The sequence below is a fragment of the Homo sapiens genome, chromosome 14, assembly GCF_000001405.40.
Source record: "Homo sapiens chromosome 14, GRCh38.p14 Primary Assembly".
NCBI classification, from domain to species: domain Eukaryota; kingdom Metazoa; phylum Chordata; class Mammalia; order Primates; family Hominidae; genus Homo; species Homo sapiens.
Window position 1 is genome coordinate 32,851,866 of NC_000014.9, and position 1,060,061 is coordinate 33,911,926.

Sequence of the window (1,060,061 nt, forward strand, 5' to 3'; positions counted from 1 at the left end):
TGGTATCTCATTGTGGTTTTGATTTGCATTTCTTTGATGGCCAGTGATGATGAGCATTTTTTCATGTGTTTTTTGGATGCATAAATGTCTTCTTTTGAGAAGTGTCTGTTCATATCCATTGCCCACTTTTTGATGGGGTTGTTTGTTTTTTTCTTGTAAATTTGTTTGAGTTCATTGGTGATTCTGGATATTAGCCCTTTGTCAGATGAGTAGGTTGCAAAAATTTTCTCCCACTCTGTAGGTTGCCTGTTCACTCTGATGGTAGTTTCTTTTGCTGTGCAGAAGCTCTTTACTTTAATTAGATCCCATTTGTCAATTTTGGCTTTTGTTGCCATTGCTTTTGGTGTTTTAGACATGAAGTCCTTGCCCATGCCTATGTCCTGAATGGTATTTCCTAGGTTTTCTTCTAGGGCTTTTATGGTTTTAGGTCTAACATTTAAGTCTTTAATCCATCTTGAATTAATTTTCGTATAAGGTGTAAGGAAGGGATCCAGTTTCAGCTTTCTACCTATGGCTAGCCAGTTTCCCCAGCACCATTTATTAAATAGGGAATCCTTTCCCCATTGCTTGTTTTTGTCTGGTTTGTCAAAGATCAGATAGTTGTAGATATGCGGCATTATTTCTGAGGCCTCTGTTCTGTTCCATTGATCTATATCTCTGTTTTGGTACCAGTACCATGCTGTTTTGGTTACTGTAGCCTTGTAGTATAGTCTGAAGTCAGGTAACGTGATGCCTCCAGCTTTGTTCTTTTGGCTTAGGATTGACTTGGCGATGCGGGCTCTTTTTTTGGTTCCACATGAACTTTAAAGTAGTTTTTTCCAATTCTGTGAAGAAAGTCATTGGTAGCTTGATGGGGATGACATTGAATCTATAAATTACCTTGAGCAGTATGGCCATTTTCACGATATTGATTCTTCCTACCCATGAGCATGGAATGTTCTTCCATTTGTTTGTATCCTCTTTTATTTCACTGAGCAGTGGTTTGTAGTTCTCCTTGAAGAGGTCCTTCACATCCCTTGTAAGCTGTATTCCTAGGTATTTTATTCTTTTTGAAGCATTTGTGAATGGGAGTTCACTCACGATTTGGCTGTCTGTTTGTCTGTTATTGGTGAATAGGAATGCTTGTGATTTTTGCAGATTGATTTTTTATTCTGAGACTTTGCTGAAGTTGCTTATCAGCTTAAGGAGATTTGGGGCTGAGACAATGGGGTTTTCTAGATATACAATCATGTCATCTGCAAACAGGACCAATTTGACTTCCTCTTTTCCTAATTGAATGCCCTTTATTTCCTTCTCCTACCTGATTTCCCTGGCCAGAACTTCCAACACTATGTTGGATAGGAGTGGTGAGAGATGGCATCCCTGTCTTGTGCCAGTTTTCAAAAGGAATGCTTCCAGTTGTTGTCCATTCGGTATGATATTGGCTGTGGGTTTGTCATAGATAGCTCTTATTATTTTGAGATACGTCCCATCAATACCTAATTTATTGAGAGTTTTTAGCATGAAGGGATTTTGAATTTTGTCAAAGACATTTTCTGCATCTATTGAGATAATCATGTGGTTTTTGTCATTGGTTCTGTTTATACGCTGGATTACATTTATTGATTTGCGTATGTTGAACCAGCCTTGCATCCCAGGGATGAAGCCCACTTGATCATGGTGGATAAGCTTTTTGATGTGCTGCTGGTTTTGGTTTGCCAGTATTTTATTGAGGATTTTTGCATTGACGTTCATCAGGGATATTGGTCTAAAATTCTCTTTTTTGGTTGTCTCTGCCCGGCTTTGGTATCAGGATGATGCTGGCCTCATAAAATGAGTTAGGGAGGATTCCCTCTTTTTCTATTGATTGGAATAGTTTCAGAAGGAATGGTACCAGCTCCTCCTTGTACCTCTGGTAGAATTCGGCTGTGAATCCATCTGGTCCTGGACTTTTTTTGGTTGGTAAGCTGTTAATTATTGCCTCAATTTCAGAGCCTGTTATTGGTTTATTCAGGGATTCAACTTCTTCCTGGTTTAGCCTTGGGAGGGTGTATGTGTCAAGGAATTCATCCATTTCTTCTAGATTTTCTAGTTTATTTGCATAGAGGTGTTTATAGTATTCTCTGATGGTAGTTTGTATTTCTGTGGGATTGGTGGTGACATCCCCTTTGTCATTTTTTATTGGGTCTCTTTGATTCTTCTCTCTTTTCTTCTTTATTAGTCCTGCTAGCAGTCTATCAATTTTGTTGATCTTTTCAAAAAACCAGCTCCTGCATTCATTGATTTTTTGAAGGGTTTTTTGTGTCTCTATTTCCTTCAGTTTTGCTCTGATCTTAGTTATTTCTTGCTTTCTGCTAGCTTTTGAATATGTTTGCTCTTTCTTCTCTAGTTCTTTTAATTGCGATGTTAGGGTGTCAATTTTGGATCTTTCCTGCTTTCTCTTGTGGGCATTTAGTGCTATAAATTTCCCTCTACATACTGCTTTGAATGTGTCCCAGAGATTCTGGTATGTTGTGTCTTTGTTCTTGTTGGTTTCAAAGAACATCTTTATTTCTGCCTTCATTTCGTTATGTACCCAGTAGTCATTCAGGAGCAGGTTGTTCAGTTTCCATGTAGTTGAGTGGTTTTGAGTGAGTTTCTTAATCCTGAGTTCTAGTTTGATTGCACTGTGGTCTGAGAGACAGTTTGTTATAATTTCTGTTCTTTTACATTTGCTGAGGAGTGCTTTACTTCCAACTATGTGGTCAATTTTGGAATAGGTGTGGTGTGGTGCTGAAAAGAATGTATATTCTGTTGGTTTGGGGTGGAGAGTTCTGTAGATGTCTATTAGGTCCTCTTGGTGCAGAGCTGAGTTCAATTCCTGGATAACCTTGTTAACTTTCTCTCTCGTTGATCTGTCTAATGTTGACAGTGGGGTGTTAAAGTCTCCCATTATTATTGTGTGGGAGTCTAAGTCTCTTTGTAGGTCACTCAGGACTTGCTTTATGAATCTGGGTGCTCCTTTATTGGGTGCATATATATTTAGGATAGTTAGTTCTTCTTGTCAAATTGATCCCTTTACCATTATGTAATGGCCTTCTTTGTCTCTTTTGATCTTTGTTGGTTTAAAATCTGTTTTATCCGAGACTAGGATTGCAACCCCTGCTTTTTTTTTGTTTTCCATTTGCTTGGTAGATCTTCCTCCATCCCTTTATTTTGAGCCTATGTGTGTCTCTGCACGTGAGATGGGTTTCCTGAATACAGCACACTGATGGGTCTTGACTCTTTATCCAATTTGCCAGTCTGTGCCTTGTACTTGGAGCATTTAGCCCATTTACATTTAAGGTTAATATTGTTATGTGTGAATTTGATCCGTCATTATGATGTTAGCTGGTTATTTTGCTTGTTAGTTGATGCGTTTTCTTCCTAGCCTCGATGGTCTTTACCATTTGGCATGTTTTTGCAGTGGCTGGTACCAATTGTTCCTTTCCATGTTTAGTGCTTCCTTTAGGAGCTCTTTTCGGGCAGGCCTGGTGGTGACAAAATCTCTCAGCATTTGCTTGTCTGTAAAGTATTTTATTTTTCCTTCACTTATGAAGCTTAGTTTGGCTGGATATGAAATTCTGAGTTGAAAATTCTTTTCTTTAAGAGTGTTGAATATTGGCCCCCAATCTCTTCCGGCTTGTAGAGTTTCTGCTGAGAGATCAGCTGTTAGTCTGATGGGCTTCCCTTTGTGGGTAACCTGACCTTTCTCTCTGGCTGCCCTTAACATTTTGTCCTTCATTTCAACTTTGGTGAATCTGACAATTATGTGTCTTGGAGTTGCTCTTCTCGAGGAGTATCTTTGTGGCGTTATCTGTATTTCCTGAATGTGAATGTTGGCCTGCCTTGCTAGATTGGGGAAGTTCTCCTGGATAATATCCTGCAGTGTGTTTTCCAATTTGGTTGCATTCTCCCCGTCACTTTCAGGTACACCAATCAGACGTAGATTTTGTCTTTTCACATAGTCCCATATTTCTTGGAGGCTTTGTTTGTTTCTTTTTATTCTTTTTTGTCTAAACTTCTCTTCATGCTTCATTTCATTCATTTAGTCTTCCATCGCTGATACCCTTTCTTCCAGTTGATTGCATTGGTTACTGAGGCTTGTGCATTCGTCACGTAGTTCTCATGCCATGGTTTTCAGCTCCATCAGGTCCTTTAAGGACTTCTCTGCATTGGTTATTCTAGTTATCCATTCGTCTAATTTTTTTTCAAAGTTTTAACTTCTTTGCCATTGGTTCAAACTTCCTCCTTTAGCTCGGAGTAGTTTGATCTTCTGAAGCCTTCGTCTCTCATCTCGTCAAAGTCATTCTCCATCCAGCTTTGTTCCGTTGCTGGTGAGGAGCTGCGTTCCTTTGGAGGAGGAGAGGCGCTCTGATTTTTAGAGCTTCCGGTTTTTCTGCTCTGTTTTCGCCCCATCTTTGTGGTTTTATCTACCTTTGGTCTTTGATGATGGTGATGTACAGATGGGTTTTTGGTGTGGATGTCCTTTCTGTTTGTTAGTTTTCCTTCTAACCATCAGGACCCTAAGCTGCAGGTCTGTTGGAGTTTGCTGGAGGTCCACTCCAGACCCTGTTTGCCTGGGTATCAGCAGTGGTGGCTGCAGAACAGCGGATATTGGTGAACCGCAAATGCTGCTGCCTGATCGTTCCTCTGGAAGTTTTGTCTCAGAGGAGTACCCGGCCATGTGAGGTGTCATTCTGCCCCTACCTGGGGGGTGCCTCCAAGTTAGGCTACTCAGGGGTCACGGACCCACTTGAGGAGGCAGTCTGCCCATTCTCAGATCCCAAGCTGTGTGCTGGGAGAACCACTACTCTCTTCGAAGCTGTCAGACAGGGACATTTAAGTCTGCAGAGGTTACTGCTGTCTTTTTGTTTGTCTGTGCCCTGTCCCCAGAGGTGGAGCCTACAGAGACAGGCAGGCTTCCTTGAGCTGTGGTGGGCTCCACCCAGTTCGAGCTTCCCGGCTGCTTTGTTTACCTAAGCAAGCCTGGGCAATGGCAGGCGCCCCTCCCCCAGCTTCGCTGCCACCTTGCAGTTTGATCTCAGACTGCTGTGCTAGCAATGAGTGAGGCTCTGTGGGTGTAGGACCCTCCGAGCCAGGTGTGGGATATAATCTCCTGGTGTGCCGTTTGTTGAGCCCATTGGAAAAGCGCAGTATTAGGGTGGGAGTGACCCGATTTTCCAGGTGCCATCTGTCACCCCTATCTTTGACTGGGAAAGGGAATTCCCTGACCCCTTGCACTTCCTGGGTGAGGTGATGCCTCGCCCTGCTTTGGCTCATGCACGGTGTACTGCACCCACTGTCCTGCCCCCACTGTCTGGCATTCCCCAGTGAGATGAACCTGGTACGTCAGTTGGAAATGCAGAAATCACCTGTCTTCTGGTCGCTCACGCTGGGAGCTGTAGACTGGAGCTGTTCCTATTCGGCCATCTTGGCTCCACCCGTCAATTCTGTTTTAAAGGTGATATGTATCTTCACATTTGATCAATTATCTCCCCAAGAGAACCAAGCAAAAACTTCAAAAAAGTTGATGCTTCTCAAAATATGCTTTTAAACATATTATCCGAATCCATTATACTTATAGTGCTTCTAACAAAATTTCATTTATTAAGCACCTAGTTACACAGCACTACTATATGTCCAAATATTCTTCAAGGTACTTTATAAATGTAAACTCAGGGTGTGGTGTGGTGGCTCATGCCTGTAATCCCTCACTTGGGAAGCTGAGGTGGGTGGATGTCCTGAGGTCAGGAGTTTGAGACCAACCTGGCCAACGTGGTGAAACCCCATCTCTACTAAAAATACAAAACTTAGCTGGGAGTGGTGGCGGGTGCCTGTAGTCCCAGCTACTCAGGAGGCTGAGGCGGAAGAATTGCTTAAACCCAGGAGGTGGAGGTTGCAGTGAGCCAAGATTGCGCCACTGCACTCCAGCCTGGGCGACAAGAGCAAAACTCTGTCTCAAAAAACAAAAAACAAAACAAAACATATAAATTCATATAGGCCTATGAATTAGATACCACTTTAAAAATGGAGCAACTGATGTACAGAGAAGTTGGGAGTTTGCGCAAGTTCCCAGAAATAGTGTGGAGTGAGAACTGGGATCTGAACTTGCACCAGAAACCAAGTGTGTAACCACTATCCAATCCTCTACTGCTTGCTGAGCAAAGCATTATTTAAAGAAGGTATGATGACCATTTTAATTCTATGAGTAGTTTAAAACCATAAAGTGTATATTTGTTGATATGTAGGGGTAGATAGATAGATGCATACAGATACACATTTGAAAATTTTAAATAAAACAAAAAAATCCCTGTTATCAAGAGATGGCTTTATAGAAATGTAAGCCAAGAAACCTACGATCAAACACACATACAAACCTCAAATTTCAAAACTTCCAGAGGAGTAACATAAATAGAAATGTCACACTTCCCCTAGTGTGGTATACATGTTTTCAAATGGATCTGAAATTTGGTGTCTTGACCTTAACCCCAAGCAGCAGAGCTACGTCAGGACAGAGCGTCCTGCAAATATCCTGGACTTTCTACACTCAAGGAAAACTGAGGGGCCTTGAAAATATTTCAGCCTTGAGCCCATGCAAGTATCAGTGCTGCCTCTTTTTCATCATTGAAGAGGATGTTATTCAGCTATGACATATCTGTCATTTTTTAATTGAAACTGCATAAATACATCACTATTATTTTATATTCTCAAATGTTGGCCATTGCATCTCTCATAAAATGCTGTTCAATTCAATTTAAACAAGAAATTTTTATCACATGACACCCTCCCCCTAGGTAATTTTAAATAATGTAATTTGGAAGATATTTGGGAGTTCCTTTACATCTAATTTTCCTTTAAAGAAGCCTGGGACATTTTGACCTTTGTTGAAATCAGCATAGATTTCAACTGGGGAAAGGAAAGAAAGAATGTTCCTTCCTACAGTTTACATGTATTGTGTGCTGTTGCACCTAAAATAAGACACTAACAGTCAGGTATCAAGAGGAATTTTAAAAGATACCACATATACATATAGGCATTGCTCAGGCAAACAGTAAAACCTATAGGCCACACTGCTAAAAGGAGGATAAACTTGGTGCATTTTGGACACACACAGCAACCACAATGAAGAAAAGAGCTCTGGGCATTGGAGTCACAGAGGCTTGGTTGGAATCCCAGCTCTGCCACTTGCTGTCTGTATGTCTTTAGGCAAATTACTTAGTCCTTCAGAGCCTCAGATCCCTCAATTATATAATGAAGATGCAAATAATTTACAAGATCACTTTGTATATGAGAGGTAAGGCCTTCAGTAGCCCAGTTCCTAGCATTTCGTAGGTATAGATATAAAAATGGCGTTCTTCTTTATTATGAAGATGTATGTTCTTATTTACAATTTTGATATGGGACATTAACAAAGAGAAAAAGGAAGTGCTGTGGCATCATCAGAATGGCAAAAAGAAGTCTCTGGCTCCCTTCTAGTGCTCAAAACCTGAATGCTATGCTTTGTTGTGAAGTGTCTCATATTAGGCGACCAACACATGGTAGTCCAATACACTCTACGCAATAACGCGGGGCCAAATTGTTTACTCTATCACTCTGGTTCACTGTGAGACATTTTATTTAAAAAAACCCATACAGTTGCAATTATGAGATAGGTTTCCATGATAGAGACAAACTTACCCAAGATAGGATTATCTTGCCCAGGCTTAGAGCCGTACGAAGTATACTATAGACAGCATGTAGAGTCTAGGTACACTTTCCCAGATGTAGCAAACTGTGATAAATTATATCTCGACAAATAAACCACTCTTATTCAAAGCAAGTTTGGAAACAATATTTCAGGAGTCTAACCCTTCTTTAATCATATACTTTGATGGAAGAATGTTCTTATGCACATAGCTCAGCTCAATTCCTTCCAGAAGGACTGACATCTTAAACTGCACTAAACAATGAATCACCTTGTCAAATAAAGTGCAAAATGGAAAACCTGTTACCAAACTCATCTGATATAATGACATTTACAACAACATGTTTGAGGTGATAAACCGACAATAATAATTATATTTCCTTTAGACTTTGATTGTACTTTGAAAGTTTGATGCAATCATACTTTCTTCCTTCAAGAGAATTTTACACCCCGACATTTAATTTCTGAAACTTCAAACCTTCTATGAACATGCAAATCACAGTTGGCATTAAAAGAAGCACTCTCTGCTCCCTTTCAGGAGTCTGCAATAATGATGACGATGATGATGAAAACAATAGCTAAGTATAGGAGACTTTTCCTGTAATTCAAGGTTGATGGAAGCATTTCAGTTCAGAAATGACAAATAGAGCACTTTTCTCCCCCTAACAAGATTTTGCTGGTAGACTCTCTTGAGGAGAATAAAAGTAGACTCAAGGTCACATGAAATGCTAGGTTACAGGTACAGGCTAGAGCTGTTGCACATAGTAGGCACTTAATTATTACTAAATGAATAGGCATTTTCTATATAATATTGTGAGCATTCAGAAGATTGGGTCCCTTCTCCTAGAGGGGTTTTAATTATCTTCACAGAACATGCTGGAAATTCTCCCTCAGGTTATAAAGCTGAGTTACTGGACCTCACAGATATTCCTGGCTCCCTCTGTGGCTCTGTCATCCTGCTTGAAGACCAGGCCCCCTCTACAGGGTCCTGGGCAAATACCTCGCTTCCCTCTGGGGTGGCCAAGCCTTGGATCCTCTCTGTGATGGTTAATATTAGGTGTCAACTTGATTGGATTATAGGATCCCTAGATGGCTGGTAAAATATTGTTTCTGGGTGTGTCTGTAGAGGTGTTGCCAGAAGAGAGTAACATTTGAGTTAGTGGACTGGGAGAGGAAGACCTACCCTCAATCTGGGTGGGCACCATCCAATCGGCTGCCAGCGTGGCTAGAACAAAGGAAGATCTACCCTCAGTCTGGGTGGGCACCATCCAATCAGCTGCCAGCGTGGCTAGAACAAAGGAAGATCTACCCTCAATCTGGGTGGGCACCATCCAATCAGCTGCCAGCGTGGCTAGAACAAAGGAAGACCTACCCTCAATCTGGGTGGGCACCATCCAATCAGCTGCCAGCGTGGCTAGAACAAAGCAGGCAGAAGAAGGTGGAATAAGCTAGCTTGCTGAGTCTTCCGGCTTTCATTTTTCTCCTGTGCTGGATGCTTCCTGCTTTTGAACATCAGGTTCCAGGTTCTTTGGCCTTTGGGCTCTTGGACTTATGCCAGTGGTTTGCCAGGGGCTCTCAGGCCTCGGCCACGGACTGAAGGCTGCACTGTGAGCTTCCACTTTTGAGGCTTTTGGACTCGGACTGAGCCACTACTGGCTTCCTTGCTCCTCAGGTTGCAGATGGCGTATCATGGGGCTTCACCTTGTGATTGTGAGTCAATTCTCGTTAATAACCTCCCTTTCATATATACATATATCCTATTAGTTCTTTCCCTCTGGAGAACCCTGACTGATACACTCTCCTACAGTCCTAAACTCTCACTGCTACAGCAGCTGTGTTCAAACACCTGTGGGTTCAGGACCACTAGCATTCTCCATCTATTTTGCTATTTGTCAGTAGCTCTGGCTGAAAGTTCACTAGGGGTAAACATTAAAACTTTCAATTAAAATGGGCTTGGAGATACTATTTGCAGGTACCAATTATCCACACTTTATCTGCCCAAGAACTACCCAGAGAATCAAGCATGGGGCTACAGTCTCTTCCCAGAATATTTATAATTATGAAAGTCTATTTATGACCCAAAAGTTCAGAGATTAAGGCACAACATAAAAACTGAGTAACATGTAGAAATAGGACTTTTATTTCTAGATATAACTGAAGATCCAACTGTTTCAGGTGCTCTATTGAACATAAAAAATTGTGTATTTTGTATTGTTTAGGAAATTGTAATTTTACATAAAGTGGAGGACGTGCTGTATACACATTTCTTTTTAAATTTACTTTTAAGATTTTAGGTTCAGGGGTACATGTCCAGGTTGTTATGTAGGTAAATTGCATGTCATGGGGGTTCGGTGTACAGATTATTTTGTCACTCAGTTAATAAGCACAGTACCTGATAGGTGGTTTTCGGTTCTCAGCCTCCTCTCACCCTCCACCCTCAAGTAGGCCCTGGTGTCTGTTGTTCTCTTCTTTGGGTCCTTGTACTCAGTGTTTAGCTCCCACTTATCAGTGAAAACATGCAGTATTTGGTTTTCTGGTCTTGTGTTAGTCTGCTTAGGATAATGGCCTCCAGCTTCATCCATGTTGCTGCAAAGGACATGATGTTGGGCCGGGCACTCATGCCTGTAATCCCAGCATTTTGGGAGGCCAAGGCAGATGGATCATGAGGTCAGGAGTTCATAACCAGCCTGGCCCACATGGTGAAACCCCATCTCTACTAAAAATACAAAAATTAGCTGGGTGTGGTGGCGGGCACCTGTAATCCCAGCTACTTAGGAGGCTGAGGCTGGAGAATCGCTTTAACCCAGAGGGCGGAGATTGCAGTGAACTGAGATCATGCCACTGCACTTCCAGGCTGGGCAACAGAGCGAGAGACTCCATCTCAAAAAAAAAAAAAAAAGATTTTGTTCTTTTTTATGGCTGTGTAGTATTCTGTGGTGTATATGTACCACATTTTTAAAATCCAGTCTACTGTTGAAGGGCATTTAGGTTGATTCCATGTCTTTGCTATTGTGAATAGTGCTGCAATGAATATAAACATGCATTGTCTTTATGGTAGAACCCTTTATATTCCTCTGGGCATATATTCAATAATGGGATTGCTGGGTTGAATGGTAATTCTAAATTCTTTGAGAAATGTCCAAACTGCTTTCCACAATGGCTGAACTAATTTACATTCTCACCAGCAGTGTATTAGCATTCCCTTTTCTCTACAAGCTCACCAGCATCTGTCATTTTTTTTACTGTTTATTTATTTATATATTTTTGAGACAGAGTCTTGCTCTGTTGCCCAGGCTGGAGTGCAGTGGAGTGATGTTGGCTCACTGCAACCTCTGCGTCCCAGGTTCAAGCTATTCTTCTGCCTCAGCCTCCTGAGTAGCTGAGATTACAGGTGCCCACCACTATGCCCGGCTAATTTTTTGTATTTTTAGTAGAGACGGGGTTTCACCATGTTGGCCAGGCTGTTCTCAAACTCCTGACCTTGTGATTCTCCTGCCTCAGCCTCCCAAAGTGCTGGGATTACAGGCGTGAGCCACCGCACCCAGCTTCTTGACTTTTTAATAATAGCCATTCTGACTGGTGTGCGATGGCATCTCTTTGTGGTTTTGAGTTGTGTTTTTCTAATGATTAGTGTTATTGAGCATTTATTGATATGCTTGTTGGCAATGTGTATTTTTTTTTTTTCTGAAATGTGTCTGTTCATGTCCTTTGCCCACTTTCTAATGGGGTTGTTTGGGATTTGTTTGTAAATTTAAGTTCTCTCTAGATTTGGGATGTTAGACCTTTGTCAAATGCATAGTTTGCAAATATTTTCTCCCATACTTTAGGTTGTCTGTTTACTTTGTTGATAGTTTCTTTTGCTGTACAGGAGCTTCTTAGTTTAATTAGGTCCCATTGTCCAATTTTTATTTTTGTTGCAATTGTTTTTGGTGTTTTCATAATGAAATCTTTGCCAAGTCCTATGTCCAGAATGGCATTTCTTAGATCATCTTCCAGGGTTTTTAGTTTTAGGTTTTACATGTAAATCTTCAGTTCATCTTGAATTGATTTTTGTATATGGTGAAAGGAAGGGGTCCAGTTTCAAACTTCTGTATATGGCTAGCCAGTTATCCCAACACCATTTACTGAATAGGAAATCCTTTCTCCATTGCTTGTTTTTGTCAATTTTGTTGAAGATCAGATGGTTGTAGGTGTGAGGTATTGTTTCTGGGCTCTCTATTATGTTCCCTTGTTCTATGTGTCTGTTTTTGTACCAGTACCATACTGTTTTGGTTACTGCCTGTAGTATAGTTTGAAGTCAGGTAATGTGATGTCTCCAGCATTGTTCTTTTTTCTTAGGATAGCCTTGGCTATTCGGGCTCTTTTTTTATTCCACATGAATTTTAAAATAGTTTTTCTCTACTTCTGTGAAGAATGTCATTTGTAGTTTGATAGGAATAGCATTGAATCTGTAAACTTCTTTGGGCAGGATGGCCATTTTAACAATATTGATTCTTCCTATACATGAGCATGGAATGTTTTTCTATTTCTGTCATCACTGATTTCTTTGAGCAGTGTTTTGTAATTCTCATTGTAGAGTTCTTTCACCTCCTTTGTTAGCTGTGTTCCTAGGATTTTGTATTCTGAAACCTTGCTGAATTTGCTTACCAGATCAAGGAGATTTTGGCCAGAGACTATTGGGTTTTCTAGGTATAGAACCATATCAACTGCAAACAGGGATAGCTGCACTTCCTCACTTCCTATTTAGATGTGTTTTATTTCTTTTTCTTACCTGATTTCTCCAGCTAGGAATTCCAGTACTATGTTGAATAGGACTGGTGAGAGAGCATCCTTGTCTTGTTCTGGTTTTCAAGGGGGATGCTTCCAGCGTTTGCCTATTCAGTATGATGTTGGCTGTGGGATTTTCATAGTTAGCTTTTATTATTTTGAGATATGTTCCTTCAGTGCCTAGTTTGTTGAGGGTTTTTAACAAGTGGATTGAATAGATGTTTAATTTTATCATAATCCTTTTCTGCATCTATTGAGACAATCATGTGTTTTTTGTTTTTAGTTCAGTTTATGTGGTGAATTACATTTATTGATTTGTGAATGCTGAACCAAACTTGCATACTAGGAATAAAGCCTACTAGATTGTGGTGGATTAAGTTTTTGATGTGCTGCTGGATTTGGTTTGCTAGTGTTTTGTCAACTATTTCTGCATCTGTGTTCATTAAGGATATTGGCCTGACATTTTCTTTTTCTTTTGTTGTGTCTCTGGGAGGTTTTGGTATTAGGATGACGATGGCCTCAAAGAATGACTTAGGGAAGAATCCCCCACTCCTCTTTTTTTGGTATAGTTTCAGTAGAAATGGTACCGTTTCTTCTTTAAATATCTGGTAGAATTCAGCTGTGAATCCATCTAATCCTGGGCTTTTTCTGGTTTTTATTACTGATTCAGTTTTGGAACTTGTTAATGGTCTGTTCAGGGATTCAGTCTCTTCCTGGTTCAATCATAGGAGCTTGTATGTTTTTAATCCATTTCTTCTAGGTTTTCTAGCTTGTATGCATAGAAGTGTTCATAATAGGCTCTTAGAGTTTTTTGTATTTCTGTGGGGTCGGTGGTAATGGCCCCTTTGTCATTTCTGATTGTGTTTGTTTGAATCTTACTCTCTTTTTTCTTTATTAGTCTAGCTAGTGGTCAACCTATCTTATTAATTCTTTCAAAGAATCAGCTCCTGGACTCATTGGTCTTCCGTATGGTTTTTCACATTTTAATTTCCTTCAGTTCAGCTCTGATTTGGGTCATTTCTTGCCTTCTGCTAGCCTTGGGGTTGATTTGCTCTTGTTTCTCTAGTTCCTCTAATTGTAATGTTTGGCTGTTAACTTGAGATCTTTCTAATTTTTTGATGTTGGCGTTTAGTGCTGTAAACTTCCTGATTAACACTGCTTTGGCTGTGTCCCAGAGATTCTTGTATGTTGTACCTTTTTTCTCATTAGTATCAAAGAATTTCTTGATTTCTGACTTCATATCATTATTTACCCAGAAGTTATTCAGGGACAGGTTGTTTAATTTCCATTAAATTGTATGGTTTTGAGTGATTTTCTTAGCCTTGATTACTATTTTTTTTGCAATGTGATTTGAGAGGATGGTTCGTACGATTTTGTTTGTTTTTTAATTTGCTGAGAATTGTTTTAGGCCTCAAAGTTCTTCAGCTGTGGGTATGATCTTCCTTCAGTCTTTTAGGTTGCTATCTTGGAAGAGGCTCCTTAAATTACTGTCTCTGTGCCCATGTTTCTTTTGTTGGGTATTCCAGTCCACAGAGCTCCCTTAGGCAGGGGCCACCATTGGCAGAGAAGTTGTATCCTTGCCAGGTTGGCCCTAATCTGCTGTCCCTGTGCTTCCTGGAAAAACACAAGGTTGTGCCTGCCCCCAGAATTCGAGCAGCAGTGGAACTGCTGGGTTGGAAGCTCTAGTGGGTGTGGCTTGTCTGGCTACAAGAAGCAGGGGTGGGTGGAGTTGTCCGCCCTGCTCTCTGGGTGTTTCCAGGGCAAGAGGAGGCTGTCCCCCTCAGCAAATTCAGGCAGAAGTAGGACTGCTGGGACAAAAGCTCTAGCAGGCGTGGCTCACCTCGCTACCAGCAGAGAGGGTGGGTGGGGACACCTGCCCTGCCGTCTGGGTGTTTCCCAGGACAACAGAAGGCTGTACCCTCCAGCTGAGTTCCCACAGAAGCAGGGCCACTGGGCCAGAAGCTCTAGCAGGCATTGCTCACTGGCTATCAGGGGCAGGGATGGGTGGGGTCATCTGCCCTGGCATGTGGGTGCTTTCTGGGACAACAGAGGTTGTGTCCACTGTCCACTGCCTGAATTCACACAGAAGTGGGACTGCTGGGCCGGAAGCTCTAGCAGGTGTTGTCCACCAGGTTCCCTGTGGCAGGGTTGGATGGAGGGTCATGCACCCTGCCATCCAGGTGTTTTCTGGGACAACAGGAGGCTGTGCCCTCTAGCAGAGTTCACACAGAAGTGGGGCCACTAGACCAGAAGCTCTAGCAGGCATGGACTGCCTGGCTACCGGTAGCAGGGGTGGGTGGAGTAGCTGGCCATGTTTAGGCGACATGGGACTGCTGGGCCAGAATCTCACATCAAGCCCTATCCAGCAAGGGGCAGGATGGAACAATCTTACTGCTTCTAGGCACCAGGACTGTGGCCTCTATTGGTGCTATGGAATGGGCGCTGGTCTACTCTGGAGCCCAAGGCTAGTAGAGTTCCTCTTAGTTGACCCTGCAAAACTGCTGGGTGGCTCTCTGCTTCAGTCTAGAAGTGCAGTGGGTGGTGGAGGGCGTTCAGAGGGATTCTCCCATTCCCCGTGTTGCACATGTCCCCATGGGGAGCATGAATTCCCCTGAGGGCTCTCACTCACTGACTCTCTCCTGTATTGGAGAGGTTTTCTTGGCTCTGCACTGAGCCCAGATGAGCTGGTGCCCAGCTTTGTTTCTCTCTGCTCTCTGTGTCCCCTCGCTGCCTTGATGGATCCCCAGGTGTTTCTCAGATGAACGGCCTGCAGGGTCAGTGTTCACTAGTGCTGTGTTTCCTCTCCCTGAGAGCTGCACACAGGAGTTGCTTCTAGTCTGCCATCTTGGCTCTGCCCCTCCACATTTTGTTCTCTGATTCCTTAGATCTTACATGGCCTCCTGCAATAGAGATAATAAACTATAATATTCTAGACCTAAATTATGAACATGTTTACTAAGTTACTTGTTTGAAATACTTTGCCCACAGCTGCATCAACTGTTAGAATACAACTTCCTAGTGGTCTGTATCTCAGCCTTCTGATGCCTTCCAAAGTAGCAGCAACCAATAAATAAATTGGTGCTAAAATTGAAATACATGTAAATATTTAAATAAAAATACCGTGGTTTTTTAAAATATAAAAACGTCTTTTGACACAGTTTTTCAAAAGGCAAGGAGATTTCCAGAGCAGTTTGACTGATGTCAGACTTAGACATCATAATTCCACAGTTTATATTTGTTAAACGAATAAATGAGGAAAGACAGGGAGATGTTCAATATATGGAAGGGAAGAGACAGTTTCACAATACAGAACTGTAGGGAAGATGGTGGTATTGATAAACGAGCAAATCAGAGTGCAATGAGAATTTAGGCCATGGTACAGGCAGCCACAATGACAGCTATGATCACTTAGTACATCGCAGGTACTTCATATGTACTATCTCTAATACATGTACAATCTCTAATGCTTACCTTACAAGATGTTTATTTAGTACATGTACAATTTCTAACACTCACCTTTCAAGATGTTTATTAAACCCACTCCACAGATTAGGACAAGCAACTTTCCTGAGGTCAAACAGCAATGATGGGGATAAGCCAATATTTGAAGTCAGGCCCATCTCTTCTAAAGCCTGTTATTTTCCATCTACCCTGCACTGCCCTGCTTGCCACCTGACATGCGTAGAAGCAACGAGAGTAGGGAGCATGGAGGAGTGGGAAGAGGATATCAGGTTTACAGCTTTTCAGGATCATTGCAGGCAATGAAGATTTGATGTAGTGACGCCATTTGGGAGAAGATAGTGTGATTTTGTTGATTCGAAGAATGAAACTTCTCTACTTATGTGTGCATATGACTCTAGCAAATTTTTTAAAATTTCTTTTGACCCAAAGTGTAGAATAACACTTGCCCATTCTTTGTAAACAATAAGAGATGATTGGTGGCTACATGCTGGAATGGTTATCTTCCTTCTGCACTACACATCATTATTTGTAAAATCATTGAAAGGGGAAAAATGATAAAGACTCCATATTGTGTAAGATAGTGCTGCATTCAGATAGCTTTGTCCCTTTCTCCAGAAATCAGGCAAGAAAACATGGCTAATTGGAGGGCCAGCAGGCCCATGAAGCCCGCATAATGAATTTCAGGGACAAGGACACATCAGGTTTCACATTCTAGTAAATGGCTTGAGTAGCAGGGAGCCCATGATGTTGTCTCCCTATGTGTGGTGTCCACAGGAACAAGAGCTGTGTGGAGCCTGCCAACATCACACACACGCAGTCTGGGCTAATGTCTGTATTAATTTAACGTTTTGCTGGAATTGCTGTTTAATTTTTTTCCTTTAAATGAGTCACTGCTTTACAAAATGGAAAATCCATAAAATGTAACAAGGACTCTATGACAATTAGTGCCGTATGCCCTTTTTTAATCCTTCTCTGGAAACGGAATTTTTCATGGTTCAGATACTGTTCCAATAATTAATTTGAAAATCTGCCATATTTTTCTGAATTGGTGTTCTTCATTTTTCTCCAGGGAACAAGGTGAGGAACTGCAAACCACTTACCTTTATAGCAACCTGGTGAAAACCACAAGTTAGGATAGCAATGGCAATGTACTACTTCTGCTCTCTCTCTAGGCTAGTGAGGCTCAACAAGCTGTCACTCAGCAGCCTCTGCCTTCATAGTTCTGTCACTGAGAAGAGAATGTGAGCCTCAAACGTCAGTAGTGTGGGCAGATTTGGGAAAATTATATCCAGAATTCTCACAGGTACCTCTCAATTACACAGCTACTAATTTAATCTATCAAAGTTGAAGCTCAGCTCAATTCACTAATTTGACAAGAATTTGGGGGGCACCTATGTGTAAGGCTGGATGCTATTTAATACTATTGTATCTTACTGAAGATACACAAGTTTCTCAAGCCAGAACCCTGGAAGTCACCCTGATTAATAATATTCCCTCATCTTCCAACAGGACTTCCTTTAGCTAGTCCTGTTGATTCTATAGGCAAACCAAATCTGTTATTTTCCCCATTTCTTTTGCAAAAGTCCAAGTCACCATCATTTCTTGCCTGTACTACAGTTGTATTTATCTGTTGATCCATCTGCCCATCTACTCAGCAAACATCGATAGGACAGCCACAGTGTGCCAGATACTTTTCTGGGCTTGAGAGTCATGCTATTGAACAAGACAGACGGAGTCCTTATTCCCATGGAACAACATTCTAAACAAAGAATACAGAACATTTTAAAAACATGGAAAACCCAGTTAGTGATGAGTACAGTAATGATAATAAAGCGGCAGTAGGTAGAGAGGCATCACATTTTTGTCTGGGTCTTCACATTGTGTTGTCTTTGACCTCAGCCTTTGGAAAGGCCAAATAGCTGAAGACCTACTTCGAGGTCATTTTTGGCATCCCCAAACTTGTCAGTAGTTGCTGATTGGGTGATCATGCAGATTTTCAGCATTGCTAACCTCAGTAACAACATCAGTGAGAGAATAAGGTCTATCATTAGAACGTTGTTAGTATTTGAATATTCATTTTATTTTTTTTTATTTTTATTTGTACAAATGTATGGGTACATGGGAAATGTTGTTACATGTCTACAATGGGCAGTGGTCAAGTCAGGGTATTTTGGGAGTCCAACACCCAACTGCAATACATTTTTGTTAAGTATAGTCGCCTTACTCTGCTAACAAATATTGCATTTATTCTTCCTATCATACTGTATGTTTGTACCCTTTAACCCACTTATTTTCATCCTCCTCTCTGACCCCCACTCACTCTTCCCAGTTTCTGTTATCTATCTTTCCACTCTCTATCTCCATGTGATCAAATTTTATAGCTCCCACATGTAAGTGAGAACATGAGATATTTGTCTTTTTGTGCCTGGCATGTATACTACATTTTCTTTCTCTATTCATCTGTTAGTGAATACTTAGGTTGATTCCATATCTTTGCTGTTGTGGATAGAGCTGCAGTAAATATGCAAGTTCAGGTGTCCCTTTGATAAATTTACTTTCCTGTGCATAAATACCCAGGAGTGGGACTCCTGGACTGAATAGTAATTCTATTTTTACTTTTTATCTTTTTTAGAGACAGGATCTTGCTCTGTCACCAGGCTAGAATACGATGGTGTAATCATAACTCACTGTAACCTCAACCTCCTGGACTCAAGCTATCCTCCTGCCTCCCAGGTAGTTAGGACTACAGGCATGAGCCACCATCCTTGGCTAATTTTTTATAGAGATGGAGTATTGCCATGTTGCCCAGGCTGGTCTTCAGTTCCTGGCCTCATGTGATCCTCCTGCCTTGGCTTCCCAAAGCACTGGGATTACAGGTGTGAGCCACTGCACCTGGCCTATTTTTAGTTTTGTGGTTGAATCTTTTGCAGTTTTTATAGATATAAGATCATAGCCTCAGCAGAGAGGGACAATTTGACTTTCTCTCTTCCAATTTGGATGCCTTTTTTCTTTTGCCCAATTGCTCTGGCTAGGACTCCTGGTACTATGTTGAATAGGAGTGGTGAAAGTAGTCATCTTTGTTTTGTTTCAGTTCTTAGAGGAAAGGCTTTTAACTATTCCACATTCAGTGTTATATTAGCTGTGGGTTTGTCATATATGGCCTTTATTATTCTGAGATATGTTCCTTCTATGCCTACTTTTTTGAGAGTTTTTATGTTGAAGGAATGTTGAATTTTGTCAAATGCTTTTTCTGCATCCATTGAGACTATTCTATATACGGTTTTTGTCCTTCATTCTGTTGATGTGGTGTGTCCTGTTTATTGACTTGTGTATGTTGAACCATCCTTGCATCTCTGGAATAAAACTCACTTGATTGTGTTGTGTTATGTTTCGGATGTGCTGTTGGATTTGATTTGCTAGTATTTTGTTAAAGATTTTTGTGTCTATGTTCATCAAGTATACTGGCCTGTAGTTTTCTTTTTGTTGTTGTTGTTGTGTCCTTGTATGACTTTGGTATTAGGGTAATGCTGGCTTCATTTGTTATTAGTTATTCTTTATACCTTTGGTAGAATTTAGCTGCGAATCCATCTGGTCCTGGGCTTTCCTTTGTCGGAAAACTTTGTATTACTGGTTCAATCTTGCTACTTGTTATAGGTCTGTTAAGGTTTTCTATTTCTTCCTGATTCAACCTTAGTAGGCTGTACAAACGTAGTAGTTTGTATGTTTCCAGGAATTTATCCATTTCCTCTAGGTTTTTCCAGTTTCTCAGCATATAGTTGTTCATAACGTCTGTGATGATCTTTTGTATTTAAAATTTATTTTTTATTTTTTTATTTCAATAGGTTTTTGGGGAACAGGTGGTGTTTGGTTACATGAATAAGTTCTTTAGTGGTGATTTCTGAGACTTTGGTGCACCCAAGCGGTATACACTGTACCCAATGTGTGGTTTTTTAATCCCTCACCACCCGTCACCCTTTCCCGAGTGCCCAAAGTCCAATGTTTCGTTCTTCTGCCTTAGTGTCCTCATAGCTTAGCTCCTACATATGAGTGAGAACATATGATGCTTGGTTTTCCATTCCTGAGTTACTTCACTTAGAATAATCATCTCCAATTCCATCCAGGTTGCTGTGAATGCCATTATTTTGTTCCTTTTTATGGCTGAATAGTATTCCATTATATATATATATATATATATACCACATTTTGGTTATCCACTCATTGATTGATGGGCATTTGGGCTGGTTCCATATTTTTGCAATTGAAAATTGTGCTGCTATAAACATGTGTGTGTAAGTATCTTTTTTGTATAATGACTTATCTGCCTCAGCATAGATACCTAGTAGTGAGATTGCTGGATCAAATGGTAGATCTACTTTTAGTTCTTTAAGGAATCTCCACACTGTTTTCCATAGTGGTTGTACTAGTTCACGTTCCCACTAACAGTGTAAAAGTGTTCCCTTTTTACCACTTCCATGCCAACATCTATGATTTTTTTGATTATGACCATTCTTGCGGAGTGAAGTGGTATTGCATTGTGGCCTTGATTTGCATTTCCCTGATAATTAATGATGTTGAGCATTTTTCCATATGCTTGTTGGCTATTTGTGTATCTTCTTTTGAGAATTGCCTATTCATGTTTTTAGCCCACTTTTTGATGAGATTGTTTGTTTTTTTTCTTGCTGATTTTTTTAGTTCTTTGTAGATTCTGGATGTTAGTCCTTTGTCCGGTGTATAGATGTGAAGATTTTCTCCCACTCTGTGGGTTGTCTGTTAACTCTGCTGATTATTTATTTTGCTGTGCAGAAGCTTTTCAGTTTAATCAAGTCCCATCTATTTTCTTTGTTTTTGTTGCATTTGCTTTTCGGTTCTTGGTCATGAAGTCTTTGCCTAAGCCAATGTCTAGAAGGTTTTTTCTGATGTTATCTTCTAGAATCTTTATGGTTTCAGGTCTTAGATTTAAGTCATTAATCCATCTTGAATTGATTTTTGTATTTGGTGAGAGATAAGGATCCAGTTTCATTCTTCTACATGTGGGTTGCCAATTATCCCAGCACCATTTGTTGAATAAGGTATCCTTTCCCCACTTTATGTTTTTGTTTACTTTGTTGAAGACCAGTTGGCTGTAAGTATTCAGCTTTATTTCTGGGTTCTCTATTCTGTTTCGTTGGTCTGTGTGCCTATTTTTCTATCAGTACCATGCTGTTTTGATGACTATGGCCTTATAGTATAGTTTGAAGTCGGGTAATGTGATCCCTCCAGATTTGTTCTTTTTGCTTAGTCTTAGTTGGCTATTTGGGCTCTTTTTTGGTTCCATATGATTTTTTTCATAAAAGCATTGATTTTTTTTTTTTTAGTTCTGTGATGAATGATGGTAGTATTTTGATGGGAATTGCATTGAATTTGTAGACTGCTTTTGGCAGCATGGTCATTTTTACAATATTGATTCTACCCATCCATGAACATGGGATGTGTTTCCATTTGTCTGTGTTGTCTATGATTTCTTTCAGCAGTGTTTTGTAGCTTTCCTTGTACAGGTCTTTCACATCCTTGGTTAGGTATATTCCTAAGTCTTTTATTTTATTTTTTGCAACTATTTTGAAAGGGGTTGAATTCTTGATTTGATTCTCAGCATGGTTGCTAGCAAGATGACTCTCAGCTTGGTGTGTAGCAGAGCTACGGATTTGTGTACATGAATTTTGTATCCTGAAACTTTGCTAAATTCATTTACCAGTTCTAGGAGCTTTTTAGATGAGTCTTTAGGATTTTCTAGGTATACAATCATATCATCAGCACAGTGACAGTTTGACTTCCTCTTTACTGATTGGGATGCCCTTTATTTCTTTCTCTTGTCTGATTGCTCTGGTCAGGACTTTCAGTACTATGTTGAATAGAAGTGGTGAAAGTGGGCATTCTTGTCTTGTTCCAGTTCTCAGGGGGAATGATTTCAACTTTTACTCATTCAGTATAGTATTGGCTGTGGGTTTTTCATAGATGGCTTTTATTACCTTAAGGTATATCGCTTCTATGCTGATTTTGCTGAGGGTTTTAATCATAAAGGGATGCTGGATTTTGTCAAATGCTTTTCTGCATATATTGAGATGATCATGTGATTTTTGTTTTTAATTCTGTTTAGGTGGTGTATCACATTTATTGACTTACATATATTAAACCATCCCTGCATCACTGGTATGAAACCTACTTGATCATGGTGGATTATCTGTTTGATATGTTGTTGGATTCGGTTAGCTAGTATTTTGTTGAGGATTTTTGCATCTATGTTCATCAGGGATATTGGTCCCAAGTTTTCTTTTTTTGTTATGTCTTTCCCTGATTTTGGTATTAGGGTGATACTGGCTTCATAGAATGATTTAGGGAGGATTCTTTCTTTCTGTATAGTTTGGAATAGTGTCAATAGGATTGGTACCAATTCTTCTTTGAATGTCTCATAGAATTCAGCTGTGAATCCATCTGGTCCTGGACTTTTTTTTGTTGGCAATTTTTTTTTATTACCATTTCAATCTCGTTGCTTGTTATTAGTCTGTTCAGAGATTCTATATCTTCCTGGTTTAATCTGGGAGGGTTGTATATTTCCAGGTATTTATCCATCATCTTCATGTTTTCTAGTTTATGTGCATAAAGGTGTTCATAGTAGCCTTGAATGATCTTTTGTATTTCTGTGGTATCAGTTCTCATATCACACATTTTGTTTCTAATTGAGCTTATTTGGACCTTCTGTGTGCTTTTCTTAGTTAATTGCACTAATAGCCTATCAATTTCATTTATCTTTTCAAAGAACCAGCTTTTTGTTTCATTTACATTTTGTATTTTTTGGTTTTTTAAAATTTCATTTAGTTCTGCACTGATCTTCATTATTTCTTTTCTTCTGCTGGGTTTGGGTTTGGATTGTTCTTGTTTTTCCCATTTCATGAGGTGTGACCTTAGATTGTCTATTTGTGCTCTTTCACACTTTTTGATGTAGGCATTTAATGCTATGAAATTTCCTCTTAACACCACTTTTGCTGTATTTCAGAGGTTTTGATACATTGGGCCACCATTATAGTTCAGTTCAAAGAATTTTTAAATTTCCATCTTGATTTCTTTGTTGACCCAACAATCATTCAGGAGCAAGTTACTTAACTTCCATGCATTTGCATGGTTTTGAGTGTTCCTTTTGGAGTTGATTTCCAATTTTGTTCCACTGTGGTCTGAAAGAGTATTTGATATACTTGATATAATTTCAATTTTCCTAAATTTACTGAGGCTTGTTTTGTGGCTGATCATATGGTCTATATTGGAGAATATTCCATGTGCTGATGAATAGAATGTATATTCTGCAGTTGTTGGGTAGAATGTTCTGTAAATATCTATTAAGTCCATTTGTTCTAGGGTATAGTTTCAGTCCAGTGTTTCTTTGTTGACTTTCTGTCTTGATGATGTATCTAGTACTGTCAGTGTAGTATTAAAGTCCCCCACTATTATTGTGTTGCCATCTATCTCATTTCTTAGGTCTACTAGTAATTGTTTTATAAATTTGGGAGCACCAGTGTTAGGTGCGTATATATTTAGAATTGTGATATTTTCCTAGTTGACTAGTCCTTTTATCATTACATAATGTCCTTCTTTGTCTTTTTTAACTTCTGTTGCTCCAAAGTTTGTTTTGTCTTATATAAGAATAGCTACTCCTGCTCACTTTTGGTGTCCATTTGCATGCAATATCTTTTCCTACCCCTTTTTACCTTAAGTTTATGTGAGTCCTTTTGTGTTAAGTAAGTCTCCTGAAGACAGCAGAAACTTGGTTGGTGAATTCTTATACATTTGGCCATTCTGTATCTTTTAAGTAGAGCATTTAGGCCATTTACATTCAATGTTAGTATTGAGATGTGAGGTACTATTCTACTGATTGTGCTATTTGTTGCCCGAATATGTTTTTTTTTCTTTGTGTTATTTTATATAGGTCCTGTAAGATTTATGCTTTAAGGAGGTCCTATTTGGGTGTATTTTGTGGATGTGTTTCAAGATTTAGAGCTCCTTTTAGCAGTTCTTGTAGTGCTGGCTTGGTAGTGGTGAATTCTCTCAGCATTTGTTTGTTTGGAAATAATCATATCTTTCCTTCATTTATAAAGCTTAGTTTCACTGGATACAAAATTCTTGGCTGATAATTGTTGTGTTTAAGGAGGCTAAAAATAGAACCCCAATCCATTCTAGCTTGTAGAGTTTCTGCCAAGTAATCTGCTGTTAATCTGATAGGCTCTCCTTTAAAAGTTACCTGATGCTTTTGCCTCACAGCTCTCAAGATTCTTTCCTTTGTCTTGACTTTAGATAACCTGATGACTACGTGCTTAGGTGATGATCATTTTGCAATGAATTTCCCAGATGTTCTATGAGCTTGTTGTATGTGGATGTCTAGATCTCTAGCAAGGCTGGGGAAGTTTTCCTTGATTATTCCCTCAAATATGTTTTCTAAACTTTTAGATGTCTAAACTTTAGATGAGGAAGAAGAGTCTTCCTCAGGGACACCAATTATTCTTACGTTTGGATGTTTAACATCATCCCAAACTTCTTGGAGGCTTTGTTCATTTGTTCATTTTTTTAAATTCTTGTTTCTTTGTCTTTGGTGGATTGGGTTAATTCAAAAGCCTGTCTTCAAGCTCTGAGGTTCTTTCGTCTGCTGTTAAATTCTATTGCTGAGAATTTCCAGTGCATTTTGCGTTTCTCTAAGTGTGTCCCTGATTTCCAGAAGTTGTGATTGTTTTTTATTTATGCTATCTATTTCACTGAAGAATTTTCCTTTCATATCGTCTATCATGTTTTTGATTTATCTAACTTGGGCTTCACCTTTCTCTGGTGCCTCCTTGAGTAGCTTAATAATCAATCTTCTAAATTATTTTTCTGGCAATTCAGAGATTTTGTCTTGGTTTGGATCCATTGCTGATGAGCTGTTATGATCTTTCAGGGGTGTTAAAGAATCTTGTTTTGTCATATTACCAGCATTGTTTTTCTGGTTCCTTCTCATGTTGGTAGACTATGTCAGAGGGAAGATCTGGGACTCAAGAACTGCTGTTCAGAGGTTTTTGTCCCAAAGGGTGCTCCCTTGGTGTGGTATTCTCCCATTTCCCCTAGGAATGGGCTTCCTGAGAGCTGAACTGTAGTGATTATTTTTGCTTTTCTGGGTCTAGCCACCCAGTGGAGCTACCAGTTCCAGGCTGGTACTGGGGAGTGTCTACAAAGAGTCTTGTGATGTGATCCATCTTCAGGTCTTGAAGCTGTGGATACCAGCACCTGCTCCAGTGGAGGTAGCAGGGGAGTGAAGTGGACTCTGTGAGGGTCCTTGGTTGTGTTTTCGTTTAGTGCACTGGTTTTGTGTTGGTTGGCCTCCAGCCAGGAGGTGGTGCTTTCAAGAGTGCATCAGCTGTAGTCCTATAGGGAAGATGCAAACTTGCCCTTGGGACACCTGGTTAAGTATTCAGGTTTCTCAGGCAGTGGGCCAGGCCATAGAGCTCCCATAGAGCTCCTAAGAGATTATGACCTTTGTCCTCCACTACCAGGGCAGATAGAGAAAGACCACCAGGATGGGGCAGGGATATGGATGTCTGAGCTCAGCCTCTCCTTGGGCAGGGCTTGCTGTGGCTGCTGTGGGGGATGGGGGTGTGGTTCCCAGTCCAGTGGAGTTATATTCCCAGGGGGATCATGGCTACCTTTGCTGAGTCATACAGGTCACCAGGGAAGTGGGGGAAAGCTGGCAGTCACAGGCCTCACTCTGCTCCCACACAGCCCACAGTCCTAAAGACTGGTCTCAGTCCCATCGTGCCCCCTCCAACAGCACAGAGTCTATTTCCAGGAAGCTGGTGACCAGGACTGAGAACTTGGCCCAGATCACAAGCCTCCCCATTGAGAAAACAAGCAGACTCACTTTCAGCATCTCAGGGAGCAGGCAGCGGTGATCCATTTCCTTCAAAGGGTCTGTGGATTCTCTTCGCTTTCCTGGTATATTCCTGCAGTAGTTGTGGGAACAAAAGTTTACCATGTGATTCTCCACCTGGTGCTCTGTCCGTCCAAGCAGGAGCTGCAAGCTAATCCTGCCTCCTATCCACCATCTTCCTCAGTCACCTGATCTTTTGTATTTCTGTGGTATCAGTTGTAAGTCTCCTTTTTCATTTCTGATTTTGCTTATTTGGGTCTTCTCTCTTCTTGGTTAGTCTAGCTAGCAGATTATCAATTTTGTTTATCTTTTCAAAAAAACAACTTTTCATTTAGTTGATCTTTTGTATTATTTATTATTTATTTAGTCTCTATTTCATTCAGTTCTACTCTGATCTTTATTATTTCTTTTCATCTGCTAATTTGGAGTTTGGTTTGTTCTTGGTTTTCTAGTTCCTTAAGGTGCATTGTAGATCATTAATTTGTAATTCTTTTATTAATTTGTAATTCTTTTTTTTTTTTTCTGAGATGGAGTCTCACTCTGCTGCCCAGGCTGGAGTACAGTGGCGCTATCTTGGCTCACTGCAACCTCTGCCTCCTGGGTTCAAGCGATTCTCCTGCCTCAGATTCCCAAGTAGCTGGGATTACAGGTGCCCGCCACCACACATGGCTAATTTTTGTATTTTTAGTAGAGACAGGGCTTCACCATGTTGGCCAGTCTGGTCTTGAATTCCTGACTTCAGGTGACCCACCCAGCCTCAGCCTCCCAAATTGCTGGGATTACAGGCATGACCCATCATGCCCGGCCGTGTAATCTTTCTTTTTGATGTAGGCATTTATTGCTGTAAACTTTCCTCTTAGCATGGCTTTTGCTGTATCCCACAGGTTTTGGTATTTTGTTTCCATTTTTATTTGTTTTTCAAGGAATTTTTAAATTTCTTTCTTAATTTTTTTGTTGACCCAATGGTCAATTGGGTGTATGTTGTTCAATTTCCATGTATTTATATAGTTTTCAGAGTTTTTCTTTATATTGATTTCTAGTTTTATTCCATTGTGGTCTGAGATGGTACTTGATATAATTTCAATTTTTAAAAATTTGTTGAGAATTGTTTTGTGGCCTAACATATGGTCTATCCTGAAGAATGTTCTATGTGCTAATGGAAAGAATGTATATTCTGCAGTTATTGGATAGAATGTTCTGTAAATGTTTCTTGGGTTCATTTGGTCTAAAGTCCAATTTAAATCTAATGTTTCTTTGTTGATTTTCTGCCTAGATAATCTGTCTAATGTTGAAAGTAGATTGTTGAATATGTGCTTCCTCACTATTATTGTATTGCAATCTAGCTCTCTCTTTTGATCTAGTAATATTTGCTTTATGAATCTGAGTGCTCCAGAGTTGGCCCTACCCAACATACTCTATAGTCACACCTCCCAGAGAGGCAGGTGAAAAGACTCCTCTTCCCCTCTTGCCCTCCTGCACCACCTTCCTGACTCCCAGGCCCCATTCATTTGGTGTTCAGAGTTCCACAGAATGTTCTTTTTCCTTTGTCAATTGCATGCTGCCACTCCTCTGCTTAGCATCCTTCCAGGGTTTCCCACAGCATTCAGAGTAGTGCCCAAACTCGTAGCCAAGCTTCCAAGACAATGAAGACCTGGTCCCTGCAGATTTCTCTAGGCAAATCTCAGGACTGTATCCCCTTCACTTATTAATTTCCAGCCCCTCCTCTCTGCACATTCACATGCCATGCTCTTAGTTCAATCTGCCTTATGGCCCATAGCATTCCTTTTACTGGGCTGCACTTCCCTTCTGCTCTTTGCATGTTGTCCAAATCCTCATTTCTCAGGCCTCAGCCTTACCTTTTAAAGCCCTTCTCTAACAACAACTACAAAATGGTGTTTCTATCCCTTAACCTTATGCTAATATCCCCTTCAGCTATTTTGCCCTTTGAATTTCTTTTCTTGTTTGTTGACTGTCTTCCCCACTGGACTGAAAGCTACTTAAAGCCTGGAGCCATGTTGGTTTTCTTTACTGTTGTCACTTCAGCACCTGGAATGATGCCTGGCAATGGAAGGCATTCAATAAATATCCATTGAATAGACAAGAGAAAAAGAAAAAGAAAAAGAAAAACAACAGCAGTCCTTCAAGCTACAACTCAGTAGGGAAAATAATAAATAAATAAATAAATAAATAAATAAATAAACCTAGTAACACATTAAATGAATAGTTTCCATGTACTGACTAGTTAGTATATACCACACACATAGTGTGCCCAACATTTTATTTTATTGCCCACAATTCTATAAGCAAGATATTACTCTCCCTGTATATTTTTCTTTCCCTTTCTCCCTCCCTTTACTTTCTTTCTTCCTTCTTTCCTTCTTTTCTTTCTTTCTCTTTCTTTCTTTCTTTCCTTCCTTCTCTTCTCTTCTTCTTTCTTTTCTTTCTTTCCTTTTCTTCTTTCTTTCTTAATTTCTTTCTCCTTTCTTTCTTTCTTCCTTCCTCCCTTTCTTTACTGCTTGCCTTCTTTCTTTCTTTCTTTCTTTCTTTCTTTCTTTCTTTCTTTCTTTCTTTCTTTCTTCTCTCTCTCTCTCTCTCTCTCTTCTTTTCACAAGATTTCACTCTGTCACCCAGGCTGGAGTACAGTGGCACAATTATGATCATGGCTCACTGTAGCCATGACTTCCCAAGCTCAAGCAATCCCCCGACTTCAGCCTCCAGAGTAGCTAGGACTATAGGCATACACCACCATGCCCAGCTAATTTAAAAAAAAAAAAAGTTTCCCAAAGTGCTAGGATTACAGGCATGAGCCACAGTGTCTGGCCAATATTTTTCAAACTAACTAAGATAAAGAAAACATGGTACTTATATACAATGGAGTACTATTCAGCCATAAAAAAGAATGAGATTCTGTCCTTTGCAACATGGATGGAACTGGTCATCATTATGTTAAGTGAAATATGCCAGGCACAGAAGGAAAAACATCACATTTTCTCACTTATTTGTGGGTTCTAAAAATCAAAAACAATTGAACTCATGGAGATAGAAAATAGAACAATGGTTACCAGAGGCTGTGAAAAATAGTGGGGGAGTGGAGGGAAGGTAGGAATGATTAATGCATACAAAACATACATAGTTAGAAGAATGAATAACAGCTAGTATTTGCTAGCACAACAGAGGGACTATAGGCAATAATAATTTAATTGTACATTTACAATAACTGAAAGAGTATAATTAATATAATTGTTTGAAACACAAAGGATAAATGATTGAGGGGATAGATACACAATTTTCCATGCTGATTATTACATATTGCATGCCTGTATCCAAATATCTCAGGTACCCCATAAATATATATATCTACTAGGTACCCACAAAAACTTAAAAAAACAACTATGAAATGATAAATGATAAATGATTGAGGGGATAGATACACAATTTTCCATGCTGATTATTATATATTGCATGACTGTATCCAAATGTCTCAGGTACCCCATAAATATATATACCTACTATGTACCCACAAAACCTTAAAAAACAAACAACTAAGAAACCAGAAGCTCAGACAAAAAAAAGTACCTTGGCCAAAGTCATAGTCGGTAAGTGGTAGAACCAGGTGTTGGTTGTAGAAGGGTTTGAATACCATACTGAGAATGAAGACTTTATTTAATTGACATCTAGGAAGCACTGAGGGTGTTTTGAGCAAGGTAAAATAATTCTTAAAATATCTGATTAGTAGGAGTATTCATGCCCTGAATTATAATAGCCAATTGGTAGTTTCACCTTTGAAACCTAAATGGAGCTGATATTCAATTTCTCTCTCAGGCTTTGCCCAAGGACTCAATTTCTGATTCTACTCCCTCAATTAAAGAGAATTGGGTTAACTTTTTGAATGTAAAATTCTCCTCTGACACACAAATAATCACAAGGACAATTAAAGTGATAAAATGTCAGGTTAAATGGGAAAGAAAGTCAAACATAATTTCTTCTGAGTGTTTATAATTATTTTGTGGCATAAAATTGTGTTCTGTGCAAAAATTCAGAAACTTTAATTTTTAAGAGAGAAAAATAGCATAATCACTATACTCCCTTCCTAAATGTGTTTTTAACATAACACATTATAATTTATGCCACATTTTTAATATGAAATAATTTTAATGTGTCTGGCCTGGTTCAGTCCTGTTAAACAACAAAAAAGACTGCAAAATGTATTTCCCCATGTGGCTAGATACATTCTAACGTCGTGAAGAAACACATTATGTATATATGTTTTTCTATATTCTCAATTATAGATAGAAATCCAGGCACAAAGAGATGTATCTTTGGGCAACACGATAATTTGTGAAAAGGCTACACAGTTAAACAAGCATTTTCCAAGATTTGAAAAACTAATGAGGGAGTGTGAAAGCACAAAGAAATTAAATTGTAAGCTGTAAGGACTGACTTGAAAATATTAAAGAGAGGTATAATTCACATATAGTTGTGTGACTCTTTTTCCTTAAAAATCCATTTTGATCATTTTCTTATGTCATTAAATATTATTCATGCTGTACAATAAATATATAATACTTCAACATGGGGCTATGCCATTATTGCTTTAACAAAGCTTTCTTTTATATAGCAAAACTCCTTTTCAACTTTTATTTTTTGCTTTTTCAGTTTCAATAATGTAAAAAAAATTCCACTGGGATGAAAAAATATTTTTTATTAATCAGCTTTATTTAGCTATAACTTGCTTATGATATAATACACACTTTTTAAGTTTTATTTCAAGGAGTTTGAATTATATATATACCCATGCAACCATGATTATAGTTAGAACTCAGAGTACTCCAATCAGACAAGTGTCCCTTAGTGTCCCCCACTTCCCTGGCCTAGGGAACCATTGATCTGTCACTAAATGACCTATGCCTATTCTAGAATTTCCTGTCAGTGAAATCACACAGTGTATATGCTTTTGGGTTTGGCTTTTCTCATTCAGAATAATGACTTTGCTATCCATCCATGTTGTTATTGTAACAAGTTCATTGTTGCTGAGTGGCAGATTCACAATTTGTTTATTCTTTCTCCCTTTGGAATATTTGTGTTGCTTTAGGTTTGGGTTGTTTTGAATAAAGCCACTATGAACATTCGCTTACAGGTTTTCATGTGAGACTTTCATTTCTCCAGGGCAAACATCTAGGAGTAGGATTTCCTAGTGATATGGTAAGTGGATGCTTGATATTATCAGAAACTGCCACACTGTTTTTCCAAAGTGGTAACCCACTGAATGTGCTGCCCAACGGTGTATGAGAGTTCCACTTGCTTCAAATCCTTGACAACACTTGGTACGGCCAATCTTTTTTTTTTTTTTTTTTAAGACAGAGTCTCGTTCTGTTGCCCAGGCTGAAGTGCAGTGGCATGATCTCACTGCAACCTCCACCTACCAGGTTCAAGCAATCCTCCTGCCTCAGCCTCCTGAGTAGTTGGGATTACAGGCAGGTGCCACCACACCCGGCTAATTTTTGCATTTTTAGTAGAGGCGGGGTTTCGCCATGTTGGTCAGGCTGGTCTCAAACTCCAGACCTGAAATGATCCACCCACCTCAGCCTCCCAAAGTGCTGGGTTTACAGGCATGAGCCACTGCACCCAGCCTGGTATGGCCAATCTTTTGAATATTAGCCATATTAATGGGTTTGCAGTGCTGACTCACTGTGGTTTTAATTTGCATTTCCTGAATGGCAGCTGATGCAGAGCCCTCTCAGATGCTTTCTTGCCATTTCTACATCTTTGGGGGAAGTGTCTCCTCCAATCTTTTGCCTATTTTTTAAATGGATTGTTTGTCCTCTTGAGTTTTGGGACTTTTTTATATATTCTGGATATAAGTACTTTTGTTAGATATATGTAATGCAAATATTTTTTCCCATTTTGTGGCTTGTCCTTTTGTCCTGTGCTTTTTGTGTTCTACCCAAGAAATTGTCTTACCACCAGAATTTCAATAAACTTTGCTAATTTACCAAGTGAAAATGAATAATATATATTGCAAGTATTAAAATATATTCAGCCTCTGTTACTTTCTGGAGCTGTTGTGAGAATTGAATCGAATATACAAATCGAATATATTTACAGTGTACAGCATGACGTTTTGACATAGGTGTGCAATAATGCCTTCTTATCCATAGTTTTGCTTTCATGATTTCAGTTACCTGTGGTCAACTGGGTCAAAAAATATTTTGCAGAAAATTCCAGAAATTCATAACTTTTACATTGCATTGTTCTGATGAGCGTGAAGAATCTCAAGCTGTCCTGACCCATACTGTCCAGGACATGAATCATTTTCTTGTCAAGTATCTCCACACTGTATACCTAGGTCACAACACCCATTAGTCAACTGCATCGTCTGCTCCTGACATACAGCGTCGGCATCATCATAGCTTGATGATCCAGGATCACCTGAAGCAGCTGACTATCCTGGCATATTGTCAGAGGTCTGTAGTAGCCCTAACACTACATCCTAGGCCTATGCCATTCACCTCACTTCATCTCATCACGTAGGCATTTTATCATCTCACGTCATCACAAGAAAGGTGAGTACAGTACAATAAAATATTTTGAGAGAGACCACATTCATATAACTTTACAGTATTTTTGCAATTTAAAAAATTGTTCTTGGTGGTGCATGCCTATAGTCTTAGTTACTTGGGAGGCTGACGTGGGCGAATCACTTGAACTCAGGGGTTCAAGGTTACAGTGATCACACCACTGTACTTCTGCCTGTGCCACACAGCAAGACCCTGTCTCAAAAAAAAAAATTGTTCTTTGGGAAGACTGCTGTACACTGTGAAATGATTAAATCAAGCTAATTCATATGTCAATGACCTCACATACTTATCATTTTTTTGTGCTGAGAACATGTAAGATCTATTCTCTTAGCAATTTTCAAGTATACAATCTATTATTATTAACTATAGCCATCACACACTGTAAAACAGATCTCTAGAAACTCTTCAAGCTGTCTAACTGAAATTTTGTATCCTTTGATCAACATTTCCTCAGTCCCCTTTCCCTCACTCTTCTCACTTGCAACTTCCATTCTAATCTCTGCTTCTATGGGTTCAATGCTTCTATATATAAGCAACATAATGCAGTAGTTGTCTTTCTGTGGCTGACTTATTTCACTTAGCATAACGTCCTCTAGGTTCATCTATGTTGTCGCATGACAGGACTTCCTTCTTTTTAAAGGCTGAATAGTTTTCCACTGTATGCATATATATCACATATTCTTTCTTCATTCGTCCCTCAGTGCACACTTAGGCTTAATCTATATCTTGGCTATTATGAATAAAACTGCACTGAGCATTGGTGTGCAGATATCTCTTTGATGTACTGATTTTATTTCCTTTGGATATATACTCAGTAGTGAAATTGTTGGATCATATAGTAGTTTTATTTTTAACTTTTCAAGGAATTTCCATACTATTTTCCATAATGGCTGTACTGATTTACAGTCACATTAACAGTGTGCAAGGGTTCCCTTTTCTCCACGTCTTTGACACTTGTTAGCTTCTGTCTTTTTTATAGTATCTATTCTAATAGGTATGAGGTTATATCTTTCTGTGCCCTTACCACATGTATTGTTTGCAAATATTTTCTCTCATTCCATAGGTTGCCTCTTCATTCTGTTGTTTCCTTTGCTGTGCAAGAGCTTTTTAGTTTGATGTAATCCCATTTGCCTGTTACTGCTTTTGTTGTCTGTGCTTTTTGGGACATCCAAAAAATCATTAACCAGACCAATGTCAAGTAGCTTTTTCCCTAGGTTTTCTTCTTGTAGTTTTACAGTTTCAGATCTTATGTTTACATCTTTAATATATTTTGCCTTGATTTTTGTACATAGTTTAAGATAAGAGTCTAGTTTTATTCTTCTGTATGTGGATATCCAGATTTCCCAGCGACATTTATTGAAGAGACTGTCCTTTCCCTATTGTGTGTTCTTGGCACCCTTATTGGAGATCAATTACACTAAATGTGTAGAGATTTATTTGTGAGCTCTCAGTTCTGTTCCACTGGTCTATATGTGTGTTTTCATGCCAGCACCATGCTGTTTTGATTACTAGAGCTTTGCAGTATATTTTGAAATATGGTAGTGTGATGCTTTCAGCTTTGTTCTTTTGTTGCTCAAGATTGCTTTGGCTATTCGGGTCTTTTGTGATTTCGTATGAATGTTATTATAGTATTGTTTTTCCTATTACCATAAAAAATGCCATTGGAATTTTGGTAGGGATTGCATTGAATCTGTAGATTAATTTGGGTAGTATGGGCAATACTACTCCCCAAGTTAACATTAACATTTAACAATTTAATTCTTCCAACTCACGAACACAGAATGTCTTTCCATTTATTTGTGTCTTTTTCAATTTCTTTTTTGTAAATTTCTTTATACAGAATATTTTAAGAACTTTATAATCAGAAAACAAACCTTTATTTTCCCATTTTTATTGCCAAATTGTTGTCCCACTAATTGCTTTGTTTTTTTTTTCACCCCTGTCACCTAGACTGAAGTGGAATGACACAATCTTGGCTCACTGCAACCTCTGCCTCCTGGGCTCAAGTAATTGCTTTTTATCTCTTCATTTTTTCATTATATTTTCTCGTGATTCCAGCCCCGACTCTAGGAACTGGTTTTCATGTTTAAAAGTCCTGCCTCATCCAGAATCTGTTCTAAATATAAGCATTTAATATACAATAAGACAGATACCACAGAATCATGAGGAAATGAAATCAATAAATTATTTTGGGACCACTTATTAGCTATTTTTAAAATTTAGAACCTCATTTCACATCCCAATTCAAAATAAATTTTAGGTGAATTGAAAATCCAAATCTAACAGTGAGGAAAAATAAAATAAATAGGAGCATGGTGTCCCTTATTTGCCACATTCTATTGGTTAAAAGCAAGTCATGGGTCCCACCCATGCTTAAGGTAATGGGTTTGTAAGAGGATGTGGCTCATGAGAGTCACCTTAGTGTGTGTCCAGCAGGTTGATTGATGCCTGCAACAACACAGATGACGCTCGAAATCATTATACTGAGCAGAAAAAAAGAAACAGATAAAAGAGAGCATTTACTTTTATTCTATTTACATATAAACACAACTGTAAATAGTGTTATCCCATTGGCAGGTGTGATCTATCCCCTTCCCTCAAATCTGAGTGGGCTTATAAAAAAGTGAAAAGGTCAGAAGTGAGGCTATGTGACTTCGGAGGCTAGGTCATCAAAGGGCATACAGTTTCTTTCTTGGTCTCTGGAAAGCGTGCACTTGGAGCCCTGAGTCGCCATTTAAATAATCCAACACTAATGAGGCTGTCATGCTGTGAGGATACCCAAACCACATGGAGAGGTGATATGTAGGTGATCTAGTAAACAGCCCCAGCCAAGTCAGCCATTGAGTCAGCTGAAATCAGGCACCAGACATGTGAATAAAGAAAGTTCCAGATAACTTCAGCCCTCAGCCACTGCACTCACTACAGCCATCTGAGTCTTTCCAAATGAGGCCCTAGACACTGTGGAGCAGAAACAAGACATTCTTCATTGTGCCCCTGTTCAAACTCCTGACTTGAATCTGTGAACAAAATAAAATGGTTGTCTTTTGTCACTAAGTTTGGGGAAGTTTGTTAGGCAGTAAAAAATAACTAGAATACCACCCTACTTCAAACCATCATCAGCTCTAACTTGGACTACAGCAATAGCCTTCTTTCTGATGTCCTACCTTCCTCTGCTGATCTGTCTCTTCTCCCTTCTAATAATCCTCCATACGAGAATAAAATTGGAGCACTTCCTACTATGATACTATTGTAATAACACTTTACAGTTTATCATAAGCTATAAATCTATAGTTGTAAAAATATTAAACTATACAAAATTTAAATATAGCAATAAACGTTGAGTGACATAGCCAATGTAATCAATCAATGAATATCTTAATGGGCCAACTACAGGAAAAAAAAAAAAAGCCCACAAAGTGGAATTAAAACTGTGAGCTCCAGAGGTCTAAGGCATGTTAACAGGCAGAGAGATACTAGGAGATGAGATGAGACAAATAGAAAATAAATAGCAAAATGATAAATCTAAAACCAATAATGTCAATTATCACATCAATAATCACATTAAATATAAATGGTCTAAACAACCAATTAGAGGGCAGCAAATTTTAGATTGGATGAAAAAGAAAGACCAAACTAGTTGATGTCTATAAGAAACTCACTTTAAATATTGAAAAAAAAGATGGACCAAAACTAAAAAGATGGAAAAAAACAAATACTATGAAAAGGCTAAACAAATCTGTAATTTGTTAATATTGAATAAGTGGATTTCAGAATAATAAATATTATCAGGAATAAGTGGGGGTATTTTATAATGATAAATATTTGAGTTGGTAATAAATGAGTTTCAAGCACATGAAGCAAAAAAAAAAATATATGGACTGAAAAGTAAAATAAAAAAGTCCACAATTAGAGTTGGAGACTTTAAACATTCTCTTACAATATTTGATAAAATAAGCAGATAAAAATCAAAAGGATACAGAAGATTTGAACAATACTATCACCAACTTGATGTAATAAATTGATAGAACATTTTGTCCAGTAATAGCAGAATGCACAATCTTTTCAAGTACATATGAAACATTCACCAAAATAGAATATATTCTGGGCCATAAACCAGTTTTAATAATTTAAGATATTTTAAATAATAAAAACTATGCCTTATAATGGCTATAGAATTAAAGTTAACAAAAAGACGTATAGAGAATTCCCAAATATTTGTAATTGAACAATTCTACATAGCCCATGAGTTGAATTACAAAGCTGAAGGGAAATTAGAAAATACTTTTAATTGAATGAAAAGGAAAAGACAACATATCAAAATTTGTCAGATGCCATTAAATCAATGAGGGGAGGAACATTTATAAATTTAAATACTAATATTAGGAAAGAAGAAGGGATTCACGAGGATAATCTAAATTTCCCCCTTAAGAAACTAAGAAAGGAAGAACATATTAACTTAAAGTAAGCAGAAGAAAAGATACAATAGAAAACAATACTCCACATAATAGAAAACAAAATAATAAAAATATTAATTGAATCATAAGTTGGTCCTTTGGAAAAAAATTAAAGTGATAAACTGCTAGTAAAAATATCAAGAAAAAAGAAACATAAATTACCCACAAAAAGAATGAAAATGGAAATATTGGCTGGGCATGGTGGCTCAGGCTTGTAATCCCAGCACTTTAGGAGGCTCATATAGGTGGATCGCTTGAGCCTGAGTTTGAGATCAGCCTGGACAACATGGCAAGACCCTGTCTCTACAAGAAAACCCAAAAATTAGCTGGGCCCACCTGTAGCCCCAGCTACTAAAGAGGCTGAGGTTGGAGAATCACCTCAGCCTGGGAGGTCGAGGCTGCAGTGAGCTGTGACCATGCCACTGCACTCCAGCTTAGGTGACAGAGTGAGACCTTATGAGGTTTTAAAAAAAAAAAAGAAAGAAAAGAAAAGAAAAAAGAAAATATCACTACACATACTACTTTAAAATATAATAAAGGAATAGTATAAGTAGCTTTATGCCAATAAAGCTCAGATGAAAACATAGATGAAATAGATACATTTCTTGAAAGACACAAATGCTCAAAACTCACTGAAGAAAAAATAGATGACCTGTATATAAGAAAGAAATAATACCAATATACACCTATTCTTTCAGAAGATATAAGAGTAAGAAAACTCTCCCACACATCTTATGAGGTCATCATTACCCTCATATCAAAACCACACAAAGATATTATAATAAAGTTCTTGGTCAATATTCCTCATGAATGTAAACAAAAAAAAATTCTTAACAAAATTGTAGCAGTCAAATTCAGCAATATATGAAAAGGATAATATAAAATGACTAAGTGAAGTATCTTGGGAATTCAAAGCTTAGTTTAATATTTGAAAATAAATTAAGATGATTCAACAAATTAATAGAATAAATTGTATGACCATTCTAATAGACACAGAGAAAGCATGTGACAACATTCAACTTCCATTTGTGTTAAAAACTCTCGGCAAGCTATGAATATAAGGGAACTTCCTTAATCTGACAAAGGGCAAAGACCTACAATTCCAGTCACTTCTTTTCAGTATTGTACTGGAGGTCTTGGCCAATACAATAAGGTGAGAAATAAAATGGCACACGGATTAGAAAAGAAATATAAAACTGTCAACAAATCTGCAAAAAAGCTACTTGAACAAATTTAGCAAGGCTGTAGGATAAATATATAAAAATCAATTGCATTTCTACATACCAGCAACAAATGATTAGAAATTAAAACTGAAAAATACCACTTACAATAGCATCATAAAATAAAATATTTAGGTATAAATTCGACAAATGTGAGTACAAGAATTGTACATTTAGAACATTAAAAAATTGCTGAATTTTTAAAACGACCTAAGTAAACGGAGATATTTACTATGTTAATGGATCAGAAGATTCAACATTGGCAAGGCATTTGTTCCCCGCAAGTTTACTCTATAATATAATCCCAATAAAACATAATTTCAATAAAAATACCATTGGGATTTTCTTTCAGAAATTGACAAGCTGATTCTATATAGATTTGATAAAAACCTAGAACAAGTAAAACAATATTGATAAAGAACAAAGTTGAATTTTTACTGACTTCAAGACTTATTATTAAGCTACACTAATCAAGATAGTGTCACACTGTTGTAAAGATAGAAAAATAGATCAGTGGAATAGAGTTCCATAGACTCTCCTTGCACATTTACCATCCCTGCAAATTTCTTTCCTAGTATTTTTCTTTACAGAACAATTATTTTATTTCCAGTCTGTCTTTCTCACTGTGCTATAAGCTGTAACCAGGGTCTATCTTGCACACTGGTCTGTTCCCAGGCTCTAGCATGATGACGGTCATGTATTTGGTGCTTACTGTATATGGCTCAATGTGATATAAAGGTTGTGAATCTACAACCACAACTTTAGTATATAAGGCATGTCACATATCTTCATTTTCTTTAAATCAAGTTAAACGGAACCTTAAATCCACACCCTCACTATCTCACTATCACTGTATTTCTCACATGGATAGTGAGAAATAGAATGTTAATCAACATTGGTTGTTCATGGGGGGGGTGAGGGGGTGGATTCTGGGAAGGTATCCTTACCAACTGTTAACCATCTCTTAAATTCTTCAGCTGTGGGACCCCCAAAACACCACTGTAACATCATTTTACTCTCCCATGAGGTCTTCTACCTGCTCCGACCCCAGCTGACCCTAATCTTTGCAGGCACTGCCGTTTCCTCCTTTATACTCTAGGATAAAATAATAAAATAATTTCTTTAAAAAAACATGAGGAGCAGTTTTTGTTTGTTTGTTTGTTTGTTATTGAGACAGGGGAGACAGAGTCCTGCTCTGTCACCCTGGCTGGAGTGCAGTGGCATGATCATGGCTCACTGTAGACTTTTGCCCCTGGGCTCAAGAAATCCCTTCTGCCTCACCCTCCCAAGTAGCTGGGACCACAGGTGCCCGCCACCACAACCAGTTAACGATTTTGTATTTTTTTGTAGAAACAAGGTCTTAATATGTTGCCCAGGCTGGTCTTGAACTCCTGGGCTCAAGAGATTCTCCTGCCTCGGCCTCCCAAAGTGTTGGGATTACAGGCATGAGCCACCGAGCCTGGCCAGAAGAGCATTTACTTCAAGCAACTTTGACACAAGAAGTTACCTGCTAGTGGAGGTTAGGAATTTAAAAATACAGGAGGAAAAGGCCAGGCACGGTGGCTCATGCCTGTAATCCCAGCACTTTGGGAGGCCAAGGCAGGAGGAACACCTGAGGCCAGGAGTTCTACTAAAAATACACACACACAAAAAAATTAGCCAGGTGTGGTGGAGGGCGCCTGTAATCCCAGCTACTCAAGAGGCTGAGGCAGGAGAATCACTTGAACCTGGGAGGTGGAGGTTAGTGAATCAAGATCCCACCATCGCACTCCAGCCTGGGCAACAAGAGTGAAACTCCATCTCAAGAGACAAAAAAAATACAGGAGGAAAAACACAAAATAATATCTCAATAAACTATTCTTCCATAGGGAAAAAAGAAATGAGCACATGAATGAATGAGTGTATGTATCCAGGTCACTAAAACTAGTGATTTTCTCATTATTATAGCCATTTGCTGTCTCAGCCACCATCATATTTGCATATTCATTGTTTACATTCTCTTTCAAAGGCTTCTCCTTGCTCTTAGCATAAAGACCAAAAACTTTGATGAGGCGCTCAAGATTTTACACGGTCTAACCCCAAGCTTTTTGTTTGCCACTCTCCCTCTAACTCTAAGGCAGCAGTTCTGAATTTTGGCTATGCATTGGATTCAGCTGGGAACTTTTAAAACAATACCAGAGTCATGCCTCATCCCCTAATGATTATACCTAAATCTCAGGGGATGGGGCCCAGGTGTCTGCGTTTTTTTAAAAACTCCCAAGTGCAGCCAGGGTTGGGAATTACTGCTTCAAAGTCTCCAGCTACACTGGTCTTGTTTCTACTTACTTCGAAGTAGAATGATTCTTCCCAATTTTTGAAACTAGGTCAGTCAACTTCATTTCTTTTCCAGCTTTTTCCATCATTAATGACTGATCAGTAATCTTCATACCTCAACCCAACTCTCCTTCTCATGGAAGTCTTCCTGTAACCACCAAACCAGGTCAGATCCCCTGTTCTTTGCTCTCATCACACCTAACGCATTTTCCCCAGAGCATGTACCATGGTGTGTAATTATTTATCTTCTATGATTTTTTATTAACATCTCTCTCCCATGTTAGATCGTCAATCCCACGAAGGCAGTGAGTATTGGGGCGTTTGTTCATAATTATATCCAGAGCTTAGGGCATAATAGGAGAACAACAAAATTTTGCACAATGAACACAAATGAAAAAATCAAGGTGTGAATATGAATTCATACATTCAGAGGAATGTATGAACATACTGGGAGTATGTGATCAAGTATATACTACATAATAAAGATGAGAAATGATATTCTGTTTTTTTGGGTGAAGTTTGAAAGACCTTGAAAATACTTTCACAGATGGTAAATTGACAAGCTTAGTTGTCAAATATTTTCTTGCTTCTAACATCTATACCCAACAACTTTAGTGAATAATTTCAGAATTTATGAGAAATATTTAATATTTTAATTATTTTAGTTTAATTTTCCAACTTGAATGAAGAAAACTTAGTCTTGTGAAAAGAGAGAAAGAAAACCTTGGCATGTGACTGAATGAAGAAACAAATAACTTTCAAAGACTTACAAACTACAGTATTTGTACCTGGGTGCAAAAGTCATCCCCACAAGCACCAAAAACACGTCAAAACAAAATTAGAGTTTCCTCTTCAGGAATTTCTTAGGGGATAGAAACAGAAATTCTGGCATGTATAACATAGCATTTTGATCATTTATTTACTGAAAAAAAAAAATATCAGTTCAGATGTGCTGCGGGTTTTCAGTGAGGTCCGACTTAATCTGACGTATTTCTTTTAGAATTTAATAGACTTGTCAAAAAATCCTTTATTAAGAAAGATAGAATTTTCCTTCAATATGTTTTCTTTTTTCTTTAAGGTGTGTCGGTATTAAAGGACTATAGTTCATAAATCAAACTCTAAGTATGAAAAATATTTAGCACTATTTCTCAACAACTTGCAGGATAAGAAACTGCCCAGATGATAAAATTATAATTTAGAGATTGAGTCATTATTTAGCTCTTAGGGTGTTTTTTCAATAATTAATCATTTAATTGCCTTCCTATGTGACTTTCCTAATTGTAATGCCTGTGGTAGTTATATTAGAATATGTAAGATACCATTTGGTTTATTTTAAAGATCATGGCTGGGTGTCTCTGCTCTGTTCTTTGCAGGGACTAGTATATATGTATTTCACCATGGCACATTTAAGGATAAGCGATATTTGTTAAATCCTTAAACAGCTGTTTCTAATGTTCTGCCCTGTGCATTGTGTTGATTAGCGGCACGTGGCATGGCGATCACACATGGTTCAGAAGAGAGGCTTTCAGAGGCCCTCACCAAGTTCCCCAACACTCGCCTCAATCACAGATGCTCGCCGACAACGTTTCTTCAGCTGTTCTGATAGCTTCTTTCCCCCTCAGTTGACCATTGAAATGGCTGATCTGTTTGCATTGATAGGGGTCATTTAAACAACAGTTATGAGACAAACATTATTGAGTAGCTATTGTGTGTCCGACACTGCATGGAGCCCTGGAAAAGCAAAGGTAATGCATTCAATGTTTTCAGCAAGGAAAAATAATTCTTTGATCACTTAATTGTTGGGGGTTTTGTTGTCAAGGAGTTCATCTTTACCCACATGGCACCTTTGTAGTAGAAGAAAGATAACATTCGTTGGCCATTTATTAAGTGCCAGGTTTTTTTTTCCTTAACAAATCCAATTCTATGCCTCAAAGCACCGCTCTGGGATGAGAATTTTTTAAGCTTCATTTTGCAGATGGGAAAACTGGGGCTCTGAAAGGTTAAGTCACTTGCCTGTGAGTGAGTGGCAGAACTTCACCAAGCTACCTAGGAACAAGTCCCTGGATACTAAGAACTCAGAACAAATGGCAGAAAATGAGTCCACATATCCCTTGCTGAAGAATTGCTCCCTTAGAGGGTCAAAGCAAAATATCACGAATATTAGAGCAAGCAAATTTTGTGACATCAGAGCATAGGGAGAAATAGATGCTTGTGCAAATAGGAGAGGGGTAAAAAAATCCCTTATTAAAAACCTCAAAAACGCAATCACCCTTTCCAAGTGCCAGGCATTAGTAATTTGCTCACCACCCTTCCCTGCAGGCCTGTATGTTTTAACACAACCAATTCTTTTGTATTGCAGGCATGACACCCATTTTTCTGCTACTCGGACAGAGTCACTTAACAATGATACGATGCAAATATTTGTCCCCGGGTGCTAGGCACACTGTATTTCAATCTGAGATCCGTGAGGAGCAGCTTATGAGCCACTTCTAATGGCATTGAGCATCTTCCTCCAATCTACATTCACATCAGTTCCATTTTCAAATGAGTCAAATGGGAAGCTGAAGTTAGCCAGTCAGAGCTTAACACCTCTGATTTATGGTCAGAAGTATCTTAATAGGATCATTCATTTTCCTTTGCTCGTTCAGAACATCTGATGTTACAAGTTCCTGGAAATGTTCGTGTATCCTCTGGTTCTGCAAAAATATAATCTTTATCTCCAAAAGTGACCTTCAAATGAGCAGGAAATGAAAGCCGGCCGCTCTTTCTCAGTCACCTTGCCTTGCTTTATTGATGTGTCATAATGGAAATCTTGAGAGCCAGGAATCTCAGAATTATTATGATATTTTAATCTTTTTAGGTTAAGTGTAAATGTGAAGGTGTAGGGCAAAAAGCATTAGTTTAGGCTTGGCTTTATGAAGTATTTCTTTCTCGCCCTTTTTCTCCTTGTTCAGTTGTTTTAGAGAGTACGTCTCACACGCAAATCCTCAGTTTCTGGGCTTTCATGAACTTGGTCTTCACTTCTTATACCTTCCTCAGTGGCTTGATTTATGAAATTGGTTGGAACAACTTTAAGCACCCCCTTACCTCTCACCCTTTATTCCCCTTCTCCTTTCCTCACCTCAGCACCTCAGCACTAGATCCTTTGTTTCTACTACATATTTAAAAAATATTGCCAAACAAACAAATCTAACTGCACTCTGGTTATTTGTCTCCATTCTCACAGGAAATTTGTGTATTTAAACACCTGCTTTGTTCAGTGTGAGACTGCACATGTCAGGATACAGAGGGCTCCAGGCCCCAAATACTCCAGTTTTCTAAGTAGCTTAGTGTTGATCATGATCTTGCACAAAAGCTATGGTCTTGCTATTATTCTACTTCTTGATGATGAGCTTCCAATCTCAAACCATCAGAGTGATCTTTTTACAACATGCATCTCTAGAATTGGTACTCTAACATGTTCTTTGGTTGAGATGAACCCTTAGTAATGGTTCTGACTTGCTTTACCTAGGGTAATAATTTATCCTCCTGAGGCAGAAATAATTGCTAACTACTCGAATCTAAATGAATCTCAAAGACAATAAAAATTAGGACAAAGTAGTGAATTTATAGAGATGTTCTAGTAAATATAAAAATAATCTTTCTCACATCATGATTTCTTAGCCACAAGATCACCCCAAAATAATTAGTTTTAACTGTGCACTGAGCTTGTCTGAGACAACCAGATTTTTTTTTTTTTTTTTGGTCTCCTATTACCTAATATGTTCTTTAGGAAAGAAAAACTGTCTTGGCTTTTTTAAATTGCTAAATTAATAAATTCTCACTGTAAAAAAAATCAATACAGTAATACACAAAATAAAAAATAAAGACTGCTTACCAATGTCACACTCCATAGATAACCACTTAAAAATTTAATTTCTATCTTTCCAGGTCCTATATAGAAAAGTAGATATATAGGTATAATATTCAGTTACATTTAATAAATATATAATGAACGAATATTTCTATCCTAATATTTGTAATATTTCATTGGCTTTATAGTTTGCATCCTTTTTCTGAAGGCTGTATACTGTGGCAATAACACCAGAAGGACTACCCTGGAATTGGGGGGGCTGACAGCTGTCCAATTGGCCTGTACCGAATGGATTGAGCATCCGACACATTACATTTGAAGGCCTCAAGGAGATATTTTATTATCAGATTTAACAGACCACATACTCTTTCCTTTAGGGAGGTCATAAAATTCCCAGATTATGGGAGCAGATCTTGTGCTCAATTTTCAGTTCTCTGTCTTAAGCTTGAATTCTTTTTTACTGTACTAAGATCTGTCAATGGAACTTTGGTTAAGTTCCCTCCTGTGGCCAAAGACTTCTTTCCTACATATTTGTTTTTATAATAATGTGGTTGTTTTTAAAAAGATGGACTTCCCACCTAAAATAATACAATAAGGGTCATTTTTTTGTTGCTGAAAATATCTATCTGAGCTAATGAGATTGTTAATATAAACTGATGAAGCCAAAATGTTTGTGATAGTTCAATAATAATCATAAACCCAATGGGAAGTTTCCTCGGGGTAGAAAAGTACCTCTCGTAATAGATAATGAACTGTAAAGAGGAGAAGAGCCTGGTTCTGTCTCCTTTTTGTTGACAAAAAAGGGAGGGAGATGACATCTTTATATGTTAATTTGGCATAAAAGTCAAGTCCAGGTAGTGAAGGCGAATCCTAAGTCTTCCGTTTCAAAAACATTTTACAAACTAAAAGACACGTCAGCAGGAAAGACTGTTTGGGGCTTTATTTTCTACTGGTAGCCAGTTTTGGTTAGGTGTTCTGTTCCACAAAGTAGGATTTCAAAATCTCTGTTCCTCTGGGCATACAACTGTCCTAGTCCAGCTACTTTTGGTCAGCTCCTTTCTGTGGTTAGAAACTTTCAGTTCAAAACAGTCACACCACAGCTTTTTTTATTGTCCTCTTTTTCCATTTTATTTCTACTGACTATAATCTTAAGGCATTAGACTCCGTTGCTTGCCTTCCCGTTGTTAATGTCCACTAGAATCGGTCAAGTTTCTCACTTTCCCATAAATAGGGACATAACAGGAATCTGGTTTAGTTTCGCTTTCTCTTTTCTCCTCTCTTCAGAATCAGAGTCAATAGTCAGCAGTTTGCACTAACATAAATCTTGTTATTGTTTATACCAACTCCCCCTTTCTAATGCTATTAGAACCACGGTGGACATAGACCCCAGAGATTTGCTCATCTTAAAGCTCTAAAACTGCACCACTTTTATGACAACAGTAAAACCTTGAGCTGTCACTTCACCCCTACGACTGTTATTCACCGTGATTACTGGCATTTCTTTCTTGCTCATTCCCTCCTGCTCCCATCCCCCATTTGATTGTCTGAAAAAAAATGTTTGGAACAAATAAGGTAACAGAGGAATGACTAGCAATTCTTAGTCGAGCTTTGTAAAACTCCAGGGCTTCCTGTATGGAATCTCTGTTCTGTTTGTGATATATCCATGTACACTTCCCCCTTCCGGAAAACTCATCCCATTATTCTGGTGGGTTTTAATGTGGCTCTGGAAGTGAGAGGGATAAAGAAAAGCATGGCCGCCTTCTTCCTAATGATGAAATGGCTGTGTCCGGCCAGGAGATTGCACTAACTGCATGACAATTTGACCTCACAGACCTAGGTTCAAGGCTGACCACCACTGCCGCCAGGTTATAAGTTTCGGTCAAGATAGTAGCTTCTCTGTCCTTCAGTTCTTCACTGAAAAAAAAGTCAGGTCTACCTCACGGAGCTGCGTTGAGGAGCAAATGAAATAATGTATGTAGAAGTGCATCATAGGCTTGTGAGAACAGAGTAAATCTCCAAAATTAATAAGCTTATTGATTAAAAGAAAGGAGGGAAAATGCTTTGGATATTCAAAAGAACTAGAACTCACCTGCTCAGGCATTTAAAAGTTACAGTCAAATGGTCCTGTGGTCTTTGAATTTAAAGACTGATCTTTTAGAGCATACCTCTAAAAAATTGGAACTACTTATTATTTATTTTTAATTTTCAGTTTTCACTGTGTTGTAGAGTACGAAGGTGGTGTTATCCTCATTTTAGAAATGAGAAAAATGGTATAAAAATATGTAATTTGCCTCGGGACCCATATCAAAAGCTTTCTGACTTGACAGCCAAGATATTTGTCGCACAGCCTCCGGAGAAAGGGGAGGATTTATGTGGGAAGTCCATCCTGAGAAAGGTTACATTTCCTCTAATGTATGTTCATTTTGCATGAACACTTTGCTCTATCCCGGAAGTGTATTAATGGTGTCTTAAATTTTTTCTGTTGTTTCTCTATTAAAATAAATCTGTTTTTAAAATGTTCAGTGTAAAAATACATCGAGAAGCAGCATTCATAAACAGAGAAAATAGAGCAGAGAAACTTCCTAAGTGCCAAAGTCAGCCACACACCTTCAGATTGAAGCTCCCTTTTCCATTTCCTTTTTCTTCTCTACAAGTACAAGATGTGCAAAACATGAAGTTTAAAATGATGTTTATCTGAACACTGGGATGGTGACAGTAGTGTTAGAACTGATTCTTTCCATTGAGTCATAGAAGAACTCCGTTAAAATCTACTGTCCTGCCTACCCAAAAGGATTTTTTTTTTAATGTTCACATTTAAAATTTCACTTGGAGCAATGCTTTGGCTCATTTTTTTAAACAAGTAAGTCTATATATAAACAAAATAACAATCTGCAGGATGAATGAGGTGAATAATCTGTAGACTAGACATGTCTGCGAATTTCTCCTCATTTTGGTCTCTGAAACTGTTGCAGAAATTACTCAGCCTAACTTCAGTTTCAGCCTAACTTCTGTTTCTCAACCAAACTGAAAAATGATTGACCTCAGAAGAATAATCCTGGATACTTCTGATTTACAAGTGGGCCACTTCCGAGAGTCAGTATATATGTAAGGTGTCTGAAATGTAGTATTTACTCTTTCCCTGACAGTGTTTTTAGGAATGCGGCTCAGTTCCCCAACTGGTCTGCAAAAACTTCACTGACAGTGAATCAGGAGATCTAATTTTTTTTATTTAAAAATTTTTGTGGGTACGTGGTTGATGTACACCTTTAGGAGCTCTAATAATATTCCAAGAGCCACAAGCACTCCAGCATCTCACACATCTCTCTGCCTCAGTGGCATCAGCTTTAAAGGGAACAGACTCAGAGGACAACAACTCCTTCACAGAGCAGGTGGATCAATATTTTCGAGGTCCAGTGACTCTGTTATTATGTTTGTTAGATAAAGTATTCCTCTGAATGGGTCACTTTCCATTATGACTAAGAAATGAAGAAATGGTGCCCAGGAACCAGGGGTTTGGGGTTTGCTTCCTCTGATAACTTTTTCTGCATGTAAATTGTTAAGTATTTATTTCTTGGAGAATCACTGTTGGGATGCCTAATCACCATGATCACAGGGCACGGGGATACATGTGAATATGTTGGAAGATGGATTTGCACAAAAGAAGAGTTTCTGAGATTTAGTCTCTCATGAGCAGTTCTCATTTTCAAAACAGAAATAATGTCCTAGGACTTTAAAATGGCCTTTATTGGGCTGTTTGTAAGCCAAATCACCTAAAAATCCCTCAAGTTTGACTTGGGAAACAAACTTTAATCTTTTATTTTGGATTGAGAAAAAATATATCATTTAGTGTCTTATAGAAACTTCTTTGCATTTAAATAAAGGAAAACATATTCACAATTTAACTTAGACGTTATGAAGATTTACTTTCAGCAGATGGTTCCTAAAAGAGGATGAATTAAAATTTACTGGTCTCCAAATGGATATGTAAAGTTAAACACTGGTTTTACATAACCTTTTAGTTAAAAAGTAAAACTTGAAGGTTTAGTCCAAATATCTGAATGGAAATAAAGCCTTACACTCAAACCCAACACCCTCTCTTTATCAAGGACCACGGATATGGTGTAAAGTCCTTAAACCAAAAAGGAAATTGATCCCTATGGCAAAAACAGCAGAATAAGTGAATCCTATTATTAGATGATTATCCTATGCAAGATTTGGAATATATGCCATTATATTTACATTATCGTTCCTTTTAGCCTGCCAGCATGCCCGAGCTGGCTTCCTGTCAGTCTCGGGGATGACTTCCTAGGGGCTGGGGGAGGTGGGGCACATGGCCACGTATGAAGTAGTCTTATCCCAACATTCGGATCTTTGTGTTTCAGAGTATTAACCAGATTACAGGTCATAATCTGTAAAAGCTCCCCTGCTAGTGCCCTGTTTGACTTCTTTCCAGATGAAATCTCTTCAAACAAATCCTGGATCACAATGATACCCTGTTTTGTGCTTGAAGCCAAAGAGAAAAAAAAAATATGTGCATATAGAACGACAAGTATCCGCCAAGGGTAAAGAGCTAGATTGATGAGGTTCTGCATCATCTCTGGAAAAAAAATTGTTCCTGTAAAAGAAGCCAATTGCAACATTTAGGATGAAGTAATTCATCTGGTGATTCTTCTTCCGTTTGAACTTTTCATTTCCTTGGGCTTTTTTAATGGATGCCCAGTTTGAATGTGTCTAGATAAGGACATGACTTATTTATTGGCACTAAGAGCTTTTTATAAATTGAATATGATTTATGGATTTTTAATATTCCCTCTAATTGTTTCTTTACATGAGTTACCACTTTTTTTAAGAGCCAAATTTCATTTGCTTTATGACAGCACATGAGTGAATAAGAAAATTTGGGTTTAAATAAAAAGTTATCCCACTTGGCAACCCAAATCTATTGTCTAACTCATAAAACACTACTGATGGGGATACCCTATTATTTTTAAGGGGTTCATGAAATGGACAGAATTCAACTGTCCTCGTTCTCTGCATGCAGACAGGATATTTATGGGAAAGTATCTAAAAAAAATAGCTTCCATTCTCATTGGAGAGGTCTGGGGTAAAGCTGCTGTAATCAAGCTTGCTTGTTAAATGCCCTCAATTTTTCAGAAGCAATTTTCTGTATCTTTTACTAAGTTTTTTTTTTTTTTCCCAGAGATATACTTTGTAACTCAATCAATGTTTACTAGCATTCTTTCGCGGCTTGGAACTTGCTTCTAACATCATTTAGTAGCTTGTAACTTGCTTCTAGATCAAATAATCTGTTAACATCATTAGAATAATTCCAAGGAGACTAGCCTGCAAAAGAGGCCATTGGTCTCTAGACGAATGTCCTTTAGACTGGAAAGTATTCTCTTCCTTCCCAGTACATCCCTTAGCTGAACACCACACATGCCCACACCGGGATGCCAGTCTGCATGTTATCGTCGTCTACTTCAACCCTTCCTGGTCCATACCTCCTATGTTACTACGTTCCTATCAGTAAGCAAATTCCAAAGATCTTAATCACCTTCAGGTAGAGCTTTGGGCTTCCTCTAGCTCTGATCAGTGTGGCACTGAAGCCAACAAGCAACATAAGACAAAGCAAAGTGAAGAAGCTGCCACCCCAGGAGAAGAGTTTCCCCTTCTTCTCCATTAAGTTGCCAAGGTGTTTCCTTTGCTGGGACCTGCCCAAATCTCCAGGCCCTAGACCATTTCCCCAAACTACAGCCCATGCCTCTGCAGACTGTTCCTTGTGTCCTACTCTGTTCTCTGGCCAGGTACGGTGGGAGGCCAAGGCGGGTAAATCACGAGGTCAGGAGTTTAAGATCAGCCTGATGAAACCCCGTCTCTACTAAAAACTACAAAAATTTGCCAGGCATGGTGGCAGGCTCCTGTAATCCCAGCAACTCTGGAGGCTGAGGTGGGAGAATTGCTTGAACCCAGGTGGCGGAGGCTGCAGTGAGCCGCGAGAATCGCTTGAACCAGGGTGGTGGAGGTTGCAGCGAGCCGAGATGGCACTACTGCACTCCAGCCTGGGTGACAGAGTGAGACTCTGTCTCCAAAAAAAAAAAAGTCTTTTCTTACTCCATCTAAATTTCACTTTTTATTAATACTTTTCATGAAGTGTGATTTACACATATAATACAATTCACTCACTCGAGGTATATAATTTAATACATTTTCATAATTATATGTAGTCATGAAACCACCTCCCCAATCAAGAGATGGAACAATCCCATTCCTTTAAAATGTTCCCTTGTGCCTCTTTATGGTGGATGCCTTCTCCTGACTCCCAGATCCAAGTAACCAGTGACCTGCTTTCTCTCACTGTAATTTTGACCTTCCCAGAATTTCATATAGGACTCATACTTTATGTACTCTATTGTGTTTGGATTATTTTACTTAGCCTGCTTTTTTTAGATTCATCAGTATAGTTGTTTCTCTTGTTTTTTGCTCAGTATATATCACAATATATTTATCTATTGACTCGCTGACAAGAGTCATGTTGATTTTGCTCCACATATTCCATTTCCTCCGACACTGGTTTGAAAGTGAATTCCTTGAGTTTCAAAATGTCTGATCCCAAAACTGAGCTAATTAAACACATCTGTATTGAAATGTAACAGAAAACATCCAGAGAAGCGGAAGGATCCATGGGGTCCTCAAAAAGGAAGGATATTTTCTTGTACTGATGCTCTTTGGGAGATTAATTATTCACGTGTGGGAAATTCATGCCACATTGGAGAGGTGTAGTTTATTCAACATTGGAAAGAACAAAGGCACAGCATGGTCGTTTGTCTCCTCTGCGGTCTCCCTTGATTCTGGTATCTTTTAAAGGTAAACTTAATTTTTCCCTCCTACCTTATCTGCCAGCGTTCCTGAGCCTTGTATCTAGTAGAAGTCTGTTTCTCCTAACGGCCACTTAGATTACAGGTAAAATGTAGTCAGGAATTTCTGCAGTTATTTAAATATGTAAGTCCCACTACAGTTCCTTCACATACGCCCTTGAGTGTTTAGTTTGTTTTCTATCTACCTCAATGCTGACATTTAAAAATCTGATGATCAATTATTTGAAAAGAATTCTTGTTTGAACTTACAGGTCACTTTGTTTAAAAAAAAACTACTCGATCTGAGTTGCTATAGTCATGACGTCTGCAGTGGTTTTCAAGTTGTAGTATGCATAAAATCACCAGAAGTAGCTTGTCAAATGTGAGGGCCCTGAGCCTCACCTTTACAGATTCTGATGAGATATAAGGGTTATAGCATAAGAATATGCATTTTGTAAGCACCACAGGTAATCCGAAGTGACTGATATATAGTTTTCACATTAAGAAGCCCTCAAATGCTAAAGATTTGATACAAAACGCTGGTAAAACTTATTATTTGGCCAGCTACATACATTAGTAAGGACTTTTTCACTTGAAAGTGACAGGTATCCAAATCAAACTGGTTTAAACAAAAACGGACATATATTGACTCATATAACTGGAAAGTATGGGGGTAGAACTGGCTTCAATAAAATATAACCATCTGCTAGCTTTTGGAGGATGTCATCAGGTCTTGATTTCTCTGTCCATCTTCTGGATTTGTTTTCCTCTATGTTGCTTCTTTTAGGCAGACTCCAAGAGGTGGCAAGACAGCCACCAGTGGTTCTATGTTTTTATAACATCTTCTCAGGACTTCATTGGAAAGACAACACTCCTACTACTGAGTTCCCATTGGACTAAATTGTATCACACCCCAATCCCAAAGACAATTTCCACGGCCAGTGGGTAGAATGCTCTGAATGGCCAGGCCAGAGTCAAACTCCTCCTCCTCCAGCCCCCAGATGAGTGAGTATGTATGTAAGTGTGTGTGAGCATATGTTTGTGTGGTTTGGGAGGTGTGGGGAATGGATGGTTCCAATGAATTGGAACACATCCCATGAATTGACTATGGAGTAGGGGTGATTCCACCCTCCTAACAAAAAAGTCAATATGTTGGCCATGGAAAACAGCCCAAGTCTACTACATTACACATTTCACATAAATAAATGTTAGTAAATTACTGTTTCCCTCCAACTAGCTATTCATGGACAATCTTAGATTTCTACCTCCTAGTGACAGAGCAGTAAAGTAACTTGTTCTATATATGGCTTAGGCATACATGCTTAATAAATACATTTTAATCTTGATAATTAGCATTGTTATGACCAAGTAGCTTTTGGAGAGCTTAGCTATTCAAGAATGGATGGAGGACCCCAAACAAAACTGTTTCTGAGAATTAGAGCCTGTTGGATGGTTAGGATTACATTTTGTTGACTTGCGCTTTGAAATTCATGACTTAAACTGACACCACTAGCTGTGATGATGGAGTGATGAATTATCTTTAAGAAAAAAATATCTGCTAAAACCTCATCAATGAGAGGTAAGAGATAAAGGAGGAGGAATTAAAAAAAAATGAATAGCAGAAATAATTGATAGAACCCAAGTAAAGGAGATGACGTCTAAAAGCTGTGTGTACTAATTAAGCCATGACTATGAAAGTGAGATGATTCTGTGTACATAAATGTGGGCAGGTAAGAGGAGGGGGTGATGGAAATGAGAAATCAAAACCTTGCTTTCCATTAGAAAGACCAGACCTGGTATTCCTATAGGCACGAGACCTACAAATGTAAATCGGTTTTATCAGTAACATTACCGTGTGGAATAACTTCATAAAGTCTCATCTAGGAAGACGTTTAACCAATTTATGCTGCAAGTTGTGAAAATTTGTGTGAAAAATCAGACCTTGGCTGTGACCTTGAAGAGTAGGATATAAATAACTCCTACAAGCTTAGCGTTCCAATAATGGAACACTAAACATAAATGGCTTAAGGCTAGGGTGAGCAGTACAGGAGAAAAAAACCTAAACAGTTGTGTTAAAGACTGGCAGGAGATAGAGAGCTAATGACTCTTGATGTCAGTTTTCTATTATTCCAAACCAAATGTGTCTCCTTTGTGAATTATTTCTAAGCAATGACAATTCAAGGTTCGGTTGAATATTGAACATGTGGGGCCCTCTTCCAGGCCTGCAGGCTGATATAGGTTTCACAGGACCAGTGTATATATATGGCTTGTGACTCAGCAGATTCAGGAAGTAGTAACAGACAGTTTTTTGCTTATAACTCATTACCAATGCCTCTGATGACCTAAAATTTTAAACCAAAATGTCTAAAAGTGACGATCTTCAGCTCAGAATAAATAGGACTCAAAATAACTTGATTTCTTGGTTCAAAATTTGAAAGTTCAAGATATATGGTTAAAATTTGGTGGTGATATTCAAAAAAATTTTCCCAGGGGAATGTATTATTCTGTCAGGATTGCATGTGTTTAAAAAATACACAGTATTTTTAAAAATTGTATAATTATATATAAATGTATATTTAAAAAGTTTCCCCAGTGGATACTACATGGTATTATTGTGGATACTTATGTTTTGTTTCTTGGTACTTTTTCTTAGATGAATTGACCATGTATCCCATTTGGAAAAAGCAAGTTCAGTAAAACTATAGTAAATTAGACACCAAGAAAAAGACAAAAGACACGAATGTGACTCTAAGTGATGTTAAGGTCTAGATACAGGATGACATCAGCATGTTGGCAAGAAAGGGAGATACGCAGCAAGGCGAGACTGTCTGATGTCCTGCCTGGGGTGGAACAAATGAAGGCAAATACAAAGCTACAGCAATAAATACAACTGTCTAAAACGTGCCCATCATGGTTATTAGTACATTTATTTTCTGATGCAGAGGGGCCTATTTAATATACACAATTCATATTTCACCTTTCTCTTTTTCCTCTTACGCTTTCGTCTGTGTCAGCCCTGCTCTTGCTCTGACCTTCCACCCATTCCAGGAGGATTCATCTGACACTTGTGTTCTGTAAAAACCTCCTCTCTTTCAGGGCTCCTTTCTCCTCTACTTAACTGAAAGTTAGCTTTTACTTGACCATGAAACCTTCCTTATTACTCGCTCAATGGCTTCATTTACAGATAATGGGTTTTGGGTTTCTCCAAGATAGCAGGTCTGCAACAAGGGCTTGCATTCTGATAGGATATTTTAGGAAGCAATCCAGAGCACAGGGTGGGGAATTGGAATAGTGACTCAGGTAGGAGGGAAAGCCAATACAAAGATGTGTTATCAAACTGATCACTGTGATGGACAGCTGAAGTGCAATCCATCTAGGATGCTCTGAGGAACCTTAAAGAAACCATCTCCATTGTTTGCCTAAGGGATGGAAGAGGGGAGTGCTTATCCACCAGCTAAGTGTTGGTCAAGTGTTGTTCCAATCAGTCTTAACTCCTGGTTTTTAGATCACCCATAAGTGAGTGCCACATCAGTGCATCAACAGAAAAGCTCTGGAACAGAAGACAAGAGCTGAGTGGTGTAGTTGAGCTGAGATGCTGTCTGCTTACACTTATTTGAAGCTGGTTGCTGCAGCAATTCCTGCAGTAAGCAGTGGCTCGAGAGGATATGAAGAGAGGCACATGAAGTGTCCTATACAAAAGGCAACTGATCCCCTGTAACAATTGTTACCCAGTCAACAATCGTCTTCTGGAATCCATGACAGCTCCCTAAACCACTCTCTCCCTCACCTCAGCTTCCAAGATGCTGCTCCAACTTCCTCAATTATGGTGGCACTAAAGCCTCCACCTTTCTCTATAACCTGGGCTCTGTCACTATTTTTTATGGCTTCAGTACACACAGTGATGACCATGTAACTCACTGGCATCACAATTTCTCATCTTCTTAGTCATCTACCAACTTCAGTGACTCTCGGCACAGCCATACCTGTGGTAACAGAATCACCCAGGGCTTCTGTACTTATGAAGCTTGAACACAGGAATTTATTCTTTTTTTTTTTTTTTTTTTTTTGAGAAGGAGTCTTGCCCTGTCGCCCAGGCTGGAGTGCAGTGGCGTGATCTTGGCTCACTGCAAGCTCCACCTCCCAGGTTCACGCCATTCTCCTGCCTCAGCCTCCCGAGTAGCTGGGACTACAGGCTCCCGCCACCACGCCTGGCTAATTTTTTGTATTTTTAATAGATACGGGGTTTCACCGTGTTAGCCAGGATGGTCTCAATCTCCTGACCTCATGATCTGCCCGCCTCGGCCTCCCAAAGTGCTGGGATTAAAGGCGTGAGCCACTGCGCCCGGCCCCGAACACAGGAATTTATAGTGATTATTTTGGTACACAACATTTTCCTTCCTTGTCCCCTCTACTCTTCTCCTTGTTCTGTTGTGCCCTCTGGTGCTTCCCTTCTTCCCAGCCCACGTCCTAGCAACTCTGTTTTGATTTGCTTTCATACCTAGCTTGGACTTCTTGAAATGAACAACCATGTCAATAATATATAGATATTACCTTAAAATCCTACACCACTTTTTCCTACTGTCTGCACTCTTAGTTCTGTGTCCTTGGTTATTATCAAGATGCTGGGGGAAATTCTCAAAACCATGATACCACACTCAGCTACAAATTCACACTCTTTCATCTCTGCTTACACACCAATCTTATTTATGTGTTTTTGAATCCCTGTACTAGTGGATTCCTTGCTTGCCTTTTCTGCATTCCCTAAACTTCAACCCGTAATCTTATGTACTCATTCTCAGTAGAAGCCCTTTATTTCTACTTCACTGAAAAAAAAAGCAACATTATGACATAAGCCACCTCAACTTCTCTTATTTTCATCTCAAACTTTGTAGCCTTACCCAGACTCTCTTTGCGTCTGTCTCTGAGGGAAAATGAGCTTATTTCTCGTGGGGCAAATTCTAACCTTCAAGGCTGTGATATCAAATGAAATGCAACAGGTCTAATATGAGCTTGTTATTCAACTATCTCTGTCGGCACGTTCACAGTCCTCTACGCTTTAAATGGCATTTCTCTTGGATGTGTCACCATCACGCTACACCAATCCATGGCCCCCCACAACGCATCCGTGTATGGAAACAAATCATATTTTCCCTTCTGTGCCCTCCTGGAGGAGTCCTTTCATGCCCACCTGAATCAGAGCCCTGGCCTCCTTGCTGGTCTTCGAGATGCCGTCACATTCATTACCTCATATCATGTCTTTCATCAATCACTATGGCAGTGTTCAAGGATGCAACCTTATATAGTGTTCAGGACCTCTGTAATCCAGCTCCCCACACACCACATGCGCCTTGCACGTCTCCATCGAGTAGGAGGAGTATGTTTCTTAGCACATGCTGTATCCATTACTTGGAACATTTCCGCCCTTCCTTTGGATCATCCACATTCTACTCATTCTCCACAAATTACATCAGTTTGTGTTCATCCTTCCCTTCTCCACATGTAGATCATATATGTAGTCTGGAGTATATTAGACTATGCACTATTTTTATGATTCATTAATTCTTTGTTTTTGTGGCTTCTCTTTAATGAGGGAGTCTGCTCCTTAGGAGCAGAGACTTATCTTATGTATCTTTTATAGTCCCTACAATGGTGGCCACTTATTAAGCACTTACTATGAATATCCTTTGACTTCATTTCAATGAGTCAGAGCTTTCTGTTTGAAAGAGGAACCTACACATGTGCAGCTGAATCTCAAATAGTATAAACCAGCACTTTGGAATTCATAATTGGAATGAATTGGCATGATGAAGATTATCTTCTTATTTTTCACTGAATGTTGGTTGTGAATGACCGAGCTTGTGTGAGTCTTGGACCGTGGGGCTCATTCCTAAATTTACAGTCCCAGCTAAGCACAGTGCCTAAGTGTTCATTCAAAACTATGTCGATGATAAAATATCACAAATATAGCCTGTGTCTACACATCATAAATGCTCGAATTAAAACATGACAATATAACTATCTAAAAACATAAGATCTGACTTTTTAAAAAGTTTATAGAGCTGTTTGACAGCAATAATTTTGAAATTTGATTTAAATATTTGGATTTTTTATTAACAAGATAAAACAAGAATTTTACGGCTCGTATGCTTATGGATGTTTAAGAGTCATAAAAGCAGAAATAATTTAAGCAAACAACACTGCAAGTCTCTTTGCTTTTAAAAAGAAATTTGAGAGCCAGGTGTAGTGGCTTGCACCTGTAATCCCATCTACCCCAGAGGATGAGGTAGGAGGGTTACCTGTGTCCAGGACTTCAAGGCTGCAGTGAGCTATGATCAGGCCGCTGAACTCCAGCCTCAGTGACAGAGAAAGACCCCATCTCAAAAAATAAAATGAAACAAATACAATGGAATTTGATAAACATTGATCTAGTCTAACCTCTAGCCCCATGCAGGACTCTTCTGTAACATCCACATCGTATTCCTCAACAATACTGCCCTCCATGACAGGAAGCTCAGCTCCTCTCAAAGGCACCAACTGTGTTTGGAGTCTGATTCCATTTTTTCAGGGAAATTGAATTTTATAGGAATCACACAAATTTAAATGCCTAGAGACCAGGCACACACGAATTTAAATGCCTAGAGAAATGATGAAAGCAGGCCAGTGTAATACAGTAGGGAGTGGTGGGGGCTGTGGGGACCCATGGGTGCAGGCCTGGCCTCGGGAGAGTGGGTGCTATTCTACCCCAGGGGCATGCTCCCAGGGGAATCAGGGACCCATGTCACCAGCACTTCTGTGACTCAAGAGAAGCTGAAAATCCAATGTTTATGTGAAATCTTGGGATTTTTCAATGTGAGCAACTAATTAAAAGGTTAAATAAGATACTACGCGGAGGGTGGTAAATGAAACACATCTATGGACTAAATCTGTTGTGTGGCCCTTTAGTTTTTATAACTAAGGATTTTAAATCCTGTCTTACAAACTCACCTCTGGAAAAAAATATACTAAACTCAATAAAAAATGTTAAATATCTAGGGCTATTTTTCTCTATACTTACCCCAGTCTTTTAATATTCCTTGAGTCTTTTGAAGCCTAATACAGTTAGGTTAAAAAATCAGTTACACATATCAATATTGAGAGACTCATGGTTTAACAGTTTCCTTAGCGCAAAGGATCAATTTCTTTTATGAGGCCGGCCGCGGTGGCTCACGCCTGTAATTCTAGCACTTGGGAGGCCGAGGCAGGCAGATTGCTTGAGCTCAGGAATTCAAGACCAGCCTGGCCAACATGGGGAAACCCCGTCTCTACTAAAAATACAGAAAATTAGCCAGGCATGTGGCACGCACCTGTAGTCACAGCTACTCTGGAGGCTAAGGCAGGAGAATCGCTTGAACCTGGGAGATGGAGGTTGCAGTGAACTGAGATAGCACCACTGCATGCACTCCAACGTGGGAGACAGAGCAAGACTCTGTCTCAAAAAAAAAAAAAAAAGAAAAAAATTCTGTTATGATTGTTTTGCTTACTTTTGGTCCTTTGTTAAATTTTCATGTGGCAACCATACCTAGTATTCTCTAGTCCTCCGAGTTTTACATCATAAGCAAATTTGATAATCATGGTGTCTATGCCCTCATTTAGATCATGGATTAAAACTTAGCTAAGCTTTCCTAGACCAAGATAATCGATTTATGGTAGGCCACTTGTCCTACCATCCTGACCCCCAACCAGTTGGCATCCATCCCTGAGTCCATGATCTTTAAATCTTTGGAAAAAATTATTCAATCTGCTGAAATCATTATATTAACATCCAACCTATATTTCTCTTTCTTGATAAGAAGATATCAAGGCTGAGTTTGTTAGTCTGCTAAAATAAAAATACATCGTCTAAATTATTGTCCTCATTTACCAAGTTGTTTCCATTTAAAATGGAGCTGAGGTCAGTGCTACTGGGTTGCAGAATTCGGGGGCTTTGTTCTTCTTGTCTTTTGCTCAAAAGGCAACCGCTAAGCATAACTCACATACATGGAATACAATATGGCTGGTTCCCCTGGAGCTGTGTAGCCCTGCGGCCTGAATGAGGTTAATTTGACGATAATATTCTCGAAGCTTCTCTGCGTCTCTGCTAGCTCCTGGCGATTATGTTCATAGGCCAGACTTCAACACAAAACAAAAAAATCACTGACTAACAATTTGGTGGCATCAGATGTCAGACATACCTCAGAATGATTTCCTTTGATAAATACTTTGGTAACATTTGAAGTTATAGAAGTTAACTGTAATCTGGTTATAGAATCAATTTTTAATCTTAGTAAATGCTATGTTACCCTAGAGAAAATCTAAATATTGGTGGTTTTCCATATATATTATTCACTTACACTTAATCAACATATCTACTGTAGTCAAGATGATCTTTTAGAGCAGGGGTTGGTAAACACTCTTGTAAAGGGCCAGATAGTAAATAGTTTAGGCTTTGCAGGCCTCCTATGGCCTGTCACACCTTCTTTTTACTCTTTCTAGCAGTTATAAATGTTTTGATAGCTTGTAGTCTTATAAACAGTAAGTATCATCTCACTGTCTTATGTTTTCTTCTCGGCTTTTGACACTATGGGCATACACTGTCCTAAGTAGTTTTTAGGTATCAACTCATCAAATCCTCACAATAACTCAAGGAATAGGTACCCCTATTGTCTCCATTTTTTAGACTGGAAAACTAAAGCATAGTATGGTTTTGGGGTGAGGGGTTCAGTAACTTGCCCAAGTTTAGGTGATGATTTTGCTCTTGCAAAGAATTTCTTCATATTGTATCTTATATACATTAGAGGGTGTAAATAAATGCAAAATAGTTACAAAGAATTGTTGTTTATTTCTATAAAAGGTAAAGTAGCCTCTGCCTTTGACTTTTTTTCTTTATACCACAGAATACAACTGTGGAAGTGTGTTTTCACTATATTTTGGAAGGATAAACTGGTATGAAAATATTTTAAATAGCATGCCAAAAATGTCTTCACTGTGCCCAAAATGGACAGAGTCCAAATGTTAGTTTAAATTTCATATTATCTACCCATCTTCCCAGAAGAATGTGAAAGATGTTATTGTTTAAGTCACGTAGTCTTTCTGAATAATCTTTTCTTTGTAAACAGTTGGCAATCCCAACTCTGGATTTTTCCATTTAATGTTCAAGGGAAGCTCATTTTTAAGATCGTTTTTAATCAGCATATCTGTCATCTTCTTTTTTAACCTTGACTTTGCCATTATTTTCTGGTACTGGTGGTTATTTGACTTGAAACTTTAAACTGCTGATCACTTTCCTCTTTAACACTGCCGTTTCCTATTTAGTAAGACTTGCATTTCCTCCACATTTTCTCTAACACTGAAAATGAATGGTTGTTTCTAAAAGTTGTAATTTTTACATTAACATTTTTTCTTCTCTGAATTAGTGTTCTTCTGTCAGACAATGGTAGGGAGCTGATGAAGGGTGTTATTTATGTGGGGAAATACAAAAATTAAAAAAAGAGAAAATAACATAATAAGTTTTGTTGTGAAACAAAGGCTTGAAACAAAAATACCTCATAAGGACTCTAACCATGGGGTGAATAAAGAGAAGGAGAAGGGGAAGAAGAGACTGTGTGGGAAGAAGCAGGGATAACACTAGAGATGTCCTCACCAAGTCAGAAGTTAGAGGACAGTCAGAAGCAGGAGACCAAAGGGTTTCTTCAAATTTAAATAGAAAGCCATATCCAGGTACCTGTAAATCCAATTGCTAAAAATGCCTCCAGGCCAGTCCACTGACCCATGAACACGAGGACAGCTTGATAACAGAATGTTTCATACAGAATGTGTGTATGATACGCATTCGAGAGGAAGACCCGCGGCCAGCAGGAGATGACCATATTAAAACTTCTTTTAAGCAAACAGGTATTCACATTTCTTAATCTTTCTTGTGTTAGTTTTCCTTTCTGTGGGCTATTGTGCAAATACCTCTGTCACCCCTAATTGTCCACTTTTTTTTATATATATTGCATTTAAATTATTTGTCTCCTACAAGAAACTTAAAATTATTCTTTTTCAAGAGGGTTCCCCTTACCTAGAGATGATTTTTAAATATAAAGCAGCATAATGAAAGAAATCACGTGGGATTTCAAACCTAGAATCGTTTTTTATTTTAATGTGGACAAAGAAAATGGGCTAAAGAATTAGAAGATTTAGGTACTATTAAATTCAATCCATGAATCTTAATTCACCTATCAAATGTTAAGCATTCTTTCAAGTTTGAAAATAAGTTTCCAATCTTGGTTCGTTAATTTTACACAAACTAAAATTAAAATAAAACATGTTAAATACCTCAAGAAAATTCAGTTAAAAACCTGGAGTTTTTTTTTATATCATCACAGAAATGCAATATATGAAATTAAAAAAAAACCACTTCTGTCCCTAGTTTTCATGGCTTTAAACCTCTGACAGTGTTAAACTTTTAAAAACTATCTAATTTTAAGTATTGGTTTTCCTGACTTGATATTTTAATCTGTAAAACTGCATGTTATTTTTGGCATGGTAATCTAATCAATAGGACAACTTTTGCCAGGTTACAATAATTAGAAAGCATCATTTACAGTAGAATCAACATTAATTTTCTACAATGTAAATTGAATGTATGAAAATAAAATATGGTGTACAAGGAGGATCAGAGCATGGGGTGTATTTATTTATAAGGTGCTTTCAAATCAACTCTTAAGAATGATTTAATTGCCAATTCATTCAAGAACCTAGTTGGTTATGGTTTTAATGTTTTGATGTTCAGGGACAGATTTTTCCTAGCCCCTGAGCTGGTATATATTAAGCAAGTTTCACATGGAAAGGCTCTAAGCAGAGCGTTTTCACATGGTTCACTGCAAACATTGTACGGTGTCCAGTTCAGCACTTGTCCACTAGGAAGCATTGCCAGTCACAACCAGTGAGAAAAAACCTGCATGCTTTTCCACACTGCAACAAACCATTGATTGTACAGAAAGTACTGTCCTAATCGGAAAGGCATGCTGACCTAATCTGAAATGTAGATGGATGCCTGGAAGGTAAATACATAGATATATCTAAAAACATTGACTCATACAGAATGTTACTTATGTGTTAGACACTGGGAAGATTTTTTAAAACCTTTTATTGAAATATCATGTACACGCAAAAAAACTAGGTATAGAGCTCCATGAATTTTTACAAATTATACTTGTAAAATCAGCACCCAAATCAAGAAACAGAATATTATCAGCACCCCTGAAGCTATTCATTCTTCCACCTTGAAAGTAACCCATTCCTGTCCCCTAACAGCATAATGTAATCTTGCCTGTTTTGAAACTATTTCTGTAAATTGAAACGTTACGTATGTACTATTTTGTGCGACTTCTTTCGTTGTTGAGATTTAGCCATATTGTATGGAGTTGTGTTCCTTTTCTTTCTCATTCTATCATGAATATACTCTGATTGATTTTTCCATTCTACTCTTGATGGGCTTTTGGGAAATTTCCAGTTGGGGGCTTGCATACTGTGGCCATGAACATTCTTGTGCATGACTTTCAGTTAACAGATGTATGTGAGATAAAATCCACATTCCATGATCTGGCATTCAAGTCTTTAAAGTATGACTCCTGCTAAGCTTGCAAACCTGAGTCTAATTTCCTGTTGCTTGCTTTGCTCTGTTGCTTCACCTCTGCGGCCCACCACAACCCCGTCTGCTCTCATCGTGCTCCATTCCCTGCATGAGACAGACACGCGTGCTCCCACTCACCTACTAGAAACTACTGATCTAGAATGCCCTTTGCTTCCACGCCTGTGAAATTGCGACTGATTTTCTCCTCCATGAAGGCTGCTTCTTTCCTCCCTTCCATTTGCCCAAGTCACATTCACCTTCTCATCTGTTTTCACATCAATCATCACTAAGTTCTGGGGCCACCTGGCTACATGGTCCCCTAGATGTTAGTTTATGTGTCTAGCCTCCCTGCTTCTTCAAGGTCCTCAGGGGTGAGTGAGGATCGAGTCCGTTCATATCTTCAATGTTGGACATAGATGCCCAGTGAATATTTATTGAATGTATAAAAGAATTTATTATAGCCGAGGAGGCAAAAACAGGCTTTCTTCATAGTGGAATATGAAGATATTACTTTTCTCATTTCTTATTAATATGATCAAGTTTTGTTTCTTTGCTTATCAGTATTTTTTAACTAGGTGTTTGCAATGATAGTACTTCTGTATATACTTTAAAGTGCCATCTCTTTGCAATTATGATGTCCATGAATATGAAGATTTGCTGGGATACAGTGAGACTGAACAATAGGCTTTGAATAAAGGATTATAGACAAAATTCCTGAAATCAAATTTATTTTAAAACATAGAAGCACAGAGAGTTCCAAATGGAGTGTGCATCAAGATGTGCACTCTCTTCATTGCCACTCTTCAGCCTTTGCCTGCTCCTATTTCCATTCTGCAGTGTGTAAAACTGATGCGCTAAGCTAATTATGCAGGAGTGAGGTGTGATTGATCATAGTGTTTGTTGCTTTTGGAGAAGTCTGGAAAATACCCTCAAAATCTGGTATATTAAAAAAAATTCATGTACATTTTAAAATTAGAAATAACGTTAAAAATATAATGCCTGGGCCGGGTGTGGTGGCTCACACCTGTAATCCCAGCACTTGGGGAGGCTGACGCAGGCGGATCACAAGGTCAGGAGTTCGAGACCACCTGACCAATATGGTGAAACCCTGTCTCTGCTAAAAATACAAAAATTTGCCAGGTGTGGTGGCACGCGCCTGTAATCCCAGCTACTTGGGAGACTGAGGCAGGAGAATCGCTTGAACTTGGGAGGTGGAGGTTGCAGTGAGCCAAGATCTCACCACCAACCGCACTCCAGCCTGGGCAACAGAGGGAGACTCCATCTCAAAACAAAATTATATATATATGTACACACACACACACACACACACACACACACACACACACACACATATATATAAAGCCTGGGTAAAACAAATGAAAACCTACAAATAAATCTTCTCTGAAATATAAAGCCCCAAATGATTCATAAGCCCTTTTATAGAAAATAAAAAAAAATTGTAAAGGTATCAATTACTCATAAACGTATAAATTCGTCACCTTTTCCTTAAGGTATTTTATGTGGACACAGTCATCATTCAAAAATTTAGCTTTTAATTTAACCTTTAAAATCTAGGAAGGCTGATTTTTTTTAAATGCTGTTATAAGAATACATTATAAAAACAAGATAGTGGCACTATTAAGACAGAAAAGCCTCCCTGAAGTGCTTGCAATAATTAAGAAAATAACAATGCACTAGAAAAACTTAATTTTAATTTTCCAAACAGTTTTACTCTTACAACATTCCAGATTTTATCAATAAGTTCTAAAGAACAGAAATGTGCTGAACAAAGGGAAGAAACACTTTCAGACAAGTTGCAAAAAGAAAATAAGGATTAAACACTTTTCACACTTTGTTCAAAAGTGTGTATTTTGATTTTGTTCTTACTTAAATAATGCTAAATTATAGTATGAAGCCTACATTAGTAACTATTCTTCAATAGCCACATTATCCAGGATTACTGGCATTAATACTAAATTAGCATTAGCTGGCTGCTATTGTTTATAATTTTTTTTCCACTTTTTGTGAGTTCCGTGAATCTAAACATTGTGTGATCTCCCTCTTTCTCTCAAGGGACATAATGTTTTACAGTGAAAATAACTGCAACCCAGAAACCTGCAGACTTAAAATCAAAATGTGATTTGCTACCAAGTGGCTTTGTGACCTTAGACAAGTCATTCAGTTTTCACTGACTCTTGTTTAAAGGGATTGGGCTGGACCTAGGGCTGTGTGAGGTCTTTTCCAACTCTAATATGAAATGACTCTTTTCTGGACCCGTGTTAAAGAGGATTATGCCTTATAACATACCACTATTCCAGACTCAGCCCTTTCTCTAACAGTTTTGACTTAAGAATCTTCTAGTTGAAAGTAAACCCATCTCAAACAGCTTTAAGCTAAAGAAACACTTTATTGGCTCACATAACTGAAAAGTCCTGGAGTAGATCTAGATTTTTGAAGTCTGGAGGGATCAAAGGGCTCCAAATGTGTCTTCAAAATCCAGGTCCTCAAGTTCTTCTCCTCCACGCTGCTTTCCTTTCACTTGGCTTCATTCTCAGGCAGGTCCTCTCCATGTGGTGTTCTCTTGTAACTCTAGGCTTGCCTCATCTTTTTTTTTTTTTGAAATGGAGTCTTGTGCTGTCACCCAGGCTGGACTGCAGTGATACAGTCTCAGTTCACTGCTACCTCCACCTCCCAGCTTCAGGCGATTCTCCTGCCTCAGTCTCCCTAGTAACTGGGACTACAGGCACCCACCATCACACATGGATAAATTTTGTATTTTTAGTGGAAATGGGGTTTCACCATGTTGGCCAGGCTGTTCTCGAACTCCTGACCTTTAGCGATCCACCACATCAGCCTCCCAAAGTGCTGGGATTATAGGCGTGAGCCACCAAGCCCAAGCCCATTACTGTTTTTTGAAGTGAGAAATAAACATTTGTTCATTAAACAACCGTGGCAGCTATGGAAGTGTGACACTCAGATTGCAATTGGCTAATCTCCATCTGCAGTGACTTCAGGATCCACCACAGCACCCTAGCTCAGACCACACTCTTCCTGCACAGCCCCATCCTCACGACTGAGCATGGCAGGGTTCTAGGGCCTGATATTTCTGCCCAATGCTGTGCTCCTCTATGGGCAATCTTTGATTGGAAACTTCCCATTGGGTTGGCCAAGAATTGGTTAGGTCTGCATGGCAGTCTGAGGCTCTCCAATTTGCTTCCTCCCATTTTCTCACACACTTTCAGAGTACATCTAAAAGTCTGAAAGCTTTCCCTGTCTAATCCCACTTTCTTGCCCTGTATCTTTCACAAGTGTTACCTCCCAGTTAACGTCGTGCATTCCTGGCTCTGTCTCAGCATTTACCTCCTGGGTGACCTATACTGGTGGTAAGATGGGCTTTCAGGCTGGGTCATTTGGCACTCATCTAGCAATGAGGACCCCATTGTGGGTGGTAAACAGAGCACACATAGTTCCTGGCACGAGGTGCTGACCCCACTGCTCAAACCTTCACAGGCAGTGACCTAGGACAATGTTGCAGTGGAAGGGAACATCGTGCTTGCTATAATGATTCAGGACTTTGAAAAAGGCTGAGTAGGAGATGAGAGGGGAATAATGCATACAAGGGGAATAATGCATACAAGGACAATAAAGTTGGTTTGCTGTTATTAGATCGAATTGAAACCCTGCAGAAGAATAATGAAAAGCTAAGGGCAGTTAACAAACTGAAAACTCAGTGAGAGGTCCCGGAGGCCTCTTTGGCAGCTTAAAAAGCAGCCTTTACCTTCAGAAAAACCTGAAAACCAACCTCAGGGCTTGGAATCCCTGAGCTTCAGAGATGATGAGATGCTTAGTAGAGGCAGGACTAATAATCGAGCACCAGTTGGGAATATGAGAAAGCTTGAATATTGGATAGGGACATCTGAGTTGATATCCTTAAAGAGTTTGGTTTCCCAGATTCCTCAGAGCCTGTGTGGGGAACCCATTCATCCCTGTTAAGAGCTAGAGCTCTCTGCATGTGAGGAAACACTGGGAGGGCTTTCTTCCCAGCAAGGCATCCGGGGTGTTCACTCAGGGTTTATCTGCACTTCTGGCTGCATGTTGATACCTAGGATTGAGTTCAGCATAACCCACATCTGCGCTGGCCTGATTACAGAGACAGCAACTGTGTCCAAAAGTTGCTACAAAAATTAGTCAGCATCTACCAGCAGAAGCTGGGAAAGTACTCCTGGGATTGGATTTTGAGGTTGCTTGACAAAGGAGACCAGAACATAAGATTGGATGAAAGAGAGTTTATCGACTTAGGGGCACTCTCTTGGAATATAGGATTTCACCCTGGCAAGGACCTCAGGTACGTGATATATAGCCTTTGATTTAGCAAATATGCTGCTTTTGATTCTCATCAAGAAAGGGGAACAGAAAAAGTCCACATCTATATGGTATGGAGAGCAGAATGCATTCACAGTTTTGCCCCAGGGCTATGTTAACTCTGCCATAACATAGTCCTAAGTGATATGAACCATCTGAAGAGGCCTCAGAATATCATGTTTACCCATTGCATTGATGATATTATGCTGATCAGACAGACAAATTGAGTAAGGCACATGTACTACAGAGGGAAGGAAATAAACCCTTTGAGGATTCAGGGGCCTGTCACATGGGTAAAGTTTTTACGGGCCCAGCAGTCAGAGACATGCTGAGACGTTCCCTCTAAAGTAAAAAACAAATAAACATACAAAAAACAAATTGTGGCATCTTGTATACCCTACAGGAAAGAAAGGAGCACAGTGTCTGGTAAGCTGCTTTGGGTTCTGTAGACAACACATTCCGTACCTAGAAATACTCCCTCAGCTGAAATATCAGGCGACGGGTATCAGATGCACACTTCATGTCCAAGCAGCCCCGCTGCTCAGACCACATGATCAGGCAGACCCTATGATTTTGTTTAGTGATGGGAAAGGATACATTGGCTTTTAGGGAAAAGCCCAGTTGGAGAATCTCAATGCAGATCCCTGGGATTTTGAAACAAATCCAAGTCATCTGCAAAAGAGAAATACACACTTTTTCAAAAACCATCAAAACCAATAGAGATGATAAGGGAGAAGGAGGAGAATGGAGTGGAGAAGGGAAGTGAATATCAGTTGCAAGAAGGACTGCCTTCGGAAGAACAACCCTTGGGAAGCCTGCAGGGCTGCCCCCTGAATATTTATGGAGAAGTAGATCCAAATGGCACAGGAATGGCCTGTGGCCGCCAGGGAGGTGTGCTAGATGCCATCTCTCCTTAAGAAAGAACCTGCTACTCAGCTGTGAGGAGTACAGAGGGTTGACAGCTTTCTGAAGCAGTATCTTTGGAGTATGTTACAACTTTTGAACCAAGGCCACACTCTTCCCTGATGGTCCTCAAACAATGACTGTACATGATGAGGGTGCCAGGGCCAGCCACTTCTGCCAGGCGTGGGGGAGTTCCTTTAATATGCTATGTAACTCCCTACTTTTCCAGCGTCTGAGTCTCTTTGCTCAATTCTGTATCCTCCCCACTTGCCTTTCATAAATCTCAGCTCTATGTCTGGTCTAAAAAGCCTTCTCCCCAAATCCTCTTGCACTCCTGACTCCTGAACAGACTGGGGTGATAAGTTAACCTCCAGGAGCCCTTTCTTTACTATTTTTCACATTTGTAAGAAAATAAAATGTAATCATTTTTGCTGTCTTCCAGTTACATCATGCAACAGGTCTCTTTCAGGACAGTTTCTAATTACATGGTGAGAAGGGCGTCCACTCCATGGAAGGGCAAGTATTCATGTGAGAATTATGGCCTCTTTTAATGGTAAGCATAGTTTTGCATCCTTAACTCCTGTTTCCTACATCATTCTGGAGTTAAAGTCTCAAAATATTACTTGAATTATTTGTTAGTCTCTTCCTCTGTCTCAACAGTACCTTTGTAAGAACTTTAAAGTCATTTTCTTTCACTGGTATTTAACGAATGCTGATTTTAAGGGGGATCTAGTTTCTTTTTTTTCTCATCCTCTTATTTTTTCTTCCGCTGGTATTAGTCTTTTCCGTTGCTTTTATTAAGCTATCTTTGAGTTCAGAAGGCTGAGAGATTATTTTCTTTTTTAAAGAAAGCTTGCCTACCAGCCAGTTTTATATTTTTCCCCAAGAACTCAACAGTCTAATCTTTTTCCCATTTAAAATGAGAATGAGTTTAGCAAGAAATTGACTTGATGTTAGGACAGGAGCTCCGGGAAGCTCTAATCTCAGTGACAGCCTTAACAAACCAATCCCGCTCTCTGGCCTCGTACATATTGAACAGGACCTGTTCTTTCTGGCCCTCCAGGTAGGAAAGTAAGCCTCTAAAGTAAACTGGCGAGGGCTCTCTATTCACTCTTTTGGTTTGTTCTTCTGTACTTTCAGGATCTTGGGTCTTTGCAATATATTCCCTACCCTTTTAGAAGCAGAAGAATGTAAAACAGGAAGTGGACTTTGGTTGCTTTTGAAATGTTTGCTCTAGTTTTACTATTAGGGCAGCTCTCAAACCAGTGACATTTAGAAATTTCTTGAAATTCGAGTCTTTAAAGAAATATTTTGTTTTTGTTTTCTCTTTCCACAGGAAAAAAACTAATGACGTACATTTTGTGGGCTAGGGAGAGGGAGTCTTGCCTCAGAGAAAATAGTATTATAATGATCTGTAACATTGCTTATTGGTTGTATCAGTAAGTATCCATGCCAGTGACCCTCAGACTTTGGAGTACATCATAATCACCTGGAGAACATCTTAAAATACAGATTTCTGACCCCACTCTCAGCATGTTTTATTCAATAGGGGAAGGCCGAGGATTTGCATTTCTAACGAGTTCCCAGGTGATGATAATGCTGGTCCTGGGACCACTCTTTGAGAACCACTGATCTATGCCATTGCTGTCAGAACCCAGTAGGAGAAAAAAAAAAAAAGCTCAAATTTCTACGAGCATTGTTCATTGAACTAGGGGGTTATGACTGTTTTATATCATAACTGAATTAACTTAATAGGGAAAGTTATAAACTCTGATTTTAGAATAAATAATTATTGAGATAAAATCATCATTTATCTTCTCAGTCTGGTGGGTGACATTGCGCTCCTTTGTTTCTTACAAAAATGTATATGTGGTCAATTATTTGTAAAACAAAAACTGGAAACTAAAAAGTATAAGCTATGTTGAACACTCTTCGGTTGTCTCAAATACTTATTGGAATCAATAGTAGATTATGAAGTTTTTTTCTGTGAAAGTAAGGATTAATAAGATGCACTTTATAGGATTGTTACGAAGGTTAAAACAAAAAGTATATACAGAATGCCTAATAGTGTCTGACAGTATCAGATAATCAAGAAAATTAATGTTTTATTTTCATTCCTTTAACCATTTCAACACCATTAATTCTTTTTTTTTTTTTTTAACACAGAGTCTCACTCTGTTGCCCAGACTGGAGTGCAGTGGCCTGGGCTTGGCTCACTGCAACCTCCGCCTTCTGGGTTCAAGCCATCCTCTTGCCTCCGCCTCCCGGGTAGCTGGAATTATAGGCACGTACCACCATGCCTAGCTAATTTTGTGTTTTATTTTATTTTATTTATTTATTTTCTTGAGACAGAGTTTCGTTCTTGTTGCCCAGGCTGGAGTGCAATGGCAACATCTCGGCTCACTGCAACCTCTGCCTCCCAGTTCAAGCGATTCTCCTGCCTCAGCCTCCTGACTAGCTGGGACTGCAGGCACATGCAACCATGCCCAGTTAATTTTTGCATTTTTAGTAGAGATGGGGTTTCACCATGTTGGCCAGGCTGGTCTTGAACTCCTGACCTCAGGTGATCCACCCACCTCGGCCTCCCAAAGTGCTGGGATTACAGGTGTGAGCTACTGTGCCTGGCCCCATTAAATTCTTTATGATGATATTTTTAAAAAATATATTTGGTACTGAAAAGTGAGAGAAATAGGAGAGGGGAAGTTACAAATTTTATTAAATGTTAGATTATGTTTCATTATACATTGCAATAATTGGAATTGGGGATTTTTTTAAAAATTTTATTTTTTACAAAAAAAATTAGATAATAGAAACAAAGCCTTCAATACAGACTAGGCATGCTAGTTTAGACTACTATTAAAAATTCAATTTTTTTTATTGACTCTATAGCCAAATCCATGTAATACTACCAATAATAACTTTTCCATGGAAGTACGTTTGCATGTCAGAGACTGTGCTAAACACTTCATATTGCTTACCTTGTTTCATCTTTATAATAACCCTGTGAGGTATCTTTTCTGACTTTTACACATACTTGTTCATTGGTATCTCCTCTTACCTCTAGTGAAAGCTTTGATGACGAACAGGGGCTTCGTTTTATACCCTACTGTAGCCCTGCTGCTTAAAAGAATACTTGGCGGCCAGGTGCGGTGGCTCAAGCCTGTAATCCCAACACTTTGGGAGGCGGAGGCGGGCGGATCACGAGGTCAAGAGATCGAGACGACCATCCTGGCCAACATGGTGAAACCCCGTCTCTACTAAAAATACAAAGATTAGCCAGGCATGGTGGTGTGCACCTGTAATCCCAGCTACTCTGAAGACTGAGGCAGGAGAACCACCTGAACCAGGGAGGCTGAGGTTGCAGTGAGCTGAGATCGCACCACTGCACTCCAGCCTGGGCAATAGAGCGAGACTCCATCCCGAAACAAAACAAAACAAAACAAAACAAAACAACGACAACAAAAAACTTGGCATATGGTAGGTGCTTAAGGAGAGTTTGTCAAAATAAATTCATGCATCAATGAAAGGAAGTATGGAAGTTAAGCAATTTGCCGCAAGACCCTGGCCAATATTAAAATCCAGGAACTCTCACTCAAGTTTTCCCCGTCCTGACCCTTCACATGCCCTGCAGAAGATGAACTTTTCTCAACTATTTAAAAAATATCTGAGGCATTTGTATTACTTTCTTTGCAGCTTTCAAATGCTAAGAATAGTGTATGTAATATCAAAATGTTCTTTGAAAGAAACCTGTAGTTTAGGTAAAAGTTCAAAATAAACTCAGGGTGAAGGTAAGAGCATCTTTTATAGAGAAGACTGGAGGAAACAAGTTACTCTGAGGCCTGTCTTTGTGTAAAACGGTACTGAAGATGGCATGACATCTGGTATCACCAACAGGGGGTTCTCTCTTTCCCAAACTGTTAAATGCCTGCAGTCTCTCCTTCAATGAAGGGTGTGGTTGATTTCTCTAAATCCCACAGAGTATAAACATGGTGATGGAATAAACTTGATCCTTGTTATCCCTCCCTCATATTATGAATATAGGCTAAAGGAACAATAGATGACCACAGTATTATTGATGTGCACATTTCCCTGAATTTAAGTTCTAAATCATAAATTAAATGAAAATCATACCTCATAATACAAAGTTTCTTTTTATACTAGAATTCTTAGAAATTTGTCATCTTCTTCCTTTTAACAAAAGGAAAAATGTCACCACATTTTACTCCTATCTCTTCCCCTTTGGCTGCATTGAAAATCAGAAACATCTTTATCTGCTTCACTGGTGAATACTTTCAAATTTGGTTATTTCAAATAAACACTGTTGAACTTAATCCTCATAAGCTTTAGTGAAGAGTTACTTCTAATATTTTCATTTCATATAAAGTGGATTTCTATTTGTCTCTTAATTTTAAGTGGATTTTTGAATTGAACTGTCTCATTCTACAATAATAGAACTCTTGATTTTTATCTGGCCACATCACTCTGTATACGGACTTCATTTCCTAGCTTATTCCAGCCATTTGTGGCCATGTGACTAGATTTTGCCCAATGAGATGAGAGAGCAGTACATGTCATGCCCGAAACGTGTTCTGAAGGGCAGTGTACATGCCCTTCTCTCCCTCCCTCCTGGTACTTCTGTCCTGCAATATGGATGTGGTAGCTGATCGTCTTGGACTGTGTGGATTAGCCGAACACCCCTGACATGGTGGAACAACAAGAGAAAAGAAACCTGGGCTCCTGAACCATCTACTTTTAAATGCTAACATGAGAGAGGAACAAACTTCTGTCTTATATAAGCAACTATTAATTTGGGTTTGTGTTACACAAAGCTAAGGTAGCTTCATCTACAGTATATTTTCCTTCTATATTGTTTAATATATCTTTTTAGAAAAAAGTAAAAAAATAAGGAAATCATAATAAGCCAAGATCTTTAGCAACAATGAAATCTCCAAGTGAAGATACTTTATATCACTTTTCAAGATCAAACAAAATAAGATTGCTGGGCATGGTGGCTCATGCCTGTAATCCCAGCACTTTGGGAGGCTGAGGCGGGTGGATCACCTGAGGTTAGGAGTTCAATAACAGCCTGGCCAACATGGTGAAACTCTGCCTCTACTAAAAATACAAAAATTAGCTGGCCGTTTTTGCATGTGCCTGCAATCCCGGCTACTTGGGAGGCTGAGGCGAGAAAATCGCTTGAACCTGGGATTGGCGGTTGCAGTGAGCCAAGATCACGATACTGCACTGTGGCCTGGGTGACAGAGCGAGACTCCCATCTCAAAAAAAAAAAAAAAAAATTGACAAAACTTTGGTTTCGATGTTTTCCCTCGGATATAGTAAGTTGTAATTCTCAGTGAATCCTCTTCAAGTTTATAGTTTTTGTTGGCCATAACCACACAAGTAACTTTGTAGGAGGGATCATTCAGTCAAAATAAATAGAATTAAAAGTTTTGTTAGTGTATTAGCTTTGTGCAAAGGTACACAGATAAAATTTCTATACATATCCTTTCTTGATCCTTCCAGGCACAGAGACTGAAAAGCTGTCTGTATAAATAAACAAAAAAGCATATTCTTCTAGAACTTTCCATTATGTATATGTCTGACAGGGTATAATTTTGGGGCAAGATTATATTCATTTCTATGTTAGCTGATTAATTCTTCAGTTGTTTATCACCTGTTTGAAATATATCCTTGATTTGATTATGAGTCACTGATAATAGATAGTGACCTAACTTCAAAAGGTTGTCTTACCCTATTTGGTCTGTACCCTGAGCAGCTGTCCAGGGTACTTAAATAAAATTAATTATTGGAATACTTAAGTTACAGATCTTTTTCCTTATACTTTTGAGTAAGTGAAGATGCTTTGCACAATAATTCAGTTTGTTTTTCCATTTTGAACAAGAACCTGAGATCCTCCTGCCTTAGAATAGTGATAAACATAAAGAAATTATTTGTGGTTGCCTGTGGAAACCATGTTAGAAAGATCACACGCTTTGAAAACAGTGTTATGATGTGTTGTTTATGATATAGAGATGATTTGGTTAAAGATTATGTCTATATAAGTTATAAATTTAGAGGAAATGGACCCCCTCTGACCCTCAGTGCAAAAATTTCTCTTCTAAATACCTAGAAGGTAGTCTTCTTGTCTGCTAAAATATGTGCCAGGTAAGGGATGCTCAGCTCTTTCAGAGGTGGCCCTATTCACATTCTGAATGATGGAAAACTTCTTTCCGATATGTAACTTAATCTAGATCCTTATATATTTCATCTTTCCAGCCTTCTGGAATATCATTCTCACTTATGCATTCTCATACCTTTCTCAGAGAATAGAGAAAAAATGAAGTTCCTGACCTGAGATCTTCAACATTAAGTAATTGAGTTCCTTTGATCAAAACAGTACCCACTTCCTGGATGATAATAATAGTATAAAGGAACAAAGTACCTATTTCAGGTTCTAGATAAAATTGAAATTAAAGAAAATGTGGTATATATACACAATGGAGTGCTATTCATCCATAGAAAGGAATGAGAGCCTGTCATTTGCAATAACATGGATGGAACTTGAGGCCATTATGTTAAGTGAAATAAGTCAGGCACAGAAAGACAAAGTTGGCATATTCTCATTTATTTGTGGGAGCTGAAAAAATTAAAACAATTGAACTCATGGAGATAGGGAGTAGAATGATGCTTACCAAAGGCTGGGAAGGGCAGTGGGGTAAGGGGGAAGTGGGAATGGTTAGTGAGTACAAATATACAGTTAGATAGAATGAATAAGACCTAGTTTTTGATAGTACAACAGAGTGATTATAGTCAACAATAATTTATTGGACATTTAAAAATAACTAAAAGACTATGACTGGATTGTTTGTAACACAAAGAAAGAATAAATGCTTGAGGTGATGGATACCCCATTTACCCTGATGTGATTATTATGCATTGTATGCCTGTATCAAAATATCTCACGTAACCCATAAATAGATACACCGACTATACCCGCAGAAATAAAAACTAGGAGAGGAAAAGAAATTCTAAGTACAACATTGATAATAACCCATTCATAATTATTTGATAGTAATGTAATATAGAATTGTAAAGTACATTTTCACTCTTTTAAAAATTACAGCAAAGAGAATTTTAATTTTTTAATTTATTAGTAATAACAACTTGAGAATTGCATAGTATTAAGGCATCATTTCTTGGAGTGTGGGCTGAGGACCCTTTTGGGGTGCCTATGAGGACAAAACTATTTTACAGTAAAACTAAGACATTATTTTCCCTTTTCACCATAGACAAAAATTTAGCCAGCTGTGGTGGTGTATGCCTGTAGTCCCAGCTAATCAGGAGGCTGAGATGAGAGGATTGCTTGAGCCCAGGAGTTCCAGGCTATGGTGAGCTATGATTTTGCCACTGCAGTCCAGCCTGGGTGGCAGAGTGAGACCCTGTCTCGAAAAAAAATCACGCATGAACAAAAAAATCTATAGGTCAATGGATTTTAATGGCTACGGTTATGAATATCTTATTACTATTATTTCAGATCCCACATTATGACTAACTTTTAAGAAACTACTACTTGTTGAGTTTTGGTGTAATAGCAAAGAATACCCATAATTATATGAAAAAGCAATGATATTTGAACTTAACTCTTTTCTAACTCCATATACGTGTGAGGCTGGATTTTCTTCATGCACAATCAAAACAACATAGCATTATAAGAGATTTAATACAGAAGAGATATCTGTCTTCTACTAAGACAGATATTAAAGAGAACCAATAATATAAAACAGTATCACAGTTCTATTTTTTGTTTGGGGATAAAATAATTAATTTTTTATAAAAAAGTTATGCTGTGTAATGAGTTTATCATTGTTATTTTAAAATGAAATAATAAGTTTATAGGTTTTAAATTTGAACACAGTAAATATTCATAGATGTGATATATATAATCCAAATCTCTTTCAGTGGCTCAAAAATATTAAAGGGGACTTGAGACAAAAATGTTTGTGAATCATTGCACTATGTAATACTTTAGTGAAAGATTTCAATTATCCTTACCCTCATTGATTCAAAAAGATTTGGAATAAAATCCAAATATTCTTATTTCCAATAATAACCAATATAGAATCTGATATCCAAATTGTATTTACACTTTGTGAAGCTATTTTATTTTATGCCTCTACACTTCTTGTATATGATTGATGCCAGAAGATTACTAACCTTTATGTAAAGCAAAACTTCAAGCCTCTAGAAAAGTGCTCCTGACTTCATGGAACACTTGCAAGACTTTTACATGGCATCCTTCTTGACTTTGATGAAAAAGTTAGTCACTCATAATTTCAGTTATATTGTTGTAAGTTTAGAAGAAATAACTGTTTATACTTGTCAACCTTCATAAAGAGAACACGTAAATATTTTATAACTTGTCTGAGTAATCACCAAGAACTTTTCCATCACCACGAAAAAAAACTTGGAAGAGAACTTAGACATTGGTCTTCTGGGAATGATTACCTTACATTGAGTAATTAACATGTGTTAGGCACTGTACTAAGTACTTTACATATACTTTATATCAATTAATGCCTACAATAATCCTTTAAGATCTATATTATTAGTTTCTTTCTTTCTTTTTCTTTTCTTTTTTTTTTTTTTTTTTTTGAGATGGAGCCTCACTCTGTTACCCAGCCTAGAGTGCAGTGGTGTGGTCTTGGCTCACTGCGACCTCCGCCTCCCCGGTTCAAGGGATTCTCCTGCCTCAGTCTCCTGACTAGCGGGATTACAGGCACCTGCCACCACACCCAGCTAATTTTTTTAGTAAAGATGGGGTTTCACCATGTTGGCGAGGCTGGTCTCGAACTCCTGACCTCAGGTGATCCACGCGCCTCAGCTTCCCAAAGTGCTGGGATTACAGGCATGAGCCACCGTGCCCGGCCTATACTAGTTTTACAAATAAAGGAACTGAGGCTTGGAGAAAGTAAACAAATTGGTTGAAGTCACTTAGCTTGTAAATGGTAGAATCACCTTCAACTCAGAGAACATAATTCACACCCTGTGTCTTGACCATGTTTGATTACTCTTCTCATCTGGCTTGGCTCCCAATCCCCATGCCAGTTTTGTGCATTTTACATAAATCTATTGTTGCCCTTATGATATTTTGTTGCAATTTATTTGTTTACTATCTACCTCTTCTAATAAACTATTGACTCACTAAAGGAGGAAAGTGTGTCTGGATTCCCACCACACAGGACACATCTATTCTTGCTGGATCGAATTAATACCAGGTTGCGGACGCAAAGAGAGCTTAAATAATATGCCTTTGACTGCTCAGTCAGTGTGTGTAGCAAAGTTGGGATCTTCTGTCATAAACACTCTAGGTCAGTGGTTCTCAAATGTGCGCCTGGGCCAACTGCATCAGCGTCACCTAGGAACTTGTTAGAAATGCAAATTATTGGTCTCACTCCAGATTTACAGAATAAGATTTTGTAGAGGTAAGCCCCAGAAGCTTGTGTTTAAAAAAACCCGTCTTGTAATTCTGATGCACCCTAAAGTCTGAGAATCATCTCTCTAGGGTGAAGGAACATAACAGTTTAATAAAAACAGAAAGGTTTACTCAGCATGCAGCTTAATAAATCCATTTGTTTGATCTGCTGTATTATTAGGCTTATGCAATATTCTATTTTATTGAAAATGAAAAATTCATCTCAGAACTCTAATGTTTTTATTTTGAAAAAAATTCAATCCAAAGCAATTAGCTATCCCGTTAGTCAATCAGGCATTGAATTAATAATTTTATAATCAATAAGAAAATTCAGTGAAGAGTCCAATGGCTACATGGGTATGCCTACTAGGAAGAACCAAGTGAAGTAGAAACTCAAGTTCCAGTTAGCACTGTGTATAATTTCCAGTGAAACAAAAACTAGCCATGATCCGCAGATCTGTGCTGCAGGTACCAAGTTATGTCTTAGTAGTTCCATCGAAGTTCTAATTACGCTGACAGTAATAGAAGCAGCAAACTACTAGAACCAACATTTAGGACCCTTATATTCACAGGAAAACACCAAATCAGTTCTCTAGAAATTAGAAATATTTCAATCTCAACATCAAATCCACTATCATGAGAAAATAAGCAAAAGAAACTTAAAAGATTGTTGTTTAAAGACAAATTTGTCTTTTAAATATGTTAAGAGTAGTTATTTTGCCTTTAAATCAAAGTTCATTTATAGTTATATTGATTTGCACATGCTTTAGAATTATGTGTGCCACAACGTGTAAATATTTTAACTAAAATCCTCATATGGATTTCTGAAACCCTTCCCCACTAATTTTTCTAAACAATGTCTCCTCCCCTACTGCCTGCTACTGAGTTTAAAAGCTAAAAGACTCTTCTAACTATACCTCTTCTTTTTCTAGCTATATATTTATAAAGTCCTCTGAGAATTAGTTTAGCATAATAGCTTGAGATATTTCAGTTTGATATATGTAGTACTAATATGAAAAAATCCTCAGAACTCTTTTTATATATTATATATGGATGTACATATATAATAAAAATTTATTAGCCATTATCTCTTAATTCCTCAGTTTCTCTTCTGGAATACCAAGAATGATTATATTGCTAAGTTTATGGTTGTTTTCCTCCCCTGACATTATTGTTTTGTTTTTGAATGTACTAAGGACATATTAATAGCATGGCAAATTTAGCAGTAAGAGCTAGAATTCCATTTGGATTGAGGAGCAAAGATGGAAAATTGGTTAAATTAAAGATTTAAGCCCTCTACAGAATGTAAAAATCTTCTTCCCAAGATACGATGGAGGTACTGTGTAATACTAGTTCATGGCTTCTCCCGTAATAAAGACTCAACTCTCAGGTTGTTGGAAATTATGAGAGTTTCTTTATAGAAAAAAAACAAAAACAAAAAACCCTTTTTGCAGCATAATCACTTCAGTAAAAACATCTAACATTTCAGAGAAAAGCATTTTTTACTTTATCATTACCTATAGTATTTTTATTCTACTTATGTTGTTTTGCTTTACCTTTTCCTGATCTCTGTATGTATTTTTTTCTTCTTAAATATCTGACCAAATTGAAGCAAAAATTAGATATATTCAGGTTTTGTAGCCTTCTCTCTCCTACCTGTCATTGGCACCTTCTGACAGAAAATAGTGAAAATTCAAAGTCAAACAATTTAAGTACATGGAAATGAATTTTTCAGAGACTAGATATTAGTATTGTATGAGTAAAAGGCACAGTTGTACACTGACAAGGATAAAGATATAAATATGTAACTGTGTATCTATATATCATATGCATGTATTTGGGGTTAAAACATCAAATAATCCTTTTCCAAGTCTCTACACGCACTGAAATTTATATGTTGCAGGGGTATAAAATGAGAGAGTATACAGTTTAGTGCTAACTGGAGTCCTTTTGGTTGGGTGAATGCCAAAGCAACTTTCAAAATATTTCAAAACAGCTGCCAGCATGTAAAGATTTTAACTGAAGGAGCAGAGTAATGAAATCTGAATTACTAATGAGAGAATAAACTTATATTTTGCTTAAGGTCCTTAATGAACATGGAGATAAGCAGATCCAATAAGGAATTCGTCTCTCATGCATGCAAACCGACCTTCTGAAACTACACATGTAAGGATAAAATACTGAAACAGACTTAACATTGCGTTGTAAGGTAACCTACTATGCAAATCTTCTTTGAGTATTTTGTGTATTCCTGTTTTAGAAAACAAAGTTTCTGGAGGGCAGGAGCCATATTAATTCTCGTAAAGATGGGTAATTGAAAGCTTGGAACTTTGAAGTTGAATGTGCTCATTAAACTATTTTAATAACAAAGTATAATTGAAAAGGCTTCAGCTTATGTAGTTTTAAATGTCCAACAACAAATCTCACATTTTCTTTCCATTGGGGCAATTTTGCCCTTTGGGCTTCCAAGAAAAAATTGCCCTCCAAAAGTGATGGGAATCAGGCTGATACATTTTCAAGCCAACGATTTTGTAAAATAAGTAGTGAATAAAATGTAATTGCTGGCCTCTTCTAGTCATAGAATTGGTATTGAAACAAAGAAGAGCAATAATATTCTTTGTAAATATAACTCATTGTTGACTGTGCAGAAAGACTTTAAAAGGGAAACTAATCTTCTAAAAGTTCTGCACTTTTGGCCACAGACGGCTTTTCCCTCCTTTGACTCACTTGGCACATTGAGGCTGCCTCTGGATGCACAGGATCAAGGTGGAGTATTGCATTACATTCCTGGAGTACACATGGATCCAGGAGCCACTTGCTGGAAGCCTCCATCAACTGGTTGGCCTAGACTTCTGTGGCAGGCACAGCACCACCCCACAGTGGGGCAACAATTAAAACAAAAGCTATTTTATAGAAAGGCACCGCCTGCATTGGGGTTCATTTTTAGCCTCATTCATGAGTCATTTACATACTAGACTTCCTTTGGCCTACAATACCGCCGGCCTTGACCAATGCAGTCAGAGAAAGAAACTTTTCCCAACCCCTAAAACATTCCTGACCTCTCTCGAATTGACATAAACTCCCATTTCTCGCCCTGAGAAAGCCTGCGGAGAGCCAAGGAGTGATATTTGTGATCTTTTCAGAGCAAGAGAGGTAGGGAGGAGAGCGCGCTGAGATCCAAGTCAACCTGCGACGCCCAGCGCTGTGTGCTCCGCGTGGGATGAGGACCCACTTCTGTGATCAAATCTTTCCCACCAGCCTGGCCTTCGCCCCCACGCCCACAATCCCGGCCCAAAGACCTTGCGTTTGGCCTCTGCACAATAAGTATCTCCGAAATGAATGCCGTTAAGCTAGAAAATGATCTCTTCTCGGGAAGGAGGGAGTCAGGACCTCGGTTAGGTCTTCAACAAACTCGTGGGATCCCTCACACAAGGCACAGATGCTCATTACGATTCTTTTTACGTGCAACACGTGGGGGACGAAGCAGTTTCATATCTCCTGGTATTATCTGCCGTCCAAAGCATTTTCTTTGAAAGGAAAATGGAAACGCAGCTGCGCCGTGGGCCCGGCCAGCGAGAGCTGGGGCTCCCTCCCTCTGTTTCCCAGCGGCTGCCGGGTGCAGGAGGCGCCTCCGGAAACTGACTTGGGTTAGGGGAGTTCAGAGGTTGCCCCAGCAGGCGCGGGACGCCGCCAGGGCGAAGGCTCGTCTTTGTGCGGGTTGGCTGTTTCCCGAGAGCCATCAGGGTGGGAGGGGACGCCCGGGTCTGCGGCAAGGGCAGGCGTCTGGCCCCTACACCGTGTGCGGGGACGCTAGGCTGGGCGGCCTGTGTCACTCTTGGCCTTGGCAACTTCTGGCCAATCCGCCCTGCCCCTCTGGGTCCCGGCGGGCCGGCTGCGCCCTAGGCTCAAAGGGTTAAGCAGGTGCCTCTCCGGGCGAGGCGCTATTGGCCGAGGGCTGGGGCGGCGCGGCCGCGGTCACCACGCTTCGCCGATCCCAACTTGGGTTCCTGCGGAAGGCAAGGCGGCCACTCGTCCCCTGGCTGCGGCTGCGGGGCCCAGGCCTTGGCGCGCAGGGAGTGGGAAGGAGAAAAGGACGAGAAGGGGCAAGCACCAGCCGCACCAGCAAAGGGGGCGAGGGTGGCGCGCGCAAGATGAGGGGAGCTGAAGCCCTGCATCCCGAAGGAGGCTGCGCCCACCGCCCGCAACTCCACTCCAGGCTCGCCAGCCGGAAGAAAGAGGAGGAAGTGGGACAACGGGGGTCCTGGGCAGGGGTAGGGGAAACGATCAACTCCCACTGCCCCCACCCACTAGTCGAGTTGGAATGCAAGTCGTCACTTAAAAAGGCTCACCCAAACCGCAGGCATACCTCCTCACCCCTTAAAGAAACATTGATGTAATAGTGTGGAGAAGTAACTGAGAGACGCGAGGAAATAAATGCACGTGTTTTCTCTTTTTGTTTCCCTGGTGGTTGGAATTTGCAGAGTTCGTCTCAGTGGTGGCTGCTAATTTATTCGTTTCATCGGTCGAAAGGGGCGTATAGAGGTGGGTCAGCGGGGCACAACCGGATCCCTCTAACCGGACCTCACCTCACAAGTTTGTCCTGGACCAACCCGCCCGCCCACCAGCAGAGGGAAGGGCCCATTCTTATAAGGAGAACAAACTCTCCATTGCACAAAAGCGGCTTCTTTTTTTCTCTCCGTCTTTGCACACCATCCCTCCTCGATAAGTATCAAGTTCTCGAGGAGCCCAACTTGCGCTTGGCAGCCCTCGCGCTGCCTGATGTGCATAAGACGGGCAGAGAGGGGTTCCGGCCAGGAAGGGAGGCTCTACGTCCCCATTCCTGCACACGCGGGCTGGCTTCCAGGTTGCTGGAAGCCGCGGGAGGCGCGAGCTTGCCTGGATGGTGGTTATTTCTCTAGAGAAAGGAGGAGAGAGAGAGCGCGCCTGAGTCTTGCACTTTGGGTCGGAAGTGCGCGGCGTGTGTGTGTGTGTGTGTGTGTGTGTGTGTAGAGGGGGGCGGGAAAGAAACGCACCCTCCGCTGCCGGTCATTCCCTTGCACCGGCCAAGTCCTCGCCAAGCCTCCCGGTGCATCCTTCCTCCGCCACCCCCTCCCCTTCTTCCCTCAGCTGGGCTCGCGCGGCGCAGCCGGAGCAGCCAGTGAGAGCAACATCCTGGAAAGAGGGGGGAGCACCGCCGCCCCCCAAAAGGGAAAAAAGGCCCCACCCTGACACGTTTTGCTGTTTGCAAGTCCCTCGCACGCCCCCCGCACCTCCTCCTCGCGCTTGCGGCCCCCCCCACCCCCAGCCCGCTGCGCGCACATCAAAGCTCCTCTCCGCCGCGCACAGTGGCCGCGGCTCACTAATGGGATTGCAGGCTGGTGCCTGGCTCCGCTGCTGCCGCCGCCGCTGCTCGCGCTGCTGCTGCTGCCGCCGCCCGAGCCCGAGCCCGAGCCCCCGCCAGCCAGAGCCCAGAGCCGCCGCGCCCGGGGGCCGAAGCCGCGGCGATGATCCGAATCTTTCCGGATTTCAGCGTGCAGGTGACGGCCGCGGCGGCCGGCGGGGCGGCCGCGGGGGTGCCGGCCGGCGCGGGCATGGGGAGGGCCGGCGCCGCGGCCAACGGCACCCCGCAGAACGTCCAGGGCATCACCTCCTACCAGCAGCGGTGAGTAGTCCCGCCTGGGCTGGGATAGTGCCCCCGCCCCGGGGTGCTGGGGTGGGACTCACTTTGCCTCCTGTTTTGTGTCTTACAACACACATGCACATTGCCAGGGCTCACTTTGCCTGCCCCTCGTTCTACAGATGAGGAAGAAAAACACACTTCACTTTGGTGGATTGAAAAGCACTCCAGTGCGCTGGCGAAGTGAAATCATCCTTTGCCCTTTGCCTGGCCCCAAATCCAGAGCTTCAGCCCCGAGTAGCGGAGGAGTTGCAGCGAAGTCTGAGACGCCGCACAAGGTGCTTTTGCAAAGTTTAGGATCCTCATCCCTTTCCAGTGGAATTTTCTCAATGCCTCAGCCGGATGCGGACCCGCGCATACGGACAGCTAGGGGGGCAATTGATCACTGGAGGCTGATTGATCATTTGTTTCCAAACAGAATAGGAACGATTTTCATGTGTAGCTGTAAACTTGCAATTCTACATAATAGTGTTATCATGTCACCTGTTACTACAGGGAAATACAGCATGAAATCCGAGTCTCTTCGGCGCTGTTAAGTATTCATCTTAAACGCATTATAATGCAAATGCATAAGATTCAGGGATACAAGTTAGGAAGCAAATTTTACAAAGTCAGGCTAGGTGGTGAGAAGGAAGTTTTAAAGTATTATTTGTAGTTCTCTTAAACGTATTTATAGATTTTTCTTAAAAATTACGTATTTGACATTGAAATAGTAATTTGATTCAATAAGGAAAGAAAGGGAAAGCAATTTACCACTACCAACAGCTTTAGAACCCTGAAGTTTTTCCTGAAGGACAACTTTTGATGTTCCAAGATTTTACTGAAAATGTAATCCACGAAAATGCGCTGAGAAAAACTAACAATGTACTATGAAAGGTAAACTCCCCATTTGTGGGGCTTGGTTTTATAAAAGATGGAAGAAAAAAGAACACATGAAAGTGTGAAATTAAATATTTGTGTTTCCCAGATTGCACATGATTAAACATCTGAGAGATTTGCCAATGGCATTTAACTTAAAATATACACAATGCATAATTCAAATAACAGTTCCTATTTTTACCTTGTATTTCAAACTTCATTGATTTGAGAACCTTTGATTTGAACCAACAGTATTTAAACTGAAAAGGTTAAGATAATCTATCACTGCCATATTTTGTGCCTTCCAAGCAATGGCCCAGTGACCAGAGCAGATTTTGCATAACACACTGAGTGTTTTCCAAGTTGATGTCCAGTATTCCAAATATTCTGTAGAAGACTTCATTATATGCTCTGTGTACTGTCTGAAGTTTTTTTTTTTTTTTAAAGAGTTTGGAAAATAACTCAAAAAGGGGCTATTCCTTGTCAAAGGGATTTTTGATTTAAATTATTTTAGTCTTGTTTTACTTCAGTGATTACAGGAATCTTTAATACAAAAGATCTGGGACTCTTTCAAACATGAAAGACTAGAAAAGAATTAGATTTTTCCTTTTCATGGTTCAGGTATGTTTTTTTGGTCACTTATACAACATTTAAATGACAATAGTATCTGGCGGTCACTTTAACTAGGAAGTGCAGGCAATGGTCACAATAGTATGGTCTGTGAAGTAGGGAGTCAAGGGTCAGAAATGTCAGATGGCCTTTGGAAGATTTCAGGGACCTCCGGGAACTTGAGCTAACTTATACCATATAAATTGGGCATAAAAGGGTGGGGGATTAGGAATTTTCTGCCATCAGGTTTGCTCTGAGTGTTGTTATCCTTTACCATAAAGATCACCTCAGAGAGAATTTTCCCTCAAGGCAGGAGCACCAGGGGCAGTCCCCTACAGTCTGCCACCTCAGCACTGAGAGCTGCACTGGTGCTTTCCACTTTCAACTTTGAATTTGGGCACCTTATGAAGTCTCTGAATCCCACTGCAGTTCTAAAGACTAAGGCTTTTTTTTTTTTTTTTCTAGCATCTCTAAACTTTAGCCTTTGGGGTGTATTATTCCCTCCTTCGATTTTTATGTTATATTGGCAGAAGAGAAGATGATAGCTGTGAAAAATGTAGCCTTCTTTGATTTTGTTACTAAGACATGATGACACCTGTTACTGTCTTTTAGTCAAAATAGGGGGAGGGGGGCAGAGAGTGAGCCGTGTAGGTCAAGGTCATTGGCAGGTGTTGGAGGTAGGGTCTGAGTCAGGAGTCCCCTGTCCTCTGGCACCTCAACAGGATTGTGGGGTTCTGAAGGACAGACTTAGTTTCCGCTTGGATTTGTTTCCATCTGGATTTGTTTGTTAAGTGAATGGTGACATATCATTTTACCAAAAAATTATTTTTAAGTACTTTTGAGGAGTCCGCCGCGGGAGTGACAGGAGTGGGGGGTTTTTCAAGCAAAGAGTGGCCTCTTGGGAGACTACAAGCTTCTCTCATTTGTCATCTTCGGGCAGAAACCCCCTAGACTGGGTGTCCTGGAGCCAAAACTTTGAACTGGCAACTTTTTCCCTTCTCTGCCAGCCCATGTATATCTTGTCCATAACACTCTCCACTCCAGTTCATTTCTCATTCTCTCCTACCTGTAGAGTGTACTCCAAAGAGAACTTAAACACCATCATGCAGATTAAACACCTCTACCACGAAAAACATTTATGTGTTCCTTTGGAAGTTTCCAACTCCCAGCCCTACTTTACTGGAGTCGTAGAGACCGAATGGAGGACCCCTTTTCAGGTCTTTATTTTTTTCTTAAGCTTAAAGTCAAATGCAGAACCTCACACAGGACTGATGTTTTCCATCAGGCGCTTTCATTCATTCAAAGTGGAAATGCTTTGGGAGTCCTTTCTACTTGCCTGGTTGACACATGACTGACCCAAGTCTCTGCGTAAAAAGCTGTCCACACGCTTCTGATTGGTTTAGTGGAGAAAACGCTCTGACCAGGGTCTACCCAGGTAACAGGATTCTAGCCCGGGCCCTGCACTGAGTAGCCAGCCTTTCTCTAGGCCTTGCTGAACTGTCAAACCGGGGTGCGGCTGGGCTAGATCCCAGAGGGTGGCAGTCCGGTCCCAAGTCCCGGGACCCGAGTCGGGAGGGGCTTCTGTATGTGAGTTTAAACGCGCGGGGATTCACCTGTGAACCCTGGGGTCTGCACTCCTGTACGTCCGTGACTGATGCAGATGCTCCGGCTTTGGGAACGCTGCTGAGAGCGCCAGAGCCACAAGGTGCTTGTGCTGCTGCTGCACCGCCCACGGGGCTCTTGGGCCCATCTGCTTGGGCCAGCGCACCCCCCATCCGTATTGATTTCCGCTGCCCCCAAGGAGCTCCCGGGACTGTGTCCTGCCCCAGCTCGCTCCTGTGGCCTCCCAGTTCCTTTTTCTGTTTCTTTCTTTCCTCCTGGCTGCAATACTCCAGAGAAGGGAAGTGTTTGAAACTGCAACTGAGTGGCGTTGTTGCGCCGGCAGCCGAGCCTCCCAGTCCCCCAACGAGAAAGAGAGAGAGAGAGAGAGAGAGAGAAATTGAGAGAGAGAGAGAGAGAGAGAGAGAGAGAGAGAGAGAAGGGGGGGGAGGTGTGTGTCTGCGTACGAGAGAGCGCTCTGGAGCAAAGCAGCTGGAAAATGCCCAGAAATACTTTCACAGCGGTCAAGCTGGAACCCCCCGCGTGTCCTCCCCCTTCCCGCTCCTCCCGGCCTAGACCCCGCGCCCCCCGCAGGGAGGGTGTGCGCCCCACCTGCCACCGGGCTGCTCCGGGTGGTAGAAAGGGGTGACGGGGGACGGGGGCGGGGGCGGGTGGCGGCGCGGGGGTGAGAACCCGGAGGCGGCGGGGCCCTGGGCCGGGCTGCCCGCGGGACCGCGCGGCCGCCTCCCCCCGCCGCCGCCGCCGCCTCCCCCTCCTCCTCCTCCGCCGCCGCCGCCGGTCGCCTGTCTCCGCGCCGGGCATGCCTCGGGAGCCGGGGCGGCCCGGGCCGCGGGCGCTCTGCGGCGCATGGACGGCGGCGGCGCCGGGCGAGCAGCGGGAGGAGAAGGCGCAGGCGGCGGCGGAAGCGGCGACCCACGGCTGGGAGCACCGGCGGCGCGAGGGGACGGCCGGCCGCCCGCGAGGCTCCGGCCCCACTACTTTTCCGTAGCCTCCCCACCTCAGCAGCACGGCCGCCGCCGCCGCCGCCGCCGCCGCCACGGCCACGGCCACGGCCCCGGCCCCGGCCACCGCCCGCCGGGCAGCCCAGAGCGCCGCGCACGGCCGCACTCTCCCGCCACCCCACGCACACGCACACCCCCGCCCGCCCACGCCCCCCACCCGGGAGGGGGGAGAGAGGCAAAAAGTAAGAGAGGAAAAAAAATAGCAGGAAGATGGCGCCCACCAAGCCCAGCTTTCAGCAGGATCCTTCCAGGCGAGAACGGTAACACTTTTCTGTTTATTGAACCTGCCGCCGGGCCGCTGCTCCCGCCGCCGCCGCCTCCGCCGCCGAGGGCCCCTCTCCGCAGCCCGCCCGCCTCCTGGGCCGCGAGCCCGCGGGGACCTCGTCTGGGCGCAGCGCTCGCCCGGGGCCCCGCGCATTGTCCCCGCGGCGGCTGCGGCAGCGAGAGGCTCTGGCGGCGGCCGGGCTCTCTGAGCAGTCGCACCTCCTCGGCTCGGCGAATAGAGTGACTCACTGACAAAAAAAAAAAAAAAAAGAAGAAAGAAACAGAAAAGAGAAAAAGAAAAAGAAACAAACAGATGCGAAGGCGCTGCCGTGTGACGGGAGCAGCAGCGAGGGTGGGGGGCCGGGGATCCCCGGGGCCGCCGCAGGTCCCCTAGCAGCTGCTCTCGAGGAAGGGAATGAGGCTGGGGAGGGGGAGGGAAGGCGGCGAGCAGGGGGAGGAGGCGAGGAGCAGGAGGAGGAGGCCGGGGGCGGGGAGCGCGGAGCTCGCGCCAGGCCCGGAATGTGTCGCGGAGGGGCCGGCTCCGTCTCCGCGCGAGCAGCTAGGCCGGGCCGAGCCCAGAGGAGCGCGGCCGCCGCCTCCCTGCCTCCCGGGCTGCGCCCTCCGCTCGGCAACTTGTGGGTCTCCCGCTCTGCCCTCCGCTCTCATCTTCCCCTCCTCTCCATACCCCTCCCAAAGGAAAAAGAAAAATAAAGAAGAAAACCCTCAAATCCAAATAAGCAAACAAACAGCGAGATCCAAAATGTGTCAGCAGTTGGAGCATCTATGCCCCGTTAGTTACTGTTTGGGGATCTGTGTTTTAAAAAGTTCCTGGTGAGAATTGCATATCCAAGCAAGGGGCTCAGTCGAGCATGTCTATTTGAAGTTAGTTAAACTAGTACAGCCACAGGGAAAGGGAGTTTGTGTTCAAAATACCCGTAACTGTTCTACGTGAGTAGCATTGATAGATTTTCAGAGTAACTCAGCACCCCCTCCCCATCACCACCAACGTGGTTTTCCCTCCTGCTGTCCACCCAGCCTACTTTCTTTGGAATCCTATTTACTATTAATTGGCAACGTTAATGACATTAATTGCATATAGCATATTGGTTTGAGCAAAGTGGATATCTCTTTCTGTCTCCGAAGAGGAAAGGCGCAGTAGGAAGTATGAAACGTCACCCACTGATTCATGAGGAAAACAAATACAGTAAGATATATGCACCCCCACCCGCAGCAGGCGCGTTGATTTTCCTCACAGGCTTAAGTGAACTTGAAAAGAAGACAAAGGATGTGCTTAGTTGCAAGATTTAATTATTATAACATAGTTTTATTTTTGATGCAACATAATATTTAACCTATAGCTTACATCAGAAGACGATAAGGGGATATTCAGACATCCATTCATTTAAAAGGCTTCTATTGTACTGTTGCTTATTTCTTTCATACGATAGGGAAGGCACAATTGTCAGGATTAAGGAAATACTTTTGTTAAGTAGATACATAATTGACTAATTCTGAACTCTAGATGATTCTGTAAACATCATATATCAGAGAGTAAATCATACATAATCCAGTTTTTAAAGATGTTAAATGTGTATAGCATTAACTATTGCTCCCAAACTGTAGAAAATCTGACAACTCATACAGCTAAAATGAGTATTTACTTCTTAAGAAGTATCAGTGTTTCATGAAGAATTCACACTTTACTCTTGTAGTAGAAAAAATAATTTCTCAGAGCATTGTGCAAGGATTTTAAAAATTATTTTTTATCTAACATGAAGATGAATACTTTTTGAAATCTGAGGTTTATAATTGGTTTTCTTCCCCCTCCCCTCCCCTCCCCTTCCCTCCTCCCTCCCTCCCTTCCCCTCCTCCCTCCTTTCCCCTCCTCCCTCCTTCCCCTCCCCTCCTCCCTCCCTCCCTCCCTCCCTCCCTCCCTCCCTCCTTCCTTCCTTCCTTCCTTCCTTCCTTCCTTCCTTCCTTCTTCCCAGTTCTGTTGTTAATAAATATGTTTACTGGGATGGCCCCAGTAATCTCTCTAGCAAAGGCCTATTCGTGTGCCATTTTAGGAATTTCTCTGAGATAAGAATCTCGGAGATAGAATTAATTTCTAGGGGAAACTTCATAGCCTGTGCATGAGTGCGTTCTTTATCACCTGTCTCCATTTGGCATTCGAAGAAGGTAAATCAAAGTGTGCGATTTGTTATTCTGCTCCACTTGAGAGCTGAACTAAATAACACTTGGTCTGAAATTCTGATTGAAGTTGTAGGAGGATATACTGTATTTAATTTAATGCCCTTTAATAGCATCTTCTTGTTCAGCTTGGATGCTGTCATTTTAAAGGTTGGATCTGAGAAGGTTTAACCTGTATGGAGAAGGAGGAGTAATAACAGCGGGGTGGGGGCAGGAGCACTGTGGAAGATAGGAAGGAAGGAGTTATAAACTAAACCTTTCAAAAGGCAACAACCGCAAACTTGGTCCCTTATCCAAACAGTTGTTTTATGCCCCAAGGGTTCACTTTGTTGTCAGGGTTTTAAATGCTCTTAACACTTTAAGTGTAAACATTACACATGTAAGTTGATTTGGCTTTGTAATGAGAAATGGGAAATCAGATGATTTGTTTAGGAGGGGGCTGTTTTTCATACTTGCTTCAAGTAAGTGAGTAATTCCACCTTTATTTGCACATTGTGCCTAGAACTTGTTGGTTAACAAGTATTTCCTTGTAGCAGTTGAACACAAATATGTTTATAAAAGATGACTTTCTGTGGATATGTTTTAAATGGTATCCTCCTATTTATTTAAAAAAATGTTTTCAAAATCATTGATTTCACAGAGGCATTTATGGACAGTTTATTCTTTACTGCTTTTCAAATATATTAGTAATCTGAAACTTACAGAGAAAAATATATCTTTTGAATTGTCTCATTTATTTATGAAATGTCTAACCTGTGTATAGTAATACAGTACCAAAGTCATTTCCTTATAGTAATGTTTATAATGTAAATTTCAGAAAAATAAGCTCGTTCTTGATAATGTCTTTGGTTACTATTTAGTGCTCCTTACATTTCTCTGAATTACATATACAGAAAGTGTCTCTTTAGAGCCTGAAAGAACAAGTTGAAAACCTTGTGTACATAAACTTGTTTGATTTTCTTTAAACGCCAATAGACTGCAAATTATATAGCACTACCACAAAGTTTTTCTACTATGTGGATGTATAACCAAAAAAATTAGACAGAGAGAAGTGTCAAGCATGTGATATGCCCATGCTGATTTGCAAAGCGTATCCCAGTAGCACAAGGCTTTTGGTTTAAAAAGTAAAGGTGGTGGAGACTGGTTTTTGGAGGTATTTCTATCTACAGTATAAGCTTAAATAGGGGTGATAAATGATTATATGCATTGTCTAACACTTGCTTATATATATAAATAGCTCCACAAGATTGCTTAAATGATAATCGAAAATATGAAATAGGATGGCCTTCATATCACAAGGCCAAGGGTCTACAAATGGAAAAACTGAAATAATGAAATATTTCCAAGGCAACAGACTGTCAACAAGAACTGTAATGCATGGGCATATCATGATCCACCAGAGAGGATATTAGATCGTATAGCTCCAGAGCCAGGAGTTATAATGACCTTTATTATGTAAGACCCTCCCTCATTACAACATCTTTTCAGATTTCCAATTTCTGATTTATGAATTGAAAGACATATAACTACTCCACATGTGCAATATGCCAATCACTAGATTTGATTCCTTACAGTGAGCAAATGAGCAAACTTGAATTCAACATTATTCGATACTTTTTTTTTTTTAAAGTTACATGAGGTGTTTTCACCTAGTAGTGTTATTAGTAAGGTTTTGGTTTCTGTGTCTTTATATAGTCTTAAAAATATGGCTAAAAGTGATGTGTAATTAATATCTCAGCAATCAATTGGTAAGACTTATACTGTACTTCAAATATAATCCAGAAATTGGAGCAGTTTGATAATTTTAGTCATATGAATTTTGATCTTCCCCTGTAATTCTTCTACCCAATGGCTGGCCCTATACTATAATATAGCTATTTTATGAGAAGGCCAGAATACTTATGAACCACCTTACTCCTCTTCCCTGCCCCAGATCCTGGTCTGGGATTCAGTGCTATGTTACAATTGTGTCTGTTTGAAGTAGGACCTGCTGCTAGGATCCCCTGCTCTGTGGTGAGGTTTTCTATGGCTTCTGTAAAGCAACACTTTTGGGGAAGCATTATTTATTTTCTTAAGCAGTAGGTCTTCATATTTGGGGATTTCTTTTTTGTTTCTTTATTTCTTTTCTTTTTCTTTTTTTTTTTTTTTTTAGACAGAGTCTTGCTCTGTTGCCCAGGCATGCTGGAGTGCAGTGGCACAATCTCAGCTCACTGCAACCTCTGCCTTCAAATGATTCTCCTGTCTCAGCCTTCCAAATAGCTGGGACTACAGGCACATGCCAATACGCCCAGCTAATTTTTGTATTTTTAGTAGAGATAGGGGTTTCACCATGTTGGCCAGGCTGGTCTCAAACTCCTGACCTCAGGTGATCTGCCTGCCTCAGCCTCCCAAAGTGCTGGGATTACAGGCGTGAGCCACTGTGCCTGGCCTTTATTTGGGGATATTTATGGAGAATATATTACAAAAGTTTCAAAATCCTTTTAATGCTTTCCTCTACTAACTTCCTTAAGTGCTTTACTATTAATAATGACCCTAATGTAACCTTAATCTGTTTTTGTTTTTCTACAATTCTAGTAAACCTATGTCTTATGCAAAATGTCACTAAATTTAAAGAAAATTAACACTCATGAAAGCAGAGGTAGCTCCTGCCACCTCCATGCTATGTTTACACAGTCACTTTTTCTGCGTATAACATTTAATCATTCTAATTGATTTTTTAAAGTTCTGCATTGTATTTGGGCTACAGTCTAACTTCAGGTGTTTTATAGACGTGTCTTTAATTGCTTAGGATGAATAAGGCTGAAACTTAGTAAATAAGTTAGTATGTTAAATTTTACTTGATTAAATATTATTCTTTAAATTTTAAATGCTATCAAAATTGCACATAATGGAATATGTGAAACTTTAAATATATCTATGATTAGTAAGAACTAGAATTTATCAGAAAATCCAATTGTTTGCATTCGGTGATGTTAGTATTTTCCCAGTAAATAGTGGCCTTTTTTCCCCCCTCATTGGTCAGTGTAATAAACCAACTGTAACTGAATGGTATTTTTACTGCGCTGAGCCTCATTAGTGTGAATAGGATGTTTGCACTATTAAGTTTGATAGAATAGTTAGAAGAATGTGTAGTAATATTAGTAATACTACAATGCATAAACAGGACATGGCTTAGTAAGAATAAAGTAACTGCTACTGTATCTGAAATGACTAGGGCAGTGACAACATTAAACAATAGTTGAAGTTTTCTGTATACATTTGTAAAACATCACGTCTTGGTGAATTAATTGAAATACTGTGGTCTTGTATGTGAAATCAGGGGAAGCAAGATGAAGATCTTATGTTACTATGGCCCACAGTTCTCCTGGCCCTAGACTGTAATGATTGACTGGTTCTTTCATTCAGCTTCATTTATTGAACCTCTACCATGGACCGTGGTTATGCGTGCCAGGTACAGTACTAAATATATACCTTGTAAGAGCAGTTGCTTTGGTTGTAGGCTTGCCCTTCTATTGGTTATACAAAATATTATAGAGAGCCAGAAGATACCCTTTTCTAAAAGAGTAAGAAGTAATGAATTCATAGAAATATAAGGCTTTCTTTTTTCACTTCTGTTAGCTTAGTGTTCTGTGAGGATAGTTATTCAACTTGTAAAATATTGTAATTAGTGACTACAAAGTGATTAGAGGCTCCTGGAGGACAGAGAGAGAAAAGATACTGTATAAATTGAAGTGAAATTGTAGTAAATTTTATAAAAGTTATTTTGATGGGATTTAAAAATAAAAATAGGTTATATACGATGATGATTATATAATAATATAAACATTGGACACTGCCATGTTTCAGACACTATATTACATGCTTCACAATAATTTTCTCTTTAGTTTCCCCACTGACCTATGAGGGAAGTGCTAATATCCCCATTTATGCATGAGAAAATAGAGGTTTAGCATTCCCAAGGAAGGTGATAGAGACTGAATTCAGGTTTGTCTCTCAGGTGAACTTAGGCAGTACAGTCTTTGTAGAAATGTACCTTAACACCAGTGTGGAAGGGCCTGCGTTTTCAGACTTTCCAAACTCAGAGATTTCCGAGCCAATATCAGAGAGTTCCAATGGCAGAAAGACCAGTTCACTATGGGTAGTGAACGATAGCCCTCTGTTTTGGTCCTTCATCAGATGTTTGGAGAAATACAGTGTTTATGAAATTAGAGAAAGAATCAATATTGAAAGCATCGTTACCTCACCCTTTACTATCCCAGTAGTTTTGTGGGCAAGCTCCATAACTATACATACTTCAGGGCAGATTTGTAGCTGAGTGGTGCCAGAAGAATCAGTTTGCCACGTACATCTGCCTCTTTGGTCACAGCATATGAAGTTCTCAAGGCCCTCTTCTGCTCATATAATTCATGGCTCAGAGTGTGCCACAAGTTTCTCTAAAGATTATAGTTGAAGCATTTTTATTTTGTGATAGTTTTGCCACTGGTTGTGTAAAAACTGTCTCATAAGGCTTTCTGAATAACTCATTTTAGTACCTAACTGTATTTCTGGACATTGTCTTTTGAAATTTGTAAGGATTTGTACAAGTTGGCCTCCTGCCAAATTATCTGGCATTATAATAATGGCAGCAAGCATTTATATAGCATCGTGTGCTAATAAACAGGTACTCTTCTGAGAGCTTTACATGCATTCACTCATTTAATTAAAAACATGACATGTTAAAATGGGCCACAATAAATACATAAATGGTAAGTTATTTACTCCCCCATCCCCCCAACACACACACACGCGCACACACACACACACACACACACACACACACACACACAGAGTCATCTTCAAGAAGGGAAAGTTAGCCTTTGGTAACTTTTTTTCCTCTATGCCAGGAACCCTAGGGTTGGTCTGATACATAACAGTTCTTTAACAAAAGCTGTACTTTAGGAAACTTTGTAGCGTGTGATGTGGGTGTTCATTGCAGAATATATGCAAGATCTCAGTAGCAGACAAACATGCCACATTTATCTTTACGTTTTTGGATGTAATATTGTCAACTAAATAGCTTCTTTAAAAATAATAGGTATAATAGAAATTTCGGGCTTAAAAGGACTAGATAAGAAGTGCTTGAGTATTTGTGATTGCAAGATAATTCGCTTGTGTATTGGATTCATTTTTTACATTCAGCAAATATCTTGTTTATGAAAGGATAAGTTGCCTTTTAAGTTGCAAAGGACTTAAAATTTAAAGGGATATTTTACTGAAATATTGAAGATAAAAAACAAAAGTCAATAGGAAGTATAAGTGAAAAATAGACTACAAAATTTTTAACCACCATCAGATCATCTTAAAAGAGATTACATCTGATTACATTATTATATTATCATCAGTATGCTAATGCAGAATTAAAGGGCTGTGAGTTGGGTACCTAGTGTAAAACATTAAACTTACAAATCTTAATTGCATATTTTGGAAAGTAGTGTCCCACAGCATTTTAAGACCACTTTATAAACTTATAGGTCATTTCAATAATATTTCATTATATCTGATGAACTAGGGCATTTTCATTTGTAAGATTTATAAAAATAATTTTCTTATAAAGAAAAATTAATATTGGATTAAGGGTCAATATAAGTGTGAATATAGCTATAATTAACACTCTCTTCCCCAAATCTCTGATTTTTCCTTTCTGCTACAGTAACACTGCGGAAAAGGATGCTAGCTCTAAACTTCATTCAGAAGCACTTTAGCTCAGAAAGATGGCAGTATTTCAATGGTGGCAAGTGGAATGATTGAAATTGTTTGCAGAACTTCTCTCTCTGGTCCTAGAAAATGGAGACATGAATGAATATGGATATTTTATTAACTAGTATGTATTGTGCTGATGGAAGGGGCATTTTCCCTTTACAAATATAATTTATTCATCAGAATCCACTTCTAAAAACATATATATTCTATTCAGGTATATGAATTTTTTTAATTATACAAGATTTTTGTATATAGTGTACACAGCATATATATGTCACATGATACACACATATATATACACTGTTTACAACATAAATTATATATAAAATATGTATGAGATATACCATGTTTGTGTATGTCTATCTAAAATGGAAAAAAGTTACAAAGATATCTTGAACATTATAAATGTCTTACTTTAGATTGAGTTAAATTTAAATGTATGCAGTGGATTGGTGACTTTTTGTTTTCCTAATGCTGTAAGGCAAAGTAGGCTCATCATTTTTTTTTGCACATTTTTATTGTTCTGTGTAAATGTAATTTGTTAATCCTGTGAAATTTGTCATAGATAAATTTGCTTGGATTATCTTGTCACCACCGTATCTGCATTCTTTTGTTCATTGCTTATTCATAATTTAACAGTCTGGCAGTGAGCCTTTTTGGGATGCTCACAAGAGATATATGACCTCTTCCAGCTGCTACTATAACCTGCAGAATGCACAGCAAGACATTAGAAACGTGAGGATTCCTCTACTGATTAAAGTGCTCTTCATTTAAACAGTCTGTTCATAAGAATCTCAGGAATCTCTTGCTACCAGCAGTTTTTAGTTTTTTCTTCCTAACAAAATTAGTTTTAACAATTGAATCTTCATTTGCTATGAATTTTTCAGATTATCCAAAGGAAGTTAATTTCTTGAATGCTGTTTCTTCTTTATACATAAATACTTAAAAAATTTATATTTTGGGGATGTCAAAGTTGTCCAAAAATGGTTTTATTGGGCAGTGAAGAATGTAGAGTAGATATATTGCATCCTAATCTTAGAAGAAATGGTTGGTTTAATCCTGTTTGAATCTAAGAACTTTACAGTTTATATTCAAAACACTCCATATTATGTAGTATGTAGCAGACATTAAAAATAAAATGTTACTTGAAGTATAACCCCATCTTTAGGTTTTCATTATTCTGAATTAGTTTAGCATATGAATTTATTCTTTTCTCTCTCTTTGCTTCTCTCTTTCTGTCTCTGGAAATCAGCAGCCATCAGTTTACGAGCAATGGTTAGTTTTTGCCTCTCTCCTGTGCAGGCATATGATTATGGTTCAAAATAATTCATCGCTAATCCATGCAGTATTGGTTCATCTCCATCACTCTGTTCTGTGATTAGAGCCTCAGGCCTGCTGCCTTGCTTTCTGCCCTGATTTTCTTTAACTGCAACCTTTGTTTTAATATAGTTCTGTAGTCACCACTCTCCTACCAGCCCCTCTCCATTCCTCATATATATCGATTGCGGTAGATTAATATTTATTTGAAGCCATTTTTCCAGACTTTGAGAAAAATGTATTCATTTCTTACTGTGACCCTTCATCTAAAGGGAGCGGGGAGAGGGAAAATGTAGGGCTCAGGTATGCAACTCTTAGACAATAAAATTATTGTGTTTCCCGTTTTAATTCTTCGCTATGGTCAGCGTATTTTACTTTTTACAGAAATCAGGAACTTTAGTTTCTTTGAAAAAATTTTATACAGGGTAAGGCACAATGTTAACAGTTTAACTCTGTGTGTTTGTAACAGTTCTAGAATGGCTTTCTGTATTTTCTAAGTACATGCTACAGCCAATGCAATCACCATAATATACATTGATCAGCTTGCATTGAATATTTCCAGACAGGGACACTAAGCTATCATTTTCCTTAGCATCAAAATTTGCCACTTTTACCAGAAGGTCATCTAACAGATTTTTAAAAGACTTTGTTTCAGATCTCGGTAGTCCTGTGTTCCTTTTAATAATTACTTTAGTCTCATTGTAGCTGTGTGTTTGAAAGTGTAGGTCAATGAGGATGATTGCATTCAGAATTTCATGATCTGTGTAGTGGAACAAATTGAAAGCAAAGCCTGTATCAATCACTGTGAAGGGAGGGTTAATTGTTACCGCTTCTCAAGCCTCTGGACAGATAAACCAGTAATGAAATACTTATTGCTCTGATATGTGAATGCTAAAGGATGAAACAATGGAAACAGAAGCCGTCTTCAGAGATAACCAAATAAGCAAAGAGAAAAGAATGAACTAGATGAAAGTATGGAACTGTGTACTGCATTAACTCTCTTAAAGTAATATTATTTTTAGTCTCCTACCCATCTTTTACTGGCAGGTTAGGGCAGTATCATATATCAGGTTGATAAAGCCAAATAAGAATATAAATGGAAACCATTTTTTTCTGTTAAAAAGAAAAAAGAAAAAAGGAAAAAGTCCAGCCCTATGCTTTATATGAACTCTGTATATTTTATAAAAATAATTATTTCATATTACTAATTATATCACTGTTTAAGGTATTCTTTTTAAAAAAATTAGTTATGCTACATGTATTAAATTTTTATATGCATAGATGTCTTACATTCTAGAATGTTTTAAAGGATTGTTTTCTTTGAAGAGATTTTGGAATTTTTGGTTTATTATACACCAAAGTATAGAGGAAATAGTGTAATACATAAAGAAATAGTAAAATAAGAATTAGTGTGGCAAAGAAATCATGAGATTAAATACATTTAACTATTTCTTCCATATGAACTTAACATTTAAACATCCGTTAGTTACTTATATGTTGAAATATATGCAAAAATATTTAGCCAAATTGAAGTCTTAGGTCCATGACAATCATCTCAACACAGTGGGTAGTTCTGAAAATTAATGAGAATGATAATACTGTAAAGACTGTTCCAGAGTTTGCCCAAATTCATTATCTAAGACTCTTGTTAAGAACATCTCAAAGAATTTTAACCAGGAAAATATATTAATGGTTCAAAAGCATTTTCAAAGCCCTGAATTACAAAAGTATAATGGAATTATATATGCAAGAGTTATAGTTAGCAGCACAGATAACAGAAGCATTATAAAGGCATATTTTTCCATAACCTATACTGCTCTTGCATGTGGTTTCATCCATAGGGTTTAATTTCATACATGCATATATTATTGCTGTTAGGATGAGAAAGATCAGGATCATTTAAAAAATAAAACATAGGGAAGCTTATAACTATAAAAAGTTAGGTATATCTACATTTCAGCATCCATTTCAGATGTGATACAACTACTAGCAAGGTACAACAATCTTAACAAAAAGAAATAATCTTCCCACATCTTTGTATTTACCTCAGAATGTTAAGAATTTCCTGAGGCCTTAATCTGTGCCGTATTGATGTGGCTGCATAGCAACTGAAACAAATGATTGAGACATAGCCCTTTTTACGATAGTGACACCATCCTCTAGCTAATGTGGTTTTGTGTATTTTAAAAGATAGCTGTAATAGTATTGCCATAACATTGCTGAATCAGGATTTTTAAACTGCCAGTGAAATACACTAGGACAGAAGTTAGTAGAGAGCTCTCAAAGTCAAGATGCACCAAAAGGTGTCAATCTTTGTGTACAACAATGGGCAGGCAAAAAGCAAGAGTTCCATTACTCAGTAATAAATGTGTACTTAAGACAGAAGCCCGTGGATATCGAGATTGTCAGGGCAATACATTATGAATTACCACTGGTTACTTGCTGCTTGGGAACTAGTGCAGCAGCATGGAATGGCATAAATCCTGGTCACCAGTGTCAGTCTTCCATTATCTTTGTAGGAAGTTGTATTCTACCTAGGTTCTTTAACCTTTCAGAGCCTCAGTTTCTTTATTTTCATACTGAGTTGCTAATACCTACTTCCAGCTGCAAAAATCTATGATTATGTGATTTGAATTATGTGGATATATAATATAAAATAATGAGATGAGGTATTATAAATGGCAGATTGTTTTTCCAATGGCATTAACATTTACAAATATTCCATATTTATAAAATGATTAAATAAATTTTTTATGTCAAATATGGTGCTTGTTATATAGATTTCAGTCCATAAAATATAGGATGTTAAATATTTTTCTTCATGAAAACATCTTTGAAAGGAAACATCTTATTTCAAGAGTGTCCAGAGGACTTTGCAATGGAAGCAATAGGATGCCTTAAGTTAAATTTTAAAGTGACATATGATGCTAAGACTCAATGTAACACTAAAGAAAAATACTAAAATGTTTGGAGATAAGTACATTTGTTTCTTAAATTCAATTGAGACAGTAGAAGAACTCTGGAAATATTGGAAAACTAGATGATATACAATGAAGAAGGAAGTTAACAATGTAATATTTGATGGATAGGCAACTGCTTAAGGGAATAACTAATCTCTGAAGATTTTGTGTGTTCCTAAAACATTTATAGAGGAATAAATTTCTGTAGTGAGATAGTTACCCAAACTACAACAGTTATTTATTTCTTTTTAACCTTGTTTTTAAAAAGCACTTTCTCCTAATTCTTCTCCTTTACTTGTAAAGGTGAACTGATTTGGGGTTTGTAGTGCAGACAGATTTGAAGATTTACGAGTGGATAAGATTTCTTACATCTAGTAAATTAATGACTTTTAAAATAGAGGTATCACTTATTTATGGTTTCTGGAAAATTCCCAATTAATGATACTTAATAGGTATTGCATGTATATTTTTGTAAGATGATTAACTTTTTTGCTTAATTTCTATATGTGTGTGTAGATTATACATATATTCTATGTATCATATGTAGATTAAGAGTATTTCATCCCTATAACTATGTAGTTATAGCTCTTGTCAGTAATAATTGAATATACCGCTGATAAAATATTGTTCCCCAAAGAAATACTCAGTTCTACAAAAGGTAATTTTCTATTTTTCCATTATGAAGACACTTAGGAAAATGTTTTAAAATGTTATAATGTGTACTAGACTTCCGTAACTCCTTTTTCCCCCTCATCACTCATCAAAACTCTGTTTTCCTGAAGCTAATTTTGGCTAGGTACTAGAAGATGATCTGATTAGAATAATTCAGAGTTAGGGGTGAACTTTATTTGAATTTTTAAAATGAGCCTATCAAAACAAACATGTTTTCAATTAATAGAACATGAAAAACCTTTAGTGTGCCCTTGCTTGTCTCCCATACCACGCATATAGATACATTAGTCAACACTTTGAAGTACCTCCCCTGGAAACAATGTCTCATAGTGACATTGTTTTAGAAAAAAAAAATTTAATTTTATCACAACATTGAGTATAAAAATGGGTAAATGTCATGAATTGGGTTAAATACCTGTGTTGTACATATTTTCATTGCTAACCATATTTTTCTGTCTAGTTAAAAGTCACTAACTGTGGTAAAAATCTACCACCAATGAAGAAATTTAGAATTGAGTGATACGTAGTGTCAACCAAAATTGGAAATACCTGTGGCTCATGCTTGTAATCCCAGCACTGTAATCACAGCCTAGGCAGGAGAATGACTTGAGCCCAGGATTTTGAGACCAGCCTGGGCAACATGGTGAGACCATGTTTCTACAAAAAAATAACATTAGCCAGGCTTAATGGTGCACACCTGTAATCCCAGCTACTTGGGAGGCTGAGGGAGGAGGATTGCTTGAGCCCAGGAGTTTGAGGCTGAAGTGAGTTATGTTCATACCATTGCACTCCAGCCTGGGCAACAGAGTGAGACCCTGTCTCAAAACAAATCATCAAACAAAAAGCAAACAACAACAAAAAACCCCAAACAACAACCAAAAAAAAAGAAAAAAAAAAAAACAGAGTTGGAAATATCTACTCAGTGTTGAAATAGAATTTAAATTTGGGATTTATAGATGGCTATAGTATTTTTTTGTAGAAAGGCCTCCACAGCAAGTATTTAGACTTGGGTTGAACCAAACCACGTTAGACTTCACAAGATCTGGACCCTTTCCCCCTCCTGCAACTGTTTTCATTTACTAAGTGTTGTTTCAAGGATAAACACCAAGCTGTATCCTGCTGCTATTCACTTGTAAGCAGCATCTATTTCATACGAGGTCACAAAGACTTTCAGTAGGCCCTGACTGAGTGAGGCGTCTTCTGTCCTGTGGTCCATCAGTGTTGTAGCAGTCAGTGAATGGGCTTCAGGAAATCCAATAATCTACTGAAACAGCATCTTCATACCATTTTATCAGTTATTCGAGGGGGTCTGTTTTCCCTAAAGATCTATGTCAAGAATTGTGAAGGATCTTAGATTTTACTCTGCTTGCAAGCCATGGCCTGCCACACTTTAATGAATGCCGGGTCGGAGATGAAGGACAGTTTATTACTCACAGCATTAACAGTAGTCAGAATATTAGTGTGTAAGGTAATTATCTGAGCCCCAGTTCCCACAGGGTGATAAAAAGAGGGTCAAATGATACCTGCACACACAGTAGTGCAGTAGGTTGTGTTACAAGAGGACCCTTGAGTTTAGGGAACTTGAATCTTTTAAAACAGGCAGTAAACATGTCTTCCTTTTACTCTGGAGGAAGACACTGTGTCTTCCAAGACTGTTCTCTGTACAGCCTTAATTAGGCCTTAACAAAGGACAGTTAATAGTACTTTGTCTGCAAGATGTGCAGAAATGTGAGAGACATAGAGACTTGTCTCTCAACAATCTGAAGCACTAAAATGGGGATTATTATAGAAGGATGAGAGGACCTAGTGGTGGCATAGTCCTGTAGTTGAGAGCTGCCTTGAGCTTAATGCAACACAAAGTCAACAATTTGGAGAGAAAATGATGAAGGTTCCAAATATGTAATCTTCCCCAAATTTCTTAAGCATTAATCATGTGATGGAGTACACCAGGTTTGTTTCGGTTTAGCTGATTCAGTAGTGGATGGGTCCTAATGATGTTAATGTATTCCTGTTCTCATGTCTTCTATTTATCACTGTTGGTGTTTGTCCTCTTTTGTAAGCATGCTCGCTTCCTGGTTTGTTCTATTTACCCATAAACTTTAACTTGTTTAAAGTTCACTTTTTCATCTTTACATTAGATCGCTTAAATTTCTCCATAACCCAATAAGATAGGTTCTGTAATATTTCTCTTTTATAGATGAGGTCATAGCTAGTAAAGTTTTGAAATTGGATTTAAGCCTCAGTCTGGACTGATGGGATGACATTCTTTTACCATGTTAGCTACCTTCTGACTCTTGTAAAGTTGTTTTCTAGTTCATTCTTTCTTCTGGGGCCCCTCCATTTCCCCACATAACTATTCTGCATCATACTGTTTTTCTCTTCCCTATACCCTTCTCCTAATCCCAGTATGAGTCTAGCTGACCCTATAGCTCTCCTCTTCTATCTTGCCTTTTAATACCTCCCATAGACATTGTCGGTATTAAGCATTTTTGCACTCTCAAATTGTACTAAATCATCACCTTACTTATCTTCTGATTCCATAGTAACTGTCCTGTAAAGCTAATGATTGCAATTATAACATAAATAGGTTGACCAAAAGTTTGATCATGCCTAGCATAATGGTGAGGTGTTACATTAAAAGATGGTTATGAGGAGATTACAATCTTGCTTAGCAAGTTGTAAACTGTAGTTCTATTTCCTGCATAATTTATACCATCTTTTCGATTGTGAATAGACATGCATTTTGTAAATTATGGTGGCATGGGCATTCTTATGGTCATAATATATTCCTACCTTTTGCATGGAGTCACACTTTTGTATGTACCATAAGTTGTTATTGTAGCTCACTTAAAAGGCTTGGTCAAAAGAACCTGTGGCTTCTGGTCAACTCAGATTCAATTTTAAAATTAAGCATTCACCTGCAATCAATGTCCAATGATTTGGCATTTTGCTTTTTCCCTTTCTAGTCTTCTAGCTCAAGGTCTATCTCAATAGGATATAACAATATATATAATTTAATGCAAATTAATTATCGAAGTGTACTCTAGTAAGTAGTGAGATCACACAGACCAAAATATACTTTGTTGGATACATTGCAGTCTTTCTCTGCAATGGGACTACTTATGTAACTTACATAAACGTCAGTCCAATATGTTTGGAGATCATGCTAAGACATCAAGCTCTAAGATGCTCATGAAGAGGAGACAAGATAACATGGAAATTATCTGTCTTTTGAGAAGCTGATCATAGTTCACTATCAGAATCTATTGCGAAAACTCAAGATATCCATAACCAATATTGAGGACCATTAACCAAAATGATGGATGATGAAGAAATAAAATATAGTCTTCTTCTGTACCTGTCTTTTTACATAAATTGTGACCTTTCTAGAAGGGAACAAATTGGTCTCCATTTTGCACCCCCAGTGCTGAAACACCTTCTTGGAACAGAGTTAGAAAATGAAGGAATAAATGAATTCCAGTTCTAATTCTGCCTATTGATATTTACATTTCATCCCAGGAATTTCCCATTTCTGTCAAAAATCTACAAGCACGCATAACATACCCCATGATCTCAGATGTAAAAAAGAAATTAATAGAGAAATATAAGCATTTTTCAATATGTATTTTTAACTAATGCTTAGTAATTCCTAGTGTATTTTGGGTTTCAAAATTGAATTGTTTATATCCTATGTTGTGGGGTCCCTGAAGATTATACCCCTGTAACTCTACAGATAATAGTTTTAGATTCAAGATGTGTCACAGCTCTCTATTAAGCAAGGAGTAAAGAAAATCAGTTACAACCAAATATACCATTGATGGTTTTTTTTTAACTTTCAAATGATACCACCAAATAGATGAATTCTGGAACAATGAATGATTTCAAATTAGAATCATATTAAAACCATTTTATAGTCAATTATAATTCCATAAAATTTGAATTGCATTAATTCTGTATTTCACAAAATTGTACCAATAATAATTTAAGTTGATTAGGCCAAAATTGAAAAATTCGATCATGTAAAATAGAACAGGTTACAAAGAGGGCTGACAGTTTTTCTAGGGATTTCTCCTCTGTTGGCACAATTCAGTTATCACATGGCCTTGTGTATATAGTACCTATAACACAAATCTTTGCACTGAAAATATCATGCAAGGTTACATGAAATAACCACAATTAATTTAGCTCCTCACCATGATTGATTGATAGTGGTGAACATTGTTATTTCATACAAACCAGTAGTGAGCTAAACCTTGATAAACTTGCTTGAACTTAACACATTAAAAGAAATGAAATCATTAACAGCTCCAGGGAAAGAGTGGATCAGTAGTTCAAATATACTTATTCCTTTCTGTCTTTACTCTGGACATAGCTTACTTTCTCCAAAGTTTATAATCTGTTGACACTGAATTTTGTCTTTAATGCATATTAGCCTTATTCAGACATATTGACATATGTCTTGAATACATGTTGGAATAAAATTTAAATACCAGTTTATTAATGCACAGGTAAGGAAACACATCCACTTTTCCAAAACCCAAATCACTTTTGATATGTTTATGTATATACCTAAGTATGTCTGAAAACACATCTAAAATATGCCCCCTCTACACACTGTGAAACTTTGGACAGAGATCTGCTCTATAACACAGTTAGAAATTCTATTCAGTGTTAATATTGAAAACTCAATCTATTGGCCAAAACCTTTCTATTTTTCCAGTGAGAGCACTGAGTTCCACAAACCAATATAACCATGAATGGCTATTTGGTGTGGCGCCTTAGCATGATGATGATTTTAGTTAATTTGTCCAAATTAATTCTGGCTTCCCAGGTCCAGATGAAACTGGTCTTCTATGTTCAGTGTCTGCGTGGGAAGATTGATCTTTTTTCTGAAAAACATATGCCATCTCTATACTATGCTCTTCTTCCCAGAAAAAGCTATGTAAATATATATGTTTTACAGTTTTAAAAATAAGATTTTAATAATTACTGGTTATTTCACTGTTATTATATATTAAACATAGTGATAAGCTCTTTATTAACTTTTTAAACATTTGAATTTGTTAATTTGTAACTTATCTTTGATATCTTTTAAGTGTGGGTTATTATAAGTATTCATTTTCATTTTTTTTTTTTTTTTGGAAATGGAGTCTCGCTCTGTGGCGCAGGCTGGAGTGCAGTGGTGCGATCTCGGCTCACTGCAAGCTCCGCCTCCTGGGTTCACGCCATTCTCCTGCCTCAGCCTCCCGAGTAGCTGGGTCTACAGGTGCCCACCACCACGCCCGGCTAATTTTTTTGTATTTTTAGTATAGACGGGGTTTCACTGTGTTAGCCAGGATGGTCTTGATCTCCTGACCTGGTGATCCGCCTGCCTCGGCCTCCCAAAGTGCTGGGATTACAGGCTTGAGCCACCGCACCCGGCCTAAGTATTCATTTTCTATTCCAGCATTCTATTTTGCATTTGCCTATTCTCTTAACAATTTAGAAAGCTAAAAATTTTCAGTTTTGTTTAACAGAGTTACTCCCTTATCCTTTGGACTGACTTCTGTCTCTTAGTGTGGGGACTGTGCACTTCTTAATCCTGAATTTGGTGGTAAAATCACAGTAAGCATTATGGGCTTACAGAAGTTCTCATTATCTCTGAGATTTTTAGGATGGGACATTTTGTAGCATAAGTGTAGAAAAACTAGCTTTGGAATTATTGCAGTTACATTCACTGTCCACCGCTCCAACTCAGTACAGAAAAGCTCCAGTTTAGCTTTTACATTATAACCACTCTTTGCTGTACTCCTTTAACTCAGACTCACCCAGCATTTCCTTAAATATACTTCATCAGTTCCCCTCAAAGTTGGGCCTTTCCATTTTTAATTGCCACCTAAAGATTTATTTCTCTTTTTATAAAAGCCTGTGACCCCTATGGTCCACCTTGGTTTTTTTCATCTTATATATTATTTAAAATGAAAGTTCTCTTCCCCCAAATAACTGAATGCTTCCAGAAGGGTTAATAACCCCCACCCACCAACCCCATGAACCTACCATTATCTTCAGTCTTTCCTTAACCAACTACATTCAGCTTCCTTGTATACCTCCAAACCTGAGGTCATCTGCTGCCAATAGACACTTTGAGTTGTTATCTTCCATAATCTCTTGGCAGCATTTGACGCTGCTGATCACTCCTTTCTTTTTGAGATACTCTGATCCCTGGACTTCCATGATGCCATGCTTTTCTGGTATTCCTCCCAGTTATCAGTTTGGTTTCCAGAGTTCTGTCTGGGTTTTCTACTCGTCTCATTCTGCACTCCCTCCAGGACCCTGGCATTCATTCTCATGGCTTCATAAAAAAGACTGAAGATGCTGACAACACCAGTTTCTCATTTGCCATCAAGATCTCTCTCCTTGTCTCTAAACCCGTATATACAGCTGTGTATTGTCCATGGCCATTCATACTTCCCATGGATACCTCAAACTCAATGGAACCCAAAACTGAATTATACAATATTTAGCACATAGTACATGCTCAGTATATTATACATGAAATGAGTGAGTGGGTAAATAAATACATGGGCAGGAAACACACTAAACTTTAGAAAATGAAGTAGCCCCAGAACAGGCTCATAACAAAATGGTGATGGTGGTAGTATTATTTTGCTCTGCCAAACTATAACATGTAAGTCAGGAGTGTCCAATCTTTTGGCTTCCCTGGGCCACATTGAAAGAAGAATTGTCTTGGGCCACACATAAAATACACTAATAATAACGATAGCTGATGAGCTAATAAACATGGCAAAAAAAATCTCATAAAGCTTTAAGAAAGTTTAAGAATTTGTGTTGGGCCCTGGGTTGGACAAGCTTGATGTAAGTCTTGTTTGCTTTGACCAGTGAAATTTGTCCTTTTTAATCTCTCTTTGACCTCCTGGTTTTTAGACACACTATTTGCTTATTTTGACTGATTTTTGAACTTCTTTATTTCTGCCTCGGTGTTCTTGCTCTGAAACCTTTGCTTTGCTTCTTTTGCCCCAGAAACCACAAAACCTTTAATGCCACACTTGGCCTGGTTGTTACTAGGGGCTGCCTGGTATTTAATACAGTTGTGAGGGTGTGTGTGTGCACATGTATGCATCTGTGTGTTCACACTTCAACTGTAGTTCAAGTAAAGATTCCAAACCTAAGTAATGACCTTGAGTCTAATGTTATTAAAGTTATAAAATTGAAATAAGCTAAGCCTTCAGAAAACTATGTTTACATTTACGTGAGTAAATATTTCATATACTTTGATTTTATTTTATTTTTGCCAGTTTAAAACTTCTTTTCTTTCATGAAACCTTCTGCAGCCTGCATGAATTGTGTTCCAGTTTCTCATAGACAGAGACTTAATTACGACTATGATGTAAAGGAGTGAGCACTTTCACGTAGCTGCATGAATATACACATAGTGCTGGTTTTAGAAGCGTCGGGCATACTTCATTTCCTCAGTAACAGCATCACTACTTTGTGTCGAGATTCCCGAGTATTTTTGGGTTTATTGAGAGGAAAACTCTATTTGCTGAATTTATCAAGTAGCAAGCATTCATGTAGTGATGGTATCTATGTTCTTTCTATGCCCACCTATACCCACAAAGAGGGGATATGCTGACTGAAGTCAGGTAGCTTATGTCAACTGGCATAAACATTCTATGAATGCTACGTAAGAGACACGTGATATCTAATGATGTTTTATGTGAGTTTCAATTTTTTTTTTTTTTTTTTTTGGTGAGTAATGAGTACTTAATTGTTGAATTAGGCAGATCTGTAGTTCTTCCTGTCCTTCCCAGTATGTATTAGGGAACTTTGGAAGAGAAGTGTAATATATTGGTTATATGATAGTAATAAAACATGTGGAACAACTTTAAAAGAGAGATCACCCGAGAGGGTTTACTTACTTTTATGTTTTCTTTGTATTTATGTAGTTTTTTTTTCCATTGACTTAAATATTCTTTACATATTCCTTACACTGATTACCAAAGTTATGTAATGAGTTCTGGAGAGAAGCAGGAAAAATAATATTTATTAGAGTAGCCATGGAGAAGCCATGTCTTATGTTTGTATCCTTGAACATTTCTTGGAACAGCAGGAGAAAAGTAAAAATAAAATCAGATTTTAATATAAAAAGAGTCATTTTTGAATACAAATGGAAGCTAAAAAGACATACCTCTTCCAGCGCTTAATGGTGGTTGGCTGAGAGAGCGTCTCTGACAAATTACCAAGAACACCACAGTGGAATGTCAAATTGTAGACCATTTTTTAAAGGGAAGGGTGAGCAGCTATTTCATGCACTATTACAGCTTTCATTAATTCAGAAGTAATAAAAATGGATTTTCTTCATTACTCTACCAATTAGTCAAATGCAGTCGTCCATTTATTTGTTTTTTAAAACATTATTTGGATTTCTTACTATAGAATGAAATCATTTCATGGCCATGAATTTTATTCATAGTGCATATATACTTATGTGCTTGATGTGGAATTAGAAAAAAGGAAAGAACTTACATAAAACCTAGCAGTGATCATTTAAGAAATAGTAGCAGATGAAAACCTGCAATAAGACAGCTTTATTCATTCATAAGAACCCTGACAGCAGCGTTTTGTGTTTGGGTTAGTTTTGTTTTCCTCAGCACATGTGTTTAAACATGTTCACTAACCTCTGGAAGTATTTAGAGAAATGTTTGTGCAGCTTAATTCTCCATGTAAGTGATAATTTCATGGCAGCTCTTGAAATAAACATTTTTGTTTTTGAAAATATTTTGTGACTATTTCTATTACAGAAACAAATGTTTAAAACTCAAAGTGATATTTGACCAGTAATTTGAAACCTAATTACAATTCTCTGAAAAAAAATGTGAATTCGGCTGGGTGTGGTGGCTCACGCCTGTAATCCCAGCACTTTGGGAGGCCGAGGTGGGCGGATCACGAGGTCAGGAGGTCGAGACCATCCTGGCCAACATGGTGAAACCTTGTCTCCACTAAAATACAAAAAATTAGCCGGGTGTGGTGGCGCGTGCCTGTAGTCCCAGCTGTTCGAAAGGCTGAGGCAGGGAATTGCTTGAACCAGGGAGGTGGAGGTTGCAGTGAGCTGAGATTGCACCACAGCACTCCAGCCTGGTGACAGAGCAAGACTTCATCTCAAAAAAAAAAAAAAAAGAAAAAAAAAATTGAATTCATATCGGATTGTAGTACTGCCACCTTATATTGGTCCTGCTGTTTTCACACTGAATCTCAGTAACGTGTTGTGATAAATTGCTCCATATCTCCAATTGAGGATGCCTCTTCATCATCAATAGTGTGCATATCATGTGATATCCTACAGGGACACACCTTCCATCATCATCATGATCATTGTCATCATCCTCATTCTCATCATCCTTGTCACCATGAATGCAACATTTCTTGAACTTTGTCTCAGTCACCATGCTGAGAGCTTTACATACATTATCTCATTTAATTCCCCCAATAACCCTCTGAGGAAGATATATCCCCATTTTATAGATGAGGAACTAAGTCTTTTAGAAGCTATGAACTTTGCTACTCAGTCACCATCTCATTTAGATTCTTTTTAGGAAGCTAAATTTTAGTGGTAAATAAAACATAAAAGAGTGAATACAGTGGCTTGGAAGTTCAAATACAGAATAGAATATTGATATTCTGTTGCCTAAGTGTAATACAAATTAACACAAGTTAGTTATTTACTCTAAGTAAATAATTAAACACAAATATAAAACTCCTCAAATAATGTTCATTTGCAGCTTTGGGGTCAAAACAGGTGATAAGAAAAAAAAGGAACCTGAATTAACAAATATTTTGGTACAATGTTGTGTTGCTTTTTGATGTTAGTAAGAAACTGTTTCTATGTGGATTTAGGGTCTTTCTGTAATAAAGGGAAGGAGAGGACATGTGGGTGATATTTTGAAGAATTTCTGCCTGTAGAGGAGGATGCCAAAAAGTGAGTTGGTTTATTAATATTGGTTTAAATTGAAAAACGTAAGACTAGATTTTTTGTTATTAAAACGAATTTTGAAACTATTAACCACTACTGATTTATTTCAAACTGCAAGTAATAACATTGGCATAAAGCTGGAACAAGACAAACCACTTAATAAGCCATTAATAAATGATTAAAATGTCTTAATAAGAAGATACTGTGTTTATAAATGGTAGCGTATTAAATGCAAGTATTAACAGATAGATTACTAACAACTGTGAAATCTAAGAAAATGCTAAAATTTCAGAGTTTATACCACAAATCTTTGGGGGGTAGCTTTTCTTTCTTTCTTTCTTTTTTCTTTTCTTTTTTTTTTTTTTTTTTTTGAGACTGGGTCTCGCTCTGTCACCCAGGCTGGAGTGCAGTGGTGCGATCTTGGCTCACCACCTCCCGGGTTCAAGCAATTTTCCTGCCTTAGCCTCCTGAGTAGCTGGGATTACAGGCATGCACCATCATGCCTGGCTAATTTTTGTATTTTTAGTAGAGACGGGGTTTCACCATGTTGGTCAGGCTGTTCTTGAACTCCTGACCTCAAGTGATCTGCTCGCCTTGGCCTCCCAAAGTGCTGAGATTACAGGTGTGAGCTACCACACCTGGCCAGGGGTAGTTTTTCTTTCTTTTTTTTTTTTTTTAAAGAGGTGGGGTCTCACTATATTGCCCATGCTGGCCTTGGTCTCCTGGGTTCAAGTGATCCTTTTGCCTCAGCTGCCTAACCACAATTTTAAAGTGCACATTTCCTTCTAATTCAAGATCCCTTCATCTCCTTTCTTTTGGAAAGTCATCTATCATTTAAATGGCTGCTATCCAGTGGCTTTTCTCATAGTGGTGATTGCTGACGATTCTGAAGAAAGTGTAAAATAATTTAACGATAAAAACTATATCTTCTGAGGCTAAATAACTTGCTCCAAAAAGGAAGGCAGTTCTGAATGCAAATAAATAATGGCAAAATAAGGTTTTTTTCTGTGTTTGCTGTAATAGGCCCCATATTAGCTATCTTTCAGATTTTAAATACAGAGTAACATTTGATAAGAGGAGCTTTGCCAAGTGGAAAGAAACAGCAGATAAGGACATTAAATTGAAATAATGAGCTGCTAAAAAAGATAATGGATCAGGCTGTTCCAAAGCAAATCATGGGGGAAAAAAGAAGGGAAAAACTTTGAAACTGGGTTCTCCAGCTTTTTCAGACAGGTTATCCTTTTACCTCAGCAAAGTGCTGGCTGTGAGGGGAGGGAATGGAGTGGGTATTCCCTGTATAATTGATGCCGAGGAGGGTAGATCGCAATCCCTGCACGTACTTACTGACGTGGTGGTCCACAGCTTCCACCCAGTTTGTCCCCTTCTTCCCCTGGACAAATAATCCAAGAGACAGAGGCAGTCATTAGTGCCATGATCGACTTTGAAGTTAGACAGAATTGGACTCCCCATTTTAATGTTTAAATTAATTTTACATTTAAAATTAATTTTTAGTATTCAACTAGAACTTAGTAGATGATTCAATTAGGTAATGCATTGGAAAATGCTTTATAGATTCTAAAGTTCTCTGTAAGTAGCAAGTAATATGATAATTGCATGGCATGAATGATCCTGATCCTCAGTATTAGGACTTTTATTATTGTTACAGGATAAAGAAAAATACACTGAGAAGCCATGATTTGGGAGGTCTGAGACACCATTAATTAATGGAAGATTCAGTTTTTCGCTATCCTTCCTTGGTATACCTTAAAATCATATTCAAAGAATAAGTATTTTGCCCTTACTAAAATGCAAAATCCAAAGTGATCACATTTACAAAAAATGCTGATCAGAATATAGACAAAATGACCGATAATATCCAAAACAATATTATCCCCAACTGGGAAAGTTTCTTCAGCGCTTTTGTTCTACATTTTGCTGCACTAAAAAAAAAAAAAAAAAAAAAAAAAGAGAACATTAATTAATTTAGTATTTGCTATATGCATGCTATACTCTGTGCTAAGAGTGTTTTTTGTATTCTTCATTTCTTATTCAACTCTATGGGGTAGGTGTTATAGCCACTTTATAAATGAGGATGTGAGGAACAGAGAGGTTAAGTAAATTACCAAGGTCATATAACTAGCAAATTTGATAGCCAGGATTGCAGTCTATGTCTCCTGAATTCCAGATCCCACATTCCTATCCAGTACACCATATTTATGCAAACTGTGCGGAACTCTCAACCTCCTGATTACTTAAGTTAAAAAAGTCCAGTGGTTACATATATGCATACAATGTGATATAAATAGAGAAAGAAATATATTAATGAAGATGTTTAAAATTCTATATGAGTAGAAAAAATTCTGAAGATTTAATAGATACATCTGTTGTAAATAGGCAGCCCATATATTCTGCCAGAGAAAGGTTATACATTTTAAAATGTGTAATTAGAGAAGCCTAAAACAATGGCAGTTTGAGGCCGGGTGCAGTGTGGCTCACGCCTGTAATCCTAGCACTTTGGGAGGCCAAGGCAGGAGGATTGCCTGAAGCTGGGTTCAAGACCAGCTTGGGCAACATAGCAAGACCCCTGTCTCTACAAAAAAAAAAAAGAAGAAGATTAGCTCGGTGTGGTGGTGCTAAGCAACTAGGGAGGCTGAGGTGGGAGGATCTCTTGAGCCCAGGAGTTGGAGGCTGCAGTGAGCTATGATCACACCACTGCACTCTGGCCTGGGTGACAGAGCAAGACCCTGTCTCTGAAACACAAAAAGAAAGAAATGGTAGCAAAACAAAGTATTGAACTATGAAAAATAGAAAACCTGAGCAGACCAATAACAAGTAACAAGATTGAATCAGTACTAAAAGTCTCCCAGCAAAGAAAAGCTCAGGACTTGATGGATTCACTGCTGAATTCTACCAAACATTTAAAGAAAAACTAATACCAATTCTTATCAAACTATTCAAAAAAATTGAAGTAGAGGGAGTTGATCCAAATTCATTCTAAAAGGCTAACATTACCCTGATACCAAAACCAAAGACACAACAAAAAGCAAAAAGGCCAGTGTCACAAATTAACATACATGCAAAAATCTTTTAACAAAATACTAGCAAACTAAATTCAACAGCACATCTAAAAGTTCATTCGTAGTGATCAAGTGGGATTCATCCTTGAGATGCAAGAATGGTTCCACATATACAATTCAATAAATTTGACACATAACATTAACAGAATGAAGGCCAAAAACCATCTGATCATCTCAATAGATGAAGAAAAATCATTTGACAAAATTCAATGTTTCTTTATTATAAAAACCCTAAACAAATCAGGTATAAAAAGAATGTATCTCAACACAATAAGGACCAGAAATGACATACCCACAGCTAACATCGTACTGAATGGGGAAAAATTGAAACCTTTCTCTCTAAAAATCTGGAACAAGGCAAGGATGCCCACTTTCACCACTTCTATTTGACATGGTACTGAAATCCTAGCCAGAGCAATTAGAGAAGAGAAAGAAATACAGGGCATCCAAATTGGAAAGAATGAAGTCAGATTGTTCTTGTTTGCAGATGACATGATCTTGTATATAGAAAACTCTACAGACGCCATTTAAAAATAGCTGTTGGGACTAAAAAACAAATTTAGTAAAATTGCAGGATATAAAATCAATATACAAAAAATTAGTGGTGGTTCTATAGACCAAGTGCAAACTATCTGAAAAAGAAAGAAATCAATCACGTTTACAATAGATAAAAAAAATCTAGGAATAAATATAACTAAGGAAGTGAAAGACTTCTACCATGAAAACTATAAAACATTGATGAAATAAATTGAAGAGGACACTAACAAATGGAAAGATATCTCATGTTAATGGATTGGAAGAATTAATATTATTAAAATGGCCATACTACTCAAAGCAATCTACAGAATCAGTGCAATACCTATAGAAATACCAATGAGATTCTTTATAGAAATAGAAAAAGCAATCCTAAAATTTGCAAGGAACCACATAAAGTCCCTGAATAGCTAAAGAATCTTGAGAAAAAAGAACAAAGCTGCAGGCATTATACTACCTAACTTTAAAATATACTACAAAAGAGTAGTAACCAAACACTGTGGTAACTGCATGAAAACAGACACATAGACCAATGAAAGAGAATAGAGAAGCTAGAAATGAATCCATGCTTTTATAACCAACTGATTTTTGACAAAGATGTCAAGAATACACATTAGGAAAAGGACAATCTCTTCAGGAAATGGTACTAGGAAAACTGGATATCTACATGTGGAAGAATAAAACTAGACGGTTCTCTCTCACCACTTACAAAAATTAACTCAAAATGGATTAAAGACTTACACGTAAGAACCCAAATTATGAAACCCCGTCTCTACTAAAAATACAAAAAATTAGCCGGGCGCGGTGGCGGGCGCCTGTAGTCCCAGCTACTGGGGAGGCTGAGGCAGGAGAATGGCGTGAACCCGGGAAGCGGAGCTTGCAGTGAGCAGAGATTGCGCCACTGCAGTCCGCAGTCCGGCCTGGGCGACAGAGCGAGACTCCGTCTCAAAAAAAAAAAAAAAAAAAAAAAGAACCCAAATTATGAAACTGCTATGAGAAAGCGTAGGGGAAACACTTCATGACATTGGCCTGAACAAGGATTTTTTTGAATAAGACCTCAAAAAGCACAGGCAACAAAAGCAAAAATAGACAAATGGGATTACATTAAACTAAAAAGCTTCTGCACAGTGAAGGAAACAATCGACAGAGTGAAGAGACAACCTACAAAATGGGAGAAGATATTCACTACTATGCATCTGACAAAGGGCTAATATCCAGAAGATACAGTTGAACCTTGAAAAACATGGATTTGAACTGCACAGGCCCACTTACATGAGGATTTACTACCACCCCTGAGACAGCAAGACCAACCCCTCCTCTTTCTCTTCCTCCTCAGCCTACTCAATGAAAAGATGATAATGACCTTTATCATGATCCACTTCCACTTAATGAATAGTAAATATATTTTCTTGTTCTTAGGATATTCTTAATAATGTTTTCTCTTGCTTACTTTATTATAAGAATATATAATGCAACATATAATTTACAAAGTATGTGGAAATCAACTGTTTATGTTATTGGCAAGGCTTCTCATCAACTTGGGCTATTAGTAGTTAAGTCTTTGGAGAGTCAGAAGTTATACACAGATTTTCAACTTTGTCGGGGGTTGGTGCCCCCAACCCCAGCATTGTTCAAGGTTCAACTGTATAAAGAACTCAACTCAATAGAAAAAAAATCTGATTAAAGAATGGGCAAGACATCTGAATAGCTATTTCCTAAAAGAAGACATACAAATGGCTAACAGGTACATGAATAAATGTTCGATGTCACTAATCATCAGGGAAATGCACATCAAAACCATAATGAGTCATCATCTTAGCCTGGTTTTAATGGCTATTATCAAAAAGACAAAAAATAACAAATACTGGCAAGGATGTAGAGAAAGGGGAGCTCTTATACACTGTTGGTGGGAACAGTACAGCCATTATGGACAACAGCATGTGGGGGGGGGTCCTAAAAAATAAAAAACGGTAGTATCATATGATCCAACAATTCTAGTTCTGGATATATATCAAAAGTAAATGAAATTAATATGTTGAGGAGATATCATTGTGTATCATTGCAATAGTATTACATTGTGAGAGTGTGTGTGTGTGTCATTTGTGACAACATGGATGAACCTAAAGGACATTATATTATGCAAAGTAAGCTAAGCACAGAGAGACAAATACTGCATTTCTCACTAGTGTGGAATCTAAGAAAGTTGACCTCATAAAAGTAGAGAGTAGAATAGTGGTTACCAGAGACAGGGAGACTAGAGGGGCAGGGGATGGGGAGAGGTTGGTCAGGGGTGCAGAGTGAGAGTTAGGAGGAATAAGTTCTGGTGTTCTGTTGCACAGTAGGATGACTACAGTCAATAATAATGTATTTTGTTCTTCAAAATAGCTAGAAGAGAGGATTTTGGATGTTCTCACCACAAAGAAATAACAAGTGTTTGAGGTCATGGATATGCTAATTACCCTGACTTTATCATTAACTAATGTGTGTATATATTGGAAATCACACTATACCTTATAAATATCTATTATTATGTGTCAATTAAAAATAAAACATTAAAAAACTTCCTAATGTACCTGTCATATAATGTAAATGTATATAAAATGTTTTGATTTGAACTATTAGTATTAAAATTCTGAAGGTGATATAGGTTGGTGTCTTATGTCGAAATTTAACTATATCAATGAATTCATCAGTTTTGTACTTGGAATATAATTATGAATTACTTGTTTTCTAAATCCAGTAATAAAGTTTAATAATAGTACATTTCCACACTTTAAATCATATTACTTTGCATAACTAATATGCTTGTGCAACAACATTTATTATCTAACACAATCTCTGAGGGGCAGGAATCTTGGAGTGCTTGCCTGGGTGGTTCTGGTTCAAAGTCTGTCATGAGGTTGGAGTCAAACGCTGGGGCCAGGGAAGCCACTACTTTCTTTCTTTTTTTTTTTTTAAACTTATTTTGAGCTCTGGGGTACCTGTGCAGGGTGTGCAGGTTTGTTACATAGGTAAATGTGCGCCATGGTGGTTTGCTGCACAGATCAACCCATCACCTAGGTATTAAGCCCAGCATCCACTAGCTATTCTTCCTGATGCTCTCCCTCTTCGTTGACAGGCCTCAGTGTGTGTTGTACCCTCCATGTGTCCATGTGTTCTCAGTGTTCAGCTTCCACTTAAAAGTGAGAACATGCAGTGTTTGTTTTTTTGTTCCTGCGTTAGTTTGCTGAGGATAACAAAAGCCACTGCTTTCTAAAATGGCTCAACACATGTGGTTGTGGACAGGCCTTAGTTCCTTGTGGCTGTCCTGGTAGTCTCAGTCCCTCACCTCCTAGGCCACACCAGAGGCTGCCTGAGTGTCCTCAGAATGGCAGTTTACTCACATCAGAGTACAGTGGTGAGAGAGAGAAAACCCAAACCAGAAGCTGTAGTCTCTTAGAACCTAACCTTAAAAATGTCAGACCACATTCTGTTGGACTTAGAAACCAACCCTGGTGCGGTGTGGGTGGGGAGTGGGGAGTACATGAGGGTGCCAAGTACTAGGAGGTGTGGATTATTGCAAACTGTCCTAGGGACTGATTGTCACAAGAAGTATTTCATTAGGAAAAAATGTACTAATAATATGCCAAAGTTTTCATGAGGAAATACTGCCCATATTGTGACATAAATATTGCATTTTATATAAAAAGGTCTGGACCAAATCCTCTTTCTGCATTGCACATGGATAGGATTGGTGATTTTGTTAGATTGAGTTTGTAGGTTTAGATGGCATTTAGTATATCAGACTGAAAAACAGTTCTTAGGATAGAAGAACTAGAAGTACTAGATTAGAATGTCCACTGTGCCACTTCTGAATCTCAGCTTTCTTATCTGTAAAATAAGACTAACGTCAGCCTTGTAGACTTTGTAAAAATCCTGGCCTGCTAATGGAAAGTAAATGATAGGTCGTGGAATTAGTTCATGAATAGTAGACAAATAAATGTTTACTTCTCAGAAACACTTTTTTAAAAAGGTACACTAAAAATAATTTTTAGTACTCTGCTATAATTCAGAAAAGAATGTCACATAGGATTGCCTTTTCTAACTTAATAAGTGAAAAGAAAACCACATTACTAATTACTGAAAACAATATGAAGCTAATGAGAAGAGCAAAGACTCGCTAGCTTCCAGGTTGAATATGGAACTAAAAACTTTTTAAAGGGCATTTGCAATAGTAGGGGCTAAAATTCTAAAACACATTGAGATATCTGGATATTAAGGAAAATGATTTTATAAACCTCTAGAGCAAATTTCAAAACGTAGGATAAAAGGAATCAAATGTATTAATGGAAAAGCAACTGAACTTAATTTCGATTCTTTTCTATCATTTTTTCCTAGGCTAGAGATAGACTAAATTCATATCTGAAAATTCTCAATTTTTGAGAAAAGACAAAATGTTTGTCGTTACAGTTTTGTTGTTGCTGCCCTTAGTTGCTTTCATTACCCTCAAATTCTGTAACTTGATTAATTTTCCAACTCAGAGACCTAACATAATATGTCCCTTTTGATTCTTGCACAGTTCCATGGTTTTCTCTTACCTTTCTCAAAGAAGTGGCTTTCCTTCTACTTTTTATTGCTAATTAAAAAATACATTCAGAAAAATTCACACAACACACAAATATAGTTTAAAAGTAATTATTAAAAATAATTACCCTACTGTATTCATTTCTTGGGGATGTTGTAATGAAGTGCTGCAAACTGGGTGGCTTAAACAGTGCAGCCTTACGTCTTTTCATTCTGGAGGCTAGAATTCTGAGATCAAGGTGTCGGGATCATTAATCCCTTCTGAATGCTGTAAGGGGGAAACTGTTCCATGCCTCCCTCTTACCTTCTTCTGGAGGTTTGCTGGCAATCTCTAGCACTCCTTGGCTTCTTGATGCCTCATCCCAATATCTGCCTTCATCTTCACATGGTGTTTTTCCTGTGTGTGTGTGTCTGTAACACATTTTTCATTTGTGTAAGAACACTGGCCATACTGGAATAGAACCCACCTTAATGACCTTCTTTTAACGGCATTTGCAAAACCCCTATTTCTAAGTAGGGACTGGGGGTTAGAACTTCAACATACCTTTTTTGGGAGAGCACAGTCCAACCCATGACACCTACCCAGGGTGTTATTACCATTTCAGAAATGACCACCTGGAAGTATGGCACTCTCTCTTCTCTGTGGCAATTAAGATTGGACTTTAGTGAAAATGATTTCTGTGTCTTTCTTTTTTCTTTTTTTTTTTTTTGAGACAGGGTCTTGCTGTGTCGCCCATGCTGGAGGGCAGTGGCATAATCTCGGCTCACTGCAACCTCTGCCTCCCAGGTTCAGGCAATTCTCCTGCCTCAGCCTCTGGAGTAGCTGGGATTACAGGCATGCGCCACCATGCCTGGCTAATTTTTGTATTTTTAGTAGAGATGGGGTTTCACCATGTTAGCCAGGCTGGTCTCGAATTCCTGACCTCAAGTGATCCACCTGCCTTGGCCTCCCAAAGTGCTGGGATTACAGGTGTGAGCCACCACGCCTGGCCTGTGTTTTTCTTTATAGTCTTACTACCTGTGCATCATCTCTAAAATAAAGATAGTTTTTAAGGCATCTTTTAATGAAATGGATAAGCTTTGAAAAGCAGGACTGTAAATTATAAGTCATTTATAATGTTATCTTCAATTCCCTGAGACAACCTTTATTAAAAATGCCTACTTTCATAAGTGAAAATAAATAACTTTAAAATAATACTGATAGCTTTCAGCAGGCATAATAGTAGAAGTGATGTTTTGTGAGCTCCATTTTGGATCACATTTTAATTTTTTTATGCTTAGATACTACCTCCTCAGTTGAGGACTAATATCCATATATAGTATACTTTTCCAGAATGTGTTTTATTTCTGCAATGTATTCATATTGTAACAAAATCCATAATCATGGTCTCCAAACGGTTTATTACTAAGAGCTCAAATTAGCATGTTCCTTCTACATCCATTTTGAAATATTTTAATCTGGTAAACAGCATTTATTAAGATAGGTTAAAGTCTTGTCATTCTTTATTGAGAAGTGACAGATATCTATTAAATCAGTGGGACTCTTTTTTTTTTTTTTTTTTTTTGAGATGGAGTCTCACTCTTCGACCAGGCAGGAGTGCAGTGGCGCAATCTTGGCTCACTGCAAGCTCCACCTCCTGGGTTCACGCCATTCTCTTGCCTCAGCCTCCCGAGTAGCTGGGACTACAGGCGCTCGCCACCACGCCTGGCTAATTCTTTGTATTTTTAGTGGAGACAGAGTTTCACCATGTTAGCCAGGATGGGCTCAATCTCCTGACCTCATGATCTGCCCACCTCAGCCTCCCAAAGTGCTGGGATTACAGGCGTGAGCCACCGCGCCTGGCCATCAGTGGGACTCTTGATCAGCCTGAGTTATCCTGTGTAGTAAAACATTGCCGGTACAATACTCATTAAAAGCAAAGAAACTTGATGTTTTAGTGACCCTGTTAAGCCTTATTAAGGAATGAATGTAAGATTTAGTTTAAAAAATATTGAAAATAATTCATGTCTGTTCTATTTTTGAAGATTCATAAAATCAAGTTTGCTCAATATAAAATACACACACATGCACATGCACACACAACTTTTGCCAAATTCTGCAGCATAAAAGACTAGTTAAACTAAATTCCTTGAAATCACATTTTTGTTTTAATTAAAGTCTTCAGTGCTGTAAGTACAGATGGTTGCCAAATTTAAAATGACCCATGCTGAATCCAGCAGGTTGCCCCTGCTCACCCATTGCTCTCCCTCTTATTAAAATCTTTGCTTTGTCTGCTGTGGAACCTACTGTAGGAGGGGGGAAAAGAGAAACACTTTGTCACAGAGTAGATCCTTCATATTTCTTTGTTGAACAAAATACATTTTGTTAGAAGAGTCATCAAGAACCGGGAGTTCAGGAACTGGAAATGGATAGAAGTGATAGAAGGATTGGAATAGGATAGTTTACCCTCAGATTCCATTCATTTCAGGATTACTCACAAAAAAGCACCCTCTCTCACACACACAATGGACAACCGCTACTGTACCTGAAATACTCAGCTCATTTTAATGGTTAGCACATATGCTGTTTTTACAAGGTAGATACTGCTGGAAGGCATTCTTGCAGATTAGTTTGGTCACATTGCCTTCTTTCTTATATCTGAGGTAAAGAGAGTTTTGCATTGACTGTTAGGGTGGGGAAAATGATTTTGGTGGTGGTGGGGCTTTGTCATCTAGAGAATGGGAATGGTGATTAAGATTTGAATAAAGGCACTTTCAGCTTAGTATCTAAGAAAGAGAAGACTCTACATAAAAGAGACATTCTAAGCACACATTCATCTGTTTGGAGATTTTGCCTTGAGCTAACACCAAGCCCAAACAAGGAGTGGGGTAGTATGGGGTTTTTGTCTCTTATTAATTTTTTTAAAATTTCCTTTTCACTGACTTAGTCTTTATTCTGGGAATACATGGTCCATTATTCTGCCATGTTAAGGTTAAACAGGCATCTGGGGCTGATCAGACACCTAACTACAATCTAAAAAGTCATTTGTTTGAAAACAGTGTTCCAAGTTTCATCTAAAAATGTACTTTCAGAATTTTGTTAGTAAGTTTGGAATTGCTTGTAAATGCAATTCTGTTTATAGTTCTATGAGTATATTTTGATTTTTTTTTTTTTTTTTTTTAAGACAGAGTTTTGCTCTGTTGCCCAGGGTGGAATGCAATGATGCTATCTTGGCTCACTGCAACCTCCCCTTCCCGAGTTCAAACAGTTCTCCAGCCTCAGCCTCCTGAGTAGCTGGGATTACAGGTGCATGCTACCACGCCCGGATAATTTTTTGTATTTTTAATAGAGATGGGGTTTAGCCATGTTGGCCAGGCTGGTCTCAAACTCCTGAGCTCAAGTGATCTGCCTGCCACGGCCTCCCAGAGTGCTGGGATTACAGGTGTAAGCCACCATGCCTGGCCATATTTTGAATTTTGAATGTCATTTCTATCACAAGGAAGCCTAGTTTAAGTAACTATTTCAAGGGCTGACATCTGAAATAGGCCATAAGGCATAACTTTAGTGAATATATTTTCATTTTCTGTATAAAACTATATTTTCTAGAAACGATTTGAAGTCAAGAACTGTATTAAATGGATTTCTGTTCCTTTGATATATAGGATATTGCCTTGCACACAGTAAGTGGTCAGTTAATAATGAGGAATTAGTACATGAATGGCTCTACAGAGTGTAGAAAGAGAACCTTCCAGAGGTCATTTACATGAGGAGAACTGTGAGTTTGATTACTGTCATCTAAGTGACAAAAGAAGTTATTCTTTATTATCAATTCATTCATAAATATTTAGTTGAACACTTAAGATTGCTAGTCACTGTGCTGAGTGCTCTGTGAGGAAGGAAGATGAATGAAACAGAAACTCCATCCTCAAGGAGTTTGCTTTCCATTGGAAAAATGGTGATAATAATAACACACAAAAACATGAAGATGGCCACAGCTAAGTTACAGATAATGCTTTTGTAGTTCAGCAGAGTGTAAGGATAGTTGAGGTGTTTGGTGATATCTGAATTTGAATTTGGAAATGTGATGAAGGAAAAGAAGGTATGTACCAGCAAGGGCTGCTTTCCACTGCAGATAATCAGAAAAATTGGCCAGTAGTAGCTTAAACAAAGATTAGTTATTTTTTTTTCAAATAATTAGAAGTATAGAGGTGGGTGACTGTTGACATTGGTTTAACAACCAAACAAAGACAGAGCTAATGTCTCTGTTGGTTCTCTTAGTCTCTTTCACATGGATACCTCAGCTCTATCATGTCTGCTCTCAAGGCAGGAAGGGTGAGGGTACCTGGAGGTCCAGCCACTTTCTTACTTTTTATCAGAAAAGCAAAGTCTTTCTCAGAAGCCCCAAGCTGACTTCTCTTTACATCTCATTGGTCAGAACAGAGCCACATGCCTACCTTTAATTATCATGGTAGCATCCAGACTATACTAGAAAGGTCTAAAAATATCAGTATCAAACAAAAACAAATCACAAGCAGAAAAGAACAAATGAAAGGTTTTTCTTTATTGTTACTACTGAGAATAAATATAGAGTATCTGATTAATAAAGTAGTCTGTCAGAATTTAGTGGGTAATCAATCATGATCTTTAGATTTGTCTATATTAGTGGATGCTATTAGTTGAATAGTTTTACAGAGTACCATACTAGTGAAAGTGTGACATAAAAGTCTACAACAAGCACTTGAATGATTAAAGACTCCTTTAATCATAGAGATGGATATCTGAATAGAGAACCTGTCACTTACAGATCAAGTCTTTTAATACTACCAGCACAGAGAACTTGCATTAACAGTTGGCTGATTTCTTGTCTCCATTTGAGAAAGTATGGTTGTTTTTTTTCTTTGTCTGCCCTTCTATTCCTTCCCTCCCTCCCTCCCTGCCTCCGTCACTCCCTGCCTCCTTCCCTTTTTAGACTGAGTCTCACTCTATTGCCCAGGCTGGAGTGCACTGGCACCATTATAGCTCACTGTAGCCTTGAACTTCTGGACTCAAGCAGTCCTCCTGCCTCAGCCTCCTGAATAGCATGAGCCATCACAGATGTGAACTACTGTGCCTGACTCCTTTCAGTTTCTAGAAGGGACTTGTTTCTGTTATTCCTTTCAAATGGTCATTGTCACCTTTGTTGATGTTGCCAACAAAGGAGATTTATAAGGAAACATCTTTGCTATCTTTAAATCATTAGACCAGTGTGATTGAGCAAAAGTTGCTCACAGTTTTTTTAATTAATCTTACATCAGTTTTGAATACATGTTTTAGTAGAGGAATATGAAGTGCTTTATAGTCCAACAGATCATGAAGGATTGATAGCTCTGGTAGTTAATAAAACAAAACAAAACAACAGCAACAAACAGCTCTGCATGTTTTACAGCATTTCTACCTCTTAAAGGTAATTTTCTTCCTTGGTAATTTGTGATTGTTGGTGGTGAGGGGCGTGTGTGTGTGTGTGTGTGTGTGTGTGTGTGTGTGTGAGAGAGAGAGAGTTTGCAGACACGCATGCATTTTACCTGAACCACCCTAACCTTAGACTTTTTCTTCCTCTGGCCTCCTTGGGGACCACAACTATGACAGAGCAAAGACAATCAGCTCCTTGTGATTGTTATACATCAGTGGCTTTTAAACATGAGTGTGTGTGAAAATCCTTCAGGGAGCTTGATAAACATGAAGTCTTACAGGCCTGCTGATTTATTAAGTCGGGCAAGAGTGGAGATTGGGAATCTAAAGGTACTCCAAACAATTCTGTTGCAGGTGACCCCTGGACTCCACTTTAAGAAGCACTCCTGCAGCCAGTGAGCGAGGTGGTGGGGACAGTTAGGAAGACGGCTCTCGCACTAGGCCTCAGTGTGTCTCACCTCCTCTGGTCTCTGAAATCTGAGGTCTCTGAAGTGCGTTGTGAATACTCCAGGTGGTTTGTAGGGAGACTCATTTTGATTCAGAAAGGAAATAATGAAACTTCTGTTTATATTTATTTTTGACTTTGCCATGTAAAATTTATTTTTTATTTGTGTTTTGTCACACACATGCTGTATCAGTACAGTTTTATATATTCGTACTTTAGAAATGGAGTGGTACACATGTATTAGAGGCCTGTTCTAGAAAATGTCTTACTGATAGCGGTGCATGATCAAAGAAGTTTGGAGGACGCTGCTTTAAACGATTTACAAGGCCAAAATCCATATCTCTTTCCAGCTGTCTGCAAGAGTTTATTGTTCCTTAGTTGTTTTTCATTTAGGTATCAACATTAGCCAGTGCTTCTTTTACTACTGTATGCATACACACAGAGCACAGCAAAAGATTGAGGACAAAAAGAGTTTGCAATTAAAGGCAAGTAGAAGTATCTGTGTGCTAAGGTTAGTTATCTGACTTAACACCTTTATTTGAACAAACTCCTACTGAGAAATCAGAAGAATCAAGGTAACTTCAGTCTCTCAGGTTCTGGCCCTCGCTTCAGCTGTGAATAGACTTACCTTCTAGTAACGGTGACTCAGTGGCCCAAAAGTGGATATAAATAAATGTGGATTTTCTAGAGAGTTTACTCATTCTCTGTCTTTAAAACTTGATTTAATAAACCCTTCTGTTCACACAGGACCCTTTCCTATAAAGTATTATCTGGTCAAGGTAACACACACACACACACACACATACACACACACGTTTTTAACGGCATAACATTATTTTTAAAAGATACTTTTAGATTGCAACAACTAAAAACACTGATTTGTCACTATAATTATGAATATAGTCCCATAGGTAAACTTTCATTTTCCGTATTTTGGAGCTGGCATCAAGACTTTGCCTACTCATATTTTTTATTATTTAAAATAGTCTATAGGATCCAAAGATGCCATGTCTTTTTATCTAGGTTCTTCTAGTCAGTATTTCTGGACATAAGGCCGTTATTACCTTTCTACGAGTTTTGTCTCTGACACGCACACACACACACACACACACACACCCCTAATCTATTTATTTAATGGAATTGTAAATAAAGGAGAAAAAGCACATGTGCAATTTCTGGTTTAAGGCTGGGCATAGTGGCTCACCCTTATAATCCCAGCACTTTGAGGGGCTGAGGTGGGTGGATTTCTTGAGCCCAGGAGTTTGAGATCAATCTGGGCAACATAGAAAGACCGTGTCTCTACTGAAAACAAAAAAATTAACTGGGCATGGTGGTGTGCATCTATAGTCCCAGCTGTTCAGGAGGTGGAGGCGGGAGGATCACTTGAGCCCAGGAGGTTGAGGCTGCAGTGAACCGTGATTGCACCACTGCGCTCCAGCCTGGGTGACAGCAAGACACTGTCTCTAAGTAAATAAATAAATTTCTCATTTGAAAAACTTCAGCAGTTTCTCTCAATATTGTTAATATTTTAGTAGCCACATAGCACAAGCAGTGTCTGAAGATCTGAAATCTATTTTGGTTTCTTATTTTAAAAATCATCTTTTAATGCTATTTATTACTGATATTTATCAGCATTATTGTTGCATAGGTCTGGGTAATTTGAAGAGGACCGGCAAAGTTGGACTTAAAATGATAATAAATATAGCTACTACTAATAATATTGATTGAGCCTACATGTGCGTGACACTGTGCAAGCCAGTTTATTATCTCATTTAATCCTTGCAATAACCCTGTGAGGCAAGTGCTCTCATTATTATTTCACTTTACAAATGAGGAAGTGAAGATGTGGGGGGGTGAGAAAACTTGCCTTCAGTCACTCAGCTAGTAAGCTGGAGAAGAGGCAGGACTCCAAATATCAAGGGTCTAGTTTTTAGCTATGTGTATGTATTCTGCTTCTTAGTATCTGCCTTTCTGCTGTGACTGGAGGGTTGGCTCATTTGTAAGATTGGGAGTTGGGATGGGGACAGACCTCTTTGGGGAAAACAAACACAGCCTACCCTACCCCAAAGGAGAAGCCCAAACACAACTGGGAGAAGGGCCATCCACATACAACTCAGAGAGCATCATTTCACTTGTATTTTGCGTGAATAGAGTCCTCCAGAGTTCTGCAAAATGGTAGTACTGGCTGGGAACTTCTGTCTTGAGCACAGCAAGCTGGAAGGGGTTATGGGGTTTGTGTATTTATAAATATTAGCAGTTTTTTTTTTGTGGATTGGGGAGCTAGGAAGCTAGGTGGAAGGAGGGCCATCTAGACTCTTTGGAGGAAACTGGGTCTCTGTCACTTGTGGGGCTCACTAGGTGTCTAGGTTCCATTCTCTCCAAAACGTTTTATTTTCACTGAGGAAACTGTTTTCAGTCCTTTGATCCAAGATTATTAGTATTTCTGCATCTCAGTTTACTCCTTTCAGAAATGGAAATGATCATTGCTTTGTGTATTAGAGAAACACTGAATGGATTGGCGAGAAAGGTCTTCAAGTGGTTGGTTGCTCTCTCCCTTATGACAGTGTCAGATAATGACTACTTGCAGTTTCAGGCTGATATTTTCCTTCGTCTCTAAGGTGACACCCTTTGAAGATGTCTTAGGTGTGATGTTTTTAGAGTCGAGAGGTCAGGAATCTCATCTGTCTGCTTGTGTTTGTATCTCCCATATCTGGGACATCGTAAGGGCTCAAAAAATAACTGTTGAGTAATTTAAAGTTGCTCAACCATTGTGAGCCTCAGTTTTCCTTATCTATAAAATGGGGATAATAGTGTGAATCTCATAGTATTCTTAAGAGGATTAAATTGTATAACATGTTAAAGAGCTTAGTGCAGTACCTGCCACACTGGAGGTATACAAGAAATGCTTTATTTTAATAGTTATTATTCTGATTATTGTGTTTTATCTTTAAAAGATAACTCTTGACTCTGCTGCTTAAAACCTCTATGCCTTCAAACAAATTGAGCTCTCTGGGTCTTATTATATAAAATAGGGCTATTACTACTACCTACTTCACTGATTGCTGTAAAATTTAAATAAGATTTAGAATTTACAGTTACTTAGTGTGTATTCTATGCACCACTGAATTAGACACACTATCTCATTTAATAATTGGAAAAAATCCTTTGTGGTAGGTAGCAGTATTCTCATTTTACAATTTCAAACACCAGGTCTCGGGGAATGAAGGTATCAGTGTAAGGTCACATCGGTAGTAATAGCAAGTGTCTGTCTGAAGCCACTGTTCTGTACTTTACAAACTCTAAGTCCATTTAAAAGGGCCATACACATATGTGGGCCATGATTGTAGCATCTCTTTCTTTGGGCCTGAGGGCTGCAATATAGTAGAGTCCTTATTTGCCCTGTTGAGGGATTTAAATGCATCATATTACAATGAATATTTAAAGAAAGAACATTTTCCCAAACTTCTCTTTGGTTTTGAAATTTTCACTTTTTTTCTTGTAATGATCAGTCTAAAAATACTGAATTCTGTATTTCCAAGATCACAAAGGAGTAAAACCACTTGGCCAAAGTTTGAAATTAGGTTATTTTTGTGTTACATTGCCCATTTTGTGGGTCTTGAAGTGGTTATTAAGTAAAATCAGCTACAAAACTGGGAGGTCACTTAGTTTTAGGATTATGTCAATTGACTTGTCAAAAACTTTTGTTGCGAAGAAAAGAAATGACATTATTATGAATTCTAAAGCAGCTAGATAGACTTCCTATGAGTGTTAAAATTTTGCCAGAGAATCATGATTTTGAACATATCACATATCCAGACCGGGGAGCTAAAACTAACTAGTACATTTCCTCTTGTGTGTCTTAATTAAAAACTAATGTAAGAAACAAGAAGAATTGGTTCCTACCTTGAAATGTTGTTTCCCAGACAGATCTTTCCTTCCTGGAAGTCATTCCAAAGTTGTTTGGGGTGTCAGGTTCAGAGGTAATTGAATTTTTCTGTCTAGTGAAAAGAGGTGGCTCTCTTATTTTGGTCGGTTGTTCCCAGGGTTTTGAGCTTTGAAAAGGTTTGACTTAGAAACCATGAGGTACTAACGCACTACATTTTTGAATTACTATTGATTGACATGTCTCTGTTCAATGTAAACAGCTTAAACAGAGAGTGCAGTTATAGAAATGGAATTTGCATGAGAACCTTCTCCTGTATGATGTAATGATTGTTTCATATTAATCAAAATAACAAAAGGGGATATTAATTTTTTTGTAATGAGCTGTAAATTAGAATATTGAATTTGGAATAATTAAATTATACTTTACTTATGTTTTTCTTCTTGGACGCTACCATTTTAAAAAACATACAGTTCATGTGAAAGTCTGAATAAAATTCATGGAGTAGCATCAAGGACCTCTGAGTCCAGGAAACTGAGTTTGGCAGTACTAATTTGTATTAAAGTTGTTGTTGCATGACAGCCGGAAGAAGATTTAATGCTTGCCACCTGAATCAAGTCACGGAACATTGGTTTCTATAACTGCCATGAATTTGAATCGAGGCCAGTATCTCTAAATTTGAAATAAACTGATACTCTGTCTTGAAAGATGATACAGGCCACTTATGTTGTATAAGGTATTTAGAAAAGAGTATTTCAGTTTAATTTTTTAGCTATATATACACCCACACACGCATACACACACACATACACACACACACATATATCTTTCAAATTGTTAGACTCCTCAGCACTGTGACCTCCAGTGGTTCTTGCTGTTAGAGGCTCACACAGAAGAACTCGGAAATGCCTGCAGCCATTTATTATCCACTTTCAGCCAGGAGTTAGCAGTGAGTTTGCACCTGGTTCCAGGTTTGGCATTTCTCCTCATACCATGGAGGAGCTGCTCACTTCATCAGAAAGTCATTATCCCTCTTGGATGTCACTATGGTTCAAAGTATTACAGTATTGCTTTAGGAATTTAGATTTTAACCCAGCCACCAGATGCAAAATCCATTCACATGCCTAGCACAATAAAAATGATGATGATGACAATAATTCATATTTTGCATTTGCAAAAACATCTTTCATCTGAAGGGCTTTTGTAAATGGAACATGCATCTTGAGACTACTTTATAGACAGTGATCTTTGAGTCCAATATAGAAATGAAATGAATCTACCTCTGGAGTAAAATATGGTAGCCATTTAATTATTTTTTAACAAGCTACGTATTAAGCACAGTTGTATCTTTATGCAATAAATGTTTTGCTGAGGAACTTTATCAATTATATTTCACATTAAAATGTTCAGACTTTATTTTTATTCTTACTAAAAAATAACATGTTCTTTTGATTAGAAAAATACTCAGAAAGTTGACTATTTAAAAATAAATCTCTGTTGAGTCTTTTTGTCAAGCCGAAAAAGATTCCTTAATGTATCACATAGATGTGTCTCGAGTTTTCTTACGGCAGCACAAGTCCTGCTTCATCTTGGGGTGGTGTGGAGCGGGGGGTGAGAGGAACTCCAACAGCATACTATCTTGATGGACAGAACCAATGCACACTCAACTCTTAATTGCACAAATGGAAATAATCCAGGCCGTTTTCTTTTCCCTTTAGGCTTCCTTGCTAGATGATCTCATCCACTCTTAGGGTGTCAAATAGCAGCTCTGCTGATGGCCCATTCCTTTTCATCTCTTCTTCCCATTTCTTGCCTTATTTTCTGCTTAATCTTTCAAACTGTCTGATGAACTCCTCTCTCAAGATATCTTACCAGGAACTCTGTCTTAGTTTTATGTTGCTATAGCAGAATACCACAGACTGGGTAATCTATAAAGAAGAGAAATTTAATTCTCATACTCCTGGAGTCTGGAAAGTCCAATATCAAGGTGCTGGCATTTCATGAGGGACTTCTTTACGGCGTGATTTCATGATAGAAGATGGAAGGGCAAGAGAGCTTGAGAGAAGAAGAGATCAAACTTGCAGTTTCATACCCTTTAATAATCAGCATTAATCCATTCTTGAAGATGGAGCCCTGATGGCCTAAACACCTCCTATTAGGCCCCACCTCCCAACACTGTTGTACTGGGGATTAAGTTTCCAACACATGCATTTTGTGAAACATGTTCAAACCATAGCATTTTCAAATTCCAAAATAAGATATCCCTTACAATAGTATCTTACCAAACACAGTGGCTCATGCCTGTAATCCCAGCACTTAGGGAGGCAGAGGCAGGAGGATTGCTTGAGCCCAGGAGTTTGAGACCAACCTGGGCAACATAGTGAGATCTCATCTCTACGAAAAGAAAAAAAAAATCTCTATCTGCACTACTTAAATGACTGACCTTTTAGTCCATGCTCTTACTTCTGTTATAAATGTTCAAGACTTGAGACAACTTCTTCCTTCTCAAATTCAATTAGTTCCTAAATTCAATACACTTATCTTCAGCATGGTCCCTTGCATCTGTCCACTGCATTATATGAACCAGTCAATAGGCATTTTATTGCTAACTGTAGGATAAAGGAACAGAAGGAAGGTAAAACCCGTATCACTCAATTTCCCCGGTTGCTAATATCACTCAGATGGTGGAGGCGGAGTTAAAACTATTGGCCAAAATAAAGCTGTAGGTAACTTGCAGTTTTGCTTATTGTTCTGTAATGATAGGAATAATTTAAAAGTTTGAGGCTACAGCAGAAATGAAGTGTGTCTGATTTGGCCAGTTGTAACAGTTTATAGCATGGCATGCAATTATAAGTTATCTTAAGTGAAGATGAAAGGAAAAAAAAGTTTGTTAGGTATAATTAGAGAAGAAAAACCTATTTCAATACTAAAAACTGTAGATGTTTGAGTAGCATATTGCCATCATACAAAGGTATCAAGGGGTATTTTCACCGCCTTCAACTAGTAATAATAATGAATATATGCCCCATTAAAGACTATTTTAAAAAAATCTTCAAGTTCTGTCTTTATTAGAGTATTTTGTAGGGTTTACATCCCTGAAAAATATGTCCTTGTGAAATTTTGTATTTTTCTTTAGACTATAAAAATTCTCCCACTTCTTACTTCACCAAATTGTGTATGTGTGCATGCATATGTATATGCATGCTTTATATTGATGGAATGATTTAGTACATTAAATAACCTGTTTACATTCCCACTATTCAGGGCAGGGCACTCACTTGTATTAAATTATTTATTTTTGAGATAAACACTTTCATCTGTCATTGTAGGTTTCCACTCATTTTTGTTCCTCTAACAATAATATTAAGTGCAAAATTTCCCTTTATAGATGAAAAAATAATATACACCAGTATTCATTCTAAAAGTTTTTGCCAAACAGTATAAATTTAAATCTTTGGCTGAAACTGTGTGATTTGTGTGGTTTCCCTTCCGTGTCAATAATGGCTATATATTAGTGATGCTGCACTATATTCATGCAATTTATAACACATATTTAATGAAATAGAATTATTATTATTATTATATATTTTTTAAATGGAGTCTTGCTCTTTCACCCAGGCTGTAGTGCAGTGGCATGATCTTGGCTCATTGCAACTTCCACCTCCCAGATTCAAGCAATTCTCCTGCCTCAACCTCCTGAGTAGCTGGGACTACAGGCATGTGCCACCAAGCCTGACTAATTTTTGTGTGTTTAGTAGAGATGGGGTTTTGCCATGTTGGCCAGGCTGGTCTCGAACTCCTGACCTCGAGTGATCTGCCCACCTTGGCCTCCCAAAGTGCTGGGATTACAGGTGTGAGGCACTGCACCCGGCCAAATAGAATTATTAAGTATTGTACAGAAAAACTTATTTAGAAGAGAAGTCATTTAATACAGTGTGGTAAAGTGAAGTTTAACTGACTAGATTCAGTATATGTAACACATTATATGGTTTCCCATGTTGTGAAAGAGAGTTGCCAATCTTTAGATGCAACCCTGACCTGTTATAGTGCCTCAATCTTATTTTGTTTGGTTTTAATCCCTGCTGTATCTTAGAATTTTGTATGGAGTTAGAAGCAGAGCAAGGGTTTTTTCTCCAGCTGTTCTTCAAGGATCTTCCACTTAGATTGGAGCAATGTGCTTATATAAATCTTGCCACATTTTTAGTGCTTCTGTAAGGTGAAAATGCTCAAATAGGGTTACGTAAATACAAACTTACTTTGGGAAAAAAAGTAAGAGGGAAAGAGATGAACTGTAACAGAGATCTGGTTTTTCATCAACATTTTGTTTTATGAGTCTTTGGAGATGTGGCTAAGTTGAGTAACTAAATACTTATGCTTCAGTTCTCTATAAGCCTTTCTTGTGCTGTATTTTGAATGGAAATAATTTTAAAGCAGTTTTTTCTTTGGTATTCACAAAATTCTTTCCAACAACATTATCAGTGAATTGGATGACATTGAGATAGCAGGAATACTATTGTGTTTGTATGTGTTTTTTAGAGATGGAAACTCCTTAAAAAAACACAGTGGAACCGAAATAATGTCTTTATTGTTCATTCTTAACAGAAGCTCCATTTTCTTTTGTAGGGTGGAAATGGTTGACTTTAATTATCCTTAGTCATGTGAATATTCTGTGAATTTTTGCCCTGTCTTCTAAAAGAGTTTGTGGGGGAATGGCCACCAAGTCTACAGCTCCAGTGTAGTCATTCCTGTGTTCTAAAAGCTCAGTATTTGATTTAATTGCTAAGGACAATTGCATCAGTGGGGATTTTTCTGACTTGATATCTATGTTGCAAACTAATTAAGTCCTGGGTATAATGTGCATAAAAATATACATAATTTGAGAGCCAAATTATATGTATTCTTTCATACTGGGAGTTCTTTAAATTGTGGTAATGATTATTTGTTGATATTCATGGGGGCCATATGATATGGACATCAGAACATTGTCTCAGCTTGATGTGCTTATAGTCAGATAACAAGGAATTCATATATATTGATACAGAAAATGGTAAACAAAGAAAGTAATCCTACCAATGGGCTTGGTGACTGTGGTCTTTATGTATGCTGGTGTCTCATTTTTAATTTAGGTAGGGCTCGTGTGTGTTGAAGGAGAGAGGTGCAGCTACACAATTTAGAGGCTATGGAACATTTTTGAAAAGTCAGAAATCTATAGTACACAAAAATTTTAATTATCCAAATAACACAGGGAGGGGACCTTTGGTTATTAAAATACTCAGCCTTGTTGTTAGGCTATTCTCTTGCAAATGGGAACTTTTAGTGTTTCAAGAATTAATATTTCTGCTTGTTTTCTGTAAATAATTTATCTAATGCCAAAAATACATGTCTAGTAAAGAAATTTAGCTCCTTTTGGAATTTTCAGTGCAGACTTACTAGGGAAGATTTTTCTTAATGTATGCCAGCTAGGTATTATGTTTAAAAAACAAAACAAAACACAAAAATCAACAAACTCATAAGAAAAGATACACCATGGAAGGGAAAAGAAAGCAGAAAAAAAGATTTCAGGCCTGTAGGAGTGCAAAGAGTTGATTTCTGTATTTAACAAGGATGTTTAGGATTCACATTCTCAACATGGATGGCAGCAGCCTGATTCTCCATAATGCAAGGAAATAGCTTAGAAGAAGCTATAAAGTTCTGTCATGTCATGGCTTGGTGAGCGAGGATGGATTTACACGATCAAGGATATAAATGGCTTTGAGTGAGTCGTTAGTCATAAGGTCCACGATTCTTCATAATTGACATGGCTTCCCCGTGTCATTCAGACAGACAGCAGTAAGGACATGGGGCTGCAGCCATTGTCACTACAGCCCTGAGAGTCCACATGGGCGCCGCTGTGAGGATTCTGAACTCTCCGTGCAGGAGAACACTGTGTGCCTCTTGAACCGTCTGTGTGCAGCTGTGGTTTTGGATGTGTTGCATCATTTTAGAAATCATGGCTGGGGCTCTAGCTTTAAGTTTCTCACTCTGATTTGTATGATTTAGAGGAGAGAATATGAAAACTGGTTCCATTTCCCTCCAAGTGTGACCTGTGTTCACACTTTAGCTTGTGTTTTGAGAACAGGGTGGGAATGTTCTCATGTCATTCATTATGATTCAGCGTATTTTAATGAGGAGAAAGGGAAGTATAGTCTCTTTAATTTAAAATATTTTGGATAGTCTACTGGGTGCCTTCCTTCCAAGGAACCATGGACATTTTGACACATTCTGAAAGAGTTGGACACAGCTGATTTCCTTTGACTATCAGGAAAAGTATGGAGAAGGAGAAAGGGAAACCTCTGTGTGCATGGGTTTTTGTGTGTTGATGTCAGTGGGGAGGGTGAGGTTTTGATTCCATTACTATATGTCAAGTATGTTTTAAAATGTGACCTAAATCTAAAGGCAATGCTAACTCCAATCAAAGACTTTTCTATTAAAATTTAAAGTTATTTTCGGTGTCTCATTCTACATTTTTAATAGTGGCATAATTGTAAAAATTATTTTGAAGGTTAGTGGTAGTAGTTAAAAAAGTTAGCAGTTCCACTGCATAACATTTAGTTAACAGCAGCGTTGTAGCTTTGATTGAGCTGGGCTGTGGGAATGCAGGTCTTTAGCTAAGGATGGATATGATTTTACTTTATTTTTTTTAAGGTGGAGAAATGAATGAGGCATGCATTCATGTTTTTCACCTAGGCCAAATGGAAGACTTTTCAGTGATGTAACCCATTAGGCTGGAGAAGCTTTTCTGTGGCGCTGCCCCGCGGTGCTGAGAATAAGTTATGAATGCTGCACTGTTTTCAGTGCAGAGGGCTTTGCCGGGAAGAGAGCGGTGTGCCTGGGCCCCAGCTATTGAGAAGATGCCAGTCAGGGATGAAAACGTCTTTCATGAAACTATAGCTAACTTCCCTGTGACACATTACCATAGAGCAGAGAGTATTTTTAAACCAATAGTGTGAAAATAAGCACAATACCTTATAAAAGTCGGAAGGCTTTATTTTAAAGTATGCACATTGAGTGACTAAAAATACACAAGTTTGTGTCAGAATTTTTTTTTTTTTTTTTTAGTGAATTGGTCTTAGCAATTTCCCTTCTCTCCCTCTCTCTCCCTGTTCACAGCTCTGATTTCTTTTGCCTTTTGGTTACAACTACAAAAGATGTCTTCTGAGACAAATGCTGGTCCATGACATCAGGATGAAGGAATGCTCAGCCCAGTCCTGCATGTTTGAAAGCATCAGCTGCTTGAAAAAAATGTTACATTTTCCAGGATGGATTAAAAAATTAAGGATGATCCCTGAAAGCAGTTAGTTTCAGACCTTTACACAAGTTTTCTTATTTTTTATTTCCAGTGATTAGAAAGATACCAACATTGGAATTGGATTTTGAAAATTAGTAATATAGCATTTTTCTTGAAATAGAAAATGTGCTGTGGTCTTTATAAAACAAATGATAATAATTGATGACAGTAACAACAATTGGACAGCATACAATTATATATTCTATAAAAATTACAAACTTAAAAGTGTAAATTTTAAAGACCAAATCTTTGCTTTTATTTTAGACAGTATAATTTTATGAATTTACAAGACTTACATTAAATTATTGTATGTAAAAAATACTTTAAATTTCTTTTTACTCTTCTTAGCTATTACCATGACTTAATTTGGAGCATTTCCATGAAATTTCTTATACTTGGATTAAGTACATACTAATTAAAATAACAACTAAACATTCTGTCATGTTTCAACATATGAAAGAGGCATGCTGCTTTTATTTCCTTTTTAACTATTGGTATCCTTATAAAGTTAATTATTGTTATTAATTTCCCCTCCTGATTCTACATCAATAGGAGAAAATGGAAGTTCTAGAAAACATTTTAACAATAACAATTTCAATAAAATATATCAAAATGCCAATATGTAAAATATTCAAATAAGATTTAAGAAAACATTGATTTGGTGATTTGTTGCCTATATATTTAAGAATCATAATGTCTGAGTATGGCAATTCTCCATTAAATTATGGTTTAAAGTCTTAATCATGATATAATAGATGGTAATCTTGTAACTGAAAAAATGATTATTTTTGCCCTCTAAGACTGTGTTTTTTGTATGTCCACAGCAGACTTATGTCAAAGGAAAAGGACAGTTTTCTTTAATCTTTTATCTTCTCAGTAAAACTAAATTATAAAAAGTAATTCCTTTGGTATACGATAGTAGTTTAGAAACAGACACATCCTATACATTAAAATGAAAACATTTTCTCCATTAAAATGAAAATTTAAAAAAAGATTGATTAAAATGTAATAATGAATAGGAAACCGATTAATCTAAAAACATGTTTAGGATTCAAGCTTTCAACTGGTCTGTTGTTATATGAGAGAAAAGAGAAAATCTTGTATTTATACAATACCTTTTTTTATGAGGACCCTGGAGGTTGAATCTGGTTTTATAACACCAATGGGGTGTGTCATCTTTGAGTCTCACTAGCCACAGTGGCAACTAAGTAGACTGGACACATGTTCTTTTGTCCTCACAGTCATACACTGATGTCACTTGACTAATGTTCTCCAAAACTTCTCTAGGGCTTACTTAATCTCTCCAATACTTAATTTATACCCCTTAAGAAGACCTTCCAATTTATACTTTTCTCTAAATTTATTTATTCTATATCTCCAATTATGTAACCCATGGCACAACTTCTGTAGAATCTTCCCTATCATCTAGTCACTCAGTGCGTATTTATTGAGTACCACTATACCACAGCCACTAAGCAGGGTGGTGGAGATCACAGATGAGCTAGACATGGTATCTGCCATCTAGGATCTCCCAGTCTGAGTGTGGGGAGGAACAGGAATGGAGGCAGAAATATGTGCAAAGCAACAGTTGCAACTAGTGTGATGAATGCTGTGGAAGAGGTAGGTAGAGGATATTCTGGTGGCATAGAGCTGGGCTACCAGTTGCACTGTGGAGGCTCAGGAGTGGATGTCAAGAGCAAGGAACCCTTTAAGTCTTGAAGAATGAGGAAGAACTAAGCAGGTAGATAAAGTGGAGAAGGACATTCCAGGCACAGAGGCAGAAATACCATAGGGAAATCTATACAGGCTGTTGTGACTGGACAGAGGTAGTCCTATACAGGAAATGAGGTTGAAAAGCTATATTTTGAGAAGTTATTAAAAGTTTGTGGCCGGGCACGGTGGCTCACGCCTGTAATCCCAGCACTTTGGGAGGCCGAGGCGGGCGGATCACGAGGTCAGGAGATCGAGACCATCCTGGCTAACACGGTGAAACCCCGTCTCTACTAAAAATACAAAAAATTAGCCGGGCGAGGTGGCGGGCGCCTGTAGTCCCAGCTACGCGGCAGGCTGAGGCAGGAGAATGGCGTGAACCCCAGGGGGCGGAGCCTGCAGTGAGCCGAGAGCCCGCCACTGCACTCCAGCCTGGGCGACAGCGAGACTCGGTCTCAAACAACAACAACAACAACAACAACAACAAAACAAAACAAAAAAAACCTTGTATTCTATGCAATGAATTTTGACCATTATTTTCTACTTCCTATCACAATACCTGTGAATTGAATTAAGCTGAAACAAATACAAAGATCAGCTTGGGAGTGAGCTAGTTAGATTTGAATTTCAGAAAGATGACTCTGGTAGTGATGTGGAGGAGAGAGGAAGGAGGTGAGATTCACGGAAGGAGATATCAGTGTGAAGCTCTTGCAGTTATTCCAGGCAAGACTTGGTGCCCCCATTGAAAGCAGTGTGAATAGGGGTGGACTTGATAAATTATAGGAGGCAAATCTACACAAACTAATTAGTGAATGGATATGAGGGGTGAGGATAAAGGAGGGAGTCACGATAAGCAAAGGTTGGGTTCTACTCAGTACACTGTGTTTCTATTCCCTGAAACAGGGAATGTAGGAAAAGGAGCAAATATGTGCCAGAAGATCATGAGTCCTATTTTGGATGCTTTGAGACCAATGTCTTCCATGAAAACGTGAAATGGCAGAAACCCAGATATTTGCAGACTAATCCAGAATATGAAAATAATGGAATGTATTTGATAAGCAAGTGCTTATTGAATGATTGAATGTGTGTGATTAGCCTTCAATTCATTACATTTTAAATGACTATTATTGACTTGCTATGATTATTTTAAAATCATACAGCACAACAGGAAGCATTCTAATTATTATAAAAGTGAAAAGATAAGTGGCACAAACAACTCTTTTTGTGGCTTTAAATTTTCCAGATAGGTTGATGTGACTATACATAACTCTATACTTAAAGTTGATTAATCTAGATGCTACCATTATTCCTCCTTCCCTCATTGCCCATTTTTTTGAATGTTTTAGTAATAATGGAAGGCTACCAGTGGGCAAATCCAGTAGGTAGAGGAATAACTGGAAGAGAAATGACCAATCAAAAACTTGAAAACTAGGAGTAAGTACAGATTTTAAAAAGTCAGGCCAGGTACGGTAGTTCACACCTATAATCCAAGCACTTTGGGAGGCTAAGGCAGGAGCATTGCTTGAGTTCAGGAGTTTGAGACTAGCCTGGGCAACAGAGTGAGACTCTGTGTCTACAAAAAAATTTAAAAAATAATCAGGCATGGTAGCGCACGCCGGTAGTCCCAGCTACTTGGGAGGCTGAAGTGGGAGGATCACTTGATCCCAGGAGGTTGAGGCTGCAGTGAGCTATGATCATGCCACTGCACTCCAGCTTGGGTAACAGAGATGCCATCTCAAAAACAAAAACAAAAACAAAAAAAAACAAGCCACTGATTGGAGGATTAATCCATTTGTCAAAGTTTGTTCTTGGTGAAGTGTATTACTGGAGGCTTATCAGGATCAATGAGATAGATACAGGATAGTTATATACAGTCCTGGGCTCAAGTGACCCTCCTGCTTCAGCCTTCCAAGTAGCTGGGACTACAGACAAGTGTTACCATGCCTGATTAATTTTTTAATTTTTTTTTTTGTAGACACGGGGTCTCACTATGTTGCCCAGGCTAGTCTCAAACTCCTGCTTTATGTTCTTGATGGTTCCCCAGAAAGCCTTTCTAGGTGTTGGGGCTATAATTTCAGCAGAATCAAGTCCCATGTAAAATGTAATCTGGACATGAAGGGTAATGTCCCCTAAGACTACCTTAGAAGTCTTCACTCTGGAGAATGAAGATTCTCAAGGGATACCTGGCCCTTTGGTAAAACGCAGCATTGATGTCTTTAGCTTTCTGTCCATTGGCCATAGTTTGCCCAATAACACTAGTGGCCTTTGTCATTGAAGCTGTACAAGGTAGTGGTCTCCTGGATCTCTCATTTATATCCTTGTAATGGCAGTGGAGATAAAATGTAGGTAGAATTCTTCCCCCTGGCTCTCCAAAACAATACAAATAACACATGTAATTCATTTAATGACTAGATAACAATGAATATCAGTGACAGTTATTTTACTGTCCGTCTCTTAATTTGCATCATTTAGATCATAACCCATGATTAGTTTAAAGCGATTTGGATTATAAATGCTATCCCATACTTTCAACATTTGAAAATATCATTCAGGGTTGGTTAAAAAAATATGATTGCACCTCCCTTTGGGCCTCACAGTAAGGCATTCGTTGCCTTGGTAATTTGACTGTGTCTGGTGTAGGGTCTGTCACTCAGCTTTGCCAACTCAGAAGTCTGATGTTGTCAGCACTCAGAGGGCAGATCCGTCTCTCTCGGGTGAACTCACATTAACTACATTCATGAGGCTAATAAAACCAGAATGCCAAATTATTCGCTTACCATTAGAAATACAATCACACAGATGGAATGCTTGTCTTAGCAAGACTCAAACATTCTTTTTCAAAATGAAGAGCCAGATTACACTTAGAAGGGGCCCAGTGAGCCTGGAGTCAGAATGGGGGAGTTGGAGGAATCAAACTGTGATGGCCTGATGCTGCCATCTGCACATGGACTGGTCAGTAAACTGGACTCCTAAAAGTCTGTTAACCAAAGCTGCTCCTCCATGGAGAATGGTAGGGAAGGGCACATCCCACATTTGTGTCTGTTGCTCTCATTTTCTAGGTGGTACCTGTGGTTAATGAATATGTTTTCTACCATATTATTTCTTTAGGTCATTAGGTAGTAAATTTTGATGGTTTGGAAGCCATTCTGTTTTCTTAAGATGACTTTGCCTATTTCTGTTCCGATATGTTCTAGTTATGGTAGAAATTTCATAGGTATTTAATTTCCAGGTATTTGGGGTAGGCACTGCCTAGCACCCAGGTACAGGTAGTGTCTAGACCTGAGGTAGTGGGGCATGAGCAACTAAGGCTGATTCTCTGCTTGTCCCTGGCCTAGAAACCACACTTGTCCTAGAGCCTGGCATAAGGCTGAATGACAGGTAAGTTGCTGTAGTTATTGATGTTTTGGAAGTGTAGGAGAAAGTAAGTAATCAGGGAGTATAGTGACCATATTTTCTGAGGTAAAAAGACACAAGCTAGCTTATATCTTCATGTGAAGATACTAAATATTACCCTTATTGAAAACATTATAGGAAACATACATAAACTCATGATTAAATTTAGAATGGAGAGAATTGAGTCAAAGATGACTCCAAAGTTTTACGTAACAAGAAGAATGGTAATATGAATAGTCAAAATAGGAAGACCGTGATATGGAGCTGGTTTGGCAAGGAAAATTATGGTCTCTCGGCAGGGTGTGGTGGCTCACGCTTGTAATCCCAGCACTTTGGGAGGCCAAGGCAGGTGAATCACCTGAGGTCAGAAGTTCAAGACCAGACTGGCCAACATGGTGAAACCCTGTCTCTACTAAAAATACAAAAAATTAGCTGGGTGTGGTCTCAGGCACCTGTTGCTACTTGGGAGGCTGAGGCAGGAGAATATCTTGAACCCGGGCAGTGGAGGTTGCAGTGAGCCTAGATTGTACCATTGCACTCCACCTGGGCAACAAGAGTGAAACTTCGTCTCAAAAAAAAAAAAAAAAGGGAAAATGGTGGTCTCTTGAGACTATGCTGCATTTGATTGATGTTGCTGTTAAAGTAAAAATGTCCATGGGCCCTTAAAGCAAGAACGGGAGCTGTGTGAGGACAGGGATAAATATGTAGGTTTGGGACTGACCACTTTTAGAGGTTTGGGAGTAGGAAGAACAGGAGACTCCAGGAAGGAAATATGAAATAAACTTTTAAGGAGGCAGTTGAAAGCAGGGGCAGGAAATCCTAAGAGGTGAGACATTCGAGAGGGAAATATAATCAAATACAATCAAATTCCTTCCTTTGTGTAGGGACAGAAGATCTAAGGTGGTGAGAAATTGAGGAGAAAATTATAAGCAAATGCGCAAAGTGAAAAGAAGATTTTAGACCTAGAAATGACCACTGAATTTGATGACAGTGTCATATATGGCAAAAGATTCATTTATTAATATTAACCATTTTGTATTTTTATATTCAAATAACTAAGGGTTGTTTTCCATTTGTCAGGCAGAAGTGCTGGGCTTTACTGACAGATTATGGTTTTTATTTCCCACAGTAAATTAAGCATTCTTTCCAATGAATTTTTATGGAAATTGATTTTAATTTTGAATGAAGGTGAAGTTAGTTTAAGAAAATGGAAAAAAAATAAGATATTGTTACCTTTTAAAAGACCGATATATCTTCATGGTTCTGTAGATATAGTCAAATTTTGATCAATAAAATGGTAGCATGAAAATCTTTCCAGGTCTTTTTGGCACTCTCACATGCTCAGTTTAATAAAGCACTTTTGTTTACATAAACAGGATCTTAGCTTATCTAGCCTGGAAGGAATTTGAAGAGGAGGATTTTTAAGTCAAATTAATTACCTTCTGCCCCAGGGAAAGGGAACCAATAAATATGCAGAGATATCATCCTTTGAGTTTTGTAGGTTAAAAGGTGATAGAGCAGCTGGTGTTTTCTGGGGGAGCTGGAGGAAGGGGGTATAGATGATGGACTGTGATAGGAAGTTATTTGTTACTTTGTTTGAAATACTATATTATAAATTCCATGAATACTTTAAATGTGCAAGTGTGCTTAATGTACACTATTGAGAACAAAATGTAAATGGTTTGGGCATTCTATGGTACTTCACTGTTCTGTTACAGTGAATACTTGCCAACTGACTTCCTGTATATTAAATTAATATCCTGTTAACAAAAATTATGACAAGTGAATACTACTTATACTTCTGTCATTTCAGCAAAAGACAGAAATAATATATCAAAATGAAAATAACATACTGAACTTTTGTAAATTTTAGATTAGAGCCCCAAATTTTTTTTTCATGATGGATGTTAATTTAAATGAATAAAAATGATTTTATGTAAAGAGAAGCTAATCTTTGATGCAGGTTGCAAGATAACTGCTTGCTACTGGGAACTTAAATTAAAAAAAAAAATTGGATAGGCTCGCCATTCTAGTTTTTTGTTTGTTTGTTTGTTTTTGTTTTTTTTTTTTTGAGACAGAGTCTCACTCCATTGCTTAGGCTGTAGTGCAGTGGCATGATCTCAGCTCACTGTAACCTCCACCTCCCAGGTTCAAGCAATTCTCCTGCCTTGGCCTCCCAAGTAGCTGGGATTACAGGCATGTGCCACCATACTCAGCTAATTTTTGTATTTTCAGTAGAGATGGGATTTCGCCATGTTGGCCAGGCTGGTCTCGAACTCCTGACCTCAGGTGATCCACCCGCCTTGGCCTTCCAAAGTGCTGGGATTACAGGCATGAGCCACTGCACCCAGCCCATTCTAGTATTTCTATTTTAAATATTTAAGCACTTTGAGTTCCTTGAATCAAGATTCTGTCTTTGGAGCAATTGTTATTTCACTAAAGAAACAAGTGGCTCTCGGGAAATGTTATAAAGAAGACAGGAAAGAAAGAGGACTGTTTTAGTAGGAAACTGAAGCTGGGCAGCTCAGCACAGAAAAAGGAATATGGGCTCAAACCCTCATCCGTTGACCAGAATTCTTGATGACCCATTGGACATCTTTAGTGGATAATTCAGCTCTTCCAAATCAGCCCATCCAACTCCCTCCCTTCAGTAGGGATTTATCCTTCTTGTTCTGTAACCTAGTTAATGGTCAAACCATCCATCCAGTTACTTAAGCCAGAAGCCTGGGAATCGTGTTTGGCTCTTCCTTACATGGTATTTCTGCCTCCTATTTGCCCCATCATTGTGCCTACTTCTCTGATTCCCACCATGGTAGTCCTGGCTGAGGCCCTCTCATCTTTCTTCCAGATAACCAGAACAGCTTCTTAACTGCCTTGTTCATTCCATGGGATGGCCTCTTTAAAAGCTTCCACTGGTGGAAATGTGATATGGTTTGGTTCTGTGTCCCCACCCAAATCTCATCTTGTAAGTCTCACAATTCCCATGTATTGTGGGAGATGATTTAAACATGGGGGCAGGTCTTTGCCATGCTGTTCTTGTGATAGCAAATGAGTCTCACAGGATCTGATGGTTTTAAAAGTGGGAGTTTCTCTGTACAGGCTTTCTCTTTTCCTGCTGCCATCCATGTAAGATGTGACTTGCTCCTCCTTGCCTTCTATCATGATTGTGAGGCTTCTCCAGCCATGTGGAACTGTGAGTTCTCCATTAAACCTCTTTCCTTTGTAAATTGTCCAGTCGGGTATATCTTTATCAGCAGTGTGAAAATGGACTAATACAGTAAATTGGTACCAGTAGAGTGGGGTGTTGCTGAAAAGATACCTGAAATTGTGGAAGTGACTTTGGAGCTGGGTAACAGGCAGAACAATTTGGAGGGCTCAGAAGAAGACAGGAAAATGTGGGAAAGTTTGGAACTTCCTAGAGACTTGTTAAATGGCTTTGATCAAAAGCCTGATAGCAATATGTACAATTAAGGTCCAGGCTGAGGTGGTCTCAAATGGAGATGAGGAACTTTTTGGGAACTGGAGCAAAGGTGACTCTTGTTATGTTTTAGCAAAGAGACTGGTGGCATTTTGCCCCTGCCCTAGAGGTTTGTAATTTGAACTTGAAGGAGATGATTTAGGGTATCTAGCAGAAGAAATTTCTAAGCAGAAAGCATTCAATAGGTGACTTGGGTGCTTTTAAATGCATTCAGTTTTATAAGGAAAAAAGAGTATAAAAGTTCAGAAAATTTGCAACTGGATAATGTGATAGAAGAGAAAATCCCATTTTCTGAGGAGAAATTCAAGCTGGCTGCAGAAATTTGCATAAATAACGAGGAACAAAATGTTAATCCCAAGACAATGGGGAAAATGTATCTAGGGCATGTCAGAACCCTTCACAGCAGCCCATCCCATCACAGGCCCAGAGGCCTAGGAGGAAAAACTGGTTTTGTGAGCCGGGCCCCGGGTCCCTGTGCTGTGTGCAGCCTTGGGATGTGGTGCCCTGTATCCCAGCCACTCCCACAGTGGCTGAAAGGGGCCAGTGTAGAGCTCAGGCCATGGCTTCAGAGGGTGCAAGCCTCAAGCCTTGGCAGCTTGCATGTGGTGTTGAGCCTGCCAGTCCACAGAAGTCAAGAATTGAGGTTTGGGAATCTCCATCTAGATTTCAGAGGATATATGGAAATGCCTTGAAGTCCAGGCAGAAGTTTGCTGCAGGGGCAGAGTTCTCATGGAGAACCTCTGCTAGGGCAGTGGGTATGGGAAATGTGGGGTCGGGGCTCCCACACAGAGTTGATACTAGGGCACTGCCTAATGGAGCTTTGAGGAGAGGGCCACCATCCTCCAGACGCCGGAATGGTAGATCCACCAACAGCTTGCACCGTGTATCGGGAAAAGCCACAGACACTCAATGCCAGCCCATGAAAGCAGCTAGGAGGGAGGCTGTACCCTGCAAAGCAACAGGGGTGGAGTTGCCCAAGACCATGGGAACCCACCTCATGCATTAGCATGACCTGGATGTGAGACATGGAGTCAAAGGAGATCATTTTGGAGCTGTTAGATTTGACTGCCCTGCTGGATTTCAGACGTGCATGGGGCCTGTAGCCCCTTTGTTTTGGCCAATTTCTCCCATTTGGAATAGCTGTATTTACCTAGTGCCTGTACCTCCATTGTTTCTAGGAAGTAACTAACTTGCTTTTGATTTTACAGGCTTGTAGGTGGAATGGGCTTGCCTTGTCTCAGATGAGACTTTGGACTGTGGACTTTTGAGTTAATGCTGAAATGAGTTGAGACTTTGGGGGACTATTGGGAAGGCATGATTGGTTTTGAAATGTGAAGATAGGAGATTTGGGAGGGACCGGGGTGAAATGATATGGTTTCGTCCTGTGTCCCTCACCCAAGTCTCATGTTGCAAGTCCCACAATTCCCACGTATTGTTAGAGGTGATTGAATAATGGGGGTGGGTCTTTCCTGTGCTGTTCTTGGGATAGTGAATGGGTCTCATGAGATCTGATGGTTTTAAAAACGGGAGTTTCTCTGCACAAGCTCTCTCTTTTCCTGCTGCCATCCATGTAAGATGTGACTGGCGGCTGGGCGCAGTGGCTCACGCCTGTAATCCCAGCACTTTGGGAGGCCGAGTTGGGTGGATCACGAGGTCAGGAGATGGAGACCATCCTGGCTAACACGGTGAAACCCCGTCTCTACTAAAAAAAAAAAAAAAAAAAGATGTGACTTGCTCCTCCTTGCCTTCCACCATGATTGTGAGGCTTCCCTGGCCACGTGGAACTGTGAGTTCTCCATTAAACCTCTTTCCTTTGTAAATTCCCTAGTCTCGCGTATGTCTTTATCAGCAGCATGAAAGCAAACTAGTTCAAAATGTAAAGTAGTTCAGCCACTATGGAAAACAGTTCTGTGGTTTGTCAAAAAGTTAAACATAGAATTACCTTCGTACCCAGAAATTCCACTTCTTGGTATATACCCGAAATATTTGAAAATGGGTACTCAAATAAGAACATGCTCATGCATGTTCATAGCAGCACTGTTTACAATAGCCACAAGGCAAAAACAGCCCAAATGCTCATCAACAGATGATTAGAAAAAGAAATTGTGTTATAAATGTACACTGGAATATTATTCAGCAATAAAAAGGTATGAAGTACTGATACATGTACCAGTGTGGATGAACCTCGAAACCACGCTAAGTGAAAGAAGCCAGAAACAAAAGGTCACATATGCTATGATTTCATTTATATGAAATATTCAGAATAGGTAAATCTATACAGACAGAACACATATTGGTGGTTACCAGGTGATGGGAGAAGCAGGAAATGGGAGCAAGTGCTTAATGGGTATGGGGTTTTTTTTTGGGGTGATGAAACTATTTTGGAATTAGATAGAGGTAGTGGTTTCACATCTCTTTCAGTAAATGCCACTGAATTGTTCACTTTAAAATGATTAATGTTGTATCATGTGAATTTCACTTCAATTAAAACAATTCAACAAACTTTCACTGGCTCCCCCTTGTGTACAGAATGAGGCTCCAGTTTCCCCAGCTTCCTATAGGAGACCTTCACAATCCACCTGCAACCTAATTTCCCATTTCCTGTCCTGCTTTTCCTTCCCCTGTAGTTTCCTCTCACCCATAGGGGAATAGTTGCTGTTGCCAAAACACTTTGTTATTGTTGTTGTTTAATCCTTCTCTACTTGGGCTGATGTTCTTCTTCCTGTCTTCTTTCTTGGTGAAGAACAGTAGTGCTGGCTCCTCTATGAAGTGCATGCCCCTGCCTTGCCCCTCCCCAGGCAGTAGCATTCTTTCTTGGCCTCCTCCCGTTGCTCACCCTTGCTCTGGAGGCCTCCTCAAAGCCCCTTCGCACTGTGCTGAGGGTTGTGGTGGCCCTGCCTCTTCCCATCATCACACTGTGTGCTTCATCAGGGCTGGAACCACATCATATTCATGTTTCTATTCCTCATGCCCAGTACATGCCAGGGAACATAGTGGGTACTCAAAATTTGCTTTTAAACAGTCATTTAGTTTTTTGAATAGCAATTTTTGCTTCTTTAATTTCAGCTGTTGATTGTGGTAAAAAAATTCAGTTGAACTTCTTTTCTATATCTTGATTTACAGTAGGAGTACTGTGAGGAATTAGATGGGTATTATTATAAATGTTATATTCCGGCCGGGTGCGGTGGCTCATGCCTGTAATCCCAGCCCTTTGGGAGGCCAAGGTGGGCAGATCACAAGGTCAGGAGATTGAGACCATCCTGGCTAACACGGTGAAACCCCATCTCTACTAAAAATACAAAAAATTGGCTAGGCGTGGTGGCAGGTGCCTGTAGTCCCAGCTACTCGGGAGGCTGAGGCAGGAGAATGGTGTGAACCCGGGAGGCAGAGCTTGCAGTGAGCAGAGATCACACCACTGCACTCCAGCCTGGGTGACAGTATGAGATTCTATCTCAAAAAAAAAAAATAAAAGTTATATTCCTTGTCTAACACAGTTGCATTTTCTAAATGATTACCCAGTCTGTATTCCCCCACTGAAGTGTTTTTATTTTTAGTAATTACATGTATATTTTTCTAATTATTTCCTTTAATATTTTGGAGGAAAATAATTTCAACATAAGCTTCTTACCTTTAGTAAAGATGCTCCAAAAATTATATATAGCCCGGGGAAAAATCTGTTAGTGATGTATTTTCTTAGACCCAGTTATACTTACTCTTACATGTTTTTTTCCCCCTTAAGATTGTTTAACTTGGGTTTCTGTTGCTTGTAATAAAAAATATCCTGAATATTATAACTTAGGATGTACAAGTGTTGCATAGACTCTGGAGATATGAAAAGGAAAAAGATTCAGTCCTTGTCTCCAAGGTATTTGTGGTGAGTTGTGATGAAGTGGACAGAAAGGCTCACAATTGCCACATAGTATGATAATGCTACAATTGACATTTATACAAAATGACCTAGTACACAAAGGAGAGAACCCTTCACTCTGCTGGGGGAATAGAGAATGGTAGCACCATGCCATATGGAGTTGAGTTTCTAAGAAGGAGTTGCTGGCAACAGGATTTAATGGTGCCTGGAGAGTGTCAACAGCCTCTTAAATAAAATGTTTTATTTTTATTTTTATTTTTATTTTGCCAGTTGTTGCCCAGGTCACATAAGTGTAAACTAATTTTGATCAGTTTGAACTTGCTTGCTACCAAGTCTAGTAGAGACCTGTTTTAATGACTATTGCCAAAATGTGATTTACTAGAAAGTATTTCAGGCTCAAATGCCGACTAAGTGTGGCAGGTTGTTTAGCCACTGTGTTTCTCCATACTGCATTATATTTGATGGCCAAAATTAACTCTGTGGGTCAGCTCACTCCCTGATGTGCTGGATAAACCAGGGTGCCACTGCAAGACTCTGCATGTATTTATGTTATAGACACAGATTTTGTGAGTTGTTATGTATCTGGTGCAAGTATATGAGTAGAAGTTTGAACTTCAATTAGTTGGGTTTATGAAGCACTGACAGCGTAGGGCAATATATGAGGCATGTAGGAAATTACAAAGGAAATAGGAAACACAATCTTTGTTCATATTGAGTTTATAATCTAATGGAACAAATATAAATGGAGATACATGATAACAGATAAAATAAACATAAAAACATAGTCATAACCAGTTACAGATGGATAGAGATATTTGCACAAGTGCTATGGAGTTGGGAAAATTATTGCAAGGACTATTGTCAGCTGGGGTAAGTCAGAAACTGTTTTAATACAGGATGTAAAACTTATGCAAAAATATTAAGGCCAGGAAGGACAAGGATTAGTGTGGGGGAAATCATTTTAGGAAGTAAGAATGAAATGAAAATACAGAGGGAGCAGGCAGGCTATTGTAGATGACAATAACGTTAGCTGGAAAAGCTGAGTATTTTTAGGACATACGTTTCTTTTGGAAAAGCAGCTATACTAGAGTAGGCTAACTGCTGTAACAATCAGTGCCAAGTATCGGTGACTTAATAAAATCAAAGGTTACTTTTTTACATCGGATCCAATGGGAATCTTTGTGTGTGTGTGTCTCCATTCTACGCAGTTATTCAGGGATGCAGGTTTGTAATAGCTACATTCTAGGTTCTAGGAGTCTTCCTGTAGGTTCTAAGAACCTCTTTCATTCAGCTGGTGAAATGGACAGAAAATGGAGGATAATCTGTGGGAGGTATATATGGGGCCAGCTTGGAAGTAACTCTACCCACATTCTACTGACCAGAACTCAGTCTTGTGTCCCCACCTCCATGCAAGAGCCTGGGAAAGGTAATGTAGGTGGGTGCCTCTGAGGAAAAAGGCATGGGCTTTGGGGGACACATCATCTCTTGCCTTCACTTTTTTGCTAGTATCTTATGAATCTAGAGCACGTCCTTCTTTTTCACCTGAAATTTAGGTGATTTGAGTCTCCAATTTTCCTATGGAGCTTACGTGCCCTGCCGTCACCTCACACTCACCACTCTCTCCTTTCCTAGCTTCATTATTCATTATTTTTTATCAACAGTCTCTTCATTCTTGTATTACCTTAGCACGTACCTTGCAGTTATGGTTAGCAGTGTTCCTTCAGGATGCCTCTTCAGCCTGTTCTTTCTTTTCTTCTTCCATCTGCACACACTCTTGATAGTGACCTTATCTCCTAATGATGGCATTGGTATAGTAAGTCCCTACCTAGAACTCCACCCCGAATATTGCTGCTACATAAATAATCATTTTCTTCTTGCTCCATTCTCATTTAGTAATCTCTTTTCCTCCCTTTTGTGTGAGAATGAATTCCAGATTCCTCAGCCTGTACCTAAAGAATCACTGTTCCCTAGCCTCACCTCCTTCCTACCCTCATTTCTGACAGCTAATCACAGGAAGGCTCTACTCCAGGCAGACTGGTCACAGCAGTCTCTGAATTCAAAGGATGCTAATTCTGACCCTGGAGAATGTATTATTTTGTACATTTCTGGAGCAAGTCTCAGCTCATGTCATGTATAACTCATGAAACCTCACACACAAACACATTGTCTCCCAGTAATACTTCACTTGTGTGTTTCATTCACTTCTCTGGGTGCTTAGACTTATCTAGCCTCGTTCTGCTATAAAAATGTTTGTGTGCATGTTTTGTTTCTTCATGTCGATAGTTAAGATCCATAAGAGCAGGGACTATGTCATATATCTCATAATTTCCCACAGAGCCTAGCATGTAACTAGGCACACAATGATTACTCAACAAATACTTGCTGAATAAATGTATTGGATGGAGATGAAGACACTTAGGTGTAGAGATTTGGATAGGTGTTTTCATTTGATTCAAGAGGCAATTGGGAGCCATTGATGGCTTTTGAGAACAGGAATAAAAAATTATTCAGGGAAGGGAATTCTTATGGTTGTTTGTAGGATCCTGTCAAGTTGCAAATAGACAAATACATGTTAGAGATGGAGTCAAAGCAAGGAGCCTGCTTTTTTCAGACAGCGAAGTGGCCCTGTGCCCTACAGAATTAGAGAAGGTGGAAGTCTGAGGCCAGAGATTTCTGATAGGCTTTTGAGTTGTGAAACGTAGGATATAGAAGTAAATGATAGGACTTACTGATACCTGGAGACAAAGAAATAGGTGGCTTCCACAAATTCTGATAAATGTAGTATTGATGGTAGCAAATTGGGAATGAATGATGATTTGAATGACTGTAATGTGTTGATTTAATAGATGTTCAGGTTTAGGATGAAACAGGATTTCAGATGCAGATGTACTACAGACATTGGGAGGTTGGTATGTTTGTAAGAGCTCTGATTGCAGAGTTAGGAGACCAGTGATCTAATCCCAACTTTGTTGTTGTTGGGGTTTGTGACCTTGGGCAAGTCATTCACACTCTCTGTATATTATTGTGTGAGTTAGGCTAGAGCATCTTCATGGGGCAGATCATTGAGAGTCTCCCTGTATAGGCAAGCATCATAGCAACTTGAGAGTTTTAATACAAATGATGATTTCATTCGTAATTTTTGTTTCTTTTTTTTTTTTCGCAGAATTGAGGACAAACATTTCCTTACCTTTCTTGCTATAATTATATTTCAGTGTTAGCCCTTTTTAATCCCTTTCACCCTTTAACTGCATCCAAAAAATAAATACTTATCAGTTACTGAGATAATGGAATGGAAGCTCAATTATGCTAAAAACTAATGGTTAACACTAACACATAGTAACAGCTTCTTTTGCAGTATTTATTCTCTTGTTGATAAAAAAAAAAATAAGCCCAACGACCCACTGCTGCAGAAAGAATTTAGCTACAAGTTTATCAATTTAAGCAGGCCAACTGCACAACTAAATGCATGTGAAACTTAACAAATCCCTTGGGAAAGCTGACTGTAAGAATTTTCTAGTCTGTGTTGAGTTACTGAGGTGCGACATGGTGGATTGGACTTAATGCGCTAGGCAAGCACAATCAAATAGAGACAGTTTAAGATTTTTTTCTGTGTCCATGAAGGGATCTCTGGTAGGTGTCTAAATGAAGCATTCAGAAAGGACTATAACACCATCATGAGTTATCTTCCCTGAATATTTTGGAAGGTTATTTTGGTTTAGAAGAAATCCAAGTAAGATTTTCACAGTGGAAGCTTTGCAACAGTTGAATGATTTAAGATTATTATGTGATTCATAGGAATAGGGGAAAATACAAAGCATTGTCCCTTACATTTTAATTTTAATTTTCAAGGGAGAAATTCAAGAATAGTGTGTGTGATTTCCTGGACTTACTTCGGGTTAAGGCAGTTTGATATTCTAGTCTTTTAAAGTTGAGCATCAAAACTGGTTTTAAGACCACACTTACCCTGGAATTTCAGAAGAGTTTGACATAAGAAAGGTATTGTAGTAAAGTGGTTGAGTGGGTACGGTCTGGAGTCTCATTACACTGATTTGAATCCTGGTCATAGCACCTATTAACATGTGACTTAGGGCAAATTAGTTAACCACAGTTTTCTAATCTGTAAAATGGGAGTTATGCAATCATTATTAGGGGTGTGTAAAGATTAAATGAATTATTAATAGTGTGAAGCATTTAGAACAGACATGTAGAAAACACTCAAATATTAGCTATGCAACAACTCTAATAATAATTTTTAGTACAGTGTGTGTTGCTTAATCACGGGGATACATTTTAAGAAATACATCATTAGGCTCCTTTGTCATTGTGCAAACGTCATAGAGTACATTTACACAAACCTAGATGATATAGCCTGCTACACACTAGGATATATGGTATAGCCTATTTCTCAAAGCCTACAACACTGTACAGCATGTTATTGTACTGAATATTGTAGGCAGTTGTAACACAATGATAAGTATTTGTGTATCTAAACATAGAAAAGGTCCAGTAAAAATACAGAAAAAAGAAGAGAAATGGTACTCCTGTATAGGGCACTTACTGTGAATGGAGCTTGCAGGACTAGAAGTTGCCCCAGGTGAGTCAGTGAGTGAGTGGTGAGTGAATGTGAAGGCCTAGGGCATTATTGTACATTACTCCAGACTTTATAAACACACTGTTCACTTAGGCTACACTAAATTTATTTTAAAAATATTTTTCTTCAATAATAACCTTAGCTTACTATAACTATTTTACTTTATAAACTTTTGATTTTTAAAAACTTTTTGACTCTTTTGTAATCACAGCTTAAAACATAAATACATTGTACAGGTATACAAAAATACATTTTTCTTTATCTGTATTCCATAAGCTTTTTTCTATTGTAAAAAGTTTTCCTTTTTTTTTTTTTTTTTTTAGTTTTAAAACTCTTTTACTAAAAACTAAGACACAAACCTTCACATTAACGTAGGACTATACGGTATCAAGGTCACTAATACCACTGTCTTCCACCTTCACATCTTGTCCCACTGGAAGGTCTTCAGGGGTAATAACATGCTTGGAGCCGTCATCTCCTATGATAGCAATGTCTTCTTTTGGATACCTCCTGAAGAATCTGCCTGAGGCTGTTTTATAGTTAACTTTTTTTTGTAAGTAGACGGAGTACACTCTAAAATAATTATGAGAAATATAGTATAAGAAATGCCTAAACCAGTAACTTAGTCATTTATTATCATTCTCAAATATTATGTACTATGCATATATCAAATACTGTGTGGGCCAAGGGTTGGACAAGCTTGCTTTACACCATCATCACCACAAACATGTGAGTAACATGTTGCGATGATAGCTACAATGTCAGTAGGTGATAGGAATTTTTTTCAGCTCTATTATAATCTTAGGGTACCACTTACATATATGTGTTCTGCCTTTGACTGAAAATGTCAGTGGCACATGACTATATTGTTATTCTGTGATCACTTAGTGAATCTGTATACTTTGTTGGGAGCACAAGTCCCATCACGTCACAGTTTTTCAGCTGCCCAGTACTCAGCTGATAACAATTAATCTGAGAGGTGGGCTTGAGAGTTGGGTCCCCAGCCCCTGAGATAGCTGGAACCCCAAGCGGACGACATTTTCCACCTAGGGAAGGCATCCTTCTAGAGGAAACTCACTCTGAAATAATCTGTGCTGGAAAATAGAGGAAACCCTTTAGTTTAGAGTCAGACTGGGGTCGAAGGGGGGAGTTGTTCCAAATTTATAGGCAGTGGAAGTCTCAAAGTTGTTAAAGCAACTGCTCCTTGGACGTTACTTGGTGGTTGGGTCCTAAGGATTCAGATAGCTTTCCTCATTTTTTTAAATGTCGGCTTTCATGATAGCACTTGTGAGTCTTCAATCTCACTTTAGACCTTTGAACAAGGATATTCTTTTCAGTTTTTCCTATAACCTGTCCTCTTGATACTGACCTGTGTCCTTATGATTATGACAACGGTCCTTCCACGGAAACTCTGCCCCTAACACTTAACCCTCAACAGCCAAACTTGGAAGCATGTAACTCCCTCCCCATGAGCCAGCTGGCTGACCAGAAGGCGGGGAGCCATTGACATTGACCTCAGCCTCCTCCCCTGACTCGGCACATTGACCACTTCCTTCATCTCCTCTTGCTCTCTGGATCTCTGGAGCCTACTTGTCTCTGGCTCTATTGATTTTTCCAACTCAGTGCTTCCCTGCTTCTCCCTTCAGAACATTCCTAATCAGGACTCTCAAAGAAAAGATAAAGAGGAGGCACTAGAGGAGGCAAAGCTGAAGGGAGAAAGGCTGGGCCTAGAGAGAGTGATCACATAATTTGTGGTTGTGCCTGGGACATTTTGAGGGGAAAGTGGGGGCTGTTCATAATAACACTAGGACAACCTGGTGTAAAGCTGGCTGTCCTGGGCAAACTGGATCCTGCATCCACCCTGGACTTAAGACTTCGGTAGAGAAAAGGATTTATTTTTCCACCCCTCTTCCATATTCTTTCCACACAACAACAGCGCTACCAACAAATTATCGTGCTAATTTTTTGGTGAGTAATTGGCAGGGGGAGGGGTAACCATGGGTTACCACAGCCTGGTCTTCTAAGAGACTAAGCAATCTGGTTACTAAACACATCTAAAAAGTTTAGAAAGTCTGCCAACTGTCAATCAGCAAATAATTGATCAGTGATTATTATTACCATTATTTTTGGCCAAATGCAATGGGTGGACTCATTTCTCTATTCTTTCTCTCACTAGGGGAGAACAAAATAGGATTTTATTGCTTTATATAACTGTTGGGACCCTCTTTATACCTTCCATAACGTTTCATAATGAGAAATGTTGAAAAAACATTTATGTCGGGCAATGACTGGAAGCATTCTTCCTTTTTCCTACAAGCATAACACAACCTGGCAAGCCAAGTTTAAAATAATCAGAACATTTATAATTCTAATAGGAGCAAATTCATCTATGCATGTTTTGGGTCTCCTTGTGTTATTTTAAATAAGTGGTAGAATCTATTAGTAATTAATTTTGTAAACACTAGTTTATTGTACATGAGCATAGAGTAAGCTTGAATTATGACTTTTTTTGTTATCCATTAGCACCTATTTTCCAACTTTAACGTAGATGTCACAGTCAGTGGCAATATTTGATAATAGAGCTTGTCAGTGAATGTTATAATTTTAAGTGTTAATTTAAATAAATGAGGTTCCTATTATAAGTACCCCTTTCTAAGTGTGGATTGTAGGAGCCACAGAATGTGAGGACTGGGAGGGGTCTTAGTAGCGCCCGGCGCAAGCATCCTGGATGCCACAAGGTGCAGGGAAGCCTAGAAGCACGAGTCACTTGGCTTAACTCACTCGTTGCCTAATTCTGTATTTTTGTTCCATATCTCAAATATTACGAAATACTACTAGGCTATAGGAGGTACATCATTTTCTAAAAAATTGTATATATATGTTTTCAAAATGGTGACCTAAATCAGCAGTCAGACTGAGGGATAACTTCCTATTTTAAAGGGAAATCTCTAATTTAATTAAATTACTAAATATTTTGAAAAGTTATGAAGGATCCAAAGCAGATTTGGCTTTATGCTGCATAGTTTCAGTTGTGGAATTCAAAAGAGATATTGTTTTGTTCTGCAGATGTGGAATTTTTGTTTGGTTTTTAGAAGCAAGTGCTACTACATGCTTTACACTTAAAATATAAAGATACTGACCCTTTAACTTATACTTTGTATAAACAAAAGAAAAATTTCAGAGGAAGAATGTTTCATGTTCTAGCATAGGGGTTGGTAAAGTATTAATATTTTGGAAAGGGGACAGATAGTAAATATTTCTGGCTTTGAGGGCCATATGGTCTCTGTCACAACCATTCAGCTCTGAGTAGTCAAAGACAATATGTAAAAGAATGAGTGTGGCTGTGTTCCAATAAAACTTTATTTCCAAAAACAGGCAATGAGTGAGATTAGCCTGTTGGCCAAGGTTGCCAACTCCGGTTCTAGTGTGAGGATAGAGCTCTAAATTCAATATTAACTTAGAGGAAAGCCATAGTTTAAATTTATTCCAGTTAAAGAAGAAAGAAAAAAATATCCTGTATCATATTGTTTACCAAGGAATTGTATGTAATTAGGATGTATACTTAATTAAAATAATTCCTAATAAAATGCTAAGAATGATAGAGAAACACCAGCAGAGATTATTACTGCAACATTATTTATAAAAGCAAGAAAGAGAAACAGCCTAAATGTTCATTGATGGAGAACTGGTTAAATAAATTGTGGAAATCTGCACGGTTAAAAAAAATGAACTACATGTATTATTTTACTGACAAGGAAATTTATCCCCAGCACTATTTCTTGAGGGATAAAAAAGCAAGTTATAGAGTAACATATACAATACAACACTGTTTATGCTAAACAAAAAAGTCACAGAAGAATACAGTATATTTTCTGTAGGTAAAAATATATATTTGTGAATTTATATAAAGAAGCTATAGGGGAGTGCATACCAACTTGATAACAGTGATTATCTCTGAGCAGAGACTGGTCATAGGAGTGTTAGTCAAAGGTCAAAGAGAATGTGAAATCACGAAATTTAAAAAGACCCTAGAGAATGACGTACACAAAAGCTAGACAGACATTTACATTCTGAAGAGTATAAAGAATGAGGACTTATAATTTTTAAGTTTAAGGTTGTAGCACATGGAAGTTATAGTCTTTGTAATTTTGAGGGTTTTATAGGAAATATAAGAAATGAACGTTAGGTAAGAATTCTACCTCCCATAGAATGGGCATGCGATTTATTTATTGCGTAGGCCTTGGATGTACAGAAAATCTTTGAACATTATGAAATTTGAGAAACTCAATAACTTAGCAAAGGTAATAGACTGACCACTGTGGTCAGCAATTTATGAGCCGTATGTCAGTGTTATGGTCAGTCTGGCCTTAGGAATTTATACCTGTGCTTGTGTCACATTTTGATAGGGAAGCTTATTTTGCAACATGCTACCTTCTCAAGTGAAATCTGTGAGGATCTGATGCCAGTGTACCTTAATTTAGCATCATATTGTTTTAAAATGTGACTGTTATAGACTAGCATAGTATGTGAGTCCAGACCCAGACTGGATAACAACGTAAAAATAATCTTGTTTATAGGTGGAGAAGAGGCTCTATTTTCAATCTAGCAAGTATTTCTTGAGGGCCGACTATGGGCTCCTCACTGTATTAGAAAAGTAAATGCTAATAAAAGAAATGTGAATGACAGCTTCTTTCCTGAAAGAGCAAGCCACCTCACTGGGGAATAAGAAGAAATTAAATAAAACCAAAAGACATCATAGTTTTAGACACCAATGCAAGCATCCAGTAGTATGGAAAGCAGATTAGGGGACCAGTGTGGGCTCTAACAGTTGAGGGTCAGCTTCTTGAGAGAATTGTGTCTTGATTTGGGCCTCAATGCAAAGTTTGGATTGATATGGGAAGATGGAAAGGCTGATTTCAGGAGGGAAAGTGATTGCAAGCAATGATGGTGAGGCAGAGAGCATCTTTAGGCATCTATTTGGAAGAAGAGCCTAATGTAGTAATGATGACGGTGGCAACAATAATGACATTAACACTGGTGCTGGTGTAATGGAAGCATGAGCAGTAGCATAAATAGTGGTAGTAGTAATACTAGAGTCTTGTTTTTTCACCAAGAGTTTTATGCCAGGCAAGATGCTAAGTGTTTCACACCCTTATCTTTTCTGTCTCACTAAGTCCAAGGCCATAGTACCACTTTTTCTTCATTATAAAGGTGAGGAACCTAGGTTTAGAGAGATCACATAACTGGCCAAGAACATGTGGCTGGTGAGTGCCAAAGCAGGTATGTAAACACTTTCTGTCTAACTCCAGAGCCCCAAACCTCCAACACCAAGCAGGCGCAGACAAGACCAACCATAGTCTAGTGCTGGTTCTGACACTAAGGAACCCCTTGCCTCATTTTCCTTCACCATAAAATAAAGGCACTGGACAGTGTAATCTTCAAGATTCATTGCATTCGTTCCACGATTCAGTTACTTCCACAGAGAACAGGGCTAATAATTGTACTGTGTGGATTGGATGAGACAATGAGATAATGCATGGAACAGTGTCAGGCAAACAGTAGACATTCAATAAAATTTTAGAGTCTAGTAAATAAAATGTTATCATCTCATCATCAAACAGCCAGTTTAATTAATTGCCTCAACATTTATTCTACTGGCTACACCCTAAACTCTGGATGAAGGAGATGTTGTATAGTTAGCATGAACCTCTCTGTTTACATCCAGGGTGGAGAACGTCCCTACAGATGTGGGTCATAACCAGGGGGATAGGTTGTGAGAGATCCTCTTTTTCATTGAAATGTAACTGCATACCTATTATATTTGGCAGTAGCATTCTAAAAGTACCAACAAATACAGTTTCAATAGTCAAAGTGAGAAGTGGACAAGCCAGTTCTCCTTCACACTAACTTTGAGCCAATCTATGTAAGAAGGTACATACTTACAAATACAATAAGCTGTCACTTAATGTCATTGATAAGTTCTTGGAAGCTGTAAGCAAAATGATATATAATGATAACAATTTTACCATAGGCTAATTGATATAAAATTGGCATAAATAAGAATTAAGTTCCTATGAGATATTTCTGGTTGCAAAAACATCACCAAGCTTCTAAATAAAGACTGCAGACTCTTCTAATATTAAACATTGAAGTAGGCTGGGCATAGTGGCTCACGCCTGTAATTTCAGTGCTTTGGCAGGCCAAGGAGAGATAATCACTTGGGGTCAGGAGTTTCAAGACCAGCCTGGGCAAAAATAAATAAATAAATAAATAACTGGGAGTAGTGGCATGCACCTGTAGTCCCAGCTACTTGGGAGGCTGAAGCGGGGGGATCGCTTGTGTCCAGGAGTTTGAGGCTGCAGTGAGCTAGGATTATGCCACTGTACTCCAGCCTGGGTGAGTGACAGAGCCAGAACCTGTCTCAAAAAAAAAAAAAAAAAGAAAAGAAAAACATTGACATAAATGTGAGCTCTAAATACATTTAAGAAAGACTAATAATTATTTTTGAAACTTTTGTTGAATTTGTGAGTAATGGCAGTTACTGTGGTGTTGGGTTAAATCGAGGAATAGATGTTTGCAAAAGTGAAACTTGTAAGAGGCACTTTCAACCATCATGCAGTTCAAAAACAATAACTGATGTGGTGGCACACTGAGCACTTTTGTACTGCATCATTTTTCACCATGCATTTGTATGATTATTGTATACTTTTAAATTTTTATTTGACAATAATTTGTATCCATTCATTTTCCAACCCGCTTATTCAAATTCAGGGTTATGAGTGGCCAGAGCCTATCCTGGCAGCTCCACTCAGGGTGCAATGTGGGGACCAGCCCTGGAGAGGACATCATCCCATCACAGGGCACATTCACACACCCACACTCACTCAGACTGAGACGATGTAGACATGCCAGCAGGTCACTTAATGTGCACAGCCTTGGGATATGGAAGGAAATCAGAGAACCTGGAGAAAACCCACAGAGACTTGTGGAGAACATTGAAAACTCCACACAGACAGTGGCCCTGGCTAGAAATCAGTTTTTTTTTTTCCTCATCAATGTTATAAGGAAATGAGGTTGAACAAAATGACATTGTTGGAGGACCTGCTGTAATTCATAAGAAATCAGCAATTTCTAAAGCAGAGTCCTTCATTTCCTGCTTGTTTTTCCATTGTCTTTAGTCTTTATGTGCTACTTACACTTCGAAAATAATTTAATTATAAACCAGATATGCTTTTTCCTTCCCTTCCTTGTTTTTGCTTTTAGTGCCTTTTTCTCCACTTTGGTGTTGCTTCTAATTGCAGGCTGTGAGAATTGAGATGGGCTGCCCAAGGTGTACTCTTGGTTTGTGGCAGACATGAATAAAAAATTCAGGTTTCGAAAGGCCAGGGTTCATGTGCTTTTTTTTATACCTCACAAAGACTTTTTTCTTTTCTTTCTTTTTTCTTCTTCTTCCTTTCCCCCCTTAGCAATAGACCTGTTTCTCCATATAAAATCGTACACAGGAGCCCAGCATGTACAACAGATGGAAGTGGTGCTGCTCAGGTTGAGTAAGGCCTGGGGCTGTGCCTGCCTTCCCTTCCTCTCTCCAGCTTGTGTCCTCCCTCCAGCATCCAGGCCTCTGCACAGAACAATTAAAAACAGCCTTGCCCTATCCCTTATAATTTCACTAATGATACAGGAGCACTGTGAGTTTTATCACACTTGTTACAGGTTTTAACTTTTTTTCTCTTCTCAAGTGGTAGGGGTGTAGAGTGGAAGAGAATTGAGACCCCTACTTGCACAAAACAAAGTTTTTAGTTGCTATCTACTTCAAATATTCAATTTCTAATATTGGCTGATTATTGCAATGAAGGCATGTATTGGTGGATGTAACCAAAGTTTAAAAGAACTAATAACTTGCTAAATAGCGGGAACCATGTTTTTTGTTTTCTGTCTTTTAACTTAGAGTTTCACTTTTCAGCTTTAGACCCTATGAGAATCTTCAAATTAAATGGTGTCAGGAAAAGTATATAATGTTTTCAGCCTCAAAGTCATATCTTTTTTTTTTTTTTTAGATGGAGTCTCGCTCTCTCGCCTGGGCTGGAGTACAGTGGCGCGATCTCGGCTCACTGCAACCTCCGCCTCCCGGGTTCAAGCGATTCTCCTGCCTCAGCCTCCCAAGTAGCTGGGATTACAGGCGCCCGCCACCACACATGGCTAATTTTTTGTATTTTTAGTAGAGACGGAGTTTCACTGTGTTCCCCAGGCTGGTCTCGAACTACTGAGCTCAGGCAATCCACCCGCTTCTGCCTCCCAAAGTGCTAGGATTACAGGCGTGAGCCACAGCGCCCGGCCCAAAGTCGTATCTTTTGATTAACATGTTTATATATAAACAGTGGCAAAGCATGAAAGAGAATTCACTGTCCAGATTTGTTGATTAGTATCATGAGTAGTGGAATCTGAGCGTTCTTGGGGACTGAGAAAGCAGTGGGAATAGATGGGTTTTCTGACTGAAAATGTTCCATACCCTTGTGTGAGAGCAAATCCAAACAGTCTTCTCCACTGGACCTTTGTCTGCTTGCTAATGAGATATACTGATTAAATGAGTAAAATAAGTCAGAAAAAGTATTGTATTCTTCACTCAGTTTCTCCATACCCAAAGAATACATGCAGATCAGAGTAGATGGTTTCATCATACAACAAATGAGAATGTTGGCTGTTATTTCATAAATACATGGATCTCTTTATCCCTAGAGGTTGTCTTGTCTATTTCTCCAGTTATTAAAAAGGTTTACAGCAGATTCTCTTATAAAGGTTTTAAAATGATCCAGACTTAGCATTTCTATTAAAAGAAAAAGTCTGAAATGGAATTTGGAATCATGTGTTTTGGCTCATTTTAATTAGTTTAAGATAATGAGTTTAAAGGAAAATTTACATTTTGGATAGTTTTACTATCTCCCTTTTTTGATTTTAAATGTAGTACATACTTATTGTATGCCACACAGTGTACAGAAATGTAAAGACAAAAACCTGTGACCTCACTTCACAGAAATATAACCATTTAAAAAAATTTGGTGATAATCTTGTAAACTTTTTATACATCTATACATTTAAAATATATTTTACTGTACACACTGATCTTACTATGCTTTTAAAAAGATTAATAATGTATTTTAGAAATCTTTACATCAACATTTTCTATAGTTGCACATGATTTAACTGCACATTATTTTATGTAAGCAGTTCCTTATTAATGGATGTTTAATCTGATTTCAGTATTTTGTTTTTATAAACAATGCTGTGGATATCTTTCTGCATTTGGGTATGTGTCAGTTACTAGATTTGTTAGGGTAAATTTAGACAGGTGGAATATGCATTTAAATTTGGATAAATATTGTCAAACCGCTCTCCAGAATTTTTGTCATTTTCTTTTCATGTCAGTAACAACATGGAAATGTCACAATAAAATAAGCTGAAAAAAGAAATAAAACTATTTCCACTTTTCTATATATGTCCAAGTGAACAACAAAAATAATTTAGTCTAAAACATCTTCAGTGCAGGATCAGTAGAGTTGACCTTACTCCTTACTTCCCATAAGGTATTACTCAAATCAGAAAAGCATATTTAAAAAATTATTCTCATAATCTCTTTAGAATAGGCAAAGAAAAAAATGTTAATTTTTAGCTAATATTAAAATGTTATGCTGTCACATTATTTGGGGAGGATGCTAAGATGCATTTTTATGGCAGAGACACAGATAAGGAAGGGAATTGTTTATTTATCGAGAATATTTGTTCAAAGATTCTATTTCATAATATGCTTTTAGTATGAAAAACATATAAATAATTGTGGAGAAATATAAATTTGTTTTTTGTTCCTGCTAAAGTTGTAGAGATACATTTCTAATTAGTATCCTCAATATAAAATAAGCTACTCAAATGTCACAATTGTAATAAAATATTATACCATTCATTTGAACTAATTCTTCAGACAATGATCACATCCTTTTATGAAAATCATTATTAATATAGTCTTTGAAATGTGATGTATGACATATCTTAAATGACTAAATGACACATAATGAAAACTTAGGATATTAAAATAACAAGTCATATTTATTCTTTTTAGTAAATAAATTTGTTGAACTGTGGAAAGAGAAGGTTTGCTTGTTTTAGGTACCTGGGTAATAATATTACTTCTTAGATTATTTTTTGATGAGGGAAAAATGAATGGAATAAACATTCCAAGAAGAAAAGAACACCAGCGGGAAATTATAAACCAACATCAAGAGGTTGGTGAACATAGGAACTTGATTCCACATGGAAAGAGAAGAGGTACCTCTGCCTCACCAGAGCTGCACAGCAGGTGAGGGAGACTCCCTTGGAGCATGAGGCCGGGCCTTCGGAGGAAGCACTGCTCTGTGCTGTGCCCAGCAGTAAGGAGTATTCACAGGTGCTGAGTTGTAGAGGACTCTTACTCGGTACACTCCAGATACTGGCAGTAGTCTCTCTTGGGAGGTGGCAGGAGGCTGTATGTAGATCAGAAATGGCTTTATGAAAGATAGACCACATTCTTGGAGTGAGAATATGAGAATTAATGACTGGTCTGTTAAATCTCTTTGAAGCCAGGGGGTGCTACCAGTTCTGCTGATCAATGTATTTAGGAGTGAGATGGTTACAAAGGCCTGAGAATGTATCTCTAAAGTTCTGGATTCTAACTTACAAGGTTTGAGACAAACTGTCTTCATCTGTTTTTCAAGCTTTCAGGACTGGGAAGAATGACCTTCATGGGTGGCTTGTTGTTAGGACCAAGAGGGCTTTAAATTGAAATTTGGGGCTAGTAAAGAGAAGAAAATAAAAATAAGCAAAACATAAAATTAATATCTGACTAACAAAAAGGAAGGGTGAATGAAGGTCCTGAAAATTCTCTGGAAACCATAGTAATAATGGGGATGGAATTAATACTGTCAGATATCTGTATGCTGAGTATAAAGTAGAGGTTTTAAGCAGAAAACTAAATTACAGCATAAGGAGTGTGAGCCAATCTTGTCCCAAGGATTAAGGAGAAGAACTTACAATGTAAGGACTAACCTTTCTCTTTGCAAGAAGCAGATTAAAAAAATGCAGAGGACCCACTATGTATTATATAGATGCACATGCAGTACTCACACATATATACACACACAGAATATATATGCATACACAGGCAAGTGTGTGTATTCACATACACACCCCTACATATTCTCAAGAAGGAAATACACTAAAATGCTAAAGAAATTACCTACGGGCAGTAAAATTGTGGGTAATTGTTTCTCTGCTTCTTTGTATTTTTAAATGTTTCAACAGTAAACATCTATTACTTTGACAATATAAATAGTATTTAAGTAATATTTTTAAATCCCAGAACTATCAAAACATATTTGAGTAGAAAGCACTTGGGTATGGATAAAATAATTGAAAAGAGTAGTTTTTGGCTACTTTTTGAAATGAATAATGTTTTAATTGTTGGGATTGTAAAACTATCAGTCGTGTAGGTATAGTAATGTCAGGGAATTTCATCTCTACTGATTGTCTCCTAAAATCTGAAAAATTGATGCTTTGCCCTAAAAAACAATCTCTCAAATGATTGAGGAAACGATGGAATAATTGAATACCCTCAACTTAATTCTAAATTAAGGGAGAATTTGTTGGTCAAGTGAAGACTGTGTATAGCTAGACCTGTAACTGAGAATTTAGGCAGCAGATTTTTAAACAATCCAAATAAAAAAAATTTTTGCCCCGCTTAATACAGAGCCAGTGTCTCTGTAGCACTTGGCCCATGGTAGATAATCTAAAAATGTGATATGTGAAATTCCATGACTTAAGACTGTAAAAGACTGCGTGGTATTTAGTGGACATAGCAATATTCATGGAATGAATGAATGAATGAATGAATGAAAAGGTGATTGAGTGATGGCCTGTGGATATGGGAGGCTCTAATAATAAAATTCTGACAATAACTGATACCCAAAGAAAAAGAGAGTGGTTGTCTAAGCATCACACACCAGTTTTCAGAGTACACATGTAAAATATAGAACCATGAAAAAAGATTTAAAGTTGTGTATGGAAACAGAAAAAAAGGAAAAAAAAAAAAAAAAACGACCTAACCCATTGCTTAATTGGCACCTTCTCTGTGGGATCCTGTAGCAGTTTTTTTGCTCTCCTATGTGTTCATTTCTCTTTTATAAAATACTTAACCATTTATTTCTCTGTAACTCCCCTTGCGGCCTTCTGCCCCACCTCCTTCCTAATTTTTAAGCATACTGTGTCATCTTTGTGTTCCTTTCATTCTCATAAAAAATATTTGCACATTCCAGGCGTTTCATAAATATTTGCTGATTTGCATTGTTTGGAACAGATGGTATAATGTTAAAAGATGACTACAGAGAAAGAAACACTACTAAATTCTATTTAATTTCTGTTTTCTCTGTGAATGATAATGGTTTTTCAAATTAGAAAGGGCAGCACAAGCATAACTAAAAGAACCTGAAAACCTCAAGTAAGTGTAGAGATTCTAAATGAGCCCCTAACTGCCTTCAATCGCTACAAATTCATCTCATGGCACTAAAGGAATTTTCAGCTGGGACTTTGGAATCACTCTTGGAAAACTTTGGAAAATCCAGGAAAGAGGAGAGATGAGCCAATTTCTTGATATTTTGCAACAAATGGATGCCTAAAATTAGACGTGTTCTGTGATGGGAACTACCAAATGGATGAATTGACAGCTCTTGAGAAGACAGTAGTCATTAGATGCCAGCCAGGATGCCAGGCTAACCTCATTTCCTTTTTTAAAAAAAATGATTACTGAACCTAGAGTAGAAAAATTCCCAGGGCATAGTGTATCTCAGTTTATGCAAGTCACCTGAGAAGTGATAAATTATATTATGGTTGTGGGCATTTTGTGGATACATGTATTGTATGGTGAGGGATTTATGGGTTTTGGAGCAAATGATCTCCCAGAGATAAATTAATCGAATAGAAGTCTGGTCTTTAAAGAGATGCTGCTTTAATATGGTTCTGTTCAACAGTTAATCAGAGTCCCATTTATTCATGTTTTACAAGTCAGAAAATTAAAGAGGACTGGTCATTGATGGTGTGGGGGTTAAGGGTGGTCTAAACTTAAAGCCTGGCCCTGTCATTAGCTGAGTGACCGTGAGCAAATTACTGAACATCTCTGTGCCTTAGTTTTCTCATTTATGAAATATTCCCTAAATGGTAGCTAGTGCTTATTTAGAATTTACTGCACTAAGTGTTTTATATGTGAAAAAAACTAAGCCTTAGAGAGATTAAATAGCATCAAGTGGACAGAAATAGATTTCACTAGGATTAATAATGGGCAAAGAAAATGAAATCTAGGAGCAATACATGTAAAGTTCATAACATTTGTACTTTTATTAAATCATTTCCATAAAATTGATCTAAATGTTTTAGTTGACTGTGAGATGAATATGATTCATTGTCATGTCGTGGCTTTAAAAATTAGAAACAGAAAAAACAGCAAACAAAAAAAAAGAAACTGGTCCCATTACTCTTGAATAATTTGGCCACATCTAGAATATGTATCTTTTTCTTTTTCTCCAGCAATTTGTTAAGAGGGACAGATTGTGGAGGTGGACACAAAGGCACAAACGGACTAGCTGGAAGAACTAGAGTTAATAAGTTTGGAAAAGTGGAAACTTTGAAGGAAGCACGAATGCTGTCTTAAAACATTTGAAGGGTGTCATTTGGAAGAGGGATCGATTTATCTTGTGATGCTCCAGTGGCAGAATGGGCTCCAGGGGTAGAAGTGATGGGAAGTCCAATTTGACCTTTACATTTTTGCTGACCTTCAGAACCATTTAAAGTGGGATGGTCTTTTCAGGATGATAAACATCATCTTCTCCAAGTCATGGCAGAGGCAGGACTTTCTGAGAGATACAATAGAGGAAATTCCCAAGTTGGATGGGGGTAAATGAACTCTCATTTCTCTTCTAAATCTAAAAATTTATCATTCTGTGAGAGACTGAATCTTTGAAAAGAATGCATTTTCTAATGATGAGTGTTACTGGTTAAAGGCACCTACTCTTCTTTAACTTTATGAATTTACTTGAATTTTTTAGAACATAAACAAGTTGAAAGTATAAGAAATATATTTTTCATTTTCAAAAATGATGACTATTTCAGTGTTATTGGGAAAACCATAATTTTAGTTAGTAAAATTTAAAGCACTGAATTCATTAGGTTACAAGAAAGGCAATTTCTTCTTCACAATTAATTGTAAGACATTTCTTCCCTTATTGAAGGGAAATCATCGTGTTTAAAGAGCATTTATGTTGAGTTAAGAAGGTGACATTTCTTTGACGTTTGTATGCACATAAAGGTAACTTGTAGAGAGATCTAAGAACACAGGGAGTGCAAATTTATAAAAAAAAAAACCTTTCACATGAAAAGCTACTTGATATGTATCAAATATACTCTTGGACTTCATAAGGTTATTCATTTTAGAACTTGGGTTTTCTTTCTTTCTTTTTAATCTCTTAAGATTACTGGCTACAGTATTATCTTGCCCAGATTCATAACATTCTGTTAGAATTTTGCTGAATAAAAATGAGTATGATTTTAGTAAGGAAGTGTGTTTGATTCGTACCTCGCCTCCCCACCCAGGTGTCAGGCCAGCCCAAGCTGTTTAGCACAATGAAAGTTCTTGTTTGACCATAACTGCACATCTCACTCCACAGGCAATCAGCATTTTAATTAGTGATTCAAAGGAAAGTCATTGTCCTCTAGTTGCTTTATCATAATTGCCAAATAATTTTCCATTGAATAAATAAATAATGTAAAGGAGAAACCTCCCCTCATAATGCTGTCATTAAGGCTTCATTTTTTTACCCGCTCATTTGTATTTGTATTAACACACAGCCCACTTGAAAGGGAGTAATTATAATGGCTTTCTGACAGTAGCCTATGGCTTTAAAAAAAACCGGGGATGGTTTCCTTTTCTATCACCACTTTGCACTGCATGGCTTATTTTAAGGTTTAGATAAAGGAAGCTCTTGGTGGCTGGTGTCTCTTCAAAGGTGTGTGAAAGTGAATGATTGATTTGCTGTGTGCATCATTGGAACTAGGTAACTTGCATTATGACTCTGATGTACTGTGTAATTGATGCAAGTCCTTTCATAGCATTCTGAGATTGAAATCAATATTCGTTTGGAGTGCAACAACTGTAATAAACTACACTCCTTTTGTAAGCAGTGGTCTAAGGCTTTGTAAAGGATCAGTTAGAAGGGACAGATTAACATTTTGGTCGGGCCGGGATCTATTTGAATAGATATGGAGAATGCCTTCTAAACAACCCCATTTAAAATAGCTGGTTTCATGAAATTAACTTTTTGATTTTGCCATATAGAAACTTCTTTTGCTTTGCCTTTATATGAGTCTCTTTTCCATCCGATTACAAACCTGGGCCCAATGGAGAAGAACAATAATTATTTTCATGAATAAGTTGATTTTCATGAAAACCACCACAAATATTTATATACCTTGACAGAAATGTCTTGTCAGTATTATATTTTTCAAAATATTGATGATTGGCAATTGGAATTTGCATTCTTTATTTAAAAATGGGTATGTCTTGACAATATCTAGTACAGAGTAAAACTTCAGATACCAAAGAGATGCCTTCTGAAGAACAAAGAAATCAGTATCAATTAATTCTTACAACCAGATAGTGTATTTATCATCATAAATATTCCCATACGAGAACTGGCAGTGTAGAGGCCAAGAGGGCTGGTTCTGGGGTCAGACAAATCTGAGTTCAAATCCTGGCTCCACTGCTAGCCAGCTGTATCACCATGGAAAAGTGATGTAAACTTTAGCCCCAGTTTACTCATCTGCAAAATGCAAATGTTAACGGTAAGTACCCAGAGTAATGCAGGGAAAATCCAGTGAAATAATTAGCATGAAAACATTGAACACATTGCTTGGCACATTTTAAGCACTCGATAAATGGTGGTGAATCATAAAGACAATATGTCATGCCCATTTTTTGGATCAGAGTTCCTTTCTCTCCACCCCATTTCTACAGCCCTCAAAGTGCCTCTCAGAATCTCATTGCTTGGACAGCAAGGATCTCAGTGGCTATTTTGCTTCCCAGCTCGCCTGCTTCTGCCACACCAATCTTTAAAAAATATTGGTCTGCCTAAAGCTGTTCATCAGTGATTCCTTTCACCACATCAAGTCCAACGTTTTTGTTTCTTTTTTTTTTTGAGATGGAATTTTGCTCTTGTGGCCCAGGCTGGAGTGCGGTGGCGTGATCTCGGATCACTGCAACCCCCGCCTCCCGGGTTCAAGCGATTCTCCTGCCTCAGTCTCCTGAGTAGCTGGGATTACAGGTGCGTGCCACCACGCCCAGGTAATTTTTTGTATTTTTAGTAGAGATGGGGCTTCATCATGTTGCCCAGGCTGGTCTTAAAACTCCTGACCGCAGGTGATCCACCTGCCTCAGCCTCCCAAAGTTCAGGGCATTACAGGCGTGAGCCACTGCACCCGGCCAGGTCCGACATTTTTATGTTCAACTCTATTCTTTTGTACCCACTGCCTCCAATTTGTTGATAAGTGGCTTGAAGGGTTATCGTGAGAAGTAGAGGATGTTGCTTATGGAAAGTGCCTTGCAGAGGGCCTGGTACTGGATCATCATCATAATCATCATCAGCAGCAGCAGCGTGAAAATCAAAGCCAGTGCTTCAATGCGTACAAAGATTAGGCAATGTTCTAGGTGTTTTCCCTGAATTAAGAACTATTATCCCCATTTTACAGAAGAGGAAATTGAGACACAGAGGGCAGTTGGTACATAGAAGTTGTTCAGTAAGTGGGAGTTATTTTTACTATTACCTTCACCTGAGTCCCTGAGTAGTTTCCTTGTTTTCTCCAAATGTGTATATTTCTTGCACATTAGGAGTCACAAATTATGGCCCAAGGGTCAAAACCAGCCTACAGACACATTTGGTTTGGGCTGTACATGGTTTTAGTAACCAGAGATTTTCACATAAAAATGCCCTTCACATGTGTGCACCCACCCCCTTGCCCCTCTAAACTTCCTAAATCCCACCTATTTTTCAAAGCAAAGATCAAGTGCCTTCCCACTGAAGTCATCCCTAATTATTTGCACCCTAATATTCCTTTCTCTTCTGAGCCCCTCAGCACTTTTGGTCTTTTTATATATTTAATTTAACATTAACTTAGGTAATAAATAAAATATTTTGTGTTGTCGACTGTAACATGCTTTCACCAATTAGGTTCTCATAGCAAGGGCCAATATAATAATTGCAGGAGTGGTAATAGAACAATAACTGTTACCATTGATGACGAACACGTATTTTATACATGTAAAGGCTATCCCATAAAACTACATGTCAAGGTAGGTATTATCATCCCCATTGCACTGATGAGGAAACTAAATGGAGACTTGCAGAGGTTAGGTGGTGTGGCTGAAGTCGCAGGCTGGACATTCCAACCTGCATCTGTCAGATCCCAAACCCTGTACTTTTCCCACCTTATTCACCAGGCTGCATCTCTGTAGCCTCCTGCTCACCTACTGCATGTTGAACCATGTCAGAGGAATCGTGATTGGCCTTTAAAAGGTATATTTACCTTTGTTTACAAAATAGAAGGCATAAACTTTCTGTCAATGGGAAAATAATGAAGACAGAGATTACGAGTCAATATGAAATAACTTGAAAAATACATTGGAGCATATGCCTTGATTTTTGAAGAAAAAGTCTATATAAGCTGCTTAAATATTACCCTGCAGGGCATTTCCATTAAAGTTGTTAGAAATTATACATTCTTGGAGTTTAAAAAATATTACTTTTGGCTGGGCGCGGTGGCTCACGCCTGTAATCCCAGCACTTTGGGAGGCTGAGGCGGGCGGATCACGAGGTCAGGAGATCGAGACCATCCTGGCTAACACGGTGAAACTCCGTCTCTACTAAAAAATACAAAAAAGTAGCTGGGCGTGGTGGCGGGAGCCTGTAGTCCTAGCTGCTCTGGAGGCTGAGGCAGGAGAATGGCGTGAACCCGGGAGGCGGAGCCTGCAGTGAGCCGAGATCGCGCCACCGCACTCCAGCCTGGGCGACAGAGCGAGACTCCGTCCCAAAAAAAAAAAAAAAAAAAAAAAAGTTACTTTTGTGTAAGAAAACCCAACTCATTGTTTATTTAGTGCCTGTTTAAAAACTTTACAATGCTCTCCTTCCCCTAATTCATTGTAAATATTTAAAAGGATAAATAATATATTTTACTATTATTAACATTCATCAAAATCATGACAGCTTTTTATTTGCCAGTGTCATGTTTGTAAGTTTTTGTTCTGTGGTTGCTTTACAGTGAGTTGCTGTGCTTTAGTCAAAAGTTGAGGCATGTGACTTTGCCTTTCTGAGTGCAGACAGAATCTACTCCCCTTAAATTTTTAATCTAAAACTGTTAACAGTTTTACAAAAAGAAGCAATTCTACCTGAGAGCTGCCCTCAAAGACATCTGTACTCTTCTAAGCCGACATAACAAAAATAGTGGCAAACACAAATTTAAAAAAAAAAGAAAAGAGGCCACACTAAAACCTTTCTCAGTCATGTCTTCTGGGCTGTCACCATCAAATATGGCTACCAGTTATGATCACATTTCACATCTCTGACACAAACGGTTTGACAAGAAGCAATCTGAAGGCTTTCAGAAAGAAATCTGTCTGCAGTATTTTTTGTGTGATATAAATATTACAAGGTCAAATTCATTTTTTTCTAGTGAGACAAAATGTTAACCTTACACTTGGATTCAATGCTGACCCATGACATCACTTTTGGAATGAATATTTTTTTTCATTGGAAGGTGTGACCTAATCTCCATATTTCTTCTATGTATCTTATTTCCTAATTTGACTTTGAGTCAGAATCACCTTTTTTCATACATGTGTTGATGCTTTCTGCTGCTGGAAATAGATCTGTAGGCTGTTAACAATTATTGTCATTCTAATACATTCTAAAAATGCATTATAAAGGTGGATTGATTCTGTAGTTTTATAATAACCTGAATGTAGCATTGGTAAAATAGATGGGAAGAGTATTCAGAATACATCCTTTTCATATTAGACATTAAAATCCTTTAGTAGTTTTGAGGTTTTAGGAAACATCTTTTCCTGCTCTTGGTATAAAATAATGATAGAGCTTTTGTCTTGAATATTCTTTTGTGTTTTTTAATATTGTATTACAATTGAGAGCCTAGATTTGTTTGCTTATTGTGCATGTATTTACAGACCATGCAAAAATCCATCATCCGTAGCCTGGCCTTATTATCCAGTGGGTCTCACATAGGCATACATTTAGATCAACTCAGCAAATACTTATTGAACATTTACTGTATGTCGACCACTAATGTAGGGGTGCAAAGATGAAAAAAGATACTGATGTGGCCCTTAGATGTTCATAGTATGGATAAATTGAAGGAAAACCAGACACTTTAGTTTGTTTTTGGCAGAAGAGTAACTTGGTAGGTCTTTTGGACAGAACAAGAGCAATACACATTCAAGTAATATATGTATATGTGTGTGTATATATATGTGTATATATATGTGTGTGTGTGTATATGTGTGTGTGTGTGTGTGTGTGTGTGTGTATGTATATTCCCCCCACCAAGATGGAGTCTTGCTCTGTCACCCAGGCTGGAGTACAGTGGCATGATCTCGGCTCACTGAAACCTCCACCTCCTGGGTTCAAGCAATTCTCCTGCCTCAGCCTGCAGAGTAGCTGGGATTACAGGCGCCCACCACCACACCCGGCTAATTTTTGTATTTTTAGTAGAGAAGGGGTTTTTCCATGCTGGCCAAGCTGGTCTCGAACTACTGACCTCATGATCCGCCTGCCTCGGCCTCCCAAAGTGCTGGGATTACAGGCGTGAGCCACCGCGCCTGGCCTCCCAAGTAATATATTTAAATCATCACATGTCTCCATGTCTCTAGTGGCTACCATATTGAGGAGCATGGGTCTGTAAAATAAGAAGACCTTTGATTAATTGAAAATCATGTTCTTGAGTACTGTGGGGTTGAGGGAAATGCTTACCGTATAATGTTAAGTGAAAACATTTATTTACAAAACATTGTTCACAATTTGTATCTTAGTTGAAAATTACATATATATCAATACACACACCTAAGACTATAGAAATACACCAATGAAAATGTTCACATAGGCTAATTCTGAATGTTGGGATTATGGATAATTTTTATTTTGTTTATGTGTATCTGTAGTTTTCAAACTCTTCATAATGAACACGTATTACTTTTGTAATCAGAAAACACCAAACATGCAGAAAATGGATCTTTTCAATATTGTAGACCACAATACCCATGTAATGTTTTTAAAATCTAAGTTATAAATCAGGTATAGTTTTGCCATTAAAATACATCCTATAGCTATGCTTTCTAAACTATTCTTAACATATTTGTGCATATCTAAATTGTTAGGGTGCTCTTGAAATGAGCCTCCAAGTCCTCTAATAAAAGTAACGTATGTGTCTTCATAGATTTTAAAATAAGAAGTTTATAAAAAAAGAGGGAGAGGACAGAGGAGGCTGCTACTGCACAGGTACAGTGATCACTGAGATTTTAGAAAGTAGAAGGCAGCTGGCTTAAACGGTTTTGAGCAAGCTTTTGGATCAGACAAATCTAGGTTTGGGTCTTGGCTTTGCTACTGACTGGTTGTAAGACCTTGGGTAAGGCACTCTAAGTTTCTGAGTCTTGTGTCTTAATCTTAAAAATGGGAATATCAGGATATGCCTTGCTGGCTTGTTGCCAGAATTGAATATATAATACACATAACACACCAAGCATGAAGCACACAGTAGGTATCAGTATTAGTTCTTTCTGCCTAACCTGACCTACTCCCAATCATAGATATAGTTCAGGTGTTAACTTGCTGGTATCCTCTACAAGAGAGGTTGGTTAGAGCAAGTCTGCCAGGCTAGGAAATATCAGGGAGATCTTAATAAGTTTCTGATATGGTTTGGCTCTGTGTCCCCACCCAAATCTCATGTTGAATTGTAATTCTTAATGTTGGGGGAGGGATCTGGTGGGAGGTGATTGGATCATGGGGGTAGATTTCCCCCTTACTGTTCTCACGATCCCGAGTAAATTCTCACGAGATCTGATGGTTTAAGAGTGTGTGGCACTTCCCCCTTCATTCTTTCTCTCTCCTGCTAGCCATATGAAGAAGTGCTTGCTTCCCCTTTGCTTTCTGCCATGATTGTAAGTTTCCTGAGGCCTCCCCAGAAGCAGAAGTCTGTATAGTTCACAGAACTGTGAGCCAACTAAACTCCTTTTCTTTATAAATTACCCAGTCTCAGATATGCTTTTATAGCAGTGTGAGAATGAACTAATACAGTTGCCAAGTAGGTTCCATAGGGAATTGTCAAAATATTGAAAAAGAGATATTTGTAATTTGATTATTTAAAATAAGATGTTTTAATTTCATCTTCTTCATTGAGGCCTTCACCGCCAATAGCAGCCTCTTCTCTTGTCTACTACTACAAAAGGAACAAAATTCCAGGTTGATTTTAGGTAAATCAATAAGAGGCATATGTCAAATTCAAATCATTATTTACATAAGATGACCATTATTCCATGCAAAAACATAGCGTGTCCTCCCATAGCTAGTCTTCTGGCTGGCCCCAATTCAACTGTCAGGTCCCAGCCTAGATGCCACTTTCTGGGACATCTCAGATACCTCAAGTTTGGTTTGACCTTTCTGTGTACCTCTTATCTTGCTCACTTGCAATTGTATGTTAATCAACTGTTCTTCACTAAATGTAAACCTTCTTAGGGCAGGGAATCTGTATGGTTCCTCCTTGTATCTGCAGTCTTTGCCATAGTTTCTGGTCCAGTAGCTATTCAGTTAACTTCGGTTCATGTGAATGGTTTGGGAAGAAGTCACTCATGTTAACGGAGTCTACACAGCAACAACAATGTGCTAAGTGATTTTCCTTTTTTTTTTTTTGTTCCTCTCTGTTCACTGTGTTCTTCTTGCTGGTTTCTCATATTTTATGGAGAGCTAAGGAGGAATCAAGATCTATAATCTTTCCTGTCTGATTTTACTTCTTCCTAACAGTGAATTTACTGTCCTTTTTACTCTTCCTTCCAATTCATTCACTCCTACTGTACAATCTGTCTCTTAGCTGTAGTATACTCATTCATCAGAAAGCTAGTTTAAATATATTGTTAGTCTTTTGTATGCCTTTTTATTGCTTTTGTTAATTAACATTTCATGTAAATAACAACAGATTTGGTTTCTTGAATTCAGAGCTTGAGTTCCTCATCCTTCCCCCCTACACCCCTTTCCCTTTTTTCCCCCTGTTACATTGAAGCTATTCATTTTATTATGGAGTTTAGCAAGGCTTAATCCTCTGTAGCTAAATTCCAGGGACTCTCTAGGATCTGCCAGCTCAGGGAAAGGGGTGGTGTTAGATGTGATGTGCTTCATGCCCTTCCTTCCTGCCTGGTAAGTGTATCATTTTCTCCAGTTGACCCAGTGAAGGGAGGTTACCAAAACGCTTCTAATTCCTAGGTCAGATCATAGCCTCTAGCCTGGACCACCAGCGTTGGCAGGGAATTGGGCCACTGCCAGACACTTGGAGTTAGGCACAAGGGCCCTATTTTTCTGGGGCTGAATTGAGTAGTCTTCCTGCTCCCTCCTCTTCTAGGAGTTTACATAGATGGAAAATAAGTTTTCTCTTTTGGCAAAATAGCAAGGCAGTTCAGAGAAAGACGTGCTTGGGCTCTGAGTCAGGAGGAATACGAATCGTTGGAAAAGCTGGAAAAGGCCTGATTTTCCAGCCTTTTCTTTCTAAAGCTTTTATTCTCTCTCTCAATATATATTGGTATAATGAGTTTGTTAGAAAGGAATTCCATTTTTTAAAGGTTCATTTACTTAAACTACTTACTCAGATTAGGTTAAGTTGGTATTTCTGTCTCTCTTTCTTTCCCTCTGTCTTGAATTTTCTTGTAGCCCAGCTTCCACTTAATTTTGGCAGCTTGGAGATCCCATTTTATTTTATGAATGCTCATTGACGAGAGGTAATATAATTGCCCCCACCCTTCAAACCATCTGCATTTGTTTTCTGTATCATATGATTTAGTGCTTGGCTATAAACAGCTGTATTATAGATTCCTTTCCCTTCTATGCTACCCTTTAATAAGTGAATTTACAAGGGGCAGTAGATCTCCCAGAAGCAATATACATATTTTTAACAGTATGTGGGGAGGCTGAACTAACTTGTACTGAGAGTAATAGGCTGGATATCATGGAAATGGGAATTGGCACTAATAGCTGCTCTCAGATAAAACTTTTCCTGTGCCTTCTTTTGTATATCACATGATACTATGTCCAATGTACAGTCAAACTTAAAATAGAAAAAAAATCAAATACATGGTAGTGAGTTTTCAAACTCATATAACCTGGGCTACTTTCACTTAACACATAGTTACTCATAAAATGTCACTTTTTTATGAATTCAAGAAGTTTTTTGGGGGTAAACTTAGTGCCTCATGCCTTGGGCCATCATGTAGGTTACACTCTAGTCTCTGTAGTGAATCTTAGTTACTCTCTGACTTTGGAACACTTGGTCTTTGCCTCCACGTGTGAAATACATTTATAGCTTATAAACAATAGCTTTCCCTTTAAAAATAACATGTGGATTTGAAAAAACATTGAGATCTTTTCTGTATTTCTGCCTCAGTGTCATTCATTGACATTTTACTGTGTCATTTCTGTGTTGTGTTTTGTGACTAAACCCCAGCTATTCCCTATTTTTAAACTGATAGATGGGTTTTGATAATTCTGCTTTACAAGGGAAAAGCTTGAACAATAGTGGGAATGATAAAAAATAACAAGTGAGTGAATGCCACCACAAAATAAACACAAAACTTTGTGCTATAGACATTATTCTCCTGCTACTATTTTTCTTTTCATGCTGGAGTTTCACTGTTAGACAATTTTGTCATTTTGGGATATATTTGGACTCTGTGGAATTTATATTTATATAATTCCCATCTGAACCTAGTATCTATGGCAGTTAGCATAGGCAGATATATCAGTAGGTAGAATAGTCATGTATACCTGGCCTGGAGTAGTTGTGTACAGGTACAGTGGGAACACCAAGAAATGAAGAAATACACTTACTGGGAAAATTGAAGAAAACATTACAGAGGAGATGATGAGGGAGACTTTTTTTGAGGTGATGGAGGAGATACATACATACATATATGTATATATTTTTTAGATTTTGTTTCATTTAAGTTCCAGTATATGTGTAGGATGCGCAGGTTTGTTACATAGGTAAAAGTGTATCATGGTAGTTTGCTGCACCTGTCAATCCATCATCTAAGTGTTAAGCCCAGTGTGCATTAGCTATTTTTCCTGATGCTCTCCTTCCCCCCCGCCCCTGATGGGGGAGGTATTTTGAAGACAGCTTAGGAGTTTGATTAGGTGGAAGTGATCAGAAGTGGTTTAGTCAGAGGGTGTAAGAGGAGCAAAGGCAGAGTAGAGGAAAGGCCTGGAGTGGGGGAAGAACAGGGGACTGTGTGATGCAGCTAGACAGAAGGGAACATAGGAGTGAGGCGGGTAGGGATACATTTTTCACAGCACCACTGGAAAGACTGGCATGCCAGGTGAAGTGACGGACGCTTTCTCCTCTATGCAGTGGGGAGCATTGACAGTTTAAGTGGGGAAGAGGATAGAGTCAGTTTCTTAGAATAATATCAATTTTAATATTTAAAAATGGATCAAAAAGTGAAGAGAATCTTTTAAAGTAAAAAATGAAGGGAGACTTTGATCAAAAGTGAAGGGGATCATCTAATAATCTGGAGAAGACTACTTGTAGCATAGGTTTCAGTTTCTTAGGAGAGCTCTTGAATCTCCAAAAATCAGCCCAGTATTTCCATTAATAGTTCTCTTTTATTAAAGAGACTTATATTCTGAAGGGGCTTAAAAATATGATGTATTATTCATTATTTATCACACTCTATAAAATATGAGTTGGAATGTTAGCATTTCTAGTCTTTTGCTCAGACTCTCCAACACTGTGGCACATGGTCCTGGAAGGAACTGAGGACCACCAAACCTGGTGATCAAATGGAGTTGGGTCTTTTCATTTCTGCAATTAAGACAGCCCATTCCAAATTGTGAGGGAGTATTACTGGCATAACAGTGGTGTGAAAATACTGAATGCCAAAACCAAAATGAGAAGAACTGAGTGCTGCCCATTAAGAAAAAGCATCCCAGATGATTAATTATGTTGACAGACTACATCCTTAAAATATTTGCCCTCCAAATGGATTATGCCAATTTATACATTGTGTACTTGTTGATATTGTTGGTTTAATAGTGGCAGAATTACAACTTTGAATCAGACTTCCCCAATTAAACTGTTGATTCAAGTGGTCTTAACTGTCTCAGTGAGTTGTACCTCCCTTTGGCAATGCTTAATAAATGCAAATCTAAAATGCTGGCATTGTAGCTTTAAAAATATGCATATTGTCTGGCTGTTGAGGAAAGTAAAAAGTAAACCTGAACATTTGGATTTCAACCATTGAAGCAAAGACAGAAAGATGATTGAATTCAGTCTTAAATTTTATAGAACTAAATTTAATGGTGAGCACAATCGCGCTTGGTGGTGATTGTTTTCAGTCCTGCTTTATTAAGTTATGTAATGGCAGGAGTTCAAACTCAGTGATTGCCGAAATGGTAAATTTAAGGAGTATTTGAGATTGCCTGCCAATATGCAAGTGTAAGGGTTTCAAAGTGCAGAAAATATTATTTCCACCTTCCTATTTCTGTAGCTTAGAATTCTTATTCAAATAGTTTTTAGGGATTATATTTAATACACTGCTTTAAAAATGTTTAAAAATCTCATTTTATTCCCCAAAGATTTGTTTTTTGCTGTTGCGATTAGATGATGACAGCTAGCTGGCTTTTAAAATTGATCAGGAAGTATTCTGGCAGTCATTCAGTGTTGTAATAGCACTTTAATGGATATGAGCTATTCACCCAGATCAGACTCAATGTCAAAACAGGCGAAAATACAGCTGTCACTCTGGACAACAAGATACTCATATGCAAGCAGCTGCTTAATACACTGTAGAAAGGCAGCCTTTTAGTAATATGTAAAAGGTGTGTCAATGCCAGTGTATGAGTATACTGTAAAGTCGGTGTATGCCATTTAGAATGGAGGACGAGGACATGCATGTATTTTGTCTGTACATATACACAAGTGCATTCTGTGAAAATAACCTACGTATGCACTAGAGACAAGCAGGAGAGCCTTATTTCTTCTTTGTTTTAATAGACATTTTTTTGTGTTTAATACATGCAAACACATGCACACCCCCACACACACTTGTTTGACTGTGTTGGTGGAAGCCTGGTGTTAATGAAGTCAAGGTTCTTTATTCAATCTCCGTATGAGGCCAGTTAACCCCGTTCTGAACTGAACTCAAATGCTGAGCCCTCTCTCCAGATAGTCAACTTATACATGCAGGCATTGATTTTAAGGAGAGCCAAAATTGAGGAAAGCACAATCAGGACAATTACTGATAAAATTACTCACAGCATTTCAGCAGCAGACTGGTGTTATTTCCATTATTACCTGAAGGACAGTACCTTGCTATGATAATACCAGTAACTTCTCATGTTCTGTCACTAAACATCTTGAAACAACTTCATGGATATTAATTTATTTGATTCTCGAGTTAGTTATATGAAATGTATAGCAAAAGGAAGTTTATTATCCAGTTTTATGATGAGGGAACTGAACGGTTAAGTGGATGCCAATGTCATATGCCTAGTTATGGCTACAGCTTAGATGTCCAGACTCCAAGTTCAGTTCTCTTTTTATGACGCATGGCACCTTCCTACATTTGTAGTTGTTAACTCACTATGTGCTTTTCTGTTTGTTTGTTTTTTTAGAGACAGGGTTTCACTATATTACCCAGGCTGGAGTGCAGTGGTGTGATCATGGTTCACGGTAGCTTCCACCTCCCAGGCCCAAGTGATCATTCCACTTCAGCCTACTGAATAGCTGGGACCACACGTGTGCACCACACCTGGCTAATTTTTTATTTTTTGTAGAGATGGGGCCTCACAGTGTTGCCCAAGCTGGTCTCAAACTCTTGGGTTCCCGAAGTTCCCAAAGTTAATCCCCCTGCCTTGGCTTCCCAAAATGCTGGGATTACAGGTATGAGCCACTGTACTTGGCCCTTGCCATGTGTTTTGTGAACATCTATTGCATGCTCCAGATTGTTCTAGGTAGGGTAAATGATACAAAGTGATTAAAACAAAGATTTTGATCTCACAGAGCGGAATGTAATAGACATATAATTTGCTGCATATAAGTAGACACAATTCTAAGCCAAATAAATGCCAGCATAGAAAGGGAAATCAGATGCTGTGACAGTATGGAAGGAAAGCCCATGTGAAGACTCATCTTAGATGACTGTCGGCACCCTTTGAAGGAGACTATGATAAAGTCTAGATTCTGTCAACTGAACAGGAAGTTGAGAATAAGGACAAAAATTTGTTTAGGTGAATAGTGACTGCTCATGGTGACCAGAATGCAAGATAAATGTAGGAGGATTGTACATGATGCGGCTGAAGATTGCCAGACTGAACATTTGACTTAGTTCTGCAGACAAAAGGGAAATCATGGGAAGGTTCTGAGCAAGGCAATGACAGATTGGAACTGGGTTTTAGAAAGATTAATTTATCAGTGGTGCATAGGAGAGATAGAAATGGAGAGAGTAGGTACATGAGAAGACCAATTAGAAGGTAGTTACAACATTCAAGGCAAAAGGAAATGAAGGCTTCCAGGAGGATGCCAGCATGCCTAAGGGTTATTTCTTTATGGAGCTTTTGAGTGCATTAGAACACCACAGCACATGTGATTAGTGACCATAACTTGACTTCTAACTGCTAGCATTCTTGCTCCAAGGCTTTCTCTGACTGCTGAAGTCCTGGCCAGGGAATTAACACAGTCTGCATGGACTGACAGAGATGGTATGTAAGTACACCAGTTTCTCCACTCTATGGATGCGCTAATCCTTATATGCGGTTTACACGGACTCCCAGAGTTCCTTGGCAGGATTGAGCTCCAGTGGTCCACAGTGGTAGCACTGACTGCATATTCTTACAGGCTGCCTTGTCTTCCCTGTGACACTTCTCCACACCCTTCCAGTGCTTCTGTTATTTCCAAACAAATTATTTGTACTTAAATCTTGAGCTCATGGACTGCTTCTGGGAGATCTTAAACAACGATAAATGCGAAGTCCCAATTTGATCTTGTGAGCTTGTATTATATATAGGGGTTTTCTGAGTCAGAATTTTTACTGGCACCACATTCAAACTTTGGTTCAGACTGGAAATTACAATTTGTTTCATTCTTGGTCCCCAAACAGTTTCAGCTTGCCTATAGTCTCTAGATATCCAAGGCAGACTGTCAAATCAAATAATAACTCTAAGAGGTGATTTGGCCCAATCTCTTTATGTTGACAAAGAAATGTAGATTTCAAAACATTTTGAAAAGTAGAAACAAAATTAAATTTTTAATTGTAATATATTAATATCATAATTTCACTTAAATATATAGGCCTATTTGGGCCAGGTGTGGGTGACTCACATCTGTTATCCCAGAACTTTGGAAGGCCGAGGCAGGTGGATCACTTGACGTCAGGAGTTCGAGAACAGCCTGGCCAACATGGTGAAACCTTGTCTCTACTAAAAATACAAAAATTAGCCAGGGGTGGTGGTGGGTGCCTGTAATCCCAGCTACTCAGGATGCTGAGGCATGAGAATTGCTTGAACCTGGGAGGTGGATGTTGCAGTGAGCCGGGATTGCGCCACTGCACTCCAGCCTGGGCAACAGAGTGAGACCCTAACTCAAATATATATATATATTTATATGCCTGTTTGTACATGTGTATATACTACATATTGTCTTTGTCTTCATTAAATCTGTGAACCAGTTAATGTCTATCACCTATTAGAAAATCAGTAGATCATGCCCCCAGTGTCACATATATTCTCTGCCCAATGGTTCATTTGCTTAACTGATGACCACTCTCTCTAAGAGCTGTCATACATCACATAATAATGATACCTTCCATATTTGCATTCCACAGCTATATCAGTTACCTCTCATCACTTTCTAACATTGGCCAAGTGTCAAGCTCTGCTTATGTCTACTCCTATTGTTGGTATATTGACATTCCTTTAGTGTGTTAAGAACATGCAGTAAATTGTTAAATTAAGAACAAGATTGTTATTATAGGCACAATTATCCACTGGCCTTTAGCCTTTGAAGCTTATGCATAATACACAACTACATTTATTTAATAATGTTTAGAGGTGTTATTTGAAAACACAATATCAAAAACAATTTATTATAAATTGAAGTGATGACAAATTTAAATCAGATAATCAGTAATTCTGAGGATAAATAAATGTAATGGCTTTTAATCACTGCATTTTTATGTTTACTTAATGGAGATTTTTCTTCTAATTTGAATAAAGTGTTATTTTTATATGGGGTTAATGGTTATTTCTTATTTGCTTTTTTTCACTTTAAAGATATACTACAGAATTTAGATTTGAAAATATTATGTATTATTACATGAAATCAGAAGCTAAATTACAATATGTTTCTAAAGTAGGATTAATAGTTTAAATTTATAAAAACATTTTGTCTTAAAATATTTCCAAAAAGATTATGTAACATTATAAATGAAACCTTGAGTCTTCATGCTCATTCTATTACAATGTGATAAATATTATTTATACTTGTTGGTATAAATAAACCAACTTGGTACACTCAGCTAAAACATAAGAAGAAAGATGATCTGAGTTATATAAGGAAATATTCTTCAAAGTTAGAATTTTAATATGTAAAACTATATATTAATAGAGTTAATATATACCATATATTAATACATATTTATTAATATATAGCTGTTGCTTTAGGTATTTAAAATGAAAGTGTATTTACATTTATATAGTCTACATAATAGAAAATAGAATATATTTTAGTAAAGTAAAATGCACTATTGGGCTTGGTATGGATATTTTGAAGGAAAGTGTTTGTCAACCCTAAAATAATTGTATTCAACTTAGTAACCCCAGATAGTCCTTTCCTGGAACAGTTACAGATTATAGTACTCTCAGAGAGCACCTAACGCAGTGATCTCATTTCATAAATGAGAAAACTGGGGCAAGGAGAGGATAATGACTCAACCAAGGAGGCCATAGGACCAATGATAGCCCACCTTGGGACACTTTACTCCTTGTCTTTGAACATAGCAATTCTGGTTCTTTGGAAAAGTTGTGTTAAGACAACTTATTATTTTCTTTTAAGATCATCTGTCAGTTTATAAGAAGTCAATTTCATAGAAAAAATATCACATTGCTTGATATGTGTAACCAATGCCAATCACATACATCTGATACATTTCTTTCACTTAATGACTGATCAGTTATTTTGATATTTTGCAGACATCTAATGAAAGGGCATCATTTAAAAAGTTAGTCTTATTTTCTGAATGTATTTAGTGAATTTTGCATATAAATTAAGCTTAGCAAATGATCTCTTTAATGCATACATAATATTCACTAAATGGGCAAGCAAAAATCAAGGGCCTTTTAGAGGACATTTTCTAAATTGACAGTGATCTCTTTGATTTGTTTTTATGTGTGTTATTATTACCTAGAAGCAGATTTTTTTTTATTTTGATGGGGCTAGGACTTGCCTTTGGAGGATAGTAGCCTCACTCCCTGAGATGGAAACAGTTGCTGGTGTTTTTTGACATTTCAGATATTTTCATGCTGTATTAGAGCTTAACCTTGGCTGTGCACACGTCTGATCTCCCCAACTAAATTGTAAGCTCAGTCTTACACATCTTCAAATCCCCAAAGTTCCAGCAGAGTGCCTCATAGTTGTTCTTCAGTAAATACTTGTTGTTTATTTCAGAACTAGTTTTAATCTTGTTTTGCAATTCAGGGCTTTGAAAACTATAACAGACATTAGGCAGAAACTTGAAATGCTTTTTATCACTTGGCACAGCATTTTCCAATTACTTTGCAAAAGGGATTGCCAAGGGATATTTTGGAACTGTCTAGTCTACAAATGTGGCTTTAAGGATAAACAGACTTTCCATTGACATGAGTTCTTCTCTTTGTACCATTTGTGTTTTGCCCTCCTTAGCAGCATCTTTACACTCTGGGCTTTGGGTACGGGGGACGCCTTTACAATATGGAAGTTGCCGGTGCTCTTTGGTCATTTCCTAGTGGATGTGTGGCTTTCATAGAATTGTCACATGGGAGGCCAGTTTCTTTGGTCTCAGAGAACAGAAATAGGATGACAAAAACAAAAGCATCTTGTGCTTTCGTAACTTATTTTGAAACTGCCCTAGAAGCCACATCCTTTACAATCTAGGTACAACCTACAGCCTTTTGGTGGGACTTCCCTGATGTTTGAGCTGAAAGATCCTTGTGTTATGCCACAGCCATATTCTTCATCTTATTCCAAGTCTCCTTCTAAGGCAAAGAGCTCTGGAAAGCAGAAGGGTCAGAATTCTGGGTTAGGGGTGGGGGCTGGTGGGTACTGTAATCCTTGTTTCTAGCAGTTGCCTCAGTAGGGTAGGAAGCCCAAGGGGCTGTGAGTTCTGGGCTAGTTTCCAGAAGAGGGAGAGTTGTATTATTAAAGTATATAATAACTGCTGGCAGCTTGATAAGAACAAGGTGCTTGCAGAGAACAGTGATTAAGGTGATAGAGGAGGCCCACCAATAAGGAACAAGGAATGATAGCACTGTTTGGAGCCCTGTAGGGTTGCTACTGTAAAGGCCTTGGACCAAAAAGAGGGAAATGGACACCTAAAGATAGTAGAAAGAAAAAAGCTGAAGAAGGCAGTACAGAAAGCAAAATTCCTGGACTCCATAATTTTTCCAAGGCCAGAATAAAGCACAGTATAGCATTTATTATTGTGGGAAGTAATACCTGAAACAGAGATTTTCTTAAAGGTAATTTGAAGATTAGTTTTGTGAAATACAGCTCTCTGTCTAGTAAGTTTATATCTAAAATTAGTCGTCATATAGTATGGAAGGAAATGACTTCGTCTACTTCTAGGTTAAAAACAGTTAAAAAAAAATCAGACCTTTACTGATAAACTATAAAAGACTTTTTGAAGGATGCTGAAAAAAATGATGTTTTCAGGTACCTGAGTTGAACAAATTACATTGGCATATACTACTGACTTGTTCTGTTTCAGACCCATCCCATCAAGGGGCTACCTGCACACAGATCTAGGTATCTTACTTAAGGTATCATAATTATTGTTGCAGAAAAGCTACAGCCATCTTATGAACTGTGGATGCAGTTGAAAGCTAGAATTCTGACTTATCATCCTCTTATTAGTTTTGTAGATTTTTGTTTGGAAATTGAACCACTGTGATTTTGCATAGAATGTGTTTAGATACCATCACTCTTGATTGAAAGCTCATACTGTCGCTTGTGTAGAGTAGGGGAAATATAAAAACAAAAGCCAAGAATTAATATCTCAGGAATGAATATAAGAACTAGCTACTTTAATTAGGTTTTAAAAAATGTTAATATATTTGTGAGTTCTAATCCATATTAGAGCATCATTAATCCTTTCTGCATTCATATTGTGTATTAAGATAGGTGGTTGGGACTTTGCCAAACTTCTCGAAATTATTATACTAGCCAACATATTTGTTGGAGAAATGAATCCTACTGTATATATTAAAGATTCTTGGCTGAGCATGGTGGCTCATGTCTGTCATCTCAGCAATTTGGGAGGCAAGGGCAGGAGGATAGTTTGAGCCCATGAGTTTGAGACCAGCCTGGACAACATAGTGAGACCCCATCTCAGCAAAAAAAAAAAAAGAAAAAAGAAAAAAAGAAAAAATTAGGTTGGTGTGGTGTTGCACACCTGTGGTCTCAGCTGCTAAAGAGGCTGAGGTAGGAAGATTGCTTGAGCCCAGGAGGTTGAGGCTGCAGTGAGCTGTGATCTTGCCACTGCACTCTAGTCTGGGCAACGGAGGCAGACCCTGTCTCGAAAAAGAAGAAAAAAGATTCTCAAATAAATACATTTCCAATAACAAATGTTTTCATGAAAAGCCAAGGGAAATTGGATTGATGCTTTAGATCATTTGAAAGAATTGGTGAAATATCAGCCAAATTTTGTAAATAATTTAAGAGGACATTTCTATGTGACTCATCTCAGTTGTTTTACTCTATTAAATTGATGTTCTTCCCAATAACTGATTGGATTGATTACCCTTATAGATTTCTGTGGATGCTTAGACTTTTCTTTGATACTTTGGATTCAAAATCAGAGGCATCGGGTCTATAGAAGCACCATGTCACTTGATTTCCATCTAACTTCCCCCTGCCTGTGTGTAGATTCTTATTTGTCAGCTTCAGTTGTGGAGGAAAGATCTATTTCCTCTTTTCTGTTTGAACATTTTTCCCTATCTGAGCTTTTTAAGTTTTCCTTTGTAGGATAAAAAGAAAATGTGCTAATTCCCTCTCCATTTTTCCCCCTAGGGATGAAGGCTTGGGAATAAATGAAATGATTTTTAAAAATCTATCAAGATGTATGCTTTAATTTCCATCTCTTTATTTCCATGGCAGATAGCTAACTGATCCTTACTTACAAAATAGCAAAGGAGAGGTATACAGGAAGAAGGGGAATGAAAAGGTCTACCTGGATGCCTAGGATCAGGTTAATACAAATAATGATTAGGTGGAGAAATAATTTTAAGAGAATGTTCCTGTGCTATTTCTAATATAATCTTGGTTTTCTGAAAAACAAACAAACAAAAAAACAAATATTTCTAAAAAGTCAGGAAAAACCAGTGTTTCAGAAATAATGTTAAAGTATCTGTCTATTTATACATCTACATCTATATATACACACATATATACACATATATATATATAAAATGATATAATGTGTAGTGAAATTAGCTTTTTAAAGGGATGTCATTATTATTAAAAAGCAAATTGTTTTCCATGATAGTTGGATAGCATTTGGGGTTAGCTGTAGTATATGTTGGGTACGCACACTGGAAAATGGGAGGACAGAGAACAAGGCTGCTGTGTTTGCCAGTTGTTTAGATTATATAAACATCCAATCAGATATTTTATATTCCTAAGCCCACCCAACTGATCTAAGTTTTGAAGGTAGAAAAATGCTAAAAGGCATAGTCAAGGCAGTATACAAGGTCATTGTTGTAAATTAATGGCATTTATTGGGAACAAACATTAGAGTTCATCAGTTATCTTAGGACAGCTTGAACCAGGATGAAGTTTGGTATGAAATGATTCTCTGATCCTATTGAGTATGAGTGGCTTTTCAGAGATGAGGAAGAAAAGACTATGTGCAGTGTGGGAAGACAAAATGACATATTTGGATGTCATCAGTATCCCATGTGTGACATCAAAGATTTACCCATGAAGCCACGACCAAGAATTCTTTTTTGAGAGGTTTATTTCTGTTACTTAACTTCTTTCATTGAGTGATCTATAGCATCATTCTGGCTTTGTAAATGATGCTCATTCTGAGGTTATTCTGCAGTTTGTCACTTGCATACATTTTATGCTTTTACATTCATGACTGCTTTTATTGCATTTTAATAAGTGGAGGAAAAGAACTTCCTACAACATAGTTACATTTTTTTAAAGATACATTCTTGCTACCAATAGAGGCCTAATTTCCATTATATTCACTCTGCTACAGAAATACTTAATGCCAGGAAAGGAGATATTTACTGGAATCCACAAGTCCAGAATTCATCATGATTCAGTGTGAAATCCACTGCCCTTTGCTCCCCACCCCCTCTTGGACTGGAATGAAATGTGCCTTAAACTGAAGTGAAATACATCACATGCAGCAACAGTGGGCCCTCGCTTTGCCTCTATTCCTGGTGTGAAATCGATACACTATCTTTCCTCCTGACCTGTTTCGTGACCTCCATTGCAACTTTCATGCTGAACAGCAATTGCTTTGAACAGTCTGGGTCTGCCACAGCTCACAAATGATTCTCAGCTTCTGTCTAAAACTGGTGCTGATAACAAAGGCTTGATTTTAAATAATGCAGTTGTAGTCGTCTTCTAATTATGAATTACATGAAAGTGCAAGCTCCTCTATTATTAAACACTTTCAATAGCAGGCATGGTACATGTGCAGACTGCACACAGGGGCCTGGGGTCTGGGAATCAGGCCTTTAAATTAATCTGGCTAACTTTAGATTGATAGAGAAGGGGAAAGAGACACAAGGTATATTTGTATGTTTCAGTCATTTCCTTGATAGAATTCTGTTTGGTGATCTATTTAATTATTTTTTTCCATGTAAGGCTCTACTTTTTCCTTATGGAAATATTTTTGAATACCAGATTACAAGGCCTCCCTCAAGAAAAGGCTGTTTGACAAATATTTTCTTTTTTTCTTTTTTTTTACTCCAGTGAATTTTATTAATGGGATTCCAGGGTTAGGCTGTTAGGATTGTGACTGACTAGAAGTGGCAGTAACCTGCAGGGGTATTCCCCTTTTGATCACTCTGTAACTGAATCGGGGGAAACAGAAGTATCTTAGGATGTCATTTTAGCTGTTTTCAAGAGGCTATTGAATGGAGGAATTTATTATTTCAAGGAAATAATAGGCATTTTTAAGTATACTAAGAAAACAACTGTATACTTAGCTGACTTGCTTTACTTGTTTTTGCCAGACTAGAAATCAAAAAGAGAACTGAAGTGCTGGGTAGGAGTGGAAGTTTTCCAAAAACATCTTGATATGAAATGAGGATCACCACAGATATTGGGGTACTTTATATAATAATTGTGTATAAAATGAGTCATTCTTACATGCATTTGGTTAGCACTATTGAAAATGGACTTTGCATAACCACAAAATAGTCTACAGAATGGCAATTGCATCAGCAATGATACTTTAATACCCGCCCCCCACAGATCTACATACCAGGAGGCACTAATACACATATGACTTTGTTTATTACTTCATTTCATGAGTTGAGTGGAATCATGGAGGGAAGCAATGTTAAAGCCCCAAGGTTGTGTTCTTAACCCACCCACCTCTAACAGGTATGTGGCTTTATACCTAAGTCTTCTAACCTGTCACTTTGCTTTTCTTACATGCAAAATGTGGTTAGTGAATGACATTTAACATCTTTTTCCCTTTGCAGACTTAGGTAATTAAAACACTAATAATAACCCTTCACATTTGCATAGAACTTGCATTTCACAGTGATGTTTTTCCCCCAAGCACCCGAACTTCTCAATGACCCTGTCAGACAGATGGCTTGTTACTGTTCCCAATTTCTTGAACAGGAAACCACAACACAGAGTAGTTAAGTGAGTTTGTCAAGGCTGCACTGTACTACGTGGCAGAACTAAAACTAAAACTGAGTCTACTGACTGCTGGTCCAGAGCTTATTGGTGTGGAAGTAGGAGGTGAGGATCATTATTAGTATTGGAACTTAAAGGCAGGAATTAGCTATAATAGACTCCATTTCAAATTGTTGAAATCAAGTAATATATTTAAAATTTAATACATATTAATGGCCTCTAGTGATTTGTTCACTGTCCTGTATATCTAATGAAAATAAGGTGCTATCTCAGGACAGCTTCAGGTCAGTTAGTTATGAAATGTTTATAAGTACATGAACATATTTACTTCCCTGTACCAGTAGGAAATGAAAAGAGATATTTATGAAGGTAATAACACACAGTCAAAGCATGACCAAGAGTTTACTAAGACCAAGAAATTTTGCGATGATGACAATTTCTTCAACAGATATAATTTGAATTAGCAAATTGAAAGTTCTCAACAACCTGTCATATTCTTTTTCCAATTACATACCATTTTCTTCTTGTGGGTACACATAAAAAGTGTTTCTCAAAGTGTAAATTAAAAATGGTGAGGTACCTGTGACCATATATTAGCCAAAAAGAAGGAAATACTGTTACCGAAACACTAGGGGTTTGGTCTAGGTCCCTTTGCTTGCTTGCCACATAGGAAACCAATCACTGAGACAAGTATTGCCAGGGAAGAAGGCTTTAATTGGGTGCTGCAGCTGAGGAGATGAGAGATCAGCCTCAAATCTGTCTCCTCAACACACTAAACTTACAGGTTTATATAGCAGGGAGGAAATGTAACCATGTTTTGGAAAACAGGAATTAGGGATGGGTAAGGAAGAGGAGTTGGTCAACAGGGAGCAGGTGGTTAGTTAGGCAGTCATGACGGGTGAGGAGTCTGGTGTCTCACTGTCCAGATGTGGTGATCTGGTGAGTTTCAGTTCCTTGATACCATCTTGGGAAGCATGAGAGTTGGTTTCCTGAGAAAGGAACTCAGATAAGACAAATATAACTTTCTCAAGTTTTAAGACTGGGAGGGTTAACTTCTATGTTTATTAAAAAGAAACCATAAATATCAGTTCTATGGGGCAATTGGGCCGGTTTCAGTACCAGATAGAACATGAACAATTATATATGTCCACATCCTTTACAGGTAAAACTGTGGGCACTGAGTCCTGGAAAAATTTTGACTTCCCATTATTCCTCCATGCAGCACAATTCCTGTTTTACTAAGGCTTCCTCAGTGCACCTCTGGGGATATTCCAACTAGATGGTTTCCTAAGTTATTAGAAATCACATATGGAAAGGAAAAGAGAGTGGTGGTGAAATGGATGTTTGTTTCCTGGGTGTTGAATCCTCTATTTAGAAGCACCTGTGGATGTATAGATATGTTTCATAATGGGAAAGACGAATATGTTCAACAAGGACTTGCCCACCCACCAGGTATATAAGGAATTTTCATGTCATTTTGTGAAATTTTATTAAGATAGAACTATCTATTCAAATTGATGTAGAAAGCTCTGCCAAAATAAAACCTTTGCCAAAATATCAATGCAATTGAGGCACATTTCTTGCTCTCTACCCCATTCTATTTAATTATGTCCATTATTGTCTTAATTCTTCAACAGGCCACTTCACACAACCATTGTGAACCTGGCCTCAGCATTAATATTATCCTTGATCACACTTTAGCATTTCAATTTTAAAGTTCCAATTTGAAAGCCTGCTATTTCTGTTAAAAGTTTTTCCATGAAAAGAGTAAATCTTGGCTACAATTCAACGGTAATTCAGCTTAACCAAGTTAAGAAAAGCCTTTTATTCACAGTGTTTATTTAGAGACAGTTAAGTACAGAAATGTGGGTTCTAGAGACAGAAAAATACAAACTTTTATAGAGAGCCATTTTTTTCCTTTAAAGAAGACAGTGCTAATAAATCTTGTTGAATCAAGACCTTGAAAGAAACTGAAAATATGTACAGATCTCAAATATACCCAGGAAAAGTACTTTATATTATCTTGCTGCTGCTGCTTCATAATGTAGTTTTAGTTGAATGTAATCTCCTCCACTCAAATTTATTTTTGAGAAATTGCCACACTGAAAGTTAAAACCATTTTTGTCATTCAAAAGAAGTAGAAGATCAATACTGAAGCTCTCCTATTTGTTGGTACAGTCTACTTTAATGTTAAAAGATTTATGATAAGAACACATTTCTAAATACATATTACATACCAGTGGTACAGTCAAACCTCAAAATAAAACATTGTTTTTTAGGAGAAGGAGGTGGTCTATTTATTATTGAAATGCTATACTAAACGATAATTCAGTGATACTTTATTCCAATTAAATTCTCCTTAGTAGTAATCCTTTTTTATGATAAGCAAAACTGAATAATACAAGGTATGTTCCCTCCAATGAATTGTTGTGTAACAAGACTTGATGGTAATTCTACCTTTTCCAAAATCTGATATCAGGCAATTTATCTTCTAAATAATACTCCTGAGTACCAAAGCTGAAATGTTTTGGCTTCAACCCAAATGAAACTTGAGGAAGCAGATTCTCCAGAGCATTTGCCTAACTCTGTAAATTTAATTGTTATAATGAATAGAATACATGTGTCAAGACTACTTGTGGTTCTACCTGTTTACCTTTCTTCCTAAGACAGAAAGAACATGACAAAGGCTGTTAACTCTTACTGCAGTTTGAGGTGGGAACAAAGACTTACACAGCACAGGATTGTTAAATATGAACTAATTTTAAAGGCCCAATTCCAGTTAATAATCAGAGCAGTTCAGATTTAAAAATGTATTGTTAGTCCACAATAGACTGATGGAAGTTAAAAAAAAAAAACAACTTCCCAAATATTTGTCTGTAAGACACAAAATCTTCAGATGAAAATATTTGCATATCCAAAGGAATATCATCCAGTACTCTACTTCATAGTAGTTACATTGCCTCAAGTACAATTTCCTTTCTTTCACACATCTGCAAACATGATATATTTCTTACATTTGACTCTTATGTAATATTTGTTCATAGAGTGAAATCCAGTGTAGTACTTGGATCAAACCAATGTTAGTATCACTTGCATTCATGCCAGAGGTCAGATAGAGGTAAAGCTATTACTTTTTTGTCAATGATGTTAAAAACTGAAAAGATGATTTATTGTGGAGGAGGCCAACGTTAACTATAACCCATTGCCATGAATAGTCATATTAATTTTCATAACCAAAATGATCAACATTAAATAACAACTGTTGCTGATTGGGGGTAATTTATTGAATGTCATTTTTGTCATTTCTTTTCCTCCACTCAGTTGTAGTTAGTTCTCAGTCTTCATTACTGTGATACATTTGAACCACGGTTTTTAGATGAGGGCAACCATTGTATTTTGCTCATACTTCTATTAGACACAAAGGCCATGCCTCTTGAAAAACCTGAACATTTTTTTTTCTAATGGTTAACATTGCATGATTAGTGTGGAGTGTGAGCTGATGGATGTGTATAGCAACAATTCTTATTTATTTTCAGACAATTTAGGGAAGTCTGTGTAGTTTCCAACTTGATTTATTCACTTAGGATTTATTAAGCCACAAACTTGTGCCAGGCTTTGTGCAAGACATAGGATATGATGAATTTCTGCCTTCAGAATTCTAAGAGTGAGTTAGTTTGTTTTTTTTTTTTTTGGCGGGGAGGGCAGAAGAGTAAACCCATTGAAATGACCTGTGATGAGTGTTGTGATCGAGATGAGAACAGTGGGCTCTGGGAACTCAGAAGAAGGGTACATGCGCCTTGGGAATCTCAAAAGGAGTTGGATATGTGTGTATTAGTTAGGAAGCTAACAGGTTGTAGCAAAGTGACTATAAAATACAGTAGCCACAGGAAGTTTGGAGTTTCTCTTTCATTTATCAGCCTCAGGTGAGTGGCCCAGTTGAAGGTGGCTCTGTTCCACAGGTTCCTTCAGTTTCCAGAGCCCTTCTCTTCTATTGCTCTAACATCAGCATTTTTCTTGTCTGCATGGAGAAAGCTGAACCATAGTTACTTTGACACAGCTTGAGGGAAGGAAGAGCTATGAGGGAGCCCATACCCAGTACATTAAGGCCCAACCTGGAAGTGCTGCTCATCACTTCTCTCCCCTTGCATTGGTGAGAATATAGTCATGTGGCCTGTAGTCATAGCTGCAAGGGAGGCTGGGTATCTAATTACAACTCTATTACTATTGCCATCAGTAGACAGAGGCCAGATCACCAAGGATCCCAGATGTCATCCTGAACTAGGAAAAGGAGTTGGAAAGTTGCCTATTTTCCATCTGTATCTTTATTTCTGAGATTTGCTGGAGAAATCTTAGTATTTGTTTCCTCCTCCCCACCTTTCAAATCTTAAACTCTAAGTTGTGACCTGCTATGAAGTGTTATCCTTCCGATTAGTCTTTCTAGAGGGCTTTACATTTTGTATTTTGTTTTTGTTCACTATCATATATTGATTTAATTCATTTAGTAAGTGACCAGAAGCCTCTTAATCAAGTCAGATAGTAAACGAGTATTCCTGCTAATGGTAGCAAGTATGCCATTACTTCAGGTTGTATTGACATCTTGCATTGATGAGGCTGGTCCATTTTACTCTCAGGTTTTAATTTTCATTTTAGTCAGGAATGTTGTTAAGCTTAGTTCAACTGGCAAGAGGGCTGCGAAGACTTTTATGATCAGTTCTAATTTGAGTTGATGGTATTTTTTTCAGCTAAAAATAGTATGGGGTAAAGGCTTAACAAAGATCCTCTGATTAGTTCTTAAGGCTATGTTGGAAATGGTTAGAGTAATAGCTTTATAGGGAAGGTACATTTATTTTCAGAACCTTTAAATTAAACGAGAAGGAAACCAGGCTGAGTTGACTCTTCTGAGCCTATTCTGAGGTGGTTTTAGATATAGAGGATCTGGACCATATGGAGACCAACACAGACCTACTTCCTGTACACGTCACTGACCTTGTTAGTTTTATGACAGTTTTTAGAAAAGCAGAACCTCGACTAGAGTTCACACTTTTTAACAACAGAACAAAACAACAAGAAGATTTATTAGGGAAAAAATTGGTGGTGGATGAAAGATAACACTCTTGTTTCTGATGCAGGTCAAGTAAAAGTCACGAGCTTGGTAAATCCTGAAAGGTATATGTGGGTCTGCCAGGGAAGTACAAGTGAGGACCATTGTAGGAGAGAAAATGGCATGTTCAAAGGCTTATAAGCACGTAGAGTGTGAGGCTGCGAGTGGTGTGGGTTAGTGATGAGCAAAGGGTAGGTATGAAAAAATGGTGATGTGTGAAGCTGCAGAGGTAGGCAGGAGCCTTGCATGCCAAGCTGTGGTTCTGGAAGAATCCTCAGGGCAGTGGTCTCACCAAACTTGCATTTAGAAAGCCCATTTCTGACAGAGGTGTGACTGATGGAGTGAAGGAAGGTGAGTTTAAATCAGGAGAAGTTGGAGGAGGATACTGCAGTGATCCAGAAGAGGTAACCTACCTGAACTAAGAATAGGGCACTGTGAATAAGAAGTGACTTTGCCAAGATGTAGGAGACAAGTGCAGAAGGGCTTGGTGACTGCTTGCAAGTGGAAGGTGATGGAAGGGAAGAATCAAGGGCCAGTTCTATATGTGCTATCTGGAAGAAGGTGTGGGGCTGATCTCCAAGGTACTTCCAGCAGGGTATATAAGAACCAGTTAAGAGCCGGGAGCAGTGGCTCACGCCTGTAATACCAACACTTTGAGAGGCCGAGGCAGGTGGATGACCTGAGTTCAGGAGTTCAAGACCAGCCTGGCCAACATGGTGAAACCCCGTCTCTACTAAAAATACAAAAATTAGCCAGGCATGGTGGCACATGGCTGTGATCTCAGCTACTAGAGGCTGAGGCAGGAGAATCACTTGAACCTGGGAGGCGGAGGTTGCAGTGAGCCGAGATTGCACCACTGCACTACAGCCTGGGTGACAGAGTGAGACTCCATCTTAAAAAATAAAAAAAGAACCAGTTAGGGAGGCAAGGTGATGGGTTCTTTAAAAAGATCAAGTGGGAATATACAGGCCTTGGGTTTGGAACTAAGATGAGAGCTGACTATACAGAATTGGGAGTCGTTGGCATATAAGGTAAAATTTGAAGCCGAAAGGTTGAAATTAGCCTGAGAAAGGGTATTGTGATTGCTAAAATAATTCTTAAGCTACTTATATACATATTATCTTTCTATTGATACTTTAATAGTATTAATAAGCCAACCAATTTTATTGTCTAAAATATTTCTTCAAGCATATGCAAGGTTAATCAGCAATTAGGTAAAGTTGGTTAGGAAGAAGATAATTAATATGTGATACCCACCCAGCTGAAACCCAAATCCCCATTGTGCATGCTGCCATCCTTTCCTCCTCAGGACAGGAGCTGTAAAGAGATCAGATGGTACCCAGAGGCCCTGATATCAGGGGATAGAATATGGATGTATCTTAACTTATGCAATTGGACCTGTTTAATGATTTGTACCGGTTTCTAATGAGCCTTGGACACATGTTCATTCACAAAGTAAGGTGAAAAGCAGACAGTAAAACATTGGTAGATAGGAACCTAAGTCTCTGACCATTTCAAGACAGATCCTGAAGAATGTAGACAAGCCTAGTAGATGGTCATCAGGAAAACCTCCAATATAAATGCTGAGCTTTCTTAAGCATATAGTAAAGTTTTTTGGTTTTGTGGAATGCTTTTTGGTAGTTTACACAAATGTGAAGGGTGCTGTCCTGGAACTCTTACAGTGTATGGTCTATATCCAGCTCGGTCACTACTTTTCTGGTTGCAATCTGCATGCCTCTCCACCTTCCTGAGTCAGTTTTCTCAGTGGAAGGACAAGTTTGTGCTAGGTGTTTCTTCCATTGTAACTCTGAAAGCTATCCATCTGAGATTTGCTGTATAGGATACTCTTTTAATGAACAAAAAAGGTTTATGAAATCTGAATAATTTAGGGATAATTATTTGCATTGCAGGTGGATTTCTCTTAAAGCAGAATTTGCTGGTAGGAATAATAGTGCTTTTCAGAGATTTGACTTGCTTAGAGAAGGAATTTTTGAACTTGGGGTCAGAAGAGCTGATCTGTAAACTAGGCTCTACTCATTTATCAGTTGTGTGACTTAAATGCTCTAAGTCTTAGTTTCCTCATTTAAAAGTAAAATATTAATAAAATGCATGGCTACTGTGCAGATCATTTTGAAGGTGGTCAGGTATTACAGAAATGTAAGTTATTCTTGCCCAGAGAAGACTGGTCATCCTAACCTAACATGTATACACATAATACTTTAGTGCTGGGGCCTACTTTCTGAAAATGGCCTCCTAGAGGATCAGCATTGTAGGGATCCACTTACTACGGTGTAGCCCTTAAGGACAAAGGGTGGGCATTTTACACTGGAAATTACTTTTCCTTTCCTTTCAGTTCCCTGAAGTCAGGCTGCGCCTTCAGATGTAGCTTTTTCCCCAGGCATTGTTCCTGCAGTTGTTGGTTCAGCCTCCTGAGCTGCTTTGACTTTGGGAGGACTCCCACCAATCCCCATTTGCCTGCTGTTCTCTACACACCCTTTCACCACCATTAACAGGACAGTGCCTCAAACCATGTAGAACTTGCATTTTAATGTCTTTTGTTTCTTTGTGTAGTTCCAGGTATGGTACTGGCATAATTTCATCAACCACTTCCCAGAACCCCAAAATAATGACAAAATAGAGGTCACAGTGGTAAATAGCCCATTTTGCTGAGCACAGTCATCTCAAAATGAGACCAAGAACACTCTGGCTGAGAGGTTTGACAATATGGTGTTCTAACACTTACTGGATGAAAGTTCCAAGTATAGTCTAGTACGCTTGCTGCCATTTGCTAAGAGGGTGCACAGCATTCAGCATGAAGGAAGATGATGTGTGTACACGTATTTAGGAAGAGAAGCTTTCGATGGAGGGATTTCAGCTCCTTTCAAGACACTGATCTTCTTTTACAGGACCTACAAAATGTAGATCAAAGCCAGTCTTGGGGCCACCCTTCTGTGATTAGGAGCTTTCTATATCTACTGAAGTTATAATTTCTGAGTCTAGTAGTGTCTGTAGGTTTCATGAATATAGAGCTATAGAGTGTAGCCAGCACACTTTGATATACCTGCACAATGAATAACAAAGATAATTTTCAGTAAATGTTTATTGAGTGAGTGAATTCATAGTTATAATGGATACAACCCTTTATGTTGTTCCAGATACTGTGGTAAGTGTTTTACATCACCATCTCTAACCCATGTGAAATAACATTTATTGTTGTCATTATAGATTCAGAGAGCCAATGCTCCCTATCCGATGTCTATATTAGTCCATTTTCATGCTGCTGATAAAGACATACCTGAGACTGGGCAATTTACAAAGGAAGGAGGTTTAATGGAGAACTCACAGTTCCACATGGCTGGGGAAGCCTCACAATCATGGGGGAAGACAAGGAGGAGCAAGTCACATCTTACGTGGATGGCGGCAGGCAAAGACGAGGGCTTATGCAGAGAAATTCCCATTTTAAAACCATGAGATCTTGTGAAATCCATTCACAAGAAACAGCACAGGAAAGACCTGCCCCCATGATTCAGTCATCTCCCACTGGGTCCCTCCCACAACACATGGGAATTATAGGAGCTACAAGATGAGATTTGGGTGGGGACACAGAGCCAAACAATATCAATGTCATATAGCTAGTAGCGGCAGAGCTCCAAGTTTGCATTCACATCTGGTTCCAAAGCTTGGGCTCCTAAGCATTACTTGGACATGTCTCCCAACAGATGGACAAATGCTGGGACCCTCAGACATCAGGGAGGTAAGAAGACAGAGGAATAGAAAGCAGGACCCATCTAATTACTTCCCTTTTGTCTGATTCACTGGAGGATAATTGCACTAGGTTCAAATACTTTCCAAGTTGCCCTCTTAGTTTTTTTGCTGCTTTTACCTTAAGGTTTCTTATCATGTAAAGCTTAGTAGCTTTCCAGAATTAGCAGAAACTGCAGGAATATTTTGGTTAGCGCTGAGGGAGTTCTGTAGGTATGTTACAATCTAGGGGGGAAAGTCTAATTGGAATCAGACTCCTAGGTCACGTTAAAAGTCAAAGTCAACTCTTCCAATCATCAATTTGGTGCTTGGGCCCTGTGTTTCAGAACCTGGTCAAGTGGGTGTTCACACTGATTCAAAACACTACCATTGACAAGAACTCACTCATTTCACTCCTAACTAGATTTGGCCAGTTGGGTTTTTTTGTTTTTTGTTTTAAGCTGGAATCTATTTTCTTATGTCTTCAACCCATTGGACCCAAGTCCTCTCTGTGGACTCATAACAAATAGGAATCATCTCCAAGCCAACATTTTAGATGTTTGAGGCCCAGCAGTCTTCCCTAGGTCTTCTCTCTGGAGGATCTAGTTCCTTCAATGGGTCATCACCTCCCCTGGCTCCTTGTCCCTCACTGTGATATGGCTGTCTCCGAATTCTGCTCCATCTTATCTGCATACCTTCTAAAGGGGAGGGCCTAGAACTTAACACATTATTGCTAATGACAGAAAAATTCATTTATGAAGCAAATTTATTCTGATAAATGTTATATTAATTTAATTGCCATTAGAGATGATAGATTATCATGAAACAGAAGTCTATCAAGAACATAGCCTATCTACAAGAAGAATGAAAGCATCACAGTGAAAGTCTTAAAAGATCACAGTGCAAAACACATTTCGAATGAAATCTCTTGTTCCCTGTTTTCAGCCTATAGTTTATAAAAATATTTGACCCTACAATGGGTTTGCTAACTTTGGCATGTAGGAGGATAATTACTGTTATTAAAAGCTAATGTACTGTGTTCTAAGTGCAAGTTCTGGGCTAAGCACTTTACACAATTATCTCTTTGGGCCATCCTCAGCAGGTAGTGAAGTAGATCTTTTTATTGTTCCCATTTTTCACATGAGGAAGCTGAGGTTAAAAGAGACTAAAGAAGGCCGGGCGCGGTGGCTCACGCCTGTAATCCCAGCACTTTGGGAGGCCGAGGCGGGTGGATCACGAGGTCAGGAGATCGAGACCATCCTGGCTAACAAGGTGAAACCCCGTCTCTACTAAAAATACAAAAAATTAGCCGGGCGCGGTGGCGGGCGCCTGTAGTCCCAGCTACTCGGGAGGCTGAGGCAGGAGAATGGCGTGAACCCAGGAAGCGGAGCTTGCAGTGAGCCGAGATTGCGCCATTGCAGTCCGCAGTCCGGCCTGGGCAACAGAGCGAGACTCCGTCTCAAAAAAAAAAAAAAAAAGAGAGACTAAAGAACTTCCCCACTACCACCTACTAAGTGGCAGACCTGAGATCCATCAGTCTCAAAAACTCTGATTATAGAGCTTGTACTCTTACTTGCAATGCCATCTGGTGTAACATAGTAGTATACTCATGTTGTTTTTCTGAAAAACTACCTTTCTATTTTGAACACACCACAGACCCTGTTTCGTTGCATTTGTAGCTATGAATGTCCACATCAGAACTTTACAGGGCAAAAAATTTTGTTTTGTGTGATTGATGCAGCTTTCAAATTCCATAAACACAGGAAACATGAAAATACTAGTCACTGTCATTCAGGGAGCCCTTGACCCTGGCTATCAGAAAACAGAGAACGGATACCTTGGTGAAGAAACTGTGTTTTCAAACCCTCAAAGAGGTGAAAACTAAAAGTTATACGTGAAATGGTTATTTAGAATACCAATTTAGGGGTACAAATAAAGAATTACATTTTTTTGTGTGTGAGATGGAGTCTTGCTCTGTTGCCCAGCCTGGAGTGCAGTGGTGCGAGCTTGACTCACTGCAACCTCCACCTCCCGGGTTCAAGCGATTCTCCTGCCTCAGCCTTCTGAGTAGCTGGGACTACAGGCACATGCCACCATGCCTGGCTAATTTTTTGTATTTTTAGTAGAGTCAGAGTTTCACCGTGTTAGCCAGGATGATCTTGATCTCCTGACCTCATGATCCACCCACCTTGGCTTCCCAAAGTGCTGGGATTACAGGTGTGAGCCACCGTGCCTGGCCATGAATTACATTTTAACCTGAATTCAGTAAGATAGTTCAAAATTATAAGTAGGTTTTGAATTTCTCATCTAATAGCCATAAAATTTGCAGTTCAGACACCTGTATAAGAAAGTACCATCCCCAAGAGTGGCAAAGGATCCCTGTTGTCCTCAGAAATGTCTTTAAAGGATGGCTTTGTAAATTTTAAATATTTCTAAGCATGGGATTAAAAACAGCAGTGCAATCCTTAGGCTGTCAGTTGTTCTCTGGTAGCTTATCTTCCCTGATACATATTAAATAACTACCCTACCACCCCCAAAAACTACTCTGACCAATCAGGAACAGAGCTATGTGCATTATAATGGGGTTGCTGGGGGATATGAGAGAAACTGCCCAAGTCCAAAGGTAAATATTAGATATACTCATCCTATTGTCTTAAAACAATACATTAAGAAAAAACCCTACATATTAATTCAAGAGAATGGCCAGCGCTTATGCTTAATAACTAGAAAATAAAACCCTTTAAAAACGTTGCAAAATATGATGTGTTGGGTTTGTCCCTCACTACCAGGTGGAACTCAGCTTAGATAATGTATTTCATCCTTGCTCTTGTTTCTAATAATACTGCCAGCAAGGGGAGCCAGTACTGGCCACATTTGCTCCAGGAAATAATCCCCTTTGCTACTACGGTGGCAATACCTAGGCACAAGAGGGTGAGTCCATGGCAATTTCTTACTTCTGGTTTTCTGTCTATAATTTTGAATTTCTTTGCTTTTGTGATTTTCAAGCCTGCCATTTATATTACTTGAACTTTTTTTTTTAAGGAGGTTTAATATCTTACTTATCACTGAAAACCAGGGTCCAGTTAGTTAAGGTTTCAGTTGAACGTGAAATGTGACTTCCTAAGCTTGTCATGCATCAAACTGTTATGGCTGGCAATTGTTTAAAAAAAATTCATTTTGTTATGAACTAGCCTGTTTTCAACTGGGCTGTTCAGAGATGGATTGCTTTCTGGAGTTTTTGACAGGTGTAATTGTTAAGGCGTCATCTGTTCTTGTTTGCACAAAATACATTTTAGCCAACTGTAGGACTTGCCCGCTAATCTTTCTCACATCATTCCATTCTTTGCTTGCCACTAGACAAATCCCCTGTTATTTGACCAGATGGTGGAAAATCCATTCTCATGATAAGTTGCTTCTAGTTTGCATTTAGATTACCTGCAAAAATGGAACAATTTACTACTCTGCCTCTAACCATCTCTTTCCTCCTTTTTCCCTTAGTTTGACTTCTTGTAACTAATTATTTAAATTCTGCCCTGAGTTAAAATTAGTCATAGCTTACATGTTTCACATGTATGTAAATGCACTTAAGTCCTACCTCAAGCTGTATGATGAGTCCATCTAGACAGAAGTGACAGGAAGGGAAGGGAATGTGGATTGTTTGATAGGCAGAAGCCACAGTTTATAATAGTTTCACGATTGAAAGGCATATTTGAACTTTTTCCTGGCAGTGTTTAACCTTTAAAAACAAAATCAGGTGGAGAGAATGAACTCAGTAGCTTTTTGATGATAACATATTGTAGCAAGAAAGGTAAAACACAAAGTGTTAAGTAAATGATGGTTTGGGGATTTGATTCCTATAGATGTCTTATCTGTAATTTTTTAAACCTGACAGTTTCCTCTATGGTACACAAGATGTAAATGAAAATTACATCATAACATTTTCTGTCACGAACAAAAGAGTGGTAGTCCTTCTTTTCCCCCCTTCCTCTCTACCCAAAACCTTTTCTGGGTAAGTTTATTTTCAAAATTATTGAGAGCCAGGTAACATTGACTATTCTTTAACTGCTTCAAATTGTTCATAGTCAAATACTTCTCAGTACTTTAATTTTTAATTTAGAGCAAAATATAAGAAATCAATTTTAAAGCATAAAATGACACTGAACAGAGATATAGAGTATTTCAGTGTGATCTTAGGTCAAACCAATTCTTTTAAAAAATCTGTAACATATCATCTGCTGTCACTGGGGCTATCACATGCTCAAAACAACTTCTCAGGATTTGTTTTTGCAAACTTAATGGCCAAAATTAATTTGTCAGGTGGGCCTATTATTGAATCTTTTAAACCTGGGCTTCATTTCAAGCTTTTTTATATCTCTTGCTTTCTTGTAACAGTTTTACAATAAAATGCCACATGGGTTAATGTAAACTTTTGAAATTCCACTGATAGTTAATGAGTATGTTTAGGTTAGAAGTTGAATACAATAATCAACATGGGGCTTAAAAATCACTTAAACAAGGGGTAAATGGTTAATTATAAATAGAACTGTTGGCCTACAGAATTTAATGAGAGATTTGAGTATACATATACTTTATATATAAACTATGTATACTTTATATAGTTTGAATATAACACAGAGAATGTGTTTAAATAAAATCTTATTAATGCAGCTAAATAAAGTTCAAAAGTAGAACTTAAATTATTTGAAAGTATTGTCACTTAATATGTTGGGCTTTATGAAATATTAAGTAAACTTAAAAAATTAGAAACATAGAAATTAGAAAAAACTTATCTGAGTTTTTTTTTTTTTTTTGAGACGGTGTCTTGCTCTGTCACCCAGGCTGGAGTGCAGTGGCAGGATCTCAGCTCATTGCAAACTCTGCCTCCCAGATTCACACCATTCTCCTGCCTCAGCCTCCCAAGTAGCTGGGACTACAGGCGCCGACCACCACGCCCGGCTAATTTTTTGTATTTTTAGTAGAGATGGGGTTTCACCGTGTTAGCCAGGATGGTCTTGATCTCCTGACCTCGTGATCCGCCTGCCTCGGCCTCCCAAAGTGCTGTGATTACAGGCGTGAGCCACCGCACCTGGCCTTATCTGAGTTTTTATAAAGTAGCATGATCCATCACATGTTTTTAATTAATAATTAAGAAGATATTAAGTATCTACTGGCTTAGGGATTAGACATTATACTTTTCTAATATGCTGGTATTAGAGCGAAAGGATTGGTACTCGTACTGATATTGTGTATTGATTAAATGACATTACTTTCCTCTAAATTATGAAATGATAGATTCTTTAAATACTTTTTTCCCTGAATGAAGGGATTTTCAATAGAAGGAAATGGCCAGAAAACATCTCAGCATTTTTATGTCTATATAATGCAAGGAGTCTCAGATGAATTTATATGCTTAAGTAACACAGATGAAAATTGTGTAAGCTTTTTCCCCTTTTTGCCTTAACTGCCAAGAAACCTGGAGCCACTGTAATCAGTTCATCTCAGGTGCCTGTTAACATCTAACCCGTGTTCCCGACGGCCTTGCTTGTGTTTTCATCCCTAATTGGGTTTAGTTCTGTAAGCTGAATCGCATTCCTTTATAAGTCCATAGCAAACTCTATATAAATTGAATAGAGCTGAAAAATATATTAACTCGACCAAGGTTTTATAGCTAATTTACAGTTGCCTACAATAGTAATGCATGATTGAACTAATGACAGTCCTATAACAAAAACACTAATGACATTTGTTTTTAACATTTCCTTTAGAATATAATCATGGGAATTGAAGAGTGAGTTAAGGTTTAGACCTATGTCTCTTTTCTTCCACTTTTATGACTCTGAGATTTAAAAAAAAAAACAAAACAAAACTGTCCTGATAAAGAACTGAAAAAGTTGCTTTTCTCTGACTGCAGTTTTCTAAAAGTGGAAGTTAATGTTCTAAAATGTATGTACACATTGCAATTGTGTGTAGAGCTCAAAAGCGTAAAAAGCAAAATATATTGAATTTCAACATACTTGTTATCCTGCATTCCAGTTGACTGTAGAGAATCTCTAGTCATGTCTATCTGTTTTTGATGCCTCTACAGAATAACTGCCCAGCATCCTCTGCCCAACCAATCAGAATGTAGGAAAATCTACAGATATGACGGAATCTACTGTGAATCTACCTACCAGAAGTATGTTGAAATCTTTGTGAGTCTTCCTTCTGGCTCGTACATCAGTGCTTGTGGTTGCCAGCTATTCAAAAATATCCTTGTATTGAAACCTTCTTTTTATCTAATTTAGTGGGGGAGAAAAAAAAACAAAAAAACAAACCAACAAACCAAACCAAATAAAAACAACCAAAACAATTTGCCTCTGAGATCAAGACAGAAAAAAAATGTTTATTTTTTTGAAATTGTGGTCTAAAAGTTTTTTTTAACGACTGTATTAAAGCTCTTAGGTAAGCTTCTTTATATTGCAATAAACAAGTACTTATATGCAAGAAAATCTCGGCAAAATACATTGCACAGGTGCTACGCATCTTAGGGATTTGAAAGGTGTGTTATGTATAAATTAGCTGTCACTTTTTTTCAATCCTGTAATGGAATGATGAGTTGTAATTTGCATAATCCTTTAAGAAGTCAAATTATACTGTCATGTAGCAGACTTAACATGCTAGCTAAGATTTCAGAGCTTTGCAGCTAATTACTATGTACCTTACAGGACAGTTAAATTGAAGTTGAGTCCTCTGTCTTTGCTGCCATTTGCTTTGTCCATTACTTAACAGAATCTGCACTTTGGGTAACGAGGTGTTGTTACTATCACTGAAGTAAACACTCTGCTCTGGGAGGAAATGGCATTTTAATATATCATAGTTGGACTTGTATTGCTTTTGCTGTGAAGAAAGTTTTCTTCAAAAACAGTAATCCAATTGGAATCTTCCCCAAAAAAGATGAAATTTATGCTTTCCATAAAAGTTATGAAATATTGATTGAAGCAACATTAACCTTTAATTAAATTCTCCTATGGAAAATGGAAAGTAATGTAAACATAATTCCACTGAAGGCATTATGTTTTCTGGATATACTTTGCAAATATACTTTGTTGTGTTTTTGTCTTCACACTCTTAACTTCTTTTGTAGTAGTGTGACTATTGAACAATACCATTTTTTTCCTTAAAAAATCCTTTGTGAATGCAAGCTGGTGAGTCCTACTTTCATTTACTCCTCCAACTGGTTGTAGAGCACTTTCTTTCATGGTTTCCATTTTTAAAAAATCAGAAATTCTGGTGGCTGTGAAGGCTGCTCTCTGAAATAGACACAAAGTGGATACTGGATGGAGCTGGGACTGTTCCCTACCTAGCATGGTTTAGGTGACTGTATCACTGTATCTTTACTATATACATGTAGTTATCTCTGGCTTTATTTATTGATATTTCACTGTCTAGATAGTGTTACTAGTTTTATCCGAACTGGTATAATTATAATGCAGAATTGTTACTGATCATCATTTTAAAAAATTCTTTGTTATCTGTGAGTCATTTATTGTGGCTCTTGGTGGCCAGGTTTCTGTAATTTGTTAGTGATTTGTGGATTTGTTGTATACTTTGAAAAATCCTTTTGTTGTATAAGAAGAGGGTCCTTTAAGGACCAAATTAAAGCAGGATTTGATTACTGACCATTCAAATAAGTGCATATCAACAATCAACTGTTGTTTATTTTTAATTAAGTCAGTTTCACGTGTCTGAAATTACTGTTGGCTTAGAGGCTGAGATTTGTCAATTAGGAGCCCGGATGGGGCCACCAGGAATTTGGCGCATAGTAAGGCTTCCCTGCTAGCTGTAGGAATCATCTCAAGGGCTTGCTTTTTAAAGAATTGGTGTTATTTGTAGTCAAGGTAGACACAGTAGGCAGCACAGCTGTGACTGCCAGGGAAAGTCACTATGGGGATATTCATAACAAGGAAATATTGGCAAATAAATGATGAAGAAGGGGAGGAAATCCCCAAGATGTTGAATTGGAGTACTGTCACTGAGATGATTAATGGTGTTGTGTATTTTAGTGAAGATGCTTATCTGAATTGTCTTGAAACTATAGTGTACATTTAATAGCACCTATAAAAAAGCATGTGGTACACAAGCACACTGAAGAGAAAAGGCCGGGTATTCCGATTTTATCTTCCTATTTTCTCCAATTAAGTTTTTGGCTTCTGTTTATTAGAAAGCTGGTGTTAATATATATTATATAAGGAGTATGTTTATTCTATATATTTATTACTCATCAGCATTTATATAGCTACTTTCCCTAGAAGATTGAAATGTATTGTAAAAAAAAAAAACATGGATAGTATTGTAAAAAACATGGGTAGTTTTTCCACACTCTTGTTGGGTGAATATTATCAAGAGTAGGGAGATGTAGGCAAACAGTCAGGGTCACAGGGCTGCAGTGAGTAAAGGGCTACACTTTTATCAATGATGGAGTCAGTACAATTTTAAAAACATTTCTACATCAATTTCTGGTGAAGGGGTAACTGTTTTGGAAGATCCTCTAGCTTTCAGTGTCAAACCATAAATTTCCTGATTCTGTGGTGTGAATTATCACTTGCCTGGAGGGATTGTTATCCATGAAAGCAGGTGCATCTTTGGGCAAGTTACTTAATCTCCTTGGGCCTCAGTAATTACTAGTAGATATAGGAATAGATACAGACAAATGACATATCATCCAATCTTCAATGAGCTTATAGTCTATTACAGCGACGTTTTTCTAACTCTTGGTTACTATTCAAACAGTTGGATATGTATCCAATTTAGTGGATCAAGATCCTAATTTTAAAAATGAAATGGAAGAGAACAGAAAATTTTATTGTATTGCATTTCAGTAAGAATGTGTCTTATTTTGTGAGGCTCCCTTTTTAGTTTCATATTTGTGTATGTGTACATATAACTGCACATATGTGTTTACTGGGTAGATCATGAGGTAATATGTGTTTCTACTGTGTTTCATATCCAAAAAGAATGGAAGCCACTGTGATAGAGTTGAGTAGGTAAATGTATAAACAGAATAATATATAGGTGTTGTCACTTTGTGTTCAGGGTACACTGGATTATAAAGAAAGAAATGGTCAGTCTTATGAAAAGGGTTCAGGAATGAAGAGGCTACGCTGTTTGGTCTCTCATATTCAGGGATGTGCTAGAGCCAACTTGGATGGGTTTGTGAGAGTCAATTGTATGCACCTCTTTCTCACTTTGTTAGTTCTGGCCTCACGTTAGTAACTTGAAGTTGCAGAAAGTACTTGCACCATGGAAATTGGAAAATATTGCAATTCTGGTGCTCTCTAAGCCCCAAGTGATTGTTATACATGTACCAGCATGTCATTGCTCATATTTGTTCCAACTATAATTCTATGGTTTTATAATTATTTTGAATTACATATTTAAAGACATTATTTTCTATGTTGCATTTAGATTTTATTGGTAATTATTTAAATGATTAGACAATTGTTTCAATAATGAAAGTTTAAAACAAGCAGGAATATAAAACCTGTGATTATTTTAAAACGTCTATAATTAGTTCCAAATAATAGTAATAGTTACTCTAACTTCTGTTAAATGCTTATTATACTTTCAATTTAAAATTTCAAGTTTAATTGGTAAGATCAGGTTCTTTGGTAAAGGGTAGGTATATAGTGTTTTAAAAAATACACCTCATATTGTAAATATTTTACAAATTGTATCATTTTAAGTTAGGCAGTTATTTTGCTAAGTATTACAAATTTTGGGCCTCAGACCCCTCCTTTCCTTTTTAGTGGTCTTTTACAGTTTACAATAATGTCTGTGTTTTCGCAAACACATCTGTAAAGTAGTGGATTTCATCAGAAGATGCAAAAGTTCTTTTCAAATTAAAACAGTTGTCAATCTTATAAAAATATTTTCAAATACAAAAGTAAAAGTAGCATAGTCTAAAATAGGAGAAAAGACACCCCTTCCATACTAACTATAACTTTGAACTTTATTGTTTTTTATTTAGAGACAGGGTCTTGCTCTGTTGCCTAGGCAGTGGTGCAATCATAGCTCACTGCAGCCTCGAACTCCTGGGCTCAAGCTCCCAAGTAGCTAAGACTACAGGTGCATGCCCCCATGTCTGGCTTTTTTGTTTTGTTTTTAGTAGAGGACAAGGTCTTACTCTGTTACCCAGGCTGGTCTCGAACTCCTGGGCTCAAGCCATCCTCCCACCTCAGCCTCTAAAAGTACTGGATTCCTGGCCTGAACTTGAAAGAAAATATTGGGTAAGTCAGAGGAAATAAAATATTCATAGACATGAGATGGAATAGTAGTAGTAAGTTCAAAGGAAATCACCTATATTAAGAAGAATATGAGATAGTGAGGAAAGATAAGTAGGAAAGAGTCAACTGAGCTAGGTGTTTGTAGCTTCAAAACTTAAGTTGCAATTCAGCCATATAGTTGGACACTGCCATAGAGGGATTTGAGGAAGAGTGGGGTGTCTTTAAAGCCAAGAACAATCCGTTCACCCGTATTTAGAAAAGATGGAGTGAGTCTGAGATGGCAGTTTCAATTACTAACGTTTATTGAGCACATGCTATGCCATTGTAATAGGCATGGCAGTACCTATTTTAAACAACGAGGTTTAATCCAGGATTCCTAGACTCCAAGTGTAACCAAGATTGAGAAGCCCTGATTGAGAAGGTGTTTGTAATGGATTTAGACAGTTGTCATTGAAAGCAGAAGAGGCCATTGGCAAAATTGTAAAGTTTGTCTTTGTTTAGCTGTCTTTTCCATCCTTTGGAACCCCATCCTTTTCCAAGCCCCTTTTTCTCCTTTGTGAAATTCATTCCACCTGGATGCCTGGTTAGTGTTTCAAACCTGTGCCTCATCGGCACAGAGTTGTGATTGTCTATAGCCCTCATTGCAGATCAGGTGTTGTTAGCTGATGGTGTTACTGTTCTCAGGACGATTTGCCTTTTCATAAGCAACTCCAGGTGAACAAATTCAAGAAAATGGGTAGTTTTTTCCAACAGAATAATTTCAGACACCATGACAGGGCTTGGATAAATTCATATGGGGCTAGAGGAAAGTTTCTTTCTTCCTGAAAATACAAATCCAGAATGTGGGTACTCTACTCAGTATATAGTGTTAAGGCTGGCCTTGGCCAAGAAGCGTGGATTTGGATTCACAACCAAAAGAGGGAAGGAATTAACAAGTTCCAGGGAAGAGAAGAGGAGAATGAGTGAAGAAGGAGGGAACGTGCCAGTCTTTATCAGCTCTTTTGTACAAGACAGAGTGCTAACCACTTTCATGTGTTATCCCAATTAAGGCGAACAAGACAGGCGCCTTGTCAGGGATTCTGCTGGGGGGAGGATGGTCACCTATGCTGAAGAAAAGGGAAAGGTCACGGAGGCTCCAGCAGCAGGAGTGAATTCTTTTGCTGGTTGTTTAACCTGATTGACTGATTGCTATTATACAGTCATCTTCCCCTCACCTGCACAATAGAACAACTTATGCCAGTTGTGTTAGGATCAGTAAATAACAAAGGATTGAGAAAAGAGTTAGAAATATAAAATGACCTTCATAAAGAGCTCTAATGCTAAACATGTTAAACAGACATTGAACTTTGTAGCAAGAACTGCTTCAAGCCTTTCGATATCCAAATGAATTCTAATTTCCACATCATGCCTTTCAGACTTCAGCATGGTTTCTGGTGGTTTCTCCCAGTTAATTTTAGCATCACACGAATGCTTTTGCCTATAAATGACTTGAAGTAGCATATGTTGGTAATGTGGATGGCATGAAAGTGTATTATTTAGGGGTTATTCTAGACTAGCCTAGAAGTGAGTGAATTTATTCATTCATTTAACAAATATATTTTAATCATCACCCACGGGTCAGGTGCTTTTCTACACGAACTGTTCTACACTAACTGACTTATTCAGAGGTGACTAAGAAAACCTCTGCTCTCTAGAAGCCTAGAAGACTGAGATATCAATAAGTAATTGACATTCTGCCTGGAGCGGTGCCTCAGGAGAAATAAGTGTCAACTATGGAAGCAGCACCACAGAGGGGCCATTTTTAATAGTGCAGGGAGCCCAAGGTCTTCATGGTGGAGGAGGAGCTATCTGAGCTTGGGAGGGAACCCGAGGTAATGGTTTGGGCTAAAAGGCATTTCTGGTGTGGCAAATTGCAAAGGACACAGGCAGAAGTGGAGGGCTGGGGAACGGTGACAGGAGGTGAGGCTGGAGAGGAAGGGAGAGCAGAGGCCTCAGATCCCAGAGGACTGCCATCCTGGGAGAGCCCTGGCAGGAGTTTTCAGGAGTGTGACAGAGACTGCATCTTCGAGAAGAATTACCCTGGAGGTGGATTAGGCCTGAGGCTGCTGTGGGAGTGTTCCATAGCTTCCTCTCCTCTTCTTTGTTTCACAACTCTTGTAACTTGCTTTGCAAGAAGGAATGTGATCTCATTGTTCAATTCCCACCTATGAAAAAAAAAAGAAAAAAAAAAAGAAGGAATGTGAAATTGTGGTGTTTGTTAGTTTAAAGTTGTTTTTTATTGATAAATATCTTGAAGGACTCTCCCAATGTGAAATCCGGTTCAGGATCTGTCTGCAAACTCATTGCTTTTCCTGGCTTGAGGTGCCCACCTCTGCCTTTCTCCTCACAGACCACTTGTAATTCAAGATAAACGAATGCCAGAGAGTAAAAATGGATAGGCGCAGGCAGCATGATTTAGAATGAAAGAATATTAATTGGTTTCACCGGAGTGTATATTTTCATTATGAGAGAAGTGACTACCTAGATTTTAAAAAATAATTGGTTGGTGACACACCTGCAGTGTGCATGTGACCTCTAGAAACTTGAGAACGAAAGTAAAGGTCAAGATGAGAGGTGTAGCACCACAACGAGCCTTTTGTAGGCACGCTGTTGAACAGCGGCGTTCAAAAATCGCTAACAGGTGGTTTCAGAAAGTCAGTGATACTAATGTGCTTGTGTCCAGACTTTAGAAATACTACAGCAAACTTAAACTGTGGTTTCAGTAAATTCTCCTTACCTTATGAACAGCTTCTTCTGTGTATTGAGTTTACAAATGTGTCTTTAGTGAATCTTTGGACTTAGTTTATGCATTAGAGTATAATCATTATGCTTTGTTCTTTGACTATGAGCAAGCTATTTTAAACAATTAAGTCCATGCAGTAATGTTTAGTCATTGCTAGCGGTGGTTAAATCTCTTGGAAATGGATCTGGCTTTGATCCTAGCCCCACAATTATCTGTTACATGTGGGACAGTGACTAAGTTGCTTAACTTTAAGCTTCTGTTTGCTTATCTCTAAAAGTAGGGGCAAAACAATACCTCAGAGGTTGTTTTGAGGATGAATGTGATGATTAGGATGGTGATAATAATGAACATTACTGATCTTTTACCAGATGCCAACGTCAGGCACTGGGCTAATGGCTTAACATACATTTAAAAAAATCCTTACAATAAACTTATGCCTTAGGTATGATTATTACCACATTTTACAGATAAGGTAACAGAAGCTTACAGAGCTGACAGAACTAACTCAAGGTTAAGAAGGCAGGATGTGGTGGAATTAAGATTAGTATCAGCAAATTATGATCCACTAGCCACATCTACCCCCAACCCCCCAGTTTTTGTAAAGTTTTATTGGAACAAGGCCATACCCATTCATTTGTGGTGGAATTAGGATTAGTATCACTGAATTAGGGCCCATTAGCCAAATCTACCCCATCCCCCTCCATTTTTGTAAATACAATTTTATTGGAAAATATCCATAACCATTTAGGTATTATCTGTGACTCCGTTCCTGCTATAAGAGCATAGTTGATAGTAGTGACAGAGACCATATGGCCCACAAAGCTGCAAATATTTACAATCTGGCCATTTATAGAAGTTTGCTGACCTCCGCATTAGACCTCAGGCTATCTGACTTCAGAACCTAAGGTCTAAACCATAAAAACACTAATCATGGTGCTTGGCATATAGTAAACATACACTAAATGAGTACTACCTTGTTGCTCATCTAACTTACTATAGAACTGTTAACCTCGCAGAATTAGTATCTGCAAAATGGAAATAATAAGCATTCAACCGCCAGCAAGAAAAGTCATAATGACTATGGAGATGTTGAAGAACTTAAAGTTCCAAAAGGAACACACGCTGAATTATGTGTTATAGTTGTTGTTTATTACTATGCTTTATGTAATATAAATGAGAAATTCCATTTTCACACCAAAGTACAGTATTGCCTTAAAGGAGATCATTGTGAATTTTAGTGACTATTCAGGATATCTATTAAAAGAAATTAATTTCATACATGAGAAAATTTTATAATTTTAGGAAATTTAAAAAGTATAATTTTCCTTATGAAAAATACATATTATCAAAAAAACTTACAGTATTATGATCTGTATTATTTAAAAAGTATATAAGCAGTATCTTTACAATAAGAAAAATATGCAGCAAGACATCTCTTTTAATGAGAAGATAAACAATTAATATACCTCCCTTAATTGTCCTACCAGCAACAAAGGAACGAAATTATGGTTTCCACTTTACCCTACTCATAACTTTTATTTCCATATGTTTTTCTGTTGATTTAGGGAATTCCCTGTCCTCTGCTCTGTAAATGGCCTTGGATTTGTGTTACCTTGGAGCTCACAGAGCAGGCTTTGGTGGGCCTTCAACTTGTGTTGAGGGAATATTCTTGGAATTTCTTTCACCAGGCCCAATGTCATGTTTCTGGGTTGGTGAGTGGTGGGCGGGGAGGGGGAGTAGTCGTAGATTAGTTACCTCATGACGTTTATCCTCTTCCCTTGCAAAAGCTCTTTTTGAATAGAGATGCAGTACATTTTCATTCTGGAACACTTAGAAAACACAGGTAAGCATAAAGAAAGAACATCAATGTTTTTGTAATTGTCCTACCCACAGATCACCACTGTTAACAATTTGGTGGCTATCCTTGTAGTCTTCTATACAATGGTGTGTGTTTCTATGAATAACACTTTTTATAGATGTATATCCATGTATATAGGTATTTTCTTGTGAATCCATACACACCTGACTCGGCTGGGAAATGTCTGGGACGAGGTGTTCTAATTTGTATATGAGCAGCTTATTTGGGGGAAGCTGGAAGCTACATGGTCAGTTTCCATAGAGAAACTGTTCCACAGAGATTTCCTTTTTGATGTGACACTTATATTTTTCCTGGTGTTGAAATTCAGGATTTTTAGCACTTTTGTTTTCAAAAGAATTTGTTTGAATTTAAATTCAAGCGAGAACTAGTGATATACTCATTAGTGATAGGATTTTCAGCAGACAAATCTTTCCGTACCACCTTAATATTTATTTTTATCTAGACATAGTACACATTTAAATGTGGAAATAGTTTTGCAGTTATAGAACGAAGCTAGTGGTGAGAAAGGTGTGGTGAGAAGGGTATGGTGGGTTAAAGAAACATACGGCTTTTTTAGGTCAGATACATCCATGTATGAAAAGTTAAACGATTAGATGGAGTTTTCTGGTTGCTTTCCAAACTCATCCTGTCACATATTATGTCTGCTGCATTATCCTCTAGGTTGCTTAAAAATAATTTTATTTACTGTGTTTAGTATTGAGATGTTTAGGTCCAGTTCTTAAAGCAGAGAGAGGGCTGGGTCCTTCGAGGATTTTGGTTTAGTGACCAGCATGCAACGGAAGCATTGTTGGGTTATTTTTTCATTGGCAAATTTGAGACGTTGTGATTCGTATATCAATTTGAGAATTCTTTGGAATTGGGTGCTTGGGATTTATGTGGTTAAATAGACTATCACCACATCTTATTTAAATCCTAATTTCCCTGTCCCTCCCTCAAGCCAGTTATAAAGGATCTCTGGGCCTTGCTCTTTGCTTGTTCTCATGTGTTACCAATGAGAAGAGGCCTATTTCTCTTACTAGCAATTCCCATTACTTGCATTTCAACCATCATAAGCTTTCATAACAGCATCATTTTCCTGACTATTGCCTGTCAGGGGTGCTTACAGTGAATCACAGCCAACTGCATGCCTTGGCCTTGACACTGGAAGGTATACAGTCTTTTTGATGATTCTTCTCTTTGCTTCCTCTCTTCAACTCCACTTGAAAAACTGTTTTAGGAGTAAAATTGAATGAGCATGGCTTGGTTGGGCACAAAGCATCCTGTCCTGTGTGCTTGAGGCACCATCTGGATGTCTTGGTGAAGAATATATTTTATGTAGTTGTAGGGGAGATCCTTGTTCACTTCCAGGGGAAGCAGCATGCTTTTCCAGAGACTCCCTTAACTGCCTGATGGCTCACAAGCAGAAAATGAGAAGCAGCAGCTCGGCTTCTCATCCCCTGGAGAAATTCATCAGGTGTTCTAAGTCTTGAATTGCTATCAGTGAAAACAATGGTATTCATGGCACCACCCTTTTAAAAGGAGAGGTTTGGAGAAACATCCAGCGGAGATGAGGATGGAAGGTCGAGGGCATTCCTGAACTCTTGTAAAATTCATGGTCAATACATTCATCTGATAGCAAGATTGTTTACCCTCTGTTCTGAATGCTGCTTGCCCAGAGGTAGTAACAATTTATATGATGCTTGTAGGAATAAAGAATGTTGTGTTTTTTATTTTTTAATTTATCATGGTACTTGGGAAATGCCTCAGGGAAGAGAAGACTAGAAAACTAAAATTATGGGCCAGCAGATTTTAAGTAGAGTATGTTTTTACAAGAGTCTGGTGGCAAGTTTGGTTCACTTGTACCACAAATACCTTTATTGGGTCTGTTCAGGAGAAATTTGCAGGACATAAATGTTTGCTGTGGTACAGAGTGTCCTGAGAATGCAAGACTCTGAAACAGAGACAGGAGAATGACTATAGCCACATTTATTCTGCCGTCAAAAGGAAACATTCTTTGATGCCAGGGCCTTTTATTGTGAGGCTAAGTTGATCCTTCTGGGACAACAGAAGCATTAACTCATGACGGTGAAGTTACCTTTCAGGGGCCCCATTCCTACTTCTGTGTTGGCTGGTTTTCTATGTGCAATAATGCATAGACTGCATAGGCTGCAGTAATTGATACGGCTGAAATCCGGAGAAAAGGAAAGAACATGCTCCAAATATGGGGTGCTGTGGTCTTCAAGCATTATTGTAATTGACCCAAGCAACCATGTTTGAAATAGACAATATTATTCTGAGTTTGCACTCGAGACAGTGGAAGCTCAGAGAGGTCAGGCACATTGCTCAGTTCACACAGCTAATGAGGTGCAATCTGGTAACTAACTATTGGAGACCCTCTCCGGTCTGTGTGGCCCAGCACTTCTTCCCTTTTCAACTGGATGACAGGGTCCCTTGGAGCAGGATGACACTTTACCTTAGAAAAACATCCATCCTCTATTTGAGGATGGTCTGTTGAAATCTATTTCTGCAAAAGAAGAAGACCCTAAGGAACTTGAAGCCATGCCCATAGAAAAATTGAGGTTTGCCATATTTGAACATCAGTCATTTAAAGAACACACAACCAGTGTCCTGTGAGTGTAAAGCTGTGTACTCTCCAGCATGGGACAATTAGGTCTCCCCCTTGGGGATTTCATCTGTCCTTACACTGTGGTTATCACATAGAAATGGATGAATGTCAACTTTTAATCTTAAGCCCTCTTTCCAAACTCTAGTTTTCTATTTTCAAACTACTTGACCTTTGCATTGTTTCACCTCACAACAATCTCCACATGTAATGACCAACAAGCTTGTAAGCACTCCCATGAGCATTCCCAATTAATCCTCAAAGCAACCTAGTGAACTGTGTTTTGTCTGTTTTACATGGAGAAAAACAAAAACAAGCCCTTGTATTACAGAGGTTAAGTGATTCCAAGTATTTCACACAGCTCGGGTGTAACATGGCTGGCCCACAGATTAAGACCTCTTTCATCTCCCAGTTTAGGGCCTTCTCCAGGACAGTGCCACCATTACTCCAAAATAGAACTTGGGGTCTTCCCCAGAAAGATCCTCTCCTACCTTGCACTTCTTTTGCTTTATCTTCATTTATATAGTAATTCAGTCTCATTCTTGACATTATCTTTTATTCTGCCTCTCTCTTGTCTCAAATATTCTTTTAGTAGCATATTTTCTTTTAAAACTTCCCTTCTTTTCACATCCCCTTAATTCAAGCTATTATTTCAGCCTAGATTGTTGCAGTCTCCTAACTAGTGTTCTTATCTCCTATCTTACTCAGTTTGGTTCAGATAAATACTTGAGTCCTGCTCTATGCAAAGCACCATGCTAGGGAATGCAAAGATTTTCCTTTCTGGGCTGCTTCATAAATAGTTACCAGATTGAAATACTGTTTCTAACATATTTTCCTGCTCAAAATCACTGACTGCTCCATCTCACGTCAAGCTGTCTGTAATCTTAGCTTAGTGTTTAAAACTTACCAGTGTAGCTCCATTCTGCCTTTCAGCCTCCCTATAACACCAGACATTTCTTAGCGCGAGTTCTGTGCTCTGTCCATGAAACATTTCCATTCATTCTTGTTAGGCACAACACATGCACTAAGTCCCTGCCTTTGCTTGCTCCTTTGTAAAGTCTTTCTAACCTTGTTTTATCCACAGTGGTTTCTCTCTTCTCTTAACACATTAATTGAGTACCTTCTATAACCAGGAACTATTGATTGGTATATATCAGTGGACAAAGGCCATAATCTTTGTTCTCAAAGTTGGATGATTCTCAAAGTTGGATGGCATTAGAAACAGCCACTAAACAGCAGATGTTAAAAATGAAGGAAATCATATAGTCTGTTACATGGCAGTCAGTGCAGTGGAACAAAAATACAGAAGGTTAAGAAGGATTTAGGAGTCCTGGGGTAGAAGTGAGTCATTGTGGTTATAATAGATGGTGACCATTAAAAGAAAGATGACATTTGAGCAATGACTGTAAGGAAGTGAGGGAGTTAGGCATTCACATAGCCAGGCGAAAACATTCCAGGTAGAATGGACAACCACTACAAAGGCGCTGAAGGGTTCCTAATGTGTTCAAAGCACACCAGGGAGGCCAGTGTGGTGGGGGCTGAATGAGCAAGGAGGACAGTGGCAGGAGACAGGTCAGGGAGGCAACAGCACACGGGATGCTGGCGGGCCAGGGAGGGACTTCGGCTTTTGTTCCACTCGAAACAGAGTCTTGGGAGGATTATGAATTGAGGAGAAATGAGACCTAACTGATTTTAGTATCAGTCTAGTTACTGGCTGAGCATATGCTTCAGGGGGCTGAGGGTGGAAGCAGGGGACTTAGCTCAGAGGCTATCAGCATAATCAAGGTGTGATTTGTACCAAGACGAAGTGGATAAAGAAGAGAGAGAGAAGTCGATATTGAATCCAAGATTAAATACTAATGTATCATTGACTTTGTATTCCATGTGGTGGCACTCAATCACATGTATGCAAATAAGTACCTTTCCCTCGTAAACTTAGAGATGAAGCATGACAAAAACTTATAAAAGTTAAATGGTAAGAGGCTATGTGTATGTACGGATAATATCTTCTCAATAACATTGCAAGTTCCTTAGAGATATTTATTCATTTATTCAGTCCACAAACTTTTAAAAAGGTACTCGTTAAAGGCCAATGATTGCCTTGCATTTGAGCAGTGCGGAATGCAATAGGAGAATGTCAGTGTGGTGGGTAAGTGTGCAGGCTATGATGGAGACGGATGTATTCAAACCCTAGTTCCATTACTTATTTGCTGGGTGATCTTGAACAAGTTACTTAAGCTGCCTGTTTCCCACCTTTCTCATTTGCGAAATGCTGATGATAGTATCTCATAGGATTTTCTCTTAGGATTTTCCATAGGGATTAAATGAACTAATACATGTAAAATGCTTAGAAAAATGCTTCCCCTGGAAGTGCATACTAAGTACTCAACTACTAACTCAAAAAAGTTAGTGCTGTGGAAAAAATAGCTAAAAGAGGATTTAACATTTAGAGTGACTTTTCACCCCTGTAACTACCCATGTTCAAAACCTGTCAAGTTACCTGGTTAATGAATGTGAATAATAAGGTCTCATAGTAAGCCTTGTTCTCTAGTTGATAGTTTAAAAATGACAGAGAATTGCATTGTGATTAGTCTGATTACGTGCCTCTTTTTGAAGGTGGACATGGAAGCTGGTCAGTAACCCTTCTGGGCACATTTTGATTGACAGACTGGCAAACAGCATTTAAATCTCTAACACATAAAAAAGATCAATGTTTTCTTATTATTTTTTAGCTTAAAATGTTGAATGTGTATTAAAATGAGAAAAATAATTTTCAGGATAGATATGACTCCTAGTACATAAAAGCAAGGAGATCACATCAAGGAGGGAATATTATTTTTTTGACCAAATACAGGAAATTACTCCTCCTTGTTTATATTATATTTATAAAATTCTCCTCCATGTTTATATTTTGCTACCTAATATCTCCTTTCTTTTTTTTTCTTTCATGTAGTTGTTGTTTTTTTCATCCCTCTTATTATCAGCAACTATATGGCCTCCAAATCCAGGAAAGAGCAGTGCATTGCTACTGTGGAACTCATGCGGACATCTTTAGTGTCAGAGGTAGTTTGAAGAGCAGCTTAATTCTGCTTTCATTGTGCCTGGTACTTCTGTGAGGCACTCAGGTTCTGTCTGAGCTCAGTATTACTGATCCCATCCTATACGTCCTAGATGGCAGTGCAGACAGTGGCTGTCAATGAGTAACAGGTAAATATTGAACAGGGAAGCCCTTTTGATTAACTTTGTGGATCATTGTTTGAAAGTAGCGTACAGTCAGAACAGCACCATCACTCATGATCATAGCACATGGCGTAGGGGTCAGAGCACCAAGCTGCTGGTTTGAAAGCTGAGATTGCATTCTTTGTTCTACACATGGGCCTGTATTCATGTACTGCTGGACTAGTTACAACTATCCAGTGAACAAAATGCTGACTGTTTAGCACAATATTCATGCAAAATATTTAAGATGGTAAGGCACAAAGAATGCTTGAGGGACTTTGTGCGACATAGGTATAAATATGTTAAAGCGTGTTTATAATTGCTTTTTGAAGGGTTTAACACTGGGTGCTTTTACCTTTTTATCCAGGTTCAGAAACCTTTTTCTAATAAGGAACTTAGAGATGTGTGGCAGGTTGAGGATAAATTTTTGCTCTTATTAGTATGTACTGAAAATAAGTAATTTTAGCCTCTATCAGTTTTCCTAGGTTTGTTCTACGCTACCTATGGGTACAACTTACCCCCATGACACATTTACCCAGGAGGTTGGTCCATACCTGATTTGTCAAGTGATTCATTGAACCTCATGATAAGTTAATGGTTTATCATCATTAGGAACAATACTATTATCATCATGATTAATATTTTTGAGCAACCATCAAATAATATGCATGGAACTTGTTAAAAGGCATAAATGAGGTTGCATGGAAAAGAACAGCTTTCTGTTCTCAAATATTTCTAAATAACACTTACATGGTCATAAAAAGGCACAGATAAAACATGATTACGCTGCTTATGCATTTCTAGGAGAAACTTAATTCAGTAGTCAAGTAGGCAATTCCAAAACGTTTTCATAAGCCAAAGATTTTAAGTAAATCTTTTAATTGAGACTTTTAATCATACCGAGCTATAGAAATAATATTCAGATAATTATGTTCAATAATTAAGATCATCAAAACAACTAATCATTAAGATTATTAAAACAAAGCTAATCTACATCCTTCCTACCCATATTCTAGAGCAGTGGGTAAAAAGGTAAGCATTTTATGGCACTTTAAATATATAATTGCAACATTTACTGTTTAGCATATACGAACCACAAAAGTGACAAAATCTATATCCAGTGTGCTGGATAAGGTCTTAATTTTATGTATCACTTAAGTGTTAAATTTATACAACCTAGTCAAAGTGGTAACAGCCCCACAATAAAGAATAATAATTTTATTCTGGAAAATTATTCAAATGAAAAAATACAAAGTAGTCATGCTAGTTAGAGCTGTAAATGACATGTTTCCATCAAATTTCTGAAGAAGAGATTCTGTGTTTTTTTTCTTTTCTTTCTTTTTTTGAGATGGAGTCTTGCTCCGTCACCCAGGCTAGAGGGCATTGGTGCAACCTCAGCTCACTGCAATCTCCGCCTCCCAGGTTCAAGCAATTCTCTTGACTCAGCCTCCCCAGTAGCTGAGATTACAGATGTGCACCACCACGCCCAGCTAATTTTTGTACTTTTAGTAGAGATGGGGTTTCACCAAGTTGGACAGTCTGGTCTCAAACTCCTGATCTCAGGTGATCCGCCTGCCTCGGTCTCCTAAAGTGCTGGGATTACAGGCGTGAGCCACTGCGCCTGGCCAGATTCTGTGTTTTTAAAAGTGTCAACTTTGCTTTTAAATAACGGTGGCAAATAGCAATATTCTTTCTTTTAATAATATTCTAGACTAATTTATGGGAACCACACTTCCTTTGGAAAAGGACGTGATTTAAAATTTCATTTAGAAAACAACTTCAGTTGTTCTAGTATTATCACAGAGCAGTGTATTAGAAATCACTGTATTATATTTTGAAATTTAGATCAACCTATAATATGAACACGAAAAACATAAACATGAAAATGTAATTTAACAAAGGTGAATTTTTCTTTACGATAGAAATACACTGAAAGCTTTTGCCAGTTAAAGAACAGCGTGGGCTACTGTCCTTGCCTCTTTCCCTAGGGAACCCAGGATCTAATCTGGATTAGATTCCAAATGAACATGTGTTAGGTGGTCCCATCATAACCCTGAATGGATATTTTGCTACACCACAAAACTAGAACATAATTTGACATAAATCTTTGTTTAGAAGCGAAATAGCAGGGGATGCTGTGGGTCAGGGTGGAACTGGCAGGGCTGCGTGGGAACCTGCCCACATAGCCTGGTGTCTAGCAGAGCTGGCACTTTTAGGCCTTTGGTTTCCTTGAAATTATAGGTAATGAATTTAACATCTAGTCTCTCTTTCTCTGGGACAGTAACCTTGGTACATAGTGTTCTTTCATGTCGACTTGTGACCCATATTTTTGGTATTTCATTTATAAGAAAAATATACATATATATAATTTTTAAAGTTGCCTAATAATTGCCACAACTTAAAAAAAATTTTTTTACTTTATTATGTTTGTACCCTAACAGAAAATAGAATGGGTTAGGCAAGCATTATTTAAATGATGGTGATGCCATCACTGCTGGGTTTTAATATTCCATTTTAATCACTGGGCAAATTGGTCGTGTTTTATTTGGGGAAAATGGAATATGTTGAGGGAGGATGTGGTCATTTTGAAAGTCATTTGGTTTAGTTCAGGAACAAACACTCATTTATCAAGGAAATATTTATTGTCTCCTTTTGGGAAAGTGTAGGCATCCTCAGTCTCAAAGAAGTTGCATGCCAGTGGGGCAATGAGGCATATAATTTATTGATTTAATAAATATTTAGTGAATGCCTACTAAGTTCCAGTTCCTATAGCATAGAGTTTATATTAAATTGAGGGGAGCAGACATTATGCAGATACATGTGGAGTTAAAAAGGTAGAACTCTATAGTATACAGTAAATTAAATCAGGGCAAGGAGATAGAGGGTGGCAAGTGCTTTTTATACAAGATGGGACAGGTGAAGTGCCTTAAGAAGTGCCTAAGTTTTTCAGTTCTGTACAAGTCCAGAGAGCAAACTTATTTGTGGCTGTCGAGAATTGAGGGTCTCTTCTTGGAAAGTTGGAACTTAAAGCTGGCCCGTGAATGAACAAGGTAATGAACAAGCCACGTCTGTACATGACAAACAAAAGATGGAAACAATTTCTATTCAGGATTGACTAGAAAGGGTTTAGGCATACGGAGTCTTGAAGAAGAAAAGAGGAATTTGATTTCGACATTTTATTTAGTTTCAATATACTGAAGTATTTGGGCCAAAGAATAATGGAATGTGTGGGATTTTTGTAACCTCTGTGTTTGCATGGAGTGGATGAGAGAGAGAGGCCAGCTTACAGGCTTTTGTGATAATCATAAAGTGAGGAGACTATATAAATTTTTTATCTGCACAGGCATAGATTGTTTCGTGTTTTATTTTTAAGGGCTGTTGTGTGAACATGGGGTGGGGTAGAGGCATCATGTCATCTCCTGACTTGTGAAAGTGATTTGCTGACTGGAAAGTTTGAGGACCACTGTTCTAGTCCCAGTATGCTGGCTGTGGTTTATGTGATTACCTACATGCTTCAACAGGATTCAATCAGGAAATACTTTTTAAAATTATATTTATTGATAGAGCACCAAGAAGAACTTATGAGATAGTGAACATTGTTGGGCTGGAATAGGCAGCCAGAAATGTTTCTGCAGATGGATTATTATAAGAAATGGCCAACATTTAATTCATATCCTACTATATAGGAAACAAATACATGTTAATGTTATAGGATAGGTATATATAACATAAGCTAGTGATATCAAACAGATGAATTTAAAGTTTGTATTTGTTAGTGAATGCTGCCTGTGCATTAAGGTACCAATCAGACATGACACATGCATGTTGTGGGTGATGGTGCAGGGATAACACATTCTTTCTTTCTTTTTTTGAGACGGAGTCTTGCTCTGTCACCCAGGCTGGAGGGCAGTGGCATGATCTCGGCTCACTACAACCTCCGCCTCCCAGGTTCAAGCGATTCTCCTGCCTCAGCCTCTTGAGTAGCTGGGATTACAGGTGCATGCCACCATGCCCAGCTAATTTTTGTATTTTTAGTAGAGATGGGATTTCACCATGTTGGCCAGGCTGATGTGGAACTCCCTATCTCAGGTGATCTGCCCACCTTCGCCTCCCAGTGTTCTGGGATTACAGGTGTGAGCCACGCGCTCGGCCAACACTTTCTTTCTTAAAGGCAGATCCCATCGCTACATGGGAATAGCTACGTAAATGTGTTTGCTAAAAGCAGAACCAACTTCTGTGATTAGTATGCATTTTCTGCTAGTTACCATATTGAGAAGAGGTGTTTCATAACATTTTTCTGAACTGTTCATTATGAACTACAAGATTCACACTCTTATTAACCTGATTTCTACCTCCATTAGATGATACAGAGGAAGAAAAATAAATCCTATTTTAGTCATCATTTCCTTAGAACTTGTAATTGAAATACTATATTTTCTGCTTCAGTATATAAGCTCTTCTTGAAAGGTGTTCCATTGTATAGAAAGTAGATTTTTATCTTTTAAATCATAAGAGTATGTTGAATATTGTAACACCAGAATCTCAGCATCAACCCAGTTTTTGTAGGAATTCTGACTTAAACAATTTAAGGTCTTACAAGTGAGGTTCACACTTACTATACTTATTGTTACAAATAATGTTTGATTTCTTAAAAATATCTTGGTTAACAGGATTTTCTTAGGGTCCCTCTATATTTTTCGTCATGTTAGGTGACTATAAATAATATGAGCATGAGTATCCTGAAATGTAAGCGGATTCTATTATTAGCAATGTGTTAAGTATCTTAGCTTGCATCATTTAAAAACGTTTCAGTTATTTTTGCAATTTATATTTTATTTTTCATTTCACATCTATTGTACCATTAAAGTTCTTCATGATGTTTGTTTATAAAGTAAGTCCTACATATGCTGCGTTTTCTCTCTTATATTAACTGATAAAGCTGATATTACCAAAGCATAACTAGTACTTGATTCTCTTGAGATTAGCAGTGTTGTTGGCCTGGCTGGCAGTTATCTGCAAGTTGCTAGAACACATTTTATAGCAGCTTCTATTAGTCAACAGAAACGCTTAGAAAACTGCCTCCTGTATGCTTCGTATTAGGCCATTGAGCTGGCAAAAGAGGGAGAACTTAAAATTGTAATTTAACTTCTTTAAAATATTTGTTTAGGGAGATAGTCATATAATGAATTTTCATAAATAATGTTAAAATTTAGGAAATCTTCAGTAAACTGTATTTTCTGAGTCCATAAGAATATGTAGTTTAAGTTCTAACATTTTAAGATTTGGTTTCATATTTTGTTCATTGGTAGGATTGGAGATTGGATTATATTAAAAAATTAAACTGTTTTTAGATCATTCTCAATTCTATGTGTCTGTTTTTATAACAATTAGAATTGGCCTTTAAAATTCTTACCCACTGATATCATAATACAATTTTTGTAAATAATATGTATTTTTGCATTTTCCATCATTATTTATCACCAGGCTTGAAGTAGTATTAAGAAAAAAACCCATCTTGTATTTCTATCTTGACCTTTCCCTCAGCCCTCTCACAAAACCTGAAAACACGGGTCTTTATTTTTTATGCTCAAATTTATAATAAACAAAGGTTGATAAGGAAAAACAAGACCTCACACCCCAAAGAAAAAGGACAGGAGGGTCGTGGAATTGCTTAGCGTGTTGCATGGGAAATTCTGTGTAAGGAAGTAAAGAGCTTTTTGCTGAAAAGCCACCTAGAGCCCTTGGGCAGGGGCATTTTATTTTCCCATAGATACCATGTTACCAATTACATAAAGAAGAGTATAGACTTCTTGTTAGTTGATAAATAGAGATTGCAATCATTTATTAGGTTATTTTATGGTATTTGTTAACGATATTTACCTTCCTAAATTGATTCAGCATAATCCTTAGAACAGCTTTCCTTCATTTCTGGAAGACATATAGATAATGTGGTACTTATATGAAAGCTTACATGTCACTGAAAAACTGTGATTTTTGCCTTAGCTCAACGGAGCAGCAAGATTATATTAACATAGACTTTGGGCCATTTGAGTTCCCATAGGGTATAGAGTGTAGCTGATATGACATGACTTGCCTCCAACAGTTGTTTTAACAAGATATCCTTCATATACAGTATATTGAGCTGAAAGGCATAACTGAGTAATGTTAGCAAGAAACACTGTTGGCAAAATGCTTGACTTTCATCTTTATCTGATTAATCCAAAGCAATGTGTTAGTACAAAAAAGTATTTTCAGCTGAATATATATGACAGAATATTTATTTCTTTTTAATGTCTATAACTTTACAAGAACTATTTTTGGTGTGTGATATTTTTATTCTACAAAAAGTTTTTCTATATCCATTACAAAGGGCAAGTAGAAAAATATCCAGGACTTTGTGAGGCTTGATGAGGCTTATTCATTTGTATAAAGATTTGTTGAGCACCTACCAGGTACCAGGCAACATCCTAGGCATCGTGGGGATACAACAGTGGGTGAAACGGGCAAAGGTATGGGCCCTTGTGGTGTTTACTGTCCTGTGGAGGTAGCAGGCACTAAACAAATAGGTCAATTATAGAATACCTAAAAAGGTGATAAGTACTACAGAGATAACAATAAACAGGAAAGTGGGCTAGGAAGACCTAGAGGTGGGGTCAGGTTTGCAATTCAAAATGGGGTGGTCAGAAGAGGTCTTGCTGAAAGGGTGACAATGAGCATAGTTGTGAAGGAGATGTGGGAGTGAGCTATGTGGATACCTTGATTTCCTTTTGGAAATTATTAGTTCCTGTCAGCTGACTGTATTGCCAGTGCTTGCTCTCTCCAGGAATGCTCTTTCCTGTTTCCTGTGTTTAAATTTTCTCTGTAATGCCTTATATTCTATTTTATATTCTACTTTGTTGGAGGAGGAATGTATTTGACAGAGCAGTGAGCTCATTGGATGAAAGGTTCTGTGAATTTCTTTTAACAAAGCATAAAATCAAGCTTCCATAAATACTCCAAATTGCACCGTATCAAGAATTTGTTTTTTGTAAATGTTTGAAAGTGTAAAAGAAAGCTTTTGCACTCTAAAAATGGTATTTTTACTAATTTACTAATTAACACTTTTCTTCTGCTTAGCACTTTCAAGACTTGATTTAATTACAGTTTCTAGTACCTTAAATAGTGTTTTAAAGTGAGTCAGTGTTGCTTTGCTCAAAACATTGCAGTAAGGGTTTTTTTTTTTTTTTGCCCCTTTTGGCTTCAATTTATATGAAATAGATTTTTTATTTTCCCTGCCAGAATTCTCATTGAAAATACATATATGACCGGGTGCAGTGGCTCACGCCTGTAATCCTCGCATTTTGGGAAGCTGATTGCCTGAGCTCAGGAGTTCGAGACCAGCCTGGGCAACATGGTGAAACCCCGTCTCTACTAAAAATACGAAAAATTAGTTGGGCGTGGTGGCGCATGCCTATAGTCCCAGCTACTCCAGAGGCTGAGGCAGGAGAATCGCCTGAACCCGGGAAGTGGAGGCTGCAGTAAGCTGAGATCGCGCCACTGCACTCCAGCCTGGGCAACAGAGCAAGACTGTTTCCAAAAAAAATAAATAAATAAACAAACATAAAAATAAAAAAAAGAAAAAGAAAATACATATAGTTCTATTACTTGCCTGACGGAACTGCGGACAATCAGGGATATATTAGATGGGTATTTGTTTCACAGACCCAATGATAGAGTTAATTGAACACATTTTCCTTCGTAATACCCAAGTATTTCTGGTTTGATTCTGGGCTTAGAAATAAAATGGAAGAAGCTCCAATTCTCTTCTTTATTCTGGGTTTGGAGAATGCATTTAAATTGGCTTCCAAAATATTGAGAAGATTCCTCCCCTGGAGAGGTGCCTACATCACCATCTATGGTAATGTCAGAGCAATGAATCAATTAGATTTGTTTGGTAATGTATACATTAATGTCTTACAAAAACAAAACCAAAAAAAAAAAAACAAACAAAAAAACCCACATGTGAACCACAGATTTCCAAAAACAGTAGAAAGTCAGGTATCAGTTAAGAAAGAGATTGAAGAGTTAGATTTTTAAGTAGAGCATTTTTCTCTTAGAATGAAATAACCTTAGAGTAACACAATTGATGTAATATTAAGTCTATTCATATTTAAGATTGGGTAGAAGAAATTCTTGGAGAGCAAACTATTCTCAGTATTGCTTCCTTCCTGGCAGAATTCACATAGAAATAGGGGTAGAGAGTTTCTTGCTGACACAGGTGTGCAGTTTCACATTTCTTATGTTGCTTAAACCAGTAAAGTTTTAGAAAATGAAATTATTTTAGAATAAGAATTTATTTTACAGAGTTAAATAGATTTAATATCAGAAAATAATTGAGAATCACTAATATTTTCAGTGAATTATATGACATATCTGGAATTACATTCCCCAAAGTAAATGCATAACTGCTGTTTTGCTGGTAATAGTTGACTTCCCTGAGTCTCAAACCCCAATTTGCCTGTGCTAATAATTGTGCATGCATGTTCAGACAAATCATACTCAGAGATGCTTCAGATGGCTTTCTTCTGTGTCCATTTTGGGGTTATTTTCAGTACCATTTTTCATTGAAGGGAGAAATAGCTGTTTATACAGAAGATGCCTTCCTTTTATTACCATCTTTCCTCCTCCATGTAGAACTCTTTCTCTCTCTCTGTCTTCCATACAGATACCTCATGTATACATATATTTTCAAGGTTCACTTGATTTGTACTTTTTCTTTTTCCTTTTTTTTTTTGAGACAGAGTCTTGCTCTGTCGCCCAGGCTGGAGTGCAGTGGCATGATCTCGGCTCACTGCAACCTCCGCCTCCCGAGTTCAAGCGATTCTCCTGCCTCAGCCTCCCGAGTAGCTGGGATCACAGGTGCACGCCAGCACGCCCAGCTAATTTTGTATTTTTAGTAGAGATGGGGTTTCACCATGTTGGCCAGGCTGGTCTTGAACTCCTAACCTCCAGTAATTCACCCGCCTCGGCCTCCCAAAGTGCTGGGATTATAGGCATGAGCCAGGCCTTTTTTTTTTTTTTTTTTTTTTTTGACAATTTCGCTCTGTCATGCAGGCTGGAGTGCAGTGGTGCCATCTCGGCTAACTGCATCCTCTGCTTCCCAGGTTCAAGTGATTCTCCTGCCTCAGGCTCCTGAGTAGCTGGGATTACAGGTGTGTACCACCACGCCTAGCTAATTTTTGTATTTTTATTAGAAACGGGGTTTCACCATGTTGGCCAGGCTGGTCTCAAATTCCTGACCTCCAGTGATCTGCCCCCCTCAGCCTCCCCAAGGTGCTGGGATTACAGGCATGAGCTATCGCGCCCAGTTGAATTGTACTTTTTCTTTCAAATGTTCAGGCACTGAATTTTTCCTGTGTGCATAGTACTGTTGGGCAATAAAGGTTTATAAAAATTTAAAAATATGTTTCTCACCCATAAGAAAGTTACATATAGTGTTGCTGAGGAGACAAGGTACAATATCAGCACTTTTGAATGGACATATAGTCCAATCTGATTTTTATTTTATTTTTTAATTTTTTTGGGACGGAGTCTCACTCTTATCACCCAGGCTGGAGTGCAGTGGAGTGATCTCAGCTCACTGCAATCTCTGCCTCCGGGGTTCACACCATTCTCCTGCCTCAGCCTCCCGAGTAGCTGGGACTACAGGCGCCCGCCACCACGCCTGGCTAATTTTTGTATTTTTAGTAGAGACGGGGTTTCATCGTGTTAGCCAGGATGGTCTCAATCTCCTGACCTCGTGATCCGCCTACCTCGGCCTCCCAAAGTGCTGGGATTACAGGCGTGAGCCACCGCGCCCGGCCCCAGTCTGATTTTTTTAGGGGAATAAAGTAAGACCCAAATATGTAAAATAGTTGATAAATAAATAGTAGTAGACAGGCAAGTAAGTGTGTAGTTAAGTGCCACAGTGACCATTACCACTAATAAGAATAGCCAAGTTCAGAGAAGCATGAAATCAGTTAAAGTTGGAGAAAGTCTCTAGAAGAAAATGAAACCTGAGTTCACCTCAGATGTTTTGGGGCATTGAAATAAAACATTTGAGATGAGAGAGCTGCATGAACAGAAAGTTTGAGGCAAAACCTGGGCATCGCCTGGTTACATTCTAACATGATCAGGAGATGCCAGAGAGCATTGTTGCGTGAAGTGTGAGTGACATCACAGGAAAGCGTGTAAGAGCTGAAAGAAGAGACCACAAGTAGGGAGCCCATCTAGAGGTTTTGCAGTCTTTCAGCACTTCTGTTTACATTTTACTCTGATTTTTAGTTAAAAGCTGCTTAACAAAGAGAATGTTGTTCTTTCTTTTTCACTTGCTTTTGCTGTCTAAATACTATTTCCTGAAGTGTTTCCCAGAGGCCGTTTGTTAATAAGTGTTATTTGGGAAGTAGGTTAGGTGATTTGGTAAACACTTGGTTAAATAAAACTAGCCAAGTTCTTTACCAGCAATGTACATCACTAATAAGCTGATGTACAATGTGAAATGATGAGGGAAGCCTTGCTGTATAGTATTTCCCCATAATAACGTTTGTCCATAGAGCTCTATTATCAGATGATATTGGGCGTGTTCAGGGTGGTATGGCCGTAGACTAGAGCTCTATTACCTTAAATCATTGCACCAAGGACTAGTGTTCCTTGGAGCATACTCTGCAAATGGTAGATGAGAAATCACTTCTCTCATTTCAGAACCTTGACAATAAAAATCTAGAGCAGTCTGTGTAGACATAAGAATTGAAATATCTATCTGGTTTAAGAGAGAGGAAAAGAGACCAACTTTTTTTTTTTTCCCCAGCTTATTCTCAAGTACTAAAGTGTGTGTGAGCAATCAGCTGCCAAACAGGAAGAGCTGTTCCACTTCTAATTTTAGCTTGCCACCTTGCATTGCTGTAGGAGTGGTTCCCACATGCTGCAAAGAGGTTATTTTGTGTAAATAGAGACTTCTTCTATGTCGTCAAGTGGGAAAGAATCATCATTAGGCCTCCCCACCATTTGCACAGTTTCTGCATGTTGAAGATGATCTGTCCAAACATTTAGACCTGGTTTAATTCTTTTGCATTCATAATTTAAACTGGATCAAGGATTCCTGCTGTCCAGGATCAGTGAACTGATGCAACTTATCTCTCCTCTTTATTCCCCAGAACTGGACAGCATTTGCTGTCTAGTCTCAGCCAAAAGGAACCACTTCTTCACAGCTCTGGGTGTCCATGAATCAATTTGTATTGAACCACTTTGTATGACAATCCTTGGGGCACACTTGTATATTTTGGGTTATTTTGGTGATAGCAAAGTGGAATGCCCTGGACGGCAAACTAACATTGTTATCTTAGGCTGATTTATAGGACTTTTCTCCTGGACAGCCAAACGTGCAATGATTTCTCTTTAAAGATTTATTAAAAGATCAATTGTCCTCGATGATTGGTCATGCCAGTGAGAAATAAGCACTATTAAAGCATCCGTGGAATGGAGAATTGTGTTATAAACACAGTTGGTTCTCAGTGAATAGTGTTGGTTGACTGGCCCAAAGAGAATCAAGGTGAACCCAATGAGAATTGGAACATATGCCTGACTGAAAATTTTAAAATGCTTGGACTCCCGTTTGTGCTCCTAGAAACAATCACATTTATAAGACAATATTGGTTTGTTTGCCATAGAAACACATAAGGCCTAGTTGTAAGAAAGGGAGACCTAGCAGCCGCAAGGCACACACGGCTGGAGTTACCTTAAAAAAAGGTAAAGTTAAGGTGACTTTGGAAGGCCATTTAGACTTTGTTTTTGAAAATTCAGGTTTTCTGAAGACGTTTTGCAAATTTGATTTAAAAGAATTTTGCTGACTCTGTCCAGTTTAAATGTAAACCCTTTTTGTTACTCTTGTTTCATTGAAGTATATTCTGCCACTACCATTGTGTTTTACCGTGTCGATTTGACACTCCCTTCTTGTGAATTTTATGTTGTGACGTTTAGAAGACTGGAATAAGTTGTATTTATCAAAATTGCATTATATGGAATTTAGCACTATACCTCAAACAAGAAGTTGCTTAAGAAATGAATTCTTAGGATAGGAAGTATAAAGCAGTGGTTATAAACACCAATTTTAGGGCTGGCCCAAGTTTAGAATCTCAGCTCTGCCACTTGGGGCCTTAAAGCCCAACTTATTTTCTCATTGGTAAAATCCAAGTAATAAAGTCTGCCTTATAGAGTGGTGCGAGGTTTTAATGCCCGGTTGTATTTAAACATTTAGCAGAATATATGACATTTAATACTCTTTAAATTATAGCTGTTATTATTCAAAAGTGACTTTGGGCCAGGCACAATGTCTCACATCTTTAATCACAGCACCTTGGGAGGCTGAGATAGGCAGATCATCACTTGAGTTCAGAAGTTCAAGACCAGCCTGGCCAACATGGCAAAACCTTGTCTCTACAAAAAAACACAAAACATTAGCCAGGTGTGGGGGCGTGTGCCTGTAGTCCCAACTACTTGGGAGGCTAAGGTAGGAGAATCATTTCAACCTGGGAGACAGAGGTTGCAGTGAGCCGTGATCATGCCATTACACTCCAGCCTGGGTAATGGCGAGACTGTCTCAAAAAAAAAAAAAAAAAAAAAAAAAAAAAAAAAAAAGAAGGGACTTTGCCTTTGCCTCCACTCCATGATAGCAGAGAAAGAGACAAACAGCTTATGCAATCATATGAGGGTAGAGATAATAAAATGTGGCCATTATAGTTATGTGCCTAAATCACTGAAGATCCAACTGGACCTTATTATGAGTAGTAGCTATATTGGCAACTAAGAAAGTCTCACTTTAGAAAAGGAGAGGGTTGTATTCCTGAACTGTGGGATAATGAGAGTCTCCAGTTCCTAATCATGTATACCTCCTCACTAGGCTTAACCTGCCATAAGTTTACTTCCATTTTAAAATGTTGCTTCAGAAGGATGGGGTGATAGAATTATGTTACTTCTAGGGGAAACAGTGCAGGAAGAGGAGGTGCAGGTGGCAGTTCAAACAAATTCTATGCTCTATTTTATTTTAAAATCTTAGGACTTTTTAATCTATTAGTCATTCTGTCATTGGGAGAAAATTGCCATGTCTAGAATTTAGGAGCCTCTCAAATATTTGAAGGGTATCCAGTTTTACTCTAGAGCTAGTGCATTTCTGATAACAGAATCCCCGTGGGATCCCCAGTGTGAGAAGGTACCACTGGGACCCCCAGAGGCTCTGGGTAAGGATGTTAATGACTATCTATATTACCTCTCTATCCACAGTAATTGAGCAAGAAATCCACACTTCTCCTTTTTCCTAGAAGACCACTGAAAGTTCTAAGAACTGGAGTTAATACTATCATTTCCTTGATCATCTCATCCTTTAAGTAATGCAGGAATGAAAGCCTCTTCTCAGGGTAATCCCAAATGAGAAATTTGGAAATTTGATGTTTCCGTCACCATGGCACTGTATTTTCTCAGACATTAGAAACTTTAGTAAAAGTATATCAAAAAGAGTGGGGTCTTTGGTGTAATCACATCACCCAAAATAAAAATAGTCTATTTCCAAACTTATTAGACTATAACACCTGTATTGAATTGGCTTTAACTAGTTTTAATGCTGTTGGCACCACTATAAGTTTGAATTAAGGCTAGTCCCTAATCACTTTTAGTTACACAAATTCATGAAGTACATAGCTATGAGATAATCTCAGCATTTTGTCCACTATATATGCTTGGGTCTGCATTAAATACAGAATGTGGGACTAGTCATAAAAATTTCCTGGTTCCATGGGAACTTTCCTGAGGTCAGTGCAAAGGAAGGCTTGCATATGAATGAGGGCACCATTTTTTCCTAACAGGTAATCAAACGTAGTATAAGAAGACCTCAGTTCAGGAATGGGTTATGTTCTAAAAGTTAGGAAGTTAGTGGTTTGGCATCCTAAAATAATTTTCCCACAAAACAGTGTTATAGGTGGAAGGTGGCTAACCCTTCCTCCTATAAAAATAATGAAAATTTCCTTGACACTCTATCTTGAGTCCCATGGAATCCCTCTGGGCAAGGGAATCCTGGGGACCTGTGTGATCCTTGGAATATACAAGAGAGGAGGTCGGCAGGAAAGAGGGGAGACCCTTGAGGTTATTTTGAGTGTAGAGAAGGAATATGTGGTCTTGTGGCCGTGAAATTGATGATGAAAATGAAAAGGAGTATCAGGTACCTCTGGAAACCGTCTGCCCTCATATGGGATAGCATCTAGTAAACAGATGGCACTGGAGAGCACAGTGTTTATTCCTTGGGAAGATCCACATCAGTATAGTGTGAGTAAAGCAAAACATTTATTTTAATGGGGATGTTTTGGCGTAAGATATGAAAAGTATATGGCACTGACCAGGGTGTTTCATAGTAGCCAAACTGAAGTTTGACCTCATCTGGAGAAGTTTTATAATTTTTCTAACATTGATACCTCTACAACTTTCTTAGCATTATAAAAAGTTCAAGGCACATGAATATGGACATTATTCTGGGCTTCCTTCTCCCTTACCTGCTTCTTTGGTACCATGTTGCGTGAGATTTGTCTATTCCAAGATAATTCTGATATTCCAGTTCTTTCCAGTGATGAAGGAAGTTGAGAAATAATTTAAAAGAGAAACAAATCCTGTATAGACAGGAGTGCTGTCAGTCATTAATATTATTATCTGGCTTATTTGTAGTCCACTTCACCTGTTTGGTTTAAAATGAAATATCTGGAATGTTCTGTCCTGGAAGAGGGTTTGAGGAGGAGAAAATGGCGTAATTATTTATTCACAATCAGCTAATTGTGCTACAAATCCCTTTTGCTCCCAACTGAGTATGATAATCTCCTTCAGAAGGGAAGGATTCATTGGTCATTCTTAGAAAACTCACTGAAATGCTTGGGAAATTTACATGGGAAAAATCTATTCTCTCTTCTCGTAGAATGATTCATTCACAGTGGCCCCCAGTGGGCTAGTCGTGTGATTAAACCAAAGGTTTCTGGATCTTTAATGCAAGCTGAGCCCCCCCAACACACTTTTTTTTTCTAGCAGATTTGTGCCATAGAAACTGAACTATTAAAGTACTAAGCATGCCGTTTTTCTTGTGAAAAGACATTTTATGTTGATATTGTTTCATTTTTTAAATATAGTAAGATACAACCAACACTAATATGTGAAAAGACATTTTGAACTGAATTCATTATCTTTTATTTTAGATTTATGTTGAAGTATTATTACGATTGAAAGTATTATAGTTACTTTCATATGAGTTAAAACTCAGCTGTAACAATTCATTGACTAAATATTATGATGGTAGTCAACTTTCAGTTGGAAGTGTTAATTATTCACCTCATAGTGCACTCATAAAAAAGATTTACCAACAGTCTCCTAGGAGTAGAAGGCATATTGTCTCTTGGCATATTTTACAAACATGCTTTCCACACACTCCCAGTACAAGGTTATTATACTTTCTCTTCTGTGACACTCAGAAAGGCTGTAGATACTCACACAGGATTGGACATGTCATTATATGTTAAAAATGATGTGTATTTTTCTTCCACTTAATGGGCATTGGAAGCTTTATTTAGTTGACTGCGTAAGTTAAAGAACATCTTGATAAAGCAATTACAAAAAATATTTTTGCTTACGTGGATAATAAAATGCATATATGCTATGTTTTGATTTAATGGTTGTTTTCCATATATTCTTGTTTTGGTTTAATGTTTGGTATATTCTTGTTTTGATTTAAGGGTTATTTTCCATATATTCTTCTAATAATTAAAAACTTTTAAAAGTTTATTTATATAAGATTATTTGCTTAATGATATTAGTATTGCAGAGGGACCCCTTGTTTTTTAAAAAAGGGTCACAGTATACTTAGGATGTTTGTTACTGAGTTAGGGTTTCACTGAGTTATAATTTCAGTTGTACAGAAAGAAGCGGCAGAATTTAACAGGACAGTAATGTAAGACAAATAATGAAAGCAAATAAATGTTGTCAAGCACAATCACGTAAAATCTGAAATGTGGATTTATGAGTTCTTTTACCATTTTGTGCCAGATACCCTTTATTCTGACCTAAAATGAATTCTAATATTTGACCTTGTAAGATTTCTTGTCATTTTCTTCCAACCCTTTTAAATGAAATATAACTTTCTCATCTCTTCTCCTATCCTACCACATAACCTCTCCTATTAGTATGGCCTAGTGAGTAGAGACATTCATCTGGGGTTATTGTAAGACAGAAGTTGGAGAGGAGGTTTGTCACTTCTTTTAATTTGCTAATTCTCCATGCATTGCACAAGATTCTGGCATTACCTGAAAATAGAGCCCAAGAGATGGGGCCAGGGCCTCAATTTTAGTTGTCTCTCAGAAGTCAGACTGAAGTTAGATCTAGGTCCATGTTAGGGACAAAGCCAAGAATTTTCCATTTAAATTTCAACAAGTGTGGCAAAAACATTAAATGTGGCAGCAGAACATAGATATTGTATAATTGTATAATATGTTATACAATATAATATTGTATAATATAGTATACAATATAATATTGTATAATAATATAGTATACAATATAATATTGTATAATATATAGTATACAATATAATATTGTATAATAATATAGTATTATTATTATTGTATAATATATATTATACAATATTGTACAATATTGTACAATATTATTATGTATAATTCTCTTCCATTAAAACATTTATTTAAAATTAAAGACTTCAAGCCTAACACTTGTCAGAATGAAATTAAGCCAAACTTAACTTACTGTGTTAATTTGATACAGGATATTTGTTTTCTGATGATGTGATTATTACCAAGTAGGGAACAAAAAAATAAGGACTTCTGTGCAAATGATACCATTAATGCTAGAAAGTAATAAGTATCTCACCTCACTGCACTACAACTATAAAAAATAGATTCATGTTTATCAAGTGATTAACTGGAAATTCATTTGTATTGGCTAAATGTTTTAAAGTAGGTCTCAGAAATGACAAATGGTTTTTACATAAGGCAGACTTACAAAAAAGTAGTATTATATTGTTAATGCCAGTCATGGTTGGGGGAGAAATGTAATTTTATTTATACAAGTACTAAGTCATTGTGCACACATAAATATACTCTTCAAGCAAAGGGCATCTCATTGAATAGAGAGTGAAAATTCTGGTATTGTGTTTAAAGTGTGTCATTTTAATGAAAACTTAGTATATCAAATAGATCAGTTTTCTTGGAGTAAGAGTATATTTTAATACATCCTCAGTGTACTCACAAACCAAAATAAGAAATGTGTTTATATTCATAATTGTTTTCATACTTCAGTAAGTACCTCACCCATCTGGAGACTACTGTGTTTAACAACAGCAAACATCTCCACAAGTGAGGGGGGAGTCTAGATTGTAACTACCAATGAATAATGATTTGAACCAGAGAAGACATTACCATTTAACAATTGCCCACCACGGTGCGGTTCCAAGATCGCGGAATAGGAAGAGCTCCAGTCTACAGTTCCTAGTGTGAGCGACACAGAAGATGGGGGATTTCTGCATTTCCAACTGAGGTACTGGGTTCATCTCACTGGGGCTTGTCAGACAGTGGGTGCAGGACAGTGGGTGCAGCCCACTCAGCGTGAGCTGAAGCAGGGAGAGGCATCACCTCACCCAGGAAGTGCAAGGGGTCAGGGAATTCCCTTTCCTAGCCAAGGGAAGCTGTGACAGATGGCAACTGGAAAATCGGGTCACTCCCACCATAATACTGCGCTTTTCCAATGGTCTTAGCAAACAGCACACCAGGAGATTATATCCCGTGCCTGGCTCGGAGGGTCCCACGCCCACAGAGCCTCGCTTATTGCTGGCACAGCAGTCTGAGATCGAACTGCAAGGCAGGAGTGAGGCTGGGGTTAGGGGTGCCCGCCATTGCTGAGGCTTGAGTAGGTAAACAAAGCGGCCAGGAAACTCGAACTGGGTGGAGCCCACCGCAGCTCAAGGAGGCCTGCCTCCACCTCTGAGGGCAGGGCATAGCCAAACAAAAGGCAGCAGAAACCTCTGCAGACTTAAATGTCCCTGTGTGACAGCTTTGAAGAGAGTAGTGGTTCTCCTAGCACCGAGTTTTAGATCTGAGAATAGACAGACTGCCTCCTCAAGTGGGTCTCTGACCCCCGAGTAGCCTAACTGGGAGGAACCCCCCAGTAGGGGCACACTGACACCTCACATGGCCGGTTACCCCTCTGAGACGAAGCTTCCAGAGGAACCATCAGGCAGCAACATTTGCTGTTCAGCAATATTTGCTGTTCTGCAGCCTCTGCTGCTGATACCCAGGCAGACAGGGTCTGGAGTGGAATTCCAGCAAACTCCAACAGACTTGCAGCTGAGGGTCCCAACTGTTAAAAGGAAAACTAACAAACAGAAAGGACATCCACACCAAAACCCCATCTGTAAGTCACCATCATCAAGATGAGGAAGAAACAGAGCAGAAAAGCTGAAAATTCTAAAAATCAGAGTGCCTCTCCCCCTCCAAAGGAACGCAGCTGCTCGCCAGCAATGGAACAAACCTGGACGGAGAATATCTTTGACGAGTTGAGAGAAGAAGGCTTCAGACAATCAAACTTCTCCAAGCTAAAGGAGGAAATTAGAACCCATCGCAAAGAAGCTAAAAGCTTTGAGAAAAGATTAGATGAATGGCTAACTAGTATAACCAGTGTGGAGAAGTCCTTAAGTGACCTGATGGAGCTGAACACCATGGCACAAGAACTATGTGATGAATGCACAAGCCTCAGTAGCTGATTCAATCAACTGGAAGAAAGGATATCAGTGATTGAAGATCAAATGAATGAAATGAAGTGAGAAGAGAAGTTTAGAGAAAAAAGAGTAAAAAGAAATGAACAAAGCCTCCAAGAAATATGGGACTATGTGAAAAGGCCAAATCTACATCTGATTGGTGTACCTGAAACTGACGGGGAGAGTGGAACCAAGTTGGAAAACACTCTGCAGGATATTATCCAGGAGAACTTCCCCAACCTAGCAGGCAGGCCAACATTCAAATTGAGGAAATACAGAGAACACCACAAAGATACTCCTCGAGAAGAGCAACTCCAAGACACATAATTGTCAGATTCACCAAAGTTGAAATGAGGGAAAAAATGTTAAGGGCAGCCAGAGAGAAAGGTCGGGTTACCCACAAAGGGAAGCCCATCAGACTAACAGCAGATCTCTCGGCAGAAACTCTACAAGCCAGAAGAGAGTGGAGGCCAATATTCAACATTCTTAAAGAAAAGAATTTTCAACCTAAAATTTCATATCCAGCCAAACTAAGCTTCATAAGTGAAGGAGAAATAAAATCCTTTACAGACAGGCAAATGCTGAGAGATTTTGTCACCACCAGGTCTGCCCTACAAGAGCTCCTAAAGGAAGCACTAAACATGGAAAGGAACAACCACTACTAACCACTGCAAAAACATGTCAAAATGTAAAGACCATCGATGCTAGGAAGAAACTGCATCAACTAATGGACAAAATAACCAGCTAACATCACAATGACAGGATCAGGTTCACACATAACAATATTAACCTTAAATGTAAATGGACTAAATGCTCCAGTTAAAAGACACAGTCTGGCAAATTGGATTAAAAGTCAAGGCCCATCAGTGTGCTGTATTCAGGAAACCCATCTCATGTGCAGAGTCACACATAGGCTCAAAATAAAGGATGGAGGAAGATCTACCAAGCAAATGGAAAACAAAAGAAGGCAGGGGTTGCAATCCTAGTCTCTGATAAAACAGACTTTAAACCAACAAAGATCAAAAGAGACAAAGAAGGCCATTACATAATGGTAAAGGGATCAATTCAATGAGAAGAGCTAACTATCCTAAATACATATGCACCCAGTACAGGAGAAGCCAGATTCATAAATCAAGTCCTTAGAGACCTACAAAGAGACTTAGACTCCCACACAATAATAATGGGAGACTTCAACACCCCACTGTCAACATTAGACAGATCAACGAGACAGAAAGTTAACAAGGATATCCAGGAATTCAACTCAGCTCTGCACCAAGCAGACCTAATAGACATCTACAGAACTCTCCACTCCAAATCAACAGAATATACATTCTTCTCAGCACCACATCACACTTATTCCAAAATTGACCACATATTTGGAAGTAAAGCACTCCTTAGCAAATGTAAAAGAACAGAAATTATAACAAACTCTCTCAGACCACTGTGCCATCAAACTAGAACTCAGGATTAAGAAACTCACTCAAAACCGCTCAACTACATGGAAACTGAACAACCTGCTCCTGAATGACTACTGGGTACATAACGAAATGAAGGCAGAAATAAAGATGTTCTTTGAAACCAATGAGAACAAACATACCAGAATCTCTGGGACACATTTAAAGCTGTGTGTCGACGGAAATTTATAGCACTAAATGCCCACAAGAGAAAGCAGGAAAGATCTAAAATTGACACACTAACATCACAATTAAAAGAACTTGAGAAGCAAAAGCAAACACATTCAAAAGCTAGCAGAAGGCAAGAAATAACTAAGATCAGAACAGAACTGAAGGAGATAGAGACACAAAAAACTATTCAAAAAATCAATGAATCCAGGAGCTGGTTTTTTGAAAAGATCAACAAAATTGATAGACTGCCAGCAAGGCTAAGAAAGAAGAAAACAGAGAAGAATCAAATAGATGCAATAAAAAATGATAAAGGGGATATCACCACCGATCCCACAGAAATACAAACTACCATGAGAGAATACTATAAACACCTCTACACAAATAAACTAGAAAACTTAGAAGAAATGGATAAATTCCTTGACACATACACCCTCCCAAGACTAAACCAGGAAGAAGTTGAATCCCTGAAGAAACCAATAACAGGCTCTAAAATTGAGGCAATAATTAGTAGCCTACCAACCAAAAAATGTCCAGGACCAGACAGATTCACAGCCGAATTCTACCAGAGGTATAAGGAGGAGCTGGTACCATTCCTTCTGAAGCTATTCCAATCAATAGAAAAAGAGGGAATGAGGCCAGCATCATCCTGATACCAAAGCCTGGTGGAGACACAACAAAAAAAGAGAATTTTAGACCAATATCCCTGATGAACGTCGATGCAAAAATCCTCAGTAAAATACTGGCAAACCGAATCCAGCAGCACATCAAAAAGCTTATCCACCGTGATCAAGTGGGCTTCATCCGTGGGATTCAAGGCTGGTTCAACATACGCAAATCAATAAATGTAATCCAGCATATAAACAGAACCAATGACAAAAACCACATGATTATCTCAATAGATGCAGAAAAGGCCTTTGACAAAATTCAGCAGCCCTTCATGCTAAAAACTCTTAATAAATTAGGTATTGATGGGATGTATCTCAAAATAATAAGAGCTATTTATAACAAACCCACAGCAATATCATACTGAATGGGCAACAACTGGAAGCATTCCCTTTGAAAGCTGGCACAAGACAGGGATGCCCTCTCTCACCACTCCTATTCAACATAGTGTTGGAAGTTCTGGCCAGGGCAATCAGGCAGGAGAAAGAAATAAAGGGTATTCAATTAGGAAAAGAGGAAGTCAAATTGTCCCTGTTTGCAGATGACATGACTGTATATTTGGAAAACCCCATCGTCTCAGCCCAAAATCTCCTTAAGCTGTTAAGCAACTTCAGCAGTCTCAGGATACAAAATCAATGTGCAAAAATCACGAGCATTCTTATACACTAATAACAGACAAACAGAGAGGCAAATCATGAGTGACTCCCATTCACAATTGCTTTGAGAAGAATAAAATACCTAGGAATCCAACTTACAAGGGATGTGGAGGACCTCTTCAAGGAGAACTACAAACCACTGCTCAGTGAAATAAAAGAGGACACAAACAAATGGAAGAACATTCCATGGTCGTGGATAGGAAGAATCAATATTGTGAAAATGGCCATACTGTCCAAGGTAATTTATAGATTCAATGCCATCCCCATCAAGCTACCAATAACTTTCTTCACAGAATTGGAAAAAACTACTTTAAAGTTCATATGGAACCTAAAAAGAGCCCGCATTGCCAAGTCAATCCTAAGCCAAAAGGACAAAGCTGGAGGCATCACACTACCTGACTTCAAACTATGCTACAAGGCTGCAGTAACCAAAACAGCATGGTACTGGTACCAAAACAGAGATCTAGACCAATGGAACAGAACAGAGCCCTCAGAAATAACAACACACATCTACAACCATCTGATCTTTGACAAACCTGACAAAAACAACAAATGGGGAAAAGATTCCCTATTTAATAAATGGTGCTGGGAAAACTGACTAGTCATATATGTAAAGCTGAAACTGGATCCCTTCCTTACACCTTATACAAAAATTAATTCAAGATGGATCAAAGACTTAAATGTTAGACCTAAAACCGTAGAAACCCTAGAAGAAAACCTAGGTAATACCATTCAGGACATAGGCATGGGCAAGGACTTCATGTCTAAAACACCAAAAGCAATGGCAGCAAAAGCCAAAATTGACAAATGGGATCTAATTAAACTAAAGAGCTTCTGCACAGCAAAAGAAACTATCATTAGCGTGAACAGGCAACCTACAGAATGGGAGAAAATTTTTGCAATCTACTCATCTGACAAAGGGCTAATATCCAGAATCTACAAAGAACTCAAACAAATTTACAAGAAAAAAACAAACAACCCTATCAAAAAGTGGGCAAAGGTTATGAACAGTCACTTCTCAAAAGAAGACATTTATGCAGCCAACAGACACATGAAAAATGCTCATCATCACTGGCCATCAGAGAAATGCAAATCAAAACCACAATGAGATACCATCTCACACCAGTTAGAATGGTGATCATTAAAAAGTCAGGGAACAACAGGTGCTGGAGACGATGTGGAGAAACGGGAACACTTTTACATTGTTGGTGGGAATGTAAACTAGTTCAACCATTGTGGAAGACAGTGCGGCGATTCCTCAGGGATCTAGAACTAGAAATACCATTTGACCCAGCCATGCCATTACTGGGTATATACCCAAAGGATTATAAATCATGCTGCTATGAAGACACATGCACACGTATGTTTATTGGGGCACTATTCACAATAGCAAAGACTTGGAATCGACCCAAATGTCCATCAGTGATAGACTGGATTAAGAAAATGTAGCACATATACACCATGGAATACTATGCAGCTACAAAAAAGGATGAGTTTTTGTCCTTTGTAGGGACAAGGATGAAGCTAGAAACCATCATTCTGAGCAAAGTATCACAAGGAGAACAAACCAAATACCGTATGTTCTCACTCACAGGTGGGAAATGAACAATGGGAACACTTGGACATGGGAAGGGGAACATCACACACCGGGGCCTGTTGTGGGGTGGGGGAAGGGGGAGGGATAGCATTAGGAGATATACCTAATGTAAATGACAGTTTAATGGGTGCAGCACACCAACATGGCACATGTATATATATGTAACACACCTGCACATTGTGTACATGTACCCTAGAACTTAAAGTATAAAAAAAAAAAATTGCCCACCACCTTACAAAGCTAGTCATCCTCCTTTAGAAACACACTTTTGGGGGGAAAACCATCTATTTATTTTCATCTATTCAGATAATTTACAACTAAGGTTAAATATTCTCTGTTTTCATATAACCCACTATATGGACAATAAATAATGATTAGAAAATGGGAATTTAAAGATGCATTTGGGCTTTTAGTTATTCAATTTATTATCTTTAAAAATATCTTCTGTTTTATTTATGGTAAACCAATATTTTAATATCGAATAATTTTAATTTAAAATCTTTGATCTTCCCTCTGCATTTGTGGCTGCATGTTTTATCTTACTCAACTGTATGATAAAGGATTTTTTTTTTTTTTTGAGATGGAGTCTCACTCTGTTGCCCAGGCCAGAGTGCAGTGGTGTGATCTCAGCTCACTGCAACCTCCACCTCTTGGGTTCAAGGTATTCTCCTGCCTCAGCCTCTCGAGTAGCTGGGATTATAGGTGCCTGCCATCATGCCCAGCTAATTTTTGTATTTTTCGTAGAGATGAGGCTTCACCTTTTTGGCCAGGCTGATCTCAAACCTCTGACCTGAAGTGCTCCACCTGCCTTGGCCTCCCAAATTGCTGGGATTACAGATGTGAGCCACCGCGCCAGGCTGATGAAGTAATAACAGACATAATTGTTAGCTTCTAATGAAATTAGGAATGTACAAATTTATTGCAACTATTATTATAATTTTGAACACCTCCAAAACTGATTTTTGCTTTAAATCTTGGTGCTTCCATGTTACCACATGTGTATCTTGTTTTCACTATGTAACAGGTGTTTTTCTGAAAGATTTAATGGATATGGTTCTGCAAACTTAGAATTATTCAGATTTTAAAAATAGTGACTGCAGAATTGTAGAATTACCATTTTTATTTCAAGTTGGCAAAAAGCAGTTAACGTATACGTTGGGACATTGAACAAGTGACAGCAGAGTTCCAGATGACCATCAAAGTGACATTTAAAAATATTGCTAGTCTGACTTTACAGTCCTCGAGTTTTAAATCATTATAAAATTGGAGGCTGTGCGGTGTGTTCTTTACCTTTTGTGGTTGAAAGGTAGGAGTGCAATGAGTGTGTGTGGTCTGAGTTTTTGTGGACGTGATCTACATTTAATCTGGGGAAATTAATTCCCTAAGCTGCTGGCAGGCAGCATGTACTTGTTAATTATTCAGGTGGATGACAAATGCAGAGCAGAGGTTCTCGCAAAGACAAAGTTTGTATGATGCATGTTTAGTAACTGATAGGCCTGACATTCTGTGGTGTCTTATTCAGTGCTAATCCTAATAAGCTGCCTGGTGCGATGAACGCCTTTTCTCCTGTCCTCTGCAGAGAAAACAGAGATCTGAAAGAACTTCATTATGGCAATAAATCCTGTACTTCATGGTATTCTTGGTGAAAAGGTATTTTGTCCAGATGAAAAACAACAGAAAGTCTGGATGTTAGTATGGTATCAAGTCCTAAAGCAAATAAAGCCTTACACAAAGGCGTGGGCATTCTCTGCTTTTATTTTTTTATTTTTTTTTTTTTTTTGAGAGGGAGTCTCGCTCTGTCGCCCAGGCTGGAGTGCAGTGGCGCGATCTGGACTCACTGCAAGCTCCGCCTCCCGGGTTCACGCCATTCTCCTGCCTCAGCCTCTGGAGTAGCTGGGACTACAGGCGCCCACCACCATGCCCGGCTAATTTTTTGTATTTTTTTTTAGTAGAGACGGGGTTTCACCGTGTTTGCCAGGATGGTCTCGATCTCCTGACCTCGTGATTCGCCCGATTCGCCCGCCTTGGCCTCCCAAAGTGCTGGGATTACCAGCGTGAGCCACCGCGCCTGGCCGGTCATTCTCTGTTTTTTGTGTGAAGGTGATCCCAGCTTAATTTTGTTAATCTAGTGTGCATGGATACATGGACAACAGGGGTTTGTTCTGAGTCTGGCAGTAGGGAAACTTTCACCCTCCCCTTTCTAATCTAATATCGTTAGGTTTAGGAAGATTTCATACATTTCTATGCCAATATGTTTTATTTGTAGGGAAAGATTTCCCCTGGAAATACTGGTGTTATCTTTTTAAAAACTTCTCAACCAGTTCTTCTCTCAAAATCTGCCCCCTTTCTGCCATTGCTAATTGAACTGTGTAAAAAGTTGAATAGCTCAGCTAGAAAGTACTAGAAAGTACTTCATGGCCAATTCTTAGTTCTTAGGTGTATTTCATGCTTCCACTTTACTTCCCTTTTTTGTTAAATGTTCAAAGACTTGATTGATGTAATATGCAAATCATAGTTTATCTAAGCCAATTTAGTTTCAAAAACGAAGCTATTTTTTGGACACTAAAGAGAGGCAATGTGTTTAGAGAGAATTGGGAACAGGTTTAGTATTGGACTGTTAACTCAGGGTTTGTCAGTCAAATCTGTGACCTTGTACAAGTCACTTAGTCTCTCTGTGCCTCAATTTCCTTGTATGGGGAGTAATAAAATTGAACTAAATAGGCAATGTGTGTTTCTATGATTAAATTATTTTGCTTCTAGTTATCATGAGCTTATATCCGTAGTCTGGCAATGTTAAAATAAGCAGTTTCTGAGATGAAGAATTCTTTCCGTTCCTGCAAGTATGTATGGCTGCAGAATGTTCCAGTAACCTTCTATGACGGTCATTCATGACTATGGAAATCTCCTCAGCGGCTTCTCTACATTTGGCTCCTCTACTTGTTATCTTAATGTTTGATTCACTACTTGGTAATATTTTAAATGTCACTTTAGTCATCTGAAACTCTGCTGTCAATTGTTTAATGTCCCACTACTTATGTTAACTACTTTTCTGACAGTTTGAAATAAAAATGTAATGCCTGCCTATAGCCAGCACCTTAATCAAGGAATAAAACAGCACCAGTACCATGGAAGACATTCTTGTTGCCACTCTTTGTGCAATTTTTTCCCCCCATTCTAAGAGTAATTCTGGACCAGGTGTAGTGGTTCATGCCTGTAATCCCAGCACTTTGAGAGGCCAATGCAGGAGGATCGCCTGAGCCCAGGAATTTGAGACCAGCCTGTGCAACGTGGTAAGACATCATCTCTGCAAAAAAATTGGTAAAAAAAAAAGTGTAATTCTGTCTCTGAACACAGATAGATTAGTTTTATCTACTCTTGAACTTCCTATAATAGAATCATATCATATGTAATCATTTATGTTTGACTTTTGTTTTGCTCGACATTGTAAGATTTAGCTATGTGTATATCATTGTTGTTTGTTCAGTCTCATCACTGCATAGTGTTTCATTTTGAGAATATACCACAGCTAATCTGTTTTATTATTGATGAACATTTGGGCATTCCCAATAGTGTAGATATGAACATTGTTGTACATGTCTCTTTGGTAACATGTACTCATTTCTGCTGGTTATATATGTAGATGTGTAGTTTGCTCAGTCCTAGGATATGCATATGATTATCTTTTGTAGATAATGCCAATTTTCCAAAGTGGTTGTACCAATCAGCAATATATGAGAATTCCAGTAACTCTTTATCTTTGCCAAGATCTGTTTTCTGTCGTTCATTTTTAGCCATTCTGGTGGATGTGTATTGCAATATGCTTTTAATTTGTAATATCCTAATGACCAGTGAGGTTGAAAACATTTTCAAATGTTTATGAGCCACTTAGTGTTAGTTTTGTGAAGCACCTTTTCGTGTGTTTTTTTACTAATTTTTTTCTACTGAGTTATTATCTGCTTTCTTGACTTACAGTTCTGCAAATATTTTAGATACAGATCTTTTTATACTTTTGAGATACAAATATAATCTCCCTTTCCTCATATTTTTCCATTTCACTCATTTAATTGTATCTGTAGAGGAAAAAAAACTCTTAACTTTAATATAGTGCAATTTATATATATTTTCCTATTTAGAAATTTGTGTCCTATTTAAGAAGTTATTGTCTACTGTAGCATCATGAAGATGTTTACACATATTTTCTTTTAGAACCCTTTAGATATGCATTCCATCTAGAATTAATTTTGTGTATGGCATGAGGTTGAGGGCTCTATGGATATCTAAATAATCCAGCTCCAGTTGCTGAGTTGGCATTATCTTTTTCCCACAGCACTGTAGTTTTGCCCTATCATAACTTAGGTTATCATATGTGTGCCTCCAATACAAATTTTAATTTTAGTATTTTATAGAATTTTTTTCAGATTTAGTATAGGATTGTAGAGAGTCAAATTATAAATGGTAGGCATTTAACTGATTCAAAGATGATGATGACAACAATGATGATGACAATGGTGAATACCATATATTGATTACCTACTTATTGCTAGACTAGTACTGTCCTAGACACTTTGCCTAGTGATGTATTTCAATACTCAAAATGACAGTTTTAGGAAACTGAGGCCCAAAGAAGTCACACAGCTGGTAAAGTGGGAAAACATGGATTCTAGCAAAGTTCTAACTAATTTCAAGACTCTATTTGTAATTGCTGTTTTAAGCTCATCTAAGAATGCTACCAAAGTTCCGGTCTCTACAGTCTGAACAAAAGCAATTCTTAAAAAGAAAAAGGCAGGAAAGTATAACTAGTGTATCAAACTAGACTTTTCATATTTCACATAACTTAGTATACTCAAGTTGACTCTCAAATGAGACTAATTTAGAAATAAATCAGTGAAGCCATATAAATTTCAATGATCTCCCATTTTCCTTAAGAGTGGTGGGATATGAAAACTGCTATTAACTGAAGTTTTGATTCATTCTTTAAATTGCCTGAGACCAAGACCAGTTGTGCACTTTGAGTGCTTCACAAAGGTGCTCAACTGAGGGGGCTTTTGGAAATGGAAACTTAGTCTATGTTCCAGTAGCCAATCCTTGTATCCGTGGAGCCGAGTCTATCCAGAGAAAGAACCTTGCGGCCTTTTTCCAAGTCACACAAAGCCCTGGCAGGCAAGGTCAGGTCTAACTCAGCTCAGATCCTCAAGGTGTACATAGAACAATAGCAGTTTCCCGAGGAAAGCTCTGGACAATCCACTCATTTCTGAGCAGGCAGCATGGGCACCACTACTACTTGGCTCTCCTGTGACTGCTCAGCTTTAGCAAAGGTGCCAGTATAAAGATTATAATCAGTGTTTTAGTACCGTCATACATTTGATACTAAATTTGAGGACATAGATTAAAAAATCTCATGAAAGCCATGGACATCTTAATACTATGGTACCATCTTTGCGTATTCATACATACATACAAAATTCTGCATGTATTTCAGGAGGCCCAAGGACTAGAGGATCCATTCCATGGACTCTATGAATCTCAGGTTCAGAAGCCTTGCTTTAAAATTCTACATTAAATGTAATGAAGGAAAAAAAAATGTAGTTTGAATGAAAGAAATGGCACTAGGAAATGGTGATAGAGTTTGAACATGCTTTGTATAAGGTAAACTCTTCTCTAAAGGGAATTACTCGATATTAAATAACTAAACATTATAATTAGCTCAAGAAATATACTTGAAGAGGACAAAGTATAGTACAAAGATGTATAAAGTTATATAAGTTGTTCAGAAAACTAATCCAAGGGATAGTTGGGAGTCTATTGTAGGGAAAAAACAAAATGCAAAGAATCTGATATTTAGAAATTATATACCTATGTATATACCCATCTCATTAAGAATAGCTGGTTTTATACCATTTTAATAAATGGGAGAGAAAGGACTAGCAGTGGCCACACCTTTACCTGGTTTATATTCTCAGATTCTTGTATTTGAAAACACTGGTGTCCAAATTGAAACAATAAGGTGAGAAATAATCCACTAAAGAAATGGTTAGATTTCTAAAATTTAAGTTTTCCATTATTTTGTTGTCCTTTATAGAAAAAGAATGAACAAGTCTTGGTTTATGAGTAATTTGCTAAGAATTTTTAAATATTTCAAGGCAACTATATGTAGCCCTACAAATTATAGAACTGGTTTAAGTCACTTCTCTGTCGTTGTGAAAGGTCTGATGTGGTCAGGGCTGCAAGAGTGTTTTCTGAGTTAAGAAAGGGATGACTTTGTTTATAAGCAACCTCTATCTAGATCACTTCTGATTGGGCAATTTTAAACATTCTGAATTGTAGCTAATGGGAAGGTAGGTTTTTCTTGTGCTGAATATTAAGATACAAAGTTGGGATAGAAAGAGTTCTTCTCTTGACCCATTAATTGAACCACTTTTTGAAAAACTTTTGTCATGATGAGTTTATTGCTAAGAGTTAATTTTACCTGCAGAAAAGAAGCATTCTGAGCTATGGGGATAACTGATATCTATAGTCATCATTTTTTAAGGTACTTGATACATAATAGGATCTATTGCTTCATTCATAATAGAAAAGCCTACTTAGACATTTGTAGCTACATTTATATTACAAGGGGTAAAATATAACTTTGGGTAAACTGTTACCTATTTTTCTCTTTCAGTATCAATTGAGAAATATAATTATACAACGCTATTTAATTTGCGTAGTTAACTTAAAGGAAAACTTCACTAGTATGAGTTACCTGGAAGATATGTCAATCTGAATTAGTGAAAGTTCTGGAACATAAATTATTTTTAGTGCATATTGTCCCCTGATCTATGTTTTACAGTGTGAGCAATTAGGTCAGTTTTAATAAATGTGGGAATTATTTTTAATTACACTACAACATTAGCCTGAAATTCTGGCTTCTGGTTACATTGTATTTCTGCTATTGCTTATAAATGGCTACTTCCAAAGAGAGGAAATATGTTATGTTTGAAGGTAAATGTTTACCTGAATATGTTTTTTTCACATTATTCTATAATGTGAGGCTGAACTTCAAATGACCTTGAATTATCAATTATTCTGATTTACTGGATCCTTTATTACATTTGAAGGGTCATCAGTAAGGTGATAAATTGTAATGCTGTGTTCCTAGTTACAGAGTGTTCAGAAGGATGGGACTAGTTCTTTGTGAAATAGGTAGACCCTAGATGGATTTCCCCAGACATACCATCACCGCCCTGCCCCCCACACACACCTGCACACACACTGACATACACCTCAGTATCTAATACTTGAGCATTTCTGAGTGTTTGCCAATTTAAACCTTTTCCAGTCTCTTCCCTTATTCAAAAATGCCCTTTAATTTTAAAAAGTTATGCCTAGTTGTTACTGGGACTCTTAGCAGATATTATTTAAAAAGGGAAGTTATAAATCCTTATCTTTAAAAAATATATAATTTAGGGGAAAAAAGAGTGCAGGTGTATTGTAAACAAAGGATATGTTCAGATGGCAACATATGAACAACAATAACTTGTAGTAAACCCTGACTAGAAAAGGGTGGCACAGGTTTGCTGATTGTACATGTAGCGATTGAAAAAGTTTTTAAAAATTGTATCTTTAAACCTGTGTGTACTGTTAGAAATTATATTCCTAAAGTAATTGCCTCCTTAGAGGAAGATGAATGATACCCTGATCAGGTAGAGAAAGCATATTGGCAGTGGAGTCTGTTGACCCTCTTAGTGGAAGAAATGTCTAAAATTAGGGCCAGAGTTACATTTATGGGATCTGAGCCAACACCATTCATTCCTAAGCTTACATTATTATGCTTAATATGCCCTAATTTATGTTAATGCCCCCAGATCTCTCTCCTGACTTTCATAGGTACTCATCCAATATCCTGTTGTACATGAAGATCCAGCACTCACCACGGCCTCCATTCCTAAGCTGAACTCTTGAGCTCCCTGCTAAAACCTGTTTTTTCTTCCCTATCTTCTATTTCAGTATATGGCCAGCACTATTCACCCAGTTTTACAAGCCATAAACTGAGGCATCATTCTTGTAACTCCTGTCCCCCACCATTTTCTCTCATACTCATGTTGCATCAGGCAGTAATCCTTGGTGATCCTACCTCCCGAGTACTTCTCAGACCTACACAGACCTCTGTTCCCACTACCATGCCAGCTTAGGCCAGCATCATCTCTTGCCTGAATCAACCTCTTTTTTTCCCTTCTCCAGTCTTGCCCTCTCCCACAATTCATTCTTCATATGGTCACCTGCCGTTGGGACTTTACTGTGGATGTGTTTATGAGGTTGGTTCCCATCGTGACAGTAGGCAAAAATTAGCTAGGGATAGAACAGAGTACACAAGTAAGGATTGATTTTGAATAGAAAAACTAGGGAGAAAGGGGGAAGCCTTGGAGAAAACTGCCTTGCCACACAGAACCATATCCATAGTGATTAAGACTTCTGACTCATAGAACACCTGGGTTCAAATCATGGCTCTTTTGTTAGTTGTGTGGCTGTGAGATCTTTGCTTACTATTTAGAACCTTGGCTTCTTCATCTGTTAGAGGTAGATGAAAATAGTAACTCATTCATATAGAGCTGCTTACCGGACTAAGTAAATAATCATGTGAAGTACCTGGCATATAGTAAGTGCCCAATAAATGTTAACTGTTTGTATTATTTTTATTGGAGTGCCGCCTAGGAATAAGAGAGTTAAGACAACATCATGAGACCCCTGAGTAGCGAAATAGGAAGGATGCAGGCATATAATGAAGCTGCTATTGCCAGCATAGCTAGGAATGGGAATGGAAGTGGGAAGAGGGGAAGGAAGACACTGACTATGTGAACAAGTGGCTGCTGAAGACAGCAGTTGTCATGCACTTACAGATTTTTCTAAGATAGGCTCCAATTTAAACCAAAACAGAGAAAATTACCTTAATTATTTAGAAGTTTCTGGTTCTGCCTCAAAAATCTTATTTACCAAGGTAACTGCTTAAGTTCTCCACTTTTTTATTTGTGTTAACACAAGGGTTTTTTTGCATGGAGAACTATTACCTTACAGTATAGCAGTCTGCAGGCATTTAGTAAGTGTCTGGTTCCTTTATTTGCAGATGGGCATGGTTTTCTACTAAAGTTGGTGGTGACTAGTGGTAAGTTTATAAGGAATTTAAGTTAAAAGAAAAGTATACATACCAATACCTTATGAGGAATGTGTTTTGTGAATGAAAATTCAGGTAAAGTATTGGGAATATGGTGTGACTTCTGCATGCCCTGATTCAGTGGTCCTGCAAACCAGGCTCTCATGACAAATAGATGTTCCCACCTGGGGACCGGCCATAGTCAGTAGAAGCCCTGACCCTTCTACTTTCCCAAGAGCTTTGGTGGTCTCAGAGCCCACTGTCCTCACCCTCTTGTCTGTGTCAAGAGCTCACCTGAAAGTCAATGGACATGGAAGCTCTGCCATTGCATCATGTAGACTTACTATCAACCTTCATGTGCTGTTCTGTATATTATTTCTGGCTTACTTAAGTGGTGTTACTGCTGAGCTGAATTTATTCTACATATTTAGGCTTTTACAAGCTTTGGTGTCCTTGAGGGTAAAGGTCCTAAGTACCATTTATAGCGATGATCCAGTTGTAGAAAATAGCGTCCTTGAAGATATTGCCAAAGAGCAATTGGCAAGATTTATTTGCACTGTGAAATTTTAATTGCCTCAGCTTTAGACTTTCAACTTTTATTTTGAGGTCAGTGCTACTCAGTCATAGAGGAGCAGCACTTTGGCTGTGTTGAGAGTGATTGGGTAATAATGAAGGGTGTTGGAACAGCTTCACCTAGAGATTAGCTAAAGCATATGTGTGCAGAAGCACAGGATGACTTTGTCCGGAGATTGTGTCTTCCAGAGAGGAGGAATATGAATGATAAGATTTAGGCTTCTTTTAAGAGAGGCCATGCCTTTTGAGTTCAGTGAGGGTAGAGCTGCAGCAAGAAAAGCACTGGGTAGGTAGCTCATGTGTGGCAGAAAGGAGGAAGGGATATACCATTAAAGGAAAAGGGGGAAAAATACAACTTCCAGAATCTTAAATATGCTGTTGACAAAAAGAGCTCACGTTTACCCCTAAAAGCTTATGGCGTCTGGCTTCAATAGGGAACATGAAAGGAGAAAGGCAGAACTACAGAATGCTGTAAAAAAAATCTGTATGGGTATCAGCTACATTGCAGACTCACTATAATGTAGACTATTGCATCTCCCTGTGTGCTGAGTTCATTTCTGTAAATAACAAAAGGACCTTGTTCTAACACCTTCACTTATAACAAGGTCCTTGAGTATAAAGTAGAGTTGAGCATTGCAGTATGGCTTTAGTACCATTCCACACATTTATTGAAGGGTTGTCATGATTTTTAAAAGTCTTGTTCTTATTTTCTTTTCATGCTGCTTCTATTTCAAAGGATGATTTCATTTCAGTTCATGTGGGTAAAAGTCCGTAAGTTACTACATTTGTGATTAATTCTGAGAATCCTCTTCAACTACACTGTAGTGAGTTGTAGAAATTTTATATATAGTGAACTTGTCAAAAAGAAACTACAAATTTCTTCTGTGGCTTTTTATTTTTAAAAACTACTGAGCATTTTAGTGAAAACATCTTACATTCAGAGAACATGTGAAATAAAAGTGTATTAGCCAGAGGCCAAAATGGAACATTAGTGGCTTGTGTGCCTGTACTGACGTAGTGTTGGATGCCAGTTGGCCAGACATGGGAACATTTAGATTTTGTTTCTGAGAGGAAGCAGTGCATAGCCGTAAGCCACATTAAGTTCATTAGGTGCAATTGCTACATCACACAGTTAATATAGTGAGAGAAATAAACTCTTCAGTGACTCAATTCTAGTGGCACCAATTTTAACCAATTTGTCAGACAATTGAGTATGTTCTGCATTTAGTATGGATTTAAAAAAATATGGTGCCCATTTTCATGTTTGGTTTGTTTGGCTTTCCAGACATAGTTCAGTTTATGAAGAAGCAGCTATTCACTAAGCAAGTCAGCATTGATAATGGGGGTTGCGTTTGTTGCTGATGTGTAAGGAAGGTTTTACTAGCCAACATAGGAATTTTGGAATATATCTAGGAGAGGGTTCATGATGTGGGAAAGCATCTACTATATCTTGGAGAAGTGTGTATATATATTTGCTTCCAGTAATCCATAGGTTTGTATAAAAGATGTAAAGGTTAAAAATCACCAAACATACATCACACAAATTGGATTATAGTCATGTTTGTTAAATGCTGAGATTCAAATTTGTAGTTATTTATGCAAATGATCACATTAAACATATAACCAAGTGACGCTTTGCTCTGTCACTTAATATATTTCTTCCAAGGAGCATCAAACTTTATCTTCAAAAAGCCTGAAGTATGACCTATTCACTCCATTTTAAAGATGAGAAAACTGAGTAAGATAAATGTGGTAAGAAATGGAGCAAGAACTACTATGATGGTGGCTGCTCCTATGATCTGCATTTTCTGCTTTTCTGCCTTTTTTTCTGTAAGTTTACATTTATGACTTCAAAGCATCATTTTCAGTTCTCAACCTACCTCCAGGTTTCAAACTGTATATCCAGCTACTTATTTGTTATCTCTACCTAGTTTTAACTAAATCTTTAAATTAGATTACATGGGCTACTAAAGCACAGCAAAAACTACTCCTTGTTACAATGAGTCATGCAGTATTAGATAAATATGCAGATGTGTTACAGGACCAGGCAATAGCTAATGTTAATCAGTCCCAAATTAGTGCTAGTTGCAACAATTTGGTGTTATGTTCATAATTCAGGCATACATATTGAACATATATCGTTATTTAGGAAAAAAAAAGATCAAAACTATGCTCCTGAAACAACAAAAACAAAAATCTTAGTTAAAAAATGTCTGGTAATGGCATGGATAAGATTGATGGGTTGACATGGCTGATGTCTTTCAGAATTATTCCTACAGGAGTTATTTAAAAGACTGAAGCTTAGATGAGGAGAAATGTCTGTTGCTTCTTCCCTGGAAGCTTGGATATCAAAGATATATTGACTCTTTTGACTGTGATTTTGGAATAGTTACATGAAACAAACTCAACCAAACATGAATACCAGCTTTCTGTAAGTGCAGTGCTTCTTAGAAATAGGAAGGCCTAGACTGAATGACCTCCTTATGTCCTTGCTGTGATCAAAGCTCCAAATTCTTAGGAATGTGTTTCTTTATACTAATAAACCACAAATTCATCCAATATAGACTTTTCCTTCCTTTTTGCAAAATCTTGGAAATTATTTTGTAAGATAAACTAATTTTAATTTCTAAAGCTGATGGACATTATTTTGAGAAGAAAAGAAGTATGTTCTTACCTCTAGTTTATGGATTAACTCTCAGTATTGTCCCAAATATAGTAGCAGCAATTCAAAAGATGTCTTTGTTTCCACTTAACCTGCTATTAAATGCCACCTTCTCCATTGTTTTAATTCAGTTTGAGTTTATCCCAGGTTTGTGAGTCAAGCTGATCCTAAACTGGACTAGAGTAAAATTTTCAAAATTGCTATCAAAATTTTTTGTGAATCAGAATACATTGATAAATTAAAGGAGAAGCAAATCATTATCCCAACAAAGTGGTTGACTAATCAGTTGAACTTTTGAAAAGTTGTGAATGAGACCACCTTAGTCTTCCACTGGAGCCCTGCTCTTAAATGAGGAGAAAAGCTGTTATCTTTAAGTACAAGCTAATGAGAAACAATAATCTATAATTTTAAAAGATCACCTTATTTCCAGAACATAATTTGAAGAGGCAGATATTAATGATCTACTTACCGCAGAACTGATGCACGGGAAGTCTAAACAACTTGTCTTGGTTCATACTATAAATTATGATAAAACCAAGAACACCACATGATTTCCTAGTGTTTCAATTCTGAATGCTGCTAGACAGATGGATTTCTCCCTTAACACTATGAATATAATGAATATCTTACAGTGACACATCTGAAAACAGGTATGTGTGTGTGCATGTGTTGGTTTGTTTGTACTTGCATTTACTTTTAGGATTGGGTTGGGGGACCATGGACTATTGCTTCCCTTTGAGTGTCACTGGCTGTTGTATTCTCACTTTTTCTGTGTCTTCCACTCAGAATAAAGGCTGCTGGGTAGGTGCTCCCTATTTATCAGGATGCAGCTGTGCATTTAACCAGACCCTTCTCTTGAGCTGAACTCTCTATCCTGGGTTCTTGTGACTTCTTTCTTGGTATCACAGGGCTAGGTAATCCAAAGATTAAGTCTGATCTTTGGGGCTTTATGCTCTGTAAAAAAATATATTTTCTTTTTTCCCCTAATTTTTATTTTAGAATCAGGGAGTACATGTGCAAGTTTTGTCACAAAGGTATATTGCGTGATGCTGAGGTTTGGAGTACAAATGAATTCATCACCCAGGCAGGGTAGTGAGCATAGTACTCAACAGGCGGTTTTTCAACCCTTACCCTCTTCCTGTCTCCCCTGTCTAGTAGTTCCCAGTGTCTGTTGTTCCCATCTTTATGTCCACGTATACCCAATGTTTAGCTCCCACAGATAATTGAGAATATGCAGTATTTGGTTTTCTGTGTCTGCTTTAGTTTGCCTAGGATATTGGCTTCTAGCTGCATCCATGTTGCAGCAAAAGACACAATTTTATTCTATTTTATGGCTGTGTAGTATTCCATGGTGTGTATGTACCACATTTTCTTTATACAGTCCACCATTGATGGGCACCAGGGTTGATTTTATGTCTTTAAATATGTGCTGCAATGAGAAAAAACATATTTTCTACAAAATGATAGAAGTTTAAAAGGACAAGTTTATGGGTTAGCTAATTGGCTTCCCATTTTATTCTCTAATTCTCTTATATTGACACTTCTTGAGATTTAATGTTGTTTGCCAGGAACATGGTACTGGTATTGTGTTGGTAAACAGTAAGCGGTAGAAACAATGGTGATAACATAGATTCATACACAATGTGCTTTTAATTCTTTGAAAAAATAGAATAAATTCAGGAGTGAATTGCTTTGTAAGTTGTTATTTTTAAAACTTACCTGCAATGAAAGAGGACTGTCCTCCTCGCAGAACTAGAGAAGGGTGACAAGCCATCTCCCTATTCACTGATTGGATTCCCAGTGCTACTAGTTTTGTGTTACTGAAAATCACTTGAGATAATTCTGTTCTATGTGCAAAAAAGCAAAAAAGTAGAATTTAGAAATCCAGGCCTGCTAATAGCTATTAGCCATCTATTTATTGTTCTGATTTTTTTTTTTTTTTTGAGATGGAATCTCGTTCTGTTGCCTAGGCTGGAGTGCAGTGGCATAATCTTGGCTCACTGCAACCTCCACCTCCCGAGTTCAAGTGATTCTCCTGCCTCAGCCTCCCAAGTAGCTGGGACTACAGGTGCCCACCACCACACCTGGCTAATTTTTGTATTTTTAGTAGAAACGAGGTTTCACTGTGTTGGCCAGGCTGGTTCTGAACTCTTCACCTCATGATCCGTCTACCTCGGCCTCCCAAAGTGCTGGGATTACTGGCAAATAACAAAAAGTCCATTTTAGGCAAGCATTATGACTGTATCATATCCAAATGAACTATTGAATTATGAAATAGATGCTGTGAGTTTTGTCTTAAGAAGCAAATGCATTTTAGAATCTGCTGTGACAAATCAATATCAAAATGTGTACAAAATTACAAGAACAAATAGAATGTTGTTTTTGACTGGTTTGTTTATATTGAAACTATATTATTTTATGTGAAGTATGTGTAATAGAGCATTAGATTTGAAAACTCTGTGTTGAATATCATTTCTGACAGCCTTTTTTAGGGTCACTAAAATTCCAATAATTCAGTCTAGAATTGAAGTCGATTCCAGAGAAAAATTTAATATAGTCTGCTTGCCTGCCAGCTTCAACATAGTTTCAGAGCATTGAAATGGTTTGACACATTGAAATATAAAGTGCGTTTGTCATATCTATTGGTGGAGTATTTTATGTGATCGCATCTAACAAAGATCAAGTTAGAGTAAAACTTATACTGTTTTTTATGTGTTTGTGAAGAAGATTTTGTTTTATCTTGTTTTCTTTACAGTCCTGATTTGATTTATTGCAAAGTCCAATAAACTATTCCTAGTAATAATAAAGAAACACGTTGCCTGAAACAATTTTGAAATGTAGTGGAACATCTCTATATTACCACAATCATTTGCCATTTCAAAGATCCATGTGAATTCAGGATTGTGTCACAGAAGGGGTACTTTCTAAACTGAGCATGAGGTTAGAATACAGTGTCAAATTCTGATTCCAGCAAATAGAAATTGTGTAATTAGAGGAAAACTTTTAAATCTTTGAACCTCAGTTTTCTCACCTGTAAAATGGGGGTGATACTACTAAGCTTACAGGGTTTTTTGGTTCATTTTGGTTTTTTGTTTTGGCAAAAATTTATGTTATGTGTATAACCCTAGCTCAATGCCTACCACCTAGCAGATATTCTCTAAAATCCTGTTTTACATTTTTATAGCTTCTGGGGATTACATTTCATAGAATGAAATCTGCAGTATATCCAAGTATTAGCATGCTGGGAAATACTGACTCAAGTGTAGTTTACATCTTTGGTAAAATACTGCATTTGATATTGCAAAATTAATGTAATTTTTCTAGTATATATTCAGTCCTGCATGTTTGTTTATATGTTTGAGCAATTTGGGGCTTCTTGTGGTGAGAGTATAATGATAAAGTTGATTTTGTCTCAGATACCGTATTGAGCACAGATTAAACTGGAATGGACTTTAGCATTGTTTAGCAATACTGTTTATGTTTTTCATTTTTACATGTATACAGCCTTATACACGTTACCTCTTATCTGTAATTTGCATGTCTTTTTTTTTTTTTTTTTTTTTTTTGAGACAAGGTCTCTCTCTGGCTCCCAGGCTGGAGTGCACTTCACTGCAAACTCTGCCTCCTGGGCTTAAACGATCCTCCCACCTCAGCCTCCTGAGTAGCTGGGACTATAGGTGGATGCCAATTTTAATATTTATAAATACAAGCAGATGAACATTTAAGTACAACTCTAACACCAGTTCCTTATACGAAGGCTATTTCTGTGTCCTGGCCGAGAGCTCTCTGTAATAGTATTTTGCTGATATATTTATAACATATTACGTTGAGTGACAAATTCAGTTTAACAGAAATGATTTTAAGACCCTAATCACTTAACATTCAATTCATTTAATAAATATGTTATTATTTGAATACTTGAGATATTAAATATTCTTAATATTTAGACTGTACATGTTTACATATGACTGATCTTTTATGATCTGCCTGTATAAAATGATTTGACAGGGTTTTAAATTTAATATGCAATGAGTAACCATTTTCCAAAGAGTGTTCTACTGAACTCAAGTTCCACAGTATTAAAAAGTTATTTAAAAGAAGGTTTCCAGGCTGAAGTAAGTTTAGAAAACATTGGTTAAACAGTTTTTACAATAGGACTTCTTAAAGCATTTAATTTTCTCATTGCTGAATTTTCACAGTAGTAGTCTGTGGGAGTTCTGTGATACGCTGTTTTACTAACTTTTTGAACACAAAAACCTTTTCAATTTTTTAAGGGTACCTTACAGTACTAATAATCCTTAGAATATACTTTGGGAAATGCAAGCTTAAATGGAATGTGCAAAGTTTGAATTTACTTTGCATCATTAAAAAATACATTGTTGAAGACCTGCACAGTTCCTAACTTTTTAATACTATTCAGCACAACATTTTTTCCTACTGCTTCCTGGGATTCATATGTTGAAAGGCATTTGAAACCAAATGCGCATTTCTATATCTCTAGGTTCAGTCCGGGGACGGGAACCACAACAGCTAGTTGAACCCGGAGAGTTTAATATAAAGAATTGCTAACTAGGTTTTATGTTGTTAACTATTAATAGTAACTGAAAGGGTAAAATGAGACTGCTGACATAGCAGTTGTGGGAAGCAGGCACTACCCACAGGACTGCCTGAAACAAGAGAGAGGTTGGGATGGAGGGAGCTAAAACTGACAGATGGAGAGGAGAGACCCCTGTGAGGCTGAACCTCAGACCTCTGAAGAGCGACTTTGGCCAGTTTGTCTCTGAAGAGGAGAGGGATGAGGCTGATCCTGCAAGTGCTGGAAAAACTGCAAACTGAATTCAGCTGCTGCCCTTGGAAGGCTCTGCCACTGTTGGGGAGAAGAAACTGCTGGGGTGATACTCACTGAGCCAGGCAGAAAGCCTGAAGGGAGCAAGGCCCTTCTTCCTGTTAGCCATGCAGTCTCTTTGAATGTCCCCCTACAGCAGAGCCTAACAGGGAGCCGCTCACTGGGCCCAGAGGCAGTTGGCCAAGTCTCAGCCCCAGCATCTAGGGTAGAGCGTAGAACGGTGATTTTGAGGCTGATAACAATAGCTTAATAACTGGCACAGTTGCTTTATAAGAATCCAGGCTTTTACAAAGAAGAAGCTGGAATTATTTAAAAAATAGCCCTATTATCATATTGGATTAAATTTGCTACAGTAATTCACAAAGCAAACCAACTCACTTTATAATTTATATCCCCAGGAACTCTATTCCATTGTTGCCTTAATATTCCATTATTAATGTGCAGGTTTCCCAAAATAAAAGAGATGTGTTAGTTTGAATTTACTTTGCATCATTTAAAAAAATACATTATTGAAGACCTGCACAGTTCCTTAAATTTTCTTTTTTTTTCTTTTTTTTTTTATTATACTTCAAGTTTTAGGGTACATGTGCACAACGTGAAGGTTTGTTACATATGTATACATGTGCCATGTTGGTGTGTTGCACCCGTTAACTCATCATTTACATTAGGTATATCTCCTAATGCTATCCCTCCCCCCTCCCCCTTGCCCGCACCCCACAACAGGCCCCGGTGTGTGATGTTCCCCTTCCTGTGTCCATGTGTTCTCATTATTCAATTCCCACCTATGAGTGAGAACATGCGGTGTTTGGTTTTTTGTCCTTGGTGATAGTTTGCTGAGAATGATGGTTTCCAGCTTCATCCATGTCCCTACAAAGGACATGGACTCATCATTTTTTATGGCTGCATAGTATTCCATGGTGTATATATGCCACATTTTCTTAATCCAGTCTATCATTGTTGGACATTTGGGTTGGATCCAAGTCTTTGCTATTGTGAATAGTGCTGCAATAAACATACGTGTGCATGTGTCTTTATAGCAGCATGATTTATAATCCTTTGGGTATATACCCAGTAATGGGATGGCTGGGTCAAATGGTATTTCTAGTTCTAGATCCTTCAGGAATTGCCACACTGACTTCCACAATGGTTGAACTAGTTTACAGTTCCACCAACAGTGTAAAAGTGTTCCTATTTCTCCACATCCTCTCCAGTACCTGTTGTTCCCTGACTTTTTAATGATCACCATTCTAACTGGTGTGAGATGGTATCTCATTGTGGTTTTGATTTGCATTTCTCTGATGGCCAGTGATGATGAGCATTTTTTCATGTGTCTGTTGGCTGCATAGATGTCTTCTTTTGAGAAGTGTCTGTGCATATCCTTCGCCCAGTTTTTGATGGGGTTGTTTTTTTCTTGTAAATCTGTTTGAGTTCATTGTAGATTCTGGATATTAGCCCTTTGTCAGATGAGTAGATTGCAAAAATTTTCTCCCATTCTGTAGGTTTCCTGTTCACTCTGATGGTAGTTTCTTTTGCTGTGCAGAAGCTCTTTAGTTTAATTAGATCCCATTTGTCAATTTTTCCTTTTGTTGCCATTGCTTTTAGTGTTTTAGACATGAAGTCCTTGCCCATGCCTATGTCCTGAATGGTATTGCCTATGTTTTCTTCTAGGGTTTTTATGGTTTTAGGGCTAACATGTTAATCTTTAATCCATCTTGAATTAATTTTTGTATAAGGTGTAAGGAAGGAATCCAGTTTCAGCTTTCTACATATGGCTAGCCAGTTTTCCCAGCACCATTTATTAAATAGGGAATCCTTTCCCCAGTTTTTGTTTTTGTCAGGTTTGTCAAAGATCAGATAGTTGTAGATATGCGGCATTATTTCTGAGGGCTCTGTTCTGCTCCATTGGTCTGTATCTCTGTTTTGGTACCAGTACCATGCTGTTTTGGTTACTGTAGCCTTGTAGTATAGTTTGAAGTCAGGTAGCGTGATGCCTCCAGCTTTGTTCTTTTGGCTTAGGATTGACTTGGCAATGCAGGCTCTTTTTTGGTTCCATATGAACTTTAAAGTAGTTTTTTTCCAATTCTGTGAAGAAAGTCATTGGTAGCTTGATGGGGATGGCATTGAATCTATAAATTATCTTGGGTAGTATGGCCATTTTCATGATATTGATTCTTCCTACCCATGAGCATGGAATGTTCTTCCATTTGTTTGTGTCCTCTTTTATTTCGTTGAGCAGTGGTTTGTAGTTCTCCTTGAAGAGGTCCTTCACGTCCCTTGTAAGTTGGATTCCTAGGTATTTTATTCTCTTTGAAGCAATTGTGAATGGGAGTCACTCATGATTTGCCTCTCTGTTTGTCTGTTATTAGTGTATAAGAATGCTCGTGATTTTTGCACATTGATTTTGTATCCTGAGACTTTGCTGAAGTTGCTTATCAGCTTAAGGAGATTTTGGGCTGAGACAATAGGGTTTTCTAAATATACAATCATGTCATCTGCAAACAGGGACAATTTGACTTCCTCTTTTCCTAATTGAATATCCTTTATTTCCTTCTCCTGCCTGATTGCCCTGGCCAGAACTTCCAACACTATATTGAATAGGAGTGGTGAGAGAGGGCATCCCTGTCTTGTGCCAGCTTTCAAAGGGAATGCTTCCAGTTTTTGCCCATTCAGTGTGATATTGGCTGTGGGTTTGTCATAAATAGCTCTTATTATTTTGAGATACGTCCCATCAATACCTAATTTATTGAGAGTTTTTAGCATGAAGGTTGTTGAATTTTGTCAAAGGCCTTTTCTGCATCTATTGAGATAATCATGTGGTTTTTGTCATTGGTTCTGTTTATATGCTGTATTATGTTTATTGATTTGCATATGTTGAACCAGCCTTGCATCCCAGGGATGAAGCCCACTTGATCATGTTGGAAAATTTTCTTTTTTTAATTGAGACAGAGTCTTGCTCTATTGGCCGGGCTGGAGTGCAGTGGCACGATCTTGACTTGCTGCAACCTCTGCCTCCTGGGTTCATGCAATTCTTGTGACTCAGCCTCCCGAGTAACTGGGATTACAGGCTGGTGCTACCAAATGTGGCTAATTTTTGTATTTTTAGTAGAGATGGGTTTTTGCCATGTTGGCCAGGTTGGTGTCAAACTCCTGGCCTCAATGATCCACCCCCCTTTGGCCTCCCACATTGCTGGGATTATAGGCGTGAACTACCATGCCCAGCCTAGTTCCTGATTTTTTAATGTTATTCAGCACAACATTATTCTGCTGCTTCCTGGGATTCATGTGCTGAAAGTCATTTAAAACCAAATGCATATGGATTCAAGCAGAATGATGCCGTGCTGCTGAGAATCTGTGAGACACTAATATGTTGTAAGGTTACTGCCTTATGAGAGACTTGGGTATTTGACAAACTTTGTGGGTTACTGAAAGGGTACTTCTTATAAGAGTCATCAGTAATTGAGAAATGCTAGCACATAAATGCAATCAACAGATGAGAACAATCCTCTCTGTCTGAGCCTTCCATTTACTTAATGCTGCAGCAATGAGTGTTTTGAGCAGGGATATTGTGGGCTTGCCTTATATGTCATGGTCACGTTAAACTCTACTTATTGACGAGATCCAGTTTGACATTTATAGTAGCTGAAGAGAAACCAAGAAGGCTTACAAGTCAAGAAATTAAAGCAGCAGCTTCTAATGTAAAAGAAGTCTCAACAATAGAATATGCAATATATAGAGAGTTTATATGTATTAGGGTAGATTACAATGCTGTAATTAAAAGATGCAAAAATGTATAATAAAAATGAAGAGCAGCCTGAGGATATGGGCTGTGGAAAAGTTAACTTCAGACGATGGGAGAAGGAGAAGTTCATGACCACAACAAACCAAGTAGGATGGAAGAAAAAGATTCCTATTCTAAGAAAGGCATGATAGACTAGAATCTCAAGAACAAATAATAATTGTAACATCACTAACATTATTGAGTGCTTATTGCAAGCCAGTCTTTGTTTTGAGTGCTTTAAGCATAGTAAGGAAAAGGTTAATATCGGAAAGGGATAGGTGGAAGGTCCTGTAGACTGTGGACTGAAAGAAGGCTGTTCACTTTGATAGTTGGTGGGTGATTTGGGACTTTTGAGAGAAACGTTTCAACACAGTGGAAGGATTAGAAACTAGGTTTCAAAGGTTTAAGGAAGTAAGGATTAGGAAGGAGGTAGGTGCAGTGAATTCAGGCTAGTCTTCCCAGAGGTTTGTCCGTGGAGAAAGAGAGGTCATGTACCCAGTCGTGCTTTTGCTTAGTGTATGTGACTGTATGTTTGTTTAAAAATTCACAAGGTGAGCATATAATGCTGGTGTCATAAGACATCTTTTCTGAGTCTGAGATTATGATGGGTCACCAACTTCTTTGGTAGGGTAAAATGATGTGATTATGAAAAGGACTGTGTGTGTCCTAGAAGGTGTTCCATCTTAACTAGAGACATTGAGTAAAGAAAGTACCTAGAAATGCAAACTATTTAGATAGAAATCATCCATATGTGTTACCTAAATATAAAAATAACTTCAAAAATTGTTCATTGTTTTTCTATAAGATGGTCATCACCCAATCTTGGTCATATATGCAATCCATCAGGGATTTGTTTTGATAGAGACTTTGGTTTCCATGTACAGTGGTTTATAAGAAAAACACATGTGGAAAATTCTATGAAGGTGACCTGCATCTATCTGATGATTTGGCCCACATCACTGCTAGGGAGAAATCTCTATGATAGATCCTTGATTTGTAAATTAAAGTCTATTTTATAGACTTTAAAATGTCTTTTCTAGAAAACAGAACTCCATATTTTGGGAGACTCCAAGGTCCCTCACGAGTACTTCAACAATCATGTTTCTGTATCCATTATTTGCAATACACAGATGGGAGCCTCATCCAAATTGTCATTTCTCTTAAAAAAAGAAAAAAGAGTCAGCTTTAAAATCTGTTGTAAGCTACTTGGGTGCCTTTTAGTGGCTTTTTGGAGGAAATCACTCAAAATGCCACTCTTCTCAGTGAGAGCAGTTTCCCAGTTGTGTCACAAAGGGATTATATCTCCATATTTTACTGAACTAGCTCCCTACATAATTAGCTGATAATTTAGAAGTTAAACAGTAAACATGCTACTTTCTGTTCTTTGCAAAGCTACCCTTGATTCATTTTATAACAAGAGCTAGTCTTGCTTAGGAATGTTGTAGGTACTAATTTGCATAACTTCCCAAGAACTTCAGGATGAGCATGTGTTGTAATTCAAATTGGAATCAAATTTAAGTAAGTTTACTTTTGAAATATAGATGTATGTATATATATTTAACCTCCTTCCAAGTTATTTATTTGATAGACTGCATATGCATTTCTTCCTATTAAATAACTTATAAGACATTACTAAGATAAGTGCTATATTATAGCAATGCTAGATGCTTTAACAAACCTTAAAATTTCAGTAGCTTAACACAAGAGTTTTTTATTTTCAGAATTTTCCCACATGAATGTTACTGGTGGACGTGAATTTACTGCTTCTCCGAACTGACAAAAGTTGTGCCAGGCTTCTAGAATGGCAGAATCACTCTGAGTGGTGCCTGTTATCCCCTCCCCACCCACCCATCACCTGGGTCACCTGGAGAAGCTTATAATGGACCAGACCTAGAAGCAGCACGCAACCACTTCTGCTCATATTCTGTCTGCTGGAACTCAGTCACATGGTCACATTCAGTTTCAAGGCAAGCTGCAACATGTAGTCCAACCATATGCCCAGGAAGAAAAGTGGTATTTTGGTGTAGGACCTGTGGCCAAAGTATTAATAAATATTGATTTTTAGAAGGTTTTAATAGGCCATTGCTTTGTAACAGAATATCACACAAAAACATGTTCTTTCTTTATAATTTATGTGCATTCCTCTCTAATCCGTTAGTATTACAGCATTATTTAAAAAATTTGACACATTATAGTTGTTCGTATTTATGGGGGTACAATGTGATGTTTTCGTACATATATGCTGTATAATCATCCAATCAGGGTATTTAGCATGACCATCACTTCATGCATTTATCATTTCTTGGTGGTGGGGACATCCAAAAGCCTCTCTTTAGCATTATTTTTGTATAATAATCTGGGGAGGAGGGAGATTCACGGCTAGAGGGGATTTGACTGGGGATCATAGTCAAACTCTATTTGAGATCTATGGCTGTACTTATAGACTTACCTGAAACTGACTGCTGGGAAGCATACCTGAGGACTCTGCCTCTGCTGAAGGTGTCACTTGCTATTCCTAGTAAGTATCTACTCTCATGACAGAGAAATAACCTTGCTGCTGAAATGTTTACATTAGCTGAGATGGCAAGAGTTGTTCTGTGTAAGCCAAAGAGTGCAGTGTTAATGGTGTGTCTTGCTATGGCGATTTAGGTTTGATTGTATTGCAGAATAGCCAAATTTGTGTTTTGCAAAAATCAAGATCCTTTCTGAAGACTTGCTTGTTCCTTAGATGCTAGTGTGGAAATCTACTTGTAAAAGGCCATACATTTCTGAGACAGAACAAATATCTTACTGGAATTGTAACCTTATTTGATAGAAATTTGTATCTTTTACTTAGTAAAGTCATAATTAATATTTCTGTTGGTATTAGTAAATACCTGGAAATAATTTTTGTCATAATAAATGCTTGTCACCAGAAGTAAATGAAAGCAGCAAATTGATTATTTACTGTCAAAATCTTTGACATTTTTGTGTGTCAGTGACTCATTTTTCCCTTTCACTTCCATATTAACTGACATAGAAAAAGCTTTAATTTATTCTCTCACTACAATTTAGGCAGGATTGAGAAATAGATAATAGTTATAATTATTCACAGGTGAGTACTCTTCCATTATTTCATCAAGGTCAATGTTCACATAAGTTAAACTAAATCTCAAGTTTTGGGGAGCATATTTCCAGTCTATTTCCCTCTTTTCTTGTAAGGAATTATGTTGAATGACTTTCACATAATTGTTGTCTTTTTTTCCTCTCTCTCAGTTCAAATAGTATATATCACATTGTATTTCATATACTCAAAAATACTTTAATATTATATAATATTGCAATATTATCAACATTAATATAAATATGCAGTAGTATCAACAAGTATCTTTAGCTATGATGGGGATTGGAAGTGGGAAAGTATACTTAAAAGGAAAAAAGGAAACATTTTAAGTAATTATTTTGAAGTTAATTGATTTAATGACACTATAACAAAAGTCTAGAATGTTTTATATCCCTATTCTCCTTCAGGAAGAACTATACATGTTTTTCACAATAAATTTACAGAAAATGTTTATCTTTGTGGTTGTATTCTTTCATGGTAATCTTCAAAATATCCTCATCAACCACTGTGCTTTTTCCATACGGTCTGTCTTATATGGGATAGGCAAGTTCTATCTACAAATTAAAACAACTTTCTTGTTATAAATATGCTTCTTATTTCAGTACGATCAACAAAATGTTTAGGAGCACAAACAAATTCATTAATTATCTTTTGTATCCAGGGCAAAATATAGCAGGCAAATTGAAAAATGAATTGTTTATTTTTGGAGGGACTGGGAATAAAGAACAATGAAACTTCCAAATAAAAGTAGTTGGACCTTTTTGCTGTGGATTTGAAAATAAGTCCAGAAGGCTGAGCTTAATATAACATGTGGCAGGTGGCCTGCGTTTGCCTGGAGAATTCCTTTAGGGCAAGACAGCTCAGCAAACACATAAATCCTTTTTTCTCTGTTATCTAGTAGCACATTTAGTTGCCATGGGGATTTTATTTATGCAGCAGATCCTCTGCAGTTCAGTTTGTGCCTAAAGTTTAACCATACAGCTGTTACCATAAATGCTACATGGCAATATTTTCCAAACACAGACCCTAGAACAAAAAGAACATTTTTTTTCCAGCACTGATTTTGCTTTTTATGTTCTGAAACATCTTAGTAAAGTATTACTATATACCAGCAAAACTTCACAAGTTTTCAGGCAAGCAGTTGGTATCATGTAATGTTACTTAAAGTGTTCAATTGCAAATAAATTACATGAAAATGTAGCAAATTTATTTTAGGTTAGGACAAAATTTTGCAAGCTTAAATGAGTAGCTTTTTAGTACTCTCTATTTTTAAGAGGATTTGTTTTTTTTCCACTGCCGTTATTTCTTAAAGGAGTTTAGATCAAATGATACGTAAGACAGAAATGCTTGCCAATCCACAACTTCTCCCTTTCACAGCTCTTTTAATATTTTTTCCCACTATTTTTAGTGGAGGAGGGAGGAAAACAAGATAGGAAAACGGTGCTTGCTGTTGCAACAATCAAGGGACATGTAAGTTTCTCCAGCTCAGGGCTAGGTCCTGATTTGGAATGAATTGCTTTTGTTTAGTCTTGATTTGTACTACACCAGATAAGTCACCAATATGTCTCCTTTGTGTGAAGCAGCATGGATTGGTCAATGAAAAGGGGAACTGGTGCTTTTAGATGGAGTGCATAAAATTACCTCACACCATCTGTGTCACCGTGCACCAGGAAAATGATGAAAGGAAAACTTGAAATCCAGGTAAAGTTGCTCCCTTAGAAGGAAAGTAAGGCATTCAGAATCAAGATCTATTGTTCACGCCCTACTCCCGCATTACATTTCTGGTAGGTGATGTTGACTGTTTCAGAGAACTATAGAGATGTCATCCTTACGGATGGTTCTGCTCTAGTTAGAGGGTCAATAGATAAAATTTGAAATGATAAACTAAATGAAGACCTTCTGTTTAATGCCATATATTCTTGGCAGTAACCAAGCCATTTAACATTAAAACTGCATTGCTATAGTAGCAGTCATTAAAGATCATCTCTGCTAGGAGCATATACTTTCAGATACTTTGTTTTTTTTTTGAGACAGAGCCTTGCTCTGTCACCCAGGTTGGGTTCAAGTGATTCTCCCTGTCTCAGCCTCCCGACTAGCTGGGATTATAGGCACCCGCCACCAGGCTGGGCTAATTTTTGTATTTTTAGTAGAGATGGGGTTTCACCATCTTGACCAGGCTGGTCTTGACCTCCTGACCTCATGATCCACTCACCTTGGCCTCCCAAAGTGCTGGGATTACAGGCATGAGCCATGGCGCCTGGCCCATACTTTTTATTTCTATCAGAAATGGCCACATAAATCTGAAAATGAACTTTGATACGATTACCGGAACCAACTAGAGATTTTAAATGACAGCTATTGCCAACTTTTGCTTACAAGATGGATACTCTGGCATTGAGGGCACTACATCTGCTATGAGAGGTGACCATAGTCTGTTCTCATTCACTGCAAATGCTTAGCCAGTGTGTCATATCACTTCTTAAGTGGTATTAGACAACAAACATACATGCTTCCTTACACCCATCCAACCAACAGCGATGTTCAAGTGTTCAGTTTTCATTGTGATTTATTGAGAAAGGGCAGCAATATAACTGACTCATAATGACACGCTACTCAAAGTTTGGTCCATGGGCTAATAGCATTGGCATTTCCTGGGAGCTTATTAGAAATGTATAATCTCAGCTCTCCTCCTTCTCAAGAGATACTGAATAAGAATCTGCATTTTGACAAGATGCCCGGATGATTCCTATATCCATTGAATTTGAGAAGCATTGGTTTTTTTAAGGCTATGAGCCTCAAAATTAGAGAGAAAACTACACTAAAGGGGAAGGAGAAGTATGAGTTTATCAGCTATTTTAGGACCTGCTAGTAGCAGGACGCCTTAGCACTATTTTCATTCTTCTTTTGTATTTTTAATTCACATGCGCAAACTCTAGTTCGTAATGGGTCTGTCTTCCATCATTTATCCCTCCTGTTCGGTGATAATTACTGCCAAAATTATCTTTCAGAAATATAGTTCCAGTAGCCACTACATTACTCAGAATGTTTGAATCCCTCTTCCTTTGTCTATTGGCTCAATCTCCCTTTTTGACCTCTTAACAGTCAGTCTTATGCACACTGACCCAAAATCAAGTCTGTCTTATGCACACTGACCCAAAATCATACCAAGTGACTCATCATGCCCTGAGCACATTGTATTCTTTTACAACTTCATGGCCTTGCGATGCTACTTCCTCTTCTGGGAATATCCTTTTATTTTTCACCTGATGACTTTTATTCATACTTGACGAACCAGTTCCTACGTCTTTGAGATAAAACATCCATTTGTAGGCAGACAGAATGAGTTGCCCTCTCCATGGGTTATCTGTAGCATTTAGGCCAACCTCTCACATGGCACTCATGACACTATATTTTGTTTATTTATTTAGGAGTCTGACTCCCCCACTAGACTGATTGCTCCTTGAAGGCATGACTCTTGTTCACTTTACCTGTATAATCCCAGCACCTGGGAAAGTAGTTAGCCTATAGCAGGTGCTTATTGTTTGTTAAATGAATGAGTGCCAGATTGTTTAAAAGGACACCTTTTTAGCAATCAGAACTGCTAGTGAATGGAGACTTCAGAGTAAATCAGTCTCTGTCTCTCTGACATAACTTTTTAAAAAGAAAAATATTGTTCTCTTCTGAGAGAATCATGTCAGATATCCTGGAAATAGAAAGTATAATTGAAAGACACAGAAAGTAGGGTATGAAAAACAAAGTGCCTGAACTGAGAAATTACTGAAGCTTAAATGTTCAATTGGAGAGAAGCTGGTACACCTGAGAAAACTCAGGTGAATTAAAAAATGTATTTCTAAGGATTTGATTATACCTCACGTGGAAATTGTATCTCACTTATTACTGGCAGAGGATCTGATACTCAGATGACAGAAGTTTATCTTTGAAACAACACATAACTTTCCATGAGTACCCTAAAACAGTGTATTTTACTTACAGTGTATTTTCATGTGTACCAATGAAATTACTGTGTTAATGTATCACTGTTAAAATAGAAGAAAAATGAGCACGTTGGATTTTTCTTCAACTGCAAATGGTAGTAGTTTGTATCCAGCTATGATTATTTTCTGTTGGTGTAGATGTTCACTTAGAAACAGCACTGGGCTGTAAAGGGATGCCTTTCTGATTCTGGAGCAGACATGCTCTTGTACATTTACACCCTGTTTGTCTTATCCCTACTGCTGTAGGTTGAATGAATTGTGGAATTTCTAAGTTGTGCTGTGGAAGTGTGAAATGAAAGTTTTGGTATTTCTTCAGTAAAAGTGGGAAATTGGAACTATATAACCATCACCTTTCTCCAGAAGAGGGAAACTTTAGATGGACTTATCAAATCTAATTTGAATAACTAGCAAAAATAAGGCTGGCAATGTCAGGGTTCAGACATTGCCACATAAATCGATGACATTTCAAATTATTCAACTCAAAAACCACTTATTTTTAATTGATTGATATTTTGCCAAACAAAGATCACTAAAATGACTTTGGGGTTTGGTTCTGCTAATACTATTATCAGTGATGTTGAGCAAGTGTTTTAAGGAACCTGTGATCCTTACAGTTCCCACCTTCATGTTGTGATACTCAGGTTCAAACGATCTCAAACTTATTTTTTTACTTCATGCCAGGAAGGGGGCTCAAATGTTTAATTGCCTACAGGTTTCACTCTTAACACAAAGCTTGGTAGGTCTCAAATATCCTACACCTTATAAGAAGACTGAGATGGTTAAGGGGTCAGCAGGAGAAACAGAGACTGAGGGAAAGAAGAAAGAAAATAAAACTTAAGGGGCTACTTTGAGAAAAGTTTTCTTGAAGAAGTCGGTAAGAGATCAACTACAGATTTTTATTGTGGACGTTTTGATTATAAGATCACTAGAATAAAAAGGTTTTCAGTTAAGTCGAAAATAAAACAAAACAACACTTTTAGTCATGAGTGCTTTAGGAGTATTATTTATTTTTAAGGAAATATTTATTAAAAACCTGGGAAATACTGGCCGGACTGTCATTGCTGCACACAACAAAGATATACCTTTTAAACAACATTTTATTTTATTTAGATAAATTAAATAAATTTAGATAATTAAATAATAGTATTTTATGTAGAAGATAAAGAACTATCAGAATTAGTACTGTAAATGGTCCATGATAATGTGCTTCAGCAGTTACTTTAGATTATCATGTTTAGATCATCACGGGAGACATTTGGGGTGTAAATTGGAGTTATGGGGATTTGGGGGACCTACTAGAGACAAAGTGGGGAGCCACTTACCTGCCATTAATAGGGACCAAGGGAGATGCCACAAGAGCACCGTGTCAGGGATTTTGTGGATATTGTTCATTACTTGACTAGGAGTTGGGGTGCTGGTAACACAGGATAATTATTTCAGCTGTCCCATCCTTTCAGTGTTTTATATGCCACCTGGTCCAGGCATGGTGATTAATAAGCATTGCTGAAGTGGGTGGGGGCAGGGAGAAGGAGCAACAACTCAAAACCAAAAGAAGCAGTGGAGAGGGAGGCAGAAGAAACCACTATCTGCCTAGGCCTCTGTAGCAGATAGTCGGGAGGAGAAGCAGAGTTATATGTAATTTCCTGATAATATGTAGGCCCCAAGAAAAAGAAAAACCAAGTAATGCTGGGGAAATAATGGTAAGCTTAAAAACAGATAAGGTAAACACCAAACTAAAGGAGAGAGATTAACAGGTAAGTATATTCAGCTGTTGAGTTTCTTTTTTGGCAGCCTTAAAATCAATTAGTGTCAATGAGTTGAATTCCATAGGCTGGCAGTGTTTTCTGTGAAGTTTTTTCTTTCTTTCTTTCTTTTTTTTTTTTTTTTTTGAGACAAGGTCTCACTCTGTCCCTGAGACTGGAGTGCAGTGGTGGGATCATAGCTCACTGCAATCTCCACTTCTGGGCTCAGGTTGTTCTCGTGCCTCAGCCTCCTGAGTAGCTGGGCCTATAGGTGCTTGCCACCATGCCTGGCTTATTTTTTTGTAGAGACAGGGTCTTGCCATGTTGCCCTGGCTGGTCTTGAATTCCTGGGCTCAAGAGATCCATCTGCCTCGGCCTACCAAAGTGCTAAGATTACAGGTGTGAGCCACTGTGCCCAGCCTCTATGAAGTTTTATAGAGGAAAGATTGTGTACATTTCTTTGGGAAACTAGACTGCTTTTTTAAACCATTATCCCCCCAATAACATCAGAGTAGATGCTTGGAGTGAAAAGATTTTCTTCTGGTACATGGGATGAGAAAGGGTGAGTTGTCTTTTCCTCTGCATTGTAGAGGCAGCGTAGCATAACAGGTAAGGGAAGGCAGAGACTCGGAAGCCGGACCACTTATATCCAAATTGTGACTGTCTTTAGTTAGCAAGTTACACCATCACTCTGTGTCTTTGTTTCCTCCTCTGTAAAATGAGGATAATGCTACTGCTCTCTAAAGGGTTGTAAGGATTAAATTCAATATCATGTAGAGCAGATATCACATTAGAACAATATTTGGCATGTCAGTACTAGATATTTTTATTGCTAAGAAATAAGGACTGAAAGAGGCATGTTAATGGATAAGAAATATAGAGAAACATGAGATTGATACATGTATCCTCAACAAAAATGAAAGCTATCTGAAGACTAATGTTGGGAGAAAACCTTAACTCAGGAGAGGAAATAGATGAGAATATTTCAAAGCAGAATATTTAAATAAGAGGGCAAGACACTGTCTTTTAAGCAGACTTTATAATTGAGTATAAAATAAGAAAGATGTTTAAACATAGTGATCAATTTTGGAAAGGAAAAGGTGTTACAAGAAGAAAAGGGCAATGATAAATTGCATAATATAAAGAAGTGAAGGTACCATTAGCTTTTAGGATTCATGGCAAGGAAGATGCCTTAGGAAGCTATTAGGAGGCATTCAAAGTACATTTGGAATAGATGTAGTTCAAGAGCCTGGAGAACTACCTATAGGAAAACATTGACAGGATGATAGGAAAGAAGAAAGTACTTAAAGGATGGAGAAAAAGAAATATGTGTTCTTTTTCCCACTAAAATATATTAGCTGCTTGAGTGCAGGGACTTTTATCTTCTTCTTTGACTTCTCAGTGCCCAGACTTTTGCTTGGCATGTAATGGGTGCATTACATTATTTAATGAATTCATGAATGAAGGAAATTAATGGATTAATGAAGGAATTAAGTTTATTAATAATTTTTATAAGCACTAGAAGGAAGTAGGTCATATATGAGATATGATTTAACTCTGAAGTGTAACGGAATTTATTTATGGGCAATAGAAAAGAGTGAAATTTATCTTCAGGGTACAGAATTAGAAAATCCAGGAGTCGAGGAAATGATGGGAGATATTTTCTCAGAATTACTCAGATAAAATTATGGAACAAAAAATGAGATTTTTTTTTCCTGACAATTCAGTTCAGGTGTTAAGGATATAGAGGCAACAGTGGCTGATAGAAGTGTGATCAATCTGTGAGCAAAGGCAGAGTATTTGCATGAGGACGTTACTCACCTCTGAACTTTATCGAGAACTGATGATTCCATAGAAATCCTTTTAAGAAGTTCCCGATGTGTTTTTCTTTAAATGAGAATGGACAAAAGCCTGTGAAACATGGCTCAGCTGCTTCCTGTTTCATATATGAAAGGCCCTGGACATGGTCAAACCCAGGGTATAAAATATTTGTGGGACTATTATGGGAACAACTAGAAGTAGGAGTTAGAAGAAAGAAACAAAAATCTTTAAACCATACATGTTAGGAAAGAGGATCAAACTTATTACTTACTTAAAAATAGTAATGTTTTAGATAGACTAGTTACTTTTCATAAAGAAAACATGTTAAATAGCATAAAGGAATTTTTAAGGTAATATTAATACAGATTATTTCCAATTTGGGTAATATGCTTTATAAGGGCTTTGAACACAAATGGCAGTTGATGTTTCTAGTGAATTAGGAAAAGGTAAAGGTCACAAGAAGAGCCGCCATTTAGCCTTCAGCTGTGTGAATGGGCCATAGATACCTCACGAGAAATTAACTGGCAACTTTAAGAGCCCCATAGCATGCTAGTTTTCAAACTGCAGTCCTCTCTACTGGTGGTGCATTGTTCAGTTTTAAAAATTAATCGACTTTTCAGTTTTATATTTTTCCTAATAGCTTTTCTTTTCTTTGATATCAACCACTACTTATCTACTTGCAAGTGGCAATAGAGGACAGAAAGACTAAACAGTAAGTGGTAAACTGCATGCATTCTTTCATTCAGTTGATAGATGGTGTCTACTGCCTGCTGGACAGGCTACCACAGAACAAAATGGATGCCGTTCCTGTGTTCTAAACTTAGTGTAGCAGAGGTCTTACAGCTTTCTTGCACTGGGAAATTTCCTAGAAATGTTGAAAATGTAGATCCCCAGATATTACTCTGAGATGGTTTCTGTTAGCTGTGTGTGCAGGGCTGGGGATGGGAGATTGTGGAGGTGCCTAATCCAGGCGGGTGGGTGGGGAGAGCTGACCACAGAAGGATTTCCCAGAGCAAGAGGCATGAACATGGAGAAGTGATGGATGGGAAGGGCTTGGCCAGGATGAAAGGGTTTGGATGGTGTAAGGTAATGAAGAGAGGGTGGCAGACTGTTCTAGACAGAGGGAGAACAAGTGGAAAGACTGTGGCAGCTCATGCCCTTGTTCTACTTGGTAGGTTCCTCTGTCACTTAATATTGTAACAAGCATGTACAGAACACCTCCTGCAAGCCAGACTCCACTTACCACTCATGTTGAGATTTGTTCCCAACCTCAGAGAAGTTCGTGGTTGGGCACATATACCTAAACATGTGGCTTAAGTGATTTAAAATAGTGAAATGCTTGTTGATTACAAAAATACATGTAACACATGTAAGCTGTAAGAAATAAAATATATATCTCTCACTTCACCGCTCAATTTAAAAAACTAGAACTGTAGTAGTATTATTGAAGCTACCTGAATTTCCTAATTCCATCTCCACTGCCCTGGCTCTCCAACTGAGAGATCTTGATTTTTTTCATTTATTGTTCCCTGCTTTTGAAAAAAAAAAACTCTAAATAAATGTTTTGGGGCATATTCTTTGGGACTTCCTTTATACACATTACATCCTCTGTAAATGGCAGTTTGGTTTTTGCCACCGTTGTCTTGTTTCTGATTTTAAATGAGATTTTTCTGATATTCAGCCACCAAGCTTTGCTGTAGTTTTTTCATGGACATTTCTTATCTAGTGAAGGACCTCCCTTTTTTGAGTATGCTATGAAGTGTTTGGTTTTTTAATTATGAGTTTGTGTAGAATTTGGCCAGATGATTTTTCTGCATATATTGAGAATATGTCCTTATTTTACCTTTAATCTTTTGATGTGGTAAATTACACTTAATGATGTTTGTAGTGTTGCATTTCCGGCATAAAACCAACTTGGCCACGCTGTGTCTCTTGTGTTAGTTTGGGCTGTGTCTCTACTTGTGTTACTTTGGGCTTCTTCCTCCAAACAAGCCATGCTGCAAAAAGGATAATAGTTTATCCCTGCTCCCTTATAGAAGGAGGTTCAGATCCTGCATTTTACGGACTTGGGTCTTACTGTCCTAGAAAGCTGGCAGGTACTGAGCACAAAAGCAAACATTGAGAAGTTAGAAAGTTTCTGGAGTTCTCATTGTATTGGTTTCTAGTTCTTTACTCTTTTTAGAGGAGAAAATAGATAATCCCATGGCTTTGGAGGATGTGACTCACCTTCCTGAATCCTTACTCTGTGAATAAACACTCTTCTGAATTCAGTAAAATACATTTCCCTTTCCTCCCTTCATGATAGATCCACTTGATACAAAATCTCAAAAGAATAAATAGGCAATTTGCATCACTAAGACTTATTAAGGGAGGCATAGATTTATAAATTTCTTCCTGGACAAGGAAATATTTGGCCTCGACTTGTGTTCACTCAGTAATTATGATGGGATTCTACCCTTGTTAATAATAGAGAAATGGTAAAATTTTATTTTCTTTCAATTCTCTGAGAAATGTACAAAGCTGTCACAGCTTAATGTCAGCCATAAAAATTCTGGAGTAATTAAAATGCAAAAAAGCTGTAAAAATTAGTGAACCTCACTTAAATCCCAGTGGTACTGTTTTTGGTGGAAGGTTTAGGACATCTAAAACAATGGAAGAACGAATAAAAGCAAAGACAAAACAGATAATAAGTAATCAAATTGGTTTATGTACTTTAAAAAATGTGTATTGCATCTGTCTACCAATAAATGTATGTAGGATCTGTGTGGAAAAATATTTTTTTCTCAATCAACAATATAAGTTAAACTACATTGGAGGAAACTGGAAGAGATTTTTCTGTTCTTATATACCAGAAATTTGTTATCTTAAATATTGTTTGAAATAGGGTGTTATGAATGAGTTAGAAGCATGTGTTGTATAAAGATACCAATTTTATGACTAAAATACTATTCGAACAGAATAAGATACTTCAAAGAAAATTATGTGAAATTATGACTTTTGTGCTATATTTTTATAAAAGTAGTGAGTGGCTGGACTAATATTTACCTGTTTAAAAAACTTCATTGTATTCCATACCCAGTGAGTGGTAGATGAGTTTTTGATCACTGTATTTCCACAGCTAAATGGTGCCGAGCCAGTATTGTATACTCAATACATATTTGAAATGAACCAATGAATGAATGAATTGAATACATTGTGTTGCTTCTCACAGATGTGTTTATGAGGTAATGTTACCTTGTCTCTGGTGTTACTTTTACACATAATGCCCTTTCCAACCAGAGAAGTAGGTGATACTTACATCTTAGACAAAGTATCGTATCAGAAATGGCTTCATGAGTGTTTTCATCAAAACTGGAAAATGGTTAGCCATCATCCTCCATATGCTCTTTTCATATACTGACAATCTCTTTTTGTCACTTTTGACCTCATTCCAACTAATTTCAGTCCCATTACGAATTTTCCACAGGATTTTTTTCCAGGTTTTTGTAACCTGGAGAAAAGCCCCACAGCAGAAACCAGGGGCCAAGATTTCCAGTCTCTCTTCTGCAGAGGACTCCCTGGATGTGGTGGTGGAAAAGTTACTGCAGCTCTGGGCTCCACTCACTGATTGAAACAAATAATCTGTAGCGTGCTTCTCATTTTAGAATTCTGTGAGTCTAAGAGTAAGAAATTTATTAATGTATCTCTTTTCTAACAAATAATGAAAATAGGGCATTAAGGGAAAGAGAGAAATAACTATGGGGTTTATCAACCATTGTCAGTGTATGAAAAAGCCATCTGGACAATGATAGCTAAGCACTTTCAGAGACTTCTCTAACACATGTGAATATTGATAGCATATCCAAAAACTGCGGTGGTTTTCTGAATTAAAGAAGCTCCATTTTCATCACTGGTTGAAGGTGCCTGTTCCTCATAAGTAGATCTTTTTTGTCATTTTTATACTCACTGAAACATTAAAGCGTGCTATTAAGTTTATGTGCTTGTAAAGAAATGTCTGTTATTGAAAAATTCCTGTGTCAGTTGCCAAGGATAGTTTGTATCTTCCACACATTTTAGTCTATTTGGTTGTTCCCAATTGTAGTAGTTTTAGAATCCAACACAGTTATGGCAGTAGTGAATAACTAGTACATTTTGGGCAGAGCAAGCACATTCATAATAGGAGATGTAGAAGTGAGTATGTATAAAGGATCCCATGTTCAGAGGTAGAAGATTTTATCTTTAAAAAGTAAAGATATTAGTTACTTTGTTTGCTATAATAATATATGAATGACTAGCTTGGCAAAAAGAGAATTTGCGATAATTTTCAAAGATATTTTAAAGATTTGACTGGGTGTTTTTAACTCCTTGAACTGAGATCAATATATTTTACTCACAGTTTCATGATTAAGCAACAGATCATACCATCTGTGTTTAGCATGGCTCCCTAATAGTGTGTAACATGTAGTTTTGTCACTTTTAATTTAGGATGTTATTTTTTCCCTAAATGACAGAAGTGCTACTGTTTGCTAAGCAGTCTGTATGTGTTAACGTTTTTTCTGGTATAGCAATTATAACTGATAAGGTATCCATAATTCATTTAATGCAGTTTCTTAAATGGCCAATTCCTTCTTTATGCGTACGGCAGACCATAATGGAGGATTTGTTTTACTTCTGTTTAATGGAAATAATTTCCTTTTCAGTTGACTGTCCTCTTAAATCTCCTTAAAAATAAGTTACTCTCCCCCCTTATTTAGTCTCATTTGTAGACTTAGACCCACTGTCTCAGCAGTAATGGAACTATCCTTAGAGCCAGGCAGAATTTGCCAACACAAGTGAAGATGTTGAGAAAGCGAATGAAGGTGAAGAGGAATAGTCTTTGAATTGCAAGATTATTTTTCCTTTCCCTGAATGTGAAATAAATATGTGATTGCATAAATTAAGTAAAATTAAGCATGATTAATCATTGTTATTTCTATGACATCTGAGATTCCTTTGAAATCAATGATACTTTATGGAAATATCACCATTCTAATTTTGTAATCACATTGTATGTTTTGGAATCTTTATGCTGTTTGTGCAAAAAGGGCAAAATAACTTTTATAACAAGTGAATGGGGGAAATGCAATTATTTTCTTATGCTTTTAGGAGGAGCTGGCTTCCTAGTCAATTTAGAAAAAAGTTTCTGAGTTGATGCCATATTTTGCTTATATTGTATTTTTATTCAGGTTCTTCATTTTGTAACAAGCTAAATGCAGAAATAGAACCTCAGTATTAATAAACATCATTCTTCACATCCACTCTTGACACAGCATCTCTCTCTTCCTGAAATTCCTATAGAAGTGTGCATGATGATTTGAAGCTTGTGTTATAAGAAACCTTCAATTTTTCAGCCAGGACAGGCTTTCACTTCCAGAAGGGACAACGGAAGCCTCAGAGATGGGTATTTATTCTACTCTTAAAGATATACAGAGAAGTTTCAAACCATCCATGCTCACCATTCAGCTGGGCTTTATTATCTGGCCCAAGTACCTCTTATGAGAGTTCCCTTGTTGTCCTCTACTTGTCAGTACACATTTGGAGCAAGTCTACATACCAGGTTCTGTGGGAGTTTACAGAGTAAGTAACAAAGACACTTTTTTCCTCAAGGAAAAACTAGTTTTTAGTCTCTCTTGTGTAGTAAAATTTTATATGCTGAAACAGTCATTAGGTCATCTACTTGTAATTAGACCACTTTGTCTTCTGGACAAAATAATCTAAATATTAGCTTTATTCTAGATTTATTGATAATCCTTTAAACATTTGGCTTAAATGACCCCATTTGATATTCTCCAAGTTCTCCAGCTCTCTCTCAAGTTCAGTCCAATTGAGTTACACCCAGCCATGTGTTCATCTGACTTCCACGTGGTTAAGCAGATTTTTATAAATTCTGATTAACAAAACGCCCAGCTGAGGTTACATCCTTTATTTTACATGTACAGTATTTAATATAAGTAATAAATGTTGGGGTTTGTGTATCTGCCTCTCTCCAGATACATTTGTAGAGAGAAACAGCTATTAGTTTATAGTCCCTTTTTTGTCATCTAATAATCCTAGTAATTATAGAAAATACGGCAAACTCATCCTAGCCCTGCTGCTCGTATGTGTGCATGTTTGCGTGTGCATGCCCACACAGAGGAATGTAAGTTAGTCTGCCAATATTTGATAAATGCCTATTATGGGCATGATTAACACAAAATCTCTGGCTTAGTTGGTAAGGAAGGGGTGTTAAAAAGGGCCACAATAAACTGTGTTATGCACTGAGGAGTAAACTGGGAACGTAATCTTTGAGCCGAAGCTTGCAGGATCAATTATACTTTATCTGATAGAGAAAGTGGGACAAGTCATGTGGAGAGCTGGTTCTTTAGGAAAATTATAATTGGTGGCAAATGTCAACTGTGTCTGGAGATGGGGCTGAACAGGTGATTGAGAAGGGCTGTCCTTAGGAGCTGAAACCACAGAGAAGAAAGAGCCATTATTTAAGTGGTTCATGTATTCATTTAAACTGTAAACAATGTAGCAATTGGATTGGAAGCTGGTGGGAAAGGGAGTCTGGGAAGCAGATATGGAGGTTACCTTGGTGGTCCAGGTAACTTGCATGAAGACCTTGGATTAGGCAATGGAAGTGGAGATGAAAGGAGGTGTGTGGACTCCAAATGCTTGGTGACTAGTTTAATGTGGGCAATAAAAGAGGCTAAAGTTGAGTGCCTCTGGTTGTTCTAGCTTGGGCTTCTGAGTGCTGAAGAGACAAACTTAGGGAGGCAAGGGTAGTGAGGCAGAGCGAAGGGAATGAGTATCCAGATGATTTTGGATTTTCGAGTTGTCTGTGTACTTGTAGGAAGAGACTAGAAGTCTTATATTTTAAACCATACATACCTGTTCACTTAATGAGAAAATAATGAGACTACAAGTTTGGTCTTGAGCTCAGAAGAGAGGTTAGAGATGGAAATTGAGATTGATGGCTGAAATCATCAAGAGGCACCAAGTGCTGTGGGACTATAAGCACGTAGATGGATCCCTCAGGAGTGAGGGATGGTGAGAAGACGGGAAGTTCAAGTGTGAGGGGAAAGAGCCTTAGAAACCAAGGAAACATGTTCATGAAGGCAAGTACAGTTGATAGTAAATGTCTTGTGCCACAGAAATGGAAAATTGACAAGATGATTGGATACCTTAATTAGGACAATTTGACTGAATCATCAGTGTTCAAAGCCAGATGGTAGTGACTTTAGAAGCAAATTGGGGACAGGGAAATAACTAATATTTACTGATACCTGTTATGCTGCATACATTTTATTAGATACTTCTTGGTTTTCCTGTTTAATTCTCATATGAACCATGTGAAGTGGGTATTTTGCACATAAGAAATTGAGTCTTAAGTGTTTGTCCAAACTGCACAACTAATATCATAGTACCAAAGTTTAATTTCCAGTTATTACTCTTAAATTAATTGGTCTATGACTGTGATTAGATAGGTGGGATTATTATTTGTTAATAAAGTACATATGACTTATGAAAGAAGACTTCTATCTGTATTCTGTCCAGTAGTAACACAAAAATTCCCACTCCAGTGTTACTCATGTTATCATCATATAATTGGTAGCAACATAGCAGTAAGCCAACAAATATATAATAAATTGTATTATAGGCACCAAGAATCAGAATCTCTTATGAAGGCAAGGATATGCACACATACACTACATAAAAACACAAGAGGGGCTTTATCTTAAGGCACATCTGACAGTTATGAAGGGATTTAGGCACTATATGAGACATGAAACTTGATAAATAAAATATTTTATTCAGAAGATATTAGCAAGGCTTTTCCCTTTTTAAATGTACATCACTGAGTCGTTAGGACCGGTCAGAATTTGGCAGCATTCTGTTCATAGTCATAAGTGTGTAAGAAGGCATTGGTTAAGCCAACTACTGTAACTTCCCAACTAAACTCTAATAATTGCTATCTAATGAATGTGTAAGTGCCAGTCAATGACTAATAATAAAATAATTAACAGTCACTGGTAAAATAACATTATGACTGCAATAGTAAATAGTAAGAAAGGGCATTTATACCTATTGTAAACTTGTCCGTAGTTTGTAGAAAAGGTGACAAGGGCTGAGCATTTAATCAGACTATGCAAATAATAGAAAAGTGGAAGCTTTTGTAAGAATGTAGTTTCTATCTTATGTGGCCTTTTTTCCTAGAGGTTTACAAGCTTTAAAGCTGCTTCTTGGTGACATGATATAGTGTCCAAGGAAGGGGAGAAGCCACGGGCATTCCAGATGATTCTAGTCCATCAAAGAAAATTTCTTGGATTGTGGTCCAAAAGCTGTAGAAAACAAGTTGTACATTAGGTGAAGGCATTAGGGATCATTACAGAAATATATAGCAATAACTTCAAATAGAAAAATTAAAGGAATTTGCAACTGAGGGGCTAGCACATGGTAAAGTTCGCTTTCTATAAGAAAATGAGGGGATTCCTCTCTTTTGGAAATTCATTGATAAACTACACTTCTTTTTCTACCTACAAAATGCAAATTGACTGCTATTTGGAATCTGACAAGTGAATTTACACTTACATATCAAATCTTTTAGGAATTTTTGGGTGATTTTCTTCTTGGGAATTTAGGATGGACAGTTGAACTTTTTTTTTTTTCCTTTTTCTTTGATGAGATTCTAGTCATGTTTTAGTTTATATCATAGCAAAGAGGTTTTAAATGACCTCTTTATGAATGCAGTTGCTACTGCTTCCATTCGCATTTCCCTTGATCTCAGCATGGCTTTTGACACTGTCAACGGCGCTATCATTTCAGAGTGCTTGAGGGAATTTTCATCCTTAAACACTCAATTTTACATCAAAATAACACTTGAAAAGCACAGTTTTGTAGGCAAATACTTTATCTAAATGGTTTTTTCACGGATACTGAAAATTCTACTTAGTTAAAACAACAGCATATAGAGGTCTCATTATTTTAATTTAGCTTTGGAGAGATTTTCCATTTTATCCAGCCACCAGGAGCTGTTTTAAAGATGCTTTGCCTGTGGTCTGTTTGGTTTTCCATCAGCATAGGTGGCTTCATGTAAGAGTAGTCACCTCTGCCTACTGAAGTGGGCAACAAGATGGACCCATGAAGCTTTGTTTTGAATTAGAAGTTACTGTTTAGCTGTGGTGTATTGCTGGTATGAAATTAGTGATTTCTGTACCTAATACCCTATTACTGCATTTACCTGTTAGATCTTTATATGGATAATGACATTTTGAAACTTTCTCCTAGTGAATGTGCTTAAAGACTGATTTTTTTTTTCTCATAATATGCTGGTTAAAGGAGAGGCATTCACAGGTATAGTCTGGCTTTCAGCTGTAGGGCACCCCAACTTTTAGTTTCAGTGTTACTTCACAAATAGAGCTCTTACTCCAAGATTATTGGTTATAAAGCTAGTGCCAGCTTTTGTGCTTTCATTGCATATTATGTCTCGCCAATTATTAAGACTTATAAATGTCACTTGAAAAATATAACTATCCTTACTCTTCATGTAATCCTGTCTATTGTGAAAGTCTGAAATTCACTTTTGGTTTCTGGACTCCACAGCTATTTTACTCAGTTGGCTGTATGCCAGCAACCCTTTTCTAAGCAATCCCTGAAGTTATAGGGACAAGTAAAAGTGAGGAGAACTTACTCGTAAATTCGGACAAACCAATGTTGACCTTTCAGCAAATGAAGAGATGATGGTTGTGGTAGCTGGTAAGGTAGGGATTCAGAGTGGATTTCCTGACTTAATGTTGAAATGTGTTTCTTCTTGGCCACTATACTGTTTGGAACTCATCACTACAGGTTTAAATTAGAGAACTATATGTTTTCAGTAATGGGAAAGAAATTTTTATTAAAAATAAGACATTCAATGCATTTTACCATAAAATAGTTTAAGTTTATTAATCATTGCTGTGCAAAAATTGCATATTTCTTTGTCATAAGAGAATTCCAACATTTTATAATAAGTCAAAAAAGCTGAGCAGCTTTTTGCAATTCTGATTATGAAAAGCAATTGTGATTATTTTGGATTTGGGTCATTGATTACAAATATAGCAGTCTGAATTTTTCAGTGGGGGTTAAAAAAAACAATTTCCCTCTTGACTCTTTTGGATTTCTGAAGAAGAAAAAAGGGAAGGAAAAGACCAAAAGAAACAATAAAATACTAGCATTGGAGTGGGTCGGGGTAAATAATTTTAAAATGAATGAGCTCAGCCAGTTCCAGCAGCCAATGCTCCGTTGAAAAGAAATGATTGGTAGTCCATCTCCTTAGATTCTGAACAGAAGTGGAGGACACTTTTTACAGTGAAATAGACCTCATGTAATTGGAATGGATCCAAAATGGTTTTCCACTGGACACAATAGGTTGTCTTATGTAATAAAAGCAGCACAAGTAGACATGGTGTAAGTGGACCTAAAAGCTCTGAGCTGTGGCCATTCATGTGCAATAACTACCTTTTTTCTTTTTTTTTTTTTTTTTTTTGAGACAGAGTCTCGCTCTGTTACTCAGGCTGGAGTGTGGTAGCGCGATCTTGGCTCACTGCAACCTCCGCCTCCCAGGTTTAAGCAATTCTCCTGCCTCAGCCTCCTGAGAACCTGGGACTACAGGCGCACACCACCACGCCCAGCTAATTTTTATATTTTTAGTAGAGACAGGGTTTCACCATGTTGGCCAGGCTGGTCTCAATCTCCTGACCTCGTGATCCGCCCACCTTAGCCTCCCAAAGTGCTGCGATTACAGGTGTGAGCCACTGCGCCTGGCCAAATAAATACCTTTTTAAAATGAAAAGTTCTTCGGTTCTGAAAAAACACAAAACGACAACCATGTCCATGATAACCTTTAACACATTGATAATGCAGGCTATGAGCAGTTCTATATAGTTTTCTGGAATTTAGGACTGCAGTAATAATGACAGTAACTCAGTTTTAATGAGATAAGTGGTAGGATCACCATTTTACAACTGAAGAAACTGAGACCCTGGGGTGGTGAAACTCACCCCAAGTTGTATAGCTAGTCAACAGCAGACCTGAGATTGGAACCAGTGAGCCTTATTTCAAAGTCTGTGCCTTGCAGCTTACTTTCTCCAATTGTCACACAACCTCTTACATCTCAGGCACTTCTTGATGTGGGTACTTGAAAGATTTAGTTTTTAGCTATTGCCTTTGCAATACAACAGCAATGGCCTTTGCATCTGGGATTATATACTTCGTGTATCTGTTACAAAGATGATGGGAGCAATTTACCAATACCGCTTTTTCCTGATCTATGGAAGAAGGCAGTTTTAATTCATTGATTTAACTTTGTTGTAATATGCTCCCGAAGGACCAGGCTTAAATTTATAGAAATTTCACTTTATTTTTCTTCGTGGCCATTGATTAAAATTGAGATGAATGAATATGCCAAAACTTCTTGGCTTTTTCTGTTCTGTTGAAAAATTTAAGAAGTAATGGAAGCCCAGTGTAATCAATGCAAAAAAAGAATAAATTGTTGAATATTATGAAGAATTATTTGCTAGAAGAATGCAAGAGAAAATTCAACTGTATAGATGCTAAAGTAGCACATTATGTATAAAATGTGACTGAAATAAGAAACATAATTGAATTAACATGAGGACATTAAGTGATAAAATGAATGTTTTTAGTGACTAAGGGTGAGTAGTTGGACTATTATAGTGAAAATCTCCATCAAGGCATCTGAGATATTTAAGACTTAAATGTGACTTTGATGTAGCCTCTGGCAACATCTGAGGAGTTTCAAGACAAAACTGAATCATTTACATGGCATCTTATTACTAAATAAGATTGTTTGATTCACCATCAACTAAGATTATTATTATTTTCTTGAAGCAAGCAATCCACCAGGAATTGTAATGTATCTGTTGGATTTTAAAAGGCCATTATAATTGGTACTATTTTAATTGAAGTACAAATTTCAAAGTCAATATATGTGTGAGTACAAATGGGTACATATACACATCAACCAGATTTTTGCTGTTTGTGTCTTCAGCTAATATCAAGATTAGTGGAAATTGTAACAATGAGCAAAGCCTAGTATACGTTACATAAGAATTAAGCCAGGATTTATAATATTTATAATACTGTCAGTAATTTCTGGAGTTAATTTAAATTTAACATCTCAAGAATGGCCCAGTATCTTTGTCGTGTTAGTTGGAAACATGAAAATATATGTGTTTCTAGAGCTATTTGGCTAACATTTATAATATGAATCCCAAGTTTGGGAAATCTGTTAATCTAGATTTAAATATGGAATTCTGTTGTGAAATAGACTAGAGATTCTCAATAGTTTTTGGGGAGAAAGGGAGGTACAACTTTCTGAACAGAATTATCTGGTAGGTGTGGAGGGTTTTTAAAATACAAGCTCTCCTGCTTTTCCCAAAAATGAGGGATGGTGTAACATCTTTCTCATCTTGTGGAGAATTGGACATAATCTATCACTTTTTTTTTTTTTTAATTATACTTTAAGTTTTAGGATACATGTGTACAATGTGCAGGTTAGTTACATATGTATACATTTGCCATGTTGGTGTGCTGAACCCAGTAACTCGTCATTTAACATTAGGTATATCTCCAAATGCTATCCCTCCCCCCTCCCCCCACCTCACAACAGGCCCCGGTGTGTGATGTTCCCCTTCCTGAGTCTATCACTTTCTTGATGGGAGTTTGTAATATCTTCAGGGTTTTGGTAATCAGTGAATAAGACTGACACATTTAAATCATCTTTTACTATAAGTGCCTATCACAGGTCATTAAATATAGTAGTCATACAGTAATTATTACTTGAATACATATAAAGCTATAAGCTAAGCATAAAACTTGTAAAGGATTGGTTTAATTCTTCTTTGAGGTTAGAAAACATACTTGAAAAGATTCATTGGTTCAATGAATTAAGGATGGAAAAAAAGTACATCCATGCCCCAGCATCATGCTCAGTCAACTGTGATTCCATTGTGCTTTCTCTCTGGTCCAGAGAGATACAAAACATCTATGTGTTTATGTATAAATAGAGTCTTCCAACAATTTTTTCCATCAATTCCAAATCTAAGGAAATAAAATGGTGTCTAAGGAAGAGGGAATGAGACAGGGTTCCAGTGATCTCATGTGTGCTGTAAACATAAAATGCTGGAATGAATGTGTGAAAATTTATATGAAATTCTGCAGTTAGACATAAAAACAACGGGGCTTCTTTGAGTGATAGGGTTATATACTTGACATGCAATGGAACCTGACTTCAAGGTACTTGGACAGTATTTTCTTAGAATATATTCTGTCGTGACAAGGAAAGAAAGAGGAAGAACTGGATGCATGATTAAATACTGCTTTATCATTAAAAGTTAGTTCTGGAGGATATACTCCATTTGGTAAGTGGAATATATTCAGTAAAGCTATAGCTGGCAAAAGTTTCTTCATGATAGAGATTTTCTCTTCTCTTGACTTCCTATGGGATTATTATGACTTACTCCCAGTGGTTGGGAACTTAAAATTGGGTGTCTGTCTAGATGAGTAATATTCTGTTTAGTACATCAGAACAGTCTTTTAATTACCTCCAGTGAGGATCACAAATGGCTTGTCAAGCATATAAAATCAGATAAAACTGAGCATCCAACTATAGGATTTTGAGACTGTTCACATGTTACCATCAGTTGCCCTTTCTGCCGCCCAGCTAGCATCTATGTGCACATTGGCTTCCTCCCATTGCACCAAAACCCATACCATTCAATCAGTTTTTCCTGGATTGGGCTTTTTATTCACTACATTGTTACTTCCAAAATTACAAATAGTGGTATAAGAATTAAATGGTTTTCTTCACATTATTAATTTTAACTTGCCAACAGGAGAGGTGGGAATCTTATATCATTGGAGTGTATTGGTGGTTGGGTGAATTGAGAAGATGTGGACGGGGTGGAGGATGTGGTTTCTTAAATTATTTTTAAGCCCTGAGTATGTTGGCATATTAAAGAATTGTATTCCTCAGACTTTCTCCTCCTGACAATTTGTTTCATATTGTGCTTCTGTTCTGAATACAAGCTCCATACAATACTGCACAGTCCAGAATGGTAGCCATTAGCCCTATGTGGCTCTTTAAATTTTAATTAGTAACATGAAATAAAAATATGTTTCCTCAGTTGCACTAGCCTCATTTCAAGTGCTTATTGGCCACATGGGGCTAGTGGCTACTGTAATAAACAGTGCAGATCGTAGAACACTTCCATTATCACAGAAAGTTCTACTGGACAGAACTGATTGAATGTAGTCTCAGATTTCCACGTGCTTTCCCTGTCTACTTCCACTTCTTGGCCTTCCAGTCCTATAATATTCTGCCTGCATGATTTTTTTTTTCAAGAGAAAGAGTTGCTGAATTTAAGGGATTTTCATTTTTTACGCTACTTTGCATGTTGTTTGCTGTCAGTGCTCCTTCTTAATAATTATAGTAGTACTCCCTTATTCTGAATATATATTAAAACATTTTTCGGTAGGCCTATGATGAAGTGTACTTTCACCACTCCTCTTTGGTGGTGTGGTTCAGTACCTTGGTTTTAATTCATAGAAACACCACTGCTGCACAGTAAATTACATTGAAATAAGTGTGGCATATCTTGACATAAATATCCCACGAAAATGAGGAAAAACAAGTTTGACACTCAGGTGGCTAATACATCACTCAGATATTAGGAAATGGATTGCACTCTTGTTGACAGAAAGTAAGGGGATAGAAGATGATTTCAGTAATATGTAAGTAGGGAAAAGAACACAGAAAAAAACAGTCACTATTTTGAGCTCATTTTGCTGTTTTTAGGGGTGAAAATGTAGAACATCAGCAGGTGACCATTGTGTAAGTGGGTTATCCTTTCCCGTTACTCACTGGCCAGTGTGTCTTATTTCTTTCTAGAAGTGTTGGTGTTGGCAGTATTTATCTCTGTTCTTCTGTGAATTCTCTCATTTGCATTGAATGTATTTATTAAATCATGCATGCTTCACCGTGTCATTTCCCTTTCATACTTCAGTTTTGTTTTGCTTTTCCCATCGATGCAGGATTATAATTCTTAGCTCTCAAGTGCATTCAATATTCAATAGAGAAGAATCACTAAAAAATGGTCTTTAAAAAAAGTATCAGAAATTCCTCCTTTTCTTGCTGTAGAACAGCAGAGAAAATAGCAAAAGGTATAGCAAAAGATGAGAAGTGTTATGGGAGGGAGAAGAAAGGTCAAGAAAGCTATCAGGACTGGCTGCATTTGGAAGTGAATGATGGAATTAAGAAAGCCTATTGACTATGGCCAAACATAATGGGGAAATCCTAAAGCTGCTTGGTATCAGTCCATCAATTCAAAAAGCAATCTGTATGTTTGCCTCTTCTTTGCTTTTGGACAAACAATGGCGGAGCATCAGGGCAGCCTCCCAGGAGAAGTAATTTCTCAACAGTTTGTTGTATGTGGGATGCCATCATAGTTTAATCATATTGATACCAAAACTGTACAATGGAATGCATTGTGAGACAGTGATTGGCACCTGCAGTCACTTAGTATTTTGTCAAGAATTTGACATGCCAATGAATTGCGAGAGCAATGTATGCTTGCTTGAAATTGATCATGAAGCACCTCATGTTAAGCATCTTGATGTTTTCGGCTAATGTAGGTCATTGCTGGGCTTTATAGCTTTCACTCCTGCTTCAGTTTTGTTACTAAGGGGGAAATGATGATGGGTGTGAGCTATTGAAAACATTTCACAGCAGACTACTACTTTTTAGAATGGACTCCAAAGTGAATTGGCACGCTGGCCTCCATTTATTTAATGACTTCCTCCATGATTATCAAAATAAAATGAGCCTACTATGGAGAATTTTAAAAGTACAGACAAATATAAAGATGAAAATAGATAATTCTATGAATCACAGTAGCTACTGTTTAGAATTTGGAGCTATTTCTATACAGTTTTTCAAAATTAAGTATGCTTTGGTAAACTGATTTTTAAAAATTACTTTGCTAGCGTGTCTCATATCATTAAATATTTTAAAACATTTTAAGAGTATACAATACATATATGGATATACTATAATCCTCTATGATTAGATATTTAGATGGTTTCTTATGTGTTTGATATTATAAATATACTCGTGATGCACATCTTTGCGTACATTTTGTATGAATGTTTACATTCCTTGAGATTGTGATATGAGAATAGAATTGGGATGAAGGATGTACAGCTGAAGGCTGTATACGATCTGATACGTATCGATAGATAGCTTTCCAGCAAGTATGCCATCGCATTTCCAGCAGTGTGTGAGGATGACATCATTTCGCCACACCTTTGTCAACACCAGTGGAATTTTTAGGACATTTCTTAATTTGATAGTAAAAATTAGTATTCCATTGAAAATCACTTAATATTAAACAATTTATTTATTTTTATCACTTATTTCTTTTGCCATTCAATGGGCTCTACCTATTTTTCTGTTAGAACTTTAGTGATTTTAATTAATTGCTGTGAACTGGTTATTAAGGCTGTAACATTTTTAGCCTTAGTACTTTGTACAATTTTACTTCTGCTCCTAATTTTTATTTTATTTTAATTTGTATAAGCTTTTTTTTTTTTTTTTTTTTTTTACTAAAATCTGTCACCTCTTCCTTCTGGGATTTTTTTTCAGTACTTTTACACTTAAAAAGGAATACTTCCCTATCCAAACAACACAAGACATACACTAACATTTTTTAGCCTTAACTGCTATAGTGCTGAAGTTATGTTGACATCTAATAAATGTGGTTCTGATGCTAGCTCTTAGTACAGTATGTGGCATATAGTGGGTTCTAAAAGGATAACTGAACATACTGAATGATTTCATGCCCTATACTAGGATCCAGGCCATTTTTTTCTGTGCCATATGTCAGTGTTTGTATTCAAATCATACTGCTTTAATTGCCATATTTTTATAATATGTTAGTATCTGGTAAGGGAAAAAAAACTTTGTCCTACTTCTCTTTTCTAAATTTTCCTTGAAATCTTGACATATTGGTTTCTCCAAGTAAGCTTTTACATCTTTTGTTAACTTAAGGAATATCTATTTGATCTTTTTATTGGGGAATAGAAAGGATTATTATTTCTGAAGTATTCTATCTTTCCATTGAGGAATATGACACATATCTATATTTGTTCATGCATTCCTTTTTGTCCTGGAGAAAAATTTGGCAGTTCTCTTGATTTCAATAGAAATACCACTTAGCGGTGGCTCACGCCTGTAATCCCAACACTTGGGAAGGCCCAGGCAGGTGGATCACCTGAGGTCAGGAGTTCAAGACCAGCCTGGCCAACACGGTGAAACCCTATCTCTACTAAAAAAATACAAAAAATTAGGTGGGCATGGTGACAGGCACCTGTAATCCCAGCTACTCCAGAGGCTCAGGCAGGAGAATGACTTGAACCCGGGAGGAGGAGGTTGCAATGAGCTGAGGTCATGCCATTGCACTCCAGCCTGGGCAACAAGAGCGAAACTCCATCTAAAAGAAGAAGAAAGAAATACCTCTTAAATCTTGTCTCCTTTAAGATTATAAGATAATTATGCTTTTTGCCACTTACAGTTTATAAGGTTAAAAAAAGTTATCCTGGCCGGCTGCGGTGGCTCACGCCTGTAATCACAGCACTTTGGGAGGCCAAGGCGGGTGGATCACCTGAGGTCAGGCGTTCGAGACCAGCCCGACCAATGTGGTGAAACCCCGTTTCTACTAAAAATACAAAATTAGCCAGGCATGGCAGCGCATGCCTGTAATCCCAGCTACTTGGGAGGCTGAGGCAGGAGAATCGCTTGGTCCCGGGAGGCAGAGGTTGAGGTGAGCCGAGATTGCGCCACTGCACTCCAGTCTGGGCAACAAGAACGAAACTCTGTCTCAAAAAAAAAAAAGTATCCTGTTCTCTTAGCTTTTCAATCCTTTTCATAAAACCTATTATTGTTTGCAATTGAAGTGAACTGTATAAAACGTAAAATTAACCATTTTACAGTGAACAATTTAGTGGCATTAGTATACTCACAATGTTGTACAAATAGCACCTCTATCTAGTTCTAAAACATGTTTATCACCCCAAAAATGAAACCTCATACCCATTAAGTATTTACTTCCTATTTCCCCTGCCCCACCCACTGGCAGCCACAAGTCTGTGCTCTGTCTCTGTGGATTTACCTATTCTGGATGTTTCCTGTAAATGGAATCATATAATATGTGGCCTTTTGTGTCTGGTTTCTTTCACTGAGCCTAATGTTTTTGAGGTTCATCCATATTGTAGCATGAATCAGTACCTCATTCCTTTTTATGGTTGAATAGTATTCCATTGTGTGGATATAATATAACTTTATTATCTGTTGCTGGATATTTGAGTTGTTTTCCTCTTTTGACTATTGTGAATGGAGCTGCAGTAAACATTTGGGCACATGTATTTGTTTGAGTATCTGTTCTCAGTTCTTCTAGGTATATACCTGAGACTGGAATTGCCGGGTCATGTGGTCATTCCACATTTAAGTTTTTGAGGAACAGCCAAACTATTTTCCACAGTGATTTAATCATCTTACATTCACACTGGAAATTCAGAATTTTCTAATGTGCTTGCCAATACTTATTTTTCATGTTTTTAACAAATAAAAAAACTTATAGCTATCCTAATGGATGTGAAGTGGGACCTCATTGTGGTTTTGATTTGTGCTTCCGTAGTGAAGAAGGACGTTGAGCATCTTTTAAGATGTGCTTGTTGGACAAAACCTATTGTTTTGAAATCAGTTATTGCTACTAAATTATTTTTACAATTTTTAAATTTTGATATACTTTTGTAACGTTTTCATCAGTTGCTGAGACACTTATGTCAACATTTCAATCTTTCAGTCCTTGCATACTGCAGCATCTTTATAATTCTGATGTATTTCCCAGTTACCTGAAGTACATATTCATGTGATGATTATTATTTTTTTGAGACAGAGTCTCCCTCTATCATCCGGGCAGGAGTGCAGTGGCATGCTCATGGCTCACTAGAGCCTTGAACTCCTGGGATCAAGCGATCCTCCTGCTTCAGCTTCCTGAGTAGTTAGGACTACAAATGTGCACCAAAACACCCAGCTAATTTACCCATTTAATTCATTTAATTAAATGAATTTTAAAAATTCATTTTTTAATTTTCATTTTTTGTAGAGATGGGGAGTCTTGCTGCATTGCCCAGGCTGGTCTTGAACTCCTGGCCTCAAATGATCCTCCTATCTTGGCCTCCCAAAGTGCTAGGATTATAGGTGTGAGCCACCACACCTAGCCTTCATGTGATTTTAAAAAGGATTTATGTGTTAGATTTTCTGAGTCCTCGAATATTTTATCTATTATTGTTATCATACTTGAATTACAACTTGGTTTGTTACAAAATTTTCGGCTTATGAACATTTTCCTCTTAGTTAAATCATTGAAAATTTTGTTCCTCTTTCTCTCTCATGATATTTAAGTTACAGGGGAGATATTTGATGCCAACCAGAATTTTGTTTAAGATAAGCTGGTTTATTCTACAGAGAGGTTTGCAGTTCACCCACTACCCCTTGGGCCTTGTATTGAAAACCTTTACCCAGAGTATGTATATATGAACGTGTATATGTATGAAAATTTTTCTTTTGGCATTTAGGAATGTCTTTCTTTTCCAATCCCTAATAAAAGTCCAACAGGATATTTGTTAAGTTGACAAGAGATTACCTGGAAGAAGTGATAGGCCGGAATTTCAAAGGAAAGTTAGAAAGTTACAAAATCTGTCTTTGTATGGATCATGATATGCTCCTTTGATTTGAAACCTTTTTTCTCCTTTGCAAATTAAGGTTTTGTTTTTAAATTTCTATAGTGCTTCTTCAGTTTTGGCCTTGACTTTTGCTTTTATTTCACTTTTTATTTTTTTCCCTCCCGTCGTGATAGGTGTCACTCAAATGATAGATCTACTTTCTATTCTTCCTAATAATCCTCTCATCATTTTCAGTACCTTGTCTTGTCCTTCTGAGGTCTAGAAGAACAGCACAGTGTTGTTCCCCACATTAGTGGTTTAATTTTCTGCACTGCCCATGATAAGTTTTGCTATGTACTGTGTCCTTTTTGTTTTTCCTATTGCCTATTCGTTTCTTTCCTTACCATGCCTGGCTCTTTTCATTCACTCAGTTCTTTGTCTTTGCAACTCTCCTAATGTGATTTCACAGACTATCGGACCAAGAAATGTCAGGGCCAGGGTATAACCCAAGGGTTTCCATGGAACTGGAAATGTGACCTCTTGTTGTTTTTTAATTATTTTCAAAGAAAATATATACTAAATATATGAAAAATAACTTAAAGAAGAATGAAAGAGTGTGCCTGTGAAAATCTATACTTGGCTACCGAGGGCTTTACTATGAATGTATCACAAGTAAAGAGTCGCAGATGGTTTACAATTTCATGTAGAAGCTGCTATGTCCTTGTTAGAGCATTGCCTAATATATAAATATAGATTATGCCTCTCAAAAAATAAGATGAAATAATAAGGGAAGATGGGAAATTTCACTTTTTACCTGTTTTTTCTATATTTGTGACTAATTTCTTTGCTTACATATGATGTGTATGAGCATCCCAAAACATTGCACAGATACCACAATTTGGTAGTTTGTAAGTAAAGTGGGGGAAGCATGAGCTTCAGAGTGTTATCCAGACAAGGGTTTGCGTAACTGTTCTACCACTTTCCACTTGTGTAAGCTCGACCCCCTTCCCTAAGCTCTGAGCCTGAGTGTCATACTCTGTACAAATCCCCATCTTGAGGAAACTCTTGAGGGTTAAATGAGATGACAATCCCTTAGGCCTAGGATGGCACTTGGCACGTGATAGCACTCAACAATTATATTTCTTACTCAGTATTCATTTATTGAGTCCTGTGAATCAGGCATCATGCTAGGCGCTGGAGGCTCAGTTATGAATAAGACACAATCCCTGCTCTCAAGGAACTCAGAATTTAGGAGGACATGCAGAAGAGGAAAACAACAACAGTAATATTCTACAATAAAAGACTGTTCTGGAGAGGCTGAAGTGGTTTATCTTATTCACCTTTGCAGTACAGTGCCTAGCACAGTTTCAGACACCTAAACATGCCTTAGCTGTGGTCAAATTAATGATTTACTCTCTGAATGTTGGGATGCATAAATGGATAATGTCTAAGATAGAGGTTTACCGAAGGGCAGGAGGAGTAGAGAAGAGGGCCATGACTCGATCAGGGAAGATTTTTAAGTAGAAGTTACACTTCAGCTGAAGTTGTTTCCTTCCCTGTTTCCTTTGTAAATTGGATTAAATTTTTGCTGTACCAAGGGACTTGATATTTCAAGGAACCTTGCTACATATCTTTTTTGTAAAGTGAAATCTTTTGTAATGCAAATAATCACTTCCTAATTTATATGTGGAGCAAGTTAAGATTTTTGTATGTCAGGTTTTTTTTTTCTTTTCATTTTTAAAGATGGGCACAATGGTCTATCTTTGCAATAAGTAAACACAACCTTACAATAATTGAATGAGAAATTATTGATTGAATTTAATCTGCATTTTTTTCTTCCACATCCTATAAAGAATAAAGAAGCTGTTTTAAATGTAAAAATGCCCTTGCTGAAGTGAATAAAGAAGACATGTTTGTGTAGTTCTGATTGGAAGTTAAGGCTTTTCTTTCTCATTAGATAATCAACTGTTCTTTACAGGTCACTTCTTTAAGACTCCATTTCCCCATATGCAAAATGTGGGATTTGAAAAGTATTTCTTAGTTCTGTTGCTGCTCTAAAATTCTCTGAAAGGAAAATAAAATGATTAATGACAAACTTGCTTTATAACTATAATAGTAAACCACAAATAGCCAATATGCTAGGTGATAGAAATAAAAATGACTCTTATGTTTAGTTAAGATCAAGAAGTTTGGATTAGTGCCGCACTTGGACACAGGAAGGGGAACATCACACACCGGGGCCTGTTGTGGGGTCGGGGGAGGGATAGCATTAGGAGATAGACCTTATGTAAATGACGAGTTAATGGGTGCAGCACACCAACATGGCACATGTATACATATGTAACAAACCTGCACATTGTGCACATGTACCCTAGAACTTAAAGTAGAATAAAAAATATATATATATATATATATATATACACACAAAAAAGTTTGGATTAAAAAAAGTATGCACAGTCATGTATAATTTAGACTTTTAGAAGATGCCAGGCAATTATTAGAAGATGAAAATTTTATAGCCAATAAAAACTCATTATAAATACAGTAAGAAAATTTTCACTTCAGTATTTTCATATTGAAAGAAAGCTTTTGTACATACACACATTAAATAAATTCCAATTCAAACTTGGGCCATGGTATAAGAACATATTCAGTTACACCAAATAGCAAGAAGCAGAGTCTTCAAGAAACCAATAGAATGTGAAACAAATGAGGGAAAGTTCACCTTTTATTAATTTCGTGCCCTTGCTACCTTTCTTCTCTGAAGGATATTTATAGTAATATAAGTAACCATAGGGGGCAATTAATCCTGAGTGTGTGGTTAAATTTTGTTCCAATATTAATTGCTTTTAGCAAAAATGAGGCTTTATTTTAGGCAAAATTTTAATTTTACATACTGATTTTGGGAGATTCATCTATTATCTCATTTCTGTTGCTTAGAAATGTACTAAATTAACCCAAGGAACAATGAGTATATAAAAATATTACATCACATAGTCATTCATATTATATATTTATTATAAGCCAACATTACAAACTGTTTTGTTGTATCAGTAATACCTTAGAGATGCCCTGTCCATTATGGTAGGGCTTATTGACTGCTTAATACGTAGCTAGTCAGAGTTGGGATGTGCTGTATAGAGATACACACTGGATTTCAAAGAGTTTTTAAAAAGAATGTAAAATGTCTCCTGAAAAGTTTTGCATTCTTAATTGTGATGACAATATTTTGGACAGATTGTGCTAAGTAAAATATGTTTTTAAAATTAAGCTCAACTGAAAAAATTTTAAATGTGGCTGCCAGAAAGTTAAAAATCATTTATGTGATTTGCATTATATTTCTTTTCTTTTTTAAAAAAAATTTTTTTGGAGACGAGGTCTCACTGTGTCACTGAGGCTAGGTTATAGTGGCGTGATCAAAGCTCCCTGTAAGCCTCCAATTCCAAGACTCGGGCAATATTCCCACCTCAGCGTCCCAAGTAGCTAGGACCACTGATGCATGCCACCACACCCTGCTAATTTTAATTTTTTGGTTGAGATGGGGTCTTGCCATGTTGTCCAGGCTGGTCTCAAACTCCTGGGCTCAAGGGATCCTCTCACCTTGGCCTCCCCAAGTGCTAAGATACAGCTAGGATACCCCGCGAGCCACCGGGCCTGGCCTGGCCTTGCATCGTATTTCTACTGGACAGCACTGCCTTAGAGTTAAAGAAGCAAGTCACTTTGTGAGTACTGATGTGTTAGTTCTGACACAGTATATAAATATACCAATGATTGATGGTTCATTGATAGCTCTTATCTGAGACATTTGTGACATGAATAACAGACTTTTATTACTTTACTTTTTATCCATCAATATAGGAATAATCCATAAGGTATGTAAAGGAAAGGGCTATACTCCAAATGATTTGAGAAAACTTGATACGCTTTGTGCCTCCTCTTGTTATTCCGAAGTGTTCATCATTCCTGTGACTGATTTGGACCAAGATTTATAAATGCTTTTAAAATTTCTTGTTCAAATAAGTTTTTCTTCAATAATATTTAAAAACTTCTGTATCAGTCAAGGTTGTGCTTAATCACACCTTCTCATGACTATCTTCTTAAATGCCTACAGCCATAAATAAAGTGTACTTCATCAGTACTTTTGATGGTACATGACTTGTTTTGCTCTGCAGTTGATATCACAATTTGCTTTGTGGTGGTGGTATTTTTCCTTTGGTCTAACTTTCCTTTAAAATTGTGTATCCAGCTTGCAAATTGGCTTACTTACTTATGTATATAAGTGCTTCCTTTAGTAGTGTCCTAACATATAGTGGGTACCTTGAAAAATATTTATTGAATTAAAACAGTAATGTAGAAAGCCTTTAGATATTTGGTTCTTGAACTTCAGGACTGCAAATATACCTAGAAAATTCTTACTTCACCTCTTTGCCTGAACTAGATAGAGGAATCAGCATTTTTTTATTATTATACTTTAAGTTTTAGGATACATGGGCAGAATGTGCAGGTTTGTTACATAGGTATACACATGCCATGGTGGTGTGCTGCACCCATTAACCTGTCATCTACATTAGGTATTTCCCTAATGCTATCCCTCTCCTAGCCCCTCACCCCCTGACAGGCCCCAGTGTGTGGTGTTCCCCTCCCTGTGTCCATGTGTGTTTTCATTGTTCAACTCCCATTTATGAGTGAGAACATGCAGTGTTTGGTTTTCTGTTCCTGTGTTAGTTTGCTGAGAATGATGGTTTCCAGCTTCATCCATGTCCCTGCAAAGGACATGAACTCATCCTTTTTTATGGCTGCATAGTATTCCATGGTGTACATGTGCCACATCTTCTTTACCCAGTCTATCATTATAGCTATTCATGTTATTTATTTTTAAAATGTAACTTACCCCTCAGGCAGAATTTTCTCTAAAAAAGAATTACTGAATTAAGTGAGCACCTGCTGAGGTTTAAGAGATTAACTGTCTTTCAGCACTCATCCTTCATCAAAGTTATTTTGGCTCTGTGATGTCACATGTCAGAATGAACCTAAAGACTCAAGCAAACCATTGTTGAAACGTGCATCAGCAATAAATTGGTAGGTTGCGCTGCATTTCTTTTTGTTTTCAAATTTTAAAAATTGTTTTTATTATGAAATAAACTCACCAAATATTGATCATCTGGGAAATATTTTGATAATTCTACTGCTCCAAATAGTTTCCTTTGCATTTCAGTGTTCTGGTATTGCCTTTGAATAAATAAATTCAATACGTAAAGTTATAAAATTTTGTTTGCTTTAATTCTCAGGTGCTCTTAGTGGTTGTTCTCTTGTTCTTTAATCCTCCCCATATTTCTTCTGTATTCAGAAATTATCCCCACTTAGCAATAGGTGAAATGATTTCTCCGTAATCATGCTGTGAGTACAGCTAAGCCAGAACTTACTACTCTGTCTCTGATCTCATGAGTTTTTCTCCAATTTAACCTAAGAGCAGTCTAAGTGAGAAGTCAGATTATGAAGTCATTTTGCCACATCTTCCTGACAGCTGTTTCTTCCCTGAGCCAATTTCATTGCTGGGCTTCCACTCACAACCAGATAGGATTTCACTGTTAAACATAGCCTCTATATCCTATTGATTGCGGTACCACTTCTTGATTTGTTTTTAAAAAGCTGGATCTAATACGATATTCCTTGATAGGAACAGAAGATTTTTTGGAATTAATTATGTTCTTTATTTGTTTTCAACCATTATACTTAACACCGTGAATCTCTCTGGGAGAAGAAAGAAGAAAGATAACTATTTCTTTGCAGTCAATGCAAAATGCCATTCAGAGGCATAACCGGCCTCTTTGTCAAGTTTCCTTGGAGCATATCCTTGCAGAAACAACAGTTTCTACATGATAGGCATGGGGCTGTGACTGCTCCCACAAGGAGGCCTTCTGAGGCCTCGGTTGCTAGTTGAGAAAGTAACCCAGGAGAACTACTGGAGGACAAACATTCACAGGGTGCATGTGTTATTTTAACGTAAATAAGTAAGATCTTCATGTGGTTAAATGTCAACGCACAAAAGAACATGTAGCCTCTCTTCTGCCTTGGCCTCCTACCACTTGGTTCCCTGTTTTGGAATCAACGACTTCCGTCAGTTTGTATAAAAGAGGGTGATGAGAATGTGCATTTTCTTGTGTATGCCTAAAATATGCACACTGTTTTTTACCTTGCCTTTTTAACCTCATGATTTATTTTGAAAATTGTATCATGTGATGAATTTATGTTATATTTATGGGATTACATATTTCACAGCATTTTATCATTGAATCCAGTTATTTATTCTTTTTGCTATTACAAACAATGTCACAAATAATAACTGAATACATAATTTTATATGCATGGGAGCATATTTAGTAGATCACATTCCTACAAGTGTAGGTGAGAGGATATGTTCCTTTGAAATGTAAGATTATTTAATTTTATACATTGTTCTGGAAAGAGACTATATAATAAAAATATTTAAAAATAAGTGAAGAATAAAGTTAGTCTCTTTCTCTCTAAGAGAGGCAGCTGCTACTAGTACTCCTTTGGTACCCTTCCAGAGACTGAGCGTATACAAGCATGTGTGGTGTGTATTGGATAGATATATTACGTATACATCTTTCACTAGGAAGATTTTTATTTTTTCTCCTTCACTCTATAGTTCTGATTCTCAACCAGGAGTGATTTTGCCCCTCCTGAGGACATTTGTCAATATCTGGAGACATTTGTGGTTGTCAAAAGTGTGTATATGGGGTCTTCTCCTTGTATCTAGTGGGTAGAGGCCAGAGATGCTGCTAAACATCCTACAGTGCGCAGGAAAGCCCCTGCAACAAAAATTACCTGGCCCCAAATGTCAGTAGTACCAAGGTTGGGCAACTCGAGTCTATAAGGACTTGGAAGGCTTTTCCAAGGTGTTGATTTCAATAGATACAAAGCTTCATCAGAGCCATTGGTGTTGGGAGCATCATTACTTCTCCTCTTCCTCCCTTTTCTCTTTCTTCTCCTGTTTCTATCAGGAACCGTCATTGCTGTGTGTCTCACCAGCAAGAGTGATGTTCTAATGACATTCATTACACTTAGCTGGCCTCTGTAGGATGACTCAGATATGGTGTCCATATTGTCCCATGTGGTTCCCATTTCTTTTTTTCTTCCCTCACTTTGACAGCGCACATTCTCTGGTAGTTTGCTGGGAAAGGGTATATGAAAAGTAGATTTGGAGGGGATTTAATTTCTAAAAATGTCTCTATTACATCCTTAAGTGATTGATGTTTTTATATGGAATTCTAGGGAGGAAATAATTTTACCTCGGAATTTGAGGCCGTTTTTCCATTTTCATATAGCATCTGGCTTTGTTGTTGAGAGAGATTGTGACATTCTGATGATTGTTTACATGTAAGCTTCTTCCTGGGTGTTCTGAAATATCCCACTGATGCATGTAATGTGGTGTGAATTTACTTTCATTCAATGTGTTGGGTTCTTGGTGGTCTCTTTTAATCTGGAAATGTATCCTTCAGTTCTGGAAAATGTTAAGTAACTTTGTTGCCTTTTTTCCTGTTGTGTGTCCCCATTTTGGTGCTCTGGTTTCGATATTGGAATTTTTTGATGATTTTCAAAAAATATTTTCTCAATATATTTCGCTTGGCTGTCCAGGAGATTGCCTCAGATTTTTACTCTCTTAGACTGGTTTTCTCTCATTTTTGTTGTTTTTAGTTTTTAAAACCTTTTTTTGTTCTCTGAATTTTCTTTTTATTCTAGCTGTTCCTGTCTGCAGATGCAGTTTCTGTTCTCCCTGATGATTAATAATAGGAACATGCTTGTTTTTTACTTTTCTTCTTATTGCTTAGTCTTTTTCTTGCAAGTTACCATTTTCTACTTTTTTTTTCATCTGAGTCGTATCTTCTGTGTTAGAGAGTTTTTCAGCTGTCTTGTAATCTTTGATTGTCTATTTATGGTTAAGTGGTTTGGAAGTTCTGAGTGCATGAACTGGGCTTGTTGAAATTCATTACTGAGTGGTCTGGGTGAACCATGTAGGGAACTCCAATGTCTGTTATCTTTAAATTTGTCCTCTTGGGCTGATTAGCTTCCCCAAAGAAGGAACTTCCAATTTCTCATTTGGAGAGCTTCAGGTGTTCTGGGAGCCCTGTGGGGGAAAGAGTGGGTTCTCAGAGTGCATATGATCACTTAATCTTCCCGTTTGGGGTCCATAACCATTCTTGGCATCCCTTAGTCCAGAGAGCTCCTGTTTAATGATCTCCAGAGAATAAACCTCCAGACCTCCCACCCTCATTTCTACAGAGGTGGTCTCAGCAGCTGAGACCAGACATCTAATTGCATCTCAAAGAGCTTTCATACAATCGTCTTTATTTTAGCCGTGTTATTTCCAACAGAACCATCCTTTCTCTCAGTTCCATGGGTGACTGGTACTCCGAGTCCTAAACCATTTGTGTCTTCTGTGGTGTTTTGGACTCTTTCTCAGCATTGCATACTGTTGGCTTGGGGTCTCTTGTTTCATTGCTGCTAAATAAATTGCTGTTAATCCATCTGTTTACTACCACAAAAAGTTTCATGGCTGATATCTCTTCCCCTGTTTTCCCAGTTCTTACGGGTTTATGTCTTACATGTAATTTCTCCTGTAATTTTAATGTGGTATCAGAAGGGAGCATTCAGTGTGGGTCCAGGCTGCCATCCCAATTTAGAACTCTTTGTTGTACAAATATTTAGAGATCTCTTTATGGAAAAATATAGGTAGAATTGGCCTTCTCTCTCCTCTTTTTTGCTGCTACTATGTCCTAATTTGGATTACCATTTTGGCTCCTGGAGCCTGGGCAGTTAGCTGCCAGAGCTGTTTCTAAAGCAAAATCAAGTCCCCAATTCACTATATTGACAGCTATGCTGATGGATGTGGCACTACCGCTGGTTTAAGATTAGTTGGCCCTTCATGAGTTTGTTGTTGCTTTATGCTTCTGACTATACCTTCCCTTAACTCACCTTTGATCCTAAGGAATGTGTGCATAATCTTTTTGAAAATGTTTGCTATGCCAATATTCCAGATTAATGTCTAAGAATGTTTAATGGTCGGAAGCTGCGCTTTGAGCCCCATCGACCAGGTGTCTCCTGCTTCGTGGTTTATAGGTCACCTTTGCACAGGGACAAATGCTTCCCGACTTCTTTTTACGACTCAGAGGATGCTGTATTTGTAAAGCCACTTTCATTCACTGATCGTGAAGCCTTTTACAGATTTAAAATCATTCATCTTTTCAAGATGCTAAGGATGTTGGTCCCATGTAGAGATAATAAATACTGGGAAAAAATACATAATATGCAATGACAGCAGTCCTTTCTGTTCCCCTTAGAAAAGGATTCCAGGCCACTGGCTTCTTATTCTGCTTCCTAACAAACAAATATGACAATTAGTTACATGAAAGATGTTGACAAAATAGTTGTTTTGTACTATGTTTGAAATGATTTTGATATTGTTATTTTAATGAAAACAATTCTAGGACCTGCCTCTAAGGTGCCATTTGAGGCTTCTACCCAGAGTTTTCTACCTAGAGTTTTACTTTTCCATGCAGTTGATTTGCGTTTTTGGTAAAGATTTCCATGTTTCTATAAATATTTATGGACACTGCAATTTGAGTTTCTTAGAGTTTTCACATCACAAGTATTATTATTAATTTTTTTTCAGCCATCTAAAAGTATAAAAATATTTTAAACTCACAGACTAAACAAAAACTGGTGCTAGGCCAGATACTGCCTGCAGGGCATAGTTTGCTGATCTTGGTTTAAAACTTTTGCCTTGGGATGAGTGCTGTTCCTCTTGTGCCAAGTGTCAGCTGTGATAATCTGACATCTGTAGGTGGGAAGACATTGTTTGAAATTGGGATGGCTTTGCTCAAGCTTTTGTGTTGATGGGAGAATTATTTAGAGCCAGTTCAGACAACTCTCATGTATTCCATTTGTCAACTTCTTTCTCTCCTTTGTAACCATTTCCATTCTTCTTGTGGGCATTATTTTAGTTTTCTCCTGGGTATTTTCAAATAATTTGAGGATTTTTGGGGGTGAGGAGGAACTGGGTATCTCTCTGTTCCCAGGCTGGAGTACAATGACACAATCATAGTTCACTGCAGCTTCGAATTCCTGGGCTCAAGAGGTCTTCCTGCCTCAGTTTCCTGAGTAGTCAAGGTTACAGGCATGAGCCACTATGCTTGGCTTTCTTTATTCCGAGTAGAGATTATATACAATGCACTGTGCTAGTTGCTTAAGAGATATGAATATAAACCAGAGCCAAGTTTCCTTAGCAGATAAACACAGCTATGGAAGAGGTTTCTTCCCTTTGCCAAAGTTCACCGAGCTAATCCTAGGTAGGGAGTGTGGTCTGCAGGTGTGTGTGTCAGCAGAAATTGTGTAGGTATCTTCCCTCTGTCTTCATGTTGTAGATGAGGCATATTTTTCTGTATTGATTCCCATTTTGGGGATGCCAGCAACATCAAAATAGTGAATAATAGTGCTATGCTCTGCATTTTTAAATATTACCATATTTTTACTACTCTAAAGAGACTACTCTCTCTTCAGATGCCCTCTGTCAATTTATTCATTAATTTAAACTTGTTTTAAAAACTTACTTTGAAAGCTGTATTGCTTGGCAAAGATAGATCACCACTTAGTGAAGATTTGTGATTGAATGAACAAAGACCAAGGGGGAGGCCTAGGTGATGAAGTCTATGCACTGAAAATAATAAAAATAGGAACTTTTCAAAATGAAGGAAATCAGTATAAGGGTGTAGAATCAAAAAACAACACAATTATAGATTTCATGGTAGTTATAGTAAGTAATATAGTCTCAAATGAATACTCCTTTATTTCATAGCAGGGATTGGCATTTGTGCAATATTCTTTAGTTAAATTTCAATTTATTGGATTTTTGCATCACTGCAGATTGATCTATTGAATTTGTCACAGTGGCCTTGTTTTTACCTTGATGTGTTTAATACCTGCTGGATCAGAATGCCAATCAATTTAGGTTAATTTCATTAAGTTTGCTAAAGCTTTTTAAATTAAAGGCTGCTGACATTACCAGTAACAAAATGTAAGTAACATATTCTCACATGTTATTGTTCTAGACAATAGATTGGTGCTACATATTCTCTTCGAACACCTCCTTACTTGGATTTTTAAATTCCCTTAATTATTTACAAGAATATAAATCATTTAACATTTTAAATTTTAATTATCTGCATGATCATTGCTTAGTATTCTGTGCCAAACTTTAAACTCAGCATAGATTTCAGCTCTCACTAAATAGATTTCAATTAAATTCCTTCCATGTTTTCTAGAAAGAAATGGATTATATTTTTAAAAATTGTATTGTGCTTTCCATTACAAATATAAACTGGGGAGTGGTTCCTGAGAAGTGGCCTTTTAATTCTTCTCTTTTGCATTTTAGTTCTCAGAGAAGTCACAGTGCACTTAGCATTTAGGTGAAATATAATTATCGTTAAGGTTTTTGTGAATAATATATTTCGCAATGAGCTCAGTAATATGCAGTTATGGAACTCAGCTTGCATTATTAACTGATTTTATTAACTGCCATTAATGCAGTATTTATAAATATTGCTTGGAGAACTGTAGTTACATTTACCAAAGATAGAATCAAGAGGAACTCTAAAAAAAGAAGAGCAGACTACATCATTTCCAAAACCACTAGTGAATTTAGAAAGGGGAAAAAGAATATAGCACTCAAACCATCAAAAATTTGCTATTCAATCACATTTTAATGCTTTATGGCATTGGTATGTAGTCCTTACTGCACTTTTCTATGGGGAAATTGAGCAAACAAAAGTTTGTTATAGCATATGCTGATCTAGAATTAAAGAGATTTTAGTTACATAAGGTTCAAATTATCTTTGACATATTTTGCAGGTTACTTACAAAATCCTGCCTAAACACAGAACTCTTCTTTATCAGAGAACCTAACATCAGATTTTAATCATATCTTGTACCCACAGGGTTTTAGGTTTCCAACAGGCCACCTGTCTCGGACATTTAAAAATTCACAGGACAGATGGGAAGGTGAAAGAACCTGTCCTTGGATGAAGAAATTTTTACATTGCAGGAATGTTCACAGGCAGGGCCAGCCAATATATCACACACATACCTTGTATTTGTCTAGTGGTGAGGTATAATCACACATTTCCCTTTAGTAGTATAAATACAGAATTCATTATTTATATGCATTCTTTTTGTGGTCAAGAAAGAGAAAAAAAATTAGAGCTTGTAAAAACCTGTGGTTCAGGTGATCCATGATTCAGGAAATAAGACTATATTTTATATTAACTTTCCAGAATCTCTGTTCATGGAATATGTACCTTATGTAAGACCGGGTACAATTGTGTTTATTAACAAGTCAGGATCTGGAGCTAGGTCGCCTGGGTTTGGATGTCTTCCTGACCACTTACAAGTGACCTTGGCAAGCTACTTAGTATCCCTGGGCTTCAGTCATCTCATCTGTGAGATGGGGATGTCAATAGTCCTTCATGTGGTTTTTGTGAAGATTACACGAAGATGACATGAAGATAACACTAGTGCCTAGAATAGTGTCTGGAACTGGGAGTTAGTGTTTGGTAAATGTTGGCTGGTAATAATGATACTAATTGCATGTAAAAAGTAAAAGAGGCACTTAAAGCTTAGACTTGGAAATTTTAATGGAAATTTAAGGAAAAAAATGTTCTTTAAAATTTCACAGTTACATTTATTTTTGGGAAGGAATCTATCTGTTACTTGTATTCAAAATCGTTGAGCAGTGGTAGTCCGTTAGAAAGCACCAGCGGATTGTACCGCGAACTGTGGTTGATCTTTGTTAACTCCTTACACTGGTATTACTTGGAAACATGTTAGAAAGTTGAATTTTTAGGCCCAGCCTGGGAACTACTAAATTGGAAGCTTCAGGTGGGACTGAGAAATCTGTGTTTTAACAGGCCCCCCACATGATTTTGATACATGCTGAGGTGTGAGGACCACTGGTTTAGATGCGTATGTATTTATTGGAAGACACTATATTTGGTCTGGGTACTAGCTAGAGAATCAGAACATGAGCGATTATGTCCCTTTTCTAATGGACATTCCAGTGGGGTGGGGCAGACAAGAAATTTGTAAACAGTCATAAAAACCTAAGAACTAAAGGTGGCAGAAGTATTAAAAAACAAAAGGGAACAGGGAAATGGTGTAGGCACAATAATTGGGAGTTCTAAGGTACTGCAGAGAGAGGGTGTTCATGGAAGGGCTGAAGATAAGACAGCAGAGGTTAAATTATGAGAACAGTACATAACAAAAGTCAGTGAAAGAACAGTCCCAGAAGAGGAAACAGCTAGTGCAAAGGCCACGAGATGGGGGTGCTTTAAAGAGGGGCCCTGTTACTTGTCTACTGGTAATTACTATTGGTAAACTGAAAGCATGTTATTCATGTCGGGGATTTGATTATTGTAGTTAGGGAAAGGGGTTCTTAGCTAAGGTTTTGATAGACTCTTTTACAAAATTACTGGCCGGGCGCAGTGGCTAATGCCTGTAATCCCAGCACTTTGAGAGGCTAAGGTGGGTAGATCACCTGAAGTCAGGAGTTCGAGACCAGCCTGGCCAATGTGGTGAAACACTGCCTCTACCAAAAATACAAAAATTACCTGGGCATGGTGGCGCATGCCTGTAATCCCAACTACTCAGAGACCGAGGCAGGGGAATTGCTTGGATCTGGGAGGCGGAAATTGCAATGAGCCTAGATCACACCACTGCACTCCAGCCTGGGCAACAGGAGAGAGACTCCATCTCAAAAAAAATAAATAAATAAAATTAAATTAAAAACCAAAATATTACTGTAATTCCCCATTTTATTTTTCATGTAGACCCACTACCTAAAGCTAACTGTCATACACTATCAATTTGTTTATGAGTTGATGCACCAGAATTGCTTTGTGAGCTCTGAAGTTTGCATTGGGTTAACAGTAAGTCGTGAGGCATCTTGTAATTTGGGGGCTGTGGTTACCAATGAACCTACAACCCCCAAGGTAAAACGTTTTCTTGTAGAATTATGGGAATCTTGTCAACTTCAGATTTCTTTTGTCCAAAACTTAAATCACTGTCCTTAGATGTTTTTATATTGTCGCCCACATGTGTAAATTTGTGTGCAGAATAGCTAATTATAGTATTAATTATAATGAGCTTTTTTTTTTTTTTTTTTGAGATGGAGTCTTGCTCTGTCGCCCAGGCTGGAGTGCAGTGGCGCAATCTTGGCTCACCGCAAACTCCGCCTCCCGGATTCACACCATTCTCCTGCCTCAGCCTCCTGAGTAGCTGGGACTACAGGCGCCCACCACCATGCCCGGCTTATTTTTTGTATTTTGAGTAGAGACGGGGTTTCACCGTGTTAGCCAGGATGGTCTCAATGTCCTGACCTCGTGATCCACCTGCCTCGGCCTCCCAAAGTGCTGGGATTATAGGCGTGAGCCACTGCGTCTGGCCTGTAACAAGCTTTTACTAGTTTACTATTACCTATAACACCCGTAAGAAAAATTTTTTACATATAGAATAAAGACTGTGCTGGCTTATGATTTTAACTGCAAGAGACAAGTTTTTCTAAATTAAGACTAAACTCAACAAATTTAAATTTTTTAAAAATGAAATTATTTCAATATTTTGCATATTATAAAAGCATTGTAGCTAGCTAGTTTAACTCACATTATGACAAATTTAAGGATAACATATCTTACATATAAAACTTTCTTTTTTCAATCTTTGCAGGATAAAAATGTCATGTATGAGACATAAGAGTACATCTTTTTAAATATAAGAAAACCTAGATACAAATCCAGGCTTCTCCACTTATTCTTAAGTGATGCCATGATCAAGTCAATTATATTTTCTCTGTTTTAATTTCATTGTCTTCAACATGGTAATATAAAATCTATCTTTTTGGGTTTATTAACTCAGTTTTGAGATATTAAGACCATATATCCAAGTGTATAGCAAATAAGTGGTCCAAAAGTGGTGATTTTTATTTCACATTTAGTGAAAAAACTCTGAATTAATAGTTTGATTAACTGTGCCAAAGAAAAGTCTGTGGCTCTGGGAAGGGGAACATCACACACCGGGGCCTGTTGTGGGGTGGGGGGAGGGGGGAGGGATAGCATTAGGAGATATACCTAATGTAAATGACGAGTTAATGGGTGCAGCACACCAACATGGCACATGTATACATATGTAACAAACCTGCACGTTGTGCACATGTACCCTAAAACTTAAAGTATAATTAAAAAAAAAAAAAGAAAAGTCTGTGGTTCTGTCCATCTTTCAAGTATAGATTCTGGTTATTTCTAAAGGTTATGATTCTGTTTTTATTTATTTACTTTTTTTTTGTTTTAAGTCACAGAACTGCAGGAACTTGGGTGAAGTCAGCGCTCAGTTTTGATTTTATCTTTGAAGTTCCGCCATGTGGCCAGTGGCTAGCAAGCATTCTCCCTTTGGGGCATTTCATTTCCAAATGAAAAACTCTGAGTTTCTCCAACTGATGTGTTTCATTCACTCACTGTCTTACTGGTCTTCATTGTAGCACATATTGGAGAAATATGGTACTGAGCATACTTTGGACAGCTTCAAAGTTGAGTTAAATGTAAGTATTTTCCAAACAGTGGAGGACAATGAAAGATAACAGATACTTTAGTATGCGTTCATGTACTGGCTGGAACATGTTCATGCTCTGGCAGTGACTTTAGCTTTTCCTTAGAAAGCATGGGGATATTAAGTTATTTAAAAGTATTCTTTAGATCTAAAGTCTAAAGGCATCTACCCAGATTAATTTTTTAATATTTTCTGTATAGTTTCCTGATGGTATTAGAAGCAGGAAGTAGTATGGAGATAAGGAGCATATTTATTGAATGCCTACTATGTGCCAAGCACTTTGCTTAACATTATGATTAATTTTTGACTTCTCAAAACCTTGTGATTTAGTTAGTACCTATCCATTTTATAGATGTAGAGAGCAAGAATCATTGATACTAATTAACTTGCCCAGCTTTATGCAGTTAGTGAAAAGAAGTTAAAACCCAGGTATGTTGGATCCCAAGGCCCAAGTTCTTGACCACTGTCTTCTAATCAACAAAAGCTATATACTTAAGAAAACAAGGGTGAAGAATGAGGATACTAATACATTGGTATCACTGTACTTGACATTGTGGTTTATGTTTCAAATACTGGTTCTGTAGTCTTAAAGGAGTATATTTATTTGCAAATGAAAGTAGCAAGCTCACGATGGCTTCCTCCATGGTTTAAGAGGATAATGAGAGAGATCAATAGTTGTTGTCTTGTAGCCAAGCGGTACAGGGGAGAACTGGAAAGGTAGGTTCCCATTTGCTCTGTCCTGGAGGAGATAGTCAATGAGAGTATAGCCAAGTAAAATTATTACAAATGTTCATAAGTACTTTGAAGGAAACAAGTAGGGGTTGAGGTAGAGACCAGCAGGATAAGGAATGTTGCATACATAAGACGTGGGAAATAGGAATGGCTCATGTGAGGAAGTGACATAGGACCTGAGCCATGAAGGCTGAGGAGCCAGGTCTTAGAGCTGAGTGCTGCTGTCAGTTATCAGAGGAGCCCTGAATAGGCCATACTCCTCCAGGGATGGGGCATAGAGTCCTAGGCTTCTTCATTCCTGGCAGAGAGTAGGCACCATGCCGGGCACATGGCTGGCCCTGATGTATATTTGCTGAATGAATTTTGCAAATCCCTGCAAAGAGCATTTCCTTATGTACCTGCTTATACGGTCATCTGTGTTGATGTAGTGCAGCCAGGTACTTGTCTACTTAAACTTTTCATTACAGAAATTTTTAAACACAAAACAGAGTCTAGAATAATGAATCTCCATGCATCCATATCTACATTCAACAATTATTAATATTTTTTCAATCTTATTTTATCTAACCTCTACTTCATTTTTTTCTCCCTATGGTATTTTCCAGCAAGTCCCAGGCATCATATCTTTACAATTGTAAATACTTTAATATGCGTTTCACACTGATGAGGGCATTTTTATTTACATAGCCTCAGGTCACTATCACACTTAGAATTAATAAGGACTAATCTTCTGATCTTTTAAAAATTTAATAAAGCTAAATACAATTTATTAACAAATTATGATGGAATTAGCATCTATAAATGTGCCTGGATGCAGTTGCTATTTCCTTTTAAATTCTTCTCATGTTTGTGACTTGACTGTCCAATGACTGTAATTTCTTACTCTCTCTCCAAAGCTAGCAACCAAACATCAACTTTTCGTTAAAAACAAGCAAAAAAAAAAGTGGCCCAAGAGGAGCGTCTACACTGCAACTGACTTAGAAAGCTGCTTGACAGAACCTCCTCTCTTTATTGGTCCCTGTGGTGGCAGATGGTATTAAATCTGTACATGTGTCAGAAACATTATTTTTCAAAAGTTTGCTCTGATATTTTTCCTCCAGACATCATCGGATGTTGGTTCTGTCTTCATAAATTGCAAGTGGAATTGAGCATCGGTAGACTTTGGACAATCTTCTGTCACTCAGAACTGGCTGCTATGTACTCAACACTGGGAATCTAGAAAAATACAGATCTTTGAAATCATTACTGCTGACAAAGAAAAAGGAAGTCCCAGTGACACCTCTTAACATCATGACAACCTGACTCACCGACCACTTTCACTTTTTCAAAAAACCGTGCAGTGTTAGTTTGGCTTTAACATCTCTGTACCCCTCATTCATTATTTAATCTTATTTTGCTTTGTTCAGACAAGCTATCTGGGCTATTGTGAAGCTTCACACAGCCAATTACCTCAAGGTGTTTAGTTCATTTATTATTTAAAGCATAAATCTTGTACAGGTTGTCCATTGACGACCCTCTGAGTAGATGGAGTAAATGCCTTTCATCCTGGCGGCCTCAGTCAGTGCTCACAGACCTGCTTGCTGAGCTTGGCAGGCCAGGCGAGAGCTGGAGCATGTAAGATAGCAGAGGTAATTGCACTTTACTTTCTGTTTAAGGGTACATGCGAAAAATGTGCACACAGTCGCAAATTGAGTTGATATGTAGAGAGAAAGAATCTTTCATTTAAAATGCAGTATTTCTTTCTACAAAATACTTGCTGGACAAGTTAAATCTTGTTAAACGTTTTAGCTATTGATATGGGCTGGATACTGAATTTAAAAGTTTGTTTAGAGTAGGCCATAGTAACATCACACTTAAGAATACTTAAGCAGAAGTGTTTTGTTGTTTTTTTTTTTTTTTTTTTTCAAATTTGCATCTGTGTCCTTGAACCCATTTTCCTTTCCATCTTGCTTTTAGTCTTGTGTCATTATACCAAGGGTCAGATGACTTGGAAAAAAGGCTAGTTTAAGTAATGTGCCAATTCTGCTGATGGGCTTACACGCCATTAAGAGATTTTATTCCAGGCCGAATGTGCCAGGTATTTAACTGGGAACTGGTACTAATTTCAGAGCTAATACTGAGCTGTTCCACATCAGTGCTTTCAGCAGGTGGCTTGAACTGACAGTGTAAAGAAAAAAGTGAGAGAAAATTACCATTGTACTTTAAATTTCTCTGATTGAATTGACTGATTATACTGTCAGAGGAGCATTGGGAAGCTGGCAGGGTTATGGGCAGTGAAGAAATGACAGACTTCTTTTAGAAAGAGCTTGCCTGTTGGTTTTTGCACGGCCAAATATTTCAAAATGATAATAAGGTTTGATGTGAGATTTTAATTCAGTACTTGTGAAAATTCATGTGTTCTCTGATATGTCTTTTAAAGCAGACAATCTTGTAAGGAGAGCCAGTGGTTTCCCTATCACCATTTTCTCTTATACAGCAAAGTATTGAAACATTGGATTCAAATTCCATCAGTCAATGTTAAACTACATTATTTTATATTTACAAAGAAGTTTCATAAAGATTTCAATTTTGTGAAGAAGCTTCACTTATCAGAGAATGGAATTGAGAACTTAAGTGTCTCAGGATGAAAAACTGTTTGTTTTATGTAATCGGTCTTATATCATGTTCTTAAATAAGATCTTCTGTGTAAGAAGTTCTTACCAGTCACAAATATTCCCAGTTGTCTTCTAAATTTATGATTATTTGTTCTAAAATTCTATATTATTTAAATATTTTAAAATCTTCTTCAAATGAACAACTTAAAAAAAAACCACAGAGATACATTATTCTAGTTACTGTTAGTGGAATAATAATAATGGCAACTAGTGTTTATTGAATAGTTGCCACATACCAGATACTTTACTAAGTGCTTCATGGTGTCCCATTTAATCTTCACAGTGACTACATAAGTAAATTTCTTTCGTATTCCTGTTACTGATGAGGAAATCATGGCCCAGCGAAGTTGGATAACTTTCCTGGGTACCCAGAGCTAGTAAGAGGCAGAGCCAGGGTGCTGACTCTCAGAACCCCATTGCTTCTCCTGTGTCAGCACAGGTGACTCTTTTTTTTTTTTTTTCCTGTCAATTCACTGACTTCCTTCTGTACTGGTGAGACAGGGAATTAATACAATAATTTCCCTTTTCATGGTTATCCCATTATGAATTTAATAGGACTTTTTGGTATAGAGTTATGAGAATTCATAAGGGAATCATTTAAAATGCAGAAAAATGTACTGAAGTGTTCTATGAAAGGTGTAAGAGAGACAAGTTTAGCAGAGTGTAAGTCAGGTTTGGGGCAGAAGGAAAAATCAGTCAGGATAAATGGGTCAGCATTCATCATTTGTTCAACAAATACTTATTGTACTAGGTGCCAGGCATTGGACTCGGCCTGTCGGAAAGCACTGGGTGATTTATTTTTGTTGGGTTGACTCCCTGGTGGGATTATTCACAAACAACCTTTCGATGTAAGTAGGAAGCTTTAATTGCAGAAGAGAAGGGTTAAAGTCTCTCTGGTTGGACTATGGTGTGTGAGTTTTGTTTCATTGCATAATCTAGTAGGCTATCCTCGTATTATCATTATTCTGATGCAGTGTAACAAACCAGCAGGAAACTGCATTCCATGGGATTTCTATGGGGACTACAGAGAATTCGTTCCAATGCTTACAGAGCAGCCTGCTTGGAGCTTAAAGTAGCCTCAGGGCTAATGTGAGGAGCTGTGCAGCTCTACTACTGAACTGTAAAACTCAAAGCATGCGTAGTGTAAATAAAACAAGGTTAGTAGAATCATTTCTAATCTGGAGGCCTTATCAGAGCGTTGGCTGATAATTTATTGTTGAAAGAAGGAAAAAGGCAGGAGATTTGAAATACTATGCCTCACTGAAAATGTAAATACCTGTTTTTTTGCTTAGTTTAAAACTTACTTCCTCTCTTTTTTTTTTTAAGCTTAATTGAAGGTACATTTTGAAAGAATGTGCACCATTTACCCCACTTCCTCCTTCCCCCAAACAAAACTGTCAAGCACAGTGACACTTTCTGTAGCAAACTTATTCAGCCTAGGCTTATAGGAATCCATATTCGGGGGCATGTTGGTTTGATTTCTGTGTTCTGTCCACATTCTGTGAGTACTTTGTGTCCCCCCATCCCCAAAGTGTGTTTAGCAGTGCTCCCTTATGTTAATAGAAGAATTGTCCTGCCTTCTTTAGCCACGCTCACATATTGGATGGTTAAAGTTGCTAGGTACCAGCCCCATGAGGATAGTCTGTGGTCTCCCCACCATGCCTCCCCATGTGCTTCCACTACTGTCGGTGCTGTGCTGTTGATAAGCTGTCAGACCGGCCTCATAGGCCTGCGACCTGTGACTCACAGAAGCCTCCCCCTCACCCCTCGGTTCAATTTGCTGCTGTCATCTTCTTGAAATCCTTAATAATGTTTAATCAAGGGGCTTCACCTTTTCATTTGGCACTGGGCTTTACTCCTCACATAGCTGGTCTTACCTGTTCTGTGGGCATCTTCCCCGTTCCTGACCCCAGCAGCAGAGATTGCATCCTTCTGCCAACTCAGATGGTGCCTCATCCATGAAGCCTTCTAGTTTTTCCATAAACATAAGTATCTCTTCCCTTTGTATGTCCCTCAGTTACAGCCTGCATTCCACCCTGCCTTGAATTCACATCTGTCTTGCATGCACATCTGTCTCCCTCAGTAAGAGGTAGACTCTTGGAGGGAGGGCAGGCACTCTCCAAGGATCTTTGTATTTTTTTCCCTCCATATCCTAGCCCAATGCCTTTCAGTTCTCCATAAATGCTTTCTGAATTGAAGTGAATTAAATAATTTGCCCTTTTATCTGAAAGAGTAAAGAAATTTACATTTAATATAAGGCCCCTTTGATAGACATATTGCCTTCATTTCAGTTCTCTTCTGATGCAGAATTATGGTGCTGGCTTCCATTGAATGGCAAATGGGATGAGATGGTACACATACGATTCTGCCTCACTGATGAATTTGGGGTGGAAAAAATATAAATGAAATCATTTCACTAATTTTAAGACATTTAAAGAGTATGGAAATTGAGCTTAGGAGGAAAAGGTTAACTAAGGTTAAAGCGAATGCTTTTCATTTCACTTAGTATATCACTAAGTGGAGATTTAAAGGCACTGCTCTTTTCTTACCAAACTTTCCTATATTGCTCCTGGATTTCCTTTTAATGTAATTTAAGTAAGACATTCTCATGGTTTAGATCATTTTAATTCTGCATGCTTCACAAGGGCTATTTTCATATTGGAAATATTTCATAATATGATTCCTTGAGCCTCTTAGAAGAATAGAATTTACAACGCTTGGTATCTACACAGGAGGTAGAATTCTAGCAGGTTTAGAAACTTGTATATAAAGTTCAGACTTTGTTTATTAGCAACAAAAGACAATGCAGTTGACTCTACCACACAGATTTTTAGCAGAGGGGCCGTGATCAGCTTCAGGAGTTCTATAAACTCTCTCAAAGTGTATGCAAAAATTTATTTTGAGGACATTCAAATCTCCTAGAGAGAGGGCTCCCAGGGCAATTTCTCAAAGTATTCAAGCCAAGTTAAGAACCAGTGGGCTAGCAAAAATGGAAAATGGAATGAATACACACACGCACAAACAGACACACACATACACACACACACGCACGTATATTGTAAAGATAAATTAACAAATCAATCTGCTGAAGACCAAATCCTGTGTTACATGCATTTGTGCTGTTGAAATCTGAAATGTGTGGACTACAAAATGTTGTATTCATTGAGTATTACACTATTATTTTTCTGAAAATAGAAGATAATACTAATTTTGATAAATATAGATTTATGTATTTATAAATGAGATCTCAGGTCCAGAATTTGTTCATTCTTGAATGCACATTTGTGAGCAATATGTTAAGAAACAGAGGAATTGGGCAAAACACAATTCCTTCACCATGCCACATAATAATAAGAGATACCGTTGCTAACTGTTACATTGGGAGGAAAAACCCAACTTCCAGACATGGTTATTCTAGAATATGGGAAGTTTACGATGATATTTGCAGCATACCCATGTAAGGAATGACATACTTTACAATAACGAAAATCCTTGCTTAGAAGTGAATGAGGCAGCTTTAGGAAAATTCCATGCCCTGGGAGATGCGATCGCCTAAATAAGTCTCACACACAGCTTCTGAATTTCTTGTGCATCTCTCAAAAGTGGGTTGGACAGCCTTCCCTAGTTTTTGTGGCTTGTTTTTTCATTTAGCATTCTTTTCCTTATGTGTTACTTTCTTGACTGATTTCCGGGCTCTCTGAGCATTTGGGAGCAGCGTAGCTACGGAAGAGCCCAAGATTGCATACGGAAACTCAGCTTGGACTCACAGGCTGAGGTGCTCACCTGGAGCACATTTGCCTCTAAAATATGCAAACATTAAAGTTGGGGTAAACTCTGAGAAATCCTGGGATAGTTGCAGTTCTCTTTAGTATAGTTTAGAGACAGCTTACTGTGTGTAGAACAGCTGTAAGCACTAAAGGGGATTCGAAGGCAAACAAGACTCTCCCTTGCCTTGAGGAGCAGAGAAGGTCACAAGGAAAACAAAGACACCAGACATCTGACCCCATCAGACATCCTCAGATGGAACAATTCAACCAAAGCTGTGAGAAGCATATCATTCCAAAGACAGGGGCCTGTCTGAGGAGGTAATTTGTAATTTTTAAAAAAGCTTTTGAGCTTACTTGGAGACATTTCCGAGTTGGAGCCCCAAGCCCCTAAAGATCTTGTGTGATAGCTCTCAAAGCTGACTGCCCCTCATTTCCTTCTTTGCTATCCCTGTAGTTGGTGTAGAGTTCCCTAGTGGGACTCAGAAGGCACCAAGGATGCTTCCCGACTGCATTTTCCTCTCCTGATTCCTTCATTTCAGTCTCTACTAGCTTCCTTTTTCCCGCTTCACACCTATGTCCTCTTCCCCTCTTCCCCTCTTCCTTCTGCCATTCACGTTGGCCTTCCTCCTGTTCTGTCCCAACCATGATTTTTCTGTAACCTTTAACTCCAAGGCAGGCTCAAGCTCTAAGAAAGTAAAAAATGAGTCTTTCTCAAAGAGGATTTTGGTAAATTCTTGGCTTTTCCACTGTGCTATGAGTTGAAGATACATTGTAATATGAGAAGTTTTTCTTAAAAGATGAATTCGTTTTTCAAAATTGTGCTTTCAGAAAAGTGAAGTATAATAATACTTGTAATCTACAGTAGAACACTTCATAAGAGCATGTTGGGAGTTTTGTAGCCCTCTGGTGGAGTGGCATAAGAATCCATAATGGAAATATTGATGACCTGGATTTTCACTGTTTTCAAGATGGCAAAATGATAGCTTTTCCTTTTTTCTAAATACTCTTTTATTTGAGGGCCACATTTTGTTCACTGCCATGTGGCTGAGTATCTCATCATTTATTTTTAATACTTAAATTTTTTTCTTTTTTGTGAACTACTGTTTCAATCCAAATTTCAGAGTGGGCCGGGCACGATGGCTCATGCCTGTAATCCCAGCACTTTGGGAGGCCAAGGCAGATGGATCACTTGAGGTCAGGAGTTGGAGACCAGCCTGGCCAGCATGGCAAAACCCCCTCTCTACTAAAAATATGAAAATTAGCTGGGAGTGGTGGTGGGCACCTGTAGTCCCAGCTACTTGGGAGGCTGAGACAAGAGAATTACTTGAACCCAGGAGGCGGAGGTTGCAGTGAGCCGAGATCATGCCACTGTACTCCAGCCTGGGTGACAGAGCAAGACTCTGTCTCAACAAAAAACAAACACAAATTTGAGAGTGAATAAAGTGTATAGTATTTTAAAATCTTTACCAATGCATTTCATTTTTGTTAGGATTTTATTACATGATTAATCACAGAAATTTAAAATTGAGGGGATTGTAAATAAGAAATTGGCGGGCTATGAGTACAGAAAGGCTGCCAGGTTTTCAAAATGCTGTTTTGCTTCTGTGTTATGCAAATGAATAGTCATAAGCTTTTGTATGAAAGCAGTTTAACATGGAGAAAATAGTATTGAATTGAAATCAGACCTAAGTTTTAGTCTGAGTTATGAGACCTTGTCGGTACCTGATTCTCGAAAGGTCACAGCAGCTTATCTGGAAAACTTTTCTTTACATCAGTGAAAAGTGACCTAGTACATAACTTCTGATACATCTTGTAGTTTTGTGGTTTGGGGATTTTGACATCGTTACAAAAATTGGAAAGTCATGCTTTATGGAATCTTTGCTGGGCAGAGGGGGTGTACATTATGATAATTTCTTAAATGTGAGTAGATGAATTAAAACACAAAACTATCTCTATACTGAGAGTTACAGGCATACCTTAGAGATAATGCAGGTTCAGTTCCAGACTACTACAATAAAACGAATATCACAATGAAGCGAGTCATATTTTTGGTTTCCAAGTGCATATAAAAGTTATATTAACATTATGCTGTAGTCTAAGGGTGCAATAGCCTTATGTCTATAAAAAAGCGTATGTCTTAATTAAAAATACTTTATTTCTAAAAACATGTGAACAATCATCTGAACTTTCAGGGAACCATAATCTTTTGGCTGGTAGAGGGTCTTGCCTTCATGTTGGTGGCTGCTGGCTGATCATGTGGTGGTTGCTGAAGTTTGGGGTAGCTGTGGCAATTTCTTAAAACAAGACAATGATGAAGTGTTCCCCATTGATTGATTTGACCTTTCATTAAAGATTTCTCTAGCATGTGATGCCATGTGATAGCATTTTATCCACAGTAAAACTTCTATCAAAATTGTAGGCAATCCTCTCAAATCCTGCTGCTGCTTTATTAATTAAGTTTGTTATTTGTTGTCACTTCAACAATGTTCACAACATCTTCACCAGGAGTAAATTCCATCTCAAGAAACAAGTTTCTTTGCTCATCCATAAGAAGCCACTCCTCATCTGTTTAAGTGTGATCGTGAGATTACAGTAGTTCAGTCACATTTTCAGACTCTACTTCTAACTTGAGTTCATTTCCATACATCTGCAATGACTACCTTCACTGGAGTTTTGAACCTTTCAAAGTCATCTATGAGGGTTGGAATCAACTTCTTCCCATCTTCTGTTAATGTTGATATTTTCACCTTCTCCCATGAATCAAACATGTTCTTAACAACATCCAAAATGGTGAATCCTTTCCAGAAGGTTTTCAACTGACTTTGCCCAGATCCATTAGAGGAATCACTACCTACGGCAGTGACAGTCTTATGAAATGCATTTTTTAAGTAGTAAGACTTGAAAGTCAAAATGACTCCTTGACCTGCAGAATGGATGCTGTGTTAGCAGGCATGAATACAGTGTTAATCTCCTTGTACATCTCCATCAGAGCTCTTGGGTGACCGAGTGCATTGTCAACGAGCAATAATATTCTGAAAGGAATCTTTTTTTCTGAGTAGTACATCTTCACTGTGAGCTTAACATATTCAATAAACCATGGTGTAAACATTGTACCATCATCCAGCCTTCGTCGTTCCATTCCTTGAGCACAGGCCGAGTAGTTCTACCACTATTCTTAATGGCCCTAGGATTTTCAGAATGATAAATGAGAGTTGGCTTCCACTTAAAGTTACCAGCTGCTTTAGCTTCTAATAAGAATATCAGCCTGTCCCACAGCTTCTCCATCAGCACTTGCTGCTTCACCCTACACTTTTATGTTATGGCATCTTTCCCTAAACCACATAAACCAACCTCTGCTAGCTTGCAACTTTTCTTCTGCAGCTTCCTCACCTCTGTCAGCCTTCATAGAACTGAACAGAGTTAGGGCCTTGCTCTGGATTAGGTTTTGGCTTACGGGAATGTTGTGGCTGGTTTCATCTTCTGTCACTAAAACTTTCTCCCTGTCAGCAATAAGCCTCTTTTCACTTTCGTATTATTTGTGTGTTCACTGACTGGAGTAGTGGTTTTAATTTCTTAAAAGAACTTTTCCTTTGCACTCACAATGTGGCTAACTTCTTGGTGCAAGTGACCTAGCTTTTGGCCTATCTTGCTTTTCGACGTGCCTTTCTCACTAAGCTTCATCGTTTCTAGCTTTTGATTTAAAGTGAGAGATGGGTGACTCTTCCTTTCACTTGAATGCCTAGAAGCCATTGCAGGGGTACTAATTGGCCTAGTTTTAATATTTTTATGTCTCATAGAATAGGGAATCCTGAGGAGAGGGAGAGATGAGAGAGAAGAGCCAGTCAGTGGAGCAGTCAGAACACACACAATTATTAAGTGTGCCATCGTATATAAGCATGATTTGTGTACCCCCAAACAAATGTAACAGTGACATCAAAGATCACTGATCACCCACCACATAACAGATATAATAATAATGAAAAAGTTTGAAAGGTGGAATGAATTACCAAAATGTGACACAAAGACATGAGTGAGCACACGCTGTTGGAAAGATGGCACCGACAGACTTACTCGATGTAAGGTTGCCACAAACCTTCCATTTGTAAAAAGCACAGTATATGTGGTGCACAGTGAAGCGAAATGCAGTAAGACGAAGTATGCCTGTACTTGAGAGTAGAGTCTGCTCATTTTTGTATTCCTAGCCTGCTGCAACTCTTGACATGTAGCAAACATTCAAAAGCTGTTGACTGAATGAAAAACAGTTTCTGAGATTGCATATAAAAATTAAAAATTGGCCAGACCCGGTGGCTCAGGCCTGAAATCTCAGCATTTTGGGAGGCCAAGGCAGGCAGATCACTTGAGCTTAGGAATTCGAGGCTATCCTGGGCAACATGGTGAAAACCCATCTCTACAAAAAATAAAAAAATTAGCCGGGTGTGGTGGTCCATGCCTGCAATCCCAGCTACTTGGGGGGCTGAGGCAGAAGAATAGCTTGAACCTTGGAGGCGGAGGTTACGCTGAACTGAGATCATGCCACAGCACTCCAACTCCAACCTGGGTGACAGCCAGACCCAGCCTTAAAAAAAAAAAAAATTAAAAATTGCATTCAGAGTAGATTTGTTAAATGAAGTTCATCTTATATCAAAAATTGTCTACTTAATAAACTTATATCTGATTTTGTTAGCATAGACCACTTGCCTAATAGGTCTTGGTAATAGTTTAGGTTACATGTGATTACTAAATTTCTGAAAAAGGAGGTTATTATTAATCATGTAATTTTAGTGAGAGAAAAACTTTATTTTCCTAACAGATAGGAACATATTGTTCTAATCAATATGAGAAGTTTTAATGTTTCAGAATTGCTTGTTTTTGATTTTCTATAACTTGAACAAAAAATTGAGGAAAAGAGATTAGCCTAATAACTCCTGCCTTATATGTTGCTGTAATTTCAAATGTGTATGAAACTATTTAAAAATATTTCAAATATCTTTGGACTTGGAAATCATTAGGTTGCATTTTATTTTTTTCTCTTGAAAAATTACTGCAAAACTAGGTTGTAGCAAGCTAAGTTTCATCATTATTGTCTAGCAAGCTTTATGTGCCAAGTTATGAACTCCCAGATATTAGAGTTTAAAATAGCAGTGATGCCACTATAATATTAATGATAAATGTATGCCATATGTTTGAAACATTTAAAAATGATCATAGCCTTAAAGCCAAAAGGAGCTGGAAAATATCAATGGTATAGGAACTGTCCTATTTGGTTCTGAATTATATATAGCAGAGAGAGATAGAGATAAATTGCATAATAAATCAAAGTTCACATGGTATATTGTTTATTTTTTAAAAAAAACTACAAAAACTTTCTGTTTATGCAACATGTCAGCTATTTGAAAAAAAGATGAATAGTTTCTGATTCAGGTTTGTTTCAAGAATGAATATTTAGCACCCAATGGTATCATACTGAATGTAGGAAAATAATTACAGTGTATGTTTAACCAGGAAGAATTCTAGGAAAGCATTGACTTTTTATACTTTGAATGTGCTTTTATTCTCTGATGAATTTGTACCTTTTGTGTCTTTTTGATTTATAAAAGTCAGATGTTTTAACCTCCCTTTCAAAAACTGTAGCAGCAATATCATTCAGTAGTGTATGTAAGATTATATTAAGTCAATAATTAACAGGAAATGTTTCTTCCTGGTAATTCTGTTGTATTAAAACATGATGATTGTCAGAGAATTACAAACATTGGGAAATGCTTTTTGATGAATGGACAGAAATTAGTTACAGAATCCACTGGTAACCAGAACAAAAAAACAGACAGACTTTCCTAATATTTTAATATTCGAAGCAAGTTCCTATGTGAGGAGGTTTCAGAGGTTTGCATATTTTTTGCAGACATGATTTACTATAGAAATAGTGTGTTATGCTCTCTTTAAAATTTTACAACTAATTGATTTAATTAATAGTCTATAAGCCCTGGAGTACTCTGTCCTCATTTTGGACAGTAGTCTCTTCCTTTGCCTTTGAGGTGCAGATGCCGTTTAGCCATCTATGACTTATCCTATACACTGCACATCAGCATGCCCCTAACCAAAAGAATCACAGGACTACTGAACTGCTTATACAGGTTTCTAATACAGAACTTGAAAAGCTGCAGTATCTCACATTACAGGTGGAAGAGCCTTGGTACGGTTATCACTGTGGTAGCTATTTACTTCTAATGTGAGATGCATGTGTGCCAAATAACTTATTCCTGGAATGATTTTGAAAATAGTACCATAGATTATTCATGAATGCATTCATTCATTAATTCAACAACATTTATTGCAAAATAACTCCCAAGGAGCTAAGTAAATGTTTGTGTCTGTTGTGCCTCATTTTAACATGTGGGTCCAGTTAGTCCCCTGCTTCTGCTAACGTCCTGACGTTTTCACTCACGGTCTTGTCTAGTGGGCTCCATCAACTCATTTGTTGCTTACCTGGTCCAGGAGTCTATTAATCTCCACACCTGATCTTTAGAGATAAGTCAGAGGCTAAATGGAGATTCTTGAAATGAGATAAGGAAATGATTAAAACTTAAAGAGAATAGGAGCAAGGAAGAAATTTTAGGATGGAGTGGAGATGAAGAGGGCCTTAGGGACAGCTGGAAGAGCCAGATGGGAGGATGGAGAGCTAGCAGCGATGGCGGGATTTGAAGTGGTGTGTCAGGGATTCCATGGAGAGAATATGCAAGGGAAACATATGGAATATCATGGTCATAACCATTCACCAGACTCGTTGGTTTCTTCACTGGTCCATTTCATGTGACTCGTAGGTTGATATGAAAAAGGAAACAAACATTGAGGAAAAGCATGGTATCTTTGCAGATATTTTAGTATTGTAGATATGTCCTAAGAATACTGTATTTTTTTTCTCTGATACTTACGCAAAGATTTTTTTATATCCAGGAACCAATGAAAAACTGTAATTCAGTTGATGTGTTTGAAAAATATTGATTGACATAATTTAAAATGTAGATGGTAAAGGCAAAATACTTGTATAAGGTTATACCAAAAATGTTTTTGACAAAGTTTTTGTTGTACTTTTCTAGAATTTGAAGGGTTTTCATAAAGTGAAATACCTATTCTGTGGATTTTTAGAACGGGCAGAGTTGCTATTCTGTCCTTTCCTGAAAATGTTACCATTAAAAAAATTTGTACAAAATTATTCTCCATTTCCTCAATGTTATATTGACCAAATAAAAACTGAAATTTGTGCAGAGAATTTTTTTAGGAAGCATACCTACTTGTTTCAAAAGGAAACAAAATAAAATGGAAGCGGTGTTTAAATGATTTTTATTCATAGTGTTAAAATGGTTATAGGAAAAATTCACATTTTTCCTTAACACATTGTAACAAGCAATTAACTTTTTGGCATAGTGATAAATCTGCTTCTCTAAGAAGGTGTTTTGTGTTTTAATAAGTGGCAATACATGCTGGTATGTTCATTTTTATTGAATAGTTGAGTGGAAAAAGTAAATTTAATTCATAAGGTTGCCTTGGGCTTATTGAGATTTTACATACAACATCCCAATGGGATGACATCATATTCAATAGAGTATTATTTTTAAAAAAATCATTAGCAACAAACCATCTTAAAGTATCCTAGTATTTGTAAAACGTTATCATTTTTTTATCTACTCAGTCTCCTAAAATAAAATCATAAATTCTTTAGTAATGTTGAATCAATAGTATTTGAGTCTGGTTTTAAAACAACAACAACAAAAAAAATCAAAAGTTACTTATCCAGAGGCAGGAATTTAAAAATGCTTGCTATCATTTGTATATCCATGTATTTATAAATTTTCTTGTTCATCCATTCAATTTTATTACATACCTGTTCTATTTTAAGAGGAAATAGATAGGTCTTAAGATTATCCATCTAGAAATATATAAACATAGTTGTGATTTATACACTATTAGTGAAGTCAAATACTGCCTGCTTAGCAAATTATGCCAGAGAACAACCAAAAAAACTAGCTATATAAGTTTTCAAAAAATAATTTTTATTGTGGTAAAGATACATAACATAAAATTAGCCATTTAACCTTTTTATGTATACAGTGGCAATAACTACATTCACAGTGTTGTGCAGCCATCACCACTATTTTCAAAAGTTTTCATGACTCCCAAACAAACTCTGTACCCATTAAACAATAGCCCCTCCCTGCTTATCCCTCCTTTCCCTACCCTCTGGTAACTTCTAATCTACTTTTTCTCTCTATGAATGTGCCTGTTCTAGTTATTTCACATAAGTGGGCTCATAAAATATTTGTCCTTTTGTATTTGGCATGTTTCACTTAGCATGAATTACTTATTTCTTACGTGTTGTAGCATGTATCAAAAATTCATTCCTTTATGTGGCTGAATAATATTCTACTGTACGTAAATGCCACATTTGTTTATCTATTTATCTGTTGATGGACACTTGGGTTCTTTCCACCTTTTGGCTATTTTGAATAATACTGCATGAATGTTGGCGTACAAATATCTCCTTGAGTCTCTGATTTCCATTATTTTGAAGATATACCTGGGAGTGGAATTACTGGGTCAAATGGTAATTCTGTGCTGAAGTTTTTGAAGAACCACAAAATTATTTTTCATAGGAGTTGTATTATTTTATATTTCTACCAGCAATGTATGGGGGTTTCAGTTTCTCCATATCCTTGCCAAGACTTGTTATTTTTCTTTTTTCTTTTAAATCATAGCCATCCTAATGGGTGTGAAGTGAGATCTAATTCTGGTTTGCATTTCCTTAATGACTAATGATACTTAGCATCTTTTTCATGGGCTTACTGGCTATTTGTATATCTCCTTTGTAGAAGTGTCTATCCAGATTCTTTATTTTTTAATTAGGCTGTTTATCTTTTTATTATTATTATTATTATTATTATTATTATTATTATTATCTTTGAGACAGAGTCTTGCTCTGTTGCCAGGCTGGAGTGCAGTGGCGCAGTCTCGACTCGGTGCAACCTCCACGTCCCAGGTTCATGCCATTCTCCTGTCTCAGCCTCCCAAGTAGCTGGGACCACAGATGCCTGCCACCATGTCCGGCTAATTTTTTGTATTTTTAGTAGAGACAGGGTTTCGCCATGTTGGCCAGGATGGTCTTGATCTCTTGACCTCGTGATTCACCTGCCTCGGCCTCCCAAAGAGCTGGGTATCTTTTTATTATTTAGTTTTAGTTCCTTATATATGCTCAATATTATAGTCTTATCTAATATGTGATTTGCAAATATTTTCTCCCATTCTGTATGTTGTCCTTTCATTTTCATGATAGCATCCTATAATGTAAAAAAAAAGATTTACATATTAATGATGTTCAATTTATCTTTTGTTTGCATCTGTTGCTCATACTTTTGTTGTCATATCCAAGAATCCACTGCCAAATCCAAGGTCCTAAAGATTTCCCCTGTTTTTCTTTTAAGAATTTTATAGTTTTAGCATTGATCCATTTTACATTCAATTTTGTAATTGCTATGACGTAGAGGTCCAACTTCATTGTTTTGCATGTGGAAATTCAGTTGCTCCAGCACAGTTTGTTAAAGAAACTAGTCTTTCTCTATTGAGTGGACTTGTACCCTTGTTGAAAATCAATTGACCATAGATGTATGGGTTTATTTCTGAACTTTCAGTTCTAATCCATTGGTCTATATGTCTATCCTTATGCAAATGCTACAATGTTATGATGATTGTACCTTTGGTGTAAGTTTCAAAATCAGGATGTGCAACTCCTTCAAATGTGTTCTTTTTCAAGACTGCTTTGGCTATTGGGAGCCCCTTACACTTCCATATGAATTTGAGTATCAGCTTTTTCATTTCTCCAAGAGAAGGATGTTGGAATTTTGATAGGCATTGAAGTGAATTTTTTTTGTTTTTTTTTTTTTGGAGACAGAGTCTTGCTCTGTCGCCAGGTTGGAGTGCAGTGGTGCGATCTCAGCTCACTGCAACCTCTGCCTCCTGGGTTCAAGTGATGCTTTTGCCTCAGCCTCCCGAGTGGCTGGGACTACAGGTGCACACCACCACACCCAGCAAATTTTTGTATTTTTAGCACAGATGGAGTTTCACCATGTTGGCCAGGATGGTCTCGATCTCTTGACCTCGTGATCTGCCTGCCTCGGCCTCCCAAAATGCTGGGATCACAGGCATGAGCCACCGCACCCGGCCGAAGTGAATCTTTACATTGCTTTGGGTAGTACTGATATCTTAACGATATTAAGCCTTCTAATTCATGAACATGGAATGTCTTTCCATTTATTTTTAATAATATAAATTTCTCAGGAATTTGAATTTGACTTCTTTCAGCAATATTTTATAGTTTTCAATGTACAAGTATGTACTTGGCTAAATTTATTTCTAGGTATTCTTTTAGATGCTGTTATAAATGGAATTGCTTTATTTTCCTTTTTTGCAGTGTTCATTCCCAGTCTAGAGAAATGCAACTGATTTTTTGTCTGTAGATCTTGTAACCCTGAACTTTGCTGAATTAATTTAGATGCTCTAGTAGTTTTCTTATGGATTCTTTGGGATTTTCTATATAGGATCATGTCATCTGTGAACAAAGATAGTTTTACTCCTTTCCTTCCAATTTGATATATTGTATTCTTTTTCTTTTCAAACTGATCTATCAGTAACTTCCAGTACAATGTTGAATAGCATTGGTAAAAGTAGGCATACTGTCTTGTTTCTCATGTTAGGAGAAAGCTTTCAGTCTTCCCATTGAGTGTGATGCTAGCTGCACATTTTTTGCAAATGTCTTTTTTCGTGTTGTAGAAAATCCTTTTTTAGTCCAGTTTATCTGAATTTTTAAATAATGATGTTTACTTTTGTCAAATACCTTTTTTAAAAAAAAATCAGTTAACTTGATCACGTGTGTTTTTTTTCCCTTTGCTCTCCCAATGTGGTGTATTACATTTTTGAAGCACCTTTAAATTACTGGGATAAATCCTACTTGGTCTAATTATGTTAATATGATGTTGGAGTTGGTTTGCTAGAGGAAGCTATATGAGTCTTGTATATTGCTAGACTACCATTCAAGATTGTTTTGGATGCCTCCTTTGGCAAGGCTTTTCTCTATGAGAAATGACAAAACATTTGAGTCTGAACTATTTGAGTGCATCAAAATATTTGTGTACTTAAATTTTTAGAACTAGTCTCTAAGGAAAACAAAAACAATTTTATCTATAATGTTAGAGATACTTAAGGAGTTTCTACTAGGTGTTAGGTGATGGGCTAAGTGTTTTTACTATGTTATTTCATTTAAAAAGTAACAACTGTTAATAAATAAAAGGCAACAACTCATATTATCCTCATTTTACAAATGAGGATATGGAAGCTTAGAGCTAGTAAATTGTAAAGCAAGGGGTTTTAGTCCCTTTCTTCTTGACTTCAGCCTCTTACTCCTAAATCTATATTATTATGTCTGATCTGAATCATAAGTCTGTTTACAACACTGCAAAGGAGGAATAATAGTGGCTACAACTAAAGAATACCATACGATGGGGTCATTTTTATATTTTTACATTCCCCAATTCAGAACTCTTGAAACACAGTAAAGAGTGGAGGAATGGATGGGAAAAATATTAAAGGAAATCCAAGAAGGGCATGAAGAAAATCTTTTAAATTCTAAATGCACATGAATCAGTCTTTGTCATTTCTAAATATCTGAGGCATTTTAGAGGTCACCAAGATTTTTCAGAAAAACAACGTGATTCTTCTATGTAAATATTATGATAGAACAGGTGTGTTGGCTAGCGATAAGATATTCTGCCAAGCAACAAATAATTGCACATGAATCCCAGGAAGATGTTTGCCCTCGGGTATATTTGAATGTAATTTTTAAAATGGCATTCTATTTTTTCTCAGCATCAGAAATAGCTGCATATCCCTATTTTGAATGGTAAGGATGACACTATTTTAACCCAATATATTTTATTTTTAATGTTCTAAAATGTTACTGTGAAATGTGTCTTAAGATACCTCCTTTCCTACCCCAACTCTCGTACCTGGCTAAAGCCTTAAATTTTTTTGTTTTTTATTTTTCTTATCGTATCTCCATTAAGAAGTCTTCTCAGGTTTTCCAAGCCTTGGTTCGCCACTTCTGAATTCTCCCATAGCATCCTATACTTACCTGTCTGTGGCACTATCACTGCACCATTCTGTTAAATAAGAGAAGAAGGAAAGCATCATTTTACCCGAGATTTGCGTTTTTTATTAGCAATGTGGTTAATCCTTGTAGTTAATAAGAAAGCACATGTTCTTAATGTTGCAAATAATCGTTCATGATTTAATACTTAAGTAAAAGACAGGGTAGGCTGGGCACGGTGGCTCAGACCTGTAATCCCAGCACTTTGGGAGGCCGAGGCAGGCGGATCATGAGGTCAGGAGATCGAGACCATCCTGGCTAACACGGTGAAACCCCATCTGTATTAAAAATACAAAAAATTAGCTGGGCGTGGTGGTGGGCGCCTGTAATCCCAGCTACTCAGGAGGCTGAGGCAGGAGAATGGCATGAACCCTGGAGGCGGAGCTTGCAGTGAGCAGAGATCGTGCCACTGCACTCCAGCCTGGGCGACAGAGCGAGACACTGTCTCCAAGAAAAAAAAAAAAAAAAAAAAAAAGACACGGTAGGGGTGGTGAAATGTTTTATGGAATTCAGTAGTGATGACAGATTGAATAGGGAGGTATGAACATATAGCTATATAATTAAGGCTGGGAAGTTTCATGTCCTGATCAGCAGGTCCATCATAAAGAAATGTTGTATGTACCTCATGTTTTCCCACCACTCTGATTTCATGAAGAGTCACTAGAGCACTCCCCAGTGAAGGATTATCTGATGTTACTGCTTCAATTTTTGACTTCACCTCATATGGCATTTATGTTTTTATGAATGAGGAGAGATACCATTGGAGGAGGTGGTGATTTTAAACTGGACAGCTGGGGAACCAAATTAGATAAATCTGAAACTCCGTGCTTAAAGATGACAAGGCCGTTAGTATGAATGAGTAGATGTATAATAGAAGTATTGTGCAGTTGTGTATATTTGTGGAAGGAAAAGAGGAAGGAGGGGATCAGGCAGAGTGAGGAGGTATTTGTGGAGTTATTCACATGAATATTGAAATCTTCCATAATAAGAATTGTGCACTAAAAGAAGAAAGTGATGTCAGATAATCAGATTGTATGGGTTCAAATATGAAGAACAGGCATAAAACTGGGAAAGGGACTGTCTCAATTTTGCATAGTGAGATAGTGGGACAATGAGTCCCTCCCATGTGATAATTTACTGTCTTTTGGTTCAGGGAGAATTTTGCTGTGATTTCATATCTGTGCAGTATAACTGGAAGAAATTGTTAATGTAATTTCAAATATTATCTTTGAAAAATTTAGTAGTTGGGTAGATGATGCCCCATAATGCTTTTATGTTACCTAATTGGTAACTTGTTAACATTTTTATTTAATATCAGTGAAGAAAAAATTAAAATTAAATGGCTGCTATAAAATGTGATTAGTAATTCAAGTGACAAAAGTGGAATGTCTCTCATCTGGGCTCATGCATATTTTTCTCCAGCTTCCTCCTTAGCAATATGCCCCTTCCTACTTTCTGTCAGCCAGTTTTTACTGCATGTAAATAAATGCATGTAAATGGCAAGCAAACAACCCTTTAGAAATGCTTTTCTGTCTGAAACCACTGCTTTCCACATATTTTGACAGATACACAGACAGTAAGGTGTACAGTGCTTTTCACTTTTCTCCTTGTTTCTCCGTGGTTCTTTGCTGGCTACCCCACATATATATGATTTTTTCTCCAAGTATTATAGTATAGTACATTATTTAATGACAGGATCTTTCTTTTTGAAATCTTCCTCCTTCCCCTAGATACCAGGCTGTATGCAGAGCAGTCAATAGGTAATCAATAAATGATTGACGAGTGAAAAATCAATTGAATGAATAAACCATATGGAATCTTTTAAAGAAGATGGCAATTGTGTGTTAGGTATATATTTTAAATGTATGGCCTGTGCATTTAAATGTAATAGTTTAATATTAAAAATGCATTTTATATTTTTTTCTGGATGTTCAACAAACATAGTAGTATGAAATACATAAGTAGTTTGGAATTTTGAACGCTTTTCTCCATGGCACCTCTCTATTGCCTTTGTTTTCTATTGTATTTCTTCAGTTATGTCAAATTAAGCAATATCTCATAGCATAATTTATTTTATAGGTGGTTTAAATAAAGTGCATTATTTTAACCCCTAAAACAAACTTAAAGGTTGTAACAAATAAAACAAGTGCAGCAGTAAAATGCATGAAAGTATAGTTGTATTACTTGATAATAATTACCATTTGCTAGTACAATTTTATTATTATAATCACATTTATTTTTCTTGCCTTTAAATTTGACTCTGTCAAGGGTGTGATTATTGTCAACATATTTTTTCACTCTAGGTTCCAAATTTTTTCCTTTATACTCAACCTGTGATTGTCCACATGGGGTTCTGGTTCTGCCCAGCCGGTCCTTCATCATTTCTCTCTACTCTTTCACACCAGCATGTGGGCTGGCTGAAACCTCCCCATCATTAAAACAACCTCTTTACCCTATGTCCCCTATTCCTTCATAACCAATTTTTTGGAAACAGCAATGAATGCTGAAAATTTCCACTTCTTTATAGTACCCAGGCTTCGTTCCCACTGTCTCTCATGCTCTGCCTTCAGGGAAATTCTTCTGGCAGTGACATTGAATTGTCAACAGCCAGTGGCCTTTCTTCTCATCTATTGGCTTTGTGGACAACTCCCTTCTTCAAGAAAATATCTCTTCCTTGGACTCTTGTCACGCCTTTCTTTGGGTATCCTTCCACCTTCCTTTAAGTTGCCTTAAGGGCTCATATTTTTGCCACTACTTCTTTAACTCTCGATGTACCTTAGAAATCCATTCTTGGGCTGGGTGCGGTGGCTCATGCCTGTAATCCCAGCACTTTTGGAGGCCGAGGCAGGCGGATCACTTGAGGTCAGGAGTTCAAGAACAGCCTGGCCAACATGGTGAAACCCCGTCTCTACGAAAAATAGAAAAATTAACTGGGCATGGTGGTGGGCGCCTGTAATCCCAGCTACTTGGGGGGCTGAGGCAGGAGAATTGCTGGAGCCTGGGAGGCGGAGGTTGCAGTGAGCTGAGATTACACCAGTGCACTCCAGCCTGGGCGACAGAGTGAGACTCTGTTTTTTTTTTTTTTTTTTTTTTTTTTTTTTTTTTTTGAAACAATCTGTTCTTGGATTTTTCATGTCTTGCTCTGTGTTCTCTGTGCTGGCCCATCTAATCTAAGCCCAGGGCTTAAATGCTGTCCTGTGCAGGTGTTCTTCTCCATCACGCCTGTGTCTGCCTAGACAGACCCACATCTCCCAACTGAAATGTTGCATAGTGTCCTGGTCATTCCCTCTCTTCCACTTCCCTGGTAACCTTGTAATTGTAGTCTTCATGGAATTCAGAGTGACCTTCTAAAGTCATATCTCTCCATTGCTTATGATCCTTTCAAGACCTGTCATTGCCTAAATATGAAGGCCAAATCTGTTGGACGACTTTTAAGGGAATTTCATTGTCTGATCCTTGCTGAACTCTCATTTGCTTTTCTCCACTCCTCCTATCTGCAAGCCATATTCATGTGCCCCATAAATTGCCATACTGCTTAATGGCTTCTCATTTTCCTCGTGATGCCCCTTTTGTTCCAAGACACCCAACTTAGGACAGCCAGTATCCCTGAAAACTCTCATTTGTAATGACTTGTCTGAAGGACCACTTATCTAGTGAAACCTTCCTTGATCTGACCTGAGGTAAGATTGTCCATAATTTCTCCTTCGTAGCATGGCAGTACCCTGAGCTATAGTTCCTGCCATCTGTGCCAGTTTATACCGTAGTCAGGAACGAAGTCAAACACGCACTTTGAGCTTTCTGTGATTGGTCCTTGAATAGGGAGGGGCACGATGCCACAGAGCCTCCTGGGAGAACACAGGATGCAGACTCCAGAGAAAGCGACTGCTAAGGGGAGATTTTAAGGATAGGCAGGTCTTATTTTGGAAAGGGGGAAGCGGCAGAGGGAGATGATGCTAGCAGGAGAGGCCCTGGAGAGGAGAGTGAGAGAAGGGCTGACCAATCTCCTTAGGTGTGCCTGGAGTATCAGTTCAAGGAGCGTAATGGAGAAGGGAGCAGGAGCTGGTTCATACGAGGCCTTTACAACATGTTGATGAGTTTGGAGCTTATGGTAAAGGCAATGGGAAGCCATACAAGTTTCTGAGTAGGAGAGAGACTTGGGAAGGGTACACTGTAGACAGATCTCTCTGATTACAGTGAAGAGAAAGGATTAGAGCGGGGCCAGTGAAATGGGGTGACAAAGGAGTTAGGGGGTTATTGCAGTAGTTCAGAAAAGATGATAGTGGCTGAGAGTAGGTAGTAGCACAGATGGAAAGAAATTGGGTTCTAGAAATTCTTAGGAGGGATAAGAGAACCTGTAAGTAACTGGATATCTGAGATTGTTAGGGGAAGAAGAAATACAGGATGCTGCCCGGTGTTCTGATGTGGACAGTGGGTGGTGCCATTTAACAAGGATAGGCACCAGTGGGGAGAGTCAAGCTTTCTCAGGAAGATGGAGATCTGTTTGGTGCTTCACGTTCCTGTGTAACATGAACATAGGGAAGGCCAATAGGCAGCCTGAAACCTAGAAGAAAGTCTTATCTGCCTATCTTCTTTTTTTAAATCATGTCTTATTCATCCTCAAATGTCTTGTGACTGTTATCCAGTTGGCTTTAAGAACTCTTTCAGTGAATGAATGAATGAATGAATGAAACAGGAATACTCCCTGGGGTGATCCAATCCTCTCCACTCTTGTCCACAAAGGGCTTATTTGGATCATTTAGCCAATCAAGATTATCCTGCTAGCCTTTTCAGGATTCTTATCGTGAATGCTTCTAGTACAGTGGAAGAACCAGAAACAAAAGTACATTCTAGAATACAGAAAAAAATGTAAGGACCATTTTCCTCCTCAGTATGAATACCTATTTTCTTATCCCATATTTGTGGCGTTATCTGCCTTTTTTCTCCTTGAGAGTCAGGATGTTTGTGATTTTAATGAAGGTTTCACATAGAGAGCCAGATCCTATTTTGTGTTATCCATGCTAATGTTCAGATAATGAAAAATGGCTATAGTTTTAAAGTCTAAGTAGTTCAAATTTCTGCAGGGTACACTTACCACATAATGAGAAACCGAATCATGCTTTCCAAAGTGGATCCTATCAAATATCATTTCCTCCTATATTTATATTCAGTTTGGAGTTAATCTGGCATTATCCCTAGGTATTATATAGGAATGGTGGTAAGGATTCTTGTTATTCTTGCAAAATAGTGTTGCCTAAAATTTAGCTAATGTGTTCTTGAATGAATGGAGAATTTCTTGGAAAATCACAGGAACACACACACACAGACTCCTTACACTCACTCTCATGTAAGGAGTTTAGTGGACCTTATTGTAATACTGGCCAAGGAAAATCTTCAGAAGAGAGCCACTCGGGAACTGAAGATGTTCTTTTTGGTTCCTTTGGCAGTAAGGGAACCTGTGAGTCAAGGTTAAGACTTTGAGAGCTAAATAATACAACTGACTAGGCTTTTTTTCCCCTACCAGTAAGCAATCCCCAAGGTCACGGACTCTTGTCTTCAAAAATTCTAGAGACCTGAAGTGATTAAGAATTGAACTTTCTTCTGTTTATCATATACCACAAGGGAAGAAATCAAGTGAATCTGAGCTCTGATGAGAAATGCTTGGGTCTCAGTCAAGGTAGTTGCAATCAGAATATAATTCAAGATGCTGGGTTAGGAGATCACTGATTTCTGCAAAAAGACAAGTAGACTCCCCCCCACCCACAAGTCACTCTTGATCTTCATTTTTAACTTTGCTTTGCAAATTAAGCCTTTAAAAAAGCATCCTTGATTGAGGTGAACCATGCATACTTTTAAGTTACATTTTGTTTAACTCTATCTCTGCAGTATAAGTACACTCTGGTTGTGCCTGTGCACTTGGAGACCTGTTTGGTTGAAAATACTGAAATAATTTTGTAAAACATTATCTTATAGTGTTGAGGGCTGTAATGATTTTATTGTAGAGATGGTCTGGTCACCAACAGTGAAATAATACAACTTAAGTATTTTTTAAAGTGAATCTTTTTGCATAGATACACTCAATTATCGTCTCTGTGCTGGTGACTCAATTATTTTACCCTGCCACCAGATTTCATTTCTGAGCTTTAGTTTGAATATCCAAATGATCTCCTGACATCAGGACCACTGCCATGTCATGATGATAGCTCAAGTTCTGCCAGTTTCAATCTGAACGCATGATTTTCCCTCGAGTCTGATCTACCTCCAGTGTTTTCTGTCTCAGTGCATGGTATCACCGCTTGTTCAGCTGTATAATCAGAAACCCTGGATAGGGCTGTATCCTTGCTACTGTTCACTCCCTTATCCCACACCTAATTCATCAGCAAGCCTTGTTGAATTTTTTTGTTTAGTGTGTCCAGAATCTGTCTCCTGTTCTGCAACTCCCCTGAGATCACTCTAGTGCAGTGTTTCCCAGCTAGGGATGGTTTTGTCCCTAGGGAATATTTAGTCATCTCTGGAGCCATTTTTGGCTGCTACAACTGGGGAATTGCTACTGGCATCTAGTGGGTAGAAGCCTGGCATGCTGCTAAACATCCTCCAATACACAGAAATGCTCCCACAACAGAGTTAAACAGCCTAATATGTCAATTGAGACAAGGTTGAGAACTCCTGCTCTAGTCTAAACCAGCATCCTGGATTTCCTTATTCCTGAATTACCACAACACCCTTTGAACTGGTCTTCCTCCACCTAGTACTTAAACAATGCAAATCCACCTTCTGTGCCCTTTGGGGCTTCTTACTACCATTAGAATAAAGAGCATCCTTTCTCAGAATGGTCTGTAAGGCCTTATAGGGTCTTGCCTGTGGCCACTTTTCCAATGTCAATCAATCTTGTTGCTTTCTGACTTTCTCCATTCCACAGCTGTATTGGCTTAGTTCTCATCTTTGTCTGTACCTTGTTCTTCATGCCCATGGGGTTTCATGCACACTACCCTCACCTGAAATGCTCTTCTCCACACCTTTATGTAGGTAATTTCTCTTGATCATTCTTTAGTTGTAACTGGAAGATTATTGTGCATGAGGAGTGCTTTTTGAACCCTGCTCCAGAGTAATCTTCTAATGCAAATTCTGATAGCTCTGGACTTAAAAAAAATTATGTAGGTTTGTTGTATACTTGTTTCCCTTTTTAAAAATTCAGATAATTCTGCCAGGTCTGGTGATGCCTGCCTGTAGTCCCAGCTACTCAGGAAGCTGAGACAGGTTGATTGTTGAAGCCCGGAGTTTGAGACTATAGTGTGCAGTGATGGCACCTGTGAATAGCCACTGCACTGCAACCTGGGCAACATAGTGAGAACCTGTCTAAGGGAAGGAATGAATATTTTAAAATAATTTTAATTAGTATTTATTAAATTAAGAGATTATTAAATTAATATCTATTAAATATTTATGCTGGGCAGTTTTCTAGGTGCTTTATATATTTTTAATCATCACGGCAACTATATATGATGGATGTTGTTACTTCTTCTTGTTACCTTATTTAGTAGAATCTAAGATATATTTTCTCTAACATCTCTGAAATTAGGATGCCTTACTTTCAATTGCATCTTAAATTTGGCAGAACATGATATTAATTCCATTTTGCAAATGCAAAAGCTGAAGCACAGAGAGGTTAAGTAACTTGCCTATGATTACATAGCTAACCAAGTGATGGTGTGAGGACTGAAATCCAGGCAGTCTGATGCCATGGACCATATCAATTCCAATTCAGTGCCTCCCTGCATCCTAATGTCGCTGTGAGGATTACTGAGATAATGCATCAAGCATGTTAGCTCATTGACATATAGTAAGTACTGAATAAATGTCAGTTATGACTATTATTAGTATCTTTATTATTTCTCTTATTGTGTCATTCTTTAATGCTGTCTCTTCCACAGAAAGGAAGATTTCAGAAGGTCACGGCCTCTGTCTCTTCTGCTTCTCACTGTATGAGTTTTTCTTATCACTGACCTGGGTAATAAGTGTTTTTTGAATGAATAAATGAATGCTTGAATGAAGACAGGGACTATTAAAGAGAATTGGAGTCCTATTATTTGAAGACACAAATGTCCATCTTGAGTGATTGCTTTGTGCCTCTCTTATAGCACTTACCGTGTGGTGTGTTGTAACATTTATTTGTGTAATTGTCTTTTATTTCCTTACCAGATTATAAACTTCCTACACATGTGGCATTGCATCCCCAGTACCTACCAGATTTTCATTGTATAGAAGACAGTCAGTACATGTCAGACCTATTGACTCTTGAATCACCCTAGAGCTTCAGCTCAGTTCAGGACTTAGTATTGTTACAGGAGAAGATTATATCTGCAACTTTTTTAATACCGTAAAACTTTTTTACATTGAAATGCTATCATTTCCCAATCTTCAGGAAGCGATAAGATGAATATTCCTGTATATCTTTACAGAATTACTGTGGGTTATGATAAAAACAGTCATCATACTCAACTGAAAAATATAGATATTTGGGGTTACTTTGTCTTTTCCTTTCTGGTTTAATTTGTGTTAAGATAAAATTTAAATAAGTCAGTGGTAATTTTTCAGAGATTTTGAGACAGATTGTTCCTCAATAGCCTTTATTTGCTTGCCTTAAAAATTAAAGAATGAGAAAACAGGATTTTAAGTATTGGAAGTTGTTTATCTGAATTATTCACAGTGTTGCACAATAATGAATTTATCGCCTTTCCAATTGGCTACACTTATTGGAAGGCTGAAGAATGAATCTTTTTATGCCAAGGAGAATGTTAGGTCATAGGCCTAAACAATTTACCTGGCTTCTCCCTTTTGGACCCAGTTTCATGTCTTTGGCAGCTGAATGCAAAGGATATTGTGTTCTGCCCTATCGGTGCCAAAAGTTCACAGAAGAGAGCATTTTTGGCAGACAGAGCTTGTTTTAAGGACAAAGGTGTTTGAATTTCACACTCTGTTTTCAGAGACTTGTTCATACGCTATAGGTGAGAGGTTCACAAAATCATGCATTGTGTACTAAGCACTTGGGGATATAGTGCATGTTTCACCTTGATTGGGCTGCTCAGAAAGCCCCATGGCGGCCTTTGTTACCTGGACTATGCACTGAGTAAGTCCCACGAGGGAGCACTAAGTGGAATGGAAATTAATTATTGTTGTGTAGCTTCAGAATTCAAATACCTTAGAACACAAAAGAAGGATATTTTACTAAGTGCAGTGACCTTTTGGACTGTAGGCACAATAGGCACAATATCTGAGATAAGAAGTCATGTTAGTGACAAAAAGCCTAAAGCCATTAGAGTATAGCAGGATTCTGTCATATATGGTCAACTTTTATACATTTAAAAATGTGTCATCCCTTTGTAACGTTCATATGAATTAGTTTATAGATCTAAATACTTGGAGGGGTATTATAAATCCATGTAATTCCCCAAACATTAGATTTAACATGTAGAATTCTGTTATAAAGATAAGCAAAAAAGGAATACAAATGCAACTTTTTCATTATCGATACATATAAGTGTGTTCATGAGTCTATATTGTTTTGGTCATTGTCAAATAGCCAAACCCAAACATTTTCTTCTCACAATCGGATGAGGGATTTGCCTCCTTTGAGCTAAAAGTTGATGCTACTCTGCATTAGTTGTTTTTTAATGTGTATATTCTTTTACCCTTTAATTCCATCTCTACTGACACACTCCTATAATACATCAAGAAAATGCATAGAAATACTTATTTCAGTATTATTGTAATATTAAAAGTTTAAAAACAGCTGAAAATACTTTTCCCTATACATCTGGACAGATAAATTACAATATTCATCCAATGAAATATTGTCTAATGCTGAAACAGATTGAGTTAGATCTGTATGTGCTAATGATGCCTGAAGTTCAAGACATGTATTGGCAAGTTTCAGAACAGTATCAAGAAGATGACTTTATTCTTGTAAATAAGGTGAGGTTTATATGTAGTTTGCACTTTTGAGTGTATTACATCCCTTTTGGGAAGGTACACAAGAAACAATCCACAATATTTGCTTCTGGGGATAGAGAGCTTTTAGAGGCTAGGGTGATTTTGTTTTTGCCTTTATATTTCTCTGTCTTGTTTAAATTTAAAAATCAATTTCACAAAAATAGTTGATTAATTTAGAAGTGAAATACTCTGAATTGAATCTTTAGCTCACATTGGGTGCCATTCTGTTAACAAGTGAGTCGAAAGAAGAAAACGTGAAGAAAATGAACAAAGTGTGTCTTTTAATTTTGCCTGTGGCAGAATTAACTACCACACACTCCACATGCCTTCCTAGTCATACCAGAAGACACATCTGTGGGACTGTATGTCTCTGCTGCATGTGGAGTGCTGCAGCTTCTGCAGTTAGGATGTTGTTTTGGCGCTCCCCCTACTCACTGCCAACATGATATGTGTCGTGCTGTCCTTTAGCGCCCATCGGTATAAAGCCTTTTCTTAGTCGAAGAGGCCCGACTCTGTTGTCAAGGCCAAATTACAGCTTGGATAATTACTTTTGTTCACTTCCCACTCCTCTCTTGCTAATAGATAGCAGTGCTATTTTTGTTATGAAGATAATAGATGCTTATGGATTCCCCCCCACAATTCTTTATTGTCTTTCCATAAGTCACATGATGTATTCAGAATTTTGGTGAATCTTCTACCTCTCGTTTTGTAAATGGTCAAAATGAAATTTAGTCAAAGCAAGTGACCCTTTTCAGAGACAAGGGTTGAATTAAGTTGAACAGAGAACAGTAACAGATGTGTGTTACTCTCTCAAATGTGTGCTCTTACTGTGTCTAAAGAGAATTGCTGCCTTTAACCCGAAGGTGAGTTCTTTCTGGGGTATCACTTAGAATAAAAAGGCATTTATCAGTAGATATCATAAAGTATTATGATTTGGGTGGAAGAAACTGCTGGGAAGAAATATTAATTTAAGGCTATATATAGCATACTTTTGTACTCTGTAACCAAGTATGTGTTAAATCTTATAATTTGAGCATTTAGTCATTTTTTATTATACAAATACAAGTAGAAGCAACTAAATAATTATAATTAGGTGACAGTATAGGATGGCAATAAAGATAGAAGGTCTAAATTCTTAGGGGCCATTCATCTGTTGAGAGTCATAGGTCATTGCCACATTGCACCTGGAAAACCACTACACTTCTATGGATCTGGAGATCAGCACTAGATGAATAGCAGAAAACAGCTGGATCATGTTTTAATCTGAAAGATTTCAAAATGCCAATCAGAACCCTGGCTTGCTCTAATTTTCAGAAATACTATGTGAAATGTGGATCATAAAGCAGAATTTGGCTCTCAATACTGAATTAAAATTATTCTTAGGAAGGCTTCAATTAACTCCATAGCAAAACTACCAGTGTTCTCAATTTTGTAGCTAGAGATACTTATGAGAGTGGCAGATGGCCACACAAAGCAACCATGTTATTTTATTTCCAAATTTATGTAAACTGAACTCATAAATTTTTAAAAATAAGACTTCTCAAATTTACCACAACAATCCTAGGTCCCCAAATCAAATCTTGAGATCATAAAAAGTCCTTTAAATTTGCTGATGTGTGTGTGGTTTTTTTAAAAACAGTAATTCATGGGATTTAAAAGTAACTTTCCTGTGCCCACAATGGTTAGAACTTCCACATCCTTTCTTCCCAGCTCACCTGCCAGGTGTTGTCCATGGTAGTTGAGCATGAGAACTTTGTAGTCAGATACTTTTGGACATTGAACTCTGGCTCTGAAGTGACTAGGAGACCTTAGGCAAATTATGTGATCACTTTAAACCTCCCTGCCCTCCTCACCTGTAGATAGATAACCATAAGATTGTTTAAAGATTCAATGAGAAAAACAATATGAAGCAATTAATTAGCATAATACCAAGTATATTAAGTCCTCAATTACATCTTTTTTTCTTTTTTAACATTGGCTAAAGGACCGTAAAAGGAAGAAACCATGGGTTCTTTAAGTCTTGTACATGTTTTAAAAAACAGCTGGTGTAATAACTAAGAAGCATTCTGTTGAACCAGATAGCCTTGAGGTGTGGTATGAGTTCAAACAGCTGGAATAGCCCAGGCACTGACACCAGAGTGGATGCTGGAAGGTGAGTCTTGCCAGTGTGTTGGCTGAACACCAGCTTGGCCCTTGGAACCCCTTCTTCTTATGGAGTGAGTGGTGATGCTGATATTTTTATGACATGGCATTATCATTACATATCTGATTGGAAAATAGGGCATCTTACCTTCATACGGGGGGAAACAAAAGGAACTTAAAAGAAGTCAGGAGTACAGAAATGATTCTGGTTAGTTGAAACTTCAAATTGTGTTCTAGTAACTTGAGTTTTTAACTTGATAGAGAAATTGAATTAATTGCTCTTCACTCTTCACATGGTGATTGCACTGTCGAGACGTAGACAATTCTATCACAAGCACAGTGTCACCTAAATTGAAATCTTATCTAAAGTTTTAGCCCATTTGCTACTCAGTGGTAGGAACTCCCTTTTAAGTGGCACCTTCTGTGTTTTACATTTTAGCTTACTTGTTAACTATATGAGAGATGGGAACAAATGACTATCCCTTATACCTATACCCTGAAAACATACATTCTAAGTATAATCAGATTGTTACTGCTTGTTTTCTGGATGGGTGAATCTCTAGGATTACCCTAGTGGAAGACCTAATCAGTGAAAACAATTCGTTGGTTTGCTATCTCTTTTATACATAAAAGTTCTGGCTTTGTTTTGGCTTTTTATATTTTTATCCAATTAAAGATTCATCTGGAGTTTTCTTCTTTACCCATTTGAAGTGTCTTAGTTTTTTTTTTTTTTTTAGGCTTAACATTTTATTTATTTATTTAACTATAGATTGGTTTGAGATGCAATATATGCCCAGGCTATTGAGTAAAGGAAAACCAACATAGTCAAGAATGCTTTCTGAGTGCCCACTTCGGGAAATCCCAGCCATAGGGGAGTCAATATTGAAGTGATTATCTTAGAAAGAAGTACTTTTTTGCCATATCAGTAAACACATACTCAGATGGGGGCAGCAACAAAACAAGTATCTACACTTTTCATTTGCAAAATAATTTAGCTTTAAAAAATGTACAGGCTGGAGGATGGCGATGAGGATCTGCATCCTAGAGGATGACATAGTGAGTGGAAGCAATTAAAGCTCAGACATTTTACAATTCTATCTGAAAAGTATTTAATGACAAGATAATGTCCTACTTATTTTAAGATTATTTTATAGGCTCTGCTCCTCTAACTTTTTGCTAGCTGCAGAAAGTTGCTAGAATGTATTTCTTGGCACAAATAGGGTTCTCAAATGTATTTTCAAATATTAGTGTTTTGAAATGAATTTCACACCATCTCTGTGTTACAGTAAGAAAAATGATTAACATGAGTATTTTCTTCATCTGGCTATGGAGTGGATGCAAGAAGCTGAGCTTTATACTTATTTGGTCATCATCACCTTTTTTTGTTTCATTTCTTTTGATATCACTTCTATTTCTTATCTCTTCATTTTGCAGTAATAGAAGAAGCCTTTACAGTTGCAAGATTACATATTTATATCAGGGTTCAGACTGTGAATTCATTCTTTTCTAGGGAAGCAGAAAGATCATGTAAAAATGGTGACCACATGTTGACAGAATGCATGATTTAACGAAACCAAAGGCAATCATTTCAAAGAAAAATGTTTTATTTTCTGCCAGCAGAGTATAATGGAGAGAAATTGGCTGGTATTATTTTTAAAAATTGCCCAAATCACTGTAGTTAGTGTAAAATTGTCTCTGGAACTATTTCCTGTAAGTTAACCAGACATATGATTGTATCCTTTCTATTTTGAATACTGAAGCTCACATTTCAACTGTCTTGTATGGAGCCTATCAGGTATAATAGCTCTTTGTAAAGGTGCTTCCTTTTCTTTTGTACTCTTTTCCATCTAAGCTTCCACTTTCATTTACCCAAACTTAGAATACTTAGAGTTTGGGCCTTTTGGAACTTTGAGCGAAATATTACTCACTAACAAATCAAGACCATAAGCTACTCAAAATGTGCTGCCTCAGTCTACAGAAGATCAAGTGAAATTAACTTAAACAGTGTTTATACTATTAAAAATTCTCTACGTATTTCAGTTGAAAGGAGATTTCACTTTTAACATGTGGTCCACATGGTTTGTTGCCTTTTTCTTAGTATTTATAGTAATTACAGATATTATACACTGGTACCTGCTTATGTTGTTTGTGGTTATAATAAGTATTATTAGTAACAAAAAATTCGATTACGTGTCAATGAGAGGAATAATGCTATCTGATACGATTCCAGTAGTCAGGTCTCTCTGAATAAGTAAAAAAGGCATGAGTCACTTGGTGGAATGTGGATGGTCATGCCACTACTTTGGCCGCTCAGGTTTTCAATGGCTAAAATAGGGGTTGGAGGTGATATGGCAGTTGCTTTCTGGTCAGTTGGAGGCTGAACCACCCCATGAGATCTAAGCCTATAGCATTTAGGAAGAAGTAGCATTTAGGATCAGCCTATAGCATTTAGGATCAGCTTTGCAAACTAAAAACTAGTATAAATATGACTTACCTTAGGAACAAATAGGAGTGTTGCATTTGTATCTACCCATGGTCAAAAGTACTGGTGTGGACTAGATACAGATAATTGATTGATTTGGATTTAGCTTGATGTCACACAGCAACCAACGTGTATTTGTTGATTGCTTGATCCAGATGTTTAACATTCTGTAGGAATGTTCCAAGGCATTATACTGTACATAGAGAGTAAACAGGCATACTTAAAAAATGCAAGCTTTGCCATCATTTGAACCTCTCCCACCCACTAGCTAAAAAAAAAAAAATTTAAAAAAGGGTTTTTTTTTGTTTTGTTTTCTTTTGTTTTTTCAAGATTGAGTCTTGCTCTGTCACCTAAGCTGGAGTGCCGTGGCGCAGTCTTGTCTCACTGCAACCTCCACCTCCTGGGTTCAAGCAATTCTCCTGTGTCAGCCTCCCAAATAGCTGGGATTACAGGCGTGCACCACCACGCCCGGCCAATTTTTGTATTTTTAGTAGAGACAGGTTTCACATGTTGGCCAGGTTGGTCTTGAACTCCTGACCTTGTGATCCACCCGCTTCGGCCTCCCAAAAATGCTGAGATTATAGGCATGAGCCACCATGCCTGGCCAAAACAAGAGTTTTAATTTAATGTTTAAAACAGAGCTGTAACCTTTGTATAAACCACACTCTTCTTTCAGCTTACACAGCTGATATTTGTTATTAACTAAAAGTAACTGTTTTGTGCTCTGCCTTATCAGTTCTAGGCTTTCCTTTCAAAGCGTAGAGCTGAAATTATATTACTGTTATTAAACAGTGATTTTGGTTAAGCCAGTTTTCATGTATTGTCTGTGAATTTAATAACCATGCAAACTCACTGGATCCTGAAGGAAAGTCAGGTTGAATATTTACTTATTGAAGGCTGAACAATGGGGGATCACACACCACTCTAAAACTGTAGGTAAATGGGAAATAACTTTAATGTACGCCAGACACACGACCAGTAGTTCCACTAATGTTGTATGACAAAAACACAAATGAAAATAGGATCTTCAAATGGAAAGATGTCCTAGAGAAAAATCCTTTTGTTTTAAGGTGAAGAAACACAGAGTCAGAGAAATTAAATGTCTTGAAGTCACACAGCTATTACTGGCAGAGTTCGGCCAGCGCTAAGGTCCCATGACTTGTAGATCGTATTTGATTCTAATGAATAACTGTGAGTTTTCTCATATTTTTCCTTACATTGAATAGCCTCCTATGTGTACCATCTGTACCTACCCAATTAGCTCTACTTATTTTCCAGATGACCTGTCTTTCAATTTCTTTATTCTAGGTCTGCTTACAAATCACTTTTATACATACATTAGTTGCATCCAGGACCTCCCACTGATAGCATGAACGGCAAAGATGGACCTGTCTCGGATAGTTCAGTTAGCTCCCTCGTGACAAGGATGTAAGTATCCTGACCACAGAGGGGAAGCAAACTCTACTTTTCAACAGGCCATCTCTCTCTTTTGAGTAGTAGAGCTTCCTTGTCACTGACATGTTTCTGTATGCCTTCTGGCTCATGTGAGGATCTGTTAGATTGATGCCTTGAAAACGCATAGATGGGTGGCTCTCCAGCGGGATAAGACCCTCCTCACCGAAATCTCCGCTATACAAATAAGGACACACAATAGCTGTTGAGCTCATGTGAAAGTTGAGCACATTGACATAGAATAAAGAGACATTATTTTCCTTATTCCTGCCTTTCATGTACAAATTGTTCAAGAGCTCATTTGTAGTGTGCAATATAATAGACCCAACTTGATTTTACATGTTTACATTTAGCACACAGTAACATATAAATGAATGCTTATAGAAGTCTTTGTTAAATGAGTCAAATGTGCTCTCATTTTCTGCTTGTCATCTCTCTCACAATTTGTATAGATTTGCCAAATCAGGTATCCTTGTGCAATTCAATAATTTGGGTTTATTTTCTGTGTAAGAATTGGCCTGGTATTTTTTCTTCTCCCTTGTCATCATGGTCCAAATACAGGTATTGATAACTATGCATCATGACTGATTTAAAAAAAAGTTCCAAAAAGGCTTCCAAATGAAGGCTGTAATTTTGTATTGGATTTCTAGTGACATGAGCAAATCACTTGCTCTTTGCCCTTATGGATTTTACAATGTCATCAGAGTCTATCAATAAAATTATAGCCTACAGTTGAACATACACCATTCCTTACTGTATCGCATATACAGGGGTGAAGGGAAGCAAATTGTAGCATGTCTGCTCTGGGATGCACTCCAGCAGGCTGTGTGTGTGTGTGTGTGTGTGTGTGTGTGTTCTTTTTCAATTGAGATCCACTGTACAGTCAGTCCTAGAAGCTACAGATGAAGAGCAGTACCTGAGCCTCACATAGGAATGTGTCTCTTGCTCCCACCTGCTGTGAGTGAAATTGACTAGAATGGTGCCATTCTGATCAATTTCATTAAGCATCAGACACTGCACATAGACATCATGGCAGTCCCCTTCACCTAAGCTGTAAGCTTCCATCCCAGAGGGAAGCGTATACTGCCAGAGACCAGGAGCATATTGTCAGAAAAAAAAAAGAGAAGGCCACAGATGCTCCTGTAATGGAAGCAAAAATGAAAAGCCACATTTAAAAAATAAAGGTAAAAGGTCAAAACCCAAACCCTAAAGCAGAAGAGATTCAGCTACAGGAAAACAATGGTTCCAAAACTCTTTTGCAAACTGCAGAAGACATCTCTAGATAGTTGCCTTATTCAGTCATTCCAAATCTTGGAGAGATTTAACATTTCACCTTAAGTGATTTGTAAGTATCCTGCCATCTTGAATCCTTTCTCTGTAATCTCTTATGTGTTCTCTTTGGAGCAACTGCTGTGTCCCACATTGGTGGATTCTTGGTCTCACTGACTTCAAGAACGAAGCCGCGGACCCTCGCGGTGAGTGTTACAGTTCTTAAAGATGGTGTGTCCAGACTTTGTTCCTTCTGATGTTCGGACGTGTTCGGAGTTTCTTCCTTGTGGTGGGTTCATGGTCTCACTGGCTTCAGGAGTGAAGCTGCAGACCTTCACGGTGAGTATTACAGCTCTTAAGGCAGTGCGTCTAGAGTTGTTTGTTCCTCCCGTCCAGAGTTGTTCATTCCTCCCAGTGGGGGGTTCGTGATCTCACTGGCCTCAGGAGTGAAACTGCAGACCTTCGCAGTGTTACAGCTCATAAAGTCAGTGCGGACCCAAAGAGTGAGCAACAGCAAGAGTTATTGCAAAGAGCAAAAGAACAAAGCTTCCACAGCATGGAAGGGGACCCAAGCAGTTTGCCCCTGCTGGCTCAGGCAGCCTGCTTTTAATTCCCTTATCTGGCCCCACCCACATCCTGCTGATTGGTCCATTTTACAGAGCGCTGATTGGTCCATTTTACAGAGAGCTGATTGGTCCATTTTGACAGGGTGCTGATTGGCAGATTTACAATTCCTGAGCTAGACACAGAGTGCTGATTGGTGCATTTACAATCCTGTAGCTAGACATAAAAGTTCTCCAAGTCCTCACCAGATTAACTAGACACAGAGCACTGATTGGTGCGTTTGCAAACCTTGAGCTAGATACCAGGTGCTGATTGGTGCATTTACAAACCTTGAGCTAGACATAGAGTGCTGATTGGTGTATTTATACTCCTTTGGCTAGACATAAAAGTTCTCCAAGTCCCCACAGACTCAGGAGCCCAGCTGGTTTCCCCTAGTGGATCCCGCACCAGGTCCGGGGGCGGAGCTGCCCGCCAGCCCTGCGCCATTCGCCTGCACTCCTGAGCCCTTGGGTGGTAGATGGGACCGGACGCCATGGAGCAGGGGCAGTGCCTGTCAGGAAGGCTCGGGCCACGCTGGAGCCCACTGTGGGGGAGCTTGGGCATGGCAGGCTGCAGGTCCCGGAGCCCTGCCCCACAGGGAGGTGGCTGAGGCCAGGCAAGAATTTGAGCGCGGCGTGGATGGGCTGGCAGTGCTGGGGGAACCCAGGGCCGTCTCTGCAGCTGCTGGCCCAGATGCTAAGCCCCACACTGTCCGTGGCCGGCGGTGCCGGCCTGCTGGCCGCTCCAAGTGTGGGGCCCGCCGAGCCCACGCCCACCTGGAACTTGCGCTGGCCTGCGAGCTCCGTGTGCAGCCCTGGTTCCTGCCCGTGCCTCTCCCTCCACACCTCCCCGCAAGCAGAGGGAGCTGGCTCCAGCCTCTGCCAGCCCAGAGAGGGGTTCCCACAGTGCAGATGCGGGCTGAAGGGCTCCTCAAGCGTGGCCAGAGCAGACGCCCAGGCCGAGGAGGCACTGAGAGCAAGCGAGGGCCTCCAGCACGTTGTCACCTCTCACTGCCTCTGTCTACTTTTTGAAAAATTTCTGATTACGCATAGACACACAGATCTGGCAAATGTGAAGGTCTAGGATTCTCTTTTACAAAAATTTCCTCCTGTCCCTATTGTATGGTTCTTCCATGTAGGCAGGATTTTCAGTGACTCGGCATTCTGAATGTTACTGTGTATGATTATAAAGAGAGGCTAGACAGGCTCTTGGCTGCTGCTGCTTTCCTCAGTTTACCTCAGTTTGGTGCTCACTAGTACCACCTCCAGAGTGTAGAAAGGGGAGGAGACTGTTTTGAGAATTTAAATATTTCTGACAGGAAAAAATTTATGAATGTATCTGTTTCTTTCCTCCTTACCTTCCTTTCCTCCTTACCTTCCTCTACCTTTCCTTTTCCTTCTCTTTGCCCCCTGCCCTTTTCCCCTCCCCCTTCTTCTTCCCCTCCCTCTTTCCCTCCCTTCCTCCCCTCCTTTCACTATAATACCACTTCAAGGACTAATTTACAGTAGGTTTAATTTCAGTAGCACTACTACTGGCTGTGTTGTTTACTATTTTTAATCATGACTTTTAAGGACATTCAGATCAGCAGCAGCATAATCATCTTTCAACACGTACTTATCGAAGACATACTCTATATGCAAGACGTTGTCTCTCAACATTATTGCACTAATAAAAACAAAGCCTTGTTTAGCATGTACATTTAAGATATTGTTAATCACTTATTTTGAGGGGACTACATTTGACTCATTGTTAAAGGGCTATTTTAATTTTTAATAAAAGATTCCTTACACATGATGTCACCATAGTGAGCTGATTGAACTTTTGGTTGTGATTAAATGTTCAATAAAACTGTGTGGTTTAAACATGGTAAATGGATCTATGTATTAGGTTGGTGCAAAAGTAACTGGTTTTTGCCATTACTTGCAATTGCAAAAACCGCAGTTACTTTTGCACCAACCTAAATATAGACATATAATTATTTTCCACTCTCTGGGCTACTTTTACTAATAGACTAAGCCCCATAAAATAGTAAGTTTAACTTTGATAGTTTATAGTAAATTTATAAAACAGAAAAGTAAAAGCAGAAACACAATCACTCAGAGGAAACTACTGTTAATAATTATGGTTTCTTTTCTTCTAAGTTCAGTTTCTTCATTTTCCTCCATTTTATGCCTCTTTGCCATATCTTTAATGTCACCTGGCTTTATTGAAAAGCTTCATACCCATACCTTTATGTGCCCCATAATTAAATCCTACTCCCAGCAAAGGTTATTATTGGCACTAAACCACAGGTTGCTAATTGCCACAGGAGAAATGAGAATCATAAGGGGCCTACAAAGAGTTTCATTTTTAAAATAAGATGCCAGTGCTTTCAAAAACTGGAAGATTTTACATTAAAAAATCTGGATTTTTGGCTTCTTTCTGAAAGGAAGATCTGGCAACTTTGGGGCCACATTCCAATCTAGTAACAAATGTTTTCATGAATAATGAATATCCCCTATGTGCTGGGCAGGTGCTTTCCAGTTTTCCACAGGACCCACTATTCCCTGTTACTATTCAGCAGTGAGATCCAGTTTCCACTAATCATCATGCTTGCACTGCTTTCTTTCACCTAGTCATCTTTGCTCATTTGCATAATTTTCTTTGATCCTGCAAGTATTTGAGTTTTTGTGACCCTTACTTTAAATCCATTTACAATAGTCTAACCATTTCAGAAAACGAATAAAAACCAACCAAACTATACCACTCTTCTTACATATATGAATTTTATGAGATGAGATATGACTAATGCAAATGAATGATTCTGAGAAGAAATCAAATAGAAGAAAATGAGAGAGAAAGACAGAAGGCATTTGAAGGACCATCCTGGGACACTTAATAAAACGCTAACTTTATCTAATGCTAGTAAAGCTCAAATACTACCTCTAAGAAGTTTGGAAGTGTTGACTAATTGGTGAAGTTATAGCTAGAGGCAGCTGTATATAAAATTCACTCCCCTTCACTCCCCTAACAATGGTGTGTGTGTGTGTGTATGTTTGAAAAGTGACTCAGTTCTACAACCATGGGAACATGGCCATGTTGCCCCATTGCCCCTGGTGGCTCATTGAAGTCCACACTGTCTTTGTAAAGATGCTGTTGAGAATCACTGCCGTTTTCAGAAGTGAAGCTAAAGACTTAGTGATCTTTTGTTGCCTGATAACTCAAAAGGACACCTTGAGGAGAAACCTTTTGAGATGAATATCTCAGCCCAAACAAAACCAAATAAAATGCAGAGAAAAGATAGGTATATTTAAGAAAGGGCTCATGTATAGCGTCCTGTGACAGGCAGGCAACAGGATATCTGCCTTGGTCAAGGATCATGTTGAGCTCTCAGTTCAGGGGGAAATGTTCAATCATGTAGTACACATTTTGTGTATTTCGACCAATTATTCAGTGGATTATAGGTTCTGATACTAAAGTTATTTGTGGATGCTTTGTGATGGGGGCACATTGAGAAAATTGCTGGCTTTCATTGCCCCATTCCAATTAAGTAGTCTCTTTACATCAGCTTCCAAATCATGTGCTTTCCTCCATCTGAGAACTCTCAACAGTTGGGATCAATGTTACTATTAATGTTACTTTAATGATTTGTTCAAAATCCGGAAATTCAGTGCTGACTTTCAATTAAGATAACTGAAACTTTTCAGTTTTGTATGTACTTATATTATGATACAATCTTTTGTTTTTCCATGAGCAACTTGCAAGTTCATGCAATAAATTTTTAAAATGTGCCTAATTATTTTATTTTTATGTTACATATTTTAAACATTTGTTTTCTATATAGAAATGTTACTGGGCCTAGTGTGTTGGCGCACACCTGTAATCCCAGCACTCTGAAAGGCCGGGGTGGGCAGATCACTTGAGGTCAGGAGTTTGAGACCAGCCTGACCAACATGGCCAAACCCCATCTCTACTGAAAAACACAAAAATTAGCCAGGTGTGGTAGTGCACACCTAGAGTCCCAGCTGCCTGGGAGGCTGAGGTGGGAGAATTGCTTGAATCTGGGAGGTGGAGGTTGTAGTGAGCCAAGATGGCACCACTGCACTCCAGCCTGGGTGACAGAGTAAGACCCTGTCTTAAAAAAAAAAAGAGAGAAATGTTACCGATATTTGTCATCCTGTTACATAAGTAGACTTGGTTAAAATAACGAATTTGTAATTCCTCAAAGGCAGATTTTTATGAGAGGACTAAGCACCTAATAAAGGAATAGGAGCCTATCAGAGGACTGAGCCTTTTTTTTAAATGAAGAATAATAAAGTTTTATTTGTAGTGATAGAAATCTGGAGAAAATTTCTTACACTGAGTATGCTCATTAATATCCTAACTACTGAGATAAATATTTTTATTTAAAATAAAAAACAATTTTAAGCAAATATTCATGTCTTTTTTTTTTTTGAAAAATAAACCCACCCACATGTATGATTTCTTCTGATTATTTCAGTTGGTTCTGAAGTAATCATGGAAAGATGGTATCATTAGTCTGCATTATTTCAAAGTGATATTTTCCCTTTTACTGGAAAATTCTTTGTTTAAGCTCAGGGCAGCTTGCAATTAATTTTCAAGAACTTATTCTGTTAGAACTTTTGTAGTATATTTTGAATAATATCGTAAGAAAAGTCTTTTTCTGACATATAAATATAATTTTCTTCCCCAATTTTATGGTGTCTGTTCCCATTATGTGAAGACATGTGGCCTTTCTTGACTACTATTTCTTAGACATTACATTACACATTACACTGTTTAATCGTCACAAAGACATTGCAAGTTAAACATTACTGTATTTACTTTTCAGATAAAGACATTGTAGCTCATGAAATAAAGTGAGTTGCCAATGATGGCACAGATTTTAATTGATGAGAAGGGATTGAAGGCAAGGCATGCATGACTTCAGTGCCCATGTCATTTTGGTTTGCAAGAAAAAAGTCCTAAAGAATGTCTCTTACTCCTGTGCTACTTAATTTCTGAGGCTAGTAGGACCATGTCTTTTTTTATTTTATTTTATTTATGTATTTTTGTTTTTTATTATAATTTAAGTTTTAGGGTATATGTGCACAATGTGCCAGTTAGTTATGTATGTATACATGTGCCATGTATACATTAACTCGTCATTTACATGAGGTATATCTCCTAATGCTATCCCTCCCCACTCCCCACACCCCACAACAGGCCCCGGTGTGTGATGTTCCCCTTCCTGTGTCCAAGTGTTCTCATTGTTCATTTCCCACCTATGAGTGAGAACATGCGGTGTTTGGTTTTTTGTCCTTGGTGATAGTTTGCTGAGAATGATGGTTTCCAGCTTCATCCATGTCCCTACAAAGGACATGAACTCATCATTTTTTATGGCTGCACAGTATTCCATGGTGTATATGTGCCACATTTTCTTAATCCATTCTGTCATTGTTGGACATTTGGGTTGGTTCCAAGTCTTTCCTATTGTGAATAATGCCGCAATAAACATATGTGTGCATGTGTCTTTATAGCAGCATGATTTATAATCCTTTGGGTATATAACCAGTAATGGGATGGCTGGGTCAAATGGTATTTCTAGTTCTAGATCCCTGAGGAATCGCCACACCGACTTCCACAACGGTTGAACTAGTTTACAGTCCCACCAACAGTGTAAGTGTTCCAATTTCTCCACATCCTCTCCAGCACCTGTTGTGTCCTGACTTTTTAATGACTGCCATTCTAACTGGTGTGAGATGGTATCTCATTGTGGTTTTGATTTGCGTTTCTCTGATGGCCGGTGATGATGAGCATTTTTTCATGTGTCTTTTGTCTGCATAAATGGGCTGAGCACTTTTTTAAACGTGTGTAGGGTCCAGGGAAGACTTAGTTCCTGAGTAATGGAAGCCTAGAAACAGGCATTTCCTATGTTGTCTCACTTTAAACGTTTCTGTGTGAAATATCATGACCCTTCAAATTAAATCTTACATGGTAATCCGTGCCACATAAAAACATTTAGGCTCTTTATATATGTAGTCTCATGCCATAGAGCCACCCTACCAGCAAGGGCCAAACCTACTGGAGATGGGAAGTACAGTAGTGAATGAAAAAGCAAAGAATGATTCTAATTACAGTAGTTAGGTCTGTGTTGCAAAGCTTGGTAGAGACCCCAAGATACCATCTATTGTGGCAGCTTCTTAACCCAGACTTGGGACAGGATCTGAGAGCGTGGTTCAGGAAGCACAGTCTGTGCAATATGTTGATTTGTATACGTTTTCTCCTCCGTAAGAGCCTGTAGCTGCCGTCAGGTTTTCAAGGATGTGACACACGGAAAAAGTCAGTCACTGAATGGAATCACATTCCATCCCCAACCAGCAGCCGGCAAATGATACACTGAGCAAAGCACTGCTTTGGGATTCCGAGGGGACCATAAAGGACATAGAAACCCTAGCTGCATTCTAACGGACTCAATCGTCTGGTTAAGACCCTTGTGGGATAACTTGAGAAGGGATGAAGACTTCTCCCAGCTATTCCAATTCCAGCTCTCTTTTAGAGGCGTGACCAAGCCAAGCATTTTCTCCAAATACTTCTCAGGCCCTACTATTGCAAAAAGTAGGGAAAGGGTGGCATTTGATAGCACTATTTGGTCACTCATTTATTGGAAAAAAAAATGCCTTTAAGCATCAAGGCACTTCTCATGCTCAATTTGGATCCAATAAATTATATTTTCATTTTTTCAGAAAGTAACTTTTATATTAAAAAGTTTACTGAAGAGAGTCCAGCAAATAGTTAGCCTCCACACCCTATATGCAAAAGAAATGGTTTTGCCATGTAGAAATAAACAATCTTAATATTTTGATTTGTAGCAGTTCATTCAGATTTGGATATATATTATCTCTATATCTTTATAGATAAAGATATATAGCTATAATTGTATGATCTCAACACATGCTGCTTTATAAACTAGTTATTGTTGAACATATTGTATTTTCTAAGCCATTGAATATTTTTCAAGATCCTTGTTCAGTATCTTGAGAATATCCCATACTTTATTTTTAAAGCTTATTAAAAATGCAGTAAATATCCTTTTTGGCAATATGTTTGTTTACATACTTGGTTATTTTTTCGTAAGGTTTTCTATAAGTTAGCATGGGCCTAAAGTCGACAAATTTCTAAGCCTTTGGATATGTAGTTGCTAAATTGTTTTCTAGAAGTTGTAATAATTTAGGCTCCTGGCAACCATACATGTGCTTTTGGAATCTGGATGAAAGGTGAAATAACAATGTGTCTTAAAAAAACAGATAAGTGAGAGAAGGAGTATACAGTTTCTTGAGGCTGGTGAACTTGTATTCTCAGCTGTAGTGTTTAAAAAGGGGAACCATTTTATTTAGTGATCTCTGTTTCACAAAGGAATGTGGATGAAGTATAATGGTGTGTTCCTTGGTGTCAAGTAAAGCATGTGCTATGTTTGCTAGTATTCATATGACCATAACTTAAATTTTTCATACATAAAGATCTTTAAACTTGTCAAAGCACGCTTTCTCCCTTCCAAATGTGTTATATCAAGCTGGAAAGTCTTCAGAAGCTTTCTTCCACTTAGTTGTGTTTCAGAAGTGTTTGAAATCACACTTAAGGAAAATTAAAAGAAAAAATGAATTTTCCCACTAGAAAGGTCGTTTGAATTTGAATTCCAAAGCAATTTAGTTTGGGACTTATAGCAATTAACAGCAAATCTATCTACTCCAAATTGGAATAGGTGTTTATAAGCCTGAAAATAGGGGTTTTATTGGATATTTCATTAAGGAATTAAGTTTTCATAACAATTATTATGAAATTTATATGGGTGATTATAAATTAAATAAAAATTTTATCAGTGACTTAATTGTCATATAATTATAATAGAGAAAAGGGAATCATGAGGATTTTATTCCTATAGCGGCAATATTGCACATTAGTGATAAGGACTTGAGTTATCTGGCCAAGGTTCAAATGCCATCTCCAACCATCATTGGCCTTAGGTAAGTTACTTTTCCACTCTCTGTTTTAATTTTCTTGTGAGACAGTAAGATTTATGGGAGGACCAAGGATCCTGGTTTGCCCAGGAATGTCCTGCTTTTAGCACCTAAAGTCCAGCATCCAGGGAAAGCCCTCTCTAAAACAAGAAAACTCCCAGTTTTGGGGGATGGGTGTAGAAAGTTGGAGGGAAAATTTAAAAACTCATACAGTGCTCCCCCGCCAATAGTGGCTGAAAACAATGCTGTTTTTAGCATCAGTCATATCTAGTGTAGGCTACTACCTTCCATAGTCACTGTTACCAGTTTTCCCCTTCATTGCTGATATTGGCAACCATGAATTAGATGATGTTGAAAACACTTGGACCTTGACTGAAATATAGTAAGCATTCAAACATATTCATGTTTATATTAGGTTCCATGATGTTCTTTGATGGTGCTGTATACTGTTGAAAAAGCAGAAATAACATGTATCCTTTCCTGTTATTGATATTATGAAAAATAGTACTATAGTTCTTTGGAGTGGTAGAAATTCCAGCAATTGTCCTTTGCATGGTCAGTGAAATGTCCTGCCGTCAAAGGGTACCCACAGTTCCCTCTGATTTTTCCTTTCTGCAGAGATGCTCTGACCCTTTCAAACATTTAGCTGTGGACTTTCCTCTCAATGTGTGCTCACGACTCTTGTTGCTGTTAATGGAAGTTACACATGTGTGCTCACCAGGATGAGAAAGCCTTTATCCCATGTCGGGCAAAGACCCGTGATCCTGAATCTCTTTCTAAACTTGCGACCTGAAGAGAGCAGTGCAGGGAATTGCTGCTTTCTCACTGTATTAGCTTCTTCAATTTCCTTTTAATTGGAGCCTGCAACCCAGATTCTTGTAACTTCAGGGGGATGAACAATACAGATTAAGATCTGGATGCTTTCCAGGAAGTTCTCAGCTCAAAGAACATTACACACACACACACACACACACACACACACACGCACACACACACACACACACACACAGTTGTGGCTATTCACAAATCGCATGCAGTTGCCTAATGAGTCCATATTTGCTTCTGAGTTTTCACATTTGCAAACTGCACTGCTGAGAAAGTAAGTGAAGTGTTCACCCATCTCTGAGTGTGAACTGATTGATTTAATGTACAGGACAGATAAATACTAGAATAGTCCAAATTGTAAACCAGTGGCACAGAACCTTCAAGTACAATATTTTACCCTTGTTCAGGACATTCATTTATCCTCAAGAATTCTTTTTAATGTATAAGATTTCAATTTATGTTTAAGAACTAGTAAACTATAGCAGTTTGACAGCCATTCACACTTAATTCTGTGCATTAAACCAACAGCATTCTTTTCCACAAACATCCATTGTTAGGACAATGCTCTCAGACAGAATTTATGAGAAATGGAATTATGTTACCAAGGAGATAGCATTTACTATAATGAAGAGTAGATCCTAGAAAATGGCCCCTTTTACAGCAGCTCAGAGCAGAGCCACAAAAGCAATTGATTGGTCTTGGCATTTAGTCTTATATCAGCTGTGTCATCCATAGCTTCAGGAGTGAGAACACTAATCTAAAGTGACATTTCTGTTCTGGCGGGCTTTTCTGCCCTGATGAAAGCAATTACTTCATTCCTAAATGATAATTTGCAGGAGTTTCAACCACTTTAATTGATAATTTTTTTTTGTTCTGAGTTCAATTGTGAAGTGATTAGCTGATTTGGTAAATAGAAATTTAAGGTGTGAAATATACAAGTTGCTTCAAGGTAAAGTGCAATTTATTGGGTGGAAAGAAATTACTTGATAAAACTGCAGTTTTTTTTTTCCGTTATTATGGAACTGCCAGTTGTATAGTTTAAAGTTCTGGGGGAAAATGAAGAACAAAACACTTTGATTCATGAGGTTTTTGGCAGACACCAAAGCATACAATGAATAGTTTGGTCTTGCTGTGGTTTATTCAAGGGTTATTTGAATCAAGGTGAACATCAGTTGAAAAGGACTGTGCAGACCTCTCAGCGTTCTTTATTACTATTCTAATGACTCATTCTGGAATTAAATCCTCTTATTTAAAGTGTTAAGAATGAAAATGCTCATTGGCTAAAACCAATTAATTTAATTATTAAGTTCAAACATACACAAGGCATTTTCTGAAGATGAGGGAAGGCATTCAGTTGAATGGCTTTAATTACTCTTTTGATCTATTTTACCACAAGTCAAATGGGTCAGGATTATCCCATCAGAGTATATCTTAGTTTAAAAACTCTAAGTATACATCTTGATGTTGATACTTTATCAAATGTTAGCAGTTGCCGATGTTTTTTGACATTTTTTTAAGCAATCAATTTCATATTTTCCTACATGTGGAAAAATAATGGTCATTTCACATGTTAAATGAGAAAAATAAAGCAAGAATGAAGGTCAAACTGATTTAGCACATCAAACAGTCTTTGTCAGCCAAGCTTAATATATCCTGAGTTTGTGGAACAAATGAAATTTTGCTGCTATGTTACACTTTGCTTCCAAACAACCATTACAACTGGTTTTATATATTGTGTGAGCATCAGACCATCAAACAGTGCATCTTTACTGACGTGTTTCTGCAGTGATGATCTACAGCAGCAACCTGCCATTTATATAAGGGCAAAATGTGCATCTATATTTAGTTGTGAAATTGGCCTATTATACTCTTGATGTTTACAGAGGCTAACATAAATTAATGATGACAGCTATGAGCAGCGCATTAGTTAAGCAGCAGAGTTCTTACCTTGAACTTGAAGGTTCCAGTTTTAACTTCCAGCGTATACTATCCAGCTTTCTTTACACCTTAAAGAAGATTTCTGAAATTATTATCTTTTTTGGAGAGCATTAAACTACTTCAATTTGTGATCTTTGTTGTGCATAATCCTACCAGATAATAGTTGTTTGTGCATTTCTCAATTATGTTACCGTTACCTTATAAGAAAGCTGATACTTACAACCATGCCAAAAAAAAATACTCTTGGAAGAATTTTTTTCCTTTGAAGTCAGCTGATTTGATTGACTTTGAGCTCTATGTAATGTCAATGTGGGGTGGGCTGTTTTACTAAAAGTAATGAAGGAAGGGCAAGCATTGCTTATAGAATCTTTACTGTACTTTTTCCCTGGGAAGGCTCCTCATTCGGCTCATGTTAGGGCAAGTGTAGGTACTGGAGTAACTATAGATTTCACAGTTAACTACGACCAGAGATCTGACAAGTATGCAGGTGTTCAAAGGTTCATGAGTTAAAATGCTGAAGCCTTTGATGAATTTTTGATGGCTGCATTTTTAATACAGGTCGACCTTCTTCCTTTGAGGCTGCATGCCAGATTAATTGATAAATAGTAGAAGTATGTAGTGCTGGGTTCTCCTAAGCAAAACAAGTAGGAAAATCCATAAAAACCTGTCTGTCTGGCTCCTTAGAAGTACTTTAAAAAGGTAAAATTTAAAATGGTTTTGACCCTGCTTCTCCTTTACCCTATAGTTAGATAACCAAAACCTGCCATGCTCTTTTATGAAGACTAGATATTATATTCTAAAAGTTTACGTGAAGGTGTTATGTGTTCAAACTACAGCTTGGAGAAGGATTTTTACATAGAAATAGTGTGGATCTGTCAATAAGGTCAGTATCTGAACCTCCTTCATAAAAATAAATTATTTAAAAGTTGATTAAAATATGACTATGAAGAAATCACTGAAGAGGAAGAAACATTTGGTTAAGTTGGCTTCTGTACTCTGTGGCTACCTATTTTTAATCCTTGTTATCCTCTGTGGATGTACAGCTATATTATTTCCATAATCATTATAACCTTCTCTGTGAAGTGGGGAACCGAAGTAATCAATTTTTCAAAGCTAAATTTGATCAACCACAAAGGATAACTTACCTCTTTTAATTAAATAAGTCATCAAGTCCAAAGCTATCTTTTTTTCCCACTGTGGACAAGTGGCCCAGTAAACAATTGACCTCTTATCCAGCTTCATGGTAGATTCACAAAGATTGCAAATTCTTAGGCAGTTTCATAATATTTTCTTTTTGATAGCAGTAGCACCCCTTTTTTCAAACTTTTTTGGGGATATATTTTGCTGGCTTCTAGCTTGAAAAGAATTTCATGATTTGACCTTGCCCCCAAAAATAGAAGTTGAGGAGGCAGCTGCTGTGCAGCTTCCCCACTTCTGGGCACCACTTGTCCTGGGTGAGCTCTCCATGGTCCTGGATCTGGGGCTTTGCCTGATTTTCAAGAGAACTTTTAGGTTTGTGATCTTTTGAAAGATCATCTTGTCTAGAAGTACACATATACTCCTGATTAATAATTATCATTGCCATTTAAAAACCTTCAATAGCATTTTCACAATCTTCCTGAGTAATCTGTTCTTGTAACAGCTGTTTAGATACTCATTTTGTAATATAAACAAAATTGCTTGTCCTGCAATTGAATGTCACCTTTTATCTGTTATTGTACTAAAAAAAAAGGCTCCTTATGATCCTGCACAAAAAAATTTATAAATCTTTAAGCATCCACTAATTAAATATATTTTTATTTGAACAACTCACTAAGTACACTTATGGTATACAATGAATAGACCATAGGCAAAATGAGGACTGTAATAAAAGGAAAAATGTGTTATGTCAGAACCAAGGAATAGGAATTATATTAGTGAGAAGAGAGTGCACATTATTAATGAGCATTGCAGGCATTAGAAGGAAAGAACAATCAATGTGAAGTGAGCTTAGGTTTTCATTTAACATGTCTTATACAGCATTACTATGTGTCAGGCACCATTGTAAAGATCTTATTTAAAAAAGACTCATTTAACTTAATTCTAACGACAACTTTATAAAGTAGAGTATTATCCCATTTCACAGATGAGAAAAAGTGAGGCAATAGAAGTCACCTCAAATGTACATAATTAGTAAATAACAAAACCAGGATTTATACCCAGGCTGGCTAGCTTCACAATCCATTCTCTTATAAGAAGAAATTATAGACATTAGGCTGGGCGTGGTGGCTCACGTCAGTAATTCTAGCAATTTGGGAGGCCAAGGTGGGCGGATCACTTGAGGTCAGGAGTTAGAGACCAGCCTGGCCAACATGAAAAATTAGCTGAGCACGGTGGTGCATGCCTGTAGTCCCAGCTAGTTGGGAGACTGAGGCAGGAGAACCACTTGAACCTGGGAGGTGGAGGTTGCAGTGAGCCAAGATCGAACCATTGCACTCCAACCTGGGTGACAGAGTGGGACTCCATCTCAAAAAATCCCAAAATGACAGACATTAGATTATTAGCCTTTAGGTTGGTGTGATGGACTACATTTGAGAATCTGAAAATTTACTATTTCTCCTATCTATCTATCTATATATTTATATGCACACACACAATAATGCATATAATATCCAGATACATACATACATATATGTGTGTGTGTGTTTTGAAATTATTGACGTTGTTTTTGTTGGTGGTAATAATGATTTGTGAGGATGATAATGTAGTCATCAAAAAGAGTTGAAATTTTCATTTGCTGGGGATTCATGAAGAATCTCTTTTCTGCTATTCAAATCTAAGTGCAAGAACATTAGAGCAATGGGAAGTTTAGGCCCAGGGAGTAAATATTTGGGTCTGAAGTTTAATCGTATTTTAGATGGCAGAGATCTGCACTATAACATTTTACTCATGTACAACTAATCTATTCTATCTTTAGTACTCTAGACATACAACCACAATACTTTCGTTTAGAACAAAACGTACAAATACAAAGTTTATTTTGGGTTTTAATATAGTTCTTAATTCAATGTGAGGATTGCTTATAACTGGGCCCTACTTTACATAAGCGAGTGAAAGATTAATGCACAATCTAGAGTGTCATTGTCTTAAGGTCTTTGTCTTCATCTGTTACACCAGCATCTCAACAACCTTTATAATCCTTTGACTGTACTTTATTGCAGTTGCCCACAAAACCAATTACTACTTATTACAGACACAGTGATATCATTCTGAAAGTCTTCTAAACTATGGTCCCTGCATAATGATGTGATGTGAGAGTCATGGAAATCCTTTGTTATTAAGATTACTGCCAAGAAGATTACTCTAATAGGGGGACACCATGTGTGTTAGAGTTAAAAAAAGAGAAAGACAAGGTAGAGAAAAGAAAACAAGGAGGTAGGATAAAAAAAACATAAAGTAAATTCTGACCAGTGCTATTTTAGAAAAGTAGTAAAACATCAGAACACATGTTAGGCAAGGCATCCAAAGACATTAGTGTCTGCTTATTCCCTTCCCTGAATGGATAGAGAAAAGCCATCTCCCTAGTATCTATCCTTTATAGCCTATTGAGTTGATCCCTGTGATCTTGGGCTTTGTCTCCCATATGAAGATGAATTTTTTCCTTAGATTATTGATAAGCCTATACATTAATATCAATTTCAGAATAATTGCTTAATCTTCTACTTTGCTTCAGTTGAATAAATTCCTGATATAAATATTACGGTATATTACATAAGTAACAAATAAATACATTCGTGATCATTCTGAGTGACATGAATAAAGGAAAATTACCTATAACATCACGCGAAACTACTTTTATAATTGTCTGTCCAAACTGTTACCCAATTGTAAAACGAGTCCCTGATCCATGTTTGACTATGACATGTTTTATTTGGCTTGCATGACTTTTTAAAGCTTTAATTTGTTAAAATACCAAAATTGGGAAATGGCATATAAAAGTTCAGATGTTGTCCTCTAGAAGTGGTGACACCAGGCATGACTTTCCCTAAAGTGGCATTGGCTCAAACTGTGCTACCTCTTGGCCAGAGTTGTCCTTCAGTTCCTCCCAGTCCCCATCAGGCCTCTTCACTCACTGACATTCCCTGCCTGAACCCTGAAAGCCCTTGAGTTCGTAACCCCTGCTCTAGAGCCCCATCATAGTCACTTACTGGACCAAAAAAAAATTGTAAGTTTAGCCCACCTTCTGGAGTAGTATTTAATTGCAAGAACACAAAAAGAATAAAGCACTGAACTTGAACCGCTGCTCCTTCCCCTATGTAAAAGTGTTAGGGAAAATATGTCCAGAGACATAATTTCTTTTGGCACAGCTAACTTAAATGTTGTTAGATAAGTTACTTTTATTCTGTAAAGGGAGGAATTCGAACTATTCTTGTATCCTAAGGTGTTAACCTGGATCCTAGTTATACTTACGCTTTGTCAGATTCTAAGACATCTCTCACTTATGTAGCTTTCAACCAGCTAAAATTGAGCACTTGTAGAATTGAATGGAGGCTGGCCCAGATATTGGGAAATAAGTGACAAAACATGTCTTTTCCTTGTAAATTAGTAATGTTTCTGCCTGACTTTATCACTTGAGATGTATCAAGGGGCAAAGATTTTGTCACCTGAGACTGCTGTTACTCTGAAAATGATAGCATTAACTTGTCTAATTCTGAGAAAGACATTTGTTAGCTAATGTAGACTATTAATAGAGCAAACATAAAACTGGTTGGGTATTAGCCTAGCAAGTATCTGACCAGAGCATTATGGCATTACTTAGATTACATAGATATTCAGTAAGATATTTCAGGTGTGATTTCTGCAGTGAATACAGTGTTTACACCAGAAAACAATGTCAGGAATCCTATAATGTAATAGGGAATATTATTCACCATAGTATATTAAAAGAGAACGGAGCCTTGCTGCTGAACCAATTTTGATCTCTTCCTTTGGTCTTCCTTCCTTCCTTGTTTCTCTCTTTCTTATTATTTCATAATGAAAAAAAAGAATGCTAGACTCAAATATTTACAGTGCTTTCAGAATTCAATAAAATGCATACATAAAAATGATTTTAATAGTACCTTGATACTGAAAATATTATCTAGCTACTTATCATTGTGGTCTGATTTTTAAATTTATTTCTCATCAGACACAATACAGAGCAATTCAGAGCAGGTAGAATTCTCCTGTCAGATGCTCACACACAACTTCAGTTGTGCCAGATTCTGCCCTCAGCAATGTGAGCAAACTTCAAACAGAAATGCACATGAATAGTTGAAGGAAAATGCTGGATCCCACCTGTTGCCTCTTCTGGGAAGTAATATGTCTATAATGTTTATAAATTTTAATAACCCATACAGCGCTTTATCTTTCAATATTAAATTTATATTTTCCTAAAGTTTGACTTCTTTGGGCAATATATTTTATTCTCTAGTATCTTAGAAAATCAATCTACTAATGTATGTCCATTAATAAATAAGTATGCTCTTATCAAGCAGTTATCAGCACATTTATAAAATTACATTGAAATCTTCATTTTAAATATGATGTTTTCTTCATCTAACTGAACGTGCTGTGATCTTTATTGAGGGCTGGAAACATATTTGTTGATTCTGACAAGGTGAATTGTATTCGTGTTTACCTTCTGCTCCCCAAGATTATAATTGAAATGAATTTTTCAAAATAGTTCCTTTTGATGAAGATCCCATACTGATGAAAGTTAAATGAACAGAAGTATTAGTTTGAAATAGATACACGAATGTAAGCCCAACTTATAAATTGATTCTAGTTGATAATATCAAGCTACGCCTGTAAACCTTCTGTTAGGTCTTAGAAACAATAAATACACCTCAATGCATGGACAATTGAAGGAAAAAAACCTTAACAAGTAAAACACAATTTTTACTCATTGGACTTGAGTTTACAAAATGTAAGGCCAGAGTTAGAGTTTATGGCTTTAGTGGACATTTTCTGGAACTCATTTTACTGTCACTCTCTAGTTTTGAAATAGTTTTTGGTAGAATTTTGGTGGGAAAAAAGGAAATACAAAGAAAGCAGTATTTGAATGATGACAGAGTCACATATTCTAAACCACACATTCTCACTCCTTTGATTTCAGTTTACAAGCATTGAGAAAGGAGAAATCCCGAGATGCTGCTCGCTCCCGCCGGGGAAAAGAAAACTTTGAGTTCTATGAATTGGCCAAGTTGTTGCCTCTTCCTGCAGCCATTACCAGCCAGCTCGACAAGGCATCCATCATTCGACTTACAATTAGCTATCTGAAAATGAGGGACTTTGCTAACCAGGGGGACCCTCCGTGGAACTTGCGAATGGAAGGCCCTCCACCTAACACATCAGTAAAAGGTAAGTTTTAGGTCACTGTTCAGTCTGAATATGATGGTCTGTAGGGGTCTGTAAGACAAAATGTTTACCATCATCCTTTCTTCTTTTCCTGCATATCAAATCCTTTAAAGGGATACAAATGTGGAAATCTGAACTCTGCATGAGAAAGACACCATGTGAAGGTGAAATAAACCTCTTATTTTTCTATTTTATTTTCAAAAAGTCTATCAGCCTAAAATTCTGTCACTTTATATAAGATTTCAGAGAAATGAAAATGAAATGACACATTAAAATGCTTCTTGGGTTTAATGTATGTTTTACCATTACATACAAATTCTTCTTCATGAGTGGGGTATGGACACATTTGTTAAAGCATAGAGCTGACATTTTCTGCCTTAAGTAACCAAAGAAAGGCAGGGAGCATAGCTCTTCCATCTTTAGCAGGCATTTTAAGTTAATGATTTTATTGACCAATGAAAATCAATCTATGTATTAGTGTTTCAATTTTCTCTATATACATATTACCTAAAAGTTGTAAATATAAACATATATTTTTTATTCAAATCCTTGATGCAGTTACTCTTACAACTTAGTATCTTTAAATGTTAGGTCTTTCTCACTCTGATGCCTAAGACAGGTATTTTCTTGTGTGTTCCTGAAATTCCTAATAATTTATGGCATTTTTGGCATTTAAATATGCATGGATATATTTATTTATGTATATGTGGTGTTGGCCATTGGTTTTCTGTCTTTAAGGGTATTCTATTCAAGGTGTATGGCCTAAATAATCTGCTAGGTTCTTATGTTCAAATCGTGTATCTAGACACTTTATAGCATGAAATAAAACTGGGCATTTGGAGGAGGTGCAGGCAACTTCCTCTAGGGAAGAATTAGCTTCTTTTGTTACATCTTGCCAACTACCTTTGGAAAAGTCCCTGTACTCTTGGCTATGATAGGAAAGGGTACTAGTCGGGAGCTGTAATCTTTTGTAGGATTCAGATTGAAATGAAGGGTCAAAAGCAGTTATTATTTACAATTTTGTGCTAAGAGCTGTGATCATATATGTGTCCGTGAGAGTGTAAATTTGTTACTTGGGGATTGTGTTATGCACATTAGAGGTGGAAAATGATAATTTAAATTGTAACAGGTTATTTTCTTCTAGAGCAACAGTTGGCAAACATTTTCTGTAAAGGGCCATGTAGTAAATATTTTAGGCTTAATGGGCTACTCAACTCTCCTGTTGTAGCATAAAATTAGCCATAGACAATATGTAAACAAAACAGCGTGGCTGTGTTCCAATAAAACTATATTTACAAAATAGGCAGCAGCCACAACATTTGTCCCATAGGCTATAGTTTGAAGACCACTGCTCTAGAGTGTAAGAATGACACTTAAAGATTGAGGAGAACACACAACAGAGGTACCTCTCAAGGACAGGATGTCAGTCAAAGGTAGCCCAGGAAAAATAAAGCAAGGCACATTCGAGTTGTCCTTTTACATCCCTTCTGCCCTTGAGCATGTAGATATCAATTCAATAACACACCAATTCATGTTCTAGATTGTATTATGCTATAAAAAACTACCCGAGAATGGATAAACAAAAAAGGTTTAATTGACACACAGTTCCGCATGGCTGGGGAGGCCTCAGGAAACTTACAATCATGGTAGAAGGCGAGGGGGAGGCAAAGAACGTCTTACATGGCAGCAGGAGAGAGAAAGAAAGAGACAGCAAAAGGGGAATTGCCACTTTTAAACCATCAGATCTCGTGAGAACTCACTATCACGAGATAGCATAAGGGAAACGGCCCCCATGATCCAGTCACCTCCCAGAAGCTCCCTTTCCTGACACGTGGGATTATTAATGCAATTAGAGACAAGATTTGGATTTGGATGGGGACGTAGAGCCAAACCACATTACAGATATTAGTACCAAATTTTTCCAAGCTAAAGATGTAAATATAATTGTGATAAATATACATTAGATACATTTTTTCCACTCTAGTTTGAGGCACAGGCTATCTTTATTCCAGATCACACAAGATGAAAGGATGAGGGTAACAGGTTAGGAACCATACCATGTGAAAAACATGTAATAATTATTCAAATATATAAGTTCGAAAAATATATTATTCAAATGAAATGATGGAATGGACCTGTATTTATTTAACATAACTCAGAAAATTTTTATTTGTTTACTTTCATTGTTAAAGGGGTTTGTAGTCAATAGGCTTTCTTGGCAGTCATGGCTACCAAAGTAGAAAAATGTGATGGTTCTGTTATTTGTCCATTTGTCTGTGATGTAGTAGTCCAGCTTACTTCCAGAATCATGGCCTTTTAGGCATGCGAATGTATAGATCACATGTCATTATTCCCTCATTTTATGAGGGATAGTTAGATGAGGCAAGTGTTAAGTGGAAACGACTTTGCAATTCAGCGTTAGCATATCTAAGGCAAGAATCCACTTTTCTTGCCTTCTGTCTAGTGCTCTATCACTTCTTGTCATTACTACAGATAATATTTGTTTTCTATCACCATCATCAGACGTTTTAGGTGAGAATTTTCTCAGCTTCAGACTGTTTCTAATACTTCATTTTTATTTTGTGGCCTTCAATTCCACTCTTTAACTTCTTAGTATGATTAAGATGTATAAAAAGAAGATAAAATGTGGTTGCTGCCCCCACGTTGTTGCAGTTTCTGGAATGGCATGGTAGTGTCACTGAGAAAAAACAGGGTGGTGAAGATGCATGTTTAGAAACCTGGAAGGAGATAACAGACTTTATTATATTTAAAATTCCATCCAGATGGTGGCAGAGCATCTAAGTTGGTACATATTCACTTTCACTATTAGTAAACTGGTGATAGGTTAGAAATAATGAAGATGTAAACATAGTGACTCCCTACTGTCTACCCCGGCTCTCAAAAGTAGCTAGAAATATAAGGAGCACTTTCTATAAACTGGTTCTACTGTAAAATATATGTACATTTTATTGCTTTACTCTAGTTCTTTAATGCAAAACTGCTATTCATTCTGATCAAACATTCATAAAACAATAACATCAAAAGAAATTCATTTTAATTTATTAAGGTCTTCTATGTTGTGCCCTTGAAGACGTTCATACGGATAAACAAGCTTATATAAATAGCCTGCAGCATCATGTGAAGTGCAGTTCATAATCCAGCAATAAAACGATAGACATTATACTTCATGCTTCTCCAAGCAATCTCTTGAATAAACCTAAAGGCATTTGGCAATTCGTATGAAATGTACTTACATTGTGGTGGCAACATTTTTTAATGTGATGAGTTGATCATGTTAATAATTAAATTTCAAAGCTTAAATTTAAATTTGTCCCACACAACTATATAGAAATTTAATCATTTTAATTTATGGCTTCAGAAAGGTCCTTTACTGTGCCCTGTGCAGTATTCATCACATGTTTTCTTAACAGTCCATAAAGGTTGATGAGTTTGTTTTGTGATTCCCATTGTATACAGATTATTACAAGTTATGCTTGCAGAAAGAACACTCAGGTGACAGTATGTAATATGTCCCAAGTCAATTACTTCATGGAAATGATAGGTTAAGCAATTGGAAGGTAACAGATAGTTTTTTCCCTTATTTTAGAAATATCTGTGTTGTTATAATACAGATCAAATCTACAATGAACATTATGCGTTATTCAAGAAATGACCAGGCATTCTCAGCAGTGTTTCAGCTAAATAACTGATGATTGTAACCTTTAAAGAAATCTCATTGTGGTGACTGTTGGTAAATCACTTCTCCATTCATAGTAATCTCTATTTAGAGGCTATCTAGAAACCATTATATCTTTTATTAATCTTTAAAGCAATAGCCACTGATTTGACATTTGCTAAAACTAGATAAATTTTCTGTCTTTCTAATATCACAGACTTCAGTCAATTTTAAGAGTCTGTCGTCTGCTGCAACTCTATTAATCTAGGAATATTTACCATTGCAGTCATAAGTTTTATTTCAATTTAAACATTGCAGCTTTTAAACAACAATTTGCCTATGTGTGTGACAGGTAACAATGCTAAAATATGTAAAGTATAAGAAATTCTTAGTCTTTGGAAAGGAACAGTTGAAAAATATGCAAGATATCTGGTGATTAAAATTGACTGAACACATTAGGGAAGAACTTTACTATTTCCATAGAATTTCCCTTCACTATTTCGGGCATCTATTGTGAATTAAGTAGGAGATGTTTCTGAGAGTAGAGACTTGCAGGCTTGTATTTAAGCAACATATTAGCTATCCCTAGCCAAAGACTAGACTCTTACTAAAGCAATGATGTTTAATGGATTTATTTTAAATCATCGTGTAGTGTAACTGAGTACAGGTCGTACTCAGAGTGACACTAAACTACTGTTATAATATTGTCCCCCAAAATTAGATAGCATTTTATAAAATGGATTCTGTTTCAATAGAAAGGTAGAGACTCCAAGACTGAGTGATAGGTCATCTTGGTCTAAGCAGTTCAGGGATTTTCCTGTTGCTGTTGTGGCATTTTCCTGTGTGCTGACATACATTTACTTCTACCAAGTGACATTCATGCTATGGGGCAAGGGTCATATTCCTCATTACTAAAAAACCATGTGAGATGAAAGTTCATAGAATCAGTACATGGCCATGGACACCCAGCCGATGACATTCTTTTGTCTTTTTGCACGGGTAAAGGGAAGAACCCAGACTGTACACCTTAGCTTCTGAGCAGGAGCCTCCTACAGGGCTAGACGAGTAGGGCAAAGATGGTAACTCAGTTCTTGCTTGACTCCTCTTCCTACCTCCATCATCCTCAGCAGACTGAGGAACAGACTCCCTGCTCTGATCTCTACTTCTGTTTTGTCCCAATCCATAGTAGGTGGTGGGTACCCAGTGGAAACAGAACAATTCAGAGGCTGAGCTGCCAGTGTTCGTTGTTGTTTATTTTGGGAGTGAGTGCCAGGTTTTACTAGGACATGGAAATGTGATGTATTTGCCTTTACTTAGGTATGCTTCCAGGAAGGCTTTTTAATTATATGCTGTTATACTTTTGTATATTTCTAATGAAGTTATGACTTCATTTAAGGAGCTCATTTAAGAACTAACCTTTTATCTTACTTTATTTTACATCATGATAGGACAAGCAATGTTTATATCACCGCATTTCCCAAGGACTATCATCTTTGACACTGGGCAGGAAGGGCTTTCTGACAATTGCAGGCTAAATGATGAGAGAGTATGTCTCTGAGACTCTAATTCTTTGGAGTTTTACACTTTTTCATGAAAAGCTTTGGTGACTACAAAGGTGAACTCTTGATCATTGAATTATTATCTAACTCAGCATGAAAAATATTATATATAGCATTGCTGGTATCTTGCTGCATGCCACTGTTCAAGAGTTTGGCTTGTCACTATTGTTTTCAGTGCATCTGGTACAACGGAGCATTCAGGATTACCCTCAGCTCCAGACAGTGACTTGAAGAAAGCATATTTTTGAGAGTGATGGCTGAGAATATGTGAATATTCAGGTGTCCTTGTCAACTATTGCCAGAGAACAAGCAATCACAACATCTAAGTGGCACACAACAACAAGCTTTTACTCATGGAGCTGCGGTTAGGCTGCGAATTGGCAAGTCTAGACTGGGCTCAGCGGGTGCCTCTGCTTTGTGCTACAGCTCTGGCTGGGCTTGGCTCCTTGCTGGGGGTTCAGCCTAGCTCTGTCCCATGTTAGAAGGCAGCACCTATTTGGAAGTAGTTCTTTCATGCTGATGGAGGCAAAGGTGTAAGAAGGGTGAACAAAAACAAGCAATGTCTCTTAATGGTGTGGCTCAGAACTGTCATGGTGTCATTTCTGTTCAGTCGTTAGGTCAGAGCAGATCACGTGGCACAGACCAAAGTCAAGGGGCAGGGAAGCACATTGCACCTCTACTGGGAGATACTGCAAAGAAACATGGCCAATTTCACAGATAGAAGATGAAGAACATGAATCTGTAATTTAATTTACCTTATCCAGAGTAGTACTTGTGTATTGTTTTTATCTGTAGTTTTTGTTTGCCCAAAAGCAGAAGTGGGCTCGGCATGGTGGCTCGTGCCTATAATCCCAGAACTTTGGGAAGCTGCGGTGAGAGGATTCCTTGAGCCCAGGAGTTTGAGGTTACAATGAGCTATGATTGCACCACTGCCTAGAGGGAGAGCTTGTCTCTAAAATTTTTTTTAAAAGGAGAAGTAGAAATGAGGATTTTTTTTGTGGAGACTTTGGAAATGTGGGCAAAAGAGTACAGATGTGCTCTTTTGCATTATGCATTAAGATTAATCAACCTCTTTCTATCGCCACTATTACCTTATTTTCCTGTAGCAACATTGAGTGGTAAAACCCATCCATTTCTGCCTTTGACTATGTCATCATCTGACTGGATTGCTCTTTTCCTTTGTAGGGGTAAAAGTGTAATAACTTTTCCTCGCCTATCACAAGGGTCATGGCTGAAACTTCCATAACAAAAGACAGGTTATCAAGAAAAAATTTATTTAATCAAAATTTTACATCACATGGGAGCGCTCAGAAATGAAGACCCAGAGACCCAGGGAGAAGTGCATATTCTTAAGCTTAGGTTCGATGAAGAATGGACAGCTGTGTAGAAATATGACTGGACAAAAAAGGCATGATGTAATGATAATAACTTGAGGGGAATTCCAACAAGTCCTGTGTGTTCAGATTTTTCTTGGCCTCTCTGTGTAGCATTTCTTCCTCTGGGCATAGGGCATGACACTTGTCATGTAAGGGTCTTCAGGGAGGAGAAGAGAGGGTCAGATAGTCTTCCTAGATTTTATGGCTTGCTTTGGGGTACAGCAGTTCTATCGTGCATGATGCACCTTCAGGAGGAAATAGGGGAAGGAGAAAGGAAGGAAAAAGAAGGAGGTCAGAGAGAATATCTTTTTACGCCCTTCCAGTCTCCTTCAGTTCAAAGTATTCAGCTTGTCAAAATGCCATACTTCACAGTATCACATTCTGAGACCCAACACCTTCTATTGGGTTTGCTTGAACTCCTATTCAGCATTCACATCCCAGCTCAGATGTCACTCTCTTGTGCAAATCTCTGCTTCCCCAGAGCATTAGTAATTTCTTTCTTTAGGGTATTGTTACATTATTCTGTTGGTTTGTTATCAACTTAAATAGCAATTTGTTTCTTTACATGCCTGTCTCTGTATTGAGACTATGAGCTTATTGAGGCAATAGCCTGGGTCATCTTATTCCTTTTTATATCTCCAGAACCTTGTACAATACCTATGAAAGTAAGTATTTAACTATGTTTTAAGTTGAATTGTGTAGAATTGAATTATATCTTGGGATTACTATTAGCGGAGTTATATAGTACTGATAAGAACTATGGGTGAGTTTAAATCATAAACTAGGGAGATGCAAAAGAAGAGTAAAACAAGGAAGAGTAGAAGAAAAATGGAGGGAGAATGATGGGAATAATGTGAAAACAAAGGGAAATTATGCAGGACATGGAGTAGGCGCTAGAAGCAGGTGTGGCTCCCTGGGATGAGCTGCTAGTCCCTGCCCTGTGGTAGGGTTCCCCCATCAACGTGGTTCTCCGTGTGGATGTACATGCAGAGGAGGCGCAGGTTAAAAACTGTAGTCTCAGTCCCAGCACTTTGGGAGGCTGAAGCAGGTGGATCACCTGAGATCAGGAGTTCGAGACCAGCCTGGCCAACATGGTGAAACTCCATCTCTACTAAAAAATACAAAAATTAGCCAGGTGTCGTGGCAAGTGCCTGTAATCCCAGCTACTCCGGAAGCTGAGGCAGGAGAATCGCTTGAACGTGGGAGGCAGGGGTTGCAATGAGCCGAGACTGCGCCTCTTCATTCCAGCCTGGACAACAAGAGTGAGACTCCATGTCAAAAGCAAAACAAAACTGTAGTCTCAAGAAAACCATGAGTATTCTGGGTGTGTGAACTGGAGTCCGTTGAACAAATACCTGAGTATCTTCTCTTAGTAAGTCAGTCCTCTAAGTCCTTTGCCTTGGAGATATTTATAATTCATAGAGAAATGAATGTGCAATACATAATGGTATGACAGCTTTCAAGAAAATTAAACATACCATGTGACTGGTGTCATAAAGCCCTCTCTAGACCTCAGTTTTCTTTTTGTCAGTGATTCTGGTCTGAATGATTACTTACTGTCTAATCCAAAGTCCCAATTCCTCAGAAAGGATTTAGCGATTATTGTCCTAAATTAGACTATTTGAGACTAATAGTCTTCCTTGGACTATATGGTTTCTTGAAGCCGTTTATTAATAATTTCAAAAGCCACATACCCTAACTCTTAATATTTTGCTAATATTTCTATTTTCCTTTTCTTTTACTTAATTCCCCTGTACATGGAGGTACCATATCTCCCTTCTATGTGTTCAAAAATGTATGGCAAAAAAAAAAATTTTTTTTTGTTTGTATTTTCAATATTTGAGCATGTGTAATCATTATAAATAAGACAGGAGAGTAAGATAGCACATAATGAAGTTTTAAAGAAATCAAGTACAAAATATATGATAAAGATAAAATAAGAACCTAGCACTTCATATACTTTTTCTTTGCATTTACTCTCTTGAGAAAACTTTAGGGAACACACTTATATTCTATATCACATCCAACTTATTTTAAAAAGTCTACCAGTTCTTGATAATGTAATATTTTAGTCATGACATCTTGTGGTTTTGCATTATACTGCACTGTACTCACTTATTTGGGACTTTCAAGTTTATGTGCTCTGTTCTTTAGGACTGGAATTCTTTAACGTGTTTTTGTTAGCCTTATCACCTCTTGCAAAGCACAATATATAGTTCCAGTGCTCTGCAGATGATAATATTTCATAAGCATAGCAAAGAAGGACTCACCTCTGACTGCTTTATATGATTGAAATTGTACTGTGGCTTTAATTTTCAGAAATGGCTTTCTGGATACTGTGCATAAGTCTTAGCTCTGCCTTAATAAACAGGTGACCTCCACCTGTGAAAACTAATGTGTCTTTGAATATTGATTGACTGCAGCTTTTCAGATCCTTTCTGGGTCCATAGTATGTTAGTAAATGTCAGAACCTCAGCATTCTAAAGGAAGGCCAATAGATATTTTTTTTGTTAAAAGACCAGATTGCCTGGTCTTTTAACAAAGTCAGTTACAGAGTTGGAACTAGAATTTGGGCCTCTGTGATCCTAGTTTAGAACATTTTCTTCCATAATAAAGAGACTTTTCTCTCTATGTTCCGCTACTTACGATTGGAATCCCTTTTCCCCATTTACATTATATGTGAACATTTATCCACAAATCTAGCTCATGTTAGACCCTGGCCCATTTTAGAGCAAATGATAACATTTTATCATGTTATGATTCTATGAAATCACAACATGATTCTATGAAAAGAATAATTCTATGAAAAGAATAATTTTAAGAAGGCATTAGGAAACTGGCTGAAGCATAGATGGGACCTTTCTGTAGTGTCTTTGCATCAGTACACGAAATTCTCTATAAATCTAAAAGTGTTTCAAAATAAAAAGTTTTATTTTAAAAAAATCACTAGAATTCACTCTGATGATAGAAACATTAGAAAAACAAGCCTCTGTCCAAATGGAAACTTGTTATTTCCCACTTTCCTGCCTTTCTAACTGGTCAATATTGAGTCCCCAAATGCTCAACATTCTAAAGTGCTTCATGGCTGATTGTATTAGGAAACGTGATTAACTGACAGTTACAATATCAATCAATGGAAATGGAAGGGAGGAAATTGGTTAGTCTGTTTACATAGTTTGCTTAAGACTTTATAACTGAACTATTGCCATAGAGAGTCATACATAAGTTTTCTTTAAAATTTATAAATTATTTCCATTTAAGAGTCATACATGAGCACAGGTGCTCTGGTTAGTCTCCTTCTTTTTCTTGTGAAGGTTATGACTAGTATTACATTTTCTATTCTTCCAGTCTTGGTCAAAGAGTGCCTAAAAGGCAAGGTTAGAAAGCCAAGACAAAACCTAGTTATAGAGTTCTATAACAGGAGTCAGCCAACGTTTTCTGTAAAGGATCAGATAGTAAATAATTTAGCTGTTGTTGGCCATAAGGTCTCTGCTGCAACTGCTCAGCCCTACTTTTATAGTGCAAAAGTAGCTATATAGACAAGCTGTAATGGAATGCATTTGGCTGTTTTAATAAAACTTTATTTGTGGACATTGAAATCAAATTATGACATGTCATGAAATATTATTCTTAAGAGTTTTTTTCAACTATTTAAAAAATTAAAACAACAAGGACAATGCATTCTTAGCTTGTGGGTGGTACAGAAACAGGTGGCAGGCTAGATTAGACCTGCATGCATGCCATAGATAGCCAACTCCTGTTGGGACCATTAGAACTGGAGGTGGACTTAGGTACCTATTTTAGAAACCATTATGGTAGAAAGCATACTTTGAGTTGTAAAAGGTCGATTCTTGTATTTGTTTAAAACATATTGCAACAACAATGAATGGCCAGAAATATGTTTTTTAAAAAAATTATCTTCAGTGCTAATGTATGTACATAAGTCTATTTGTCATGATGGCTGTCATGACTAAATTATGTACCAGCCAGGAGTGTGATGTTGGCATGTTTCAATAGCTATCCATAGATGTATATGCATTGTGTATGTCACCGAAAAAATTAAGTGAAAAGTCATATTAAGTCAGTGGTATCATTTGGCTTATTACTTTTGGCAGCTTTCTCACTTTAATATAGCAAATGATCCAGACTAAGGCTATTCACATAGTCTTTTTAAATGCATGATCTTAATGAAGAGAAGCATGATGAAAACATTGTCTACACAGGACTATTGTTTGGTCATTTTGACGTGGCTAATCAAACAACTGATCAGTTTAGGTTAATTAATAGTTTTGATTTATTTTTCCACATAATTTATTAGTTGTCTTCCTGATCCAACTGATGGTTTAAAGTATGTTGTGACTGTAACCATCATTAAAAATCATTAGAAATAAGATGTTTGAGATCTGTGTATTTAGTGGTATTATTATCAGCAATACAATGAATAAAATTGGTAAATCTAACCTAGTTTTTTGCGGGTAAAATTTAACATATCTCCAAAACCAATGTCTATATAAAATGAATAAATGTGGCTAAATTATATAACATAATATAATTTTCATAACTTACACTCAAGAAACCAAATACAGTTGCTAGGAAATAGCTCCTGTGGTCTTCTGCTGTTGCCCATTGGGAGCAGTCAGTCACCAGGTATTGGCTGAGTGCTCCAAGGGTGAATGCTACCGTACTAAGTGCTTGAAAGACACTAAAATTCAGTGAGTTCATAGGAATAACTTCCCAAAGCACTACAGATACTTAAATTTCAGTAATGTTTTGTAATTAAAGCATATTATTTACGTATAATTTTACAGTTTGGGAAATAAGACTGTTGAATATCAGCACTGATGATAAAAACAGACTGTGTACACAGTTTGGGTTTTATATAAATACTTTAAAATATTGGCTTTCTTCTATAAAAATAGATGAATACTATCCAGGTTTTTACAAGAATTTTAGCATAAAAGCAAAATTGCTATTATTTTCCATTTTGAAAAGAGGCATGAAGATAACATTAAAAAATATGTAAAATGCAGTATGTCCTAGAGACATATGAAAGGAAGCAGGGATGTTGATGCAGGTAAGCCTCATTTTGGATGTTCTCAGGGACGTTTGTAAAGTGGTGCAGTGATATTTGCTTAGCTGACACCTGACCTAAAGTGCTTTTCATTATATCTTCTATGGATACTGAGCTCCTGAAGTTGCAGAAAAATCTGTAACAAGTTGTTCAGCCTCTGCTATGTTGTGATTCACATCTGGTAGGCAATCAGACTCAACCTCCTTGTTGTGAGTCAGTGACTGAATTTGTTGCTATACGAACAACTCCAATTGGAAAACTAAAATAATACTTTTACTGAGATTAGAAAAGGGGACTCTTGCTAGGGTGTCTTAGTTTGGACTGCTATAACAGAATACTATAGATGGATTGGCTTAAACAACATTTGAAAAAAAAATTTCTCACAGTCTGGAGGCTGGAAATCCAAGATCAAGGTACCAGCATGGTGAGGTTCTTCGTGAAGGCTATCCTCCTGGGTCACATAGCCATTTTCTTGTCATATCCGTACAAGATGGAAAGAGAAAGAAAGATTATGTCTCCTGTGTCTCTAATCTCATTCATGAGGGTTCCGCCCTCTGTGACAATTACCTCCCAATGATTCCACCTCCAAGTACCATCACAATGGGGATTTTGACTTTCAACATTTGGATTTTAGGAGGGGACACAAACATTCAGTTCATAACACAAGGAGTTCTAACAACCTGTAATAAAGGTACAGTTCATGTATCCCAGGCTAGAGAATCCAGCAAAATGTAGGAATGCAGTGAAAATTAATCATCCCGGTCATTTTAATGTATCTTCAGAATGGCTTATTGGTAGTAAGGTTTTCTGGTCAGTGGAGTTGAACACTCCTGAGTTCAAATCTTTGGGACTGTGAACACATTTTTTTGCTTCAGTTTTCTTGACTGAAAAAAATGGCATAGTTGGACCTGTGAACCCAGCTTGTCTATACCGTCTACTGCAGTGAGCTGAGATTGTGTTGGGAGGCTTATATTCACATAGGAACTTTCAAAGGTATATTAGGATTCCCGTTTGTGATTTTTAGTACACATTCTAATTAGGGCTTTTGTTTTTAAGATTATGGTTTTAAAATGATATTAATCAGAAGGAAGAGGTAGCTCAACATGCACAGTTTTTTGGGGGAATTCTAGCATGTAAAAAGTCTTAACTTGTATCATTTGATAAAGTGGAGGATATTTGAAGCATTTCTTAGATGATGGGTGATTTGGGTGTGTTTTGGCAGCTTGATGTTTAATACTTAACGAGACATGTAGAAGTTGATTTTATAAACTGTTAATGTAGATATTTCATTGAGTTGATAGGAAAACAAAAAAATTCTTAAAATATACTGCATCTGAAAGGAAAGGCCAATTTGCTGAAACAGTGAATAGAGCTGACATTTCCTTTCTCAGAATTTTGGCTTAATAGATATAATCTTATAGTAGGTTTTAAGATATCAATTTTTTGTTGTCATCAGGGATCCGAAATGGGTTATTTTCTCCTTTAATTTACTCACCTATTCATCCTCTAAATATTTGAATATTTATTATATTGCAAGACTCTGTACTAGGCTCTCTGGGGGATGCAAAGTGGGGGAAAAAAGCGAACCATCTCCTCTAGGAGTTTATAAGCCACTAGGAGGGAGTGACGCATTCTCACCAAATAATAAAGTAGGGTATTATTCATGTTGAAAGAGGTTTAAGCAGACAAAGTACTGTGGGATCCAGGATGATTAACGCGAAAGGAGAAAAAGACGGTAGTCCTTATTACAGTTTTAAATAGGTGATCATAATGAATATGTATACAGTACTTTCAAAATAAAATATCGTATTATTTTCCAAGTAAATTATTTTTTGAACCTCTACTTTGAAGTATTTGCCAGGTCTATATTTTAGATATCCGTTGGTGTTGGGGAATTTATTATGCATAAATATAGTTAAATATTTGAATGTGATGACATTTAATGAGAATTGTGGCCCTCCAGATGTAAGGTAAACTCACGATGGTTTTTCCTCTCAGAAAAGTATTTTAAACAGGATACCCAATGCCATGTAGAACACAGACTACTCATGCATATCTCTGTTATCTGAATATACTTACCAAACAACTAAAGGCATGAATCACATACCATACTTATAAACAAGAGCTTAATCAAACATACTCTTTTAGTATCTTCTCTCTGATAGCTTTGCTTTTCATAGAGATGGAAAGAGAGAAGTTTGAATGAAGTGTATTTTTAAGTTGTGAAATCTTAATGTATGTAGTTTGTAGAAAATCCCTTGGCATCTAAGACCTGAATATAGAAAGATCAAAAGAGTAGCTATCATCCAGGGAGCCGGGAAGTCGAGTGGCCACAGTTCAAGCCTGCTACTGAGGCAGGGCTCAGAGTCACGTGCTCACCTTCCCGCCCGCTCACATGCATCTCACTTAAAGCCTGTATTTGCGAGGGAAGACTAGACGGTGCGAAAGAGCATGTTTTGTACTTTTATTTCATTTAAATTAGCACAAAGGGAGGGAACAATTTTGCTTCACATGTGAAGTCAGTCATTTCTTGGGTTGCTAGCTCAATGTTTTAGCAGAACAGCTGTTCTGTACAATGTGGCTTTCTGCAAGCAATATTTCTACTGCTAGAAAAGTGGCAGTCTGCCAAAGAGAGTGCCCAGACCAACCCCTAAACAAAAAAATCTTTTGTCAACGACTCTAATAATTTGTACAATTCAGGAAAGGGGGGTTGCACAGTCTTTGCAGATGTGCATTTATGATGCTATTTTTAAGCAGAGCAGCATGAAAGAATAGATTCATACGAATTGTAAGTTGATCATTCATTTTAAGCATTTGGCTTCTGCTCCTGCTAAAATTTCATTCTGTGGAACGAAAACACAGCCAGCCCTGAAACGAGGTAAGGCAGGGTGTGACAAGATGAAATTCTTCATTTTCAGACCTGTGATGCCTGCTGAAAAACAGAAAGCTTTGGGGTCTTTCTCCCCAGCTAAAGAGATAAATGCAGTTTGCTGATCCCCTCACAGCAGAAACTTGTTATCCTTCAGCATTTTGAGGAAATAAACTCTTAATGAGCCTGCATTCTTTTACAGCAGTCCATTCTCTGAAAATGAGTTTAAGTGCTGAAGGAAATGCCAGAAGCGTTTACACAACCAGCGCCAAACTATTATGTGTTAATTCTCTGTAGTTTAACATCATAGACACCATGCAGTTTTTCTGGTATCAAAACCTGGTCTGTTTTCAGATCTGTCCTCTGTGCTCTGGCTATCCCAAATCTACAGCAACAGACTCTGCTAGCTTTGAACCCACGGATGGAGTTAAGAAAATAAGATGATTTCCATAAATTAAAGACCCTTGGAAAGAACACTCAAACTTCTACTAACAGCAGAGGATAAAATCTGATAGAATCCTCATCTTTTATTTTTATTCAACAGTACACCTAATATTTACATAAAAGAGAATTACATCTACTCTAGATTATTAAAATATGAAATCATATACTCCAAAATGACATAACATTTAATACAGACTTATTCTATAAGGGTGACACGGAGCAGAGAAGACCATAGAGTATTTTAAGAGAACACAGTAAAGTGAACTGTAGAATGTTCACTGCCTTGATCAAAGGCTTTCTCTAATTCTGAGTTGGGACTTTTGTTATTCTTATTTTTCTTTTAAAATATACGTTCTTTTCATATTCTGAATAGGTGTGAAAAATGCTCAATTAAATGGAGTAAATGTCGTATTAAACCAGGGGTATTTTTGCTCCAGTCAGAATGCAAACCACTTATGTTCATTTTCTCTGTCCCCTGAAACTGTTACCTTTTATGTATACTAATGAAAAACACAAACCGTGATTGTGGGAAGTTGCTAAAATTGCATTATTTCACTCTACCAATGCAGATACGCTTCTAAAGATAGTCATTCAGGTGACCTGCTAGATCATACTTCATTGTTACTCAAGTGTTCTTCAAATATTCCTTCAGTTTAATAAGGATTTACACTGAAAATTACAATTCTGTTTGCTCGTGCAAGCTTGCCAGTGCAGGGTTACTACACTTTGTGAAATGACAAGTCCTGGACAATTGTTTATAAAATATTTTATAAGTTCATAAAAATCACAGTTTTTATATATCAGAGAAATTCTCTTATGTAAAGGATTTCTATAGCAATTTGTATTTTGTAAAATCAGTTATTTTGCTAAAGCAATTGATGACTCCCCTCAAATATATATTTTAGGTTCATATTTTTAACGTTTAATTTTTCTTAAAGTAATGGAATGAAAAATCTATAAACAATAAATTTGGGCTGTTGATTTGTATTTAATAGCTATATATTCCAGGAAAATATTGGAGACACAAAATTATTCATGTTATATTCCTGTGAATTTGCTTGAGCCAGGTATGACTTTTTGGTTTAGAGCCTACACTTCTTTAATGTTCTAGTATGGTGATCTATGATCATTCTTTACACTTACACATTACCGTTTCTAAAAATCATAGAATTCACATGCTGCTCTTTATAGCAATTTTAATATTAATTGGGTAGAAAAACATGCAAAGATACTACACATCATTACATTTCATTTCTTATAAAACCTCATGAGATGAGCATCATTTTTCTTTCTCGTATGTAGAACTCTCTTTTAATTATTCCTGTTCTTTATGTGCAAAAGATATCTAAGTAAGGGGGAAAAGAAGGGGTGTTCAAAGACTCTTTAAGTAAACTTAGATGCTTTGTATATTGACCAGTTTTTCCAAATGAAATGCATTCACTTTGGCCCTTGACGTAGGCAAATGGTTCAAGAAGCTCAAATCCATTCATACTAGCCTCTGTGCAAAAAGCAAGAAAAACTCAAAAATCATTTTCTATAAATGCTTATCTATTACAATTCATGTAGATAGTCCTATAGAGAGAATTGGTATGTATTTCATAATAATACCATGTAGTCTTATCAACCATTAGGTAATGATTACATTTCAGCACATTCTAGCCAGAACCCCCCAAAATAGATTGAGTGACAGTAGCAAGAAGACAGTTGCTTAGATTGCGGATCCAGCTGATGTCAGTAGTATTGTTTTTGTTAGCTTGTGAGTAAACTCCACAAGAAGAAAACATTCAGATCCAGTCCATAAACTTCTCTCTAGACATAACCAAGTTGCTGGGCCAGCGTGGACTCAGATTAAGAGTGTGGGTGCTTTGGACGGATTCATCCCCACAACAGAGCTTGTTTCCTTTGTTTAACAAGTACTAAACTACACTTGCACACTTCATCACTCACTCTTAGTTGTTTATATGTTGAAACCATATTATGAGATCATACTTTCTGAATACACTCAATCTGTTTTTCATAATTTGACATTCTACTGTGGAACAGTGAGATGACTTGCGCAGTGTTAAGTAGTGTCAGGTTTATAATCTCCCAATATCTTTAGTTCTTTACTGAATTCATTCCCTTCTTCTGCGTTGCTCTCTCTTTTGAATTATGTTTGTGGCAAACCTCACCCTTCCTGTGATTAATGGGTGTTAAAACAGTGAAATCGGAGTTCTCAGATTTTGTTCTACAATCACTTCCCTTAGCTTTCGTCTACTTCTACAATACTATTCTTTTCCCCTTCTCTATTTGTTCCCTATTTAAATGAGTCCTATAAGTTACTACATTTCATGGTCTTGTTCAAAGAATTGCAGAGCAAAATTGTCGAACAGTAGTAACATTTTAAATAATGATTAAGCAATGCACAGAAAAGCAGCCAGTGCAAAGCAGATATTTAAGTACAGGTTTCTCAGAGACATTACAATTTCACTTTAGTTTCTAGGGCGAGTAGTGCTGGATGGTGGATTTAGGGGCGGAAGAAAACTGCCCATTGCATTGTAGGCCACTTATACCCCATATGTATAACAAACCTTACATCCAAATCACTTATATGCTATGGATCTCTCTGCTGATGTTAGTCATCTGATTTGCAGAGAACTAGAACTAATAACCTTTTCAAATGTTATCAAATGATGACAAATCAAATTACTTAAATGATGACTGATCAAGTATTTGATATTTTAATTTTGAATGAATCTACCTCAAGGACTTGATATTTCCCTTAGTTTGAGTAAAGACCACAAATGCTAAACAGTCACATAGTTCATAAATTTCACAAACAATGAACCCCGAATGCTATAAATTAACTTTATTTACTGACTTTAAAATAAATGAATGGCCTTTAGCATAGCTATAGACATAGCAAACTAAGTGGAAATTGAGGGAAAAGCACCTGACTGGAAGTACTTTTAACTATATTATAGGTTTGTTTTGGATGCAAATGAATCTGACTAGATTTCTCAGTAGCAAAGGAGACAGAAGCTCTTACATGTAGGTCATCCTGCATTTTAGGTTGCTAATGATTCATTTTAATGTCACCGTTTAGTTACATACTGATCATTTATACTGACAAAAAGGATAAAAAGAAAACAAGGAACCTGTCATCAATCATTCATTTAATCAAGTAGCAAAAGTAGATAAATAAACATACTGAGTTAATTATTCTTCTGTATGTAATGATTGACAATAAAGCTAATTTATGCTTATTTTAACCCTTTAATATTTAGTGCTGTTAGGATTAATGGGAATTAGCAGTTGTAGAAAGGACTTGCAGGTGACCTTGTTCCTAAATTACCTTAAGGGAACTCAGTATTCGTACTTGAGGAGTTTATTCATTTGACATCTATCCTGATAAAGAGTTGTAGTTATTTGCATTTAAGCATATTAACTCTATGCTATCAAATATAATGAAAAACAATTACACTATGTTGGTCTGCCTCCTTTGTATTAATCCTATTCAGACTGTCTAATGAAGACTTTTTCTTTGAAATGTGCATTCTTAATATGTAAAATAATTTATAACCAGATACAACTATGCTGTCAATTCAAATGTATATTAGATAAAGCACGAGTGGAAAAGAAGTCTTAGTGACAGCAAAACACTAAAATATGTTTTTAAGTTAAAGGGGTCCTTGAAAGTTATAAAAACCTATTTTTTGGCTTGCTAGCATTTTTTCTCCAGTTTTTCCCCCAAAATTTTGTCTGGTGGCAATTCCCTTTAAAAAATAATTTTACTTTTATTAGACTTTCCATAAACAAGATATTCTTCAGGTAAGTGTGTATAATAAATCAAAAGTTATAAACATTTTCTCTGGAATCTTTCTAGCATCCTTATCTAAATCAGCCTGCACCCAAGAAATGGGAAAGTAATAAGCAGACCTAAGGGATTTACGCATGCAAATAGGAATTCAGTTGTTCATTAAAATTATTGTACTAAGATTTGAAAGATAAACTGTGGTTGCCTCTATGGTTAGAGATGTATCTCTTCTAGATGCATTTTATTAAATGCCATTTTTCCTTAGCACTTTTAATGTTTAGTGTAGCCAAATTCTAACCACTGACTAAATAGACTTCTCTTCCAGCTCGTTAAGTCTGGCCAGTTCAGTTATATGAAACTAGAAATGAAATTAGAGAGAGTTGGTGAGCGAGAAAACCGTGGCTGTGTGGTGGCTAGACCAGAGCACATTTTGCACGAATGCCATCCTTTGTGTAGACTCTCTTTTGTCCCATTTCCCCAAAAAAGTGTGCATAATTTTTTTGTTTTGGGTTTTTAGAAAATTATCAAGTTTACTATGGGTCTAGAACACTATACCTATGAACAGTAAATTCCAGTAGACTTCAAGCTTGTATCACTGTTCCTAGATTCCCACATTTGGTTTTTGATTGCTCGTGTTGCAACTCATCATCTGTAAGCATTTGGCTATAATAAGAGATTTTGCTCATGACGCTTTCTGACAACTTGAATAGATACGGTATTGTAGCTATGTCTGTAATGGCAAAGTAAAATTTGAAAAATATACAACATTTAAATTGTATGTTACAAACTAGATAAAACCAGATACCGAAAGTCATTCATTTCATCAACCCAATGTGTAAATGAAGGACTATGCATTAATGGGGAAAATATAGCTTTGGAAATAATAAATTTAGTGTTATCCACATTTCTTAAGTTTAAAACAATTGTATTTGATGAACGAATTCCTCTACCGCCCCACACTCCTCCTGCCATAGATGCCTTTAAGCTTTATTAATTTCTGTGTAAATGTGTTAAAGAGAAATCTTTTCACTCTTTTTTTGTCCTTTGTTTGGCTTCTTTTTACCTGCACGCGTTAATTAAGCGATAGTATAAATGAGGAGTGAGAATTTGTGGTCTTTTTGTTCACTGAAATAATGGTTGATCTCTTTAGCTTTTGTCCGATTTATGGCTTTCCTTTTTTTTCAGCTAAAAATCTGTAACTAGCAGGTTAAGCATAATGTAGGTTATAGTCACTGTGGTAAGAGTGAAATCAACAACTCTCTTATTCCTTCCTTGACGAATCCTCTTTGGTGTTCTCTGATGGCATATATTTGAAGGAGAAAGTAAAAGCTGGGGGAAAATGATACTAGAGACTCTCTAAATAGGTAATATATACAGGTGCACATATATACACCCAAATACAATCACAGTTTTGAACAGAAATATTTGAACTGAAATATTTAGTCCAAATCTACTGTCATTCTGTTCAGGAGGAAATAAAAACTCTGAAATCTGTATTTCTTATCACTCTCAGAGACACAGAACCAAATGAATCTTTTGAGTGCAAGTACATCTTGCGTACAAAAGACTAAAAGTTCTGTTGATACAATTCTTTTTTTTTTTTTTTTTTTTTTTTGAGACAGGGTGTTGCTCTGTCACATCATAGTTCACGGCAACCTTGAACTCCTGGACTCAAGCGATCCTCCTACCTCAGCCTCCTGAGTAGCAGGGACTATAGGTGTGCATCCCCAAGTCTGACTAATTATTTTTTAATTTTTTGTAGACACGGGGTCTCACAATGTTGCCCAGGCTGGTCACAACATGATACAATTCTGAGAGAGAGTTAGCATCTATTTGATTCATCTTAATCAGCAGGTTCTGTACACCCAGCCCCAGGGTTCAAAGTGAGAAAGATGGCAAAGTTGGTTCTGGTTTGACTTCTGTCCTTTCTGGATTCATCTCCTGTCACCACTGAAAAAAAACCAAAGAGGAAAGGATTGTTTTTAGATGCTTGTGCTTGTCCAGAAGTGGTGGATTGAAGCTGAAGCTCTCTTCCTGACCATCAGGTTCCCTCATTTTGTTTCACCTCAAGCTCTGGCCTGCTCCTGTGTGTTACTTGCACAGCAGCTGTCTACTTGAAAGTCTTAAAGTTATTAGCAGTTTCTCTCCTTTCTTTTACCTCACTGTAATTTTATTTCTTAATTTAGAATTGAAAGTATATATTATCCATCTGACATGTGTGCATGGAGCTTGGAGAAATAGAAGATGCATTTCTCTTCATGAAACGTTTGTAATTTATTTGTAGAAACAAGACTTACTGATATAAAAAATTTGGAAAGCATTTGTGAGAGCATCGAATATCAGGTGCAGTGTGAGTTGCTTATTAAACTAAAGAACAACCCTAGCCTGGAGGATGTTAGTGCATTTTCTCAAGGCAGAGATGCCCTGAGACTTGTGGCTGGCTTTGAAGTCAACTCCCTGTGACCTTGGCTGATGGACATTCCCAGGTCTGGCTTCGACATTTTAGTCTGTGACATGGCAAAGTAAAATCATTTTGTCTCGATTTTCCACAGGTCTTAAGAAAATGTGGAAAAATTCATATATTCAAAGATATATTCAAACAGTGCTCTCAGTTTGTTGGAGAAGCTGTTTAAGTTCACATTGACCACAGCGACATTATACTGAACCTGTCTTAGCTTTAAAATTTTCAGTCTTTATGAAAGATAAATCAGTGTTTTGATTTTACAGTTACAATTTTACAGTTACAGTTTTGATTTTACATTACAAAAATCAAACTGAATTATCTAAAAAATGAGATTTTTGTTTATGTTTTCAGTGGCTTTTAGGAAAAACTTAATATATTATGATTAAGTCTTTCATAGGCTATGGTTGCCTTTTTGAAGAAACGTCATGTTTTTAACACAACAGAGCAACCGTGGATACATAGGTATGTGTTCATTGAATCTTTACTATAGAAATGGAGTGTGGTTACTTAACACTTTAAAGACTTGTCTTGACGCCACATTCTTTAGATTTCTGATATTTCATCATGCTCATTGATGTAATTTTACTGTAGCTCTCATGTTTTCTCCTACTTTGTTAAACAGCATTTCCTGGAATTTGGAATGCCATTTTTCTTGGCACTTCAGTGGGCAGCTTATGCACTCAAGGCATCACCTAAGTACCAGCAACACATTCTTGACTGAATAATGATGTATGTGGAATGTTACTTTTTTTGCCTTATAAATGGATAGCAATTTACACAGCTGTGGATGTGGGATGTTTCAATCCCAGACCATGTTGTAAGAAAAATTGAATGACAGTGAGCAAAACAGCAGTAATTATAAAACTAATTACTAAATGCTGATGATGCCCATAGGCTTTGCATAACTAAAATTAGAAAAGGAAATTGCTTTCGGCTTCAGAGAGGCAACATGCTAGTTATTTCACTGTTTCAGTCAAAATGGAGGGTAGTATATAAAGTTCAATCAGGAAAATACATGCATACGTATATATCTATAGATTTGCATATACATATATTTTTCTATGTTGAAATGTTATTCACTCTATATTACAATTTTATTTATAGAACTTAATGCACAGGTATTTACATAAAGAAGATAAGTATATTAAAATATTTGAATGCAGTATATAAACTATGCATTTTTGCATATGCTATAATTATAACATTAAAATGAATATATTTACAATATATTTATATATATTTAGTTTTTCTCATGTACATTTTCACAAGCAAAATGTATACATTTCCGCTTTTGCATAAAGAACCCAATCTTAGGAATTCGTAGCACATTTTTCAAAAAGAATTATTTAAAAAATTAAAACATTGATTGGCTCAGAAAAAATGAACTAACGTGTTTTGGGAAGGCAAATGATTGATAAATTCAAAGTCTATGAGGCATACCTTTGTTCATGCTCAGTTTGGAGCTAAGAAATACATGACATTAACTCCAAAGAAGTCACTAAGATCGTAAACATATTACCTGCAGACCCCAGACAGTTATAGGATTATAAATGTTAGAGCTGATATTGATAATCTTCAAATAGGAAGTACTAGGATAATGAATTCTGTTAATATGCATGTAAATGGAAAATGATTTAACAAGTTTTAAAATGCGGTCATTTTTATTGAAAGCATATCCTTGTTCTTTACAATTAGTTGGTTTCTATTTCCATTCTCTCTGTAGTCCCACAGACAAATGTTGTAAACTCTTCTGAATAAACTATTGCTGGTTATGTTTAAGTTTCAGATTAAGTAGATCATGGATCAGGAAGATGAATCATTGTTGATACAGAGGAAAAATACCTATTTACAAATTTGAGTAGTTTGAATGACCTAGTATAATGTTTTATTTAATTTTCTGCTGCATGTTGTTTTAGAAGTCTTAAGAAATTAAAATGGCAAAAGACGATACTGTCTGTAGATGTCTATTATTGAAATGAAAACCAAGTTTAATTGAATCAAGGCTGTAAGGAAATTCTTCTTGTAACTTTTACCTAGTGGGGCAGTACAATGAGTTAGTTCTTCCCATTTGTGGTAGTGAATTTAGTAATTAGTTCTTTTACCAAGGCAAATGGTCTAATAATGGAGGAATAAATCACAGAATGCCATATAAAATGAATATGGAAAGTCTTGCGCCGTGTGGAATGTCTGGTAATTTAGTCAGCTGAAACTAATATGTGTACAAGTTGAGGCAAATTCTCCACTTCTGCAAGTATACAAGGTACTAAGAGTTAAAACAAATCACTGCTGCTTATCAGTTGTCCTTCACATTTGAGGTTATGTCAGTCATAAAAAATAAGTATGTGATCAAGACTTCAACAGGCTTCGAGTGAGCTAAAATGAAACCAGCATGTTTATGTCATTTTTTCAATGGCACATATTTGGCCTCACATTTATTAGCTTCCAATTTGTTCTCCTGGGGGTCTGAGGGGAGAGGAGGTAAGAGGACTTCTCAGTGTATTAGTGCTGAGAAACATTGGTTTTCTTTTAGTTAAGTGATAAAGGGGAGTTTCAGGGGAAAAAGGGATGAGCAAGTGGAAGAGAGGTGTGTACTTATAGAAAACCACTTCATCCAACAGATAATTACTGAGGATTTAATATGTGCCAGGCTTACAAACATCTTGAAAGGAAACAAACTTGGCACTAAGTGATGTTTGAATTCAAAATTTTGTTATTTAATCTGTGAATCAAATTTTAGTAGAAGACAGATAACAAAACAGTTTTTTCAAGGATCTTTATTCAAAATTCATTGTCATTTGACTCATTAAGGCAACTCACAGTGGCCTGTGGGGTACTGTTTTTATCCATCAGTACCAGGAAGAAAGCCTTGCTCACAGACAAGATCATTTTCTACAAATTTTCTGTCATGTTTCACCTTGGTAATCTCCATCTCTTGTGTGCAAAAAGAAACAATTTATTTTCAACACTTGAGGGATATAGAACATCTGACTGCTGTCATAACCTATCGTTTTTAACATAAACATTATAGCTGCATTTGCCTTGAAATATTTGCCCATTATTGCATAAATCTGAGCCATGTACAGAAGTGTCACCTTGTGCTCTCCAGCATCAAAATGGAGACCTATTGCCTAGAAAGTGCAATTTGCTCCCTTCACATACATTTACTTCAACAAAATTAGAAATAGTTTTTTTTTCATAATTGAGTTAAACAGTGCAGTAACCGAAGAAAAACTTATGAGAGAATGCACTGCTTTTAACCATAGGAGTAGAACCCCTCAAATGTGGCTAAGGGCCTACTATATTTTCCTTTATCAAAAGATGGTTGATTGCTTAATGGTCAAAGCACTACTAAATAGCCTATTCCACTTTACTAGAGAAAATGTGCTTTACATCAGTTGCACAATGTAATTCTTTCTATTATGTTGGTGGAATTGTTTTACCTTGCATGGAAGGATGCATGTAAGAGAGAGGATGATTTGATAATCTTTTGCAATATATAAGATTTCTAAAATATATTATTCATAGGATTCTGTTAGTTCACTTACAAAGCTGGAGCCCTTTGCAGTGTACTCTGATCATTCACTTACAGAATGCCATAGTTTACTACTCAACATATCTGGTTTAAAACCAAAATAAATGTTTATATTAAGCTAATTCCTGGCTCCATTTTGGGTCCCTACTCTTATTTTTCTTTTTCTTTTTAATATATTTCAATTTTATATTTCATGTACCTCTCTAAGCTGTATTAAATAATAATTGGACTCTTTGTCTAATTTCATTACATGAAATAAAGCCTTCTTTTTGTGTTGATAGCCTTGTCTGTGAACGTTTAATTCATCATCAAGCTAAAATAAACATTTACTGTAACATATATTATTTTGTATTTTTCTTCTGGTTAGTACTCTTCTTTAATAAACTCTGATTCACTGTTGGAGAAGCCAAAGGAACATTTGTTGTTTCCCATGCTCTGCTTTTTCCTCTCTTGAGAGACCACATCGCTCCCTTTCATTATTGCCATTATTTTGAACTGTTTTACAGCTGGTTCCTAGTCTGACATCATTTTGTAATCTTTAAAATGTAGTTTTTAAGCACCTCTTAGGGACTTAATATTTCTACTCTGTTACAGCCTTTTAATTTACTGATCAGCTGCCATTTTAAAAGTTTTTTCTGTAGGTTTGGCCTCTGCAGCCTTCTTTGTGTTCTTTTTCATTTTTATACTAATAATTACAACACTTCCCAATTAATTGCCATTTGTGAATATAATTGATGTGTTTCCTCCCTCTCCAGACCACTAATGAAGATGTTAAATAAGTCTTAGCATGAGGCTAACCTCAGCAGAATTCCCTTGGACCACTGGCATATTAGAGTTTACCATAGCTCTATTTATTTTCTCTTCTTTTAAGAGTGCTTCTGGTTGAGACATTTTAATTCATTTTCTAGTATTTCACAATAGTGAAGCTCTGCATGAAGTGTCTGTCTAGATATACTATGCCTGGTGAACTCTGATTTTCTGAAAACTAAGGCTATTGATTTACTTAGGTGTCCTAGAATCTTAGAAGCATTTTTTGCATTCTAGACAGTGAAAACAAAAAGCTTTTGTAAATGTAATGTGTGAGATATTATCACTATAAGATAAATTCAACTGATTTTTTCTTGTTTTGCAGTATTGGCACAAGGGAGCGCATCAAAGGTGTTTAACACAAACTATGTAGCTGTCTTAGAAGAGAGCATGCCTCCATTTCAGCCCAACAATATTGGGTCCACTTTCTCTATGATCAGAATATTACAAAGGGAGTGGAGAATAATTTATATCAGAGGTTCTGTGACGGAATGAAATGGAGCCCTTTTGAAGTATGATCTCTGAAAGCACAGCATGAAGCTCAAATAAAGTGAAGGACATTTTGCTATTACAAGTAATGTCCTTAATAATCTTGTTAGTCTAGTCTCCCTCTGTACGAGACAAATGGAACATTATTGGCTTATGGGCTGTAGTAAATAATTTAGTTTCCAATATTCAGGCTGCTTTGACAGTAAATTAAAATGACATGAAAGGAGCTTGTTGAATAAAGAAAGTATCCAATCAAATTTAATTGGCATGACTAAGGCAGTAGAAATATGTTTTATAATTAAACCATGTTGTCTTGGAGCTTTATAAGCATGTATGAATCAAAATGTCAAAAATTATTCTTTGATACTGTGCATTTAAAACTTTGCATGGTGAATAGTTTCCTTAAACAAGCTTCTAGACATGCATATTGATGTAACATGAAAATAGTTTCATGTTTTAAATAATAAGTGATAAACTTACTTCTTCATTTGTAAACCCTTGTAAGTAGCAATTCTGATAACAGGCCACTTAGAAGTCTCCCTTATAAAAATTTTGTTTTCCAACTGATATACTAATAATTCAGAGAAGGTTATGATTTTTATTTTGGCTATCTTATGATTCTTCAGTGCTCAACCTTTTGGTGAAGAAAAATAAGTCGCAAACTCACTGAGCAGAATAAAGAATAGAGAAAGAATAGTATTGAGAATAAAAAACAAATAATGCAAGATGTATTTTGGTTTATAGTTCCCTTCTCAAATTCAAGATGAATTAGATTTTCTACATTTGACAGTAGACGTGTCAAGTACCCTTCTGCTATAAAAGTCAGGAAGCCATGGGAATTTCAGATTTTTGTATGACCACCTGTCCCGTTTTTTCCCTTCCCTGAAAGTGGTACATAAGTAAGTGCCCATTTGTAATAAAATTTCTAATGACAGTCTTTCCACAACTTAGCTGGAAAATATATGGTGGTGTCTGAGTCTGCAGAGGTTGCTTATAAAAACAGAAATGAGCTTAGTGAATCATTTTTCATTCATAGCCTTTTCAAATGTCTTAGTCAGAGTAAGCTAAAGATTAGAGAAGGTAAGCGAGAAGAGAGGTTCAGATGCGTCAACATTATTCAAACTATGAAGATCATATGTGGCTTTTTCTTAGAGATTTGGGTATTATTATTTTCTAATCTCTTGATAGCTTTTCAGTTCAGGGAAGATTTTTCATGAATAGTCACTCTCTTTTCTTGATTAGACCCAAATGCAATAGCTTCTTCAGAGATAATATGGTTTGTGCTTACATTGCTCCAAGATAAATCTAAGACAATATGCTACAAATTCATTGTATTGCTCTTCATGAAGTGCTATAGCATTAGATGATGTGGAAATGCATAAAATATTTTCTTTGAGTAAAAAATGTTAAAAACGAGTGGCCCTTAAAGTCTGCCCTCTCTACAGTCTATATTTGAAGGCTTTTAAACCTAAAGTACATTTTTATTAAAATTCTGGCCTAGGAACAAATTAAGGGGACTGTTTTTTAAAAATCATTTTTTCCTTAATGTTTATCCAGTAACCTCCATATGCGTGCAAGTTACAGAGAAAGGTTAAGTTTTAATTGTTTTCTGTTGTTTGGTTTTTATTTTAAATATATATCTAGCAAAAATTATTACTAACATAATATTTTATGTACCATTGTGACCTGAAAGGATAAAAATAAATGAATAACTTTATAATGGAAGCAGAAAAGCCTCATCAGAGAAAGTTTCTGGAGAGAATAATGCAAACTGGGATATCTATCTCTTTACATATAATCACTATATCTGAGAATGCCATTCTGTCTTGTTAATCCTAAGTAATGTATATCAAGACTTTTTTTTTTGAATACCTACTCCAGTGGTTCTCACACTTCAGCATGCATCAGAATCATCTGGAGGTCTTGATAAAACATTGCTAGACCCCTCTTCCAGCATTTCTGATTCAGTAAGTCTATGGTGGGGTCCAATAATTTGCATTTTATCTAGTTCCCAGGTGATACTGCTGCTGCTGGGGGGAAACACTCTGAGAACCATTCACTCATATTATCAACAGCCAATTATTAATCTCCTCCTGTGGGCTAAGAACTTGTCTGTGTCTGCTGCCTGGATGCTGAAGGTCTGTTCCAGGGAAAGCTAGCACAGAACATAGACATTTAAGAAGAACAAAGATGCTACCTTTGGCATTGGCCTAGAGCACCATGGCAGTTCATGGCAAAACACATAAGCCAGCTCTACCAATTAAAAAAAAAAAAGTACAAGCTGAAGGCTGAAGGATGAGTAAGAGCTTCCCAGGAGAAATGGAAGGAGGAAAAACAGATATTTTGGTGACAATTTGTATTTTTATTTAGTGTCAGTATTAGTCTGAAACATCATTAATGTTCTCTAAAGGGAAAAATTACTATTGCTTTTAAAACTTTGACTGACCAATTGATGTTTAGAAAGGAATAAAATAATGTGAAAGCTTCTTTTTCTAGAAGGCTTCCCAGCCCAACTCATTTCAGTTCTGTGCACATAGCTTTGTTTGATTTCCTATACATGTTGGGTGTCTTTTGCACTAGGCCTACTATTTGGAAAATCTAACTTTCAATTTTATTGATATCTACATTTGTTAAAAAAAAAAAAAACTATGCACCAAAGCACAATATTAGGATTTTCACCATTTTTGGTTGGTTCCCATTGTTATAATTTGCATTTTACTTCCCAGTTACATGGAGACTTATATCTTCTACTTCTTCCAAGCTTATAGAGAATACCCAATAAATGTTTTAGAAATTAAAAAATTATTTTCTGTTTTTAAGTAGTTACTTAATTGAATTGCATTTATTTACTTTATCAGTCTTTTGAGTTGATCTAGCTCTGAAAGCAGTTGGGCATTTGGAACTATATGATGCTTCTAGGAATAAAGATTTTGAGATGATAGTGGTACATAAACACTTGTGGCTTCTGCTATCTTGGACCTTATATCTTATGGATGTAATGTAAGTTAAAAAAAAAAAACATATTTATCTGCAAATTTTTTTGGTAGCTTGCTTTCTTTTAATTTTGTCTCCTACAAACTCTAAAATATATTATTTTCATTTTACAGATGAAACAGGCCAAGACAGGCTAAACATGAGGCTAAATGGCCTCTAAGTGGTACAGTCAGTATTATAATACTCTTTTGACCGGTTCTCTACTCTTTCTTCTATACCACTTTACCAGAGCCTTTAATTATTTATGCTTGCCCAACCTGGAATGCCAAAAGCTAAAACCCCAACTCAGCAAGGCATGAGTAAAGGCCACCCCATAGGTGTCAACTTGAGTGGTCGTGCCTTCCTTGCATTGTTTTCTTCTGACCTTGTCTTTGCACTTGATTTTGGGACAAGTGGTTTTCCTCTAGGCCAGTAGTTTTAAACTTCTTTTCTTGTTTAGTCTGATAATATTTTATCTTGACAACAAATACACATACAAACAAATACACAGAAGGCTATTTGAAAACCATAGCTCTAGGCCTTGGTTCCTCACCCTGGCAGTTCTCCTGATGTAGCTGAAGGCTTTTATGGGAAGGATATAGACTCCTTTTCATAAAAGCAGGTGGTATGAGTGGGGCTATAGATGATACATTTTTAAAATATGATTAAAATATATTTTTAGTCATATTAAAATCATATATAGATGCCCTAGTTATACCACCTGATTCAAAACATTCATTGAATATCTGTTAGACAGTTGTGATGATCAACCTCATTGGAGAATAATAATAACTACTACTACTGAGTATTTCTGTGTGCCAGGTTCTATTAAGTGCACTTCATGGATTATCTCATCTAATCCTCACAATACAGAATTAACCAGTTAGAAGAACCACAATTCAAACCCAGATAATCTATCTCCAGATCCAAAGCCCTTAACTTATATGACGTAGGGTTCTGTCCTAACTTCTCTCTTCTCCCCTCAATCAGATAGGTGCTTCCTGGTTCTGAAATAGGGGGTATCTGTTGACAAGATATTAGATTCCTTTAAAGTAGCCTATTAAAAAGTAGGTTATTTTTAAATGATTGATAATACATATTTATACCAGGAGTAAATTACCAGATAGGAATATGAAATGGATATGCTCTATCCACCCTGTTATTCACAAGAAATATTCTCAAGTACAATAGTAAGAAGAAGTTCCAAACCAGATTTAACATTTCACAGAGTTAAACACACTGTGTTGAGGACCTATTACAGTTTACTCTAATACATGTTTGGGTTGTCTGTCAAACATTTCCTGACACTGTATTAGTGAGAAAGTCCAAAACTATCTCATACTATGGTGAATTAAAAAAAATAGTTAGACGAGTCACAACTTTAAGTGTTACAATGTACAATATCAATACCAAATCATATTTTAATTTTTTGTTAGCAATAGGTGTTTTTTTTTTTTTTAGCTGGCTCACCAACTTCCATGATCCTTAAAAACAAAGTCTTGCTTTTTAGTTGCTGCTTTTTCTCCCTTCAACAACTTTATAGTTGGCAGTGAGGACATGGATATGGAAGTCACCTGACTTGAGGTCAGAGCTTGGCTTTGCCAGTAACCAGCTGTGTAACCTCGGGTAAGTTTATGATATGCCTCGAGCCTCAATTTCCGTCTCTGTGTCACTGAGACTGTTAGCGCCCACCTCATAAGGTCATGGTGCAGACAGCATGAGATAAGCTGAGTGGGAGCAGCAGCCCAGTGCCCAGTCCTGTTAAGAACTAAGTGCTCGGCCAGGTGCGGTGGCTCACGCCTCTAATCCCAGCACTTTGGGAGGCCGAGGCGGGCGGATCACGAGGTCAGGAGATCCAGACCATCCTGGCTAACACGGTGAAACCCCGTCTCTACTAAAAATATAAAAAATTAGCCGGGCATGGTGGCGGGCACGTGTAGTCCCAGCTACTTGGGAGGCTGAGGCAGGAGAATGGCGTGAACCCCGGGGGACGGAGCCTGCAGTGAGCCGAGATCGCGCCACTGCACTCCAGCCTGGGCAACAGCGAGACTTCATCTCAAAAAAAAAAAAAAAAAAAAGAAGAACTAAGTGCTCACTTGTTCCTTTCCTATCTTCAGAGCTTTGATTCTAATTAGAAGAGTATCTACTTTGAAGTTGGTCTGACAAAGTTCTAGTCTTTGGAAGAGAATGTGTTGTTCCTAATCTAAGCTTTCCTAATGAAATAGTAGGCAGGCCGGGCATGGTGGCTCAGGTCTGTAATCCCAGCACTCTGGGAGCCCAAGGCGGGTGGATCACCTGAGGATCAGGAGTTCGAGACCAGGCTGGCCAACATGGTGAAACCTCATCTCTATTAAAAATACAAAAAAAAAAAAAAAAAAAAAAAAAAAAGCTGGGCATGGTGGTGGGTGCCTGTAATCCCAGCTACTTGGGAGGCTGAGGCAGGAGAATTGCTTGAACCTGGGAGGCAGATGTTGCAGTAAGCCAAGACCATGTTATTGCGCTCCCACCTGGGTGACAGAGCAATACCCTGTTTCAACAAACAAACAAACAAACAAAAAAGAGAAAGAAAGAAAGAAAAAGAGATAGTAGGCAAAGACAGAACTTCCTAGCACTGTATTTGTGCAAACTTCCTTACATTCTAAAGTAGAATGTACTTTAAAAGAGAGTACTTTAATGTACATTCTATCTTAGAATATACATTCTAAAGTACTCTCCCCATTATTACCTGTGTTAATGTGATATTATCTTTTGCATTTAATTTTAATTTTTTTAGCATTGTAAATACCATTTCAGATAAAAGATTTTCTGATTTTGACTCTTTGGGGAAACCAGCTAAGCCTTTCAGTACCTCAAATAGCTGATTATGAATAGACGGTATTGCCTTTTGTTTTACATTACTTTTTTTCTGATGAAATTTTTTAGAAATATTCAGAATTGCCTTTTTCCTTTACTTGAATATGAGGAGAAGGCTTTGGGCTGATTTTGAAATAGAGACTGGTTGCCTTAAAAACTGCCACAGTGGAAGCCCTTTATGATCCTGGCGGTGCATGTGCAAGGACAGCGGGGCATTGTGCATTCGTGTAGGCTTTTCTTGTAAATTCTTGCTACTTTTTGGTAAAATTCACTACAAGTTGGTCAAATGACCACACTTTATTGTGTATTTGTCACAATTTCCACATAAAAAGTCATATTCAGATTGGAAATTAAGCAGTTTAACTTCAAACATAACCTTCCATAATTTGTTTTAAGAAGTCCTCATGTCGAAAAGATAGAATTACTTTAAATTAAAACCTATTTGCTAATAGCACTTTTTTATTTTTTAGAAATCATCCTTAGTAGTGAAGTGTGGGTTACAAGATGAAAACTATAGAGAATATACATTCACCCTAGTCTTTGCTCTCAGATTCATTATAGACCTGGAAAGACAAGCACCCCAAACCCAGGAGGGCAGTGTTTGCAGAATCCAGAGTGTTTAAAAAGTGAATTCTATTTTCACGGTATAGTTTAGCTAACTAGACAACTTCTGTCATGGCAAAATTGTGATGAAGGCTAAGTTCAATCCATGCAGGGCAAGATGCATGAGCTACAATGTGTGAAAAATGACTGCAAGTGATAGCTTTTTACTGAAGCAAATTCACAGTGATACAACTGCTTACCTTTTCACAGTGACACTTATTAGAACTTATGAGAATCATAACAGATAATCTCTTCCTAAAGGCAACATAACTTTGTATCAGCTGCAGGATTGTGTATGTTGCTGGCAAGGTCTGTAGTCTGTCTTGTTTAGTCTGGACACTGCCACGTTGGCTGTCATAAAAACAATTTAAAATTCTTACCGGTATGTTAAACAGCCTCCAATTCTTTTCATGATTCATAATTTTGGATGTTCTAATCTTTAGCAGAGAGATTTAAAATTGATTATGAAATGTATATTTTTATTCCAGTGTTCACTTGAAATACACAAGTTTTTCACTTCTTCTAATTCCCCATTCAGTATTTTGCATGGTTAAAGTATGAGTGTAAAAATAGTAGATTTTTTAATGCTTTTGTATAGGCTCAGGAGAGTCTTTCTTGCTATATCTAGCTGGAAAGGTAATGAACTGTAAAATATGTTGAAATGATTGGAGATTAAAAATCTCTGGTGTGTAGTGACAGTGCAATTATATTCCACAGTAAAGGTTTCATGTATTAAGAGTAATAAATAAAACTTATTTTTCCCACTGTGATTGGTTGTCACCATCATAATGATAGCTTTGACCTTCTTCCTCTTCAAATGTCGTTAGTCTGTGACCAAGCAGTCAGGCTACAGCAAGATGCTGTGAAAACCTAAGTTTGAAGTCAGATTTCAATAAAACAATTCTTACAAAACCACAGCCGTGAAAATCTGAGAGCACAGTAGATGACTTTTGGAATTCTGCAAATTGTGTTGCTTTTTCAGTGTGGCATACATACTTTCTTCATGTTATTCTTTGACTCCTGTTTCAGGAGTTGGGTTATGTTTAGAATTGGGCTTAAAGTATTGACTGTATTTAAACATATACCATGGAAGTAAATTGACCCTACTAGCTTGCAGTCCCTCCAAGTCAGGCTCAAATTGCTGACTGACATGTCTGAGGAAATAAGTTAAATAAAAATTTAAATCTTTATAGAGACTGTTAAAATTTTCGAAGATTAGAACAGTACTCATTTTTATTGAGTAAGTAGGGCAGGGGATTTAAGATTATGTAAACACTACTTATTCTTACTTTTTGCCTTTTTTCCAAAGCGAAGTCAATAGTCAAAATTATTTCAAAGAGTCAAACTGAAGAACATAGTATTCTTCAGTTGGTGCTCATCCACTTTACTCCATTTTAATTCCCGTCCCCCCCACCTTTTTTTTTTTTTCTTTCCTAACAGTCTCATCTGAAATGTGGATGTCATGGAATGCCTTCAGTGCAAGACTCCTGAATAGCACTGGGCCATATTTATTCATTAGAATTATGTGCCATTTTGTCTCCCTTTCCTGTTAAGCCTCATTTGTCTGTCTAAAAGGTCAAAGGAGCAGCTGCCTCTGGGGCTGACCTCTATGCACCTCTATTGTTTTGCTCTTTCAAGGATACTAACTCTTTCCTTCTTCCTGGGGACCTGCAGGATTGTCTTTTCAAAGCATTTACTCTTTCTTAGGTCAGGGAGCAAGAAGGAGAACCGCTTACATGTTCCTGTAATCCCTGCCGCTTTACAGTTCAGTTTTGTCATCAATTGCCATCTGGATGAATTGATGCTGCGTTTTAATGATCTCACAGTTCACAAGTGAAATCAGCAAATAATGGATACATTTGTACCACTATTTGAAAACCTTGCGTTTATGCTTTTTGAATGCTTACTACACTGGGTAACTGCATCAAACTCAGTCCCTCTATTGTAACGCGTTTGGAAGCAAATCTGTCATACACACACACACACACACACACACACACACCCCTACATACACATATAAAATTGTTACTGTTCGATCCCCACTTTTAATAAGAATGGGAGTTTGGCAGAGCATTTGCTACAAACAAGTGGCCACTTACTCCAAATTTCTGTGAACCCAAATAATCAATAAGAAACTCCTTTACTTTACAGGAACTTTGCAGTTACATCGGGGTAGGTAGATAATGAGAGTGAAGCATTGAAATGTGCCTAAATAACATGCTGTTACAAGCCTTATGATAGATTTGTGTTTGACTTAACAGCTTTTGGAACCTAATAAAAAGAACTTAATTGACAATTTCTTGAAATTGCTAAGAAAACCTAGTGATGTTGGTAGGGTATAATAAGGAGTTTCTCATTGCTGTCTTCAAGATTGAGCCTACACATACAAAAAAAAAGAAGGAAAAAGAGGATTTATCTCTGTGGTAACTCTAAGTAATTGATATACAGACAAGGTTTGGTTCCAATTTGCCAGCAATAAAGTTGTAATAGGGTTTTCTCTGCAATTTTAGCCTTAATGTGCTCATTCCAAAGAGCGGTATTTTTCCAAGCGAACAAATAACATCAGTAAAGCTTACGATCAGTAATAGCCCCACACTGATGCTCGCATTAAACTTGTTAAATCAATTCGCTAGACACTTTCTAAAGTGGACTGTCTGTTTACTTTGACTTGCACCCTATGTGGAGGATCCATCAGTTATATTTATTTGAATGATCTTTACATTCAAAATTGGTAATTATTCATGCTTGATTGTGGTTATGAATGATCCTCTTTTTTTCCTTCCTCTTTTGTTTTACGGTTGCTCATTTTTCAGCCTTTGGTGTTTGAAGTATAGGAATGTTTGAAGTATAGGAATGAGACCAACTACTTGAGTAGGGTTATTTTTTCCTCTCCAAAAATTCATGTGCATACTTGGTTGCATAAATACCATGGATAATATCTTTTATAATAACCTACCCTTATTCAGAAGGTCTTGTTACTCTTGAAACAACCAAACAAATGCACAAATAGATGTATTTATACTTCTCAAAAGGGGTATAAATTCTAACTGTATTACCAAAGGTAAAATACAGTATATATTGGGCATGGAAAATGTTGGACCAGAAACAGATAGCTGGTGTTCTAGAAAGCATTTTTTGGAGGTAGGCAATCTACTAACCCTGCTCATTTTTCATTGGAACAAGCTAAGCCTGCTACTGCATGCTGCCTTTTGTCAGTAAACACAAAGAGAAATCTGAAGCCATCAATCTCGCTTATCAGTACTACTCAGTGTGATTCTTTTCCTAGCCGTTTTCCTTTTTCTTTTCTTATACAGAACTTCATTTTTCCCAGTGTCCTTTCACTTTGTCTGTGAATGAGTTAAGGGGTCAGGTGGGTAAAACAAAATTAATGCTATGTATTTGCAGAATTGTGTATTGCTTAGGGTTGGGTGGGTGTACCTCCATATACAGAAGTCAAATGTGGCTAAGAGGGCATTTTCTGAATAAACTGAGTTGCCTGGTGATGTCTGCACTGGGTATGATTATAGCCACTGTGTTGCTTTCTGTGGCTGGAGCCCAGTGAATGAAAAGGCAATTCCTCTGAAATCATTCCAACTTTTTATGTGTCGTTCATCTGCGTCCTTAATCCAACTGTTTACTTTTTATACTTATCTATATTTAATATTTTTTCTTCTACTGGAAGTGAGGATAGCATACTTTTAAATCAGGTATGTTACATAACAAAAACATTATCTCAGAACAAATATGAAAAAAATCTTTATAATTCAACAAATAGCCTTAAAAGGTATTAAATCACAAAAGCATTATGTCCTTGCTTCAATTTCATATTATTGTAATAATGTTTTATTTGATCACATGGAATCACAGTTCTGTGAAGTAGTCTAGTACCATTATAGGGCTTTAGCTTGCATTCTAAATTGAAATTTTAAAATTTTCCTCTGCTTTCTCTTTTTTTTAGAGGGGACCTGGCCCAATTTATTTCAGACCTTGGTGTTGAAGCACGTTGCAATTCGTTGTCTACGTTTACTTCTTTATTCATGCCCCAGATTCATAATTAAAGAGATAAGTTTATTACTTGTTGGGTATTAGAACCTTTCGTGGGTGTTTGCGTGTGTGTGTGTCTGTGTGTGTGTGTGTGTGTGTGTGTGTGTGTGTGTAATAAACCCATTATGTTAGGATCCACTTCTGTGTTTTTTTAAAAACTCATGACGAGCTATTGTGATTTATCTAGTGACTATGAGCAATTTGCTCATCCCTGTGAGGTATATGAAAACTTTCATGGAATCAGGTACAGCCCATAGGACTGCATTTCTAAGATACCCAATTTTATTTCCTGTGAGTCTGCAAGTTACTCAGATATAGCTTTGGTTCATTATAGAATGATACTCAAATTAATTAGCTGAATGAAGACTCAACTCAGGGTAGATGTCTTCTCTAGGTTTGACTGGTTTGTGTCTATTCATATGTGTGTCTAAGAAGGCAACTAAGGTATTGAGTGACTACCCTGTGCTAGACAGTGTAGTAGGTATTCTTATATATGTTATCTTAATAATTTAATATGCAAAATAACCCCATGATGTAGTGGTTATTCTTTTATTGGTTATTCTTGATTACATTGTCTTAAAGTTTATTAGAGTTGTGCAATCTTCACCTTACTTTTCATTACTATTACATATGTTATTTGATTTCTGAAAATAGTTATCTATTTTTTTTTTAATTTCAGATTCAGGGGGTATATGTGCATGTTTGTTACATGGGTATATTGCATACTGGTGGGGATTGGGCTTCTAGTGTACCCATCACCCAAATAGTGAAAATTGTACCCAATAGGTAATTGTGCAACTCTTGCCCCACTCCCACCCTCCCTTCTTTTGGAGTCCCCAGTCTGTATTATCTATCTTTATGTTTATATGTACCCATTGTTTGGCTCCTACTTATAAGTGAGAACATGCTGTATTTGACTTTATATTTCTGAGTTAGTTCAAAACAGGATAATGGCCTCCAGCTCCATCCGTGTTGCTGCAAAGGGCATGATTTCATTCTTTTTTATGGCCATGTAGTACCATATTTTCTTTATCCAGTCAACCACTGATGGACAGTTAGGTTCGTTCCATGACTTTGCTATTGGGAATAGTGCTGCGATGAACATAAGTGGAAATGTCTTTCTTATATAATGATGTATTATTCTTTTGGTAGATACCCAGTAGTGGAATTGCCGGGTCAAACGGTAGTTCTGTTTTCAGTTTTTTTGAGAAGTCTTCATGCTGTTTTCCATAGAGGCTGAACTAATTTACATTCTCAACAGTGTATAAATGTTCCCTTTTCTCCATGTCCAATGATGTGGTTATTGTTTTCTTTTTTTAGAGACAAGGAAAGTGAGGCACAGAGTGATTAAACAACTTTTCTACTTAAACACAGCTAGTAACTGAAGGAACCAGAATTAAAACTCTCATCTAGTAGATTCCCAAGCTAGTGATTTTTATTTAGCACACGTCAGTTTTTAGGGAGTAAATTACTTTCCCATTATGAGAAGCAGCTCCTCACAACTGATTTCCCAATGGTAATCAAGCTTCCTGGGTTCCATTTCCTATGATTGCCCACTCTGCCAATTTTCACCCTGCTTATTACTACCTTATTTATTTTTGGTACTTTTCTCTCTTGTGCTCAAATTATCATTTTTCCTGGTTTTATGCCTTCCATGATGAGTCACCCATTATGTTCCTTAATGGACTTTATGTCCCCCATATGTCCTTAAATATAAACATGTCCCTGGTTTCTGTTACTCTGGCATGCCTTGACTGGGTGATCTCATTCTGTTCTGTGGTTTTACCCACTACCTAATTATTCATGGCAGTTCTGTACCCCTACTTTAGATTTCTCTCTGGAGTTCTAAGTCTTGATGTTCAACTCTATTGTGCATTTTGCCTCGATCTGCCATAGGCTTCTCAAATTCAAAAGGTTGGATGCTGAACTCAGTATCATCTAAAACCCAGTTCTCCTCCCATGTTGGCTAGCTAAGTAGAAGAAATCACCATCCACCCAGCTACCCAAATATAAACTGGGAAGTTAACCTCACATTCTACTTCTTATTCAAGTTGGCTAGATCAGCTCTTCTCCATCCTCATCCTCTCTGCTTTACTTAAACCTATCATTATTTTCTCATCTGACTGATGTTGAAGACTGACTGGGGTCCTCGCATGCAGTCTCTCCTCTCTCCTACCCATCCTCAATTCCAATTTTCCATGTAGCAGCTTCCATAGTCCTCCGTGGCCTTCTATAACCTAGAATTTATCTGTTTTCCCAGCCCCATCTGTTAGGATTTCTGTCCTGTCTGTCCTAAACTTATATCTTACCTTCTGGCCTTAACACACTTCTCGAAGTTCAAAGAGAATGCTACCTTCTCTTACCTCTTTTGCACTCTATTGAGCAGGATGACTTGGGTTTCCAGTGTCCACTCAGATACTCAGGTGAGGTCTCTTGAACTCCCCATCCTCATTCTTAAGACTTGGATTAGGGGGTCCTTCCTTTGTACTCTCCTATCAGCCTGTGTACATTTTTATTGCTTATTTACGTTTCACCTTCCTCAAGCCTTTTATCTCCTTATCCTCAAAGCCTACGGTAGTGCCTGGCACAGTAGGTGCTCATTAAGTTAATTATGTATTGAAGAATGGCTTAATGTTTCAGGAGAATCACTCTTTGAGGCAACCAGTTATAAAAGCCGTTTATAAAGTTATGTAATACAATAGCTATGAAAAATACTAAAAGGCAGCTAAGCAAACATTGGGGAAAAAGCAAGGAAGGAGCAGACTACAGAATCAGTCACATTTTTCATTGGCCAAAATTCTAGAGGAATTATCAAATATGAAATGACTCGTAACTTGGTTGAAGTTCTTAAATGTCAGAGGTATGTATGAGGAAAACTCTTAATCTTGGGTATAAGTCATAGTGAAAATCTATGGAAATATATATTCATGGACTATGTCAGGAGATGCTATAATATTTCTGGAAACATTGGAGGAATTTGTAAAAAAAAAAACTAGTTGCAGACTGACCCAGTCTTACTTCTTTTCTCATTTCTGGAAAAGTATTAAGGATACGTTGGCCAGGAAAACTTGGAATTGGAAACAGGCCAAAAGCTTGTATGAATAGGAAGTATGCTTTTCCTTGTTCTTGTTCAGTAATATGTTTCTTTCCAACCCTAGCATGTGATGGCTAACATAGCAGGTTTGGAAATAACCCTGTTTTGAAATTGCTTAAGGCTTGTCTTTACTTTGAAAGTAATTTGGATAGTATATGAACAGAATGTTTAGATAAATTAGTAATCAGAAGATACCCTGCCAGTGTTGTTCTTAGGTAATTCTTCTAAGCATGGTGAAACTTTGTAAACATGTCAGCATCTGTAAAACTATTCACTCTCATTTAATTTGCAACTCTTCTGCAAACTAATATATAGAGAAATGAATGCTCAATAGCTGTATTTTAGTACTAATTATAATAATTACGATATGAACCAGACCAACCCGGACTAGAGTATTTATAAATCCTGGACTATTTGAGCTGGAGAGACCCTGTGAAACCACTTAAAGTGTATTTTTTTTCCAAGGCTCAATTGCCAAGTGGGCTATTAGTTTCTTTCTTCTCCATGATTATAGTTTTTGTCCTTAACTTTGGCCAGCTCTCTCATCCAATGTTGGGTAGGGTGACTCAGCCTGGTCTCACCCTGTTATAGATAAACACCTTCAAATGCAGATTTCTGAAGATGGTATAGCCTTAGTCTTGGAAAACCAATTTCACAGTTAAGGTCTTTGTCTCATCCTTCCCCAGTGTCCTGTGTGATGTCTTTCACTAGATGCCAGCAATTAGATGGAATTTATTGAGGATTGATGGTCGACCGATTAACACACCAGGAGAGAGTCTCGTATCTATGGTTTACAAAGGTTCAGGTCAGTAAAGTGGGTTATTGTTAGTTGTAAAGAAAAAATGATGACCTCAAAGAGAGTTGCTCTTTAGGCTAAAAGGATAGCTAGAAATTATTTGTTTATGTAAATTCAAGTATAGAGAGGAATAATTGTCTAAATTTAAAATTACTCATAAAAAAATTTCCTGTTTTGTTAGAATAAGAACCAATAGATTACCATGGTCACTTGTAGGTTTATATTCTAAGTAACATACAGCATTTGTGTAAATATTCATAATTTAGGTAAAGCCTGACCACCAAAGTTGTAGTTTCGTGTAAGAGAACCGGTGTTAAAAGTCATAATAGTTTGTGTGTCACATTATACTTTATAATAGATTTCAATCCCTTAACAACAAAAACAATAAAACCTTATCCATTTTGACTATAGAAATTGATTTCATAAGTGATGCATTTAATCATAGAAAAAGTTTCTTTCTTTCTTTTGAGGGAGAGCATAAATAAATAATTTCCCTCATTTGGATTGGATTGTAATTATTTTGATTGATTTTGTTTCCATAAATTACAAATAGTAATAGGACCCAATTTAAATCTAAGAAATGGTGAATTACTAGTAATTTCACTAATTAGATTTTAAGATCTACCCCAAGCATTATCAATTGCAGTTTGTTCTTAATTTTGTGATGAATTAGAATATAATCCAGGGAGACCCTTTCAAAACAGATTGATTTTGTTTTTGCTTTACACTGGCCGTTATAATGTTTCATTACAAAAACATAAACCTGGACATAAATATGCTAGAACTTCCTCCCCTTCAACCTGAATGTATATCTTAACTGTATTTCCTTCTGTTGTAAACACAATATAATTTTAGACTTACATATTATTAATAGTTTATTACACAATAATTTTGGCTCTATTTTTTCCAGCATAATCTTAATGTCAATATTGTTGACACACTCTGCATTGTTCTTTGAAAGAATAAATGAAATGTGAAGCAAAAAAGTATGGAAAGCTAGACCTGGATGGCTCTTAGCGGTCATTGAGACATCATCCCCATTTTACAGACAGGAGAGCAGACCCCTAGAAGGCAAGGTGACAAAGAGGTCTGGAAGCAGACTTGAGTTCATAAATAGATCCCTCTTCAGACTGAGTTTCAAACATTGGCTTGTGGCTTGGATCCACTTAGAGTTCCTTTCATATACTCCTGGTTAGCTGACTTTCTTTCCCACTGGGCGCCACTCCCAGACATGATTGTTTTCCTGGTAGCCCCAATCCTATCTGTCCCAACCCTCCTTCTTCCTAACAGATGATCTTCTTCCTTCCATCGCCTCCCAGAAACTGATGGTGCCAGGCATGAATGCCATTGGCTTCCTGCTTGCATGTCTGTGGGTATGTCTGTTTGCACCAACGCTTACCTCTTTTCCTCAGGCTTAGGGGAGTCTCAGCTGACCCTTTTCTCTTGGTGCCTTCACCATAATAACTCCAGGGTTCTCCAGGCCTTGGGCTTTATTCCTTTAATGAGTCCCTCTTTGGTAATTTCCGTTCCCTTTCTCCCTGGACTTACCCTACCATAGCATTTAAAAAGCTCTTTAGTCCTTGAAACAGACCTAAAATATGGAGATGCTGGTGAAATACCTGTATTCAGTAAGTCTAAGGAGTTGAATTTATTCAATTTGACTAAAAGCTGTATCTACATACAAGTGTGCTGACGGGATTGCTTTTTGTTCAAATGAAGAAGAAAGTGTGCCATAGGAGTAGATCACTTTTGAAAATATTAAATAGTGTAAGGTACATTTAAGTTCCTCAAAACATCTTCTGTGCATTACCACTGAATGTGACTCTTTTCCACAATTCACCATTAACAGGTCACTCCAGGGAAAGACAGTTTATGACAATAAAAGTTACTCTCATTTCCATACCCCCAAGAATAACTGTGCCTTTTTGTCTTTTAATGTGTGTTTTCCTATTATATTACAAAGGAGAAGTGCCACAATACTATTTCAAGGGTATATTTTATGCCAGTAATCATAAAGTAATCATTTTAGATTATACTTGGCTTGATTTCACTTTTGGGTGGTATGATAGAAAGATTATATCTCAAGAGATTTAACCACATTTTATAGAACTTCCTAAATTCAGCAGAAATATGAGGCTTATTTTGGCTGACACTTCCGGAGAGTAGCACAGCAAAGTAATTGAGAACAATAAACTTAATATTTTATTTTTGCTGCTAAGGTACTTATGAAATTAAGAAAGTTAGGCTAGGTGCAGTGGCTCACACCTTTGTAATCCCAGCACTTTGGCAGGCCGAGGTGGGCAAATCATTTGAGGTCAGGAGTTTGAGACCAGCCTGGGCAACACGTTAAACCTCCATATCTACTAAAAATATGAAAATTAGCCCAGTGTGTTGGCACACACCTGTAGTCCCAGCTACTTGGGAGGCTGAGATGGGAGAATCAGATTGCTTGAACCTGGGCGGTGGAGGTTGCATCAAACTGAGATCACACCACTGCACTCCAACCTGGGTGAAAGAAAGAGTGAGACACTGTCTATAAAAAAAAGTTAAAATGCCTGACTTGATAGTTTGCCAAGTTCTTTTAAGGGAGTAGTAGCAATTTAAAGTAGACGTAGTGTTATGTTGTAGGATTAGCTTTGTCCTTTCCAAATGAGTAAAGCTAATGTAGGTGGGGCTATGGAAAGCTGAAGAAAAGAATTCTTTAGTGATTCATTAGAATTGTCCATACATTGATGTGAAATACATACAGCTAATTGCTTTGATGTTGTGAGTATTCATAGGACCTAATCTGATCACAAGGGCATGTTGACTTCATCTTATGACATGCCTGAGTCCTTCATGGGTCATCCTCGTATTTCCTCTTTACCTCTCATTATAAATCTTCCAACTAAGTCTTATTTGAATGGAGGAAAATACTCATTTTTATCATAAATAGCTGTAGCTCTTTTGTTTGTTTGTTTTTGAGATGGAGTCTCGCTCTGTCACCAAGGCTGGAGTGCAGTGGCGTGATCCCTGCTCACTGCAAGCTCCGCCTCCCGGGTTCACGCCATCCTCCTGCCTCAGCCTCCCAAGTAGCTGGGACTACAGGCGCCCGCCACCATGCCCAGCTAATTTTTTGTATTTTTAGTAGAGACGAGGTTTCACCATGTTAGCCATGATGGTCTCGATCTCCTGACCTCGTGATCCGCCCTCCTCGGCCTTCCAAAGTGCTGGGATTACAGGCGTGAGCCACTGCACCTGGCCAAATAGCTGTAGCTCTTTATACTTAGGAAAGAATTGCCTTCACTCTGGAATCTGATTTTCTATCAGTTTGCTGAGAATGTTGCCTTTTATCCCCCAGGTTCAGGGTTTGAGCTTTATGGTTCCTAGTTCTGTCTCATCGAAACATCAGCTATGATTTTTTATCTCCTTCCGTCCATTTTATTTTTTTTTCTCTGTAGAAGACTACAACAAAAAGTGTCACTGACCACCCATTTCTAATTTTCCAGCTTATTAGATGATTCACAAACTAAACTACCAATCAAATCCTTGGCTTACCGATGGAATAGAAATATGGTCTTTACTTTTATGATTTCACTTAAAATATTTTCTAAGTGCTTCTTTTTTTATTCCTGATAGCTATTTCTTATACAGATAAAATAAACAAAACATAAGCATAAATTATAATCGCACTCAATATTCACAGTAACCCTGAAATTCATATTAAGGAAAATGGGTGATAGGCAATGCTGAAAAATATTTTGAGGGGGAGACATATTGTAAGTCATATTTTAATAGATTTTGTTCATTTTATTTTTAAAGGGAAGACTCAAACTGTAAAGTGGGGAAGAAAGAATAAGTAAGGGCATGAACCCTTGTCTATAGACACAGCATGGTGCTTGTGACAGATGCTGAAAATGCCATCTTTAGAATCAGATAAAAACCAGTTTGACCACAACTATGTGTTTATTTTAAAATATGAAAATAAATAATAAGCAGCAGCAGCATCTTTTTTTTTTTTTTGAGAGAGCAACATCTTAACCATGAAATCAGATATGAATCTGATTGACTCACTCAGTGGGGATATGAGAGCCAAAGAGGAGGAAACGAAATCACAGGGGAGTTGCCCTGAACAGACATTGGGGGCTGGATCAAATGGGCCAGGTGGTCGGACACCCAAAAGCCTATTGCATGCAGCCGGCATTTTGTTGGCCCTGGCAACTTCATAGCGTGACCATCTTACGTGTATATAAGTTTTTCCCAATGGCTAATGTCTGACTTTCACGTTTCTTTATCCCAGCCACTGCTTCTCCCAAAGGAGTAACGTTACTTCTTTGTTATGAGATGAGATTCTTAGATCCTTATGTTTGTACCTTGATAGAGTAAACTTAGATTTTTGAACATCTGGAAATGATTTGTTGGTATATACTTAGATGAGTTAAACACATCTCTAAAAAGAAAGCCTCTCTCCCTGGTCAACTTTTTCTTCTTTGTTTTCCTTTCCTTTTTTTTTTTAAGTTTGGCCACAGTTCACTTTCGCTCCTGTCATTCTACAATAGCCATTCAAGTCCAACCAAGTCTTACACTGGAGTTATGCTAAAGCTCATCATGCACCCGTACATTTTTATGCAGCAGGACTCAAATTAAGTTTTTCTTTTCTTCCAAGTAGATTGCCTCTTCAGTTTTCTGCTGCTACTTTTTCAATCACCTGGGCTTGAAATTTGAGAATCATCAGCAGCAGATCATTTGCTATAACATCTAATCTTTCAACTGGTATTTTTATCTACACTATATTTCAGAATTTTTTTCTTCTGTTTCTCACCGATAACAGTTTTGTCCTGGTCTTCCTCATTTCCTGTCTGTACAAACCAAATATCATTCATCTAATCTCTTTAACCTCTCTCTTCTGTCCCTCTTACAATCTGTATAAACACTTATTGTAGCTTAATAATCCTAACAGATTTCTTCTTCTTGGTCATTTTTTCTTTCCAGAAACCTACAATGACTATATTTTGCCTGTTGAATGAAGTCAGTTCATGATACTTACAAAGATAATCCTATGTTTATATAGCCTTTCAGAGTTTTCAAAATATTTTGAAATCCCCTACTCATTTTTGTCTTCACAGAGTAGAAAGTACTGTTTCTCTTTTAAGCATGAAGAAAACAGTACAGACACCTGTCATCAGCCTGCTTCATACCTTTGCATGTATTTCTCTTCCTGCTTAGAATACCATCTTTCCTTTCTTTTGTTTATTTCAATGCTAGCAATTCTTCAACAACCCATGTCAAATACCACCTCTTCAGTGAACGTTTTGTCTGTTGATTCTCTGTAGACAGCATTCTTTATCCTTGTTCCTGAGTTGGTCATATTTTCTCAGTAAAATACTGTTTTAAAAGAATTTAATCAAATGGAATATTTTTTAAAGAATTCTCAGCTCTTTAAGCTTTTATTTAAAAAAAAAAAGAACTCATTTTCCCCTTAATGTGACTTTTTGGGCACTTGTATAAGCTATTCTGATTGTCAAATTGGTGTTAGGAATTGGAGACAAAGGTTAAATTAGACTCTGCTAGACACTTAGAACAACTCCAATACTTTATGGCAATGAACATCCATTGTACATATATTTAAAAGATAGTAACTCTTCAGAAAAACAATTATACCAGTAAAAAATATATATGTATTTATTTTTATATGTACACTATTCACAGTTTTAATGTTGCATTTAAACATTTTCCTCAGTTTAATATTAAGGGGTAGTATTTTGACTCTTTTAGGTATTCAGAATCTAAACCTGTTAAGTAACTGGCAAGTTAACATTTCAGATCATCATAATACAAAGTTTGACATAACAATTTTATGTGTCAAAGTAATTTTCCTCCAATATACATTTTCCATGTAAGAAGTTAGGTAGTTTTATTTCTATTTTAATGTAATAGAGTTTGAAATTCACACATCATTTTATCCTAAAGCAATGTGAGGAAATAGAGGTGGTATCTATCTTATTATAGGAATTCTTGGCTCTTGGGCTTAGCAATGATCATGAGGAGTCTGTGCTTGCCTTGAGAGCAAGGGGACAGATTTTGGAAATGTGCAGTATTTGGTAAAGGTAATGAAGCAGGAGGTACAGCTCATCTAGAGTTTCAAATAAACTACCTGCTAGTGGCTTGACAGAAAGAAAAAGCATTGGCTTTAAAAATAACTCTGTCCTCCACTTTGTTTTAAGCCTGATGTATTCCAAAGATATAAGTAGAGAGGACAATTTTTAACAAGTTGAAGGGAGGCAGCATTTCTTTTAGAAAGCAGCAGGCATGCAACCCTGATGGTGTTGGTATTTCTGCCTCTGCCTTCATCATTCTAGATCTGGTAATTAGAAACTCAGAATCCCAGGAGAAACTTTTGCCTAATTTTGTGTTGATTGTCTCATAGTTAAATTTTAAAGACACATTGTGCATCGTAAGCCAAGAAATAAGTGTAGGCAATACAGTTCTACTTTTTGCTCCATTGTTTTAGATTTCCTTCAAGTTCTATACACAACCAGATGGATTACATGCAGAGGATGATAAAGTTGATTGATTGAGCAGCATTCCAGGACCTGCAAGGTCATATTTTCACCTTGATTCATTGAAATTAGGTAGACACACAATTTAAGTGATTTTCAATCAAATCATGATGAAATGTTAAAATTGTTACCTTGGATATATTTAATAATAGTAAAACATTGCCTGTTCTCATTTTTCCACAATTATTCATGGCATTTTATTACAATTTTTTTAAATTGTAGATTCATCAACTCAACAAGATGGTTCTTTTAATTTATAAAGGAAATATTCCAAGAGTTCTTTTAATTTATAAAAGAAATATTCCAAGAAAACCAAAATGAAGAATTTTAATTTTCTTAATGAAAATAAGAGTGGTTTATTTAAAAATGATTTGAAAAAGTAACTGATTTTTTAATGATTGCCATTCTAACTGGTGTGAGATGGTATCTCATTGTGGTTTTGATTTGCATTTCTCTGATGGCCAGTGATGATGAGCATTTTTTCATGTGTCTTTTGGCTGCATAAATGTCTTCTTTTGAGGAGTGTCTGTTCATATCCTTTGCCCACTTGTTGATGGGGTTGTTTGTTTTTTTCTTGTAAATTTGAGTCCTTTGTAGATTCTGGATATTTGCCCTTTGTCAGATGAGTAGATTTCAAAAATTTTCTCCCATTCTATAGGTTGCCTGTTCACTCTGATGGTAGTTTCTTTTGCTGTGCAGAAGCTCTTTACTTTAATTAGATCCCATTTGTCAATTTTGGCTTTTGTTGCCATTGCTTTTGGTGTTTTAGACATGAAGTCCTTGCCCATGCCTGTGTCCTGAATGGTATTGCCTAGGTTTTCTTCTAGAGTTTTTATGGTTTTAGGTCTAACATTTAAGTCTTTAATCCATCTTGAATTAATTTTTGTATAAGGTGTAAGGAAGGGATCCAGTTTCAGCTTTCTACGTATGGCTAACCAGTTTTCTCAGCACCATTTATTAAATAGGGAATCCTTTCTCCATTGCTTGTTTTTCTCAGGTTTGTCAAAGATCAGATAGTTGTAGATGTGTGGCATTATTTCTGAGGCCTCTGTTCTGTTCTATTGGTCTATATCTCTGTTTTGGTACCAGTACCACGCTGTTTTGGTTACTGTAGCCTTGTAGTATAGTTTGAAGTCAGGTAGCGTGATGCCTCCAGCTTTGTTCTTTTGGCTTAGGATTGACTTGGCAATGCAGGCTCTTTTTTGGTTCCATATGAACTTTAAAGTAGTTTTTTTCCAATTCTGTGAAGAAAGTCATTGGTAGCTTGATGGGGATGGCATTGAATCTATAAATTATCTTGGGTAGTATGGCCATTTTCATGATACTGATTCTTCCTACCCATGAGCATGGAATGTTGTTCCATTTGTTTGTATCCTCTTTTATTTTGTTGAGCAGTGGTTTGTAGTTCTCCTTGAAGAGGTCCTTCACATCCCTTGTAAGTTGGATTCCTAGGTATTTTATTCTCTTTGAAGCAATTGCAAATGACCATTTGACCCAGCCATCCCATTACTGGGTATATACCCAAAGGATTATAAATCATGCTGCTATAAGGACACATGCACACATATGTTTATTGCGGCACTATTCACAATAGCAAAGACTTGGAACCAGCCCAAATGTCCAACAATGATAGACTGGATTAAGAAAATGTGGCACATATGCACCATGGAATACTATGCGGCCATAAAAAATGATGAGTTCATATCCTTTGTAGAGACATGGATGAAGCTGGATACCATCATTCTCAGCAAACGATTGCAAGGACAAAAAACCAAACACCGCATGTTCTCACTCATAGGTGAGAATTGAACAGTGAGAACACATGGACACAGGAAGGGGAACATCACACACTGGGGCCTGTTGTGGGGTAGGGGGAGGGGGGAAGGATAGCATTAGGAGATATACCTAATGTAAATGATGAGTTAATGGGTGCAGCACACCAACATAGCACATGTATACATATGTAAAAAACCTGCATGCTGTGCACCTATGCCCTAAAACTTAAAGTATAATAATAAAAAAAAGAAAAAGTAACTGATTTGAGAATGATAATCCAGACAGATGTTTTAAAGAAAATAAACCCAAATGCTTCCATTTAATATTATGTACTGTGATGTTATTTAGATTATTAATAGTCTATACTCATATGATTTAACTAGATTTTATTAGGAGAGGTAGATATAATGAGAAGAGTTAGTGTCTGAATGGTACTAGGGATATTTGGGGAAGTGGCTTAAATCTGTCTTGAACTCCCTCTGCTGAGCTGTTGCTTTTTTCTTCTCCTTCTAGCAAATCCTTTCACACTATAAATGTGAATGATAGAAGGTGATCTACAGATATTCATTTCCTTCCTCTCCTTTTCTGAGCCATCAGGCCCAGTGGCAGCCTGACCTCTTGCCTCCCACTTCATCAGGGCAGTCTTGGTCTCCTCACTTGGAGAGTTCCTCAGAGACCAGGGACCTAAGGCCTCCAACTGCACTTTGTAGCCTGGTCCCCACTTCCATTATTCTTCCTGAGTTCCCAGAGTTTCTCTCCATAAGTTTCTCTCAGTAACTGGTCATATTTCTTGAGGTAATATGGAAAAGAGCCTAGCAGAAAGGCAGGCACAGAGTGAGTGAGTGCTGTTTAAGTTCTAGCTACCATCATCACTACTACCTACTGAGAATACTCTTTTCTTCTTTGGTAGCTTTCTTGAAACAAGGTCCCTCGTGTTAATTCAAGGCAGCTGCTGTGATGAGGAGATACTCATCCAAGCCTAGCCCCTTGGCTAGTAGGGGAAAGGTAGCAATAAGGACAATCCCTAACTGGGTACCAGAATTATCCTAACACTTCGGACTTCTGAAACTCTGTCACTGAACTCTGCTCTCTGGCATCACTTCAAAGAACTATCAAGTAGACTTAAAACATGGGCTTTGACATTACTTTTCAGTTTAGTAATAGTATTAACTGCTCTGTAAAATTTTCTAAGGAGTCATATTTTCTTCATCTTTTACAATATATTTTTTCTCCCTATGGATTTCACAATCTCTATTATATGCTAATGGCTTTGAACTTAACCTTTTCTGTGATATTTGGTAAGAGCAATGCATTACATTTTTTTTTCATTTTATAACAGCAAATAAAGTAAAAGCTAACATTTGATAAATTAGGCTCTGTCTTATGGGCTGTACATGTGTTCACTTACTGAATTCTCACACCAGTACTAGCGGGGAAGTACTATTTTTCTATACTTGAGAAAAGTGAGGTGGAGAGATTAGTAATTCACCCAAGGTAAATTGTAGAGCCAGCATGCATAAGTCAGCAATGTAGATCTGGGGCCCAAGCTTGTGACTACTATATTCTGCTACTTTCTTTGTTACTTTTTTACTTGAAATATTTAAATCAACCCCTTAAAAAAGGAATCTACGTTGGCTTTCTGATAGTCTATCATTAGATTACCTTGGAAATCACTGTCCATGATTTCCTTTATTAGTGGCACTTTAAAGAAAATTACATTTTAGATAATATATATTTATATAAGAAGTAGAGATAGGTATATATTGTATACTTACATATGTATATGCACTTATTTATATACTTAAATATGTAATATAAATAAAAATATATAAATACATATACACACACATTTATTTAGACTATACTCTAAGATAAATTTTGTGCTTCAGAAGCTAACATTGCAGAATTGTTATAAAAGTGTGATGTCCTTTGGGGAAGTCATTGCATTTCCCATTCTTGAAGCTCACTTTTAACTTAATCTGAAATTAAAGAGGCCTAACTGGCTAAAACAATGTAAAGGATGAGTTTAAATGCACAATTTCCTTCCTTTTTATATATGATAGCAGTGAAAGGATGTGTTTTAATTTGTGGACCTCCCACCTAGGACCATTTCAACAGCTTTGAATACCTGAGAAAAATATCAACTGCTAAGCCAAAATTATCCTTCTTGTAGGAGACTAAAATAGAATAATTCAGATTGAAGAGAGAGCTCATATCTAGGTTCCAAGTCTCACACCATAACCCATCAATGAGAATCCTTACCTCTAAGCCAAAGATGATTATGCCATTTTAGATATGGTTGCCATTTTACTGCTTCAGGAACTTACATAGATGAAGTAAAAGCAGTATTTAAAAACTAAATACAATTTAATTATTGCCTACTGTATCTGATACTTTACTATATTCCTTATGTACACTTGGTTCAATCACCTCATTTTACAGATGAGATAAGAAAACTGAGGCTCATGGAGAGTGATTGGATCAAGGTCATTCAGCTAATGCATGGCCAATATAGGTCTTGACCCTTTATCTCTCCATCTGATGAGCTTGTTAAAGACTCCCCAAGGAAATCTCAAATATTTTTATAGAGCACTGTTAATGGAATCTTGTATGGCTAGTACTCTAGCCACTACAGATATTTGTATTCCTATCCTGGGTATTGTCAACAGCTCTTATTGATCAGCTTTAGAGATAAATATCAAAGGTCTGAATGCAGAGGACTGTTAGGAAAGTTGCTGCCTTAAAAAATTCTCTCTCATTTTCTATCCAAAAGAGACACATTTGGAATATCTGACTTAGCAAGGCAAAGAATTGTTTGGGATGGGTAATTGCCAGCTTGACATTTGTTATTATGGCTTTGTCATTTTTACCCTGTAGTTTATGAAATCTGCTATTGTATATTGCCCAAAGGCTTTTAAAAATCAATGGTTGCATTTTAAAGCATATAGAATAAAATAAATTAAATGCCACAATTCACATTGTATAATTTTAAGACTTTGGGGAAGCTGGGCATATCAAGGTCAGGCTATTCTTGGGGTATTAAGAATACTAGAAGATATTGCTTCCAGCTCATTGTACTTTCTATATATTTTATGGTGTGAATTTTACTACATAAATGTACAAATGAGAATATATTAAGTGAATATATACAGATAGAAGATTTTTGAAATTTAATGCTGCTGAGGTAGCAGCACCAGCATTTAAGGATCTTGACTTATGAGAGGACTGTAGACATCTAGTGTCCTTTCTGTCATCTCATCAAAATGTAGAATAGAGAATTAAGAACAGGGAGGAGCTGTGTTTGCATGAATTGAAAGACTTTGTAGGCACTCCAAATGCTTATGAAATCTCAACCATGAAATTAAGCTTTTTTCCCCTATATGCCTTTATAATATAAGCCAATATTCTTCTTCATGAAGGTAGAATAGAATTTATTGACACATTTTTCTGGAGCTTGTCTCACTAAATAAAAATTTTCAAAAGAATTTAAGTTTGAAACAATTTAAAATATTATCTTTTTATATTTAAATCACTGACTAGATTGTAACCACCTTAAACTGTATTACAGATTTCCTGAGGTGGGGATCTGCATGTGTAATTGTTTGAATCCAGCAAAACGTGGAGCCCAGCATTGGGCATGCAGAGGAGTGCTATCGGCACATATTGGGATGAAGTGAGTCTTGGCCACTCTGCTCCTACATAGTGAAGAGCCAGTCGTACTCACTCTAGTTCCTCTCAGACTTGTGAAGAATTTGGCATCTACTTGTCCATACAACAAGTTTCATTTTATCTCCTACTGTATGCCTAAGGATGACATAAAAATTAAAAACATAATTACTATATTCTTCTTGATTTTTTTTTCAGCTGCTAAGTTTCAGAATGGCCTGTGATAGGGGACTTTCCCAAAGAGGTGTAGGTCTTATGTGAACTTGGCCCCAGGTGATTTAACCTCCCAGTGACCTTGTCATTAAAGCCCCTTCTCTTGTCCATTGGACAAGGATGCCCAGTCCCAGGACAGCATTTCTGCTGCCTTTTTGATCTGAAGTCTTGGAGCCTGCTCTTGTTACTGGCTGCTTTCTCTCTTAATGAATACAGACCTGCTTGATCTCTTCCCCAGCTTAGACTTTTTGACTCCTTCCTGTATAAATTTACGAGATGCTATCTCTCCATAGAAGATTTTGTAAATAAAACTAATATAGTAAGACATAATTATGTAAAATTATCAAGTCTTTGAGGTGGCAGGACCCTTTATTCTGTGGTTTCTCATGGTTCCTGTTGTCTTCATTGCCATACAATTGGCCTTGTCTTTGATGTTTATTTGCTATGGATTTCTTTATTTCTCCTTTATTGTATCTCTTTTTTTTGCATTCAAATGTAACCACTCCTCTACTGGTTTGCAGATTTGCTTCATGTCACTCCATGAGGAACTTATCAGTCAGCTATGATATGCCTATCACTTACTGAACACTGTGAGAAAGATGCCCAAATATACTTGACGTAGCCTCTACCTAAGTTCTTAAGGAGCTTAGGAACTTGGAGAAGATGTTTCTGTTTTTTCCATGCCAGTCTAGGTCATGGATACTGGAAAATTGAAAGCTCATTTGTATGTGTTTAAGCTGAAGGACGATGTTGATATTCCCTATTGTAATATTTTCTCTGTGCGTTTACCCTCCTTGCTTCTCTGAGAGAGACAGAGGAGGAAGGCAGTCCTGGAAAGGGCTTTTTTGCCTCTCTAATTCACATCTTCTGTGCCAGCTGTCATTACTGATTCCCTTGAAGTGAAAGGTCATGGCAGACTAATGCTTTCTTGAAGTATGGCCGGTAAAGCTGCGATCTAGTGCATCCACCCTTCCATTTGTTTCCCCGATTTCCAGGCAAGGCTTAGAAATGCTTAGTAGGACTTTGATACATAGTCGCCTAGGAAACAGTGACTTATTTTATCTAAAATATTGTATCATAAAGTGTGTTTCAAAATAAAATTTCAAATAAATTAAAATAGAAATTTCAAAATAAAAATAGCTAAAATCTGTTAAATACCCTCTGTCAGGCTTTAGTGAAAATCCTTTACCATATTAAAGTTTAATCCACACAACACCCTCCTAAGTTGGTACCTTGTTGTCTTCCTCATTTTATAGATGAGAAAGCAGAGGCATGGAGAAGATAAAGATGGATCTATGTACTTATCTTTCCCAACACCCAAATTTAGTAAGTGGCAGAGCTGGGATTTGAACTCAGGTCAGAATAGGTCTTGAACCACTATGAATCACTCTGTTAATCACATGCTCCTTTGAGCAGGAACTAAACATAGGCATTTAGATAAGGAAATGTGCAAATAAGGTGACTTGACTTTGAGGGGTTAATAATTATTGACCTATATACTATTTAGTAGTTTTAGGTTCTTGGCTCAAATAATTAGTTAGGGAAACAATGAGAAAATGAGAATACAAGTCAGGGTGTTAGGAATGAATTAAGACAAAGAGGTTCCAGCTCACGAGCATGACTTCAGATGGCCTCTGATATACAAAACAATGGCTGCCAATGCCAAAAAGCTTTATTCGTATTTTCATGACTTTATCTTAAGGCATTAATACCTGTTAAAATCCCAAATGTCCTAATAGGGAAGCAGGGAGGGGGGTATGGGGAGGGAGGGCAAGAATAAACTGAAATACTCATTCAACCAGTGATTTACAGAACTATGCAAATTACAAAGTGACAACTACCTATACTTTAACAGAGGTGTCTTGGGGTCTGATTCTCTGGAAGCAGAGCCTAAGATGGGATTCTTGGGCGGGTGCAGTAGTGAGGGAGTGCTCTCAAGTGAAACCTGTGAGAGACCGAGGGACACAGGACAGGGCAGGGGAAGGACAGCCTCAGTCTGATCCCATGGGGAGCTCTGGAGCAGAAACTCTCCATGGAATTAAGGAAAGCGGTTGGCCTTTTGTACCCCAGATAAGTCAGTCATTGACTTATTCCCCTACCACCCTCTCCTTCCTAGTATAGCCTCCCAGACATTTCCAGAAGACTTGGCTCCCAGAGACTGAGAGTAATGCTTGAGAGAAGGATACAGCTGTAAACAATTGGCAGCCACACTTTCAGCAGCTGGGGAATGAGTGATTGACCCTATAAAAGGAAGGGGTAGTAGAAAGGCACCCCAACACCGTGTACCACAAAGGACTTCCACAAAATACTCTGAGAGAATAGAAGAGGAAAGATAAATTCCACCTGGTGGTGATGATATTTATAGTTATTAACAGTGTAGTATGAATAAGGCATTTGAGTTATAAAGGTGTGTGTGTGTAAGAGAGAGGGAGAAGGAGGGAGAGAGGGAAGAAGAGAGCATTAAGTGGAAAAGGGAGAGATGGAAGGGACTTCCTACTTCAAAATTCTGCTCTAGTATTTAAAAAGCTTAATTACATAGGTTTTTAGAATTCACCAGAAGAGGAATGAGGACCATTGATAAGGTGGCTAGATTACATGTTTTCCCTCTGGAAGATCGTAATTAAAGAACAGCTTTGGTTTTCTTTTTTGTTTTTTAAAATAACTTTGTGGCTTTAGCCTGTTAAGCACATATCACAACCATGAGTTATTTGACAGGCCATCCTAGAATGGACGATGTCCTGTCTGCAGATATCTCAGGTCAGCCAGTTTGAGAAGTGAACACCTTTCTGGATGGATGGCAGGCAGAAGACAGGGATCACTGGAAATACCAAATACCCTCTAAGTATAGGGCTGAAAGGAATGCCTCCCCTTCACCCTCTGAATGTTCCTTGAAAATCAAGTGACAAAAGGAAGATTAATAGGATAAAAAGCATAGAAATTTATTTGATCATAATTTTAGATGACTATGGGAACCTTTAGAATGAAGACCCCAAAATACAGAGAAACCGTCTGTTTGTGTGCTTAGGTTCAACAAAGAAGTATGGACAGTCATATAGAAATACGACTGGATAAAAAGGGTCTGATCTAAGGCTCATAGATTGAATGGGGAAACCCAGCAAGGCCTCTCTGTTCCGATTCTTCTTGGCCTCTCTGTGCAGCATTTCTTCCTCCTGGGTATAAGGCAGAACTCTCTTTGGAATGAGGGTCTTAAGTCCTACAGTCAAACGGGATAGGTCAGAGAATTTCTTTATGGCCAGTTTTCACACAGAAAGGCAAAGGGAAAGAGAGTAGTATTTAGGTCTCATGGCTGGCTTCAGGGAAAGGGGGTTCTGGTTTCCATGACTCACCTTGGGGAAGAAGGATTCTGATTCCTGTGGCTAGCTGTTGGGGAGAAGGAGAGGCCAGAGACAAGAGAGCAGGAGGTCAGAAAGAGTCCTTTGCTTCTGAGGCTTTCATTTGGGTATTGTTTTCGGAGCCCCAGGAGAAGCTTCCCAACAGCCTTGTAGATAACATGCTTAAAAAAGGATAATAATTCCACCAATGCTAATAATGTAGAGATTTGGAGCACAAATATTTATTAAAAAATACCTGATTTTAAAAAATTCCTCCCTGGTTTGCTTGCTCTACCATCTGGTTCCACACTTACTAGAGCAGTATTAGCATAATTAAATTAGCACTTTTCTATCTCACCTTCCTCTGTTCTGGCATGTACTGTAATATATCCATTTGGGGGGACAATATTGTTTGACAAGCTATTTATAAAATTAAGTTAGTTATATTCCTTATTAATGTAATCTGAAATAAAGGATGGGCTCTTGAATGATCCTTAATGACTTTTTCAAAGAGAAAGTAGAAAAAAAAAGATCAAGCTGATTGTTATTACTATGATATTGTTCTGTTTTTTCTTTTTTCCAAAACATAGATAAATTAAGTGACTGTAAATTTTCAACAACAATGAATAAGCTGATGAAGATCAAGGTGATGCCTTCAAGTGCTCATCAAATTCCAGGCTTGGGGCCAGCCTCCTTGCGTAGCACTTGTAATCTTTTTTCTCCTGCCAGAAATCATGTTTCTCAATCCTGTTTTGCTCAGCATCTTAGGCAAATCATGGCTTGAATTGTACACATGATTTTAATATAATATTCAGCAGTCTTTTCTTAAAGACTCAGTCGCTGTACATTTCTTCCACAAAGAACACCACCTTCTTGATCACAGTACTCATAATTATAGCAGTGGGATATTCATGACCTTTGTCTAAACTACTTAGTTTGGCTACAGATTTAGTTTCTGAATTAGAGTCATAATCTTAAGTATCTCTTAGAAGGGCCAGATGAGAAATGAATGTTTGCTTCATTTAATTTTTTTTGTTTTGAGATGGAGCCTCACTCTGTCACTTAGGCTGGAGTGTAGTAGCATGATCTCGGCTCACTGCAACCTCTGCCTCCCAGATTCAAGCAATTCTCTTCCCTCAGCCTCCCGAGTGGCTGGGACTACAGGTGTGCACCACCATGCCCAGCTAGCTTCTGTGTTTTTAATAGAGATGGGGTTTCACCATGTTGGCTAGGCTGGTCTTGAACTCCTGATCTCAAGTGATCCTCCTGCCTCAGCCTCCCAAAGTGCTGGGATTACAGATGTGAGCCACCATTCCTGGCCTAATTTTATAAGCATTTACTTTGTTTCATCAAAATATCACTGGAATTCTGGTAGACAACACGTTGCAAGAAGTGAATAGTCTTCCTCCAAAGCAGTTACTTTGGGAGAAACAAAACTCTACCAAAGGGTAGTGATACTGACAGTTTTGCTTAAAAAAGAATCGAAATCTCTTTACAATTTTACAAAGCAGAATTATGTCAGCTAAACTGTTGTCTTGACTAATTCCTCCCCTTACTTTGGCCCAGCATTTCCAATTTACTTCCCACTTTCTCGCCAATTAAATTACTTGGTATATTCTTTCAATTGCTGTTGCCACCTGTGGATCTTTCTGCAGTCCTGGTCCCTGACGGTCCATGTGTTTGTGCCATTGACTTCCTGATCTCTAACTCCAGTGGCTGGTCTGCACAGTGTGTGGCTTGACTCCTCTGGGAGCCTTTGACTGTGTGGGCTGTCCCCTGACTCCCCCGCTCTTCCCCAGACTCACTGTCTCCCACTGGTTTCTGGTGCAAATCTCCTCTCTTTTAAATCTCTTGGCACTTTCTTCCTTTTGTTGGTTCTGAGTTCATCCTCTGCTGGCCTCCCTTAAACAGGGGCCTCTCTCAACCTTTCTCTGTAGGTCTCTTCTGTTCTCAGTCCACACAGGGTAGGAGTTAAAAGCTGTAGAAGTGGAATAAAATCTAGGTTTGAATCCTGACTCTGCTCTTTATAGGCTCTATGACTTGGAGAAAATTTCAGAGGCCCCATTTTCTTATCTATAAATTGGAAGCTATAATATTTATTCCATCTTGAACAACCTAGAGAATTATGTGATTTTTTTAAAGTAAACATTCATTTCTCATCTGGCCCTTCTAAGAGATACTTAAGATTATGACTCTGATTCAGAAACTAAATCTGTAGTCAAACCAAATAGTTTAGACAAAGGTCATGAATATCCCACTGCTATAGTGCTATAGGGCTTGTATGTAGAATAAACTCATTAAAAATGATAGATTTGGCTTTAATCTCTGGATAAACAATTCTGTATTCCCTAGATTGTAACTACCTGAAGGCAGGGGTACTTGTTTTGTTGTATCTCCAGGACCGGAATAAGTGCATGGCATGTGGTAAGCAGTCACTCAGTGGTTGCTGAATGAATGTCCAACAAAAAAACTTTCAATGAAATAGTGACTCCCAAATCTGGTTGACTATACTGATTTCTCATCTAAATTCTAGACCCCAATTTCCTAACTCTTTCCCTGTAGTTTTATGATGTTAAAATGTCAGACAAATTAAATTTAACAGAATGATTTGCAAATCGGACAGCCCCCTTTCCCCAAACCAGAAGATGCTGTTTGGAGAGACACTACACTGTGGCATGGCCAGAGAGGATTTATGGACAGAAAAAAAGAAAGTGACACACAGGAAACGCAAGTGTGGTACAGAAACAGCAGGATTGGTTACAGCTCAGTGTTTGCCTTATTTGAATATGGTTTGAACAGTTGGCTGCCTTTGGCCAAAACACAGTGATTGGTACAAGAGTAGGTTACAGTCTGTTTACACAGTTACAGTTCACTATGTACGGAGAAACATTTAGGCTGGACTTAGAATATGTAAGGAGGCAGCATTAGGCTAAATTGAATTTAACACCAGACATCTCAAGGTAAACATGTCCGTGAACATGCTCTTTTCCTAGCCTGTATCTCCTTTCCTATTAATACTACCATCAATTAACTGCCTGCCATCCTAATTTCCCTCCCCTTTTCTCTGGCCTCCCATATCTAGCTGGCTTCCAAGTCCTAATTATCTTTACAATTGGCCGCTACCCGCTGTTTCCATAGACCCTGCCTCAGTTCAGACCCATCCCCTTCTCATATGCATTATTCTTCTCACTTCATAACTAGCCTCCTTTTAGTCTTGACTTAAAGCATTACCTAAGCTGATCCAAGCACAAGCTTTATAAAACTCAGAGTCATCTCAGTTGCATAAATGATATAGCTAAACACCCATACTCTGAGGGAAGGTTCTCCCAGCTGGCCAGGAAATGAGTTTAGAGTTTAGGCAGGCTCTGGAATTTAGGCCTCCTGCTTTTCACACCTAAGCTTCTTCCTTGGACCACAGTGCCTCCCCGTAAGGAAATAGATGCCAGGACTCTAGCAACTTTTTTAAAGGGCTACATTTTTATATAAGAAAAGTTCAAGGATCTTTTATCATTTCATTAGTTGGAGAAGCTAAAACAATGCACAGAATTTAAGTCATAGATGCACGATAGTGGCAGTGCCTATGCAAGTTCTCAAATCTGAATCATGAGTTTGCTGCTTTTCTCTTGACCCTTTCTTGCTTCTCTGAATTTACAAATGTGCATGTGAGAAAACATGCTTCTCTTTAAAGATCCAAGGGTAAGAGAGAAAATAAGAATCCAGATAATAAAGTATAGCTACAAAAGGGAGCCCACTTAGTTTGGAAAAACCATTACTGTATCAGAATGATGTATCTGCAAGTGACTTGCATGAACATATTTTATGTGCCCACCAGCATGTTTTTTGTGGTTCCCTGCAGCAGATACTGCTCTTTTATTACTCGTTAGCCACTTAAAATCCAGCCCAATTTTAACAGTGCTAAAAGAGCAAGAAAATTTATTTTAAAGAAAAAGGCTACATTCTTCTAAACTGGAGTCATAATATTAATACTTAAAATGCATGGCAACATGCTGGGAAAATGGGATAGTTATTTAGATATATTATAAAATGTAGCCCACCACTTTGATGTGATTCACTACTATTTCACCAAACCAATTTAACAGTACCCTGTAGAGAGGGAATAGTGCAATTAAAATTAGTGACAGAGATTTTCACATGCATAGATCTAAATCAGGGTAGGTTGATAATGAATTAAGTAATTTTGCTTCCTTGTGAAGTCACATCCATAATAGATTCATCCAGGATGGAATTCATGTTTAAAGGACCTGTCTACTCACAGTATTCTGACTCAATTGACAATATTCCTGGTTGTTTTCCTTCTTTTCTTTTTTGCTTTTTCAGTTTGGCTTTGATGACAGAATTTAAAGTGGATAGTCATAATAAATTAGTATAATCTGACTATTTGATCTGTTTCAGCAAAGGCCAACTCTTTTCAAAACATAATTTCACAAATCTAATTTTTAAGAAATCAAAGCCACACAACTATATGTGAGTCCTTAGATATGATAAATATATGCTCTATAACTTTTTGGTGTGAGAGCACACAATAAAGTTATTCACATATTCCCAGTACTTAGTTTCATATGAAAACACCAAGGGTACCTACATTGGTTTGACCCTACTGGGGTACTCTATATTGATACTTACAGTTTCATGCTTTCTGTTCTGAGATGAACTGTGTCTGCAACAGTTGGTAGCACCTACACACTGTGTGCATGACCACATCACCATTAGATCTTCGGTTATGTTAGTCATTTCTACATCGAAAGTAGGGTTAATTTGACCTGAGAAAGTTGATAAAGAGCTATGGATATACTATTTCTGTGACTTGCAAAAAGTGTTAAACGTACTTACAAGGAGAACACGGGAGTAGTGAGGATGGGAATGAATGCAGTTAACACAGTAATAAGAAGGAAGAAATTACTCTTTGTTCACTGTGGCCATCTGCAAGGTTTGTGTAGTATCTCTTGTAGATCTTATCTGAAATTGGTAACCTTCTGCCATACCAGAAGGAAATGCAAAATCAACCATTTGTTCTAGTCCTCCCATCTCCCTATTATGAACAATAATATTTATTTTTAATAATGGTGTCCCAGTTTTAATGAAGTAATTTTTTTAAAAAACTCATGAATTTCAAAGCCACAGAAGTGTTGATTCTGGGATAAATCCCAAGTTTACCACTTCCTAACTCTGAGATCCTAAATAAGTTACTTCTTTTTTTTTCCCTGAGCTTCATTTAGTTCCTTCCTTTGTAAAATGAGTGTAATAATGGCAATTATTTCACAGGATTATTGTGAGGATCAAAGATAATGAACATATCATACTTGGCATATAGAAGGTAATTTATAAATTATTATAAATAGAAATTATGATTATTTTCTCATGCTTTAAGATAAATGATACTATGACAGCAGAATGTCTGTAAACATATATTCTTCTCATAGAAAATTTTGTTTCTTCTAAGGTAGAATTCTGCTTTCTGAGGGAATGATTGGTAGATTGTAAAATTTCTTGATTTGTTGATTCACTCACCAAACACTCATAGAGTGCCTACTATGTGCCTACTATGTAAACATAACAAAGCCATACCTCCACCAGAGCTTACATTCTAGCAGAGAGAAATAGACAAATGCACATGTAATGCCATGATAAATGCTGCAAAGAAAAATCAAGCAGTATAGGGTGACAGAGAGTAATAGGGGATGATATTTTAGATAGTGTTCCAAGTATTTTTCTCTTACAAAGAAAATCCAGAAACACAAAAATACCAGCCATTAACAAAAGAAAGACCCTTATTTCTATTTTATAGAGTTGCTTGATTCCCAGCAGATATGCTCAAGTGTGGAGGCAGTGTGGTCAAATGGAGGATACATGGGTGTTGACAAGCAAGAAGTCTTTCTAGTCCCAGCTCTGGCACTGATTAACTGGCTACCATATGCAGTTCACTGTATCTGAGTTTCAATTATTTATTTTTCAGAATTATCAAGTACTTATTTAGTGCCTGCTGTATGCTGGGTACTTGGAACAGGCAAATGAACCAAACAAAACTCTGCTTTCATGGAACTTACCTTCTGCCAGAGAAGAAAGTCAACAAATACATATGTGATATTAGGGAAAGTGCTATAAAAATATAAGGGGCTAGGTAAAAGGAATAGAGTACAATAGGGGATGACATTTTTGATGGGATGCCAAATGTTTAGCTTCTCTGAGAGGCAACATTTAAGCAGGAACCTCAATGAAGTGATGGAGCAAGTGATACAGATCCCTGAGAAGAGGCCACTGAGGGGGCAACATGCAGAGCCCTCATGGGAGTAGGCTTGATGGAATCTGGGAAAGGCAAGGAGGTTGGAATTGCTGGAGCAGAATGAGAAAGGGGTGAGTTTGGAGTAGTAGCCAGGACCAGACAGAGGCTTTGGATTTTCTAAGAGGGAAGGGAGGATGTTGGGAGGGTTCAGGATGGGTATAGACCTGATCTGAGTGATAAAAAGATTACACTAGTTGTTGTGTAGACAGTATACTAGGAAAGGTTAAAGTGGAAGCAGAGAGACTAGTTCAGAGGACCGTTGCAGAGGTTCGGGTTGCAGAGGTTCGGGTGAGAGAGAAGGGTGGCGTACACTAAGGTATGGTGAAGGGGGCGAGAAGGAATGAAATTCAGGTTATATTTTGAAGGCTAAACTCAGCATAATCTGTTAATTGGATGTGGATTTGAGAGACAAGAAAGACAAGGCTGTTTCCAAAGCTTTTTGCCTGAGCTATTGTGAAGTCCTTAGGAAACACACGAGTTTGGAATGGAGGGAATCTGGAGTTCAACTCTGCACAAGTTAACTTTAAGGAGATGTCATGTCAATACAATGGGATGTGAATCTATAGTAAGATTGGAGGTTGGGGCTGTGGAAGTATACATTTCAGAGTTATCAGTATGTATCTGGCATTTACAGTCAGAAGGCTACGTGATGTCACCTAGAGATAAATGTGTAGAGAAGGATGAGTTCTGGGAAAGGATCTCTAGACCTGCCAATATTTATAGATCAGAAAATGATGAGGACTTTGGGAAGATCCAGCCAATGACTTGATAGGACAATAGGAAGATTTCAGAGTCCTAGAAGCCAAGTAAAAAAAAAAAAGTATCTCAAGAACGATAAGGGGAAAAAAAAGAATGATATGAAAGATACAACAAATATATGAAAATCATTTTGAGGATATAAAAACCACTACTCTAACAATTCTTCTGGCTCTTCTTAATTTTACAATCTGGTGTGAATAAATGGTACTCACTTTCTAATTACAGTACTTAAAGATTGAGCATATCTCTAAAGCATGACTGACAAAAAAAGGAAAGTAAACAGATTTTAAATTAAAGCATTCTAAGTTCAGTGATATTCAACTCAAATATATCATACCACATTTTGAAGTAAATGCTTTTATCTTAAAAAATGTTAAGAAGCTCTACGTAAAATTTTAATGCGAGTGTGTATATAATTTGCATGAGCAGAAAGGACACGAAGATTTCTTCTTGAAGAACAGCATAATAATAGACATGAAAAGAATCACAAACATCACAGTTAAATGAGGTCAAACCCACGAAATAACTATGCTGTAAATATTTCTAAGTTAAAAAGCTTATTCCTATGTAAAAGTACCAGTGGTTCTCAAACTTCAGTGTTAATCAGAATCACCTGGAGAGCTTATTAAACACAGATTTCTGGGTCCCACCCTCAGGGTTGCTGATTCAGTAGGTCTGGTTTTGGCCTGAGAATTCACATTTCTAACAAGTTCTCAGGGTATTTCATGCTGGTGGTTCCGGGACCATACTTAGAAATCTCTGGATAAACTATAGCTCCTAGGGCAGAGCTCCTCTTTACTTTATGTTTGTTAAAGGTAATAATAATAATGACTATTTCATTTAATAATGTATTCATTTAATAATGTACCAGGCACAATGCTAATCATTTTGAACTTATTTCATCCTAAAAAGAATCCTACGAGATAGTTGTCACTTTAGGTACATGGACACGGAGGTTGGAAGGAGTTGACTAACTCGCCTAGAGTCACCAGCTAATCGCTAATGAAGCTGCCAATACAACTTTTCTCTGCCAGAACAATACTGGCTAGAACCTTCTTCCTCAAAGTGTGGTCCATGAATCAACCTCATTGATGTTACCCGGGAGCTTGTTAGACATGCAGCATCTTAGACATACTGAATCAGATTCTGCAATTTAACAAGATCTTCAGGTGATTCCTATCACCTTTTCACCCTGGAATTTGGAAAGCATAGGGGTAGAGAGCTTTTTAGCATAACTCGGAGCACATAGGCAATCAAGAAAACATTGGGGGGAAGGAACAGTTCAGAAAAATAGTTGGGATCTTGCATTATGTAATGTCAGAATACAAAGTATTCTACCCTGGGAATGAAATATCCAAAATGCCCAAAATAGCAGGTTGAATCGCACAAAATTGCCAGTATTTAACTCTTTTTGAACTGCAAAAAAATCATTTTAAAACCTAATAATTAGAGTGAGGAACCCAAATTGAAATGCCTGTGAGACCCAAAGATAGATTGCAAATGAATAATGGCAGCTGATATGCTTTATTGAAATGAATGAAAAACAAATGTCAGAAGCTCTGCAGCCTAACACTGTGTGAAGGCAAGCGTGTATGCTGAATGGGCGTGGCCTGTTACCTTGCAGTTCTTGAGTTCTGGCGGAGAGTCTCAGCACACAAGAAGCTTATCTCTGAGTAGCTTCCTTGGTAGTGGGTACCTGTCCAGGGACCAGTACCTGTTTTCACCCATTTATTCCAGTGTAATTATAAACATACCCCTTTTACTCTCCTCTCAAGGGTCTCCTTTTGGGTGACAAATTGTATGGTCACCCAACTTATAAGAAACTTGGAAAAAAGTAATGTTCAGAAAAATATGTGTATTAAAATAATAGCAAAATTGATTATAATTATATATTTAAGATTTAAGCATTAGTGTTGTAAAATGAAAGAAAGGTTGTTTATTACAGTTGGTCCTAAGATTAAGAGCCATGCCAATACTGAGGAGAAAGCAGATGATGAGCCTCGGAAGACCTGAGTTTTGACCGTGGTTTTGCCACTAGCTATGAGACACTGGAAAAGTCAGTGAAGTTCACGGAGTCTCTGTTTCTTTATCTATGAAATAGAAATAGTAAAGGCTGCTTTACTGACTCTGATGCCATGTTATGTGGATTATATAACATAGATGGAAACATTTTGAAAGTGTTAAGGAAGTACAAAGGGTGTTCCTACTGGGCCAATAATATGTTGTCAAGAAAGGAAGAAGGGGAAAAAACAGGTAACTTTTGAGAAAGTACAAAAAGGATATTCTGCTGCTTCAAATTAAACTACAAAAGATAACTATTGGTAACGCAGCTAGTCCTCTTCTTTACGTGGGTGGTTGGGGGTGAGTCACCACTCAAGTTCAGTGAATTGTGCCAGGAGATACTCTGCCCATCAAAGCTCATCATTAGCGTGTCATGCAGTTAGCAATTGTAATCAGAAGGAATTTACAAGAAGTGAAAGTAAAATACCAAAACTTAATGTAAAACCATTACTCCTTATATATACCAAATTCTTGTTGAAACAAGTTATTGACTTTTGTCTGTAACTGGATTTGTGCCTCTGATACTAAGGAGATAAGAGTTCACTTGATGCCCTCCTCTTCTTACGGTAGTGAAGCTGGATACATTTGTCTGAGGGTTTTCTGGGAACCATTTGTTTTGTAGTCAGTGACTTTCTGTTTCTACACTACGTAGGACCTTTTCAAGGAAAGATAGCAAACAAAGCAAAGACCTTCACTCGACATCTTGTCATGGGATCTGGAAATGGTAGATTTCTTAGATTTCCTGATGGCCTTAGGAAATTTATTGACTATCATCTTTAGAATGTTTTGTGGCAGATGATTTAGAAATAGATATTTTAAACATTTTTTTTCAGGCTGGGCATGGTGGCTCATGCCTGTAATCCCAGCACTTTGGGAGGACAAGGCAGGTGGATCACTTAAGGTCAGGAGTTCGAGACCAGCCTGGGCAACATGGCAAAAACTCGGTCTCTACTAAAAATACAAAAATTAGCCGGGCGTGGTGGTGCATGTCTGTAGTCCCAGCTACTTGGGAGGCTGAGGCAGGAGAATCACTTGAACCTGGAAGGCAGAAGTTGCAGTGAGCCAAGATCGCGTCATTGCACTCCAGCGGTGCTGATAGAACAAGACTCCACCTCAAAAAAAATTTTTTTTCTGTGCTTATTTTGGCACAATTCTGTACATATCATTAAGTCAGGACTAAGAATTTTTTCTTCTTTGTCACAATTTTCCTGGTTTGTTACCCAGAATGGGTAAAAAACATTCATAATAAACTGATTAACTTCAATATAATTTAAAACTTCTCTGGCTTGAATATTACATTTATTTATCTAGTAGTATGCGTTGGCCACAGGTATTTTAATTTTACTTGTGCAAACTTTGACAGTTACAGAATATATGAACAAGAGGCCAGTCGTTTGTGAGTATGGGGTAATCAAACCTGTAACTTATTAATTCAAGTTTTTTTGCTAATGCTGGGTACCTCAGTCTTTTCTGTTCCATTGAAGGATAATGTTCTAAGTCTGTCAAGTGTCCCCAGTAGCTGTATATGCCACAAAAGAATGGCCAAGAACTCCATGGCCTTAGAGAAGCAGTAATGCTAAAGCCAGTCTATTTGTTTGACTATATTAGAGTCCATAAAAAGCTTACTCACGATTTAAAAACTGACTTTCTCCTTATTTTCATCTTTTGGATTGTCATTGTTTGTTCAGTTATAAAGTGGCTTGTTGACACCAAATATTTTAATAATTTGATTCCAAGGCTTTGTGCCTATGCCTTTGAGATGCTGGTGTAGTAATTAAACTGTCTTTTAGCTGAAATGCTTGCAAAGCGTCCAGTTCTGTGCCTGGCAGCTGGTGATGCATTATAGAGACATTGAGCTAATCGATTAAAACCGCAGAGGCATGGGAGTTGTCTGACAGCACTGTACTAGGATGAAATTAGTTGGAATTGCATGGTGAAATTAAGGGGAATGCAGCTGATTGCAGCCCTTCTGGGAGAATCCTGGGTGAGAGGGACACTGTGCGTTGATCCCTGCGTAATTAGGACAGCCATGTTTTAACCGTATTTCTAAAGTATTAAAATGGACTGGATAAATCAGCCGGGCTGCTTCCAGTGAACTTGGCATCCATCCACTGTGACTGAAATAACATGAAATTTTTCGGCTGCTAGAGAATGTGAAATTGGACTAATTGTCTTTTAACTAGTCTGCTCGACTGCTAGCCTGGAGCGGGACTGAATAGGGGATAGGCTGGTGGGACTGCAGCTGGGGGATGGGAAACTGAGATTCATGACTATTATTTCAGTCCATCTGAATGGATAACACCATCACATATGCAGACGGCTCTGATTTGTACTGTCTCATCATGAGAATCCCTTCCTAAATATTTTAAAATCCATTTTAAAGTGGATGCCTTGATTCAAAGACTACAGAAGCCTAACCCTGTTCCTTTGACTTACATTATTGCTCATTCCATTCTTGAGATTCCCCTAGAAAAATGAGAGATTTAAGAAACTTGAAAATTACTCATCAGCTGTCCACATGTGACTCTGCCCCACAGTCTATTATGAGCACATTGTGCAGAGAAGGGATGCTGATGCATATTACTGATTCTATGTATCAAACAAAGGCTTGTTCCATAATTGCTGAATGTTATGACTGGTCCATCATTCACACTTTACATGTGATTAAATAGAGAGCCAGAGAGGATAAATGACATGCCCACGGTCACAGAGTAAGGTCATCTAGGGCCCAAGATTACTATTCTGCTGTTCATTTCATTGTAGTGAATTGCCATTGTTACCAGCAGGTAGTAGTGTTTGGCTTAGCATTACATTTTTCTGTGGATCCATAAATAAAGGCAGAATTTCTATGATATAGGCGTTATTAACAGTCTTCAAGTATTTGGGTTATCCTTCTTTCTTTAACTTGATTGAGGTCACTCAAACTTACTGAAGTGCTATCACTATCAATTTATGTTTCTAGAATATAAAGCACATAGACAAACATACACACAAATGACACTTCAACAAGTCTCACGGAGGCATAGGAATCATCTGACCACATTTTCTTGCCTTCAGAAAGGCATATTTCCTTGTCACTATCTATTCTTGTACAGGTGACTCTTCACAAACTATTGGAAAGCCTCATACTAGACTGTATCATTTTGGTCCATTAGAGAATTTCTCGAGTTGAATTGTGTTGTGGCATCAGACTTAGTATTTAGGGGAATCAGACAAAATAGAAAGAAAAGAGGAAGACCACTAATCATTGTGCTTACCGTAAGAAAGTTGTTGTGGGCATCACATATCAGATTTTCTTTCTCTGAGGACCTGTAGAAAAGGTTTCTCTATGGTCCTATAAAGGAGTGGTTAGGCATCTCATAACTAGTGTGTCTTTAAGTCATGGATCCCGTAAACCCTGTGAGGATCAGAATTGTGGCCTCCTCCTATCAGGTTCAGAAGACTTCTTTGCGTGCACATTACTGTTTAATACTTTGTTTATCTTCCTCTTAATTCACCATCCTTTTTCTCCTTTCTTCATATGTTTTATTTGTTGTTCAATTATTGTATCATGCTATATTGTTTGCATCTTTGTAAACTTATTTAAATCTTTTTCAGAATAAAGCGTAGTATTAAAAATAAAACAATTCTTACACATGCTGTCCTCATCCCAAAGTACAGCCAACAGATATTAGAGGAAGAAACTACAATATTAGGGGAAATGTACTTCTCTATCCCCTGGATACCTCGCATACCCTCATGTTTGGCTGTATTTTGGGGTCATACTTTAGATGACATAAGAGCTATTGTTTCTTCATAGAAACAGTGCTCTATTTTTTTTTTTAAAGATTCTTAACTCTGCATAATTTCTGCAAACTCCAGAATTTCAAAAAATTTATAGGTAGAAGCAACCCCAGAAATGCATTACACAGATGAGTAGTGTGTGCCAGTATGGGTAGGAAGCTGTACATGCAGGTCAGTATGAGTATGATACTAATAGAAATGAAAAGCCTCTATGTATAGATGCTTGATTTGAAGCCACAAATCTGCCACATTATATGCACTGTTTATTATTAGACAGTAATCAAATTACTGGCAGAAGACAACTCATTACCTTCAAAATGATTTTTTTTCTCCAAATAATGAGAAAGAAAGGAACTGTTTCTTAAGGAAAAAGCAAATTCACATTGCATAATATGTATTGTTTATGTGTACTTTCTATGTACCTGTCACTGGTCTACATATTTCATATCTATATATCTATATCTATATCTATCTATCTATCTATCTATCTATCTATCTATCTATCTATCTATCTATATAATCTTCTCAACATCTGCCTGTAGTAGTTATAAGCTCCCTCATTTTGCGGATGATGAAGCCAACCCTTATAGAGGTGAAGTACCCCGCCTGCAGTCCTGCACTCACAGAGGTCAGATGTGTCCTATAGAGCCCACGCTGTAACCACTATGCTAGTGTGCACTTTGGAAACGTCCAAGGAGATGGAAAATATATGACTTCCTAAGTGGCTCTCATGCACATTTATTCTCCAAGATTAATTAAGGGGCTTCTGGAGCACTCATGTTTCCATTCCTAGCATAGTCATATGGAAAATGAGAACATACTTTAAATAAAATATCCACTTGGCACTCAGAGCAACTTAAGGATCTGATTATCAGAAGTTGAACTCAAATGGCATGAGGAATGAAAACACATGAATGGGAGTCAGAGCTGCCGTAGTCAGAAGCTTGGTTCCCTCCATGAGTTCCCACCTCTTTACACACAGATGAAAAAATGACCTTTCTGATTGCTAATCAAATGGGAACATTAGTGACCATCATTAGGTTAAGAACTAAGGATTAATTTATTGTGCATTTAAGATGACCTGGAGAATAGACAGCATACTCCGTAGTTATTGAGTAAAATATTTTCTCCTTCCAATTCATCTTGGCTGTATAAACTCAATGACCCATCTCTGGAATGGCAGATGGGGCCAACAGTCAACAACAATGAGGCCCAGGGATGCTGTTACACTCAATTCCTCTCAAACACGTGTTCCACACTTACAGGTTAGTGAAGAAGCTAGGTCTCAGGTTAAATGGACTTACCACAATAACAACACAATATATTGAGATAAGAAAAAAGATTCTGCCTCCTTCTGCAACCTTGTCTCTCTCACAACCCTGTGACACCCTCCTGTTACAGATCCACTGCTTCTCTTTCTCTGTCTTGAGACATTTGTACCTGCAGTGCCTCCTGCCTGGATTACTCCCCATTCCCCTACCGTTGCTCCCTTTTGTTTAGAAGCCTAAATCTACCTCACTTTTTAAGGAGTCCAAATAGAATTGAAAGCTTTATGTATGCCACTCCTTCAACTCCTCCCACTTTCCTCCTAGGTAAGACTGAATTTGTTGCACTCTGCCAGGAGCACGAGCAGTGCCTTGTAACCTTCCCCATCCCAACCTATCCTACCCTTAACCTTGTCATAGCACCCCTTACACTGTTTTATGGGATGTCTTTGTTAGTTTGTCTCCCCTCCCCAGGCTGATGAAACACTTGAAGGCAGGGACCATGACTCTTATCTTCCCTGTTGTGCTTTTAATGCATGGTATGTGCCTGAAATACAATCAATGAGTTGAGTTCCAAAGATCAGGTAGCCAGTTAAATGGCTATAGCAGGGCTCACCCCAGCCTCCTGAGTCCAGGGCTCTTTCTACTTCTTTCACAGGTCCTACATAGATCAATATTTTTCCTACTGTATTTCCTCAATAGAATTTCATATAATTATATCTCATACTTGGTAGAGTTGATTTAACTTAATTACCTTCTAGAAAGTTATATCGCATTATGTGAACAATGCTTTTATTCATTCCTTTATTCATTCTGCCAACTATCTGTGGATACAGAGATAGTAATCATAGTTGTTTTAAAAAAATTCCATGAGACAGATAAACAAACAGATAATGGCATTGTGCTGTGTTCATGCCCCCAAATGCTTTCTATTGAAAGGACTCTTAGTTTCTAAATACTTGTGCTTATTGAATGCGGGTAGTTATCTCCTTGTGGGGTTACCGAATATCGGCCTGAATGAGTGATTCTGCCATCTCCTCTCTAGTGTTGTTTCTTGCTATTATAAGTGATGATAGCATGAATGTGAGGGCTTTTCTTGGCACTTTTTTTTTTAAATCAAAAGTTGGCTTTCTTCTTAGTTTTTTTATTAGGTAGTCTCTAAGTGCACCAGTTTCTTATAGCCTTCTCCACTATAGTTAGAGGATTGACTTGCTCTGACAATGTGGTTTCTGAAATCACTACTTTTCCCACTGTGAAGAAGATAGAAAAAGAAACAAAGGTATATCCCTTTGATGCAGTGAAAATATGATATTTCTCCATGGTAAAAGAGCAGCCGTGATTTCCTTAAAAATCATTTCCTAAGTGGGAGTTGGGCTACTTCCTGAGCAGAGAATGGTGGTTATCCCTGGAGTCATCCAAAAGATACATGGTTAGCAATGCTCGGGAAAAAATCTAATTTGCAGATAGGATGTTTATCTTTAGATAATAAAAGCCTGGAAATACAATTTGTAATTTTAAAAATAAAATATAGGAATATAGAAAGAAAGAAACTTTTCCCGTTTGGAGTTATTCGTGGGAGAAAAAAAGTGATGTGAAAGTGGTTTTGGAATAACCATATCTCTTGGAAATGCTGTGAAGCTTTCTTCTTTTTATTGTATGGGCATCTTGCTGCAAGCTCATTTTGTTGTTAAACATGAAGTTTTACAATGTAGATTGCACTAAGAATTTTTTAATGGAGCAATTTAGAGCAGCTGCAAACGGCTCTGGAATTCCCACGGATTAGTCTACAGACTTTTCTGTGATTACAAATCCCACAGTCAGAGGAGGTGAGGCGTGTAGGTCCTGGGAAGGTGGGGGTGTGAGCAACTGAGCAGGAAGCGAGAAAGAGAGACTAACCGACAGGGCACACACATGGACAGACTGCCTGGCTGACTCCACGTGGCTGCTGTTACCTACTCCATGCCCTCCTTGTTTACTTACCTCATTTCTTCCAAGTTAAATTACTAATTCTCTCCATATTTACTTACCCTATTCCCTCCACCTGCATCCCTCTCCTACTACTTAGTGCAAGTCCAATACTGTATCTACATCACGCTTTAAGTCCAGGACTCATCAGAATACCCTTAATCTGGTTTCCTGTCACAGTTTGGAGAAGGGGTTAGAATTCAGAGCTAATAATTCATTTTCTATATGAGAAAATGGATACTGAGACCAAATACAAACTAGAGCAGGGTGAAAGAACTAGTTAAGGTTGAAATATGGACTAGAACCATCGTTCCTGGAATTCAGTGCATGTACATTCCACCAAACTGGCATATTATGTTCTATTATTTTGTACTTGTCAACTTATTGTTTTATTATGTTTGCAAGTAACTTTGTGTATGCAGTTTTTTTCTTCCCTCAAAATCAGTTTTATAAGCACACCAACCATATCTCTTAGTTGCACTATCTAGTATTTATTGATTACTATTTATATGCAAATTACTTTGCAATCCTTTCCAAATTTTGCATTGCAAACTTTCTATGAAATGGATGTTAGTCCAGAAGAGGAAACTGATTTAGAAAGGTTAGATATCTGTACAGTTTGGCATGGGTCGATGTGGGAGGGCCAGGTCTGCCAAGTCCAGGAGTCTCAGCCCTTAATAGCCAGTTCATGGTCTGCATTCTTTGTCAACACTCTACATTGTCTTCTCATCTGCTTTGGCCCTTGTGCATTTTTCATACATCCTCTGTGTACCCTCAATATGTGTTAAGGCCAGACTTTGAGCATCTGTCTTTTCCAAGACTTTCATATTTCATAGTCTCACAAAGCCATTTGTCCCCATCTGATCTAGGTTATGAACTTTGGAATGGGCGAGCATGTTCCCCAGGCTGGACCAGATTGGTCACAGATGGTTATATGGAAATTATTAATATGGCAATTTTACTTCAAAAATCCATTCTATACAACCACATGCATTGATATGGGTGAGTCCTAAACATGATGTTGAGTGAAAGAACCCAGAGGCTAAAGAGTCATACTGTACTATTCATTTTATATAAAGGAAAAATAAACACATCTAAACTATGATGTTAGAAGTCAGGAGAGAGTTTACATTTGGTCAAGCAGAATGCGGGGGAAGAGTTTTTGGGGCTACTTGTTGGTTACATGTGTGTACATTTTCTAAAATGAATCAAACTATCTGCTTATTACATTTACTTTTCTGCATGCATATCATACTTCAATCTAATCATGCACATGTACACACACCCACAAAGCAAAATATCTAAAAAATCTATTGTACACATTTAAAATTATTATGGAACCTGAGTCTAGAATGAACCAACGTTGGGGAGTGCTCAATCATGAGATTCCAATTAGCACAGTGCCTGGCATATAGAAGGTGGTCAGTGTTTGTTGAGTGAATAGAAGAAATAAAACACTAATCTTATGAAATTAGAATGCCATTCATAAAGTGTAACTATGTGTTTCCCAAGTCACTTACGGAGAGAAATAGTGATACCTAACATTTTTTTTATGTTGGAGATGCCAAGTACTGTGATTAAGTGTTTCACACAGATTAGTGTACTTAATCCTTATAATCCAAGAGGCACGCATTTTTATCATTCCCATTTTGCAGATGAGAAAGTGGGGTGCTAAAGGAGTGTTTTTCTGAAAACATGTGCCTCGTAAGTTTTAGAGTCAGAATTGAATACAGGCATTCTGATTCCAGAGCCTTTGCATTTGACCATGATGATGCTGTTATATATGTATGTGTGTGCATGCGTGTGTGTATGTGGTATCACACACACATATAAAATTTGTTATCTTCTCCAGCCCTGCCAAAACATGGTGATGACACCCTGCCCCTTTTAAAACCTGAAAGATGGCTTTAGTAATCTATCCTTGGCCCTTTTAAAACCTGAATGATGGCTTTAGTAATCTCTCCTTGGCCCTTTTAAAACCTGAAAGATGGCTTTAGTAATCTATCCTTGGCCAGGTGCGGCGGCTCATGCCTGTAATCCCAGTACTTTGGGAGGCTGAGGTGGGCAGATGGCCTGAGGTCAGGAGTTCAAGACCAGCCTGGCCAACATGGTGAAACCCCATGTCTACTAAAAATACAAAAAATTAGCCGGGCATGATGGGGCATGACTGTAGACCCAGCTATTCAGGAGGCTGAGGCAGGAGAATTGCTTGAGCCCAGGAGTCGGAGGTTACGTTGAGCCGAGATTGCACCACTGCACTCTAGACTGGGCAACAGAGCAAGACTCCGTCTCAAAAAAAAAAAAAAAATCTATTCTTGTCTTTACCCCAGAAATTGGCTGTGTTTCTTTTTAGCCTGTTGGTATTTCCCATCAAAATGCTGTCACTACCAAGAAATTCCTGTCTGATACGCCCATCTCAGGCTTCAGTTTCCCCATGGATGTTGTCTTTTGTACTTCTGACCATCTTTTTAGGGAGGTGGAGTTAGAAGCCTTTTTTCTACATCCATTTGGGAGCTGCCTGTTTCATGGCCAGTCCCATCAGGAAAATGATAGACTCAATACATGTTTAGTATTTTTATTATAAAGCATTAAATATATCTATCACAGCTTTTAAAATTGCCTGGGTTCATGTTACCTGCCAAGACTGTCCACTATTAGCCTGAAGGTTTATGTAATATTCACAGTTCAGATTATCAATATAAACCAAAACTCTAGAAAATAGACACTAGAGATATGAGCATGCTTTTCATTCCAGGATTGTATTTTATTGTTTGGGTCTGGAATGGAAGTGGAGAGGAAATATCCCAAACAGGGGTTATTACCCCTAGGAAATACGGCAAAACTAGGGAGCAACCAGCCTGCAGTATATAGAATCTTCGAGAAAGAGGGGCTAAGTGTGTTTTTCTTCTGTGCAAGTGTACACTTTATGGGATGAATAGCATATTTATTAAATTCAAATATATGTGTGAATAAATGGACATGTGCTTAATGCCAGCAGGCAGCTGTGTGGGTGAGTTAACAAAATATGCCCCAGTGCATCTCAGCAGTTGCATTTCCTTCCTGTCAATTGTATAATCAACTGGTTGTTAGTCCAGGAAGCAACAATAGTAACAATAACCTTCTTGCTCTACCGTGCACACTAAAAAAGAATTTTTTAAAATTGCATGTTGAATTTTTTAAAGGTGGTTTGCTTTCTTCCATAACTGGATGCTTTGCCCAGCATCTGGTTTGCCACAGAGCTCAGAGAATGATTTTGTGGGAACTTGATATTTCTGCTCCAGGCACCAGAGAATAGAACTCGGCAGCATCTGCATAATCCCTTTGTAATACAGTAAGTTTAAAGCGGCAGCATAATTGTCACAGGTTTCTAAAGATATACACAGAATGAAGTAAAGCAGATTCTGGATTAGAAGGGGCTGCTTGGATCTTGCCCCACTTTTTATGACTAGTTTTATGAATCAGATGGCAAGTGGAATCTACAAGTGGTATCTAGCTGTACCTCTCGGTGTATCTAGGCTTTGCAATACGAATGGCTTTACTCTGTAAGGAGAATGGAAACTACCGATCTCATTCCATTTTGAATTGTAGGTTCAATTCACCCTATGGAGCCAGAGGGGAAAGCACAACCCCATGCTTAATTTACTAGGCAGTCTAGCTTCCAGTTCTAGAGCTTAAAAGTATATCAGCTTCTGTTTAGATAACAGATGAGGATGCTGTTAAGAGAGAAGCATTATTGAGGTGTGGTGATAGCACAGATAGGTGGCCGTGCCTAACTTTCTATATCATGTTTTTAAAGGCCTTATATCTCAGCCTGGACTTCATGTAGGAATATCAGGTTTGAGGTGAATCTGTTTTCTCTGATGGTAATGCAGGCCAGGGCCATATTAAACAAGCAGTCTGTCATTAATATGTTCAAGGTGTCAGAAAGTAAATGTTGATTTTATCATTGTGGCCTGGATTTATTTTTCTCTAGCTTCAGCCTCAAGATGAGGATGAAAGAAATGAATTTGTAATAGAAAGAGGTGAGGAAGAAATTACTAATTAGTTAAAAATTAAATGCTAGAGATTTTGTTTGTTGTGAAAGTCATACAGGATCCGCTGGCTTTATATTTTTGAGGTATTCCACTTTCTGTTCAGGTACAAGCTGTCAATCAAGGCTAATCAAACTGGCACAGTTAACATGATACATCATAAAATTTCACAATCATGTCAACCTGTGATTCTGTCAATCTGATTAAGGGAAATGGGCTAAAAACAATATTGTCATTTTATAATAACACTCAGAAGGTATTACGGAATAACGGTACTGTCAGCTCCCGTGTCTCCACGCCTCACTTCTACCAGAGGCAGCCCTTGCTGCCGACAAATAGCCAGGGGATCAAAGCCATTCCTTGTTCTCACCACTCATGAGGCTTGGCGTAGGGCTGCATAAGTGGAGAATGCTGCCCCACAGCATTTTGCCGGTCTAATTTCTTTGATAAATCAAAAAGGATGCATTTCAGAAAACAGTGTCAGTATTTTATACTCCTTGCCTCATGTAGTATAATATACATGGGCATTGAATACTCTTATTTATTCAGTCAGCATACTTATTATGCATATGTTCTCTTTTTATGAACTTACATTCCAGGGTGTTTCAAAAGCATCCGTTTGAAAAAGCATTGCAGTTAACAGTAAAACACAGGCTACCCGTTGCACCAACCAATAAAACATGGCTCCCTCTGCAAACTTTATGTAGTGCTTTGCAGCCCCAGGATATCATGGTCCCTCATTGAACTAGGAAGGATAATAGACTCTCAACTCAGGAAGCCCCTAGATCTGGGCTCTGTCCTCGACGTTTTCTGAGAATCCTTGCCTGGACACGTGAACTCCCTTCAGTTGGCAGGTCTTCCTTGTGGCTAGTGTGGCTAGATTTTAATTATTAAATATTTCTTTATTGTGAAAAAATAAAAATCACCCCTTCATATTTCTACTATAGATATACCCTCAGATATTTTTATTTTAAATATGCCCTAAAATATGTTTTACAGAAAAAAAATTTACAGAAGGAAAAGATTGGCCAGTCAGTGATTTTCAGTTTTTATTTTTTGTTATTTTTTTAAAGCCAAAGAGACTTCCTGCAAAGACGACTTACCCAAAAACATAAACAAAAACAGATAAAGTAGAACTTCTTTAGTTGTTGGAGGGGGAGTCCGCATTCAACTCCCTCTGACCCTTCTTTTCATGGGGCACTTTTTGTAAATGGCTAAAGTACATGATTTCTAGTGTCCCATTCAAATAATCCCCATGTATTCTTGTGGAATGTATTTTGTTGCTCTGATGCAAGACAAATTCTTTCAGGGAAAATGTCTTGGTGAGGTCTTAAAGTTTCAAGAGACTGAGAACTTTCTAGGTTACTAGAATCAATGGGGAGGTATTCAAGTTGCACAGGTATATGAGGAAGACCAGGCAGCAGTCTCAGCTTGTTAAATGAGTGTTTGGATTATAATTTTCTTGCCGCTTGATTCCTAGGAGCTCTCGTGACCCATCAGATATTCTGGTCATTATTTCCTTAGAACTGAGCATCTCTTGCTGGCCACCTGTACTACACTATGTCCATGTTGCTCTTGACGAACCCTAATTTCTCCAGCTGGCTGCATTCTTTGCTTACTCATAGTTTAATGATGAAAAATCTTAAGATATAGAAAAGAAAACTGGAGTCGAATTGACTAGGAAAAATATATGAGAAATCAATTTGAAGGTATGGAAAGAGTTATTGTAAACTTAATTTATAAGCAGAAAAAATAAAGGTGGGCATGGTAGAGGTGTAAGATCCATACCTTCTCTGCCCTGCCCCTTTTCTCAATAAACATTTATTGAGCATCTTTTTAGGATAAAAAGTGTTGATAGACAAGGAAGATACTGTTAAAACATTCTAAAAACATTTTCCAAAGAATATGTTGTGAGTGATTTAATGAGCATAATTGAGTGATTTCAAAAGAGGGGAAAGAAAACACTTAGGATGGTAACCAGTTTTTCCTTGATCATTTTTAAGAAGAGATATTCAATAATATGGTGGAAAGCCTAATACAACGCTGAGTAATAGATGTAAAGGGAAGACTTCTCATGAACGGTAGACATGTTAACTTGAAAAGGGTGGAGGAAAGGATCTTATGATTGTAAAAGGTTAGTAATTAACTGAAAAGAGATATACAAAATTCCAAAAACTACAGTGCCATATTTTGTGTTATGGTGAAGTTCAAGAGGTCAAAATAATACTAATTTTACTTCCAGCAATAGTGAAGAGTTTAGAATTAATTAGCCAGAGTATTAAGGTAATCTAAGAAAATAAACAGACATTTGTCAGTAATTGGATGGCTCAGGGTAAAAGAATCTTTGGCCACTGGTATATGGATCATTAATGCAGCAAGACAACATTTATTAAATAGTGTAGGCAACCTGCTGTGCAGGTGCTAAGTAAGGCAAGATATGTAAGAGGAAGTGCACACAAATAATCACAGGACAAGGCTGAATAAGATGGTACCATGAGAAAAACACAAATTTTGTGCAACTGAGGAGGGAAAGCTTGCTGCCTGCCTGGGTAGCTGGGATGGTCTATGGAAAGGGTTGGAGAGGTTTCTCATTGCATTTAAGCTATAGCCTAGACGTATTACCTTGAAGCCATGGTCTTCCCTTGGACTGCCTCCCTAGCTTTTGCTTTCTCTCTATTCTTCACCCACATTGGTCTTCTTTCAGTTTCTAGAAGTCTCCATGTTCTTTTTCTCCACTGCCTACAGACATATTTACCTTTTTCTGGAATGCTCGATCCCAGGGCCTCATTTTTTTGACCTAATTTTACTTTGGATCTTACTTTCCATCTCATCTGAAATGTGAGTTCCTCAGGGCAGCCTCTTTGATGCTCCATTTTTGGTCTTATTGCTTTGTTATACACTCTCAGTGGCTCAATTCCTTCCTTCATAACTCTTCTAATTATACAGCTGTTAGTGTGATGCATTGTTGAATAAGTCTCTTCCACTGATTGGAAGTTCCATGAAATCAGGGATAGTATTTGTTTTTGCTTGGCTCTATATTCTTAGTATTGTGTGATCAGCATGTATTTAATCACGTGATGATTTAAATAAACTATTTAGAGTAAAAATCTAAATAAGCATCACTACCCGTAAATAATTAAGACCTGATTATCCTTTTCCCAAATTTTAATGGTGTCTGTATTCATTGAATAAAGGAGTATTTATGTTGGGCCTTAAAAGATGAACAGGAATCACAAGTGCCCAAACTGGAAAGTGAGGGAGAGAGCTTTGGCAGATATCAGTGATGAGCATGACCTCAGATGGTCAAGGAACCGATGAGGTGTGCTTTTGCTGAAGCCACGTGGAAGGAATGTGGGGCCAGATCTTTTAGCGTCTTGCCTTCCAATGTGATGCTGTGGTGTTCGGGATCTTGCAGTGAAATTTGAACTCTTGGAGAGTGACTTTTTAGGACCCTAGGAGGGAAAGATAATTTTATAGAAAAAATAGACTTTTATTTATCACAAGCTAAGATTTACAAAAGAATTTCAACCAAGTGTGTTGTTGGGATCCCAAAACGTAGCTATGCAAAAATAATATTTTTAAAACGAAAACAAATTTAAAACACCAAGGGATTATTATAGTGTGTAGCACAAAACAATGGAGCGTCCCCAAATTAGCCTACGATAAAGTCATGCTCTGATGACTAAAAACAGAATAAATACCTCCCAGCTCCCGTAAGTACTGATGAAGGGTAGGCCTAAAGTTGGTGTTTTCAATTTCTGCCATTGAAAGGAGACATTAATAAAAGACTTCATTTTAAAAGTCCTTTTCTGATACTGAAAGCCTGCCACTGTGTACTCCGCATGCTGGCTTTCATTTCTATCTAGCTCCACTTTGTCTTCCCTCAGCCTTCTAGATACTACTCTGTAGATTCCAAAAATGAGGCAAATCATACTCCTCAAGTTAAGGATTCACCAGCCAAGTAGTTATACACAAGGAAGAGCTGCTTATTGCTGTCAGCATCAACTTCACAGAATAAGTGTAGGCTCACTTGCCTAGGTAAAGCATATAGATTGGCTCTAAGTGAGTATCGCTCCCTGTGAATAATTGAGATTTGATTATCCTTTTCCCAAATTTTAATTAGGATACTTATGTAATGTATTTTATTTTAATGCAGAGGTATTTATAGAGTCCATAAGGAGTTATATCGGTTCAAACATTTCTCCTAAAAAGAACAAAGGTTTTATTTGCTAGCTGAGAGTTCAAGATATCCTTTTGGAGATGAACAGTATTGCTCACTTATAAGAAGCAGACAGTCAGAATACAATGGGATGGAATTAGAAGACCTGTCTCTTTCAGCAAGTTAAGACTTTAATATGGTACCCCTGTATAAATGTAAGAAAGTTAACTCATTATTTGATCATGTATGCTGCAGTGCTTTACAAATACTAAAATCCTTAAGCAATACAAGACATAACATATTCTGTCCTTTTAAATTACTGAAAGACGAAGACTCTCGGTTTCTTCCAAATGTTTCCCTGAAACAAAACAGAAAAAAAATGCAAGCGGTGACTTAGAACTTTGGAATTAGCCTTGATTTTTCAGATGCTACTATACCAGCAGAATGAGTTGGACTTTCCTTCTGCCATGTAAAGAATATTCCTGGAAAGTTAAATTTAATTCCTATAAGATACTTTTTTTTCCATTGAAGATGTTGTTGTTACTTCATTGTCTCTTTTAATAGATATATATTTATATAGACATCATTCAGTATGTGTACATGTACACACATCTACCCCAATAAACACACATACACGGCCACCTTACTCAGTAGTGAAAACTTCGCTTAAAAGGTTATAGTTTTCTTTTGTAAGTTCAGATTCTTCCATGCCTATCTATCTGTGTCTTTACAGCATTTCTTTTCTGGTGTTAATTCAAGGCATTGATTTAAATCTATTAAGCCCAGTAGAGTTGTGTGTGTCTTAGATAATGTAGTCCTAACAGATGAGGGCACCTGGGGTGCAGCTGGTAACCACCACTATATCACAATTATGTTTGGATGTAGATGTGACTCCCTGTATTACAGAGATCTGCTTCCAGATTTGCAAAGCCTGCATAGAAATTTGGTGTCCTATGATAGCCACAGAATTCTGAGTAGAAAGTTTTTCGACTCCATTTTTCTTGGTTCACGTAGAAGCAGAAGTGTTCAGTTTAGATGACGGAAATGACAAAGCTGTGGTCAAGAATTTTATTAGTCCGGGTAAAATTATGTTTGTTTTCCTGACTAGAAAACTGGGAGCTACTTATAGGTGAAAAGGGTCTTTTCTGTTCAAGCTGATGACTGTGGCTAACTAACCTAGCTCTGTTCCTCTAAGGGACAAAGAACAGGGTCTGTACTTGAGCCAGCAGGCAGTGCTGGACTTTATTTAAGAATAAATCGCATCCTTTTCTTTCCTTTGATGCTCAAGAACCCTATTTCTCATCCTTTTTTTCTCTCTGCATACTTAGTGATGACATATGTAAAAATCAAAAGACTTTGAATTTACATAAACTGAAAACATAACTAGAATGGAGCGATACTGCCTATAAATGAGTTGAGAACATCGATTTGAAATGCAGACTTCCTGGTTCTAATCCTAGCTCTGCCATTTACTGGGAATGTTATCTGAGCAAATTACCTCTCTTTGCCTCAGTTTCCTCATCTGTAAAAGAAGGAACTTTACCTCTGGGTTGTTGTGAGTATTGCATAACTTAATATATACAAAACATTTAGATTTATGCTATATAATGTATCATAAGCTCCCAGTAGATGTAATTTATAGTAATTATCTGGAAACATTTATATATACTATTATTCATAATATAGTAAAGGAATATCACAAAATAAAAGTGCTCAGTTCCCATAATGAAAAAAGGGAGACTTTCATTTTCTTGCTGTATCTCCCTGTTACTCTCATTTATTGTTATTTTTTACTTGGAGATGCTGAGCATGCATTTCACTAAAAATGTTGCTCAGTAGCCATATTTGGTAAATTGATTGCTAGTATAGGCAAATATAAAATAAAAAATAAATGCACACACACAAAAAAACCAAACAGACTAAAATAAATATTTTGGGTTCTCCTTGGTCCTGCTGTCAGGATCCCTGCTGCTTGCATGTAAAAAGAATCCTTTCCTTTCATTAGGAGGAAATGGGAGTGCTGACATTTCCAACTCTTGCCAGAGGACCTTTCTGAGCTCGCTAGTTCACTGGTGTTGGAGCCTTGTGCTGCTGCCACCGCGTGAGAAATGTTATTTAACATCACAGCGAGTATCACTTCACCTATTCCAAGTTTTCAGGCAGCTTCAGATGAGTCCTTCTCTGCCCTCCTTTTGGACTGGCTTTGTAAAGGTGCACATACTGGAGATTTAATCATACACTATGCAAGGCAGAGAGCAACTGGTTATTAAGATTTTTGAAGGCCAGGTGCGGTGGCGCACAGCTGTAATCCCAGCACTTTGGGAGGCCGAGGTGGGTGGATCACCTGAGGTCAGGAGTTCGAGACCAGCCTGGCCAACATGGTGAAACCCCGTCTCTACTAAAGATACAAAAAATTAGTCAGTTATGGTGGTACATGCCTGTAATCCCAGCTACTCGGGAGGCTGAGACAGGAGAATGGCTGGAACCGAGGAGGTGGAGGTTGCAGTGAGCCAAGATCGTACCACCGCGCTCCAGCCTGGATGACAGAGGGAGCCTCCATCTCAAAAACAAACAGAGATTTTTGAGGCACTTCCTGCAGTGAAAGGTCTTTGGTGGTTTCCAATAAAACACCCAAATGTGTTTTTTTGTTTTGTTTAGTTTTGCTTTGCTTTTTCCCAGTTAGCTCTTTCAGATTGTGCTGGGATAAATATTAAGTTTCAGGGAAATCTTTAGAGACTCCTCTTTGTGACACTTTTGCCTGTGAAGTCTGATCATCTTTGGAAATTATGTAACTTGATGACCAGCTTACATTTACATGAATAAATCAATATTTTCAGACCTAAAATATGTTTATTTCTACCTCTTGCTAACCCCTTTCTTCCTATCAAGGTCTATCCTTTCCTATATGTTTTCCCTTTCCATTTGGTCTTTGGGTATCTACTATGCACAGAGATGTAATGTCATCTTTATTTTAAATGATTCTAGGAAGATAATGTATAAGGGGAAATTCGTTTAATAAAAAAGTGATATTTGACATTCTTTTCCACGTAAATAACAAAGGCAATAAATATTATTATAATCTGACCATATCTTTTAACTAAACAGAATATCTGGAATTTGAATCATTAGGAAAACAGGAACAGAAATAATCCTTCCTTCTTTTCCTATTTGCCAACCCCAACCACATCCTATAATGGTGACTGCTTCAAGGACTGGGGGGCCTGTATTCATTTTATAATCTGTATCACCACCAAATCACCACAAATTAATACACAATTTAAAGTTAAAAAGTGGGATTTCAAGGTAAACGTAGCATTGTGACAGGTCCATTTGCACGCCTTCTCATGGATTCTTGCCTTTAAGGCCCCAAATAGAGTTTCTGGAGCTGCCATAGATCTATGTCTATATACCAAAGTTAAGCTGAGGTATAAGTGAATATGTAACTTTGGCCACGTAGTGTTCAAACACTCTTCTAATGGTGTCAGTAGTTTTCCCCTGAGATACCGTCTTTCCCTTGAGCCCACATCTTAGCTTCTGGGTTAGGGAAGAGTTATTTCCATGGGAATGGGTTTGCGATTCAGTTTTTCCAAGTGGAGTTCTGGATGTCGCTGGCCATGCCATCATGATTGGTTTAGCAATGGACATCTGAGTCTTCTGCTGGGGCTGTTAGAAGAAAAGCGTGCCCTATTCTACAGGACCTGAACCTGAGAAGACACAGCTTCGGTGGTATTGGCAGCCATCTTACCACCTCATAGAGCCTGAGCTTGACTTGAAGCCCACCAAGTAGAAAGAGCTGGGAGATGGAGGGAATCCAGATCTTGCAGACAGAATTTGAACCCTGCATAAAACCCTATCTGAAATCCTAGAAGCTAGTTTCTTTTTTTTGTGTGCTTAAGTCTGAGCTCAGTAGGATTCTAGTTGTGCTTAAGTTTGTGCTGAGTTGGAACCTCTGTCTCTTTAAATCAGAAGAGTTTGATGCTACAAAGGAATAGGAAAGGGGGAAAAAAAGCAATGATAAAATATATAGAATTCCAGAGCATTTTTTTTTCTTTGGAGTGAAATAACATTAAGGTTTAGAAAAATATTTGGAACATTATTTGACCTTATTCAATGAATTATTATAGCAGTTAGGTTCAATATAGTAGTTTCTGAATAGAAAGTGATTTTCTAAGCACCAAGCACATGTGTTATAGGTCATGCAAAGATATGATTTAATTACATATGCAGGTCATCCTCATGATAATTCAAAACCGTAGTACAGAGGTTAACTTTTAAATTTGAAGAATGACAAGATTTGCCACTATTTCAGGAACCCTGCAAGACCACTCCCAGTATCTTAATTAAAATATGCTTTGAGTATCTTTCTTTGTGATTAAAACATGTTCAAAGATTTCAGTTTACATTTGATTAGAAACTTGAGCTTCTTTAAAAATATCTAGGATAGTATTCTGTAAGTGAAAAATGTTGGCTTGATTTGGGTAGCTATTTATGCAAGTCTTGTTTCCAAATACATTTAAGAAAGAATTAAAAATCATGTTTTAGCTCTAAGTATTACAGTCTGAGGTTTGCAAGCTGTGCTTTTAATTGCTCTTGATGCTTGTAAGTTGGGCTAGTAAAACAGCTTGCTTTCAACAACGACCAAATAATATTGGCTTAACTATTATAATGAACCACCACGTAACATTGGCCTAGCTATTGAGATTTAACAAAACTACTGTGATTGAAAAGTTATTCCTTAAATCATCAGCCCAACCTCTGCAGCATGCTGCTTGAAGCATGCAAAGTGTACTCCACTTTAAAGTGACACTGCAAAGCAAGTGTGGGTCTTTGTGCTTCAGATGAAGTGTGAAGACTCTGAGAAGCTGAGGGGACCCACAGGAGGAGTGGGCAGAGCTGGAGTTCTCATCCCCAGAACCTAGCTTTACCCTACCTCCCTGGACCAGGGGCTGGCCATAGAGCAGGGGAGAGGCTCTGCATTGCGGGTGAGGGGTGGAGTCTCCTTTTGTAGGGGAGGGGTTGGGGGCCTGGAGAGAGCACCTCCCAGGATCCCCCATGGAGGGGAGCATGGCTACTAGACATCTGTTAGGGACCGTATCAGCTGTAAGCCAGCCAGGAGCCTCCAAACACCCCTCTAAGCTGCCCTGGCTCAGATTGGGGACCTGAGTCCCCCAGCACCCCTCAGAGGCAGGCCCAAGCTTAGAAATAGGATTGAGGGCCAGGTAGAGGAAGGTGGACTCCCAGCCTCTAGGCAGACCAGAGATCTGGAGAGAGGGGATAGCAGGTGGCTTTGATATTTTCTCTTGCCCAAGACTTGGGTTTGACAAGCACTTGGTGGGTACTACTCCTCATGTTTTTTCTCAGTCTCCTGCCCTGGAGCAGCAGCTCCCAGATCCAGGTCTCCTACTGAAGGTTCACCCTTCCTCTGCTGCCACTTCTCAACATCCACCTGTGGGAATATTATGAGATTCATATGAAGTACTATGCCACTTTTCTTCCATATCCCCCTGACGCTGCCTGAGCTTCCTGAAGGTCCTCACAGTTTGCATATCATTCAGGCCACCTCTAAACCCCACCTAGGTTTTATCATTATATATATATATATATTTTTTTTTTTTAAATCTAGCTGTAATGGGTTATTTCATAAATAAGGCTTGGGGCTGGAGCAGGGGCCTCCAAGCCTCTAGCTCCTGCTCAAAAGAAGAAAAAGTTACTTGTTTGTGGGTCAAGAAAAAGAAAGTTTGTAAAACTCAAATTCTACTAGCCTGTTAGACAGAGTGGGAAGTCTTGTGAGCTTCTTTTCAGTGGTGTACTCCACCAGACCTCCCAAAGCTAAGCGTAGTGGGTACTCTTGGCGAACTGGAATGTTAAAATGACATTTGGATTTGAATTTAACTACATGATAGTTTCTGAAAAAGTGTATATGCTTTTGTAGCATTACTAAAATACTTATATAGGCACAGATGTTCAGATATTTTAAAGTACAAGAACAATACCAGGGATAAAGCAAATCAGCAGTATAAACTACTAATTCTGTAAGTACCATGGTACTGGTAACACACAGAGAATTATTTTTCTTACGTTATACATCAGTAGCCATGTTCATTTTTAGTATTTTTACATTTATCATTGTTTTCCCATGGTGTAATGATAGGTACTAACTTCCTTATAACTCTACAAATATGTTTTTCGTATAATATAAAAGAAACAGGCCAACAGTAGTTGTTCCAAGTGAACACTGGCCTATTTCTGACATGACTTGGAAGCTGGTGCCCTCTCCGTGCGTGGCTTGCCTTCCCCTCCGGAGGGGTGGCTTATGTCTGTTTTATTCACCAATATATCTCAGCATCTAACTGGATTCTCAGTAAATGTTTTTAAATAAATAAATGAATTGATGAATAATGATTAAATTAATGAACAAATTAATAAACAGAAATAGGTTCTTGATTTGGGAGGGAGGATTTGCATACAACAACTTGTATGTAGATGGACTTGAAAATATAATTTTCTTTCTACTACTAACAGTGGCATTATTAAGGAATTAGGAAGAATAGGTAAGAACACTGAAGCAAATAGAAATCTCAGAGCACAGTGTTGAAAGGAATAGGTTAAGATCTGAAAGAGTGATGACATACCTAGTCCTGCAGCTGGGACTAAGTGAAACTCAAAAAATGATGGATGAGAATTCAGAAATTAACAAGGGTCAGTATGGCCAGAAGAAAATTGAAATGAATTGTAACATGGGTAAAAAACGGTGAGATCCAGCCATCATTATTAGTCTATGCATCAAAGTGTGAAAAGTCGTTGATGAAAGAAACTGAAATGGAGAATTATTTTTAGGCTTTGGAATAGGAAAGCTGGAAATACACTAGAAAGGCATAAAATAAAACATAGACTGACCTAGATTTTATAAGACCAAAGTACCCAAAAGACAAGCCAACTTCCAGAGCGATGGCTTTATTCCCACAGTCTACGTTACGCTACATAACTCCTACTAGTGGTAGTTCTGGAGGATGTTAGTTCCTACACAGTGATGATCTGGTTAGTTCAAAATATCTGTGGTTAGAAGGAAATATCTGAGCTTTCACTCTTTTGTTTCCCATTTCATATTTCCACATAGAGCAGTTACACTCTGTATTTTAGAGTCCTATGGATGATGTGGTTGTGCTAGGAAGTGCCTATAAGCCTCTCTCTCTTTTTTTTTTTTAATGCCCCTATATATTTTTATTTTCTATTAGCACCAAAAAAGCTGTTAGCATTTGTGGCCTTGATCAAGCTTAGTCACAGCTTTCTCATCTTTAAAAATGGCTTCTCGCAACTATTCCATTTGGAAAAGCTGTTTATTTTTGGTGACTTTTGGCCATCAGGACTTTATATATAACTAATACAAAATGTACTTTGGAACTTGTCGCCAGATATTTTTTTCCTTTTTTCAGTCCTGAAAATAGTGTGGTAAAATTTAGAACCTTCATTCTAGAAGTTACCTGTGACTTTTTAATGGTGAATAGGATTGTGTATTCGAACAGAGTGGGTACTAAGGTAATTGTTAGGATAATTATGTAAAAGGACAGCCAATTATAGATTTATAATTTACAGAGGAAAATTAGAACTTACTCAAAATTTAACCTACTTTAAAAAATCTATATAACATTTGAAAATACTAATATCAATTATTATAGAATATTTACTATGTAAATTTCTAACTCTTATTCACACTAAAAAAAAAATCAAAGTTCAGCCAGCAAATATTACATTTGTAAAGAAACATGAATATACAAGTTTAAATAATCAGAGTTATTCTATGGTAGTTCTTTCATTTCTAGGTTATTTTCTGGATTTTCCAAAACTTTTGGGGAACAATGGAAGATGGCCATTTTTCATTATTAGCAAGCATAGATTGATAGATTCTTCTAAAATTATGAATAATAGAAAACCAAATAAAACCTCAAAGTAGGTTTGTTGCCTCAGAGTAGCTATTCATAGCATTAAGGGATAGATGCTTTTGAGAAAGGAAGTGAAACATCTTATTGTATATCATGATATTGTTTATTGGAGAATAGCAGTTATGCTGAATAAAAAGAAAATAAGATGTCTCAAATTCCAGTAACTTGTCTTGTTGTGGTTTGATTGTTGGTGGGAGATGATGATTTACAGGACAGAAACATAGAAACTCACTACCAAGCTTTGTTTTTGTTTTTGTTTTTGTTTTGAGACGGAGTCTCGCTCTGTTGCCCAGGCTGGAGTGCAGTGGCACCATCTCGGCTCACTGCAAGCTCCACCTCCCGGGTTCACGCCATTCTCCTGCCTCAGCCTCCCAAGTAGCTGGGACTACAGGTGCCCGCAACCACGCCCGACCAATTTTTTGTATTTTTAGTAAAGACGGGGTTCACTACCAAGTGTTAATTCCAATTTTTATTAATGATTCATCTTAAGGTCTTGAGAAACCTCCATAGTTGCTCTGTTAACAGATTTAACTCTTGGAAACCATTCATAAGATTTAATGTGGAACTTGAAGTTGAACTATTTGTAATAGTCCATGCTTGGTGAGATGTTGGAGTTCTCTGTGACAGTGAATTTCAGTTATCCTTTTTAATTCTTTTTAAGCTATTTCAAATAGAAGTTAAATTATCTAGTTTGAATCTTGTTTTACAAAGTCAGCTTAATGTTACTCATAGAAAGTTGGTCCTCAAACACAATCCTATTTTCTTATATTAGTGTCTATCAAACATGGCACACATGCTGAAACAGTAGGGTGTAGGTGGTTGATTGAATAACATCTAGTAGCCTGGAGTTTTATCTGTCCATATATTTTTCCCCATTATTTTCTAAACATAAGAAATTTGGATTAAGAACAAAGGAAAAAATATGTTTCCTTAGGGCTACATATGTGACATTTACCCTATCATTATTTTCTAAGCATATGTTCAGAAAAAATATTGGTACTATTTATATTTTAGCTTAAAATACTCATTTCTAAACAGTATAATGAGCTAGGTTTATCTAGCATCTATAACCAAGCTATGAATACTCTAAAATTTTGTGTATGCATGTTTATTTCATTTTCTATAAAAACACCTTCCTATTTTTGGAAATATTTGTTCTAACAAATATTCCAAGGGTTGGTGAAATTATTATATAAGTTTTACATATATGAAGACTCTGAGTAATATGGAATCCTCACTGTCGCATTTGTAATAATCAGAATTTCAGATATCCTAAGCAGCTACCATTTACCCAAGCCCAATTACATATATAGTTATCTATAAATGTCCAGCATTGGTGTGGGTGTGTCTTGAGGCAGAAGTAGACAAGAGACAATAATAACTAGGCAAATAATTACATTGCCCTGGAGAAAGGGAAGGATTTGAGAGCTAAAAAACTGTGATAAGGAGGTGTATGTTTTTTAAAAGTATGGGATTAGGGCTAATCCAATGGATGAAGTAGAGAGAGAGAGAGAATTGTTATTTTTCTTGAATCATCATTGTATTCCAAATAAATAATAATATAATTATTTTTCACTAGATTATTATTTAAATAGTCATTTTGCTTCTTAAGTTAGCTATATTTAATCAGAGAAGAAAATAATTAGAATAATTTATCTGCCAAATTCGCCTAAATCCTTTAAGGCAATTCTGTTTCTAATGAAACACCACTATGGAAATCAACATAAAACCAACTGACTTTTCATCTAGATAGGACATTCTCACCTTGCAAAGGGTGAAAAAGAGGATGTGTGTCATTTTCAACCTGAAAACTATTTTATTTTCACTGTGAATGGGGCTCTTAATAACTTGATGAGTTTTTGTAAGTCAGAAGTCATGTCTGATTTTTAAAACAAATCAAGTAAGTATTTTCTGGTTATATATTTACTATACCTAGTATATTGAGAATATTTTTAAGATTGGTAATTGGAAATGAAGACATTGATTACAGCTGTATCCAGGTTTTTGTAGCCTTCTAAAAAGTCACCATCATATTTTCAATTGAATGGCTAAATAGTCTACCAAAGGTTACAGAATCTCACTGGATTCTCCAAACTCTTTGCACCAGTGAGTTATATTATTGTGACACACAGAAATAACCATATTGCTGTTGAAAAAATGTGTCCACCAAAAGTTAAAGTTGACACTATAATTTTAAAGAAAACTTTTACCACTTCTTCTATGCCTGGTATTCTCTGAATTTGCAAGTGTAGGCCCAGCAAAACATTAAATGTTTGATTTATTGGTTTGTTTATAGTATGCTGACCTAGGAGTAGGGTAGGAAAGTGGTTGGGTGTTTTTGGTTTTTTAGACCAGCATTATATATTATATTTCATTTAAACACAATTACTGTATACTGTTTCCCCCATATTCTTAAGTTAGGACAAAACAAAAGTAAAATATTTAAACTAGTATATAAAAAGAATGGTGAATCCATGATATAACGATATAAAACAGCAACACATGAAAATTAATATTCTTAATATTTGACAAAAACTCCAGGTTATTTTTATCTCTTTCTAAGAATGCCCATTATTTAATTAGTAAGAAATCTTCAGACACTTCAGAAGTTGTAGTTATAAATAACATTTTTCTCATAAACTGACCTAGTGATATTAAATTGGTACAAAGCTCAAAATCAGTATTTAACATTTAATGGAACGAACAAACTAATTCTGCAATTTAACTCAACATTTGCAGTAAGATGACTTGTACCCTAATGGCTTGTAATTAATCTTTCTGAAAATCATATTTCTGATAGTCTGCAGATTCGGGCTTTATCTAATACATAATGTTCATTTTGAGCCTTTAATTGCATTTAAATTAAAATTGGCTTAGCAGGAAGATGAATTGTGGGAATGCATCAAACCACCCAGCATGTCCTGAAGATGTGAGCCTGAAAATGCAATTTGGTGGAGATGTGCAGAATCATTTGGAGTTCATTAATTTGTATTGCACAGGTAGTTTTACTAAAGTAGGTTATTTTCTTTGAAATTTATATTTATGTTTATGTCAGTAGCTGAATATTGTATTAGCCCTTACATCTATTAGAGTTTATTAACCTGGCCTAATGGAGGTTGTTCATATTGAGAAGAGAGATAATTTGTGTTTGCCCCTCATTCTGATTTGGCAAAACTGACACCGTAAAAATGCATTTGAGAGGGAAGGTTGGGAAGGGGAGCAGAGTCTTTGTGGAGGAAGTCAAACAAGTGTCTATTCGGGTTCCAGAGTAAGCACTCTGGAAGAAGCAAACGAGGCCTCCTCTGAGAAGACCTTCTTACTGCTGACCTTCTAAGGCCTTCCAGGCTGAATAATCTCTTTTTCTTTGTGTGACTAAGGCTCTGACCTGGCTATTGCAGTGAAGGCTTTTTGAGGTGTAACTCCGTTTGGTGGCTTAATGTGCCTGGGCTTTGTCCAGCCAGCTTGTAAGTGATTCCTTAACTTGCAGATGCTACTGAGGTTATCCAATTTAATTATAATGTCACTTTACAATTATAAGGGAAAAGAGGTTTTTGCGTTGTCTAATGAATACAAATTTTCTGCAATTTGAAAATTCAAAGAAATAAAAATTAACATTTGTCCTCTTTGCCAGAGAATTTACATATGTGCAACTGATACTAATAAGTAAAATAATTCCATTACCTGAATTCATTAAACACATGTGCTTTTTATTTTGGAGATTGTATATCGTTCTTATTAATAAAATGATACTGTTAGCATTTGCCATTCTGGACTCATTTTTCCCCCTTTGCAGACAGTGTAATTAGGGGTGGAAAAAGCTTCAGGATGAGCAAATGCATGCTACAGAAATGAATTATATAATTGTGATCATGATTTTCCCTAAAACTCTTCCTGCCAACTGTAACGTTTTTCACCTCACCAGGTTTTTTTTCAATGTGTGTGTGTGTGTGTGTTCGTGTGCGTGCATGTTTGTGTGCTGACTTATTTCATGAAAATGTGGAAATAGTTCTCCATTCCAACAATCTGTTACAAGTTCCTAGTTTGTGGTCGGAGATGATAGAAGCCCATATTCATTTAATATTCTCCAATCAGAACTTGACAGAGGTATTGCTTATTTTCTCATTTCATCACTGAAGCATGCTGTTGTAGTTTAGTCCCTAATTACTCTCAGACTGAGACGCTCCGAATATCCCCATGGTGGTAATATTTTCCTGCCTGGGTGAGTCATTACGTTGTTTGGCAGCCTGAAACACCAGCCTTCCGTTGTTGGAACACTACCCCTCATGTAGCGCCACATCCTCCCTTCATTGCTGTCTGCTCTGCGACTTGGGTCCCGCTGCAACATTTCAAGCTATCCTGTACGCAATCACATTTGCCTGCCTTCTCCCTGACTGATTGGACTGCTGCCAGTTCCCTCTTCAGGGCCAAGGACAGGAGAATGGGGGGTATCTGAATAGAACTGCTTAATGATCTAATGGACCAGTGCCTCTCTCCCGCTGAGAAAGAGGGCTTATTTGTTTGCTGCTTACAGGAAAGGTCAGGGAAATCCTTTTCAACAAAGGCTGTGACAGTGAGAATGTGCCATACCGTACATTACTGGTGTTTGAATAACTTCATACCTTGGGTTTACCCCACCCCCAACAACAAAACCAAACACTTTTTGGTCTTTATTTCATGTTCAATATTGTCCAGATGGCAGAAAATGGAAGTGATGAAGCTTGGCTTCACACAATAGCTTATACCAAATGCCGAATATCAGGAAGCTTCACAGGTATTCAGTTCTGAAGAGTGTGATTGAAGTTTGGAAATTTGAAAATAGCCAACATTTTCTAAAGGGACTATTGCATAGTTTATATATATATATATATACATACACACACACACACACACACACACATACATACATTATATATATGTATATCTATATATATGATCTATCTACACACTTGTGCACACACACACCCCTTCAGGGATATATATTTTATTTTTTAGTAGAACTTGGAAATTTGTCACTTTTGGTTTAGAGGTATGTTCCTTAAATAATTTTCCCGGTTGATCTTTCATCTGTTTGCATTTCATTAAAATAACCACAAATAACTGTTCACCACAACATACTGGGAAGTTTTGGATAAAAGCCTTTTTAAAAAAATTTTAAATAAACAAATGCAATGACATAAAATTGTATTAATAGTGCTTAAGTTATAATGCTAAGGATAGCATTCTAGGAAAAAGTTTTTATTATATATAGCTGGCACTTTATATCTTGGTAAACAGTGCTAGGAACTGTGACGTAGTTTCTTAGATGGAGAAATTTGCGAAAGAAAAACATACTAAAAGGAAAAAACAAACTTAGATGAGCCAGCTATCACACTAGTAGATATTTGGTGAAAAATTAAGTGACTAGAAGAGATTTAGATTAAGCCATGGAGTATCCAGTTGCTACCAGTGCCTGCTTCTATTGAGATGTTTATTTAAACAAAGAAATCATCAAACAATAGTTTGAAGGAAGTTGTTTGTTTTTCCTCCTTTTCCTTTTTTATATTTTCTGAAAAAGGAAAAGAGAAGGCAGGAGAGGTTTGTCCCTCCATGTCACGGTTCACCTGCCTTGGAGGTGGAGTGTGGGAAGCCTTGCAGTCTGCTCACTCAACTGTATTTGACTAGGCCGTCAGCCCCTCAGCTTTCACAAGCATTGAATATGTCAGAAATCTTTCAGAGAAAGTGTACATTTTAACTGGACTGTTTCTGGTTTATATTTAATGCTGTTTAAAAAGCTTCAAGCATGTTGATGTCCAGGAGGCTCTCAAATGTGTGGGCTGTGCGACTCTGCTGCGTTGTCAGTGGATGTGTGATTCCAAGCAATTAGGATAGGAGACAGTTGGTGCAGATAATTCCTGGATCTCTAAGAAGCTTGGAGTAGTTTGTAAAGCAACCTGAAATTAACCTTTTCTCCAAATGGGCTGTCTGTGCCTGGAGTAGGATTTTTCTACTGGGTGTACCACTTTAAAGGAATGACTCTTCTGGCAGGTGTAACCACTGATTTCCTTTAGAAGATTCCATGTTTATTGCTTAATTTTTAAAATGGACTGTGAAATGCTGTATATGAACAAATTATTACTGTGATTAACATGGTGACAATTATTTTCTGTAAGTCTGCCTTCCCCTGGCATGTTAAAAGGCGAATGCTCAGCTAGCTATGGAGGTGGGGGAAGTAGTTGTCATATTTCCCTCGTGAGAAGTCCTGGCCCTGCAGAGGGAGGAGGGTCCCTCTAGCACCCATACTTCCTGCTGGAATGTTGGGCTGGGTGAGCATGGAGAGTCATTGTCTTCATACCGTTGGTATGATCCAGTTTGTTTTCACCTTTACTACTGTAAGAAGAAAGAAAGAAATGTAGCCATAAAATGTATAGAAACATGGCCTTCAGGTGCTTGAATTTATTATTTTCTCAAGCTAACATGTAGTGAATGAAGGGTACAACATCCATGTGTACACACACGTCTCCACCCTGGTTGGAGTTTAGTGATACTAAATGATGTTTTAAGAAGGGACTTGTATCCTTCTAATTTATAGCCTGTGGATTTCTAAAGAAGTGTCCTAGGTCTCTTTCTCAGCTAGTAGCCTCAAACTGTAAAATGCATAGCATCTGAAAAAAAAAAAGTATAGCTTAAAGGAGAACTGTTTATCCTTGGTGCCAATTTTCTCTGCATAACATTATTTCCAGAAAATTACTGGGGGATTTCCTGTGAGGAAAGAGGGGATGGGGGCAGAGAATTGACAAAAATGAGTAGAGAGCAAGACAGACCCTCACGTATTGAAGAACAGATTCTGTAGTCTTGGTAGCTGGCAGAAATGTTAAGTGCTTTTCACAGTCAACATTCAAACAGATTATCAGATGGCATATTTCACCCTGTTGTTACTTTAAATGAAGTGACCATGAAATCAACAAATCTGCTGTCAGGTGCCTGTCACTAAGATAGTTCTTTCTGTCACACAATGCCTCACATAGCAGGTAATGTGTTTTTAAGAATCAGTCCTGTGTCACCTCATCAAGTCCTTGTTAAAAAGATGAAATAAGACGGATGGTGTTGTGTACCATGGAGTTGACTGAAATTCAGTAGAATGAAATGTATGGTACACACACACACACACACACACACACACACACACACACACACACAAATACTTCAGAGAAAACAACCTTAGTATTAAGACTACAGTCTGTTACTGCTTTCTTGTGGGTCTTTGCTTGTGACCTTAGGATCACTGTGCACTTTTAGTTCTTATTTAATTCTAGACTTCAATTAAATTAGATTTTGAACTCACTGATGAAGACTAGGCAGGTTAGGTTTGTGCCACGTGGTGTATGGTTCTGCAGAGTGAAAACACAAAACTGACCTAGGATCTCTTGAACATGCTTGTTTTCCTTCCATGAAGTGAGGTGCTAATTTACTGAGCTATATGGAGTGTCACAGAATATTTTTGTTGAGTTTTCCTCTTGCCTTTTGGGGTATTCTCTGGATGTTTGTCGTCCTGTCTCAGCTGTCCTTTGGCAAAGTGCTCTCAGTATTTCGAAATAATAATAGAAAAATCAGAAATTTTTCTGAAAACCATATGAACAGTGCAGTGAGCACCCACATCTGTTTGTATATTGATTGACCATGGTTTTATTCAATCAAAGGCCTTATTCATAAAAGAATACATTTTATGTGTAAGTTTCCTCTGGTATATTAGTGGTCATAAGTATTATGTTCTCCTTGTGGAATATTAAGTACAACACTGAACTTATATATCCTACAACTTCTGGTCAGAATCATTGATGCCATGGTGCAATAGGTTTTTTTTCTTTTAATACTACTGAACTTGTGTCATCTGGATATAGCTGGTAGATAATTCAGTAGCAATCTTGTTATAATTTTAAGTCAAAATCCCAGAATGTCAGAATATGGATTGCAATACAAGGTAGCCTTAATTCATGCATGCATGAGTCCGTCCCATCAATCCAACTCTGAGTATTTATCATAGAGCTGTACCAAATTTGGACATAATAAAAGTAAATAAATACTTGCTTTCCAGGAATTCAGTCTGGTGGTGGAGGCGGGAAAAGGATTATTAATACCTATGGGTGATACAAAAGGTGTAACTTGGCCTGAGAATGACAGGAAAGACTGCACAACCAAAGTAATCTTTGAGATGAATCTTGAAGGATGAACGGGAGTTCATCAGAAAGAGAGGAAAGGAAGGGTATGCATGCCAAGGCATGGAGAGGGAAATAGGCATGATATGTTTTGGAGAAGGTTGAATAGTTTGGTTGGACTATATCACAAGGAAGGTTATGTTCCAAAGACTTCATTTTTGAAAGATCTGGAAAGGGAGCTTTCCTTAGAACAACACTAAAGCATTTGGTGAGTTGACTTGACATACAGTAGTCAGAGCTCTGGTCACATTATAACGTGGGTGTCATTAGGAGAGAATATTGAGCTATTAACAAATCAGCCAAAGGTCTTTTTAGATAAGAACAGTCTCAAGATAATTGCTATAATTATTACTTACTATGGATATTGCTACTACTGGTATTTTTTTCTATTTATGTTTTGTATGTAAGCATTGGTCCTTCGAGTTATCTTTAGACTTGTAAAGATGTATTTCTAGATGTTCTTCCCCAGGTTGCATTTGTAATGAGACTTGCAGCTTTCTTCACACTTCCTTACAGCTTGGTTGATAAAAATCACAATTTTTATTGTGTGTGTGTGTGTGAGTGTGTGAAATATTCAGCTAGATAATCACACCTGTAGGCTCTTGTAACAACGGGAGTAATATATTTTATTTTTTTGAAATCACTATGTTCCAATTACCATTTGAATTAAAAAGTTGCAACATTGGGTTGTCATTTATGCTGCTTAAAGGTCTTAACTATAGAGCTATCATTTGTAGTTTTAAATTACCGATCACGTCTTTAGTATTATCTTTAATGCATATTATACTTATGGAATAAGTTGACAGGTATATTTTCCTTATGCTTGTGGTTATTGATTTTTCCAGCCTTTGACGTGAAGCTCTGTACTTGAATGTACGTGGTATAATTAGCATTTTTCTCAGATGTTGTGAGGATGACTGAAACAAAATCAAATAGAAAACAAAAGCCTTAGAGAGAGATACGTAGATATAGGCACAACTTTTAGTGGAGTAGGGGGAAGCCATTTATAATTTTATTAACTCATAGACATTTGAGGTTATGATTTCCTATCATTGGTCGTTATATATACATAGAATTTTGGTGGTTGGTCCTTTAATTATGGCATCCATTTAGAATATTCTAGTGTCTTAAAGTGTTTATTGGGAATTATGGAACTTGCTTTTCCTGTCCTGAAATGAGCTCATGAAAATGCATGAAGGCTCTTGTCATTTGAGGTGGCAGGGGGTGTTTTTGGCAGTACAATAAGTTTTTCCCTATAAAGAATAGCTAGGATGGAACAGTGAAGTGTCGGAATGCATGGAGATCAGATTAAATGTATTTGAATTAGTATCTCTATGGGTTTTATATCTCAAAGTCAAAATAGTCATTCTCATCAGATAAAAATATTCTTGACTGGAGAAACTCTGATCCAGAAACAATCTATCATTTGAATCCCCTGATTGTAATATGAATGGATATTCAAGTTCTGACACACTGAGAGTTAATGCTGTATCCCAGCGGTTTATTGAATCACAGTGCCATCTAAAGTGATCCTCTAAGAGAGAAACCAGTCAGAATAAGTATTTAGATACCAACTACCAAGGCACCTCGCTGTAGTACAATTCCCAGTGGTGGAATTTGTAAATGAAATGTCTATCCTGCTCCTCATCCAGGCAGTGCTAGTTACTGAAGTGCAAAAGTCTTTGCTGTAGGCACTCTTTAAGGTCCTGTGAATATAAAATTGTTATAGTGTTATAACAAAAATTCAGTGTCCATTCCATCAGTAGCTGTGACAGCAATAGGTATTTGCGGCTAAGAGGCCAATTGAAATTATTTGATATTATCCTCGTAATTACTTTAAATTATCAGAACTTTAAACTTGAATCACTCTACCGTATCAAACTTTGGGGATTGTTACTTAAGTAATGATTGGTTACCGGAAGTATCATACCAGAGAATCATGTTCACTTTGGGATTTCGAAAATAGCAATCTCTATAATCGTGACATATTTTTATTTAAGCATCCCTTTTGGTCACACTGCTAAGTGTTTTTTTAAGCTTTGTTTCTCTTTTACCTTTCAAATGTTATGCATAATTCATTGAACTCTATTCAAGGTCTGCAGAGGCAATATTTCCAATGTACATAGCCTAGGTATGGCATTTTTCTTCCTGTTGATTTATGTTATTTGGATGTTTTCTGCCTTTTAAAAATTTTCTTTGGGTTTCAAGATATTATGTATGGTGATGGTGTTATTTGATTGAACCTAATAGACCACTTTGTAAATAAATATCTAGCTTAGATTGTTAAGTGATAATAGGTAGAATTTTAGATCAATCCAAAGGGTTTGTCCAAAATAAAATATTAACTTGGTAACAATTAGATACAGGCTATACCCATTTTTGTTATAAATATTTATTGTAATTTTCTTCCAGAATTTGTTAATTACTAATTAACTTTATTTTTCCACCGTAGAAATAACAAGATTTTCAAATCACATAGAACAGTTAAAACACTAGCTTTCATAGGAGCTACACAGACTAGGTATGTGACCTTGAGTGACTTAGCTAAAGTATTTGACCTTCAGTTGGCTCCACTGTGAAATGAGGATAGTAGTGTCTATAAAGTTGGGATAAGAATTAGAGATAACATATATGAAGGACCTGACACATGGTGAGGATCAATACACGGTGGTGGTGGTGGTGATTATTTAAAATTACTCTTTTCAGTTGGCCTCTGAATACATGGGAAAAAATACTCTAATTGGATAATAGATTATCATCTAAATATAGAATATTATCGATCCATATAATGAATGGTAAGTCTGCATCAGGATATTAAAAACATATTGAATGGATTCCAGAAACACCTGGACCTCCAGTTTCACGACAATTTGAATAGGAAGGGAACCTTCTACCTTTACTATCTAACCATTAGCAAAATTTGGCCTGGTTTGCTCACTGACTCAATCCTAATTTGTGTTGAAAGAAAGCCTCTCTTTTAAAAAAGAATAAAGAGTAATATTTCCATGCATTAATCTTAATTTTGTGGTTTCTACTGGCTGGCTAATATTTGTTAAAGACTGATAAAAAATAGAAACCAAAGTCCATGCTTTCATGAGGTTTATAATGTGCTTGTAGCAAACAGTATTCAGTGAAAGAGCTAAATAATAAGTTCATATCATCAAAGGGCAACATGGCATGATTAATAATTATCTGTGTAAATACTGTAGGGGTATAGAGAAAAACAGAGATGAGAGTGGGCAGTGAGCTGATGTGAGGATGCTTCTTGGAGGAAATAATTGAAGCTATTGTCAGATAGGTAAGGAAAATGACATCTATGAAAAGCCACGCTGGTGGGTTGTCTCAGGGAGCCAGCAAACAAATGTTTATCTGGAATTTATGGGAAATATTAAGTATTTTTAAGACAAAATACAAAACTATGTGTGAATAAAGATCTTTGTTTGCCAAAATTTTGAAATTGTATTCAGTAGATAATATGTATTAGTTGTAGGTTTCTGAGTAATAGATTCTTTATTGTGTTTCCTTGATACCAAACTTGAGAATGAGGTCATTAAAATATGGTGGGAATGTTAGATGGTAAGCAGGTGAGAGAGTAATATAGCAGGCATGTGTGCGCCAAGGGAGGACGTTTTGCATGAGATTAGAAGAGTGTGTCGGGGGGGGAGTGTGTTTGTGTGTGTGTATGTGTGTGTGGTTGGGAGGGTAGCAGTGAGAGAAATAAGTAACCTCCATTTAGCAGGATTGTAAGAGATGCAGAGTACTATAGGTGAACAGGGAGAGAGAGAGGCTTTAGTTAGGGTAAGAGATACAGTATATGTTCTGGGAGGAGGTTGAGGATGGAGAGAGTTCATCTTCAGGGGAATGGATGTTAGAGGAAGATTCATCAGTGGGAAAAGCTATGGGGGTAAGGTAGGCTGGGGTGAGGAGTAGAGATCCATAAATGAATGAGAGTAAAAGGAGACCAGAGGGGTTGCATTTTGAATTTTGTTGAGAACTCCAGAAGTGAAAGATGTGCATGAGACGTATTAGTCTCAAGTTTCCCAACTATGACACAAGAGCAGTTTTTGTGCCAGAACTGGCTAGGATCCTAGTTGGTGACAGTGCCTGGTTTATTCGTTTATAACTCAAGGTATGTGGAGCAACAGTGTCTCAAAAAAGTGAAAATTGTAACTTCCTTTTGCAGTTTTATAGAGCATGTTCCTGTGAGAAATTATCTTTTATACATTAAAGCTTAAATTTTTCTCCATTTTGTCTTTTAAGTAGAATTAACGATTCCCAGAATTATCTCAGAGAAAATGGAGCTCACTGAGCATTTCTGTTAATACATATCAGTTACCTTAATTGCAAAATTGTGCCTCAAATCTTAGCAGTTCAAAGTTTGCATAACAGGTTTGATATGAATGAAGTCAACAGATTTTTTTAAAATCACGCGTGGGCTTCTGTATTGAATTCTCTGCTGAAATAGATATCACCTTGGAAGTGGAAAATACGTGAGCAGCAATACATAGATTTCTCTTTCTAGCATTACCTCAGTTTGGCTGTGCAAGAAGATCACAGTACTGGAGAAGTTACGTGGCATCCTGCAGACTCAGAGAGACACAGGCCCTGCAGATTTATCATGAGTTCAGATTGTACCTCTTGAGATATTACTTCTAAGCCCTAAATAATTTCCTTTGGCTCTAGGCATGGAAATCTATACTAATTTCTGTTACTATATTAGCCTCAGTGTTGACTAATAAAATTAATCTCTTTTACATTAGACAAGCCCTTGTTATATTCTTATCTGGACCATTGAGTATCATGAGGAGAGGCACACCCTATCTTAACTACCACTAGAAAAAAGTTGCAGGCCCTCTTGTGCATGTGTTAGCATAAAGAAAGCATGTCATGTACTCTTAGAGCTAAAAGGGATGTTAGAGGCCAGTTGTGTGCTCTCCAATCTAAAACAGGAATCCCCTCTTTAGTACCCCCAGGAGTGAGCCAGAATGGCAGGTATTAACTCAATCTAAGGAAGAGCAGTCATACCAAGACCTCAGAATTGTAAAGGACTGAGCTGTAATGTGGTTATTCAAGCAAAGTATGGGAAATAAGTGGAAAAGGAAGTTTTAATAGATCACTTCTAAAGTTCCTTCTAAAATTCTGTAATTTCGTAAAGCATGCTCCTTCAGATTTGACTTCAGTGTCTAATAGGAGTGAGAGGGAAGAAAAGAATACTAGCTTGCTGAAGGATTTAAGGAAGCCAAACAGGTTACAGTGAAAAAGAAAACATAATAATGGGGAGCCTAGCTTTCCCTTTTAAGAACAGCTGAAATGATAAGTGAAAGTATAGTAAATAACTCTTCAGTGCTATTAATGATTGAATAACATTAGCTTTTCCATGGCAGAAGTATTTCATCACAGCACATGTTCAGAGCACATATACCCTCTATTAGGCACTATACTGAGTGCTTTCGTGGTACTGTTTTCTTCTAGTGATCCCAACTCTATGAAGTAGGCATTCTTATTATCCCACTTTACAGATGAGTAAACCAAGGCTTACCAAGGCTAAGTAGCTTGTTTGAAGCCAACAACCAGTGAATGGAAGGGCTAGAATGCAAGCCCAAATGATATGGTTTGGCTGTGTCCACACCCAAATTTCACCTTGAACTGTACTTCCCATAATCCTCCCATGTTGTGGGAGGGACCTGGTGAGAGGTAGTTGAATTGTGGAGGTGGTTACTTCCATGCTGTTCTCGTGATAGTGAGTTCTCATGAGATCTGATGGTTTCTTGAGGGGCTTTTCCCCTTTTGCTTGGCACTTCTCCTTCCTGCCACTGTGTGAAGAAGGATGTATTTGCTTCCCCTTCGGCCATGATTATAGGTTTCCTGAGACCGCCCCAGCCATGCTAAACTGTGAGTCAATTAAACCTCTTTCCTTTATGAATTACCCAGTCTTGGGTGTGTCTTTATTAGCAGCATGAGAATGGACTAATACACCAAGGCATCAGCTAACAGCTACCGTAATATGAACCTTAACAAATAAAAGGAAATATTTATGCAGGAGAATACCATCATTCTTAAATCATGCATGTTGAAGTGCAGGGGTAAAATTTCATGATGTATTTTTATATGATCCATGATCGAGCAACTCCACTTCTGGGAATGTAGCCAAAAGAATCAAAAGCAGGGTCTTGAAGAGATGTTTGCAAAACCGTCCTTATAACAGCATTATTCACATTAGCCAAATGGTGACAACAACCCAGATATTCATTGACAGATGAATAGAATTTTAAAAAAGGGGTATATACGTACAAGGGAATATTATTCAGCCTTAAAAAGGAAGGAAATTCTGACACATGCTACAACGTCTGTGAACTTTGAGGACATTATGCTAAATGAAACAAGCCAGTCACAAAAGACAAGTACTATATGATTTTGTCTGTATAAGGGACTTAGAGTAGTCAGATTTATAGAGATAGAAAGTAGAATAGTGGTTGCCAGGAACTGAGGGTAGCGAGGAATGGGGAATTGTCATTTAAAGTGTATAGAGTTTAGCTTTGCAACACGAAAAGAGTTCTGGAGACTGGTTCACAATGATGTGAGTTTACTTAACATTACTGAACCATACACTTAAAAACAGTTAAGATGGTAAATTTCATTTATACCTATTTTACCACAATTTTTTAAAAATGTCATTATGTTTATAATTTACCTTCCATTATTATCCAAAAATGTGTGTATGTGTTCATGCTTATATTTTTAGACTAAGCAGCTAGTGCCAAATGATAATAATTGCTGAATCAAGGTAGAAGGTATATGGATATTTACTACAATATTATTTTCACTTTATTATACTTCTGAAATTTTTAATTAAAGTTGGGGAAATGTATAGTCATAATGGACAAAAATAATTACATCCTTAATAGTTAAATTAACCAAATGATATTGACCAAATGATATCCTTCAAGTTACAACTTAAATCTTCCAAGACATTTTCTGACTATTCTAATTCCTACTACCTTCACTTTTTTAACGTAAATAACTACTCCTTAGAATCCGTACAGTTATATCTTCCAATTGTACTGTGCACATTAATTTTAGTTATCTCATGCTGCATAACAAGGGACCCCAAAATACGTCTCTTCAGTTAACAGTGATTTAATATTGTTCATGGTATGCAGATTGGCCGGAGAGTTTTCCTGTTAGTCTTACCTGAGATTGTGTGACAGCATTCACCTGGCACATGGGCTGGGCTTGTCAGTTGAGTGTGTAGATCTTCCTGCACATGGCCTCTCTAGTTGGATAGTTTGGTCTTTTTCATAATAGAGGTCTCTGGGTGGTGAGACTTCTTATGTGGTAGCTGGCTTTCACCAGAGCAAAAGCAAAAGTTACCTGGCCATTTAAAGGCTAGGCAGGAGCTAACACAGTGTCACTTCTGCCCCTTTCTGTTGGTCAGAGCAAGTCACAAGGCCAGCCTTGGAACCAAGGGAAGGCAAATAGACTCTACCTCATGATGGGAGAAGCAACAAATAATTTACAGCCATCCTTAGACCGCCAGATATTTAAAACTACAATTAAAATGCTGTCTGATCTATCAAATGATATCATATAAATTGTATAATGGCGAGTAAGAGACAGCCCCTGCCTTCAAAGAAAGTTCAGTGCAATGACAGAAGGGAAGAAGGAAAGTGGCATGTATGAAGGACCTATGTGAGGCACTGTGCTGGTTACTTCTCCTTAACAAAAAGAATTCTAGAGTAAATAAGTTATGATTCTATTTTACTGGTTCAGTAGCCGAGGCTCTATGGGGTTGGAAAAAAAAATCTGTCAATCTAAAGTGTACAGAGTGGAGGAGTCCAACCCTAAGTTCACTTTTCTTTGTGCTGTTTCCTCTTTACCTGATGCACAGGACAACCTCCCGCAAAGCTCCAAATGCCAACAGGGCCAAGGTTGAGAAACCTCACACAGAGCACTTGTCACATTGACTTATCAGTTTTTTGCACATCTGCCTCTCCAGATACATTATGAACTTTTTGTGAACATGTTTATTTTTCATCCTTGTGTTACAAGTTCATGGCACGTGGTAGGTATTCAAGAAATGTCCTCTGACTGAATGAATCAAAGCCAAACTATGACCAATTCCTTATGGGAAGTATAACTAAAGAAGGGTGGAGTTTAAGGGAAAGAGAGATTCCTTCCCAGTGTTCCTGGTCAATCGGGAAGGAGTTTGTAGAGGAATTGGGGTTGGAGAAGCCATCAAAGAAAGGGTATAATGTTGGTTGGTAGAAGAGCACTTTGCAGAAAGGGAATGGCATGAACATCATTTGGGGTGAAAGAAGAACACTATGTGCTTAGGTAAGAGAGTTGTCTAGTGTAGCTGGAGCATGGTTCCTGTAAAGGGAGAGTAAGAGAGAGGGCTGACAATCTGGCTTGGAATGACAGCCTTGAGAGGATACATTTCTATTCAGTAATCAGTGAAGAAACTTAGAATGTTTTTGATTTGGGGGAAGATCAGGGTTGTTCTTAGAAGGATTCCAACATGGCACATGTATACATATGTAACAAATCTGCACGTTGTGCACGTGTACCCTAGAACTTAAAGTATAATAAAAAAAATTTTTAAAAAAGAAAGATTGCTCTGGTAACAAGGTATCAGAGAGACCAGAAATACAGACTGGTTGAACAGTCATTGCTCTTGTTCAGGTCGTGAGCATCTCCTCCGACATGCTCATGTCTGAGGCAAAAAGGAGAATGTGGACACAGGATGTGATTTGGCTCCCCAGATAGATGGCATGCTGAGTGAGGACAGGAACCATGATGTTTACACCTGTGTCACCCACAGCACCTGACATGGCAGAGGGAAGCACATTCAGTGCATGTTCAATACATGCATGAAGCAGATGTCATTTGGTAAGACTAACTTCCATACATAAGTAGGGAAATTAATTTCATTTATTTCTGGGAAAGTAAGGCATGTATTTGCTGATTGACTACCATTTTGTTAATTCATTGTTTAGTGGTGGGATAGATGGTTAGATGTATACACCTCAAAAAAAATTAGGAGATGACAGTTTGAAGGATTGAGTTCAAGACAGGCTAGAACATCCTCCAGCCTCTCCAGCTGGTGCCTCCACGCTGCATGCTTTCCTTGTCCTACAAACTGCAGAGAACATTGCTTCTCAGAATGATGCAAAGCACCACACTAAGATGAGTTTCTTTAACCTTCATGTATTTATTTTGTTATCAGGGCTTTGCACACCTCCCCTAGGGTGGAAGAGGTAATGAAATTTTAGTATAAAAGACTTCCTACCAGACATCAGTCTTCATGGGGGAATAAAAGTAAATAATAGATAGCAAGGAATATCAACCAATGATTAGAGCCCATTCTGCTTAATTAGTTCAAAATAACTTCAAGGCAAGATTGTACAGATTTGTAGATACTCTAGAGTTGACCAGTACAGAATAGGATTCAAAATAAGATGGAATTTATCCTCAAGAGATACTATGGGCTGGGAAACAATGGGAAGTAGGGTGTTCCAGGTTATCTTTTTGGCTTTTTCAGTAACTCCTGAAATAACCTGGGTAAGGCATATCTCTATCGTTATTCTCCAGTCCCATTATGAATAAGAGTAGAACAATGTGGCCCTTATATTCTGCTTGGGGAAATTTGGGGGTTAATATACATGATGTCCGTAGGCATAATAACACAGCAGAAAGACAGCATGGGATTTGGAGCCAAACTGCCTCACCCTTGGCTTTGCCGCTTCCTAGCTGAGTCACCTTGAACAGATGACTTGGTAGGTCTTAGCCTCAGTTCCTCAACTGTAAAATGGAGTTAAAGATCATCCCAGCGTTTTTGTGTGTGGTGGTGGGTTAATGCACATATTGAGCACAAAGTAGGTGCTCAATATGTAAGTCTCTAATATAAGTCACTATTCCTATTATTATTTTATTTAGGTGTTTTTATGTAACACAAGGCAAATATATAGATGATATTGTCCAGTAACTGGAAAGTTCTTAAGACACAGGCAAAAATCAACTTTGTTACTAGTCTCACAAACAAAAATTCTGTGAGTAGCCTTGAGAAACAGAAAGGATTTAGACAGATAAGAGGTGGCAGGCATTCCACAGGCAGCTGACAAATCTGCAGGACTGAATGAGCCAGTCGGGTTTTGTGAGAAGGGAAGGGGCCTGTGCTGCCAGAGATGGGTTTGCTTTGCAGAGCAGTAGAAATATAAGCCCTCTGAGCACAAGGACCTTTGTGCCTCCATAGCAGCTCCCTAGTGTAGTGCCATGAATATGGTAGACACTTAGCTAAAGGTTTATTGATCAAATTGGACCAAGACTGATGAAAATTACTGGCAGTGATAAAATCAAGATGCTCTTCAGTGAATTGGAGTGCCAGCAGGGTTTGATGCTGTGAAATGTTTCTGATTCCCATTGCCTCCGTCAGTATCCCTTGGTTAAAGGCATCTGCCCAGGTTGATGTGTCATGGTAATAGAATTGTAGAAGGTTTAATTGTATTTTTTAATCTATAAACTGGCTGCCAAATTATAAGACTGGTATTCAGATCTACTTTTGCATTCCTGAGCAATTACGTTTTTGCTAATTTTTTTGTATAAGTACGGGTGTGTGTGTCCTCTGTGTATATATGTGTGTTACATACATACACATTTGTGTGTGTGTATGTGTGTGTGTGTGTGAAGGTAAACATTGTTTTAAGCAAAATTTTAAAGAAGTCTTTTTGTCATTGACGTTCCCTCATCCTTGCCGTTTTGCTAAATGTTTATTTTTTTAAATTTCTGTTTTTATAGTCCTGAGCTCTCTCCCTGTTTTCATCTCGTTTCTAACTAAAAGTTTTTCTGAGCTCATAATAATTGATAGATAAAACTACAGTAGGTGAACCAAAAACCCAAAGACGGATAGATCCAAAGGAATGACTTGGTAATCGTGAAATTTCAGGTTATAGAAGAGGTGTTTTGGTGTAGGACATCCTTCCCCTTAGGTGGCATTCTACTCTGACCATGGAGATATAGGTACTTTCTGCCTATTTGTATATCTGACCCTCTTGATAAAAATCATCAGAGATTTTTCTGACTTACCTAATCAGAAAATGCTACTACCTAGTACTAGAAGTTCTGCCTATAAATTAAGTTCCTTTCCTCTCTTTCATAGGTCACCATCACTTCTCTCTACTAAGACATAGCTCCTCAAAGAAAGGGGCCATGTGTAACTCATTTAAGTTTGCCTGGCTTACAGTAGCACCTGGCACATATAGGTACTCAATAATTATTTGTTGAAAGAATGCTTTACAGCACATCAGGGTCGCCAAGACTATTCACCCAAAGGCCCCTCTGGGATAGCCTAATAGACTATGAGCTGTTGTCTCCTTTGTCTACATATTTTATTTACACCCCTCACACCTCTTCTCTTGACTTTACAGAGTGTTCAGTAATGTTGTGGACAAAGAAACAATTTTATAATGAAAATAATCTCTTTCCTCTTTGTTGGATGTCTTCTTAATATTCTCTGAGTAATGGTTGTTGACTATTAAGAATGTCAAATAAGTAGCAGAGAAAAATTTTTGCTGAGATATTCCAATCAGTCATTCCAAACAACTTTTTACCTCTACTCTCTTTGGCACTGATCACAATGTTCAGTAAACAGTTGAACTAGTGAATACGTGGAAGATGGTAACAACTTTGTATGTTATGTTTCTTATAAAATTTTAATGGGGCATCAATGTATGAGGAATTATGTAAATGAGGACACTTAGAATCAAGGTGAAGGGTGTGGTGGAAAAGGACTCTTAGAATACAAGTGTCACTTGCTGTAACACTCCTCATGATGATTTCAAAAGCATGGGAACAACTATAGGGAGAAAAGTTTACCATTCAATTTGCATTAAGAAGTAATGCTGTATAAATTTAGAGGAAAAAGGCTTACGCCATCATTTAGTAAAATTAAAAATTGCTATAGCTTAATAAATCATTCTGGTATAAATTATTCTGCCTCTTTCACTTCTCAAGACAGGCAGGTAGCCTGCTATCTTCTTCCTCTGTGAACCTAGTATCCATTCCTGATATAATATTCCCACTCTGTTTTTTGTAATTAAAACATCATTTATACTGAGAATAATTAAGACAACTGTACATTTGATTTTAAAATCAGTTTTGAGTATTGTGCCTTGTCAAGCTACGAGAATGGTTCCTGCAGCTTTTACAACGTAGCATTAAGAAGCAGACAGTGACCGCAGGCACCTGAGTGGAAGGTTTGACAGTTTGATAAATTAGGAATGACAGTTGCCAAAATGGCTGTCCTTCCTGCAGTCTGCCAGTGGAGCATTTGCACACTGTTAATTGAATTGGCAATTTGTGTAACAGTGCCTGCCCCTGAGCTTTTGTAACGCCGGATCTGCCATTTAACTCTGATAATCCAGGACTTGGGAATAAGGACGAAAAGCTTCACATGATATTACTGCAGATTTAAAATGACAGTCGGGGACCTTCTTGCCAATTTCCCATTAAATGAGAAATAATTAACAATAGCAATAACAAAGTCTTATAAAGCTGGAAAGTTAAATTGACTTTTCAGCACTAGTATTGTACAAAATTGCTTCTAGTGTGATTATCGGATTGCCCTTTCAGGATTATATACCCTAAATAGTATCATATGATGAACCAAACGCAGAACCGTTTTGCAAGCTAACCTGTTTTATTACTGCGAAAATCTTTTGATTATCTACAGGGATTGTGTTGTCACTAAAATTTTGTTTTATGCTGTAAGATTTCATAGCGATAGAAAATAATAGAGATTTCTGTTTCTTTACTTTTGATAGTTAATTATAGCTACAGCAAAATTTGAATTAAAAGTTTTATGGAGTAGTATATATGGCTCTTTTGGTGTCCTTCTTTGATGCTTCCCAGAATTTTGAGAACTCCTGAATACTTGTTTTTGTGTGTGTGTGTGCTTGTTACCATCGTATTTAGAGTAATGATTGAGAATAATACAGATTCTCAGTGTAGAATTCTTTTAAAAATTCAAAATATGTTACGTGTCCATGATTTTCAAAGCCCTGGATGTTACAGCTCATCACTGTTATTGTTTGTTTAGTTCTAAAGTTGTCTTTTGGGGTTGTGCCGTGTTAGTTATATTAGCATGAACAGGGATGATATTTACCTGGTATACTCTGGGTGGCCATGCCCACCGGGTACAGTCATCTGTAGTTAAATAATTTGTCACTTTCAACTATATACTGGTATGTGGATAGCGGCTAGGTAAGGAATGAACACCAGATCAGCTTGGGAGGGTTTGATGAACCAATTTTTTTTTTAAAAAATTAATTTTTAATTTTTGTGGGCACATAGTCCATGTGTATATTTATGGGGTTCATGAGATATTTTGATATAGGCGTGCAGTGTGAAAGAATCACGTCATGGAAAATGGGGTATCTGTCCTCTCAAGCATTTATCATTTGTGTTACAAACAATCCAACTACACTCTTTGAGTTATTTTAAAATGTACAATTGGCTGGGCACAGTGGCTCACGCCTGTAATCCCAATCAATACTTTGGGAGACCGAGGTGGGTGGATCACTTGAAGTCAGGATTTCGAGGCCAGCCTGGCCAACATGGTGAAACCCTGTCTCTACTAAAAATATAAAAATTAGCTGGTTGTGGTGGTGGGTGCTTGTAATCCCAGCTACACAGGAGGCCAAGGCAGGAGAATCACTTGAAACCCAGGAGGTGGAGGTTGCAGTGAGTCAAGATCGTGCCCTCAGCCTGGGTGACAGGGTGAGACTCCGTCTCAAAAAAAAAAAAAAAAAAAGTACAGTTAAGTTATTATTGACTATAGTCACCCTGTTGTGTTATCTAATAATAAGTCTTATTCATTCTATCTGGGTTTTTTTTTTTTTGGTACCCATTAACCATCCCTATTTCTGCCCCCAGCTCCTCACTACACTTTCCAGCCTCTGGTAACCATCCTTCTATGATAAGCCAATCTGATGGCAAAAGATCACCTTTTCAAATATTTTGAAGTTATTTTTTACTTGAGACTTTCAGTTACCAAAGTATAGTTATATTAGTGTTCTTTAAAGTGTTTGATCAAGAATGGAGAAAAGAGTTTCCTTAAATAATTAGGGTACTCAAGAATAGGATGGAAACTTCTGTTTTATTTGTTATGGTGGTTAGAAAATAAGACAGTTGTTTTGTTTTTTAGAATTTGCTTTTTCCCCCCAATGAGTAAATTTTATTAATTTAAGGTGATGATACCTTAATTTAAGGTGATGGTGTGTACACCATCATACAGTGTATGAATGGGAAGAGAGAGTGAGAAACAATGAGCCGCAGTGCAGGACAGAGACAGGGCTCATCCATGTAGAGATTATATTTAAAGCCTAAAGCTATAGTGAAAGGGAAAAAAGCAGAGAGACAAAGTATTATAAGCATTAACAATTATGGCTTCAGAAGGGAGTTGAAGTCAGTGAAGGAAACAGAGAATGCAGAAAGAAATAGAGAACAGGTGGAACCAAATTTTAAAAACAAAAGCATCGTATTTGGAGTCAGAACACCTGGCTATTTTTATACTTTAGCTCTGTCAACTTCGGCAAGTTAGAAAGTCTTTCTAGGGCCTCCATCTCCTTATCTGAGAAATGGGGACCAATAAAGCTTGTTTTCGTTTACTTTTTAAATCTCCCAAGCTTTTTGTGCATGTGTGACAATAAAATGGATTATTATATGCAGAAACAGTTTGCAAATTATAGAACGTGAAAATCTAACTGCCAATGTAAGTATCAATACAGTAAGAGTATAATTTAGAGAGAAGTGGTCAAAACTTTGAAAAGCTGTGGCACTGGAAAGGAAAATGAACAGGAAGAATGCCCAAGAGACGTGGGCAATGGGAAATATGATCTCTTGCACCACCACAAGAGTTTGTTTCTGATACAATGGCAAAGACAGACCACAGGTTCCAGAAATTTCCAGAGATACTGAGCTTGCAAAGAAATGTCGGTAGCAGGTATACATGACAAGGCGGTGGTGGACATTCACTGTTATTCTCAGAATAGTGGGGATGTATGTGCAAAGGGTTGATGAGTTACAAGACAAGAGAGGGACATGGCATGGAAATGCCTGCATTTCTGTAATTCAAAATGTCTCTGAAATTGTAAATATGTGTTGTAATTGATGTATATATTTAATATGATAGTGTTTCTTTTTTTCTGGGCAAGCTGATAGTAAATTGATGACATTTAAACATTGATAGCATTTTAGAATTGCTGCAATTTGGCAAAATTGTTAATATAGATATAGCTTGCTAACAGCTGGTTTTGATTATTTAATTACTCAAATGTTTGAAAGGCTTCTGTACCTTTCCTCATTCAATGTTAGATATTATTTTATTCACCACTTACTGAATGCACTGTCATATTGAGTGCATGCTATGTACGACACGCTGTGCTAAAAGTTGTATGTACGTGATCTTATTTAATCTCAACACGAGGAAGTAAGAATTGTTTTAGCTCCAGCATTCTATACGAGGAAACTGAGCCTCAGAGCTTGTATTACTTAAATACCTGGCTTAAATACAAATTACTTAAATACAAATTCTGATGCTAGGTTAGATGTTGTGAAGAAAACAAAGATACACAGGAAGTGGTCTGTTCCTCTGGGATATGGTGCAGGAAACTTAAAGCATATATTCAGAAAACAATCATGCAAGAAAAGATATATTACATTATGGTTCTGTAAATGCCACAGCAGAGGCACAGGCAGTCTAGAAGGATTCTAAGAAGAGAGATATTATTTCCAACTAGGAAATAAGGGGAAGTTTCTTCATAGACAGGAGTAAAATTTGAACAGGTAGAGATGAGAGGGCTGTTATTGCAGGCAGAAAAAAATTAGATGAGTAAAAGAAATGGAAGCATTAAAACACCATGCATGTTAAGGAAACATAAAGTTACTGCAGTTGGCTGGACCGGAGAGTGCATGAAGAGGAATAGTGAGAAATCAAGACAAAATAATTAATCAGTGCATTTCAAAAAGATACCACCCATTGTTTTATTAGTATAATTATGAGTCCACCAGTAATCAGGTTTCTTTTTTTCTGCCAGTTGTTTTGGTTTTATATCTCTAGCCACATTGTAAAACCATCTCTGGGATTATAGCAGCTTTTAAATTTCTTCTCCATTATTTTATGTTTTCCAAATACTCAGCAATTCTATTGGCACTGGAAATAATCATGATGGATGTATTTGAAAAGTGTAATGGGCATAAAAAGCTCATTTTAAGAAGTTTAGTGGAAAAAAACTTATTTTTTAATAGTGATGTTGAGATATCATTTTATGTTGGAAACTGTGGGATGAAATTGCCTGAGCTGGGCCCCAAGGGATCCGAGCATGGTTCCTCTCAGGTATAGAGCTTCTTTTGTGGCTGTGGTTATTACTTTTTCTTTTCTTAAATAATATTTGTATCTTTTTAATTATGTTTTCTTATTGAGGTTAGGCTTATCTTCGTATTCTTATTTGTTCACTTTATTAAAATAATTTTATTTGTTTTTCCTGTTTTTTCTCTATTTTATTTATTGATGTTTTTATCTTTCTTTTCCTTTTCTTTTCTTTTTTTTTTTTTTTTTTTTTTTTTTTTTTTTTTTTTTGAGACAGAGTCTCGCTCTGTCACCCAGGCTGGAGTGCAGTGGCGCGATCTTGGCTCACTGCAACCTCTGCCTTCCTGGTTCAAGCGATTCTCCTGCCTCAGTAGTTGGGATTACAGGCGCCCGCCACCACGCCCGGCTAATTTTTTGTATTTTTAGGAGAGACGGGGTTTCACTGTGTTAGCCAGGATGGTCTCCACCTCCTGACCACGTGATCCTCCCGCTTTGGCCTCCCAAAGGGTTTACCTTTATTTTCTACCTTTTCCGTTCCTTTGGGTTTTCCCAATTGTGACTTTCCTGAATTCTTGAGATGAATACTTACTCCTTTAACTTCTGTGTTTCCTGAAATTTGTATTTATAGATATATATTTCGCTTTATGGCTTTAGTGGTGTCCCACAAATTTTAACATAGAGTTTTTCCAACGTTACTCCTCTCAGAATTGTTTGAGATATCTTATTTGATTTAATATGTAACTCAAGATATTTTTAGTAGCATATTATTTAAGTTCCTAACATGTAAGGACTTTTTTCTCTATTTTTTTTGGCATTAATTTTACTGCTGTCTGGACATTCCTTATCACTCAGGTAAATGTTACCATCAAAACTCCCTAAATTGATAGCTCAGGTATGATGTTTTGCTACTTGCCTTATGGAATGGACATCCATTCGCAGAGCAGATAGTTGTTGAGCATATGCTGCATGGCAAGCCCTGTTGTGGGTAAACAAGACCACCCTGCCCCCAGCCCCACCCCACCTGCCTCTCCCTGCTCCCTGGCTTTCATGTAGCTGGAGTGGGGTGGGAGGAACAGACAGCAGCGAACAAGCAACTGCGCTACCAGCATGACTTGGGGTAGTGATAAGTACGATGAAGAAATGAAGCCTGTGCTGTTGTGATGGAGGTAACCTACTAGGGACAGATGTGCTACTTTTGACTGGGTGGCAGTGAAAGCCTCTCTGGGTTGGCGTTTGGATTGAGGAGCAGAAGGAGCCAGCCACAAGAAGTCTGGAGACAAAGCAGCCGAGGGGAAGCAGCAAACACAGAAATTCTCAGGTGAAAACTAACTTGGTGTCTTCCAGGAGAATTGAAAGAAAAAGGAACCAGTGTGGTTTGAGAGTAGGAAGTGAGAGGATAGTCTCAGAGGAGGTTGGTGGGGTAGGCAGGGGCACGATGGGGTAGGCAGGGGCATGATCCTTCACCCTTCTAGGACAGGGTGGGAGTTGGGTTCTATGCTAAGTACGATGGAGAAGCCCTTGTTCTAAGTACAGAATCATAATAAACTTTTAGTAAGTAAGCCCTTTTCATAAGCTTGTTTTGAGGATTAAAAGTGGAGTGTGTGTGTGTGTGAGAGAGAGAGAGAGAAGTGCTTAAAACAATGCCTGGAACATAGTAAGTGTTACATTAATGTGTATTACTGTTCTGTAGCAATGAGCAGTCTTTTATCATCCCTCGTAAATGCTTTGACACATATTAGGAAAAATAAATATTTACCTGAATAAATAAAAAACACACTGCCTGGACTTTGGGAGGCCAAGGTAGGCAGATCACTTGTCAGGAGTTCGAGACCAGCCTGGCCAACATGGCAAAACCCCAGCTCTACTAAAAATGCAGAAATTAGCCAGGTGTGGTGGTGCGTGTCTGTAGTCCCAGCTATTCGAGAGGCCAAGGAGGGAGAATCACCTGAACCTGGGAGGCAGAAGCTGCAGTGAGCCAAGATCACGCCACTGCACTCCAGCCTGGGTGACAGAGTGAGACACCATCTCAAAAACAACAACCACAATAACAACAACAACAAAAAACACTGCACGAATATGCTTACTCTACCTCTTCCCCCTCCCCTTTAAATTTGTTGGTTCTTAAAAACATTTGTGTTCTCCAAATGAATGATCTCCAGATTCATTTTAGTGCACTTCCTGTGGGACCTTGGGCAAGTCACTCTTACAGAGCTGTTGTGAGGATTAAGTGAGATAACGTCAAGCAGCAGGTGTAATGCCAGGCACATAATAAACACTTGGGAGGCCATATTAATGATCTCGTTAGAGTTCAGTACACTCTTTAAGTTCATAATTTCTTAAATTTGCAATATAATTATTTAGAAGGCTAACTCTATTCACTGTGTACTAAATATCTGAAAGTATAAAATAAGACTAAAAATTACTTTTCTGTCTCCATAGGTGCATTTTTATAGTTATTGGACGTCTATTCCAGAGGCCTTCTCAGAGGCCGGCAGATAAATTGATAGTCACTTAACATTCACTTTGGAGGGTCAGGGACTAGATTTTTATGGAAAGCATTAATTCAAAGAGTCTGTTTTTCTTGGATTTATTTGTTTGTGAGGACAAAGAGAGAAGCTTGCAATTTATAATTTCCATTGAGCAGTGACCTAGCCTTAAAGAGATGTTTTACTTATTTATAAAGAATAATTATTTGCTGGTGTGAAGGAGGAATGCATTCTAATGAAGGCATATATTTTAAAGGTTGAGGTGGAAAAGAGGAAACAAAAGTTGCCAAAATTTAAACTATTTACACTTGGGTGATTTAGTGTGAAGGAGATAAAACATTCCTCAAACTGGTATAGTACTTAGGATAGCAGTGAGCTGCGATTTATAATAACGTTTTATATGCTGCATCGTAACTCTTGAAATTCAAGCTTGTAAATCAGGAATCATCTTATCAGGGTAAGATCTCATCAGTACCGAGACATTTTTAAGGCTATAAAGTTGTTCGTAATTTATGCATGTGAATATAATACATGTGCAAGAAAACTTCAACTATCTGGAACTTAAAGGAAATTATTTTGGATAAAGGGGGGCCGCTTCTTTAATCACCAAACTTTTTCTTTTTTATTTAAATCATTTTGGAAAGAATTTTTTGTGTGGAAGATAATTGAGCCTTTTCTTTATGACTTAGCAGCATCATTATGTATGCGTTTCATTACCATGAAAATAATATGGTGTGATATCCTTAGGGACCATTGGACTATGAGAACAGCTTTGACTATATACCAAATTGGCCTAGATTATAGTGCCTTTTGAGGGCTTTTTTTTCCTGTTGTTTATCTCCCCCCACCGCTTTTTTCTATTCCCCCTTACTGTCAGCTATAACTCCTCGGTGCTATTACTGTTTCTGGGACTCCTCTTTAATTCGCTGCTTCAGATATGCTTTCAGCTGGGACACCTAGGTTTGTTGGAACAATATATAAGCTAAGCATAAACAAAATCTGACAGAGGACAAAAGGGCTTCTCTATGAATAAAATATTTGAACATGATGACATCATTTTTGACTCTTCAGAGAGACTTTTCACAGTTTTCTTGGTTACATCTGCATTTTAGATGAGTAAAATATTCTTACGTAAGGCCCAGGGCCACGCTGTAGAATAAGTTAACTTGTCTGTCCATATGTGTGCTCTTGGAAGTGTGTTTATATCGGATTCCCTGACCTATAGTGATACTATGCCAAGACGAAATGCTCATCGTAATGATACCTTTAGAAACCTGGGGAAAACACCTACTTGTCTAATTTCCTTTGCAGTGCTTGCTGCTGAAAATTTTTTAGCCTACGTTTTTTAGACTGAATATGTAAATAAAATCTTTGATGGTTCTACATAAAACTTTCAGGGAGCAAGCCTCCCCATTTAAGGTAATACAAGGTTCTGGGTACTCCAAACTTTAAATGTAAACAAAATTATTACGGTAGTAAAATTCCCAAAGCGATTTTATTTCTTTCGCTCACTAAATTTCTTAGTGTGGTTCAGTTGCTTGGCTTGACCTCTTAACTAAAATAAGTTTGCCGGCATCTCTCCATAATGATACTTATCTTTACAAAGATAAATATGGCCGTATTTCTAAAAAATTCAGATTAAGGATGTAGGCTACCAGGATTTATGAAGACTATTTTTCTTTTCAAATATTTGATCAGTATCATGGAATGTAGTTAGACACCTTGGAAAGCCATTAAATAGAAATACTTCATGAGTTTTAGGGGAAGAAAGGCAAATACATAGAGGACAGTGTGTTAGATGTTTCAACCATGTACACAACTGATCATTTGGGGCCAGGGAAGCTGATTTTTATGTTTTAAAATTAATCCAACGTAGATTAACCATGTCACGTCCCCTTAACCACAGGCGTATGAATCTCAGGGTAGACAGCTGTTTGGATGTCTCATACTGGGACTGCTGCCCTCAACAAACGCTTCCGATTTTTCTACATGGTCACTTGGCAGCATCTATGTGCACCCATATGGCTGGATGGCATCATGCCTGTTTACAAGTCAGTTGAATTGTTTCACTAGGACCCAGGTGCCAAGCAAACACGGGTTGGTCTAACTGGCTCCTGAACTATGCAGCTTCTTTCTCAGAAATAACAACAAAAAATCCTTTATAATGACCTGCAAGGTTATGCCAATATATTTATTGGCATTTCATTGCTTTCCCTAACAATTAGATACTTTGTCTGTAAAGACAACAAAGGAAAGAAGAAGAATGCAATTCTCCTTCAATTACTGAGCAAATAATACAGAATGCAGCAAAATGTACAGATTTGGGCTGCCACCTGTGGCTGCAATATGCATACAATAGTCAGAGCATCTGCAGTCCTGGTTGAAGACAGAAAACAGAATGGGGCATTGGTGGGTATTTCATGTTGCTGAGACTGGTCATTTAACTTTTCTTTTTAACCAGTTTCACTATTTGAAGTGCAAACAGTAGTTTTCACATCGAAATTTTGAACATAAATGAGATGATACATATGAAGTGTTCTGAGTGCCTTGAAATAATTTTATGGATTTATGTGTCTACTATATGCTTTGATAAAGAAGAAAATTGTGCAGTTGCCCTGGAATTAGCAAACAGATGTTTAACATTTTCATGATACTTTTCTTTTGCTCTTTCTAAAGAGCTGATTTTTATATACTACTTTAATTTATAAAGCACTTTTACCTATATTGTTATATTTAGTTCACATGCAAACCTTATGAAGTAAGTAGGTCAAGTATTATTTTTAATTTCATTTTACAAATATGGAAACTAGGGCTCAGAGCAGTATTTTGACTTATCCTGAGGTTGTCTAACAAGTTTAAATGAGAAAACTGAGACTCATACCCAGACTTTTTTTTCCTGGGAGTCCATTGCATTTAGTATGGAAGAATCCTTGAGAGAGTGTGCTCATTTGGGTGGATTGGTTTCATTTCATTATTAAGTAAAGCCTCCAAACAGTTAAGAAGTTGATTGAAAAATATATAACATACTCAATAAAAGTTACTTGAGTAGAATACTCTAGATGTGACATAACTAAATCTGTATCACTTCTAACTAATTCCCACTTATAAACACTGGCATGGCTTCAAGTCCATTTTATTGAAGCAATTTGGAAGAAATCAGAAAAGTCATAAGTAAAGGAGTTTTGAAGGAGATGTGGCCTCATTTGACTATAATTTTCCTCTTTTAGATAGGATATGTGTCAAAATTCTCCCCTGGAAAATTTTGAATCAAAGTATCATGTAAATGGAAGAGAGAAATCTTAGGTAGATTATAAAATAAATTCTTAATGTTGAATATGAATAAAGTGTTGAAAAGTTGACTTGCCATTGAGTCAATGTTTGACATGTGAATATTTGGAAATAGAAAGTCAGTATGGCAGGTTCACTTTGTCTTATTATTAGCACAGTACAAACATCCTACTGTTATGTTCATATTTATAATAGTGTTTTATTATGACCTCTTTTTTCACTTTTAAGAGCTTTGTTGAAGTATATTTTATATACTGTGCAATTCACTGATTATAAGTGTATGGTTAGAAAATTTTTAGTAAATTTATAGTTATGCGACCATCACCACAATCCAGCTTTTAAAACACTTCCATCATCATATAAAGTTCCTTCATGCCTACCTGCAGTCAATCCCTGCCCCCAACCACAATCCCAGGCAAACAGCAATCTACTTTGCATTTCTCTGTAGTTCTGCCTTTTCTAGAAAATTCATGTAAGTGTAATCTTATAAGATGTAGTCTTCTGTGCTTGACTGCTTTTACTTAGCGTAGTGTTGTGGGGGTTAATTCAAGTTATTTTATATGTCTGCATGTTGGGGGTCTCCAGTAGTCTTATTTAACCAGGTTCCCCAGGGACATCTTTCACCTTCAGTCTGATTCGAGTCAAAGATGAGTCTTAGGCACCATCTGATGTTCAGGCAGTTTATTCTTTTTACAAAATTTTAATTTTAATTTTTTTTATTTCAGTAGAATTTTGGGGAACCAGTTGTGTTTGGTTAGTATTGGTTTTTGAGATTTTGGTACACCCATTGCTTGAGCAGCGTATACTTTATCCAAAGTGTAGTATTTTATCCCTCGCCATCCCCCAACCTTTCCCCACAGTTCAATGTATCATTCTTATGTCTTTGCATCCTCATAGCTTAGCTGCCGCATGTGAGTGAGAATATGTGATGTTTGGTTTTCCATTTCTGAGTTACTTCACTTAGAATAACAGTCTCAAATTCCATCCAGGTTGCAATGAATGCCATTATTTTGTTTCTTGCTATGGCTTAGTGGTATTCCATTGTGTGTGTGTGCGTGTGTGTGTGTGTGTGTGTGTGTGTGTATCACATTTTCTTTATCCTATTGTTGATTGATGGGCACTTGGGCTGGTTCCATGTTTTTGCAATTGCAAATTGTGCTGCTGTAAACTTATGCATGTTCAACTATCTTTTTTGTATAAAGACTTCTTTTCCTCTGGGTAGATACCTAGAAGTGGGAGAGTCCTTAAAGAACTAAAAGTAGATTTACCATTTGATCCAGGCAGTTTATTCTTATAGTGATGGACTGCAGGATCAGGTTTAAAATGGCATGGGCTAGGTACATTCAGGGGTCAAATGACTGCCTGACTGAGAGTGTCTCTTGGTAGTAACTCTTCTCAGAGTTTGGGGGATTCTCCCTGCTTTTATACCCATATTGAGTCTGAGTCAGATGTCAGGCATTTTGTTTGTAAGAGAATTTAAACTATTCTTGTAAGATAAGCTTTAAGGTTCCTGAAAGTTGCATCTGTTCCGAAGTGGCCTTGTCTCCCTCCAGGGCAAGGAGAGCTTTTAGGTTCTGTTTTCATAAAGACCCATTAATCCCCTGGTCAGGGTTGGAAGTTCCCAGGCCAGTTTGCATCATACTGCTAAGTGACACATAGTTTAGGCCTTGCGGGACGTTTGAGTGGGCCTTTTGGCTGTTAGTAATCTTGGACGTTTGAGTGGACCTTCTGGCTGTTAGTAATCTTATAATATGCCCCTTATAGCATACTACAGTCCATAGTTTGTTCCTCTTATTATTGCTGAGAAGTATTTCATTGAATGGATGTACCATGTTTTGTTTATTTATTTACCAGTTGTTGGACATTTGGATTGTTTCTGTTTTGGGTTATTTTGAATAATACTGCTGTAAACATTCATGTAGAAATCTTTGTGTGAAAAATGTGTTTCTGTTACTCTTGAATAGATTTCTAGTAGTGAAATTGCTGAGCTGTGTGGTAAACGCATGTTTAATTTTTAAAGAAAATGCAAAACTTTCTAAAGTCATCAGATCAGACCATTTTACATTCTCACCAGCAATGTGTGAGGGTTCCAGGTTTTTTGTCTTTTATTATAGCCATTCTATTTCATGTGTACTGTTATCTCATTATGGTTTTAATTTGTATTTTCTATTAGTTTTTCTGTTGCTGTGTAACAAATTACCACAAACATAGCAGCTTAAAACAACATTCTTTTTATTCACAGTTTCCATGGGTTAGGAATCTGATTATAGGTTAACTAGGGTCTCTGTACAGGGTCTCACTGGGCTGAAATTAAACTTGCATGGGACTGCAGTCTCATTTGAGGAGTTCCTCCTCCAGGCTCACTGGTTGTTGACAGAAATCAATTCCTTGATTTTGTAGGACAGAAGTCTCCATTTTCTTTTTGGCTATCAGCTAGGGACTGCTCTTAGCTTCTACAGGCCACCCTAGAGGGGTCCTTGCCTTGTGGCTCCTTCCAGAGGAAGTTCACCACCTGGTTGGTTGCAAAAGAATCCTTCTCACTTTTATTCTCTTTCAGGAAATACTTGGACCCTTTTTTAAAGGGCTTACCTGATTAGGACACCTGCCAAGGATGATTTCCTTTTTGATTAACTCAAAGTCAACTGATTAGGGACCTTAATCACATCTGCAAAATCTCTTCACCCTTGCCACATTATTTAACCTAATCCTGGGAGTAAAATCCCATCCTATTCACAAATATTGCCTACACTCAAAAAGAGGAGATGTACATGATCTGTACTCCAGAGAGTGAGAATCTTGGAAGCCATCTTAGAATTCTGCCTACCAAAATTTTGTTAATGACTGATACTGTGGACCATCTTTTCAGGTACTTATTAGCCTTCCTTATATCTTCTTTGGAGAAATTCTATTCAAATATTTTGCCCATTTTTTATTGGGTTGTTTGTCTTTGTCTTATTCAATTACCAAAGGCCTGTATATACTATGGACTCAAATCTTTTGTCAGATATATGATTAGCAAATATTTTCCCCAGTCTGTGGCTTGTGTTTTCATTTTCTCAAAGGTGTTTTTTGAAGAACAGAGGTTTTAATTTTAATGAGGTCTATTTTGTCATTTATTTCTTTTATGGATCATACTTCAGGTGTCATATCAGAGAAATCTTTGCATAATATGAAGTCAAAACAATTTTATGTTTTGTTTCAGAATTTTACAGTTTTAGCTCTTCAGTTTAGGTCCATGATCCATTTTGAATTAATTTTTGCTCATGATATGCCCAAAATTTACTCAAATGTCCATGTTTGTTTATTTATACTTTTGACATACATGTATCCAATTGTTCCAGAAACATTGTTGGAAAGATCATCTTTTTTCTATTGAGTAGCCTTGACACCTCTGTTGCATATCAATTGACTATACACATGAGGTTTTGTTTCTGAACTCTCTCTTGTTCTATTGACATATGTAGACACATATGCCAATACCACTTTGTCTTGATTTCTGTACCTTTATAGTACATTTTAAAATCAGGTAGTGTAAGTCCTATGACTTTGTTCTTTTTAAAAATTGCTTTCACTATTCTAGATTATTTGTATTTTCATACAAAGTTTAGGATAAATTTGTTAGTTTCTATAAAAATTCCTGCTGGAATTTTTATAGAAATTCCACTGAATCTATAGATCAGTTTGAGCATATTTGCTGTTTGAATACTGAGTCTCTCAACCTGTGAACATGGCATATCTCTTATTTATTTAAATCTTTAAAAATATTTATCAGCAATGTTTTGTGTCAGTGTACACACAGGTCTTGTACTTTTGTTTGCTAAATTTATTACTTATCAGTTTATTCATTTTGATGATCATTGTGAATAGAATTTAATTTTCAAATATTTGCTAGTATATTGAAATACAGTTGATTCTTGTATACTGATCTTTTGTCCTGAAACCTTGTGTAACTAACTTGTGGATTATTTCTAGGAATTTTTTTTTGTAGATTTCTTAGGTTTTTTTTAATGTATAGGAGCATGTTATCTGTGAATAAATATTTTACTAATTCATTTTTAATCTCTATAGCTTCAATGTCTTTTTCTTGCCTTATTACATTGGTTAGAACCTCTAGTACAGTGCTGAAGAAAGAGCTCTTCAAAGAGCAAACTGGATAACTTTTGATGTAGCTTCAAGGCAAAAGGGGAATCACACCTGTTGTGTGAGTTGGCTTCTTAGATATAAATTTTATTTCTGAATATTTTAATGATAATCTTCTGTCTAAGCCTCTTTGCTTTCTTCCTAAGAATTGTGCTGAATCTAATTTTTGTGTTAACAATTATAAAAACATTTATGGGGGAATACTGGAGAGTTCTTTTTAAGTCTTAGCCAAGATCTCAGTGGTTCCAAATCCATAGAGATCGTTGTTGCTTTGTGTCTGTAATGTTACTAACTCTTTTAGGTGTGTTTTGGTATACTATCATAACTTGCAGTTGATTACGGCACATTTGTCTCTCAAATCTTTTCCTTTTCTTTTCTTTTTCCAAGGAAGAAATGAAAGGCATATTGGCCTGAAAGTCAGAAGACCTGAAATTTAGTTGCTAGCTAGCTGTTTGACTTTTGGCACATCTCTTGACTGCTCTGAACCTTTTTTCTTTTTTCTATCTGCGTAGTAAGATAATTCTTATACTGCATTATTAAAGACCATTCTGTGTTTTAACATTTTATGGTTATGAGAACATACTATTTAATGCATCTTAAATAAAATTAATCTTTAAAAGACTTTTAATTCAAATTTGTTTGCCATTATACATTTTATTAGGGAATTGAAAAAGCTCTAATTGCAGAAGACATCCCATACTCAAACAAAAATTCTTTACAAACAGTATGGTCATTAATAGGCAAAATTTAGGAATTTGCATTAGGCTTTCTGAAAAATCACATATTCTGAAGCTCATACATCTTCTCTTATTTCTGTTAATAATAACATAACTCATTATTGCAAGCATCTTCAAGGAACTCACCAAAGTTATTTTGCTTACTGGGATTTTGTGCCATATTATATTTTGTGAGTAATAATTTTTCAGTAACGTCGAATTTTGTTTTAATTGTATTTGTGTTTGGCCTAACAGAAATTAACCCCGTAATTAATGTGTAATAATACATGCCATAAAGTTTTCTGTTAGCCTGCCATTTATTTATTATTGTTACGCTAAATGTTATTATAATAATGATAAATCTAAATATAGCACATGATTGCATTTCAACCCTGATTCAAATTGACCTTTCAACTGAAGAGAGTTGTGCTGTCTCATTTAAGATGACAATTATAGGACCTTAAAGTTCTGGGGGTGATCTGTTTTATTTTCCTGGGGGTGGGGAAGCAGTGGGCAAAGCACAGTACAGCAGCATCAGCTTACAGTGTTTAGCAGTAGCTCAGCTTTTTCAAAGCCTCTTTTTTCAAGAGATGCTAAAAGGGTGTTCAAAAAAGATGAAAGCTACATGATTAAAATGAAGCATGCCATAATGTTTAACTGGCAGTTTATGCTACATAGTCTATATACTCTGGTCTAATCATCTTGTATTGTGTCTGACTAGTTTATAGTGGTTGAAAGTTTCTTGGCCAGAAAGGACCTTGTAAAATTAGTTCTTATTAGAAAAAGTATGGATGGCTGCAAAATTTGGAGACAGGCTGATTTTAGTCCTGTCAAATGACATAAATAAATAATCAGCATGACAGTTGAGGTCTAATTTGGAGAAAAAAAATCAAGTGGTGTTTGTCTTTAGAAATTCCTAATGGATAGGATTCCCATCAAAGTAGCATTTCAGTTCTTTGTTTAGATTTGGCCTTAAATCCATGTTTTAAGAAAATCTAATGTCTATATGAGTGTATGTTTAAGACTTTATGTGTAATATATGACACATAAAATATAATATATTGGGATATTTAAATTAACAGTATCCAGGATATCAGTGTGTAAAATTTAAAGTCATAAAACCATGTGAGGCAGAGACAACAAGTTTAACTATTTTCTTTCCATCTGATGGTTGGACTGGTTTGGTTTTGGCATTTTTAGTTTTTTTATTCCTATTGGTGATACCTATGGTTTCCATTTTTTGAATAAGGAAACATATAGTTGTTTTATTCATAGCTTATTACACAGAGTGAGCTTATATCAGAATAGTTTTTGGTTTTTATATATAAGATTTGTTCAGTTTCTTCTTAAGTATCAATATTTTTTCCTGGCTAGGCATAGTGGCTCATGCCTGTAATCCCAGCACTTCGGGAGGCCGAGGCAGGTGGATCACCTGAGGTCAGGAGTTTGAGACCAGCCTGACCAACATGGCGAAACCCTGTCTCTACTAAAAATACAAAAATTAGCCGGGTGTGGTGGTGGGCGCCTGTAATCCCAACTACCTGGGAGGCTGAAGCAGGAGAATCTCTTGAACCTGGGAGGCAGAGGTTGCAGTGAGCCGAGATCGTGCCACTGCACTCCAGCCTGGGTGACAGAGGGAGACTCCGTCTCAAAAAGACAAAATTTCCTTTAATTTTGTGTAACCATTTTATATTTTGTTAATTTATTAGTTATTAACACTGCCCACTACCACTTGAATATTATTTATAGGTTAAATGATAAAACATGAAAGTACCCAAATACATTGTTATGGTGAAAATGATGAGAGTTTTCTGAAAGTTCTAAATTTTTCATCCTAAAACACAGCCTTCCCCGATCAGCTCTGTAAAATTCTACTTTGACATGCTAATGGGTTGTTTCTACAGATACAGTTTTCCTAGATAGTATTCCTTATATCAATTATCCGAATAATCTTTAGACTGTTAGTTCAAGGTGCTTGCGAAAGAAATCTAAAAATAGAGCAAAAAGGAAACAGTTTTATTCTTGTGATCTTACGTAAAAATTATTGTGTCTTTTAGTGAAAGAGCCATACCATACCACTGTCACCTTATACTAAAACAAACAAACACAAAAAAGAACAAACAAATATACAGATGTTCCAAGATATTTTATTTCTTGGTTGCTTTGATCTCACTTTTCATGTGTAGTATGTAATACATAGTTGAACTGTGCCAAACTCTACTTCAACAGGGAAAATTTTCTTTGGCCTGTAAATTGCATGCATGTGTTACTTCCAATTAATCTTTATAAGCTAGTGAAAGGGAATGTAGTGGCTTTGATAGTTTGACAGTTTTAAAAACAAATTATCTTCAACTAGATCAACTTCTGAAATTAGGGAAGCCACACGCCATCTCAAAACTATACATTTTAGTGGTACCTGCTGAGTTTTGGGTGTTTATAACTTGGCCATAAAAATTCTTTCCAGCCTGAAATCTAAAGTCTCAACCCAGCAGGAATTTTAAAACAAAATTTACCTAACGTTATTTCTTTTTTGTTCTGTAAGAACAGAAATAGAAAGCTTAAAGTCCTGGACATGACTTTATGGAAAAATTTTATTTTTTTATTTTATTTTTTATTTTTTTAAACCAAACTGTGTAGGCCATTTGTCGTGCTATGGACTAGTGTCCTTGTAAATTACAGAGAGGGAGAGGGAGAGGGAAAGGGATGCGGGAGGGAAGTGGGGATGGCAGAGTGGGGCGATCTGGGTATAAATGGGAAGGGCTGGTTCCTCACAGGCTTATTGGGTGAATGCGTTTTTGATTAGGAAATGCAGTGATACCTGTACTTTTAGGCTGTCATCTGACAGGTGTTGATTGGCTACACTGATCTCTGTAGCTTCTTGTCTTGGGTTCTGTCTATGTTGCTCTGCATCTTGTGTTGGTTTGAGAAAGATTCCATGTAGCACAGTTAGGTCCATAAAAGGTAAGAAATAATTTTGGAGAGATTAGAAGGGTTCATTGAAAGCACTTGTCATTAGTTTAATTTTGGCCACTTCAGAATCATTCTAAGTAAGGTTCTCTTAAGCATAGTTTATCTTTGAAGTCCTTTTTTAAAATTTCAGTCGTCGTTTCTGGTTTGTTACTGTCTTGTATGCCATTCCGTACCTCATCACGATGCCCTGGGAGACAAGATTTTCCTATTTCCTCTCTTCCTTGGTCTAATCCCCAACCTTTTTCTCACTTTCAGTGTCTTCCACGTGTCCTGACAGAAATATTGGGTCTAACATATCGCAAATAAATTATTTTTAAGGGAGGGAAATTCATGGAGACACAAAGGGGTTGTAGGACAGAAGAAAAACAGTTTGGAGAAAGAGCTTGTGGAAGCCCTCTGTGTGTTGAGGTGATCATAAGCTGTGAATTGCCCAGGAACAGTTCTTCAAATAGAACTGCTTGTTATACTGCCCAGGAATATGGGAGACAAGGGTGTCAGAGGCAAAACTGCTTAAACCTACCAGTGTAAAGCTGTTAAGTGTGCCCATACATCGGTGGCCACAGAATGTGTGTGGTCCTGTTTGCAGTTCACCTTTGCATCTGTTCCTGGAGCAATGTCTCAGATACCTGCAAGCAATTATGCCATTTGGATAGGTTACCTGGTGTGAAGCTCCTCTGGCCCAGCCTTTCCACATGGCAACCTGCTGGCTTTTATTTCTCTGCTCTGCAGCAGGTCAGCTTTAACATCTCAAGGGTGGTTTTGCAGAGTGTGAATTTTAACTTGATAAGCCTGTGTGTTTTTCATAAAGTGTTTGCACTTAATGTATTAACATGATTATTTTATAAATTGACCTGACATTTCCATTGTTTCCTCCTTGTATTATCTTGCTTTGGTGCATGCTTTAATAGTTTTTATAAAGTTTATTGCCCCCTGCTGCTCACTATCTTGGTATGCCGTGTGTTGTTCTTTGTATCCTGCTGGGGTGCAGTTTAATGAATTATTTTTCAATGAGAATGATATGATTTTTACTGCCTGCCCACAGAGATAGTGATTTTAATATAGTATTTGTTTATTCACTACCCTCTCCCATTTTTTAGCCCATATGTGTCATTATTACTAGTATCTGAGTGTCACGAGGCATTGGCTGTCCAAGCTCAATGCCATGCATGTAATGTCTCTTTTGTTGCATGTTTAATTCTTTATCTCTTCTAATCTTCTCCCTGGATTTCTATCTTCAATTCCATTTCAGACAGTTCAGCTTTTATGCCAACATCTGTACATTTGCTTTGCATTGAAATTCCGCAAATAACATCTTTGCTGCTGGTGGTCTCTTGCTCAGTAATTGAATCCACACATCCCTAGGATGTGTTTTGTGGGGTGATTTCGCAACTTTAGGTCTTTGTCAAACTGGGGCTTATTTGAAACTCTATTGAAATGAGTCAGGGTTTGTTTTGTGAGCACTTTAACTCCCTCCTGCTTTCTTTTTTTCTCATCGTCCCCAACATTACAGCATAACTGTTTTATCTTGATCTGATTGAATTGTAGAGATTCTCATTTCTATTTCCAGAAATGTAGTTAATGTTTAGGTGCCACCTCTGCTACTATATCCAATTCCTTTCCATTTAATCTTTTTCCCCTGTATGATTTCTGTACATACATCACCATCACTCTCTTTTCTGTCTGGCCCCCTACCATTCCATGTTCCCCAGTGTTAGGCTTAAGTAAAATAATGTCGGCATTCATGACAAGGGATATCTCAAACCTGGAATGCTTCTGGAACATTCTTCGGATTCAGCTCCTTAAATATTTAAAATGTTCCAGTAATTAGGGGGACATCTTGATATTTGCTAGGCAAGGTCTCGTTCGTGGTTTGAAAACAAAATCTACCAGGTATATCATTTAAAATATATTTGGCTGCAAATAACAGAATACGTAACATGCAGTTGTATAAGCAATACCGTGATGGAATTATCCGTGTAGAAGTTTGTAGGTAGGCAGCCCTAGGCAGTGCAGCAGCTCAGCAAGGTCAGCCAGGACCTAGGTCTGCTCTGGCGTCCTCAGTGCATTGTCTTTTCCACTCAAAACTTGTCGCCTCGTGCAAATATTTCTGGTAGCACCAAGTGTCAGATCCTTACCCAATAGCTTTTAAGGAAATGTGAAGAAGTGTGAAGGATTCCCTGAAAGTTGCACAGGAGAGTTCCCTTTACGTGTTGTGACGCAGAACTGGGTCATATTCCCATACTTAGAGTGATACAAATATGGGGGGATGAAATTAGCATGAGTGGCTTAAAACTGATTATTATTCATTTCCCAGCAATGAGCACATTACCTGCCCCCAAAAATGATGATTTTCTTTGCAAAGGAGAGAGGATAGAACAACAAACTTGGTTTCTTTTGGATAGACAACATATTTACGTAACCAGGGATTGAAAGATGTTGAATTAAAAAATGACAAATTCAGTTTCATGTGTAAAGATTATCTGTATTCTTATAGAATACCTTCTATTTGCAATTAGTTATTTCACTGTGGGAAGCATTTCTCTTTCAACCCAGTGACATCCATATTTTGACATTTTCAGCATGGATAGTCATGTATATGCCATAATCAGTGCTGTGTTTCTAGTTGAATTTCATTTGCTGTAATCCCAATCCAAAAGCCTGTAATCTCCATGAAGGCAGGAACCATATCTCTTTTTATTCCTAATCATTTCCTTAACACCAACTGAGTCTCTGATCATAGTAGGTGATCAATATGCACTGTGTAAATGAACCTCAGGCTTATGGAATGACATTCTATACCTTCATTTTTAACTCTTATTACTTGTTCATAAAATAAAATACTGTATACTAGAGTTGAAATTTAACATTTGAATCATATAATAAAGCAATTTTGTCAATTTATATCTCTCTTTATCATTGAAAAAATTTAATAGCGTACAGTTTCCTCACATGCCTTTTATAAGTCAGTAGGCAACTCCATCCCACTCCCCTGGAACTGCTGTAAGACCAGACCATTTCAGTTAATGCCATGATGCAAAGCCAGAAGGAGAGAAGGAAGTCACAGGCATCATGCTGTTGGTGTGTGTGGCTCTGTGGAGTCAAATGTCACCCTGCCTCCCATTCCTCCTGGATATGCAACTGGAAAGGGCAAGTGCAAGGATAGTGAAGGGCAAGGGTCACCAGTGAAGGGAGTAGAAGGAAATTGCTTGCAAGCTCCGGTCTACAACCTCCTTTTTATTCCTTCTCACCTGGTCAAGTGGTTAAGGGTATTGTTAACAGGGATGGATGTGGCAAAGGAGTGTGTTCCAGAATATTTCCATTTTTCCAAAAAGAACACAGGAATAACTAATTTACTCTAAACGTAAAATACATCAAACTAAAATACACATAAACCTCACTTAAACCTGTGCAAACTTATCTTCTAAACTTAGCTTTTATATAATGAAACTTGCCCTAAAAGATATGAACCGAATGTGAGAGGCAAGGGGATGAAAATCTGGTTTCAAGGGCCCAAACATCAAATTGCCATTTGTGCTGATTTTCAGATGTGATTTAAAAATAAATGTAGAATGTTCAGGTCATAGATATTATGGAAGCTTTTTATTGTAATCCTAGACAAAACTTTATTATGCCACTAAGAAGTCAGGAGTCTTCAGTGAAAATTGTAGTCGACAGGAAAATAAAGTCAATTGCACTGAAAGTTAAGAAGTATTCTAGGTCAGGAGATCCTTATATGTATCTTTTACTTTAGAGTGCATTTATAGCCCATGGAAGGAAGTAGATTGATATTCTTGAAGTTAACTTCCTTTTCTTGTGTTCACAAAATCCGGGTTAGCCAGGTGGAAGGATACAGAATTAAACTTTTATGACTCTGCCTGGAGCACATGAGCTGGTGTAACTAGCCTAAGGATAAATGTGCAGTTCAACAGACAAGCTGCCCTCTGCTGAGACCACAAATTTTTCTCCCTTGTTTTTCGCATATCAGCTAAGTACTTACATAAAAGTATCTCAAATGATATTGGTTCTGGGAATTTCATTTCATTCTTCACTAGCCACTCTTAGTTGCCTGAAATTGATCATTATCATCATCAAATATCTATGGAAAGACTATGGGATACATAGAAGTGTTGATTCAGGGCTGGGCACGGTGGTTCATGCCTGTAATCCCAGCACTTTGGGAGGTCGAGGCAGGAGGATCACAAGGTCAGGAGTTCGAGACCAGCCTGGCCAATATGGTGAAACCCCGTCTCTACTAAAAATACAAAAAATTAGCTGGGCATGGTGGCACGTGCCTGTAATCCCAGCTGAGGGGAGGCAGGAGAATTGCTTGAACCCGGGAGGCAGAGGTTGCAGTGAGCTGAAATTGAGCCACTGCACTCCAGCCTGGGCGACAGAGGGAGACTCCGTCTCAAAAAAAAAAAAAAAGTTGATTCCGGTGGTACAGTGGCTCGTGCCTGTAATCTCAGCACTTTGGGAGGCCAAGGTGGGGGGATTGTTTGAAGCTCAAGTTCCAGACCAGCCTGGGCAACAGAGTGGGACCCTGGTCTCTACAGAAAACAGAAAAATTAGCCAGGCATGTTGTCACATGCCTATAGTCCCAGCTACTTGGGAGGTGAGGTAGGAGGATCGCTTGAACCCAAGAGGTTGAGGCTGCTGTGAGCTTTGATTGTGCTACTGCACTCTAGCCTGGATGACACAGTGAGACCCTGTCTCAAAAAAAAAAAAAAAAAAAAAAGGAAATGTTGATTTCAAATTAGGATAATTTCAAATGTGATCTTTGCCCTCAAGAAAATTAGGATGTATTAGTTAGTTTTAGAAACACAAATGTTTAGCTTTCAGTTTATAAAGCCATGGGGAAAAAAAGTGTTAAGCAGAGCTTGAGTTCCTAGGTGAGTCCGCAAAGCCTGTATACCCATCATGGAACCCAGTGATAAAATGGAGAATCCTTTCATGTATTACAGTTCCTGGGAACAGGATGCCTTATGGTCCTGAGGCAGGAGGAAATATCCTTACCTCATCTGGGCACTAACATGGTGGGAAGCTGGGAAGCATTTCAGAATAGGTCAATATTGTCCCAAATACCCTTCCATCAATGTTGCTGATGCCTCCTTACACCTGCCAATATGTTTCCTCCAGGCCACAAGTACCCATTTATCCCAAGGTTACTCCATGTCCACCATCTTAAGTCTGCCACTGGGATAAGGGAGATAAAATAACCTTTACCTTGAAAGAGTTCCATGCTCAAAAATGCTCTTTTCCTCCACATTATCAAAATTTCAATTCTCTTGGTACAGTTCAGTTCCTCTAGGGATTAAAAGAAAAGCAAACTGGTGGCATCAATTCATGCTGCTTTTGTGAATTATTAACAATCTTTTTACCTACTCAAAGATTCACTTTCTAAACAAGTATGTTTGCTAAGTCAGACAAATTTCTAATGGGGTTATTTGTATAATATCAGACACTGTATCAAAAGGTAAGGAAAAGAACTCACAACATCTATTAAATGTTTTTAGAAAGACCACTCGTAAATATCTATTGGCACTGTGGGTTGTAAATAAGAATAGTCATCACAAATTAAAATGTGGACACACACACACAAGAAAATTATGAACAAAATATAAAATGGCTGCTAGAACAGTGTGGAATATGTTATAAGTGCTTAAAGCAGACTAAGATGCTTTTCCAACTATTCATTGCCGGAGGGCTTCACAGGTGTGGCTGCTGAATGAGGAATGACAGGATTTGTATAAAATGAGTTGAGGGTGACAGGTAGTCGGAGCCCAGAGAATAGTACAGCCCTTCCTTGGTATCCATGGGGAATTGGTTCCAGAATCTCCCCACAGATAACAAAATCCTTGGATGCTCCAGTCCTTGATATAAAATGGTATAGTATTTGCATATAACCTAGGTACATCCTCCCATACACTTTAAATCATTTCTAGATTACTTATAACACCCAATACAATATAAATTACATGTAAATAGTTGTTACATTGTATTGCTCAGGGAACGATGACAAGGAAAAGTCTGTACATGTTTAGTGCAGACACAACCATCCTTTTTTTTTTTCAAATATTTTCAATCTGTGGTTGGTTGGATCTGCAGATACAGGATCAGCCAATGCAGAGGGCCAACTCTATAAGTAAAAGCAGCACTGGAAAGTGAGTCAGTAGGAGCCTGTCTTCCAGGAAGGTCCCTGTTTCTCAAGAGTTCTTTTCCTGCAGGGGGAGAGAGGGTTGGATGTCAAGGCAGGAATGTGTGGAGTATGCTCACATGTGGTATCCTTGAATTCACCTAACAACCCTATGAACAAGCATTTTAGAGAGGAGGAAATCAAGACTCAGCAAGCCTCAGTAACTTGCCCCATATCCCATGGTTGCTAAATAGCAAAATCATGATTGAAATCTCAACCTGCCTGATTGTAGAACCTGAACTCTTCTTGTCATCCAGCCGCTCTCTCCCTTCCCACCATGGGGACCCCTCAGCACCAGCAAAAATGAGGGTGAGGAGGCAGGGAGGATGGAACCTTCTTAAGCATAGGTAATTTGTCAGTTGAAAATCGCACATGGATAAATGTCTTTAAACCCTATGTAGATAGGGAAAACTCTTGATATTACTGAAAAGTAATATCGACGTAGCAAACCTTCTGAAGAGAGTGCTAGTCATGGAACCCCTCATTTGGAAACTATTAGAACAAGTGAATTATTTTTAACCATCTTTTAGACCATTCAGAAACAGAGTGAATTGTCCAGGACAAGATTGTTTATTTTTTGAAAATGTATCCAGTTTTGTCTGTTTTTTAAAGATCTTCTTGGTAGAATGTGGCAGAATTCTACTACAAAAGCTCCTTTGTTCACGTAGTAGTTCCAGTGTTTCCAGCCATTCCTAGAGCCCAGGAGCCATGCCAAGGCCTGGAGCTCCCGTTCACATCTGTGCAGTTACACACAGAGAAGCTTCCTCTTCTATGGGGTTGTAATCGTTTATTTACTTGTCATTAGGGATGTCGCAGGTTTCCTGTTTTGGGAAGAGGTGTTCAGGGTTAGAATTTTATTGAGGGAGAGGGACTTAGTTTGGTGTCACTAAAATGCCTCCATTTGGAGTTAGGTCCCGGCTCCCTCCTGTCATTTCCTACTTGAGTTTTCACTTTTGCCCTTGCCAGGGTCCTCTCATTGCCCGTGAGCCCTTCCAACCACGAGTGGGCATCCATCAGAAACTGGAGGAACCAAACGAGTACAAAAGCTCATGGGGGAGTTCTGTTGAGGACGGAGGTCAGAAGCATGTTTCTAGGAAAATGAAATGTGGGGATTAACTATGGCTTTTCTTTATTTAGGCTAACCATGTCTATAATGTCATAATTAGGACGAATTCTCTGCACTTGAATGTGTTGGTAGGAATTTTATTGTCAAAAATATAACTTAAATGTTTTTCCTAGCCTATTTATACTGTTAAAAAACAGTTTCGTCCAGAAATGGAAATAGAGGGGTAGGTCCCTGAATTCAAACCAGGCTACTAAGAGACATTATCGTCAAATTCTTTCTATGATAGAATTATTTCAGTTGCTTATGAAAGCTGAATATGTGTAATCATCTTTCCAGACCTGGTTGACCGTATTTTATTTAACAAATTAACTAGCTGATGGACCAATCCTCAAACAACCATGATTGTTATTAACCACTGAGGTTTTTGCTGATCTCTGGATGTCTCTCATTCAAATTCTAAGAAGTGATTTTTCATCATCAAAGAGATTTGCAGTATCATTATAGTTGTTTCTGCTCATCAACTTTTTGATTTTTTTTGGCTTGTTTGAAAACTATTCTGACTGGCTACTTTGTTCCTTTTTTGTCATTTGATAGTCCACTTTGTTAGTTAGGAAACCAAATCATTTTGTACATTACGAGTCACTTGCTTATTAGACTCACTTTTGTTGGAATTGAATTTGTCCTTTTCCCGTCCTGATGGGAATATGAGCTTCCTGTGTTGGATCCCTGCTCAAAGGGAGCGAGGATGCTAGTGGCATAACTGGAGGGAGTACCTTTATATCCTTTTGTACAGTCTCTGGGCGGAATTGTTGAAGGACAGGAAATTCTTCTCTAGCAGGAGAAGGGCGTCTCCCACTTCGGTACAGAAATCTCACACTCCGCGTCCTCTGGCACATCACTGAGTGCTGGAGAGCACGAAGCCAGTGTTTACTGCTGGTCCTTGGGTGTTAAGCAGCCCTCCACTGCTTTTATTGTACCATTAATTGCACTTAATGCAGCTGCATTTCTCGTACGCTTGGCTAGGCTCTGAAAATTAAGTAGAGGGTACTTTGTTATCAAATTCACTGTAATGAGCTCTGGTGGGACAGGGTCCGTTAAGTTTGAAATTACCTCGGGCCATTTCTAAAGGACTTCTTAAAATAGTTCACATCTATAAAAGTTTGTAACTAGATAAATAGCCATGGAGAGTGTAAGACCAGGCAGAGGGAAATCCACATTTCTCCTCAGTGCATCTTTGATAAAATATGGATGTGTAGAATATTTAAGAGTCATGTTTATTTTCTGCATTCTCCTCTGCCTTCCACATTTGCTAAATTTCAGCTTTTAGGCCGGCAGTGTGTGCATTCAGGTTTAGTTGTTTCACACCATGGTTTATGCATACAGACTGCCCCCCTACCTGTTTGCTTCCTTTTGAATCCAAATCGTACATTAAACTAGAATAAAAAGTAGGACCCCCCTCTGGGTGTATGCAAATTGGTTCAAGAAGGGATCACGCCTCTAAGAACAAACGCACTGAAGAGACAGCTGTAACTATTAGCCAATTAGTTTCATGTTACAACTACTAGCGGAGGCCTGAAACGGATTCGTGATACCTGACTAATAGATGCTTAAAATGACTTTAATTCCCCCAGTATTCTTAGCCCATATGACTGACTGCTGTAATGCTTTGCGGCTAATAAAATTTCAGATTGACTAATTTACTGGGTAGCTTTACCAAAACATCCAAGTAATCCGTACATACTCATTAGAGACAGGTCCAGAACACTTTCCCTTAGGACTGATTTGAAAAACCTCACTGGGATCAGCCTCACTGAGCTTTAGATGCACTGGCACAAATCAGGTGAAGGATCTTCTACGGTTTTAGTGCAGCAATTTATCTGAGTTTTGTGGTTAAAGTTTGAGCATGAGGTAATTAGAGCCCTCCAAGCTTGAAATTCATGAACCTTATTCCCCCTTTAATAGACTCTATACAAGCTTGCCAAGCTCAGTGTTTGACTGATATATATGGAGGCTTTGTTAAAAGCCTCTGGTCAAAATGTAGTTTTAAAAAACTCAAAATCAGTTTTTCTTTATTTTTAGCTCTTACAGGTGTAAACACGGAAGATTGCCTCATGTTATAACTGAGGGCCAGTCAGCAGTCTGTTGTGCCCTTTGGAAATATACACTAGTCAATAATCAAATACCCGCAGCCGTGCAGCACCACACCTGCTGCCCAGATGGGGTCGACGACAAACATGACATGACCGATGAGGACTGGGGAACAGAGGGGTAAAATGCTGCAGTCTGTTTGGTTTCTTCTACTCTGTATCCTCCTTGGAAAAAAAATGGAAGATAACCTTTAGGCTGCTACCATTTTTGTAGTAGGAGTGCTTGGGTATATATGTCTCTGCATTAGGCAGTCATAATTTAACCAAGCTTCCCAATGCCTACCATGTATATATGTCTTTGGAAGTTGAAAATATAAGTTGAAGATTTAAAAATGTCTAGAGACACATGCACACATGCATATACGTGTATGTACACGTAAGTGTAAGAAAGCAACCATGCCATACCGCTTCTTTTTGTGTACTCTCACAAAAGATCATTACACTCCAAATCCATAATATAGAATCACTATTCAGCTATAGTCTTGAGGATTTTCATATATGCCAAGATACTCCATCTCTAATAAATGTTGCTATTATTCCAGTTTTGAACAAGGGCATGACATGTGATTTACTCTATAAAATCGGCAGTTTATGCATGTTCTCACTCATAAGTGGGAGTTGAACTATGAGAACACATGGACCCAGGGAAGGGAGCAATACACACCGGGGCCTGTTGGTGGGTGGGGGGCTAAGGGAGGGATAGCATTAGGAGAAATACCTAATGTGGATGACAGTTTTTGGGTGCAGCAAACCACCATGGCATGTGTATACCTATGTAACAAACCTGCACGTTCTGCACATGTACCCCAGAACTTAACGTGTTAAAAAAAAAACATCTGCGGTTTAAAAAAATTTACAAATGACTCCAAGAATACACATCTTTGAGGAAGGGGAAAGGAGCTAATGTTTAGCAAATACCTCTTATGGGTCGGATATTGTCTTAGGCACTTCATGTATGCTATCTCATTTAATTCTCAAACAGCATGCTAAATAAAGCAGGTATGTTCACCTTTCTGGTAACCATATTTCTCTGAGACTTTTCTAACTGGCCCAAGGTGGCACAACCTAGAAAATGACGGAAAAGTCATATACACCACTTTGGTGACTTTCTTTAATCTTCGTCGTCAAAAGCATCTTGTCAGCACTCATTTTTGTTTTGCTACAGAGAGATTAAAAATTAAGATTGAATGAAAATGTATTGTTTTCTCACTATTTACTAGGTATGTGCTAGAAAACTGTCGCACATTTAACCCTTGCCACAACTCTTTGGACTGGGTATTATTATCTCACTCTACAGATGAGGAAACTAAGATCTGGATGTCAGATGTCTCATCCAAGTTCACCAACTAGTAAATGCCAGGGCTGTTATTTAGAAATAAATGTTTCTGACTCCCAACAATTGTGCTTTTCATACTAAACTACAGCTGTCTTCCCATCTTTTTAAGTGTTCCTGAATACTTCCAGAATAAACATTTCAAGATTCTTTGATGGATATTGTAGAGGACAGAGCTAGACATATGCTGATACTAACAATGGAAGAAATTATTTCTAAAAAAAGTAAAACCAGTATGAGAGGGGAATAAACTTGCAACAATATATAAAGCTTACTTCATCTCAATTTTGGGTAAAAATTTGAAGAAAATAGTGACTTAACAGCAATGGTGCAAGTGAATAAAAGTAAGTTAGTTCAAGAAAATGAAAGTGACTATATAGGTCTTATCAGAATCTGAAAACCTCAAAGCAGACTGTCTCAGAGAGGAATAAAAATGAGAGGAGAGCTAAGGGGAGCAAGTTGAGGTCAGCATTTAGTATTTTCTTCTGAGTACTAAGGACAAAGTTTATATAAACATTTTTGAAATTCCAGAAAAAAAAATCTCTTTCTCACTTGCCAGATAGAAAGTTCAACCTCAGTGATGATGGAGGCAATGGCTTCTGTAAAAAAAAAAAAAAAATATTGGGAAACAAGGTCTTTTTGTCTGCCACATATAGCAGTCTTGGCTTTCTCTTTATTGGCATAATCAAAATTCATTAAATAATGCATTTTAGTTTCCTTTGATGATTTAATATTCTTTTAGCTCACACCTGTGTATATTAATAATCACTTGCAATACTTGCCTGTGGGTATTTGACAGATCTTGGCTGCAAGGAAGAAATACTTGTTGCTTTTGTGATCCAGGAGTTGTAGGGACTCCAAAAGCAATTCCAAGTAACTCCTCTATTTATGACATTTGGAGAACTTTTGCCATGGCAAGAGATACAAAGACAGAAAACTTGGAGCCAATTGGACCAGGAGAAAACATTTTTATTGATGAGCAAAGTGATGGATAGTATTGGTAGCATGAAGTAAGTAGGAAGCCTCAAAACAGCATCATCCCAAAGTGGGGTCTTGCATTTTTTGTAGCATATTGGTATCTTTGTAAATCTCTATATATGAAGTTTCATGTCTTCATGAACCTGGTAGGAAAGTCACTCTAGTAGTGGAGACTGGAGTCCTTGCAAAGGATTTCCTATTTACGCAGAGGAGAAAACGAAGGTGAGACAGCTCTGATGTAGCCTGCAGGACTAGCAGAATGGAGACTCATTAACAGTGGGCAAGAAGGGACAGAGGTTTTGGGGGAACAATGATGGCTTGGGTTTAGATATATTCAGGCAGCTTTCCCTATCCGATTCTAGTTCTGGATGTGGATTATAGATCATTATGTTGTTTAAACAACATCTGGAAGAGCTGGAGGCTGAGATCCCTATTGTAGTGGCTGGGCACCACACCATGGTACATTAAGTTTGTAGAGTCAAGTTATAGTGAAATATTGAAAAAAAATAGTGTGTTGCTTATTTCTCAGCTTTATCTAAACTCCTGGTAATTTTGTAGCTTTTTAAAAGAGTTTTTCATCTATGTCTCATGGCTTTTGCTTGCCGCTGCTTCTCAGGGTATAGACATCCAAAGTCACTTTAAAAAATATCCCTTAAGCTTGGGTATGTTCCCGTTACTCTCCCTTCATAGGAGAGTCATCCCTTACTCTCCTTTCTTTCCCTTCCAGATTTTCAGAAATGTTGATCTCTCATTTGCTGCTCAACCGACTGCAGTGCCCCTGCCCAAGATCTTCAGGGCTCTCCCATGACATTTGACAGAGTCCATAGTCTCTCCTTAAAATGTCCTCTCTTCTTTCTAGGACATGGCTGCCGCTTTATCCACCCTCTGCTCTGGCTGTCTGCACTCAGGCTTTTGCTGGTTCCCCGCTTCTGCCTCTTTATAAATGCAGATTTTCCCTGAGCTGGGTCCTCAGCCCACCTCCCATTTTGTCCTCCCATGGCTTCTAATCCCACCTGTGTGCTAATGACTTGCAGCCAAATCCTCATCTCTGCCAAAAACTCAATTCTGCGCCTCAGGCCCTTTAGGCATCAAGATGGGCTTGTCCTAAAGACACCTCCCTTCAACTTCCCATCTTCTCCTTAACACCTCCCTGCCTTACTCAATGTCCTATCACAGGAAAGGAAGAAACCATTATACTGTGTTATAACTCAGAACTCATACTGCGCTCTGGCTTTTCCCTTATGAGGTAATCACAAAGCTCTCTCAGTCCTATCTCCTAAATACCTTTAGAATTGAACCCCTCTCTACGGTCTTACTTAGTTACTAGGGTCAACTCATCGTCATTTATTGGCTAGACTATGCAATAGCCACGTTTTCAGCTTTCCCCCAAACACAGTTCCACCCTCTGCACCGTGCCTCAGGTGATATAGCACACACACGTGCTCATGTCCCTCTGTGCTCTAACTTTTCAGATGGATGCCGAATGCCGTGTGTGAACTGAGAACTCCTTTGCAGTGCTGATGGGGCCATTTGTGACTGGGCCCAACATGTCTTCTTCATGCATGAATGAAACTCCCATGCCTTGCTCAGCAGTTTGTGCCATTGTGTGTGTTCTTCTCTCTACCCAAATGCTCCCCTCATCCCCACCAATCCGTAGCTTGTTTGCCTGGAAAACTAACACTCATATCTAGCCCAGATGCTCTCTTTTCTCTTACATCTTTGAATTTCACTAGAGTTAGATGCTCCTTTTCCTGCAGTCCTCCAAGTAAACCGTTGCTCTTTTTTTTGAGATGGAGTCTTGCTCTGTCGCCCAGGCTGGAGTGCAGTGGCGAGATCTCGGCTCACTGCATCCTCCGCCTCCCAGGTTCAAGCGATTCTCCTGCCTCAGCCTCCCAAGTAGCCGGGACTACAGGCACGCACCATCATGCCCGGCTAATTTTTGTATTTTTGTAGAGATAGGGTTTCACCATGTTGGCCAGGATGGTCTCGACCCCTTGACCTCATGATCCGCCTGCCTCGGCCTCCCAAAGTGCTGAGGTTCCAGGCGTGAGCCACTGTGCCCAGGCAACCTGTTACTTTTTTACAGTTTGTATTTCTCTCTCCCCAGTCTCTAAATTCCTTGAGGGTACTGGTTCCCTGTCATTTCCTGAACCTGAGAAGTTTCTCTCATCTCAGGGCCTTTATATCTTCTCTTCCCTTCACCTGGACATCATGTCCCTCCTTCCCTTTATTCCTGTCTCCACTCAAATATTATAACCTTGGAGAGGCTTTCCTTGATCTTCCATGGAATACAGAAATCTCTGTCCCTACTTTTCCCTTCCCCTTTTAAAAATGTTCTTTCATACTGCTGCTTATGTGGAGATGTGCATGTGTTGTTGCTATTATTGTTGTCGTCTGGCTCCCCACTGGAATGCCAGCTCCATGCAGGCCCATTTGTCTGTCTCCTTTGTTCACTCTTTGGTGGTCCATGGCCTGGCACTTAGTAGGCCCTCAATGAATCTTTAGATGAATAAGTGAATTATATCCTTTTCAACTAACAGTGCCTGGCACTGGGTAAGCACTCAGTAAAGTTTTATTAAAATAGGGAATACAGAGTATACATTGAACTGTGGTTAAATAAGTTCCCATTGCCTGAACTTGCCACACTGAAGAGACCAGTGGCTTCCTGGAAGAGAGAAGCAAGACAGCTGGAAAACAAATAAAAATGACTGGCTAGTGGCGAAGTCCGTTCTCATCAGAATTCTGGTTCAGTTATTCAGTTCAAATTTTTGGCAAGTGATGCAGATTCTTTTTCAGAAAATGTTGATTGATTGCACAGTTGTACCCACTTCATTTGCAAACCTTCATTATCTCTTTTTCCTTTCCTCCCTCTGTCTGCATTTAGAAGGGGAGGAGCAGTGTATAATTCCACAAGGCAGTTTTGTGAATAAACCAACTAACTGGCTGCTGCTTTCAGTCCCACAGTCTCCTCACAGAATACAAGTATCTGACTTAGTTGTGCATTCTCTCTTGACTGGATCTCCTTGCATTCATTCATTTGAGTATTCATTTGGTTACTTACTCATTCACTCAGTGAATCAGTTGTTCAGTCCCACTGATGACACAGGGCATCTGTGGGGGGTGCTTGGCTCTTGTCTAAAGCAAGAGTTCTTGACTTGGGGTCTATGGCTGTGTTTCAGAAGCTCTCTGGAATTTTTGTAATTGCATATGCAAAATTTTGTGTTTGAATATTGTCTTATGAAGAGGGTTTGCTTAAACAGCCCTGTTATTCAAAGAAAGAAACATATTAAGAACCTCTAATAGAGAAAGGCTTGAACTCAGCCTTGAGTCTAAATAATAGGTCTTCAAGTTAAGTGTTTTTTCCTCAATTCATTGTATGGTGGTGAAAAGTATAAAAATATTGCTTACATATGTTCTCGATTCTAGGTCAGACAGTCTTGTAAGCCTGTTTACTAATCTGCATTCTCCAAATTGTGCTCCTCTTTCTTGTTTATTTTCTAACTTTCCCTAAATCATAGCCTCTGTAGGTATCCAAAAGTCAGGCAGCAATGGTGATGCAGACCTTGATCAGCTAACATAAGTAAGACCTAGCTCCTGCATAGTTACCGTTGAAAATTGTGTGGGCTTTTGTTTATGTGAAATTAGAGGGAAGATGGTGGGGTTGTAAGAGCTGATTTCAGTTTGCAGTGGTGGTGGCTATGTACATTTATCTCATCAAGTTATGTCTGAGGCATTCAGCATCTTAAAACCAATGCCAATTACTGCTGGAATAGGGCATGAGTGAATCCTTCAAAAGAAAATTCAGTGGGCAGTTGCTGACACTCAGTGAATTGCTGGCTCTTTGCCCAAGTGTGTGTGAAATGTTTGCACTGGTGTGAGGCCCTGATTGCAGTTGGCTCGCAGGGTTTGTGGTGACACTATAGATTTGATAGCACACTGTAGGAAAGGCAGAAGCTGGTGACAACTTACAGGGGAAAAAATTCCTAATATTCCTGTTAAAATTGGAATAAAGATAGTTATTGAGAAAAGTCATCTTTGGACCGGCCTCTGCTTTTCACAACAAAGAGGAGAGAGCTGACATGTGCTTAGCGCCCCCGCGGGCTGGGCCCTGTGCTCTAGAGTGTTCGCTCATTCACAAGTATTTATTGTGTGCCTTCTGCATTCTGGTCCCAATTCTAAATGCTGGGGTTTCGGCAAAGCACAGAATGACTCCTCTGGCTTGGGAAGGTGACTTGCTAGTGGGAGAGACAACACTATGCAGATAAGCTCCAGGAGAACAATTAAATCAGGGCGGGACATGTCACATGTCCTCACAACTGCTGTGAGAGGCATTAACCCTTTTGACAGAATGAGAAATTGAGGTCCATGGAACCTAATTTGTCTAAGACCACCCAGCTAATTAGAGAAAAATGGAGGATTTAAAACTTGGTCTGCATGACTCCAGAACCCCAATCCTTTAGTCTGTGTAGTTGTCTCCCCATAATGTGACCCCTCCCATTGAGCTCCTTCTCCCAGCAGAGAGGACAAGCACATCCTGGAAATGGAGCACATATTCTACAGTAAGTGACTGGAATCACAGCAGTGCACTTCAGAACACGGAGGTGATACAACAGTCTGGTTAGTGACTCGGTTGCCCAGCACGGTGCCAAGCCAGATGCTGCGATGCAGGTGTGCACGTCAGGGTTTTCATCTAAGCAGTGGTGTTGAGGTGGAGGGGGAGAGAGAATTGTAAAGTTGGGGTTTTCAGACAGTGCCAAATGGACATTGGTCTACCAGTTGTAACTATGTGACTGTTATGCAGTATTGAGCCCCAAGAAGGCACTGTAGGTGGGGTCCCAGTCCTTCAGGTTTCTAAGAATATGACAGTCCATCGTTGTCGCGGGCAGGATGATGCGCCTGGAACATGCATCTGTAGCTACGTTAACATGCTTTTGCCCTTGCCTTCATGTCTGATCAGTAGATCCCAGGGTCCTGGCCATGATAGTGCACTGTTCACGTAACTTCACTCCATACTCCGGTTCTGGTTCTGGCAGTACCTTATTCTAAGGCCTTCCCTGACTCCACCTCTCCCCACCTCCATCCTGAGTTGAGAGTTGTACTTTTATTGCATATTGTTCATTTGCTTATATGTCAGTATCCCAGTAGACTCTGATGATCTGGAGGGTTAGGAGATGCCTTTTCAATTTTATATTCCCTGACACAGTGTCCAGCACAGATAGGGGCTCAACAAATATTTCCTGTGGATACTTTTAGCTTTCTTCTGCCAACGTATCTATAAGTGGAAATAGGAGCCTGGCTTATATCCCTAGCACCTTGGTCAACAGGGTTGATACCCTTCCATATTATAAGGCTTCACTACATTTTGGATGAATAAATGTAATTCCATAGCTTGAGATTGTTGAGCTTTGGAAATTTATCAGAGTGACCTTTCAATAGCAGGTGCTGTTATAAGCAGAGTCTTGTGTCCCTTGGGCCAATACCCCACTGCTTCACACAACTCTTTATGTTGACTCTTCTTCTGGCAGGAAGCAAGTTACTGAGCATAATACCAAGAAGTGATGTGGCCCAAAAGCTAAGGAGAGAGAGACAGTGAGAGAGAGAGAGGATGACTGAATATATGAATGGAGGAACAGGAGAGAGAAGAGGGAAAAGGCAAGAGACTTTGTATTCTTTCTCCCACAGAAACATAAGCTGTTTCCTGCAGAACCAACGTTAGTTCCCTGTCGTATCAGTGGCCTAGGAAGGCCTAGAGGGTGAATGGAGCATTAGACTGGAAGTAATAAGGTTGTGCCTGACTTACCTCAGTATTTGTAGCAGATGTTACAAATGTCATAACACGAAGCTTTGGGATCAGACTGAAAACTAAAAAATCAAGATACCAGATGTGGACGTCTTCCTTTTACCAGCAACTGCAACTGACACTGCACTATTTCAGTGGTAATCTCCACCCCCTTCCTACTGGGTGGAATCATGCCATAACTGTTTGCTTGCTGCTGAGGTCAGAGGAGGTGACAACAGTAAAGCGGCACTCATTGGAAAGGCTTTTAAGACAGTTTGCAAAATGAAAGTGTAATCATCCTTTCCCCTCTTGAGAGAGTGTACCAAATCTAACCCTTATTAAAAATTTAACTGCTCAAAAAAAATTTTAGTGTATTTGTAGGGAAGATAATTTCTACCAATGAAAAGTCAAGTATTAAACTTTGCAAAGTTAGTGCTGTATTCACATCCCAAATTTGGTATGTTCTCTTTGTCCCTCCCTTTGAGAGCCGTTATCAGAGAGCTCACGGTGTCTTTCTGTGTACTGTGGGCTTAATTCGTGAGCGACACATGATATCCCTGCCTGACATACATGCAGTAGGTGTTTTGTAGAGGAAAGTGTTCACTGAAAGAAGAAGAATTTAAACAACAACAGAAGCAGTTCAAAACTAGAACCTGGAGATAGTACTCAGAAAGCAGAGCACCTTCTTACGTCAAGAATGTGTTCAGGCTTGGAGCCTGGACAGGGATCTGTGCTACCCACTCTGAGTGGCCCACTGGCCTCCGCTGACACACAGGCCTGCCTCGCCCAGTGGACTGGATCCTCGTCAGCTTCGCATCCCGAGTTCCCAGCAGAGTGCCTGCCTCAGCCTGAGACTCAGTACATATTTGCCACCATAGCCCTGATGCCAGAAGAAATTAGTTTCTCTCTTCTTGATCTGTTCATGTTAGATTAAAAATCAAGACTTTCTAGCCCTCAAAGATCCTCCTATTCTATATTCTTTATTCTGAAGTCGCTTTATAACTGTCTCACTCCCCAGACTTCCCCAAATTGGGTGGTGGGGGCGGGAGGGGGCTGGTGGGTTCACCCCAGCACACTCCATATCTCTGCTGGGAATTTAAAGATAGGAATTAATTTTGGGTATGATCTAATTTTTTACCTTTTATTTATTTTGTAAAGAAAAAGAGGAAATTCTCATTTCTTTCACTGTATAAAGGGAATTAAATAGTTAACTTTAAGCTTTACATCCAAAAGCAATCCCTGTGACATCAAGTGGTTGAACCCAATAAATACTTAGGAAAGCCTTGGATGTTTTTTCAGTTGTTAAGGACTAAAGTCCCACCCCCCAAAAAAGTACTCTCTTACAATCATTGTTCTTCTGGAATAATTAAGCAAGTAAAATTGGAATGACTGTGTACTAACTACCATTTTTTAAAATTAGTAACAGCACTTTTGGAGTCTCAGGTATGTCAGGGATGTCCTCTTCTTTTAGGCCAGTCCACTCCTCAGGACCCCTTGCATCTCTTGAGGATTTCCCTCATGTACCCTACTCTCCACGCCTCGGCCCAGGCTGTGGATCACGCCTGCATTTTCCTGAGGTTCTGTCCTCCGAGACGTTGACTGTCAGACGTTGACCTCATTCCCTCAAGTGCTGTCACTCCAAACAGCAGCTTAACCCACTGCCTTAAGGGTTTCATTGTCAAGGGGAAGTGTGGGTTCTCTCACGAAGAATGTTAATCACCCCATATGTAGCCCGTGTGAGGGACATACAGTATTCTTATAGTAACTACCAGATTGTTGGAGAAAGGCCATTTCCTCCTTTCCCAGCTACAGAAGGAGAAATATCTGCCTAGGGATTCTCATTTCCCTCAATGGAAAAGAAAGGTGGGTAGGCGAAGTGAATCTTTAAAATGGAAACTTCGTACTAAGAGGTCCCTGTAATTTGTTGCTGACCAAATATACAAAAACATTTTCGAGACTTACTACAGTGATATTTGGTTGCCGTTTCACATTTAGAGGACTATGCCATTTTGGTGTAGAAAATGATAAACATTTTCAAAAATCATATGAATACTATTTAATTCTCAAGAAGCCGAGAAGTGCATAGTGAACACCCCCTTGACTAAACAGATCAATTAGACATTGTATGTTTTCCCCTTAGTTCTTTAATAGTTGAAGCAATATAAATACACTTCTTTAAGAAAAGCAGACATGGTTTCTTTTTCCCAAAAGCAGTTCATTTATAAGTATTAAAATTTGCACAGTCGCCTCATCCCTAATTATTTTACCCAATGCAGTCAACCCATACTTAAATGGTGGAAGATATTTAAATATGTATTGCATCAAAAAATTTTGGATCATCGTTAAGACTTCTTAAAATTTCAATTGCATTATTGGATTAAATATTCTTTTTTGTCTAAATTGGTGATATAACATGTTAGTAGGTCTGAGATATGAATTATGAAGATAGTTTTTTTGTTTTTAAAAATCCCCTAAATAGGAATTTAAAAATAAACCCAAAGTGTACTACTCCTGAATACATGAGATTTTTTTTCTGGTATTTATTTGTTATCAGATATGTGATTAATCACGTGCCCAATTAACAATGCGTGTCCCTATTTCTCTTCTACAGTCATCATTTATCCTATATTTTAATACTAGAAACTAACCTTGATGAAAGTACACTGAAAAAGCACTGTGATTATTTGTTTTCATATATATATTTCATGTATGTGTTTTCATATATATGAAAACAATAACAGTGCGTCATGTATGTATATATACATATTGCACGAAAACTTCACATACAGTGCTTTCAACAACAGAATTTCAGTTGTCATGTTGCTATATGGGTTAAGCTGGTACCCAGTGCTATTTCAGTTTCTTCTCCAAACCTGAAAATCTCCCAGTGTCTAAGCCATGCACAGATACTGAGGCGTTTTGTATTGAAAGAATACAATTTGTGAAAACGGACCCCACAGAAGGCAGAGTGATGAGGGCCAGTTTCAGAATAAAGACACAGCCTATATTACATGCAAACTGAGAAATTTTAATTTTGATAGGGAAACAGATACACACACTCATACATACCTCATGAACTTCTGGGGCTCCTGAGAAAACCCTCCCTGACTTCTTTGGCCCTACAGTGAGGAAAGCTAATTGAGATTCTTCAAGGGAATCCCTTTCCTTTTCTTCTATGCCATGGAAAGACTCATTAAGCATTCCATATTCCATTCTTTCTCAGCCGCTGGCTTTGCTTAGCCAAAGCCCAGGAAGTCAATGTCCAGGGATTCCATTAAGCATGCCCTTTAGTGCTCCCTTCCCCCAGGCTCAGTGTGGGAACAGATCCTTGCCCCCTTAGATGGAGGATTCAGAGGGGAGCTATCAGGGGTTACCGGGCATGAAGCCTGCCTTTTTGCCAGGCGTTCCTGAGATACTACCTGCCGAACTTTAAGACTACATTTGCCCGTGATGCCGTACTGCCCTCCACCTTATGGGGGAGGATAAGGAAGTACCTCTGAAATGATGTTTCCTATCCACCAGTGACTGCCTTGGCCTAATAAAACAATCCATTAGAAACCCTGCCTCACAGTGTCACAGTCCTCTTCACTTCAGAATACCTTCTTCAAGTGATCCCTCCAATAGCAAGCCCCTCTGTGGCTCTCTGCCTGTGGTCCACCTTCCCACTGTGAACCATGCTGGCAAGGAGCTGGGGTTATGAAGGGAAAGAGCAGGGCACAAGGCAAGTAGGGCTCGTGACTTTTCCCCTTTCATTATGTGTGTCCACCGAGCTGTCCTGCTTCTGTTTTGTAATGGGTTCTTCCATGGCAAGCTGACCTTTCGGCTGAATAGGTCAAACTCCCACTGAGCGTTAATCCTCAGCCCTCCTCACGTGAGTGCCTCCCCTGAGGTGAGGAGCACTGGTTAGGAATATGACTGGGAGGGCCTGGTGTATTCCCCAAAGAAGGGTTGCCTTTTACTGCACTGAATTAATTCTCAGAGACCACCGTGTGAGGTTATGCTGAAGGATCCAGATTAGAACTTTCCTGCTGACATTGTGGAGGGGCAAAACTAATTCTTCAGATACATGTTTTAGACTGTGGTTCCCCTGTGTATCTTCCCCTTTTTAATGAGAGAAAGGCCAAATGCACAGTCTTAGTGATTCATCGGATCATTTTGGATTTCTGAGACAATCAGAATTTTCCTAGATGATTTTTTAAAAAACCAATAAACCCTTCTCCCTGTATTTCTCTTCCATTTAAAGTCTCTTAAAACTCTAGGTGTTTTATTTTTAACCCTTGTAAAACATGAAATAGTAGAGTTGTGGTGTGTGTTGATAATTATATACTGGACCTACTTTTGTTTTAAATGTCATAAAACATTTTTTGGACTATTTATTAAGTTTTGCAACACTAATTCCCTTATAGTAGCTAGAAATTTTCAACATCAAATAGGCATTTAGTCATGTTGAATTGAATTTTAAGTTGAATTCCTGTGGCTTGGGCTTTCTTTTTTATACTAGTTTGTATAAACTGTTCAACTCCTATAGCTCTTACGTCTCACTCTCAGTGAGCTGGTAACAGAATCTTCACAGACAAGTGGTTGCACATTCCATTTATTTAGCAATGCCCTCTGTGTGTGTGTGTGTGTGTGTGTGTGTTGTGTGTGTGTGTATAGGTTAATTTTGTTAGTGTTCTTTAAATTTCAGAAAATAGTCTTTTAGTTGAACAAACAAATAAATGAAATATGTCAGTAGATCAGATGAAACTGTGACCCGTTCGGCAATAGTAAGTATACAGTGTGTCTGGGCTACCAGATGGTTTTAGAAACTGTCAATTTCCAAAATACAGAAATCTGAGAGAGCTTCATAAACAATGTATTGCTTTGCTGAAGATGACAGATCCCATTGAGGAAATGCCCCTTTAGTTGTTTTAGATCATTAATGATACTCTATAAACATAATAAGATTAACACGGAGAAACAAAATACCTGTGTTTGCAGTATTCTTTAGTTATCAGATTATTGTCTCAGTTCTCAAAATGCCAAATGTGATAGGATAAGTGCAAGATAAGAAGTACATTTTTAACATCTATTCAGTTAGCATTAATGCTCAAGTTAAAGCTGGGCTCCTACCAGGGACATAATGGGCTCCTGTTTAACATATTTATGTTGGTTGTAAAATTAGGAACTGTCTTTGCAGCCCACATCACCTGCATAAGTGCAAAACATATAAATCAAGAGAAGTTCCAGTGACATAAAAATGCCATCGAATAGAATAGCATGAAACTACTTGCAAGATACTTGTATATTATGCTAGGGTGTATGGGGGTACACACTCAGATTTCTAGGGGGTTTGGAGAACAAAGAATAACTATACAGATAGAACTCATGGATGAAGACATTTCCTCAGAGCACAGCCTGAACCCTAGTGGAGAAACAGCGGGAAAAGAAAGGCCATCAGTAGCCAGACTTGAATAACCGCCCCACCCCCCACACCCCCACTGAAGACAACAGCGTCTATGCTTTCAGAAGGCATTTGAGCAGCTTTATGTTGTTACTGGAGCTTGCATCTTGGGCCTCCTAAGTCAGTGAACTTTTCTGTGATGTTTTAGGGTTCCTTATAACCTGGTGGCTATTACTCCCTTGCCCCCTCATAATCCAGTTCTTTGTAGAATGATTTCTGTTATCTAAAATTAGTCCTTTTTTCTTTTTTTGGGGGAGGGGGGAGGGGACGTGCAGTGATTTATTTTGAACTTTGTAATTGGAGTCCCTGAAGTGCCCCCCCAAATTATGAGCTATTAATAAGGAGCTTTCTGAATCCTAATTACTGTCTCAAAAACAGAGTGGACACTTGAGAAGTTTTTCAACTCCCCCGCTTCTCCCTCCCAAAAGCCACCCACCCCCATAATCTCAAAAAAAAAAAAAAAAAAAAAGGCTGCAGATTTTATTCATGTGGGATCATTCACACCAAGCTACCATAATGTGCAATTAACACTCTAGAAACTGAAAACAGTATTCAGCAAGACAGCTGCATTATCAAAAATGCCAAAGGAGTTTTGAAGGGAGTAATGTGCATGTTAGAATAGGAAATTAATCAGAAATGTGCACACCCACATACACACAGTAGTACTGTCTTAAGTATATCTGAATATTAAAATTGTAAAAACCCTATGTCTATATTTATAATAAAGATTAATCTCAGCATAGTAAACTGATTTTTCTGTTTTAAGATTTTTAGTTGTGTGTTTTGCTTCTGAAGCAAATGAGGAGGCTGGAGTAGAGATCTCTAAGATCCCTTCCAGCTGGAATATTCTTTTGATAATGATCACTCTTCAATTATATTTTATAAATTTTCCCATTGAAAAAAATGCCTCTGTTATTTTTCTCTTGTCAGTAATAATGATACTTAACACACACGCATTTTCACAGTGCCTTGCAGACATTGCAGATACAAACTCACATTTGCAGGGGTAAACTCCCTACTTTGCATAGCGCAATAATCACAAGTGCATTTATATTATAATCCCTACTAAGCTGTGGAGCCCACTCACCAACTTAGTAACTGAAATGCAACAGAATTACCCCAGCAGCATTTCACTGGAATTTTCTTGTCAACTAGCTGAAAGTGTTTCTAGAAGTAAGAAAGTAGGGGATTTTGATTTTATTTTCAATTAGTAGTAGCTGGGCTTGAGAGAGCAGAGGTTTGTAATAAAATTTTCAAAAAAAGCAGGAAGATATGGGGAATTTACTTGTTAGAAATATAGAAAGCATCTGAATATTTTCTTTAATAAATCAGTGTAAAGCAAATGGATTTTTTATGATGTCCTCACTTTTGATTTCTGTACGTCACTTCCCTCTTTTGTCTATAAATTTGTTCTGACCACGACGCATCCCTGGAGTCTCTCTGAATCTGCTGTGATTCTGGGGGCTTCTTGATCTGTGAATAGTTCATTGCTCAATTATACTCCATTAAATTTTTTTAAAAAAAGAAAAAATAGGCAGAAGAACAGGTTTAACATAAATTGGAACCCCACGTAAAAAAAAAAAATCATAAACAGATGACACTCAATTCTGGATTCCACAGTTATTATTGCATTAAACCCACTTTTGTTAAGGATTATGAGGACTCCTTGTGTGGTAGGCACCTGCAGGCAAAGCAGGTGAAGCGTGCCTGGAAGAGGACCGACTCTTAGTGAGAAAACAGGAGTGTTCGGGAACTCCAGATAAGAAACAGTCACTGACCTGGTGAGGCACATGCTGGCCAAGGATCTACCTGGGCTTCTTGTCAGTCCTATAGGAATAGTTTCACATGAATATGCAGTAAATGTGAAATCCAGCCATCTTAGGATGCTTAACACTAGTGCAAATGATCATGAAAAAGAATGTCTTATCCAATATGTTGTGCTGATTAAATTGTGATGAAGTTATTGCATTAGAAAATACAAAAAGTTTCCTGTTTGCTTTTTTCCTAGCCTAGAAGATGTAAGAAGTTTAGTTTTCTCTGGGGCGGGGTTGAGGGGAGATAAGGCAGTATGCAGATGCTTAAAAAAATCAATACCTTAATTTTAAGAAAAATGGTGTACTAATTTATTTTAAAGGAACCTGAACATTCATATGTTTTTATTCCAGTGTAGGGAAAGCCATCCAAAAGGAAAATTTTTAAAGTCTGAATGTATTTTTTTGATGTTTCTAGAAGTCGATATTTTAGGTTGAAAATTCAACCTAGGCTATGTTTATGCTTAGACAACTCAGAACTAAAATTAATACTGGGTGGTGGTTCAGATCTCATTGTAATACTAAATAGTCAATGATGCCATTCAAGAGAAACTAAGCTGAAGATATGAATCAGAGCTCCAACTTAATTGTTCTGTTTTCTTTCTTTCTTTTTCTTTTAAGTTATAGGTGCACAGCGAAGGAGAAGCCCCAGTGCACTAGCCATTGAAGTATTTGAAGCACATTTGGGAAGCCACATTTTGCAGGTACCTTTAAAACAAAAAGAAGCTTTCTTATATTTTACTAAGAAAAAACCATATGTTTAGTCTTTTTTTTAAAGAATTTTTTTTAAATGTCAGCTGTATATTTGACTGTTGTGATTTTATCTTGAAATTCCGAAATTCTTATGAGTTTATTTTTTTCTTTTTAGAAAGCCATCCTTTGAGAGAATGTTAATGAGAAAGGGAGGGCAAGTATTATTTGTGCTGAAATAATTTAGATGAATTGCACTATTTAGTTCATGCGCCATGTGTAGTAACTGGCTGTTCCCAGAATGGTTGTGTGCGTGCTGTATTTGTAAGTGGATCTGTGTGTGTCTTTGGAGCTATATATTGTTTTTGGAAGAGCAAAGTTTTGTTGTGAAAGTACTGTGATTTTTTTTTTTTTGTGTCGCCAAATTTCAGTTCTTTGCTTGAGTTCGTATTTGTGAGTGCTTCCAATCTTAATGTTTGCCTCCCCAAATTAGAAAATTTCTCACGGGAAAATATAGTATATTTAAAAATACTAGTAAAAGGAGACAAATAATAATTGATTTTGCCAGTGAACTTCATGAAAAATAAATGTTAAAGGTCACTAGGATGAAACTGTAGTTACCTAGCCCGAGAGAAAATTCATTGCAAACTCGTCATCTCACTTATTCAAAACTTTTTTTTACTAAGACTTTGCCATCGATTCAACACTTCTGCCTTCAACCATAGATAATTGTGCCACACTGGTCCTGCTCCCAGGATAAATGTTGCCATGGCCACTTTTTTTAATCTGTGGAAGATACACCTTTTTACATAGAATTGGAGAAGCAGACAAGTTTGGGATATGTAGGCCGCTTACTGTATTTGGAAAAGGTAGCTATGTTTTTCTGAGATAAACTTTGGAGTAAAATAAAAGTATACTCCAGATCCCTGTTCATTCAGAGTTTATAAACAGGGCCTTTATGGTGCTTTCCTTTTCTAGGTTGTCAAAAGTAATACTACATTTAGCATATTATCTTTTAAGTATGTGCATTAGGAAACTATTATGTGATTCTGCGTTAAAAAAAAAAAAAAGAAGAAAAAATAGCTCATAGTCAAATCCTGGTGGTTCTCCAAAGCAGTGTCTTTACTGGCAGTTTCAGAATCACCCAACACTTGCTCATAGGATGCATTCTTGGGCCTCAACCTAGACCTACTAAATCAGAGTTTATAGGGTAAAGTCCAGGAATTTGTGGTTTTTAACAGTCTCCTGAGATAATTTGGATGTTCCATCAGGTCTGAGATAGCACCTTTCACATTTGCAAGTTTAAAGCCCTGAGAAGTCTTACTTTACATTTTTGTTTATTCTTATTTCTTGTTTATCCATTAATATCTGTTAATATCTCATAGAACTGATGTTTCTTGAAATACACCTTGGGAGTTGCTATTCTATTGTATACATAAAATTTTGAATTACCTTTGTTACAACCTAGGATTAGTTTCGAGGACACAGAAAGGATCATATTTCTTTCTAGATCTTCAAATTGTTACTTCCTTTTCTCTTACACACATGTTGTTTGGAATCTTCATTATAGGTTTTGTATGGACCGTGACATATAAATTGTTAGACTCTGATGTGACTGAGGACTATTTCTGTTTCTATTCTGAAGCACTCAGAAATTGTTACCTAAGACTTAGTCAATGAAAAATTATTCAGAGACTAGTCCTAGATTATTATCTTCTTAATTCTTTCTGGAAATCATGACTCCAAAGGCCTATGAGTAAGGTGTCTCAGTAATTGCAGTAATTTAAAACTAACACAAACTTAGGAGTTTGAATCAAACATAAATTCAGTATAAATATATAATGTAAAATGGCTCTCCCAAATGCTAAATCAACATTATACTTCATTGAGAGAACACAGGATCTAGAATGGGGCTGCAAGCTCGTTCCCATTTTGGATGGGTCACATTCAGACACCACACTATGGTTGCATCAGCTGTCACACCGACCTAGACAGCTGGATGCCATTTGGAGTAGAATAACCAGACTGGTGAGTAAACTAGAAATCATATTACGTGAAGAGTGGCAAAAGGCCTGAGAAAGTTTAGTTTGGAAAACATGACTTAAAAGGGGCATCAATGCCCTCTCTATTTATTTGAAGGCCTCATTTCCAAAAAAAAAAAAAAAAAAAAAAAGGATTAAACATATTCTGTGTCGCTTCAGAATATGAGAAAAAAGATAAATGGATGAAAATTTAGAATGTTTACATTATGTCCATACAAGAAAACTCCTAAATAGGGCTGGTCACACTTGGAATAAGTTTGAAGCTGTAGACTTTCAGGAGAAATATAGATGGCTTGGTAAAGATGCTTTCAAGAAAGGCATCTAAGCATGATTGCACTATGTAATCTTATAATTGCCACAGAAACTAGAACTTTTGGTATAATTTGATTTTAGCACTAATGGTTATGGAGTGGAAGAACTACTACATAGTATTCTAAATTAACTACTAGAATTACAGGCAAGAAGGAATTGGGAAGTAGTAGTAACAAGAAGAGCCTCCCTTAAGCTATCTTATTAGTTGTTTTGCCTAACTAGCAGGGAAACTTTTGAGCCCATAAGCCTATGTCTGTACCATGTTCAACAATATCGCAATGTTCAGTAAGGATGAGATGGCTTCTACGTTTTGTTTCAGAAGGGTCCATGGGAGAATCTGGTTGGTCCATAAAGACTGGAATGAATTCTGTCTTCCCTTTCCTCCTTCCTACTCTTTCTTCATTTGCAAATAGTTGATAAAAACCTGTGTGGTCAGCAAAGTAGTATAGGCATGATCTCCAACCTGACAGTTTATAGTCATTTAACACTCCCCTTCATCCCCCACAAGTTTCAAATACTTTATAAGAACACAGAAGCCACTGTATATGACTGCTATCTTTAAATAGCTTACAGTCATTCAGGGAAAGAGGAACTAGGAGGTTGCATGAAGTGAGAAATATCACACAGGTCAAGTACTATGGGGCCACAAAAGAACAAGGCTCTGAATTTGCCATAAAGCACCAAAGAAGACTTTTCAAAGTTGTTGATGGATGAATAGAAGTTTATTAGGCAAAGAAAAGGGAAGAATATTCCAACCAAAGGGTACATCAGACACAAAAGCATGTAAACAAGTAGTGGTAAATCTTACTTGGGGACTGTTTAGATGTTTGATATGATGGCTGCTTCACATATGCAGTGGGACATATAAGAGATGAAGGAAGAGAGATTATAGGAGCCATATTACCAGGAGGTGTGGACTTGATTCTCCATGAAGAGTCCATGGAGAGGGCTTTTATGCAGCAGTGACAAGAGAACAGTTTGGTTTATTTCTGGAGTTATCATCAAAATACAACGTCCAGGAAGTCTGTGAGTTGTAAGATACTGATATAAAGAGACCATTTAGGAAATTGTTACCAGAGTTCAAGAAAATGAAGATCTTTTGCAAGATAGAGGTGTGTGAATGAAGAGGCAGCTATGGAATTGAGATAGAATCATTAGCATGTGGCCCATAATTAGAGGTGAAAGGCTAGAGAATGACAGGATTTAATCATCACCACAAGTTTTCTAGTTTGGCTGCTAGCTGTCTGATTCTACTACCTGAGAGAAGTCGAGAGGGATGGTCTATTAAATAGCCAAGTTGATATGAGGTAGGCACTTGGAAACCTAAGTCCTGTTTCTGCAGAGCAATTCTCAGGCTAGGTCTGGAATTACTGATCACTGGTGTATAGATGAATGATAGTTCAAATTAAGAATGGGTTACAGCCCTATGGAAATGATGTGGAGCAAAGAGAGGGTTAAGGAGAGCCCACTGTGGGGTATGTCATCATTTAAGAGGCCAGTAAACATGAGAAAGGAATGGACAGAAAGAAAAAGCAAGCCACAGGATTTGATTTTGGTGGAGGAAGGAATAGTAATAATGTCAAGGTAGCTAAGGATAAATCCTTTAGTAGGGCAAATCCTGAAGAGATGTCATAGGTTTTGTGGATTGAAACAGTCGCTGTGCGGAGTAAGTGTAGAATACAGACCTAAAGAGTGATAGGAGGTAAAGGAGAAGAATCTGAGTGTTCATGGTAAAGAAAGGGTGGGAAATGAGAAGTTATCATCAAGAGAAATTTGTGTTTTTCATGTAGTGAGAGTATGTTTATATGTCTGAGATTTATGGGATCAAGCATTTTGTGCATATTGGAAAAGAGATGAAAACCTAACTCTTGGCCAATTATATGCTCTTCAGCAATCTCCTTTAAAAATCAGTATCTCATGGTCATGTCTGTGCTGAGAAAGGATTGGTTTTCATTATTATTAATGGCTAAATGCCATTCTATACTATGGATGTATCATAATTTATGTAACCATTTTCCTGCTATTGAGTATTTTGATTACATCTAAAAATGTTCATATCTAATGCATATATCAACGTGTCTATGTGTGTGTGTAAACGCAAAGAGAAGATAAAATATTGAAAAGCATATTTTCTAAAAAGAAAAGCCTAGTCTGGATGGATTTCAGCTTAAATATGATGAATTTTTACTGTGTACTAAGTTTCAGATACTGTGCTAAGTTCTCTTCTTATATCATCATCGAGTACCCACAATATAGACCTATGAGATAGGTGCTATGATTACGTGCATCTTAAAATTGAGTCAACTAAGATTTTAAAAACTTAAGTAACTCAAGTTCACATGTCTGTTTAGGTAACAAAGTTGAATTTGAACCCAGGATGGTAACACTAGGGTCATAGCACTGCAAAAAAATGATAAGGGCAATTTTAAAAGACAATGGTAATAAGAGGAAAGAATTAAAACACTTACAGTTGGAGTAAACAGGCTTCAGTAACTAATTGAATTTGGAAACTAAAGTAGAGGTCAGTTCCAAATACCAGTGTGGAGTTCAGAAAATGCCTGTGACTTCACTGCATCAGGTACCAAAGCTTCCCTGCTACCTGTGCCCCAGTGACGTTTCACTGAAGTGCATACTACGTGTCCCTTTGTGTGGAGGATTTGAGAGTAAGGGGTAAGATAGACTCCTTAATTTTTGGTGTGCCCGTTCTCTGAATGTATATGTAATGTGTCTCTGCTGTGCATATCTAATTAGCCGTATATTCTCGTAGGGAAAAGAAAGTTTGGTGGGATCCCTTAAAATTTGATTACTTTTCCACTGAGAGGGAGAAAATAATAAACTTAATGGTGATTTTATCAATGTAAAATCATGTATTACAAAGCCAATTTTCAATACCCGTGTTTGTAGGCAGGGCCAAGGCCCAGGCTGTGTATTGCGAACTCTGGGGCCGCCATTCACAAAGCAGTCTCACCACTGACTGTGACCAATATTATAGTCTCAGTAAACCTATAACTATTTCAGGCATGAATCGCAGGACAGCAGCATCTTCTCCAGGAGAGTTGAGGGTTCAAGGGATGTCAGTCTTGCAATGGCAGGGCTGTGAATCCCAGCCCTAGTGGGCCTGAATCAAGGCATTATAGTTCACTAAATTCTTCTCTGATTTTTATAAATTAGATGAAGAATGGGAAGTCAAGGGGTAAAGGTTGGGATTTGTGCATTTTGTGGCAGGCTCAGTAAAAATCCGAGAACTTGAGGAGATCATTATGTGGGATCCTTCCTGGAAAGTAGATGTGATTAAGCACAAATGTGGTTGCTGCTTTCAACGTTCTCTTAGGGCATTATATTGTTCCCACTTCATGACTTCTTTAATATGAAAAAGTACGCATGTTATTTATTGTTACTTTTCCAATATAAGGACCAGATAGGATATTTGTATTTTACCTTATTGAAGTTAACAAAACACAAAATGGTAGCAAATACTGTCTTCATAAGTCATAAAATTAACTACTGGAATGACTTTCCCTTAGGTGCCAGATTTCTGAATGGAATGTTTTAATGCTTTAATTATTTGTTTACCCTCAGCAGAAAGGTTTAAGTTTCTTTCATTTTCTAAATAATGCTTACATAATTGTTATATAAAGTTGCAATATTGTTTTTGCAAACTCCATAGTAATAATGCTGCTTTACTCACCTCACAGGTGTTAAACAAGTTAAACCTAGTACATGGAAATTGTTAAGGTTTATGTTTGTATTCATTGTCAGCATATTATATTGAACTATATGTGTGTGTGTGTGTGTGTGTGTGTGTGTGTGTGTTACTAACTTTGTAAAATACATGCCATTACTAAGAACTATCATGTACTTATAATTGAAAGATAGTCTTTATTCATCACTCATTTTGGATCATAAAAGTAAGTTTTGTGAGTTGGATAAGTATAATAAGTACCAACATGTTTGTACATAACTAATAGAGAAATTCATTTATTATTTAAACTAAGTATTGAGAGAATAAAAAGAATGTTCTGTAAGAAATGCTGTAAATTAAAGTAATGGTGGAAATATTGTATCCATGTGTCAATTTTTGCTTGGCCATATTAGGTAAACCCTCTTGTATCTATGTCATTGACCCCACATTATTTCTGGCCACAAATGAATTTTTATATTGCTTTTAGAACATTCAAACCCAAACCTGAAAGAGAATTCCATGAGCATACTCTCTGAGGGGACTGAGTAAGAGCCTCCAAGAACATTCTAAGATTATGACCCCTGAGGTTCTCTGACTGGGAGTGGATCAGAAAAGGCTAGGTACGATGGTTGTATGATTGCCTGGTCTTCCTCAACATAAGTGGGGGAATGATTGTTTTTGCAAGGATCATTTATTAGTAAAATAACCCTCTTGTTCAGGACACAAATGTGTCCTGTGCTAATAACCTTAGCAGAACAGTTTTGTTAAGGTATGTATTTTCTAAAAATGATAGAGAAGAAGGGAGCCCAAATGTAGTGATTTTCTGTTTGTTAGTCAAAGTAATCAAAGATTTGTGTGGCTAAGATGGATAATGTTGTCAACCTCAGTGAGCTGTCAGATTTTGTTCATGTGGTTTTTCATTTCCTCAACACCTTTAACCATGGAATACAGGGTAGAATTATGCCTCAAATAAAAGAAGAACCTGTGTTTTACAGAGGCTGTTAAGGATCAGATTTAGAAGAAAGTCAGGTCAAGATTTGCTTTTAAATTTCTACGTTTCTTCTGTTAATCACACTTTGAAGATTGGTAAAGGGCATATCCTAGAATCATGATTAGTTGGTCCATATAGTCTTTTGGTCCTGCAGAGTTGTTTTTAGACAAATGAGAACATATAGGTTCTCTATCTACCAGAAGTTTTTTTTAAAAAAAAATCAGGTTGATGTAATAAAGAAAACAAAACAAATAGTATCTTATTTATGTATTTGTTACTGTTTCAGTATTGCTAGCTACAGCATCTCTGGTCTCTGAGACCCAGCCAATTGTAGAAGACCGAGTAGAAGATTCTGCTGGGGAAAATATGCTGGATTTATAGGCAAAAGGAGCTCTTTATAACAATGTTGGGGTGTGTCGGGGCGGGGGGGGGAGTAGAGAATGCCAAATCTGCTGATAGACACCTTCTTTAATCTCATATGCCAGAAGAAAATGAAAGATTGACTAGTACAATTCCAACATCTGGGCAAAGTAAAGTGAAAATACCTAAAACAGCTCAAAAGCTAACACAAAGATACAAATTATCATTTATTAAGATGCTGCCTAGCCAAGTCAACATGCCTTTTACATTTGATGGTAGTGTTTTCAAAAGACCTCTGTGAAACAGTGATATCTTCAAGTCTATTTTCTACTTTATTGTTGAGTTAAAATTTCACCTTTATTTTATTGAAATGTGTAGATATACATAAAATGATCATCTCTAGGAAGTTGCATCTTCTTATTCCTGATGGCTCTTTTTGCTAAAGTGGTATCCTGCTGGACATCAGTGCTAACGTAAAATAAGGTGATTTCAAATAATAGGAGCATTTTGAATTAATTCCTTTAGCTGTGAGAGAGGAAGGGGAGAAAGTTGAGTGACCCTGTAGTGTCTCTATGATCCAGAATGGTAAGAAAATGTAAAACTAAATATAGAAAGAGAGAAAGTTAGTGAATATATTTGCATATGCAAATTAGCTTAATTGATACTGCTTGCCTCTACAGGGATTTTTCATTACAAACTGGAGTGCTACATTGTTCAGCTCATATTGAGTAATTTAGTAACTAATGAGACCAGTTTGCACTAATTTGCATATGATAAATGAGCTTAATTGCAGTAAATAACTTGGAGGCATAATTACTTAATTTTCCTGTGTTGCACGGCTTTTAAGTTCACGTATGAACAACTCAAGATAATTTTGCATATTTAAATTAGTTGCTTTTAAATTTTCTTGAACAAAAAAGAGGAACACACCTTATCAATTGAGCTATAAAACAATCAAAAGTAGGGATTGCAGTATTTTTATTTAAAAAGAAAGAATGAAAAAGAAAAGTAGAAATTTTAAGTCTGTTGTTCACCTCTCCTATGTCCTCACCTCAAATAAGATATCAGCATTGGCATTTAGGAAAATGTTTTTAAAGTTGAACATTAACTCACAATTTCTATTAGTAGATTGCCTAGGTTTAAACTAAAATATGTATATGAATGAATCGTAAGTTTGGGAATAGGGTTTATAAAAGAGATGTGACATGTCCATTATGTAATTTAGCAAACTAACATCAGAGTAGTCAATTGGGTCTACTGGCAATGTGCATTTCACCTAAGTTGCTGGGCTTTAATGACGTAAGCATCACTCTGACCCTGGCATTTATTTTCTGTTGAGATTAATGTTTCATACTTACGGAATTGGTTTCACTGGAGAATCTTATTGTGGTTTGCCAAGAATTATCTCACTGGTCTTCAAATTATCTCAAGAATGCATGTTTTACCAAAATCTCCATTCTCAAAACAGACACACAGGATCAAACAGAGGTTGATTGTAAACCGTTATTTCCCTATATTGTACTGCCTTTGGATGTTAATCCTAAGGGGAAAAGTATAATTTCTTATTCAAAATTAACTTATTAGGCCATATAAAAATCATATTCATGATTTTGAGGAAATATTATATAGTTGTAAAAAAAAGTTTAACATCTTTTATTTAAACAATTAATGCTGCTTTAACTCATTATATATAAAAACTGATGGGCACATTAGGGCTATTACTTTGTCACAATCTGAAAAAATAGCTCATCAAACTTTTCTCTGAAAAGCTCAAATTCTACTAAATTCAGTATATGCTTTTTTTTCCCAGAGGTGAGCCAGAACAAGTACTAATGCCAGTATATTCAGAGTGTAAAATTTGAGTCCTTCGTTCAATAGGTTGTCAGGAAATACCTGGTAAATAAAAAAATGAACAAAGAAATCTTACCTGGCAAGGTCACAGTTAACCTCAGAGCCAGGGCCTTGTCTCAGCTCCGTGTTAGAAGCTTAGTTTGTATCCACATCTCCAGACATGGGAGAGTATATGACAGATTCATTATGTGCGTGGATTTGGGCATCCAGCCAACATGAGTTTATATCCCCAGTTGTTCATTTATTAACTGTGTGCACCTACAATGGTCTCTTGCCCTCTCTAAGCCTTAGTTTTTTCATCTTTAAAATGGAGAAAATAGTAGTGAAAGTTTTCCTGGCTGGCAGATTGTGAGGACTGAACAAAATAGTTTAGTTGAAAGTGCTTGATACAGAACTTGACATGTAGAACACATTTGAGAAACATCTGCTAGTATTTCTGTTCATGTGTTAGGTAGTCCAGAATAATGTGCGAGTTTTTAAGAAAAATCCTGATGCTTATCAGAAACTTTATTACTTCAGGAATATAAGAACATTATCAATAAAATTCTCTCAGGTTCAAAACAAGATAAATATTCTTTATTGAACATGACATAAATTGCTTACATTGATGTATCCATTTGACAGTTCAGGTTTAGTTCAGAGTAAAAAATTTTATATTTGGTGATAACAATGTATTTTTACCTTGAGAATGAAAATTCTTCTCTTAAAAACCAAAGAAGTTGTCATAATACTCTCATTGGCAACTTAGAAGAAACTGAAAAAGAGAGAGTTTATAAAGGGACTCCAGAATCAAAGTCTCCTTTGGACTAAAGTGTGACATGCCATTACTCTCCTTATCTTATTACGTGACCTCCTCAACTTGCTCAGAAAAAAAATGAGGATAAACACCCAATCAGAAATCCAGAAGAGCTAGAAGGTAGAACCAGCCATCGACCATTGCTATAAATTATGCTGGTGAAACGGTTTAATGCACATATGCTTCTCCTTGTGCACATTGCACGAAATCCATCATCTGCCAGGCCAAAAAGTTCACCCTTCCATGTCAGGGTCAGAAGGGAGAACTTCTCAGAAGGATGTTCATAATGATGTCTCTATATGGCAGATACGTATCCACGGGGATTTTTGTTTACCTTGCTAACTTTGATTTGCAGAATAAACATATGTCATCATTCACTGAGAAAGAGTGAGAGAAGTGTGAGTGAGGGGAAGGAAGCAGTTTGAGGTAACATTTTGGAGGAAAGCCATGGTATTTGGCCACTTGACTGAAACTAGTGCAATAGTAAATGGGGACTTTCTAGTTGCAAAATGAATTACCTCAAGTGGCCAGGTTCTAGAAAAGTGAAACAGTAATCTGAAAGTACTAAGCTTCAGTTCAGTAAATATTTACTCCATGCCTAATTTGCATCAGGGACTGCAGAAAATACTGAGATATGGATAATGAGTGATGATTTTGCCTCTCAGCATTCCCACTATGAGTAGAGAAGAGCAATAAGAAAACAGACCAACATAGTTCAATGTAACATAGGCTAGTGGCTTTTGGATCACTTATTCCTGGATTTGAATATCTGCACTTGGTTATATGGACTTGGCAATTTATTTGAACTGTCTGAGCCTCAGTTTTCTCAACCCCAAATGGAGATAGTAGCAAGTCTTACCTCAAACAGTGTTAGAATTAGATGAGATACTACACAAAGGTGCCTAGTTTAGATGAGACACTGTACACAGTATTAGCTGAGATACAACACAGACAGCTCAGTGAGCACTCAAGAAAAGTTGGCTGTCACAGAGGCTGAACCCTAGAAGCAACAGGAGGGAATCAGATCACCCAGCCTGGAGCAAGTCACTTCCTGTGATCACACACACACAGTTCACCTCCTTCACTCATCACACCCACACACATATTCCCTTTTTAAGTTTGGTGTTCCCTGAGGTCAGGAGTTCAAGACCAGCCTGACCAACATGGCGAAACCCTATCTCTGCTAAAAATACAAAAATTAGCTGGGTATGGTGGCACGTGCTTGTAATCCCAGCCACTCGGGAGGCTGAGGTAGGAGAATCGCTTGAACCCCGGAGGTAGAGACTGCAGTGAGCCAGGAGCGTGCCAGTGCACTCCAGTCCGGGAGACAGAGCAAGACTCCACCTCAAAAAAAATAAATAAAATAAAAAATAAATTTGGTGTTTATGTGGAAGTCCCCTGAGGGTCTTCACTTCTCAATGACTCACGCCTTCTCTTAGCATAGTCAGAAATGGGGGAGGAGAAAAACCCAGTGATTTCATTATGATCAGGCAGAATTTGTTTGGGGCATGCTGACATAAAGATTGTTTGCAAGGTATGGGAACATATCTGTGATTCTTTCTCAGGCGCTAAGAATGGCCAAATTATTTGGAGATTAATGTGGAACAGAAAGACAGTTATACTACATGTTGAGCACCTCTAATCTGAAAATCCAAAATCCGAAATGCTTCAAAGATGAAACTTTTTGAGCACTGACATGACCGCGAGTGGAAAATTCCACACGTGACCTCATGTAATGGGACACAGTCAAAATAAAGTCAAAACTTTTTGTGCACACAATTATTAAAAACTGTGTAAGATTATCCTCAGGTTGTAAGTATAAGGTATATGTGAAATATAAATGAATTTTATGTTTAGACTTGGGTCTCATCTCCAAAATATATAATTATGTATATGCAAATACTCCTCTCACTTCTGGTCCCAAGCTTTTTTTTTTTCTTCAAGTTGCTATTTTACCAAGTTTTTTGGTAAAACTTCAAAACACTTCTGGTTCCAAGCTTTTTTCCTGAGTTGCTATTTTACCAAGCTTTATGGATAAGGGATATTCAACCTGTATCAATTTTCAAAGTTGACAGACAATCATAAGGTTACATGTCAAATAGTAATAGTAAAAACTTTCTTATTGTGTAGGTTTTTATACCTCTCTGGTAATGTGTGTAAATATCTGCAAATCTTTGCCAGATTACTGTGTTCTTCTTGGCTTTAGAGTAGCCCTTGGTGGTAGCAGACATCACATTTTTGTTACCGGCATCAGCTAGGAATGACGTGGAATAGGGTGACACCAGCTGACTATCATTTATCTTGGACCCAAAACTCAGTCAGTATGGCCAGTGTTCCTCTCCCATCTCAGTCTCTAGAACTTTGCAAGCCTTTTAGACTCATTTTAGGCTTGAGGAAAGATTGTGAATGGGTGGGTGGGTGATAATGTGCATCGTTTCTCAAACTAAGTTGATTGCAGACACCAATGAGATGAGCATCCTGGACTAGTAGTAGTCTGTGGAACACACGTGAGGAAAGTGGCTTAGAAGAATCAAATCAAAATTATTTTGAGAAAAGATCTCTAAATACAATAAGAGCCAAATTGAACACATAATTCAACAATTATATTATAATGTCACATCTGTATTCTACTTCACTAGCTTTTTAAAGACAAAGATTATTACAGAAGAATCTTAAGTAGTTATCCCTCGTGTGTGTGTGTGTGTGTGTGTGTGTGTGTGTGTAAATACCTCTTTAAGCTGCACAAAGTGGGGGGGAAAAAGAAAATGTTGAAAATAAAAAAAATACAGATAAGCAAAGAGAAGAAAATAAAAATTAGGTATCTGACTTTTTGTAGATCAACCAAAATAAAATTCTGACTCTTGTCTCTTGAAAACAGTTGTGGAAGGAACAGCTGATTTTAAGAGGTAACTTCCAGTGTACTTCATGGCTGATACATGTTTATGAATGGTTTTCTTCTTCTGAGCCTGGCCTGGGTAATACTATATTCATTAAAGAACACAGAAAACCAAGACCTGTGGGCACCAAGCAACAAGAAAGGCACTGTAGGGATCCTGCTTGGGGGAGGAGGGGTGCAGGGTATAGGACTCGCTACTATCTTCTGTCATTTCTGAACTGTAGCCATGCACCTGTGGGCAGACCCAGGAGCTGGGTCAGATGCCCTAGTCACCTAGTCTCCAGCTGTTTTTTAATAGCTGTTTTTTAATTCCTTGTGAATATCACTTCTCAGACATTTGCCAGTTTGGGATCTGATGATTTATGATTGCAAGGTAAGTAATCCACGGGACAGTGTTATTTTGTGACAGTGCAGTAGAACCGTGTCTAAGAAAAGAAAATGTCATGCCATTTTGCTTTATGTTTATTGTGTATTTGGGAAAAATAAACATTTGGGAGAATTAGTGAAATTATTATAAAATTTGTTGTTCTGGATGAATAAAATGTGTAACTAATGATTGGACTGCCCTCACAGAGGAGCCTCGTTGAATTCCCATGAGGCTGGGTAACTGCTACAGGAATTGTCAGGTCGGAGCAGCTCTTTCCCTCAATTCTAAAGATATAAAAAATGCAGGTGACCCTTTAGGCCACCACAAAAATGCCCTCTGAAGTAATCTACTCTTTTACTTCATTTTAGGTTGATACAATGTTTTAGTAAATTTCATCTGGTATAGAGATTAGACCAAGGGTAGAATTGACCTAAAGAAACAGAAAATTCTTTTTTTTTTTTTGTAAGTGGGAAGTCTGCAAGTTCTACATAAATACAAAGGCAAATGATAATATCAATGACTATTTTAATTGCATCTTTAATCCATAAGGATAGTTCAATGACATTTTAAATTATACTTTTAGAATTGTAGTCACATAGGAGATAAAACTCAGTAACTATTTAATAATGCATAGTAAGATCAACTGTATCCTCTCTTGAGATCACATTTAGGTGGACTGAATGTAAAAGCCCAATCCAGCATTTAGACAGCATTTAATCTTCCGGAAGATATTGTTACGTCTTTCTAAATATAAAGTACCCAGGCCTGGTACTTTCAGTTGGTACCTATTATCTCTGCTCAATGATTAGTTTCACTGGATTCACAGCTAAGCTGTATTATTTTTTAACTAGGAATTGGATTGCTGTGGATCAAACTATTTTCAATATTGGAAGGTTACTAATCAGTTTGGGGAATTTATATGACTGATTGGTAACTAATTGCTATCATTTAACCTGGCTTTACCTGGAGACTACATATAGTTAGGTTGTTTTTGGTGGGGGAAAAAGTAGTAAAGGGATTTGCTTAAGGTCCCATGGCTATTAGTAACTAGCTAGCACAGCTGGGATTCGAACCCTGAGGTGGAAGTGAGAGAGTGACAGAGAAAAGAATTATAAGGGAAATATTAGGTATTAAATTATTTTACAATGGAAGTTTTTCAAGTGACATACTTTAAGCTGTGGTTTCAATGGAAACAAGAGGACATGCGCTTTTGTTTAATAAAGAAATATTTGCCCTGAGCAGAAGACAACATTTTAAAGCTTGTCATTTCATTCCTGGGAAAGTATTTGAGGAAAATGACATGGCTCAGCCCTGTTTGCTGACCATTTTGTTGTCTCCTGCTGAGACTTGCCATTTCCATAGCCGGTGGGCTGTATTGAATCAGACAGAAGCAATAGGTCATTAACAGACATGGAGACTTGGGGCAGCCTGCAGAGACTGAAAGAGGGGAAAATCATTTGGGGCCACATCAACAAAACTGCATTTAATAGAATCTCATGCAGCTATGTTTGGGAGGGGGGCAGTTAGCCTGATTTTCAGAGAAACTTAAGAAGCTTTAGAAAGCACAAAGTCATTTTCCCCCCAAAGAATGTCATGCCTAACATGAAAACAGAGGTCGGGGAGGGTACTCACTTCTACATGCTGCATTTTCTCCTGCTGAAAAATAACTGCTTACAATTCATTGCATTGAAAAAAAAAATCCAGGTTTTATTTTCTTACTGACACCTCCCGTTAACCTTGAGACCTTTAACTCACAACATTAATCCAAAAAGAGATTATATTATTTCAATCGATACCTAAATTATTAGATTGGGTTTCCATGATCTTTGGAGATCCTTCTGGATTATTGTAATTGATAGGTAGGGCTGGGGGGACAAGTTTTTTTCACTGAGATTGCTACACATTATTTTGGCATTTATGAGATTATTCATTTTAGAAAGTATATATAACCAGCCTCCTCTGAAATGCAGACCAGTTTAGCTAGGGCGGGAAAAATACAGACCCTGTTTATTGGCAGTAAACAAGCATTTATAGCTTGTTATATATAAGGCTCATCAAATGCAGCTTTGGGGAATATGTAGATATTGTTCCTTCCCTCAAGAACTGTATTAATGAAATGTTGTATCCTTACCTGGGATAAAAGGTGCAGGTGTAGAGACAGGACCTAAAATTCCAATAATTGCATTTACAATTAAGTAAAATTTAGCAAACAGAATATCATTTTCACATTATCCTGTCACTTATATTTTTAAAAATTCCAGCTAGGCATGGTGGATCACACCTGTAATCTCAGAACTTTGGGAGACAGGTGGGAAGATTGCTTCAGCCCAGTAGTTTCAAATCAGCCTGGGCAACCTGGCAATACCTCATCTCTACAAAAATAAAATGAGCCAGGTATGATAGTGTGTGCCTGTAGTACTAGCTACTTTGGAGGCTGAGGCAGGAAAATTGCTGGAGCTGAGGAGGTTGAGGCTGTAGTGAGCCGTGTTTGTGCCACTGTACTCCAGCCTGTGTGACAGAGCAAAAGACCCTGTCTTAAAAAAAAAAAAAAAAAAAAAAAAATCACCTTTTAGATATACATGCATGCACCCATGTGTGCTTTTTTGTGAAAAAATTTCAAAATGGTTTCATGTATGTCTTAGTTTTCCTGTTAGATTGTAAGCAACTTGAAGATGGCTGTCATGTCTTGTTCATCTTCGTGTCTTCCACAGTTTGGTGGTCTTAGTAGGTGCTCAGTGCCTTTGTAGAATTGACTTAAATTTGTGCAGATAATGCATATAACTTCCAACTGATTGATGGTTAATTGTCCCTTTTGTTTTGGGCAGCATTATTAAAAAGTCAGTGATAGTAACTGATTTCAGGGTGCATTCTTATCACTTGAAGAAGACATTTACATGCTGGGCTCCTAGTAGGGTTAATGCATTATGCACCTAAGTCCCCATGCACCAATTCGAGAATGTCCTTCTCAGCCAAGGGGTCATTAAAGAAAACACAGTCACATTATAATGTCATTTGCCCCTTAATTTTCTGATTACTTACATTTGGTTTGGTCCTAATTATGAATACCTTTAATTGCTTTATCACAGTGATGATTAACTGTGCCCAAGTCAAACCCCTTTGAAAGAGAGGACAATTCCTTTTAAAGGCTTTGCATGAATGCACCTAGGAGGAATATTAAACAAAAGAATAGAGATTTTCCAGCTTCCGGAAGTCTGGTCAGCCTTCTAACATTTCTAGTGAATGTCTTCCGAAAAAAATCCCAGGAGTAGTTTTCATCTTTGTGTTTTCCAGAACTGGAAAACCTCAGTCCTCTAAAATCTCGAGCATGTTATAATCTGCCGCTATATTTGCATGAATTATTCTGCCAGGAGACACTATTAGAAATAATAATATACATGCCAGCTGTTCTCTAGAGTATAAAAAATATAAAAATAAAAAACTTTGAAATCCGCATGATATTCCTGAAGGAGTACATGGCTGTGTTTGGCTTTGTTGTTTTCCATTTATGTGTTTAAAGTAGCAATGATTGAAATTTGTCATGTTTTATAAATTAAAAAGTTTAAAACACCAATTAGAAATGATGTCTTGCTGAAGTTAAAAAGAAGCAATCAGCTTCATTTTAAGCAATATTTAATAGCTAATAAAGGAGGGTCCGTTTTATTTTAAAATGAAGGCAACAACCTTAGGATATAAAAGAAATAAAACCCTGAGATTTTGTATTTAAATTCTGTATTTTAATTCAGTTTCTATAAAATGGACGGATTTTGAGATTTTAGTTTATTTTAAGATTAAATCATTTTAAAGTATTCACACAGTATTATTTTAATGTTTCTGTGTGTGTGTGTGTTTTTAATGTTTCTGTGTTTTTTTAAAAAAAAAAAACAAATACCATTGAAGGCCAGGTGCAGTGGCTCACACCTGTAATCCTAGCAGTTTGGGAAGCCGAGGTGGGTGGATCACCTGAAGTCAGGAGTTCAAGATCAGCCTGGCCAACATGGTGAAACCCCATCTCTACTAAAAGTACAAAATTAGCTGGGCATGGTGGCACATGCCTGTAATCCCAACTACTTGGGAGCCTGAGGCAGGAGAATCACTTGAACCCGGGGAGGTGGAGGTTGCAGTGGGCCGAGATCGCTCTATCCCACTCCAGCCTGGGCAACAAGAGCAGAACTCCGTCTCAAAAACCAAACAAATTTTAAAATCCCATTTTACTATTTTTATTTAAATCTTTTATCTATTTTATGTTCTCAGAAATATCAGTTTATGTATCACAGTGACATCTACCACCCAGGAATCTAGTTGATGAAGTTTGTATCAGTCAAACAAACTTCATTTTCTCCCAGTTCTTTACCAGGGAAGCCCGGGCCACACGTTGGGGATTGAGATGGAGAAGGCTGCTCATCTCTTGGTAAGGGTAGGTTGGTCTTGGGAGGTAGAAGGTTTTCGCTTTAGGAAAGCTGGCGCAGGTGAGCAGGAGGACACGTCATTGTGAATTTATTACCAAGCTATCCTTTTCCCTTGAGCAAGGCTTTAGCATTTTTAATCTATGATGGTTCACATTTGCCAAGTGTCTCTTTTTCTTGTTTCATTTTGCGGCTCCCAGTTGGAAGGAAAAGTTCATCCCATGGCTTATTTGAAAAGGAGCAAGTGAAGAGAGGTGATGTGTAGATGACCACCCTTCTTTGCCTTTTTGGGGGGTAGGTGCCTTTGTTCACACAGCTGTTCTCGTGCTGTGGAGAAACTGCCACAGAATCAGAAAAACAGACACAAATTATCTGCCACGATGCATTTTCTTTTCATGCTAATTTTCCCTGTTGGAAACTTAGTGTATATAAATGCAAGGTTGCTCATAGCTGTTTTAGACCCTGCACCCTATGTTTCTATTCAATGGAGTTAAAACAAACAAAACTTTAATAATTAAGAATTAGAGAAACAGCACCAGTAGTTTTTGTTTCCCTTGGTAGACTTCAGTATCTAAAACTGACAAAACAGGTAAGTTCCTGGAGTGCTGCAATGTAAGGTAATTATGTATCTCACTCTTTTCAAACACACTGAAGTCTAGGCAGTGCCAGTGAGCACATCAGGGTGGCACCAGACTGATCCCCAGCAGAGAAACAATCAGGTCTAGCAGAACATTCAGCTGTAGGGCCAGGAAAGAAAAGCTGACATCCAGATGCCAGTGCTTTGGAAATCTTCTCTGGAGTTGCACATATGGGTCCTGCATCTGCTCGGGTTATGTCACTAGTCAGCGTCCAAATTGACACAGCTACCATGGCATGAAGAGACAGAGGCACAGCTAGATGTCTGGGTCTTTCTGCTAAGACAGCTGTCAAAATCACTGACGCTGGCCTTATGAAAGCTAATTTTCAGAAGCCCAATCCGGGTACTATGAGTGAAAGGTTTTGAGTATACACATTGACTTATTTGTGAAAGTTGATTGTAGGAAGGAAGTTGTAGTGATGAGGAATGTATACGTACAGATAAGTGTGTGTGCACTTGAACACATCTGTAATTGAGAATTTTTTTTTTTTTTGACCAATGTAGTAGTGCTCAGGGAAAGTTAGGACCAAATAATTTTAGATGGTGATTTACATCAGTGCAGTATACTCTTGATATATTTATTCTATCATGGAGATTTGGCTAACAAATTTAATAGGGACAATAAACTGTTTTCTACCCTTTTACATGAAAAAAGGGACAGAGACACAAGTCTATGAACTATGAGTATTTGCCTTTCAGTAAGTACTTTTTTATCTCATCAAAATGGCCCCAATGTCAAGGAGAATGATTCAGCACAAACAATTCACCATTTCATCTCTTTCATTCCACAGAATCCTTCTTAAAGAGAGTGAGTAGATTTATCTCTTGTTATTATCTCCAGCAAGTATCTGAAACAGCAATGACCAATGGGCAGATGTATGTACTGGGGTCCAATTTATGTATCCACTTTCAGTTTCAATCTTTTTTTTTTTTAATGTAGCCTTCTATCTTTATTGAAATCATCAGTTCCTAATGGATAACAAGTTAGGTAGAGGAGAAAAGAAAGATTCGTGATGTTTGTTCTTTTTTATTTTTCTCAGTATTGGGAACCCATTTATCAACAGTTTTGGAGGCTCAGAAGTTTCCAAAAGTTGCTGTATTTCTTGAATTTTATCATTATAATAGATTTCTATTAAATTATAAAAACATTTACAAAGCTTTAAACATTGTTACGGAAGTTCACAGATTTTGCAAGGTAATGCCTAACAGTGATTGACGTTAATGAGAATCAGGTGGGCGTCTTCATGCTGTTCATAACTATGTATTCCAATTTCTCTTTTGCAACTAGATGATCTAGCATCGAAAGTATAGGCTCTTAGCATTAATGACATTTCTAGGTCATTCTTAAATGGTTTCTGTCAGTTTGGGATGTGGCCAAGGCTGTGGTATTCCTCTTGATCTAAGGGAGGAAGTCAGAGTTGATTTAGTCAGCCCCTTGATCCTAATGTTGAGGCATTTACATTGAAATGAAGGAACCCACATGGGACCAGGACTTTAAGTCACCTACCTCTCAAGTTAGGACAGGGGCCTTCATAATTTTGACTTTGATACCACCCAAATTTTTACACATTTATATTCCTTTTGCACCCTGAGTTTAGTCTGTTCAATGTCAGATGAGTAATAATCATTTTAAGCTACCTCAGTGTTGTCAGCCCCTCAGGGGAATGGCTGGCCACACTTCCACAGAGGCAGCTTGGGTATTCGAGGTTGGATGTTGGGGTGGCACTGGGCCCTAGTGAAGAAAAATTCCTCTCCTCCAACTCCATCCCCCAATGCTGGCAAGACTCAGAAGCCCGGAGCTTAGCCAGGGAGAACCTTTATGCTGCTGTTCAGCCACAGTATTCAGTTACCCATTTTTTTGGCCTAAATACCCGTTACTTCTGTTACTTTGATGGAAGATTTTCCCAGGATATTACATGCACTTTGGGAGGCCATCAAAGCAGGTTCCTGTCCTTATTCACCTCACACATCCAGATGTAGAAATTTAACAGGTAGGGGGCTGCCTGCACTTATCCTTAAGTCCCACAGAGAGGGCAGGAGAAGGACAGAGCTGTGGAAAACGGGCAATGCCAGGGTAAGGCCTTCCAGTCCCCGGAATAAAAGATTGGAGTGGTGGTAGGTCTCATATCACAAGGGCCTCTCAGTGAAATAATGGTTTGTTTATTATGCCCTAAATTGAATACTAATTCATCAAATATTGATTTATGTAATTATTTACTGAGTCCTGGACCCTACAATTAGATGCTGCAAATACCAACAAATAGTCACAGTCTTTGTTCTTGTAGATTTCTTCAGTCAGGCTAAGGAAGCAGATATAGAAATAAATAAATGTGATAATATCTACTAGAAGCTAAACTAGTCATGGTAGAGTCAAAGAGTGAAGGAAGCCTCTAAGGAGAAGGCTTGAATTCTACCTTGTAGAATGAGAGGAGGTGCCATAGGGGTGTGACCTTGAGTAGGACCTTCACTGGTGAATGTGGTTTTACCAAGTAAAGATGGATAGACACACCCCAGGAGAAGTGAATGGCATGATCAATGCACAGGGCTTTGCAAGGGTATAGGAAGTGGCCCTGTGTGAATGCAGTGAAGGAGCTGTAGAAAAGTTGGCATTGGCATGATATTCATTCTAATTCAAAAAGTATTTTTGAGTGCTTATTCTGTGCCAGCATGGAGCTATTAACAAGTAAAACATCCCCTGCCTTCAAGAAACACAAAGAAGTAGAGGGGGTGCAGATATTCCCAGAGTGATTTCAGCATGATGGGCAGGAGGTGAGTATAGAGAGAATGTCAGTCTTGTTGAGGTCAAATGCCAGTGCTTAGGATTTGGGCTTTACCCCCAGGGAAATAGGCACTCGTGAAAAAAAAATTAATTTGGAAATATGATTGGGATTTCTGTGGCAGGTGAATGGGGGCGGGGGGCAGAAATAGACTCTGAAGGCAAGAGGAAGAACCAGGTAGTGGTTGTGATAGTTGTGGGGAAAGGTTATATTAAGTTATATTAAGTTATAACTTGAGGCTCGAGCTGGGCGTTCTAGTGAGATTGCAATGGAGAAGGAGCTGAGACATGTTTCAGAAAACAAAAGCAAAATGTATTATATTCTTCTTTCCAGATTGGGAAACTAAAACTTAGAAAAGCTAAGGAACTTATTCAAATTTACAGAGATAGGAAATGATAGAACCTGAATATGAACCTAGCAATCTGTTCCCGATACTGCTTCATGGCAGTGGTTAAGAGACTTTCCATTGTGCCTATTTCATAGGAGTGACACGTGAATTAAGTAATATAATCCACGTAAAGCCCTGTGGATTGTGCCTAGCAAATAGTAAGGGCTTCATACTTGATAACTTCACTGCTATTTTCATCATTATCGCTATTAACATGTTGTTCCCTTCTCACCTTTGTGGCGTGCACTACCTCTAGGTATGCTATAGACTCTCAAGCTTTACAGAGGCAATAAAAGGCACTGTTCCTACAGAAGGCACTGTGAGTATTCCAAAAAGATTGGTATCTTGGCATTCTGTGAGATATATCACACACTCTTGGCAAGACTTTCTAAGGAGGTAAATAACAATAGTACTTCAAAACAAGTAAACGATCATTATTAAATCATTTGAACTATACAAGTGTTAGCCATTTGGAACAATTATGTCAGGAAGTTTTCATCATCGCGACTGCTTTGTTTTGGAAATTATATATGTTTCCTTTAAGGTATTTTTAATAATGACAAAGTCATTTCTTTTAAGATCTGTTTGAAACCAGCTTTACCATGGGGAAAACATAAATTGCTGTGAGAACACAATCAGGATAATTCACTAGTCTTCCTAATCACCCTCAAAATATTTATGTTATTAGAAACAGAACTCTATTAAATATTATGTTCAACCTCCTAAGTGGTAGAACTAGACACTTAGGTTTTATCCTTTCCTTCAGTATAGTCATTTACAAAGTGACACTAATGCAGCTCTCATATATTAAAGGGCTTGAGTGAGTTTAGCGGGGGCTGTTGCTTGAGGTTGAAGCCACAATCTTAATTTTATTGAATAAATTTTTAGTACACCATTAACATGAAACAGAGGATAAATTCATCTTTATTATTTTTCATCTTGAGAAAATTATCTTAAAATTTGTTTTTTAATTTTATAGCTAAAATGTGATTAGCTTTCTTTTATAAAACAACACATTTTCAGATTTTTACAAATCAAACACAAATTATTTTTGAATGAGGAATGTTGTTCCTCTCTTTATGTGTGTTCATATTAAGTGCTGGTAAAATTCCATTATGTTTTGACTTGAACATTAAATATTACCTTGAATATACACTCCCCAGCAGTCGCATTCTGATAGTGACATACTGTACTGTCTGAAGGGTGTCATATGGTCATCTGTCAGCCGAATGTTGTTCCATGGAAAGAATTTTATTCTTCAGATGTCATCTAGAATGATTTGTGTTAAAAAAAAGAGAAATACAGAAGTATTCACAGAATCTGTATGTGAGGAAATTAGAGATGGGAAGGATTGTGCTAAGGATACTGGAAAGAGATTCATTCTTTAAGAATACAATTGCTTTGTAAGAAAGGTGAAAATGGTTATATTTGTGAGTATTTTTCATTTGATATGATTGTATTTTATAGCAGAAAAGAGAATACTTTTTTTCAGAACTTTTGGAACCTAGGTCTCCTTGTCTTTTGTCATAAAGACAGTGGTGAAAACAAGTTTCTTGGTAGTAATAGGAGAGAAAGAGTGCTGCCTCCCTGCCAAAAACAGCAGTCTGAGAGAAAGGTAGAAGATGATGGCTTACTATATCAGGGCCTACAGTGATAGAGAAAAGAAGAACGTGTTCTTGCTTCAGAATAATTTAGCAGTCAATATTTCTATCAGCAATATTTCTTTCAGCAGGAATTAAGATGCTGGCCCTTATCCAAAGACACCTCATCCCCCTATTACATTATAGATCTGATCCAGCTGTGGCTGCTTCTGTAGAGAGAGATGAGGGCAGGTCTAATAGCCAATTTGTAGAGTGTACTGCACCAAGTATATGGACGATGGATGTTTCCCATCTAAATGCATTTTCCTTCCTTTAATCTTTGCCTGGACTATACCTAGGATTTTGTGGATGCTCTTAAGTTCCCATCTTTAAAATGTGGGGAAAAGTATGCATCTGTGCTTGTGTGTTACATTGCACTTTTAGGGTCTAGAATCTATAGTTATATTAAGAAAAGAGATACTTGTGTATTTTTTATTTTATTACCATGTTTCATTCCTGAACAGTCTCAAAATTAAAATAGGTGTATCCTGCCCATGTTTGATAATTTAGAAACTTCAGTTCTGTCTTTTGAAAAAAAAATTAATAAGGCATGCTGTGTCCTGTACTTTCTTTTACAAATGTGTACCTTGGAACATTGCAGATTTTGTCCTTTAGGTATCCTAACTATTTGTATTATGTATCCCTTTGAACTACTGATGTCCATCAAGGTAACAATAAGGGGAATGCCAAGGCACAGAAGTCTGAAATAGTGTAAAACAAAAACAAATAATCAAATATTAAGAGACAATAATAGACATTTAAACAAAAATCCTCATTCTTTGGCCCATATCTTTTTTTTTTTTTTTTTTTTTTTGAGAAAGAGTTTCACTCTTGTTGCCCAGGCTGGAGTGCAATGGCGCGATCTCGGCTTACCACAACCTCTGCCTCGCAGGTTTAAGCAATTCTCCTGCCTCAGCCTCCCAAATAGCTGGGATTACAGGCATGCGCCACCACACCCAGCTAATTTTGTATTTTTAGTAGAGATGGGGTTTCTCTATGTTGGTTAGGCTGGTCTTGAACTCCCTACCTCAGGTGATCCGCCAGTCTTGGCCTCCCAAAGTGCTGGGATTACAGGCGTGAGCCACTGCGCCCAGCTTGGCCCATATCTTAATTCACTACCAACGTTACTGATTTTATATTTCATTCAGGCTCAGCCTATCTCAAAAACCTCTTTAATTTTTGATTAAGAGGAAGAGAGAAAGAGAGGTAGAGAGGGAGAAAGAAATGGAGTGGTGAAAGAGAGAGTGTGTGTGAACAATGTTTTTTTCAGGGATGAGAAGATATTGTGTTGAAGTTTTTATGATCAGAAATAGAAAACGCACAAAGTGAGGCCAATGGTAATAACCTTGTAGTTAATCCTACTGGACACCATGTTATTCTTCTTGGCGTTTCCAGAACTTCAGAGACATGCTCACCCTTGGGTATATTGATGACAGACAGTAAAAGGTCTTAGATCAAACTCCCAGATATACTTAATTTCTAACATACGATGATTTAAAAATGACTAATCGAATTGCAAATGAGTAAGAGAATGGTATTGATGAAGATAATCCCCTTACTGAATAAATATATTTCCTAATAAATCAGCAACAGAAACATTTCTGGAGCTGGATTTTCAGATGATAGTTGACATTTTTAGTTTAAAGAAAATGGGTTAAAATGACTAAAATTTCTATGAAGTCATATATTGTAAAAGTTAGTTTGACTAATAAAACAGAAGGATTATCTCAGTAGTTAAAGGACATGTGGGCATCATCCCTCTTGTCACATATTCTACTTTTTATAGACATAAAATGTAGTTTATTTTTGCCGCCCTTAAAATTACCCCTGGATTGTAACATGTATTCATTAAACAAATATAAGCCAGAAGGAAAGGAAAGAATTAATATTTATTGAGCATTTATCACATGCTTTACAACTGATTTCTTTACATTCACAACCTCCCAATGAAATAGCTATTAGTATTCCTACTTTATAGATAATAGAAAAAAGTCTTAAGGTCACCTAGCTAGTAAATGATGAATATAGGATCTGTACCTAGGTCTGTCGGATGCCAGTGACTATGCTTTTCTAAAATTGACATATAAATTTTAATGTAATCAAAATAATGCAGTAGTAGCTTAAGAAGAAAAGTACTGACGCTCGGAGTTCAAGTAGGAATTTATCAACATAAGACTTGAATTAATATTATGCTTTTTTGAAATTAGTGCATCATTCTTTTGTGTTCAGTTATGACTATTTCCATATTTCCAAAAGAAGTCTGGAAATCCCCTGAAAGCTAACAGATGAAATGGTGTTATGGTGTGGTGTTTGAGTAGTGTCTATCAGAACAAATACAGATTTTACACATCACCGCTCGTGTTACCCTTACTCCAGTTGAATTTTGCCCTCTACACAGTATTTTTCCTTCCTGTCCTCTCCCTCTTTTCCTCCAGTGTTTTTTCTTCCTCTGCTATCCCATGTCTTCCCATTCATAAAATGTGAACTTGGTTAACAGCAGAGGTGATCCTCTCATGGCCATGGCTATGGACTGTGATCTGCTGAGCAACTACAGGAAATAATGTTTGCTGGGGTGAGCTCTTCCCATAGACATAAAATTTACCCCCATGACCCTCTTTTGTGATACTGCTGAGAAATTTTTCTCTCTCTAGAACATATTTTTCAAATACTTGTTCAAACTAAATATGCTTATTTTCTAAATTGTTTTCTACTAAATGATGTGACAACATTTTGTACCTGTTGAGGGAAGTGAGGGGTGGGACACTAATGGCTAATTAGCAGGATAATAAAGTGTGCTTGTATCAAGAGATTTACTTAATTTGGGGAGCATTGTTAAGCCATTGAAATGATATTTGTTAAGCTGTGGTCACCGTATTTGCTGATAGTTTTTTATAAGGTGGGTGGAATTCCTTACGAACACAGTTAAAGGAATAAGGATGTACTACAAAAACAGGTGCCACTGATTCGCATTTTTATGGATGGTGTACATTAGACAAGGAGAGTCATTACTCACAACTATGCACTACTTCATGCATGTTTCCTTGGAGCGCTTGCTCCATTTCTTAGGTCCGGAGCCTCCTGCTTCCAGGTTTTTCCACTTCAGCTGGCCGCCACCAGTTACATGTATTTTAGGCATATACTCTTCCTTCACTGTTCCCAAAAAAGGTCGGGGGAGAGGAAACTTTAATTACTCATGTAACAAACTGAAATAGAGTTAATTTCCAGGGTTGCAGCTGAATTATTAGAGATTACTGTGTTATAAATGGCAAAAGAAGGGCCCCTTGCTTGTGTGGTAATGCTGTCAGGGACCCCGCGGCTGTTGGCTCAGTTCATGATATATGATACTGCTAGCATTTCAGTGCTCTCAGGGGATCTCTGGTCCTACCATAAGGTCAAGAGTTAACTACTTGTATTTTAGCTGTGTACTGCTATCAATATTGCTCCTATGGAAACCTCACTTGACGTCATTTTTGAATCTTTGCGACTATAGTCAAGCTTTAGTAAAAGTCAATAAGGACATTAGACTGTTGTCTATATTATTACTTGCCACTTCCTGCCAGCAATCTACCAATTCATTAGCAGAGAGTTTTGGAACTCTCGCTTGATTATTTATGCAGTCAATAGCAAGGCTTGTCTGCATTCATAATTGTTTGATTTTATGGCCTCTTCTTTAAACAAACATTGTCTATGGTAATGTGATGCCCTGATGGATGGGAAAGGTTTTGTCTGTGAATATCATTTAGATAATTAAAAATGACAGATGAAATCGCCTGCTGTCTTGACCTGTACTTTGTTCCCTCAGTGATGCTGAAGAGATGCTGATTGCTGTCAATCAAAACCCATTGGAGGTTTGTAAATTCTGGCTGCTGTGAACTCTGACCCCCACTGTTGATCTGAAATAGATAATAACCTTGAAATTCTATTAGAATTTAAAAACAGTTTTACTAAAGGGGCACGGTATATATTTCTTTTCCTCCTAGAACACAGTTACTTAATATCACTCTTTACAATATCCAGAATTAAGGTAAAATATAGTGCTTAGCAAAGCTTAACGTATCAAATGAGCAAAGATCTTATTCTATAATCCCCAAAACCTGATGAGAATTTATAGCCCCTGGCTTGTCCTATTCAGCAAAACTTCAGCTTTTGCTGCTTCACTGATTGTTAATAGCTAGAACTTTTTTAGCTAATTTTTACTAATTTTGTTGTTCAATGAATTATTTTCATGTTAGCAGGATCTACATGTATCATTTTTCCATATTTATCCTAAACATTTTAAAAATGCTGTTTTCCCAGACCAAAAGAAATATAACAATTAGATTTTTGAAGTCAGTTGAAATCCAAAGGCCAATTTCTATGCCCAAAGTTCTCAGCAAACATTATCAAAATCTTAGGTCAAGAGATCGATCAGGTTGATAAGTGCATTTGCCTTGCATATTGTTTTTTATCTTTACCCAGATGCTTAACATATATTCCAAAGCCCCACTGGTATTTAAAATATGCACTCAGGTAAATGGTGATGGGAGTGGAGGAGGAAAACAAACATTTATCAATATTAGAATCATCAAACTTGCCAACAGCCAAAAACCATTAGTAAATTCTACAAGCTAGAAAATTATAACAATTAGGCTTTAACAGTTTTTAGTACACTGGTTGTAGCAAAAGTATGTAATAGGAGCACTGCAGTAAGAGAATTGCAAATAGCGAGGATCTCTTGAAAGATAATTGAAGTAGTGTTGGTTTTTCTACTAGAGAAACTTCTTCAGAGAGTTTAATGAATTTGTGAAGGGTCATATGAAGAGTTATTATCATTGTTTTGCATTTCGTAATCAGCAGATACTTTAAAATAATATTAGTTCTGTCAGTGCCTCAGTGACAATGGAAAATAAATATTATCATTTATTTTTGGCAGTTGATGAAAATATCAGAAGCATAGCTGTTAATTTTGAGGGTGTTTATCCAGAATGAACCATTAACTATATAAAGATTATTACTACATCATAGTTCAAGTTTTTTTTTTACCTTGGTAAATAAATTCTTTGTAAATATCACCACTTGGGATACATTTGTTACAGCCTGATAAAAAGTTAATATACTAAATATAAACATGAATTATCTATCTGAAGTATGCATACATATGTGCACGTATACATACATACATATATGCGTGTATACATACATACATGTATATATTATGTATATGTACAGATAGATAATTCATGTTTATATTTAGTATATTAAATACAAATTTTAAGCCTGTTCATAAAAGCTTAACCCAGTTCCACTATTTCAATAGCTCCCTCCTTGTTCTGTCAGGTCCCCTGGGGTGGCCTAAACCTCAGACATTTTGGCATTTATTATATATTGCCTTATTAGTGCTTTCATTCATTCATTCACTCAGTCATTTATTTTTGAATTCATTAAACAAGCATTAATTAAAGACCATTTAGGTATCAGGCACTTTCCATAGCACTAATTATTCTGCATTTCATCTTATCTCCCCAGATAAATTATAAGCAAATGGACTTGAAGGCCCAGCGGTTCCTTCCTAGACCAGGTGCCTCCTAGTTCTGGATGAGTATCTTTGTCTCTCTTAAGTGGCTTTGCCCCCATTCCCTCCAGCCCCACCCAAAGTAGTCAGGACATCCAATTAACCTTTGACTTGGGCTTGTTTCAAGGTGTTGTGGGGAGGAAGCCTGAGAAAGGGATAGTGAAGACTTTGTGAACCTCATTGAGATAAATAGCTGACAGATAACTTTTAACCCAGATTAGCAGACTCTGGCAATATCTATAATGAAGGCTGAGTCTCAGCTCATTTGAGTTGTAAACATCACAGCCATTGCTGAATCAAGTACAAGATGATTCAACTCTCAGATTTTGATGCAAAATTCTTCTCTCTTCCCTGTGCCTTTAACATAGTCCCATTTGATTTAATGGTCCTGACTCTGAGCAGTGCTGAGGATTAAACGTGGGTGATTTCAGTTCAAGGAAAATACCTTTGTTATCTTATTTTGACCTTAAATACTACAGCGTTCTCTATTGGCTCCTCAATCCATTAAGTTTTACATGGTAGAACTATTGTTTGTTTCAGAATTTATTTATTCCACCTCTGTTAATATTTCAAGTCTATTTCACCAGGAAAAAATATCATCTAGCTGCTGAAAAATCCTCACTATTCCTGGCCATTCTATTCCTGCATGGTTCTCTATGATATCACATTCACAAATTATGCATAATCTCCTAAATACTAAGTTTCTTTATAGGGGAATTTTGTGCACATTTTAGCCAATTTCCTTTGGAATTTTTATGTTGCTTAGGATACAGTTGAAAGGATTTCAATTGAACTTAATACCTTATATTCATTTATATATACACTTATGTGTATATGTGTTATGTGAATATATAAGTGAATATAAGTGCAATGTGTACATATATTATATCTGTCCATGAAAACTAGCTCTAGTCTGATGGAGCATGCACAAATGCTTTATTTATGGAAATTTTATAACATATAAACATATTCTATGATCACTTATTCCATTGTGACCTTCTTTATATGCTTTAGACCTTCCCTGTGTCATATGATATAGACACAAATATAAAATGGTGGTGGCATTATTATAACAGATTTTCACAGTTTAAGGGGCCTGTCTATCAAATCCATGGGGAATGGTGAGTTTGGTGCTGAATTAAGAAGGCTCTTTCTTAGCTTTGTAAATCAATTGTAATAATGACACCTAAGAGGCCAGTTTGGGCCAAATTCATACCAGTCACAGATCCAAAATCTCCCCTTGACTTGGTTCTCTGTCTCTTAACTCCTGGAAGAGAGGCTTATAATTGCAGCTCTGCAGAAAGATTGAGTTTCCACTAATAACTTGTTAAGCACTTACTAAGTACTAAGCCACAATACTAGGCACTTTGAAACAGACACTATCTCATTTGTTCTGTGTTGATAATTATTATTTCTGTTATTTATATGAAGAAACTGAAGTTCAGAGAATTTACGCCATTTGCCCCAAGTCCCACAGTTACCAAGCCACAAAGCTGGAGTTCTAGTTTAATTTTCTGAATCTAAATCCAGGGTTCTTTATGCTACTGTACAGTACTTCTTGGTGGCTCTATTACACCAATGCTTTATTCTAATTAGTCAATTGCATGAGGTTAATGATAAGAATTTCTTATTGTTGCTAATAGTTTCCATTGCACTATGTGCACTATATGCACCAAGTTTTATACTGTGTGGACTTATTTCAGTTGGTTCTCCCAAGACATGTAGGAGACAGGTATTATCTACATTTTGGGGATGAGAAAACCGATGTATGGAAAGTAACACATCTAAACTACAGTGTCCTAGCCCGAATTCAAATCCAGCTGTGCCTCCAGCCACAGCTCATGCTTTTGACCACTGCGCTCTGAGTAGCAGCACATACACAGCAGAGAAGGCACTTGATCGGATGCTTTTGATGCCAGCTCTAAGAGCATCCAGTTCTACACAGATCAGAAATAGACACATAGGTCCTCTGGTTATTTAACTGAATTCAGTCCATTTGGGGCGTAATTTTTGTTTGGCTTCATTTTACTAAGTTCAGCCAAACTGATTTATATGAAGCCTCCAATTATCTTTTCAGTACACCAATGCCAAAAATTTTGTTAGGGAAACATTCTTCTCCTTTCTCCCTCTCAGGGAGAGATGATTAAGAAAAATCAAGTTCTAGTGGCAGCTGGGTCTTAGAGAGAAGGTTTTTCCTACCTGATTATCCAGTTGTTTTGGGGATGGCAGTTCACACTGCTTGGAGCAGAGTCTAATTTCCCGAAGATTAATAATATTAAAGAAAGTTAAATGAAGCAAACAGCATGCCACACTGTGCAGAGCCCCAGTCAGAACCACACTGCCCAATTCCCTTCTGCTATTGGGAAGATAATTACTGAATCTTTGTTCCTGTGAAGTAAATGAATTTTGAATCCTCTGTATGTTTAATTATCCAAAATTGAACCTTTGTTATTTTCCTTTAAAAAAAAAAAAAAAAGTACAGGTAAAACCCAGTGATATATTCTGAGCACTAATTACTTCCCCAAATCTCATCACTGTTTTAACTTTTTCTTAGTAATATGTCCTAAGAGTTATCTGGATTTATTAACATGCTTTTGTATGATGGATAGATAACAAGGATGTTTATTTTGCCAATCTACTTCTTGGTTAAGGTTGACTTTGTCTCTAAATGTACTCTGGCCCTAAATAAGTACAGATTTTTAAAGATATGTGACATAAGTCTAAAAGAGTAAATCTATAAAATATTGAAATTATGTTTTTCCATGAAAAGTGCTCATCTATTCTTTGGAAATGAAATTTTACTGCTTCAGTTATCCCCACATAGTAAGAAAATGCTGATTGTTGATTTTGAAGAGATTAAGTTGGTTTTGAATTACCAAAATTTATTTAAAACACATAAACTCTCTATTTGAGTACAAAGTCATTTTTTTTTATTCTAAGGGGCTCCTGAGGTTATATTTTGCTACAATATGAAAATTAATTGTGACAATAAAGGCCATGATTACAAGCCTTTCACACTTTCCCACTGTGACAATTAGCTCCCAATGGTTAGACCATTTATTTATGAGAACATTAAGAGTTCGAGCCGTCTTGACATGTAACTGAAAATGGACTATTATTGAGGTTGGTTATGAACCCAAAGGACACACCATAATGTGCTTTATTGGTTGAAGAAAATCGTACATTTTAGGGTAATATAGCTGGGTTGCTTCTAATGATTTCAGAAGCATTGCTGTAAAAGGTATCTTAACAGGTGACTCTTCTCTAAACTCTGTCACATACACTTGCTTTTCATTAGTGAGAATGAACTTTTAAAATAAGTGTATTGTTCATGGAGAGAGTCTGACATTACAGGCAGCATGATCAAAGTGATCATTTTTTTTTCTTAAGGAACATGGAGTGCTTGCCTCTTCCGGTAGAACAAGGTAAGGCAGATGTCCCTGAAAGTATGCAGGCTGTTTCCTAAAGAGCAACAAGGAGAATGAGGAAAAAGCCTCCATTAAACTTTCAAAGAGACATATGTTTCAAACAGACTTGTTCAGCACTTACTCCCTCTGTAAAAGTGTGGGAACTCTATAGATGCCTCTTTCCTGTGGATAGAAGACCACTGCATGCCACAAGGAAGTAAACATTACAGAGATCAACAATTCATTTACTAAGTCCTTTCTACAATATTGTCCTGAACCCTTGATTAGTTGTAGATGAAGCTGGGTTTTTTTTTTTTCTTTATGCCACAGAAATAAGCCATTTCCTTTCCTTTCTACGTGGTTATTTTTACGTATTGTGATTTTTAATCTCACTACTCTTAGGTCAAGGAGCTTTCTTTATATTTAATGTAACTCTAATATTCAAAGACAATATGAGTAGTGTTTAAGAGTGTGGATTCTGGACTCTGATTTCATTTAAAATTCAATACCAGACTCAACTGTTAATTAGCTGTGTGATCTTGAGCAAGTTGCTTTAACTCTGTACTTCGGTTTCCTCAACTGAAAAACAGAAACAAAACTCATATTTACCAGACACATAATCAATGCACTGTACACATTATCTCACTAGCTGCTATTATAATAATTTTTTTACCCAAAACAATAGCTTTGGCTACTTAAGAAGTTTTTGAGGCTTATCAGCCAAAAATGTATTTACAGCTTCTGATAATTAAATGTTACTTATTATTTTCCTTCATCTTTTAACATTGTATAAGAATTTTCCTTACATTTTTAAAGATGCTTTTCAAGTTCATTTTATACTAAGTGCCTTTTTAAATTCATCATACACACTTGTGATTAAAGGGATTAGAGAAATACCCACATCTATGCACTTATAAACCCCAGAAATAATATTTGAATTCCAAGCAAAGAAAATATCTTAAGGGACATAATAGCAAGTGTTCACCTGCAAGTGTGGAAATTTTGCTCACACCTTGTCCTCATGGAAAATTTAAGTCAAGTTCTGACTTGTTAGGGCCATAGAGAGAAAGAGTAAAAAAATTTTCTGGCACTTTATGGGTTTCTTTAAAATCTCAATTCTCACAGCATTAACTAAAGGCGAAGACTGGTGGTTGGTCAGAAAATTAGAGGTATAGTCTTGCTGTGAAATTGTTCTGCCAGATAAATTAATGGACCTAATTAACAAAATATAAACAGTTCTAGGAATAATATAGACCAGAATTTAGATAAACAACATAACCAGGGACATTTAGTTCAATGAGAAGACAGTCAGTCCAACTCTGAAGGCTTCTTGCCTTTCCTGGACAATTCATTTTCAGTGGCATTTGGAAACATTTTAAACTAAATAAGATGAGTGGTAGTGGGAGTAGTAGGGGGGCGTGGTGGCAGTGGTGGTGGTGGTGGTATTGGTATTGATGGTGTGTGTATGTGTGTTTGCCCATAGAAAAAATTATCCCACCAAGTATTTCAGACCTACCTAGGATTTCAGTTTCATTAAAGTTGACTTGGGTTAGAAACCAACTTACATACTTTTTGTCTTTTTTTTTTTACAGTTCTTTTCTCTTCACTTGAAAAGTGATTCCCAAGTGGAAAGGAGTAGCCGTGTTAGATTTCATACATATTAGATATTGCAGAATGCAAAGTTATAACAGTTCTTTTGTAGTTTGTTAGCAAGTTAGCATACTGAGGACGTTTTCAAGATGTTAGAAAATTGCCTTTTAGAAATCATTTTCCCCTTCAGAGCCTTACAAAAAACAGGCCTGTGCTGTACCTTGCAATATTTATTTAATTACAGAAAGCTGATAAGTCTGAAAATTGTATTTCCATCTTCAGGCATTGGTGGCCAAAGGCCACAGAAGAGAGTGTAGAATGGGGAATCTGCTTTCTTCTCTGAGGTGTGCTGTTACCCTGGCCAGATCACGTTTCAATCACAGATCTCAGTAACTCCAAATAGCATTTCCAGGAAGCTTTCCATATAGCCATCTTATTTCCAGGACATTGGATTTTGTATTGGCGTAGGGAAGTGTTAAATACGAGAACTTGTAATTTGGTGGGTCCTTTTCTTTTGAGAGTCTCTTAGGAAAACAATTAGTAATGTCATGCTCCTCCCATTGTGGACTCTGGAGTCAGATTCCACTGGGGCCTCAGCTCAGCTGCATGCCTTTGATTGTCTTTCCTTCCTCACTGTGAACTGAGTATAATAATTGGACCTCATGTGAAAGGGAGGTGATTTTTAAAGGTTAATTGAAATAATATATAAAAACACTGTTAAGTACTTAATATTGATTACTATAAAATATATCTATTCATTTTATTACCATTACATCTTTTTGGGTCATAACAATACCCTAAAAACACTCTTAGCGTACACTAGCTGGAAACACCACCCAGTACACTGAAGAATGAACAACTGCCTAACACCCATCCAAAGGCCTCCATTGCTGGAGGCTCCAGCAGATCTTTGGTGGAAACATTCTTCCTAGCAGTGCAGCAGGGCACTCCAAGGATAGCGTTAACAAGGGAACAGGCTACATTTCAAGTTAAAAATCACAGTTTTTCTAAGTTAGAGGAAAAGAAATTGTAACTTATCTTCCTGTGGCCTGGAAGAGACGACTGATGACCAAGGCATGTCCCTACAAATAGATATTCATGTTGAAAATCCATGGCCATTTTCATATCCACTATCTGCCATGCAGTCTGTTGCCCAGTAGACATTCTTGGTACAAAGTCCTTCTATGGGTCTGATTTACATATCTCATGACAACTGAGTTTATTTCTGCTTTCCTGACACCTGAGGTACCTTTCAAAAGCAACATTTGCTCAGTTTGTGGTGTCCTTTTGTGCCCCAAGCTCTTCAGAGGCATTTTTCAATTAATCTGAAAAATCCCATTTGAATTATCAAGGATAAATTGATACTTTTCCTCAATCTCTTCAGTGTCAAAGTGAGACTTGAAATAATGTGACCACTGAGAAATGGGTTGGAAAAGCGGTACTTTTTGGATCTGGACAAACTCTAGCCCTCCTTTCAGGAGGTGCTTCTCTAACTCGGATGAATTGAATGGTGTGAGGGACATCATCTGACCCTTACCTTCTGTTATTCTGGCTCTGGACTTGGCTGGCAGGCCTGAAGAGTCACCAGCAGGCTCTCCTGTGAGCTGAGAACATCTCCTCATCCTCTGTGGTGCCTCCACCAGACTTTCAGATCAGAAAGTGAAAAAGCTTAAGCATCAACTAAATGGTCTCTGCTGTGGGGTCCTCCAACTCCACCACCCTCAGGAGGGACAGCCAGTTTTTCACAACTCTGTCATCACCCTATAGTTCTTATTTTTATTCAGGTATGCTTTCCCTCAATGGGAATTTATCACATGCCTTCTGTGTGCCTAAGTGCTGGCTGTAGAGGCCTTGGGCACTGGCCCAGAGCCCCTTGAGTCTATCACTACAGAGAGGCACTGTTTTTCTGACAAGGACTACTAAGCATTTGTTCATGTATGTCAGCTCAGTGAATGATCAAGTTCCAGCAGATAATATGTGGGAGAGAGTCCCTAGCTATCAGTATGTGGAATAATGCTGGGGAGTGGTATCTTCCATGCCTCTGTAGGTGAACATGTTTACAGTGTATGCTGACTTGGCATTGGTAGGGGCTTAAAAATTTCTAAATCAAAGAGGAACTCTTAATGAGATCTATGAACAATAGAAAGTCACCAGATAAAACCTTCAATACCAGTTTTCATTTTTATCAGTATTGCATTTCCCTACATTTGTAACCCTATTTTTATTAAGAGATGTTTCCAAAGCCACAAAGTTTTGAAATATTACAGAGAAAGAAAATGAACTAGAAGAAAGTTTGTTTGCTCACAAGAAAGTTATAGAAAGCTTGTTGTGGTAGGTAAATAGGCATTAAAAAAAAGCATAAGAAATGTGGATCTCATTCTCTGATGCTTAGCAGGAGGCTTGTGGTATATTTTTTTATAATCTAGGCCTAAGAAAAAATGCAATAGTACAATACATCACTGATACAACAGTCTGATAGATTATAAAATGTTTAGTGAGTGTATTTCACTTAGACGAGCAGGAACACCTGCTTCTATTATTCCTTCACTGATAAAATGGTAAATAGTTTATGTCAGACATGCAGCTTTACCTAAAGCCACATAGTTTACATGTGGGGTTGGTCATTTGAATGGAGGTACATGGGGTTTGTATTCAATTTCTTCTTTAAATGATTCAGTAAAATAATAGGGTTATAAATGGACAGTGACATCATTTTAATCTTTATTCATTTTATCTTCTCACCCACTCTTTCCTTCTTTTGATTGCACCTCCCCCAGTATTAACTGCAGGACATACCTTCATGAATGAACTATTATTGTGGCCCACGGTAATGGTGGTGGACATCCATGTGGTCAGTCTGATGCCCTTTCTCTCTCTCTCTCTCTCTCTTTTATTTCCTTCCTTCCTTCCTTTTACAAAAGCAGTTTGATTTCTCTCATCATCAATAAGAACTATAAATTAAAATCTGACAGTCCTACATCCTCCTGCTGACCAATTTAATTAAGCAGTAAGCACAAATATATGAGAAAAAGCACAACCATATTCAAATGTTAGGAAGATAATGCTGTAAAGCAGCAGTAATCGTGATGCACAGCGTCCTTTCAGGTACCTGGGAAGTGGGGGAATGGAGACCAAGGGAAATAGTAAAATTTTTTTGTCTCTAACTGAGAACACTGTCATTCTAGCTGGAAGGACTGGAAATTGCTGCCTCCAAGTCAAAGTAGCATATGGTATTTCATAATCTCTTTGGACTGAAGGACTGAAACCAAGTCCTTCATTGAGGTGTGAACTTCTTGTTGCTATACTACGTGTGGTAGGAATGCTGCTTTTCTGAAGAGGCTAAGAAGGAAAAATATTTTAATGTTGAGTCATTACTCTTTTACTTTTTTGGCTTTGGAAGGAGCCTCTGGTAGCCATGGTGACACATAAGGCACTGAATAAACTAAGATTTCCCTGATATAGTATTTAACACACCCAGGCAGAAATCATCTTTATTAATCAAAATTCTGTAATGGGTACTTCATTTTTAATTCTTTTTTTCCCTTTTTCCTTCTCTTTAGATCTTACAGCTAATATTTGTTTTATTTTAGACAAATGATACCAAGTATTTATCTATTCTTAACTAATAATCAGTCCATCAGTATTTTCACGCTCATGGAGCTACATACTTTTTTTATATTAATGACCTGTTTTACACTCCTTTGGCTATCAGGTCCTTGAATATTAATTAGAGGCCACCTAGCTTAGATATCTACATTTAACAGTGCCTGAAAAGAATATATAATGGACACTTTATGAAAATGACATAGGAGTTTATGGAGAATGACAGATTCTACCCTCTGGAATGAAAATTGTACAGTTTTCTCTGTCAACCAACAAAATCAGTTATAGAACATATTCAGGGAGTTCTAACGCCCAGATCTTCCTCTCTGGGAGACAGGTAATGTGGATGTGGGAGTTTTCCTGTTCTGGTCATTGTTGTCTGTTTGTCCCATGTTGCTCTTGTTCTCCCTTGTCTATATTGTAATGCTTGCATCTTTCCTTAGGGCCTGTTTACTAAGCTTAGAGAATTGTTACTCTTTGCTTTTGTATCTACCCAAGTCCTTGATTTTGACCAGTTGATTTCTGCAGAAAGCCTTGCTTCTAGTATGCTGTGCACATTGTTGGCTGCCTGCTTTACTCTTTGGTGGGAATGGCGGGTAATGGCTGCATGTTGCTGCAGCTCTCTGTCTTAGTTATCTGGATGGTCTGGACTTGTGTTCCTTGTTGACTGCATCCTTTCTGAACTATTGGTTTTTAGTATACCATGGTATAGAACAGGTGTTTTAATCCCTTTAGGCAGGAAGAGGCCATTTCTGAACAGAATAAGAGCTGAAATTGAATCTTCCATGGTGCAAAGCAGTGATGCAATTTATGAGGGAAAGTCTCCTTCCTTTCACCTCAGAAGTAATTCACAAGTGGGTAATTCAAGAGCATTTCCTTCTCCCATATTTTGACTAATACAAATAACAAGTATAAAGCAAATGAACATGAATGAAGCTATAAATTTGACTGCTTCTTTGTACAGTGAGGAACTTGACCAGGTCAAGTCTTTGCTATGGAAGTCTCCAATAAGATAACTCCTAACATCTTTTACTAACTCCAGCTTCTTAGGTTTGAATTGTTCACAATATTTTGGGGGTATTTTGTTTTGCCTTTGGAAAAAACGTTAGCCTCTAGCAAATCCCATTTAAAAAAAATCTCACAGTATCTATAGGAACATAAAATTCATCAGAGTGCTTCTTCTATAATAACAGGTGATTTGGTTTAAAGTATTAAAAGCTATTTGCCCACACCATCCCAGCACTCAGTTTAGCAACCTTCTGTTGGATAACATTAAACTCAGTCTATTAGTGAGGGTGTCTTGCAACTAGCATTATTTTTTCAGAGCTGTGTGTGTTAATTCAATGTCTTAATTGAGTCTATTAGGAACCACTTTATTTTTGTTTTGTATTAGCTTATGCCCTGAGGGGAAAAAAGCGGTTAAATTTTTTTTTAAAAGGAACAAGAACAAGAGATCTCATAGTCTGCCTATTGCAATACACTTTTTACTCAGGAAACATAAGCAATGAAGAAGAAAAACATTTTTCAAAAGCAAATCATCTCAAACTGAAAAAAAAGATGTCATCAGTGTCTTGATAAAAATATACATTCAGAGTTAAGCCTTTCTCCTTGGAACATAACAACTATAGCATAATTGTTACTTCTAAGTTTATGGTTAACTTGACACTGGTTGTCTGTCTTAGAATATTTAGCCATGCCCTGTCTACTCTTCTCCTAAGCAAAATGGTTAACAAATATGAGTATGTGTGGTGGGAAGAGAGTAGAGTGTAAAAGAGATGGGGAGAAAAGGAGAGTAAACTAAGAAGCAGAGAGATGCAGGGTTATCAAAAGCAAAAGAAGAAGAGTTCGCCTGCTTTGCTGGCAACCCCCAAAAGAGTCAGAAATCTGTTGGCCATGGAGGGTCCTGACTTAAGTGTCTATGACTCTAAGAGATGGCATGTGTTTTATCTGTCTCTCAGGGGCATCTAACAGAAGACGGCACAGGAGAAATGGGTAATCCTGGACCAGCTGTTTTTCTTCAGCCATTCATTCATGCCTCCACCTTTACCAAAAAGCATAAGCCAAATGGTCCTCTTCATTTAGTTAATAGCAAAGTAATTTTGCTGAAAACCACATTTTAAAATATGAAATCAAACACCACAGTGCAAAGTTCACAGAATGCTGTTCCTGATAGTTTTTACTCTGTGCTCAAATCTGGGGTGGGGAGAGTAGAGAAATCAGGCACACTAGTTTTAACCAACTACTGCATTTTTCTAACCCAGAACCAAAATTTATGAATACCTTCAGAGATTGTGCTTGGAGGGCAGACCCTTCTAATGGTTTGTTAGCTTAACAGTAAACCACTGAAGCTACTAATTTGCCTGTAAACACCGGATCCCACTGGAATTGCCCTACACAGTACAGTTCAAAGGGCCTGGTAATTGCCCTGTTCTTCTATATGGAACTATTTCAACCCCTGCTGAGACTGAGAAGATTAAGAATGTAAAGGGAAGTAAAGCATCATTTTGTGTAAACTTGGCTCAAGACCTACAAATTATCTGTGGTTGCTAATTGAACTCTTTATTTCCGCTCACTGAAGCTCTTCAGTAGGTAATGCATTTACATGGTTTTTCTTCACACAACTGGGTGATCTGTGTGCCAGCCTAGAGGCAGTGCCATCCTTTGTAACTGCCCACAGAACTTAGAAGGCCATTGCAAAGACTCAGTGAATGTTGTTCTTGACTGTACAACACATATGAGAGCCTCTTTTCCACCTCCACGAGTCCTAGGTACTTCTTTTTCTCTAGGGATTTTGGTACTACTTGTAAAGCTCCTCAGAGGAAAAGTGGAAAGTCACTCCTGAACTGATGTGGCATTTCCTTCCAAAACACATCCCTGAATCTTCAGTTAGTCTCAGTTAAAGCAATTCTTCTGCTGCAGTTTTAGGTAAATTTCTTCCAATTTTTAGTATTATATTGATTTACACAATTTACCATTTTTCAATCAGAAACACTGAAATATCAGTGATGGCATATGGTGTAATAGAATAGAAATGGAGACTGGCTGATTCCTAGTCTATCATTCTCTTATGTAAGTACAGATTGATAAATTACTGCTTACTCCTTTCTTAGAAATTTCGGTGCCTTTATTTTTCTCCGCTCTCCGTTTTCCCCACCTTCTCATTTTTTTTCCCTCTCTTCCAACTTCTGTTTGAAATGGGTGTGAGTACTAAACACAGATATCCTCAAGGGTGGTCTTTCTCTGCCTATCTAACACAGGAGAGAAGTTAATGCAATCCCAAATGAACACTTTACCATGTTTTTTTTCCAGCCAGGATACATTCAAGAAATGCTTACAGCATAGGTCGGATGCTTCATAGCCTCCAATAATTCTCTCACGTAGGTGGCTAAAATGAATAGAAAAAGAAAAACAAAAGATGAACATCAAAAAACATCTGACTCAGCCAAATAAATGAATTTTCGAACATTGATTTTTGATTAAAGTTGAGTATTGAAAGCAGACAGAAAATATGAAATGTCTTTATTAGTCACTTTGGAAGTACAATTCTTAGCACAGTTTGAAATAAAAATGCTAATCGAGAAGAGTACTTTTCCCCTCATTTTACCCCAATTCATCAGTACTAGATGGTCCTCATTGTGAAATCTAATTATTAAAACTTGGCTGGTTCTCAGGAGTTCACTCTCCAGGTCTTTATGACTATACATTTAACTTTACCTGCCGAAGTTGGGTCCTTTCCAGTCAGCAAGCCCTTGGTTAAGACAAGATGAGAAAACATCTCCAGGTGGGTTGAGTATTTCATCACTGGCCAAATTGTTCCTGATTCCACCTTGTCATAACCTCACATTTGTTCTCTCTCATGCCATACACATGGAAAAGGGGAAAATAACTCTGTTCTTTTTTTTTTAATCTCTTCTTCCTGGGAAACAGCCAAACATCCTTTTATGATCAAATGCCTGTATATCTGGAGGCCATTGGCCACCATCCAAACATTTATTGGTCACTGAACACCTTGCATGAGGTAATTTCAATTATCTTATTAAACCGGAACAGAGATCTGGTTGTGTTTCCTTTGATTATAAATGTAACTCGTGTTCTTATTACTGTTAATAGCAGCACATGTGGGGTGCCAGTAGTTTTCTGGGCACTGTCCCATACGAACTGCTGTCCAGTGTCTTTTGTGAAGGAAGACACCAGGAACAAAGAAGTTGAGGGTGAGACTACTCAGTCTTTGTTTATTTTAGAGGAGGGGAGCTAGGATGAAGAGTTGCATATGGCCAAATATGGTGGTGATGTTTCATAGCATGGCAAAAGTTCTTGAGATTTCTGTGAGTCCTCCAGAGGAAAGTGGAGTATGTGGAATATATTGAGGGAAAATGACTATCAATTATTTTGTTGATACAGAGCTTTATTTTTGGACACAAATGCTTAAGCAATGGCAAAACTATCAAACCAACAGGTGTTATGAAGTATAACACTTCTCCTCCCAGGGCTTCTAAGTTCTCCCACTGATAAAATTATTTAACTGCTTCATGCTTTTGAATTAAATGCTTGACTTTATTTGCAGAATAAATTTCAAGAATAGGGTCCATACTATAAGCTCCAGGTGATATGTTTAAAAAGTATAGCAACTTGTAAGGTTGTGGGGAGGGGAGTTGAGCAGCCCCACTGGGGGGTTCTGAGATGGTACAGAAGGATAGTAACTGATTAGAGGTGCAGAAATATAAATAGAAAATCTTAGTGCCTATAATGGGGATTTATCACAAAAGAATAATTCCTTTCCCACTTTGGTGGCCTTTATACTGGAAAAAATATCCCTTAACAAAAATCTGCTTATAATTTATGTTAAAATAAATATATGTGTTTTAGGATGAAGAGATTATAGGATTTGTTTCATCCTAACTTAGAATTTTAATTGTCATTACTATATTTTATCATTTTAAAAGATGACAAATTGCCTATCTCTATAAACTCATTTTTTGGGAAGCACTAGCTTAATAGAAAAAAATTCATAGTATAATTAAGTATTTCCCTGCCCTCTTTTAAAATGTGGAAAAGTGGGATTTATTCAATTTACTAGCTTAATTTGAGAGTAGAAAGAAAGTGCAGAAAGTTCAGTAAGATTCATTCATTAGCTATGATTCCAGAAGAGTCTGGCCCTGGGCCTTTATGCTTTCTTCAATTGAATACTACACAAAAGAGTAGGCATATTACTACAGAGAAGAGTAAGAATGTAGTCTTCTAGTGACTACGAGAATATGGAATTTCATTGTTTCCTACCATAATTGAATTATGCTAAAAAACCCAGCATAGCAGAAAATGACAGGAGACATCTAAAATAATCTGGTTGGAGACATTGCTAAAACATTGGAGATATTAAGTATTTTGTAAGGAGTTGGTATGTTAATTAAATAGAATAATGTATCAAGCTGTGGATGATTGAAATACTCTTCTGCCCTCTTTGTAGCTCTAACATTGGCAAGTCTCATGTTGAGTTGATTTTTTTAAATCACTGCATAAATAGATTTTTAAATATTTGTAAACTTATTTCATTAATCCTTTGCTGGTCCAGTGTCATGAAGCTGCGTAGGTCCAAGGAATTAAAAATAATAAATAGAATCTCTTGAAAGAGTCTTTCTGTGGTTAAAATTTACCAGATGTGACTGAACTCATATAGTTTTTCTGCCTACAGTTACATTGCAGTGATAAAGTTTCTGGAGGCTTAGATGGAATGCAATACATTTAGCTTATTTAAACTTTTGAGGCTGCTCTTCAATTTTGACACTGTTCATCTGTTCTTTCCATATCTGTCAGAGTATTTCAGGCTCTTTTTCCTTCACACTCAGAAGATTGCTGCCTACTCCTAAATTGTCCCCTATCTTCTTACCTTTAAGTGCTAGTTGATTCAATTCATCCTCTACACTGCCTTTGGATTAATAACTAGAATGCTGTTGTTATTTCAATCAATTCCCTGGCTTATAAAACAGAAAATTCATTACTTCTCATTGCATTCCAGATTTCTTTTGCAGATATTCAAGGCTCCTTCTGTCAGATCATCACAAAAATGTGTCCCAAGCTACATTTTGGCTCAAGAATAGTTGGTACTTTTTGTTTTCCTTGAGATGGATGCTCACTCTGTCACCCAGGCTGGAGTGCAATGGCACAATCTTGACTCACTGCAACCGTGGCCTCCCAGGTTCAAGCAATTCTCCTGCCTCAGTCCCCTGAGTAGCTGGGACTACAGGCATGCGCCACCACACCCGGCTAATTTTTGTATTTTTAGTAGAGACAGGATTTCACCATGCTGGCCAGGCTGGTCTCAAACTCCTGACCTCAGGTGATCCACCCACCTTGGCCTCCCAAAGTGCTGGGATTACAGGAGTGAGCCACCGCATCCAGCTGAATAGTTGGTATTTTTATTCTAACTCTGCTCAGTGTTTGAGTCCTTGTGGCTTTCAATGATATAGCCTCTTGAACCCAGACTTATCAGTCCTACTCAGTCTCTGGGTTACAATGCCCTGTCAACTGTAGCATGCATCTTGGCTAAAATCAAGTTTCCATCTAGATTCTGGCTCATTGTTTCTCAAACAGGGACTGTGACCTCCAGGAGACATTTGGCAATGTCTGGAGGCTTTTTGTTTTTTCGTTGTTTTGTTGTTTTTGAGACGGAGTCTCACTTTGTCACCCAGGCTGGAGTATAGTGGCACAATCTCGGCTCACTGCAACCTCCTGGGTTCAAGCGATTCTCCTGCCGCAGCCTCCCAAGTGGCTGGGATTACAGGCATCTGCCACTATGCCCAGCTAATTTTTGTATTTTTAGTAGAGACAGGGTTTCGCCATGTTGGCCAGGCTGGTCTTGAACTCCTGACCTCAGGTGATCCACCTGCCTCGGTTTCCCAAGGTGCTGGGATTACAGGTTTGAGCCACTGCACCCGGCCTGGAGGCATTTTTGTTTGTCACAACTTCGGGTTGCTACTGGAATCTAGGGGATAGAAGCCAGGGTTACTGTTAAATATCCTCCAGTGCACAGGACAGCCCTCACAACACATTTTCCAGTTTAAAATGTCAACAGTGCTGAGGTGAAGAAACTCTATAGCTCTACCAATACAATTTGTCTAAATCTCAGACCAGCTCTTTAACATGGTGACCTGACAATTTCGAACATGCCTTGCTTTTCTCCTCTTCTTTGACTTTGTTCCTGCCATTTTTGCTTGAAATGTCTTCCCAGCCATCTACAAGTGCTTAGTTTCAATCTGCTAATTCTAACCATTCTTTCAAGCTCAGCTCAGTTTAGATGTCATCTACTCCAATGATCATTTTATTTGACAGTGAATGCTCGCTCCTCTGACAGTGTTTAGCCTTGTCTGGTACTTTCATGGCAGGCCACCAGAGTGGTTATGTCTGTGCCTTATTTCCCATTTTAGATATTGTATAACTCAATGTACAATGTAAAAGCTATACTATATGGCACCCTAACACTTTGACTATGTGTCTGCATAGCTTTGCATGTTTTTAATCATAGCAGAAACACAATTTAGAATTTATGTTTTTTACCTAACATTGAAATATGCTTTTTATTATTTATTTATTTATAGACAGGGTCTCACTCTGTCCCCCAGGCTGGAATGCAGTGACATGATCTCAGCTTATTGCAACCTCCACCTCCCAGGCTCAAGCAATTCTTCTACATCAGCCTCCCGAGTAGCTGGGACTACAGGTGTGAACCACCACTCCCGGCTAAATTTTTGTATTTTTTGTAGAGACGGGGTTTCACCATGTTGCCCAGGCTGGTCTCAAACTCTGGAGCTCAAGTTACCTGCCCACCTCAGCTTCCCAAAGTGTTGGGATTACAGATGTGAGCCACTACACCTGGCCGGATTTTATTTTTTGACAAAATAACTAATATCTTGTTGAATATCTTTGCTCTGTAGCTTTTCCCTTCTTCATCTGCAATATTCCCTTTGACCCAATTCCAAGGAATGATCCAAATGGTTGTCATATTTTTATTGCTAGTGATATATATTGCCAAATTTATTCCAAGGTGATTTACCAGTTTGAATTGCCTGTGACTAAGGCTTAGTGTCTAAGGAAACCATATACTTGAAAGAGTCAGAATATCTAGGTTCAGGTGACAGCTCTACTCCTCACTGGTTACATGGTTTTAGGCAAGCCACCTAATCTGTTTGACATTTTCTTACCTGTAGAGTGGGGATGTAAAACTATATCATACAGTCATGAGCATTAAATCAGATAATGTCTTTGGGAGTAAGTTGTAAACCATAACACTGCCAGTGCTCATTCAATAAATGTTTATTTAAAACCTACTATATGCCCGAATCTGTGCTAGGAACTAGGAATACAGAGATGGACACAATCTTGGGTTCAAGGAATCTTCAGTTTAGTGCTGTGTAATTATTAAAATATTGTTTTAGTTACAAAATTGAGAAGAAATTACTTTTTTAAAAATATAAGGGCTTGAAAGCAAAGGCAGTTCGTACAACAGGAAATACCAGTATGAAAGCTTGCCAATTTAATAAGATCATTGTTAGATTTCTTTCAATAATATCCCTTGGTCAATTTATCTCTAGCCTAAATCACAACAACAATTCCTTGCTGGAGTATTTTTAGTGCTTTTTTTCCCTCTCTCATATGTGAGGACAACACTTTTCTTACTGTTGTACTCAGATATGTATTTTTGTTCCTCTTTTTTTTTTTCTGGGAAAATTCAAAGCTTTTCTTTTTTAATTTCATTTGCTACCGATAGCACTTTTTTATTGTTTTCTGAGCCCCAGGTCCCTGGAAGCTGCATGAGGGCACGGCCCCACTTGTGTCTGTGCTGTGACTCTCCTATCAAGACTGCTTTGCTTCAGAATCTCTGGGAGTATTTAGGAACTGCAGCATCCTCAGATCTATCTTTTGGAGATAGATATTGATTTTCCTGCCTTTGAATATAAAGGCCCAGAGTGAGCCCTTTAGCTGCTTATCTTTGAGCGTGTGGGGCATCGGAAGCTGAGGATATGGAAGTAACTGCAGTAAAATGCATCAGCACTGGCAGCGTGAGGATTGCTAGTGTGAGCAGGCAGTGTGGCTGAAGTTCTTGTCTAAGGACTGGAAGCTACAAGAACAAATTTTCCACGGTCAGGGATAGCTTATTTGGATAAAGATAATTTTAAAATATTACCATTTTTGTGTGTGCCTCTGAAAAGACTTCAGACTGTAAGAATGCAAAGTATCGTTTCTGCCTCATCTAAATTCTACCCTCAGCTACTTGATTGACCTAATCAAATCTGGGATCTTTAGGATTTTAAAGAAAAATTTCCTTCTTTCTGGATGGAGCTCTAGAATAAATTCCATCACATTCCAACCTCTTTCCCATTGTTGCTGTTAAAATACACCTGTAATTCTTGATTCATTCTTTTCATATTAGATCATAAATGAAAATGAGCCTTCCTCTTTTGATGGTTCTTTCTCTTTCCTTCCTCTTTATTTTTCTCAGAATCAAGTAAAATAGAGTATATCCTTAGTTAGAGACTCAGGTTATGTGCATATTGCAATATTTCCATGCATTTTACTTCTGCTTTCAGGTAAAGCAAATCAGAGCAAGCTTAAATGATTGCAGCTAGATAGGAAGGAACGGAGGCATGAGAGCAAAAAGTACCTGCCACAATTCACTTCAACCCAGTAGCAAACATTCGCTTTCCCTCCTCCCCCCACTGTGAGTCAGCAAAATATAAGAGGAAACAAGAGTTCAGTTGGTGGGGAAAAAAAGTAGAAATCTTTGTCAGTGTCTTATTTTTTTCTTTTTCTTATTTTAGTATTAAGATTAAGTCATTGGGCGTCTCTGTGAGATATAATGAAGAAACATCAATTAGCAGGTTTCTCCATTATATCATGAGCGGTTCAAAGAAAAAAAGATAAAATTCAACCTTTAATTGAAAATATTCTTTAATTCCTATACCAAGCATTTCTGCTCATTACTCCTATCTTTTGCCCATTACTGATAAGTTTTACTTCAAATTTAAGAAACAACAAAGGCTTTCATCCACAATCCTTTCCAAGCCTGTAATCTGTTATAGAGCCTTAGTTTAAATTTTTGGGGAGAATTTAATTATTGATTTCTGACAAGTGTTACCACAAAGCAAATACTATAAATATAATACTACCTTCTCAGTTAGGGCCACTTAGCATCAAGGGAGGACAACTTGAAGGCACTGGGGTTAGATCGCCTAGTGGTGGGTAGGGTGGTTTGATTCTGTCACCGTCCACTCCTTGAGAATTACTGGTCAAAATCAGTAAACCTTTAAACAATGAAGGTAGTGCAGAATTGCATTTAGGGTATGAAAGTTGTGGAATTCTAGAGTAACAATAGATAAGACATTTGAATGGTAGAATTCCCTGCTCCCCTCTCCCAATCTCCAATCATTAAGACATGCTGAAAGTAGGAATCCAGTGCCCTAGGTTTTCTTGAGATGTGCAAAACACCCACATTTCATCACAAAATCTATATTTTTCAACCAATATGCATAAGACTATACTTCTGCCCTTATGTTGTTTTAACTGAAGGTGAGCAACCTCCATGCAGAGCCCCAGAATTATAAAGGATCCCAGCTTCCCTCTATATGCTGCACTGGAAAGAGTTTATCTGCAATTTTTATTTATCCTATAAATGGAAGCTTTCTCATTCTGTTAACCTCATGAAGAGATTCCATCCTTATCAAGTATTATAACAAGAATAAAAACTTTTTTCTCTTTCTGTTATTCCTGGATTGGGTATTTTCTAGCCTTTCAGCCTAACTTAACTGTATCCTTGCCATTTTGAGTAAACCTTTTATTTATTTTATGTCCTCCCCAGTCTGTCCTTCTATCCATATCTTATACTTTCTTCAAAGTCCACCTCAAAGTCCATTTTTCCTTCAAGGAGATTTTTCTGATGTTGTTAATCCTATTTTATATTAAACACTTGCTTCAATCTTCTCCCAGTAGTTGGTATGTAAATTGCCCTATATGTAAATCACATGCACCCACAAATGTACCATAGCATACTTGAAGACACAGACTACAGCATCCCATTGAGTATGTAATCAGTGTATAAAATGCCTCTTGTCTTTACTGTGGTTTCTCCATAGCACAGCTCTTCATATTTTCCGTCCAAGACATTCATGGTCCTACATGTAAAAATTTCTCAGTCTGCCAGTTCTGTGTTTTTGACTCTGCCTGTTTCTATTCAGGCAATTCATTTCTATCCTTCTTGACAGTGTATACCCTTTACATCCTATTAGATACTGTTCCAAACTTAGTTTTAGAACAGTTCCCTCGATTAATATTATCTCCTTCCAATTTTTTTATTTGGTTTCCTTCACCACTTGTTGTTACCTATAGTTAAGATTTGAGTGGATTGAAGTATTATATTTAATTGCTGTTTTGGATTGTATAATATCCAACTTAATTTAAGCTTTCAAATTCTATAAAGCTCTGAGGATGTCTTTGTTCCCTGCTACATGGGAGTACCTCTGCAGGAAAACCTCCTCTTATTTTTGTATTTTTAAATCAAGCTTTGTACACATCAAGCATACAATAGGTACTTACAAACCAACTCCATCTTCACAAGTGGAAAGCTACAGAAGATGGCTTAGGCTTTAGCATGCACAATTTACGTTGAACATAAAGGATAAATTCCCTGATAATAAAACTGATTGAAGGTGAGAACAAGGTATTGAAGAACAACAAGAACTCTATTCCCTGGAGATCTCTAAAGGGAAAAAAAATAATTTATCTTGGACAGAGGCGGGGCACTAGACTAGAAGATATACTGAGATTTTATCTGGCTCTAGCATTTTATTAAAATCCTAAACGATAACACTACTTCCATAACGTGTTTCTGGTAAGGGGTTTCTTTTTTTTTCTGTCTTAAATATCTTCAACACAAATAACATAGGAAAGCCTGAATTATTTTTGTAATAAAATACAGTCTTTGAATAATTAAAACATAGACATTAAAACATAGAATTAAAACTACCCATTTCTGATGCTATATTTTTCCAGCAGTATTGAATAGATTTTGTTCTATTGGCTTATCTTCTTCAAAAATTCAAGGGAAAATATTTTAAAACTTTTATTTCTTGCTTAGCAAATGACAGTAATTCTGAGATAGACATTCTATTCTTACTCCATCACAAGAATTAAGTTTCTCATTTTATAGGAATGAGAAAAGATGAAAAAAATGAAACCGATTGTTTATTTCTACAACTTATGCTTTCTACTTATGGACATTGATATTTGTGTCTACTTGCATATTTCTTCTGAGCATTAATTTTTTTCCCTTCTACTTCATTTATTTTTGGTTGTTTTAATACAGTTTCCAATTACAGAAACAGGATTTCTGGGGAGAAAAAAACAATTTTAACTGCTCATAAGATGAGATTCTGTGGCTTTGCTCTTTGCTTTTTTGAATAGCTTTAGCTTTTATATTTATATGATTCTTATTAGGGAAACGGTGCTAAAAGTTGGTACTTGATACTTTCAGGAAAGTATATGCAAGATGATATAATTAAGAATTCTTTGCAGCCTAATTGATAGATATGTATTTTATTTAAAAAATTAGAATATGAATCTTTTATCTCATCTGCAACTATGGAACATTGCCTCTGATAGCTAGAAATATTAAATGCAAATTCCTGGAAAATCCTCAAAAATCACTTATTTATGAAATAGTAGTTTTGAATCAATAGCCATTAAAAACTCTTTTGTAACAAGAATTGTCACCTTATTCATAAAAATGTAGTGTGGGCTAAATCATGTCCTCTAAAATATAACTGCAATGTTATAACAGCCTGATCCGACATGGACCCTTATCTGTTCCCTCAGAATTTGATGTTGGTATTGCATGACACAGGGTGTCGTTATTGTGAATTTGCCATTCCAACTCTGTGATTACGTTCTAAGTGGGAAAAATGACTAGCAGGCCCAAAACAAAATGTCCTATTGAAGTGTTAGAAGAAAGATATGTTTGGATTCATATTGAATCTTTTCAATTATTTTGAGGAATAAATGCACCAAATCTCTTGCTTTGAACTTTGTTGCCATATTAGACATTACCTCTCTGCTCTAAAGTCCCACCAGGTCATTGATACTATTGTCATCTAAAATAGCATCTGCCTTATTCAGGATAACTTTTGTAAGTTATAAAGCAACCTGGGCAATGTGAATGCCTTTCTGAAAAAAAAACATGAGGAGATCTCACTGAAATAAAAAGGAGCAGAAAGAGAAAGAAGCACTAAGAAATAACTCTATTCTTATATCTGGTAACAACTTATTTTTGCTAAAATTCAGAACTATTTAAAAACTTGTATTGACAGAGGACTTCTATTTGTTTTCCACAGAATAGTTTTCTTTTTGCAGATGATTTTGGTTCCCCTGGAATTGCACACACGCTCATTGTTTTAGTGCTAAAAGTTTGTAAGGACATAGATAAATATTAAAAGATAATGAACAAAAGCAATGCAGGATTTTTTTTTTTCAGAAATCTAATTCTAATTGCAAAAATTAGTTTAAGATGAACCAAGGAAGCTGATACTTACCTACAACTTTAAAGTGTATGTCCTCCAAGAGCATGCCCCTACCTAACTTTGTTGATAGGGCCCTACCTAACCAGTAAAGTAATTGGTGTGCATCCCCCATTTGCCCTGAATCTCCCAGGGAAAGGGCTAATAAACAGTGACTTTATAAGCAAGCAAGAGAAGAGGGGCCAAAGGCTGAACAGCTTTTCACCCGGATACCTGCTTTGGAAAGAAACCCGAGTTTGCCATGAAGAATGATAATAGATAGTAGGGAAGCCTCCCAGGCTTGTATGCTGCTGGTAGCAGGCAGTGTATTAACAACCAAGCCAGAAAATTTTCACAGAGATATCTCCTAAGGCACTGAAAATAAACTGCTGTTTATTTTTTCAGGGACAGTCAAAGCAGTCAAATACTTTTTACAAACATTTTCTTGGACTCTTTGCTTCCCCTCTCTTACATTCTTTTCTATAAAAATATTTGTATTTCTCTGTTGATGAGTTTTAAGAGGATATGTTAATATACTAGCAATTTTATTTTTCTATTTAGAATATCCTCCATTTTTTATTTTTATTTTTAAAGGGTTGTAGATGGGAGAGAAATGCTTAGGGAAATTCCTTTTGGAGTTGAAACACTTGCATTTGAATATTTCCGCAATCATTGATCTTCCATGCAGGGCTCCATTTATCACTTTAGACAGCCCTGCTCTTGGTTCTGTTTCTTAATATGTTACCAGAGGCTTGTCCTACTATATGCAAATCAGTTATTTTAGCATAAACTCCCCTTTGTGCATCTGTTAACAGTTATTTTACTACTGTCTACCATGGGCCAGGTGCTATGGATTATAAAGAATGAGATAAAAATCTCTCCACCCACAAGGTACTTACAGTCTAGTTGGGAAGACAAATCAGATACACACAAAATTAATATGTAGTGCTATATTAAGCACCAGCTTAAACTGATACTGTAAGGCACTACATTGTGCATTATAGGAAATTGAGATGAAGCTCTAACATCTGATAATGATAAATAGTTTTTTTAAAAAAGGCTTTAAGAAGAAGTTAGTATGACTGGTTCATCAAGGAACAGCATCTAGGCTGAAGGTAGACTAAGGATAATATGGTTAAGGAGAAAGAGTAGTTAAGGAGAAAGAGTAATAGCTAACATTAGAGAAGAGACAAAGATAAGAAAGAATAATAAAGATGTTATTTAGTTGCAATATATTAGTATAACATCAACGCATTTTTTTCATTGTATACCTATAAATTATGTATATTTTATATAGAGGCATGCTTTGACATTGTAAAACCATAAAAACTGTGATTGTTGTGGGTGATAGGTAAAGAAAGCCACAGGAGGCCGACTTCTTGAAAATATCTTTATGTAGTTCTTCATGAGATGCTGCTGATGAGAAAAGTAAATGCTTATTTACTTGTATTTGTAAGAATTGTTTGTTTAAAAGCATTTTTTAAAGCTTTTGGTGAAACATCCTTGTTTAGTGACCATGAATGAGACTAGAGAAGATAATCTTTTCAGATAGGAAAATAAGAAGATAAAGATAAATTTATTTTTAGAAGGAAACCTACTTTCTGGATAATTAGTGTTTCTATCTGATAAGGAGCTAAGTATAACAATTTCTGGGTCTTACGATAATCTGGTTTGTCTTATATTGATGATGGAAAAATAAAGTGAAATAAACTCACTGCTGAAATAATGAGAGGCTGTGTGGGAAAGAACTCTTGAGACAAGTAGGTAAAGTGAGATTGCGGGAGCAATTGATACCCAAGTGGAGCCCGTTCAGAGTGACAGAATATACTAAGTGCTTGAAAGTGTTTGTGTGGAAAATATACTTCCAAGTTACTTTTTTTGAACAGTGAAAGCTTAACTTTAAAATGCAAGGTATTTGTCAACATTATCTGAAACACCGGACTGGAGGCAAATGTTTCAACATATTTGTTTTCTTACAATTAAAGTTAAGCTGACATGTTGAAAAGATGGTCTTCAAAGATATTCAGAGGCTGCTAAATTTTTGTCAATAATTAGCCTTCACTTTGCTTTATAGACAAGGATGTCATATTTTTTTCTCCTCACATTTGCCAAGTAAGGATTTTCACTTTTAAATTTCCTCATCCTGGTGTTTGCATTTAGGCATTTCAAACAGACTCTTCACCCTCAGCCACCATGTGTAGTATTGCATTTATGCATTCAACTTCTTACTCAAGTGATGCTATTTTTTTCTGCCTCAGCCTGACAGCCACTAATAATAACACATGAGGACAGTCAGACAAAATGAAGACAAATGCTGCTTGTCGCAGCAGAATCATAATGTCTCCAGACTCAGTAAAGACAGTCTAACTGTATGTGGATGCTCTTTATAGCTTATTTAGACCTGTGGTTTTTCCCTGTGTTTTTTTTTTAAAGCACAAACATTGTGCAGAAATACATTAAGGCAACATATGGGCCTGTTAGTTAGCCAAAACAATGTGGAACCATGGAGAATAGAGATTGCAAAGCACAGATGGATACTGTAAAAAATTCATGAGTGGCATAACAGATCTAAAAGGTAAATTTTAGTCAAAATTCAAGTGGAAAGCATAGGAAATACTTAAGAATTTGGCTTTATGAGGTTTTTCAAATCACACAAGATGAAACATTGTGAATATTCTACAGATTTGTTTATGCCATAATGTGAAAATCAGAGCCCATCATTCAACAATAATTATGTCTATATAGATTCATGCCATCAGAAGTAGATTGCTGATAAACAATAGCGCTTTGCTTCTATTTGATGTAAATGCTGCAGTATTAAATATCCATATTATTTCCAGCTCAATATTAGAAAGTGTCAGTCATTGTGACAAGCCAGGCAAGAGGAGCTCATTGAGCCGTCCTCTGTGTAGCCAAGTGCTGTCGAATAACCAGGTTTTCATGCTATATTACTTTGTTGTTAAAATTGAGTTCTAAGCAGTAAATTGGCAAATCATTTTTTCCTCTTTTACATTTGGTTCTTTTAACTATACCTGAAGCCTCAAGGAGACGCTGGATTTGTATGTGTATATAATCAAGATGTACCTTGAATTTTTCAGAACCCTTGTTTTTTGAAGTTGTCCGTACTGTGACTTATCATTGTTGTCTTTTCTTAGAAAAAAAAAGTTATGATCCCAGTATAGGACCATCCCAATAAAGGTGTGTCTTTGAACCTCTCACTACAGCCCATCACATTCATAGAATATCCTTAAGAGCTATTTTTCAACAAAGGAATTTTGCCTAGTGAAAAAAATAATTTGGTTCCTAAATTTTTGCTGGGGTGAGATGGGGGAGAAAGCAGAAAGGAAAGGCAATTGTTCTGTATATCTGGATTTCTAATGACCTTAAGTGACCTTGTAAATGAAAGCTGCCTTTAAAAACACAATTAAGTTCTAATCATAGAAGCATTTCCCATATAGAAGCTTTTTTTTTTGTATGTCAGGTTGAGAGTGATATCATGTGAAATTCAGAAATTCAGATATGTTTTGTCTTTTTGTTGCTAGAAATTTAAAGGGTAGTAAATTATTCTCTGTATGAAGGTTTAGGCAATATTCAAGGTGATCTGCTAGATACTTTAAAATCTTAAACATTGGGTAGACAAGTTGTATTGAACTTACTTTTTATAGTCAATGATACTGTTAATGAATAAATTTAGAGAGGACTCTGTTATATCTTGAAAAGACCAGTACATTATTTAAACAACCAGAGAGTTATTTGGTATTAAGAAGAAAGATGATTAGATTGAAAGATTGAAAGTGGACACTATGGATAGGAAGTAAATGAAACCACTTCTTTAACTGGAGTAGTTTTTAATTTTTGAGTTTTTTTCTATAGGTAACATAAAATAGGGATGGGTTTTGTAGTTGGCTTTTCATTCTTGGCACTAATGCCACTGTTGGGACCTTGAGACAGCAAATTGAACTTTCTGATAGTTGTCCTAATAGCTCTTTCAGGCTGTATTTGGTGTCCTTAGTGAATTAAAGTTTGCATTAGTGAACCCACTGAGCAGCGGCCAAGACTAATTCTCGGCTCTGTATGACATTTCACACATTGTCAGTTCTTAGTAAGTGTTATATGATAACATTTTGAGATTCTCATCTGAGAGTTGATGGGGAAATATCAAATAGTGTATATGAGGTTTGCCAACTAAGATGAGCCCAGTTCAAAAGTATGTTGTAGGGGATAGGTAAAGATGGCAGTGTTTTGTCTCCATTAAATAAAAGATAGATTTACTCCTGAAATTTAACAAGAAGGTCTGAGAAAGACTATAAGCAAGAAAAAAGAATGAAGAGACAGAGAAATAGGTAAAAGTAAAAGGGATACAGGTATAAAGGGAAATTATATTTCTTCCTTACCAATTATACCTTCTGTCCCTATGGTGATTCTAAGAAGGATATGGAAAATGTCAGATATACTAGAAATATGTGTGTATGTACATATTTAAAAGCATATATATGTACCTTCTCCTACTAAAATGAAAGCTTCATGAGGGCAGAGTCCCTTTTATTCTCATCTATCCCTAGGACCTAGAAGATTACCTGTAAGAGTAGACACTCAAAATATATCTGTTGAATGAATTAACTTCTTAAGAACATAATTTTCCATATGTTTCTACTGTTATCTAAGCAATTATAGATATGTTGAACTCTCTTTGAAAGTGTTAGTTTGGTTAATACTTAAGTCACAAAGATTGATGCAAAGGAGCACATATTAGCTTAGAGACATGCCGTCTCAGATGTATGGAGAGAAATGGAATAGTGGAATTTTAAAATTCAGTTGAATGAATTTGTCTTCTTCCTCTGATTAAGAGCCCCATAATGATCAGGTCACTTAGTTTATTCAGTGTGGAAGACAGAGTGGGTGGAGGGACCACCCAGCAATAAACATACTTGATAAAAACATACCTAGTGCTTTTCTAAAACAACTACATGTAGTTATAACATTACCTGCCTCCTGTGTTTAAGTATGAGGAGCAGAATCCGCTGGACATTTTGAAGGCAGGTCGGAATTCTCCGCTAGCAGTTTTGAGGACAAGTTGGGTTGTCTGAACAAGTCTAGAACTACAATTTCACACCTATGTAGCCAGAGATGAAGAAGGACATAAATAGTATTGATGGTCAAGGCTTTTTAAATTGATTCTCCCTGCTGACAGTAGACTTTTTGCTTTTTTATGGGATTCAAATTATTTAATTTTGTTTAATTTATGTACTCTCAGTACATTCACTACAGGGACATGTGAGATGTAGTTGGTTGCATTTGACATTGTCTTTCAATACAACAATTTTACCCAAATATACCTTGCTAAAAGTCACCGAAAGCAGAATCTGTGACAGGAAATGCATGCTTTTATTCTGATCCCATCTTGATACATGTCAGAGTAGGTAATATACATGTTAATATCCATTTTATTTGTTATTGCTGGTACAAAACATGTATGTATATATATCATGTTTTAAGAGAAATATTAAAAAGGAGACAAACGTACTTTAGTTCAAGAAACATATTTTGAACACTTATTATATGCCAGGCAGTGAGAGATTCATTGGGAACAAGAAGAAGTAAAGTTCTTCATGTATATTTTAGTCAAGGAGAAAAAGCAGACTTTAAATAAATAACTGTAGGTGTTGTAAGTGTTCAGAGAAGGGTACTATGGAAGTTTATAGCAAAGTACATTAACTTAGATCAAAAGCAAGTCAAAGAGAATGACAGATTCTAGAAAGTTATGATGTAGTGAGAGGGAGAGAGTGAAAAGAAACCAACCTGTCTACCTACCTCCTTCATTCCCTCCATTTTTTCCTTCTTCAAAAATTGAATATTTAATAGATATTGATTGAATATCTATCATGTGTCCAGCAAAGTGCTCAACTCTGGTGAACAAAAACAAATATAGGTTGCATGAAGGTGACAAAACACTCATTAAACAATCACACATGAAAACAAAATTGCAGCTATAACAAATGCCCTCAAGGAGAGGCAAATGGTGCCACATGAGCATGAATTGACTTGGCCTGGTTTGAAAGGTATGATTTCCTTGAGAAAGTGATACTCAAGCTGAAATCCAAGAGATAAGTTGGAGTTGACTAGGAGCCCAAGAAGGCTAGAGCATATTAGGCAAAGAAAATAGCATGTGCGGGGGCCCAGTGGCTTAGACTTAAAAGAAGGCTAAAGTGGCTAAAGCTGAGAGAACAGAAGTGCCAAGATGAGAGGCTTAGTGAGGACACCTGGAGAACCTTGATGGCTGGGTTCAGACTGCAGACCAAGATGCCCATGAAGGGTTTCAGGCAGAGGTTGTATGATCAAACGCAACTACTTTAACTATAGTCAGAGAAGGAATTAGATGGGGGCAAGCCTGGAGGTCAGGGCACTGGGGGTGGAGGCTACCATTATCTAGGCAATGCATGATGATCCCCATGAGCCTGGGAATGGTGAAAGAATGAGGAGAAGGAATGAACTTAGGAAATATTTAGAAATATAATTTATGACTGATTGGAAACAAGGTATAAAGGATAAGAAGGAGTGATAGACGATGCCCACATTCTCCCTTGGACAGCAAAGGGAAGGTGATGCCAATCCATAAGTTAGGGAATATGGGAGGAGGGGGAAGTGTTAGAAGGGGGTGGGAATAGTGAGCTCCATTGGATCATATTGAGTTTGAAGTGTCTGGAGACATCAAGTGGATGAGAAATCATTTGGACATAGAGGCCTGGAGCCCACAGGGGGATTAGTGAACAGATACAGGTATGGGCACCATCTGTAAACAGATGGAATTGAAGCAACTCAGAGTCTGGGTAAGGTTGAAGGACTATGTGTAAAAACAGAACAGGTCTGATTTATGGATAATGCTACTACTTAAAGATTGTGGGAAAGAATTAGCAGTGATAGAGATGTAGAAGGAAAACCAAGGGAGGATAATGCCAGTGCCATGGAAGCCAAGAGAAAAAGAGTGTTTCGGGAAAAACAGACAATAAACAGCATCAAACACTGTGGAAAATCAAGTAGGACCAGGCATGAAAACATCTATTATAATCAAGAGGATTATGGTGAGACCATGGTGAAAACATTTTTGGTGGAATGAAAAGTATGCAAGGCATATTGAAATGGATTGATGCGCCAATAGGAGATAAGGAGATGGAGGGCACTTATCATTTGAAGAGTTTGTATTTAAATGAATGAGTGAAATAGAGCTCTACCTAGAGGAAGATATGGAGTTGAAAAGGGATGTTTTTAGATGGCCAGGAGTTGATGAGTTAGTTACTTTTATGTGATTGCAAGTAATGGAATACCTAACTAGTGGTGGCTTTATTAAATACCTTTATTATTTATCTCATATAATAATACTTGAGATGAGTGGATTCAAGGTTGCTGCAGGGCCTCAAAAATATACTCAAGCCAGATTCTCCCTGTTTCCACTCCACCTTTTTTTTTTTTTTTAGCATGTTGGCTTTGTGTTCATGTGCTTGACATGTAATAGACACTAGCAAGCTTCTTCAGTTCCACATGACTTCATTTAAAGCAAAAACAAGGAATGTGATTTTTGTGCTCTGTCCTTTTATACGGGAACAAAATGTGTCCCCAGATTTTCCTCATTCCTACTCTTTCAGACTTGTTTTTGTATCGTCTTGTACACACTGAGTTATTTGCCCATTTCTAAATGAACAATTAACAAAGGAGAATGCAGTTATCAAACATGGTTTACATCAGGGGTAATGAACCTGCAGCATCAGCACCTCACGGGAACTTGTTAGAAATGCAGATTCCTAGGCTTCATCTCAGTCATACTGAATCAGAAACTTGGGTGGGACCTAGCAGTGTGTTTCAAACAAGCTTTCTAGGCAAGTGATACATTGTTCAAACTTGAGAACCATTGGTTTAGACTCATCAGGTCATCTTCTGGTGCTAGAGAGAGGACTTATATTCACTGAGCTTACTGCTTTCTTATGCCTGTTGCAGACACAGAAGAGTGTTTGCCACCACTGACTGTATTTCAACATCAAGTAATCAGCCAGTAAAGGGACAGAATGAAGATAAGACAGGGATGAACTGAGAAAGGAGATGAGAGTGCAAGAGATTCATGAACTCAGATTCCACCTCCATGTTAAGAAGAAAGCATGAAGAAAAATGTGGATGCAGAAGCAGATAGGCTGCTAGGAGCAAGATTGTAACTTCTCTTGCATTGGGCTCAGATGAAGCCTCCTGGCAGGGAGGGAGGTGTGGTGGAGGTAAGAGCTAAGATTGTGGAGAAGGTTTAAATCTCTTCAGAGAAGCAGGGAGCTTGCTAACCTGGAAACCTCTGAATGTAGATGAGATCATGGACCTCCCTGCGTTGGTAAACCTGAGTTCGGAGTGGACTGAGCTGCCTGGCTATGTCACATGCAACAGAGGACACAGGCTTGTAGCTGAAGATAGTTTGATTACTTTAGGGTTGAGGCTTTGCCAAGAAGAGTGTAACAGAATATCATGAGCGAGGATACTTAGGATATTGTTAAGGGAGAGATTGAAGTGATGAACCAAGGAGTTAGTGCTGAAGAGGAGGGAGAGTGCAGATGGGGTACAGGGGAGGGTTAGTCTATGAGCCCAAAGTCACGTTTCTGTCTTCCTCTTTATACATTTAGTAAGAACCATTCTAAGGAATGGATCAAATGATTTCTGTATTCTTAAGAAAATTACAAGTCTCATTTGTATTATGTCCTCCTCTCACTTTATCATGGAAAGTTTGAGATTTGTTTGAAGGTGTCACATTTGCAGTGAATTGTGGCAAATTTTTCCTTACCCCTCAATTGTAGGACTTTATGCAGGAAAATAAGCCAGAGGCTTTCATTTGGCTTACCTTGACTGCTTTTTGACCTGTTTTGTTTTTCTTTACTGATGGATAACACTTTTTACAGGCATGATTTTGTAGGCCGTGCACAATCTTGGTAAGCCATATGTATAATATAAGATAGAACACTGACTTTTATCCAGCTGGACTTTTTGTGCTCTTATCCTAGCAGAGAGATAGTTACAATTTCTTAATGTACTTGATAACTTGAAAAATATTAAGATTTTATTTTTATGAACACTGTCTCCTAAGAGCTATGGGATGGTCCTTGTTTGAGAAGACGATTCTCTGCTTATATGCATGCAAAGTAGCCACTGTACATCTCAGCTGTGGCCCATACTGAACCTCAAGCCTGTTCTCTCTGCCACCTGACATGTTCCTCCCTAGGTTGTCCTTAAAAAGTACAAACCAGTAGTAATCATATTAATTGAAAATAATTAGGCACACAGATTTCCTGTTACAAACATCATAAAGTAAATTCCACAACCAGAAAGGCATTACTTTTATACGGTGCTGTGTTTTGGAACATCTGTCGTCGACTTCTTTTATGTTCCCCAGTATCTAGTGCCGGAGCATCACCCTCTCCGTGAATGGGACTAAGGAACAGTGAGATGCCCACAGCTAGACATTCACGATGGGAGTAGAGCATAATGAGACTGTGTTCCTGTTGAACTTTGAATCTGATTCTAACAGTGATTACAAGAGAGAAGAGCCAAATACTTTGAATGTCAATAAAATTGTTGGAATATAAATTACACAAGGGCAAGGATTTTGCTGATTTATTCATAGCTGTATTCCTAACACTCAGAAGAAGGGCTGGCACATATAGGTGCTCCAATAATATTTGTTGACTGAATAAGTGACTCTTTGCAGATCAATATTCTTATATAAATTCTCATGTCTGTCAATAAAATAGGTCATATATCTTGGTAGTAATGTTGGTAGTGGAGACCATCATTTCCAGGGAATGAGAAAAAGTCAAAATACATACAGTTGCTATGAATGTTTATATAAACATAGATATTAGAATCTTGGCCAGGCAGTTTGGGTGTTTTGTTATAGTGGTAGTTTGTGTCACAGACAAATTTCGTTGAATATAAGATGAAGAATCTATAGGCTCAACTCAATACATAATAACTTAGAATATACCTGAGGCCTTCCAAAGAGGTTTTTCATTCCATGGAGAGATGGTCTTTGCTGTAAGACACCAGAGAACTGATCTAGTGCATGGATATTAAAATTAGGTAGACCAGGGTTCAATTTTCCCATTCTACCACTTGCTACCTGTGTGACCATGGACACATTTTTTAACTTCTCTAAACTTTGGTGTCCTTCATCTGTACAATGAGAATACTTATATCTATTTCATAGTATTATTAGAATTGAATAAAATATATACAAAATACTTAGCAAGTGCACATAGTGAGCACTTGATAAATGGTAGCTGTTATTATCAGCTGTAATTAGTTCTTAAAGTCTGCCTACAGATTTGTTTATAGATGTATATAAATCCATACCTATGTTTGCTGGTTCTAAATTCAAATAAAGTAGTGTAAATTACAAGGTTGCTAATGTTGAACATTAATGTTCATTCTAGATGAAAACATGAAAATCTTACCTCCTCCAGCAACTAATTTAATCTGGTTGATTAGGAAATGTTCCTTTATGAAAATGATCCATTCACACTTTAAGTGGATGTTTACAGGTGTTTAGACTCACACTGAGCACTAAGCTTAGACTTAAACTAAGGGTGGACGTCAGATCATTTGTAAACATAAACTATGCTATCTCCATGAGAAAAATGACCTTTCTTCAAATCCCTTGAGTACTATGATTGTCATTGATTTGTATAAGATGAGCAATCTTCTTTTCCAGGCTAGATCATTGGTTTCCGTATTTTAAATAATTAAAATCATTCAGCTCTTACCTAGGAAATACTAGCTCTACAATATAGTAGAATTAGATCCATAGATCGCCTTTTCACTATTTTTAAGGAATAGTAATAAAACTAGACACTATTTGGAGAAAAGAAACCAAAATAGCGAGGAGGTTGGAAATTACATCCTTTGCTGTTTGTTGGAGAAACTACAGATGTTTGAGCTAAGGAGATTTAAAAAAAGGTACTGGAGATAAGAGAGTGTTCCTAGTATATTTGTAAGGATGTCATGTAGAAGTGGATGAAATGACACCTTTGTATTCACAGAGGGAAGATTAAAAATAAATAGGTAGATGTTAAAAGATGTCACACTTTGGTATTAGTCAAAAGAACCAGCATATGTAAAATACATAATAATGTTTCCAGGTTCCAGCAAGCTCATGTCCTTCCCAGGCGAATGTAGCTGGTTACGGGTTGAGTCAAAACCCACATATTGTCACTTAAATCCAGGATGGTGGTGGTGTTTAACCCTATGCTATCTCTTGGATCTTCAGGAAGTTTAGATCAACTGTTTAGGGACTTGTACTGTAGAGACCAAGCCCAACGACCTAGTTTTCTACACGCAAATTAGTTTTATTCAATTCTGCAACCATACCCAACATCATCTTCTTAGCCATCTATCTTACAGTTGATGCTGTTGATTAAAACAGAGCACAGCATGTACTGAGGTGTCACCATTAATGAAAAAGCAATTTACAAGGTACTTCCTTTTGACCATGAGTGAGTAATGTCATCCTTATATGAGAAGAACAGTATACTGATTTTAGGGTAAGTTGTGAAGTTTCCCAGAAGCACCATATTTATGGATGTATTTGGATCTCTGCCTATGAGGATGAGCAATGAGGAAGTTCAAAAGAATGAGCTTTAAGAAACAGAACTAAAAAGGTACATTTTGAAAGTTGGATGTTATGATGATATGTGCTGCCTGGCTCTCCACTGCTTCAAAGAATTTGTTCTAAATTGTTTCTGTTTTCCATGTTTCTATGTAGAAAATTGCAAAGCTAAAATTTCTTCCCTATTGCAGATGCCCTTGGGGACTAAATCAAGAGTCTGAGGGCAGAGTGAAGCTCAGGATTCTCTGCAGATAAATGGCTCATCTGGTCAGCTCAATAGGGATGTGACCCCTTCATCATTTAGATACAAGGGGGTGTTGTTAGTGTCATTTATGGAGCTGTTGGTCTAGAAAATCAAAGCGTAATCTGGCTTGGTATTTTAAAAACCTCAGGAAAACGAGGCTTGATGAGGATTGTAAAATAAAAGGTGCTTGTTGTTGCTCTTGCAAGCACTTAGATCAACCCAGGGTCAAAATCCAGTGGTATAGGACAAAGAGCAGACCCAGTTTCCTGCCTCTATTTCTTCCCCTTCCCCTCCCCCATTCTTCTTTTCCTCCGCCTTCCCTTCAGTTCTTCTTTCCTTCATTTTTCTCTAGGAAAGCAAAGAGTAAAATATTTTCCTAGGAGTAGAGAATAAACTGGTAGGTTATAGTTGTCTTTGACTTGTTAACGATCACACTGGCTCTCCTTGGGTCTTTGGGTCATTTATCATGTGGTCCTCGTCTAGGATTTGATCAGATTCTTAGAGCATGGGTGGCCTAGCAGAGTACATGTTATGGCTCGAGTTCTAATAGGATTTTTCCTTCTCCCCTCTCCCAACTACACTCCCACTCCCGGGGTGTCTGCACTGTGACAAGACAACTGTTCCTCACCCAGCAGTTTGAAAGCACTGATTTTGCTGACACTTTGATATTATTCTAGAGACATAAGCCAGGCAACAGAACTGGCATCAGATCTCCTCAGACACTAACGTGAGTGCCCAGGGAAGGTTGTAGATGCACATTTGATTTCCACATCTATCTTCTCCCTGCAAATTAAATTATTAATTTTCCCGCATGTCTTCTTGTTTAATGAGAGGAGTGGTGGCCTTTATCTGTGCACGTGTGCAAACAAAACATCACAGCAGGGGCTCCTGAACTGCCCAGAGAAGCTGAGGGGTTTAAGCAGTCAGATGCAACTGTCTTGGTACAGTCAGTGTCATTTGCCAAAGTCTGTCTGGCTGTTGGCATCATAAACATGGAAGCATGCAGACTCCAGTGCATATCCTCACATACATATCCGAAGATGAAAGCTCCTTTTACAAATACAAAGGAAAGATCAAAAGAGGAAAAATAATGGCATTTAAAATGCACGTGGGAAATGCAAAATTATATAATGTGATTGTTTTTCTGGGTTCCATTAGAGTGGTGCTATTTTCTGAGATGATACCGTGTTGGTTGATTACTTTTCCATGTTTGAGATAATAAGTACTCACATCAACATGATTTTTGATTTGTTACTATACAAGTTCTACCACATCTGGCTTTTCCAGCCTCTCATGTTAACATCTCACTAGTTAAATACATGTATTAACTTTTCCTGGTCTTTAGTGTCACTGAATACCAGGAGGTAGCTCTGATTTGGCAAAAGGTCTACATGTATTCATATAAGTTGTTTATTATAAGAATTACTTAAACATAAAAAATTTATATATTGCTTTTGTTCACTTAAAGGCCATTAAACATTCTTTGTTTTATTTCATGCTATTTGAATATTGGAATTGCTGTCGATTCTAGAACAATGTGATTCATGTATCCTGATTCTAGAGTGTTGACTTTATGGCTGCATGACATAGAACAAAATCCATCTTAGTGATTATGAAGGATTTTAGATTGCTATTTTAAATATTTGTTATCTCTCGCCTTTGTTTTATAAATGTCAATATCTTCTTTAGGGATCTAGAGTTCACCTTTTCTCATCAAGTGAAATGATGTATCCATTTATTAAAATTGAATGTGAACTGTAAGGTTGACCTGAATGAAGAGTCAATTTTGATGATTCTTTTTTTATATTTTAGAAGCTGTTGAGAACTCCCAAATTAAGAACATGATAATCTCTGTGGGTCCCCTCTCCTAACCCCACCTATTACTTACTCTATTAAAAAAATATGATTTTCTGAATTGTTACACAGCCTAGCCTTCCCATTTTTCAAAAATGATGTCACTCAGAAGTCCATGTGAAAGGTATTAGTCTGATCAACTATAGCATTTTTAGTATTACTCATATATAATATGGCATATAATGTGTCATATCATTTTATGTTTGAGAATACATAGTTATTTCTTAAAAACATTAATAGAAATGAGAATCAGTATATAAAGAGAAAAGTACTTTTCTTGTATAGGTACATCTAAATCATTTATAAAGGAAAAAATTCCACAGAGCTCTCACCACCCCTCCACTGGGCAGAAGGGAGCAATCTTTCATTGTCAACTGTAGTTTCTAATAAAAGGAGCGAGTTTGTACAGTCATTGCTTAACAATATATTCCTTTGGGAAAAAATTGGTTTCCCTTTAGTAAAATGTTCCTGTGCATTTGGTTTGTGTTGCTATGTAAGTGTAATTAAATGCACATCTATTTACACAGCTTGTGAGGACTTATTAGTTGGTTTTGCTTGCATTTCATAAGAATATCTGGCCTTAATCACTTTATATTTTCATAGGACAAGTATTATGAAAATCTCATTCACTTGTAAATACATGAAATTACAATCTCTAGGAAAATGGTTTGTAAAACCATTGGCTGGTTTGGAATAAATCTTTGCTAAACCTCAATATAATTTATTAAAAGTACCATGTTGACTCCACTTTGAACAGTGGCCTCATTTCTCATGTTCTGTTTCAAAGGAGCCCTCTGCTGGACAGCTCTGTGTGATATCACATGCACGCATATATTTATATATGATTTATAGGCTATAGTTAATATAACCCAAAAGCCATTTATGATTGAAACTCTATCGTTGCAAATTGAATGCATCACTGAAACCTGTTTTGTCATCACTTTTTCATATTTAATGAACAAGCAGTTGTCTAAAAATAAAATGTTCATCCTTAAAGTTTACTGTAAATCACTGTACATCAGCATATTCCCACACATGAGATAATCGTACTAAATGAACATTCATTACCAATAATTTTAGTAATGAATTATTCAGCTGATATGCAATTATCACACACATTTCTAAAGCAATTACTTTATTACATAGGTATTCCATGTCATTGATTTTACTTGTCTATATTACATATGTAAATATAGAAATCTTTGCTTTTACCATACGTTCAAATGCAAAGGGATTTTTAATGTTTATTTGTTCAATGTCATCAAGTTGTGAGGATGTATGGTTAGTATTAACTACATTTTAAGAAACTTGCAAATGTCAGAAAATTGCTGTGATAAAATGAGGCAGGAACAAATAAACACAACCCAAAAATCGTGGACCATGAGGTTATAGAAATGGTATGTTTTTCTGAGTAGCTTGTCAGTAGGCTCATATTATTATCAATTATATTTTTAAAGCTGCTGTTATTCAAGGCAATGATAAATAACGACTTGAAATTATAGTCCCATGTACATTTAGCCTGGGAAACAAGATGGTATAGGGAAACCACACAGCATCATAAAGCAAACGCAGTCTTTGAACTTACAGAGACTGAGTCCAAATCCTGCCTTTCTGACCCTGAATTATTTAACCTCATCTCCAGAAACAGTCTCAGAAAGTTGTGGTAATGAGAAATGGCATAATGACATATGTCAAGTGGCTAGCACGTGACCAGGTAACTTTGAAATGGGCTGCTGGAATGTTCTCCATACATTTGGAGGCAACTACTTTGTTTCTCAGGGCAGACTTATATTGCTTTTCTTAGCAAGCAGCAGCCAAGATAGGGCCTTGTACTCTTGGACTTCATTTATATGTAGCACACTAAGTATTATGAAACAGAAGTCATAAGTAGTGTGATAATTGTTTTAGGCAATAGCTCATCTTTCAGACTTTGGAGTTAAGCCCTAACTCTAGGTCAAAAGCCTGAAAACAGCCTTTTCTGTAAAACAGCATAACCAATGTGAGCCATGAAAGTTTCGGTCACTGTAGACATCTTTTTAAAAATTATTTTCAAAATGAATATAAATGATTGTTTCAGAACAGTTTAATAAAACATACTAGGCCGGGCATGGTGGCTCACGCCTGTAATCCCAACACTTTAGGAGGCCGAGGTGGGCGGATCACCTGAGGTCAGGAGTTCGAGACCAGCCTGGCTAACAAGGTGAAACCCCGTCTTTACTAAAAATAACAAAAATTAGCTGGGCGTGGTGGCAGGCGCCTGTAATCCCAGTGACTCAGGAGGCTGAGGCAGCAGAACCGCTTGAACCCAGGAGGCGGAGGTTGCAGTGAGCCAAGATTGTGCCATTTTACTCCAGCCTGGGCAGCAAGAGCAAAACTCCGTCTCTAAATAAATAAATAAATAAACAAACAAACACAGTAATCAAATTTCTGTAGTTGGCCAGGTGTGGTGGCTCACACCTGTAATCCCAGCACTTTGGGAGGCCAAGGCAGGCAGATTACTTGAGCCTAGGAATTTGAGACCAGCCTGGGCAATATGGTGAGACCCCATCTCTACAAAAAATACAAACATTAGTCAGGCATGGTGGTGCACACCTGTAGGTCCAGCTGCTTGGGAGGCTGAGGTGGGAGGATCACTTGAACCCAGGAAGTGGAGGTTGCAGTGAGCCGAGATCACACCACTGCACCCCAGCCTGGGTGACAGCAAGACCCCATCTCAAAAAAAAAAAAATCCATAGTTAACAATGAAATAGAATGACAAATGGCATAGACTGAGAAAGTATTGTCAAGTCACTCCTCATTTGTTCTGTCTTTGTTATTCACCCATTAAAATTCACACTGCAGGAAGTTGATTCTTTCTTTTGAACACTGTTTTTAAAAAATGCTACATAAAGCTTTGTGTTAGCTTATATATGAGTTTTTAACAGAAATATAAACAAGTATCAAGAATATAGTACGAGTTGAATAAATTTTGTTTAAATAAATAAAAATTGAATGAACGGATCATTCACTCTTCTAGCAGAAGACTTTAAAATATTCTTCAGTAGATGATGCACCAAGCTAGACTTGCACTGGGAGGAAAATTGTCAATACAGAGCTATAGGGCCAAAGAGTTCAGTAATTTTGAGGGGGGTGTGGTTGGGAGATGGGAACCTATACACATAGCAGCAGCAGAAATGTTTTCAAGGTCAAAAATATTGGGAGGGAATAGACTCACCTGCAGATTGGAGATGTTTAATTCAGTGATCTTAGTCTCTCAGACTTCTGCAAAAGTTATGCGTCCAATGTGAACAGAAACACATTGTTTCTACTCATCAAACACATCAAACACATCTACAAAACATTTGTCCAGTGTGAAATCCATCAGTCATAACCCATCAGCCATCATTAAGTGGATCAGGTGGAAAATTTAGAGAGAAAGAGAATAGATCAAAGGGCAAAACCTGGTCAAATAAGATTGGCTAAAAAGTTTTAGGTTTGATGAGCTTAGCTAGCCTTAAATTGAATATTTGGGATATTTTAATAAAATTTTTGTAAATGTCTTTTAAAAATAAAATCATGTTGCTGTCATTTTGGTTTTCTATTTTGCAAGTGTTCTGGGATCATCCTGTACATAAAACCCAAGTTAAGAGTTCATAATTTTATGAAGTCCTATCTTTGATATTTCTCTTTCAGATAATACATTAATTTTTAACACATTTGGATAATTTCCTGCCTAAATATGTTGAATATAATAGAATTCTGGATTTATGTCACAGAGAATACTTGATTTTTTTTAACCATTCATGTTAAATGATGATCAGATATTGGCTAATACAGAGCCCATAGGCTTCCAAGTTCTAGGCAATGGCTTAGGCCCTGGGACTACATAAATTAGATTTCTTTACCCAAGGGTGGAGACAGACAAATGTATATAATTAAACCAAACATGCTAAATCCTATCTGCCCCCCTATGTCCTGTCCCTTTCGATGTACATAGTGTTATAATGGCTAATGAGTATGATGTTATATTTACCAGTGCCATGATCATCTTCATCATCATCATCCATTTATATTAACAGTGTACACAGAACAAGTGCTGTTCTACCTTCTTGATTTTATACAGAGCAGTGTCCCTTGAGGCCTCGCAGACATCACAGGTTGTCCTAATAAAGGGCCACTGTGTCTGTGAGAAACTGCTGGTGCCCTAGAACAGTAATTCTGCAGCCGATCCAGCCAGCCATAAAAGAGGAGTCAGGCACATTTCTAAGAACCAAATATCCTTTGACTCATTTCTTTGCAGTTACACAAATGTCAGTATGCCTGAAGTTGAGTCATCTTAGTCATAGAAGGGGAGTGGTGGAAAGAAAGCATGAAGAATGGGTGATTTCGAGAGGTGACTCCTTTCTCGTGCATGTAAGTTTACCGTCATGCCAGCAAGTCCTCCGCTGACCAGTAGATGCATGCAAATGTTATCTCTAAGTAAGACAAATTAAACATAGACATGTGCTTCAAGAAGGGCTTCAATAGATACATGGATTTTTAAAAATTTATAATAGCTAATTAAGGGGATCAAGGGGCAAGTGTGGTATATTTCAACACACCTTTAAACCTTTTGACGTTAATATTTTGGACATATTAACTGCTTATTTCAATGACTGTGGCATGTACACATCAGTGTGCTAGATAGCGGAAACACTAAACCACAAAAAGTTCCTTCCTGAAAAGTCTCCCCAAATCTGTTGTCTTTATCTTGTTTCATTGTGTCTAAGATCCTGGAAATGAAACTGCTGTTTTTATAAAGCAGCATTTCAAATATTGTCTACCATTCTGTATCTGTGTTCCTCAAAGGTCAGTGCATGTATTTAAATTTCTCCCACATATTCAAGCATTGCTGTGTATTTTCATCCAATTTACAACCTATTTCTTCAGTGTGAACAATTAATTTTCCTGAATAAATATGTATATTTGGTTCGGATACCCTTGAGGCTCTTGGGGCACAATTCAGATGCATACATGGAAACTGTTCAACTAACTTGCAACTAGTTAGAAATCTGAGAAACCAAGGACATTGACTTTTTTAATTAGGAAAAACAACAACTCTTCCTTATTGAAATTCTAGCTGTTGTGCCTTAATTTCCTATTCTGATGTTTTCATTTTGAGGCTAGTTAGTTCTGGCCCACACTACCCCTACAATTTTGCTTACTTTTGGGCTTTTGAAAAACGTGTAAAATCATCCAATGAGAAGTAAAAACACATATGGAGTAACAGCCTCTAGTGGTGACCACAAGTCTGTGAGCCTAGAGGCTGCAGTCCATGACATGCACGAAGGCAGCGCAGGAGTTAGGTGATTGATATTTGTTGTTGTTGTTATTTTATTTCTATCATTCAAAGCTATATAAGAAGGTATGATCAGTTTCTGTTTTGTGTTATGTCTTCTAATTAGTTGATCTCATCAGCAGTCTGATGAGGGAACTGGTTTTAAAAATTCACAGAGATGGTGATTTCTAATGTAGATTCCTAAGGCGGTATAGAACCAATTTTTCCAAGCTTGCCTGCTTGGGGAAGAGGAAACAGTGCTGAGAAGTTACCTGATATATCTGTGGCCATAGAGAAAGTCAGGTTAAGAAGGACATGACTTATAATTGAAACCCTTGGTCCCTGAGCTTTTATCCACTTAATAGTTTTCTACCATCTGGATTCTAGAGTAGAGTATTCAAGGAATCCAATTGACTGTCCCAAATAGAGTGGCCTTTAATCTTCCCACAAGATTGATAAAGAGAGGGAGAGTCCTTTACTGGAATAAATAGCCCTTCCTTTTGAGAGGACAACCACTTCAGGATTGAGCTGGGTTGAATAATAGAAAAGAAAGTGGCATAATTTGACTTTGACTCTAACTATTGAGTGATGGAAATATTTTAAATACTTGTAGCCCACATAGACACTGTCAAATCGACATTATGGACTAGTATATTCACATAGCCTTACAGAAGTAATGACCACAGCCAGGGCTTCCCTGTCACAACTTTTCAGATGTGGTAGGGTAGACCATGTGTTCAAGGACCAGGAGAATTTGCCAGCCTCTCACCAAAATCTTCATACATTCCAAGGTAGCCTATTTCTTCCCCCTTATTTTCCAGTATATTTCCAGCATTGTCTGTTTATAGTTGTTAAAGTGTACAACATTTAAGTTGGCTAGGAATTTTATAATGAAGATGTAAAGGGGAAATTAAGATAGAAGGCATTGAAGTGCTGAAAATACACTGTATCGCGTTTGGAAAATAATATATGTATGTCAGTCAAATGAAGATAGAAATTTTCTTGATATTTAAAAAAACAACTGATAATGTGACTTCATGTGAAATTTCTTGATGCTTACTGAGCATAAAAAACATAAATGATAATGTGATTTCATGTGGAATTCCTGGTGGTTACTGAGCATAGAAAAGATGACATGCATTGCAGTGAGACAGATCATACTCTTACCCCATTTTTATGTGTTATTGAAATAAAGTGCTGCATGTAAGCAGCTTTTCCATAGTGAAGAGCAGTAAGACTCTCCATGTGGCAGGGAAATGTAACGGAAGGCGAACTACTGCTGAAACTTACCTTTCCTGGCCGAATGGGGGAAGCACAGGGGGAAAAAAAGACATCATAGCAAGATTTTTCAATAGTTAAACAGTAGCATGTGAAATGGAGGCTGAATTGCAAGGCTGAATCAGAGACAAGGAGGGTATTACAGGGTTGTAGAAGAATTGCTCAAAAAGGAAAGGATAACTGCATGATAATTGGGCCTTTGCCGATTTGGATTCTTGTGTTATTAATGGCTCAGCTGGGGTATTTTATTAGCAACGATTCTACCAGCTTGGGGAAGGCATCTAGAATCCATGCTCAGAATCACTAAGCTATCCTGCCTCTAACTGTGGTAATAAATACATGGTATACTCTTTCACCATCAATTTTACCTTTAAGATAAAATAAGAAACAATCATTCCCACAATACGTAAAAATTTTCCACGTTGGTTAATAGATGACAGAGATGAAATGAAAGGCATGGGCACACCTAAAATAAATGCTTCTATTTTTGCTTCTGTATGACATCTCCGACAAGCAATGGATTTTAGCCTGTTGTTGACTGTCAGTGACATACCTACATTTATGAAATTTTTCAACACCATGTAGGCCTGTGGTGCTAAGGTCGGACATGTGAAATACATGCAGGAATTAAATTTCCACAATTGTTCAATTTCCAAACTTACCCAAATTAACAAAGCAATACATAATATTATCTTAGGAAAATAGTACCTGTCTTTAAAAAAAAAAAATCCAAAGCATTTTGCAGAAACTGTTTTTCTAATACATCTTCACTATAATTTTGTGAAGTAAATAGGACATTTATAGGCAGTATTTATTCTACATGGTGGATTAGAAAGCTATGATAGAGAGAGACTAAGGCTGTGCCTGCATAAGCTACAAAAAAGAAAGGAACATTCACTTGTGTATATTAGGACGTTTCATACTGTTCCCAGGGGGCAAATATGTAGTTTGTCTAGATAAAATAAACAGTTGCATGAGTGGTTATACCTTGAAATTCATTGTAGTAAACACACAAGAAAAAGGCCTGAGTCCTGCATCTCTGAGCTAAGATATCATTCTCTTCACCATGGTCATAGTGTGAGGCATGAACTTGACCTACGTTCCTCAGAGCCGAGTTTCTATTTGGAATTGTGGCCATACCCATGCCTAATCAATGAATCTTGAGGAAGAATCTGAGTACTGAAAAATAAGAATTCCAATGCAAAACAATTTTAAATAGCCCTTAAATTTAAAAATAAATGAAACATTTAAAAATGATAAATTAAGACAATTTCAAAAAATGTAAAACCTGCAGAATTCCCAACCAGTTAGTGACAGAAAGCAGTAACTCGTCAGTGCTAATGGACGGTTAAGTTTGCTAGGTGCCTAAAAGAGGCCAGAAACCAACCTGAGTGAAAAATTTCCTCGGTTTGTTACTCATTTGGAAGGAAGATAAAAAATGGAATGTTACGGCTGGGCGTGGTGGCTCACGCCTGTAATCCCAGCACTTTGGGAGGCCGAGGCGGGTGCATCACGAGGTCAGGAGATCGAGACCATCCTGGCTAACAGGGTGAAACCCCGTCTCTACTAAAAATACAAAAAAATTAGCTAGGCGTGGTGGCGGGCGCCTGTAGTCCCAGCCACTCGGGAGGCTGAGGCAGGAGAATGGCGTGAACCCAGGAGGCAGAGCTTGCAGTTAGCCCAGATCGTGCCACTGCACTCCAGCCTGGGCAACAGAGTGACAGTCTGTCTCAAAAAAAAAAAAAAAAGAAAAAAGACCATTGTGGGAGAGTGGCTGATTGTTGAAGCCGGATGGAACCTGTGAAATTACCCAGCTCCTCATGTTACAAATGAGCATACTGAGAAGAGACCTGATCCTGATTCAAGGTACTTGTCACTGGACCATGTTCCCTTTCTTGATGATACACAGAGGATGCTGAGATGGAGGACATCCCCAGCTCAGGGTGGTCTCAAGCCTGGTGAGGGGGAAGCTGCAGTAAATTCTAGTGTCCAATTCACTGCAACCCTGTCCCCCGACCAAGGGTGCTGACTACTTTCGTTGGAGTTTCATGCCACAGAAGGTATTGACCAAAGTATGATTCAGGGTAATGCCAAATGATTATACCAATTCTTTCTTAATAGTTAACTTCACAAATTTGTTATAATTCCAACTTTTTATCATTACAGAAAAGTTTGAAAGACGTGATTCTTTTCTTACTCCAAGGGGACAGGAAATATAGAAAGTCTTGGCCAGGCGTGGTGGCTCACGCCTGTAATCCCAGCACTTTGGGAGGCTGAGGCGGGTGGATCACCTGAGGTCAGGAGTTCAAGACCAGCCTGGCCAACATTGCAAAACTCTGTTTTTACTAAAAATACAAAAATTATCTGGGTGTGGTGGAAGACGCCTATAATCCCAGCTACTCAGGAGGCTGAGGCAGGAGAATCACTTCAACCCCGGGGGGCAGAGGTTGCAATGAGCCAAGACTGCGCCACTGCACTCCAACCTAGGCAACAAAGTTAAACTCCATCTCAAAAAAAAAAAAAGACTGTATGAAGAGCACAAACAGCTGTTTTTCTTACAAGCACATCTTTTATATTTGTTAAGAATGTTTTCCTAGTGTGCCACGGTAATAATGAATTTAGCAAATCATAAAACCCCACTGTCCTTAGATTCCTCTTCAGTAAAGTTAAGCCATTGGACTTGCATAAGTCCACTTCAGTGCTGTGATTCTGTAACTTCAATGTGCACCAGAAGATTGTGGAATAATGTTGGATAGTTGTTCTTTTACTCAATTTCTGGATGTTTCACTTTTAACACTGTTAATTTCTTATGAGAGAATTTTAAGAAATATAATATGCAGATGTATTCTATAAACTTATTATGCATATGCAAATTAGTATTATTAATTACATCACCTTTCCTAATATAAAACTTTATAGAGAGACTTCTGCAACATTCCTTATCCAAACGTTTTAGTCAATAATCCATGTATATTCTAATTTCAAAGCAATAGCCTAAAGTAGAAAAAAAAGATAAAAGAATCTTAGAGTGCAGATAAAATTTCAGATTATCCAGTTAACATTACTTTTCAATAGCAGAATCCCTTGGAAATCTTATTGATCAAAATCATCCAACTGCTGTTTGAATATTTCCAGTGATAGCAAACTTGTTCCCTTTGAAGGCAGCCCATCCTATTATTGTACTATTCGCATTTTAAAAACTGTCTTCTTTATATTTTTCACTTTTTGATTCCGGTTTTGACTTCTGAATCTCTTTTATTTCTAAGAGTTCTTGTATTAGTCTGTTCTGATGCTGCTAATAAAGACATATCCGAGACTGGATAATTTATAAAGGAAATACATTTAATGGATTCACAGTTTCACGTGGCTGGGGAGGCCTCACAATCATGGCTGAGGGCAAAGGAGAAGCAAAGGCACGTCTTACATGGTGGCAGGTAAGAGCACCAGTGCAGGGAAACTCCCCTTTATAAAACCATCACATCTCATGAGACTTACTCAAGAACAACATGGGAAAGACCCTCCCCCATGATTCAATTACCTCCCCCCAGGTTCCTCCCATGACATGTGGGAATCACGAAAGCTACAATTTAAGATGAGATTTTGGTGGGGACACAGCCAAACCATATCAGCTCTCTTCTACAATTTCTCCCTTAATTATTTCATGATTCCTCGTATGACATAGTTTGCAGATTTCTCGATGTACTACTTCATACTCAGTGTACCAATATTCTTATGTGGTCTCAGTAGGGTGAAGACTGGGGGGAGGACTAAATCCTTGATCTAAAAATTATACTTGTATTAACATGGCTTAAAAATGATACTAGCTATTTAGCAGCCACTTCACTGTTTATTTGTCTAACTTTTGGTGAACTAAAGTTCCAGATCTCAGTCATAAGAATGACAGTCAACTGAACATGGTGGTGCCTGCCTGCAGCCTCACCTACTCAGGAGACTGAGGTGGGAGGAGGGAGGATTGCGTGAGCCCAGGGGTTGGAATCCAGCCTGGGCAACAGAGCAAGTTCCTGTCTTAAAAAAAAAAAAAAATTAAAAAACTACAGTTAAGCCAGGTGATACGGTTTGGCTGTGTCCCAAATCTCATATTGAATTGTAGTTCCCATAATCCGCATGTGTTGTGGGAGGTAATTGAATCATGAGGGTGGTTCCCCCATGCTATCCTCATGATAGTAAGTTCTCATGAGATCTGATGCTTTTGTAAGGGGCTTCGCCCTTCACTTGGCTCTGTCTTCTCCTTGCTGCCGCCATGTGAAGAAGGACTTGTTTGCTTCCCATTGTGCCATGATTGTAAGTTTCCTGAGGCCTCCCCAGCCATACTGAACTGTGAGTCAATTAAACATCTTTATTTTATAAATTATGCAGTCTCAGGTATGTCCTTATTAGCAGCATGAGAACAAACGAATACACCAGGTTTTCCCCATCTTGTATTTAAGGAAATGATTTGTTAGCGTCAGTTAAGACTTGACATTTAGTTCTGCTGCCTCTAAGTTTAATGTTTTCTGAACCTTGTTTACTTAAAGAGGTAAGGTTGAATCTTGATAATTTGATAATTTACCCTTACCTGAGTTCTCTCTCTCAAATACATTTTATCTGTATGAAATGTCTTTATGAAAACATTGTTTAAAATGTGGAATGATTCAGGATAATTACAGAGCAAATCAGTAGAAGAGAGAGCCCTTTACAGATTGACCAGCTTCCCTCAGTTAACACTGAATTCCTTTACTCAAGTTATTATTGCATTGTTCATAGTTATTACTCCATTTAACTATATTTTGTCTTCCACATTTTCCTCAATTTCAAGTCTATCGAATATGCTGCTAAAAACATCATTATACTTAAAGGGAAAATTTGACTATATATCTAGAAACTCTGTTAAAAAAGGAAAAAAAAAAAAGTTAATTCACCAAGATTTGTAATGCATGCTTGCTGCCTCCCAGTGATCACTGGTTTCTTTTACAGAGTTTTCTTAATTTCATATTTAATAAAATGTTCCAAAGATTGCTAACTTTATGTATTGAATGAAATTCTATTAGTTTAGCTGGTAACTACTGTCCCCAGCAGCTGAGAGGCTCAAACAAAAGAGCACCAGTAGGGAATCCAGTTGCATGGATCTTGTCCTGGAAGATACATGACATGCCTGGAGGTGCTCACCCCCTCCACACACGCTAAGGAGCCCAGGCAGAGAGGGGACCAGTGGGCCAAAGGCTTTATTGACTCCAGGGCATTATCCAAACAGATTTCCTGCAGGGGAGCTTTAATTGCAGGGTTTAAAGCAGCAGCCACTAGTTCCAGGAGGTCACGCTGTGACTGAGAAGGAGTCACTTTAAGTTTGCAGGCAAATGTCTGAATGGTCCATTTACAGGAAGTGGCAGGAAAGTGGGGAGCCCAGCCTGCTAGGTGGAAGAGATGCCTCTGAGTTTTATCTCTGGTCACCAGCTGGAGCCATTCGGGTAGGGTATAATGTTGGAAACTGTGTCAAGGGTGACTGAGACCTGCTTCTGGTATGAGAAAGTTAACCTTTTATGTGAAAATAGATGCTGAGGCAACATAAAATTAAAAGCACCCACTGTGGTACTGGATCTTTTGATTATGGCTTGCCTACATCATGGAACTTGAACTATTTAATTTGGTACATTTGTATTTTTTTCCATTTTAGTAGAAGAAATTTACACTTTGTCTTTTGGAATCTTCAAGTCACCTTGAGAGACATTCGATTTAGAATCCCTAGTCATGGAATTATGTCTGTCTGTTCACTATGCATTAAGAATCTGTATGCCTAAAACTCAGGGCGTGGGACTGAGGATACCCAGCCTTTTCTTTCTTTATGATGATGACCACAGTTGCAGTGTTACAACTTTGTTTAAGGTTCTTGTCTATACCTCCTCCATGTTCCTTCCTCTTTTTGTCCAGAAGAGAACAAGCAGGGGGTGAAAACTTGCCAAACAAGTCATGTGAGCAGTGACGGGATGACATGGGGTTGTTAAGCCTGGGGAAAAGAAAGTTTGTGCAAACAAAGTAACTGTCTTCGAACATTTGAGAGACATTGAGTTGAGGTAGAAGAGTTAGTTTGAGTCTGCAGATTCAGAGAAATTTGAATTAAGGCCAGTAACTAAGCAAATTTTAATGTCATTATAAAGACATCTTGGTCTAAACTGGTGAAACATGGAATGACCCATTTCCTGACCAGCGTCACTGGAGGGTCCAAGGACTACTGGGGCTATCCCATGGCAGAGTCGGGTTAGATGGAGTCCATGTGGATCGGCCTGGGTAGTGTTCACGATTCCTCCAACCCTGAGATCACATGATTTTTATGCTTTATATATTTATATCTTGTTTAAAAGAGATCTAAGGAAATGCTATGAAAATCAGTGCACATCTATTCACATTCCCCTTTTTCCTTCTAAAAGTTGAAACTGCCTGTAAGGCAGGAATTTATCAGATGCTCTGCTTTTGCCCGAATGTTACTCCCAACAGATAGTCTAATGCTTGAGGTTCCCTCATCATCATCTTATCATTCTGCTACCCAATTTAATTATCTGCTTTCGGAAATCATCCTTCTTATCCACCATGCTATGATCTTCTCTCACAGCAACTTAAGTATTTTTTATTTAAACCAAAATATTCTCCATTGTGTTCCCACCTTCTAGGATTATTTTCTCCTCAGGTTGTTTACATTGTTTGTGTTTGTTCACAACAGACTGTACTATTCTTCGGCACTTGGTTAATTGTATTTATTTTGATCAATACACACCCTCTGTCATTGTTCTCCATGCATGAGTCACATCGCTCTGAGTTGAGGTGTATACTGCTTATTCCTTTGTGTTAAAAAAATTTCTATTATTCTCCTTTATGCTAATATTTAAGTTCATTTTGTTTTATTGTCAACATTTTACATATTACTATATGTACTTCAAAAACTAAGTATTCGTAGCAAAACCTCTGTTATCATTCCGTCTTTGTGAAACTCACTGTCTTCTACTACAGCTATTCTCCTGTAGAATTTTACCTGTTTCACCCCAACTCTGACATGTGCCTCCAATTTCTCTTTGAAATATTTTTATATCTCACATACACATTTCCTGATCTTTAGAATAATTTCTCTATCTTGAGCCAGATGAGTGAAATATAACTCTGTTATACAATTGAAAAAACATTTCCAATAACAAAAAATATGTTGACACTATTCTCTTGACCAGCTTTCTCATACCAAGCCATAACCTCAAGGATGAAGATATTTCCCCAAGGCCTTCAGTTTCAGACCCAGAGCTTTAAATCTTCAAGAGACAATTTGGAACATTTTCTATAACTACCATTTATTCTCTCTTCAAGTCAACCTACTTGAATAGGAATTTGCAGGTTCAGTGGCATATCATTTTAAGCAAGAATGAACTTCTTGGTTACCCATGTTGAATAACCAACCCATTGTTTAGGAGACAGTCACCAGCTGACCCACCAACCTTCTTTCTCTGGAGGGTACACAGGGACCTCCCTGGGCTGAGGCCTGTGCCTCTTCTTTGGGTAAGGAGTGTTGCACTTTTTTTTTTTTTTTTCAGAAGATCCAAATTTAACTGCTATGGTCAGTGCCATTTACAGTTTTTGTGGCTTTAGTGAAATCTAGTTTTCTCTTATCTTTTTCCTCAATGATAGCTTCAATTCTCTAATCTTCTGATGTTCCGTTTGAGTCAACATCAACCCCACTGAAATCTTTTCTTCCAGTTTTCATCTTGGATTATTTTTTCCATCTTCTCTAGGGACACTTCATGCTTTCTTTTTTTTTTTTTTTTTTTTGAGACGGAGTCTCGCTCTGTCGCCCAGGCCGGACTGCGGACTGCAGTGGCGCAATCTCGGCTCACTGCAAGCTCCGCTTCCCGGGTTCACGCCATTCTCCTGCCTCAGCCTCCCGAGTAGCTGGGACTACAGGCGCCCGCCACCGCGCCCGGCTAATTTTTTGTATTTTTAGTAGAGACGGGGTTTCACCTTGTTAGCCAGGATGGTCTCGATCTCCTGACCTCATGATCCACCCGCCTCGGCCTCCCAAAGTGCTGGGATTACAGGCGTGAGCCACCGCGCCCGGCCACTTCATGCTTTCTAATAAGCAAGAGGATACATAGATATTCCTGAAATTCTTTCATGTTCTTTACTAGATAGTTGTATCTCATTCCTCCCTCGGAAGAGATGGAGAAAAACTTGTTAGCAGTCTCAGCAGAAAATTCTTGAGATGGCTCAGGAGTTTCCATTGAATCATCCTTGGTCTTTTTCTTTTCTTTCTTTCTTTTTAACTGCGTAATTCTATTCTATTGCCTAATGTCTTATAGGATTTATTTTATAAAATCTTTATGACTTTCTGTCAGTTGTATTCATGTTTTCTATAGCATTAGTTACAGAGAACAAAATCTATTAAGTATATTCATGTATGATCTGACCAATGCTGCAAAATGAGATAATATTTTCTATGCTACCTAGTGTTTTCTAATATGTTGATTTGAGGTGAAATACTATGTTTGAATCTTACAGCAGGCTCATTAACTAATACAACTACGTTTGTATGTAGCTACCTATTGCATAATGCATCTTACAAATATTTACCAAATAGCAATATGCACGAGATGCTATTCTGAATGGTGGGATATACTTATGAGCTAAGCAGGTGTCTTCATCTAAAGAAGCTCACAATCTGTGGAGAGAGAGATAGACCTGTAATAGCAATCCATTGTGCTGAGTGCTATCACATGGGCATATGCAAAAGGCCGTTGGGGCCTAAAGGACTATCTTAGCTTGGTGGTAGAAGTTCAGAGAGTCTTTGCAGAGGATAGTACTTGTAAGCTAAGTTTTTATGGGTGGGTAAGATGTCACATGAATGAGAGAATTCTAAATGCAAGAAATGTGCAAAGGCACAGAAACACAGAAGAGCATGTTGTACAACCTGGCTATAGTTTAGATTTTGTGTGTGTGCTATGAGAGTGTGCGTGTGCTGTGAGTGTGTGTGTGGGCGCACGCACGCATTTGTAGGAGGTAGGGAGAAGAGTGCCGGCATAACATGAAATGATATTGGACCTCAAATGGTATGCTAAGATGTTTGACAATTTTATTCTAAGCAGTGAGTTTTTAAATTTAGACATGCAACTATAACATGAAAGAGGATTTCGATATTAGGAGTAGTGTGACCACTATGGAAAGAAGAGAAAATAGTGAGGGCCTAAAACTAAGGTAGCAGCAGGGGTGAGAACAGAATTGGCTGGGCAAAGTGGCACATACCTGTAATGCCAGTGCTGTGGGAGGCTGAGGCAGGAAGATTATTTGAATCCAGGGGTTTCAAGCCAGCCTGGGCAACACAGTGAGATCTTGTCTCTACAAAATATAAAGAAAATTAGCCAGGCATAGTGGCACACACCTATAGTATGAGCTACTCAGAAGGCTAAGGCAGGAGGATTGCTTAAGCCCAGGAGTTCAAGGTTAGAGTGAGCTATGATTGTGCCACTGTACTCTAGCCTGGATGAAAAAGTGAGACCCTATCTCTTAAAAAAAACAAAAACAGAAGGATTAAGTGACATTTAGAAAGTAGGAGAGATTGGATTTGGAGACTGAGTCTCTACATGTGTGGCAGAGGGAACAGTTAGCCTCCAGCACGTCTGGCCAGAATATTTGGGTAGATAGTGATAATGATAAGTATGAATTATGTAGGAGGAGGGATGGAGAAGATTATTAATTCGATTGGACAGATAAAAAATTTGAAGTGCTTTTAAGACATATGTTAAAGATGGGACTGATTAGGGTTGAAACTTAGGAGGCTTAGAGATACAGATTTGAACATCATTTGAATTTGTGTAGGTTGTAGTAAAAGTCATGCACTTGGATGAGATCCTCTAAGAAGAACATATAAAGTTTTAAAAGAAGAAAATTCAGGGCCCAGAATCCTAGGGAACTCCATAATTTAAGGGGATAACAGATTTCATCTCTCTAAAAGACAGTCCAAAGATAGAATAGGAATCTTGAAGAGAGTAGTGAAGATTGGAAATGGCAACTGCAAAAGAAGCTCGTGAGCTCCATGCGGAAGGGTCGCTGAGGGCAAAGTGGTGCTGAGGGCCCATCTAGGTGTTGATAGCATACATTTTGCATCTTACTTTATTCCATGAACTGTGCTTGATACATAGCGCTGTGGTTGTCCTTACCAATTTAATGATGTTTCTGATGATCATTGTTCCTATTTGGCAAGATTACTTTAAATTCTGAGATTATCTTGCAAGGAAGAACTTCATTTGCACCTAAATTTTGGTGGTCTTTATCATAATGAGGAACATCTCTCTGCCATCATCTGGATCCACGATGAAAATATCAAAGTGCCCCTGAGACAAGGATGAAACGTTGCCGAAAACTGCTGTCCCTCTTCCAAATGTCCGTACAGATGTGAATGAAAAATAGCAGCATACAAGCATCTGAACTGGCTTGGTCAGCCCAGCCTGAGTGAGCAGGCCAAAATCTGTCTGCACCAGATGCCAGCCAGGTCCAAGAGAAACCCCAAACGATCTGATAATAAAGAGGAAACCCTGATATGTCTGTGGCCAAAAATAATTAGCAATGGAAATGGAAGGGCACTTAAAGGAGGAGGAAATAAAGGAGGAGAAGGGATTTTTCAAAAAGAATCTCTGGGCAGACACTCAAGGAGAGTTAAACACCCCAACCGCATAGGCCTCAAGGGAGCAGGTAGAGGTGACATTGTCTGCTGTATGTCCACCGAAAAGAGACTGCAGGAGTTCTGGACAGAGTGCACATTCACCCGAGTGATAAGGCAGAGGCTTAGGATGACTGAGTATGTTGAGTCCTACATGTCTTCCCCAACTCCATCCTCATATTTTAGGAGTTATCTGGGTAGATGGAATAACCTCTATCTTAGTACAAAAGTAAGTGGACTACATCCCAGGGGCCAAATCCAGCCCTCTGCCTGTTTTTATAAGTAAATTTTTTTGGCATACAGCCACACCAATTAATTTATGTGTTGTCATGGCTGCTTTCACACTACCACAGCTGAACTGAGTAGTTGCAACGGAGGATGTATGCCCTGCAAAGCCTAAAATATTTACATTCTAGCCCTTTACAGAAAGCGTTTTTTTGACCCCTTAGTATGAAGACACTTTAGCTTGAAAAACAGCTGTGCCTAAATTCATCTTATATGATTGAACCACTTTATAGCATAAATACACAGACACCCACACACACATATACATGCACACACATGCACACACACACACACACACAGAGAAGAAACTGAGAATTTAAATGGCTAAAAAATGCAATCTGCATTCTGACTCTGAATTATATTTTTTAAATGTTGCATAGACTTTGTTTGGATTACCCTCTTTTATTCCCCCCCAGGCTCTGTCTTAATCTTCCTAAGTGAAATCTGTCCTTTGCTTCATGTTGTCTTGTAACCATATTTCAATAGCACTTAATCAGTGATAAAACTGCTTTGATTTATTCCCAGCTGTGGATATTATTGTTGAAATCTGCGTAAGTGTTCCGACGTGTTATGATTGGAGCAATAGCATTTAAGAGTCCAGAGGCAAGTCAGAAAATTAACAACTGAGTTTTCTGATGCCTAAATTAACTGCACAGACAGCGCTGAGTACAATGAGAAAGTTCTGTAGAAACTTACTCGGCAGTATGTAAAGTGTTGAAATGGCTCACCCATTAAAAGTATTACATGGTGAGGACAAGTTCTCATTGGATATACTTCTTACAGGCAGTGCCACAATTTCATGTAAAGGACAGCTGGCTGCTCTTCTGGGACACTTTTCTTTATGCAACATATACATTGTTGTTGCTAAAGCATCTAACGTGATGTTTCTCGGTTCTACAGCAAAACTGAGCCGCAGTAGGTGCCGTGTGGTAGGTTCTGCTGATGCATCTGCAGTCATCGGAAAAGAAAAAAGCCATATGATTATAAAAGCAATCTGTATTCATTGCAGAAGCGTAGACTACAGAAACACAAAGAAAAGCAAAGTGACTCATAATCCATAATCGTAGCACCTACAAATAACAGCTCTTTGGTGTCTAGTCTCCCAAACTATTTTTTTAATTCCTGTGTTATTCATGAAATGAGATAGATCCTGAAAAAAACATCTGAGTCTAGATGATATGTGGAATAATATGTTCTCAATTTTTCAGTTAAATTTCTGGCACTTTATTTCTTCATGGAATCTTTCCTTAAATACTGTTGTTATTTCGCTGCCAGATTGCTTGTAGTTTGAGTTGTACTGTATGTTAGAGTTGGCCATGATATTTTATTGTTTGCTGTTTTTCTAAATCTGAATCTGTGTGAATTGGAGAGAGAAGTTTTCAATACATATTTTAATTGCTGTTGGTTTTACTCGACTCTCTTCATCTATTGTTTACAAATATCCCCAAATACAACTAGATGTTATTGGTAATTATTGATTGTCATGGTTGCCAGGCATTACTGGACCTAGAGTTCTTTTTTACTACATAAAAACTCAAAATATTATTTTTTCATGAGACAAATATGCTTTAATGTCTATAGGAGCTCTGTAACTGTCATAAGTCTTTTTACAATTTGAAATAATGGTATTAGATCGTTTCCTAACAAACGCTGAAAATGGCTACAACCTTAAGTTGTGTAGTCTTACTCTATTATTGTGGATCAAATTGTTTATCGTTCCAGCTAGACTTGGAGATCCTTGAGATCCAAGATATTTTATCTCTGTGTTTTCAGTACCTTTTCTAGTCTCTGGCACATAAAAAATACATGCCTAATAAATATTTGTAGAATACAAAATTACTTGCCCCAAATCATCAATTGATACAGCTGTGCCTCCTTATTTGCTCTGCCTGCCCCCATATTTCCCCTTATGTTAAACAATACGGTACAGTGGTTAAAAAGTAGGTTCTTGAGTTCAAAGTCTCTAGGCACTTTTAGTAAAGTTTAAATCTGAGCCTTCTCCACTTCTGAGTCATGTGACCTTGGCAAAGCCTGTGGACCTCAGTCCTGCTATTTGTAGAATGTTGACAGTAATAGAACTGACAGCACAGAATTATTGCAGGTGAAGTGAAATAATACCCTGAAGTGCGTTGCCCATTCTTGGTGTCCAGAAACTGTTACTATTTATTTTCCTCTCTCTCGATCATTTTCATACATTGAAATAAGCTATGATAGACACTTTATAAGTTTTAAAATGCTTTTAACATGTATAACAAATATTAAAAATGTATGCTATGACAATACGGTTCATTGTTATGGTTTCTTTAGGTTCATTTCACTTTCATGGATTTACAAGCACTGTAAATCTTGGGCCTGTTATCTTTGCACATTTTCTTGTGCCCATTTTCATCTAAGGAGAAATTAAGGAGTAGAGAAAGGATGTAAGTCTCCTTAAGGCTACTCAGAATTATAAACAGTAAGAAATAGAAGTTCTATAGCAAGATTCTTAAACTGTTGAATAAAATCTTCCTTTCCTATAAAAAGACTGTTCTGAGTATCCATACAAGTATCATTTATAACCACAGGCAGGGTATGTATGGGCTTTGATTTCAGGTGCTGTGTTTTGCTGAAGTCTGCTAACAGCCTCTACATCAAATTCATAATGATATTAAAATCTATGGTTCTTAGAAAAAGAATGGTTGAGAATGTGTTACAAAAGCAATTTGTCTCATCATGTTAATGTTGATGCCCTCTTATCCCAGAACCTGGCTGAAGCTGGAGTCAAAATCTATATTGGTTTAATTTTAAGTGGCCTTGTGAACAAGTGCATTCAGGCAATGAAGGAACTGAAAGCTACTTAGACCACCCAGGCTCCTGGTTGTGGACTCTCGGATGGGGCTGGGCATTGTTAAAGGAGGTTGAACCTACATGCTTAAAGTTTCTGTGAAGGAGGAGTTGAATTTTTAGGACAATGTCAGTTGCTTTTATTGTAATCATGGTGACAAACTGAATTTATTAATGAGCATAATAGGATTAGATATTTTTAAAAGCCTCTAATTTTCTAGTTTAATTTGAAAGGAGCTCCTTAAAAAGTAGACAAATGCTTTCCTGCAATCTTTTAGAAGAAAGAGTACATAGAGACTGATAAAGACAAGTCATGGCCGGGCGTGTTGGCTCATGCCTGTAATCCCAGCACTTTGTGAGGCTGAGGCAGGCGGATCATGAGGTCAGGAGATCAAGACCATCCTGGCTAACACGGTGAAACCCCGTCTCTACTAAAAAATACAAAAAAAATTAGCCAGGCATGATGGCGGGTGCCTGTAGTCCCAACTACTCTGGAGGCTGAGGCAGAAGAATGGCGTGAATTCGGGAGGTGGAGTTTGCAGTGAGCCCAGATCGTGCCACTGCACTCCAGCCTGGGCGACAGAGTTAGACTCTGTCTCAAAAAAAAAAAAAAAAAAAAAAAAAGGCAAGTCATAATGTACAGCCTGATGATGTGTGTGACCAAAGGTGGCAAGTAGCATTGATCATTAAATAAAAATTAAGTATATGTATTCCTATTCAAGTGTAAGCTCCCTCTCTTCTTGTAATTATGCTTGGGTAAGCATGGTTTCTTATTGTTTAAAAAATGAAAGGAAATTAGGTATCCGAGAATGGCTTTTTCCCTTGCTGGGAGATAGCAACTAAATGACATGATCGTAGGTGACAGAGGCTCCTGATTCCCTCACAGATGCCAGTGGACCAGGTTCATTTTGAAATGAGCCAGGCAGGCTCCAAGCTCAAGCTCACCCTTGTTCAGGTGTGCCGGCCTCACCAAGCCCCCGCTGCTCAGTGAGGTGAAGAGTGCTTGATCTCTCCCATGTTCATCTCAGCCAGGGGTCTATTGTTAAGACCTGCCTGAAAGCTGGCAAAATGACATTCCCTGGTGTGATTGAGTTTTAATGTAAGATTACAACCATAGATCAAAGTGAGGAGGACATTTGGGCAGGGGCTTTCAAGAATTTTAGAGCCAGAGCATAAAGAAGATAATTATACTGTATGATTTAGGGTTGTTTCTGCATGTGTCACTCACAAGCAAGGCTTGTCCTCTAGTTTATAAAGGGCTTTGTGGGTTTTTTGTCCTTCCCAATATTTCCTATTATTTAGTATCTAGAAGACCTTTTAAGGGCTATGATTAAAGAAACCAGAACTGTTCTATAAATGGCCTTTCCTGATAATGATGATCAGTCTTTTAGACAGACAGCGTATTCTGGATTTGTTATCCACAAATTCAGCAACATAAAAAAGAAAAATGGGGCCAGCATTCTGGTAGCTTGAAGTCCTTTGGTTCTGATTTCACCAGTTCGGATTTTAAGATAATTCAGTCCCAGCTGGGCTTAAGTTTACTTTTGCATTGTTGACCTATTTTTTAAGTGTTAGAATAAAATCATCCTCCTTACCTGGAGACCCACAGAGAAATTCCTCCTCAATTGTAGAGCTTTGGAACAATTTAATCCTCCTAATGGTCTGATATGCTTCCTTTGTTTGTTTGTTTTGTTAGTAGAGATGGGGATTCACCACGTTAGCCAGGCCGGTCTCAAACTCCTGACCTCAAGTGATCTGCCTGCCTCTACCTCCCAAAGTGCTGGGAACACAGGCGTGAGCCACCATGACCAGCCCTTTTTGTTTCCTTTTTTAAATTAAGCAACAACGAAGGTTTTCCCTTTTTGCCCTGGCTGCCAGGGACTAAATTTCATGCTCAGTTATGATAGCTTCCTTTAGCCTAGATTTCTGGACCCTGTACCCTTTTTCATTTGTTATTGCCTGGCTTTTTACCCACATAACAACAGATGGATTGTTCTATGTTTTCTATATTTACAGTGCCAGTAAGTGTATATTAATGCCAAGTCAGCTTTATACAATTTGTTTTTAAACTTTAAACATTTTATCACAGAAGGAATGCATGATTATTTTAAAAGATAGAAAATGTGGAAAAGCAAAAGTGAAAGTTAAAAATTACCCTTAATTTTACCAATCAGGAAGTAATTTGCTTTTAAACATTATGGTTTCTTAACTTTCTGTGGCCCAACCATAAAATGAGGATAATAAACAGACTCCACCTTTAAGGCCCCACCCACTAAGATTGCTGTGAGTATAAAACATGTTACTCCATGAGATGTTCTCAGAACAACACCAGGGATGAAATGAGTGTTTGATGAGTGTTGGTGGTTATTGTTGTTATTGTTGGATATCTTATCCCAGACCTTTTTTCCTAAGCATATATGACAGATCATTTTTGTAAGTAAGTATAGGCATGCATTCAGTAAAATCATGGTATTTGAGAGCTGCAAAGGGTCTTAGGGTCTTTCTAATCTAGTTTCACCACAGGGGATTCGGGAAATAAACCGGGGAGTTGGGGATTTCTTTTCTACCGCTCAACTATTACTGATTCTGCCTTAGGACCTACTGCATCAGAAACTCCAAGAATAGGTATGTGTATCTGGGGAGAAAAATGAGGTGATACTGATGGGAGTACCTGTTGACTGGACCCAGCGTATAGCCAGATTGCCTTTAACAGGTGAGGAGAGGCAGCGTGCCCCCGGCTGAGTGAGTGGCCTCAGGATCACACAGTGTTTACATGGAGCTGGAGCAAGACCTGAGTCTCTGAATGGCACCCGGCGCTGGCTTCCATCAGGCAAGGGGCCACCAGGCAAGACAAAAGAGATAAACATTTTGTGTGCATTTTGGCAGCATGATAATCTGTTATATCCAGACAGTTGCTGCAAATAGTATTCCGTGTTAAGATGTACCATAATATTTGCTGGAAGTTAATTCAGGTGACTAAATCTGCAACTGTTGAAAGTAAAAACAAAACAAACAAAGCTTTGGTTTACATTTTAAAGCATTGATGTTTCACTAATTCATTTTGACCTTCTCTCATCAGTCTGACTCAGTGAAATTTTGTTGTATTTCAGCTCCTAAGTTTAAGATGGTTTTGGGGGGTGGGTAGAAGCCAAAGTTTGTTATGAATTTAAAACTTTGCTATGGTGCCTTCTAGTGAAATTCTTCGGGCTTTCACTTCTCAAGGTGGTCTTCCTTGCTTTGCAGAGCACTCACATGTGAGAACAGAGAGTGGAACGGGGCAGTTTCATATCATTCCTAGAAGTTCAGTTCCCTTGTAAAACTATAAGAAAACCATGTGCTGTATGTTGACCCATGTTTGAGAAACTACCAAGAAAAAACCAACTTCTTGAAGGCTGCATGAGCTGAGCTTGTGTTGGGATGATTTGTAATGGTTCTGAATATTACAGATGCAGCTATAATCTTGTATGACACTGCCCTCACCATTGCACATGACTGATTCTGTAAGGATCTACAAGTAGGTGTTTAGGTGTTTCACCGCATCTGCCTGACATAAACTAATGATGTAGACTGCTAAACGTGGTGACATGATTAAACAGGATGTTAACGAGTGGCTCCTCTAAGAGTCTTGCTCATTTCTTTTAACAGCCTTTGTTATGCATGTACAAAAGTTAAAGAGACAGAAATGGCTGTTTCCTGCAAAGCATCTGTTAACAGCAATGGGAATTCAAGAAGAAAGCATTTAAACTATCTAGTAAGACACACAGGGCCATCTTCTTGTCCTGGGGGTTGTCCAAAACCATGTCTTTGTGGGAAGGAATATGGCAGTTTTTCTGCAGGCAGTAATCATTTGTACTATTACTTAGTTGTCATGTATTGATGATCCCATTTCAATCAAACATATCTCATTCAGAGAGCTTTGGATGGGAGGAATTTTTGGAAGGGTTTAGGAAGGTTAAATCTGTGAGATATGGCTTCCATCTGGAATGCATTAGCTACGAAGATTTATTAGTCAGAGTGCCTGTGCATAATGTTCCATGGAAAGGGGGCCCTGCATCTAATTTCCAGTGTGATGTCTATATGAGGAGTGATCTTTGAAATATCATAGGTGACAATCAAGTTTGTTATAAAAATAGTAAATGCCCAGGATTTTCATGGCGGCTATTTTAAATCCCTCATGAGGGCTGCTAAGCAGGTAGTTGATTTGTTGACAAATGATAAAACTGTAGGAATAGCAACATGCATGAAATTTTAAAATGGGGCAGCTCTTTTAAGCAGAAAAAGACTATTAGGAAAATTATGAGCATTTAGTGTTTTCATTTACCCTTTCTTTGGGCACGATAACATTAGAAAATAAGAAGACCAGTCCTCAACTCTGTGAAGAAGTACATCCCCCTTCTGATTAAAATAGTTTTTAAGAGCTAGTGTTGTTGATCAATAAGTGAATCAGGGAAAGCTTTATAACGACTCATATATTAGACAGCCTGAGACCGCACTGTTTTCAGCTGTAATGTGATTGGTATAAATTAGAAATTATAGCGGTGCTAGAATCCCAACTCTACTGATCTCTGTGTGGAAGGGAGGCAGAGCTGGCATGCAGCTCAGGCTTACCTGTGGGACTGTTCTTCTAAAAGATAACAAACAGAAAGGCAGAAATGGGGGTAAAGGTTGAGTGTGGGCTGCAGAAATCAGGATTTAAAAACCAGAAGGCTCCTCAGCTTCCTTCGTAAAAGGCAACTCAAGCAGGGGAAGGACTTCCTCCGCCTCACCTGCCTTGTTCTCAGTCGCCAACATTAAGGTAACATAATGAGGTCCAATGCAGTCCCACAAAAGCGTTTTATACCATCAGGAGGCAATACGGTTCAAGATGCCTTCCCTGGCTGTGTCATATCTTCCTGAAACTGAAGGGCAAAGGATTAATGCCAGGTGAAGGGCGAGTCGCCGTCCAAATATTTATCTGTGAATTTAGGTCACACCACAATGCCCAGTTGTGTCATTCTCTCTCAGCATAGGAAAAAGTGTTCTGTATCCTGGATACAAGTTCAGTACTAAATGGTTCTCCAAGGATTACAAGAGAAATGCTGGAGCTCAGCAATTTTCTTTTACCCTCCTGTTGGGCTTCTGTGCCATTGGGCAGTTTTGTGCCAGACAACAGAATTGAGAGTGAAATAGTACTAACCACAAAACACATGTTAGAGAATGAAAAGAGATTTTACTGCAAGACCTCAAAGAGCAAGGTTTGGGTTTTTCACCTTCTAAGTCAACATTTACAGGGTTCTAAACTTGAAATGTGTATTTCTCTTCTGCATCCTCTGTGCATGCTGAGAAGGGCATAGCAGGAGCAATGCCTCCCACTACTGAGGAGGACACATTCCCAGAAACTCACTTACAGTAGGATGCATTTGAGGACCTTAATTGCTTCTATTTTCCCATCAGATTTTAGCAAGGAATTTCATTCCTTCTTCTTTTAAGGCAAAGTGATAAGAGGTCCCCACAAACCCATGTCCCAGACATGCTTCCCCACTCCAAATGACTGGGTCCTTCCAAATCCCTCGCTGTAGCCTTGCCCTTAGCGTGTGTAAGTCTGGCTCGCTCTCTGGGCTTGCCTTGACAAGAATTATGGGATGGTGCCAGATTTCCTCATCAGCCGATGTCTCCTTTTACTAAGGTGGGGCAGCACCCTGGCCAACCCCCTGGACACCCCTTGTTTGCAGGAACCTGTGTTTATCAGCGTCTCACTGTATCCTGAAGTCTTTGTATGTAATTTAATATAAACTAAATAAGACAGTGGAAACCGCGACAGGTTCCCAAAGGCTCACTGGTTGATGTGTTTTTACATCTGGCATATGACTGACAATACTTTCAAGGACATAGCTGTTGTGGAAGTTAAGTAACTAATCCAAGAAGATTGAATATTGTAGCAAGACCACCCTGGCCTGCCCGGTTGTCCAAATTACTTCAGTTTGCTCAAGAAAAGAGCATTTGCTCAAGAAAAGTTCCTCTTTTAAATTCAAAGTATTCTTTTGTTTTTTAAAACTTCAGTGGCTTAGAATTAAATTAATTGCCTAATGTAGACTTGAATACATAGAAATATTTAGAAAGAAATTCCAAAAACATTTAAGGAAAAATAATCAGTTTTTCTTTCATGTCACAATCTAGGCTGTTTTTGGTATTTTGAATCACTTTAAATTTTCTCTGTTTTGATAGTGATTAGTAAATTGGCACAGATTTATTTTTTGGATATATGCCTGATGTTCAGAACTTCTTTTAAGTCACATGGGGCGAAAAAAGAAATACCATGAAGTTCTGTGAGCAAAGTTTTATGAATAAAGGTTAATTTTACTAAATCCAGCAAAAATTATTTTCATTAGAGTTAAATTCTTGAAGAAGGAAACATAACATTAGCATGTTAATTGTCATATCTGAAACAGAAATTTAACATCTTTGAAATGAGATTTCACTTTAAAAAGCAGTTGCAGTTGTGCTGTCTATCGTTCTTCAGTGCAAAATTTAAACTGTATGCTTTGTGTTATATGAAAAAGTCTTCTACTAGTCATTGTGGCCAATTCAATAATAATCAGTAATTAAGTAACCAAAAGAAAAAGGATACTAGGCAGTTTGATTAAATTTGATTAAATTATTACATACGAGAGTTTTGTTACAGGAAAGGGGTCCCGATCCAGACCCCAAGAGAGGGTTCTTGGATCTCGCACAAGAAATAATTCAGGGCAAGTCCATAGAGTAAAGTGAAAGCATGTTTATGAAGAAAGTAAAGGAATAAAAGAAGGGCTACTCCATAGAGCAGCCCCAAAGGCTGCTGGTTGCCCATTTTTATGGTTGTTTCTTGATGATATGCTAAACAAGGGGTGGATTATTCATGCCTTCCCTTTTTAGACCATATAGGGTAACTTCCTGACGTTGCCATGGCATTTGTAACCTGTCATGACACTGATGGGAGTGTAGCAGTGAGGACGACCAGAGGTCACTCTTGTTGCCATTTTGGTTTTGGTGGGTTTTGGCCGGCTTCTTCACTGACCTGTATCTTGTGCCGACCTCCCATCTCATCCTGTGACTTTGAACGCATGACCATCTGGGAATGCAGCTCAGTAGATCTCAGCCTTATTTTACCCAGCTACTATTCGAGATGGAATTGCTCTGGTTCACATGCCTCTGACACTTTCATATGTAACAATGGGATAAGAAAACTATAAAATATTATACAAATGTAAGGTGTTGTTATTGATTCACTTAACCAGTGAGAAAGTCTGCACATTTAGTTGATTGAGTACATAATCCTGGAAATCTGCAGTAGAAATCATGGACAGTATTACTACATGAGCACTTAAAATCAGTGTCATCTCAAAGTCATTTGGTCAGGCAATCTGAGGTGAGTCAGTTTATCTCTCTGATTTATCTGTAGAAGAGGAATATTAATTTTATCTCATGGTGTTGCTAGTAAGATCAAAGGAGTGTTGGTAAAAATGATATACAAAAGTTGATTCTTTTATATCTTGTAAACTCTACCTGCCTCTCTTATAGCAGCATATCGTATTTTGAAGGCAAACATTGTACAAATCTCCCTTAAATATCACTGATTGCATAATCTGCTCCCTGGCTGAGTCAGAATCCTTATTTTTTCATTGGGTGCCCAAGAACCCTCTTTCCTTTACATATAATTATCTGTTATAATAATCCGTTCTCTTCTCTTTCTGTCATCCTTGCTAGACTATAGGCTCTTTTAACAGTAGAGATTATTTCTGCCTAGTGCCCAGCATGGTGCTTGGCACACAGTAGTTATTCAATAATTATATGCTGAATGAGTGAATGAATGCATAGAAAATTACACAGAAGGTGACTGCTAGATCCTTCTTGCAGAGATTTTGTAGTAGCATCAAAGATGTGGCCTTCCACAAAAGGACTACAAGGACTATTACAAGAGTACTCGTACACATACAGCTCTCTTATGGGCATACTGTTTTTTATTTTCTTGTCAGTAACATTGGCAATGAAAAAAAGATTGTTTTATAATTGCCCTCAGGACTCCAAGTCTAAACAGTCCCTTCTTACTATTATGTTGGAGTACAACCTGGAGATCTCTGGATTTTAACCCTCACTTCCCTCTGGGCAGGGTGCCTTGAATATTGCACAGCCGTGAGGCAATCCTTAGTTCACTGTTTGAAGTAGGCTGGCTACCAACATTAAAAGAAGTACTATAACTCCAAGTTTCTGTCTCTGTTTTATTTTGCACTATATTTTCTAAATATGGTAACTAGGCAACTCCATGTTATACAAGTAAATGCTTTTGCACTTGTGGAATGCAGTTATGTCCCTGAAGCTGTGACTCTTCCCAAAAATATATGTATCAACCCTTTCTGAATTCTAAACTTTCCTACAACGTCCTAAATCTTTATAAGCTCATGATGATTTTATTGAATAATCACGTATATTTTCGGCGTACCCTACTGCCTCCTACCCTCCTACTTTCCACCCTCTTTTGCAAATTGATTCTTCTACTTTAGCAATTCCTTTTACTGTTGTTGTGGTTGTCGTCGTTTTGTTTTTTTACCTACTGGATTTGCTATTCAGATACTTAAAGAATATTTAAAAATCAGCAAGGAAAGCACACAAACCAACTAACAAAACTAGATTTACAGAAAAACCAGAGAGTGGGTCCAGGAAGTTGAGACACTCAAAATCAGTCTGGTGTTGTGATGCCATGGGAGAGGAGGAGGGTAACATTATTGGCCTACAACTTTTTTAAAAACAATCTTCTGTGAGTTTTGTTAATTACATCATTCCCTGTTTCTTGACAACAAGGACATTTTTGAACTGCTCACCATATCAACGATTCTACAAGGGTAACTTATTAGTATTATTGGGAATAAAACTGGTGCGGACGATACTAATAATTAAGTACGTTCAAAGCCTGACTCCTGCCATTTATTTATTTACTTAGGGCCTGCGAGGCTTTATTTAAAATAACAATTTTTGTTTAATAGTAGAATCATGGAATAATCTCAAGTTGTCTTATGATCTTTTCCCTTGCCTTTAGGAATTCAGTGCTGAGCTAGCCAAAAGACAGGAATGTCTGTTTTATTTTGAATGCTTTTCAGGGTCTGGGAGATTCAACTGAGAAGGCTATTTTGATGTTGCATAAAATGATTCCTGTCAAAATCATTTCTGTAACTGTTCTGCCTATTTCAATAAGATAGTTTTATCCTGGTGTTTTTAAAAAATCTTTTCATTCATGGCATTCTACAGGCTTGTTATTGTCAGATAATAATAGCTAACACCTAGATAGACAGTATGGGTCAAACATCTTAAATATGTTCACGAAAGGTTTTTATAAAAGATGTTATGAGTTCCGACGGGAAAATCACACCCTGATGGGCATGAGGGAAGATTTCATGAAGGAGGTGACATTTGGTTAGGATTTGTATTCCCTACGTGACTGTTAGCCTTAAGCAGAACCACTGCCATGTTTGCGGTAACTGACAAAAGCAGGTTCCAGTTTGAAATCTGACCTTGCACTTAGTATCCAATGATAAGGTTATGGATATAGGATAGATAATACTTCTTAAGCAACCCCGAAGAGGAAGCATAGCTTAGTGCAGGCTTAAACTAGAGCCCCTGATTCAAATCCCTGCTCTACCATTTCCTCTGGGGGCAGATGAATTGGCCTGCCTGACACTCAGTTTCATCACTTGTGAAATGGGAATGGTAATAGTTTCAAATTCATGAGGTAATAGAGACAATAGAGATTTCAGTAGAAGTCAAGGGTTGTGAATGTGTCCTTATATTTTCTAAGGGAAAGGCTGCTTGTGAGGAAGTTCTTCCTGCCTTTCAGCCACAGATAATGGCAACTCCTACTTGGTTTATTATTTATCTCTGTACTCTCCATGACTGAGCATTAGATGAAGTGGAAACCATCATTACAGGAAGTTAGTCCACAAGAGGATGTGTTGTTGGTAAAGTGTGAGGGACTGCAGAAACCTGGGCTCTCATTCCTCGCCTGTTTCCAGCTAGCTTATCTGGGCAACATTAGGCAAGTCGAACAACCTTTCTGGACGCAGTTCCTTCCCTATAGCCTGAAGGCACGAGACCAGCTAATCCCCCCAGCACTATGATAGTCATTATTGCTGCTGGCAAACCTCTGGTTCTCGTCTCCTTCTGGGCACAAGGATAATTGAACTCTCTGCCCCTTTGAGGTCGGGTGGGACCATGTAACTAGTTCTGGCCAATGAGCTGTGAGTGGAAATGACATGTTTCCTACAAGCTGACATGTTTAATGACAAGACCCTCTGAAGTTCTCATTCCTTCTTCATGACATAGACGGCGACTGTTCTGTGTCCTGGGCCCTGGAGGAAGGGTAACGGGGAGCAGAGATCCCAGTGACCCATGTTGGATTTGAGTAGGTGTGAGAAATAAGCTACCATTTTTTAAACCACTCATAATGTGGGATCATTTGTTACTCCAGCATAACACACATATGCCAAATTGTCACTGGCACCTTCCAGCCTAAGGCACCCGGGAAGACTTCAGGAGGAGCTGATGTTTGAAGTCCTAATGGCCATGAGTATATGGTCTGGATTCAAAACCTAGCTCTACACACCACCAGCAGTGTGACCTTATGCTAGTTGCTTAGCCTCTGAATTTTCATTCCCTTGTATGAAAATGGAGATATTACCACTGGTTATCTTATTGAGCTGATAAAAGGGTGAGGATAAAATGAGATCTTACATGTAATACATTTTAGAAAACAACTGGCAGACAGAAAGGTAAGTAGGTAATAAATGGTCATTCTTGTTTTTCTGGTTTTAACATTCTGTGAGTTAACGATTTCCTTATCTTTTTATATTTCTTATTGAGCTCACTGCGAGGACTGAGGAAGTTTATAAGAAATATGGCAATAGGTAATGGCTTAGGAAGAAAGTGGAAGGAGTAGTACCTTAGCCCCTGTAAGCCAGCTGCTTCTAATGGGAATCAGTTTCTATTAGTGTATGAGCATTACATCTTGGCCGGCCCATTTCCAAAAATAAGAGCCAAAGCCACTGAACAAATCTGTAGTAATCCTTTCTAAGTAGCCATCATCCAACCAGTGATATTTTCCTACAAAAACTTCTTTGGGAAAAGAGATTATATATTTGTATCACCTCAAATCTTGCAAATTTGTGTCACATTTTGTCTTTAAAGCTTTCAAGTAAACATTAAATTGATTATATAATAAAGCCAATAGCTCATTTGGAATATTTACAGGAAAACCCCCATAGAATGGGCATAATGAGAAAAATAATGACGCAGTAATTATAATTCTCAAGGCTAATAATTTTAATAATAATTTATACTTAAACAGCTCTACACATAAGGAGATTTCAAAGGTTTATAAATATTAAGTAAAAGCTCCGTATGCTCTGCCATTCCTAAAACAATGCCTTGAACCTAACATTTCTGAAACATTCATGCATCATTGGTATTATTTTACAAATGGATAAACTGAGGCAAAGAAAATATGCCTGGAGTCAGGAATGTGTAGCAATAAATTCTTGTCTTCTGTACCTATACCCAAAATCCACCAAATTAAGACATCACAGTGGAATAATTGATATTTCAGTCTCTCAAGGAGTTAAATTGTGTTGCACTAACTGCCGCCACAGTGATGTGAGGTGACCCATGGATTTCATTTAGAGTAATGGGTTCTGTATGAAAACAGTTGCAGTGGGGATGGGAGGTTTTTGTGGCTTGTGGTCAGTCCTCAGTTGAGGTATGAGGGAGGTTTCAGGTTGGATTCCTGGCATGGCAAATCCAAAATATGTGCTCCAGCCAGAAGGTTACTGCTGAGTGTGCCCGCCTCCTCAAGAGTGGAATCAGAGCCCATCAAAAGCTGCCCTTTTTTTGTTCCACTGTGCTCATTCACACATGATATCCCAAAACAGTTAAGTAAAATGAGGGACATTATATCTGTCACACATGAGAAAACTGCAGTTATGGATTTGCTTAATGCATTCATTGCTTTTTGGACTCTGGAGTCCCCTGGGCAGTGCCACAAATCTACATGTTGGCCCCTAGTTCCATATTCTGTGTGGGACTCTCTAGTGAAGCTAGCATGTGTATGAAAGGTTCATTATTATTGTTGTTAATTTTTTTTATTTTCATGGTTCAAATGAATCGGCGTTAACTCATGGTAACAGTAAGGGCTGCACTGGCCGAGTACATTACAGTAATCTATTGTTGAAATAGCTCCCTCCTGGCTATACACTGAGCACTGAGGTCCTGCCTTCTGAATTAATACCAAAGCATCGGTGACATAGCTGACCCATAGCAGAGAGCCTGAAGCCACTGCTTCTCTATGAAGTTTTTTGAGAGATCGACCCCTCCTAATTTTTCCAAATGCGGTCCCTGACCCTCTGATTCCTGGGATCTTGAATAATGTTGAAGGTGAAGCTAGTAGTCATTTATTCCAAAAACATTTACTGTCTGTGGCTGCAGCTGTGACACAAGTTGTACAGAGCATGCTGTCCTTTTTCATCGGCCGTGCATGAGGATTGTTCTTTGATTTATGGTCATAGGCTCTGTTTGGCGAGGAGCTGGGAGCTGTTTGTACCTTCCTGTATGATGCCAAGTGCAAAGCCCTTTGTTCAGAGAACTGCCTGGTCCTGATGGAAAGGCTTGGGCTCCTCTGGCAGCTTCTGCAGTTGCCTGGACCCCCACACCTGTGACCCAAGGGGCCTGGCACACAGTAAGCACTCAGTTAATGTTAGCTGTTGTTATCGTCATCAGGTTCATCATCATTATCATCATGCCATGATGATTATCTTTCCATTCACTATAGAAACAGTAAATAGGGATCTTGCTTTGATGTGTTTAATGTGTGTTGCCCTTAGTCACTCACTATTAAATTCCCAAAGGTTTTTTTTTACTTGAGTGATCAATAACCAAACAAATTATGTATTTGTAGTATCCATTTACAATTTTATTAATCTGTGGTGGCAAGGACTATCTTTGTTTTTTCCAAGGCAAAGTTTTCCTACTTTGCACGCAATAGATGCTCAATGAATATTATGAAATGAATAAATAAGTAAATGAATCCTCTAATTCTGTCAGCCCCATACATTAAAGTATTTTAAACACGTAATTTTATTAAGAAGTTATATGGTCAAGCTTAAGACGTTAAATGCCTACTATGCATTCTCAGAGTAAAAAAGTTTAAAATGTAACTACTGTCTTTAAGCAGTTCACAGTAAGATCAGTCACATGCATACAGGTAACAAAAAAACAAGATTATAGAATATATCGATTCAAGCATGATGTTTAGTGTTCTTGGTGTTATTACTAGCTTTGGTTGAGCACTTACTACATACCAGGCACTTTTTACAGCACTCTTGTTTAATTCTCACGTAAAAATCTATTTTTATTAGCCCTGTTTTATAAGTGCAGAAACTGAAGCCTAGAAAAGCTACATGTGACCAAAGGCATATAGTTTACAAATGGTGGTGCTATAGGATATAATATGCTTAACTTCTATATACTAAATAAAAATGGCCATTACGCTCTTTTATTTCCTTTCGCAAAACATGCCTTTGATATTCAATTTATTTATATTTTCCCTTGCTTTAATTCAGTATAATATATGGCATATATTAATTTTATCATTATTCGGTTTTATTTGTTCTTAGTTTAGCCACCTCAAATCATTTGTGGAATCACACGAGATCCAACAGATATATAATAGATAATAAAATGCTAAATTGTGTAGTATCTACAATAAGCAAATTAACAGTTTTGAGAAAGGAGCCTGGGTAGTTGAGCATCGAGCTTCTCTGGAAGAATGGATGAAATCAAAACACATAGCAGATGGGGAGGCAGGCTGGAGCGTGAGCAAAACCGCAGTAGCACAATGAGCATGCGCTTGAGCTTCGGGAGCATGCTGGGGAGTGCAAGGAGACTCACTGCCCAGGAGTATTACACTGTGTGGGAGAGAGGATGGAGCTGTTTAGAGAAGCAAGAGAGGGACCATGGCCCAACCTGAGGGTGTGAAACCTGGTAAAGGCAGGGCTAGAAACCAGGTTCCTTTAGCAGCAAAACCAGGGTCATTCTGCTGGAGACCCCTGTCTTTCCTATCCTAGCAAGAGCCTCAAATTCTAGAGTTTAGAATAGAAAAACACAGATGCTAGAAAAAGCAGATGATGATTAGCAAGATTTGTTTTAACCTCTTAACAAATATTCACATAATGGAAGTAGCCATCACCAGTTTGGTTATCAAGTAAATACTATCAGCATTAGATCACCGTTGTTCATCTAGCAATTGTATGCCTTTTGAGAAGACGTGGGAAGACTGAAGAGTTTGTTTACTCCTTGTATTAGTCAGTTCTCACATTGCTGTAAAGAAATACCTGAGACCGAGTAATTTATAAAGAGAATAGGTTTAATTGGCTCACAGTGCTACAGGCCATACAGAAAGCATAGTAGCTTCTGCTCCTGGGGAGGCCTCAGGAAATTTACAATCGTGGTGGAAGGCAAAGAGGGAGAGAGGCGTCTCACATGATGGGAGCAGGAGGAAGAGAGGGAGGTGGAGGAGGTGCCACACACTTTTAAACAACCAGATCTTCCAAGAACTCACTCACTATACACTACCAAGGGAGATGCTGCTAAACCATTCATGAGAACTCCACCCCATGATCCAGTCACCTCCTACAGGCCCCACCTCCGACACTGGGGATTACAATCAGACATGAGATTTGGTGAGGACACAGATCCAAACCATATCACTCCTTGAAGGAGGTAATAAAAGAAAGGTTAGGCTAAAAGTTTCATGTCTAATATATTTATTAAGGGAAGTTCTTATTCATTGGTTGTGTTTTACTAAATCTGTCTGTGAGTGGGTATAATGTTAGTGTTCATAAAGTTGTTACTTGGTTGGAATTACCCCCTCAAAACCAGAACCGCGTGAGTGACTGTGACTTTGCGCTGCTCACTGGGGATGTGCTCAAGCCCGCCTGTGTGCATGCCCTCAGCAGCCAGATTTCCTAAAGTGAATTGAAGGAAGAAAAGGCTTAGGGATTTTGATGCCCAGATTCTGTATTTGGACTCAACACATGTGCCAGGTCACATAAGGCTTTTACTGTTTATGCTTTATGTGCAGAAGATCTTGCTATAATAGTGTGTAAGCTGATAAAAGAGCTTTCTCTCTCTCTTTGGGGGAAGTAGATGGAAAACAATCTAGTTGTAATTAAAGTTGAGGTCTTGCTGATAGTCATTTACAGGTTAAACTACTATACACTGGAGGAGGAAATCATGTGATTCATTTTTTAACTTGAGCTATTGTAGAGCTCACTTTAGACATGAAGTTCTAAAAGTCAGCTTGAAACAGCTGAAAGAAAAGAGAAACATGAACGCATCTGTTTCCAGAATGTAGCTGCTTTGTATTTGGGAGAGCTAACTACCTGGAAATGTGACTGGAATTGTCCCTCCCCCGGCTATTTTGGCCTCGTCTAGGCAAAGCGGCAGTGCCCTTTGTATGCTGCAGCGGTGACTTAGCTAACCTAAGCAATGTGGAGCATGTGCGGCAGGGCTCGGAGGCCTCAGAATCAATAAGGACCCTTTAGATTTAAAACTAATGATTTTCTGTGTTCAGCAAAAGTCAAAATCTCTCAAAGTTGCCATTGTTGTCTCTGAGTTTTTCCCCAGAGAACAAGAGATGGTGTGATAAATCATCATGCTTGCAACACGCACGTCAGAAGAGACTTGAACTAGACCAGAGATGGATAGCGCGAGCCCCAAACATCTTAATTATTTCAGTCTTGAATTGAGCAAAACCCTTAAACTAGAACTGTGGGAACAGTGATCCTAACAGCAGTAGACACACCATCTAATAGGGTCATCATGCCCCCCAAGAGTACAAGTGTGACCCATCCAGGCATGCAAATGCAATCGTTTCCTCCCAGCAGAATTGTAAGCAGTTGAATGGTGACGTCAAATGCTTTTGAATGTATCTATAAACTGCTGTTGAATGTACATAAAATTTCACCAGACTCTCTGATTTAAAGCCCTAGGGAAGGCCACCAGGCTCGTATGGAAATTAGCTAAGCATAATTTATTCATGGAAGGCAGAAAAGCTGAATTAATAAATACATGAGTATGTAAACTTATAACTGCATAACGATCTGTAGAAAATATGAAGGCCAAGCTCCATGTGTTAACAGAAACCCTTAAGGTGTGGCCACTTGGTCCTTTCTTGCAAAAAGTTCTGTCTTCTGTTTTAAAAGCCAATGTGGAAATAACTAATAAGAAATACATTTATTCTTTGGAGGGTCTCTTTTTTTCCTCTAAAAATGTGGACCTGCCTTGTGGATGCTTCTCTATAAGAATCAATCTCAGAGAATTATTTTTTAAATATTAATGAAGGCACTAATTCCAGAGATTCAGAAAACTGCTTCTCAGCAGGTTTAACTCATACTCTTTCTGGATGGACCCAATTCTGAGAGCATTTTCACAAAGTATTGTTAAAAGTACAAGGTCTTGCCTTATTACAAGAGTGGTCATCGTTCATTTTTTCCCTTATTCTCCCCATGATATTAAATCTGTATCAACATTATCAGCCTCATCAAGCATTGATTTAGCAGTACACTTTTTATACAGCAGGAATTGGAGTAAAATATATACTGTCACACAATTCTTTAAAGGGAGTCTTGCCTTGTATTGAATGCATTCTAGTAAAACTTCATTCTTGTTAAATTCTGAGCTACAGTTAAGACCCGGTTGGAATCCAAAAGACCGAATCTACAGGGGTGTTACCTAGGATTTGATAATCAAGCAACAAAACTCGGTATCTCCTACAGTTCTTGTAATTTGGTCAGAACATTCCAAGAGAAGCATAGTACAGTATTTCCATCCATCTTTATTACTGATGTTATCCTTTAGTAATTAAAGACATTTTCTGAAATTCTGTTTTGGGAAGCATCAGTCCCTTTCAAACTTTGCCCTTAGTCAAGGGATGAGGACAAAACAAATACATGTTTAAACCTTTAAAAAATAGTCTTGTTTGAGAATTATAATCCATACAGGATAAAGGTGATTCAGCAAATGCCTTCCTATCCACAGCCATGATCAATAAAGAGGAAGTTTTCTTTAAAAAAAAAAAAAAAGAGTGTGTGTGTATGTATATGTTCTATGTGCTAGTCATAGAGTGGTTTATAAATATTCACTCATTAAACTCTTGTGGCAACTCTATGAGGCAGGTATAATTATATCCATTTTAGAGGTAAGAAAGTGAGACACAAAAAGGTATATAACTTACTTAGGACCTCACAACTAGTATGTCAATATTAGAAATCAGCCTTAATGTTGTGAATATATATTTACAGCAAATACCAAGACCTCATGGCTTCCTGACCTCAGTCCTTAAAGTGTGTTAATGGGAACTAGTTATTCTAGGATAAGGAAAAAATGTTCTTCTTTATAGCATGGATCCCGCCAGTTACCTAGGCTGAGAATTTTTAAGACAGGCTGTTGATAACCCTCGGTGCAGTATTTTCATTCCTGTTCTGAACACTCTCTTCTTAATTTGACTGTTTGGTAAGCAGGCCACATTCTGGTAAACAGAACAATGGAAATGCACGTGTGAAAGTAGGAAGATGTATGTTATGATTATCTGTTGCTGCATTAAAAAAAATTACCTTTAAACTTATAGGGCTGAATTAATGACACCGTTTATTTGACTTTTAAATCTGCAGTTTGGGTAGTGTTTGGCCTGGGTAGGTTTTCTCAGCTTCACTTGGCATCAGGGGGCCAGCTCAAGGGCTTGGGTTTGGAATAGTCTGCAGCCACACTCCAACATATTTCTGCTGATTGACCCTGCCTATCAGCTGAGATCTCATCTAGGACTTTGACTGGAACACCTACCTGTGGTCTCTCCACGTGACTATTTGGCCTCCTCACAGCATGGTGGCTAACTTCCAAGAGTCAAGGTCCTAAGACAAAGAAAGCCAGGTGCAGTAACCTACCTCAGAAGTCATATAATGTCACTTACAACATATTTTATTGGAAATGGCTGACACAAAGTTGTGCCCAGTTTCAAGGAAAGGGAACATAGATCCTACTGCTTGATGAAGGACTGTCAACATCACTTTGTAAGAAGAGCATGGGGGATGCATAAATTGGTTCCGCCAGTTTTGGAAAACACAATCTTCCAGAGTTCATATTTTCTTAAGCATTTAGGACCATCAGTATAAAGAAGTGTCTTGCATGAACAAATCCCTTTACTATAATAATAGGGTCCGTATTGAACCATAGGCTTAACTGAAATAACTGTCCAAAGAATCAAGTTTTGCTGGAAACCAAATCTCACATCAGATAGAAATAACCAAGGAATAGGGGAGGAAACCTTCTAAAGTTAATTCTAGCCTTGTTCCTACTTCATAGGAAAATTCTTTAGAGGTGGGAATTCCCTAAACATATGTAAGGTGGTTCATTTAGGCTGATCACATCTTTAACAGTTGCCAAAGGATCTTATACCAGATGTTAACATTCTATTTTCTATCAAAGAGCCATGTTGGATTTTTTCATTATTTAATATGAGAACAATAGAAGTGAACTTTTATGAAGTTCCTTCCCTATGGAATCCAACTGAAGTTAACTAGACACACTTTAAGAAAGATGGTGACCATTTCAGAGATATTCTATTTACTGAGCATCCGGCCTGAGAACAAAATGGACCTCAACCTTGAGAAACTCACAAGCTGATGCGGGATTTGTAGAGCATATTTAAAAAAAAAAAAAAAGAATGTTCTCTTTATGAAGTGGATACCAACAATCTACAATCTACCTCATGGCTTTGAGCAGTTTCTCCCTTTGTGTGATAGAATTGCACGTAGCCAGTTATACGCTGTCCTCCAGTCTCTTTCACGAGAGCTCTGCGCATATTAGGTAGCTCTTCTGAGTTAATAACAAAACTGATGCTTGTACAGTGCTCTGTGCATTCCAAAATGCTTTCCCATCCAGTATCACATCTGATGCTCATAGAAAGTCTGTCGTCTGGATAGAATCATTGTTATCTCCATTTTTCAAATTGGGACCTGAGAGGCAAGTCACGCTAGCTGGAGAAGCTGGGGCAGTAATCTCATGACCTTACTCCTTATTCACCGCTTTTTGCCAACCATATGATTTTCAGTTACACCAAACTTTCTGACCAATAGATTGAAAGCAAGGTTTCCCTTATCTTAGGCCATGGCAGGCAGAAAGCACATGACTGTGCTTATGCTGAGGATGTCACTGATGGATCAGTGTGGTACCCAGGAGTCAGCATTGGAGTGGGAGTCGGGAGACAGCGATTTTTGCCCTGGCTCTTTTACCCATTATTGCCCCCGGATGTGGAACATGAAGGAGATGGACTAGATAAGTTTCTAAGATTACTTTCAAGTCTAAATGTTTATGATACCATATTATATAAATGCAAAACCAGAGTAGTTGATATCACCGTCCTTAAAAGAAATCAACGAGGTAGGTAGAAATTAAGTTGTAAAATGATTATTTTTATCTAATAAAGGGGGAAATTACCAGTAGAAAGTTTGAATAAGGTTAAAACTGGAGTCCCCAACCCCCGGTACTGGTCCGTGACCCATTAGGAACTGGGCTGCACAACAGGAGGTGAGCAGCAGGCAAGCGGCGAGCGAGAGAAGCTTCATCTGTATTTACAGCCGCTCCCTATCACTCGCATTACTGCCTGAGCTCCAGCTCCTGTCAGATCAGTGGCATTGGATTCTCACAGAAGCATAAACTCTATTGTGAACTACACATGTGAGGGATCTAGGTTGCACACTCCTTATTAGAATCTAATGGCTGATGATCTGTCACTGTCTCCCTCTCTGCCCTCATGGAGCTTGTATTCTAGCTGGAGGAGAGAACAAGCAAGTAAACTATATGTATGTCAAATGATTAAAAGGGGAATAGGAAGTGCTGGAGGTGACTGCAGTTACAAATTGTTGATCCAGGAAGGTCTCACTGTGAAAGTGACATTTTAATAGAGACCTGAGGAAGGGAGGGGGCTGAGGTTATGTAGATAACTGGGAGAAGAGCTGTCCAGGCAATGCAGTGTGGCTGGAGGGGCATGTGCCAGAGGAAGAGATTAGGTTGGAGAGGTAAGAGGGTTTTGCAGGATGTAGGGGGCCTTGAAGACTTTTTGTAAGGAGTTTTGTCTTTATTTTGAGTAATTTGGGGAAACCATGTGGGATGGGTTTGAGCTAAGGAGTGACAAGATTTGACTTAGGCTTTACAACAATACCTTTAATGTGAATTATATCTCAATAAAGCTGTTTTTAAAAAACAAACAAAAAGAATCACCTCTAACTGTCATTTTTCTAACAGACTGTTGAGAATAGGCTGGAAGTTGGAAGACTAGGAAGGTATTACAATCTTCTAGGCTAGAGACAGTAGTTACTTGAATCAGCTGATAGCAGTGGAGGTTAGTGAGAAATGATCACATTCTGTATAAATGAATGTCAAGCCCATAGGACTGGCAAGGATGACTCCAGTGTTTTTGTCCTCAGTGGCTGGATGAAGTTGCCTTTTATTCAGAGAAACCTGTGTGAAAGCAGGTTTTGCTATGCGTGTATATGGGGTGGGGTGGAGGGTGGATTAGAAGTCAAAAAATGTGTGCAAAGCAGAAAAAAAAAGACATTTATTATTGATATGATTATATTATTTTACTTTCCAAAAGGATTTGAAAAGGCTTATAAGAAAACCTAGAGATAGAATGCGGATGGAAACCATTTAAAAAGCAAAAACAGCCGAAACCCAATCAAACAGTAGTGGATCTAAACGGAAATTTCCTGCGGGGGGAACTGTAAGCATGTTTGCTTGAGCTTTGCAGAGTGTTTGTGGTCAAGAATAAAAATATGAGGGTAAGATAGTGATTTCGCAGAGTAAAAGAGAGATTTTGCAGAGTAGGCCTGGCCTGAGAATACCACATTGTCAAGGAGAACCGGGAGGTTGGCTGATGGAAACTGGGAAATTGGCAGAGACGCTAGCATTCTATCAGTATCATGACTGGAACGTGCATCAGAATCTTCACCTAATAGGCATTTAAAACATATAAATGCAAGGCCTCACTCAGACCTCCTGAGTCTAAATCCTCTGTCAGCAGACCCAGTACTGCCCGTGTTTTAAGCCCTCCACATGATTCACATGCAAGTCCTAGTTAAAAGATGCTGGAGGAAAGAAGTTGATGAATTTAATTAGCTTTCAGAGAATGCGGATCACCTAATTGGAATGTTTTCTAGAGAGAACAAAGTAATAATTAAAAAATAATTTTCCAGAGATTTATTCATTCATCTACTGAATATTTATTGAGTACTTACTAAGTGTCATGCATGTAAGTACTAGAGACACAAAGATGGGCAGAAAGCATAGTCCTGCCCTCAAGGAGTTAATAATCTGCTGAGAAAACCAAACACATACATCGACAGTTTTAGAAGGCAATGTGTTCTTCTTGCATTGAGTGTAATGGGAAGAGAGTTAGAACTGGAAATAGAGAGAAAGTTTTCTGGAAGGAGTGTCACCTGAACTGAAAAATTGTCTAGAAACAAAGTTGTCAAATTATGCAGTTTAGCTTGCTGCCTGATTTTTTTGTAAAGAAAGTTTTATGGGAACCACAGCAATATTTATTTCAGTGTTGTCTGTGGCTGCTTTAGCACTACAATTGCAAAGTTAAGTAGATGTGATGAAGGCATATGATCCACAAAGCCTCAAATATGTACTACATGGCCCATTACAAAAAGTTGGTCAACACCTGCATTCTAGAAAGCAGAAACATATGGTACTATTCAAGGAATCACAAGCAAAGATTAAGGCAGGGAATGGTAGTGTCTGAAGCTGGTGAGGTGGCAGAGTCTAGATCACTGAGATCCTGCACCCCATAGGGAACGTTCGCTTTCTCCAGGGCAATGAGGATCAATGCAGGGTATTAAGCAGTGACACTACAGAGTCAAGCTTGAACTTTGGATCGATTAGTCTGTTTGCTTCATGGGGTATAGATTGGAGGGGGAAAAGACTGTTAGAAAGGAAACTATTAGGAGGTTTGTAGAAGTAATTTATGCTGTAATTAATGAACTGAGTAGAAGTTTGACCATAAATATGTGAAATGGAATATTACATGATCATTATAAAGAAATATATCTGGATTATATTGACAAGGAAAGATAACTACAGTATGTTTAGTAAAAATAATCAAGGAAACTGCCTATACAAACATACAAAACATATGTGTTACTTTATGCATAGAAGAAAAATGAAGAGAATATACAGAAAAATGTCAAAAGTCTTTTGTGGACGGAGAGGAGGTAAAATTACAGGAAACTATCGCCTTTAATTTTACATATTTCTATACTCTTTTTGCATAAAAATAGATTGCTTTTTAATTAGACCAAACAAATTTAACTTCTTAAAGTTACTTGTAGAGAGAGAGAGAATGAGAGCTCATACCATGACCTAGAACAGGGAAGGAGGGATAAAGAGAAGGGTATAAATTTGAGAATGATTAGGAAGTTAAACTAGCAAAACTTAGTAACGTGAGAGGTGAAGAGAAAGGGGAAAAATTACAATGCCTAGGTTTTTGGTTTGGGTAACTGTGATGAATTGTGGTGTCAATAATAAAATAAAAATAAATAACTTTACTGATTACTTATGAAGTTCAAGTAGTCTTATGCTAACTGTACCTTACCCATTTTTAGTGCATTTAAACTGTCAACAAGTGAAGGAGGAAGTTTTATTTTTCCCATTTTGTAGATGAGAAAACTGAGCCTCAGAGAGATTAAGTAGTTTACCCAAGGTAATGTGATTTGTGAGTGGGTTAGCTGGGAAATGAACACAGATTTGATTGATTCCGAAGCTGACATGCACTCCTACCCTCTCAACCTTTAATGAATTTTTTTCAAGCCACATAGATGGAAACATAAAATCAGTTCAGGACATATCGAGTCATCAACATAGAAGTTTTGATCTAATGTGATAAGCTCTGAATAAATAAAACGAAAAGAGAAGGCCTCAGATTGAATTCTGGAGAATGTTTGTAGTTAATAGATCTTAATCACGAAAGTTTTAAGAATAATGGCATGGAATATATAAAAGATTTTCCCCTTTTGTTGTGTTTGGATACTTGACATGCTTATTGATGCAGTTAATAATGCACATTAAAAAAGAATTAGAATAAAACAAATTTGATGCATTTTTCTTTACATCAAAAATCATAGGTCTGATTTTGTCATTTTAACTTAGAGAACATCTGTTGAGTGCTCACTGTGTGCAAAGCATATCGATGCCACAGTCTTGCCTACTTTAAGTTTTTATGTGTCTGAAATTTCCATGGAGCTAGGAAGAACTAAGATCTAAAAAAAAAAAAAAAAAGCCTAATTTTATAAACAGATCTTTGAGCAGATACTAGTTCAAGAACTGTCTGAAATCCTTATACACTCCTGGTTTCCATCAAGCCGTTGCTATATGTTTTGTTGAGGAAGTCTTCTTTGACAACAGCATTTCTAGTTCTGGTTTGGAGAGTTGGGGTTAAAGGTAAACTGAATTGCCTGAGGAAATGCTGTGGGCCTTTGTGAATGGGAGAGAAAACAATGCACCTCCCACTGAGAGGGAAGCAATTTCTCATTGTGTTACTTCACCCTGGCATTCAGCCACCAGAGGGGGCATGGACCAGAGTGAAATAAATTCTGCCAGCTGCCTGGCCTGGCTTCTCTGCCTTCCAGAGAAGGACCATAGCTATCCTCACTTTGAGATGGGACTAGAGCCTCACTTCCCGTTTGATGAGAAACTACGTGATTTACTAGTAAGCCATGGCTGCGCTTTCCCTGGTGAAGAATAAGACGTGCCTTACAGACTCCCTAAAAGGCACAGACTTGCAAACATAACGATGGTTTTTCCTTAGCGCTATATCCCATGTACAGTTTACTTCCTTTCTAATACGTTGTTGGTTTTTATCCAAATATAGATATGAGCTGTCAGAAAGAGAAATCTTGTTGTCAAGATTGACCATTCAACATAAAGTTTGAACATTGCATAAAAATATGTTTTTGACACAGTAAAATGCATTCCCTCTATGCTCATTGTAATTTACTTTATAGTGACTTGCTTAATAGCATAGCATATATCATTTATACTGCTATCCTTCATGCTTTTAAACTGTAATATCCTTTCCTCAATGACTACTTGTCAATTTCACTGATCTAGATTTGATTTCATAAATTAACTAGGCCAATTAAGTAGAGAGTTATCATTAGAATAAGAAGTGGAAGCAAATAAATATTAATCTTCCCTCTCTGAATGTCGGTATTTCTACACAACTTTGATCATACTTGAACACTACTTAATGGAAAAAATACACCCCTCTATTGTCAATTTAGTATTCCCCAATTTAAACATTTATGAGTATTTTTTTATTCATTTTCTCATTCCAAATCCATCCCACTTTGGGACAGTTGTTTCTGTTTCATCAATATAAAATGTGGGGAATGAGCAAATACTGGAACTTCATTATTTAAGGATTCTCATCATGGCAATTTTCATGGCTTTTCCACCTGGCCCCTTTACCTTGTGGGGTATTTGTTTCAGAGCTACAGGAACCGCATCATATATTGGTAGTTTGCCTGCTGTGCCTTTCTTTGTATTGCTTTAGTCATTTTGCACCCTCACAGACTTTTGGGGAACCACTTGGAAATGACAGTGTTTGACAGAGAATAGAATTGGAGTAAAATGCCCATGATTTCAAAGTATCTCTTTCTAAAATCTTAAGAGGCAGGGACTTCTTTCTCTTTTTCTTTTATTTAAATAATTCATCTTACAATATTAATATCTTGCTCTGTCTTCCTTAGAGGTGGAAAAGAGTTTGTCAACACCCTTTTTATAAAAATACTTTGTGTACACACATGCAATGATAAATTCACCCTTTTTAGCCTTTTGTTGCCTTCTGGATTTAATAATTTCAGCTTCTTTTGTCTTTTAAAAATAGATCCTATTTACCATCTTTCATCTTTTGGTGATGGGGGTAGGGGTGGAAAGAGAGGATGCTTTTCTCAGAACCCTTTTAGTTTCTTCTTTCCAAACTGTGGACACATTAGATTGCTGTGGTAATGGAATATCTTCCCAGATTCACTATGGAAAGAGAGAAGCTACCCAGAAGAGGATATGATACAGGGATCTACGGGAAAAATCAACTTGGGACTCCTGTGTTTTGATGTTGACATTGCTCTCACCGTCCATCCCTAACTCTGAACAGAGATAACGTGATCATGTGCCCAACACACACACAAACACACAGTCACATACAACACGCTCATTCACAGAACATACGTACTCATGCACTCATAGCACACATACACACAGCACACACACACAGCCATATAAGTAGCCTATGGAATATTTTGGGACCCATGATGGGGTGACTTCTGGACTTAGGTTTCCCTGCTAGTTCTGATTAAACACTTCGGATCCAAAAGCCAGAAAATCGGAGCTTCTTAGTCTCTCCAAGTTCATTTGCCCCTTACAGCCCTTCAAGCCTCAGTAGTTTTACCATAGTAATAATTTTTCACTAAGAATTTCAAAAAAAGAGTTTGCCATTGGACATCCTTTGAAATACTTAGCTTTGCTTCACTATTTTTTGTAACTTGCCAAAATCACAAATAAAAGGAACTATGTCCTCTAATGCTTCTTCTGTGGTCATTATCTTGGAAAATATGCAGAGTCTGGTCCAAGTAGAGTGCTCCCCAAACCTTGCTGTTACTTTGAGAATAGTTTTAATGAGGCTTGCAGCTGAGCCAAGCTCTCCTGTTGTGCTATTATGTGGGCATGTGGAAGCCCTAGTGATTGATCTGTGTGGGGGAACTGGCAACACTCGCATGCCCTCTGGGTAGAGGCAGAGCCTCCAGCAGGAAAAATTAGGGAAAGAGAAAAAACGGAGAGGAAATGTTTATCACTCATTTCCTAGCATTTTATGGCAGTGTTACGGTGAACTGGGAGATGGATGTGTATATTCATGGATTTTGCACCACTTTAAGCACTAATAACATTAAATCAACCTTAATACTTCATGCCAAATGTGCTCTAAAAGAGGGAATAATGGGAATTTTTGTTGACTTTAGTAAAGCATCAAAAGTTACACTGGAAACACATAAAATGCTACAATGCAGAGGTCACAATTATGCTAATATCATGATAATATAAAATATTAAGTCACCAAAATGACAGGATTTACAACCAACCATTCTTAGTCCCCAGAAGCCTTAGCGATAAGCTCCTGGTAAACACAACAGCCTGTCCTCCCAAGGAGTCTGATTACAAATTTAAATATGTATATGATTAGAACTCTGCCAGTCTCCCACCCCTGAAGACAGATGAAGTAAAATTTGATTTATATCATACCTGGAATTCTATTGTGTTAGATTCACTCTGTTTTGCAGGATCACTACCAGGCCTGATGAATTTTGTATGTTTAGAAAGTTGCGTTTGGGCAAAACAGGGACTACTATTAATGATCTTGAATAGCCCTGTAATCTCATGAACTAAAACTTAAACATTGATACAGAATAGTCAAATATTTGGAAACGGCACACTGGCAATTGGAAAACATTATACTTGTGTTATCTTCTTTTTTGATATCCTGGCTGAGGTCCAGGGTTGAAAAGCCTTTTACCCTGAGCCTTAATCTCATGGCCTTGAATTTGCCTTTAACTCTCTGGCTGCCAATCTCATTAAAGTCTCTTCTACCATGGAGTTCCTTAGACACAATAACTTGTTCATTGGCCATAGTTATCAGGGAAGGTAGAAACATCACAGCTAGGCAGCTTTCCTAATTGTTGTCAATTCCGGCCAAATGATGCTGACTTCTATTTAACTTAACCAATGTCATTATGGCAATAAAAGGCTAAGGAAAATAAACGTGCAGTTAAAGCACGACATTATTGTTAAACCAATGCGCTTTAATATTTCTTTGTGCTAAGGTACCTCAGCTATTTCATTATGCCAACTAAGATTAGCAAATGCATGTTTATGAAGAGTATGCTTTTCCTTTTTAATGTTAAATGCATGCATGTTGCCTGCACTTACAGCTCGCTCTAGCAAGGGTAATAAATATATATGCTTTGCCACTAGATGTATATTACTGGTACCATCACCACTAGTCTCTACCAGCAGAGTGTAGACTAGCCTTACTACCCCACCCCCAAACTGTGAGGTCCCTAGTGAAGACAGGAGGTCACTGTCACCTAGATGCTTATCTAGACCACCCTTCACCCACTTGTCACTCTGTCACATCATTAATGCAAATGTTATAGATGACAATAAAATAAAACAAGTTACCCCCAAAGGAATTTCTGTTTGTGTGCTGTTAAGAAAAGCTCTAAAGCCATGTTTTCAAAGTGCAGCTTGTGATCCCTAGAGGGTACAGCAAAGTTCTTATAGGAGTTGGCAGCATCAAAAGAACACCGACACTCTGTGGGCACTTTTCCTCGGTCAGTCTCTCCATCTTAGCAAGCGCCAATCAATATTTCTTGATCTCCAATTTTGTGCAAAACTCCTCTTGTGCTTAACCCTTCTGGCTGTCTCCTTTGCCAGCTCCCTCTTTCTGGGACAGAAGGAAATGCGTTTGTCCTTTTGACAGGATGCAATTTTTGAACACACTTATTTCTTTCCATTTGTGAAGAATTTCTTGGGGTTTCAGGCTCTCTAGAACCCCTTGCATGACTTAGAGAATTAAAAAAAAAAGTATGGGAAAGACATTTCCAACATTATCAAAATTATCCTTGTTTCTAAATAAATGAGATTGTTTTCCCCTTTTTCTCAGGAGGCTTGAGTTGGCTCGTTTCCCAAACTCAACCTTTTGGATAGTAAATTCCTTTTGAAAAGAAGCACGAAGCCCTTTTGATGTTATAAGTAGTATATGTACTAGAAGGGAGAGGATCATGGAATTGCAACACAAAGCCTGAGAGATGTCGCTGGGATAGAGTAGGTCTTATTCTCTACTCAACACTTCGTAACTTTATGCAGTATTAGAAGATACATTTTAAGAAGCATTTTAATAAGAACTGACAGTTGTTCTATCTATTTGCCTCTAATACAGCGTGAGTGATTTACTGATACGTAGATATACAACTATAACTACAGAACAAAAAGAAAGTCAGTGAGGATTCAGTCATGCGCTGCTATCATGGCCTTTAGGCAATCTTCCATAAGGCAAGTTACAGTCTGGGATTAGTTCTGAAAAGGCAGAAGATTTTTCTGTTCCATAGAATTCCTGAAGAACTTCCAAGGCAGTGAATTCATATTCTCTCCGTCTGTCTCTCTCTCTCCCTCTCCCCCACTCTCCCCCTCCCCGCCCCGCCCCCACCCTTCCTCCCTCCCTCCCTCCCTCCCTCTCTCTCTCTCCCTTTCTCCCACCTGTCCCTGTGCACATCTAAATGTACACCTTACAAATTCACTTCTCAGGATGGCCTGTTGTCTTCCCCACTGTGACCCTTTCCCCTGCAAGTTCAATGCTCTGTTTTTGGCAGGCATTTAAAACCCTGAAGACATAAACCTCACTTTGTCAATGTGGCAGTGAGGCCCAACACATCAGTAAAATGTCATGGAGGTGTCAGCCCTTTACATCATAACTGCAGTTCATTTCTCTGCATTGACAGTGATGCTTATACTGAGTAAGGATTAGAATGGGCATATTTCCAGATCTTAATTACATCAGGCATAAGGATGAGCAACAGCATTTTTCTTTGGGGGAGAATAGGAGAGGAGGGAGAGAGAGAAGGGAGAGTAATGCTGAATTTGGCCATCTAGAGCCTCATGCGTCCCCGTTTATCAAGAGATAATAGGATTAAGTTAAGCTATGGGACTTCTCTGGCTAATGCTGCCTTCAGCAGGGGTCTAATAAGGATAGATATAATTGGGTAAATGGCGAATAAGAATGAAAAAGTCCAGAGTATAAGCACAATGCTTAGGAATAAATAATGACAAATTGGATTTTGTCCAATCTCTGCAGACTTGGTTCAAATCTGGCATCCTACACTGAATTATAAGGGGTAACATCTATTTTTCTTCTTAGTAACTTGTCTCTGTTCATTGCAAACGTCACAAAGTATCTTCACAAGTTTAACGGAGTCTATCAGTGCTGCTCATGTGAAATCAAGTAGGAACTGTTAAGGAACATTCAAATAAGGTTAAAGACACAGAGTAAATTAAGTGCCTAAAAACAAATGTGATACAAATTAGAGTTTGTGTCTTTGACCCTTATCCATTTACAGAATTTACCCCATTAACAGCTGGAAATTTATTTTCACTTTCTTCACCTCTCTAAGAGGAAAGCAAACATATAACACAGCCCCAAAGGAGTAATTAATTAGATCATTTACTGACATGGATTTGAATAGTTTATTTAAATACAATTCTGTTATTTATTTATTTTACAACATTATGCAAGAGGTTGAAACTCCTGTTCCAATTTGCACTTAGCAAGAATCTCTGAAAAAATATCACAGTGAAGGAAATAAACAAAGAACCAGGATCAAAGGGCCACATTCAGAAACGCATAAAAGAATTTCACCAGGACGTGTGTTTCAGTTATAAAAAAATCAAAAAAATAAAAAAAAATAGGAGGTGGTTTGGGTTGGGAAGTGAGGGGGAGGACAAGGCTGTTTGTTTGTTTTGTATCCCCATGGGCATATTTTTAACAAACATAATGAGTTCATTGAAAAGATGCTATGTAAAAAGGCAAGAAAAGAAATTTAAAAATAAAAGATACCAGTGTAGGTAAGAAAGGTATAATGAATATGCAGATTATCACAACAAAATGAAGACTGCTTTTGAAAACAGGCAGTGGAAAATTCATGAACTCAGAAGCAAGTTTTTTTTTTTTTTTTTTAAGATACCCGTGCAACCTCACAAATGATGATAGTTGTAAATTATTCCCAGAAAACGAAAGGTTCTTCAAGTATATTTTCAAAGGCTGGAAGTAAAAGTAGGAAATTAGTTCACCAAAGGTGAGTAATGAGTCTCCTCTAGAATTAAGAAGGTTTTATTCTTTTTTGAAAAACAAATTATGAGATGTTTTAAGATAGATGTTCACATTCGAACCTTTAGATAAGTAAATGGCCCTATAAATGCTTGTATGTTATCTTTTAAATGTTTTCATTCAGTGGGCTTTTAGGGAAATCTCTGATTAAACCATCGTATATACACTTCAGCTTTATTCCTCTAACCTATGGGATTATAATCTTCTGGTCACTATAACTACAGAACACAGGAAAATGTCTTCCCAGTGCTTTGATTCCATACAGAGTTTAAGATTACAGAAGTTGAAACGTGGTGGAGATAGGAGATGACATTTCAGAAGGGGAGTGGATAATAGGGAAGCATAATACTCTAAAACCCGAATTTTCAGAGAGTTGAGGAGCAGAGTATTCCTCACCTAACACCCACCTCAGAGCCTCCCTCTCTGATCTCTTGCCTTCCTCCCTGTTCTTCTGCCACACCTGGCAGAAGAGACCAGCGAGGTCTGGTCTCTTTCCTTCCTCTCTCCCTGCCCGTCCTTCTTTGCCCAACCTTCACCCCACTGCTTGTCACTCATGATCTCCCTCTGTCAGACAGCAATTTGGAGGTGCCGTATCTGCCTTTCTGCAATTTCTCTCTTCACTTTTTCTCTTTCTTTCTCAGTTGGAACTAAAGAATTGTGTTGGTAATAAACATTTTTAAATATGCTAATTATGTCAGTAAATTAAAACATGTTAATGAATATACAGATCACTTTAAAACAAGGGAGCCAAACACTATTTGTTAAGAAGAAAGACAATGCTAGATGACAGTGTTTGTTTTGTGATCCAGGTGGGGAAAGCAAAGGAAGACCCGAGAAAGAGAAATTTGTCCCATGTTAGTTGACTACGTATGCAGTCTCCCTTTAATGTGGTAACAATGAAAAGCTGGTGAGCTGATAGCCAATTCAGGCTAAAATAGAACATTCAAGTGTGCAAGTACTATGAAACTTCAGCGTAACTTAGAAACAAGTGAACAGAAAAATGACTCCCATCTTTGAGTGGCTCAGCTCTGTGTCCTGGTGGTCAGTTCCACAGGGCAGTTTATCTTGCTAGGACAGACAGTAGTAACCTAAATCAGTGTTGGGCTGCTTGTCTCCACCCGTGGGTTTTGTTTTGTTCTGTTTGAACAGAAAACCAAGGATAGCGTTTCACTAGGACTATACATTTCCACAGTTATACCTTTATTATCTATCCGGAGCAAGAGAACCACGAAATGCGTCTGATCTCTCCCACTGCATGTAGAGAAACCAGTGAAATAAACTTGGACCTGGGTTTTCATTCAGCTCTAAAAGCTAAGTCAGAATGGTTCATGCACAGCACACAAAATGCCCTTCACACAGCAGACAGTTACCTAATGGTAAACGATGAGGGATCATGGTTTCAGGTGAACTGTCATGTCATAGGGGCTTAAGTAGCTTCTCCATTAGAAAAGTGACTACAGGATTATGAGACTGCTAATGGAAACTAGTTGTCACCTCACATGCTTTTCTGTCATCAGGCTACTGCATGACCCAAGCACCTCCCTCGAACAGCTTTCCCCTCCGTTGAAATATGCTCCTTTTCTCCACCCAAAGTCAGCCTACGGCTGACCTTTTTTCTGGACCTCAACAGCTTTGCAGATATTTCCAGCAGAAATACTGCCTTTCCCCCTAAAACAGCCTTTTAGAAAGGCTTCCTGGTTTTGTAACTTTATACATTTTTCCAAATTCCACTATGCAATTCCATGCTATATATTCATTTAGCAAATATTTATTAAGCACCTACTGTATGCCAGGTACTGTTTCTAGGCACTAGGAGTACAGCAGTGAACACAACAGGCAAAAAGTGCTGCCTTCATGAAATTTATATTTTTGATAAGGGATGTTAGAAATTCAAATAAATAAAAGGATCCTATGGTATGTTTGAAGGCAATAGATTCTAGGGAGGAAAATAAGGCAATATGGGGATTATCATGGACGGCAGGGTTGTAGTTGTGAATAGGATGGTCAGGGAACACCTCGTGAAAGGTCTGGAGGAGGAGCTGAGGAACTATGTAGGAAGCACTATGAGGGTGGGCCCTTGTCTTTCTAGCCCCGGAGACTGCATTATTATCTGCTAAATATTTACTGAGCATTAAGTTGATCTATATTTGTCTTCCTTCGGAGCATTACTTCATGACAGGGAGGAGGTACTAACACTGTACCTTCTTCCCGTAGTGTGTTTTACAGGGCTTGACCTGTTGACAGGAAGCACTCAGTAACGGCCAAATGCTTGACTCAGAGATAAAAATACCCAGAAAGGACTGTCAGAATAATAACACAGGCATAGTGGTTCCTCACACCGAATCCCCCACATTTGTGAATGTGTGTGAGGAGATAAATAGTACATGCTTAGAGAGATGTGGATTTCAAAGTAGTCACACAGATCACATTCAAGTATCCCCTGAGTTAAAATACCTGGTCCATAAGCCACTGTCAAAAGAAAGGTGCAGTGTTAGTAAAACAGTTCAGTGTGAGGAAAAGATTCTCGTGCCAGAGATCTCTACTGATCGGCCAGCCTGGCACATGCATGTCACTGAGAGAAATAAAGTCCAGGGACTTTAAAGCTGTGGGGCAAGACACAAATCAAGGTGAGGGGAATTGCAACCACGCTTCACCTGACACCCAGACCCTTCACAGATTTCATTTTCTTGTTCCCCTGACGCATCACAGAGGGAGGAAACCCAGCTCATCGGGCACTTCAGTTGCTTTTATTAAAAGGAAAGAATCTTTTAATATGTGGATGGAACTTCCTGCTTTTGGTAAATAGAACTGATTCATGGACAGGGCCAGTAAATAGTACCTTTGGAGAGGTAGGTAGGTATAAACACAAAACTAGAAAATAAAATCCCAAGACTCATGCTAGCTTTCTCATGTATAGACGGTTTCTCCTTTCTGAGTCTGTGATAAGAATCTCTTATGGATTCCTCGTGTGCTTAGCCTCATCTTTGTGTAAAAGTCTGCCGCATCCCAAATTATCACCAAGAATCCATCTTCCCGAAGATGAGACACCAGGAGCAACAGAGATTGGCTAAACAGGAGGTGTTTTGAATGAAATGCATGGTTTAATCACATTCTACTTTCAGAAAACTACTTCATTTAAGTCGGTGCTTGCCTGGGGTAATAATTTATGCTCCACACTTGAGTAATCACCAGGAAGATTGCTCGGTACCCATCCCATCACAAACATAGCCACCAGTATTCATGGCCTTAAGTCAACTTCTGGAAACTTTGGATCTAGATAATCTCAGCAAAATGCAGACCTCTGGATTTAGAGGTCCCCCGACTACCCCACCTTCATAGAGAAGAATTTCATTTCTCATGCTTTACATTAACATTTGGAAGTGAAGCGTGTCCTCTTTTCTCCTAATCAACATATTTTAAAAGACAGTACTCTTGAACATTAAAAATGCTCAGTTTTCTACGTACTATATATTTTGTCTCACAAAAATGGAAAACTACAGAATGTCAGCCAAAAAACCATTCATTTTTAAATTTGAATTTTTTTCACAAGATCTCCTTGGTTTCTTCTCTCCCCACGTTAGAACTTACCCACATTCATAAAGTGCATTTGAATTTGCATTTTTTTTTTCACCTTCTCTCTCTGCCCCAAGGAGGGTGGCCTCATGTGAGTGCTCAGGTTGCGTAGTGAACAAGGATGCCACCTCTAGGGGGTCATAGTATATGAATGTGAGTGGCCGCCTGCACTCCCCAGGTTCTGGATGTGGATGTGAGCAGGGGGAGTGGGGGCAGGTTCATTGGTGCAGGCAGCCTCCTGTAAGCTCTGGAAAGCAACCCAGGCAGAATAACCAGGCCTCACTGTATGGTTGTCCAAGTCCTGCACTGTTATACTAATGTAAACATCTTTTACCCATGGAAGGAATGCATTTTTTTTTTTTTTAATTCTCACAAAGTCATGTATGGACTGGCTGCTGTTCTGGTACCAACACAAGTCATAGAGAGAAATAGATAGTCTAACGGCGGCCAATTGTGATAACATTTTCCACCTGTCCCCAAATTTCTGCTGTATAAATTGTTTCTTTCTCCCGGCGTCCTCATCTGTCTTGATTTTCCTTCAGCTTTTCTCAGCCCTGAGCATGCCTTCTTTTTTCAGCAACCACTAAGGTTCACAGAATAGACTATGTTACTAAATTAACATAAAAGCTCTCTGTGTTTACTTAACTACTCAAATCACTTATCTTACCAGAAGCAACCCTGGGCTAACAGGGGAAGGACAGTGGCTAAGTTTTATTGCAACTCTAGGCTGTAGATGCACTAAACTCCTGTTAGCTATAACCCCTGTTATACATGAAGGGAAGATAATTGTCTCCCAAGTTTTCAGTTGAGAAGAAGCTCTCAAGCAGTCTTGCTTGACTAGATATTTAAGTTGGCTAGTCAGCTCGGTCAGAGTACATTCTAACAACCCAACACCTGTGACCCAGCATGCTGAGGGGCCCGGCAGATTCCTGACAGACTTGGCCCCTCCTCAGGCAGGCCTGGGGACTCCTGCTTTTAGAATGTAATTTTTCTTCACCTAACCTTTAAACTATTAGTTACCTCATCAATCCAGACCAAACTCAGTAGACATTTCACTAAAATGAATAGAGACAGAGAATATCACTTTCCTGATCCTGTTCAGCAATTTTCAAGCCGCCTTGGCCTCCTATTGGGAGCCTTCATGCTTGGTTTGTTTATGCTCTCAGAAGAATCAGTTTTGAGGTGTTTATTCCAGTGGTTAAATTTGACGAGGTGAAGAAAAGTCAAACTCTCCCCAATATTGCCTAGGAAGAGTCTAAAATAATTGGTACGTATTTCTTACATGTGAGGAAAGAAGAGAAGCTTCCATTTCTTTATAACAGCAGAGTTTTTCAGACTTCTTGGCCAGGGAAACTAAAAAACAAATTTGCTTTATCTTCAAAAATAAAGATGCTTATTTCTTCCTTAACATGCATAGCAGATATTATTTTGTAATGTAATTGCCCACTTAAATTTTTGTTTCATATTTCTTCATTCTCTTAACCAAGTCCCAGACATAATAGTTAAAATTAGTGGATCATCTTTCTGAAATTATACATTTTAATTATGATTATTTGATAAGCATTTCAGGCAAACTCGCCCATATATCACATAAAATCAGAAATAAGTGTGTATATCAATATCAGTTTAATCCCAAATGGAGGCTTTATTTAAACTATCGAGGACTTGATTACAGGAGCTTGGAGATTAGAAATGAGATTTACAATAGGCTAGAGGGAAATATTTAAATATCTTTGCTAGAGCAAATTATAGTCATTTTTAAAAAGGCTTACAATATGAGTGTACTGAGAATTTCCTCCAATGTATCCAGTTATTGAATTATGCTTCTTTCATAGTCACCTCTTCAACTTATTTAGAAAAACAGCTTACCCATAAGCAAGGAACATCTAGGTTCTATCATACAGCCAGCAAAGTAAGCTTTTCGTGGAAAATGTGAGTTCTACGTAATTTTCCATTTGAAATTTCCTGTAAAACCAAGGGTGGGAGCTTGTCTACTTCTTTTTGCTGTGCTACTAAAAGAACCAAGTACGTGTTATTTTTAAATATTTTGGGCTCCAAAGTGAGGCTCATGAGTTAACCATGGAGTTACTGAATAATTATTTCTGATACACTTATATCTGTCTTTCGAATTGAAGGATCTTCCATGTCTACAAGTGTATATTTGTTGAATGGATGAATTTAACTCAATAGAAATGGATTAAACATTCACTGTATATGAGGCCCTGTAAGGTGGTACAGGAGTTATGAAAGGAGGCAGAGCAGGTAAGGGGCTGGGATAGGCTCAAAAGGGAAAATGTGTTTAGATGAGGTGGTGTCACTTCTCTGGGAAAAGAACATTTAGATAGAGCTCTGAAGGAGGTAAGAAGGCATTGGAGTGGAGAAAGTGGATTCTAAGACAGAAAACAGCATCAGTAATAGTCTAAAGGTGAAGAGATGCTAGAGGTTTTAGGAAATGGAAGGGAAGTAAGTGTGACTACAGTTTAGTGAACAAGCAGGAAGGTGGCACGAGATAATTTGGAGAAAGAGATGGGCCACCAAGAGTCTTAACGGGGCTGGCAACTCTTTTGAGTTTTATGTACAATGGAAAGCATGCAAGTGCTTTTACGCAGCCCCGTGCACAGACTCCAAGTCTTCAGTTCTGCACTAGTTCTATCAGAGTAGTCTGAGAGCGAGCCTATCTGTTTCCCAGGAAGCTCCCCAAAATCTCATTTTAGGAACCCAAAATGAACACATACCTTAAAAAGGTGATATTTTTCTTTTCTGTTAGAATACATTAAACAATAACATTTCCCTGAATGAGTTCATCATATTCCTAGAGCTGGCTCAGAGTGTTTTGGGGTTTTACTGAACAGGACTGTCTGTCCTATGATGGGAATATTTGTTCCCTGTTATGCCTATGAGTTGGATGTTAGCCTGAGCTGGAAAGCTGGGTGGAGAGCTTCCCTGCCGTCTCGCTGGCACAGTTCTGGGTGTGCACAGAGCTGGCAGAACTGGAGAAATGCGCTTTAGTTTTAGTTTACATTCTCACCCATTGATACTATATCTATTGAAGGAGTGTTTTCCATATTGAGGTGCCGTATGAAAGTGTAAAACACCAGCATGTGCAGGAAGTGTGAACGTGGGCAGTGATTTTACTGTTGTTTTTAAAGATGCTCACATGACAAAGCAGGCAAGCTCAAAATTGTACCCATTCTCCCTGAATGCTATAGCAGTAAGCCCTTAACTCGCTTTGAAGGTGACAAAACTGCTAAATTTAGCTTTGAGTACACCAGTGATACTTAGAGACAGTGAGGGTTTTGGTTTTTTTTCTTTGATAGTTATCTGATGTGCATTACAGAAGTGGACTGGAATTACATTTTATTTATTTTATTTTTAGTGGAATTGAATTTAGTAAATTGACAGACCGAACACAAATAATCTGTGTACAATTTCTACTCTTTCGGATTGACTCCGAAGGAAAGTCAATATAATATAGGGATTTTGTTTCCATGACATCAGACTTCACACTAGCACATGGTAAACAATAACTACAGTACTAAATATAGGAATATGCCTGTATCAGAAGGGATTTTGATACAATCCTGTGGCTGAGATTGGTTTCATTGAAGGCAGAGACTGTGTCAATATAGAAAATGTTGTATATTTGATATTTTAAAAAAACAGCAAAAAAGTTATGCAATAAGAACCATCCATTCCCATAATGGAGAAAGGAAATACATCAGCAAAAGCTAGGCTAAGATGTAGCATATATGCCTCCACTTTAAAAGAATGTAAACTTGTATTGTAATATTTAGCAAATATAATTGTAATTAAAGTGGTTGTGCTTTAAAAACCAAAATTCCTTATTAGTTTTTTATTTTAGTTGACACACAATATTTTGTGCTACATTTTGGCAGATATGAATGCTGCTGTTTCAAGTGCAAGAAGAGTAACCTCCAGAACATATTATAAATTGGCTGGCCTCAGAATAGGGGGAGATGATTAGATTGTCGAGTTTCCTGCTGAGTGGTACATGCTTGTTTTGTAATACTGTTTTATGAGTCGGAGATTCAAACAGAACATGTAGGTCCAATTCAATACCTCAGCATTGTTGATCTGCTTTTTATTGATTTTTCATCTGTTCAAATCTAGAGTTCTTGGTAGGTTTCAAGGATATCATAGCAAAAGGTTGTAGTAAAAGAGTTTTAATTAGAAATGCATTGTTTTCACTAAAATATGGTGAGCTGTTTTGTTGCTTTTTGGCTTTGCTCTATCATATTCATGAAGTAGGATCTTTTTATCAAGAAAAAAGTTCTCTTTGTGCAAGGCAAAGTTAGAGTACTAAGAGGTTTATAGATTTTGTGTCTGAGCATCACTGAAGACAGTGACTTACCCTGTATTCGTTTCATGGGCAGGTAAACATTCTCATATTAAATAGGGAGACATGGTGCCTATATGTTTCGAACCCATTATCTGCCTGATCAATTTTTCATAGCTTTTCTGTTTTATATTACTAAATAATTACCTTATGACACTTGGAGAGAAAATTGCTAAGGATGTTTATGCCATTTGAAATTAGCATCTAAAACCCAGTTATATTTCCTTTTTTTCTTTCTTATCATTGCCTCTGTTAATTTTTCTTCAGGATCCATTGAACAGTATACAGTGACATTGTAAGAGGGTTGTACTTCCTCACCTCAGTGCCTTGTTAATGCCGTTCATTAATCTAGAACCTCGAGCTTGTTCAGAGATGGTTAGATATTCCATATTTCCATGGAGTTTTGGAGAAGGGTGACAGCTTACTTACAGCTTCTGCAACCAGACCTCGTTGGTTGTCATGTCATTTTTAATACTGATAAAATGGAAGGGCATGCACATGAACTTAGAGCCTTTGAAGGCAGGAAGAGAGGCACAGTGGCACACACAACATACACAGTCATTCCGTCACCCTGCACTGTGCTGGAACAAATCAAGTCCTTTTGTGTTTGTTTACCTCCCTGTTTGCTTTCTGTACCTGGCAGAGAATGAATTCATGTCCAGGAGCAAGCTCCTCTCCTAGAGAGCCTCAGATGCCGCTGCCAGTAGCACCACCAGGCCTGGCAGCCCTAAAGCGCATTTATTCTGAGAGACCAGTTAGAGCTGACCCAAAGGGCTGAACCCCTAGCCCACAAAGCAAAAATACAATTTTTCACTGCAGCAGCAGCAGCAGCAGCAACAGCAACGGCAGCATCTCCTTATCTGTTCAGTTTTTCTATCTTGTAACCTCAAAGCAGATTCCTCAACCCTACCATGATTTCAAATTTGAAACATAAACAATTTAGTAGCAAAACATCTGGGGACCTGGGTGAAAAGTTATTGTGAACAAACCTCCACAAGTAAAAGGAAGACAGCTACAAATAGAAAAGCCATTTTTGATATTTCCAAAGCCAGTCCTTTTGCTGCATTTCTTATGAGAGATGAACATTTAAAGTTTTTTTTTTTTCTCAAAGCCTAATAAGGGTTATGGAGAAGAGAAATAACTGACTCAGCGTTGTATTAGGGATTACACATAAAGCCAAGATTCAGACACAGTCTTCTAGATCTCAGAATAGGCCATTCTGGTCCTGCGTGGGTCAAGACTGTGTGAGGCCTCTGGATGGTGTTATCCAGTGGAAATTTGATGATGGAAACATTCTATTTTGCACAGTCTAAGATGGTAGGCACTAGCCGCCTGTGGCCGTGAGCACTAGGATTGTGGCTCATGCAACTGAGGAGCTGAATTTTAGATGTTCTTTAATTATAATTAATTTGAAGAGGCAAATATGGTTGGTAGCTACCATATTAGCTCTAGTATCATAATCACAAAACTTTTAAACCTTTAAATAAGTATACTGAGTTGTTTGGTTCACCTTCAGAGGATAAAATATTTTGTATTAGAAAGTACAGTAATATGTTACTCTGCACTATAATACTTTATTCTACTTAAGCCTGTAAGCATTGCTTGTGGGAGTAAATGGCTAAGCGTATTAATTGATAAGTCAGAAGTAATGGCAGTATTTGCATATTATCATATATGGCTGAAAGTGCTTGTGAGTGTGTGTATGTGTGTTTTAATTATCTCTGCTGAAATGTACACATAGCCAAATGTATGGTATGTGCAGACAAACATCCAAATTGTTGACCGAATTCTTTTTCACCCAGATTTATTGAAATTGGGTAAGCCATTCACTCTTTTGTACCAAAACTACTGAAATTGGGTCAATGAGGCTACAGTTTGAGTTTTTCTTGAGGTTATGTCAAGATAGTCCTATAATCAAAGTGCTATGCAAACATTCAGAGATGTTCACAGGCAGGGTGATAATCTCACTCACTTAGGGATCTATGCTGCCTTCAATACAGATGTGTAACCCCATTAACATTAATAAGACTTACGCTCACATATCGATGGAGAGTAAATCCCTAATTAGCAGTGAGAACTGTTAACACCCCCACTGTGGTAATACCTCTGAAAGATTTTCATGTTGCTGTGATAATAGGCACATCTGTAAAAAAAAGAATATTTTAAACAATGTGGAAGTTGACACACAATCAAGCCTGAGACTTATATACCTGTAACTGTCACAGGTAACATGCTTTTACTAAGGGAGTCTGGGCCTGAATCTGATAACAGCAGGCAGAGGAAGAGATTATTCTTTGCATTTACTTAGGAGGACATGAATGTTTCTCTCATGCAAAGAGGAGAATCGCTTGCTCTTTCTCCTACCCAGGATGGTAATTATTCTGCAAAGATGTGTAGAAGATTTCATCAAAGGACTAGTATTCAAAGCAGTGGCCTTTCATCCCATTTAGAATGTAATATGTAAATAGGATACACATTGGACATGGTTTGGCTCCTCTTGGTAACGGAAAGGACATGGATTGAAGCAAGGAGCTTCCCATCCACAGCGATGTGTTATTGATGAGCTGGCATTTGCCCTGTGGCCCTCCCAGAGGATTGCTTACATCTATTACTCACACACATCGATTGGTTAATTTGATAATTCTATCACCAATCAGCTGGTGTCTGACCTTTCACCATGGCAATGATGGCAGGCTCTTCATTTTTACATTGCAGACCTGTTAGATTGACCTTTTTGAGGAGAATGTCAAGGCATCCCTTGATCTTAACCTGTCACTATATTTGTTAGAACTACACTGTCCCTTAACCTCGATTTATGGTATTTCAGCACTCAGGATATGCATTTTGTTTATTTTAAAAATTCCCGGTAAGGTATGTTGACCTGATGAGGGGAGTTTTACAATTAAAGTTACATTCTCACTGCGTGAGCTTTGTGCGCAAAAACCATCTGGTTCTCTGTTTCTCCTTTCATTTGACAAGCCAGTTTATACTTCCCAGAAAACTTCTCATCATCATTTTGGTGGCAAATTAAAATGCAAGGTGGTTTTTATGGTATTTTGTGCATTTGCTTTCTTTTGCTCTCTCACACATTGATAAAACTGAAAAACCCCTTTAAATACTTTCTGACAATCGGGGGAAGATATTATGGTAAAGTTCTGTTTGCTCTCTTAGTCTTTTTTTTTTTTTTCACACTCCTAATTTATACTCTTGCCAGAGGGAAGAAATTGTCTTGTCTCTGTGCTGCTCCTCTGGGAGCAATACAAGGGCATCGCTTTGTGACTCTGAAACCATAGATTTGCTCTTCAGTTCAACGACAGGCAGAATGAAAGGAACTTTCTCACCGATCTTCCTGTGTGTGTTTGTGTACCCACATGTTGTGTACATGAGGACACATGGATGTGTGTTAAGGCGTGCCCCATGTTACCTCAGCCCGCTGTGAGAGGCAAGCAAAGAGATGGTGTGTAATTAAGGCTCTGTGGTTATCTAGCTGAAAATAGAGGGAGGGGCTAGCCCCTTTGCTTCCCTGTGACTAAAAACCAGCCAAACCAATTTCACTAAAATTTAGTAAAATAAAAACTGTGCTCCCAGGATGAGAAGTCGCATGCCAAATTTCAGCCTGAAGCGAATTTAAATGGCTGAGTTATAAACCTTTCATAAAGGATGTTTTGTCACTCACTAAAGATAAAAAGGCTCCTTTTTTGAAAAGGAAATTATCTAGGCACATAGTCTTTAGCGGGGATTGTTGCCATTTATTTAAAGAAAACACAATTTTAAATGACTGGGTTTTTGAGGACTGAAAGCAGCAACTGTGTCTGAGCAGTAATTATGTTTCATAATTTTGTTTAGCAAGTATTACATATTATATGAATAGCATCATCGTAAAAATGATTAGCATTCATACTATGCAAAATTCTGCATATTAAGAGCTCCACAGTAGTGTCCTACATACAATACATTGTAATGGCTCCAAATTATATTGTGTCAGCTGAGCTCTCTGTTTCTCCAGCGTGCCCTGGAGCCCAGCTCGGTGCCAGGGCTCAGAAGAGACCTCAGTTTCACATCAAGCACTAGGAGAACAAACACTTCCAAAACAGCTTTAGAGAAACATTTAAAGTTGAAGCAACAGTTTCATCAAGGATGCTTGTGTTATTTTATGTGTTCTGCAAGCATAGAAAAACACCTGTTAGCCCCGCTGTGTCCATTTTTTTAATGTGCATGCAGTGTCGCTGTGTGAAACCAAAGGAGAAGGCTACGCCTTCCACAAATGATCCCTTGGGCATGATGGGACGTACTGACTGTGAGGTTTCTGTCTTAGATCTTGTGTTTGGAACCTCAGTGTCTCAAAACAAGTTGCTTCCCAATTTGGGGACCAGGCTGTGAAGTGAGACTAGTGACGTTTCAGCTGGGGAAATGTCAGACCTGGATCTACAGGGACCCAGACTCTGAGAGAGACTTGTTCTAAGAGATGTAAAGTTTCAAAGGTCAGAAATATATTTCTGCCATAAAAGCTGTTTTTATTGCTATTACTGTTGTTTAAACCATAGGTATATATTTCTGTTTCCCTAATTTGTTTTCTTTTTACAGTCAACAACATTCCTTACAAAGTCTAAAATTAATAGGAGAAATAAAAAAATATATGTCACTGCCCTTCCTCATGGATTTCTTATGAAACTGTAGCTTCATGGTCAGAGTACCTCAGAAAAGACAAAAACAGAAGGGAGTTTAAGGAAGGCGCCTAATAATTTGTTGCACAGCAATCACTGAGCCATGCACAACCCGCAGAGTCTCAGTTGGGATTTTTCTTTAAGACATGCAGTACCTCCTTCAGTTCTGCTCTGATCTTAGTTATTTCTTGTCTTCTGCTAGCTTTTGAATTTGTTTGCTCTTGCTTCTCTAGTTCTTTTCATTGTGGTGTTAGGGCATCGATTTTAGATCTTTCCTGCTTTGTCCTGTGGGCATTTGGTGCTATAAATTTCCCTCTAAATACTGCTTTAGCTGTATCCCAGAGATTCTGGTACATTGTGTCTTTGTTCTCACTGGTTTCAAAGAACTTCTTTATTTCTGCCTTAATTTCATTATTTACCCAGTAAAGGAGCAGGAGCAGGTTGTTCAGTTTTCCGTGTAGTTGTGCGGTTTTGAATGAGTTTCTTAATCCTGAGTTCTAATTTGATTGCACTGTGGTCTGAGAGACTGTTATGATTTCCATTCATTTGCGTTTGCTGAAGAGTGTTTTAGTTCCAATTATGTGGTCAATTTTAGAGTAACTGTGATGTGATGCTGAGAAGAATGTATATTCTCTTGATTTGTGGTGGAGAGTTCTGTAGATGTCTACTAGATCCTCTTGGTCCAGAGCTGAGTTCAAGTCTTGAATATCCTTGTTAATTTTCTGACTCATTGATCTGTCTAAAATTGACAGTGGGGTGTTAAATTCTCCCACTATTATTGCGTGGGAGTCTAAGTCTCATTGTAGGTCTTTAAGAACTTGCTTTATGAATCTGGGTACTACTGTGTTAGGTGCATATATATTTAGGATAGTTAGCTCTTCTTGTTGTGTTGATCCCTTTACCATTATGTAATGCCCTTCTTTGTCTTTTTTTTAATCTTTGTTTGTTTAACGTCTGTTTTATCAGAGACTAGGATTGCAACCTCTACTTTATTTTGCTTTCCATTTGCTTGGTAAATATTCCTCCGTCACTTTATTTTGAGCCTAGAAGGAGACAGAGACCCAAAAATCCCTTCAAAAAAATCAATGAATCCAGGAGCTGGTTTTTTGAAAAGATTAACAAAATAGATAGACTGCTAGCCAGACTAATAAAGAAGAAAAGAAAGGAGAATCAAATAGACACAATAAAAAATGATAACGGGGAATATCACCACTAATCCCACAGAAATACAAACTACCATCAGAAAATAAACACCTCTATGCAAATAAACTAGAAAATCTAGAAGAAATGTATAGATTCCTGGACACATACACCCTCCCAAGACTGAATCAGGAAGAAATCGAATCCCTGAATAGACCGATAACAAGTTTTGAAATTGAGGCAGTAATTAATAGCCTACCAACCAAAAAAAGTCCAGGACCGGATGGATTCACAGCCAAATTCTACCAGAGGTACAAAGAGGAGCTGGTACCATTCCTTCTGAAACTATTCCAATCAATAGAAAAAGAGGGACTCCACCCTAACTCATTTTATGAGGCCAGCATCAGCCTGATACCAAAGCCTGGCAGAGACACAACAAAAAAAGAAAATTTCAGGCCAAAAATATCCCTGATGAACATCAATGCAAAAATCTCAATAAAATACTGGCAAACCGAATACAGCAGCACATCAAAAAGCTTATCCACCACAATCAAGTCGGCTTCATCCCTGGGATGCAAGGCTGGTTCAACATACTCAAATAAATAAACGTAATCCATCACATAAACATAACCAGTGACAAAAACCACATGATTATCTCAATAGATGCAGAAAAGGCCTTCGATAAAATTCAACACCCTTCATGCTAAAAACTCTCAATAAACTAGGTTTTGATGGAATGTATCTCAAAATAATAAGAGCTATTGATGACAAACTGACAGCCAGTATCATGCTGAATGGGCAAAAGCTGGAAGCATTCCCTTAGAAAATTGGCACAAGACAAGGATGCCCTCTCTCACCACTCCTATTCAACATAGTATTGGAAGTTCTGGCCAGGGCAGTCAGGCAAGAGAAAGAAAGAAAGTTTATTCCAATAGGAAGAGAGGAAGTCAAATTGTCTGTTTACAGATGACATGATTGTATAGTTAGAAAACCCCATCATCTCAGCCCAAAATCTCCCTAAACTGATAAGCAACTTCAGCAAAGTCTCAGGATACAAAATCAATGTGCAAAAATCACAAGCATTCCTATTCACCAATAACAGACAAACAGAGAGCCAAATCATGAGTGAACTCCCATTCACAATTGCTACAAAGAGAATAAAATAGCTAGGAATACAACTTACAAGGGATGTGAAGGACCTCTTCAAGGAGAACTACAAACCACCGTTCAACAAAGTAAGAGAGGAAACAAACAAATGGAAAAACATTCCATGCTCGTGGATAGGAAGAATCAATATCATGAAAATGGCCATACTGCCCAAAGTAATTTATAGATTCAGTGCTATCCCCATCAAGCTACCATTTTCTTTCCTCACAGAACTAGAAAAAACTACTTTAAATTTCATATGGAGCCAAAAAAGGGCCCATATAGCTAAGACAATCCTAAGCAAAAAGAACAAAGCTGGAGGCATCATGCTACCTGACTTCAAACTATACTACAAGGCTACAGTAACCAAAACGGCATGGTACTGGTACCAAAAAAGATATATAGACCAATGGAACAGAACAGACGCCTCAGAAATAATACCACACATCTACAACCATCTGATCTTTGACAAACCAGACAAAAACAAGCATGAGGAAAGGATTACCTATATAACAAATGGTGTTGAGAAAACTGGCTAGCCATATGCAGAAAACTGAAACTGGACCCCTTCCTTACACTTTATACAAAAATTAACTCAAGATGGTTTAAAGACTTAAATGTAAGACCTAAAATCATAAAAACCCTAGAAGAAAACCTAGGCAATACCATTCAAGACATAGGCATGGGCAGACTTCATGACTAAATCACCAAAAGCAATGGCAACAAAAGCCAAAATTGACAAATGGGATCTAATTAAACTAAAGAGCTCTACACAGCAAACAAAACGACCGTCAGAGTGAACAGGCAACCTACAGAATGGGAGAAAATTTTTGCAATCTATCCATCTGACAAAGGGCTAATATCCAGATTCTATAAGGAATTTAAACAAATTTACAAGAAAAAAACAACCCCATCAAAAAGTAGGCAAAGGATATGAACAGACACTTCTCAAAACAAGACTTTTATGTGGCCAACAAACATATGAAAAAAAGCTCATCATCACTGGTCATTAGAGAAATGCAAGTCAAAACTGCTATGAGATGCTATCTCCCACCATTTAGAATGGTGATCATTAAAAAGTCAGCAGACAACAGATGCTGGAGAGGATGTGGAGAAATAGGAATGCTTTTACACTGTTGGTGGGAGTGTAAATTAGTTCCACCATTGTGGAAGACAGTGTGGCGATTCTTCAAGGACCTAGAACCAGAAATACAATTTGAGCCAGCAATCCCATTACTGGGTATATACCCAAAGGCTTATAAATCATTCTGCTATAAAGACACATGCACACATATGTTTACTGCAGCACTATTCACAATAGCAAAGTCTTGGAACCAACCCAAATGCCCATCAATGATAGACTGGATAAAGAAAATGTGGCACATATACACCGTGGAGTACTATGCAGCCATAAAAAGGATGAGTTCATGTCCTTTGCAGGGACATGGATGAAGCTGGAAACCATCACTCTCAGCAAACTAACACAGGAACAAAAAACCAAACACCGCATGTTCTCACTCGTAAGTGGGAGTTGAACAATGGGAACACATGGACACAGAGGGGAACATCACATACTGTGGCCTGTTGGGGGATGGGGGGGCTAGGGAAGGGGTTAGGAGAAATACCTAATGTAGATGATGGGTTGATGGGTGCAGCAAAGCACCATGGCATGTGTATACCTATGTAACAAACTTGCATGTTCCGCACACGTATCCCAGAACTTAAAGTATAATTTTAAAAAAAGAAAGACATGCAGTACCACATAAGGAAGGTTTATTTTTAAAATCTGGGGATGGGCAGTTTTAAATGAATGAGAGAGAGAGACAGAGAGAGAGTGTGTGTGTGTGTGTGTGTGTGTGTGTGTGTGTGTGTGTGTGTGTGTGTGTGTGGTGGGAAGGGGGGTGTATAGACCTATAGATGAAAGAGACGGCTGTAATGGGTAAAAGAAAGTTGTGTGATTACACAGGAAAAAATTTCTTTTAAGCACAAGTCATTAACACTGTAGGAAAAGCCCTGAAACAAGTGACTATAAATTAGTTAAAACTTAGTTAGAAATTTAATTTTTCCAAAAAATATTATCGAAAAGAGCACCATGTTCAGGCTTGATTCCTTTCCAGAATCAGACCTCAGAGACTGTTGGGAACCTTTTGGTTTAATGTTATAAATGAATCCCTAGGAAAATAAAATATTAAATTTGTAAGCTGTTAGTACCCTATCTTCCTTTTGTGAATGCCCTTCAAATCCTAGAGGATAAATTTCAAGATTTAAACCCTTTTTTAAAACAAATAGAAAGAACGTAAAATGAGTCTAGATCCCTATTTTCCCACAGTGCTTAAAGATATCATTTCCTTAGAAATGATATCTTGGCAAAAGAAAGTATAAGTATACTTTATACTTTCTTCAGCCAACTGATGAAAGACAGCAAAATATTCTGAGATCACTTGTAAGCTCCAGCACACCTCAAGGTCTGGGAAATCCTCCATAACCCTGTGCCTAACTACCACATGAAGCTACATCAGCATGTTTTTGATCTGGGTGTGCCTCCCAACTTGCTTAAATCTAGCATTTGCCCATGGGACAATTATAATAGAAACCTTCTAATTGGTTACTGATGATGCCCAGCCCTCTGATATTAGTAACAATATTTGCAGGCTGAACAGCGCCCCACACACTGAAACCTGCTGATGCTCCTGTTGTATGGATGCTTTCTTTCTCATTTTTCTTGCTTTCCCGCTATTTCCAACTGTTTATCTCTGGCAGCCTTCTCGCAGTGAGGCACAGGAAAAAGAATGCCTGGTCTGTGTTTCTTTTTCTCCTCTGCGCAACTCCAGTCTTTGTTTTGTTTCTGTCTTGTGGAGTCTGAACGGAAGAAAATAAAGGAATCAAGGGTTCATTGCATTTCTCTTACGTTCTCCCCATTGTTACTGCCCTTCCTCACTGATTTCTTATGAAACGGTAGCTTTAGGGTCAGAGTACCCTAGAGAAGACAAAAACGGAAGGGAGTTTGAGGAAGGCACCTAACCATTTGGTGTCCAGCAATCACTGAGCCATATACAACCAATCAAACCCACAGAGTCTCTGTTGGGATTTTTCTTTAAGAAATGCAATACCACGTAAAGGGAGGTTTATTTTTTTGAAGCTAGGAAGGGCGGGGTTGGGAGTTTAAGAATCCCAAGAAGTGGCATTTTTAGTTTGAAGCTGGAGTTCTCTGAAGGTAAAGCTACATGAATTTCTCTCTGGGGTGTCTTTCAAAGTAGGTTTATATGCTCCGAGGAAAAGATAAGGGGAACAAGGAAGTCCCTTAGCCTGATTTCCCAAGTCCGATCAGTGCAGCGGAACCATCTAGAAGGCTGCTACAGATGAATCGGGTGTGGTTTTTAAGTAACATGAAGATGACCCAAATGATCTGGACCAGCAGAAGGCACTTTTTCCGGGACCAAGTTGTTGTTATTGTTGTTCTTTCCATCAAGAAAAGAGTTACCAGAGGAGAATACGGCCTCATTCACAGAAATACTATGCAAACTTCTTTAGATATGATTCTTGTCTGGCTTGGATGTTTGTTACATCAGCTTTAAAAAACAAAACAAAACAAAACCTCTTCAGTTGTGGGCTCTCACTTTCTGAGGCAAATCCCTGTCAGGCAGGGTAACCATAAGCAGAATTTGTTGTTTTTGGTAGAATATGATCTCCAAACATGTTTTAAGTGCAATCCAAACTAGATTTAAATGTCACCGATGAAAAGAGAAAAGCCAGCAGTCCGTTGTAAGAGCTGGTGGGTCATCACTGGCCTCTTGGCCCAAAGAATATTCAACACAGAAAAATTCCACAAGATGGGAATAGGCTTCCTTGCTAATTAGGAACAACTTATAAAATAAAAACCTTAGAAAATGTTTATTTAAAAAATATTCATACTTAGGATGTTGTCTTTCTCTTTGATTTACATCAAGAGAAATTATTTTTTGTGATTCTAATAATGTTAGCTACCAGAAGTCATATCAATATATTTCCTTGAAAATAAATCCTTACAGAAATGATATAAATTAGAGTGTGTGTGCTAAACATATCCCATCTCTCCATCCATTCTATTAGGCACTATTTTAATGAAGGTTTTCTTTACGCAGGAAAACAAAAAGTAAAACAGAGTATATCTGAAGATTAAAGTCAATAATAAAAGGAGCAATACCCTCTTTATGGTGGTAGCCTGCACAGCTCAGTAATAGGTATTTTGCATAATCTATAAATAGTTTGATTTATTGTCTATTGGGGCAGTAGTATTAAAAGGTGGATTTGAAATCCAAATCTGTTATTCTCCTTAATGTTTAACATTTACTTTAAAAATTTATTTTTATGTAATAATATATTCTACTAAATATTGGCCACTCTCCTTCACAACAATAATACACAACAAAGTAACATGTTGCAACCTTCCTGTTACCCTCTCTGCTTTCTCTCATCAGATATTTTGAATAGAATCTTTCAGATTCCTATTTCTTGTTTTATATTAGTCTCCCTTCTAGAATCTGGATTTGTTTTTTTTTTTTTTACCTTCAAAAACGGCTCCTGTGTCTAGATTTCAGGTTCATGACTAGGGTGTTAACAGTCCTGAGCTGCTTCTGAACCTTAGCAGCAGGTATAGCCTGCAGCAGCTCAGGGAAGAAAGGCTCTCCTAAGACCTCCTTTAAGAGATCTGATGTTGATTTCTAATTTCTGTGTTGGACTTTCATGTGCTAGGTGTCACAGTCTCAGGAAGTTGTATGTCACAAAACAAAGAGATAACTGCGTTGGGAACTTTCTCTGGAGCACATTTATACGTTAAGATAAAAAGTGAATCATTATTCAGGGAAAGGACCCTGTGAGTAAACCCTCTAATGAGCTCAAGTATCATTATTTCATCTAATTCATCCAATTGCTCCCCATCCAAAAATTAATTTCAAGCCTTGAGGGTAATACAGGAAAATAAAATATTATTTATGGGTTCCCAAATCTATAGCAGCATTAAAAATGATCTTTGTACTTATTTTAACACCCCAGGTAGAATACACTGAAAGTCTGCTAAATTAAAAGCAAATGGCAGCTGGGGTTAGTGAAAACAGTGGGGTGATTTATGAAAAGCACCTCTTTTTTTCTGTTTCTAGCTCTAATTTAAGTGCATTTTCTATGGCTCTCCCCCATTTTTTTTTTAACACTTTGGCTTTTTCCTCCCCTTTTCTTCTCTCCTCCCAGTGGAGAAGGATCCTTCTATGCTGCTAGCGCCCTGGCATTTACATCTAGCTTCTTACCCATCATCCTCATTGCTGTTAGCCAAAGATGAGCTCCTGTGCTGCTCTTCGTTGGGGAGAGCCCTGTCCTGACCCGACTTCTGCTCTCTGTTCACTTGTGAAGTAGTCTTAGTTGTATCTTTGACTTCGTGTGTTTTCTTTCTCTGCCCAAAATAAAATGATTGCAAAGCCAAATTCTGTTCTTACTTTCTAGAGAACTTCCTCCAAATAGGTTCGTTTCTACACCTCTGCTTACCCCTGTTATGAAGTAGTATTTTTGTTTTTCTTCTTCAACGTAATCTTCTCCATCTCTTCTCTTTACTGCTGCTGCGCCATCTCCAAGCCTCTTTCCTTAAATCTTCAGAATATCATGTGCTAAAACCTTCTCCTAGTTTCCTTCTCTTCTGTCTTACAGTCTATCCTAATAACTTACTGCAAGCTGTCCCCCACCCATAAAAGCTGCTTCTATTTCTTACCAATCCGTCTCTGCACTGCAGATTGAGTCACTATGTTTTGGGTCTTGCTTGAAGTAAGAACATTTCATTCAGTGATTTATGGAAACTTGCAGATCTAGAATATCTAACACACTCCAAACTCAGCCACTCACACAGCAACTATACCATCTATACTCTACTCTCCTTGTTGCCTTTTCTTCATGAGTATAGTTCAAGCAGTTACTTCAAAAAATGGCATGTATTAAGTTCTCTCGAGATTTATTCTTTGTTAAATTTCTACAGTAATCAGAATATAACCAGGAATACACATAAAATGATGGCAGAAAAAAATATCAATGCAAAAACCAAAAGTAATTGCCTTTGTCTTCTTAAATAGATAAGTGAGACATTAACTGGAATATATAACAATATCAACAATTATAGTAGTAGCTGCTACTCCACACTATGTAATACTCTAATATTAGTCATATATTCTAAATGGCTTGAGTTCCCATGCCAGTTGAACCACTTACTAACTCAGAGGCAAAATACTTATAATGACTATAATAATGTTCATGCCATTGAATGGTTTTAGGGACGAAGATAATGTATGAAAACATGTTTACATGTGGTAGTTGCTCAGTAAGTGATCAGAAAAGAAAATAGCAAGACCGTAATTGGTGAAACCGAGTGATACCTTTGGATTCCACAGCGCCAGTGTGCTTTATATAATCCAGTTAACACAGAGCTTCTCCAGGCCATATTGTGCTATTTCTTGCTTCTTTCAAAAAAAAAATGGCACGGCAATGGGGCAAAGCCTTATATTCTCATATATAGTTTATTGAGCCTCATTAAAAATGTAATTCATTAAAAACTGCATGTTCTAGAGAGCTTGATGAGAAGAAATATGACTTGATACTTGGGGAAAATCCAGCCCCTGCCAGAACAGATGAAGGGAAAGCTGAAGGAAGAAAATTACTCCCAACCGAATCTTTTTCCTACATTGCTTTGTTTATCCTTTTACTCTACATTTCATTTTTCCCTTTAGGGGGAGAATTTATTTAGTGTACAAGGAAACATTCGTAACTCAATAGTAAAGAATTAATTGCTCTGCTAAAAGCTAATTGGTAGAAAGAATAACTAAATATTTTTAGAAAAGGTCCTATGTACAACAACCTTATCTAGACGTTATGTTATCTAGACATTATTCCAAGTGTTGTAAAAATTAGTATCAGTGCAAAACTACAATTACTGACACCCACCGCACATAGGGTGTTGGCCATTGCTTCCAGAATTTTCCACACATTAAGTATAGAAAAGCTTAGAGACCTAATACTTCAAGTCTAATCTTTTTAGCAGAGAGACTTACCAGTGGATCTCAAGTTCCATGCTTCATCATACATGAGGACCCAATTATATGTAGCATGGACTGAGCAGGCTACCATCTTGAATTCCTCTGTGAGCTGACTTACATTGCCAGGCCTTTTTTTCTTATGTTGTGTGTTACTGTGCTTAGCAGAAGGTTTTATATTGCATGTGCTTTGAGGACTTCACAAATACCATAGAATATGTAATGCGTTTACAAAACTACCAACAATAAAAGCTGGCATGAGCTTTAAGAAATGTGATTCCCAAGACTTTTATATTTCTAATCATATGCAGAACAAACTGGTTTTAGCTTCCTTGGCATATGGGATGGAAATTCTCTAACAGTCCCTTTGTAGCATTTCAAATTGGCTGGCCATTTTAAAAGGTAACAGCCCTTTTGCAGTAGAATTAAATGAATTAAATTGTTAAACTTAAGTAGAAGATTTTATGAATTGATGTATTTTTCTTCAGTTCCCTATTCAGAGTTGCATCTTTAAGGGCTGGTTTAAGCAAATATTTATTCAGCACCTACTATGTGTTGGCAATTCTTCTGGCTGTCAGGGAAACGGTGCAAAATAAACACAGTCCCTGCTATGGTGATGTTTTGAGACTTTGGGGAAGTTACAGACAAGTAAATTGGCAATTACAATTACTGCTATGATAGCAGAAGACCAGCATGCTATGGGATTCTACGTGAGGAACACCCAGTAACCCAGACTTGGAAGACAGCTGAGAACTACGGAGACAGATAGGAATTAGGCAAAAGAAATGGGGAGAGAAAATGCTTCAAATGAATGGGAGAACATATGGAAAGACCGGCCAATAATTTATGTCTCTCTCAAGTAAATTGAATGAGTATTTTAGACAAATATTTGCTTCAGTACTTTAAATAAAAATTGTGGAAGTTTGGCAAGGTTAACAAGTTAATACACACAGCAGTTATTTAGGTATATATCATGGTCAGAGCATTCTCAGTATTTTTGGCAAAAGTTTGTTAATAACAAGAATACATATCAGCCAGCAAAATATTGACTATAGAGATTTAATATTTATTAACAGCTAAGAACTTATCTTATAATTTCAATTGGCAGCTCAAGATAAATATTATAGCCACATAATAGGTCCACAATTGATGGCAGTTGAATTTTTAATGGAAGAAAGTGGAGAAAAGTTGTACACTCTCTAGGGGAAAAAAATCAAGTTTCTTCATTCCAACTTTAGCAATTTCTGTTTTGATACCCTACAGACATGTTCCTTCGAAAGTTTTGAAGAAAGCCCACTTGCTGGAAATTCACATGAGCTGAAATAACATATGAGTTATTAAAAGGTCTTTCAGCAGAACTGGGATTAATTTCCATATCCCTCAGGAGCCCATCTGCACTCCCTTATCACACAAATGGAATTTTGGTATATGGGTTAAAAATTACTTACCAAAAATTAAATTAAAAATAACTGAGCCATAGTCAAATCAGCAAGCTGTATTTGTCTTATTTGTTTATTTATTCAAAACCGGAAAAAAAGAACAGAACTTTCCAAATTAGGGAAATTATTTCGTATCACCATCATGTCAAAGATACACAGTTGAACACCAATAGGCAGTTGCATTCAAATGCCCTGATGTCCATTGGCCTTCAAGATTCTTCCTGATTGGCCTCCATCTCCCCTCTTCCCAGGCTGCTTCTCTGACTTCACTTCCCACCACCCTCTCCCTTGTCTGCCCTCCTCTGGCTCACTGACCTTGTTGGAATATGCCAAGCTCACTCTTCTTCAGGACTTTTACATCGCCTTTCTTTCTGTCAGAAGTACTTCCTCCAGCCCCATATCCACGCGTTCTTTCTTCGAGTCCTCAAATGACATAAGACTCCCTTCCTCTCAGTATAAACAAGCAACACTCTATCTTATCCTGCTATGCCACCCTGCCACTCCCTATCCTCCTCCTTACCCCGCTTTATTTTTCACCATTTCCCATAGTGCCAGCCAAAATACTATACATTTATTTACTTGTTCGTCATCTGTCTCTTCAAACACAATACGGGCTTTATAAGCAAGGATATTTGCCTGTGTTATTTATTGCTCAATAAACAATCTTAGAACAGAGCCTGGCATATAGTAAGTGCTCAGTAAATATTTGTTAAATGAATAAAAGCTTAACTACAGAAGCAGGAGGTATCTTTCCTTAAAGGTATATAAATATATGACTTTCTGCAATTTGCAATGCTGCCCATATATAAGTGAAAGATACTATCCAAGTGATTAAATGGAAGGATTAAAAGGAGACTCCTTCCTTGTATCTCATATTTACATGTATTGTTGTTTTCATTTTTTGTTTGTTTTTACATTGTCAAATGCTCTCCACTAAATGGTAACAAATTATATGCTGGTTACAACATCACAGTCTGACATTTTTCCATCCAAACCATCTTCTACGAAATAAATCCACAAATTTTGTATTGATATGATTATAAGAGATCTTTGTAGACAATGTTAGTGTATGGTAGACAGCCAGAAGCCATAGGCTATGATCCAGTTAACTCTTTATTGTGATTATCATAAGCATTAAATATTTATTGACTATCTTGTTGTGCATATCACAAGGGAATAAAAATTCAGGTCTAGGTAGATTACTGTGTAGGAAGACAGTCTCCCCCCTAATTCCCCACACTTGAAGTAGGAATTTGTATGTTTTCTATTTATTTTTCTCCGTACTGCTGAAGGTCTTATTTCACTCCTTCTTGACTTTTAAAATTTCCTCCTATTCAATTGTAAACTTTTGAATCATTGAACATTTTGAATCCAACTATTAGCTTTTAAGTTTTAATCAGGCCAAAGGAGATCAACAATAAACTCAGATTGGAAAAAAAAAAATTGTATTGCTCCATGAGGAGTGACGTAAAAGAGCCATCTCTACTTCAACACATGAAATGTTGTGGGTGATGGACTATGATGTTCATTTTGTAGAATGTAATGAGCATGTGGAGTTTGTCACACCCCAACCCAAAGATCTAAGGATATTTCTGATATATTTGGGATGTTAGCCCAAGTAGAGAACGTAAGGATAGAATGCAGTTTTTTGGTTACCGGAGAGAAGTTAATGGAGGAGAAATGTCTCGTCTCAGAATTTGCTGCTGTTTTCCTTTATGTTTCTAGTAATATCTATTTGTGATCAAATAGAAATAGAAATAAATACCTTAGACTGCCATCTTGTGCAGGAAGTAAAACAGCAGGACATTCAAGTAAAAAAGAGTTTTATGTCTGTTTATTTGTGGCCTTTGAAACCTGCTTGATCTTTTCAGTCTTTTTGATCCTGAAGATGTTTGCCCACACCCTCCTTGTATTTTGTTCTCTGAATTGTTCATTGTTGTTCTTTCCCAAGCATAGTAAGGTTATTCTTTTTATTATATAACTAGTAGAAAGAGGCTTTGAAAATTTTCATTTTCAAATGGAATTCCAATTCAGTTTTAGCCTACTGTTCTCCCTCATTCTGAAATGTGCCCTGACCATGGAACATGGAATTTCTATCTAATTTTACAGAATTCAAATTATCGAGTTCTGTTTGCAAAACATTCTTGCTAAATTTCTTTGTCTAATAAATATCAAGAGTTAATTTTTCTCTGACAATGCTGTTCTCTTTTACTTCTGGTTTGGAGTCTGTGTTTTTGTACTTTCTCTTTGCTTGTTCATGGTACACACACATAAGCACTTTCTGGTTTTGATGTGCGATTAGTTTCCATCTTTAATGTGGATGTGGGTATATGTGGGTGTGTCTCTGTCATTTTTTTAAGACTAAGCCTCTCCTTCCTACTCCCCCTACCCTCATCAAGACGCTGAGAGGCTCAAGTTGCTGCCAAGGGACTCTTCCATGAGAGCACTCAACTTGCCATGGAAAAGTTTGCTAAGGTGCCATTCAATCTCCTAGTCTCCATAGCAAATAATATTGCCATTGTTTCTCCAGGAAAAAGCAGCCCGCATTCAGGTTTCCATGTTTCCTATGTTATGGCAAAACCAGCAGAGAAACCTTCCCAGTCAAAGCAGAATAAAATTTACAAGCAGTTTGCTTGGGCAAAGGAGCCAACTGCACACACACTGCTTGCTGTTTAATTCAGAACAAAATCATATCTGTTCTTATAATTACGTGACAAATCACGCCTTCCAGATGCATTACCAAATGCCTGAAGAGGTGAAGCCTGGATTTTCCTCAGCACTATGAAGCAGTGAAGCAATGCCGAAAAGGGGGCTTAGGGGGATACTAAGTACGAAGATGTAAGTTTGAGGAGGGATAGATAGCCAGCCAAAACCAGATTTATTGAACTTGCTGTTTTACACCATGTAAATCCAAAAGACTCCAGAAAGTAACCTTCTCTTTCTCTGAAAAGTGCAAATAACTCTGGGGTGAGTTCTTAGCATCCAGGAAGCCAACCACACACAGGGCTCACACAAACGCCTGGTTGGCTGTCATCCTCCATTATCCTCAGAGGGAATCAGTAAACAGAAGCTGCTTACAGCCAGGAAGGAGAGAGCCAGGTAACACTCTTACTGCCCGTGTGAGAGTATATATGATCATTTTTAAAGTGTACTTGATTGTTTTCATGACCCCACACAATTTCCTAGGCCTCCCTTAACTGTGGTATAGCTGAGAAAAGAAAACATTCACATCTAGATGGGGTCAGAGGAGTAGAATGAGCGTGGGAATGACCAGACTTTGACATCACTCTCACCCCTGAGCCTTCATCCCCTGACAGGCCCATGGGAGCCCTTAGCTGCCCTGCGGTCTCTGGCATGAGGTCTCTGTTCATGCTCTAAGAGTGATTTTACTGTTTCAGAGGGTGGTGGCCTGTTTGTCCTTCTCAAGAAAGGTGTGGTTCTACTCAATATAACCTTTAAAGGTTATCCAACTACTTTTTTTTTTTTTACCTGAGACTATATCCTATATGTAAGTAAGAGGATTCAATAGTCTTAAGGGGGTGGTATTATTAGCATTATGATTTCTGTTGTTATAATTGATTCTTGATCATATATTGCTTTGTGTTATCGCTTGGCAAATCATATTACACTGATGACTCCTTTGTTTTTATTCAACTTGTTACATTTTAATATGTGATTCTGCCATACAGATTATGAACTTTTCTAGGGCAAGAACAGAAGAGAATCTAAGCGCTATAAAGGAGTTGAGCAAATATTTGACCTACTCTTTCTCTTCTCCTCTATTCCATTTTACAGATGAAAAAGCTGAGGACCCAGAAATACAAAATGACTTGCCCTGATCCAGTAGCTACTTGAAAGCAGACAGATCTAAGACCTGGATCTTAATTTTAATCTCACTGTCCTCTGCACCCTTCTCTTCTAGTTCTTTCTTGTACAAATGACTATATAATTAAATCCTTCATTATGTGGATTTTCTGACCTAGAGATTCAGACTGGAATGACTGAGGGTGTGCATTAGGCTCAGTTAAGGAGACCTGGAGGAGGAGGTGGGACTTCCTTGGGGCCTTGCGTAATTCACTAGGTACTTGGAAGGAAAGAGTAACAAGTCCAGTTACTCTGGTCTTCAGTGTACTGGCAAGATCACTGAACTAATGTCGGGAAACCTGCCTTAACCATGAAATTAGGGCATGACTTCTGAAAGCTCTTTATGACTCTTTAGTCCATAGAGCCTATATAGATAGACGCTATCAGACTATGTTTATGACTTTGTCATTAGAATCTCTTTTGTGCCAAATTCAACTTAAGAGTTGTTGTGATTCCTGAGCTGGCCTGTACACTTATTTTTAAACGGGGAACCTAGCATCAAATCTAAAGTCTACCCTCCAAAGCTTTTATATCCTGAACCTATGTGCATGCACACTTTTTGTTTCCCCTCCCCCAGCACGCCCCGGGATAATAAAAATCAGAGGTCTGACAAAGGAGGAGAGCTCTCAGGACATGCTCCTCCATAACGGTCTTGCAATTTCCAGTGCGAGCTGGAGCAGTGCGATGTGGTGTGTGGTTGGAAAAGCAGTTTGTTCTCTGCTAATGACAGCTGTGGATACTGAAATGAAGCACAGCAGGTGGGACAGCGGTACTCAATTTTCAAAATCTGTGCCCTAAAATGTGTTTGCTTAAACCTTGTCTCACCACCCTTTAGGGGCCTCCACATCCATCAAAACCAGACCCCAGGAAAGGAATTCAGGCTTCTATTTCTCACTAGCGCTTTCACAATCGCTGCTATGATTCAGAGGTTGTCTGGAAAGTTCAGTAGCCAAAAGTTCCCTCCTTCTTCCTAGAGTGATAAATTAAATCACTTCCAGTTCCCAGGGTGGGTGGAGGGGGGACTGGCCTTGCCTAGGTAGCCACAATAACTTTGAAAAGGACATACAATTCCTCACAAGCATGAGTTAACAGCATTATGTTGTAAGGAATTCATTTTCTCAAAATAATACATGGGTAAGGTGTTAATAATGCCATTGGCTGTTTCTGAAAGCCATGGATGAGGAAAGAAAAGTTTGCATTTTCTGCGTGTTGGAAGATTTTAAGCTTTTCAGGTGTAGTGCGTTACACTAAATTCTTACATTGACTTTTTATATAACGTGTGCTTACTGGAGAACTACCGCTTTCCCCTTCTAAGGTGAATGTGGATGCATGGTGTAGGTTTGTAGAGTGTTATTAAGATATTTAGAAAGTTGCAAGGCAAAACGTACCCCCTCAGGCAAATGACTGATGCTTTATGTGTTCTTCTTTACCAACATGTTGAATGATCTTTTTTCCTTTATGTTTTTCAGTGGTCACTTAGGCATAGGTAGAGGGGGTTAATGAGCTTTCAGCTCTTACCTGAGCAATTTCTTAGGTGGGTACCTCCAGTAATTCTGAGAGTGCTTGTGTTGTTTTAAGCTGGTGTTGAGTGGATAATTTACCAGAAACTCCTAGTTTCATAGTTCTTTTACTTTTTGAATGTTATTTTTCTTCAAGAAGAAAGTTTTCAGCACAGCGTTCAGGTGCCTTGTGTTGGGGGAAATCCTCTGAGAGCAAGATCTCCCAAGGGAGATGCAGATGGCACAGTTGTGAATTCAACAGACTTTGCAGAAACGCATCAGACTCTTCAAATCCAAATGCATTATCTTTCCATGTAATTCAATCACCTGTTATTTTATGGCTCTGTTTGATTTGATTAAAACCTCAGCAACCAAATCATTTGTATTATACATTATACAACTTCCTATTTTTATTTCCATCACTTTTGATCCCTTTCGGCAGGTTTCACCAGACAATTCAATTATGAACTGTTTTAGAAAAATTACAATTTAATCAATAAAGAGAAAGGGCCAAATTTCTAAACAAGATCGAAGGATATAAAACAGCACAAAAATTACCTTTATTTCAAAAGGTACATTTGGTGACATTTTTGGCATGTGGCCGCGCTGTTGTATCCTCTTTGGTGGTTAGATAGATGACAGCCACTAGTTTCTTGTGAATTAAAAGAATGTGATAGATAAAGACTTAATTAAAATAAACAGAATCCTGCTCACTGGTAGGCAGTGAACTCTGCCAAGAATTTTATGGGAAATAAATGAAGCTCCTGAACTTAAGAAGGGACAAAGAATGGAAGTATGTGCTTTGGTAGCAAGACTACTTGTCCTTGTATAGAAAGAATGAATTTTTTTTCCATGGGACATTTACTATGATAGCAGGTATTTTTGGTTTTGTAGCATTCTACTTCAGTGTGGCTCAAACATTAGCATGCATCAGAATCACCTTGGAGGCCTTGTTTAAACTCCATTGCTGAATCTTACTTGGAGAAATTCTGATTCCTTTAGGTCTAGGATGTGGCTAGTCAAGCTTCCAGCTTCTGCTGCTGGTCCACACAGCATGGGTTGAGTAGCACCACTCTATATAGGAACCAATTTTGAACAGTCTTGCACTTTTTTATTAGCTTGTCCATTGCCATGGTGACAGAAAGAATGCCTCTGCCATAGATGAACAGCACAAGCTTAAAGAAAAACTAGACTGAATCTTTTTTCCTATGTTAATTTGCGTTTGTTCATAGCATTTTTAATATCATACTAATTTTTAATCTTGGATCCAAGCTAGTTGGCTCAGTGTGTTTGTAAATACTTCTCCACATCAAATTTGTAGAACATCTTTTTTTTTCGCCCATTGAGGTCAGCATAGTCTGTGACATGGCATGTTGTTTTCCTGCCAACTCACAGAAGTGAAGAAATCCATTCAACACCCGAGAAAAGTTTTGTAGGACTTTACAGTGTTCCCTGCTTTGATCTGAAACAAGAAGAAGCTGACATTAGTCACGTATTTTACTTTAGACAGCTACTTCCAGATTTGTCAGATCAAAATATCTTATAAATGACTCAAATGTTATAACAAATGGTTCAAACCTCATGGCATTTGTGGAAAACAATTTAATGGGGTCCCTGAGCAGCTACAGGATAAAGAAATTTGAGTTATGAACTCTAGCAGCATTTTGATGTGGGGTTTGCATTCTGGTGTGCCTCTGTGTGTACTAAGTATTTCTCTCTTTGTAGAACTTCTGGTTTCTTCTGTGGCAAGGTCAGAAACAAACATGCCTGCATTTTCCATAGCCTCTGTGGCTTGGCAAGGAATTTATTTCTCGTAGATGTGGAACTCTCTATGTAGATATAAAGATGGAACCAACCTTAAAGAACATCTGATTTAGACTTCTTATTTTACAGATGAGAGAAAAAATACACTTCAGTGACTTTTATATCACTGTATATTTTTAAAGTGCCATTTCTAAATTTAGAAGGTTTTGAAAATTAATTTCAAGGTAGGTTCTTATGAAAAGGAAGTTAGTTGGTAACCCCCAATGTGTTTGCAATTTTGATGCTCTTTCTCCAGCAATAAGAAGTTTTACCTCGAATTCAGTGGATGAAAAGCCAATATCCTTAGCATAACTGTTTTTGTCATTGGTGGATGACAGAACTTTAAAAAGGAGACGTTAGGACCGTTCACTCATTGACAGAAGGGTTGTGGGGCACCTAGCCATGTAGTGCCTAGACTAGGTAAGTATTTTTGTCATGTGGTTTAACATGAAGTTGACAAAAATTTTTTCATTCCAATACTCATGAGCTAAGGTCACAGACAGTGGATTGATCAGATTCTAATGAACATATATATTCTAGTGAACACTGTACACATAGTTATCTGTAGTACTCTTCTTGGTAACAAATTAGAATTCTGTTATAAGACTGTCACACTAACACCACCACAATAATAAAAGTGATGATTTATTAAGTCCTTATGTGTCAGGCACTTTGCTAAGCACCTTGTATGATTTGTTGTCTATTAATTGTCACAGCCAGCCTTTGAGTACAGTAGGTATTGGTTCCATAATTATATAATGTTAATAAGTACTGTTATTATTTCCATCCTGTAAAAATAGAGCTGCACCTTAGGGAGGTCAAGTAACTTGCCCAAGTTCACACAGCTACGAAGTGGTAAAGCCAGGATTTAAAGCCAGGTCTTTCCATCATTCCAATCTATTAAACTCTGCCACCTTCCAAGGGAGTAAGAAGGATTATGTTCTCATGAATGAAGAGTTTAATACAAATTCAAGCTGAATGGGCAAGTGTTTTTTTCCTTCTTGACTCCTATGATTTGCTGCAGAGTTTTTTTGACAAAGAAAAAGCTCACGCTCTGGATTTGTGGGGACTTGTTATAAAAAGTCACTCTTTTTACTAGCCGCGATGAATGTATTTTTTCCCCATGGGGGAGAAAGGTTTGAGAGGGGTGAGGTGGTTAGAAGAAGTTGGAGGAGAAGACTTGCATGCCCAGGCTTGCTAAAAAGCATGTACCCCAGGCGCAAGAGTAATTGTTTAATAATTCTTCCTCCTAATATATTCATATCCACCGGGGGCCAGTTTGAGAGATGATTAGGTCACAAGTGAAATGAGTTTGGTGGTCTCAGCATAATCCCCCTTGGACATGAGTTCACTCACACAATTGCAGTACAATTTTGTCCATGTCTGCATTATTGTCTGCTTCAACTCAGGAGATGCTCAGAATTGAATTAACAAGGGGCTCCGGGTCAGTCTGAAGGTGTGCAGAGGCAACCCATGGTATAAGGAATAGTGCCTTGTCAACGGAGTTGCACATAGACAGGGCAGCTTGTCCCACACCTCTTTGTCTCTAAATCCAACCTCCTATCCCTCTCAAGTAGATAAACAGTGTACACTCTAAGTTTCCAGCCTCTCACCAAGTGAGGTTATCTGAGTCACAGATAAGGGCCATCCAGTTATTCCTGCTTTGCACTTAGACTGATTTGGATATATAACCTTTACCAAGACGATTGTGATGCCCAAATTGGTTGCGTTGCTTCCCTTGGTGAATATTCTTCTCCTAAAAAGGCATAAGTAAGTTGATGAGGAAGCAAAATCTCCTGAGAAGTTAAAAATAATTTAATCTTATCTAATCTCGTCAAGAAGGTTCCACAAAATTTAACAAATTGAATTTGAAATTAGAACATGAAAGAAAGAAATTATATCATGAAATAAAACTCTGTCAAATAACTAAAAGATCGTACTGTACCTTATCCTAAACACTTGCTACTCTGTCATAAAAACCTTTAAGATTGAACTGACATACCTGTGATTATTTCATTATATGATTATTATAAACTACTGGATAAATTACCCATTAAAGTCATTTTTAATCCAATTAAAATCATGACAGTTCTAGTTGACTCAATTCAGTCTCCTAAATCATCTGTAGAAAATACTGTAGAATAAATTAAGTGCCCAACAGTTAATGTCCTTTTGCACAGTATTTTAGAATCATAGATGTTTGGGACTAAAAGGGACTTCGTATTTAGTCTAACCCCATTTTATATGGAAGAAACTGAGGCACAGAGATTATGACTTGCCCAATGTTACACAGCGAATCTGTGACCAGAATCCAGGTGTCTTCATTTTTAGTTTAGTTCTGGCTCTGTCGAGCCAATTATTCTCATATTTTTTCAGCTGTAACATGCATGTGTGTGCACACACAAACACATAGCATGGCTACTTCCACACTCACTTCATACCCCTAGGTTATATTCAGGGATACCTACAATTCCCAGCATTCCAGTTACAACTTCATCTCCCTTCTCATTCCACTCAAGAAAATACATGGAATAAGAATGAGTAAGAGTGGCATTATCATGAGGGTTATTTTGAATGGGCATATTTACATTCATAAATATATATGCATGTATATATAGAAAATCATTCCCATACTTGCTACTAAAACACTTATTAATGGCAGTTATTAATGAGACTTCTCTTAGACCAAGGGTTTATGACCTGTAACTCCCACCAGCCAAATCTGGCCTGCTGCCTGTTTTGCAAATAAAGTTTCATTGAAACTCAGCCATACCCATTTGTGTAAGTATTGTCTGTGCCGCTTTCACTCTACAACAGCAGAGTTGTGAAGCTGGACAGAGCATATCGCCCACGAATCCTAAAATATTCACTATCTGGTCCTTTACAGGAAAAGGTTGCTGATCCCTGCATTAGACAATTCTTCCAACTCACGGAATACAGTCATACTTTTTGCATTACTCTGTTGTTCTTAACCACTCAACAGCACTGGACACCACTGCTTGTAAGCCCCTTCTAGAAACTTTTCCAGAATTTATTGCTCTTCATGGATCTTGTCCCTCTTAACACCTTTACGATCTCTTTTCCTCTTTCTGCTTTTAAACAACTTTGTACTTTATTCACATGTCCCCAAAGACTGGTATAGCATGTTAAGAACATTATTGTTTAGTAACCGACATGGATGCATTACTGCATGCTAAACACAAAGAAAATTGAATAACAATGGTAGCTAAGCCCTATTTAACACTTTCTATGAGGTAAGATAGAACACGTCCGCACACATGCACATACATGCACACACTCTTAACCCTCATAGCATCTCTGCTAAGTATACTAAATAGGTATTTATAAAGCCCATTTTACAGATGAGTAAACTAAATTAAGCACCTTTGCCTAAGGTTACACAGCTAATCATAGCAGTCAGTGGGAAAGCTAGAATTTGACACAAGTCTTTTATCTCCAGAGCCTCTGTGTTTTACTTTCCTCTGGTACTAAACTTAAGATCATAAAGTGAGATAGAGAATTAGAAAATCTTTCAGGTAAATACTTCCTCTTTCCTTTCAAGGAGGGGTTTCAAGGGAGGCTTTTAGATTTAAAAAGGGAGCATTCTTTACTTGCTTAGTCTGTTTTCATTCTTCTACCACTTGTAAATACAAGTTTTTCTGTTCCCTCCTCATCTTCCTGATGAAATTACATACTGTGGAATAGATCGTAGCTACGTGATTCTTTCCCCTAGTACGAGGAAAATATAACTAAGTGTAGAGAGTGGAGAACCAGAGTCAGACTATCTAGCTTCAGATCCCAGCTTGACCATCTAATAGCTGCATGCCCTAGGGCAAGTTCTATAACCTCTCTGACCCTCAGTTCCTTATCCTGAAAGTGGGGCTGATGATAATAAGCACCTCATTGGAGTTACTGTGCATATTAAATCTGTATCTATGCAAAGCCCTTTAAGTGGATCTTAGGACCTGGTGAGCTCTCAATAATATTATGTAAAAATTGCGATGGTGGTCGTGATAATGATGGTGATGATGATGATGATGAAGATAAGAATTCTCATAAAGCATTCCTATGGAGTCTTACCAATTGCCCTGCCCTGCCTGGCCTTTGGAGTTTTATCATGGGGACTGCATAGGTAAAGTGGCCAATGGCTGGGGGAAGAAATTTCTCCCTTCTCTAAACTCATCCCTCTGCATTCTGTATCTAGATCTTGGTCTCCCAGCATGGGATTAGTTTACGATCTACTGAGGCAGATGAACAGGCTGTATATAAAGGAAGTAGCAAATAAATATTAAACAGTTCTGACATGGTTGATGGAGGAAATGCTGTGGCTTCTTGGATTAGGTATTCACTATTGGCATCCTATATTCACTGAAAACCCCCAGTGGTTTTGACAGAGTAAACAAACACACTAATGTTCATGATACTGGCCAACTTCTAAATCAGGTGATTGTAGTTCGCTTATCTTAGTTGGATTTCCGGTGGGTTCTTCTCTGCTTGTCCTAAAGCACGGGTCATCAACCTCTGGCAAACAGGCTCAGTTCAATTGCTCAGACATTTCCTGAAGTCTACACCCTATTCACCAAAAAACTGTCGAAATGTCATGACATACATTACATTTACATGGTGCTCTACAGTTTACAACATGGCTTTCATTTGAGTTATGTCATTAGATCTTTGCAACATCCTGGAGTTATAGAATCTAGGAGTTTGAGGGAATTGCCTGACAATATAGCAATGGAGCTGTAGGGGGAAGGAGTTTCTCATGGGTGTATTGCTGTTTTATGCTTCAGGTCCTTTGCTTAGGCTGTTTCTTCTCCCACACCTGTAAAGCTTCTCTCTAAAGGTTCAACTCAGGCATCATTTTATTTAGGAAAAGTTCTGACAGCCTCTTGGTCCTGTCCTTTTAGCTCCTCACTCCTTCTTTGTGCTTTCGTCATGCCCCGCAGCACCTAGGGCTCAGGTCTCTTAGCACATTTACCATATTAAATCACCGTTACATACTTACATATTTGCCCATCTAGTTCCCGCCCCCAGGCCTTACTGTGAGCACCTGTTACTCAGAGAAGCTGTTTATTTTCCATTGACCTTTTCATTTCTAGCATATAGCACAGCACCTGGCATGCAATAGGTGCTCAGTAAATGAGTAACATATTGAACAAATCTGATTCCAAATCCTCGGCTCTCCCCAGCACCCTCCCTGAACCAATATAGGTGCCCTCCTGCCAGACCCAAGCAGCTTCCGAACATCCACCACGTACCAGAGACTACAAGGTAAAACCAGATGAAACAATTCTTGACTGACAGCAAAAGATGATATGACTAACTTGAAGAGTAATAAATGAAATGGCTGAAGAATGCTTTCATGCTATGACATATCAAATACCAATTAAGTTCACTGTATATTCAGTACAAGCATGCTAAGAGGATGCAGGTAGCTCAGGCAGCGGGGGAGCCTTGTTGAGATGGGAGATTTTGAGATGGGTTGCTCATAAATTGATGCAGAGGCCCTGGAGGTAAACAGCTAGAGGAGAGGTAACTCATGGTGGGGGTGGGAGAGATAGGAGTCAGTTCCTCTAGTTGGATGGCAAGGTAAGGAGGATTTTCAATTTCAGGGTGAATAATTGAATCTGATAATAGAAATGGAGCTGCTTGTGTAAGTGTGCATCAAGATAACCCTTGAGCCTGACTTACCCTCATTGTTCCATTCCTTTGAGATCAACCAAGAGTTCCAACTCCAAGAGAAAAAGGCAAAGAGAGCTGTCTGCTTTATTGCAATGCCTCATCACTCTGCAATATATCTGTTCTCTCTTTCTACTCACACCAACATAAACAGACATCAAGGATTTTTTTTTTTTTTTTTTGGCATGTTACCATGCCTTTGCAAAAAATGAAATTTCCTTGACCTGGAATACATCCTCCTTCCTCCACCCTTTCATCTCACTAGTTAACTCCTACATATTAGTCAGGGCTCAAGTCAAGTCTCTGACCAGCCTCACCCTAACAGAGTTGGGGGCCTCTCTTTAGTGTTCCCCAAATACTTCTCCTTCTTAGAACAATCAGTTAAGGATTGAACAGTTGTCCATGCACTCTACCACAGTGGAATCAACAGGAGGGTAGGAGCTATATTGTGGTCTTATTTGTTATTTTCAGGGTCTAGCCAATAGTAGACTCTTGATAAACATTTTTAATAAATAAAGGAATGAATGAGTAAATTAATGACTAAGTGAATAAATCCCTTATATCCTCTTGGTCCCAACCTGGTAGACTTTCTGACTCCCTACCTATACCACTCTTGTACCTATTTGTTACACACAACCCTCTATACAAGTGACATTGACCACAGACAAAAGAATGTAGAGAACAGAGTTTAAGCAGCTCACAGTTACAGTTTCTAGTTACTCAGCTCTCTTAGCTCAGATTTACCAGTTTCAACTGTTTCGCTGGCATCCTTTGATTTTACCCTCCTTTTGTGCGAGTTTCCCTTTTGATCCTTCTCATCAAACTTCTCAGTATCCTAGTCTGCCATCTCAGAACTCCCAAGCCCTCCCTGAGCTTTGTCTGATTGTTTCCTACTCTTCTCGTGCCCAGCTTCCCCTCTGCTTCCCTCTTACTTTTCCTGGGACTCTGCTTATGCTCTCATTACACTCAAACATTAGTTGCCTGCCTTCCAGAGATCTAGGAAGTAATTCCAAGTCTCGCCAGCTTCCCCTGATGTCATTCATGGGTAGAACAGGAGAAGAAGCTAGCATGGGATTTGAAGTCAGAGCCATCTGGGTGCCAAATCAGGGTTTGCTGCGTATTATTTGTGTAACGTGGGACAGATTAATTCTCCAAACCTCGGTCTGCGCATATGTAAAGTGGAAATAACAGTACAGATACATGGCTTGTAAAGTTATTGGCAGATTAAGTGAGATGTAAGGTACTTGAAATATACGTACCTGGCAAGTTGATTAGGATGGCTTCTTATCACATCTTCCTCACAAATACAACACACGTTCACATTCCTAGTCATTCCTTTAAGCAGACCGTACATTTTAAAATAACAAACACCCACATTTGTGTTTGAACCCAGATAATACTAATTTTTCTCCACTGAGAGACCCAAGGTGCCTTCCCTGAGCTGCACAGATACCTCCTTGGGAGGTACGTTAGGGGCCCAGCAGATCCCATCTCAGAATCTCACCCTACCTTGGTGTGTCCAGACTGTCGGGGAGAATATGGAGTGAGAGGTGAGGCCCAGCCAGATCTGAAGCCTCACCCCCACCCATCATCTATCCTCCTGGCATCTTTCCCCTGCTTCTGGTTTAATTAGTTGTTGGATTGATCTGCTGAACCCAGAGGGGTTCTAGAGCAGTTGCTTTATTCCATCTTCAGCTAGCAGAAGTTTTGAAGGATATTGGGTCGGGGTGAAGCTCTGAGCTACCACAGTACAAAAAGTCGCTTCCCCTTGCCCTCAAGAAGGAGTGAGTGTTTCTCCGGGTTATATAGTTTCTGTGCCTCAGAGGAGGCTACGTTTCAGTGGTGTGTGGGGTGACCCTTATGTATTGTTTATATCAAGAAAGCGCTTTGAGACGAAATAGGGTCTATTAATCTCAGATGTTGTGTGTGCCTCTTTGCTGTCTGAGTTTGGTTGTTTTGTTTCATCTGCTGAGGGAGGTTTGTTTTCTTTTTTTTAAATCTGAGATGAAATAAGAACACCACATTTACTGTGATTTATCTGGGGGAAGAAAAAAAGTGAAACTGGAAATGTTTGTCCTTAGGAGATTTGTATAAAGTTCTGTCAGATGATGTTGAGAATGAAATGGGCAGGAGAGATGGAGAAGCAATAAAAGTGCCGTTTTGAGTTTGTGAATGGAATCAAATTTCAATTATGACAACAGTTAAACACAGTGATTTTTCTGTATTTTCAGGAATAAAAACAACACAATTATTTCTTTTGCAGTGCCCAGTAATCTCTAATAATTTATCCGTTTTCATTTAATGCCTCTAAAATGGGCAAGGAGAATTATACACAGCCTGCAACCTGTAATAAAATGGTCAGTTTCAACACAGCTGTTGAGTGGGAGGCAAGGCGAGGACCGCTGTGCAGAGAGGTGCTGGTACTGTACGCATTAATCAATAAGCAAACGCTGAATGCTGCTAGATAGTCATTTACCCTTGACAAAACAAGCAATGATAATCGGATGATAATGTGGTAATTTACCTTTATACATTTTACCCTTGTTGGATTTTTAGAGGTCATTGTTGTATCTGATAAATTTTAGGGTAGAATTCCAGCTTTTTCCTGTGCAAGACCAATATCTGAAGCTTGTGCCTTTTGCTGCTTTTTCCTTCAAATAACAGGATCTTATGAATTAGTGCTTTCATTATATTTGTGTCTATTAAGTCAGACTACAGTTTTCAAGGTGCTTTTCTATTCTAGGGAGATCTGCAGGGCACTTAACCTACATTAGACCTAAGAGGTCTGAGGGTTCTTCAGAAGACAAAGAATTTCTAGATACTTTCCTTGAGGAGGTGTCAAGGGCAATACAGACAAAAGACTGATGTCTCCTTTAACAGCTTGATAAGTATCTCAGGATATTCTGCAGGAATCAGTTCTGTTTCTACAAAGTCCTGTATTCCCATTCAGCATGATATGGCTGAATATGTGTGTGCTACGTGTGACAATGGTGAAGACTTATCTTTGCCCTGAGGGCTGAGTGCTATAACACTGCTCAAGCGATAGGCTTGATAGAAGTGATGATTTGGAGAGATGATCTGCTTTAAAAAAAAAAAAAAAAAAAGGCACATTAGAGATGTGTAAGAATTAAAAATGTGACTCTCTGTTTATCTGGATTTTATTTTATAAGTTCCAAAGGCATTTCTATTCGTAGCATCGAAATCCCTTGTAAAAGTAAAGTGAATCATTCTTGTATTGACCATTTTTTTCATGTTGTTCTATTGAGACATCTTCCCAACTGAGTTTCTTATTGAATTGTATTTCTATAAGGGTATTGTAGGTTAGCAGCACATTTTTATGGTACACAAAAGATGTGCCTTCTGAATTTCCAATGCCTTGCATATTGTTCCCCACAGAAGAAACATCTCGGAAATGCTAAATAAATCAAAACAGAAACATTTGGCTCTTGACTTGCCGCCGGAGCTTTTCTTTTCCTCTCAGTTTACATTGGCTGGAATATCCATTATGATCCATCTTACCTATTTGATTAATTTGTAATAAATCTAGCCCTTTGGAAGCCTCTTGCTGCATTTCTGGACGGGTTACTCTTGTAGAAGGTTTATTTAATATGTGTCTCTGTGTACCTATATGAATGAAAATTTAATATGGTTTAGAAGCCTTTAAAAACACACACGCACATAGTGTTTGCTCTGAATTAAGTGCTCATATTTGACATAGCTTTGCGGTAAAAATCCATAAACGTATAGGCAGACAAAATTGTTTAGAGGACAGTTTCTTCAGAAATTCACGTGACACGTGATATCATTTCAGGGGATGAAATATCATATTTCATATGACCAGTAAATGTAATTATAAATACTAGATTGGAATCCTTATTTTTGTGTTTTTTTAAAAACTTCTTCTCCTTATGGCCTATATTATTTGAAGTGCCACCGCCACATTGCAGAGTTCACCTTCAATTTGATGCAGTGATGTAGTTGTATCCCTGTGGGTGAGAAATGTTCCTCTCCAAATAACTGTAGCAGCATAGCAGGAATATTTTGAGTCAACCTTCTCTATATTATAGCAAGATAATAAAAACGCCTCTACTCTTAACCATCACCATGTACTGAGGAAGGCATAACAAATTCATTTTCTGATGTTGGAAATAAGATCAAGGTGGGAAACAATACCCCCATTTTTCGGACAAAGACATTGGGGACCGGAAAACCACATTTAAGACTGTGTTAATTGTCTTTTATAGCAAAAATAATGAGAAAAATAATATTAGCCATTTTTATGGTATATATCCCACCCTACTCCTTTGGTTATATGTATTACCACCATGTACACTAAGAAAGCCAAGGAAAATAGTTATCTTACACATATGTTTTGTGCTTGCTGAGGTAAACGATGAGTGAATGGTGCTTGCGGTGTGGAGAAAATAAAGAGAGGTTAATTGGTACATACTTGCCTCATATTCCTTATCTGAATGTTTTACATTCATATATAATATGGAACTGTGTAATATGTGTGTTTACTAATTACGTCTGATGTCTGTCTTAACTTTGTCACTCTCAGAATATCCTTATAGGCATGCACCATGTGTCAACTGAATTACACCCATAGTCTGAGCCACACACTCTTCTCAGCACTCTAAGATAGTTAGACAAATACTGTCTACTCAGGGGAATTATAATCCAGTAGAAGAAATTAAACAAATACAACAAAAAGTAAGTTAAGGCAAACTAAAGTACATTGGGATAGGTACTGTACTTCAGTGATTCAGAGGAGGAAGCACGTTCCTATTCAGCTTCAGAAATGCTTCAGGAATGAGCTGGACTGGTTTGATAGAAAGAGAAAACAGCATGACTCAAGGCACAGGGACCAAACATCTTAGGAATAGTTATCTGACATCATTATTACTGTAGAGAAAGGAGAAACCTTGGATACTATAAAAAGACACTGGCCCAGGCAAGGTTGCAGTGAGCTGAGATCATGCCACTGCGCTCCAGCCTGGGCAACAGAGCGAGACTCTGTCTCAAAAAAAAAAAAAAAAAAAAAAGATCCTGGGCCAGGCATGGTGGCTCATGCCTGTAATCCCAGCACTTTGGGAGGCTGAGGCAGATGGATCACCTGAGGTCAGGAGTTCGAAATTAGCCTGGCCAACATGGTGAAACCTCGTCTCCACTAAAAATACAAAAAGATAAAAATTAAAAAAAATAGCCGGGCGTGGTGGCAGGCACCTGTAATCCCACCTATTCTGGAGGCTGAGGCAAGAGAATGGCTTGAACCCAAGTTGCAGAGGTTGCAGTGAGCTGAGATTGTGCCACTGCACTCCAGCCTGGGCGACAGAGCAAGACTTTGTCTCAAGAAAAAAAAGACCCTGGCTAAGGAGAGTCCAGCAAAATAAATCCCTGCTACAAAGAACCAGATCAGTGCCTGCCATCGATCCATGATGGACCTCCCTTATATGTGTGGGGCCACAACACACCTACGCCTTGAGACAAGAGAAAGGTTATGGAGGCCCTTGAGTGTCAGGTAACGGATGCTATTGTGTCCCCATAAAGCAGATCCTAGTGCTAGGCATATAATAGCCAAAAATAACTATAACTATCTTTAATCAAATACCTACTCTGATTCAGATGGACTTTGGGGAAATTTTTTTAGGTTATCTTTTCATATTTTGCTCCTTCTTATCCATTAGGTCTCAGCTTAAATGTCACCTCCTCAGAAAGACTGTCTTGACAACACTGCTGAAAGTACTGCCCTCTCTAAAAGTCCTCCTTACCCTCTACAACTGCATCCTGTTCCTTTCCTTCATAATACTTAAGTCTTAACTGCATATGTATTTGTCTGTAAATTTGTTATTCTTTTTCTTCCTGCTATACTATCGGATTTTTAAGAACAGGAACTAGAGCTGTTTTATTCACCACCCTATCCCAGCACCTTCAAAAAGTCCCTCTCTATAGCAGACACTCAAAAATTGGTCAAATGGTGATATTCACAACAACCTAATAAAGTAGATACCATTATCTTAATTTTTACAAAAGAGGAAATTGGCATTCACAGAATGACTTGCTCCAGTTAATCAATAATCTGCCAAACCCAGATTCAAACCCAGTCTACATGATCTTAAAGCTTATGGTTGTATCTTTGCTAGATGATAACCTTCCTCTAATAGAAAGATGAAATCTGTATTAGTCTGCCAGGGCTGCCATGACAAAGTATCACAAACTGGTTGGCTTACACAACAGAAATGTGTTGTCTCAGAATTCTGTAGGCTAGAAGTGTGAGATTAAGGTGCTGGCAGGGTTGGTTCCTTCTGAGGGATGTGAGGGAGGCTCTGTTCCAGACCTCTGTCCCAGCTTCCGGTGGTTTGCTGATCATCTTTGGTGGACCATCGCTTGTAGATACATCATTCCGATCTCTGCCTCCATCTTCATGTGTCATTCACCGTGTGTGTCCAAATGTCTTCTTTTTATATAGAAACAGTCACATAGGATTATGGCCCAAACTAATAACCCCATCTTAACTTCATCATCTGCACCACTTCTATTTCCAAATAAGGTCATATCTGAGTTAATGGGGGTTAGTACTTTAACATATGAATTTGGGAGAGAACACAATTCAACCCATAATAGTACATTTTTAGCAAATGACTGACTAATCTCAAGGCATAGTAATTGGTTTTGTGTTAAATGTACTATTCATAATGTAGAAAAATGTTCTAAAAAAGGGGATAAGTATCCTAGTTTTATCCTAACATTAAACTTAAAGAGCCATTCAGTCATCTTTTCTAGAAGATCATGAGAATCTCAAAGATTATGTGATCAGGGACTCAGAACTTGGATGTTTTATAATTTTGCATCTTAGCATGGAAACAAAATCAGAAGTTAGGCAAGTAAGCATGATATTTGAAATCACTTTGCCATATAATTACTGCTAGATTAGATTGGGATGGACCTGACTTCATTCTTCTGTCTTCAGAACTTTAGATAAAGAGTATTTTTTAGCAAGCATTGGAAATTCTCAGTAATAATGCCCTTGCAATCAGAAGGTAGAAGTTTAGTATTATTTCAAGTTAGTTCTTACCACCTATAGTGTCAGAGCACAGTGCTAGGCTCTAGAGAAAAGGTACAATTTCAGGATGATTCATTTATTTCTGTGAATTTTTTCCTATATGCTGTGTCTTTGAGTCACTGAAAGAATTTACTCTATCATATTTGTGACCCACTGAGACCTAGGGATGGGCATCTTTATCCAGAAGGGAGAAGCTTTGAGAAGTCTTCAAGTTGTAGGACACATAAAACCTATTAATGGGGAGAAGTTGTTTCTGAAATGTTGAACCAAATTATTGGCCACTAACACATAAACATGCCTAAGTTTGGAATGTGACATGGGAGGTAGGGTCTGATCAGGAACCGGGAAACGTCTGTTTTCTTCTTTGGCTATCTGACAAAGATAACTAATAGAAGGAGAAATGTGAGATTACGAAAGAGGAAATGGGGAAATAAACCATGACAAAAATAAATGAGAAGAGACAGATAAAACAGAAAGAAAGGTAAGTTAGGGGAAAAAATAAAAGGAAAACACAGGTGAAATGAAAACAGAGATTTCAGCAACCTAGAAAAGATTTAAAAGGAGTGAAATAATCATCAGTGAATGGCAAACAATTTGACGTAATTTTCCATGTTGTTTTCCTACCGGTATTCCAGCCTTAGAACTTACCGGGAGTACCTGGAATGCATTTCCTCACTCATGACCTTTCATAACTCTCAGAAATGATTTTCTTTCACTCTACTTCAGCTGGACTTGAAAGTGCTTGATGGTCTTGGGAAGGAATTACCAGTAAATAATAAACTCACAGTATACTGAAGTCACATATAGTTTTTTAAAACCTGGGAAATGTTTCTCCATTTTCCTATAAAATCCCCTTTACCTTTTATAGGCTCTCCAGCCATTTGTTTGTTTTTAATAAAGGAAAAACCTATTGGACAAATTTTTGAATGTTGTTGAAACAGGGCATGACTATCACTCCAGTAAAGAATATCCCATGTAAAAGAGGTTTCAGTATGTATACTGGGCTCTTACAGGCTGATTCTGTAAAATAATGAAGGAAGCCACTGGTGAATTAAACAGCTTGTTAGTCATGGGGGATCAGTGAATAGGGTCCTCCTGGGGTTCAATATATGGAGAAGTGGCAACGAGATCAGGGGAAAAAATCAAACTAGTAGTTACTGAATATATATTAAGGTATCCTGCAAATGCAATATAGGAAATAGCTTCATTTCAGAAGCTCAGTAATTTAGTACCTCTCACCTAAGGGAGTCAGGTCAGAATTTAGCCTCGGCAGAGCCAGGCAAATTGTTCAGGATGAAGACAGCAGCCAAAGCGGCACATCATTAAGGCCAGGCAGTAGGAGGGTTGCCCAGCCCTTCAGACCTCACTGTGTTAATGAAGTTACTTCATTGACATAACCTAATATTCATTCATTTCTGTTATGAGAACAAGGTCCTTTCAAAACTTCTCTTCATTCAATGAGTGTTCAGCACCTACTATGTAAAGACTCTGTAAGGAGGAATAGATGGCATCCTTGTCCTTAGGAAGCTGGCAGAACCCCCATTCCTTGAATACCAGTATTCAGTGTAGCAAATGCCTGTCTGGCTATATGTGGAGAAGGAGGAGGTTGATTGGCCACCTCCAATGGCTACCAGTGCTAGACAGCATTCCTTCTTCCCCATTTATGATTTTCCCCTTCCTTATCCACTCTCCGTCTTCCCTAGTAGCTGGGACAAATACTGAGGGCATGAGCCCTTGTCAGGGGTGCTCCGAAGTGAGCAGGGCATGGAAATGAATCTTCCTAGCCCTATCCTGTACCCTGTAACCACTTACCTTGTGATGTCGTTTACAGCAAGAGCCCACATCCAGGGTTATTGTCATAGGAAGAAATTGTTGCCCAGAACAACTGTACAATTTGCATGTTGGTGCCTCAATTCTGTCTAATAGATATGCCTGTAACAAAATAAGATGTTATCTCTGTTTCTCAGAGATGTAGTCATTTCACTCAGAGTTCTCATATGACTTCCTTTGGAGAAAGTGCCGTTTCTTTCTGTGTATGATTTTATGTGCACGTACACAAATGCACACCCGTTATGAGTTACTGATACTGGAAAGATTTGAGTAAGTGTGTGGAGATAATAAATGCATGGTCACATCTCATGTGAAAATCAGGATTTATATATGAAGTATTAATAGAAAGAATGGATCCCGCAGAAATCTGCTTTCCCACTGGTTGATTAACTGGTTTCCAAGAATTAGGTAAAGAGGACAAAGGAGAACTTGTGTTTGAAATGTGAGAATCCTGTTTCCTAGTGGGCAAGTGCTGGGGGCTTCCTTTTGAACAACGCTGGGTTTTAAGGGACTTTCAGATATTGCATCCTGATCTCCCTGCCAGAGGGTGGCAAAAATTTGGAGCAATGGCTGTTTCAACAGAAGGAACACATTCCTTCCATTTCAACACAAGGAATCCAGGAATCTTCATCTTGTCCTAAGTATACAGGAAGCTAATGTCCTGGACCTAAAACCTGCCACACCTTTTTATCAGTAAACCATATATTAATTTCTGTGTTCTCTAAATTCTCTTCCATAGAATTATTTTCCCCTTCAAGAGAAAAAATTCATCCTATAGGTGAAGCGTTTATTCTTCACACTATTCCTGCAAAGTAAGAGATTATCCTGATTATCTTTTATTGTGTGTGTGGAAGGAGGGGTGAAGAAGGAATAGAGACTCCACGAGTTTAATGTGCCCACCCCACTGATATTTCAGCCAGGTCTGCCTGACCTCAAAGCCTAAGCTTTGCTACCAAGCTGCACATTCATGCAGTATTCACTTATTCACTTGGTGAGCCACTGCTATGTGAGAAGCCTCATGCCATGCTCTGGGGACAAAAGGAAGAAGAAGACAGCATCTCTGCCTGAAGGGCGCTCACAATCTAGTGGGAAATATGGAAATATTAATAAATAATTCTGCAGAAGGTGATAAATGCAACAATAGACTATGATCAAGTGAAGACATAACAAAGAGGAGGGAGTGGTCGTCCTAATGTGTCTGCAGATTTGGAGGATGCCAAGTGGAAAACTCTCTTTTTTCTAAGTAAGCCTTCTGAGAAATCCTTCATGCTTTTGTCAGCAAATATGCATCTAACCCAAGCCTCTTCCCAGCGCCTGCTTAACCAGGCTGCGAAAAAGTTGCATTTACCCAGTGGACCAGCAAGGGAGGTAGTAGGTGACAGCGTCAGTGAGTCCTATAACAAAGTAATGAACAACTTCCACAGACCAGAGCAGGGATTGATGTCACAGAAAACTTAGGAAGATTCTTAACTTCTAATATAACAACAGCAACTGATAATTATTGAGTGTCACATGCCTTAAGGAATAGCGGTCACGTGTCACATCATTTAATTCTCACAGCAGCCTTGTGAAGGGTCCCAAAGAATCTGAGGACCTGAGCAACTCAATAATGTTTCTTTTAGTTTTTCGAGGTCATATAGTTGATGTGAGGCATCCTAAATTCAAACCCAGAGCTGTCTGACTTCAAATTTCTCCCTCTATCCAGTCTCCCCAAATCTTGACTTAGAACAACACAGCTAAACAAGGTAAAATATGACTAATGCTTGGGGTAAATGTTCTTTCGAAGGGATGGAGGACTTAGGAGGTCTCTCAGTAGCCATGGTTCATCCTTTTTTGCTCTGGCCACCACACTGTAGAGTCATGACAGTCCTGTGCTAGTATTAAGAAAATTACACTTTTCTCAAGGTAGCTTAGTTTACTCAAGGCACTTTGTGTGTCTTAACAGTTTCCCAACTTCTCTTATCTTCCCTAGGAAGAAAACTAAAGATGCCATCAGGGTGCTTAACTAGTCTATATTTATTGAGAGCATGCCTCAGGGGTATTTTAGACAAAATAACCTCGTAACAGTGGATTTTTCCTGAGCAGAATCTAGGTTAAGAAGCTTTGCAGGCTAGTCTGTATAGACTGATATTAACTTTTCCATTAAGTAGGGCAGACTGAATTACTGTTTCAGAATTTGATGATGGATGAAGAAGCAATGCAAAAGTGACACCATCCTATATTTGTAGTGGTGACATTATCAATCCATTTCCTTTGTGTTGTTAAAGTAATGGGCATCCTAAAGAGACAAGAAATATTTTTTTTCTTTTATGTATGTATGTATGTTTTTTTTCTTAAGCATGTTGGCTGTGAAGAGAATCCGAAGGAAGCTGTCATCAAAACTGAGTTCTAAGCTCAGAAAAGTGACCACCGTGAACATCCCCAGAAAAGTGGTCTAGTACAGAAAACAAAGACCATGTCAACTCTATGAAGTTTCAGCTTCTGAACAACAGACAGAAAGGCACCGTTTCACTTGGGAATAAAATATGATTCCATTGTCTTAGGAATTACCAAGCGGCAGCATGTTCTATTAACATATTTTACTAATATGAAAGTTGCAACTCAAAGTTCAAAAACTATGTGTTGAACAACAGATTCCAGGGATGCGCCAGGCATCTGTCCCATTCGGTGAACAGGCCTTGGAACAGATGTCTCGAATGTCTTCAAATCCAGACATGCTGTCCAATTTTTTTTAGTGATAAACATACTTTCTTTCCTTTTTGTCACCGCTCACCAAAGTATTATATTTAATGCATAAAATATGTAAATTCTTAAACCATCATTTTGCTCTTTAGTGAGTTTAGATATTACAAAACGGTTTAATTATAAAAACAGACAGACCTAGTCCTGGGACCTGTGCAGCTAGAAATAAATGTGCAATCAAAACTGCAATTACCTGCAGAATTTAGTGTAAACAGATCAGCAATCACATAACAAACACAGGCTAGTTTGCATTCTGATATGAATACAGTTAGATCCAAAGCAATTTTCCTTTATTTATCTTAGCTGCTCAGCATAAATAAAGCAAGGGCATTGAAGCAATTAGCATAATTAGAGTATCGTGGTCAGGCCCTGTGTGATTTCAAGAGACGTTTCACTTTAGAATTCTTTTTCCCACACAAGAGTTTCCCTGAGCCACTAAAATATCGCTTTGGGCATTTTTGTATTTCAAATTTGCAAGTTGTCAGTTTGAAAAACCCTTGACACATGGATGTGAAAGCATCTCATAGACAGCCACAGAAGGTATACCCTCAGCTTTTCATTACTAAGAAGCAGGGGAATTTCCTTTTTCAGCTCTTTCTCCTACTTGACGTTTAACCCTAGAAATGTCAGTCTTAATTATTTCCATTGCCTTCAAACTGGGTCCAAGGGTTAAAGACAACTTGTTCCTCCCAAAAATAAATAAAAATAGGGGATGGGAGGGTGGGAAAAGGAGAGGTTATTTCATGGTGGTAGCTGAGCTGTTGCTAAAAAATCGAAGGCTCTGGCAACCAGCTTGCTACTGGTGATCAGACTTTCAGTAGCTCCAAATAATAAGGTAGAGATCAGAGTGGGGTGAGGAACTGCACATGGTTTCCTCGCAGGATGCTCTGCAAGTATGGGAAATATTCTCTGTATGGGTAAACAGTAAGCAGTAGATGAAGATAAAATTGGTCCGGTGAAAACACACAGAAGAAGAGGTTTTGTTTTGTTCTGTTTTGTTCTTTTATGTGTTTGAAGATGTCTGAGAAGACTATCTTTTGGTTGGAAGGTCCAAGGTCAGCCCCTTGGACCATTATATAGGTACCAGAACTCATACAGTCCAGTCAAAGGAAGTGTGGGTCTTAAAATAGGCTGTACTTTCCTTTAAAAATGATTTTTAAAACATACAGTAAAATTGACCCTGTCTGCAATTTTATAAATTTTAACGTGTTTAAATTAATGTAACCACCCATCACAATCTACATACAGAAAAGTGCCATAATTCCAAAGACCTCCTTTGTGCCGTCACTTTGTATCACCCTTACCCCAACCCCTGATGGCCACTGATTTGTTCTCCTTCCTTATAATTGTATCTTTATGAGAACGTCATATAAATGGAATGATACAGTATGTAAGCTTTCAAGACTGGCTTCTTTCACTCAGCGTAATGCACTTGAGACTCATATCGGTAATTCCTTTTTATTGCTGAGTGGTATGCCTATGTACAGCTGTACCACAGTTTTTCTGTTCAACCATTGAAGGACATTTGGGTTGATTCAATATTTTGGCACCGATGAGCAGAGTTGTTATAAATATTTGTGCACAGATTTTTGTGTGAACATAGACTTACATTTCCCTAGGGTAAATACCTAGGAGTAGGGCTTCTGCATTACGTGGTGTGTGTGTGTATATTTAACTTTCTAAGAAACTGCTTTAAGTGTTTTCCAGAGGGGCTGTACCATTTTGCGTTCCCATCAAGTGTTATTCTGCACTGTTGTCAGCACTTAGGATTGTCAGCCTTCTGTTTTTAATCTTAGCCATTCTGATAGGTGTGTGCTGGTATCTCATCGTGACTTTAATTTGCATTTTGCAAATGGCTAGTGATCTTCTACTGTGCTTACTTGCCATTTGTGCGTCCTTTTGAATCAAGTCTTGTCTGCCTCAGTCTCATGCTTACTTTAATTGGGCTGTTTGCTGCATTCAGTCTTAATTTATCTGTGCAAATGTTAGGAAATCTCAACTATGTATCCAGGTCTCAATTATCTTTGCTAATGCAGGCCCATTCAGAAACTCAGTGGTGGCCAATATAAATTATGAGTGAAATTCAGCTCACACCAAACAATCCAGGCTAAAAGGACTAATAAAAAGGAAAATCACATTACAGTAAATCAACTCCATTACTGAGCTTCTGATCTTTCCGTCCTTTTTAAAGTTCAATTCTTTTTTAAATAAAATTCCAAGTCCAGTCTCAGTTTTTCCTTTCTTTGGTCTCTGTCGAGCTTTTGCCCCAGCTGTAGCCAACATTTACTATTAATTAGAGATTAAATATTCTTTCTTTCTGGGAAAAGGTACAACCTCTTTGGGGTTCTCTTCAGCAGCTCTGGGATGGGGCAGACACTATGCTGAGTGATTTACCTGAGTCACTTCACTTCATCCTGTGAGGACAGGTGTTAGCTGTATTTCCTAAATTAAAAAACCCAGAGAAACAGATGATTTGTCCAAGCTCATAGGGCTCATAAATGGCTCAACCTAGGATTTGAACCCAGACCTCCCTGACTCTGGAAGTTCTCTCTTTCTGTGCAGCTGCTTAGTAACCAGAAATCTAAGATGAATGAAGTGATTGCATATAAGCTGTAAGTCGCTATTATCCACAGCCCTGGGAATAATATGTAAAAAGTAGGCGTTGTTCTCTCCCTTCCCTTTGAAAATTCCTTTCCTGTTGTGTAGTAAATGACCGCTTCCTAAAAACAGTAGTAAGATAAGGTCTCATTCTGCTTCAGGAAAGGAAGCAGTAGCCTTTCCCTGTCTAAGTTGACTCCCAAATTTTGTTGGTTCATTGTCCTAGAAAACCATGCTTACACTTTAAAGTGAGCTTTCAAAAATGATACTGAGTTATTTTAAAACTGAGATTGCACAAAGGGAGAGTTGTTTTCAAACAGAACCTCAGAAATGCTCTAAACAGCATTCCTTAATTCTTTAACTCAAGAGTTAAAGAACTAAGCATAATAAACATAACTGTAAACAGTGGAAATAATAGAAGAGAACCTTTTTATTTTCTCATGGTGGAGAAGAGCTTCTTATGAAAAGAAATTCAGGTATTATAAAAGACTGGCAGAGATGATTACTTTAGAATTTTTAACTATGTACAACAAAAGATACCGTAAATAAAATTAAAAGATAAATTGCAGACTTACAGAAAATATTACATCGTATAAGGCAAAGGATAAATAACCAAACTATATAAAGAGATCCAAAAATTCAACAAGAAGACAAACATGCCATTAGAACATGGTCAAAAGATACGAATGGAAATGTCACCAAAGAAATAGAAATGACCAAACAATACATGAAAAGACTTTAAATTAACAGCAGTGACAGATGCTTTTGCTTCACAGATTGGCCAAGTTCGAAAAGACTGATGGCATCAAATATTGGTGAGAATGTTGAGAAACTGACATTCCTGTTTGCTATTGATGAGAATGCATAGTTCTGATATTGAAAACAATTTGGCAAAAAGAGCAATTTCTCAGTATTATTAGAAGGGATCAAGTAATTCATTTTTAAAAAACACTACACTAAATAAATCTTAAAGTGAATCCATTGTGGCATTGCTTCTAATTGCCTCAAATTTTGAAACCATGCTCCATAGAGGAATGGTTAAATTTATTATGAAATACCATACTATTTACAAAAAAGAAAATCACACCTGTATGTGGTGACGTGAAAAGAGATCCGAAATGTATTGTGAGAATTTTTTTAAGGTTACAGAATTTACATATATGTTACACATCATATATACATACACATGTATATATACATATCACATGTCATATACACATGTATATATAAATGTATATGACAAATATTTAAATATATGACAAGTGAACAGGTATTTCCCTGATATTCTGCCCCATATATTAATGTGTTTATGCTTTAAAAAATAATACTCTTTACCTTAAAAATGTTACCAAATCTTTTTGTCATTTTATTCAGTTAGCTAGACATCATGACAAGAGTATTTGTTTATTTCATTTTATTCAGTGTCATAATCTAATATATAATCTACAGGGAGAATTTACAGCCGCCTGCTGACTATTATTGGCCAGTGTAACCAAATTAATAAGAAGACTTGCAAATTTCTGCTATGTGTGGTACTTACTATTTCACAGAGCAGTAAAAAAAAAAAAAAAAAACTCCTTATGTCAGTACTATTTCTATGTATGAACCATGGCATGCTGAAAGTGTCAGACAAAGCAACAGCTAGAGAAGTGGTTAACACTAACTCCAGAATGGGCCTGATTTGTATACTCTCTTGGATCCCATCCTGAAAATGATAAAACTGTGTATTTCTTTACATTGGGAGTCAGGATTTGTTGGCCAAATCCCTTGAATGACATAGTTGCTAGGAGCTGGATACTATAGAAACACGTGAGGAAGTCAGGAGTGTGACTACAATATGGTTTTCAGTGGACAAGTATTTTCAAGTCATAGAAATGGCTTCTTACCTGTCATTTTCCATTTGAGAAGTCCACAATAGTATGTAGTGAGAAAGTGTCTGCTACCTCCTATATATGTATAGTTGGAATCTTTTGTGAATTTCTTCTTCATACAACCTCCATGTGTGGTTATTTAATCGCATTTTTTCTATGAACCTCGTACATCTTATTTCTCTCTGAAAATAAATAGAAAGGGGTCTGAAGTTTCCACCGTGACCACACAGCGTGCACTCTGATGAGACTTTGGAATTTCCTGGAATGTCAGCTCTGTAACACACTCTAAGCAGTGACTCTTGGGGCACAGTGGAATGGGGGAATCCCTGCTATGATCACTCACAGTGGGAATGGACTGCCTCGGCTCTTGAGAAGTCCTCTTTCCAGGACGTGTGCTGTGTCTGCTTTAAAGCCACAGGACATAATGCTCATCATAAGAGGAACATATTAGCAAGGAGCAGTAGCAATAGAACTTGCTATTTTTCTCAGAGGATTCAATGAAAGATTTTGAAAAGAACTAAAAGTCAAAGCAAAATGTTTCTCTGACTTTATAGAGAGATGCTGTTTGAGCCTTTATCATAGAACAAGCAAAACCAAGCGTAGTATTTACTCAAATTCTATAATAAAAGTATATATACTGTCATAAAAAATATCACTTACACCTTTACTAAAAGAAATCTGGATGGGGACCTCACAGTAATTTTGAAATATCCCTTTTCACTATCATTCTAGGGCAGTACCCTTAGGCATATGACTTTCTAAATAGGCGCAAAATGTATTTGACTAGACTAGTATGAAGTTTAGTATAAGAAACAGTAAAATGGACACTTGAGTAGGACTGCTGTTAGAAGAGGCCCAGAGCAGATGCAAATGTGGCAAACCTTTTGGTTGAGTAACTTCTACAACAGTCTATAGAGTAGAATCATGTAGAGTATGCCTTTTTAAATTGTGTATCTATAAACTGTAGGTTTCAAGAGAACACCGACTATCTGCCTAGTTCATCATCTTCAGAGCCTAGTACCTGGGTTAGTTCCCAACACATAGTAGTGGCCCAATAAATACCTAATGAATTAATCAATTAACATGTTCATCAGAACATTAGTAGAATGCATCTCTGGATTATGGATGATTTTTTTATATTTCTATTTTTGCTTATTTGTATTTTCTGAATGTTGTTAATGAAGACGAATTACTCTTAAAATTTCTTAAGCCATTTTGCCATTATTGAAAGGTCTTTGGAACCTACTTGAACTTTTATACTTATTAGTTTTGTTAGTAAATATTTTATTCACAAAAATCTGCTTGTGCAGACATACAGTTTGAGCCTATTTTTCTATCAGCATTGATGGATTTAAACTGACCCAGCCACGCTCTCTGCCCTATCCCTCTGTGACTGAGAGTGCTATATATGTTTAGAGGCCACTGGTTAGCATCAGGAATACTCTCTTTGGCCATAGAACAGAGTAAAACCGCTGGAGAGAGGCCTCTGGCTCCTGACTTTGGCCTCGTATGCAAGTTCTCTAAACAGCTGAGCTAACCCCTACTAGTGCTAATAAGAGTTTGTAATTAGACCTGAGGTGAACAGAACTAAGCGTTCACCTCCAGCTCCCTACCGTTCCACAGCAATAATCAAACCTGAAGACATAGAGAGAGCTGTTTGATTCATAAATATGTAAAGTGGATAGAATGATACATCTCTGTTGAGGTTATGATATGAAATTCTTATTTGTAATTTTTTAAATCTTCAATGATAGATACAACAAAACTACAATTATTATTTGTTAAAAACCATAGTTTAAAATGTTATTTTAAAAGATTTTTATTTTCTATATGGAATAGGGTAATAATCATAAACAGTAGAAGAATAGAGTCATAATTTATGACTGTGCAGAGTGCTAGATTGTATTTTTTCCCAATGAAATGCAGAGATAGAAAAATATTATCATGATTTGTGTTATAACACTGGAGTCAGAACTAATACGAAGAAGTGTTTCCTCAACTTGATGCATGGGCTTTAGCTATGCAGTTCCCATCAGCACTAATGGGAGATTCAAGGCTAAACCACCAAGGATAAAAGCTAGACTATAATGCAAGATTTGGAGATGTTGCCCATTTGAGAACTGGTTTTCATTGTTATTTTATGTGCTTTTTTATGCTTTGGAGGTTCCTGCTGTTATGCTTTTAAAATTCTACTTTCAGATATGGTAAAAAGATAACCTTTCATAATAAATAGAAGATGTAGCCAAGTTTTTCTATGTTTACCAATAAAATTATATAACGGATTACAATTCCAACTAAAACATAGGTCCAAAGGTTTGACTAAGATATTGCTCAAATACCTTAGTCAAATTTTCTAGACATTTGAATTTTCTAGACATTTCACACAATGTCTAGAAAATTCAGTTACCCATCTCTTTGAAAAAGAAATTGGTGTATGTTTTCCTGACAGTCTATTCAATTACTGGTCTACTTTTTTCCTGAAATATTTTCATACTTCAGCAGTACAGCTATGTTACGAAAAAACAACAAAATCCCTAGAAGTTAATATATCTGACAGGAATGGTAAGTCAATATGATGGTGTATATCTTCCCCCTCCATGTAGACAATGTTCCTGGAAGGAAAATTTAATCTTCTGTGGCTAAAATAAATGAACATTTTTGTCTTCTGCTTAAGATCAATAAATGAGTAGATTTTGCCTACATTAATACTTCTGCTCTATTTTAATTGTTGTGTATTTAACTGATGGCAGCTTCCCTAATTTAGGGCACATTAGAATGTGCCAACCAATTCACTTTTGAGGATTAAAATGAAACAAATCAGTGTTTCACTTTGATATGCTCAAACAGAAAAAATCTCCTAGGGTGGATTATTGTTAATGGTAAAGTGGTAAGTGGAGGTTTCAACACAGGCATAAACTTTTAATTGGCCAGTTGTTTGAAAATATGGCTAGTTCATAGATTAATGGACGTTAATCAGAATTGTAGTTTCTTTATATTCAAACCAAAGCCTCTTAATATTAAATATACCAGTGAGATCATCAACCTTATTTTAAATGATCACACTGCGAGAGCCATCGTGAGTGGTGATAATGATGCTAAATGAGCAAGGTAGTTGAGAAAAATAAGCATACAGAATCATTCTCTAACTTCTCAATTATACCCAACCCCTAGAGCTCCACTGTGAAACCACTGGTGCTGGGAGAGTAGGGACCCATTTGACATTGGACGGGAAGAGCTGTGAGCTCGTGAGTCACTCCAGACACCCATGCCAAGGAGAGTGCTCTTTTGAGAGGCAAGCCACTGCAGAGAAGAGGGGAGCCTGGGGGCTTAAGGGCCTTATGGAGCACAGAGCACTGCTCGCCTTGACGATCTGAGCTAGCATCTGGAGTCTCAAGCTGGTCACCTTGCCTCAGCCAGGTGGTTCATGTAGCTTTTAATTATCAACAGAGCTTTAGTCTTCCCTGCCCATAAGCTAAGCATCGGGTTGTGGTGGCATAGACCATAAACCTGTGCAGACCACTTTACATTGGAACACGAATTAATGAATATATGAGTCCCTTTTGTGTCATTTTGGCCAACCAAAAAGAAACTCTTATTGTTATGTATGTAGGTACTGTCATGGGTGTTAACTGGTTGTCCTTATCCCATTCAGCCCCACTTTAAGGACCCTAGATAGTAGACCCATACAAGGCTTGTAGCTCAAAGGTCCTAAAGGACCCAATGGTTACTGGCCACTCCCACACAATAATACCAGAAAACTAATAATGCTAAACCAAAAGAACCTTGAGAAGTTCCCTCTGCTCAGAAGTATATGGCTAGAGTCAGACCTTCTTCTCCCTGCTCTGTTGTGCTGTTAGCACAGCAGCACTGAAACCAAAACATAATAAAACTCCGATATCCCTGCATTCAGCAGTTTACAACTCTCTTTGGAACAGAAGAGTAAAGTAATTCCTTAAGCAGTTTGTCTCTTACAGTAGTCAGTCTTGGACAGCTGTCAACAGAAAAACCCCAAGTTATCTAATATTAAAATCTGCTGTTGCAAAAAGACTTGTCACCTAAACCTTGGCATTAGGACTTATGAGAATTATTATTATTAATATTAGATAGCACTGACAAGTATTTGGAAAAGATAGGGTAACCTAGGAGAGTGGCATCCCGTTTCTCCTCAATACTGCCTTTGAATTTACTTACATAAAGGCTTGATTAAAATGAAAAGTTTTTGTTTTTCGGTAAGTTGAGAAAGCAGTTCCCCTGTAATGCAACCTTAAGACAGCACAAGTACTCATAATAATTGTAAGACCCTACACTTTTTTCTTGAAAATCTCATCAAACCTTACCCACCCCCAACATTCTATAATTTACAAATCTGTCATAGAGTCACATAAGATGATAGGATTTCTGTGACAAAGCATTTGTGATTTTATCTTTATTTTATTTGCTTTTGAGTTGTTTACTGTTTTCCTTATGCAGGCAACCTCTCAAGCATCATCTAGCTGACTCTTATTCTTTGTGTATCCTGCGGAGGGAGGGGGAATCAATGAAGCTCGTTGACTCTCAGGGGGAGAGGTGAGTGAGGGAGAAGAAGATTGTGTAGGGGAAGGAAACGTTTCCTGTCTCAACATTGCGGTGTGCATGGGCTGAGCCAGATGGAAACAGAGATGCCAACCTTGCTGCTCTGCTGGGTCTACTTTTCACTGAAGGAAGAGTATGGCTGGAGGCATAGCTAGGGAAGTGGAGGGCAGGGGTTCAGGGCAGGATTTTTTCAATCACCACTGAAATTGGAGAGATATGAACATGAACTCTTAAGAGGGAGGTGATGTGGTCTCCAAGAAGGCAATTAAGTAGACAAGAAGTGTGGGAATTAGGGATCAAAACTGTACGGCAAACAGGTTGAGTGGTCTTAGACAAGTTACATTTAACCTCAGTGTCTCATTTTCTGTATACCAAGCAGAGGTAGTGTTAGAATTAATTAATTTCGCAGGGTGCCTTGGGATCCACTGACGAAAGACTGGAGCAGTATAGAAGGAAGTTTCATGTTGCTGTTACGGTACTAGAAAAAGAAAAGACTCTCCATTTACTTTCTGCCCATCCCCAAGCCCCACGTCCCACAAAAAGAAGTGAAAGTAATGTGTTGGCTTCATCACCCAAGTATCCATGCACACTTTTCTTTCAAACCTTGCTTTGAAAACCAATGGCATGTTTCTATTGTTAACATTCTCTGTGGGCCTGAGCTTTCAATAATTTTATTCTAACCCTACAGTTAGTTCTTAATATTATGCAGGCTAATAAGGTCACTGTTTGGGGGGTTTGTCTTTGTTTGGTTGCTTGTTTTTTAGGATATTCTTCTATCATAACACTTGTGTACTAATTCCCCTAAACTTCTTTAAATTTCCTCAAACTTGACCTTTGAACAGAGAAAGTCTGCTGTTTCTGAGGCTGACCACGAATGCATCCTCACTCTGCCTTCACCTCTCTTTATGGTTGCTTTCTCTTTTTTGGCAGAACAGAAATTTCCAAGTTTTGTGTGTTTGCTTACAAATAAACGACTCAGCTGTGTCCGCATCCTTTGTGTCAATGTGAACATTCCCTTGTTCTATGTTTAGCTTGAATAATTACCAAACTGTTTGTAATGAGAATGTGAGGATGTGACCTCACAGCAATTTTTTCATTTCCTTTCTCTGTATTTAATACATTTCAGAAACTGAAAATACCAAATCTCTGTGCTTTTTTTTCTGATGCTTATCAGTAATGGAAACATTGCAAAACAATCAGCCCAATACCTATGCTTTGTTCATTTATTGCCTTCTCTGAAGATAAATGGACTGTACTCAACTCTCTTCAGCATTTTTCTTCACCTAGATATTATTGCCTTGTGCAGCCACCCCAAGGTGACTGTTATCACTTAATTAAATCCTTGCACGCTGGGAAGAAAAAACAACATTGTTCCTTCATAACCCCAAGGAGCCTATTTTTAAGCCACTAAGCCTTTTCCCTGTTTTATTAACTTATTCCTGGCTACAACAAGACATACTTTTGTTGATGAGCAAAAGGTTGTATTAGCTTTTTATTTTCTGGGTAAACTTATCTATTCTCTGGGAATAGGGAAAAAAAGAATGGGCATGACAAGAGAAGGGGGAAAAATGGGGTCTCTTCAACCTCCCTCGTTCTAGTAAAGGTCTCTGTAAACACTGAGCTGGAAACTAGAAGCAGGGGATTCAGGGAAGGGAACGAGAAAATAAAATGTAAACATAAAATGGGAACAAGACTAAAAGTAAAATGATGAGACTGTCTATTGGGGAAAACGTGACAGGTAGCGGACACCACTTTCAAGCTAAAGAAACCAGGCGTGGAAGTTGCATTTTTTGAAGAGGGATTATCTCCTGACACCTCTTTTTGTTGCTGGCTTGGACTAGCATCTTTTTATTAATCTCTTGTTTAATGCGTTTTCCCCCCCAAGTCAGGATTTCTTCTTTACTTTATGGTATTAGGCATCCATGATCAACCAGTTCTATACCCAGTTATGTTTCAAGGAATGAAAGAACTATTGTTGGGGTATGTTTAGAGGTGTGTGTGTGTGTGTGTGTGTGTGTGTGTGCATGCACACACACACATTAGTAATAGGAACACACAACCTGTAATCAGCAGTTCTAAGTGCAGCACTTGATATCAGAGTTCACTTGCTGCAAAGGAAGTTACTTGTTCATGCATAGTAAATTATGCACCTTTTAGTTTGTTTCTAGTCCATTAAATCTTGGGCCAGAAAATGGGTTTGTCACTTCTAAAATTTGGACCCAAGCAAGCATATGTGTTTATTCATGATGCTAAATCATTTTCCCACACACTGTGTTCACCAACAGAGTAAATGCCGCTTAAAGCTGTCATATTGGCAAGAGCAGTTGATGCAGTGACAGGCTGGGGTTGGATAGAGACCTGGTTCTTAAATAGTCAGGTAATTAAGATATCTGAACCATCCCTGATCACTGCCCACAGGTTACACTTTTCTTAGCTTCACGCATAGAACATGTGATTGGGAAAACCGATGCACTCCCTGAGACAGTGTAAGGATACTCGTTGGCTCAGTGGCTGTCTCTAAAATGGGAAGAGTGTGAACACCTCTAAGAGGATGTAAGAATGAGGCCAATAATGCCTGTGAAAATTCCTGGAATGAAAGGGCTATCTGTACAAACACCAGGAGTTTTTCTCTTGCTTGGTCCATAAGACCCTCCAATGCTTACTTGGAGTGGTGGAGGATCTTCATGCTTTGCCTTCTTGGATTTGGGTCAAATCTGCTGTAGTTTCCAATTTACCAGCTAAACCACAGACTGTGGGGATGTGCATACCTGCCCACTCACTGTAGTGGATTGGTTTAGCTTTTTCCCTCTGCAGGTTAATTTTTTTTTCTTTATAACAGCATTATAGACATCTCACTGAGGCAGGTTAGCCTCCGTCTCAAGACAGTGCCCTTTGTAGTAGCCACCTATTTGACTCTCACCCTGAACTATGTTTGTCTGAAGAGCTTGCTTGGTACCATGATGAAGTTAGTATGAATGTATATACATATTTGGCTGCAAATTTCAGTTTTGCTGGCCAGAAACTCTTCATGGCTTTCTCCTGACAACTTTAGAACACAACATATATTCACAAAATTAGTGATCATTTAGTGTCTGCCTGTCTCTCACACCTCAACGTTTAGGCAGGGTCTTTCTCAAGCCATACTCGCCAGCAGTATAGGTCTGGCCTGTGAGACTGTCAAACCAGGAGGCAACACAGTTTTCCTCAGTTGCCCTTTTTTTGTCCTCGAGAGTCCTCACTGTCACTTCCTTGAATCCTTTCCCACCCCAGTTATCCACACGTCATCTGCCCTTCCTGAAACAGAGAGGTGGCTGCTGGCCTTGGCAGACAAGCCTCCTGTGTGTTCTCGTCGCCCCTCAAGCTCCTCCAGGTTCAGGGATGCAGTCCTTTCAGCCGTTTCCTATTAGTCTTGTTTTTCAATCATCTCATCATTTTTTTTCAGTTCCCTTTTGAGCCCTTTCTAAGTTCTTCTTTCAATAAAGTGGCAATCCCCAGAACTGAATTTACTTGAGATCTAAACAGTGCCAGATAAGAAGAAAAATTAACTTAGGATTCTAAAATCAAATGTCCATGGCTTCCACTTTACAGGCATTTAAGTAAAAAATATTGAGTTGATCACTTGCCCCGTGTAAACAAAGAACTGGATGGTACACGTTTGCCTGAGTGCGCACGCACATGATGGGAGGGAGGTGCTGGCCTTCTGCAGGGCCACAGAGAGCAAGAGATACTCTCACAGACACTGTGACCACTGCTTGCCAAGCATGAGGCAGCCAGCAGCCTTGAAGTCACTCACAGGCCTCAGTGCGTGGGTGTTATTTGAAGGTAGACAGAACTGGACTTGGGAAAAATTGTCAAGGGGATGAAAGGCTTTAGCATCAGGTGTTTTCTTTTCTCCTTCCCCATCACCCCCAGACATGCCCTCCTGTCCCCATGATGATGAACGTGCAGGCCAGTGCTTTGTGCTTGGAGGGCACAGTTGCTAAGGGAACGCATGCTGATGAAAAGAGAACCTTGCCAAGTGTTCATTTCCTCCTTCCCTCATCTCTTTCTGTGTTCTCATGACCCAGCTCTCATCTGAAACACAAACTGAGTTTGAGGAAGCTTAGGAACAGTCTCCCCTCTAGCCCACACCCATTTTCATCTGCTTCCAGTTATATATGAAGAGGGGACAGTGGAAATAATCCAGAATCAGTATAAACCCATTATACTGCTAGTATGTTTAAGTAGAAACTTAGCAATAGAAGTATGTTGCTATTGCTATCTTTACTGTTTTAGTACCTAGAACCTTCCCATTCTTTCTTCACATTCTTTATAGATTTTATATCAGTCCATTACACTTTGGCCTGAAGGAGTGTTCAAATACAACTGATTTTTCTGGGACTACTAGATGTCTGTTTCCAGTATTTGGGGGGCATAGAAGAATTCCTTGAGGGAAAGAGTGGCCCAGGAGTCACCCTTTGTAAAACACTGCACCCACAGAATGGGATCTACCCAGTGGATTATGATCCACCAAGGTTTGGCTTAAACCACACTTAGCTGACTGTCAAGTCCAGCCACCTCCTCTAGGTTGGCTTCATCTCAATCAGAGAGGACAACAATCATCTTCTTGTCCCACCTCTGCTTTGAACATCACCTTGAGCACTATCATTCTGCTCTATGTCTCAGGGAATTCAAACCTACAGGGGAGTGAGTGGCAGCTGTTTGATATCAAAAACTCAAGAATCTCTGCCATGAAAGAATGGGGTCCAAGTCAATTGCACTACATGCTGCATGGCAGCCTGAATTTCAGTTCCCAGCTGTGTGATCTCACTTTCTTCATCTCAGACAGGTATGGCAAAGTGCATATATATATATATATATATATATATATATATATATATATATATATATATATATATCTATATCAGGAATAGGTGCTGAGGATTGAGTGGGTTAGTTCATGTAGAGTCCTTCTCCCAGGGTCTGGCACAGAGACCACCTCCATAAATGCTATCTGTCACTGTTAATATTATTATTAAAATCTTTTTATGATTTGGGGTCTATTTATTTATATTTAGAGACAGGGTCTCACTCTGTCACCCAGGCTGAAGTGCCGTGGCACCATCATAGCTTGCTGCAGCCTTGAACTCCTGGGCTCAAGCATTCCTCGTACCTTGGCCTCCCAAAGCACTGGGATTATAGGCATGAGCCACTGCACCCAGCTCTGGTGAATATTTAATACACATACATATATATGTGTGCCATAGACTAAATTGTGCCCCCACCACCAATTTATATATTTAAGCCCAAATTCCCAATGTGACAGTGTTTGGAGATTTTAGGAGGTAATTAAGGTTAAATGAGATTTTAGGGATAAGGTCTTGATCCAGTAGGGTTTGTGGTCTTATCAGAAGACGAAGACAGAGAGAGCGCTCTCACTATGTCTGTCTCCCACCATGCACACACATCAAGGAAAGGCCATGTGAGGACACAGCAAAAAAGGTGAGCCACACCCTTCCACAATCTAGGAAGAGAGACCTCACCAAAACTGAACCCTACAGGCACCTTGACTGTGGACTTCCTGGGCTTCAGGCCTGTGACAGAATAAGTTTCTGTTGTTTAAGTCACCCAATCTGTGGTATTTTTTTATGGCAGCCCGGGCCCACTAAGACAACATATGCATGTATGTGTTTATGTGTGTGTATTATATATATATATATATATATATGTATATATAATATATATGTGTATATATATATTATATATATGTGTATATATAATATATATATGTATGTATGTATGTATATATTGTGGTATGTGTATATAGATCCTAGAATAGTTCTTATTTTAAAATGGTCATGCTTATAAAAATCATTTTTCTCCTATGTCTCTGTTTGATTCTTTTCATCTTCTCATTGACATTAATGTTCTGCCCAAGTGTCCCACCCTGTATTTCCTTAATTTGTCTCTTTCCATTAATTTCTGCAATCCCTGAAGTAAACAAAGTCTTTCTCTCCCTTAAAATTGTTTGTCTCCAAACTTGTTTTTTTGAGTTGTAAAGGGAAATATTTTTGACTATGATGAAACCTTATCTCAGACATGACTATTGAGTTTTTTTCTTGCTGTAACATTAGTCTCCTGTCTCCTATGTAACACATTTAGTTTAACTGCCCTTAGTAGATTATCCTACACTTCCAAGTGTATTTTTCTCCTTACGAGTAGATAAAACCCACAATTACTAGCAGACATTCTTCCTAAATCAGGGTCCCAAGTCAAGTAATAGTCATCATGGGCACCATTTATTATATACCTGCTGTACGATGACACTTTTACGTGTGTTAACTCCAATCATCTCAACAACTCTATTGACTGAAATGAATAATATATAGATGTTGTTCTTTACATTTTCCTATGAGAAAACAGTGAAGTTGTTAAGTCAGAATTCTAGCTCAGGTCTATTTGAGTTCAAAGCTCGTGTGTCCTTTTGCATTACAGCCTGCTGCCTCTTGAAATGTTTGAAGTGTTCCCATTTCAAAGCTGAACATGGAACTTGTTCAGCTCTGGCCACATAGGCTCTTTAGCATCACTGAAGGAATTGAGAAAACAAGGCCATAGATTGTTCCATCTTCTCTATCATTGTCTCATTTTAGAGTCCCTCTGAATCTGACCAGGGACTTTCTGATAGAGTCATGGTTTTCATGGTGAAGAAAACTAGAGGGTGCGGTCAAGAGAGGTCACTGTATAGTGCCAGATCTGTGAGCCATAAGATATGGCCTCTGGCAGTGTATCTCCCTTGCTGAGGATTTTTTCAAGAGCTGAAGCAAGTCCATTCCTGCTGAAAGCCACAGAATGTGCTCCTTAGCAATGATCGCAGTCAAGGGAACCTGCTCTCAGAAGTAGTTCATCTGCCTGATGCATCTCTTCTTCATTCCTCAATCCTCTTCTTCTGGGGGCTCCTGTTAAGGCCTTCTGACTCTAGAAGCCTCCTCTGCCACACCTCTTAGTGAGGCCAGGAGTCTACCTCTATAGCATAGAAACCCCTGCCTGTTTTCTGGTGCTTTACCTAGGGCTGGAACGATATCCAGATTCCCATTTTTGTGAGAACCCTGGAAAGACCCTAGGCAGAGATATGAAAGAATCCATTCTCTTTAAACTACTCTGGCTGCTTACTGCATCTGCAATCCTGTTGTCGATTGACTTATGCAGAAAAGTGGTGAGAAGAGTCCTAATATTTCAGCCCATGTCCTCCAACACCGCAACACTTCCTCTACCAGGCATCACCCTGTAGCTAAGTGTTTAAGCCTATGAATAATCCGTTCAAACTTCCTAATATACTATAAGGGGCATTAGTAATAAGTTTCTTCCAATCACTTGCTGGATAACTCCCTACATCTACCATTTCCTTGTGTGTGTTCTAGTAAGCCAAAAGATTTCAGCCTTGAAGAAGCAAGCATAAATGATTTGTGGCAGATCCTGTAGGTTTTACTCTGTATAGTAAGCTATGTGGGACAGGGATTTTTATCCTGCTCAATATGTTGATTTTATGTGATAGTTTTGAAAATTTTAATTGTGATGACATAGTTATCACTAGGGGCCCCAATATAAAGACTTGCCTTTTGAAAACTGTGAAGGAATGGATTTCTTTGCTCATTGCCTGTGAGGATACGTTACTTGCACCTTGCTGAGCTTACGAGAAAGAGCTGAGCTTGTTGCATTATACAGTATTGAGATTAATGCTAGTCACTAGCTCATGTGAAATTAAGGATGTTGATAAACTGCAGACCTATGTCTACGTCTAGTACATTAGGCCTGCCTTGTGGGTCATGTCTGTGTGCTGTTTAGGAAAAGGCAAAATAATATTGGCTAACACTTTCATGAAAGGCTCCTGTCGTGGCAGGAAAGGAGTCAGAAAGGTAAAAATCTAGTGGAGAGGAGCAGCAAATGTCTTAAGCAAGTATAGTTAACCTGTAATGAGAGTAGAAGGCACATACAGAAAATGATAAAGACTTAAGGTTGTGTTTGTAAAACCCTTAATATATTTTTATTTGCTTTGGGATACAAGTCTTCCATTTGGTCTCAAAGGCCAGTTTGAGTCTTTAAGGACTCAGTCCTTTAGGGGAAGTCACTTTTCAGGCTGTGACACATTTAAGTAGAAATTAAAGTAGGTCATCCTGCTACTAAAGCACAACCCCCAAGCAAGACAATAAAACAAATCTGACTTGTTGGGAAGGGTCAAGGCTAGAATGAGCAAATCTCATTGGAGGCAAAAAGAGTCTATCCCCAATATTCAACCCTATGAAATTTACACTAGCCAACACAAATTCAGAGCCATTCTTGGTCTTCAAAATTTGTCAGTAATCATTATACACCCCCTGAGTCAGATGTATAAATGAATTCAGAGTTGGTTCACTGCCCTGGGTTCACATACAAATACATTTAGAGTAGGATTTACGGGAACATTGGCTGCGAAGTACGGTCCACGCTCTCCCTGCAGCCATCAGCCCCTCTTTCACTAAATGGATGAATGCAAAATGCAAACCAAAAGATGAAAGGAAAAGTGAAGAAGAAACAGAAGAAAAGTATGAAAAGGGAACTAAAATAAGAACATAGAAGGGGCACAAAGACAGCTGGTCCCAAACCTGTGCACTGTCGTTTTCCAGGCTATACCATCTGACATTGTACTTCCTCACTTTTTCAGGCTACTGTCATTTGTCAGGGAGGTTGCTATTTACTTAGAATCTAAGTTAGGTCTAAGCAACAGTTGTCAGGGGGATTCATTCTTCTTAAATTATTGGGACTTCATTCAAAATATCCTACAAGTTTGTATAAGAGTCTGTGGAAATTTTCTCAACTGTGAAGTTGATCATCTTGTAGTCTTCTGATTCTAGACTAAGATAACTACTACTGTAGTAATGAAAGTAAGTATTAGTTCATGTGCCCAGCTCTTAAAAGAAATCAGGCGGAGGGCCAAGTGAAAAAATAATACTTGGAAATTAATCAGTATCTTTATCCCTTCATGCAATCGTTGTTGGGAATTCGGATGCCTTTGACATCGAACATTGAGAAAGACTAAGTAAGAGGTGACAGCTGTGGCTGAACGTATTATTGCTATATATGGTTGAGGCCACTTTAGTCTACAATTAGTCTACAATTCTGCATGCTAATTTTAATAAGGCTAATAGTCATTGAGATGTAGACCGTCATTCATCAAATGTAGTGAATGGTGGAATATATCCATTTTTAAATTATTTTTGTTCTAACACATCTTCAGCTATTTAAGACAAAAGAGTGGGTAAATAATCATTGTGCACATTAGAATTATACTGAGATTATCGATTCAAGGTTTCTAGTGAGTGGATTATCAATATGACCAACTCCAGATTTCTTTTGGAATTACTTTCGATGAGCACATCAGTGTATTTGAATAGATCATGCATAACCTAGATTATTGGTACAGCAAATCCCTTGTAGGATGTGTAATGCTATGGCTGTTATACAACTTCAGTAAACCACATTGTTCTAATTCACTGAAAGCAGTTTACCCAGCGATTACTCAGGTGTGTTAGGTGATAAGGGCTCTGTAGCAAAAGTAGATTGTTTTGTGGCAATCTATTCCAAATAGCCCAATTCAAAATGCACACTAAGTTATACCTTCCCAGCAGGCTAACACTCTGTGCTGCTTAGGAAAAAGCAGAATGACAAGGTCTGCCCTTTGTTGGCTGAGATGCCAGCTACTGACCTCTGACTTCACCTAAAGAACCTAAGAAAGGGAGAGATCACATGTGTTGATAGCACTCTGGAACAGAGGGAAAGGAAAGGCTTTATCTGGACAAAAGCTATTGACACTTTCTTCTGCCCTGGGACATGTATATGGTAGCATTATTAGCTCCAACAAATGTTTCATCCCCAGTTAGTAATTACAGGAGCATATGTGAACATGTTTATATTTATTTATAACCAAATGTCCAGGCATCTCAAAATATATAGAACAAATCTGTGTCTGAAAAAAATGACCATCCAGTGACAATTCATGTACTAGATATAATTTGCTTTTTGATACCCACAATCTATTACTTGCATAAAACCTTTCACTTCAAGACAGCACTGAATTACACCTTTTCAAATATTTTTTAAACAAATTTGAGCACCTATTTTATTTTACTTTTGAGACGGGGTCTCACTCTATCACTCAGGTTGGAGTGCAGTGGCACAATCTCGGCTCACTGCAAACCCTGCCTTCCAGGTTTAAGCGTTCCTCCCACCCGAGTCTCCTGAGTAGCTGGGACCACAGGCATGTGGCACCAGAGCCGGCTACATTTTTTTGTATTTTTGATAGAGACAAGGCTTCATCATGTTGCCAGGCTGGTCTCAAACTCCTGAGCTCAAGCGATTCGCCTGCCTCGGCCTTCTAATGTGCTAGGATTACAGGCTGAGTGCCTATTTTAAAGAAAAAAACAATCACAGTGATTATTTGATACATCAATCAGATGGCTAAAACAGAAGATATGTGAGTCTATTATCTTTTGCTGTCTGATATGATAGGTCAGAAAGGCACAGAGATGGTCAGCACAGTGGTTTCCATGGTTTAGTTACATTCCTTGCCTTATTCAAATCACCTTAATATATCTGCGTTTACCTTCAAGGCAGTCACTTTAGACATTATTTTCATATTTTAGTTAGTTATACTTACCTTCTTCATAGACAACTTCATTCCCATGATTCCTGTTAAAACTCATTGAGATTTCGGTGTAATCACCTTTTGATCTTGCAAATTCAAGTAATGAATGGCCAATCCCTCTTCAGTGATAGCACTGAATTCATTTCCAGCCAGAATAGTCATCGAAGTACAATCAGAAAGAGGAAGAAAATTCCAGTTTCTCTTTTCACTTTTTAAAAAACAAACAACAAAAGATTCACTTTAGGAAGCCAGTGGAAAATACCAGAATTTGATTTTCTTCTTTACTAAATCATTCCACAAGATTACCAACACCAAAAACCCCATATCTCAGCTCAGTCCTTTCATTCTGTTCCTCAATTAGACCACAGAGAAGCCAGGATCAATACAGCCAAGCACCACTGTTGTTTTCTTTTGTTATTTGGGGTTTGTTTTGTTTTGTTTGAGACGAGGTCTTACTATGTTGTTCAGGCTGGCCTCGAACTCCTGGGCTCACACGATTCTCCTGCCTCAGCCTCCCTAATAAGCATTACTGCTTTTAATTGTATAAATTAAGACTGTCATTTAATGTACACTTAGCAAATTTGGTCCTAGCAAATTTCACAAGCTGAATTGTTCTACTTTGAAGGATGCCATCAAGAGCGTCACTGATGAAGATTTCTTACGATATTAGTTGTTATGTTCTGGATATAAGCAAGTATGTTAGCAAACCATAAAAATCTATAATCTTTTTTACTTCTCATGTGTTACATAGTCTGGCACATGGGGATAAAAGCAGAAGCATTTCCATTTCTTTGGAGCCTTGAATAGGATAAGAGCTCTGTGGACAGGCAGCGTACGCTGGTCCTTCTCACCTAGACTCAGCAGCCAACTGTGAAATGAAAGAAGGTTAGCAAAGCAGCCGAGAGCCATAGCAAATGGTAAACCATGTTGTTTATCCACAGATCATTCAGGACCAGGTCTCAGGTCCATCAGAATAATTAACTTCCCTATAAATATGTATCTCTGCTTCATATGAAGCTAAATTCTGGAGCTAAGGCAGTGAAGCAACATAGCCTCTAAGCGTCTGGAATTCACAGAAAACCAATATAAAGATTTCAGTATTGTAAAGTGAAGGACCCAGAAGAGGTGCAGTTACTCACAAAAAATTTTAAAAACAATTCTAAGCATTGTTGACTCCAGGAACTAAATACTAGTTTCTATTATCAGCCCATCATATTTATAGCTGTATGTGGTTCTACTAAAAATTAATTGTTAATTATATGAATGATACATAAAATAAAGAGCAAAGAACCTATTTACAATGATTTCCTGAAATTAACATAGAAGGGTTTCATGGCCTATGAATTATCCCCAACCAGAATTTCTGAACTATATTTGTAACCATCAAGTTCCTTTGAGTACAAATGTTTTTTAATGCCTTTTCTCTGGAGATACAAATAAAATGTTCCTAGAAATAAAACACATGATTGCACCAGATTAGTGTCTGCGGTCTCTAAATGGTCTTTTAATATTCTAAATTCATTAAGGGATTCTTTAATCATCGTTACTACTCCCGACACAAACCTCCTTACCTAAAGAAATACCTGTACAAAGCATTTATTATTTTGTCTTAAGAGCCTGTTTTTAAAAGTCTCCCACTGCCCAGTAAACAGTCAGGTTCACATCATAATTAGCCATAACAGAAGCACTGTGGGTTTCCCTGCCAACATCAGGGGTGTGTTTTCAGGTAAGTGAGGCTGTACTTTCAGGTAAATATGACTATAAAATAAATTTCTGTAGACTATCTTATTTTCACATTGACTTCTATATAAAATGGTATGTATATACTACCAGAGAAGGGGGAAAAAGCTAACATGGAAGTCTGAATGAAAAACTCTGGGACAGGAAATGGGGTCAGTGTTCTGGCCAGCTTGTATGTGGTGTGGTCCAGTCTTACATACCAGCTGCCTATTTGGAGATGTGGTTCTACTAGGGATTATTTATTACCCGTGGGGTCCCCTGTCCACTTCTGGGCTCTAGGATCTTCTTCCAACTCATGGGAATTTCTTCAAAGTCTGGTGGTCTTTTGACTGCATGTTTTCCAAATCGAGCACTCCACGCGTTTCCCCAAAACAACACCAACCTGCAAGAGGTCTGGAGCTGGGTCATCCAGGGGTCCCCACTGTGTATTCAGGGTATCCTAAATTGGAAACTGCCTTTGCCTTGGGGCTTTCTGTTTTATAAAGTTAATTTTCAACTTTATTCATTTTCTTAGTCTTGGATCCCACAGATGAGTCGTCTTTAAGAAAGCAGCTTGTGACTGGGAACCTTGTCTCACTCCCCTTTGTGAACCTCAGGCTGTCCTGGGCTTGATGTATAATAAGAGCTCAACAGGTGCTTTCTGTTGCAGTCAACAGGTGCTTTCTAAACAGAAAGAGCATGAGACTCACTCGTGTGGAAAGAAATGCTGGAAGAGGCAAGGATTCCACACAGCTATATCGAGGTGTGAAACAACTAAAATACCCAGCAGGTGGTCTCAGCAGTGGGAGGAAAAGCAGTCAAAGGATCCTTTGTTCTCAGCTCTACCACATGTTAGTTAGGTGACACTGAGCAATGTACTTAAATGCTCTGAACCTCAGTTTCCTCATCTGCAAAGTAGGATTAAATAATACCTCTCTCACATGTGAGCTATGTAATGTGACTAACAAATGTTTGCTTCCTTTTCTTTTCCCTGGTGAATACTGAGTGAACTGAGCATTGTTTATGATGTCCGATAACAATAAATGCAATATATATTATATATAATACGTGTAACAGCATATTTGATTCATATATAACATACATATAATGAAGACCACTTCCTACTTTCCAGTAGTCTATATTCGACAGGATGTAAGGTAAACAGTTGTTATTTATTCTTTTCTTTCAGTTGTTTTTTTTAATGCCAACAACTTGAAAGACACCTGGTACCCGCGTGTGAGTGAACAGCATATATTTCTAGCCAAAGCAAAGCAGTGACATTTTTAGGCCATTCAGGACCAGTGCAATGTATTGTTTATATTACTTCTGCCAAGGTGGGAATTCCTCCTCTACCTTGAAAAAGAACTCTGAATTCAATGAGAGAGAAGCACAGTAAGGAATGAGCCCTTAGATTCGGAAGTCTACCGTTCAGTAATTTAACATACCACATGTGTGCACAGCAGATGTAGCATTGCAATGAATATTTGTGCTCTAGAATAACTATTGGAATCCTCTCCTTGAGGCAAAAGGAGCCTGTGCTCACCTGTGCTCCAAATGGAGCCCCGGTTCCTCTGGGACAAACCAGAGATAATATGGAGTTGCCCCTGTGGATCAGAAGCCAGTCACTGTCTTTTGACCAGAGCCTATTGTCCATTTGGCTGGATGTTCAAATCAATAAATCTGCATCCCTCAAGGCTGGAAGTAAAGCCTAAACTAGCATCCCAGAGGAAAAAGTCAGCACTTTGATACACAGCTCCCCCAAAATGGAATTTTAAGGAGCAGAAGTAAAACCTCATCTTGCTCAGAAAGTGGGTCTCTTTGTTCTTCTCATGTTTTAACACTTTGCTAGCTCAGTGTCTCTCCTTTAATTCTGCTGCCTCTTTATTCTGCTGCCTCTCTTTTAAGGACTGAAGAGAGGCCATCTATGGCTCTTAACTGTTTTCTCACCTAAGAGGTTTCAATTTACATGTTGTGGGAAACCCTTACGAAAGGTGTTTTGAGGCATCACAGTTTGCTGTTCTGGATTTATTTTTTAGCAGAAAAATAGTCAAATTTAACTAATCCAATTTGGTGTTGTGATTGGGAAACATGTGGCTTTTGGTACCTGACAGTATGAACCTATGCTATCCTTTGTGCAGTTGACTCATTGAAAGGCAAAGGAAGGAACAGAAAGCTCTTAGAGATTCTTAAGGGTTAAATAAAGCCTAAACCTTTGATGTGTGTGCTTTTATCCACTTTGAGAAAATATACTTGACTTAGATTCTTATTCCTGAAAATAAGGCTTTTGTTTCTGCACAGTGCTGGATTGTTAAAAGTCAGATTGCAAAGACACAATTTGTGAATCTTTTTCTTCCCCGTAAACAGACACATGTGGGCACTTTGGGCACCATCCAGGTTCTCCTTGAAGTCGCTTGGAGTCCACATGTGTGTGCCTGAGCAGTATAGCATCACTTCCTGAGTGCATTCGGAGGGCAATATGGCATTTTAATGAGCGCTATCACAGTGTGATTGTATCAAAAGGCCAAAAAATTTAAGAAATATTTGTTTCTTTCCAACTCTTTTAACTGCTGCCAAAACAGAGTGGAAAGATAGGCAATGGAGTCCTGTTCTCACTCTCCAGCCAGGCTTCTCATATGGCTCAAGGGCAGACCCACTTCTTCCCAAGGCTAACCCATTGCTTACGGAATGGAGGCAGTTTTCTCACAGAGCCTCTCCTTATTAACAGCAAAGCTGTCTTAGCAGCTATTAAATGCTCACTTCTAATGTCTGATATGCATAGTGCCCGAATTCAGGCTCTGCCGTTGTCCTAACGGAGTTATGTCACAACAGTGAAGAACTCTGGGTTTGAAGGGAAAGTTGAGTATGTCAGAGATTATACTCTATCACGTATGGGCATTTTCTCTGCAGTCTGAGCCTGAATTGGAAGAACATCACAGATGCATGGCACATTGGACAAGGAGCACATGCATGCATTTAAATCATGTATATCTTACTTTTTTACTGATGTAATTGTGAAATATGTTCTTTTTGCATTCATAATTAGGGGGTGGAACAGATGGTGAAGGCTTAGTTTAAAATAATCTGTCATTAAAATAACCTAGCCTACTGGTAATTCTTCTCTCTAACTGGAGTTAAGTCACAGGAAAAGAGTTTGGGGGTGATTTTTCCCCCTTCTGTACTGGAATGTCAAAGAAAGAACTACTAATTTCAGAGTGCTTACATACTCAAAACTTGTCCCTAAAGGAGCACCATGGTAAGATGTCACTCTGTGAAATTTGGCTGCAGAGGAATATGCACAAAAAGGAAAGCAGAGGCAAAACTCCTTTGACAAATATAAATCCATTTAGCACAATGCATTAAACATTAGTATACCTTCAGTCATGGACCTGTGGTTAGTTCCACACCCTGCAAGGAAGTAACCTCATCATTTGACAAGTACTGTTAGAAGCATTCAGCTTTTGGGGTTAAGAAACTATGCCTTACACTTTATATGTTACACTAATGTCAGGGGATATAAATTATAATTACAGGCTTTATTATTCAGAGATGCTGTAACTCCTGACTTCTGTATCCAAGCCTCACTTCTTGCATGTGTACCTCATAGACTTACTGGGATGTGACAAAGGAAATCTCCGATCAGCCCTGTCTGGATGGCTAAGAACTGTTTTCAGTAATAAGAAAACTGTCTTGATAAATCAGATACTTGCATGTCTTTAAAATGTCTGTTTTACTGTTTCTTCTAAGATTGCGTTTCCCATCTGCTTTGAGGAAAGCAGATAGATTTCAGCATGGCTTTATAATAAATCTTCTTGAGGAGGGACTAGCATTAACATTTGTGTAGGTTCTTTTTCATCTTAATCCAACCTTAGTTAATAATCAGAAAATTCTACATAGTGAGTAAGAAGATGTAATTAACCCTTTGACCCCAGAATCTTAATTGGCGCCTGTTGAAAACAGTGGGCAGTTGAAAAAAAATTAAAAAGTAGCCTGCAGTGATTGAACTGCATAGTATATAATAGCTTTCTTGATTCAAAATTTAAAAAAAATTCCACAGAACTTTGAGATTAATCACACTTGGTTTCCAAGACTAACTGACTGAATGTTTTCTTCCTCCTCCCACCTTTTTAAGTTGATAACACCCAAATTAAACCAACAATGATGCTACCCTTCAAACTTTTCTAAGTGGCAACATGCAGCTACCTTATAGCAGAGACAATCCTGAATCAGAAGGTAGTGGCTATGAGAAAAGTGACCTTGGCAATCCACTTTAGACCTGACTTCATATCCCATTTTTTATTTGAAAGGTAATCAAATCTGAGATACGGACATTGATCTGAGACTATAGGTATAATTGACTAAAATGATAAGCATAAAAGTGAAAAATATGGTAAATTAACCAATTGTTGTTGGTGTGTCTGTGTGTGTGTGTGTGTGTGTTTCACTTCTGTGATGACTAACAACTAATTTAACTAGTTGTTTTCCCCCCTACCAAATTGGCCGTTATTTTTCATTGAATTGACTGGATGTCTTTGTGTCATGTAGACGTAGACTCATTTTAATCTCACCAGGAAATTGGAACATGTGTTGAAGCCTCTGTTTTTGCCAAAAAAAACTGGCCAGTTCTTAGATCGCTACTGCTTAATAGCATCAGATGTTTAGCCTCCAGATATTCTTTTACCCTGCTATGGTGCCCAAACCTCCTCAAATATTTTAGTAAGTACATGAAATCTGAACCTCATGTTAAAAATCACAATCCCCTTTAGTGAGGAAGTAAAGGATATGCGTAGACAGCAAATGACACATCTATTCAGAAATAGCACTGGGTACTTTGAAGGACAGAAAAGAATCCATTCTATTCTGAATATCAGGAGGTATCCCAGACCATAGTGGAAATCTGTGGAATCTGAATCTGTAAATAATCTAAGTCCATAAGCTGGACTCCTCAAGAAAATAATTTCCATCCTTACTAGTCATTATGGTATTTGTGATATAAGGAAAAGGGAGCACTGAGCATGGAGGTAGAACTGGATTTCATAAATCTTGATTGAGTGGTTGTTAGATGCCAGCTAGAGAAAGATAAATAAGGCATTGCCTCACTGTTGAGAAATTCAGTGATTCAGAAATTCTCTAGTTGAGAGCTGAATAAGCCAACCAGAGGCATACAATGCCATAAATGCTTTAATAATTGTATGGGAGTGAAGAAGATTTAATCCTGGCTCTGCCACTGACTGGCCATCTGATCTTGTCTGGCCACTTAGCCTCTCTGTGCCTCAGTTTCCTCCTCTGTAAAATGAAGGTTTAGAACTATAGGAGATTATCCCCACACCAGCTTCATCAGTCCATCCTTCTGCACCCAACCAGGCTTCCAACTGTCCCTTGTGTCCTTGGAAGTTCTCCTGTGATCTTTCTTTGTGTTGTTGCTCTAATTGACAATGACATATTAAAATTTGAGAAGATGACTTACACAGTTCTCCGTGATTGTGTACCAAGCCATGGCTATCAGGTCGAATGGAAAATCTAATAAGCCCTTTTATAAGATTCAAGGGAATAGTCACAAAGGGGAGGGTCCTAATTTTCATGAGTCATCCTCAGGAGACATCTTGTTTGAGGTAAAGATATGTTGAAATTAGATCCTTCCCAAACTTGTAGGAAGGAAATATCTCTCCCCTTGCACTGCTTCAAAGTGAGGTTCCGCTATACTACATCCCTGCGCTTGAAAGGCTCTATCAGAAAAGACTGCAGAGGGTTTGGCAGTTTTGTCAAAGGTAAGGAGCCCAGTTCCCTTAGACAGTATTTTATTCCCAAAAGCTGGTTCCATGGGAAATATTTCGCAGCAAAGGTGGCCAGGTAACCTCCTGTGGAAGTAACTTAAGTAATCTCTTGCCATCCTACTTCCCCTCTGTCTTCTACCCACAATGAAAGGATTCTATTGTTTGAACACAAATTGTTCAAAAGCAAGGGGTGATGTTTAAGATGTACAGGCTGCCTCTTAGGGTAAATATTTTAATTTCAGAAATGCTGTGAATATTCGCCTTTTCATTAATTTACACATGTCAATTAGAGAATCTTTATTTTTATTGTAAGGCAGTATAGTTAGTTATTAAGTCCCACTGCCAAAGTTCAAATCTAAACTCCAAACTAGGAATAGGCTTGTTGCCTAACTTCACTAATCCTCAATTTCCTTGTATATAAAATGTAGATAATAACAGCTGGGCGCAGTGGCTCACGCCTGTAATCCCAGCACTTTGGGAGGCCGAGGCGGGCAGATCACGAGGTCAGGAGATCAAGGCCATCCTGGCTAACACGGTGAAACCCCGTCTCTACTAAAAATACAAAAAATTAGCCAGGCGTGGTGGCGGGTGCCCGTAGTCCCAGCTACTTGGGAGGCTGAGGCAGGAGAATGGTGTGAACCCGGGAGGCGGAGCTTGCAGTGAGCTGCGGTCTCGCTACCGCACTCCAGCCTGGGTGACAGAGCAAGACTCCGTCTCAAAAAAATAAAAAAAATGTAGATAATAATACTATAATTTCATATAGTACTTGTGAAAATTAAAAGAGACAATATGTGCAAACTGCTTAGCACAGAATGCTTAATAAATGTAAGTTGGCATTATTGTATTATTGTAGCTAAAAGCTCATCTATCATGTAATCTGCTCTTTAGTGGAACAATATAATGTGACTTTTGAATTGTTTTCAGAACCCAAGAAATCAGAGGAGGGGATTGGGTGTCATCCACAGTTTCTGACCAGTGGGGCAGTGAAAACAGGTCAGGAAACAGGAAAATTCACTTTTTTTTTTTTGAGACAGAGTCTTGCTCTGTTGTCCAGGCTGGAGTACAGTGGCGTGATCTTGGCTTACTGCAACCTCCTCCTCCCGGGCTCAAGTGATTCTTGTGCCTCATCCTCCCAAGTATCTGGGATTACAGGTGTGCCACCACACCCAGCTAATTTTTGTATTTTTAGTAGAGATGGGGTTTCCACCATGTTGGCCATGCTGGTCTTGAACTCCTGGTCTCAAGTGATCTGCCAACCTTGGCTTCCCAAAGTGCTAGGATTACAGGCATGAGCCACTGTATCTGGCAGAAAATCAAAATTTTATATATACGTACATACATATAATATATGTGTGTGCATCTGTATGCATACATATATATACACATATATATATAAGAATATATATAATATACATTCCCCCAAAATTCAGTATTTTAGGAGACTGAAATTATTGCTAGGATTTGAGAAGGCACATATTTCTAACTAAATTTACACGCTTCTTCCACCTTTCTATATTTTACAAATTTTGTCATTAATTTAGTGTTTTCATACACCTTGCTCCTAGCGCGGGTTTCCTGTATTTGCAAATTCACGGCCTTTTTTTTTTTTTTAACACCACTCACATTTAAAAACTTTTTTTCCTGTACAAGCAGCATTTGTGCAACTTACCTTGTTAAAAATAACTATAAAGCAAAACAAAAGACATGCGGATGACAGAGGGTGTAGGATGCACTGGATTGCAAGAATGTGAAACAAATTTATTCTCAGTTTGAATGCTGTATTGCAGTTGGAGTTCATGATGATTTACACCATTCATCAAACTGAAAATGCAACCCTCCATTTGGAAAGTGGACTGAGGTTTTAGGAGTTACAGATGATGTGTAGCATCCTTTTTCTTTCTTTATTCTTTCTTTCTTTCTTCTTTTGTTCCATTTCAGGAGTGGTGATAGAAACTAAAACTGTCACTATAAAACTTTAACAGAGAGTTTTGCAAAACAGGATTACAGTTTGTAAGATTGCAGCCCATAAACATTATCCCTTAATGTATTGACATTTCCTGTTGTTCTAACACAATGGGCACTGGGAGTAAAGAAGGCATAATTCCTTATTAATTAGCAAATTGTTGATGTTCATAGTAGTGCAAGTAGTGATTTTACTTGCTCTTGATATAGGAAGCCTTTTTTTCTTTCATTTCATTACGATCTTTATTCCTGTTCAACTATTTAATGGAGAATCTTGCTGATTTAATCTCAGTAACCACTGAATCCAAAAAAAATAAAGGCAACAGCTCATAAAATCAGCATGACCTTATTTTGTACATGAATGTAATGTATCTTGATCAAAATGACAGAGACATAAGTCCCTAAAGTAAAAGAAAGCTTTCAGTCTTAATTCAGACATTTAATTTGTTCATGTATAATGCAATATTAAAAGATCTTAGGACTTTCGTTAAACATGGAGAAAAGACGGTCTTAAATTCAGCGTGGCCGGGCGCGGTGGCTTACGCCTGTAATCCCAGCACTTTGGGAGGCTGAGGCAGGTGGATCACCTGAGGTCAGGAGTTCGAGACCAGCCTGGCCAACATGCTGAAACCCTGTCTCTACTAAAAATACAAAAATTAGCTGGGCATGGTGGCACATGCCTGTAGTCCCAGCTACTCGGGAGGCTAAGGCAGGAGAACCCAGGAGGTAGAGGTTGCAGTGAGCCGAGATTGTGCCACTGCACTCTAGCCTGGGAGACAGAGCAAGACTCTGTCTCAAAAAAAAAAAAAAAAATTCAATGTATTGCTTTTTCTCAGTTGCCTTACTAATTAAATCTGCATCCTTTGTATTTATTAATCTATTTATATATTTATTCTTTTTCCTGCAGTCCCTGGATGGCTTTGTATTTGCACTAAATCAGGAAGGAAAATTTTTGTACATTTCCGAAACAGTCTCCATCTACCTAGGCCTCTCACAAGTAAGTAAAACAATTTTAGATTCTTGGCAGCGATTATGAAGCCTTCTTCAGCCTCATGTTTTTCCTTCTTCAAGGAATATTCTGTTTAGCATGAATTATCAAATGTATTATTTAATGGCTTTACCTGACTGTTCTCTCAAAGTCAGTGAGAAACCTGTGTGTCAGTGTTGAACATTCAGAATAAACTTGTGCTCAAAAACTTTAGTTCCGCTCCCCACCCCCCAAGGATCATTATTAATTTATCGAGAACAAATGAAGTTTCTTCCCTTGGTTGTTTTGAACTTTGAAACCTCTGTGCCCAGTAGGAGAGGGACACACTAATAGTGCTTCCCTTGTGTCCTATTACTGGATGTTTATGGAGTACCCTGCATTATCCTGGGAGCTGACACAATGGCAGGAGTCATTTGGAGTCAAGAAATGCCGAAAGAGACCATTAAAATGCGTTGCAGGGAGGGTTCCAGCAAGGATATATTTTGCTGCCTTTGCAAATGCTTCCTAATGCTGAAAGATGATTTCATAAAATAAGACAGCTTTTCATTATTTGCCATTTAATTACTCACATGTGTTTTTCGGAGGGGAAAAGAAAAGAAAATGGAGGCTGATGGGCCAGGGACAAAAATCCTGGATGTTACTTCTCGATATTCCCCTGGAACACAAAAATTTAAGTTCCAGTGAATGCCAAGACACGGGCTGCATCTGGTGAATGCCAAAATATCCTGAAGCAAGGTTTGCACTTCAGCTAATTATCCAGATGTTTTCTCCATAAAAATGCTGAACATCTGGGTATTTGCGCCCATACAGGTGATTGGCTGAGTTTGACCCCTTTCATCTGGTAGTTTGGCATGAGGAAAACACTGCCTCAGTGGGAGGGATTTTGTGTGTGTGTGATAATCTGCCAAGTTGGATAATCTACCGCTCGTTCAGTTGCCCCTTGAAGCTAGAGATAGAGATAAGATTTGTCTCTCTCCTTTAAAGCAGGACCTACCCCAGACTCGTTGCTTCTGAAAGTTGGCACAGCTCTAAGGAGACATCCAGCAAGGCTGGACTCTTTTGGCTGTGAGTGAGTTTGCTGGGTAATAGCTAAATCAAGAAAGACATTGGAAAATAATAGAGAGAGAGATTTGGCATGTAAGGAGGCTTGGGGAAGGAGGAGAAACACTGCCAAATTTGATTATTTACTGTTGAGAATCCAAACAAGGGTCTGGTCTGTTAATGCCTTTTGAAGAACATGCAAGCTCTCAGCTATAGTGTGTGGAGTAATTCTATTTTATGTGGACTTTAGCAAACCAAATGATAGAAACCGAGCTTTTGTTAACTCGGTATTACTATTCTTGTATCTTATTGAAAGATCTGGTTTTGTAATAGCCTTTAACAGACTTTAAGCCTTGTCTTAATCTGTCTGGGACCTAGTATTGAGAATCTTCAATTTTGAAATCGGTGAGCCACCATGTCGCGATGTTGTTATTACCATACAGAACTGGAAACACCACTGTTTGTTGTTCTGCAATGCACATATTCATGTTTCATGCAGGGTATCCAGCAAAGTTTAATAAGCCAGTAAAGAAGAAGGGTGAATAATTAGTTTAAGCAGGTAAATGCTAATTAGGGAACTCCTGAAAAGCATCCATTATATACTAGCTCAAAACACATTTTACAGCCCTGCTTAGTGGTGTAATCCAAATTCTGTCAAGGCAACTGCATTTTCTGTAATTGAGATGTGTATGTTTGCTTTGCATAACAGATGGCTCTGTATGCTTAGACTGATAGCTAGGAAAATAATAATTGCATTATTCTGGCCAAAAGAATATTAGCTCTTGGGTTTTGGCCATTTCAGTCAGTCCTCCTGCCAGCACAGCATATGCACATATATGGATCGGATTTTCAAGGAAATTGATGCATCTGGAATAGTGCGGCCATCTGAAATATCATCTGTTCAAGAAAAATTTGGCTTTAACCCTATGCTGGTTTCTCCTTAAAAGTATTTTATTTAGCTGCTTTTCTACTGTATCATTAAGTAAAATCTGAGACAAATAATTGACGCTTCTGTGAAATAAAGCAACTGTGTAGACATGGTACAGTATCTGGCAATTTTTGTGCAGTCAGTCCTTGCTTTTATATATAATGGGTTTTAAAGCACGTACCAGTAGTCGGCATCTTGACTTATCCAGGGGCAGACCCTGGCCAAAATGTGCCATTGCCTTCTTCTCCTGTGGTGGATGTGTTCAGTGTTGGCAGAAACTGTCAAATATGCAGGTAGAGGCTATGAGATAGGAGACATGGGCCTTCATTTGGCAGCACTATACAACTGAATTGATGAGGGGTCAATCAGTAGAAAGTGATTTTTGCATATACCAATTTATGTATTTAAAAGTGATTTTTGCGTATACCAGTTTATGTATTTAGAGTTCAAAACTAAAGCTTAAGTATAGTTCTGCATTAATATGAAAAGAATCTGATAAGAACATGATATATTTTTAAAAGCCCAAAGCATGAGGGAAAAACAAAAAATCTATGCTAAAACTCTGGAAAAGAGTTTTCAACCCAGTTTGAGTCCTAATAGAGAAATAGAGGTCCCCAAGATACAACTCTTTCCAAGTTTCATCAATGCCCTTTTTCAGTTTTAGGGGTTGTGGGGTGATATACAAAGTAAATATACTCTAAGTAAATTAAGCATTTGTTCTTTTATGAGCACACACACACACACACACCCTTAATCAAATGCAAACCAAATGCTCTGCTTGTATGCTACAACTTTGGCTAAGTGGTTATTCTATCAAATTCTAGACAGTGATAAGGAATCTGTAAAGTTATGGACCCTCCTTTCCTTTCCAAATAGTTTTGTTAAATAAAGACAATGTGTAACTCTGTCATCAAAGACTTGTCCAGTGAAATTGTTCAGGAGGACTGTGAGCATGTCAGTTTGTTACAGAGCATAGCTATGTCTGTATTGCTAACTCTCAAGATATCCCTTCCTCAGTTTTATTTTCTTTCAATGTGTACATAAATGTGGTGGCTTTAAAACAGCTTATGCTCAGGATAGAATTAGGATTCTTTTTTGGCTCACAAGAAAACAAGATAGGGAAACTTCTACTGAGCTCTGTTGTGTAGCATGGGGATAGAGACAGCCAGAGCGGATTTTCTCTTTGACTCTCCCTTGGGTGGGACAGCTCCTGGTGTCCAGGGCATGTGCATGCCAGGTATTCTCTTTAAAGTATTCTCATCTTGTTGTAATTATGGGAATGAGTGAATGATGATGATTTCTGAAGCTCCTCAACAGTCCTCTTGACTTTGCCAGATACACATACATACACACACACACACACACACAGAGAGAGAGAGAGAGAGAGAGAGAGAGGAGAGATGTATATATTTAACCTAACAACATCCAAGAACTGGTTTCAGGTTATAGAAGTATGCACTGTTGACTTGCTTTCCTGTGTAAAAATGATGCCCAGTTACTCACCAAGAGGCCTTATCTTAAAGGAAGATTCCCACATACTGATGCTGAGTTTGGCTTGCATAGAGACTGAATAACTTGTTATACCTGATGATGGCATTCAGAGCTGTTCATGACAGCTCTGCTTTCTAGCTATAATGGAACAGGCAGAAGTGAAAATGAATTAAGAAAACAGAATGGGTTCCCTAACACTGAAAATGTAGCAATGATATATAGCCAGCGTTTATGAAATCTCTTCCAAAATGTAAGGGGCTTAATCGCCAAAGAATCCAAAAGAGACTTTACATGATAAATAAAAAGTATTTCTAGTTGATACAGGATTTAAAGCTTAGAGAAATATTTATTTGTTGGCTTATACTCTCCTCTTTCCACAAAGGATTTCAAATAGCTTACATAAACACATATGATAAAAATAATGTCAAAATAGAACTAGGGAATAAGGAAAAGGAGATAAGCAAAAGTAGGTAAACTGTTACCACATAGTAGGAAAACACAACAAAGAGGCTCATAAAAAGACCATTTATTATAAATGGTCTTTATTAAAGTTTCAGATGTAACCATGAGCTTCATGGTAACCAAAGCAAAAAGGGAAATCCAGTAAACCATCAAAAATGAAAAACCATTGTTTCTTAAGGAAGGCAAAGTTTTTCTGGGACTGAAATCTGAAAATCTCACGTAGGATTTTGGAAGAGCTAACCTGTAGATTATGACATTGATTTGCTTCCACTGGAGTCCATATTCACAGCAAGGCTGTCGTGATCTACACAGCAAACACAAAGACCCAAATTACAAATCTCATAAGCAGGCAGAAGCCCATTCCCCGCCAGCCATAGCTGTGCGGAAGACCATCGGAGAGCGATGTTCTGTTCCCGCATCCAGGCCTCACAATAGCATTGGCTAGTTTGGTGGTTTACAGGGTTTCAAACTGGCTTTCCTTCACCCATACTCACATCCTGCATTTTCTTCTAAGCCCTCATGAGAAATTCACATTATCGTTGCCAGAGGCAGAGGACATGAGAGACTCAGTTAACCAGAGAATACAATTGGACTCACATCCTCTGAAAACATTTTTTCTGGAAAGTGAGGTGAGACAGGATAATTCTGATGCACACCTATCCCAGCAAAGTGCATTCAAGTTAATATAGGGTCCTGTTTACAACAAAAATGAGATCTAGAGCAAGCCAGGAAATTTACACATTTGTATGGGGTGATACCATTAGAAAATACCCTACGTGCCAGCTAAAACCTCTCTTGAAATGTGTTCTAATCACCCCCCACTGCCTCCAGTCCCCTCCTGCACATAATGAGTCACTTCCCTTTTTCTCACCAAGTCCTCACCCTTATATAAGGTATTTCCTGACTATTGTAAGCCAGCCAGAAGGTAGCTGCAGACAAGGTTACAAATTGGCTTGATTCAAGGCAGCTTGCTGAAAAGGGCAGGGTGGCTGCAGATTATAATAAGAGTTAATAGAGGTGAAGGTGAAAGGGGGTAAGTGGTTGTTTTAAATTTGGTATTTTTTTTAAGCCATGCAGATATATTTGCCATAAACTCCTTTCCTTATCCTGTTGTTCATCTCCATATTTTAGATTTCTCTGCATTTGTTATATAAAATGGCAAATAAAATTACAGCTACAGCACACAAGTACAAGGTCAAATAAATGACAGAGCTCAGTCTATTTGTGAAGCTATTCTGAAAGGGAACCATGGTGCCAAATGTGGTTTATTTGAATAATAAAGAAGAATTAGATTCCCCTGATAACTTGGCCGAGGGCCAATAAATCACTGGAGGTTAAAGATGCTTTGCAACCGCCATGTCTTTCTTTTGCTTTTCCAAAGTGCAAGGCTCACTCTTCCATTCTGTGTTTTTCAATGCAAATCAAGTTGAGGTTAGTATGTGGCTAATACTCTTACTTCCCTGCTTGTAGAAGATATATATATTTCTTTAGTGGGGTTGAAAAAAAAAAGAAGACATTAGCTTTCCTTGTAAGTTATTATTCTTGTTTGGCATCATGACATCCTAAAGAGCTGGAATATAAAGACAAAAAAGGTATTATTTCAACACAGCAGAGGGATTACAATGATGGAGCCAAGTGTTAGCATTTTTGCAGTTGGTGTTCTAAATGTATTCAATGCTAGGATAACTGGAGTTCTTTTAATAAATGAATGCAAATACTGCTTTATGGCCCCCCTTTTCAAAACGTTTCAAGTAGACATACCTTAATTTTTTTAAAAAAAAGCAGAAAAATATATAATTTTCTGCAGCTTGTGACCACCCCCCTGCCACCCCAACCAGCAAGTCTACATTTGTCTCCTGTACACTAATCATGAAAAGTTCATCACTTCTGGGTGTAACAAAGAAAAATGCCCTTTTGAATGTGGAAGCTCTGAGGGTTTGGAGACTATTGAGAAAATATAAGTATCAAAATAATTCAGAAACAGTACAAGGCACAGTGGCACATTATCAATTTACAACATTTAAATTGATAAATGCTTGGTGGTGAAGGCCTACAAGGGCACTTTGAAAAGCAAATAGCGACCTGGTGAAGAAATTGATTTTTCCCCCCCGAAAATGACTGCATGATGCATCATTTGACTGCATGCTGTCCGAGTGCTTGACAGAGATAATCTCAGCAATCCCACGGGTGACCTTATCGTTCTCACCAGGGCAACTTTGTCTACGTTCTGACTTTGTGCATGTCAAGGTTCCTCCCGGCAGGATCCTTGGGGGAAAAAGTTCCTCTGTTCGATCCAGATATTGAACTGCTCGTTCTTCCCCCCTTTTCCTTCCACCCCACCCTTCCAAATAGGCAAACACGCCTCTTTATTTCATCCATAATTATGAACGAGCCAGGCAGAAGAATACAGCTCTGTGCTCTGTATCTTTGTTGAAGCTCCTAATGCCTTTTAGTTCATAGTTCTTAGGTGATCATCTATATTGGCAGGGATCTTTTCATCAGAAAGAGTAGAAAAAATCCCTAATGTTCTCCTATAATGCATCGCCACCTTGAGCAGAGTGGAAAAACCTTACCAGTTTCTTTCTTCTCTGTAGTTGCAGGGTGTTTTATTTTCCTCCCTCCCCTGTCATCTTTACATAGAACCCTTCTGAAACTGTCTTAAGTCATACATGTCAGTATCTAACAATATTATTCTCTTGCAATCCAGTGATTTAAGGTATTTCTCTTATAACCTTAAAATTATGTAACAATGACATAAGGCCCAGAAAACATGTCACCTGTGCTATTTGGCTTTGAATCCCAGTGGCAGCCTCTTTGCAGAGATTTGATAGAATCCACAGGGCTTCTTCAGGACCGTTGGTGTTTGGAAAGTATTTTTCTTCCACAGGGTAATAATCGACAATTTTTTTACGCCTAGAATTTTTCTGTTGATATGTATGGATGTGTGGATGTGTATGTCTGTTGATCAGTAATCTTCCTGCCACACAGCTTGTCGTTGATAATTACAATTCTTGATTAGCCACTTCTTGAAAGCAGCAAATACCCTGCCTGGTGTGGCACCCTGAAGCTTCAGTCCCCACTGCCTCTGACACCCTCAGTTCACCATATTCAACCCCTTTTACCTCCTTCTTTCATCCACAACATTAATTCTGAGTGAACAAGACGTGCTTCCTTGCTTTTGACAAGATTTGCTGCAGTCTCATGCGACAAAAACCCAACACTCATTCCAGATTCAGAAAGTAGGATTTATAACAGCATTTTAATTTAATGTTGGATGTCGAACATATAAAGAGATCACAGTAGTACTAGAGCTGAAAATTGATGCCTTTTTTATTAGTGTCCTCTCAGAAGTGGGTGAGACGCTGTTTGTGCAATGGAGCACAGAGCAGCACAGTCAGATGAATGAGGATATGCTATCTGCAAGGAATCATATTTCAAGCCACTGTCGGCCTCTATTGATGTGCTCAGAGTTGAAAGGTTATGCTAGTAAATGCCATCCGAATTTCCAGCATTAGAAATCGGTAGAATAATCTGCTGGCTGTCACTCTATGCTTAGCCTGAATGCACTGCGTGGGGATGTTTTACTTATTTTAACTCCAAATTAATTTCTTATTACAGGTGCATTTCTTTCTCTCCTCATGCTTTCATCAGTGCCCAAATGGGACTGATTTTTAACAGGTCTTCAGAGTAGACCACTATCTGTGAAAGAGAATGAAAGAAATGTGCGTCATCATACGTGAGAATCATGTTATTCTTATTTGTTCCTTTGAACATATTTTTCCAGACAGTGAGGCTAAAACACAGGAAGTTTGTGCACAGCGAGCTGTTCTTGTTAGACTGAATCATAGAATCTCAGGATAATTCAAGATAAGCTTACCATTTTCAAATGTATGAATCGAAAACCTACATTGCTTCTTAATTTCTGGACTTAAAGTGAGCAAGACAAAAAAAGGAAGATGGAGTATTCTTCATTTTATAGTTGAAGAGATCTAAAGTCAGAAAAAAAATACTTTGTAAGGAGCTAGTTCATTTTATTTGTGTGGATTAAACAGTATTTTCAGATTCATTTTGAAGTAGAGCACTGAGCAAAAGTAAGATTAAGAAAATTTAGTCATCATTCTAAGTCTGTAATTTATTCATATTTAAATAATGAAACGGTGTTTTTCTGAATTAACCCATGTATTATTCATGCAGGCGTTGGCAATATAATGTCCCTGGTTTTCTGGAAAGCAATATGCATTTCTTTGCCTGACAAGCAGTATTTTCTATATGGTATTAATTTAATGGCTTATTTTATTATGCAAAGTTAGAAAGTAAAGATAATTTCTGTCCATAATGCGGTGCTTATATGGGCAATATATGCAAAATAATACCTCTACACTAAAGCCAGCTATCCTTTCTCAGTTAGCTTGGACCCTATAAGAATGATGAGTGAATGCAAACTGCTCATATGAAGAAAAAGAAATAACTTGACCTTCTGGGAAGGAGGTCTAAAATCATTAAATTCATGTGAAATCCAAATTTCATTTCTATACACACACATTCAATCTATATTGGGTTTTAGCTCTTACATAAGAAGATAAGGTTTCATGACAGAAGTAACATGGCAACAATTTCAGTGATAATTTCAGTAGGACTGTAATAAGGAAATTGACTTTAGATTTTTGCATAAGTTCTAGAACTAGGCTGGTAACCTGAAAATTGATGTCAGTTTTAGACAACAAATGCCCTATGGCTTTTTATCTTTCATCCTCACTCCCTTCTTTGGAATGACAGTCCAAAGATATAATCTCTTTTTCTTAAAATCATCATTGTTAAAGAGACTGATAGCAGTTGAATTATTTAAAGTATCTTTTGATGCATTTTTGTGTGAATATGTGTTTATTCACATGCCTATATATGTTTATAAATGCATACAATTTGTTTCTTTCTGATATGGCTTTCGTGCCTACTGCATTTTTATCTACAGATATAAATAATTTCCAAAATGACTCACTAAAGCAGCACACCAGGTTTTCCTCTGGGCGTCTCCTCCTTTCAGGCTCCTACAGCTGCAAATTCACCACATTCAATAATAAGACAAAAACTTTCTCTGATGCTGTTAATTTTTAATGTGCTGGCAGATTAAATCTATTACTTTCAATAACTATGCAAACTTTTTGAGAGCAAGAGAATGTATGCAGAAAGAAATTTTCCCTGGGAAGGAAAAAATATGGCCTAGATTGGATGTTTTCAAGGCAGTTCAAGGCCCTTGGCAGAGGTAACACAGATACCTGTGGGCCATGTGTGGGTTTTGGTGAACCTAGGAAGTATGTCAGTAATATGCATCTGGGTATCAGGTAAAGAATTACAGATGCTGTTTAGATTTTCATCTAGGTTTTGGAGAAGCAAGCTTTATATTAAGAAACCCCTTCCCTCTTGGCCTTCTCTCGCCAATAGAAACATTGTTTTAGGACCCCAGGTAATCCTGTTTAGCACTGCTTTGCCATGGAAACAAAAAAAAAAATTGGTTCTTCACTAGGAACGCGCTAAGGCTTTAAGGAACATGCAGATAGAGGATGGTTTCCTGAACCTCTGAGTTTTATTCTATAGCCTTGACCTTCACATATTTGTTCCTACTCTACTTTCTTCGATACTTCTTTCTGGCTAAAGTCCCTAATTGTTAAACTTGGTATTTCTTAGGAACTTAAAAAACGTTTGTACTAAACGTTCTTGTCCTTATAAACAGGGGAGACGCAGAAATATTTCCAGAAAATGTGAATGATAGTGCTAGCTCTATCTATGGTAAAGATCTGGCTCTTTACCATAAAATGTACAGGCTCGCCTTGCTTTAAGAAATGTTAAGGCTAAAAACCTGCCAGATGACTAAGTAAGAGATTATTTGTATTACAATACAGATGGGGTATTTGTGTTCCTTTAAGTGGTGAGTTCCTTTTTTGGGCTTTAAATGTCTATACAGAGATTGTTATCTAATCTACAAAATCAAAAGGGAGTGAAGGAAAGAGAGAGAGGCACAAAAATTAAAGTATTCAGAGGCATTCCATTTTAAGATCAATCAGAAATGAGGATGGAAAATGAGATTCTTTTGGCAGACAACTTTTTAAGATCGCTCCTAGTAAGCACAGATCTCCTTAGCCTTGGTTGCCAAGTGCAATGGGAATGTTGCTTGCAACTTGGTCATCTGGAAGAGGAAAACATGATCCGACTGTTCAGTCTAGTTGTCCAGGGTCACTTCAGAGTGCTGTACAGCAGCAGTTTTGCATGCTTGTGATGTCCTGTCTACATAACTGTGTGAATTAGAAAAGTCTACACATCCCTGAGGACAGAAGATGCAAATTCAAGGAAAATAAGAGGTGAGACTAGGAACCAATTCCCTGAAATAATAATAAAAAAACCCATAATTTTTCCGGCTCATTAATTAAAGTTGACGTTGCCGGGTTTGCAAAGACCAAGAAAGGACCGTGCCATTCCACTACATTTCAAAACCTTTTCACTTGAGCAGACAAGTAAATCATGCAATTACTGGGACTCATTCAGCTCTTTAGTAAAAACACGGGCCTGCAACCTTGGCTGTAGCATACATGGAAATTAGAAGAGTTGAACTGAAGATATTTCTAAAATGTCACAACTGCTCTGTGACACTGGATGATATGTTTATCCTTTCATTATCACTTAGAACACCTGGGGCGGTGCTCAGGAAATCAGATAGTGCCTTTTAAAATAATTATAAAAGAAGCATAGATTAGCAAGCTGAAGGGAAAACAGACAATCCTGAATCATGATGTTACTAATTTTGAGCTGTTTGGGGGCATCAGCTTCCAAGTCACAACAGTGTAATAACTGACTGCAACTGTCAGCAGTACTGAGGAGAGAGAGTGCCAAGTACGAGTATTTCTAAAAAGCAAATGTTTCCTGGAGATGAAATCCAAGCATTCATATTCTGTTTATAAAATTAAGACACTCCGTTGGTGGTGTTTCCTATTGTCAGTTTCTGGCTGGATCCTTTTGTCTGTTAGACATTGAGTCTTTGGAAAAGCAGGAGAAAGGGCTCTGGACTGGGATCCAGGAGACCTGGTTCTGGTCTTGCCGCTGCTGCTAGTCAGGCCAGTGACCTTGGAGCAGCTTGAATCTTCATTTTTCTTAAGTGTGAAACGAAAGGGCAATTTCTCAGGCTCCTTCTTCTTTAAAATGTGTGCTCTCTGCAGTTCATCCAACGCTGGACATTTTTTCGTAAGCACTGGGGTAGGGCTCGAGGAGGGGAGCCTGGCGAAGTAGGCTATTTTATTTTTACCCTTCAAAGGAATTTAGTTGAGCAGATGCTACCCTGAACTAGTCAGAGTAGAAAAGAAATGATACGGCTTTTAAAGGGCACATCTAGCATATCTACTGGGGTAAAGTAATTCTGGCAATGCTTCAAAGGATATAACTTTTGATGGTAAAGTAGGTAGGCTACGGAATGAAATCACATATGGCAGGCTGTCAAAGTCTCCTACACTTTCAGTACATTTATATAAGTGCAAAAGGAGGCTGCTTAGATGGCGTCCCTAGCAATTGCCTGCTAAGACTGCTTTCAGATTATCTGATATTATTTGACTAAATTATCTCTGTAGAAGCTGAGGACAACTTTTATGATCAAATATTTTGAAATTAGTTTCCCTTGTTGGCAGATTATCTGAAATATGAATTGCTCTCATTTGAGCACTCGAAATTGAAAGGCTTTTGGTAATAGCAATTATACAAAAACAAGGGTACTGAAGTGCTGTATATCATGCTGAAGGGGATATGTTTATAGGTCAGTGATGTCAATAACTTGAGTTCTCACAGATACCTCATCGCTACCCTTTTATTGTGGGCTAATGCAAAGGACAGACTGACTTTCTTTTTCACAAGGGTATTTCATTTTCTAGAATAAATACTGATTTTATTGACTCTAGACACTTACACATAGTCAATTCATATTTATTATATTTCCCAAACCTTTCATAGGGTGGCTGAGGGTCTAAAAAGTGGAAAATACACAGAAAATATATAAAATTCTAAACAATTCAGAGGTATTATTATTCTAATGATTGACTTGTGCATTCCTGGTGCCTTTTCTGTGAGGTATTTCAATCATTCTGTGAGCCTTATCTCTTCATATTTATAGCCTCCTAATTAACAATAATTACATTTTTTTAAAAATTTAAAAGGCTTTAGAACAAGAAAGAAAGGAAAGGACGCTTGGAAGAAGCCCAAGCAGGTGACTTGAAGAACAAGTGCCCTAACTAACATTTATTAAGCTATTACTCTGTGCCAGGCACTGTTCTAAGTACTTTAAATACATTAAGGTTTGTAATCCTAACGATTGTTAGGTACAATGACAGTCTCCATTTTCTAGGTAAGAAAACTGAGGCAAAGAGGTTAAATAGCTTGCCCAAGATCATACAACAAGGAAGTGGCAGAACTAGCGTTTAAACCCAGCCCACTTGACTCCAAAGCACTCATTGTTAACCAGGAACGCTAGTTACCTCTGGACGGTTTACGTAACTGGCATGTCAAATTATTCGTTTTATGTGTTAAGAGAAACTGAGACATGGTACAATTAAGCATCCTGCTCAGAGCCATAAAATAGTTATTCTTGGCCAGGCGCAGTGGCACACACCTGTAATCCCTGCACTTTGGGAGGCCGAGGTGGGCGGATCATGAGGTCAAGAGATCGAGACCAGCCTGGCCAACATGGTGAAACCCTGTCTCTACTAAAAATACAAAAATTAGCCAGGTGTGGTGGCGGGTGCCTGTAGTCCCAGCTACTCGGGAGTCTGAGGCAGGAGAATCGCTTAACCCCGGGAAGCGGAGGTTGCAGTGAGCCGAGATCACGCCACTGCACTCCAGCCTGGAGACAGAGTGAGACTTCTTCTCAAAAAAAAAAAAAAAAAAAAAAGTTAATTCTCACAATGCTAATGGTGTAAATGAACTTGTGAAAACATCAGTAAAGTTATATAGATATACCTGAAAATTCTGATACTCAACATTTTTAGAAATATTCCAACATTCAATAGTAGGGCCAAGTAATCAATAAAACAGGTCCAAACCCAGGTTTCCCATGACACTCAACCACGCTTTTAACCATGCATGCCAGCATTCAGCTAGTATTTGCTGAATGACCTACGTGTGCAAAAACTGTGCTGGAAACTGAGGCTATTGATCACTAAGGCATAGTTCCTGCCCTTCAGGAGCTGGTTTCTGCAAGATGCCTTAGACATGGCAACCAAGCTACGATGACCTACAAGTAGTAAGTCTCAAGTATTTTAGTGAATACTGAATGTCATGGTCACAATAGAGAGATCCACTACAAATCATGAAGATAGAATGTGGATGACTAACTCTACCTGGAGAAGTTTGCAAAGAATTTACTGAAGAAAAAGTAACGCTTTTGGTCAGGGTTTGAAAGGCATTTTCCTTGTAGGAAACGGAAAGGTAGCATTCCAGGCAAAGGGAGGCATGTATGCAAAGCTATTTCTTATGGGAGAGATGAGTCTGGAAAGTTAGGACTTGGCCAATTTGGAAAGGGTGTCAGAGTAAGCTAAGGAAATTGGAATTTTTCCTTTAGACCCTTGGGAGCTGTAAAATATTTTAAAGGGAAAAGTGCAATATTAGATTTGTGCTTTAGGGAAAAAAATTAATTTTGGCTAAAAAGAAATGGAGGATAGAAAGCACCCTCCAATTAAAAGACTGATAAATAGTCCAGAAAAGAGGTGAAAGGTAATTACATTAGGGCACACCAGTGGAAATAAAAGAAGGGGATGGACTCGAGAAGCCTTTTTCCGGTAAGATCAATGCCATGGTGACCAATCAAATGTGGTGGAAAGCAAGAAGGAAGTACATTTTTAAAACTTAGTTTGGATTTACACATGTGGCATTTGAGAAGCTCGTGGGACATCTGTTGAATGGACAGACTTCAGAGCTCAAGAGAGGTTGGGTTCAAAGTTCCAGGTTGGGAGGTGGTTAGCATATAAATTATACCTGGACCCAAAGGAATTAGATGAGATTACCAAGAACAACCTGCAGTTTCAGAAAGAGGGAGTGTAAGCTGCTGAGAAGGCAAGCCTCAGAAAATCTCAGTTTACTGACAGGCAGAGGAAGAGAAGGCAGCATATACGATACAGCACAAATGATCAGAAAGTGACCTGGCTGGTATCCTCCTCAGGAGGAACCCTGAGAAGTTGTCATTAGGAAAGGCAAAGAAAAAGCCTTTCAGAAAGGATGTGGTCAAGTGTCCGAAAGCTAAAATATTATAAGGCAAGATAAAAAGCCATCAGACCCATCAGTTGAAAGATTTCCGTGATTTGACTGTCATTGGCTAGCGCCCATGAAGGCTGGGGCCAAAATGCAGTGGCTTGCGGGGCCAGAGGTCCAAATGTATTCAACAAATGTTGGCCTCTCTTCCAAGCAGTTTGGTGGCAAAGAAAGGAGGTGAGGTGGATGGAGGGACCAAGGGGAGGGTGAAAAGTAGTTTGAGGGAGAGAAAGTGTTGATGGATCTCATTTTGAAGCTGAGGCAACTTTAAGTGGAGAAGCTGGGGTGTATAGAAAGATATATTTAAAGACTCAAGAGAGGGATCCTCATTGAACCCAGGTCTCAGAAGAATAAGCTTGATGGTATGAAAGGCATGAACCTGAGAAATAAGTAGGGTTATCTCTTCCTCTTCTGCTGAGAAGTGGGGGAATGGACTTTGGAGGTGGGAGGGGGAAAGGAGAGAGACCAGTTCTGAACTCATGGTGGCTCTCACCTGGTAAAGGTGAAACCAGAACAAGAGTATGTAGTGACTTTTGCTAGGATTGGTCAACCTTGGTCCATGCACACAGTGGTGCAAGGGACAAGGATGCTGAAGTATCAGTAATGCCAGGCAGGAGGAAAGCTCAAAGCAGGAAAGGCCAGTCTCAGGTCAAGGCAAGAATAATTCTAACTCTTTTCTACCAAACACGTTAGGAGGTCCTGCCCCAAGACAAAAATCCTAGGAAATTCTAAGGAGAGTAATGGATTCCATTGTAGACCAACATATCATGCAATTAACTTTTACCATTTAACATAGCTTGTTAACCACTGCTGTATGGTCTCCTGCCCATTAGCTTTCGACTATTAACTGATGATCGAGTCCAGTAACACTGCAACAATCCAAGATTCATAGATCGTATTCATTGTTCCTATTTTTTAACTCTGATAATTTGAGTTGAAAGGAAAAAATTGAGAAAGTATTTTCTGTAATATTTTAGACTTTGAAACCCTCATTTCCTTTTCCATGACCCTTAAATCACCTATAAGCAGCCCATATGAAGTAGTTTTGCCAGATCTCTCTAATTTGTAGGTTTTCCAATTGTTCCTAACATTTCTGTGAGTGCTGAGGCTCCCACATTCCTTTTCTGCCTCATTTGTGTCTTTGTACTATCAGAACATAATTGGTAAAAAGAATATTCATGTGGAGGTACAATGTCTAAGGATGATACAGTCCTTCAGTGAGCTCTTGGTAAGAGAAATGATTTGTTTGCTTTGTTGTTTGGAGCTTATTTTATGGTGAAAAATTTTTAAATGCCTTTGGGCTTTTAAAATCTATTTCTAATTGTTCTTTTTAACAGTAAATGATTATAAGATAGAAAACTGTTTAATAATTGTAACTAGACATATCTACTCTAGTAATGATTTTGTTCACGTCAAAGTAGATAATATAGAACATGTACATTTAAGACCTTAAGAATGTGTATCAATACTGCTTTTCGTTTCCTGAGAAAGAGAAAATGGAAGGAAAGAGAGAATGAGAGAGGGTGAAGAGAGAGAGAGGAAGCTAAGAAAGAATAAATATATTCCTTGTAGCACCCTCCCACCCCCCTTGTAGGCACCTCAACCCTTAGGTTGCCAAATACAAACCTGTGGCAAACTGGATTTTACAAATATTTAAATGGAATGTGTAAAGTAAGCCATGATCTACGCCTGCTTGCAAAAGTGGGCCTCTTAAATGAAACAAATGCCATCCATGTCTGTTTCCAGCTGAGGTTATAATGTGTGGGATGGTTGTAGCACCAGATTCCCTTTGCATTTGGCGTCATAAACTGCACAGTTTATAGTACCATATGAACTCGTAGAGCTGATTGTTTTATTATATTTGAGTGTAAATTTTTCATCCCTTTCAGTTCCACCACGATTCTCAGAGAATACAGGTTTTGTGCTGATACGATGTTTCCTAGCTCTAGGCATGCCCTACCCAAACTACGGACTGTAATTTACTTTTTGGTGTCTGTCGCCTTGAGCTTGCCTTCTGACTAGCTTGTTGAATGATGTGCTAATCCATTATATTTTTCAGACAAGTGTATCGACCAGTATAAACAGACTGGAGGGCACAAACCTAAATGAAAGCTATACTACCCTGAATCATTTAAAAAGCTACTGCTTGGTGGCAGTGTGAAATAACTTGGTTCTGTACATTAAGTAAAGGAGAGGGAGATCTCAATAAATAAAACAAAAAATTGAAATATCCCTGCCTGCAGGAGTTGTGTCCGATTTTCAGATGTTCACCTTTATTCACCTCTATTGTTTTAACATGATGATCAGAAAGGGCCACTTTAAAAATGCCCTCTTCTGATACGAATCGAGAATAAAACACAATGTTTAGCGTCTCCTGCTGTTTGCGAGACATTCCTACCCAGTCCCGAGTATCTTTCACTTATTATAGCATGTTTATACAAATAAAGAGCAGAGAGTAGGCCCTCAGAGGAATTTCAGCAGAAAACTTAAGCCTTACATTGCCCCCTTTTGAGTCCTTCTCTTTGAAAGAGATTTGGGAATGAATGGCCAAATGGGTTGGAGGAAAATAAGTCTCAAATTAATATTCCTATTTTAAAAAACGTGTCAGCAGGACCCAAGCTCTTCAACTTGCAAGGCCAAAGCCATGAAGCAAAGATTTACCTGTCTCAATATGAGTAAAGACAATGTAGCTGATGAAACTTTTGGTAGGTACATTCAAATCTAACCTAACACCAAAGGACCATGGCAGAAATATGGTGTTCTTTAATTATAATTACAACTTGACCGAAGTGAAGCAATTCCTCGAGGATAAAGAAGGGCTCAGTTTTTCCCTGAGTACTTTTGATGCATGTGATTTTTACATATAGTTATACCAGGAATTACTCATACCTCTTCAGATTACCAATATGAAAAATCTAAACCAATTCTTCTCAGATCTCTTCCTCTGCTTTCTGAGATTTGTGAGGCTTAGGGTGTATTTTTCACGTTTGTTTTATCTTTAGCAGCCAGGTACAGCCCATCACGGACTCTATGGTCTATAAAGAGGGGGGAGGTTTCAGAGCACGTTCCTATACCTCTCATTTGATGGTCAAAGTAACCTTGTGAGGCTGAGTATGAAAATTTTATGCCCATTTGACAGATATGGAAACACAGAGAGAACCAGGAAGTGGTAAGCCAGGACTCTACCTCTGCATTCCATCTCATATCCCATGCCCTTCTTTTTCAGAGGCCGTCATCCAGTACTGAGACTTATTCTCCTGCTGGGGTGACGGGGTAAAGGGGAAGGGATAAACTGGGACTGATATGATATTCTGTCTTCTCTAAAATATCCCAGTAAATAGTGCCTTTCAACCGACAACAGCCCCAAATAGCTTTACTCCATTTAGGGACAGAGAAAATTAAAACATTGTTGGCCAAGAATGCCTGTGCAGATCCTGAGCCATAGTCCTTACGACAGCTTGAAATTCTGAACCTGCAGGTGCACTGACCTGTATAAGGGGGATTGGCTAACGAATCCTCCCCCCAATTCCAAAGGCAAATAAAAAGGAGTCTTAGTGGCCACATCTTTGATCTCTGATGCAGTGTCTCTCGGCCTTGTGCCAATTTTGAACATACCCCATTGAGTTTGGAATTTACTTCTGGGCCGTAGAAAACTGTTGGGATAGCATGTTTTTTCTAGTTCTTTCTAAAGGCCGTTACTGCTCACAGATCCCTTTGCTGCTTTGAGAGTTCTAAACCTACTCTTACTTTGCCTCCTTCTCTCTTCAGAAGCCAGATGAACTACCAACACCTTTGTTTTTTTTTCCCTCTTTGAGACGGAGTTTTACTCTTGTTGCCCAGGCTGGAGTGCAATGACGCGATCTCAGCTCACCACAACCTCCACCTCCTGGGTTCAAGTGATTCTCCTGCCTCAGCCTCCTGAGTAGCTGGAATTACAGGCATGTACTACCACACCTGGCTAATTTTTTGTATTTTTAGTAGAGACGGGTTTCTCCATTTTGGTCAGGGTGGTCTGGAACTCAAAACCTCAGGTGATCTGCCCGCCTCAGCCTCCCAAAGTGCTGGGATTACAGGCATAAGACACCGCACCCAGCCCCAACACCCGTCTTTTGCACACTCAGGGGTTTGGCCAGTGGGGCTAATAATCTATCCTACATTTTTAAAAAGAGCCATCAAAGGCCTGGCTTATCATAGGCACTAAACAAATATTTGCTGACTGACTGAATATCTTCCAACTTCCATAGAGGATTTTGCTCATATGTTAATAATCCTGCAATCAGGGGTTTTCCAATGGGTCAGTCAATGCTGAAGTCTGTTTCAGTCTTCCACTTTAATCAACCAAGAGGAGGCATGACTAGGATCAGAGGTCATTTAGGAAGACTGGTTTTACTGGCCCAATTTATTCATCATCTAATGAAACCACAGGGGAAAACAAAACAAAACAAAACAAAAACAGGGTTATCTTTTCTCACAGAACAACACATTAAAATAATTAAAGGGAATTCAAATGTTATCAGCATCTACATAGCAGGAAGTAGAAATGAACTTACATTTATTGAGAATAGACTAATGTGCCAAGCTCAATGTCAGCAGTATGAGCATTAATGACAACAGCAAGTTATACCTGTTTGAGCAACTGCTATGTGCCAGAAACAATATTAAGCCCTCATACATGGTTTCTCAATACTCTCAACAATCCTAATGAGGTAGATTCTGCTATCATTCCAGTTTTATCCAGAGCAACCAACACCAGCTAGAAAGTGAGCTCTCACCTCCCTGATGGAGAGGCGAAGGTGTCTGCTCAGGTTTTATGAAGAAAATGAATTCTAGGGTATGTCTCAAATATAAGTCTTCTTATTCACACATCTCAGTAATTCAGACCAAAATAAATAAAGAAATGCAGAAATCAATCTCTACTGGGTTTCAGTAATAAACCTTTACAGCTAGAGAAGCATCATATTTTATTGGATGATTTGGGATGGGCAGTTGAATGATCTACAGGATCTCTGTATGTGACTTGACAGATTTCATATTTCAGTTCCTCAGGAATGTTCACCTGTAAAACAAGAATAATTATTCAGGCTCTCTATATATTATAATGAAAGATGATAAAGACTGATGAAATATGGATGCGTAGAATGAAGAATTCAGAATCAATGTACTCCCCATTTCATAGACGTGCTATTAGTAACGATAGAATTGTCCTCAAATAGTTTCCCTGTTCAGTTGTGCATTTAATTAGGGGTCTTTTTTTTTTCTTCATTTGACCAACATGTACTAGGCATCTACTTAATAATACTGTGAGGAATAAAAAGAAGAGCAAGTTCGCCTTAAATTGGGAGTATCAAAAATAAACTGTGTAATGAAATATTTTCCTTGAATTTTTTTTCAAAGCTGCCAAAGTTGGAAGTAAAGGCCTTATTGTATCTACACGAAGCCAAACATCAATGAAAAATGGGAAAGTTCAAGCAGAAATACAGATGTTTGAAAGCATCTGGATGTTTGGTATCTTGTAGGTTTACCATATGGATCTCCTTATAAAGTTCTTCTGTTTTATTTCAGACTTTCAAAACCAATTTGAAGTTACATTTACATTTTTGTGTTTTATAGACAAGCCATTTTATGAACATACCTTTGTTACTCATACAATACTAAACCTTCCTACTGGGTAGTCTTGAAGCTACTGTCACAATGTTTATAGACTCTCTGGCTATGGTTGGTAACCATTTTTAATATATTTAAAATATTCTAAGATGCAGAATTTGGCCATTGGACAAACCAGGTAAATGCTGAATGGGCTTACATATGCACAAAGCAACTAAGGGTCAGAGAACCAGCTTCCTGGATGGAGAATTCAGAGCAACCAACGTCTTCTTTATTAACTGGGCAAAAGAAGCTGCCAAAGGTGTGACGTAAAGCTGATATCTCTAATATGTTAGTAAAAAAAAATCATTGTTTGCTATGAACCTAATCCCATGCTTAATAATTCCCTTCTAAGATGACTCCAGGCCAATAAAGGGAGAGGGAAATGATAAGGGAACTGTGTGAGGCCAGACGGCAGGTGTATTTTAAAGGCCTAACTGTGACCTGTGGGCTTTAAAGGCTGGTGAGAGCCTTTTGCAACCCGTGTACCCAGCCTGCAGAGGCAGACGTACAGCCACGGTAGTTCCCCTCCATCCCCCGGGGCAATGCAGAACCAGGTGTGGTTGCCTGCTGCCTCATTTCTTTACAACTGAGGAAATAATCTTTACGACTATAAAACAAAATTGCTCAGCTCACTCTAAGTTTTCTTAGAAAAATCTCATTTTTATCCATATCTGTGGGAAGCTCCAACTTCGACCTAGAACTACCACGCTTTGTCTCACTTTGTTGGTCCCCCTCCCACACCCACCCTCCACCGCACCCCCCTACCCCAGGGTGGCTTACTTCACTTTAATTATTTTCCATCAATATTTGGAAGAGCTGCTTTTGAAGAAATTCCCCTATTTCTCTACCCCCACCAGCCCCGCCAAACATGTTAATCCATTTATGCTTCTAAACCCAAGTATTCATCCCACACATCAAAATATGTGAACCTTAGCAAGATAAAAGCTGTCCAAACCTGATTTTGTTTCTACACAGATGGCTATAAACATGACACTGGGATATTAGTCTTGGCTTTTCTTGACAGACCTGAAAATTGGCCATGCAGAACTGTTTAAAATTGGTAGGAAAAACTTACCCTGAAGTTTACTGTTGATGAACACAAGCGAAAACATGTAATTAATGGAAATGCATGTCAGAATAAAGAAAAATGTGTTATCCCCTTCATTTCTGAGTCCCAGCCAAAGGTGTTGAATAAAGCTGATATTTCAGAGGCAAAAAGGGGACTTGTGCTTGTTTTAGAAAAGTAAAAATTTGTATCATACTTCATATGGGCAGTAATTAATTTATATCCTGACAAGTCCTTTAATTAAAAATGTTTTAATACATTTTTAATTACAAAAGCATCAAATTCACAACAAAAATTTGAACACTGTAGACTGACAGAAAATACCACCTCCATTCAAAAAGATATATTGTAAAAAATCTGCTGCATAGTTTCTGAGATCCTTCACAACGGATTTATATTTACATGTTTGTTTTATATTTGTGACCGCTTTGTAGCCCTTTTGTAAAATTTAAAATACTATGGGCGTTTTTGTCTTTTTGAAACAGTGTCTCACTCTGTCGCCCAGGCTGGAGTGCAGTGTCACGATCAGAGCTCACTGCAGCCTTGACCTCCCCTGGCTTAGGTGATCCTCCCTCCCCAGCCTCCCAAGTAGCTGGGACTATAGGTGTCTGCCACCCTACCTGGATAATTTTTTTGTACTTTTAGTAGAGATGGGATTCCACCATGTTGCCCAGGCTGGTCTCGAATTTCTGGGCTCAAGCCATCCACCTGCCTCAGCCTTCCAAAGTGCTAGGATTATAGGAGTGAGCCACCATGCCCAGCCACCTTTTTTCAGTATTAATACATACACTTACAAAGTATTGTTAATGGGTAGATGGCCTTTCTTTCTATAGGTGTGCCATTTATTTAACCAGGCTTAGATTATTGAACATTTAGGTCCTTTCTAATTTTGTATATTGCAAATTGTATTTATCCTGTCAAATATACTCACGGCAAAATTTTTATATATGTACCCATTCTTATACCCTCAGGATAAATTTCCAGAAATGAAGTCAAAAGGACAACATATTTTAAGGGATTGTCATACATTTGGACAAATTGTTCTCCAGAAAGATGGTACAAATTGACCTTCTCATAGCATGGTATTAGATCATCCATTTTCTCATACCCTTAACGGAACTGCATTTTATGTTTAGAAAAAAATTTTTTAATAAATTGAAGGTGAAATGGTATTCTCTTGTTTTATAAGAGATTTTCATAATGTCTGCTCTAAATATGAAAAGGATGATCCCAAAAGGCTTGGTTATGTTTCCTGAAGAGCACGTGCCCAGGAGGCTGATTTGTAGAGAAGCAATGTGGTTTTTATGTTGCTGTAGAATTTGCACAGGACTTTGCTATGTTCCTGAAGTCCATTCAATGTCAATATTGTTATACCATGTTTATCTTCTTAGGTCTATAATATTCCATGTTTATGCTTCCAGTTTGGTTTTATGTTAATCCTGGAAATAACAGAGCAACAGTATGCACTATTTAATAGGTTGTTTTACCCTAACCCTTGCTCTCTGAAATCATTGTTTTTTCCTTTTCATTTCTCTATTTCTGCCTAGTACCTTTCAAATGTTCAAGATCCTACTCAGAAAGAAATGCAAAGTTCATAGCGGATATTAAGATAATAAGTCATGTGACAGAAAAACAAAGCAGGCATTATTTTTTAAAATAATTATAGATATGTATGCTATAACTAATGGAGAAATCCCTGTCTTAAATCAGAACTTCAAAATAGTTCTATCGAATAAGCACACAAAGAGCATAAAATGTTTGAAGTAAGAAAGGCATTTAAGTAGACTAGTTGATTTTAGTTAAAAATACATAGATATTTCTTCACCTCACTACTTCCTTTGGACCTAGATATTTAAAGGGTTTTTTTTTTTTTTTTGGCTACTGGTTTTTTAGTACTAGAAGATATGCTGTAGTGAACCCTAGGTAAGTTCTAACCACTACAGAAAGCCCTAGTCTTCTGACACCTTACTTATCACTGTGGGTTGGTGGGAGGAAAGTGAATAATTGTTCTGTAGGTCCAGGCTACTATTGAGGGTTGGGGGGTTCTAGGTTCTAACATTGTGTAATTGTAAAAGGCTATTTGCAGTTTTGGTGAAGGACAGAGAAAGAATAAGTTAAGAGCCATGCCTTGTGTGGCCAGTAGAAGATAATACGTTCGCTCAAATAAACCTGACCTCTTCAGGGTTCCAGTCGCACCTACAGTGTATCTGGTACTGTACAACAGAGAACTGCAACCTCAGAGTGAGAAGACAGAGAAATCACCTACCATGCCTCACAGTGGGAAAATAAATTGGGGTAACTATAAATCAGTCTCTTGGTATATGTAAGTATTCTTGCTTAGTGGTCTTTTAATAAAGGTATATCTTTCAGTAAACGATATATGTAATAATCCCCTAAGAATTGATCTATGAAGGAAAAAGATGAGCTAATGGCATACCAGTTATTAATACTTGATCTAGTAGATGTTTAGGTACAATGTAAATCTGTAATTCCATAGCAGAGAAACAAATCTCTTTTTCTTTCCAGTTTGTGTTAGGATTTATTGGAAAGGGGAACAACACCTGGATTTAAGAGAAACTTAAAGATTTTAAAGAGACTATAGACATATGTAGTCAGCAAAGAAAGGGGCAGATGTCAATGGCATTTTAAAAACCTAAGTGTAGCAATTTAAGAAAAGTAGTGGATTAAAGTTGGAGAAATTACTTCATGCTTGTTCCAGATGACTTTGCCATAGCTGAGAATGGTTAGAAAAATGTGGTAAGTTGGCCTTCTTCAGAGTTTAAGGGTTGTTAACCTGGGGTCCATAGACCAACATGGAGTCTGTAGATAGACTGTAGGGAGCCAATGAATTTGGATGAGGGAAAATCACTTTAATTTCACTAATCTTTAAGTAAAATTTGGCATTTCTTTCTATTACTAATGTAGACTATAACCACTGAAATAGCAGCAGTACCTTTGTCACCAATAGAAATCACATGTATTTTCATATTATATTTTTGCTGTCGTAGACATCTTGGAATATCACTACTTCAAAATGTGTATAGTTATTAGACCAAACACTAGATGTTATTTAATACATAAGCAAAGTACATATATTACTATAAGATGTTTGTTCGTTTTGATATTTTGGTAACAGAATTTCAGTATAATTGATTGCCGGTATAATCCTAACATTTTATGCATTTGAAGACATGATTTTAAGAAACATTGTATGCAGCTGTCACCAGACTGCCAAAAGGGTCCAGAGTAGAACAAAGTTGCTGAATGCTATTCATAGATGGATGTTTATTTAAAAAAAAAAAGGGGGATCAATAGAGATGAGAGAGAGCTACAGGGAAGCACTTTTGCCATTTAAAAATTTCCAGAGTCAGCTTAAAACTCATAGGTTAGAAACTTAAAAGAAGTCAAGGTGTGGGCAGTTTAATTCCATTCTTTTAATATTTAAATTCCCATTGCTAAAGAATGGCTGGCAGGACAAGGGCTTATACTTAAACTTCTAGCCAACAGGAGGAAATATTCTGATGAGATAACCTGTCCTTGGAGTACCCACAGAGTTTAGAGCCTCATGAAACATACCCAGATTGAAAGGTAACTCAGATGAAAAAACTATGGAAATAATTTGACAGCATTTTTTTAGTACCTCCCATGTCATCACAATAGTGTTAGAGCACAGCCCTGACTTCCAGGAGTTTACTGTTTCTTCAGGAAAAGTTAACACTTACTGAGGACATTTATGACTACCTATTAACATGCACATGTTAACAGTAAATAAGGCGCACCCTGAGGGTGTAGCTAAAGACTTGGTTACCTTGGGTTGATGTAACTTGAGAACCAGTGTAAATGAATGGGGGAATGTGAAGTGTGGGAAGAAGGAAATGTAAAAAGGTGTTCCAGAAGTTTTAGAATAAAGTTCTGCAGCATTGAGCTAGGGCAGCAGAAAAGAAAGTTCAATTCTTTCTTTTTTTTCGCTTGGCTAATAATACTGAGGGCAGATTGTTAAAGCCACTGGATACAGGATGAAATGCAAGAAAGAAACTGTCATAGGAGAGACCCGAATAGAGCCTCTCATCTAGAAAGATAGGTGAAGTGGTGAGAGTCCATGTTAGAGTAAGGTGGCCATGGCGAAACTTAAAAGAAACAGGTAAATCTAATAAATATGAAGGTCTGACGAAGGTTAGCAGTGTGAAGTGATGAGTGGAAGGAGATAAAAAGGACATAAGAACAATATGACTGGAATCTGAGAAATCTAGAGGGACAATGCTATAGACCAGCAGTCGAGAATCTGGGTCCCATATCCTGCCTTGACCATGGACTTCTCCACCCATAAGGCAGTCAGGTCACATTTTCACGCTTCATTTTTCCTCTCCCAAGTGGGGCAAATATGTAAAACTAAGTAACATCTCAAGGAGTTTGATCTTTTGGATTGAAATAACCTTATCATCTTTTACAAATTTTCTGATTTCTCAGTAGGCTGAAAACAAAAACCCACCATGTAAGAGAAAAACAGAAACAAACCAAATCAGAGATACATGACTCTTATATTAATCTTAAGCTATGCAATGCCAACCTATTATCAGAACTAATGTCATTAATGTTCCAAAGGGTTTACCTCCTCATAATTTCTTTTAGTTTTCCGCTGAGAATCATGCTGGTGCCTAATGTATTTTAGATGCAGCATGAAAGTCTCAAAATGTGGGCTTGAAAACTCAGGCAAAATTTTCAGTGGGCTACTGAAGGACATTATGTTCAGTAGCTTAAAAATCTGATGGTCTCTTTTAAGCCCCTGGACTTTGATGTTTTATGCCTTTTTAGTTTTATTTTCTGATCATATTTTCCTTTATAAATACACAGGGAAGGATCACATCCTGAAATCTGTGATTATCAGAAATATGATAGATTCTCCTGCTGCCATTTAGAATCGGGTGAGTGGTTATGAGGCACCTAGCAAGGGAACTAGGGAGTTATCTGTTAAGAGACAATCATAAAACACCTGAGAAATAAGGCCTCAGGTGCTTTATTTTCTCTTCTTTGGGGATGGGAAAATGAGGCATCTTGTTTTCTTCTCTTAAAAATATGTTCTATTTTAATAAAACCAAATAACAACAATCTTTACTTTCCAAGCAATCAGATGTTTTATTGACTGTTTCATAGCATAATAATTCACTTTCCAAAAGGATTTTGAGTTCCCCCATCTGAAAAGTGAATTCTGTACTAATTTTTAGAGATTAATTGATTTACCCAAATTTATTTGCAAAATAAATTTTATAAACAGATACTTTCTTGGTTAAATAAATGTGTATATAAAAGATAAAAGAAGAATATAATAACTGAAAGATACTGTTGAATAAAGTCAGCAGAAGTAATGATTTAGGAAATAGTAATATAATTATACATAATAGTATAAATTTCTAATTAGTTACATGTAAATGCAATTTTAATAAATTATGTTGCCTTTTAAATACATTTGGAGATGTATCATTTAGTAGAACATAGAAAGAATCCTTTTAGAAAACTAAGAATTATTTTTTAATGCCAATACATTTTCTAACATTCCCTTTTGTTAATTTAGCAGTTGAAAAATATAATTTTCTTTAAGCAGTATTTGCCAGTAAATAAAATAAAGTAGGTGAACAAACACGTATGTTTCGACTTTATTTGGCATTGCTGGGCCATTGGCTTTATTAGGAAGAGGAGACAATGCTTACCACACCATGTAGTTTGTAAACCTGTACTTAAGTGGATATCATGCAACTCGAGAAATGCTACAGAAGTATTTCCAGTAAGACATTTTGGAGAATATAGAGTTTGGGGGAGCACTGAGATGCAGTAAAAGACAAGAGGAGTCTGCACAGTGAGAGTTCCGTGATAATCCGAGGACCGGCTCCCCAAACAAGGAGCTTTTGTCTGTAGCTGAGTGCCTGGTCCTGTTCTCTCCTAGCCTCTTAAATAGTTTCATTCTTCTTTTGCCTTACTTTCCCCATCTGTATTTCCCCTACATATAGTAATTCATATGGTTTCAATTTGAAAACTATTTTTGTGCCCTTTATTCTTCTCCCAAATAACTTTAGTCTGTTGTCAATTGATCAAGATTGCTATACGTCCATATTTAGTGTTGTCTCCTATATAATATAAAATAGTTTTATGTCAGTCATTGTGAAGGATAAATTTATTTAATATCATACTTTACCCATGACAAAAAAAACTAGCACTTATGACAGATGTAGAAATTCCTTAAGATGGCAGTCCAGTGTCCTTATTTAAGATGTGATCATAGATGCTGGAACCAACTGTCTAGTGCAAGCCCTAGTTCTCACATGTAATAACTGGGTGTCTCAGTAGGTTCCCTACTCTATGCTCTTCAGTTGCTTCATCTATAACATGGGAATTATAGTGGAATCTACTTCACAGAACTGCTGTGCTGACTTCTGGAGATAATTTATATGACACACTTAGCATAGTACCGGACACTTCTCCTCCTCCTCCTCTTCATTGTTGTTATCAGGCCATCAAAGAAACTCTGGTTTATTGTGAACCTATCACTAAGTATATTCTTCTTAAAGCTCTGATTTCGGTGTATACCTGTAGTATACTATAGTGTATCTTCTCTCTCAAAAGGATTTTTGAAGAAGCTAATTTTATGACTCATTTGGGTTGGATCACTTTAATCTTGACCAATTAAAAGAGTTCTCCAAATCATAAATTATCATATAAAAGTCTAAATCCCACAGCTTCAACAGCTATGTCTGCACCAGTTACGTTAAGGAGCACTACAGAACCTCAAATGAATCCAATATGTAGAAGAACTCTGCATCTTGGGCACAAATGTTTGATAAACCTGATTCACCACACCATATGATTTCTGTTACCAGGGACATTTTGTTGCTCTACTTAAAGATTATCTGTCTTAGTCGAGTGTGTTCCCTAAAATGAAAGGTTTTACCCTATCATGTAATTACTGTTGTAAAAATAAAGCCAGATTTGTTTTATGGTTTGGGGAATGCAAAAATATAAGGCACGTTTTTCTAATTATGAAGCCGCCGTCAAACAGGCCTATAAAGCAGATGCACTTTGCAAATTAGAAGTGGAATCCAAGGTTCCTATGGCTCTAAAATGTCTCCTTCTTTTGCCACTGATGTAGCCTGTGGCACTGAAAGCAGGTGTGATATGAACATATTGTCTCCAAGACCAAACTTCCCTCTGTAATCCTCCCAGATGCAGGGCAGATCCAAATATCCTTCGGCAGTCATATTCTGGGTTGGCACCACCTGCCAGCAAAGAATTTGCAGAAACTCAACTATGGATGCTTGATCGATCTTTCAAAGCTCCCGTAGACCCAAGTCCCCCTGACATAAGAACTTAGTCTAATTTCTCAACTTGTCAGATGGTTCATCTTGAGAACTCTTCCTGCTTTTCTTTTTGCTTCTTAATTCCTTCTGCTGTTAGCAGCTTGTAGGTTTTCTGAAAGCTATGAAAGATTCTTCCTAATTCAGTTTTATCATAAAAGATTTTGTTGTTGCTGCTGAGATGGAGTCTCACTCTGTCACCCAGGCTGGAGTGCAGCGGTGTGACCTTGGCTCACTGCAACCTTCGCCTCCCAGGTTCAAGTAATTCTCCTGCCTCAGCCTCCCAAGTAGCTGGGATTACAGATGCCTACCACCATGCACAGATAAATTTTTTTGCATTTTTAGTAGCGACTGGATTTCACCATGTTGGCCAAGCTGGTTTCGAACTCCTGACCTTAAGTGATCTACCGGCCCACCTCAGCCTCCCAAAGTTCTAGAATTACAGGTGTGAGCCACTGCACCTGGCCCATAGATTTTTTATGATTAAGCTCACAAGGTGAATCAGAATAGCTGAGGGAACACTGTCTTGTTTCCTATATTCAGACTGGCTGTCTCAGTAATGACTGCTGGTAGAATCTTTCTCAAACCTCTAATCTCTTGTAAAGAAATATACTCTACGTTTGTCCTCATCCCCCAAAAATTGTGTACTTAAAAGCACATATATTGAAATATCTTTCAGTTTCTTTTTGAGACTGAATGTCAGGCTTATAACTAAAGGAAACTTTCTCCAGTTCTGTTTTCCTTTATGTAGAAGCAATATAATGACTTTTGTCCATCTTCTATTAAATAGAGTCACTTAGACAAGAACCGTCTCCCTGACCATGAAAAATGGGAGGGAGGGGATTAAATTCTATTTGTAGTTGAATGCTGCTTATGACAGTGAGGAAGAACAATCAATATAAGAAGCTAGTACAGCCAGAACATGGTAAAAAAGCACCTCCCTTCAGACAGCAACCTTCAAATACTTTATTCTAACTGCTGATTTCCATGCTGGTCAAGCAGGATGAGGTTCTATTGTTACGTCAGCACACACCTGGGAAAGTTGCCTGAAATTAGTCAGCGTTGGATGAGTAGCCCTGATTACATTTTGTGTGCTCAGCTCATACCAGTGACCTTGAGTCAAAGCATTGCTTAATAAGAGTTTGTAGTTCCAGATCCCACATCTCATCGCTCCTTCCACCATCTACTATAAAGTTTTTTATTGTTGTTTTCCTTAATCATACTTGAAAAAAAGATATAAAGTATGTCTTTGATAAATTTTAGGACATTGACTTCTTGACCATGGTGTGGATGCTAATTATTAACACCTGATTAGGAAGTACCAGTTCCCAAAAGTGGGAAATACATCTTCCTTTACAGCTAATTGCAGAAATCAGTGCTTTAATTTTGTTGAGGAAGTTTTGCCATGAAATGTTTTGTTGAGATGCAGATAAAGAATTTGTAGAAGCAAGGAGCACTTTTCATTAGAGAAGAAGAAATTCTTTGGGATGGAGGTGGTTTGGGAAAGTATCAGCAAGATGAGAAGGCCATAAAGGTGGCAATAAAACCCAAATGTGCTGAGATTTACAACAGACCCCAAAAGACAACATGAATGTGCTCAAGTTATCCCACCTCAGTTTTTGAGATGTCTCTGGAAAAAATGCAGATTATTTATATAAGTTCAAAGCCTCATAAGAAAATCATGAGCAGAAAATTCCTCAGTATATTATTTGCTATGTAAAAAAAGGCAGAAAAAGATGGTCACCAAATGAAGTTTTAGAGTCTTGGACCACAGGAAGTTTTCTAATCCTGGCATTTCACAATAATGAAGACCTCCATCTGTTGGTTTTTAAACACTGAAGTCAGAGCTCTGCATTTTGTTTTGTCTTCAGTGGCTTTCAGTATTTATACAAATATATATATAATACTTACTGCTAGATATTCTGGACAGTGTCCACATCTGGACACTGAGGATTTTTGACATGTGAACCACTTGCTTTGAATCTCCTAATTGTCAAGGTGAGTGAGATATATAGATTTGGGGGGTGGTTGGTTGAGGCTTTCAGAGAAGGATAATAAAGGTGTCAAGACCAAACCCATGTGTTTTGCTCATCTAAGAGAGCCACTTTTATTTTTTGAATACTCAGGAACCAGCTATTAATATTTTGCAGCAATAATGAGCTTATTATAAGTTTATGTACATGTAATCCCAGTTACATAAGACCTGAAGAGCAAAACCCCCAATCCACATCAATCCCCCATGCGTTGATGTGAGCCAGATGGAGAAGGGGTTGTAGCAAAACACCAATGTCTTTGACATTTGCAGCCAGTTTCCCTGGCTTTCTCTGGATCCAGGTGGCTCAGGATGAGCTCACAAATATCATCCTCCATCTATTCATTGCTTTCGCTCATTCATTCATATTTATTCCAAAAAGATTTATTAAGCACCTACTATTGTCCAGGCACTGTACTAGCACCAGAGATACAGTGATGTGCACATTAGGCAGGCCTCTGACTTCATGGTCCAGAGGTTTTTGGTGACCCTACATCCCTGTTAGGAAGGAAAAACTTGGGCAGAACTCCTACCCTGAGCAGATCTCTGCCTTCCTACCACACACGTTGTGGAGGGAAGTGCTTGTTAAGAACATGATGACTTCATTTTCTCTACAACTGTTTCTTAAGTGCAGCCACAGCTTCCTGAGGAGCAAGTTTCCTTCACTTCTCCCTTTGTTTTAATGACAACTTATCAACCCTGGACAGCTGTCCTTGCCTGTATGGGACTACAGGTCCAGTTTTACCTTTACTCCCTCACTGCCCACTCTTCTCGACTTTGCTCTGTACTTTTAGGTGACTTAAACTGTCTGCCAATGTCCATCATGACTCCTTGTCATGCAAGCCTAGCCTGCACAAGCTCCACACAAACAATTATACTAAACCATCCCCCACTGGTTGGACTAGAGAGTGGAAAAGCCATTTGTCTTGGGAAGTGCAGAGACCATTTGTCTTGGGAACTACAAGATTCTGGCAGTACGTGGGCGGTAAAAGCTCTGCATCCCCACTACTAAAGCCACTGACTACCATCCAACCCCTAAAGTGAGCAAAAGCAAAGCAGAATTCCTAAAAGGTGCCTTCAACCTCAGGTAGTGTTCTAGGCCTTTCAGTGTCTTACCAGCCTAATCTCAGTTGATTCTCACAACTGAATTCTTATAGAAACCATGTGTAGGAAATTTTCCATCTACCACATTTAATTAGGTATGTCCCCCCAAATTTCACCTTTGTGTCATCACTGCAGTTTACCTAAGCACAGTCAAATCTCTTGATCTCAGCGTATTATCCTCATTTTCTTCTTGAGGGAAACGTATGTAACATACCCTTTAACTTGGAAATATGTGACTGCCAAGAGGAAGAATATCCACAAGGAGAGAAAGAACAATCTGTGGCCCAGTTGCTTAGAGTATATGTGCACATTAAAAGAAACCATGTGCATCTTGAGAATCTCTTACTCCCCAGACACCCTTACCTGGTACCTTGTCGCTTGTTTTATCTTCACAACATTGCTGTGATGTAGATGGAGCTGACCTTACACTAGTTTTTACACAGAAAAGTGACAGCATGTGGGATGACCGCTGGGAGACCAGAAATATATGCAGTTAAATGACATTAACACACCTTATTCACACCCCACCCCCTCCAATTTGATGTGGATTAAATCAGTGGTATGCTCTTGGACTGGGTGGCTCAGACCATGGACCACTAGGAAAATTATCTTCTGTATTTTCCTCCTTCCAGTGTTTTTTCTTCTCCCTAAAACAAAGGTAGCTGACTTTATCACATGGAAAATCATGTATAGTCATCAATTACACAGGTATTTAAAAGACCCTTGAAAGTTGCTAAAAGGAAAATGAAGTTTGAAATGTGGTCCCTGTCCTTGAGAAGCTTCAAACTTAATTGGAGAAACAAGACACAAACATATTAAAATTTAAGAGGCGAAGCAGAGCCATATGTGATTGAGTGTTGGATGACTCAGTGCTTTGGGAGTTCGGAGGAGGCAAAGAATGCAGTGGGCTAAAGAAGAGGTGGGATTTGACCAGACTATGATGAATGAGTAAAATTGGGATGGGCTGGCAGAAGGGCATCCTGGAGGGGACAACTATGTGAGCAAATTCTAGAGACAGAGATGGACAAGGTATTTTGGAAGACAGTAAATTAATGAAATACATAAATAAGAATTTGCATAGAGGCAGGAAATGCATTTGAGCCAGGGGACTAGGAAGTCTTAAATGCGAAGCAAAGGAATATTGTTTTGATGGAAATGTAATAATCCTTTAAGGCTCTTTTTAGTAAGAGAATAAAACAGAGATGCTAATTGGACGAAACTGGCCATGCTGTCTCAAACCTCCGTGTTTTTCAAATATTAGAATGTATGCCTCAAATCTCATTTTGTCACTTCTCCCAGCAGATTACTATGTTTTCTTCAGTAACTCACTCAGTGCTGTGAAAATTTTGCAAACTTACCTAGGGAAAGTTTGTTTCTCACCCTTTTGAGTCCTGCAATGCTTCAGACACATCTCGTAGAAGGTAAAGCTTGTGTGACTTCCTGCTTGCATACCCCATTTATAGTAGTGGGCTTGGCACATGGAGGGGTCATATCACCAGACTGTATGTGCCAATGTGAGCAAATTAAATAGCAGCACCTATCGTTTATGAAGTGTTTTCTCTGTATCAGGCATGGTACTAGATACTTAACATATATTATTAATAACATATCACCTCTAATCCTCTCAACCATTCAAACAGGTAGGTATTAACTCTCTGGCGGAGCTGAAGAAATTAAGGTTTGCCCAAAGTCTCATAGCTATTAAAGAGCAGTGATGTTGAGCTCCAAAGCCCATTTCTTTTGCCTCTACTGGTTATTTTAACATCTTTTAAAGGCCTAAAGCACCCATCATAGTGCATGATACATGGGAAATGCTGAGCACATGTTTTCAAATGAAAGAGAGTAAAAGCACTAGAGAATACTGTCAATGGGTGGAAGACATAAGACCCAAAGACCTTTAGTTGGATCTGCAGAGCCTTGCTTCTGCCAGTGCGCATTTGGGGGAAACTGCAGATGCCAGCCAGCCCTGAGTCCATTCTCCTGCAATGGGCAACAATAGGAGTCCTCACAAGTCCTCACCTTTTCTCCAGCCTTCTTTTCTGTACAGTGAGGAAACTAAACTAAATGATTTCTAAGGTTTCTTCTAACGTTTATATTCTATTCTAACATCTAAGAAAGTAGCATATTTAAATTAATTTACATGAAAAGACAAATTATTAGGAGTCCTTACTTTTACCCTTGCTCAGAGTTTTTACAACTTAAAAGGGACATTTGTCCCTTGATGTTGCAGAATAGTAGGCAATGTGAGTGAACTTGTGTACAGAGATGCTTCCTAGCAGGTTGGTCCCATGCCATGGTTCTCTCAAAGCTGACTTAGGTGCCCCTACCACCAGCATCCTGTGCATACCTCTCTCAACACACATCACACCACATAATAATCATTCATTATCAGGTGTACTTTGTCCATTAGACTAGGGTATCTTCAAGGGCAAGGATCTGTCTTTTATTTCTGAATGCCATACTTCTGGCACCTTCTTAGAGCTAAAAAAGTAAAAATACAGTCATCCCTCAGTATTTGCAGGGGGATTCCAGGACCCTTTCAGATACTAAAATTATCAGGTGCTCAAGCTTCTTCTATAAAATAGCACAGTATTTGTATACAACCTACACATATCTTCCTACATACTTTAAATCATCTCTAGATAACTGGTAATACCTAACACAATGTAATTGCTATTATTGTTTGTTGTTGTTGTTGTTGTTGTATTGCTATTTTAATTGTTTTTTCCCCAAATATTTTCGATCTGTAGTTGGTTGAATTCACAGATGCAGAACCCACAAATATGGAGGACCAACTATACTGTGGTTGAATGAATATCTCAATTTATGGTCTCAAACAAATCTTTTCAAAAGAAAGTCTCAGGATCAGCTTCTTTCACACATTAATTACCTTATATTCTCCAGAAATGATGAAAGAGTCCTGTGCACAACTTTCTGCGTCTCCCTTCCAGTCCCTTGACTTAGTCTCGCTGCCTGTTTTTCTGGGATCCATGGGACCCCAGTTCCAGACCTCTGCCTGCCCAGCCTCCTGCTGGCCCAGGAAGAAGCACTGATGCTCTTTAGTTCTCAGCCCTGAGAAAACCACACTGAAGGTGGGCCTCACCTTCACAGAAGGACCGACTGCCTCTTGGCAGTTTGGAGAGAGTTGCGGGATTTTTCAGCCTAGATGTAACCTCTTCTCTGAGTACCCCTGCTCTGTAAAATATTTTAATCATATTCTTCATCTCGTTAGTGGATGAAAGTCATCCCAAATGGTCTGAAGGCCTCTTCATTCCCCATGTAAAATGTAGCTGGTGTTTCAGGGTGAGAGGGGCAGTATTATAAGGGGAAAAGAAAACACACAGGAGCACCTTGAAAGCCATAAGAGAAAGGATTTAGATTGCACAGGTGAAGTTCTAAAGGAGAAAACCATGCCATTTGCCTAAGATTCCATCTGAAAGGCAAAAAGAAATGTTATGCCATGCAACTGATTAGAAGTTAAAATATATATTTGCCTCCAATTTTTTCCTCAAAGCTAAATTTCTCTGGATGTGTACCTGATTAGTGACAGTGTCAGAGCTTAGAACTTAACAGTGATCATGGGGCAGTAGTTTTGCTTCCATTCTGTTTTGAATCTTTTATTGTAAAATATATGCCTTATGCCTCATTTGCTGTAAAATCTATTTTATTGTGGTACTTAATTAATGATCACTTTGACCATTTGTGGCAAGCGGCCAAAAATTTATCTTCTCTGCCTCTTTTTTTTTTAACTGCCAGTGTTTGAGAAAAGCAGATTAGGTAAAGACCTATCAATCTGCCTTATCCATTAATAAACTGGAGAAATCGGCTGTAATTTCTTCTTAAATTATATATTAAGGGCTTCTAAAAATACCCTTTGTTTTGAATGCTGAAATAAAATGCTGTGAAATTCAAAGTTAAAGTATATTACATATTTATGACTTAGAACATATGCATGTAAAATTTTTAAATTGTTTTATGATTTGATAATGATTAGAAAGAGAAACAAAAGGGAAAAAGAAAGATGGAAAAGGTAAGGAGGGAAAAGAGAAAGAAAACCTTGATGCCTAAATATTTTAATCAGTTGCACTTCTTTTTTTTTGAGATGGAGTCTGGCCCTGTCGTCCAGGCTGGAGTGCAGTGGCGCGTTCTCGGCTCACTGCAAGATCCGCCGCCCGGGTTCACGCCATTCTCCTGCCTCAGCCTCCCAACTAGCTGGGACTACAGGTGCCCGCCACCACGCCTGGCTGATTTTTTGTATTTTTAGTAGAGACGGGGTTTCACCGTGTTAGCCAGGATGGTCTCGATCTCCTGACCTCGTGATCCGACCGCCTAGGCCTCCCAAAGTGCTAGATTTTAAGGGACTCCAACATTGAATCCTATATAGATAGCAATAAATGTTTGTCCCAAGTGTAAAAGATTCACTAACACTTTACGTCGGTACCAATGTAGAAGTCTAACATTTCTTTCCTTCCCAAAGAGCTTACTTTTGGTAAACAAGGAAGTGTACGTGAAATCAACTGTTTCAAGCCTTTCAGAATCTCTTTATGACTTGGCTTCTACTGTGAGACCCACCAAAGGCCTGCTGCTTGTGATATCAGAGTGTAGCTTGCAGCCCATAAATATTGAAAGTGCAGTTTGTCACTTGTATTTGTTTTACACTTACAAATTAGGAGACACATTTACTATAAATATAGTTAGCATCCAGAGGTTTCAAAGCTAAGAATATGTGCGTTCAAAATGTCTGTTTGCCTTATTTATGCTGTGGCTACCACATTTGTATAAACAGAAAATTACTCCATTCATGCTTTATTGCTTCTTCTTTTGTACCACAGCCTTGACCCCAGTCATCATAAATTGAGAAATAGTGGGGAACTAATGGAGACAGATGGGAATATGGCTTGCCGTTTACTCAAATTGGTAAAGTAATTAACCTCAAGGTGCTGGTTTGCAAGAAAAATTGTTGGAATATCTCAGGACATCGGTAAAGAGACTCCTGCTTTAACCAGTTCTGACAACTGCATCATAAACTAGACTTATTCTGTTCAATTGACCTGTCAACATCTTGAGTCCAAATAAAGATTTGTATTACAATGCACTTGCTGAGAAGTGGGAGAACACCACTGCTGTTTCTTTTCAAATGGGTTGCTGTTCTCTGCCTGCTAGATAGTAACTGGATTGTCATATATTCATTCTTCAGCCATTATATTCCTTAGAAATCTTCCATTACTGATTGTGTGACAGCTTCGTGACAGCAGATGGTAGTCATTTGGCTCCAGAAAATGAAATGAAGAAACATGGGCCAGGCTGGCTGGGCTCATTTAGAACAGCAGTGGACAGGGGCCAGATCTAGATTTTATTTATCCAGGGACATCCTGTGATGAAGCCAGAGTTGCGCTGGTAGTGTGTTGTTCCCTCCAGATTGCGGGGTGGGACTGGATTTCTGCAGATTTTTATATAAATCAAAGGCGGTCTTGTAAATAGGGCCATTCGATCAAACCAAACCAAAGTATATTCCTTTTGAAAGCTGACAGATTTCACTTATTCCAAACAGGTCTCTCTCCTTTTCTCTTTCTCTTCCCCTTCACTAGTTCCTAGGAGTAGCATGTAGATTTCTCTTTTGCACTTTATCAGCTGTGAGCTACTTTCACAGCCGTGAGCTCAATCTTTGGAGCACTGTAGCTTCCCCATATTCAGTCGTAACTGGGAGAGGTTTGACTCCTGTAAGCCAGTATGGCTGCTCATTTCACGTATTTCAGTTTGCAGTTGAAGCAGATATTTTTAAAAAAGAGGAAGAAAGCTCTTTGTGATATCACCATAAAATTTATCTGGAAGGCATATGTCATGGGAACATAAAGAGTAATTTTCGTCTAAAGTAAATATATCCATTCATAAGAGAAGAAAACTAAAAATGTCTCATGGCATCTCAATTTGAAGAAAAGTCAGTTGATTTAGAAACAGGTTTAGCTCCAGATTGCCATGTTGATTTTCTTCATACATATACCTGTGGAAACAATATTCACAAAATGAGCAAACCCTAGCACATTAATTCCATTCCCAGAGGGCAGCAGTTACTCGAGAGTGGGAAGGCTGTGTCTAGGCACAGGGTGGAAGTATTGTAGCCATGAGTTTCAGCTGAGCTGGCCGGCACTGGCCTGTCCACCTAGAGGTGATCAGCTGAGAAGACTCAAAAGTATCTGGTTTTTTAAAGGGTAAATTCATTACTGCCTTGAATTGGAATTTTTCATGTGGACCTGTTTAGAAGAGGGACTAAATAATTACCTATATACTGTCTTCAAGTTTTATTTTTTTAAAAAGCCTATCTGAAAATTCATAGAACTCTTCATTTTGAAAAGTATACCCATGCTTCCTCCAAAGTTGCTAAATTTCTCTTAATTCTGTTGCAGTCTCTGGGGATTAAAACAATACCCAATTTAAGACAAGCTAGAGGTCAGGTTCTTTCTAATGCTGTGATTTCATGAGTGGATAGGAAGTCCTTTCTCTTGAAAAATAAGTTACTGCTATTGAACTCAGTAGGAGGCACATTCTCCCTTCTCACCCAGGAGTCTTCCTATGAGGCTAACACACTCATCTTGATTGGAATCTCCTTTACCCAGACCCATTTCCTAATCCTAGTTGCCTTTTCCAAAGAAGAACTAATGCTGACATTCCAGTTTTTCCATCCTGCCCAGAGCTTTCCATCTCAGTCTTCCAACAATGCTCTTCAAAAATTGGAGTCTTCAGCCTACTAAGTATGTCTTTGTTTCTTTGACTTTGTACCTGATATTTTTGGTTTCACATAATGGTGATGATGTGTGTATATGTGAATAGTTTTAATAAGTCATCATTCTATTTTCATCTGATCAAGTGTCTAAAACCTAGTGCCTTACAATCAGAGTAAACTCTCTCAATCCGAGCAGTAGGCTTTGAAGAAAATGCTGTGAATTCAAGGGGGTCATATCCAAATTGATCTCTATAGAATGAATTCCAAAATTACAAACTTGCATATGTTAGGCTACTACTTATTTTTAAAACTATGCATTTTTGGTGCTGGGACTTTATTGTATGCTAACTTCAAATTGAAAGCTACATACGTTTGGGTTTGGGTTTTGTGGCCGATGGCTGCATTATCTTAAATGGGTGATGACTTCACAGATTACATCAAAAATGCTTTCAGGGTGTCTTTTGCCTGTGCCTATTTCCATCATTAAATTAACCATGAGTTAATGTGTGACTGTTAAAGAAAACACAAGGCAGCATTTTGCAGTGATAGCTAATGGATTAGAATGGCATTAAATATTTTCCTCCTGGCAGACATAACATTTTATAGTTTGGCTTTAAAATAAAGGCTATTTTATATACACTGCAATTTCATTCAGTTATTTCTCAGACTTTGGCACATCCACTGGCTAGTTCAAACTTTATGTCACCAACAGAAGAGAGTGCATTTAACTTATTGCAGTCTCTTATTAGGCACATGTTTTTTTTATCAGGCACTAGAAGCTATGGGAAGAATCAACCCACTCTCAAGTGGGCACATTTCCATATTTTTGCATGTCCGTGTATCTGTCTGTTATGTTTATGTGTCCGTATTTATTTGCTCCCCAACCTGTAAGAAGTTGAACCGTTTAAATCCATTTGTTACCTGAATTGTTTTCTCCTGTTTTGAAACATTTTAATTTATAATCAGACAAGAAGAACAGATGTAAGAGTTGTAATTTAATCATTTTATTGCTATCTTTGTATATTTTGAAGAATTAGGTATTGTACTCATGGGAAGTCGTATTTTATGCCTAGTTGGAAAAATGAATAATGTAATAATATGCAAAATGTAAAGTTTTAGAACTTCACTACTGAGTAAGGCATATAAACTAATGATCTGGTTAAGGTCCCCTGTGCACCATAATAAATATGGACTAAATTTGTCATTATAGCTTTAGACAGAGGTTTCAGGCAACAGATTTAATTAAATCCTTTTTTAATATTCATACTTCTAAACTGCATAATTCCCTTCTACTGTAAAACTGAGTGCTATATTAAAACAAACAAAAACGGCAGATTACTAAATGGATATTAGCGTGAAGTCAATAAGCATTTAATTCTGGAGAGAACTCTGTGAGGAGAGAGGAAGCTTCATGGAGCTCATTCAGGAGATCTTGACTTAGATTTGGGAAGCTCGTTCAGGAGGGCTTACTTCTGTTTTCATGCTGACTCTTGTAGGGGAGGTTAATTAGTTAATTTTGGAACTCATAAAGGACAGGAGCAACAAAAGAAGGCCCTTTGTTAGCCTTAAAACAAGTGATGGTTATTAAAAATCTAATTCAGGAGTCCATGAGAAATGTGTTGATGACACTGAAGAAGTGTAGAATATCTGGATACTGGTAACTTTTAGAAAGGTTAAATAATAAGATCCGTTACTTTGTAAGGTCTTGTGCCCCTGTGACATCCAGCCCAGGCACTAGAGTTCCTCCAAAAACTGTAATAACTCCTTCTGGATTTTGCACAGAACAAATCTAGATGTTTTGTTCCCTTTTGTGTGATTAAAAGCTCGATTCTGAATATTTCCATGTGAACATTTCTTCGATGAAGAGTCATATTATCCACAGAATAACTAAATATTAAGTCTTTGAAAAACTGTTTGACTAGTGCCATTAGCTGACTTTATGACCATCCTTGTTAAATAACCAAATCAAACTCCACTCCCCCAAGGTAATTACTTGGGTCAAATTGCCAATGGAGTCTGTAAGTCTGCTTAGAATCTGATTAAATATTCTCTTTATGCATTTTCTCCACCTGTGCTGGATTTTTGTAGATTCATATTTTTCTGCCCCTTAACCAGTTTTCTCCTGATAAATTAAGAGCTCTCTGTGCTTGGCATAGATTTGGGATCAACAAATGTAAACTGAATGAATAGAATTGTATATAGAATAAATAGTATTATGAATTGTATAATAAAGAACCATGTAGAGCAGGTGACCTGACCCCCTAATTGTACAGATTAAAAAAACTGGACTGAAAATAGTTTAATTGGCTTGCCCATAGTTATAAAATAATTACTGGCTAACGATGACACAGGAAGTGGTGACTACCTTATCAAACACAAGATATATAAAGAAAGATAATTCATACTCTTTGTCCTCAAAGTAACTCACAGGTCCATTAATAAGACAATATAAGCACAGAAACAATAATTCCAAACAGCATAAGTCTAAACACCAAAGATACACTTTAGAGTTAAACCATCTAAACTCTGAAACAGCATAGGAAAAGAGCAATGAAGGCTGACCTGTCTGGGAAAAGCTTCATGGGCAGTGGTTTGCTTTAAGTGGACCTTGAAGGATAGGAGAGGTGAGGCCATGAGCACTGCATTCTGGGGTAAGCAGACATTTTTTTTTCAAAAGGTTCTAACAGTGGAGCAGTGGGAGAACAGAAACATACGTGCTTCTGCCCCAGCCAGCACTTCTCCTGACCCCATTGGCTAGCACCCAGAGAGAAAAGTGAATGTCTCCTTTCCTTACTATGCAGATCTGGTTCCAAGAAACAGACAGACTATCCATTCAGAATTTATGTCGTGAAACAAGTTCACAGTTGATAATATGGTCCTGAAGTCAGGAGAAATGGATTCATTTTCATTTTCTGGGACTACCTTTGAAGTTGTTGAGGGAGGATAATTATTTTCCCGCTTCAAAGTATTTTCTCACATCATTTTCTTGGAAATGACAATTGGGCAGTGCCCCAGGTTGGCAAATCCAACCTTAGTTTGATGAATGCAATTCTGAACACAGCCCTTGATTCACTGTTCGTTTTCATGGCTCAAAATTTAGCTTTGCAAGGTGAATTGTCATGTATTTTTGGCAAACCATTTCTTCCCTCAACTTTAAAACCAAAAGAGGACATAGGTAGTCCTAGAATTATTTAAACTGGAAAACCAGCTTGGAGATAGGGATCTCATTTAATTTGATCTCACAAATTTGAGTGAGAAAATTAAGACATCCAGAGCTCTTAATGACAGTCATCACATTGGTTAAGTGACTTAAGGCAGATACAGGTATAATCTTGGGAACTAAACCAAAGGCATCTTCTCTGGGACTAGCTGAATGTGCGTGCTCAAATACTACAACTATTTCTGGAAAGTAACTTAGACTTAATACTTTATTTAAAAAATATTCATATTTTCATCATTATCAATGTCTTTTAGCGGTAAATATCCTCTTAAATGAAAGTTTGATCCGATCTGATTTGGAGTAAGCATGAGGACTTCTTCCTCTAACCAAGAGTAATAGGGTTTGGATTTGCCTTCCCACCTGAAAAATTAGAAAAGAGACAGAAGATATTATTTAAAAACTGATTTCCAAGCTACTAGAGATCTGGTAATGAAGGACAGTGATCCCAGAAAGACAGGAAACAAAAGTGAGTCCTACAACTTTTCCAGCTCACAGGGAGCAGGTTCCTGACAGAGCCTGGAGGACCCCCTGAGTTGAGAAAACAGAACCGAGAGTGTGGGGAGACCTCGATTAGCTAGAATTCAAGGGGCAGAGATGAGAGCTCCACAGAGTGAAAATTCTAGAAATTTGCAGAGGGTTGCCCCTAAGTATTCAGCCGAGCACTAATCAGTGCATGAGTGTGAAAAAAGCAGGCAAGGCTGGGGGAAGAGCCATCTGAAAGGATGAAAGGTATAGTGCCCAGCACTCAAATAGACCTGAAAACAGTGCCTGTTTCCATTAGCCAGACTGGAAACCATTAAGACTCGCAGGGCATTGGGTAGGGTATACAAAAGGGTCTTGTCGAGCAAGTGGCTTCTGTTGCCTGTTATCAGGAGTAGAAGTCTGAGTGCTTCTGTGCACTGCATCTTGCTATCAGAGTTGCCAAGGAAAACACAGCACATTCAAGCACTAGGAACGATACTTTACTCAGTCCCTCATGGTGGGTGGGTCTCTCCCAGCAGGCATCCTGCACGCACTCACCTCTTGCGCTGCAGCAGAAGGGCCCACACCCACTGTTGAAGCTGACCTTGCTCTGCCTCTTCTATATGTGAGTAAAGTTTTTTTTTCATCCAGTGCTTAATGGCATTATGGGTTTGTTGGTGGTGGTGGTGGTTTGTTTTTGTTTTGTTTCATTTGGTGACTCAGATAAATACTAAGTTACAGTGGACAAAAATATTCAGACTTATCCTGACAGTAGATAATAGATGCCACTTATTCAGCAGGCCTTGATTCAGTAGTGGGGAATAATTAGCCCTGGTCTGAGCGCTGTTTCAGTCCCACCTTACAAATCTGTAGGGTGGGACCCAAAAGGATCAAAATACCTCCAGGTAACTTGACTGCATCCCACAACAAATCTCAGTGATATTTCAGGAACAGAATACCCATGATCCAACAATGTAAAATTCACAATGTCACTTCCAATCATACGTACCAGATGTGGAAAGGAGCAGGAATATATAGGCTACAATGAAGAGATATGTTAATTACTCAAAACTTACTAAGAAGTGACATATTAGAATTAGGAGGTAGGGAAGTCAAACTTGTTATTATTACTACATTCCACATGTTCAAAAAGTTCAATGGAGACATGAAACATGTGGAAGAGACTCAAATCCTAACTTCTACAGATAAAAACTGCAATGTGCATGGGATTAACAGTGAATTAGACATTGCAGAAGAAGATATTAGTGACCTAAAAACATACCAGTAGAAACTATGCAAAATGAAATACAGAGGGAAAAGTGAACTTAAAAAATGAATAGCTCATCAGTGAGCTGGGGGACAACTTCAAGTAGCCTAATATCCGTGTAAGTCCCTAAAGGAGATGGGAGAATGCAAAAAATATTTGAGGAAATAAGGACTGAACATTTTTCCAAATTGGATTAGAACTACAAACCTATAAATTCAAGAAGCTCAGTGAGCCCCAAGCACAAAAACAGGAAGAAAACCACACATATTATAATTAAGTTGCTCACAATCAGTAATAAAGAGAAAGAGCAGCAAGAGGGAAAAAGGACACCTTAGATGCAGAACAATGAGAAGGATGATAGCAGATTTCTCATAGGAAGTTGGGAAATATATTGAAAACACTGAAAGAAAAACATTCTTAACCTAGAATTCTATGCCAAATGACATGATACTGGATGTAAATATTCACAAAAGAATGAAGACTGTCAGAAACAGCAACGGGAGTGAATATATTGAAATTTTTCTTACTGCTTAAATCTCTTTAAAAGATAATAGTCTGAACAAAATTAATGGGAACACAGTGTGGGATTTGCAGCTTATATAAAAGTAAAATGCATGATGAAACTAGCACCAAGTTCAGGAGGGGAAAAAAGAAGTATGCTCTTGTAGGGCTCTTTTATGAGAACCGGTATGCTATCACTTGAAGGCAGACTGTGATAAGTTAAAGATTTATAATATGAGCCCTAAAACAACTAAAAAAAAAACAAAGAGTTATAGCTAATAAAGCAACAAGGGAGATAAAATAGTGACATTGAGGAATGCTCAGTTAATCTGAAAGAAGGCAGAAAAAGAGAAGTAACCAATAGAAAACACATGGCAAGATGATAGATTTAAACCTGATCGTATAAATAATTATATTAATTGTAAGTAACCTAAATTGAAACTCAACTTAAAAAGCAGAGATTGTCAGATTATATAAGCAAGCAAGACCCAATATGTGGCCTACAAGACATATTTCAAGTATTAATATGAAGACAAAATAGGTTTAAAGTAAATATATGAAAAAAACTGTACTGTGTTAGCACTAATAGAAAGAGTAGCTATGTTAATAGGAAACAAAGTAGATTTCAGATCAAAGAATATAACTATGGATAAAGAAGTTCATTTCATAATAAAAAGGAACTATTTCATAAAAGGACACCCGAGTATAAAGCAGTACTGCTAAAATGCAAGGAGGAATAAAAAAAATTCACAATTATAGTTGGATATTCTGATACCCCTTTCTCATAGACAGAAAGTCAGTAAAGATATAGAATCTTTAAATAGCACTATCTACCAGCTTGACATTTATTAAAAACAAAAACAAAAAATCTCCACCTAACAGCAGAGTACACATTCTTCTCAAGTGCACATAAAACATTTACCAAAATACACCTTATTCTGAGCCATAAAGTACATCTTAATGAATTTTAAAAGGTTTAAGTCATACAAAATATGTTCTCTGACTACAGAGGAGTTAAACTAGAAATCATAACAGAAAATCATTCTAGAAAAGCTTCAAATATGTGGAAGCTAAATAACACAATCCAAAATTACTCATGGCTCAAACATATAAAAAGGGAAATTAAAATGTATTATGAATGAAATAAAAATGAATGTAAAACGTATCAGAATTTGCAGCATATCACTAAAGAAGTAGTTGGGGGAAATTTACAGCACTAAATGCCTATGTTTGAAAATAAGAAATTAGCATCTAAAGAAGCTAGAAAAAGAACAAGAAATTAAATCTAAAATGAGTAGAGGAATAGAAATAATTAAGATTAAAGTAGAAATCAATGAAATAGAAACCAATAGAGAAAAGCAATGAAATAAAAAAGAAACTTGTTCTTTGAGAAGTCCAATAAAAACTTTCAGCTAAGTAGGAATAAAATAGAACTTCCTCAAGTTGATAAAGGACATCTACAAAAAACCCTATAACTGACATCATACTCAGTGGTGAAAAACGGAATGCCCTTCCGCCATCAGTATTTTAAAAAAAGAAAGGGATGTTTGCTCTTGCCGCTTTAATGTGACATTGCCTAGAACTTCTAGCCAGTGCAATAAAGCAAGGAGAAGAGATAAAAGGCATTCAAATTAAAAAAAAAAAAAAAAACACAAACCTTTTATTTACTTAAAATATGATCATCTACCTAGAAAATCTGATTGAATCCATAAAAGACTACTAGATCTGGTTGAATCCACAAAAGACTACTAGAACTAATAAATGAATTTAGCAAAATTGCAGGATACAAGATCAATATACAAAAATCAAGTATATTTTTACATATGTAGCAATCACAAGTTGAAAAGAATAAGTCAGTAGCATTGACAACAGCATTCTTAAGTACTTCAACACTTAAGGACAAATCTGACAAAATATGTGAAAGACATGTACATTAAAAACTATAGAACATTGTTGAAGGCCTAAATAAATGGAGAGATAGATACCATTTTTGTAGGTCAGAAGACTCAGTAATATAAAGATGCTATGTCTCCCTAACATTGATCTATAGATTCAATACAATTCCAATCAAAATTCTAGTAGACTTTTTTATACAAAATGACAAACTGATTCTAAAATTCACAGGGGTATGCAAGTACCTAGCATAGCCAAAACAATTTAGAAAAGGAAAAACAAAGTTTGAGGACTGACACTATCTAATTTCAATAATTATTAAAAATCCACAGTAATCAAGACAGCGTGATATTGGCATAATATTTGACAAGTATATCAAAGGAGCAGACCCACACATTTATAGGCAGCTGACTTTCTTTTATTATTATTATTATTATTATTTAAGTTTTAGGGTACATGTGCCAATGTGCAGGTTTGTTACATACGTATACATGTGCCATGCTGGTGTGCTGCACCCATTAACTCGTCATTTAGCATTAGGTATATCTCCTAAAGCTATCCCTCCCCCCCTCCCCCCACCCCACAACATTCCCCAGAGTGTGATGTTCCCCTTCCTGTGTCCATGTGTTCTCATTGTTCAATTCCCACCTGTGAGTGAGAATATGCAGTGTTTGGTTTTTTGTTCTTGCGATAGTTTACTGAGAATGATGATTTCCAATTTCATCCATGTCCCTACAAAGGACATGAACTCATCATTTTTTATGGCTGCATAGTATTCCATGGTGTATATGAGGCAGCTGACTTTCAACAAAGATGCAAAGATAGTTCAGTGGAGAATAAAAATAGTCTTTTCAACAAGTTGTGCTGGAACAATGGGATATTCATTCATATGCAGAAAAAAACCCTTTGATCCATACCATTCACCATATAAAAAAATTAACTCAAAGAGGATCATAGACCTAACTGTAAAACCTAAAACTATAAAGCTTCTAGAAGAAAACGTGAGAAAACTTTTGTGACCTTCGGTTAGATAAAGATGTCCTAATTATGACGCTAAAAGCATTATACTTAAAAGAAAGAAGTGATGAATTGGACCACATTGAAGTTTAAAACTTCTACTGTTCAACAGTCTGTAAGTGAAAAGACAAGCCACAGACAGGAAGGAAACATTTGTAAATCATATATCTGACAAAAGACTTTATCCTCAATACACAAAGAACTCTCAAAACTCAGTAATAAAAAAAAATTTAATGGGCAAAATATTTGAATAACCATTTCACCAACAAAGATATACAGTAAGCAATAAAGCACATAAATGATATTCAACATCATTAGTCATTAGGGAAATGCAGATTAAAACTACAGTGATATTCCACTGTGTACCTATTAGAATGGCTCAGTGTTGCCCAGGATGTGGTAGAACTAGAATGCTCATACATTGTTGAGAAAAATAGTTTAGCAATTTTCTTAAAAGTTAAGCATATGCATACTATATGACCTAGCTGTTCCACTCCTAGGTATTTAAGAGAAATGAAAGCATATGTCTACACAAAAATTTGCCAATGAATGTTCACAGTAGCTTTGTTTGTAATAGTCAAAAACTGGAAACATTCCAGACGTCCATTACTAGGTGAATGTGGTATGTACACAAAATAGGATACTACTACTCAGCAATAGAAAGGAATAAACTTGTGATACACATTACAACATAAATGAATCTCAAAACAATTATTCTTGGTGAATTAAGCCAAACCAAAAAAAAAAAAAGAGTGATTCCATATATATAAAATTCTAGGAAATGCAAGTTAATATGTAGTGACAAAAAATAGATTCAGTAGTTGTCTGGGGATGGCAGTGGGTGATGGAGAGAGAGATGCGGTCTTAGAAAAAGGCATGAGGAAATGTTGAGGGAGACTTTTGTTCATTGTTTGTGATTGTATAGAGGCTTCACGGGTGCATTAATATGTCAAAACCTGTCAAGGTAGATACTTTAAATATATGCAGCTTATTCTTTGTCAGTTGTACCTCTAATAGGATTGTTAGGAACATGTATTAGTCCGTTCTCATGCTGCTAATAAAGACATACCTGAGACTGGTAATTTATAAAGGAAAGAGGTTCAAGTGACTCACAGTTCAGCATGGCTGGGGAGGCCCCAGGAAACTCAGAATCATGGCGGAAGGGGAAGCAAACACGTCCTTCACGTGGCAGCTGCAAGAAGAGTGAAAGCCCACCAAAGAAGGAAGCCCCTTATAAAACCATCAGACTGCTTGAGAACTCACTATCATGGGAATAGCGTGGGGGAAGCTGCCCCCATGATTCAGTTACCTCCCACTGGGTCCCTCCCACCACACGTGAGGATGATGAGGAACTACAATTCAAGATGAGATTTGGGTGGGGACACAGCCAAACCATATCAGAGCATTTAATGGTTAACTCTGTTGACTTAGAAAAATCTGAGGACATTTAGAAAAATTGAACATTTTAGATAACATTCCCAATGACATAGAATAAGCTATTTTGAACATTCTTTAGAAAACCTATTAGGTTCACTTTACATAACGGACATTTGACTGTAGCCTACTATCTAGTCTTATGTTGCTTTCCAGTCCCTTTCATTTAGGCAGATCTTTGCATTATTTTATGAAAGCAATATGTGTGTGCATACATTGATTTTAGTATTAGGCAATATCTACTTTTAAAGTATTGAAAAAGTGAGTTAGGATCACAGTTTTATAGAGTATGCAGATGTGAGGATGTTTCTGAAATGCAGACTAGATATGCTCAAACGTGGTTATTTATCTCTCTTGCTTTCAGTTCTTATTATAAATAATACAGTGAATAAAAGATGGATAGCTTCTAACTCTAGAATGAAGAGTTCAGGCTTAAGAGTGAGAGCTATCACTGGAAAATGTCCTTCTCAATTCAGAACTACAGCACAATTCATGTTGCAGACCAATGTAGTGGGACCCAGTTTCCACCTATGTTCACGGTAAGCTTTTTTTTTAAGTTTAGGGCTACACGTGCAGGTTTATTAAATAGGTAAATTCATGTCATGAGGGTTTGTTGGACAGATTATTTCATCACCCAGTTATTATGCCTAGTATCCGTTAGCTTTAGTGAGACCAGTCATTGAGAATTCAGCTTAGAAGCCTATTGAAAGGATGATGATTCTGCTACAAATGTTCCTTCCCCTTGGTGATTTCCAGTGCATGCTATATTCAAGTCATCCAGTCACAAATAACCTCAAATGGAATCACCCAGACATACGGTGCATATGAAACTAAAGAAAAAGTTCTCAAGGTCCACACCCACAGCATCCTACAGGGTCTACCCTGGATTAATCTAGTCTCTTCTGAGACTACAGTGGGAATATTTTTTAAATGTTGTTCATCTTTGCTGTATCCACTTGCTGCAAGATTACATCTGTTCAGTTTCATTTCGGCACTGAACTTTCCCTGCCTGCAAACTAATCCTCCTCATTCTCTCGTTAAATTATTGTGATTATTTAAAGAAAAAAAAAATGTGCTTTTTCTGTCCGAATTTTCCTCTTTATAAAAAATGCTAATGGTATTGACCACATTTACTAGACAAACAGTTGCTAACAGTTTTCAGGCATGAATGTTTTTGCGGAGGGGTGTTGCATGAATGGCACCAAATACAAAAATGTTGTTGGTGTTCTGAATTCATCGTATGAGAGACCATTGGATAGACTTGAAGGATGCTTGCTGCTGCTTTTCATGAGCTGCTGTCTCCTCTATGGACTTTGGAAAAGATTTTGTGGCTCATGGGTTATTCCCTTTTTCCTTTTCAACCCAAATGTATTTGTACATTATCATAGGTTCCTGTCTTAATTCATAAAGGTAACCAGATTTTTGTTCCCCACTCAAAAAAAAAAGGACGTGAACTGATGAAAGCAAACTAAGGGGGCTATATTCTCTTCTCGGTGGGCTTGGCAACATTAACATTAATGGGAGTTATAAGTGCATCAAGAAGCAAGTTCATCCCTAAGATGTAAGAGCTCCAGCCATTTGAAATTAGCCTTTGTGGGTCTCCTGTGTTCCGCAGCACCAGGGGCTAATTCTTATTCTTTTTCATCTTTCCCCTTTCTTCACTGGGCACTGATGCCTCATTACACACTGTTCCTCCCATTCTGCAGCGCCGAGTCTCTGACTCTGTCTGACTCCAATCAGGAGTTCGCAAGCATCATCCCCCAGATGTCCTAATGCCAGCTGTGGGGGACATTGTTCGAAGCTGGGGTTTTAAATTGTTCATTTGTTTATTTAAGTCTTTATCTTTTTAACCAAATGTAGTGTTACCTAAAGAGAAAGTTAACAGAGATCTCAGTTCAATAGGAGGGTTGTTGTCTAATCTTTTAAGTCATTTTCTGACTATCACTAACTTAGTGACAGCCACTTGCTTTACATTTCCAATTTTAGTGACAGGTCATAGTAGTTCCTCCCAAACCAGTGTTGGAAATAAGTCTGGGAACCCAAAAGAGGAAGAAATGAGTTTAAAGAATATAAATTCATTAATAAAAAGGAAAAATATATCCTTAATTACTTTTGTCTGCCAGTCCCAAGGTTTGTCTTCCCAGGATAGCATATGTCTGGGCAGAAAGTCAACTATGCCTCTCTTTTGAGTATAGAATCAGGAGATAATTTCATTTGCCTGGCCTGGAAGATGATTTTCATGATACGCCTCTCCATCATCTCCTCATTGTGCAAAGTTTCACTGGCAAACTACCCTGCACAAGCTTACAAAATAAAGTTTTTCCCTCTCCTTTTTTTTCACAATTTTGTGAAAAGTGTTGTTCTTTTTCACCAAGACCTACAGTTAGAAATGCTCTTGTATGACAAAAAAACAAAATCTCTTTATGATCTTGTTTTTCAGTAATTTACAATTCTCTCACCAGTATTTTTAAAAATTTTAAAAAATGAAACTCTTGGTTGTTCATGTTGATTACATGTGATCCATGAAATAAGGATCAAAATAGCAATGTAGCTTCAAAGAAATTTTATTTCCTATTTCAGTAGCTTTCCAAATCTTGGTTTGTTTCTATCCTAATCCCAGTATCAAACTTAACTTCATTTGATTACTGGGGTTAGTGACTCTGAAGCTGAATAACATTTTCTCCAAATATTGGGTCATAAATTAGCAAGGAGCTAGGAGAGGTTGAAAACAATACTGAATTTTAATGAACAGTTTGGATCAGGGTTGTTCTAAAAACTTTGCCCGAGAATTTAAGGCAACAGAACACAGGAGCAGCTTATAATTGTTTTCCAGTTGACTATCGCTGTTTTTCTCTTCATCCACTGTGCTCTTGAAACAGAGTGAGATGTATGCAAGAAACGTTTTACATGGAAAAAGCATGCATGTCTCCTAACGTTCAGTTCATAACTGCTGCATTGTGCCATCTTCATACACTGGACTCTTTCCTTCCTACATCGTTAATGTGTTTGAGTAAGTGGTATCCTAAGAGTCAAAAGAAGCCGATAGACCTCCCTAAGAATACAGAGCTATGGCTGCCACACAGCACCAGGATTATTGTAAAAAATTAAATCTTTATGAAATAGCACATGTTAATAGGTTTTGTAAACTACCAATGGCAGCATAGAGCAAGTACTATTAAAAGTAGGGTGGTTGTTATCTGGTATTAGGAACACTATGAGCCAAACAGACCATTCTGTGGTTGTGAGTTTTGCTTTTGTTTGTTGTCATTAAACACAAACATCTGAATCTTGGATGACAACATCTGAATCTTGGATGTTTCATGAGAAGAGAAAACGTAGAGGAAGAGGTGAGATGAGATGCCTACTTTTGAGGGGCAGTTAGGGGCAGTCTTAGACCGGGGGAGCTAAATATAAAATGAAAGGGGAGTCTTACCTCCAGAGCTTATAATGCCCTCGGGAATGCTAACTCTAACACTACTGCCTCAAGGAGATACCAGTTATTCACTCACAGCATGACTCATTTTCCTTGAATACATATTTTCCAGTTATTTGCGTGAACTAGAAGTAGTTGTGAAAATAAATTTCTCTGTTCAAAACAAAGAAGGCTAATTTTTTGCCTGTAAAAATTGCTTCATCATCAATGTTTTTTAGTGTTCAAGTAAAATTGGCCACATTGTATTGCTGTTTTAAAATGATAAATGAGATGATTATCTTACTTTTTTGTGAAAATGTATTTAACTCATCATTTTCCTTAATATAATCTATTTTAAAAAGCTTCAAGGGAGAGGAAATAGATTAAAAATAAATGAAATCATACTTTTAAAAAATTAAATTTGAACTAGTGAATACTTGAATAAATTCTATCACTCCAGCAGAGACGGGAAACTGGGCAGCCTGGCCCTGCAGATGCTGAGTGGCCAGAGGCCTCTGGGCAGGGCTACTGGGATCTGCCCCAGGTGACAGGTGGGGCCTTGGGGTACCTGCAGCCATAGCCACTGTCCACTAGTGTGCTGCTCCTCTCTTCTGAGGGGTCTGCTAGCTCTGGAAATCTAGGAGGCTGGCAGGGAGAAACAGTAGAAATTGGTCAGAAGGCCCCTGCCGGGGAGAATGAAAAGAGGGAAAAAACAGCTCTTGTTGAATCTGGAGAACAGTGATGCCCCACTGTTCAGCTGATCTCTCTCTTTCCATTCACATTTGCGCTCAAAGTGTTTCAACACATCCAGCTGAGCCCCTTCTTTATCATCGCCCACATTCTGCTTCCCCACGCCCTGAAACCTGTTGTCTTTTCTACCCTCCACAGGCACAGACACTGTGTTCACCTCTCCAGTCACATCGACGTCCAAGCAGATGTTCTGTGGCAAAGTTACAAAGCATTTATGTCACTTTTTAAAATTAATCAAATTCTCCCTTGGAAGGAGTTTAGTTCCTCTGGCTTTAAAAGATATTATTGCTGAAAAATAAACTCTGTATACTTGCTTTTAAAGATCTTTGTATGCCTTTTGTAGGTTCAGAGTGAGGGGTGCTGGAGGACTTTTAAAGTGTGGTATTTTAAAGATGTTCTTAATTGTAAAGAGCAAACTTTACATTTGTGAAAAAGCATCTCAAAGTTAGAACATATATCTCCTAAGACTAGCTGACCTCCCTCCCGTAAACTGGTGATTTGGAGACTTCAAAATTCTGTTTATCCCATAGAAACATGTGTATCCTAGGATGGGAAATCTGAGGCTTCTTTCTCTCATAATTTTTAATAAAGTGGAATCACTAGAGAAAGTACCGGGGTTTCTTAACTTTTTAAATTGTTTTTCGTTTTCACTTTAATTGCATAAAAGGGGTAGAAAAATTCCATCAACCAAAAAAAGAAAAAGAAAAAAGCAAGTTTCTTATAGCTTGCTGTTTTTATGTGTTTCATGTTTTATAATTCCTGATAGAGATCAGGTAGTAATGTAAGGTAACTGAAAATTTAATTCAACATGTATTTCAATGAGTGATTACTATGTTCAAATCAGTGGGGATTCAAATATGGATAATATAAAAGACAGAGAGATTGAGTAGCCCAAATTCACACAGCTCATCAAATGGGCCAACTGGAGGGCACCTGCTCCTGGCCCTACAAACCCTGCCTTTCAGAAGAGGAGTTACCCTGAGGCCATTTAGAATCTATGGAACTGGAACTGACTCCAGAGGAAACAGATCCTTTGAGGACTTGTGACCAAGAATGTGCTGAGATCAGAAGGTGAGCCTTCCCCTTCCTATATTGCTGAGAAGGTTGAGGTCCTAAGAAAGCAGTCTGTTCAGCTTCCCTTCCCCTCTCTGAATTGACCCTTCCAGCCTAATATTCCAGGATTTCCATCATGTGTTCTCTGTGCCCTTCTCACACTGGACAATTTGCAACCTCCTAACCACAGCTTGAGGCTTCCCCTCTCTTCTCTTCATTGGTGCTACATTCTGCTCCTATTTCAGCATGGTCTCCTGGTGCTCCAGCCCCATCCTTCGGTGTTCAGGGGAATGAATGTCCCTGCCTCAGTGGCTTCCACTGCACCAGCCTTCTCCCTTTTAGCCATCAGGCCACACTGCTCATCCTTCGCACCCTCCTCCCTGAAGCGTTTCCTAACCCCCTGAGGCAGAACTCTCAATTTACCTCTTTGTCAAAATCTATCCAATCTACAACTTCCAATTAAATGTATCTACTTTAAGATCCTTCTTTGACCTCAAGGCTCACAAGTCTCTCTTATGAAGCTCAGTACTGCTTTGTTTATATTTTCATGTTGGCATTTTCCTTCTCCCCCCTCTTATAGGGTAATTACCTGTGTGCTTCTCTTACTATCTCAACCTGTCAGATTCCAAATTCCTTTAGGCCGGAAACTCACCATGTCCCCCATAATAGTCATCACCTAGTAGGCTTTGTCTCCTGACTTGGGAAGTTTTCATGAGATCCATCACGAAACTGAATTATGCAAGCTCTTTCTTAAAAAGCTGGTAAAACCAAAGTTTATAAATAAGGACTTATCACTGAATACAGATCTGGGTAAAAAATATTTTACAGTCACTTCATGCATGTTACTGGGAGTTTCTTCAACCAGTGGAAGTTATTCTTGATTTGATTGAAGGGTAGTTGTTAAGCATCTCTGAGTTAGGGTGCTTATTAAGTTATCTTTCTTGATATCTCATAGAGGCCCCAAAATAGTTGTAGGAGTAATTAATTGCCAAACAGGCATGACAAAGCTACCCAGAGCTTTCTGCAAATAATTTTGAACATATTAATAATTTGAGAACTATATTTGTGTAGAATATTGGTGGAGAGAGATGAGCATCCTCAGTACTGCCCTAAATTTCTTCTTGCTACCTTAGTGGTGACATGGAGAGAAGAAAGAGCACAGCCCTGGAGAGGTGAGGGTGGCAGGATGAGGGGTCCAGTCCCTGTGGGCCTTGCAGCCACACTGGTGTTTTAAACAGGAAATCAGCCTCGTTCAAAAACCATATTCTTAGCTAGCATAAGCAGCTTAAACAGTCCTGGGGGTCATATACCACAGCAGTTTAGAGCAGTGTTATCAATTTGTTGACTATTTAAAGGTCAGAACAAACTAGAAATAAAGGACTTAAGCCATTATCTAGTTCTTCAGCCCCCAAACCCCAAATTTGAAGGAACAGAGGCTTTTCAAACCTAGATTATTTAAAGTAATTGAACCTTTTCCAAATTTAATTATTCAAAATATATTCTGAATACCTGTTTACTTAAAAGTTATACCCAAATTCCTGAAGAATTGACTGCTTAGCACTATACCAAAATTTATAGTGCAAAGCAGAATGTAAGAAGCAATGTAAGAATTGTAGGAAAAAAGGAGCCATGAAAGTTGAGAGAGATGGATGTGCAAAGATGAATTCATGGAAGAGGCTGCACTGTGACTGGGCCTTGAAAAACAGGTAGGAGTTCTGTAAGTAGAGCTGAAGCAAAGGCCATTCTAGGTGACAGGAGCATGAGGTGGCATCGGTACAAAGATGGCAAAGGGCAGCACTTAGGGCAATAAGTAATCCACCATGGCCCGCGGATTAGGTTTGAGTGGGGCAGTAGGCAGTGTATATCTGGAACTGACTTGAGAGAACTGTCAGTATAAGCTAAAGAGTTGAAACTTTACCTGGTAGGCAACAGGAAGTCACTGCATGTTTTTAAGGCAGGGAAAGGCATAAACTAAGTACCAAGTTCAATTTGGCTGCAGTGCAGAGGATGGATTATAGAAGTGAGACAAGAGGCAGAAAGATCAAGGAGCTGTGACAGCAGCGACTGCAGAGGTGGAAGGGCAGAACCGGAGCAAGGGCAGTGGGCTTGGAAAGGCATTAAGAAGGAGTAAGCGAGGACTTGGGTACTGATTCAATATTGAGAGAAAAGAGAAAGAGAAAAAGAGAACTAGAAGGTCACTTCAGTGTGTCAATCCTGGTGACTGTGACTCAGAAAATAGGAGTACCATGAACAGAAATATGAGCAGAAAGATTATTTCCACTGTAGTCCTGACTTATCAGTTTGTTACAGATCTTTCCATTTCATGTGCCCCTTTGCTATAATAATTTGAGTAATGCTAAAAAGTAGCATAAATCAACTTGTTTATTAAATGGGGACCTAGTACACGTTTAGATCTTGAACAAACTAAATGAGAACTAAGAGTGCATGCTGAGAATCCCCGTAGCCATATATTCCTTTCCAGAGAGTCAGTGTCTGCCCTACATATCAACCTAGTTTGATTTACTAGATTATGGTCTTTAAAAGAAAAAGAAAAATACCCGAGGCAAAAATGTTGCCCTATTTATGGCAGTACGTTCTTTGGCTTCTTGCACTTTTAATGAGAACATTGCTCTCAGGAGCACCAGTTCCTGATGAGCCCAATAGAAAGTCCATTTGCCCTTTACAAGGCAGCCATAGTGCAAGCATAGCTGGTGTCAATTTTTCCACTGCTCTTTTTGCCAGTGTTTCCCAGCCCTTGACTCAACCTCCTGGGATGAAGATATTAGCTATTTTCCATGGCTTATTTACTCCTTGACACTTTTCTTAAGCCTGCCAACTCTGGGGCTAGTGTGGTCCTGACTTCGTAAGCTGGACAACGGGTCTGTTGGGAGTTGAGCTAGAAAGAGTCGATGCATTCTGTCGAGGCCACCAAGCCCTCACAGACGAAGATGTGATGTGCTTCGTATGAACTTATGGAACAGAGTTACACTAGTTGCTCTGTTCTGAAAGATGTTCTTGACATTTTCTTTATTGGTGAATGAATTTGTGTTTACCTTTGGCCACTTGCTGAGGTCAGGAGCATGGGAACACCCTGTGTCGCTCTATGGAAATGCCAAGGCGGGAGGGGAAGAGGAGAAGGTGAGATCACACAAATCCAGACCAGTGCCCGTCTCGGCAGCTGTCAGACTCTGAAATCATACTTTCCCTGTTCTTCCTGACCTCACAGAAAGCAAGTGGTTGAGTTGCGGCTGGGATAGAACTGAACATTTTAAAATGCTTGCCTTAGTGAGGAGAGTGATCCTGTGCTTTTTGTTGGAATCTCACTCTCAGCGCAGAGGGGCTGAGGTTAGAGCAACTCTTTAAAACCGCAACATTTTTGTTCAGAAATGTGACATGATTTGCAGGTGGTGACAACTGATTTGACAATGACTGGTGATTTAGGTCTACCTCTAATAAGCGAATTAATCTGAGCTAAAACATAGTGATCTGTCATGTTTAGAGATACCTCAACATCTGGCTGACTTGTCCTCTGTCAGCCGAGTTTGTCCTGTGCAAATCTTCTGTCAAGTGAGGAAAAGAACTGTGGGTAGAAAATTACATGGCAGTTTTAGAGTTAGTGATGAATTTTTCTCCCAACATACCAGCTGTGCCAGCAACACTATTTTTCATGGCATTAATCAAATATCTTGCCTGCAGCACCTTCACTTTCCCAAAGGCTAAAAGATGAATCTGTCAAAAAATTTCACTGGGATTTGCCAACAGCTTTTCTAAGCTCAAATACTAGTCCAGGCACCTTAGAAGTTTGAGCAAGGCTTTTAGGAATAGCCTCGGGGAGTTAAAAGCTGTATAGGGTAATTTTCCTTTACACTAAACAAAAAATCGAAGCCTCCATTGCAGCCAGCATGATCAAGTTTTCAAGTCTGGAAAAGGGCCAAACACTCAAGCTTTATTAATGTATTCCATTTACTGACTCATAGCAAAGTACTTTTTTGTGGTCGGAATTTTGAAATTAGCAAGGTACAAGAGCAGTTGAAGGCCATGGGATGAACTCGTTGCTTGCTCCTTGGGAAAGAAAATCCCAGAAGAGAGGAAATTTAGGTGGGGGGAATGCCACACACCCACATTCCCACAAAGATGCTGCCCACAGCTAAGAGTATTTGCCAGGATTAAGATCTGTGAAGAGCTGATGGTTTTCATTCACCACCTGTAACCTTTGTTATATCTCTCTTGCTTCCAAAATAAACATGGCATATTTGCTTTATGCCCATCGGAAGTAATGTACACTCCTGTTCCTTCTCAAAATTAATATACATTTTAGAGTAATCACTGGTGACCCTGAGATTTGCTCTGAATGAATGGGCAAAAGCTGTTACGCTGATCTGAAGTGTAGTAAATCACAGCGATCAAGGGCTGTGCCACATTAGGCATCCTGCTAAGAGTGATTTTTATAGCATCTTCTCTTCACTGTTGACTATTTCTTAAAAGACAAAGACCATTCTTTCATGCCTTAAATGGTAAAGAGAGGTCTCTAAGAGTCTTTGCCATTTCACTTCTCTGGCAATATCCTCAAGATTACTGAGCAGTTAAAGAAAAAAAAAATGGCTGACACTTGCATCTCTCCACTAGTAACTGCGTAGGAACTCAGCAATAGCTTTTAGGCACAGTAACTCGGAAGTGCATGAGACACAGCGGGGACTCAACAAATTGTGAAGCAAATGAAATCCTTGGATCAATTATATATAAAGAAATTAAACAATGTATTTTTTCACATATCCACCCTGAACAGAGAGGTATCAAATCTTGTTCTGTACATGTTTCAGGACAGTGGTCCCCAACCTTTTTGGCACCAGGAACCAGTTTCATGGAAGACAGTTTTTTCATGGACTGGGGTGGAGGGATGGTTTTGGGATGATTCAAGCATATTTCATTTTATTGTGCACTTTATTTCTATTATTATTATATTGTAAAATATAATGTAATATATAATTAAATAACTATACAACTCACCATAATGTAGAATCAGTGGGAGCCCTCAGCTTGTTTTCTTGTAACTAGATGGTCCTATCTGGGAGTGACAGAATCATCAGGCACTAGATTCTCCTTAAGTAGTTGCAACCTAGATCCCTCCCATGCACAGTTCACAATAGGGTCCATGCTCCTATGAAGATCTAAAGCTGCTGCTGATCTGACAGGAGGTGGAGCTCAGGTGATAAGGCAAGTAATGGGGAGCAGCTGTAAATACAGATAAAGCTTCGCTGGCTCACCTGCTGCTCACTTCCTGCTGTGTGGTCCGATTCCTAACAGGCCACGGTTGGTACCGGTCTATGGCCTGGGAGTTGGGGATCCCTATTTCAGGTTATCTACTCTAACCTGATTCTAGATTCCCTTCTCACATATTTGATAGCAATGAAATGTTTTCCCACTATTTAAATGGGTTAATTTGCCACAGTTCATAGAAACTGGTAAGTTGCAAGGCCTGGAAATGCAAGCTTAGTTTTCTAGTAAGTGCAACTTGAATTAGCAATCAAACAAAGCAGACCTTCCGCAGTTGAAGAAGGCTCATGACCAGAAGGATTTGAGTAAGGCAGTAAAAATGTAGAAAGAGAAGCAGTGAGGTGCTGTCAGTTGTGGGAGTAGCACAGGGAATTGGTTCTCTAGTCTGCTGGATTTCTTGTTCTTTGAAAATTAAGTAGTATCTGAAACCTTTAAGAGTAGGCTTAATTTCTTTTTTACTGTTTCCAAATGTTCATATCTTTATATACTTTAACGTATAGATACCATTTCTTTGATTCAGGTTTCAGTCTTACTTTGAGATAGAAGTTCTTTAGCTTCTTTGAATCAGAAAAGTCAGCTTCATATCTCATACAAAATTTCTAACATTTCTGTGATTTTATCTGCCAACTCTTGAGAAAAATTAGTCATAATATATAATTTAAATTTCCTATGAAATTTACTGTGAAATCCAAGGCCTATTACCTTTGTCTATAGGTTTTGATCATATTTGCAAAAACTCATTAATAGAAGCATTTCTCTGTTCCTGAAGTAGACTGGACGAATAGGTTAGCCCATTATTGCTTGTCTCTGAATGTGCTCTTAAACTATATGAAATGAGACAAGACTGAGATGATTAAAAAAAAAAATCCAAAGGGTACCTTGATTAGATGCACTTTAGCACTATAAAGCAGTTTTCTTTTAATAATGGAAAGTGAAGAAGGTTTCATTAGTTCAGACAAGGATGTATATGAAAGTAAATTTGGAGCCTTCTCTGTGTGTATACGTGCACACACGTGCTCTTTTAGAAAGCTCACACACCAGCAGGGACATTATGTAGCTTGCAATGATAAAATAGAACTGAAGGGGATGTTATTTTAAATCCACTCTTGTCTACCCAAAAAAGGTGCATTATTGGGAAGGACTTTGATAGTGGTGTATTTTACAGTTTGACAACTTGGGACTTTGTAAACTGGCAATTGGGTATAGACGAAGATATCCATTTATCTCATATATGTCTTGTTGAGGCAAAGCTGTCAGAAGAAATCTTATCACATGGTGCCCCATTTGTTTTCTGTGGTGATTTATGATGGTTTTGAAAAGGTCTTGTGATCCCATAGGCTGCCACGATTCTCTGACTTTTCTCTGTCAATGGATCAGATTTTTGACATTTTCTGAGAGCATTCAGAAAATATTTGATAAATCAGCTTGTGGTGTTTATTTTAATTGATCTGAGGCTCATTCCTTCAAGAATTCATCAACTACAGTGACAGGGTCTGGATGTGCTGCAGTGAAATGAAAGAATTGGGCTGGCCATGCTCCTGTGGTGATGATATAGATATTTTGTTGAAAGTTTATGCGCACCGACGAGAAGATGTCATAACTAATTTAGTATGTTGTAAATCTTTTGACACAGATTCTAATTCATAAATCTCATCCATCACATGTGATTCATGAAACTATAGACAACCTTTGATGAGAAGGTACTTCTGTCTCTGTTCCAAGTTCCTTACATTTTTCCTTATTCAAAAATAAATCATTCCAGAACAACAGAATTCTATTATGAAAATGGAACTGTAGAGACCCTTCATTCCCTCACTTCTGTTCTTATACCCATAAAAAGAAAAACTCTTTATTTGAAAAGAAAGGTGTGTTTCTCTTAGGACAGGAAGATAGAAGTGTATGTGCTGTATATACGTGTGCATTCACAAAAATATGCAAATATAGAGAGAGACTGATCTCAAAGAAATGGCAAAGATGAATGTTAACTATTTTTCTAGAATAAATTGACTTCAGATAAAGTCTTCCTCATTTTAATTTTTAATTTGAAATTAATTTCAAAAATCAACATTAATAGACATAACATACAGTTATAATGCACCAAATATATGTTTTATGCCCATTCTTAGGTTTACTTGGCATATAAATCTATTTATTTATTTATTTGGGCTACAAGTTGGCCTTATTGATTTACTCTATTTCAGCTTGACTAATAAACAGGCAATCATTTTTCTCAGAGTGTCAAATATCTAACAAAGGATGGTCCAGAAAATGGTTGGTACATGAGATCTTGGTTAACAGATGCTTCTGAGAAACCTAAAGCTAACGTGTGGTTATATGTCATCTAACTTAAGTCTGGCCAGATATGAAAATGCTTTACCATTAGTAAAAAGTTTGTACATGTATGTCGTTACAAATGAGTCATTTAAATGACTAGGTAACGAGAAGTATACTAATGACCATGGCCTATGTTAAAGTTATTTAAGACTTAGTTGTTGCCCTGACAAACTTTCTAACTGCAATACGTGAAAAGGTGAGATTGAAGATGATAAAGACAAAATTGAGATGGATGTGGAACTCTTAAAAAGATAAAAAGAAGAAGCCATATTTACAGATACCTTGAAACATACTTTATGAGGAAGTATCATGAAAGAAATAAAACTTAAGTCTAGGCTTGAAGAAAGTGTTAAATGTGATATTAACTTCTAATTTTTGAACATCTAAACTGTCAAAAAATACTTTTTGCCAGCTAAAAGATAGGGATGCCAAAGTGTTCATGTAAAAATCATATTAGATGAGTTTGAAATCCAGGATTTCTTCTCCCCTCTAGTTCTAATAGTCCTCATACCTTGTATCATTGTGCGTATATTTAAAAATTATTTATAACAAGAGGCAAAACATAAGTGCATTTTAGTATTATAATGGAGGAATCTAATTTTATTAACTATCTCCATACCCCCACTATGGTTAAATTTTTATATAAATAGCTAGTAAGTTCCAAAATTGGCTAATATGGATTTTCATAATTATCTTTCCCTTCTGATGGATGTGGTAGCCATCTGTAGATTACGTCAAAGTGAGCAATGCACAGTAAAAGACCTGGATAACTCACAAATTAGAGAAATGTCTCTTTCCTTATCAAAACCTAAATAAGCAAACTACAAGGGGTAAAAAAATGAAAGAAGAAAAAAACATAAGTAAAGGCGAAATTCACACACATCCTCTCTTTGAAGCAGTCAAGTTTTAGAAATGAAGAAACTCTGACAGGGGAAAGGTCACTCAGAAAAAGACACAGTACAAAATGCCATTTCTGTAATGGAGAGTAATTTGAAATAAACTCCTGCTTGGAGCCCATAATGAGGAAGAAAAGAAACAAAGAGCCAGAAAGGTCCAGTGTCAGAATTTAAAATAGGTAAATTTTAATGACTCTGAAAGGCGCAATGAATGACCAGTATCCAGCAGCCTGAGCAGAAATGATGTGAAGTGGCAATCTGTCTGCTTCACCCATCTCTCTTACCAAGTTTTCTCTCCTAATGTTCAAAACCACTGTTCTCAGTCTCAGAACTCTCTGATTACCAGTCGGTTCTAAGAGCAAAGAAATAAACATTAGTTAGATACAACAGATGAGATAAAGTCTACTGGGTCCAAGATTGGGATGCGTCAATAAAGTGGAACCATAAGAAAGCGGATTTCCGTATAGCTAACAGGAAAAATAAACCCTAAAAAAAAAAAGCCATTTTACTGAAAGTGCTAGAAACATTTACTATAATCTTTAACAGCTTTCTACTGTGCCAACATGATGAAGTTACTAGTCCCTTGATAATTCAGGCAACCATATAGAATTTTGTTCTTTACTTGACTGCCTGCCAATAGAATCAATTGATAATGAACCTGATGTTTCCCTCATGAGAAAATTAAAAAGAAATAGTAAAAGGAACAAACACTAAAATTCTACAGATTTGACAGATCTTAAAGACATAAATGATATGAATGTTGTAGCATTAATCACAATTTTAGATCCTATTGAGTTTGCCCAAGTGTTGGCCTTAGTTATTCCCATCCAGATTGCAGCTCAGGAAATGTATTGAGACGCAAATATGGTGCATGTGGTTTATCTTTTCACCGATTATACAAACTTCATCAAATTGTAAAAAGCTTTGATGTCTCAAGCTGTTCCATTTTCATAGTTGAGAGTAAAAATGAAAGAAGGGAAGTTGCTATAAGGAAGAACTCTGCAGAGATTTTTTTTCCCAATCAGTCAAGAATGCATTAAGTAATTCTACTTGCCCGGCACCCAATACCATGCTAGGTATGTTTGGTGAGATACAAAGGAGGGCTTGGAAGTGGGATCGTATCCCAGTAAACCTTCAGATTCTTTTATTATCCTGACTACCACTTCACACTACTGCATTTTTGGACGTTAAGGTGTAGTTCAGGGGGTAAAATATCAAGACCTACAGTAACATGAAGGGAACAGTTTTATAAACAACGAGTCCATGGCCAAACTGGACTGTGAATCCAGAGGAGGCTAGTAGAGTCAAGGAAGGCTTCCTGGGAAGAGTCTGATCCATCCAACTATAAAGTGTAACAGTAAAAATATTAAGCTCAATATTTTGCTAAAAATACTGGTCATAAAGAAAAGTAGAGAAATTCAGATCAGCCCACAAAGTACAATGGACAGTGGATGACAGTATCCCAGTAAGCCTTCAAATTCTTGTATCATCCTTACTACCACTTCCCACCCTATTTCCCCTGCAGTCAAAGTGAATGACAACTCAGGCCAAAATAACACTGGAGGCATATTTGACCATACCCCATGTATAATACATCAGCATTTGGACGCAGCTTCACAATACATCCAGAGTCTCACTGCTTCTCAGCCCTTCACGGCTACCACTGCAGTTCAGGTCGTATCATCTGTGTTTGCGTGTCTACTGCAGCCACCTAATGGGTGCCTCTGCTTTCTCTCTTGCCTCCCGACCCAACAACCACGATGGTCCTGTGCAAACATAAGTCAGATCTTGTCACTTTGTTCCACTCTCTCCAAGGCCTTCCCATCTTAGAGAAAAAGCCAAAATTGCTATAAGCCCTCTGTGACCTGCCAAGGCCTCCTCCCCACACACCTTTTATTTCTCTGTTGTTATCTCCTATTATTTCGTTGTCTTTCACTTCCATCCAGCCATCCTGCCTCCTCACTGGGCACTGCCCTCTCTTAATAATTCAGGCAACCTCATATGATTTTGTTCTTTACTTGACTATCTGTCAATTGAATCAATTGATAATAAACCTCATGTTTCACTTGTAAGAAAATTAAAAAGAAATGCTAAAAGGACTCCTCAGGTACTCCTGTTTCCTCTGCCTAGAGCACTCTTCCCAGATATGGCATCGCTTGTTCTCCTTTTCGAAGTCTTTGTTTAAATGTAACATGCTCCGTGAAGTTTCTCAGACTACCACATTTAAAATTGCAAACTTCCTCCCCCAAGCTCCCTGACACCCCTAAACCACTTTCTGACTTTATTTTTTTCCATAATACTTGCCACCTACTGGCATACCATGTAATTCAGTTATTGCTTTTGTTGATTGTCTGTCTTACACTCTCCTGGGATGGGGAAACTTTGTTTTGTTCCCCGAGATATCCCATCACCTAGAACAGCATGTGACAGATACTAGGTGTTCAATAATATTTGTGGAGTAAATGGATTGTAGAGCTAGAATCAAGATCACCATATCAAAGGAGGATGCTCTCCCGAAGTTGTGTTGCATTTGGTTTAGGACACAGGTTCCTAACCGGGTCTCTTTGGATAGGATTTGGGGGATTTGTGAATCTCTGAAATTGACATAAAATGTTGTGTTCATCTATTTTTTATGATTGAGTAAAGTTTTATAACTTTTGTGAGATTCTCAGAGGTCCTTGGCATAAAGAATAAAGAGAACCACTGGTTTAGAATGCCCCCAAAGCACTTGGGAAGAACTATGTAGTTTTTTTTTTTTTTCATTCTATTAATTAAAGCAGAATATTAATCATCTTATTTTAAACATAGGAAAATTGATACATAGAAAAAAGTTTTAAATGAGTTTTCACAAATCCAAAACATCCTTATATTTTGGTAAATTATGTCAGCTTCAGTTTGAATGAAAGGACCAGATGTCAGTTAACTCAAAGCAGTCAGAGCAGCAAAGGCCTCATCAGATCATCATTTGTTTAATTCTCTAAGTAAGTTTTGCGCATCTAGTTTATACACATTCTTGTCAATGTGTTGCCTTGAAACTACTTCCTGCCTACTCCTTACATGTGTGTGTGCACAGTGGGTATTTGTTTATTAAATAAATTAATATTGAATGAATACAGCCAGAACTTGGATAACTACCTATGAGGTATTATATTAAATTAGTGGTAAAATCCATACTGTTTGATTTCCAATCCAGTATGTTTTCTGTTTGACTGTGTAGGGTCTGTCTTAGTGTAACATGACCTTTTATTTAATTAGAAACATAAATAATGTGCCAACAGTGTTTGTGTTATAATCTTGGTCTTACCATGGACCTAATTGGTGACCTTGGCACTTGCTCTGCCTTGATTACTTAAATTTTAAAATGGGAATAATATAATTACCTTGTTGTCTTGACTAATTAAAATATAAAATATAAATTGGCCTAAGCCATCCCAAACATCCACAGCTTATTTTAAATTCTGAGCATAAAACCATAGGCATAAACACGATAACAGAGACCACTTTTCCAGTTAGTCAACATACAGGAAATTCTGCTGCAAGTAGGGAAATATCTTTCCTTTGCTGTAACAACAGGAGAGCTGCTACCTTGGTTTGCTTGTGACAAATGGGGATGAATCCCTTTGAAGACGCTGCAGGAGAGTTCAGGCTGATTAAAGACACAGAGGTACTTTAATGAAATTCTCCACACTAGCTTGTTTTTGGTGAACAACTATATGCAGTAGAGGAGGTAACAAAGCAGGTGTTAGAACAAGCTTTGCCCAAAGATATCTGGATGTTTCTATCTGACATTATTCCAAAGGCAAGATGAAATAAGCGGTTAGATATGTTGTCAAAGAGATTGATGTTATAAACTATTTTGAAATTTCCTCTGATTAATTCTATAAGCAACATAGTTCTTCACCAAAGGTAATGCTGTGAGTTAGGGGACCAGATATTAACCCATATTGTCTCCAAATAATAATAATAACATTTGGGTATAAAGAATGGAAAATGATAAAGCAATAGGAGAATTCATGATTTTTCAATCCATCAAAAAGTGAAAGGCTATTGGAATCATTTATAAAAGTAAACTTTATTTTCTCCCTTTCATTTTGTCTGTCTGCCATTTGTGGTCTTATAGACTTGTTAGAGAATGAAAGGATCTTAAATGGTTAACCAATGATAAAATAGAATTGTCAAAGAGAAATTAACTGGCCAAGATCACTTGACTAGATAATGGCAAAACCAGAACTACAACCCAGAACTTCTGACTTCTACCCCTTCCCTCTTTGCGTGTATACGTTTATGTCAGGATCTTTCTGGCAGTGCTTTCTCCCACATCATGTCTGTGTCTATGCTGAGAGAGACAAAGGGAGAGGGAATGAAAATGAATACGAATCTACAAACATCTAAGTATATTAAAATTTCTTATTGTATTGAAGGTAATATTTGCATAAAATTTACCTTTAGAGGGGGACTGCATGCAGTTACAATATTGAGTTCCAGAAGAGGTCACTGATTTCCCAAAATTTGCCTTTCTCTTAACAGAGGATACGTAAATATCCCAAATGTTGAATATATATGAAATTCAGTGCTTCTTGTACAAGATGTTTTACAAGACTTTAAAAATTCTCCAGGGGTGTATACGTCCCACTGTGTTTGAGGCAATTAATACTTAACACCTTTAGCAATATTCCCCAGGGTGATTATGAAACGTAGACTATTGGGCCATCATTAACTTATTGGGAAAGATAGCATCATGGAAGCACAGAATGACAACATCATTCAATGTCTGCTAGCCTGCATTAAACTAACGATGCTACTCACTTGTTAACAAATATTTACTGAACACCCACCATGTGACAGGCACCATTTTTAGGTGCTGGGGCCACACCAGTGAAAAAAGCAAAGCTTCCTGCCTGTATGGAGTTTATATTCCAGTGGAGGGAGATAGATAGACAATAAGTAGAAAAGAAACCAAATACATCAGTTTTGTAGTATTTTAGGTTATCCATACAAAGGGATAAGAAAGATAAAAAGTAAATAGGAGAAAAGGAATTGGGAGTGCCATGAAGTGGGAGTGGAGCTTGCAGTATTAAATATTAGTATGTTTGTTAAGGGTACTATACTCAAAACTTCTTTCAACCATATTCTCTGTAATATTAACATTTATTCCAAGCCACACAAAGCATCAAAGAATTTGAGTATTATATATATTTATACGTATATATATATATGCATTATTGTCACATAAAAATTCAATGACCATGTGAATTTTTATTCAGAGGGGATGGAGAGAAATTAGTCTAAAATTATAAAGTTTCTGTCAAGTAGCAGTTTTAATAAGCATTTTCAATAAGATCCATGGGAATCCACACTGGGTCACAGCATTGTTGAGGAAACGGAACTAAGATAACAAATGTGAGATCATGAGGAGGATTCCTCATATAACGTACAAATAAAGTTGTTTTTCTTTCTTAGTCTATGGTACTGAATAAAGATACATTCTGATACCCTCTTCAGACACAGTTCAAGCTTTGACCTTTGTGAAGTTCCAAGAACCTTGGCAATTTTGGGTCCTAGCTAAAATACTCTTCACTATTTCTGTATCGGGATGCACCTAACTGAAAAAAAAATTAGACTTTAAGTTCTATCAGTGATCTTGAGTCACTACAGCATAGACCCCAACTGCAGATCCTCACGTAATAGTTGAAGACTTTTCAGCTTTTAGTTGAAGACTTTTCAGGTTTTCTTAGAGCAAAGGCAGCCTTATTCAAGGTAGTTCAAGGTAGGCAGCTGATTCTCTCCATCCTGAAGGTTTTTCACGCACATAACTTTGCACAGTTTCCTACAAGAACATCAATAACAAAAAGGAGAAAGATTAGGGTAAAAACATATTAGAAAGATATTTATTTATATAAGTTAGTGTTGATGAACACATCTGTGCCTATGTTCCAAAACAAATTCCTTTCACTATGCTTTAAAAGCAAAGCACATTTGGATGTGCTGTGTTCCACAGGATGTTCACAGAGATGCTGATGAATTGGCCACTTAAGAGTTTTCCTTGTCAACAAAGAGATGTCCAAATAGCCATGTAAATAAACCCTCAAGAAAATCTCTTATCAGCAGTGTATTTATTGGCCATCAGAGACTCGACCCAAAAATGCAAACATGGTGAACAAAATTCCTTGACCACACCAGTTATGAGTGGTTTTAAAGTTCACACTTTGGAAGTTGAATATGCCTCTTTGCCATAAAGCCTGCATCACAGAATTCTCTAATATGTTGCGTTGTGAAGCTAGTGGAAAAAATGGTTTGTTATCTCTTTGTCTTACAGTTTAACTCTCATCTTTAAATTCTCAATAAGATTTCTTATTAAAAGAGTAAGATTTCTTTTTAAAATCAATATGATTTGCTATGGAGATCTGCTTATAAGCATTCAAGGGGCATACAGCTCAGATTTTTAATAGAATATTTAGGATTCCTAGATCTATCACAATGGGCTTCTCCAAAGGATATTCAGTTTGTCAGATATTCAGTATGCCAGGACACAGGTTGGAGAACTGTGAAGAAAATGTAAAGTCAATGAAGAAGGTAGCATTTGGGGGCTTCAGGGAGTACAAAGATAATTGTGGATCAATTGTGCCAGACAATTTGAAGCAACTTAAGACTGCCGTCAGTACTTTAATTGTTTCTGCTGCAGAGTTTGAAAGAGCATTTAGTTCAATGAATGATGTGTTAACACCTAGTTGCGATGCTCCGTCCATTAGTTGCATATCATCTTTGTCTTTTTATTGAGCTGGTTGGTCCACTGTTTCACGTGTTTAAGCCCAAAGATTATGTCAAGAAGTGGCTTGTAAGTGGCGGCTTGAAAGCTGGAAATTGTAGAAATGTGACAAGAGAAGCTCTCTGGCTCTTCTGTCTTACTTTTATTTTATTTGAAGAGTTTGAACTGTTTCCCCTTCCTTAAGCCTGGGCTCCTGGGTATTGAGAGAGTAAGAAAACGATACAATTTTCTCACGTAATGAAATAGAAAGAAACAAGATCATGCCAGCATTAAGTTCAGTAACTTTTTCACTTTTGGGAAATCAATAATACCTTCCCCATGAACATCCAATGCATAGTTGATAGAAAACCAGGTGGAGCGGGCCGGGCGCAGTGGCTCACGCCTGTAATCCCAGCACTTTGGGAGGCTGAGGCGGGTGGATCACAAGGTCAGGAGATCGAGACCATCCTGGCTAACACGGTGAAACCCCGTCTCTACTAAAAAAAATACCAAAAAAATAGCCAGGCGTGGTGGTGGGTGCCTGTAGTCCCAGCCACTCTGGAGGCTGAGGCAGGAGAATGGCGTGAGCCCCGGAGGCGAAGTTTGCAGTGAGGGGAGATTGCGCCACTGCACTCCAGCCTGGGTGACAGAGCGAGACTCCATCTCAAAAAAAAAAAAAAAAGAAAACCAGGTGGATCTCTCTAAGGAATTCTTAAGGACCCCTTTGAGTCTATCAGTGATATGTCAAGAAGGAATATGCATTGCTATAGGAAGAAAGAGAAATAAGTGAGGATCATTATCAGAATTGCCCTTTCACATTAGAGTTTGTTCTGATGAGAATTCAGCCATCTACTACTTTGGTGCCTGCACTTGAAACAGAGTTTTGGTTTGCATCCTGGATATCCTTTTCTATAGTGTGTGTATGAACTTGAAAAACTGATGGACTGAAGAAACTAATGATAGCAGTGAGGCTTGTACTCCTCAATGGTTTTTTTTGTTGTTTTTGTTTTTTTTTTTAACACATTCCCTCTAGACTCTCATATATTCTCATTTTCTCCAGAGGAAAGAGTCTGAGAAACTCACCATTGTATGATCCTTACTTCTCCTTGTCCCAAATTTAAGGGACAGCATTTCAGACACACTGTCTTCTGTCGAGTCCACAGCCATTTGTTTTTCTATTTTTTTTTTTCCATTTTCATACCTTTTTTATTCTAGCACTAGACCTGAAAACCTACATCACAGGACTTGGTAGCTTGTGACTTCAAACAACAGGCATTCAAATTCAAGTGATGATAGATAGCTCATGATTAAAATATCTCTTTTCTTTGTGCAATGAGCCAGCAAGATTCTTTGAGAGCATTTAAACTCTAATGCTATCATACTTCAGCATTCTTCTTTAGAATTCTTCACATCCACAATTTCTCAAGAGAGGGTATTTAGCTGTCCAAATTCTCATCAGTGCTGCTGTGTTCAGCCATAACCTTGAACTATGCCTGGCCTTTCTTTATTCTCTTCCAGGACATATTCCTGGAGTTCCTATTTACTTTGTCTCCCCACATGTATATCCACTGAGAGAAAGCACCATTTAGACCATTACCAAGTCAATTTTGAGTTTAAATACCTTTCACTTGAAAGTCTACGGGATTTTGATCTGTTTGGAGTGGATAATTTGAGGGGGGTCTCTTTTGCACAACTTGTGGAAAAGCTCTGTCTCCTTGATGATGAGTAAAGGAAGAAAAAAGAGAATTTGAGTTACTGAATATTTAATTCTGGACAGCAGTTTAATCAGGACTGGGATTTGGGCAATGGCTCCAGCCCCCTCCTAACTTAGTACAGTTTCAGTTCTTAGTATTCCTTAATTATCCCACTGAGATGTTTGAGAAGCAACTAGTAGTAAATGAACTTGGCAAATCAGCTATTACCCAAGTAATGAAATACAAATACATATGTTTGACAATTCTGCAGGGAAATTTTTTAAGCCAGGATTCTCAATGGATTGTATTGGCCAAGAGAGGAAAAAACAGGTGTTGTTATCAAACCATATCTACAAACAATTTGACAGGAGTTTTAAAATAATGCACAGATTTTCTTGCCATGAATTCCAAACATGTCAATTAACCTATGGAGAATCCTGATTGTCAAATAATGAATCAATATATGCCCCCCCAGGATGGAGAAGGGAGGGCTTGCTGTGACGTCGGGTTAAATATTCAAGGCTTTCTCCCAAACAGTATATCTAAGGATGCATATCAACTTCACATCTAACCTCAAACAAAGCAGAGATCAGCTCTACTGAGAAAATTGATTTTATTCAACAGTAAGGCAAGGGAAATTAGTAAATTCAATATTTGTAGAAAGAAGATAAGCGAAGCCAGCTATTCCTGGTGGTCTGAGACTATTCTTTGTTTTGGTAATTATGCCTTTATGTTTTAGGGCTCTTATTTACATTTTCAGAAGGGCTTGAAATAGTTCATGCACCAAGCATCCCCCTGAGCATCCAGCTTCTTCCACTGTGCAACAATAAAGTTGTCCCTGGACCAATACAAATTGAAAATGAATCCTAACTTTATAGAAAGTGCTGCTTTGCTTCTCTCATTGTTTGGAGCTTCTTTAGAGCTGAATCACAAACTAATGATCTCCACTGCAGCCAAGTCCTTGGTGTGATAGTATCTCATTGTAGTGGAGCCCACATTTACGTAATGTGTAGTCTAAAATACCTTTGAGTTCAAGAATAGAACTATGGAAAATAATTTTATCCTAGTTTGTGTGCACCTGGATTGTAAGACACAGGCAGAAATACAGCAATGGGATGAATTTACTAATGTTTGCTATTGGATGGTAAGCCATTCTAAAGCTATGAAAGCCTTCAAAACCCCATAGGTCTCCATTTTGCCATTAGCCGTACCAGTTTAAACAGTCTGCTGCAAGAAATATTGACAGGTCAAGTACAGCTGGGAAGAGCACGTGTCCCAGTGGCCTTTACACTGACAGTTTCTCCCACATTAAAGAGTTAACTAGCAGCCAACCAGCTCGAAGTGGGAGCTAATGAATGAAATGGAGATTGATATAGACTCTCTTTGGCGGTGCATCGATCTGTATCTTGTGAACTCAGCTTAGGAATTCTGCAGGCAGCATTGCCTGAATAACCCTGGCATGGTGCCCATTAGCAAATAACTCTTTTAATGTTGGTCTTCCACTGATATATTTATTGTATTGCATATTACAGTGACCCTTCCCTACACTGTGTTTGTATTTGATGGTCGTGGCAACAAGCTAAGGGAAGGCTCAGCAGCAGGATACATTTGCGTTTGGGCAGTGTCAAAGAAATATTTAATTAATTGCATCCTTCATTTGCATGTGTTGCATGAAAAAGGTCTCTTTGGGGCACTGAATCCTCTTCCTTGCTGCCCAGCTAGTAGTAGTGAATCTGTCGAATATGATCTGAGACCTTGGCATAGACATTATCTCTTATGACGATTTCACGTTGAAAATAGATTGTGAAAGACCGGTTAGTCTTGCAAGCTGTAATTGACGATATTATCTGTGTAACTGATAACTAGCAGAAGAAGGCAAAGGTAATCCCTTCTTAAAGAACTAGTTGGTGACCTTCTAGGTGTTGACCAAGTCCATGTGAGTTTAAGCGTGTCAACTTTAGCCATACCTGAGTGGGTTCTTTTCATTTAACAGTTGTTCTCGAAGCTCGGTATTCATAAGAATCACCTGGGGAGCTTGTGATTCAGGATGTCTGGGTTGGGGCCTGGAAATAAGCATTTTAAAACTAATAGTTTTGATGCAGGTGGTCTTCAGACTATAATTTTTAAAATGTTGACTTAAGACATTAGAAACAAGGGAATTAATTAACAGACACTCAGAGCACACTGTGTCCAAAAATGCGAATTGCTAAAAAGTTAACTGCTGTATTTATAACATTCATTTCACTTCAGTGATCTCTTTTCTCTATGGGTAACTGAAGTATCCCACCCCCGGAGCTGGAGCTGGGTTCCACTTGCCATCCTTGCCACAGAGTCTATGGTTTGGGCCTTTTCACCTCTCCACAGATCTACAGATCCAAGTCCAGTTCGTAATGCACAAGAGGTGCTGCTTTACCTGTACAGCTCTCTACGCTCCTCCATTGCCTCTTAACTACTCATGCATTCATGCAGAGGAAACGCTCTTTTTTACCAACTCATACTGGAGAGTATGTCATCATGCCAAACTAATGTGCTGAAAACTGCCCTCAAGAGATGACCTAAGTAAGCCAAATACCTTCTTTTATAGGAAAAGATCTTAAGTCCATAGAGTTTGGGTGGCTTGTAGCTAAGCCAGAAATATAGCCCAAATCATCATTCCATCCCTATAGGACAAGCTTGCTGAAGAACACAGTCAGCCTTCTGTATCAGCAGGTTCTGCATCCATGGATTCAATCAACCATGGATTGAGAATAATAAAAAAATCCCGTAACAATAAAAAATAACACAAGTTTAAAAACAATACAGTATAACAACTATTTACATCGCATTTACATGGTATTGAGTATTAAAAGTAACCTAGAGGTGATTTAATGTATAGGGAGGATATGCTTAGGTTATATGCATATACCATGCAATTTATATAAGGGACTTGAGCATCTGATGATTTTGGTAATCTGCAGCAGGTCCTGGAACCAATCCCCCAAAGATACTGAGGGATGGCTGTATGTAATTGATGCCCTCGAATGCAAACTTATTTGAAAAAAAACTAATACCACCTGTATCTATCATTGAAATAAAAGCACCTAGGATTATGTGTTAGTAGGATAACCAGGATCATCCATAGAGAAAGTACAGTCATGTGTTGCTTAATGATGGGAATATGTTCTGAGAAATGCATCATTAGGCAATTCTGTCATTATGGGAACATCATAGAGTGTAGTTACACAAACCTAGATGGCATAGCCTACTACACACCTAGCCTAATGCTCCTAGGCTACAAACCTGTACAGCATGTTACTGTACTGCATACTGTAGGTAACTTTAACACAATGGTAAGTATTTGTGTATCTAAACATAGAAAAGGCATAGTAAAAATACAGTATTATAATCTCTTGGGACTACTGTCCTACAAGTGGTCCATTGTTGATTGAAACATTATTGCCAGCAGTAGTGGCTCAAACTATAATCCCAGCACCTTGGGAGGCCAAGGCAGGAGGATCACTTGAGCCCGGGAGAGTGAGACCAGCCTGGGCAACATAGTGAGACTCCATCTCTACAAAAAATAAAAAATTAGCCAGTTGTGGTGGCGTGCTCCTGTAGTCCCAGCTCCTCTAAAGGCTGAGGTAGGAGGATCATTTGATCCCAGGACATCGAGGCTGCATTGAGCTGTGTTTGCACCACTGCACTCAGCCTGAGCAACAGAGTGAGACCATGTCTCAAAAAAAAAGAGAAAAGAAACATTGTTTTGTGGCACATGACTGCTGTATATAATCTGCTTTCTCCCTTCAGAGCCAATTTAGTTTCCAGAGAACTTTAAGGGGATGTAACAATGCCTGAGATTTCAGAAATAGCTTATTTCTTCCCTGGAAACTCGAATTGGGTCAAAACCACAAAATATGTTGGTTCTTACAGGGTGCCTTGCACTTTGCCAGGCACTAGTGCTAGTAAAATTAAATACATGGTGTTTCTAAAACGTCAGCATTACCCCTAATACGTGCACTGTCTATTGGCATTAGGGGAGCCACTAACTCTAACAGGTTGTTCAGGGCCAAAGGAACAGATTTGCTGTGGGTAAATCAGTAGCCTGCATTTTAGGGGTTCTGTGAGGATGCGACAGAAAATAAGGTTACACACAGTGAACTGCTCCAAGTGACATTTAAGGAAGATTATTTCTGAGAGCGATGTGGAGGATAGATTTTTGAAAGATGATGCTGGAACCAGTGAGATCATTTAGGGGCTGAGGCCATAGTCCACGTATAAAAAAGAAGGCGGGCAGGGGGTGCCCAGATGTGGACAGTAACAGAGAGCACCAGGAGTAGTATATAAATCAGAGAATTATGAAGGCAGCAATTCCTAGGAGTTTGCGATGTGAGGTGGGAGGTACTTTTCTCCAAGGTAGTGAATTTAGTTGGGGGAATAGGTTTGGGGATACGGGGAGGAAAGACCAAAGGAGATTCAGTTAGGCTGAATTGGGTTAAGTTTTCAATGCCTGTGGAACATTGTGGTAGAGACTTGGGAATGTCCACGGCTGTGAATCATCAGTCTTGCTATTAGCCAAAGCCACAGGCATAGACAAGATTGTTTAAGGTGGTGGTTCTCAAAGTGTGGTTCCCCAGGCCAGCAGCATCACCTGAAACTTGTTTTTCTGAATGCAAATTCTGAGCCCCACCCAATATCTACTGAATCATAATTTCCGAAGGAGGGATCCTGTCATCAGATTCCAGCCCTCTAAGAGATTCTGATATATGCTCAAGTTTGAGAAGCACTGGTTTGAGGAAAGTATCACACAAGAACAGTTACACAGCTGGTGGAGAAAAGCGGGGCCCAGGTAAGATTTTTATGAAAATATGGACAGAGAAGAAAGGAAACAGAAGGGCGTACATTGTGCCATTTAAAGACAGGTGAGTGTTTTGAGAAGAAAAGAATGGTCAGTAATTTTGAATACTGTGGAGCCAGGTAGGAAGAGGCCTGGGATATGCCCATCACATCTGAGAATTAGCAGATTGGTGGAGATTCTGGCTAGCAGTTTCAGAGAAATAGGACATATGGAAGTCAGATTACAGAGAGTTGTCGATGGAATTGGATGTGAGGAAGTAGAGATAAGAGGCTTAGATTGCTTTTTCCAAAAGCTTAGCTGGAAAGGAAGAAGAGTTAGAAGAAGAAAAGCAAGGGGAATTTTAGACTAGAAGAGAGGTATCATTTCGAGATGTAAAAGCCTTGGGTTTGTTTATGGATTGAAAGGAAGGAGTAGAGGCTGCAGACCCAGAGGCTCGAGCAGGGAGGGTCTTGCTTTGGACAATTGCAGTGATCTCCCAACAAGTTTCCCTGAGCCTCCATTTTGAAGTTTAATCAATCATATCCTTCCTCTAACTGTTCACCAGCACCGCCATCACCCATTATCAGACATAGTCCAGATGTAATGTTCTGTATGAGCAATCTAACTACTGATGTACCCTCCAGAAGCCCACCTTCCCTGGACTTGTCGGGGTCTTTGGCTTCTTTGTCCTCTGCCCCACTCCCTGCCAACTTGGAGAATTTCTTCTAATCCTTGAGATCCTCTTCTCTGTGAAATGTTCCCTTCCCATTTATGCAGCATTAGATCATTTTTCTGGCTTCCAGCACCTGTACATACATCCCTCTGTGGCATGTCCACATGTAAGTGTCATGGACTGTAAACACGACTAGACCTAACTTTTTTTTTTAAGACGGAGTTTTGCTCTTGTTGCCCAGGCTGGAGTGCAATGGCACGATCTCCGCCTCCCAGCGATTCTCCTGCTTAGCCTCCCGAGTAGCTGGGATTACAGGCATGCACCACCACGCCTGGCTAATTTTGTATTTTTAGTAAAGACAGGGTTTCTCCACGTTAGTCAGGCTGGTCTCAAACTCCCAACCTCAGGTGATCCATCCGCCTCGGCCTCCCAAAGTGCTGGGATTACAGGCGTGAGCCACCGTGCCTGGCCCTAACTTACTTTTTATTCCACTACCCTGCACAGTGTCTGCCTGTAATAGGTGTTCACTGGCAGCTTATGGAACGGATGAATGAATCCATTTATGAAAAAGTGTTTGCCCAGTGTCAGCATTAAAGGCTCACGCTAGCATCTGCATTATTTGCCTGCCTCCAGTCTATGTATCAATAACTGCTATGCACAGCTATAGCGGTTTTCTTTAGAATTGAAGGGTTTCTTAGTGTATGGGCTTTTCTACCTGAGCTGATATTCCTGCTCCTGAAGTTACACTCCAAGGGCATGTCAGGACTTTCCTAACGCCACAGTGACCCTGCCATGTAGTCACTCACTTACGTGGTATGTGGCAGCATGGGAGAGTTTCTAAGAAAGTCTAGGTTAAATCTTGAGAATCAGGCAGCCGCTGCCAGAAATCATAAAGCATGGAGGTTTTGACCATGCACCAAGATTTGATGCAAGGCCCCCAAACGCACACCAGTCAGACTGCCCTTCTCAGAGTCACACGGCTGTGAAATTCCAGAAACCCACTGCCTGGCACACCGGGGCCCTAAATTGCCAATTTCAAAATGAGACACAACTATTAAACACTAAAAATGAAAATCTTGTTGTCAGGAAATTTTTGGCATCTTCATTTCCCTCCTGCTACCAAGCTGTCAGCAGGAGGAGGACACTCGGAGTGTGCACACACACACACACACACACACAGAGTAATTGCAGGTTTAAAGATTAACAGAATTGGTCTATCTGCTCTTCTATTAGAAATGTTACATCTATCTTTGTTTTCTTCCGGCATCAGGGTAGGCAGAGACATTTTTTTCATGGTAAAAAATAATCTTTTTATTACAGGCTTGAGAAAAGCATTTCTCTAGATTGTGGAGAAACAAACTATTTTTTAAATGTTTTCTTTGGAGTGACTTTTAGTACTGGCGGTGAAAAATGAGTTCCCCATAATGCTCTAAAGATATTGAGAAGTCAATCTTTTTCATTGAAAATTAGTCACAAATCTATAATTAACTTTTTGTTTTCTTCTTCGATACTGAAATCACAAATGAAAAATGCAAAGCACTCACTCTGGCATATGATTTCTAATTTCATAATAAAGATGACCTAATAATCATCTCCACTTTGCTGGATTCAGCTTGTATATTTAGAAAGTATATATGAATTTTGACCTATCACATCATTAGAGTCCATTATAACTAATTTTTCTCCCTATGATGTTGAACAGGTGATCAGAAGAAACTTTTTCTAAGCTTATAAAGCACTACTTTTTCATCAAGGAAAAAATAGATTATACATCGTTCAGGAAGGGGAAAAAAGTTATAAGGAGATTTTACCTATTGAATGTAATGGATTGTCAGGAACCCTTGACATTATTCTACAGGCGAGGCCACATAAAATCAATACATCTTAGGCAAGGTTTAATTTATTTGTAGGTTCTTACAACAAATGACTTACCTTTTTTGTTTGCTGTTTTTTTCTTACTTTTGTACTCATGAACAGCTACAGTTTTTATCCGTCTCATTATTAAGCACAAAACAAGGTATCATTATTACCATGTATTTTTTATAAAGAACGATTGCAAAGCATGAAGAAAACTTCCACAAATCTAGAAGTTGCACTAAATATGATGGTTGTAAAACACTGCCTCCTACCCTGTTGTCTAAGATGCAGAATCTACTCCACAAAGGAGCTGGGCTTTACCCCAAATCAGAGGCTGTGTTCCCTCATGCCATGTGTCTCCTATGAAGTGATCTTTCCGTGCTGTGAGTTCCGGTAGGGTTAGCGGATTATTTGAAAGGAGCATGCATTTTATGAAAGGAAGTACCAGAAACTGAGCAGACTTATTTTTGATAGCTGATTCTATGTTGGTGACATGGTCTATCAAAGAAATTATAGCAAAAAGTATTGGACATTTCAGCATACCAAGCACTAGTGACTGTTTGAATTCGGTCTAATCAAATTTTTCCTTTTTATATTACTTATTTTAGGTTTTTGGTGTTAAATTAATATTAAAGATCATTTAACCAGAATTATTTTATACTCATAATCTTATGGATATAATGGGCTGCTGGTCCTCCATCTGCTTCTATCAAACCATGGCTGGCTGTGAGCACAGCTATGCAGGCAGCATGAAAGCAGGAAGGATACTCTGGAGTCAGCAACTAGTGGGTTTGAACCCAGTTCTTCTACTTACTATCTACGTGATGTTGGATAAACTTTTTAACCTCTCTCTTCTTAGTTTCCTAATCTGTGAAATGGAGAAAATAATAACACCAGCTGTGTAGTTCTGTTCTGTAGATTAAATGATAAATCATATACATTTTGACTGTCTAGTACATGTCGTACACATATGAACACACTAAGTGCTCAATAGACATTGGCCATTAGTAGTTTTAATTGCAAGTGAGAACTTTGCAGTTGGTAGGGGCAACATCATTGCTGGGCTCCTTGGGGAAAGACTTTCAGTCCAGAACTAGAAATGTCCAGCCTCAAATGAGGAAGTTGAAGCCACGTAACTGTTAGAGCAAGCATTTCAAAGCAATTATTTACAGTGGTAATGGATGTGGCAAATGTGTGGATTTTGTTGGGATTTCTTCTGACAGCCATGAACACAGATATATTTTAAAGTAATGTAACTGTCCTAAATCTCGAGCAGGGAATACAATGACTTCTAGTATTATTTTTCACTTCTCCAATGACACTCTAGAAGTTATATTTGATAAATTCCTTAGAAGTTATTTGACTTAGAAAGGCACCGCACCATTTAACCTTGGTTTTGTTCTACTCAGACTTGTGTCCAAGGCCCATCTAATGTAATACATCACAAAGGTTAATACACCAAAGCCTTGGCGTAGCATGATTCCCTAGGACCACATTTTAAGGAAAACCACCTTAGAGTCAGGCTTTTTGAAATGTTGGTAACTATTAACTATTACCACTCTAGGTTTAAGATAGACCGTTTAAGCCCCTCTGTAGCTAATAGTATAAGAGCAAAAGCCCAATGGCTCAATAAATCAGCAAAGGTGGATATATATGTAGACACACTCCTGTCTGGATTGGCCAATCTCAAGAAATAGGAGCTAGAGACAAATTTAAAATAAGAAGAATTGTGCTACCCCTAAAAACCAAACCACATGTGAAACAATCTAAAAAAAAATTGTCTAGATAATTTTCTAAAAAGACAAAGTTATAATTTATTTTATAAAGTTATAATGTATTTGGCTTTTCTGTGTAAGGTCTCGCTGGTAGGCTACATAATATGGCTCCTAGGATGGAGTTCACACTAGAGATCGTGATGGCAGATTGAAGAGTCAAAAATTATACATTCTCCTCTTAGCTCTTGTTCAGGAGTGTGACCCTTTCTTTCTGAGTTCAGGTACATAAGAGCCAATGTTCAGCTGTTCCCAAACTAAATTGCCCTGCCACTACATCTTCTCCATCAGCAACCAGATTAGTGTTGGAGCAAGATTATAAAGCTTTTCATGTTCATATTTATTCTTTATGAATCTGCTTTCTTACATGATTAACCAAAAACAACTAGAAAGTAGGCATTTAAAAGAGAAAAGTAAAAGTGTTATCTGACTTGACCAAGTTTCCTCAGGAATTTAGTGGTAAAATGTGAACTGAGGCACAAGTCCTTCCATCCATAGTTTTGTGTTCTTTCAGCTATATTGTCTTACTGCTTATAATATTCTCAAATTACCTCTATGGGCTGGTCACAGTGACTCACACCTGTAGTCCCAGCACTTTGGGAGGCCGAAGTGGGTGGATCACCTGAGGCCAGGAGTTTGAGATCAGCCTGGCCAACATGATAAAACCCCATCTCTACTAACATACAAAAATTAGCCAGGCATGGTGGTGTACGTCCGTAATCCCAGCTACTCAGGAGGCTGAGGCAGAAGAATCACTTGAACCCAGGAGTCGAAGGTTGCAGTGAGCCGAGATCGCGACAGCGAGACCCCCTGTTGAAAAAAAAAAAAATTATCTGTATAATATTTACAAACGTGACTCTTGTTTGATGCCCTCTTCTTGCTCCCTAGAGAAAAGAGTGTCAGTTGAACCCATCTCTCAGGCAAATCAGATTTAGTAAAACACATTGTACCCATCAGGCAAGTGGCCTGTAATATTTTCCTGGAAGATCTACCTGAAGTCTATGCAGTGATCATCTTCACAATATGTTCTGACATTTCTGAGACTCTTTTATTCATCTATGGCTATAGTTTGAAGAGTATCTCAAAAAAAAGTTTAAAATGCACATCTTTTTCAATAATTAAAATTCACAATTCTTAGTTTCCAGAAGAAAAAAAACTTATAAAAATATTTAAACTCCATTTGATTTCAACCATGATATCTATATATAAATTGATCATGAAAATTTAAACTTCTAATCAAGGGCAGACTAACATTCATTCATTTGTCCAATGAGCAATTGCAGCGGTCTACCAAGTACCAACAAATACTCCCAGAAACTTTGGGGAAATGGGGGAGAACAAGTATATTGACAGGGAAATAATCTGGAAACCAGTGCTCCTGCTGTCTGGGAGTTGAAAATCTCGTTGTACAAATACTCAAACATGAAACACATTTACAAAGCATGATAGAAGTATATAGATGTAGATGTAAAATAGTATTTGTTTACATTTTTCCTTAAATATATTTTGACACACATATCAGATTATAGGTACTGCATGATCCAAATTTTGTTAATAAATATGTATGTGCAGAGAAAATTCCTGCAAGGAAAGGTACCCAAGTGTTACTGGCAGTTCTCTCTGTGTGATAGGATAACGGGTGATTTTTTAGTATCTTCTGTATACTTTATTGTAGTTTGTACATTTCCTAAAACAAACATGTATTTCTCTAATGAAAAGGAAAATTTTTAAATGACCATCTCATAATTGTGAGTTTGATAGCTTTTCTTGCAAAATGTTTTCACTCACTTTTTCTTCCGTTTTGACTTGTTTATCTAACTTCTTTCCACGGAGCATGGAAGATTTCAGCCTTAACAGATCTTTCTTAGCCCTCTCTGTAGTAGTCAAGAAGGCTCATGATTTCTAAGAATGCAGATTTCTTTGCTGTAATGTGCATGTTTTCATTGCTTTACTTCTAGTTGAATATGAAAAAAATAACACAGTCCCTAATTTAATCAAGCTGCAAATGTTTAAATATGAATTAATCTCCTCATACCAGCTAAAGGGCTTTTGTAGATTAGCCTACCTAACAAACTTCAAAATTTAACTCTTAAGTTTGTCATGTAACACCACTGGTCCCACAACTATAATTGTGTGTACCACTAGGGGCTAGGGGGTGATTCTTTTGACTGTGTCTGAGGTTATTAACTTCACAAGGAGAGTCTATGTCTAACTCATTTTTAACCCTGGTTCTGATACCTCTCTCCTGATGGAGAGCATCTAACCTCCTACTCCACATTTGTTTAAGCTTCTGGTAATGTAAACCCAGCATAGTGATGCTCCTAATTTTCTCGGTGTTTATTTCTGTCTATGGTCTCCTGACACTTCCTTTCATGAAAAATATATTACTATTGTGCCAAGGTTTGATGCCTATATTTCTGTTATAATTCTTTGTGCTAATGGTACAGCGGCATCGTGTCTTTATTTTTCAAATTGAATTGGTGGAGGAAAAGAAAATGCAGGTATGGTGAGAGTTTGCTGACCATATTGTCTTGCAGAAAGTTTTTTACCCCAAGTAAATTTCTCATTTGTTTTTTAGAGTTTGTGTTCAATAATTCATCGATTCCCAACAGCAGGGAAGAGTGAGAGATTTATGGTGTATGATTGTGTCATGTCTTGTTTTATCATGTCGATAGATAGAAAATTGACCACAACTACAAAAGCCTATTTATAATTCTATTTGATCACCATGGGAACTCATCAAAACAGAGGGCAGCGCTGAAGTTTCATTAACAGATCATCTCGGATCTCCTGCTGTGTCCTGTCTTCATTTTCTTTTCACATCATCCTTTTGCTTAGAGCTCTAGCTTTAGAGAGGAGGTCAGAGCCGCTGTAATGGCACATTTACCATTCCCCACCATCCCCCAGATTAATATTAAACTGTTAAAAGAAAATGAGAGTTTATTGATTGTTTTAAGCCAGGCATGTTCTAGCAGCGAGCCGCTATTCAGATTCAGCAAGCGGCAATAGATAACTGATTTCAATAAGAAGACAGAGAGGAATGTGGGCTGGGGATCAGAAGGGAGAGAGAACAATGGCCCAGGAATGTTTAATCTTTCTTATGGCACTAATCGTTACTTTTGCAATTTGTGATTGTTTATAGATCATTTCTTTTAAGTCTGGGTACAAGATTGAAAAATCTCAATCTAGACACTTAGATTTCTGCAGGAACAGTGTAGGGTCCTATTTAATGCTGCTGGGGGAAAATAAATGCAATTTTAGACTTGCTCTGTCTTTTTAAAGAAAAACTGCATTGTGCCTGCTTGCCAGTGGGGATACCAGTGTGCACCTATTTTTTTAATTAGCAGGAAAACTTTACAAGGTCACAACAGAGCATATTGTTTGTGGTGTCAGAGAAGCCTGGCTGAACCTCTCTTCCGGTGGTTTTGGTCTTCTCTCCAAATGGCCGGGATGGATGGAGAAAATGAATTCACAGATGGCTGTCTCACTGATCTCTTCTTTGTTTGCCAATATTGTGGCTGCCAAATTTACTGTGATGCAGAGGTATCTTGAGTAACTTTACAAGAGGCTCTTAAACCAAAAAAGTGTCCATGGATCAGAGAAATGGCTTTTATCTATAAGCCTTGTCATCTCCTCTCGCAATAATCTTCATATAAGTAATCATCTCATCATATATAGATCAATCAGCCTTGTTAATGCTCTGATCTCAGCTCTCACTTTTCAATGCAGCCCTCGTGACTAGGAACTATTTTCTTTGTAATTTGAGGTTTTGATTTAGTGGTCACATTAGTCTTGTCAGTTTGTAGCAGCATACCATGATGTTATTCATAACCAGTGATAGTATTATCTGCTATAAAGTTGCACTGTAAATCAGGAATAGTTGTCAACTTAAATATTTATGCATGTCTAGGGAAAGTAATTGTTAGGCAGACACCCTTTGCTGTAAAACACCAACACCCCAGTTCTGATGTGTTCGGAAAAAGAAAGAAATAAAAATTAAAAAAAAAAAAAAAAAAAAAAACGAGAGAGATGGAGCAAGAGGGCAAGAGACTGTGTAAAGTTAGCAGCACTGCTAAAATATTAGGATTAGAAGTTATTCGGATGTGTCAAAAAGCATCTTTGTTCTGTGGGTTAAGCAGTAAGCTCTCGGAGTTTGCCATTTGAGAGCTCCTTTGTGAGTTGGCTTTTTGGTCTTTGCTGTCACTGGTTCTGAAGGTTGAAGAGAAGAGCAGTGTCAGAAAGCTGATTGGTAGCACAGAATTTTCTGAGACAATCTGAATCACATATTCAGCTACTTTGCCACAGTGGATTAAGATGATCTAAAGGGGCTTTGTGAGCTCGATAAAAATCAGGCAGGAGAGTGTATGCTGGGAGAAATTCTACCCTTTTTGTCCTTCCAAGTTAATTGTTAAAGTTTTCTCTCTGCTGTCTGTAGAATTTTTCAAGCTCAAGTCCATTGTTTTTAAATAATGTATGTAAATTTTTGAAAACATGCAAATTGGGGAGAAGATTTTTTTTTTAACCTAAAGACTGCTTGTCTTGTCATTTCTCTTGTATATGATTGGTTCTGTCAAGTCTGACAAAGCTTTATTTAATTTCCACTCGAGATACTTGATCTTTATGATGTATTTTCTGCTTCATGCAAATTTATCACAAGACTAAAAGGTGAAAGAAAAAGTAGTGGCTTTCTTGTGTGGCTTTCTTGTGTCACTCGCTCTTCTTTAGTGGCATTGAAGACTTTCTTGTACCAATTCTATTAAAAATTATACATGAGTTCATAATATTTGCATAATTTATTAACACACTGATCAAAATGTGCCTTTTGCCATTGAAAATGTGAACATACTCCTTGAATATTGACTAAAATCTCATAACTTTTGGCAAACGAGCCATGAAACATATGTTCAGAAGTATGGCATGCAAAAGTAAATGGCATGAAATACCTTTATTTATATATTTATATTTTTGGCAGGGGCACTACACACATTTTGAACCCAAACTTGAAGCGTTAGAGTTATGCCTGTGTAGTGAGCAACACAGCACATTGCCTTTCTCATTTGGCCAGCCATTGGGTATGATGACACAAGTCAGAACCATGCCTTGGGATTTTCCTAGTGTCCTTCCCTTATCCTCAGCATAAGTCACATATCTGTTTTCATTTTCTTCACAGCATCACTTTGAGGTAGGTTTAGGAGAGGTAGTGTCATCTTTATTTCATACATGAGGACACTGAGGAATGAGCATTAGGTATCTTGCCAGAGGTCACAGAGCTAGGTACACAGATACAAGCGGAACCCGGGGCTTCTCCATCCCAGCCTAGGGTTCTGTTAGATACTGCCGTTTTTGCATCATGGATTTAAGTAACCAGATTTAGTTCCATGTTTTCTTTAAAAAAAGAAAATGCTAATCAAGAATAAAGATGAGGCCGGATGTGGTGGCTCATGCCTGTAATCCCAGCACTTTGAGAGGCAGAGGCGGGCGGATCACAAGGTCAGGGGTTTGAGACCAGCCTCACCAACATGGTGAAACCTCGTCTTTACTAAAAATACAAAATTTATCCAGGTGTGGTGGCGGGCACCTGTAATCCCAGCTACTTGGGAGGCTGAGGCAGGAGAATCGCTTGAAACCGGAAGGTGGAGGTTGCAATGAGCTGAGATTGCACCACCACACTCCAGCCTGGGCAACAAGAGTGAAACTCCATCTCAAAAAAAAAAAAAAAGAAAGAAAGAAAAAAGATGAGCGAATAGGACAAAACCACAATGACTAAGAACTGAGAAATGTCGAGAGTTGGTAAGTGCCTGAAATGGAAAGGGTGGATTTCTAAGGGCAGTTGTTCAGGGTACCTGATACTTAGTTCCTCAAAATCACCAAAAACTCTGTGAAGCTGCAGGTTCCTGGTTCCACTCTTGACTACTAAATGATATCCTCTGGGGGTGGGATTCCAGAATTGCATATTAACAAGCACAACAGATTTTCCTTGAGTACATTAAAGTCCACAGGCTCTGTGTAGTAATACCTAATTCATCAAAATAAAGGAAAATCTGTAATCAATGAAATATGGTCTAATAGCATTTTAGAGCATAATAAGAATGATAGAGTTACTGTCTCTGGTTTGCATTGGATTATTTAAAGCAATAGCTAAATTATCTCTAAATAGACAGATTAAGTATCTGCATAAAAGCAGCTCTAGGAAAACGATTCACTGAAGCCCTGTACCCTCCAAGAGCATGTGTTCCTAAGGCTTTACAGCAGAGAGGAGCTGCCTCTGGTGGGTTGCCTTCCAGCCTGGCAAAATGGAGCTGCCACTTGACCGAGTAATTCAAGGACTCTCTCTGTCACAGTGCTTCTGAGCTTGCTGCCATGGTCTTGTCATCCTGTGTGCCTAATGATAATCACACATTTGAGTGTCAATTTTGACAATTCAAAAATGAGAAGAGCTAGAGCACCTCTGTGGTTTCATCTAGGCCCAAGCCATGAAGCACTACATGAGTGCATGCGTCTCACATGTTCCTTCAACAGACCTTCATTGAGGGCCGTCACACCATGGGAGCTGGAAGCACAGCAGTAATGAAGAAAGAGAAGTTAATGCCTCTTGAAATGTATGTCTTTGCAAGGGGAGCTAGGTCAAAAGATAATTATATATGTGCTTAGTGCCGTGGATGAAAGGTGCAAGTGCTGTTAGAGCATCTAACAGGAAAAGTTAATCTAGTCTTGGGGTTCTCTGAGAAAACGAGGGGTCTGCTGAGGCCTGAAGGACAGGCAGAATTTAGCCAGGCAAAATTGGGACTGGAAGGCCATCCTGATTTTCCATTTATTAAAAAGGAAGGAGGGAAGGGATGTGACAAAAATACCTAGGCTATGTTCATTGTTTTACTCATCATATATGGAACATGATATCATATGTACAAAGGAGTAGGGGAAATGCCATCTATAAGAATAATCCATTACACTTAGCTTAACCTTTTCTTACATTTTCTTAAATTTATTTAAGACCCATTTTCTCTCCAGCCTTAGAATGTGTGTATATTTGCCATTATTTTATCTAGTAAATGGATGTCTGCGTAGATGACTGGTCAATCAATTGATCAAAATAATGTAGTCATAGTTCTGCCTCCTAGTATCTATATAATTCATAACATATATGAGTAACGATGAAATTATAGAAATAAGATTCATGCACTCATGTGATCTCATAGTCCTTCATGGCTTGGGCCTGGATAAAACATAGGTATCTTACCACAGCAGTGCTCTAGCTCTTTTTGTTTTCAAATTGTCCAAGTTGAATAGTCCATCAAAACTGTGTTCCCTTCTTACCAGATGTCTCCTGGAACAACTTTGAAAATGCCTTTGTTTGTGGTCTTTGGTGCCTGTGAGCTAGCAGGGCAGTACTCATTGCCACTTAACCATTTGCTCACACGTTAGCAATTCTTCAGCACTCACGAAGAGATTTGAGTGGGTCCTTATTTATAACATTTTTTTTTTACCTCTGTGGATCCAGAAACTCCCCCAGAGGTATAGAGTAATCAGCAGCAATGACTCAGGCAGCAAAGATTATTGTTCATGTGCCTACATTGTGGTAGCAACAAGGAGATAGTGTTTCACAGTAGGAGCTGTCTTGTAGTATCAGCTGTCCTTGAAGTAATGGGTTTCAATACTTTTGAAACAAAAGTGCTGTTGATCAAAATGATGTGAAAGTCAGGTATATTATTTTCTCATGGAAGCAATGTTTATGTCCTTAGGCTCAACTGTGTGATATGAATGACCACACACTAACTTGCTTAATGAACTAGATAGTCTAAGTATCCTCAGAGCATAAATCCTTCCAGAATGCACCAAATGGCATAGCACAGTAAGCAATTTCATACACTTACTCAGTTTATTACATCTTCTTACTCTCTCTCTCTCTCTCTCTCTATATATATATATATATAGCCACATGATGAAGAAACACCTGTATCATCATGAAAAGAAGGCTTCTTTAGTAATATTTTTGACCAGCATCTTCGAAGTGTATTAGGATCACTTGATCACTCTTTGATATACTTATGCTGCCTTCTGTTTCTTACTGTATTGTCCCCATAGCAAACAAAAGCGGTTATGATCTAGTTGTTAGTCATTCTGTTGTATTTAGAAATGGCAGGTCTTTATTCTTTCCTGAACTATCATCTCATTAACACCAATTGTTTCACCTTGAACCAATTTGATTTTAAATGCATGAAACAACTGCTATTTACACTGAAATTTTTACCCTCTGACTCGGCATCACTTTGTTATTTCACAATGTCAAGGATGCCTCCCAGTTGTGGCTTAAGTAGTAGCCAGATTTGAAGCATTCAGGGGTGACTCAGTCCTGAATCACAAAATCTCCCACCATTCCATCCCAGGTCACATCTTGCATGTTCCCGTATATAGTTGGTTTCAGCTGCTTTTTCCTTCCATTGATAATATTTTTAATTCTAGAGCTCATATACTCAGATAAACATGTAAACCTATAGATACATAGTCACTCAAATGGCAGGCCCATTGTATAGAACATCTTACTAACTCTTGAAATTACCTCGAAAAATAATTGCCCATCTTCATAACAAAGATGGATTTGTTAATTTATAGTCACTGAACACCCTTCCTTGGTGATAACCTATTTAACCTCCCCTGCTACCCTTTCTTCTCTCTCACCCCTCTCCGTTTGATTTTGCCCCCAGGTTACAAGAAAGGCTTAGAACTCTGTAAAGCAGAGAAGGGAACAGATCGAGACTAGCAGCCTGTGGGACCCTTTTGCTGAACCCACCAGGAAGCAAAGTTACTGAGATGAATTTATCTATAAGGGGCTGTCTGCCCACTACAGGAACAGAAGCTGCTATCATGGGTGTGACCAGCTTTGTGTTGTGAATGTAAATCATTCCATTTCAAATTGCTACAAGCTGACTTTAGGTCCATTGAAAACTTAGGTCCAAATAATAGTCCTGCATATACACAAAAGTATAGTCTTCCAATTGTGTCACTTTTTGAAAATAACTTGGGCATGTACCATTTACATCCCTAACCTATTTAATGTTTTAAAACATTTTTCACAGAAAACTTGTTTAACATTAAACTCCTAGAAAGGAAGGCTTTATGGAAATCTAAGAAAAAGTGTCTAAAAATAATCTTTGAAGGCCCAATTTATAGAATTCCAAGTCAATATAAACATACATTTTCTGCTTGCTAATGAACTGCCATAGTTTGGCTTACAGGGACAGCACAAAAAGTATTTCTATCCTCTGGACTGGCATAGAGTTGAACACATCCCAGTGCGTGTGTGAAGCCAGGCTCAGAGGGCAGTGATGTCCTCACATCTCTCCCCTGGGTATGGGAAGACAGCCTGCTCTCCTTTTTAGTGGTCGTTTGGCTAAACCACTGTCATTTAGCCTCATAGTCCATCATCACCAGTGAAGCCCTCCAGAATCTCACTTGCCATTGTCTCTATTCTAAATTTACTCTAGTTTGTCAATGTCCCATTGGTGCTGAGGAGCACAGTGTGGCCTTGTGCTGCCCCCCAGAATTCTAGATGAACAGCAGCGAATTGTGAGGGTCCTTGCCTTGCAGTTTTCCTCTGTTGAGGAACTCATCCTGTGAAAGTACCCGTTTCCCAAGAACTTACCATTGGGAGGTAGAGGGAAGCACCCTATACAGGCAATAACTCAAATTTGAGTTCATTCTAACCAAAACTGGCCTTTGTTTCCATTCTTTAAAGGAACCCACAATGCCCTATAGGTTATGTATTCATTCAAATGACAATCCCAGTATACAAAACTTGATTGTCTCTCTGTCCATGCACCTCCTGTCCTAAATGAAGTGGACAGTTAACACCTGTTCTCAAATACTCACATGGGGCTGTTTAACTGAAATAAGGCACTTACAGCAGCTGGCCAGATGTCTTCACCTCAAAAAGACGGTTTCACCCTGCCCGTTGACAAAACTGGCTCAAGAGACATGACGCTGGAAACCAGCATAGTTACACCATCGAGGGTTGCACAGGGCTGAAAGCCCTTCAAAATCTGACTTAGTATGTCTGGGATGCCAACAGTACGGTACTGTAACAAATGTATAAAAGATGCTATTCCCATCTCATGTCACAAAATGGACACTTACTTTTATTGTAGAACTCGGCTATTAATATTTTATCATAGATTGTTTTATATACTCCATTGTAAGTTGGTTATTGTGTCGGATGCATACTTTGAAACTTAACTTTTTTAGTTCCTACATAAGGAAGGCTTCATGAGGTGGAAGAAGTGAGCTGAATTTTACTAATTTGGTAAGCAATAAGAAGGAAGAAAGGCCAAAAAGGAGAATAGGCAGGGAAGGGGAATAGGGTATGAAGAAGACAAGCTAAATCAGAAAACTCTAAGAAACAGACTGCATATAATAAAGGAAATGATGAATACAGCACTGGGGATGACAACAGAAATAATGAAGTCATCACAGTGGGTTGGCTGCAGAGAGAGAAACCAAGTTTGACCAGAGTGGTTGTAGTGTGGAAGGCAGGAAGGGCCAGGGAAGAGGTCTTTAAAGAATATATTTTCTGGCAAAGGTCAAGCCACCCAACCAATAGCTTTCAGACTTTAACAGGAGAGGAATATCCTGGGATTCCTGTTTAGAATACAGATTCCCTGGCCCCGTCCCAGGACAGTCTGATTTAGTGCCTTAAATGGGACCAGGAGGATGTGTTTTTAAGAAGGTCGACTGATTCTGCATTTTGTACAGACACAGGCAATACTCAGACCTCACTTCGAGAAAACTCTATAAGGAAAGCAAAGAAAATCTTGCGCATTGTAACAGCAGCAACTTATTAGAAGAGAACAGAGGTTGCTTGTAGGTAAGGAATATGCTACCTTAACGCAAGCAGGAAACAAGGCAGATTGACATAGAATTATTGCTGCACAGACAGACAGGATGTTTGAGATGCTGCAGGGATAGTGGGGCAAGAGAAAAGATTTCTTAAGTTTATTTCCCAGATGTAAATCAGCCTTTGCCCTTTGTAGCTAGAGACATCCCTCACCCCAATTGAAGAAAAAAAAACCCTCAAAGAAACCTATGAAAATAATTAAGCATGATAATTCTGGATTATCCTTAATTAGAGGGAAGCTCTAGTGAGCTCCGAGCTTTGGAGGGTCATCATACATTTGTTGCAAGTGATCTGTCACTGTTCCACGTGCACATTATTCATCCCTTCACCTCTGATCTTCCCCTCCTCTGAGCACAGCCCTCTGCAAGGACCCTGCACTTAGGCTGCAGAATAAAAGACATCCCCTCACACAGCTCCTGCTGCCACTGTAGATGACATGTCTCTTCTGGGGGCTCTAAGATGGAGAAAATCTTTTCCTCTCTCTCTCTCTCTCTCTCTCATTCTGTGCTGACTCCTTGGTGCCAGGCCCATGCCTCTGCCAGGAGCAGCAGCCTATCTCTCGTGGTGAGCCCCTCAAAGGACTTGGGTCCTTGTTGCAGGAGCAGGAGCAGGACCCAGGCCAGAACCGACAGACTTGAAGCAGTTCTGATGCCCATTGTAGGTCTGAGGATTCCAGCCACATGGAACAAGAAGAGGGAAAGCAAGGGAGGAAGGAAGGGAGGCTTGGCAAGAGAAAAGGAAAAAGCCAGATCAAACACAAAGGGAAGAAAGGAGCCAGACAAAGACTGCGGTCATCCCCTCTTCTTCTAAGAAAGACAGGTCAACAACCATCTCTCTGCCTCTTTGAGACTTTGTTCACAAGGCCCGTGCAGAAATCATCACACCTCCTACAACTTAGGCTGTGAAGCCTTTTTCGCGCCATGCAGTGCCATCTTCCTTTCTCCCGCCAAAGTGCTGCACTCTGCCTTTGTACGGGGACGTGCCACTCTGCATCAGTTAGTTGGTTGTATGTCCACTTTTCAGTTAGCACAGATCTGTCTTCTTCCTGGTACCCCGATCATACATAGGACATCACTGTTCATAGGCTAGGTGGGTAATAAGTACTTACTGAGTTTTCAAAGTTAAATCATTCTTTTCTCCCTGGATCCAGTTCCTTAAGTTGTTTAGCTTTATATTAAGGAAGTCCCTGAAGACTCTCTTTTAGGTTAGGGAAATTGAAATGCATTTTAAATAAGCACCATCTCAACTGATATAAGATAATTAGAATACAAATTATATATTAAAAAAACCCACAAGTATATAGCTTTGAGGTCAGAGCTGGGTCTGTAGTCCAGCTCTGTCACTAATTCCTTGGTGAAAGTCAGGAGACTTGTACCTTTTCTCTATACCTCTGTTTCCTCTATTTGTACATTAAGGATAATAATACCCCCTTTCTATAAGGTCATTATGAAGAGGAAAAAAACTGATATAAAAGTACCTGATAGACGTAAATGCTCAATACATGTTAGTTTGGTTTGTTTCCTTCCCTTTTAATTTTGGAGTAGGCCACTTTTGGTGGCTTATTTTTCTTTTCCTAGAAATAACATTTCTAGTGGGCAAAAATATTAAGTAGCACCCAGCGTTTCCATTAATAACATTAACAACATGTTAAAGTTTAAAAATGATAAGGCTTAGCATGGCAGCCTGCTACCCATACAACCAGTCATGAGGTGTTCCACATCCCAGCCCTGCCTTTTATTTCATTTTGATTTGTTTATTAATCATCAGCTGAGATTTTTGACAAATACGGTTAAAAATCAAAAGCTGTGCTTTGGAGACATTCATGCTACTTTTACTTGTATTAAATTTGCAAGGAAAATTTATGTGTAAGTAAATATGAAAACTGTGAGTCACTGTGAATATTTGTATGTATTCTCATAAAATTATCTTGGCATCCTTATATTTTGTTGTAATGGGTGTCAAGGACTTCTCTTTGCTCTAAATGGGAATATTTACTGATTAAGAGCTTGCTGTTGCATTCTCCTCTGCTATAACCTGAGGAAACAGCACCTTTTCACCTTTGAAACCAGCGTTTCCATATTACTCATGCCAGTCTTTTCTCACTAATTTTATGATTATAATGAGGCAGTGGTGCACTAGTTAGCACAGATGACCTTCTAATTGAAAGACTGTAAATTCAATCTCCATCTCTGGGCACCGACAGAAATTTAAATAAATATAGCTCCTAAAACCCTTGTGATGGGCTGGCCTAGTGACCAGGGGCTCGCAGAGCCCAAGTCATATGTCACAGGGGACCGCCGGCAACTTCTGGGTGTTAACTACAGGAGTCGTTAAAAGTAGGTTGCCCTCACGAAGCAAAACGAGATGAGGGACTTTTCCTTGGCTCTGATTCAGGCGCCATGCCTTGGTTCTCTGTAACATATGCTGAGTTGCTTTTTTGTCAAACTGCTTCCTAAAACTGGAGTCCGAACACGAGGGGAAGCTCCATTCTCAAATTGGACTTAAGCAGACCAGAAAAGTCTTATCTACCAGGCCACCTTTTGTCCACTGCCATTTATAGATTTAGATGCAATAAGCTGTCCAGGGCTATGTTGACATCATCCCCTTGCTTGCTGTATTCACCCCCATTTCTCACCCCCGTGACCTTGGACAGCAATCCAATTTAGGTTTCCAAAGTGAACTGCCCTGAGGATCAAGATGGGTGTGAAAAGCTGTTTTAATGGTCAGTCCGAGGAAGGAATCCATGGAGCTGTAATGCTGGCAACATTTGTACCAAATAATGGAGCACTTGCCCTTGGCATATTTTTGACCTTCCATTTTGCCTTTAACACTGTTACTTGTGTGTACATGTCTCTTATCGTGAGCCACCTTGAATCTCTTTGGGAAGCAAGTTGCATATAATTTTTTAACTAACTAGCTGCTTTAAAGTAGGTCCCTGGACCTTGCCAACAGCTACCTAAAAATGGCCCCGTATTGCTGACAATGCCTTAAAGCTGACTCTTGGGTTGTCAGCATGGTGCGTCTTTATCCTGTGTATATCACAGAAACACAATGGAAATTTCCCATTGCCTTTAAAGTTCTGCATTCTGTATATTTGGTTGTTAGACAAATAGAGCAAGCTTTGCCGACTTCATTTTCATTCTTGGCAGCATGTTTTTATCATAAGGCAGATAGTCATTAATTTACAGAATCAACGCTGGGAACAGCTTTTGTGATCTCATATTAAATTTTCCCCTGAATCCGCCCCTTGGCAAAAATTACTCACATCGTTAAAAAATATTTAATTAGGCTGTAGTTTATACCCAGCTCACTGGGGAAATGTTGGAATTAATATGATTTGCATGAATTCTGTTTCTCTCTTTCTGTCAGAGATTAGTTTTGAATTCAGTTCAGAGGGTCGTTGACACTGCCAAGGACTCACAATCGTGAAGGTCAAACAGGTAGCAAATACTTCCCTTGGGTAGGTTCCCTGAAAAGACAGCTCAAAATTGCTTTTAATTATGGGTTACCTGAAAGGCCACTTGCTGTTTTTATTTTTCTACAGATCCCTGAAACACTGCATGATTGGAAGTTTTAGGTAAACCATTTTATTCCTAACTAAAACAGGCCCGTTATTGTGTAGAAATAGATGTGCCTAAAGGTGTGGTCCCCAAATGATTTTCCTCGTAACTCACTGATTTCTGTGGTTTGTTCACAAAAGAGAAAGTCTCCCCACCTTGAACTGGGATGTAGAGATGCTGGATAAAGGCAGTCTTATAAGACAGCCAGCAGTGAGTAAATTTTCTACATAGTAATGCATCTGCTTGCTTAATTATCTTTCAAAAGATAAGATACAATGTTTAGTTATGCATTTCCTTGTTTATTCTTCCATGGGTTAGGAACAAAACCTTAGGGAATCCACAATCCTGTGCCATTTTTTTTTTTCAAAAGAAAATTTAATGGAATATTTAATTAATAATCTAATCAATCAATTAATCTCAGTTACATAAGTGTTGAAATCTAATTCTTTTTCACAGCTATATCAATAAAAGAAGTGAAATGGCTGCCCACTTATCAGGATAATAGGAAGCCATTGCAGACACAAAGAAGAATTGAAATTGTATTAATTCTGCTGCACTGGTTCTGATTTGCCAGTGTTAACAAAGTCTTTCCATTTTAGACAAGTTTCGGTTCACCTGCTGGGACCACCAGGTAGATATTTTATGTCCTAACCTTTTCCAGTGGTGAAAAAAAGTGACGATTAGATTTTTTTAAAGAAAAATTCCCAAAAATTTAGGCTCTGCAGCTCTAAGTAAAGACGCATTCCAAATAATAAAAGGGCATTTAACCTCTTTAGACATTACCTTTGTCTTTATTGTTAAGTTTAAAAATTATAAACCATCTGCCTTCAAAGCATGTATAGACCACACCATGCTGCTGACTAGCCAACTGTTGGTGCATAAATATTTATATCCCAAGTGATTTCTATGGGGCTTCTTTCAACACTGGAAAGGTGAGCTGCAGTTTGACCCTCACTTCAAAAAATCCCGAGTCAAGTCACTCACAGGGAGTGGATGCCAGGTGTATCTATTGCAATCATAGTTTTATTTGATGACACTGCTCATGAAGATCACCACGTGTTCCTGATTACAAAGTGTTCTAAATTGGAGGAAACTTAAAATGGGAGAAAGGAGGAAGGCTAGAACTTTCTGAATACATATACCCTGCTGGACACTGCTATAGGTGATTTACACACACGATCTCATTCAATCTTCAGAACACCCTGCAAGGTGGATGTAACTGCCTCCACTGTACGGATGAGGAAGATAAAGTTCAAAGAAGCAGAGTAGATAGATCTTTTCAGTTCAGCCCCTTCCTTTTATACATGAACCTGGAGGGAATAATACCCACCTAATCAACACAGGGAGGTAATCTCAAAGCTGAGACTAGAACCCAGTTCTCCTAACTACCTGCATAGCCCTCAGGCATGTGTCTGCATTTTCCCAAATACACCCTGTGACCAGCTCAAGCTGACAAAAGTATTAAATAAAAACTAGCCCAACTTTTTCTCTATATACCTTTGGCTCTTTTTTTTTTTTTTTTTTTTTTTTAACAGCAAGTGAACTCTTTTGCTTTTCCCAGATAAATCCAAGCATGCATGTGGCTTTGTGAAATCTTTTAACACAACAGGGCAATGTACATCCAGCTAACTGGCAGAAGGCAATTCATATAAAAACTTAACAGCACTTTTCTACTATTCTTGCCTGAATATATGAAAAACAAAATATATGACTGTAAGAGAATGGGTGAGAGAGAACAGTGTTTACATTACCGGAAATTTTACAAATGCACGTAGCACTAGGGATATTAACTCAGCTTGGAAAAAGGAAGTGGATGACTCAGGAAGCCCAAAGAATCCTTTTCCATTTAGTTTTCTTCATTGTTGTTTGCTTTCGCCTTGTTGTTGTTTTGGGTTTTTTGTTTTGTTTCGTTTCTCCTGTAGTGGCCTTTTTGAAGAGTACAAGACTGCAAGAACTTGTACCCCCTCATATCTCTTCAAGGTAGTAAATCTCAATATTTCATCCCATAGTCTCAAAAAACCACAAAGTTGGGTAAAAGTCATACCGTTTGCATCAAGTTTTCTATCTATTTGCAAACAAACATCCTCTTTTCCTTCACTCTGAGCAGAAATAAATTATGGGAATAACTCTTGAGGCCATAGTCTAAATAGGGACATTCTGAGGCCACCAGTTTTCTCACTTGGTGGTTGTGCCCCACCGCATTACCAGATGCCTCTCTTGTCTCTATTCCTACTGCTGTGCTACTGAAGCAAAAAATAAGTTTAGTATCGAATTTCTGTTCAGTCAGACTTTCCACAACTAGACCTACTTGAAAAGCATTGTGTTTGAGGTACACTGCAAACAGAAGACTAGTAGTTTGGGGACTTTCTTAATGATTGGCACAATTAAGTACTGTGCTAACTGTGTGGCATGTATTGGTTTCTCTTATCAATTGTAATTCAGGGCAAGGAGTCCACGTGGGTAATGATTGTTGTTGTTCTTATTATTACAGCTGCCAGTTATTAGCTGCCTAACATATGCCAGTCACATTATTCATCTTATTTAATTCTCTCAACAACCCAAGAGTAAGTTGTAAAAGTCTCATTTTACAGATGAGAAGATGGAGGCTTACAGTTAGAAAGTAGGAGAGCTGAGATTCCAACTCTGGCCTTTTCAACTCCAAGGTCAAAATGCACCCTTCCTTCAACCAAAGCAATGTCTGAAACAAAGATCACTGGAATGTGACACAGACTGATTTCTTCTTTTTAAAATTTTTTAATTGAAATTGTGTGTATTTGAGGTGTATAGCATGATGTTTTGATATACATATTCATAATGAACTTAGTGAACTGAGGTTACTCTAGTCCAGCTAGAGTTTACATCTCTTTTCACAGTTACCTTTCTTTGGTGGTGAGAGCACTTAAGATCTACTCTTTGCAAATTTTAAATATACAATACAGTATTATTAACTGTAGTCTCCATGCTGTACATTAGATCTCTAGAACTTATTCTGTGTATCTAAAACTTTGTACACCCTAACCAAAATCTCCCATTTCCTTCACTTCCTCACCCATTATCCAAAGAAAATGAAATTAGTATGTCAAAGAGATATCTGCCCTTTCGTGTTCATTGCAGCCTTATTCACAGTAGCCAAGATACGGAATCAACCTAAGGGTTCATCAGTAGATGAATGGATAATGAAACACACACACAGAGGAATATTATTTGCCCTTAAAAAGGTAGATCCTGCCATTTGTAATGCCAATGAACATGGAGGACATCGCGCTAAGTGAAATAACAGCAGACACAGAAAGACAAATACTTCTATGTGAAAGCTACAAAAGTCAAATTCATAGAAACAGACTGATTTATAGCCTTGATTGTGCATCTGATGCAGCTGTGAGACTGTAACAAGCCCCTAAAGTTCTGAATCTCAGGTCTTTAGTCTGACATACAAATGATAACAACACAGGGTCCCAGAGAGGAGAGAGGCCACATACAGAAAAGCCTTCTAAGGTCATCAGTTTAATCAAACCAACAAGCATTTATTGAGCACAGTGCTAGGTGTCTTGGGAACTATAATGATGAATAGGATATCATCCCAGACATAAAGAAGCCTGAATTCTAGAAAAGACTTTAATATGAGTATACAGTTAACTAAGTAGAAAGTGTAGTTTCTTAAGTTCCTGGAAGAAGTCATTTCCATTTCCTCTCCAACTATGACATTTTTGATACTGAAGGAAAAAGGACAGATGAAAATTGATTAGAGAAAGTTTTCCTACAGCATGTGTGAGATTGCTTTAATAAAGAGGGGAAGAGGAAGCGGGAGTCAGGCTCTCTTTCCACTTTACTATTAATACTTCCCTAGACCCGGTTGCTGGTGACTCAACACTATGCTGGCTGCCCTTGGCAGGAGTAGTCCTCATGGATTTATTTTTCACATAAAATTGTTCAAATACACAGGCATTAATTATGCAGATTATGTAAAAAAAAAAAAGATAATTGTGTTACTCTTGCAGTGGGAGTGGGGTGCGTTGCAGTCAGTGGATAACATCTAGTTCTAGGTGAGGGATGTCAAATTGACTGCAGGAAGCGATAGAAATGCCAACTCTTCCAAGTAAATATCGCCACTTACTCCAAGCGCACGCTCCTCGAAGCTCCTACAAATCTTAGGTGTCGATTTTCTGGGATGCCAGCCACACTCCTTTCCCGCCTCTCAGCCCGAAAGGGCAGCAAGCCTTGCCCAAGCTCTTTCTGCTATGGTTTCTTTCACCTTTGTGGCTGCCACTCTTATAATAAGTAGACACTGTAGAAATTGAGGGGAACTGTTTATGTGCTTAGAAGACTTTATAGATGTTTCCTAATTCATTCTCCTCATCAGAGGAAGCAAAGATTGCCTCTTCAAGACAACAAGTTAAAAACTGGAGAGACAGAAAAGGTACAGTGACTTATCCAGCCTCATTTCAAGAATCAGTGGTGAAGACAGATAGAGGAGAAACAAGAACAGACTTTTGTTTCCCAGGCTAACATTTAAGCCAGTAGTTTATATTATGACTTTTTATATTAATAGTGTCACCTTAACTTAGTTGGTCTGTTTCTATCTTTTTCTTCTGTTTTGAAAACTGATTTCACATATCCCCCGAGGTAATGCAGTATACCAGCAAGTCTAACACAGTGGTTCTCCCTCTACTTCCATCAATAAAACACGTTCTTTAAGCTAAACCTTTGGGAATGACCAAAACCAAATAAAACACACCAGTATAGAGCTGCTCTAGTTGGAAAGTGAGAGAGAGAGGCCTCAGAGGTATCCCAGGGACTCCTTAACCTGGAGCCCATAGGTAGGCTCATGTCATCTATAATTTCCTCAAATGACTTGCAATGTCAGGGGGAGGATGGGGAAGGAAACCACACTGTTCATTAGAGATGCAAAGACTCTGTGATCCCTGTGGATCAAAGGCAGCTGTCTTTTGGTTCAGCATGAGACCCATCTTCATCCCCCACTAATAGTGTATTAATAATGCTCCTGAATCAAGTTGAAGTGGTTTTGAGTTTCTAATGGCTATGCCGTACGTTTGATTCTAAATCTCAAAAGATCAGATTCAACAGCCCAACTATGGGCTCCTGTTAATATAATGAATAGGTAGGCATAATAGATAAGCTGCCATATTACTCTGGGACCCCAAATAATTAGCAAACCCTTCTGAATCACCTCATTTCTCAATACAATTTCAATGCCGTTTTTTCACTTACTTGCTCATTCGTTCAATTAACACATAGAACATTTTCTATGCACCAAGGTTTGTAGAAATGAATTAGATATGGCTGCTGCCCTGAAGAAGCTTACAGTCAAGTGAATGAATATACACTTACACTTAATATACGCCAGGTTTCCTTTGTTTTACACATTGTATGCATTACCTCATTTAATTTTGACCACAGGAAGGTAGATGCCATTATTATCTTTACTTTATAACAGAGGAAACGCCAGAGTAACTTGCCCAAAGTGGGTAATGGTTTCATTCCCAAGCCATTTGCCTCTAGAGTCTACGTTAATGACCAGTGCCTTCTATTAGGAACATGTAAGAGCGTTAGAAAATCTCCCAGGACATAGCTCATTGTGTCTATACAATTAGCCATGAAACTGGACCTGACTGTCCCAGAACCCAACCAAATATTCTAGTCCAACAAATGTACCTTGTTTGTCTGGCTATCCTGGGAAGTCCCTTTTAGCAAACAGAGCAAGAACTTATTAGCCTCAAAGACAGAACTTCATTTCTAAATGACACAATTAAAACTAGAACAAGAGACTTAATAATAATTGTATACAGTCAGCCAAAGCCATTAGATTGTAAGGAAGGGCTGACTGTCAATTCTACTAATAGTTTACTAGAAACCATACCTTTAATAATCTCTATTTCATCTAAGGAAGCAAAAAAAAAAGTAGCATTAGAGTGATAATGACTCATTAGTGACTTGAAATTGGGATTCTGTTGCTTTGTTTTGTGTTGTGCTTAGGTAGTGCTGTTCAGACAATAGAATACATCTCAGAAAAATCAAAGGATGGTCAATGGTAGAAACAAAAAGAATCCCCAGGTATAAAGGAACCAAATGGACTTCGCTAAATGAAAACCCCTGAGCATTTTGCATGAAGAATATGTAATCACCCCAGCGCCCCCCAGGACCACTCTCCTGAGGCTCACAAAGGGTTGGTTGTTCCACATGGAAGAAATGCATGAGAACAGTAAAGTGTATGCATATCACAAGAGGGACAGACTTTCTAGCCTGAGGTCTAGAATGAAAAAATGTTAAGGTAAAAAGGCAGAAATGAATACCTGGGTGCTAATAAAAATGGACAGTTTGCCCATTGCTTCGGTGATGCCAAATGGATGAGCTAAGAAAACCTGCTGTGTTCTCTCATGAAGTCCCCGATCCCCATTAAGGAAAATGGGTATGAGCTAATCATCTCTAACAACTAAGTCTGCCATGTCCAAGCCATCTCCATCAGTTCCTTCTCCAGCTTTTATTTCTCATAACTCATTTCTAAACTGAAACTGTTATTCCTGAGGCTTCCTTGTTCTTTTATGGATAAAGAAAGAGCTGCAGTTGAGTCTTCACAAAAGTTGCCCGTAAATCCCTGAGTCATCCTTGTTTTGATTTTGTTTTGTGTTTTTCTATCCCTCTTGGTATGGATTGCATGAAATTTTCCATTTGCAAAAGGGTTTAATCAACAGTAAATGTTTTGAATCAGATTAAAAACACAAATACTTTAAGAGCTATGTATTTATTCTGTCCCGCTAGATGCAGTCATTTTATCTTGTTGTTCTGGAGGGCAACGCAAAGCCATAGATGCTCTAATGAATTCCTTGCAACAGGCAGGTACACTGATGGTTAATAGTAATTAACGTTTATCTTAAAATATCCCGGGTTCTTCTGCAGAATTCTTCCCCTGCTCCTTGACACATCAAAAATGGGAAATCATCTATGAGACTGTTTTATTCGTCTCTGTTTTCGGACAGCACATTTACATACTCTCGAAGGCAATCAATACCAGCAAGCCCAGGACTTCCAAGAGTCCTTAATTATACACCTAAGAATGCATATGTATTCACATGTAATACTTGTGTTTCTTCAGTGTTTCCCCCACCTTTTTAGCTGATATGTGTTAAGAGTCTTTCTTTGAAAGCGAAGAGTAAAATAAAGAGAATAACAAGAAAATACACAATGTGTTGTTAAATGTGATGGCAAAATAATTTTTTTTAAAAAGAAGCTTCAGTCAGTATGATCAGTAAAAGGAAAAAAAAAAAAAAAAAGACAGCCGGCAAACTGTCTATCATGTGATGAAATTTGACAGTAGGGATTATGGCTTTGATGGACCAGAACAGCTAATAGAAGAAGCTGACATTTTTGAAACCCTGCTAATTAAGGGTTCCTTCCTTAATATTAAAATAAAGTCTTTGTCTGGGTTTTATGGTTGGAGAATCAGGTGTTTTCATTAATATATGCCAGTCAGTCTTAATAAGCTTGGAGGGCAGAGGAAGTTATTATTGAGTGACCTTCTACAAAATAAGCATGTTGCTAAGGGCTCTAACCCTGCCCCGTTCAGACTGATGAATCTCATTTCCAATGCAAAAGCTTCACAAGAAATCCAAGTATTCTCTGCGCAATCACAGAAAATAATCCTTGTGTCTCCTGTAATGTCCAGAATTGCCACTTACTACACTACTACTGTACAATGAATATTACAATACATATTATTTTTCTACCACAATTGTCTACATTTCTGAATTGCCCAGAATAGGAAAACTTATTGTGAAGACACTTGTATTGAAAAGTCAGCTCATTTTAATACTTTTCAAATAGTCACCTACTCTGTTCATGAATTATAGTGCTCACAATACATCTGACAATACTGGCTTTGAAAAGGAGATATGTCTATATTATTACATATTCATTTTCAAATAGATTTCAAACAGATTTTAAACCATTCATTGAAATTCATTGAAATGATAAATTCACAGTTGGATTTTGATTGACTCTTAATCCAATTTTACTTTTGATAAGTTTTCACCCCTCTCTTCCCACCCACTCCCAACCTTTCTCAACCAATGCATTTTTGCTCTTCTGTTGGCTTTTAAGGCAAAACTGAAGGGGTTTGGTAAAACTGGAAGGTTTTGATAACCACATGTAAAGCTTGTCAAAATGAATTGGTAAATTTAATCAAATTCAGAAGGCACAACACTATAGGTGATTTTTCTGGCTAATTTCCAATGTATCAGTGCTCTCTTATGGAAGCAAGGTTTATGGTAGCTGTTCACAACCTAAAGCAAAACTTTGAAAGAGTCTTTCAGTTACTCAGCCATGCCACCATATCTAGACGGCATGGAAATGCGCAGCTAGACAAGGTACTTGGTGTTGGGTTAGTAGATCACACAGGTTGAGGTTTTGTGGTTGCCCAGTTAAAAGGGCATTATTGAAATACTCTTCATCTTGAGCTCTTTCTGCCTGCCCTAGGAAGAAAAGTTGGTTAGCACCACTGGTAGCACCACTGTTGCTGGACTTGTGGTCAAGTAAAAAGACAACAACCCTACTGAGTTCTCTTGGGAGAAGGAAGAAGCTAGATTTAAAATTCCAAAATGTGGTTCCACATGAAATTTAAAGTAGTTTTTTCTAATTCTGTGAAGAAAGTCAATGGTAGCTTGATGGGGATAGCATTGAATCTATAAATTACCTTGGGCAGTATGGCCATTTTCACGATATTGATTCTTCCTATCCATGAGCATGGAATGTTCTTCCATTTGCTTGTGTCCTCTCTTATTTCCTTAAGCAGTGGTTTGTAGTTCTCCTTGAAGAGGTCTTTCGCGTCCCTTGTACATTGTATTCCTAGGTATTTTATTCTCTTTGTAGTAATTGTGAATGGGAGTTCACTCATGATTTAGGTCTCTGTTTGTCTATTATTGGTGTATAGGAATGCTTGTAGTTTTTGCACACTGATTTTGTATCCTGAGACTTTGCTGAAGTTGCTTATCAGCTTGAGGAGATTTGGGGCTGAGACAATGGGGTTTTCCTTTTTTTTTTTTTTTTTTTTTTTTTCTGTTGCCCAGACTGGAGTGCGGTGGCACGATCTCAGCTCACTGCAACCTCCGCCTCCTGGGTTCACGCCATTCTCCTGCCTCAGCCTCCTGAGTGGGTTTTCTAAATAGACAATCATGTCATCTGCAAACAGACAATATGACTTCCTCTCTTCCTATTTGAATACCCTTTATTTTTTTTCTCTTGCCTGATTGCGCTGGCCAGAACTTCCAATACTATGTTGAATAGGAGAGAGGGCATCCTTGTCTTGTGCCAGTTTTCAAAGGGAATGCTTCCAGCTTTTGCCCATTCAGTGTGATATTGGCTGTGGGTTTGTCATAAATAGCTCTTATTATTTTGAGATACATTCCATCAATACCTAGTTCACTGAGCGTTTTTAGCATGAAGGGGTGTTGAATTTTATCGAAGGCCTTTATCTGTTGAGATAATCATGAGGTTTTTGTCATTGGTTCTGTTTATGTGATGGATTATGTTTATTGATTTGCGTATGTTGAACCAGCCTTGCATCCCAGGGATGAAGCCAACTTGATCTTGGTGGATAAGCTTTTTGATGTGCTGCTGGATTCGGTTTGCCAGTATTTTATTGAGGATTTTCAAATCGATGTTCATCAGGGATATTGGCCTGAAATTTTCTTTTTTTGTTGTGTCTCTGCCAGGTTTTGGTATCAAGATGAGTTAGGGAGGAGTCTCTCTTTCTATTGTTTGGAACAGTTTCAGAAGGATGGTACGGGCTCCTCTTTGTACCTCTGGTAGAATTCAGCTATGAATCCGTCTGGTCCTGGGGTTTTTTTGGTTGGTAGGCTATTAATTACTGCCTCAATTTCAGAACTTGTTATTGGTCTATTCAGGGATTCTACTTCTTCCTGGTTTAGTCTTGGGAGGGTGTATGTGTCCAGGAATGTATCCATTTCTTCTAGATTTTCTATTTTATTTGCATAGAGGTGTTTATTGTCTGATGGTAGTTTGTATTTCTGTGGGATCAGTGGTGATATCCCATTTACCATTTTTTATTGTGTCTATTTGATTCTTCTCTCTTTTCCTCTTTATCAGTCTGGCTAGTGGTCTATTTCGTTAATCTTTTCAAAAAAAAAAACAGCTCCTGGATTCATTGATTTTTTTGAAGGGGTTTTCGTGTCTCTATCCCAAAAAAGAGCCTTCATAGCCAAGACAATCCTAAGCAAAAAGAACAAAGCTGGAGACATCATGCCACCTGACTTCGAACTATACTACAATGCTACAGTAATCAAAACAGTGTGGTACTGGTACCAAAACAGATATACAGACCACTGGAACAGAACAGTGGCCTCAGAAATAACGCTGCATATCTACAACCATCTGATCTTTGACAAACCTGACAAAAGCAAGCAATGGGGAAAGGATTCCCTATTTAACAAACGGTGTTGAGAAAACCGGCTAGCCATATGCAGAAAACTGAAACTGGACCCTTTCCTTACACCTTATACAAAAATTAACTCGAGATGGATTAAAGACTTAAACATAAGACCTAAAACCATAAAAACCCTAGAAGAAAACCAAGGCAATACCATTCAGGACATAGGCATGGGCAAAGGCTTCATGACTAAAACACCAAAAGCAATGGCAACAAGAGCCAAAATGGACAAATGGGATCCAATTAAACTAAAGAGCTTCTGCACAGCAAAAGAAACTATCAGAGTGAACAGGCAATCTACAGAATGGGAGAAAATTTTTGCAATCTGTCCATCTGACAAAGGGCTAATATCCAGAATCTACAAGGAACTCAAACAAATTTATAAGAAAAAACCCCATCAAAAAGTAGGCAAAGGATATAAACAGACAGTTCTCAAAAGAAGACATTTATGTGGCCAACAAACATATGAAAAAAGGCTCAACATCACTGGCCATCAGAGAAATGCAAATCAAAACCACAGTGAGATACCATCTCACACCAGTTAGAATGGCGATTATTAAAAAGTCAGGAAACAACAGATCCTAGAGAGGATGTGGAGATAGGAACGCTTTTACACCGTTGGTGGGAGTGTAAACTCGTTCAACCATTGTGGAAGACAGTGTGGCGATTCCTCAAGGATCTAGAACCAGAAATACCATTTGACCCAGCCATCCCATTACTGGGTATATACCCAGAGGATTATAAATCATTCTGCTATAAAGACACATGCGCACACATGTTTACTGCAGCACTGTTCACAATAGCAAAGACTTGGAACCATCCCAGATGCCCATCGATGATAGGCTGGATAAAGAAAATATGGCACATATGCACCATGGAATACTATGCAGCCATAAAAAGGATGAGTTCATGTCCTTTGCAGGGACTGCATGTTCTCACTCATAAGTGGGAATTGAACAATGAGAACACATGGACACAGGGAGGGGAACATCACACACCCGGGACTGCCAGGGGGTCGGGGGCTAGGGGAGGGATAGCATTAGGAGAAATACTTAATGTAGATGACGTGTTGATGGGTGCAGCAAACCACCATGGCGCGTGTATACCTATACAACAAACCTGCATGTTCTGCACATGTATCCCAGAACTTAAAGTGTGATTAAAAAAACAAAACAAAACAAAACAGGATGACTTTGAACAGACCTTTTCCGTAAAAGGTGACATTCAGTAATTGCATTGTTTGTAACTCAAAGGATAAATGCTTGAGGGAATTGAAACCCCATTCTCTGTGATATGCTCATTCCACATTGCATGCCTGTATCAAAACATCTCATGTACCCCATGAATATATGCATTTACTATGTAGCCACAAAAAATTTTTAAAATAATTTCAGAAGTTTTTTAAAAAGTTGACATTCAAACCCACTGCTTAAAAAGATTTACAAATAAATTCTTCCGAATTAAACCTCAGAAAAAATAATTCCAGAGTGTGGTTAACAGAGCAAATCCTGTCTCTAATTAATTAATTAATTAAAATTCCAAAATGCACCGTGGGTTTTGTGTTCACCTACTGGGAAAAAAAAAATCGTCCACCATAAACTGAGATCATTCCAGTGTAGCATATACAGGAACAAATGAGATAAAAATCATGGGTCCAGAGCTTAAATGTGTAGGATAAGAAGTTAGCTCAAAGTGTGCCAATTATCTAGGCCTATGTCTACAGTGAGACAATTGTCCTTGTGGTACCAACTTGAGAAGAAAAATGAGATAGGACATTTCCTATAAATGATTACTTGAACCTGTTCTTTAGTATTTTAAAAGGAAGGGGAAAACGGTTAATGAACGCTGGCATGGATCTATCTATCTCTTTAGGGCCTAAATCAATCAATCACTTAGTGTTAGTGAGCCTCTGCCTAATGCTTCCCCAACATCCTAGGCTTAGTCCAAGAAGAGTGTAATACACCACCCCTGCTCTTATAAGCTCCAGTGCAGTTAAAACCCTCTTGTGTCCTGGATTGCTCCTATCTTTTCATCCAAGCCACCTGTCCTTACTCATTCTTTTCTCTGTGAGGAGTCAGAATGGGAGTTACTGTCCCAGATGCTTTTGGTTCACAACCACCTCTGGGTGCAGACATACTAGTGCTACTCAAAGTGTGAATCGTGAACTAGCAGGTTCAGCATCACCCAGGAGCTTCCCAAAAATGCAGAATGTTGGCCCCTACCCCAGATCTCTGGAGCCAGAATCTCTGGGAGCCCATGCTGCATTTTAAGGAAATCCTAAAGGATCTGGAGAAATTTGAGAGGCAGTGACCTACAGTAGTCTTGTCAAAAATTATTCATCTACTACATTGTGTTGTCATATTTTTTTTCATATTATTTGACTTTGTATGTGTTTTTCTTCTCTCTCCAAAGTGGACTGTAAGCTACATGGGGGCATGTGCTGAGTTTCTATGTTTCTTTTAATTAATTCCTAAAATCCCAAATGCAATGTGTTACAGGGAATAAATGATAGATAAATACATGATTGACTAATTAAATGTACTAGTTCGGTTCTTTTATTCCATAGACATTTCTTTATTTCTGTTATCTTTTACTATCTTATACCTCTTCCCTTTCATGTCATTTTCATGTTCTACTCCAAGGATTCTTGCTTCTAGAGCATCACTGTTCAACAGAAACACATTGCAAACCCACATGAGTAATTTTAAATTTTTCTAGTAGCCGCATTTTAAAAAGTAAAAACAAGTGAGAAGAATTTCAATGATTAGCTATTTTTATTCAATTTCACATATCTAAAATATTATTTTAACATGCAATCAGTATAAAACATGACAGTTTGCATTCTTTTCTTTATATTTTTGTACAAAGTATTTAAAACCTGGTGGTAATGTATACTTATAGCATATTACGAATCAGAGCGGCCACATTCCAAGCACTCAGTAGCAACACCTGACTCGTGCCTTCCATATGGGGCAGCATAGCTCTAGAGACTATTCCTGGATAAACAGCAAAGGTGCCTGAAACTCCTGAAATAAAATGCCAGATTACATGTGTGTGATTACAGCATTGTTCTGGTGAGACAAGACATAGAACCTATCAGGTTCTCAAAAGGGTTTGCTCCCTCACCACCACCACAGTCCTCTCAAAATACCCTAAGATATACAGGATTTTAGCCTCTGGAATGAGCCATTTCTTTTGACCCATTTTTTTCTACTTGCCAGTTCTATTTACATTCTCTATCCAAGACTAACTCAGTCTGTTATTAAACAGTTGTGAATTTAACTTATTCCTTTAAAATAGCACCTAGAGAGTGTTTAGGGTATTGACTTGCTTTCATAGAAGATAACCTCAAACCCTACCACAGTTAGTAGTTACAATAACCAAAATAAAATAGCAGTATATTAGGCCTTTTTCTTATGGTAATTCACAAGAAATAAATTATACACCATGGCCATGGTGCACACATGGTATTCGGGAGGGTCAGTGGTTAATCATGGCGTGAAGAATTTTGTTCCTTCTTGTTCTCCTAGTGGATTAACTCCCCAAATAATTTCTTAACATGGGCTAACCACCTATATTCTACAGTGGCTAAAATATTTTAGTATACTTTGTGGTTTTCCAAGATTTTTTTTTTAATTTTAAGTTCTGGGGTACATGTACAGGATGTGCAGGTTACGTAGGTAAACGTGTGCCATGGTGGTTTACTGTACCTATCAACCCATTAGATAAGATTTTTAAAGACCCCCTCATGGTGACACGGAGAAGGAGAGCCAGTTGTTTCAAACACAGCTGCAATAGCATTGACATGATGCTCCAATCCGAACAAGATCCTCCTTTGGTTTTGCTTTCTCTTAAAGATTTCTTGAGGTCTACAAACAAATTATCTTTGTTAAATCTTTCTGGTTTTGCTATTGTTTTTTCGCGCAACAGTATCACTCTTAAACATTGTGACTCAACTCCTGGTGAGAACCACTGTTGCTGATCTTCCACCATACAGTAGCCCCTTTGAAAACACTGAGGAACGACTAATTGTATGATTTGTGCATTTTATTGTTTATTATTATTTGGATGTGTAATTGTTATATGGGTGCATTAAGCATATCTAAGGTTTTAGTCATATAAACCACATTATTTTACTGTGACCAGAATAAAATTACTTTGTAGCTTTCATAACACAAATGGAAAAAATCATCCCCAGAATTATTATGGTTTTCCTAATCCAGTTACCTTTCTTTAAAATATAAGAGCTGGGCTGGCGAGGTGGCGCATGCCTGTAATCCCAGCACTTTGGGACGTTGAGGCAGGCCGATCACTTGAGGCCAGCAGTTTGAGACCAGCCTGGCCAACACGACAAAACCCCGTCTCTACTAAAAATACAAAAAAATTAGCCAGGCACAGTGGCTCAATACCTATAATCCCAACTACTCCAGAGGCTGAGACCGGAGGATCGCTTGAGCCCAGGAGGCGGAGGTTGCAGAGAGCTGAGATCATGCCACTGCACTCCAACCTGGGTGACAGGGCGAGACCCTGTCTCAAAATAAAATAAAATGGCTGTTTAGAATCAGGGAAATATTTAAATTTCAATCTTACAAGCATTTTCCACTCTTTCTTATTCATGCAATCAAAGGAGGAGGACAAAATTCGCTATGAAAACAATAACAAAAATTGAGACGTATTGATACTGAAGTCCGGCTATGCATAACACTCATCTCAACATGTATCCAGCTTTAAATGACAAATACGGAAACATGTAAAATTTGAGGATAATGGATTAACTATGCCAATATCAAGGATTTTATGTTGATTGGTCTCCTTACCACCAAGGTAATGAAGAAGCTTTGAAAGTGACATCTTTCTTACTATTCATTTGATCTCCAGAAAAAAAGAAACCGACTTCAGTTACTTTTAAGACTGTTAATGTTTCTTTCTTGGCATCGTTTCACTTTTTACTATGATGTAACCTCTAACAGCATCCTTTTGCCTTCTCAGCACTGTGATAAATACTAAAAAGTTGGCCTTTTCTCCCCTATAGGCACTTGAAAAATTCAAAACTATGGGAACCTTGTAAAACAAGGTTTTAAAATTTCTTGGTTTAGTCACTTTCACAAATCCCTGGGCTCATTCCTGTGATGTAATATCCCCTCAGTATTAAGGCATTCTCTAGGTTCTTCTTTTAACTGATGTCTCTTAAGGAAAAGAAAAGGATATTGACACATGAATACTGTTCTAAAACCACTGCTTGCATAGTATGGTGTGATGGAGGTATACCTGATCTAAGATTACAAGAAAAAATGAAATGCAGCGTATAATTTACCCTTAAACAACAAAAATGGGGGAGATCTTCAAAGAGTTTGTGGACCTGTTTTATACACACGCTATTTCTAGAAGTATTTAAACATGCTCACTTCCAAATAACTGGGCCCAATGAGTCTCAATTAGTAGCTGCATTTTCTTCTTTATTTCCTCTTTGACTCTATTTCCCCGACAGTCTGCTTTGTTCTTTTTCTTCTCTGAGAACTAGGAGACCCACTGATCCCCTGGAATTATCTTCTGGCACATCTTAACGTTCAGAACTGGTTATGCAGTATCTCTTGTTTTTGTTGTTGTTTGTTTTTTTGGGGGTTTTTTGTTTGCTTTTGTTTGTTTTTGAGACAGAGTCTCACTCTTGTCACCCAGGCTGGAGTGCAATGTCGTGATCTCAGCTCACTGCAACCTCGGCCTCCCAGGCTCCAGCGATTCTCCTGCCTCAGCCTCCCATATGCAGTGTCTCTTTGGGTGCTGCGGTTGCAATTTTCAAGTCAGGCACTCCCGGAGTGATAGAAAAATGTACGTACAACAAAAAACGTACTTAATGGATTCCCATGGGAGCCAAAATGTTTATTTTTGAAGATAAAATAAACACATGATGTGGTATCTTCTAGCTAAAATTCTTCTAAGGGAAGCCTCTGTTAACATATCTGTAAAAAGAGAGCGGATTCGTGTTCTTATTTGATGACACAGGAAGGATTTTTCATTCTATCTCATCATTCTGATATAGAACCTTTCTTCTTGTTCTACTAATTTATACACGTATTTCTGTAACAGACCGAATGCTTTTATGTGCTTTTCTTCAGATAAGTCAGCAAATACATAGAATGAGACAGAGCAGTAAAGAACATCAAGTTTCTGTCAAAACAGTTCATAAATATTCAGTGGAGTTCTGCAATATGTAGGAAGTTATGAAGATGGCATTAAGATACCGGTAAATCCAAAGAAAACCTATGCTAATCAAGCTATCATATCTTATTATATTTTATTCTCACTTTATTATCCTTCAATAATATAAATGTGACCCCCCCTCAAAAAAAAAAAAAACTACAAATCCTGACCTGCTGTGGTGAGATAGAACTTCCACCTGATCCTGGCTCAGGATTTTCTAACCAGGATGTCAGGGTCTCTTGCTAGATCTGAAGGCCTCACCTGGGAATTTAGTTTCCAAGCCACTTACCACAAACAGAGTCCTCCCTCAGGAATGACCTTTGAATGACCTTTTATTCAGATATTGCTAGCACTCACTAAGGGAGTGGGGCCTGGATGCAGAAGGACTCCTGAGAAAGAGATTAACTAAGAGCCCTTGTGGTAACCTCAATGCCCTCAAAGTATTTTTTAATATCAGCCTTACAAAAGCTTTATGACATTCTACCTTAAACAGTAGGTTTTAAATGACCCTTTCTATTGATAAAAATCAACTTTATATTGTTCCTAAGACTGAAATATTCTAAAAGAAAGAAATATCTTGAAAATAGATGTATGGCCTTTCTTTATCTAAGCATTCTCTTAAGTTGTTCCAATATGGAGATAACTTACAAGATCACTGCCTACTCCTCATCTGCACCAAACCCCTTCAATCAAAGAAGCACTGAATTCAATGAGTTGCACTGTTAGTACATCACTGTAGTTAAAAAGTATTGCTCACTCCAGGGGAGCAAGCAAAGGCTATTGACATGCTTGCTTGATGTATGAAAAGACAAATTAGCCCCCCCATCCTATCTACCAGCAGGGTACAATGACCTGACATGGAAAAGTCAGCTCAAACCACTGTACAATATATTTACATTTTTTTCCAGGAAACTTCAGAGTTACCAAATCAGCTGTGTCTAGTGTGCAAATTACATGCAAGCTAACAGAATGTGAAATAAATTTGAGAAAGGCTGTGTGGTTTAGCTTGACTATAGGATATTCTGGATGGCACTAGTGACTATGGCTTGTCCTGGAGGAATCTATGGTAACATTGGGCAGGGAAAGGCAGGAAAAAAAGAGTTTAAACAAAATGCTGTTTCTGGATGTGATTATTTATTACTTGTTGCCTATCTATCTGCTGCCCCTGATGCATTCTCAGCTGTTTTGTAATACACTAAGCAACGTGAGAGAGTAAGTAAGTTCTCTTCCAGAGTCATTCAGCTGGAGTAAAGTTAGACCAAGTGGGTGAAGTTGGAAACAGTCATGCTTCCTCCTTCTTCTGCTACTAGAGAAACAGTTCAAAGATCAATGGGTCTGTTATCTTGAGTTTCATAAACAGAACATGGATTTTTGAAGTTCTCACAGTTGCCTTAGAATGCAATTTGCACTAATCAGAAGAACACATTATTGGAGGGGGGAAAGCTCTACTTTTCCATTAGATCATAATTAAGGATTGAAGACAGGACCAATAATTAATATAAAATGAAATTTCTCTAAATTTCTACTATTGGTGATATCAAGGGATAGTTAAGAAATATTAATTTTTATGGAACTATGTTACAGTTCAAATAATGAAGACAAAAGCGTGTTAACACCTGAAACTAACCAGTTAAACAGAGTTTTGCCGTAGATTGGAAACAAGTGGGTTATGAAAGACAGACACTATTCTCTTAAAGAGTTTCTTAAAACCTGTCCCTTCCCGGCATTTATACAATCCCATCCTCAGCTAAACTCAAGGCCTTACTGCAAATAGATAGATTATGATGCTATATTATAATACATTTTAAGGAATAAATAATGTTATTATTACAATGCCATTATACTAACATAAAAGAACCACCTTAAACTTTTCCAAATCAAGTACAAGTAAAAGAAATTTTTTTTTCAGGCGCAAATATCCGTTCTTTATTCATTCAACAAAATGTTTGTAATATACCTACTAAACATAATAGACTAGTCCTAGCTCTCAGCAGGCACATGTTTTGGAAGAGGTGGTAACAGAAGATTTAAAGGTACCTAATTAGCATTGGATTGGAGCTCTATTTATTTTTCCAACCTGAAGCTAACATGAAGTAATGTCTGTTCATCAAGCAAAAAATTCTCCGTCTTGCTGTCTGTAGTCTATTTTGAGGCACAGAATTTAGTAGCAGGAAACATGAGTTCTAGTCTGTCTCACCTGGTGAGTACCCATAAGAGAGAAAAAAAAAAAAAAATCAGACAAGGGTTTAGTGGGAAAAGTGGTGGACTGAGAATTAGACAGTTGGGCTTACAGCCCTGTTTCTACCACTAAACAGCTGGGTAAACTTGAACATGCATTTTAACTTCTCGGGACTGTAGGGCTTTTTCCCATTAAATCAGGAGGTATTAATAGATGGTTTTTAAGGTGTCTTCTGGCTCTAAAATTTAAATGAAATGAAGTCAAAGCAGTATGAGAAATGTTGAAAGTGTTAGATACATGTAAGATGTGATGATAATGATGACAATGACTCAGGTGCATATATAAGTTGACCTTTGTCTAATCCTACCTCTGTTTTGGTTTAGTACACCTCCTTTAGTGCCTTCTTTTGGCCAAAGAGTTCAATGGCAAAGCATCTCCAGCTCCAGGGGATTGGCAGGCTGCCTGCCCTCAGCCTCCTCCCTTCATGGTGTTCAGTGTTCTTTCCTGAATAAAGCAAGGCTGAAGCACAGGGGAACTCAGAGGTCTCTGCTTAGCCTCTATGGCTGCCAGTGCTACTACCTGAGAGGTAATAGGTCAAGTGGGCTCTGAACCAAATTCTGTTTCCACCCTTGGCCTTTTCCAGTATTCAGGTTCTTTTGTAAACTGGACATGATCATACCAGTTCAAAAGATTGTTATGAGGATTAATCAAAGCAAAGCACAAAAATTAGTACTTTTTGCACATAGTGGATAACTGCCAGTATTGTTATTGTTAAGGCTGAAAGCATGTATCACCCCCTGCTGACTAAAATGATGTGCCAAAGTGGGACACAAAATTACACAATAATATACATTTCTTCATGTCATTCATCCTGATCCACCAAACAGCAACAACAACAAGACATGTTTGCGGTGATTACTTCTCACAAAGTGATTTCTTCTGCATAGTTTCACTAGATTTTCAAAATTAGGCTGAGAGGCAGGAAGACCAAGTCTTGTCTTCTTCCCAGCTCTCCGGGCCACAGCCTGGCACCATTCCCAAGGAACACAACTCCAGGGGAGCATCCATGTGGAATACAATGTGAATGGTTCTCCTAGGGCCCTGCAGAGCAGCAATGCTGCCACTTTTAGAAGAGGAAACTGAAGCCCAGGGAGGTTAAATTAATTGTCCAAGGTCACACAACTGAGGAGGAAGATTCTGGTCTTGAAGTCAGGTTATGAGTCCAAGTAGTGGGGCATTCCTCCACACTGTGCAGCCTTAACTACAGTATACATATAAACACTATGATAGTGTCAAACTCCCAGTGCCCACCTCGCCCTCATCATTAAGCTTTGAGGTATGTTGGTGGGAAATCCCATGAGGCCACAGGGAGAAAAAGTCCTCACCGTGCCCTAGTGCTCTGTGGCACATCAAGACTCAGTCTTGCCCTAGATGTGCCATACTCCGGACATTATTGTATAGGAAGGAAGTATCTGCACATCCGAGCAAATCAGGATGTGGAGAGAGTGGCCTATTTCTGCTCTCTATAAGACTGGCTTACATGAACATTCAATAACCAGCTCCCCTAAAAAAATCTATTTTATCTGCCATTTGTGTTGTCATCCTATCACAATCTATGGTCCGTGCCAAAATGCACATTGAAGTATTAAAGGAAAAAATTAGTTTGAGAAAAGTGACAGAAATATTTACGAAAGTGCTACAATTGGACTCCATGCAAAACGAGAGTGACTTCCTCATATTCACTAATCTCCAAACAAAATAACCATCATCAAGAAATATTAAAACACACATTTTATTAGTTCCATTTAATTTCTTAATTGCTCAAAGTCAGTTTACCCATTTATTACTGTGTGAAGTGCTTAGAGGCAAGGCGCACATTAAAGGGATTATTTCCATGTAATCCCCCCCTCCCAGAGGGTAAGAGCTGATCACTGTGAATCCCGATTTACGCTCTGTAGCAATAACAAATGGAGGAAATGGGGATTGTAAAATGATATAGTCAGTGGTTGGGTGATACAGGAGGAGAGTGCAATTTAATAGCAAGAGAAAAATGCCTAATTTTCCGTAAAAGTTACGCGAGCCTTTTTCAGGAATAGCTATTAACCAAACTGAATTTAGCCTCCTGTTTTTCTGACTATACCTATGTTAACTGATAGATGTGGAAGATCTGCAGCCTGTTAAGATGTTAATCAAATGGAGTCTGGGAGTAGATGTGATCATATTACCGGGACTTGGAGTTCTGGGGACAAGAATTGCTCTGAGTATTACAGTCTCTGTGACAGTTTTTCCACCGCCAGTCTTCCCTCTTGACATGAAAGGGTGCAGGCACGCAGGTGGAATCTGGAGGGATGCTGGAAATTATCCTGGAAAGGGAAGTGAGGTAGGCAGGGGTTCTAGGTAAATATCCACCAAGAAACTTGTGACAGTCTGAAGCTCTGGCAGCTTCCATGGTACGTCATAGCTGGCCTGAAACCATTGCACTCCGGAGGACCGGGAAACCCATTAGTGACCTGGGAAAGAGCTTTTGCTTGTCCTATTGCTGACATATCTCTCCCTGTTGTATGTGCATGTAATGTAGAGCATTACCACTATTCTTAGGAGATAAAATTTAGAGCATTAGAGGAGTACAGAGGTAAGGCCAGTCCTTACCAGCAACTTCTGCCCCTTCAGACGGCGCACAACTCAGACGCAGGGGTCATGCCTGACAGCATTAAAATAGTCAGTGCCTCTATTTCAGGCTGAAACAGTTCTGATATTTGATATTCATTCTCTGCCTTTAGAGTTAGTTAGAGAGTTAGCCTGATTCAAAGAGTATACAAAATAAAACATTTTTTAAAAAGCCTTCAAGGAGATTTGTACTATGTATCCTATTAGATTGAAGGCAAAACAAGCTGATTGCAGCAGAAAAAAAATATGGCTGCTTCAGACCCCAGCTGACCTCTTTTGTATGGAAAATCCCTCATACGATTACAGAGCTAATGAGTAATTTTTAATGAAAACATTATGCCTTTGCATATATTTGTAAGCAGCCCTTCTTACATTTAAATTTACATGGAAATCAGATGATATGTATAAAAACACATCTTGGAAATCTGTGTATTTTAAGGAAAACACTCGACTGCTATCTCTGGCTGTTTCTATAGCTGTTCCTATCCAAAACCCAAACTTCTCAATAAGAAAACTGTAGAATTCAGTCAATCATGTGGTTGACACCAAACACGCAAGTATTTGATGATGCGTGGATAAAACAGCTGAATACAAGGCAGACTCGTCCACATTTCACAGAATGTTTGGCTTTATGCAAACAACAGTGTGTGAGGAAAAAAAAAAAAACTGAGCTTAACAATTGCTAAATAAATACATGTGAAAAAATCTTTCTCTTTCACCTCAAGAATTCTTAAGTATTTGAAGATGAAGACAGAACCAGGATTGTTTCTGGGACCTGAATGTATTTTCTTTTCTACTCAGAATCTGAATCACTGTGTTGAATTTGAAAATGGAGAAGCCTATATAATGTCTTTCCTTCCCACCCTTTCTCTCGCCCTCTAGGTGGAGCTGACAGGCAGCAGTGTCTTTGACTATGTCCACCCCGGAGATCACGTGGAGATGGCTGAGCAGCTGGGCATGAAGCTCCCCCCTGGGCGGGGTCTCCTGTCACAGGGCACTGCTGAGGACGGAGCCAGCTCAGCATCTTCCTCCTCTCAGTCGGAGACCCCCGAGCCAGGTGGGAATTGCAAACCCAGTGTGTGGGTTGGTGGGCAGGACCTTTGCCAAATGAGTGTGCTCAAGTTACCCATGTGAAGAGACTATAAATAGGTCTAAGGGTATTTAACAATTCCATGCAGCTTCCAGTCCCATGCAGTAATTAAATAAGGAAGAGATCTGAAAATAAGGAGACATTTTAATAAGTATAATCCAGAGATCTAATTTCAGTTGAACAATACATGTAGAAGGTACTAGTTCTTTTAGTTTCTCTTTCAAATTACTAGAGGGAACAGCTTCCGATTTGGAATACCCTCTTCATTTTATTGTTACCATGGCTAAATGTAATGCGTTTATTTATTATTCAGCAAAATCTATGGCAGAGGCATTCCAAATAGTAGCTCGTGGAGAATTAAAAGTATCAGGGACTTGTAGAAATCTTGGTTTCTTTATTTTTTTAAAGCATCAGAAGGTACTTGAAAGATGTGAACAGATAAATTAAGGCTAAAAAGAAAACAGAAATGGCTACATTTTAAACTGCCTTTCTACCCTCAGTATTTAATTAGATCAATTGTATAGAGGAATGAACAGAGGTGACATTCCTCATTGGGATTCCTTCCAGGACTCTTATAGACTTTGCATTCAGAATGTTCCCATTTTCATTGTGTTGTACTGATGATAATTTAAGTATTAGGGGAAAATCCATTTATAAATTAAACAAAATGACTTGATATCCATCAGTCCCCTAGTTCATCAAGCTGTTCAAACACGGGGAAGATTGGCTGGTCGGCCTGGGTCTTCCGAGAGCGCTGGTAATTAGATCTGCGAAGGATTTATTCTTTGCTGATTGGGGCTTTAAATTAATTGAAGTTCCACATTTGTGGTTTTGTCCTTTTTGTACTTTTTTAGAGGAGATATTTCATATTCTTGTGTGGTGGAGTGCTTGGCCAAGCAGCAGTGGTTTAAATGTTAATTTTTCTCATGAGAAGTTTAAGATTTTTTGATGAATCAAGGCCTGATTTGAAGTGCAAAGTTGTATTTGCTTACTTGGAAAATTATTTTTTCACTCTTCAAAGATGCTTGTACTTTACTTGATCTGTTGTTTTAAAATAGATTCGTAATACAAAAGCATTTTATTAACAAGAAAAATAGAAAAACCTATGTTAAGATTAACATTAAAATAACTCAACATACTTCGAAGACAATAATTTGGCCTGCCTAGAAGTAATCACGATATGTTTTCTCACACAGAAGGAAAAAAAAAAAACAACACACATTTGACTCTTGGAAGTATTTTAAGAACCAATCCATTTTCCTCACTGAAGTTAACTGTAGTTTCTAGGGCATTCATTATTCTTAGCATTGGTGATCATCCTTCTTCAGTGAGCCCCACACATGAGAAAAGAGAATATTTAAGATTATTCTTTACCTTTTAAAAATGAAAATACTTTTGTTCAGGTGGGCAAGTGATATATTCTTATACCATAGCTCACTGACTTTACTGAGCAGCTATGTCAGCGAGATAACTGGAACTGTTTTTTAGTCAATAGAATGTTCATATCTGGGCATATTTGAGAAACAGCACATGCAAACGGTTTTCTACTCTTTCATCCTGATGTTGGAGAACCTCTTCCTCATGACTCAAACACGCAGCATGAAAGAATTTAAGTTTCTAAGCCTTTGTATGAGGGAAGGTCTTAGAAAAGTTTGTTTCCTTGAATCACAAATGCTCAAGTTTGAAAGGATCTTCATGATCCTTTTATCCAACCTCCAACATACGCAGCCAAATCTCTACAGCAAAACCAGCAGGCAGCCTTTCCAGTCTCTGCTAGATTCTGCCCTGATAGGAAGCTCATGAACTTGCGAGGCTGCCCACTCCCTTGTTGAGTAGTTCTCGTAGATAGTTATGCCTGATATGGAGCCCAAATCTGCTTCGCTGCAACTTCCCACTGATCCAAGGTCTGCCCTCTGGGACATTTCTGATTTACTCCTTCTTCCCTATCCTAGCTTCTCACACATGTGAAGTCAATTACATCAGATCCTCCTTTCCTCCTGTCATCCTTCTCCTTTCCAGGTCAAACAGTGCTAATTCACAACCCTTATTCAATGGCGTGTTCCTAAAAGCCTCACCATCCTAGTCATCCTGCCCTGGCTGTGCTTCAGTTTGCAGAGAACCCTCTAAAAATACAGTGAAGAGAATAGCACAGCCCTCTAGATATATTCTGATTAGTGCAAAGCAGAGGAACTGTCACCTTTCTCAGGGTAGGCTACTATACTTCTCTTAATGCAGCCTGAGGTTAAATTTGGTCTTCTTGGAAGCTAGATCATCCTGTCAATTCATACTGAGTTTGATGTCTCCCCAAATACATGTTGACAGTGAGACTTTGGGAGAAAAAAAAAAAAATCCACAGCCTGTAAACCAGTTCTGCTAGAGTATCCTAGGCTAGAGTCTAAATACGACAGCAAGCCCAAATAAATATGTCAATATAAGAACTCTCATAAATCCCATGCCTTCTATGAAGCCCTAGCATGCATAAAATAACCCTAGGTACACTAGTAGAACACAGTTCTTACAGATTATTACTTCTAGACTGTAGGAGAATATATATCTCCTTCAACTGTTAACTCTCTCCTTTAAAGGTACTCTATCAATCATTTAACATTGAAGTGTGATTGAAAGATACTACAAATTTACTTAGGTTTCCTTCCCCTGCCTTCACCAGCCTTCCTTTAGCCATCCTTGCTAGTGAGATTGAAAACTCTGCCTTCCACATCACTTGACTTGGGCTCATCAGCTACACTCGCATAAGAAGAGGCCCTCTTCCTTGATGGTGAATGTGACTCTCACCAGTAGAGAACGTTAAGCTACCTTAACCTTCAAAGTCTGCAGTGTTGGTTATTTTCTATCTGGGGCTTAAAAGAGCAATGAGATTGACTGACTGCTCAAATACTGAAAAGCAGTGTAGGGTGCTACCTTAAATGAAATATCTTCACTAATGCAGATGATGGCTCCAAGGGAATTACTTAAAAAGTTCATGTCAGGCACTACATCACAAAGCTGCTTATGTTTCTTAAAAGCTGAAAGAATTTTAACAAGATTTCCTAATTCTTAATAACTAACATGAAGGAACATTTTTGAAGACTGTTGTTCATTGCATCATAATCTCTTGAACTCTGATAAAACACAGATTCTTTTTTAAACGGTGTAATTTAGTTGGGAAAGGGATATTGATATATGGTTATTATGAAAATGAAAGGACTAGTAGGTATGGAATTTTTCAGAAGCCCTGATGTGTTCAGTGTAGCATTACTAAATGACTGGAATCTAAATAACATTTGGCATTATAATAGAAGGAAATAAGTGACTAAGCCAGCCTAAGAGGCAGTGATACTATGCCACAATAGGAATTCTGTCTCTTTGAACTGTCAGCCCTGAGATTGTCTTGTCCTGACTCAGCCTCAGGATAATGGAGGAGAAAAAAAAGATCCATTGATTGTACAGCAAACCCAAATAAATATTTTATATGTATGCACATTTTTTAACAGTTTAGTCAATGTATTATCTCAGAGAAATCTTAAGTCAGGCAAAAGATAAATGAGTGGCCTTGTTTAAAATGTTATAAAGTCCGAGAGTGCCTATTTAGGGGTTGACTGGAACATTTTGGAAGAGACTGCCCTTTGCTGTCCTGCAGGCTCCCGCAGTATGAGGAGCACAGAACCTCTGACCAATGGCATTTGGAGGGTTTTCTTTTTGCAGATCTACTTGTGCCTTTTCATTATTACTCTTAATGATTCTGCCATCTTGGGATTATGAGTACTATCCTCATCTTTTTCTTAAATTTCAGTGCCATGCCTTTTAAATGCTTAGTAAACAGAAAAGCAGCTCTCAAGAAATCCTGGAGGAACTTTAAAACTCTTCCTATGTTGAAGGCAAATAGTAATATTCTCTATATTAGGCTGTAAAAGTGTTGTGTTTTACTCCTTCTTCCTGAATTCAGGGAAAAAGGAGTAAAGACCACCACCATCCCAACTATCTAGAAATAACCATTATTCATATATATGCACTACGTACCCTCCTAGATTTAGTTTCTGTTCCTGTTCCTGTGTATGTAGGTATGTATGTGTTTGGTGGGGTTTTTTGTATTTCTTTCTAAAATAAGATTGTAATGCATATACTTCTGGTAACTAGCTTTTTCATTTTCATGTTTCTCTAAGATAAAATTCCCTTTCTGTCTCCAGTGGTTTGCTTCCCACCAGCGAGTGATCAGTTTCTTCTGTAGGACCCCTGTCAGGAAGAACATGCCTGGATCCTACTTCAGAGAGAACTCAGCCAGGGCAAGGGGCTCTTGTGGCTTTTTGGGTGGGTGTGAGTTCATAGAGGGGAAAATCAATACTGTACCAGGATTTAGACAATTTAGCAAAATGCATGAGGCAGTACTTTGGATGATGAATAACTACAGCTGCATGGCTAACCCATTGGTTGTGTAAAGTATGGGTTATCATGTTTTGTCTAAATTTTCAGGCAAAATCTAGCCTGTTTTGTGGCATTAGGATCATCATTATAGTAGTATGATTTTTATGCTATTATACTTACGCTATGTCCCGAATGTTTTTAAGGCCAGCAAAATGGAAACAGTAGAGTACTTGCCTGAATGCAAATAAACTTCAGTTTCAACTTATGCCTCTGTGCTATGGTAAATTGCTGACTACTCCTAATTCTACAGAAACAGGAGCTCAATTCCTCTGACATCATTAGATGATTTTCACAGTAAGCGGTATAATTAGACTAACAAATGTCTAGGAATAACCATAAAGAACGTAAAAATTTATCTGAGGATCGGATCAATATTTTGTATAAAAAAACGGCTTGGATATGACATATACTTGTACTTCTATGGGTGAATTATTTACCATCTGGTATATTGTTGTGAAGGGATATTTTTTGTATTGGGTCAAGATTTCTATCAATGAACTGAATTTAGAAGTTAGGCAAGGGAAACCATCTTACTAACCCCACATCCAACCCCAGTCCCCAGACAATGTGACTGTATCTACAGCACTTTCTGCTGTACTGCAAATGTCAAACAGAAGGTGTAATGGATTTAATATTAGCGCTGGCCAAGGTGTTGAGGGAGCTGTTAATAATGTCACTCCAGTTATTGATCTGAAGCCTTTAAAAATCAGGGAAAAGTGAGAGATCCCCTACTGGGGAAAGGCATACAGTGACTGATTTTTATTGCCAATATATCTACATATAGAGTAGCAACTTTCTGGAATTATGTTATCACCATTAATCCCATTAATAACTGAGATTTTTGGAGTCATTTTATGGTGAGATAATATCATGGAGACTGCTCAGCATGCTAATACTAAAAGATTGGACCAAGTTCTTTTATACATAAATAGGGCTCAAAATTCACATGGTGAGTACAGCATTCATACAAAGTGTCAAATGATAGAAAGTTCATTCACACTAGATTTATACTTAATGACAGAGTTAGAGCTATTGGAAGGGTAAGTGACAAACAGTGTAGTCGAGTGGTATGCTACTTTTGCCTTTCCAAAATTCTGAATACAAACAAACAGTGTAGTGACTAACTTAACATAGAAATGGAATTTGTTTGGACAATTACTGCACCTTTTCAGGAAACTGCTAATCCTTCAATCTGAATGGCAGTTTGTATGCAATGAAATTCCTGCTTTCCATAGTCCCCAACTAATAAATGAAATTAAAATGTATAATTTATGATGAATGTTTATCAAACTGTAAACACACATTTAATTGCTTTCCATATTCATATACTATAGGCAAAGATAAATCCATCAGATAAACTACCATAGTGATCTCTGATGGATTGATTTAAAATGCATTCCTACTGGGGCTGTAGCAATGATCGGGACAAGTTCACGAGTCCCCCAAATCGGTCTGACTTCTGTTAATACCCAGCTGTGCCTGTATGCGGCAAATCTAGCAGTCAGAAAGCAGCCTCACTACTAATCCTTTTGTGTAACCCAAAGAGATCATCATTTAGGCATAAACACAGCTTTTATCCAAAATTATCTGTGTTTCTTAACTATGTCATCATTAAGAACTTACCTTCTTGCCAATCCTGAAATGAAGATGATGGGTGCACTCCAAAAGCAAGCCAGTGCTCTTACAAGGACTACCTTGCCAAACCTAGAATGATTCTTTTGCCTCAAAAAAGCTACCTTGATGCAGTACCATTTTTTCATGAGCGAAGTAGGCTATTTTTAACTGTCACCTTTATCCCCAGCTAAGCTAAACAAGATCCCCTGGAACTGCCACAGAAGGGAAAAATGTTCTCCATTGCTTTTTTCTGGTATGCAAGGCCTAGGCATACTTATCACCTTAATTTGTGTGTGTTCACACTTTGGTGTGCTTGTGTGTAAAATGAGAACATTTGCAAAGCAAACTGTACTTTTAGAATCTTGCCTGAGGGAGCTAAAGTAAAATCTCTCCTTCCCACTAGGCTCTCCTGGCCCGATAGCTGAGCTCCACCCTTCTAGGCCAGCTCCCAGAAGGCACAGCTGCAACCCCAGGAATCCTTTGGGACCTAATTCCTTGACCCACACGTTGATGACGCAACTAGCTACAGAAGGGCGGCCTCCCTTTTGTTCCCAGAGAAGATGTTGGATCTTGGCACAGTTCTGCATGCCATTCTGAAACTAACTTTCTCTTCTCTTTCAAAATTTAAATCACAGTGGTTACAACTCAGAAAAAAAATACAGCTTTTATATAAATTAATACAGTGATATTTGCAGGGTAGCAAATGTTTTGTTGAATAATAGAAGCACAGGCCTCTTATCAAAATATACAGTAGGTTCTCTCAGTTTATATGCAGCATTCTTTTTCCAAATCTTCTATTGAAGGTTTAGGAAGTCAATTTTTTAAACCCATTATTTTTAACAGTTTTTTCATACAGCTTTCTAGGTCATAATTTTGACTTCTCTTTGCCAATAGTGATTGATAGGGATGTATTTTGCAAGTTTCTACAATGAAACCCAAGACAAGCTGTTAATTATGACCTGTTTTTCCTCATTTCAAAAAAAAAAAAAAAAAAAAAAAAGGTGGCCGTCTCTGTCATTGGATAATTAAAAATTATAAATTCTATTTCTATAGCTCTTGCCTTGAACAAAGTACAAGTTATTTGCTTTTAATACATTCCACTGCACAGAAGTTTCCTCCCTGTCCAAATTATACCACTCTGAATTCTTCATCTGCACTAAACAGCAGACTTACTTATGAAGGATCAGTTACCTAGCATTGACTGAGCTTTGCAGGGTGCACAGATCAGAAGAGGCAGAACTGGCTGGAAACCATCTCCACCCCTAGTGAGCAATTTACTCATGATTGCTTGGGGAAAATACTGGAAATATTGCTTCTGTGTAAAGTTTGCAACTTCCAGTTGTCAGCTCTTTGCCAACAGTTATTCCCAAGTATAGCTTTAGCAACAACGCTTACCCAGGCCACTGTGATAATGGTTGGCATTCATATCCTCTTGGTGTATGCAGAGCACAGAAACCACTAATTACAGGAGTTAATTCACACCACATCCCTCTGAGGCAGGTCAGTGTGTTATCCTTGTCTTACAGCTGGAGGAAAAAGTGATGGAAATTCTAAGTGGCTCACCCCAAGCTTCACAGGTTAGTTTTGTGGCCAAGATTAGAGGAAAGGGTACAATATTAGGGTTGCAGCAGGTGGGAAGCCTAGGAACTAGATGGAAAAAGAAGATAGATAGGTCCCTGGTAGGAATTGAACCAGAGGAATTTTCTCCAAGGGGATTCTGAAGTTAAGAGAGAAACGTAACTATCCTCTTATGCACGTATTTCATTGTGCTGTGGGTTTTTTTTTTTTAACATAGTCTCTTACTTAGAACTAAAATAATCTAATCTATCTAATCCTTTTCTTTGCTCTCATTATTTCTTTTCTTTTTATTTTTTTGAGATGATGGAGTCTCGCTCTGTCGCCCAGGCTGGAGTGCAGTGGCACAATCTCGGCTCACTACAACCTCCATCTCTCGGGCTCAAGTGATTCTCCTGCCTCAGCCTTCCAAGTAGCTGGGACTCTAGGTGCACACCACCACACCTAGATAATTAGAGATGGGGTTTCACCGTGTTGGCCAGGCTGGTCTTGAACTCCTGACCTCAGGTGATCTGCCCGCCTCGGCCTCCCAAAGTGCTAGGATTATAGGCATAAGCCGCCACACCCAGCCTCTTTGCTCTCATTCTTGCATTTAAACTCATACCACAGTGATCAGTAAGTAAGTGGCATCTGAATACATTATAGGCACAGTTCAACCCTAAGTCACTTGGTCTGCATCAGCCATAGGCCTCCCCAGCCAGGATCACAGCCAACATCACCCGTGTACACTTGGACTCTGCTCTGTGTCGGCCAACACTGGGCCAGATTCCGTGCAGTTTCTCCAGGCTCCTTCCTTTCAGAGCCAGTCTTCCAAGGCAGGTGTGAGATGAAAAGAGCAGGCAGAGCAGAGCAATGGTGTTCATCAGGAGGTGGACGTGTCCCACTGGAGGGATCTGCTCATGAAACACAATCATGGTTTCTTGGGACCCATGGGAAACACTGCCCATCTTCTATTAGTAGAAGAATTAGCTTGAGGGAAGAACTTGTATCTTTTCTCTAGTTGTTATTAACTAGAATGAATTTTCATTCACGATTCAGACCCACTTGCTAACGGGGATTGTGTAGATTATTCAACAACCATTGATTGAATGTCCACGACGTGTCAGACATACAAAACACCAAGGAAATAATGACGAGGCTCCCCACCTCCCAGGAGCTGACCATCACATGAGGGGGACAGATGAGTAACACAATGCGGAAGCGTGGTAATGAGGATCAGGACACTATGGTGCGTAAGTAGGATAGCATCATAGCACACACTGCCGCTGCTAGCAGTCTTGGCAGAGCTATCTCAGGCTTAAAACTTCAACCCTAAAATTATTAGTAGCCCAGAAATATTGCTTATTTAGGAACACATTGCTTTGACATGCCCAAACATATCAAGACCATGATTATCAGGGACTGATGGACGTTATCAAGGGTAGGTTTTTGTTCATTTGTTTAATTAGCCTAAAAATTGCCTAACACTGCTCCTGCTGCATGATAGGTTCACAGAAATACTAGTCCCTCTGCCTGTTGCTTTTTCTGGCTCTGTAGGAGTGTCCTGAGTGAGAGGTACCCCAAACAGCCTCCCTTCCATTTATACAGAGCAGATTTCACTAACTAACTGAAATTCAGGAAATTCTAACTTTGGAAAATGGTACTGATGCTTTTAGCTTTGTCTACTCCAAGTATAACTTGTTGCAAATATTCTGATAACATTAATGATATATTAATAGCTTTCATTATCTTATCTTTTCCTCTATGTTCCAGCTACAGGAGTGGGCATTTATGAGTAATTTATTTTTCAAAATGACCCTACACCAAGGTTAGAGATGGTGAAGAACTTGCCCCCACACCAGAGCAGACACTGGACCCAGGGTTTGAACTCAGGCCATGTTTTTATTGTAAGCACTTTGCTATGTGCTTATAGAGAACAGGAGAGGTAGATGTGACATCTTCCATTAGGAAACAAACAGATTATTATCATAGACTATTTATACATAGTCGACAACTAGAGAAGGAAGGAGGAGATAGTGCTGCTATCCTCAATTGTGGCATAAATAAATATGGTAAAGAAATCAGTGAGCAGCTCAATGATTGCAGGCTGGCCTTGATGAGGAGGGATGACCTACATGGCCTGCATGAAAACCAACCTAAGAGCCAAAAGGTAGAGGTGATCTCCCAGGAGACTCATCCCAGCAGCACAGTGGGAGTGAGCATGCTGCATTTGGGAGGCAGGAAGGAGCCCTGTCTTCCTCACTGAGGCAAAGGTGCGTGCTTGTCCAGAATGGGCCCAGATCAGGGAGGAGCTGGGGTGCCAGGGTAAAGAATCTAAGATCCGTGTGCTAAGTTCTGAGTATGACTCATTGAAGAGAGCAGTGACCTAATGAAAACATTATTTTATTACTTATAAATACAAAAAAGTTTAGAAGGAACCTTCCTTGAGGATCATATTTTATGAGTACCCAAGAATTCCTGAATCCATTAGGCAATGCAATTGCCATTACTCATTGACTACTCACCACGTGTCAGGCACTTTGCTAAACCCATTATATGCATCACCTCATTTATTTCTCACAAAACACTATTGAAGATGTTATTATTTTTCCCATTTTACAGATGAGAGGCCTAAGAAAAGAACAGTTTTTTAAAATTGTAAAAGTCATACAGATAGTAGGTAGACGGTCTAGAATTTGAACCCAAGCAGGCTGGCACCAGAGCCCCCATACTTAACCCTTCCTCCAGTGTGCCTCTAAATAGCCCATCTAAAACAGCTGTCCAACCCCTGCGCCTGAGACCACCAGCAGCTAGGGATGCTCGCCACCCTTCCCAGGCAGCTCTGTTTGAGTAGTCTTCCCTATAACATAGGAAACTTATGTTCACTGGCCTTGATACTGGCTCATTTATTTTTATAAAAATGTACAGGATGGGTTGAACAGAGAAGACCAGAAACAAACAAACAAAAAAAGTCATTTAAGAGATTATTTCTATAACCCAGAAGTGAGTGAATAGACCTTGAGAAGAAACATTTTTGGGAGGCCTTGCAAAGGAAGAAACGATGATTTGGAATTAAGATAACATTTAGAAAAAGACAGAAATATGCCTGTGGTCAGTCTGTAGCCAGGAGCTAATTATTAACGCTCTAGAAACTATGGAGGTCTTAAGCTTTCACACATGACTGGAATCGATGATGCCGTCTGTCCACTGTCACTTTTTTTAATCAATTGGTAATAAAATATGGAAAATTTTGAAAATTACAAAATTACATATGCTATTGATCATGAGCTATTAATATGTAAATATGCTTAGAGTTCAAAGCCGTTTCTTTACATTTTATTCAAGTATAGTGTGTGTCTTTGGTAAAATACCAGTCTGCTAGCCAGTGCCTCTCACTCATCAGAGGGCATCCTCTCCAAATAAAAACACTAACAAGAACATTCATAAAACTCATGTCAACAGAAAGAATTTAAACTCTACTTACTCTCCTGTGTCCAGCCATGTCTTTATTAGACACAGCAGGGATTGATGTCAGAGGGAAATCAAAAGTGTCAATTGATTGCCCGCATTACTGTTAGTCAAAATTAGGTAGAAACTTAATTGGTAACTTAAAAGTGAATTTAAAATTTGACCAATATTTAGGAAAATACTTCCCATTTCACAGAACGGGAAATTTTACATTTCACATGTAAAAACATAGTTGCATGTCTATAGTTTAGGTACACAAAACATTCATTCATTCTTTCATTTATTCTTTACTCATTTAATTTATTATGAATGCATGCGCCAGGCTTTGTCCTAGATTCCGGGATGGGGTAGTTACCAAAAATGTCTCTGCTCTCCCAGAACCTGTAGCCACATAAACCACCTCCCAATAGGAGTCAAAAAATTTTCTGCAGAAAGATTCAGTTAATGGAGGTCTCCATTTTATACACGCTAGGTAAATCTATGTATCAGTTTGTAATGAACCACTTGGTCTTCTCTGCTTTCTAAAATGCACAGCTGATGTAAAGTCTAATACAGCACTTCCAAAATATATTCCTCCTCATAACTGCTCTGCAAGATGAACTTTTTTTTTCCAACTCTAATTTTAGGTTCAGAGGGTACATGTGCAGGTTACATGCATAAATTGCATGTCACTGAGGTTTGGTGTACAAATGATCCCATCACCTAGGTGGTAAGCATAGTACCCAATAGGTCGTTTTTCAACCCTTGCCCAGAAAGAGAGTTCCCCAGTTAAACGGCAAAGGAAAAAACTTGGTAGCACGTGTTCTCACTGGAAATTGACAATGAATGTTAGCTTAGTAAAAATTTGAAATTCATGTAAGATCAATAAACCTATGTTTTGAAACTAGCCTTTCCCAATGTGTTTGACTGTGGGAAACTTTTTTTTAAGAGAAACTCTTACTAATACCCCGAAAGCACATGATTAAGCACTGTACATGATCTTGTTTCTGCTAGCTGGATGCCACCTTCCCCCACCCATGCCACTCTCTTCTTTCAAGACCCACCCAATGCAAGCAGAGTCACAGATGGGCCATTCTATTCAGAGGCTAAATTTTCCAGTTCATTTGGTAAATCTCCCAAAGGTTTCTCATCAGACCTCAGGGTGTACTTCAAGCTTTCCCAAAAGTGAGCTCCTAGATGAATCTAGCAATTAACTGCAAAGTTTTAAGACAAGACCTGTCAACTCCAAGTTCCAAGTTTTTAGTGCAGCCCTAGGCTTTGATCTGAAGGCTGTCACATCTCTTTTCCACCCCATCCTACCTATTCTTCATTTACACAGGCAGAGCATGGAAGTCTCTGGTTTTTCCATCCATGATAACAATACAGCAGTAGATTTTGGTGCAAAGATATGATTACGGCTGCCCAGAGCAGTGCAGTGGTGGTAATCAGTTACTAGGTTGTTCTATCGGATTTGTAGGAATTCAGTTAAATTGCACTGCCTATATTATAGACTTTTAAAATCTGCAGTCTGGTTAACTTGCAGGTTACCCTAATAATTGAGAGTTACTGTATGTGAAGATGACAATCCTGACCGACATTTGAGGACATACTCCTTAAGCTAGCTCTGTATCAGGTACAAATACGTAGTACGTAGGGCCTTAGAACAAGACAGCCCACGTTGTGTTCACCTCCTGACTCTGTCACTTACTATATATGTGACCTTGAGCAAGTGAATTAACTTATATGTGCCCCAGTTTTCCCATTATAAATTTTTAGCCCTCTGGTCTAGATTGGAGAATAATGTAGGAATGATCACCTGTTGGTTTTATCTTCAAATGAATTAATATATTAACACGTCTTATAAGAGTATAATGAGTTTAATACATACAAAATGCTTAAAACAGTAGTACGGCACAGAGTCAGTGTTCAGTTAGTATTATTATAAATTCTGTTGAACTAAGCATCCTCTTGTTACCAAGTTTATTCCTAATGGAAAGGGTGGCCAGGGGTTAGGTGATAGGAAACTGGCATCTAGGCATGAACAGCTTAAATTTGGGCTTCACTGACACAGTGCTCCAGTTACCTCACTTAAAGGGTCCAAATGCTACACAAATCGTAGTACCCAAAAGATATGCTTCTGAAAAAACACAGACGCACAGACATACCCACAGATACACACATACACCCTACATGAGGCCCTTTCGTAGACTCCACTGAAGAGGAAATACTCTTCTGGAAACTGATAATTTACCTCTCCCTAACCTCTATAATATACAATTTCTGTTTTGCAGATTCACGTTTTTTGTATGCTCAGTTTTCTTACAGTTTAACAGAGATGCATAATGCTTATTCTCAGAGGTCCATCCCACTGCTCCTAGCTTCAGCACACCAAGATACACCTGCTGACTTCCCTTTTTCTAAGGCTAGCTTGGAGGCTGGCCAGCTCCACTTTAGAATAGACCTTGATGTTAGTCTCCAAGGGTTTGCAGCTTCTAGCCCGGCCTATTAAAATGTGTTCTGGTTATAACCCAATAATTTAGCTGATGAATAGTGTATATGACGTGCTTGACCGATATTTTCTCTTTTTATCTGGCTGGGCCACTGTGATATGACCACAGCCACAATGTGGGTTATGTACCCTGAAAGACTAAGCAAGCCAGAATTGGACATTGGGTCTCCGCAACCCATGGCTCCTTTACTATCGAATCAGCTTTCGTGCGGCGTTCCGGTCTGTGCTGGAGAATGGTGTGGCGGTACTCGGTATTGGTTTGAACTTTATGTGAATCAATTTATTTCGTGTAGGAGGACTCCAGTTCATCACTAATCTTGAGAACTAAAATGAGTGTAGATCTGGTGGAATGCATCAGTAAAAGCAAGAGAGATGCCCAAATGCCCTGGCCATAGGTACTATATATGGACTTAAATAAATAAATTAAGAAACTCATTTCACATAGGCCACCAAGCAGTCATGAGATGTTAATGACTTTTAGTCACTGCCAACCTGGACAAAATTCAAGCCAATGACCTACAGGTGAAAGGCTCTATATATCCCATTACCAATCCCCTGAGCCATCCAGTCGCTCCTGACAAGGTATTTTATCATACAGAGTACAGTGCAGTACAATAGTCCAAATTCCTATACTGTCAGAAAATCTTCTACTATTTAAAATAAAAGAGAACATGTAAAAGAGAGGCAGAAACCCTAGTTTCTCAAATACAAGAGTCATTTCAATTAAAAAGCATTTTGGAAGAAGGAGACGGGCATGTATACACGCATATATTGTGTTGAAAATTTTAATTCTAATATTTTTCATCATGTTTACTCCACTGCATATTTGATTCTGCCTCTGGATATTCAGTAAACTGGCATATTTTGGAGTTCCATTAAAAAAGTCATTATTTTTAGTTTAAAATTTGTTAAAAAAAAAAAAAAAAACGATTCGTTAAGCCTATGGTGCTTTCTTTCCTAGCTTGTTTTTAAGTGTCATAAATAAATGATTTAAGTGTCCCACAAGACGAATGTGCTTTAATCATCTAATGCACTGATTTATCCTAAGCCTTAACCTTAGTCCTAAATTAAGTCTGTTGCAAAAACATAACTTCATCAAAAAACACCCATCAATCCTACATGGTTTTGATAAGCACATTTTAAAAACATAAACAATCAGACAGTTGTCAATCTGGGTGAAGCCCAGTTCCATTTAAGAGTTATTCACCAGCAGCTATATTTTATGACCAGACCACCAACAGAATTACAGAAAAGAATTGCTGGTATTTGGGCCTTTGCTGAGAGTTTATATTGTGAAATTGTGGGATGTGGAGGTACAGTTTATAAGAATATAAAATGGAACAAAGACTAGACAAAAGATGATCGTTATTCCAAATCAGATACATTCTGTTTTTGTTTTTGGAAAATATTAATAATTTCACAATGCCGTAAATACATTAAAATTTTATGATCCCATATTTAGTCAATTGCGTGTCATGCCTTTGATTAATTTTCATTTGTTCATGGTCCTAAAAATCTGTCAACGAATCTGGCTGCTCAGAGCTCATACATGAGTAATGATCACGGAAAGGTTTGGTGCAAGGAGAAATGAAGTGAAAATGTAATGGAATAAACACTTGACTAAATTGGGTACTTAATACCTCATAACTAAGAATTCACAGAATTTGGTGAAATCTTAGCTTTGACAGGTGCCCACTTTAATTTCAAATTAATTCTTATGTCTTTCATTTGCCAACAGTACACTTTCATAGTAAGGCAAAGAAAACCTTCCCGTTTTTCCACTGGCTTCCTTGGGTTCTGTAGAATTATTACCACAGAGCCCCTTGGGGTTGTTGAATGCTTCCCTCAACCCCCAACTGGGGCTTTAAAATTTTTTTAAAATAGATAAGAGCATTCAGCAAATAGCTACATTGAGAATAAACTCAAAAATTATCACCAAGGCCCTTCCTCTGCCACAATTTGTCAAATCTGCTGATAGGAAACAAATTCTATTCATAAAGATTTTATTTGGAGTGGGGGTGCTCTTGTGATTTGGTAGCAATTCAATTATAGTTTTGTGAGATAGTGAGCCCGGAGAGGGAATCCAGACTGACAAGAAATATGACAGGACAGTTACAGAGTGTTTATGCAATTAAACTTTCACTGACAATACCTGCAGAATGATGAATGCGTGGGCGGAGGTATGTGAGCGCAGGCAATGCCCCACAAGTATTGCCCATTTTTCATTATTATACAACTGTTCAGATCTTTCAAGAACAGACTGAAGTGAGGTGGAAAAGAGAGTGCTGTTCTGCAGCATGTTAACCAAATGCCTTTTTTAAAATCCCCTCCCTCCAATGGGTCTTGATGTGCCAGGTGATAAAAGAACATCTATTTTAGAAAAATGTTTCGAAAAGATTAAGATTTACCCTGAGCTTGACGTATATTAATTTTGGATACCAAAAGAGGTTTTTATTATTTTTTCTGTCTGCAACTTTATATCACTTCCCAACTGATAGAATAGTGCATAATTAAACTATTGAGTTATTCATTTTATGCAAGCAGGTGCAAAGGGCACTATAAAAGTAGGATTTTACTGATGGTAGATTAAGAAAGAAAGGAGACACTTAAAAGCCTTTTGTAGAGAACCACAAAAGCTTACAGAAAAGATTAATTTGGTTGGGCAAAATCTGTATTATATGCCTTGGTCTTCCAAAGATATATGAAATCAGGAAAGTTGCAGGATTGCAGAGCCTCTAGGAGACTAAGCAGAGTTTTTCAACTTAATTAACAACCCTTATTTGGGGTATTTGTGTGAGACTATCAGTTTTTGGTGAGCTTTGGGGTTTTTTTAAACAAGATTTTTAAAACAAGTGTTTAAGTAGCCCAATGTCTTAAAAAAAAAAAAAAAAAAAAAAAAAAAGCCTTGAGTTAATTTGCGTAGACTTTATCGTAGCAAAATATCAGCAGTGCCCAGAATAACAACTGAACTTGTAGCAAAGTGAATTCTTTCAGATCCCAGAGCTTGGATGATTCATTGTGTGGAAATGAGAGCAAAAACAGTTCTAGCATGTGGCACAGAAATGCAAAGCACTGAAGTGAAAAACCACATCTTCCTTAATATTTATACATTGATTGAAATTAATGAGATTTACTGGAGTAAAGGAATTATATCCATCCTTCAACTGTTCATTCACTGATTTTGACCTCTGGTAAGCTACCTGTGGTATCAATTTGTTGTTTTCGTTTTGTTTTGCTCAATGATTTATGCTTCTTTGTTACCATTGTTATTCCTTTGGGGGACCCTAAAAATCTTGAATTTTTACATGGAAATAATCAACTGTTATGACCAATCCCTGTTTTTGCTTTCTATAGTTGGGTCCAGACCCAAAGTCAGAAAGCTACAGTTGCATGCCTACCTAGACGACTGTTTTCCTGGACTGAGTTTGTGGTTCAGTGTTGACCTTCCGCATACCCATGTGGAGATCATTACAGATCAGACTCACATCTAGAGACTGTGTTTACATGATCCCGTCAATGTGGTAAATTCAGTGAAATAACTAGTCACTTCAATAGCAACAAAACTCAGTCAACCTTATTGTACTAGGAGTTGACCAGCCATTTCTATCAAAATGATCAATCCAGAAGTCCCATACAAACAGTAGCGTAAAGATCAGTTTCTTGTAATTATCTCTTTTGCCAAAGAGCTGCACTCTGACAGCCAAGAAAAAAAGCCTGAGTTTGTCAGATGTGATTCTTAATATGCACTAAAATTGATAGTTAAAAAATATTGTTTTCACATTACTTAGGTGTTAAAATTACACAGTGGTGTTCCTTTATTTTCAAAAACCAAACCTAATCCTGTTAATTCAAAGTGAATAACAAACAGGACTAAGACTTTTTCCCAAGTTGTTACATTTATTCAACCTGCTTGTGTTTTGTTCTTCATCATAATTATTTCCAAGTCAAATCTGCACTGATTTCCTTGCGGACCTGCGTACCTCTGACTAACTTAAAGAATTGAGCTGGGATAATTCACACAATTCCTCAGGGGTCATGTTCACTGTTTTTTTTCAAGGACATTTTTATTACAAAGCTGATGAAATTTGCATATTAATTCATTTCTTTCAGTTTTTTAAGATTAAATGTTGTCAACATGTATCAGTGCAAGGCTCTGACAGTGCTGATGAAATGGGTCAGTCAAGCTTGAACATTTAGAGTAATGCAGCCATCTGCAACCCCCTCGCCCCTTGTGGAGTTCCATGCTACCATTGCAACTTGATTAAAAAAAGTTTTATTCAATGCAAGATATTAAAACATTATCTAAGAAATGATATGTGTTAGTCTTTCCATTTACTCAGAAAGTGAATTTGACAACAAAACTGATCTAAGGAGAGCTGTGCTGATTTGGAGTTAGTGTTCTGTCAATCTTAATTAAATGACAGCCAAAAAGCCCCCCAAAAAGGTTTAAGTTTAGTAAAAGGACCTTAGGAAGGAACCTGCGTATAACATTTCCTCTCCTGGTGTGATTTAATAGTCAAAGGAGCTCTTCCCATTGGTATTCTACACAAGAAGTGATAATGGGGAAGTTTATAAAATGTATAGAATGTCAAAGATCTGCTGTAACTTATTTCTTGGTGTCTTCACAGGTCGACCTGCCCTTTATTTTTTTACAAAGCTAGTAAACATGAACATTAATGGGTCAGATCTAAAGCTGTCACAAAATGGTACCAGTGTTTACATGGAGATCTTCATTTCTGTCTACATTCCCAACTTGAACATTAAGTTATATTGATTTATCCAATTTCCTTATAGTCAAAACAACATCTTTCCATCAGATACTCTGCGACAGCAAGACCACCTAAATGAGAAATCCCTTTAAGTGTCACATCACCTTTCTACGTGACCCCTGATGGCTTTTCCAGATCATTTAATTCTCTGTGTCTGCTTTTTTGGTAGAAGCCTCTTTGTAGCTTCATGTACATCTCCTACCATCATGTATATGATGCCCTTGATAGCTTCTAAAGGCCTTGCAAAGAAAAATATTGCCTGGCTGTTGAGTTTAGGCAGCAAGGAATCCTACCACCACATCAGTTCTGGCCATACAACTAACTGAAGTACCTCCACATCACAAAAGGTTACTTCTTGTCCTTTGAGGTTCTACTGCGATGACCTCACAGAACCACATGACCCAACTTTTTGATTCCTAACTCTGCTTTCAGATGGTCACCCTTGAGGGAGCTTCCATAATAATTCACAGTATTTTTTAAAGTATTTTCTTTGAATACAATTTATATGTAAAGCTGGTCCTATGCTACCATATGAGAGACTCTGACTTTTAAGGTTGTTACCCTCTACCAACACATGTCCACTGCTTAATTCCTAGTTGTAGCATTGTTGTATAACAACGTTAGTTAGAAAAGTTTGTTTCCCAAAGTGAAAATAATACACTGTCTAATATTAAGAGGACAACAGAAAAAGGTGGTCTCAGAAATGGTTTTATCTTGATTTTGAATTAAACTCCAAAACTCATATTGGATTGAAAAATCAAAATCAGACTTCACATTGTCAAGTTGGAAAATGTCAGATATGAAATATTTAAACTGTGGAATGCAGTCTTCGACTTTGGCTTATAAAACTTTAATTTTGTGAGTTGGTAGCACTCCAATAGTTCAATATTTTTAATTCTACAAATCCATGTTTATTAACTTTCAAGGTTTAAACAGTATCACCAAGTCTATTGAAACTAAATTATTCTGACTTGTGAGAGCTACAGGGTAGCTATAATTTGTTTTCTATTTCTACATAAGTGACAAAGACAAAAGAAAGAACAAATAAAAGGAATTGATTGCCACAGCAATCCCTTTCTATACTTTCAAAATGACCTAAAACTTTAGCTGATCATTAAAGCAAAGATTCAAGCCTGCACAGCTGTAACTGTGGGGTTTCCCTGCATAAGTCAGGTAGCACTTAATGTAGGGGTACCCTATGTCATTAAAAAATGACTTTCATTATCTTATTGTTGAGAAATTGACTGTATTCCTCTCGAAGAAGAAATATTACTTTCTTTTCTTCTCTTTATTTAGGAACAGTTTTGAAAACCTCTACCTTGATGTCATGATTAGAGTACCAAAGTTCCTTCTTAATAGCGGTAATAACTATTCATCTTCCTCCAATTAGTACTCTTGTCTTGTAACTCCCCAGGTTTTAGTATTTTTCTATTCCTAATGTTATCTAACCTGTCACTATTCATTTGTTAATATATTTAGCGTTTGCTCACCACTTACTATGTGCTAAGTAAATGAAATCCTTTAATGAGACAATAGTGGTGGCACAAAAAGAACCCTGGACTAGAAAAGTAACCCGTATTCTACTCCTGGTTCTGTCTCTGCCAACTGGCTTGCCTTAAGAATGTACTTTAAACACTTTGAGCCACTTTCGTCACCCACAAAATGAAACGAGTATTTATTCACATGGTTATTGGGCCATCGAAAGACATAATAAACACGAGAGTGCTTCATGAAAACATGAAGCGTTTCATTTGAAAAGCTCAGTAGAGTAACGCATTCGGTAAATAGTGCAGCATTATTCTTTGGGGTTTGTCTTGTGATTTTTATGTTTTCATAGGTGGACAGCAGCCTCCTGGATTTTTATACTCTAATACCATATCCATAGCAGCTGCTGTTGACTTCAACATCCAAGTTAGATTATCCGATGAAATTCATTCCTCCACCTAACTAAATCTCTATGTAATTTAGTTTGCTTCCAGGAAAGGAAAGTACATTTGCTGTAAACCCAAAGTCCTGGTTGCTAGTAAGAAAATTCAGTATGTTTTGTTTCTTGCTTTTGTTTCGTATATAACGTATATGACTTCATGATGATTTGTTCAGGGAAGAGAAGTTGAGGAGTTACCCCTGCATCTAGAATCTGCTGAACATGCGCTGCAAAAGCATTACTTACTTCTGAGTTGCCCAAATCAACTTGGAATACCAAGTTACTGCCCCAAGGGCTGTTTCTCCACAAATTTATGAACTACCAGTTCATGTTTCTTTTCTAATGATACATTCAGTGATGGGCCTTTTCTGAGCTATAGAAGAAAGCCTGGTCTTTCTTCTACTTCGTGTTTATAAAGCCAGCTACTGCTGCCTGTTGGCCTATTCTAGGTCTGAAGCTCTTCAACTTTAGAGTGCAGGAAAATCTTGCCAAATTAAAGATTCTTGTCACCAACCCTGGATATCCAGATGCCTGGTTACATCACTGAGACTTTTCTGAGCTATCTTTGGCATCTAAATAAGCCTGCTACCTATGTCTATCAGACAGCAATACTGTTCAAATTCAAGGCTGAATTTGCCCCCAGGCAGCTTGGACTCACACAGCCAGAGCTTACATAACAGAGAAGAATATCATCCAGGGGGTTGGCAGAACTTTTGTTCTTGATTAGGATGATCACAAGTTAAGCTGAACCGGTTTTGAATGATTTATTCTCCAAAACAGAAAAGGCTTGCCTTCATTTTTCAACATATAATTTAATTATGAGGGCCGGGGAAAAGTTGGGGGCAATGTGTTTATGGCAGTGATACAAATAAGAGTTCAGTCTTTACTAACATGCCAGTTAAATAAGCAACTAACCCATTCTCCAAAAATAACTAGATCAGATTGAACCTTTAATCAATCTTCTTAAATGGTGATGGGAAACTACAGTAACCTGATACCCAAGATGACTGAAGTGTGCCTCGAAGTTGTAACTTATCTGCTGACTGTCTAAAGCTTCCTAAAGAATTATACATTCATGTATCTTATGAATTTTCTTCCTTTTTTCCACCCAGTGTTTTAGACTTCCACATTAATCATGGCGAGTGAGATTTTATTAATAGATTGTTAAATGTGCTAAAGAATTGTGTAGCTAGTTCTTTAACCTAGCATAGGCAGGGTTATTAGACATTCTGGTTTTTCTCCTCAATGTGTCTTTCTCTCAAATGGGTCCAATTATAAGTGATGAAAAGAAATTTCCATTCTGGAAGAATTCTTTATATTCTTACTATTTGAGAAGAGTATCTTCTTTCTTGTATACTTTCAATGCATAGAGACCCTTGCAGCTCATGCATCCGATGGTCTGCAAAGCCCTGTGCCAGAGCTGGGCAGGCCACAGTGAAGAGCTCACATGCAGACCTGCCCTCAAGGAGCAAGGGTTCTGGTGAGGCACTGACAGTAAATGACAAATCATCACTCAACCATCACAGGGCTAGGAAAGATAACTACAGGTGTCAAGAGACATGTAACCACAGGTACCAAGAGACATACAACATATGACCTCCAGAATTTTCAGAAGATAAATATTAAATGTTTTTATTCTGCTTTTAGGAACACAAAAGAAAGGTTTTTTTAAAATTATGTGAGTAAACAATCTGTGGCTTTTGCCATGAAACTGGGTGGTTTCCATGTTCTTTTGAAGGGGAATGTGAAGTCTTGGTTATCTCATTTATCATAGCTTAACTTCTTTCAAGAGAGAGATCACATTAAAGCTTTTGCCTCGCCAGCCCTCAGAAGATGCTCACAGGATGCTACAGGAATATCTTACGTTGTAAAATAATTTCACTCCCCAAAGAAGATAAATCACATTTTTGGAACTTAAACACTTTCTCATCATTCCACATCCACCTTGCTCTTTAGGTCATTCTGAATTAGTAATACCCTCCCCTAAACGTTAGCTTTAAAAGCCCCTGACATACTTCCCTTCCTCAGACAGGTTTCACAAAGGAAACTGAAATATTCCAGCAGAATTCCCTATTTAAAATAATCCTTTGCACAAAGAATATTTATAAGAATCTCCATTGTAATTTTCAATTGAATTGATCTATAGTTAATCAATAGTGGAGACTTGGCTAAATAAAGGATGAAGGTAAACCATGGGCCAAAATATCATGCTGCCATTTAAAAGAATGCTGAGGATGTACATGTCCAGATATGGAACCCAGTTTTCAAGCTATCCAGCAGAAAAGGGAAAGGGGCAGAACACATATTGGTTGCTGTCATTTATGTACCAAGTGAAAGCAGGTACAGCCACATGTGCTGGCATGTGGACAAGAATCTCTGCAGGGACACATAGGAAACACAGAGGTGGCCTGTGAGACAGACCCTAGGAAATCTCAGGTGAGAGTTGGGAGGAAGGCTTGTTCTCGCTGTATACCCTTCTGTGCTGTTTTAACGTTTCAAAAAAAAACATGTGCATGTGTTAACTTTCATTTTAACGTTTTTAATTGCTAGAAAATATCAAACATTTAAAAGCTGGAATAATAAATCATTTTAAAATAAATATCATTAATTAAAACCAACCAATTAAGTAAAAGGGAAATAATTTTCTTAATTATATTTTTATATCACGGTGGATCCTTTTGTGATGAAAACAACCCTGCTAAATTGTAAATTTGCGTTGGCAATAGATCTGTTTTTCTGAAACCGAAGCGCACTCTCTGAGTAAGTTCTGGGAGCTCAGGAAAAATTATTTGCACGGAATCACCAAGCAGTTAGCTCCTCCAGCCTTGAAGACAGAAAGGGCGCCAGGAAAGTGGCTGCATTCGTGGAAGAGGAGAAAAGCGAATCAGAATGCAGCCCTGTAACCTCTGGCAACAAATAGTACTCAATGTGAAATGGGCACTAATAGAACATTCAATGCTGAAACCCTTTGCCTCGGCCAGAGTAATTAGAACTGTAATTCAGATTTGGGATTTTTCTCCAAGGTTTCACAGCTTATGAAGTCAGCAGAACAGGGTTATTAAATCATAGCCCAGTACCAAGTCAAAGACATTTTTTTTTAAATGTAGAAGACAGGGAAAATGCAAGCAGCAGCTGAGCAGTCCTGTGGGTGAGGCGATGAACCCGTACACGGCACAGCTAATGACCTGTTTTAGGGGCACAGCTCATATATTCCAAATAACAGGGGGGAAAGAATTCCAAATAGCTTAACATCATTAAACCCAAAATGCTATTGGATCCTTCCTCTGTGGCATCATAAAATACCCTATCCAAGTGGAGAAGGGATATGCTTACTGTAAATCATGGAAAGTTTATGCCACCCCAGATGCAAACTTCATACTAACTTGTTCCCTCTGGGGAAGGTTCATGGGTTTGCTTTGTTTGGGGGTTTGGCTTGTTTTTTTAAAAGCAATAATAGTCTTTGTAGGATGGCTGCCGTGTCAGCATTTATCTTGAAACTCATGGATATGAGTTCTGACTGGAGTCACCTCTCTGACAAGTGTTATTGCGACTGTGTTTTATATCCCTGTTCAGAATGGTTTCTGATGATAATGCTCTGTCTACCTCGCTGCTTCACACTAAATTATAGATGCCACGATGACAGGGCAAACTGCATCCGAGCACAGAGCTCAACTCCCTTTGTGTGATGTCAGTGCCTCCACCCTCCTGTGCCTGGAATTAAAAATGGGGAGCGAAAATATGCAAAACATTTGTGCTTAAAAATAATGTTCTGTCAGTTATTAAACAAGTGATATTTCATTTAATCAGCTCAAGGGATTATTTTAAATGAAAAGGCAGAGAGGATGATTTTATTAACACATTCCTGCCCTAGAGTCCTACGGTAATAATTCTTTACCTGCCTAAATTAAAAAGTTATAATTCAGTCTGTCTACAGGAAGAAGTTCTGGGTGATTGGATTTTATTCGTTCTTTGATTTTTAGTTGCTCACAAATGGAGGTAAAGGCTGAAAAGCTTATCCTATAGCAGTGAGGATGTTTTAGCTAGTTAATAAATCACCCCTTCTCTAGATAGTGATTGCGTCCAGGACTTATAAAGCAAGTGTGCTTCTGAACACAGTATTTTATTGAAATGGGGTTGGTCTGACCAATCCACGTATAAATTTGAACTTCCCTGCAATTCATTCCACCACACGTTTAAACCCAGTGTGGAAGATTTCGCTACTATCCAAAATATGTTTCTTAATGTTGTTTAATTGTCAAGTACAGATAAAGCACCATGTAGGTTCTGGAGGAAAAAGAGATACAAATGAATACAATTACATTCCTGACTTTAGTGGAGCTTATAGGCTAGTAGGAGAAGCACGCATGTGAACAAAGAATTTAAGGGCGTCCGTGAAACAAAGGGGAGAGGAGAGGAGAATGAAGTAGCTGATTTGTGGGTTCCATTACCTACCCTGTCCTAGTGCAAGGAAGCATCAGCACTCTAATACCTTTCATGAATATGGTGCTGCACAGCCTACCAAGTATTTTCAAATACATGCTCATGTTTGTCCATCTGAGTTCCATAACAACCCTGTGAGGTTAGGACTGTCTTTTTTATTTCCATTTTACAAATGAGAAAACTTCAAAAACAGAGAAATGCATAACTTTGCCTGATCATTGATCTCATGGTTTAAACCTGAACTTCAAAGTCTGTCCTTATTAAAGCATAGATTGTTAACCTGCAGGTCTGTTTGGCCATCCCATATTGAGAGGAACACTATATGCAAAACTGCGTATGGATGTGAGTCATTGTTCTTGAAAAAGGGATTTGCTCAAATTCTCAGAGTGGACCCTGGCTCCAAAAGACAGTGGGAATTACTGTTTCAGTAGAATCCTTCATTAGTTTTTAGATCCTTGGCTTTTCATTAATGTCACTAATTTGTTTTAATTTTTTCTAGAGAGTGGGGAAAATGTTATAACAATTTTGGTTTGCTTCATATTTAGACACAGTTCCACTCCCAGCCACCTTTTGTCTTACAATTTCTACACAGGAGTATTTAGAGCAACTCTTTAAAGGCCTGTTCCTTCACTCATTCATTCATTTATCCATTTAACAACTTTTTGAGTATTTCCAGTGTTCGTACTGAATCAGTCTCTGCCCATGAGGTACAATTTGTGATTAGGTCATTGGTTCATTTGTTTATTTAACCCAAATTCTGTGTGCAGAGATATCTACCAAATGCTTTGGAGGCTACAAAGATGAATAAGAAATGGTATCTGCCCTCAGGGATCTTACAATCTAGCAAGAGATGGATGTAGAACCAACTATATAGGAAGCAAAACTAAACTGAGATGCTGTGGTAGAAAAAAAGTAGATTGTCAAACTGTTCAGCCTTCTAGAGAAGATGCAAGATAAAAACTGGAGAACTTTCTGGAAAAGTGCCTAAAAGGAGTATTTTCAGTTCCTTTCAGAAGTAACTCTCTAGAGAGGCTGTCCTCTGTTCCATGTTAATTGTGATGCTCTTTCAAATTCTCTTTAAACATGCAAATGGTATTGGTCATCCAGTTATTGCTCTCACCCAGTATCAATAGTTATCCCTGTCCCTTGGACAGAATTATCTTGGCTATGTAAGAAGGGAATTCAGCCAAAAATGCAATTGGTGGGAGAGTGGCTTTCTATTGCATTTGGAACATACTCCTATCATTTTCAGTCATTTTCAGTGCTTTTGATGGATCTCTCCAGTTGGAAAGAACTCAAAACCAATTTCAGTGCAGATGCAAATAATCCTAACAAATTATTCTATAAATATACCACAAATAGCAATACTTTGTGAGGTTAATAGCTCTTACTTATCAAATAAGGGAACTGAAAAACAGAAGTTGGGTCCATGTGAGGAAAGTGGATTGACTCTGAATCCAGAGACCTGTTTCATGGTCGACATGACTTTTCTATGTATAACCTAGAAGAACACTAACATTCAATGGATTGACTCATAATTACAGGGGTTATCTTTTTAAGAGTAACTTATCATTTGTCTGGCTCCTGTTCTAGATATGTATGTGGAACCTGAAGGGGAGAGGGTGGGAGGGCAAGAAGATAGAGACCTCATCTAACCCACATTAGACAAGGAGTGAGAATAGAATCAGCTCCCTGAATGGCAAACTTGTGTTACAACCACTCTTGTCAGTAAGGATTGAGGGAGCTGGGGGTGCGAGTTGATGTACATTCTCTTCTTTGAAAATAAGCCCTAGGTTGATCATTCTGGGTGTGAAATATCCACCTGACAATTTCCACTTAAGCTAGAAGATATAAGCCACATTATATGGCTTTATGTATATATATCAAACTTTCCAATTGAATTAGGACTTTTAGTTTAATACAGCAGATAATGAAATGCAAACTCCATCCTGAGTCAATATATTTCCTTTGGAAATCGCATTAGTTGGAGGTGGGGTGGGGGAAGAGGATTGGGGCAGAAGAATTCCTGTACTGTTTAATGTAGAACTTGCAAAATTATAGTCAAAAGATACATGTTCTAATGAATAGCGTTATGATATTAAATTACCCTTGGCTGGGAGCAGTGGCTTATTCCCATGATCCAATCACTTTTGGAGGGTGAGGTGGGATTGCCAGAGGCCAGGAGTTTAAGACTAGCCTGTGCCACACAGTGAGACCCCCCATTTCTACAAAAAAAAAATTTTGAAAACATTTTTCAGGCTTAGTGGCATGTACCTATAGTCCCAGACACTTGAGAGGCTGAGGCAGAAGGATTGCCTAAGCCTGGAAAGTTGAGGCTACAGTGAGCCATGATCATACTGCTGCACTTCAGCTTGGGCGACAGAGCAAGACCCTGTCTCTTAAATAAATCATTGACTCATTCATTTATTCATTTATTCTCATAAGTCTTAATTTTTCCAGGATCAGGGGACTTGCTTTCTAGGTTAAGAAAATTCTGGTTTTAAATTTTAATGTTATCATTTATAATGGTTAAAATCTACAACTATCATGAATGGGAGGCAATAATACATGATGATAAAATTAACAACAACAATAATAATAGCAACAAATAGGGAGAACTTCCTATGTGCCAGGCCATATACATGTATTATCTGGTTTAATTCTTACCAAATCCTTTGAGGTAGGAACTATTATTAACCCCATTTTACAGGTGAGTAAAAAATCTCAAAAAGGCTAAATAACTCATCTCAAGATCACACACCAGTAAGCAAGAGGGCCAGGATTTCAACCCAGTAGCCTGACCCCAGAGCCCATGTTCTCCACCACTCTGTACCAAGAGCAGAGACTCTAAAGTCAGGCACACTTGACTTTGAATCTCGTCTCAGAGCTGGGAAACCTTGGACAAGTTATTTTACTTTCTAAGCCTCAATATCTTTATCTGTAAAATGAATATACAGTAATAAGACCCACTTCAAAGGACTATGTGAGGATGAAAGAAAACCCGTAGAAAAGCACAAAGTAAAACACTATATTATTGCCCATTACCTTGCACATAAATACGCAGTGAAATCTAGAGAATTTTTAGGAATAAAGAATGAAGTCATGTGATAACAAATTAGATGGCTAATATGAGTTATGAAAGTGTGTGTACATATAAATTATAATGTGTGTGTACATATAATTTTTATCTCTGCAGATTACTTTTTTAAGTTCTTGTAACAACAGAATTGTAGCTAAAAATTAATTGTTAAGTGAGAATTTAAAAATTTAACATGGGATTAACCAAGTACATCACTCTCAGAATTTAGAAATTGGAGGTACAGCTATGGTTGTAGTTAAGACATTATTTTACTTCCTTATTGCATTACAATTGATTGTGTAGAAAAATCTCAAATATAAAAATAAAAAGTAGTTCATGCATAAAGCATGATGCCCTGAAGCATATTAGATCTGTTTATCTCTTTGTTTAAAATGAATGCTACCTGGTATAGTTTACATAACATGGCAGGGATCAGCTTGATAAAGTGTTTATATCACCTGGGGAACACACTGGCTCATTTTCTCAACACCTTTCCACATGACTAGCTTGCCAGCAAGTATAATAGCAAACAAAGTTTTAATAGGTCAAGAGCAGAGTAACTGCTCACATTAACAAGAGGGAGAGAGCGGCTTGACGTGCACCAAGGCTAATAACTGACATTTTCAGCATGCATTTTTGAATGCTGCTTAATGGAGAGTTTAGAAGAAAAGGCTTTTATAAAAGCCTGACATAACTTCTAAGCTTTGGGTGGAAAGAAGAGGAAAAAATAGGGTGGCATTGCTATGCACCCACACTTGAAAATATGGGTGCAGTTTCAGGCAGGTCGCTCATAAACCATTTCTCCATCACTTGTCTGCCTTAGCAACTCACAATTAACTCCATTATTAAGCTTAAGGATTTATTGCATCTCTTCCACTTTTTTAAAGCTGTCCAATAGGGGAAGCGCCCTCATTTTTATTTGTTTGTTGTCTAAGTGAAGCTGCTACTTAGAGACTGTTTCTGTCATATCACACCAGTTTTACTGAAAGGTACAACAATACAGATAAACATGATCTGTTTTAGAACCTTTCTTTCACCTACCAGGAGGGAAAAGGGGGTTGTACATCCTCTCTCTCCTTCCTTCCAGCTTTGTCTTCCTAGGGCAGTGTGATTATCTGTGAGGTTAGTAGCATCTACACAGTTAGTTCATTGGCTCCCTTTTCCCCCTAGAAGCATGCACAATAATACATTTCAGTAAAGTTTTGGGAGTGTTGAAATGAAGATATGTTGCTAACCCTGGCTTTGGCAGCCCATAAATGACAAAGGTTTGTTCAACACTGAATTTATCCTTTCCGCATTACCAAGAGGGAGGCGAAATCGGCTACTGTATTTAAATGGAAGAATGAAAAAGACTTTCTTTTGTTGCAAAACCCGTGTCTTTTGCGGACATTCTAGAGTTGAAGCCTCTAATAATACAGGGCGTGGAGAAGCTATGTAGAAAAAAAGAATTGGAAGTTCGTGTGGAATGTTCCTTAGATACAAGCCACTGTGGCAAATAGGAAACTTTGTCAATATGTATCCAGGCTCCTGTGGGATACAGATCAGTAACTGAATCATAGGTAAATAGATAGATTAGATATGGCAGTGGTGGGAAATACGTACTGAAAAACAAATCCACAAGAACAATTTTACAGGGCTTGTCTTCTATTTTCATAAGGAAACTAAGCCAAATCATCTGACAAGGGCGGAAATCAAATCATCTGTCAAGTTCCTCTACCTTTCATTTATCACACAGTTTAATACCATAATGAAAAATAGCAAATGAAAAATGAAGTGAATGACCAACGAAAAATGCATTCTCTAAGGATACAGTGATGTGTTATTAGCCTAAATCCTCCACCCCTGTACACATGTAACTGCTAGGGGAGGCCCTGTGGCCACACAACCCTTTTCATTCAAGTATGACAAATCCCGGGATGACATTAGCACCATGGTTGGGAGAGCCATCAGTACATAAAAGCTTCCCTCTCCTTTTATTCCTCTCAGCCTCCTACATTTCTTTATCCCTTCTTTACATCAAAATATGAGCTAGTAGGGGGTTTCTGTATGTAAGCAGAGGCCCAGAAATTCCATACACAGCAAAGAAATCAAGTGGTGGAGAGGGAGGATGGAGCTACCATTCACTGGGTGTTCACCACATGCCAAAGATTTATCTTTAGAATATCCATGTAAGGGATTATGAATCCCATTTTCACAGCAGAGGAAACTGAAAATCAGAGCAATTAAAGTCATTCATCCAAACTCTAGAAATGGTGGAGCCACAGTTTGGACCGAGGCCTAGCTGACACCAAACACCATGCCTTCCCCCATAGATCTGGCTGTTTCTCATGATCCAGGAAGATAGAAACGTCTGACAAAATGGACACTGGGGCACGTGGATAGGAGTAAAATGAATAAATAGGAACTTTTTACTGGACAGCCTTAAATATAAAATCTAAACAATAATGGCTAACATGTGCCAAGCATTTTCAAAGTATTATATTACTTTGAAACTATGTGTGCCAAGCATGAACTTATTCAATCCTCCCAATAATCCTAGGAGCGCAGATTATTGTTCACCCCATTTCCAGATGATGGACTTGAGGGCTCAGAGACGTCAATAAGTTAGCCCAAAGTTGCACAGCTAGGAAGCAGCCCTGAGCAGCTGATTCAGAGCCTCCCCTGGCTCCGTCTCACGTCTTTTCAGCCTAACCTCAAAGAAGGAAACAAGAACTTGCCTGGGACAAAAACGCTCCAATGGCACCCTCTTGGTTCATCATAAGAAAAGGCTATCTTTAAGAAAATCACTTCAGGAACAGCAATGAAATAGCTCCATTTAAATAATACACCCATTAAAATAAAATATTATGTGTCCTCTATCTTCCTGTCTAAACAGTGTAAGCTTGGGGGAGAGATAACATTTATTTTACACACTTGGTAAAGTCTAGCAGATTGTGGGTACTCACATCAGTCTCCTACTCCTAAGCCAAGATGATTAATAAGGCAGAATATATTTATTTCTAAGGAGCAGAGGAGTTGATTCTGATTTAGACAGTATGTGCTGTTGAGCTGCAAAACAAAATTGACCTCAGCATAATTAAGTTGGACACTGGTGGAGTGAGGACTTGAACACAAATAGTTCTATTTCGACAAGTAGAATTCAAGAGCAGCTGGTTTCTTTTTCTTCTTTTTTTTTTTCAAAAGGAGAATGATGATTATTTAATATTTGTTGAGTGCCAACAGTGTACTCAGCGCTGTGCAAGACCCAGGAACTGGATGTTGGAAACTGCCTGAAGGGAACTTTAGCAAATTAAAATCCATAGAATCAGCATGAAGGCAGCTGAGGAATACCTGATTAGAGGAAGAATCTCTTCGCCTGTCCCAGAACAACAACAACAAAAAAGGAAGTGATAGGCGAGAAATAAAAACCTGTATGGTTCAAATCGCAGGAATGCAGTCGGGTGGAAAAGTATGCTTTAAAAGAGAGAATTCCTGCCCAAGTGGAGCTAATAGAAGGGAACATAAACTTCAGCAGGCAAGATGGAGGGCAGGAGAAGGAAGAATAAATTCAAAGAACAAAGACATCAAGGCAAATTATCAGCCTTTCCTCTAGCCCTTCCAGAGAAAGAGGCCTGGAGGAAAGGCAGCCCCATAGGTCAGGGTGTCGGGAGAAGCTGGAGGGATCTGCAGAGCACAGCTAAATTATCGCTTTGCCTGCATGCGTGGCACACAGCACAGTGAGTCAATATCTGAACCGGGGGGTGGTGAGGGAAGGTATGCTTTTGGTGGTGAATGTGAAGTTGTGTCCTAGATGTGGGAACGTGGAAGAAAGCCACAGTAGAAATTACATTTTATTACCTCACCAGGGGCTGATGGCCCTTACTTGGCAAGTCATCGAGCAGCCACAAAAAAAAACACAAAAAAGCAGCAGCAGCAGCAGCAGCAGCTGGCCACCACCAGCACCTCACCGTGTTCATGGCTGCAGCAGCTGCCCTAACGTAGGCAGGTTTCGCAGCAGCCACCCAGCCCTGGGACAGTGAGCCCAGAACAGACCTCTCAATGAGCAAGGCGGTGTCCTCGGAAGAAACCGCACAGTGATAGAATAATAGCAAATTGGAGAAGACTTAGGTGCTTTAGAATCCTTTGAAGAAGTCCCCAAAACCATGGATAAAAGGGAGTACTGGTGGGTGTGATACATTTTGACTTTCAAAGGACTTTAGGTAAGAAAGAAAGAAAAATAATAATAATAATCCTTGCAAGAGGCTATTGAGCCAAATTGGTAACCATGGGGCAAGTGTTAAAATTATGTTACATCTTAAAAACTAGTTAAGAGATGGAAGGCAATGAGTAGGAATAAAAGGCCATTTCTTTCTGTAGAAAGAGGTTAATTGTGGGGAGCCCAGGGGAGAAAACCAATACAGGCTTTATTCAGAGTCTTAACGACCTGGAAGAGGAAGATGAAAAGCAAGATGGCAAAACTTATTGATGAAAAAGAATTATTTAAAAGTATTTGAGTCATGGAAGAGTCAGAGAGTCTAGAAAACACAGACACATGGAGGTGGGGGGAGCAGGACGGGAAAATTAAAAATAACCCAGCAAGTAAAAATTCAGTCGAAGCAGGCAAAGGGCAATGCATCTCTGAAAGGCAGAGGAGCCCAGGTCATTCCAGGGCTCAGCATATGGGCACTGCTGTCCTGAGTGTGTGTGGGTCTTTGGTAGGATTGACTGAGACTAGGGTTTGGTCATGCAGAGGCTAGCTTTTCTGCCTCTACTAGACCTGAGCACCTCAGTATTTCATTTTCTCCATTTGCAAAGTAAGGACAAGAAAATTGGCTTCATTTGTAGGTTTACTGAGAGATTGGATCTATTACTGATTGAAAATAGATCGGAAAGCCCAAGTGAGATGGTGTTACCCCCATATATTTATTGATTGAATGAGTGGACAGTTCTCCACAACACCCAAGTGGCTTTTGTATTCCACTCTTCTGCCTGCCTGCGGCACATAACTGAAGCTCTTTTCTATTCACAAAAATAACTGCTTTATTTCTACAGATGGCACCAAAGCATACCCTGCGCGCGTAAGTCAGTCATTGTCCCCTGGAGAAAGGTGGTTGTTCATGAATAGGAGGTTAATCAGCTTCTTATAAATTTTAGCTATTTCAAATTTAAAGGAAAAACCGTCCCACCCCGAAGGCTGATGAATAATATCACAGGATGCCAGGAGAGGCAGAAGTGAATTCATACTCTCTGCTACTTCCCGCCCCCATTCTCCCATCCCTGGCCATCTGGAGAACAGAGCCTACCCTCTGAATAAATAACTCGGGAGGGCAAGAGTTTAGGTTGACTTCATGGCTGAATTGGATGATGTCAGAGAGTAACAGCACAAGGAAAGTTTGGGGAGTTGATATTATGAGTAACATTTGCTAAGTTCTTTCCAGTGTGAGAAGTGCTTTCACATCCATTATTGAGTTTGATTCCCACAAGGGCCAACCCTGTGTGGGAGTCCACATATCACCATTTTATAGATGAGAACACTGAAGCCCGCAAAGGTTTACCGCCTGCTAATGAACAGCCAAGCCCAACTTCACCATGGCTGTTCTAATTACAAACCCAATCCTTTCTGCTTCACCAAATAAGAGGAGGAAGAAAATAAGCCTGCCCTTCCTCAGGACTTAAATATCCCCCATGCATGTAGGATGGTTGATATGTATCATGCTGGGATTTTTACAGACCACTCCCTTACCCTCCCACACACTGTGCACACAGCCCCACGCCCAGCCTGGAGAGCACTGAAGGTAAACCGAAGTGGCGACTTCAACACTCACACTTGTGTTAGCAAGAGCAAACCACCAGAGAGATGTGTTTACACATTCAACATTACCCTTAGGGAGTCTGTGGAGATTGTGATTTCTATTTGCACTCATCTTATGTTAGTGATTTTCATATTACATTAGCAAATTTAATCTCTGCTCATGTGATAGGAAGTTACTAACACAATGCGACTTGATGTAACAACTTTCAGACTTTGGTGGCAAAGGCAAAACTTGTGAGCAGAACGCCAATTCCAATCTCTAATTAAAAAATAGATCAGAACACAGAGACATCCGCAGTTCCCATATTTTAGATCTAGAATAGAGCCAAAGTTGAGGGTAAAGAGTTTGTATCTGAGAAATTTGTGAATGGGGACAAATAGCTTGAGGAATCACTGCTAGGCTTGAGATCTTATCTTTCTTGTCCTGAGTTGATAAAGGGTCATTTGTGAACCACATAGCTTCTTATCCACCAGACTCACTGGAACCTCAGCAAAGTGTGGGTGTTGAAATCACCAAAATAATGATCAAATCTCACTCTATTAAGCCGAGGCCGCATTCTTCTCCTACAAGCCCTTACCCTTTTGGCTGGAAAACGAATGGCTCAGTCTCATCAGGCGTGCCCCGCTCCTGACTGCTCTCTGCTGTCAGTGCCGACAAGGGGAGACACATCCAGACAGTGGGTCCCCGGAGAAAGGAAAAAGGAGTGCCCCAAGTGAAGGACTGGCCCCAGGACATTGTGCTATAGGCTGAGTGTCCCTAGGACATTCTGAGAACTAACTCTAGTGCTAACTTTTATTTATTCTAGGCTTCCATAATGCAGCCACAGAAATTGAGACTGCTTTAGAATCATGGTAATAAGCTAGAGAAATTTGAACATATCTTACAAACAAACCTTTATTTCCGTTATGTACATGAGAAGTATGTAATTTAGATTACCAGGTAGCCAGATATGCTGAGATCCAGAAATTCATACAAAGTGCCAAGGTTCTCAGATCATAACCCAGTCTTATGCCAAACACAGAACTTCTCGAATATTTGCTTTAAAAGTTCTGCTGGGAGCAAGCGCAGGTTTCCAACTCTCTCACCTTCATGACTGAAGCCCGTCTACTATTAGTATTTTTCTTTTTACCAGACGAGGATTTGTTGCTGTAATACATACGTGCATGCACTGTATAATAAAACTTTCCTGATTATCTTATAACTGCACATTAAAAATTTACTAAGATAAAATTAATGTGATTTTAATAACATTGTTTTAATATACAGAATGTCAGGTGACAGGGAAAAAAATCTATTTTGAATTCAGCATGCAGTATGCCTCTTTCAGCACCTTCGTAACAATAACTGAACTGGCGGACGAGTGTTGTCTGTTAAGATTTCTGATACGCACGTCCCAGGGGAGATGGCTGAAGTTGGGGCCTTTTAAAATGCGACCGGACAATGCTTTTGAGACTATAACATAGAGAACTTCCCTGGGTGACAGAGAGACCGGGCCAAATAAACGTAGATAGAATGTTGTTTCCTGTACGCTTTTCTGTAAGATTCAGCCAGAGTACATAACTTCAAAGAATCTTTTGATGGAGAAAAATGTTTTCATTCGCCTGTTTTATGATAGTGCTGCAGGATACTTACAGTTGATTTACTATAATGACAGGACCTAGATATGGTCCCAAAGGAAAAGAAATCCTACTTTTCTTCTGCCACCTACCCATCACATTTATTATTCCCAGCTAGGGGGTGTGGACAGGCAAGTGTCAGGTTAAAGGGAAAGATGGTCAGAACATGGTGAGCAGCGATCATTAGATTCCTACCAGGGTCACTCGCACAAGGCCTGTGACTCAGGGCAGTAACGTTCCCATAGTCAGGTGCCTGCTCACTCCAAACCCCCAAGAAAGAGAGCAGACCTCCCAGTTCTGCACGGCTGCTTAGGGGATTTGAGGGGCCAGGGAGAAGTAACAGTCTGGCTTCTACCCCGTTGGGCAGAGACTCAGCTAAAGGAAGTGCCAGGACACTGTGCTGACCCACTTCGAGCCCTTCCTCTCCGTTTGTTCTCAGGCAGAAGAGATACAAAAGCATCACTATGGCATGGTGAAAAGTTGGAGAAGCATTCTGCAAATTGACATGCAAATAAGCACTCCAAGTACTCCACTTTGTTCTAAAAATTCCCATCACTGGGAGCTGTAAAAAAACACCAATCAGAAGAGGGGCAGTGATGGGAAGGACCTGGTGGTTTTGCAACCAGAGTCTCCCCCTTGGAGGGATTGCTTCTGTACCACGTTCTAGCCTCAGCTGGCACAGGTGAAGCAAAACACCCCCCACCAAATGACCAAGAAGCCAACAGATTTAGATGTAACTGATCTGTATTCTATAATAACACACACGCATTCAAGTGGCATCTGCTATGAATGATATTAGCTGTCCACACAAGCAAATAAGATGCAAACAGGCTTCATACCCTGGGTTCATGAAGAGAAGCCAACTATATCAAATGAGACAAAGGCAACTGTCTCCACAAAGCCAGTTCCTGCACCTTGAGCAAATGCACAACTTTTTTAGTGTTAAGGACATTCAAGTTCGAGACAAAAACAAATCCCTGCCTTAATCACGTAATCACTGTTTTTTAAATCACCACTGCCTCTGATAACCTAGATGTCAAGACCCCACCAACAGTTCCTATGGCACACTATGTACAATGCTAAATGAAGTCAGATATCACCAGGAAAGTGAAGTCTCTGACTTGTTAATGGGCTACACCAGGCTGCAGAATGTCTCTGTGGCTTAATTCATGATACACACTAGAACCTGAGAAACCCAGTTCATTCTTACAGTGGGCAGTGCAGGCCATGGGTAAACAAGGTATAGCACATGGGACGGGAAGGAGAGGTGTTAAAGGAAATGCTCCGAAAGCTAGGCTCTTTACTGGGAAATTAGAGGATTCATTCTAATTACAAACCTGCCATTTATAATGTGTCTCCCTCCTCTCATCAACAGGAGGCACTTTCTCTATGCTGTGTGGGGTCATTTTGCCATATTCATCTCTTACTCCTCCCAATTATCCCAGAGTCAACCCTTCTGAAAATGATCATCCCTTCTTCTCTCTTACTGAAGGTGTTCTTTGTCAGGAAAGCCAAGCCACACACTCAAAGTCCTGAGTTTTGTTCCATTTTATCATCTACTATCTGCCAACAGAGATTAGTTCAATTCTGTTATCAACTCAATTGATTTACAAGGTCTCATATAGTAAGTCGAGAGCAAGTACAACCCCAAGGCTGGTTAATTCAATGGTCCAACGTGATTACAAAAAAACAGGTTCCTTCCATCGTGCTACTCTTGCCCCCTCAACATATGAGTCTCATCCTCAGCCTTATCCCTTAGTTAAGTTGGTAGCAATAACCATAGCCTCACAGCCATGTCCAGATGAAGACAAGGCATGTTTGCTTTTTTGAGGGAGGAGGGGGTCTCCTTTTAAGTTTAAGCAAAACTTCTCCCAGAAGCCCCATCTGGCAGACTTCCCTAACTTCTCATGGTAGAATTGCATCAGTGCCTATGCAGTCACCTTTGGAGGCATGCTTGATGCTTGACATCTCTCTTCCTCTGACATCCACATTCAGTCCACAAGCATGTGCTGTCAGCTGTTGCTTCGAGATACATCTTGAATCTGACCTCATCTCACTATTGTCACCACCACCATCTCACCCTGCACTGCGGCAGCAGCCTCCTTGATTGTGCTCCCACCCTCTGTCCTTTAGTCTCACACAAGAGCCAGATCATGCCTCAGCTCTACTGAAAACTCCCATGGGGCCTTTGTCATCATATTTAGAGTAAAATCCAAAGTTCTTCAGGGTCATACCTGTGATATGTCCATAGAACACATCTCAGCATCTCTCTGCTTTTATCGCCATCACTTTTCCTCCCAAACTCTGCTGTGTCCACATTGGCCTCCTTGCTATTCCTCAAACACATGATGTTCCTACCTCTGGACTCTTGTACAGGCTGTTTCTTCTTCCTGGAACACTATCTCACCGGATATCCAAAAGGGTCACGACATTCCTTCCTTCAAGTCTGTAATCAGATGCCCCCTTCTCAGTGAGGTCTTCTCTGGCCACGTTATTTAAAATTACAACTCTCACCTGCACATTGTGCACATGTACCCTAAACTTAAAGTATAATAATAATAAAATTTTTTAAAAAGACTAAAAAACAAAAATTACAACTCTCTCCCTCAGCATTTCATATTTAATCCTCTGTCTTATTTGTCCCCACAGCATTTCATACCATCTAGCACACTAGATCTTTTTTCTAAATCTTCTAATGGAATGTAAGCTCTATTAGGGAGACATTTTTTTTCTTTCTCCTCCCACCCGTCACTCTCCTACTGTAACTTCAAAACCTAGAACGGTGACTGGAACCAGTAGAACTTCATTAAATACTTGTTAACTGAATAAATTCTAACACCAGCTGTGGACAACTGGACCCCATGATGGCTTACACCAATTACGATCCATACTTGGGGGTGAACTTGCTTTCCCTGAAGATCGTAGCTGGGCACAGGAAGATGGATACTTGGGAGGAGATAAATGCCTGGGGGAAAATTGAGTCTTTCTTAGGAAAATAAGAAAGGAAGACTTTGGGTAAGAAGTCAACAGTACTAACTATATTTTCTTTAATTTATTTCCCTTTTTAAAAGCAAGAGAGATAATTATCAAATTTATCCTGGAGTCATGAAAAATACCTTACGTCACTGATTCTATTTTTTTCACATTTTAACATCTCTGACTTTGGAGTGCATCTTACAATCACTGTCATCCAATGATCCCATAACTGGCAGTGATGTTTTCTTTCTTGGTGCTTCACAAAAGGATGGGGCATTCTTAAAATGGATGGGGTCTTAGATTCAATGACATCTCACTTCTGATGTACAAAGTGATGCTACAGAAAAAAGAAAATCACCATCATTGTCCATAGACATGTAAAGCTGGCAGTTATGACATAAGCCAGTCTTGACATCTCTCATGATTCCCAGGAAAACTAGACATTCTCTTTTTCTCTTGCCTTCATATTGAGCAGCTTTGATTTAAGATAATGTCTGAGCAGAGAAGCTTTGTTCAGCAGTGTCATTTGACCCAGATTGTATGTTTTTATAGCTTGAGCCAATTAGTTAAAGTGACTTTGACTATAATAGGGACCTGTGACTTTCCTCAGTATTATTGCATTAGTCACCCTGGAACAGTTTCTGGCTTGTGTTTGTAAGCTGGCTCTGATTGTGCCTTTCTCATTCTGATATTTATATGATTTGTTGCTGTCCTATAAAATAATGACCTTTGAGTCCTTGAAAGTAAACCCTCTCTGATTCTGTTTATTTCAATAAGTCCTTGGCACTTGATGGCATAGTGTGAATCACCTTTACTGTCCTGATTGCTAATTGAAGTGGGTTGTTTTTCAGTATTTTAAATCTATATTAATTAAATGAGCATTGGGCTGGGAGTAAGGAGACTCCTTAGAGTTGTACTCCCAACTCTGTTCCTGGGGAACAGGATAAACCTGGGAGGTCGCTTACTCTCCCCTGCTCTTGCCTGTACATGGGGAGATTGTTCTAGATCAGCTAGCTCTATACGTCTGTGTTGGAATGGGCTAATGGTGCCAGTCACAGTGTATGCTTAATTTGGGCTACGATTCCAGCCTCCATCACAAGTCTGGGCCTCAGTAAATGTACTAATTTATCTACAAAATAAAGTTTAATAAACACTGATATGGTTTGACTGTGTCCCCACCCAAATCTCATCTTAACTGTAGCTCCCATAATCCCCACGTGTCATTCGAGGGACCCAGTGGGAGGTAACTGAATCATGGGAGTGGGTTTTTCCTGCGCTGTTTTCTCATGGTAGTTGAGTAAGTCTCACAAGATTTGATGGTTTTATAAAGAGCAGTTCCACTGTGCATGTTCTTTTGCCTTCTGTCATGTAAGTCATGCCTTTGCTCCTCCCTCGCCTTCCACCATGATTGTGAGGCCTCCTCATCCATGTGGAACTGTTAGTCCATTAAACCTCTTTTTCTTTATAAATTACCCAGTCTTGGGTGTGTCCTTACACAGCAGTGTGAGAACAGACTAATACAAACACTGACCATGAACTCCTTGGGGGCAAGACCACTATCTCATTGGTCTTTGTAACCTGTCTCCACACAGATACTACTGGTTAGAGACAGTATCCATACAATTCACTTCTGTATCTCAACTGCCCAGCAGAGTGTAAGTGCTTCATACATATCTGCTGAATGATCAATAATTGGAATATGGTACTCCAGCTACTGTTTCGTCTTAGCCGTCATGGAAACCACAGCTTTTCATTCTCTCCACCCTTTGTATCATGATTCTTCCCTATCTTGTTTTTCTTGTTTTTCCTTCTCTATGTCTACTTTTGCTTTTATTTTCTTTTCATCTGTTTTTTGTCTCATTAGTATGTCATGTTTCATTAGTATGTGTTCTAATCCCTTTTTTGTGGTAAAATATACATGACATAAAAGTTATCATTTTGCCATTTTTAAACATACATTTCAGTGGCATTAAGTACATTCACATTGTTGTGCAACCACCACCCCTGTCTCTAGAACTTTTTCATCATCCTAAACCGAAACCCTGTACCCATTAAACAGTAACTTCCCATTTTTCCCGCTGGAAATCCTTGGTAATCTTTATTCTACTTTCTTCCCCTATGAGTTTGCCTGTTCTAGATATGTCATATAAGCGAATTCTCATCCTTTTTTGTGTTTTGGAGTATTTTCCTGGTCGTTGTGCCCCTTCTTTTAGTCTGCATGTCCTTTTTGTTGCTGTTGTTTCTGAGCGCCGCCCCCACCCGACGATGGCTCATTTTCTCTGTCCTCCTATGCACCCTCAGCTGCCATCAACTGTGTAGCATTTCCTTTACATCTCTCATTTCTTATATCCATATATAATCTTTACATTTTTAATTCAATCTTTTGAAAAGTGTTGTGTTTCATTTAAATGTGTTATAAAATGTTTAAGGAAAGAAATATGACTCTAAAATGTTTTGAAAGCAGGTTTCTGTAAAGGGCTAGCTCCTAAAATGACAGCACTCAAAGAAGGCACTGAGTAGAGAGGGAATGGGAGTTGATGTTGTTAGAAGGGGTTTTGCCAGAGAAACCATTTCCTGCTTGAAAACCACTGTACGATTGACATAAACTTATGAATTATGTAAGTTTGTTGAATAACCTAAGCATTCTTGGGCTTTTTCCATCTGATCATGGCCAAAAAAAAAAAAAAAAAAAATCGCAAGGAGAGGAAAACCAGTTTCCTCAGGGACAAAAGGTAGGAAGGAGTCCTAGAGTTTAGTGACATAGGCACAATGATTCCTTCTTTCTGAGAAGGGGCAAGTTAAGCACTCTAATTATTGATGTTCAATAACAACTTCTCCCTGAAATCCTAACTGTTCAGAGCAGGGTGAAAGTGAATATTTCAGGGAAGTTCTGGATAATGCAAGCAACAACCCCGTAAACACACAAACCTAAGTACATAGAGATAGATATTATTATAGAATAATAAATACTCATTTCATAAAATCTGGAAAATAAAGTAAAAATTAAAATCACCCCAAATTCCTGCCATCTTTTTGCTTGCATTCTCATATATTTCTTTCTATGCCCAAGGAAGGACCGTGAAATATGTTGCAGGAGAGACCCTGACAGAAAGCTAAAGATTTCTAAGTGAATTACAATGACCACATCTAGATTCCGTTTAGGCCATGCTATATAAGCAACAGTGGGTGTTTTAAAGTACATGGTCATAGACAACAGATCCTCTTTAAAATAGGGAAAATAAAGGTGCTTATCTCAAAGAGTGCTGCGACAACTAAATTAAATGTATATGTAAATCACCTGGCATTAATCCTAATCCCCCTCTACCTCAAAGCTGGTATACACAAAATAAAATGGTTATTGAGAAAGTCTAGCCAGTCACCCAGCTTTGAGGTTTAAAATTATAATGGTTGCAATTTTTGGAATACCTGCTTTTGTAATGGGTTTTTTTTTTTTAAGTGAGTACCCAATACATGTTGATTCATGCTTTTCCAGTTTTGCAGGCCTGGGGAAAACACAGGTCTTTGGCACACGCAACGCCAAACCAGCAGCTGCTGACTTGCAAACTCAAGCTACGATGTGGTTATAAGAATAGCGTTCCTGTTCTTTTCATTCTTCTTCTTCCCCTTATTTCCTTAATGTGCCTGGGTTCTTGTTTTGTCTATTTTGTTGTCACTTTGTCTGTGTAATTTTTATGTATTTTTCTCATCCCTTAATCCTTTGTCTTTATCTTGTCCGTCTTCTCTAGTTTCTTTCTTGCTACCCTACATCTTTCTTTTTCATCATTTTTATTCCTTGCCTAATTCTCCTTTTTTGCATTTACATTTTCTCATGTTCACATTTATTCTGTACCATTTTCTAGTAAAACCAGTGACTGTAAACTTTTCTTACTATCTTATAGTCAGGTTCGTGACACCTATCCATTTCTGAAATTTATCAGCCTAGAAATCTGTTATCCAAAATCATGTTGATGATAGCATAAACTGAAGTATTAGCTCACACCTGAATTTCAAGAACAAGGTAGTAACGTGTGTATACATAGATTATTTTTCCAGTATTAATCAGATTCACATTTGATATGGTATCACAGTGCCAGGTACCTCAGAAGCGCTCAACAAATGTTTCCTGGTCAAATTTAACTTACATTTATCAAACTTTACCTCCACGTGGATTTATTTGATTGTACAACCTCCCGAAGTTAGGCAAGTCACATAATATTACGCCCTTCGTAGGGAAAAGGGAATGGTTGTTGAGGAGATGCATAACTCACACAAGGCTGTAAAGCTGCGGCCAGGTACGGTGGCTCACACCTGTAATGACAGCACTTTGGGAAGCCAAGGCAGGAGGATCAATTGAGCCCAGGAGTTCAAGACCAGCCCTGGGTAACGTAGCAAGACCCCATCTCTACAAAAAATACAAAAATCTAGCCAGGTGTGGTGGTGTGCATCTGTAGTCCAAGCTACTTGGGAGGCTGAGGTTGGAGGATTGCTTGATCCCAGGAGGTCAAGGCTGCAGTGAGCCGTGTTCACACCACTACACTACAACCTTGGTGACAGAGCGAGACTGTAGAGCTATCCCCAGTTGCTAAGCCTGGCCTACGACACAAACTTCCCAATTCCGTGGCATATGTCCAACTCCCATGGACACTGCTGCTCTCCATATCTGTGGTCATCATCCTGTCCAGTGGTACCCCTGTTGTTATTCCAGGATGGGATTTGCTGCTCTGGGACCCAGCAGATTATCGAGCATTGCAATTCTTTCCTGTTCCTTGATCCACCCAGTAAGCCTAAAAACAGATGTCAGAAATAGCTGTGGAGATATTAGCAATACCAACTACAACCATGAAAGCTTACATTTACTTGGTGTTTATCACGTGCCAAGCTAAGTGATTTACATGGATTAGTTCATATATTCCACTGTAAATGTTTACTCAAAGCAAATACATTAGAGCTTTCTAAATACAATATATTTTCTAAATACATATGCTATATATGCCTTACCAAACAGTGCCAAAACTGTCTAACAGAGAAAATATATCCACACATTTAAAGAGAAAAGAAGCGGAGTCTTAAGGAGATTAAAACAAAATGGAAGTTGAACCAACAAACCTGGTTCCAAGCCCTTTCCTTCTCTTCAACGAGTCACCAGCCTGTACCATTTGCCTTTCTGATGGACTAGTCTCAAACTCACACTGAGCTAGTGACATTAGGGAAGTGAACCGTCATATGGTAAAGATTGTCTTGCTCTTTGTCCTCAATGCTAAAGGTCTTCTTTCCATAGAAAGGCACTCTTTCTTCTCAAGGTATTTGCAAAACCTCCTCGTAAGACCCCTCCTTGTTGCCTGTGTTAATTGTCGGGGCATCATTGGCAGATAATAACAGAATTTGGGAGTTTTATAATAAGAAAATAAAGAGATTTCATGTCTAAAAAAAAGAAAAGCTAGTGTAGAAATTACATTAAGAGGAACAAATCTCATTGCCAAATATAAGTTCCAAAGAAGATAGTCATTACAATAATAATATTGTTATTACCAATAAAAGAGAAAAAAAGCTTAGTTGTAAGTTCATCGAAAACTTTCCCTTTTGTGCTGAGTGATTCTTCTCTAGAGCCTCCCAGGAGTACAAGGCTATAATTTTAATTATATCTTGGCATTCTCATAAAGCAAACAGCCTGCTCAGGTAGTATTTATTACCTGTTAGGAAGAATACTTATGAATATGCTTCACAGATTCCAACTGCGGTGATCAGCAATGGGCCTTTTCAAGGACAGAGGGGTGAGTTGGAACACACATAAGAGAAAAGTTGCTCATTAAGGGAAGGTTTGTTATCCAGGAACGTATAATTAAGGTGACGGTCCCAGCTTCTGTGACAGCCAACACTTGGGTAGTTGTTTGATTGCTACGTGGGTCAGGGATCAGCTCCTGCTACAAGATGTAGCCACATTAGTGTGTTAGTGAACAGGTTAGAAAGTAAATTACAGCTGCCTTTCTCAAGCACATTACTGTCAGTCTTCATTGTATTGTTTTTACTGTACATCAGCAGGACTGTGGCTTCTGAAGACTTTGTGTGACAGGTTAGGCATTTTATCCTTTGAGTAAACAGTAATCATGGTGTGAAGAAAGTGGGGCATTGGAGAATTTTTCCTATTCTTTGAGAATTCCACTCTTCCTTTTTAGTTTGCTCCAAGGGCTCATTGGGGATACATATATTAAGCCCTTTAAATAGTTCATAATAAATCTTTGTCTCAGGCTGATTCTGACAGTTTTTTAAAGAGTCTTTTAAGAGAGAATCCTCAATCATTTGTTAATCCATGGGGTGATCTTCAGACTTCAGGAAAAAAAATAACAGCCTGGGCTCTTGGGTAGTGAAAATACAATGTAGGGAAGAAAATATATAAATATGGAAAATCCTGCGATTACATGTTCTGCATGTATCTAAATGCTTCTTTCTTCCCCAACAAGCCAAAAATGAAGTAGAAAATAATTGTCAAAATAGCAGGAATTTCTATTGTTATTTTTATATTTTTGAACTTACATGCGTCTCCTAAAATGTTAGACTTCAAATCATATAAGAGAGAATACTCTTTTTTAAAGTAAGTGAATTCTTTTGGTGGAAAGATAATTTCTTTTCTTCCTTTCTTTCACCTTTAAGACCACCTCTGTCTTCCCCTAAATTACTTACATACACACTGCTATCTTACCTGGTCGGGGAGAGGTATTCTGTTAGAGAAAAGGTTGTAGATATTGGTTGTTGGCGTCAACAACAAAAAAACTTTGAAGGGCAAGACATAGCTTTCAGAATAAGGGCCTTTTTAGGTTGGGTTTACATATTTTACTTTCAGCTTTAGATATGGGCTAGTTGGTCAATTATATTAGATGTTCATAATTTAAAGACTATGACTTGTGATTTTAGCATGCGTAATTTTAACACCCCAAAAAAATCACATAAAACACTTACCAGAAGAGACTAAAAGCAATATTGTCTCCCATGCAGACAGTTAACATTAGTAGTAATCATAATACCTGTGTATTATTTGCACAATGAATCGAAAATATTTTAAAGGGAAGAAAAGTGTGCTCTATGTCAAGTATTTTATGTGTAAATCATTGACTATTTCAAGAAAATTTATTTAGGTTTCATTTTGCTTGTAACTGAAACGATTAAGAAGGAAACTAAAGAATGCAGGTCATAGATTTGAGTAAAACATGAGGATAAGCACTACGTATATGATCTGAACCTTTACGTCATTTCCAAAATGCAGCTTCTCAAGCTATTGAAAAATACGGAGAACTTTACTAATGACATGCAAATGGAATTTGTTAGGGATAAATGCAATAATAAAATGGAGAAATGGGCAAAGGACAGCCTACTGATACTGATGGATTCATTCTCACGTCAGGTCGAATAATTGAAGACCCCAGAACAAGGGCAACCATAAATACCTGGAGTCCCTGCTGTTGAGAGGATTAACCACAAAACAATTATGACAAATGCAGTGGGAGCATTCAGCTCCCAGGCAACAGGAATGTGTCATGCCAGTTTTAAAAATACTTATTTGGCATTATAGAATATACCATTTAGACCCAGAAGCCATCCAACATAACATCGAAGTGTTCATGGTAAAAACATCAAGTATGTCATTGGAAAGCTATATTTGAAGAGATCACTTCGTTTCATGAAGCAAGAAAAAGGGAAATAATTAATATCAACAAATTTGTTTTGCCCATGGTTTGAGAAAACGCTGCTTCAACCCCATTTTCCCCATCACCATCAGCAATATCCTTTACCTTTTTTAACTTAAGGAAAGGGGGGGTAATTCTAGGGCAAGAATAACTGCAAGCTATATAAATGGATTTTTTTAATGACTGCTTTTTTATCCCCTCCACTTGGGAAGATTATTCATAACCTTGAAGAAAATATACAAATGACCTAATGTCGAGTTCAGATATGGAAATGATGCCTACACATATAGTAGCTGACCAAGGTTATAATGATGAAGCCTTGTTTTAAGGCAGAGCTACTTCTTGCAAAAGATTAGATGACTTTGTTTAGGTATTAAGATGGAGCAGTGGTCATTGAAACTTATTAGGATCATGAGAGAAAGGAAAATTAGCTTAATTAAAGATGTCAAAAATAGAGATTCATTAGCAAAATAACAGATATAGATAATTATTGGGTTATCTCTCATTTCTGGCTTCTCTAAATTATTACAAAGTATAAATAATGTTACTAAGAATATTCTCCAATAAATAACCCTCAATTCTTTATTGATGATGGATTTAATATGGTACTTCTAACTAAAAACATTTGAAAAATAACCATTTCAAGATGTGCTGGAATTGAGCCATAATAAAACCAACAAATCCTAGCTGCCCAGTCAAATTTCTCCTATGTGAAAAAAATTAATTAACAGAAGATACTGATTCAGGAGATATTGTGGAGACCTGCCAACCTGAGACTCCTTCTATCTCCAGAATATACACATTCACACGGGAAAATTAAAATTGGCCATTGTGTCAGACCCCATACCTAAGATGGCAAATTTGAAAAAGCCACATCATCACACCAGATTTTACTTGAATTCTCAATAATTGCTTAGTTCTGTAGTACCTTCCAGTGACAAAGCTCCAGTCACTCAGCATTCACTCCATTAAAGAAATGTATCTTGGGCCAATCTTCTAAACTCTTCCATTTGTCATCCCTGTTAAGCATAAGACTGCACTCATGCAAAACCCTTCCTCTGTGTCACATTAAATCTTTATTCTTCTAGGAAAAGGGCTGCCGGATTTACCAAATATAGGATTCCCCATTCAATTTGGAATTTATATGCAATATTTGGATCATACTAAAAAAATCATTTGTTGTTTACCTGAAATTCAAATGTAATGGGGCATCCTGTATTTTATTCAGCAAGGTTAATTGGGAGTAAACTCTCCTTAGCCACTAACTTTTCTACAAGCCTCACGTCTGCCTCTTCACCCTCACTGAGACCTTTCTTTCTTGGAAGCCACTACTCTCTAACCCTCTCCAGTGCAACTGTCCAGTTCGGAGTCCTATGTCCCTGAATGTCCCTGTATGAAGGAGAAGTGGTCACCATGCACTGCTTCTGCTGCCACTTCCACACCATTTCCCTAGGATCTTTGCTTCAATACTTCCTCTCAAAAAAAAAAAAAAGAAAAGAAAAGAAAAAAGAAAAGCATTCTTTCTCTGTTCTTAATGCCATTGTCTATCAACACTCACATCACTCCCTGAACTTCCTTCAAGATGTCAGCTCATGCTCCACAGCCTTCCTGTGTACCCCTCAGCTCAAGGAGGCAAACGGATGTCAGAATGAGAGTTTCCATGAAGGGTAACCATTCAACACAAAGTTCCTTGACTGCCAAAACTTAAAAATATATATATCCATTTTTTTACCTTATCTTTAGCACGCGTAGCACGATCAAACCTTGGGCTTTAACCAGGCTTCATTTTCAAAATCTCAAATACCTGTTAAAAAATTTGAGCAAAAGTCACTTGGGAAAAAAATGTATAGACTACTCAATATAAAATTTTAAGACATATGCATTTATGTATATCATAAACAAAAGTAAAAGGCAAAAAAATGGGATGTATTTGCAAGAAATATGTCAGAGTTAATATCCTTAATATATATGTAGTTCATTCAGATTGATCAGGAAAACACTAAAAACCCAATTAGAAAATAGAGAACATAAATATGTGATTCATTTAAAAATTCAACTGGCCAGTAAATATGTATTCAAACATAATCCATCCTCAATAGAAATAAAAATGCCAATTGCCAGGTGCAGCAGCTCATGTCTGTAATCCTAGCACTTTGGGAGACCAAGGCAGGTGGATCCCTTGAGCCCAGGAGTTCAAGACCAGCTTGGGCAACATGGTGAAACCCTGTTTCCTCAAAAAACACAAAAAGTAGCCAGGCGTGGTGGCGCCCACCTGTAGTCCCAGCTACTCAGGAGGCTGAAGCAGAGGATCACCTGAACCTTGGAGGTCGAGGCTACAGCTAGCTGTGATTGTACCACTGCACTCTTGCCTGAGTGACAGAGTGAGACACCAATCTCAAAAACAACAAAAAATGCATATTAAAAACATGTGAGATGTTTTTACACATTTCTTATCACAGAGAACCCCGTAAATATCGTATCTGTTATCTTCTGGTAATTTAATGTTTTCTCTCAAAAAAAAAAAACAAATCTTTAAAGGTGGCAATAATATGAACACCATTAAATATTACTGATAGACATGCAAACTGGTACAGTGCAACTTTTCTGGAAATCAATTTGTCTGTGTGTATTAAGAGCTTTTTTAAAAGCTCAGCCCCAGTCATACTCATTCTAGAAATTCATCCTAAGAGATAAGAAAGTTGAAAGATTAATTTCAAAGAAATTCATTACTATGCAATGAAATATTGCACAGCCACTAAAAAATAATGTGTTTGAAAGTGATGTAATAATACGGACAAATACAGATACTGTAATGTTCTTTAAAAATTTGTTTAAAAAAACTGATTTGCAGCCAAGGCCCCTAGAACCCCAACATCCATTTATTCCCCTAACAATGTCTAATAAAAGTATGGTTATTACCTAATGTAAATGACGAGTTAATGGGTGCAGCATACCAACATAGCACATGTATACTTATGTAACAAACCTGCACGTTGGGCACATATACCCTAGAACTTGAAGTATAATAAAAAATAAATAAATAAATATAAAAAATAAAAGTATGGTTATTACCACATAGTAAGCTATGACTTTTTAACATTAAAAGATTAGGCAGACACAGGTTTTATCCCAATTTTGAAATAAATTTATCAATAAATGGTAAATAAGATTGCGAGAAGACACATTGGGGTTACTAGTGACTATAGCTGAGTGATAACATTATGGGGATTTTTTTAAATTTTCCTATTTATACTTCATGTTTTCAAAATTTTCTCTGGACATATCTATTTATATAAACTTTTTTAAAGCAGTAAACAATATTCTCAGAATTCACCCTCTGAACAAAGCCCCTACTGCCTACCTCTCTCATGTCACCATACTCCTGTCCTGCCATCCTTTGCTAGTCTCCAGCTCATCATGTCATCAGTTTTCACTTGCCTCTTAACCCTTTGGAATCCCTCACCCTGTTGCCTTTCATTGCCACTGTCCTGGCTCCCATCTCTAGAAATTTAAGCCAGGCAACTTCTAGCTACTAAATAATCTTAGTGCTTATTTTCTATCAATCCCAGGTGGTTTCCCTACACAGGCTGTTTCATGGCTTTCTTTGATCGCAAAACCCTGTCCTTCTTCCACTTCCTTTATCTTAGCAAACAACTTTATTGAAATTTATTTACTTTATTGAAGATAAGTTGTTCAGAACCATTTCTGTCACACTCCTGTCTCTCTCCCTCCACCTCCCACTTTCTCTTATTCTTCCTCTTTATTTCCCCCATTTCAAAGGCTCACCTCTCCTTCTCTGTTCCTCATTCAATATCCATTAGGGTTTAAATTCTTTAATTAGCATTTCCAACTCTAAGCTCTGGCCTCTCCATCAGTAAACATACTCAAGTCTCTATTTTCACCCCCAAAATTCTCCAAAGAGAAATGTATCATTTATTCACTGTATCCTTATCCCACTTTTTGACTGAAGCTGCTTTCTCTGGAGATCTCTAAAGACTTGCCAATACCAGTGGGTACATCTGAGAGCATTGGACACTCTGATCAATCATGCCCATTAAATATTTCCTTGGTGGCCTATATGTCAAGTCATACACTGAAGGCAAATCACTCAATCTTGGACAAAAATTCAAAAGATAACTTCTCTAGAATTTCATAGTCACTGCTGCATAGCTGTCCAAATAATAGCTTTCTGTAAAGCCTTTTACCAATCTGGAGCCATAAATTTACCATAAGAATCATGAGCACGGAGATGGGCGTGATTCCTTCACCCAGACGTCCATGACTTGGTCTCCTCTGAGACGCCACCATGTCAGAGAGGCCCTTGTGACCACCCAACCAAAATGTGGCTCCCATCACTCTCTAGTCTCTTACTCTGTGTTATTCTTTATAGCATTCATCACCACCTGAAATTATTGTATCTATTTTTGCTCCTCCTCTAAAAGGTAAGCACTGTTATGAATGGTCCCAGACCACTAGTTACTCAGTAACTGAACGAATAACTGAACAAAGAAAAAGTGAGCTATAGTAAAACATTTGATGTGTGCTTACATGGGTTTAATCACAACATTGTCTTCTAGGGTCATGTGCTGAGTGAGGGCAAGAAGTTCCAGGGATAGCCAGAAGAACAACCTTTAAAATAGTAGAAGGTGCACGCTCAGTCCACATGCCTGCACGTGGAGAGTGACACTTGCGTACCAATGGTTTGAATCACTGCCTGATTTTTCACCCTGTGCTGTAGAGCAGTTCCTCATCACACGGTATTGTAGTTAGTAATAGAGCTTTAAAGCAAGGAAAAGGCAGAATGCATGTGTGTGTGTTTGCAAGTGCCTCTGTAACCAGACTCCTCTATCTAACTCCGTTTTAAAATACCGTATGTGGGCAACATCTGTGCCTGAGATGGAGATTTGGCCAGAATGTTAAAAAAATAAACATGGCGGTTCAGCTGGATACTGGCAACCAGCTACCGCCCCATGGATGGCCGCAGAGAAGATTCATGTATATAAAATAGTATATTAAAGTAAACTTACAAAAGCAAAGAGCAATCATTGCAACCATAATTTTTTCTTCCTCTTTGGGATTCTAATTTTAAAAGCATTAAAGGAGACAGCTGCTCATGCTGTGATATGCGCTAAACAGCCTGAAGGATAGAAAAAAATATATTTGTAGCTCATAATAACTATTGACCTTTCTGATATACAATGTTCTCTGTGTTAGCTATTCGGTTCTATCAACAGTGAAGATTGAACATGACTTTTTAATAGAAAACATGGGGTTTCGAGCTGCCTTCACAAAGGTGTTTATGTATTGTTATTTTGTATTGTAGTACAAAGACTAAGTCCTGATGCCCTTTGTCTGACATGATGTTTGTCATTAAAAAAAAAGAGAAAAGAAAAAGAAAAAGAAGGAAGGAAATAAAAGAAATAGAAAGGGGGGAAAGCCCTCAATGTTATTGACTGTGTTTTTATATGAAGAATTGGCTCATAACCACTTTATAGTTGTGATAAAAGCATTGCCACACTCGATCCCATATGCAATATTGGCAACGGAATCCACGCAGCATCGCAGGAGGACATGCTATATTTTTCTCCCAGAATAGATCCCTCAAGTGGCAACATTTATAGGGAGTTTCCAATAAGATTTAAAACACTCACTTGCAGTATTCATGTGGCACATCCTTTGGAGTGCACAGCCTGCTGCAGAATGGGTCATATTGGATACCATGTACTCTCAAAGGCGATCTTTACGATACTCAGTTTTTCCCCCTTGAACTTTCCCGTTGCTTAGTAGTTGTGTATAGAAACACCCACTGGTAGCAGCTTGACTCTGACACTGTGTATATTTCCCCAGAGTGGTATCATCCAAACACCAACTGCAGAGCAGCAGGCAGCCAGCAAACACTCTCTTCTCCCTCAGGGGACAGTCTCACCAAGTAGTAACCCCTGCCAGGAGCAAGAAACCTGAAAGGCAACCTCATGCATTACAATTCTCATTCGAGACAGGCCAGATAGTCCCAGGGAGTTTATGGTGACAGGTGGCATTGGTTGGCAGACTATTATTTTCATATTTTAGGTGGGTTATTTTTAACGTTACTGTTAAAGAAGGTTATTACATCATTATTGAATCACAATTATTTTCACAGCTATGCTCTAGAGTTTCAGTTAATGATTCACAAGTTTCTAAACAATGCTGAAGACTCACAACTGGGTAGGGACAGGAATCAGCCCTAAGGAGATTTAAATATATCAGACACTTTTGTTGGACTCCAGAGCAAGCATTGAAGCTGATAAAGTCTGACTGCTGAGCCAAAGTATAGTGGCTGCAACTGCATAGTCTGCAAAGGGTGGTACAACTTGTGACTGCAGAAAATGGAAGGCACTGCCTCGCCACCAGTAGTCAAGGATCACACTCTAGTATACTAAAAGCCGTTACCCGCTTCAGAATTGCCCTGGCACATGGTAGAAGACAGGCCAGTGGGATGAAAACCAACTCTCAAAAGACAGAGAACAAAGTATTCTCTAATTCTGGGAGAAATCAGGCCAACCCCCCTTTAACTACCAAACCCACTGGCCTAGAACTCTCAAAAGAACACTTTGCAGAAAACACTTCCTTAGAGATGAATACAAGGAGAGGATTTAATGATCCCCTCCTTCAAGAGAAAAAGCCTTCTTGGGACATGATATTGTTTGGTGTGTGAGAGAGTGACAGGGATAGAGTGAAGAATTCTTCTTAGAAGAAAGTATCTGAATGTCACTTTATTTTGACACGTGTAACTGAATGCCTACTTATATAAAGCACAATCCTAGGCACAAGGAAGACTGGAGAACAGGAAAGAGAGACAACAAAAAACAAGTTAAGACATCATTCCTTTCTTTCAATATCTTTCTTACAGTCTTGTACATGGCACTATCGATGACATCTTTTGCAAATTTCCCATTTTAAAAAAGTCAATTGGGCATTTACTTTTGAAAATATAGACCCTACTTATAAAAGTCAATATTTCAGGTAGTGTGCCCTACACATGTAAATTCAACCAGTTATGGACACGCTGGGCCACATAGTTTTATCCATGAACATGATCGTCACGTATCCAAAAAAGGCTATGATTTTTCCAAAAAGAGGTTCTACATTAATGCTATATGAGTTGTCTGGTATTGGATAACAAATTACCCCCAAATATTGACGGCTTTAAAAAAGCAAAGATATCTCGCATAGTTCCTTCAGGTTAGCGATCTAGGAGCAGCTGATCTGTGTAGCTCTGGCTCAGGGTCTCTCATGAGGTTGCAATTGAGATGGCAGCCGGAGCACAGTCATCTGAAGGCTCACCTAAAGCTGGATGATCCAGCTCTAAAATCACTGAAGTGACTGTTAGTAGGAAGCCTCAGTTCCTTGTTACATTGGCCCTTCCATAAGACTGACTGCCTAAGTGTCGTCCCAACGTGGCAACTGGTTTCCATCAGAGTGAATGACCCAAGAGAGCAAGGAGGGAGCTGCTGTGCTAATCACACACCATCGATTCCACCATATGCTCATTATTAAAAGCAGGTCACCAAGTTTAGCCCACACCAACTCGAGGGGAGAAGTAGTAGCTCCACCTTTTAGAAGGAGGAGTTTTGAAGAATTTGTAGCATTTTAAAACTACCACAGATGTCATCCTGGATAAACATAAAATCCTCTGGGATAATTTCTATGAGAAAGATTTATTTTTACCATGCTTGTCCTGCTTTTCGGAAACTAGGTTGGGAAGATCTTATTAAATTCACTATTTAGTGAATGTTAGTTACTATATATATACAGACATACACACATATATAAATAGACATATAATAATAATATACCCAGAATAAAGATTCTATCAATATATAGATGCAGATATCTGGATACCTGTATAAAAGGAGCCACACTAAGTGCTATACAGCATCAAAGTTAGACTCATCTTAGCCCTGCTGCCCTCAAATATCTAGCAAAAGAGATTAAATGGAGATAAAATAAGTACATAAATAACTGTAAGAACAGTATATTGGCAACCTCATGACCTTTGGAGTCCGACAAACATTTGTCATATTCTTGCTCTGCCCCTAGCTGGGAGAACTTGGAAACATAAATGACTCAAAGAATAAATAATAAAGATTTTGTATTTGTGTTAGTCAGTATGGGCTAGCTTAATGCTACAGTAAAAAAAACAGTCCCCAAATTACAGCAAAGATTTATTTCAATAAGGATTGGCAGGGGTTCTGCTTCACATTGTCTTCCAAGACTCAGGCTGGTGAAGTTGTTAAAAGTCACCAGGACACAGGAAAAGAGAAAGCAGCACATCATGACTGGCTCTTGAAAATTCCACCTGAAAGTGACATGTGGCTTTTGCTCACATTCATTGACTAAAGCAAGCCACGTGAGCATCCCTAACTCCGTGTGGCTGAGGAAGTGCAGTCCTCTCATGTATAAGGAAAAATTTTGCAAGGAAAAAACCAACTTGTCAAATCCCAGTGGATACATACTCATTCTAAAGTCCTAAACTGCATCCATTTCTAGCAAGGCTGACAGCATATGCCAGTGGAACAATCTGGCTTTATCAAGATCATTGCAAAATGAACCAACACCTCTTTTGCCTTGTTAAAGTCATTTTGGATAATTGCTCTTTAGTTCGTCCTGTGTGCACAGAACACCTAAAAATGAAAAGATTCATTTAGGCAATGATGTGGGAAAAGAATGTGTTTAACTTCATGTCTTAACAACCTATGGCAACTCCACTTCTCCTTTAAAAGGAAAAATACCTTACTTACTTTTGAGGAGTAACATTTCTCAAAACTTTTTTTTTCTCCCTCACACATCAGGATTTGGTGGGGGCTGGAGGGTTCTGACACTTTAATTACAGTGAAAACACTTCAAGTATACTGAAAAAGAAAGGTTCTTGGCTGGGCACGGTGGCTCACACCTGTAATCTCAGCACTTGGAGGGGCCAAGGCTGTGAATCCCTGGGCAACATGGTGAAACCCCATCTACAAAAAATACTAAAAAACATTTAAAAATTAAAAAATAGCCAGGTGTGGTGGCACGCACTTGTGATCCCAGCTACTCAGGAGGCTGAGGCAGGAGAATCGCCTGAGTCCAGGAGTTTGAGGCTGCATTAAGTTATAATCACGCCACTGCACTCCAGCCTGAGTGACAGAGGAAGACCCTGTCTCATTTGAAAAAAAAAAAAAAAAAGAGAGAGAGAAAGAAAAAAAGGCCCTTTTTAAAGGCATTGGCTTCATACTCCTACAGAGACCCTGGAGAGAATACTGAAAGTGTTCCAAACAAACCTGGCCCTAGTTTCAGCCCAGTGAGAACTAGGTGGCTCCCAGACACCTCCTCTTTCTGCCTTCTTTACCGCCTCCTGCCCCTACATAATAACAAGGGGAACAGCAACCACACCACCAGCTAGGGAATCATGAACAGATGTGGAGTAATTCAGATATCATTTCACATTATGGTGGCATTTGCCAACATAAAAATTATTACTACTTTTGCTGTAAATTTTCCTGTAAATTTTACAAAATATGCAAAAACTGACATTTCAAGAGCTGAGATAATTTAGGTTTATTAAAAAGTTGAGACCTTGAGATTGAGCCAAATAGAGTATATTTCTTTATTTAGCTTTTAGTTGTGTAGGTCTTGTTCTTTTTTTCAGCTCCTAGTTTATAATTCATAGGGCAGAGCTGGGCGCAACTGGGCTTTGACCACTTAATCCAGCTTTACCCGTAGATTTTTCCTGTGTCTCAGGCAGCAGATACAACTTCTCTAAATCCCAGATTTCTTATCAGAGCATGCAACAATTATGAGCTGCCTCAAAAAGTTGACAGAAAAGCATTTCATGTCTAGAAAGCACTCTAAAATGCTTCTTAGACATAAACTGTTGCCACTGTCTTTATAGAGCACTATTCCTAAGGAGGCTTTTCTCACTATTCCATCTTCTCATCCTCTCTTCGCCTCATCCCACACACATGCACGCATGTGCACGCACACACACACACACTTTCTCTTCAGTGCCACAGTGGGGTCACACACCACCAAGGCCGTGCTGCCTTGGATCTCCCCCAATAGAACCTTCATCAAAATCACGCCTCTCACGTGAGACAGTTCAAAAGCATCTCTTCTAAAGCTGCTGCTCTCATCTGTCACATGCAGATAATCTGTCTTTTCACATGAGAGACACCATTGTCACAGCTGGGATAAACCAAGTGTATTTGCTAGCTCTTGAGAACCCATGGCCATGGTGTGTGAGCTATGAATGACTTTATTATAATAAACGTGGCTCCTTACTTGTGCCCCTGTCCTCAGAAGTAGGAAGTCATATGGAATTTCAGTAGAAATTGTCATCAGAAACCAGTCTCTTTCTGGGTTGCCCTGTCTCCTTCTCTTGGACTCTCCATACCACATGCTCTTGAAATAAAGCTTGAAGACTAGTTTTGATTTTAAATATCAGCTTCACTGAGGCAAAACCGACCTTAACACTCCCCGCTTACACCGGTTGTCCTGGGTATAATTAACGTTGCCCCTGTATGTTTAGGCAATTACTGTTGCAACATGTGGTACGGTGCCATACTCCTGCCTCATTCAGGGCACGATGCCGTGATTGGCTCCACAGCTCACGTGAAGCTTGTGTCTTCACCCAGCTGGAAGCACCCATGCTGTGGTCTCTAATGTACCCTCTAAGTGTTTTACTGTGCAGTTCTCCATATAGAAAACAATGATTTCTCACAATGCCTGCATTACCCACCCTTTCTACAAGTTTGGTAGTTCCTCCCTTACTGGGTCAGGGGCTCCAGGACCCCAGCGCTAAAACAGGTTTCACTTCTCTGGGAAGCTTCATTTTTCCTCATCAATTGCAAACATGATCTTGCTGAACAGAGCTGAATTTTTAAGGCTGAGTTTGTGGTGTGGTTCTGATGGCTTCACGTTAGTTCAAGTCTCTGAGGACCAGTGCCAATAAATGTGAAAGGAACAACAGTAGATTGGTATACTTTTCCATTTCCACCAGGATGAAAAAAACTGCTATAAATTAAGTCTAACCTTAAATGTATAATCTGTCCTTGGGAGGAAAAAAAAAAAAAGGATATAGCATCTTCAAGCTCTCGGCATCCCTTACGAGAAAAAATTGGTTCTAAGGGTCTCTGATCTTGTGTTTTAGTAAAATAGAACTGCACGGCTGACTGACAGTTCTGATCTAAAGCATTTACGTTTAAGTTTTGATCTCTCTGCTTTTGATTAAAACTAATGAGCTCATTTAATTCAAAATGGGAATCTCTGATAAGAGAAATAAGGTTGATGTGATTGGATTAGAGGGGCAAATTAAACTCTTAGAGCAGAAGTTTGTGCTTATATAGTGTATTAAAAAGCTGTTGGCGTATTATGGCGTGTTAGATGATGAGAAAAATTTCATAGTAATTCATATTTAATCAGAAGAAATGAAAGTACTAAATATAACATGGCTCTGCTTTTCCCTCGAGTGATAAAAAGCTGTACATTTAAAATGACATCAGATTCATGCTCTCTAAAACAAAAAAAAAGAGGAAAACCTTAAGAGAGACACATAAGAAAGGGACACTTGTCAGTGATTCCATCACCCCAGAATAGAAATGCCACAAAAATAGGAAAACATAGTCATGTTAAGATAAAAATGATAGAAGAAAAGCCCCAGACCACAGATAGCAAGGTTTCTGTTATTACAGTAGCTCTCATTCTTCTTTCATCTGAGCACCAAGTTTAATATGAAAAAGAGATTACTCACCCTTAGAAATATATGGAATGCATTTCATACTTCAAATTTAAAACTTGTTTTGCCCATTTTTTTCTCTTGTTAATAACTGTTTTCACATATACTTAATTCTTAAATCTCTTTATTACACATATTTCTTTGCCCTTACTCCAGAGAAAATTAGCGTTAGCATACGACTACTCGAAAGAAATCCTGTTTCTTGGACAATTTTTTTTTTACTTTTGAATAAGAAAAACTTAAGAAGAGTATAAATTAGAGTATTTGTTAGGCTTAAAAACCCCAAAATTAATTTCTTTGCCAGAAAACACTTAAATTTATAAAATACCTTGGAAGCTTGTTTTTAAAGAAAATAGATTTTTACGTTGCCTTCTGACCTGTTTGCATAAAGGTGTTTTTACATCAGCAAGACGGCAAACTACCATTTTAAGTTTCATAAGCAAAAACATTCTACTTAGTCTAAAAGTACATAAAAGGAAAGAGTGACTATCTTGTTTAAGAGAGAAAATCATTATTTCCTCATATCAGAAGCAGAGAGGTGGAAAAACAGACTGTTTCCTGTTTGGAGGGTTGGGGTTGAAAGCTGCTGTAAAGTGACAGGAATGGAAAGTTGGTATCGTGAGTAGTTTCTGTTTCTGTCTATACATCCCATTCTTATCCCTCCATGTCTTATTTATGCTTCTTACTCCCCATGATGAAGAAAACCAGCTCCGAGGGGTGAGGACATTGGTCAGGACATGACTCTTCCACCTTGATAGTAGATCCCAAACTCCCAGTAGGCAAATGGCACAAGAATGGATTATCGGGGAGAACAAAGAGCAAGCCTTCCTTACCCTTTATCAGAAGCATCTCTGCCTGTACCTTAGTTGACCTCATAAATCTACGGGTCCTTGTCTTTCATGACAGTTCTCTCCATGTGCACCAGCCCAGCCTCAAGTAAACTGCAGTTACTTATGACGAGACCCCACTTAGGCAGCTGCTGGAAGTAAAAAGGCCTGAAAAGCTCTTGTTAGAAACTGGAACGAGGTGACTCTAGATACATTAATTTTTCTTTTTTATTTTCCGCAAAGTAAACATTTTCTAAATGAGGTAAATTGATTACTACTGCTCTTAGCACCCATCAGTCATTTATTTTTAGTGAACTCAAGGATTGCACCTGAGCTGTAGCTGTGAGGGGCTGTGTCAAGATCTAAATCGTGTGTGTCTGTATTTTTGTATTCCTCAGTGGAGTCAACCAGCCCCAGTCTGCTAACCACTGACAACACTCTTGAGCGTTCCTTTTTCATCCGAATGAAATCTACTCTGACCAAACGCGGTGTGCACATCAAATCATCAGGATATAAGGTAAGCCGGTTCCGGGAGGGGAGACATTGCTGTCTCAGGCCAGTCCTAGGTAATTTGCATTGAATTTTCCAGCTGCTTTAGGTCCATATAATGAATACATGTGATCTTGAGGAGCCCATAGGATTCCCAGTCATCTTCCTGTCTCAAGGCAGGAGCTTCTTTACACCTCTCCTTCTCACTTCAGACATTGCTGGTGCACTAAAAACCCCAATATAGTGTCTTTTCTTAACACATTGATTAAAAATATGCCAAGTGCTTCAGCACCTGCTGGAAATTCACTTTAATGGAGAAGGTGAGCCAATTTCATATCAGTCCTCAAGACGAGTGCTCTAGGACTGCTACTTAGGAGAGTTCCACTTCTCTCGCTTTCCCCTTCAAATTCTCCCTTTCTCTTTACAGAAAGGCTGTCCGTTTTAATAACATCTTAGCCACCGAGATTTGTACACATAGACGAGAAAATCAGTTGGGATATTAGAAACCTGAATTTCAAAACTGTATTTATGGAACGTGCAGTCACACCTTAGCATTCATAGAATACTCGATATACGTAAGTTCCTCACAAGCAAAGACCAAGTCCACAGTCAAAATCTACATTATCATCATTTTAAGGTTAAGGATATAAAAGCCTTCAAATCTCAGGAAATTCCAATGTTTCAGTTACTATAGCAACGTAAATTAAGACCTATGAAATTCATGAAATGCCTTTGGCAACCGGAATCTTATCAATTTTACAACACACTAACCAATCTCAAACAATATTGATTATCTGTGGGAGGGCAAACGGAAATGGCATGTGCCATCAATGTGGCCAGCCGTTGTGACCTTCCCCAGCTTTAGAATTTAGAACTTCTGATAGTTCAGTTCTTTAAGGCGACTGCTGTGTTATCGCGGATGGTAACAGCCAGTATCATTAGGCCTTCAAAACCTTACCTAAGCCATCAGGAGACTAGCAGCTGTATAGAAGTCAGAGTCAGGCACTTTCTTTGATATTAATTCTTCAGAAAAACAAGAGAGGTGGGAAAGCAGATCCTTCCAAGAAAGACCTTTAGCTGAGCTGTCCTGGAGTCTAAAAGGCACAAGTGGAGCCTCCTTAACCTTTAGCAGGTGCGATGCAGAGGAGAGGCAAGTGGGCAGCTCCACCTGCTCTAGCTCTACCCGATAGAGGCTTCTTACAAAGGAGTGTGTTCAGGGAAAGAAAACAGACCCTATCCTTAGGACCATTTTCTATTGCCCTGCCTTGCTGCATTCATTAGCTAACTATGTAGCCTTAGCAAGTTTGGAGTTCTATAAGCAGACCACAGATGTTGAGATTCTTGTTATTTTAATGCTAGAAAGACACATTCTTTGCATTTCAGATTTTAGGAACCATGGGGCTTCCTTTCTGTTTTCTGTCTCTCGGCATTCTTTCTTCACCTTTATTCATTTTTACTGGTTTGGAGGGGCACATCCCAGGAGGGAAGAAGGGTGCCAGGAGTGAGATATAGTTTCAAAAAGCAATATTAAGTATAATTCAATATTATTTGATAATTTAATGTTGATTAAAATTTTTTTCATACCACAAACTAGAGATCATAAAGTAATGATAGCTAAAATTAATAACAGCCAGTATTTAAGAACACGGCAATATGCTGGGCATGATATAGTTCACATGTGTTAGCCCTTACAACATTCCTAAAGTGTTTTTGTTTCCATTTTACAGACAAAGAAACTAAGGATAGAAAACTAATTAGCATTCTCAATGTCACACGTTGAAGGTGCAGAGCCAGGGTTTGAACCTGGGGAGTCCAGCTCCATACCACATGCACTTCACCACTAGGCTATACTGCTATGCAGATAGCAAAGAAAGTGTGAGGGGGTGGCTGATGAGGGCAGGAGGCCACTTTAAATAGGAAGATTATAAAAGGTCACGCTGAGGAGGCGGGATGTCACCTATGAGTGGTAAATGAGAAGGGACCATCATGCAAACAAATGGAAGAAAGATGTTTCTGAAGCAACTTGGGCTTAGGATTAAAGATGCTTTGCAGTAAGAATGGGCCTTCCAGAAACAAAAGACGTAAAAGTGCAACCTTGAACATCCAGGATTGGAAAAGATTTAGGAGCTATTCCAGATCCCATCGAATCATGCAATGTTAAAGTGACCATACTCCCCTGACATACCCTGTCAGCAGGTCTTTCTCAAGATACCATGAGAGTCTCCAGCCGATGCCCTACTCTCTTCCCCAGAACTACTACCAACAAAAGTTGATTCATCCTCTGTTCCCCAGTAAGATGAATCATCCAGCAGATCCAGCTCTTCCTCTCCTCCTCCTCATCTGCAGTGAACTTCCCTCATTAATTAACTTTGTCTGAAAGTTAGTGGAAGAGCTGAGGAGAGCCCATGGCATGACACAGCTGAATAACATCCCTATTTATCTGTTCATTCTCAGTGAGTAAATCTAGCAGCTTATAAAACATTCCAATAAAACTGGTAATCACCCCACCACCACACAATAAACACAAATAAAAAGAAACAGTGATAATCATTTCTCTGTACTCCCAATATTCCCCCTAATTTATGACCATTGTATGCATCTTTTCCCATAAAGATCCTAAGATGTCAAGCTTTGCTCAGTGCAGGCCACTATATTTCTGTCCGTTTTTCTTGTGATCTTGGCACATGGACCTTTGTAACTTTCTCCATCACTTTATCTGTTGTTGTCGTCATAGGAACAAAAGTACCACTTACTGAACATTGACTGCGTGGCAGCCACTGTGCCACATGCTTCACAGTTATTTAATCCACACAACAGGATTATTTGAAATCCTCCTCTATGCCAGGCATGGTCCAAATGTTATATTCTATTATTATGCCCATTTTGCAGGTGATGAAACTGAGGTCTTAATAGGTGAAATACTTTGCCCATTTTCATACAGCCCTTAAGTAGCTACTGAAGCACCAGAATCGAATCCTCCAAGGCTGTCCGCTTGGCCCCTCTGCTTCACTGCTTAAAGGATTAAGTCCCAAGAATGGCTCAGCATGAGCTGACCTCAACATATGAAAAAGTAATTAACTTAAATTTTTAAAAGAAAAACTTCTTGCCTGATTGAGACCTTCCCTCTGGGGCTCACCGTATCCCACTGCACTAGTGTATCGGTGCTTGGTGATCCCAATGCCCCCAAGGAGTTACAGAGATGTACTTCTTTTCCAGGACTCCATGCCTACTCACATTCCCCATCACCAAGAATTCTAGCCAAGGAAATACCAACCTGCATCTGCTAATGTGAGTTGCTGTTGCAGTGTCTGCCACACCCCCTTCCTCAGGAAAGTCGCCCTCTCTCCAGTGAAGTTTCCCAAATATGAGCTGACATTCAGTTGTTTCTGTCCTCATTTGCTTTGAAATCCACAGTAGCATGTTATCCGGACCAGCCACTTTTTATGCCTCAGGGGCTTCCCTGTTGTTTAGGCCTCACTGTTAGTCACATAGCATAGCACAGCTCTCATTTAAATTGCACTGCACATAGATTCTGCCTTCTTGATTAGGTCTATGTCTGGGGGAACTTGCTAGGTATAGCGCATGGGGTAAAAGAAGATATGTAATCAGGGAAATTAGAGAAGGGAAGACTAATTGGGTCGCCTCCTTAGCTCCGTCTTTGGAGGATAGTTTCCTTTGGCATGGGACTTTCAGTTTTCTGATCTCTTCTGAAATGCCTACCAGCTCCACTGTCATTTCCGAAGTATTTATCCACACACATTATGATGTCCTCATTCTAATGGCACAGTAGACAGCCTAGACTGGCAAACGTAGGCAAACGGAGAAAAGCTGTCATGTTTATATAATGCTCGGAGTGTCTTCAAACTCTTCACAGTGGTGAAATCTTCAGATACTGGAGTTCCTGCTATGACATACGCAAACATATTACTAAGGGAGGGAGGATGCAAGAACTCAAGATTCTTCAAAATAGTCCCCCATCTGGGATGATTTGGGCATGGATTTACCTGTAGCTAGGTACTAAACTAAATGACTTCTGAAATCCTACCCAGCCTCCTTTATGATATAAAGAATTCTAAAGAAATAATAATTGGTAGTTTCACTAGTTTATTAGGATCGCTCATATACTCTAGCTTTAAGAATATCTGCATCTAAACATGAAGTTACAAAATTAACGAGAAGGTGCTAATTAGCTAAGGAAAATTATTTTGCCTTCTCTAAGCCCAAACATAGGTGTCTCTTAAATTAGAAACTTCTCTTGTTACTAGAACTTCATAGTTGCATATGCTCTGTGGAATAAGGTGCACATGAAATTTTAACAGATTTGTTTTATTTGGAGTATCATAGAGCCCTTTAAAGATTTGATAAAATCTATAGAGCCTCTCCCAAGGTAAGTTCATTTTGCATCATTTTATCCATTGATTGCAGGTTACAAAACCCTATTTAACAGTATGATATCTTCAGCACTTATTAAGAAACCAAGTTAGTGCATCTTCCAGAACATATTCCGTCAGTATCACAATAGTCCTTTCCTTCCTCCTCATTTCTCCCTCCCATTTATCCATCCAGTGTTGATACATATTGAAGTCCTATACCTTTCTGCCACACTTTCACCTGGAAAACTCTTACTCAACCAGTATGGCCCCACTCAAATATCACTTATTTTTTCATTTCCCCTAATGCATATAAGTAAAGTTATCCCTTCTCTTCTGTGCTAAATAGCATTTTGAGATTTTACTTACATTCTCTGTGCCTCATTTTCTTACCTGTAAAATGAAGCTATTAATAGTACCTAAACCAAAGAATTTTCCTACAGATAAAGTGAGATAACACAGGCTCAGCTAGGCATCTTTTTTCCATTTTATGATGTACTTTCATATAATATCATCTGAACTTCACAATAATCATTTTAGAAAATTATCTGTTTCCTCAATTTTGAAGATAAGTAAAATGGAGGCATAGAAATACAAATTGACTTATCTAAAGTCAGATAAATGGTAAATGGCAAGACTGAGAAATATCCAGATCTTCTGATTTCAAAAGCCTTCTTTCCAATACCCAACATTGGATACTAGGTACTTTGTTATCCTGTTTTCTTCCCTCAGCACCTAGCACAGTATGCTGCACATAGTTGTCACTCAATAAATGTTGATTTAATTGAATTGCATGCTCTCTTTCCGATATACCAATGAAAACTGTTGACAGTACCAAGCCCTATGGCATACCACTAGAGATCCTGCTAGTTGACATCAGTGTCTTTTACATGTGACTGTTGGAATAGCTATGAACCCAAACGATTGTACCGTGATCTGGCTCACATTTCTCCATTTTGCCTACAAGGATATTGCAAATCTTTATCGGTGCTTTACTAAAACTGAAACATACTGGGTCCATAGTGTTCCTTTTAGCCATCAGTTGAAGATTCCATTCAGAAAATGAGAAATGAGTCATGTTAGCATCACTTATTTATCATGACTTCATGCTAGCCTGTGGTGATCACAATTTTTTGTTAAAATATCTTTCGATAATTTTTTTTTCTGAATATAAACATTTCGGGCCTCTCTCTTTCTGAAAATTAGGATAATACTTGCCAATATCCTGTCTTCTGGAAAAACTCCATGATTTCTCAGGGATTGCTAAGAATATGTGACATATTATAATAAGAATGCTGATTCTTATGGAGTTTTAATTATACCAGGAAAAGTATAGCCTGGAGGTATGCCCAGCACTAATGTAGGGAGCAATGTGGTAGTGGTCCTTCTCTGGACATTTCTAAGAGCATACACTGAACTCATCAGCTAGGAGTCTCCTCCTGCTCCCAGACAAGTGTGGATGGACTAGATGCCACCTGGATGTTTCTTCCTTATCTGAGATTCAGAGTTGTTCCAGGTGTCCAGACATACCAATGCTTCTCCTAAAGCCTTTTGCTTCAGCTTTGTGTTGTCGTGAAATGATGACTACGGCATTCCAAGTTGTGCAAAATGTAACTGTCTTGTCAAATCAATAGGTGAATTTTCAGAGACCAAAAATTCTGTCAACCCATTCAGAGTTTCTAAGGCTATGCATTTATTGCCTTTCAATCAACCCAGACACCCAAGATAAATTGAAGGAGAAAAAATTTCCAGGGTGGAACTTACAGGCAGAGGTTATCCTGATGAAAAATGCAAATAGAGGAGAGAACCAATAAAATCAAATTTTTTAAATCCTTTTACCTCGTTTTAGTCTCTGCTGACCTCTGCACAATTGTCCATTACAACGTGGTTTCCAGTGTCATTTTAAATACAGCCGGCATTGTTTCTGATCTTAAAGAATTTATTTCCCATTACCAAGGCATGACAGTAGTTCCAGCTTGGGATATGTCATTTCTGCTGGGACTAATCAGCTAGCTATTTTACCAACTAGAGGCATAATCACTAGCCATTCTGGGAAGTGTCTTTAAATTCTAAGTATGTCAGTGACTGCAGCCCAAGTATGTTGCTAACTTAAAGATCCTTCATTTTCCGCTACAGAGATTTCAGGAAGCAGGTAGGGGAGGTAACAGCATCTCTTCTCTGACTAATGCTGTATCTTTTCAGATCAGTTTTCTGAGCCTTTGCTAGCTATGAATAACAAAAGTGATGATCACTTTGAAAATGACACACATATGTATATGTATGTACATATACATACATAAAAAAGTAACAAACTTTCCTATATATAATGTCTTTTAACCAACTATTGCTCCTAAAAGTTATTGTTAATGCCTCTGTAAATACCTTCTCAACCTAATAGATTTATTTATATAATTATCACTATTATGAGACTTTGGCCTATTACAATGAGTTGTAAAGCAGACCTAAGAACTAAAAAACAAACGCAAGCACAGGTCATTTTTCTTCAGGCTTTGCACTCTTTAACATGCTGAGATGCCCTAACAATAGCTGCAGACACCCCACATTTCTGTTTCACTAAAGTAATCTCTTGACCTGGTGGTCTGAAATAGCAGTTACTAAACTCTTTACAGAAATCGAAGGTTTCCAGATACAGGCATATCTTGGAGATACTGTGGGTTTGGTTCCGACCACGACAATAAAACAAACGTGGGAATAAATGAGTCACATGAATTTTTTGGTTTCCCAGTGCAGATAAAAGTTAGGTTTATACTGTAGTCTATTAAGTGTACAACAGCATTATTTCTAAAAATGAATGTGCATATCTTAATTTAACAATAATTTATTGCTAAGAACTGCTAACAATCATCTGAGCCTTCAGCAAAGTTTTTGCTGGTAGAGGGTCTTGGCTCCATGTGGATGGCTGCTGACTGATCAGGGTGGTGGTTGCTGAAGGTTGGGGTGGCTGTGGCAGGTTTTATAAATAAGACAACAATGAAGTTTGTCACGTAGATTGATTCTTCCTTTCATGAAGATTTCTCTGTAACATGCAATGATGTTTGATAATATTTTTCCTACAGTAGAACTTTCAAAACTGAAGTCAAGCTTTTCAAACCCTTATCAATTAACTTTATAGAATATTCTAAATCCTTTGTTATTTCAGCAATGGCCATGGCATCTTCACCAAGAGTAAGTTCCATCTCAAGAAACCACTTTCTTTGTTCATCCATAAGAAGCAGCTACTCATCCATTTAAGTTTCATCACGAGACTACAGCAATTCAGTCACATCCTCAAGCTCTACTTCTGATTCTAATTCTCTTGCCATTTCCTTCATATATGCAGTTCTTCCCTCCACTGAAGTCTTGAGCACCTCAAAGTCATCCATAAGGGTTAGAATACACTTCAAACTCCTGTTCATGTGACCTCTTCCCATGAATCACAAATGTTCTTAATGGCATTTTGAATGGTGAATGCTTTCCAGAGGGTTTTCAATTTTCTTTGCCCAGATTCATCAGAGGAAGCACTATCTATGGCAGCTATAGCCTTACAAAACATGGTTTCTAAGTAATAAGACTTGAAAGTCAAAATTACTCTTTAATCTATGGGTTGCAGTATGGATATTGTGTTAGCAGGCATGTTTACAACACTGACCCCCCTGTATGTTGCCATTAGAGTTCTTGGATGACTAGGTGCATTGTCAGTGAACAGTAATATTTTGAAAGGAGTATTTTTTTCTGAACAGTAGGTCTCAACAGTGGGCTTAAAATATTCAGTAAACCATGATAATATACAGATGTGCTGTCATCCAGGCTTTATTGTTCTATTTCTAAAGCATAGACAGACTAGATTTAGCATAATTCTTAAAAGCATAATTCTTAAGAGCCCTAGGATTTCCAGAATAAGTGAGCATTGGCTTCAACTTAAAGTCACCAGCTTCATTAGCTCCTTACAAGAAAATCCACCTATCCTTTAAAGCTAAACATTGATGACTTCTCTCTAGCTATGAAAATCCTAGATGGCATCTTCTTCCAACAGAAGGCTGTTTTGTATCCATTAACAATCTGTTGTTTAATGTAGTTACCTTCATCAATGATCTTAGCTAGATCTTCTGAAGAATTTGCTGCAGCTTCTACACCAGCACTTGCTTCATCTTGCACTTTTATGTTATGGAGATGGCTTCTTTCCTCAAACCTCATGAATCAGCCTCTGCTAGCTTCCACTGTTTCTTCTGCAACTTCTTCATATCTCTCAGCCTTCATAGAATTGAAGAGAGATAAAAGGTCTTGCTCTGGATTAGGCTTTGGCATTATGGCTGGTTTGGTCTTCTATCCAGAACACTAGAACTTTCTCCCTAACAGCAGTAAGGCTGTTTTACTTTCTTATCATTTGTTTGTTCACTAGAGTAGCACTTTTATTTTCTTTCAAGAACTTTTCCTTTGCATTCACTGGTTGGCTAACTGGCACCAAGAGGCTTTTGGCCAATCTCAGCTTTCAATATGCCTTATTCACTAAGCTTCATCATTTCTAGCTTTTGATTTAAAGTTAGAGATGTGCAACTCTTCCTTTCACATGAACACTTAAAGGCCATGCTAGGGTTATTAATTAGCCTAATTTCAATATTGTTATGTCACAGGGAATAAGGAGGCCTGAGGAGAGGGAGAGAGACTGGGGAACAGCTGGTCATTGGAGCAGTCAGAACACACACAACATTTATCAATTAAGTTCACCTCTTATTTGGACCATGATTTGTGGCACCCCAAAACAATTATAACAGTAATATCAAAGATCGCTGATCACAGATCACTATAACAGGTATACTAATAATGAACTTTGGGCCAGGCATGGTGGCTCACACCTGTAATCCCGGCATTCTGGGAGGCGAAGGTGGGAGGATCGCTTGAGCTCAGGAGTTCAAGACCAGCCTGAGCAACATGGCGAAACCTTGTCTCTACCAAATATACAAAAAAATTAGCCAGGCATAGTGGTGCCTGCCTGTGGTCTCAGCTACTCAGGAGGCTGAGGCAGGAGGACTGCTTGAGCCCAGGAGGCAGAAGTTGCAGTGTGCTGAGATTGCGCCACTGCACTCCAGCCTGGACAACAGAGTGAGACCCCATCCCAAAAAAGCAAATAATAATAATAATAATAATGAAGTTTGAAATATTGTAAGAATTACCAAAATGTGATGCAGAGATGAAGTGAGCACATGCTATTGGAAAAATGGCAGCAATGAACTTGTTTGAAGCAGGGTTGCCACAAATCTTCAATTTGTATAAAGCACAGTATCTAGACCGTGTGCAGTGGCTCACACCTGTAATCCCAGCACTTTGGGAGGCTGAGGCAAGAGGATTGCTTGAGCCCAGGCATTCAAGACCAATCTGGGCAAAACAGCAAGACCCCCTCTCTACAAAAATACAAAAATAAAAATACTTAGCCAGGCATGGTGGCACACTCCTATAGTCCTAGCTACTTAAGAGGCTGAGGCAGGAGGATCGCTCAAGCCCAGGAGTTCGAGGCTGCAGTGAGCCATGACCGTGCCACTGCACTCCAGCCTAGGTGACAGAGCCAGACCAGAGAAGAACCACAGTATCTGGGAAGTGCAATAATGTGAAACACGATAAAACAGGAAACAAGGAATGTATGTTACCGTTTGACCTTTATTATCTCAAAATTACTCTACTGAAGAGTGATAACCAGAGCAGCTGTGACATCAGACAGCTGAGGATTTGGACTTAGTCCTGCATTCCTGGGTCTGTGACTTTTATTTAACTTCTTTAAGCATCTGGATTTTTTATTGTAAAATGAGAGTACCAATACAACCGTCTTCATAAGGCTATTGTGAAATAAAATGAGATGAAGGTAAAGTGCTTACCACAATGCCTGGCCCATAGTGAACACATACAATCCATGTCTACATGTGAAATTTCATGTATAGAGGTGAATCTAGACTATACAAAACCTTAATTTCTACACCTCTGCAGATGCACCTGTACCTATGAAAAGTAGTAATTCATCAGTAATATTTCAGATTATCTCCTGGAAGTTATATGAGCTCTAGAATAATAAATGATTTCTTCCAAATATAGAAAATGCATTTATTTCTGGGAAATTTCTTCTTGCTTAAGTGTCCTGAATATTGATTTGATTATAAGGGACAAAATATGACTGAAATACGTCATCTGTTCCTTTAACAAAAGAAGCACATACCAAATGGTTTTCTTTGGGATTGATTTAGCATCATGGGAAGACTAATATAGCCCTTAATGCAAGAAATGAAGTAGGGAAAGGACCAATTTGAGGTTGTTGATCTCTGGAATAAATGGAGTTTCTAAGCCTCCTATATAGCCCGTAAGTCTCCATTGTTTGATTAGAGCATCTATATCCCAGAAACTGAACCTGCGGGGAAGGCAAACTGCCCCTGTGGCTTGAACCCTGCTGCACCTGAGAGGTAGTATGCAACATTCCTTAGGGGATTCTATTGACTCATTCTTTTTTATTTTATTTTATTTATTTATTTATTTATTTATTTATTTTTTTGAGATGGAGTCTTTCTCTGTTGCCCAGGCTGGAGTGCAGTGGCACGATCTCAGCTCACTGCAACCTCTGCTTCCCGGGTTCAAGCGATTCTCCTGCCTCAGCCTCCTGAGTAGCTGGGATTACAGATGCCTGCCACCATGCCCGGCTAGTTTTTGTGTTTTTAGTAGAGATGGGGTTTCACCATGTTGGCCAGGCTGGTCTCAAACTCCTGACCTCATGATCCGCCCACCTCGGCCTCCCAAAGTGCTAGGATTACAGACGTGAGCCACCACACCCGGCCCTCTACTGACTCATTCTTTTTTTTTTTTTATGATGTATTTATTAATAAACTTATAGTTAAATATATTTGTAACACTATTATTCTAAATAAGATTTAAGACTGTTTATATGTGTAAGATGCTTTACAAAATATGGTTGCACACAGCAACTCTGTGAGACATGTATTATCACTCTCATTCTGCAAGAGAAATTACCGAGAATTAGAAAGGTTAAGTAACTGGTGTAAGAATAAACAGTAGGTGAAAAAACATATATTTCTTTTTTTATTATTATTATACTTTAAGTTTTAGGGTACATGTGCACATTGTGCAGGTTAGTTACATATGTATACATGTGCCATGCCGGTGTGCTGCACCCACTAACTCGTCATCTAGCATTAGGTATATCTCCCAATGCTATCCCTCCCCCGTCCCCCCACCCCACCACAGTCCCCAGAGTGTGATATTCCCCTTCCTGTGTCCATGTGATCTCATTGTTCAATTCCCACCTATGAGTGAGAATATGCAGTGTTTGGTTTTTTGTTCCATTGTGGAAGTCAGTGTGGCAATTCCTCAGGGATCTAGAACTAGAAATACCATTTGACCCAGCCATCCCATTACTGGGTATATACCCAAATGACTATAAATCATGCTGCTATAAAGACACATGCACACGTATGTTTACTGCAGCATTATTCACAATAGCAAAGACTTGGAACCAACCCAAATGTCCAACAATGATAGACTGGATTAAGAAAATGTGGCACATAGACACCACGGAATACTAGGCAGCCATAAAAAATGATGAGTTCATGTCCTTTGTAGGGACATGGATGAAATTGGAAATCATCATTCTCAGTAAACTATCGCAAGAACAAAAAACCAAACACTGCATATTCTACTGACTCATTCTAAGTAAAAGAAGAGAGCCAGGAATCTGGAGCTGATAGCTCCGTTGTAGTGACTTTCCAGGGCACAAGGGACCAATTTTATCTGTCCCATCCCTCTAGGGATGCCCCCCATCCCACCATCAAATGAAAAGAGTGACCTCATCACAATGTGATTTGAGTAATAAGACTCTTACAAACAAAAGAATCATCTGTGTAATCAAATTCTCAATCATCTGTAGTTACATCTAGGGAAGAAGCTTTGGGCTGCTGCCTGGGCAGGTGTGTGTCTTTTATTTGAACTACCAGTGAGCAATGGATATCTCTAAGTGGCCATGTTGGAAACATCACCTTTGGCTCATAGTTGGGCAATTGTCTATGGAAACAAAAGTTATCCCTTGACTTACAGCAGCATTTACATATCCCTTCTATCAGGGCTTTCACATCTGCTTTTTATTCTCTCTAAAGTATATATTGTCCTGAGATATTCCCATGGGTCACACCTGCATTTCACTTCGATTTCTGCTGAAACATCACTTTCCTCACCTCCCCATCTACAATATATCAAGTGTTCCTTCTGCACCCCATCATCTGCTTTATCCTGCTCCTTACTGTTCTTCATCACACTTAACACAACCTGACACTGTTTTATACATGTATTTGTACATAGTTTTCCTCTCCTACTACAGTATAACAGGAAATTCCTAGAACAGTTTCAGGCACACAGTAGAAATTCAATATAAACATTTGTTTTTTAAAAAATGAATTAATTTATAAATATTAGACATGATTTGTACTAAGCCAGAACATATTTCTTCCTTGGGTCAGTGTTCTACATCTTCCTTGAGTCAGTGTTCTAGTCCCTTTAAAAGAAGTTTAGAGATGAGAATATGTAGCCAATGGAATTATACAAGTTTTTTAGTATTGGGGCCCTGATGATAAGGATAAGATGATACTATAACTTTTCTTTTTAAAAAGCCTATACTAATGGTTGACACATTCTATGACATATTTTTCATGCTATCATATTCAGTTTTTTAAAAATCAACGTGTATTTAACTTGTACCCCACTTGTACCCAATTCTAGGGGCTAGAGCTCTGGAAGTACAGTCAAGAGATACTTGATTATTACTTGGTAGTTTTGAATATATTTAACAGTCCTCAACAGCCCCTTGTCAAATGTCCTTCAAACTCATGATTCCTTGTAGAAGTCATGAAAAACAGAGTGCCTTAATAGGGGCACACCTGGTGGGGAGAGTCAAAAAATTTCATCCCACTACCAGCACTTTGCTTCTTACTTGCTCTGCAATGTCGGACAAACAGCCTGATTATCTGGGCCTCTATTTCCTTGATGAAAACAAAGCGAACAATTGACTTTGATGTTCATTCGTCATTGATGGTTGGCTGACAGTACCTACCCTTGAGCTTCACCCTGTGCATTAGTGCTTTAGCCCCTTTGAGACATTCTGGGTAAAATGGAATAGAGGATTGGCCTTCCCAGGAACAGCCCCTGATTTCTGGGAAGAGGGGAATTAAAGTCTGCCCAGAAGTTCCCAAAGGGTCATTCAGAGTCACCAAGAACTGTCATATTGCCTCGTGGTCAAGGCTAGTTTGAGAATCTGAAATATTCTAGGAAACATTTAACCAAATGAACGCCATGAGGGAAAAGAGGTCTGGGAAGGATTTTGTAATTTTTAGGGAGGGGTCAGTGAACTTTTGCACCTTGTTCTTAGAGAGACTATGGATGGACTAAAACCAACCAGTCTCAGAAATTAATCTATATCCTCAACTGAAGACAAAAAGTAATAGTGATTAGAGAGAAATACTCCTTTGCCTCATTCCATAAACAGTGGCAAATTTCTTTTCCTCACTAACTTTAAACACAATATAGATTCACCCCTCTGTTTATGCCAAATAACACACAGCATCATGTTCTTTTTAAAGTTATCTATCTTCTTTAATTATTTGCAGTTGGCTTATTGGTGAATACCTAGGCCAGTGTTGTCTGAAATGGGTGTACGTTTCCAGTTTTAGGGACCTGAAATGTTTAACCTGCCTAGAATAGCCCCATAGGCAGTTGAGTCTTGGGTAAATGCTCTTCTGTGATGAGTGAAATTAACAATATTATAATTGTCAAACTCCTCAAAGAAAAATATAATAGGAATGTAAAATATTCTTGAATGTTTTATTATGAATTACTATCTTCTCTATGAAGTGTGTCTTTTCTTTATACTGAAATGATATAGAGAGTGATGCAATTTGCCCAACAACTCATAGTGGCCAGACCCCAAGCCCCTTGGCACAGCGGAGGACTGTTAAGCTCTGTGGATTTGATCTCTAGGACAAAAAGGTGGCACTGCGTAGCACCTCCAGGTTCTCATGCACTCCGAGAACCCTGAAGTAGACACAGATTGATGCAGAGCACTCAGTAAGTGAAAAAGGGAGTGAAGCCCAGAACCAACACACCATACCATCACTGTCCCACAGAGTGCTGACAGATTGCAAAGCCTAGAGAGGCCATTGTCCAATCTTCCTCTCCACACAGTGGTCCTCTTCTTGGGGAAAACATCAGTGGAGATGTGTCACAAGAGCCCAGGAAACACTTTGGCCCCCAAAGAATCTTTTCTCTCTTGGATTCATAAATCACACATCTTAATCATGCCATCCAGTCCTAAAAAATTTTTTAAGGATGGTACTCTGCTAGTGAAAATTCATAGGCACCTGCTCTTGATTTACTTCCTGCTTAGAAAAAAAATTTATACAGCTGTGATATTGCAGAGTGACTCCATTCAAAGTACCAAACAGTGAGGCGTTGTCAAGAAGGGATATGTTGGATGCTTGGGTTATGATGATTTCAGCTATTCCTTTTTTTTTTTTTCTTACAGCATCATTAGTACTCTGTCATTCTAATAATAATAATTCCCTTTTGACATCATAGAGGTAGAAGAAATCATCACTGACATCAAAAATGAGGTGATATTTCAGCAGTATTATTTCACTGAAGATAAAATGGAGAGATTTATTACTCCCCATGCTTTTAAAGAAAGCTGAACGAGGCATATGCTGACCCTAGAGCTTATCTACTTCAGTTCCTTCCAGACTGATATGAAATAACTAATTTTACGTATTCTAACTAGAGTTTTAGAATGTAGTTTTTTTCCCCAAAGCTTTGTTTACATCTACATAGTGGAAAGTTTTTTGAAAACATGCTTTCTCAGTTTGTAATAACCTGAGAAAACAAAAGAGAAGTCTAGTGTAACCAAGAATGATCTATAACTTTCATTCTTCAACACCACCCTTTGTTCAAAGTATTTAGGAATTGATTTCACTCAATCATGTGGTCAATACTGATTGTGTACCTGTTGTGTATTATACACTGTACTGGGTACTGGGAAGACAAAGATGGATAAAACAGAGTCCTTGATCCAGAGAGCAGAGTCTAGAGTTAGGCAGGCACACAAAGAAATGATAATGAGATAATGTGATATGTGCTATAATAGAGGTATGTTCCAAGGGCAACGGGATAAAGCAAATGATTCTGTCTGGTATAAAAGGAGAGGATCTCAAAGACAGCATCATGTTAACCAGCTCTTAAGGGATAGGCTCACCTACAGAGATATGAAGGAAGGGAACTCTAAACAGAGGGAATGGTATCAATAAAGAGATGAAGGCATCAAGTGTAGTGAGCAGAAAGAAATCTGGGTATCAGGAATAAAGATATCTAAGCTGAGCTGGCATATGTAGACAAGAGTAGGAACGTTCATGTGGTGTAATGCTAGCCCCATGGGCTAATCAGTGTTTGGGGTCACAAGGATGAAGATTAAGAGTGTTTCATGTCAACAAAATTTTTTGGAATCATTGTAAGAGAAAGAGCATTATTTTCTAACAAGAAGAACTTGAAGGTTGCTCTCAGCCTATTAGGTAAGGGAGTAAGTATATAGATTTAAACAAGTCATTAAATCATTCCTTTTGGAATTTTCTCCATTCGTTTTTCCTTCTACCATTCTGCCAACATGAGTGCAGGGACTTTTTCCCCTTAATCTCACATTGCTCATATAAATAGACATTTGGAGAAGAGCAATATGATCCTAGAACCAGTAACTCAAGGGAAAAAAAACTAAGACCTGTATGCATTGAAAGCTGGCATTGCAAAATGCATCAGAGATACAAAGCACTGCATAGACCTCAATCACTTAGCACTTGGTCTACACACCATTAGGTATCTAGATTATTGGAAATGTCTCTGTATTTGGTAAAATATAAGCAAAACCTACATTTCAGGCGCCCACAGTTTCCCTTGAATATACCATTTAGTAAAACCCCTGACCTTTCAAGATGATAATTATCTCTCATTAGAAAAATTTTATTTGTTCTTCAACTCACTTAATTCTGATTTTGGTTGACTATTCAGAATTTCTACTAATTATAGCAACCTTTGTAAACAGTGTTGTCTGAGTACCCAATCCCTTTGTCCCAGTAAGATCTGTGCATGTCACATCAGTTACAAGTGATCTGCGATTAAAACAACAGTTCTCAAGTGAACAGTAAGTGATGACATAAAATATGAGTTTCATAACCATGCAAATATTCAAAGTTATGTGTTTTTTAAAAAAATCAAATACAGTATATGACTACTAGATTTTCAATAGGAGCAAAATTTCACCCCTTTCTCTCCTTCTCCCCAAAAAATAAACCTTTATATTCCTGGATTGAATGATTACTTTTTAAAAAACATAATTTTCACAAAGAAAACAAAGAAAACCTCTCCCTTTCTTTCTAAATATTTTTGCAGCATCTGCATAGGCTTTACCTTTCTATAAAATATAATATGAAACTTTGGTGCTTTGTATTGCAGATCATAAGCTGAGTTGCTTTCAGCTGCTTCATTTTATTTTATTTTTTTTCTTTCTCAAACATCTTTTTCTTCTCCAGATAATCAGTGCTCTCAACTGCTCTCAAATGCACGTACTTCTGTCACCATAAAGCTAGTGTAACCCCATGGAGTACACTCCCAAGCCATGCAAGAGCCATTTAAGAGTAGATATTTTTGTTTAAGTCAGATCTCAGGATAGAAGGGGACATCATCCCCAATTGACTCTTGGCTCTTTTTCATGTGCAAAAGCTAAAAAAAAGAACTGGACCAAGTTGGGTTTGGGTGTTTGTTTGGGCTTTTTGCATGTACTAAAGCAACACAGAGCTGATGCACAATAAACAAACATGCATTATGGGTTGTTTTCAGTCACTTTATAGACATATGCATTCATAAATTTTGATACGGTTGTAAGAAGCTGACTTTGATGGGACCAAACTCACAGACGAGCTTTCGATCACTGGAGCAACCGCAGTCTAACTTTATGTTGACAATGTATCAGCCCTTCTCCGTCAAGGAAAATTGTTTTTTAGTGCTTGCCTATTAGCAATCACATGCATAATATGAAATTGAGTTTTGGGGAGGACGGCCTACCATCTGTCTTTCTGATATTTTTTTTCAATGTTTCGCGCTCAAGTTCAACTCTCTGTGTATCAGAATGCTGTAAAACAGGATTCACCCATAATATGGGCACTTAGCAAGAAAAATGGGCCAGATACCAATGTAATCTTTTAACTTACTGACTTTTAAAAAGGAAAATCATTGATGCCCCAATCTGTGCATTATCTTTTGAGTGCACTTCAAATTCTGCCTGCCTCTCAAAGCCAACTTTGGTACGGCTGATTCTTCTTAAAGAACAGTTCATTAGTGTGCTTCGAGAAGTGTTAAAACACTTTTACAAAAATAAAAATTCAAAGAGAAAGTGGAAAGCAATGTGAGGTTGGAAAATGGAGCTCTAAAGGATTGGTGTGAAGAATGAAAAAGATGTATTTAGTTTCCCTTCCATGTTCCAATATGCTAAGATTTTTATCAATAATATTGTTTTTCTGCAACAATACCTGCCTCAGGGAAAATCTGCTCTGTAGCTGTCAGGATTATACTTCTCAAAATATGCTTAAGATGATTCTGTTAAATTGATAAAAAAAAAAAAAAACGTACACTCCACAATGTAGAAGGATTGCTCAAAAGAACATTCCCAAGCCTTTCACGTGTAACTGCATTTGTGCGGCAGGGCATTTATTATGCTATAAATTCCATCACTGATTTTGGCCAGTTCAGATTGATTCTGCAGTAACTGTAAGTAATGAACCTTCCAGAGCCAAAGAGGGGAGGAAAAGAAGTAGCCAATACACTTGTGGCTGTGGGAATACAAATTGTAGGGTTCATTTAGTCACAGCTTTTAGCAGATCATGCAGCCAATACCCTACAAAGCAAGAAAATATATACCCAGAAAAATCTACAGGTTCCTTGATCTGACTTCAGCAGCTACAACAGGCAAACACTATGAGAACACTTCTTGGGGAAAGTAAGTGATCTATTTTTTCCTAAGCTTTTATTTCCCAAATTTGTTCCCTCTCATTTTTCCCTCCCACCAAAGTATGGGCAAATGTCCATGCTACAAGAGCAACAAAATATGGAGCTCTCTTTTCCTAAGTTAGCCATGCCTGAAGCTTGCCTCCCACAGTTCCCAGTGCCAGGGGCTTAAGGGACCCTCAGCACAGAAGAAGCTCCCAGGGGTTGAGATGTAGCAATCCTCTGTTCAGATGGTTGTAAAGAGGAAAATCAGTTTCCCTAGAGTGGTTGATGCCTGAGCCTATTAAGAAAATAAGGTAACCAGTGATATGAAAAGCAGGAGAAACATCCTCTTGGAGGTGCCCCGCGACCCCACTGGGGTGGCGGCTAGAGAAAGAATTGGGTGAAGGAAAGAAGCTGCATTACAGACAGACAGTGATCTGTACTTCAGTAAAGCATTGCTGTCTAATATTAGAGGGCTTTTTTCCCTGATATTCTTTAAAACTGAGCACTAAGGAAATAGGTGGGGTGTGAGGGATGGAATAAAGTGTGATTGGAATCCGGGGTATCAAAAGAGACACAGCAGAGTAAGAGCCTTTGGCCAAGAGGAGGGAGGAGAGGAATATGGAAATGGATGACATTCAAGACACATTTCACCTACTAGGGAGGCCAAGGAAGTCCTCATTCCCTTCTTCCCCAGCTCCCTCTCCTCTCTGACCTCATGTTCGTGGAATGCTTAGGAGCAGGGGAAGAATAGTGGCTGGAGTCAGCCTCAGAGTGCTGGCTCTATGGCGGTAGCATGGTCAGAGGGAGACCATGGCTTCAATGGAATGTGCAGGCAATATTTTATGACAGTCCGGGAATCTGCATCCTCATCCCCATCCCACTGAATTTCCAGAAAGACAGAGGTACAAACAGGTAATCCATCTTAGAGAACAGCACAGCATCTTTACTGTCCTTAGTCCCCAAGAACAAATACCACAAAATCTTTCAAGATTCTCTCTCTCTTCTCCCTTTCCCTCTTAAAAATCATAGAATCGTAGAGCTGAAAAGCCTGTAGACATGGTGTTTGACTATTGTGAGGTACACCTGAAAGAATAAACCATCTGGGGCCTTTCTGAAGCATCTACATTTCTCGCTGGACTGTCTGAAGTTATTTGGGGTAAATGCCATGACGTGTCTCATAGACGAGACCATGGACACAGCAGGACAAATCTTTAGATAGGGACAGTGAGAGTTAGCCAAATGGAGACACATATTGTTGTTTTGGGTAACTCAGTAGGATGCAGAGCCCTGGCCTTAGGATCAACAGATGTAGGTTTTAGTCCTCGTTTTGCCACTTGATATATATTTGACTTTGGGGAACTCATTTAGCTTGCCTAAGTCTGTTGAAAGAGGATAATAGTACCTCTCCTGAAACATCGTAGAGTTATTATGAGGTTAATGTAAGATAATATGAGTGAAAATATTCTGTAAACTCTAAGTGACTGTGAATACCCAATATTATCTTTATTGGATTATAACTGTAAAATGTAGGGTTTTAGCATTTCAGAATATATTGGCTTAGCTTATGTTTATCACAAGTAATTGACCTCCTCATTTTATTTCTATTATTGGTACATTTATTTTTGTGAAGAAAAGCCACTTTTAACAGAAGCCTTCAGATTACCCATTTTATTTCCAAAGAGGGCAAAGGCAGAAGGTATGTTCATAAAATAAAAGTAGGAAAATAGCTGAAAGTTACTACCATGACGCCATCCCTGCCGTGGGGTCTGTGAATTGCCTCGGGGGAAAGGATTATATAGGAGTGGCTATGAATCATGGCTGATGTGATTAGGCTGCACTCTAGACCGGGTGGGCGTGTGGGCCTTTCAGGACTCCTTGTCATTGTTGCTCACTTAGGTTAATGTTAAGATTAGCTGTCTGGTGTTATTTAATAATATTACTGTCTTAGGCCATTCTATGTTGCTATGAAAGAATACCAGAGGCTGGGTATTTTATGAGGGAAAGAGGCTTATTTGGCTCACGGTTTTGCAGGCTATCTAGGAAGCATGACACCTGTATCTGTTCAACTTCTGGTGAGACATCAGGCTGCTTCCACTCGTGGCAGAAGGGAAAGGGAAGCTGGCAGGTGCGGTGATGCCATGGAAAGAGAGGAAGCAAGCAAGACAGTGGGAGGTGCCAGGTCTTTAACAACCAGCTCTCCTGGGATCTAACAGAGTGAGAACTCACTCACCCCTGAGGGAGACCATTCATCTATTCATGAGGGTTCTGCCCCCATGACCCAAACACCTCCCACTAGGTCCCACCTCCAACATTGAGGATCTAATTTCAACATGAAGTTTGGTGAGGGCAAATACCCAAACCATAGCAATTATCCAACTTTGAGTTTGATTTCTTTTATTAGTGATTGAAAGCTTTATGTATCCCTCTTTGCATTGGAATAAAGTAATCATTTATCAGAGTCAGTAATGAGTAATACAGAGACCATAAGTTTCTTGAGGGAGAAAGGGTAAGAGGGCCCAGATGAGCCAAACCCACCTACTACATAGTGAATGCCCTGGACAATTTCTGGAATCCCAGTTGGGTGGATTCTTGCAGTACCCAGTTGTATTCACGAAGTAACTAACCCCCAAGAAGAATCTTACTAATATGTTTTCTAAAGGGAATCTTATATTGAAAGGTTTTTGAAGTAAAAGGGAGAACCAGACAGATTGAGACTGCTCAGATGGATCAAAATAGCAATTGGGAGTGGCAAGAGATGCAAGGCGGTCTGTGAAAGAGAGCACTGAGCTTGGAGGAATGTCAGAATTATATTTTAGCTGTGTAATCATAACCAAACACTTCATCTCTCTTAGCCTCCAGCTCCTTATTTACAGAAAGGAGATACTAATATGTGCTCTACCTACCTTAGAGGCTATTGTAAGGATTAAAAAGAAAGAAAGGAAGTTGAGAACTTTGTGAGCTTTCATGCAGTAGATAGATGTAGCATCTAAGCAGTCAGTCATCCTGTAGTCTGGTCCTACGAGGTACACAGAGAAATAAAGGATGCATTCTGTGCCATCTGAAGGAAAACAGAGAGTCAGAGACAAAGGCAGAGACAGCAAGAGAGCAATCCCTGGTAGTACATACCTAGGTGCTGATTGGGTAGCCGAGACAAAAGTAGGAATTCAAAGGGAGGAGGACAGCACTGGGCTAAAGTATCCAAGAAGAGGAAAAGGGATTTGATATCACCCTTGAAGAATGAATATTATTTCCACTGATGGTGGGGCATGGGGAAGGAATTCTTGGTCTGAAAGGTGATGTGAGAAAAGATATGGAGAAGATAAACACAAGGCAGATTCAGGAGATGCTGGACAAAGCATCTGGAGTCCAGGGAGGGAAGTCATGGAAGATAAGCCAAGTTGTCTTGGCTTGGGACTGAAGCTTGAGACTGAATGGACACAAGCTTTTCATGATGAGCTAAGTGGTCTGAATTTTATTCCAGAATCAATCAAGGCTCTTGAGTGGTGATAGTGACAATGCTGCAACTTAATATCTACATAGTGCTACACCATTTTCAAGGCGTTTTTAAATGCACCACCTCATTCCATTTTCTCAGCAATTGTGTAAGACAGGGATGAAGAGGATGGTCACTGCTGTTCAACATATGGGGAACTGAGGCTCATAGAGGTCCTGCTGCTGCTCCAAAGTTATACAGGCAAATGAGGAAGACCCTATAGCTCCTGGTCTACTTCCTTAAAGATACTCTAGGAAGATGAATCTGACAGTAAAATGCAGGATGGACCAGAGTGGGGAAGAATACGATGGGGGAAAAAATGAGAGAGACCGGTTAGGCAGCTGCCCACCCAATTGTCCAGATGTGAGATTTCAAGAATTTGTATTACAGTGATGGCACTTGGAATGGATATACCAAGAAGTAAGAAAACATTCCTAGGTCTTAATGACTGACTGGATCTGGAAAATGAGAGAAAGAGGATCAAGGATGAGCCAAGAGAAGTGATGCACTCCCCTTTTCTGCCTTTGAATGCTGATGAAATGGAAGCATTCGCAGAAATAAAGAGTGGTCCAAGGTTGAAGCCTGAGTAACCAGTTGGACACTAGTCCTACTGACATTCATTCTTTACCCTCATGTGGAGAGGCCATTCCTTTTATTCACCTTTTCATTACAGCCCTGATCACACACTTGTCAGGTCAACACAGATGGACTCTGAGCTCCTTGGTAATTATGCCTCAGTGCCTGCACAGAGCACTGCCTTATAAAGGTTAATTAAACATTGAATGAATGAATGAACGAATGAATGTTGTCACACTCCTAAATCTCAGGTGCAGTCATATAATCCTTTCTTCAGAATTCTTCTGTGGTTCCCCCTTTGTCTGTACATGAAGTCACAACTCCTTTGTACAGCATTCATAGCATTCCACAATCCAGCCTGCTTCACCTCCTCCAGCACCTCCCCACCTACTCCACTTTGTCCTCTGTCTGCACTCCTCTCCATTTCTGAACACAAAAAGCAGTTTTGTGTCTCTGTGCTTTTGCTTATAATAGTTCTCCAACCTAATACCAGTCAAATCCTACTCACCCATAGAAATTTAACTCAAATGCTGCCTCCTCCCTGAAAGGCTCGCCCTAGTGCCTTGTCAGGATGGCTCTCCTCTTTGCTACTTCTGCACGGGGCATCCCTCTGCAGGTCTCATTCAGGGCTTGGCCAATGTGTGCAACTCCTGGACAAGCTGGCCCCATAGGGCGTAGCAGAGCGTTGACTCCTATTAAGATTTTAAATAGGGGAAAAGAAAGAAAAGCGGCCAAAGAACTATTTAGGGAAGAAGGCTATGAGCTTAATTTCTGTGTCCTCTAATGAAATTTACCTCTTTCCTAGAAATTCTTCTCAATGAAAAATAATATTCATTTAAACATTGCATATTTATACAAAGGAACTGCTTTTTTTTCTCTGCCTATTAAGATGCAGGGTAGTTCTACTTTAACATCCAAGGTTTTTCTTATTCCTTACTCAGCAGAAAAAGCCTACTCAAACAAAAGGAAGAAACTGACATATTTGGATTGACAGATGTCAAGGGACACTACCATCTAATTTCCTTGTTGATTAATTTGAAGGTAATTTCCTGGTAACCCAGGCTTCCAAAAATGTATTTTAAGTGGCATGTTGGTAAAAGAAAATTAATTTCTCTGTGTTAAACTTGCCAGCTTTTGAATTAATTGCATGAGCATAACAATCAATTAATAAATGTTAAGCAAACAAGGGAAAATCGGTCAATTAAAAATGATAAAATTGATTCGAAGGGTAGATAAACCAAAAGTGTGTCATAATGCCCACTTCTGAGTTTAGATCTCCTGCCTCTGTACAATTTCCCTCCCACTTTTCTACACCACATTCAAACTGCTGATTCTTTATTATAATTTCTTATAAATAAATTACCACCTAAGCCCTCCTTGCTGCTTTATTGGCATTAAAGAAGCCAAACATACATAGCAGTCCTCCAGCAGCTATGGGGAGAAGGTCATTGCTTTGGGAAAGTGTGCCACCCACAGTACTCTGCAGAAGTGTTTTTGAAAGGGAAGCCTTTTCAAAGTGGACCAATGTTCTCTAAATATTTACCAGTACATTCTGTCAAGAGGAAGCTCAGTATATTGTCTTCTTTTCTCCTGGTCATACACTCAGATGTCTCCCAGAGATCAGGCAAAATGGGAAGTGGCAGGGCCTAGAGAGAGTGCTTGCCCCATCGCAGAGCATTCATATGAAACATTCTTAAACACAGTGCTATGTATACTTTCATATCTGGAGCTGAAGGTGACCTGGAATACATGGATTTATTCTTCAGCCCTGGATTTTGAATTTGTTTCTTCACTTGGGAAGCTAGGTGCTTTGGAAATAATGTTTTAAGAAAGTATAGGAAAAATAAAATGTATCTAGTAAAAAGAGCTTGCAGGCTGCGTAGTCTTTATAACTATAATGGAAGATTGTCATTATTTACCTGGCCTGCTACTGGTTGTCTTTAGTCCTGACTGAGTAGCGTGTTTTACCACAAAATACTTCCAATTGTCCTTTTAGACGTGGATTAAAAAGAAATCAAAGATCGCAACATGCACATCACAAATTTCTCCATTTTGCCAAGGGCATTTAGCATAATGGATATGATAAAGTTTCTAGAATGATTTTTATTTAAGCATATATAAGATTTCTGAATAAAATTGGGAAAAAATATCAAGACTTCCTTAGTACACTTAAATTTCTAAGTCCAGCTGAATCTTCACTTGAATGTTGACAATTTCTCAATCTTAAGGGTGACCAAAACAAAACCCACCCCAAGATGTTTTGCCATCCACCTGCCCTTCCCATCTCAGTAAGTGGCACCACCCCCTGGCCAAAAGCTTAAGAGTATCCTTTCATTCCACTCTTTACCTGCCACCTCACAACTAATACATCAACAAGTGCTGTCAAGTCGACCTTCACAGGGTATCCAACATCCAACTACTTGACACCATTTCTTCCTGAGCTACCATCTTCTCCCTCCTACCTGGCTTTCCCAATTTTACTCGGGGCCCCAGAGCAGCCATTTAAATCAGCCAGAGATGTTTATCAGAGCTCATCTTTCCCCCTTTATCTGTCCTTTTCATTGCTGTATCCCCAGAATCTAAAATAGCGCCTGGCAATAAATTAATCTCAAAGATACTTTGGAACGAATGAAATTATGTAGTTTGGAAGAAGTGCACAACATGATACAGGATCATTTGGACACTTCAAAAACATTATTTGACCGTGTAGAGACCAGGAAAGACTAGGACACCCACCCCTGAATGTGAGTAGTTCATACATCTGTCATTCAACTGCTCGCCTCATCCCTTCCTTCTAAAGTGTTATGGAAAAGCACATATCGTGGGTGAGTGGGGTCAGTTTGCCCATCCTGCCTAAAGCCTCTCCTTTGGGGGTTATGTCTGCCTAAACCAAACAAGTTAAAAAAAAAAAAATCAAGTGCTGATTCCAGTTATTTTAAACAGTTTCATACTTACTTGGCAATTATGATAGCACAAGTCTCTCCAATAATCAAAAGAATCATTACTTGTTTTGCTAAAATCCCAAGGAAATAGCACAATATGTAATATTTCGGCACTAATGAGGTTGTGCCTGAAGAAGTGTGATTTTAATTATGATAGATTTGGAGAATCCATTGCAAAACTGCAGGAGAACAGCATGTTGTACCAGTTCCAGGGAAAGTGCATTAATATCCCATGTTTTTGTTTTATTTAGTCATCACTGGCTGTGTGGAGAATCACCTAAGGTAATGATAGAGCTACCAAGAACTACATCAAATAGAACCCTATAAAGAAACTTTATTTTCTCCTCCCATACTATGGACAGAACGTGTACTACAGGGGAATATTTGTCTTGAGTTGTCTTACAAACTTACAAGATTGATTTGCTTGGCCACTGACAGTTTTGATCCTAACACAACTTTTCCAGCACCTTCCATCCTTCAAAGGTTGAAAGTCACCACTTAAGCACAGTGGCTCACTAAGCCTTTACACTGGCAGAGAGAGGAAAGGAGTTTCTGTAGAATTTCACTTCATTCAAAAGACTGATCTGGGTTGGGTTTGAAAGCTCTGGGTGGAAGTCTGCATATGAGCAGGGCACTGATTACTTCATTAGAACCCTGTGCACTTCAAGAGCCATATGCTTTCAAGTTTCTTTAAATGGTATTAGGGAAAAATATCCTCAAGGCATTATTTTTAAAGGGGACTTCAAACATTCCCCAGAAGAAAAAAAAAAAAAGAGTATAGCACATTTGAACTCAAGGGGGTTTCAGGAGAAATCTTACTTAGCACGACTGTGAAAATGGAACAATCTTTTCAGTTTCAGGGTAAAGTCAGCGTTGGTCACAATCAGGGATAAATTTGAAATGTGGATGGAGAAAGATGCAGAAAATCTCCAAATCCTTGAATCCTTACCATAAAATAGCAAAGAAGATGACTTGAGGAAGGAAATTTTTTAAAAATATTTTTGTTCTTACGTTCGAGGGAATAGGGAGAATTGAGTGTCTTGCACAGTGCAAAAATTGATGAATTCTTCCCATTTCATTCCACATAGAAGATCCTTGTAAAATAATTCTCCATCCCCAACTTAGGCTACATGTACTCAAACATATTTTAAAGACCCAGGAAGCCAGGCTACAGGTAGAAGTAAAGCTATTCATTTTGAGTTTTACTGCAGAAGGTCTGCTCCAGAGGTCAAATCAAAGAGATGCTTCTCCAAATTTAAACTCTTCTTTTCTAAATAGATCCCAACCTGATCTCATTTAATGCATTGATGTTTAGTTTCTTAGGCATTATAACTGCAGTATAACATACCAAAAGGACTCTTGAGAAATTCTCCCGAATTGATAATTCTAATTTCTTATGTATAACTACTCTATATTCACTCAGAGGACAACTGTATTGTATGCTAAACCATGAATCATAAAAATTGGTCCCTTTGTATGTAGGTTTGTATTAAATTGAGATGCTGTCTTTTTTTTTTCCCTGTTTGTTCCCACACTTGAGTTCCTGATGTCAGTTTGTTTTTGGCTTCTTGAGCATATTAAAGTTTTTCTAGTGCTTATGATGTTCTTGCCAAGAGCACACTTGCAGCAATCTGCACTAGAACAGTCTTTGTGCCAATTACTTCAAAAAGTATTCTTTAAAATAAAAAGGGGGAGGGAGGACTTTTATTTCAGGGAACTTTCAGGTTATAGTGTGGTGGTTTCAATTTTAATTTTTAGAGTCAATCTTCCTGAAATGATGACTTACAGGCTCTGGAATGTGCATCTTTGTTTGGGGGCTCTTTTTTTTAAGACTTTCTACAAAATGGAAATCCTGATAAAGACATACGAATAGCAGCGGGAATCAGTGGTATGGAGGAAACTGCTGTCGCTGCTGACACCACACCCTCATCTATTTAAACAGCTTTGGAAAGGAAACTGCTAGAAGCTTGTTAAGGAGTTTCCAAATGTGTGACTGTAAATGACTATCTCTAATCATGGCTGAATAAACCAAATGCAGCAAATGAGTTGGTGACACGCACAAAAGTCATATGAGTGTTTTGAATTGCATATGCTGAATAGATAATAACCTGTGTCAGTGCCGTGGGGTCTTTTGAAGGTTAAAATCTTAAGTTTGATCGAATCATTTATATAGAGAGAAATAAGCACATTTGGGAAAACAAAAGAGGAAAATGGAAGGGGATATGTTCTCTGAAATGTACCACTGAATAGTAGAAAAATCGCTGGGCAAGAGATTAGGAGACCTCTTTTCTTCTTGTGTCTGCCACTAACTGGCCCTGCATCCTCGGGCAGGACATTTCACCTGACCAGACCTCAGTCTTCGCTTCTTTAATGTGGAAGGGTTGGCCGAGTGGTCTCCATGGCCCCCTCCAGCTCCAGCTTGCTTGAGGTCTTTCTGGGATGCTGAACACAGGAGGTACTTGGCACCGCCGTGGATTCATCCACTCCATAAAGCGAGACATTTCGAGAGGCATATTGTTACCAGAAATTACTCTCATTTAGGATGAAATAGAGGGTTGAATTAAACAGCCTTTTAAAATATTATAGAGTTCAGAGGGTAGCTTAAGAAACATGGAAGAAAATGTCCTGTGCTAATTAATATTAAACACAGAACATCTGTGCCTAGCAAAGAGTGTAAACTAAGAAGAGAATGGAGATAGAAAGTTACAGAGGCTTAGGGTTTTGGTGATGGGTCAAGGCTTTGTACTTAAAGAGACTGGATTCAAATACACCCTGCTAAGGAAGGGGTGGCCTCAGATGCAGTGTAGTCAGGCTCACTCACTTTCCCAATGAAAAAATAGATGCTGAGAAAGGAGGTCCTTGCCATCAAACAGGAACTACATGTTGTCCAACTATGCCAGGGAAACTGAGGAATATTGGCTTCCACTCTGCATTCTTTCTTTCTTACATATATTTGTGTCTACAATGCCTTAAGAGAAGTCTCTTTGTTCTTTTATTACTTTAAGAGTTCCAGATACCTACTGCAGCCTCTTGGGAATTGATCATTTTTAGGTTTGATCACTAAAGAATTTTTTATCTAAATTTGGGGAGTATTGGTTTTTTTTTTTTCCAAAATATATATGACCCACGTGTTTGCTTTAAACAATTTTAACTATAAGAAATAGAATCACTGTTATTTGTGGTTTCCCCTTTAAGGGGATGGCTTCTTTAAAAAAAAAATTTCAGCTCAAGAGACAGCAGAGTTGCACTTCCCTAGGGCTGGTCTACCCATCTACATGGACAATTGTCTTTACTTCTACATCCTCTAAAGCTGAGGAAGACAGGAGTGGCTGGCTTCACATTTTCCTTTATTATCAAAATATAATCATTTATTCTCCTAGAGCCCTTGAAGTTAAATGGGGGCACTGGGGAGGCTATCCTTCCGTGAGGCTGCCTTAACATCTTCTCACAGCAGCAGAATGCTCTCTAGGACTACCATCTTCGGCGGAGGGGTACACGGCTGTCTTTGAATATATGTTGCATTTATTGCAGTTTAGTGTCTGTGTCCAAGTTCTGCTAGCAAACTCAAGAGAAACAAACAAAGAGAAACAAAGTTTAAGTACTAACTTAGAACAAGACTAGTTGGGAAACTCAGGACATTTAAGTAAAACACACATTCAACAAAGGCGTTAAGCAAGAATAGAAAATAGAAAATATTTACGTAATTTCTTTTCTAATAAGAGCTTGGGGGTTCTAAAGAAAATGCATCAATGTAGTACAGTACTTCTTCCTGGGGAGGTGCTAAGTAGGGGGAGTAGGGAAGCAGTTTTTCTTCCTTGCCTGACGTGGGACTAGTTCTGAGTCTTTTTTTATATAACGTTGTTGGAAAATACAATTGCCGTGTGTAATATTGAGAAGAACTGCCTCTCTACCCTCAAGACAGTGACACTAAGCCATGAGGGGCCTCAGGGGGCTATGAAGGGCGACACCCCGCTCCTTTACATCAAGTGATAGAGGAATAAAAAAGTTCCCCTCCACAGTAGTACAATGGGCCTCTGTCCTTCTCTAGGAGACTTTAATAAAGTAACTGAATCAAATGAAATTTGATCAGATGTATACAGTTCAGCCTTCTTGCTTTGCCCCTTAACAATTTATCGAGGTGTTTCTACCCATGGTCCTGTTTTATTAAATGATATTTGAAGTGTTCCACCCTCTGAGAAAATGTGGTTTATATCCTTGGCATACATTTACATAATCTCATTAAGGAGATCTCTCCAGCTTAGTTAAACTATCCCAATAAAAAATCTTATCTTTAGTAGAAAAAGACTGTTTTCTCCAAAGGGAACAGGAAGCTAATGGGGGGGCCAGGCACATTTTGAGAAGCTAAAGCTGTAATTATAGTTATATTTTTTATGCTACGTATGTGAAGTTTGTTAAGAGAGATGGATGGGAAATAATTGTTGTTTGGAGGATACAGTCATGTAAGAAGAGAATGCTGTGGCTAATGTATTTTAAATGTGGTTTTAAAAATAATTTTTTATTTGCTCCCTTAGAAAATATTTCTGCATTAAAAAAAAAAAAAACTAAGAGTGAAAAATTACCAGCAATCTCTCAGCTCCCCACTGGAGCCATCAAATGAAGGGTTAACCTCTCAGAATCCCCGGAATTAATCAGGAGCTCAGCCAGGGGCCGGCTGGGCTAGGGGGAGGGGATTGGCAGAGCTCAGCCTCCCCCAGAGGCTTACAGCACTACAGTGCAGCCCACTGTGGTGCGGCCACTGAGAGAATGCAGACCTTTTCAGAGATAAAGGAGCGTGCACAGGAAATATGCCCTGATCCCACATCAGCCAAGGCTTCCTGCTTCTCATGCACTGATCCTCCATTTTCAAAGAGCCAAAAGGCAACAAGTTATGTTCTACAGAGTAGGATTTTTTTAAGTACAGCTTTAATCATAAATATATGTTCATCTTTCTTTGCTCATTTAGAAGGCAGTCTGTGATGTGCACCTGGGTCATCTTTATTAAGATCTCTCAATTCATTCTGCTCTCCTGATGGAGAGGAAGCTGCAGCTGGGTGGATGGTATGTCCTGCCAGCCACTGTCATACAGGGCACTAGGAGTTCTTGCTGTTATGCGGATTCCCAGGCCCCTGTGTCGATTTAGAAAATCTGAACTTTTGGGGCAGGAACCTGGGAACCAACATTATTAATAAGCTCTCCACGTGATTCCTGTGCACATTCAAATGTAAGAACCACTAACCCCAGAGGTTTTTTGTTTAAAAGAAATCCCTCACATCAGCATTAGGTGTTGTAAGCTTTCCAATTAAAGTAAAGAACAAAATAGGTTTTCCCTCATGTGCCAGGCCCATTTACTCATTTTAATAATTTGGGTGTTGAACAAAGTGAGTTGACTTCATGTGTAAGAGTAACAATACCCATGTTCACATGCATACGTGTACCTGAAGTCTGTTTTCCTTCAGGACTTTAGTATGTCAAGGAGAGGAGATAAGTTAGGCCTTGACTTCTTTCCTTTTCCTGTGCCTTCCTTATGTATAACTTCAGATCTGTCCATTTCCTGAACCAACCTTCCCTTAGTCTCTTCAGGATTCAGACCAAGCATCAAACTATATGCTCCAATTACATCACTCTTCCCGCTCACCTCATTCCCATTTAAAACAAGTGAAAGATCATGGAGTCCCTGATAATTAACACTTTTTATGTAATTGTAGACTTTTTATGCCACAGGACTGGTTTCTACCAGCCTTCGTTCCTAACTTTGGCTGGGATTCTCTCCCTGGAACCCACTTTCACCTGCTCTCTTATCCATCACCAGAGCTGCCCTTAAGTTGAGCCCACCTGAAACCCTGACAACCTAATTCCTGCTGGTCTTCTATCCTTAAGTGCTGAATCTTACTCCCTTACTTCTGTCTAATATTGAATATCCCTGATCTTACAAGAATTTGGTTGGACGAACTCCCAAAAAGACCCCTACCATCCACTTACTTCCTGAGTTGATAGCCATCTCCATACATAGCTGATGACAGCATTCCAGGACCACCTCTCCTGTTGCATCCTCCTTGGCCCTGGAGGAGGTCTGCATTGTCACCCCCTCCCTGGATCTCACTTCCACCTTGTGAAGTCAGCTTTTCCCTGTTCTGCCTTTTCTCATCCACAGTTGCTAAACTCCCACTGTGGCTTATGACAAAGCCTATAGTTTTAGTTGTAAAGTCAGTTTTTAGAACTAAAATCTGAGATCCTGTAAGGGAAAGGAAATGCCATTCTACTCTGCTTCTGCCTCCCAGAAGGTCTAAGGGCTCCTCCTTCAGTTATGAGCCGCCTTCTCCATGGCGCTTGCATCTGTGGAAGAGTCCCTGGTTTCAGCTAAGGCTTGTTTTTATTGGTATTTGTTTTTTCAGGCCTTGTGCAAGGAAAGACCTAGGTGGCAAGAGTGAGACAGAAGCAGATCTGCTAGGGCAGATTCTCCAGCCTATGAATATGGTCTAAATCCTGGAAGCCCCACTCCCTATAAATTTGCATGAAGTAGTCTACACAAGGTTGATATTCTCATGCTGGTTCAGATTAAGTTGTTATGCTGTAGGCTAGATGTTTAGTTTCAGAAGACCCGGCTAAGCCCTTATCTTTCGGCAGGTTTCAGGCCACCTCAGAGCCCCCGTCACTTAAAAATAATTAGCTGACTCTCCCACCTGAGCTAGTGATTTGACGATCTGTATGCTAAACCAGACTTCTACAGAGGAAAAAAAAAGAAAAGGGACCAGAGTGCCAGAAGGAAGCTTAATTTTTAAGGTAAATTTGGATTCCCTTAAAGGACAAGTGAAAAATCTCTGAAGATGCTCTAAACCCAGGGACTCTTGTCTTTTTTTTTTTTTTTTCGTACCTGAAGCCTTTTTCGTTCCCCTAGTCGCCTAGCCCTATTCTATACTTTACATTATATGTGGGAAATAATGCACAGAGTACTTGGCACTTCCTTTTGTTAAAGAGAACATTTTAGATTACTAGAACTGAGATTTATTCCTAAAAGAAAGGAGAATAGCTTCCAGATGTATTTTTCCGTCATGGACTTTCTTTCCTCAAGTATTGACAGAGGGGAGGTTTTATCAAGGTCTTTGTGATGGGCCTGTTTATAATGAGAGGATATTAGTGGAGCACATCTAAGAGTGTATCACCAACAGAAAACTGAAAGGAGCATATGGCAGGAACAGAAATATACATTTGCCCAAATAATGTGGCTTGTTAACACTCCCACATTCATCCTAAACTCTGCGGACATGCATCTAACAGCATCACACACAGTCACTCCTTGCAGCAGAGAAGAAAAATAAAAGTCAAACAATGATTTCCTCACTATGGGATGATCAAATAATGCTAATGTGGACATTTTTATCAAAGATGATGGGATTTCAACTCAGTAATCTTGTGCATTCTGCTTCACTGTTGCTGGCATCCGGGCAGTGCTGTGTAAGGAGTTTAGAAAAATATGAGCTTTAGCATTTTTGTACAGCTTTTTGTGATAAAACAGGAACAATGAAAGGAAACATGAGGATCGAGCTCTTATGTAACACTGAGCTCAGGGGCAAAGAATCTTTTAGTTCAGAAAGCTCTTCTGAAGAATGTCTGTAGATGAGATTTAAGACCAGATTAAGATGAACTTTTTGAACACTGAGGCAGCTTTTACCCAGCATTGGCCAGAACCAAAGCTTATTTCAATTCAAATATGATCTATAAGATCCCTACTAATGAATTATTAAGCTGAATTTATCAATTTGCAGCTGTATTCTGAAACTCCTGCCCCCACTATGGGGCTGTAAAGGAGGAGGTGGGGTAATGCTACAGCACAGGAAGTGCCACTCCATTAGACATTTGGTTATAGAACTCCCTAGAGATGAGTGAGAATTGTAGGCATCATTGCCTGATTCTTTGACACCATTTTATATCTGAGGAAATCCTACCCTCACCAAGCTAGAAGACTTGCCAAAGTTACCAGAACCAGGACTGAAAACAGATGTTCTGTTTCCCAATACAATGTTATTTTTACCGCCCCCCACCAATATTCCTTTCATTTTAAAGTAGATTCTTTTTATAGTTTCATGGCTCTTGACATATTAGAATCTAGGCTTATATATTTGTATTCACCATCATTTTACATTCACCTACTTAACTTTACAAGGAAGCCATATCCATTCTTTGATATGTTAGCACTGGGATTGGTGGTGGTATGGCAAGCCTGGCATTTATGTTAGAATGGAATTGTGGATGGAGAAAAAGGGTGCTTAAGAGCTTTCAGAAAAGTGCTATTTTTTAAACAAAATTATTCTAGAGCAAGAGGACCTCAATTTAGAGAATAACAAAAAACAAAAACATAAGTTGCCTGAGGCTTCAGCTACTCAAAGTGGGTAAAAATGCCTTTGGCACTCTTATGTATGTTTTCTCCTTTGGCAATTCTATTGAATTTCTTGGTTTTAATTATCACCTCCAGGAAGAAAAAAAAATAACCTTCCAGAACTATACCTTCAACTATCATCACTTAAGTGCCTAACTCTTATTTTCGACTATCCCCTGAACACCTTCTCCAGGATCTTCCCAGGCTGCTCAAGTACAAACTGTTCACAGGGAAATCATCTTTGTCTCCACTGGTTACCATTTGGTTACCATTTACCATTTAGTCTATTGTCGTCATCGTCCTGTGGGACAGGCACAAAAATTATGATACCAGCTCTTCTCCTCAGGTCCCATTGCCAATTTCCATTGATTGTACTGCCATCTGGGCCCCATCTCTGTCTTTTCTCCTGCTGACACCAATTGAAATGTTCCTGGATCCATTCAGCTGAAAGTATTTTCTTCCTACCCTGAACTCCTGAAGATCTTATTCCAAACCTTTCTTATGGAACATGCTTGTTAATTAATCAAACAGTATTTGTTGAGCATATAATACACATCAGGCATTATACCTAGGCACTTTGCACACATTTTCATTCCCTCCAACCAGCCCTGAAAGACTTGGATTTTTTTTTTCTTTTTTTTTTTTTTTTTTTTTTTTTTGAGACAAGATCTTGCTCTGTCATCCAGGCTGGCGTGCAGTGGCGGAATCACGGCTCACTGCAGCATCCATCTCCTAGGTTCAAGCAATCCTCAAACCTCAGCCTCCAAGTAGCTGGGGCCAAAGACATGAACCAATATGCCCAGCTAATTTTTTCATTTTTTGTAGAGATGGGAGTCTCCCTATGTTGCCCAAGCTGGTCTTGAACTCCTGGGCTCAAGCAATCCTCCTCCCTGAGGCTCCCAAAGCACTGGGGTTACAGGTGTGAGCCACAATGCCCAGCCTGGAAAACTTTAAAAATGTCTATGAATATTGATGCCAGTGCCCCACCACCTGAGATCCAGATTTAACAGGTCTCAGGTACAGCCGGGACAGGGGGACTTTTCAAGACTTGCTGGTTTATTCCAATGTGTAGCCATGGTTGAGAACCACTGGTGTAACTGCAAACCCATTTGCCAGATATTCTCAGGTAGTTAGTATCACCTCTGAAGCTTTAAAATGCAAACAAATGCTGGACTGTAACCCAATCCTATCAAATTAGAACTCTGGGGGATAGAGTCTGGGAATTCACATGTTAACAAAGCTTCGCAAGTGACTCTGTCACATAACCAGGATCAAAACCCCCTTTCTTGATCAGATACTGAATCATCTCCCTCTTATGGCAATATTAGAAATAATTATAGATGTCTTCCCCCAACTTACAGTCTGTAAACTCTTTGAGGACAGATTTACATTTGATTTACCTTGGTCAGCTTCCTGGCACCTAGCAAGGTCCCTCATAGATTATGTGTCTTAGAAACTAAAGAACCAGGAAAATACCTTTTGTTAACTTTATTCAGAAAAAAAGAACTGCCAGGCACAGTAATCCCAGCACTTTGGGAGGCCGAGGTGGGCATATCAATTGAGGTCAGGAGTTCAGGACCAGCCTGGCCAACATGGTAAAACCCAGTCTCTACTAAAAATACAAAAATTAGCTGTGCATGGTGGTGCATGCCTGTAATCCCAGCAACTCGGGAGGCTGAGGCAGGAGAACTGCTTGAACCTGGGAGACGGTGGTTGCAGTGAGCCGAGATCACACCACCGCACTCCAGCCTGGACTACAGAGTGAGTAAGACTCCATCTCAAAACAAAACAAAACAAAAAATCTTTGCAACACACTTATTTTTTTGTACTAGGTTTTAAATCTTTGATATACTAACCTGGAAACAAAGCAAGTCATTTCAATTGTCTTAGTATCACAGTTGTGCGGCTATTAAGTGCCAGAGCTAGGATTTGAACCCAGGCCATCTTGACAATATTCTTTTCTGTACATCTCAGGCCTTAAAGGCAACTATAAAATGAAAAATTCAGCGATCTACATGTTTGGATACATGCTGTCAGACTTGTTTCTGAAATTTGAACATAACCTGTCACCTGAGGAAAAAAAGCTCTGTTGGCATTATGAAATGAATTTGGAAAAAAATATGTTAATTTAAACCTAAAAATTGTGGGATCTAACAGATATCCCTTTCTTCTCTTCAATTCCACCCTCCCTCAAACCCACACATACACACAGACAGACAAACACACCCTCTGATTGTTCTTTGACATTTCTTGACAACTATTTAGTTACTGCTTTGGTAATTTTCTTTGTTTTCTTTTTAGTTTATATTACTTCTCAAAGATTTTTCAAATAACTTGAGCTTCTAGTTATAAATGAAATCTTTTCAAAAGTTCATATACAGTTTACTTAATAAACTGGCATCTGGTGGCTGGGCGCTGTGGCTCATGCTTGTAATCCCAGCACTTTGGGAGGCCGAGGCAGGAGGATCACGAGATCAGGAGATTGAGACCATCCTGGCTAACATGGTGAAACCCCGTCTCTACTAAAAATACAAAAAAATTAGCTGGGCATGGTGGCGGGGCCTGTGGTCCCAGCTACTCAGGAGGCTGAGGCAGGAGAATGGCGTGAACCTGGGACGCAGAGCTTGCAGTGAGCCGAGATCACGCCACTAAACTCCAGCCTGGGCGACAGAGCGAGACTCCATCTCAAAAAAAAAAAAATTGGCATGTGGTATCTATTTCTAATGTTTCATTCAATGTGAATATGCACACAGGTATAACTAAGTTGAAGTGACTCTTAAACAAGACATGGAAACATAGTTCCAGGCACTATTTGCCATTTACAAGCTAGGTGACTTTGGACAGGGATGAGCCTTCTGGAGCCTCCTTCTTCACCTGAAAATAAAAAGGGAAAGGAGCGAAGATAGACCCTCCCAAATTTTCTTCCAAATGTGAAATTTTATGATCCTTTAAAATAGTCAGTCACTAATTAGGCTTTTGAAAAACACCAAATTAATACTTGGTCCTTGTCCTTACTGGTCGATATTTTTAAAGGCAAACAGAGACGTAATAATAAAATGTGTAGAATTCTTTACAGTTTATAGTCACCGTTATCTCCATTTCACAGAAAAGGAAATTGAGACACAGAGAGGCTGCGTGACTTGCCCGTGGTAACGGAATCAGAAAATTGCGAGTCGAGACTCTTACTGGACCCAACTTTGACCCCCTTCAATAGACTCCTACTGGACCCAACTTTGGCCCCCTTCAGTACCATGATGGCCACAGGCAAAGCTGGAGATCAGAGGCCAGGTCAATCTGACATGCTGACAGCTCCCTCCCGGTAGCCTGTCTGCCTTCCCCAAATGTTTTCCAACCCAGACGCCTTTAAATTGCTTTGGAATAGAATACCAAGTGGGGATTTATTTAGCATATCATTTCTGGATGTGTGTTTTCCTGAGCATTTATAGATCTGTGTTTTTCCAAAAAGCTGAGTGTTCCTGATAAAACAAGACAGATAATGATAAATGAGCATCTATGTAAGCCTAGCTGGGAGGAGGACCAGCGACTGTTAACACCCCTCCTGTGAAGTTAATCCCATTTCTTTTAGCTATTTCTCTATTAGTTAATGAGGTCTTGCACAAACGTGTGTCTGTGATGGTGTTTTAGCATCCTTGCCTCTAGGAACATCTTCAAATATTCATAAAGTAGCTCATCTGACCAAAGCTTAAAGCAAAGGTGCATTAAGTATGAATTTAGTCAACTTCAAATGTGGGTGGTCGAAAAGCTGCTGCTGAAATAACCTAAATAATCCTCCTTATTGGTGCTTCCAGATCCACAGCTGTGGGCGCCGACGTGAAGGGTGACAGGGAAAAGGTATTAGCTGAAGCAGCTAGAACTCTGAAGGGCAGCCCTGTAAGCTTTGATCCTGCTTCCTGACTGACAGTAGTGTGGGCCCACTATTGGAAAACCAAGTAACTTAAAAGAAACAAAAATAAAATGGAAAAGGAATTGCCAGTGGAGCCCCTGGGAAGGAGAGCAGACGCGAGATCATATTGTTCCTGGGAGGCACGAGACCTACTTCCCACTCCAGTTCCTTATAGCAAAGGAGGAAAAGCAGAATCTCAAAAGATAGCGTGGCACTCAGTGATGCATTTGGAGCGGCAAAGCACATATGGACACTCAGCCACTAAACTGAGCTCCATGGTACTGTGAATCATGGCAGTTACCTCTATGACTTGGCTTTGGAGGATTCCCCACACTATAGCAGAGTCGTGGGAACACAGCTAGAGTTGATATGCACATGTGTGCACGCACACCCCCACCCAGCCCTTCCTTCTGCAACCTAAGGCATAGTGGCACAAATCCTGCCTATTTTTTACCCTTTTATGATTTTGTTTCCCCAGAGCATCATTTGAGGAAGTTGTCGCTATGGCTCTTCTATGTGCAGTTTATATGCAAAGTTTGCTTGGTTCCGGGTGGCCTGGACTATTTTGGCCAAGAAACTGAAAATTACAGCCCAATATTTTCCTTCCTATTTCCAGGCAAATACCTCTGAGCTGCCACTAAGATGGTTCAAGTCTTCCTGACCCTACTTTAGTATGAGCTCCAGGGACAAATCATGGGCCAAAGTCCTCTGACCATCAACCCCATAGGGCACTGCAATAAATCACTGTACCACTGGGAACTCAGTGCTGCATAACAGGAAATATCTATCCTTGAAAGAACCCATTCATGTCATTGCCACTGAGTGTTTTATTCATTGGAGCCTTTGGCCTTTTACAATATCAACCCCTGAACGAAGGAGGGCTCAGAAACCACACATCTGAAAGGAGATGGCCATGTAATCCCACTCAAGTACAGACCTGGAGAGAGACAGATGTCGTCCATTAATAAGGGCTAATAATGCACATGTTTCCTTTTGCAGCTCAGTGCTCAACTTATTGGTCATTTTATTTGGTTATGAGTTTTCCCTTAATGTGAAAAAAAAGTCCTTAAAAAAATAGCAACAGCACCATAAGAATGCTGCCTTGAGGAACGCCTGGAATGTAATAATACTATTTCTTTTTTGTCTCTTGCCACAAGGACACTGAGGGCATGCCGACAGCCATTATGATTACAGAAGATACAAGCTAATGTTGGTTGTTCCAGATGTAATTTTGCATTTCTCATAAGAAATGCTGTTATATCTGGGATGTAAATTTGACTGGTGTCCTGTACTTAATGTTGTTTTACAGGTGATTCACATAACAGGCCGGCTACGCCTGAGAGTGTCGCTGTCCCACGGGAGGACCGTCCCCAGCCAAATCATGGGTCTCGTGGTTGTTGCGCATGCCTTGCCTCCCCCTACGATCAATGAAGTCAGAATTGACTGCCATATGTTCGTCACTCGAGTAAATATGGACCTCAATATCATTTACTGTGAAAATAGGTACTTTGTTTTTGTTTTCATTTGCCCTGTTGCACGTTGCACATTGGTGAGGGTTGTGTTTCAGCCGTCTGAAGGATGGTACTCTCCCAGTGAGGTTCATTCTAAATCCTGATCTTGTTTTTAATGGCCACTTGGACTGACACCAAACATGCTTTTTATTTAAAATTTACATTGCTGCCCTGATTTACGTTAGGGACAACAATTAAATGAATCGGGATACCCAGACATCCATATGCTATAAAGAAGGTCCATTTTGGCTGAGAACCCAAGGAGAGAGCAGGGCTTAGATGCCATTGGCAAAATGATGCAGTAAAATGTATTGCCTGATGCCTCATCGGGACCCACTTCTGCCTAATTCGAGGGCCTGGCCTCATGGTGGTCAGTGTTCACACAGACGCTAAGCATGGAAAGAACAAATGAGAATCTGAGGTCCACAGAGGAAAAAGGATGAAAAAGAAATTTACAAAGCTATTAAATAAAACTTTGTCATCCTGAGGATTTCACTTTTATAAATTAAAAAAAGATGACTCATCATACAAATGAGTTGGCAGTTCTTCCTCAAGACTAAGCTTTTATAAAAGGACTTTTTAGCCTCTGGTTAAAAAGTTCACTTTTTCCATTAAGCACAAAGCAAGGGACAAGGAAATGGGACATTGCCCCTTCAGACCTTTCACCTAGAAGTCAGCAGCCCCTTATCAGACTGATTGGAAGAGGAAACCATGGGGTGCAGGGAGGGCCGTGGAGAGGAGCCGCCCACATACCAGGTGTGGGAAGGAAGCTCTGGCGATACTATCCTTCCCCGGGTGCCACAGGGAGAAATACTGCGTCAATTTGGGGAGGATGCTTTTGCAGCGCTGTTGTCAGGCTTATTCACTGAGCCCTGCAAGTGCCTTCAGAGGAGAAACTGAAGATCCGAATGGTCAAGTGACTTGGGGAACTGACCTCTCCAGAGACTAACCAAGAAGATAGCCCCTGCATTCAGTCCACTGGGAAGCGCTGAAGATGTTGAGATCGAGTTGGAAACTGCCTATCATTTCTGAACAGGACCTGATTCAAAGGAAATAATTCACCCTGGGAAAAGATAACCCACCTGAGCTATGAGTGTTCAATAGGGTGGAAGATCTCATGAACCTGTTGCTGTTATTTGATAAGAAACTCTGAATCTGCATTTCAAATTTTGTTGGCATTTATTAAAATGTTTATGATCGTGACATCGTGGGTATGTCTGAGATATTCTGGAAGGGCCACAGAACACCAGGAAACATGCGTTAGCCAGAATGATTCGCTGGAGTTGGCAGTTCCTAATAAAGATGGCTGGCGTTTACTGATCACTTACTACACATGGGGCGTGTGCAAAGCTCATCACCTGCACAATTTCACTTAAGCTTTAGGACAGTCCTGTGAGGCAGGTGCTGCTGCTGTCTCCATTGCCTTTGGGCAATTTCAGCTAAGAGAGAAACGTTGACTGTCTCATCCTCAGCCAAGAGATTCAAAAGCCCATGTAGTTAGCTACATCCTGTGGAGTCTCCTGGAGTCTCTTCTTTTTCTTCAGAAGTCAGACTGAATGGCAAATGACCAGAAAGAATAACCTCTGAGGGGGACTTTTCATACATATGTACCCATGAAAGAACCAAGTTACAGCCCACAAAGCTATTTCTTCTCTAATTAAAAATGTAGAATGCTGGAGAAGGAGATCCAACCAGGGAAGACAGACATCAAATCAGAGGATGGACTGTGGCTTTGCTTTTTTGAAAACACACATCAGCTCCCTTGATTTAGCTACCAGCCACCTCTCCCTCCAAAGAACAGGGCCTCGTCTTATTTACCAAACTTCCAATGATTGTCCTATCCCAAAACATCACTTAATTTTCATTCCTGTGATCAACTCATTAATTCTTTTGACAAGCTCCATGGACCCGAGTGCCTCATGGTGCCACTCTAGTAATTGAGATCATTTTCTGTGACCTGCTTTTGGCGTTTTTCTTCCTCTTAAAAAAAAAAAAAAAAAAAAAAAAAAAAAAAAAAAAAAAAGCTTTTCACAGTCCCCTTTATTAGCCAATACAATACAGCATTATTTCCCATCTACAGATGATAGTAATTATGAAAAATACCTGTATGAAAGGTAATTGCATATTTGATCTGAGGAAAAGCATATTGTGTGCCAGGCACTATGCTGTGTTAATTTCATTCCATTCATTCATCCCCTCACCAACCTTTTGGATTATTTTACAGAAGAAGAAACTGAGTCTCAGAGTAAAAGGTGCCATCAGGATTCTGATCCTGGTGTAGGTCATCCAACTGGTCTGGTGCTTTTGAGATATGTGTTAAGAGACCCTCAAATGCCGGGCTAGTCGCATTCACCACAGTAACAGGCTCTGGTACAGAGAAGGGCTTGGATCGTTTTTTAAGGATTTAATTCAAGAAAAGAATAAACTAAAGAAATGCCTTCCCTAAAGAATGGAGTGGCTTTTTCCTGGGGTTTATTATTTAATTAGGGAATTGTTAACTAGAAACTAAGCCTTGCTCCTTGACTCTGCAGACCATTCTTCTCTGCATTCCCAAGGACGGCCTCAGGCAAAGCCGACATCTAATGCTTTCAGAGGAGCTGGCAAATTTCAGAAACACCAGTGAGGGAGGGTCTTTTAATGACATCCTTGTTCCCTCATTTGCAGAAAGGGGGTTTAACTGTGCTTGGAAGATAGCTAATGGTTTTAAGAAAACACCGACTAATCTGTGTCATACCTGAAACCCATGAAATCCTTAGAAAACCCTCCTTTTTATTTCCCCAGTTAATCTTATCTTACCTAAAATCCTAGTTTGGCCAAAAATATTATTTGAATTGCTAGACACTGAGAAATTCACTCGATGGGTAATATATTTTAATTATGTTTCTTTTTTTGTTTGTTTTTCTTTCTTATTTCCCTGCCTTGGGGGCCAGAAAACTCTCCAACAATGATCACATGTGTTTCTTAAATGTGTCATTTCTAAAGATTTACTTCATATTTCAATAGACCATATGCCGTAAGTCATAAAAAAAAAAAACACATGAAGAGTAAAGAGAATAAATTAAACAAAAAATATATTCCACTTTGGACTGACCAAAAGGAATCTGCACTTGGTAATACAGAGGGTAACAAGCATTTTGACATGTTTGTGTAAACCAGGCGGATTCCCCCAACACGGTTTCCAATTTGGGCTCTATTTTTCCATGCTCTGCCTGAGGACATCGACGTCTGGACAGTCAGTGACAGAGGCTTTTACACACACGTACTGTCGAGCACAAGCCTGGAAGAGCTGCTGAAATGGTTTAAAAGTTTTTGTGTGGAATCCACCACAAAGTACCAGTTAAAAGGGCCAGGAGTGAAAGCCGAGCTCCCAAATGACTAAGACTAAAAAAGATAATACCCCCAGGCATCTGTATGTCTCAGCATTTAAATTATATCCCTTGAAATGCCAATTTGGACTTTGTGCCAAGAAGCTGCTGAAGCCCTTTTTCATGGAAATACCCAATAGAAGACCAATCTGTTTAAATGAAAGGTGTCTCTAATCATTTGGTATAAACATAACATGTTTTTATTTTATTATGTAACCTTGAATTATCTTGGCCTGTAATGAGGATCTTGCATTGTTACTGATTCTCAATAATTTCATGAAATTATGTTGTCTAAATGTGCATTCTTAATGCCAAAGAAAGAGAAAAACCTATCTAATTGTTGAAACACAATCGCTTGATCTAACGCATTTCCTACTTTTGAAAAAAGACTGTTACGTGTTAAAGAAATAATCTTATGTATAAAGGGTTTCCCTCACAGTGCCACCTCCTCACGGGTACAGTAGTATAATGAAATGTGTCAGTAGAACTGTTTCTAAGTTATTTGACAGTTTCTTTATATTTCCTCCTTTCTGAATTCCAGCCTGTGTTCTTCTCTTTGTAGGATTAGTGATTATATGGATCTGACCCCTGTAGATATCGTAGGGAAGAGATGCTACCACTTCATCCATGCTGAAGACGTGGAGGGCATCAGGCACAGTCACTTGGACTGTAAGTACCTCCTGTGTGGGGGAATAACCCCGGCTGGTGTCAGCAATCTCTGAGGCTTGTTTGGTTTCAGTGCTGATTTTTCCCTTCATCTTTCCTGTGTACATTTCAGATGACTGTCAGTGTGCAGTGAGAAAAAGTGAGACATAAATCATTTCAACGCGTGTTAGAATTAGATTGAAAGTTGGACCTCAGGCCTAGAGAAATTGCTGGATCTTTAGGCACTCACCCAGAATTCTGTGGTGTCTTTTGCTGTCTCTCCTATAAAGTGGTGGGGAAACCTTTGTCTTAAGTGCTACCTTGACCCTTTCATTTTCTGGAGAACAACTTCCACTCTGAAATTTGTGGTCTCAGTTTCAAAGTACACATGGGAGAAGACAAGTTCAAATAAGCCAGAGCCTTATAAAAATGCCTATTTGACCAGCCACAAAACTGGGGTGAGGGGAAGCCAGGGAGATGGGGCAGAGCACGTTCTTTAGAGAAAATGTTGTGTGGACACAGCAGCTCTCGAAGACAGTGCTTTCGCTGTTTCTGGAAAGAGAGTTATTCAGAAGAGTAGGTATCTCCATCCCCCAACTCCTGGGGAACAGAAACTTATCTCAGCTCTTTGAATATGGCTCCCAGCCCCTGAGCCACAGGCTGAACTCCAAAAGACCTTCTGTGCATGTGAGCAAAGCAGGAGCATCAGTGGTGTGGCTGGCTCCAGCAACACACCAGCAGAACCATGCAGGACCCCGCATCCAACCGCCCTGGCTGTTCGCACTGTCCATGGAAGGGGTCTGACTAGAGCACTGATCTGGTGGCCCTCTTCTGACCAGAGGTCCTTTATATGACCATTCAGGAGATTCTTCCTGAAGATGAGTCTCCCCTACCCCCTATCCATGTCCCTGGAAGCTTCTAACCCCAGTTCAGACCTCTGAATTTAAATACAGTCACATGCCACTTAGCCATGTTTTGGTCAACTACCTACCACATATATGATGGTGGTCCCATGAGATTGTAATACTGCATTTTTACTGTACCTTTTCTGTGTTTAGATATACAAATACTTACCACTGTGTTACAGTTGCCTACCAGTATTCAGTAGAGTAACATGCTGTACAGCTTTTGGTCTAGGAGCATTAGCCTATACCATATAGCCCAAGTGTGTAGTAGGCTACACCATCTAGGTTTATGTAAGTGCACTCTGTGGTATCCACACAATGATGAAATACCCTAGTGATGCATTTCTTAGAATGTATCCCCATCATTAAACAACACACGGCTGTACATGCAAGGTGCCACAAATGAGATGGTACAGCCTAAAGTTGAAGCATTTATACAGAAAAAGCCAGCCAAGTGGCCTTTGTATTTACCTCCTCTCCCCTTTCTTATCTTGGTCAAAGAGAGCTATTTCTTATCTTTCCTGCCCTTTGCAATTATTTCTTCATTTCGAACTCAGAAACATGGAGATGTTGAGCTAGCCAGCACCTCAAAGTATGAACATCCTGTACTGTGTTTTTAACCCTGCGTTAGCAACACTGACATGGAACCAAGTTCAGTGTCAGAATCTGTATATACCACGTCTCTGGAAAGAGCCTGCCTGCAAGACAGCAGATTCTACTCCCAACACGGAGTGTGTGTGTCTTGATATTGCACACCAGGGATTTAGGGAACACACTTGTTGCTGAGAATGAATGGGTGTTGTGTATCGTAGAAGCAGATGGCTCTTCAATTAATTGGGGAAAAAAATGATGTGGTTTCCTGAAAAGAAACATCAGGTTCTTTGTTGCTCAGAGTTTAGAGAAAATGGAGAAAAAAATCAGGATCTTTGGAAGAAGCCATGGATATATTTTTGGAATAATACAGGCTAGAGATCCAGACTTCACAAATGAATATATTGTTTTGAGGACACTGTCATAGACCATGTGTGCAGAGGGAGATGCCTTCTCATTTTGGAATCTTAATTAAGGTCTAAATTCAGAAACCTGAGGCTGACAAAAAAAAAAGAACTTTGTCTTCCTCAGTTATTATTTGGAAAACATCATGCATCATGCTATCTCTCTGGGATTTGATTTACAGCTTGAAGAAACACAATTCCTCAGGAACAGTGAGCGAGGGCAGTTCATTTCTCCCCATTAAGCAAAGGTCTCCAACAAATATGTTTGATGCCTTTCTTTCCGATTTACTTTTATCTCATTTTCCGTACCCAGAATAATTTGAGAGTGCTGAAAATAAACCACTCCACCATTCACTATTGTGCTATTCTCCTAATTTTTCTGGTATCTTGCCAACTAATAAACAGAGAAGGTATGCTTTCAAATTCTGATTTTTTTCATTACTTGATATTGACATACCGGCTATTGCTTTATGATTCAGCCTACTAACAATGATTGGGTTCATTCTTTTAACTCATACACATGACTTCTAATTTTGAGTTCTTTTAATAACCTTAAACACATGAAAAACAAATAGAATGAGCTGATAATTCTGCATAGTAAAATACACTTCACATATTTAGCTATCATGCTGTGGAATAACTCCACAATGTCAAGTAGCACACAATTAGTAAAACTGTAGGGGGAGGAAAAAGAGTGTTTTGATCCTGAAGAAGTTTGATCCTAATCAGATTGAAATTTCAGCGTTCTTGTAGTGCTTAATATCTTCAATCACACACACAAAAAAATCAAACTGATTCCAGTGTCAGGTTTTGCATTCTGTGACTGAAATAAAATGCTAAAATATACAAATGCATCTCGCTTTGTACAATAAACATTAACATCATTATAAAGTAAGATTGAGTCTAAAATTGTGTGATGGAATGTCTGATGTTTACCTAATTCTCAAACCAAAGCCAGCCCAGTAACAAAATGACAGACCATGTAATAAGTCTTGGTTGTGTAAACACTGGAAGAAAAGGCAAAAAGCCAGCACAGCATCTTGCTTTTCCAAAGCCCTAGGCTATTACTGAAGGATGCCTCAACTGTGCCTTCTTGGCAGGAGAAGGTCATGGCGACATAGAATCAGGTCAAGAATAAGATAGAATTCTAAAACAAAGGGATGGTTAAAAAATAAACCACATTAACTATTTAGTTTTTCTTCCTAGAGCTATTGGCACAATTCCTGGTTCTGTCCTGAAAGATAGGTTGTAGTCATCTGGTAATATTTCTGATTTTTTAATATCTGTCTTATGCCCCAGTTTGATAAAGCGTTTTTTTAAAAGACTTAATAGTCTTTGATAACTAAAAATACTATCTTTATCACTTATATCTTTTTTCCTTGCCTAGGCATCTGTAAATCCATAAATGAACTTGTCTCTAGAATAAGAAAAGTAAAGAGGAATATCAGCTGTGCCAGGATTACAACTCTGATAAATTGAACCAAGAACTTTAGAGCATCTACTCTTCCACTAAGTTAACATGAGATGACTGATAGTTCACTGGATTTCAACAGAAAGAATCAGTAAGAATCACATTATTGACGCCAACATGGTATGTTAGTGAAACTACACTGGAACTCTAAAGCCTAGGGAGTTCTAGGGCCCCTTCTTTCACACTGTGACCAAAGACGTCTGTGATTTCTTTCATTTAAAACCAATTTCACCAATTATTCAGGTCAAATCAACATTTAAAGGTTAGAATTTTAAACCATTCACATTAGTAATTATTGGGGCATCTTCACCTCTTCCTCCCTCCAGTTCTCCATTGCTCAGGAGGTACTGGCTTGGGAGATGATCACTCACAGCTTCCCACAGTTACACACTCCAGTTACTTATGGTGTCTGTGTGGCTCTTCAATTATGAGACGTTTCAGTGCAACCATCTACCACTCTACTTCTGCCTGTAGCCCCCCAAAAATGGAGTGCTAAACCAAACAGAGATGCATGCTTTGCACTGCTCTTTATTCCCATTTAATCCAGCCCTTTGTCTAGAGAAGGAGCTGAATTTGTCTCGAGATATCCCTAGGGTTCTTTGTGGGTCCAATCAGCAACAACTTTCTAAAACCTTAAAGAGTGGCCTAGGGGAAAACTTCCTTTCTCTTTATGATGTTCTGCTCCACCAGGGAGGCTCAAGGCTCTGGAGCTGTGGGATTTCAGAGAAAAGGAGCCAGAGACTGTAGGTGTGGTGGCAGTTTTTTCCTTCCTAGCACCTGACCCAGTCTCAGAAAACTCTGGAAGAGTTATTTCAGAAAGACAGAAGGACTTCAGATTGCCTTTGAGATCACATGCAGTTAAAAAGCATGGCCTATCCAACATACTTGGGGGTTGTTTTTTTTTAAAAAAAAGAAAAAAACAGTAGCTTAAGTGTTTATTTCTTAATTACAAACTTCTATACTTTCTAACAAAACTAATATACAGCTACCTGATATAATGCATTCCATGCTGTTTTGCATCAATAACCCCTACACTTCCCTCCTGAAGGCGTCTCATCGCCAAATGCAAGCAGACTGCTTAATGCGGGACTAATTAGTATATCCCCTTCCAGTCTGCAGGCCCTCCATTGTAATTCCTTCCCAGCTCATTTTTTTCCACAACCGAGCATCAATCAAAGTAAGTGCCCTGCCTGCCTAGGCAACACAAGATGTCCTCCATGCATTTGTCATCTGCCACACAAACAAAGGGGGAATTTAATTGTTGGTTTGGGTATGCAGCCACTGCACACAGAAACGGAAGCTGCAAGTGAAGGAAAGAGAAAAGGTGGAAAGTTTGATGGGTGGGCCAAATGCAGATAGCACGGGGGACTTTTTTCTGTTTTCTGATCTCAGCCTTTCTTCAGGGGTGGGTCTTCAGGGATTTAGCTGCAACCTGGTCATTGGCTGGACTCTTCCCAGAGCAAGTAAGTGTTCCCCTTCTGCCATATGAATATGAAAATTCCCATGAAAGGAAATGCATGTAATAGCTACCATGTCTGACTTTCTTCAGAAGCCAAGTCAGCCTTCATCGTGTGCCTGGCCATTAACCGAAAAAACCGTCACAAGGAGGCAAGATAAAGGCAGGTTTTTATGCAGGGATGAATTTGTATTATTTTGTCTTAGTTTTTTGGGGGGGTGGTGTGGGGGGGCGGGTACCGGCAGGGAGACAGTGCTTGTTTTGGCTTTTCAAGTCCATGGGCAGGCAAGCACGGAGTCAGAGACCAGCAAGAGGGTTGAGCTCCAGCGGCGCATCCCTGCTGCGCTTACTACACTGTGCATCAGTGGGGCAGTGGTGTCAGCACCCCCTGGGAACTCAGAGACGCACATTTTAAGGCCTTCCCCAATCAGAATCTGCAGTTAGCAAGATCCCCAGCTGACTCGTATTCATGTGAAAGCTTGAAAAGTACAGACCATACTAGTCTTTAGACGGCACTATTTTACACGACGTAAACAGTAAATACAAACTGAGTATCTGAAGGGTTTTCTTTTCCTCTCAAATTGGATGAATTCTGAGAACAGTAGCAAAAGGTGAGTAGTGAAATAACTCTCAGGGTACTCGATCAGTATTCCAATGAAACAAGAATAGGATTAAGAAGCTGACTTCTTTACAAAGATATAAAGTTTTAAATATCAACAGGAAAAATTTAACAGAGTATACATAGTACTAATATCCAACCTAGTAAGCAAAAGATCTTACCGTTTTTTTCCCTTGGGCGAATACTTTCCTGTGTACTTGACTGTATGAGTGAATATGAGCAGTCGTTTTTTTCCTATTCAAGTTTATCTAACATTTGTGAGCACTTACTAATGCAAAGCCTGTGTCATTGCTGTGAGGTTTCAAAAGCAACTAAGGTATGGTGTCCACCTTCGAGGAGCTTACATACTAATAGAGAAGGCAGCATGAAACAGCCAATTCTGAATAGCTAGTATGAAATGAGGTCTGTTAAGATGTGCAGACAAAACACAGAAACCCCAGAGGTGAAAGCAACTAAGGGGAGGATGGAGAAAAAGCCCCAGGGGAGGCAGATTTTCCCTGGACTTTGAAAGAGGATGGCAAGAGAGATGGAGGAGTGGTCTAAGGCATTGCAGGCTTAGAAGAGCATAGGAGAGACATAGAACACAAACACATGATCTTTTCTGTCTCCCCAGAGAGCAAGCCAGAACTTTGATTTGACTGACAAATTCTAATAAAATTCTCACATGGATTCGCAAGCTTCTCATTATTATTTCAATTAGTAGCTGCTTTTATTTTTTATTGTTATTTTTATTTATTTATTTATTTATTTATTTTTTTTTTTTTTTTTTTTTTGAGACAGAGTTTCACTCTTGTTGCCCAGGCTGGAGTACAATGGCACGATCTCGGCTCACCACAACCTCCGCCTCCCGAGTTCAAGCAATTCTCCTGCCTCAGCCTCCCGAGTAGCTGGGATTACAGGCATGCGCCACCACGCCCGGCTAATTTTGTATTTTTAGTAGGGACGGAGTTTCTCCATGTTGGTCAGGCTGGTCTCGAGCTCCCAACCTCAGGTGATCCACCTACCTGGGCCTCCCAACGGGCTGGGATTACAGGCATGAGCCACTGCGCCCAGCCTAGTAGCTGCTTTTATAGTTTTTTTAAAACCTTGTATTCAACAAAAAATAACCCATTGCTCTTATAAGGCACGATCAGAAGAAGAAAACAAAATCAATACTTCTGGCCGGGCATGGTGGCTCATGCTTGTAATCCCAGCACTTTGGGAGGCCAAGGCGGGTGGATCACAAGGTCAGGAGTTCGAGACCAGCCTGGCCAACACAGTGAAACCCCATCTCTACTAAAAAATACAAAAATTAGCTGGGCATGGTGGCAGGTGCCTGTAATCCCAGCTACTCAGGAGGCTGAGACAGGAGAATGGTGTGAACCCGGGAGGTGGAGCTTGCAGTGAGCCAAGATCATGCCACTGCACTCCAGCCTGGGTGACAGAGTGAGACTCCATCTCAAAAAAAAAAAAAAAAAAAAATCAATACTTCTGAGTCATCCATTTTCACCTAAATCAGTTAACCTAAATAAAATCAATTCCATTACTTCTTATAATGGCATCGTGTTCTCAATCTTATACAAACTATTTTTTAAATTGTTTCCTGAAAACATTCAATGATACCTCACATATCTCAAAAAACATCAAACTTTTTTTAACTTAAATGAGTGGCATAGGATTTAATTCATGTATGTGTCTAACATGCAACAGTTTTCCCATACATGCAGGGTTAACTAAAGATCAGGTCATTCAAATCTCTTCATGAACTCCCACATCTTCTCTGGCTTCCTAGAACTTTTGGTGGGGCATATCGACTAGAATGCACCTGGTTACAAGTAACAGAAAATCCCAGTAAAAATGACTTAACTTTCTCTTCATGATCAAAAGACTTGATCAAAAGATCAAGATAGCATCCCCATCATCAGTTCCTCATAGGGCAATGTCCAAAGTGCGGAAGGGGTCAGTCGATGTTTTGTGTTCATTTTGGAGCTCACAGAAAACATTTCCAGAAGCACTTCCCCACCACCCCACAGCAGGGAGAAGCCTCTTGTGTCTCATAGTCCCGTGTGTCGAGTGACCAAGCCTAAGCCACTCACTGGCAAGCGGGTAGAATTACTGTATCTGGCTTAAACAATCGAGGTTTATTCTCCTGGGATTTAGGAGGAGGCCATCAAACATAAAACCCAAAATCAGACTTTTGTTATCCAGAAGGAAGTGGCAGAATAGCTGTTGAGCAGACGACCAACAATGACTGCTACATGGAAGAATCTATGTTTTCACAATAAAGTACTTGGATTTCTAAAAATCTACATAACAGATGAACAAATGGAATTTGTCTGGGATCCTGGAAATGTTTCTGACTTTCTGAAACACTAGTTTTTACATACCTGTGCCTCACTACTCATGTATTTCTTTTTAAAGATGTTTGTTTAGTGGAGTTAACAAAATGATTGCCTCCAGAAGCACAGGGTCCACCAGAGACAAAATAAATCTGAGTATAAGGTCCACATCATCCCTTTTGTCTGTTTTCACTTCTGCCTATGCCCTAATCAGATTAACTGCTTCAGTACTTGATAACACTTAATTGTTAAAGGGAGGTGAAGAATGCACCCAGCCCAAGTCAGACGCCCTTTGCGCTTTCATAGACCTACATACCACCTGCCATACAGTTGTCACTGTTGTAAACTTATTAGTGAAAATGACTGATAAGCATCTCTTTCTCATTCAAAGGCAAGTAGAGGTAAATCCCTCTTTCCAGAGTGAATAAACTTTTTCAACAACCTCTCACAGTAGAGACTTCCACTTGAGTTTCATTGCCCAGTGTCTCATCATATTCCAAACCTAAAACAATCCCTGACTAGGGGAATGCAATTATCAAGACTGATGGAGACTAACGTAGGACAGGCCTGTGACACATTTTGCACACTCTGATATCCCCCAGTGACTAGCACAGAGTAGGCACTCAAAAAAAATGGATTGAATGAATAAATCCACCATTGTCCTCAGTTCCTAGCCTTAATTTTTTTAATTCCATGTTGAGGAGTTCACCGCTTCTCATTTATATAACAAATTCCCCCCCCAAAAGAGAAGGTATAGGTCCTAAAAAAAATACTCTATCCTTAACTATTTTGGGTTGAGAAGGGAATGAATGAGTGGGACTGAAACTCCCTGGTCAGACTGAAAACAGCTCGTAAAATACTGTGATCTCAGATGTCCCTCATGCCAACAATTATTTTGATTCTCCTTGTCCTAGAACACTAACAGTGTTTAAAAGCCTTGTTCTCCAATTCAGTACATTATCATGAAGAAAAGGGGAATTTATTTTTTAAGCTTAACAAATTGACGCATTCTAAATCAATGAAAAGTTTTCTGCATGATTCAATATTAACAGTCAATAAAAATCTATCAATTGGCAGTGTATAGGAAAAAACCTCCCCTGAGGTTGTAAATCACACAGATAGCAATTCAAGCAGGGCCTGTCATTAGCGTATTAGGGGGGAAAATCCATCGATGATGCATACTCATTCACAAAACATCTACAGGTCTTCTGTCCTTAAGCTCATAACTCACAGTAAGTATCAAATATCCTTCAATTCTACCAAATATTGCTCAGCATATAGATTTACAAAAAAAAAAAAAAAAACCTAAAAACCAATTTCTGGATGCCTGCTATTTAAGACATCTAGCTCACTAATTGCAAAATCTATAGAAAAGTCTGCACAGCATCAAAGCCTCGGTTGATCCTATGAGCAGTTCTAAATGAAAAACTGTCTCTTTTGCGAGTAAATAAAGCACTTAATGCAGTTTCTGGCTATAATTGTGTTTCTCCTGTGGGTTTTGAAAATGACCTTCCTGTAAGCCTCAAGGACTGTAACTTTTTAGATAAGGAAACTTGTTCTTGTTTTAAGTCTATGTCAGGTTCATTCCCCTATAGCCCAGTTTTCAAAAGCCAAAGAAAAAGTAATCCAGAATTAAAAAGAAAAAAAAGGAAAGAAAGAAAAAGGAAGAAAGAAAGTCCTGTTTCCAGAATGAAGTTCCCTGTCAGCCTGCCTTGGGCCTTAGGTGGAGAAGCAGAGATTAAAGAGTCAGTATTCTTTTTCATGTTTCATCTGCCAGTTTTGTGAATGTAGAAAGGGAACCGGTGGCTACAGCTAAGCACCCAACTGTGGTATTAAGTAGAAAGTGTGATTCTAGCACACCCCCCTCACTTACACACACAGATACACACTCTAGTGAATTCAAAAATAATTTTTGAGTCTGTAGCAGAAGGCACCTGCTCTCCGTTCTCCGCGGCCACTGACGAAGGTACCTCCAGGAGGGGGTGAATGGCGCCACAGATGCGTCCTCCTATCGCCATGACGATAATGAAGCTCTTTGTTCGGCTGTGTGAATGTGAAGGGTGGAATCTCCGATGATCTCACCATTTCCTATTTATTCTATACTTACCTGAATGCACCATGTCTTGCAGCTTTTTAATGCATATGCAAACCACTAAAATGTCCTTTTGTGAGACACTTTGCTAAAAGACCGCTTTTGATATGTGTTCTTCATCTCCTCTTCAAACTGAATTAGACTGCTTCCTTCTTCTTATGACACAACTAACTCACTATTTAGAATCTTTGGCTTTGATTTTGTAGAACAGCCCAACAGGAAGAGACCACGTTCTCTTTTTTTCTCCATATTTCTGAAGGCAAACTTGTACTGATTTGTTTTGATTTACTACCAGAATTATGTTCCTGCCACAGACACTGGCTTCCTTTATGTCCTTTCAGTCGTCAGTCTGTGTCTGTGGACAAAGTTTTCCCAAGGAAAACTGAAATCCCTCTGTTGGTAACTGTGTGCAGGGCCACGGATGTGTACCTCAGGAAAAAGTTCATCAGATTTGCAGGGAGAAGAATTATTCTAAGCAGTACATTTCTTATAGGCCAACCACTAAGCTCAAACCAAGAGACCAGGTGACATTTTAAAAAGATATTCAATAAAACTTAGCATCCAGTCTTGGTGGGGGTGGGGGGCGGGCAGGGGAAACCTGTGTTTGATGTAAAAGGTCACATGTTCTGAAATGTAAGCACTCCACAATTTTCTTTTGATTGAACTGTATTTGCAGCTTCCTTCACAGTTAGAGGTACGTGGTATTAATATTTTGACTTCAACAGCCAAAGACACACTTACTCATGGTATTGTAATTGTTAGCTAAGCAAAGCTGAAACAGTTCAACCAGGAGGATTTAAATCTCTCCCAGTTCATCTCTATAGTATTCTTCTCACAAGTGGAAGGTCACCTCTGTCCTCTGAAGAGCACAGCTTATAACTCTAAAGCTCCTATAACTTGGAGGGTGGGATGGTGCCAACAAGAGCCTCCTGGTTTTCCTTCGAGCAACAACAGCCAAAAGCAACTGGTTACACCCTGGGCTTCAGAGGAGCAAGGAACATGTTCTTGTGTGCTAGCAGAGATGTTCCCAGTTACGTCTGGGACCTTTCAAGATTCTAAGCTAACCTATGCAAGTGTATTTATCCTCTCTATGTCTTCAGGTTTACTTTGTCAAATCTAAGAAGAGGTCATTTAAAAGTTTTGGGATCCTCAAACTAAAAGTAATTACTAGAGTACAACTTTTTTTTTTTTTTTTTTTTTTTGAGACGGAGTCTCGCTCTGTCGCCCAGGCTGGAGTGCAGTGGCGGGATCTCGGCTCACTGCAAGCTCCGCCTCCCGGGTTCACGCCATTCTCCTGCCTCAGCCTCCCAAGTAGCTGGGACTACAGGCGCCCGCCACCACGCCCGGCTAATTTTTTGTATTTTTTAGTAGAGACAGGGTTTCACCGTTTTAGCCGGGATGGTCTCGATCTCCTGACCTCGTGATCCGCCCGCCTCGGCCTCCCAAAGTGCTGGGATTACAGGCGTGAGCCACCGCGCCCGGCCTAGAGTACAACTTTAAAGACATAATTCTAGAGATGCTTTGACACGATCAGTGAATTCAGCGAGAGACACACAGGTTGCTCAGCCCAAAAATTTTGGAGAGTAGAAAGTAAACTTTGGAATAAACCAAAGAAAAGATGCCAGGTTACATGTTAGAGGTACCTAGACCATATGACAAGGATGTGATATTCAAATTAGAATCTCTCCTTCTAGTTCCTCTCCCTCTGTTCCTTTCCCTTTGTAGTTTGTAGACATGGTTATGACTTTACTCCTAAGCTCATTGTGTGATGAGTATCTATCTCTTTTCAAGGGACAATTAACTCTTTTTAAGGACTTTCATATCAAGTAACTCACGTGGTGCTTATTTTTGTTATTCCCGCAAAAGGAATTTTATGAAATAAACTTATTCAAATATTCTCTCCTTTCTCACTGCTTAAACCTAAAACTTGAAAATAAAAAACAACAGCCACTGGATTGAAGAGAATCAAAAAAGTTTTTTCTGTGTTTTTCAAGTTCTCTAATTTATTACACACTAAAAATCCTTTCAAACTGGCACCAAGGTGGCTTTTCTTCTTGAGCTGATTAGGACCACATGAGTTCAGGAAAAGCTGTCAGATCCTGCCTCTGGCGCAGCTGGAATGATCCAACTGATTTGCCAGTATGACTTTTTTTTTTTTTTTCCAAGGAAAGAAGCTTCATCCCAAAGTCATAAATTTACATTCTGGAGGCCCAAGCAAAAGGTATTTCTTTTTCATTTTTTAAAGAAGCTAAATTCCATTATGATTTCTTTTTTCTTTTTTTGAGCCAGAGTCTCGCTTTGTCACCCAGGCTGGAGTTCAGTGGTGCAATCTCAGCTCACCGCAACCTCCGCCTCCCAGGCTCAAGCGATTTTTGTGCCTCAGCCTCCCTCACAGCTGGGATTACAAGTGCACACCACCACACCTGGCTCATTTTTGGATTTTTAGTAGAGGCAGCGTCTCACCATGTTGGCCAGGCTAGTCTCGAACTCCTGGCCTCAAGTGATCCATCCACCTTGGCCTCCCAAACATTATGATTTCTTTTACAAGATCTGTTGCAAACCAAAAGCAACTTGGGTGATTTTTTGGTAAACATGTTGTCCCAACTCTGCACCGTATCTGTAGTTATCTAGATTCCCACTGGCGCTTGGGGGTCTCATTCAGAAAACACCAATCCCTAGGAGAGACCAAGTGAGATTGCCTACCCTTTAGGAATTCTGCCTGTCAGACTGGCCCAGGGTAAAACCACAGGTCAGTCAAACTCGTCCTCTTCAGCCGCCCACGGTGGGCTCCCGAACCTGCTTTGTGGTATTCACCACAGGAAGTCAAGGGCTATCACGTGGCTCCCCGACTCCCCAAGGAAGCCGTGAGCCATTCCCTTCCCCTTCAGTCTTTTTACAGATACCTCCTCACATCAGAAGTCACCTGTCCTGCCCCTCTCATATTTAGCTCTCCTCTCTTGCTAGCTGACCCTTGGCCTGGGTGATAAAGAAAGCTGTATTATTATATTCATGGGCCCTAACAAACGAGTGCTGGATTTATCTTCTCAGGAAACACAGATCCATTTAGGTAGACCCAGAGTCATCCTACTGTAATTCAAAAAGATGACACCATACGGTCCCTTAGCAAAGAAGCCTTTCAGCCCCCTTCGCTACACATACGTGCAGACCACTGGGGAGGCCAAACGTTTGGCTGGATGTCTATTTCCAAATTGGGATTTTATTAAGAGAAAGTATTATCAGGAAGGAGGGGGTGATCTTTACATTGATTCTGCAGATTCTAATTTGATATTATAACTCCTTTATCCCTTTGCCCCTTTTGTATACTTTGTAAAGTGGAGATAATTCTTTTTAAAATTTTGCCTGCTTTTGGTCAAATTCTAGTCTAGAACTCCCAGGCAGGCTGTGCTGATCTGGCCTGCCATCTCAATGTATTCTTCATGTGATTCTAAAAAGGGGCTTCTTAGTCTCTTTGCCTTTGTTAAACATACTAGAACCATTTGGAATTATTCCTCATTCCAGACACAAAGCAGACAGAATTATACCCCCAACCACTGATTGGGGTGCTGTAAGTTTTCTCTGTGAAAATAGTGGACAGAATTATATAACCCATCGTTCCTCTGTTAATAGTTAACCAGGTTGAGAGGATTTGAATAAAAGCACATCTTGTTGCATGCAACAATGGTTTGACAGAAGAGCTGTATGGCAGAGTTAGTATTTTACTGCTTTCAGCTTCACCACGCAGTTTTGTAGCCTGGGAAGCCATGCATGCAGAATGGCAGAACTTACAATTGCCTACAAAAGGAGAGTACAATGCAACCTGTGGAGCCACGCCACCAAGAGAAGGTGACAGTTCCGGGCCTTCAAAACACCCTAAACTGGTGAGGAGTTTCAGAATGAAACTTGTTATGATTTGAAACACTCATCAAAGTGAGGCTTTTTCAAGTAACAGTTAAGACATAATTACCAAATTTTACAACGGTCCCGTTAGTGTGCTGTGAGAAAAAAAAGGAGAATGGAAGAAAACCTTCCAAGTTTATATGTTTATGGATGTAATAGATGGATGTGGCACTTTCAGAGCCAGGAAGAGTGGCTCAGGACAAGATGAGAAGAGCTTCCACAGCCTTAAACACAGCCCTTTTCCAAAGTGACTTCCCTTCACACCCATCCACCCCCCTCCAAAAAAAAAAAAAAAAAAAATCTAAATGTACTTCATGAAACTGTTGTATATGAAGCACTTATTAGCCGTAATTAAATGGACAATATGAATTTACTACGTCTTTAGGACTCTGGCTTGTTCTGGTTTAGAGCAAGATGATTAATGCAAATACATATTACTTGAGATAACCATTTAGCAGCTAATTTAGCCAAATTTATTACAGCAGTTAGAGGTTTTTCATTTCAGCAGACGGAGGCAAGGACATGCCAAAAGTGGGCGACGTAGATGAGTGCACACTGCCCTCTAGTGGCCAGCCAGCCGGTGAGCTTTCGCGGGGCGCCGAGTTGCTGCGATCCGCAGCCAAGTAATAACAGCAGGTTTTCCACATTTCCGGCACCCTTTTAAACCATTCCCATCCACAGCACTTTATTTCAGGGGATGATTTACTGTGCTTTCCCCTTTTACTAGCTCAGGAGTACCCAGATACAAATCAAATCAATTTCAACTTGGCGAGATTTTGGTTCAAGTATCATTTTTAACATCTGCATTTTAAAGCTCTCTTTCAGTGGGTATTTAATGGCACCGTTTCACATTACTGATTGTTTTTACTTGCTCCTTCATTTGGGGCCATATTTCAGAGTCTGTGTGGAGCTGTCACTCTGTTTGGCTCCAGCCAAGTCAATTCTGTGCCTCCCTTAGGCCAGTGTTTCTCTCTGACTCCACTGGGGAATTTATTTTGTTCCAACATTCAGCGAAGTCTCACCAGAATCTCCCCCGACTGACCAGTGTAAATTTAGTTCATCGGAGGACTATAAATTCTGTTAGACAAGATCAAAAGGAACAGACATATAAGGACGCGGGTTGAGATTGCTCACACGGAGGAGAAACGATCAAAGACGAGGGGTAAAGCATCTTTGGAACCATTCAAATATCCAGAATCTCAAAGAGGTCTACCTCCAAGCTATGAATAAATCACATACAAATTTGCCTTTCTTACCATCTGATGTCAAATCCATTGACAATATCCACACCGCATTAGGTGTTCTGTGAGCCAAAGAGATTTGTAGTCCTTTTATTCTTTTCACACCATGGCTGCCCAAAACGGAATAAAGTCTTGCTACAAATGCCAGTAACCCTGGCTCCAGAGCTGCCGCTCCACTGAATTGATTTCATTTGTCCTACTAATGGCATTCTATATTAAGCATACAGAGGGTCACCCTGGCTTGGTGTAGGTCCTCCCATTTTTAGGCTTAAGGTTTTGCAGAGATAAAAAAAAAAAAAAAGTTATTTGATCCCAGTCTTAATACAATGCCTCTGTTTTGTTTTTTTTCGCCAGTGCTGAATAAGGGTCAGTGTGTGACAAAGTACTATCGCTGGATGCAGAAGAACGGAGGATATATTTGGATACAGTCCAGTGCCACCATAGCTATTAATGCCAAGAATGCAAATGAAAAGAATATCATCTGGGTGAATTACCTTCTTAGGTATATTTTCTACTTCTTTTCTATTTCTGTCCTGGTTATAAAATATGCCATATAAAATATGGCTATGGTTAATAGCCGACATGTTGTGAATATTATCTTTTGACAGTACCTGGTGTGGAATTTCATGGCAATTCTGCTGTTCTTTCCACAAGATTCAAATAAATGTGAGAAGATCAAACTATGTTGGAAGGGACTTGCAGGAAAGATTTCAAGATTTTCAATCATTCTTGGTCTGTCAACATTTGGGCATCTCTGCAGAAGTTGCTTTGGTTTTCCCACAAATGCTTAGGCCAGAATAATACAGACTTCAGCCTACAGCTGAAGCATTCAAAAAGCATCTCCTCTTCCCCAGCACACACACACTCACACACTCCAGTTCTTGTGGAAATGAAGTAAAACAGAGCGGGAGAAAAGTGGCAGGGAACATTATATTCCTCTTATATTTCTTCCCTTTGATGCCCTTAGCATATTACATAGGGTTTGACTTCCTGGGCATTAAAGTTTCGGTAAACAAAGTGAGTTGCTTTGCCGGAATCAAACAATAGCGGTGTAAAAAATGAAGGCAATTTTTTTTTTTTTTTGGCCCACTGCTTTGTGATCTTTGGCAAGCTTTACTGCTCTTAAAATGTGTCCTTAACAGTCTATCTGCAAGTGAGCCCAAGCTCAACTGCTTCCTAAATTCTGGTGTGAGACACCATTTCTCTCCCCTTCCCAGTCTACATTCTGCCTTTGGATTCAAACTAGCAGAAAAGTAACCAAGACCCACAGATTGGGCCATCTTGAGTTTGGGGGCAGGCTTTCTGGGAAGTTCTCCACCAATCCTGCACTTGGCCTGGCTCCCTCCCACCCCCATCATTCTGGTCTTTGGCTTCTCCTGGCCTAAAGCCACCAAGCAGAGCCCACACGTGGTCTGAGTAGGAAAATTTCCAATAGGTCTTGGGAATGGAAGTTGGTGCCCTTTGGCTGATAATTTAGACAGGGAGTACCTGAATCCCATTTTTCTTTGAGACAGCCAAGTGGAGCTGGGAAGCTAACAACCATGGCTCATCAGCACACTGGCCCTTCAGAGTGTGTTCACATACTTTGGTGATGACTTGAAGGCATGAATGTGCTTGCTACCAACAGCATATCAATCAGACACTAATGATTATTGCTCTAGAGAGGGCCTTAATGTGCACCACTTAAAAGAGTCTTCATTTATCTACTTTCTATTTCCTTTTTTTTGACCTCTTCTGCTCTACATTAATTCTCTCTAAAGGTAAAAGTATGTGTATTGAGTGTGGCTTTCTCCAAGGCCTGATTTCCGTGCAAAGTCTCCCCCGTGTTTGTGATGTGTTCAAGATGAGTTCTGATATCAAGGAATCCTTGTACATAGAGTTTTATGGAATAATTACTATAGGGAATGCAGGTGGTTATAAAAACTCACATGCCAGACAGAAAATGGAATAAGGTCTTGTGGCACTGACATTCTTTTGCTAGGCAAAATGATATTGTGACAAGGAGACCCATCACCAGTAAGAATTAAACGCTGGAAACAGGCACCCTAGGGCTAGCAGTGTCTGGCTCCCATGTTGATGAAACATAGATACTGAAGTCATCTATGTAGTTGTTACTCCCATTCTCTGAGATTTCTTCCTATCTGGATCTTTCTTACTGCCTCATCAGCCTCATGACTTCCTCCTCTGCCCACAAATGCAAGGAGTAAGAAGAGCTAAGCAATCAGTCTCTGAATACCATTGATCTAGCCTAGGATCCGATGGTACAAACTCATGAGCTTTGGTGATTCTATTCCATCAAATCCCATATGGATAGGAAGGAAGTTTAGGTATCAAAGACCAGTCTTCAACCTCAAAAGCTTCAATCTCAGGCATAGAAGACCTGTTTTAGCTGACCTAAAAACACTCCCTGAAGTCAATGATAAAGGACTGTAAATTGTAGGGCAAGTGATCTGTGAGCCCCCAAAGAAGACTAAGGTAGATGGGCTTTAGCAGGGGAAACTCCACCAAGACAGCCATTTACTGGTATCACCTCTATAGGGTAAAGATCTAGTAAGAAAATGATGTGGCCCTGGCAATATAGCAACTACAGAAGTTTGGTTTTCTTTCCCACATTCTTGTCTATTATTCTTCCCTGAGCAATACTTTCACATCACTTCTTCCTGCCCAGAACCCTTGCACCCAGGCCCCAATCCAGGCTTGTCCTTCCCTGTTCTGAAACTACTGCTCCTCCAGTCTTCTTCCCATTCCCTCGTGATACTTAACAGAATTATAGACTCAGAGTATTCAGAGACAGAGTCCACCTTCCCACCATTAGTCTCATCTGATTATCTAGAGAAAGCTTTGCTGCTGAAGCTAATTCACACGAAGGAGTAAATGCCTGATAATCCATTTTAGTGAATTACCCCTCCCAGGAACATTTGCAGTTTTAGAGTAGTTACTGAAACAGTGACTCTTTACTATAGGAATTTCGCTAGAGATTAGCAAATGAGTCAGTAATCATCAATTTTAAGTCTCTGCTTGGCTAGCCATCATGGAAAAATCGAAGAGGCATTTCCCATTTTGAAGCAGGAGGATTTCCTTGTGCCTTCAGATTACAGGAGCCTACTCTCCTCATCCATCAGGTGGCCTTGGAGTGGCATTTCCAGAAGACAGGTCAAACTGACTCAACATGCTCTCTCTTCCAAAAGAGCCTTGTTTCCAAACTAAAAATAGAACAAAAATTAAGCACATTTGTGCAAGTGAGGTTAGATCCCTTCTGTTAGGGCCTCTTTCACACTGGGACTCTCCCCACTGCAATCAGATTTCCAGCTAACAAGCCACAGGTGTACACCACACGAGCAGATGAAAATGTGATTGTAATGGGTGTGTTGACAGTTTGGTAGCCATAATCCATGCATCCCAAGGTGCACCTGTGCATCTGTCAGATAGGCACCAAAGGCTCTGCTGCCCCACCAATAGCGTGGGAGCCATCTGAGCGGCTGAGAAGCTACATCAAGGGCCCAAAACAAAGGTACTGAGGCCATGGACTCATTAGGAGCCCAAGAGAAGACACGACACACCAGGAGACATGGGAATGAATTGTTGAGAGTACTTCTCATCCTCCCTTCCCCCAGGTGTACTGTCAAGCAGCACAGTTTCCTGACCCCCAGTGGTACCTGATTATTTAAAAGCTTCTCTCCATGGCTTTCAGGGATTTGGGTATTCGATCATTGCAGCAGGGTGCACCTGTGCCTTGGCACATGCAAGCCAAGCTTCCATAAAATCCCATGAAGAGCTGAGAAATGATTTCATGTTTAGTCTTTGAAACTTTCTAAACTCCAGAAGTCTGGGACAAAGAAGTGGGGGAGAAGATGGTCCAAACAAACCATGCAGAATGGGTGTCTGCACTCCTGACCAGTGCCTCCCTTCCACAGCAATCCTGAGTACAAGGACACACCCATGGACATCGCACAGCTCCCCCATCTGCCGGAGAAAACTTCCGAATCCTCGGAGACATCCGACTCTGAGTCAGACTCTAAAGACACCTCAGGTATTACAGGTATTATTCCTTCTTTTCCATGTTCTTCAGTGAAGCTTGCCCACCACGCGCAGGGGGTGGGCAACAGCCAGAGGGCCATCATCAGAGGCAAAGCAACTGGTCACATTTCAGAGAGACATATGTCACATCAAGTTATTACTGAGTGTCTGCCTCTCTCCAGACACACATATATATAATTGTACACCACTACATACCTGTATGTACTATATAGGTATATATACACACAATACATATAGATATGTAGTGCTGGATAAATACATCTGTGTGTGTGTATATATATACATATATATATATATATGTTTTTGTGTGTATATATACTCACAGAACAAAGAGATCTTTTGAGATCTGACAGATCTCTTTCTTTAAATATACAGAAAGAGATTGATTGCTATTAGCAATCACTTAATGTCAATCCACTGGCCATACAGAAGGAGCCCTGCTCTAACCTCATAGCTAGCTCTCGGCCTCTACTAAAGGCAGGTACTAGGGCCAGCTCCAAGAGAGTCTGTGACTTTGAGCCCCAAATATTCACATTCCCACCAAGCTGGGACTGAGCCTCTAAAGTAGGGTACTTAATGGCATCGATCAATGCCTCTTTCAGGGTGCTGGACTGTTACTTATTTCCTGAATCTATGCAGAACAAACGCATGCATTTTCATTTCCTTTGGGGAAGCGGACTTCCTGAGTAGTTCTTTGGGACACTGAAAATTAGTATAAAAATTTGCTTTTCATCCCATCCCCAGCCCTCTTCCAGAGACACACATAAGGCCAGGGAGCACTAAACTTGTAGGATTTTTACAGCTGCAAGAAAATCCTACACCTCTTTTAACCCTACCTCTTCTGCTACAGAAGGGGAGGCAATGACCACAACTTCTAGTCCAGGCTGCCAGTCAGGCTTCTTCCCTCCATGTTCAGACGCTGTGTTACTGGAAAAATCTGTTCTTTCAAAAATGTGGCAGCTAGGTTTTCCTGACAACCCCCTTCTTGAGGGCACCTGTGCTCCAGCATTGTAAACATGTATCCCTTCCTCCAGACCCAGCTTCAGGGAGGCGGAAGGAGGGCAGAGCACTCAAGGCAGATCTTCATTGTCCTCCTCTCCCTAAATTGCATTAATTTGAAAGTTCTTGACAAAGACATAAAAAGTTCTAGAATTGGTAGTCTCTGCCCCTTTTTAATACAGTGCATAGTTGTGAACAAAACAAAGGAAAATTCCTAGCCCATTGAGCTTATATACTAGTGGGAAGAAGAGACAAGTAAATAAAACTAAAATATACAGTGAGGTGGCAGGGTGGCTCATGCCTGTAATCCCAGCACTTTGGGAGGCTGAGGTGGGCGCATTGCTTGAGTCCAGGAGTTTGAGAGCAGCCTGGGCAACGTGGCAAGACCCTGTCTCTACAAAAAAAAAAAAAAAAAATCAGCCACGTGTGGTGGTGGGCACCTCTGGTCTTAGCCACTCGGGAGGCTGAGGCAGAAGGATCGTTTGAGCCGGGGAGGGCAAGGTTGCAGTGAGCAGTGACCACCCTGCTGCACTCCAGCCTGAGGGACAGAGGGAGACCCTGCCAAAAATAATAATAATAAATAATAAAAATAAAGATATACAGTGAATCAGATGGTGGTAAGTGCTGTGGGGGAGAATAACTTATGGAATAGAAAGGAGAGTGGCTCTCAGTAATGAACAAATATTCACCAAGGGAAAATGCAGACTCTTTAGAAAGTCACCTTGCATGCCATCATTTTTCTGTGTCACACCTTAATCCAGGTTATTTAACCTGACTTCCTGAGTATCTTTGTGGGACTTCTTAAACTTGAATGTGCCTGAGAATCACCTGGGGGTCATATTCCAACGCAGAATCTGATTCAGTCTACCTGGGTGGGAGCAGAGAGTCTGCATTTGCAGCGGGTGTCCAGATGATTGCCAATGCTGCTGGCCCGCACTTTGAGTAACCATCCAGCTAACCCAGGCCCTCAGCAGAGAGAAAGCCCAGGTCTTAAGTCCTCTGAAGGTGATGGAGAAGCCCGTGATGAGGACGGACACTTGCCCTGCTCCCCGCCCCAGCCCCTGCAGGTGACAGGCTGGGTCGCCCCGCTAACCTGGTGTCTTCTCTCTCTTCTCTCTCCGCCCCCGCCACCGCCGGCCCCCCGCCCCACACAGAGGACAACGAGAACTCCAAGTCCGACGAGAAGGGGAACCAGTCCGAGAACAGCGAAGACCCGGAGCCCGACCGGAAGAAGTCGGGCAACGCGTGTGACAACGACATGAACTGCAACGACGACGGCCACAGCTCCAGTAACCCGGACAGCCGCGACAGCGACGACAGCTTCGAGCACTCGGACTTTGAGAACCCCAAGGCGGGCGAGGACGGCTTCGGTGCTCTGGGCGCGATGCAGATCAAGGTGGAGCGCTACGTGGAGAGCGAGTCGGACCTGCGGCTGCAGAACTGCGAGTCACTCACGTCCGACAGCGCCAAGGACTCGGACAGCGCAGGCGAGGCGGGCGCGCAGGCCTCCAGCAAGCACCAGAAGCGCAAGAAAAGGCGGAAACGGCAAAAGGGCGGCAGCGCCAGCCGCCGGCGCCTGTCCAGCGCGTCGAGCCCAGGCGGCCTGGACGCGGGCCTGGTGGAGCCCCCGCGGCTGCTGTCCTCCCCCAACAGTGCCTCGGTGCTCAAGATCAAGACGGAGATCTCAGAACCCATCAATTTCGACAATGACAGCAGCATCTGGAACTACCCGCCCAACCGGGAGATCTCCAGGAACGAGTCCCCCTACAGCATGACCAAGCCCCCCAGCTCTGAGCACTTCCCGTCCCCGCAGGGCGGCGGCGGTGGGGGTGGCGGTGGCGGGGGGCTGCACGTGGCCATTCCCGACTCGGTCCTCACCCCGCCCGGCGCCGACGGCGCGGCCGCCCGCAAGACTCAGTTCGGCGCCTCGGCCACCGCGGCCCTGGCCCCCGTCGCCTCCGACCCGCTGTCACCCCCGCTCTCGGCGTCCCCGCGGGACAAGCACCCCGGGAACGGCGGCGGGGGCGGGGGCGGGGGCGGCGGCGCGGGGGGCGGCGGCCCCAGCGCGTCCAACTCCTTGCTGTACACTGGGGACCTGGAGGCGCTGCAGAGGTTGCAGGCGGGCAACGTCGTGCTCCCGCTGGTGCACAGGGTGACCGGGACCCTGGCCGCCACCAGCACGGCCGCGCAGAGGGTCTACACCACGGGCACCATCCGCTACGCGCCCGCCGAGGTGACCCTGGCCATGCAGAGCAACCTGCTGCCCAACGCGCACGCTGTTAACTTCGTGGACGTTAACAGCCCCGGCTTTGGCCTCGACCCCAAGACGCCCATGGAGATGCTCTACCACCACGTGCACCGGCTCAACATGTCAGGACCGTTCGGCGGCGCAGTGAGCGCAGCTAGCCTGACGCAGATGCCCGCCGGCAACGTGTTCACCACGGCCGAGGGACTCTTCTCCACGCTGCCCTTCCCCGTCTACAGCAACGGCATCCACGCGGCACAGACTCTGGAGCGCAAGGAGGACTGAGGCGCCGCCCGTCCTGGGCCCGGCCAGGCCCCGCTTGGAGGAGGCATCGTCGGCATTTTCGTTTAGACCTTTAATTCTAGCACTTTGAATTCGAGCAGGTCAGCGTCTTCTCTCGCCACGACGGTCCCCATTCCACCCCCTCTTTCTTTCACCTGACTTATTCTTTCGTGTAAAGATATGTTTATTTTTTGCCTTCAGAGGGTCAGACGACCAGTTGCCTGCCGTTTTGTCTTCTTCTAAGGTGTGTGTTGGGTTGTTTTGCTTTCCTTTGCATCTTTATTAAGATGTCTTTCATGTGTATATGCCTCTGCCATAGAATACTCAGTCTTGTGGTCAAGAGAGTTCTCAAGTGACAACCATTGGGGTTTCTTCATAAAGATCTTGATATGATCAAGATGGAAAGAGACAAGCATAAACAATGTGCCCTGTTTGACTAAGTCAAATGAAATAGGGTGGTTTTTGTTTCTGTTCCTAATTCCTTTAAAAAATAGGGGGAATAGTATTTTAGAATTTTATGCAGAATTTAATTCTCTTTTTACGGTTAAGATTTTAAGATTTTCTTACTTGCACATAAAAATAATTTGGGTTCTTAAACTTAATTTCTGGCCTGTGACTAGAATGTTTAAAAAAAAAAAAGTCGGACTAAATGTTAATTACTGAAACATTAACTTAATTTCTAAAACCATGGTGCTATCATTTATTAATCTGTAATGTCTTCATACAAAATGCAGCTCCTGGGCTGGGTTTTGGGGGAAAAAAAAAAAATGTGTTCTGTCCTGGTCTGGAGTCCGTTGCTGCAGTCTCCTTGGTTAGTTAAGACAAAGCCCTCATTAACGTTTGCTGCAGGACTTAAAATTTTTTACCTCCCAACTAACAAACATAGCCTCACATTAAATTTAATGGGTCAGTAAAGCCCCTTTTAAAGGGGCTGCTGGAAAACTCAATCAAACTGATTTGAGGAGCAGTTTAGGTACATACTGCCTTTTGTTTAGCTTTTTGTTTTCCTTACTCAGTCTAACTGAGGCTAATTTTGCAACTTCAATAACACTTCGGAGTAAAAGAAGGAAAATATTTAACATGTTTTTGGTTTTTTTCATTTCTTGCTTAAAACAAAAAGGAAGGTTGTATTTGGGGGGACTGGTTTGATTTGATGGAATTTCTTTCCCTTTGGTTCTTATTTCTGGGTTGAAACCAATAAGTTTTAAAACTAAAGAATGGGTTAATAAGCTTCAGACAGATAACTGCAACTGAAAACTGCACATTAAGTAAAAAAAAAAAAAAAGAAAAAAAAAAGAAAAAGAAAAAGAAAAAAAATCCTATTTTGTCTTTGTTGCCAGAAATCAGTGTGGTGTCAAACACTCCAAATGACTGTCAAGTATAAATTCTTCTTCCACTTCATTTTTGGCAGCTGTTTGTTAAGGCATCTAATAACAGATGTGAGAACTGTAATGTGTACAATGTGTATGTGTCCTTGGCTGTCAGTCCCATTGCAGTTTCAATGTGTGTTTCTATATGCAGTATATACTAAGCTAATGTAGTTGTTTTGTCCTTTGTCTTATCTGTGCTCTATCTCTAGTCCGGAGTGGTACAGTCCCATTCCTGCAGTCCTAGTGAATCAGTGATTCTTGGGGGTTAGTGGGTTTTGTGTGGTGGCCTTCCTCTGTAATGTCACCCTATGCTGCTTCTACTGTCTGTGAATCTTCCGTTTTACCTTTTAAAATTCCTGCTGTTGCTTTGCTGGTGTATATTCTCCCTACCTCTCCTCTCTTTCCCTCCCTTTCCCATCTCCCCCTCTCCCTCCTCTTCATTCCTTCCCCATCCCCAAAATCTCTTTCATTCTCAGAGATAAAAAGACTCTTAACTAGCTCAAGGTTAATGGAGCCATTTTTCCCACAACGGAATTCTGGGTATGACTCTGTCTTCTGGAGTGCAACACAAAGCACTGAAGAATAATGCTCAGATATATTAAATAAATTGATGCCATATAGCCTCAGTTGTTAACATTCCCAGAGTCCCTTGTGCTCTACCTATAAGCAGTGGGTGCTTTTCTTTGGTTTCCTTTCAGGTTGGCTGATGGAGCAATATATAAAGCAATTACCAGTGAGACAGAAAATTCTTTCAAAGGTCAACCAACATTTTTAAGAAACAAAATGGGAGGGGATAATGGAATCTAGAATTGTCATATATATTTGTTTACTTGTGCAATGCTAATATAGTAACTCGGCTGTCCTTTGAATATCACTGTGTTGAGTAGATTCCTCTAGGACCTTTGATTTCATGAGTTGGGCCCAAACCGTGGTGGAATAATAACAAAAAGAAGTTAAATGCCACAAATTTTAATAGTGAGCTTACTTGAAGGATTTAAGTAGGTTTAGGAGGTGAAGAAGGCCGATGGAGAAATTTACAGATTAATTTTGGAAGCTCTACTCTAGCTATCGAACAATCAAAGGAATGCACCTATCAGCTACAAAGAACAGCTAGACAGCTGTTTTTTTTCTTTTATAAATGTTTCTGTGTTGTGTCAAAATGATTTCTGGTGATTTAAACTAACAGATAATCACAGCTGCTGTCTAAATTCATAGTGTTGAAAATTACAAAATGAAAAAAAAAAAAAAAACACTTCATTACCTGTGAAGACTGTGTCTGTGTTTTTAACTATTTCTTGTACAAATATATGAAAACTTTTATGAGGAGACTGGTGCCAAGTAGCTGAATAATGGGGAAAGGGATATTCTGTTCGTAAAAATCTTAGCAGTGTTACCAACTCTACGATATATATATAAAAAAATAATTAAAACGTTACAAAGCGACAGCTATGGTACATTTGTTTTGTGTGAAGCTAACCGGACCTAACTTCCTGAGTGCCTGGCTTATTTTGAAACATTTTTTTTCATTGACCATTGATAATGCTGCAAATCAGAAATGTACATACTTCATTTACAACAGGGTTCTTTTTATACTTTTGTAGATTCTCATACATGTCACATACATGGTTGTCTTTATGTAACTTAATTTTTTCATCCGCAGGTGCCATTTTCATAATAAACTTCTCTTGGATTTGTTACTATCTGGCATCATTTCTTTTACATGTAACCATCCTGACTAATGAATGCTGGTAGTATTTGTTTAAGCAGGTACCTTGGTCATTATTCTTTATTTAAAAAAAAAAGAAAAAGTAAAAAAAATGCATTCATATTTTTGCTAGTTTTGGAAAAAATATATAGCTTGTGTACTGATGAGGCTGACAAGGCACATAATAAGATGCTAATCCAAATACTACACCAAACTTGCAACCATCCTAAATTTTCAGCTACCCCAATTCATTGTCATACTGAGCATTATTATGCACATTATCAAAGCTGAACAATGGGCCTGCAACATTAACCACTATGGGAAGTGTGTATTTTTTGATTAATGCACAGTAAGTGATGACAGTTTTCATACATTAATCATTTAAAATGCACTCAATATTTTCATTTATTACAATCTATAATGTATAACCAACTGTTCCATTGCTTATATCTTCTTTTTATACTAAATATGCATTTTCTTTCTCCAGACAAGCTGATTAAGTCATGTTCATGCTGCATTATGGTTAGGGTAGCATGTGGCCTGTTACGTTTTAAGGCAGGTCAGCTGCTTACTCTTTAAAAAAAAAACAAAGTGTCACCCATTGTCTCAAAGTTAAGGATAAGGTAGGTCAACTCTTAAGTCTGTGATCTCCAAAAACTGGAATATGAATGGGCTGAGCTGGGGGAGTTGGGGAGGGGAGGCAAACACTTTCGTCCAGAAGCTACTAAAAATAATAAATATCATTTCCCTAGTTTAAGTCTTCAGTGACGTTAGCCAATGTGGGGGTTGTTTTTTTATTGATGGAAGAAAGCTTCAGACTGGTGAACATAGAAGCGTGGTTAGGGCTGAAGAGCTCTGGATTTCTCTACTGTGCCCTAGATGGGTCTTCAGAATAAGTACTTAAAATAGGGAATAGGGAGAGGCTAATTGAGAACACAGAATTGGGTGTGCCGAACCACTTTTCTAAAATTTCTTCCCCTTTTGCTCTTTAGAGTCAGAAGGATATAGTATAGCAAGATTGAGAAGTCAAAAACTGAGGTAGCTGGAGACTATGCTGAGTGGATTATGGTGAGTGATGAAGCCAGCTTACCCAAGCCACCCTGTCTAGTAGGTCTTGATGGAACTGGTTGTGAGTGCAGGCTTTCAGAGCTTTGCATGGGGCAGGGTCCCACAAGGCAGAGGGGTGCTTGTCTGAGTGTGGGACTGGCTAATGCTGTTGATCAGCCATAACACTTTGCTTCTGGACATTCCTGCAGCCTTGTGAGCTGGAGGTGGTAGCAATGAGGGTTGAAATGGGAAGCAGGACAGGTGATGGGTGAATTGAAATCCTCACAGTATTTGGTGCTTCTGCAGTAGAAGTGGTGGAAATCCTGGATTCTTATCCAAACTCAAGCCTCTCTTAGCATCAGCAAGTTCCCTGTCCTTTATGTGTATCCATCAATGCTAAAATAGGTCACTAATGAAATAAAGAACATCTTTCAGCTAGAAAGAGTGAGTGAGCTCTGGGCTCAGACTCATTGATAATCAGGAAGCCCTGCCACCTCCTCAGCCCCAGTGCTGGCAACCAGACCAGAGCCCTGAGCTCCCCAGAAGTACAGGACTTCGTTGCCAGGCTGGCAGCAAGTCAACTGGTCAAGGCTCTAGTCTCCAGGTGACAGAACAGGGGCCAACAGCCAGCTCTCTGTAGCTCCTCCCTTCTTCCTCCCAGCTGATACTTAAACTAATTTATTTGGCAATGAGGAACAAGACAATTTTTAAATAAAAACAGCAGGCGGGACAAGAGGGAACATATACATTCAGTTGAGCACAAAAAACTGGTTTTAAGGCTGGGTGCGGCGGCTTATGCCTGTAATCCCAGCACTTTGGGAGGCCGAAGCGGGCAGATCACGAGGTCAGGAGTTCAAGACCAGCCTGGCCAACATGGTGAAACCCCCTCTCTACTAAAAATACAAAAATTAGCCCAGCATGGTGGCGGGCACCCATAATCCCAGCTAGTTGGCTGAGGCAAGAGAATCACTTGAACTCGGGAGGCAGAGGTTGCCATGAGCCGAGATCGTGCCATTGCACTCCAGCTCTGGGTGACAGAGCAAGACTCCGTCTTGGAAAAAATGATAAAAATAAAAATAAATAAATTGGTTTTAGCCCTTGTGGACTACAATTCTTACCCGTCCTTCTCCTACTCCTAGACAAAGTCTATTTAACATTGAGAACGTTTAAAGTAATTTGAAAATCAACTTGCCCTATGTATTATATTTAAGAGAGGCGATAATATATCTCAAGCCCAGAAGACAGTCTGTTCAAGCCAAGATTATTATCCAGGTTCAAAAAGTAGAAAGGGTCAAAGATTTGGGAGAGAAGGAAGAATATCTTTGCCAACATTCCATATCATGTAGTGGGAAAAAAAGGCAAACCTAATTCTTGAGCATAATTCCCAAAGATGTATGTCAACTAGCAGGCTTAAACTCTCTGGGACACTAAGGTAAATGAGTACCGTTGGCTGCCTTCTGCTTTCTGTGTCTCCTAGGAAACCATTATGAAGAAAGAGGGCTGATTTGGTAAGTTCCCCACAGGCATAAATCATTGCTTATTCATCTTCATATCCTTCCATAGTGCCTAGCTCAATGATTTACAGTAGTGTTGGCTTGGTAAAGATCTGCTGAATACTGATGGATGAAGATGTGAACAAATGAAACATGACTTGTCAAGAGGCAGAGATTCCACTGGAAATGTCCATGTGGTTTGACAGGATAGCTTGAGCTTGTATCAAGAAAAGATTGTCAAAATGGATAAAGCAGCAAGTTCATTCATTCTTCCTTTCTTGAGTAGTCCATATGGCTGACACAGAGTTGGCCATCCATAAATGTTGGAGGTGGGTGGGTGTGTCCATAATACGATCTACTCTGTATACAGCAACAGATTAGGTAAAGCAAACAGAGGAGGAGGAGGAAACAACCCAAACAGTTGGTAACTGACTCAGTTAACTATGACATTGTGTCCTATGGATAGCTAAGCAAATAGATTCACAAGAAAGCACCACTTAATAGTGTATCCTCACGTATGAGCATTGAGCTATATAATCACAATAGTGATCCAGAGAATCTTAGCAACTAAGAGGAACTCTCTGGTGTAGAAATCGCATGTCCTTAATAATTCTAGCGCTGAGGGTCTTTCTAGCACACTGTCGAATTGTCCTAATTTTTAGAAGGTGTTGAGCTGAAATCTTACCTCTGGAGTTAAAGGGACTAAATCTAAACCCTTTTCCATTTGAGTGGCCTTCAAAGATATGAAGATGGATGTCAGGGTTTCAGTAAATCTCTAGGCTAAATCCCACAGGTTTTGTCCATTTCTGCCAGTGACATGGTGGCAGGATCCTTCACCATCCTAGTCACCATTATTTGAGTGCACCAGAATCTGCCAAGACCCCTGTATTGGTTTCCTGGGTCTGCTTTATTAGCACAAACTGGGTGGCTTAAAACAACAGAAATGTATTCTCTCACAGTTCTGGAGGCCAGAAGTCTGAAATCAAGGTGCCAGCAAGGTTGGTTCTTCTGGAAAGCTCTGAGGGAGGGTCTGTTCCATGTTCTCTCCTAGCTCCTGGCAATCTTTGACATTCCTCAGCTTATAGATGTGTCCCTCTGATCTCTGCCTCTGTCACTTTATGGCCATCTTCTCACTGTGTGTGTCTGTGTCTTCACATGGAGTTCTCCCCGACTGTGTCACTCTCTCCTCTTATAAGGATATTAATCAGATTAGATTAAGGGCCCACCCTACTCCAGCATGACCTGATCTTAACTACCTACATCTACAACAACTCTACCATAAGAAGGAAATGAAAGTAGGCCGGGCGCAGTGGCTAACGCCTATAATCTCAGCACTTTGGGAGACTGAGGTGAGCAGATCATTTGAGTTCAGGAGTTCAAGACCAGCCTGGCCAACATGGTGAAACCCCGTCTCCACTAAAAATTGAAAAAAAAAATTAGCCAGCCATGGTGGTGCATGCCTTTAATCCTAGCTACCAGGGAGGCTGAGGAAGGAGAATTGCTTGAACCTGAGAGGCCGAGGTTGCAGAGAGCCAAGACTGTGTCACTGCACTCCAGTCTGGGTGACAGAGTGAGACTCCACCTCAAAAAAAAAGAAAAAGGAAATGAAAGTAAGGTCAAATGCTGGGTACTCTCATGTTAAGAAACTGGGGGTTAGGACTTCAACTTTTGGTGGGGCACAATTCAGCTCATAACAGCTCCTATTCAAATATGGCACCTTGGGCCAGTCACGTGACTCCAGACATGATCTGATACTTGCGTGGCACAGAAGTTCCATCCTATCTCTTCCTCAAGACTCTGAGCTCCTAGGTAAAACTGCCTGCAATTGCAGTCACATCTTAGCAGCCAGGTCAAATTACTATCTCATCTTAAGCCTCCAGTCAACCAGCCTCAGTCTTTTCACCAATTTTTGTGAAAGTAGGTCTCCCATCTTCCTCTGTGTACATAGCCCTCACATAATGCTGGCATGGGCTTGGGTGAAAAGCAACTTAGAGAAAGCAGCTCATGGGCATGAAAGGGGAGCAAGAACCTGAACCCCTGAAAACACATTTCTCATTTTCATTGCATTTTACATACCCTCTGAGACTACTTCACACAACTCTGCTGGAAAGGAGAGACCTGGCTCCAATATTTGTGGAACCCTGGGGTACAGGCACATAATAAATATAATAAATCCATAACAAACATTACTGGTGGACTACCCTCTTATAAGTAAACTAAGGCAGAGAAAACCAACCATATGAAGGAAATGGAAAGAATTAGAGATAGCAACTACCATATCAGCCATTTTATGGGAGCAGAACTGGTGTGAGAGGTGCCAAGACTCCTGATACAGACGTGTAAAACCCACTCAAAAGTCAAGAAAGAATTTCAAGATAAAATTCTTCAATTTTCTGAAAATAAGTGGGCCTCCCTTATTCCCTTTTATGGACCAAAATCAAAGAGCCTAGGCCAAATGTATTCACTGAGTATATGTTCCATCTGGAATTAAAACTCATAATCCCTAAATTCCCAGCTACTGTCCCATGCACAGTTGTCTTCATTCTTCTGTCCACCTCTGCCTGTTTGGAAATCACGGGATATACCACAAGGAATGACCCAGATAATGTGTCTATGTTAAAAAGAATTTTTCTGGGAAAATAAAATTAATTTCAGCCTTTAAAAATAATTTATGCATACTATTAAAACTACTTTAAAAAAGAAAAAGGAGCAGAGAGTAAGGAGGTGGCACTTCCTTGCACTGAAGGAGTTCTCAGATTTATAGCGGAAGTGTCAGAAACAGGATGTAATATCCATATGACCCCCCCACCTCCCCCAAACAAAACCATTATACCCTTGATGAATTATTGACTTGAGAGTTTTATCTGTGCCATGAATAATCACAAACTTGGGAGTCTCAGGGCACAGTTCATAAACAAATAATTATATCACAATGATAATTTTTCAGGAATTGCAACATCAATCATGGCCATGTTATTATCAAGCACATTTTCTGGTTGCCTCTATTCATCAAACCCTCCTCCCTCTCCACCCTTCCACATCACACAAGCAAAACTCATCACCAGATTGCCTCTTATTTACACATCACTCAAAGCAGGACAGAGCAGGCACACACAAAATGGGCCAACCCAGTGTTTACGAGAGCTGAGTTTTCATTAAGGAAATTCAAATTAAACACATTGAGAAAGATGGAGGTGGGGGGAGATAATTAATTATTCCAGACTCCCCCAAAGAAGCCATCTTTGAAAAGATCTCATTTAGAAGATAAAAACAAACAGAAGTTTTATTCCATTTCAGGCAGTACTAATAAAGAAAAAGGAGTTCGTCTCAGAAAGCCAAGGAAATGACAGCACTACAGTTATGTGCCACTGTTTTCTTTTCACGGTGCTCACACACACACAAAGCTCGGGTGCTGTCTGCAGCCTCCATCTGCAGGTGAAAGAGGCAGGTGGAGGTGGGTACAGAACCTGGGAAGAGTATAAATACTTGATCTAAGTCTCTATACAAATCAGTCATACAGCTGGCCAGAATGCTTAGGTCTGACCTAAACCACTTTTCTGTGACTGAAACAGAAGGCTAATATTTCCAAACAAGTAACAGTACAAAAAGCACTCTTAGTCAAGCTACTTTACTGAGTGGTTTAATGTCACTTAAGGTCATAGGGCTACCCCTTGGATAACATGTTCATCCTACAATTCAAAAGAAAAATAAATGACTAGCAAAGCAACATAAAGAAAGTACCCTCTTTAGATAAAAGATTGTGCAATCGGGTTAAATCCGTAACACAGCGGGGCTTGCCATGAACTCCTTACACAAGCGAGCTCTCTCACCGGTCTCTGTTTCCTCATTGGCAAGCTCTACAGGCAAAGCAATGTGAGTTTAAAATGACGGATAGGAAGAATATTTAGACTCCTCAAAAGGAGGTACCAACTCCAAGCATCTGAGACAATCTAGTCCCCTGGTAACAGCTCAGGACTGTTGAGGACAGCCCTTGAACCCATATGGCTTCAATTTAGATCAAATTCTCTCTTCCTTGGCATCAAAACATGTCTAGGCAAAGGTAGGGCCAAGTGTCACGCAGTGGGCACCACAGGTATGGGAACTTAGGGGAGCTAGACCCAGCCTGATCAGCCCCAAACAACCACCACTCCATCAACCTGCAGGACAGCTGGAGGTTCCAAGTACACTGTACTACTTTATCCAAAACACTATCTTCCCTCTCTACCGCTCTTATTTTAAAATCTTTGAGTTTCCTGCATGTGCCTGGACTATGGTAAGCCCCCTTGCCTTAGGCCGACAATGGTTTTTGTTTTTGTATTTTGTGGGGTTTTTTTGGTTTTTTTTTTGTTTGTTTGTTTTTGTTTTTTGTTTTTTTGAGATGGAGTTTCACTCTGTCATCCAGGCTGGAGTGCAGTGGTATGATCTCGGCTCACTGCAACCTTTGCCTCCCGGGTTCAAGCGATTCTCCTGCCTCAGCCTCCCAAGTAGCTGGGATTACAGGCATGCACCACCACGCCCAGCTAATTTTTGTATTTTTCATAGAAAAGGGGTTTTGCCCTGTTGGCCAGGCTGGTCTCAAACTCCTGACCTCAGGTGATCTGCCCACCTCAGCCTTCCAAAGTACTGGGATAATAGGCGTGAGCCAGTACACCCAGCCTAGGCCAATCTGAATATTTAATCTTATTATCCAACACCACTGGAAATGAGAAATAAAAAATAAATATAAAGTTGGCCAGGTGCGGTGGCTTATGCCTGTAATCCCGGCACTTTGGGAGGCTGAGGTGGGTGGATCACCTGAGGTCAGGAATTCGAGACCAGCCTGACCAGCATGGTAAAACCCCGTCTCTACTAAAAATACAAAAATTAGCTGGGCGTGGTGGTGTGCACCTGTAATCCCAGCTACTCGGGAGGCTGAGGCAGGATAAGCACTTGAACCCAGGAGGCGGAGGTTATAGTGAGCTGAGATCGCGCCACTGCACTCCAGCCTGGGCCACAGAGTGAGACTCTGTCTCAATAAATAAATAAACTTATTAAAAGGAGGGAAAGTAGAGTCAGGGCAGAAAGACACACACAAGTAGACCGTGGCCCAGTAAAACTTCTAGATATCCCCTTCAAAGCATCTATCTCCCCCTAATACAATATTATCTTCAGAAGCCAGCCAAATATCTTCCCTCCTCCCTTCTCCCTGCCTACAGAGAGGCTGCCTCTCCAGTGGGTGTGGCCCTCCCTCTGTCTGGCCTTTTGCCTCCCTCCTGCACCATGAGAGCTCCTCTGGGGTCTGTCTCCCTTTTTCTCCTGTGGGGCGGCTGGACCTCTCTTGCCTACTCCCAACCTCCTCTTCACCTGTCACCCCTCTCAGTGTGATGAGGCCCTCAGCTGGCCAATAAACCAAAGACCCTTTCAGAAAATCTACTCTTTTTAGAAATCTGGGGAGAAAATGATGTAAATTTTTAAAATTTCAATTTTTGGACCATGTTAAAGCATCAAAAAAGTACACATAAACCAACAATGTAACTTCCTTTCCAATCCCAAATCCTCTGGTGGAACTGCTGAGAGCCCTGCAATGAACTTGCCTAGACCCCCGCCCATCCCCTCCCTGGTGGGGAACTCCCTTCTGACAGAGGGAAGTTGGGCAGTTTGGAGATAAGAGGAGAGAGTAAAGAAGGTCACGTAAGCCCTAAGTTGATAACCTGCTCCAGGGAAAGCGACAGCCGTCCACCATGGCCAGAGTCCTCCCGGTCTCACCCGAGAGGCCAGGGTCCCCACACGCCTAGAGTTCACACACCTCAACAGACACCTCTGCATCAGAGTCACATGGGAAAATAAAAGATTTATAATCATTTAAAAGATGTTTTTCCAAAATACAAATGTAACTGCTACTTCTTTCATAGTATTTTCTAGGACAAGAACACCAGCAATTCTTTTTCATTTTGAACATTTTGAGTAAAAGGAAGCTCAGATTTCTTTCTCTAGTTTTTCCACCTGACTTCCCTCCATGCTGCTCCGGATATTTACATAGAGTTGTCCAAGTTAGAGACATTTTTCAGACATTGATTAATCTATAATTCTTTGAAGTAGGGAAACATTATTATCTCCACTTTACAGATGTGGAAACTAAGACACAGAGGTTAATGACTTGCCCAGAGGTCAAACATCCAGTCAATTGCAAACGTGGGTTTCAAATAGAAGCTCCTCTTTCTGCTCTTAGCTTAATTCAAGTTTGTTCTTAGCTCATCTGCCCTATTTACATCACAGCTGCCTCCCATGTCTGGCCACTTCTTAAATTTTGCCTTAAGGCCCTTAATGTGCTTCTTGAAAGAGGAATGCTTGCTTTGCCTACTGTCAGCAGTTGCCCTCTTCCTATTCGTGCCTTTGCTTGTAAATAAGAAATGACAACTCCTTTCTGGAGTATTTTGTAATACTAAATAGTACTTTGTATAAATAGTATTTTGCATCACTAAATAGTACTATTATTTTCTTAATTTTTTATTAACAAATAGAAGCCCGACAGTTCTTTCTAAACCTAGAATCTGTAATTTTGCTTAATTTCTGGTAGTGGCCTGTAATTAATTTAAGTGAGGAGCTACCCAAGCCACACCAGAAATATAAAGATGGATAAAGTACTACCCTCTGTGCTCTAGTTCTTCACAGAGTAGAAAGGGAGACAGATGTCAAAATTAATCATTACAATGGTATGACAAGTGGCATGACAGACATATATATACACCCAGTGTTATGGGTGGCCTGAGTAATGGCAACGAATTCAGGCCATGAGGGCAGAGAAGCTTCCCAAAAGGAGGGGATGCTTAAAGTGGGACTTGAAAAACAAGTAGGAGTTAACCACAGATGCTAGAGAAAGAATGATTCCTGGAAGGTATAAGCAACATCATAGAGGCAGGAGAGAACTTGCAAGTAATTCAGTGTGCTGGAGTGATGGCTACACCTAGGAGATATAGGGAGAGGTCAGCTGACAAGTTCATGAAACCCAGTGTATGCTTTGCTAGCCAGCCCCACCCCTAATTCAGGGCTGCATCCTCCTAACAAAACGATTACCTTACTCTCACGTAAAGGCGTGTGCCACTCACCAAGCCCTCCTTCCACATTTGCTGGGCTGCATCTGTTCAGGGGGGTCATCTTTTTCTCATTCATACAAAGAAGCCACAAAAAACAGCAGCCCTGTGAGTGGCCTACCTTGAATGTTACATGTGGAGTTTGAATGGTACTTCTAGGCAATGGGATGATCAATTTATTCAGAGAAGTAAAACAATGCAGTTTTTGTACTGGAAAGGCCACTCTGATGGCATTTGAAGGATGAGCCAGATTAAATATAGACAGGAGTGATATCCCACGTGGCAAAGGATGAGAGTTGAGCAGGAGTAGAGCAGGTAGAGGGGTGGATTTGAGAGGGTTATGGGAGAAGTGACAGTGACTGGTTGGATATGGAGAGAGATGATGGAGAGGAAAGAGTAAAAGATGACTCAGGTTTCTGGCTTGGGTGTGTGGGTGTCATTGAACAAGACAGGCAGAGAACACAGGAGCAAAGGAAGATTTAAGGGATGAGTAGGAGGAGTTGAAGAGCTCCATTTTAGACATGGTAAGTTTTAAGTGCTCATAGAAAATGCAGGAAATGTCCGGTGAGTAGGTGGAAAAATAGTTCTAGATCTCTGGAGAGAAACTGGTTTTAAAGGTAGCATCAGAAACATCAGCATTCATAGGAGAAGCCATGGGTCTAGATGACATTACACAGGAGAGATGGTGTCGATGAGTAAACGGCCAAGAATGGGGTGCTAGCATGTGTCAAAGGAGTGGTCAGAGGAATAAGCCCATGACAGAAATGTTTAAAAGAGGCCAGAAGAATGAAAGGGATTGGTGTTACAGAAATCAGTTAAGAAAAATGTTTCCAGAAGGCCAGGTAAGGACTGAAGTATTAAATGGACATGGTGAACAAAGACAGCATAAGATGGCTATCCCTTCCAGAAATTTGGCAGTGAAGGAAATAAAAGGGCCATATTTCTAAGAAGCAACTTCTTTTTGTCACTGATTGGTATGATCTTTCTTTGAAAAACTGTAGTCCCTGCATCACTCATATTAAATGGCTACCGAACAAGAGGGCTTGGAGGCAAAGTCTTGCCCTTGCAGAATCTATCTTGTCACCTTCCTATGTGCCTCACGTTGGTTTGTCCCACAGCCTAGGCTCTGGCCCCAGCACTGCATTCAGAGGAGACACTATGCATGCATTAAGGTCAGGCATGTAAGATGTTGTGCCTGTTTCAAGGACTTTCTGTACTCTCAATTTCTCCCCAGAGAAATGAATTGACTTTGTTTGGTATGACCTCTCTGATCATCCACAGAGGCTCTTGTGTGATATTCTATATATTTAAAAAGAAACTTCTAGGAAAGAGAAAGTAATAAAGTGTATGACTGGGGCTTTATTCAATGGAGAAAGAATAAGGTTGGTCCCAAACCTGTATCAGACTAGCGTTGAACTGTGTGGAATCATTGACCCTAGTTAAGCCACTATAGCCATGCCAACAAAATTGTTGGTTGACTACCTGATATCCTTTTGTTTTTTCTCCTTGGTAATGGAACCCAAAACTTTTCTTAGCTAGGCACAGCGCTGCTTAGAATAAAATATTTTGTTTTTTAGCCTCTCTTGCAGCTGAATATAGCCACATGACAAAGTTCTAGCCCATGAAATCTTAACACAGAATGAAAATTTCCAAGCAAGCTGATACACTGTCTTTCCTTCTTATTCTAGGCTGCAACTCAGACATAATGGCTGGAGTTCCAGCAGCCATACTGGATCATGAAATGACCTTAAAAATAAAAGCCATGAGCTAGGATAGGGGAGCAGAGCTTAGTTCTGGGGGCATTACTCTAGCCATGAACTACCTACTTCTGAACCACTTTTATATGAAACTGAATAAACTTCTATCTTGTTTAAGCCATGTCATTTTGGGAAGAGGGATTTACTTTGCTACTGAATTTAATTCTTAACTGATATAACTATTAGATTAGATCAATTATAAATATCCTTTGGCTGTTCATCACTAAACCAAGTTCCCTAGTTCTTTCTTAGAGTTTGTCTTTTGACCTGCATTGCTCCTTACATATTCCAGCACATGGATAGGAAAGCATGAGAGGTCAAATGTGGGAAAAGCTAGAAGCTTCAACATTGTATGAAGGATGCAAAGAGGTCTTTAAACTCTAGCAAACGGTTGACAAGTGATGATTCTAGCTAACTCCACATATCCAACAAGAAAGAATCCCACAGAAACAAAGAAGTACTTCACAGCCTAAAAAGAACCAATTCTGGCTGCACAGACAATACGTAGAAGTTCTATATCCCATTTGTTGCAAGGAGATATCTTCTGTGAAACCACATATCTCAGAAGTATCATCTGAACTGTTCTTAAACACCAGGCACTCTCACAGTTCAAAGAAAAGGTTGAAAAAAAAAAAACTCTAGAGTAAACTTGGAGAATGAATTAGGCAATGCTTCATTTGCTCTCCGTTACAGGGAGAAGGTTCATGCGCACACTGATACCTGGCAGGGATGGAACTGGAAAACCCTTATGGAAGCTGAACTAATAATGAGAATCTAAAATGATGCTACTAAGCAGCTACCAGTTACCTAGAGACCCACACACTCCTAGCTGGGTGCTTTAAATATTGCCTAATGTGAGGAACTAAAAATTCTGAGGACAACTCCAAAAAAACCAATCAGGCCATGACAAGATCACAAGATCATCACAGCCACCATTTACCATATGCCAAGCACTATAGTAAGCACTTTACATTCACTTGCTCATTGCATGCCAATAATGGTAGAAACTATTGTTATCACTATCTTAAGGTCTAGAAACTGAGAATCCAAGAAGTTGGATGACTTATCCACAGTCTCTTAACTAATAATTGGTGGAGCCAGAATAATAACCCAAGCCTCCCTGGTTTCAAAGCTTGATTGATTTTGTAACCACTATGCTATGGGTTCCTCCCCACCTTGATGTTGAAGAGAGAATTATTCCTGAAAGTCATCACACCTATTTTTTAATACTTTATAAAATAGAGATTTTTAAGACCAAAAAAAGTTCACTGAAAATAAAAGGATTGCTTCATAATAAAATGTTTGACTCATCAGAAATTTATTAAAAATCACGTTTGTATTCCCATGTAACAGTCTAAAAATGTACAATGCTAAATTCAAAACTGCAAGTTCAAATCTACAATCATGTTGGAAGATTTAAACATACCTCTCTCCTAGTCATCAGGCAGAAGCAAATATAAATCCCCCTTGAGCACATAATATATATCAGAGCATCACATTATCTCTTCAATTTTAAATACTCCAGGGAACATTCAATCAAAATTAGCCATTCATATGGGTACGCAAGATAACAATGTGACTGAAAATCAAAAGAAACAACAAACAATAAAAATAAACCTAAACAAAATCCAAAGAATGGAATTATCAAATATGGACCGTAACAATAATCAGTGTTTGAGAAGTGAACAGTCAATATTGAAAATTAAGAGAAATGTTCAAATTATAAAAGAACTGAATGGAAAAATTCTGTAGCCAAAGTTTTATAACTGAACTTAAAAACTCAAACAATGGATTTAACAGAAAATTAGATTATTTGAGAATTCCTATTAGTAAACAGGTAGACAATATCCAGAGTAAAGTACCAAGAGATGGAAGTCTAGAAAAACACAGGAAAGAACATATAGGTTATATGGGATAGGATGAAAGGGCCTAGCCTACATGTCATTGTCCAAGGAGAGACAAAAAAGAATGAATCAGAAGAAAAATGTGAGGAGATAATGACTAAGAATTTTCCAAAACTGTTTAAAGCCTTCAAAGTTGCAGATTCAAACCCAAGTACAATGAATTAAAATACATGCATGGACATCACATAGGTATTTGTAGTAAAACTGCCAAAAACCAAAGACAAAGAAAAAACCATGTGAGCAAACAGAGGGGAAATACAGACTTATTTCTTTCAAAAAACAGTAATAAGACCAAAAGCTAACTTACCAGTAGAAACCAGAAAAACCAGAAAAGAATAATATCTCTTCAAAGGATTAAAAAATAAGTCTACAAATCTAGAAGTCTATATCCAGTAAAAAAAAAACACAACGGAAGTAAAATACAGATATTTTCAGATGCAAAACAAAATTTATCACTGGGAAACTGTACTAAAGAAACACTAAAAGATTCTTTAAAAAGAGAAATGACCCCAGATGGAAACTAAGAACTACAGTATGTAATTAAAAACAAAGCAAAGAGCAAAGATGTTAATAAATTTAAATAAATCTTGATTCCATGAAGCAATAATAATAATATCTTGTGGGGCTAAGAATATAGAGAAAACTAAAGCACACCAGCATATACCATAAGTTAGGATGAGGATAAATGGAGTTAACGTGGTCCAAGTTTCTAGCACTGTCAGGAAAATGAAATGTTAGTAAGAATCCACAGAGTATGCCTCACTTCATGGAACAATTCTATTCCTTGGAAAAGGTGCCAATATAGCAAATTTGTTTTTGTTATTAAATGCTATTATAATATCATGGCTATGAGCTCTTACGAAGTCTTAACCATAAACCTCAAAAAATAATTACATCTAGTGATAAAAAGAACATATTTAGATTAAATGTAGGGAAAAAAGCTTTTTAAAGAATATTCCAAATGAATCCTCACAAAAAAATACTACATATTAGACTATGAGTCAAGAAAGACAGACAATAATAACAGCTCTCTAACTTTGTGACCTGCCTTTTGTCCCTTAACCTCTCTGGGGTCCACCTGACTTAACTGCAGAGTGAGGTAAGTTTGCAGGTGACCTCCAAAATGAGAGGTTCTCCTATCTGACCTCAGCCTAGCAGCCAGCTAGAGTCACTGACATGCCCCATTCTTCATGGCTGGTCCACAGAGCATGCTGTATTCTTGCCACTGTTGGGTCAGTCTGTGACTGTGAATGACAGAGTCTCCTGCTCACCAAGAGCCTGTAGCGTGTATACAAATCTGTTGTGCTTGTTATCATAACAATGTATTTAATATTACATAAATACTCAACTATGAGAGCGAAAGAAGATTGTCGTTTCTATGAGAACTAGAGTGAGTGTTTTGTAAAGATGATTACACAGAGACTTGCTTCAGAAATTTGATGTTGATGACTATAAAACATTGAAGGGAAAGTATCTCTTCAGATTGTGTCAGAGATCTTTAAATTTGTACTTCTCTTTAAATAAACCAAAGTTTGGACAATGAAGACAATATTTGGGGGCGTCATTTATGCAAGAAAGATGATGCAGGACTATAAATAGTAGACGTGCACTTTAAAAAGCCTAGAATCTACATCAAGTCTATGTAAATGAGTACATTTAGGTGTCTTAATTTAATACAAAATGTTCTAGGTGCATATGCATTGGGTTTTGACGGCTAGTTTTTAAACACATTCTATGCTTTATCCAACTTTTTAATTAAACTGTCTTGATCTTGTTAGATAACAAGTTTTCTTCTGTAATTTCATAATTAGGATCCCATTTATAAGAATTGAACACAGTGGTTTCAAGCCAGGCACGGTGGCTCATGCCTGTAATCCCAGCATTTTGGGAGCCTGAGGCAGGTGGATTGCCTGAGGTCAGGAGTTTTGAGACCAGCCTGGCCAACATGGTGAAACCCTGCCTCTACTAAAAATACAAAAATTAGCCAGGCGTGGTGGCACACACCTGTGGTCCTAGCTACTTGGGAAGCTAAGGCAGGAGGATTGCTTGAATCCAGGAAGGGGAGGTTGTAGTGAGCTGAGATCGTGCCACTGCACTCCAGTCTGGGTGCAGAGCAAAACTGTCTCAAAAAAAAAAAAAAAAAAAAAAGAGAAAAGAATTAAACACAGTGGTCTTAACAGGCACCCAGCTTCTATAAAATCTCCTTGGCATCCTGAAATGGTTCAAATGTTGATTCTTCAACCCCTGCTTGTGTGCTTTTTAATCACATTATCAGACTTTTCAAAAGAACAGGTCAATCTGAGACAAGTAAGACCACAACAAGGACAAGCATTTGAAATGCCCGTGCCAATGAATAGGAAAGCACTTTAATCTTTGGTCCTCTCCAAAAATTCCATGTCCCATGCTCGTCCTGTTATTTCATAGTCACCTTTCGCTTCTACTAATGGCCTCAGTACCTTTAGATTGGATAGGAAACTTAGTAGAAACAACTTTACCCATCAAATGGTGAGACATAGATCCACAAAATTAAAAGTGATCTTTGAGGCCATTGCAAGAAACTGCCTCAGTTTCCCCATGCTACTCTTCCTGTCCCAAAACAGTGAAGTAGAGACAAATGAGATCCACAAAAAGTTTTTCATAAATTTTCTTGAGGTATTTTAAATGTTATCTGGTACTAACACATTTTAACACAGATGAATTAACCAAATACATAGCTGTGTTTGATGTAGAAATAAATAAAGGATGCAAGATGGAAATAGAATCAGAGTTTTCTAGCAGACGGCGGGCTCACTCTTGTCAATGTCCTGAGGCAATCAGACACAAATACTGACTCACACTAACTATAATGTACAGAAGGCCTGAGGAAGGCATCAGGGTGGCAATATATTAATTTAAAGTGAGAAATAGAATTGTCACACAGACTGGAATTATTCAGGTTGGCATAATAATCTCCTTTTCTCCCTGTAGTCAGGGAAAACCAAATGGTAATCAGAAGCCACTCATTATCATGAGAAATCACTGTGAAAAGACTCAGAAATATTTAAAATCTGTGTATTTTCTGCATTCTCTGTCTCCAGGAGCAGAACTTCACTGGAACCAGAAAACTGCTGCGAGGACACAGAATCAGCAAAAGGGGAGTCAGATGAAGCTCCTGTTTTCACATCAGGTGCACAACAGGAACACTCTTGCCTTTGGGACTGGAATTTCTGGAAATGTGTTGGTGAATTCTCCCACTCCAAGGGACAGAGCTCGTATGGGATTTTCAAAACAGGGGTCTTGGGTGATTCTCCTTTTTTCTATGCTTCCCACAGCTCACTAAGCCCTCTGCTTTGGATGTTTCATTTCTTTAAATATGTTAATGCAATTATACATGCATTGAAAATTACAGTCGGCCGGGCGCGGTGGCTCACGCCTGTAATCCCAGCACTTTGGGAGGCCGAGGCGGGTGGATCATGAGGTCAGGAGATCGAGACCATCCTGGCTAACAAGGTGAAACCCCGTCTCTACTAAAAAAAAAATACAAAAAATTAGCCGGGCGCGGTGGCGGGCGCCTGTAGTCCCAGCTACTGGGGAGGCTGAGGCAGGAGAATGGCGTTGAACCCGGGAAGCGGAGCTTGCAGTGAGCCGAGATTGCGCCACTGCAGTCCGCAGTCCAGCCTGGGCGACAGAGCGAGACTCCGTCTCAAAAAAAAAAAAAAAAAAAAAAAAAAAAAAAAGAAAATTACAGTCTTGCAAGGCTGGACACCAGTCTTCATCTGCATGACAAAACTTTGGTCTCCACAACCTCCTATCTTAACCCAGACATTGCTTTCCATTGATAATAACTCTTTCAACCAATTGGCAATCAGAACATTTTTAAATCTACCTAGAACCTAGAACCCCACTCCTGCCTCTTCGTGTCCCACCCTTCTGGACCAAACCTGTGTATATTTTCATGGTATTTAATTGAAGCCTCATGTCTCCCTGAAATGTATAAAATCAAGCTTTGTCCAAACCACCCTACGTACATGTTCTCAGGGGCTCCTGAGGGCCGTGTCATGGGCCATGGTCACTCATATTTGGCTCAGGATAAATTTCTTCAAGTATTTTACGTAGTTTGATTCTTTTCATCAACAGAGTTCAGAACTACTTGTCCAATGCTTACTGAAGAACTATGGACTATGATCCCTACAAGGAGAACTACAAAGCTCAAAGAAATCAGAGATGACACAAACTAATGGGAAAACATTCCATGCTCATGGATAGGAAGAATCAATCTTTTTCTATGTAGTATTATAAGCACCTAATTATATATTTATGCTAATCTAAATTTCATTTGCTGTTATTTAATTATTCGTATATTTTGTACATGTTCATATCATTTTGTTGGTCATTTCTATCTCAATTTTTCATAGACTTTTGTATTATTAATCTTACCTCAAGTAATATAGTTTGCAAGTAACTTTTCCCAAATTGTCATGATATTCTTTTGACTCAATTTGTGGCATTTACATTTCACGTTATTTAGCTTTGTCTTATTGTTACTATGACATCAATGTTAGATGTTGCTATACCATCCATATTTTCACCAATTATTTAAAATGTCACCTTTATTATATACTATATTTCTATATTAAAAAAAGAACTATGGACCACTGTGATTTAGAATCCTAGTTGCTAGCCTTTCAATCAAAATTCCTTGACCATAAACCATCCAGCTGTGGAGTGCTTGACTCTCCCACTTGATAATCCATCCAAAAATATGTGGTGGTACCGGCCTTGGGCCAGGCCCAGTGCTGTGCTGGCTTTGGGTCTGATCCAGCACAGTCCCAGTGGTGGTGGCCACAGGGGTGCTTGTGTCATCCCTCCCTCAGCTCTGGGCAGCCCAAAACAGAGACAGAGATTCTGTTAGTTAGGGGGAAAGTAAGGGAAGAGAACAAGAGTCTCTGCCTGCTAATCCAGGGAATTCTCCTGGACCATACCGAAGACCACCAAGGTGGTACCTCTATGAATCTGCAAGAGCCACAGTAATATTGGGCTTGGGGTGTCCCCTAATGTAGACACAGCTGCAGTGAGTGACCAAAGACTTAAATAGCAACACCCAAGTCCCTTTGGATACCTTGAAAACCTTCCCGAGAAGAACAGGTACAAACAAGTGCAGACTGTGAAGACTACAATAAATACCTAACTCTTAAATGCCCAGAAACCGACAAACATCCACAAGCATCAGGACTATCCAGGAAAATATGACCTCACCAAAAAGACTAAATAAGGCACCAGGGACCAATCCTGGAGAGACAGAGGTATGTGACCTTTCAGACAGAGAATTCAAAATAGCTGTTTTGAGGAAAGTCAATGAAATTCAAGGTAGCACAGAGAAGGAATTCAAACCTATCTGATATATTTAACAAAGAGATTGAAATAATTTTTAAAAATCAAGCAGAAATTCTGGAGCTGAAAAATGCAACTGACATACTAAAGAAAGCATCAGAGTCTCTTATCAGCAGAATTGATCAAGTAGAAGAAACAATTAGCTTGAAGACAGGCTTTTGAAAATACACGTTCAGAAGAGACAAAAGAAAAAAGAATAAAAAACAGTGAAGCATGCCTAGATCTAGACAATAACCTCAAAAGGGCAAACCTAAGAATTATCAGTCTTAAAGAGGAGATACGGAAATCAGGGTTGAAAACTTCTTCAAAGAGATAATAACAGAGAACACCCCAACCTAGAAAAAGATATCAATATTCAAATACAAGATAGTTGCAGAACACCAAGCAGATTTAACCCAAATCACACCACCTCAAGACATTTAATAATCAAAGAAAGGATCCTAAAAGCAGCAAGATAAAGGAAAGAAAGAACAGAGTGGAGCTCCAATACATCTGGCAGCAGACTTCTCAGTGGAAACATTACAAGCCAGAAGAGAGTGGCATGATACATTTAAAGTGCGGAAGGAGAAAAACTAGTATATCCAGTGAAAATATCCTTCAAACATGAAGGAATAATAAAGACTTTCCCAGACAAGCAAAAATTGAGAGATTTCATCAACACTAGATCCGTCCTCCAAGAAATGCTATAGGAAGTTCTTCAATCTGAAAGAAAAGGACATTAATGAGCAATAAAAAATCATCTGAAGATAAGAATCTCACCAGTAATAGTAAGTACACAAAAAAACACAATATTTTAACACTGTAATTGTATATAAACTACTCATATCTTGAGCAGAAAGACTAAAAGATGAACCTGTCAAAAATAGTAACTACAAGTTTTCAAGACAAACCGTACAATAAAATATAAATAAAAACAATGGAAAGTTAAAAAGCAGGGGCATGAAGTTATAGTGCAGAATTTTATTAGTTTTCTCTTTGCTTGTTTAATCAACCTGTGTTAAGTTCTTACTAGTTAAAAAATGGGTTATAAGATTATTTGCAAGCCTCATGATAACCTCAAATCAAAAAATATACAACAGATACACAAAAAATAAAAAGCAAGAAATTAAAACATACTACCAAAGGTCAGACATGGTGGCTCATCCCAGTACTTTGGGAGGCCAAAGTGGGAGGATTATTTGAGGCTAAGTATTCAAGACCAGCCTGGGCAATGTAAGTGAGATCTCATCGCTACAAAAAAAAAATTTTTTTTAATTCGCTGGGCATGGTGGCACATATCTACAGTCCTAGCTACTCAGGAGGCTGGGGTGGGAGGATTGCCTGAGCCCAGGAGTTCAAGGCTACAGTGAATTATGATTATGCCACTGCACTCCAGCCTGGGCAACAGAGTGAAACTCTGTCTCTTAAAAAAAAAAAAAAACTACTACCAGAGAAAATCACCTTCACTAAAAGGAAGACAAGAAGAAAGGAAAAAAAAGGAGAAGAGAGAACCAAAACAAACAAACAAACAATAACCCAGAAAAGCAAATAACAAAATGGCAGGAGTAAATCCTTTCTTATTAATAATGACATTGAATGTAAATGAACTAAATTCTCCAATCAAAAGACAGAGGGTAGCTGAATGGATTAAAAAAAAAAAAACCCAACAATTTGTTGCCTGCATGAAACACACTTCACCTATAAAGACACACATAGACTGAAAATAAAGGGATGAAAAAAGATATTCCATGCAAACAGAAACCAAAAAAAGCAGGAGTAGCTATATTTATATCAGACAAAATATACTTCAAGACAAAACTATAAAAAGAGACAAAAAGGTCATTATACAATGACAAAGGGGTCAATTCAGCAAAGGGATATAACACTTATAAATATATATGCACCCAAAACTGCAGCACTTAGATATAAAAAGCAAATATTATTAAAGGTAAAAAGAGAAGTAGACCCCAAAACAATAATAGTTGGAGACTTCAACACCTCACTTTTAGTATTGGACAGATCATCCAGACAGAAAATCTACAAAGAAACATTAGACAGAATCTGCAGTATAGACCAAATGGACCTAATAGATATTTACAGAATGCTTCATCCAATAGTTGCAGAATACACATTCTTTGTTTCAGCAGATGGAACATCCTCAAGAACAGACCCTATATTAGGCCACAAAACAAGTCTTTAAAATTTCAAAAAAATTGCAATACTATTAAAATCTTCTCTGACACAATGGAATATAATGAGAAATAAATAGCAAGGAATTTTGGAAACTCTACAAATATGTGGAAATTAAACAATATGCTGCTTAATGACCAGTGGGTCAATGAAAAAATTAAGAAGGAAACTGAAAACTTTCTTGAAACAAATGAAAATGGAAACACAAGTCACCAAAACCTATGGGTACAGTGAGAGCAGTAGTAAGTGGAAAGTTTATAGCAATAAGCACCTACATCAAAAAAGTATAAAAACTTCAAATAAACAACATAATGATACATCTTAAAGAACTAGAAAAACAAGCACAAATCAAATCCAGAGTTAGAAGAAATGATAAAGATTAGAGCAGAAATACATAAAATTGAAACAAAAAAACAACCATGCAATACAACAGATCAACGAAACAAAAAGTTGGTTTTCTGAAAAGATAAAGCTGACAAACTTTTATCCAGACTAACTAAGAAAAAAAGAGAGAAGAGGCAATTCCAAGATGGCCGAATAGGAATAGCTCCAGTCTACAGCTCCCAGCGTGAGCGACACAGAAGATGGGTGATTTCTGCATTTCCAACTGAGGTATGGGGTTGATTTCACTGGGGCTTGTTGAACAGTGGGTGCAGCCTACAGAGTGTGAGCTGAAGCAGGGCAGGGAAAGGGGTCAGGGAATTCCCTTTCCTAGCAAAGGGAAGCCATGACAGACAGTACCTGGAAAACCAGGACACTCCCACCCTGATACTGCGCTTTTCCAATGGTGTTAGCAAATGGCACACCAGGAGATTATATCCCGCCCCTAGCTGGGAGGGTCCCACGCCCAAGGAGCCTCACTCACTGCTAGCACAGAGGTCTGAGATAGATAGAACTGCAAGGCAGTAGCGAGGCTGGGGGAGGGGCATCCACCATTGCTGAGGCTTGAGTAGGTAAACAAACCTGCTGGGAAGCTCCAACTAGGTGGAGCCCACTGCAGCTCAAGGAGGCCTGACTGCCTCTGTAGACTCCACCTCTGGGGGCAGGGCATAGCTGAACAAAAGGCAGAGAAACTTCTGCAGACTTAAACCTCCCTGTCTGACAGCTTTGAAGAGAGTAGTGGTTCTCCCAGCACGGAGTTTGAGATCTGAGAACAGACAGACTGCCTCCTCAAGTGGGTCCCTGACCCCTGAGTAGCCTAACTGGGAGACACCTCCCAGTAGAGGCCATCTGACACCTCATACAGCCAAGTGCCCCTCTCAGGTAAAGCTTTCAGAGGAAGGATCAGGCAGCAACATTTGTTGTTCTGCAATATTTGCTGTTCTGCAGCCTCCGCTGCTGATACCCAGGCAAAAAGGGTCTGGAGTGGACTTCCAGCAAACTCCAAAAGACCTGCAGCTGAGGGTCCTGGCTGTTAGAAGGAAAACTAACAAACAGAAAGAACATCCACACCAAAACCCCATCTGTATATCAACATCATCAAAAACCAAAGGTAGTAAAACTACAAAGATGGGGAGAAACCAGAGCAGAAAAGCTGAAAATTCTAAAAATCAGAGCGCCTCTTCTCCTCCAAAAGGAACGCAGCTCCTTGCCAGCAACGGAACAAAGCTGGATGGAGAATGACTTTGACGAGTTGACAGAAGTAGGCTTCAGACGAATGGTAATAACAAACTTCTCCAAGCTAAAGGAGGATGTTCGAACCCAATGCAAAGAAGCTGAAAACCTTGAAAAAAGATTAGACGAACGGCTAACTAGAATAAACAGCATAAAGAAGACCTTGGATGACTTGATGGAGCTGAAAACCATGGCATGAGAACTACATGACGCATGCACAAGCTTCAGTAGCCAATTCAATGAAGTGGAAGAAAGGGTATCAGTGATTGAAGATCAAATAAATGAAATGAAGTGAGGAGAGAAGTTTAGAGAAAAAAGAGTAAAAAGAAAGAAACAAAGCCTCCAAGAAATAAGGGACAATGTGAAAAGACCAAATCTACGTCTGATTGGTGTGCCTGAAAGTGATGGGGAGAATGGAACCAAGTTGGAAAACACTCTGCAGGATATTATCCAGGAGAACTTCCCCAAACTAGCAAGGCAGGCCAACATTCAAATTCAGGAAATACAGAGAACGCCACAAAGATACTCCTCAAGAAGAGCAACCCCAAGACACATAACTGTCAGATTTACCAAGGTTGAAATGAAGGAAAAAATGTTAAGGGAAGCCAGAGAGAAAAGTCGGGTTACCCACAAAGGGAAGCCCATCAGACTAACAGCTGATCTCTCAGCAGCAACTCTACAAGCCAGAAGAGAGTGGGAGCCAATATTCAATATTCTTAAAGAAAAGAATTTTCAACCCAGAACTTCATATCCAGCCAAACTAAGCTTCAGAAGTGAAGGAGAAATAAAATACTTTACAGACAAGCAAATGCTGAGAGATTCTGTCACCACCAGGCCTGCCTTACAGGAGCTACTGAAGGAAGCACTAAACATGGAAAGGAACAACTGGTACCAGCCACTGCAAAAACATGCCAAATTGTAAAGACCATCGATGCTAGGAAGAAACTGCATCAACTAACGAGCAAAATAACCAACTAACATCATAATGACAGGATCAAATTCACACGTAACAATATTAACTTTAAATGTAAATGGGCTAAATGCTCCAATTAAAAGACACAGACTGGCAAATTGGATAAAAAGTCAAGACCCATCAGTGTGCTATATTCAGGAGACCCATCTCATGTGCAGGGACACACATAGGCTCAAAATAAAGGCATGGAGGAAGATCTACCAAGCAAATGGAAAACAAAAAAAAGCAGGGGTTGCAATCGTAGTCTCTGATAAAACAGATGTTAAACCAAAAAAGATCAAAAGAGACAAAGAAGGCCATTACATAATGGTAAAGGGATCAATTCAACAAGAAGAGCTAATTATCCTAAATATATATGCACCCAATACAGGAGCACACAGATTCATAAAGCAAGTCCTTACAGACCTACAAAGAGACTTAGACTCCCACACAATAATAATGGGAGACTTTAACACCCCACTGTCAACATTAGACAGATCAACGAGACAGAAAGTTGACAAGGATTTCCAGGACTTGAACTCAGCTCTGCACCAGGGGGACCTAACAGACATCTGCAGAACTCTCCACCCCAAATCAACAGAATATACATTCTTCTCAGCACCACATCACACTTATTCCAAAATTGACCACATAGTTGGAAGTAAAGCACTCCTCAGCAAATGTAAAAGAACAGAAATTATAACAAACTATCTCTCAGACCACAGTGCAATCAAATTAGAACTCAAGATTAAGAAACTCACTCAAAACCACTCAACTACAAGGAAACTGAACAACTTGTTCCTAAATGACTACTGGCTACATAACAAAATGAAGGCAATGAGAACAAAGACACAACATACCAGAATCTCTGGAACACATTTAAAGCAGTGTGTAGGGGGAAATTTATAGCACTAAATGCCCAAAAGAGAAAGCAGGAAAGATCTAAAATTGACACCCTAACATCACAATTAAAAGAACTAGAGAGGGTGGGCACGGTGGCTCATGCCTATAAACCCAGCACTTTGGGAGGCCAAGGTGGGTGGATCATGAGGTCAGGAGATCCAGACCATCCTGGCTAACACAGTGAAACGCCATCTCTACTAAAAATACAAAAAATTAGCCGGGCGTGGTGGTGGGCACCTGTAATTCCAGCTACTTGGGAGGCTGAGGCAGGAGAATGGTGTGAACCTGGGAGGCAGAGCTTGCAGTGAGCCGAGATCGCACCACTGCCCTCCAGCCTGCCTGGGTGACAGAGTGAGACTCTGACTCAAAAAAAAAAAAAAAAAAAAAAAAGTACTAGAGAAGCAAGAGCAAACACATTCAAAAGCTAGCAGAAGGCAAGAAATAACTAAGATCAGAGCAGAACTAAAGGAGACAGAGACACAAAAAACCCTTCAAAAAAGCAATGAATCCAGGAGCTGGTTTCTTTTTAATTGAGAGACTGCTAGCAAGACTAATAAAGAAAAAAAAAGAGAAGAATCACATAGACACAATAAAAAATTATAAAGGGGCTATCACCACCGATCCCACAGAAATACAAACTACAATCAGAGAATAGTATAAATACCTCTACGCAAATAAACTAGAAAAATCTAGAAGAAATGGATAAATTCCTGGACACATACACCCTCCCAAGACTAAACCAGGAAGAAGCTGAATCTCTGAATAGATCAATAACAGACTCTGAAATTGAGGCAACAATTAATGGCCTACCAACCAAAAAAAGTCCAGGAGCAGACAGATTCACAGCCAGATTCTACCAGTGGTACAAACAGGAGCTGGTACCATTCCTTCTGAAACTATTCCAGTCAATAGAAAAAGAGGGAATCCTCCCTAACTCATTTTATGAGGCCAGCATCATCCTGATACCAAAGCCTGGCAGAGACACAACGAAAAAAGAGAATTTTAGACCAATATCCCTGATGAACATTGATCCAAAAATCCTCAGTAAAATACTGACAAACCAAATCCAGCAGCACATCAAAAACCTTATCCACCATGATCAAGCTGGCTTCATCCCTGGGATTCAAGACTGGTTCAACATACACAAATCAATAAATGTAATCCATCATATAAATAGAACCAAAGACAAAAACCACATGATTATCTCAATAGATGCAGAAAAGGCCTTTGACGAAATTCAACAATCTTCATGCTAAAAACTCTCAATAAACTAGGTATTGATGGGACGTATCTCAAAATAATAACAGCTATTATGACAAACCCACAGCCAATATCAAGCTGAATGGGCAAAAACTGGAAGCATTCCCTTTGAAAGCTGGCACAAGACAGGGATGCCCTCTCTCACCACTCCTATTCAACATAGTGTTGGAAGTTCTGGCCAGGGAAACCAGGCAGGAGAAAGAAATAAAGGGTATTCAATTAGGAAAAGAGGAAGTCAAACTGTCCCTGTTTGCAGATGACATGATTGTATATTTAGACAACCCCATCATCTCAGCCCAAAATCTCCTTAAGCTGATAAGCAACTTCAGCAAAGTCTCAGATACAAAATCAACTTGCAAAAATCACAAGCATTCCTATACACCAATAAAAGACAAACAGAGAGCCAAATCATGAGTGACTCCCATTCACAATTGCTTCAAAGAGAATAAAATACCTAGGAATCCAATTTACAAGGGATGTGAAGGACCTCTTCAAGGAGAAATACAAACCACTGCTCAACGAAATAAAAGAGGACACAAACAAATGGAAGAACATTCCGTGCTCATGGATAGGAAGAATCAATATCATGAAAATGGCCATACTGCCCAAGGTAATTTATAGATTCAATGCCATCCCCATCAAGCTACCAATGACTTTCTTCACAGAATTGGAAAAAACTACTTTAAAGTTCATATGGAACCAAAAAAGAGCCCGCATTGCCAAGTCAATCCTAAGCCAAAAGAACAAAGCTGGAGGCATCATGCTACCTGACTTCAAACTATACTACAAGGCTACAGTAACCAAAACAGCATGGTACTGGTACCAAAACAGAGATATAGACCAATGGAACAGAACAGAGCTCTCAGAAATAATGCCACACATCTACAACCATCTGATCTTTGACAAACCTGACAAAAACAAGCAATGGGGAAAGGATTCCCTATTTAATAAATGGTGCTGGGAAAACTGGCTAGCCATACATAGAAAGCTGAAACTGGATCCCTTCCTTACATCTTATACAAAAGTTAATTCAAGATGGATTAAAGACTTAAATATTAGACCTAAAACCATAAAAACCCTAGAAGAAAACCTAGGCAATACCATTCAGGACATAGGCATGGGCAAGGACTTCATGTCTAAAACACCAAAAGCAATGGCAACAAAAGGCAAAATTGACAAATGGGATCTAATGAAACTAAAGAGCTTCTGCACAGCAGAAGAAGCTACCATCAGAGTGAACAGGCAACCTACAGAATGGGAGAACATTTTTGTAATCTACTCATCTGACAAAGGGCTAATATCCAGAATCTACAAAGAGCCCAACAAATTTACAAGAAAAAAACAAACAACCCCATGAACAAGTGGGCAAAGGATATGAACAGACACTTCTCAAAAGAAGACATTTATGCAGCCAAAAGACACATGAAAAAATGCTCGTCATCACTGGCCATCAGAGAAATGCAAATCAAAACCACAATGAGATACCTTCTCACACCAGTTAGAATGGCGATCATTAAAAAGTCAGGAAACAACAGGTGCTGGAGAGGGTGTGGAGAAATAGGAACACTTTTACACTATTGGTGGGACTGTAAACTAGTTCAACCATTGTGGAAGACAGTGTGGCGATTCATCAGGGATCTAGAGCCAGAAATACCATTTGACCCAGCCATCCCATTACTGGTTATATACCCAAAGGATTATAAATCATGCTGCTATAAAGACACATGCACACATATGTTTATTGTGGCACTATTCACAATAGCAAAGACTTGGAACCAACCCAAATGTCCAACAAGGATAGAATGGATTAAGAAAATGTGGCACATATACACCATGGAATACTATGCAGCCATAAAAAAGGATGAGTTCATGTCCTTTGTAGGGACATGGATGAAGCTGGAAACCATCATTCTCAGCAAACTATCGCAAGGACAAAAAACCAAACGCCGCATGTTCTCACTCATAGGTGGGAATTGAACAATGAGAACACTTGGACACAGGAAGGGGAACATCACACCTGTTGTGGGGTAGGGGGGCCTGTTGTGGGGTGGGGGGGAAGGGGAGGGATAGCATTAGGAGATATACCTAACGTAAATGATGAGTTAATAGGTGCAGCACACCAACATGGCACATGTATACATATGTAACAAAATTGTATGTTGTGCACATGTACCCTAGAACTTAAAGTATAATAAAATATATATATTTAAAAAGAAAAAAATAAAGAAAACGTGGCACGTATACACCATGGAATACTATGCAGCCATAAAAAAGGAAGACTTCATGTCCTTTGTAGGGACATGGATGAAGCTGGAAACCATCATTCTGAGCAAACTATCGCAAGGACAGAAAACCAAACACTGCGTGTTCTCACTCACAGGTGGGAATTGAACAATAAGAACACTTGGACACAGGAAGGGGAACATCACACACCGGGGCCTGTCATGGGGTTGGGGGAGGGGGAAGGGATAGCATTAGGAGATATACCTAATGTAAATGATGAGTTAATGGGTGCAGCACACCAACGTGGCACATGTATACATATGTAACAAACTTCCATGTTGTGCACATGTACCCTAGAACTTAAAGTATAATAAGAAAGAAAGAAAGAAAGAAAGAAAGAAAGAAAGAAAGAAAGAAAGAAAGAAAGAAAGAAAGAAAGAAAGAAAGAAAGGGAAAGGAAAAGAAAAGAAAAGAAAAAAAGAAAAAAGAGAGAAGGGCAAACTAAATAAAATCAGGAATAAAAAAGAAGATATCATAATCAAGACTATAGAAGTTCAAAGGCTCATTAGATGCTACGATGAGCAACCCTATGCCAATACATTGGAAAACCTAGAAAAAAATGAATACATTTCTAGAAGCAAACAAACTACCAAAATTGAACCACGAAGAAACCCGAAACCTGAACAGAGCAATAATAAGTAATGAGATAAAAGCCACAACATAAAGTCTCCCAGCAATGAAAAGCCCAGGACCTGATGGCTTCACTGCTGAATTCTACCAAACATTTAAAGAAGAACTAATACCAATCCTACTCAAACTATTCTGAAAAACAGAGGAGGAGGGGATACTTCCAAATCATTCTAGAAGACCAGTATTACCCTGATACCAAAACTAGACAAAGACATATCCAAGAAAGAAAACTATAGGCCAATATGTATACTACATAAATATATATACAACGTAGCCACAAAAATAAATATATATACTACGTACCCACAAAAATAAAAACATAGTGGGGCGTGGTAGCTCACACCTGTAATCCCAGCATTTTGGGAGGCCGAGGTTGGTGGATCACTTGAGCCCAGGAGTTCAAGATCAGCCTGAGCAACATGGCGAAAGCCCATCTCTACAAACAAAACAAACCATCTCAGCCAAGTGTGGTGGCACATAACTACAGTCCCAGCTACTAGGGAGGCTGTGATGGGAGGATCGCTTGAGCCTGGGAAGTCGAAGCTGAAGTGAGCTATGATCACGCCACTGCACTCCAGCCTGGGTGACAAAGTGAGACCCTGTCTCAAAAATAAATAAATAAACAAAATAAAATGCACAGAAACTTTTAAAAGATGAACACCAAATTACAAATATAAAATTAAAAGCAAAAAAAGACTGTGGCGGAAACCAGGAAATGTGACTCCCCATTAGACCACAGCATTATTTAGCTTCTCCTACCAAAATCTACTTTGACAGACAAATGTGACCTCCAACTTATGTGCCAACCCAAAGCTGTACTCAAATCAGATGCCCCCCACAAAACTGCTAGAGATGGCCAGAAGCATTCTGAAAACACACCTTAATGAAAAACCGCTTTTCCATCAGATCCGTCACATTTGAATGGAAAAACAAAATACTTTGTCACTTCTAATAAGTACAGAGAGCCTGACAAGGTAAAAGATTTTTTCTCCCCCGGCACTAATCTCAAATATAATAATAATATCTAAATAAGATTTTTATCTTTAGACTTTATGTTATTGAGTGAAAACTGAATTCTTGGCATTGCACTTTCAGTTTGTGTCTCTCAGCCACTGACTCAGAAATAATGATGAGTGGGATATGCTGAATGAACCGGACTCCCGCATGCAATGGTTTATGACAGATGACGATATATGATGAGAATACAAAACCCTGATGATAATAGGTTTATTTATCGATTGCAAATAAAATTCATGAAGTGTGAAGCTGAAAACGGCACTGAAGGGAATTGAGCAGGGAGGCCATCAGCAAGAGCATGTACAACACAGAAACGGAGCTAAGTGCTGCTCGATGGAGACCGGGTGGACGTGGAGGCAGGGCCCCAACTGGAATCGGGACGCTGCTTCTCACTTAGTGATGTCCTTGGACAAAAGGCACAGTCCTCTTTCTGCCTCCACCTCTTCAGGGGCACACCAGGCCTGTGCCATGGCTGGGAGGTGGAAGTAGAAAGACACAGCAATTCAGAAAGCTGGTGCTGCAGAACCAGCTCTGCCACTAGCAAGTTATGTGGCCTTGGGCAGGAGTTTGAATCTCTACTGGCCTTCATTTGTTCCATAAAATAAAAGGTTTCATTCATTCAGCAAACACCACAACAGGCGGTACTGCGCTGCTCATGCCAAGGTGAGTAAAGTGAGAGTGCCCTATTTCCTGGCAAGAGCTGGACTGTAATCGACTACAGTACAGCCCTGGGCTGCAGGTACACACGCAGCCAGCTTGGCACCAGGTCTTGGCACTCCCAATGTCCTTTATGCGTCTCACTTCTACAGTTTTAACTACAAAACCACATTTTCCAGGCACTTGAAGATGCTCCCAACGAGAATGAGCTAAAACACAGCCAAATGTAGAGGCTTTTCAACTCCCAGGCAGAGCCTAGGAAGATCACGGAGGAAAGGACCGTAGGCCTGAGAAGTCATTTGCATATTGCTGGATGATTTACATGCTGGAGTGAGCCAGACTTCCCAGGAATGCCTTCCTGTGGGTTCTCCCTCACCAACACCACTGCAGGGACACCTCCTAAGCCTAAAAGAGGGTTTTTGCCCAATGTACACAGGAATTTGCATAACGTAATTCCACAAAACAAGACCAGAAGCATCTCTTTATTTATCTTCCAACAGGCCCCCAGAAGTAAGCTGACAGGAAGCCCTTAACCACAGAGCTTCCAAAAAGGTGGCTTCCAAAGAGTCATGGCAGGTAGTGATTGAAAAAGGGGATAATTGTGGCTCCAATTTAGCTTAGTGACAATAAAGTCTTGAAGAAGATGTCATCTTGAAAACCATTGAGTTTTCATTTGAAAAACATAGAATCTGTATTCGTTTTGACTGCTGCCTAACAAATTACCACAAACAGCAGCTTAAAATAATACAGATTTATCATCTCACAGCTTCCACGTGTCAGGAGACCAAATGCAGGTTAGCTGGGTCCTTTGCCCAGGGTCTTACCAGGTTGAAATCGCTGTGTTAGCCAGGGCTGTGATCCCTTTTCGTTTTGTTTTGTTTTTCTGTTTTTTTGAGATGGAGTCTCCCTCTGTCACCCAGGCTGGAGTGCAGTGGCATAATCTTGGCTCACTGCAACCTCCACCTCCCGAGTTCAATCAGTTCTCCTCCTCAGCCTCCCAAGTAGCTGTGATGGCAGGCACGTGACACCATGCCTGGCTAATTTTTGTATCTTTAGTAGAGACAGGGTTTTGCCATGTTGACCAGGATGGTCTCAAACTCCTGACCCCAGGCGATCTGCCTGCCTCAGCCTCCCAAAGTGCTGGGATTGTAGGCATGGGCCACCACGCCCGGCCCAGGGCTGCCATCTTGTCTGAGGTAGGGGGTCTTCTACCAAGCTCACTGGCTATCGGCAGAATTGAGTTCCATGTAGCTATAGGGCTGAGGACCTCAACTCCTAGAGGCCACCACAATTTTTTGCCATGTGGTGCTGTTCATAATATGGAAGTTTGTTTTTTCAAAGACAGCAGAAGAATCTCTGACTTCTTTTGTCTTTGACCGCCAGACTCTGTTTTTAAAAATTCACCTGATTAGTTCAGGCCTACCTGGGATAGCTCCTTTTCATTCATGCCAACTGACTAATAAGCTAAATTGTGCAAAATTACAGACCTTTGCCATATAACAGAGTCATGAGAGTAATAGCCCATCACCTTTGCCATATTCCATTGGTTAGAAGCAAATTACAGGTGTGGCCACACTTAAGGGCAAAGGCTAATACATGGATATGGTTATTGGGACTGGAATTCTGCCTATCACAGGATCTCTCTCCATATTCTTTTGTATGGTTTATTTTACTTATGTTGGTTTCATTGTACAGAATTTTCTGCTCTCGTGGAGAGAAGTCTTCCAGGAACAAGTCTCCTTCCCCGATTGGTATTGTATCCAGATTTGGTCATTATTGCTCTGAAGCTTAGAAACAGGGTTCATGGGAAGATTTTTACCTCCCTACCCTGGCCTTCTTATGCCTTCTACTGCTTTCTCTCAGGGAAAAGAGTAAGCAGGTATAATATAGAGATCTCACAAACAACTCAAAATCCCCACGGATAATGTGAAATTATCCCCAGAGAAGGTGAATCATGCAAGAAGATGTTTTTATTGAAAGCATCCCAAGCAGGAGTAGTTTTTGCCCTAAGGGAGATCATAGAAGAGGTTCCGCCCCCAAGGTGTTGTAAGCACTTGTGGTGCCGACTGTCAAATTGATACGTCCTCTTCTTTCAGAGAAAAACCAACTGCTTATCTCTTCCCCTCTGTGGCTTAACCAAGTGCCTGCAGGCCAAAGCAGCAAGCTTCTTGACCTTTCCCCACACTCCTGCAAGGAAGGACTTAACTTCTCAACCCTACCTTTTCAATAAGAAAAAGGTTTGAGGTTAAGGCAAGCAGCAGGGTTTTTATAAAAGATGATTTTGTCTCCACACTCACTCCTGGCCCTTTTCCACACACCTGCCCCTTCCCTGCCCCTCGCCCTGGTACTTCCGGCTCTTTCGCTGCCTGCCTCCTGCTTTGCTGGATAGTGTTCATTTTCACCCATCCCCCAGGCCTTCTGCCATCCCTCCCTGGGCCTGCCTCCAACACTCTCCTTAGTCCACGATATAGAGGTTTTCTGAAAGCAGAAGCCCTTTGCACTAAGACATAAACGGTGCCAAATCACCCCCACAAGATTGAAAGAGAACACTTTCAAAGAGAAGGAAAAACAAAGGGAAAGGAACACAGCAGGGCCACCAAAAGATACAAACCAGTTGAATTTCTGTAAGAGAAAACCAAATCTCCAAACCAGCTGAATTTCCGTAATAGAAAACCAAATCTCCACATCAAGGATGAATCCGACCTTGGGTGGGGAGGAATCTAGACCTAACACAGGCAACTAAGAGGAGGTACTGACTGTGACGTAAAGACCACATTCCTGAAGCAGCAGCTCCAGGGATACCCGAGCTATAGAGCTGGCATAGCAACAACGTCTTTCCAGACTATCAGTGAAAAAAGTAGTTGTCCTCGAGGATAGCCCAGTTTTTATGAATGTGGATCAGATGGGCCTGGGTTTGAATCCTAGTGCTATTACTTAGTGACCACATGATCCCTGTCAAGTCGCTTATGTGCTATATGCCTCAGCTTCTCGCTTTTGTGCTATATGCCTCAGCTGATAAGATGGGGGTAATAAGCGTTGCACTGTGTCACAGTTACTATTGTGAGGATCATATTGGATCTATGGCCTGTGATGTAATCAGCACGACACCTGGCATGTAATAAATGCTCAGTAAGTATTGTTCTTGCTGTTAAACTCTGTTGATCTGGGAGCAAGTAGCCCCAGGCATAATATTCCCCAACTTTGCCCTCCTGGCTCACTTAAATGTAACCAGACTGGGTTCTTTGATTTTAACTTGTGAGAGAGAAAAGAATTTTTTCCCTAAAGTTTCTGAAACTTAAACATTAAAATACTCACTTGAGGAGGAATGGGGTGATTTGCTCAAAAAGTACAAAGTTTCAGGTAGACAGGATGAATTACTATTGTACAGTCACCATGCTGTCCAATAATCTTCAGATTAGTTATTCAGATTATATATTTAATAAGTGTATTAAACACTTGAAAATTGCTAACAGATCTTAAATGTTCTCACCCCAAAAAATACTATGTGAGATGATAGATATGTTAATTAGCTTGTCTGTGGCAATATTTCACAATGTATACATATATTAAAACATTATGTTGTACACTACAAATATATACAATTAGTCAATTATACCTCAATAAAACTGAAAAAATAGTCACTTGAGGCAAGAGCTATGGAAATGTATCTGCCCCCAGATTCGGGTCTCCTAAGTAGTTTTTTTGGGGGATCAAATTCCATAGAAGCATACTGGCAACTCGACCTAGAGGAAAGCCTGGGCTTTTTTTCTACATTTGTGTAACTGATGTCTGAAGAACGTCAGAACAAACAATCAGGAACATTATAGGAACTGCCTTCCTGAAACTGCAGCAAGCCAGATCAAGTAATGAGCTCATTTGGAAACCCTAGAGACACAGTTTCAAGAAGAGAAGCATACAGAGACTAAAGGGGCCATTTTTAAGTAAAAGATAAATAACATTTTTAAGAAAATTGTTTATTTGGAAAGACTTCAAGCCTACAGTCAGTTAGTAAGATGCTAATTGTTTCTTCTGTAATAATTCCCTTAACCCTAAACTATGGTCAAGACCTTTAAAGAAAGCTTCTGCATTAAGTCAGACTCCATTTCATAAACACACGTACTAGCTCTTTTGACAAAGAATCTGGCAGGAAGTCATGAGCTCTGTTTCCCAGCTGAGGTCAAAAGTCACCAGATATGAAGCAGATTATAGAGAACAAAGGTAAGTCCCAAATTAAATTCTATCCATAGCTTGACTCCTAGAGGTCAAACCTCTAGAGCAGGTCTTAAAATTTAGTGTGCCTAGGAAATGACTTGAGATGCTTGAATTTGGGAGCCATATGTTCAGGGTTTCTTGCTTTGCTTTGCTTTGCTTTGCTTTTCTCTTTTTTTGAGTCGGGGTCTCACTTTGTCACCCAGGCTGAAGTGCAGTGGTGCAGTCATGGCTCACTGCAGCCTCAATCTTCCAGGCTAAGGTGAACCTCCCACCTCAGCCGCACAAGTAGCTGGAACCACACGCATGCGCCACCATGCCTGGCTAATTTTTGTATTTTTGGTAGAGGTACAGTTTTGTCATGTTGCCTAGGCTAGTCTCAAACTCCTGAGCTCAAGCGAACCGCCAGCCTAGGCCTCCCAAAGTGCTGAGATTAAAGGCGTGAGCCACTGCGCCGAGCCAGTTTTTTTCTATTGATTCATAATAATTGTACATATTTATGGGGTACACAGTGGTGTTTTGATACAATGTACAGTGATCAGATCAGGGCAATTAGCATATCCATCATCTCAAACATTTTTCATTTCTTTGTGTTAGGACACATTTCATTCTTATTCATTCAGCAAAGATTTATTGAATGGCTTATGTGTTGGGTGTGGGGATACCAACAAGACCCCTATCTTCACCAAAGCTTATTGTCCAATGGGGCACATGAACAATAATCAGACAATTACAATGCAACACCGGCTAAACGCAACACTGTCATCAGAGACGATTCTCACTTACTCTTCAAAGATCTTCCCAGAAATCAGGGAGTTAAGCCAAAGAAACATGAGAACCAACATCTGTTGGACAATCGTGAGGTGCCAGGCCATTTGTACACACTTGCCCATTTAATCCCCAGGCAGGTAATGTTATCCCCCTTTCCCAGGGGAAGAAACTGTCCGCGTACAAAGGTGGGCTACTCTGGGCCTGGAGTCCAGGTCTTTCTGCCTCCAAAGCCCATGTTCAGATCCACGGGATCCGGCTCACAGTGATAACGACTGCATTCAAGGCTGTATGGCTATGAAATGGCACTGGAGTTTGGGTCACCTGGGTTTTCCAATTGATCATACATTACTGTAGAAGATGGAGAGAGAAACTAATGAATGAAAATAATACAGAAATGCACATAAGAAAATCCTTTGGACAGAGCCATTGTGAAGTGCAAGGAAACTCCCCTTCCACGGCCCTGCGTGGGGTTTCGTGGATACCCCTCGGGTCGAGGGAGATCTTGGCCACTAGAGGGCAGAGTGTACATTGAACAATCACAGCAAAAATCCCAAAGCCCGTTATGAGAAAGAGACCTAATGCTGCATGCTTCATTAACTATTCCAGTGCTGGTAAATATCTGCTGCCCTCCTGTGCAGACAAGGAGCAGATAAAAAATTTTAATGCTAGAATATGACACCTAATCACTGCATTTCGGAACACAATGTGGGGGAGGACTCTTCTGATTGTCTCCATCCATTTCCAGTATTCTTAGAATTATAAGCTGCACACAGTTCAATTAACCCTAAGATTGACGAGGAAAGCCTTCTCCAGTATACTATAAACTTTCCCAATAGCATGAAGCACACAGTGAGTTTAAAAAAGTAAAGAGTTGGCCCTTATTGCCGATGTAACAGCAATAGCCAGACAATAGCCACAGTAATAGCAATAACAGGGAGTTTGGAATGGGCATAGGGTTCATTCCTGGGTCTATTTCTTACCAACTGTCACTTTTTGGGCCAAATTATTTAACCTCTATGAACCCCAGTTTCCTCAGGTATAAATAAAACCTACCCAATAAGTTTGTTGTGAGGCTTAAATTATTAAATACAAATTCTTAGCATAGTCATCAGTCGCTACTGGTAGCTGCTTCATTATGATAATTCATTATTAATAGTAATAGAGTTTTAGCTCCACATTGATATCACAGACATTAAAGCCTCTCCAAAGGCTGTCTTGCCTTCCTGTTGTCACAAAGCCCCTGCACCGTACTCATCATCTCCTCTTTCTTGTTGTAAATGAAGACATTTCCCTCCTCATCAGACAAAGGCCAGTTCTTCCATCTGCAGCCTGGAGGCTCCATCTTCCCACCTTCTTGGGAACTTGACGCTTTCAGTCATCATTTGTCATGTGTGGCTCCTGAGTCTTTACCTTCTCCCTCTTCCTTGCCTCCTTCCATTCTCACATTTAAACATGTTCTAGTCTCTTCTATCTTAAAAGCAAAAACAAGTAAACAAACCCTAACCTCTCCCACTCCCCACAGATGCCTTGAGCTACAGCCTCTATCTCTCCTCACTTTGCAATGAAACTTCTCAGCAGAGCTCCCTGCAAGCCAGTCCCGTTTCCTCCTGTCTACCCACTTCTTAGCTCATTCCAATGTCATTCCGTCTGCCTGCCCTCACAGTGCCTCACATGGCCACGCTACCTCCAGTCTAAGCTCTTCAGTTCTCTTCTTACTTGACCTCTTGGCAGCTTTGCCACAGGTGACCTTCTGAGAACACTGCTGTCCCTCAGGCCCAGGAACACCAAACTATTCCTCAGTGTCTGGGGCTGACTCTGCCATCTTGCCCTAGCCTATTGATGCTGGAATCTTCCAGGCTCTGTCTCAGGCCCTCTTCTTTTCTTATTCTACCCCCTTCTTAGGTGCTTTTGTCTATTCCCACAGATCCAGCTCCATCTCCAAACCCATGTTCCTGGATATCACCCCTGAATGTCTCGTAGGCACCTCAAGCTCGATATGAACCAAACTAAATTACCTCCTCACTTCCTGCACCTCCTCCTGCTGCACACACAGTGAACCCAGCTCTTCAGCAGTCTCTCACTGTGAAATTTGCATCCCCATGCAGCCAGGTATTTAAGTCAAATTTGGCAAACGCTCTTAATATTTTCATTTATTTTATTCCTCACATCAAATCAATTGTGATTCCTGTCCACTCTGTCTACTAGATTTTTCTTCAGATCTTTTCCTTTTTTTCTTCCCACTGTCCCCCACCATCAATCTAAGCTACCACCATCTTTTGCCTGCCCCTCTCCATTCCAGCAGAGAAATATTTCTAAATGTTGGTTTTACCCATGTCATATCCCACATTTAAAATCCTGCGCTAATATAGTTCTTTGGGTAAAATCCAGAATCCTCAAAGACTCCTAAACTTGTCATCTTTATCTGGCCCTGTGCTACCTCTCCAGCCTCGTCTCACACCACTCTTGCCTTTCCTTCTCAAAAACCCATGTTTGAAAGTGGGTAAACTAATTGAGGCTCTGTGGTGTGCCAGGCGGCATGGGGATTTCAAAACTGTATCAGTCACCATATCTGCCCGTATCAAGGAACTTACAGTCACGGGGGAAGAAGGACCCAGCTATGACGATTAGTATAAAGTAAAATGTGATAAATAGCATTAAAAATGTACACACGGGGGAGTTCAGAGGAGGAGGTGAGTGGAAATGCAATGCACGGGGAAGGCTGCAGAGATGTGATCTGTGCATGCACCATGTAAGATGAGGAGGCCTGGGCTGTTCCCAGATGGCATGGGAAGACCAAGAGTTTAGAGAAGAATGAATGAAAGTAGGCACATCAGCTATGTCAGGCTGATCAGGAGAGAAATGGTATCAAGAAAGAAGTGTGTGTTCAATGTCAACCACTGCAGACACCCAGAAAACATAGGCACTTAAATTTGACAACCAGAGGTCATTATAGATCTTTGAGAAAGTAGTTTGTATAAGTGGGTAATGGTTGAAGCCAAAAGACGATGGAAAAAGCGGCTCATGAGAACATGAAGACTGACTGTAATATTCCATTACTTCAAGAAGGTTGGTAACAAGGGAAAAAACCATGGCAAGAAGCAGCTTGAGAATTTAGTATTAATCATCATAGCTAGGACCAGGCAGGCAAATTCCCAACTGGGGTTGGGTTAGGTCAAAACAGAATCTCACACCATAGACACTTGGCAGGAAGCCAGGGAAAGGAAGGCATTTAAAAAGGAGTTGAGGCAGGGGGTGGGTGCTGTTTACATCCTGGGTTCACCTGGTGAATCAGTCCCCAGTCCCTGGGAGCAGCCCTAGGGGCCAACAGGAGGCAGGGGCACCCAGCCCTGCTCTCAGCACTAGCTGTAAAAAGTGCAGAACAATGGAAGCTGGTTGTAAAACTTAAGCAGATCAGACACTATAAAATACTTTGTAATGCACCATTGAGGCGACCAAATAAGAGGCTTGAATAAATTTATATTCCAATTGCTAAACATTACAGTCAATTTAAAAACCCACAAAAGTTTTGCTGAACAACTGTATAAATAATAGATCTGTCGCATTGTACAGTACCTAATAGACTGAGACATAAAACAATTGCAGCTAACTCCCTCTCACCTGTTAAATCATCTCGAAATAGATCTGCTAGCTCAACTCTCTATTTTTTTTCCTTTCAAAAAACACTGTAAGGTAATTCTCAGGTTAATGTGAATTGTATTTATTATTTATTTGCATTTTTTTCCCCTCAAAACAGAAAGCACTAGAAGCTGACAGGGCCAGAAATGTATTGTATCTGAGCCTGCCTTCCTCCCTGGAAGCTCTCCGTCCAACTTTTGGGATGTTTCTCTTCCATTGAGCTATAGTAGAATTATCAGTTGGTGGCTATTTTGTAGAAGTTGAAATCAACGTGCACACACAGTCACACAATAATACACATGCATGCACACATACCTGTATGGGTGTGTGTGCGCACACATATGTGCACAGAGAAGCAATGCAACTTAAAGAATAAGAAAGTAGGCCAAGAGCTAAAGAAAGCAAATTCTGTGTTTCTGTCATAAACATGCTGTGAGAGTGTGGGCAGACTCCCTTTCCCACTGCTTCTGGGTTCCCATCCCAAAATCATTTGATTAGCTACCGATTGCAAAACACACACTGAAACAGTACAGACATGAGGAAGAATAATCTTTCCCTCAGGTATGCATCCACATTTACAACTCAGGAGTTGAACAGCAGAGCAGAAACAAAACCCAAAAAACAACCAAACAGAAAACAATGCTTTTGCAATTCTCACAACCAACTGTAATATCGAAACAATAATTATCCCCCCTTTTCAGACACGGTAACTGGGATATAAACAGGTTAAGGAATTTGCTCAATATCATCTAGCTAATAAGTGGCAGCCCTGGGATTTTAACTCAGATTTCCCTGAGCATGCCATATAGAAGACAGCTGTAGTGCAGACAACTCAGGAACAGATAGGAAACTAACTCCCTTTTCCCGTAATCTATTTGAGGAAGATGGTTCCGAGCTGGGAAGGGGCTGCAGGTGGGTTACCTGTCTGTGTCTCCTACTCAGTATTAGAAACTCGGGTAGGGGAGCTTCATCTTTCCATTCCCGTAGCCTAGTCATAATTCTGTGTTTGGGTAAAGCAAGATTATTCTACAGAAAGAGCGTTAAATCTTGAAGAATGTGCAAGTAAAGAAGCTCGTCTGAGCCTTATGTGATATAGAATCTCTTCTATCCCTACTATTAACCGAAAAATTTCTTTGGGATTCCTTATTTCAAATCCCTGCCTTCCCCCATCCCCCATCAGAAAGGATGCATCCAGTTTATCTTCTTTAAGCCTGACCACAGAACCAGCTTATGAAATGACTGCTCTTGGATCACAAACCCCTTCCCTGGGCCAGTTCGGTGAAGGGAGGAGGAGAGGAAGGGAAGGTCTCCTCACACAGCAGGAGACACCGCCACCTGGGCGGCAGGAGCTGCAGTCAAGCAGTGGGTTTCCCTCAGAAGTGGAGAGGGGGTGTGGGAGGATGGTTGAAGTGCACAGGGTGACTTATCTAATTGAGAGGTGAAATAAGTTGCCCAGGTGTTTCAACTTACCTTCCTTACTGTGTGGATAAGGAAAGCCAGGCCCAGGAAGTCAAAAGACTTGCCCAAGGTGACCCAACTTCACTGTGGCTGAACTAGGACTAGAATGCAACTCTTGTCTCCTGGTTCAGTGCTCTATCTTCCAAAAATGAGTTAAATGCCTGAGAGGGCAAGGAAAAAAGGTCTAAGGACACTGCTCAGAAGCACGTAATCATGTGAGGAGGAAAGGTAAAGGTGGCCCAAGTGTGCCATGATGGATAAAGATGAAAGCTGGGCCAACCCCCTCCAGACTCGGCTCTGTGCTTAAAAAAAAGAAAAAAGAAGAAAAAAAAATACTGAGTGGTGGGGGTGAGGGGTTGGGTTGTGGGACAGGACATAAGTATATATGCTGGTGGCAGAGGTGGGGATAACAAACATTGCTGATGGGAATAACTGCCAAATCCAAAGTAATTGTAGCTATGTGTCCCCCAATTTACAAATCAAATACTTTCATTGATGTCATTACTAAAAAATGCTAACTTCTGCCTGTTTTCCCAGCACTTTGGGAGGCTGAGGCAGGTGGATCACCTGAAGTCAGGAGTTCAAGACCAGCCTGACCAACATGGTGAAACCTCATCTCTACTAAAAATACAAAAAATTAGCCAGGCGTGGTGTCATGCGCCTGTAATCCCAGCTACTCAGAAGGCTGAGGCAGGGGAATCGCTTGAACCAGGAATTCAGAGGTGGCGGTGAGCCGAGATCACGCCACTGCACTCCAGCCTGGGCACCTGAGCAAGACTCCATCTCAAAAAAAAAAAAAGCAAAAAAACAAAAAACAAAAACGCTAACTCCATAAAGGCTTCAAAGGCCCATTAATAGAAAATGAGAGTTGGAATCTCATCTCCTCCATGCCGCTTGGGGGCAACACCTTCATATTTGATTTATTGAGACTTCCCACCTGTGTTTGCCTCTGGAAGCTGGGAGAAGTTGCTAATCTGAAGGTCATCTTCTCTTCTTTCAATGGCTGCAGCACATTTCCAACCTGCCCAAATGCTGGACCTCTGGACATTTTCACAGATTTATTTATTTGAAGTTAACAAAACTTTCCAGTTATCTCAGGACAGGACAAGATGAACGTCAGCTACAAACACTGGCTTGTAGGTTCGGGTTGAGATCTCCCACAGGAGATGAGAGGGAGTTCTCAGCAAAGGCGGATCAAAGCTTCCACAGGCATCTCCACAGACTGAGGCAACCCAGGCCAAGATGACCTTCAGCAACCGGAAGGCCCAACATTTGGTGCCTGGCTTTTTTGCAGGTGGATGGAGCACATGCCGTGGTACAACATTCGGAAAGCCAAGATGCAGCATGCAGCCATCACTGAGGACAGGACTAGGCCAGCAAGGAGGCAGCCACCATGGGGAAGCTCAGGGAAGAACTCCAGGCCCTGGGTGGGTATCCAGCCACAACAAGCCAGGGCCCCAGGCAGAAAGAAACTCAGGGGCTCAGGTCCAAGACAGGTCCTCTTTCTACCTACGGGCTAGTTCCAGGTATGAGCCTTTCCCAAGCAGCCTCAAACTTCTTTCCTGACATCCAGAACTCTACCTGCCCACAGACTTCTCATCTAAGATGTTCCACCAGTACAATGAATGCAACATGTCAAAATGGAACTCAGCCTCCTCCCTTCAAAACAAGCTCTGTCTTCTTCGAGTCCTTCATCAGACAATAGCACCTCCATTCACCCAAGTAGGCAAATAAGAATTCTCAAAATAGCCCCAACTCCCCCCCATTCCTCACTAATTGTGCTTAATTGGTCCCAGCCCTACGACTTCAGATCCATCCCCCTCCTCCACTGTCTCCGGTCAAGTCCTCACCATCTCTTAAACTCCTGTAACAGTTTCCTAATTGGTCTCCCTGGCTCTGGCAGTCCCCTTCCAAAGCATCCTCCACACTGCCACCAGAAACCCAATCTGATCACGTCATTCTCCTACTTTGTAAACTTCAAGACAGTAAAACATGAACCACATAGCTTGGATTTGAAGGTCCTTGTACTCTTGTTCATACCATTTTCCATTCGCCAGCCTGGCAAACTCCTACTCATTTCAAACACCCAAATCAAATGTCAACTTTTCCATGAGACTGTCCCCAGTTATCTCTCCCTCCACTGCTCTTCTTGGCATAATTAATTCCATTCTCTTCTATATGCCCATTGTGTTTCTACTGCGACATTCAAAACATGGGGTTATTATTATTCATCTAGCCGTTGCCTCCTCTGTGAAACAGTAAGTCCATTGAACACAGGCATTGTTTTCTGTATACCCAGTGTTTGATGGGGTATCAATGTAGGGACTCGATCATCCTACAGGGAACAGCAGGCAACTAGGATGCTGTTCTACTCCTCAGATGAAAAGTGAATACTCCCTAGGAAACTGACGCTTTGGTAATTGCTCCTTTTGGATAAAGTTTCTAAATTTAGTATAAATTGGAAACTCAGAACCCTAAGTCAATCACTAAGAAGGATTTTTGTTTTTTACCTGAAACCCTGCTTCACAGCTGACCTGGGTTTCCTAGAAGTCCCTTTTGCACTGGGTATACAAAACAATGCCTGTCTCCAACATAGTAGGTGCTCAGTAAACATTCAATTGATTCAGCCAAGTGCCTAGTTATTAAAGGCAATAGAAGTGAGTTGATGTTGACTACTGATCTAGAACCTTTACATGCCTCTTACATGATATTGGAAATGGTCCTACAAAACAAGCAAGTATTTAGGTAAATTAGACTTAGTTTTGCTTGCCTTTCTCAGAGAATTGCACCCTGTCTACAGCCCCAGCTGACTTAAGAGGCTAGAAGCCTAACAAGCACATGAAAAAATGCTGAATATCACTAATCAGAGAAATGCAAACTAAAACCACAGTGAGATACTATCTCATACCAGTCAGAATGACTAGTATTAAAAAGTCTAAAAACAACAGATGTTGGCAACAAGGCGAAGAAAAGGGAACAGTTATACACTGTTGGTGGGAATACAAATTAGTACAACCCTTATTGGAAAGCAGTATGGTGATTTCTCAAAGAACTAAAAATAGAACTACCATTCCATCCAGCAATCCTACTACTGGGTATCTACCCAAAGGGAAAGAAATCATATCAAAAAGATACCTGTGCTCACATGTTTATCATGTTCACAATATTGTGAGCACTATTCACAATAGCAAAGACATGGAATCAACCTAAGTGTCCATCAATCACACATATGCCACGGAATACTTCTCAGCCATAAAAAAATAAATAAAATCATGCCTTTTGCAGCAACATGGGTGGAGCTAGAGACCATTATCCTCAATGAAATAACTCAGGAACAGAAAGTCAACAAATACTACATGTCCTCACATATAAGTGAAAGCTAAGTAATGAGTATACATGGATGTACAGAATGGAATAATAGACATCGGAGACTCCAAAAGGTGGGAGGGTAGGAGGGGGGTGAAAGTTGAAAAATTACCTGTTGGGTTCGACCTTCACTATTCAGATGATGGGTTCACTAAGAGCCCCGACCTCACCGCTCCACAATACAAGCATGTTAAGAAATCTGCACTTGTGCCCCCTAAATATATATATTTTAAATTTTTGTTTTAAAAAAAGCTATAGTCCAGGTTTATGCCATGTGACCCTATGCCTTTTGACAATAGCTGGTTGGACCAGAGACTGCTCGCCGACCATATGTTTTGGAAACCCATTCTCAAAAATCAAAAGACTGTATAGCATCAACACCAGCATTGACTTTCTATCGAGCCAAAGCTACAGGTAAGAAAGTTAGGACAGAGCTCATCATCATAATAAATGATGATGATGCAATAATAGCTAACATATCTAACACTGTCGACATGCCACATATTGTGCTGAATGATTTTTATCTAATTTCATCCTTACAACAAATCTGCGAAATAGCTATTTCAATGTCTTGTTAGTTCTCCTCCTGTTCCTTATTTTTAACTTAAATCAGAGTTGGTTTCCATTGCTTGCAACAAAGAACTCTGACTAGTACAATTACACTCTCCATTTCACAGATGGGACATCAAACTTAAGACAATAGAACCTTCCCAGTTCATACAGGTAGAAACAGAGAGGTATAGAAGTGAAATCTAGTCCCCCCCACCTCCAGAACCTGTGCACTTCATGATTTACTATCATTTGTACCTCCAGTTTCCATTAGGCCTTTCTGTATGCTGTTTTTGCAATATCTGTATCCTTTATTGGAGATAGCATATAAGCTATCTTTACATTGCTATATTCAAAATGAAATAAAGAAGGAAGAACCAGACAGGAGGTCATGAAAGCAGGTAGTCAAGTGACTGCAGCTGTGGGGAGAAGAATGAGGCCAAAGCTGGGAACCAAGTAGAAAGTGACTCTCCACCCTCACAGTTAGGGATCAAGTCTGTCCAGCTGCTGTGGTTCTGACAGGCCTACATAATTATGGAAAAGCAATCAGAATCTCTCCGTGTCCTCATTAGGTTGAGATGGGCAAGGAACAAATGCTCTGCTTCTCGTCTGCTCTCTGCTCGTGGAGCAGAACGTTGGTTCCTTTTTACATCCACAGCCTCCCAGACAGCATCAGGACACTGAATCCTGGGACTCCATTGTCCTACAGGAACAGCAGGAAACAAGGCTGCTGTTCTACTCCTTGGATGAAAAGTGAATGCTCCCTAGGAAACGGACACTCTGGTAATTGCTCCATTTGGATAAAGTTTCCAAATCTAGTATCTATAGATTCAGAACCCTAAGTCAACCACTAAGAAGCATTTTTGTTTTTTCACCTGAAATGCTCCTTCGCAGCTGATCTGGGTTTCCTAACAGTGCCTTTTGCATGAATGACCTCAAAGCCGCCACAGAGGGAGCCACGGTGCCAGCAGGGCTGCTCTCCTGTTTGCTAGCTTTGCTCTGCTCCTCACTAATAGAAAATCCCCAAGGATGTGGGAACCCTTGGGAGGCCTCTGAGCAAGGCTGTGCCTCAGGGCATGGGAGGAAGTCATCACTAGAGGGCCCCACTGAGCTCCCTTGCCTGCCCAGCAGGGACACCTTCAGACATGGGATTCAGGAATTCAGCCACACAGGAACACCAGAATGAGACCAGAGCTTGGACTGGAGTCATTGCTCTTGAGTTTTTCTATTATACAAACAAGCCTTAGAGGCTGAGACAAACCTTGCAAATCTTCCTCCACCCCAGGTTGAGTCCTACACCCTACCCCTGAGTCCACACCTGGTGCTGACAATCACAATACTTACCACTCTGTTTATGGAAAATATACTTGCTGCATTTTGAGGACTCTGCTACATGATTTCTATGTATTATTATTTTAATTTTTACTTTTTTAGAGACAGGGTCTCCCTCTGTCACCCAGGCTGGAGCGCAGTGGTGCAATCAGAGCTCACTGCAGCCTCCATCTCCTGGGCTCAAGCGATGCTCCCACCTCAGCATCCGAAGTAGCTAGGAATACAGGTGCACACCACCATGCCTGGCCTATTAATTCATTTAATGCTTACAACAGTCCTTTGAGGTAACTATTATTATCCCCATCTACATATGAAGAATCTGAGATTAAGAAAAATTAAGTAACTTGTCCAAGGTGATTATAGCCAATAAGGAGTGAGATTGGAAAATGAATTCAGGCTGACTCAGGAGCCTTTTTTTTTTTTTTTTTTTTTTTTTTTGCGATGGAGTTTTGCTCTTGTTGCCCAGACTGGAGTGCAATGGCAGGATCTCGGCTCACGGCAACCTCCGCCTCCCGGGTCCAAGTGATTCTCCTGCCTCAGCCTCCCGAGTAGCTGGGATTACAGGCATGTGCCACCACGTCCAGCTAATTTTGTATTTTTAGCAGAGATGGGGTTTCTCCCTGTTGGTCAGGCTGGTCTCGAACTCCCAACCTCAGGTGAACCGCCTGCCTCGGCCTCCCAAAGTGCTGGGATTACAGGCTTGAGCCACCACGCCCGGCCAGGAGCCTGACTTCTAAGCCATTAAACCATACAGGCTGCATTTGTTAGCCCATATATTTCTATTGTGCTATTACATCACCCAAGAGCTATCCCAGACATTAAGAAATTGCCCGGCCGGGCACGGTGGCTCACACCTGTAATCCCAGCACTTTGGGAGGCCAAGGCAGGCGGATCATGAGGTCAGGAGATTGAGACCATCCTGGCTAACATGGTGAAACCCCATTTCTACTAAAAATACAAAAAATTAGCTGGGTGTGTGGTGGCAGGTGCCTGTAGTCCCAGCTACTCGGGAGGCTGAGGCAGGAGAATGGCGTGAACCCGGGAGGCGGAGCTTGCAGTGAGTCGGATTGCGCCACTGCACTCTAGCCCGGGCGACAGAGCAAGACTCTCAAAAAAAGAAAAAAAGAAATTACCCTTAGGCTGGGGGTGGGGAGTAAAGAAACGAGATAGGCAATTATTATGTAAGAACAAATATGCAAAAGTATAGAAAAGTTGAGGTACATAATCCTGTCTTGTGGTCAAGGTAAACTCCCCGTGAGAAGGCCGTAGTCCGAGGAGAACAGGGGCAGCAGTATTTGAGGAAGAGGAAACAGCATGCCCCCAAGTCCCAGGGAGGAGAGGCTCACGTAGTCTGCTCAAGGACCCACGTGCAGTTCCCCAGGGCTGGAATGGAGAGGCAAGCAAGGCTGGGTAGCCAGGAGACCAGGCAGGGACCCAGAAGCCGGAGCAGGAGGAGCTGGGACTCCACACTGAGGGCAGTGAGGACCTTGGAAGGGTGGTAAGTAGGAGTGCCCTGACCAGGTTTGTACTTTAAAAACATGCCTGTGGCTTCTGTGAAAAGAATGGATTGGAGGGAGAAGAAAAACCGTGAGGAGGCTACTGGGACAATCTAGTGCGAAATGGCAGGAGCCACAGCACAGAAGTGGATGGGATGCAGACAGAGTCATGTGATAGAGACACAGAATAAACAAAATGCCTGGACTAACTGGATAAGAGAGCAACTGAGGAATCAAGGTTAGCTCCTGGTTTCAGCCTCAGATGACCGAGTGGATGGTGGTGCTGATTTTGCTGGAATAGAGTCAGAGAGGATGAGCAGAGGTAGGGGGGGTGAGTGTAGTAAGAAAGAGGCCAGGATGGAGCCCCAAGGCTGAAGTGGCTGTCAGCGACTCAGTGCACACAGTCAGAGGGCAACTGGATAGACACAGGACTTTAAACGCACAGGTGTTGGTTTTGCCTGTCTCCACTTTGATTGCTAATCATCTAGGGGCAGGGACAACCTCTCTGTTTTTGATTCTCACTGCCTAGGTCACGGGGGCCACTTATCAAATGCTGGATAGGTGAATACATGATATATGCATCTCATACATGAACAGATGGGAGGAGGAGTCCCCGGGGAGTGGAGGGGAGAGTACGGAGAGAGGGAAGGACAGGAGGAACAAACACCAGGACAACAGCAAGAGGGCATGGAAAAAAGGTAGATGGTGATGAGTCTGAAACAATTCTGATTAGTTAAAGGAATAAACTTGGTACGAGTTAGGAAGTAAGTTTTTTTCCCCAAAGTTTAAAAATTAGAAAAAGATGAAATCAAGAGACCCGATACTGGTAGAGTGTTAAAGTGACACAGTTGTGTGACAAGAATATATTTCTCTCACATATTTAGTGAAAATGTGTCAGAAAGAACAAAGCGATATCACTGGCAATAATAGAAACAGACCATTTAAATAAAGTCGCTATCAGAGCTGAGACCAGCTGCCTGTGTGCCTGTGAAATGATCCCCTCCCCCCGTGCCCAAGCTTCATTTGCCTATCAAATACTGACTCCCTTAAGGACCCGTCTAGAATGTCTCAACTCTGCAGGTTTTTGTTTGGATTGTCTCTGAAGCTATTAATACTTTCTAACAGCCAATAGTATATTCACTCCACTCATCTTTAAAAACTTTGGAAGAAGTAAGTTTTAGAAATATTAGGTTAGTGCAAAAGCAATTGCAGTTTTGCCATTAATAACAGTTCAGCGTTTGGGAAGAGATGGGAGAATGGGGATAGGAAACATGATGACCCCAGTGACACAGGGCAAGAAAGGAAGCCCACGAAGGCATGGAGTCCAGGAAGGGAGAAGAGCACAAGAGCAGGTGATGGGTTTCAGGTACAAAGAATTTAAGGCCGTCTTTTGCCCTCATTTTTATTGAGAGGAAAATTAGAGCCCAGAGATTTAGATTTGTTGTTTCTTTATTTAAAACTCTCCAAAGTGTCCCCAATGCCCTTGATATGAACTCTAGCCTTTGAGCCCTTCCCCCACAGCTCCCCATGATCTGCTTCTTGCCTCTGCTTATCCAGGGCTGAAACTAAGACCAAGCCATACTTTTGGGGCTTGGGGGAGGAGAGGGAGGTGGCTTTGGAGACTATACAAGTTTTCTATTGCTATGTAATGAATTACCACAAATTTAGCAGCTTAAAAACAACACACATTTATTATCTCACAATTTCTGTGGATCAGGAATATATTAGGATCTCACAAGCCTGCAACCAAGGTGCCAGCCAGGGTTGGGCTCTCATCTGCAGGTTCTACTGGGGAAGCATCTACTTTCCCACACTCATGGTTATTGGAAACATTCAGTTCCTTGTGGCCACAAGATTCATGGTAGCTTGCTTATTCAAAGCCAGGAACAGAGCCTCCAGCAAGAGGGATGCGTCATTCTTATTTGATCATATGTACTCTATTGCCTTTGCCATAGTCCATTGGTTACAATCAAGATAGAGGTGCTGCCTATACTCGAGAGGAAGGCATTATGCGGGAGGCGTGAACACCAGGAGATGGAGATCACAGGGGCTCCTTTAAACTCATAGTAATAAACTTCCTAAGGGTTAGGAAATAAGTTCTTTTTCCCGAACAGTTTAAAACCTAGAAAAAAATGGAATAAAGATTGATAAAATGTTGAAGTGATACAATTGTGTAACAAGAATATATTGCTCTCACATATTTAGTGAAAATGTATCAGTAAGAACAAAGCTATATCACTGGTAATAAAAGAAAGACATAATTTAAATAAAGTAGCTATCAGAGCTGAGATCAGCTGCCTGTGTGCCCACAGGGGCTACGGCCTGCAGCCTACCTGGGGCACTGAAGCTCTGGAGAGTTCTTCCCACCAGTGAGTGTTGGGTTGGAAATAAAAGATGGACAGTATCGTCTTCCAACACAAACACTAATCAAAATGCTTTAAAAATTATTTTCTCTTTCTAGAAAGTCTTTGGAGGGAAATTTATATATATATACACACATATATATATATATATATATATATATATGTGGCTTGGGGGAGGAGAGGGAGGTGGCTTTGGAGACTATACAAGTTTTCTATTACTATGTAATGAATTACCACAAATTTATATATATATATATCATATATATAAATATATATATTATATATAAAATATATATATTCTATATATATAAAATATATATATTCTATGTATATATATATAAAATATATATATTCTACGTGTATATATATATAAAATATATTCTACGTATATATATATATAAAATATATATTCTACGTATATATATATAAATATATATATTCTACGTATATATATATAAATATATATATTCTACGTATATATATATATAAATATATATATTCTACGTATATATATATATAAATATATATATTCTACGTATATATATATATAAATATATATATTCTACGTATATATATATATAAATATATATATTCTACGTATATATATATAAATATATATATTCTACGTATATATATATAAATATATATATTCTACATATATATATAAATATATATATTCTACATATATATATAAATATATATATTCTACATATATATATAAATATATATATTCTACATATATATATATATATATAGAGAGAGAGAGAGAGAGAGAGAGAGAGAGAGAGAGAGAGAGAGAGAGAGAGAGAGTGTCTTGCTCTGTTGCCCAAGTTGGAGTGCAGTAGCATGATCTCGGCTCGCTGCAACCTCTGCCTCCCAGGTTCAAGCAATTCTCCTTTCTCAGCCTCCCGAGCAGCTGGGATTACAGGTGCACACCACCACACCCAGCTAATTTTTTATTTTTAGTAGAGACGGGGTTGCACCATGTTTGCCAGGTTGGTCTTGAACTCCTGACCTCAGGTGATCCACCTGCCTCAGCCTCTCAAAGTCCTGGGATTACAGGCGTGAGCCACCACGCCCAGCCTAGGAAATTCTATATTTTTATACAAAATCTAGTATTATGCCTAGCTCACAGCATTCCCATAATATGAATTTGTGACTAAATAAACAGACTGGGTTTTGGAAGTACAGTTGTCATTAACAAAACCCATGTAGGTTCCCTGAATCCCAATGTAGTTTTTCTATGCACTTGTCCTTAACACGGAGTTTCTCTCTTTAAAGTTTTGTCAAAACTCTTATAATTGCTTTGCCCATCTCAACCTTTGGATATAAGCCTAATTTTAGAATATAAGCTCAGAAGCCATATTTTTTGTATGTTAAACACTCCTACCTATAAAGTGACATTATAGTTAATGTTTATTTTTCATAAATAAACATGTCAGGGGCCAAGTTTTGCAAATATTATCTAGAAGCCTGTATGCCATAGAAAGTGAGAAGGCTCATGGAGATACTATTTCACAGATTTGGTCAAAGTGTAAATCAATTGGAGAGGGGAGGAGGAAAGGTGGGACTTTTACTCCAGCTTGTTAGCTCATTCGCACTTTCCTTGGTGATTTATATGGTTTTAGACCACCACCTGACTTCCCAATGAGGAGACATATGTGAAAGCCTTTGCAATGCGCAATGAAAAGCTGTGCTATACAGACAGTCTCCTGAGCTACCATTCTCAGATGCAAAATAAGTGGAGAGAAAATCCAGACTTGACCTTCCACACTGGATGTTTAATACATTAAATCTTCTGCCCAAACGTTTAATGTGTTGTTTCCTTCTGGGCATGTGCCAGTTAAACATCTATTACATAGAACCCATGTAATGCCAATTGGTTCAGTCCCATTGCTACCTTAGAAATCAATAGATTAATATAGTTTGCTGGAGTGTCAGGTAGTGAGCAGCAGCATATGCAGTTGTATGACATGTCTTACAAATTTAAAAAGGCTTAGAAACCATTATGCTTCTGTGGCTCCTGGGAAATCAAGCAAATTGAAAACTTGCATTCATGTGTGGCAGAAATAGTCTGTGTGTATCAAATTCCATCTAAAACTAAAAAGACTTTCAATTCTCTTCCCCATTCCAGAGTTCTAGCAAAGTAAGATATTTCTTCACATTTTGTTGAGGTACACAAAACAAAACAAAAGGCTTTGCCTACATAAAGTTTACAGTCTAGAAGGAGAGACGTAAGAGACTCTGCTAACTAGATTTTGAGAAATCTGGAATGTTAAATGTGATGGTAGGCTGGAAAATATCCCCCTGATCAATCCACCTCCTAATCTCTGCAACCTGTGAGTATTTCCTTATATGGCAAAAAGAGACTGCAGATGGGATTAACTAAAGGATCTTGAGTAGGAGCTTATCCTGGTGGGCATTGAAGACAATTGCATGTATAAGGATACATGCTCTCCTTATCAGGGGGAGGCCGCGGGATATTTGGCACTCACAGAAGAGATGGCAGTATTACCACCACAGAGACAGAGTAACACAGCCACAAGCCATGGATTGCTGGCAGCCACCAAAAACTGGAAGAGCAAGGAAGGAAATCTTCCTTAGAGCCTCAAGTGGGAGCATGGTCCTGCCCATACTTAGAGAAACTGATTTTGAACTTCTGGCATCCATAACTGTGAGAGAATAAATTTATGTTGTCTTAAGCCACCAAGCTCATGGTGATTTGTTACAGCAGCCACGGGAAACTAATGCAAGTACTGTGAAGAAAATAATGGAGGAAGAGAGAGGGGCAGCTGTGTTGAATGGGAATAGCCAGGGAGAGTGTCTGAGGAGATGGCATGAGCCCTCAGGGCTAACGGCGGGGAGTGGCCAAGTAAGAAGACTGAGAATCCACTACTGGTTTTGGTAAAAGGAAGATGTGGCTCTCCTTGATAGAGACAATTTCAGTGGAAAGGTAAGACCTATTTGGAATAGGTTCAATAGAGAATAGAAGATGAACCGGACACAGAATTGAAAACACTTTTGAGTAGTTTTACTCAAAGAGGAGGGCCGAGAAAAGGGATAGTAACTAGAGATAAACACTGGGTCAAAAGCCTATTTACATCCTATGTTTAATTTAATTCTCACAGTGATCCTGAAAGATCCTGCTCCATCTAGACTAAGGCTTACAGAGGTTCTATGACCTGCCTAGAAGTCATATAGAAGGAAAGAGACCAAGCAAAACGTCAAACTCGTTTTTTCTTAAAACTCTTGCTACAAAATTCTTTCTGCTGTAATAGTGAAAAAGCTAAAAGTGATTTATACCTGGATGAAGGTAGTCTGTGAGTGGGTAGATCACTGTGACCCCCGAGCCACTGTAAACCACAAAGACTCCGGCTCACAGCACCAGCTCCACCTCTGGAAGTCCCAGCGGGGACACATGAGAAATTCTCAACCAGTAACTTGGTCGGTAAATACAGGCTCAAAGAATGAATGAAAAATAAGATTCTCTCTTCATAGACTGCATGAGAAGTACAAGGATTCTTAGTGAAGAGAATATTGCTGTTAATGATGAAAAAAGAAAATATTTTGATTATAAATGTTAACTGACTAGACAGAATAGACAAGTGAAAGCTGTGTAGCATGTTTCAATGTTAAACAAGAGTGACTATTTTAAGAGGACCTCCAATACAGCTAGACTGAAGAGAAATAAGAGTACTAATTTAACAGTGAAAATCAATCACAAACATCCAGTGGGTGTTTTCATCACTTTGCCTTTGAATTCAGCTGGATTGGCAGGATTCTGAAGTCATCCTTGAAACACTGAAGGCTCATAGTAAGCACTTAGGGCTCATATTTAACAGTTGATCTTTATGAAGTGTGGATGACAGTTCCTTCTTCCCAGGGTTGTTGGATTAAATAGGATAAATATGTACAGACAGCCCCCTACTTACAGTGGTTCAATTTAGGATGTTTCAACTTTATAATGACGCAAAAGTACTACACATTTAGTGGAAAGGGGTACGATACTCTGGTGATGGGGGGCAGCCAAGCCACAGCTCCCCATCCATTCCACAATCACCAGGGCAAACAACTGACATTCTGCAGTGTCCTGTGTTACCAGGTTATGTTGCCCAACTGTAGGACAATTTAAATGTTCTGAGCATGTTTAAGGCAGACTAGACTCAGCGATAATGTTCAGTAGGTGCATTAAATGCATTTTCCGCTTACAATATTTTCAGCTCATGATGGGTTCATTGGGATGTAACCCCCACTTTAAGGCATATTTTTATAAACCTTAGGCCATCACCTGTCCAAGGGAGGCCAACACTTACACAGCATCCTTATCTTCCTCCTTCTCATCAACCACAAGCCACAGGCCCTCTGAGATCTGGCTCTGCCCATCCCTGCGACCTCATTTCCACCCACTCCTCCTCCTGCCCATTACGCTCTGGTTCCACTTACCTTCTCTTCTGTGCCTTGAGCACACCCTGCTTGCTGTCATCCAGGGGCTTCTGTTCAAGCTAGAAAGCCCTCCCTCCAGATCTTGGCAGGAAGGATTTTCTCTCCATTCAGATCTGAAGTCAAATACTACCCTCCCAAAGATAGATTTTACAACTACCACATAACATTTTACAACTACCACATAACTGCCTCCTATTGGTCCATCTTACATGACAGCACCCTATTTCATTTTCTTCATAGCACTCATTTTCTAGAATGATCTTATTGATCTGTGTCCTGTCTCCCCCCATGGATGGTAAAGACCTGGTCTGTCATATTTCTTCCTTCTCTTCTGGCACCTGGAACAGTACCTGGCACAGAGTAGTAGTAGGTAGTCAATAAATATTTGATGGAGTGAATGATGATATACGAAGCATGTACACACAACTACTCTATGCATAGGGATTCTAGGTATAAATATTACCTATATATGAATGTAAATCAATTGGAAAGAAGACAGCAAGCCCCAAGTCAGATGGCTTTAGTTTAACCCCAGCTCTGCCCGCCCCCTGGGCTGTGTGATTATGGGTAAGATATCTAGGTTCTCCATCCTGTTTCCCTCTCTATGAATGGAATGTGATCAAGACCTCCCTGGTATCACAGGCGGTCAATGAAGTGCTCCAAGTCAAACCCTCAACATAATGCTAGATGTAACATTGGAAGCTCTTAATAACTGTAAACATGTATGTCTTTTTGAACAAAATCATTATTATATAATACACACTGTAAAATACCTCACCCCTTCTTAGCAAGCTGCCCTGATTGTTAGTAAAACCTTTTAAAATATTTTACCCTATTTAAATACATACCCTAGGATACCCAGTTTGAAAGACAAACAGTCATTAGGGCCCTGAGGTTTACCTAAGTTGAAGGTTATATCTAGTCTTACACAATTCTTTGGATAACATTTCAAATTCGGATTATAAAAATGAGGAGTAGTAAAGATCCATCCAAAATATTGTGGAAACCCACCCCTTAAGAACCACTTAGCAGAAAATATCAGTAAGCCTCAAGCTCCGGTGGTCTGACTGCCCACCCAACTCTTCTGTCCAGCAAGCTGCACAAAGTCAAAGATCCTTTATGAGCGTCTCCTCCTGTGTTTTTCTGAAACTCAAACTGTGAGCTACAGGTCAGGTTCTGGCCACTTCTCCAAGTCAGAGAAAATGCTCTAGAAGTTTAAAAGGAGAGCAAACATCCATTTTCAAAAGAACTGAAACTTCCTCCCAACCCTCAGGACCTGGGCATTCAGTTGCAGTCCTGGCATGCAGAGGAAAATGCCCTGTTGGAAACTATCAGAGAATCATCCTATGTGGAGCTTCTCATGGATACAAAAGCCAGAGCCTTACAACAGAAATACTTACACAGAGCCTCAGACAAACCTGTAATGACAGATGAATTTGTCTGTTAAGTGTTTCTCTTTACCTATTAAGTAACTTCAAGTCTTGCTTCTGAAATCATTAGGAAAATCTGCAGGAGACTGGAAAATTCCACCAGCTCATATCTGTCTAGACATACTGACTTCCCTAGAGCTGTGGTTTCTGCCCAGTGCTTATCATATAGAAGGTGAAGCATAAACATCTCACAGAATCCCTGGGCCTCAGATGAACCATGGCCCAGTAAAGTGGTACAACTTACCCAAGACAGAACCATGGCTACAAATCAGGCTTCCTGCTTCTGATTCAGTGTTTAGCAACTGAGGTTTTGTCTTTTTGGTTTTGCTTTGTTTATTTGTTTGCTTATTTTTGAGATGGAGTCTTGCTCTGTCACCCAGGCTGGAGTGCAGTGGTGAGATCTTGGCTCACTGCACCTTCCGCCTCCCAGGTTCAAACGATTCTCCTGTCTCAGCCTCCCAAGTAGCTGGGATTACAGGCATGTGCCACCATGCCCAGCTAATTTTTGTATTTTTAGTAGAGGCGGGGTTTCACCATGTTGGCCATGCTGGTCTTGAACTCCTGACCTCAGGTGATCTGCCTGCCTCAGCCTCCCAAAGTGCTAGGATTATAGGTGTGAACCACTGCACCTGGCCAGCAACTGGGTCTTGGCCCATTTATGATCCACCGGACTAGAGGATGACAGCACAGGAAACCCTGCAGTTCTCAGTCCTAAATCTGCATGTGTCTGCTAAGCCATTGTATCAGGATGACTCAGTCCCAACTCAGGTGTGAAACAGCAGCACAATGCTTATTTTCTTTAAATCCTTCTGAATGCTCTACCACTGAGCAGTTAGCCTCATAGTTACTGGGCCTTCCTTCCCCTGTCCCCCCACCCCATGATTAGGCCAAGTTCTTGGGAGATTCATGCACCACCCAAGCTTTCCAAATGCCCTTCTCATTATCAGTCCACACTGGTTTTCATCAAGATATGAGTATCTTTGACAAGGCTGGAAATCCTGATGCCTGGTGTCCAATCTCCCCAACCTGTCTGTGTCGGTCCTTCAGGATCTCTGGAGCAATGCCACAAAGCATTGCTCCTGTTCCCATTATTCATTCATCAACCTGTCAACTGTCCACTGCCTCCCAGGCTGAGGCACCCCACCTCTCCAGCACTCTCTTCTCTCATCTCTGGGATTCCCAGCATCTTCTTTTTTGTTTTATTTTACTTTTAAGTTCTGGGGTACATGTGCAGAACATGCAGATTTGTTACACAAGTATACATGTGCCATGGTGGTTTGCTGCACCCATCAACCCATCATCTACATTAGGTGTTTCTCCTAATGCTCTCCCTCCTCTAGCCCCCCACCCTCCAATAGGCTCTGGTGTATGATGTTCTCCTCCCTGTGTCCATGTGTTCTCATTTTTCATCTCCCAACTTATGAGTGAGAACATGCAGTGTTTGGTTTTCTGTTAGTGTTAGTTTGCTGAGAATGATGGTTTCCAGCTTCATCCGTGTCCCTGCAAAGGACATGAACTCATCCCTTTTTATGGCTACATAGAATTCCATGGTGTATATGTGCCACATTTTCTTTATCTAGTCTATCATTGATGGGCATTTGGGTTGGTTCCAAGTCTTTGCTGTTGTGAATAGTGCCGCAATAAACATATGTATGCATGTGTCTTTATAGTAGAATGATTTATATTCCTTTGGGTATATACCCAGTAATGGGATTGTCCCAGCATCCTCTTTTCAAGAAGCTTGGCAAATCAAGAAAAAAAAAAAAGAAGAGGCACTGACTTCAAGCAGCTTCTGCATTGTGGTCCTATAAGAATACCTCAGGCAGGAAATACTAGGGGTCTAGTTGTCTAGTTAGAATTCAAGAGAAGAATAAAATATTCAGCAAACAAAATTCAAGTGAGTATCTCAAAATATTTCTCTGCTGCACCAGTATAGGTCATGCTGCCTTCGGCTGCCTGGTACTATTATATTAAAATTTTTAAAATAATAATGGGACAGAGCTTTAGCAAGAAACCCAAGACAGCTTGACTTATAGTATTCATCCTTTGTGTATGGGTGTGAACACACATACCTAACTTTGAAACAATATTTGTGTTTATGCATATGTAAGATTTTTGAAAAATCTGTTCTCAGAGCACTTTAGGACCATTTCCCCAAGTAAGGGTAATATCGATTTACTTATAAAATACTGTAAAAATACCAGCATCAACTCCATGCTGTTACTTTAAGTCTCACTCTGCATGGGTCACTTTAGGTCTCACCACAGAGGTAGTCAGTTGTGCTGGTCAGGAATATACACCCCAGTTTCAGTCAGCTACACATTCCATAAAAAAACTCTCCATTCCAGAAGTACCTACAAACCCTTTAGTAATCCTTTTCTCATCAACATTAGACACTTTGTCAACAGTGAGTGTTCAAATCGGATTCTCTTTGGGGAAGTTAATGGTATTAAATACATGTGCAGTGGCTAAAATATTTAGACACATTCCCAACCCTTAGATAAATAGGGCTTAAGAATCTGGAACTGTGTTGTCCAAAGTGGTAGCCACTAGCCACATGTGGCTGTTGAGCAGTTGAAATGTAACAGTTACACATGTTAAAATAATATGTTGGATATACTAGTTTATAAAAATATATATTATTCACATTATATATGTTTGTAATTTTTTAAATATGGTTCATATTTTATGTTTATTGGACAGCACTCATCTTATTACTCATGGGGATGGTGCCCTGGGTTTAATCCCTAAAAGGTCCTGGATTCCACCACCAGTTCAGTGGGTTCTAGGTCCCCAAATAGTTATCTGCCATAGAGTTAAGTATATCTGGCACCAGAATAGTGTCTTCTTGTTTACCTCAGGCATCATGCAATGTCGTAGGCACTGAGGCAAACAGAACAGTGGTCAAAATAAAATATCGGCCTTTGCAGAGCTTTCAGAAGAGGTGCTTTTGTGACAAGTTACTACAAAGTGGCCATATGACAAAATGTGATCAGAAAACTTGCTTTGGTTATAGCCTGGTAGTGAAGTTGCAAAGGAGGAGCTACACCTCACTTACTTTCATGCTGTTTTTAGACCAGGGGCTCTGGCCCTGGAGCCAGTGCCTAAGGCTCTTGTCTGGACTCTTCCAGCCATGCATGCTCCTTCCCCAAGACAATAATATGTACCAGAGCCTCTGTGGGGTTCCATGCAATGCTGCTGCAAGATGTTCAGAGAGATAATAGAATCTAGGGAAACAGAAGACGTATTATCAGTACCCAAAGCATCAGACACCCCAAGCTGGTTTATAGCCAGGTGTAGACTATTGCCCTGTTGACTAATAGACACGGCTGCAGAATTGTAAATGGGCTGTATCTGTCTGCATTAAGCCTGGCTCTTCTCAGTGGGTTGGGACATGAAGGCCATACTTCAGTCTTTTCCATCATAGTAAAATAAAGGTGCAGCCAATTCCAAAGAGTTGTTTTAATATTACATATATAAGCTGGGAGATTTACAGTGATCTATAGTGATATATAAATTATATTTATAATACATACGTATATTCCGTACCCTCTGGGAGATTCTTACAGTAATGACCTCCAAGGAATTATGCCTCCTAGTACCCATGTCCTGAGTGGCCCCCTCCCACCTTAACTCTGGCTTTGGCCACGTGACTTCCTGTGGCCAATGGAGCATCAGCAAATGTGACACAAGCAGAGGCTAGATAAATGCTTGGGTGCTGCAGCTTGCCCTCTTGCAACCCCGAGACCGCCATGCAGTAAAGAAGTCAGGATTTTAGTGAAGAAAGGCCTAAATGCCTTAGCTGTCCCCAGAGCCCAGCCCCCAGCTGACCCACCAGTTGAATGCAACTACATAAGAAAGCCCAGGTAAGAGCAGGAGCAGAACTTCCAGGAATAGTGAGAAATAATACATGTTAGTGTTTGAAACCACTAGATTTGGGAGTGGTTCGTTATGCAGCAATAGCAATCTAATATCATCACCCAGTTAGGCAGAGATATGCACTCTGCCCTCAAAGGCCTATATTTTTCCCTGTATCCCGTAAGTACTGGCATAGCAAGTGATGAGGTTAGCATTAAGCATTTGTTAACAAAAATGTTGCATCTGAAAATCTAGATTTTAATATAAATCAAGGTTGATTATCTGCCTTATTTAAAGATAGTCCTCTTTTAATACTGAAAACGTAATTCTAAATGTAAAGCATTTGATTTGTAGACTAGTTTTCATGAGAACACATTTACTGAGTGAGGTAGCCATGAGCAGTCCACAGCCTATATGAACTGCTAACCAATGTATGAAGATTGTCAAATTCTAGGGTTATTTTAAATTTGGCTAGCTATGAGAAATAAAAAGGCTTATTTCCTGAAAATCTTATAAAAACCATTCAAATCGATTTAATGTTTAGTCATAAAAGAGGTGATCTACACTTTACTTAGGAAAGCAAGACCTCGATGTACAAACCTGTTAGAAAACTTTAAGGATATATACATAAATGAGGTCACAATACTTAAAGATACAGTCCCACATGCCATAATATGAATGTCAAAATCCTGAAAGATAAAAATCCCTAAGGTCTAAAATTCCAAAATCACAATCCTGAAAGATCAAAATCTCAAAAAGATAATTCTAAAATAACAATTTTTAGAAATGTTAAAACATTTATTTATATTTTTAAAAGAGGATTTAGGCCAGGTGTAGTGGCTTACGTCTGTAATACCAACACCACAAGAGGCCAAGGTGGGAGGATAACTAAAAGGCCAACAGTTCAAGGCCAGCCTGAGAACGCAGCAAGACCCCACCTCTACAAAAAATGTTTGAAAAAAATAGACAGGCATGGTGGCAAGTACACCTGTAATCCAAGTTACTCAGGAGCCTGAAGCAGGAGGATTGCTTGAGCCCAGAAGTTTGAGGTTACACTGAGCTATAATCATGCCACTGCACTCCAGCCTGGGCAACAAAGTGAGATCCTGTCTATTAATAAAAAAAAAATAAAGGCCGGGCGTGGTAGCTCACGCCTGTAATCCCAGTACTTTGGGAGGCTGAGGCGGGCGGATCACGAGGTCAGGAGATCAAGACCATTCTGGTGAACACGGTGAAACCCTGTCTCTACTAAAAATACAAAAAATTAGCCAGGCGTGGTGGTGGGTGCCTGTAGTCCCAGCTACTCAGGAAGCTGAGACAGGAGAATGGCATTAACCCAGGGGGGCGGAGATTGCAGTGAGCGGAGATCGCGCCACTGCACTCCAGCCTGGGCGACACAGCGAGACTCTGTCTTAAAAAAAAAAAAAAAAGGATTTAAGAAACATACCAAACACAACAGAACACTTCATAGACTACTTTACACAATAGTCCAGGCAATAGGCAATAATAACACACATTTTTTAAAGCATAAGCACTCAGGTACACTAACAATGTTCCCACTGGTATGATAGTTAACAGCAGATGAACCATATCATAAAGAAATAGGTCAAAAAAGAAAAATGGGTAAATTGACAACTATGGTTGGTAATTATGCACACCTATCTTTATAACCACAGTCATCTGAAATATTGTGACAGACATCCTAATTCTTTTGAGGAGATCGATCAATAATCACAATGGGTCACCACTGCATTTGTAGAAGCCTAAAGAGCTGAGATCGAGAAATTTTATCTTTCACAAATGTAGATGTACAAAAAGGACATGTATTTACTGAAGAAGTCTCAATGTTTTTATGTACATGCACAAAGCTTACATACAAAGTCAATGTTGTGATAATGCACTTTTGTGGAATCAAATTTGCAAAAAAAAAAGTATAAAACAAATCAGAATGCTCTAAAAGTCTTTACATAATTTATATCTCCAGCACTGGAAATGGTGCAAAGATGAAATACATGGCATAGCAAATTGGCACTATATGTGAAGGGGCAGAAGTCATACATGATTAATCTGGCAGGGGAGATTTCGTTTCTCTTTTGCCTGCATTTTCACTCCCATGATCTTCAAAACACTTATTACACTTGTATTTAAAGAGTGGTTGTGGCTGGGTGTGGTGGCTCACACCTGTAATCCCAGCACTTTGGGAGGCCGAGGCAGGCAGATCAAGAGGTCAGGAGTTCAAGACCAGCCTGGCCAATATGGTGAAACCCCATCTCTACTAAAAATACAAAAATTAGCCAGGCATGGTGGCACACGCCTGTAGTCTCAGCTACTCAGGAGGCTGAAGCAGAAGAATTGCTTGAACCTGGGAGGTGGAGGTTACAGTGAGCCAAAATTGTGCCACTGCACTCCAGCCTAGGCGACAGAACAAGACTCTGTCCAAAAAAAAAAAAAAAGAGAGTGGTTGTGATCGGCAAATTTTGTAAGTATATGCTGTCCATTTGAAAGTCTGGTTTTTGGCCAGGCTCGGTGGCTCATGCCTGTAATCCCAGCACTTCGGGAGGCCGAGGCGGGTGGATTACCTGAGGTCAGGAGTTCGAGACAAGCCTGGCTAACCTGGTGAAACACCGTCTCTACTAAAAATACAAAAATTAGCCAGGCGTGGTGGTGGGTGCCCGTAGTCCCAGTTACTCAGGAGGCTGAGGCAGGAGAATCACTTGAACCCAGAAGGCGGAGGTTGCAGTAAGCCGAGATCACGCCACTGCACTCCAGCCTGGGTGACAGAGTAAGACTCAGTCTCGAGAAAAAAAAAAAAATCTGGTTTTTGCTTGGCCATTGCAATTAAGTGATTTTCTGCTTTTGCAGTGTCAATAATAATTAGTTTTTAAACTTTTGTCTTTTACCATTAAATAGCCTTGCACACTTATCACAGTCTTTTTGTGAGGGAACAATTTCACAGATCTTTTCCATTGTGTTGTAAGGAATGCACTAAGAAGAAATTATATTTAGCTTCCCCAGTACCAACTCTGTATTAATCAGGGTTCTCCAGAGAGATAGAACCAATAAGTTATGTATATAGATATATGAGAGGAAATTTGTTAGGGAACCTAACTCACACTATTTTGGTGGCTGAAGTCCCAAGACAGGACATCTGGAGACCCTGGGGTGCTAATAGTGTGGCTCAGTCCAAGTCCAAAGGCCTCAGAGCCAGTGAAGCTGATGGTATAACTCTCAGTACAAGACTAAAATTCTTAAAATCCAGGAGGCCACTAGTGTTAAGTCCTGTAGGACTGATGACCAAAGGGAGCAGAAGAAAAGTCTGTCCCTGCTCTCAGAGAAAGGCCAATTTGCCTCCTGTATTTGTTATCTTTAGGCCCCTGGCTGATTGGGTGGTACTCACCAACACTGAGGGCTGATATTCCGTATATTGTCCACCCAGACTAACACACTCATCTCTTCCTGGAAACATTCTCACAGACACACCCAAAATAATGCTTTACCAGGTTTCTAGGTATTCCTTAATCCAGTCAAGTTAACACCTAAAATCAAGTTCATAATTCTACCCTTTGTCAACTTGGCATTCATATGCACCTCCTTAAAACATGTTTACTTTCCAAATAAAGACAATAGCAAGGTAATAGTTTCATCTAACATGATGCAACTAACATTACCTCCCACTAGGTCCCTCCCACAACACATGGGAATTCAAGATAAGATTTGGGTGAGGACACAGCCAAATCATCATTCCACCCCTGGCCCCTCCCAAATCTCATGTCTTCACATTTCAAAACCAATCATGCCTTCCCAACAGTCCCCCAAAATCTTAATTCATTTTAGCATTAACTCAAAAGTCCATAGTCTGAAGTTTCATCTAAGGCAAGTCCCTTCTGCCTATGAGCCTGTAAAATCAAAAACAAGCTAGCTACTTTCTAGATTCAATGGGGGTACAGGCATGGGGTAAATACAGCCATTCCAAATGGGACAAATTATCCAAAACAAAGGGGCTACAGGCTCCATGCAAGTCCAAAATCCAGTGGGGTAGTCAAATCTTAAAGTTCCAAAATGATCTCCTTTGACTCCATGTCTCACACCCAGGTCACATTGATGCAAGAGGTGGGTCCCCATGGTCTTAGGCAGCTCCACCCCTATGGCTTTGCAGGGTACAGCCTCCCTCCCAGCTGCTTTCATGGGTTTGCGTTAAATGTCTGTAGCTTTTCCAGGTGCATAGTGCAAGTTGTCAGTGGATCTACCATTCTGGGATCTGGAGGGTGGTGGCCCTCTTCTCACAGCTCTACTAGGTGGTGCCCCAGTAGGGACTCTGTGTGGAGGCTCCGACCCCAGATTTCCCTTCTGCACTGTCCCAGCAGAGGTTCTCCATGAGAACCCATCCCTGCAGCAAACTTTTCCCTGGACATCCAAGCATTTCCATATATCCTCTGAAATCTAGGTGGAGATTCCCAAACCTCAGTTCTTGACTTCTGTGCACCCACAGACTCAACACCATGTGGAAGCTGCCAAGGCTTGGGCTTGTATCCTCTGAAGCCATAGCTCGAGCTGTACTTTGTCTCCTTTTAGTCACAGCTGAAGTGGCTGAGAGGCAGGGCACCAAGTCCCTAGACTGCACACAGCACAGGGACCCTGGGCCCAGCCCACAAAACCAATTTTTTCCTCCTAGACCTCCAGGCCTGTGATGGGAGGATCTGCCATGAAGACATCTGACATGCCCTGGAGACATTTTCCCAATTGTCTTGGGGATTAACATTCAGTTCCTCATTACTTATGCAAATTTCTGCAGCTGGCTTGAATTTCTCCTCAGAAAATGGGATTTTCTTTTCTATTGCATTGTCAGGCTGCAAACTTTCTGAACTTTTATGTTCTGCTTCCCTTATAAAACTGAATGCCTGGCTGCTCTATGGAGCAGCCATTCTCTTATTCCTTTACATTCTTAATAAACTTGCTTTCACTTTGCACTGCATACTTACCTTGAATTCTTTCTTGCATGAGATCCAAGAACCCTCTCTTGGGGTCTGGATTGGGACCCCTGTCCTGTAACATATTTCTGGTGACCACAGAAGGGACTATAGTGCAGAAACCCTGACCCAACGGCTACCTTTGGGTAAGTATTGAGGTCCTGTAACATATTTCTGGAAGACTACAGAAGGGACAATACTGAAGAGACCCGCGACCCAAAGGAAAATCACCTGCACACCCCAATTGGCTGACTGGGTAAGTGGGGTGTCTATACCCGAGTAAAGAATGGGATTGGGTTAGAGGCCCAACTTAGGAGAATTAGAGTCTTTCTTAAGACAGAGTGGGTTAGAGGCCCCTCTTAATAAAAGGCAAGGACGCTTGACCAAACTTCAGTTAGAGGCCTGACTTAGGAGGGTTAGAGTCCCTTCTAAGATTTAGGGGGTTAGAAGCCCCTCTGGGTAAATTCACTTTAAGAACAGGTTTGGCACTACAGAGTGTTAACTGCTATTCTCTTTGGATTAATCTGCCTTGTACTCTTTGCTGATGGCTGTGGGAGACAGGGTTAGGCATATATACCATCATGGGACATAGGAGCTTTTTCCTTCCTAAAAAGGGAAACTTGAGAGCTGACTGGACTGCTGGAAAAAATCCCTTCAGGACAGCAGCCACAGCTGCCTGAACTTTTCAGTGTTGCTGCAATGGGTGAGTCTTTCTCTGGCCTCCCTGATCATGTCGCCTTCCCCACCCTGCCACAAGCAATGCTTTCCTTCTCTACTTTTCCTTTATCCTTCTTATCTTTTCTATTACTCAGGGCGATCATCTTGCCCAGAGACCTCCATCCAAGTCGGAGGATGGATTAAAGACAATGGGGCCCATCTGGGGGCAAATTTAAGCCTTGCCAGTTTGATATTGGGTGCTAAACAGAGTGGCTAATGTCTACGTTTTATCACACGTATTTCGCTCTAGCCAGAACGAAAAAAATAATAATAATTTTCCTTTATGATGTGGCTTGGCTCCAAGGGCGATGGTGCCGCAATCCAGATCACTAGGACTACTCAGGGAAAGGGAACCCAGAAGCCTGGTATGCTGGCAAAAGGGTGATAATTTCTTACAGTCAGATCTCTGGCTTCTCTCTCTGTGCAAATGGTTGAATGAATGGTAAATAAATACATAAATCAGTGTTTATCTCCTCTGTAAAGTGTTAATGTGAACAAGAATTCTAAGGCTAATCTTAAGCTGGTTTATTTTGTGCTATGAATTCATTTTTCCACGTCGAGGGGTACTTCAGGATAAAACATGGCTTAGAACACCTGTAAGCCTGCTTTTCAAGATGACGCAGGAAGCTGGTTAGTAACAAACTTGGCTGCAAGTCCCTGAAACAAACAAAAAACTGGATGAAATCTCCATCTTGTTTTATGTCCTTGAGAGCCTGACCTTTTAACTACGTGGTGGTACTTTTTGGTCTCTGACTTCAGGGAACAGGAATGTTGGGGTTCATGTTATGGTTAGCTCTAAAAATCATATTAAGTAGTTAAAAGCCTTTGCAAACTCAAAGTTAACTACTCTAGACTTCTTCTGGGAAAGAAAATGGAGATGGCCCCATTCTGTAGCTCAGTAGTCAGGGTTTTTCCACTTTCACAGTGACAGTCCAGGTTCAATTCTCCACCTAGGAAGTAAGTCATTTCTGGTTTGATATCTTTGTGACACTCTCTATTCTCTTCTCCATGGACTGTCTTAAATCTTCTTTTCTCTAAGCACTTAGGAGGTTACCTTTGGTAACGTTCAGAAGCTAGAAATATTGGCTGCTTGGCATGGCTAAAGTCAGGTAATAAGAGATCTGAGGCCGGGCACAGTGGCTGACGCCTGTAATCCCAGCACTTTGGGAGGCCAAGGCAGGTGGATCACCTGAGGTCAGGAGTTTGAGACCAGCCTGGCCAACATGGCGAAACCCCATCTCTACTAAAAATACAAAAATTAGCTGGGCGTGGTGGTGCGTGCCTGTAGGCCCAGCCACTCAACAGGCTGAGACAGGAGAATAGCTTGAACACGAGAGGTAGAGGTTGCAGTGAGCCAAGATTGTGCCACTGCGCTCCAGCCTAGGCCACAGAGCAAGACTTTGTTTCAGGGAAAAAAAAAAAAAAAAAAAAAAGAAAGGAAAAAAAAGAGATCTGCAAGTATTTCTTTTTTAAAGAGCACTGTGGTTAGAAGTCAGCTTAATTAAAAGTGGATAAACAAGCTATAAATATATTTAAAAGGCCTGTATGTTTTTCTCTTCTTGGAACTTGTTTTTCTGGAAAAAGGCTTTTTCTTCTCAGTCGACTGTATTATTTTTCTCCTTTTTTTTTTGTCTTGCCACTCTTAGTGCACACATGAGAGGCCCTAACGTAATGTCTAGTAGCCTGGGACTCTTTGGGAAAAACAGAGGAGGTGACACAGATCCCGTTATGGGAAGAAAAAAAAACAAAAAAACTGTTTTCCTCATGAAACCCCAGGAATTAAAAGCAAATAGATCCCTCTCAAAGTCTCTGTTCTGTTTTGTATTGTGTTATCTAACAGTTTTAAGGGTATCAAAAATCATTTCACATTATGAGAGAGCTTTGGTGTGTAATAACTAGGTAGGAAACATACTTTAAGGGATGGCTAATAGTACTTATGGAGGGATACTTGGTTCTTTGCACACTTGCATCAGAGAAGCATGCTCTTGGCCACCTGGAAGTTTAGGAAACATCCCCACCCCCAATTGGCAGATGAGACTCCATGAGGGATGGGCTGATTACCAAATGGGCTGATTGGCTGATTTCCCTTATAATGAAATGCAGAGTAGAAGCACTACACTGTCTTCTCCCGTAGTATTTCCCTCCTTTTGGGAATCCAGGAACCAGTATAAAATGGCACCCTTAATTTTGGGGATCTGTCTTTGCCTTCAGCTGCTTATTTGCTGTTTATTGGACCCTAAAAACGCATGCTTTCCTGGCCCTGTTTCTCCAATGGCTCCACCCTGAAGCCAGTAATCCAAGAAGCTGGCAAATGAAAAACCCTACAAGTGCTGAATCTTCTGTGTATTTATATGTGTTTTATGTTTATATATAAAAGAGCTCTAATTGGCTTAGAAAAATAAATGCTTAAATCAAATATTTTGTCAGAAAAATAGAAACTAATGCCTTTTTGTTCACGTAACTTTAGTAATCTTTTGGAAATAAAAAGTTTTAAAGATTATTGGTAAAATAAAATGCCTTGAAAATGTAGACATTTGGTTGAAATTAATGTCAGATATCAGATTTGCTAAATGCTTTAAGGTCAAACTGTTTCTTTGACTTTTGAAAATTGTTCAATTTATCTACCTTAAAGCCATTAGATTCTTGATAAGCCTGGGGACATGTAGAGTTAGCCACGCCCCCTAGCTATGCTGGAGAGTCCCTCGTTATCTGCACTTCTGCCTGGTGTGTCCTAAACTAGGCGTCACACCTAGTGCATAATTAAAATCCCTTACTTACCAAGGTTTTCACCAAAAATAAAAGTTGCTAAGAGTTAACATTATAATACATAATTTAAACTACTAAAGAAATGATTTCACATGCAAGGTGTGTAAAAAAGTAAAATGTGTTTTCGGTGAAAGATTATAAGTCATTGGAATGTGGATTTTTTTCTGCCTAAAGTGTTAAAGGATTGTTTTAAATAAGAAAAAAATCTAAAAGTTTAAACAAGTTGTGGAAGGTTTATAAAAATTAATTGTAAGAGATTCTGTGTGTGAACATATTGGCTAAAGTTAAGGGGTATTATTCAGTTTTTCCATAAATTAAACATTGGAATAGAAGCACAACAGGTTTTTCTTAGAGCACTAATCTGCTCTTTCACACACACAAAGAAAAAATGTAAAGGGTTATAAAAGGCTTATAAGAATCTTACCTTGTGGTTAAACATTAAAATTGGGTAAATGTGTCTATAATATTTTATTAGAAATTCAGTTTAACATTGATAGCACATTAATGTAAATGTGAAATTTGGCTTATTTGGTATAAAATTTATACAGAGAACCTTATCAAACGTGAAATAGTGCTTTGCTTTCTTTGGACTATATTTGCATAAATGTGTTATTGGTTTATGTTCCAAAGTTATGAGAAACTCCTCTAATTCTAATATGACTTAGTGTATGTTATTAATAATTATAATTGTTATGTAAAATTTTGTGTGCCACAGAAATAACCAAACTTCCTTATCAACTGCAGCTTTAATAGTGGCTGTCCTAAAACTTTTTATTTTCTACAGACAATTGTTGTCTTGTTTTAATCCTCTTTAGAAGGTGGTTTATAATCAACTATAGAACTCTAGCAGGTGTTCTTAAACACAGGTTTCTAATAATTTTGGAAGTTATAACATTAGAACAGAGGAAACAACTTTCAGAACTCTCATAAGAGCTGGAATGTTCATGAATATTAACTAGAATAGGAGTCAACTGAATTAACTGAACCAATAGAATACTGAAGTAATCTTTTTAACTTTGCTTAAAACACTGCTAATTCTTTGTTTTGTTTTTCAGAGTCAAAGAAACTTTTGAGTGATTCGCAGCTTGTAGCAATTGAGTAAAGTATACTGCTGTGAACAAAATTTGGAACATATTTGTTTCTACCTGATTTCTCCAGAATTTGGAAACTACTTGCGAGTATTCTTAACTTATGGCAATATAGTTATTTGCATAGGTGCAATAAGAATCTGTTTTCTTTTGTAACAGGACACAATTAGAGAAATTGGTTATTTTACCAAGGCTTTGACTGGAATGGTGTGCTTTCTTTTAAGGAATCAAACTTGACTTGTAGAGCCAATAAAAGCCCTTTGGGGAACAGGCCTCATACCTTGCCTACAGTCCCTGTACTTACCTATGGTAAGTAAAGAATGTCACTTTCTCACAGGTCCAGGAGCCCCAAGTTATCTTGGGACCTCAAAAGGAGAGGAATTTACCCAATTCATAGGTATTTGAGGGTACAAACCCATGGCAGGGCTTGGCTTTAAAAAAAATCTTATCTAAGATTCCTTCTGTGGAACAGAGTTCCATCGAAGCCAATTTTAAAAAAGCCTATGTGAAAAATAGTTATTCTTGCTGCACTTTATACAAATAATCAGACCAAGTGTACTAAAGCAAATCAGTCTTACCATGATTTATCTTTAGTAAAAATGGGAAACTGGAGAGAGAAATATTGTTTCAAAAACTATGGTATACTTGTTATTAAATTCTAGTCTCATTAGTTGTTTTTAAGTTTGTTTCTGCAATTTAGGCTAACCCCACTTATTCCTGTGAACCATCCAGTAATCTCTGACTGCTGCTCATAAGAAATGAGAGGGATGGGTAATGTAAAAATCTCAATCTGTATTTTAATTCCGGGCACATTACAATCAGCTAACAACCCCATATCAGCTTAGTTCCAACAGTTGCCAAGTTCATGGAAAGCCTTCTGATTTAGTTTACTTGAAATACCTTTATTTATTTTGCTTTACTCTTGTGGAATATAATGCTGTTATATTCTTTGTGTAGTAATACAGGACAAGCTTACTGAATGTTTTCTTAAATGGTACACTTATTAGTCTTCCAGATATCACCTTCTTTTGAAACTCAAGAGGTATAAATAGATCTTACCATACTGATGCTTTCTGACTGAGCTCCTTCCTACCCTAAATACATGAGACCCTCATAGTTAGGCAGGAATATCATTGCCCCTATTCAGCCTGAAGAAGTTACAGAAGATGGATCTTCAACCCTCTGCAACCCTTAGGATTAAGAGTTCTCTTATAAAAGGGAGGGGGGAAATGTCAGAGGCCTGTGAAACAGAGCAACTCCATCTTAAACAGGAGCTGGGTAAAATGAGGCTGAAACCTACTAGGCTGCATTTCCAGACGTTTAAGGCATTCTAAGTCACAGGATGAGATAGGAGGTCAGCACAAAATACAGGTCATAAAGACCTTGCTGATAAAACAGTTTTCAGTAAAGGAGCTGGCCAAAACCAAAATGGCCGCAAGAGTTACCTCTGATCATTCTCACTGCTACACTCCCACCAGCACCATGACAGTTTACAAATGCCATGGCAACATTGGGAAGTTACCCTATATGGTCTAAAAAGGGGAGGCATGAATAATCCACCCTTGTTTAGCGTATCAAGAAATAACCATAAAAATGGACAAGCAGCAGCCCTCTGGGCTTCTCTGTCTATGGAGTAGCCTTTCATTTATTTACTGTCTTAATAAACTTGCTTTCACTTTGAATAAAAAATAAATCGTAAAAATAAAACTGAATGCCTTTAACAGCATCCAAGTCACCTTCTGAATGCTTTGCTGCTTAGAAATTTCTCCACCAGATACCCTAAATCATCTCAAGTTCAAAGCTCTGCAAATCTCCTGGACAGGGGCAAAATGCAGCCCATCTCTTTGCTAAAACATAACAAGACTCACCTTTGCTCCAGTTCCCAACAAGTTCCTCATCTCCATCTGAGTCCACCTCAGCCTGGCCCTTATTGTTCATATCACTATCATGATTTTTGTCAAAGTCATTGAACAAGTATCTAGGAAGTTCCAAACTTTCCCACATTTTCCTGTCTTCTTCTGAGCCCTCCAAACTGTTCCAGCCTCTGCCTGTTACCCATTTCCAACGTTGATTCCACATTTTTGGGTATCTTTCCATCAATACCTAACTCTCAGTACCAATTTACTATATTAGTCCATTTTCACACTGCTGATAAAGACCTACCCGAGACTGAGCAATTTACTAAAAAAAGAGGTTTAATGGAGAACTCACAGTTCCATGTGGCTAGGAAAGCCTCATAATCATGGTGGAAGGCAAGAAGGAGCAAGTCACATCTTACATGAATGGTGGCAGGCAAAAAGAGAGAGTGTATTCAGGGAAACTCCCCCTTATAAAACTGTCAGATCTGACACTTATTCGCTATCCCAAGAACAGCATAGGAAAGTCCTGCCCCCATGATTCAATTACCTCCTACCAGGTCACTCCCACAGGAGGTGGGAATTCAAGATGAGATTTCGGTGGGGACACAGCCAAACCATATACGCCTTATCTCAACGCAGGACAATTTATGATGAGATTTATGATTCAGGCTTCCCCCTCCCCCAAAATTAAATAAAAAATAAACTTGATCTGAAAATATATCTTTGATTATCTCCCACTTCCCTTCCTCTCTTATATGTTTTTTTTTATAAGACACACCAACAGAATCTGTTCCTCAAATTCAGTTTCCAAGGAATCTGACCTGAGGGAGTTGGTATCAGCAGTGGCCCCAGGAAGCATACCTAGGGGTAGAATTCTGAAGTTGTATCACCCGTCATTTGGCCGGACCCCATCACAGGTGGTAGAGTATTGATAGTCCCTGTCATTATAGTTATATATTAAAACTTTTACAAAGGGAATGATGTCAGCAAGATGGTAGACTAGAAAGCTACAGGCTCTCCTTCTCCTACAAACATATAAGTTAACAACAATTTATGTATCAGAATACTCCTCTGAGAACTCTAGAGACCAGTTGAGAAGCTACAGTACCCAGGCCAATAAAGAATTTAAAACCAAGAGCAGTTTCCAGCAATAGGGGTAAGAAAATTCCCAACACCCATCCATGCCCCTCTTCTTATGCAATAATAGTGTGTGCAACTGGGAAGAAGCTTTCCATACTAGGGCTCTTACCTTGGGACAGAAAAGAATGGACTGTATATCTAACATAGCTTGTCTGGAAGCTGCTGGATAAACTGATTTCTGCCTAGCCTAACTCAGACCACTTAGGAACAGCAGAGTTTGGATATCACTGAAATTAGGTGAGCAGCACTACACAGTAGAGTTGAAGCTCTATAGACATACACCAGGGTGAATAAGATATCAGAAAATCTTTGAGAGTTACTCTGGAACCTTCAGTAGGGTTGATCAGTAAAGGTTGTTCCCTGCATGAAATTAGCACACAAAGACATGAATAGGAGGTTGTTTTTTCAGTGCCCATACCCTAGCAAAAGATTACAAGGTATAAAAAGAAACAGGGAAACATGGCCCAAAGGATCAAAACAAAACTCCAGAAAACAACTCCAAAGAAATGAAGTTCTATGAGCTTCCTGACAGGGCATTTAAAGTAACTGTCATAAAAGATCCTCAATAAGCTAAAAGTGAACACAGACAACTAAACAAAAATAAGAAAAACTATGCAAAATAAAATATCAGCAGAAAGATATAAACTCAAAAATACAACAGAAATGCTGGAGCTGAAAAATAGAATAACTAAACTAAAAAATTCACTAGAAGGATTTAACAGTAGACTTGGTTAGGCTGAATAAAGAATCAGTGAACGTGAATGCGGCAATTTGAAATAAAATCACAGGAATAAAACAAAAAAAAATGAAGCAAAGTAAAGAGAGCCTAAGGGACTCTTAAGCAGACCAACATGTGCATTATGGAAATATCAGAAGGAGAAGTGGGAAACAGAGAGCTTATTTGAAGGATTAATGGCCTAAAACATCTAAATCTAATGAAAGAAATGGAAATAAAATTTAAAAAGCTCAGTGAACTCCAACTAGGATAAATCCAAAGAGAACACCAAGACACATTATAAAACTATCTAAAGTGAAAGACAGAATCTTGAAAGCAGCAAGAGAAAAGCACCTCATATACAAGGGAGTTACCACAAGATATCAGTGGATTTCTCAGAAGAAATTTGCAGGCCAGAAGGAGTGGAATAATATAATTAAAGTGCTGAAAGAAAAACAGCTGTCAATGAAGAATACTGTATCCAGCAAAACTCTCCTTCAAAAATAAAGGAGAAATTAAGACCTCAGATAAACAAAAGCTGAGGGAGTGCATTATCACTAGACCTGCTCTACAAAAAATGCTAAAGGAAGTCTTTCTAGTTGAAATGAAACACATTAGATAGCAACATGAAGCCAAATGAAAATGTAAGGTTCTCTGATAAAGGTAAATACATGGAGAAATATAGTAACCTCAGAAATACTAGAAATGAAATTCAACTGCATATTAAAAGGATTACACATCATTACCATGTGAATTTATGGAATGCAGGAGTGTTTCAAAATATGGAAATTAATGGGCCCAGGTGTGGGGGCTCACACTTGTAATCCTAGCACTTTGGGAGGCCAAGATGGGAAGACTGCTTGATCCCAGCAGGTTGAGGCTGCAGTGAGCCATGATTGTACCATTGCACTCCCACCTGGGTGACAGAGCCAGATCCTGCTGCAAAAAAAGAAAAAGAAAGAAAGAAAATCAATGTAACATTAACAGAATGAAGGAAAAATATATATAATCACATCAATTGATGCAGAAAAATAATTTGGCAAGATTCAATACCCTTTCAAGATATAAAAGCCAAAAACGAAAACATTCACCAAACTAAGACTAAAAGGAAACTATCTCAACATTTAAAGGGCCACTTATGAAAAGACCACAGCTAACATCATATTCACTAGTAAAAGATCAGAAGCAAGAAAAGGATGTCCATTCTTAATTAGAAAATTAAGAAAAGTTTAATTATAATAGTATTTGATACAGTTTGGCTCTGTGTCCCCACCCAAATCTCATCTTGAATTGTAATAAGCCTCAAGTGTCATGGGAGGACCTGGTGGGAGGTAAGAGAATCATGGGGGCAGGTTTTCCTGTGCTGTTCTCCTGATAGTGAGTAAGTCTCACAAGATCTGATGGTTTTACAAAAAGGAGTTCCCCTGCACATGCTTTCTTGCCAGCTGCCATGTAAGACATGACTTTGCTCCTCATGAGCCTTCTGCCATGATTGTGAGGCCTCCCCAGCCATGTGGAACTGTGAGTCCATTAAACCTATTTTTCTTTATAAATTACCCAGTCTCGGGTATGTCTTTATTAGCAGTGTGAGAATAGACTAATACAGCATCAAAGATAATAAAATACTTGGAAATAAACCTAACCAAAGAGAGAAAAGACTTGTACAGTGAAAGCTGTAAAACATTGCTGACAGAAATTAAAGACACATAAAGAGACATCTGTGCTCATGGGTTGGAAGACTTACTGTTGTCAAAGTGTCCATATTACCCAAAGAGATCTAAAGATTCAACACAATCCTTATCAAAATCCCAATAGCACATTTTTTCCAGAAATAGAAAAATTCAGCCTAAAAGCCATAGGAAATCTCAAGGGATACCAAATAGCCAAACAATTTTGGGAAAAAAAAAAAAACCACACAGCTGGAGGACTTAAACTTCCAGATTTCAAAACATATTACAAAAGCCACAGTAATCGAAGCAGTGTAGTGCTAACAAAGGCAGACAAATATCAAGGGAATAGAATGGAGAGTCCAGAAATAAGCCTCATGTATATGGGCAAATGATCTTCAACAAGGGTGACAACATCACTCAATAGGGAAAGGCCAGCCTCTTCAACAAATGGTGCTGGGAAAATTGGATATCTGCATGCAAAAGAATGAAGCTGGACCGTTATCTTACACCAAAAACAAAAATTAACACAAAATGGATTAAAGACTTACATATAAGACTCAAAACTATAAGACTTCCTGAAGAAAACATAGGGGAAAAGCTTCATGACATTGGACTTGGCAATAATTTCTTGGGTATAACATAATAAAACACAAGTAAAAAAAGACAAACAAAAAAACAAAACTACATCCAATCTTTAAAAGTTTTGTACAAAGGACACAATAGAGTGAAAAGGCAACTTACAGATGGAGGAAAATATTGGCAAAACATATATATTATAAGGGATTAATATCTAGGATATATAAAGAAATCCTACAACTTAACAACAACAAATCAGAAAATCTAATTTTAAAATTCTTAGACCCAGTGCAGTAGCTCATTCCTGTAATCCCAGCATTTTGGGAGGCCAAGGCAGCAGGATCACTTGAGCTCCGGAGTTTAAGACCAGGCTGAGCAACATGGCAAAACCCCATCTCTACAAAAAAAAAAAAAATACAAAAATTAGCCAGGCATAGTGGCACACACCTGTAATCCCAGCTACTTGGAAGGCTGAAGTGGGAGGGTCACTTGAGCCTGGGAGGTTGAGGCTGCAGTGAGCCACGATTGTGCCACTGCACTCCATCCTGGGCAATAGAGTGAGACCCTGAATTAAAAAGAAAAATTAAATGGGCAGAGCATGTGAATAGACAAAGATAAAAAATGGCCAACAAGCATGTGACAAGATGTCCAACAGCACTATTCAGAGAAATGCAAATCAAAACCACGATGAGGTATCCCCTCATACCATTAGGATGTCTACTATCAAACAAACAAACAAACAAAAAACCAGCAACAAGTGTTGATAAAGATGTAGAGAATTTGGGACCCTTTTGGATGGTTAGTGGGATTGCAAAATGGTGCAATTGCCATGGGAAACAATATGGAGGTTCCTTGAAAAACTAAAAATAGAATTTCCATATAATCCAGCAATCCCACTTATGGGTATATATCCAAAAGAATTGAAAGCAGACTCTCAAAGAGGTATTTGCACATCCATGTTCATAGTACAACATTCACAATAGCCAAGAGGTGGAAGCAACTCGAATGTCCATCAACATATAAAGGGAGACAAGACAGGGAACACACATGCAATACTATTCAACCTTAAAAAGGAAGAAACTCCTTTAATATGCTCTACAGATGAACCTTGAGGATATTATCTTAAATAAGCCAGCCACAATAAGACAAATGTTCCATGAAACTACTTATATGAGTAATTTAAAGTAGTCAGAATCTTAGAAACAGAAAGTGAAATGGTGGTTACCAAGGGCTAGGGGGAAAGGGAAATTGTTTAATGGATGTAGAGTTTTAGGTTTGCAAGATAAAAAATGTTTTGGAGATCTGTTTTACAACAATGTGAATATAGTTAACACTACTAAACTGTACACCTAAAAATGCTTACAATGGTAATTTTTAAAAATAGGCCCTGAAGTATTTGTCAAAACCCATAGAATGGTATAACATGAGTAAACCTCAGTGTAAATTATGAGCTATAGTCAATAACAATATTAGTTCAATAACTGCAACAAAATTTACCATACTAATGTAAAATGTTAATAATAGAAGAAATTGTCGGGGAGGGGGAGGACACGGGTGGAATGAATATATGGAACTCAATGTACTATTTGCTCAATTATGCTTTAACTCTAAAACTGTACAAAAAAATATATTAATAACAAAACCAAAAAAAAAGTCACCTGTGGCTAACTGGCAAGGGTGGAAATATAGGTTGAGTAGATGCACTGGCTTATGGAATAATTCAAGTGTGAGATAAACATGGGAGGGAATAGAGTTATAAGCATGTGTGGAATTGGTAGCTGTTGCAGATGCTTTAAAGAGAAAATGATAGGTTCTCAGTAATTAGTCACCAAAGAGTAAACATCAGAGAGCCTCCTTACATCCCTGCTGTGTTTAAAGAAACTCTCATCTCTTACAGCCAGAGGACTGATCAAACTAAGACCAAGGTCAGGAATTAATTTTATGACTATCGAAATTTTAGCAGGATGAATTATCAGCCCTAGCAGGTTTTCTACACTACATTCAGGTCCCTGATAGACAGAGAATGGAATTCTGACACTTGGGGTGGGGATATCTGAGTAGATACACTTGAAAACATTGAATACACAAATTTCACTGAAACTTTTGAGTCTGTAAAAGTTTCCCCTTATTAGAAGAAAACAGCTAACCCTCACTCGAAGACAATGCAGAATCTTCAATGGAGGCAGGTACCTTATAGGACAATGCTTGTCCGCCTCAGAATCTGTTCCCACATCTCATTTGAACCAAGAACTAGGGTCAAAACTCAGCATGGCCCCGACTACAGAAGTTTAGATCTACTAAGGGATGAGAGGGTTGAACATTGAAGAAGCTGCAGGAGCTGGCAAAGGTGTACAAACAGAAAAGGGGAGAATTTGTCTGGACATGGATCTTCAGGGTACTAATTCAAAGGGAGAATATAAAGCTGGATAAGGGAGAGTTATCAATATGGGCCACTCTTCCATGACACCAGATTTACTACCCTGATAAGCCTCCAGAGGCTTTTCCTAATCCACTGTTGGAATGGCTCTTGGAAGCCTAGAAAATTTGATGGCCCAGAGTAAATGAAGAAGAGATACCAGAACAACCGTGGCAGACTGTAGAGGAAGGATTAAAAGGCTCAGAGAAGTAGGCATTTTATAATAGATTTATTATAATCCATCATACCAGAAAACCCACTAGCTGACTGCTTCTTGGAAGAGCCCAGAGATCATTCTGGTTATCAAGACAATATAATATGAAGTGTACTGGTGAGTGGGTATTATTGGTATCATTGAGAAGCTTAGTAGTTGCTCTCTTCTAAGGTAGAGGATGCAGTTTCAGAACTGGGTTTATTACTAGATATGGGGATCATAAACCCCCAAAATAGCAGAGGCCTGGTATCAGCACTGAATGATGGGCAGCAAAGTCAGAATGGTAGCCAAGGTTGACTGACCTACAGTAATCTAGAAAACACATTACTAGAGGCAAAATATATAGACAGCAAAGGGAATATTGCTTAATAGAATTAAGAGACTAAGAATGTGTAAGCAGAAAGTTGAGATCACTGCCCCAATAGAAAGCCATGATTCTTTGCCCAATCCCCAAATCTGAGTAAGCTCTCAGATCCAGAATTCACTGAGAAGACAGACAAATCTGGGACAATTTGAGCATCAAGAAAATGATAGTAGAGGACTATAACATTAAGTAAAAATCCATGGGGCCTACACTGATATAAATAAAGAAGGAAAATCTATTTCTTGCAGTAGAAAGCCAACAAATAAATGTAGAAGGAATAATGAAATTAACATTAACCATTTAATAATTATCTTGATTCAGCCAAAAATCATTAATGACTGCTAAAATAGTGAAAGTTTGATGAGAAATAGAGTAACATTCACATAATCCCAACTGTCACCTCCACAAGATACCTATTAATTACAGAACATAAAATAGGAACTTTACAGTGCAGAAACCTGACAGGAACCACCTTAGCCAAATTATCAAATTTAACATTGCCAGTAATGAAACTAATCTATAGCAGGTGCCTCTTGCTATGATGCACCGAGAAGGACACAACATCACTTCAGTGATAATTCTGCCAAAAATGCACTACCTGAATCTGATTATGAGACAAATAAACCCAAAATGAAGGACACTGTACAAAATAATTAGTCTGTACTCTTCAAAAATATCTATTTCATGAAATACAAAGACTCAGGAACTATTGTCTATTAAAGGAACTCAAAGAGACATGACAACTAACTGCAATGCATAATCTTGAATATTCTTTTGCTATAGAGAATGTTATTGGAAACATTGGAAAAATCTAAATAAGGTCTGTAGTTCAGATAATGGTATTTTATCAATGATAATTCCCTGATTTGATTATCACAATCTCCCTTTATCCAGTTTTACTTTCTTCAGTTTCAGTTACCCAAGGTCAATTGCAGTCGGAAAATAGGTGAGTACAGTACAATCAGTCATTTTGGAAGAGAAAGAGACCACATTCACATAACTTTTATTTCAATACATTGTTATAATTGTTCTATTTTATTATTAGCTATTGTTCATCTTTTACTGTGCCCATTTTGTAAATTAAACTTTACCTTGAGTATTTTCATATTAGAAAAAACATAGTATGTGCAGAGTTTGGCACTATCTACAGTTTCAGGCATCCATGGTGGGGACCTCTTAAAATGTATCCTCCTGCATAGTGTACTGTGAATTCTTTTTTTTTTTTTTTTTTTTTTTTGAGACAAGGGCTCACTCTGCCACCCAGGCTGGGGTACAGTGGCATGATCTCACCTCACTGCAGCCTCAACATCTTGGGCTCAAGTGATCCTCCCACCCACCTCAGCCTTTCAAGTAGTTGGAATTACAGGTACACACCATCACAGCTGGCTAAATTTTTGTATTTTTTGATAGAGATGGGGTTTTACCATGTTGCCCAGTCTGGTCTCAAACTCCTGGGTTCAAGCAATCCACCGGCCTAAGACTCCCAAGGTGCTGGGACTACAGGTGTGAGCCACTGTGCCCGGCCAGAGAATTATTTTTTAGAAAATACACACTGAGGTGTTTAAAAATAAAGGGGAATCATATCTGCAACTTAGTCTTAAACAGTTCAGAAAAAAAAAAGGTGTGTGATACATATACATTTATCTATCGAGAAAAGGTTACAGTAAGTGTAATAAAATGTTAACATTTGGGGTATCTGGGTAGAAGTTATCTAGGAATTTTTTGAACTATTCTTGCAACTTTTCTGTAAATTTGAAAGGATGTGAAAATTTAAAATATATATATCAAAATAAAAACAAAGAAGCTTCAATACCAAAATAAATTTATATAGTAGTGATTACCCTAGTCCTTCCTGAAAGGGGTCCATGGGCACTTACTCAGATAACCATGTACTGGGGGAAGTAGACTACACATTTTGTTTTTCCTAAGACATGGAGTCTTGCTCTGTCACCCAGGCTGGAGTGCAGAAAAGTGATCTTGGTTCACTGCAACCTCCACCTCCTGGGTTCAAGCATCCTCCTGCTTCAACCTCCTAAGTAGCTGGAATTACAGGCACATGGCACCATGCCCAGCTAATTTTTGTATGTTTAGTAGAGATGGGGTTTCACCACGTCAGTCAAGCTGGTCTCGAACTCCTGACCTCATGATCCGCCTGCCTCGGCCTTCCAAAGTACTGGGATTACAGGTGTGAGCCACTGCACCCGGCCGACTGTACATATTTTTAAAAGGATGTTGGACACAAGGTCCCAACTGACATTGATACTCAGAAAACCAAAGTACCATTCTGACCTTCTATTAGAGAAGATGCTTGGGGTCAGGTTATAAATGAATTCCTGACCCAATCCTATAGACCTCATAGTGAGTCCATTGGGTTTATGGATCTACCTAGTGGTTGTATCTCCAGTTCATCAATGTACAATTGGAATGGACATGCCAATTTGTAAAACTCTCACATTGGATACTGGTTTAACAGTAAAGTAAAAGAATTATTGTAGGAAAGGTCAAGTGGAAGCCTCTGAAACTGCTGCCGGCTTTAGCCAAAATAATAAATTAAAAATTAATATTGCTTCCCAGCGAGCAATGAAAGAGATTAGGACTACTATTGAAGCCATGCCTCAAAGAGTTAAATAAATCAATGGCTACATTCTTAGACTTACAGGACAGCAGGTAAGAAAAGAAATAATTGAAACTAAAAAAGCTGAAACTATGCTCTCCCCATCTCAAGAGTAAGAAACCAGTAACTAACAAATTTTCAAGTTTGCAGGACAGAAGATAAGAACATGCTGAAATGCCCTCTACTTAAGAGATTAAAAAATAAAAACAAAACCTGGCTGAAATCAGTTGGAACCACGATGGCTGACTGGAGTTTGTGCCGAATGAGCTTGCTGACATCACAACCTGAATTTCCACCACATTTCATACTAACTCTCCCAAAATTTGCACATGTGACCCATGAATTAACATAAAGAGATACCTGCACATGCCCAAAGACTTTCCAGACTTCCCCTTTCCTTTTACCAACCACCTACTAATCTCAGAATCTACCCGAAGAACCTTTGCTAATAAAAATATTGTCTTGCAACCATCATCGGGAGACAATTTGAGTTTGATTTATGTTTCCTTAGGAGTTGACTTTCAATATAACGCTTTTCTTTTCTCAAAAACCCAGTGTCATAGTATTGGTTTCTACCACATCAGACAGCGACCCCTTTTGCTCAATAACACTATCAGATTTAAACAATGCAATGGTGATGATCCATAATTGTAAATCATGATCCATGTCATGATTTACAATCTTATTTAATTCACCTGTATGGCCTCCACAAATACCTGATGAATTGGCAGTGGACTAGCACTAACTTAAGCAGAAGCCTTGCAGTTATTGTGCCACATGTGATATCTTTACTAGAAGAGATTAACACATGGTCTAGAATGTGATATACAGGTAATGATCTGGCTAATGTATTATTTTCCATATCTTTGCAAAGGGAAGATCAGAAGCAGATCCCATTCACGTCTAAGAAACAACGTACATTCATGATCTTGTCCCAGATTCCTAATTCTCCTTCTCTGTTATATCACAGTCCCAAAGCAACCTAGATCATCTGGACATTTTGCAGAACATCACACTCTATCTACTGTATTGATGAGATCATGTTAATTAGACCTGTTAAGCTAGAAGGGGTAAGTATTTTCAACGTCTTTGTAAGATATACGGACTCCAGAGAGTGGGAAATAAACTACCAAGATTCAGAGTCCTTCTAGCTCCAAAATTCTGGGGTCTAATACTCTGGGGCATTCTAAGACATCACCTCCAAAATAAAGACCGTTTATTATACCTTGTACCTACCACCACTAAGAGAAAAAAAAAATCACAGTGGTTAATAGGTATTAAGTATAGTTCATACTTGGGAATAACATTCTGATTCATTATCAAATGATTTTGAAGGTGTCCAATTATGAATGGAGCTCAGAGGAAGGAAGAGATCAGTATCAAGTTCAGACTGTAGTACAAGCCATCCTGCCACTTGGGTCATACCATTTGGCAGATTCAACAATATTAGAGGGAGAAAAAGCTCTCTTGTGAAGTCTCAGGCAAGCCCCAAGTGGAGAGTCACAGCATATTCTTAGGGTTCTGCATGTAGAAGGTATATAGAGAATTATATACCACCTGAAAAATAACTCCTGGCATGAAAGAGATGGAATACCTTATCACGAGATACCAAGTGACCTGTAGCTATAAACACCCATCATGACCCACCAAGTCATGAGGTTACATGGGCTCAGAAGAAATACACCGTAAGATTAAAGTGGTACATCTAGAATCAGGCATGAGCAGGTCCAGAGGTCACAAGTAAGCTGTGGGAACAAGTGGCCCAGATTTCCACAACATCTTCCACTACTGAGCCAATGCCTTCTCCTTGGCTCACAGCTATGACCTTATGAGAGAGTTCCCTATAACTAGCTGGCAAAAAAGAAGAAAGACATGAGCTTGGTTCTTGATCTCATATCCCTCAGGGATCAAAGTGTGGGTTATTCCAAGTGCTACCATTTCCCAATAAAGGAATAGGGACCCAGAGGCTGGGTCCCTGGCTGCCTTGCTGTGGGGTTTTGTTATTTCTCTGATAAGATTGCTCTGGAAAGAGCTGCTTTCAGGGATTATTTTTGAATACCCTGAGTGGGGAACAGGGTTCTCCTCAATGCCTCACAACCAAGATCATAGGAAAGGGGCCCTATTTTCCTGCTCAGAACATATACTGAATGGAATGTATTTTTAAGAGAATAAACTATTTTTTTTTGTATTTTAAAGACTGGGAGGGCTAAGAAGATAGCCCTCAAATAAACTGGCTATTGCATTATAGGCCCATTTGTTGGGGGCAGTCTGTTGGTCCACACCTACTTGCTTAGGCAGGTGCTCTGGTCTCACCCCTGCCCCTTGGAGTTTAGGTGCAGCAGCCTCTACATTCCTGTTCCAAGCATGGGACCAAGGAGGCCGGAACCTGTCACTGGAAGCCAGGTCAAAGCCATGAGCAGTGGCCCACGGCTTGTTGGGTTCGTCTGTATCATTGAAGCTGCCTGTCTGCATGTATCCTCTGGCTCGCGTGCTGTTGGCTCTGCAGTACAATATGTAACCAATAAAGCTCCCTCCTTTCCATGTAAAAAACAAACAAAACAAAGTGTGAGTTATCCCATCAGATAGGCCATCTAGACCAGCAGAAGTGATGGCTGAGACTGAGAAGAATCTAGAATGAATAGTAAAGGGTGGAGATTGTGAGTATTAGTTGTGACTTTACGACGACTGCACCAGTTGGGCTACACTGTTCCTGCTAACCTTCCTCTTATATATTTTGCCAGAACTGTGACCAAACAGAATCCACTAGAATCTATACCTTAATGAAATGACCTTAATGTGCGAGAAACAATGGATCTCAATAGGGTAAACTGTAACTGATGTTGTTTTTATCTCACTTGAATCTTTTTTAGTGGGCTGTGTACCCATTCTCTCAGCTGCTGTGAGTATTGGCTGATAACAGCTCACAAGTGCCTCCCTCTATGGAAGCTTGCCCTCAGCCAATGGGAACAGTCTTGCTCAAAAGACTATAATCCCTACTTCCTCATCTCTGTCAACATTGCCAAAGACTTACAGGGTAGGGTACAAAAGACAGTGTGGGCCAGGCACGGTAGCTTACACCTATAATCCCAGCACTTTGGGAGGCTGAGGCGGGCAGATCACAAGGTCAGGAGATCAAGACCATCCTGTGAATGGTGAGACCCAGTCTCTACTAAAAATACAAAAAATTAGCCGCGCGTGGTGGCGGGTGACTATAGTGGCAGCTACTAGGGAGGCTGAGGTGGGAGAATGGCGTGAACTTGGGAGGCAGAGCTTGCAGTGAGCTGAGGTTGCGCCACTGCACTCCAGCCTAGGTGACAGAGCAAGACTCCATCTCAAAAAGAAAAAAAAAAAAAAAAAAAAGACAGTGTTGTGTATGCTCCAGATCCCCCAACTCCTACCCCATGGAAGAGCTCTACTTTACCTGAAATTTTATTCCTTGCTTTTCCTCTTTCCCTTCCTTGTTCTACTCCCTTGCTTTTCTACAGATTTTCCTCCTAGAAAAACACCTTTAATAAAACATGTGCACCTGAATCCCTGTCTCAGAATGTGCTTCTAGAGAAACCAAATCAAAGCATCAGATGATATAGATATGACTCAAAATTTCTGAATCTATGAATAGAGGAAAATTTTGCTAAGGTTTTGCCTATTTGTTAATTTAGCTGTTTAGCAGCATTGCTCATTATTTTTTCCAGTGCTATTTGCATATTTTAATGAACTTAAAAACAAAAATGCTAAAGATGAACACCTCTGACATGCTAGAATTGTCATGAGAATCACATTTCCCTTTGTGGATCTCTGAGAATTGGAGAATAAGATAGGAGAGATCTCATGCTACTTTGATCCCCATCCTCTCTACCACTCTATCACCTCTATCCTGAAGCTCCAAAGAGCATGTATATCTCCTTATTTTCAAGAGTTTCTAATAATATGACAAAAGCAACACTTAAAAAAGATCAGTTTGGTAACTGATCAAGATGGACTGAAGCTGAATGAGACAAGGGAAAGAAAGCCAATGGAAAGCATGTTACCGAGATAAGAGCCTAGATGTGAAATGGCAAAGGCCTATTTATAGTAGCAAAGAGAATGAAAGGGAAGGAATACAAATGGAGATGTATTTTAAGTTAACTTAACCCAAATGTCCTCAGGCCTCACCATTCTGTGGCTCAACATTCAGGCAACAGTAATACCTCAGTTTCCCTAGGTCATCACTTCCACCTGCTGATGTAAATGTCTGCTCTGATCTCATGTTTCTCATTTATTCTTAGATTACCCAAAGGAAGCCTCTTATGTGCTCAAGGACAAGCGTGCTCATATCCTTCTGCCTTAGCCTCTTTTTTGATGTCTGCTTCTTACACACCAGAGGAGGATGGTGCTTCAATGCTGTTGATCTAACTGCCCCCAGAGTTCTTTCTACTGTTCCAAAGTCTTCAAAACTTTTGAGGTGACAAAGAGTACTCCTTGATTTCCAGCCAGAAATCACACCAGAGCTACACTGTGTTTGCAGCACTAGGAGACTAATACTCTCCCAACTCCAGTTCATTCTTCATGAAGACTTGTGACATAAAGAGTAATAATGCCAGGCCACCCCCATGGCTTAGGCCCCAGTGGATCGCAACATAAGACCAGCCTGCCTAAGGACTACAGCAGCAAGTCTGCCCATTGACTCCACTAGAGAGCCTGCCCAGAATCTCTAGATGGGCTAACTGGTAAAGGGCTTTCACTGCCAAAGCCAGCCTGAGGACTACAGCAGCAAGTCTGCCCATTGACCCCACCATAGAGCCTGCCCAGAATCTCTGGATGGGCTAACTAGTAAAGGGCTTTCGCTGCCAAAGCCAATCTGTAAATACTGGAATAAGGGTCTACTTCTTCAAATGCACAGACACCAACACAAAGCCACAAGGATCATGAATGATCAAGAAAACATAACACCAAAGGAGGAAAATAAAGCACCAATGACTAAGCCTAAAGAAATGGAGATCAATGAACTGTTCAAAGAATTCAAAATAATCCTCTTAAAGCAGCTTAGTGAGAAAAAAAAAAAACCCACATGTAAAAACATGAAATCAACAAAGCAGTATATAAAAAAAAATCAGAAATTCAACAAAGTGATAGAACCAAAAAAAAAATCTGAAGCTAAAAAACACAATTACTTACCTGAAAAAAAAAAAAATCATTGAAAACTTCAACAGCAGACTCAATCAAGCAGAAGCATCAGTGAGCTCAAAGGTCATTTGCAATTACCCAAAGGAACAAATTTTTTTTAATGAGAAGACTGAAGAAAGCCTAAGAAAATTATGAGACATCATCAAGTAAAAACATATTATAGAAGTTCTAGAAGGAGTAGAGAAAGAAAAGGACAGAGAGCTTACTTGAAGAAACAATGACACATAACTTCCCAAATTTAGAGAAGGAAATGAACATTCACATTCATGAAACCCAAATAGCCACAAATAGATTAAATATAGAGATCAAATATATGTTAAAATCAAATTCCCAAAAGTCAACGGCAAAAAAGAAATTTGAAAGCAAGAGAAGAGCAATTCATCACATACAAGGGAACCTTCATAAAACCAAAACAGAAGATTTCTCAGCAGAAACTGCAGGTCAGGAGAATGTAGGAGGATATTAATGTGCCAAAAGAAAACAAACTGCCAATCAAGAATATGATATTCAGCAAGGATGTTCTTCAGAAATGAAAGGGAGACGCATTTCCCAAAGAAACAAAAGCTGTGAGAGTTCATCACCATTAGACCTGCCTTATAGGAAATGCTGAGAGGAGTTTTTCAAGTTGAAATGAAAGCACACTAACAACACAGCACATGAGATTATAAAAACTTACTATAAAAGAATATAGTCAAATTCAAGATATCCTAATACTGTAATGATGGTGCATAAATCAATTTTAACTCCAGTATAAAGTTAGTAGACAAAAGTATTAAAAATAACTCACACTACAATAGTTTGGAAATTGATACATATATGTAAATTTTGACATCAAAAATATATTTGGGGAGGAGAAGTTAAAATGTAGAGTTTTTATTTGTGATTGAAGTTGTTAGTATCAGCTTAAAACAGATTATTATAACTATGTTTTATGTAAGCCTCATGGTAACCACAAAGCAAAAAAAAAATTAAAACAAACAAACAAACAAAAAAAACCCTATAGCATATAATGCAAAAGATAGAAAGAAATGAATCAAAGCATACCAGTAAGAAAATATTAAATCACAAAGGCAGACAGCAAGAAAATAACGATTGAAACAAAGGAACTAAAAAACAGAAAGCAATTAGCTAAGTGGCAGAAGGAATTACAATAATTATTTTAAATGTAAACTGATTAAATTATCCAGTCAAAAGACATGGAGTGGTTGAATAGATTTAAAAAAGAAAAGATTCAACTATATATTGCCTATAGGAGACCACTTTAGCTTAAGGCATATATAGGCTGAAAGTGAAAGGAGAGAAAAAGATCTTCCATATAAATGGTAAACAAAAGAGCAGAGGTAGCTACACTTAGACAAAATAGACTTTAAGTCAAAAATTGTGAAAAGAGACTGATATGGTTAGGTTTTGTGTCCCTACCCAAATCTCATCTTGAATTGTAATCCCCATAATCCCCACATGTTAAGGGAGAGACCAGGCGGAGGTAATTGAATTATGGGGATGGTTTCCTTCATGCTATTCTCATGATAGTGAGTGAGTTCTCACAAGATCTGATAGTTTTATAAGTGGCTCTTCCTCGCTTTGCTCAGCACTTCTTCCTTCCACCATGTGAAGAAGGTATCTTACTTCTTCGCCTTCCACCATGATTGTAAGTTTCCTGAGTTCTCCCCAGCCATGTTGAGCTGTGAGTCAATTAAATCTCTTTCCTTTAAAAATTACCCAGTCTGGGGTATGTCTTTATAGCAGTATGAAAATGGGCTAATGCAGAGACAAAGAGGGTCATTAAATGATAGAAGTCAATTCAAGATGGTAAAACAATTGTAAACATATATCCACTCAATATCAAAGCACCTAAATATATAAAGCAAATATCAACAGAAATGAGGGGAGAAAGAGCAATACAATAATAGTATAGTACTTCAACCACCTACTTTCAACAATGCATAGATAATTAAGATAGCAAATCAACTTAAAAAAATGGACATGAACAACACTATAGACCAAACAGATCTAACAGACATATAGAGAACATTCTATCCAACAACAGCAGAATACACATTCTTTTCAAGAGCACACAGAACATTCTTTGGGGTAGATCGTGTGTTAGGCCACAGTGCAAGTCTTAACAAATTCAAGAAGATTGAAATTACATCAAGTATCTTTTCCAACCACAATTAAAGAGGAAATCAGTAACAGGAGAAAACATGGAAAATTCACAAATATGTGGAAATTGAACAACATACTCCTGAACAACCAATGTATCAAAGAAGAAAACAAAAGGGAAATCAGAAAGTATCTTCAGATAAATTAAAATGGCAACATAATATGTAAGTTACAGGATGCAGAAAAAGCAGTTCTAAGAAGGAAGTTCAGAGTAATAAACACCTACATTAAAAAAAGAAAGACCTAAAATAAACAACCTAACTTTACAACTCAAGAAAAAGAAAAAAACTAAGGTCGAAGTCCACAAAAGGAAGGAAATAAAAGGATCAGAGCAGAAATAAAGAAAACAGAGACTAGAGAAACCACAGAAAAGATAAATGAAACTAAGTTGGCTTTTTAAAAAAATAAACAAAATTTATACAACTTTAGCTATATTAAGCAACAAAAGAGACACTTCAAATACAATTATAAATTAAAAAGGAGGCATTACAACTGATGCCACAGAAATACAAAGAATCTTAAGACACTTCTATGAACTATACACTAACAAATTGGATAACCTAGAAAAATAATGGATAAATTCTAGAAACATATAACCTGCCAAGACTGAATCAAAGAAATAGAAAATGTGAACAGACCAATAACGAGGAAATTGAATCAGTAATTTAAAAACAAACAAAAAAGAAAAACACTCCCAGCAAAGAAAAATTCAGGATCTGACGGCTTCGCTGTTAAATTCTATCAAACACTGAAGGAAGGATTAACACCAATTCTTCTCAAACTCTTCCAAAGAATTGAAGAGGAGGAAACCCTTCCAAACACATTTTTTGGGCCAATATTACCTTGTTATCAAAGCCAGAAAATGACACTCATACGAAAAGAAAATTATAGGATACTAGCAAACCAAATCCAATAGCACATTAAAAGATCATAGGCCAGGCACAGTGGCTCATGCCAACACTTTGGGAGGCCAAGGTGAGAGGACTGCTTTAGCTCAAGAGTTCAAGGACAGCATGAGTGACAGAGTGAGACCTTGTCTCTACTGAAAAAAAAAAAAAATAGCCTGGCATGGTGGCACACGCCTGTAGTCCCAGCTACTTGGGAGGATGAGGCAGGAGAATCACTTGAGCCCAGGAGAGTGAGGCTATAGTAAGTGATGATCATGCCACTGCACTCCAAGCTTGGGTGACAGAACAAGATCCTGGCTCAAAGAAGAAAAAACATTTTTCAAAAAGATTATACAGCATGATTAAGTAGGGTTTATCCCTGGGATGCAAGGATGCATCCATGCAAGGTATGCAAATTAATAAATATGTTACATCACATTAACAGAATGAAGGATAAAAATATGATTATCTCAATAGATGCAGAAAAAGCACTTGACAAAATTCAATATCCTTTTATGATAAAAAACTCTCAACAAGTTAGGTATAGAAGGAATGCCCCTCAAACAATAAAGGCTAGATATGACAAGTCCATAGGAAACATCATACTGGATGGTGGAAAGCTGAAAGCTTTTCCTCTAAGATCAGAAACAAGATAAAGATGACTATTCTCACCACTTTTATTCAATATAGGACTGGAAGTCCTAGCCAGAGCAAAATTAGGAAAGAGAAAGAAAGAAAGAAAAGGCACCCAAATTGGAAAGGAAGGTGACATCTGTTAGAAGATGCCATAATCTTACACATAGAAAAACCTCACAATGGCCGGGCACGGTGGCTCACACCTGTAATCCCAGCACTTTGGGAGGCTGAGGCTGGCGGATCATGAGGTCAGGAGATCGAGACCAACCTAGCTAACATGGTGAAACCCCATCTCTAGTAAAAATACGAAAAATTAGCCTGGTGTGGTGGCACACGCCTGTAGTCCCAGCTACTCGAGAGGCTAAGGCAGGAGAACCGCTTGAACCCAGAAGGCAGAGGTTGCAGTGAGCAGAGATCCGCCACTGCACTCCAGCCTAGGCAACAGATTAAGACTCCATCTAAGAAAAAAAAAAAAAAAAAAAAAAAAAAAACCCTAACAACTTCATCAAAAAACTATTAGGACTAATAAACGAATTCAGTAAAGTTGCAGGACACAAAATCAAAACATGAAAATTAGTAGTGTTTCTATCTATTAACAATAAGCTATCTGAAAAAGAAAATTCCAATTACAATAGCTACCAAAAAAGATTAAATACTGACATGGTTTGGCTCTGTGTCCCCACCCAGATCTCATCTTGAATTGTACTCCCGTAATTCCCACTTGTTGTGGGAGGGACCCAGTGGGAGATAATTTGAATCATGGGGGAAATTTTCCTCATACTGTTCTCCTGGTAGGGAATAAGTCTCAAGAGATCTGATGGTTTTATCAGGGGCTTCTGCTTTTGCATCTTCCTCATTTTCTCTTGCTGCCACCATGTAAAAAGTACCTTTCACCTCCCACCATGATTCTGAGGCCTCCCCAGCCACATGGAACTGTAAGTCCAATTAAACCTCTTTTTCTTCCCAGTCTCAGGTATGTCTTTACCAGCAGCATGAAAATGGACTAATATAAATACTTAGGAATAAATTTAACAGAGGAAGTAAGAGATCTGTATAATGACCATAACATTGATGAAAGAAATTGAAGATGCAAGTAAATGGAAAACATCCCATGTTCATGTATTGGAAGAGTTAATATTGTTAAAATGTACACAACACCCCAAGTGAGCTACAGATTCTGTGCAATCCCTTTCAAAATTCCAATGACATTTTTCAGAAATATAAAAAAAACCACCCTACTGTTCACAGGAACCACTAAGACTCTAAGGAACCAAAGCAATCCTGAGCAAAAAAAAATCAGAAGGCATCACACTACCTGACTTCAAAATATACCACAAAGCTATAGTAATCAAAACAGCATGGTAGTGGCATAAAAACACATGTATAGACTATTGGAGCAGAATAGACATCCTGGAAATAAAGCCATACACTTACAGTCAACTGATCTTTGACAGAAGTGCCAAGAACATACAATGCGGAAATGACAGTCTCTTCAATAAATAGTCCTGGGGAAAACTGGATATCCACATGAAGGAGAATAAAATTAGACCTTTATCTCACACAATATACAAAAATCAACTCAAAATAGATTAAAAACTTAAATGTAAGACCTGAAACTATAAAACTACTAGAGGAAATGGGGAAAAACTTCTTGACATTGGTGTAAACAATGATTTTTTTGGACAGGACCCCAAAAGCACAAGCAACAAAAGCAAAAATAAATGGACTGCATCACATTAAAAAGCTTCTGCACACACACACACACACACACACACACTCACTCACACACACACACACAAAAGCTTCTGCACAGCAAAGGAAACCATCCATGGAATGAAGAGACAACCTACAGAATGGTAGAAAATATTTGCAAACCATATATCAGATAAGAGGTTAATATTCAAAATAGACAAGGAACTCAATAGCAGGGAAACAACCCAATTAAAAATTGAGCAAGGGACCCAAATAGACATTTCTCAAAAGACATACAAATGACCAACAGGTATATGAAAAAACACTCAATATTACTAGGTAGCAGGGACATGCAAACTAAAGCTACAATGAGGTATCACCTCACACCTGTTAGAATGGCTATTATCAAAAAGATAAGTGGAGAAAAGGGAATCCTCATACACTGTTGTCAGAAAGGTAAATTAGTATAGCCGTTAAGGAAAACAGTATGGAGGTGCCCCCCCAAAAAAACTAAACTATTATATTGTCCAGCATTCCCATTTCTGGGTATATATCCAAAGAAAATGAAATCAATACATTGAAGAGGTATCTGTACTCCCATGTTCATTGCAGCAGTATTCACAATAGCAAAATATAGAGGCAACCCAGGTATACATCATCAGATGTACAGAAAATGAATAAAGAAAATGTGGTATATATACACAATGGAATACTATTCAGCCTCAAAAAAGAAGGATGGATGACCGTGAAGGACATTCTGCTAAGTGAAATAAGTCACGCATAGAAAGACAAATACCACATGATCTCACGTATATGTGAAATCTAAAAAGTTGAGTTCTTGGAACCAGAGTGGAATGGTGGTTTGTCAGGGAGAGGGGGAAGAAGACGACATTGGTCAAATGGTAACACAAAACTTCAGTTAGACAAGATGAGTAACTTCTAAAAATCTACTGTACAACATGGTTACTAGAATTAATGATAATATACTACATACTTGAAATTGCTAAGAAAGTAGATCTTAAGTATTCTCACTACAAAAAAAGATAAGTATACAAGGTGATGGATATGTTAATTGGCTTGATTTAATCATTTCACAAACATCAAAATATTACATTGTATGCTGTAAATATATACAATTTGTATTTGTCAATTTTATCTTAATAAAGCTAGAGGAATTTGTAAAAACATTGATGAGAAGTTTCTTTTTTTTTTTTTTTTTTTTTTTTTGAGACGGAGTCTCGCTCTGTCGCCCAGGCCGGACTGCGGACTGCAGTGGCACGATCTCGGCTCACTGCAAGCTCCGCCTCCCGGGTTCACGCCATTCTCCTGCCTCAGCCTCCCGAGTAGCTGGGACTACAGGCGCCCGCCACCGCGCCCGGCTAATTTTTTGTATTTTTAGTAGAGACGGGGTTTCACCTTGTTAGCCATGATGGTCTCGATCTCCTGACCTCATGATCCACCCGCCTCGGCCTCCCAAAGTGCTGGGATTACAGGCGTGAGCCACCGCGCCCGGCGAGAAGTTTCTTTATAGTAGTTGATAATGTTGTTTCATATACCATCATCTCATTCACTGAGTTATATGGGTATATGTTGCCTAATCAACTAGATTGAGATTCCTTCAAGGGAACCTACTTCCGTATATTCATTCCGTAGTGCATATAATGGCTTGAGGCATATAGTTCTTGCTCAAAAATTCGGGTTGAGTGATTGACCAACAGAGAGACCTGGACAAGATTCCCAAGTAATTGTCTAAAGAAAGGAAACCCTTTCATTCTACATACAGTAGTAGCAGAAGTGATTGCAAGTGAAAGTAAAGTCTGTTAATTAATTTGATCATATGATCATGTGTTACTATTTGAGGGCTACTATGTGCTGGCATCTAAGACCTTTGACAAAGTTAAACTAGAGATATACAATGGCTGAGACAGACGATCGAAGCAATAGAATGACCCTTGGGCCTGTACATGATTATGCACTGTCAGTAGGTATTTACAACCTAACAGAAAAATAGTCCATCAAAAGAGGTTAAGCCATGGGAAACAGGAAAGGGAAGGTTGCAGAGGCGAATGTGGCCAGTGCCTACTCTCAGTACCCAGACTGGGAGAGATACTCTGTATCATGTTTTAAAATAAAATAAAGTTTTCTGCATGCACAAATAATCTCTAAGGAAAAAAAACACTAATGGAAATACACTACTTTGTCCAGTGGCTGATTAGTTTAGATGGTAATGGAACATTGCTAAACAACAGCACTTCAGATTTGATCACCCACTTATGCAACTGCTGTTAAATGACTACTTCATAAAAGGCATTTAGTTTGTTTCCCCAAAGATACATACAAAATAAAGTAAAATAAAACATTCTCACTGACAACTACAAGGGCAGTATATGATGAGTTCCTTGAATTTCATAGCATCGTGTAGTGGGAAATTAAGTTAGATAAAGGATAAAAACAGAAGTAGTGTTTAAACTTGTCTTGCAAAGATAAGATTTCGGTAGGTAAAAGAACAAGAGAATCAAACCCTGCTAAAGTTTTTTCTCTTATACCAGATAGTTGCTCTTCTGATACACTGTAGTGATTGGTAGATAAAGAGTAGTGTGTAAGAGCAAGGCCATCACCACTACTGGATCAAGAGTTCAAAAGACCGGTCCAGCTGAAGGCAGGCAAGGGTGTCATCATTATAAAAAGAACAGCGACCATGTGGGAATGAAGGGACTGGCTGCATAAGAGAATGTCTGGCAGCAAATCAACTCCCTCCACTAGTGAACTACCAACCCCTGTACTAAGCAACCTTCAAAGTCCTTCCATGGCAGGTGAAGGCATTCAAGGCAGGAGGTACAGCACAGGCAGTTAAATGCAGAAGTTGTGCTCCCTTGATTTTGTAGTCTTAGAAAACTGGGCCATTCCATTACTGCTAATAACGTAGGCAGAGAAGCAAAGACAAGAATGCTTTGCTTTTGAAGATAAATCCCTACAGGAAAGCTTCTTTGCTCTGTGTAGGTAGAAACAGAGAAAAACTTGCAAGAAAACGGTCACATCCTCTAACACTTTTATCTCCTGGCTGCCTAGCAACTTTCATAGGTAGAGTGTGGAGAGGAAAAATTCTCGTGGAAGCCTGAGAATAAGCAGGCACCATGTCTGCAATGTCATGAAACACAATCTCTGAAGAGTTGCCCTACGAGAGAGCAGGCTGCTCCCAGTTAATAAGGCTTGGCAGAGTGTTCTTACCTCTTCATGTAGAATCTGATTTCCCCTTGGCTCTTTTGGCTTCCTCCTAGGGATGCCAGGAGGAGAGGGAGGAGGAGGAGAGGGAGGAGGAGGAGAGGGAGGAGGAGGAGAGGGAGGAGGAGGAGAGGGAGGAGGAGGAGAGGGAGGAGGAGGAGAGGGAGGAGGAGGAGAGGGAGGAGGAGGAGAGGGAGGAGGAGGAGAGGGAGGAGAGGGAGGAGGAGGAGGAGGAAAGCTGTTGTGTTATTTGGAGCCAAAGAAATATTATGGTTTAAAAATGAGCAAGAACAAGCTTAACTGTATGTTTCCACCACCTTCTTATTGCAGTATCTCAATGTTTCAGTCCCTGTTTCTGCTGGTGCCAATCCAGTGACAGGAAGAATACCTTGCTCTTCTAGCTCCTATAAAGTGTCCCTAATCTTAAACCAAAATTTGACTCTCAGAGATTCTGAGAAAACAGTAATAAAAGACAGGAAAAAGAATAATTCAATAAAAAAATATTTCCCTCAGCAAGGATCAGAAGAATCCAGTAACTACAAAGCAAAGATTGTTTTAATAAAACACCTAAATCAGTCAGGTGCAGTGGCTCACACCCATAATCCCAGCACTTTGGGAGGCCGAGGCGGGCAGATCAGCTGAGGTCGGGAGTTTGAGACCAGCCTGACCAACATGGAGAAACCCTGTCTCTACTAAAAATACAAAATTAGCCGGGTGTGGTGGTGCATGCCTGTAATCCCAGCTACTCGGGAGGCTGAGGCAGGAGATGTGCTTGAACCTGGGAGGCAGATGTTGTGGTGAGCTGAGACTGCTCCGTTGCACCCCAGCCTGGGCAACAAGAGCGAAACTCCATCTCAAAAAAAAAAAAAAAATCCAAAATACATGTATCTAGAGATTATGGAGAGTTTCTGATTTTCAGATTGAGTAGGCTAAAAAGTATAGAGTATTAGAAAATTAACATAAACAAGGATGATTTAATAGAGATCAATGTGAACACAAATAATTTTCTATTCTTTAGAAAATAGACATTCTCAAATGTTTCTGCACCAAAATTTGTTGAGGTATTGGATTACTGAAATCCTTATAAGACTTATGGTTTTGAAATTTTTGTTATGTTCTGTTTAAAATATGTAATAAACCTGGAAAAAGTAAAAATAAACAAAAATATACTAATCACTTAGAAGTTTTACAATAAAATTCTTGATTCAGAAAAACAACCCTGCAGTTAGAGACTATTCAGAAGTAAACAATGAAAATATTAGTAAGAATAAGCATTCAATTGTTATCAATACTGTTTCAACTACTTTACATTTAATCCTCATAATAACACTATGATAACAACACTGTGTCAAACACTGTTTCAACTACTTTACATTTAATCCTCATCCTAACACTGAGGTAGTTCCTGTTGTTTCTCCATTTTTTTCAGCTGAGGAAACCAAGGCACATAAAGGTCAAATAATTTGCCCAAAGTCGTATAACTAGTAAGTAGCGGGGTCAGAATTTGAACCCAGGCAGCCTGGTTCTAAAGCCCACATTCTTAACAACTACAATGTATGGCTTCATATAAAAACCCACAGGAATGACTGAAGCCAAAAGGAATAAAGTTCATACTCTTAATAGCTTTTCATATTTAAAAAAATTGATCAGTGAACCCGATTTGCAACATGATGGCAGACAGTAAATAACCTATTGCCCCCCTTCTGCACCAACTGTCTAGAGAGGAGAAAAAAGAAAAAAAAAAAAAAAAACAGAAAAGAAATTACTGAAGTGGTGTTGCCCTGACCAAAGATTAGCCAATGTCTCTGTTGATGGTGCAAAGGTGAGAAGTGCAGCCCTGTGTATATACACAGATACAAGGTAAATATGGTTGGAATCATGGCTTTGACTAGCAATGCCTTGAGTATTATAGCATCAGTACATATTGAGTCAATTATGATTTCTGTGCATATTGAGTCAAAATTGAGTTCGAAGTCATTAGATCTCTAATGATTTTAATTACAGTAACTGGCTACATCTCTGTAAATGGAAACTGCTGGGATGCAGTGGTTAAGAGCCAGGCTATGGGTGTCAGACCTTGGCTTGACTCTACGGCTTGGCCACCTGCTAGTTTTATGACCTTAGTGGAGTTACTTAACCTCATTTCCCTCTTGCATAAAATGGGAAAAACAATAGCCACCTCCAATTCTATCATCTCCCAGGGTTGTAGTAAAGACTAATTAATTATAAAACACTTATTATGGTGCCTGGCACAGAAAAGCTTCCTTCTCTCATTTTTATGCATTCTATATACATACAACACTGGAAAGTAACAGCATTTGGCCTGCTTTATAATGAAAAATGGAAGCATACCAACCCTTCAAAGTCAGAAAGCAGGCAGAAATAAATTGTCAGAGGAAACTGGAATACTTCAGATCATCTGTAAACAAAGCCCTCTTGAAAACAAAGCAAAAACAAACCTCAAATCTCTGATTAAAACATTAAAAAAAAAAGAAATGCACACCTTTCTTAAAGGTAAGAGCAGCTAATAACACAAAAGTTATTAGAACAAAAGTAACTCTGGAGGTAAATGAGTATAGAAGCCACTTTTGTCTGGAAGAGGTTTATTACTCCCCCTAGATTTGAACTTGCATGTTAATGCCTTTTGGCTATAAAAGGGACATATATTAAAGCCCAGACCCACATAAGGTGACAATGATCGCAGCAGTGGACTGTCTAGAGCAGCCACTGCCCCATGATGCCAGCTGCAGTGAAGGAGGTGCGGCTGGGGCTGTGCACTCCATGGAGCTGGCCAGAGCTGGGAACAGGCAAAAGCTCTGCTCCCTTCTGAGTTGACAGGGCCGGAGCTTTGCACTCCTTGGGCACAGCAATGACTATCCAGCCACAGTTGCATACCCAGGCATCCCTATGCTCTTGGGGGCTGGGAGCAAGCAGGAGTCCTACCCTCCCAGGCACAACTGCAGCTGCCCAGCCACTGCTGCAGTTCCAGCATCTCTGCACTCTCAACGAAGTGCAGAGAAGGCTTAGAAGTGCCTGCTCCCAGGCTGGGCACGGTAGCTCATGCCTGTAATCCCAGCACTTTGGGAAGCTGAGGCAGGCGGATCACAAGGTTAAGAGATCAAGACCATCCTGGCCAACATGGTGAAACCCCGTCTCTACTAAAAATACAAAAAATTAGCCAGGCATGGTGGCAGGCACCTGTAATCCCAGCTACTTGGGAGGCTGAGGCAGGAGAATCGCTTGAACCCGGGAGGCGGAGGTTGCAGTGAGCCAAGATCGCGCCATTGCACTCAAGCCTGGGCAAAAAGAGCAAAACTCTGTCTCAAAAAAAAAAAAAAAAGAAGTGTCTGCTCCCACTGTCTGGCCTCTCCCCACTCCCAGTACTCACTTCAGTCTAGGAGCAAAGTTGAGGCTGAGCCCAGGTGCTGTTGCAACCCAGCCAGGTGTGAGCAAGCTCAGGGAAGCACTGACATGACAGCCCCCTGCTGCCTTGGCCTCCTCTGGACTTTGAGCACCAATGAGCATGGGAGGGAAGCCTAGGGGGTTGCTGAGAGCAGCTTGGTGCTGCCTTGCAGGCACCTATCAGCATGAACAGCCTGGGCACCATAAGCAGCAGCAGGGGGCAAACAGGCTTCTGGGTGGAAATGGGCAGGTCCCCAGTGAAGCCTCACCTTCAAGCCAGGGAAGGCCTATAGCCTAGGGGCCAGGCTGCCATTCCTGTGGACAGGAGTGGGAACTTATGGTACTCTTTCTGGGCCCACCCATGGAGACTCATGAACCAATCAGCATGCACATCCTCCCCTCTAAAGCCTATAAAAACCCTGGACTCAGCCAGACTCAGAAAGACATCAGGACAACCAGCTGCAGAGAGGAGCTACCAACTCCAGGGTCTCCTCCCTACTGAGAGCTGAGCAGATGTTGGGACAGCCAGCTATGGAGAGGAGCTACCCACTCTAGAGCCTCCTCTCTGCTGAGTTGAACACTCACCAGGACATCCTGGCTACAGAGAGGAGCTACCCACTGTGAGTCTCTTCTGAGTTGTTCTATCACTCAGTAAAGCTCCTCTTGTCCTTGCTCACCCTACACTTGTCCAGGTACCTCATTCTTCCTTGGTGCAGGACAAGAACTTGGGACCTGCTGAATGGTAGGGGTGAAGAGCTGTAACACAAATGGGGCTGAAACACACCCCTTGCTCACCACATTGCATGCTACAAGAAGGAGAGAAGAGCTGTGGCCCTTCAGGGAGATCAGACCTAGGAGCTCCCCAAGCCAGGGCTGTAACACCTTCTCTGGGACTCTGCAGTTCCTGGCATCTCCCAGCTTCCAGGTGCCACCAGCTTCCCTGGTGGCAGCTGTGGAAGTTGCTTGCAGGTCACCTGGTTAAGCTGCAGCCTCGTAGGGAGTTGGCACCCATGCTGACACCTGGAGCTGCCCGCCCCACAGTATGCCTGGCTGTGTGCAGTGGCTTGGACCCCACGCTGGCTCACTCACCTCACCACTCTGCTTGCCCTTGACAGGCATGGGATCCAGGCCAGGAGTGCGAGCTGAGCGCAGCCTGCTGGGCCAAGTAGGCCCAGTGGGCCCAAGCAAAACTTGGGCAAAGGTGCCACCGGCCACAGAGGTTTCTGGCTGGTGAAGGGACACCCCAATGATTCCATAACAGCAAGTCTAATGGAAGCCTCTCCCCTCAATAACCTGAGGGCCCAAAGGTGAGAATGAACCAGGGGAATCCAGGCCTCCTGTGAGCTCTTGCATCATGTGTAATACCAGAACCGAAACCTCTGATTAAGGTGGTCCAGGACAAGATTTTCCCTCTGGTGCCTAGAAGAAGAAAACTCAAATGCTCTCCAGAAGACTGTAATTTTGTTCTGGTTATCCACTTGTTTCAAGAGATATTTCCAAGACAATAGTCAGTAACCAGTGATGAGGATACATATTAAACACAAGTCACCATGAGGGGAAAAATCATTATCAGGTATGCACGTGCACACATAGATACACACACACACACCCCAGATTTGGACTGTCTATAACAGAACTCTGATAATTAGGTTTAAAGAAATATGCAAGATATGCTTGAAAACATCTGCAGGGAGCAGGAAACTATTACAAACCAATTTAGCAAATAAGGTAAAGAACCAAATAGGATGTCTAGAATTAAGAAATGTGATGACCAAAGTTAAGAACTCAGTAAATAATAGCAGGTCAGGCATATTCATGAATTGGGACACACACACACACACACACTCAAAAGAAGTTATCAGAATGTATTCAAAAGGCAAACAGATAGAAAATGCAAAAGATCAAGTAAGAAGGAAGAGGTTAAGATCAAAGGCACTCAACTGGGGTTCCTGAAGAAGAGGAGAGTGGAACAGAGACCACATTTGAAAAGACAATGGCTGAGAATTTTTCATAGCCAATCCAGATTCAAGGAGTTCGTGACTTTCCGCCAGAATAAGTGAAAAATATGCCCATGCCTAGATACAGCATAGTGACACTGCTGGAAACCAAAGATAAGGCAAGCATTCCTAAATGAAGTCAAAGAAAAAAACAACTAATTTTCTTCAAAAGAGTGTCAGATCAACAGCAACAAGACAGAAAATGGTGGAATGATCTTTTCTTTCAGTAGGTTGAAGATAACTGTCAACCTAGAATTCTATTCCCAGAGAAAATATTTTTAGAACCAAGGTGAAATGAAGATATTTTCAGACAAACATAAACAGAGTTTGTCAACTAAATAAAGGAAAACTTAACTGCTATCTCTCAGGTAGAAGTAACAATGATCCAACATGAAAATTAAGAGATGTGAGAAGGATTTGCAAGTTCATCTAAATAAAGATTGAATGCATAAAATATGTCTTGAGGGTTTGAAATATAGAAATAAAATACATGACAATAGTATATAAATTGGGAGAGGGATATGTAGAGTTAAAATGTTCCAAGATCACTGCATTTTCCAGAAGGATGGTAAAGTTATCAATGAACTTTAAACTTTGATGCATGCTGTAATTTCTAGGATAACATCTAAAAGGAATAGAAAAAGAATGTAGAAAATCTAAACTAGTTGGGGAAAAATTGAATGATTAAATACTGAAAAATGAAAGAAGAAAGAAAATTCAGCAAAACAGGATAAGTACAAAGCACAAAATAAGATGTTAGATCTAAAAATCAACCAATGATCACACTTAATCTAACTGAAACATACAAAAAAGAGGAGGATGTCTATAAGCTGTTACAGGTAGTTTTCAGGATATATTTTAAAGTGAAAAAACAAGATGTAAAAAATTTTCTGTCATCTTTTGTGTAAGAAAGAAGAAATGGGAATATATATAAGTTTATTTTTGCAAAATAAAACAGAAAGGATAAATGAAATAAAATTTGCTACCTACGGGGGTAGAATGGAGAGAAAATGGTATCAGAGTTCTAGAGTATACCTTTTTGTACAGTTTTGACTTTTGAACCACATTAATGTTTTATGTATTTAAAAAAATACATTGAAAACAAGAATGGGGAAACGCTAAAATCAAATGCAAACAGAAACTAAAGAACATAGCTATATATCACATTGATACATAATTACACAGAAGGAAAAATTAATCCAAATAACTTCTGAACATAGTACTCTGACAATACACCCTCAGTGAAATACAGTTGAGTCTAAGGACAAAAAGAAAACTGCAACGAAATCTTAAATTTGACGAGTGAGTTTGTTGTTGATGACGCAATTATGAAATATTTTGAATTTCTTGCAGGACTGAGCAAATGTATTCTTGAGAACCCAGGTTTTCATTGTGGGAGAAGAGAGGTAGAAATGTCAAATGTGAGGACGAAAGAAAAGAAACGCTGTAGTTTTAGAATGGAATTGAGCCATCATTAGTATGAATCAAGATTATTATTTCTTAGTTCTTGCCACAGAAAAGACCTAGAAGCAATTAAATCTCTGTACAAAGAGCACACCTACTACACCTACTATCCAGATTTCAGTTTCTGAATACCATTCTCCACTACACAAGAGAAGTGAACTGATTACAGGGCAGAGACAGGCAAGGTAAAAAGGAAGACCTTATACCAGAGAGTAAAGAAGTGTTCAAAAACTGGTGGGTACTATCAAAAGGACACAAGATCCCTTGACACAGGAGCTTCAAAGAGCTCTCATGGCCAAGTATAGTATCATTTAAATCTTAAAATGAATTATGATCGGAATAGATTATAACACTGGATAAACAAAATCATTCATGAACCCATGCTGATACTAGAAATTTATTTTTAAAAAGATGAGGCAAAGGAGAAAGAAGGGGAAAGCTCTTTCTTAGAGTAGGCTGCCAACTAACAAGCATAGAAGCAATGATAGCAACAGATTCCTTTACAGCCAGAAAAAAAAATCACCAATGGATGATAAAATATTGGGTAAGTGACTGTTGGGAAGCAGAACGTGGAGAAATCTTACAGACACCCACCAATTGACCAAACTTAATATTACTACCAGTAAGGCCAACTGTGTCACACACACCCCTATTATACCACACTGATAAGGACAGAACATTACCTATCTGTGTAGTACTCCTGCCAATAATATACACCTAGACCTAATCATGAAAGGGGAAAGCATGAGACAAATCCAAATAGAAGGATATCTATAAAACTGAGATGGATTTTAAAACACACACACACACACACACACACACACACACAGAGACAGAGAGAGAGAGAGAAACAGAAAAAGAGTGAATGCCATGAAAAACTTTAAAAAAAGAATAACAAATGAAAAGGGGCTGGGGACCTGTCCCACATTACAGGAGACTAAAAGTAAATGAAATGTAGTTCATGACCTTTGGTTGGATCCTGGGTAGCACGGATATTGATAAAAATCCTTAATGGAACAATTGGGGAAATCTGAATATGGACTGTATATTAGATGATAATATCATGTCAATATTAAAATGTTGGAGTGGACAGTTCTATTGTTGTAAGAAAAATGTTCCTGATGGTCAACTCTCATATAATTCATAAAACTACATATATGTATATATATTTATGAATTTTATGTATATCTAAATATGCATTTATGTACACACATATTTATATAGAGAGAATGGGGTAAAATGTTAATAACTGGCAAATCTAATTGGTGCTTACTATCCTTGCAAATTTTCTGTAGATTTAAATTTTTCAAAATATAACTTATAAAAAATAAAATTTAACTGAAAAGTAATTTAACTGAAACATTTATCCATTTAAAAAACAAAGTTTATTATTTGAAAAAATCCAACTATATGCAGTTATGAGCCACTTTTAAGCCTAAGGATGCTAAAAGATTGACAATAAAGATGATTTTTTTAAAAAGAATGCTGAAGTGGCTCTATCAATGTCAAACGCGAGATTTTTAAACAAAAAGCATCACCAGAGAAAGAGGATCATCTCAATGATTTTTCAAAAAGTTCAAATCACCAAGAAGATATAAAAAGCTCTATAATTATATAGGTTTAATAAAATGTTTGTTTTTCAATAGATAAAGCAAAATTAACACAACTACATGAAGAAATAGAAAAACCTACATTCATAGTAAGAGATTTCAGCCTAAATCTCACTGAATGATAGACCAAGCAGCCAAAGTAGCATTCAGAGGAGAGGAGGAAAATCCAGACATGCAAAGACCTGAAGTTTAGCATCCATGGATACTTTCTGAAATACTGTTATAGGGTGTTTTCTTGCTAAAGAAAAATAATGAATACAAAAGGAATACATGGAATATAAAAACAATGGCAATCTAGAAGGTAGTAAAAATTCTCTAAATATTCTTTATTACAGAAAAAAAAACCAGAACTAATATCTGAGATTATCTTAACATGAGAGGTGGATGAAACACAGGAACAAAACATGCAAAACATTTTCTGCAAGAGGAAGCTATACATTCTGATTAGAAGATAGAAAAATGTTAAATACATGTCAAAAATTTAAGGTTAACTACTAGAAAAAAACGTCATGTATTGTTTCTGAACCACTAGAGTAAAAAACAGGAACAAGAATAAAAGTAAGCAAACAAAAAACTGATCAAAGACAAAAAGGAACAAAACAAACAGGAAAACAAACAGGGTAAAATACAGCATGTCAATCTAACACGCTGTGCCTGTAACAGTTGCCTCATGTGAGGGGAAGTAAAGCTATGGACTATTTATGAGATACCCCTAAAATAAAATATTACCTAAAAGTTGAAAATAGATTGATGAAAAAAACAGAAAAAAATTCTACCCAGAAGATGAGCATAATAATATTAATAGTTGCTTGAACTCTATTTTGTCTGCTATCACCAAAGGAAAAAAGAGGGGATTTTTAAAACTTATAATCCACAAAAATCGTAATGGTCACAAAGAATTGTGCTGTTTCTCCAGGACTTCAAAGAACATAAAGCAAAAAGCCTTGTAAAAATATAAGGTGGAGAAAATCCATAACCACAGTAGGTAACACCTTTAGAATCCACTCCCATACTTATTCTCCAGGTTTCTTTTGATAGATAATATTAGCAAAGTCTTGCAATTCACTTAGTGTCTGAGTTTCTCCTCCCCCAATCCTAGTATATACCTGTCTTTGGAGCATGCTGAGAATTTACCTTAGTTATAGGGCTAATGGAACAAGGGATGGTCCCGGTGGGTCTTAAGAATGAACATCCCCTTCCAAGGCATCTGCCCCAAATGAGGTTATAAAGGTTTTCAAGCTAAAGAAGGCTAGTCTATTCAGACAATGAAAGGCAAGGGACTTTCACTGGCCAAGGAAGCTCAGCATGACTTGGGGTTTCAGGACTGTCAGTTTTATCTGAATCCAATCAGATATTCCAGGTTTCAGAATCCCATTCTTTCCCAGTCAATGCCGTAAATTTTAACACAAGAAATTTTGCAACACTGTGAATTTATCCTAATTCAGCAACCCATGGAATTAAATTTTATGTCTTATTTTCAGAAGTAGCAGCTCTGTGGTAATAAGAAACAGCAATTATTTTAGGGCTAAAATAGAAGCTCTCTGGTTCTCAGACTGTCACTTGAGCTGAAAGACATTAAAGGACCTGATTCCATCACTTTCTCTCTGTAAATATTCTAGTAAAGTCAGGAAAATCCACTCCACATCACAGCCCATGTAGTCATCTCTACTGCTGGAACAGTCAGGTCAAGCAATTGCTTGGGATTCCAAGGAACCTGCTTCCTTTGACATTTTCATTGCAATTAAACACAAGGGCTTAATTGTATTGCCACTGCATGCAATAGATTATTCACGTCTCATTTCCAATTGGCAAGTAGCTGAGCACTGCACTTAGGCCCAAAGAAAGCCTTCAAAAACCGCGTACTGACGTACCTGCGCGCGCGCACTTTCAGAAGGAATAGGAGGGATCTCCCGATACCAATTCTGTATCAGTCAGGGTCCAGGCAGGAGACAGAAACTAAGTAATTTGAACAGAGAAAGTTTAACATGAAGAAGTATGTATAGGGAGTATATGTTGATACATAAAACATGTCCTAGGGCTGAAGAGGAGCAGCTGAGGGAGGAACAAACTTGGAAGGGCAGCCCCTTCACAAGGCTGGGCTGCAGCCCACTGAATGGTGGGCTGGAGCTGATCCAAACTCTGGGAGCTGAGGCTGGTTGGTGGTCAGGAAGCCTCCCACTGGGTGCCAGGAGCCGAGCACGCGGGCTGGGGACTAGCTAAAACTTGCTAAAGGGTAAGTGCCACCTGGTGTCCTGCAGTCTATGCTACCGCAAACCATGGAGCAAGCCGAAATAAGCACACTGAGGACAGGAAGAGAGGTCCCTTCCTCCTGCGACATCCCTCCAGCACCCTCTACTGACAAAGTTTAACATTGTGCGAGAAGGCAAGGGAGAAATTTTTCCAGGGCGTAGCTTCATCATCGAGGTAATGAAGGGTGGATATGGAGTCAACTGGTAACTGTTTAACTGTTGCACTTTTCAATGGTTAAACATTTGTTTAACCATTACACTTCCCCTTCAACCAGCTCCACAGCTGTTCAGGGCTCTTTTCCTGGAAGAGTAACCCAAACCCTCGTTCTCAGTGGGGCTGAACTCCGTGAAGTGCTGCCTGAGGAATGTTGCTAGATCTGTCTCTTAACCTTTACGGGGCACGTTAGTCCAGGGAGGGAACCCAGGGTAAGCTTTGATATCTTCCATCCCGTTTCTCTGAATCTTCTTTGGGCAACAGTGACTTTTGCTTGCCCTTAGTAGTTTCATCGAATATTCCAGCCAACACTGTTTTTTGTTGTTCATGTTTGCCTACTTACCTAGTAGTAATTCCTGAAGCCGTAAATGGCCAGGTGGTGCTTTTAATATCCAAATTCAACAGAAGTATCACTGTACCTCCTGGTGGAAGTGTACATCCTTTGGGCACTAAAGCCTCTAAGCCAGCAGAGCCCAGATTCATGGGGACAATAAACATTTTGTAAGTTATTATGTAACCATTGAGAATGGAGGCAAGGTGACAGAGGAGGAAGCTGAGGGATCTAGAGGTTAAATAACATACACAGCTTGCACAATTATAAACAGCTGAACTGGAGTTTAAAACCAAGTTTGACTCCAAAGTCCATGTTGTTTCCAATACATGTTTCTGACTCTCTGCCAAGCTACTATGAAGTACTGGTAATTAACACAATTTCATACCCCAAACATCCAGTACTGTCTCTCAACGCCTAAGAGGACCACCTACATGTCACACACACAACGCTGATGGTTGTGCTTAGCTTCCTGCAGCATTCCCTGCCCTTTTGTGTGTTTATCATCCAAAAAGCAGCACCGTATACCCAAGGATGTCAAAATCGAGTGTCCTTACCTTATCCCAGAGCTGAGACTTTTCCAGGCTTGAACATACTGTAGCAAGGACTACTTCACGGGTCCAGAACTTTGGTAGTTGTGTGACCACACACTTCCAACCATGTGGGCAGTGGACCCTGCACTAGTCTGGCTTAAGTATGGTTTTGCAGAAGGAAGTCACAGCTGGTAATAAGAAGGGGCAGTCAGGCATCTGATGGAGGAACGAGCTGACCTCTAAAGACCCCTCCAGTCTCGGGCTCAGCAGTTTGTTCAGTAAAGCAGCAGCAGCTGTGGAGGAGCTCAGACCTTATATAGGGTTAAAGGTCATCAATGCCCCTTCTTCACAATCTTGGGATATCTTTGTTCTACAATGATCTCTACCTCCATAGAAACACATGGCTGGGGTTTGGGGAAAATATTATGCATCTGATAGCAATAATTTAAGCATACACTTAGAATGACCCTGTATGGCAGATGCACCTGAATGTGTGTTTCGAGCTAGGGAATCCAGGCACCCAACCCGGAGATTTGTTCCTTGCCTATGGTAAGACCATTAACATTTAACTACAGTAAATGCAGAGTCCTTCTTTTTATTTTTTATTAAGAGGCAGCTGGCCATAATTTAATAGGGAAAGAAATGGCCATGATGTAATTATTCTCCTTGAAGACAAAACTTCATAATAACATTACTGTCATTTGTACAGGTCATCGCGAAGACCAGGCTCCTATGTGGGTTTCAGAGACGTGATTGAATTTGTGTAGCTATAAGTGCTCGCACAGGGTCAAGTATTACTCGTCTACTCATTCCATTTTCCCAATGAGTCAAGTGAAGTATAGAGGCAGAACGCACCTTGGGAAATGCGAAATGAGAAAAAGTGCCTTCAGCTGCTGCCCCACGGCAAGGTGCCTTCCATTCCTCCACCCTTCCATCCAAGCTCCCTAAGCCAAGGTCTTATTCGGCTCTGCTTGGCACTGTCTGAAACCCCTATTTCCTGCTTCTCTTGCTCTCAGAGTCCAGGTGTCAAATGGCGAAACTGTTTTGCAAGTCAGTGCGCATACAAGGAGGCAAATAGGTAGCTTTCCATTATTTAAATCTTCAGAGATAAGACACTAACTTCTTCTACCAGGGCAGTAGTTATCACAGTGTCTGTATTTATTAAACAAGCATGAATATGCTGGTCATCGTGTGGCAGGCACTGTTGTAATCACTTCACAAATATTCACTCATTAAGCCTCATAAAAGCCAACAGGAAATATGTTCTATTATGAGCCCCATTTTATAGACAAGGAAGCTGAGGCACAGAGAGGGTAAGGAATTTTCCTAAGGTCACACAGCTAGTAAGCTTAAGGCCAGTTTCAAAGTTTCAATACTTTCACCTATACACGGTAGGGTTAACGCACCTGATAGTAATAATTTAAGCATACTCTTAGAATGGACCCTGTATGGCAGATGCCACCTGAATGTGTGTTTTGAGCTAGGGAATCCAGGCATGCCCAACCCGGAGATTTATTATTTGCCTATGGTAAATATCCGAGCCCTGGGTCCATCCCGTGGAATATGGGCTGTAAAGGGCATTGAGGCCCTTAGTGTTGGGTTAAATGAAGGTTGCTAGGTAGAGGTTGTTGAGGGGAGGGTGTTAAGTGAAAATGCTACATAAACAGCATGATGTTTGCAGGTGGTAACAGTTCTCCTGGCCAGCCCACTGCCACTGGACTCTCTCTCCTGTAAATAAGCACCTAATAAAACCCCATGTCTCATTTATTGGTGCTGGGGTTCTTCTTTGGCCTCTTAAACTTGGTGCCTTCTCTTATTGAGGTTCATGGGGGTTCGAAACAACTTACCCACAAATACAAGTTTGGCTTTTACCATTCTAAATCCTCAGAACGGCAAGTCCACTCTCCACTTAAAATTAGAGGAGAGGTCCCTATTGCAGTCTCAAGAGATGTGAAAGAGATGTTTGGGCAGAACCCAAATAAGGATGTATCGTTTCCTTAGAAGCTAGGTCGGTCTTAGGCCTTTCTGTTCTGTTTGTT

General features: G+C 38.6%; 1 protein-coding gene, 2 long non-coding RNA genes and 1 other non-coding gene across 23 annotated transcripts, besides 10 other annotated features; 2 read left to right on the plus strand and 2 right to left on the minus strand.

Moving 5' to 3' along the window:
* On the plus strand, positions 82,920-952,308 carry NPAS3 (neuronal PAS domain protein 3). Of its 19 annotated transcripts, none has more exons than XM_017021582.2 (13): positions 82,920-83,138; positions 204,040-204,129; positions 363,317-363,561; positions 363,672-363,722; positions 515,321-515,403; positions 708,256-708,345; positions 824,346-824,520; positions 883,349-883,467; positions 922,472-922,665; positions 926,601-926,707; positions 942,032-942,179; positions 945,592-945,716; positions 947,869-952,308. In XM_017021582.2, the coding sequence occupies exons 1-13, from the start codon at positions 82,981-82,983 to the stop codon at positions 949,242-949,244; spliced, it is 2,961 nt and encodes a 986-aa protein (XP_016877071.1). In that variant the 5' UTR covers positions 82,920-82,980; the 3' UTR covers positions 949,245-952,308. The 19 variants fall into 19 exon arrangements, with proteins under 19 accessions (XP_016877071.1, XP_016877072.1, XP_047287634.1 ...); XM_017021583.2 differs by having other exon boundaries at positions 945,592-945,707; XM_047431678.1 differs by having other exon boundaries at positions 515,327-515,403.
* Positions 282,218-282,795: an enhancer, noted in NCBI's record as "OCT4-NANOG hESC enhancer chr14:33603289-33603866 (GRCh37/hg19 assembly coordinates)". NCBI's record gives its function as "activates a minimal SCP1, AML or CMV promoter by ChIP-STARR-seq in primed H9 embryonic stem cells {active_cell/tissue: H9 hESC(primed)}" and the evidence as "EXISTENCE:reporter gene assay evidence [ECO:0000049][PMID:30033119]".
* Positions 601,080-601,636: an enhancer, noted in NCBI's record as "NANOG hESC enhancer chr14:33922151-33922707 (GRCh37/hg19 assembly coordinates)". NCBI's record gives its function as "activates a minimal SCP1, AML or CMV promoter by ChIP-STARR-seq in primed H9 embryonic stem cells {active_cell/tissue: H9 hESC(primed)}" and the evidence as "EXISTENCE:reporter gene assay evidence [ECO:0000049][PMID:30033119]".
* Positions 623,651-624,261: an enhancer, noted in NCBI's record as "OCT4-NANOG hESC enhancer chr14:33944722-33945332 (GRCh37/hg19 assembly coordinates)". NCBI's record gives its function as "activates a minimal SCP1, AML or CMV promoter by ChIP-STARR-seq in naive H9 embryonic stem cells {active_cell/tissue: H9 hESC(naive)}" and the evidence as "EXISTENCE:reporter gene assay evidence [ECO:0000049][PMID:30033119]".
* Positions 625,827-626,392: an enhancer, noted in NCBI's record as "NANOG hESC enhancer chr14:33946898-33947463 (GRCh37/hg19 assembly coordinates)". NCBI's record gives its function as "activates a minimal SCP1, AML or CMV promoter by ChIP-STARR-seq in naive H9 embryonic stem cells {active_cell/tissue: H9 hESC(naive)}" and the evidence as "EXISTENCE:reporter gene assay evidence [ECO:0000049][PMID:30033119]".
* Positions 663,903-682,767, minus strand: LOC124903299 (uncharacterized). 2 transcript variants are annotated; one of them, XR_007064111.1, is made up of 5 exons: positions 682,683-682,767; positions 675,439-675,558; positions 674,275-674,376; positions 670,083-670,187; positions 663,903-669,644 (listed from the first exon to the last, which is right to left on the minus strand). It is a non-coding gene; the product is annotated as an uncharacterized LOC124903299 (long non-coding RNA). The 2 variants fall into 2 exon arrangements; XR_007064110.1 differs by lacking the exons at positions 663,903-669,644; positions 670,083-670,187 and adding an exon at positions 672,932-673,020.
* Positions 700,104-700,739: an enhancer, noted in NCBI's record as "OCT4-NANOG hESC enhancer chr14:34021175-34021810 (GRCh37/hg19 assembly coordinates)". NCBI's record gives its function as "activates a minimal SCP1, AML or CMV promoter by ChIP-STARR-seq in naive H9 embryonic stem cells {active_cell/tissue: H9 hESC(naive)}" and the evidence as "EXISTENCE:reporter gene assay evidence [ECO:0000049][PMID:30033119]".
* Positions 712,671-713,200: an enhancer, noted in NCBI's record as "H3K27ac hESC enhancer chr14:34033742-34034271 (GRCh37/hg19 assembly coordinates)". NCBI's record gives its function as "activates a minimal SCP1, AML or CMV promoter by ChIP-STARR-seq in naive H9 embryonic stem cells {active_cell/tissue: H9 hESC(naive)}" and the evidence as "EXISTENCE:reporter gene assay evidence [ECO:0000049][PMID:30033119]".
* Positions 760,179-760,689: an enhancer, noted in NCBI's record as "OCT4-NANOG hESC enhancer chr14:34081250-34081760 (GRCh37/hg19 assembly coordinates)". NCBI's record gives its function as "activates a minimal SCP1, AML or CMV promoter by ChIP-STARR-seq in naive H9 embryonic stem cells {active_cell/tissue: H9 hESC(naive)}" and the evidence as "EXISTENCE:reporter gene assay evidence [ECO:0000049][PMID:30033119]".
* On the minus strand, positions 775,253-788,322 carry LOC124903300 (uncharacterized). The gene is made up of 2 exons (XR_007064112.1): positions 788,064-788,322; positions 775,253-775,785 (listed from the first exon to the last, which is right to left on the minus strand). It is a non-coding gene; the product is annotated as an uncharacterized LOC124903300 (long non-coding RNA).
* Positions 790,338-790,632: a silencer, noted in NCBI's record as "tiled region #868; HepG2 Repressive non-DNase unmatched - State 21:Repr". NCBI's record gives its function as "represses a minimal TATA promoter and a strong SV40 promoter by Sharpr-MPRA in HepG2 cells {active_cell/tissue: HepG2}" and the evidence as "EXISTENCE:reporter gene assay evidence [ECO:0000049][PMID:27701403]".
* On the plus strand, positions 857,072-857,248 carry SNORA89 (small nucleolar RNA, H/ACA box 89). Its single transcript, NR_132771.1, has one exon. It is a non-coding gene; the product is annotated as a small nucleolar RNA, H/ACA box 89 (small nucleolar RNA).
* Positions 987,738-988,032: a silencer, noted in NCBI's record as "tiled region #9495; K562 Repressive non-DNase unmatched - State 8:EnhW". NCBI's record gives its function as "represses a minimal TATA promoter and a strong SV40 promoter by Sharpr-MPRA in K562 cells {active_cell/tissue: K562}" and the evidence as "EXISTENCE:reporter gene assay evidence [ECO:0000049][PMID:27701403]".
* Positions 1,045,820-1,046,323: an enhancer, noted in NCBI's record as "H3K4me1 hESC enhancer chr14:34366891-34367394 (GRCh37/hg19 assembly coordinates)". NCBI's record gives its function as "activates a minimal SCP1, AML or CMV promoter by ChIP-STARR-seq in primed H9 embryonic stem cells {active_cell/tissue: H9 hESC(primed)}" and the evidence as "EXISTENCE:reporter gene assay evidence [ECO:0000049][PMID:30033119]".

Excerpts from the sequence above, each read along its gene's own strand:
- NPAS3 (XM_017021582.2), top strand. The coding sequence starts at position 82,981 with ATGATCCGAATCTTTCCGGATTTCAGCGTGCAGGTGACGGCCGCGGCG. Across the intron at positions 363,562-363,671 it reads ACCTAACACATCAGTAAAAG|GGATACAAATGTGGAAATCT; the intron begins GTAAGTTTTAGG and ends AATCCTTTAAAG. Across the intron at positions 922,666-926,600 it reads ATCATTTACTGTGAAAATAG|GATTAGTGATTATATGGATC; the intron begins GTACTTTGTTTT and ends TTCTCTTTGTAG.